Here is a 1,041,884-nt window from a genome sequence, read left to right on the forward strand (position 1 = left end):
AAAGTAACTCTCTTAGCTGGCAATGAAAGAGGAAGAACAGAGACAAAATCACCACCAATGACTATCCCGTGTTCGACTACTTCATTGACTTTATCTACGCTATTAAGAAACACCACAACGGCACTATTCATTCTGGAGGCGGATAGCACGCTTTCATGCCCCACAACCTCACCAATGGCAAGACAACATTCCTCCACAGTCACCGCGGCGGCAACTTTAACCGCATTACGCCGCGTAAGTGAACTCAAAACCTGCACACCAGGGGCCGACATGCTTCCCTAATAAAGTGGATAGCACGCGGCCCAACAAAGAACCAAAAATACTAAATAGAAAAGACCAGAAAACCAACAAGGGGAAAGAAAAAAGAAAACAGCTTCACTCACAAGCCCTCCAGCCACGCTCACACACTCCGTCAACTCGCACTCAGACACACCGGAAGTGAGAGAGAGAGAGAGAGAGAGAGAGAGAGACAGAGAGAGAGAGAGAGAGATGGGGGTGGATGCCTGTAGTGATGCGCTGCAACATTTATGAATGATTCAGTGTGGATCTAATGGGGAGGGCTGCTGACAAACACACTGACTAGCACACTTACCAAACATACAGCCATTGAAGCATACTTGCAGAAGGACACAAAAACTTGTATCTCCGTCATATAAACTCACACACAAGCACATAATAAAACACCACACAGCAACCTCTGTCTGAGAGCGCCCGGCCTAGAGAGATTATAATACATTTACTGTGTCCTATTTTCCCTCCAGAAACTGTAGTCACAATGTCTGGAGGAAGGCGGTTGACTTTGAAAATTCTCCATTTCCTCCTAATTCTACACCCACAGGTGTAACTTGAAAATGTCCTAGTAATTTTAGGTGCATTGTTCAAGTCTAAATAATATATATAAATAAAAGACTACAGTTTGCCACACAAATATCACTGAATTCGGTCAACCCTCTACAACGCGAGTAAAGGCTGATTTATACTTCTTCGTCGGACCTGCGCCGTAGCCTCAACGCCGTGGGCTACTCGTCGATTTTCATTTATACTTCTGCGTTCTTGTACGTGTTGACGTGCAGTTACACATGCAGAGGGAGCATGTGTACCCCTGAGGGAGGGGTTCTGGCAGACCAAACACAGTGCTTGCGGTCCACGTAGAATTGACACGTTGTTACATTTTTGGAGAGGTACACATCAGGGTACGTCGTAAGCAACGCGTGTTACACACAGCCTATGACGTAGCTACGGCGTACACTTGACGCAGAAGTATAAATTGGGTTTAAATCGCATATGCATCTAAATTTTCACTCTAGGTGACTAAATAATGTTTATCATTAGCCATTGACTAATAAATTATTAGATTTTACTCACCAGTGTGTGTGTTAGAGGCTAAGTATAAATTTACCATAGATATAATTTCACTCGCCGAACAGAGAGTTTTGGAGTTTCCGGAAAATTATGCAAAGTCTTTGGTTAGCCAGTCAGAATATTTTATAACCATCAATTATGTTGCATGCTGACAACACATATAGGAAGCAGGAAGCTGAGAGTGTAGTAGTAGCAGTTCAATCGAGTTTTACATCATATTCAGTTTCATAAGCAGCTGTCAGTTTGTTGCATAAGAACATTGCTTATTTCAATTTTCTTCTAAATATGAAAAAAAATTTTAGCTGTAAGATTGGGCCTCATGGTCTGGCATATTATAATTATTAACCATAATCAAACATTGTAAGGAAGAAAATGAGTCCATAGATTTCTTAACCTCTCACTATTCAGGGAAAAGGTACAGCTTTAGCCTTGTAAGAACGAATGCCCTCCCTTCAGAGGACTTTACAGAACTCGCCTTTAAATAAAGAACTCAATACCGGCCAAACATCTTTCCACAGTGTGGTTTCGGGTTCATTTATAAAATACAAAGACCTTTCTGAGCTGAATTCTTTATTGATCACAATTCTGAAAAGTTCACAAAATACATGAAAGAAATACATCCTGGGGCCGGTTGCACCAGCTGTGCGCAAGTTGCACCATTAAACTTTGTTGAAGTGCAACTCTACATATAAACTAGATATTTACGGAAGCCTCCAATCGGGAGTAACTGTTGGAATAAAATATCAGACTGACTGAACTGCATCAATAAGCTTGTTTTACCCGACGGACTTCAATTCTTTAGACATAGATAGACATATGATAATGCTGACATTTACACTCGTTTTTTTTGTTAGCGGCTCTTCAACACGAAACTGTCTAAAACAGTGCATTTCAAATAAAATCAGTCATAATAAATAAATGTTTTTTAATTTATTGATCCTTACTAATTTAACAGTTTCTGAATATTGTTTTCATATTAAAAATACCTATTATGTTTAATATGTTATTTGTGATTAGGTAGTATTGTACTTAATGGAAACATGTTTACTGTTTTTTACGTGAGGCAAAAAAAAGTTAGAATGAAGGATAAACTGAAATGCAAAGCCTTTAAACAACTTCTGTTGTTTTTAAAGGCTATTGATTCATTAAGGGTCCAATTATGCAACTATGCATTACTTTATGGAAAGCTTACAACCTACTAGCTACATTTCTGCCTTAAGAACATACGGCACAACCAAATAAAGTACAGAGTTCATTAAAAACTAGCTAGTAGTTACTAAGCCTCTAGTGTGCACTTTATGTTGCAATTGAAGTAGAAAGGCTGGTGCAACCCTACCCTCTGACTTCATGTTTGATTTTTTTTTTGTGCCTTTTTTTGGTTCTACTCAGAATTTTGAGAGCCAGGAAATGGTATTACTGTCAGCACAGGCAATAATTATAGCGGTGTTAGAAAGTAGTAATATAAATCATGCTGCCTCTCCCTGACAGCATTTTAGTTTAATAACTACTTATGGACAAGACAGATGCATGAAAATGACTAGTGTTGATTGGTGAGTCTCTATGAGGTCAAACGCAGGACGAATAGCTAAAGCGAAGCACATGGAATAGATGGAAAATAGACTGATACAGAAATGCAAATTTGTGCATAACTTTCAAGTACATAACAGAGTTGAGGAGGACAATACAGGTACGGCCAGAAAAATGCAAATATCAGGCTTAATTTATGTGCATTAAACATTAGTGGTTCAACGGGGTCACAAAACTCACATATTACGGTTTTTGAATCATGGATCTAATAATTTTTGGGATCAGCAAGAATTGTTTTTGGGGGGTCTCAAATACACTAATTACAAGCATAGAGACAGAAAATACAATATAACAAATTTACCATAAAGTAAGGTCTAAATGTAGTATTCCGGTACAAATATTTAATAATTACTGTATAATCACTGTATAATTTAAATATAGATTCAGCTTTGTTAAAGCTGCATTTTGTTGTTTGATTAACATCAATGACAAAGACAGCAGAAGGTACTTTTAGGCTGTGGCCTAAATGCACAGATCCAATATAATGATGCACATCCGATTTCATAACTGTTTGTTCTTTAATGACATAACCGTTTTTGTTTATGAGAATACTTGCCGAGATGGGAATTTTGACATCATTTTGTGTGTATGTGTCTGTTCTCACGAAAGGAGACGTGAAAGAGGAGTAAATTCAATGTTTGCACTCTGAAATGCGCCTGTGCGGCTGTGCGCACAGATAACAGCGTGCAAGTAGTGAATTGAGTTCTCTTTTGCCTCTTCTTGCACTGGAATGGTTTAAAATGGCTTGAATGTATAAATTAGCAATACGAAAACATGTGCAAATGATAATCTCTCACTCTGTGATGGTTAAACATGCATGCCGAAACGTGTGGCCTGGTCCATACAGATCTACTGCGATACGATTAACCACCATTAAACATAATCTGTAGATGATGCTACACCACCAGGATCAATGAGCCAACATTAAACCTATGAGTGCTTCTTTAAAAATTTACAATATGTAGGGATGGGCCTACAAATGTATGTTCAAAGTCTAGGTTCACATTTATACCTTCCACAAATCTCATGTAGAGAGCATCGGTATGCTGAAGTGAACATGAGCTGTCATGCACTCCATTCCCACTTGCTCACCTGACCAGTCCAAACTTAATGCAGTGACACGAAAAATGTTTTATGCCCCATGAATCTCTACATTTGGGCATGTTCTCCCTGGCTGCCTGCTGTGAATGCTGGGAGATTTGTGGGCTGTGGTTCCCAGCAGAGAGTGGGACAGGAAGTGATGAATATCAGCAAAAAACATCACAGAGCCTTAAAATTTATCAAAACCCTGCAATGCCCAAGAGCATACGGAAATACTCTCCACATATACACACACAACTTTTGTAGTTTAGGATTTACAAGAATCACAGTATGGCATATAACAACAAGCATAGCACAAAACAATTAAAAATAGATTAAAGCATACCACAGTTCAAGTTTGGGGTCAGTGCGGGTTTTTTTTATGTTTCTGAAAAGTCTCTTATGATCACCAAAGCTGTTTGCTATCAAAATACAGTTAAAAAACAAAACAAGTGTAGCCTAATACTGAGAGAGAGAAAGAAAGAAAGAAAGAAAGAAAGAAAGAAAGAAAGAAAGAAAGAAAGAAAGAAAGAAAGAAAGAAAGAAAGAAAGAAAGAAAGAAAGAAAGAAAGAAAGAAAGAAAGAAAGAAAGAAAGAAAGAAAGAAAGAAGCGAGTTTGATTACCCTCATCATAGTGTTCACTGCCCCTCCATAGAAGTCAGCTAACTACTACTGAAACTCTAGGGCCCACCAACATGCAAATGAGATCTTGCCTACTCTGTGCCACAATGCCACTCAGAGATGCCCTCATTTACACACCGCACGCGACATCATTATGATTGCTCAATTGATTTGTTCTGGAAAGCATCACACACAATTCAGGGCAGAAAATGTCCCGAAATTTGAAATCTCATGTTTTCATTCTTGGTGTTGTGGGACTAAGCTGATCAGGGATGATTAGATGCCCTACTTACACACCCTTGGCACAGCAGAAGATAGATCCTTAGGCCTGATGAAACTATATAGATATGCTGAAATGGAGAAAGCACGAGATAAAGTAAGGAAAAGGATGCTTGGCATTTGGCCAGTCGTGATGGCACCTATCTGTGGGGAACTCCATGGTAAGCGAGAGAGAGAACAGGCGTTAAGCCTCTTAGCCTAGATTTACATGACGTTCTGCATGGCCCTGTGAACATGTGCCCACCTCCCTGGTCTGCCTGACAGGCTCCGCTGAGGAAGATAAGGCTGGAATTAGATAAGAATGATACCTATGGTAAGTGTGGCACCAGAGACAGAGATATCAGTAGCTCTGGCTTTAGGTAAGAAGCTAATCAAGCCAAAGAAGTGTTTACAGCATACTGTAGCTTTACTGTGTGTGAAAAGAAAGGATGCAGAGACTTATCACACTGGGTGTACATGCCAATCCCTTTCTGTAGAATTTGTTCAATCAGATTTCAGTTAACCAGTCACTGTAAATAACACACATCCATTCTACAAGAGGATACTGATAACGGTTTTGTTGTTTGTTTAAAGGGCAACAGAGACAGACAAAACCTGCCATTCCCGTCATGTGTGTGGTGGAGCCTTTTGTAGAGAAAGACGAGACTGACATTTCTCTCGCACGCTACATCTGCTAATAACCGCCGACTACTGACCCATGACCTCTCCCCAGGTACTCATAATAGAGCAGGGCAGCGCGAGGGCAAAGGCCAGGCGGTGGAAACCCCTTCCTGACTGCATGCAAAGGAGAGATTGAAAGTAACAATGAAGCCGAGGAAACCATTCTGGTTTAATTGTCCAATTGATGCTGCTTGTGATTGTATTCAAAAGAACTATGTATTTAAATGTTCCCTGTCTTTCAGTTTAAATGAAGGCAGACAGCCCCAGTAGTACTTGCCTCATGAAAAAAAATATTTTACTATTCAAAAATAATAATGCTATTTAAATAAAATTTTGACAGCCCTAGAAAAATAATACTGCAAGAATATAAAAGGCAGAATAATGCATATGCTAAATGATTGTGAAAATCGAAAATTTAAATTGTGAAAGCAGAAGCAAAAAAAAGGAAAGGAAAAGCCAAAAACATTGGGTCTCGTTCACTAGTAATTGCATGGATTCTTTCGTATTTGTACGCACAGGAGAACTTCTCACGAAAAATCTTCACAAAATGAGTAAATGAGCATCCACGTGCACAAGGTTAGTCATTTGCATAAAACATGCCCCAACCATCTCCATATAAGGGCTTTTCCACACACGCGCTGTTCGCAGACACGCTCTCGCCCGAATCCTCTAGCAATGCCAAGTGTGCCATTCTCACCAGTTCTCACAATAAACACCTTTTATAAAGACCCAGATTACAGCGCTCTCATTAGCCAGCTGTACTTACACGTAAATCTGTGATATTCAGAGCTATAACGCAGCTTTTATTATAGTCATGTTAAGATGAAATATAACTTAACACGATTATAAAGACATACAGAGTAAGTTCTTTTTACGTACGTGTGGTTTCAATTGTTCCTATATTTTTGCATAAATTTAGAAAAAAACATTATTGCAAAATCTTTGGTGAATTGTGATTTGTTCTTAAAATCGTCCGTGCACACATTTCACGCACATATTTGTGCGTACGCATGCTTAGTGAATGAGACACATTGAGTAGGTGTTTTGGTCTGTGTTTTGCGATGCCCCCACTGGAAGCAAAACAGAGTTTAAGTACCACTGGGGATAAGGGACTAGTAGAAATGTTTCCTTGTCTCTTTCATCCCTGGTCTCTGTGTCACATTTGTAAGTTAAGCACCACTTGTACACAGCAATGGTTAACAATTGTGACAATTAGAGAGCAATTAAAGAGTAATCAAAATATTAACTCTTTGTCAGTGGATATATCAGGAACTGGACCGCATTTGTTTCCATTTTATTTTGTGATTTCACTAGAATGGAGAGTAAAAGTAAACTGCATAACAAAGTTGTAACACTACCACTGACACTGGCACGAAGGACAGATAATATTTAATTTAATAAACTGCGAAGAGGAGGATTCCGACTAAAATTATGCAAGGTAGCTTCATGCTGGTGCTGTTTTCAGTAAACATGGAGAAAACCCATAATCAGAGATTATAAAAGGGCTGAAGTGATCACAGACAGCTGAGTTAATAGGCTCAGACAAAACACAGGGGGTCCTGATTTTGAAACACTAGAAAAGTATTTGAACACTTAATCCACATCTACATTTGAATGATTTTTATCAAATAAACCAAGTGAAATCGGCTAACAAGTGATGAGCTTTTCTCAGAACTACATTCACAATTACATACTAGCAATATTTGCATTGCTACACAAAACAAGGAAAAGTTACAAAAAAGACAAGGTGCAGTAAAAATTCTCAGTCATCTAATTAATAGTCTTCATTAATATTGCTTTATTGTGCTGATTTAAAATGCAAAATGTCTTTTTTAGCCAATAAATTCTAGTCAGGCAAGAATTCTGAACAAGAATTCTGATTCTTGTTCAGAAATTTCAACTATCAAAACAAATATTCTTATTTATGGCTTATGACACAAAGTGCATTCTGCATTTTTAACAACAACTAACCTTGACAAAATAACTGACAAAACATGCATTAAGACAAGGAAACATTAAAATAATAATGTGCTGGTCATATAATTAGAATATCATCAAAAAAATTATTTATTTCACTAATTCCATTCAAAAAGTGAAACTTGTTTATTACATTCATTCATTACACACAGACTGATATATTTCAAATGTTGATTTCTTTTCATTTTGATGATTATAACTGACAACTAAGGAAAATCCCAAATTCAGTATCTCAGAAAATTTGAATATTGTGAAAAGGTTCAATATTGAAGACACATGGTGCCACACTCTAATCAGCTAATTAACTCAAAACACCTGCAAAGGCCTTTAAATGGTCTCTCAGTCTAGTTCTGTCGGCTACAAAATCATGGGGAAGACTGCTGACTTGACAGTTGTCCAAAAGACGACCATTGTCCAAAAGACGACCATTGAAACCTGGCACAAGGAGGGCAAGACACAAAAGGTCATTGCAAAAGAGGCTGGCTGTTCACAGTGCTCTGTGTCCAAGCACATTAATAGAGAGGCGAAGGGAAGGAAAAGATGTGGTAGAAAACAGTGTACAAGCAATAGGGATAACCGCACCCTGGAGAGGATTGTGAAACAAAATAGGGCTGCAACAACGAATCGATAAAATGGATAAAAAGCGATTATTAAAAGAGTTGGTAACGAATTTCATTATCGATTCGTTGTGTCGCGCGACTATTATGCCCGTCAATAAGACGCGGAGATGTTTGAGTATAAAAAAAGCACGGTTGAGCGCAAAGCAGAGTGGAAGCGGGCGAGCCGTGCTGTGCCCGTCGTACCACACAGCGGAAAAGCAAACCGAGCCGAGCGTACCAGTCAAAAAGCGCCATTAATAAATCGGCCGTACCATGGCTGCAGCGGCGCAATGATTCGTTGGTATTCTGTGAAACATGGTGGAAGTATACACCTTCGACTTACTATCACAGCCCTTTACAACACACAGAACCATGGCTAATCACACAGGTAAATCCACAACACAATTTGTCGGCTGCAAGCCTGAAACTTTCTCTGCAACTACACAAACTTAGTGCCGGTCACATTGAAAGTTACCTAGCTGGGGGCTACTTTCAGGCGCTGTGTAATATCATTGCGCTGCTGCAGCCATGGTACGGCCGCGAAGATCCACGACTATTATGCAGGAATGAGAAAGTAGTTCCTAGCCATATAGGTGTAGAAAATTGCAACTTTTCATTTTCAGTTGGTCTTAGCACACGATGTAACTGTAGAAGAGTCAAGTTTTAAATAGGAAAAATATTGAAAGTGTCTTTGGTTATTTTTTGAATGAGATGCTAATGGACTGATCAATGATGTATGCTAAGCTATGCTAAAATTGCTACCGCCAGATAGAAAGATCGGCTGAATGGATTCAAAAACGGTAAAACTCAACTATATAACTCTAGGGGACTTGTAAAATGAGCCTGTTTTAAAAAAAAAAGTGGAGTGTTCCTTTAATAGGTTAATACAGTAGATGTTTTCTCCAGGAGTATATAATGTGTTTGGACATTTTAGAGAAATTCTTAATGCATTACAATTTAACTAAACCCATTAATTTTGTTTGTGAGTGTGTGCGTCTGAGTGTAGTGTAGAGAACAAGTTCTAACATCCTGTTAAGTTTTCTGATTAGTATTTTTCTTTATATTAAAAAAAAAAGATTTATGGATTTATTGTAGCAACCTGTGCACTTTCTGAAGATTGTTTGCACTGAATTTGCACTGTCAGTTCGGTTTTTGAATAAAGGATTAGAAATTAATGTTGTTGTTTTTTTTTTTTATCCGATTCATCGATTAATCGAAGAAATAATCAACAGATTAATCGATTATTAAAATAATCGTTAGTTGCAGCCCTAAAACAAAACCCATTCAAAAATGTGGGGGAGATACACAAAGAGTGGACTGCAGCTGGAGTCTACGCACAGACGTACGCAAGACATGGGTTTCAGCTGTCGCATTCCTTGTGTCAAGCCACTCTTGAACAACAGACAGCGTCAGAAGCGTCTCCCCTGGGCTAAAGACAAAAAGGACTGGACTGCTGCCGAGTGGTCCAAAGTTATGTTCTCTGATGAAAGTAAATTTTGCATTTCCTTTGGAAATCAGGGTCCCAGAGTCTGGAGGAAGAGAGAAGAGGCACACAATCCACATTGCTTGAGGTCCAGTGTAAAGTTTCCACAGTCAGTGATGGTTTGGGGTGCCATGTCATCTGCTGGTGTTGGTCCACTGTGTTTACTAATCGACTCCATGCCACGCCGCATTGCTGCAGTAATTCAGGCAAAAGGAGTCCCAACTAAGTATTGAGTGCTGTACATGCTCATACTTTTCATGTTCATACTGTTCAGTTGTCCAAGATTTCAAAAAATCCTCTCATTGTATTGGTCTTAAGTAATATTCAAATTTTCTGAGATACTGAATTTGGGATTTTCCTTAGTTGTCAGTTATAATCATCAAAATTAAAATAATTAAACATTTGAAATATATCCGTCTGTGTGTAATGAATGAATATAATATACAAGTTTCACTTTTTGAATGGAATTACTGAAATATATCAACTTTTTGATGATATTCTAATTATATGACCAGCACCTATACTGTCCTAAATCCTAAACAATGTATTCAATGCATGCTGGGAACTCACAGACAAACTAGCTTTACATGTTGATCTAACATGTAAACATGTAACTTATTGTATATTTGTGACTGTCACTGTATATTTGAAAACTAGTAACTATACAATGCTGATAAGATCATTAAATGTAAAAAAGCTCTTTAATGTAATAAAAATTAAAATGTAGACAAATGGAATTTTGCTCCCTGAATATGTAAAGATTGATCAATGACATTCCTATATTTTAATAATGGTTCAAGTGCCCAAAAACGGTACCTTTTTACCTAAAGTATTACATCATAACACAAGAATGAATTCACACCTGCTGCACCAATTATTAATTAGCTTTGATTGTTTATTTTCCCAGAGCTTGTGACTGACTAATCTATGCTAATGTGTTTCTATACTTGACGGCATGGCATGATACCGCCCCTCTGGAGGGCTTTGAAAATGTGTGTGCGCGAGCGCGCGCGAGTGGGTGAATACGCATGTACATGTTATGCTTATTTTAAAAACATGAGAGACGAAGCTGCTTATCATACAAATACGCCAACAAATTCTTCTATTTTCACTACTGACACAACACATGAGCATTTAAACTGTAGATCAGTTACTCTGGGAAGATTTAATGTGAACTATTACATCTGAATGAAAGGGCTGCAGTGGAAGGGCATGGCATCATCAAGCAGTGTGACAGCGCTGTCCCTGCAGACAGACACAATCGCAGAGAAACACTGGTCAGTATGTGGTGTGTGAGTGTCTATGTATCTATCCATGTACAAAAATGGCCTTGTTTCATCTCCCATGCAGCTCCACTTTGAACGTGAAAGCATGATTTCGACCTGAGAGAGTTGCTGCCCTTCACTGTTTTTCCCATGCAATTTAACAGACCCCTGCCTCCTGACAGAGTCTGACCAACTAGAGGTGTGAGGCTGGAGATGGATTTCAAATTGAGTTGTTGGGAAGTCATAACTGAACAGAGATCTTTACTACATGCAACATAATATAATTAATATATAATATAATTAATATAATATAATATATAATTAATATAATATATAATATTATGAATATATAATATAATATAATATAATATAATATAATATAATATAATATAATATAATATAATATAATATAATATAATATAATATAATTAATATAATATATAATATAATATATCATATAATATAATAATATAATATAATATAATATAATATAATATAATATAATATAATATAATATAATATAATATAATATAATATAATATAATATAATATAATAGACTATATTTTTAGCTTAAAACAAGAATAAAGTATTACGAATATCCCTAATTCCCTTAAAGTCCCAGTGAACCGGAAGTTGCAACCGACTTTATTTCAGTGATTTGACGTATTTCCGAGAGAAACGGAATACTAAATGAGCAGAACAGAGGGCGTGGTTTGTTTTTTCCTCCCTGTGACCTGATTGGATATAGAAACGTAGGCGTTTCATTCAAAAAACGCACCTCCTCGCCATCTCTGTTTATTAGCTCGCGGGCAGTTGGATGGGCGTGTTTAATGATGGCATGTCGGTGTCGAAGCCCAAGCCGTCATACAGACGTCATCAAAAAAGGCCTGCCAATGTAGAGGGGAGGAGCATTTTCAGATTTTGATTAAAGATTACGAAGCCAAATAATTTTTTGATGTGGATTGACTTGCACGGATGGATTGTTCACCACAAAACTAGCAATTTGCGCTAACAAAGTAAATATGATCAATTTTGATTTCACGAGGACTTTAAGTGAAAATAATAAATATTTTTTTTGCCTTTGAAAATTAAACTTTTAAGAAAATCTTTTTTAGCATTTTTCTTATTGCAGTGGCTTTGTACAGGTACGTACACCACAAACTTATAATATGATCCATTTAACAGGCAAAAACACAACACATGCAGTATATATACAGTATGTACAGTTGTGGTCAGAATTATTGGCACCCCTGGTAAATATGATCAAAGATGGCAGTAAAAATAAATCTGCATTGTCTATCCTTTTAATCTTTTATTCAAAAAGTTCGCAAAAATCTAACCTTTCATTGAACTAAAAAATGTAAAGTGTGTGTGGAGGGGGGGGGGGGGGTTACATTATGAAATAATTGTTTTTCTCCAAAAATCGTTGGCCACAATTGTTGGCAACTTCCCATTAATATTTACATTTTTTAGCACACCAGGGTGACTAGGAACATTAAATTGTCATAGCTAGACTAGCTATGGCCAAATTCCCTTAAACATCCATTACAATGAGTAAGCCCAAAGAATATAGTTCTGATGTGCAGCAAAAGATTGTTGAGCTTCACAAACGAGGCTGTAAGAAAATAGCTAAAGAATTGGAAATTCCAATTTCCAACATCAGGGCAATAAGTTCTAATCCACTAAAGATGTTACGAATCTTCCTGGAAGAGGATGTGTCTATATTGTCCTAATGCACGGTAAGAAGGAAAGTTTGAGTGGCCAAAGACTCTCAGAGGATCACAGATGGAAATTTGCAGAGATTAGTTGAGTTTTGGGGTCAGAAAGCCTAAAAAAAAAACAGCCCCTACATCACCACATGTTTGCGAGGGTTTCAAGAAAAATCCTCCTCCCTCATCCAAAAACAAACTTCAGCATATTCAGTTGACAGACACGACTGGAACTTCAAACCATAGAATCAGGTCCAAACGACTGGAACTGATTCTATGGTCACTAAAAACAAAAAGAGCTCTTTGGCAGTAAACCCACCAGAAGGTTTTGGTGCAAACAGGGATAAAAAGGTGCTGGACATCTTGTTCAGATGAATGGTATCATGGGTTCTAGCAGATACCAACAGATAAAATATACAATCCTGACGGCCTCTGCTAGAAATCTTATAATGGGCCGTGGTTGGATCTTCCATCAGGATAAAATGATCCAAAACAAACATCAAAATCAGCACAAAAATGTGTCACTGAGCACAAAATGAAGCTTCTGCCATGGCCGTCCAATTTCCCTGACCTGAACCCTATAGAAAATGAGTGGGGTGAACTGAAGAGAAAAAGCACCAACATGGAGGTGGGAATCTGAATGATCTGGAGAGATTCTGTATGGAGGAATGGTCTCTGATATCTTGGCAAAGCGAGGTTGCAAAAAGTATTTCATAAAAGGGTGCCAATAATTATGACCACAACTGTATATAAACAAATTTTACATTAGATCATGTAATTTTACATTAGATCACACAACCATTCAACTTTCATTTAGCAAGAATGCGTTAAATTGATCAGATTGAAAGACATTTATTATGTTTCAAAAGATTGCTATTTCAAATAAATACTTCTATTTTCATTAAGGAATCCTGAAAACAAAAATGTATCATGGTTTCCACACAAATATTAAGCAGCACTACTTTTTCTTCGTGCTCAAGAAATGCTTGTTGATAAATGAATGATTTCTGAAGGATCATATATGACATAAATGACATATGAGTAATGACTGCTGAAAATTCAGATTTGCCATCACAGGAATATTCAATATTTAAAATAGAAAACAGTTATATTGAATTGTAATAACATTACTGTAGTAAATATTACTACCAAAATATGTTTTTTTGTATTTTATTATTATTGACGTTAAGTTCTGAAAAAAATTGTTTTCATATACAATAATCAATGAATAAATCTCAAAAGATCAAGATTTTTTTTTATCCTAGTTATCCCTTTAAAATTATATGAAAATTAGCTACTGTAAGATGTGCTGTTGTTTTGTAAAGAGCATTCAATCAAACCAAACGTGTATGAAACATGAGCATTAATGATTGATTTTGTCATTCACCGTTACAAGGCTCCAGTAAAAGGCAGCTTCTCATATGTCATTTATCTTGCTTCTCTTCACACACACACACACACACACACACACAGAGGGATCTGCATTCTGCAGGTACTCAAAGCACTTATCAACTCATCTCATGAGCTTATTGCTCCCATTTAGTGTGGTTTTCATGAGATGAGCTTTACAGTCTACACACACACACACAAAAACGCATACGGACGTTTTGCATGTTCGCTGTCTGTCTGGCAAAGAGACTAATGCATTCATTAATCCTTCATAAGTGTTTGCTTATGTACACACACAGTTACACAACACATCACTAGTGTCTCTCGCTCTTTCACTAACTGCAGCCATCTGTATAGAGATTATCAACAATTCAAAGGGAAAAAACTTTTTTCATCTAGCCTTCCACTCCACATTCCCATCTGCCACCCCACGAAGGCCACCTGTGGCCATAGAGAGCAAGATAAACAGACAGTGCCCTTCACTAACAGCATTCACACACAAAACTCACTACATTCAGATTTATTAGTTCTAAACAGGGAGATTGTTGTTGCTTTTTTAAACTCATTTAGCGATTATGTAACAAGGCAAAATGTCAGGCAGATATGGTATTATGCAAATCCGCAGTGGTTTTGGCCTCATACATATTTATAACATCTCCTCTGCTTCAGCTAATCACAGGCTTGGATAAAGGTCAGGGGGAGGGGTCACCAAACAGCTGGTGTTTGGGGTGGCCATCCAAAACAAATACTGATATCCACATGCAGCCAAACTGGAAAAAGGTGAGTGGCACTGCCGCCGGCTAAAATATATAGATTACACAACAGGTAGCGTTAGACTATTCAGCGGAAACCCTGCAGAAAACGCCTTCGGAGGAGTTCAGTGAAAGCGCTGCCCATTTGATTCTGTCAGCATTAAGGCTGGAGCCTGCTTATTCCCCCATTTCCTGCTCTGCCCTGGTATCGCATTTCACCACCATTACCGGCAAAGGCCAGCCATCTAAGAGATCTGTCGTCCTCTTCCACCATCCATCACTCCGTGGCCCCTGGTCGTACACTCCATCACAAGAAAAACAAACACACACACACAGACAGACCGAGCGAACTGCAAAGGCAAGGCTGGCCAAGACAAGGCCGAAATATCCAATACACAAACAACTTTCTACAACCTGCTTAAAGCTGTCTATCCATGACTGTCTAGTATATTGTGACAGACAGGTTCATTTCTCTGACTGAGGCCATCATTGAGCAGTTGTTGCCCGGGCAGAGATACGTTCGATGGTGTTTAGCCGAGTATCTCGCCGCAAAAGGATTAACGTCCATCAAGATACTCGGGGAAGTACGGTAAAAACTTGAAAATATTTATAAACCCCAGAAGGGAGTACATTTGAAGTGTCACTTAAATATATCACATTAAAGAACACGGACCAAAGGCTGTCATGTTTGATGTGGTAAAAGCACTAAGATAAGGTGTTTTCATCATATAATGCTGTGTGGGCACAAGATGCTGCACCTGAAAATCCTGCTGAGATAAAAGGTGCACGTGATGGACACATCATACACACACACTCGGTGGACTTTGAAGATGGTTACACAAGAAATATGTTGAACATTCTGTACTGTCTATATGTATATGGGCAGGGTTTGAAATGAACACCTGCCAACCTGCCAAATGCGGGTACAAATCAACTGTGGCGGGTAACGCTGTCAAATCACTAGCCAATTTGGTGGGTTATTTATGTTTACTCACTTTGCTGGGGAAGTTTGTGTGAGCCAAATCTGCACAGAATTAGTGCAAATACTCAACTCGTGAGTCATCATGATGACTTTAAATACAATGTATTGCACAGAATCTGCTCATATCAGGCTTATTTGAACACACACGTCACTACGCAACAAATAACAGCACCCTTGTTCATTTGGATTGAAACAACATCGAAGATTAAAAAAACAATGATGTGGTGTTTGTTTTGTTCCATGTGGTTTTTAATTTACATTGTACTGTATTGATCTGTCCACCAAAAATACATTTTTGGTGTAAAGGATAAGGATGAAAGAGGAAGGGAGGAGATGGCTGGATGACAGGATTTTGTTTGAATAAGAAATTAATGTATGGAATCCAAATTTTATTACAAATAAATATCTATGTAAGATGTGACGTAGATAATCTGGTTTATTTCTCTTTTTTTTTCTCTTTTGGCTAGTAGAAGTTCTGAATGGCCGGTAACTTATAGATTCAGAAGCCAAATTGGCCGGTGAGTGAAAAGGTTAATTTCAAATATGGTATAAAAAATGTGCATTAATGTGTTTTAATGCACTCTGTACACACTTTTCAGACTCCCGTCAAGGGAACCAATAACTGACAGCATGCTGGCTGCATAGAGGCCCGTATATCACCCTCTCAGTAACCCCAAAATAATTCGATTCAGACATTCGAGCACTGCGCCTCGGTCTGAGCGCCTTCCTCTCCTTAAAGGTTAATAATTGTTTGGAATTGGATGCCTGAGGGTCTCTAACGCTAATGAGGGTGAGAAAGGTGCAAAGAGCTCAGAAAAGTTACTGGAAGTTAAACAAAAGAAAGATAGAAAATCATAAATCAACTGCAGTTTTACATCACCACTAGTAGCATGGAACCATTTCTTTGCTAATAGCTAATATTATTTGCCACTTAGACACAGTGGAAGATCAGAGCACAGGTGCATTCATACTAAAAGTGACAAATCATTTGAATTAATAGGATATGGTGACATCTTATGATAATGTAAAATTGTATGTATTTGTATTATTGCTGTTGCTTTATCCATACAGACCATTGCAAACATTTGTATTTTTGCTTGTTAAATTGATCATATTATACACATACAATTAATACTTTTATTCAGCAAGGATTAATTAATTTGATCAAAAGTACCAATACTGGTTAGGTTTAGGGGCTGGGTTTAGGATTAGGTATGGTTAACTCGTATGAAATCATGACCATGTTGGACTAAGTAAAGCAAAACACGAAGAAGTGATGCTCTTACAAAAAGAAACGTAAGCTACAGGAAATTTTTGAATATATAATTTCAATTTAGATATTAAAATAAATTAAATGTATAAAAAATATATGCCCCCAGTTTCACAGACAAGGCTTAAGCCTAGACTAACATGTTTGAGCTGTTTTAAATGAAAGCAACTTGCACTGGCATATCTTAAAATATGCCACTGTTTTGTCTCAAGATGTTCACCAGTACTGTGAGTAATGTTCTTACTTAAATGTCCTAATTGAACTAAGGCCTAATCCTGCCTTAGTCTAAGCCCTGGCTGTGAAACCAGGCCATGAAGTATCAACTTAATTCTGGGATAGTTCCTAGAATTATGTTACGTTGTCTTTATTAACTTTACCCAAATGTTGCTCCAAACCTGTATTTGTTTCCTTGCATATATTTTGAAGAATGTTTCAACGTTTTTGCCCATACAATGAAAAGTGGGTGGACTAACACTATTTGGGTGTACTAACTAAGTACATTTGTTGAGGTATTAAAATGGCATTGGGACTCCAAACAGAACATATGAGTTAAGAAATGCATTATAGAATTGATAAGATGTAGGAAAGCAGTGAAAGAGATATATTTCAAAATCTGGGTCTTGTCTCAGAATGAAAAATGGAGTGAGACAGTATCTATCTCCAGTCGGGTGGGTGCTGGTCCTCATCAGACGCCTGCACATTGGCATGTGCCATAAGAACTCACTGTGCAGCTTGCTGGAATTTGTCTCCATAAATAAAAGATTAAGTCTGTAATCTGTAATAACTCGCGCTTCATATTTATTTCTATCACTCCCTCTCGCTTTAGCAAAATGTCCCAGGTCTCCTTGCTGTCACTGAGATAGATACCAAAGCTATGGTAAGCTATAAAACAGTGCATTTTCTCTTATTAATGTACTATTCGCTGTCTTGCTGAGGCACCCTGTTGTTTAAAATGCATCCTTGTCCTTTAAAGTAAGTTTCCCATCTTTTGGTGTGTGTGTGTGTGTGTGTGTTCACCCTATTTCTAAGGTCTTATCTAAACTTTGATCATTCTCACAGAAATTCTTCAGATCTCTGCACTGAATCTTGACATGTCAGTCTGTCACACCTCTGAATTACTCATTTAACACAAAGGCAAACACCGTCATTTCGATCTATCACCACCTCTGTTACTAGGAAAATGACAGAAATTCAGATGCAAATGAACTTCATTCTGAACCAGTGACTCGACTACTGTCAATCATCTCATCTGAACTGCCTCCATTTTGTGTCAGATCTGAGGAGTTCTGCCTAAGCATGAGTTTTCACTGACAATACTGTGAATTCCTGATCATTCTAAATGGAGCAGAAATTGAGCCGAAAGAGCAGTTCATCCCTAACATGACACCGTTATCATTACCCCTCTTCGCTGTCCTCTTCATGTTATCAATTGGTGAAAGAGCCGCTGCGTAGGCCTTGAATGACAGATAGAATGATGTTACTTTCTGTGGTTGCACTATTAATTATTTATACCGCCTATAGAAAAAAAAACTGTTTCTGAGCTTAAAGCTGTAGAATATTACATGCATAATTTAAAATGGTGTCCTACATGGAGGGAGAGGGGACGGGGCATTGAGAAAATGGGCTCATCGTAGGGTGACGTATTCACCCGTCACCATAAGAAAACAGCAGAGTGGGTGGACAGGCCTACTTTGGGCTAATGTAGTGAGACAGTGGGATCTAGTTTTATGGTATTATAATACAGTATTACTGTTAGGCTGATGATCCCTAACGTCTTCCACTAAAGAAATCGGACAAGGTCAGTTAAAGAGAGCTCATGGCACTAAGAACATTTTCCAGTCAATGGCACCATTTCATCAACGCTCCAGGCCAACACGGAACCTGTGTGTACAGAATTGAGAAGCTCAAATTCTTAAAAACCAGATACATTTACGAGATAATTAAAAGTACATAAGACCTAGTGACTATTTCAGAGAATACATTGTGAATTAAGTTTTTTTTTATTTCTTATTTTCCTAATTTCTTAGATTCATGGTGCAATGTTTTTTTACACATTTTTCAAAGAGATTTTCAGATGTCCACTTGAGTGGACAATGTGCATTTTTGGTTTTAAAGCTACACTATGTAACTTTTCCGTCCACTAGAGGTCGCCTGTTCAAAACAAAGGCGTAGTTTGATGATGCCTTGTTTGAGCGCAAAATCTTGGGACATGTGGTCTTCACCTCACAGCCGGTGGAAAAGAGTCAGGATAGAACTCGGGCAGAAATCATGTTTAATGATTATTAACATTACTGTAGTATGAAGCAGAGCAGGACCGAGTGTTGTGGAGCTGAGCAAGGCCGCAGGAGCGATTGAAGAGCGGGACTGTTATTATGGCATAGTCGCCAGCGGGACTTTTATTATGACACGGTCACCGGCGCCACTTCCTCTTTTCCGGTCATGAGTATGAGGTAACGCAACTCTGTTTATCGTATTAGATATATCTGAGTGTGTTGAAAAGGAAGTTATGACGTTCGCTCGGCGGTTGTTATGACACTTGTTCACACTGGAGTGAGAGTACAGCGTTTCTGCAAAATAAAACCGGAAACCGAGGGTAACGCAGATATGACCCAATCGACAGGCGACTCCCTCAAACGCATAGCTCACACGTCCCGGTTCCTTGGTTAAAATAGCAATTTCTCACGATTTACAAATAGTTGGAAACATTTGGGATATTCTAAGTACTCAACTGAACAAAATATATAACACTGGCCTAGTGGTTTTTGGATATTTTACTGCAAAAATCTTACATAGTTCACCTTTAACTGAAGAGATACTGTATTAAATAGGACTGTCACGATTCCTAGATTCATTTCGAGTACTCGATTAAAAAAAAATCCTTGATTGCAATGTCGAGTAACCAGCCAAATACTGGAAGTGGCACATTTCACGGACCACAATCCATGAACCGCATTATTAAGACCCTTTTCTAAGGCTGCATTTTGTTTTAACAACATTTAAAAACCATACTACATCAGCATAGTGCTATTGTGAATTCAAAAAAGGCATATATGCCCCGCGGGTTTAATATATATGCGCTTTACGTGCGTCTCAGATAGGCTCCGTTAACAGTAAATGCTGCTCCACACGCACTGTTATCATTTACATGCGTGGAGCACATCTCAAACTCCATCTCTGCATATGCTGTGAGTTTCGTTTGCTTATAATGTTAATCTAGGAATGCAATGTGCGCAGACATGTAAGGTAAATCATTTATAAACCTACGCCAACAGATGAGATTATATCAATACGTTTCTAAATATGAGAATTGTTTATCGCAATTTCAAAATAAAAGTTTAAAACCTCTGAGTTTGCATGTTTTGATGTCCACATATTCTTGTTCTTGTTACAGTGGCTGTAGCATTTCTATCGTAAAGAGGTGATCAAAAATTAAAGATTAAGTAAACGTTTGAATCAAACACCGTTTGGCCAAAATGATAAAAGGATTCGATCTGCTGTAAAGTGTAACAACAACTTTATAGGCCGTTGGTACCCTCTGTAGGCATTTTTTATAATACATAATGTACATAAGATGATTGTTTATATTATACATATGTATTTTAAGTGTTGTTGTTCTATGAAACTTTACAATTATAGTTGGTAGTTTATTTCAATCAAAAATTATTGCCTCATTGTTATTATATATGTATTTAAGTAATTGTATTTAAGGTTTTTAAGGTCTTTCCTTAGGTTATCCGAAATTATTAAAATGATTTAATTACTCGATTAATCATAAAATAATTGACCGATAACCAAAATAATCATTAGTGATAGCCCTAGTTATTAGAATTTTATATTATTAGAATATTATAAATAAATATATATATATATATATATATATATATATATATATATATATATATATATATATATATATATATCTTTTTTTTTTTAAACATCAGATTGTATCTGTAATAATAGAATAAATACAGGTAAAGCAGGACATTTACTAGACAGATGCTAGTTAAACAAATGTATTATATTTAAAGGCTAAGCCATGTGGCATCACATTTTAAATGTCAAACAAGATATTGTGAAACTTTATCCTATTCACTTTGACCCTATGAGATAATTATTACCACGGTCTCATCGAAAAATAAAATAAAATAAAAATAAAATCTCATTTCATTCTCTCTCTCTTTGGAAGGAATCAGCATTTGGTTCATGAAAATAATAAACAATAGTTTGGTCTTACTTTTGAACAGACATTTACAATGTAAAACCTAACTGACATTTTAAAATGATGAACATTATATCGTGCATTATGCATATTAGATCTCATCACCACAGCAGTCATTTATGATTCTGACTCACATCTACAGAATGTGAGGAGTCAGAGGCATGAGGCTCAGTAGGAAACCATCAGTAAACGTTTGAAAGGTGTCTGAAACGGCAGAACGGCTCTAGTGCTGATGTGTTCAACCCTGTTGATGCCAGCCAGATCCGAGCGGGAAGAAGACACATATGGCCTCTAACGGTCCGCATCCGTGCTGACCACTCCCCCGTACATAGTCAGACACTCACCGTGGGAGCCCTGACCACACAGCCGTGCAAAGCACTCGCTCCATTTCCACCATTCATCAACCTCGGTAAGACATCAAAATGTGTGTGTGTTTGTGAGTGCATATCCTTAATCTGCCATCTGAGCTGAGAGCGTGTTGGCTGGATGCTGTCACGGTGTGTGAAGCCATGTCCTGAGGTGCAGTGTCCCTGTGACAGATCTGCCTCGATAAACCACAAGAGAATAAGGAGAAGGCAGAAGAGAAAAAGTGAGGGGAAAAGACCGAAATGGAGAGCACATGGAGCACATTAGCCACCAACCAGCGTTTTTGGAGGAGGGATAAAAAGGGAGGGAGGGGAGGGGGTAAGCAAAAAGAGAGTGCTCTAAGCAGCCTAAATGAGTTCAGGCATAAGGGATCATGTCATGGCTGTAGGATCGTTCCCTCAGGGCTATGAGAAAGACTTAGCCTTTCTGCAGCTGCACCATTCAGACAGCTCTAAAACTCACACAGTCTTTATTCTTGTTTAGTCAAACTAGAATGGTAGAATCTAAATCTGTAGTTTGACAGATTTAGTTTAACTACATCTGTCAAACTAGTGTGGGAGAGCAAATCACAGACAACAGACGTTTAGATATTCTAAGTAAGAATGGTGACACCACTACTTCATTGAAAAAGAAGAAAACAGAGCCTCCATCCTGAGGCTACGTCTTCATTAATTCAGATTTGAAAATGCTTTTGCTCACTTTTTCTCTTCCGTCCAAACGGAGACAGCATTTTTGTCCTGCGAAAACTGAGCTTTTTGAAGACGCTCTCCCAAGTGGATACATTTGAAAATGCAGTTTTCGCATTGTAGTTTGAGATGTGAAAAAATAGGTATTCAAAAACTATGACGCATGTTTCGTTATGTGACGCATATTGTACCTATAGATGTCTATAGTTTTCTGCTTATTTTCATAGAAGTTAAAAATAATGTTACTTTGTACAGTCTTTATTCCTGCAAAGATGACGGAAAGTGTGCACCAGTAAATGGCGGGACATTTTGAAAACGCTATTGTGGACGGAGAGCGTTTTGAAATGAAAATGCCTAAAACAAAGCCTATCCAATTTCATGCCGCTTTTCTACCAAATTCAGGGGAGAAATTGAATTATCAAATTGCTTGTGATCTCTTGTGCGCTTACATAGGAAAGGGCTGTGTGGCTACTCAAAACAAGCCCAGGAACAGAGAAAAGTGCTGTGCATGAGCAATCAGACCTGTGACACTAAAACTGATCCCAGTCAAAGTGCTGAGAGGCACAAGTCTCGTAGACAATCACATGTGAATCAATATCTCATAACAGACTCCAGGAGTGTGATGCACTCTTTTATCCCTTAGGTAGCGCTGAAAGGGACAATGCAAACCAGCCACAAACATATACAGCAAATGACTGAAATGGATATGCAGAGGAATTATTCTGTGCCACTGCAGGCTTGCTAATTGTGTAAATTACCTTATTTTAAATTCAAGTTAATCCCAAGAGCTATTTAATTTGTGGGCATAATGATGGTTTGAATGAATTATTACAGATATATGCCAATATATGCCTACAAAGCATCTTTATTGAGCCCTTTATTGGTCAGGTATTAGAGTCCCCTTCCTATTTCCATGAAAATACTCTTAAAAATAAAGGTTCCAAAATTCCACAGGGATGCCATAGAAGAACCGTTTTGAGTTCCCCAAAGAACCTTTCTGTGAACAGTCGTTAAAAGAGCCATTTTTTATTTTAATGAGAAGAACATTTTAATAATCTAAAGAACCTTTTTTCACAATAAAGAACCTTTTGTGCAATGGAAAGATTCAATTTATGTTTTGGGCTTCACCCAAAAATTTATTTCTCACCCTCATGCTGTTCCAAACTCCTTAAGACAAATCTTCGAAAGACAAATGAAGATATTTTTAATGAAATCTGATAGATTTCTGATACACGGCTGTTGTGTTGACATGAAAGCAGACGTTGCATGAATGCGCGTCAGAGATTAATATTTTGTAAATAAAATTATAAATTATGTTGGGGTTTTTTTGCAGGGAAAAAGCATATAAAAACTATATTAAAAAGATTTTTAGCATTTTCTATAATATGATACCCAAATTTCTCAAAAATCGATGACGCATTCAAAACATCCGGTAACGTGGGTTTTCTAAGAAATGCATGTACTTGCTGGACCTCTGCTTCTTGTAAATACTACCGTGAATTGTGTAGGTTATTTTTTAACGGACATCAATGCTGTGATATTCAAATGATGTGGCTTTGAAAATATGGATCGTACGGTAATTATTTATTTCTTAGCAGGCAAGTATTTTTAGTTCTGATACTTCAACAGCCAGTTTTTGACGGATGTGATAATGTCCGTGAGGGGTGACCTATGTTTGATTTTTGGGTAATTATAAACCATGTATTTGAAATGTTTTTTGCATAGTTCATTATACTTATTTGAACGGAGTTAAGTTTATTTCATGGATTAAATAAATTACGTTTCTCAGAGACTGACGTGTTTGGCTTGTCAAAAACTTTACATTCAGCTGTTGCAAACTCACTCGATTTTGAAAATCAAGTTCACGCTATTATTATTTTTATTATTATTATTATTATTATTATTATTATTATTATTATTATTATTATTATTATTATTATTATTATTATTATTATTATTATTATTATTATTAATTACTACTACTACTACATTATACACACATATTCACTTCCATGACTTCTTGATTTCAAATATAATAAGAATGATACTATTATGGTATTGTATGTTGTAAGGTAGGTAGGTCTTTCTACAGAATTCTATTGTGTTGGCTGGGATATTCAATAGGCTTTAAGCTGCAACAGTAATAAGCAAGATTGATAGTGGGGCTGTGTTCCTTTACACTGGCCTGTATTTTGAGGCTGAGAGAAAACATTATCCCTGATCTCTGATTGGCTGAGCTTCAGTACAATGGTTTGTTGAGGGTTATGGTCCTCATTTGTCATGCCGGTCAGCTCTTTTTAAAGTCACAATGTGGTGTTAGGCTGAAAAGCCTGAACACCATCAAGTGACCAAGGCAACCCGCCAAAGCAACTTGATATTCGTTTGTCCAAAGATATTAAAAGGTTTGAAGTAGGCCTGCAAAAGCATAGGATACCGTGAGACAAAAGAAAAGAAATGAAAGGGAAGTGGGGGAAACGAAAAACAGTGAATAAAGCTAATGACATCATACGTAATTAATGCTACACTGAAAAGAAAAAAAATCTTTGTATATTTTGTCTCCCCATGTAGAAAAAAAAACATCTTTAATGCAAGATGAAATTACTTGACAAGCAAAATTATGATACACTTGTTTTTAGAGCATGCATTATATTAATATTTTAAACTGATGAAGATGAGTACAGAAAAGAGTACGTACTGTTGCAATGTGACGAATGCACACAACAAAGCATTAGTTTGCGTCAGAAAGCATCATTAAGACTTAATGCAGCTATTAGTTAATTGAGAGCTCTGTAAATTCAATGGCATAAACAAGTATCTCTATCTTCATGGAATCAATGAAAGATCTATTTCCAAACAGTGCTTATAATGATACTCTATATGACAAATCTAAACGCCCAATCCCTGTGACAGAAACTAAACCTGTGGTAATGAAGACAAAGCTTCCTCCTTTAACATTTGCCTCCAGCATAGCTGATGAACAGCTTATTGTTTTCTTATAAACATCCCATGCATCTTTTATCGCCAACGATTTACGCCACTCTCCTGTGAGACTTATTTGTTACATAAACAAGGGGCTGGGGTGGGGGGGTGATGGGTTTCAAAAAAGTACTAATCAGCACACAATTTAAGAATATTGCACTCCTCGGCGCGTAACAAAATGTAGAAATGATTTGCATTTGAACCAGAGTTCAACACTTCACAAATATCCTGCCAGGCCTTCAGGAGTTTATAATTGCTAGTGTTATTTTCCTCATTCAAAAATTTCAGCTGTCAACATTTTGATGCTAATTTCAACTTAAAACTGCAAAATGGAAAAAAAAAATTACAAAGTGGTCAAATGGCTGTTAATTGCATTCATTTCCAGCGTATCTAGAACATTAAAGCCTTGTTTATACTTTCGCCTGGCCCCGCAGCACTAGCCTCCGCTGACTGCACGCTCCTTCCGAAATGGACAAGGCGTTTATACTTGACACGCTCGCCGTTGTACTATTCTTTGAAACGACAAAGGGTGACTAATTGTTCCATAAACCATCAGGAAACAGTGGTGAGAAGTAATGTACACCGGTGACAAACTGACGATGTTTATTTTATTACACTTCACCACACTACATAAGACTCGTGTAAAATTCACTAAACAGTGTTTCCTACACAGACTAATTTGTGACGGTGCGCCACAGAATCAACACCGGCCGCCACATATTGCGTTTCATTATTCAGTTTTTTTTCCGCTATTTAAAACACGCAGCATATACGTTCAGCTGCATTTCCTTTCCCTGCTCTCTCTCTTTTTCTCTATCTCTCTCTCACACACACACACACACGGTGCGTTCCATTCTACCGTAAGCCAGGGTTGCTTACTCTCACGCATTTGGCGTGAGGCATGCACTTTCAGGCTCTGTCCTCATGCTCTTACTCTGCCCAAGTAAATCTCACGCGAAACCTGCTTTTGATATGAAACAAAGTTTTTGTTAAGTTTTAATACGAAATTTAAACAATAAATAGCCAGAGCCGTTGCGACATGCTTTCATCTCCCGGCGGCACGCGCGGTCACGTGGTTCATGGAGCTCTCAATAGTTCCAAACAAACCAGCACTGTCAAAATGACAACAGCTTCACTATACAGGTATTTGCCGCAATTTGTGGTAAACAGTACAGCATAGTGTGCATTGATTATTATGTCAACCATATTTACAGGATCATTTTATTATGGAGAATGATGGAGGTGCAACATTGTGAACATTAATGTTAATGTTTTTTCTTGTATTTAGCCCTCAGGCTATTACTTAACCCACACTCATAAGTTACTCGTTGGTGGTCAAAGGTGACTATACACCTTAACTAATTTTCGATTAAATAAATGTTTTATATTTTAGTTCAATAATATTTATTGAATATTTTGAGGAGATCTTTAGGTACTAAATACTATGTGCAATAATTATGGTCCATTAATGATCACTTAAAATATTTTTCTTCTAATATTTTCTTATTATTATTTATATTACAATCAGTGTCGTAATTAAGGTTAAAATAGAGAATTCCAATGCAAAGAGGCAAATTAGAGTTATTTTGTGGCTGGAAAAATAATAATTTTCACTTGTAATGCCATTACCCACACTAGGTGCCTGTATGGCTCTTTAATTAATATACATGTATCTAGTATAGTTGCTCCAAAAAATATTGCAGTTAATTTCTTTAAATGTGAAATTGTAAAACGTTAATAACGTGCAACCTAATATTTTTAATGATACTTGTATAAGCACACACAAGTGAATATGTGAGCAAATATAATTTAACCCAAGAACAGTTTAAAATATGCTAAAAAGGCAAACTTATTGTTCCTTATATGTACAGTAGGGTCAGTAGGCTCCAGAGTGCGACTAAATGGTCGCATTTTGCGACTAAAATTTGAGAGTGTGCGACTGAATTTTACATCCAGTCGCACATGTGCGACCAGTAAATTTGCCTGCTGTCGGTACTGGAGAAATTAAGAAAATACACTTACTAATTATAATTGATAGACGTTATGTCTGGCAAATTCTATCTTTGCCAGCCGTTTCTATATGAGATAATATTAAACCATTTGTCCGTGATGCATTTTTGCCATTCGCAATCCAGAAGAGAGAGAAAGCGAGAGCTCTCTCATGTGGAGCTACAGTGAACACAACACCACAGTCAGCTTTAATGAGTTACGATGGCCAACAACTAAACAAAAGTTTATTCTGCTTAAACTTTAGGGATGTGCTGTGATATTAATCTAATTTTATTTTCAATTTTGGCTTCCAAGAATTATAAAAAGATGGTATGAGGTAAAACTATTCCTATAGCGCGACATCCCGTCACAGCCTTGCGCTGTCATTTCTCCTTAAACCTAAACTAAACGTCAGATTCAGTGATTGTTGTAAACTGCAGTCTCTACTGTTGCTAAACTGCGGGATGTGTTTGATAATAAAGACCTATTAAATGCACAATAATCCGCGCAAGAGACGCTGTTTCCAACTTCAAGGCGGCTATGTGTGTGTGCTGCGAAATGGACCGACTTGCACTTAATATTTTAGGCTTTGTATGCGCGTCTAAACCATCAAATAAACAACAAATAGCCGGTGTCAAAATGACCGGATTGGAGAGTAGTTATTTTAACAGTTTATATTTTAAATGGGCGTAAATAGTTTGGAGAAATAGGAGAATATGATATTATTAGTTATACATTCGATCGGTCTTAAAGGGGCAGCGTCTAATAAACCTGCTGACGATTGAGCCATTAATTCAAATCGAACAAAAGGCAAATAGAAAATATTCACATCTCTTGAATTAATAACTTTAGCTTTTATAAGCATTAATCTATCAATTTATACAGTGAAAACTATGCAGTGTTATTTTACATTTCATTACTTTATTAGATTTCTTTGTAGGTTTGTTCTTTACTGTAATATTAATGTTAGCAGACCTTCCGAATGCCTGCACACTGCTCCATTTACAAATAGATGTTTTATATTTTTGTTCAAACTTTGCGGTTTCTTTTGCTATAGATATTTTACTTTTCAGATTATAAAGCCATGTTAATTATGTTCTTAATTATGTTTTTTTTTTATATATAAAAAATAAAATAAAGTATTATAAAAAGAACCGGTAAGAATACTGTTAAAGTAACGGATCGATAAGCAGTATCGGTAAGAGTAGTAATACCATTAAAACCTTAACGATACCGATCCCTATTAGTAATACAGTGGAAATTAGTAGATTTGGTTAGCATGTTGATTGTGGAGGTGTGCGCCCCTAAAATTTCTGGTTGTGCCCCTAAAATTTTCAGTTGGGGGCCACTGTGCTCCTAGTGAAAAAAGTTAGTCTGGAGCCCTGAGTAGGGTATATACATTTGAATTGATACAGAATCAAGATCGAAATCGATATTTGTGCCAATCAACACCCAACCCCCCGCCCGCCCCTGCCACCACACATTGCTTTCTAATCTGTGGGAAACACTGCTAAACCTTGAGATTATTACTTGTGACATTAGAACAAAATGTATGTACACATGTAGCCAATACATGTATAACAACTAATTAACAATCTCTTAAATATTTCCTAATTTAACTAAACATTTTAATTTAGTTTCATTAACCTTTTTTTATTAAACCTGGAACTTTATTTTCAGTAAAAGGGCTTATTTATGCTTTTGTAGGCTCATTTTGTAAATATAAGTAACTAATTTGTACGTGCAAACTGGGTGCCGGTATGATGAGACGTCATGCCCAGCAAGATTCACCTCGAGCTTGTGCATCTTCAGATGCGGAGCCGCGCGGAAAGTTACAAAAAAAAATGCACCGCACACCGCCACACGAAATGGCGCACTCAACGCGCACTACCGCCCATTCCGCGATGACGTCATTTCTGCCGTGCGTACCTTCGCGCACGTTCGTACCAAGTTAAAGACTCTTAATCATTGGAAGAAATAAGGCTGCATGCTACATTGCAAGCTTGAAAAAATAGAAGGCCGTTAAACAGAAATTGGTGGATTTATGGCACTGTAACCACACAGTAGTTTAGCTATATTGACATGTTGGTTAAGTAGATTAAATCAGGGGTTCTCAACCCTGGTCCTCGAGGCCCACTGTCCTACAGAGTTTAGCTCCAACCTTGATCAAACTCACCTGCCTGTAGCTTTCTAGTAATCCTGAAGAGCTTAATTAGCTGTTTCAGGTGTGTTTGATTAGGGTTGGAACTAAACTCTGCAGGACTGTGGGCCTCGAGGACCAGGGTTGAGAACCCCTGGATTAAATCATCTAAATAAAAGATCAAGGGTTCAAGTTCATTGTCATCAGTAAGCAATGACCAACATAAATGGTTCACCCTGCGATTTAAATTAATGAATTAATCATAACTAACATTTATTTTTCTTGCAGGATTAATATTTGTATGCATTTGAAAACTGAATGTCCCCAACACTTGGGCCAAAGTTAGTGTGAGACTGGTAACCCGAAGGTTGTGGGTTCGATTCTCAATACTGGCAGGAGATGAGGTGTCCTTGAGGCGCCACAGCAAAAAAGGCTGCCCACTGCTCCGGGTGTGTGTGTCTACGGTTTGCAGTGTGTGTGTGTGTTCACTACTCACTACACCTTATGCGTGTGCATTAACTTGGATGTGTTAAATGCAGGGGAATAAATCTGAGTATGGGTTACCATGTGATCTTTGCCATACACTTATTCTGTAAAAACTGTTGTACCCCCGGACTTTGGTCAGGGGGGGATTCTTTCTGAAATTGGTCAGAGATCCTCCAGGCCGTAAATTAAGCATATTCAAATGCATTGTCTGGAGTTTGTCTGGTTAATGCCGCGCAGCAGGTTAGTGAAGCACAAGAGACACCTGAGGATAATATTGGTGGTGTCAGGGGACACCTGGTTTAATTTAAGTCAGGGTAATTTCTACCACAACCCAAACATTTTCATTCTGTTATTAATTACTCTTGGAGATATTTTGAAGAATGTTCACTTTCAACATAGGTTAATTGGGATAATGTCTCTTACCTACATTTCTGCAAATGTAAAAAATGTTTTACCAATACATATAATTTACTGCAGTTTCCAGCTCAAATTAATATAAGTAGAAGTAAAACACCAAAAAAACACCTTTACCATAGTGCATGATTTGTAAATTAATATATGTTGACATTTGCATCACATCACAAGCTCCATGTGTATGGCTTTTAATGCAGTAGCTTGCTTGGGCTCACCTGGTACATTGCACTTGCAATGGTTGCTTCAGCAAATGCATTTTATATTGTGTTTGATTTAGGGTAGGGTAGTTTTTTCTTTAATTTTTAACTTCTCTTCTGCCCAGCAGTGGGGGTATGGGGGCAGTAGTCATGTTAAGTTTCTCAAGTAAGGTGTCCCCCTACAGATTCTAGTTCTGGCATGTTCTACACATTGACATGTCGAATCCAGTCACCACTGCCTGTTTTTATCATCCTCTCCTCCACCTCTATTTATAAAACCCTGCACATTTCTCATCCCTTTCCCTGATAATTTTTCAGCACACCCTTGTCAATTATTCACATGCTCTTCTACATATTGAACATGTTTCCCTTTCTAAGTATTAATATTTAAAGCTTCATCCCTCCTTTAGAAAATCTTAAAAATATAAATCAAAGTGACATTTTTCTTTTTTTTAAATAGTCTCAGTAATATTAAGCTCTAATGGTACTGGAAGGGAGTGCTTTTATGGCTTTCTATTAAAACAGGAAATAGTCAGACAAGCCAAATAAATCACCTCGTCTTCAAACATAAATTCTGAATGATTTTTGGTCATTTAACACTGCACTGATTTAATGTCAGAATCATCAAATGATTCCACTCTCATTTGTATTTTGAAACCAAATAGTGTGACAGTGTAGTAAATGCCCAATACAGTGTGGTAGATGACATGAACTAATCCTCGCAATCAGCTTGTTACAAAACAAAGGAAGAATCAATGGTCATTAAATGGCAGTCAGCTGGAACCAGGAATCGTGTCAGCCAGTTTCAACCAAAGCTTTTTTCATTTAATGCTACAATTGATTCAGCAACTTCATAATCGATCACATTGAGATATGGCTTTTATACGGTAAGTTCATCGTAAAGTGCCGCCAGCACTCATTGCAAATTTGCATTAATCTCTAAACTACCTATGCTCATTGTATGAGCTGCTAGCAGATCCATGGCAGCAGCATCAGAATTTGCATGTCCTCAAACAAACATAACTAACTTTAACTTTAGTAACTTTAGTAGTCCAAGAAGGGAAAACAAAATTAAAGGCCACTCAATTCACCTTAGCCAATCTTGTGGACAATTATTCTAGGAAAACAAAATGGTCTCTTTATCTGGAAAGTCTTCACTGAAATATCTGTTTCTAGCTGTAATATCAAATATGACGAGCAGTAATGAGTTTTAAGATGAGCCACAGCTGTGAGCTCTCAAATGCATTTGGATCACAAATGGTTTAGTTATCTTTTTCGATGTGCTATTGATAAAGGTGGCCAAGTGTTGCTAGGGGACACAAAGGATTAAGATATCCTCTGTCAGACAACTGAAATGGTAATGAATTACTGTATAACCAAAGTATACGATAAGGACTTGTTCAAAGACTTATGACCCCTCATAAAATTCACTAGTTCTTTTTGATTACTTTTGAATAGAGGGGGGTCTACATTAATATACATAGAAAAGACCAACATCCATAGCGATCAGAGAGAGAGAGAGAGAGATCTGGTATCTTATATTTTTTTGTTAATGCTCTATAAATTTACATTTCTTGTAAAAACAAACACATGGAAATACAGAGAAGGTTTTCCAACATAACTACAATGTAAATTTTCTAAAGACTAGCTGTAGTTGCAACAGTGGCAGATTTCATGAATGAAGGTAAATTAATCTGGATTAAGCATGGAGAGTGAAGTAATCTCATAGAGTGGTGAGGCATGAGTCATGACAACCTCTTACTACCCAACGTCATGATCCAATATTACCGTATGAATTCAAAGAAAGAGGTCTTCAAATTAAATTATGATATTCACAGACAGCACTACAACAAAAACGGTAGGGAACGGTTCCAGTTGTGTTTCCACTTAAGCCAGACCGCCACAAATAGATAGAGCTCGATAAGGTTTTGCGTTTGTTTGCGCTGCACTCACGTGATCAGCTCCTCGTCTCAGTTCACAGTAAATGAAAGCGGTGAACTCCGTCTGTGCATGTGCTGAGTTTAGCATGCATTTGGGAACGTAGCGGGCACCAGTTACGCATTATTTTCACATTTGCATAGTTGACGATTACCGCATTTTACTAGATTTGTCATGAGCGTTTGTAAACATGTTTTCCACCAAAATAAATGCCCTCTAGAGGGACAGAGGTCCACCCACAAAATCCTATGGGACATTCTGAGCACAATTACAAACCATTCTCGTCCCGGATATTCTCGGCACGGTTGGCTAACCGCGCTGAACTGTGCTGGTAGAATGCGTATAAGTGACGTCGCAACTCAGGATTTGTAACTTATCTGTTGCCTGGCTACCAGTTTCTCTGTAGCTGGCTAAGCATGCTATTTGAGCAATGTAAACACAAATGAATAAGAAAAAAATTAAAAATATATATCCGATTATCTTTCATTAGCGTGGTCACTATTTAAATCTCATATAATCTGTAAACATTTGTATTACATTCCAAAGAGCTCCACTATCAGCCCCACAGTGGAAAATGAAACCATATCCATTGGCACGGAATGGAACGGTTAAGCAAAGAGAACGGTTCGGCCCAACGGTGGAAAAGAAGTCGTTGTAATCCTTATGATAACAAGTATTCAGATGTACCACCAAACTACCTAAATGTCTCTGTGAACAGGCTGCCCACAGCATGCAAATGAATGTGATCATTAATTGTGAATGCATCTCTCTCTGGGCATCCTGATGACTACAGTTTAGCCCAGGGGTGGGCAACAGTTTTAGTCTGAGGGCCACAGTTACTTTGGCAAAGTAAACGGAGGGCCACACTTTGGACAATTGCAATTAAACATAGTTACATGATTAAATCGTACTTAATTAAATTCAGTACTTAATTAAATGCTTAATTAAATGCAGATATGTATAAGGCTACAGTTACTTTGACTTTTGCCAGCCTATTTCAAGGCCTAATATATATATATATATATTTGTGCGGCCTGTCTGACATAGGCTACTCTAAGGTTACAATAACTGGATTTACTTTCAAGGATTCATTTACTACACTACCCTGCATATTGTTCAACTGTCATTCATGCCAGCTGTAGCTATTCAATATCGAAAACTATTAACAAAACTGCAAATGTATGTGTGCAGGTTACATTAACATACAGACTTCAGGCAATCTGGCTTGGAATTATAAAATTTAATTGGGGATACCTTCATCACTAAATGAAAAACATATTCATCTTATTTCACTTGTTATTATTGATTTTTTTTGTAATTTCTTTTTTAACATATGTTGTTTAAATCTTTTATAAAATAGAACAATTTAAGTGCAGATCAACTTCATCACACGTATGTTTGCTTGAAAGATAAAGAACAACATGGAATAGTCCAATGCGTCTCACAGAATTTAAATTTGATTTAGCTGTATCATCATCACCATCTACAGGACATGCATGCAGTATGAAATGCAGTATGAAATGGGGCACGTGAAATTGTTAAGGGGGCTTAACGTTATACCATCAATGATCAATACACACTGATAACTAGCTTAATAAAAAGATAAGCCAGCGTCATTTATTATGCATATATTAACCCTTGTTTCACGCTTAATTTTAATATTCTAACTGACTCCCCAGTGAGTTTTTTCAAGGCGGTTCCTATTTTAGATTGTTCCCCCTTAATGTTTCCATGGCGATGCGTCATATTTGTCACGTGACACCGCACCCACAATAACACTGTATTACAGATGCATCGCTTTTATTCCCAGAGAATCAGGGTCATCAGTTTCTCCCGAAATACGTGCAAGAAAGTGGCCGGTGAACTGTGACAAGAATAGAGTAAACTTAATAGTTACTTCTACTATGTTTGTCTGGTATAATATACTTCGGAAAAATTATATTTGAATAGATTGTTATTGCTGCTTCCACAGCCATCAGTGTGTATTTTACAAACTCCAAATGTATTGTTTTACTCGTGCTTATGTGTATTGAAATGTCTGAAACCTAAAATAAACAAAAACTGCATAGTTGTGATATATGACAGCGCTGAGGCTGAGCTCGTCCGTCTCTGGCTCAGCGCCAACCAATGCGCAACAGCACAGTTTCAATCCGGTAGTCATGCAACGTCACTGAACATCCTAAATACCATGTGGGACCGTACTCTCAGGGGCACAGAAGTAAAAATCCCATATATGCGACCATAACGATCAAAAGCTTAAACATTTCATTTGTAATCCTGAATACAAAAATTCAACTTTCATCCAAATTGCCAGCACATCGAGCGCATCGCGGGGGCCGGATTGAAGCACTATGCGGGCCGGATCCGGCCCCCGGGCCGTATATTGCCCATGTATGGTTTAGCCACTATAATCCCACAACACAATCACATACGGACAGCATATCTTGGTGTCAGGTAATATAATGTGAGCAGGTGCAAGGAATCAGGCATGATGACACATTAATCAATTTCTGCGTTCATATACAATTAAAATGTCACTGATATTATATTGAGATGTAACATTAGCACACAATACAGTTTTCTTATTTTCAGAGGCTCCTGTAGTTTTCAAATAAACAACAAAATATGTTGTTTAACTTTTGTCAATTATATACATTTAAGCAAATGCAGAGCTAAAGAAAAACATATTCTGACATACCCCACCGTAACTGACATCCTGACACAAGCTTTTTAATGTGCTGCAGTCAGTGAAATACGATAAAACAAGAAACATAAACCTTTTTTACACTATTATACCCATGAAATCTTGATTCACCATCACATTTTGAAACACAAGGAGTGGTCAGAGTCACTGCTTGTCATTAGTGTTTGTGCCGCTCCCTGGCGACATGATAGACGGCGCTGCATGCGGCCACAAGTCTGTCATGCTTTGCTTCTGGGATGTCATTAAAACAATATACATGTGCTAACAGTACCACCCAAAACTGCAAAGGAAGTCAACAAAGACTGTCTGATCACTAACACCAACCAGCAGCAGAACTGCACAGCTCTTGCCATAGCAAAACCAGCTAGAACTGATCATAAAAGTATCAAACTTACGTGTCTTGTGACTGACATGGGTTCGACCAGGCGTGGTCACATGCCTTTCAGATGACTGCTCTCTGGTCCACATTTGGGTGGAGTCGTTTAGGACCGCTGGGTTGGAGGGAGAGGGGGTGGATGTAGACGTATGAACAGTAGACATGGTGGTAGAGGCCACGGTGGTCGTAAAGGTGGGATTACGTGTAACAAAGCGTGTAGAGGGGCTCTTCTGTGTCACCTGACTGCCGGAAGCCCCGCTGCCTCTAGGGGGAATGTTTGGAGGAGTTCCCGTTCGAGTCCTGCTCCGCACCACTGTGGTGACGGTGGGGCTGACCGAGTTGACCACACCAATAGTGGTTGTAGTGGTGGTGGTGGTGGTGGTGTCAGATCCCTTAGGAAAAGTGCTGGGCTTGGACAGAAAGATAGGGTCCTGGCCAATACCCTTGGCGTCCACTAAGTCTGTGGGCACGTAGTCCCGCACAGAACCCACTACAATCCATTTCAGCAGCATGAGACTGAGCCCTAGGCCTATGAAGCCAATGAGAAGCGGAACCACACAAAGCCAAGTCTGTTGGCGGGGCCAAAGGGCACAGCTCCCACACCTTAAAATGCCACCACGCACAGGGGCCTGGGCTTGTTCACGTCCACCGGAGCCGCCTCTCCCATCGGGCTCCTCCAGTACCATAGCCCCCGAGTTATTCACTGTTCCCGAGCTGTCACTCATCTCGCCTGTGGCACACTAAGGGTTAACCCCAAGGCCGGGCGCTCGGCAGACATGGACAGAACAAGGTGAAATGCCGACCAGAAGTGCCAGACATTGGAAAAAAACAGAAAGTAAAAAGACAACCGCAAGAACACATAAATAATTATGAACACATCAAGGCAGGCAAAATCACATTCACACACTGCCACAAACTAATACACATACACGCACTCACAATCAGACAAGCGCATACACCCAATAGAATTCCGGAGGTAGAAATCTCAGCGGTTGCAGAATCCAGCAAAAGGACAGTCCTTTAGTCCAGTTCCAACAATACGTCCAGACGACTTCCAGCTCGCCACATGATCACAAAAAAGGTACAAATGTTAAATAAAAGGTGCTGAGCAAAGAAGGTGGAAGAAAAGGGAGGAGTGAAATCATCTGCAGGTTGACTCCAAGCACCATCCGTTGCAGCAGCACTCTCTGTCGTCAGATTATCAAATCCCTCTTTTTGCAGATGACACCACCGTTAGATTTATCCTCTGAACTCGTCACTCCATTCAATGCAATATTTAAAGATGTAATTCAGTAAAAGTTAAACACTGGCTCATATTTTTCCTCTCTGGCTCCCTCCTTCACTCCAATTCCTTTTTCAAGGTCTCGATCTGACTTGTATTTGAGAGCTGAGTCAGCTATACATATCCCAGAAAGCTGGTTCCCTCACGCAGGAGGACTGAGCATTGACCATGAAGCAATAATGTCCCCTTTTTCACGACTAAAGCTCCTGATAAATTATAGCATCCTTAAGTGAGCAAGGGACCTGCAGCACGGACTCAGTACGTGCAAGCTGAGCAATAAACCCGGTAGAGGCGGCAGTGGCAGGTGCAGAGATGTCCAGGAAGAGACGGTGGATGATTAAATCCGTTAGCAGTGCAAATCCGTTCTGAACAGCGCCCGATGAGCGCCCCACTGCCGTAGAGCGAGCCGTTGATATCGTGCAAAGCAGTGGGCATACGCTCAGCCTCTATCTACATTCCTCCACTGAGAGCGCACAAGAGAGAATGAGAGAGCGAGAGAGAGAGAAAAAGGGAGAGGAGCAGAGCGATGAAGGGAGGGGAGGGAGGGAGGGAGGACGGGAGGAGGGAGCTTGTCGAAGACGGACGGAAAAAAAAAGAGAAGGGTTAAAAAAGACAGTGTGCAGGTTTTCCATGAGACAATATTCATCCTTTCCTCATTATGGTTGGATTTGTTTTGCCTGTCTGTTGCTCCCTCCTAGGGCTGCCATTTCTAAAGAGTCCGGACTAGCGCGGGTTCCCGCTCTAATCCCCTGTGGGATTTTAACGTGGATCAAGTCTACGACACTGCAGCCAGACACACACAGACAGCCTTCTCTCCCCTACTGCTGATGCCAGGAAAGAGAGAGACAGACAGAGAAACAGAGAGAGAGAGAGAGAGAGAGAGAGAGAGAGAGAGAGAGAGAGAGAGAGAGAGAGAGAGAGAGGGAGGAGGCACTGCACCTGCTCTCTTCACATTCCCCACCCCTTTAGAGAGAGAGACAGAGAGAAAGAGGAAGACAGTGGGGAGAAGCAAGGAGAGATAAGTACAAGGAGTTGAGAAAGCATTCACAGCAGGATGAGATAGAAAATGAGAGAAGCAGAGGGCAAGAGAGAGAAAGACAAGATACGGTAAAGAAATAAAGAGATCCGTGTCAGTGCTCTGCGGTATTAGCAGAAAAGAGATTACTGACTGCTGTAAACAAAGTGAGTCTCAGCATCTCTCTTTCAGGACTGTCAGTCATGCAACCAGCCCCTCCTTATGTCTAAGACGCTGTGAGAACCGGAAGAGGGAGAGGAAACTTGAGAGCTAAATTAATGGATGGTAAGAATTAGGAGTTGTGTGCAGTGTCTAATGGGTGGTATTTTTTAAATAGACTGTAGTGCAACACCAAAGGGTAGTAATTATATGGAGTGGATAACACTTTAAAACTCAAAGACAACAGAGATGCTGGTTTGTGTCCGGTTGGTTCTAATTCATTTTACTCAATATTTTCTTGTCTAAGTTGTGCTGGCTGATATGGCAGCCCTCTTGGCCTAATACTGACACCTAGCGGGTGTAGATGTAGTATCGCGCAAATACAAACGTTTTTAATTACCAACACCACTGTGCAAATATGCCATTTCCTATGAGCCATTACTAATTCCATGAGTGAAAGTCTCAAATAACAGTCAGGTTACTCAAATCGATCAACAACAACCTGAGTTAGACACTTAATTCAAATTATTATTAGTATTATTATTATTGCTATAAACAAATGTTAGTCACATGAAAATATGCAATGCTGACAGATCAACCAAGAGAATGTGTAAAAGCATATTTGTGAGAAGGCATATAATATAACTTACACTTAAACGTTGTAACATATATAATAATTATAAACAAATAATCTTACCTTGGCAGTCCTTAGCATAATTGCCAATAAAAAAAAATACTAAGGGCCAGATTTACTAGCAGCTTGCGCCAGCGTAAACCCTCATTTGGCATTAAAACTACTGTCATAATTTACTTAAGTCACAGTTATTTTTGTGGCTGAACTTATTGCATATGCATTTATAGGAGTTTCCCTTTCAGACACAAAATGTATGGCAGAAGTATTTAAATGAAGCATGCAAGGTGATTAAGGTTATCATGCAAGGTTATTTAAGGTTATCCTTTTTTTTTTTTTTTGGAATGCGCTCACGTTAATTTTCCCTGTTTATTAAATCTGGCCCTAAATGGTCTTGGTGAGTAAAAGCGACATCTTGATTTGTATACACAATGTATACACGTGTGATTGACTGGAATCTGCAGAGGTTGGAAGTGGGAAATTTCAACTCCTGTATTGCCATTAACAACTTAATCTGGAACATGGCAGTAGCATTCTGGTGTTCAAGTGATTTTATAAGTCTTATCAAATCTTATAATCTTCCTATCATCTGAGTAACTTGAGCTTAAACAATTCAAGTACTACTCAGTTATTGCTTTATATTTCATGTAGAAATCACTGAGTGCACCTTTAACACTAGAACCGCCACGGGGTAAAATTTACCCATGGCTGTTTTTCAAATGTACATGACAGATTTTCAATAAAATATCCAAGGCTCCCAGTCATTGACTTTTACTATAATTGTATCATTTACCATCCCCTGTTGTTAAAAATTGTTTAGATAAAACCAGATAAAAAAAACAGGGCATTTATATCTAAAAGCTAGCCTGACAAGCCAGACCCACATCAATATGTTGGGTCTGGGAACTCACCATTGGCAGGGCTCAATCCGAGGGGCCGGATAAACGGTTGTCTTTCAAATTCCCTCTGCACATAATAGGATAGCGCTACAACCAACCAGAGCAGCGAAGAAGGTGAAGCAGAGCTAGTGGATAGATTAAACTTTCGCCGTATCCGGTCGGCAAACTTCAGTGCCGTTCTTTGTTCTTTTCTCAAAGAAAAGCTTAACTCCAAGTCTTCCCGAGTTGCGGCCAAAGCTGATTTGAAAGACCGCTGTTCGCCAGCTTTTTTCATTACAAGTAGCACACGGAACCACAGAAACTCTGCCGTCATTATGTTGAGCCCGCGCACCGACTCTATACACGATGTGATTGGCCTGACCAGAGTTTGGTTTTTCCAGCTCGCACGCCAACGGAGAGTTGCTAGACTTCCCTGGCTGCAAATTAGATTTGCTGCCACTAGGGTGCATCTAGATTTCTAGGCTACCTGTAAGGTCAAATTTACCCCTATATAATTCCTTTATTTCCGTGCTGTGTTTGAGCAACATATTAATGTTGTTATTGCAAAAACTTATGTGAAGTTTACATGTTGCAACTGAATTTAGGCTAATAGTTTGGGCTCTGATGTTAACCTTTAATATTAATGTGCAAGTAAAGGGCTCCCTGTATTTTACAGCAATATCTTCAATAAACTTTTAGTTATAATTTAATTCATTTAAGGACACTTTTTTCCAGTAAACCACTGTTTAATAAAAACAAATAAAAAACAATTTTGTAAAACTGCTATACCGAACCCGTACCGAACCGTGACTTCAAAACCGAGGTACGTACCGAACCGTCAGTTTTGTGTACCGTTACAACCCTGTAAAACAACAGGACAAAAACATAGTTGATGACTAAAAATAATAATTTCATGACTCTATACATTACTTTGTGAAGACAGAGGCATGATACAGTGACATATTACGTTTTTTTAACTATCAAAACAGTAATCATGTGCATGGGTAAATTTGGGTAAACAACCCGTTTTTAGGTATACAGCGACCACTGGTGGTTCTAGAGTTAAAATGCTCCTGAGTGAACTGTTCCAACACAGATGACCTGGATCTAGCAGAATAACAGGAGTAAATCCAATCCATTTGAGACAGAAAAAAGTCAAATAATCCTAAAAATGCATTACAAATTAAAGGTACCAAAAACTCAAATAAAATCATGTAATTCTGAGCCCTATATTATTTTATTTCTTTTCAGAAATACAAAAGGACATGTTAAGCAGACTAACACAGCAAGTTTGATTATAGGTGCTGGTCATATAATTAGAATATCATCAAAAAGTTGATTTATTTCACTAATTCCATTCAAAAAGTGAAACTTTTATATTATATTCATCCATTACACACAGACTGGTAAATTTCAAATGTTTATTTCTTTTAATTTTGATGATTATAACTGACAACTAAGGAAAATCCCAAATTCAGTATCTCAGAAAATTAGAATATTACTTAAGACCAATACAAAGAAAGGATTTTTAGAAATCTTGGCCAACTGAAAAGTATGAGCATGTCCAGCACTCAATACTTAGTTGGGGCTCCTTTTGCTTGAATTACTGCAGCAATGCGGCGTGGCATGGAGTCGATCAGTCTGTGGCACTGCTCAGTTGTTATGAGAGCCCAGGCTGCTCTGATAGTGGCCTTCAGCTCTTCTGCATTGTTGGGTCTGGCATATCGCATCTTCCTCTTCACAATACCCCATAGATTTTCTATGGGGTTAAGGTCAGGCGAGTTTGCTGGCCAATTAAGAACAGGGATACCATGGTCCTTAAACCAGGTTGCTTTGGCACTGTGTGCATGTGCCAAGTCCTGTTGGAAAATGAAATCTGCATCTCCTAAAGTTGGTCAGCAGCAGGAAGCATGAAGTGCTCTAAAACTTCCTGGTATACGGCTGCGTTGACCTTGGACCTTAGAAAACACAGTGGACCGACACCAGCAGATGACATGGCACCCCAAACCATCACTGACTGTGGAAACTTTACACTAGACCTCAAGCAATGTGGATTGTGTACCTCTCCTCTCTTCCTCCAGACTCTGGGACCCTGATTTACTTTCATCAGTGAACATAACTTTGGACCACTCATCAGCAGTCCAGTCCTTTTTATCTTTAGCCCAGGCGAGACGTTTCTGACGCTGTCTGTTGTTCAAGAGTGGCTTGACACAAGGAATGCGACAGCTGAAACCCATGTCTTGCATTCGTCTGTGCAAAGTGGTTCTTGAAGCACTGACTCCAGCTGCAGTCCACTCTTTGTGAAACTCCCCCACATTTTTGAATGGGTTTTGTTTCACCTCTCCAGGGTGCCGTTATCCCTATTGCTTCTACACATTTTTCTACCACATCTTTTCCTTCCCTTCACCTCTCTATTAATGTGCTTGGACACAGAGCTATGTGAACAGCCAGCCTCTTTTGCAATTACCTTTTGTGTCTTGCCCTCCTTGTGCAAGGTGTCAATGGTATTCTTTTGGACAACTGTCAAGTCAGCAGTCTTCCCCATGATTGTGTAGTCTCCAGAACTAGACTAAGGCCGTTTCTCAATACCAAGTACGCAAACTTCTGACTTGCATCCTTGGTAGTTCAGACTTGCCAAGTTCGACTCTGGAAAACGAACTCCAGAGGACGAGAGGAATCGTCATCAATTGTCAATTGTGAAACGTCATCAGTCGATGCCCAAGTAGGGATGTTAACCGATGACCGTTTGACCGATGGTTGACCGTATCAACGTTAACCGATCAAAGTTGTCGGTTAAAAAAAAAAAAAGATCTCTAAATTAAGCTATTATAGACAGTGGACAAAACGCTACTACAGTTAGCCATCTCATTCCAAAATCTTTTTGTGTGAAGTGAACAAATCCCTCACACTCAATTTTTCATAACTCGACTGTTTGTACTTAATAAACCAATAAAAACATTTGGCGCGAGGTCACAGCGTTTGGGTTTGCGCGCTCACAAGGTTTGCGGTTAGAGCCAGGGCAGACGACAGTATGAAGCGTGTAAAGAAAAGTAGTGTGTGGGACCATTTCACGAAAAAGAACGACACAGATGCAAGTTGCAACTTGTGTGATACAGTGCTTAAATAGAAGGCACACAGTGAGTTAGACCTGCCTTGGCCGGTGCGTCTTTTACGCATTCTGAAGGTGCCTGTTTTATCCATTGGTTTTATCGTGTTGCAGTCTATTAGACAACATTCCGCATAAGATGGGCTTACATTTGGAAATATATTACATCTACATTTCAGTGGTAACACATAAGGTGTTGATCATCATCTTTCTTTATTATTGTTAGCACTACCTCGAACTAAAGTGGCGTCTCTTCGGAGCTGTCATTTTCTTAAATGAGCCGCGGCAACGTTTCAAATGAGCCGATTACAACGATTACAAACAAGCTCCTCGGCGCCGCGTTTGCAGGACTCATGTTTCGCGCTGTAGGGGATTTTTAAAAAGTGACTTGAGTGGAAGGCAGGCGGCGGCGCCGGGACAGTGTGTGTGTGAGAGCGGGAGGCAGAGCGGCAGAGAGATGCGACAGAGTTGCGAAATTGCAGGCGCGGCTCGCGGCTGTTATTTCAAATAGCGCAGCATATTTTAAACTAATCGGTTAACCGGTTTCAACCGGCTAATGAGGCTCGGTGGTTGGTCAAGAAAATTTTTAGTTTTCGTCATCCCTATGCCCAAGTACTGTTCCGATTCAAAGTTCACATTTAGCCAAGTACAGTTCAAATGCCCGGATGTGTCCTTGATCCGCCCCTTTTATCGAGGATGCATCAGAAGGTGACTTGTGTGGACTTCAGACAGACCGGTATCCCAGAATCCATCTCGCACCAACCAGCAATAGCAGATGAGAAACCCAGCGTAATTTAAAAATATACTACTGTTAATGTTTCACAAAATGTAGTTTTAAGACTTTTTCAGGCGAGAATGTACTTGTTTAAAGCTCAAATCTGTGGTTTATTTATAAAGGGAGCGCTTTTTTGAAAATTTTATCTGGAGTTTTCGGAATTGTGAGATCCAGTCGATCAGCGGGCGCTCAGCGGGCACTCTCCCCGCCGAGAGCAGCCTTAACACGGCTAGTCCTTCTGACGTCCTTCTGACACATATTAATGTTTTTTTTTTATGTAAACGAAAAGAGGCAGGGTTTTTAATATTTTGTTTTGTTATAAGTATGCAAGATAATACATTGCCTGCACTTCATTTGTGTGGCTATAATATGTTTAATATTTTTTAATGAAAATGAAAAGAGGCAGAGTGGTGTTTTATCATATATTTCGTTTTATTGTAGCCTAAAATATACATATTTATACACTGAAAAACACTATCAAGAATGCTGCTGTTCCATTAGCAGAGTACCGACTATTGTCCTCCCGTCCTCGGGAGTTCGTTCTCCGGAGTTGAACTTCTCAAGCCTGAACTACCACGGACACAAGTCAGAAGTTCGCGAAGGCCTACTTGGTATAGAGAAACGTATATTTTAGGCTACAATAAAACGAAATATGTCATAAAACACCACTGCCTCTTTTCATTTTTTTGAAAACACAAATGACGTTCAGGCAACGCATAGCTACATTGATTATATTATATATTTATAACAAAACAAAGTATAAAACAGAATCCTGCCTCTTTTCATTTAGATTTAAAAAATAATAGGCCTATATTAAACAGTAATATGTGGTTTAGGTAAGGTGACCAAATTTCTGAAATGGAAACCAGGGACATTTCCTGTTTGAGTGGTCAAAATATCACTAAAATCGAATTTGTTATTATCTTTTAATAAAAAACGGTACAACACATTTTTTAAATGTTTTTGTTTGTTTATTTGTTGTTATTGTTGTTGTGGGCTCTCTATATTATTATTAACATTAATAATTATTATGATTTAGTTTGACTATTAGGATTTTTATGTGGATTTAATATAATTCAACGCACCCGCAAAAAAAAAAAAATGAAAACAGTTAATAGTTGCCATTGTAAATAACAAGCAGTTAAAAACAATATTATAACATGACTAAACAAAAACACATTACAAAAATAAAACATAAATAAGATAAATAAAACTATTCAACAAATATTTTAACATTTTATAATTGTATTTAAAGTTAAAATTTTCACAAGTTTATACTACTATATAAGTAATAAATTTAAAAAAATGTTTTTACTTCAAATGTTTTATTATGCTTGTGCTTAAAAATAACTAACTATCCTAAATTGGTCTTGTTTTGCATTTATGGCTTATTTTAAGCAGAAATTATGTGTATTCTGGATGTGTTGCAAGTGACAAAACAATGCCGCACCCAGTTGAGGCTCTGTTATAAAGCACATGCAAACAGTATTACTTTAATTGATGATAATGTCGCTCTGCTCTCTGTTACGTTCTTAGTAGTAAAGGCTCGCGCACAACCAAGTAGCGTCAGCTTATCATGCGGGGGTGTTGGGGGGCATTACGGATCATTGCGTCTGTTGGTGCGAGATGCATTCTGGGATACCGGTCTGTCTGAAGTGAAGTCTCTTCTCGATGCAACCTCAATAAAAGTGGCGGATCAAGGACACATCCGGGGATTTGAACTGTGCTTGGCTGGCTAAATTGGAACAGTACTTGGGCAGCGACTGATGACGTTTCACAAGTCCACGAGAACACAAGTACAGACAAGAACGCATATTGAGAAACGGCCTGAGAGACCATTTAAAGGCCTTTGCAGGTGTTTTGAGTTAATTAGCTGATTAGAGTGTGGCACCAGGTGTCTTCAATACTGAACCTTTTCACAATATTAAAATTTTCTGAGATACTGAATTTGGGATTTCCCTTAGTTGTCAGTTATAAATCATCAGAATTAAAAGAAATAAACATTTGAAATATATCAGTCTGTGTTTAATGAATGAATATAATATACAAGTTTAACTTTTTGAATGGAATTAGTGAAATAAATCAACTTTTTGATGATATTCTAATTATATGACCAGCACCTGTAACCTCCAGAATTCTTGGAATATAGCACAAGATTAAATTAAATGATAAACCGATGGTGCTTTTTTGCCTATTTTTTGTAGCTTTCCAGTGTTAATCACCCTACCCTAATCACTGTCTATTTTCCTGTTTTAAAAAAATGCTTGTGCGTTCTGCTTAACATCTTTTGTGTTTCTTGTAAGAAAGAAAATAATGGCAGGCTGAAACAACATGGATCCAAGTAAATTAAGAAAGAGAGAACATAAAAATCCTTTGTCCTTTTAGTGAACTAAACATTTTAGGGCTCAACACTAAGGATTTTTTCCACTGGCCCGGTTAAATTTTTTTACCTGCCCTGCCAAATTTTTTACTGGACCCACCACAAAAAATAAATAATAAGCTGCATAGCTGTAACCTCTCCTTATCATTCTTAGAACCATTTGGCCCGACACTGGAAAAGCTGCTTATGATTACTAGGATACTTGACTTGTGTGAATATCTCCCATTCAAGCGCAGGAAGACGTGAAAGAAGTCAATTTAGCATTCTCTGTATGAGAAGCGGCTTTCTGGGCGCGTGCTTTGGATCACAAACTCTTCACACTATTGAATTTGGTTCTCTTTTGCGTCTTCTGGCACTTGAAAATTTAAATTGTCATGGCTTAAAAACCCTGCTCCTTGCGACAGCACCTCCTTGGCCATTCCTCTGAGGAAGGACCTCCTGACTCAGAGACGGGGCACCCTCTGGCGCCTGCGTCTGGACCTCTGGAAACTCCATGTCTGGTCCATGACGGGACGTGGAGGTTCTAGATGGTAGACACCATCACTTCCGCTAGAGCTCCCTCTACGAGACGGCTCTATGCATTGAAGTGGAACCTGTTCGTCGATTGGTGCTCTTCTCGCAGAAAAGACCCCCGAAGATGTTCTATCAGTTCTGTGCTTTGCTTCCTACAAGATGGGTTGGAGCAAAGGCTGTCTCCCTCCACCCTCAAAGTTTATGTTGCCGCTATCGCTGCTAATCATGACATGGTAGATGGAAAGTCTTTAGGTAAGCACGATCTGATCGTCACGTTCCTGAGGGGGGCGAGGAGACTAAATCCGCCTCGCCCTCCCTCTATACCCTCTTGGGACTTAACACTGGTGCTAACCGCACTGCAGAGGGCGCCCTGAGCCTTTGCAGTCAGCTGAGCTTAAGATCCTGTCTCTGAAGACAGTACTCCTGACTGCATTGGCCTCCATCAAGAGGGTAGAGGACCTGCAGGCATTTTCGGTAGACGAATCGTGCCTGGAATTCGGGCCCGGTAACTCCCATGTAATCCTGAGACCCCGGCCCGGATACGTGCACAAGGTTCCTACCACTCCCTTCCGGGACCAGGTGGTGAGCCTGCAAGCGCTGCCCTCAGAGGAGGCAGACCCAGCCCTAGCTTTTCTCTGCCCCGTCCGCGCCCTGCAGACTTACGTGGACAGAACGCAAAGCTTCAGGACCTCAGGCCAGCAGAAGGGAAAGGCTGTCTCCAAGCAGAGGATGGCCCACTGGATAGTGGATGCCATCGTCTTGGCGTATGAAACCCAAGACGTGCCCTGCCCACTCGGGTTAAGAGCCCCCTCCACCAGGGTTCTTCCTGGGTGTTGGCTCGTGGCGCCTCGCTGACAGATATTTGTAGAGCTGCGGGCTGGGCGACACCTAACATGTTCGCTAGGTTTTATAGCCTACATGTAGAGCCGGTATCTTCCTGTGTGCTCACTTCCCATAGTCAGTAACACCGAAGTGCCCGTTCTAAGTGTTGGCTTGCTGCGCCATTCCCTTTCTTATGGAACGGATACCTGCGCTTATATGCTCCAGTCGAGTTCCCCAGAAAACGGCGAACCCTGTTGAGTCCTCCGCAACCCGCGGCAGTCGGTCGGCAGATGATCGATACGTTTTATTGATTAAAAGGATTATCGACAATTAATTGATCATAGATTAATCATTGACATCCCTAATGCGGATACAATTTATTGGGGAGCCAATCAACCTGGATGGTGAGACATGGAGTCAGGGTTCAAAAATAACACTTTTTTACCACCATACATGGCTGAACTGAGAAAATACATATTTCATACTAGCAATGAAACTGTATTTTGCACTATTTTTTATGAATCATCCCATTATCCTTATGATAACAATTATCCCATGCCTGTTTGAGACAAACAGCTCAGATCATTGTGTCACTCAGAGCATCATATACCAGATGAGTCAATCTCTTTCCATAATAACAGCATCTGTCACATAATGCATTGAGAAAAATAAACAAAATAAGTAGGCATATTGAGTCTAAAATGCAAGTTACTCATTACATTGTGTTAGAACTGTTGTACAAAAGCAACATCATACTGCACACCATCATGAATCCTTATAAATGTACTGACTAACTAATTAACGAATAATTAAACTTCTTAATTTATTAACTTAAATCTTTCTGCTATATGCCAAATTCGTATTTTCAACTCATTTGGCACTTGGTGAGTGTTCATTTTGGACCCTGTGTGCAGTACAATGTGATCACATGACATCAAAGCAGGACAAAAGCTTACTAATTTTATTTATCCATCCTTGCTCTAACATACTATATTCCCTTAAGATTATCCTGCTGAAGGCCTTGTTCTGCTGAGTATTCGGTAGTCCATTCTTGACTGGTGAGTGTAGCTCCGAGTGAACGTTTTCTCAACCAGCATATATCTAAGCTAATGCTACTCATTAAATGACTGACAGAGCAGTGCGAGTTTCTACCTGTCTGATTTAGGATGCATCAACCTGCCAGTTCACATCAAATCAATGATTAGACGACTCCTGCCGAGGGCCACATGCATCCCCATGCATATGAGTATGTGCGCCCACTCACACACAAACACTCTACATCTTCTCTTATTATGTCACACATCTACACTTTATCCTTCCACTAAACCCCATTTCCAGCCTTTCTTGTTCCATGTTATAAACCCCAAAGCCGTACGCCCACACAGTCCTGTTCCTAAGACTGAGGAGAAAGCACTTTGTCTGTCAGGCACTTCTGAGAGCCTGTAAAAGCCAAAGCCTCCCTGTCCGAAAGAGAAACGAAGAAACACAAAAACACATCTGTGTGCCATCCGAGTGGAAAGCAGTACAATTAGGAATATAACAGGAAAAATTCCCACTATTTAAAGAACCCAACCCTTCAGAGAGAAAAAATGTCATTTTTAATAATTTGTCAAAATTAATTCTCCATTTCAACAGATTATCATAATTTAAATTCTGTCATCATTTACACATAGATTGCTATAAAAGGAAAGAAGAGGAAAGAAGGGCATCCAATCATTGTGGTCTTGTGTTAGCAGTGGTTACCTCCAAAGAAAGACGTGGCCATCATTGCTTTGCATCGAAATGGACTCACATGCAAGGAAATAGAAAATTGCACCTGAAAAAAATATTTACACATCATCAAGAACTTCAAGGAGAGTGGCTCAAATGCAGTGAAGAAGGCTTCAGGACATCCCAGTGTGTCCAGCAAGAGCCAGGAGTCAGCAACAGAATTGTATCACCACCCGTGCAGAGCTTGTTCAATATTGGCGACAGGTGGGTGTAAGTGCATCTGCACGCACAGTGAGGCGAAGACTTTGGACAACGGCCTCTAAAAGTAATTTTTTTCTGATGAAGCCCCCTTCCGACTGCTTTAGATATCCGGAAAATTGACTGTCTGGGGGAAAAAAGATGAATGCTACCATGTGTGTGCCAAGAGTAAAGTATCCTAAGATCATTCATGTGTGGGGCTGCTTTCATCCAAGAGAGTCGGCTCTCTCACATTTCTTCCCAAAAACACTGCCAGGAATATAGAATGGTATCAAAAGGTCCTGCAAGAGCAACTGCTCCCGACGACCCATAAACAATTTGGTGATGATCTGTGCATTTCCCAGCATGGTGGAGCACCATTTCACAAGTCAAAAGTAATAATGAAGTGGCTTGGAGATCAATGAAATTTTGGAGCCATGACCAGGCAACTCCCCAGATCTTAATCCCATAGAGAACCTGTGGTCAATCCTCAAAAGGCAAGTGGACAAGCAGAAGTCTACAAATTGGCCACTAATAAGGCAAGAATGGATTGCTATCAGTCAGGATTTGGCCCAGAATCTGATATCCAGCATGCCAGAGTCAATAGCAGAGGTTATGAAGAAGGGTCAAAGCTGTAAACATTGACTTTGTATATATTAAATGTTTTTGCCAATAAAAGCTTTTAAAAACGTATGAAATGCTAATCATTGTTTTCCAGAATACATTCCAGAATATCATCTAAAAGGAAAACTTCACCACAAAATAAACCTTTAAACCTGAATGCATTTCTTTCTTCTGCAGAATGCACACACAAAAGAAATATTTAAACTGAAAAATATTGGGGCACAAACAACATTGGATCCATTGAACTTCATTGACAAAAAGCACCAAGACATTTTTCATAATCTCTTCTTTTGTGTTCCAAAGAAGACAGTAATACAGGTTTGTAACAACTTTATGGTAAGCAAATGATCACTCTTCAAATATATTGATGGGTAATATTCACAACCCAAAATGCTGCTGTTGAAGCATATTTGATCAATATTATTCAGTGTTATGTCATGTTATGCCAGAACTAAAAGCTCATTATACATCACTGCAGTGATATCTTCAGAAGTAGAAAGCATACACAAAAGGATACGCAGATATCACAGACAGAGAGATCACAAATCCATATGCATTTAGGTCAAGAGATATCCCTGGCGATATCCATATATCAGAGATTACTTGACACTCAGCTATCCAGATGAGTGAGGGTCTGTGTTATGTTGGAGGTGATTAGGCTGAGAATGAATGTGAAGGGGTCACAGATGGAAGATCACACGGTGAAGATGAAGGATTAGAGCGAGTCGACAGAGCTTTAAAAAGGTCATTCATCCAATGTTGTGACATTTTCTGCCTACAGAATGACAAAACATTACAAAGGTGGCCGAGGGAAAGACATGAACCGGTCAGGGAAATTAATAACGAAAAACAAAATCAAAAACAACATGACGCAAGGAGGAGGTCAGAAGGTTAACACAATGCTATGACTGCTAAACACATACAGATTCAGACCAAATGAAACAAGTCAACTAAAGGTCAGGAACTGTGCATCAAGCAAACATTCTGTGTGGACATGACTAGCCTTCAGGTTCACACGAACAGACAACCAAACACACTTCTCCATCCAAAGTGGTGACAGAAATCGACAGGCTGTAAATGAGCAAAGTCTTTTCATCAGGGTGTTTTCAAAACAGTGGCCCCAAGGGGACAAGGTCCTAATGACTAGAGAACTCCCACAGCGACTAGGATGGATGAATGATGGCATATAAGAGGGACAATACAACCCTCTACGCACACCATGGCAATATGATCACCATTGGCTAGTAATATATATATATATATATACACAGTATATAGATATATCTTCAGCATATCTTCTGCTTGTTCTTAAAAGCTTAATAATTCCAAATGAACTCCGTTATTTTGACAGGAAAATTGACACCTGCCTCATTTAGTTCGGTTAAATCATACTAGAGTTCGTTTTCCCCTTTGGTTCGGTTCGTTTGGTCAGGTGTGAAAGCAGCAATCGCACTTGGGTGCGCACCAAAAGCGGACCAAACAAGTGTACCACCTTGAAGAGGTGGTCTCGGTACGTTTTCAAACTAACTCTGGAGCGGTTTGTTTGTGGTGAGAACGTGATCCGACCTCGAACAGACCCAACTGCAAAAAGTACTGATAATTTTTGGACTAAACCAGCTGCATTTTGAAAAAAAAGAGGGCATGACATTACCAGATAGATCGTTGGCAATATTTTCAGAAGATGAGCATGTCAGAGTTAAAGGGATAGTTCACCAAAAAATTAAAATTAGTCCATAATTTACTCACCCTCAAGTCATCCTAGGTGTATATGACATTCTTCTTTCAGACGAATAAAATCTGAGTTATATTACAAAAGTCCAGGCTAATCCAAGCATTAGAATTTTTTGAGAGTTTTCATGCGTTTGTGTGAGAAAAATATCCATATTTAAAACTTTATCAAGTAAACTTTCGACCGACCGCCTTCCCTGATCAATTTATGGAAAAATTGTTGAAAGTTCCCCTGTCGATTGAAAGACTAACGCTACCAGGTACGCTTGTCATGACGTTACGTACGCATCTTGAGTTTCACTTTCAACATTCAACACTTTTCCATGGAAGGCGGTCGTCGAAAGTTTACTTGATAAAGTTTTAAATATGGATATTTTTCTTACACAAACGCGTCGATTCGCTTCAGAAGGCCTTTATTAACACCCCGTAGCCACGTGGAGCAGTTATTTGACGGACAGATGCACTTTTTATGGACTTCAAAAACAGAGCAACTATTAATCAAATTCTAATGCTTGGATTAGCCTGGACTTTTGTAATATAACTCCGATTTTATTCGTCTGAAAGAAGAATGTCATATACACCTAGGATGACTTGGGGGTGAGTAAATGATGGGCTAATTTTCATTTTTGGGTGAACTATCCTTTTGAGAAGAATTAACGCACGCCTCCGCTTGAAGTGACGAGCGATGTGCGCTCGCCGTTTGCAGTGCATTAGAACGTTGTTTTCAAGCCGCATCCCCGCTTCATTACAGAGATGTATTGTTTGCATATTGTGTACAAACAATGTAATAGATTATGGCCAGGGAGAAAACCAGCCCACACAGTCATCTCTCCATAGTTGTGTTGTCTCCGTGTTGTTTGCTGGCTTTTCCTCTTCTGTTGGAATTTTCTCACACGTAAATTCGTAAACATGTAAAAGCAGTTTAGGAAATACGCCATGGACACTGAGTGATGTGGATGTTGCCATGTGACTGCATTTTGGTTCGTTTCAACTGGTTCGGACCAAAGCAATCAGTGTGGTGTGAAAAGGAACCGAAAAAGCTGAAAAATGCTACAAAGTATAATTGTTTGCCCTTGGTTCAGACCAAATGAACCGAACTAGAGATGTGAAAGCACCCAAAGAATATAATTTACATGTAGCATGGCAATTCTGCATGGTATGTAAGACTCTCTCTCTCTCTGCGTGTGTGTGAGAAACACAGCGCTCTCAGCAAAGCGACAGCGAGTTGTGAGCCTTCATAGTTTACGGTGTGTCAAATACAGGTACGCTGTGCATCCATTGAGCCGAATTGAAATAGTACAGATCACTTGACGGACAGCGAAACTCTCAAGTGCTCAGTCAGAGTGTTCAGTAAGTGAAAATATATGTGAAACTTATACTTAGCCACTAACACACAAAGTTCACCACATAAAAAAATTAAATTCTGTCATCACTAATCACATTCAAACCTGTATGCATTAGGGGTGTAACGGTACACAAAACTGACGGTTCGGTACGTACCTCGGTTTTGAAGTCACGGTTCGGTACGGATTCGGTACAGCAGTTTTACAAAATTGCTTTTTATTAATTTTTATTCAACAGTGGTTTAATGAAAAAAAATTGTGTCTGTCCTTAAATTAATTCAGTTATAACTAAAAGTTTCTTAAAGATAATCCTGTAAACTATATAGGGAGCCCTTACTTACATATTGCTATTAAAGATTAACAACAGAGCCCAAACTATTAGCCTAAATTCAGTTGCTATTTATTTTTAGATATAATAATCAACACTCATAAGCTTCACATAAGGCAGTTTTTGCAGTAACTTCTAAATCGAATTATTATAATTTTTTCTCCAAATTTTTGTTGAAATATAATCATTTAGTGGCTGTAATTTTAATGACAGGTTTATTTAAACATACATTAAATAAACAAGACATCACTAACAGGCTAAGTAGTGTATAATGAATATATATAGGCTAATATAATGAATATATAGGCTAATATAGTGCATGTATTCAGTGAAAGTGTTAATCTCTCTAACGTTAGTGAGCTAACAGCTGTGGACACTGACTTCTGAGGTAAACGTGATTCTACACGACATTGTTTACGAGCTATTTTATTGTCTTTCCGCGGTTGAATCACCGATGGAGTGATTACACAACATATGATACGTTTCAGTAAGTTGTAATGTATCCTCAACAAGATATTAATTAATATTTATTCTCTTCCTGATCGCGACGCGTTCACTCGCGCAGCGCGCGCTGCCGCTTGAAGTTGAACTGATACGCGTCTATCGGTCACGTAACATTAAAGAGCATTAAAATGCATTTATCGTTTGAATTTCGTGATAAAATGGACTGAATACTCAATATGTTCGTGTGGGAACTAGGATTGAAGTGTGTTCCGCGCTTTAAACAAGCCGACTGTTAACTGTTAAAGATTGCATTCATAACCGTTCGGTACACGCGTGCACCGAACCGAGAGCCTTGTACCGAAACGGTTCAATACGAATACGTGTACCGTTACACCCCTAGTATGCATTTCTTTCTTCTGCAAAAAAAAACATTTGGGTCCAATCAACATTGGACCACTTTACTTATATTTTTCAAAGAAGATATTCTCATATGTTGTGTGTTCACAGAAGAAAAGGAACAACAATATGGTGAGGAAATGATGGAATATTTTTTTTTTTTTTTTGGTGAATAGCCCTTTTAAGTTGCATCAATCTATATCAATAAACCCTTACCATCTGGCCATGCTGTTCAATGCAAGGAACATTCAAGCCTTGTGTTAATCTGACTGGACTAAATTAAAGTGAGATCAGGTAAGGAAGGACAGGGGGAGATGAGGCATTGCACAGGCTTGTTTAATTTACAATTTATGTGCCGTTTGTTTGACACCCACTGGAAACTACTTGCTGGTATTGGTCAAAAAAATAATCAATGAACTTCAAAGATAATCAATTATCACCTACCTCTACAAACCCTGTAATACCTCAGCACACTGGTTCACATGGTTTGTTTCTGGTTTGTTTCACTGTCAAAAAAATGGGGGAAAAAAGCAAAAGAACAGAATGAAACGTCATCAGACAACAGAGATTTACGCCAGTTGAAAATGTTTTTAAATGTGATTAAGTTAAATGGTTAGTTCACCCAAAAATTTAAATTATGTCATTAATTACATTCAAGTCATTCGAAACCCGTAAGAAATGTGTTCATCTTTGAAACACAAATAAAGATATTTTTATTGAAACCAGAGAGCTTTCTGTCCTTCTATTGGCCTCAGAAAGGTAGTAAAGGCATTATTAAAGTAATCTATGCGACACGAGTGTGTGTTTGCACACAAAAAACACAATTTACCACTTTTTACACACTGATTACACAATATTAATCTCCGGCGCGCGTTCACTCAACGTCTGTTCTTGCGTCAACACAACACACATGCATCATAATGCTCTCCTGAATGTGCACATGCAGTTGTGTTGACAGAGAGGCTGCTCACTGCAGAGCCATGGCTGGAGTGTGAGAAAGTTACACCTGGTCTTCCCCTGGTCTGGATATAATTTGGCCATAATGGGTGGAGTAAGAAGTTCCAACCACACCCTAACACTACCCATAACTTAATTCCTCCACTCATTTGACGTCCAGAGAGGTGGAGGTGGAGGTGGAGGTGGAGGTGGAGGTGGAGGTGGAGCTGGATGGATGGATGGATGGATGGATGGATGGATGGATGGATGGATGGATGGATGGATGGATGGATGGATGGAGACACAGATAGATAGATAGATAGATAGATAGATAGATAGATAGATAGATAGATAGATAGATAGATAGATAGATAGATAGATAGATAGATAGATAGATAGATAGATAGATAGATAGATAGATAGATAGATAGATAGATAGATAGATAGATAACCTAGTATATACAATTTTGTGTGTCACTGCTGTTTATTTAAATATCAAGTGGGTGGGTGCTACATCAAACCATCCAGGCCTACAAAGGTTCAGTAGGCTCAATTCATTAAAATGGAAAGACCAATGTCCAAAAAAACAATGTATGAAAACCTGTTTAACCTAGCTGCTGTATAATGGTAGACGTAATCAAAACCATGGCAAGCGACAGGCGGAATCTTGCATGTAAAAACATGACGAGGCGCTGACGAATAAAACACAGCATCTCGAGCTGCAAAAACGTTGAACGTAGGCTACTTTATCTTGTTATGGAGTTTTAAAATGTAGTTTCGATGCGCAAGACGCTAAAAAGACGTGCAACGCAGCGCAACGTCTCTTAGATGTCAATCAATCACATCTCGAAACGCCAAAATGCGACACGACGACTACTACAGTACCATTGCTGATTTCAGAGATCCAAACGATTCAGTACGTTAGTAAGCTGTTCGAATAAGACTGAATCGTGGTGAACAGATTCAGACAGTTTTCTAACTCGTTCAAACAATTCATTAAAAAGAACCGATTCAAACGAATGAATCATTTTAATGGTCATCAACATCGTAAATCCTGCAACGTTTTTTGTATTTTCATTTTTTTTAAATGTATGTATATTTATAACACTATATTATACTACATCAAATTACAAAACACTACATTTGAACCAAATTACAAAAAAACGAGCTAAACGCTGTTGTGAGGGTGTTTGTTTCTAATACAGTGGCTCTGGCTAGAGTGACAGTCAAGTTGACATAGGCCTATCTCTCTCTATTTTTTCCCTCTTTAAGTTGTGAAACACTATTGTGGCATTTTCTTTTGCTATTTGAGCAAATGGGAACACAAAAAAAAATTATAGATTTAATATAGTCTGGCTTCTCCGCTTGTAAATGTGAAAACGGTCCTTTGGGCATCTTCTAATCTAAACCGCTTCCCGAACGTAGTTTTATTGGAATGAGCAAAGTAATGAATCAAACAGAATGATTTAAACTCTGTGTAAACATCTGATATACACATTTTAGAATATGCCAAATCGGGTTATAGCACTGAAATTTCGTGAAATCATTAACCAATTTTTTTTATTATTAATTTAAATCGAAATATTTGTAGTGGATGCGTTGCTTTTGAACACTTTTCCTGTGGCATGTTGTGTTTTAATATTTAAACTACAGCGAGAACTACAGCACGATAATTACGCCTTATTGTGTTTTTGAATGATATAATTTGAAGGAAATGGTATATGCGCGTCAGACAATTTGCCTACACTGCAAAAAATAAGGCCTAGGCCTATCTGTTTCCATTAAAAATATATAAACATCCTAAAATATATGTTTACCTTATAAGCAAAATTGGATGAATTAGATTTTAAAGCAATTAAAAATACTTGGCCTGTGGAAAAGATTGAAAGAGATGCCAACTCTTCTCTGAAAACTTTTTCTTAAATGTATTTTATACCATTTTGATTTATTTATTCTAAAACAAGGCAAGGATATGCCGACTGAATGATTTTAGCAATGTAATGTGACGGTACATAGTCCCCCTATCTCATACTTTCCTAATGTCTTGTACCATTATAGTATCACGCAAATAAGGCTTTGGACATGATATGCAGATGGCGTTTTGTAAAGTAAATCTATGCGTTGTAAGCTCCATGGTTATTTCGGGGAGGAGACAGGAAGGAGATGCATGTACAATTTTCCACTGACTGGTTTTATAAAGGGAATGTTCCGCAGGTTCTGGCGTACGCATGGTTTTATAAATCTGAAATATTTTGTGTGTACACAAAATCTGTGCATACACACACTTTTAGGATGAAATCTATGGAAAGTTTTATACATGAGGTATCTGGTCTGTAAACGGTACCCTCATTGTAATTAAATTACTCAAGACCATGGCTGACTATTATGACTCTGTCCATTTTCACTGCCTACTACACACACTCAAGCTTTTATTTTGTCAGACACATTGCTTTTATCCACATTTTCCCATACACACAAGACAAACACAAACAAACTGACATTGTGCCAATAGAGTGCAACAGGTGGGTCCCAGAAGTAAAAACTCCATTCAGTTTCTCCATTGGGAAATTTATTTTTAATGATTACTTTTAATCCTTTAAAGACAGGCCAACTGTGAACTACAAGGATGTTAATCTATAGTATTTTCCTCTGTTAAAGCCGTCAGCCCACATTAATTTAAAAGAATCATGTTTAACAGCAGAATTTGTGGTGAAAAACTACATTACCCATGGTGCTGTAGACTACAGAAATTTCCACCAATCAGAGAGTCGAAGCAACAATCTCTTTAGCCCCACCCACTCCCATAAAGCACTGCGAATGGCGTTCATCATTTCGATTATGCTATTCTCAATGATTCATGGGATTGAGGGATTGTAGTTCTTTCCCTCACTAAAGCCGATAAGTATACACAGTCTTGTACCTTTGTAATTTTTCAAATACTTTTTTCCTTCCAATCAAAGTTTGTAATGTTGTGATTCACCTATAGCTGGTTGGTTTGGTTCATGGCTTATAACACTTTACTGAAGACTTTTTTGAAATCCCTATGGAAAACTTCTTGGATAATTTGAAATAACTTTAATAAAAAAAATTGTAATAAAAAAAATTCTGAACATTTAAATGTTTGCTCTTCAGTTGAACTTTAATTAAAATGTATTGACTATAAATTGCTTCATCTGAACACCATAAATGCAACATTTCACTCTGTCGAACAGTTAACTGGCATAACTTGTACCATTTATAGAAACACATGCTACATAGTAGATTTCAGATATGCTCTACTTATAGATGTGTCTCTTTCTCTCATCTTTCTCACCCTGGCTTTCCATCTTTCAGTACACATCTTCTTCATTGGTAATATCTTATAAAGGACTCTAAAGTGGCACATAGTGCTGATCTGGGTGTACAATGTGAAGCACTTAGAGTATATGCTTTGTTCTTGTATGGTATGTACTAAAAACAGATTACAATGTTCACACAGATCTGTGAAAATGACTAAAAAGCCTGTATTATGCATGCCAGGCCAGTAGTTGGCAATGTCACTTTGTCAAGAAACACCCCGCAAACACCGAATGCGCATGCGTGAACATGTATGCATGACGTCACAAATTTTAACAAATTCACGTACCAGACATTGTTTTCAAAACCTTGCAATTTGAAATTTTCATTTTCAGGCCCCCAAACGCTGTTGTCATGTAAATGAACGGCCAAAACGCATAAAGTTTTCCATTTTAAGTTGAAAACGGTGTTGTGTAAACATACCCTACACTAAAAAATAAACACGAAAATGTACTGGTAATTTTCTGCCAGGACATTATCCAGTGATTTTATGGAAATTTCTGTTAACCCTTAAAACACAAACTAATGCAATGTGTAATTCAAAATACAGGTAAAACACCTGTAAAAAAAACAATACAGAAAATTCTTTCATATTGATACAGTACATTATGTCCTATTTTTACTGACTTTTTTACAGTGTAAGTCTCCACTGGGAAATCTATAAAATGAAAAAAGTTAAATGGTAAAAGTAAAATTTTGAACGTCCAAAATAAAATAATTCTCATTTGTTGAAAACATTTCTCAGTCTCCTTCCTTTCTGTCTCTATAGATTCACCCCCAAGAACTCTCTTCAACTGAGGATTGTAATGGTGCGTTCACACCGGACGCGATTCGCGCGAGTGATTTACATGTTAAGTCAATGCAGAGACGTGAAATGGCATTCTGCGGCGAGATTCGCGTGATTGAGGCGGCGCGAAGGACGCGAATTGAGCGTTTTGAACACGCGATTCGCGGGAATCGCTCAAGTTGAAAAATCTGAACTTTGGCGGATATTTCGCGCCGCGTTAACCAATCAGGAGCTTGCTCTAGTAGTGACAACAATGAGGAGAAAATCTGTATATTAATATCGGGTTCAGACAATATGATTATCACTGTGATAACATTAAATGACATGACACACAACACAGTTTCTTTTTGTTAAATGCAAGTTTATGTATGATCAATAATACAAAGGTATAAGTAAAAGGTATAATAAGCTACACGTGAAAAAAAGCAAACAATTCAGTGAAACATTCAAAGTCAGTGCTAGTAGGCTAACGTTAAAACTGCAACATACAGTTATAAAGTAATGAAACTTCTCTTTGCCTTCAGTCTAAACGATTTGCCAGGGAACAAATTATAGATCCATGAGACCAAAGATCGGCTGTTACAAGACGAATTATAGATCGAGACACACCACAGAGACATCAGAGCCAGCGGCAGACGGCAGAAGGACTGGCCGAGGAAAGGTTGCCCTCGCCGGCTTTGACGAGCGCTGAGCGCCGCTGTCCGCTGGAGCTCACAACTCCGAAAACGCCAGATAAAATGTTCAAATAGGCACTCTTTATATAAATAGACCACATATTTGCGCTTTAAACAACTACATTATCGACTGAAAAAGTCTTAAAACTACGTTTTGTTACACATTAACAGTAGATTTTAACAAAAAAAGACGTGTAAACACAGCCCATGTCAGCCATTTTTCAACGAGACGAGCCGCTGGCAGGAGCCCCGCCCATGACGCGAATTCGCGTCTGTTGTGCAGTGAATGTCACACGCGATTGAAGCGAGTAAACTCAAAATGTTCAAGCGTCCGGTGTGAACGCCACATAAGGCTTCAAAGTGTATATAATACAGGCCACAGATGTGATTGTGCACAAGGTGAATGCCACATTTCTCAAAAAGGATAAATAGAATGAATGCCAGAATGTCTCATGGTTGGCAAGACATAAATAAGATTCATCTGTATTTAGAATGTGCGTCCAATGGCCTTTTTGTGTCAAGAAAGTGCATATGTGAATGTGAGATCAGCTTCAAATAGTATGGATGGATGGATGGATGGATAGAACAGACTCATCCATTTTGTTCCTCCATCATGTTTATTTGTATTTGTTTGCTGGCTTTGGCATTGGAAGAGAATAGGTTTGGAGTGCAATTCGGCGCTGAGCAAAAGTTCACTTCCCTCTGTGAAGCTGTTCAAATATGAATGAGCTTTTAAATATTTCCATTCTGGCTGTTCAAATCTGGGCTTTTTCCATCAAATATCATTCCATTTTCTCTATAACTTGCTCATTCAGACAGTCACTTACTTGCTCGCTCACTCTTTTGAGTCACTAACTTGCTAACTCATTGGTTTGCTCTTTCATTCACTCACTCTGCTGAAAATAATGAGAATCTCCTCTCTGTTGTTGTCCCCTGTAAGGAGTGTGCTGAGGCTACAAGGCAGTGGCACCTGCAGATCTGCTCATTATCTAGACACACATGCGCACGATTGCACACACACAGACACGCAGTGTGTAAGACTGCACAGTCTCTCAAAATGCATATATACAATGTCCAGGAAGGATAACTAGTATTAAAGGGTTAGTTAATGTTTAACAGTCTATGCGGGGTCAGACATATTTCATGCAAAAATATCTTACTATGTGTTCTGAAGATGAACGAAGGTCTTACGGGTTTGGAACAACATGAAGGTGAGTAATTAATGACAGAATATTCATTTCTGGGTAAGCTAACCCTTTAAGGTCATAGGTATAAAAAAGAAAAAGAAACCAGTGCTCGTTTATGATTATGATTATATATGATTCAAAGTGATTATATATGATTACATTAGATCTGAGTATAGTGTAGATTACTTTATTCACAGTCAAGAGCTCAATAGCATGTTATATCATGTTAGCCATGGCAACGTGATTTTGGCTATATAAATCATTAAACAAGATCATGGAAGACTGAATGATTAACTGAGCAAACAATATTTGAAAACAATTTTTGTTTATCTGTATGGTCTGCTTGCAGACGCTTGTCATTTTGAGCAATATATAGTACACTAATTGGAAGGTCGAGTGCCCTGCTCTCAGATACAGTTGTCACTGTGGTGATGGAGTAGGACTGTGATTTCAGCAGCTCTTCGGTTCTGGGTAAACCCCACTTGGCTTGAACTTACAACCTTTAAATTACTGGAACAGATTTTTTTATCCACGTGTCTGCCACCACCAAGCATGCACAAAGGAATGAGAGTGAGAGAGGAATACTGTAATATAGGCCTACTTACAAAATGTTGCATGGTGTCTTGTTATTCAATGCTATGGTTACTGAGACCTCTAAGGGGAAGTAGTACTAACTGAAGTGATAAGGAGTGAATAGAAGAATGATGACCACAATTTTGTATGTGTGTTAAGAGTTATTAATAAATTAAGTATAACTAATTTGTTGCCTTGATTGTATATCCCGTTCACCTGTTGCCCGTTAATTATCTCATTAGTTCCTCTGTGTATTTATACTCCTTGCTTGGTTCTGTTCTTTGTCTGGTCTCCTTAATGGATTTTGATATTTGGATTTTGTTTGAATCTTTGCCCATGACAGAACACCAGACCTATACAGTGTCGAAATTTATTTTCTTTTTATTTATTTCCCCCTTTTCTTTTTGCTTTTCTTTTTTATGCTGTCAAGTTATTGTGCCTTGAGCAGAATGACCGCTCTCTGGAGTCACACACACCAGGGACTTTTTGGAGTTGGTGTGCCTAACTCACTATCCAGACTCGCTCTGTGTTTTTTACAACGGCAGCCTTAGCGAGCGGTCTAGGGCACGCCTCCCAGGGAGCAGTCAAAGTGAGGATTTTGCCTCATTTGTGGAGTGCCAGCCATCCGCCACAACGACTGACACAATGGAGATACAAGAGCCAACCACAGACGTTGGACTCCAGCCTGCTGCTATGGACGTCCCCAAGCCTGATATGAAGACGGAGAATGACATCGCCCCAGAGCCTGAGCCACATGGAGTGTCTGACCAGGTGCGTGAGCCTGCAACACTGTGCGTCACCGAGGAAGTGTTAGTGAAGGGCTGGGGGATGTGATGGTAAGCTATTTGGAGGAACTATTGGATGTGTTTGAGGAGGGAAAGTACCTGTTTCTCCAGACCCCGCTGGTTCATCCCAGCCCTGAATCTTCTGTTTTCCTGGTACTTCTGCCCAGTCCTGAATCTCCTGTTTCCCTGCTGGCTCCGCCCAGCCCCATATCATCTTTGAACCCTCCCTCAGCCGCTTCCTCCAACAGCCAGTTCCTCAGCCCGCCTCCTCTGGTTCCATTCAGCACATCTACATCTCCAACACCTTCAGTTGAGGAGCAGCCTCAGAGCCTCAAGTCACCAGCTCCGCCCAATAAAGAGGATCCCCTGGCTCCATCTCCAGCCTCTGAACCCATTACTCCACTGCGGCCTGTCGACCTGTCAGCTCCACCGTGGCTCCTCCCTCTCTCGGCTCCACCAGAAACCAGCATCCTTAAGATTTGACCTGTCTCCCTCATCCCACCGGCTCAGCCTTGGTCATATGTCATCCTGCCTGCACCTTCAGCTCTGTCTTCCCTCTGGCTCTGCCTCTGTCCTCGGTTTCAACGGCGTTACCTCAGTTTCCCTGATTCCACCTCAGACGCTCCAGTCGCTGCAACTCCACCTCGGCCTCCAGTAGCAGCAATGTCGCGTGGGCTCTTTGACTTGTCTGCTCCACCTGGGTCTCCATCTCCAGTGGCTATATCTCCATCGGCTGTCCCCAGGGTGGCGTCTGCCAAGTCTACACCATGGCTCCTGTTCCCTTGATTGTATGGACCCTTTTTCAGTCAGTAAACATTTATGTTTTTTGTGGGCGGAGCTTAGCTGGAGGCAGAACGATTCCCCTGATCGCTTCACTAAAGCTAGCCAGCAAGTTTTTTTTTTTTAAGGTGAGCTTGTTTTTAAACGATGACTGGAGTAATTTTATCTGAATATGTAAGGTCCCTCTCTGTACGGGACAGTGACTGTTATTTTAAAAAGTTAACCTTAACAGACGGAACCAGATGACCGACCAGTACACGCTCACTCAATGGGTGGACGATCTGACAAGATTACCTCCGGTTGAGTGGCCTGGCATCTACACCCGGGGCCGACCCGCAGCATAGGCGGAATAGGCAAATGCTTATTTTTACCTTAAACCTTTATGCAAGCAGCTGTTCTGGGTACTCAATAATGTCAGTTTTTTTTTATAAACACATATCACTTTTAATAGCCTAATGTTTTTACTCTACTGTTGTGCAGTTTTAAGGGGATATATGGCATTTTTAAAATGCATTTGCTGAAATTAGTAATGATATTTATATATACAGGTTTATTTAAAATGGCAACCTTTTTTGTAAAATTCACATTAAATATAGAAATTTCTCAGTTTACTTCATGGTGAAAACATGACTGTGCATAGTTTAGATCGTTAGATGCCTATAATAACTATATATTAAATTGACACGTACAAGACTTAAAATACAAAGATTTAACAGATGAGTTTTGTGTCATACGATCCGAAGTTCTGCCTAGCCAGTGCCTGGCACACTCACTCCAGTCCGCTCATTTTATCGCATTTGACCACAGCCGTCGTTGTTTTTTTGTCTGGCAGTAGCAGCAGGTATGCGGTAAAATTTTAATTTGGAGCCTGTACTCCATCGATTCTGGCACCCAAAAACACATCAAGAGGACATTTTTGAGCTCAGACTCAGTGCTGGTTTGTATTGGCCGCAGGGGCGGTTCTAGACCCTTTTTACCCCTTAACTTCTGCCCAGCCCGCCTAAAAAATGTCTGATTAACCTTTAAAGCATATGAAACTGGTGGGAGGCTTCGGCTTCGTCCCGTCTTTTAGTCAGCGTATTCTTCAATCCGCAGCGGCGCCGAGCAGAGCGCACGTCAGAAGCAGAGGCGTGTGCGCTGATCTGAGCCTCATTGGTCTGTCACCGCTCGTCAATATCAAAATATTTGAGAAAACCAATCAAATCAGAGTAGGCGGGCTTTATGTTCACACAGAATTTGCTGAGGCTAAACGCGAATTTTAGCAGCGCGACTCGACGTCAAGTGAGAGAAATGTAAGCTAAGACAGCTGCTTCTTTAAGTCAGAAATGTTAAACAAAGACAAAAATATTCAGGCAAATGAATACACTTTTGTCTAATTTCGCCATTTTGAATTGAAAATAGGCCAATGTGATTCATAATGTAATTAACAAACAAGAAATATTAACAAAGCCGTTTTCTTCAGATTTGGCATAAGATTAATAATGAATGTGTACATATTGTAAATTAATATTATTCCATGTTTAGCCTTCAGTAAATAAAAAGAAGCTCAGCTATTTCAGCCTGTATTGGGCATAAGATTAGTAATGAATGTGTTTATTTTGTGAATTAATTTAATAAACATAAAACTTTAATAAACAGTAAATTAACGTGTCTAAGAAAAGTATTCATAAAACATATAAATGTCAGTATGTTAAAATGTAAACCATATTTACTTTCTTCACTGACGAAAATGGAAAAACTATATCAGTTAAAGCTCAGCGTTAGGAGGGGAAGAGACTGGGCAAGATAAAAACAGAAAAAAGAGAGATGTGGAGATAAGAAAGACAAATAATCTACTGCCCAATGACATGGTTTTCAAGCTATTGTTGTCTAATTTTTTGGCTTTCAGAACATCTTAAAATGCACATATGTAGATCAGAGAAATAAACATTTTCTTGGGGGAGCTTTATAAGTATTACTTTTAATACTTTTAAGTATTAATAAACAGCCATGGATATGCATGTTAGTAAGCTACTAGTTAATAGCGCAATTTGGACCCTAAAATACCCTCACTTTGGGCTAAGCCCCCAAAAATGGAAATCCTAGAACCGCCCCTGTTGGCCGCCTCCAGTTTTCCCTTGTTTTGCCTCCAGCTAACACTGTGACGTATTTGTGACGTTGGTGCAAATATGGTCTATATCCCGTTCACCTTTTGCCCATTAATGATCTCATTAGTTCCTCTTTGTATTATACTCCCTAGTTGGCTCTGTTCTTTGTCTAGTGTCCTCAATGTTTAGGTGTTTGCATCTATTCCCTGAGAGTTTCCTGCACTCTAAATAATGCTGGGTTGTTGTTTAATCCAAAATGCTGGGTTGAGACTGTTGGGTAGTTTTTGTTGGTTTATTTGATCACATTTTAAACATCATTGGGTAGTTTCAAATTTCCAGTTGTTGGGTTAAACCTGCTGGGTTGCAACGCTTGGTTGATTCTACCCAGCGCCTTGATGTTTAAATTCGCTGCCAAACTGTCATTTTGAAAGGACAAAGCAAGGGGCACTGGTTGCAGATGTTTTAAGGGAAGTTCATATAATGTTTTCATTAATAATGTTTTCATCCGTACTGAAATTAAAAAAATGTGATGATAGCCTACCAGCATTTCTGTAGTATGGTCCCAGTAGTGTTGTTTTTGGCGGCCTGTTTTCATTTTAGTTTTAGTCTAGTCTTTGTGTCAAGCTGTCATTTTAGTTTTTATTAGTTTTAGTCATAGTCATACTCTTTTTAGTCTAGTCAAGTTTTAGTCGACTAAAAGTCTGAGCATTTTAGTCTTATTTTAGTCAGAATTATCTATAACTATTTTCGTCTAGTTTTAGTCGACGAAAACTGATGACATTTTAGTCAAGTTTTAGTCAATGCAAATTGTATTTTAGTCTCTTTTTAGTAATGCAATTCTATTTAACCCAGTCAATGTAGTATAAGTACGTATTATAGACAAAACCAAAATCTTCTTTTAGCCAAACCCATTTCAAACAAGGTTATCTTATTATATTATTGTTACCTTAGACTCAAGAATACATCCATTCCAGACACGGAAGACGCTCTGATTTGAAGTTACAACATATTTATTTTACCAACTAAACATGTTTAAAGTACACACACATACATTTAAATAAAATAAATAAAAACATTGAGATGTCTCTTAAGGTTTGTGGTGTTTTTTCCTGTAATTTTTGTGGCCACATTTTTCCCCATCTATTTCCACAACACCCGTTTTATTTTCCACTTCAATGTAATAAAAGTTTTTCCAAATGTCTTAATAAGAATAAATGCATATTTAATTTAATAATAGGAAAATAATATCCAAATTATTATTTAATTATTTAAATATGTTTAAAATTAGACCCACATTATAGTTAAAATGTTTTTCTGTCTTGTATCTCAAAATAAATGATGTAATTTTATTCCACATGGAAATGAGCGGAAATAAGTGAATATAGCCTCTTATTCGCTTATGAGGTATTCATAATGCTGCGGTTATTTTAACATATATAATTGCTGCCGTTATAACGGCACATTTCAAATGTTTACGTGCTTTTCTTTCTTTCTTTTTTTGAGCGGTGATGAAATATCTTGCTCTTGTAAATACTTACCAATATTTCAGTAATACAAGTCTAGATCTTTAAAATGCATCCAGATAACAGCGAAGCACAACCGCACGGTGCTCTGCAGTGGCCAAAAAGGATATAAACTAGGGGTGTAACGATTCATCTACTACATCGATGTATCGATTTATTTTCCTATGATCTAACTACATCGATCTGTGCTCGGCAAGATGGCCTTCCGGACGACATATATCGATCTAACATCGTTTTAAAAGGTAATCAATCGATTGTATCGATCATGGGAAATAACGCATTGGATTTAAGCACGTCAGACTTTATATGGATATTTTTTCTTAGCACTTTTAATGATAAAGCCGTTAAACGTTACTCGATTAAGTCTGCCTATCTGTGACATCATCGCAACGCACGCACCAGCAGCAGCGCTAAGAAAACATAGCATGGCGGATGACAGAGAAGCCAACGTGCGAGAAATTATCAAGCCACCAGGAGAAAGAGCTAAGTTAGTAACGTTTTACCTGTACTTTCAACCCTTGCTAAATGTTACCTGTGAATTCCTGACCCCAGTGTGCCTGCAGAGCGAGTTTTAGTACAGCTGGCGACATAGTGAACGCACAGAGAAGTGTTCTGCGGTCAGATCATGTTGATATTTTTGAAAAAGAAATCTGTAGAGTCATTGAAGAGTAGTTGGTTACATTTTATCTTTGTTAAATATTGTTTGTTTATTAAACTGAGAGTAGTAGCAGGTTCAGCCAGTTTATTCAACCTGAAGAAATGTTGGTTGCACTTTATTTTTGATATTAATATTGTATTTGTATTATTTTAATGTTGTAAAACAACAGCAAAAGTAGCAGGTAAACCTACTATTAATTAAACCTGAAGAGTAGTTAGTTGCACTTTACTTTTTATACTAATATTGTAATATTTTTATGTTGGAAAACAAAAGCAGAAGTAGCGGGTTAACCTACTGTTGAAGTGTTGGTTGCACTTACTGTGCTTTTATTGAAAATGTATTGAAAATTGAAAATTAGAGCAGAAAAGGTTAACTTCCTTTTAATTCAACCTAAACTGTTGGTTGCACTTTATTCAAATAAAATTTGAATGCATTTGCCATTAATTGTTGTTTACTTGTTTGTTTATATCCATAATTAATTGATACCTGATTCCTGCATTGAATCATTGAAACTTCACCTGCACTGACCAGTATCCAGATATTTATTTCAGTCACACAATTTTTGGCTAAAAAGTTACTGAATCGATTTCAAGTCACTGAATCGTTTCGGATCGTATCGTTCTAAATGAACCAATATCGTCCTTGAATCGTATCGACAACCTCAAATCGTGATACGAATCGAATCGTTGTTAAAACGAATCGTTACACCCCTAATATAAACCGTGAATTCTGAAGTGATTGAAAACTCAGAGATGTGGATTCAGACGGCACCCCACGACCTTGGTGTTTGTCAAACAGTAATTCAGTTAGGTAATTCGGCCGGAGATTTTTACACGGGTGGTGGGAGAAAAACACTGATATTCTGCATTAAGACGACAATAAAATCACTGACTAGCCCCTGTAAATGATGAAGACACCTTACGACCGCAGGACAGACAATTACCGTCCGAATAGGGCTTACGAACCCCGACTGGCCGGCCATAGGACCCGTTCACTCACCGGAGACGCCGCGCGAGTGGGGTTTGAAGAGAGTGATGTCACCTGCGTCTGAGACGCACAGAAATACTGCAAAATAAAAACACGACTTTTCGTCTCGTCTCATTTTCGTCAACGAAAATGAAGAGACATTTTAGCATAGTTTTTATTTTGTGAACCACATTTAGTCTCGTTTTTATTCGTCATCGTCACATGACCAGCATTTACGTTGCGTCTCGTCTCGTTTTCGTCACGTTATAAAGGTTCGTTGACGAAGATATTTAGTCATACTTTTCGTTGACGAAAACAACACTAGGTCCCAGCAGCTGTGTTCAGTCGCTTCCATGTTTATCTAAGCGCAAGGCTCCAGACTGTAGCCGAATATATACGTGTCTGTGAATATTATGCTGCCTTCACGTGCTATCGGAAATGTCCTAATTCCCACTTTAGAAGTCGTGATTACGAGCTTGTTGCATTCAAGTGCTTTGTTGTCGGAGTGAACAGGAATCATGGTGGATACCAGGTTATTCTTGCCTATTTATTGGGAAAATCTTATTAAAGCAGCACTAGGTAACTTTTCAACCTTCATAATATATTTTTAAAACTCTTGTGATGATACATCGACTTACAATAGGTTGAATGACACGTCTGCCATAGCCTGACGGGGTCTGTATCGTTTTTAATCGTACTTTTAAACTTCGGGTTTCGGGTAGTAACCCGAGAAAAAAAAGAACTACAAAATTCGACTGCTTTACGGCATATACGTCACTTCCACCACCACCCCCACTTCCTTAAATTCGGACGTGCGAGAAAAACTATAATTGTTTGCCAAATGTTATAGTCATGGCCGAAGCAGCACAGAAAAATAAGAAAGCAAAGGTTTTGTCGGAGGAAAGCAAAAAGAGGAAACGAGAAAGTGATCGGATTAAAGGCAGGACGAGGATCAACATTGGGCCAGCGTTTGCTCGCTGGCGTGAGCTGAAGGAGGAGGGGCTACATTCTTGCAAGTAAATACGTAATACATACAAAATCATATTTTAGGACACCTAACATGTCTGTGATATTGGTTTATTTGTCTTTCCTCAAGCTATAATGCAAATCGATTTTTCAAATTTGCAGATTCATCTAGGGTAGCTTGATATTATAATATTGACGATATATGGTTATTACCTACCACAAACATTGAATTGAATGCCGCGTTCCAGGCAACCCGTAACCCGTGTTTTTCCAACCTTCTACCCGTGAAAGTGCACTGGAACGGCAGTCAAACCCGTGTCTTCCCACCCGTGAACTCGTACTAGATCGATGTACACGAGTTTTGACGTCACATAGCCCGCGAAGCAGCCCCCTACGGATGCGGTGTTTATGAAACAAATATACAAATAACGTAAAATAAAAGGTATAACAGCTTTTCTTGCCGTCTGCGCTGTTTTTCTCCTCCGTTTGCCTCAAATAAATAAGCAAGGAGTAAGCACCTTTGGCGCTAGAAATGATTGTAAATGAGCATACACCCCATAAGGTCCGACATGCTTTGTTTACATCAAACTACCACACAATTCCTTGCGCTCAGGCAGTTTGGCGTGACTTTGCCTGGAACACTACAAAGTCGTGAGTTGTGGTTTGAAGTTGTAATTTACGGGCTCAAAAACCTGCCTGGAACGCAGCAGAAGTATCATATAGATTCTGTAAAACGGGAACCAATAGACTAGGCTACTATAATGACGCTGGCTTGTAAACGTGAGCATCGCGATCATTTGGCGTTTGAAAAAAATAAAACCCATGAAATTATATTCATATGACATGCTGAAACATATGCCACTGTACCTGGGATGAAGACATTTCACACACGACGCAAGCAGAACACCTGCATGTGAACTCCTGCAGTGTTGAGGGCTATCATAGTTGTCATGTCAACAAATGCACGTGCGATGCATCCGCTGATGTAGAATGACAGTTTACGACAGTAGTAGAGGACAATACTGTTTCACAACTGTAGGGGGAGCCCGAGAGCAAAAGTTACCTAGTGCTGCTTTAAAACCATCATCATTTGTAGTCTCCATGCACGGACAACCATAAACATTCCACATAGTCCGCTTTCTGCTGATTCTGTAATTTCAGTCAAATGCAGGCTATTTTCGCTGTGTACCAAACATACAATACACTTCATATGATTACTCACATGTAAATATGTACTACGTTAATGTCAAGACAAGACGACCAAGCTGTTTTGGACCTGCCACAGCAGTCCAGTTCTCCCCGCCACCATGTTTAAAGCTTATGACACGCCCATCTCGGGAATTGGGGTATCAAAATTATTTCCGAACTTCCCAGTGGTAAACACGACATCAGAGGGCGTTCATGTGCAATTTTTACCTAGGAAACTCGTATTTACGATAATTCCGATAGCACGTGAAGGCAGCATGAAACTGCAAAATACTATTTAAATATTACTCCTGCATGTTTTGCGTCAATGTGAATGACGGGTGCGCCCGCACGCGCACACACACACACACACACACGCACGCGTGACACTCGCTCACTGTCTTTGTAGTCTCTGCCGTGTGTCACATGAGGACGCGAACACATAAACCGTGGCTGTGTTCGAAATCGCCCCCTATACCCTTAAATAGGGCACTATTTGAGTGAACATCCATTTTTAGGGGTGTCCGAAACAATAGTGGACGTTTTTGAGTGCACTCATTCAATCCCAACATGCACCGCAATAACGAGTGTACATTAGATGTACGCGCTGGAGAATATGCTTGTTCGATGCCCGATCGGCGTATGACAGCAAAGTCCCGCGAGAGCATTTCGAGAGCAAACGAGAAACAACTCCTTATGCTTTTGAAACGTTCTCTCACTCAACCAGACGGTGTACTCTCAACGCACTGTGAGAGCCGCGCCCTGGTGAATGAACTTACCGCTGTCCGATTCGCCCTATGTACCCTCATTCTCCATTACTCCACTACTCCAAAAACGAGCCAACAAGCTTAAAGTTAACCCTATAACTCTTTACTTGTGTGGCACTGAACTTACTTGGAAAGGGGAATAATAAAGTAACTAATAAGCATTTAATTAAAAAAATAACAATAATATTTGTACCGTAGTAGGCCTATGGCCTGGAGTAGATGCAATTTACAAAAAATATACTTAAATATATCGGCTTGTTTAAACGTCTGGTTGACGAACACATACCTACGGAATACACAATCTTCATCAGCAGCAATAGTGTAGGGGTAAGACGCATGACATTAAGCTTTGACGCAAATTGATCAGAGGTTCGAATCCGACTTTTACCAAACTCGCACTGATCCTTTTTTCCATCATATATCAGATCGGAAAGGAATTTATTTTCTATGAATATGAAGAAAATATTAGAAAAGTGAAAATAAAGCTACTTACGCGTTTAATCAGTGTTTATCAGGGTATGTAAACAGACGTGCTCAATTAGAGACGATACAAGTGAGTGCGCCCAATATCATTGGTCTTAAAAAGTGTGTGAGTCGATGCCATCTCCTGGCGAAACACGGGAATTCATTCAATGCACGGCGCGACTCTCGCAGTGCATTATGGGTATTCTCTAGCCGTCAAGCATACATCGGTTGCAAACTCGTTATTGTGGTGCATTGTGGGATTGTATGAGTGCACTTAATAACGTCCACTATGGTTTCGGACACCACTCAATGGCTGTTCCCTCAAATAGTGCCCACAGCTGAATTAATCATCCATCCATCTTCCGAACCGCACTGGTCCAGCCCAATATCATGCATACAGGTATAAATGATCCTTTTTAAGATGATTATTATATTGTTTGATTAAGGTTACATGCTAGTTTCCAGTGAGCCGAATCAGCAGTTTGGCGGTTTGACACGCGATCCGAATCATGATTCGACTCACTGATTCATAACGCTTTGAAGCTTCATGATTCCGTGTTTTGAAATCGTCATCACTATATAAGTCATTATTTAGGGTTTTTTTGCACACAAAAACTATTCTCGCCGATTCATAAAGTTATTGTAGAACCACTGTAGTGAGATGGACTTTGTAACGACGTCTTTAGTACCTTTTAAGGGTCTTGAGAGTGAACCGTGCATTGTGTCAATGGAGGCCTTTCAGAGCCATCAGATTTCAACTAAAATATCTTCATTTGTGTTCCGAAGATCAACGGAGGTCTTACGGGTGTCGAACGACATAAGGGTAAGTAATTAATGACAGAATTTTCATTTTTGGGTGAACTAACCCTTTAATTTAATGATTGTCTAGTTTTACAGTAGGCACAGGAGAAATTATAAGAATAACCCAGAATAGCAAATCCATTAGGCTAATGGTAAAAATTGACTACATTTTGGGTTTTCTCAACAGCCCAGCCTGCTGGGTTAAAATACCACTGGGTTAATATAACCCAGCATGTGTTCTGTCCAATATTTACCCAGCGATCGGTTGCCAATTGGGTTGTTTTTAACCCAGCCAGCTTTAGAGTGTGGATATTTGGATTAAAGACTATTTTGTTTGAAGACTGTTTTGTCTTTGTGCGATTCTTGTTAGCAACACCCATGACATATATTTTATATTGCACGTTTTTTTAAATATTGTAGGCCTATATATTAAAATTGTACAGCTTATAATTTTTTTAAATGATCCAATAAATTCATTAAACTTCTTACCTTTGGGGATTTAAGGCAAATTATGTATTTGACTGATTTATGATCTTTTTTAAAATGTTGACTTAATTAATGTTATCTTTTTTCTTAAGCTTATTTTTAAGAAGTTTTTTTGTGAATACAAAATATTCTTAACTATTCTAAATAAAAAAGTTTCTTCTTAAGAATGTTTCATGAATCCTGCACCTGGTCACCAAATGCTTCCACTGAATGTGAGCTTCTTAGAAAGTCAATTTTGAATGTCAAGAGGATGGGTAAAAGATAGGAAAATTCTCTTTTTTGGGGGTGAAATTTATAAACTTCGGAATACAGAGTCAGTGAGGCAAAACAAAGTAAATTTAGAAGTGGAAACGGAAGTGTGACAATTTTGATAATGATGGCTGATCCAAAACTGTCACGTCTGTCTAATTTTGGATGCTTGAGAGATGGTTCAGAATCACTGTAGACTGATCTTATCTCACCGGGGTTCTTTGGGTGTTTGACTTAACAGCAGTCGTTCCTCTACTATTGATTTGCAGACACGGTTTGCATCTGAATCTTCCAATAGAGCTGTGAGTGAGAGAGTGCTTCTCTTCTGATCCAAACTAGCACTGCTCCTCAGGGATTTAACATTTCTCTTTCAACTGTTCCAACAGTCTGTCTCTGTCTGTCTCTTGTTGTGTGAATGTGTGTGTGCATGTCCCCTAACCAAACATTGGTTGTGACTCGGGGGGCTGGGATTGAAGCCTAATCTCCCTTGATGACGGTACACCACTTTAAATTATTTATAGCAAACTCCCTATACCAAACTCTCATTTGCCATTTTCTTTGTCCAGCTACTTGAGGACAAGGACATCAGGGGGACAGTCCTTGCAGGAGAGCTCTCTGCCTGTCAACAAAACTGAAATGTCTTTATGGGCAGAAAGATATAGAGGGAAATGTTGATATCCCTCTCCAGCACCTTCTAGACTCTTTGGCATTGGAGCTGCTGTAAAAATAAGAGAGGAAGACATTATGCACATAACAACACTTTTAAAAAAGCCTGAGGATGGCTGCTGGCCACTCTCACTCATATGATAAAATATTTAAATTAGGTTGAACAGACACCGTTTAGTAGGACACCAGAGAAAGACAATCATATTAAACACGTTTCCTAATCTAATTTTTCTTATGGAATACTGTTGACTTCTCTCTCACTTGCTTTGTTTTTTTTTTCTAATTAGATATGCTAAAAAATACACTACCGGCCACTTTATAAGGTACACCTTGCTAGTACCACATTGAACCCTTTTTGCCTTCAGAATTATCTTAATTCTTAATGGCATAGATTCAACAAGATGCTGTAACATTTCTGAGATTCTTTTTTAGCGTCACACAGTGGCTCCAGATTTGTCGGTTGCCTATCCATGATGCAAATCTCCCGTTCCTCCACATCCAAAAGGAGCTTTACTGGCTTGAGATCTGGTGACTGTGGAGGCCATTTGAGTGTAGTGAACTCATTGTCATGTTCAAGAAAGCAGTTTGAGATGATTTGAGCTTTGTGATATGACACATATGGGTACACTGTGGTCATAAAGGGATGGACATGGTAAGCAACAATACTCAGGAAAGGCAGTGGTGTATAAATTATGCTCAATTGGTACTAAGGGACCCAAAATGTGGCAAGAAAATATCCCCTGCACCATTACGCCACCTCCAGCCTGAACCGTTGATACAAGGCAGGATGGATCCATGCTTTCATGTTGTTTATGCCAAATTTTGACCTTACCATCGGAATATTGCAGCAGAAATCAAGACTCATCAAACCAGGAAATGTTTTTCCAAATCTTCTATTGTCCAATTCTGGTGAGCCTGTGTAATGAGTGGTTATCTGAGTTACTGTTGGCTTTCTATCAGCTTGAACCAGTCTGGTCATTCTCCTCTGACCTCTGGCGTCAACAAGGCATTTTCGCCCATGCACAGAACTGCCGCTCACTGGATATTTTCTCTTTTCCAGAACATTCTCTGTAAACCCTAGAGATGGTTGTGCGTGAAAATCCCAGTAGATCTGATTCTGAAATACTCACCTTTCTCACCTTATATATCATATACACTCTAAAAAAAAGGTTCTATATGGCACCAGAAATGGTTATTCGTCGTAATCATAGAAGAACCACTTCTGGTGCTATATAGCACCATATCTTAACATGTTCTGTATATGGTAGCGGTGCTATATAGCACCTTAGTCAAAGAACCAGTGAAGAACCTCTGAAGAACCGCTGAAGAACCACTGAAGCATCAAAATTGGTGCTATATACCACTTAAAAGGTTCCCCTATGATTACGAGCCAAGAACCATTTTTTGGTGCCATATAGAACCTTTTTTTTTTTTTAGAGTGTATCACCTTTCTTCCCCATTCTGATGCCCAGTTTGAACTTCAGCAGATCGTCTTTACCACTGTTTATATTATGGATAAAGCTGATTAATCTCTTTTTTCTTCTTCTTGCTTTATTCTAAAACATTGTTAATGTTTTTTTCATGAAAATTACATTTTGACAATTACTACTTTTATGTTATGTCTGTCTTATAATTTATGAAATAAAAAATGAACAATCTTTTTGATTCAAGTTTTTTACGTATTTATTTGATAATACAAATGTCCAATACAGGCTTCACTGTGTCTTACAAGATGAACACTGTCTAAGCCCTGTAATTTACAGGCTTGCAGCTAGAATCTGCTGTTGCTGTCAAAGACAAATGTTCCTCACCAAAACCTCAGTCTTTATGGCAATGTCTGCAGAAACATTTTCAAAGCAGCTTTAAAAGATCATTTGTGTCAAAACCCCTCAAAGACTTGCCTTTAGCGCTGGCACACAGAGGAGCCTTTGGCATCCTCCCCTTTCACTCCGCAGACATTTCCAGGGCCATTCACCCCTCTGTCCCTTATCGAATGAATGTGAATGGCACAGTGAAGATGATAAACCACCACTTCTAGTCTTTTCTTTTCTGTCTTTCTCCCTCTCTCATCAGAAACATCTCACAGTCGGTTCTTCACAAGCCCCACCACTTCCTCAACATGATAAATAGTATTTTTTATTTTATTTTTACTGTTTATCTATCTATCTATCTATCTATCTATCTATCTATCTATCTATCTATCTATCTATCTATCTATCTATCTATCTATCTATCTATCTATCTATCTATCTATCTATCTATCTATCTATCTATCTATCTATCTATCTATCTATCTATCTATCTATCTATCTATCTAGGCCACGTAAAATCACACAAAATGGGGTCAGAGCATGCAGAGGTCGCCAACTTTCTGCAGAGTTAATAGCTACAGACCTTCAAACTTCGTGTGGTCTTCAGATTAGCTCAAGAACAGTGCGTAAATAACTTAATGGAATGGGTTTCCATGGCCGAGCAGCTGCATCCAAGCCTTACATCACCAAGTGCAATGCAAAGCGTTGGATGCAGTGGTGTAAAGCACGCCACCACTGGACTCTAGAGTAGTGGAGACGTGTTCGTGTTGGAGTGACCAATCATGCTTCTCTGTCTGGCAATCCGATGGACGAGTCTGGGTTTGGCAGTTTCCAGGAGAATGGTTGCCTTACTGCATTGTGCCAAGTGTAAAGTTTGGTGAAGAGGGGATTATGGTGTGGGGTTGTTTGGGGATGGCCCCTTCCTGTTCCAACATGACTGCGCACCAGTGCACAAAGCAAGGTCCATAAAGACATGGATGAGCGAGTTTGGTGTGGAAGAACTTGACTGGCCTGCACAGAGTCCTGTCCTCAAACCTGATAGAACACTTTTGGGATGAATTAGAGCAGAGACTGCGAGCCAGGCCTTCTCATTCAACATCAGTGCCTGACCTCACGAATGTGCTTCTAGAAAAATGGTCAAAAAATCCCATAAACACACTCCTTAACCTTGTGGAAAGCCTTCCCAGAAGAGTTGAAGCTGTTATAGCTGCAAAGTGTGGACCAACTCCATATTTAACCCTACAGATTAAGAATGGGATGTCATTAAAGTTCATGTGCATGTAAAGGTAGGCGTCCCAAAACTTCTGGCAATATAGAGTATCTATCTAATCTCCCCCTGTAAAGTCTGCATATCCTTAAAATCAAAAACTTTCATTTTAAAAACTACTTTAAACTTTCAAAGCTGCCAAGCCAACTTAAAAGTTTGACTTTGATAAATTTAAAGTGCCTCTATTTTGCTTTTTCGAATAATATCTTTCATGCAATCTGTAATGTAGCTGTCTTTGAATGTAAATGATCTGCAAAGTTTTGAAGCCAAAAGTGCACCATAAATGAAGTTATTGTCTCTCAAAAGAAAGTATGGACTCTGAACCGCCTAAACGAGCCATAAGGAATTCTAATCTCACTTTGTTACGTCTACAAGTCAACACGTAAAACAGCAGTATAACTTTTGATGATTTCTTGTCAAATCTCTGTGAGGTCTAAATGGGATTCACAAAACAACTACCCATTAAAGATGGGACAGTACCCACTTAATTTTTTTGACCAACTTGCTCCTCAGAATTACAAACTGTAAGTACGATTAATTATTGATGTATATTTTCTACAGAGTGTTCAAAATACGAAGTTTTGTGCATGTCTCCAGCTAACCGCCGACGCGATCCTTGCAATGGAGGTTCGGGTTGAATAACTATAGTTCTTTGAATATTTAATTATCGGACTCGTATTGATATGGTAAAATCAACGCCATCGTTACTGCGTTTACAGTGTGTACAATCCGCTGAGCTTTAGGAAGCCTCTGGAGCTGAAGTTCAGTTATGGTAATGGCATTTGGTTTCCACCATGCACTGTAGACCAATCACAATAGATTGGGTCGTCTGACCAATCAGAGTAGAGCAGGCTCAAGAAAAGGAGGGATTTAGAGAGACTGATTCATCAGACAAGATGTTTGAGAATCATTGAAAAATGTGGTGATGTGCAATGTATATGAGGAGAAAATTAAATTGTATTTGACCTTTGATGCATGTAAACCTGTTGTAGGAGACCTACAAAACAAAATTGGGATAGGAGCACTTTAACAAGTGCACGTCATTGTGCATGTACTATATGCTAAATAATTATGTGATTACATGGAAATGTTTGCAAAATGGACAAGTTTCTTATGAGGGACTTCTGTCCCTCCTTCACAATGTCACGCTCTGACTGCTGGTCTCTAATGAACACAATAGAGCATTTGTGTTACAGTCTGTCCACTAAGAAAATCATCTGCAGTTCATAGACAGATGGCAGACAGATGGAATGTATTCTCCAGGAATAATGATCACAGTCCACACCCCAAAACTGCAAATGAGAGTAAAGACATCTGAAGTCTTCCTAGTCTGTCTTGCTAAAAGCCTGACTCGCTGCATTACTTATTTGTGCCAGCTATCAAAGATGGTGAAGAAGAGCTGTGTTTAGAAGCGTATTTTGCTTCATTTGTCCATTCATTCAACGTTGTTTTTTATTTTACATTATTCTACAGCAAAATAGCATGAAAATATCATTACTAAAGACATTAAAGATCCTGAGATATAGGCTATAAGCTTGATGTATCTGACAATATTGTGGTTGTTGCTTTGAACTAAAGATACCACCTTCAAATGTGTTTGTATCTGTACTCTGCCTATGGTCTTTCTGTTTCTCGTTGCTTTCATCTGAACAACTGAAGGCAAAGAATCCTGAAAAATGGAAGAGATGACAGAACAAAATGAGCATGAGAAAATCACATTTCCCCTTAGGAACTATGTATCAGCATGTCAATAAGAACCACTAGACTGCAAAAATGTTTTACTCTGATGAGTGATAGATATTTATTCAATTGTGTTCTATTTTATTTGACTCTTCTTATTTATTTTTCTCCTGTTTCCTTCACCTCTTTTTTTTTCCTTCTCCTTATTCATTTTCTTTTTCTGCAATTTAAGTACTGTGTACACTTTTACAGCACTGTAAATACTGTACAGCTCAGTTGACTCTTTAAGAGAGAACGAAATGGAGGCAGGCAAGTATGACATCACCGATCTGCTCACTGTTAACCTCCAGTGGGTGAGAGCAGCTCAACGAGCAGCCTCTAACACCCCGGCTTACTCACTCACACACACACACACACACACACACACACACACACACACACACACACACACACACACACACACACACACACACACACACACACACACACACACACACACACACACACACACACACACACACACACACACACACACACACACACACACACACACACACACACACACACACACACACACACACACACACACACACACACACACACACACACACACACACACACACACACACACACACACACACACACACACACACACAGTGCTAGTTAGCAGGCATCTTGGTTTGGGTGGAGGGAAACTTTCAAGTACACACCCCCACGCTTCAAACCGCACATACGCACAGGGGCACGTGCTCTAACACACATGCAGAAGGAAAAAAGAGAGATGTTCGAGCAGATCGATCTGATGAGGAGGAGCAGAGAGACCGAGATTCACAGAGCTGTTCAAGCGCTTCCTCATAGATCACAGACACTCTCTCCATCACCCTCATCTCACATTCACACACATGCTCACATTTCCAGCTGCCATCTCGTTTGATGAATTAATGTGTTAAAATGAGATCTGAGATTTTTAAAAGTAAAATTCGACAGCAATGCATTAAAATGCAGAAAAGAAGAAAAAGAAAACGCTCTCCTGCTCCTCCAAACTGAACGAATAAGGAAAAAAAGAAGACACATGATGTATAAGTCACAACTGTACACCAATAGGCCATCTTCCCAAACAAACAGAGAGTTGTTAGAATGGCAGTTTGGCTGTTCTCAGATTCAGGCTGTTTCAAAGCAGCTGTGATAAGGCGAGTCTGCGTGAGGCCGATTATTCCGCTGGGCTGAAGAAACAGCAGCTCTGGTACTTCCTCTCCTTTTGTTTACTTCTAAACTGCCCTGTTTGCTCCGGTGCTTAGACTAAGATATGGAAATGACAACTGAAAACTGGCAAACAAAGCATTTTATTTGCTCAAAATACAGAACAAAAAACCTCTCTATCCCACCCTGCATGAAAATAACTGAACTGCGGAAAAACAAGATGATGTTTGCAACTATACTACATGACTTAAGAGCTGAATGTCATAGATCAAATAAAAAAAATTACATTAAACTTTATACTTTAAAAAAGTATAGTATTGTTTTTATATTTTCTGTTCTAATAGACAAATGCTGTATGTACAGGTGCTAATATGCATTGTGCCACCTCAAAATAAACTTCTACTAATAATAATAAATAATCATTGTTTGGGGTAACGCATTACAAGTAACTTGAGTAACGTAATCAGATTACTTTTTTAAGTAACTAGTAAAGTAACGTATTACTTTTAAATTTACAACAAAATATCTGAGTTACTTTTTCAAATAAGTTGTTACAAACACACCAGATTCCACCTTCACCCAATCACAGCGCACTCCCTCTCCTGAGTACTAATCATGCACACCTGCACCCCATCAGCTCGGCAATCACCACCAGCACTTAAGACACATGCTGCGTCCCAATTCGCCTACTTATACTACGACCTAAAACTTTTGAGTGTGTTTCAGAAGAGTATGCAAGCTTTGGGACATACTACTTCGTCATCTATAACAGACTCTGTTGCTTATTTAAGTGCATTCCATCACTGTTTAAACTGCCCTGTGAATCATCGTCACAGTTCCAAATCCTCCACATTCAATTTAATTTCCTACCATATTGGAGAGAAATGTTGTAGCACGTTGATCTGCCATTTGTGGGTCTTTAATGCAGAGACTCCTCTTATGTGTTTGCAAAGTTAATGGCCAAACATATAATTACAAAAGTTCACAATGCTGCTGCAGGTGAAATATAATGTGGAGAATATTGAATAAATATTTTTTCGTCATGTTAAATACTGATAATTGCTCACTTAATCCCCTTTATTTAACCCTCTCTACTTAACCGTCAGACTCGCATAACTGTCATGTTTGTAGTTTTTTAACACTTTTTATCCACGTTTGTAGTTCTAATCGAATCCATGTCCATCTCGCAATGGGTTGTGGGCAATATCAGCCGTTAGAGTGTGCATCGATCTGTACTTTGAATTCTGACCGGAAATAGTGGACCATCCTTTGGAATACTCTTTTCAACATACTACGATTTGGGACATACTAATTATTTTTTCGAATACTATTTAGTGCGTATAGTATGTGAATTGGGACGCAGCGACACTCTCACTCTCAGTCTTTGTCCGGTCTCGTTTGTAAAAAGATTTACCTGTATGCTTACCTCTTGGACTCCCTAACCTACTTACCTGTCTCCAGTGTTATCTCCGTCTTTGTTCCTTGTCTCCTGTGAAGTTCTCCTGAGTCCTCTCCGCTTCAGTCAGTCTCCAGCCCATTTCCATCTGCAAGTATAAGGATATTATCACTCAGTCATCCACTTCAGTATCCTGGCAATTCCACGTTCACTCACCTGCACTGCCGATATCTCATCTGGTTGTTCAATAAAAACATCCGTTTCCTGCTTTCTTGTCTCTGTCCCTTCTGTGTTGTAACATAAGTAACGCAAGTTACTTTATTTTTCCATTGTTTTGACTGAGAGCACTCTTTTCCCCATGTTGAGAAATCAGGAGAAAGGGAAGAGTCATTCTGTGTGCTGTGTAAACCATAGACTTTTAAACAATATGGACGTAGTGTCCGTGATGTCACCCATAGGGTTCTGAAGAGCAGTTTTGAAGCCTCAAAGTCGGCCGTTGCCATCTTGTCAGCGCGTCATTCCCAGATAACAGAAAATGGGCAAAAAGGCAGGAAGTGGGTGGAGCTGAGGTGACGTGATTACTAGCAGACAGCAGACAAACATCACTCAAAGTGGCCACACCCCTTAATTATGCAGAACTTTAAGGCTTTATATAATGTAAACGAATTAGTTATTAAAAAAATTCAACCCCCTCACAGTTGTCATGAAGGGCGAAATTAGCCGTATAGACATAAAGCACAATTTGTACCAGGCTGTAAACATGTTTTTTTTTTCTGCTGTAAAGTTGGGCAGTTTAACATGGAGCTCAATGAGATTCTGCTCCCTTTTGGAGACTGTCTCTATCGGCCAGACGATGAATTGCAGTTTAAGTCACTTCCGGATTGGCTTCAAGAGAAACTGGGGGAGGTTGCCGCTTGGTGTAAACATGGTTATTGTAGTTCTAGACTAAATGTGAGCATGTATTTACTAATCTCACTTGCACAAAAAAACATTCAGTATTCCCCTTAAAATGAATAAAATCATAGAAATGCGAAATCAGAATACTATGGAAATAATCTAATAATTAAATATGTTAAAACAAATGTTTGTATGCATTTAATATCACTTTATTGACAAATGTACTTGCTGCTGACCTTAATAAGCAAAAATGACTTTGATGATTTTGTTTTTTTTGTTTTTATTGGTGAAGTAAGTGTTAAACTTTCTTCTCCTGCACATATTCTTCTGCAATCCAGCATAGCTGAAAGGTTTGTTTGAGCTACACCCTCTACTGTAAACGCATGAATGTGCATTTCCTTCAGCCTGAGGCTTATTATTTGCACTTTTGGTGTGAAAGGGTCTTCACATTTGCCCAAAAATATAACTTTTTGTTATAAAAATCAAGTCCAGCCCAGGTGAGAAAAAGTAACGCAAAAGTAATGTAACAAATAACTTTTCTTAAAAAGGAACCAAGTAACGCATTTGGTTACTTTTTTAAGGGAGTAACGTAATATTGTAATGCATTACTTTTCAAAGCAACTGTCCCCAACACTGTAAATAATAATAATAATTAGTATGTTTGGGATACTGTGAAAAAAAGTCAGACTGTTTTAAGAAAACGGGTGGATATTATTATTGACTAATTTTGTCATGCATGAAAAAAATATATACATTTTAAATGAGAACAGAACTTGGATTGAAACACAAATTATGTTGCTTAATTACCTGTCAGTACATTTTGTTTCAGATATATTTTAAATAGAATATCAATGACGACAAAAATATTATTTTTAACATAATAAACGTATAATTCACTTTGAAATCATAAATGTAATTTTACAAAACACAGCAGATTTTTGTTTAGTGAAGATTGACACGTGCATCAGTAAAATCATGAAGTCAAAAGCATTTCTTGCCGATTTTCTTACAGATTCAAGCAGAAGCAAACTCACATACTTCAAAAGAAAAAAAAAACTAAATGAGAGATCATTGTGTATGCAGAGATGTTCTTGAGCCTGAGCCCACAGATCGTTTAGTTCTTCTCAGTGAGCTGTAGTTATACTGGGTGGGGTGTAAATAAATTAGCACTTTATTAATATAGAGTGCCTCACTACTGTACCTCTTGCAGATGATGTCACCTGAATGGCAGGTCAACCAAAACAAGCTGTCAGTGCAGGAAAAGAGCCAATAACATGCTAGGAATCACAGTCACAAGGGAGGCAGATGACATCAGATCTCAGACATCAGATGTTTTATTAATGCGTGTTTATGTTTTTCATATTTTCTCTCTTTCAGAGGGGCAAAATACCGAACAATTCGCTTCTTGTCATTCACGGCTATAAAACAGCTGGGCAGTCCACCTTTATTAATGTCAGCCATTAAAAGTGACACATTCATTGCACTGTGTGGATCAGCCTTTCATAAAAAAGGCACACACTGACACATGCATGTACAGATGACGCAGACAGCAGCGTCCACGCACAGAACTGCCCACACACACACACACCGATACATCTCCAAATGGATAGCAGAAAAATCACTTGGCCAGAAGCAATGGCTTTAAAGAAGTGCTGAATTATGAGGCATGAAGAGCATGTGAGTCCTGTCAAAACTAGCACGGCCTTTACGGTGACATGCTGTCTCGGGCTGGACAGCACACTGAGGGCGGTTAGGACCAGCAACCGCCTCCGAATAGTACCTCTGGGGACAAGAGCTTGGCCCATGCACAACCCCCTCCATCACACCTCACCCCATACTGAGATAACAGGGTCAGCTGGGAGGGTTAAACTCCTTTTGGAGGCTGTAAAGTGCCCACTGCCTCCAACTGGAAGAACACCCCCTTAAGACCTGAAGAAGCATGTGGATATGGGACGGTGTTCAGTTAATACCAGCCTTGTGAGAACACAGCGTTGTTAAAGCCTATCTCAGCAAAGCAGGAGGGTGGTGTTGGCAGACATTTAAGGGACATTTGGCAGGTTTAGAGGTTTTGGAGAAAGGAAGGATTTATTTACACCTCCACATTTATGGTGATTCAGAATGATCTTTTTCATTATTCTGACTATAATGCTTATTGTTATCATTATCCATATAGAGTATGCCTGGTCAAATTCACTGTTAAGTAACAAAGCTAAAAGAAAATTAAGACATTATTTGAGTGAGTCAATAAAGATAATTTCAAACAAGCAAAACGGATTTTAAACCAAAGCTATTAATATTAAGCTAAATGTATATTGAGCAAGAATAAAGGCTGCAAGAACCAAGGCTACATTTATTTGATCAAAAATACAGCAAAAACAGTATTATTGTGAAATAGTTTTACAATTGAAAATAATTTTCATCTATTTGAATATATTTTCAAATGCACTTTATTTCTGTGATTCAAAACAGAATTTTCAGCATCATTACTCCAGTCTTTAGAGTCACATGATCCTTCAGAAATCATTCTAATATGCCAATTTGCATGTGTACCAATGTACCATGTGCTCAATAAACATTTATTATTATTATCAAGGTTGAAATCAGTTGTGTACACATTTTTTTCAGGATTATTTAATGAATAGAAAGCTTTTGCAACATTATAAATGTCTATACTGTCACTTGATCAATTTAATGCATCCTTGCTGAATATATAGATGTATTAATTTCTTTAAGTTCTCCCCCCCCCCCAAAAAAAAATGAAATAAAATAAATTCTTACCAACCCAAATCTTTTTTAACTTTCTGTTCATCAAAGAATCCTAAAAAAGTTGTTTTACACAACTGCTTTCAACATTGATAATAATCATAAATGTTTATAGAGCAGCAAATCATCATATTAGAATGATTTCTGAAGGATCATGTGACACTGACGACAGGAGTTGTGAGGCTCAGCTTTGCATCACAGGAATAAATAACATTTTAAAATATATTCAAATAGAAAACAGTTATTTTACATTTTAATAATATTTCACAATATTACAGCTTTTTTTTGTATTTTTAATAACATAAATGCAGCCTTGGTGAGCAGAAGAGACTTCTTTAAAAACATTTAAAAAATCTTAATGATTCCAAACTTAACTGGAAGATTGCCTAACTGGTTGTGGTGATTATACTGTATATAAAGCCAGGCATGCCAAAACATTTGGCAATATATATATATATGCCAGTGATATATATATATATATATATACACACACAAGTAATATTCCCTGCTTTCACAATGTTACATTTACTATGTTTTTTACCTGACTAAGCAAAAATGCACAATGAAAAAAGTAAATGAATACAAACAAACAATAAATAAATAAATAGAACATGCATGCAATAACATCGACAAACTATAAATAGAACATGCATGCAATAACCATAATGAAGGTTTAATTATGGCAATTATGGCAATAATCATAATGAATGCCTTTTGGTAAAGGCAAAGAGAGACTTTAATTATCTAAAGGATCCCTGCGTGCTTAATATGTTCTAATGCAGTGTATGGCTTCTAATGCAGGTGTCAGAAGCCATAGGAGCACACAGGGCTTCCACAGAGCTATGACAAGCAAAGCTTAGAAATGGAGCAGAAAGGTCCACTGTGTGTGTGTGGCATATTTTGATTTCCCAAGAAAATTTCCATTTCAAACGGAGGCCTCAAGGGATGAAGACAACCTGCAGCACACACATACTTGGAATTTCAATAGGAACCGCAGCAAAGTCATAGACAAATTTTGTTCCACTAATGGTCACCGAATTTAATCATGTCAGGAAAAAAACAACATCAAAACGAATACCTCGTACAGAAGGTGTGTAAAGCATCTTCACTCTCAATTAATACCAAAAGCATAGTGTGATTGCTTGATGAGGTTTTTATGAGTTTTTTTGATGAGGTTTTTAAAACCTTTTTTATAGGTTTTTATCTTGACTTAACGTACACTGTAATTTTGTTTTATTAAAATTAAAAAGTTAAAAAATTGAAAAGGGTTACATTTAAAAAAATATATTATTTATGTGCACATACATGAAATGAAACTCAGTGACCTAGCTGTTTTATGGAACAGGTCATCCTATTGTACATACGTTCATGTTGAGATCACATGACCATTCATGTCATTCAGTTGAACTAATACTTTTAATAATATTTTGTAGTCTAGTGCTTTTTAATGAAGGCGCATTACAAATAAAAAACAAAGGACAAGTCTCATGATTAATAGGCTCTCTTGAAGGAGAGAAGAAGAACAATTAGGAAAAGTATACACAAATAATTTAATCAGAAACTAAAAAAGTAGATATTAACAATAATACAAAGTTCAAAACCGAGACTATTTCAATAGTCCAATTTCAGCATTTTACGCAATCAAGTACTTGCAGGCAGAGAAACAAAACAAAAACAATATTTGTTTAAGGAACATTTGAAGGATATCACTTTGTTTTGGAGACACTGTATATTTTGCAAATAAGCTGGCGTATTTATTTCATAGTAGAATACAGTCGAGTAGGGTACTGTAGGGGGAACATAGTGGCAAATCTGACAGAATATCTAAGCAATGGAGGGCACCTTTACATGCACATCTGTACACATGTGAGGAGAATGGTGAGACAATGTATTGAGAACCATATCAGGATTTCAACCATTGTCTGTAGCTTTTTTTTTTAGGTGTAGAAAGCCAAATACCAAGAGGTTTGAAGAATGTAAGAGTTGAGAAAGGTTCTTTAATGGCATTGATGGTTTTGTCCCAGAAACAGTGGTTGGTAGATTTCTCTTTTTAGATCTTTTTCAACCAAAATCATATCAAATCAGCTTTTCAAAATGAGATCAGACAAGACTTTTCAGAAGTTGTGGAACCAACTGAGTATATATGTCATGTAAATATATAATAGATTAATAATAGCATTTTGTTAGTAATAACTTCGTTATCATTTATTATATTAATATGCAAATAAAATATATTATTGTAACATATTATTTCATCCTATAGAGGAGGTGATTACCAAACATTTAATCTGGGTATGTACGCATACACTACCGTTCAAAGATTTTGGGCCGGAAAGATTTTTTTATGTTTTTTTTCTAATGTTTACCAAGGCTGCATTTATTTAAAAACAGTAATATAGTATATACACCAAATTCAAGAAGAAAATATTATTATTATTATAATCAATATTGAAAACAGTTGTGCTGCTTAATATTTTTGTGGAAACTGGTTTATTTTCCATTATTCTTTGATGAATAGAAAGGAACATATACTCATTGCCCAGGGGTCCGTTCTTCGGACCTCGCTTAATACATCTGAGATGATTTGACAGATCCCAGATCTTCTAATCGTGATAACTGGTCTCTGGCTAATTTGGTTCTTCAAACGAATTTGCGGATTGGATTAAAATATCTGGATTAAATGATCTAAGATTACTGCGCGTTCTTGTGTTCCCAGAAGAGGGCAGATGCATCGATACTCGAAACCACGATCAGTAATGCAGCGATTGGCTGGCGGCAAGACAGCAACGTAATGACATCATGCCTAATTAAAAAAGTCACCTGGCAGAAAAATTGACAAATTACACAAAAAAGCCCTACGAATTTCTGGACCTTTATAAGGAAACAGCCAAACGACCAAACCAACATAATAGATAAATGATAAATGTTTTTTTTTTTTTAAACATGATTACCAATTATTTATATTCACAATTGTATAGTATTTGTACACCCTTTATTAGCAATTCATTTAATTTTTAAGTCAATTTGAAGAAGATTTGTTATGTGACAGTATTAAAGTTCAAGATCAAGTTCTCTGCATCTCTTGGGTTGCAACAAGCCATCCCATAATTTCCATCACCACTGAAATGAATGCATGGCTCAGATTACAACGTGCGTAAGGCTCCAATAAAATGATAAAGTAATTATTCTATCAAAAATAAATATCTCAATCAAATGGCTGTGTCTATAGTATTATACACAACATGATCATATTATTTTCAAATACATTTTTATATTATTGTTATTATTTAAAATTATTATTGCCCCTGGTTCAGTAAGGAACTCCTGTAATAAAGTAGCAGTGATTGGGACAAATTTTAAGTATCAACGGCGCTTAAAAAGGTGCAATCTAATCCTGTTTACATTAAATAAGCCTGCTCCCAAGCAGGTTTAAGCTTCCGGACCTGTTGCTATGACAACACGTTCATGATGAACTTCAAAAAGAACCAAACAATCCAAGATCATGCCAAATCATCAACAATAAAATCCTGCTAACTGAGTTTGCGAGGTTTGAAGAACAGACCCCAGGGCGTGATACATCATGATCTGTCCTTGATTTCTCAGTAGTCCTTTGCACAGATAGTTTTTTTGTGTTTTAAAATAGCTAGATGTATCACACCAGAGCTGAACAGAAGGTGCATTTGTGGGCAACCTACATACACCATCACTAATATAAACACACAACTCTTGTTAACGGTTTTGGCATTGATGGTTCAATGCAACTTTTCCATTCCACAAAATGTTCTTTATAGTGGAAAAAGGTTGTTTAGAATATTAAAATATGGTGAAGGGGACATTCTAGGTTTACTAAGTTTTGCGGTGGACATCGCATATTAACTAGTTGGAACATGATAATATGTTGTGGCCAAAACATCATTTTGTTGACATAATTACATCCTTATGTGGCCACACATGTAAAGTCATGGCCTTGAGATCTCATGTTGAGGGAACGACATATTTCTTGTGGCCATGAGTTCAATGCATAAACTAACCTGCTTGACCATAGCAAACTGGGATTATGAGCAATAGATATTATTAATAAATTCATATTTTATTTTGAATTAAGAATGTCAAAAAAGTGTGAGATTACGAAATATTTATATTAAAGGGATAGTTCACCCAAAAATGAAAATTAGCCCATAATTTACTCACCCTCGCTTCAGAAGGCCTTTTTTAACACCCCAGAGCCGCGTGGAGCACGTTATTTGATGGGCAGATGCACTTTTTATGGACTTCAAAAACAAAGCAACTATGAATCCAATTCTAATGCTTGGATTAGCCTGGACTTTTGTAATATAACTCAGATTTTATTCGTCTGAAAGAAGAATGTCATATACACCTAGGATGACTTGAGGGTGAGTAAATTATAGGCTAATTTTCATTTTTGGGAGAACTATCCCTTTAACCTGTATTATACCTTGACAAAATTATCTCCAAAATTTCCCCTCCTGGTCACCGTATTAAAATGATAAAATGTACAAAATTTTAACAAAAATATAAATAACTTTCACTGAGAGATTATTTGGGGAACCAAATTGACATTGCTGCTAAAACCCTCTTTGGGAACCTTTATTTTTTAAGAGTGCATAGTAGGTGTTTTTCTTTCAGTTGTTTTGTTGTTGTTTTTTTGCCATCTTGATCATGTTGACATTGACAAGTGCTGTTAAACTACTGAGGCAGAGCAGCCTAAACTTTAAAAACTTTGTGTCATCCCATAATAAAATAAAAACTTTGCCTATCTCCATGAACTGTTTAATGATGACTGAACTTCCTCTGGTGTATGAATCTTGTTATTTTCACACGGATGAAGCTTTATTAAACCATTGTTTTACTGCAGTATCACTGGCTTCTCACTTAGACTCTAATGAATAGAGGCTGCTACTTCTTGTTACTCATTACAACAGAGATGTGAGAAAAAATTCACTATACACATGTCTTTAGAGACTGGGACATCATTAATACATATTACTATATAAGACTTCTGTTGTTAACCGCACAGAATCAATTGATCTCAGAAGAAGGACCAGCATACATAGCTGAATACTTAAAAAATAAGATTTGTAATGCAATTAGTATCAAAATTTATTTTATGAATAAACTATAGGGTGCCAATTTTAACATGCTAACTTGTTCAAAAGTCACTTTTACACAGACTAAGTCTTTTTGGATCAAGAAAAATATGTAGAGAGTAAAAATATTAATACTGTGCAATAGTATTAAAGAGGGGATCTAATGCTATTTCATGCATTCTTGCTTATTTACACTGTTAAAGAGTTGGATTATCATGCTAAACATACAGTCAAATACACTCAAAGTGAATCGAAAGTTATCCATTCCAGGGATAATGAAATTATGTATTGTGTGTGTGTGTGTATGTGTGCTCGTGACTCTTTAGCTCCGCCCACAGCACACCAAGATGGGCTGTTTTTGGAAAGAATCGGTACAGCGTATACGTCTTTAAATCTGATAAAACTAAAGACTCTTCGGAGATATGAAGGATGCAATACGGGTACTCAAGATTAACATGAGATTGGCAGAAACTATGTGTATTATGTATCCTTTAAAATTTTGAATAATAATATAATATTTTAAAATCTTATTTCCTGATTGTAAAGCTGAGTTTTCTTCCCCCCCCCCCACCACCCCCCAAATAGGTCAAGAAATCCAAAATTACATAGCAAAAAGCAACTAAACAAATCTAGAACCCACCTCTGGTAGACTTCAAGAATATAAATAAAACACAAAGTCACTGCCCTGGTTTCTCTGTCGATTGTGTGAGGAGGATTCCAGCGGTTGACTAACATTATTTTGAAATAGAATTTTTTTGTTACAATATCTTTACTATTCCTTTAGATCATTTTTAAGAGTCTTTTCTAAATAAGTATTAATTGTAAAATATCATAAATTGTAAAAATCCTAAATTTTAAAAAGTAGTGTATAATTTTGTCTGAAAACATTTTAAATAATTGACTTTTTACAGTACTTTCATGGTTAATTAAACTTTTGGTTGAAAGCTAAATCACACAATCTTTCAACAAATCATGTTAATATTCTGACCAACATGTGATATTGCCTGCATATACATTACACATTGAGCTCTAAAGCAACTTTTTAAAATGTATTTTCAATGTTCCACAATGATGTCTTTGAATTTATTTCAGTAAATATTTTCAATTAAATGAGTCAGCATAATATCCTCCAATTAATCTGATAAAAAAATGGAAACCAAATGACAGCCCAAGTATTAACATAATTCCATAAGTTTCTGTAAACTTCAGAGTTCATTCAACTCTCTATGTTCTATTACGGCCTGAATTGAGATGTGATGGAGATAGAGGAGGAGACAGGCCAGACACCAGGATATTGAATTATGTGTTCAGACCAAACATGACAGGACTGCTTAAGAACATAACACGCCTTTTGCCCTTAAACACAAGAGGGTTGTGAAAGAAACATAAATGGATTTCAGTGGATTTTCAAGTTCATAATTGCAGTATAGCATTTCACTGCTCCTAAAACCCAGAAAACGGGCCTTTCCTGTGATGCACGATCACTGCGATCTGTTACATAACCCCAGTGTTGATGTTTAAATATAGTATTGGCGATGTCTATGTGTACTTGTATTTGTTGTGTTTGTGTGCTACTCTGACCCTCCTCCAACAACACTTCCTGAATCTCCGCAGACAAGCAAGCCCATATATAGCTCTTTGAAGTTGTAGAGAAGTTAATTACTGTACTGTACACACCCACATACACACACCTTACAGACAGTGCTTTCTCAAAAGATATAGAGAGAATACAACTACAACAAAAGATCAGAGGGAAGCACACAAGGCATAGTTCCCACTTCTGCCATGATCAATCACACACAGACACTGTGATTTGCACAAACTTTTGCACTCACACACAAGTAAGGAATATTCCAGAGCATGTGGAGCACACATACAGAAGATGCTGCTTCATTACTCATCCTGTCTGAGGCTCAGATTGGCCCTGTTTACCCATACTGCCTCCCTGCAGCGCGCTGAGGAGAACACACTTTCCGGGTTCTTTGTTTCCACAGCATATATTAATGAGTTCAGTAGCAAACACCCCCCCCCCCCCCTTTATACCAGCACCAGGTGATTCACTGATGTCTCTATATGGATCAGATCAAAAGGTCTCACATCAGAGGAGATTCACGCTTAAAAAAGGCAGCGTGCACTAATGCACAAATGTTATGATCTATAACCTTAGGTCTCATGTTGCGTTTGATGCTCTGCTTAACTACGATTTTTTCATTCTCTAAAAAAAGGCCCAGTAGGAGGCATGTTTCTATTCCACTACAAATTATTATTAAAAAGCTTCTTGATAGAAAGTGACATAATAAACATATTAAGATGCAATTATATAATTATAAATATATGCAATATAATTTTGGATTACTTTATCAAATTTCAATGAAAAAATACACAGCACTACACACGGACACACAAGTGGGTGCTTTTTACAATAAAAATTAGGCATTTTGGGAAATTAGACAGATCACATTACATAACACACTGACCCAAATATAACTCAACAATTATTAAGAGAGGAACACCTTAGAGGTGAAAATATGTTAAATTGTTCATATAACTGTGAAAGGGGACATATCATGAAAATCTGACTTTTTCCATGTTTAAAGGGTTAGTTCACCTAAAAATGAATATTCTGTCATTAGTTACTTACCCTCATGTCGTTCGACACCCGTAAGACCTCCGTTCATCTTCGGAACAGAAATGAAGATATTTTAGTTGAAATCTGATGGCTCTGAAAGGCCTCCATTGGCACAATGGTACAGTTCACTCTCAAGACCCTTAAAAGGTACTAAAGACGTCGTTACAAAGTCCATCTCACTACAGTGGTTCTAAAATAACTTTATGAATCGGCGAGAATAGTTTTTGTGCGAGCCGATTCATGATTCGGATCGCGTGTCAAACCGCCAAACTGCTGAAATTTGGCGATTCAAAATGCTGAATCGACTCGCTGATTCATAACGCTTCGAAGCTTCATGATGCCTTGTTTTGAAATCGTCATCACTATGTAAGTCGTTATTTAGGGTTTTTTTGCGCACAAAAACTATTATCACCGATTCATAAAGTTATTTTAGAACCACTGTAGTGAGATGGACTTTGTAACGACGTCTTTAGTACCTTTTAAGGGTCTTGAGAGTGAACCGTGCCATTGTGCCATTGGAGGCCTTTCAGAGCCATCAGATTTAAACTAAAATATCTTCATTTCTGTTCCGAAGATCAATGGAGGTCTTACGGGTGTCGAACGACATGAGGGTAAGTAATTAATGACAGAATTTTAATTTTTGGGTGAACTAACTCTTTAAGTGCTATAATCGTGTCCCGGTGCATCTACCAAGCCACAAAACATGAAAAAAGACAACCCAGTAACTTTGTTTTGGAAAACCTTTTTCTGCAAGCTTGTGAAAAAACGAGCCACTCAGATTTCTCTCCCCTTCTGACGTAGGAAGGGGATCTTATTATAATATTACTGCCCCTTAATCTGTATTTTTCCACCCATGGCGCTGACAGACAGTTCCGTATTAGCATAGTTTCCGCCCTCAGCCAGTTGTTCACTGTCCGGCATTATCTCCGCACTTGAGCAGCTGTAACGACAACAATGTATTGTAAGCAATGCAGGTGCATTGCCTGAACGAGGGACAATTCACGGCAGGTTTTGCTAAAAAGTTAAAGCTCAAGGAGGATGGATCAGTAACTGTCCGTTACAAAACAAACGCTTCATCTTTTGTAAACTTCATAAAATTCATCAATATAGTTTTGGTCATCATTCAGACAGGGTCCGCTTCAACATGCTTGTACTAATAGTGGATAAAAGCAAGATGGAAACAAGTTAAAACTGGAATTAAACTAAACTATACCTGTTCTATCTCCATGCAGCATATACACTCACCTAAAGGATTATTAGGAACACCTGTTCAATTCCTCATTACTGCAATTATCTAATCAACCAATCACATGGCAGTTGCTTCAATGCATTTAGGGGTGTGGTTCTGGTCAAGACAATCTCCTGAACTCCAAACTGAATGTCAGAATGGGAAAGAAAGGTGATTTAAGCAATTTTGAGCGTGGCATGGTTGTTGGTGCCAGACGGGCCGGTCTGAGTATTTCACAATCTGCTCAGTTACTGGGATTTTCACGCACAACCATTTCTAGGGTTTACAAAGAATGGTGTGAAAAGGGAAAAACATCCAGTATGCGGCAGTCCTGTGAGCGAAAATGCCTTGTTGATGCTAGCGGTCAGAGGAGAATGGGCTGACTGATTCAAGCTGAAAGAAGAGCAACTTTGACTGAAATAACCACTCGTTACAACCGAGGTATGCAGCAAAGCATTTGTGAAGCCACAACACGCACAACCTTGAGGCGGATGGGCTACAACAGCAGAAGACCCCACCGGGTACCACTTATCTCCACAACAAATAGGAAAAAGAGGCTACAATTTGCACAAGCTCACCAAAATTGGACAGTTGAAGACTGGAAAAATGTTGCCTGGTCTGATGAGTCTCAATTTCTGTTGAGACATTCAGATGGTAGAGTCAGAATTTGGCGTAAACAGAATGAGAACATGGATCCATCATGCCTTGTTACCACTGTGCAGGCTGGTGGTGATGGTGTAATGGTGTGGGGGATGTTTTCTTGGCACACTTTAGGCCCCTTAGTGCCAATTGGGCATCGTTTAAATGCCACGGCCTACCTGAGCATTGTTAATGACCATGTCCATCCCTTTATGACCACCATGTACCCATCCTCTGATGGCTACTTCCAGCAGGATAATGCACCATGTCACAAAGCTTGAATCATTTCAAATTGGTTTCTTGAACATGACAATGAGTTCACTGTACTAAAATGGCCCCCACAGTCACCAGATCTCAACCCAATAGAGCATCTTTGGGATGTGGTGGAACGGGAGCTTCGTGCCCTGGATGTGCATCCCACAAATCTCCATCAACTGCAAGATGCTATCCTATCAATATGGGCCAACATTTCTAAAGAATGCTTTCAGCACCTTGTTGAATTAATGCCTCTCTCTCTCGCTCTTCCCTCTCCACTCCTTACCACCTGTTTGCTATCGCAATCCAATCAGCGTGCTCTCCGATTGAGACCGCACCTGTTTCTCTTTGTGTTTGTCTTTCGGGCTCTTTAGTGCCTCCCTGTTTTTGGCTTCTTTGCCAGATTATTGTAGTATGCTTTATGCTCATGTTCACATCTCTCGTTTGCTCTTCACTTTTTGCTAGAAGCCATTTGCCTTGTCTAGTCTGGTCGCATCTGTATTGTCTTGTTGGTCTCACCTGTTTTCTGTCCAGTCTCCTGCTGTACGTGAGTTGCCCATCTGGACGCTGTCTGTGGTGCTGAGTGTGCTGACTGGGGCTGTTCCGCTCGCCACTGCCTACACGCTGCGAGCACAAGACATCTGCCTGTTACAAGAGTCTCCTTAATTTGATACCTGTGTTATGCTACAGATCTGCATCACCTTTTCCTGTGATCGGCAGTCTGCCTTTATTCCTTTGTGACTGAATAAACATTTCTGTTCTGCACCTTTGCATTTGGGTCCTCTCTCCATTCCGTGACAACAATGGTGTAATAATGGATAGTTTGGTTTGATTGGTAAGATTGGCTTGTTTTGGTTTTATTTCTAGTTCTAGTTTCCTTTGTTCTTATTTTCCTACCATTGTTGTTTTAATGGTTACTGATTTGAATTACACATAATTAGCTTCCTATGTGCATTTAAGCCCTTTGGTGTTGCCTATGTTATATGTGGCTATTTTGCTAAGCTTCCTCTTGTGATCTCCTGTGTGCTGTTTCGTTGGACTTTATGACTAAAGACTGCTTTCTTAAATTCTCCATTGTTGTACACTTTAATACACACACACGTACACACACACACACACACACACACACACACACACACACACACACACACACACACACACACACGTTTGTTTTTGCGAAATGACGGGACATTCCATAGGCGTAATGGTTTTTATAACGTACAAACCGTATTTTCTATCCCCTTACACTGCCCCTGCCCCTAAACCTACCCATCACAGGAGACTGTGCAGTTACCCTTTCTGTGAAAAAAACCTTGTTCTGTGTGATTTATAAGCATTTTGAAAAGTGAGGACATGGGGAACGTCCTCATATTTCACCCTCTTTTTGTAATACCTATGTCATACCCATGTCATTATACACGTTTGTGTCCTGATATTTCACAAAAACATGCCAACACACACACACACACACACACACACACACACACACACACACACACACACACACACACACACACACACACACACACACACACACACACATGTGTGTATTAAAGTGTACACTGCGTGACTCATATATATATATATATATATATATATATTTATATGAAAAAGTGTATGTAAAATCTTTTAAAAACATAATTTTTTTTAAGAAAAACAGCATCCTGATTAGCCAGACACAGCAACACAAGTTCAGCCAAGGGCATGAGTTTCAACTGACGTATATTTCATTTAAAATGTGGCTTTCTGTGTCATATCCTCCTTTTATTTGTCATATTGGATGAGGTGAAGTTGATGACATGGCAATCTAATCACAATTACATCACCTAGATTGTGTGACATAAAATTTAAATATCCCAGTTAGAATTAAACCCATCTGATTAACCAAAAACTTTGGGTAATTAGTGTTCCTTCAAAGACTTGTGTTTGTTGATTTGGTTCACTGCCAAGCGAGATATTAAACACATCAGCATGTCCACTCAGGGGACACAGCTCTCTTTTCAAACTTCTAATGAAACCGGCCAAGGAGCTTAACTACAGCAAACATAAGTAACTATGTCAGCAAGAACAGAAAATCAATATTTTTTTTCTGCAACAGGCCAGAGGGTCCTGATCGGCATAACCAAAATCAAAGCACTTTACCACAGCTAACTATTAAGAAAGTGATCATTTATATCCAAAATGCTTTAAAACATATGTATTAAAATTAACTAACATTCAACTAACAGGCTGTGGAACATGGTGTGCTTTTAAAAATTGCTTTGTCAGCTCAGTTTAAACAGGCAAGTATCAATGGATCAGATTTGTTGTTGATGTATTTGTTTTTGTTGTTGTTGTTTGTATTTACATGGAGCAGGTTGCTACCTTGTGGATGCTGATGTCAGATGTTGAAATTGTGGATGTTGAAATCAGATGAACAGTTACATCATGAGTTAGGCCTACTACTTACTAGCTACTACCACTATAATAGTGCTATGAAATAAACATACTGTATTATTATTGCTTTCAGCTAGTTTCTAAAAAGCACATCTAAACAACAACAAACACAATACAGACATAACACTGGAGCAAGTCACGCATGTGATAAAAAGGGTGAAAAAGAACAGAACAAAATATTAACAGCTTTGCCGTGAAGCAGCAGTAGTAAACAAACTTCATACATCCACACCAATAGGTGTCAGTATAAGGTCTTAACGAGAATAATGACACTAGTGAGACAAAGGGTGCATCTCAATCAGCTCCCTAGTTCTGTTGTCAGGGCACTGATCAGGGAGTCGGCCATTATAAGGGCTGTCTCTTAATAGACCTTCATCACAGCGGAATTGATTACCAGAAGTGCTCCTCAAAGCAGTGTATCGATTCTTCTGGTTATGTATATTTTCAATGTACTTTAGTCACCTAGTTGACTAAATGCCTTTTAAAATGAGCATCCGAAAGATGATTTCAAAATCCGGACATTTTCAGAGACATGAGAAGAGATATTCAGATGATTACTGTGTAAAGGATTTTCCAAACTCAAAGGAACTTGTAGTTTTTTAATCCAACATAAGCCGAGGCTCGTAAACATATGTGATTATTTCACCACACGGTATCAGTACTCGTCTATATAGTGACCGCAATACTGCAGTGTGTGAGACCTGATGAATAAGATCTTTATTTATTTATATTAAATATTTGAGTCATTTTTCTGTGTCATTAACAATCATTTCACTGTATGTAATTAACACATTTTTGCAGAAATTCTTTATTAATATTAATATTTTAAGATTAATTAAATGTTTAATATCGTTACATTTCTTTAAGGCAGTTACCGCGCATTCATTCATCAATTTTCATTTTACTACAAATACGAAATATGATCAATAAGAGAAAAACGGTGTTAATAAGTAGACGAGCACTGGACTGCAGAAGGTAAGTTGGGAAATAAATGTATTTATTATTCAGAATGCACATTTGGAAGGGAAATATATTGATAGAAACATTTCAGCAGGTTGAAGATATGAGATGTAAACATCCTCAGTTTGGAAATGCATAGGTCTACACATGAATGTACTCCTGCGTATTATTTTAAAAGAAGGACCTTCATCTCGCTGTATAAGTCTCACCCATGCTTTCCTCAATTCTATTTGTGTCGGGAAATCATGAAAACTGAGGTAAGGGTGTCGAATTAGAGAAGCCGGAACAGTGGCGGATTTAGCCATTAGTTTTGATTGCGTTCTGATAGTACCGGAAGTACACTCAAAAAAAAAAAAATGGTGCTATATGGCACTAAAAGTGGTTCTTGGTCGTAATCATAGGGGAACCACTTTTGGTGCTATATAGCACCATATCTTAACATACAGCACCTCAGCCAAAGAACCGCTGAAGAACCGCTGAAGAACCAAGATTGTTTTGCTATACAGCATTTAAAGAGGTTCCCCTATAATTAAGAGCCAATGACCACTTTTAGTGCCATATAGCACCATTTTATTTTTTAGAGTGTAGCGATACACTGCTTCACAGTGTGATAAAGGTTTGTTCCCTAACAAATTCCACAATGCACCGGGAAAAAAACAAAACAGACAGTGAAGACATCTAGTTTATAATTAATATTAATAATTAATTAATATTAAGGATATGTAACAGAACAAACAGCATAAAAAATATTTTAAAAAGATATAGGTCCTGTCTGTTGTTGATTAATATCAGTTGTATTCACTGAAATCACTGTCCTTATTGAACACACCCAAGTGTTAGCAGATTAAGCAGACAGTCTACTAATATTCTAATGACTGGTAGTTAACTTGTAGTTGCACATTTACTTAGAGTTGTAGAATGTCTAAAGTGGACGACTGAAATAAACCCTTACCATGCTCTGTATCTACATATGCACTGCTTACATGTTTGTTTTTATTTTGTGAACAGCTACATTTACATTTAGGCTTCCCTGTACATTTCAAATCCTCTGTGGCCCTTAGAAGAAAAAACAGACAAGTACAGATAGTCTCTGACTCGTATCTCACTTCAGATGGTCCCTGTTAGCACTGAGAGGCAGTGTTGCAGCCACTGCACATGGTGACTCTAACTGGAAAGGATCATCTTTTCTGCCCTTTCCACCCTTCAAATCAACATTTAAAAAGAAACTTGTAGCAAAGGGTGGGATATTTCTTCTTCCTCATTTGTCTCAACTACACAAACAAGAGCTCAAAAACGAGTAAAGAAAAGACCTATCTGAAGAGCATTTTTTCCATTCCACACAAATTCAAACAGATGTCCTTTTGGAATAGCTAAACATAACAAACAACCTGATACCCAGTCTTCCTGCAAAGCCTCTTCATTCCATCCATGTGAATGATTTGTGGCCAAGCACAGAGACTACATTGATCTCAGAGTTGCCACCAAACAAGTGATGTTTTCCCACTCAGGCACATATAAAACACAACCACCTGACTCTGCCGTTTCCACTCAAATCTAGCCATATCAATCCTGCGTTATTACTGCAGCCTGGAGACAAACTGAGCAACTGTTGCAAAGATAAATGCAGAGTTGTTGCTTTTCCTCATAATAATAGAAGGTATGGTCCAGTGTGGGCTCTACTTTGTCTTTGACCTGCCTTAAAACAAAATAGCTTTTTCTGTACTTCATATTTGTCGCTTGTCAGATACAATATGATCCCAGTGCAGCTAAAATATCTATATCATACACTCACCTAAAGGATTATTAGGAACACCTGTTCAATTCCTCATTAATGCAATTATCTAATCAACCAATCACATGGCAGTTGCTTCAATGCATTTAGGGGTGTGGTCCTGGTCAAGACAATCTCCTGAATTCCAAACTGAATGTCAGAATGGGAAAGAAAGGTGATTTGAGCAATTTTGAGCATGGCATAGTTGTTGGTGCCAGACGGGCCGGTCTGAGTATTTCACAATCTGCTCAGTTACTGGGATTTTCACGCACAACCATTTCTAGGGTTTACAAAGAATGGTGTGAAAAGGGAAAAACATCCAGTATGCGCCAGTCCTGTGGGCGAAAATGCCTTGTTGATGCTAGAGGTCAGAGGAGAATGGGCCGACTGATTCAAGCTGATAGAAGAGCAACTTTGACTGAAATAACCACTCGTTACAACCGAGGTATGCAGCAAAGCATTTGTGAAGCCACAACATGCACAACCTTGAGGCGGATGGGCTACAACAGCAGAAGACCCCACCGGGTACCACTCATCTCCACTACAAATAGGAAAAAGAGGCTACAATTTGCACGAGCTCACCAAAATTGGACAGTTGAAGACTGGAAAAATGTTGCCTGGTCTGATGAGTCTCGATTTCTGTTGAGACATTCAGATGGTAGAGTCAGAATTTGGCGTAAACAGAATGAGAACATGGATCCATCATGCCTTGTTACCACTGTGCAGGCTGGTGGTGGTGATGGTGTAATGGTGTGGGGGATGTTTTCTTGGCACACTTTAGGTCCCTTAGTGCCAATTGGGCATCGTTTAAATGCCACGTCCTACCTGAGCATTGTTTCTGACCATGTCCATCCCTTTATGACCACCATGTACCCATCCTCTGATGGCTACTTCCAGCAGGATAATGCACCATGTCACAAAGCTTGAATCATTTCAAATTGGTTTCTTGAACATGACAATGAGTTCACTGTACTAAAATGGCCCCCACAGTCACCAGATCTCAACCCAATAGAGCATCTTTGGGATGTGGTGGAACAGGAGCTTCGTGCCCTGGATGTGCATCCCACAAATCTCCATCAACTGCAAGATGCTATCCTATCAATATGGGCCAACATTTCTAAAGAATGCTTTCAGCACCTTGTTGAATCAATGCCACGTAGAATTAAGGCAGTTCTGAAGGCGAAAGGGGGTATTAGTATGGTGTTCCTAACAATCCTTTAGGTGAGTGTAGTTAATATATCTAGTGATCAGTTGACTTAACTTAAAAGTGAGGAAACCCATTGCCTTGAACTTATTAATACACTGCATGCATAATAGAAAAAAGTGAAGTGAACTTGACAATTCCATCTGTCTCTGTCTATTCGATCATAACAAATATTGCACAAATTGTGTAAAAGTTGGACAATTTATGTAGGTGTGATGAGACTAAAAAGCAGAAAAGCAAATTGATGATAATGTGAAGGGATCAAAGCGTGCAGGGAATATATATTTAAAACATTATACACATTCAATTAAAGTTATTGAGCACGGAAACACAAAAAGTGAACAAAAAGAGTCTGTTACAGTTTTGCTCAGTTGCTTTGATACGTTTCTTGAATCATCCTTAAGATATGCAAATGAGTAAGTACATTTCTCAAAACAATCCCTTGAAAACCCATATCTTGCTCAAAATCCGTAATCTCTCAAAAGTAAGTATTTATGACAATGAACATATCTGTGCCATCAGAATGACAACCTTGCATCGTTGTTCACAAGCAAGACAGTAAAAATGTTGTCAATATAACTGCCACGGTTGGGTTCAGATGAAGAAAAAAAAAAAGACTGAAACAAAGGAAACATGACACAGGTGACTGACGAATGCAAACTAAAAGTCCATGAAAACGAAACACACAGATAGTGACAATAACAGTGTACTCTGACAGTATTTTCAGATGTAGACTATGGCAACAATTTTGATGACAATGATTGAAAATGCACAAGACTGCACTTTATCTGTATAGCATATATACATTTCAACAGTATAAATGTACACATTATTCTATGTGGGATATTGATTGCAAGAGACTGACAGTGGACTACTATAATAAAGTTTCGCAGTAATTATACAGTATTACAGTATAGTGAACATTGCCTGATTACATACCTGTTCTGTCTACAAAAGTTTGAATGATTGAGGACATGGTTGTTCTCCCAACATTCAGCTGTACCTTTCGACCCGCCCTCAGCCATATGGTCATGATTGAGAACATGGTCCACAACAGTGGCCTTCCATCTCGCATCCTTACTATTCTTCTTCTTACTGGCTGTTGACCCTGTTTGTTTCCTTGTTCTTCCATTGTAACAGTAAGTTGTCAAATTAAGCTTCATGAGAACTGATTGATCATTGGTTGCCATTTATATCTAGCCCTTTACATTTCCCTTTATTAGTGAAATTAAAAATTCACCTCAGCAATTCAGGACACATTTACAAACAAACTTCTAATAGAAATGTAAAATATACTTGACACATTATGACAACCAGTTCAACAATTTTGCATTTACTAATTTATGCAAGGAACTAATGCCTAGATGTTTCGAGGGGTAAGACTATTAAAGAGGGAACCAGTATAATACATTTTGATCAACATAACATAAGCAATTGATAATGTAGGAAACAGCAGACAATAATGCATGAATGTACCAAAGCATTTGCAATTTGTTCAAAATAATGAGAAATTGCTTTTATGATGTTCACAAGTGACTATGATGACTATGAATTCAGTTGTGATCTGAGAAATGCACCAAAGCAACTGAGAAAAACTGTATTAGCAGCAATGCCAGAGGATTTAATTACTTTGTGCATCTTAACTGTATTTCGGCCCAGTGTCCCAAAGCCTAGCTCTGATAATAATGTAGTGATGTGCATTCTCACCTAAAGGCATCATAGGAGACGTGTTTTATCAGAGAAACTAGGGTTGAATCTCCAGGCAGCTGTCCTTAAAGGGGTCATATCATGAGGAATCAAATTCGCCTTGATCTTTTGAGATAAAAGAGTATTTTTTCTAAGAAAACACATTGTAACTTTAAAAGGACAAAACCAAAAAAAGAGCATTTACTGAAACTACCATACGTGCAAAAAGGGTTACTTGCACAATGCCAAATTTTTAAAGAACTTATAGTGAGTTCATGCACTTTGGTATATGGAGCCTTGATAGCAAGTGACCCAACATGTGCTAATGTCTCCTTCACTTCCTTTTTTGCCAAAAATGTGAAGCACATGGCAAATAAATGTAAGTTTCATTGGCTGAAGGGGATGTCATTTGACATTACTAAAACCAAATTTTATTGGTTGAACATGACGTCCCATATGAGCTAGGCTAAACTTCAAGCGCCACTCACCGCACATTTCAATACGTACAACAACCAAAAAAGCATTGCCAGATTCACATTCATCTGTTTTGGACAAAACTCAAAGTGCTTTTCGCACCATTTCACTTTTAAAGTGTTGAAAAATATGCAAGAAGCAACACGATTTCATTATCACAGAAATGTTGCCACAGGCATATTTTTACAATGAGCCAGGGTTGATTGTTCCTCTACACCAGAATAACTAATGAAAGCAAGATGGGGAAATCCTGTCAAACATTGTACTGTTCCTGGTTGTGTTTAGTACCTTTTGCTCTACAGATTCTGCTGAAGGACCCAAATGCCAAGAATGAGTTCCTGAGGTTAATTCTAAAGTTAAAGGCACATTTCACTGTTAATGGGGTGATGACATGATTTTTAAAATTATTTTAATAAGTTCCTTGAGGTTCATTTATAATTTTAATACAGTTTTTTCACTATATATACATATTAACAACATCTATAATTAATGTTTGACTAAGATGGCCGGAAATATAGTCATCAGTGTCCCAAAGTGTAGTGAGCTAATAGGCTTGTTCGACTTGATACAGCGATGCGCAGATCGATCGGCGGCTGACTTGAAGCAGTGCATGGCGGTTAGAAATTTTGTCCGACTTGAGACAGCGCTGACGCCATGTGACAGTGATGTATGTCAACAAAGTGCCGTGAGAGCGATTCGAGAGCAGCCGGCTAATACAGCCGGTGCAGTTTCTCTAGAGCCGATGTCGAGGAGCTGCAAATGGAGTTTGACACTTTCTGCTTCCCGTAGTGACGCTCGCGCTGTGTTTGCATACTTTATCAAAGCTGAAGTGAAATAAATGCAATATTTGGCAATACACTGTTGTTTCAGAGACATTATTGTCATGTAATAATTTACTCAGTGTGTGTTTGTACAAGAATAAAGTTCAACATATAAGCCTACACTATCAATGAAGTGGGGTCTACGTTTTTTATCAGTTTTATTTTGATAAACATGACAAAATAACATCGCGACTACATGAAAGGAGGTTTTACTGTTATAAAAAACAGATTTGTGAGCAATTCCGCCGCTCCCACCACACGCATCACTCGCTGCGCGTAGGGCACCAAGTGCTCAGGGGGGCACCACAAGAAAATGCTCTCTATATTTTGGCTTGGATATTTTTTTTCTGGAAAGGAAACAGCAACAATGTATTCTGTCACGTTTTTTTCTTGTGGCCTCCTCCAATGATCTGGTAGTTAGGCTGCTCCATCCTCCATGTCCAAAGGAGACGGGTCATGTCCCAAGGAGAATCTAAGCATTATTGGAGGGAGCTTTGTTCTTTTTAACGGCTATTCGGATGGGGACAGGAACAGAGCAAACAGAGTGAAAACAAAACTAAATAAAATAGGACATAACAGCACGGACGTTGCAGTAAGAAACAAGGCATTATTTTGTGGCATTATATCAATTAATGCTGGACTTATTTATTTTGAAGCAGAGTGCTGCACTATTTTATAAAAAAAAATATATAAATCTGAGACAGCTTCAAACCACTGTATGTTTTTATTCATACTTTTATCCTGGAGATCACGTCCCAATCCTTGTGTTTTGGAGAAGAGAGGTGATCCCATATAAAGTAAGGTATATGTAAATGACACAACCACCTACTCGTGTCATTCCTATTATATGTTCTGTGGCTCTGGGATCTGTGTTTGCAAGCCTAATGGAGTGGAAACACAAGTGGAGTGGAAACACACCAATTTGTGGATGTTACTGTGAATAACCCCCATTACTTTGTAAACGTGCAGCTTCGATAAACTAATCTGATTTAAAAATTCCTGATATTAATATCTTCTGCCCTTGGTCCTTGGGTTCAGCTTAAAAAAAATACTTTGTTTTGTTGTGTGATGTGTGTTCTGTTCCGTTTTTATCTGATGTCATGTGAGTTCAACACAGTTTTAGCAGAAATTTCATCAGAAATTTCTCTCCTGCCTAGATCAAACGGAGGTCCACAGCTCTTCAATTCCATTTGTCTCTTTGTTTCTGCCTCAGAGCTGATCACTGTCGAACAGGCCACATGTTTAACATTAACGACAAAGTCATGTATCGTTGTGACAATTAATTGACCTTGATTGGTTCCACAGAAAGAGTGAGTCAGGATAGTGGCCATTGGTCAGGGGCAGAGCCACAATGTTACAGCGAGTCTTCTAATAGCTACATCAAAGTTCCAAAATCATGTGCTTTGTATGGACTTGTATTCTCAAAAATAAGAGATTTTGCTAATGAAAAGTGGCTTTTCTGGATAATGCACCTATAATGTTGTTGTGTAAATACTGTACAGCTGATTTACCATACAGCGGAAGCATCTAGTGGCTTCTCAACAGTATGAAGAAGGTACAGACAAACCAAAATTTATTCAGACACCTTCAACATTTCTCACATTATCACAGTTTATTTGCTATTGTTTAGAAAATGGTAATAAAATATGACAAGAACGTGAAAGAGAGTTTGATTATAGTGCACTGTTTTGAGCGTGCGTCTTTCTATGCGTCCTGTGTGTCACATTGACAGGACATTCACAGACAGCGTGTTCTCTTTTGTCTTGTCGTGCTTGAATGGTTTAAAAGCAGAGTGTGATCATATAATGTAAGGCTAGCCAAAGGATGACAGAAAAAACGGATGCTGCGTTAATTGCGTTAAATATTTTTAATGCGTTAAACAGAAAAAAATTATTGAAATTATTAAAATTGAACGTGTTAATTTTGACAGCTCTAATATATATATATATATATATATATATATATATATATATATATATATATATATATATATATATATATATGCATATATATGATATATATGAAATAGTGAACTCTGTTTTTTATAAAAAAGGTGTTGTTTTCACAAAAATAATTTGTTTTTGCTGTAATTAATATTTTGTTTTTACAAAGGTTTAATATCATATTTTCTGACAATTATATGTGCCTGATTTCGACGCTGGGGAAATACATAAAGCAAATTTGCCTGTGAATGCTTTATATAAATACAATAAATCCGGGTGATCACTTATATCAATGTTATATATATATCGTCATACCATCCAGCCCTAAAACTAATGTCTTACAAGTTACGACCCTGCCATTTTGGAATAGCAATAGAAAATCACCTATTTGCTCTTTAATTTCCTCCGTGTCCTGCCACACCAGGGTCGTAATATTGGAAATGCAATTGCAAACAGACTTTGCTTTTCCATTTGAAATTTGGCGGTCGTTGTGCGTTCGCGAAAAAAAAATGCAAACGGCAATGTGCGATTTGCAATTGCGTTTGGATTATGTCCCATTTTATGCGTCAACAAATTGAAAACGCAATTGCAAATACAATTTGCAATTTCTTTTGAAAATTGCCCGCGATATCTTTCCATAATGGTAAATGGTCAATACAATATATAACAATACAATTTATAGGGTATGATTTTACCCCATAATTCACATATTGAGACAAAATGATAACTGCAAATCATGTTCCGCTGCCTGGAGTCCAGTAGTTTCTATGAATTGCAGTGATCCATTTGCTTCTTTTTTATGTCGCTTTCGGCAGTCTGTAAAAATATACATGTCTTGTCATAAAAATATATATGTCTTGTCAAATCTGTTTGTAGAGTTAATCTCAAAGCTCTTTCCTGTTTTAGATGTGTTTTGTATGTTTTTTGCTGCATTCACATTGAAAAACAATGCTGCCACTCTGCAGACATACTGTCTTTTTGCCACTCAGTGGGCGTAACCGCAGTCACTTCAGCATTTATTTAACAGTATACTTTTTATACCACAAACAAGTCATCTGCCAGGCTTAGGTAAGTGTGTGTGTGTGTGTGGGCATGTTTTTGTGAAATATCAGGACACAAATGTGTATAATGACATGGGTATGACATAGGTATTACAAAAAGAGGGTGAAATATGAGGACGTTCCCCATGTCCTCACTTTTCAAAATGCTTATAAATCATACAGAACAAGGTTTTTTTCACAGAAAGTAAACTGCACAGTCTCCTGTGAGGGTTAGGTTTAGGGGCAGGGGCAGTGTAAGGGGATAGAAAATACGGTCTGTACGGTATAAAAACCATTACGCCTATGGAATGTCCTCACATTTCACAAAAACAAACATGTGTGTGTGTGTGTGTGTGTGTGTGTGCGTGCGTGCGTGCATGTGTGTGTGTGTGCATATGTATGTGTCGCGTGAAAACTTGTGCAAAAATTATTCACTTTCCAAGTGGAAGCCCACAGTTAGGGCGCAGTGATTTGGAGGTGGAAGGAACAACTCATCTTTGGTCGTTACCGGCAATCAGCTCTGAGGCGAGTGCAGTCACACTCCTCTCCCACACTCCCCATGGGAGTACAGCGGGATGAGAAAACCAGGCCCCCTGAAGGGGGTCTCAAACACACAGTCTCTCACAGCCTGAAGTATAAAGAATGACACGCCAGGACCCATTACACATTAAAACAGAACACAGAAAGAGATGCCAAGCAAAAGTAAACATTTCCTTTTTATTTTCTTTGTATTCATTTGTAATGAATAGGTTGCATTATGAAACACAGATTTCATCGCCTCCCTCCTACTGATATATCATTCATTAGTGCAAGCTTTCCATGAAATAATCATATTTGGAATCAAGCGCACAGCAAAGGTGGTATAAAACGATACTCGGTTACTTAACGTAACCTCGGTTCTCTCTAGAGAGGTTCTCTCGTATTGCGTAAGTTCCTTACGCATCGGGAAAGTTTTCTTTCTTCGAGATTACTGAAAAACCCAAAATTATCCTTAATTTTGTAATATTGTCAACGCAGTGCGGCAGCCTGGCAGACCATAGCAGGCTATTCCAGCGTGCTATTGGCTGCTCTGCTGGCAACTGCAGCAGCCTATCGGTGAGCCCGCGTGACGTGGCGACCAATGAGCTGGCCTGGCTTCATTTGCCTACAGGTGGGACGTGGCCACGTGTATATAAGCGGGGCTCACGGGCTGCATATTCGGTTTTCGTAGTTCTGAAGCGTAAAAGCCCGCGGGGCGCACGGCAAGGAACGCAATACTCGTTCCCTCTCTAGAGAGAACCGAGGTTACGTTAAGTAACCAAGTATCGTTCTCTTACGAGAGGTTCTCTCGTATTGCGTAAGTTCCTTACGCATCGGGAACATATTGTCAACGCCGTGCGCGCCTCGCATACCGCACATGTTTCCCGGGGAACCGGGGAAAAAACACTGCTCGGGCAGGGTGGCCGGTAAGGAAACGGGCCACCGCATATACGGATACTTCATTTGAACTGACGGGTGGTTACGACGGGTGGTTACAACACCCTGTCCCATGAATGAGGGAACGGCACCTGCCGGACTCCTTAAAATTCACCACACCTTGTCTCATGAATGAGGGAACGGCAACGCCGGTCGCCTTCAAATTCACAATATCTTGTTATATGAGTGAGGTAACGGCACCGCCGGTCACCTTCAAACTCACAACAGCTTGTCTCGTAAATGAGGGAACGGCACCACCGGTCTCCTACAAATTCACATAAGCCTAGTATCGAACTTACTACCAGTATGTGAGCTATGTCTGTGCAGAATCACTGGGCAGAACCAACAGCCCTATTGAACTGATAACACTTTGGCCTGTAAGGCAGGAACTTCCAGATTGTAAAATCTCACGAACGTAGACGGGGAGGCCCAGCCTACCGCCATACAGATATCGTGGATGGAAATCCCTCTGGCCCAAGCCCACGAAGAGGCCATGCCTCTAGTGGAGTGTGCTCTGACACCTAGCGGGCACTGCAGGTGTTTGGAAGCGTATGCTGTTGCAATCGCGTCCACTATCCATCTGGACAGGGTCTGTTTCGAGGAGGCGAGACCTTTAGTGCGCCCACCAAACGAAACAAATAGCTGCTCAGAACGCCTGAAGGCGGCGGAGCGTGTGACATAAACCCTCATTGCCCTGACAGGGCAGAGGACATTGCCACCGTCCCCCTCGTCGGATGCTGGCAGAGCCGAGAGGGAGATAATCTGCGCCCTGAAGGGGGACATAACCATGCCTCGGTCTGAGAATGACCTTGGAGTCATTAGGACCGAACTCCATACACGTCGGGCTCACTGAGAGCGCGTGTAGATCCCCCACGCGTTTCACTGAAGCCAGAGCTATCAGGAACGCGGTTTTGAGCGAAAGGAACCTCGGTTCCACGGTTTCAAGCGGTTCGAAGGGATGAGCCTTCAAGGCCTCTAGGACCAAGGCCAGATCCCATATAGGAACCGATGGGGGCCGCGGGGGATTCATCCGTCTGGCTCCTCTGAGGAAACGGATGATGAGCTCGTTCCTTCCTAGCGTGCTGCCCAGCGTCGTCTGAGCGAACGCTGCTATAGCCACTACATACACTTTGAGCGTGGAAGGGGCCCTGCCCAGTTCCAAAAGCTCCTGGAGGAAGGAGAGCACCTGCTGGACCCCACATTGCTGTGGATCCAAACCCTTGGAAACACACCACTCAGTAAACACCGACCACTTAGAACTATATAACCGCCTCGTCGAGGGGGCTCTAGAGTGTGAGATCGTGTTCATAACCCCTTCGGGCAGGTCAACGGATATCCGTTGGTCACCCATACATGCAGAAACCATCGCTCTGGATGGGGATGCCAAACTGACCCTCCGGCTTGAGAGAGGAGGTCTGCTCTCAGCGGAACTGGCCACGGGGTTGAGTGCGACAGCTTCACCAGCTCTGGGTACCAAATCTGGTTCTCCCAGCGCGGCGCTACAAGGAGCACCGGGCGGCGCGTCTCCCTGATTTTCGCTATAACCTGGGGCAATAGGGAAATCGGCGGGAAAGCATACAGCGGGAGGCTGGGCCAAGGCTGGGACAGCGCATCCTCGCTTTTGGATAGAAACTTCGGGCAGCGGACGTTTTCTCTCGTTGCAAAGAGGTCGAGCTCCGCTCTGCCGAATAGGCGCCATACCAGCTGGACTGTCTGGTTGTGCAAGGACCATTCGCCTGGGAGAAAGAGGCCCCTGGACAGCTTGTCCGGGCCCACGTTGAGTTGGCCCGGTACGTGCGCGGCCCTTAGCGAGCGCAGCGAGCTGTGTGCCCACGTGAGCAGGCGCTCTGTCAGATTGCCCAGACAACTGGATCTGACACCGCTCTGCCGGTTCACGTAGGAGACCACCATGGTATTGTCCGACCGGACCAATACATGGTGACCTCGTATAAGAGGGAGAAATTGCTTGAGCGCGTTCTCTACCGCTATCATCTCCAAACAGTTTATGTGTAGGAGTTTTTCCCGGCTCGACCAGAGGCCGAAAGCCGATTTGCCCTCGAAAACGGCGCCCCAACCCGAGGTGGAGGCGTCCGTCGAGATAACCTTGCGGTGTGAGATGGCTCCCATCGTCACTCCCTGCTGGTACCAGTCGGCTACTAACCAGGGTTCCAGAGCTGAAACACAGCTCTGAGTCACTCTGATCCGGAAGCCCCCGGACGCCCAGGCCCTGTGAGGCACTCGAGCGTTTAACCAGCGTTGTAGCAGGCGCATGCGCATTAGGCCCAGCTGGAGCACTGCTGCAGCTGAGGCCATGCGTCCCAGCATCCTCTGAAAAACTTTGATTTAAAATTTTGCCCGGCTGGAAGTACACGGCCATGCGTCTAACTCGACGCGCGCGTAGGGGTGACAGGCGGGCTGACATTGCCACGGTGTCCAGATTCAAGCCCAGAAATGAGGTTGATTGCGTGGGCACCAATGAGCTCTTGGTCCAATTGACCGTGAGCCCCAGGCTGTCCAAATGGCTGAGCAGCACTGCCCTGTGGGCGAGGATGAGCCAATCGTCCAGATAATTCAAAACTCGCATACCCTGTCTTCTCAGGGCGAGGGCCGCGTCCATGCACTTCGTAAATATACGGGGTGCTAGTGACAGGCCGAATGGCAGGACGGTGTATTGATAAGCCTGACCGTCGAAGGCGAATCGTAAGAATGGCCTGTGACGCGGCGTTATCTTGATTTGAAAGTATGCGTCTTTCAAGTCTAGGGAAATTAGCCAGTCTCTCGGGCGAATATGCGCGAGGATCTGCTTGGTCGTGAGCATCTTGAACGATCTTTTCATAAGAGCTTTGTTCAGACGCCTCAGATCCAGAATCGGTCTGAGCGACCCATCCCTTTTCGGAACGAGAAAATACCGGCTGTAAAAGCCTGACTCGCTCATAGAATGGGGAACCGGTTCTATAGCCCCTTTGCACAGCAGTGTGGCTATCTCCGCTCGAAGTAGATGTGCTGCTTCCTCGCTCACTCTCATCTCTGTACGCGCACAGAAGCGCGGAGGGCGGCGAGCGAACTGCAGAGTGTAGTCGTGCTTCACTGTTCTCAGCACCCATTCTGATACACCTGGAATGGCTTCCCACGCTCTTGCGTGTGTCACACAGGATAGAACGGCCTCCGGGCTCGAAACGCCGCGCTTCGCGGGTTTGACGGCCTGTATAGGAGGCGGCAACAGACATGGCGGCCTGGGGTGGGGGCGGGGAAGGCGAGAGAGAAGCTGGCGGGAAAGGTTCCGGCGAGCTCTTCTCCGTGAACTCCGATGTCCACTGCGAGCGGCGCTTCTTCTTGCGCGGCTTAACAGGGACAGAATGGATGTCATCCTCGAACTGATCGAGTCGAGCCCGCAGGGTCGACATCGTCAAGTCCTCGCACTCCGGGCATCCGCCGGCAAGGAGTGCGGCAGCGGCGTGATCACGGCCCAGGCAGAGAGCGCAAATCACGTGGCGGTCTCCGGAACTGAGCGGCACGTGACACGAGCCGCAGAGGGAACGAGACATTTTGAAACAAATGCTCGGCTCTTTTTGGGAAAGTGTGACGCAGCGGCGACAACACTTGAGCAATAAAAGGATATAATGCTGCCGGATAGCAGAGCAGGCACGGATGGCTGAAGGTGGCGAAAATGCAGCCGGCTTCTTCAGGCGCTGTCCTAAGCTTGCTGTGCTGCGCGGTCAACGGCGGCGGGTCCCAGATCCAGCGATGCGAGGAGCTTCGCTGAAGAACAGAAAATCGAATATGCAGCCCGTGAGCCCCGCTTATATACACGTGGCCACGCCCCACCTGTAGGCAAATGAAGCCAGGTGGGCGCGAAGCGCCCTCATTGGTCGCCACGTCACGCGGGCTCACCGATAGGCTGCTGCAGTTGCCAGCAGAGCAGCCAATAGCACGCTGGAATAGCCTGCTATGGTCTGCCAGGCTGCCGCACTGCGTTGACAATATTACAAAATTAAGGATAATTTTGGGTTTTTCAGTAATCTCGAAGAAAGAAAACTTTCCCGATGCGTAAGGAACTTACGCAATACGAGAGAACCTCTCGTAAGAGAACCCTATTTCTCCCTCAAACACACACACAGATACAGATACACGCACAAACACACCTCATGAAAGGATTAGTCTACAGAGCATGAGAAGGGTGACTGCACTAGGGCAACCTCTTCCTATTCTCCGATAAAGACACGCGTACATTTCACTCTAGCTCTGTCTCTCTCATTTCACACTTCTGTGTCTGTCTGATGGTGTCCAAGCATCCTCTGGCTCTTTCTGTTCATGCCAGTCCTTCAGAGAAATACAACCCATACACACTCACGCTGTCTGACACATATTGTGAGCTTAAAGCACTGACCACAGTGATCATCTCGCCTTAAAAAAATGTATTTGTTAAAAAGATTATTGGTGTTTTCTCTTGGTGAATTTTTGAGCTCTGGTTTGAGACTTGCTTCTGGCTCTGGCAGGTTTGGCTTGTTAACTTGTTAACTTCGACAGGAAGTTAAATTTCCCAAATGGCACCACTTGATTTGGTTTATCTCATCACAGGACACTGCCACAGTCACCCAGAGACACACAAAAGAATACACACCAGAAGAGTACACTGTAAAAACCAACAACATTACTTAAAGGGTAAGTTCACACAAAAATGAAAATTCTGTCATTAATCACTCACCCTCATGTCTTTCCAAACATCTAAGATCTTCGTTCATCTTCGGAACACAAATGAAGATATTTTTGATGAAATCCGAGAGCTCTCTGACCCCTCCATAGACAGCAATTTAATTAACACTTTCAAGGCCCAGAAAGGTAGGAAAGACAACGTTAAAATAGTCCATGTGACTCCAGTGGTTCAACCTTAAATTTATGAAGCGTCGAGAATCCTTTTTGTGTGCAAAAACAAACAAAAATAACTTCTTTATTTAACAATTTCTTTACGTCTGTGTCAGTGCTTCCGAGTTATGCCAGTGCTATGCCAGAATGCTGGCTTACCATTGGCCGAAGCTGTTCACATGAGCACTACCGCGTGTGGCGCTGACGCAGGAGCTGACCAACGTAAACCACATAGAAGACTGACACAGACGAGAAGAAATTGTTGAATAAAGTCGTTATTTTTGTTAGTTTTTTGCACACAAAAAGTATTCTCGTTGCTTCATAAAATTAAGGTTGACCCACTGGAGTCACATGGACTATTTTAACAATGTCGTTCCTACTTTTCTGGGCCTTGAAAGTGTTAATTAAATAACTGTTTATAGAGGGGTCAGAGAGCTCTCAGATTTCATCAAAAATATCTTAATTTGTGTTCCGAAAATGAACGAAGGTCTTACAGGTTTGGAATGACATGAGGGTGAGTAATTAATAAAAGAATTAGCATTTATGGGTGAACAAACCCTTTAATGTCTTAACCCTTAATCGTCCCTCAAGTAGGGTTTACGTTTGAGTCCCTTGGGGTCAGATAGACCCCAAACTTTTACAGAGCGATTGCATAAGGAAATATAATTTTTTTACATGGAAAACTATATACAATTTTTTTTATTTACTTCTCAACTATACATTTATGCTGTGTTTTTGTGGGTATTTGGTAGTTTTTTACCAATTTACTGCACAAATACTTAACTATGTCATAAATTGGCTCATTAAAAAAAAATTTTTTATGAAAAAATCACTTGAATGATGATCTTAAATAAATATAAATAGTTTTTGGACATTGCTCTATGTGTTAGGGATAGAATACCGCCATCTGTAGGTTTGTGGAAAAACTTTAGGAATTATAGTTAAAGAGAGAGAGTGCAATGACCACATTATCCAATAGAGGTCCATAGGGAAGTTATGCAAAAGTTAAGCTGCCTTTCATCTTTCTTTTATTTGCCCTTTTCCCTCTTTTTCTCATGATTGTTGCATTTGTGCTCTAGTATTTGTCCTCCATTTATGTATGGAATTTTTTCAGATTTATGCCAGTTTTGTTGATTTTATTTGCCAGTTTCTATAAAAATGCTCTCTGTTGCAGTCACACACATGTGTGTGTGTTTGTGTGTGTGTGTGTGTGTGTGTGTGTGTGTGTGTGTGTGTGTGTGTGTGTGTGTGTGTGTGTGTGTGTGTGTGTGTGTGTGTGTGTGTGTGTGTGTGTGTGTGTGTGTGTGTGTGTGTGTGTGTGTGTGTGTGTGTGTGTGTGTGTGTGTGTGTGTGTGTGTGTGTGTGTGTATGAGACAGAAAGATCCTTCCACTTTGTGTTTATGCTCTAGGACCAGATCTTGATATAAATGTAGACATTTTCAGATTTATACTGGATTTAGTTGATTTTTTTTACAAACAAAGTGAAAAAAAAGCATTTTTTACATTTTCCCATTCATTGCCAAAATCCAAAAAAATGCTCCAGACACCTGTGTTTGTGTTTGTGTGTGTGTGCGTGTGAGTGAACATGCTTGTTCCATATTGCATTTGTGCTGTAGTATTAGTACTTCATTTATGTATGAAAATCTTTCAGATTTATGCCAGTTTTGTTGATTTTATTTGCCAATTTCAATAAAAATACTCTCTGTTGCAGTCACACACATGTGTGTGTTTGTGTGTGTGTGTGTGTGTGTGTACGTGTGTGTGTATGAGATAGAAAGTTCGTTCTACTTTGTGTTTATGCTCTAGGACCAGACCTTGATATAAATGTGGACATTTTCAGATTTATACTGGATTTAGTAAAAAAAAATTTACAAAAAAGTGAAAAAATGTATTTTTTACACTTTCGCATTCATTTTCAATGTGGGGTCAATCTGACTCCGAGGGACTTAAACGGTAAAAAATTTTTTACACATCTTTAGAACAACCAAATCAAGCCCAGATTTTTTGTGCATGTTTAGATAGATTATTTAGGAAAAGTCACTGAGTCTCATGGCCCTGAGATGAAGGGAACACTTTTAAAAAAATGGAGGAAAAGTCCAGTGGGGTCAGCTGGACCCCAAGGGACGATTAAGGGTTAACTTAATTGTACAAATCTAGTAATCTGTACTATTCACATACTATGCCGTGTTTACTCAGAAACAGAAAAGTTAAGATTAATTGATTGATTGCCATTTTGTCAAGCAAAAAAAAAAGTTTGTCAAGCAAAAAAAAAGTTTTTGTTTGAACTCACCATTATGGGTATTAGGGTGGTTTCACACTTGGTCCTTTTCAGGGGTCTGAGCACGGTTTGCGTGATTTTTGGCCCATATGTGAACACTCCAAACGTTCTCAGACCACTTTAAAGCGAAGCGAACCGAGACCATCTCAGGAGGTTGTCTGGGTACGGTTCGATCTCATCTTATGGTACGGTTCGCTAAAAACACGCAATCTGAACACAAACTGCTCTGGGCTTACTTGATTTTTCTTTTCGCAGATTCCAATGTAGTTTGGTCATCAAATGCCTCTGTACAAATTGGCTGTTCATCACGGCTGCTTCTTCTGGCAAATCTCTACAAATTATTCGTTCACAACTTACACTTGTTTATTGAAATTTCAACTGCTTCCGACCTGTGTGAGAGACGCAGCTGCGCGCCTTGTCAGTTTAAAATGGTGTTACAAGCGCACACACCTAAAGCGCATGCACAGAAGCCAGCTGTGACAGAGAGTGTACTAAACGGAATCTTTAGCGTTTTATTGCATTCATTTTTGTCAAAAACACACAAGTTCCACATAAACAGGTGGTTTTGTCTTAAGTGAATGTAAACATCTGCATTACTAGCCTAATATAAGAATCAGTGGAGTATGTCACACAGTGAAGTATATGCATTTTTTTTTCATGTGATTATTCAATTTCTTACTTGAATGCTGCTTTTAGGCATACCTACTTAAATTTGAAAGCAGTTTATTTAATTTGCATATTTTTTATTATTTTATTTTATTGTTTATTTTTTGTATGCTGATGTTACCATTGATTTCTGCAATAAAATAAACTTGATTCAAGGAAAACGAATCAAAATAAATGTTATTTACAAAGGTGGATATGTGATAGAGCTAGTGCAAGAATATGTAGTATTGCAAAAAAAATTAAAACATTAAATGTGTACAAAGAAAACAGCAATTGTATTAATGTCATTTAAAAAAAAATCTTTACAAACAAATATCTTGGTTACTGAGGCATAAACAATGTAAGTGAATGGGATAAAATGTTGAAGGCCATAGGGTCAGCCATCAAACACTGGACTAGATCCAAAAAGCAACAGTATGAACACAAAGGGGTCTGAGACCACATTCCTACTAAAGTGTACCAAAAAAGGATCCGAGTCCTCTTTCAGGGACAGGGACAGTGTGAACGTGAAGAGAACTGGGTCCTTTTTCACTTGGTTCACCTCTTGGTCGTCTTAACTCCTTAAGGAGTCTGAGTTTGGTTCTTTTAAAGAGGACCCAAGTGTGAAAACACCCTTTGTGTTCCCTTTGGTTGGGCACTTCGAACTTCATTTATATTATTGTAATTCTCTGTGCAAAACACAACAATGGTAGCTATACTAAGTAAAGAGTAAATCTAAAGTAAATGATCAACTCTCTGCGGTTCTTTTTTAGTTATTGGAACTCTTGTGTAAGTGAACTAAACTAACTAAACATTTGTCAGCACAACATACTATTCCTATTTCACTTTCAGATTTAGATTCAGATTTATTTTATTTTCAATAAAATACATTATATTCAATAATGTTCCTCCATCTTGAGTGACGTTTCTCACAGTTGAACACTGAGGTAGAATTCTGTAAGTGATGTGGGCAGGGAGAAGTGGAGGAGAGATCAGACTCTCTCACACTTTGAGCAAACACTTTCAGATGAAGAGCACATCTACGAAGCAACACTTTGGCATTCAAATAAAGTCTCCATCTGCCATGTCATCAATTAAAGTTGTGTTCTGTCATGTCTTCCCAGCAGACACACTAATAATATACATTAAGCAGCACACGGTGAGGGATGAAATTAGCCGTTAGCCCAATTCACAGCCTGTCCAATCGCAGAGATATTTGCATACTCGGGAAGGTCTGGTTTGCAAAGAGTGGACCCTGTGCTAAACAGATAAGGACATTAAAGCACCGGCGAGCCAAGGCTCACTCCCTCTTCCCTCATTAATATTTTCAGGCCTTTTCATCTCTTGGCTGAACCATGTATCTGGGGAGAGAAGTATTAAACTTATCTTCACAATTACCACTGAACTCAGAGAATTGTATCATTTCTCAAAGTAATATAGTGCTGGGTTTCCGGAGAATTCTCTTGAGCTTTTATGCACATTTGCGGACAATAATACAATGGTATGCAGCAACAGGAAAGAATTAGAGAGAGGATCACTTCATTACTATCAACTCCCATACTGCTCTAGCACACCGATGCTACCGCACACACACACTACAAGACGGCACCATAGCCTATGGTCTGTGTGTAGTATTTAGCCTGATGTAATGCAAATGATGTATTTAATTTGACAGAGTCTTGCTCTTCTAGAGTCAATACGACTGTGGATAGCTCCTGGTCTCAGAACACACTCTATCCGAACACCCACTGATGTACGCCTCGGGAACCCTGTTAGCTTTGATGTGGAATGCTAAGAAAAAAAGGTTTCTCGTTGCTCCAAGCATATAGTAGTTCATGCATACAAGCACACGTGCATTGTTTTTAAGTCTGCTGTAAGTGTGAAGCTACGCCCAAGATTTGTTTTTCGTCTTTAGCAGCACCCTATTCGGCAGAGATCAGCCAACGCGGTTCCTGATGCCTGTACGGTGCTAAGACCCCGTTTTAAATGGGAAACAAAGAATTAATTAAGCCTTAATCTTTGCAGCCGTGCCTGGGTCTGTTCCTGTTTGCCTCTAGCACCATTCAAGGCAGTCTGAGAGTATACAGCACTTCATCTTGCTGTTTTTGCTGATTGATTAAAGATGTAACACTGATGTCAACAATCTGTCATTTCACTCTCTGTGCAGCTGGCACCAAAGAACGCTTCTAATCCATCTCTTCAAACGGAACGCAGAAGTTTGTCTCTCTGGCAATGCCCTAAATTGGTTTGTTTATTAGACATCAGGACACAGGAAATTTGTTAATTTCTCTAATGTGGTGTCAGAGACACTCAATACGGAGGTCCTGTTCCGACTCTTGTTATCATAACATTTATTTGCGTGTTTATATCGACTGGACCAGTGAATTAGTATCACCATGAAATCAAAATTGACAATTATTTTGTATTTAATATAAATGATTTATCCATGCACAATATATATATAAAATATATTTGGGCGTAGTATAGTAGGCGAGTTGGGACGAGTTCTCTTTCAAGTCTTGCGCTTGAACGGACAAATTTACACAAAAATTATGTCAACATGCCCGTCTTGGGGATTACCCTAGCAGACTAAAGGCTGATTTATACTTCTGCCCTGGACTTGCGTCATAGCCTCTACACTGAGGGCTATGTCGATTTTCATTTAGACTTCAGCGTCATTGCCCATGTCGACGTGGAATTACACATGCAGAGGGAGCATGTGTACCCCTGAGGGAGGGGTTATGGCAGACCAATCAAAGCGCTTGCGGTCCGTGTAGAATTTATGTGTTGTTAAATTTTTGGAGAGGTGCATGTCAGGGTACGTCGTAGGCTACGCGTGCAACACACTGCCTTTAAATTGGGCCTAAGGGCCCTATCATACACCCGGTACAATGCCACGTTGTTTAAATGGCAAATGCACTCACACCCATCTGTTCGCCCACTGCTGGTCTGAAAATGAGGTGTGTTCAGGCGCATTGTTGGCGTGTTGCTATTTTGAGGCAACTGAAAACGACTGTTGACCAACAAAAACCTGGTCTAAAGTCAACAGCGGAGTATTTTTTGTGTGTTAGAGCGCATTGGTAATATGCGTCTACTGTATAGGCGGGTCAACACGCGTACACTCTGCTTATTACACACAGGGACGAAACATTTTTAAATATTAACATTAAAAGGATTCCTCTTTGGGGAAGCATTCAGTCTTTCCACTTGCAAATTTTTCCATTTAAATAGCGAATCCACCATGGTGCAGACACTACTGGCTTTTAAAGGGAATGAGAGATGAGGCTCTGATTCTTTTATTGCACTTTACGCCAAAAACACACCCATGACTCATTAAGAGACTAGGTATAACCCTTTGGACCATGAGTCTAGCGCACCGAAATTTTTTCTGTCGTTAAACTAGCAAAAGTTGATTCAGACATACCTTAAGTGCACCTGCGCCATGCGCTTCAGACCATTCGCTCACATCGTTAAAATAGGGTCCATAGTTGGTTACGTCTTAAGTGAACGTTAACAGTCGAGAAAGACAACGCATGTGTATCAGTATCAGTTTAATGAATTTGTGCATTGTGTCTTAAAGTGACAGCAGCCTAATATTCCTGCGGTCTCTAATTTTAATGTTATTCAAACAACAATAGACAAGGAAATCACCCACTGCTATACACTCACCTAAAGGATTATTAGGAACACCATACTAATATTGTGTTTGACCCTCTTTCACCTTCAGAACTGCCTTAATTCTACGTAGCATTGATTCAACAAGGTGCTGAAAGCATTCTTTAGAAATGTTGGCCCATATTGATAGGATAGCATCTTGCAGTTGATGGAGATTTGTGGGATGCACATCCAGGGCACGAAGCTCCTGTTCCACCACATCCCAAAGATGCTCTATTGGGTTGAGATCTGGTGACTGTGGGGGCCATTTTAGTACAGTGAACTCATTGTCATGTTCAAGAAACCAAGTTGAAATGATTCGAGCTTTGTGACATGGTGCATTATCCTGCTGGAAGTAGCCATCAAAGGATGGGTACATGGTGGTCATAAAGGGATGGACATGGTCAGAAACAATGCTCAGGTAGGCCGTGGCATTTAAACGATGCCCAATTGGCACTAAGGGGCCTAAAGTGTGCCAAGAAAACATCCCCCACCAGCCTGCACAGTGGTAACAAGGCATGATGGATCCATGTTCTCATTCTGTTTACGCCAAATTCTGACTCTACCATCTGAATGTCTCAACAGAAATCGAGACTCATCAGACCAGGCAACATTTTTCCAGTCTTCAACTGTCCAATTTTGGTGAGCTCGTGCAAATTGTAGCCTCTTTTTCCCATTTGTAGTGGAGATGAGTGGTACCCGGTGGGGTCTTCTGCTGTTGTAGCCCATCCGCCTCAAGGTTGTGCGTGTTGTGGCTTCACAAATGCTTTGCTGCATACCTCGGTTGTAACGAGTGGTTATTTCAGTCAAAGTTGCTCTTATATCAGCTTGAATCTTGGCCCATTCTCCTCTGACCTCTAGCATCAACAAGGCATTTTCGCCCACAGGACTGCCGCATACTGGATGTTTTTCCCTTTTCACACCATTCTTTGTAAACCCTAGAAATGGTTGTGCGCAGGGATGTAGTGGAGGCTAAACGCACGTAAACGCTGTTTACGCACCTCCCAAAATTTGGAAATAGCGTTTACCCACCTCCAAAGTGCGTTTATCCACCTCTAAATTGAGTTTATCCACCTCTAAATAGCCTACAGTTCCTAAGCCATTTTAAATTACGCTTATGTCGTTTTAGTTTCATATTGTTCATTTTCATTGGTTGTTTGTTGTACAATTAGACGAAGTCTTTCATATTGCGCTGCAACTGTCAGTGTGAGCAGTGGGAAGTTCGGATCATTTTACTGACTCGGATCTTTGAGTCTCGTTCAGCAAAATGAACTAATCTTTTCTCTTTCCGTCTATGGGACTGACAGGAAGAACAAAAGACTCGGATCTCATCTGTCGATTCAGAATCAGAACCCATATGTTGCGTAATGCGCACACGCGGTCAACACAAAATGAACGAATCACTCTCTGAGACAACTCGGTAGTCCCGAGTCATATTAAAGATTCGTTCAAAATGAACGAATCATTCATGAACAACACGCAACCAAGATTCAAACATAGATATCCGGCAATTTTTTTTAGCACCGTCAAGACAGCAGCCCTCCTCCTCATGCCAGCAAACGGGCTCGGCTACAAGCCCATAGTGAGTGAGCTCGGGAAAACAGTACTAAACTTTATGTTTTTGGGGTTAATTTGGTTCACGGTTAGATTCATGCCACTGACTCAACAAGTCACCTCTTCCTTTTCCCATTAGCCAATGTAGGCCTAAAAGTAAAATTCAGGATACATTATCAGATAAATAACTGGATGTAAGTTAATTATATGCATTCTCTGGTATTTAAACCACTGGAAGTTTGTGACAACAAGCGCCCTTTGCTAGTCAGCTAGCTAGTTATTGTTATCGCTACAGCCGTTCGCGGGTACGGTAAACGTTTCTATGGTAATAACAGCGAGTTGGACCAATCAGAGGCATCGCTGTTAAGCTTAGGGCTGTGGGTAGTGTAGTTTTTCTTACAGACCTCTAGCTACAGAAGCAGAAACTTTCGTTTCACAACTCGTGGTCAGTCTACCTCAGATGTTTTAGACATTATGGCTGATAATCTAAATCCTTATGGAGAAAAATCAATGGGAGTTTTACTTCCTGTTTGCGTCTGTAGATTTCTCATAAATTCATCAAAAGTTTACATTCTAAATGCAATCGCAAGCGATCGCTGTCTGCACCCTGTCATCATCAACACAAAGCTCTCGCTCTTCTTCACCAAATTCATCCTTCTGTCGTTAATCTGCACCTGCCTCATTAGCAATTGGCAAAAACTGTAATCGACAACTATTTTGATAATCGATTTGTCGGCTTGAGTAATTTTTTAAGACAAAAGTTAAATTCTTTGATTCCAGCTTGTTTAATGTGAATATGTTCTAGTGTGTTCTCTCATATGTGACAGTAAACTCACTGAGTTGTGGACAAAACGAGACATTTGAGGACGTCATCCTGGGCTTTTGGGAAACACTGATCCACATTTTTCGGACATATTATAGACCAAACAACTAATCGATTACTTGAGAAAATATTCAACAGATTAAACGACTATGAAAATAATCCCAAATCTAATCATTATGTACAAGTGCATTGCATTGGAACCCCTGGATTTAAGCCTCCCCTGTTACAAGTACACAGGAGGCAGACACAGATGTTAACAGGTAAGGGTAGTTTATTAGACCACAGTAGAGCAGGTGTTGTGGAGCAGGTGAGTAAACCGGTTGTTGGTAGATTAGAAGGTGATACGAGAGAGAGAGTTACTCTCTTTTGTTTTGTAGAAGGAAGGACGCTGGAGCCTGGAGGTCGCTGGAGACTGGAGATCGTTGGAGACTGTAGATCGCTGGAGTACTGAGGGACGGACAGGAACACACCCACACAGCAGACAAGGAACACGGAAGGAAGGAGACACGCTGAAGACAGGTAAGTATCAGTAGTAGAGTCCTTGAGGTAAGCATAGCCTGAAGTATATGCGAACGAGACCGGATGTGGAGTGCTGTGTGGTTGTGAGTCTTGTAGTGCTGGTGATGAGTGTGGTGATGAGGTGCAGGTGATGGTGATCAGTACTCTGGGGAAGGAGTGCGCTGTGATTGGTGGAGGGTGGAACCTGACGTGTCTGTGACAGTACCCCCCCCTCCACGGCCCGCTCCAGAGGGCCGAGAACCCCGACGCCGTGGTGGACGTCCTCTACCCCGCGGAGCTGGCTTCTCAGGATGACTGTCGTGAAAGGTCTGGAGTAAACTGGGATCTAAAATGTCGTTCCTTGGGACCCAGGAGCGTTCCTCGGGACCATATCCTTCCCAATCCACTAGATATTCCAGCTGACCACCACGACGTCGGGAGTTCAAGATCTCATTGACCTTGTAGGCCGTACCGTCCTCCAGGATGAGTGGAAGGGGGGGTTCGGCGGGAACTTTGTCAGGTCCTGTGGGAGAAACAGAGGGGTGGTGAGCTTTCAGCAGTGAGACATGGAAAGTGGGATGTATACGATACCCTTGTGGCAGACGGAGTTGATAGGTGACTGGATTGACCTGCTTGGTGATGGATAATGGGCCAATGAACCTGGGACTCAGCTTTTTGCAAGGCAGACGCATTCTGATATCTCTGGTAGATAGCCACACCAGCTGACCAGGCTGGAAGACAGGGGTGTCAGAACGTCGGAGATCAGCTACCATCCTGCGTCTGCGCAGGGCCCGTTGCAACTGATGGTGGGCTGAGTCCCAGACCCTCTCGCTCTCTCGGAACCAGTAGTCCACTGCAGGAACGTCAGAGGGTTCCCCATCCCAGGGGAACAGTGGAGGTTGAAAGCCGAGTACGCACTGGAACGGGGTGAGTCCTGTGGTCGACTGTCTCAGAGAGTTTTGGGCGTACTCGGCCCAACCCAGGAACTGGTTCCAAGAGTCCTGGTGGTCATGACAGAAGGTACGTGGACAGAAGGAAGCGGCCAATTTCCTGTACCTTCCTTTCCGTCTGCCCGTTTGACTGTGGATGATACCCCGACGTCAGGCTAACGGCCACACCTAGGAGTGAGAAGAACGATCTCCATACTCTGGATATGAACTGGGGACCTCTGTCTGATACAATGTCCTCTGGTACTCCGAAGTATCTAAAAACTTGGTTGAAGAGTGTCTCAGCTGTTTCCATGGCAGTAGGCAGACCTGGGAGTGGGATCAGACGACAAGATTTAGAGAAACGATCTACCACTACTAGAATGGTGGTATTACCGTCTGAGACCGGCAGGTCAGTGATGAAATCTACTCCTAGGTGTGACCATGGGCGTTCAAGGCATGCTTGACTGCAAGGAGTTCCCTGTCACCGATGGAGTAGTTGACTTCCGCCGGGCTGAGCTTGTGGGAGAAGAAGGCGCATGGATGGAGTCTACTGGGCGTCCCCTGCTGCTGCGATAACACCGCTCCCACTCCGGTTGTGGAAGCATCCACCTCCACGACGAAGGGCCTTTCCGGGTCTGGATGGACTAGTAGGGGAGCGGTGGTGAAGGCTTTCTTGAGTTGGCTGAAGGCGTTGGTGGCTGCCGGGGTCCAGGACAGAGACTTGGGCTTATTGCGTAACATACTGGTGAGTGGATGAGTGATAGAGCTGTAACCTTTGATGAATCGTCTGTAGAAATTGGAGAAACCTAGGAAGCGTTGGAGTTCTTTTATGGTAGTGGGTTCTGGCCAGGTTGTGATGGACTCCACCTTCCTCTCGTCCATCCGGATGCCACTATGATCTATGTGGTATCCCAGGAAGGAAACGGATGCTTGGTGGAAAGAACACTTTTCAGCCTTGAGGAACAGATGGAACTGACGTAGACGGTTGAGGACCTCCGCAACGTGTTGGCGATGTTCGGCCTGGCTCCGGGAGTAGATGAGGATGTCGTCGATGTACACTAGGACGAATCGATGGAGAAACTCCTGGAGCACCTCATGGATGAAATCCTGGAATACGGAGGGGGCGTTTACCAATCCATACGTCATGACGAGGTATTCATAGTGTCCAGTAGGGGTTATAAAGGCAGTCTTCCACTCGTCCCCCTCACGTATCCGGATGAGATTGTACGCGCTGCGGAGGTCCAACTTGGTGAACACAGTGGCACCACGGAGATGTTCGAGGGCTGCTGGGACGAGAGGAAGGGGATACCGGAACTTAACAGTGATTTTGTTGAGGGAACGATAATCGATGCATGGCCGCAAGCCTCCGTCCTTTTTTGCCACAAAGAAGAAGCTGGATGCAGCAGGGGAAGTAGACGGCCTGATGTAACCTTGGGCGAGGGCTTCCTGGATGTATTCCTCCATGGCCTTCTCCTCCGGGATGGATAGTGGGTATATCTTACCCCTTGGTACTGGTTCACCCGGAAGCAGGTCGATGGCACAGTCCCATGGCCGGTGTGGAGGCAGCTTGGAAGCCCGTTGCGGGCAGAAGACATCGCTGAAGGGGGCGTAACACTTGGGGACATCGACAGAGCGTTGTTCAACTGGACTTTCGATGGATGTGGCACAGAGAGTCAGATCAGGCAGAGACGAGGATGGAAGAGGAAGTTCAGTTAGACATTGAGAGAAGCAAGTGTCGCCCCACTTCAGGATTTCGCCCGTCTTCCAGGAGATGGTAGGGTTGTGCTGCTCCAACCAGGGGCGCCCCAGAACCACGTCAGCAGTCGAATCCTCCAGAACCAGCATGTGAGCCTCTTCCCGGTGTAAAAGCCCTACTTGGAGAGTGACTGGTCCAGCCACGGTACGGACGTGCTTGCGACTAAGGGGTCTTCCAGTTATTGAGCTGATCCTGTAGGTGGTCGGAGACGGAGTGGTCTTGAGGCGTAACTGGCGGCAGATGGCACCGGAGAGGAAGTTGCCGGCTGACCCCGAGTCGAGGAGCGCGACCACTGAAAGGGATACTGGTCCTGGTGCTCTTGGATGCACGCCTGCATGCGAGTGGCGCAGCGAATGGAATGCTGGATGAACTTCTCAAGGCCGATGGAGTCCTCGCATGCAGCGAGATGCAGCCGTACCCGAGGTTCCAATCCTTGCCGAAATGTTGTTATCAGCGCCTGTTCATTCCATCTGCTACACCTACCGGTGTATAGCGTATCCTGATGATATTGTTCTCAGAGAGAAAAAAAATATTTAAGAGAGATAGAGAGGGGATGTCACAGACACGTCAGGTTCCACCCTCCACCAATCACAGCGCACTCCTTCCCCAGAGCACTGATCACCAAACACCTGCACCTCATCACCTTACTGTGACCACGATGCGGTCACCCAGAATTTATAGTTTACCCACCTCTTTTTTTACCACTACACCTCTGGTTGTGCGTGAAAATCCCAGTAACTGAGCAGATTGTGAAATACTCAGACCGGCCCGTCTGGCACCAACAACCATGCCACGCTCAAAATTGCTTAAATCACCATTTGAACCGTTACACCCTTAGTGTTTACTGGTGCGAAGGCGGGACAATCTGTCACTCACATGAAAACCACAACGATCCAATCAATTCCAGATGGACAAAATCAAGTCCTGCCCCCCATTTTTTACTTGTTCGAGAAGCCGTTTCACTTCGATATACAGTACATCACAATAGGTAAGAAAACACTATTGCAACTTCTATTTCATGTTGACTTCAAACTCAAAATTAAAGATTTCATAATTTACTCATCCTCATGTCCTTTTAGGGAAAAATTCTGAAGACTGCACTGGTCGTTCTCTCAGTACAGTTACAATAAATGGAGTTTGAAGCAATTGTTTCATTCGATTGAACTGAAGTCATCTCGTGTCACACTGAATACAGTCTGTGCTGAAACAAGTGGTCCATTTGACACATGCACAAATCTTCTGAAGTCGTATATTTGTGTAAGAAACTGACTAAAAAACAGTCCTAGCTCTTTTTAGTATGCCATTACAGTTCATGAGCGAAGTACTGCAGTACTGTGTGAACATATTTTTCTCTAGAATCAGATCGTTTCAATAAAGCAGGTTCACAAAATCAAACGGAATCAAAGATTTCTCCAGGTATTACAAACCTAATTAGTATAAACATTTGGTCATGTGCTAATGCATTCATCTGATGCCACAAGTGTGTTTTTAATAAATGCAACTTTTGCATTGCGGGTGGTTGCTTTAAGTCAGGGGTCACTGTCCTGCAGAGTTTAGCTCCAACTCCCAATTAAACACACCTGAACCAGTTAATTAGTGTTTTACTGGGGCCTTGTTAGACACTGATTAGCTGGTTCAGGTGTGTTTATTTGGGGTTGGAGCTAAACTCTGCAGGACAGTGGCCCTCCAGGACTGAGTTTGGAGACCCCTGCTTTAAGTTCTTAATGTTTTCATAGTACAATAAGCTCTTTTATCTAAAATGGCCATGAAAAATGTGATCCCTCGTGATATGAAGCCTTTAAACATTGTTTTTATTCATTTAGATAGTGTGTTTATTTGTTTATTGTATATATAAATTTTACTACTTAATTATTTTTCTTTCATGTATTAATCTTAATTATTCGTTTATCGCATCTTTATCTTTCTTTCTCCGGCTATGTTTAATTATCTTCACATCAAAATGAGGTAATGAACCAAGACAGACTTGCCATTTCAGAAAAAAAGAAAACATTCCTCCTTCCTGATTGAGTCATAAGGGAAACATTAGTGATGTTTGAGAGATATGCAAGAGAAATTAGCTATGGTAAAAAACAATATATATATATAAAAGGGATACTCCTCAGCGAACTGAATAATTTTAATGCATAACGCAAAACATAGACTACATTCAGTATGAACCTTACCTTTTCTCTTCTAGCACCACAATGTCTCTGTGCACAAAACAAGGTCCATACAGAAATTATTTACCAATTCTGGTGTGTCAAAACTTGACAGTCCTACACAAAACACTCACCTAAACCCAAATTAATGAATAATTGCCTGAATTGTGAACCAGGCCCGATCGACCCACATCAGCACCTGACCTCAATACAAGTGCTTTAACTTCCTTTTTAAGTTGTTGCTTAAATTGCCATGTTTTGTTGTCATTGTTGTCCTGTGCTGAAATGGCCTGTGGAAGTATCTTCCTGAGGCCCTGGAGCAAACCAGAAAGGTGAAACGTTGACATGAGTGCTGGGGTTTCATTGTTGGCGGGACAGTTAACAAATGACAGCTGTTAATTTGCAGTATGCTGATGTGGTAATTATGGCCATGATTTATTCTGCAGTCCAGACTGTCTCTGTTAGACAGAGGATACCCTTTAGGGCCTGGCTGGCATTTAGCCTCCTCTCTGTGAACAGTCCATATTGGAAGAGAAGCAATGGAGAAACATCTTCATCAGGCTGGGCAATGTCAGCATGAATACAACAGGAAATAAACACCATTATGTACTGGAGTCAGTCAGTCATGGATATTAACCGTCAAAGAAAACACATTAAAGCAGCAGAGCAAATGTTTACTTGCTGACGACACAATCTGTAATGATGGAAAATGTCACTTACACTACAGAGAACAGCTTAGTTTTAGAAACAAATGGGAGGAGACAATATAAAATTGCACAGCAATTATACAGTAAATTGTAGACAGAGCACTAATTATGTTGTCTTCTTAATATATTACTAAAATAAAATTATTTTTATTTTAAAAAATACTATGGTTTTTGAAAACAAGTGGACCATTGTGGCAATGCCATGGAATTTTCTAATTGGCTTACACTACTATTCAAGAGTTCCAAGAATTGCTTTTTTTTTTTTACATCATTAATATTCAACGAATATGCATTAAAATGACCAAAAGGGACAGTAAATACATTTATTAAGTTACAAAAGATTTATATTTGGAACAAAACAAAAGTAATCAAGTTAATAAGTAATAGGAGTTGATGTCTTTCTATATCTATAGTCTTTGCTATATTGTTCAGCAGCAGCGTGTCTTACTTGCAGCATGTCGTGTATGTATTGGTAGTAGCAAGTCCCGTACTTACTCTGCAGCAGCAGCAGCAGCATAGCAGATCTAAAAATAGCAGCTCCGCCAAGACCAAATATCAAAATTATCATACCCATTACCATGCCAAAACACTCCAAGAGTTGTGATGACAGAACTGTTTTCATTGTATTTTTGATTAAATAATTGGTGAGCATAAGAGACTTCTTTTAAAAACAGTAAACAATCAAAACAAAAATGTTCATATTTCATTCAACATAGCTTAAGGGTCAGTTCTGGCAGGTCACGTTAGTCATTGCCGCATCAGCTGACACTCAGTTGATCCATGTCTACCTATAGGAATTCGACGCCTACAGCATTCCTACAGCATTATATCGCTGCGCTCCCTGCTCTTATCCATGTAAGACAGTCCAAACGGTATGCAAATAGTCAATTATCTTTGACAGAACAACATGCTAATGCCAAACTTTATTGAAAAATGAAGACTAGAACAGTCAATCACGCCCACATAACATTTATCACAGATGATCAACCCATTCAAGCTCATTCTGGGCCTAACATTGAGAGCAAACACAATGTCCCTAGTACATTCAAATGAAGGAAGGGACTCACAGGATGCTGTCAGAGGTCAGAAGGCCTCTGGACAGATTTAGTTAGGAGTGGCTGGCCGGGGAGGTGGAAGACTCTGTTCACAGGCCCATCTGCACAGAACACCTGCTGGCCCTGAGAGCAATGCTAATGAAGCGCTCTCTCTTTCTGTGTGTCTTTATTCTTCTTTCTCTCCATCCGGAGCCAGACATATGGAAGGGAGGGTCCTGGACTGTGGCCGGGAGAGCAACGCTTCTGCCGAACGGCAGTGTAAATTAGACAAACGCTCCACAGCTAACCTTCAGCTCAGCTCAAGAACATTGACTCAATCTGTATACATGAATCCTTTAATGTTGGCCTCAAAATCAAATAACTCTCACCCAGCACTGACGGGGAAATTGCTACTTACACTCTCAGAGCCTTCACTTGTGCAGTCTCCTTCAATCTGTAGGTTGGCTTTTTTTTTTTTTTTTTTGCTTGCTGGTGATCCCAGGAACAATTTTTAATAGAGGCTTATCAAGGTAGAGAGAGAATGACTCTGACATTTTCAATTCTCTGTGCACAGCACCAAGAGATGCTCAAATTTCCCAAGGTCACAAAGCAGCCCACACAGACAAGACCTGAACAAGAGTGAGAACACACACACAGACTTTCACACAGAGAGCAAACCATAGACAAATAGCTGTGAGACAACAAAAAACATTTCTTCTTCTTTTTATTTCAGGCACTGCATCAGAGTCAGAAAAATCTGCCTCATAAACACACACATAAAAATTTAAAGGCGTGTAGAAAACAATTTAAAGCTGTCTGGTTCCCCCCTTCCCCCTCAACCCAATTTCTCTCTCCTTTCACTTTCTTCACAGTCTAAAAGCTTCATATTCCTTTCACTTATTTATCCTTTTTTAGGCAAAAGTAATCAGAAATTCCTACTTTTTGCAGGCTATATCCTCAAGTTTCATTACACTTACATGGCTTTAGACCCAACAGAACTGATTGTGATGTGAATTTTTGCTACATCACAAATCAACACATCCCTCACAGATGCGGGTCAAAGCCTTTTGAGATATACTGTACGTAAGAGAATGTCCCAAGTCCGATTCAAGTTTTAAGCTTATGTCGATTACCAAGTAAAAAAATGTGCTCCTTATGTCATGGTCACAGCAAGGCACTTACAATGGAAGTAAACAGTGCCAGCATCCGGAGAGTTTAAAGGTCAAAAAGTGAAGCTAACACACTAAGCCCTTACATTAATTCTGCTCTAAAACATGTATTATTTGACCTAATTTGAGTTGCCTATATCATAGTTTTCGTAGCAAGACTGCAAGGAGGATTCTACAAGAGTGAACTTTTAAGTTATTTGTCACTGATGTAATATTTGCTGGATATATGCCTCTACATATATCATGTTTCATCATGCACCTGTTGTCAGGTAAAAAGGTAGCAGATGGTTTCCGGCTGGTTATTGTCATCAGGCATTATTAATGTATGCAGACAACAGGAAGGAGATACATGTTCTGCTGATTTAAGACAACATCTAAATAAAGTCATAGGGGTTTGGAACAAAATGAGGGTGAGTTATGATGACAGAATTGTCATTTGTGTGCACTATATAAATTGCAAACTTATAGCAAGCTTTTAACAGTATGTATTTGAACATTTATTGTCTTAACTACAGTAATTTACTTTTATCGTTGGAAGTGCATTATTGGAGCCTTGTGTTTTTAAATAAACAAATGAATTGTTATTTGAATTTAAAGAAGTAGAACATTCAGTTACATTAATTTCTTTGAATATTCATGTTAATTTTGGTGAACTTTCCTTTTAAATCTAAAATCTTGTGCCTTGAACAGTGTGCATTTTCACCTGTTTTTGGAATAATTAAATACAGCAATAATTGGTCTTGCATAATTGCTATTTGAATTTGAGTGAGTAGAATTAAAATGAACTAATAAAACAAAACAAAAAAATCATGTAATTGCAAAAAGTGTAATTTTTTAAATGCTAAGATCATAAAAAAAAATTGAATGATGGCATAAGAAGTTTTTAAAGACACGTACAAACATTTTTTGTTGTAGTTCATTAATATAATTATTTATACTGTTCAAAATATCGTTTTATGTTTTTGAAAGAAGTTTTTTATGCTCACCCAGACTGCATTAATGTAATCAAAAATATAGAAAAAAATTATATTTTGAAATAGTATTACAATTTAATATAACTATTTTAATATATTTGAAAATGTAATTTATTCCTGTGATGACAAAGCTGAATTTTCAACATCAATACTCCAGTCTTCAGTGTCACATGATTCTTCAGAAATCATTCCAATATGCTGATATTTCTTTATTATTATCAATGCTGAAAAAAGTTGTGCTGCTTCACATTTTTGTGGAAACGTGCCAGGATTCTTTGATGAATATAAAGTTCAAAAGAACAGCATTTACTTGAAATAGAAATCTTTTCTAACATTATAAATGTATTTACTGGCATTATAGATCAATATAATGTGTCCTTGCCAGTGATGCGCGGGTCAGTGTTTAAACAACCCGCACCCGACCGACGTTTTCAACTAACCCGCCCGCAACTCGGACCGCAAAAAAAAAAGAAGAAAATATTGTACCCGACCCGCTTCCTGACCCGCATTTTTTAAAAGTAGTAAATGTTCATCGTAGCGTCATTGGGCCTTTGAGAAAATGTTTCAGGCCCTGACGCGGTGTCGCTCAGAGGTGCAGCGGCGAGAGCAGGCAGTTCTTGAGGCGGCCCATCATTTTCCATTTCAGCTGTCTAGATGCATATTATTGATGAACACGATGTTTATGTTTCAACCCGGCTTGAAGAATTAATCAGCAAGCCCTTAGGAGCGCAAACTGTTCTTTTTCTGAATGCTGTATGATATAGCCTAGTGTTATGTAAAACAGGCTTGATTTATTCATTTATTTAGTTTCATTTTCTTAACAATTAAGATGCTGCATGTGTTTATCCAGTCTAATCGAAGTGTGCGTCTCTCCCCCGACTTTCCCAGCAAAAATCCCGCCCCTTCTCAGAAAATACATAAAACTGACTTTTCGGAGCTATGCGTTTAAAAGTAGCCTATTAAAATGGTACAATGGCATTGCTCAGTTCAACGTTTTGGGAAATAGGGCATTTTTGTCCCGCGTCAGCATTTATTCAAAAGTTAACGCTCAACATTCAAAAGGTAAATAAGGATTTATTGACGACCCGACCGACCGTGACCCGAATATCATTAAAAATATTTTTGGATGACTCGTAACCGCGGGTAACCGCGGGTGACCGCAGGCACCCGCTCATTTTGGATCAACCCGCGCATCACTGGTCCTTGCTAAATAAAAGTATTATTTTTAAATATACTGACCCCGTACATTTTAACAGTAGTGTATTAAACAAATTACTAATTAAATGTACCTGCTGAAATTCTCTGAATTGTAATTCATTAAATTCCACTTCCTGTCATACCAATTCACAATCATGAATTGAAAGGCGTCCAATTTTTTATTTCTAAATTTCGCCCCATCCCAGTGATCCACTGAGACAGGAAGCTCTGTAAGCATGTCTATCAAGATGTCTCTCAGCCTAACTAGCCCTTAGGGTGGTCTATGAGAGCCAATGTTACTCTGGAGGTGGACTGGGAGGAAATGGATCATAACGTTTGGAAAACCTCAGGGAAGAGTGGACGAGACACAGTGAGGGCAGTTGAGAAATGAATGAGAAAAGGAAAATGGAAAAAAGTTGTCTAATGGCTGGAACTGAGAGTGCATAAACTCTGTGGCATGATTTAAAATCCTCCAGTGTTAAATGAACCTCACCACTAAAAGCTGTCACCAATACCCTTTTAATGGACATGCCTATGGACAGCCCAGAGAAGAAGTCCCAAAAAGAATGAAAGTAATATACTCTGAAAAGCTTCGAGCGGGTGTGTGCAATCTGATCTACGATCATTTAACAGAGCAGGAAGACAAAGTGGGAATGAAACAAGCGTGGAAAGGATGGTAGTCTGTGTTAAAGACTAACATACTCCTGTGTGCATGTTTATGTGGGAGTGTTAACACAATTAACCAGCTTACCATGAGCCTGGCAGAGACTCCAGGGCTCCCATTGTCATGCATTATTCACCCGCACCGATCATTAGAATTAATCTGAACCCTCACATATAGCTCCTGCTCCCCACTGGGCAGCCATCTTTACTGAAATCTTGAGATGGTGCAGAGACAGCGACAACATCCAATGTTTGATATGGCTCTTTGTGGAATACTGGATCCAGGCCTGATCTCATTCTTCACAATAGATGATCTTTCTTTCACTGATCTTGCTGAGGATATTTACAACCATAAATGTACACCCTTTTGAAAGATACAATCCATAATACTTTTATTTTTTCTTTCTTTTTATTATATTATTATGTACTATATTATGTTATTTTTTTATTATATTATATTATAATATTATAGAATGTTTAACACCCTGTCAAACTTAAGTTAAGTTCCTTGGTTCCTCATTCACCTGTTCACTCAGTTTTTCTCTGCCTCTGAATCCCATGACACGTCCTGTAATTATTTCATTGACCTTCAGTGTGTTTAGTACATAATGCTTTGTTCCCTTTCAAGGGAACTCGCGTTGCGTCGAGATTGATGCTGTGGGAACGTCATGGCAGGAAGCTATAAAGCGCACCCAGACCAAACATAGTCAGCTTCTGTGTCTTCAGCATGCACTCTGTATGAAACTGTCTCTGTCTATTTATTGTTGTTTGTCCCCAAGCATAATATATATCTAGACAGGAGTATAATGGCGAGCAAACAGCATTTTGGATTGTGTGTTCCTCCCTGCCCTCGATTCATTACGAGTGGGGATACACGTGATGTGTTGTTAGTTTGGGAGTGAGCATGCACGGTCAGCTCTAGTAAAAGGGGGCTGCCAGTGTTCATTCATAAATTCCCGATGTGTAACATATGCACTACCGAGAGTTTTAGCTCTGCTCATGTTGGGTTTCTTCTGGAGGGAAGAAAGTCAATAAAGACTTTCAATAAAGAGACTGAACGAGTCAGTCATGCAGCTAAAATTCAAAATGTTAACCTTGAGACAAATCATGCCACAGATCAGATTCGAGGACTGGTTTGTCACGATAGATCTCAAGGACGCACTTCCATATATCCATCCTTCCATATCACAGGAAGTTCCTGAGGTTTGCTTTCAGGGGCAAAGTATACCAATATTGAGTTCTTCCATTCGGCTTAGCAATATCATCCCGCACTTTCACGAAATGCGTAGATGCAGCTTTAGCGCCTGCAGGGTATTCGCATCATGAACTACATCAACGATTGGTTGATTCTGGCTCAGTCGCATCAGTTAGCAGTTCGGCACCCCGAGGAAGTGGAGCTCATATGGGGTTGCAGATGTGGCTGTGCTGCGTCTGTACATGGTTTCCCTGATTGTTCTGATCCCTGGAGTTTTAGACAACAATGTTATGGAAGTGTGGGTTTGGCCTCTGAGGGGTCTCTTAACTGAGGTTGTTGAGGCCACGATCACTCTAGCGTTCCCTGTGCAGGAAACAAACACGTGTCCTCCATGGTGCGTTGGAGAAGGAGGGGTATGGCAGCTTTGCAACCTTGTATTAGGGGTATCCCTACAAGAGGTGAATGATGCGGTGGGCTGTTCCTTTCTCCACACACTCGTCAGGGTTTACAAACTAGTTTTGGGCCGGGGTCCCAGGTGTTTCTGTCTTTGTTGTGCTCGCCTGATTTCACACAAGACAGACGCTGGTCACTATGGTGGCATTGGTATAGACGTTCCCACAGCTTGCCCATCTCGATGCAACGCGAATTCCCTGAAAGAGGGAACGGCTCGGTTGAAAGGCAACGGCTCGGTTACGATAGTAACCACGTTTCACTGAAGAGGGAACGAGATATTGCGTCACCCTGCCATACTTCCGGCATGCCTGTGATCGACTTGCTTAGACCTATCAGAAGCTGACTATGTTTGGTCTGGGTGCGCTTTATAGCTTCATGCCATGAAGTCACCCACCTATTGTTACGGGTGTGTTCAGGCAGGAAGGCAAAGACAGGTAAGTAGAATACTCAAACAACGTTTAATACTCAGGATACTCAGGAGACTGACATATAACATAGCAACACACCTTACATAAACGTGAACAGACCAAGAATGAATGAACAAAGAGGAACTTAAATACAAACACAGATGACTGGATAAATGAAGGACAGGTGATACAGGAGATGATTGACTAAACACAGCTGAACAGAACTAGACTAACGAGGGTAACTAAGGAAACAGACAAGTTGCAGGAAACTCAGACAAAGGAACATGTGACAAATGAAACCAGGAAGTACATGAAACAAAAACAACAGAGACAGACTAGATATGTGACACCTATATGCCATTGGACTGATTTCACAAGTGCTTCACAACGCAATCACGCAGTGCGTTCCCACAGCGTCAATCTCAACGCAACGTCTTGTTTCCTCTTCAGGGAACCGAGGTTACAGCTGTAACTGAGGTGTTTTCTTTTAGCTTGAGGCGAGACACGGCAGGTGAAAACATAGTTTTTTTCATGCAGTGGTCAATTTTGAGATTTTGGGCCAGTTTGCTCCCTTAACATGTAAGCTTTCATGTAAAAATAAAAAAATATTAATATTACACATTAAGAATTCACATTCACAGAAACATGTCATGCTTGGTATCATTATAAAGCTCTCAGTCTCACACACAGCGCTGTCTAATCCAAATATGGACATTTCCTTTAAAGAACTGACCAACCACGAAAGTTTGCAGCCGAAAACCACATCTTATTTGTCGATGTGAATTTCTCACTACGCGCTGCCCTTTTTCTTCTGTATTCTCCACCTGAAAGTGCAAACAACGCCGAAATCAGCTCATAAACGCTCACAGAAAAGACCAAGTAGCAAGAGCTAGTAAAAAGAAAGTAAACAACAACAGATTAGACGACGAAACCCCGTCAGAATTCGATTCAAATAGTTATAGATGGACATATACAACAAATAGGGACAGTTTGTCTGCAGTTTTTGTGACTGTTGTTATGTGTGTTTGTTAAGATAGTTCTCTTAAGGTAGTTCTCTAATAGCTATTGCTATTAATAATTTATTAATTGATCAATTTCCACGTTTTAAATATTATACACTACTGATGTTAATGAACTGAATATATATTTTATTTGTAGGTTGGGGTTTTATAGAAATGTAGGCAGTTATACAGTATAAAACTTTAAAGGCCGTTTTCTCAAAATGTGTTTTTTCTCACACTCAGAGTCAGATATATCCACTTCAGTAGCACCTACAAGCACCAACTTTTGCAGTCTTATACTGAACTATATTCTGAAGGCTTCTACAGAGGGATTTGTTGATATATCATTCCTATCCTGACTTATAGGTCCTTTAACTCCAAAGAACATGGCGGAAATTGATTTTTTAAGGCTATTGTCATTATTCTCTAATTTACTAAAGCACAAAATAAGATATCCAGAATCCCCTCTGTAAAAGCCCTCTCATCTATTATGTCAACAAATAGACCACAAATTTTAAACATGGTCCTTTCCAATTTCCAGATTTTGTTTTTGGAAAAATATGCAAATGAGCGTATATTTAAGTTTATAAGGCCTCATTTGCATATTAACACATTCATTTACACAAAACTTGTAATACATTTTTTCATTATGTTTATGCCAGTAATAAACTGGGTACGTTTCACGGTGATATCTTGTAATTAAAAAAAAAATCCCTATTCACCTGTAGTGTCTCGCCTTAAAGGAGAAACGTCTTAATGTACGCATTAGAACCGAATACATTTTTATATGAAAATGTTTAGAGGGTATTTTAGCATGTTAAAAATTAGCAAAAAAAAATTAATGAAATTAATCACAAAATGACTATGGAATTTATTCATACATAAAATAAAATGGTATTTTTCTGTCATGTGGCATTGCAGTCTAGACCTTCAAACCTTAATTTGAGCAGAACAGTGAAAGACCACATTTTTAGAGTCTGTGTGTACTTTACAATACCTTTTAATATGCTTCTCATTCGGTCATCTTCAAAAAAATAAGTGGCTCATCTTCTCATTTGCGTGATATCATTACCTTACAATAATGGCAAAAAAAAATGTGGCATTATGCAAAGAAGAAATGAAAATGGACCTGGTGCACTTTGAGTTTACAATGCAAGTGATAAGAAAATTGCTGACTTTCAAGTTAACCATACTCAGCTCCTGAGATGGTCTTAGGTCGGCTTTAGAGCATGTTTGGAACAAACCAAAACCTGCGTATAAGTTTTCCATGATATAGTGCATCAAAATGAATAAGAATCTGGCAGGAATGAGAGTAGTTATTTATAAAACAGATTATAAAACAGAAGTATACTGGCTCTCTAGATGTTCTGTTTCTCTGTGCCTGCGGCAGATTGTTACATCTCTGTCACTAAGGTTAGTTTTGTTCAGGCCCTAAAAGCTGTTGACTTAAAATCTTGTTAGTATCATGTTCCTCCCAGTCATGTTTTCTTTATTCACTGCAAGCTGATGAAACACTTCATTCATATCATAAAAAGAGGAAGAGTGGAATAGAAAAGGCTGAATTACTAAAAAAATATTTACGGCAACTTTATTATCCCCCACAAAACATTCAAGAGATAATTTTTCTTACCTGTCCCACTCTTTTCTTACTATAACAGATGCATTCTTATCAAGCATATTCAAGTTTATTGTATAAAATACAGCTGGGAGAAGTCTGATTTAATTGAGAGCTTTTGAGGACATAGGAGGAGCAAGCGTAAACTTGTAAACAGACAATGCAGGTAAAAGCAGAGAAGACAAATAAGGGTAATTGGACGGCATAGAAAGATAGATCCCTTGTGACGCAGAACATATTTTGGCTCAAGGTGAGGAGTAATTGCAAAATAATCAGTAGCTCTTTCAGGTGCCAAAATTGGCTGCAGACACACATGCAGATTCACCCTTGGACGTGCTGCTCATCACTTTCTTATTTTCGGTGTCTCTATAATTCTATTAATGTTGCACGGTGGTGGAACTATCATAATATACAAGTCACAGAATACAAAGCAATCTGTAATACTTGGAGAAAGCTAACCGTTAGCATTCCCATTCATTAGTTCCCTGGGAGTATAAGAGATACTGTCCAAACCAAACAATCTACAATTCATTCTCAACTATGAGTTCACTCACTCATACTGTCACTACAATAATGCAACTACTCATAAACAGTTGTCAGTGGTCCACCACAAGTGACCCCTAAATGATTCACAAATGAGAGCTACATGCTGTAGTCGTATCGGCAGCAGGCCCGCCAGGATCCGCCCATGATAGAGTGAGTAATGACTCACCTAAGGAAGACTGAAGGCTGTTTGACTACAGACTTCTGATTTATAGTTTGCGCACGGTCTATTGACGATGGCATGTGGATGAAAATATACACACTAACCAGAGAAAACCATAATCCTAATTTATGGAAATGTAATGGAAATTCCTTATTAAGTTAAGAAGATTAAGAACAGAAGAGAAAAAAGCAAGAAACAGAACATTGCAATGAATTTAATGATGCCACTGCTCTGTAAGTAAAAAATAAAAAAACACTTTACAATAAGGTTCTACACATTAACATTGGTTAAATCAATAGCTAACACAAAATAATTTGTTAATTCTATTGGCCGGTTTCACTGACAAGGCTTAAAGGAATAGGTCACCCAAAAATGAAAATTAGCCCATGATTTACTCACCCTCAAGCCATCTAGGTGTATATGACATTCTTCTTTCAGGTGAAAACAATCAGAGTTATATTCAAATATGTAAAAAAAATATATATATGGGTGTACCCATTCATCATAAATACTGTATACTCCACATGTATCCAGGGGGTTAATAAAGGCCTTCTGAAGCGAATCCATGCGTTTGTGAGAAAAATATCCATATTTAACACGTAATAAAGTAAAATATCTAGGTTCCGCCAGACCGCCTTCCGAATTCAAATTACGAAAAAAGTGTAACTGATGCAACGTATATGGCATAGGACGTAGCGTAAGTATTTTGAACTGTGAGAGGCACTGCACTTTCTTCATTAGTTGAATACAGAGGCCGGTCTGGCGGAAGCTAGTTATTTTAATTTTTTTAAGTTTAAAATATGAATATATTTCTTACACAAACCCATCGATTCGATTCTGAAGGCCTTTATTAACCCCCCGGAGCCATGTTTTATAATAGATGGATGCACTTTTTTGGGCTTCAAATTTTAGGCTCCCATTCACTGGACATTTTTTGATATAACTCAGATTGTATTCATCTGAAAGAAGAATATCATATACACCTAGGATAGCTTGAGGGTGAGTAAATCATGGGGTAATTTATATTTTTGGGTGAACTATTCCTTTAAGGGTCCCAGACTAAAATGCATGTTTGAGCTGTCTTAAACTGAAAGAAACTTGCTCTGACCTAACCTAAAATATACCAGTGCCATTGTTTTTGTCTAAGGCATTGTATAAACGCTACTGGCTCTGGCTAAATCTAAGACTTGTCTGTGAAACTGGGCCTATAAGTTCTAATCTTTAAGTCATTCTGAGAATATGATATATATGATCAAATAAAGAATAAAGACATGTAGAAAACATAACACTACAATAAAAATGCTACTCCTTTCCCCAAGCTCTCCAGCTGTAATAATCTGTATTACTGTCCACCTTTCTGGCAATATTCTCAAATAAAAATCAGAAAAAAAGAGAAAAGATGACAAAGTAATGTAGAATTTCCCAGAAATGCCAATGTTTTTGTAAGGAGACAAAAGAGACAAATTGTTTCATCTTGTGAAACCATGCACTTGACAGTGCTCCTTAAATTTAATTAACTTGTTCTCCAACTGAAAACTAATGGAAAATATTTGCATTCAATAAATGTGACTAGAGCCGTCATTCAAAATGCACTGACTACCCGAAGCTCAGCTTTTGTCAAAAAGATGGCTGGAAAACAAATTATAAATGCATTGTGTTCTCCTAAAAACAACCTGTATTAATTGTATTCAAATGCAAAGTTGTTCACTTCCTATTATACTTTATAGAGAACTAAAATGAGTGCAATCCTGGGCATTTTGCACTAGTTTTGGTAGTGTATACCACATTGTATTGCTTGGCACAAAGCAATGCGTGTGACCTCTGCATACCTCTGTATTTATTGCATTTGTTTGCATAATTCTGTCCTCTGAATGGGCAATGAGAGATTTGCTCATATTACTTCATCTACATGTTACATTTGGGAAGACATGAGCAAGCAAACTAAAAACCTCTTAAATGATCTTTTATAGTATTGCAGTGAGTAACCTTTGAAATTTAGAGCATCAATTGTCTGAATTGATGTCTTATTGACGTCACACTCAAAAAAACCACAAGTTTAGTGCTGCATTGTTATATTATAATGTATTTTTTTATTAGCCATGTATTCAACTGGGTTTAAACACAGTTAAATCTGATCCATATATCATGCTCAGTGTAGCAAGCTTTCTACTTCCTTCCAGTGTCCCCTTTTGTTTGAGCTTGCCCTGTCAAATGCAGTCAATATGATGACATTTACAAAAAAGTCAACTCTTGCATTCACACAGTCATTCATCAATTGTGACTATTATGTTTTTAATCAAGAATGAACACATACCGGTAAACGCAGAGAAAAGCCTCTAAAACAGAAATGACTGCACTGACTTTGATCACAAAGTACCCACCCAGCATTCAATGGTCCTGTCTACACCTTCGAACATGTGTCCTGAATTTTGATGTTGCCCATATAAAAGAACAAAGTGTCTGTGATCAGAATGCATTTAAACCGGACTGCTCTGCCATACACGCTCATGGTGACGGACAGTTCAAGCCAATGTTTGCTACTACCTATGTCTATTTCAGAATTGACTTAAATTGACTTAAATTGCAGATGACAGACAGACAGACAGACAGACAGACAGACAGACAGATTAAATGCAGCCATTAAAAAATTATGTTTTATATAGGCTATACCAAGACCATAACCATGTCTTAAACATTTGTATAATTATAACTTTATAATATTTTATTTTAAAATATGCATACATTCACTCTTATTCGCATGTAAACCCTAACGCTGAAAATACTTAATTGGATTGAGTAGAGCCAACTCAAATTAAACTAATTAGTTCAATCAAATTAACTTTTATGAGTAGTTATGTAACGGTTCGGTGCACCAGGAACAGGCTGAAAAGGTGGTCAACCTGGAGTCCTTGAGGACAAAAGGCAGGTGACGACTGGCTAAGAAGCCTCCAGGGTGGTGCCAGTGCTACAGGAGATCACGGAGCCGCCGGAAGCTCAGGAGAACACGGAGGTGCCGGAAGCTCAGGAGACCACGTCGGCTCAGGCATTTCAGGTAGCCATGGCGTCTCGGGCAGTTCAGGATTTATTGAATTAGCTAGTTAAAGCTAGCCAAAGATATTTATTTAAATGTACGAATTAGCTTACTCAAATATTTGAAGTTAAGAGCAATTCAAATGTATGAATTCAAAATACAAATCTGCTTACATTAAGTAAAAAAAAAATTGATGTAACTCATTCGGATTTACAGTGTAAAAACCCAAAACATTTCTTGTCTCATCACATTCGGTTATGGATCACATGAATCATGTAAATACTAGCATGTTCAATTTAAATCAGTGAAATTTCATTTAAAAAGTTGAGTAGTTTGCATCACTGGATATTACTGTTGTCGCTAAAAAATTCTATCATAAAACAGTTGTCAATCATTAAATATTTAGCTACTTACATCTTACCACACACTCTTTCAATGTTAAAAGCTTCGCGTTGGAATTTGCACTTCTGTAAATAGTAAGGCCCGCCTTCTTTGATCTGATTGACCATCTCAATCAATTTGACATTGACGAGTGCAGTTAGACCGCTAAAACAAACCAGCCTAAAAATGTAACTTCTAAAACTTTCTGTCATTTTAACAACAAACAGAGCAGTGCATAATGGAGTGGCAATTTGGTCATTTCTAATTATTGAGGGGATTTATCCCCCTCAATGACTATGGTGGTTACAGCCCTGATATATACAGTTGTATTGAGTACACTTGCATTTGTTGCAAATTTTGGTGACCAAAAAGAAACGAATCCATTCGAGACATGAAGGCTATTCCAAACATTACTGTTTCAAAAGAAGAAAGACAACTGGATCCAAGCAAGATAGAAAGAGAAGTGGATGGCCCAGGTGCACAACAACTAGAGGACAAGTACTTCAGAGTAGTTTGAGAAACAGACTTTTAAAGAAAATACAACATCTGACATTAACAAATAAGAAGAGAAAGGTATGAGAATGGCCAAAAGAACAAATAAATATAGTAAAGTTTTAGAAAGATATAGTAAAGTTTTAGAAATGAGTATTATGGATGGATGAAAGTTAAGGTAGGGACACACCAAACCGATGCCAAAAGAACTATCACTGATGAAAGCCGACTGTGTTGTCGCCTCACGTCGCCTGTGTTGGGGGAAAAAACAGCATTTGAACACACAAAAAAGGACTACAGGCGACTGTCAACTGGCATGGGCGTTCTGCGCCTGTGTGTAAAGGAGTCTGTCTATTTAAGCAGATATATTCGTCTATAATCATCATTCAAAAGGGGAAAGCGAAACTAAGACTGCAGGTATACAAAACATAAACAAAGCAGCGCTTGCTTACCGTTTTGAATATCAATCGTGTTGATCATGTTCTTTCCCCGCTAGAAATTTTGCATTTCCAGAACATTCTCAGAACGTCCCCGCTGGTGTTAAGGACGTCACCTAGTAACGTTCCCAGAATGTTCTGAGACGGTCATGATGTGGAGTTCTTTAAAGGGTTCGGGGATGATATTTGGCGGACCTTCACAGAACATTCAGGACGTTCTCAGATCGTTTAGGAGACCATATTTTATTTGGAAATGTAATGTTCCCAGAACGTCCCCGTTGGTGTCAAGGACATCGCTTGGTAATGTTCCCAGAATGTTCTGAGACAGTCACAATGTGGAGTTCTTTTAGGGATGTGTATTTAACATCCCAAATGTCCTCTTTGTAACGTTGCTATGTGACCATAAAATAACCAGAATGGAACATCTTAGGAAAATTAGGAAAATTCCCATTAGGAAAATATTTGCGCAGTGTTGCTCATGTAAGATGACATAAAATTGTAACAGCCTTCTGTCTGTTCAGTTTTGACTTACTTGCTCACTTTCATCACTTTTGCTCATATTCTCATGCCCTGACTCGCCAACGGTGTGGAACACACCAAAAAAACGGCAGACGCTCAAAAATGGCCTGACGTTGCCCATCGGCCGACTGCCGGCTTGGTGAGTCCCTGGCTTTAGGACCTAAGTTTGAGGTGTTGAGCTGTTAAGGGAACGGTTTAATCAGAATGATCCTACTAGCTACACACTTTGAAAAAGCTGCAGAAAACTTTGAATGAAACCTTCTAAATGAAGCTGTACACTCACCTAAAGGATTGTCAGGAATACCATACTAATACGGTGTTTGACCCCCTTTCGCCTTTAGAACTGCCTTAATTCTATTCTTATTGATTCAACAAGGTGCTGAAAGCATTCTTTAGAAATGTTGGCCCGTATTGATAGGATAGCATCTTGCAGTTGATGGAGATTTGTTGGATACACATCCAGGGTACGAAGCTCCCGTTCCACCACATCTCAAAGATGCTCTATTGGGTTGAGATCTGGTAACTGTGGGGGCCATTTTAGTACAGTGAACTCATTGTCATGTTCAAGAAACCAATTTGAAATGATTCTAGCTTTGTGACATGGTGCATTATCCTGCTGAAAATAGCCATCAGAGGATGGGTACATGGTGGTCATAAAGGGATGGACATGGTCAGAAACAATGCTCAGGTAGGACGTGGCATTTAAATGATGCCCAATTGGCACTAAGGGGCCTAAAGTGTGCCAAGAAAACATCCCCCACACCATTACACCACCACCACCAGCCTGCACAGTGGTAACAAGGCATGATGGATCCATGTTCTCATTCTGTTTACGCCAAATTCTGACTCTACCATCTGAATGTCTCAACAGAAATCAAGACTCATCAGACCAGGCAACATTTTTCCAGTCTTCAACTGTCCAATTTTGGTGAGCTTGTGCAAAATGTAGCCTCTTTTTCCTATTTTTAGTGGAGATGAGTGGTACCCGGTGGGGTCTTCTGCTGTTGTAGCCCATCCGCCTCAAGGTTGTGCATGTTGTGGCTTCACAAATGCTTTGCTGCATACCTCGGTTGTAACGAGTGGTTATTTCAGTCAAAGTTGCTCTTCTATCAGCTTGAATCAGTCGTCCATTCTCCTCTGACCTCTAGCATTAACAAGGCATTTTCGCCCTCAGGACTGCCGCATACTGGATGTTTTTCCCTTTTCACACCATTCTTTGTAAACCATAGAAATGGTTGTGCGTAAAAATCCCAGTAACTGAGCAGATTGTGAAATACGGCCCGCCTGGCACCAAAAACCATGCCACGCTCAAAATTGCTTAAATCACCTTTCTTTCCCATTCTGACATTCAGTTTGGAGTTCAGGAGATTGTCTTGACCAGGACCACACCCCTAAATGCATTGAAGCAACTGCCTTGTGATTGGTTGATTAGATAATTGCATTAATGAGAAATTGAACAGGTGTTCCTAATAATCCTTTAGGTGAGTGTATATGCTGTGTTTCTGTGCACTTGCCCTGATTAGCCATTGCTCAGATTCAAATGATTTATTGCACAATAAATGCGTCATATTAAGGCCATATATTTTGAAGGGCTAAAGTGATTCACACACAGAAACGTCAGTAACTGTGAGAAGCAACCATCATCAGGCTAGTGATTGTATGCTTTCAGTAACTATATACTGAATGATACCTTAGGTATTTGAACGTAGCATCAAATGCATAAAAGACCATGTAAAAGTCAAGCGAGTTCCAAAGGGAGGAAACCTTCCATTTAGGTTTGCACTACTGGCACGCTATTGACATTTCTCTTAATACTAAAACCCATCTGACCACAGTGAGTCAAACATAATGCTTTCCTTTAAGCTCATGTGCAGTGTTAAAAAAAATTTATGTGCTTTTCACATGTAGCCGTATGATTTATACAGGATCTCAGCGCTGACAAGATTAGACAGATCATGCCTCTATTTAAGATCAGTAATGGTAGAAAGAGGATGGAAGTGTTAACTGACAACAAGAGTGATTGTTCCTCTCTACAACATCATCATTTGCTTGCAGATCGATAACGGTGTATTTGTATGTGTGCATTTCTGTGCACAGGTTTTTTATTTACGAGTAAACAGAAGAAAAGCGGAAGTGTAGGGCGGGAGACCTCAGACACCAAAGCATATTTAAAGCGATGAGTTTCTCGATAATTAAATCAAGGAAAGTGGCAGCATGGGAAGAGCCCTCTCACATAAGAGTCACTGCCTATTTACTGCCTATTAGTAACCATAGATCACCCAGTCTCCTGTTGACTCACATACATTAACACACACATTCTCACCGTATTTATGGCCCAATAAATGATACTGCAGATTGGAAGAACGCCAGAGCAGATATTCTGTATTCTTCAAATGTTTAACACGTCCCAACTGCCAGTGCTGTTTTCATCTCTCCATGAAATAAGGCTGGTTCCCTGATTGTGACGAGACTTGATTTCCAAAGTTCTGTTGCACTTTGTGTTTCTACTATCAGTCGACTATATTCAGAGATTTACTACCAACAAAAGAAGACTGTTACATAACTGGGTTTCACTTTCTTTCTTGCTTTCTTTCTAAGAAAGAAAAAAAGAAGAAAGAACTCGCCCCAAAGAGATATAAGACTATAGCTGTTGTGTTATTTCCCTTGACATTTATAATGCCAATTTTCTCTCCACTACACAAGTCTGATTCAAGCCATTCTGGTCTCTACTCTCATGAGAAAAACAGAGAAGCTTGCATTCTGTGTGCTATGGTCACACAAATTTTTTACGACATAATATGCTAATTAATAAAACTAATGACAATTGTTCACATATCTCAATATTTGGTGAGATAAGCTCTCAAAAGTAAAAACATTGTAAGATATTACATTATCGTGGCATTGAAAAAAATGACACAAAAAGTGGTTTATTGCAGATGTTGCTCATCCGAAATTAAAAAAAAATCCTTATTGTATGAAATGTATGGACAAAAAGTTAAAAAGTTTGGGGTCAGTAAGATTTCTGAAGGATCATGTGACACTGATGACTTGAGTAATGACTGCTGAAAATTCAGCTTTGTCATCACAGGAATACATTTCAAATATATTAAAAAGAAAAATCGCAATGATATTTCACAATATTGCTTTTTCAACCATATTTTGATCAAATAAATGAAGCCTTGCATGGTGAGCATAAGAGACTTTAAGAAATTGAAAAACATTAAGAAATCTTATTGACTTTTGAACGGTAGCGTATGGTCAAAGGTCTTTTTTAACCCATTATTATTATTTTTTTATAATTGACTAAATGAATGTGTTAAATTGACAACCCTATTTACAATTTAAAGATTTTACAAGAAGTTTAGAAGTTTAGCATTTTCTGGTTTCATGTAACTATCCAAATCTGTTCTTAATACTGAAATAACTCCTGCCTAAAAATGTAAAAATGTGTTTCTTCATGTAAATGTGACCTATATTTCATATGTTCATTTGGCAGCTGCTACACACTCATGCAGTACTCCCACACCTATGTTCAGTTCCTCACACTTACAGTACATCAGCTCACACCAAACGTGTTACAGTAACAAGCTCTTTATCCAGCAATTTTCTCAAGCACTCTCCATCACCCAGTACAATCAAAGCTACATATCTTACAATCAGTATATTAAATTCTACAGTTATTGATAAAAAAAAAAAAAAGTTAAGATAACAGTTGGGATTTTGCAGATACAATCAGCCAGATGTATCTGCAAGCACATTGACAATGGAGTTCACACCAGGAGCATGTAATTTAATTATACTCATTCAGTATCGGGGCCAGATGGCATCTCTGTAGCCATCACAGACAGACAAGAGAGATGGAAAAATTCAATGAAAATTACAAAGAGAGGTAAGAAGTTTAATTAAAAACAAAAAGGATTTTACACAGTCAAGTTCCACAAACAACTTTAGTTCCACACACTTGAAGATTTTAAGCCCGTTCTAGCGATCAGGGGGCATGGCCCAATTCAAGGTTTGTCAAAAAAAAATTGTCCAAAAAATCCTCAATTGTGTGGTGTCATTACAATTATTTGTAATGATTGTGTCGAAGCCCGCATGATCCTAAATTGTAAATATCAAACAAATAAACCCACGTAGGAGGGGACGTTCTTACAACCTTGCGCAACGTTCCCTAAACACGCTCTAAAGGTGACGAAAATCTCAAATCTGCCTTTGAGGTGATAGCCAATGAGAGCGAGCAAGCTTCACCAATCAGATGTTATGTACTTCTATATCTGAATCTTGGCAGCCACAAACATGCTACGAAAGTGGAGTATTGAGAAAGAAGATAACCCACTGGCGACGTTGATATCTCCATTTGTTTTTCATGTTTGATCTCACAAGTGAGATCTCGTCTTAGTGAAGTTATTAAACGTAATTTCGGGAGGAGTACTCCCATCTAATCTTTCAATTAATACCAAGGTATAAAACGAGCAGCTTACTTCTTCCCGTTGTTAGTTCTTGCAGCATCCCTCCTCCTCCCCTACTCCTCCTTTTTGTACAATTTTGCCTGTTATAGGGGGGCAATCGGAGCTCGGGTAGAATATCCTCTCCGAGCCCCTCTATAGCAGACAGCAAGCCAAATCTGTTTACCACCTTCACCAAGATTATATGGGCACACAAACTCGTGAACTGTGGAAATGTTACTACAATCAACAGGTGTGTGGTCTCGCAGTCCAGACAAATCTTCTAGTGTGTGCATTCTGAGGATTATAATGCTAAAAATAAGTTGAAACTACCCTTTTGTCTGTGGTCTCCCACAGTTTGGAAATTGTCTAGTGTGTTCTGACTCTAAAATATTATTGGAAGAGCAATATTCAAATGCACTGTAACAAAGTCAATGCACACCTCAAAAGAATTTGATATTAAAGCATAATGTTGCCTACATTTATGCTAATAAATTATATTTCTAAGAGGAAGTATGGTTTTTACTATTAACACATTTAATAAGTTACTGCATATTCAAGTCCTTTATCATACTGATGCTGGCTGCCACCAATTTCTAAAAGCAATAAATCACCCAAGGCCATGCATTACAGTGATTTTAGCATATGGTTAAATATTAAAGGTTTTTCGCTTTTAACCTTCTCTAACAATACCATTTTAGCCCTAGTAAAGTCACTTTATTGCATGGCCTCTTTGGGCTTATTTCTTTAATGTATGCTGCTTCAAAGAACCCAGAACCAATACAGTTGTAATGCAGGCTGTGTCTGAAGCAAGAGAGAGTTGGATCCAGGTGCAGCAAAATTGATTTAAACAAACACAATGAATGTTAATCCAGCCAGAAACAGAATACTCCAGACATGAGCAAAACAAAACTGAAACAAGCACACACACACACACACACACACATAACATCCATTGAGGAGAACACCAGACCAAGAACATAGGAAACACTGGGGTATAAATACATAAGATAACAAGGGCTGGAACAAGGAACAGGTGAGGGTAATGAGTTGCTATGGAGACTAACGAGGAAAACTATGGTAAGAAACAAGGCAGCAATGGAAACAAAGAAAACAGGAACTAATCACATGTCAAACAGGAACAATAGCAACAAAAATAGTAAAAAATAAGAATCAAAATAAGAATTCCCTTAAATGTATTAATGTTTTGCCAATCATTATTACATATTTGGGTCTTTAGCGAACTGGTTCTATATCTAACACAGATGGATCTCTACCTGTCACGATAATATAAAACTCTCCTGATATTAGATTAACAATTACAGAAGAATAAAATAAAGCATATTTTGTTACCTTTTGTAGCTTAGAAGGGTTCAGTTTGAGAAGATGTTTTATACCACCATCACTGTCCTCTTCCAAGCTCATTTCCCCGGTACATTCGCCATCTCAAACATATTCTCAAAACTATAATTTTCAACATCTTCAAAATCAGTATTTTGATCACTGACAGCTTCTTCACCATCAAGTGACAATGCCACTAGTATTTGATTGCGTTCAGTACTTGCTCTGCAGTAAATTGCTGAGCCATTTCATTTCGTTTTGCTGATGATACTTCCTTTTCGTTTGTTTTCTGCCTGCGGTAATATGAATAAACCTCACTTCATCATTGCGTATCAGACATTGCCACTTTGTGGAATAAAAGTGATTTGCTTATTCAGTCATTAAAGATTAAATTATTGTTGTGCAGAAAAAAATTACTTAAACTGTTACACACCTCGGGTCGACCCTATACAATTTTTACAAAAAATTAATGGGAAAACAGACATTTTTAAAATAATGTTTTATTGTTATATTGTTTAGAATGAATTGATTGAGGAATAGGATTTGGGAAGGATTGAGTAAGTTGATGACTAACTTAAAAAAAAATTATGAGCAGGAGGGTAGTGAATGACGTCCTGGGTCAATGAAGACCTGAGGTAAGAGTTAAACACAAGATGGGAAAAGAGACAGGAATTTTATAGCATGAGCTAAAGAATTTATAATGTTCATAGTGATGTTTATAAGAATTTATAATGTGACATCAAGAAACACCACCATATAAACAAATCTCACAAAAATACACACATAATTACATACATCATTTAATTTGTTTTGCGTTATGCTTCATTTTCTATGAGAATATGGTGCTTTATTATCTTTTAATTTTAGGTTAAATTATGACCACATTTCATGGTATTCACCCATAGCAACTCAACTTGCAGATATAGTTCTGATGGGGGATCCTTTGTCAAACCAACTGATGAATCTCATCTTATTTGAACACATGTTGCCTATTGTTTTGAATATTGATTGATCATTGTTTCAATTATTATAGTTTTTAGTTGTCAAACGGGTGATCATTCAGTATATGAGGCATTGCTCAGCCTATTCTACTACTCCCTGGCAAGAGCTTCTAAGATGGAAGTCCATGCTGGTCCATCAAGCAGTTTGTATGCCATGACCCAGCTGGCATCCATCACAGCAGTGGCAAAAGGGGAGAGATCTGAAATGCTGATTAGAGAATGAGACTTAATGCTTATGATCAAAGACAACATACAGGACTAATCCTCTCTGGGAAAGCACTTACTCTAGAAATAAAACTAATCCAAACTAAAGATGGAGAGCCATAGATCAAACAATAAGGGCAAATAGTCTCTTTGAGGGTAAACATGGATAAGTGTTAGGCCAGAAACAAATAATGTACTTTACACAAGTATGCAAATGTGAATGCTTGATCAACATACTACTGGCGCATTTTTCAACATGCTGGTGACATAATGTTGGTCCTCTAAGGGGAGATTGCATGGAGTGTTTACGATTTCTTTTATGTTAAAAATAAATACATTCTCTTGACCAAGTTTATTGTTCATTGACTACTATTAGTATGTCATTCATGGGTTTAACCCCCAAAAGTGTAAACATTGAGCCTCCCAGGCACCATCAAAGCATTGAGAGCATTTTGCACAGAAACGTTAATCAGTTTCCAGCTCAATCTATAGCAAGATTTTGGGGAGTGGCTACGGTAGCAGGCTGTGCAAGAGGGTGTTTAGCCAGTGTCGAAACCCTGCATCAAGACCTCCAGTTACAGTTACAGAGGCGCATATAAAAATTCACTGCATTTAGACCTTTAAAGATTCAAAAGGTCATGAACACGTCAAAGTAGATGGAGCATTGCACTGCAACACACTAAAATAGATGCTTCAATACCATAGAGCATCATCATGCCCCATTCAAAAAGACAAATGTACCAGTTTATAATGTTTACTTTGATGTGTCCGATGTAGACTGTTGTAAAGTTTGAGTTGGGGAAGGTGCGAAGGGTGAAAGAGCTGTTTGCAAGGTTGTTTAAAAATATTCTTTATTTTTGTAATGGACTACTTGCACAACTACTTCTGTGTTCTACATATTACGGCTCAGGCTTTTCCAGTATCTACGTACAAACACTTACTTATGATGCTGCGTTCACACCGAACACGAATAGAGCTTCTGGTGCAAGTGATTTCCATGTTAAGTCAGGAGGTCTGCGGCGCGATGGACGTGATTCCGCCTCATTCGCGCGTCCAGTTCACGCGAATGACGCGAATTGGACGCAAATTGAGCGTCTTGCGCGATACGCGCATTTTGCACAGGTGGTGCTTTTTGTGCATTCACGCGTTTGAAGCAAATTCAATTTGCGCCGCGTTAACCAATCAGGAGCCTACTTGCTGCTGTCACGTGGTAAAGTGACGTAATGAGAAACCCTGCATAGATTAAAAATACTACTATTGTGTCACAAAATGTAGTTTTAAGACTTTTTTCAGATGGGAATGTAGTTGTTTAAAGCTCAAATCTGTGGTTTATTTATAAAGAAAGCGCCTATTTAAAAAAAAGAATCTTGTGTTTGTGGAGTTGTGAGATCCATGCGATCACCGGGCACTCAGCGCTCATTAACCCGGTGTGAGCAGCCTTTCCTCGCCCAGTCCTTCTGGCGTCTGCCGCTGGCTCTGATGTCTGCCAAATCGTTTTGACTGAGGGCAAAGAGAAGTTTCATAACTTTACTTTTTAAGGATATTTAAATATACATGCAGTGAAGATAATGTAGGAGTTGCCTGGACCACATTTGTGTGACTTAATGTTTAATATATATTTTTAATGAAAATTAAAAGAGGCAGAGGTGTTTTATGACATATTTCTCCTGGAGCGCCTTGAACGCGCGTCTATTTCGCTTCAAACGCTCGATTTATACGCACGTCCAATTCACTGTGGACGCGCGAATGGATTCAAAATGTTCACGTGTCAAACTAGATGCGGTAGACGTGATTTTGACGCTCTATTCGCATTTGTTGTGAATGCAGCATGAGAACGCAGATTATTGCTACATTTTAGGGCTGTTTATTAAAACAACAAATTATGTTCTATGTGTTAATGAATTATATTGAACCTGCTAAAAAATTTTCTATAATTATATTTTCTTTTCAAATGTGACAATAAAAAAAACAGTATAGCCTATGGTTTGTATCATACTGATTATAGGCGATACATCCATCTTCCATACCATTTACTGTGTTGCAGGTGAGCTAGATGTTTACTGACATATACAGCGGGATAATGATATCGGAGTAAAGAGGTTAGGGGAGTGTTCTGGGAACGTTAGAATAAGGTTAGAGAAATGTTAAAATAACATTTCAAACAAAACACGACATACACTTCCTCAAGCACATCGGAATATCAGATATTATAACAAATTTGTGAATATTTGTAATAAAAAAGGAAAAATGAAATGAAAGCATATCAGCCATAGGCATACAGCACTATTGTGCTGTGGTGTGTCAAGCAATGATGCGTCACCATGGAAACAATAAAGTGATACGTTCTAAATAACAGTTGCGTTGAACAACCCACTTTGGGGTGTCAACCAGAATAGTGTGAAAGGGTTAAGAAAACTTTCCAAAAACAAACCTTAAAAAATTATGTTTTGGGAACCAAAAATTTACATTCTAGGAATGTTCTGGATATCAAAATATGTTAGCTGGGCTTTGATTCCTAATTTCATCTGTTTTCGGAAAGGCCAAACAAACCGATGACAATATGTTGACAACACTACAGTTCACTGAAGCCTCGTCTTCTTTCTTAACGTATGCCTTTATGCAGGCATTATGCTAATATTTCACATTGTGACGTGGACGTTTGCGGAAGTAATATCTGGTCTTCAGTTGAGGCATTTTAGGCAGGTCTGTATCATTGTCTCTGTTAGAATAAATCCCTTTGTGGGAGACTATAAACTGTAACTTTGCAGATTGTACACTTGCACAAACATATTTTGCAGAGATATTTTTCATTTCTCCTGTCCCTGTAAACAAAATGTCTAGATTTGTATATCTTTTTGCAGACACTGATTTTGTCGCGTTTAGTCAACTAGGTGGCTACAGCACACTGGAAATATACATAACCAGAAACTAGCAAGCTGTACTAATTGAAAACAGAAGTGTGTCACAAAGCTCACTGCAAGTAGTCCATTCCAATAGATAGACAGACGGACGGACGGACGGACGGACGGACGGACGGACGGACGGACGGACGGACGGACGGACGGACGGACGGACGGACGGACGGACGGACGGACGGACGGACGGACGGACGGACAGACAGACAGACAGACAGACAGACAGACAGACAGACAGACAGACAGACAGACAGACAGACAGACAGATAGATAGATAGATAGATAGATAGATAGATAGATAGATAGATAGATAGATAGATAGATAGATAGATAGATAGATAGATAGATAGATAGATAGATAGATAGATAGATAGATATGAATCTACAGTAATAAATAAATAGAATACATAGATTCCACTATGTTGCAGAAATCATACACTTGAAAAAAAGCTAATAAATAAACATTTTTATTATTCATTGTATATCATTTACATCAAATCTACATATAATCTAAATAATGTGGCCACATGAGTTATCGATCGATAATGAGCAGCTTCCAAGTTCTAAGTTCTAATGAGTTCTAAGTTCTAATAAATGTTAATCTGTTTTGGTGACCGGTAAATATCTCCAGTTACTGCTACAGTCTGCCACTATACGAAATGAAACACACTGAGGTATGAAAGCAGCCAATAAAAAAATAAAAAAACACGAATGGAACACAAGCTTCAGCCCCCAGACAGTACAGCATTCAGCATACAGCAAACACATCCTACACACAAACTAACACTTAACGCAGAGCCGATCAACAGACGTGAAACAGTGTTTTAACATGCTTACCTTCTGTCTACTTCAACAGATTCTTGAAGGCAGAACAGATTTTTCTCTGGCTGATGCACTCGTTCAAACGGATATATTGGCTTTTTATTAGTATTTTACCACTGGTCGCATAAAGCAGGCATTTGCTTTCGAGTGCTACCGCCAAGGACGGCATACATTTTTAAAAACATGATAAAAAAGGTAATGAAAGCAGAATTTCATCAAATCTGCCCCATTTTTTTACATAGGCCTATAAGAAAAAAATTTGTGTTAAGAAGATGCTTTTATCTGAAAAGATTAAAAGGGGTTGGCTTTATGTAGCTTGATTTGTCCTTTCTTTTTCCCCTTTTTTTTACATTGCTGAAGAGTCACTTAAGAGTCAAGTGACATGAGAAGGCAATGCCCTTGCATTTCATTTTCCAGAACATCATTGCCTCTGGAATGATTTGAGTTTCTCAATCTGGTATGATTTGCAAATCTCAGAGAAAAAAAAAGTGTTTTTATTTATTTATGCATTTTCAAGATGAAATCTGAAGAGCCGTGTTAACGTCTGCTGATGAAATGACAGTCGCTGTGATGCTGAAGTTTAGCTGGACAGATGAAAATTGAGTCGTACACTCTTGGAAATGGGGGTCTTACTGGTGACTGGGGGGCAGAGATTGAGAGATTAGAATGGTTTGAACTGTAAGATATATGACCTGCACTTAAGAAATTCAGCAATCTCTTTCATCTGAAACTCAAATGAGGCCAGTGCTATAAATGTAACATGAGATGCAGAAAGAGCCTAATGCTGCGTTCTCTCTATTACTGTTTCTCTATTGTATTTATATCTGTTGTACTTTTTAAATTCTTATCTATTCCTTATCCCTTTAACTTCTTGCTGGGAATAATTAATAACATTCTTTTAAAAGAAGTTACAAACCGAAAAATTTGCACTGTTTGAAATTGCACTATTAGCATTTGTGTCACAGCAGTATTAACAAGCCCACCACATGATAGCTAATGCAAACTCCTTTTAACATTTGGATTCTTGTAAGAAATTCATGGATCAATTTTAATTCAAATTATATTTAGCACTTTTCACAAGGCACATAATTCCAACTGGGCCTTACAAACTTGAGCAAACCCAAAGCAAAAGTGGAAAGACAAACTCCATATGATGTTTAAGTTAGAGACAGACATTTTTTTTAATGATACTGAGTGTTTTTATATATTTTGTCTGATAACCAATATTCACATTTATTTGTTTTATTGTTATTTATGACATTAGATTTATGCAAAGTCCTTTTGCAATCTGAATAGTTGAAAAGTGTAAAAGTGGTAAAAATATTAGCCAACCCTAAATGATTATTAGTCAATCTCTGGTTTAATATAAAGAAGCACTTGAACTTGAGTTGTCTTTGCCTTTTTTTGTGTTTGTGTGAACTAATTTGTTCTGCTATCTTGGCCAGGTCTCTCTTGAAAAAGAGATATATCTCAATGAAACTGACCTGGTTAAATAAAAAAATAAAAAATAAAAAAATTATTAAAAAGAATGAAGGATCCAAGTGTGAGGAAATCCTTAAATTGGCACATTTCAACATATTATACAAATAATACATAAAAAAAACACTTCTGGTCTGAAATGGCGTTCCTTTTCCGATGACATCAATTTGACGGCTTGGGTTTGAATATCATTAACCACACCCGTCCAACCTTCAGTCTGCTATGAGTGAGAGATGGAGAGGAGGTGCCCTCTATTCAATCTTCAGTTTCACTTGGAAACACGTCACCGCACTGAAGAACTCAGTTGCTTCTTCCAGTTCAAGGGACTTTAGAGGGTTAGTTCACCCAAAAAATTATAATTCTGTCATTAATTACTCACCCTCATGTTGTTCCAAACCTGTAAGACTTTCATTCATCTTCAGAACACAAATTAAGATATTTTTGATGAAATCCGAGATCATTCTGACCCCACATAGACAGCAACACAACAACCACTTTCAAGGTCCAGAAAGGTTGTAAAGACATTATTAAAATAGTCCATGTGACTACAGTGGTTCAACCTTAATGTTATGAATCGACGAAAAAACTTTTTGTGCGCAAAAAAAAACCAAAGAAAAAAACAACTACTTAATTCAACAATCTCTTCTCGTCTGCGTCAGTCTCCTGCGCAGTTTACTTTGTAAATATAGAGCAGTGTCTCCGTCTTCTACGTTCTACATACATTTTAAATTAAATTTGTTAAGTAGACTGTTCAGATTATTGTCTTTTGGTGCTGACCAGCATATAGTATAGTTCAAGAAGGAATGAAGTCTACAATTAATCCACACTCTGATCAACCTAAGCATGACAGTTGTAACAGGGAGAAAACACGTAAGTGAATGTATTATAAAATCAATTTTATGATCTTACATTCTGAACTAAATTGCTCCATTTCAGCTCCGGCTTGTGAAGATTGCTGTTGATGTGAAGGAAGAACATTTGTTACAATCTAAACCTGACTATAAACATACTCAACTTTATTATTTTGGATACTCTCGTGTACAATTATGTCTGTGGCCATGCTTCTGAATTAATAAAAAAGGGAAACACAAAAAGACTTGGTTGTTTGTGTTTCAGAGAATTGATGAAAATGATAAATCATGTGGTTTAGCTACTAATAACCTGCCCTATTTGGTACTTCATAACGAAACAATGACTTTTACCTGTGAAATATTGATTGAGTAAATTGGCAGATGCAGAGAAAAATGTTGCTTGTCATGAGAAAGGGGGAGCCATGCTGATTTACATCTGAATAAATTTGGATGGTAGCACCTTAAAGAGTCATTGAAACAAGCTTGGCAATAATGGGGTTTTGGCAGGTTGGAGTTGGATTGGTGTTTATTCTTACTTTTGGATTTTCTGATGCACAATGGCGAGCAAAAGGAGCACATAATCACAATCCAAGTGAGTTTAGGCCTAGGGCATTAGTTCAAGTTTCTCAACAGGCTGATTCCAGGATATATGTGGTTCCCAGTAAACCTGTATTTGCACCACAAATGTTCCCCGCTCAGTTTCCTGTCCAGGCACCACTCAGGACTGACTTTGGAAAGCCTTCTCAAGATCTTATGGGTGTTCAATCAAAAGAGCTGTTGCAGGGTCCAGTGGCAAAACTGACGTGGAGCTTTCCAAGTCTACCAGAGGAACCACAGCAACCCGACATTCCTTTTGAGTTACCGCATCCTGTCCCTGCCAGCAGTGTAGCTGCTCAGTGTGGAGAGAGTTCTGTATATGTGGAAGTGATGAAGGACTTCTTTGGAACTGGGGACCCACTGTTGTCCTCTGCTTTTACACTGGGAGGCTGCACTGCAACTGGAGAGGATCCTTCTGCTCAAGTGCTCATCTTTGAGTCTGAACTGCATGGATGTAGCAGCACATCAATGGTAGGGTTTTATTTTGACATTACTCATAGGGACAGTAAAAAAATATCCATGATCGTATTCTATTAACTTTCTTTTTAGGTGACTGAGGATGAGCTTGTCTATACATTCAACATTATCTACACCCCACAAGAGGTTTCATATGGTGTTCCTATTGTCAGGAGCAGTAGTGCGGTGGTTGGTATCGAGTGTCATTATCCGAGGTGACGATTACATTTTATTAGAGGTTTGCTGGATCTGCTGATCCCACCATTTATGGACATGATGTTTGTTTTTTTTATTAACAAAAGTGATCTTGTGCTTCAGCTATTGTCCTGTCAATAATCTCGCTCGCGGCTATGATTACAGTTACAGTAACATTTACTGTAAAAAAGTCCATTATGTGGAGGAAAATCCTGTAATGTTTTCCTCAAACTTAATTTCTTTTCGACTGAAGACACAAACACCTTGGATGAGATGGGGTTAAAAATGATCTGCCTCAATTGAATTTTGTGGATTTTTGAAACGCATCTAGTGACTGAACCCTTATGTGGCAGGAATACAGTACACTCACACAAACACAGCAATTGCTTTGCACTACATATAAAATTGTAAAACAAATACATTGTTTTTTTTGTAAGTTTAAATTGTTCAAACCTGTCAAACAGTGTTACATTTAACCCCGTATTACAACCCTCTCCACTACTCTAGTGTACAATTCTGTCTGTGGCCATGTTTCTGAATTAATATAAAAGGAAGACATAAAAATATTTGGTTGTTTGTGTTTCAGAGAACTGGGGTCCGTTCTTCGTACGTCGCTAACTCAGTTAGCTGGATTTGATTGTTGATGATTTGGCATGATCTTGGATTGTTTTGTTCTCCGAAGCTTATCCTGGACTTGCTGTCATAGCAACAGGTCCGTAAGATCAAACATCCTCGGGAGCAAGCTTATTTCATGTAAACAGGATTAGATTGCATCTTGAGTTAATACTTCAAATCTGTCCCAGCCACTGCTATTACTAGAATACATTACTGAACCAGGGGCAATAATAATTTTAAATAATAATATAAAAATGTATTTGAAAATATTATAATGTTGCTACTATAAACACAGCCACTTGATTATAAACGTATAAATGACTAATAATTATACTGGAGTTTTACACACATGCTGTACAGTTAATCTGAGCCGTGCATTAATTTGAGTTATGGTGGATATTTTGGGATGGCTTGATGCAGCGCAATAGATACAGATAACTTGATCTTGACCCTTAAAGCTGCAGTAGGGAGTTTTTAGAAAACGTTGACTATCAGCCCGGATAGGTTACTTACTTGTCAATCAGAAATGTGGCTAACTCTGCATAAGTTTTTAATCCTTTCAGGACACGTAGCTCCCTCCACCTCGGAAAAGCCGCTCCGATATTTATCCTCGTTTTATTTCGGGCTCTTTTTTTATCATCGTCATCTGTCTTTTTCCGTTTAACGTTACCCGTCTTTATTTTATGAGCAGGTGCCACTCGAGTAATTGGCGGATTCAGAGGTGTAGTGGTAAAAAAAGAGGTGGGTAAACTATAAATTCTGGGTGACCGCATCGTGGTCACGGTAAGGTGGGCCACTGCCTACCGGTGTACGCAGCCCGATCTCACGGCAATTCGTACTAATTTTACGAGGTGGCTAATTCGTACGAATTGATACGACCTCACTCGTACAAATTGATACGATTTTTGCTAATTCGTACATATTTTACGAGTTACCAAACAACCAGTTGGTTGTGTTAACAAGCAGATATCACTATGAAACTTTCCCAACTTTCCCAGTTGATTAAAGATGAGAAAAGAAAAAAAATAAATGTTTAAATATGCAAATTAGGCATTATCTAATTATATATGCGCTAATTTGCACATATTTTAAAAAACTAAATCTGAGTAGGCTACTGGATAAAGCCAGGTTCAAAATATTTTTTTTTCATTGTGTTCACATATTAGATGGGGGGAAAACTTACAGAGGGATTTATGTCTACTTTTGTTATCCTGTTAATCAGAATATAGTGTCAATACCCTGAATAAAATGTTATATAAATCAGGTTAGGAATTGTATATTTACAAATCCCTCTGTAAATGTTTTTATAATATAACTAGGTACAAGACTGGAAAGTTTGGTGTATATAGTCTACTGTAGTTGCTTCTGAAGTGGAGATTTCGGACTTGGAGAGAAGTCATTTTGAGAAAACGGGTCACAGAAATTTGCATCAGCCAATGAGTGCGCATTTAGAGTTAAATCACCCCTTTTACTTTCACGATTGGTTGCTGATAAAAAGGAGATGACCATATTTGGATCCGACAGCATTGTACAGAAGAGCGAGAGCTTTGTGTTGATGATGACAGGGTGCAGAGTGATTGCTTGCATTGCATTTAGATTGTAAACTTTTGATGAATTCATGAGAAATCTACAGACGCAAACAGGAAGTAAAACTACCAATGATTTTTCTCCATAAGGATTTAGATTATCAGCCATAATGTCTAAAACATCTGAGGTAGACTGACCACGAGTTGTGAAACGAAAGTTTCTGCTTCTGTAGCTAGAGGTCTGTAAGAAAAACTACACTACCCACAGTCCTAAGCTTAACAGCGACGCCTCTGATTGGTCCAACTCGCTGTTACCATAGAAACGTTTACCATACCCACGAACGGCGTTAGCGATAAAAATAACTAGCTAGCTGACTAGCAAAGGGAGCTTGTTGTCACAAACTTTCAGTGGTTTAAATACCAGAGAATGCATATAATTACATCCAGTTATTTATCTGATAATAACGTATCCTGAATTTTACTTGTAGGCCTACATTGGCTAATGGGAAAAGGAAGAGGTGACTTGTTGAGTCAGTGGCATGAATCTAAACGTGAACCAAATTAACCCCAAAAACATAAAGTTTAGTACTGTTTTCCGAGCTCACTCACTTTGGGCTTGTAGCTGAGCCCGTTTGCTGGCATTAGGAGGAGGGCTGCTGTCTTGACGGCGCTTAAAAAATTGCCGGATATCCATATTTGAATCTTGGTTGCGTCAACTTGCGTGTCGTTCATGAATGATTCGTTCATTTTGAACGAATCTTTAATATGACTCGGGACTACCGAGTTGTCTCAGAGAGTGATTCGTTCATTTTGTGTTGACCACGCATGCGCATTATGCAACATATGGGTTCTGATTCTGAATCGACAGGTGAGATCCGAGTCTTTTGTTTTTCCTGTCAGTCCCACAGAGACGGAAAGAGAAAATATTAGTTCATTTTGCTGAACAAGACTCAAAGATCCGAGTCAGTAAAATGATCCGAACTTCCCACTACTCACACTGACAGTTGCAGCGCAATATGAAAGACTTTGTCTAACTGTACAACAAACAACCAATGAAAATGAACAATATGAAACTAAAACGACATTAGCTTAATTTAAAATGGCTTAGGAACCGTAGGCTATTTAGAGGTGGATAAACTCAATTTAGAGGTGGATAAACGCACTTTGGAGGTGGGTAAACGCTATTTCCGAATTTTGGGAGGTGCGTAAACGGCGTTTACGTGCGTTTAGCCTCCACTACATCCCTGGGCGGATTGGATTGTTCGTCCGCCATAAGCAAAGCTGCGGCACACCGGTAATCTTCCATTTGAACGCCTGTACGCGCTGTGCATGAGAGGGGTGTGATCAGCGCGCACACAAGCTTGATTGACACTGCCAAGACACTCCTCCTGGCTCTGATTGGTTGTTTCTTACCGGGAGCGGTGTATTTCTGCAAATGGCAGTAGGACCACTGGAAGCAGCCAGAGGAGCTTGATTTTTTCACAGATTATCTGTCTCATATTCTACTGTCAGGATATAATGACAGGTTTAACAAATATGTAAAAAATACATTTTTACAAAAGTTACCAACTGCAGCTTTAAGAAACTTTATAGCTTTTGAAATTATAGCTTTCATAGTCAGCCTCATCATGGAAAAACAAATTGTAATCTATAATTTCTAAACAGCCTCAAAGAGCTATATGAACATTTCATTTCATGAATCATTCATTAGAATGTTTAAAGGCCTACAATTTTGTAGCGTGAGGGATGTAATGCATTTTTACACCAGAGGCCACTTTAAATTGAGGTATAACATAGCGGTTATGAACATTCACTTGTGCATGTACACAAACTCTAAAGATGAAATCTAAATTCCCTCGTAAACAAATTGGGGTAAAGGGACACAAGGTCCACAGAAAGTGTTTATTTTAAATTATTTTGAATGACAAAATAAATAATATTTACATATAGATCCACAAACACACCTTTTCAATCCTCAGTGGGGCAAATCTCAAATAAAACTTTTCAACACTTGAAGGACAGCAAGAATATGCAATATATATTTGTTTGACATATCAATATCATTCGCTTTTAACTCTAGGGACGGTTTCACCCCCCACAGCTATGAGGCATGCTAGCATGCATTAAATGAATGAATGATTAGTATTGGCAGTATGCAGATGAGCAGAAGCTGCTCTGAGACTTGACTGGGCCAGCAAGCAGATGTTCAGAGGAATCATCCATTTCCTCTACATCTTCCCTGCATGGAGGCAGAAAGACAAGCGCCAAGGTCTGGTCTGTGCTTCCGAACAGGACTGTCTATTTTGTAGAGCTGCACGATTCTGGAAAAATTGAGAATCACGATTTCTTTGTTTCAAATAGAGATCACGATTCTGAATAGACATCTAAACAGAATAACATGTAATTTACCAGAGGTTCTGACAAAATGTTAATCGCTGCAGTCTATTTAAAATGTTTAACTAATTTGAATGAACTATGTTTTTAAAAATCTGATTCAATGACTCAGTCATAAATACTTTGCTTGTTTCATTACTGGATGAATGTCTTAACGATGTAATCAATACAAGCATTGTTTGAAGTGCCAAGTTACTTTCAAAAAGTGATTTGCTCTGAGACAGCATCAGTGTTTATACAGGTCAATCTCAAAGTGTTGTGTCTTATCTAAAAGTCTTATTAGTGAACAGTTGTCAGGTTATTTGAAGGTAAACGTAGTTCTATCTATAGTGGGCGTATAGGGGCGATTTCGGATTCAGCCAAGGTTATACTTTCCGTGTGAGCGAGTGCGGGAGGGCCTGCTAGGGTCCATGTGACATAAAAATTGTCATCAGAGGGTGTGCGCGGAGGCTTTTTGTGGACGTCCACATGCCTGAACATTTCATGTTCAACCACATCCTCTGCTCCTTGTGAAAGGATCTTTTCCAAGGCTGAAAAGGAATATAGTCTAAACCCTGTGCACACTTAAAAAAAATCTGTTCCTCGATGATAATCCTTTCTTCACCCACCCCAAACTGCTGTGCTGCAGTTTGTTACACTATATCCTCAGACCTATAGGCACACTGCACAATTTTTTTTTAACAATTCTTAACTTTTCCCACCCCAGACTGATCTGTTGCAGTTAGCTTTATTACATCCCCTCCACCATAAGCACTGTGTAATATCATTGCGCCTGCTGCACCCATGGTACAGCATGGGTTAGGGTTTCTGTGTTTGGGTTAGGGTTAGTGTGTGGTTGAAAAAACTGTGAAGCTGTTTCATACCTATACATGACAACGGCTCTCTCTCTCTCTCTCTCTCTCTCTCTCTCTCAACGGCAGCGGCGATGCAGATTTGAATGTTCCGGTGTGATTTTTTAAAAGGTTTATAAGACACAGGTGAATGTTAGAAATGAAATTGTGTGGGTGTTTGAATTGAGATCGCAATCTTTTAAAGATTAATCGTGCAGCTCTGCTATTTTGATAAATTTAAGCATCCAGCTGGGGTTCACTCAGGTTTTGACTGGCTAATCAGTTTCTGGAACTGACACATGTATGTTATGTATTTTGAACTATTGATTTATGACTCAACGCCTGTCCTATAGTACTTTCCCAAAGCAGATATTTGATGTCTCCATTCTGTGTGAGCTAAACAGTTGTCTAAAGAGCTTCTAGAAGGCGACAACAGAGTTCTCAGAAGAAGCAGAGCATTTGTACTCCTCTGAGCTTGCAGCTATGAAACTGACTAGATTTGTGTAGTATGTGTTTAGATGTTTAGCTAATTACTACAATTAAATCCACTAAGGCCCTGCACAGCTAAGAAACAGTATTCAATTAAATGCGAACAACTATAACAACTATAGACCTCAATTTCATCCACATTTGCTAAATGGCAACATTGTGAACTGTTTTGCATTTTTTACCAAATCATTATTAGAGTAAAATAGAGAATATAGAATAAACTAGACAAGATATGCTCTGTTATACACATAGGCAATATGACTTCACAAATAACCTGATTTTATTTTTCAAGTGAAAACCTTTGGGACACACGGTAGTTTGACAACTTTCCCTCCTTTGCAATCCATGCAGTGTATTTCCATAGCTTGTCCATTTTCAGCAGCATAAAGTTGCCATAAATGACTCAAATTAAAACCTGGATAAACACACCACTCACTTTTAAGGTATTAAAGATCTCCTTAGATATAAAATCAAAGGCTTCCACTTTCCTGTGAATAAGTTTATTTTTTTGGAAGCACTTGATGATGCAGTTTGTTTCTCTTTAACATGAAAGGACAAAAAAGCATATCAGCAGAAGCGTGATGTGATTCAAAGGTCAAATGGAATATTTGAATAACCGGTGTAATGACAGGACCGATCAAACACACAATCTTCACCACCACTCACCCAGACAGACTCTGTGATGTCTGGGTGCCCCACAGTGAATTATTACCCTTTTGCCCACTCATACACTTCAAATACACTTGGGCTGATTGATCTCAAATGAGAGAACAGTACAACCAACAGACATGCAATCCCCTATAGAAATGGAATTCTATCCACTAATTCATTGACAATCTGTTTAATGAATGAACGTGCATTTCCCCAGTAAATTTTGTGTATCATTACTGTTTGTATATTGTATTTTTATATTGTATAGTGTTATGCATGTTTGGTGATAGAATTACTAGTTCATGTTAGCCCATCTAGCTGGTGTCTCTTATCAAAATATTCCTCATTTAAAGACACACACTTTGGTGAACATCACTTTCTCATTGAATGCAGTGTGTGTTTGATATATTTATTAGAATATACAGGTGCTGGTCATATAATTAGAATATCATCAAAAAGTTGATTTATTTCACTAATTCCATTCAAAAAGTGAAACTTGTATATTATATTCATTCATTAGACACAGACTGATATATTTCAAATGTTCATTTCTTTTAATTTTGATGATTATAACTGACAACCAAGGAAAATCCCAAATTCAGTATATCAGAAAATTAGAATATTGTGAAAAGGTTCAATATTGAAGACACATGGTGCCACACTCTAATCAGCTAATTAACTTAAAACACCTGCAAAGGCCTTTAAATGGTCTCTCAGTCTAGTTATGTCGGCTACACAATCATGGGGAAGACTGCTGACTTGACAGTTGTCCAAAAGAAGACCATTGACACCTTGCACAAGGAGGGCAGGACACAAAAGGTCATTGCAAAAGAGGCTGACTGTTCACAGAGCTCTGTGTCCAAGCACATTAATAGAGAGGCGAAGGGAAGGAAAAGATGTGGTAGAAAAAAGTGTACAAGCAATAGGGATAACCGCACCCTGGAGAGGATTGTGAAACAAAATCCATTCAAAAATATGGGGGACATTTCTAAAAATCCTTTCTTTGTATTGGTCTTAAGTAATATTCTAATTTTCTGAGATACTGAATTTGGGATTTTCCTTAGTTGTCAGTTATAATCATCAAAATTAAAAGAAATTAACCCTCTAGGCGCCACGGTCGAGTTTACTCGACAAGATGCGGTACTGAATAAAACGGCCGATTTTGTCAAATAGGGTGTCAAATTTCGTTCGACCTCCCCTCCACTAGATGGCAGACATGTCATACTTCATCCCCGACTCAAAAAAACATCATGCTTCGATACAAAATCTTCAAGTAAGAGCGCATTGAATCAGTGCGAACAAAAGCTGAGCTAGTGTGTGAGTGAGCCATTTTATCAGAGCAATATTGTCAACGTCAGCGAGTATTTGCATTAGATTATTATTATTATTATTATTTTCTAATGGCATCAATAAAGCTTACCCGCAATGAAGTGTTGGGTCTTCCCAGGGTCGCGGACCCTAATTCTGAGGGGGAATATCTGCCTTCAGGAGATGACAGTGAACCTGAAAGTGAAACTATAACGTAGCCCTACACCAAGCACAAACGGTGAATCCTTTGCCCAATGTAGATGGTCCTTTACTCAATGTTAGTGGTGGGAACAATGTTTCCCGGGGTCTGAGTGTTCATAGCAAAGTTAGCAGGCGTGTTAGTGTTGTGGGGAACGAGGCGCGTGCTGTGCACACTCGGCGCGCGCGCGAGGCAGATCTGGCCGCGCTGCTCGTAGCAGGAACAGACACGGTGTGACACGGGGCAGAGGGGCTATTATGCATAGTCTACTTGTGTTTGTGTGTCATATGAATAATATATATGTGTCCCATACATGGAGTCACAATGACAGTAGTCCGAACTGTGCACACTCGACGGGCGCGTGCGCGTCTGTCTCTCGTCTTGTCTCGTCATCTCACTCATGATCTCTTCCTTGCCGTGACGAGTGAGCTTTTGAACTAAACAGGTCTTGTCTACTTGTGTTTGTGTGTCATATGAATAATAAATATGTGCCCCATACATGGAATCAGAGTGCCTACTGTATGTAGTAAATGGAAAATCTCTACAGCAAAAGGCCAACCGTTACATGTATTCGGTTTGTTTCTACCATTTATTAGAAATGATTTACACAGTTTGTTTACTATTTACTATTTACCTGAGCATTCAGTATTGTGCAATATAACATACAGAAGGTGAGGGACATTTTGGGTGGAAAGAAGTACCGCATTTTATCATTTTAACGTGACTTTTCATGAAAATTCTATAATCCAAGATGACCACCACCATATGACATCATAATATGCAAATTAGATGGGAAAATGTAATCCCTACATAAACTTTGGGTCATCCTTAATATTTCTCTAATTTCCAAAAAGTCTCTATCTTTTATCACTTTTAAGACATAGCCTTTTGAAATAAAGATGTCAAAATCGAACGTTTTAGGAAAAAACCTCTGGCGCCTAAAGGGTTAACATTTTAAATATATCAGTCTGTGTGTAATGAATGAATATAATATACAAGTTTCACTTTTTGAATGGAACTAGTGAAATAAATCAACTTTTTGAACTGATTTTTTTGGGTTTTTAAATTTGATCTAATGCACCAGTTCAGCTCGGGTATCTAGAGGTATTACTTGCGTTTGTGTCTCGTGTGTCGTCTCTGACGGGATTCCCTTTTCCTGGCTGGAGAGGGGTTTTCCAGGGTCTTTGATTCGCTGAAGGTATGGTCGTGTCTTTTGATCGACGTCTTGGGAAGCCAATCACGTGGCGTGTTGGCGGCTGGATGGAAGTCTTGTGGGCGTTGTTTGAAGTTGAAGCGATTTATCTGCTGTCTGTTAGTCATTGCGGTCACTTCAGCTCTGCCCACATCCCGCCTTTTTGCCCATTATCTGTTATCCGGGAGTGACGCAGATGACGCGCTGCCAAGATGGCAACGGCCATCTCGTCCATACTTTGCGCTTCAGAACGGCTCATCAGAATCCTATGGGTGACGTCACGGACACTACGTCCATATTTTTTACAGTCTATGGTTTCCACCCCTCCCATAAAATTGGGTTATCAATGGTAATTTAGTTTCCTGCTCTTACACAGAGAGTACATTTAGACCTAATTTCTTACTATAAGTACATGATCCATTCTACAAAGATTTCATTCAGCTCATCTTTTGTTATACCCATACGAACAAAGAAACCAGATCTCTGTCTTTTCAATGACCGGTAAATGAACTCCACGTGACACAGCTAAAACTCCAAGCAAACTCACAGAAACTGTTACATATGAAGTGCATCAAATCATTGATTATTGGACTTGCATTCAAATAGCCTTCGACATAGCTTGTTAGTGTGTCTACAACTGATACACGTGACTATTATTATTATTCATGTATATTACTTCCAATTCATGCAATTATGTAACTATTGAATGAGTGGATGAAAAGGCACCGTGTTTGATATCTGTTTCTTTGTCTTGTCATCACACCGAGTCTTTTGTTCTCTTTGTCTAAGTTTTGGTCAAAAGTTCATGGGCAATAAAGTAATTATTATTACTTGTAATCTGTATTTTTTTTTTTTATAAATGTAAGTACAATGTAAAAACATGTATGTACACAATAAGTGCATTGTATCATATTATTAATTTAAATGTTAGTACATAGTAGTTAAGGCCACCTAATATAAAGTGGGTCCTTTGATTGTAATATTAATTCAGGTACATTAGGTTAATTCGGTTAACTGATCCAACTATTTATAATTATAAAATTAATTATAACGAGTCCCCTTTGAGCTAATTTGCTACACCGGTCCTGGGGCCTCATGTATAAAATGCACGTTTGATCAGATTTGATCCTAAATCCATTCATCTGATCTACTGATAAAGTAACACTCCACTTTTTAAAAAAATAGGCTCATTTTCCAACTCCCTTAGAGTTAAACAGTTGAGTTTTACCGTTTTTGAATCCATTCAGCCTATCTGTATCTTGCGGTAGCACTTTTAGCATAGCTAAGCATACATCATTGAATCTGATTACACCATTAGCATCGCGCTCAAAAATGAACAAAGACTTTCAATATTTTTCCTATTTAAAACTTATAGAAATCGTGTACTAAGACCAACATATAAAAAAAAAAGTTGGATTTTTTTAGACTGATATGGCTAGGAAATATTCTCTCATTCCTGCGTAATAATCAAGGAATTGTGCTGCCGTACCATGAGTGCAGCGGCGCAAAGATATTATGCAGCGCTTGAAAGTAGTTCCCAACTAGGTAACTTCCAATGTGACCGGTACTAAGTTTGTACCAATGAAAAACAAGGAATGAAAGAATCAATGGTTGGCTGCTCTGAACATAGATATCAAAACACCGGTAGATTCAATCAAGAAAGTGCGTGTTTTCTCAAAGCATTTTGGACCAGATGACTATTTGGAAAACATGGACAGTGTTACCTGTACCATGGTACGGCGTCTAAAGGATATGGCCATCCCAACAATATTCAGAGGACAGACAGAACCAAGTGTATCATTACCCATGGCAGTATAACATTATTATTATTTTTAGTTAGCTTGAACGACCAGATTGACAAAGCACTGCTGTTGTCTTTAGTTAACGTTACCTGTGAAATGTAATCACTGAGTGTGTGGGTTTGCTCGACCATTTGGTTTATACAGTACACTATATAACGTTAGTAGTTTTGTTGTAGAGTTCTGGTGAGGTAGTGTATAGTTTGATTAAAATAAACTTGTGGAATTGTCGGTATTGTTTATCTACAGTTTCTATGGTACAAAATACTAGTGATGTTACGTTCTGTGCTTAGGCTTCGGAGCGTGCGCAGGGTTTTTCCCTGCAATTAAAATTATTTGGCGGCCGCCAAAAACAAATTTTTGTCCCGCCAAAGCCTTATTTGATCAGTTATTGTGATTTATGAGTAATGTAGATCACTGCTGCACTTGTGATAGAGTGCATGTTAACTAAGTGATAGAGGGAACACGCAGAGAGCCCTCCCCGCGCGCATTCTCTCTGTCACATATTAAGTTATTCAAAGTCAAAAGATCGGAAGACTGAATCCATGTTGCACATTGCGCATTCGGACATTTTTTTCCTTGAATTACCGCTGAGTGTGAATTGCGCTCAAAAAAACGTTGACTCTTCTCTCACTCACCAGTTCGAATCTGCTCTCCTCCTCACTTCTGCCCCAGTCTGTTCAGCCACACTTTCTTGCCTTTCACGTTCCAAAAGCTCATCTTCAGTGTATTCAGGTTCAAATTGATACGGCTCAAGATCTGCACCAAAGTAAATATCTTCTGAATCATCTCTCCCAAATGTCTCCATGGTTACAAGGCACGCTCCCTGTGCAAGCAGGTTGTCAAGTTGGTTGTTTACGGAATTTAGCCTATTTTCAGGCGGCGCTGCATAATATCATTGCGCCGCTGAACTCATGGTACGGCAGCACAGTTCCTTGATTATTACGGAGGAATGAGAGAATAGTTCCTAGTCATATCAGCCTAAAAAAAAAACACAACTTTTCCTATTGGTCTTAGTACACGATGTAACTAATGAAGAGTCAAGTTTCAAATAGGAAAAATATTGAAAGTCTTTGGTCATTTTTGAGCGCGATGCTAATGGTCTAATCTGATTCAATGATGTATGCTAAGATATTCTAAAAGTGCTACTGCCAGATACAAAGATCGGCTGAATGGATTAAAAAACGGTAAAACTCAACTGTTTAACTCTAATTGACTTGGAAAATGAGCCTATTTTCAAAAAAAGTGGAGTGTTCCTTTAAATATGAAAAACAAATCAGGAATCATAATGACAGGAATATGTACACCAGCTGAAAAGTGTGCTGATTAACATGTTTTGAATTAACAAATGAAATATTCTGATTATATTTTAATGATGTATGCCTTATTTTGAATTTATTCATATGTGCATGTCTATAATGTAATTTTGAGACCTAAGATAGCAGACAGTAATTTACAACCGTTCAAATAAAATGAACAAATCAAAATACAGATGAGGAAAAATAACATAACATACTAGTATTTAAAAGGGTTACTGGCCAAACATTTTAATAATTCAAATTTCTGCCTCTGTGCGGCTTTTGCAGAGGACATCAATGAAAATTAATAGTTTGACTAAATTACTTAAATACAGCATAATAAATGGCAATAGCAGAAGAGAATAACGAGAAAAGACTGCTTATCTTACTTTATTTCTGGGGCCTCATTTATAAAATGCATGTATGATCAGATTTGATCCTAAATTCCATTAATTTGATCTAATGTTAAATGTGAAAAACCATTCGGGATACATAAAGGCAGGAACTGATGTAAAAATTTTCTGATATGTACACCAGCTGAAAAGTGCACTGATTAACATTTTTTGAATTAACAAATTGAGTGGCCATGTGCACAAAAATATTCTGATAAGTCAGAATGTGATTATATTTCAATTATGTAGGCTTCATTTTGAATTTATTAATATTTGCATGTCCGTAATTTTGAGACCTAGCAGACAGTAATTTACAACCATTCAAATAAAATGAACAAATCAAAAAGCAACATAACAGGCTAGTTTTTAAAAGTGTTACTTGCTAAACTTTTCAATAATTCATATTTCCACCTATGCAGGACAAAATTACTAAAATACAGCATAATAAATGGCAATAAGACCAGCAATAACCAGATAAGACTTCTCATATCTCGCTTCATAGAGATTCAGGTAGACCATTAGTAGATGTAATATATTGAACTCTTAGCTATTAAAAAAAAAAAAAAGCTGAATAATTGATATGGACCCACTTATTACACATCTCTGTTTAATAGGCGGGGGGGGGGGGGGGATCATCATCAAACACATGGAAATCAGAGTAAAACCGCATGAAATGAAACCCAGGTTACATCAAACAATGTAAGACAAAAACAGGGGGGGGGGGGTTAGGAATACTCAGAGAACTAATTAACACACATGAAACACTGAAATACAATCAGGGAAGGATCAAGGAAGACAAAAAAGAACAAGAATCCAAGAACTTTATATATATATATATATATATATATATATATATATATATATATATATATATATATATATATATATATATATATATATATATATATATATATATATATATATATATATATATATATATATATATATATATATATATATATATATATCCACAAAACAAAACAAATGTGGCTGTAGGAGCTACGTCCTTTATCAAACTCTCTAGTACCCTGGTGTGCTTGAAAACATGATTTGGGCTCTCCAACCATATAAGATCTATTGTAACTTATACATTATAATAGATTCATCTGCCATGTGTTGTTTCTTTTATGGCTAACAGTTTAAGATAGAAATATGGCAAGCCTAATGGAAGTGTCCAGGTACCCTAAATTCAATTTATTTACAAACACACAAAGAGGCATCTGCCACTGCCAGTATCCCCATATGTCTGTCTCTTCTTGTGTGAGTGATCTCCAAGATGTCTATGCTTTATTGCATTTCTTTTTTTCCTTTGATTCATCATACTGCTTTGATTTCCATGTTAAAGTTATGTTTGATGACTAAACAGTGTTGGTAGGGGAGAAAAATGAAAACCTTGCATATTACAGGGTTTACACAACCTATTCCAGCATGCTTTCACAAACATTGTCCTGACTGTCAAACAATCTGCTGAAAAACAGTAGATATAACATCATTTGAACATTGTGCATATATTGTAGCAGAGACAGTTGTAAAATGAGACGACTGCAACTCTTACATATGTAAGAGTAGCAGTCGTCTCCTGAAAGATGCCTCTGTCAGGCCAGGGAGTTTAATTACAACTGTCTCTGCTACAATTTTTCTTTTCTTTTTTCTTGAATAAATATCTTAGATTGGTTTGGAGGGTTTGAAGTTCTCTTTTTCACTGTTCCTGTGGTGTTGCTGTTTAAGCTGAATACTAAAATGATTTTACAATGCTGACTCACAAATCAAAGCAGGTGTTAAAATATTCTCTTTTTCAGCTTAATATGCAGAGACAACTAAAAGTAAGCAATCTGTAGCAGGTTTATTCCCTCAAGAGCAAACACTGGATCTGTGGTGTGATGAAACCTTGCTTAGTTTGTTTCAACATCCCGGCACAGTAACTAACCGTGCAGTGCATATAGAGTGCAACAGTCTTGTAGCGGAAGTACAAATCAACAATTGATTTTTATCAATAAGATTAATATATTTATTTATTTTCAAACCTAAGGACAGACCTACTGTCAGCTACAAAACTGTCAGTCAATGCCATGCTTTTGTTGAAGCCGCCAGCTTGCATTATTTCAACTGATTTTTTAAATGATCATGTTTAACAGGGGAAATCCTGGTAAAAATCTAGATTCTGCAAATGCACCTTATGTGGGTTACATAAAAAAAATCTCCACCAATCAGAGAATCCAAACAAGCAAGTTGCGTAACGGCTCTGGTTGCGCCAAAAGAACTCTTCCCACCCACTGCCATGAAGCACCTCGAATTATGTAATACGTTGCGTCCCAATTCACATACTATTCATCCTAAAATAGTATTTGAAAATGGAATTAGTACGTCCCAAATCGTAGTATGTTGAAATGTGTAGCTATTCCAAAGATACCCAGATGCTCTTCTATTTCCAGTTAGAATTTAAAGTGCACACTCTAATGGCTAATGTTGCCCACAACCCGTTGAGAGCTGGACGAGGATTCGATTCGAACTACAAAGACGGATAAAAAGTGTTAAAAAACTACAAACATGACGGATGTGCGAGTCAGACGGTTAAGTATTGATGTTTAGATAAAGGCATTTGAGAGAATAATTATCAGTATCTAACTTGATGAAAATATATTTATTAAAAAAAATCCTGCCACTTCCACAAGCACGACAGATGCCGGCAAAGATAGAAATATGTTATCTTTTTGTGAGCGGTAGAGGCAGCCACGTTGGCTTTAGCAATTATTAACCAGATTATTAACAACCGATTATAGAACGGATTATGACATCATATCAGAGTTTTGAAAACAGGATGGAGAAAGATTATTTTAAATGGAATGGAAATGTAAAACTCGATAATTTACGGTAACTCAAACCATTTGAGGAAACCGATTGTGGTAAACCTTTAAGATTTAAAACCATTAAGTATGAGAACTGTAAACTCATATACACTCACCTAAAGGATTATTAGGAACACCATACTAATACTGTGTTTGACCCCCTTTCGCCTTCAGAACTGCCTTAATTCTACGTGGCATTGATTCAACAAGGTGCTGAAAGCATTCTTTAGAAATGTTGGCCCATATTGATAGGATAGCATCTTGCAGTTGATGGAGATTTGTGGGATGCACATCCAGGGCACGAAGTTCCCGTTCCACCACATCCCAAAGATGCTCTATTGGGTTGAGATCTGGTGACTGTGGGGGCCATTTTAGTACAGTGAACTCATTGTCATGTTCAAGAAACCAATTTGAAATGATTCGAGCTTTGTGACATGGTGCATTATCCTGCTGGAAGTAGCCATCAGAGGATGGGTACATGGTGGTCATAAAGGGATGGACATGGTCAGAAACAATGCTCAGGTAGGCCGTGGCATTTAAACAATGCCCAATTGGCACTAAGGGGCCTAAAGTGTGCCATGAAAACATCCCCCACACCATTACACCACCATCACCAGCCTGCACAGTGGTAACAAGGCATGATGGATCCATGTTCTTATTCTATTTACGCCAAATTCTGACTCTACCATCTGAAAGTCTCAACAGAAATCGAGACTCATCAGACCAGGCAACATTTTTCCAGTCTTCAACAGTCCAATTTTGGTGAGCTCGTGCAAATTGTAGCCTCTTTTTCCCATTTGTAGTGGAGATGAGTGGTACCCGGTGGGGTCTTCTGCTGTTGTAGCCCATCCGCCTCAAGGTTGTGCATGTTGTGGCTTCACAAATGCTTTGCTGCATACCTCGGTTGTAACAAGTGGTTATTTCAGTCAAAGTTGCTCTTCTATCAGCTTGAATCAGTCAGCCCATTCTCCTCTGACCTCTAGCATCAACAAGGCATTTTCGCCCACAGGACTGCAGCATACTGGATGTTTTTCCCTTTTCACACCATTCTTTGTAAACTGTAGAAATGGTTGTGCGTGAAAATCCCAGTAACTGAGCAGATTGTGAAATACTCATACCGGCCCGTCTGGCACCAACAACCATGCCACGCTCAAAATTGCTTAAATCACCTTTCTTTCCCATTCTGACATTCAGTTTGGAGTTCAGGAGATTGTCTTGACCAGGACCACACCTCTAAATGCATTGAAGCAACTGCCATGTGATTGGTTGATTAGATAATTGCATTAATGAGAAATTGAACAGGTGTTACTAATAATCCTTTAGGTGATTTTTTTCACAAATCAAAAAATCAAGTCAGGATTCTGGGTGTGATTTTCAGTAGTCATGTCAAAGCAATAACTAAATCAGCTTACTATCATCTGAAAAATATTGCAAGAATTAGATGCTTTGTTTCCAGGCAAGACTTAGAGAAACTCGTTCATGCTTATATCACCTTGTAGGGTGGACTATTGTAATCGTCTCCTCACCGGCCTTCCCAAAAAGACCATTAGACAGCTGCAGCTCATTCAGAACGCTGCTGCCAGGATCCTGAGCAGAACCAGAAAATATGACCATATCACACCAGTCCTCAGGTCTTTACACTGGCTTCCAATTACATTTAGGATCGATTTTAAAGTGCTGTTACTTGAATATAAATCACTCAATGACCTAGGACCTCAATACATTGCAGATATGCTGATTAAATACAAACCCAACAGATCACTCAGATCATCAGGATCAAGTCAGTTAGAAATACCAAGGGTTCACTCAAAGCAAGGAGAGTCTGCTTTTAGCTATTATGCCAGCCGTAGCTGGAACCAGCTTCCTGAACAGATCAGATGTGCTCCAACAGTAGCCACTTTCAAATCCAGACTCAAAACACATCTGTTTAGCTGTGCATTTACTGAATGAGCACTGTACCACTGTACGTGCTATGTCCGAACTGCTTGCATTTTAATTTATGTTTCAATTTAACCCTGTTTTTATTTTCAGTTTTAATTATACTCTTTATTTTTATCTTTCAATATTTTTTTTTTGTTAAGGCTGTCCGGGTGGAAGAGGTTGAGAGACGGGGAGCGATAAATAAGTGGGGTGGATAAACCATTCTGTGATAAATGCAACGTGATTGAATAAAAAGAAATTTTGAGAATTTTTAGATATCACGTGGGCGAGGAGGCCGTGCTGTGAGCCGGTTAAAAACCACAGAGGCAGACAGCCAATATGGGGAAGTCCCAAAGTTGAGTATTCCCTCCGGTGCGAGGAAGACCCGTTTAGATCTGCTCAGATGGGTAAAACATCTAGAGAACGCCCTCAAGTTAGGCCAAGAAGATTTGTCTATAAGTGTACTGTCTAAACGCACAGTTACCTGACAAATATTTTTAAAGTAAACCTGAATCTCCATTTTCTTCCACCACAAATAGGGGTTTTCATCTTAATTTTCGATTTCTTTTCATTCCTATTATAACTGTTTTAATTCACTTACGAATATTTTTATTTCATTTCTGTGTTAAGCACTTTTAATTGCCACTGTGTATGAAATGTGCTATACAAATAAACTTGCCTTGCCTTACATTGAGTTAAATTAGCTATATTATAGTGTTGTTTTAGTCAATATTTAGAATAAACTGAATTTAAAGATTTTAAGCTTATTAAATCAGGTAACAAATCTAACTGTCTTAAAAGCGTAACTGGCTGCAATTCACTGCCATTATTAAGCTTGAAAGAGCCAGGATATTATTTAATATAACTCAGATTGTATTCGCTTGAAAGAAGAATGTCATATACACCTAGGATGGCTTGAGGGTGAGTAAATAGTGGGGCAATTTTAGTTTTTGGGTGAACAATCCCTTTAAGCTTGAGCTGAGGTCGGTTTATTATGTCAAACAAGCTTTGAGCTTCCATTTACAATATTTGCTATAATATATACTCAATGTATATGTGAATAAAAACCTAAATTAAAGTACTTTTGAAGCTTGAAAATAGAGCCTGTCTATATTTTTAAATGGCTAGACAAAAATAATGAAAGGATTTAAAAAAAATATTTAAAAAAAAACACTCTGAAGATTAATTAAAATTTGTATTTGTTTGGAACAACATGAGGGTGAGTAATGTATTTGCAAGTGGACTATCCATTTAAAACAACTTGAATGCTCAACTATCGGTCACTGTACCCACACCATGCATTTATGCTGATGGCAGCTAAAAGGTTAACAAATGTAGCTAAATAAATATAATGTAGTTTTGACCTGTGTCCTACCTTGTGTCTTGAAAACATCTGCTAACTCTTCTTTTCAAATAGTAATAGACCTGCCAGGATCATAGTTCAAATGACATCAATGCCATTTTTGACCTTGAAGACAAAACTTTTTCTAGCTTCAACTGTTCTCGGAGCAGCCTCCACTCTGATTGGTTCTGTTCACTAGCTGGTTATTGCTGGGTTATTGTGATTTCATATTTAGCGATCATTTTGATTATTTATTTTGCAACGCTTCATTAAATTGTATATATTTCCCTCATTAAAGCAGTCTTGTACCTTTGTCTTTTTGTCTGATTTTTTTAATACTTTTAAAATACTCAAAGTCAATCAAAGTTTATAAACTCGAGACACTTTATAGCTGGTTGGTTTGCTTCATGGTTTATAACTCTTTAATGAAGACCGAAGAATCGAGGCCGCTGAAAAAAGTGGGCAGGCCCTATTTCAGTCTTTGGCATGAGTTTTGGGCTGTTTGGCTGAATAATGGAATGGTGGATAACTGGCAATCTTTTAAGATTGAACATTGTTCTGGGGAGTATGCTCTGTATTTTCTACTGCACAAGAGGCGTGATCAACTGGCATAGTTCAAATGACTCTGTACGCAATTGGATAGTCCTTCAACCAATCAGACCAATGATCCATCACTTCTCTATCTGTCATGTTAAACCAGCCAATAGCGCGCCCAGTGGATAAGCCGGTTTGTGATTGGTCCACGCAAATTTGTAACAGAAACAGGATAAAAATATGTACAGGTTTCCAGCCTGTTCTGCAGGGCGAAATCAAATTGCCGGCAGATCCGGCTGGGTTTACTCAGTCTTGTGGAGAACAATCTTTTTTTGTAATTCAGTTTGGTGACAATTGGTGCAGAAATTACATATTTCACATGGAAGATTATTGTGATATTGTAAATTGGTCTTTTGGGCTGTTGGTCACAGCTTAGCGATGCCATATTTAGCATTTAATTACATCCTACATCTTCCCTCACAGTATTCAGGAGAAAATATGTTCGAACTGCTGTGTTCTGATTGTTGGATCAAAATAGCTACTCTATAAGACTTGTTCTGTAAATATTACCTGGCAACTAATTTAAGGTCTACAGAGCTCCTCTCATGTTCTTACTTCTCAGCACAATGTATGTCTTAGGAGGTGTTGGAAAAAAAAACAGTCGTCAAGGAGCGACCTGTGAAAAATGACACGGCTGAAAATAAACACAAGAAGCACGGGTGTTAACACATGCTCAAAAGTGGAAAAATCGATTGGCTCCTGTGAACAAGCAGTAGGTTACCGCAATATACAATGGTGTATACACATACACTGCCTGTACAGATGCTACTAACATGCTTACCAGTAATGCATGATAAATTTTTTTCCTATTACTTTCACGAATACTGTATTTTCAGATAAAATAAATGGTGTATGTAAGGCCTAATGATTACATACAGGATAGCTAAACTTCGAAAGAAAGCAGCCCTCAAGGACTGGAACTTCCCATCCCTGATCTAGGAGAAACACACACACACACTGATGTTGGGTTTCCATGTTTTATGAGGACATTCCATAGACGTAATGTTTTTTTTATACTGTGTGAACTGTATATTATATCCCCTCACACTAGTAACAATCCCCTTAAACCTACCCATCACAGAAAACTTTCTGCTATTTTAGATTTTCAAAAAAAATATCATTCTGTATAATTTATAATACCAGGTGTAAGCAATGCCTGAGTTGCATTAGTTGACAGTGAGTTGCCTACTTTATCTTCAGTCCAGGTTTTGGCCTTTGGTTGTTTTGTCAGAAAAGGAAATTCATGTGAAAATCTCTAACACCAACTGAATTGATTGTGAACCGTCATTTGCTTTCATTATTGAAACCTTTGTACTCAAGTCTGACGTTTTTTGCTCAAAACTGTTGTTAAACAAGTTTAGCTGGTCAGTTGCGATAACCTTTAGTATCGCTGCAAGTCATATAGCTTATGATGTGCCCCATTTATGATCTTAGATCAGATGAATCTGCATTTATAGTTATTTTATATACACTCTTAAAAATAACACTACCAAAAATTTTTTTTTTTGCAGTGATGCAACCTTTCAGGGAAACGTTTGTGACCACTTTATATTAGGTGGCCATAACCACTATGTACTAACTTTTAAACTAATAATTTGATACAATGCACTTATTGTGTCCATGTATTTACATTGTACTTACATTTTAAAAATACCTGCACGTAATTACATCCGTAATTAATTTGTGTAATTACATTTATAATTACACTGTTGACCCTTCCCTTACACCTAACCCTACCCTTAAACTTACCCACCACCACACCTGTCCCCAACTTTAACTGTATCCCACCTCAATATCAGTGTTTTGCAATACAATATGAACACAAAAAGTACATTGTACAGATTTTATGCAAGTAGCTACATAGTAGTTAAGGCCACCTAATATGCAGTGGGACCAAAAGTTTTAAATAAAATAAAAAATTTTTTGGTAGTGTAAAGAACATTGTAATAATCTGAATCACCGTCTTCCATTATAAAGAAACTTTGTTCAATGGAAAGTTTCCATCAATTTTAAAGGTTCTTCATGGATCCTTTGATTCCCAAACACCCTCTTGTCCCCACAAGGTCAAAATTTACTGGTATTACAAAACTTGTGGGGACATTTGGTCACCATGGAGAATACCAAACTGTATATTCTATAAAACGTGATTCATCAGACCAGGCCACCTTCTTCCATTGCTCCGTGGTCCAGTTTTGATGTTCACATGCCCACTGTTGCCGCTTTCAGCTGTGGACAGGGGTCAGCATGGGCACCCTGACTGGTCTGCAGCTATGCAGCCCCATACGCGACAAACTGCGACGCATTGTGTATTCTGACACCTTTCTATCAGAACCAGCATTAACCTCTTGAGCAATTTGAGCTACAGTAGCTCGTCTGTTTGATCAGACCACACGGGCCAGCCTTCGCTCCCCACGTGCATCAATGAGCCTTGGCCGCCCCATGACCCTGTTGCCGGTTCATCGCTGTTTCTTCCTTGGACTACTTTTGATAGATACTGACCACTGCAGACCGGAAACACCCCACAAGAGCTAAAGTTTTGGAGTTGCTCCCAGTCGTCTAGCCATCACAATTTGGCCCTTGTCAAACTCGCTCAAATCCTTACGCTTGCCCATTTTTCCTGCTTCAAAATGTTAAATGTTCACTTGCTGCCTAATATATTCCACCCACTAACAGGTGCCAGGATGAAGAGATAATCAGTGTTATTCACTTCGCCTGATATATATATATATATATATATATATATATATATATATATATATATATATATATATATATATATATATATATATATATATATATATATATATATATATATATATATATATATATATATATATTATATACATACATACACTCTAAATAATGCTGGGTTGTTTTTTAACCCAAAATGCTGGGTTGAGACTGTTGGGTAGTTTGTTGGTTTATTTGATCACATTTTAAACATCATTGGGTAGTTTCAAATTTCCAGTTGTTTGGTAAAACCTGCTGGGTTGCAACACTTGGTTGATTCTACCCAGCGCATGGTTGTTTCACGAGCTTCGCGCCTTGATGTTTAAATTCGCTCCCAAACTGTCATTTTGAAAGGACAAAGCAAGGGGCACTGAATGCAGATATTTTAAAGAGCACCTATCATGGCATTTAAAATGTTCCAAATATTGTTTTAGAAGTCCCCAACAACAGTTTTGCATGCATACAATGACAAAAAAGACTTTAGTTTTCTTATAATATGCATTTATTTTTACCTGTTTTGACAGCGATTCTCAAATGATTCCTTTAGTGATTCACTTTTCAAAACCCCGCCTTTACGTGACGCTAATCTGCGGTGATTGGTCAGATGACCCAGTCAGTTGTGATTGGTATAGTCTGTGCAGATATTTTCGGAAACGGAACGCCCATCAAAGTCTTATAGTGACAGTAATTTGTTAATATGTGTCAGGAGTTATGAATATGAAAACCGCGTCGGAACCGTTTGATTGTAATATGAGCCTCAGCTGATCTCATTCATAAAAAACTCCTCTATTCTCCTCACGAAGACTCGCGACAAATCAACATCCCTCAGGGCTTTTAGTTCAAAAGTGTGCAGATGAGGAGACATATTGATAGATTCTCATATGTCTGTGTCAAATTTCTAAACAGAGGAGTATTTTTTTATTCAATACTTCCTCAAAATGGGCAGAAATAGCCTAATCATGAGCGATTGAGTCTCTTGTGTGTTGTTTTCAATTCATACTGGCAGCCGGAGGGCGCTCTGTGCACATGTAATCCATATGGTACAGACAGACGAAGAAGAACCATGTGCCATAATAAAAGTCCATAATAAAAGCTTCCTGAGATCGCGAAACATACATTTGACAACTAATAATAAACACTCAATCGCGACGATGTATGGTTTGTCTTCAAGCCACCTAGTCTTCAAATGCTCATCCTTGGGCAGATGAAAAAAGTTTGCTTTTGAGTCGCACTTCAGAACACAGCGTCTCGTGGCCATGATGTTTTCTAGTTTTCACTGGCGTCTTGGAGCGCAATAAGTGGGCGTATCGTATTCAAATAACTTGACAAGTTGACGTCAACTAGTCAGAGAAAAAGCTTCGGTCTTCTTACGATTCTTAAAAATGACTCCGAGTCGACTCTTACTTTTGAAAGAAAATAACTATATATACGGTGCACTGTCATATTTCAAGCTATCACAGGATGTTTTTGTTCACTTAGATCTATGTTACACACTACATGAAAGGTAAATTTCAAAATTCCATGATAGGTGCTCTTTAAGGGAAGTTCATATAATGTTTTCATTAATAATCATTAGCATAATTATAGGTATAGTTTTCTTTTCTTTTCGCGGCAACAATTCTTAAAGCCCTCATGAAATCAAAATCGGTCTTATTTACTTTTTTAACCCCCATTACAGGTCTTAGGGTGAACAATTAATCCGTGCAAGTTAATACACATAAAAAAATTGTTTGCCGTGGTAATCTTTAATCAAAATCTGAAAAGTAACTTACGGTCTTGAATGGCGTTCCCTTTCCGATGACGACTATGCGCCGGCTTGGGTTTGAACAGAGCCATAGAGAGAGAGAGTTGCGACAACGGAAGTTCAAAACGCTTGATAGTCACGTGATTCATGTAGACCTCGAATAGTTCCAGGAAGTGCTTTGACGGGCAATTCAAATTGATAGTCACAGTGACAGAACTGCGCTTTTTGGTAATTAATAGTCAATAAATGCATTGATTTTCAATCATTTTATTACACATCGACATGTGTATGTAGCATGAGTATGTAGTTACAGCGATGTTGTTTTTAAAATATATATTTTTTTAATGATGAATAATCTACACAAGCAGGCTTTAATGTACAAGTTATTTTGATTAAAATGTGCTGATCATTTAAAATCTTACTGATTAAACGTCTTAACTTTTAAAAGTGCATCACAAACGGTCTGTTCTGCTGTAACTCTATGGCGCGGCTGCTACTTCCGGGAACTATTGAGAGTCTCCGCGAGCCGCCATTGCTGTAAAAAAAACAGTTCCATTGGAGTCTATGGAGTTGTCGCAACTCTCTCTCTCTATGGCTCTGGGTTTGAATATCCTTAACCACTCCCCTCCAACCGTTAGGCTATGAGCGTGAGATGGAGAGGAGGAGCGCTGAAGTGAAACCCTGCCCTCTATTCAATATTCCGTTTCGCTTGGAAATACGTCACAGCACTGAAATAAAATCAGTTGCAACTTCCGGTTCACTGGGACTTTAAGCTTACATGATACGCTAACTTAGACGACAAAAGTTTTACCTCAGAATCCGATGCCATGTATTGACATGTTTAGGTATGTGAGACGATAGATTAATACAGTTTGTGCTTGTTTATTACACGGGACCATGATCCCCTTACGGAAATTAACCATGGTTTTATGCAGGGATGTCAGAAGTGCCGGTGTTCTGTCGATTTGTCTTACCTTGTCAGATTTTGCTACCGCCCATTAAAACAGTAGGTAGCACGATTCGACAGCAAAAAATGCTGCCTATCAGATTGTGCTACCAGCATCATATTCATCTGATTTGAGGCTTTATTAATATCCATACCTACTCCTACCCTGAACCTACCCTTAAAACTATGTAAATATTTTAAATAAATAAATATTAAATATGGATGTAAAATGCTACCTATCAGATTGTGCTACCAGAATCATATTAATGTGATTTGCTTTATTAATACATTAATATCCATACCTACCCCTATCCCTACCCTAAACCTACCCTTAAAATATATAAAAAATAAAAATAAAAAATATTGATGTGGGCATGCGCAGTAAGCCTTGGTAGGACAATCTGACGGGTAGGATGAAATGTCAGGACACCGGTACTTTGGTACCAAATCCGTACTGAAATTTTAAAAATGTGACGATAGCCTATACCAGCATTTCTGTAGTACCCGACTCCCGAGTATATTCGGTCCCCGCAGCTGCGTTCAGTCGCTTCTGTGTTTCTCTAAGCCCAGGGCTCCAGACTGTAGCCGAATATATACGTGTCTGTGAATATTAAACTGCAAAATACTATTTAAATATTACTCCTGCATGTTTTGCGTCCATGTGAATGACAGGGGCGCCCGCACACACACACACACACACACACACACACACACACACACACACACATACGCGTGACACTCGCTCACTGTCTTTGTAGTCTCTGCCGTGTCACATGAGGACACGAACACATAAACCGTCACTTCATCAGAATTTACCGTTTCATTTGAGAAAACTGCCATACTGATATCATGTACACAGACACTCTAGGTCACGGCAACCCGTCAAAATAAAAGTTCGATTTAACGTGAAGAAATGGACCGAATATATTAGGCTTGTAGTTGTCATTGTTGCCAATTTTAACACATTTGTGTGTTGTACCAGTTGACAAGCATTAAAAATTATTATTTTAACACTCTAAACATGTATTTTTCATTTCATGATTGTCTAGTTTTACAGTAGGCTATGCACAGGAGAAATTATAAGAATAACCCAGAATAGCAAATCCATTAGACTAATGGTAAAAATTAACTACATTTTGGGTTTTCTCAACAGCCCAGCCTGCTGGGTTAAAATGCCACTGGGTTAATTTAACCCAGCATGTGTTCTGTCCAATATTTACCCAGCGCTGGGTTGCCAATTGGGTTGTTTTTTAACCCAGCCATTTTTAGAGTGTATGTATATATATATATATATATATATATATATATATATATATATATATATATATATATATATATATATATATATATATATATATATATATATATATATATATATATATATATATATATTTAGCAACAATACATAAAACTAGACAGACATAAAATAAGCTTTGAGCTCTGCCATAAATCAGTGATTTCAAAGGGATTTTTTTAAACTCTCGTTTAGTTCCCGAATTCCAAGTAAAATACTGCATTACCCATAAGCCTGAAGCATCATCCACCTATCAGAGAACCCGTGTTACCATGGAAACAAAGGCAATCTCCACAATAGTGAGGTTTTGCAGGCTAGCAGAGGCATGCTAGTATTTTTCAGATAAGAAAGCTCTTTGAACAGAGCTAATTTGAGTCATTTTAACTTATATAATAATAAGTTACATTTTCATAATTTTCAAACTTTTCTGTCAAATCAAATGTTTTATTGGTTTGGTTCTATACATGGGAAATATGCTTCTGGAAGCCAGGCCAATGAAAACATGTGTTCACTGTTGTGTGAAAGTGCATTTATTTTTTGCTAAGACAGACACAGTGTTCATCCAAACATACCTCTCTTGAGGAAATGGTGACTCTTATCAGGAAAGATCAGGAAAGGCAGATTACTGTTCATATGAGGCTGCATCTGTACGGCACTGCGATTATATTTAACGTGCTACAATGACCCTGCCTGCAGCAAGCTCCACACAACAAATTAAATAGACATAAAGAGACAAAAATAAAAAGACAGTTTCTGTTACCATGGAGGTGTAATGCCAGTAGAAGAAATGTATTTATGTAATACATGACCACAAAGAACGAGAAGAAGAAAGAGCGAGAGAGTGTGCCAGAGAGAGAGAGACAAACAATGAAGAAAGACGGACAGGAAAACAGTGATAGAGAGCTTGGAGTGTCTTGGGCATTAATATGTCTGAGCTGTGCTTAACTCCCTCTGTTTCTCCTCTCAGACGGAAATACACCAAAAGAAGGATTACAGAACGATTGCTAGAAAAGCACTTGGCACTCAAAGTCATTAAATGTGCACATTTTGAGAAAAGAGCATGTGGTTGTGTATTTAAATGTTTGAGTTCTAAACAGAGCCATAAGACATGCATTTCTATATCCTGTCTGAACTCCTCCCCTATTCCCATACCTTAAGACCTCATCAAACAGAACGGCATTTAATATGCGTCTGTGAGAAAAAAAAAAACACTCAAAGCAAGAGAGGACATTAATTACCATGAACAGATCAAACACAAGTAAACTTCAACTCAAGTGATTTCATTTAATCCCTGACGCACTCTGCAACTCATCGCTTTTGCTCTCTTTCTATACTTCTTTTCCATATGGTGTATATATATTAGGGGTGGGGATGTGTAACCATTTATTAGATCAGTGCATTCATTCTTAAAGGGACAGCAGTCTTATAAACTGTTGCCGTCTGTTTCATTAATGTTAAAAAAAGCACTCCCTGCTTTTTAATCACTTTTGTACCTTTAATATGAATCAATTTATATTTATCAATTATATGTATTTAGACTATACAGTATTTTATTTTTTACATGTTATTACATTTCTGTAATATTTCTCACTAGCCTACATGATAAAAAAACCTATAGGCTACTGTCCCTGAAAAACTTAGTTTTTAACAATTTTTTTTCTATTTTAGAACAGAATAATTGATTTTTAATCAAATCGTGACCACAAGAATTTGAATTGAATCGTGAGGTACCAAAAGATTCCCATATATATATATATACACCAATGAGCCAAAACAGCGTCAGAGTACTGCATGTATTTGGAAATCTAAGCAATTATTGACTCTAGGGCTGTATATGTTAATGACATTAATTAGTTGGCGTTTACAAAGCGGAGATAGGAAGCCAAACAACACACACGCACACAGCCTTCCACGTGATGTAAAAGAAAACAGAACTCATCGGATCAGACGAACTGACGCTCGCTTTTGATAGTGGATAAGGTGTCATCATAGGCACTCTGATTGGTCTGTGGCTATGCAGCCCAATGTGCAGCAGATTGCGATATACTGTGTTTTGTGACACATTCCCCCCATATCATTAAAATGTTGTGTCACTTGTGCCACAGTAGACCTTCTGTTGGATTGGACCAGACAGGATAGCCTTTGTTGCCCTCGCACATCGATGAGCCTTGACACCCTGTCGGCGGTTTGTGGTTTGTCCCTCCTCGGACCACTGTTGTAAATTCTCACTACTGCCGACCGGGAGCAACCCACAAGCCTTACCGTTTCAGAGATACTCTGACCCTAGTCTCACATAGCCAGACATTCAGACTGACAGCAGAAGGTCTGGTCTCAATAGCAGCTTTCACTGGCCAAGGACTCAGAGGCCGTCTGACTGACACGTAAAGCAACCAATAACAGTTTGCTTTGTTCCACGTCATGTTTAGGGGCATGAAAATGTAACATTGATATCCCTACAATAACAGTCTGTGTGTAAAACTCAAGTCTATGCTGCGAACTTAACATACTTCTAAAAATCCAGCGTTTACAAGCCAAGTACACTTAGAATACTTAATTATACTTTTAAGTATATCTCGATCAAAAGTTGAGTACAAGTATAGTCAAAATATACTTAGACTTTTGTCAAGAATACTTAAGTGCAAATTTAAGGATATTTCTGAGAAGTACATAAAAAGTAGACTCAAAGCATACTTTCTTATTTTAAGTTTTAAAAAAGTATACTAATAGCCAGTAGTGTAGTACTTTAGACCGGTCTCAAGACCATTTTTTGGTCTTGGTCTTGCCTCGGCCTCAACCACATTTGTACTCGGTCTTGTCTCGATCTCAGACGTAGAGGACTCAGGATTTTGTTTCAAGACCGGTCAAGACCACAACTGCTGGGATATTACTACTGGTGCATTGTCTGGTTCATTTGTTAACATCATTAATGTGATTGGATGTAAAACTTACTTCTTCAGATGCAATCAGTAACTTATTTCTAATTTGATTTATTTATGTATTGTGCCAGTTCAGAAATAAATTAATGTTAATTGTCAAAATTAATGTCAAAATTAATACAAATGCTTACAAAATTCAAGATATTGTTGCAAAAAAGTAACTAACTGGAGCTCTTGAAGCTTTGCCCCATGAGCAGCAGCTCATTTGCATTTAAAGGGACACACAAAAACGGCACGTTTTTGCTCACCCTCAAAAAGTGACCATTTTAACATACTGTAAAAAATGACCTGTGGGTATTTTGAGCTAAAACTTCACATACACACTCTGGGGACATTATAGAGACTTATTTTACATCTTGTAAAAAGGGGCAATCAACCACCCCTTTAATTATTCTGAGCGTTAGGGTTTACAGTGTAGGCAAAACATATCATATAGTGTATTTGTTGTTTGCTATGACCTACACCTGTACCTCTGCTGTTCATCCAAGCATACCTCTCTAGAGGAAGACACTTCTCTAGAGGAGAAAATAATATTCTGTACTACAGCAAGACTGAAAACAGCCATCCTGCAATAAAACTGTGTGTGTTGCCAAGTGAAGTGAGACAAACAGTGAAACATTCCAGTGTTGTTCGGCTAGATATCAGTACACTTGGGAAGCTGCTTGACCGATTCAATTAGTGGACTGGAACTAACTCTTGTATAAATTATAAATGTATGTTCACTTTTAAAATTATATATTTTGAGTTGCAACTTTTCAGATTTACTGTTTGCCCTGCCTATACACCCATCTTAGTGTATAGTGGGTTTCAAAAGTCGAAGACCACTAGTGAAAATATTTTTATTTTGTATTCATTTAAAGTCAGTAATTTGATCCTTTAAAACTCATCTTTGATAATCAAAATTACATTTTTTTTCCTGTGAAAATAATTTATTCATGCATTAAAATAGCTTAAATGTAACACTACACCGCTGCTTTATTTTGTATGTGAAATCACGAATATGCGAATGAGCTCCGCCTCCATTCACACCAGTTTGGACTCTACCTGATCTACTTGCTCAACTGTAGTAAACGCTACACAATAAGAAGTGGAAATGTTGGTTTAATTCAGCCATATATGTTTGAACCAACTGATTCAGAAGAAGACTAAGAGCGAACTATATAGGGTCGTCTACAAGTCGAAGTATCAGAATGGTAATGCGTTTTATGTATTGCTTGCTACAATGTCGGACACATAGGCCCTAATGGTATTTGATATGATTAGCCTTTGGCTTGACTATGTTATCAAACAGCTAATAATGTGCTGCTAATGTTACACAAACCATGTCCCATTCACCATCTCAGAGTCAGACAGCTGCCTTCTAAAAATCTGCATCTATAGAAATGCTTTGAACATTATATTAAGTCAGCGGGAAAAAAATCCCCACTCCGCACTTGACAGGATTAGTTACATGTAGGAAATGGGTTGGTTTCAAACTGCATTTCAGTTAAGGAGAAAACTGCAAGAATTACATAGACATTAAAAACTTATGCATGCATTTTACAATATTATACATGCTTGATCAATCAAATTAAAGGTTAGATTTCCTGTTTGGCCTCATTAAACCCCTCTAAAATACACTATATTGCCTAAAGTATTGGGACACCCCTCCAAATCGAATTCAGGTGTTCCAATCACTTCCATGGCCATAGATGTATATAATCAAGCACCTAGGCATGCAGTCTGCTTACAAACATTTGTGAAAGAATGGGTCGCTCTCAGGAGCTCAGTGAATTCAAATGTGGTACCGTGATAAGCCCATTCATGAAATTTCCTCACTACTAAATATTCCACGGTCAACTGTTACTGGTATTATAACAAAGTGGAAGTAATTGGGAACAACAGAAACTCAAAATCACAAAGGCGGGTCAGCGCATGCTGAGGAGCACAGTGTGCAGAAATCGGCAACTTTCTGCAGAGTTAATAGCTACAGACCGCCAAACTTTGTGTGGCCTTCAGATTAGCTCAAGAACAGTGCATAGAGAGCTTCATGGAATGGGTTTCCATGGCCGAGCAGCTGTATCCAAGCCTTACATCACCAAGTGCAATGCAAAGTGTCTGATGCAGTGGTGTAAAGCACGCCACCACTGGACTCTAGAACAGTGGAGACGTGTTCTCTGACTAATCATGCTTCTCTGTCTGGCAATCCGATGGACGAGTCTGGGTTTGGCAGTTACCAGGAGAACGGTATTTGCCTGACTGCATTGTACCAAGTGTAAAGTTTAGTGGAGGGGGGATTATGGTGTGGGGTTGTTTTTCAGGGTTGGGCTTGGCCCCTTAGTTCCAGTGAAAAGAACTCTTAATGCTTCAGCATACCAAGACATTTTGGACAATTTCATGCTCCCAATTTTGTGGGAACAGTTTGGGGATGGCCCCTTCCTGTTCCAACATGACTGCGCACCAGCACACAAAGTAAGGTCCATAAAGACATGGATGAGCAAGTTTGGTGTGGAGGTGTGGAGTCCTGACCTCAACCCGATAGAACACACACTGCGAGCCAGGCCTTCTCGTCCAACATCAGTGCCTGATCTCACAAATGCGCTTCTAGAAGAATGGTTAAAAACTCCCATAAACACACTCCTTTGTGGAAAGCCTTCCCAGAAGAGTTGAAGCTGTTATAGCTGCAAAGGATGGGCCAGCTCCATATTAAAACCTACGTATTAAGAATGGGATGTCATTAAAGTGTATGTGCATGCAAAGGCAGGTGTCCCAAAACTTTTGGGAAGAAGCACGAACATCTGACCATCTGTACAACGAGTCACATAATCAAACTTATTTACTGACAAGATCTCATAAAAAAAATTTCCCCCTGTATTTTAACTTCACTACAATTCACTGCACTCTCTTCACGTCTCTGTCTCTGTTTCTCTCCCTCTCTCTCTTCTTCTGTCTGTGATTCTCCCTCCTTCCCTCTCTGGCACATGGCTGGATATAGAGAAAGTGAGGACTCTCAAGGTCAGTGCTGCTCCAGGGGAACACTAGTTCACAGTTACATCAGCTCTGCAGCATCATTCTACACTATCACTTCATTGCTGCCCGGGTCTATTTTTTTTTTTTTTTTATATATGAGAAAATCAGACAGAGCATCAGCAAGAAATCCTCATTCTGCATGAGCACTATGTTCCACAGAATGTAGCTCCAACAATGATCTACAGCTGTTATGATCAATAGATCTAGATGCTACACAATTCAGGCTTTATTGTGCCGGTTAAAGTAAAGTGATTACTTTGACCACTGCTATGCTTTGACCACTGCACTGCGATGGACAGCAATGGCAATTCCAATAAGCAAGCAAGCAAGCAAGTAAGTTTCAAATGCTTCTCCTGTAATCACCTGTAAAGGGGTGGGTCTTTATTATGGGATTTATTAAATGGGTCAAGACACAAACCATTAATAAAAAAAAAACATTAAAAAAAACACTATTTAGGCTGCATTTATTTGATTAAAAATACAATTATTATTGTGAAATATTTATTACAATTTTAAAGAACTATTTTCTATTGGAATATATTTTAAAATGTAATTTATTCCTGTGATAGCAAAGCAGAATTTCTGCAGCCATTACTCCAGTCTTCAGCACCCAGCCTGGTCTCATTGTTAATACGTAGGTATTAATACATAATCTTCAAAGACACAAAACATACTTTTTGTACGTTTGGATAGATGCTAAAACGTAGAATATGGACAACATTATTACGTTTTTCCAGCTACAAAATGTTAAATAGGGGAGAGCGAGGCACAACCTAAAGCTTTTTGACTTTCTCAGTTTGTGTAAATCCAATTGGGGTTCAGAGTATTTATTTTTTTCCCACATTATTTGAACACATGTCTAGTACAAATGTGTGGTTTTGTTTCATTAATACAGTGTATACTTTTTCTTGATTTACCCCGAAAGAATGCAAGTGAAATGTGACAACATGCCCTATAGGTGGGGTAGCCTACATTGTAACGTGGTGGGGCACAATACAATATAACATGACCAAATAACAGCTTAATATGTTATCTGATATAATCAAAAAAATATACAAGACAAACTAAAATATTTTGTCAATAAAATACAATTATTAACTTTTTTTAAATAAAATAATGGCATTTTTTAATCATTAAAAATATAAGCATTTTTGAGTTTGACTACAAACACATTGCTAAATACAGCTATACAGCATAGTTCAAAACATAATAATAATTAATAATTTCTTAACATGAACTCTCAGTCATTATTCACCCTTTTCTCATGGTTTCTCAAAAGAATATATAAATATATAGAATATAATGGCATTTTTCTAATAGGGGCTCATTGTAACGCAGTGTTACAACTTACCCCATCTGCGCAACTGGGATTTAAACCACGGCTCGTGTCTTCTGCTGGTTAGATCAGCATTAAAGAACCATCTGTGTTAAATAACAGATATAAGATTAAAATAATATCGGATTTAAATAAAAACAAAAAACAGAGATGAAAACTAAACTTAAGTAAGAAATTTACTTTTGCTATGGTTAAATAGATGTTCAGTAATTAATTAATTAATTTTGGCGCAATTTGTTCTCTAAATAATGTTGATATGGCAACTAGTAAATACACTAAGTTTCGTCATTCTGGCATGTGTGGAAAGGGTTAAAGCATGCGTGTTACAACTAACCCTGCGTTAGGTTGTCCCCCGCGCTCCCCTATTTACGAATGTTTCATAAAGATATCTGTATAATTGTCTGTAACAAGGTATGTTGTTATGGGAAGAAGGAGGCAGGAACTGGCGAATGTTAAAAGACTTCAATCCAAAATAAACACAAACTGAGTGTAAAAACGTCAGCCTCCTCACGGACGACTGCCGCGCGCACACACATAATAAAACATGAACAAAACATAACGTAAAATCCAGGCCTGGTCCTCTCTCCTCCTTCATTGTCGTAGCTTCTCCCTTTATGCTTCCGTCGCTCCTCCGTGAGAGATCTAAGACCGTTGTGATGCACAGCTGGCGCTCATCATCAATCACGCACCGGCCTCACGCCACTCTCTCACGGCTCTTGCCTGCCCCGCTTGTCACATACCCCCATCGTTCCTCACAGGCCGGGGGGTACCCACGAGACTGCCCTCTACTCCCCTCTGGGGCCAGTCTCGGCAGCTGGGGGTACGGACAGATGAGACGAGAGAAAAGGAGACGGAAGCACAAGGAGCGACAGAGACAAGAGAGTGGAGAGAGAAAAAAAAATAATCTTGGTCCAGTTCCCAGACACACTGGCGCTTAGTCCTCAGCCGAGAGGCTTATCCTCACGGTGCCATGCACTGGACACTCCTCGGTGGACGGCTCGATCCTCATCCGCCCCCTGGTGGCCGGCTATGGCTCCTCCAGCTAAGGGCAGCCGGCAGCGAGTCCTGCACTCCCTGCTCCTCCCAATCATGGTGGATGGCAGCAGGCTCCGGACCACAGCAAATGAGCTCTTCGCCCCACCGGGTCTTTCATCGCTCCAGCACCACCGCCTCAGGGAGCCACCCGCGGTCTTCACTCTTCCGTGTTGCCCGACGTCCTCAGCAGCGAGGGCTCTCCGACAGCATGTCCCTCCTTCCTCCCGGGTTTGGCACCAATGTAACAAGGTATGTTGTCATGGGAAGAAGGAGGTGAGAACCAGCGAACGTTTAAAAACTTTAATCCAAAATAAACACAAACTGAACTTAACAACAGCAGCCTCCAAATGGATGACTGCAGCTCCTCCTTAAGAGATCTGAGACGCACCAGCCTTGCGCTGCTCTCTCACGGCTCTCGCCCACTCTGCTTGTCACATTTTCCTTTTACCATTTTATAGATAAATGTAAGATCCCTTAACTATACTCTCAAACCTAAAAATACTTTTATACAGAATATAAAAAGAAAAAAAACTTAATGGACAGGGATTTTAGTAATTTTAGTGACAATATAGCATTACAAATACAGTTATGAAGAAAAACATAATAGACAGACAAGTGTAATCACAATAATTTATTTATTGCGAAAATGTCTGTGCAAAAGCGGTACCAAAAGTCGTTCAAATGATGTGTTGCAGTCGCAGTCCTCTCTGGGGGTTTATAATAGTTTTGTAGGAGGTACAGAACAGAATTTAGGTTATTAATCCATAAAAATGTTAACCCATCTTCACTTTGTAAGGCGCACATTTCCCAATTTCAAATGTACATTGACTGAAATACAGCCTGTCGCAATCTGTGATGAAGCAGGCAAGAGCCAATGAGCGTTTGCTATCACTGTTGTAAAGCATGTCGTAACGCTTCTTGAGGCTGCAATTTTTTTATTTGAATTCATCATAACGAGCGCGGGATATGGGGGTTTACGGTCCCTACTGAGAAAATGGAGATTAAGATCGCTGGATAAAGGGCTGAATTTTGATTTGTTCCTCTCAAACGTATAAGATTTGGACTACAGCAAACAAATAAAATGTGTCTTTTGTGAATTTATGTTGTGTTTTAGTGTATTTTATGGTTCTATTGGCAGTTGCTGAATTGGAGAAAACGCCTTTTGTGTCTCGCGGCAAACAAACTAAATATTACAAAATGGTTAAACGATTAAAGAAATGTTATTCATTTTAAAGTTTTAAAGAGTAGTCTTGTTTAACATTATGAAACAAGTTTGCAGCAGAAGTCACGAACAGAGCAATGCTATTTTTTATTAAGTAGATGAGTAAACTGTGTTTAATAAATGTGACTGAAAACATGTCATTGATATGACAATTGAATACTTAGTCAAAAAGTTGTCTGTAAAGTTGTTAAGCGTAAATAATTTACGTTTTAGTGCGTAAATATTTTAAGTTTTAGTGTGCATGAAAACGTAAATAAATGTACGTGTGGTAGAACTATACTTTACGTAAAAATACACGTATTCTCCTGAGATCACATTGCAGCGTCACATCCTTCAGAAATCATTCTAATATGCTGATTTTGTGCTCAAGAGACATTTCTTATTATTATCATCAATGTTGATAACAGTTGTGCTGCTTAATATTTTTGTGGATACTGTGAACTATTTTTTAGTTTGGTTAACGGTACACAATTAAGCCCAAATTTAAGAACAATAGGCTTCCATCCACATTGCTTGTGTGGAACTGGTGCACTCTCTCTGTCTCACTCTTTTCCTCTGTCTCTTTTTGTCTCCTTTCGCCCAACTCTCCATGGCAGTTTGATTTATGTAGGAAGAACTCTCAAGGTCACTGCTTTCCCAAGGGAGCACCGAGAGGTTCATAGTTACATCATGCCGAAAGGATCGTTCTGCGCTATAACTCATTTCCTGCCTGAGGACTATTTTTGTTGTGGGAATTGATTAACTGGGCAAATTTGATAAGAAAACCAGACAGAGCAGGAGCAAAAAGAGCTCATACTGTGAGAGCACTGATCCATAGAATGCTATTCCTGCATAGATCTGAAAACATTAACTCTTTGCAGGTCTGTTTACAATACAATATGCCAAGTCATGGAAATGAGGAGCAAAGCCGAAACAGACGGTATACACCAGTCTAAAAAAATGGCATTGAGGAATCTCATGACAAATTGACAGTATCCTTTGGTTCTAAACTGGTTTTGCTTCAGCAACCATCTTAATATTGGGTCAACACACCATTTGATTTGATGCACAGCCTTTGACATCAACAACAAAATATATGAGAAACATGTTCCCTTTCGTTCAGTCACTACGACGTACGTTAGTGACTAACGAATGGGGGTTTCGCTTAGAAGCCAATCATCTTCATCGTATTCAACAGCGCCCAATGGCAGTGCCAATGCCATGGGCATGCAGAATTTGCATGCGTAACTCCGCCCCACCTCGTGGGTATATAAGGAAGTACGCTGCGAACATCGCATTATGTTTCTGCTTTGGAGCCAAGAGGATCTCTTCACTCCTACAAGCCTGATCTGAGTCATCGACAGCTTTCGAGACGAGCAGCTTTCCAGAGGCGTTGGTGTTACGGCGCGTTCCAGTGATCATCATACTGCCTGCCTGCTGATCTGCGCAGTGGTCCGCTAGACAGCTGGTGTGTGGTCCCTGGGCGCTTCGGCGTTCTCTGCGAGGCTTCCTCTCATAAAAGAGCTTACACGTGACGCGTCCTTTTCAGGATGTCTCGTCCGTGTACTTCTGGGTGTGGTCGGTTGCTTTCCTCTTCTGATGGGCACGAACACTGTCTGATATGTTTGGGCTTTCAGCATGCTCAGACAGCGTTCGCGGATGAGTCATGTTCTCACTGCGGGAACATGACCATCGCAATGTTGCGGTCAAGACTCCATGACCTTCGTACTGAAGTGAGAGTCCCCTCTACCACACCCCGATCTACTGAGTCCCAGAGGCCCAGTACTTCGGCTGGTGGTCAGGGTGACTTGACGGTTACGGTGTGGAACAAAGCCCCGACGCTCATGCCTCGGGCCACACCCCCGTCTTGCACATTGCAACCCGCGAGTGTTCAGATGCAGATCGCGGGGCCGGCTCCGGCCCCCCCGCGCATCTCATTTGGCGCTCCAGAGGAGGATGCGATGTCGATCACCGCATCACAAGGTGGGCTCGAGTCCTCTGGAGATGATGACTCGGCTGTGCTGCCGCCCTCGGGCGTGCCAGCATTGCCCGAGTCAGATCCAGAGCTGACAGCCATGTTGTCTCGGGCAGCCGCGAGTTTAGGGATCGAGTGGAACCCTCCACCCTGTCCCGAACGCTCAAGGCTCGATGATTGGTTTTTGGGGGCTCGCGCTGACACCCGTCAGTCCTTGCCCTCAATACCTTTCTTTCCCGAGCTGCATGAGGAACTCACGCGGTCCTGGAAGTCCCCGTTGTCTTCCCGTGACCGTTCGGTGACTTCCTCCGCCTTCTCCGTCCTCGATGGGGCGGCAGCTAAAGGGTACACTGGGGTCCCTCCAGTTGAACGTTCTGTTGCGATGCAACTGTGTCCTCAGAGCGCTTCAACCTGGCGTGGTGATCCTAAGCACCCCTCCAAAGCCTGTCGATTCACATCAACCTTGGTGTCGAAATCGCACAGAGCCGCGGGGCAGGCTGCCGCTTCGTTGCATGCCATGGCGATCCTCCAGGTCTACCAGGCCAGGATCCTCAAGGACATGCACGAGGGTGGAGTTGATCCGGGGCTCTTAAATGAGCTGCGTGCCGCCACCGACCTCGCTCTCCGGGCGACGAAGGTGACCGCACGCTCCCTGGGTCAAGTGATGTCCACAAATGTGGTCCAGGAGCGTCACCTGTGGCTGAACCTGGCCGATATGCGGGACACCGAGCGAACCCGGTTCCTCGATGCCCCCATATCCCAGGCCGGCCTCTTCGGCGGGGCGGTTGAGGACTTCGCCCAACAGTTCTCAATCGCCCAGAAGCAGACTGAGGCTATTAAGCACGTACTGCCCCGGCGGCCAGCTGCTGCCTCCACCCCGCCGCCGGCGCAGTCAACTCAGTCTGCTCCACGCCGAGGACGCCCTCCTAAGGCTCCCGCCCCTCCCACCCGGTCCAAGCAGCAGCCTTCACCCGGGCCGGGTCGCGGAGGAAGCCGTAGGAAGGCGTCCAAGTCCCCTCAGGCCGCCCCGCGCCCCGCTAAACGCCAGGCCAAGCGGCGCTCCTGAGACGGACGGCTCAGGGATGGGAAATTCTTTCGAGGAGATGGTAGCAGGACCACTCCTTCCCCCGGTGGAGGGCCGGGGGAGAATCCTTTGTTCAGCTGCTGGCCCCCGGGTCAGCAGCACCCTATGTTGGTCAAAGAAAGAATTAACACTCCCATCCCTGAGCCCACAGAGTCCGGTGATGACGGTGCGCGCCACCCACGGGTCCCGCCACTCGCATCCCACTCTGTCGCCAGCCTCCTGGCAGAGCAGACCCCAGTGGAACGCTGGTCCTTCCCTGGTCTCCTCTGTCAGGACGCAGCTGTCAACCGTGCCCCCGCACCGGGACGCCCCACAGCCTCCCATGTCCGGGCCGGTGACGCTGCATCGCTGCAAGCCCACACCGGGTACGTCTGTACACCGTATGACCCCGCTGGTGCAGTTTCTGGATGTCTGGCTTTAGCTTCCAGGGCTGTCCCGCTGGGTCGAGCGGACCGTCAGGCGCGGCTATGCGATTCAGTTCGCACGGGTTCCTCCCTGCTTCCAGGGAGTCCGTTCCACCATGATCGGGGCCAACGCCCCCGTCATGCAAGCGGAGATTGCCACCCTACTGGCGAAGGGTGCGATCGAACCTGTCCCTCCAGCCGAGATGAATTGCGGGTTTTACAGCCCGTACTTCATTGTACCCAAAAAGACCGGTGGGCTACGGCCAATCCTGGACCTGCGCATCCTGAACCGTTACCTTCACCGGTTTCCGTTCAAGATGTTGACAGCGAAACGCCTTTTCGAATGCGTTCGTCCACACGATTGGTTTGCAGCGATCGACCTGAAGGACGCCTACTTCCATGTCTCCATTTTGCCTCGACACAGACCGTTCCTACGGTTTGCTTTCGAGGGGCGGGCATATCAGTACGCAGTTCTACCATTCGGGCTATCTCTGTCCCCTCGCGTCTTTACGAAGATTGCCGAGGCAGCCCTTGCGCCCCTTCGGCAGCACGGGGTCCGCATCCTGAACTACCTCGACGACTGGCTCATACTGGGTCCCTCTCGAGAGCAGGTTTGCGGACACAGAGATCTGGTGCTCCATCACCTAGCCCGTCTGGGCCTTCGGGTCAACTGGGAGAAGAGCAAACTTTGCCCCGCGCAGAGGATCTCTTTTCTCGGTATGGATATCGACTCGGTCGCCATGTGCGCGCAGCTTTCGAGCGAGCGCGCGCAGTCTCTGCTGACTGCCCTTCGACAAGTCGAGGGCCAGAGTGCGGTTCCACTGAAACATTTTCAGAGGCTCCTGGGGCATATGGCATCTGCAGCCGCGGTAACGCCGCTCGGATTGCTTCATATGAGACCGCTTCAGCACTGGCTACGCGATCGAGTCCCGAGATGGGCATGGCGGTCTGGCACGCTCCGGGTACTAGTGACTCGGGCCTGCTTACAGACACTCACCCCGTGGTCGAACCTCAAGTTTCTACGGACCGGAGTGTCCTTAGAACGAGCTTCCAGGCATGTTGTTGTGACAACAGATGCATCATCCACGGGCTGGGGTGCCATGTGCAATGGACAAGCAGCCGCGGGCTCCTGGACAGGACCCCAGCGCCTTCTGCATGTCAATTGCCTCGAGTTACTGGCTGTACGGTTCGCCCTGCACCGCTTCCGAGCGTTGCTGAAGGGTCAACATGTGCTAGTCAGGACAGACAACACGGCCGTAGTAGCGTACATCAACCACCAGGGCGGTCTACGCTCCCACCGTATGTCTCAACTCGCCCGCCATCTCGTTTTGTGGAGTCAGAAGCGCCTGAGGTCCCTTCGTGCTGTCCACATCCCTGGAGACCTGAACTGTGCAGCCGACGAGCTGTCACGGTTTCAGCCTCTCCCCGGAGAGTGGAGACTCCACCCCCAGACGATCCAGCTGATATGGGAACGGTTCGGCGACGCACAGGTAGATCTGTTTGCCTCCCAGGACTCTTCCCATTGCTCCCTGTATTATTCCCTGACCGAGGGCACCCTCGGCACGGATGCACTGGCGCACAGCTGGCCGTCCGGGCTACGCAAGTATGCGTTTCCCCCAGTGAGCCTTCTTGCACGGGTACTGTGCAAGATCAGGGAGGACAAGGAGCAGGTCGTCTTGGTCGCCCCGCTTTGGCACGGCCAGACCTGGTTCCCAGAACTCTTACTCCTTGCGACAGCCCCTCCCTGGCCTATCCCTCTGAGACCAGACCTTCTGACTCAGAGACGGGGCACCTTTTGGCACCCGCGTCCAGCGTTCTGGAAGCTCCACGTGTGGCTTCTGGACGGGACACGGCAGGTTTGAGTAGCCTTCCACCTGCGGTGGTCGCTACCATCACTTCCGCTAGAGCTGAGTCTACACGACGTCTCTACGCGTTGAAGTGGAACCTCTTCGTCACATGGTGCTCATCCCGCCAAGAAGACCCCTGGAAATGCCCGATCGGGTCCGTGCTATCGTTTCTCCAGGAGGGGGTGGAGCGAAGGCTGTCTCCCTCCACCCTGAAAGTGTACGTGGCCGCAATATCTGCCTACCACGATCTCCTGGGAGACAAAAAGGTAAGTCAGCACGACCTGGTCATCAGGTTCCTGAGGGGAGCGAGGAGACTGAATCCTCCTCGCTCTCCTCTCGTTCCCTCTTGGGACCTCTCAGTAGTCTTAAGTGCTCTGCAGAGGCCTCCCTTTGAGCCTTTGCGGTCGGCCGAGATTAAGTTCTTGTCTATGAAGACGGCTCTGCTGACCGCATTGGCCTCGCTTAAGAGGGTCGGGGACCTGCAAGCATTTTCGGTTGACGAAGCGTGCCTTGAGTTCGGGCCGGCTAACTCTCACGTGATCCTGAGACCCCGGCCCGGATATGTGCCCAAGGTTCCTACCACTCCGTTCCGAGATCAGGTGGTGAACCTGCAAGCGCTGCCTTTGGAGGAGGCAGACCCAGCCTTGGCATTGCTCTGTCCAGTACGCGCTCTCCGCGCCTACGTAGACATGACGCAGTGTTTCAGGACCTCAGACCAGCTCTTTGTCTGTTATGGTGGAGAGCGGAAGGGAAGTGCTCTCTCAAAGCAGAGGTTGTCTCACTGGGTGGTGGACACCATTGTTTTGGCTTACCAGCAGCAAGGTCGACCATGTCCCCTTGGTGTGAGGGCACACTCCACCCGGAGTGTGGCCTCCTCTTGGGCTCTAGCGCATGGCGCCTCGCTAACAGACATCTGCAGAGCTGCAGGCTGGGCGACACCCAACACATTCGCCAGATTCTACAATCTCCGAGTGGAGCCAGTGTCCGACTTTGTACTCGCCCCCCCGAGGGGCCGGTAATGGACCACGCTCAGGTGTCTTCGCTTGCTCGCCATTCCACTCCCATGACTGGATACGTGCGATATTTTCCTCAGGTGAGCTCCCCGAGAGCCCTGAGCTCCTCCAGCACTGTCGACGCCGACATCAGTTCAGTCTGCCCTTTCGAGCCCAGACCCTCATGTCCGGCCAGGTGCTCCGTGTGCATGGTTCCCCTCTGGCGACCCCCACACGAGTATTCCCACCGTAAGCCTCCTCAGTGAGCAGGTGTCTTTCCCTTGGCAAGTCCCTGCCACCCCTAGGGTTAAAAATCCACCTTCGGCTGGTACCCTAGAGATCTTCCATATGCAACCCTCAGCGGGTCATATGTGTATTCTCTAAGTCCTCCCTACGGTAGGCACCTTGGCATTCCCTCACTGGGATATGCTTCCCAGTGTACCTTGGTAATCCTGTGATAAGTGGGAGTCCTAGGGCCTTAAGTGGCGGGATCTCACACTTACGCAGGGCACTGGATGACAGCTGAGTGGCGCTGTTTTACAGGTTCCCCCATTCGTTAGTCACTAACGTACGTCGTAGTGACTGAACGAAAGGGAACGTCCGGTTACGTATGTAACCCTCGTTCCCTGAGGAGGGAACGGAGACGTACGTTTCCTTAGCCACGTCAGCTGTGCTGCCTGGAACGCGAGGAGTTCAGTCTTGGCTCCTGCAGCAGTAACATAATGCGATGTTCGCAGCGTACTTCCTTATATACCCACGAGGTGGGGCGGAGTTACGCATGCAAATTCCGCATGCCCATGGCATTGGCACTGCCATTGGGCGCTGTTGAATACGATGAAGATGATTGGCTTCTAAGCGAAACCCCCATTCGTTAGTCACTAACGTACGTCTCCGTTCCCTCCTCAGGGAACGAGGGTTACATACGTAACCGGACGTTCTCCATCATTACAATACAATCTGCCCTGTACAGTGAAAACTGGGATTCATCTGTGACGAGAACACCTCTCCAAAGTGCCAGACGCCTTTCAAATGTGAGCATTTGCCCACTCAAGTCGGTTACGACGACGAACTGCAGTCAGGTCGAGACCCCGATGAGGACGACGAGCATGCAGATGAGCTTCCCTGAGATGGTTTCTGACATTTTGTGAAGAAGTTCTTTGGTTATGCAAACCGATTGTTGTAGCAGCTCTCCGGGTGCAAAACTTGCAACATTGTGCTGTGTGATAAAACTGCACATTTTAGAGTGGCCTTTTATTGTGGCCAGCCTAAGGCACACCTGTGCAATAATCATGCTGTCTAATCTTGATATGCCACACCTGTGAGGTGGATGGATTATCTCGGCAAAGGAGAAGTGCTCACTAACACAGATTTAGACAGTTTTGTGAGCAATATTTGAGAGAAATAGGACTTTTGTGTTCACAGAAAAAGTCTTAGATCTTTGAGTTCAACTTGCGTTTATAATTTTCCTCCGAGAAAATTTTGCAACAACTCATGATCTTCTGCATACTCACATTTAAATAAATCTTTATAGAACTCAGCAGCCCTCCTGCGCACAGCCGCAGCTTCAGTGAGCTCTTGCCCATTGTCTGCCCGAAGACAGTGAATGGTTCTGCTTTGGCCATTTTTTCTTTACCAGGCTGAAAAAAAAAACAACTTGGATGGAGCATCCATTTCAGAAAAATTCTGAAACCGAGATCTGTTCAATGCCCCCTGTGCTTTACTACCTAGCAGATCGCTTAATTCTGCTTTCTTTCCAATTAAAGAATTCACTTGATTTCCTGTCTAATCACCTACATTTTGAAGCTCTACAATATCATTTTCGAGAGCTAAAATTTGTTTTAACCATATTCTGGGTGATATTGAAATTGTATAGCACACATAAGCCCCATTCGGACGGTAATTGTTTCTCACGTGGACGTCCGTAAAAACAAATTTGCATGCCACCTCAGTGATAAAACTCGTGCATTCGGATGGTGATTTATTCACGGTGGAGGAGCGAGTTTTGTGATCCTGCGCACATGGGAACGTGCTGCTCACGTGGTCAGTCGCATGATTGTCTGCTGTAAATAAAATGTAATATGCTTGGTATAATAAGAATAAATGCACAATTAATTTAAAAAAAGAAAAAATCATATCCAAATTATTATTTAATTATTTAAATCGGTTTAAATATAGGAAGATATATAGACGCACGTTATAGTTAAAATGTTTTTTTTGTCTTGTATTTTATCTCAAAATAAAGGATGTCATTTTATTCCACATGGAAATGAGCCGAATTAAGTTAATACAGCCTCTTATTTACATGAGGTAAACATAATGCTGCTTGGTTATTTTAACATACTATATAAGTAATGACCCATTTCAAATGTTTACGTGCTTTAAGGATATAAACAGTGAATTTTGAAGTGATATATTCTTGAAAACGACTCGGACGGCAATTAAATTACCACACGACCTTGGTGTTTGTCAAAAAACAGTAGGTAATTCGGCCGAGGATTTTTTGGGTGGGAGAAAAACACTGACATTCTGGATTTGGACAGCAATCAAATCACTGACTAACCCCTGCCATGATGAAAATACATTATGACCACACAAGAAACAATTACTGTCCAAGAAGGGCTATAGTTGCTGTATTTGCTTCTTTCCGAAATTCCATCATTGCTTTACACTTGTAAACATTGTCTTTTTACCTCTCCATTCCTTCCAGAAAAAATCTAAACACTCCTTAATATGCACATCTGTAACAGAGCACTATTAAAAATCCAATAAGCACTTTTAATTTTTAAACAACATATAAAAACATTTGCAGTCAACATGGAATGATCAGATAAACACACAGGATTAATACAACATGATTGTACAATTTGCAATTGATGTTTAATACAATATAATAGCGTTCCAACCTTGCCAATGAGAGCCCACTTTCCCTTATTTGTAACCATGTGTATTGTTTAGCATTATCATCATGGGTGTCGGAAAAAAAAAATGTGGGTGGGTCCTCCCCCAGCACTTTTTTACTGGAGTTGATGCCATTTACTTTAAGTACAAATAAGCCACATTGTTTACTAAATGTCTGGAAAAAATCCGGAAAACACAAAAGGTAACACAGTTGTGATAGTGTTGGGGTAAAGCGCATGGCATCAAGTTTTGACGCAAATCGATCCGAGGTTCGAATCCACCTATTGGGGAACTTGCTCTACTCCCTTTTCCCATCTCATATCAGATCGGAAAGGCATTTATTTTCAAGAAAAATGAAGAAAATATTCACAATGTGGAAATAAAGCATCTAACGTGTTTAATAATACAGTGTTTATCAGTTATGGGTAAGTGAATGGACATATGCGTTGAATTCGAGACGGTAAAAGTGAGTTGGTGCAATGTCATTGGTCTTGTCCCACCCACTTACAATGGTTCCGACGCCCATGATTATCATTCATGTTTCTTCACACATCCACTAGATCATTGGTTTCAATCAATCAAATCAAGGACAAGCTAGAAGCTGTATGCGGCTCGAGATGATTCCTATCTATATCATTAGTAGTACAATTAAAATCCCCTGCAACCAGGACATAATGAGCAGGATCACAATTTTGTATTAAATTTGAAAGTGTCTCTAAAAACAACAATCTCTCTGTTGCCATAACTGGGGAATACACATTTACTTAAACAAATGTTGCAACATCAAATTTTGCAGTAACCTTTAAAAGTCTTCCTCTCACAACTTCCTCCACCTCATATGAAATTGGCAAAAATGTATTTGCAAAAAAGACTCCCACACCAGCACTTGTACTATTCTTATGACTCAGGATAACCACACCTTCCCATTCTCTTTTCCAGTCCACTTCATTTAAATCATTGCTATGGGTTTCTTGAGCAAAAACTATATCTAAACCTTTCAATTTCATTAACTGGAAAAAATGACTCTTTTTCTTAATATCCCTTGCTCCATTTAGATTTAGTGTTACAAACTTCAAGTCAATTATAAAAAATATATAAATCAAACCAATCATACATTTTACAAAAAGAAAGAAAAAGAAGCCAACTTGAATTTCTATTCACAATTTCAGTCACATTTGTTCTGCAAGTAACTTTTGTACCATCTTTTTCAATCTATGAATTTCTTGACTTGTTAACCCTCCATCCCCTCTTTCACTCATTAACACCCTTGCTGATTCCCTAAAGAGTCCAGAAAAAATAGATCCAGAAAAAAAAACTTCTATTACCACATTTCGTTTGTCATGCTCAAGAAACGCTGAACCTTCTCAAGAGTACTGACCCTCATTCAAAGACCCCGCAGAAGCTGACAAATCCTTTTCACCAAAACTAGCCAAAGAAGAAGCATCAGAAGAGGAATCATCTGAGGTATCCTCTGTGCTATAATTTTCTCCCTCCTTTTCTAATCCTTGACTAATCATTGTTTTTTTTGTTTTGTTTTTTTCACCCCCTTTCACTTGGTTTTGATTTTGAACACAATTTCTTCATCCTCAATAGATCTACCGTAGCTTCAATCACTTTTTTTATCAATTCGCCGCCAGTGTCTTTGAATCAGTATCAATACTCTTCCCATTAACCTTAGTACTTTTATCCTTCGCCACAATTACAACTTCACTAGACTTCTGTGTACTTAAGGTTGGCTCAGCTTCCTTTGTGACATGATTGTTCTGATTATTTACCTAATTTAAAAAAAATGGGGATTTGCAACCAAGTGGTATCTTTTTTACTGCTGAAACTATTTACTCATGTCTCGCTAATTCGCGTTCTAAAACCTCATCGCTGATAAACGTATAAAAGACACTTTTGAAATCACAACTTTTTCGTCGGATTAACAAGCGGAAATGTTCCTCTTTTATCACAATCCCTTGTTCTACGACTTGGTTAACTTCTTCAATTGACTCCAAAAACAGTACAATTGCGCTATTCATTCTTGGTGCTGATTTTATACAGCTACATCCAACAACCTCTAACTGCGAGGCTACATTCCTCAATGGAGCATTACACCCCGACCGGTACCTTAATGCTATGACGGCGTGTCAACTGTTCAAACGCCATGACTACAAACAAAAAGCCCCAGCGGCCAGACAAAAATTCTGGCCCCTGAAACTTCCCCCACCGACTTTCTACGCTTTCCTTATCACTAAAGAACCTATATTAATATAAGCAAGAGAGAAAAAAGATCATAGCACTCTCCAAACACTCTCACACACACTCCACTTGCTCGCACCACACTTGCATGCACACCGAGAGAGAGAGAGAGAGAGAGATCACATTTCTGTGTAAATGGTTACACCGTTCCCAACATACAAAATCCAATATTATTAAGATTACAGATGATTTAATAAGCATGGGGTAATCAATATTATTAAAGTTGAAGTTATTGATGTATTCAAACCTCTTGCAAATGAAGTTATCAATTACTGTACGAGTGTACGTCTAACTCAGAGACAATTACCAATTTTTTTGGGCTGACTATGAGGATTAAGGTCATCTCTAGGTCAAAAAATGAATAATATATATATATATGTTTTACTCTAAACAACAACAGAACAACAAAATGTGCACATCATATGGATTATGCAAGATCACGTTTTTTTTTTTTCAGCTTTTCTTTCTTTCTAGAAAACCAGCCTTGTGACTGGGAGTCCCATAACAATTTTTCATCACAATGATATTATCAGTAATAAAATGTTAGCGAGCTGGAGGACTTTATTGATCACTGCTGCTATCTGTGCAGCTGTGCCTAAACTGTGTGTGAGTGTTAGGGTCTCTACCATCTCCACATAGCAGGAGCTAATTCTTTATTGCGAGACAATGTCTATAAATAGAACAAACTAGAAGCAGTTAGAAACCGCTGATATCATGCTTCAACAGTAATGCATCAGTACACACACCATGGGATATATGCAAACAGTCTGAGGTATGTTAATATGCATTGATGCGCCACAACGCATTGATTTGACAATAAAGATTCAATTTATTCGATTTACTGCAATAATAAAAATACACAAATCTGCATTCATTTCACATAGTAATAATAAATGTTTCTTGAACACCAAATCAGCATGTTAGAGTGATTTCTGAAGGACTGCTGAAGACTGGAGTAATGACTGCTGAACATTCAGTTTTGCTATCAAAGAAATTACTTATAAATATTCAAATAGAAAACAGTTGTTTTAAATTGTAATATGTGACCCTGGACCACAAAACCAGTCGTACGGGTCAATTTTTTAAAATTGAGACTTATACATCATACATTGATGTATTTGTAATGACTGAGACAAATCAGACACATAATTACTTGCTACATTTACCAAATATGCTTTAAATGCTCAATGCTTAGTAGCAGACCTCCCCCAATAGCGCAGGAAAGGTCTCTGTTACCGTGGCTACCATCAGATAAGACTTGGTTTACGACACAAGAAGGAATTTCCAGAGAGCTGTGACTCTAAACTGACTCTAGACCCAATGCCCTTAAAAAGGACTTTCCTGCGTTAATTTATAGGAAAACTGTTCCATAAATAAACATGCACCCCAGGACATTGTGTGTACGATTATAACTGTTTTGTAAAGGGTCTCTTGAATGGTATTTCATTTATGTTTTATGAGCAACTTACTAGTTCATGTAACTTCATATATGTCTTGTCTGCTATCAAATTAATGCTCGCTTCACGACTTACACTTTTGTGTATGTTACTTCCTCGTAGGAGGCAGTGTGTGTTTGTTGCATTAATTGGAGTATATGTGGGCACACACTATTAAAGTTTGTGCACAATATATCTTTGGTTCTGACTCCCCGCTGCAAACAAATTGTCACTTAAATGATTGATCTTGTTATGCGCTCTAAGCGCTTATGTAAATATAAAGGAAGAATTATTTTTCTGTGGCTGTGAAAAATATCCTTTTCTTATAATTAACTAATACTCAATACCGAGCGTTCACAGGATGAACAGATCGATTGCTTGTAATTTGAATGTAGCTACAGCAAGTTAATCTATTTAACTGATTCAAATATTCATAATGAATCATAATGAATAATCATAATGAGTTATGAATAATTATTAATATTTCCCCAGTGAGCTAATTGGTTACATATGGTTTGTTAGGATAGGACAATATTTGACCAAGATACAACTATTTGAAAATCTGGAATCTGGGGGTGCAAAAAAATCTAAATATTGAGAAAATCGCCATTAAAGTTGTCCAAAGGAAGTCCTTAACAATGCATATTACTACTACTAATAATTTTTTTATATATATTTACGGTAGGAAATTTACAAAATATCTTCATGGAACATGATCTTTACTTAATATCCTTATGATTTTTGGCATAAAAGAAAAATCGATCCTTTTGACCCATACAATGTATTGTTGGATATTGCCACAAATATACCCGTGCGACTTATGACTGGTTTTGTGGTCCAGGATCACATATTACGTCACAATATTACTGTTTTTTACTGTATTTTTTATCAATTAAATGAAGCGTTGGTGAGCATAAGAGACTTCTGACAACAACAAAAAATCTTACCAACTTCTGAGCAGCGTATATAATAAATACTGTATTTCACGAGTTCACACTTGCATATGATTTAGAGGGAGTAAAGTTTAAATGTGTATTTGGCATGCTGTCCGAGGGGAGGGCTTCAAGCTTGGAATTTGGCCCAAACCCAGAGTACTCCCCCGTGTATGTAAGTAGTTAGAACTAGATGTGTGGAGAAAGAGGTGGTGGAGGGACGTCGATAAACTGTCAACAAATGGAGGTAAGACTACTGAATATATATATACAGTACCTCTTATCGTTGATTGGCTGAGTGCTCTCCACTCGTGTTAATTATCTGAACATGCTCCTCCCAAATTTTGTTAATAAAACATATGGTACATGAAGTCTTCTGTCTTTCAAAATGTACATGTACTATTACTGCATGTAAATGTATTCAAATGTATGTAAGGCTGATCATGTACCTTACACAGTAATGAATGTAAATGTGATCCATCAAGTATGCAGTTCTACGAACAAAGAGTAATAAGGTAACAGATCATTTCTTTCTCTCTAAGCAGGTGTGGTGTGTTTTTGAGCAGATGAAAGTGTGAAGGCAGGTGAAACATTGTGAAGACAGACACAGACAGACTGTCTCCCTCAGGTCAGAGAGGTGAAACAAAGGATTTCAAAAAAACAGACAAAGCTCCGACTGTGAATAAACTCAATAAGAGAAGATGGATAGCACCACAGCCCAGAGCCATCAAGGGCTCCACACATTGCCAGTGAGGTAAGAGGTCACAAGCAGAGAGGAAACAGGAATGGATTCGAGTTCATTCCAGTAACGAGGAAACCATTATCTGTCATTATACTCACCTCTATCAGAAACCCTGGAGAGCAGATCACATGGATTCACAAAGAGATATGCACGTGGGTGGGTGGGTGGGTGACGTGTGCATGTGTGCGTGTGTGTGTGTGTTTAGAAATATCTGCATGTGAGGATGCATATGTAGTTTCGGATAAAACATTTTTCATCTTGGTAAGAGGCCAACGTCCCATTGCAGAGCCAAGAAGAGGCTTTTTTTTATTCACTTGGCACTTGCTGCAGGTGACAGAGGTCTCGGTAATGCGAAGACATGCTCTTCCCTCACTGATCACAGTATGGAACACAGAGCTCCCTTCTTCACAATCTCTTTCACACACTTTCTTATGGGGAAAAATGTAACTGGGGCACACATTTCACTGCCAGCCATTCTGAACTGCTAAGAGCAAGGTCAAGACCAGCCCTCACAGCCTTCACAGCCACAGCCTCATAGCCAAGTCTAATGCATTCAGGCTAAATCAAACGGAATATTGATATCATTTCTAAGCACACTTATGTTGTATCTCCAGTAGAACTCACAATACCAACATGTCAGTTTTCAAACAATACTAGTGAAATTTCTCAATTCAAATCAAATTACAACAGCTAAAACAAATGAGCTATAATATATACTCATATTATACTATATTATAATATACGAAATAAAAACTCATTGTGTAATCTAAAAATATATAAAAAAGTATCTTATGCTCACCAAGGCTGCATTTCTTTGATACAGCAAAAACAGTAATATTGTGATATAATATTACAATAATAAAAAAATGTTTTCTATTTTAAGATATTTTAAAATGTAATTTATTCCTATGATGGCAAAGCTGAATTTTCAGCAGCGTTTAGTCTTCAGTGTGACATGGCGCTTCAGAAATCATGCTGATTGGCTATTCAAGAAAGATGTATCAATGTTGAAAATAGATGTGCTGCTTAATATTTTTCTGAAAACTGATCAATATTTTTCCACAACGTAAAAAAATATTGTCATAATTTGTTATCACAGCTTTTTAAATGTTGTCAAATCAACTTAAATACTTAATGTGGTTCAGATAACATAATATTTTGAGTTTATATTATTTAAACCAATCTCCATTATATTAACTAAAAAAATGTATTTCAATAAACTCAAAATTAAGGCAACCAGGTAACTTACTTTTTTTAAGTTAAACCAACAATCATTTTTACAGTGCAGGATTATTTGATGAATAGAAATAGAAAGTTCAAAAGAATAAGTAAGAATTTTGTAATAAAATTGTTAGTCATTTTTTGATCAATTTAATGTCCTTGCTGAAAGTATTAATTTAGTTAAAAAGCTTTTTAGTACATTCATATAATGATTTTATTTACAATGACAATTTTTTATCTCTCAATTAAGCAACTCAAGTACCCATATTTGTCTAATAAAGAGACTAAGACCTGCCACCTGACTGTAAATGATGAGGATCTTTCTATCCGTGCACATTGTACCAGCTAACAATGACTTAAATATGTCTACTAAAAAATGTTTGGTCAGTGCGACAAATAAGTGGTTTTAAAACCTGGGCTGCGTTCAGCCCCGACAAAACGTTGCAAAACAGAAACGTTGTTTCCAAACGTTGGAAACAGTGCTGCGTTGAACACCCTGTTCTGTTGACGCAAGAGTTGTAACTATGGCAGCCGAGAAGGCCATTCTTTGTGTTCTTTTTGAGGAATTTTTGGAGCCTGATAAAATCGATATAAATGTGTTTAATACTGCAAAATACATGCAATCACTTCCCTTGCCGTCCAGAATAAATGACAACACCCCAATCACATTTATTTAACTTTTTTATCTCCTGGTAATCAATTCTAATTTAAATAATTTTATTTATAGTTCTTACTTTTTTAAGAGCTTGTATTTTCTTTCTCACTTTATGTCAAGCAATTACCATATATGAAATTTGGTATATAAATAAACTTGCCTTGCAATAAAGCTAAATATATAAATAAATACATCATCATGTTGATTATATATATATATATATATATATATATATATATATATATATATATATATATATATATATATATATATATATATATATATATATATATATATATATATATATATATATATATATATATATATATATATATATATATATATAAACTCTTACGACAATCATGTCTTCTAATATCTTCAATTGTTGTGTATACCGAGCTGCAGCGGACACATTTGTAAACATCTTTACTTGGACCCATTGCGTGAGCTGTCTCTTTAATACCTCGTGGTTTATTTACATGTTGCTGCTGATTGGACTGACATATTTGACACACCCACCAAACGAGAAAAAACGCATCTCAAACCCGTTGCACACTGTTTCCAGGAAACATGACGTTCAACCAGAAACCGTAGCAAAACGTTGCGCACCGGTTTGAGCTTTGAACGTGCCCCTGGTCTTGGATGTCCTCCGACACTACACTTGTTAGATGTTTGTCGTACCTGTTCCCACTGACAGATTGCTATAAATTTGGTCACTTGTGAACATTCCTGCCACTGGACCTTTTTGGAGGGCTATGTAAATGGCCATAATCAAAAGCACAAATGCCAATAAAAACAGATGCCATTCTAATCTGACAAGCAATCAGCCCCCCCCCACTGAAAATTAACATTCTGCAGGAGAAAGAATTTGAATATAAATTGCATTAGTGTGCAATACATCATATCACAAACAAGATGAACGACTATCAATACATTAATCAAACACACTCAGAATGCAGATATTTTCTGACACGGTTTTACACACATCATTTTTTATTCAATTGCTTTTTATAATCAGATACAAATCACAGTCCTTCCAGAAAAATGCGGCTTTTTTTTGTGATTGTTGCGGGCAAAAATCCTTGATTATGCGGCACGTTTTCTTAAAAAATGCGATGAAAAATGCGGGATATTTATGCAATTTTATGCGATAAAATTGCGGGAACTTGCAAAAACTGCGGTTTGATGAGAAAGAGAAAAAAAGCACTACATCACAGAAAGTGCTGGAATATTTAAGTTCTCATCTTGTTTTATTGAAGACCTTAATAATGGCTCAAAATTACAAAACATTTAGTCAATCAAGTTCTGTAGCTTTACAAAAGGAATATGCTACAACTTCTGAAAAAATTAATAAATAACTTCCTGTTTTACAGATGTCGCTATACAAAACAGACATTTGAGTGCTTCCAATGCACAAAGTGCAATCTCTTAAAGGGTTAGTTCACCTAAAAATGAAAATTCTGTCATTAATGACTTCCCTTTATGTTGTTGGACACAAATTAAGATATTTTAGTTGAATTCCGATGGCTCAGAAAGGCCTCCATTGGCACAATGTACACTCTCAAGACCCATAAAAGGTAGCCTACTAAAGACGTCGTTACAAAGTCCATCTCATTACAGTGGTTCTACAATAACTTTATGAAGCGACGATAATAGTTATTGTGTGCAAAAAAAACTAAATAACGACTTATATAGTGATGACTGATTTCAAAACACAGCATCATGATGCTATGAATCATCGAGTCGATTCATGATTCGGATCGCGTGTCAAACTGCTGAAATACGTGACTTTGGCGATCCAACCCTCTGAATCGACTCATTGATTCATAACGCTTCAAACCGCTGAATCAACTCATTGATTCATAACGCTTCAAACCGCTGAATCGACTCATTGATTCATAACGCTTCAAAGCTGTGTTTTGAAATCAGTCAGCACACAGGGAAACTGCTTTGCTCTTTTGCTGTTATTTTTGTTGGCCAATGGGAGTTTGTGCTTCATCATGGTTTCAGCGGTATCTATGGTTTCTCCACGGGGTTTGAAGCTTTTCGATGACGTTCGCGTCGGGTAATCACGTCACTTCAAAACGTTCCCATGGCAATAGGCGGAAATGGCGGCTCTTGTGTGAAGTAAACGAACATTTTTCAACTTTCTGCTAATATATATGACTTTTTTTGCAACGAAAATGCGGGGATTATGAAATCATGATAGCCCCGCATATTTTGCACGCGGAAATAGGCAATTTATGCGGCGAAAGTGCGGCGTATTTGAAAAAATGCGGCCCCCGCATGAATATGCGGACTTTGGCTGATTATGCGTTAAATCACGCGATCGCATAATCGCGTTTTTCTGGAGGGACTGAAATCATATAGAGCCGTGAAATCATTCACATTAATAACATATCCTCCATTCTGATACTCGACTACAGTATCTGACAGGAGACAGATCATGTGAGCTCCAGTCTCTTCACTCCTATTGGTTAATCACCACAAACACATCACTGCTCATTTGCATAAAGTGAATCTTTTCTCAACAGTAAATAAGCCACGGTTGCTCATAGCGCTGGAAATCCCCAAATCTAAAAGAAAATGAATGACTTCATGTTGCTTTGTCACAGCATATCAATGTGAACAAACCTTTATAAAAAAAATTGTTTCCAATTCTAAATTCTAATTGGCTTTTAAAAGATTCTATGAAGCGCCTTTTTCTTCTAGGTGTACGTTTACACAACAACGATGTACTGAAAATGGAAAAGGTTTTCCATTTTCAGGGCCCCAAAAAGCTGATGTTGTGTAAATGAATGGCCAAAATGCATAAAAAAAGCTGTTGTTCTTGTTTTAGTGCAGGAATAAGAAACAGTGACATGATCTGAAGTAATTTAACAGTGCATTGTGGGAAACAATCAGGATCTGAGCGCCCATGATTTGGTTCAGCTTTATTGCTTTAAGCAGTGTTGTTTCTCTTTATGTCAGTCCCGGTTAGTTTTTAAGGCAGAGTCCCTTTTGTCTGTAGCACCTTTCTATTCATTCTCATACCCCACTAATGAGTTGGATTACATAAGAGCACAACCTTCTGCACGCATATGGCATGCTAAACAATGTAAACAATAATGAACACCCAGGTTGGGACAGAGACAGACTCATTAATTATCATGTTCTCTGCCTCAGGGATTGTAGATGACAAGGCGTACTTCTGTAGGAGTTGTGTATATGTTTGTGTGCGCACTGCAGAAAATACTGATTAATGAAATTATTGTCTAGTTTTCCACTTAAAAATATGTAAATATCCTTTTAAAAAAAGAAAATTAGCTTGGAAAGCAAAATCGCATAAGCTATTTGAATTAAGGTTTTTTTTTATTTTATTTTTTTATGTTCCTTGAGATTAATAATAATAATAAAGTTTTTTGCACACAAAAAAATAAATAAATAAATAAATAAATATATATATATATATATATATATATATATATATATATATATATATATGCGGATAAATACTGTATTTGTTATCTGTCAAAATGTCTAATTTTGTTCATTCTGAATACATTTATCAGACTATTAAAGTTAGCAAAATGAATGGCTTCAGTGGTAAAGATATTTGCAGGATCATAGTAACCCCTTGTTAAAGTGTAACACTAAAAAGATTCAGAATTCCAACGCTATACTGTGAATGTGAATTTGAACTATGGGAAATATGTGGAAATTCTCCACATATTATAAAATATTACAGCGCAAACACACACACACACACACACAGTTGTTGACTGATATATTAGAGACTTTTCACACAGAACGCGTTTTCCATTCCATTGTTTTTCTATCTACACAAACGCAAAATTTACGTGTTTCACGTGTCACCACAGTGATTTTCAGCTACTGAAAACACCAGGCGCTCGGATAATTTGTATGTGTAACCACCAAAGACACATTAGAAGCCACTGCCGATTCTAGTATTACTGGCGGGGGTTAACGTTAAAGCTGTTCTCGGTGGGAACGGCTGATGACGACTGGAGCTCAAAAACATTGAAGCAACTTTAAAATAAGAGCTACCTTTATGAATAAACGGTATATTTTACGTTTATAAAGCAACATTCTTGCCTAAAAATATATTAAAAGTACATTACATGACATAAATCGGTAGTATTTGTATATAAGGCCTTCTTGCCGGCGCGCAAGGAAACTTATGTGATCGATGGCCGCTGTGGAATTTGTCCAATATGCGTTCTGAACCTTTTATATTCTTTAACGTTATAGTCAACAAACTATTTATTGTGATAAACAGTAATGTATAATATTAAATATTACTTACCGTGCGAATCCCTCGAATGATGAAACTCGATTCAACTCTCACTGCGTGAAACCTATGCGTGAAACTGACTTCAAAGGTGCCACTGACTTATACTGACTTTAATTCATTTACATAGCTTGGTTCAAAACCAAGTTTTTTTTTATTAAATTCAAAAAATAAATGTAAGTAGAGCAAGCAAAATTGAATTAAGCTTAATTCAATAAGGGCAATAATAATGTTTTTCAGTGTATAAGAAAAATATCCATATTTAAAACTTTACAAACTGTAATCTATAACTTCCTCCAGCTGTCGTACACACGTTCACGAGAGACTGGCTTTCCAGCATATAAATTAAATAACTCAGACTGTATTAGTTTGAAAGAAGAATGTCACATACACCTAGGATGACTTGAGGGTAGTGGTGTAACGGATCACAAAACTCACAGTTCGGATCACACTACGGATCATGAGTCACGGATCGGATAATTTTTCGGATCAGAATAAAAGTGGGAGGAGACAATTTTTATTTGCTTTCCATTTATTACATGAAAACTTTTGGTGTTAACATAACCTATATGGTTTATAGGTTAAAAGGGAACTTTTGGTGTTAACAAAAATAAAATAAATAAATAACCATCTGAATAAATAAAATTTTACTCAGTTGTTAAAGTGTAACATGTAAAAAACAAGCTGAGACGTGAAAATGGGCCCGAGCTTATAATGACAATTTTTTTTTTTTTAAAGATTAGGATGTCAACATTCTCAGGGGAGAGAGTAGACCTCTCACACTTGTCAGCATTGCAATTCTCTTTGTAGGCCTAAACACTATTTGATAGATATCATGTTTAAACGCACTACACTTAAACAACGTTTTATTCAATTAATTACTTTATATTTATATAGCCTAGTACCTACTTTAGAAGTATATATTACGTTGCTCGTGCAAGTTGCAAAACAGGCTATAGACTAATTTAAAATAAACATTTTAAATTAAAACTTACGATAGACAAAAACCGACTCTCGTCTTTTTTTCCGTTTCTTTCGTTTTTAAATCTTTTTTACAATAAATCCTGCAGGTCATAAAGAACTTTGTATTTCCACCTCCAAGAAAGGACAGGTGCTCTCCATTATTTCTCCTTGTTTACTTAAAGACCGTTTTCCTTGCTTTACTTGAGGCAAAAAGCCATGTGTTGACTTTGAAACAGAGTAGGCTTTACATTATATGCATCTGTGGTGGAATTACTAGATTTTCACATCGATACATGTTTGTTTTAATGCGGATGCGCTGTCACTTTAATTTAGTGCCAGCACATCAAAAAATAGACTGTGCGGAAACGATCGCAGCACAGCTGTATGGCTATGCGCTCCTGGAACGCACTTTTATAAAATTATATTTTACGGGGAAGCCAAAATGCTCCCATACATGCGATTTGAATGATGCAGGAGGCTTTTCAAGTTATTCTAACGTTACTTCTCCGCTAGCCACTGTTGACTGATTAACATGCCCTGTTCACATGAACACATGCGTTTCTCTGAAACTCTGCATCGAGTTTAAAGGAACGAGATCACTTATCTAACAAAAAGCAATATCTGCAGAAAAACTGTCTTTTAGTCTGCGATCGCTAGGCAATTCAGATTAATCCACAATAAAATCCATGTGCAATACATCCGCGGGTCACGTGAGTGCCGAACCGTGGGTCGTGATCCGTACGGATCACGGATCAACTGCGATCCGTTACACCCCTACTTAAGGGTGATTAAATCATGGACTAATTTTCATTTTTGAGTGAACTATCCCTTTAAGGTTTTGTGAACTCTCCATTACACTGTCTCATTTACAAAACGATATGTAGTCAAATGCTTAGAACAAACATAATCCGCCAACACAATCCATGACACCATTAAAATTAACCATCCACTTGTTCCCAATGCTGGGATCCTTCTGAAGTTTGTACATAGCCGCAGACAAGCTGTTTAAACAGGAATTAAACAGCATCTGTCCTCTTGTCTGCAAACTCAAGTGCGTCAAAACTGAACATGCACCTGTATGTTGTATCCAGTGTAGACAGTGATTATAATGGGTTCTTTTTGCTTTTAATGTGACGCAATGGCAGTGTAGCAAATGTCAGCCATTAAGCGCTTGAATGCTAGTGCGTGGGGCCTGTGGTGCATCAATGTCTTGCTCTGGAGGCAGGCATATCCAAATGTATTGGCCAGTTTGACGTCACAGATCCCACAATATGAAAACTAGCCAGAATAATCTTTAATCAGATGCTTATTTGTGCTGCTCTTGGTAGATTGCATTGGTCATTATGGAAATGATCCGGATGCGTCTGTGTTCTTTAATTAAAAAAGTAGATAATGCACAGAACTTTCCACTCCCATCTGTGCTTTTTTTGGAATTGCGCTATCACGCTAATTTACCCTGTAAATATGGCCCTTAATGTCAAATGCAATGTTGCTTTTTCAGTAAATGTTTTATTTGATACATAGTAAGTAAGCTAGATATTTTTATATTTTTAAATAGAAAGCAACACAAAAGCACTGATTAAGAAAATTATTTGCACCTGATTTCCAGTAAAAATATCTAAACATCCTTAAAACAAGAACAATTTGCAAGAAATAATTTGAAATATTTCTGATTTACAAACTTTTAAAAATCCAATTAATTAAATATTACCTTCTACTTAGCTTCTATTGCTCTCTTACACAGTTCTACTTCAAGTAAATGTATCTTGTTGAAAAACAAAACATATCCTGATTAGTTTTTTGAAAATAAGATAAGAACATAAGTCTTATGGGTTTGGAATGACAGGGTGTAAGTGATGGCTGAATTTTCATTTTTGGCTGACCAATCCCTTTAATTAATTAAAAAAAGATAAAACAATTTGGCAGTGGGGTATGAAAAATAAAACAGGGTGTATTATTTGGAAACTTTTCTTTTGCAAGTAAATCAGTGGTTCTCAGCCTTTTTGACTTGATGGCCCCTCACTGTCCAACATATATTCGAAGACCCCATATACAGTATATGGAGTTACCCTTTACCTGGACATATCCTGACTGAACATTGTGTATCCTTCACAATTCCCCAGCACAATGAGGACACCAGATCACTTGTTTATTGGGACAGTTTTTTCCCCCTTGGACAATTTATTCCCTTTTTGGACATTTTTATGTTGTATTTAATACATTTTAAATAAAAGCCTAGTAAACGTGATTCCAGAAGTTTCAAGAATTATGTTCTACAATAAAAGCTATAGCTATTGAGAAAAAGATCAAATAATATATTCATGATAATAATAATAGTATATTATTTTAACTTTAGGTCATCCAGCAGCCCCCCTTGGAATTTTGCTGAGGCCCCCCAAGTGGGCCCCAGCCCCCCTTAATGTAGGCTTGACATTATCTGGTTCCTAATGGTGCGTTCACATCAGAGTCATCTCAATGGCAAAAAGTGTCCCAATCACCCCGAAATCACCCTATGTAACTCAAATTGAGTGAAGAGGGTTTTTTACAACTTACCAGATTGTCCGACCTCCTCACTCACTTTCTTCCAAGCAAGATCCTTTTTATTCCTGTTTCTATAAAGTACGTACAGCTCCGGGTATCCACATATGATTTTGTCCTCATTGTTGTCACTACTAGAGCAAGCTCCTGATTGGTTAACTGAACCTAATTGGTTCAGATTTTTCAATTCGCGCCGTAGAATGTCTATTCGCGTTTTTGCATTGACTTAACATGTAAATCACTTTACGCGAAACGCTTCATTCGCGTCTGGTGTGAATGCACCATAAGGCTGTGTATGTGTGCGTCATTGTGCTTATCTGCATGCATCAGTGTCAGACAGGCTCTCCCTCTTGCGACCAAGGAGAAGCAATTTTCTTGCATGTTACGTTGCAAATCAAAGATCTTCATAGTAATTGAATATGCGCTGATCCCAATCATGCTGCTCACTGTGGGAGACCGGGAAGTGGGGGTCTCCTCTGCATGTGTCTGTATGAGATAGCATATGAACAGTAATGAGAGCAGACTCTGAGCTGGCTCGCGCTGAACCGATCATGCTGCTCTCCATTTGGGCTGAGAGATGGAGGAGATTTTACCTCCAAACAATGAGATTTAAACAAAAGCTTTTCAACTCATCCATAGAGATGCCTCATGCATTTTTTTATAACTGTTCACAGGAGAAGAATGTTGTTGCATTATTCATAGGAAAACTACATCTCAGCTGTATCAAGAATATGAGTGTGGAGCCTGCTGTTTGAAAAGTGGCTATTCTTCCGTAAACAGGCAAAATAGGGGCCACAATGTGAAGTAATTAAAAAGTAAAAATTCGTTTTTGTAACAAACTACATGGTAATATTATGATCGGGAATGAGTATCACGTCTCTTTCCCATTAATTGGTGGCTCAGGACACCCCAGACAGATAATGAAAATGCTCATCCCTCCCTAAAGACCAGTCCTCCTTTTGTGTGATGTAACACCAAGATCAGTCAACCAGTGCATATTGACGGTTCATGAGGGATCAAAATTTGAAATAGTTACAGTACATTGCCACTGGCAACTACTGAGAACTGAAGGTTCTGTGCAGAAAGTTCCCTTAATAACATCACGACTAACTCTTTTCTTCTCCGACGCCCTGTCTGTCTTGCTGTGTGGGTCAACATCACGGTCATGCTAGTCTTTTAATAGTTTTGCTGGTAGTTCTGTAAGTCTCAGGTATGTGTTTCTATCTGTCAGGGTTATCTATGAGTAGGTTTTGAAAGCTTTAACTGTGCTTGAGCTGAAGGTAATGAGCTTGGGATAGTGTAGGTGTTCCAGTTTTCCAGACAGTCTGATTTTTCATCAGAACAATTCCGTTCCTGTTATATAAACTCGTTCTCTCATCTTCTCTTTACATTTGCAATTTTCACATGTGCAGCTGTACGTATAAGTTTATATAGATAAATTACACTAATAGAAGATTACATTGACTCTGTGTAGAATTCAAATGGATCCGATACATTTTGTGACAGACTGTATGTGTTCTGTGGCAGTTTGCATGACAAAAACGCGAAACCAGACTTAGTTTGCACCAATGTAAAGCATATTTACACTGTCTGAATCGTTCCCTATTCCCTATATAGTGCATTATGTATCATTCACCTTATAGAAAATAGTAATTGTGTGAACAAGTGACCAATTTCAGCCGCAGCTTCAGCGTCTATTTATAGTATAGGGGTGGGACGCTTCAGATTCTAGCATTTGATTGGACAGAAGATGAAGTGCAGAATGATGTCATCGACATTTTTCATCTATATTGGCGGGAATGCAGATTTTGTTATTGTTTTGGAGCACACTAGCTTATAGATAACAGAGCTGTTATAGATAACATCTAACATATTCATACTAAAAGCCAAAAAAATTTGATTTCATGGGACTTTAATATGGTGTGTTGCCACCTGAAGCATCATTGACTTTTTACGGCCTTTTGTGATACAGTTGTAGTGTTTTAGTCCCTCAACTGCCCCGGGTGCCAAAGGTGGATCTTGACATTACTGAGCCACTGTGGGAAGACCTCAAATGTGCAGGGCACGCTGGGAAAACAGAGAACCTACAGAACCTAGAGGATTCACAGAAGGCTACAAACTGATGCTTGAGGAGGTAATGCATGATATTGAAGAACCAAGGGCATTTAACAGGCATGTTATCAGCTAAGGACATTCAATATGACTTTACATTAATAATAATAATTTATTCTACAGTACAATAGTATTGTTGCAATGGTAATATATTTATTTGATTGGTTTTCATTTTTATAATTTAAATAATAATACAATGAAAATAATAATAATGTAAATAATAATAATAATACATTTACAGAACAACAGCAAAATTACAATACTAATATTTATGGCTGCCTTAATTTCATTGCTTTCAAATGTTCAAACATAGGGCTTTTATTTTGGTGGAAAACTGCAAGGAAATGTATAAATATTTATAAATGATTCTCATTACGAATTTGGGAAGACAATTGTAATTGCAATAAATATTCATAAATTTCCTTGCAGTTTTCTAATTTATTATAAATAATTCCAAATAAAAAACATCAATTGTCATTTTTTTGACATTTTATATGGACATTAAACATTTTCTTTGTTTTAAAAGGAAAAAATCTTGCAGATTTTGAAAGAGTGTGAAAACTTAGAAGCATAACTGTGCAACATGCGGTGCTTATATGTCTGCCGTGTCATGATGAAACACTAAAATGTTTACCTCAGATGTGGGCCCTCTTTGTGATTGAGTGGTCCCTGCGGGCAGACCATTTACAGCCAGTCTAGAGATGAAAGCTTGTCAGTCACACCTCTCAACAATGACAGGTCACAATTAGTGTGCAGTCTCCAGCGAAGCCACAGAGGAGTCCATGTGAATGACACACTCACATGCACGCATGCATCCATGCTCAAAACCTATAAGTCCATCTCACAATCAAAACAAACATATGTTTGCACGTCACCTATGTCACCTGTTATATAAGCCTCCACCCCTCCTTTTTCCCTCTCGCTCTCATTGAGCTTAGAAGAAACTGGTTAATCCCGACATGATTTATTTGAATATGGATCTTCTATACCACAGCACAGAGGCCTGAGAGCAATTACTTCTGAACAAAAACCTTCCCTGAGCTGTCACACATCATCCCGCAAGCGCAACACCAAGCGGCCAGAGCAATTTATCTGCCGTCTGCATCAGAGATACTGACACTGCAGTCATCTCTGTGTATGAAAAGTGTGTTCTTCACATATCACTTAATTTGAACACTACACACTTTATTGTTTGACACCCGATACAGATTGTGTTACAGATATTGTGAAAATAATGAAACCTTTTCATTTGATCACCTGGTTTATGAAACCAATAGCTATTTTGAAGCGCCGGCAGTCGGTGACATGCGCAGTCACATATGTCATGGAGACAAAACCAATTTGATAGCGTAAAATCTCAGCCGCAAGTCAGGAGGTTAATTTGATGTAACCGATTTAAAGTGCCAGTGCAGAGATGATGGATGTTGAAGCTCTGACAGAGAAGTAGAATGCTGAATTAAGCATGCTATCCATCTTGCAAGGGATGACAGTGTCGTCATGACCCCGTAGAGAGATCCTTGACACATAACTGCCCTTCAGAGCAAAAGGGATATTCCACAGAGAGCTTCTAGTGGTAAATAGGAGTTGCATTAGGTGGGAGGCTTAAAGGTAGGGTAGGTAGGATTTGGTTACAAAACTTTTTTTCCAAATTTGTTTAAACTTTACATAATCAATTACAAATTTACTAATACATAATCAAAATGTAAGTACTCTGAAAAAGAAAGTATGAAAATTGAGTGCCTGTAGACCTCTCATGACTGTTTTAAAGACAGCTCATTATTTCCATTCACTCCACCTTCTCCCTTCTGGGCTTATCAAATAAATGCTGTTTGTTTGAAATCTAGTCATCAAAAAAAGTTTCCACAAAATATTAAGTAGCACAACTGTTTCCAACATTGATAATAATAAGATATGTTTCTTGAGCACAAAATCTGCATATTAGAATGATTTCTGAAGGGTCTGGTGAAACTGAAGACTGGAGTATTGGCTGCTGAAAATGCAGTGTTGCCATCAGAGATTAAATTACATTTTAAAATATATTAAAACTGAAAAGAGTTAATTTAATTTGCAAGAATATTTGACAATATTACTGTTTTTAACTTTATTTTTTGTAAGCATAGAAAAAATCTTACTGACCCCAAGCTTTTGAATGGTAGTGTATTATTTTTAATGTATAATATAATAATACAGTGTGATTTTTTTATTTAATAATATTAAACAGATTATTGGTTATAATTTAAATATTATATTGTATATTATTGAGTACAAATTTAAATCAAACAATGTATTATACACACATAAACACAAATATATATAAAACATTGTCTAATAATAATAATAATAATAATGTTATATTGGTATATTTAAAAGTATTATATTAACTGTGCTGCAAGTTTATATATTTGATATCTTTGCATTAAAAGCACATAATTTATTGGTAAGTTAACTTGTTTGGCAGTGTTTATTGTCTATAGTGCTGTTTTATTGAGATTATAAGAGTTTGTTGAGTCCACTTTTCCACAATTCAACAAACACCGATCAATCTACTCCAACATACACTTCTCAGCAGTAGCAGCCAAATAGTAATTTTTATTCTACCTAGCGCAAGCTGCTGGAAATCAAGAGGCAGGTCTAATAATGTCTGAATCTATCTTGAGCCCAGAATGAATACCCACCAAAGCAAACTGCCTTTGAGGACTCATAGATGCATTCAGTTTGCATCCAAATTGCTTCAGCAGTGTTGTCACTCAATTTGGCACGCTCACCCGCGACTCTAATTGTTGCCGAATTTCCATATTGGTCACATCTGTGTAACAAATGCTCTTTTACTCAAAGTGAATAGCAGACGAAAGAGAAGGGAAGAGAGGGGGAGGGGGAAAAAGAGAGACAAATAAACCTGTTCTTTCCAACAGAAACACCTGTGAGACGAGGCACTGAAGATACTAACATCTCAGTGACTTTAAGATAAAACAGAATGACTGGACAGTGTTTTATTTATATCCTAAACCGTGCTGTAAATAATTACTTTACCCCTGGCTCAAATTCATAAGCCAATGACATGCAAATGGCATTTGCAATTATATTTCTGTTTATTATTTGTAAAATAATAATAAAATAAAATAAAACAAAGCATCAGTGATTACATTATGAATAAATAATCATTTTTTCAGTGTGGTAAGAGGTTTAAGTGGTATTTGTTATATATTTTGCAATGCTAATAAGAGTCGATTCATTTTTCTGATTTGCCCATGTCCTATATGTGTGGATCTCTACGCAGGTTTGACATCCTTAGCATCTGTTAGTGATGAGCCGATCAGTTTTGCATGTGTAACCTAAGTGGCACCAAAATGGCAGCAATGCATTTTTAATGGAAGCCAGCCACTTGGGGGGGCGTTCCCACAGTATGGGGCTCAGTGCCATTGGGCCTCCAGCAGCAACATGTAGGGGAGGAAGTGATTTCTGCACTCTGCAAAACCCAACCACTGTAATAACTCCAGCCTCAGTCTGATGAGTAAGCTTATGTCCAAGCTTGTGTATTTACCCTACAAGCCGACGGGTCCGCTGCAAAGAAACTCATCAAAGGCTGGAGTCAGATAAAGCACTTCATTTAAACAATTAAGCCAATGATGGATTCAATTAAGCCCTTTATGAGTTCAGGTGGAGCAGAGGACCCCAGGGTCCCATGTGGATTGGATTTGGGTATGAATTAAATGTGGATGAGATGAGGGGTCGTACTGTGCATACTCAGGCTACTCCACTCAATATTTAAAAAGAAGGACCAAATTAACTGCTCATACCTTCATCTGGAGGTTTATCCTGCAGCGGCACAGCTCAGTGACAGATAAGAACATAATGTGTCCCTGCTGTCTAATAGCAAAATGGCTGCAGTGTGCGCTGGTCTCAGCTCTACTCTTTGTATAATTGGTCAGGGACAGTATTCACAAAACATCTTAAGGCTAAAAGTAGCTCCAAACTTGCCGATTTATGAGAAACTCTTAAAAATAATGGACAGTCAGTGTTGTTGCCCATTCTCAATGGGAAAGTGCCCAAGCACCATCATTCGGCAACATTGCTCAAATAAGTTGCACCTTAAGAGTATTTTACAAAGCATTTTAGTGCTAAAACCAGCCCCTAAATCTGTGAAGAGTCACTAAGTCACCAAGACCAAATCACAAACAATCCTAAAATGGCTGTTGCTGGCAATCCGCCTCAGCAATCCACGCAAAGACACTGTACACCATTGACGCAATAGGCGATGGTGCCTTGGGTGCTGAACATTTTCTTCACAAATGCAATAAATATTTTATTATAATTTATAGATTTTAATCCATTATGACATAACATAAAGGTTCATTTGTGTACAGGCAAAATGTGTTGAATGATGGAGAATAAAACATTGCAGTCAGGTTGAAAATAATGTCATATGGTCGGCGCCGTCCCCCTTAATAAATAAATAAAAAAGAAAATAAAGTCAGATTACCTGTGGCAGCTGTTTTCACAAGTCCACACTTACAAATAATCAAATAGAGTAAAAGAGTAAAATAAACCTATTTTGCGTGCTGTCCGAGGGGAGGCTCTGAGCTCGGAATTTAGCCCAAACCCACAGTACTTTCACGTATCCCCAGCTGGGAATAGAAACCAGCCGAGAGTGAGGAGTCGGGGTAGCGGAGAGATGCTGTTCGATCTACTCCATCTATGTTTTGATCATTGTTCTGAACCCTATCAACTTGATTTTCTCAGCTTTTTGCTCAAAATATAGTTGTTTTTTTATGAAACATACCCACATTTTTTTTTTGATATATTGCATGTTCAGATATTCATACAACAAAATATTCTGGCGGGGAAAGAGTTAAGAGGAAACGAAAAAAAAAATGTGCTCAGTGGTTGCTTTTCCTAAGCTCAGGAGACTCAGTTGTGATTCTCATATATCTCTCATTTTAGTATCAACAGAATTTCAGATGTTTCTCCTAAAATCCTTTAGGAGAAATAAAAATAGACACAAAAGAGAAATATTTGAGAAAAAAATAGTCAAAACTGAGAATGCGGTAGAAGAAACAAAACATCTCTTTATTGTCTTGCTCCATTATATGAATATTTTAGCTCAGGAGACTTGTGTTGTGATATCTCTCATTTAGTATTAACAGTGTCTCAGATGTTTCTCCTAAAATTAATTTGGAGAAATAAAAGTAAACAACTGAGACATGAGAAAGTTCTGAGAGAAAGTAGTCCAGAGAATGAGATGGGCTTGGGAGATCACTTTATTGTCTTGCAGAGGTTACTACTATATATATATATATATATATTTTAATTTATTTTATGACCTTGGAGTTTTTCACCTTTAATGGACAGGATAGTAGGAGGAGAAACAATGGGAAAGGCGCGAAGGGAAAGTACCTTTAGCTGGGACTCAAACTCATGCTGTCTGAGGTGTAGGTGTGTCTCAATGTCGATGTGCTGGCCACAAGGCTATGGCTCTGACAGAGGTTTCTCTAAGCTCAGGATACTAAGTGGTGATTCTCTTATACGTCTCATTTAGCTATCAGATTTGTTTTCGGATGTCTTCAATTTTATTTTAGGAGAAACATTACATTTAAAAAAATATATATATTCCTAATATTGCAAATACTGAAACTCATTTAAAAACCATCATACATTTCAGAATATCAAGGGTTACATCTTCAGTGCCCAGCATTGTATATGCAGCACATTTTCCAAACACACTAGAGAGACATATATAAGGTTACTTTAACACCAAATGGAAATCTTCTGCTTCCCACACCTCAAAAACTCTAACACAACGGTCTCCTTTAAAGTTTTAGAAGAGATCTCAACAACATCAAACACTGTGCTCAGATTTTTCTCGTAAGCTAAAGACACCGGGGGTCTCACATTTATCTACTCTAAAGTTTCAGAAGAGACCTCAGCAACATCACACACTGTGCTCAGATTTTTCTCTTTACCTAGAGACTCTAGTGGTCTCACATTTGTCTTCTCTGAAGTTTCAGAAGAGACCTCAACATCACACACTGTGCTCAGATTTTCTCCTTTGCTAGAGAAACTAGAACGCTTACATTTGTCTCCTCTAAAGATTCAGCAGAGACCTCAACAACATCACGCACTGTGCTCAGATTTTTCTCCTTAGCTAGAGACTCTGGTGGTCTCACATTCGTCTTCGTTTGTCACACGGTGTTGCTAGGCGGTTACTAAATGCTTTCTAACTGGTCCAAGTCAAAGTTTTCTATTATAGTACAGTATTTTTCTACACAATGCTTTTTTTTTTTTTATCAGTGAGGTACATTTCTTTAACTCATTAATACTCATATAGTAATATTGTATTCACATAATATTAGGTTAATACATGTCCTATGTAGCTAGTTTACTGGTGCTAGGACGGGACAATTTGTCACTCACATGAGATCGACCAATAGCAAACCACAACCATCCAACAATCCAATCAATTCCTGGTGGACAAAATCTAGTCCCGCCCTACATTTTTTTCTTGTTCAAGAAGCTCACTCACATATATGTCATAATAGGAAGAAAATACAATCGCAACTTCAGTTTCATGCCGACTTAATAGTACTGTAAATATCTGAATTTTGTCAACTTTTAGAAGTACCCTAGCGTATAGATCACCTAAAATGTAACTGACAGAATAAAAGCCTCAAACTCTAATTACGATCACACAAAGGAGGATATTACCTCCATTATAACAACAAATTAGATGCTGGGTAAACCATGCTAATTAGAAAAATCATAATTGTTCGGAATGCTATAATTATCCAGAGTAATAAAAACAGTAATCTTTTTTCAAAACATGCTGCGAGAATGAGGTATGATTCTTTTGTATCTCGGCCATGTAAATTATATGCAGCATACTTTGAACAAGCCACCTAGAATTAAAAGTGACCTCTATCTGTCCGCATAAAACATGCATCTGTGTGGGGCTCTTAATGGATAACCCTGGCAAGACATGTTTGTTCGGCTGTCTACGTGAAAGTTGCGGTGTCTTTGTGTCGGTGTCATTAATGGTTGGCATATTTCCACCAATTCAACGTTCAGAAAAAGCAGGATTAGAGAGGGAGCTGTAGAGGAATAGTAAGGTGAAGTGTATCATTGGGGGAGTGTTTTTCTGGCAGATTCATCAGGTGTTGATGAATAGAGAGTCTAATATCGTAACATTTCCCCCATATGCATTCTGCTGGGCCGGCCATAAGCCACTGCAAGGGCACTAGGCAGAATTATTAGTGCTGTCTAGTGTGAAACAGAAAAACTGTAGAAATTATAATACCGTTGCAGACTCTCCCCTTGCCAGACCTTCTTAAAAATGACTTAATGGAGTGGCGCCCATGCATAAAAATGCTACATACAGACGTAGAAAAAAAAAGATGCATATGGACAGTGAGTTGGGAAGATGATAATGTGGAAAGAACAAAGAAAGAAGAAAGACAGGAAGAGTTCACAGAAAGGGGACTGACAGTAAGAGGGAGACAGTGAGCAGAAGATATAGGAGATAGAAGCAGAGAGTCAGAATAAGAACCACAAAATGAATAAATTGCCAAGCATTAACATTTGATGGCCACTGTGTTTTTCTGCCCAGTTTGATCTCACCTCGAGGACTCTTTGACAATGGTGACAGCCCACGCAAATATGACAAAGAATGCACTCATTAAGGCAAAGCCATGTGGGAAATGAAGACAAAAAACACCACCTACCAATGGTAGAAAAACAAACAGACACAATCAATTATGGACATTTCAGCAGACAAGAAAGGTCAAAGCAGGAGTAAAACAAGCCGAAAGAAGGATGATGAATCAGTTACTGGTCATGCTGTGGACTCATGAATGGAGTAGAATGATTGACTGAAGCACCAAGGAAACTGTCTCAGTCATTGATGCTTGTGTTGGTATGGTAGCTCTTAGCTTTTACTGCTTATTAGGGTTTACCCCTCTATTAACGCCTAAAAACATTGTTGACTGCAAATGATTTATTGCTTGTGCCATAATTTCTAGGTCACCTTGAAAAGCATCTGCTAAATGAATAAATGTCAATGAATTAAAAACATTCTGAACTGACTTTTAGACAAAATTGGATTCACTGTCATCATTCATATTATTTAAAAACAAAAAGTGGTTTCTGTAGAAAACATTTGCTCAAACTTATTTTGCGATAGAAAATGAACACTGCAAATAAATACTGTGTAAATGTGTACACTGATCAGAAGTTTGGAGTCACATATGTTCATCAAGGCTGCCTGTATTTGATAAAAGATACAGTAAAAACAGTATGTGAAAATATTATTATGATTTAAAATGATTGTTTCTATTTGAACATATTTTTAAAATGTAATTTATCGGTAAGCCCCGCCTCCCTTAGTTACTGTTGCTAACCCGGACAAACAAACAGAGTTGCTAACTGTCTTGCAATGACAGCTGTCAATTTGAAACCCTTATCCCAAAATGTTTTAGGACACAGAATGTAGCGGACCCCGTCCGATTGATGGCCAAACTCCACTATGAAGTTTATTGCGTCCTTTTTCACTCACATCACAGTAAGAGCTGAACAAACAAAGCATAAGAAGTGCGCTTTAACATCTCGTTCACAAACTCTCTCCGTTGCATTATCATTAACATACACAGCAAATTATACAAAAACACTCATACAACTAAAAGTAAACAAACATATACAGACCTTATGCCTTTTGGGGGTACTAATAAACTGTCTGAAAACAACTCCGATAAACTGTGAGCTCTCCCTTTCACTTATGTTACCTGTATCGCTCCGTAGACCATAATACCCATCAAAATAGGAGTCCCTCCTTAGTAAGACCTTATCTAAACTCACAGAAATATCAAACAAGTAAATAAAACAAATTAGAATATAAATCACAATACGATACCTGGAATCAGTGTTACAGCACCCCAGACACATCATATTAGCATTTTTGCAGCATAAACACCAACAAACCGATGAGAGATTCGGATTTTCCAATGTTTCTCTATGGCGCTGAAACCTAAAGATCCCTGTGGAACTGATACTCAGCTACCATTGGCTCATCTGCGTTTGAGGGGAGGGGCTTACCGATAGGTCAATTGCCACCACTTTAGTGTCATATGATCCTTCAGAAATCATTCTAATATGCTAATTTGCTGCACAAGAAATATTTCTTATTATTATCATTTAGGAAACCGTGATACTTTTTTCTGATTTTTTAGAGAGTTCAAAAGAACAGCATATATTTGAAAATAGAAATCTTATTTTTTAAGATTAAAGTATTCTTTAAAAGTATTCTTTAAAAAAAAAATCTTACTCACCCCAAACTTGTGAACAGCACAACACTTTCTACAGATTTCTAGAGATAGTCTAGGCTAATTAACCTGTGTACCACATTCTTGCAAATTTTAACTTTGCTTTCATGAAATTAGCTAATTACTAATTGTTTATATCTGTGCCCATAATTCACACAAAGCTTCATGGGATATATCAAATATTTTGGACACCTCATGAGCTTGAAATAAGAGACTAAACTCAACTATCACTGATCTACAGTGGCGGATCCTGACATATTCCGTATTGGTATTCATCTTGGATGGCATGGCACAGCTCGAAATGTATTTACAAATGTTTTTAATTACATTTTATATACTGTATTCTTGAGAGCCAAGTCGTGACAACAAATTGTATGATGTCACCATATTGTTATGCATGAATAGTTCAAATTGAATCATTTTACAGTAACAGTGACTCATAGTTACTTTCATTGTCAGCAAGGTAGAATGGAGTGCCTCATGACTGATCTCGCCTACAGCAACATGTGACTGCTGGTGTGTAGCATGCATCTCAACGATTCTTTTCAAAAACAAGGCCAAGTATTTCATCTTATCTATGAACATCCTCTTTGAAAAGGCAAAAGTCAGTATAGCTAACAAATAGCTAGCAAGTAAAATGTTTAGCACAGTGGTTTTAGTTATTTTTATCATGTCTTGATAAAAGTTATAATGCTTGTGCACATTTAAAAACCTAAATAATCATGCAAAATGGTGGCTATCAGACCTACATCTAGAAAAGATCTAGCAACAAGAATCTAGCATTGTTGAATTTCTTGTCTCTCCATAGACCCAGGTGATGCTTAGGCAGTGCTGTGTTCATCACCTCTTTAGGTCTCTGACACTAAAGCCAACCGCACCATCTGCGACCCAGTCGGCTTTCCTGCCGCCACTGGACATAGATCTGCACTGACAGGGTGTGAGCTGGAGTGCCAGTGCCTTTTTCATCTCTGGGGAAGAACATCAGTAGGCAGAAACACCTGTTCACTCCTCTCTTCTCCCCAGGGAAGTGTCTCTGGTTCTTGGGGGAAGAACTCCTCTGTCTGTCAAGAGGAAAGCATCGGCTGCAAATGATAAACCACAAAGCTTCTCCCTAAAATGGCCACCGCGGATGCAGCTCTATCAGTTGGAGTATTATTATAGAACTAGAAGGCTCATGTCAGAAAATCAGCATTTTCAAACATTAGTTTGTTCTAAAACGTAAATCACACAATAATAATGTAACATTATAAAACCATTGTTAACAAATAGTTGTCCAATTCATCAAGCACATAAACTTACATAAAAAAAACTGGCTTCAAAATTATTGTTTGATGTATGATGTTTGAACAAAACACGAATGTCTCCTCAAGTGATGTTAACAACAAGCTTTTTATTACTTATAAATCAACAACTGTAATTCTAAAGTCTAACATCTATAACGTATCATCTATAAGAGTTCAGCATCTATAAGTATCATTCCCAAATGTTAGCACTTAAGAATTGTGAATAATAACCCAAATGATTGTCATAATAATTTCAGTCCACATGACTCAAAAATTAAACGGATAGTTTACCCAAAAATAAACGTGAAGTTTATCTGCTTACCCCCAGGGCATCCAAGATATAGGTGACTTTGTTTCTTCAGTAGAACACAAATGAAGATTTTTAACTCTAACTGTTGCAGTCTGATAATCGTATAATGCATGTGAATGGTAACAAAATCTATGAGAGTAAAAAAAAACATGCACAGACAAATGCAAAACCAATAAACCCTGCAGCCTGTGACGACACATTGATGTCTTAAGACATGAAACGATCGGTTTGTGCGAGAAACTGAACAGTATTTATATAATTGTTTTACCTCTAATACACCACTATGTCCAACAGCCTTGAGTGCGTGATCACTTCCAGTGCATGAGGTCTGTACACGGTCTGGCGTAGTTTACGCAAGCGCCGGGAGTGATCTCGTTTATTAAAAAATTATATAAATAATATTCAGTTTCTCGCACAAACCGATCATTTGATGTCTTAAGACATCAATGTGTCGTCACGAGCCGCAGGGTTTAATTTGAATTTGTCTGTGCATGTTTTGTTTTTTTTACTCTCATAGATATTGTTACCATTTACATGCATTATACGACTGACAGACAGCAACGGTTAGAGTTAAAAATCTTCATTTGTGTTACTGAAGAAACAAAGTCACCTATATCTTGGATGCCCTGGGGGTAAGCAGATAGACATCAATCAATTTACATTTTTGGGTGAACTATCCTTTTAAGAAAACACAGGGAATTTTAACAAACGACCTAACAATATTAGCAGATGTTACAAGTATGAATAAATAAATTAAAGCCATTTCAGCTTTAAGACACTTTTTCGGAACATTTCAGAAAGAAAAAAGACAAGTAAATGTGTTCTTTCCATTTTCTCTATTTTGTTGAATAAGTTAGACTCTTCTTTGGGGAAGAAAAATAACTTATGAATCAATAAAGCGATGCTGCTTTGCAGGAGCAATATTAAAGAGATAGATCACCCAAAAATGAAATTTCTGTCATCACTTACTCTTCCTCATGTCGTTCCAAATCTGTATTTGTTCATCCGTGGAACACAGGAGATGGAAGAGGGATGAGAGGATTGTGATTGTAACTGTCAAGCTCCAAAAAGCACATAAAAGTAGTCCAGGAGGCTTGTGTGCCGTATTCCAAGTCTTCTGAAGCCGAACAATAGCTATGTGTGACAAATAGACCATTATTCGCAGAAAACCTTCCCCTCAGTCATTCACATCTGCCACATTAATGATACACAAGAGAATGTCTTTGTTGATATAAGTGTGTACTACACCACATAAGGGGAATAACTAAATTGGTTCTCAAAGTGGCAAATTTTGTGAGAGAATTGTGAGAAACAAACTCACAATTGTGAGTTATAAAGTCAGAATTGCAAGATGTAAACTCGCAATTGTGAGAAAAAAGGCAGAATTGTGAGATATACAATTAAAATGATAAAAATTGGTTAGTGCTCGTCTTGTATATGCAACCTAGATAAAGAATATGACATCCACGTTCCACAATAAAAAAGTTTACATTTTTACTTAATTTTTACCACAGCTGCCAGTTTTTTTCTGTAAAAAATGACAAGATTTTTTTATTATAATAGTAAAGAGGATAGGGAGAAGTCTGCTGTGGAGCTCACTTCAGTGCAGGCGTGCGCATCAAGGGCAAATGTTGACCGCAAAGGGGGCACCCTTTTGAAATCTAAAATTATAAATGGGATACCCTACGGTCTCATGGACTTAACATACACACGCAAGTAGCAGCCAATTGTTAGTACACGAGAAAGTGCATATGAAGTGTACCATTTGGGACAGGGACAAAAAAAGGATAACACTTTATTTCAATGGTCCACTTTAGACATTCTACTACTTCCCTTCAAGGGAACTCGCGCTGCGACACCGCTTTGGGAACGCCTCTGCGTGATTGCGTCGTGAAGCACGTATGTCATCAGTCCAATAGAGAGACGGAACGTCATAGGCGGGTGATGTCATAGACCCGGAAACTATGAAGCATCCCAGCAAACACACGCCCCCAGATTCTGTTGTTCTCAGCAAGTGCTTTGTGTCATTGTCATTTTGTCAGCATTGTGTTTGTGTCTGAGTTCAGACTTTCTTGTTTTCATCACAAGTTTGCATCACACACTGACATTATCAGAGAGATTATGGCGAGCGAACAGCATTTCACTAAGTGTGTTAGTCACGCTACATCACGAGCGGGGGATACACATTTAATGTGTGTTGTTTGTTTGGGTGAGCAGCACGCGCAGTCGGCTTTCGAGGGGGGGGCGGCTGCGTGCATTGTGAGGCGCTGCCTTCGTGTGTGCTGCGATCCCGCCTGGCGCTCTTCGAGGAGGGCGTCACGGTTTGCGTTCCCCGCGGAGCGGGCCCCCCTATCTGAGCCTTCACTCATCAGGTCCGCAGCCACTTTGGGTTCGGGAGCCCGCGCTGCGGTTTCTCCCGCCCGGGGGGCGGCCTCGGGGCTGCAGCTATCTTCCTCCAAGGAGGTGGATGGCTGCAGTATCGACGCGGGGGTTGAAGACTCGCCACTTCAAACCCCCGCTAGTGAGGAGCTTGTGGAGGTTTTGAGCAGGGCTATGGCTAAACTAAATATCGACTGGCCAACACAAGATCAGCAGGAGCGCGCCTCAGTAAAAAGCAGGCTTGATGAATGCTTTCTGTCAGCCCGTTCCACGGCGGAGCTTGCCATTTTTCACTTATCTCCACACAGAGGTGTCGAGATTGTGGAAGCGGCCCATGTCTTCACGTGTGTTCAGTCCCCACACATCAGTGAATAGTAATATTGGGGGGCTGAAAAGGTGAGCCATCTCTCTCCTGAATCAGCATCGGCCATTAAAGCTCCGTCTTTACCCACTAAGCCTCTAAGAGCAACATCAGCTTTAGTGGGTAAAGCGTACTCAGCAGCGGGTCAGGCCGCCGCATGCATGCACACTATGGCTATAGTGCAGGCATTTCAGGCTGACCTGCTGAGTGACCTGGGGGAAAATCATGAGATCAGGGCTGATATGGTTAGTGAGCTCCGATCCTCGGCAGATTTAGCCCTCCGTGCCACCAAGGAGACCAAGTATTGGCTGTTCTATGGCAGCCCTGGAGGCCACAGAGAGACATCTCTGGCTAAATCTGACCGAGATAAGAAGGATAAGAGCTTTCTGCTTGACGTGCCGTTGTCTCCTGAGGGCCTGTTTGGTGATGCTGTCACCACGGTTACCAACAGGTTCAAGGAGGCAAAGAAGCAAGCAACGGCGTTAAAGCGGTTCCTTCCCCGTAAACCTCAGGCCTCTGAGAGAGCAGCAGGCGCCGAGCGCAGCAAAAACAGAGCGTCACCACCCGCACACGAAGAAGAAGACCTGATGCCAGTGTGCCCAGGGCTGTGAGGGTGGTCGCCTTCGGGGACAGACGGTGCTCACCTCAGCACATGGTACCCGTCTGCCTTTGGTGCCCTCACAGGGTCAAACCACCAACCCCGCCTGAGTGCTGGGGCGTCACCTTGGTTCCTGGCCCAAGGCCCGTTACTGGGGGCACCGTGTCAGCTGGTATCTCTGACCACGGATGCCTCCCTTACGGGTTGGGGGGCGACCATGAGGGGCCCAGGGCTTGTGGAAGGACTGTCATCATTCATGGCCCATAAATTGCCTAGAAATGCTGGCAGTGTTTCAGGCTCTGAAGCACTTCCTGCCATATCTCAGAGGCCATCATGTGCTTGTACGCACAGACAGCGGGACAGCCCGTCTTCTGCTAGTAGCCCCGTTCTGGCCGGGCCGAGATTGGTTCTTGGACATTGTGTCTCTCCTCGACGGCTCTCCCCTGGAGATTCCGCTCAGGGAGGACCTTCTCTCTCAGGCGGGCGGTGTCTTGGTACACCCTCGCCCAGAGTTGTGGAAACTGTGGGCTTGGCCTCTGAGGGGGCCCAGCTCATAAGTTCTGGTCTCTCAACCGAGGTTGTGGAGACCATTCTACACTCTAGAGCTCCCTCCACGAGGAAACTGTACGCTCTGAAGTGGAGACTCTTCACCTATTGGTGCAGAGATCGCCTGTGGGATCCAGTTAATTGCCCTGCTAGCGTGGTGCTGGAGTTCTTGCAGGAGAGGTTCTCCGCTGGGTTAGCTCCCTCCACATTAAAGGTGTATGTGGCGGCCTTATGCTGCGTTCACACCAAACGCGAATTGAGCGTCAGGCGCGAGTGATTTCAATGTTAAGTCAATGGAAAGGCGCGTTGACGCGCGTCTGGAGGTGCCGCGGCGCGGAAGGCGCGTTACGCGCGAAGGACGCGAATCCGCTTCATTCGTGCGTCCAGTTCGCGCGAATGCCGCGAATTGGACGCGAATTGAGCGTCTTGCGCGATACGCGCGTTACACGCGAATGGTGCTTTTGTGCATTCACGCGTTTGAAGCGAATTCGCGTCTGACGCCCGAGTTGAAAAATGTTAACTTTGGCGTCAATTCGCGCCGCGTTAACCAATCAGGAGCCTGCTCGCTGCTGTCACGTGGTAAAGTGACGTGTATGAGAAACCCTGCATAAATTAAAAACAGTACTATTGTGTCACAAAATGTAGTTTTAAGACGTTTTCAGGTGGGAATGTAGTTGTTTAAAGCTCAAATCTGTGGTTTATTTATAAAGAGAGCGCCTATTTAAAAAAATGATCTTGTGTTTTTGGAGTTGTGAGATCCAGGCGATCACCGGGCAATCACTGCTCATAACCCCGGCGAAGGCAGCCTTTCCTCGGCCAGTCCTTCTGGCGTCTGCCGCTGGCTCTGATGTCCTGTAGTGGTTCGTTTTGTGTAGATCTAACGGCCGAGCTTTGCTCTCATGAATCTATAATTTGTTGTCTGCCAAATCGTTTTGACTGAGGGCAAAGAGAAGTTTAATAACTTTATATTTTAAGGATATTTAAATATACATGTACTGAAGATGATGTAGGAGTTGCCTGGACCACATTTGTGTGGCTATTAATGCTTAATATATATGTTTAATGAAAATGAAAAGAGGCAGAGTGGTGTTTTATGACATATTTCTCCTGGAGTGCCTTGAACGCGCGTCAATTTCGCTTCAAACGCTCGATTTCTACGCGCGTCCAATTCTCTGCAGACGCGCGAATGCATTAAAAATGTTCGCGCGTGAAACTAGACGCGGTAGACGCGATTTTGACGCTCAATTCGCGTTTGGTGTGAACGCAGCATTAGCAGCTTACCACTCTCCTTTGGGTGGTGTTTCATTGGGGCGACACCCTCTAGTTACTCGTTTCCTCCGTGGAACTTTGAGGTTAAGACCTGCAGTACGCCCCAGGGTGCCGGCCAGGGACTTGGCTATTGGCCTTTTTACAAAGCCTTTCCGAGGCTCCTTTGAGCCGCTCGAGGAAGTTTCTGAGAAGGTTCTCACTCTAAAAACTATATTTCTTCTTGCTGTTTCTTCGTTAAAAAGAATTGGGGATTTACAAGCCCTCTCTGAGTCACCCTTGTGCTTGGAATTTACACCCGGTATGGTCAAGGCCTTCCTTCATCCTAGGCCGGGTTAAGTTCCTAAAGTTCCCACTAATCCTGTGACACCTATCGTACTACAGGCTTTTTATCCTCTGCCTTTTGTGATGTCAGACCAGGAAGGACTTAATCTGCTTTGCCCTGTTCGTGCACTAGATGCCTATGTCCACAGAGCTGCCCTGTGGAGGAGATCAAAACAGTTGTTTGTTTGTTACGGGCCACCCTCGAGTGGGGGGTCCGGCTTCAAAGCAGAGGATGAGCAAGTGGGTGGTCGAGGCCATCACACTTGTTTATGTGGCGGCCGGGCAGCCATCTCCTTCGGCTGTCAGGGCCCACTCGACTAGGAGTATGGCTGCCTCTCAGGTACTTTTGGCAGGGGCCTCCCTGCAGGATGTTTGTGATGCGGCAGGATGGTCCTCACCGCTCACTTTCGTCAGATTCTACGAACTTGACATTAACGCTACTCCAGGGGCTCAGGTGCTTAACTCCTAACAATGTCACAGATGGGCATCCGGCTCCTATGGGGACGTGGGTATTCTCGGGAATAGGGATAGGGAATAGGGAATGAGACACTGCGTCCCCCTGCCATACTCCCCGCATGCCCGCAAGCGTCTTGCTTCATACATATTCCAGAAGCTGGGGACGTGTGTTTGCTGGGATGCTTTATAGTTTTCGGGTCTATGACGTCACCCGCCTATGGCGTTTCGTCTCTCTATTGGACTGATGACATACGTGCTTCACGACACAATCACGCAGAGGCGTTCCCAAAGCCGTGACGCAGCGTCTCGTTCCCTATTCAGGGAACTAAGGTTACAGTCGTAACCGAGATGTTCTCAACTACATGTCAACTTATTCTACTAACCTTATCCCTTACACCTTACCCTAACATTACAGTCTACTAACATTCTAATACTCTTTCACAAATTCACACTTACACATAATCAAATAAAGAGTAAAGTAGTGTGTATATTTGGTATTCTGTCTGAGGAGAGCGCTTTGAGCTTGGTATTTTGGCGCGAACCCTGAGTACTTCCCCTGTATTTCTATTTAGGAAAGTAACCATGCGAGTGTGAGGAGACAGGGTGGTGGAGGGATGCTGAAAACTGTCAAGGAACATAGTTAAGTCGACGGCATATATTTATACACTATATTGCCAAAAGTATTGGGACACCCCTCCTAATCATTGAATTCAGGTGTTCCAATCACTTCCATGGCCACGTGTATAAAATCAAGCACCTAGGCATGCAGACTGCTTCTACAAACATTTGTGAAAGAATGGGTCGTTCTCAGGAGCTCAGTGAATTCAAATGTGGTACCGTGATAGGTTGCCACCTGTGCAATAAGTACATTCATGAAATTTCCTCACCACCTCCAAACTTTATGTGGCCTACAGATTAGCTCAAGAACAGTGCGTAGAGAGCTTCATGGAATGGGTTTCCATGGCCGAGCAGCTGTATCCAAGCCTTACATCACCAAGTGCAATGCAAAGCGTCGGATGCAATGGTGTAAAGCACGCCACCACTAAACTTTAGAGCAGTGGATATGTTCTCTGAGTGACGAATCACACTTCCCTGTCTGGAGTCTGGGTTTGGTGGTTGCCAGGAGAACGATACTTGCCTGACTGCATTGTGCTAAGTGTAAAGTTTGGTGGAGGGGGTATTATGGTGTGGGGGTTGTTTTTCAGGGGTTGGGCTTGGCCCCTTAGTTCCAGTGAAAATAACTCTTAATGCTTCAGCATACCAAGACATTTTGGTCAATTTCATGCTCCCAACTTTGTGGGAACAGTTTGGAGATGGCCCCTTCCTGTTCCAACATGACTGTGCACCAGTGCACAAAGCAAGGTCCATAAAGACATGGATGAGTGAGTTTTGTGTGGAACTTGACTGGCCTGACATCAACCCGATAGAACACCTTTGGGATGAATTATAGCGGAGACTGCAAGCCAGGCCTTCTCGTCTAACATCAGCGCCTGACCTCACAAATGCACTTCTAGAAGAATGGTCAAAATGGTGGTTCCCATAAACACACTACTAAACCTTGTGAGAAGCTTTCCCAGAAGAGTTGAAGCTGTTATAGCTGCAAAGGATGGGCCAACTCCATATTAAAACCTATGGATTAAGAATGGAATGTCATTAAAGTTCATGTGCATGTAAAGGCAGGCGTCCCAAAACTTTTGGCAATATAGTGTATAAGCCTTCACTTATGCTAACTAGGTGAATATGTTGATTATTGATTGATGGTTAGAATGACGTGATGATAGATCATTTGAACATGTTTGAACTTTGTTAATAAAACATCATATTGAGCGTTAGTTGGCATATAATTGCAATGTTACTTTAGTAGTTAGTGTAGTAAAGTTTTGAATTTACATAAAAGGATGTTAATTTCCCACACAACTGATAAGAACACAGTATTGTGACCACCAACTGTTTACAACCCCCTCCAAAAGCAGACTGAAGCAGCAAATATGACCAAAGGCCCAGCGTAAGGACTGAGTGGTCTGATGGGTTGGAAAGAGGCGCAGTGAATGAAAATGGCAGGCATGACATCTCTAAGATCTCGTCTGGTTTGTGACAGATCTTTACTGTCAGCAACACACTGGACGGCGTGGAGAGCACTGTGTGTAGGGAGAACTGACAGTGTTGAAGTAGTGATTATGTAAAAAGCGGTAGGCTACAGTTTAATCTTACTAATGGCACACAAGAGGACCGCTACTCTGACAAGCTGCAGGGATGGCGATAAACATGACAAAGCGAAGAGGAAGTGAACATATCACAAACTCACTCGAACAGACACCCACATTCAGAAAGACAGTCTGGAGCATTTTGACCCCTGCGTTCACGCTCTCCCTTCACAATTTGAAAGTTTATGTCTCTGTTGCTTTGCAACCTCCTCCTGCATTTCTCTCTTTCTGCAGGAGCGGGTTATTTTTGGTAGTGTGCACAGATAGTTGAGGGATTATTGCAGAGCTGGGATGTGCCTGGCAGACGTGAGAGGCGAGAAATGAGGGAGAGGAGATGGAGGTGTGAAAAGAATGATTGCTCATTCATTCGTCATTACTTTGCGATTTGGGAGTCGTGGTTGGCGCCGGCACTGCCAGGCCAGAGTGGGACGTACTGTATCACTACAGGCCAGCAATGACACAATGGCCACATTGCATCTAAATACGGCTGTCACTCCTCTACAGATTGCTTAATCCTGTTCTGTGCATACAAAGTTTTATTATTTACAGGAGCAACAACTGCATACAAGCAAGAATCAAAACATTTTTTTTTGTTTAAAATAGAGATCACAATTATCCCCCGATTCTGAATAGACAACTAAACAAAATAACATGCAATTTACTAGAAGGTCTGACAAAATGTTAGCAGGTGCACAGGTGCACTTAGGGCTTGTCCGAATCTACTTTTGCTAGTTTAACGACAAACAAAAACAAACGGTCAGCACGTCAGGCGCATGGTACAAAAGGGTTGTACCTAGTCAATCAATCAGTCTCATCTACCATTCCCTTTAAAAGCCAGTTGCGCTTGCGCCATGGCGGATTCGCTATTTACATGGCGGAATTTGCAAGCGTAAAGACTGAACGCTTCTCCAGAGAGGAATCCTATGGGCAAATGTCTATGTGCCCTGTGTGTATAATAAACAGAGTGTACGTGCACTGTGCACCCGCCTATAGGCGCATTTTACTAACGCGCCCTTTAAGTAACACAAAAATACTGTTTTTGTTGGTCAATGGCGCAGTCGTTTTCAGAAGCCTCAAAACAGCAACACGCCAACAATGGGACAGCAATCACACCTCATTTTAAGAGCAGCATTTGCTATTTAAACAACGTGGCGCTGAACGTGAAAATGATAACTGTATCGGGCTAAAAGTAGCAAAAAACACAAATCTCTTGAATGAATGATTCAATGACAAATACATTTTTAAAAGTCATTTGTTGCCACCTACTGGTGTAACAATGTCATTGATACAAACTTTATACATGAAGCGTCAAGTTTCTTTCATAAGGTGATTTGCTCCATTTTGATCACTACCATAGACATCAGTTTTTATATCCGAACTATAAACTCTCAGTACCAGTACTTCTGTGATAATGTGATATATTGTAACAGAAATAATGACACTGTGTTAAAAAGACTGTTTCATACCTATTGTACATGATAACGCAGATTTGAATGTTCGCTGTGATCCTACAGACAAAGCCGAATCATTTCCATTTAGGAATAAGATCGCATGGGTGCTTGAATAGAGATTGCAATCTTTTAACGATTAATCATGCAGCTCTATTGCATACAGAACCTAACAGAACAACTAGTTGTTCGTGTTTTGATATCATTCTCTCCCCACCATCCTTGAGGTTTTAGGGAAACTCATACATTAGAATCCAGAGAGAGCCCACAGCTTGATGAGCATAAACAAAACACACTGCCTTAATCGATGGTGATTTCTTAAAAACTGCCGGACAATAATATGTCTCTGGTCACTACTAAACCAAGCACTAAACCAAACAAGCCCTGTATTCCATACACACATCAAATGATAATTTGAGGGTATTAGCATAACTACCACATTTAAATGCAGTAGTGACTCCCAAAACTCTTCAGTGTTTTACATGACAAAATTGTAGGAAAAATATGTGAATTTGTGTCTTAACAAGGGAGTCCATTTCTGCCAGTTTGTTTTTCACAGTTTTGAATATTTTCATTATAGCAACTTCATAACTTACAATGTGACTTAAAATCTTGAGTATGTTTCTGCATTTCTGTGTGCTTTTACTTCTTGTAATTAGGACTTTATCCCAAAATGAGTTTAGTTTTATTTTTCATTCTGAGATGGATACATGCATGCACTAGAGTTCAAAAGATTGGGGTCAGTAATATAAAAAAAGCGTACACAATTTTATAAAACTGTTATTTTAAATTGTCATTATATTTAATATTACTGTTTTAACTATATTTTTGATCAAATAAATACAGCCTTGGTGAGGATAAGAGACTAATCTAAACGTAGATTTTTTTTAGTCACAACAATAGAGAGTGTGCTTAAACAAAGAACACAAAACGAAATGGCCTGTTCTGTATGCCCTTATTGAACACATTCACAGTACAGGGTAAAAAAAAGTATGTGAACCCTTGGCTTTAATAACATGTTGACCCTGCTTTGGCAGCAATAACCTCCACCAAAGTTTCCTGTAATTGCGGATAAGACCTATACAACGATCAGGAGGATGTTTTCACCATTGCTTTTTACAAAACCGTTTCAGTTCAGAAATATTCCTTGGATGCTGGTCTGAATCACTCTGCTGAGGTCATTCCAAAGTATCTCTATCCATTATTCCTTGGCAAATCTAAGGGTTCCCATCTTTTTTCCTGCAACTGTACAAAAGCACAAAGAAGAGTAGAGTGAAAAAAGGTAGAAGCATTTGTTTCAGCAATGACAGCTGTAAGTTTGCAAGGGACATTGCAGGGCATTCAATTTGTTCTTGCTTCTCCAATTTTAATTTGGCGTTGTGTTTGGGAATTTTATCTTCCTGAAAAATTCACTTTCTCCCAGGCTTGAGGTTTCAGAATGAAGTAGGTAATCTTGCAGTATTTCCTCTATTTCTCTTTCTACATTAACAGAATGCCCAGATCATGATAATGAAAAGCAACCTCGCAGCATGAAGACACCACCAGTGTACTTTACTGTAGGCATGGTGTTTTATTAGGTGTGGGCAGTGTTAGATTGCTTTTATAGATATCATAATTTTTTTAACTCTTACAATCTGTCCCCAAGCTGAATACTAAAACAATGAAAAGTCATCTCACTTTCAGAAACTAAGGCTGCAGTTACCCTCTAAAGCTATGACTGTTTAATGCAGCATAAAGAAATCACAAATAATGATTTAAATACAAAATTATGGATACAGAAACATAAAATTAAAGAAAATATATTTACACATTATATAAAATATCCTTTTATATTTTGAGATGGAAAAAGGTTTGCATATACTACCATTCAAAAGTTTTTTTAATAGAAATTAATTGTAATTTACTATATAACTATCTTTATTGTATTTTAGATCAAATAAATAAATCCACTCTTAGTTAAGACATCCAAAACATAATTTTTTTTTTTTGCACAAATAGTTTTTTGCATTAATCTGATCCCCATCTAAATCACAACAATAGACAAATAAAGTCTGCTTAAACAAAAAACACAAACAATGCACATGTATGTGCTTAGGGTAGAAAAAGTATGTGAAACCTTGGCTTTAAAAACATGTTGACCCTGCTTTGGGAGCAATAACCTCCACCAAATGTACGTAATTGCGGATCACAACAGTCAGGAGGATTTTTTCGCCACTCCTTTTAACAAAACTGTTTCAGTTCAGTTTCCTTTACACCGAATCAAAGTGGCATCAGAACTGCCTTCGACAAAAGTGTCTAAGGTGGGCCGAGATGCCATACGGCTTCTAATGTGGTTTAGAGCAGCTTTAACTCATCTACTTAGATGGGAAAAAAATATGACATGCTACATTAGCGCAAATATCAACCCCTACCATATGCTCCATACTCTATTTCATCAACCGTGAACGCCAAACCTCTGACTTCAGGCAACCTGCACGGATGCTTGCCCTAGATGATGACAGATGTATTCATATAAGTTTGTACATGCAATTCGAGCAGGAACATGCAATTATGATCTCTTAAATGAGACTTAGAGTAACTCCACTGAATCTAGAACACCAGTGAGCATCCGCCCTGTCTCTGACCTTGTTTTCTGCTCAAAAGGCATAATTCATGCCTTGATCAATCTGTGCTAAGTGCAGGTCTGAAGCATTTAATCTCAATCATTCCCAATCATAGCTGTGCATCTTACATAATGATGGATTGTGTGAATAGCTGTAAAACACTACATTACTGGGTAAACCAGTAAGGCTGATCAGAAATAGGTGCAGAATGGCTATTGGAGTGGCAGGACTGAAAGATAATCAGTGAAATTGAGGGAAAATGCTTTAATCTGGTTTAAATATTCACAGCACATAGGGATGGTACGATTACTGGTTTCACGATAAACCACGATAAAATGTACTGATGGTTAGTATTATCATTTATAATTTAATTATCATTAAAACATTATTATTATTGTGATTTTATCGTGATTTATTGTGACTCGCAGTAAATCCTGTCCAGCAAGCATCAGTCTGGCGCAGACGCAGCATGTAACATCGTTTTTGGAATGTGAAGAAATGGCAGAAGGCAGTGACAGCTCTCGGAGATTTTAAAACCTTCTAAAAGGACCAAATCTGAGGTGTGGTCAAATTTTGGCTTTTACAAAAGTCCTGAGGGAAACTTAATTGAGGATGGTCACCCTGTCTGCAGAACATGCCAAAAGAAAGTCGTTGCAATAGGGGGAAACCCTTCGTGACCACCCACTGTTGTATAGCGAACGCAAAGCAATTGGACTTTGACCTCAATACCAAAACTACGTCTGGGAAATAATTGGACACAAAATGTTGTTTTGAGTTTAAAATAGTTTATCTCACTCACTTGAAATGAACATGAAGCTTCCGCAAAAATAATTTCGCAGCAAGGCTTTGAGCCAAAGAGGAACGAACAAGTTCAAACAAGACTAGAGGGCATGCATTTAAAGGATTAGTTCACCCCAAAATGTCATTTAAAAAAAAATTAAAAAAATGAATATACTTTTTAACCTAAATTGTTAATGACAAAGCTCTGCCGAGGTGCTAAGGATGCAGGCAGAAGTACCGCCCGTGTTTACAAAGCGCTCGTGTGAAGACTAATACAAACGCCCTTTAGCAAAAAAAAAAAAAGGTAAAACTACACTATCTGATGATTTTGAAGTTGAAAATTGAGTGTTTTTGCTAAAGGGCATTTTATATTAGTCTTCACACGAGCGCTTAGTAAACACGGGGGCGGTACTTCTAGCTACGTCTAGTAGGGGTGTGAACCTACACTGGTCTCACGGTTCGGTTCGATTACGATTATCATGCCATCAATTCGGTTCAATTCGATATCACGATGCATCACAATGCATTGACGATGCAGGATGCACTGCATCCTCATACAATTTTGTCAGTCAGTTATATGAACTGAACCTTTAATTTTACCTGCTCAAAGAAAACACGCTTCTTGAATGAATCAAACAAAACTCAAGCCTGGGCACAGAAGACAACAGGAGGGTTTGGAACAAATAGAAAATACTAAAAAGCCAAGTTGCAGGTGCTCAACATACAATCATATTCATTAAATAGGCCTACTGAATGATCTGACCAGGGCTGCGTTTCCCAAAAGCATCGTAAGCCTAAATTGATCGTAAAAACGATCGTACGAGTGATCTTAATATTAAGGTCTGTTTCCCAAAAGCATCGTAACTTAAGTAGCACTTGAAAATGATCGTAGATCTACGAGTGCTCTGGAGTAATCGTAAAGCTCTAAGTGTATCGTAAGAAGACAGAGTTATGAGGTCACCTACAGGACAACCGGCAGATTACACCTTTAACTTTATTCAAGTGCATTGTGATAATACTATAAGGTTTTGATTGTACTTTATTGTACACTTTTTTTTTATTTTTTTTTATTTTAATATTCTCATTATTATCAATGTTGATTAAAAAAAACAGTTCTGCTGCTTAATATTATTGTGGAAACTGACTTTATGATCACTGGATTTTATTATTTATTTTTTTATGAGGGCAGGTTACAAACAAAAAAAATTATAAATACACATCTGAATTAAATGAGGATATTTATTTAGTCTTTTTTAAAGGTATCTTTTCTTGTTTTTTTTTTTTCTAGTTTTTTTTTTGCCTCAGCCTGAAGGTAGTTGCTTTATATAGACGTGTTTTGATTGCTAATCCACATCTGATGACAATTATTAGGTGAAACGTTCAGAGGAAACGATTCCATATAAGGTTATATTTCAGAACTTCGCAAATGGACAGCGACTATTAAGTAGCACTTAGAGCGCGTTCTCGCGCGTTCATGTTAAGTACATTTTTGGGAAACGCACGTGGAATTGCTGCGAGTGATCGTAACTTCGCTCGTAGAACACGCTCTTTAGAGCTAAGATACATCGTTATTGGGAAACCCGGCCCAGTGCTGTTGCCACGCGCTCTCCTATTGCGGTCTTTGATTTCTAATTTCAAAATCAAAGACCGCAATAGGAGAGCGTGTGGCTCAGTGATGATCAATAAAATGCAACTCATATCTGTTGTTTTCGGTGACGTGAACTCCAATAAATCTGCATATAGTGTGGGAATTGAAGATTGGATTTATATATGTTTTGCGGAGATACATTTATGTGACCAAATGTACATGAAATAATTTTGATAAATCAGATAGCTTTGATTTACACACAGCGCATGTGTTCTCCAGGTCGTGCTTACCAGGTTGTTCATAAAAGCCGAAATGTGCCGAGATGTCGTCTTTTAAAGTAGTTTGAGCATTTTAATTACTCTCACTCGCGTCTCGCCTCCCTCTGTCATTGTATGCTACCGCGACAACGCACGTACGTGACAATGACGGCAGAAAAGAATCAGTACATTAGAATCGGTTATGGTCTATTACTGAACCGATACCGAATCGTCCTCATCTGCATCGTGATGCATCGAAGAACCAATTAATTTCGACACCCCTAACGTCTAGCGTGACCGTTCCAACGTGATTACATCATCCTTAGCACCTCATAGAGCTGCGCAAAATGAAAAAGTATATACTTTTTTTTTTTGGAAAATGACCGATCGTTTTGCTATACAAGACCCTATTCCTCATCTAGGATCACGCAGTACTATTTGAAGCACTTCAAAGCCCTTTGAAACCACATTGATTTGGAAAAATCCTGGAATGTTTTCTTCTGTAAACTTAATTTCTTTTAATTTCGACTGAAGAAAGAAAGAAAGACATGAACATCTTGGATGAGATGGGGGTGAGTAAATTATCAGGAAATTTTCATTTTAGGGTGAACTAATCCTTTAAGGGACAATATTGTATATTCATCGTACACTTATTACACAGATTTTTTTTTCCCCCACAGAAATAATTACAGGGACAAATTGAATTGAGATTATTGTTTTAAATCGTATCCGTTTATAAATCCATTTTGTACAGCGTATAAAACAATCGTCCAGACAAGATGACCACAACAATATTATAGTAGTATTAATAGTAAAGTCCTCTGATTTCATTTTCAATACAATCAAAAACGGAGATGCAAGACGGCAAGTTGCATTCGAGTGAAATGAGACCTCGCGTCTGTTGTGATACGTGTGCGCTGTTATAATGCGTTGCTATTGACGACGGTCATTATAAGGAAGGAAATGCCACAGAATAAAATCTTGCTTAAAAAGAGCTGCTTTTTTATTTGTTGTTTGTTGATTTTCATATATAAAACTTTTTGAAAAATGTTTTCAGTGTGTGCATTAGTTATTTTTTAACACTTTCATCTCATTTTAACGAAACCGTGATAATATTGATAATCGTGAAAATGTTGTCACTATAGCCCAGATTAAATCAACTACAAAACTGCAAGAGGGAAGGAAAAAATAGAAAGAGTAGAAATGTGCCATGGGTGCTGGCAATTAAAACAGACATCAAAATCTCTATTTTGACCTTTTCTTGACAGTAGTTTGCCCTGATAGAGGGGAGAAATTCTCCCTAAGTAGTTTTCATCCACCATCCCCCTTTCCATTCTCTAAATTTTGGCATGTGGTTGAAATCTGAATCTTTTCCCCTAATTATATTGCAGTCTGCAATCAATCATGTGTCTAATGATTTTAAAGGTTACGAGTTCCCAGATAGGACCGGTGCTATTTGTTTGTCTTCTTTTCCCTGTCTCTAGCAAGATGTGGTGTCATAAATCCACAAAATTTTGCTCCCTGGTCCTCATGTCTCCTACGTATGTTATTCTGTTCTTCCCTCTGAAGTTTTAGTCATTTCTTTTTCCTGTTATTTAGGGTAGAAAAGGGGCAAATTCTATGTTGCATGTCTGAAACAATCCCCAAAATTATGTAGAAGGACTATAAACCATCCCTTTGTCCTTCTATGGTAACCAAAAAGCAGCATGTCAAAGTTGGATGTGAACATTCATGAACCATAGGTGAACAAGAATATGCAACCTGGTGAGATCTTTGCAATCAATTTTGGGGTCAGTAAGATTTAAATAAAAAATAATAATACTTTTATTCAGAAAAAATGCATCAAATTGGTCAAAAGTGACAGTAAAGGTATATGTATATTTCAAATAAATGCTGTTCTTCTGAGTTTTCTATTAACTGTGTACCATGGTTACCACAAAAATATTAAGCAGTACAACCGTTTTCAACATTTACAATAATAATAAATGTTTTGGGCACCAAATCAGCATATTAGAATGATTTCTGAAGGATCGTGTGACTGAAGACTGCAGTAGAATTCTGTTAAAAATTCAGCTTTACCATCACAATAATAAATCACATTTTAAAATATATAAAAAATAGAAAACAGTTATTTAAAATTGTAATAATATTTCGTAATATAACTTTTTACTGTATTTTTGATTAGGGATGCACCGATATGAACTTTTTGGCCGATACAGATAACCGATAATTCTTTATATTTGAAAGCCGATAACCGATATATCGGCCGATAAATCTAAATACAAATTTTAATAAACTTTGAGAGCCTGATTACAAAAACAAAAGACTCACCATTAAAAGCCATGTCCCAAACACTTCAATATAAATCAAAATCAGATTCCTTACCTTTCCAAATTAATTTTACACTCCTATGGCCAACTTACTTTATTAGAAAAAAAAAGTGATTATTTTTTTCTTTATTAACTCTTTACAATAAGGTTTAATTTTTGTTAGCATTAGTTAACCAACAATGAATGAACAATACTTCAACAGGATTTATCATCTTAGTTCATGTTAATCTCAACATTTTCAGATCCAAAGTTGTGTCTGTTAACATTAGGTAATGCACTGTGAATGGACTGTTAATAAACACAAACATTGTATTACTAACATTAACAAAGGTTATTATTCTCTGTTTGTTCGTGTTAGTTAATGCATTAACAAATTAGATCTTGTTTGTAAAATGTTACCAAAAATTCTATTGCCTAAAAAAATTTAATAATATACCTAAATAATGCAAACAAGTTATCGGACAGCATTGCTGCACAATAAAGAATCAGAATGCAAGTGCATGAAATAACCTCCGCACAGACAATAAGGAAATGGTTTTAATCAAACCATATTGTTGATGGAAATGATAAGAGAACAATAAAAGTGCTAGTTACTAAAAATAACGCTTCTGTGTTTTTGAAAAAAATATGTTTAATATTACAGTAATAGTATACATCTTTAATATTAGTCTAGTCTATTAGGAATAATGTTGCTATTTGAGAGCGTGCACTGAAGCTGGAGAGAATGAACAAACAACCGTAAACTGAAGCGCTTAGAAGGTTAATTAACAACAAAACGCATCATATATGAGAACAATCAGATATTTATACAAAATAAATATAATATTGCAACTTATATTTGCATAAAATCACGCATAGGTGAAGGTCTTTAACTCCTGTGGATGCTCTTCCCCTGTTTGAGAACGCGCATTGAAACTGAAGATGCTCACCGGTACAATGAAGCACTGCGGGTTATTGACTTAATGAAACGCATCCTATGACATTAATCAGATGTTTATACTACAAAAACTTAATATTACGACTTACATATGCTTAAAATTACGCGAATGCACAAGCGAACTTGACTGTGCTGGTCAGAATGCGTTGTGGACGCTTCCCACAACAGCTGAAACACAACAACTAAACCCAGAGAATTCACAACGTTTTATAACAAAAATGTACTCATTCCAGTGTTATGTATAGGACAGGCCCAGTAGTTATTCATGCTGTGCATTTCTGTTTGAAATGCGTGTGCTGAAGCTAAAGACCGGTACAATGAAGTGCTTTACTGCATCGTTAATTAACGCAACCAAACACATCCTATATGAAATTATATACACAGAATAATGGACTGCATTTATATAGCGCTTTTAACAGACCAATGGCCATCCAAAGCGCTTTACACATTGCCTCACATTCACCCATTCACACACCGACGGCGGTGTCAGCCATGCAAGGCGCCATCCAGCTCGTCGGGAGCAGCTGGGGTTAGGTGTCTTGCTCATGGACACCTCGACACTAAGTCAGGTGGAACCGGGGATCGAACCACCAACCTTCCGGTTTGTAGACAACCTAATAAATATAATATTACAACTTACAATGGCACAAAAGGCTGTGAAGCACGTGAAGGCAGCATTAAATTCCCCGTCATGAGTGACCACAGAAAACAACTCATCCATGTTGCGACACACTTCTAATGGAATCCTGTAGGAAACAACATTTACAAACCCTAGTGAACAGCCCATCTAGACAGAATGTATCAAGTACACTCTTGAGAGATTATGCTAAAAACAAAACAGTGCATGTAAACTGACTATCTTTTCCATTGGTATGTGATGCATTGTTACCAAGCGGCAACCTCCCCCAGTTTATCTTGAAGCCAATACTGAAGTGACTTAAACTGCAATTCATCGACTGGCCGCTACAGACAGGCTCCAAAAGGGAGCAGAATCTCATTGAGCCCCATGTTAAAATGCCAACTTTACAGCCTGGTACAAATTGTGCTTTTGGTCTATATATCTAATTTTGCCCTTCATGACGACTGTGAGGGGGGTGAATTTTTTTTTATAACTCATTGGTTTACATTATATAAAGCCTTACAGTTCTGCATAATTAAGCGAGTGGACACTTTGAGTGACAGGTGGATTGCCGTTTGTCTGCTGTCTGTTAGTCATCACGTCACCTCAGCTCCACCCACGTCCCGCCTCTTTGCCCATTTTATGTTATCCGGGAGTGAAGCGCTGCCAAGATGGCAACGGTCAGCTCGACCCTACTTTACACTTCAAAACTGCTCTTCAGAATCCTATGGTGACGGCGCCATGGACACTACGTCCAGATTTTCTTACAGTCTATGATTGTTACACTGAACATGGGGGAAAAAAAACTATTTTTGTGTAAAATAATTACAAATTATCTGACCACAGGGCAAATTTTTCTCTCTCAGCTTAACTGTTCCTTTTTCAGGTAAATTAAAAACAGAAATTTTGATTAATTTTAGACTTCTTGACACATCTCATATGACACATATGTCACCTAGAAGTGGGTCTAAATGTTTTCTAAACGCAGAGTCGTGACTCTCCAAGTTCAAAGCCAACCCTTTCTGTGGCAAAAGAAAGGACTCAGGTTTGCTATAAGTGGACTACTGGAATCCACCCAAACTGAAGGGCATTCAAAGGTCTGCTTTGAAGATAAGAGGCCGCAATTACACAAAGCAGAAGGGATCATTTAGGGACAAATCGTGGAAGTCTGTCTTCCTTTCCGTCTCGCACAGAGAATAGTGGGTTTGGCACTTCTAAAAGTTAGAGCAAACCTTGCTGGCGGGGCTGATTGTTTTAAATCTGTGCACGTACGTTTCACAAAGTGCCAAAGCTATGAGGTCGACCAAGCCTCTCCTCTGAGACGAGACCCCAAACATCCTCTAAATTAGAGGTCAAGAGAGAAATGACATCAGCTTCTTTTATACAGAACCCCTCGTGCCCAGCAAACGACATCCCACAGTGAGCAAGGCAGCTGGGGTCAGTCAGAGAAACAGCAGTCTGATTGAACTAAAGAGTCAAAAGAAAGAGCAAGAAATGAAGAGAAAGCTGTTGAGTGCCATAAGAACTATAATGAAGAGGGTGAATTTTTTTCCGTTGTCTTGAATCTCTTTCTACTCTACCATGATGCCAATATCAAGGATGTCAAACCAAGGGTTAGTGTTTTATCCTTTCTAACTCGCACAGACAAACACCTTTCCATGTGTATCGTCAGTATATTTATGTACCGAATCATGATACATGTATCCTGCAATATGCATGCGTTTTGCTTGAAGTCCCATCAATGCCAGAGACATCCTTTCAGGTGCACTCTTGAAGATCAGATATAGAGAATACTGCAGATCAAAACAGAAGTTTGAGGGAGGTAAATCACTGGATATTTAATTTCCATTCAATTCCCCCTCCCCTGTGATCTCCCTCCACATTTCACACTATTTCATAATACAATAATATTGAGCGTGATCGGTGTAAGCGAAGTCTGGCCATGTGCTCACAGGAACAGAACTTGATGTTCAATGGTTTGACTGTCTTACTGCCAAGCTGCAGAAACACTGACACATAGTACACACTTGTGTTCATTCTCTCTCTCTCTCTCTCTCTCTCTCTCTCTCTCTCTCTCTCTCTCTCTCTCTCTCTCTCTCTCTCTCTCTCTCTCTCTCTCTCTCTCTCTAGTTGCTCTGTTTTCAAACCTGGTGCAATCAAGAATACTGATTTATTTTACTTACTACAAACATATGGATGATCTTTTCACTTTTGAAGGTATTTGGTGTTGCAATGACGCATTGTGCTCTTGTTTTTACATGCTTCTTGTGAGCTGGGTTTGATCTTAATATATATATATATATATATATATATATATATATATATATATATATATATATATATATATATATATATATATATATATATATATATATATATATATATATATATATATATATATATATATATATATATATATATATATATATATATATATATATATGCATATTGTAATTTAAATGTATTGTGAATTGTATTTGCAAAAAAGGTCACACTCACACACACACACACACACACACACACACACAAATACACTATCAGTCAAAAGTTTGGAGTCTCTTAAGCTCACCAAGGCTGCATTATTTGAATCAAAATACAGTTAAACAGTAATATTGTGAAATATTACAATTTAAAGGTGCACTGTGTAAATTCTAGCAACATCTAGCAGTGAGGTTGTGAATTGCAACCGCTCATCCCTCCCTTTCGAAGCACATCGAGAAGCTACGGTGGCCAACACAGGACAAAAATGTCATCGTCTGAGACAGCAGAGAGTAGCCATTTAGGGCATTTAGGGCTACTGTAGAAACATGGCAGTGCAAAATGGTGACTTCACTGTAAGGGGACCTGCAGTGTATGTAGATAGAAATGGCTCATTCTAAGGTAATGAAACATAACGGTTTATTATGTAAGGTCTCTATACACCACTCAAAACATAGTTATGTACATTATATTGCATTTCTGTCAATAGAGCCTCATAAATATTATACACTGCACCTTTAAAATAATGGTTTTCTATTTCAATTCAATATCTTAAAATTGTTATTAATTCCTGTAATGGCAAAGCTGAATTTTCAGCATCATTACTCCAGTCTTCAGTGTCACATGATTCTTCAGAAATGAAGCTCTAGCGAAAGTTCTTCCAGGAAGATTCAATGTTACGTCACTCATTACATCCAGACCTAACCAATCATGTTCTAATTCTCAGAGTATAAAAGATCAGTACTCACACATGTCTGAGTTCTCAGATGCTGACGCCAACATTACCTCCATCCTCCCCACCACCCCCAGTATGGTCCCTGTCTATACCTCCCAGGGGGTTGGCCTGCCTTCATCTTCAGGCAGGAAATGCAGAGTCTGTTACCCCCGTGATGAGAGCTACGGACGGGGCCTATGCCAAAGAACCTCTAATTATTATACTTGCTGGTCTGCTAATAAACTTGCTATTTTATTGTACTTCATCTGGCCTCCCGAGTCTTTCTGGTAGAAATCATTCTAATACGCTGATTTGGTGCTCAAGAAACGTCTCGGTTACGTATGTAACCCTCGTTCCCTGAGGAGGGAACGGAGACGTACGTTAGTGACTAACGAATGGGGGTTTCGCTTAGAAGCCAATCATCTTCTTCATATTCAACAGCGCCCAATGGCAGTGCCAATGCCATGGGCATGCGGAATTTGCATGCGTAACTCCCCCCCACCTCGTGGGTATATAAGGAAGTACGCTGGCAACATCGCATTATGTTACTGCTGCAGGAGCCAAGACTGAACTCCGCGTTCCAGGCAGCACAGCTGACGTGGCAAGGAAACGTACGTCTCCGTTCCCTCCTCAGGGAACGAGGGTTACATACGTAACCGAGACGTTCCCTTTCGTTCAGTCACTACGACGTACGTTAGTGACTAACGAATGGGGGATCCTATTCAACAACGCCACTCGGCTGTCATCCAGTGCCCTGCGTAAGTGTGAGACCCGCCACTTAAGGCCGTAGGACTCCCACTTAACACAGGATTACCAAGGTACACTGGGAAGCATATCCCAGTGAGGGAATGCCAAGATGCCTACCGTAGGGAGGACTTAGAGAATACACATATGACCCGCTGAGGGTTGCATATGGAAGATCTCTAGGGTACCAGCCGAAGGTGGATTTTTAACCCTAGGGGTGGCAGGGACTTGCCAAGGGAAAGACACCTGCTCACTGAGGAGGCTTACGGTGGGAATACTCGTGTGGGGGTCGCCGGAGGGGAACCATGCACACGGAGCACCTGGCCGGACATGAGGGTCTGGGCTCGAAAGGGCAGACTGAACTGATGTCGGCGTAAGCAGTGCTGGAGGAGCTCAGGGCTCTCGGGGAGCTCACCTGAGGAAAATATCGCACGTATCCAGTCCTGGGAGTGGAATGGCGAGCAAGCGAAGACACCTGAGCCTGGTCCATTACCGGCCACCCGTAGGGGCGAGTACATAGTCGGACACTGGCTCCACTCGGAGATTGTAGAATCTGGCGAATGTGTTGGGTGTCGCCCAGCCTGCAGCTCTGCAGATGTCTGTTAGCGAGGCGCCATGCGCTAGAGCCCAAGAGGAGGCCACACTCCGGGTGGAGTGTGCCCTCACACCAAGGGGACATGGTCGGCCTTGCTGCTGGTAAGCCAAAACAATGGTGTCCACTATCCAGTGAGACAACCTCTGCTTTGAGAGAGCACTTCCCTTCCGCTCTCCACCATAACAGACAAGAGCTGGTCTGAGGTCCTGAAACACTGCGTCATGTCTACGTAGGCGCGGAGAGCGCGTACTGGACAGAGCAATGCCAAGGCTGGGTCTGCCTCCTCCAAAGGCAGCGCTTGCAGGTTCACCACCTGATCTCGGAACGGAGTGGTGGGAACCTTGGGCACATATCCGGATCACGTGAGAGTTAGCCGGCCCGAACTCAAGGCACGCTTCGTCAACCGAAAATGCTTGCAGGTCCCCGACCCTCTAAGCGAGGCCAATGCGGTCAGCAGAGCCGTCTTCATAGACAAGTAGCTTAATCTCAGCCGACCGCAAAGGCTCAAAGGGAGGCCTCTGCAGAGCACTTAAGACTACTGAGAGGTCCCAAGAGGGAACGAGAGGAGAGCGAGGAGGATTCAGTCTCCTCGCCCCCCTCAGGAACCTGATGATCAGGTCGTGCTGCTACTTACCTTTTTGTCTCCCAGGAGATCGTGGTAGGCAGATATTGCGGCCACGAACACTTAAGGGTGGAAGGAGACAGCCTTCGTCCCACCCCCTCCTGGAGAAACGAAGCACAGACCCGATCGGGCATTACCAGGGGTCTTCCTGGCGGGAAGAGCACCATGTGACGAAGAGGTCCCACTTCAACGCATAGAGGTGTCGTGTAGACTCTGCCCTAGCGGAAGTGATGGTAGCGACCACCGCAGGTGGAGGGCTACTCAAACCAGCCGCGTCCCGTCCAGAAGCCACACGTGGAGCTTCCAGAACGCTGGATGCGGGTGCCAAAAGGTGCCCCGTCTCTGAGGAGTCTCAGAGGAATAGGCCAGGGAGGGGCTGTCGCAAGGAGTAGCAGTTCTGAGAACCAGGTCCGGCCGTGCCAACGGGGCGACCAACATGACCTGCTCCTTGTCCTCCCTGATCTTGCACAGTACCTGTGCGAGAAGGCTCACTGGGGGAAACGCATAATAGCGTAGCCCCGACGACCAGCTGTGCGCCAGTGCATCCGTGCCGACCATAGGTCAGGGAATAATACAGGGAGCAATGGGAAGAGTCCTGGGAGGCAACAGGACTACCTGTGCGTCGCCGAACCGTTCCCATATCAGCTGGACCGTCTGGGGATGGAGTCTCCATTCTCCAGGAAGTGGCTGAAGCCGTGAGCTCGTAGGCTGCACGGTTCAGGACTCCCAGGATGTGGACAGCATGAAGGGACCTCAGATGCTTCTGACTCCAAAAAACGAGATGGCGGGCGAGTTGAGACATACGGCGGGAGCGTAGACCGCCCGGCCGTGTCGTCTGTCCTGACTAGTACATGTTGACCCTTCAGCAACGCTCAGAAGCGGTGCAGGGCGAACCGTACTGCCAGCAACTCGAGGCAATTGACATGCAGAAGGTACTTGGGTCCTATCCAGGAGCCCGTGGCTGCTTGTCCATTGCACATGGCACCCCAGCCCGTGGATGATGCATCTGTTGATACAACAAGATGCCTGGAAACTCGTTCCAAGGACACTCCGGTCCGTAGAAAACTGAGGTTCGACCACGGGGAGAGAGTCTGTAAGCAGGCCCGAGTCACTTGTACCCGGAGCGTGCCAGACCGCCATGCCCATCTCGGGACTCGATCGCGTAGCCCGTGCTGAAGCGGTCTCATATGAAGCAATCCGAGCGGCGTTACCGCGGCTGTAGATGCCATATGCCCCAGGAGCCTCTGAAACAGTTTCAGTGGAACCGCACTCTTGCCCTCGACTTGTCGAAGGGAAGTCAGCAGAGACTGCGCGCGCTCGCTCGAAAGCTGCACGCACATGGCGACCGAGTCGATCCATACCGAGAAAAGAGATCCTCTGCGCGGGACAAAGTTTGCTCTTCTCCCAGTTGACCCGAAGGCCCAGACGGGCTAGGTGATGGAGCACCAAATCTCTGTGTCCGCAAACCTGCTCTCGAGAGTGACCCAGTATGAGCCAGTCGTCGAGGTAATTCAGGATGCGAACCCCGTGCTGCCGAAGGGGCGCAAGGGCTGCCTCGGCAATCTTCGTAAAGACGCGAGGGGACAGAGATAGCCCGAATGGTAGAACTGCGTACTGATATGCCCGCCCCTCGAAAGCAAACCGTAGGAACGGTCTGTGTCGAGGTAGAATGGAGACATGGAAGTAGGCGTCCTTCAGGTCGATCGCTGCAACCAATCGTCTGGACGAACGCATTAGAAAAGGCGTTTCGCTGTCAACATCTTGAACGGAAACCGGTGGAGGTAACGGTTCAAGACGCGCAGGTCCAGGATCGGTCAAGCCCACCGGTCTTTTTGGGTACAATGAAGTACGGGCTGTAAACCCGGAATTCACCTCGGCTGGAGGGACAGGTTCGATCGCACCCTTCGCCAGTAGGGTGGCAACCTCCGCTCGCATGACGGGGGCATTAGCCCCGATCATAGTGGAACGGACTCCCCGGAAGCAGGGAGGAACCTGCGCGAACTAAATCGCGTAGCCGCACCTGACTGTCTTTCGCGACCCAGCGGGACAGCCCTGGAATCTGAAGCCAGGCTCCCAGGAACTGCACCAGCGGGGTCAATCGGACTACAGGTGTACCCGGAGTGGGGCAGCGATGCAGCGTTACCGACCCGGACAAGGGAGGCTGTTGGGCGTCCCGGTGTGGGGGTGCGGTTAACGGCTGCGTCCTGACAGAGGAGACCAGGGAAGGACGCGCGTTCCACTGGGGTCTGCTCTGCCAGGAGGCTGGCGACAGAGAGGGATGCGAGTGGCGGGACCCGTGGGTGGCGCGCACTGTCATCACCGGTCTCTGGGTCCTCAGAGACAGGAACATGAGTTCTTCCCAAGCGCTGCTAGCCCGGGGGCCAGCAGCGGAAGGATTTTCCCCCGGCCCTCCACCAGGGGAAGGAGAGGCCCTGCTACCATCCCCTGGGAAGAACTGGAACCCATCTCTGAGTTGTCCACCTCCAGCGTGGCGTTTAACCAGTCTGGGGAGCGGACTGGGCGACATCCTCAACCACCTCCACGGCGCGGCCCAGGTTAAGGCTGCTGCTGGGGCCGGGCGGGAAGTGGGAGGGCGCCCTCGGCGGCGAGCGGACTGAGGCGACTGAGCCGGCGGCTGGTGCAGCAGCTGGCCGCCGGGGCAGTACGTGTTACAGCCTCAGTCTGCTCTGGGGCGGCCGAGAACTGTTGGGCGCAGTTCCCAGCCGCGCCGCCGAAGAGGCCAGCCTGGGATATGGGTGAGTTGAGGGGGCGGGCCCACTCAACGTCCTCCAAATCACCAGGTAAGGCCAGGTGATCTCCCGGACCACAGCTGTGGACATCGCCCGACCCAGGGAGCGTGTGGCCACCTTCACCGCCCGGGGGCGGGATCAGTCGCGGCACGCAGCTCAATGAAGAGCCCTGGGTCGGCTCCACCCTTGTGCATGTGCAACGGGGCGGCGGCCTGCCCGTAGCTCTGCAGGACCACGCCACCGAAGTAGACGAGCCCACAGGCTTTGGGAGGGTGCTTAGGACAGCCACACCACGCCACGTCAAGCCCTCTGTGGACACCGTAGTGCGCAACAGAGAGTTCAACAGTGGGGGTGAGGGGGCCCCAGTGTACCCTTGGCCGCGGCCCCATCAAGGCACGGGGACTTCCAGGACCGCGTGATCTCCTCATGCATCTCGGGAGCGAAAGGCATTGGGGGCGGGGCCCAACAGCTGTCGGGTGCCGTCCCCAAAAACCAATCGAGCAACCACGAGCACTCACGACTGGGCGGAGTTCCACACCAGCGCGAGATTCGCGGCTGCCCGAGATAACATGGCTGTCAACCTTAGGTCGGATCAGGCAGCGCTGACACACCCGGAGGCGGAGCACAACTCCTAATCGTCATCCCCAAAGGACTCCAGCCCACCTTGGGATGCGGCGATCGACATCTCACTGCTATCTGGAGCGTGGACGAAACGAACGAGGCGTGAGAGACGGGCCGCTGTTTCAGTCCAACACTCGCGGGTTTAAGCAATGTGCGAGAGGGGGCGTGGCCCGAGGAATGATCGTCGGGGTTCTTAATACCACGGCACCGCACTCAGGTCACCCTGGCCACCAGCCAAAGTACCACCTCACTCGGAGACGGTAGATTGGGGTGTGGCAGAGGGGACTCTCTCTCCTCACGGAGATCACTGAGTCTCGACCGCAACATCGCGATGGTCACGTTCCCGCAGTGGGAACATGACGCATCCACAAACACTGCCCGAACGTGCTGAAGCCCAAACACATCGAGCAGTGAATGTGCCCATAGACAGCAACGGAGATCGATCGCACCCGGAAGTGCACGGGCGAACCGTCTTGAAAAAGACGTGCCACGCGCAAGCTCTTTTTGTGAGAGGAAAGCTCTGCAGAGTGCCGAAGCGCCCAGGGAAACACACACACAGCTGTTGCAGATCACTGCACAGATCAGCAGGCAGGCAGCATGAGATCGCTGGAACGCGCCGTAACACCAACACCCTGGAGAACCGCTGGTCTCGAAGACTGAAGAGAAGACTTCAGAATTCAGGCTTGTAGGAGTGAAGAGATCCTCTTGGCTCCAAAGCAGAAACATAATGCGATGTTGCCAGCGTACTTCCTTATATACCCACGAGGTGGGGCGGAGTTACGCATGCAAATTCCGCATGCCCATGGCATTGGCACTGCCATTGGGCGCTGTTGAATACGAAGAAGATGATTGGCTTCTAAGCGAAACCCCCATTCGTTAGTCACTAACGTACGTCGTAGTGACTGAACGAAAGGGAACATTACGTATCATTAGCAATGTTGAAAATAGTTGTGCTGCTTAATATTTTTGTGCAATCTGTGACACATATTTTTTTTGGATTCTTTGATGAATAGAAAGTTCCGCACTTATTTGAAATAGAACTTTTATAACAAATATTTTTTCCATCAATTTTATTAATTTAATGCATCATTGCTGAAATATTCATTTATTTTAAAAAAATCTTCCTGACCCTTTTGAACAGTAGTGAAGATGCACACATGAACACAAACGCAAACATATGCAGGCCTAATGAATCTTTCCATTGCAAAGTGAAATAAATCATTTATGGTTTAGAAGGAAATCCATTGCCAAACCTCCATAAAAGAATACTGTGTATCAAAACCTAATGAGCTGACTCACTATAGTATCTATCTGCATTAAATGGCCCGTTGTCTACATAAACAGCATTTTAATTAAAACAGAATGTCATAAGTGACTCATTTAAGACGTTCTTCATAGATATCAGCTTCATTAGCGGAATTTCACAGACACACCATGGCATGCAATATAGCAAACTGTTCAAAACTCATCTAATGCCAAAGTCCCTTTAAAGCCTGTCCCCCCTCGGTGACCATTTTAGCCAATTCTGTGCAGCTATCATCTATCTAGGGGCATGTCTCATTCCACTCCGTAGTTCCTCATGATGCTAATTCAGGCACTTGATCAAGTAAACAACACTGATGCCTCAATTACATGCGTCATGATGACATACATTAAAACATATCTGGTATTCATCAACAAATCGCAAATCATGCCATTGTGCATCTGCGTCGTATCCTTTGAAAACAACAATGTAAAATGTTTGTTTTACACAAACACACATCTTCCACATATTCTACGCCTCTGGCACTCCAGTGTAGCACTAGATTCACTGCGCATTGTCACCGAGTTCAGAGCTTATTTTTCTATTGTACACATTGGCTGTTCATTGAAGAAACGATAATTTATAAATATTCATATGACTGTATATATGAAAAAGTAATTGTATACCAAGTATTAACACAAAAATAGAATTATGCAGTTCTCGTTGTTGTGCCTTGGAGTAGCCATATTTTATATTTCACCTCTTCCAGCCAGCTGTCATTGAAAAGGCAGTCTGGCATGTTGATGGAGACGGGACATGTGGGAGCAATTTCTCAGGGTGCCAATCATGGTTGGTGTAAGATGTACAGTCAGAGTTCAGAAAGAGCTTTTTTTTTTTCCTGCACTGACCAATGACAAGTGAAAAAAAAAAAAAAGACCAGTCAAGTATTTAATGCATTACTTACATTAAAAATGTCCCTACACTTATACAATTATTTAGTTGTTTACATATATGCAATATACATACAGTCTGGAATATTTGATTCTGATTGGGGCATCTGTCAAATAATGTATACTCCACACGGCTCCGGGGGGTTAATAAAGGCCTTCTGAAGCGAATCGATGCATTTGTGTAAGAAAAATATCCATATTTAAAACTTTATAAAGTAAAGTTCCGGCTGATCGCCTTCCGTGGAAAAGTGTTTAAAGTGCCTTCTCGCAGTTCAAGATGCTTACGCTATGTCTGACGAGCGTAACTGGTAGCGTAAGCCTTTTGAACTGCAGAGGCACTTTCAACACTTTTTCCATAAACTGAATATGGAAGGCGATCGGCCGAAACTTTACTTTATAAAGTTTTAAACATAGACATTTTTCTCACACAAACACATTGATTCGCTTCAGAAGGCCTTTATTAACCCCCCAGAGCCGTGTGGAGCACATTATTTGACGGACAGATGCATTTTTATGGACTTCAAAACCAGAGCAACAATCACTGCCATTATAAAGCTTGGATTAGCCAGGACTTTTTTAATATAAGAATGTCATTGCACCTAGGATGACTCGAGGGTGAATTTTAATTTTTGGGTGAACTATTAACATTAACTTTAACATCAGCTTATAGTGGTTAAATATTGATATATATGTAATGAGCAGTATACCATACTCACAAACTGTTCAAAATGTTTGGGTCTGTTTTAATGTAATTTAAAATGTATGTTTTTTTTTTCCTGTACTGACAAAGCTGAATTTTCAGTAGCCATTAATTTAGTCTTCAGTGTCACGTCACATTAAACTGTATTTCATTAAACTGTTTTTAATTAATCTTCAGATTATTCTAAAGACATTAACTGTTTTTTTATTATTGAATTTACAAGATAACTACATTTTACTGCTGAAGTCACTGCTATTTTCAGTGTTGACGTTTCTGCATGACATTACTGCAGTTAGTTGGAGCATTCCAGAAATTCTGCGTTGGAAAATTCTACTAGGACATGAACGTTTTTTACAGAATCTTGTAATTACTATGGGGTCAGATCTGGCCATGGGCACAAATGTCTACCTTGCCCACCCAATTAGAATTTAGGCACAGATAACAGTAGATTGTGTTAATCTTTTTCTCTCTTTTTTGTGCATTGATTAAAAAACTAAAGCAGGCTGTGTGTTGAGAAGTTTGATGAAGGGCTGTAGAAAGATCTATCTATCTATCTATCTATCTATCTATCTATCTATCTATCTATCTATCTATCTATCTATCTATCTATCTATCTATCTATCTATCTATCTATCTATCTATCCATCCATCCATCCATCCATCCATCCATCCATCCATCCATCCATCCATCCATCCATCCATCCATCCATCCATCCATCCATCCATCCATCCATCCATCCATCCATCCATCCATCCATCCATCCATCCATCCATCCATCCATCCAATTATCTCAGCCAATACATCAAGCCAAACTCTACATCTTATTGATGATGCATACTATGTGCAGGTAAGTAGATGGGCTCAGAATATAAACGCATAATATAAGTGTTTTTCCATAGAAATCCATTATAATGAAAATGCTTTGCATTAATGTTCTAGACCGATCTGTGTGTCTGTATATAGTATGCATTATCATTAAGGTGTGTATACTAAAATTGATCTTTTAATATCACTGTATTAATACATTAAGGCGCTTTGTTTTTCACGTTAAGTGTTTTAGAATGTCCCATTGTTTTAGTGATTGAAATACTGCAGCAGGTGCTGTAGATGGACCACAAGTGCCCAAAACTGTTCTCATATTTTAGTTTTTTTCTCTTTTGAGATGGGAAATTGACAGGCCTATTTAATACAGTTCTATGGATGTTTTTCCCACCAGGTCTCCGCGGCAATTATATGAATGAATCACACGTGAACCAGCTAATAATTGGACGTTGGAAATCTGAAGAAATAAGATCATTTAGAACCAGGGTTTGCAGATGCAACGCAGAATTAAGAGGAAAATACAATAAATAAATAAGGGTGAAAGAACAAAACAATTAGACCATTTTCTCAACTGAAAGCGCAACACCCTGATAAGGAGAATGCTGTGCTTGTGAAGAACAGATGTGTGGGCATTGTGATATAGAATGAAACAAAAGAGAAGGAGGAGAGAGGAGGAGAAGAAAGGAAGAAGAGAAGAGGGAGAGTGTGCAGTAATGGCGTCCCTCTCTGGGACTGAGCTTTAGAAAAGCTGCAGGATGCTATAATTCATTTTGATGATGATTTAAAATCTGCAATTCACCAACGGCCTTCATGATACACTGGAGATTTTGCCATGGTAATGCCAATAACTAAGGAACACAGCTATAACAGTCCTAATTAAGATGCAGATGCAATCGCCGTGTGCAAAAACAGTGCAATCATGCGACAACCCAGGTTCCTACACATTAGTGCTTTTGACAGCCATTACCGTGCAGATATATTAAGATTTTTTCAGCTTATACATGTTAGCTGCTTGCGATGAAAACAGGCTTACTGTCTTTCCAGAACTAAAAGATAAACTTTGATATAGGCCACCAAAGCAGTGTAAAAATCCCAGTCTATGGACAAAAAAGGGGGTTATTTTCCAAAAAGGAAGAGCAGTACAGCACAGACCGTTTTTGTGAAATCAATTGCAAATATAGTGTAGGAATGAACTAAATGATTTGAGAAGGGTCTGAAAGACTCATTGTCCCACCGGTAACACCTATACAGATGGCAGGTATTATTACAGCTGCAGAGCCTCAGGAAGTCACATCTAAGGAAAAGAGTTATAATGTGAGAAAGCGATCATGAGCATTGAGATAATCTATAATGAGGCAGATGAAGTGTGTTTCAGAGACGGTGTGACTCAGCCAGACTTTTGCACTATGAGCACACGTTAGAGTGCATGACAGCGAGCCCTGTGTGGCCAACTCTCTCTCGTACCGCACCACCAACGCGCAACAGCTCTGCCTCTTCAATTAATGAAGAGGAGGAGAGTCATGCTGCACTTAGTCACAATTACTGTCCCATCTCCTTCTGATGAATTCACCAGAAATGCAATACCTTTAATGATGGAGACTGTGGCACCATAATAGACACTGGATGGGAACATGGTAAAATGACAACATTACGGGTGCTTGCACACTAGAGGAATCTCTGACGGAGCGTTTGACAGATGTAAACGTGTGTGATGTGTTTTGAGGCTATATGGAAAGTGCAGGGACAGTATGAAATCAAGCAGCGATACAGCAAACTAGATTTCAGAAAAGCACAAATGGACTGTCTGAAATTGTCATTGACAATGTTAAAACTGTATCAACAGAAGTTGCGAGAAATCAAGATTAACAAAAATGTGACCTGAAATCCATGTACCTTCTTTGAATTTATCTGTTGTGTTCGTCTTAAGAAGTTATCGCGTTCATCAAAATAACAGAGCTCCGGTCCGGTGATAGTTGACTCAGTGAAGAAAGTTCTCAGATACTTTTTAGGGATTTCTAGGCGTTGTATTTCATGTCGTGTTTTTGATAATCTGGGTGTTTCTATGCATTAGATTTCATGTCGTGTTTTTGTTAATCTGGGGATTTCTATGCGTTAGATTTCATCTCGTGTTTTTGTTAATCTGGGGTTTTGTTTTTTGCCAAACACTCTCGTATACCCCCAGAAAACCTGGAATATATGACACGTGGATCATTCTGTGATAGTTGTGAATCTTTTTAAGCTGGCCGCTATTCACTGCCATTATAAAATAGTGAGCGGGACTTTTTTTTTTTCTATTATTCTCCTTTTGTGGTCCATAAAAGAAAGAAAGGATACAGGATTAAACAACACCAGTGTGAGTAAATGATGACTTAATTTTCATTTTAGGGTGAACTATCCCTTTAATTTGTGTTTAAGTCTTATGGGTTTGGGATGGCATGACAGAATTTTTGGGCGAAGTATTCCTTTAATAAAAAAAAAAAAAAAAAAAATATATATATATATATATATATATATATATATATATATATATATATATATATATATATATATATATATATATATATATATATATATATATATATATATATATATATATATATATAATTATTAAATAATTAAACAAATTTAAATAAAATTAAAAACAAATAAAATAAATTAATAAGTAATACATCAATTAATTAATTGGGCAAGAAAATAATGAAAAGTACGTAAATACAGCAAAATTACAAAAAAATTGTAAAAGGTAAAACTACCCAACAGTGACACTAATGGATATAGTTTCAGAGGGATAAAATGTATGTGGTTGCGCTTTATTTTACAGTACGTGCACGTACGTGTACTTACCTAAGAAAGTACTGGGTAATATAAGATAATGGGTAGGTTCAGGGTTAGTACCTAGTTATTACCCAGTTATTGTAATTACTATTATAAGCACATATGTACATGGGGAACAGGACTGTAAAATAATGTGCTACCATATATGTAATATAAATAACATGTATACAAAAAAATGTATATAATTAATAATTCAATCTGCCTCTCTTTTTAATAATTGTGTTTACCATGTTGACATCCAGCATGTCGTTATGTAATCTGGCAGGTCACTTTTAAGGTCTTTTAATGAGTCCTACCGCTGTCTCTTTGAATACATCCTCCTAATGAGTATTTCCCAGAGTGAATCATTGAGAATCAGGCATGATGAAGTCAAGCCCCTATTGGGTGTCCTGAGACTGGAAAAGCACAGCACTGACAGACAGAGCAGAGACAGAGTCACTCAAATAAATAAACAAAGCAAATCCCAGGATGCCCCTGCAAGATGAGTTAAAAAATAGATTTCCTTTTTGTAATAAGTATCTGTTTGCCCTTTAAAACCACATATAAGTATGTAATAAAGTCCGGAGTAATTGAATACGTGACATGAATGAGGAGAGAGAGGTAAGAGGAGAGGAATACAGCAGAGACGGTGTGAGGTAGAGGAGTCTTGTAACGCATCTCAAAGGGTGTATCTCGTTATGGTTCCTAATGAAAGGGAATAGATGGTAGAATGGGTTCTGTCATTCTGGGAAGCCATCGTGTGAAACCATATGGAGTCAGTTCTATGTGTGTGTGTGTGTGTGTGTGTGTGTGTGTGTGTGTGTGTGTGTGTGTGTGTGTGTGTGTGTGTGTGTGTGTGTGTGTGTGTGTGTGTGTGTGTGTGTGTGTGTGTGTGTGTGTGTGTGTGTGTGTGTGTGTGTGTGTGTGTGTGTGTGTGTGTGTGTGTGTGTGTGTGTGTGTGTGTGTGTGTGTGTGTGTGTGTGTGTGTGTGTGTATGTGTGTGCGTGTGTGTGCGTGTGTGTGTGAGATGAAAACTCTCACAACACCGCGCACCATCCATAAATGCAGAGATGATGTTCTTTCCTGGTGTGGATTGTGACGGATCTATCATCATTAGTTGTATTGATAATAATGAGTGTAGGGGCGCCTCTCACTCTCTTGATGAAAAGAACAATTACGCAAATGCTGAGAAATACTTCAGCAAGTGAACATTCATTTCAAAATTAATTATGAAACATAGTTCTGATTCTAAAATCAGTCTGGATGAACCATGTCTGAAACGGAGCTTGGGATCAAAATTCAGCCCTAATGAATAGACTATAATAATGAGGACCTTAGTAGGGGGCCCATCAGGAAGAAAAAAAATGAGATGGGAGAAAAAATTATTTGGCAATGCTTTTGCGTTCTCTCGCAAAAGCATTGCCAAGCAAACTTCGCATTCGTTTGCGTTACCCCGAGAAACTTCACGTTCAAAGAACACAAAAGTTATTGCGAGGGAACGCAAAGTTTTACCAGAGAACACAAAAGCATTGACTTATTTCTTTTTCCTACCATTATGTCCCCTCAGGGGCTCCATATGCAATACACAATGATCAGTATATAAGACATAATGCAAGACCCCAAAATTGGTAGCACTTTATTTTACAGTCCTGTTCCCCGTGTACATACTATGTACTTATAGTTATTACAATAGCTGGGCAATAGCTAAGTACTAACCCTGAACCTACCCCCTAAACCTAACCTTAACCCATAGTTACCTTATATTAACAAGTACTTTCTTGGTTAAGTACACTTTAAGTACATGTATGTAACAGTGTGGTGTACTCAGGAATAGGCAGAAGACTCAGAGGATGAAATCCAAACATAAACTTCATTTGTAACAGGAACAGGCAGACGGGCAAGGAACCACATGCAAACATAACGGGTGACTGGACAAAGACTGAAGGTGAGGGTGCAACTTAAGTAGTGGTAAAAAAAAAAGCACAGAGCCACCCGTGACATGTAAGTGCGTGTGCTAAAATAAAGTGCAACCACAAAACTTCTCAGAATGTGTACATCAAGCCACGTTTAAAGACACAAGGCAGACTGCATGGCCTTGGCAGGTATTCAACAAATAAACTGGATAAATGCCTATAACCTTTTATTGCATAAAACTATCACAGTTCTCACAAAAAATGGAGACCAATGTATTATGCATGAAAACGGGAACATTGCTCACAGCGGGTGATCTGAAGACTGACAGTAACTGTCTTGAAATTTATTACTGAGTGCGGTGAATTTGTTACACAGGCGGTGTTTTGATGGCTGTAGTGGTGGCACTTTAAAGGGGATGAATTTAGAGATAAAACTTATCTGACAGTGTAACAGCATGTTAAAGCAAAACACACTCTCAGCATGACAAAATCCAGCTGAAGAAGCTGTATCACTAAATTCATCCCATTTAAATTAATTATATGGTTGGCATATAACTAGTCAACCTTCCTAACCCTTCACTACTGGAGACCAGCACACCAGGTGAATTATATATTAATACTTGACAGCTATAAACACATATAGACGCATAAACCTGCAGTTAGGTTTAGTAAGGCACACTGGCTGCCATTATTACAAAAGTATTTGACCACAGAATTCTGCTGTGTTGTTGTTTATTTATAATATTCTTATTGTCATTTAAAAAATATGTAGTAGATGTATTTGCAAAGATGTTCTGGGGTGTGTTTCCCAAAAGCATTGTAAGCCAACTATGGTTTCAAGTTCTGTCATTATCAACATAATTCGACGAGTCTGTGTTTCTCGATACCATGTCTGCAAACAACATTGCAAAGTTGTGTGGTTGGTATGACAGCTCTCGATCTGTGGTTAGAAGCATAGTTTATTTTTTAAATTAATTAATAGGACTTAATTAATCCTTATCTTGAGCAAAATACGCAAGCTGACATTCAGTACAATCTATATCTTTCACTTCAAATATTTACAATTTTCATTTATTAATCATTCCAGTTTGTCAAGAGATTTGAAGGGCTGTTTTTGAAGAGTGCGCATGTGCGTGCGTACAGAAGAAGGATGAAGAATCTGGCATTAATCTGATCTCATACGGATTCATTAAAAGAGGTTATTTCTCCAAAAACTGCGTGATAATGTCAAATTTGCGGTCATGACTAGCTGATTTCTTCAACGATGGTAGTTAAGCATTGAGTTACGTTGTTGTGTGGGAAACGCACCTCTGAGGAATTCTAAAAGACCCTCAGTGATGAAAATCAACTTTTTAATGTGGTTTATATGACTATGTGGTGTTTTTAATATGCTTTCAGACAAACCATGTGCAAATTCATAAGTCAACACCACTGCTGAGTATTTTCTCTTTTAAAATCCAGTGAACCAAAGATGTGTTTCTTACGTCACAAACTACTTTGTGGGCTTTAGCACATCATCATTACTATGCTGCGAAGCAGGGGAGTTTCAAGAGAAGCCAGGTTATCCCAGTATTTTTCTGTTAATATGAAAAATCATGTATATTTAGCATTATAGCAGGTGAATTATGTATATGATGTATATTACGATGTTATGATGAACTATATGGCTTTCTCTACTCGTTATTTGATGTTCAAATTGTTTCTAAGGATACTGTTTTTTAGAAGGCGGACTGGGAACGGGAACATTAGCAACAGATTATTAGCTGTTTGATAACGTAGTCAAGCAAAAGGCAAATCATATTAATTGCCATTATGTGTCCAAAGTTGTAATTATATTAGGCAGTGCCTGAAAATAGTCCCCAGTACGCTCCCTGTTAGGGGTTTAACGGTACACAAAACTGGCGGTTCGGTACATACCTCGGTTTTGAAGTCACGGTTCGATACGGGTTCGGTACAGCAGTTTTACAAAATTGCTTTTTATTTATTTTTATTAAACAGTGGTTTACTGAAGGAAAAAAGTGTCTGTCCTTAAATGAATTAAATTATAACTAAAAGTTTATTGAAGATATTGCTGTGTAAACTATATAGGGAGCCTTTACTTACACATTATAATATTAAAGGTTAACAACAGAGCCCAAACTATTAGCATAAATTCAGTTGCTATTCATTTTTAGGTATAATAATCAACACTCATAAGCTTCACATAAGGCTGTTTTTGCATTAATTTCTAAATCTAATTTATAAAATTATGTTTTTTTCTCCAATTCGTTGTTGAAATTTAATCATTTATACACAGTGAGTGTCATTTTCATGACAGGTTTATTTAAACATACATGAAATAATCAAGACATCACTAACAGGTTAAGTAGAATATAATGAATATATAGGCTAATATAGTGCATATATTTAGCAAAATAATAGATTTCTCCAGTGAACTAACAGCTGTGGACACTGAATGACTGCCTGAGGTAAATATGATGCTACATGACATTGTTTACAAGCTGGTTTAGACTTCTTTCCACGGTTGAAACACTGATTGAGTGATTACACCACATATGATACGTTTCAGTGTTAACCCATTTGTGCCCAAATTTTTCTGAATGGTTTCATGCATATAGTCATGTTAATAGTGTCCTATGTGAACATGTTCTGCATTTATTTTCCCCAGGTTTTATTTTTTTTTTCTTGAAAATCGTATTTGAATGTGCGGCAACTATAGTTGCCGGTGGGCTAATATGTTGTATGCACCCCTTCAATGTCAAATTTGACTAGGAGGAGAACATTTGGCATCTAACTCAAAATAACTGTTTTCAACAGATCAATCTTTATTCATAAACAAATTTATTGTGTATAAAAGTCGAAGAACATTCGATGCATTGTGTATCAAAAAGTTAAATGAAAATAAATGAATATAATGACAAAAAAAATTACATCTATATAACAAAAATAAATAAATAAACAAAGAATCCCATAGTATTCAAAGGCTGACTGTAGTAGGTGATTTCATATAATAATGTAAATGTAAACTCATTACTTGTCTGAATTTCCACATTATACTGGAATCATAAGCTACTAGTCATAAAAAACAATGAGGGTCCTTGACTGATTAGAATGAAACGCATCCATTCCAAACTGTATAAAATACTCCAAAAATATTTTGGCCCTTTAAAGACATAATATCATTAAATATTATATGTTTCCCTATCGAATTAAGGTATAATGTACAGTAGAGATGTCAGTTAAAGGGTTAAGTTATGTTTTAGGTGGGATATTATGAAAGCAAAAAGCACTAAAGACCAAAAAATCTTGATTTATGAACCTGTTAACACAGTATACCCCATTTCCCCATTATATGTACTTATAAGGCATTTGCCCACCGGCAACTATAGTTGCCGCTTGGACTTTTGACTAAGTGAACAAAAAACTATAGATCTATTGTAAGAATTGTTTTGTTCGGATGATTCTAGAGACCTTCACGATTATGTAGATATATATATGTCAACAAAAAATACTTATTAGTAACATGAAAATAACCTTTGTTTGGGAGGGTTTGCCTTCATTTTGCTTCCTGGAAGTAGGGGTAGGAAGTTGGCAGTCTCATGTGACAGGAAGGAAGTTAATACCTTTTTTTTTCTCTTGAAATCCTTTATTTGGTTGTTTTCTTGCATGTCATTGAGATTAAAAACATGGATACTATCTAGAAAAATACTTGCAAAAGGAAAATGACAACTATACACTGTGGCAACTATAGTTGCCGGTGGGCTTAAATGGGTTAATGTCTCCTCAACATACCTTAAGATATTAATTCATGTTTATTCTTTAGGAAGAGATGATCAAGTTCACAGATGATCGCATTTACACGCGTGCGCCGCGGCCGCTTGAACTGACGTGTCTACAGTGATCAGTCGTCACATTAAAGAGCGTCAAAACGGCATTTATCATTTGAATTACGTGATAAAATTGACTGAATACTTAATATGTTTGTGTGGGAACTAGGACTGAAGTGTGTTCCGAGCTTAAAACAAGCCGACTGTTAACTGTTGAAGATTGCATTCATAACCGTTCGGTACAAACGCGCAGTCGTGCACCGTACCGAAAGCCCTGTACCAAAACGGTTCAGTACGAATACGTGTACCGTTACACCCCTACTCCCTGTGCAAACAGGTTGTAACGTTGGTTATATTGATGGAAGTTAACCTATTTTCAGGCACTGCGTAATATCATTGCGCCTGCTGCACCCATGTTACGGCAGCAAAGTTCCTTGATTATTACGCAGGAATGAGAGTATAGTTCCTACCCATATCAGTCTAGAAAATCGCAACTTTTCGTTTTCTGTCAGTCTTAGTACACGGTGTAACTACAGAAGAGTCAACTTTTAAATAGGAAAAATATCAGATTCAATGATCTATGCTAAGCTATGCTAAAAGTGCTACCACCAGACCCAGAGATCGGCTGAATGGATTCAAAAACGGTAAAACTCGAATGTTTAACTCTAGGGCAGTTGGAAAATTAGCCTATTTTCAAAAAAAGTGGAGTGTTCCTTTAATACTTGAGGTTTCAGATTAGCTACAAGTATTAAGTGCAAGTATGAGCAACAATAGCAGCGACCATTATTCAGAAAGCAATGATTGCATTTGATTCGCCATCAGATATTATACATTTTGTTTTTTGAACAAGCCTTTTATGAAACGAACACTGCAAATGCACACAACTTATATTCAGCTTCTCCTTTCTACCATTCACATACACAGAGGGACTTGATCAAGTATGTGTCTACAAGATACAGTAAAATGAGAATATGAGCTAAAAGTCATGTCCAAAAATACCTAATTCCAAATGACAACATCCTTGCTTATTGGCTTGTTTTTCAATAAAGCTTGGTTACACTTCTGATGAAGAGAGATGACCAACAAGCATACTAATGACCTGCTTTACATGTGTGTGGGTGAATGAGTGCATGTGTGAGAGGGAGAAATGGATGGAGAGAGGAAGTGAGAAGGACACTGAGAGAAAAAGACAGAGAAATTGTGTGTCTCTGGCAGTTCCTGGCCCTTGCTTTGTCCAAAAGGCTCGATCGGACTACAGACACTGCATTGTATTATGGCCGAGGAAGGTGGAAGAGTTTCTGGACTCAAGAGAGGATTCTTGGATCGTCACTTCAGAGAGTGTTGTACTGAAGGAAATAACAAATGATAGGAGTAGGACCACAATAACACTGGGTTGGTAAGCCATTTTGCCCAATCATAGGTTTTACAATGCATTTCAATGATTAATTTCTCTCAGAATTGTGATGTGGCAGAGAAACAGGAAAAGATGTGTATTTAGGGAAGGCGGTAATGCCAGGATCACAGATGCCAGAGCCACATGGATGAAACCTGGCGTGAAGTGCTGTACCACACTGCCACCCAGAGGACAGTCTGAGAATGCGTCATTTAGCATGTGTCAGTTTATTACACCTGCAAACCTTGAGGTTACAAAATTCCACTCTTGAAAAACTACTTGAGAAAAACCTTGCAGTACTTTTGAAAAAGAAAAAAAAAACACTGAAATCGCATTAGTTGAACCTTGCTTTCACTGTCTCTTCCAGTGTCCAGTTTTTAATAACATCCTGTTGTTGCTTTAATCCTATTAGCTGAGGATATATTTTGCTTTAAATCACAACTATCTCTATTGCTTTTCCTCCTTCTTTCTCTTTCAGTGCAGTGTTTATTCTATGTGTTTGTCTAGTGAGTTTTTCGCCAGCTTAACTCCTTGGCAGTTTAGTCAATAGGCTGTAATGAAGGCTGCTTTCATGATTGTGTCAGCTTATTCCCAGAGATGGTGGCTTGCCTATAATTCTAAGTAACGGTTTTCAGCCTGTTGATTTATTGATTACAGTGATTTGAAGCTTCAAAAAAAAAAAAAATCACAAAAAAATAGATAGGAGAAGAAGGTAAACAATATTTCTAGGATTCTTTTTTTGTTTGTTTACAGGTGAAATGGTTAAGTTACTGTGTTTGTAGAGTTGTGTATTCACACCACTGATTGATTATTGAGATTTTCATTAGCATGTTGTTGCTCTACACAGATATACACCGATCAGGCATAACATTATGACCTAATATTGTGTTGGTCCCCCTTTTGTTAGCAGCAGATCCTTTAAGTCCTGTGAGTTGCGAGATGGGGCCTCCATGGATCGGACTTGTTTGTTTAGCACATCCCACAGATGCTTGATTGGATTGAGATCTGGGGAATTTGGAGGCCAAGTCAACACCTCAATGTTGTGCTCCTCAAACCATTCCTTAACCCATTTTTACTTTGTGGCAGGGCGCATTATCCTGCTGAAAGAGGCCAAAGCCACCAGGGAACACCGTTTCCATGAAAGGGTGTACATGGTCTGCAACAATGATCAGGTAGGTGGTACATGTCAAAGTAACATCCACATGGATGGCAGGACCCAAGTTTAACAGCAGATCATTGCCCAAAGCATCACACTGCCTCCGGCGGTTTGCCTGCTTCCCATAGTGCATCCAGGTGCCATGTGTTCACCAGGTAAGCAACGCACCCGGCCATCCACATGATGTAAAAGAAAAGGTGATTCATCAGATCAGGCCACTTTCTTCCATTGCTCCGTGATCCAGTTCTGATGCTCACATGCCCACTGTTGCCGTTTTTGGCTGTGGACTATTGCGGTCTCAAAACTCTGGCCAGTTGATAATACCTAGAATATCAAAATCAACTGCAGGCGGTCGATCCTTTTCCTATTTAGCACCTAAACTCTGGAACATTCTTTCTAGCATTGTTCGGGAAGCAGACACACACTGTCAGTTTAAATTTAGACTAAAAACACATCTCTATACTATGGCATACACATAGAACAGAGCTTCCCAAACTTCAGAGGGGTAAGGCCTCCCAAAAACATAGCAAGAGCAGCTCCACGACCCCCCTACCCCCTCCCACCTGCAAAGATATTCACTGTTTACTATTACTATAACTATTTCCTCATCATATTTTCACACATATAATAGATATAATTAGTGTATATACATATAAACTAATTTTATTTACAAATGTCATGTTTGTGATATTTTTTTATTCGTTAGACTTTTTAAATTAACATTATCAATAATTGACATTAACATTACTATTCTGAAACAAGTGCCATGCCTACATAAGCTACCATTGTTTTTTCTGTTTAACTTTTATTAGACTCCAAGTCGAAATAAAAGAAAATGGCGTTTTTACACTGGGCACGTTTGCTGCAGTCCATGTCCAATTGTTATAGTTCCTGATTTCCCCTGCAGCACTGGTCAACTTGATTCTATTGAACCCTGGTGCAGTTGCGTGCATCTTACAAACATGCATAGCACATGATAGAAGACAATATATTAATATATTGTTTTTTTTATTATTATTTTTATGAATTTGGTGCTATTATGCGCAGCTGAGTAAATTACATTTGGGTTTACCGTGTGTGTGTTGGATGAAGGCGGCTTTCTGCTGCATGCTTGCAAAGAGACTCTTGAGGAGACTGCGGATTGCCATTAATTTGTTGCCCTGATTGCACTTGCAATGCGCGAATACACTGCAGGCTCGCTCTCGCTAGTATCTAAGGTAAATCATCAACACTATCAACCCTTACATGTGTTTTATTTAGCTAAATGCATTGTAATCAGCTAAAACAAATGCACAGGTTAATTTTCTGAACAAGAGCACAACCGAGTCTGTGTTTACCAAGTGTTACCGAGTGAAACCGAACTCAGAGCACCTCCTCCAGGTAGTCTCGAGTTCAGTACCCTGGTGCGCTCCCAGGTCCGCATTACAGCTTTCACATTACCAATTTTTCATGTGAACCGTGCCCCGTTCTGAACTAAACTGCCAGTGTAAAAACGCCCTTTATTTCTATTTTTAAAATGAGAGAAATCCCTGCTTATTCTGAATTTTTACAGAATGCAGTTTCACCTTTTCCCATCTGCATTTCAAAATGAATAGCCTAAAACAGTTAACTTGTGAATGAATAGAAAAGAAACATCAAAAAGATTGTGTTTGATAAAATTACAAGAATGATGTTTGACAGGGAACGCATCTCCTCAGCATAATCGCCTGCTCCAGTTGCAAATATTAGGCTAAACGTTTAATAAAATCTTTGTGAGGACGAATCTTTAGATAGGCCCTACAGCACACTGCACAATTTTCCACACAGACTGTAGCCTAAACACAGACTGAACGCAAATGTCCCTGGTTCGGCGCGTTTGAGCATGATCAGTCGTAACAACCAAATTCCATTCATAATCGGCCTAACAGTCGTTACACCTAACAGGTGTGTCCCCGGCTTAATGGAAACATTATTTTTTTTAATGTTTTATACTTTTGTTATAAGGAGGGAAACATTTTTTTTTTTTTAGAACAATTAGAATATTTTAATTATTGTAATATTTAAATTTAGCCTAGCCAGGGCCCCCCCTGCAATACCGCTACAGCCCATCGGGAGGCCATGGCCCACAGTTTGGGAGGCACTGACATAGAACATTATCAATTTCTATTATTCAAATCAGTTAAATTATTGTTTTAGGCTGCATTAACAAGGTCAGCCAGAACCGGGGTACACTTCCCATAACACCTGATGTACTCGTTACATCATAAAAAGAATGGCATCTACGCTAATGTTAATCTCGCTATTTATCCCAAGGTTTACTGTAGTCAGCCGGATTCAGATCAGATGTGTACCTGCCCCAAGACACGACCACAACACATCCCTGAAGTGTCAGCAGAGACCGTGTCAACTAGACTATCCCCCTGTGAAGGCCTCCTTCCCTTCCCCTCTATACAGATAAAAACACATATGCACACATACGTACTCAAACACGCTTGCCTATAGGCTGAACACGTGCTTGTGTACATGCCATTGCCGTTTTCATGGATTTCATATTTTTAGGGGTTTGCACGGGGATGATGATGGTGTAGTTTCAAAACTATTTCAAACCTATTTCATGGTTTGCAGGTTTTTTTTGCGTTCTCGGGCCACAAGAAGCGTTGCTGTGCGGATGGGGTCTGGAACGCATTAGAGGTTTTCTGTTTTAGTTGAGGATGGTGTTGTTTAAATGGCATCAAATTAAATAACTAATCAGTTTTTACAACAGAAATTAATCAAAAACTTTTCTTCAAAAACAAAATTAATTTCCTTTTATCACTGTAAAGCTGCCTTGTAGCAATCTGTGTTGTAAAAAGCGCTATATAAATGAAGGTGACTTGACTTGGACAGGGGTCAGCATGGCCACCCTGATTGGTCTGCGGCTATACAGCCCCATACACAACAAACTGCAATGCATTGTGTATTCTGACACCTTTCGATCAGAACCAGCATTAACTTCTTGAACAATTTGAGCTACAGTAGCTCGTCTGTTTGATCGGACCACACGGGCCAGCCTTCGCTCCCCACGTGGATCAAGGAGTCATGGCCGCCAATGACCCTATCGCCGGTTCACCACTGTTCCTTCCTTGGACCACTTTTGATAGATACTGACCACTGCAGACCGGAAACATTCCACAAGAGCTGCAGTTTTGGAGATGCTCTGTCCCAGTCGTCTAGCCATCACAATTTGGCCCTTATCAAACTCGCTCAAATCCTTACGCTTGCCCATTTTTCTTGCTTCTAACAAATCAACTTTGAGGACAAAATGTTCACTTGCTGCCTAATATATCCCACCCACTAACAGGTGCCGTGATGAAGAAATATTCACTTCACCTGGTCATAATGTTATGCCTTATCGGTGTATATTAGGGATGCCACAATTCTTAATATAATATTGAACCGTTTGGTATGGCATTCACGGTTCAATACGCTCTTGTGAATTGCGTATTTTCTTTCGGTTTAGCATTTAATTAATCATTTTTCTACAAATTCTATAATTTGCCTCCATCCCAATATACTGAACAACGCGACATACATTCACATCACACATTAGTGGTAGAGTTATACTCACGGAACACTATAGTTATTCACAATGACGAAAGTTCATTATTTGCATGCGTTTTAAAGCCTTGCCGGTTAAACATTTCATTTGCGTGCTTATGCACGGTTTTAAAATGCGCTTTTCCGAGCGTGCGCACTAAACGCCTGTCAAACACGTGATTACTGGACTAAGTCGTCTTACTGTGCTAATCCTGTCAAATACACAAAAGGTTAACATAAACACAGTCGGTTATGTCTAAAGTGAAAGTAAAATCGGCGTGTCTGTATATTAGATGCACGCAGGTCACAAATTGACAGCAGCGCAGCCTAGTGAACACGCTGTCCTTAAAGGGACAGTTCACCTCTAATATCACACTCTAATATTGTTCCAAACCTGTATTCATTTCTCGATGACAGAATTTTCATTTTTGAGTGAACTATCCCTTTAATGTTAATACAACAACAAAAGACAAAGAGAAAATCACTCACTGCTGTTGACTGAAAAACTTTAATACAGTAGCTTTAATAAGAATCAATGTATATTTTATAGTGAAGTCTATGTAGTGTTTTATTTTTACATTTATTCATTCAATTTCATAATTAAATGCTGCTGTACAGCTCTGAGCTGCCAGTGTAAATCTTTATATACATTTATTTAATATTAAACAATACACTAGGAATGTGTACAAGGTTTTTTTTTAAAGTAAAGTTTTAAGTTTAAGTAAGGTTTTTCAATTTTTTTAAAGTAAAATAAAGAAGAAAAAAAAATGTTCTCCTTAAAGCTACACTATGTAACTTTTCCGTCCACTAGAGGTCGCCTGTTCAAAACAAAGGCGTAGTTTGATGATGCCACGTTTGAGCGTAGAATCTTGGGACATGTGGTCTTCACCTCACAGCTGGTGGAAAACAGTCAGGATGGGACTCGGGCAGAAATCATGTTCATGGATGCGATTATTAACATTACTGTAGTATGAAGCAGAGCAGGACCGAGTGTTGTGGAGCTGAGCAAGGCCGCAGGAACGATTGAAGAGCGGGACTGTTATTATGACGGCGGGACTTACGGCGGGACTTTTATTATGACACGGTCACCGGCGCCACTTCCTCTTTTCCAGTCATGAGTATGAGGTAACGCAACTCTGTTAATCGTATTAGATATATCTGAGTGTGTTGAAAAGGAAGTTATGACGTTCGCTCTGCGGCTGCTATGACACTTGTTCACACTGCAGTGAGAGTAAAGCGTTTCTGCTAAATAAAACCGGAAACCGAGGGTAACGCAGATATGACGCAATCGACAGGCGACTCCCTCAAACGCGTAGCTCACACGTCCCGGTTCCTTGGTTAAAATAGCAATTTCTCACGATTTACAAATAGTTGGAAACATTTGGGATATTCTAAGTACTCAACTGAACAAAATATATAACACTGGCCTAGTGGTTTTTGGATATTTTACTGCAAAAATCTTACATAGTTCACCTTTAACCTCTTGCTGTTCCTGTCGCTTGAGAATAGAATAGCAAAAAACTGATGTGACAAGCCATCAGAACCGAACCGAAAACTGTGGTTAAAAACTGAGGTATGTATTGAACCGTGGACTAACTGTTTGTTGCATCCCTAGTGTATATATTATTTATATATATATATATATATATATATATATATATATATATATATATATATATATATATATATATATATATATATATATATATATATATATATCCATACATACATATACATACACACACACACATATACCTTAAGCCAAACCTGAGCACAGTAAAGTGTTAATCGTACATCAAATCAATAAAGAAAGCCTACATGATTTCAGTAATTTACAGTTTAATTTAAATAGCTAAAAGAGGAATGGAGTGCTGGGAGTGAAGGTGACTGGTATTGAAGAGTTCTGAAGTGGCAGCTAGATGAATGCCAGTCCTAGTATCCAAAGACACAAGACTCTCCAGCATTCCTTTTAGTTAGAATGCTGGCTGAACAGGAACAGGCATAAATCGTTCAATAAAACAAGATGAAACAACCTTGACATTCAACATAAAAAAAAAAACATTTTTTTTCAGTACAATATGGTCCTCCAAACTGTAGCTAAAACAATTGTTTGGATTCAGTCAGATTTATTGAATAGAAAATGTCAATAGTGAAATGTGTGCTGCTTACATCAGCTCTATTACTCTCTATACATTATAGAGAGAACACAAAGCTGTATTGTAGCAACCCTGGAGTAATTTGCACAAGTTTTTGATGCTCAAGGGAAAAATTGCTATGCGTAGTGTAAAAGAGGAACCTTTGGTTTTAATTAGAGCCCCAGTGTATCATCACAATTGATACTATGCAAAAAATTTGAACCACTGGCCCTAGTATGTAGAGACACAAACACTCCATGGTATCTTAATTCATGTTCTCAAAACGACTTGGAAAAGGCAGCCACAATTTCCCGTCTTTCCTAAATGCATCTGTAAAAGTTAACCACTGTAAGAAGAAGAATTTTGTGTTCTCACAAGAACTAAAATGAGGATAAGTAAATGATGACAGTCATTTTTTTAGGCGAACTATCCCTTTAATAACCACAATGCCACCAGCTTGTATTTCAATTCCATTTGAATGGCTAAAAATATCAAGCAGACCATTTTTGCGGTTAAAATCAGATATCTGTATGTAAGCCTATCCCACTCTGGTATTTTCACAACACTTACATCCTCAATCACCAACAGAGTCACATTTTATACATGCAATTGTGTTTAAAAACATAAATCACAATTACAAGAGTTAATTACCTCTCTGTAATGATATACAATTTCCAATATCAAAGAACAAAGTACAATAAATGAACCTATGCTTTATAGTAAGAGGTACTCTGTGAGAATAGCTGTTTTTATCTCAGATTATCATTAGAGTGTTACATTCACAGACCCCTGCTGGGTCTAAAACCACCATACTTCTCTATTCATGGGAAGTATTCTCTGTTCCCACACACTATGCCTTCTCCTGTCTGTTTTCCTCCTTATCTCTCTGACCCCAAACATGATGTGCACATTGTGTAAGCATGAGCGACTCACATGCACAAACACACCTCAATAAGAGCTGTGCTCAGTAAATCGATACTGGGAAATCCTATGCAATGTAATACTGGGAATACTGGAAATTATACTTCATATTAAAGGCTGAGTATGGGAATAAGAGGCTTTCCTTGATAAGACCAATTCCAGTGTGTCTTAAAATAGGATGAATCCCTAAGGAGCAATTCACATCTGGGGCTGAGATAGAGTGTGAGGCTTACCTGGGAGAGAGAGAAGTACTAGAGAGAAGTTAGGCATCAAAATGCCATCTGTGCTTATTCTGTCCATATGTTGCTGATAGATACCTTCATTTCACATGGGTAAAAAAGGTAAAGCGAATAGGGTTAGAGGGCTAAACACCAGAAAGCCCCCCCCCCCCTATTTTTAGCTCAATGTTCAGAATCAGATTACCTCTACTAAAGTACAAGACTGAATCTTAAATCACAATATAAGTAATTTTATTTCATAATTACAATATATCACAATATATTTATGATATAAAATGTTTGATACCATTGAAATTTCATAATTCTCATCACCAATTTCAATATCACAAAAATACTACAGCCTAACTAACATAAGTTAAAAAAAAAACATCTCAAGCTGACTGAAGACAAGTAAACAGTCAGTGATAAAATAATAACAAAGAAACAAATTACAAACAATAGTACAAAAATACAAGTACTACAATAGACACAGTAGACATAAATGAAATAGCCCTGAAAAAACGTCAAGCACTAGAAATAGAAATGCAACATAAATTGTATAAAGTAATCAAATTGACTTTCTTATTAAAGTTACAAAACTGATTCAGTCGAGAGCAATGAATTGATTAACATTAATGGCAAAGATGGCAGCAGGTATTAGATTGCTGTCACTTTACGACCAAACTGTTTATGGTCACTTAAGACATAAATTACTGCGTTTACATGAATACTTGCAAAGACGGGCATTTTGACACATAAGTTTTACATACATATCACTGCAGTTTCCAACAGAAATTAACACTAGAGGCAGTAAAACAGCAAGCAATTTGTATCCCTTTTTTTTTTTTTTAACCATAGTCCATGATTTGTAAACGAATACATTTTGGAGTTTGCATCACTTAACCAGCTCCATATGTTCGGCTTTTCTGACATACCAAGCTAGCTCAGTAGCTCAGCTGGTACAGATTTGTACAATGCTGGAAGCTCGGGTACGAATCCGGTGAAAGACTAGTCATGATAAAAGAGCTCAAAGACGAGTTCAAAACACAAGCTAAAATGACATGGTTACAGTTGTATTTTTGTCACATTTGCTTTTGTTAACACTATCGGGTAGGTTTAGGGTTTAGTGTAGGTGTACGTTAAAAAACCAACGGAACAAAACGTTGCCAGATTCATGCTCATCTGTTCCGAAAAAAAACTAAGCTTTTAGCACCTCCCAGAGAACTTTTCACTTTGAAACTGTCGCGATATGTACGTACTGGTACGTATTTTTGGGGTTTGCAAAAGCATTGCCACAGGTACGTTTTTCCAATGAGACCAGGCTGGATATATTCGTCTATATTCGTCATTCAAAAAGGGAAACCGACACTGCAGGCTGCAGATAAACAAAATGTAAAATCAATCCTGCTTATCACTTTCTTTATTCCACTCCGCTCATGTTAATATTAACATATTCGCACAGGAACACTGATGACGTAAAATTATAACACCTGTACCGTTTTGACTTCTTTGCTCGCTGTTTTGCTATTATTCTCATCTTAAATCGACCCCCCCAAAAAACCAAACGGTGCGGAACACACCACACTAAGTTAGCCGATGGTCAAAAACGTCCCCACAGCCAATCGTCGGCTTTGTGTGTATCGGGCCTAAGACTGAGAAAACCCAGGCTCATTGGAAAAACATGCCTGTGGCACAATTTCTGCGAAAAGATACTATGTTCCTTCTTGCATGTTTTGTGATATTTCTCAAGTGAAATGTCCAGTGAGTGGCACTAAAAGTGAGTTCAGTTTTATCCAAAACAGATTAATGTGAATAAGCCAATGCTTTATCACAATGGTTGTTGTACAATACATTATGTCCGGTGAGTAGTGCTCTTCTATCGTGTTTAAAAATAACATACATGTACGTGAGAGAAAAATGAATTTTTTTTAAGCAACCATGACATTTTAGATTGCTTCTCTTTTATTCTGACTTGTGTTTCATGCAACTTGTGCCCCAAGGCTCCATATCACATGTGCAATGCTGAATCAGGTGAGCACCGAGCAAGTTTACTACATCAGAAAACACATATCGAGCTTGTTATGTGATGCCAATGTCATGATGCACTATAGTAAAAGTGTTTAAAGGTCAGAAAATAGTATTGTGCAAGGAACTGCGCAAAAATATTTCTTTATTAATCAATAATCTGCCCAGTAGTCTGTGAAAAGGAGAAAAAAAGTTGTTACCGTTTTACTTCTTCAACAGTAGTGTTCATTTCAGCTAGAAACCGCAGTGAATTGTGCATATATATTTGCAAAATGTTTTTGCAAAATGAGTTTTGCAAAAATGTAGGTATACAGGTTACAAAAACATGTTTCTTAAAGATTTGTGACAGCTATAACACACGAGTTAGGCTTACAATGATGTAAGGGACAATGCACATCTCACAACTGTCAAATGTCCCATCATCCTTGCATTTCCTCTCTGCTCTGCGCTCTAATGAAGAATCCAATTAAAGAAAATAGTGAAGCGTGCCACAAGCCAACGAATGTGATCACATTCAAATGAAACTTCACAGAGGAAAGATTCTCTTTTAGAAGTTAAAAATGTTCAATTAAACTTTCAGTATAATGTGCAGTCGCTATAAAACTGTAGTATGGGAAACTGTGGCCCCACCAATTCAAGGAAACCTAGATCCCTCCATTAGGCAAGATTTCGTATAAAATCCAAACCTCAAGCCAGAACTATCCTGCTGTAGTCTAATGGGGTCAGAATGGTTCAGAAGAAGCTATATTTATGCATAGTTGGTATGGTATGCTTGAGCACACACATTCTCAGAAATGAACTACTCATCCCTGTATAGATGATGTTAAAAGCTTGTCCTTGGTTAACAAAAAAATAAGTTGACCTCATACCTGTCTAGATTTCGCATAAGCCATTTACTGTAACAATCCTCCCCAGCACACCAGACTGACAGATGCAACCTATGGAGGTGGATCTCAACTGAGGCCTGCTGTGCTTCTAATAAGAACACAAAAGCAATTCTCCACAATGATAATGGCAAAGGGCATGTCCGGAACAGAAAATATGGTGCTAAACAAACAAATCCAATCAAATTAGCAGCGAGAGACTTCAAATTACCTGCTGTGAGCAATGTTCCCATTATTATAGACAATCTAACGGTCTCTACGATAGTTTGTGCATATTAAAGGGATAGTTCTCCCAAAAATGAAATTTGTGTCATCATTTACTTACCCTCATGTCATTCCAAAACTGTATGACTTTGAGTGTTTTAAAGTTTCCTTTCAGTTGGTCATGTTTGACGAACGTCGGATGTCACAGACAAATTGGGATCACTTCTGAGAGCCTTATCATCTTGAAGTGTATACAAAACAAGCCAAAGCACATTTGCATGTGGTATTTGAATCTCAAGCCCCGTCCCACAACGCGGGTATAAATGCGGAATTATGCGAAAAATGCAGCGCACATTTGTTCTTCACTTCAGAGCCGAGACTGATGTGTCTGCAGTTTTCTGAGAGTGCAACAAAGCGAGGCTACCTCTCTGTGTCCCAGGTGTTGGAGTGACGGCACATTCATCGGTAGTCGCGGAATTTGTTGCCTAAACTGCTATTTTCACAACACAGAGGGAGTGGCTACAAAGAGTTGAAGGAGCTGGAGGTGGGGCGCTCCATTAAGTGTGCCAGCAGGCTGCACTATTTCCTGCTGTACACCAAGGCCAGGCCTGGGTGCTTCAACACTAACAAAGAGAGTTATTTCCCTGAAAGAGCGGCATGGGTGTGAAACGTCTTTATCAAGATGTCTTTCCATCCATGTGTTTCCTGATGTGGTCGTTCCCTGCCGTCAGATGATGGTCACAATCGATGTCTCACGTGTTTGGGCATTCAGCACACTGAGGCAGCTTTTGTGGATAGTTCATGTTCCCACTGTCACTATGCCACACCAAACCACGCTCGTCCTAGTGTGAAGCTGGGACCCAGGCACAACCTAGGACGCGAGCACCCTGGAGCCAGGCATCGCAGGGAGATCCAAACTGTAAAATCTGATGAAGATGTTTGGGGTGGCCCACCCCGCCGCCTCGCAGATCTCAAGCAGCGAGGCACCAGAAAGGAGGGCCACGAAGGAGGCAACGCCCCTCGTGGAGTGAGCCCTCATGGCTATGGGTGAAGGCAAACCGCGCACCCAATAAGCCATGGCTATCGCCTGGACAATCCAATTACTGATTGTCTGCTTAGAAGCAGGCAGCCCCTTCTTCGATGAGCCAAAACACACCAACAACTGGTCCGATCTCCTCCACTGAACAGACTTCTCCAGATAAATCTTCAATGCCCTGACCGGGCAGAGCCGTCACGTGAGGCGGAGGGTGGAAAGTCTGAAGGACCACTGACCGCATCCCACTGGATGGCACCTTGGGCACGTAGCCTGTCCTGGGATACAAGATGGCTTTCACCCCACCAGGGGCAAACTCCAGGCAAGTTGGCGACACCACCAAGGCCTGAAGATCCCCCACTCTCCTCAGAGAAGTGATGGCGAGCAGAAAGGCCACCTTAAGAGTTAGGTCCTTTGCCTCAGCTGACTCCAGCGGCTCGAAGGGGGCCTCAACCAGCCCTTTGAGCACCACCGCCAGGTCCCAGGCTGGGACCCTGGAACGAGCCACAGGCCTCATCCTCCTAGCCCCACGGAGGAACCGTACAACCAGATGATGTCTACCCAGAGGCCCACCATCTACTGGCGAGTGAAAAGCCCCAATGGCAGCCACATACACCTTAAAAGTGGACGGGGTTTGACCGGCGGATAAATTATTCTGGAGGAACTCCAGCACTGCGGCAACAGGGCAGTTGACTGGGTTCAACTCCCGTTCTCTACACCACGTGGAAAAAAGATTCCACTTCAGGCTGTAAAACTTCCTCGTGGAAGGTGCCCTGGAGCTGACGACACCGGCTGACAGGCCCTCCTCTAGGTACCGAGCCCCCTCAGGGGCCAGACCAAAAGGTTCCACAGCTCCGGCCGGGGGGGAACAATTGAAACAACAGTTTCCTCCTCAGAGGGACCTGCCATGGAAGGCCGACTAGAAGAGCCATGATATGGGAGAACCATACTCGGGTCGGCCACCGGGGTGCTACTAAGAGAAGGCTGATGCAGAACACCCGGGAGCAGAATGATCGGTGGGAAATGCATAGAGACGCAGCCCTTGGCCACGTCTGAGACATGGCGTCCAACCCCAGCGGGGCTGGATGCCTGATGGAGATCCACAGTGGTCAGTGGGACGTCTCTCAAGACGCGAACAGATCCACTTCCACTTGGCCAAACCCCTCGCACATGGCCTCCACCACCTCAGGGTGGACTCAACAGGACATCTGCTCCCTGGTTCTGGTCCCCTAGGACGTGCATCACCCTGAGGGACGACAGTTTCCCCTGCGACCACAGGAGGATCTGGTGGGCCAACTTGCACAGAGGGCGCAACCTCAGACCCCCCTGGTGATTCAGATACGATACCACGGACATATTGTCGGATCGTATCAGGACATGGTGGCCACGGAGGTCTGGGAAAAAGCTCCTCAGAGCTTTGTAGACCGCCAGCATTTCCAGGCAATTGATATGCCAGGAAGAATGCCGGGTCTCCCACAGACATCTCATGAACCGGCCTTCCATGACCATGCCCCAACCAGTGAGGGAGACGACTGTTGAAACAACTCTCCTGCAACATGACACTCCTAACACTGGACCCTGGGACAGGAACCAAGGATTCTTCCATATGACAAGGGAAGGAGGACACCTACGCATTACCCTGATCATACGAAATGGATTTCCTCTCGAGGAAAACCCCCTGGTCCTCAGCCACCACTGGAGGGGTCTCGTGTATTGCAGGTTGAACGAGTTTACGTTGGACGCTAGGGTTGTGCCATGGCTGACCGACATCACGATGGAGCGCCACCATCGTGATGCCACGCCACTGTTGCGAGTCTTTTGTGAGTGCGACACACTAATCCTCTTCTATATTATTTCACGACTTCGCACTTACATATAATTTATAGAGAGTAATTCAATGCGTATTTGGCGTGCTGTCCGGGGGGAGGGCTTCGAGCTCGGAATTAGGCCCGAACCCAGAGTACCCCCCGTATATGTAAGTGGTTTTAGAGTTAAAAGGTGTGGCGAAGGGGGGGTGGAAGTGTTGCTGAGAACTGTCAACAAACGGAGGTAGGACTGCTGCGTGTATATATACCTCTATTGTTGATTAGCTGAGTGCTCTCCACCTGTGTCAATTATCTGAACGTGCTTCTCCCGAACTTTGTTTATAAAACATCATTAGTAGTATTAGTTAAACTACAAACTTAGCAGGGATTGCTCTGTAAATTACATTTACATTTATGCATTTGGCAGACGCTTTTATCCAAAGCGACTTACATTGCATTCAAGTTACACATTTTTAAATTTTTTGTCAGTTTCATGCTTTCCCTGGGGATCGAACCCATGACCTTGGCGTTGCTAGCGCCACGCTCTACTGTTTGAGCAACAGGAAAGCTAAATTAAATCAATCATTGCCCTCTGTGCAAGTTGAATGAAAATTAAATTGAAAAACTGGAATTGAATTGAGAATGTAACTAATGCATATATATGCTATTTTAAATACTGTAGTCTATGCCAGATATATATAGCCTACATTTTTTTATTATTTGAGGCTGAAACATCCATAAACATGCATGTTTATTTTAGCACTTCCGTCGGTGAAACAACACACTACAGCCTATAAAACATTTAAACGATTTTCAGTAAATAATGGTAACCTAAAGAATATAAGAAAATTAAATATTAGTTAGAAAAATATTTGATTCATACTATTTCCCCGCAAAGATGTCATATACCGCTCTGCACTTTGAGAGGAATGTGGGACACAAGCTGGATAGACTCCTTTTCGAATATCTTCGTCTTCATGTTTTCTCCTGATATTGCAAAGCAACACTTGCTGTAAAAGGTCTGAAAAGCGGATTTTATCTTCCACAGGGTCAAGACATTTAGGCAATGTTTGATTATTCACTGCTAGAGAAAACAAAAACTAAAATCACCGGTGTGTGTGTGTGTGTGTGTGTGTGTGTGTGTGTGTGTGTGTGTGTGTGTGTGTGTGTGTGTGTGTGTGTGTGTGTGTGTGTGTGTGTGTGTGTGTGTGTGTGTGTGTGTGTGTGTGTGTGTGTAATGCGCTATTCAAATAAACCAAACTTGACGTGCCTTACCAAGTTTAATAACAAGAACAAACTGTGTTAAATAAAATTTGAATTAAAAAGGTATTCGTCCAACAGTGTTCTTTTATACTTTTCCACAGTAAAGGATGTGAATAGTTATAATAGACTTAATTATAAGCAAACGAAAGGAAGAAACATTTATAATCCCCTGAGAAAATGGGTGCGACGTGAGTGAAGATTTGGGAAAAGAAACGAGATGTCCATGTCCATTGGGATAAAATGGATAAAACTAGGCCTATTGTTAAAATTCACGGAAAATCGAGTGACTAGATCGCAAAACAGAATGAAAAGGTGCTATCTGACCATTATTTCCTTTCTAGGCTAAACAAAGCTTTGTGCTTCACTCCTGTGGTAATATTCACGTGAAACAGCATTCACATACAAAACACTGGGTTAGTAAAATAACGAAATTATTTTTTTTAAGTAGAAAATAATATTTATGTAAAGAGATATATTAAAATAAAAAGAGCTCAACTCTTAAATGGAAGGAAGCTATTTTTCCCCCTCACGTGCAACCTAGCGGATGAGTCATTATTTGGGTTAGTAAAAATAACGAAATTATAGTTTTAAGGAGAAAATAGCATTTATGTAAAGAGATATAGTAAATTATCTACCTATTTACCTAATTAGTGAACTCGTGAATCACCAGACGGTACTGTTTTAATAAGTATTTATACAGACTCGTAATCCACGCGTTGCCTCAGCAACGTGATTCAAGCCGTTATAATACAATTGGCTTTCATCCCTCGAGAAAAAAGCCAAACAGGCGCGAGGCTGAAACACCCGAAAGGTGCACAGCTGTACGTGTCTAGATATTTCCCAATGAAAACAGCCAGCACCCTCAGGAGCTGACTACATGCCTCGCACCCAACAGTATCACATGCATTCTCACCGTATATTACGGTATATGTGTATTACTTTAATAGCAGACCCGTAACCTACGCGCTGCCTCGGCAACGCGAGATTGAATCTTGCATTAGGAAGTGGCGAGCCTCGATACTGAGCACGTCTAATTCCTCAGAATCAGACAGCTCACGCATCAGGTCCTCCACCCCGGGGGAAGAAGCCACAGCGCGTGCTTCCGCACAGCGAGGGAGAACAATGGAACTGTCAAACGGGGAAGGAGAAGATGACTCAGCACTCCGTACACCTCATAACTGCTCGCTTTCCATGATATACAGTGAAGAAAATAAGTATTTGAACACCCTGCTATTTTGGAAGTTCTCCCACTTGGAAATCATGGAAGGGTCTGAAATTGTCATCGTAGGTGCATGTCCACTGTGAGAGACAAAATCATACATAAAAAACATAAAAGACAAAAAAAAAAAAAAAAAACCATCCAGAAATCACAATGTATGATTTTTAAACTATTTATTTGTATGATACAGCTGCAAATAAGTATTTGAACACCTGTCTATCAGCAAGAATTCTGACCCTCAAAGACCTGTTAGTCTGCCTTTAAAATGTCCACCCCATTCCATTTATTATCCTAAATTAGATGCACCCGTTTGAGGTTGTTAGCTGCATAAAGACACCTGCCCACCCCATACAATAAGAATCCAACTACTAACATGGCCAAGACCAAAGAGCTGTCCAAAGACACTAGAGACAAAATTGTACACCTCCACAAGGCTGGAAAGGGCTACGAGGAAATTGCCAAGCAGCTTGGTGAAAAAAGGTCCGCTGTTGGAGCAATCATTAGAAAATGGAAGAAGCTAAACATGACTGTCAATCTCCTTTGGACTGGGGCTCCATGCAAGATCTCACCTCGTGGGGTCTCAATGATCCTAAGAAAGGTGAGAAATCAGCCCAGAACTACACGGGAGGAGCTGGTCAATGACCTGAAAAGAGCTGGGACCACCATTTCCAAGGTTACTGTTGGTAATACACTAAGACGTCATGGTTTGAAATCATGCATGGCACGGAAGGTTCCCCTGCTTAAACCAGCACATGTCCAGACCCGTCTTAAGTTTGCCAATGACTATTTGGATGATCCAGAGGAGTCATGGGAGAAAGTCATGTGGTCAGATGAGACCAAAATATAACTTTTTGGTCATAATTCCACTAAATGTGTTTAGAGGAAGAAGAATGATGAGTACCATCCCAAGAACATCATCCCTACTGTGAAGCATGGGGGAGGTAGCATCATGCTTTGGGGGTGTTTTTCTGAACATGGGACAGGGCGACTGCACTGTATTAAGGAGAGGATGACCGGGGCCATGTATTGCGAGATTTTGGGGAACAACCTCCTTCCCTCAGTTAGAGCATTGAAGATGGGTCGAGGCTGGGTCTTCCAACATGACAATCACCCGAAGCACACAGCCAGGATAACCAAGGAGTGGCTCTGTAAGAAGCATATCAAGGTTCTAGCGTGGCCTAGCCAGTCTCCAGACCTAAACCCAATAGAGAATCTTTGGAGGGAGCTCAAACTCTGTGTTTCTCAGCGACAGGTCAGAAACCTGACTGATCTAGAGAAGATCTGTGTGGAGGAGTGGGCCAAAATCCCTCCTGCAGTGTGTGCAAACCTGATGAAAAACTACAGGAAACGTTTGACCTCTGTAATTGCAAACAAAGGCTACTGTACCAAATATTAACATTGATTTTCTCAGGTGTTCAAATACTTATTTGCAGCTGTATCATACAAATAAATAGTTAAAAAATCATACATTGTGATTTCTGGATTTTTTTTTTAGATTATGTCTCTCAAAGTGGACATGCACCTACGATGACATTATTAAAATAATGTTTATATATATATATATATATATATATATATATATATATATATATATATATATATATACACACACACACACATACACATGCATGCATACATACATACATACACAAATATACACACACACACACACGTTTACATGCTTACATTTCTTCATCATAACCTAGCCTGAAAAAAAAGCAAAGAAATGCATGCTACTATGATAATCTATGGAAAATATTAACAAACATGGCCCTGCACTTTTTGCTCTCCCATTTATGCTGTTTAGGAGGAAGGACAGTTTGGTTTATTCTTTTCTAATCTAAAGAGAAATAGCATTCCTCATTTTCCGCATTTTTTTTATTTCTTGTAATTTTTTTAGGTAGACTCATACTTCCATAGGTTTTTTTTTTTTTTTTGTAAACGTTTGATAATAAACCATATGTTCAACCAAAAAAAATTATCTGTTTTCATTTATTGAAGGGTCATTGTAGCTGATGATTATAATAATAATAAACAGAGCAAAATAATAATGATTGTTTAATACCGTATACCATAAAACTGTGATATTTTCTGAGACGATTATCATACCGTGAAAATCTCATACCGTTACAACCCTACGCCAATGTGCATTGGCTCGTTTTGTATACACTCGAAAATGATAGGGCTCTCAGAAGTGATCCCAATTCGTCAGCAGTGATGGGAATAACGGCGTTACAGATAAACGGCGTTACTAACGTAATTATTTTTTTCAGTAACGAGTAATCAAACGAATTACTGTTTCTCCCGTTACAACGCCGTTAGCGTTAAGGCCCATTTATACTTCTGCGTCGAGTGTACGCCGTAGTGTACGCCGTAGGCTACGCGCGTAGCCGACGCCGTCGTGAGCATTTATACTTCTGCGCTGTTGTCTGCGTCAATGTGCAATTCCACATGCAGACGCTAGGAGGCAGTAGGTGTTTCTCAATGTCAAGGATCCTTCCTCTGTAGGACTAATCCTTCCAAGTCACTTCCTTCAGAGGCTAGGCGAGGCTCCTCTTTAGCATTCGGAGAACATGTAAATGGAACAGGCTTGCAAGTGCGCGTCAGCCTCATTACGTCAGTGAAAAGGTCCGTTAGCCATCAATAACGTCATTTGTATAATATCAATACGGTTGTAATTTGTACTGGCATTTAAAAGTTAATAATAATAATTAATTACATTTATATAGCGCTTTTCTAGGCACTAACTCAAAGCGCTTTTACATAGAAGGGGGGAATCTCCTCAACTACCACCAACTGTCACCAAAAGTTAAACTTTACTTATATTTACTACGGTTATAACAAATGTTTGGTAACGTTACACTTGAAAGCATATTGCCCCGTTAACGCTCCGACTCCGCCAACGTCCGATATTTTGTATTTTTTGAACAAGATAGCAAAGCTGCGCGCATAGGATTGTGGGTGATTTGAGAACGCTAAGTGCGCGAAGTCTACTCGTATGCATCCTTTCCTGTATATGGCATATTTTTCGAACGAAGGACTCAGGCCTTGGTTGAAATTCCGAGGATCCTCGACATTGGAACAGCCCTTCGGCGGACGTCGATGACGTAGCATCCTCAGAATTCTGGCTTCCGAGGATCCTTCCTTGACATTGAGAAACGCCTAGTGTCCTCGGGCATGTTGTTGTAATCAAGACAACAGCCGAAGAAGAAGCAGCTTGATGTGTAGAATCTGTACATTCATGTCGGAATATCAGCAGCAGTGAGAGAGCGGCTTTTCTTGCAGCTTGAGTTGTTGTATCTAATACAAATTTAGCATCTCTAGTTGATTAGTAAAGTTAAATAAGGCGATCTGGCGCTGGAATGCATTTGTGAAACTATGCGGAGCTCGTGGCCGCTGTTTTCAGCAGCGGTGGCTCAGCAAGCGATTGTTGTTGCGGAGACTTCATTCACGAAATATACCCTAATGTGTCCCTGTTCTTGATATACAATTACTGATTAACATCTTTGGTTTTAATGAGAAAATAAATAAACTATATTCAGCGGATCTATGTATTTATTTACTACCATAAAGAATCGCTGGACTGCAAAATAGTGTGTTATAGCAGACGTAAGGAACTATCATCCAATTTCTGGACACACACACACACACACACACTCCTATCGCAGATTTTTTATTTATTTATTGACCTGAGGGAAGGGTTCTGGCAGACCAATCACAGCGCTTGCGGTCCGCGTAGAATTGACGCGTTGTTACATTTTTGGAGATGTGCGCGTCAGGCTACGGCGTAGGGTACGGCGTATCCAACGCGTCTATGCGTAGGGTACGCCGTACCCTCTGCGTGCACTCGACGCAGAAGTATAAATTGGCCTTTAGGCTACTGAGGAAAAAAAATAAGGCGTTAGTCGCGTTACTATAATTGAGCTCACTGAAGCGCTTTCATCCGAACAGGCTCTCTGTCAGTCGGACCAGCAACGTGTGTGTGAGTGCGTGTGCGCGCGCACCAGCCATGCGTGTTGGGGGTGGGTGCGGTGGTACTCATATCTGATGATGATTGGTAGGTGGGAGACAAGGTTGAAGTTGATAGGTTGAGTTCACACATATTTTTTTCACGGTCTATGGTTCACACACACACACACACACACACACACACACACAATATGTGGCTATTATATTGTAGATTATTGAGTTGCTAAAATATACAAATCCTTTTAATTAAAAAAATAAATAAAATTGAACCATTTTTTTTTTAGCTGGAACTCCGTCCTCCCTCGAAACCCCTTTTCCACCCCTGCGTGTACTACCACCGCTTTGGAAGAAGCCATGCAGCGGAGGGGCATTAGAATGTGACACCTTCATATTTTTTTATGTTTAGGTAGAGATCGACATGACTTAGTGAGCCAGTCATCAATGTGAGCCATTGCAGACGTAAGTGTGGATGCCATCTCTTGGTAGTTCTTAGCATGTGTAAAGATTACAGCATATCTGCATACATCTGAACATCAACATTTTTACATGCCTCTGGCAGATCATTTATATACAGTGTAAACAGGATTGGACCAAGTGTGGAGCCTTGGGGGACCCCTACTGGACATTCACAGAATGGGGACTTTGAATCATTAAAGTCCCAGTGAACCGGAAGTTGCAACTGACTTTATTTCAGTGCTGTGACGTATTTCCAGGTGAAACGGAATATTGAATAGAGGGCAGGGTTTTACTTCAGCGCTCCTCCTCTCCATCTCGCGCTCATAGCAGACTAACGGATGGAGGGGAGTGGTTAAGGATATTCAAACCCAAGCCGGCGCATAGTCGTCATCGGAAAGGGAACGCCATTCAAGACCGGAAGTTACTTTTCAGATTTTGTTTAAAGATTACCGCGGCAAAATTTTTTTTCTGTGTATTAACTTGCACGGATTAGTTGTTCACCCTAAGACCTGTAATGTGGGCTAACAAATTAAATAAGATCGAATAAATAAGATTTTGATTTCATGAGGACTTTAACACAACCACGTTGCTTTCTACTGGATAGGTATGATTTTATCCAGTTTGAGAGCTTGTTCAGAGAAATTGAAATATGTTAATTTAGATAAAAGAACTTTGTAATTAACAGTATGGAAAGCTCGTTTTAGATCTATAAAGACAGCACCAACATAAGAACTCTTATCTAGATAGCCTTTAACCTTTCCCAGAAACACACAGTTGAACCCTGAACCCAAATCCCATAGGGTGGAATAAATTATTGCTTGTATTGAGATGTTGAATCAGTTTAGCCACCCATTTTTCGACTATACCAGGGCCATCTTTCAAGCTGATGGCACAATGGATTGACTTAAAGGGGTCATGAACTGGCTTTTTTATTTTTTTATACTGTTATCTGAGGTCAACTTATGACGTTTGTGTGGTTTTTACATTCAAAAACATCATAATGAATAAGTAATAGGCTATTTTCTGCCTTGGTTTTGAGGCTCTCTGAAAAACACTCGGATTTGATGGGCGTGCCGCACTGAACACTTGGAAGTAAACGCCCACGGCTAGGATTGGATAAGATTTGCATATTTAATGAGCTTCAGTCAGTCCATATGGGTATCTTCTGGGGAAATGCTCAGAGGACTCGCAAAATATCAAACAAACACAATGATTAAATCACACACACTCTCGCGGACACAGACACACACACACACACTGGAAGTTTTCAGCTCTGAAACTTACAGGTTATTCTTATATTACCATGACCTTTTATATATCAAAAGCTCAAGGGAAAGTTGATTTCTCAGTTCAACACCCCTTTAAGGACTGATTAATGAAATATGGGTCTCTTTGTGCCTTTTTAGAAAATTAGTATCAAGGCCATAGATATCCATGGCCTTAGAATTTTTTAAGCCACTGATGCTACTTCTGTTTCAGTTATTTGTTGTAAATAGAAATCGGCTGTGCATAATTAATGGAGCAAATAGAATAGCTAGGTGAATTAAAAAGTTGAGTTGTTTCATAAACAGAGTCTAGAAAGAAAGAGTTCTGTATATGTGATGGTTGGATCTGTAACTAATTCAGTGTTAATTTTCAACTCTAAATCTTTATTGTTATTATTATGTTTTCTGCCAATCAGCTTGTTGATGGTTTGCCATATCTTCCTCCCATTTCCTCTTGCCTCTTCAATAGTATTGATGAAGAAGTTGGCTTTAGTTTATCTTTTTTTTTTTTACTTTATTTCTTAATGAGGTACATTTTTGTCGGTCTGTTGAAAGACCTGATTTTAAAGATTGTTTCAATAATTGATCTCTTTCCTTCATAAGTTTCCTACACTCTTCATTTAGCCAGGGCAATGTGTTTCTCTTCGACTGCCTAGTGAATCGACGCACCCAGGGCACGGTTGCCACACATAGACTGTAAATAAATATGAACGTAGTGTCCGTGACATCACCCATAGGTTTCTGAAGCCTAAAGTGCGGCCGTTGCCATCTTGACAGCATGTCACTCCCGGATAACTGAAAAGGGGCTAAAGATGAGCTAACAGGTGGAGTGGGTGGAGCTAACGGACAGCAGACAAACAGCAGGGGCAATCCACCTGTCACTCGAAGTGGCCACGCCCTTAATTATGCAGAACTTTAATGCTTTATATAATGTAAACGAATGAGTTATAAAAAAATTCACCCCCCTTACAGTTGTCATGAAGGGCAAAATTAGCCGTATAGACCCAAAACCACAATTTGTACCAGACTGTAAACATGTAAATCCTGCATACTTTGGCCTTGAGAATGATTTAGGTCAATCTTGAAGCTCATAGGAATAGTTTCCAAAAAACGAATAAAAAGTTCTGTCCTGAAAGTCTAGATGGCGCAGGCTGATAGCTCCTTAAAGGTGCAGTAAGCGTATATTCTGAGAAACGCTGTTGAAAGTGGATCGGACCGAGCACTAAAACACACGTGTAGCCAATCGGCGTGTCCACTCATGAGGGGGGAGGTGCTTGTGCGCCATAGCGTGTTTGTGAAGTTGGGGTGATCCTTTTGGGTAGGGGCGTGTTTGTTTTGGTGATTTCAAATATCAACAGTGTTTCTCAAAAATCGCTTACTGCACCTTTAACTCAATCTGCTTGCAATCACATCATTCTCTTTAGAGCACATCTGATTGGTTCCTGCTGTATCAGTAGCCAATGAGCTGTCATGCTCAACCTTCAAATGCTTTGTTATAGGGATGAAACGGTATGGAAATTTCACATCACGATTATAGTGACCCAAATTATCACGGTTATCAATATTATCACGGTTTTGTTCAAATGAGATGAAAGTGTTCAAAAAGAACAGATGCACACACTTAAAACATTTCAACAAGTTTTATATTTGAAAATCAACAAACAACAAATAACTAAAGCAGCTCTATGCTCTTTTTTAAGCTAGATTCTATTCCATGGGATTTCCTTCCTTATAAATGGCCGTCGTCAATAGCAACGCATAACGTATAAATAATAATAAATTGTTGTAAATATAATCTCTAATATTATATCTGTAAATATATTCTCAAGCAATATTCTCATCAGTGTTCAGCAATGATGCATTTAAATCTAGCATATTTTGTGTAAGAGCCCAAACAGTATCCTAGTGGAATAATGCATATCCATATTTCCATATGATTCAACAGTTTATTTTATTAAATATCAAAATGTGTGCATCATACCTGACACCTAGATGATCACTTTACAGTCAGTTTTATGACTGTCATTCTCTTCAAATGCAATTGAAGTTTGAAATGTGTATAACGTTACCAATGTTGTATGTAACTTTAGAGACGGTCCCTAAATTCGCCAGCGTTATGCCAGTCATATCAGATGCGCTGTGGTTCTGCTGTGTTTTTTAAACCATTTTCGCTGCTGAAATAGAACAAAAACAGTCAAACACTGTATGATGAGTGAATCTCCTGCGTACATCCCACATTTATCTCTGATTTGAGTATAGATTTCAGCGAGTGTGAGCGGCGCGCGCTCTGAACAAAACTCCGGCTAATCTGAACGCCTCTGATTATGAGACATTGCATTCATAAACTCAATAGAAACACGTGTGAGTGGTTATAATGCGCAACACGATCATAACAGATGGCTTTTGAGAAGACTATAATAAGTTCAACCGCCAGAGTGGCTAAAGTTAGCCGAAATAACGTTACACCCGCAAATGGCGGTTGTTAATGTCAATCCCTGATTATTATCCCTAAATGTCACCCTAGGCTTGTCTGAATTTGTTTGTTCGCTTCACGTTATTATTTCCCAGACGTAGTTTTGGTATTGAGGTCAAAGTCCACTTGCCTTGCGTTCGTAGTTTTGAAATTTTTCCCCCTATTACAGCGACTTTCTTCTGGCATGTTCTGCAGACAGGGTGACCATCTTCGATTAAGTTTCCCTCAGGACTTTTGTAAAAGCCAAAATATGACCACGCCTCAGATTTGGTCCTTTTAGAAGTCTGAAAAATCTCCCAGCGCTGTCACTGCCTTCTGCCATTTCTTCTCATTCAAAAAACAGCGGTGCTGCGCCAGACTGATGCTGACTGGACAAGATTTACCGCAAGTTTTCACAATCGTGATAATCACTCGCGGTTTTAATGATAATTAAATTTTATACGATATTACTAACCGTCACTAAATTTTATCGTGGTTTATCGTGAAACCGGTAATCGTTTCATCCCTACTTTGTTAGCATTTGCTGTAGTTGCAGCGCGATTTTAGAAACCCTCCACCTTTGCCAGCTCCACCTGTATCAACTGAAATCATAAAGAATTAGATTAAATCTGACACTTTTGGTAACGTTACATGTCAAATTACACATAAAACGTGTGATTTCGAGTAAAATGTTTCACTTTGTTAAACTTTGATAATCAAGTAGTCTAGCAGGAGAAATGGGTTCCCGTGTATCTGCTAGGCAGTTTTTTGTAACCTGTTTTTTTGGGACCCTAATGGTTTCTTGTTAAGAATTTTTGCCGTTGCCGAGGTCAACTAATGTCCCATGGGGTTCGTTTGGCGGCCATCTTAACTCCTAAACCACACAACATACAAAGACAAATGAACCCACTTGCTAATATAATTCGGACACCAGGAATCAAATGGAAAGGTCATTGACATGGTACAACCACGCTATTGGTGAAAAACAGGCAAATAACACATTTAGGCTCATAATGATGTAACTTTTGCTATTTTGTGTTGCAAATTTAGCCGTATAAATCTAATTTATTCTGTTATAACAATTGCAAGGTTATTAAATTGATCACTATTAAATGGATCAATGATCATCATGGTTGTTTATCATCAATCTCCACCTCATCCTCTTCCCCCTCTCCATCATCATCAGCAAACAGGTCGATGAGAGATGGGGCGAGAATTGCTCCACAAGACCAGACAGTAGGGATGGGCGATATGGACTTAAAAATTATTCCCGATATTTTCTAGTATTTATTGCGATAACGATATCAATGACGATACATGTAGTATCATTCCCCATGTTTAAATTTTTTAATAATTTTTTTATGTAAAATTCCACACCAGCCTTTTCAGAAATTGAAAAGTTGCAGATATAATTGTCTTCTGTAAAAGTGCAGGAAATGTTTAAATAGTGCAACTGTGCTAAAAAACGTCACATAATACAAACAAAAATAATTTTTAAATCAATGAAAAGTTTTACATGTAAACCGATTCTGTATTTATTCATACATGGTGCAAACAGTGGTAAAAATAGCAGAAACAGCAAAAGTAATTATCCCAAAAATGTCTTCAGATTACAAAAAAGTTTAAAATAATGATTTAATGATAGAACTTCAGTAATTTGAGTTGATAATATAATAATACCACAAATTATTCTACTAATAAAAATAAACTGCACTAAGGAATAATGAGCTTCTGGGTTCATGAATATTAATCACGTTGTCAGCGTTAATTCCAACTGATTGGCTGAAATCAAAACAGGCACAGTAATAGGTGCGCGCCAGCCAATGAGATTCCCGTTTGTGCATTCCTTTCTTCCTGTTCACGAAAGGCTGAATAATTCCAAATAAACGCCATTACTTTACAGGAAAATGCAACAAAGGATATTGTTTACATGTAGCACGTCAATTCTGTTTGGTATAAGACTCTCTCGCTCTCTCTTTGAGTGTGTGTGAAACACTGAGCGCTCTCAGTCGCGCGCCTCACACTAGTGTTTAATGTGCGTCATATACACTGCGCATTCATTGAGATTAACTGAAATAGTGTGCTTTACCGATCGATTGAGACAGAGCGAATCTCTTAAGCGCTCAGTCCAAGTGCTCAGCGAGTGAAAATACATCTGTATGGTTCAGATTGCCCTCAGGTAGCCCCTCGTTTAGCTATGAACTCTTCCGCAGCTTCCACCATAGTTGTTTTCGTTCTGCACGTGAGATGCGGATTCAGTGCCGCAGCTCCTATCAAGCACTGCGCGTAGAGCACCAAGTGCTGAGGGGGCACCACAAGAAATTCTCTCTCCAACCCCCGTTCAGCTATACAGAGTGACGAACGCAGCCACCGCGGCCATCATAAAGTGATAACGTTTAGGGCATCAAGAGACGGCCAGCGGTGGCACGGTGCGGATGGGTCGCGCCATCAACTAGGCTTTATCGTTATTATCGCGGGAAGGCAAATTCTTATCGTGGGGAGAATTTTTACCGGTATATCGCAAACGATAAGATATCGCCCATCCCTACCAGACAGGCTCCAAAATCCCTCCGTCCGTCTTCTCCCACCCCTGACCCTCGTCATAGGGTTTAAGGCCTCCGGAAGATCGGCTCAGCTGCCCGCTTGCCCGCTGGATGTGAGGGATGAGTGAGTCTTGGCAGTGGGGCAGGCGAGCAAAATCGACTCTCGACTTAATGCTGAGGGTCTCGTCTTCTCCCACAATCTTCTTGAGCATCTTGCTCCTGACCGGCTTGACTGATGTCTCACATGCTTGACTGTACATCACACACGTGAAGACCTCCAGCTGCTCCTGCACTTCCAACTTCACCTTCCACTCATCGCACAGCTGACTGGAGGAAGATTGTTGGGATAATTGCTAAGTTTGCTCTCTCCAAATATTATATTCAATACATTCAAATTCAATTGTCTAAAATTCATCCACCAACCTGAAAGCCTTTTGAAATTTGGGGTTCTTCTGGAGCTTTTTGAGCGGTGTCACCTTGCCCTTGCCTTTGAAGGTGCTGGTGCAGTCCTCACCACTAAACACACAGTAGCCGAGCAGCTGCTGCAGTCCGGCTGCCCAAGAGGAGTGGCCAGCTCTGGGACATTGACCAGCTGACGGTGGCGGCCCATGCCAGTGTCGAGGTAGATGACAAGGTTGATGGTGTCAGCGTGATGCAGGATGAAGGATGAAGAAGATGTCGGTGTCCAGGGTCCTCACTACTGCCGACTTGAATCCCAGCTTGACGGCATGATGCAGGCGGAGCACAAACGGCTGTCTATCTCCTCCTGGTCTGACTGGAGGGCATGGATCTCAATAAACTCAACCTGAAATGGCAGAAAACACCCCAATGCACGGTAGCTTATATTCTTGGCAAACAATCTGCTAACACAAGACCTCACTGAAGTTTCCTAGGTATGGATCAATCAACTTCTCCATCCGACGACATTAGCTGATGAGCTGTTCCCTCCACAATGAGAGCAGCCGCCTCGCACTTCTCCAGTTGGGATGCTTCCTCCTTACTCCCCCAGACCTTGAGCATCAACTGATAAACGACAGAAAGCGAGTTTAATTGTATCGATAAGAGCAGGGGTTTGGCAGCCCAGAGTGAGAGATATTAATATTATTAACCCTATAAAGCCTATTGTATAATATTTGATATGTACATTTCTAAGGCCTCTTTGATCATGATAAACATAATCAAAACTTTGCTGAAAAAACATCTGCACACAATCTACTGTTGTCTGATTGATAGTTTGATTATCCATACATAATGTTTTAGGAAACCCATGTTAAAATGTGAGTATCAAATATGATCCATCAGGCTTTTGAGTTTATTTGTTCATCTCTCAGTCATCAAAAACTACAGAGCTTAGATCGTGAAAGCATTTCAATATAATCTTACTAAGACATTATTGGGGAATATAGAGTGACAACAGATATTTATATGCATTTTAAGACTATTATAAAGATCTCACTGACTGACATTACAAGCTATCAGAATTTCATCTTACGTTTTGACAATATAAATATCAGCAGGTGCACAAAATTACACATTTTTGCTCAGTTTGAGCTTCTGAATAAAATTAAGGTGTTTTTTTCCCCTCTTTGAAAATCTTAATCATAGTCTAATAATATCATAGTATATGCGCCATAAAAGCCTGAAGTATGAAACTCAACTAAACACAAACACACATACATAAACTTTCATTTTAATACCATGAAAAAAAAGTTAAAATAATACGAACTAAAAAATTCACCATTAAACTAATACAAGGAAACATTATTTAAAACATTTTTTATTCATATGCAATAATATAGAAAAATATAGTAAAAAATAAATAAATAAAAGTATTTAGCAACACATTTTGATGCATGCAGAGTAAGGTGACCAGATTTCTGAAATGGAAACTTGGACATTTCCGATTTGAGTGGTCAAAATATCACTAAATCTCATTTGTTATTAGGCCTGTCCATTAATTAAAAACAGGGACAATATATTTTTGAATGTTTTTTGTTGTCGTTGTGGGCTGGGCTCCCTATATTATTATTAACATTAACAATTATTATGATTTAGTTTTATTATTATTACGATTTTTGGTCTGGTTTTAATACAATTCACTGCACCCGCAAAAACAAAAACAAAAAAACAATCAAACAATGAAAACAGTTCATAGTAAAACCACCACTGTAAATCACAAGCCGTTCAAAACAATATTAGAACATGATTTAACAAAAACACATTACACAAATAAAACAACATAAATATGGAATAAAACTATTTAACAAATATAATTGTATTTAATACTTTAATTTTCACAAGTTTATACTGTATAAATTACTTTTTTTCTTTTACTTCAAATGTTTTGTTACGTTTGTGCTTGAAATAACTGTTACTATCTTTAATTGGTCTTGTTATTTTGCATTTTAGGCTTATTTTAAGCATGTATTTAAGTATGTGTGTATTCTGCACATGTATTTGTTGTGAGCTAGGGTAAGGTGTAATTGTTTAGCTTTTATACACACACACACACACACACACACACACACACACACACACACACACACACACACACACACACACACACACACACACACACACACACACACACACACACACATATAGTAATTTGTACTATATGTAGTATGTTAGTATGGTAGTATGCTACTACCTTGAAAGTGATAACGATGTTTCTTTAGATATTTGACGATAATGGCGGTCTGCTTTCGGTGACGTTCATCATGAAGCTGCGTGCGCGACCAAGTAGAGTCAGCGCAGCTCACAGCGCCATCCGCTGGTGAAAGAATTACAACATGATGCCCCAGCAGCTGCTGTATGTTGGGCTTTTTTGCAATGTATATGCCGGTTGTTTTGAACGAGCTGTAAAAAACGGGGACATTTCTGGAAAACGTCCGCCTGGTAATTGTAGAGATATCTAGCATTTCTGAGTGATGATGATGCAGAGGAATCAATGATTCAAAGTTTTGAACTGATTCAATGAAACAGATTCAGACTTTTTATTAAAGAAAACGTCCAAATTAAGTTCATAACTATTCAATAAATGTGTTTAGATCGATGCGCGGTCACGTGCTCTGCTCATATGAATGATTTGAGTTTTAGTTGCTATGGCGACGCATGTTATGAACATTGTTATGAATTGATTCTGATCTCATATGCAGGCGCACTGATCGCGATCTGTTGTTGAGAGAGACGAGGCGAATTCAAAAACTTTTGCAGAATATTTTCTGTGCTGACTGAGATTTTGAAGCTGTTCGGACGATTCCTGAGACAAGAGTTTTATTCTGGAAGAACAACGCAGGAGATATCCTTTACACAGAGTTATATTTTTGAGTTTTAGTTCTTATTATTTATATAGTGCTATCTTATTGTTCTTTTCTTATTTTAGGAGTTTCAAATTTTATTTCTTTTTATTTTTTTATTTTTCTGGGAGGAGTATTTTTGAGGAGAGTTTATTGTATTGTATTGTATTGTGTTGTGTTGTGTTTTGTGTTTTGTATTGTTTTTATTCCAGATTGGAGGAGGATGTCGATGGCGAATATGATGGGTGAAACAGGAGGTGAGTGCTTTAGGTGTTTCATTTGTTTATGGGATGTTATGTTTCTGAAATATTCCAGCCTCTCCAAATCCAGGAGAGCCACTTTCTCTCAGACGGCTGGTCAGGAGGTTTGGAGACCCTGTTCTGTTCTGATGACCGACCCAGACACAGATCCAGGAGCTTCCTACACATTTAGCACTTCTGTCTTCTGAGTTTTGTGTTTCTGTGTCCACAGGTCAGACGGACAGGAAGAGGGAGTGGCAGAGCGGCAGCCGGGAGAGCCAGGACGATGGACGTCCATCCACTCCATCTAAACTCTTACGCAGAGGTCAGAATAGGCTTTTATTGAAGAAGTTATTGCTCAGTTATCAAATAATGTGTCATTGAAAATAGAAAGTTGAAAAATAAATTGACATTGATTATTAATATGATAAGAAATATCTTCACCAAGCATCATGTCCATATCATCTTTGTCCCTCTCTGACAATATAGTGAGGTGGTTCTCTAGAGAGTCGTTGAGCCTCAGCAGCCGAGGCACGTACATCGTCGAATGGAGTGGCGATCGGTCGGATAGCCTAAGCGAACAGGGCAGTTCCAGCGACTGTTGTTTGTCCAGGTCCGACAGCCTCGAAGAGTGGATGTGCCCTCCGCTGCCAGGTCAAGTTCCCGTCGAGCCAACGGAGACTTCAAATGGCCTTATGGAGGCTTCACCAGTGAACAGGAGCTCAACAGGTGAGACTGAAATAAAGCTGGGCGGTGTAAAGTGTACAGATGGAGATTTTTGCTATTTCATATTTCATTCTGACAGTCACAGTACAGTCACATTTAATTTCCTTTTGCTGAAATTTTCTTTCTGGAATCAAAGGGGTGGTTCCGTGGTTTTTTTCTAAGCTTGGTTGTGTTAATGGGGCGCAGTATAACATGTCTTAATACTTCTTTTTTTTTAAAACGCCGTATTTTTATTCTTATATTTTACCTTTATTCCACACCGCTGTCTCCACTGTCCTTTGAGCGGCTCGTTTGCTTCCTGCTTCTATGAAGCCCATCCCTCTGAAAAACGCAATGGTCTTAGATTGGTTAGATGGCCAAATGTAGTTTGTAGTTCTGCAACAGCTCTCTCTCTCTTTCGTAATGACTGCGACGTGGCCTCGCCCACTTTGTTGCGTGTTCACGGGGGCAGTGTTTATGTTAATAGCAAGGGTTTATGATATCAACAAACCGGGAAGAAGCTTGTTGTAGTCCAAACCGGCCGTTTTTGTAGGCAATAAACTGCCATAACTTTAAAAGACAATATCTAACTTTCAGCGCTGTAACTTTGCAGATACTGTTTATGCTCAAGCAGCAACATTACACACTAACTAAAGTTAAAAAAGTGAAATCGCATGCAACCACCCCTTTAACAGTAAAATGTAAGTTATGTCATTATATCACAGCCTAATTTGGCGTCAGAGATGTTTCTAATAATTCAGTTTTGTTTTCTTCATTTCAGAAAAACCTGCCGATTGTAAGAAGAGGAAAGGAGATCGTTCTTTCTTCAGGAACGTGTGTCAGGCTATGAGGCGCTCGCTCCTCTGCTGTTGTCTCGGTGCTGAGGATGTTGTGGAGCCGTTTGTTCCTCCAGCGGATCTGGAGCCAGAGCCCGATCCTGGTCCATCATCACCTGATCCAGATCCCTCCGGCGTCCAGCCAAATAACGGTCAATCCGCAGACATTATTCCTCCAACATTGTTTTAAACAGTATTATTATTTTCTTGTTTGCACTGATATTTTAAATATAAAACAAAGGATCTAGCAAGCTCATATATTTCTCATATTTTGTTTTTCAGACTCCTTTGAGACTCTCTATAACGTGGGAGAGATGATTGGATCCGGAGGATTCGGAAGACTGTTTTTTTTCCTCTGATTCCTTGGCTCAAGCCGATTCGATTGCACATATGACGTTTTATAATTTGACGATGATTTTCCCGCCATTTTTAATTAACCTACTTTTGCGAACTCCTCAGAGGAATTTTCACAAACATTTTACCAGATCATCTTCAGACCATGCTGACAAAAAGTTATGGAATTCAAGTTGTTTAGTTAAATCGTTTTTCGATAAACGCGCAAACAAATTTTACGTAGCTGTTGCAAAAATACAAAAGGCAATATCTCCGCAACGCTTTATCGTATTCAAACCAAACTTGGTACATGTCATCACAAGCATGACCTGAGGCAACATGGAGCGTTTCGGCGCAGGGCCACCTACTGGTCCAGAGATTCCAAAAAATTGCTATTTTTGCTTATAACTTCTGAACCGTCTGTCCAAAAATCAAAGTGGTCTCGTTAGATTCAGGACGGCATGCTGAGTCGTCTGATATAAAAAAAATTTTTAAAAGAATAAAAAGAATTCTTTTTTTCAAACGCTTATAACTTTGGGTGTGGTTGACTTATTTTCATGGGAGTAATGTTTTTTGTCTCCTGAATCCTTGCCGAGTCCAACGACACCAGACTTGCCAGGTTTCGGCCTTTGGTTTGTGCAGCGTGGTAATTTAGCGTTTATAAAACGTTAGCTGATATCTTCAAACCCACTCGTCCGATCGAGACGAAACCAGCATCAGAAGTTTGGAAACAAAGGTCGATAGCTATAAGTTAATACCCAAATGTCAAAATATTGATAGTAAGGGGTAGTAAAATCCAATCAAAGTCAGGTGTCAGTAATTTTTTATGTGTTTTTTCAAATAAAAAGTCTATAACTCCTAAACAAAACAAGATATTTTCACCAAAATTTACACACATATGTATGGGCTCACTCCGAAAACACATAAAACCTATTGTAGGATTGTGCCTCTTGGTGGCGCTATAATTAAACAAAATATGAAATTGGCTCTATACAACTCAATGTTTTAATGTGGGGTTTTAACATTTTTGCTTCAAATGTCTTCACTAATTTTTTCATTTGGTCTGCTGCTAGCTTCCTTATTTGCTTTTGTTGCACTTGGCCCCAGTATTGCTGCTTGCAGCCATATTTAAACTAGCATTTGCTCATCAAAGATTACTCCATTGGGTTCTGACCTCATAGGGGAGGGAGAGAGCCTGGGATGTATGTTTTATCTTTATTGTTTTGAGCTTTGTACATGCTAATAGATGTAAATAATATATGTTGTAAGGTTGAAATGTCATGAAGGTTTGTTTGTTTATGCTTTGTCACCTGTTTGTAACTTATAGGTTTTCCCCTAAAATTATGTTTTTCATTTTTTCAGACAGCCATTTTAGGGCAGGGAGGTAGTGTGAAGGAGAGATTTAATCTCGTTTGTATTTTTTGGTCCTGTACATTGGCATAGCCAACTTACATTCGTGTATAGCAAATTTATTTTCCTCTGTATTATTTTTCTTAAAACCACTCTGGACTGTGCATTTTTGTCCCTGTCACTTATTTTACACCTCTGTCCGCTGGTACATCCTGACAATAGTGTCTTATATGTGACCTGATGACCCCTTTGAATAAAAGTATCATTTGTTTGTTGAACCCACAGCCTTGCAAAGTACACTTCTTTTATTTAGTTTTATTGTATTGGTTTATTTGATAGGGATTATGCATATAAATGAACATTGTTGTATAAAAATACATCATGTAAATATGCCAGAATTAGTCAAAATAACTACTTTTCATCTGCAGTCCCTAGGCAGGTAACATAAGACTAACAAGAAGACAGCCCACAATCAAACAGCATTCATTCACTATAGAGTAAAATATACACATAATAATGACATATACATTGATAAAACAAAAAACAAAGACACATAATGGCAAAGACATTGTTCATCCACCTCTATACTGCATTCAATAAACAGTGAAAATGTATGGGTTATAAATGTGTGAGTACATGTCTGGTTTTCTAGAAGCAACTGTTTTAAGTGAGTTTTAAAGGTTTTCAATGTAGGACATTCTCTTATTGGAAGGGGCAAACTATTCCAGAGTTTTCCGTCTATTACTGACAATACGTTTTGTCCAAAAGTGGTGCACCTAAATGGTATCACACTGTCCCCTTTCACAGAGGCCTGTGTACTCAGTGGTGGAAATGGCCGAAATTCACTACGTTTTTTTTTTTTTTTTGAGTTGCACAGTTTAAGAGGTCACAAAAACCTTCTAAATAAATTGTCCCCAGGTTAAATAAATCTGTTGAATGTTTTGGATGGTTACTGTACATCTCAGTTTAGTGCTTTGAAAATGAACAATTAAACATGTAAAGGTGAATCTAGTTGTAAGGCAGTTATATATTTATCGATTAAAAAAAGTAACTAATTAATCGCACATTCAACATCTGCGTTTTTAATATTTTTTCATTGTAATAATTCCACAGTTACTCTCTAAACTTATGTAGAAACAACTTAAAGACAGTATATTTGAAATATTTGTTGTAATGGCATATTTTTATGAAAACTGCTACCGATGTCTCTGAATTTTTTTTCCTTCTTTTAAAACATTAATGATAGACATTCAACATTTAGCTAAACATTTAATATTTGACAACTGTTTATGATAGATGTATTCAACGACCCACAGTAATAATACAGTGATGTAAACTGTTCATATTTTTTTATGGAATTTCGCCATATTTTATTAAAATATGTTATAAGACACGTTTTGCACTTTTGACATAGTGAATATTGAATGTGTGCATATTTTAAATAAAATACTATAAGCAAAGAGTTTAGCCTAAATGGATTACCTCACATCTAGGCTACAATTAGACTAGAACTGCTTTTACCATTCTTATTTCTTTTTTTTCTGTATTACCTTAAATCCATTTGAATCCTTATTTTATTTTCCAGGTATCATTACATGCTTGGCCTGTGTTTTCATTGCATTTCCAATTTTGACCAGCATGGTTCGCCATTTGTGTGTGTTTTGTGCATATCTCGCATGCATTTCTGAATTACACTGTGCGATTCTGGATCTGATTTCACTCGATATAACGGAAATTCAAGCTCTTTTCGGGAAAGACGGCCGGATCATTTTTAGATGACCATTTATGTATTATTATTATTATATTTATAGACAGGATCATTTCAGGCATGTTAACACAGCTTTATCATTTCAAAGTTTCTGTTATGGCATCTGTTAATGTTCTGAATTCTCCATGTTCAGCATAATAACCGGAGATGTGCGCAGAATCAGCGCTGCAAGTTACAGAATATTGCGCAACATGCGCAGCTTACGCTCATTTAGTAGACTGAGAATATGCGTAGCGCTAGTCGCTGGATTGCTCGCACTTTAAGGACATTGTATGAGTAACGTACAAGTAAGTCCAGTGTTATTTGAATATTAATGTTGTATTACAAGTGTATTCGTTGCAGATACTGTTTATAAGTTTTATTCATTTATATGCATATGCAATTGTGACCGAGCGTTCGTGCAGGGTTCGCCTAAAATACTTTAGGAATAAGAAAACAATCAACGACAGTCGTCCGAACTTTGCTTCACTTTATTCTCTGTCACATGTGTAAAATTCAGCTTCAAAAACCCGCGACACTCCAGTACCAAAAAGTGCGCATGCACCAACCTATATACGGCAAGCCCCGAGGGGAAAAATACATTGCACACACATATACACAACGATCTATTTATCTCACGTGAGTTATGCGCTGAATCATTGACGTCAATCCTTTGAAGTTTAAGGATGAAGACACTTTATGTTGAGTTTATTTATATCACTTAAGTGATTTATATGTTAATTATTATTTCTCTTTAACTGTTCTAGATCAACCTTGCACATGTCCATCTGTGTTGATACAAAGCAATCATTAAAAGGCTATCATCTATCCATGACTCTGAGTTCTCTGACATGAACACTGTGGCGGTCAGTGCACATTGATCCAGATATATCCTAATTCAGAACAGTTAAAGTAACGGGTTTTCGGTCAAAAATCACAGTTCATCATTCCAGATAATTTACCTCAAGCACGTACCAATGGAGAAGCATTTCCATTGGCTGCAGTCTGCCGGTATTGGCCAATCACAAAAGTTGACATTGTGCAGCCTTTATCACAGAATATTCTGCTACGTTTTTATTATTATACATTACATTACGTGTATATGCAGAGCTGCCAACTTTTCAAAAAAACTTAGAGTGAGATTTAGTGGGGCCAACCAAAATTTTGCCGCGAACAAAGCAAAAATTGCAACAAAAAATAAAATAAATAATAAATATATATATATATATATATATATATATATATATATATATATATATATATATATATATATATATATATATATAATAGCTATATACACACACATCACAGAAAACACTCTGCATCAGCATTTGAATGGGGTAGTATTGGTTTTTGTTGTTGATTTCTTTTTTGCCTTTGATAGATAAGGTTGATAATTAATTATTTCTATTAAGACAAAATGCATCTATATGACGCTTTGTATACAGTATATCCTATAGACACACACACACACACACACACACACACACACACACACACACACACACACACACACACACACACACACACACTCATGTTTGTTTTTGTGAAATGTGAGGACATTCCATAGGCGTAATGGTTTTTATACCGTACAAACCGTATTTTCTATCCCCTTACACTGCCCCTGTCCCTAAACCTAACCCTCACAGGAGACTGTGCAGTTCACTTTCTGTGAAAAAAAACTTGTTCTGTATGATTTATAAGCATTTTGAAAAGTGAGGACATGGGGAACGTCCTCATATTTCACCCTCTTTTTGTAATACCTATGTCATACCCATGTCATTATACACATTTGTGTCCTGATATTTCACGAAAACATGCCCACACACACACACACACACACACACACACACACACACACACACACACACACACACACACACAGACACACACAGACACACACACACACACACACACACACACACAATTTTAAAGCACTATGTAGAGGCATGGTTTTGTCTAAATAGAACAAATTGATTATACATCAACCTACAGCATACTTTTACAGGGAAGAAAAAGGAAAATAACTGTCTGTCCTGTCTGTTGCTCTTCTGTCTGTTGTGTGATTCTTTTTTGCTGTGGCTGATCTAAAAAAACAGTGTTGTAGTAAAAACTACTTTGAGTAGTTAAGTTATATTCAAGCTACCCTTTTGAAAATAGCTACACTAGAAGTTACTATCAAAAAGTAGCTGGCTACATTGAAACCATGTTTCTTTTTCTTCTTCTTTTTTACAATGAGATTGTTACAAATAACTGAATAATTGTTCATGAAGAATGTTATAATATTTGGGGTTTCAAGCTTCATAATGCAATGTAATTATGATTTCAAAGAGTATAGGCATTCAGGGTTATTGGGACACTTTTCCCCAGTCATTTCAATGGAAAAAAACTGTCAGAATCATTACACACAATACTCAAATATAGCCTAGGCTATATCTCAAACTGGCTGCCCAAGTGCAAAATGGCTACAAATTTAACATCAGTGCAAGAACAAAATGTATGCAAATCAACTTTGCGATGCTGTTTGCGAACGTTCGTTGGAACTATGGTTTCGGGAAACACGACTCGTTTAACTATGTTTATTATGACGGAGCTTGTGACCATAGTTAGCGAACGACACTTTCGGGAAACGCACACCTGAGCGTCACAGCGCTCCACTTCGCTCATTACAGGCTCGTTCTCGTCATAACCCAAAACGGAATGTAGCTTTAGGTCGCGCAACACCGTATTTATTTGCCCATTTATCTTGAACCCCCTCACCGAAAGCATGATCGGCTCAACATGTAGATATAGATATAGATAAACTCATCTTTCAGGCATTTGACAGACCGGGTTGGCACTTCAGCGTGAGAAATCGGGGGTGTGGCGTGTGAGCGTGTGAAACCAATCAAATGCGTGTGTCTCACGGCCAGTGGCGCCACCAGGGGGTGGCCAGGGGTGGCCGTGGCCACCCCTGGCCGACTCCTGGCCACCCCACTGGCCACCCCATGGCCAGTATAAATTTTAGTAGCATCAGTTATGCATTTCATCCCTAATGCACAGCCAGGCAAGCCGCTCTAGACCTTCGATCACACCCTATGGATCACACACAGCCCGCCCCGCCCCTCCCCCGATGCCGCTGTTGCGCGCTCACACAGCAACAGTACAGGTCAGCGCGTGCCCGTCAGTCAACAGTTTCAAAAGAAGTTAGAAGACGAAGAAGACTACCGTAAATAAGTCAAAAAATATTCTTTAGTAAAAGAAGACGGGGAATTATGTGTCGTGACGTGCTTTTTAAGTGCCAAATGGTTACAGTATACTGTTACAGCAGCTTTTTGATGTGTCTTTGACACGTTTTGACAAGAGTACGTTACCTAGCTAACGTCGTTAGCTGGTGCAAGTTATATCAATTTTCAGACAATGAAGAGAAAGTCCACAGACATCTCTTCTTATTTTAAGAAGAAAAGTACAGAAGGAGGAGTGAAAGAGATGGCAGGGGAGCAAGAGAAGCTTAGTAATAGTGAGGATGAGGAGGAGGATGCTTTTATTTGTATCTGCCAGTATCTGCTTTTCCCCAGTAACTGTTTTGTTTGCAATAAATGTACACCTTATGCCAAATATAATTGCAAAATAAAACAGAATTGTTGTGCAACTCAAAATGTTAACTGTACTGTTATTAGTCTATGCACATTATATAATTAGTAACATTAAATATAACACAATAAACCAAAGTATATCAGTAGGAGTTTCCTTAAGTCTTTCTGATAGTTTTCTACAGGCCGGTTTACTACACCAGTAGAACACAATTCTGAAATTATGGTTTCTAGTTTTGGTGTGCCACCCCAAGATTTTAAGTGGCCCCATCTGGCCACCCCTATGAAAAATTTCTGGAGGCGCCACTGCTCACGGCCAATGCGTGAGAGTTGGCAGCTCTGACACACACACCTATGACGCACACGCATATGCACATTCAGCGATGGTCCAACGACTTCAAAGGTAGCTTTCGCAAACTGGAAGTATAAGCGCTACTTTTCCCTCGTTGAGGTGAAAGGTAAGAATATTTATTTAACGTTCAACTTATGCCCAGGAAGAAAGAGTCTCTCCACGCCGGTGGCAAGTGATTCTGAAGCGCCTCACATATGCCACAAAATTAGTGGCTAAAAACCCAGGTGATAACGTGAGCTACACTACCAAAGGAAAGTATAGTACTGATAATATTTACACAATATTTACACTATAGTAGGCCTACTGATAATATTTACACAATAATGCATTGAATTTGATAGGTGTCTCTCACATTGTCCCACAGCAACATTACAATAGTGTACATTAATGTACAATGTTTTCTAATAATAATTTATTCTATTTAGTGTCCAATTCATTCATTTAACATATTAAATATTGGGGGCATCCAAGTTATTTGACATATTTGAACATTTGGGAAAAAAAAAAAAGTAACGCAGTAATTACTTTCCCTGGTAATTAGTTACTTTTATAATGATGTAACTCAGTTACTAACTCAGTTACTATTTGTAAGAAGTAACTAGTAACTATAACTAATTACTTTTTTAAAGTAACGTGCCCAACACTGTTCGTCAGTGACGTCCGACGTACATCTCCGTTCCCTCCTTCAGGGAACGAGGGTTACATACATAACCGAGACGTTTTTCAATACACCCTCAAAATGTGTAAAGGTTTTAAATGACATGAGAGTGAGTAAATGATGACAGAATAAAAAAATTTGGGTGAGCTATACCTTTAAGTATGTTTTTTTGGTGAATGTCTGTTAGTTATAATACCATATTGAATGGTGGATTTATTCTGTTTGTCCACTGTTTGTTTACTTTTGGGTTTTTTCAGTGTAAAGGGGTCTCCCTGTCTGAAAGGTTTGGGATTTTGCACGTTCTTGTGGTGCCATCAGCCAATCAGCGTTCCAGAGGAATGAGTAATGGCATTCTTCGCAGCTCAAGTTCTAGAGGTTAGTGATTTATGTTATCTTGCACATCCTTAATTTACAGAATGAGTAAAATGCAATCAGGGAATTGCATTTTACAGTGAATTACTCAAGACTTAAAAATAATAGTGTTCATTCAACTTGCCAACACTACTTTTTTTCCACTTCACATAAATAATGTCAGGGGGAATAAAAGCATTTCGGGGGGTGACTAGGTAACTAGATTAATATATAGTCTTTGGGTTGATTAAACTAGGTCACTAATGCTTCATAACACTTCATGGGCACTGTGCACACTGCACACACTATATGGATGATGCTATGTTTGGGATGAGGGATTACATGTGCTACAAAGTGCATGCATTAAAGCCACTCAAGCCACAATTTACATTTAACAAAATCTTGCCTTTAAAAATTATCTAGTTGTGCGTTTTGATAAAAAAAAGTTGATTCAGAGACTAGTCTAAATTAACATTACCACAAGTCATAAGAGGCTGTCTGTCAGCTAACATCTGTTGCAATTCTACACAAATATTTAATAAATCTTACTTTTTAACAACCAGCAACAACACAAACCTGAAACCATAACTATTTGACAGTTCAATTTGCAGTGTATTGCATCTATAATTTTAAAGTTTTTAATGAAATTAATACTGTCATTCAGCAATGTTGAATTAAATCGATAAAAAGTGACAGTAAAGACTTTTTACAAAAAATGTTTCAAATAAATGTTCTTTTAAACTTTATTCAAAGAAACCTGAAAAAAATGTATCATGGTTTGCACAGAAATATTAAGCTAAGTTTTAATGGGGATAATAAGAAAAGTTTCTTGAGCAGCAAATCAGCATATTAGAATGATTTCTGAAGGATCATGTGACACTGAAGACTGGAGTAATGCTGACAATTCAGCTTCGCCATCACAGGAATAATTTACAATTTAAAATGTATTAGAAAATAGTTATTTTAAACTGTAGAAATATTTCACAATATTACAATTTTTTACTGTTTTGATCAAATAAATGCAACCTTGCTGAGCATTAGAAATCAAAATAAAAACTTAGAAATCAAAAATAAATAAAACTAATCTTATCAACCCCAAACTTTTGAAGGGTAGTTTAAGTGGTAAAGGATTTTGATTGTGCCAATTATGTTCTACAACAGACCAATCTAGAAACCCAAAACTAAAAATGATTACGGGACATGAAGTGACAAGCCAATGAAGCCATAACCCAAAGAAATTGCATTTCTGATGGAAAGGGTGTAAAAGCATCAAGGACACTGGTGACATTTAGAGTTTAGGAAAGCACTGGAGGAGGATGTTTAGCCAAGCATTGGCTAAGGTTGTTCTGGTGTTGAAATGCCAGCAGGGTTTTTTTTTCCCTTTTCCTCCATGTTCACAACTTTGAGCCAAAGCAGCTGTGACATAGCCGTTTTCCTGGTTCTTTACTGTTGTGCACCACTCATAGAGCAGAAAATGCTAGATGCTTAGAATGCCCAAGGGTGGATTTGACTCATAAGTTAATCCCAAAGGACTGAATCTTACCTGGAACGGTCAAAAAACAGTCTCTACCTCTTCTTTCATTTTAGAGGGGACCTATGATGCCCCTTTTTACAAGATTTAATATAAGTCTCAGGTGTCCCCAGAATGTGTCTCAAGTTTCAGCTCAAAATATCCCACAGATCATTTATTATACCGTGTTGTAAATGCCCATTTTTGAGTGGAAGCAAAAACATGCTGTTTTCGTGCATGTATCTTTTAATGCAAATTAGCTGCTGCTCCACACATAAGCTCATATAAAGACAGTCGGTCATGTCTGTGAACGTAAACAGCAGGGAAAGAAATCACATGTGTATATTAGATATGTGTATTAAAGTGCCCCTATAATGCTATTTTAAAGGGTCCTAATTTTGTTTTGGAGATCTCCTACAACAGGTTTACATTCATCAAAGGTCAAACACTTTCATCTTCTCATAATTTTCAGCATAATAATAATAAGAAGAAATATTTCTTGAGCATCAAATCAGCATATTAGAATGCTTTTTGACGGATAGTGGAGGACTGGATGAATGATGCTGATAATTAAACTTTGCCAACCCAGGCATAAATGGCATTTTTTATGATTTTACAAAGTAATAATATTTCACAATATTACAGTTTTTACTGTATTTTTTAATTAAATAAATGCAGCCTTGATAAGCATAAGAGTCTTCTTTCAAAACCTTAAAAAATTATAATGATTCCAAACTTTTGACAGGTACTGTATTGTTACATTTCAAAAAGGCATTCATGTCTGATTTCTGGAAGCTCAACACAGAACAACAATTAATTTTTAATTTGAAATGTTTAAATACTACCCTCAAGGTCTGAAGTTACTCTTTGACTGAAAAGGGTGAGAAGAGGGAAAAGAAAGAAAACGCTCACTGTCTTTCTCAATCCCTTCCCTTGAGTAAGCTAGTCTGTGTTGAGGCATCATGAACCCTCACTTCTTCTTTTTTTATGCCAAGTCTATAAATACCATGGCCCTTGTGGAGGCCTTGCATCAGAGTTTGCCCTTGAGCTCCTCTATCCAAGCATACATCAGAGAAGGTTTCCAGCTGTGGGGGCATATTGGATAGATTACTGCCTGGGACCCTCTATAACAATGATTGGCCAAAACCCGGTCCATGCCAAATTCCCAGCTACACAAATTTCTCAGTTGAGTATACTGCTATATGCTATAACCAAACCCTCCTTCCTTATACTCCATTTTAAGTCTACTTTAGTCTTTTTTATACTTTTCTCTACACACCTGCACATGAAACATTCAATGCATTACCATGTCAGCTCCACTCTGGTGCCACACACAAACCATTTTAAATTGATGACAGTGAGGTAAGACTGGACACTTCAGCAATGAGGGTTTGCTGATTTAAGGCCCGTTCACATTAAGGACAATAACTATGATGATAATGATAAAGATTAGGGGTGTAACGGTACACGTATTCGTACGGAACCGTTTCGGTACGGGGCTTTCGGTTCGGTGCACGTGAGTACTGAACAGTTTCCAAATGCAATCTTTAACAGTTAACAGTCGGCTTGTTTTAAGCGCGGAACACACTTCAATCCGAGTTCCCACACAAACATATTAAGTATTCAGTCCATTTTATCACGTAATTCAAACGATAAATGCCGTTTTGACGCTCTTTAATGTGGCGTGAGTGATCACTGATCACTGGCCGTGTGTTTGTGTGTGTGTGTGAACCTATGGTGTGAACGCGATCGATCATCTCTTCCTAAAGAATAAACATGAATGAACATCTGAAGGTATGTTGAGGATACATTACAACTTATTGTCACGAATCATGTGTGTAATCGCTCAGTCAGTGTTTCAATGGCGGAAAGACCTCAATATAACAGCTTGTAAACAATGTCACGTAGCATCACATTAACCTCAGGCAGTCATTCTGTGTCCACAGAATTTTATTCACTAGAGAAATCAACTCTTTCACTAAATATATGACCTATATTAGCCTATATATTTATTATATTCTACTTAACCTGTTAGTGATGTATTGATTATTTCATGGAAATGACACTCACTGTGTAACTTAAATGATTAACGTTGCACATGTATTTCAATGTTTTATTCCACAACATTAATAGTTCTACAGTGAATATTTCAACAACGAATTGGAGAAAAAACTATTTTATAATTAGATTTAGAAGTTATTGCAAAAACTGCCTAATGTGACGTTTACATGTTTGCGTACTGTTATTTGAGTGTTGATTATTATACCTAAAAATAAATATAAACTGAATTTAGGCTAATGGTTTGGGCTCTGGTGTTAACCTTTAATATTATAATGTGTAAGTAAAGGCTCCCTATAGTTTACAGCAATATCTTCAATAAACTTTTAGTTATAATTCAATAAATTTAAGGACAGGCACTTTTTTCACCCAGTAAACCACTGTTTAATAAAAATAAATAAAAAGCAATTTTTTAAAACTGCTGTACCGAACCCATACCTAACTGTGACTTCAAAACCGAGGTACGTACCGAACCGCCAGTTTTGTGTACCTTTACACCTCTAATAAAGATACAATATAGTTCTAAAAATTGTTCTAAATATAAAATAATAGAGTTCACACCACAACTATAATGATAATGGCACAGAGAAACTATATCGTTGGAGCTGATGAATGACAAAAACATGGACAGCCAATCAGAATGAATCCTGCTTCAACCATTTTAAAGGCTAAGAATAAACACACTGCGGTGTTTAAACATAATCATGTTTAAAAACTAGTTTTTTTAGCTCCCCTTTAAATGTTGATTACAACAATAAAGAATGAATGACAGCATATATGCCATGTTGTCATATTGAAAACTTTTGTTGCAAATGATGTTGCAATTCCAAAAATGTGCCAATGGGAGTGGAAAGTTCTGTGCGTGATCTACTGACATCGCACAAAGTAAAGAACACAGAGGCAGCCAGATCATTTCCATAATGACCAACGCAATCTACCAAGAGTAGCGCAAATTAGCATTTGGTTTAAGACATGCTTTTTTTGGTAAATAATGGCGCAAATACTAGTCATATATACTAGTCATATCACCCTGTAGCCGAAAGACTGGTTTCCCAGCGAAGCAGGGTTGAGCCTGGTCAGTACCTGGATTGGAGACCTCCTGGGAAAAACTAGGTAGCTGCTGGAAGAGGTGTTAGTGAGGCCAGCAGGGGGTGCTCACCCTGTGGTCTCTGTGGGTCCTAACGCTGCAGTGTAGTGATGGGGACACTATACTGTAACAAGCACATCCTTCGGATGAAACTTTAAACGACTTTAAACAAAGGTCCTGAGTCTCTTTGGTCATTAAAAATCCCAGGATGTACTTTTGGACGCTCCCCGGAGTTCTAACGCAATATAGCTGCCGTCGCATCATCCAGATGGATGCTGCACATTGGTGGTGGTTGAGGAGATTCCCCCCTTCTATATGTTAAGCACTTTGAGTACCCAGAAAAGCACTATATAAATGTAACAAATTATTATTAGTAGTAGTAGTAGTAGTAAATTGACTAACGTAAACCTGAGTAAATCACCTTTCGTGTAGGGCTGAAACGATTTACTCGATTAACACGATTACAAAAATTCCTCGAGGCAAAAACTCTGCCTTGAAGCCTCATTCAATTCCTATGACGCGCACTATACGCGCAGGGATCTGATTCACACGGACCGTTGTTCAATGTTCAGGAAGCACACCACAGCGCGTGATACATTTTGAATTTAGTTAGCGCGATGGCGGAAAGTAAAGATGTCCATAAACAGCAGAGAAGGTCTAAAGTTTGGGATCAATACATTCTTAAAAAAGAAGAGAACAAGGTGCAATGTGTCTACTGCAAAGTAGACCCGGCATTCCACAGCAGTACGACTTCAAAGATTCAGCATCTGAACCGAAAACATCCACTCCATGCTGTTTCACCAAGCGAAACAAAATAACACAGCCTAAGCCTATACATTGATGTTTTTAAGTAGTAAACGTATTCACGTTCAATTGCAAGTGAGTATAGCCTAAAAAAAGAACCCCTTCACACACACACACACACACACACACACACACACACACACACACACACGCATGCACCCTCGTATCTCTCATGCGCCAGTTAGAGCAATCGCGGCAATGCATCACATATGCTTAAACTTTTATCATGTGGCCACGCAACAATAATTTCGGCATGCATTCACTGTATACACCGGGACGTGATGTTGTGATGCAATTTTTCGAACGGATGCTTCACCTAAAATGCACCGCAATGCAAGTGATGCAAGCCAAATGCAGCGTTCTATTGAAAATTAATGTATGTATTTCTTCCGTGCCAAACTGCAATGAAGCAACATGGTCTGACTGGGGCATCACTCTTCCTTCGTCACTCTTTGTTCTCAGGTGGGTAATTTGCAGAAGGTGCAATCCTTTTTTTGTAATGTTGTATTAAGAAGACAAAACTAAGGCCAAATGGCCTTTACTATTTAAGTTTGTATTCATAGTTTTACATGTTATACATGTTTTACAGTAAGTTGACTTAACTGTATTGTTATATAAGTGTTGGCACTGGCACTTATAAACACTAAATGGGTAAAAATTGCAATAAATAGGCTTAGTTTTTGAGCCAAATGTTGGAGTTGGAATCAATACCTCTGTTTGTTTGTTTTTTTTAAATAAAAGCCAAATGCTTGATCATTTTACAGCCACATAATTTTCGTTATGCATTATTTGTTTTGGTTGTTTATATCATAATTTTGAGGGGAAAAAAGTAAGAAATGCAGGATATAAATGCGCAATTGTGAGTTATAGTCAGAATTAATGCAAAAAAAATTAGAATTGTGAGAATAAAAACCTTATGGGGGGGGGTCAGAACAGTATCTTTATTTAATGCTCTGACACTAGATCAATCAGGTACTTATCACAAAAAGAGTATGAGAATCTAATAGGAATCTAATATAATAGGAGTTGTTAAATGGTTTATTCAAATGGTCCTGTATACAGCTGTGTAAAGTTAAATTTTGTGTGTACAAATGTATTTCCCTTTGTATATGTGACAAGATATGTCTACTTTTCCAATACATTGTTATTATTATAAATTTTTTTTAAAAAGGTAACCATAAGAGCCCGTTTGTTGTGTCCTGTCCCTTCAAGCAAGATTTTGGGGGGCTGATGAAATCCTTCAGCAACATTACAAGAAGAAAGAACCTTTTTAAGATCGTATTTAAAAAAAACAACAACAACAAAAAAAATACCTTTTTAAATATTAATCTGTAAATGCCCCTTAGACACCCATTAGCATCAACAATCTCTCTGAGATATTAGTGAGTACATCCGTGGTTTCAAATGTGACAGTGTGTTGGCGGAGGTCCCAGGCTTCCAAATTCAGATGCTCAGAGAGAACATTTTGTATGATTCACAAAGAGCCTGAGCACAAACAACACTCTCCTGTTCTTTCTCACAGTGGTTTCTTTGTATTACAATCTTCCATTTAATTTAAATATGTCACTGAAATGAGAGTCAAACAAAACCACCCAAGCACACTGATGTACACATTGTTTCGGAAACATTATCTGCTAATTTGTGTATAAAACGGTTTAGGCAGTGGTTGTCCTAACACAACAGATGAAAAGCATTCACATTTGTCTCTCTGCCAGGCTCATGCAGTTAATTGCCTCAGACTGAAAATAAATAAAGAACCATGATTTATGCTCAGTAATTAAAATCAAGTTCTCAAGTTTGAGCAGCTACATTTTAATTTCCTTTTATATTGCTAGACATAAATCCTTTTCGTCATTACTAAAATGCAAAATGAACATAACCCCATTATTTGCCTGAAAAAGAATTACATTGCAATAAGTATCATTAAGTACTCAACAAATGTTTGATCAATGGCATGTGAGTATGCTATACACAAGAAAGAAAAGAGCCACTTTTTTTGGATTGCAGGCCAGTGGCTGGTCATGAAACATTTAATAATGTAAAGCTGGGTTTAAGCCGCTTTTATGTGGAGATACTCAAAGAATAGGTTAGGACATCACATGCATACAATCATCCCTTACAAACCTCTTAAGCCACAACAGGAGAGGTCTCATTAAAACAGCATTCTCCCTTAAAGACACAATGAACTAAAGGCTCTACAATCAAGTGAAATGAGTTTAGTTAAAGCCTGTGTCATCGCTGTGTACTGTAGTAATTAATCCTTAAATTAAACAAACGAGCAATTAGAGGAGAAAGTAATTATTATGATTTAATTTGTCGGAGCGAGCAGTCCTTTGAGGCATGATTTAATGTCTAGGTATTCTTGCAGAGTGAATATTCATTAGCCCCAAAAGTAGTGCTCCCTCTACTGAATTGTTTGACAACAGTCTTACTGCCTGAAACACTAATACAGTACAGATGAATTTTAAGCTGAACTCGCAGTCAATAAAGGTTAATGCACAAGAGATCAAGAAATTGAGAAAATGACAACAGGTGATAAGATGTGTAAATAACAACGACATTTGTAAATTAAATTTAACTTTGACTTGACATACACTATCGTTCAAAAGGTTAAGGTGTGTAAGAAGTATCTTATGATCAGTGCTTGGGGTAACTCATTAAAAAGTAACTTGAGAAACATAATCAAATAACTTTTTTCAAGTAACTAGTAAAGTAACGCATTACTTTTTCAAATAAGTAACGCAAGTTACTATGTTTCACAGTTATTGACTGACAGCTCTACTGTCACCATGTTGGGAGAAATCAGGAGTAAATGCAGACGCGTTGTGTGTGAACGTGATGGTTATTGTAGTTCTAGACTAAATGTGAGCATTTACTCATCTCACTTGCAAAAAATGAATAAAATCAGTGAATTCAAACTCAGAATATTACGCAAACCTGCAATAATTAAATATATTAAATTACACAGATATACTTTATTTATTTATTCTCACTTTATTTAAGGGATAACTAACCCAAAAATGTGAATTATGTCATCATTTACTCATCCTCAAGTTGTTCCAAATCTGTAAAAGTTTCTGTTGAACACAATGTTAGTAATCAAACAGTTGATGGACCCCATTGACTTCCATAGTCAGAAATGGAATACCATGGAAGTCAATGGCTACCTGTCTGGTTATCAACATTCTTTAAAATATCTTCTTTTGTGTTAAGGGGGAAGTAAATGATGACAGAACTATCCCTTTAACCAATGTCTTTGCTGCTGAACTTAAATGATCCAATTCAACCATAATAATAAGCAAAAAATGACTTTAGATAAACATCACACAAAAAACATTACATTCTTCTTCAATCTAGAATGGCAGCACAGAGGTTTGTTTGAGCTGCGCCCTCTACTGTACAGGTGTAAATTTGCATTTCCTTCAGTCTGAGTATTATTCGTTTCACTTTTGGTGTGAAAGAGCCTTTACATTTGGTACAACTTTTTCGTTGTTAATAAAAACAAACAAGCCCAGTCCAAGAGAGAAAAAGTAACGCAAAAGTAATGTAACATATTACTTTTCACAAAAAGTAACTAACACAAAAGTAATTAACACAATTAGTTACTTTTTAGTAACTAACAAACACTGCTTATGATCACTTAGTTCACATTTTAAAATGTTTTTTTCTGTGATGGCTAAACTGAATTTTCAGCAGCCATTACTCCAAACTGTATTCAGTGTCACACAACTTTTTAAAGGATTTTTTAACAGATTAAAGTTAAAAAGAACAGCTGGAAAAACTGGTTATCATCATGACAACCCTGAGTGACAAAGTCAGTGAGTAAATATCCTATACAGTAATCCAGTAATTTCAAACTTAATTTCAAAGCAAACAGGAGTTGAAAACAACAGAATTAAGAGTTATGAAGGTTCCAAGACTAACTGTTGTTTTGGCAATTAGTTAGTCTGTTCTATTTGAGTTGTGGAAGGACGTAACATGTTCTCTGATTCAGAATGAAACTGACTCTTTCAAAACCTTAGCAATTCTGTTTGCTCAAGACAGATGTGTTGTAATTTGGTCAACAAGATGAGAGTACATTAACCTATGATGTAATAATAAAAGACTAAAAAAGAAAACATCGCATAGAGCTTTTTCCCAACAGCACTAACAACATGAAATCTACAAGCAGACTATGGGAGATGTTTTGCTTGCTTTTTGGTAAGCATTGTTTCGGTCACTTCACAGTATATATGCTAAATCTTGAATGATTTGATTCTAATCTCTCTGTGAAGATTTTTACCTGAAGATGTCTTTGTGGTTCTTCTACAGCATTTCTCTTGACTAGAGCTCATGGACAGAATACTTCCTGCTCTCCCTTCTCTTTTGAGAAGCTCAACGAAAAACTTAAGGTATAGCATCTTTTTATCTACAGCTAAAACACTATCTAAACGGTATCTGTTTACATACAGTAGATTATTGTAATACAATAATGGTTGTTGACTATTGCAGGCACATCTAATATCAAAATTAATATTACATTTTTTATGTAGGATATAAAAGATTGGTTGGAAAGTGAATCTGATACATGGACAGCATATCAAAACGCACAAATTTATAATCAACTACACGTGCTGACTGATATCATCCAGAAGCAACAAAACAAAGGTAATTTTGTCTGCAACTGTCCTTCCAAAAACAAAAGTTCCAGACAACATATCATATCACTTCCTTTCAGCTTTAATATTTAGCATACACTGCATGCTATGCTATTTTTCAAAACACAGTGCAGTAATCACTTATCCCAATACGTTTTAAAATGGCAAATATAGCACAGCATCCCGTTATTAGATGTGTACATTATATGCTATTTCTTTCAAATATAGTTGAGAAACAGCATGTTAAACACAGCTAATATTTATGTTTATAAAAGTACTAAAAATAGTCTGTCTTCTTTGCAGATTTACTGAAGTTTCTGCCTGAAAATTGTACAGCTCCAGTAGTGCCCGAGGACGGAGGCCTGCTGTGCGTATCTGTGACGAATAAGGCCTACTGTAAGCCTATGTGCAATGCGGTATGTGGTTTCACTGCTATGAAGGCATACTTTTTTTTTTGCTATATATTATAATATTCTTAAACTAAAAAAAATATTATGCTGTATTTAATTGCAATTAAAATAAAAACATTTAAAGGGTCACTTCAGTGATTTAGCATTAAGCTTTGTAGCAATAGAAAACCCATAGTATATTTGAATTATGGTACTTTCCCCCCTCATATCCCCCTGAGACGAGAGAAGCATGCATTTTATTTCTGGGAAAAAAAAAGATTTTTTGGCCAGAGGCTAAAAACTACAGCCAGTAGAGGGAGCTGTTCCGCATGTTTTCAACCCGCCCACAGGGGAGAGATCTCACTCTCAGAATGTAAATGCGCTCGGCTCAGCCTCAGGCATTCATAACCGGAGCGGTGCAGAGCAAAGTGAGTGTTTCAACTTTTCAATGAATTCCTATGAAAGTTTAGCTTTCCATATGCGATCAGAAAATGTGCCAGACTGGACACGCGCTGAGAATGACTGTCGCGCTTACCTCAGCTCTACTCAGATCTTACTTCGCTCTCGTGCTGAATAAAAATCCTCCTGCTGCTGCGTTTGGCCAGTGACTTTCGTCTGGCTCACTCACACTTTATTGAAAATACACGTTCAGTTTTTAATTGTAGTGCTTATTCTCTAACTGAAAGAAATGATTGTATTATTATGAAGATCAAAACGACGGGGGCGGTAGTGGCCTCGTAGGGCAGCGAAGCAAGTGCATTCTGGGAGTTGTTGTCTTTCATCCACATGAGATTTAAATACATTTTCTGTCTTTTCTCAGTCTAGAAGGCACCAAATTCAAAAATAATTCTCATTTCTACTACATAAATGACAGTTTAAAGGTCCCGTTTTTCCTGTGTTTTTGAAGCTTTGATTGTGTTTACAGTGTGCAATATAACGTGTTCATGTTTCGTGTGTAAAAAAAACAATATTTTTCACACAATTTACTGATCTGTATACCGCTGTTTTCACTGTCCTAAAAACGGCTTGAATATTTCCTTATTCTATGAAGTCCCTCCTTCAGAAATACGTAACGAGTTCTGATTGTGCCAGCGGTTTCCGTGTTGTGATTCGACAGCAGCTTAGCGCACGTTGCCCGGAAAGGTCACGCCTCTTACCATAACGGGGAGATGCATGTGCTCAAAGTACAGCGTCCCTGAAGGCCAAACAAAGGTGATTTGACTCTGGGATGAAAATAACAGCGTCTGGACGACATGCCGACAAACACTCTACAAACGCAACACTTCATCTTCTCCACGTGGGAGAGCAACAAGACCATGCCCTTTTTTGCGTATTCTTGTGGGCGGAGGTTAGTCGACAAACTGTTCTACTGACGTCATTAAAGCAGGATGTACATGGATGTAGTCCAAACCGGCCGTTCGCTGTAGGCTTAGAAAGGGAACTTCTGTTAAATAAAATGCATTGAACTTTGAGCTGTATAATTTTACAGGTATTATTTATGCTCTAACAGCAACATTACACAATAACTAAAGTTTGAAAAATGGGATCACGAAGAACAGGACCTTTAAATACACATTCATCTTCCCAGCGCTGAAGTGCCCCTTTAAAGCACAGTACTGTACATTAAATATTTGTATTTTTTTTATATAAAGCAATTTTTTAATTTTAATTTTCTTTTTATTTTAGTCAATTGAAAGTATATATATATATATATATATATATATATATATATATATATATATATATATATATATATATATATATATATATATATATATATATATATATATATATATATATATATATATATATATATATTAGTGGTGGGCCGTTATCGGGCGATAAACAAAATATTGCCGTTAATCTATTCTCAAAGTTGGGTTGGGAGCTGGGTCTATACTACGCAAGCTATGTTGACTTTCACCTTGATAGTTTAGCGCGGATGTATACCTAGCCGAATTGCACTGTAGGGGGCGAGAGAACGAGTCTTCGAACCTGTGTGTATGCTAATGTTACTAGTGTTGTCAAAAATATCGATATTTCGCAATGTATCGATACTAAAATATCTGAAACAATAGAGTATCTACAGTATCATTTTCTACAGTATCGATATCAGCTGCGCTCTCCTCTCCTCTCCGACCGAAAACGAGTTGACACGCACCCCGCCTCCTCTCATTCACTCCGTTTAATCCTCTGAACATTGCGAACGGGTGTTCTGCTGGACTTTTGTTAGTATTGGTGTGACCGGTCTGAATTTCGCGCGGGGTTGCACATAACGTTAATTCTACTAATTCCCGCTGATTTCGCGCTCGCATCTGAAGCGCACACACACATACCTTAATAAAGCCGCCTCTGACATACAAGTGCAAAAATTAGCTCCTTTTTCCAGTTTATTAATGGTCAAAAATGTCTCAATGCCCATCTTGGTGAGTTTTAACGTAAACACAGTCGTAACCAGCTCACAGGAACAGTGGGATCCATGCGTGTGTCAGGTCTTAAAGGGACATAAGTTATTTATTATTCAAACTACAAAAAGACAAACGATCACTTACGAGCACACATATTCTGAATGCCTTCGGCAGAATTCAAATGAGCCATTTTAATCTAGATTAATCTTGGAATTAATCTAGATTTAAAAAAAATTATCTATGCCCACCACTAATATATATAAAACTTTAGTTAGTGTGTAATGTTGCTGTTAGAGCATAAATAATACCTGTAAAATGATAAAGCTCAAAGTTCAATGCCAAGCGAGATATTTTATTTGACAGAAGTTCCCTTTCAAAGCCTACAGGTAACGGCCGGTTTGGACTACATCCTGGTTCTTCCTGCTTTAATTACGTCAGTAGAACAGTTTGTCGACTAACCTCCGCCCACAAGAGTACGCGAAAAAGGGGGCGTGGTCTTGTTGCTCCCTCGTGGAGAAGAGGAAGTGTTGCGTTCGGTTCGGTTGCGTTTGTCGTTCAGACGCTGTTATTTTCATCCCGGAGTCAAATCACCTTTGTTTGGCCTTCAGGGGCTGTAGTTTGAGCGCGTTCATCTCCCCGTTATGGTACGTTACAACTCGTTACGTATTTCTGAAGGAGGGACTTCATAGAACGAGGAAATTCTCAGGCCGTTTTGAGGACAGTGGAAACAGCGGTATACAGATAAGTAAATTGTGTGAAAAATACTGTGTTTTTTTACACATGAAACATGAACACATGTTATATTGCACACTGTAAACACAATCAAAGCTTCAAAAAACACGAAAAACTGGACCTTTAACAATTAAATGTAAAAAATATGGGTCGATCCTCACATTGGATCCAACATCCATTGGATTCGATCCAACAGCAGAAATATAGCGTTCCGCCCCCAAATTTAATGCCAAATTTACACTGCCAAGGTTCCTGCTCAGAGGTGGCATAAATGCATTTTCACAGCAATTTCAATTGTATATTTTGACTCTAGGGACTAAGGTAGGTCAGAGCAGGCATAATATGGTCTAGCTTTTGTGCAGCATTATGTCTTTACACCAATTTTTGATCAGGCACAGAGCAGCTTTAACTCTGCTGTGTAAAGGAGACTTACGACCTCTTGACATGCATGGTTTTTTAATACCATTTAAAATATTTAAGGCTTTTAATGACTTTCAATTTGATAAAAACTCATTTTTAAGATCTGTGGGGACCCTGTAAAATGCACCAAAAACTGGTGCAGGTTAGGACTTGCACATCTACGCATCTATAGCCCAGTTCTCTTAGGGCTTGGCTACTGGAAAGTAAGTGCACACGACATAAAAGTAAGTGCGCAAGATTGTTTCAGGTCTGATAAATGCGAAAGCTCAGTGTCCTTAATGGACAGTAAATCCACTTAATGTATATTTTTACATACAATTTGGTAGTAAAACATTGTACATTTTATTGGTGCAGAGATGAGTATGTGTATTTTGCTAAATGTATGCAACTGCTTTTTTTAATTACTTAATTAGAAGCACCATTTTCTACATACAAGACTACCTTGGAGACATTGTTTATTTTAACCTCCTAAAAAGTTTTTTGAATTTAGTATTTTTTCATGTCATTACATTGTTTAGAGCATAAGAAACAAATGGGGGAGGGGGGGGGGGCATTTTGATATGTTAATATGTTACGCTATGTCTTTTTAAGTGGACACCAGGACTCAGTTGTTTAAAATATAAAATGACATGTATAGGCAAAAATAATGGGATTTTTTTTAAATTTCACCAAACAATTTTTAGGTTTCAGTTTTTTTTTACCTAACTTTGTTTAAAGATGATTCTTAACTATATTATGACAGATATAACAGAATGAACTGATATACCATTGTACTTTATGCAATTTGTGGTTAAAATGGCCATACATGGGGTTTCCGATTCAATGCAATGTATATATTCACTGTCTCTAATTTGCATATTCATGTGTTCTTGGAGCAACATGTAATGAAAAAAGAAGTGTAATAATGGGAGTAATAGTTGGTAACATTTTCATAATAATATCTAATATTTTATAGGAATATTGATATGTAATTTCTTTCCCTATTCACTGTCTCCTAAAGTGCCTGATAAACATGATTTAAGTCCCAGTGTTCTCTATAGTGGACATGTATGAAATCAATGCCCTGTTTTGTAACAGAAAGTCATATTTGTATTAGAAATCTCATAACATTTTCCTGAGATGTTGATTTATAACAAACAATCTGAAAATTTGTCAAATATTGTCATATTTCCATAAGAGTGCTAAATTTGATCATTCAGTCATTTTTAAAGAGCAAGGAGATGTTGTTGACCTGGTGAAACCTTAAAACAAATGGTATCTCTGAAAAGCCCTGAATGTGCTCTTTACAGGACAACCTGTGACATGCATGGTGTCTGAGAAATTCACTAAAATATAATGTCCTCGTACATGGACAGTAGCACCCAGGAGGTTAAAGTGCAAAGTATAAGCTATGTAAAAACTTAACTTGCAAAGACTACAAGTGTGGGTATTGGGACAGGCCCAAATAGTTGTATTTGCAAGTGTGTGGAGTAAGCTTGTTATGTGTTTAACCGACTTCAATATACAGAACCCAATGATTCATCATCACCTCCCAGTGGACAACCCAAGATATTGACAAAGAGCTTAAAACTAGAATCTAGGCCAATAGGGTACAACTATCATAACAAACAAAACATAATTTTTTCTATATTTAATCTTTCCATGCAAACAGGGTTATGATTTCACCTTTTTGAGAAGATCAAGGCTGTTCGAGGAATGTAGTGCTGCCACACAAAGCAAATGGACAACACAGTTCATTGGTGGCAACAGGCTGGCTATATGCACAAGTAAGTTTGGGATATATTTGTCAAATTTGATATTTATAAATGAAGGAATATGTGAAGTTCACAGGTCACATTCTTTAATGTAAATTCTGAATACTCTAGTAGTACTGCATGCTTATGTGTACTGAATAAGGTGTTTTCTTAAATTTCTCTGAAGAGTCCCACATTGCGGTAGCAGGAGCTCCCTCTGCCTACTTCCCTGAGGTCTGTAACAAAATAAAGAGCCATGAAGAACAAACGAAGAACATAAAACAAATCTTCCGATCAGAGCTGGCTATGGCAGGCATCACAGAACCATTAAAGTCCTCCAGCCTTCTCTGTGGCTAGAACATAAACTAGATCAAAGAGCGAGATCTAAGTGTTCAGAGCTGGCTTAGTGGATACTTTGTGCTGGCATTTTGCACTTCTTTTTTTTGCACAGAAGTGCAAAAACTTTGGTAAAATGTAAACTGTAGAAAATATAACATTTAATGAAATTAAAACCTAGTGGTGTAATGAAGAAACTTTAATAAATATTATGATGTGTATTATGTGCTCAAATCAAATTAAACAGAATAATTTAAACTAATAATTTAACAACTAATGTATTTTAAAAATGACAAGGCCCAGTATAGAAATACCACAGTATATGACAAGGATAAAACATAAGGAGCAAACTGGCACAGGCAGCATCATTTACAAAGAATTGATTTTTTTCTAGCTCTAATTGTTGAGTTGTTGGGCAGACATTAGTCATGTTTTTCTAAGCAATTTTACAGTATATACAATTAATCACCCTCAGACAATGGGAAAATAAAGCAGCCAAAGGGGTTTCAGACGATTTAATTTCTGTGGCTGGAATAATCTGCCCATTGGACAGATCAGCATAATGGCAGATGTGCACCAGTCATCCAACCTCACCAATAATAGTCAATTCATCTGCCCCTGTTTATTTCATACACAAATGCTGCATGTTCTTCAGAGTCTGTCCAAAATGTGTATTACAAACAACCAGCCTATTTTTAGGATTTATATGAATCCAATGCGGTCTGTATGCAACCCTTTTATTGTCAAACATGGATATTAAAAAAGCCTTTGAATGTTCTCTGTTTGGATGTATTATTGCAAGAGGACCACTAGATGCCAGTGTTGTCAGCATTTTGAATGTGAATACATAACAGAACCGGTGCCTTATGTGAGATGAAGACATAATTTCTACTCTAGAAAGAGCTAGTTTAGTTCAACACCTTGGCTTTAATCAAGCTTTTCTAACAGTACAAATGAGCAAGCTCAAAACTACAGATCACATCATCTAAAGTTGTTACAATGTTGGTTTTACTGTATATGAAGTCTGTGTCCAACAAAATTAAATCATTCCCAGGCACAACAAAATTGTTACTTTAAAAACAACAATCAAAATGCCAAACATGAGCCTACAAAACACAGAGGGTTTTTGAAGCGTACGTTGAAGTCTGACTGCAGCACCCAGCCTCAACATAAAATGCCCTTCTGTGATAACTTCTGCAAAGAAAAAAAAAAGTTTTCTTCATTGTAGAGCACACTATTATTATGTGCCTAGGCCAAGAAAGCTCAATAGCATTTTTCATTAATTTTTCAGATTAAAGCACTTAAAATACTTCTTTGGTGCCTCAGCTTTGGGGATATAAGGAGATTGCAGTAGCAGTGTCAATGAGAAAGACCATTTTTCTGTCATTGTGTTTGTTAAGCACATAGTTACCAATCGCAGGGAGTGAATCTCAGAGCTGAGGGTCTCTCGCAGAAGCTCAAGCTCTTCTTCTTTATATAACTCCAGCTCTTTCTTGAGTCTGAATGACACACACAGAAACATTCATGCAGGAATCATGAATTATGCAGGGATCATGACGCCCAAAGCGAAATAATACAATCTTAAAATGACACTAGCAATTTTAATGTCTCTGTAATCTTCAAATCTTTAATTGACTTAAAAATTAGTTTAATTTAATGTAATGATCTTCAAATATTTAATCTTGTTCAATCATTCAAGCAAGTTAGTACTTTATACTACATTGTTATAAGAGATAAAAGAACAGAGACAATGCTCTTGAATGCACTGAGAGATGTGAAATTGTGTTTTGCGTCGATATTAAAAAAGGCTGCTTCTGAAACTGCAAAACCATGGAAAATACATAGTTGTGAATTAATTAATTGTATGAAACGAGAGAAAGACAGGGGGGCACCACAAAATAAATATACTGAAAATCACCACAACTTTCTACCCCACTAACTAATGGCAAAAAAAACAAACAAGTTAAATTCACAGTTGCCTTTTTTTTTGTGAATCAGTCTAAATAGAACATGGGAGTCTAGGGGCCCTATTTTAACGATCTGAGCACATGGTCTGAAATGTATGGCACAGGTGCACTTAGGGCACGTCCGAATCTACTTTTGCTAGTTTAACAACAGAAAAAAACGGTCTACGCGCCAGGCGCATGGTCCAAAAGGGTTGTACCTAGTCTCTTGATGAATCATAGGTGTAACATGTAATAAATCAATCAGTCTCATACCCCATTCCTTTTAAAAGCCAGTTGCGCTTGCACAATGGCGGAATTTGCGAGCGGAAAGACTCAACGCTTCTCCATAGAGGAATCCTTTTATTTTTAATATTTAAAAATGTTTGTGCTGCTGCAGCGCGTCCCTGTGTTTGTAATAAGCAGAGTGTTTGCGCATTGTGCACCCGCCTATAGGTGCATATTACTAACGCAAAATGCAAAAAATACTACGCTATTGACTTTAGACCAGGTTTTTGTTGTTCAATGTCACAGTCGATTTCAGTTGATTTCAGAAAGCAACGCGCCAACAATGTGCCTGAACAAACCTCGTTTTCAGAGCAGCACGTCCATGGGCGAACAGATTGGCGCGAGTGCATTTGCTATTTAAACAATGAGGCGCTGGACGTGAAATTGATAACTGTGTCAAGCTGAAACTAGCAAAAACCTAGTCTGGTGTATGACAGGGCCCTAGGAGTTAACAGGCTAGACAACTAAATCAACCATCTCGAGCACAGAACCATTACTGTAGTCTGTGTACTTTCTGAAAGTTATTTAATTGGTTTGAAAACTATTTTTTAAATGTTAATGTACGACATAGAGTGAAAGTTGTGTCAATCTAAAATACTGGTTATCTTATGATATTAAGTTGACTAATCTTATGATATTTAGTTGACTAAAACTAGACTAAAACTAAAAACTATTCAGGTGACTAAAATATGACTAAAACTAAATGGCATTTTAGTCAAAAGACTATGATTAAAACTAAATCAAAATTTGCTGTCAAAATTAACACTGGTTACAATCAGGCAAGAGGTAGCGCCCGCATTAATATCGAAGAAACCTTCCAGCGCTGACGAGACCTTAAAAAGCAGGCCTGTCAGCAGGCCTTTATTTCTTCTAACATGGTTTTTCTGTGTTTAACTAAGATCGAAGATATGCCCTATTTTGCTTGTATATATTCGTGTCATCTTCGCTTGTTTAATTTGCATTATTAGTATTATTATAAGCCTGAAACATCTAAACCTCATCCAATGCCCTTTAAAGCATCAGCTCCCGAAGTGTGTCGGAAAAGTGAGATAAACATACTCTAATATATATGTTTTTTCTTTTGGTTCCCATTTTAGGGATTGCTATAACTTCTAGCTATAACCAGTTATAAGCTAATCTGTTTTTAGAGATAAAACTCTTTACATTCTATTTTCATGAAAACGCGTCCCAGAGAACGATCTACTCGGTAACCATGTGTTAATTACCCCTAGGTTCATTTTTCACCGGAGTTGTCCTGTAAGGCAAATCAACATAAAATGTTTCAAATGCACACTTTTCAAACTGATTTAAGGATTTACTAATACAGTTTGGAACAATTAGGTTGTATACAATTGCATTACAAGAAAATTTGTTTATAATGGTTTGGTGTGACTTGCATCCCAAAATGATTATATAAATACTACTGGAAACCTACTCTGAGGTTTAAAGAAATCTTGGATTAACCCAAAGTGGCTGATAAAACGCCTAAAACCAGAAACTTCTTTACATGTGCAAAATAAATGACTTCAACCCTGCCATGTAGTAAAGTTTGGTATGCTGATGGAGTCTTTCTCATAAATTCCACTTAAATAGACACTATTAATTTCACCTGACAAGTGTTCAATGTAAGATGATCAATACAGGGGAAAAACCGCCCTCTGCACGATGGGGGCATGTATTTAAGAGTGATTCATGACTACATAGGAGAGGAATGAACATATCCTGAGCTTAGCAGCGCTGTCCCAAAAGCCTCGTCCTCAGCACATCCTGAGGGCTTATATAGTCTTTTCTATTAACAAGGAAGATTTGCTCCACACTACCCCCACATATGATTTACAAACCCCATTGGAGGCGCTTTCTTCCTGAGACAGGACAGCTATCGATCTCCTTTCCATCATCACTTCCTAGTGGGGCGCTGATCTGAATGGGTTGTGTTTATCTAACTCTGGACCGGACATAGTAAGCTACATATCAAAGACCTAATTAATAGGATGGATCTAATGCTGCATTATTTACACATGGTGAAGTGACAGGAGGAGGACGATGGAAAGATGGATGAAGGGAAATTCAGCATTCTTTGCTCAAGCTCCTCATGGATCATGTTTCTCTAGGTAGATGAAGATACACTCTAACATTACGATAGGTCTTAACTTTCTTGCCTGATACAGGTGCTGTCCGTCAAGGGTTTCTGGCGGACCATGAGCCTCTCGGTCTCCAAATTCTGTGTCAAAGCCACTGCTTCCTTCAGATCTCTCTCTAAGTCTGCAGAGGAACAGAAAACTAGGGGGTGAGGCCTGTTTGACACATGGATACTTCTAAACTATATCAGAGAAAGTTCTGAAGTGAGCAGAGCCTTGTTTCACCTGTAAGCTTGGATTGTTCATCCTGGAGCTCAGCTTCTAGTGATCTCTTTTTTTCCTCCATGGAGCTCAGCAAAGTGTTCTTTTGTTTCAGCAAGTCCATCTCTGAGAAACAGCAAAGGTGACAACTCAAGTAACCTGCTGGCAGGCGGACAGAACTACAACAAACAGACCTTTGAAAAACCACTTCAATGATAACTTTGTGAATGCCTTCTGAAATACAAAGCTTTGTTTTCATCGAAACCTGAGAAACAATGGTGCATTTTCAGCAACCTAACGTTACAGGCCTATTTGTCAAATTACAGCATGTTAACAAAAGCTTCATAGACATTCAGTGCTCATTAACACTCTAATTATGGCTCAAATAGTTTGTTAAATCTTGTGGTGAATGATTTGATGGTTAGCGATTTAACAATGTAAAGCATATTATCAGAACTTTAAAATACAATCAAATGTTTAGTTAATAAAAAACCTATACAGTGGCATGAAAAAGTATGTGAACCGCTTGCAGAATCTGTGAAAATGGGAATAATTTGAACTAAATAAGCGGGATCATACAAAATGCATGTTATTTTTTATTTAGTACTGTCCTGAAGAAGATATTTTACATTAAAAAAATGTACATATAGTCCACAAGACAAAAAATAGCTGCATTTATTAAAATAACCCTGATAAAAAGTTTATGAACCATTGATTCTCAGTGCTGTGTGTCGTTCCCTGGATGATCCACAGCTGTATTTTTTGTTTTGTGATGGTTGTTCATGAGTCCCTTGTTTGTCCTGAGCAGTTAAACTACCCAATGTTCTTCAAAAAAATCTCCCAGGTCTTGCACATTCTTCAGTTTTCCAGCCTCTTTTTTATATTTGAACCCTCTCCAGCAATGACTGTATGATTTTAAGATCATCTTTTCACACTGAGGACAATTGAGTGACTCAAACACAACTATTAAAAAAGGTTCAAGCATTCACTGATGCTCCAGAAGGAAACACAATGCATTAAGAGCCGGGAGGTGAAAACCTATTGAATTTGAAAATCAAGGTAAATTGTACTTAATTTGTCTTCCGGGAAACATGCAAGTATCTTCTGTTGCTTCTGAAGGGCAGTACTAAATGAAAAAAATATATATATTTAAACAAAATAAGAAAAATTTGGACATCATCCTGTTCAATAGGTTTTCACCTCCCGGCTCTTAATGCATTGTGTTTCCTTCTGGAGCATCAGTGAATGCTTGAACCTTTTTTAATAGTTGTGTTTGAGTCACTCAATTGTCCTCAGTGTGAAAAGATGATCTTAAAATCATACAGTCATTGCTGGAGAGGGTTCAAATATAAAAAAGAGGCTGGAAAACTGAAGAATGTGCAAGACCTGGAAGATTTTTTTGAAGAACATTGGGCAGTTTAACTGCTCAGGACAAACAAGGGACTCATGAACAACCATCACAAAACAAAAAATACAGCTGTGGATCATCCAGGGAACGACACACAGCACTGAGAATCAATGGTTCATAAACTTTTTATCAGGGTTATTTTAATAAATTCAGCTATTTTTTGTCTTGTGGACTATATGTAAATTTTTTTTATGTAAAATATCTTGTGTTCAATAGTGGCAACGATATGCGCCCGTTCATTTACTCTTGTCAAAGACGCTGACGTCAGACGCACGTCCGTTTACAAACCAATCAATGTCCAGATGCAGCCCACATAGATGATGACGAGTGGACGCAAGTCTGTCATGTAAAGTTCTTTAGTGCGCTTGCATAATTGCAATGTGAAACCAAACCAAAACTAACCGAAAGTATCAAATGTATCAAAACGTGAACTTCGGTTCGGACCTTGGTGCGGACTTTCAGGTGTGAAAACGCCCTTATATGACTGGCATTAGGTTGGCTTGACGTTCGCGAATCTAGGGACCGTCTCTAAAGTTACATACAACATTGGTAGGCTATACACGTTTCTAACTTAAATGGCATTTGAAGAGAATGACTTAGTCATAAAACTGACTGTAAAGTGTTCATCTAGGTGTTAGGTATGATGCACACCTTTTGGATTTTTGATATTTAATCAAATAAACTGTCAAATCATATGAAAATATATGCTTTATTTCACTAGAATACTGTATGGGCTCTTACACAAAGTATGCTAGATTTAAATGTGTCATAGCTGATAGAACACTGATGAGAATATTGCTTGAGAATATATTTACAGATATATTAGAGATTTATGCATTATGCGTTGCCATTGACGACGGCCATTATAAGGAAGGAAATCACACAGAATCTAGTTTAAAAAAGTGCTTAGAGCTGCTTGATTTATTTTTTGTTTGTTGATTTTCAAATATAAATTGATAACCGTGATAATTTGGGTCACTATTATGTTCATATCATACTTGCCTGTTGAGTGGAGTTTATGTCAGCATCATATAAAATCAACAATAATGATAATAATAATATTAAAGCAAACACAGCTCTGGTATCGGAATAGTATCGGTATCGGCCGATATCCAAATTCAGGTATCGGGATCGGAAGTGAAAAAATGTGGATCGGTGCATCCCTAATTTCAACACTCAACATAATATTTCACATTATCTGCATTGTTGACCAAATCGATGTCACTTTGGTGAGACTTTCAAAAACATAAAAAACTTAAAGAACATTATTCAATTGATTTAGATTTGACTAATGTAGAGTAGTTTGTTTGTAATGCATTGATGCACAGTGAATTAAATACTTTTGTCTGATTTTCAACAATAAAACACTTACCTTTGTGTAGAGCTTCAGCTTCCAACTCCAGACTCTGGATCTTAGAGCGGGTTTGGGTGTGAAAAACAGCATTTCTGTTGCTGATTAGGTTGAATTTATTGTTGAAAGTTATCATCTCCATCAAGAATTTCTCCCTTTCTTCACAGTATTCTCTTTTCATTCTGTCCTGAATTTTTAAACAATGGAAATACTATTATGCAGATTACAAACAGAGTACAAAAGCACTTTTAACACTTCAGCATGTGCAGTGTATTAGATGACGGATAATGCACAGCTCTGAAATCTTCAATGGCCAATGACGTCTTTTTTATCAGTCCACATGATGGCAACTAGCTACATAATTGTAATAATATTGTTTCAGGCTTAACTTGTGCTTTAATGGAGTGTGTGATGAAGAGACAATAGCCTTTCCAAAAAAATGGAATGCAAATAACTTCAATATTCTTCAATGTGGAAGTATGTACCAGGGTTTCTTTGAGATGTCTCTGCAGTTCCAGGACTTCATCTCTCTGCCTTTCCATTTGATCTTGTCGCTTTGTCATCAAAACAAGCAGCATTTTGTTTTCAGACAGGAGCTGAGCCTATGGTCACAAATGAATCATGAATTTGACCAGTGTATTATTCAGATGGTCTGAAAAGTGTCCCTCAACTGTTTATTCACAGCAGTGAAGTTTTATAACTGGCTGCACAAAAACATTGCGGCAGCACAGCATGTTGCTCATCTGAGGGATCAGTGGCTTCAATGCTGTTTGTTAAGGTAAGCCTATGTCATTTATTTGTAGGTCATTTTGTAATTGGCATAGAATTGCCTTTTGAATTCAAGTCCCTGCTTCTCTCCTTTTACCAGCTCAGTCAACTGTAAAAGACATCAAGGATCCTTCAGGTAATTACTCTCTACCTGGCTTCAAAGAATGCAAGCAAATTATGCTTCATAATTACACGGGACAAGTTGGTCTGACCAAACATCCTATTAGGCAGAAAATTAGACACGTCTTTCATGACATTCACCACCTCAGGTGGATCACTGAGGTCATTCAAGGAGTCGGTATTAAATGTTCTAAAATTGCAACAATGCTGAAAGGATTAATTGAAAAACTTTGAAAATGCTAAATAAAATGTACTACTTGATGATCAGTTGAAGTGAATGGCTGACATCTGAAGTAATCTGCATTTCAGAATCCTATAGACTGCCTCAATCAATTGACCTCAGTATTCATGAAATGAGTGACCTCTTTAATCAAACGATTCAATTGCTCATTGACTGACATTGGTATCAAGCAAACTGTGTGCCATATGTTTGCAAGGATAATTGTATTTTTAAAGGTTTTTCAACAATAATACTAATGTAATCTGAAAGAAACGAGATTGATTTTGCAGTACCGCTTTGAATTGATCCACTCCGTTTTAATGTATCCTGTCCATTAGATGAAGTGTTTTAATCATGAAACAGAATGTCTTTTCACAGCGCCAAAAGGACATTAATACTGCATATCAGCTTTCTGCACAGATAAACTTTAAAGTGAGTGACAGTGGATGTTCTCTGCTGTGTAGCAATATTTCTATCTGAGGTAGGCCTATATATTAAGATAACACTTAAGAAAAAAATACATGGGAATTAATATTTTCTAATCTGCTAGTGTGTGTGTGTGTGTGTGTGTGTGTGTGTGTGTGTGTGTGTGTGTGTGTGTGTGTGTGTGTGTGTGTGTGTGTGTGTGTGTTTAAAACACCGAGTAATAATAGTCCAAACCTTAGCATCCAGGTCGTGATGTGCTTTCTCCAGTTTTTCACGAGAGGAATTTATTTTGTCCTGTACACTCTTGATGGCAGCTTTGACTGAATGAGCAAAGAACCGAACATTATTAACTTTTTCTTACTCTACGAAAGTATTTTTTTACAAACTTACAAAATATTTTCATATTTTATGTAAAATAACTATAACATGTATATATATATTGTTGTCTGTGTATTTTCTTTGTTCAAAAACTCTCGCGAGCTCATATCAGGCCTACTCAGCGTTACGTTACCTTCATGAAGCTGCTTGATATTTTCCGACACCTGCTGCTCTGTCAATAAAATTTGCTCGAAAAGAGATTCCAGGCTCATTTTTTATCCTTAAATACCAAATACCAAAATGAAGGAAACTGCCTAAATTAGTTAAGTAGCGGTCAGAAGATGAGGAAAGCTTGGTTGCTAGTTTATTTCGGGGAATAACTATAACGCGTTTTAAGTAGAAGAAAAAACCTCTCCGAGTATGCACGCGACGTGCGCATGCGCAATCCTGCCAATTGTTACTGCAAATGCACGCGCAGCATTGGCAGCAACGACGTAAGTGATTGTTTTCTCATCTAGTCCGCGTTTTAAATGCTGCTTCATTTAAGACAAGAAAATATTCTTATGGTAGGAAGTAGAATTCTGTCATTATTTACTTACCCTCATTTTGTCCAAATCTAACCAGGCCTTTCTATCTACAGTGTGTAGGCCTAAATAAAACAAGATTATTAAAGCACATTTTACATCAATGTGTTACTTTTCTTTTTCCTTGTCTTTTTTTGTTGTTGTTGTAATTAAGTGGAATTTTAGGTGAATATGTCACATGAACAAACAGATATTTCTAGTAGCATATTATTCTGTGTGCAGTGTTAAACAGTTTGTTTAAATGCATCTTTTCATATATGCCACATCAGTTGCACTTTCTGTGCTGCCTTTGAAGATGGCAAAAACGAGGAATCTGTTTTTGGTACTTCCTGGAGTGGATACAAACAGTGGCATCAACTTCCAGGCAGTGGCTGTCTGATAAATAGCCTCACATATACCTTACAAACCGATGATACACTGGCAGAGGTGTACCATGCACCACATGTGAGAAATGTGTGAGCACATCATGGGATAGCTCAGTCGTGTAGCCTCCTCAACTAACAGTTTCATTCATCACCAGCCTACTTTGAAGTGCAATTTAACCTGCCAGTCTCCGTATTGTTTGGCGTTTGTAAGCACAGTCAGCAATCAATAAGTTTAATTTGGTGCCATTTGGTCCTGCAGTGTTTGTCATGTCATTCTTTACTTTCTCCAGTTTCCCAGGGACTGCTGGAAAGGATGGTTTTGATCTGGTGCCATGCAGCACATTAAAGTGTTCTAGTTTATATGACAGTGACTATATCATTTTGACATTAATTTGCTAAATGAATAGTCCATATTGATTTAAGTTCTTTATGTTTTTCAGACTTTTCCAGTTTTCCATGCTCCCAACACCCACCACCCCAACTGTCTGAATCTGACCCACCTTAAATATTAGAGCTGGAGCCAGGCCTGGTACAAATCGATTTAGTTATTACAATTCAGATAATTCCCATTGAGAGAGAGAGAGAGAGAGAGAGAGAGAGAGAGAGAGAGAGAGAGAGAGAGAGAGAGAGAGAGAGAGAGAGAGAGAGAGAGAGAGAGAGAGAGAGAGAGAGAGAGAGAGAGAGAGATAAGGGGAGGGCAATATTTTAAATGATTTGAACCCTGCTTGTCACAATGGCCTGTAGAAACCCATTTCTCCACTTATGTTTATTAAAATAAAATGAGCTCAGGTTAATTGAGAAATGCATTTAAACCAGACAAGAAGCATGCCTATTGATTGAACAGTTGTCGATAGATTTGGTCAAAATAATTGACCCTTAATGAACTATGGACATAAGGATCACATCAAAGAGTTTAGATTTTTTTTTCTCTCGTAAAAATTCATCTCATTGATAAAGAGAAATTGATCTATGTTTAACCAAGTTACCTATAAATTACATTGTAAAATGCATTAACAAGACATCAGAATAAGTAGCATGTAATCCACCAGCCTGTGTCTTCAGAATAGGATATCCCAGTGGTTCTCAACTGGGGAGTGACGTCTTAAAATGTTTTAAACAAATTATATATAAATAATTTAAAACACATTTTAAAACACACACACATATATACATATATGTGAACATTTTTCACATATATGACAAGGGCCAAATTGTGATGGCTAGACGACTGGGTCAGAGCATCTCCAAAACTGCAGCTCTTGTGAGGTGTTTCTGGTCTGCAGTGGTCAGTATCTATCAAAAGTGGTCCAAGGAAGGTGATCCGGCGACTGGGTCATGGGCGGCCAAGGCTCATTGATGTACGTGGGGAGCGAAGGCTGGCCTGTGTGGTCCGCTCAAACAGACGAGCTACTGTAGCTCAAATTGCTCATAATGCTGGTTCTGATAGAAAGGTGTCAGAATACACAGTGCATCACAGTTTGTTGTGTATGGGGATGTATAGCCGCAGACCAGTCAGGGTGCCCATGCTAGGTGAACTAGGGTGTTACAAAGAATTTCCACAGTAACCAATAATGAAAATAAAATGGTTTTAGCTTTAGTTTCAGCCAGTTAACACTGGTTTGTATTACTAAAAACGTTTGAAAAAAGATAGTACAAAAGTGTATTAAAGTCATAGCTTGTTTTGATGACCATCTAATATTGACTTTGACAATAAAGGACCCAAAGTTACAAAGGCTGAGAACCACTGGTCTAGTAATAATTCGTTAGCTAGATGCATATAGCCTACGTACCAACAGATGGCGACCTCCACCAGTCTTTACAGTACGCAATGAACGAGATCGCAAACAAAACTTTGTGACAAGAAGGCTGTTTATACTCAAGGAAAGCCATGTCATAACTATTCAATATATTGCCATTCTGTTAAAGTACAAAAAAAAAAATGGCATAGCATGCCAATTTATTTCATGTTCCCTTAGATATTTACACGTACTGAGACTTTGGTACACGGAGCAGTTTAATACTCGTAAATAATTTCTTGATTTCACTGGTTATGGAATCTTCCCAGTTCTAACAAGACCAGAGTGTCCAACTACAAATACAAGTCAGGGAAACAAAAGCAATTTCAGCGTCTGCAATGCAATTTCAAAGACAGACTCAGATCAGTTGATGAGGAAAGGATGAAAGCAACGTGCACTACTGAAGACCCACTCAATAACTGACGTGAAAAGAAAGAAAAAACGTGCATTACGTATATTACACACTGTTATAGTAACATAGAGCAGTAACATCATAAATTGTGGAGAGCAAAACGAGACGTCTTTGTCCTGTTGCCGTGTTTTACGCAGAAACGCTGAGCGTGCACACTGAGTCGCGTGAGGTTTTTGGTTTGGGTTACAGAGCAACTGAATGCCACAGTGCTGTCGCGCGCTCAGTCGCACGAGCATATCTTGAGAGCTGGAGTTTTATTCTGCTGCCTTGCGACTCATTTTCTGCTTGTTTGTTGTCTTAATCTAAGAAACCTTTACACATCGGTTAGTGACAGTTTTGGACCAGGTTACGGGACATTTGTTTCTTATGTAGCCTACTCTGGATGTAAATTGTGACCAACGATGTTTCAATGGACCTGAATGAGAAGGATTATTCTTTTCTTCGTCAAAACTATATATTGCGTGTTTGAAGCAACTTACCCACGGCGCAATGATCATCTCCGCGATTTACATCATTTTACCACTGTTGGGTGAGTTCGAATGTGGTTTTACATATTCAGTGATTGATTGGTAAATTCAATAGCCTGGTACATAGACGCGCAGTAGGCTATTGTAGTTAAGTTTAAAACTCGAATGTTACCATCAAAAAATATTTTTTTTTACACTGTGCTCTTTTTGATCACGTAAAATATAGGCTATAACTATATTTTAGCCTATGCACTTACAATTGTCTCATAACTAGGGCATATTTTAGCTTGAGAATCAGCTCTGTCATAGCCTACTTTCCACTTAAGTCTTCTTAAATCTTCTTGTTAATATTTGAATCTCTAAAGCACCTAAAGTTTATTAAATCCGTTTATATTCTTGAACAATATTAACTTGCAAATGTTTCCATACACTAAACAATGCAGCAAAAATAAAATAATATCCTACACATTTACCAATTAAATAGGCCCTATACATTTATTAGTGACAGTTGTTGTTGTCGATTTTTGCTAGTTCTTGGCATTTTTTAAAAAACGCTATCCTGTCCGTGATATGATTATTTCTATTGTCGTCCTCCTTAGATGTGCTGATATATGCCGAGGAGTCTTACTTTACTAGTTCAAACCGGCTGGACTGTGTGAAGGCGAACGAGCTGTGTTTGAAGGAGCCGGGATGCAGCACAAAGTATCGAACTATGAGGCAGTGCGTGGCGGGGAGGGAGACCAACTTCAGTATGGTGACTGGAATGGAGGCGAAGGATGAATGTCGGCTTGCCTTGGACGCTTTAAAGCAAAGCCCTTTGTATAACTGCCGCTGTAAAAGAGGCATGAAGAAAGAAAAGAACTGCCTGCGCATCTACTGGGGGATCTATCAACATTTACAGGGTGCGCGGATACACTTTAATCATTCATCATAAAGCTGTGACCATATTTAGCTTCAGATTGCAGTTTGAAGTTATTCACATGTATATATATTTTTTCTGACATTGTTTATTTGTAATACTTAAGCCAAGAGTTGCTTTTCTGGGTTCTGTTATCAGATAGGGTCACTGTAAAGTTTTCAAATGCCTCTCTGAAGTGTGTCCATTAAAGTTTATGGAGTGTGAGGTCATCTGATGCTTTATGTTAGTGTGTGTGTGTGTGTGTGTGTGTGTGTGTGTGTGTGTGTGTGTGTGTGTGTGTGTGTGTGTGTGTGTGTGTGTGTGTGTGTGTCCATTGAGGGGGGCTTCAACTCAACTGACCAGTGTAGCTAATCAACCAGAAACTGGCTCCGGAAATGTAAACCAGTCCCATGAATCAATGACCCAAATAATAACAAGTATAAAGGACAGATTGCAGCTTAATAATGATATTAAGAGTTCATTTAAGACAGAATAAATAATTCATATAGCATTTGATTATTGGTATTTATTAACATTTCATTTGTTAATATTACAGGGAATGATTTACTTGAGGATTCTCCATATGAGCCTGTGAACAGCCGGCTTTCAGATATATTTCGACTGGCTCCCATCTATTCAGGTAGGATGTGCTAATTTAATCTGCTTCATTCGTTAACAACAAGTGGATAAAATAAAAATGCTATTTGAAGAAGAAAAAAACCAGTGGGGTTGGTATTTTCTCTCACATCCTACTTGTTTTCCTCCCTCTTTTTCCTCTGCCCTTGTGGATGCATGCTATCTTCCAGTCTCTGATCCTCTGGATCTTGCATGGGGAGATATAGTTCTGAATGTTCATGGTTAGTGCTCAGTGAACTATAATAAATGCTGCTACACTTCATCAAACTCTATGGGCAATGCAAATCGCTTGGTTCAGGGATGCAGCCTATGTGAGGTGCTGCTGATGTGACTGTAGTAGCAGTTGAGTGTGTTTTATTTGGGGGAGGGGTTGCAATGAAATGACTTTTTAAATGTGCCTCGGGTTACCGAGGAGAAATGTTTGTGAGGGTATCGGGTTGTGTGAATCTGGCCTGAGATGCTGGATGCTGACTTGGATCGTCCTCTAGGTGGCAATGTTGTTCCCTACTTCACCATAAGAAGGACCCTAATAAAAAGAGCGGAGATGCACTGTCAAAGGTGTGCACAACAGATGGTGACAGCAAAGGTTTAAGAGCACCAGATGAAGTCAGAATTAAAGTTTTAGTTTTCTGAAGCGATTGATTTGTTGAGAGTGTGAATGAAGGGTACACTTAATTGAATTAACTAATATTAAAGCATTTGTTAGAGATTTGTTGTAAACGAAAAGGAAAGAAAACTTAAACCTTCCAAAATTCAATGTCACTGGTAAGTCATGTCAAACTAACAAAAGCGCAAAACCCCAAATCCTGGTTAGAGCTTCCCTCAGGGAACCGGAAAAAGGTGGTAAACACCACAGTAATTAAAATAACATGCTTGCTACTTTTCCCCCAGACTCTCTCACTCTGTGGTTTTGAGAACAGAGAGTTACGGCAGAGTGCTCTAAATCTGAGGGTGCTCCTTATTCCCTTTTGGAAAGCTTTTATACATTGATTGACGGATGAGTTCTATGGCTGAGAAACAGGCCAAGTGGGGAATCAGTTCCCCACCTACATGGGGATTTATGACATAGACACTGAGACAAGGCAGGCTACATTCTGGGTGTCTGGGAGTAGTAGGTCGCGGTTTTATTAGCATTTCCTTATCAACAGCCAGAAGATTAAAGATTAGGGTTGCAAAGTTTCAAGAAACTTTCCAAAATCTTTGGAAACTTTCCAGGATTTTTTAGAAATTTTTCAGAAACGTTTGGAAAGTTTCTAGAAATGTACCGGAAATGTTCAGCACATTAAATATAACTTTTTAGTTTTGTCTGGGCAAATTTAGTTTAATTATTTACATATGTTTGTTTTAATGTGGTGGAGATATGGTAACAATAAAGGAAATGTCTCCACTGTATAGTTGCGCTTATGATTCTTTTATCATTTTTGCCCCTTACAGAACCATCAACTACATCTTTAGTTTTGTCTGGTCAGTAATTGAACTTATAGGACTATTGAATCTAAATTATAATGCATAAAACCCTAAATAATGATTAATATTTTACATTTATAGTTTAGGAGGTGGGAGTTTGAATTTGTTGGATCTGCTGCGTGTTGCATTAATCATTTATGTCAACTTAGATCAGGGGTGTCCAAACTCAGTCCTGGAGGGCTTTTGTTCTGCCGTTTAGGTCCAACTTGCCTTAGCACACCATCCTGGAATTTAGAATTTTGATGTTTTTGAAATCCCACACTTTAAAGTAGTAAAATATAGTCTTCATGGCATCACTAAGAATATATTTATAAAATAAAAGCTGAAACAGCCAGGGGTTCTTCATGTAACGGTCTGCCTTTATAAAACGCAGCTGTGCTCTATTGGGGTGTGGAGCGTGGTTGTGTGTTCCCTGTGTGAAACATACTGAGTCCTCATGAAAACTACCTCTCCTCTGTCCGTTTTCCTGCTGAGCATCCTGCTGGGTTTTACCTGTATTGATGTCTGCTCTCCACTCGATTAAATGGCTTATTGAATGCTGCAGGGCTTCCTCTCTCTTGGGACTATTGCCCCTTATTTGCCTGAAGTGCCCTCGTATGCCTCAGTGCCAATAAAACAAATACAAAGACAGGGTGATGCAGGGGTCAAACGTTCTATATTTTCTATAGCAGAGCTGCTGCAGATGATTGGGTTTGCAGGTGCGTCTCCCTCTGCTCATAAATGCAGATGTCTTGCTTCAGAATGGCCTGAAATGTCAACAAATAGGTGAGGACAGGGAAATGTAAACGTTTGAGAGATCCATTTCACCCGGCCTGAATGCTTTCTGGAGGTTTCCAGGTTTTTTTTTTCTTTTTCTAAGTTTTGCGGGGCTAAAGGGATAGTCCACCTAAAAATGTTAATTTACTTTCACCCTCATGTCGTTCCAAACGTCTGACTTTCTTTCTTTTGTGGAACATTGAAGAGGATGATTTGAAGAGTGTTGGGTAAACCAAACAGTTTTGGTTCCCATTGAGTTCCAATGATTAAAAATACAATCAATTTACAATTCGGTTGCCTCAGAATTGTCATTTTTGGATGGACTATTCCTTTAAGAAGCCTGGTGAAACACCAGAACACTGGCATCCAAAATGCATCTCACTGTAGGTCATTTCAAAAGCAGTAGCATGTTATAGGTGTGATGATACAAAAGCCTACCAAATTACTCCTATTTGGTGGGATTTTCTCACTATAAAACAGAGCAAGATGTAAACATGCAGAATTAGTAAGTAGGAGGCAGTATGCTTAAAGGAGTGAGGAAACTACCACTTTTCCCAGCTAGTTTATTCACACTTATTTGGCACTCTCTTGTCCTCTGATGTGAGTTGACTTTGCATTACCTCCACATCATTAGGCTTTATGCAGGAGGAGAACAGAGAAACTAAGCGACTGAACACTCGGAGCACCCTTTACTCTCTCCTATGCTGAAACACTTTTGTTCTGTATCTCAGTATCTGTTTCAACAGTGTTCTGTTGCAGAATATCTGAACCTCTGCAGTAGTAATTTAATCTTGTCAGGGGAAATAAAAATGCACAAGGTTGGAAAACAAAAGCTGTTATTGTCATGGAAATGTAAAATTTGGAGTTTGTTGATAAAGTCCTTGGCAATATCAGGCAATTGCTATTTAGTGTTCAGTGGCCCTTGTGAAACAAATGGGACTGGGTTGTGGTGGGGGTGACACAAAGTGTAATAGCCAGCTATGCTGCTTGAGTTGGCTGGGATGAAATTGCCTAAATGATGGGGTGGCCATGAGAAACAGGACATCAAACAATTTCAGAAAGCACGGCTACAGTATAAATAAGGATGAGTAGCCGTATAAATTTGTTGTTTCTCTGCCTCTCTGGAGTGCTTTTTTTGTTATAACAATTGTTTGTTATAGCCTATCGAAATCTACTAAACTTTGTTTTGACTAACTTTGCTTTAGTTTATGTAAGGGATAATGTGCATCAATCCAGTTAATGTAGCCATGTAATAAGCTTATTACACAGTTACTTGCCACATAAGTAAACAATTAGACATGAAATGTTGAAGATAAAATATTTTATTAGCTCATAAAATGCAAAACGTCTGCGAAGAAAAACAGTTCCTAGCAAGCAGCTCCGAGCCTCAAAGGGATAATGTACAGAAACATTTGAAGTCACCATGAAATCAAACTTGACAATTCTTATTTTTTTATGGAATATTTCTGTATTTATTCATCCGTGCAGATTATTATTATTATTATAAATTCATGTGCCCTCATAATATTTCATTAAAATAACTTCCCCTCCCTCTTGCAGTGACATCTCTTCTCTCACTAGCTGCGTTTACATGGACCCTAATAATTCGATTGTAATCGGACTAGTAGCAAAGTCTAAATAAAAAAGTCACATGTAACTACGTCAATCGGTATGAACACTTGATCTGATTGAAAACCCAAACTGGAAAGTACCGTGCATGTGCAATGATGTAGAAATGGCATAATGACGCACAGAACGAGCAGTTGTTGTGGAATGAAGTGTCATAAATGACTGTCGAGTCATTCTAAGATTCTCCTTCCACTCATCGTATGTGAAGTGGAGCAGGACAACGTCCCATCAGTCCTTGTTTTAGACTCTCATCCACAGATGCTTTGCTTTGGGCTCGGCAAAGGGCGTTTTTACTGCTTCATAAATATAAGCAGCACAGGACAAAGCTCCATGATAAATATTAAGTCTGCTCTTTAAAACAAAGAAAAGAAGCAATGTAGGATAATGATTATTAGTATGTACAAACAGTAGGGAACTATATGTTTGTGCAGTGAGCGCATGTCAAAAAATCAATTCTGATTTGAAGCTTGTGACATTATAAACGCGCACAGCAACCCAAACACTTTATTTAACGGTTATGTAAACATAAGTTTCAGAATTAATTTATTCTAAATTGAAACAAAAGGTCTCGCTACTCACATGAGATCAGTTTCCAATCACTTTCCGTCAGACAAAATCAAGTCCTGCCCTACAGTTTTTTTGTTGTTGTTTTATTTGTGTGAGAAGCTGTTATACCCAGATATATGTCACAATAGAGAAGAAAAGACTTTTGCAACTTCCGTTTCACGCTGACTTTAATACTGAAGTCCTTCATTTTACGCTAAATACAGTCAATAACTGAGGAGCAAGATGGCACCAGGTGCATTTGAATGAAATGAGAGAGAGCGTGTCCATCCACGGTGTGATTGCCATTATTGTGGAATAATTATGCATCCTGTTTGCAGCTTAGTTCTCAGTTACAATTCAGGGATTTAAAATATTCTCAATTCAGTTCTTAATGACGCACCACCTTGCAAAAGTAACTAACACATTTCAAAATGCAACACACAAAATGAAGTATAGCTAGTACATGATGTTACGTTTGATGTTTATTATGTATCTCGGCTAAGCAAAGTCTTGTTTTTCGTTGTAATTTTGATGTGATTTTGGGGTCTGCAGAAGGTTATAGCATTCCCATTGGTGTCAACTTTAGGCAGTGAGAGTTGTATGACCTTCCAGGCTAGCCGTGCAACACTTCTGGAAATCCCTATACTGACATGATGCTGAGAAGCTGTCGACACCTAGCTAGAGTCGGTTAATCAGTTCCAGACAGAGAACACGTTGTTTCACGGAGTACGCTGTAAACTCACCATGACAGCAGAACATGGACATAATTTGTGTAAGATTATAGTACCATACCAGTAATGTAGCATAATGTTTTCCATTTAATGTTGACATTCACATGCCACTTACAGTTCTGCTGTTTCCACATACTGCCTTCCCAGCATTGCTCTTCATTGTACTGGTATTTGATGCCTCTCTTGACACAAAGCACCGGAACTCCTTTCATTTCAGCGAGAGTGGGAGCACAGCACTTGGCAAGCGCTCCTTAAATGATTCACCCTTCGAAGTCAGCCTCCATTCCCCACTATAAAAGCTCTGTACGCTGCGGTGCTGTTCTGGGAAAGTCCATCATGCAATACAAAAGCCCTTCATGTTGGCAACTGTACACTAACCGTGCTTAAGCAGGAACTGTTAGTGCAGATCAAGCAGGCCAAGGAAGCATCAGGCTATCCTTTCCCAGCTCCCCTCTCTCTATTTTGTGGGTTTTGTTCTGCTAAACTCTCTTCTATCCTCGTGAGCGAGCTGCTGCTCAGGGAGACTTCAGATATGAAAGCTAATCAATAGCAGGCTATGTTAAAATAGAAACCTGAAGCTGTGAGTACAAGAAACCATTGATTTCTTTGTTTCTCTCTTATTCCTTTCCCTTCGCTCTTCCGTTTAGATTGATCAGAGGAATATCTGTCTGTTGCTAATGCTCAGGTATACAATTGCACTACAGTATAGACATTTTAGTTAGCTCTTTTTGTTAATATTTTAGATTTCAACATATAAATGGCTAAACCGATTTTTAAAGAAAAACTGACAGCTGTCAGACAGTTGACAGGTCATTTAATATTTTTTTGTCCATAATGCATTTCATTTTTTTGTTTTGTTTTACAATTTAAATATAATCTACATCAGTCAAAGTAAAAAAAAAATTATATATTTTGTTGTCTCATATGATAATATAATATAATGCATAATACTTTTTTTTATTACTTTTTAATAATTGTTTTTACAGTTCAAAATGAATCTACAACGCTTAAGGCCTGTACACACCAGGACGAATATCGCGCGCGCTTATCGCCAGCGTTTTCCGTGACGTTTTTCGGCACGTCTTGAGTGTTCACACCCAAGCGATTTTCACTGGCGATGCGCTGAGTGAACGTGCACATTCAGTAGATGCGCTCCCGGTACACAAGGTGGTGCTGCGGCACTTTGCGCTTCTGACACTCGCTTGTCACACAGAAGAAGAAGAGAGACAGTATTTACGTGCTTGCCAAAACCACAGATATATTATGTCTATGGCCAAAACCATTCACACACACTTTTTGCTAAATGGCAAGCTCATCTTCTTCTTTGTCTACTTACTACTTCTTTGTCGTATCAATGTGCTCGGCAAGACCGTTATGTGCTTGAGCGCCACCAAGTCGTGTTTTACTGTAACTTCAGCAGCTCCAGGCATGTGAACAAAAGCGCCGATCTCATTGGTCGGCCAGTTTTTAACGCGCCGCGTCAAAATAAAAAAACGAACCCGAGGCGTTTTTAAAAAAAATGACGCTTTTACGCCTGACGTTTTGCGCATCGGTGTGCACACTCACATTGGCGCCCTTTGTTTAGTCACGAGGCGTTAAATGTCGGTGATAAACGCACGCGAAAATCGTCCCGGTGTGAACAGGCCTTTACAGTACAATACAAATATTTATTTATATTTATAGTTTGACTTATTTCTGGACAGTACATGCCATGGTAATATTAATGTTCAATGCAATCTTTTTGAGGATTTTTTTTTCTTCACTTTTTACTTAATTTTTTATTTCGTTTTTTGGGGGTCATAAGGTGATGTCCAGTGTACAATCTTGGTTAAAAAATGAAGGAAAAAAAGTTGATATCCAAAACTTAGTAGAGAGCCACTGTTCTCTATTAACAGTGTTCCCCTTTAAGAGATCAGCTCACCTCTGTCAACACTCATCTTGTTATTGGCTAAATGCCAATGATGAAGTGTAGAGATGTGCAGAGTACATTTAGGGCTTTGATGGAAGACTGGGGAGCTCTTGAGGGAAATGTTAACAGACTGACTGTACAGCATGATGTCAACTAGATTTTATGTGGCATAGAGCTCATCACATAACCCAATCACATCCAGTCCACCATCTGTCTTTCTGCTTTCTGGAGGTCAAACATTCTCACGGCCGCTAGGGAGATGGTGAGAGAAAAGCAGAAAGCTGAGGATTGAAGCTAAGTGATTGATACCCATTGACCTTGACTTCTAACCTGCAGGACCACACCAATGAAAAGGGAGAGCAAAGAGATGACAGCATATCTTCATGATGCAGAAAGATGGTGGAACATCTTTTTCAGTTGCAATTAAATGCTTGCAATGTTTTTTTAGACTTTCAAAAGTCGTGCAAAACCAATATCCGTTACTCTGTATGTCTGTCTTAGCAAATGTAATGGCTGTGGTAGCACATTCAGCTGTGCTACCAAGTTTTTGCAGATTTACAGTTTGCTGAACTTTTTAGTGTTATGGCTGCCACTGTTCGCTTTCCTCATTTATTCATGCTGTTGTTTTGCACTCCTCTGAGGCTCAGTGTAGGGAAATCAAACACTCTCGCTGATAACAGCATGAGAAACTAATTTCACTTCATTGTAAATGTTTTCCTTAAAATGTTATTTTAAGATAAATGTGTGTGTGTGTGTGTGTGTGTGTGTGTGTGTGTGTGTGTGTGTGTGTGTGTGTGTGTGTGCGTGCGTGCGTGCGTGCGTGCGTGCGTGCGTGCGTGCGTGCGTGCGTGCGTGCGTGCGTGCGTGCGTGCGTGCGTGCGTGCGTGCGTGGTTCAATTAAAATCTGATATCTAAAATCTTTGTCCTTGTGGGGACATTTCATACTATGTGATATTTTGAAAAATTAAAAATGCAATAAGTTTTCTGTGAAGGGCAACGTTAGGGGATCCGATGAATAATTATGTTTATGGAAAGTCCCCATAAAACATGGAAACCCAACATGTCTGTTTTAGTATTACATTTTTCCTATTATAGTTTAACTTGAGTTTGTTTTAATAATTGTATGTGCTTTTGTCATTTTTGTTTATTAATTTATTTTTAAAATTAATTTGAGCACTTTAGTTTTAATTTCAGTTAGTTGCCAAAGCAACATTACTATTTTCATTTTTTGTAACTTTTTAAAGTTTGTTTTCTCATCTAAATAAAAAAATATTTTTAACATTTGTAGTTTGTTTTAGTTAACAATAGTATATATATATATATATATATATATATATATATAAAAGGAAAAATGCAGCAATACACCAACACTGAAACTGATAAAAAATGGCAAAACAAAGTTATTCAATTGAATTTTGATCGATTTTTTCCCCTCTTAAAGGATTAGTTCACTTTTAAATAAACTTTTGCTGATAATTTACTCACCCCCATGTCATCTAAGATGTCCATGTCTTTCTTTCTGCAGTCAAAAAGAAATTAAGGTTTTTGCGGAAGTTATGGCGGAGCTCAGAGATGATCACGTTCGTCTGATCAGAGGTAAAATAATAGCATAAATACTGCTCGGTTTCTCGCAGAAACTGATCGAAACGTTAGATAAAACCCTTATTCATCGTTTGGTATCGTTTAAAGCCCTTTGAAGCTGTACTGAAACTGTCATTTGGACCTTGAACCATTTGGAGCCCATTGAAGTCCATTTTATGGAGAAAAATCCTGGAATGTTTTCATCAAAAACCTTAATTTCTATTCGACTGAAGAAAGAAAGACATGGACATCTTGGATGACATGGGGGTGAGTAAATCATCAGCAAAAGATTATTTAAAAGTGAACTAATCCTTTAATCTGAGCATAGCCAAAACCAGGGTAATAACTGAGTTCTGACAACATGTGAAGTTTCTGTGTTTGGTCTGAGCATGACAGTATAAATGCACAGAGCTGCAAAAAATGGAGAGCTCTACATGTTTTGCTTGTGTGTCTTGCTTTGTTATTTGAGTAACTTGTACCACAGTTACAAGGGCAGGCTGGAGGATGTAAAGCTCAGAAGCCTGCAGGCTAATAGCGTAATCTAACACAAAGCGCCGACCGGGTGCTCTGGCGTGCCGCCGCACGCTGTCCAAAAATCATTTAGTCAGAGGTGACCAGATCTAAGGCCTGCTGTGGTCTCTATGATTGGATTGAGAAGTGGGGGAGTGATTCATCATTGTTAATAGACACTGCTGACAGCTGGAATCAGTAGGGGCGATGTCTGTGCCAGCTCCATCCTCGGCCAGTCACCACAGATTCATGCAAAATTTACACAATTACCACGGCAACAAGTGCCAGTGAGGAAGCAGGTAGATGGGGCAACCACATAATTACTCTGTTTTTAAACAGGTGGGAGGGATGCACTCCGGAGATGGTAATAAATGGACTTTTAGTATGACAGGATTTCGAGAAACTAATCCTGTTAATCATTCTACAAGAATTTATAAGTGGCTTCTATACGACTATGCAGAAACTGATTTTATTTTTTATTTTTTATATATTCTAAGTGTGTGTGTGTGTGTGTGTATATATATATATATATATATATACAGAATATCAATTTGAGTTAAAGTGTAAACCTGGGGCCGGTTGCATAAAGTCATCAACTTTTTTTTAAGTCAGTTATATAAAAACATAGATTGGTCTAATTTGATACTGTATATTTATGCCCTAACTAACTGCTAGTTGGTCATACTAGTTCTTAAGACACATCTGACCATCTGTACGAAAGGTCACAATGATCAATGTCACATTTACTTATTTGATTAGTGACCCAGAAATTGTTAAAACTGTTTCATTTTATTATTATTAGTAAGACTGATTACTCCTAAATGCCGTTTAAATTTTTGTTAACTATATTAAATCCCAGACTTTTGGACCCCATTGTTGGTGGTGTTGTCCAGACAGTTGAGAAATGCTGGCTTTGTCTGGAAATCTCTTGCAAATTTTGTCTGTCGCTCAGAGTTTAAAGCCTTTCAATATAATGAGGAATCGGCTCGCACAATCTCACCAAGACCTCTGGTTCACCGAGGGTTTGGCGAGTGCTTGGTGGGAAGGGAAAAGACAGGCTGGCAGGGCATGAAAGAACAAGAGATAGAAAGGAAGATAAAGGTTGCAAATGAATGAACTTTGAAAGCCAGGGAAAAGACATTAATACATGATTTTCATCTCAGCATGCCTCCGACTCTTCTAATCATGCCTTTGCTTCATGACCTACAATTGGACTAGACTAGACGCGTCGCACTTCCTCTCAGAGCATCTCTCTGTTTTATTCTCTCTGTTCATCTAATCACAGCTGCTCTCCACAAATATTCAGGACCTACAAAAAAATAAAATAAATAAATAAATGAAATAATTGAAGAAAAAACAGCTGCCCTGGTATCCAGCTGTTCCTGGCTTTGTTCCAGTCTTACAAATTATCAACCCCCCTCACTCAAATCCTCTGTTGTGTTCTCATTTCACTCCTTTTTATGCTAGGAATATAAAGTCAAGTACAAGGGCCTCCCACGGACACAGCGGCATCATTAATCCATCATCAATCCAAGTCACAATATTTCATAGACTGCCGAGTAAATATATTCCTTCTGTTAAATATATTCATAGGAAATACATTTGATACTTTTTTAAATATTTGTCATGTTTGTTTTTTTAATAGTTGGTATTTATAAAAGGCTATATAATTGTTTTTGCATTTCTCATGGAACCAATAGCAAGTGGTCTTTATCACATCTCAAACTACCTTTAATCTGTGTCCAAGAGTACCTGTAGGATATCTCGCACTGCATCCAGGGCCGTACGTAGGGTTTTATAAATACAGAGGTCACAAAAGTGATTTAGCCCTTTAAATAATAGTTACATTTCTCACTGAAAAAGACAGTCACTTGTCGTCATCTACTGGCTTAATGATTAAATATCAAGTTGTGCAAAAACAAGCGGAGAAAACTGTGAAAAGTCCCAATGCTGATACTGGTGAAATATCCAAACACAATCGAGGACCAGATTATAGTTTCCACTGTAATTAGAGCATATATCTGTGTTAAATAGGAATACATTGTAATAATATTTATCTCTTCCTGGGCACAGTATCTCATCTCCATCACATTCTCTCTTACTTCTCTCAGACTCCTTATCTTGACCTGTATATCCCAAAGTCTTTGCAAACTGATTATCTCTGTTGGTCGTTTAAAACTTCTATCACCATATCAGCATATTAGAATTATTTTAGAATGATCATGTGGCACTGAAGACTAGAGTAATGGCTGCTGAAGCTTTGCCTTCACATGAATAAATTAATTAAATAAAAAAATGTAACAACAAAAAAATAGAAAACAAATTATTTTAATTTGTAATAATATTTCACAATATTTATGTTTTTTGATCAAATGAATGCAGCCTTGGTAAGCATAAGAGACTATGAAAATCATACCTATCCTAAACTTTTGAATGTTAAACCATTCAAATGTCTGTTTGTTGGTGTAACCTAATGTATTTAGGTTGATTCAGTTTTTTAAAATACTTAATTTACATACTACCATAGGAATAATATTTGTATAATTTTTTCCCCAGTGTAATGCATCCATGTTGTCATTGTCATGTGACCTACAACATCAGCCACATCCCTGTTCTGCGCTATTTACGAATATGACTACTCTTACTCCTCTCAAATGGCCTCATGGGATCGTAAAGTGTGCAACTTTCTTTCTTACATGAACACTGCATATTTGGGCTTACTACTTTTGATCTGACATGCTATATACCTAACTAGGGAAGTAAACATGTTCAGATGCTGGGTTTTGACTTCTTGTTCTTGCTCTTGTTTTGTTTAGAACTATACTCCCATAATTCTCTTTTGTCTCACCTCTGCTTTATGCTGATTCCCTCTGTTTTAACCTTGCCATCTCCTTTTTTTTTTTTTTTGCTTGTGAATGCTTCTCATTTTTATACACCATTTTTGGGTCTGACTAGCTCCCTTGTTCTATTTGTTGAGCGTTCCTGGTTGTCAGATCTTTTTGTGCTCTTTCCAGCTTTGTCCTACATGGTTTTAATCTTGTTTTTGTCTCCTCACCTCCCCAATGTACAGCTCTTCGTCTTTTTGTTTAGCTGAGCATTGTCTGTTTTAGATGTGCTGTTAATTGCTCTGCAATGTGATTGAGTGACTTTGAATGCAAATATTATTTTCATTAATATGATTCCACAAACAAGATCATCTGTATCACAGTAGCATCTGAAGATCTGGAAAAACAACTAGCTTATTCTTACTCTGTTAAACAGAACCAATTAATACAGGCCGCAATATGGACTTCCTAATCGTAGTTGGCGTTTTTAAAATAACTTTCACTTGATTAAGTGGAAGTTACTCAGTACAGTGAGTCTCTTTGCAGAGGGAGGGACTGGTGGCGGTCCCTGGAGCAGCCCTGTCACCGTAGCCCCAGGGAGAGGGTCCCAGGGCAGGTCAAGACCACTTGAGCCTCAAGACCCCAGTAGAAACAGAAGGGCACACCCAAACTGGGCAATTCTGGGTAAATACGTCACTAATACACGCTGAAAAAGATTGGAGTAAGTGGATAAGTGTGCATGCCATTAACAAAGTTAACATTCTCTATTGTGTGCCATGATGACTATATGGTCACGTTGGTTTGTAATGTCAGTACATATGGTGTGGGATTTGTATTCAGGAGAGGTTGTGTTCTCACTTTGCTCTAGGTGGCTGAGGTAATAGAAATAGAAGATGGACGGATTAAAAGAAACATTATTCAGTTACAGTAGTTCTGTTGAACTGAGACAATATTTTTTTTAATTCTGAAAATATAGAAACATACACAATGTACTGTTTTAGTTATTGCCAATATGTTTTGTATTTGTTTGTTCACACTAATGCAGCGTGTCAACCAAAGCGTTTTTAGCTGGCTTTTTTCAGTTGAGACTCTTTGCTTGTTATGATATGGAATATCCACGGAAGTGTTACTTGTATCTCATTTCAGATAGTTTGTTTCTGTATTGATTCTATATAAAAATGCAGATACAATGTAAAGTATTTGCTCTGGCTCTTGTTTTAAACTATTTTGTTCTGTTATTATGCTGCTTTCATCAGTTGACGTTGTACAAGCAGAATGTTGCGGTTGGTCGGTGTTGTATTTGTCCCGCCCTTCCTCCACTGTGATTGGACGGCTGGGTGAAAAGTGACAGTAATGAGCGCTGCGTTTTACTCAAAGTTGAACATTCTTCAACTCTCGGCAACCAGTAAAAAACGCTGAGCGCTCAGCGCTTGAGCGTGAAATACTCGCTCAGTGCCTCGTTACGCTCATGGCGCTCTAAAAATGCGGCGCTCCCATTGAAAACAATTGAATACGCCAGCTAGCCACGTAAAAAAACGTTTTGGTGGACACACGGCCTAAGTGCAAATAGCTATAGATTCTATTTACACTAAATAAATAAGTGAACATAGCAGCATTTTCCTAGCGAAATGCTATTTACACAATAATGCAGAGTTCAAACTGCATGATTTTAGCCCCGATTTTCACTTGCTGACAGGTTTTCCAAAACCGCAGACAAATGGCCGAAATCGGAGGGAAATCGGTACTCGTTCACGCGCGTGACAATTACGCGGTGTGAATTATCAAAGACGCGATCGGAGAGAATTGCCGATGCGTCGCAGACGCCCGTGAGACATTTGGCATGCTAAATATCCGGACCTGTCTGCGATTCAGAATCCTGCTGTGTGAAATGTACTGACTGAAAATAACATCGGCGATGACCTACAGCCAATGAGAGAGCAAGATACAGGGCAGCGGGAAATTTGGGGAGGAGTTATAGACCAGAATATAATTTTTACACTATAAGCATTACAAATATATCAAACAGAAACAAAGCACAAACATTTGCTCAACCAGCCGAAACAGCAGCACATTGCGAAATTGTTTATTTATATTGTTTATCTTGCATTATTTCCTTATCACTTCTTGCGTGTGTTTTGGTTGTGGACCAGACAGAGTTGTCTTCCTATTCTAAAGTCATGCAATGTGGAACCCCCTGTCGTCGATCCATCATGCAATGTGCACACAGCAGCAACTGAATTCAAGATAGTCGTGCAGTGTGAAAAGAACAGTGATCTGATGACTTGTCAAATCGTGCAGTGTGAACGGCATAAAGGAAAGTAGCAATAGATTCTATTTATACTATGTGAAAATAACAGTATTTTATTTGCAATATATGTTAATAGTAGTTATATGCTACTTAAATAGTGGTAGATATTTGCCCCTCAGTGTTACATTAAACAGTGTGCAATAATAACCTAGTGTAAATGATTATATTTATTAAAGTTATTCTGACTAATTAGGAAAATAAAGCCCTCCCTACATATACCCCTAAATCTAACCAATATTTGCACGCTAGACACTTTATTTCCACTTTTCAAATATGTTCTTACTTTTTATAGAAAATAAATATTTTTCCAATATGATATGTGATGAAAAAAGGGAGTAGAGAAATTTGGCAAAAGGCGGATTTAATCGATTCGCATCAAAACTTTCTGCCATGCACCTTACCCCTACACTATTGCTACTATTGACAATCCCTAATTTTGACTGGCCCAACCAGCAGGCAGAATTAGTGTAAATAGCCTCTGTCAACAAGGCGGGTGTAAATAGACACTTTTTTTCTCTCTCTCTTTGCATGTTCATTTCTTGACCATGGTATGATCACATTATTTAAGTACACAACACTTCAATTTATGCTGCAAGGTTCACAGGCTCCCCATCAGGGGGAGGGGGCTATACATTTTTGTGAACAGAATTAAAAAAATAGCATTAAAACATTCTAATTCTAATGAACCTGATCATTGACAACAAACAGATGGGGTGGGACACAATAGGGTATCGATTAACTCATTTAACTAAACAGGTAGCGTTCCAAGTTCCATCTGTTGCACTTTAGCACTAAAGCACTTTTGTAATTCAATCTGAACAAGAGTTTGTGTTGAATTTAAATGAACATGCATGAAAATGTGTGTGAACTGCCTTGAACCAAGTCAGATGTTGCCTAAACATTGACAGAAACTATATGCAAGAGGTGCATTACTTGTTTTCCTATATATGAATTTTATTTTCAATGCAAACGATGAAGATATGAGCATTTGCTCTGACATTCTCCATCTCCACTCACACCAGTCAATTTGTTTCCTAGATGACTAGTTAAGTATTAAAAACGAGTAGCTGTGCATGCCCTGGGTAATTCATTCATTTTGCATTCGTTTGTACCACAATCACTCAAAAACCAAATTTGCCAGCAAGATGAAGGCAATTGACAGAAAATGTTACATAGTGATATATGAAAATTGCATAGAACTGTTTTCTTTGTTGTCAACAGTAAGAACAAAGCTAGACGTCTTCGGCAAGAAAAGCTCTTTATCTCCCTTTTCGGAGTAAACAAAGCTGTAAAATATAAAATGGAATATAAAGTACAGATTAAGAGGCTGGAGTTTTGGCTCTGAGTAAGACCCCAGCGTTCGTACAGGATGAATAATTTAAGCACCTGCAATATTGTGTGTGCTGCAGAGGGGGACAATTTCCCTCTTGTACTGCTGAACAAGTGGCGCTCATTCCCTGGGCCTCAGATGCTGCTTTCTGAGTGCCGCAGCGGACTGATTCGTACCATCACTGTCGTCATTTTAACAAATATGACAGATAAATGTTATCTGTAGAGGTTCTGACTGCCTTTTGCCGTTTGACTCAAAACAAATGGAAAACTCAAGCCCTGATTTAAATTGTATGATCTCTTTTCAAAAGCTAGAGAGGTGGGTGTGTTACTGGCATGCTGTGAACCCAAAAGGTTATAAAACAGAAAATATGTAAATGGGAAGTCGTGGGTCCATATTAAACCAACAGAACAGTGACAAGATAACTTGAATATGGAAGCATTATTCAGATTGTAATAGCATTTTTCTGTACAATGAATATGAATGGAAGACTTAAATTAGTATGCAACAGGAAACACCTCAGGGAAACATAGATGCGTACCGGAATACACACACACACACACACACACACACACACACACACACACACACACACACACGTATGTCAAGTTTTCCCCTCCGATCTTACCTGCATTGTAATTGTCAGGACACAGACACGGAAATATGTCAGATGATCTAACCATTTCCTATTTAACATTGAGCACGGTGATCGACTAACCCGAGTCATTGAACAGCAATTAGTGAGGTCTTTTTTTTTTTGAGGATAAAAAGTTATGATATTTAATGCATGAGCGTGATTTGCTTCAGTTGTTTGCATGTTAAAACCCTCTCAGAGACATTGGGCCCTACTTTAACGATCTGAGTGCATGGTCTGAAGCGCATGGTGCGCGTGCACTTGGGGCATGTCCACTTTTGCTAGTTTAACGACTGAAAAAAATGGTCGGCGCCAGGCACAGGTAACATGCAATAAACCAATCAGATTCTAATATCCCATTCCCTTTAAAATAACATAAATACTGCGCTATTAACTTTAGACCAGGTTTTTGTTGATCAGTGGTGCAGTCGTTTTCAGTTGCCTCAAAATAGCAACGCGCCAACAACGCACCTGAACACACCTAATTTTCAGACCAGCATGCAGATGGGCGCAAGTGCATTTGCTATTTAAACAACATGGCGCTGGACGTGAAAATGATAACTGCGTGGGTCTGAAACTAGCAAAAAACACAGCGTCTGGCGTCGCATTTCGCTGGATGTACAATAGGGCCCATTGTGTCTTTAAATCCTCTTCAAAAAACACTGTCATTGGCCATTGCATCGTGAAATGTTTTCTGAGTGCCTTGCATTTGAATGGTGTCAAGTTAAAAATAGTTTCAACTATTAAAGAGGTCATATGATGGTTCTAAAATGAACGTTATTTTGTGTATTTGGTTTAATGCAATGTGTTTACGCGGTAAAAAAAAATCATTATTTTACACATACTGTACATTATTGTTGCTCCTGTATGCCCCTCCTTTCTGAAACACGTCGATTTTTACAAAGCTCATCGTTTTGAAAAGCGCGGTGTGCTCCGATTGGCCAGTGATCCAGTGCATTGTGATTGGCCCGAATACCATAAGTGTGTGACGGAAATGTCACATTTCTTACCATATTTGGAACAGCAGCTCCCAAAGCAAAGCCCAATCAATATCAATTCGAGCCCAAATCTGATCCTGATGATGCAGATGACCAAGCTCATCGATCAACGTTGCCAGTGCGACTGGACCATAAAAGTTTCAGACTGGTAAGTTTGCATTTGTTGTCGTAGATACTACAAAGACGTAGAAACGGTCTGTGCTCTCCGAAAAAGACCTCAGAAAAATGCGCACCACACAGTCAAATATTTGGGTTGTACTGTTCTGGAACAGTGTTGTAAATAAAGCTTAACCACTGTTCTCTAATTGTCCCCTCTTTTGGAAGGCCAAACAAAGTAGTTTGGCTTTCGCAACGGAAAACACAGCTTCTCCACGACATGGCGGCGCCGGTGGCAACAATACTACAGCGAGAATAAAAGTTACGCCTTCTACGGTGTTATGAAACTCTGTCCCCACATACTGACGTAGAGATGTGGGGGTGTGTTTGAACGAAGGTGTGGCTGAGCCTTAACTTTTACAAAGAATATCTCTTTGGGTTTGAGACTTTGTAACTCTGCAGATCGTATACATGCACAAACAGCTACATAACACACTAAAGAGAAAGGTAAACAAGAAATCGCATCATATGACCCCTTTAAAATGTTTCAGTAACCAATGTCATTGTCATGATTTTTTAAAATTCTGTTAATGTCTGCTTATGGAAGGATTACAGAGGTAAAGCAAATAGCTTGGACCAATGAGGCTCCAATTAAAAAAAATATATTTAAAAGTTTTAAGTGAATAATTTATCATTTAATTACTTTTCTAATATGAAAAATGAAACTTAAGTTTATGACCAATTAGCCAACTAGTAGTTGAGGCAACCCACCGACTGGTTGGTTTTGAAATCGTAGTTTTAATTCAAAATATTTTCCTTATTTTTAAGTATTTATCATCACTATTGATATTTTATTCCCTTCCTTCCTTTCTGCTTTTAAAGTATATTTCCTCAGAAAGCTGTATTATCCTCACTGAAATGTGCTACTACACTGTATATCAATATTTTAAATGTATAGCTAAATATATTAGCATTCAGTGCCTCCAGACATAGGCCAAGTAAACACACAGACTGGGCCGGGTAATATTAATGATTTTATTGAGAACAGTGGAATAGAAATTAATCCAGCTCATTTGCATAACAGACAGTGCTGTTGAGGCATTGGTGAATGTGCTCAGCTCTGCGTGAACATTCCAAGCTGTTTACGATGGACTGGGGAGGGGATTGTTTAGCCATGTGGCCCCTCTCCTCCACGCTCGGCGCCTTTCATGTGCTGTTGATTTAGTTCCTGGCCATTTGCGATCAGTACTTAGAGGCGGGATAAAAGCAGGAAGCAGGTCAGCGAGCCCTCTGTGAAAGAGCCCGGAGGATTTGCATGGCCCAGGCCCAGTCATGCATGCATAATCACAGCCACCCGACAGGTGACTCTGGATAAAATAAATAAATAAAAAAAGGCCGGAAAGCGCAGGCTATTCCCGGAGACCTTGAAATTATTTTCCAGTTTTAGAGCATTAACTGGATCCAAGCTGGCATGGCAGCTGGCCTACAGGGGAATAGATGAGGGGTAATGAAAGTATGGCATGAGCTTTAGAGAGCAGTCTCACCACCTCTCATTACAAAGTGCCAGGTTTTTAGTTGAAAATTGACCAGCCTAGTATAATTCTCTTTTTTTTTGTAGATGCTTTTTGTCAGTTATCAATTAATATATTTTCTTTCAAGTTAAATGACTGTGTTTGCCCGGCAGGACTGTGGATCTGAATAAAAGCCATTTCTCTTAAAATGAGCATTGTCTGGATAAAGTTCATAGGGGGAGGTAGTCACAGAAAATGGGTTGTTAAATGTTGCTCATATTAAAATGAGCTTAAAATTGCTTAAAATTGTACACCGATATTGATTGATTTTCAAACATTTGGTGTGGGGAAGCAGATTTGATATTAGTTCTGTTTTTGAACAAATCTTTTAACTAAACGAATCATTCTCACATGCACTTCACTCATATTGTTGGTTCATTCAAGTGTCTCCCTTTTGAAGCACTCAACCGCTTGCCTTCAAAGACTGACTATAGCACAAACCCAGTAGCCTTCAAGTGCAAGCTGTGAAGAAGCATTTCATTGGTTGGACTTATTGAATGAATACGCCCTCTTCACATAATGAATCAATAGTTGTATCTGAAATCACCTCCTATATCCTCATTCACTATTCCCTACTTTATTCCACTAATATAGTCCACTTGAACAAGTGAGTGAAAACGAGTGAGCTACTCAGACACCAGAAGGGCACTTCTAGTGAGACACGAGAATAGACCATTTGGGTGTTTGCAAACAGTGATGATGTTTTTTGTGGGCGGAGCCTACCAGGTGGCAGAAAATGACAGTTCTGCAGTCATAGAATAAAATAATAAAAACAAGTAATTTTGAGTTTATATTTCACAAATCTGATTTATAATTGTCATAATTGTAAGATAAACATGTTAAATGTTTAAATGTTATCTATGTAAAATGTTATAGGTTTAAAGGCGGCATGAAATCAAATTTTACAATTCGTATTTTTATATTAATACTGTAGTGTTTACTATAGGCTAACTGATTTATCTGTGCACTTCATTATTTTTTAAAAATTCATTTACCCTTAAAATCTTTAATCAAATATGTTAACTTTCCCTCCCCCATCGAAACGACCTCTCTTCTCTCCCGGTCATTAGCTATGGCGCGAGGGCGGGGTTATCGCCCCGTCTCGTTTCTGCACCTCCTCTCAGAAACCTGTCACTGATCGTGGTTAGGTGCATTTTTCTCGGTATACACAATACCTTCTTCAAGAAGGACTTGAGGCAAAAAGAGAGAAATATATGAGAAATAAAAGCTTTTTTTAATGAAAAAATTACTCAATATAGTCGGACGAACAGCTTATCGTAACGACGCGCACTGAGGAATGCAGCGTGTGAACGCGCTTACGGCGCGCCCCCTGGGAGAGCTGAGAAAAAAGCTTTACAGAAATAAAGCCATAAAAGGCTTAAAATAAGTAAAATCTGTAGCATAAACCAGTGAAAAGTGAGGAAATATGCTCAGTAACATTATGTAGAAAATTTATTTAAGAGATAGATCAAGTTTTTCTCCACAACTGAGTGCAAACTTCAAATCTGCCTCCATTTTGTTAGCAACGCCCAACTTCCAACGATCCAATCAATTCCCGAAGGACGAAATCAAGCCTCGCCCTACATTTTTTCTAATTTCAGAAGCCGTTTCACTCGGATACGTCACAATAAGGAGGAAAAGACGATCTCAACTTCCGTTTCATGCCGACTTTAAATATTATTGCTAATGTTGTCCACTTTGAATTGCACATGTGAATATTATGTAGATATATTGTTTACATCAAATTCATGCTTTAATACTAAACTAATCAGCGCAGGTTTCATCAGTCCAGTCTGTGGCGTGCAACCTTGTCTTTAAGAACAACAATCTTTTTTGTATTCCAAGACATCCAAAAACACAATAATTTTTTTCTCTTTTTGAATTTTATCTCTCCATGGATTTTGCTTGTTTTCCTCCACTGCTAGTGACGTAACTGTGACGTCTGCTCCCAAATGGTCTATTCATGTGGCATAAAACTCACAGTGCATGGGCAGTCCCTAGTAACCAGCTTTTGAGTATACTTCGGTTGTACACTCAATAATGCCTATGAGATGGAATGAGTGCACATAATAATGTCTACTATAGTTTCACACACCTCTAAAAAATGGATGCAATTTTGGACACAGACAATATTCTGAGTCTGAACAAACTGCACGAATCTCATTTGTGAACAAACTGAACGATTGAAACTTCTTGTTATGAGCATATGCCATACGCCTTCGTTCATTTGGGCATGTCAATCTCATTCACAACCAGAGCTGAAAGAATAATGAATGTTTATAAAATGATGCATGGACAATCTTTATTTAATCTCTTAGAGTTGTAAACATGTATATTTGATGGTCGACTTTTTGAAGAAATCGCTTTTTCACAAAGACTTTGTCCACCTACTGGTGCATAATAATGTACTCTGCACTGAACGAATTTCAACTAATCTTTTTAGCGAACAGATTTAAAACATATACAGTCATTAGGATGGGAAATAAATCAATGTTTTTTAAAAAAAAATCCCCTTTCTCCCAGCCTTCTAACTTGTCATTTGGCAATCTCATTGACTTTCAGCACAAGAAAAATGTCTTCCAATGTCTGCCAATTTGTAAAACCCTATTTTTCCCCTAGCAGTTTCCTTCAGTGGTGTTTTGTTGCCCTTAATGGCATAATTTCTACAAACAGACGCTGAGCAATCCATTTCACTATTTAAATGTTGGATTTTTTTTATTTATTTTTTTGACGGGCCCCTTTAAGCAAAACAGAGCTGATGAAGATACCGGTGTCTGTGGGTGGATATGGTACAGCACTAGTGAATACCGTCTGTCTGTATGCTCTAAACTTTTATTTATTCGCTGCCTGCTGCCTACAGTGCTGTCCAGGTTTTCACAGCTTGTACCTTATACATTATTCACCAGGTCTGATTCACTGAAACCTGAGAAGTCAGGCGCATGAGAGAGGTAGTGAAAGAACAAGGAAAAGTGATAGAGTATGTATAGAGGAAGTGGGAGGTAATAAGACCTGTCTGTGGTACATCTATACATTTGGTTGTGTGTGTTTTTTTTCTCACCGTAAGCATGTATATAGAAAGCCTGCAGTGTGTGAATTGATGTGAGTGAAGTATATCTGAGATGCGGCAGGTGTTAGGCAATGTTAGGCTTAAAGGTATAGTCTAGGGCTGGCTATTGACACAAATTTCACAATTCGATACTGATTCAAAAGTTTGTAATTAGATTCGATTTTGATTCTGATTCAATTTGATTCAACATCGATTATTTTGGATATATATCAGGTACAATACATGGCAAATGTTCTCAAGGAAAATAAATCTCTTAATGCTGTAACTATGGGAGTCAGTTGGTACTACATTAGCCTACTATAATTTTGAAGGTAAAAATTAACCGATTTGTATAGAAAAACTTAAATTACACTCAATTATGTTTTTTTTTATAATAATAAAGTTATAATATTAACTTTACAATTGCATAATCATAACTCCAATACAGTTTCTTCTGTGGAACACCAAAAAATATATAAATTTTAAAGATTGTTTCAGCTGTATTTTTCCATACAATGAAATTCAGTGGGGTTCACTGTGCTTTAGGACAGGCTATAGGACATATACATATTTTTAAATATCCTTTTTGGGTTAATTGCCCCTTTAAGTATCTCTTGCCACATCCCAGTTTGCCTATTTATACCTTGCCCTCTTTTTGTGAAGATAAAGTACTGTAGAACTACATCATGCGTACAATTGCATCTTGAAACCACGCACCGTTTTGTTGCATAGTTACACGCATCATGACACTGTAAACTGGCCTGGTCTCATATACACACTCTTAATTTCATTTCATTTACGCTACTCAACATACTATCATATCTTGTTTTAGTATTATTTATATACTTTTGTAGTATTTGTGGTACTTTGGTTTTAACTTTGGTGCCCGAGCACTGATGGTGAATGGACCTTCTTGGAATTGCTCTGTTTTTAGTTTTAGTAATTGTAGTACTTCAACTTAAAACTTTTTTCAGGTAGTTGCCATGGCAGCGTTAAAAATGTTCTATCTAATTATTATTTAATTTTATTCCAGCTTTATTTCAGTTAACAAAAAATATTTTTAATATTTTTAAAATTAAAACTATTGCAAGTCGTTCATCTTCCAGGGTCTTTCCTGCAGATAACTCATTTCATGTTTTTTGCAGTTAATTGTTTACAATGTTTTTGCAGATGAAATATAACACAGATAATACAAACAATTTATATTTCATATGGTTGATCATTAATCACTCAAACCCGTTTCAGTGCGCCTCTGCTTAACCGCTGGTCTCACGAACATCTGCCATGTTTGTAGTTTTGGGCCGAATCCTCATCCAAATCACACTGGGTTGTGGGAAATATAAGCCATTGGAATGCAAGGATCCATACTTCAAAACCTACCGGAATCTGTTGAGCGTCCGGGTAGTTTTAGCATACTCTCTTCAGCATTGGGACACATTTATTTTAATATCTAATATTAATTTGGATGGATAGTATGCTCATTGGGACGGAAGGTATGTCAGACTCTGTGCTCTGTGGGTCCTAAAGCTGCCTGTGCAGCTGCTTGCGTTTTCTATAGCCCCATACATCGGGATTGAATAAACTGCGTGCTTACCTCTCCACCGTGCCGCTCTGTTGATTAAATGACGGGCAGAACAATTTTCTTCAAACTGATCCCTGTGGGCAATGATTGCCCTCAGGCAGCAGCTTTAGGCTTGTACTGCAGTACTTGTACAATGGCCCCATACCTGAGTCCACTCACCCCTCTTTTGACCACCTGAAAAGTCACTGTTGACCCATCAACAAGGCTGGAGCAGGGAGCAAAGGAAAGAACAAACTTGAAAGCATGGTTTTGCTTGGGTTCCTCCTTTAATTCCCCTTCCCTCCTTGCGGTAGGTGAGTCACGGCAGCTGTATTACAGGCCAAATCCCCACAGTGTGATGAGGAGGGATTTACTGGGCTGCTTATGAGAGAGACGCACCCGACTCTGTGCTTGAGTTCCAGATTTACATACAAAGAATGGAGTGCACGGGAAAAAGCGGGTCTGAAATAGTAGAGATGACTTAGAAATGCCCCAGCAGGTTAAGTGCAGTAGAGGCACAGTTTAATATCCATAATGGGAAATGCCAGCCTAGTGGCTTAATAACTGTGTTGTTATTACTGATTTTACCCCTCGCTTCCCTTTTATGGGAACATCTCTGTGGATGTTCTATTGTGTTTTGCATGATAATTTCTTAGAAAGTTTTTGTTAAACTGAAAGTGTCCATGTGTAACAGGTCCTAGCTAATATAAACTTTTATAATACTATTACCAATACTAATATGATTAAAAATCATAATCATAATTTGACACTTTAGGTGCAGAAGTTTTAAGCTGTTTTAAGGCCTAACGTGACTGAACAGGTTTGGTATCCACCTTTTTCCTACACCCCATGCTTTGCACAAATTATGGGAGTGACTTCCGTTAAACTAAAAAATCAGCGAAAGGTTCGCTGTATGAACACAATTTAGCATTTTTAAAAACACAATGAGTACAATCAGATGACATTACTCTTTAAAAGTGTAAAAGCATTAAGAAATTAGTACCACAAAGACTGTGAATAACTTTTTTCTATTTTAATATACTTAAAAATGTAACATGAATGTCACATGATCCTTTAGAAATCATTCTAATATGCTGATTTAGTGTTCTAGACACATTTCTTCTTATTATTAATGTTAAAGAATTCTAGGATTAATGGAAGGATCAAAAGAACAGCATTTACTTGAAATATAACATATTTGCAACATTATAAATGTCCCTACTGTCATTTTTTTAATACATTTTAATGAATAGTATTTTTATATTAGAATAGTAGAAGTAAAAAAAAAACATACTGACCCCAAACATTTCAACAATACTTTATGTGCGTGTGTGTGTGTGTGTGTGTGTATGTGTGTGTGGTGTATATATACAACATATGATCTTGAGGCCACATCTTCACATTGCATGGCCACGACATAACATAAAGATCACAAGTTAATATGTTGTAGCCACAACAAAACTAAGTGAACTAGACATGTCCCCTCCCGCTCTCTGTATTTTAATGATTAAAAAGATCACATTAACCCTTTCACACGTAAGTTTAAAATATTCAAGCTGACCCCCCCTGTGTGAGTTTTTTAAGTCAACTGTTATTTTAGAATCACCTTATTCTTTCCATGGCGATGTTTCATGCTTGTCATGTGATACACCACAGCCACAAAAGCGCTGTATGACAGATGTATCGCTTTTATTTAGTTTTTCCTTTTTATTCAAAAATTCACTAACTTGTTAGATATATGCCATCAACTACCAGATATTTGATTCTCAAATACGTGAAAAAAGTGAATGTTTTGTCGTTTAAATACCTTTCTAATGATCATGTTAGCTGATCTATAACACGCGATGGGTGCCACCATGTTAGTTTCCACTGCAATTCAGAGAATTGTATCTGAACGTTCTAAATACACAGATGTGACCGTATGCTGCAGGGACCAGCCTAGACTGATCACACCGGTGTGATCGTATGCATAAAAAAAACCTTGTAAAACTTTTTGTGAGGGTCCTTATATGTTTTGGTGTATATGTGATGTGGCTGTGAACATGTTTTATGTTTGGGAGGTCACAGAAGTGAAAAATCCAGACAAGCTTTACAACCTCTGAAGTATATCTACACTCTAAAAAAAAGGTTCTATATGGCACCAAAAGTGAAGTTATTAAACGTAATTTCGGGAGGAGTACGCCCATCTAATCTTCCAATTAATACCAAGGTATAAAACCAGCAGCTTACCTCTTCCCATTTTTAGTTCCTGCAGCATCCCTCCTCCTCCCCTGCTCCTCCTTTTGTACAATTTTGCCTGTTATAGGGGGGCAATCGGAGCTCGGGTAGAATATCCTCTCCGAGCCCCTCTATAGCAGACAGCAAGCCAAATCTGTTTTCCACTTTCACTAAGATTATATGGGCACACGAACTCGTGAAATGGTTCTTGGCTCGTAGTCATAGGGGAACCTTTTTAAGTGCTATATAGCACCAATTTTGGTGCTTCACTGGTTCTTCAGCGGTTCTTCACCGGTTCTTTGACTAAGGTGCTATATAGCACCGCTACCATATACAGAACATGTTAAGATATGGTGCTATATAGCACCAAAAGTGGTTCCTCTATGATTATGACGAAGAACCATTTTTGGTGCCATATAGAACCTTTTTTTTTTTTGAGTGAACATTAAAAACACTATTAAAGACCACGTTGGAGTTGCATGTCAGAGAAGTAACTAATAACTGGAATTAATTGGTCACTAATTGATTGACACATTCCCATGTTCAGCTATGCTTTTTGCCATATATTCAGGGCTTAAATGATTTTGCCACAAGTGAGATTTGATTGAATGCAGTGTCTCATTTCAGATTGAGTTTTATACGTACAATGGCCCACATGCCGTCTCATGTGACACCAGCGGGGTTACACGGGTGAGACTAATTGGAAAAGTCTGCCGTGAAGCATAGCAGCAGACAGGCCAAGTGAATGTGAGAGGGGGAATGAAAGTACGAGTTCAGGTTTCAGGGGGGACTGTATCAGACGATGCACCTGTTCTTCCCTCTGAACCAGTGCTGGTTGAATGAGAATGGTGGGTCATGTGTCCATTCACCATCTGCTGTTGGCTTAACTCACAAAAAAACACTCTCAGGCTGGTGCACAACACTCACTGTACCATCACAAATGTCGTGCCATGACTACAAAATAAGTATAATGAAATGCTTTATTGAACTGTTTCCTGAACTGTCTAAAATTTGATTGTGAATGTATATAATTTTAATCTCAGTGTCAGACAGTATGCCCATGTAACACCCACAGTCACTGACTGTCTGATTCATGCTGCACACAAAAATGACAAGAGCTCAGTTTAAGCGCAGTATCAGTATGAAAATGTGTACGCATTTTGAGATTAAAAGTGTTCTTAAATTCTTAGTATTTTTAAAGATTAGAAGTGAGCGTTTGATGGTAATCTAAATGTAAAAATGTATGACATTTCAGCATGCTCAATTAATATCAAATATCCATAAATAAATAAAAAAAGACAATTTATATGGTGCCGATATGTTGTGTATCTCGGTCTATTCCGGTTGTTGTAGCATCAACTATTTCAGATTACCCGCCTCTAAACCACATATAAAAGCATAAACAGACTGAGAATGAGCTACAAAATCAATAAGGTTTATCAATCGCCAGACTACATGAATAGAATAGACTTTATGCCAAATGTCTTATGAACAAACAAGAAAACAGGTCTCATTGCATCCGCTTCTAGGAGAAAGTGGTAACAGCAGTATGAACTGACAGCGATATATCTTATTCACTTTTAAGGTAATTAGCCAGTTATTTTTTTATAGTAGCCGTTTTATTACATTTTAATGGATATCCTAATCTTAGTGAGGAGAAGCAAAATAATAATAAAAAAAACTTTGATACCAAACTGCATATGCGATGGACATCGGTTATGCTCACCTTTGCTCACTCCTTTGAAGGTATCTTGAGTAAAACAGCTCTATATTTAACAAAGCACATACAAAAGACCTGAACCCGGAAGCGATGCAACCTGTTGTGCAGAATATGGAAGTTTCGCATAACCCGTTTTGTCCATGAAATATACTTTACTATACAAACTAGAGCATACTTTTACTCAACAAGGATGAATTAAACTGAATCGACATAACAGTAAAATCATTTATCATGTTACAAAATATTTATATTTTATATAAATGCTATTTTAAGCTTATATTAATCAAAGAATCTAGAAAAAAAATGTATCACTACTTCCACAAAATGTATTAAGCAGCACAACTGTTTTCATCATTGATAAAAAATGTTTTTGAGCACCAAATCAGCATATTAAAAGGATTTCTGAAGGATCATTTGACACTGAAGACTGGAGTAATGATGCTGAAAATTCTGCAAATAAATTACATTATACTTTGATATTTAATGATATTTGAGTAAATATCATTAATTACATGATATTTTTACTTTATTTTTGATCAAATGAATGCAGCCTTGGTGACCATAAGAGACTTCTTTCAAAATCATAAAAGGTCTTCTGACTACAAATGTTGAATGTGTATAATCTGGTTGTTTCTGTGCCTTTTTTGGTATGCCTGTTTTGTATGTTGCTGCAACTTCCACACTTGAGAATTCCATTCTACGAGACATCAGCAACATCACAATCCACCTGCTGATTTGGAGGAACAATTCAGGGCTATTGCAAGAACATAGTGGCTAACTGGTGGGAAAATGTTTTCTGGGTCTTTTTCCCTTGCTGCGTTAGGTGGTAAGATGGACGTTGAGAGCCTATTAGCAGCTGTGAAATCAGTTTTGAGGTGACCGTTAAGTCTGTAGGGACTGATAACCATGGGTCTGCCGAGAGGTTTGTTGTTTGAAATTAGAAGGAGATGAGTTGTTGAGAGAACGACTTTAACTGTGGGTGTTTAGCCAGTCGAATCATTCCATGGTGTGTAATCTGTTCAAGGGAATGTTTCATCCAATCAGTTTGCATTCTGTCCTGCCCTCTCTCTCACAAACATGCGCTCACACTTTGCACATCCTAAGGTTTGTAAGTCACAGAAATCCCTCACTGCCATTCAGCCGCCTTGCATCTAGATGCCGATCAATAGGGCAACAAAGATTAATCTTCCAACGGGCATAGCTTTAATGAGAGCTTTACACAAGCAGCAGATGCAGAATTATAGACCTTTGATGCCCAGTTTTGAACACACACACACACACACACACACACACACACACATGTTGGGTTTCCATATTGTACGGGGACTTTCCACAGACATAATGATTTTAATACTGTTCAAGCTGTATATTCTATCCCCTAACCCTATCCCTAAACCTACCTGCCACAGAAAAAAAAAAAAAGAAAAGAAAAAAAAACATAATTTAGCATGATTTATAAGCTGTTTTCCTCATGGGGACATCACAACGTAGAGTTTACCAGGTATCCACATACACAAATCATGGACATGATTCGAAAAGGCTAAATTGTCGGAAGAACAATAGTGACACTTGTACTTTTCGCAGTAAAAAAAGAAAGAAAAAAGACCGGGATAGGAAATGAATGGGAAATCCACAAATACAAAATCCACAAATCAGCCCCAACGCAGACAAAAATAACACAGAATGTGTGTTAAACTTCAAAACATCAAGAGTGTAACACACACATCACACACACGATAAAAAAAGAGAGTATTGCATGTGTGGATATTGTGATACATCCCCAGACAAACATATGAGACTTCAGCATGTTAATTTCATGTACACACATTTACCATGTTGGTGGAGTTATGCCCTTGATTTTATTTCCATATTATTTGCATACATTGTGATACGATATCGATGGTGATAAAATGCTTTATATGCTCAGGTAATTTTGTATGATGTTAAATGTGCCCAACTGAACCGACTATAGGCTGTCATAACTGTTAATGTGCATCTGCAACAACTTTTTGGGGGTTGTCCAGGAAAGGGCACTCCGCTAATAACCTTGTGATATCTGCTCAGCAGGGGGAAAGATTAATAACATGTTGTTAACCAGAAACAGGAGTCTTCATAGCCACATCATTATATGACGGCTCATTCATCAATCATTTAAAGATGTTATGTGTGTAGGTCACATTAAGGGCTTGGTAAGTAAATGTATCTTGTTTAAAGGAGTTTAGACATTTTTCTTGAAGATAAAGAAAAAAATACTGACGAAAAAAAAATAGTTTCCATCTCTTTCTTTCATATATTCTACTTCCACACATTCTTAATAACCTCTCCATGCTTTATACACAGGCAGCAGAAGATAGGGACATTGATTTCTTTCTCCTCCTATGAGCAGTATTTCAGTTGTCAGGGACATGAAGAAGAAGTTGTGCTTGAGAGAAGTTATGTATGTTATTAAGGGGATGGCTGTGCCGAGCTTCTCCTGAGAGCTGAGGGATAAAGCTCTTTTCAGCACAAGACCTGATGGAGTTAATATCACGGCAGCTGGAGATCAGCCCTGCAGGCGGTAAGCACGTACATGCATTTCTGTCGGGTAATTATAGTCGGGTGGCGGGGAGGATGGCCGGCTAGGTCTGGTAGCTCTGTAGCTGGGAGATGAGGGACCCTAAGCCTCGGAGGCGTCCATCCTCAGGATGCCTAAGCTTTAGCCCCGCCGTTCAGCATTCTGCCTCCAGCATCCTGTGTTTATATGGAAACAGGTCAGCCGTGTGCTAGGGGGTGGGTATAGGGGGTTTGGGGCTTAGTGGAGCTGACAGTCGGAGACAACACAATTACACAAGCTCATACACACAGGCTTATCCAAAAACACATTTACGGTCACGCAAGCACACCAACAAACAAGCCAGCACTCAAAATTTGATTAAAAAGCCTTCAACAGACACGGGCAGATAGAACATACTGTGGTGCTAATAACATGGCATTTTCAGTGTCTCCTAAAACACGTTTGGATGCTGTTTTAAAGGTTCCTTTTGTTTTGGATGTCTCCTACAATAGATTTACATGCATCAATGGTCAAAAAAACGTACATTTTCTCATAATATACATTGCAGCATCACCTCTTTTTTCACAGTGTCTGAAACAGCTTGATCAAGGATTCGGTATCTCTAAACCCCTCCTTTCCGAGAGCATACTCTGCTCTGATTGGTCCAGTCTGTTGTGATTGGTCTAGCACTTACAGTGCATGTCAAAAACTATTATCATGCCCATTATTATATCTAAATTTCAGCTCTTGAAGCTTCTTTAGCACTTGTGTTCACAGTGATACAAACAGTGATGAAGGCGTCGGATTTACCATATCAATTCAAGTCCAGTCTTTATTGTTTAGAAGTGGATTTGCTGATGCTGCGCAAAAAACAGCGTCTTCTTGATATGTCGATAACATGAACCAAACTCTTCCAGGTCTCAGCTACAACAACCGTGTAGTCAAAGTAGTTTTTTTTTTTTGTAGACGGCCAATGTAAAACCATTGGCTGGCATCATATACATTTGTTAAAAACCTATATAGGTTTGTGCAGGAAGTAAGACTGGAATTACTGGTGCCTCATTTCAGGCAGTTAAGAATCAATTCTTTCTTTTGCTAGACGATAACTCCATCTATTGTGCACTTTGATCTTTTAAACTTTTCAGACCTTTTACATTCACAAACAGCTATATTGCACACTACAAGGTAATATCAGAAAAAGTCTAATAGGGGCGTCTATATTGTAAATGCATGTTATAGATCTTAGTGTGATTTATAAAATAAAAAACCCCCCCGACAAAATGTCAACTTGAACGACCAGTGAAATGACAGACTTCTCTCTGGTACGTTTGCCAGACTTCTCTGCTTATGCTGCGTTCCATTTACCTGCCGTAGCTGAGAATTTCTTGCTCGAGTTGACTGCACTTCAGTAAACAGGTCAGAAAACTAAGATGGACTTGCCCAGGCAGACCTTTGTTGTGCTTGCTCTTTTGGCATACAAACACAAAAGCTGTATTTTACACAGATAATGCCAAAGTATCATGCCCACAAATAGAGGTTGGATAGTGCTGTGTGCACCACTGAGTTTCTTGAGACACATACAAAAAGAAGTGCTAATAAACAATATATTACCACTGTTTCACTACGGTTGATGGGCGGAAAAGCCATATTAGATTCTGAAGTCAGGGTAGTTGCACTTCCCCTGTGTTTCCCAGTCGCAACACCAACCTGAGGGAGCATTCCAGTTAAAACCTCCTACTGGGGACTAGGATTTTCTCACTTCCGAGGTCAAATGGAACGCTCCAGATACAGATCTGCCTCCATCCAATCAACAACATCGCTGTTACATCACAACTTCTTGAGCAATTTGAGCTACAGTAGCTCGTCTGTTTGATTGGACCACACGGGCCAGCCTTCGGTCCCCACGTGCATCAATGAGCCTTGGTCGCTGGTTCACCACTGTTCCTTTCTTGAACCACTTTTGATAGATCCTGACCACTGCAGACCAGGAACACCCCACAAGAGCTGCAGTTTTGGAGATGCTCTTACCCAGTCTTCTTGCCATCACCATTTGGCCCTTGTCAAACTCGCTCAAATCCTTACACTTGCCCATTTTTCCTGCCTCCAACACATCAACTTTGAGGACAAAATTTTACATTCTGCCTAATATAGTGCCGTGATGAAGCGATAATCAGTGTTATTCATTCATTATTATGCCTGATCGGTGTATATATAGCATGCCATTGATGTGTTATCAACTTCATATACCATGATATAGGCTATGCATTTCAGAGTTTACCATGTAAACATAAAGGAGAAACAAACAAATGTTATATATCTGTCTCCTTTCCATTCACATGGTAAACCCACTTTCTTCCAGCTCCTCTCATCTTGATTTTAAATATCCATGAGACCAGTGCAAGATGTTCCCTGTCTGTCTTTATCATGCAAACATCATTACTGGAGCTGATCTCTGTCCCAAATGAAATGAGCACAGACCAGCCCCTCACTGCTTTACACAAATCCTCCGTCGTTAATGGTGGTTTATGGCTTTTACTGCTAATGCGGGGGAATTGAAAGAAGGGCCCCCGGGGGGGGGATGGACCTCTGGCAATAGTAAAAGAGCAAATGTACATTTTCATAGGTTATTAGGCATTGATTTTCTTCAGATTAAGAGGTCTCGTAACATTAAGCACTATGAATTTAAAATGCACACGGTGATGGCGTTATCAGCTTAACAGAAAGACTGGGTTCCACACATTCACTCATACATGCATATGATACATAAGTGTCATTCTTTTTTACATACAGTACTTACTCATTCACTTTTCTCATGGTTTCTTTTAATCCTCTATGTGCACATCTGATCCTTTTCATTTCTGTCTCTTCCCTTGCACTGTGGTCTGTGGTCTTTACTTTTCATTTTCTCTTTTTGTTTTTAATTGTTTAGCTCCCTTCTCCACTATTTTAGCAGTCCACAGATGAACTTCTCCCCCAATTAGCCTGTCTATTATCCCAGACTCTGAGGCTGAACCGTAAACAACCCGAGGGCTACTGTCTTTTTTGAGTTGTTAAAATTGGCAAGCGAGGCTGAATGCTTCATTGAAGGGAATCATGCAGTGTGACTGACAGAATGAGACTAGATTGGCACGTCAAGGTCAATCGACGATTGTTTTTGGCTGTTAAGTAAAACAATCTGTATTGTTCTGTATACAGTTCACAGTGGCATCAACCAATTTTAATTTTGAGACCCACTCTGGTGGAGTGAGTCAGGGCTTGTTTATACTTGTGGTCCGTAAGGGTATTTGGTAAATAATCCACAACTGTTCTGAATTATTCAATTTGAATGACATGTATTGTAAACCTTAAGCATCATATGAGGGCATTGTTTTGCCTGGAGAAACAGGCCATAGAACTGCAGTTTATAGTGTATGTTATAAAGGCAGGGAGAAACCCCTGCTAATATGTGCACGGTTTTATTTTTGACTTAATAACAAGATAGTTCACCTGCCATAATTTACTCACTTTCATGTTGCTTTTAACATGTATGATTTTCTTTTTTCTATGAAACAACAAATAATTTAAATAATAAGTATGTAATCATCATTATATTCCAGGATCTCTATACATACATAAACTTTGTGTAAAGAACAGGCTGAAATTTAAGTCATTTATTCACTGATAGTCTTTCCCCTCCAGTGAGCTGTTAACTTGAGGACGGTTGCAAATAGATCACTGAGTCAATTAGTTAAACTTGAGAACTGGATCAGTTAATGAATCGTTCTTTTAAATCAGTTCTTTTCAGTGAACCAGGAACCTGATCTGGTTCAAAAAATGGACTGAACAATTCAAACATAAACCTTTACAACACTTGCAAACCTTACAATATAGAGTCACGTGGATGACATTTGCTGTGGTTTTTGATCACTAAAAAACCTTAAAAACCCTAAGGTGCATAAGCGAAAAGGTACATCTTTTTACATTATTTACCCCCAAAATACTACATATTAGTTCCTTAAGTGTATATTAGTACCTTTTAGCCTTTTTTTCTAAGAGTGTGTGAAAAGATGTTGCTCGTTGAGCAGAAACAGACTCTGTTATTAGAAAAACAGTGGGGACTTTGGAGCTGAGAGTGATGGTACTTTGTTGGGGGAGGAGGGTATAAGGATTAATTATGTGTTCCCAGACCCACTCATCCTAAACTCAAATCTTTTATAACCAGACCAAACCTTAAGTGTGCCCTGCTATCTATCTATATCTGTCTGTCTGTCTGATAAGATTATAGATTTTGAATGCTAGTTTAACGAAAAGGCTTGTACCTAGTCTCTTAATGAGCCAATCAGAGTCTCATCTCCCATTTCCTTTAAAAGCCAGTTGTTTACATGGCGGAATTTGCGAGTGGAAAGACTGAACGATTCTCCAGAGAGGAATCCTTTTATTTTTAATATTTAAAGGGGTCATGAATTGAGAAATCAACTTTCCCTTGAGCTTTTGATATATAAAAGGTCATGGTAATATAAGAATATCCTTCTATATAAGTAATATAAGTTTCAGAGCTGAAAACTTTCTTGTTAGTCAAAGAAAACCAGGCCCAGCAAACGATCGATTTCAGAATGTGCCCAGCTATGACGTGAGAGTATAGTGAAGCACCTCCTCAACAGAAAAAGAACAACGCCTGATTCTGTAGCCACGCCCACCGTCTCGTACCACTAACATGACAGCTAAGAGCAGCATAGAGCTAAACAGCATTGAATTTCTGAGCATTAAACATACCACATAAGCTTCATTCGGATTCCAATATAATGAATGCATGGATGAACTTTATTTTTTAATGAATATCCAGCTCATGTGGGGAAGACATTGCTCGTATGTTCATTTAACCACGGAGTCGTTTGTAAACAAGAGACTGGATTTGCAGACAGGATGAGATTACATGAAAGAATGAAGCAACACACTAATGTGAGTAAAAAAAAATTTTTTTATATGTGATAGGATTGCATTGTTACAGATCGTTTGATTTCTATGGATTATGTGTACGTGTCTAACAGAACATACCTTAGCACGCTGTCATAGGCTGCAGAATACTTTATTTGTTCTTGGTTCATTACTGTCTTGATTGCGTTGTTCACTCTATTGGCTCGATTTTTGAAGGGCGCGTGCGCTCGCATGTGTGTGTGTGTGTGTACGGTTCGCGGTTATATTCATCGATGGCCAAGTAACATTAATAAAAAAATAACATTCCAATCAATCGCGGGTGGATGAGAGATGAATCATTGTGTTTGTTTGATAAAGACATTTTGCGAGCCCTGGCTGTGGGCTGGGCGATTCACTCCGGTTGCCATTTACCACACGCTTTCACTGACAGGGGGAGCTGAAGCTCATTAAATATGCAAATCTTATCCAATCCTAGCCGTGGGCGTTTACTTCCAAGTCTTCAGTGCGGCACGCCCATCAAAACTGAGCGTGTCTTGAGAGAGCCTCAAAACCAGGGCAGAAAATAGCCTATTACTTATTCATTATGACGTTTTTGAATGTAAAAACCACGCGAACGCAATAAGTTGACCTCAGACAACAACAGTATAAAAAAATTTAAAAAGCCAGTTCATGACCCCTTTAAAAATGTTTGTGTGCTGCCTATAGGTGCATATTACTAACCTGTCCTTTAAATAACACAACAAAATTCTGTGCTATTGACTTTAGACCAGGTTTTTGTTGGTCAGTGGCACAGTCGTTTTCAGTTGCCTGAAAATAGCAAAGCGCCAACAATGCACCTGAACACACCTCATTTCCGACCAATGATAAGTGCGTCACGCTGAAACTAGCAAAAAACATATTTATACCTATACCCATGTAGCTTCATGTCAGTGTCCTGGTCACCCTGTCTGGATTTGTTATAATGACTGTCTGGCTTTACATTATCATGTACTTGAACTCTGTATGAGTGTCCTTTAGTGTGGCTGAACGGTAAATAATGAAGTCTGTTTTCAGAAAAGCCGCAAGTTGAAATAACAGAGGATGAGTAAATGAAAGGAAATCTGACATCAGGTTCAAACACAACTCTTCATTAGTTTTGTAGGCCAATGAAAGCTTCCAATTATCTGTGGATTTTGTGTGCTTAATTAATGTGTGCCTCCTTTTAATGTTTATGCACATTTAGTCATTGTGCACATCAGGAGCAGTTAAAAGCAAATTCATGTATTGTCTTTCTCCCTCTGCCTATCATATTCAACAAATAAAAATGGCAATGAACGCTTTGCTTGAAACAGTGCCATTGTTATAGCTTTGGCTGGCCTGAGAATGATAATGAAATACAGGTTCTGGAACATGTATTTGCTATTTTAAACCATGAAAGAATTATTCAGATTGGCGTTTTATTATGATAATTACATGGATTCACATGCAAAAAAGAAAGATGTTTTTAGACTGCATGCATTTATGTAGTGAGGAGAAAACTGATTATATAAATAAATAATGAACAGTGGCGAAAGTTAGTCCGGCGCTTTAAATTCACTATATAGTGTACTTTGAGAGATAATGAAGAATACATTTTCTCATTCTCTCCACTGTTCACAAATCAGATTAATAGCATGTGCAGATTTTGGTGAGGAATTAAATGGGTAAATAGTAGGGTAGGGATTTGGCTTAATATGTCCGTTTATCCATGTATTTACACTAATAAACAGGACCGGACAGACAGATGGAATGGATTTACAGCTACAAGTTGACAAACAGTTTCAAATGTGCAAACTGGGTGAGATTATAATGGGTGAGAAATTAATTGAACACAGCATGCCACATATAGATTTCCTATAGAGACTTAAAGTTGATTGCATTACTATGACCTCTTTCCAACAGACACCATATTAAGGCATCATAGTTTTCCCAGCAACGGTTTTGCTGTAATATATTTTAATATAAATGTGTGGGTTGACTCATGTAATGCATTTTAAAATATGGTTTTGTGAGGGGGGAAAAGAGATTAGATTTATAATGTATTATAATCACTTGCCTTGGAGATGTTTGGTGAATTTTCAAAATGAATAGGGCATTTTAGAATACCTTTTATTGCGAGTTACTATGGCAACAAAATGCTGCACATCCTCATAAATTATGCAACTCTCCCCCAAACCCTCATCCCTGTGTTTATGGGGTAAAATCATTGTATATGTGTATGTATGTTTGTGACTTAGAAGAGAGAAAATCTCCTGGCTTTTGCTTGCTACCGATATTACAGTATAGATATGTAATGGCACAACCCACTTTTCTAAAACCCTGCTAACAGGACGTAAATGTTCTCACAGATGCATTAACAACAGCGGCAGAGTTCCAGCTTGTTGTCATCCAAACGCACAAATCAGCAAATCCATAAACAAAGTTGAACATTTATTCCACAAAGCAAAAACGAAGTAATCCAAGCGTAATAAATCATGAGCTGTAGCCTATTGTAGCTAATGCCAATTAAGCTCCACTACCAAATTTTCCAATCACAAGTAACTCTAAGTAGTAGCCAACAGTGGATGACAGAAATCTTATATTTAAAGGGAGAAATTTTGATAATGTATTAATTGCTCTTTTCCATACAGTATATGAGGAGCTCTTTTCCAAAACGCTATAAATCCATTTCAATAGTTTTCAGGAAAATAGTTTTTTTTTACTTAGACCTACACATTTTGTGAATATTCAATTTATCCTGTTAAAATGTTTTTTTTTGTCTCAGTCTGAACATGTTGAACAATGATTATTAAATCAAACAACAATATTGTTGATGATAAATTCAAAGTTAATACTTTTTTTTTTCAAAACGCTATAAATCCATTCATTTTTTTTTTCAAAACGCTATAAATCCATACATTTTTTAATTTATTTATGGTTTGTCTTTTTTTTTTAAACAACAACAAGAGAACATGCAACATATAATCAGGGACTCATAAATTGATATAAATTATTGATGATAATGATAACAATATTCAATAAGTTATTTAGTAATACATATTCAATATAAATATAAAACATATAATAGCCTACACATAAAAATACAGTCATTTTTAGTAAAGTGTAAAACCTGTAACAAATAGGACCAACTTGTCCACTACATATGCATGAAAAAAAACAAATTATTATATTCAATATTCAACAATGCATTTAATAGTGCATACAGTAAAGTGTCTAACCTGTAAAACAGTAGGACCATTGTCTGCTATACATTTTTTTAAATCACATAGTGTGTGTGAGAGTGAGCGTGAGTGAATGCGAGTGTGTGTGAGAGTGAGTGAGTGAGTGTATGCGTGTGTGTGTGTGTGTGAGAGAGTGAATGCGAGTGTGTGTGAGAGTGAGTGAGTGAGTGAGTGTATGCGTGTGTGAATGCGAGTGTGCGTGTGAATGCGAGTGTGTGTGTGTGTGTGTGTGTGTGTGTGTGTGAGTGAATGCGAGTGTGCGTGTGAATGCGAGTGTGTGTGTGCGAGCGAAATGCGAATGCTAGCGTGCTTATGGTCCTGGACTTTCGGACGCTTCCTTGTCACTTGCGTGAAGTCCATGAGATGAAGTATGGCGTGATCCTGGTCAACCTTGTTTGGTTTTTCATAAAAATAATTGAAATGTATCCTCAGATCGTCCGGCGACAGCCTCTCGGCCTGACAGAAACCTTTGCCAGCAGCTTTGTGTTGATATCCCACTGTTGTTATCAACGCGCTACCTGAGTGACGAAACTTCTTTTTTTGTTGTTTTTTGTGATTTTCTTTGTCCAGTCGGCGTTTTCTACCCCCAGGTGTAGGTCTCACTTGCTCATCAAGGCCATCAAAGGTGTTATCAGAGTTTAAAGCACTCATTTTAATGAATGAACGTAAACAAACAGCTGTTCAGAGTGCCGCCCTGTTGGATTACGTAGTACGCTCATCGAATTCTGATTCGTCGAGAGGATATATCGTGTTTTGGCCAAAAATAGGTTTGGAGTTTATCGCGCTTTGGAAAGAAACAGCATCTTGCAGTACATTTTAAACAAGGAAATATAGCGATTTGGTATGAAATGTTGATGGAGCAGTGAATAGGTTCAGTACACAGCAAAATGACATGATAAACTCATTTTTTTTAAAAATGGCGTTTATCGCGTTTTGGAAAAGAGCTCTTCATATGTAAAAGCACCATCAAAGTCTCATAAACATCAACAATATGATCAGTGAGCATTATTCCAAGTCTACTGAAGTCATGGTGGCGTTTGAGTTCTTTTCAATGATTGACAGGGTTCATAAATCAGTGATTAATTACTAAATTACTATAAATCAAAATGAGCACGCAGACTTTTAGGGACTTTAGCTTATTCACCGTTTCCCCCAGAGTTAGATAAGTCCATACATACCATTCTCATCTCCTGTGCGTGTCATAACTCTGTCTGATGCACCCACCGCTAGTCTAGCTTAGCACAAAGACTGGAGGTAAACGGCTCCATCTAGCCTGCTGCTCAATAAGTGACAAAATAACGGCAACATTTTCCTATTTACATGTTGTGATGTGTATAGTTACATCGTGTACTAAGACCGACGGAAAATGAAAAGTTGCGCTTTTCTAGACCGATATGGCTAGGAACTATACTCTCATTCCTGCGTAATGATCAAGGAACTTTGCTGCCGTACCATGGGTGCAGCAGATGCATTGATATTACGCAGCGAAAATAGGCTAACTTCCGTCAACATAACCAACGTGACAACCTGCTTGCACGGAGAGCGTGCTGGGGACTATTTTCAGGCGCTGTGTAATATCATTGCGGCTGCTGCACCCATGGTACGGCAGCAAAGTTCCTTTAACATCTTCAACTTCCAGCAAAAGTCAGCGTGTTCCTTTAACAACTTTATTTAACAATTACAAACAATTCAAACTGTCATGGCCTAGCCCTAGTCCCAGACTAAAATCCATGTTTGAACTGTTTTAACTGACAGCAACATGCACTGACATATCTTCAATTTTCTTTAATTAAGTCAGTGCCTTTGTTTTGTCTCAAGATGCACACCAGTAATGTTTTTTTTCTAAGGAATATTTATGAATGTTATTAAATGTCCTAATAGAACTACGGCCTAATCCTGGTTTAAGCTAAGCCCTATCTGTGAAACCGGGTCATAAAGTCAAATGTTTAAGTATGTTGTCTTTCAACAAACTAAGATTTTAACTATCATTTGTAAAAAGTATTCTGAAAAACCTCACAGTTTATTCATGTGCATTCAGGCACCTTGTACTGGAAGCAATATCTCCACATACTGTAAACGCATAGAAACGAAAGACCCGACATCCTGTGTTAATCAATGCTGTGAAAACACTAATGACACTTTTGTCGTTAAGTTTTTAGGAAAGTCTAAATTCACTGTTTTGTCAGAGGAGATGTGTGAATAATATACTTGTTACTGGGGTGGGAGGGGGGTGCTGGTATTTATGGTGTTTTTAACACTGAGTTCTGACTTCATAAACCCTGTGATGCTCTCCTATCCAAATTTGTTTACATTTGAGAAATCTTACTTCATGTGGCACATCGTGTTGTTCCACACAAAGACAATTATCGCATTTATCACAATTTTTACCGTTAAGTTTAGTATCCATGTCATCTATGCTCCTACCCATCATTTTTTTTAGTTGTAGCTGCTGTATCTGAGCTCAGGTGGAACACAAACAGATTAAGAGACGTTTGATAAATTTGAGTACAGTCTCTCTTGCTCTCTTTACCTCTCCAGTGCACCTCTTCTGTTCTTTTTTCCTCTGTCTCCCTGGACACACTGGAGAGTAATGGGAACACACACTCCATTTGTTTCCATTTTTGCCTCATTAAAGCTGTAAGCTAAGCTTATCCCGATTACTCTGGGCTTAAATCCCACAATGCCATGTGCAGGTCATATGTGTCCAGTCCCTCTGTAGCGATCTCTCATAACATCAAATTGGCTTCATTGTGAAAGGGAATACACTACACAGATTAAAGAAGGCTACTCTTTTGCTCTAAATAGTTTTCTAGACATACCACATTAAGGTCAGATATACCAAAATGTGGGCTTTTCTATTATACATAGCCTCTTGAACCTCAAAATTGATTATTCATATATTTTAGGCAACAAATAAAAAATAAACAGCATTAATGATTAAATTAAACCGTCAACTGTCAATAGATTTAAGTCAGTACTTTGCAAAGTATATCACATTAACACAAGTGCTTCATTTTTAAGAAAAGAAAATACTGTGCAAAGGTTTGAAAATTAATTTAGATGACAAATACACTAGAATTCAAAAGATTGGGGTCTAACATTTTTAAAGGTAGTCTCTTATGCTCATTTATTTAGTCAAAAGTACAGTAAAACAACAATATTGTGAAATATTATGACCATTTAAAATGATATTCTATTTTCTTTATTGTCACAATTCACCAGTATGAGTGCCCGTGATCACCCCAACCCGGCACTCCAACCCGGACTGTCACTTCATCACAAACTATATTACCCATAATCCTTTGCTCTGACTCATCATCACTCATTGTTTGCACCTGTGTCTCATCACCTCATCACCTCATTACCCCAGCCTATATAAACCATGTTTACTCTGTCATTCACTGCGAAGTCTTGTTTGTCTATACTGCATTTCTGAGCCTTCTCCCTGGTTTCATGTCTCTTGGTTTTGGATTTCTTGCCTGTTCCGTGGATTACCCATATGCCTGTCTCTCCTATCTTGTTTGTTGTATTGGACTGATTACCTGTTATGACCTCTTGCCTGTTTGTTGACTACGAGTGTGGATTACCCTTTAATAAAGCTGCATTTGGATCTTCTACCTTCTGTCTCAGAGCAGTACATTACTTTTATACAATACAACATTCATATAAAAGTATTAAAGGGTTAGTTCACCCAAAAATGAAAATTAGCCCATGATTTACTCACCCTCAAGTCATCCTAGGTGTATATTAAAATTGGAGTTATATTTAAAAAGTCCTGGCTAATCCAAGCATTATAATGGAAGTGAATTGTTGCATCGTTTTTGAAGTCCATAAAAGTGTATCTGTCCATCATATAATTGCTAAGATTTCTTTTAAAAGATATTTAAAACTTTATAAAGTAAATTATCTAGCCGATCGCCTTCCGTATTCAACTTACGGAAAAAAGTGTTGTGCCTCTCGCAGTTCAAAATGCTTACGCTACGTCTGACGACATTGCACAACCAGTTACACTAGTCAGACATGGTGTAAGCATTTTAAATAAAAAAATGGATATTTTTATTACACAAATGTATCGATTCACTTTAGAAGGCCTTTATTAACCCCCCAAAGCCGTGTGGAGCATTTATATGACGGACAGATGCACTTTTATGGACTTCAAAAACAGCAACAATTCACTGCCATTATAAAGTTTGGATTAGCCAGGACTTTTTTTTATATAACTCAGATTTTATTCGTCTGAAAGAAGAATGTCATGTACACCTAGAATGACTTGAGTAAATCAAGGGCTAGTTTTCAATTTTGGGTGAACCTACCCTTTAATTTCTTTAAAAAACTCTTACTGACCCCACATTTTTTAACAGATGTGTGTATAAATGCATTAACTTTTACACTTCAGATTTTGAACTAATGAAAGTGTTTGACAATGTTGTCATCTAATCTACATATTTACAACCAGGAGGGGAAACCCATGACTAAAAGCACTCCAGCTTATCAGCATAAGGAATGTATAACATTTAGATAACACTTCACTTCCCTGCGTCGGCCACCCTTTCCATCATCTACAGGTCATTGGTGTCAATGGACGATTGCTTCCTTGGGCTTTTTTGACCTGTTAAAACTTGCAAGTTTGCTCTTCTTTCCAGAAACCGTGTCAGGAGTAGTGTTGTGCAGAAAGACACATTTCTTACCGGTCCTGCGAATGCTCCATCACTACACTCCACATTTCAAACACTTTATGCATCTGCACAGTGTCAGCAGCAACAGCTCAGCACTCTGCATCAGCTAACCAAAAAGCTTTCAACAAAAGCGCTGTCTGATGCATTGCAGACGCAGTCTTGTATGACTCCAATCTTCACAATCCCAGAGAGGGGAAAAAGACATTGGAAAAAGAATGTGCCATAGCAACTCTAAAGGAGATTAGAAGGGAGTTGTTCAATTCAATGTGTTCTTAAAATGTCAGACAGGCACAGATTGGGCTCATGGGATCTAAACGAAAGCAGGTGGTCTCTGTTTTTCTGCAGAATTTTCTGTATGTGCGTATTGTCCTCACACACCTGCTTATAAGCACTAATCAAGAGAGACTATTTCTCCCTAATCATCTATTTCATAGTAGAACATTTAAGCATAAATCCAGAATCATGTAAATCTAAATTGTTTTTAACAAGTAGAGAGGATTGATTAAGCTTTAAGAAAAATTATGGGTTTTAAAATAACCACGGCTGAGCTACAGCCTGCCAAATGGATTTTGCAAGTGCACCAGTAGATTTCCAGGTCTTAATTCCCCTAATTAAAAGCACACAGAAAAATGGAGATGTTCTCTGACATACAGCATGTATAAAGACGGAGAAACAGAGAGGTGAAGCACAAAGGGGGAGAGTTTGGATGACCTTTGACCACATGTAATGGCAAAGTGCGTTTACTCAGGAGCAAATTTAAACTCAGAGCATCACATTGATGCTTACCAGGATGTTTCCTCATCATTCCACACACCAGAATAGACCCATTAATTACAGACACAGGAGCCAGAAAAGATTATAGCCTGGCATTGCCTAGCACAGACCTGGGCTTGATTCTAGACAAATATATGCAAACACACATCTCAGAGAAACGGTTAAACGCCTGTTGTGAAGGCAGCTCCAGTGAAGTCCGTCATCAACCTGGCACTCGCTTTTCTCCCAATAACTTACAAACCAAAAGCCAGATGAAATGGCTATTTAGACCATAAGTCACATACTCTTAAAGGGGATGTCATACATTCTTAAATCATGTCACACATTATTTATGTTTTAGTCTTATGTTGTTTGTCAAAGTTTCTTGGAGTTGGAATTTAGTTTTAGTGACAATATATATACAGTTGCAAGAAAAAGTATGTGAAGCGCTTGCAGAATCTGTGAAAATGTGAATAATTTTAACAACATAAGAGGGATCATACAAAATGCGTTATTTTTTATTTAGTACTGTCCTGAATCAGATATTTTCCATAAAAAAATTATTACATATAGTCCACAAGACAAAAAATAGCTGAATTTATTAAAATGACCCATTCAAACGTTTATGAACCATTGATTCTCAATACTGTGTGTCGTTCCCTGGATGATCCACGGCTGTTTTTGTTTTGTTTTGTGATGGTTTTTCATGGAGTCCCCTGTTTGTCCTGAGCATAGACCGTAAAAAAATATGGACGACGCGACTTCATTGACTTCCACTGACCATGAAGCTTTCATATGCCCGCTTACGGCGCTGACATCTTGGGACCGAGTCTGCGCAGTAGGGATCTCGGGACCGGAGTTGCGCAGTAGAGAACAGGAAGTAGAGGCGCGATTATCAAAAGCCCGCCCACACTCTCGCAGATGCAGAATAATTCATTGTGTTGGTGTGAAATAAACAGTTATGGAAATGTAGAAATTAAAGCTAAAGCTCCAATCTCCTCCCAAAAATCCCCAAAAAAGTCCGTTAGTGCCTCAGTGACAACTTCACTCAGAGAAGCCGTCAATCTCAGCTGTCAATCATGACGTCACACCCCCGTTTTTATAGCATCAAATAACTCACTAAAACTAAACTTATTTAAAAAACGAACACTTGAAATGAAATTATCGTAATAAAAACTGCCTAAAATGACAGAAACCATCTTTAGGAAACAATTATTTGAAGTGTAATTGAATTTTTTAGTGTGTCTCGCGTCCATTCAAATACATGGAGGGGTGGGGTTTAGGAGCTATACTGGGACCGGCCACCGGGGGGCGATCGAGGCTCGGAAGCTTCAATTTCTGACAGGAGCACTACAGGCTTGGTCCTGAGCAGTTCAACTGCCCAACGTTCTTCAGAAAAATCCTCTAGGTCCTGCAAATTATTCAGTTTTGCAGCATCTTTTTCATATTTGAACCCTCTCCAGCAGTGACTGTATGATTTTGAGATCCATCATTTCACACTGAGAACAATTGAGGGACTCAAACACAACTATTAAAAAAGGTTCAAACATTCACTGATGCTCCAGAAGGAAACAAGATGTATTAAGAGCCGGGGGGTGAAAACCTTTGAACAGGATTTAGATGTCCAAATTTTTCTTTTTTGTTTAAATATAATTTTTTTTCATTTAGTACTATCCCTTCGAAAACAACAGAAGATACTTGCATGTTTCCTGGAAGACAAATTAAGTACAATTTACAAGTTTTCACCCCCCAGTTCTTAATGCATCGTGTTTCCTTCTGAAGCATCAGTGAATGTTTGAACCTTTTTTTAAGTTGTGTTTGAGTCCCTCAATTGTCCTCAGTGTGAAAAGATGGATCGCAAAATCATACAGTCATTGCTGGAGAGGGTTCACATATGCAAAAGATGCTGGAAAACTGAAGAATTTGCAGGACCTGGAGGATTTTTCTGAAGAACATTGGGCAGTTTAACTGCTCAGGACAAACAAGGGATCCAAGAACAACCATCACACACACACACACACACACACACACACACACACACAAAACATTTTTTTTAATGTAAAATATCTTATTCAGTACAGTACTAAATAAAAAATAATGCATTTTGTATGATCTCTCTTATTTAGTTAAAATTATTCATATTTTACAGACTTCTGCAAGCGGTTCACATACTATTTCTTGCAACTGTACATTGTCATACACTCTTAAATCATGGCACAGTTTTTATCCCCTGGTTTTCTATTCTGTTTTAAAATGTAATTTATTCCTATGATGGCAAAGCTGAATTTTAGTAGCAGCCGCTACTTTAGTCTTCAGTGTAACACGATCCTTCAGAAATCATTCTAATATGCTGGTTTGGTTCTCAAGAAACGTACTAACCTCAAACTTTTGAATGATATATGTATATGGTTAACTTTGGCAGGCCTAAAAATACATTTTGTAAAATATTTTCCGCAGACCCTTAAGTGTTACAGCTCCCTTTGAAATCCCCAGATAATGTTATAAAAAGTGAAAGTTAGCATGTTTACTGTTCATATCCACTGTACATGCTCAAGTCATACTTTTCCACAGCCCTTGCTGTCATTTTTAATAAACCATCCCCTGTAGTTGAAAACTTGCTAATTAGTCAAATGAGGTGTTGTAGAACACAGCTGGAACAAAAACCCACAGGACGTCAAACCCCTGAAGAGATGAGATGAGCGCCCATGTTCCAAGTCATCAATGGCGCTCTGGAATCAATTATTGCTGGAAGCTCTGCGAATGGCTCATATTGTGTTGCGTTGGCCTTTTCAGTCAGTTGGAAAGGAAGTAACTTGGGTGATATGTAAAGTTGTGCCTAATAATTCTGCTCTCCATCCAGAATGGAGAGTTATTACATGAAGTACAAAAATCGACTTGTTCTTTGATGAACACAAATCTTTGAATGTGTCCTGTTCATTTAGCGGCGTGCTACCAGACTATTGATCGGCATACGAGTCAATTCCTCGTGTTCTGGCTCAAAGCGATTGCTGAACTAGACATTTCTTCCATCATGCAGTCCATTACAGTGGGTCAGGGCTCAGCACTAATGCAAAATCACCAGCGCACACTTACACCCGACACAGAACAAGACTCAACCCCCCTGATTTAACTCTTTATAAACTTCCCCCTTCATAAAATTTCCCCTTTCTACTGCACTGTACCGCACTGGTCTTTAAATATACATCACTGGGTAGAGGCACTTAACTCTAAGTACAAATCAAAGACCTGGCACTTGTCTTGTAATGCTGCAGAGAGTCCAGACTGTGACTTTAATCTCCGGTCATCCCATTACCTTTAGACTGAAGTTTGTCCTGTCAGACAAGCTCATACTAAACTCATAACTCTTACTAAAAGAGTCTGATCTCCTCCCTCTTCTTTATCAAAGGACAAATGACAGTGCTTTTTCCTGAGGGAAAATAATGGTTTCTTTTGATTATAATGGAGCCACACTAAAAACCTTGCTGATATACAGTCTAAATTGATGCAAGTGCAGATTTCCACAGAATTGAAATGACCGTTATTCCGAGACTTCTACCCTGTGTGTGTGTGTTCATGAGACATTTTGGTTTATTTGATTATGCTTAACCAGAATGTGGTAATCTCAGCTTCATTTAACACATTTTACAGTGTTTAAATCCATTTCACCCAAATATTCAGCAGAGGAAATGCTTTAAAACTTCTTTAGATTCCGTCGGGGCTGGCTGATAAGTGACGCAATAGCCACCGGCTCTCTCAACAGAACTTTGCAGGACATTGTGTTTTAGTTTTCTAACTCCTTAAGGGTCCATTTAGCTGGTTCTTGAAGTAGCGGGCAAAAGCAAAGGGCACCCTGACTCAATCTGAGCTATGTGCAGTGATCCCTGCTGTATGGTTCCACCTTTGAGAACGACTGCTTCCTTTCATCCAAAACCAGAGCAGTTCAGTCACTCTTGTGTTAGATAGTTGGCTCTCATCGTCTTTTATTGCTGTTTTGATTCTGTATGCATGGTCTCTCATAAGAGCTTTGTAGCCATTATTTAGTACAGTGTTTATGGAAAAACTCAATACAATCCAAACTAAGCAATATCATGCATATGGCTGTGGAGATAGAGATTTTAACAAATCAAAATGACCATTCATGACCTCTAATGCAAACAGCAAACAGGTGTCTCTGGAACTATTTTATATTTGATCAATTATAAATCAGTGTATAATGGATTATGAGCATGCACATTGAAAAAGCAAATGCATGGCTTATAAGTAATTATAAATATATATATTTATAAATGTAACCATAACAGTTCATATAATGCAGTATAGGTCTTCATGAGTCTTTATAAATATATGTATAGAATATTAATACTTATAAATAAGTTTAAATGGGGCTACAATTCATTATAAGCATGAGCTTCATAGAAAGTGTTACCGAAATGTATAACATGAAAGGTCATATTTCATTGGATATATTGCTCTTTTGTAGTGTTATTTGCCAGTCGGTATGACTTGCCATCCTGTGATTCATTGAACAGCCAATGTTACTTGCTAATAGATAATAATTATTGATGGTAAGGCTCAAAAAACCAAATTGCGCAAAATAAATAAATAAAAAGAAGAAGAAGGTCATGGAAAGTCATGTAAATTAATTGGTCAGGAAGTGTTAGAACCTTGTTTGGCTGTTGTAAAACTGTTAATTTCCTCATCTATTGATGGGTATAGGAACTACTGCGATTCCGTTTTTCCTCAGACTGTTAATTCTTTATGTCTGTCTGGGTTTCATCACTAACACTCACACTGAAAGATTTCATCATCACATCTTCCCCGGCTATTGATTCTCCCCTTCGTTTATTATGAATGTCTTCTGTTTCTTTCTTTTTTTCCTTCTCTATCCCCCTCGCCATCTCTTCATCTCTCTCTATCACAGTCCGAGCTGTATGAGTGATGGATGCAGTCATTCTCATTGTGCTGTGGTTTATAGTCCTGTAGATAACCCACCAGTGTGTCCTGACTGACCTCCATAGTAATGGGTATTAATGAGAGGTCATAAAGCATATCTGGTCTGACCACAGTAAAGTATGCCGCCAGAGGCCTGACAAACCCAGACAAGCGACTGTTTCAGAGTTACATCCTCTCACTTCCCATGCAGCTCCATTAATTATGTGCCGTACGTTCATGAAGATGATGGAACGAATGTTATGGAAAGTGCTTGTGCATCTATACATATAATCCCATGTGCCACTATATGATCTTAAAAAAGGGACGTAAGGTGTATCTGTGTGTACAGTCTGATTCAAATACTCACTTCTTAAAATTTACCTTTGTTGCTTCTACGATTGTTAGACATTAATGGAATTCAACTTTCATTAGTCAATCACAATCAAAATACCCTAGACTTATGTTTTAGTATTTTACGACAAAAAAACAAATCATATAAACTGTGGTATTGGTGCATGGTAATGGTTTTGTGGTTTAAATCATGAACATCACTAATCCAGCTAATCAAAGAGTGTTTTCAACAAACCAGCCTTGCTGTGCTCTATGAAGCACTCAGACAATGTGATTAAAATGTTGGCTTAATGTCGAGGAAGCGCACACTGGTGTTTCCAAATAATTACAGGGGAAGTTATCTGGCAGTTATTGGCTCTGGAACCCCTGTGAAGTCATTAGGTAATCTCATTTGGTAATAATGGCCTCATTGGCTTGTTCCTTTACCTCCCAACTAGTGTGAGCGAGCAGTTTGGGAATAAATAAAATCAGGATGTTGTGCGTATCTGCATTGTTTTCAGTCCCCCGACCCCCCAATCCATTTTTGTTATAGTTTCGTTTTTCCAGCAACAGTGGCAGTGAATGAAACAGCAGCAGTTTTTAGCGTTCAAAGAAGCAACAAAATGCAGGAGAGTAACATGTTGGTGTGTTTGATGTGAAAAAATATCTTTGCATCATTGCTGTTTCTTTGAGGGCAGAGAGACAGATTCTCCAGAGACCCCACATCTCCTCCAATTAGATATGAGAGCAGGAAAGTGCTCCGTATTTCTTTTTTTCTTTCTTTCTTTCTTTCTTTCTTTCTTTCTTTCTTTCTTTCTTTCTTTCTTTCTTTCTTTCTTTCTTTCTTTCTTTCTTTCTTTCTTTCTCGTGCTGAAATTAGTATGGCCAATATGATAAGCCAATAATTATGTTCATGTTATGTCCAATAAATGGCCGGTGTTATATATCTATACTACAAAAGAAAAAAAAAATGACAACAGAAAAAAACTCTAAAATAAATAATGGTGTACAGTTGGCATCAGGGTGTATAGTTACACCACTGTTCAACATTTTTGGGGTTGAGATTTTTTAAAATTGCATTTATTTGGCCAAAATACAGTAAAAAAATATTGTGAAATATTACAATTTAAAATAACTGTTTTCTATTTGAATCTATTTAAAAATGTAAATTATATGTTTAAGAAACATTTCTTATTAGTATCAATGTTGAACAGTTGTGTTGCTTAATATTTTTTGTGGATAACATGATTTTTTTTTCAAGATCCTCTGTTGAAAAAGTTCAAATAAATGGCATTTACTTGAAATAGAAACAAATGTCTTTACTCTCAATTTTCATTAATTGAATGCATCCTTGCAGAATAAAAGTTAATTTATTTTTTCTTAAAATAAAAAATAAAAATCTGGATCTTATTGAATCCAAAAGGTTAAATTATGGTCTCTGTATAGAAATATAAACCAGATTTCAAAAGAAATAAGAAATTATAAGTGCTCATAATAATGGAGAGGAGGAACCTCTGGGTCATTAGATAGAGAAAGAGCACTTAAAGGGTTAAATCAACTGTTATCACTTTCAGTTAGTGCAGAAGAATGGCAAAAGTAATCTAAATTCTAAAATAGGCAAAAACATGCATATTTAGAGTATTATTTTGTATCCTCATGTTTGGTCATTTACAAATGTTCTGTCTGTACAGTCTCTACTAGTCTCTGAGTCACTCTCTAGGTCTTTCTGTTTCTCTTTTCCCACGTCCCTGCCAGGCCCAAGCCTGACTGTTTTTGCCGTGTGATCCTTAACTTTACCTGCCAGAATTCGGAGAGCAGTAGTCATCCATCTTCAGGGCATACTTTGGCACTGTGGATGTCAAATTAAAAACATATAGCCAACAGAACTGGGTTATATGCACTTTAAGTGTCGAAGACAGCGTTTAGAAAATGAGCATCATCAATCAAAACTGTGAGTCTGCAATGCTTTGTGAATTCAATAACACTATAGCCCAATTATAAAGGTTGATAGACTGGAGACAATGTTAAGTAAACATTTCAACTGTAACCAACAACTGTGTAGATTAAACATTTGCTATTATGTCACATTATGTTAATCACATAATCAGTTAATTTGTAGATATTTGTGTTGTTGTTTAGCTGTCATTTACCTCATTTTCTGGAACAATTCAGCTGAAATACTACTTAAAGGGATAGTTCACCCAAAAATGAAATTTCTGTCATCATTTACTCACCCTCAAGTTGTTCCAAACCTGAATGCATTTATTTCTTCTGCTGAACACAAAAGAAGATTTTTTTTTTTAAATGTCGGTAACCATAAACGATGGAAGTCAATGGGGTCCATCAACTGTTTAGTTATCCATATTCTTTAAAATATCTTATTTTGTGTTCAGCAGAAGAAAAAAATTCATACAGGTTTTGAACAACTTGAGGGTGAGTAAATGATGACAGGTTTTTCCTTTTTGGGTGAACTATCCCTTTAAATTTGTCAATGAAATCCATTTTAGATATTATTTTTATGTTGTTTTTACTTATATTCAACCATCTCTTGTAAGTTTAGATATCAAATAATTCCTGCTTTGAAAGTTATTTACTTCAGGCGTCTGAAAATCCCTTTAAATGCACGGATCTCTGTCATAACCTCTCAAATGGAATGAAAGCTGTAGTTTTCAGCGTTTAGAACAGACTGTTCATTTCTTCTGCACTGCTCCTATGATTGGCAGCTGACATTCTGAGCAATGGCAAGGATGGCAGAGAGAAATATCATATCACTGAGATAATAATAGACCACAGACTCTTAAAGCTGAGGAGAGAACAAGCGATATTACATTCTCTGATGACTTTTGCACCGCTGAACACACAGCGCACCAAACTAGTGTGTCATATAGTTATTTAAAGTAGTGGGACGCTGATTTAAATATAGTATGTATAAATGTAATCTCAAATAAATCAATTGGACATTCATCATTTTTGTACAATAACACAAAAGACAGTATCTTTTTTATTTTTGTTTTTATTTTACATTTGCAAAAATTAGATTTTGGCCTAATTAATAGAAAGTAGGGATGCATGACTAATTATTTTTTATAATTAACTAGTCTGTGGGTTGTCTGAACGTGTAGTTGACTAGACAGTCTTAACTCTGGATAATTGGGCTGATTTAGGGTCCACCACACATAGAATACATTTGTGTGTTAATGAGCAGCTAGATGGTCTGCATATGAATAAACCAAATGCTTAAGGTCCTGAGATATGTTTTTAAAGTTGGCATGAAAAAATGTTTTTCTAAGCAAATGTTTTTGATCTTATTGTAAACTAATCTTGAATGCATTACTTATTTTTTAATTTGACCGTGTCATTTTTACTCAAAATGTTGAAACTTGATCTTGCGGTGAAACGACAGACTTCTTTTAGTTGACGTATGCTGGACTTCTCCAATCATTTCGATGCTCTCACTGCTCAAACTCCACCTCTTTCTTACAATCGCCGCAAGCTTTCATTCAGATCTGCCTCCATCCAATCAACAACCGTTGGGTTAAACCAAGTTCCCGTCCTATTTTTTTTTCCAATAATCTGTTTCTGGCCACGTTCACACAGCAGCAGAAAACGGTTGTCTGTCCTGTATTAGAGCCCTTAATACGGTTACGTTCACACACAGTGTGGTTATTTACGGGAGTGACAACCGCATTATATATCCAAACTCACACCTGTACATTTTCAGGACTCACAACCGCATTCTCGGAAAACCCGCACTGTGTGAACGGAACCGCACTGGACAACTAGTTGTCTGTCACGCCATACAATGCGAGAGAGCTGCTCTGCTGAGTGGTTTTGTGCGTGGTTTCACTTTTGGTAACTTACGAGCTGTGTGTCATCTGAAGGTTCTAGATCCAGTCACTGTTCTCCACCAGAGCGTTTCCAGTCAGTTTTGTGTTCTACCCACGCCTCAAATACGCATGCACGAGAGGCTGCAAAGGATGTGAGATGCGAGTGCAGCAGTTAAAGGGTCCGGCTAGTGTTTACATTGACGCTGCTGGTTAATAAAGATTTAACAGATAAACACATGGCTCAATTGGACTCTTGTCGTGTCAAAAATGATAAGACTTTTCAGTTTTATGGACGTCGGCAACTTTGATACTCTTTTACTCTGGTCACTGTCACTATGGTTACTGGTAAGAGAATATGGGCTTGACTCCTGTTGCACGTTCCTCTGGATGCCAGCCGAACTTAGCCCCACCCACAACATTTTAGGTCAGGAAGTTCTGTGTATCCTTAAATTCTTTTTACAACACCGGCAAAGATTATTTACTCTCATCTTCTTCTTCTACTTCTTCTAGCATTTGTGCAGGTGAGTTCTGTTGACAACTATGCATTGCTCAACATACGTCACTTACTCCGTTGCTCTGATTGGTTGTAGGTCTATCCAATTGAGCGCAGAGGCATTTTCCTGGTTCGGTTGAAACATGCCCCATAATCACAGCCCAATGGAGCAGTATCAGACTCATATTCTGACTAGAATCTGAGTATGACAACCTCAGGCTAGTTGCACATTCGTATTCAAGACGCTACTGTAAGTTGCTGTGTGAACGAGACATTTCTAGACTCACACCTGTAACTAAATGCGGTTGTCAATCCCAAAAATTGACAGTGTGAACAATACAGAAGAAAAGATCTGTCGCTACTTCTGTTCATTGCGACTTAAAAAGTTTAACTATTTAACACGACTTAATACGAAATTCATGGTGTGAGACAATAAAAAAACTGAACGAGACTCCATGCAGTGGCCAAGTCTCTCACAGTAGACAGTCTCAAAGCATGCTAAGAAGTTCTGACGTTAAAAATATTAAATCTAAAACAACAACTAGAAAAACTATTCATTTGGTGGATCAGCCATACTGACCCATTGCTAATAGAAAGCAGATTTCTTTTGAAAAGTTATTTAAAATGAATTCATCTCATTAGTATTCATACAGCAATAACACTTAAGGGGTGTTTGTAGAAGTGAGATGATGTGAGAATGCACGTTAAAACGTGCCGTTTGTTGCATCTCAAAGCCACATTCTGCTCTCTCATTACAAAAGCCCCTGGCTCTGCTAAACAGCTCTCTGTATTTGTGTTAGTGAATGTGAGAAGAGAGAAATATCACAGCACTTGTATGATTTAGAAGTGCAGCAGAAGCAGATGACTGCCAGTTTAGATAGCCACACTGATATTCCACTCCCACTGGGTTTCCGCATTAGCTCAGAGCGATCTCTCACTCTTCCGGTCCTTTATGAGCAGTTCAGTCAGTGCGCGCCTTTTGAACGTGACTGCCATTTAAGTATTTTCCCTCCCACATCGTTCCTTCTCTCTTAGAGGATTCGCACACGAGTAGCGCTGCCTGACAGGGTCTGACGTGATGTCTCTTCACTTCAGCGTGACCTTTGACTCATATAGTCAGTAGGCACAGTGATAAAGACCGCAGTGATGACTGTGACGTCTGTCAAATGTCATATGACTAGAGCTGTTTGATGCTTCACAAGTCTCGATAGTAGATTTAGCTGTCATTTTAAAGCCACACAGCCCTCTGAGTTTCAGAGCAGATGGCCTCTATCAGTGCTGCCAGTTTCGATGCAACAAGTACTGCCCAATCAGAGCCAAGCACTGCTGCTTTAGCCTGATTGCACTGTGGAGGTTTATACTGCATTTTAAGCCTCTGGCAATAGATGCACTTTCACCGAATTTTCATTCTGTCTCACTTTGGCCAGTTGATTGATTCCAAATGAAATGGAAAATTATTCACAGTCATGAAAGCAGTGGAGCTGGACCTGAAAAACTGTTATATCACAAGCTGCATTACAATCTAACTTGTAATGATGTTGTTTTTGGTCATGTTTATCAAGACCTGCAGCTTCTAAGCTCCTGCAAACAGCATCCCCTGCCGTAGATGGTCCTCGCTTTCTTTCTGATGGCATTGTGGGAACTTTAAGTTGAGTTCCTTAAAATCTGACAGAAAATATTACAATATAATCATAAGATATAATTTATATGTTCACATTTAATGTATGAAACCAATAAAAAATAGATAATCCATATATGTTGAAAAGTGGTTAGGTTTTTGTAAAAATGTTTTTTTTAAATTGAACATTTTTCTTTTTTACTGTTAAATTATTTTAAAATGGAGTTTTATGTGACTTTTATTACTGAATTGCCACTGTACAAAATGTGCTATACAAAAAATAAATTAATAAACTATAAATATTCAAAAGTTTGGGACCCGTAATTAAAAATAAATCATGATGTAATAAATGATATATGGGGGTTGCCATCACTGGATAACAAAATATATTAAAATAGAAATTGTAGTAATATTTCACAAAATGACTGTTTTTATTAAAAAATACGAACCAGCCCAACACCTTTGGACTTGATCAGTTTGTTCTTATATAGACCACACATTCTAAACTCGTTCCTGTATAAACAATAAATGAAAAATGCATTAATTTCTCTATATTCTTTCAATTTCTCAAACAAGAACAGTATGTTCTTATTTGTACATGGTTAAAGGGTAATTGTTTGGATAATGATTCAGCAACATTCTGTTTGCATGCTCTATTTCATCACTTCCAATCATGGGACATAGATCACTGCTATCCTCTTACATTCATGCAAATACAGCAGCAGGTCAAATGATTCTCACTAGTATAACTTTCCCTGAAACGGATGTCTCCCAGTGTGCTGGTACTCTGGGGCTAGAACAGTATATCTCTGTGACAGGCTGGGGGGGCTGTGCATATTAATGCCTCACAGATCATGTTTGTGTACATGGCCAGGATCGAGCAGGCAGTCTGGGCCATGAATCCTCATCATTCGAGCGTTCTGGCAGGATGGTGAAGCTAAAGCTGGAGGGAGTGTGTGTGAGGGTTGTTAACTTCTCAAACAACCTCCCATTTTGGTGGGAGTGGAGATATTTGACATACCAAAAATAAAATGCCTACTGCTCATAAGTCCTTCAGGCTAATCACATAGCCAAGGCATCAACTGCTAGTTGACTCAGAATTACTCAAACTGTTACTATAATACAAAGTATCATATTTTCTGAGCCAACATTATTTTGTCGATACTGGCTTCCCTACCAGACCCACCATCACCCTAGGATTTAACCAATCACTGCTGAAACCTTATGCACCCTAATGAAATATCTGAGAGCAATGTCCTTCTCCGAGAGCATGCCACCTTGATTGAAAGAGTGAGGAGAGATAGAGCAAGGGCTTCAGGGATCAATTACAGTGGTCTTGAGTTATAGGACGGCTACTGTTTCATTTGCCATTATTACACCGGAGGATTGTTTGCAGAAACAGAGAGTTTATTAAGCACTACAAAGAACCAAAAGACTGGAGAAAGAGAGGGTCTTCTCTGGTTCACTGATAGTAAACAAGAAAAGAGCTTTCTATGATTCCACTTGTACAAATGGATTGTTATGGCCCATAATAATAGGTGAAATGCACCTACATACTGGACATACACTGCAAGAAGACATGACGAGCGTTGAACTAGGGCTCAATATTTTAGTTCAATGGGCCCTATTTTAACAAACTGAACACATGGTCTGAAGCACATGGTGCAGGTGCACTTAGGGCATGTCCGAATCCACTTTTGCTAGTTTAATGACGGAAAAAACAGTTGGCGCGCCCGGCAGTCCAAAAGGGTTGTATGTAGTCTTTTAATGAGTCATGTGTTTTGGGCGTAATGTGCAATAAACCAAACAGAGTCTCATCTCCCATTCCCTTTAAAAGCCACTTGTGCTTGCACCATGGCGGATTTGCTATTTATATGGCAGAATATGAACACTTCTCCAGAAAGGAATCCTTTTATTTTTAATATTTAAATATGTTTTTGTGCTGCTGCGCATCCCTGTGTGTGTAATAAGCAGAGTGTACGCGCATTGTGCACCCGCCCATAGGCATATATTACTACTGTGCCCTTTAAATAACACAAAAAAATACATTTGTTGGTTAATGCTGCAGTCGCTTTCAGTTGCCTCAAAATAGCAACGCGCCAACAATGCACCTGAACACACCCAGCATGCCCACCCAACAATGCACCTGAACGTTTTCAGACCAGCATGCCCATGGGCGAACAGATGGACGTGAGTGCATTTGCTATTTAAACAACGTGGCACTGGATGTGAAAATGATAACTGCGTTGGGCTGAAACTAGCAAAAAAGACTTCTTGCTGTCGTGCCTGATATCGCATTGCGCCGGGTGTATGATAGGGCCCCTAGTGTTCATAAGGACTGCACAGGGCTTTGTCAGAGCCCCTATAGAGCTGGCTAATTACAACACATTACCAAACACAGTCCTTACCTTATATTATCAAACACCTACATTGACGTATCTACATCGACGTATCTACATCTGTGTGACCGCAGGGAGAGAAAACCTGGACGCACACCAACAGTGTCGGTCGAAGTATTTGTTAATGTTTCCCATCCTTTTAGTCTCATTACAATGTCTTTGTTTCTATAATTGTCTCTTCATTTAGTTTCTCTGCAGTCTAGTGATTGAAAACAATCACCTGAAACACACATAGAAAGTTATCGTGAGAGACTAACACACACACACACGGTGCACACACTCAAGAGGACATCAGGTTCTAATCACGGAGGTGTTTTAATCAAATCCTCGACCTCTCTGCTAATCGCTGGTGACATTACAGTTCCAGATAAAGTATGAGAGGAGCATGCTGGCCTCCCCTTCTCGTTTCACTGTACGTTTCCCATTAACCCTCAGGTGAAGCTTTTATTAGGATTTAATCAGGCCTCTGATTTCTGATCCTGGGAGGAAAGTATGTTAAAACAGCACAGACGAGAGAAAGAGAGAGAGAGAGTGACTACAGTGCCTTTGCTCTCACTTTATTGAATTCTGTATTGCTAAACACTGGCAAAAAAGTTAATTGTTTTCATTTTTATTTTGGAACTGGTGTTGCTAGTGCTGTTAGTGCCTTCACTTATCCGCAGCTAGATCACTGTTGTACTGGCTCAAGGAAAGAACAGATGAAAACAAAGGTCCAAATAAAACACAAGAAGCAGATCTATAAATACACAGGTTTGTTAATAGCATTCAAGGTTATTATTCAGACTGATTCTCCTGCGACTTGAAAATTAGAGCCAAAAGAGGAAGGAAATAGGAGACACTAATCAATTTGAGGCTGTATCAGAGATGAGACACAGTAGGGGAGGGGGTTCGTGCTCTTCCAGGCCAGATGGCCAGTGTGTGTGTGAGGTGTGGGGTGAATCAATGTGTGACATTGGTATTTGTGAGCATGAAGCACGTTCATGTATATGATTGGTACGTACAAAATAATGATTGATCCTTGATTTTTAATAGGTTGAAAACTACTATGCTAACAGTAAGTGAATTAAGACAATGTGTGTTTTAAAAAAGTGTTCTAGCAATAATATGAGAGACAAAATGCTAAACAAAATAATGTTATTTACTATACAAAAGTGAAAATAAGAGGCACAAAAAGGTGTAAAATAGTAATAATAATGAAATTATAAATATTGAAAGTATAACAGAGGAAAAATATATACTGTATAATAATTGGCTATTTAACAGACAAAAAAATCCCAAGGGGAAAAAGGGTTTGAAGCGGGGCCAAAGGAAAGTTAACAATTTTGTTTGCCCATATAAACTTTAAAGTATTAGGTTTACTTATTTGGCTTGCTGTCCACTGATGAGGGGCTTGATGAAGCAGCTTGTACTCGAGCTCTGATAAACCCCCCATAGTGAATAAATATAGGATATGATTACATAGGGCAAGGTACCTAAGATGGAGGTGGAGTTTGGGGAGGTGGAGGGATGCTGGAACAGCTGAGACTGAAGAGAGGTAAGCAGCTGCTTATATACTCTGGCTGGTGATTGGAAGCTTGGATGGGCTCGTTCCTCCCTAAATTACATTTAGGAACTTCCCAAAATAACATAACAAAACCCAAGGATAACTCATGTTTAATCCATTAACCTAACTAACAAAAAAAATGTATACGCCCTAACTTAACTATACTTACTGCCAAAACAGTACAGGGGGTGGCGCTCACTTCTATGTGACTGATCATCAAAGTCTCTCAGTTTTGAACAAAGTCACGTGACATCTCACCTAAACACCCCCCAGCCTAAGAAATTGACATGGAGTGAGGGAGAGAGGAGAGAATACACAGACATACCCGTAACTAAATTAATTCTTTTAATTCAGCAAGGATGCATCAATTGATCAAAAGTGACAGTAAAGAAATTGTTACAAACAATTTCCTTTCTATTTTAAATACATTCTGTTCTTTTGAACTTTCTAATTATCAAAACATCTTGAGATAAATGTATCACAGTTTCCAAAAATATTAAGCAGCACAACTGTTTTCAACATTGACAATAATAATAAAAAAATTATTGAGCAGCAAATCAGCATATGAGAATAATTTCAGAAAGATCAAGACTGGAGTAATAATGCTGAAAATTCAACTTTGACATAAATTATATTTTAAAATCTATTAAAATAGCACAAAATTTTTTTTTAATTGTAGTAATATTTCACAATTTTGCTGTTTTTACTAAATTTTTTAATCAAATAATTGCAACCTTGGTAAGCATAAGAGAATGATAGTGTAGAAATAAGAAAGAAACTTTGAATAATGGAAGATTTGACATTAATGTAAAACTTAAAAATGGCTATTACTCTTACACTTGGATTTAAACCTTGTATTATATGGCATTCTTAAGAAAATTACCAGCCAACTGCAAGTAAATCGGTTTAATTTACTCTAGCCACTTTTTATTATGTGGTGCGAGTGTAAATGTTAGACACTGATTATACGGATTGTGTGTCAGTGTGTGATTGTGTCAGTCTCTTCTGTGTGACATCTGGTACTAAGGGTTCATACAAGAGGTGAAGGATTCAGACAGCTGTAGAGGATTGTTTCAACCTGAAGCCCTTTGTGCCAAGCCACAGAATAGGTATTTTATTCTTGTCAGCCTCAGGGCATCAGATCAGAAAGGCACATCACACACACACACACACACACACACACACACACACACACACACACACACACACACATAGAATGTCTTTTTTTGATGATGTCATCTGATAATAGTATAACGGCAGAGGGTTGAGTGAGAGTGTCGGTGTGAAAGTGTGTGTGCATGTCTGATGCTCTGACTGAGAACATCACACTGTTTATGAATAGATTGCATTCCACTTTTTCTTCCACACGCAGATAAGCACCCACTCTCAGAGAGCAAAACGGAGAGAGACAGAGACTTTTCTGTGCTGAGGGGCTTGAATGGGCAGATGTTGTCTGGGCAGATGGACTTTAAATGTGTGTACATGCTTCTGTATGTGTGCGTGTGTGTGTGTGTGTGTGTGTGTGTGTGTGTGTGTGTGTTGAATTACAGTCCAGACGACTAGCAGATGGAGTGGAGCGGTGTTATTTTACATTGTTCTATGGAAGGTCAATGGGTCATAGTGCATCTCACACAGTCTCTGAAAGATACACTGCCATTTTTTTAAAATATATTTTTTTAAGATTTAAGTTATTTTGTGGTTTAATGTTTTTGAAAGAAGTATTTTATGCTTACCAATGCTGCAATTATTTGATTAAAAAAACAATAATATTGTGAAACAGTCAATTTAAAACAAATCTATTTTAGTATATTGTAATTTATTCCTGTGATAGTAAAGCTCAATTTTCAGCATTATTACTTCAGTCTTCAGTGTTTATTAAGTTTATTATAATTCATGTTTAAAACAGTTTTGCTGCTTAATATTTTTGTTAAAACCTTGATAAAGTTTTTTAGGATCATTTGATGAATAGAAAGTTCAAAAGAACAGCATTTATTTAAAGAAAAAAAATAGAAATGTCTTCTAACATTATAAGTGTTTTAAAAGCATTCTTGCTTAATAAAAGTATTCATTTCTATTTTTTGATGAAGTCTTGCTGACCGGAAACGTTTTAATGATATTGTACAAAAAAGTAAAAAAGCTGTCACTGGGGCAGTACCTTTTCAAAAAGTATACTTTTGTTCAATTAATATGTACACTTTATGTACTAATATGTACCTTTAAATGTAACAATATGCTCCCTTTAGGTAGAAAAGTGTTCCTTCTGAAAAGGTACCGCCCCAGTGACAGCTTTTGTACCTTTTTTCTGAGAATGTAAATTGACTTCAGCACAGACTGACATTTACTTGTTATAGAGACTAGAGACTGTTATAGAGATCTAAGTTTTCCATGTATTATTGTGCATCATTATCAGAAGCGAACCGCTGTTACCAATCCATTTACTTACATATTTCTGAGTGAAGCTGGGTATACAACAGTATAAAACTGTCCAGGACATTTGATCTTGAAAAGCTATACCACAAGTCGTCAGGTAGTTGGAGGGGAAGGGTTAAAAAGGTAAAAAATAATAATTTATGACTTCATTTGAGGCATTTCAGAGGCAGAAGTTTGGACCCGTTTTGATAAAAGATTATTTAATTTTGCTTGGCATTGTGCACAATGTGAATCCTCCTTTTCACTGTGTCCAACAAATACAGACTGGAAGTCATTAATTTCCAATGGAAAGTAATACAAGAGATGCATGGAGTTCCTGTGTATGGGACATTTTTGGGTCATGTGCGACCCAATGTGATGCATTCTAATCAAATCGTAGAGCGTTAGGTGAGAATGACTAATTATTATTTCTGTAAAATGGGCAGAAATAATTATTTGATCATTTTTACAAAATAATTTCCAGCCCTAGAAAACCTACTCTGCTTTTATTTCAGCCATATTTGTTTTGTGTGGATAATATACATACATTTAATATTCATAAATTTTACAGAAGCAAAGGCTGCTTCACGGCCGATTTAAAAACTTCTGCGTGACTGCCACTAGGGGGCGAAATGCAACAATCGTACGCTAATGTTGAAGATGGTGGAAAAGCGGCTTGAGCCACTTCATGTTTTCAGCCTGGTCTGATCCAACATGACCAAATGACATGACCTCCTGCTGCTAGAGGCTCTGAGGATGCAGTCTCCTCTTGGGCTCCCTTAAAGACAACCATCTTAACACTGTCCTTACACACACATAAAAAAACACATGCACATATATGTCCTGCCCTCGCTCTAATTCAACCCATCTCTTGTTTTTAATTGGCTCTCATTATAAACCAAACTGCTGGTGAAGCTCAGCAAGTCTCCAGAAATGTTAGTTAATGGTGGAATGTGTTAGAAAGCCAGCAATTAGCCGCAGCTGACAGGCGAGAGCAGAGCCGTTCCGGCCGCTTTGATGACTCCCCTGTTCGGCCAAGATGACTGTTTGTTTAGGCTGCAGGGATCCAAAGGGACGAGCACTGTTTCATTTAACATAAAAAACAGCCTAAAACAAAAAACAGGTTCCTTATAAACAGCCTCTGTGTTTTGGCAGACCTGCAGAAATAGGGATGATTAATTCACATGCCTGTCAGTGCCGTGGGGTATTCAAATGAAAGATTTTTTTTTGTGGAGCAAGGATTTCAGAGCTGTGGATAGTATCAGACTCTTTGTTTTTTTTTGTCTGTTTGTTCTTCTTTCACTCTTTTTTTCATTTCTTTTTTTATTTCTCTTATGCAATCTACTTTTTGACTTTTAAAAGTTTACATATTTTTGTCAAGTTGTTATTATTATTTTTTAACAGATTTAAAGGTGCTGTAAGTAAATTTAGCTGCTGATTTGACCCATTTCAACCACACACACCTTCTCTGCAAAACCCGCTTCTAAAGACATGCAAAATGATTGACACAGTTTTCTGATTGGCTTCTGATTCGCATTCCTGTAGCTCAAACAGTACAGCATGGTATTACATCACCTTTAAAGTCACCATGAAATTATAATTGACAATTCTTTTTTCCTTTTTTTTTGCCCTCATAATCTTTAATCAAAATAACAACAGCCACATCTCTTCTCTTCTCCACCCTATAGTATATGTATAATTTTTTTTGCTTGGTTGAAAAAGCTTCACAGCTAGATGACACAAAAGTCTATCACAACTTTAATTTCATGTTGACTTTAACCAAGTTTTAGTATTATATACAAGTGTTCATTTCGTTGACTAATAATTTGTGTTATAATTTTCATCAACATAATTTTTTCACTGACAAGAACAAGATGAAAACTAAATAAAAACCAGTTCTGAATGACAAAAACTATGACGGCAATCTATTGATGTTTTCGCCAACGAATGAAAATGAGATGGAAATGTTAGTGAATGAGGATTTTGGGCAGAACTGAATGGACAAATACACACAAAATGATGTCAAAATATCTATTTTGGTATATATTCACCTAACACAGTCGGATATTTCTTAAGTGAACGTAAACGTGGGAGAATGTTGGATGTATAAGTGTATTGGATTTGTGCAGTCAGCCTTAAAGTGACAGCAGTCTAATAAACCTGCTGCTGTCAATCATTAATGTTACTCAAACAACACAAGAAAATAAAAGATCCCTCAATGTTCTTGTATGAATATCTTTAATAGATTGAATAAGAAATAATCTATTTTTAATGTATACAAATAAATATGTCTGCTTGAAAGAATGAAGAATGTTGTATGTAAGTTGTTGAACTTTCACACAGAGAAATTCTTAATTGATGCATTACAATTTTATTACTAAACCCATTAGATTTTAGTCGACTAAACCTACTGTAGATTTAGTCGACTAAAATTAGTTAACTAAAACAATTTAGATGATAAAATATGACTAAAACTAAATCAAAATTTGCTGTCAAACTTAACACTGTTAAACACTGTACACTACAGTAAATAGTAACACACTTCACCAATTCATTTTAGTTATATTGTGTATTCTCTGTCTTTGCAGGTGAGCCCGCGCTAGCAAAGGAGAACAACTGCTTGAACGCAGCAAAGGCCTGCAACCTAAATGACACCTGTAAGAAATACCGTTCAGCTTACATAAGCCCCTGCACAAGCCGAGTCTCAACGGCTGAAGTCTGCAACAAACGGAAGTGCCACAAGGCCCTGCGGCAGTTCTTCGACAAGGTGCCGGCCAAGCACAGCTACGGTATGCTCTTCTGCTCGTGCCCTCTAGGGGATCAGTCGGCCTGTTCTGAACGCAGACGCCAGACCATTGTGCCAGCCTGTTCATATGAGGACAAGGAGAAGCCAAACTGCCTGACACTGCAAGCATCATGCAAGACCAACTACATCTGCAGGTCTGAACTGGTTTATAAAAGGCAACTTAAAATGTTATTCTCTTGAGCATTTTCTTAATATTGTTAAGGTAATAACGTTCTAATAAATTCATAAATCGTTAACACTTTACTTCAATGAAAGGTTCGATTTTTGTACATTTTTGGATCAAAAGATCAAAAGGATAAACAATGCAGATTTATTTTCACAGCCTGTTTTGCACACATTTACCACGCGGGCCAATAATTCTGACCACAACTTTATACACCACTCATGCATACCATTATGACCACTGACAGGTGAAGTGAATAACACTGATTATCTCTTCATCACGGCACCTGTCAGCAGAGGTGGACAGTAACTAAGTACATTTACTTGAGTACTGTACTTAAGTTAACACGTTTTGAGTATCAGTACTTTCCTTGAGTAGTATTTTTTCTGGAAACTTATGACTTACTTCACTACATTTGAAAGACAAATATCGTACTTTTTACTCCATTACATTTCTATCAAGGCCCTCGAAGTAGAAAGTCGTAGCCACTTTGAAAGTCAGTGGATTATGTTTTTTTTGTAGACAGCCTATCAGTAATCACTCTTGTAGGATCACATGAAGTTCAATGATTTCCAAGTATTTTTTGAACACCAATCAATTGATGGCAAAATAAAAGGCGGCAGTTCCCAGATGCAGTGCGCAACCATAGTCATACTTAAAAGTTAAAATTCAGAAGAGCAGACGTGGATAAAAAAGAAGTCTAAAAAAGTGCGACGACAAGAAAGTGCACACAGAAAGCTGCCTCTCAGACACCAGACGACAAGTACTGAATTTTAGTCGATTGAATCTACTAAAATCTTATTATAGTCAATTAAAACTAGACTAAAACTAAAACAATTCAGATGCCTAAAATGTTATAGTCAAAAGACTGACTAAAACTAAATCAAAATTTGCTGTCAAAATTAACACTGGAATGAAGTATGGTTGGTCAAATGATTTTTATAGATTTACCCTCCAAGTTGCCATAGGCTTGTGGATACAGCGCTAACGCATAGGTAACGTTCGACAATGATGTTAGTTAGCATGCAATAACGTAGTTGGGCTAATAATGTTAACTGAAGTCCTTTCAGAAATATGTTTTTACATAATCCTGTCAAATAAACACAATGTAGAAACCTTTCTTTTCTAGTATGATTTTGACTTTGATAAGAGCTTTGTAACTTTTAAGCAAGTATTTTAATGAGTTCAAGGTATGCTAGCATGTCAGATGGAGCATGACTGGCTTAAACCACCATGATGGAACAGGGTGTATTCAAACAACAATGCAACAATAATAAAATAATGGGCCCTATTTTAACGATCTGAAACGCTAGTGTCAAAGCGTGAAGCGCAAGTAACTTTGTGGGCGGGTCTCGGCGCTGTTGCTATTTTCCCGGCGGGATAAATGGCTCTTGCGCCCGGCGCAAATCTAAAATGGGTTGGTCTGAAGTAGCTTCATTATTCATAGGTGTGGTTTGGGCGTAACGTGAATAAACCAATCCGAGCGTCATCCAACATTCCCTTTAAAAGCAGGTGCGCAAGTTCCATTATGGATTGCTATTATTATGGCCAGGGGCGTAAATTTCATCTAACAGTTGGGGGGGACAATAAACATGAAATTTCTCAAGAGCAAATTTTGAAGGGGACACAAATAATACAGCCAAAATCGTTTCTTATAAGGATATGTGTACCACAAAAAACAAAAAACATTTCGTACTTAGGCTACTTGGCATTTTGGTGCACTGAAAAATTATGTAATGTCCATTTTTCTTTTCTCTTTCATTTTATCTGACCAACAACACAAAGTGATAGTTGTTTAAATACGATTAAGGTTCACCACGCAGTCATATTATAAATATTAAATTATCTTGCGTCCTCCACAAAGTATTTTATACTATGATATTCAGATCTTTAGATATTCAGCTGCAGCAAGCCCTCTGATCTGCCACTTCATATTGAGCAAAACCTTTAGGTTTAGAATGAGCGCCAATTCGGGGGCGGGTTGCTTGTATTTTGGGTTCATTAGCCAATTATTCGTAATGAAAAACACAACTACAAAACAGTACAATGACACACTCCCTTAAATAGGCGCTTTTACATTTCGCTTTGAAACCAAATCTTCCGCGATCATCTTGTCTGTCAGCTGTTTGCCCGTTCGGCTCGTGCTGTATTGAGCAGACACGTTCAGTTTGTAATAGTTGTGTCAAATGATTTTATTACTATAAAAATTAAAACGACGGTGGCCCGGGGCAGTGCCGCAGTGGGCAAGTGATGTTAACAGTGTTTTGCCTAATCTGTATTAAAGAGAAAATAATCACTTCATCTGATGTTTAAAGTGAATAAAACAGCTTACTGGAGTTTCACAACTGCTGTCTGAAGAGCTTTGTTATCTCCCCAAACTTGTGTGGTACTTTATCTACGTTCTATGGGTAACGTTAGGTGAGGTGCGCGGTGGATCAAACCACTGTGGGGTAAGGGGGAGGGGGGACTCAAAATGTTTCTAAACTTAAAACGCATTTTTTTTTGTCCCGTTTGCGTTTGAATTGTTTTACTACTTACACATTTATTTTAAGTATATATCATTATATTATTTACAATACTCAGCATGGTTTTCAGGGGGGGACAGCCCTCAGATTGGGGGGGTCCTGTCCCCCCCGTCCCCCCCGCGATTTACGCCCCTGATTTATGGCGTATTTACCAGGCGCACGCCAGGAGCGGTTCACAGCCGAGGAGACTGATGTGCTTGTAAGAGCAGTGAAAGGCAGAGAAGTGAAGTTGTAATGTTGTACATTATGGTAAAGGTGATTTCACAGTCTTTTTTTTTTTTCAGTCTTTCAGTTTTTTCAGTTTTTCAGTCGATTTTTTTTCCTGGTTCTTGACGGACAAACCAATTTGTCAGATGTCCTTATATACATATATGTCTTGCCACTATTGGGCAAACAGGTCCTATTTATTTATTATCCTTAATTATTACAATTAGCCTGAATCATTTGTAAGCTAGATTTATGCCTATTTTTTCACATCTTCGTGGCACACCACAATGATTTCCGTCATCTCATGTGTTAATATTTTTTTAGTGTAACAATTTATGATTTGCAAAAATAACTGTTGCATCTGTGTAGATTACATGAGCAAAGTGTATGCGCGTTGTGCACGCTATACATTATGGTCAAGCATGCGCCCTTAAAATAGCATAATGAACAACGCGCAACGCGCCACTGACTTTAGACTAGGTTTTTTCTGGTCAGTGGCGCAATTGTTTAATGGAACAGCAAAATAGCACCAGGGATTGTTTGCGCCGGAACACGCCTCCTTTTTTGCGCTGAACCGCCCAGGGAGCGCAAGTGCATTCACTAGTTTAGCGACGTGCTTCTGTGGAGGGAAAAGCGCGCTTTGCGCGGGTGCAAAATAGGAATGACACATGCGTCGGTGTACAAAGTCAATTGCGCTGGGTGCAAGATAGGGCCCAATGTGTTTACTTTTTACTTTTGATACTTAAGTACTTTTAAAAGCAAGTACTTCTGTACTTTTACTTAAGTAAAAATCTATCTTTACAACTTTCACTTGTGGAGTAATATTTAACCAATAGTACTTTTACTTTTACTCAAGTAATGGAGTTGTGTACTTTGTCCACCTCTGCCTGTCAGTGGGTGGGATATATTAGGCCGCAAGTGAACATTTGGTCCTCAAAGTTGATGTGTTAAAACTATGAAAAATGGGCAAGCGTAAAACTGCAGCTCTTGTAGGATGTTCCCGGTCTGTAATGGTGAGTATCCATAAAAAATGGTCTAAGGAAGGAATATTCCCTGGTGCCTGTGGCCTCTTTCAGCAGGATAATGCGCCCTGCCACAAAGCAAAAATGGTTCAGGAATGGTTTGTGGAGCACAACAACGAGTTAGTGTTGACTTGGCCTCCAAATTCCCCAGATCTCAATCCAATCGAGCATCTGTGGGATGTGGTGAACAAACAAGCCTGATCCATGGAGGCTCCACATCGCAACTTACAGGACTTAAAGGATCTGCTGTTAACATCTTGGTGCTAGATACCACAGCACACCTACAGGGGTCTAGTTGACTCCATGCCTCAACGGGTCAGGGCTGTTTTGGCAGCAAAACCGCTAGAAAAGGGGGACCAACACAATAAAATGTTATGCCTGATCGGTGTATGATATGAAGTCTATGGTTGATTTAAATTGTTATAATATTTTATCATCTTTTTTTTATTTATTATATAATTACATTACAATATTGCAAAAAAGAGAGAGAGAGAGAGAGAGAGAGAGAAGCATTTCACTATATATATAATAGTTAAACAAGTCCATTCATCCACACTTCACGGCAACACTTATCTTTTGGCCATTGCACATGGCAGTGCAAAATGAGCTATTTAGAGGTGCTAAGAAATGCCTTACTGAATCTGAGAAACAAGATCGCAACATGTCATCTGTAATAACACATATTCACCACTAGGGACAGACATGTCCATGAGCAGCTGAGCTGCATCTATTGGGAAATAAAGCGTTTATTAAGGTAAGGCAGGAGAGCACATCGCGAGGACAATCGAGGTGATTATTGAAGTCTAGCAATAAAAACTGCAGCCCTAAATCTGGTTTGTGCAGGAAGGTGGCCAACCTCAGAGTCCTCTAAGTGGCTTGTTAAGGATTCATTAGCACAACGTGGATGTAGTTTTGCCAAGCAAACGTCTTTAGGCACAGAGAAAGCGACAGCTAATGACCCAGCTCAATCAGAAGAGCTGCCGCTCGGCATTCTGGGGGCACACTCAGACACTTATACAAATAAATGGAATATATTTGCACTTATGCTCTGGGTCTATACAGTTCACATTCTGCATTCTGGCCGCTTTTTTCCACATTATTTGTCTTTTTCTTTATATCCATCCTTTTCTTGTACCTATGATCTGTTTCAATCTAGGTGTAGCCCCTAGCTGTATCAAGAGCTTCGGTGTAGTTGTGCAAAGATCCCACACTAGTCCAACACCATGTGTCTTAGGAGACACGGCACAGCACATTCATTTACACATTCCTTCTCCGTCCTTAACACTACGACAGACTGCTGTTGAGAGTCTTCCAACACATTTAACAGCCAAGAACTGTGTGTGCCTTTTGCTTTACAAATACAGATTCAGCAACATATGTTTTATTTCATTTATAATGAACGGTATTTAATTATAAAGTGATGTTGTTAGTACTCATTGTACCAGAATACTGTAGATATCAATAGATGTGATAACTATGCTATAAAGAGGGTATGGTGTGTTTTAGGTCTCGTCTGGCTGATTTCTTCACTAACTGCCAGTCTGAGCCCCGCTCTCTCTCTGGTTGTCTGAAGGAGAACTACGCTGACTGCTTGCTGTCGTACTCTGGTCTCATTGGTGAGTCTGTCTTGTAACTTGGATAAACAAGTTCAACGATTTTAATATACGACACGAAGTTGTCATTGAAGTTTGCAGCACTAAATTTGATGGTTATTTTTGTCAGCTATACCACTTGTTAGATCTAGCTTTTTGTCTTGAAATCAGACAGTGTTGTAAGGTTACATTTATTTGATGGAATTCTAACATTTATTTGAATGAATTAGACTATTGAGAAAGGGAGAGAGAGAGAGAGATGTGTGTGTGTGTGTGTGTGTGTGTGTGTGTGTGTGTGAGAGAGAGAGAGAGAGAGAGAGAGAGAGAGAGAGAGAGAGAATTACCTGCGTCTGTGCAGCATTTCTCTACTAGCATGCAGTTGTGAGTTAAATTACTTCAAAAACAGCGACGCTAATACCTCTTTGAGTAATATAATGTGGCGATTCTGTAGCGAAGTTAATTTATTAATAAAAGTTGCTGTGCAGAGTTGAAAATATGTTTCTGTTCTCCCGTTTCTGTGTGTGTGGGCAGCACGATCTCTGATCTCTGTATGTTAGTGACGTGTGTGCTTTAATGAAAACAGGACATTAATATAGAAAGGTGATTAAACTGACTTGGAACTGCCTGCGCATTGAACAGTTTTATTGCACACATCCCAGTCAATCATAATCGAGTATTCAGATAGATCATGTATACAGGGCCTAAAATGAACACTCTCCAAGCGGCAAATGCGAGTAAAAATCGCAGTTGGCGAGTCAGAATATGAAACTTTGTCAGTCGCCAGTGCACACCCTGAAAGCATCGACAGCACGCAAAGTTCAGCTCTCTTTCATGCCTTCCTGCGCTCGAAAGGACAAATTCACTCAAAATTAAAAATGCCCTTCTAGGCGAGTATCCTAGTAAACATGTTCGGTCATCATGTCTTAAGTGAACGCAAACACAAAAGGCATGATCCGTGCATGCATTCGGTCTTAAAGTGACAGCATCCTAATAATCCTAAAAAGAAAAAAAAAATCACTCACTACTCTTGAACTTAAAAAAGGAAATGAAAACTATTCAGTCTTATTTATTTGATTAGCCTACTTTATTAAATTCCGGTACCTGAAAACTATTAGACAGTGCCTGAAGAGCACTGTTTATTTCATTTGTATCTTTGTTATATTGTATTTATTGTGCTATTGCTTGTCCTTATTTTATTACAGTTTACTTGTCTTTAAAAATGTAGGCTATTACACTTATATTAGTTAAACTAGTAGTTTTAGCTGTGGAATCGAAATTGGAATAGAGCATTGAGGATTTTGTATTTTGTCATGACCGGAAAAAAATATTTTTGCCCAGTACATTTTCTTAAGTCATCGGCCATTGTCAGGTGTGGCAAAAAGTTAGTTTTAGGCCCTGTATACAGTACTGTGCACATCTTATTTTCACGTTAGTATTTTCACCAGACAAAAACGTTTTTAAGCCAGTTATTACAGTGTGTCAGTAGGAAATATCAGTTTACATTACCCAAGATTCCTTTTGCCATTAATTGTAATAATCCAAACTACACACTTTATATAATTTGGTTGATTTAATAATCTGGATTTACTGATACAGTGTAGTGTCACATTAACTACTGGGTGACAGCTAGTTCTCTCAATACAATCCGCTGAGATATATATCGTGAAAGCCTTTGTGAAAACATGTTTGTGCTTTGTGCTTAGTTCTTTGTGTTTTGCTTGTGCTGGAAGTCTTCCCAATGTCATGTGTGCAGCACTACACAGAAACAGCAGCTGGACACACGGGAATACAGCAGTGCAGCTATTAATCTGTGATTAGCTCATGTTGTTGTTCTACCAGTGGGAGACCGTTTCACTTTGTGGGCTTACAGTGTCACATCCCCACAGCATAGAATTTATGAAGCAGACTGCACCAGAATGATTATTTTTAAGAAAGCTCAGTGAGAACCAGATAACGGATAATCTAAAAAAAAGGCACAAGCATATATTTAGCCAAAGTCCTTTTAAATATGAAATTGATACTTTAATTTTTTCAAATAAAATATTCCCAACGAATGTAAAAACATGTCTTCTTTTGTTATCCAGGAACGGTGATGACCCCGAATTACCTGCGTTCACCCAAGATCAGCGTGTCTCCATTCTGTGACTGCAGCAGCAGTGGCAACAGCAAAGAGGAATGCGACAGATTCACAGAGTTCTTCACTGACAACGGCTGCCTGCGTGAGTTACTGCTCTGGCCCAAACTCTCCCTGCTTCTGTGCAAAGTATAAATTGTGTTAGGGATGGGCTATATAGCTTAAAAAATAGATCTCTTTTTTACATTTTCAGTCTTTTGATGAGATTTAAATTGTGCCCATTTAAATGAAAACAGTAAATATCCAGGTAAAGGGTTCCTATTATGCTTTTTTATACTTTCTTTAAAAGCGCAATGCTTACTCCAAAGGGAGCTATTCTCTATATCATTAAAGGGTAGTTCACCCAAAAATGAAAATTAGCCTTACGAAATTCAACATACGGAAAAAGCGTAACTGACGCGATGATGACGTTGGAAGTAGCATAAGCGTTTTGAACTTTGAGAAGTGTTACACTTTATTCATAAGTTGACTACGGAAGGTGGTAAAGCTAGAAACTTTATAAAAAACCTTATAAAAAACATTGATTATCGCCTTTATCACCCCCCAGAGTCGTATGCATTACTTTTATAATAGATAGATTCACTTTTTTCGTCCTCAATTCACTGCCATTATAATGCTTGGATTTGCCAAGACATTTGTTAATTTAACTTGTATTTGTCTGAAAGAAGAAAGTCCTATACACCTAGGGTCATTTTTAGGTTAATTATCCTTTTAAGCACTGTTTCTGAACTTTCTGAAATGCCTCGATTGTTATCTTAAGTAATTTTTCTTCTGGGCACATACACGTCACAATATTCCAAGCGAGGCCTGGATGAGTTAATATTGTGTTGTCGGCAAGTCTAACCCCCGTTTTTCGACCTTCTTAAAGCAGACGGACTTAGGAAACAGTGATTAAAATGTATTTTTAACACTATTCCTCAGCAGTATATAACCACAACCTTTATTGTTTTCTCACCATTTTTTAATGACTGCACTCTGAAGCATGCAGTTCAATGCAGGTCAGAGGTTATAAATGGCACAGTTATAACATCACATCTGAAATTTAAGAGAGGTATAAAATAAAGCATTACCACTGTGAACTGTCCTGCACAAGCCGTGCTTGTGAAGGTGGTTCATGTTGATCAGGTTCTTCTTGACTGTCATTATCAGACTTGAGCTCAAACTGATAAAGCAAAACTGATGCCAAAGTGTAGTTACAGTGGTGTTTACAGCGCTTCAGGAAGCCTCTGGAGCTGATACTCACTGGTTATGGTAAGGGCTGTTACATTTGTAATGTAGTGCTCTAGGCTGCAGACCAATCACAATAGACTGGGGCTGGCTGCCCAATCAGCGCAGACTGCGTTTTTTGGAAGATGGGTTTTTAAAGAAACCAAAACTAAAGCTGCAACAATATAAATAATAAGAAAAATGATGAATTTGTTGAACATTACATTTTGTAAACATATTCTAGTAGACACCATAAACAAAATTATGAACTTGTAAATGAGCATAAAAGGGCCCCTTTAAACAATTAGCATTATTTTCACTAATAAACAAGTCTTTATTTATATTGCAAAATTATTTACCTACATTTGTTTTTACTAAAACATTGTAAAACATGCCACAAGGGGAGAGTTTCATGAAAAATGTTTCAGTGATTATGCCAAACTTATCTTTAAATCAGGATTTGGAATTGCTTGATTGAAATGGGCCGTTTCAAGTGATAAACACAAAAGAAATCAAACTTGCCAACTCTAATGGCATTTTTCCAACTGAAGTTTAAATAAGAGATAGTATTAAAACATCACTGATTTAATCGCTGGTCTCATACTTGAGCTATGAAAGTACTGTAGTAGAATGACAGGCTCTTTAGGAAAGTAACAAATAAAAGGAGACAGCTTCATTAATATGTAAGCTCTTTTAAATGTAGGACACAGATCAAGCAAATGAACACACCTCGGGTGTGCATTATTTTTCTAATAATTCTACGGCCTGAAGTCAAATATTCCAATTATACTATGGTTACCACAACTCAAGACATTGTTCAGATGTTTTTGTCCTGAAAACTGACTAATCTCTTCCACATCTCGTTGTAGGCTGTAAGGATCTTTGAAATAGCTGAAATCAATTGGTGAAGCGATATGAAACTGTAATGCTGGAACTGGAACTACTTATCTGTGCATTTCATGGAAAAACAATGCACATCTTAGAACTTTCATCATCCAATCAGACTCAAACATTCATCAGCCCCATAGTATAATAAATAAAATAGCTGTAAAGATGTGCACAATCTGCGCATCAAACAAACACTTCACATATCTTTTTAGGGTTTTTTTCTGTCTTGTTTTCTCTCCATTAAACTCTGCCTCCATCCATGCCATCTCTCTCCTAACTGTCCATTTGTCTCATTCTCCCTCGGATCTGGTCTGTCCATCTCTTCAGATTCCAGCAAGTTGTTTTTCAAGGCTTTTAGCTGTCCGCCTGTCAGCCCGTTTATACCTCAGCCTCTAAAAAGCCCCTTCCATCTTTCTTCCTATTATGTTCTTTCCCCTTTCCCCTGTACATCTCTCGCACGCTACTCTTCCTTGACTGCACCAAGTGTTTTCTTTTGTTCCCATGAACTTATAGTACGAAATGAAAACAAACAAAGTGGTAACAGCAAAGAGTGAGCTTTCAGGGAGGGCTTGTGAAAGTATAGGGAGGGCTTGTATAGTACTGAAAGAGATCCACACAGGGGTCAGTTTAGAAAGCAGGACATTGTGGAAATTAATTGAAATAATAACAGACGAAGAAGGTCCTCAAGAAGAAGGCCAATCATAATGCCCTTTTGTAACAGGCCAATTTCCTGCTAACAGTCAGACCTTTAACATTAGGCATGCACAATTTAGGGACATGATTTTTCTGATAAAAATTGTGATTGCAATTATATATCAATATGGCTATAAAACAACAATAATAATTCATATTGATTATTATTATAAGTACTACTAAATGAAAAATCTAAAAATTACTAAATAATAAGAAAAATAAGAAATATTACTGTTGTGTTATTTGACTGTAAAAAGAAAATTTAAAGCTGTGTTCTCACACGTGAATAACTCATCATAACTTCACTTGGTTAAATCACAGCTTTTGTGATTTGATAATCGCAAAATGAATCATGCTACTAACAGAGCTCTAAATACACTATATTGCCAAAAGTATTGGGACACCCCTCCAAATCACTGATTTCAGGTGTTCCAATCACTTTCATGGCCACAGGTGTATAAAATCAAGCACCTAGGCATGCAGACTGCTTCTACAAACATTTGTGAAAGAATGGGTCGCTCCCAGCAACAGAACCTCAGCCACGAAGTGATAGGCTATGTAAAATCACAGAGCGAGGTCAGCGCATGCTGAGGCGCACAATGCGCAGAAGTCGACAACTTTCTGCAGTCAATAGCTACAAATCTCCAAACTCTGTCTGTCCTTCAGATTAGCTCAAGAACATTAGGGAGCTTCATGGAATAGGTTTCCATGGCCGAGTAGCTGCATCCAAGTAGCTCCTTCCTGTTCCAACATGACTGTGCACCGGTGCACAAAGCAAGGTCTATAAAGACATTGATGAGTGAGTGCATGTGAAGGAACTTGACTGGCCTGCACAGAGTCCTGACCTCAACCCGATAGAACATTTTTGGGATGAATTAGAGCGGAGACTGCGAGCTAGGCCTTCTCGTCCAACAAAAGTGCCTGACCTCACAAATGCGCTTCTAGAAGAATGGTAAAAAATTCTACACTCCTAAACCTTGTGGAAAGCCTTCCAAAAGAGTTGAAGCTGTTATAGCTGCAAAAGGTGGGCCAACTCCATACGGATTAAGAATGGGATGTCATTAAAGTTCATGTGCATGTATTGGCAGGCGTCCCAAAACTTTTGCCAATATACTGTATCTAAACAATATATATATCTATCTATGTGAAGAATTCAGCATTAAGCCACTGTAGATGGTGGGCAAAAAAAAAATTCCCATGGGACATTTCAACTTTTTTTTTAATGTGCATCACAAATTGTTTAACATCAGGATCGTTTACAATGAAGTAGTGAAGGCAAAAAGGTGATTGAAAATTACATAATAATACATTTAAGAATTGGTGACCAGTCAAAATCTTTCTCTAAACCATTGCAATCAAAACAGCAAAACAATTTTTTTTCAGATATTCAACATCAAACCTGTACTGTAGGAAGAGTGTATCTTTGAACAGTCTGAGCTTAATTTGATTTGTTTCTTTTAGAGCTGAGGGCTTTAAGGGGATGTTGAAGGAGACTCTTCAGGAGGTTAAACTGGGTTAAACTGCTTCTTTATTGTTCTATCTTTCTTTCCCTCTCTCTCTTGCTCTCTCTCTCTCCTTCTCATTACCTCATTCTCTCGTGTCTCATTACCCGATTTCAGTGTTAAGGCATCCTGACAGTTCTGGGGGTTCGTTCCCAGCGCCGTCAGTATCTGGGTGTTTAGGAGGCTGTGACGAAGCGCTTTGGCCTCACACCCTACACTCGCCCCTGAGCGTTATGAGTCTGTCTGCCCTTGGAACACGCCGTCCTCAGCACAGGCTGGAGCAGAGCTGAGCTGAGCTTCAGCAGAACAAATAGCATCGAGTAAAACTGTGAAATTGTTCAAACATTATTAAAAATATTAAGTTATATTTTTTTCTCTCTCTAATATTCACCTTCACCTTTATAGCCTGGTGGCAATACTTAAACTGCTGTACAGCATTGGCACAGTTATAAGAGTGCTTCCTAAATAAAAAATAATAAAAATAAAATAAAAATAAAAATTCTGGTCCAATCTAAAAGACACAGTGAGGTCAAAAAAAATCTGAAATTCAAAATCTAATTTCAAGCTGCAAAAACACTAAAACAAATATTATGTAATTATTATTATTATATAAATGATTGAAATTAAATAAGAAATTAATTTTACTGTATATACATAAGTTTTGGGTCGATACATTTTTAAAAAAGGATTTTAAAATAATCTTAACATAATCTTGTGTCCACCAAGGGTGCATTAATTTAATGTAAAAAATACAGTTACAGTACAGTACATTAATATACAGTAAAAGTACAGTAATATAAATGTAATGTATTCCTGCAATGGCAAAGCTGAATATTCTGCAGCCATTACTCCAATGACTCTTCAATGTCAAATGATCATTCAGAAATCATTCTAATATGCTGATTCTCACGAAATTTGATGCTTTTTGTTTTTAACAGAAACTCTTTTGCATTGTTAAAGGGTTAGTTCACCCAAAAATGAAAATTCTGTCATCATTTACTCACCCTTGTGTCGTATAAAATCTGAGCGATTTCTGTCCTTCCATTGACACATCAATGTTTATATGTGAATAAAAGCCTAAATTCAATCTGTTCATCATATAAAGTGATCGTGTCTCATCAAACATTTTTGACTAAACTGCTCAATTAATGTGGATTAGTTTTACCATCTCTTTATGAACTTTTTGAAGCGTCAAAGTGGTAGTTGCGTAGCTGTCTATGGAGAGTACAGAACTGGCTCAGATTTTATTAAAAAATATCTTCATTTGTGTTCTGGAGATGAACGAAAGTCTTACAGGATTAAAACAACACAAGGGAGAGTAAATGATGACAGAATTTTCATTTTTGGGTGAACTAACCCTTTAATATTGTGTTGCTGAAAAAGCCTAAATGCTAATTTTATTTACAACAGAAAAACCTACTTATTTTAAGCTTGTCTTAATTTCATCAGAAAAAGACAAGAGAGAAAAAAAATCACGTAAACAATAAACAGTAGCCTGATATTTCAGTACATTTTCCTTTCTTTGAAACATAAAACCTTGTGGATATGAAGGTCTCCAGACATCAGCTGGTGGAGTGTAGAGTGGATTCAGAGAACATGACTCATTGAGAGACATGCACATGAGAGGAAACTACACGATTCATCTGCTGAAGAAAATGTGTCAGGGCTCATAGACTCAAAACAACGATCAAAGCGCTCAGAGCCTTGTGGGTCTCTTCCAGTATTTCCTAGAGAGATGGAGAGAAAGCATCTAAAAATAGCAAACAACACATTCATCATGTGTTTCCTCAAAGTATTTACATGCGAATATGATCAAATTAGAGGAGGAGATGAAAAAGAAACATTAAGAGGTAGCGTACAAGCGTAGCGACAGAAAGAACTTAGCACTACGAGAGAGGGCGGACATTTCTGATAAAGAACAACATCACAACATACTGTACCAAACATACTTGGATTTTTCTTAAAAACCAAGTCTTCACAGACTAGTGTGCTGTCTGTACTGTTCCAGCGGAGATGGCAGGGAGAGCAAGAGCCTGTCAGTGGCCCATATAATGAGGTGGCAGATCCTAGTTCTGGGAAAGGCTGGGTTGGGGAAGGACCTCACTGAGCGCTTGGGCAAATACAAGTCATTTCCAGTCTTTCACAATTGGAGCAGGCGAGAGGCAAATATGCATAATTCCCAGTCTATGACATAGGCGGTCATCTACAGTGTTTATCTTATGTATCTCTGTATTGGCCCTCCAATTAATTATTGAAGATTTCATATTTCTCTTTTAATATGAGGCATATGCTCTTTGTATGTAGGCAATGCGATCCAGGCGTTTGGAAATGGGACAGACGTGAGCGTTTGGCAGCCGATGCCCCCAGTGCAAACCACCACCTCTATAACAACACCTTCTCAGAGGGCCAGGGATCGAGACAGATCACCTAATGCCATTGAGCCGGCAACACATATCAACCATCTCAACCCGGCTGATAACTCCCTCTACCAGTTCTGTGGTAGCCTCCAGGTCAGTGGAGCTATTGCAGACATAGATCTTCAAGTTTCATGTATGTGTTGTGGGTTTGGTGTATGTGCCCCAGGGAATGCAGTGTTTTAAAACAGATTATGTGTTTGTGGTCCTTATGTGTTCAGAGTTAACAAATACCTCTGGTGATCTTGAAAATAAAGATTTTATGAAGGGAATAATTCAGTTGTGTTTGCTTGAATTGAGAGAGCTATGCTACATTATAAGGGAGACCGATTTGTCACTTCTTACTCCATTGAATATTTGGGGGTAGGTTTAGTTTTGAAAGTACATTTTCAAGAAAAACATTAAAGTCTTCCTTACTTTTTTCAATACCTTTTGGGGCATGTTGTCAAAAACGACTAAAAACTCTGTATTATGCATGCGAGGCCAGTGGTTGGCAATGTCATTTTGTAAAGAAACACTACGTGCCTATAGACTGAACACGTAATATGCATGCGCATGATGTTGTAACGTACTGCTCCGAGACAGAGGTTGAGAATCCAAATGCAGCTTTATTTGTAAGGGTAATCCACACTCGTAGTCAACAAACAGGCAAGAAATCATCAGGAGGACTAGGTGTTTGAAGTCAGCAACATTTGCGGAATTTGAATTTTGGACTTTAAATTCAGCATTTATTTAGCTCAAACAGTAGAGCAAGGTCATGGGAACGATTCCCTGGGATTGCATGAACTGATTCAAATGTATACATTGAATGCAATGCAAGTCACTTTGGAAAGTGTCTGCAAAATGCATAGATGGATGTACTGAGATGCAGCCCTTATGACAACTAGCCCTGCTACACATACAATTTACAATGACTGTCAGAGCTGGCCATTTACGGCATTCGTCTTTTAATTAGAAACAAGGCAAATATATAATCACAGACATTAGGGCGAACACACACTCACACCCATACACTCCAACAGAGAGCAGCACAGCAGCAGGAGAAAGTGGTTTTGAGAGTGAAGTTAATGAGTTTACATGTTTCTGTATTAGCCTCGCTGCTAAACGTAGTCCTCTGAGGGGGAGCAGCTGTCAATGTGAAAATGAGGAGAAGAACAGAGACAGGGAGTGCAGACTCATGGGATATTTCTGTCAGTCTTTCTTCATCGGTTACAAATGATCGCAGCACACGCAGCTGACCTCCAGGAAAACTAGCGAGACGACTCCAGCATGCAAATGCCATGTTAACGTGGCCTTTGTTGCATATCAAACTGCTTCTCTCTCACTCTCGTAAAGAACTGAGACGTTTACACCCAGCTGTACTGCTTGCATCCCCCTTTAGTTATATGGTAGAGAGGGTTTTTGCCTTTGCATGTTTTTGCATGGGTAAAATGACAGAGCCAGATGTGCATTACCACCCTCAAAACAAAGAGACATATGGTAATACCTCGTCTTGTGTAATAGTGTGTCAAAATGCAAGTGTTGCACACATTTGCTAAATTACTGAAGGCTCTGCTTTAGCAATCCAAAACATATCTCTTGGTTCAGTGTGAACTCATGTTCTAAATATAAAATTAAAGTGAGAAACTCTCTGCTTAGTATGCTGTCAGGTGATTCAGTGAGATTAAGGGCCAATTTCATGAGTTTTGTTCTCTTTTTCCCTTGTCTTGTTTTTTTGGGCTATTAGAGTGACATATCTTGCACTTCGGAAGCGTTTTTGCTTCAATGTAATTAAAACAGCGCTTGATATGTACAGAGAACAATTATCCAACTTTTTTTGTGTGTGTGCCTGAGAATTATTCTTGTTTTTTGTTGGTTTATTTCTTCAATTTAGAAAATGTTTAAAGGGTGCTAGGACCGCTCTAGGAGAAATTAATCACTGATATTAAACCTCAAATCCTCTTTTTGCTGGTCCGTAAATGCGGTTGTTTATAATGTTTCATGCTGGCCGAGGCGTTGCTTTATCATGCTGGGCTCTGGCTTAGATTCAAGTCGGCTTCTTTCAGGAGGATACCGAACCTCCAACACACAGGAATCCATTCATTATACTGTCACCAGCTCTCCTATATCACCACCGCTTCTCACTTTCTAAGACACACATACCCATGCACAACAAGTACACACACATACACGTATCAAATGAGAACCTTGCAGTAACCTACCAGCTACGATTAGTATTTATATCAACTTGCATGCGCATTTACTTCTCTGTGGTTATATTGATACTCTTTCTGGGGACAGATAGCATTATAAAGCGCACTACTAATACAATGCAATTAACAGCTATAAAATTGCAGCTATAAACATGTTTTGTTATCGATTATCTGGTGTGGATCACCCTGGAGCATTATTATAATATTTGGCAAGGATTTTCTTGGTCCAAGATGTTATTTTTTATTAAATCAGATTGATTTAATATAGCTTTATTTGTCTCTTCTAGGCCCAGAAGCTGAAGACAAACAACACAATAGATGTATGTGTGGTAAGTATGCTTATTTCATTGACAGCACATCTCAAACCAGACATATCTCCGATATATGTCAAGTGCTTTTGAAAGGATGAATCATAATGAAAGAGAGCAAAGATAAAGCAGTAATTATCTCACGTCACATTGGCCCAGTTTGGCTGAACTTTGACCTGGCACTAGAAGCCCCTTCCCGCCCGGTATGCACATGCTCTTTGCGGTGGGCGATGGCAAAATGTGAGCGTTGCTTATCTTCTGCCTTCTAAAGTTCACTAAATGTCATTGTACATAATAAAAGCAACATTATATGCTAGACTGACATTTAGTGTTGCAGCGGCAGGTCCAAACAGCACTAAAAATGAGGACCTCTTTTCAGCGAACAATTTCATTGCAGAATCAAAGAGCTTTTTAATCTCTTAGACATCTAAACCCATTTTATGTATAAATCAGGCAGAATTGCCTTTTTATTTTTGAATGAATTGGAAGTGGGGGTTTTTTTTTTTCACTTTTAGTGTTTCAAGACATTTGCAGTTATTTGCAAGGTGAAAGGTAATGCATTTCCAGTAAAAAAATGCATTATTATAATGGATAAAAATATCATAATGGAAAAATATGTGAATTTGTGACTTATCTAACTATCTCTTGGCTGCTAATAATAAATGCTTATCCGCTTTCTCACATGCTCACCGTTATGTTCCCCCAAGGACCCACAGATCAATGACCCCAGCTCCTCCAACGCCATCTCCAGGAATTCGTCCACTCGGCAGGCGTCTCTATCAGGCCTTAGCTATCTGCTGCTCCTACTGGCTACCTCCTTGTACTGCATCTTCCCCGCAGCGATGTTGTAGCCACCTAAGAACATAAAACATGGACAGTCACAATTTGTACAAAGTCGATTGCTGTTCCTGGTCAATCTGTTGTACTCAGTACTCTCTCTTTCTCTCTCTTAGTCCATCCCATCCTCTCTCTCTCTCTCTCGCTCCTTGTTCTGGTTTTTTTTTTTAAAGCTTTTGTTGTTGTTGTTCGAAACGAAGTGGTCTTGGTGTACTCGAGTTTCTGTCTCTTCCCTCCTGATTTAGCATCGGAAGATAAAACGTGAAAGAAATGCAAGAGCGCTTCGGAATCATTGCAGCATTCCCATGTGATGTTGTGCCATCTACGCAACCGCTGGTGTTTCGAGGGCCAGAAATCATAAGGACTCCTGTCACAGCAGTAGAGATTAATCTTATCTGTGCGTATGTGCACTTAAAAAAGCAGCGTGCAGCGTCCATTGCTCACTGGTACACACAAAAACCGCAAAAAAGTGAGAACAAGACACTTTAGAGATGTGGTTACTGATTATTTAGATAAATTGTCTTCTGTCTATTTTTTATTTTGGTGATTAGATTCTGACAAATTGTGCGTCTCCTCTAGTTTTTCTATAGCATCATTGGCCCGTCTGTAAGTCAAACATATCAAAAAACATTTGCAAAACAACTAGTCGTAGAAAGTTAAAGGAGGGTTTAGAGGGACGTTTACTGATCATGAGTTTCCAGCCCAAGCTTAACTGAATGACCAACAGGACAGTAGCTTGTCTGATAATACATGGAGCCTATTTGACAATTGTGCTCTTGTTTGTCATGGTTTGTTTGTGCGTGTGGCGGCATGTGTGAATGTGTAATGTTTGTCTGTTTGTTTGAACACGAGGATGAGGTCACAGGTTTACTGGATGGATATGTCAATAGAACTGGAGTTTCATAACTCCTATGCCACAGTTTACAGAGAAAACATGGACTGAGACCAGAAAGTCATTGTTTTTTGTATAATCAGATGATATGTCAAGGTTCTGTTATATGTGCTTATACAACAAACAAGTATTTGTAAATTGCACATCACCACTCACTAGGCTAAACCAACTGCTATCCGCGTATCTATTGAGTGTAAATTGCCTTTCTGATTTTGCTTTGACAGGGATTTTCATACTTCGGCCCAAACGAAACATGCAAACTAGTCATGTATGTATTATATACTGTAGCCAGTTTTTTTTTGTACTGTATGTCTATACAAAAGTTACTGAAAGAGTCAGTATTGGTGATCCTGCATCACAATTACTTAAAATCAGTGAGAATTGTCAGTATGAGGCATGTGCAGTTTAACCACGTTAAAAGAGTCTATGACATGCTGCTTTGGTTCAAGGGGCATTTTTAACAAACAAACAAAAAATATTGTTGTACTTCATGTTTGAAGTGCTATATAAAAAACACACAAACATATATATACTTCAGCGTAAACTATGATTATAGAGCCTGCTATATTTGAATTGGGATCTGGTTGTACAATGTATTATCATATTGGATGAGGATTTATCGCTTTTCTCAGTATACAGTACAATATATTTTTGTTTAGAGATAACGGTACAAATTGAAGACTTACATCTGTTATTATTGCTGTCCTCTGTAGTATCCCCAATGAAGGAAATGTACAACAGCCATTTATTTACTATAACACTATGCTATTGTTTTACGGTACGCCAAAAAGAAAGGGAAAAAACTCTTATTTTTGTATCTTTTTGCATTATGGGTTTATTTATTGTAATGTTGTCTTTTCTGCTGGTGAAGCAGTACAGGAACTTTAAAAGTATGAACATTTAAAAAAAAACAAGCATGAGAGATGAAAATGCAATAAAGGCTATTGGACGCAGTGTATTATGGATTCTACGCAGGCGTTCTGCGGTGGTCTGGTGTTTTTGGCTTTGAACAGAACACAAAGTTGCTGTGTGCTTCAGATGGGGGCAGGAAAGTAAGAATCCCACATTGTAAAATCTATATTTCTCTATATTCACATCTTATTGCTCCAGAGCATTTAAAATGCAAACACAAGACTCCTCCACAATCTGTCACATTTCTTCTTAGCTTGTGAAAATGTAAAAAGTATTCTATGAAAACGATTAAAAATGTTGACACATTCGCCTTTGTTGTTGTCTCTCCTTAAGATGGGTGTTTCATTTTATTTTGTTCTTTATAAGAAGAATTTGGTCTAAATAGCCAAGGCAATAACTTTGTTCACAAAAGGAGACAGCAATAGGTCAGTGATAGCTGCTTTAAGGGCTGCACAATTAATCCAAATAATCATACCTTAGTTCATATCCCAGATTGCAATTGCAATATAATTGTTTGGGCTAATTGTGCGGCCCCTCTCCTTATCTACACTTGTGACCAAACTGCCGAATCAGCACTAACATGCCGTGTATATATAAAAAGAGCAGAGTGAAGAGCTCGGTTATCTTTCTCAAGCTTGACTCGACACGAGAGGACCATGAAGAGTCTCGCTTCATACGTTTTCAATATTGTCTGTTGTGGTCTGGCGTTGTCCCGTAAGTACAAGCAATGTAATACTAACAATAGGTTTTTTGAAATGCAGAGGTCATCTAATTAATATCTCTGGGGAATGAAAATTAATTTAGACTGCTTTCATCATTTCATCATGTTTTTGCCTCTGCATATTTGTTCTTTAAACAACTACTGTAGTATACATGGGTCAACCAGTGTGGGTTTACATTATTTTAAATACATTATTGTATTAAGTGTATAACATTGTATTATTTGAACATCAGAGCCGAAAACGGACCAAAAATGTTTGAGGGAGAAGGTCATCACATTCCCAGAGCTGACCACCAGCAGCTGGGTGAAGCTCCACCCGAACGAATCCATGGATCTGTCAGCAGCCACCGTGTGTTTGCGATTCTACTCTGACCAAGTGACCGCCAGCCCATCTCTGTTTTCTCTGGCCACACCGTCCCACCCTCAAGACTTTTCTTTATCTTGGTCAGCTGACCTCAAACAATACCAGTTGTTCATTCATAGCGTCCCTGTTCAATTCAGAGGGTTGACATTTAATCTAAATCAGTGGAACTCGGTGTGTGTGACCTGGGATGCCAAGAGTGGTCTTGCACAGATGTTTGTGAATGAAGTTGGCAGCATTAAGAAGGTGGTGGCCACTAAGGTACCTTTTAAAGGAGCGCCTGTCATAACACTCGGCCAGTTTCAGACACAATATGATGGAGGGTTCCAGCAAGCCAATGTCTTCACAGGTTTTATATCGGATGTGCACGTGCACAAACAAGTCCTTACCCCCCGTCAGATTAAGACCTACATTGAGGCAAAGATCAAATACAAACTTGGTGACTACATTAGCTGGCACAATCTGAAATACACCATTGCTGGGTCTGCACAAGTGGAAGAAAAGCAGCAAGTAACCTTCAACACCAAAGAAGAGCAGTGAGCTGCAATGTCATTGTAATGTCATGAGAAATGAATAAACAACATGACAGTGAACTCTGTGCTGGCTTTTTTAATATTGACCAAAAAAAGAGCAGGCTAACAGACTTGAATTTTTCAGAAAATTTCAGATTTTGGTGCAGTTTAATGATCAGCTTGAGTAAAGATGACACATTGGCCTTGAGGTTCAATGTATTCCCAGCCACTCACGCACTACCCACATAATGACCAACTGATTTGCCACTAATATTGCAAAATTACCCATGCAAGTAAATTTTATCAACTAGCAACATTCTTAATGTGAGGTTTAATTTTTTTTGTACTCTCAAAAAATAATTATTGTGTTGAACTTGACTTGCCAAACCTGCATTTTTCTTTTTCTTTTACTTGCACAGTTCAGTAAAACCTAAAATGTCAAAACAAACAACTACAGGTCCAAACATCTGAACACAAGTGTTGTTATTAGGGCCCGAGCACCGATGGTGTGAGGACCCTATTGGATTTCGAAAGATTCTTCTTCTTCTTCTTCTCCCAAATGAATCGCTTTTTTGGGGGCCTAAACACGCTCGAAAACTCACAAAACTTTCCACACTCGTCCAAATTGGCGAAAATTTACGTCTGTTATGGTATTCAGAATTAGGCGTGGCAAAATGGCTCGACAGCGCCACCTAACGTAGTGCCCCTCCCGCTACGTTTCACGTACAGCTATGAAATTCGGTATACACATGTAACAGCCCAATACCTACAAAAAAGTCTCTACTTGCAAAATTTGAAAACCAACAGGAAGTCAGATATTTTTAATTTTTTGTTGCAAAATGTGCCATTTCCAGACGTTGTACTTTAACGAACTCCTCCTAGAGATTTAATCAGATCAACATCATATTTGGTCAGTCTAATCTTAAGGCCTTTGCGACGTTAAATTGCGAAGATCTTGAGTTTTCCCTGAAGGGCGTGTCCGTGGCGGCCTTGCAAAATCTGATGTTTCGCCATGAAACAGGAAGTTGTTGTAACTCGGACATACAATGTCTGATCTGCCCCAAACTTCACATGTTTTATTAGAGTCCTTGCCTGAAGACATCAATATGCCAATATTCAGTGACAGTCATAGCGCCACCTGTGGGCAACAGGAAATTACATGTTTTACGCTGTGATGAACTCCTCCTTGAGATGTAACCAGATCAACATCATATTTGGTCAGTCTAATCTAAAGGCCTTGGTAATGTTATATTGTGAAGATCTTGAGTTTTCCCTGAAGGGCGTGACCGTGGCGGCCTGACAAAGTCTGATGTTTCGCCATGACACAGGAAGCTGTTGTAAGTCAGGCATACAATGTCCAACCTGCCACAAACTTCATATGTTTGATAAGAGTCCTGGCCTGAAGACATCTATATATGAGTTTCAGAATTAGGCGTGGCAAAATGGCTCCATAGCGCCACCTACAACATTTCAACTAAGTGCCCCTCCCGCTACGTTTCACGTACAGGTATGAAAGTCGGTAGACACATGTAACAGCCCAATACCTACAAAAAAGTCTCCTGGTACAAAATCTGAAAACCAACAGGAAGTGAGATATTTTGATTTTTCTTTACTAAATTGTTGCAAATTTTCCCATTTCCAGATGTTGTACTTTAATCAACTCCGCATAGAGATTTAATCAGATCAACATCATATTTGGTCAGTCTAATCTAAAGGCCTTTGCAACGTAAAATTGCGAAGATCTTGAGTTTTCCCTGAAGGGCGTGTCCGTGGCGGCCTCACAAAATCTGATGTTTTGCCATGAAACAGGAAGTTGTTGTAAGTCAGGCATACAATGTCCAACCTGCCACAAACTTCATATGTTTGATAAGAGTCCTGGCCTGAAGACATCTACATATGAGTTTCAGAATTAGGCGTGGCAAAATGGCTCCATAGCGCCACCTACAAAATTTCAACTAAGTGCCCCTCCCACTACGTTTCACGTACATGTATGAAAGTCGGTAGACACATGTAACAGCCCAATACCTACAAAAAAGTTCCCTGGTACGAAATCTGAAAAACCAACAGGAAGTGAGATATTTTGATTTTTCTTTACTAAATTGTTGCAAATTTTCCCATTTCCAGATGTTGTACTTTAATCAACTCCGCATAGAGATTTAATCAGATCAACATCATATTTGGTCAGTCTAATCTAAAGGCCTTTGCAACGTTAAATTGCGAAGATCTTCAGTTTTCACTGAAGGGTGTGTCCGTGGCAGCCTCGCAAAAAATCTGATGTTTTGCCATGAAACAGGAAGTTGTTTTAACTGGAACATACAAATGTCCGATCTGCCCCAAACTTCACATGTTTTATTAGAGTCCTTGCCTAAAGACATCAACATGCCAATATTCAGTGACAGTCATAGCGCCACCTGTGGGCAACAGGAAATGGCATGTTTAACACTGTGATGAACTCCTCATTGAGATGTAACCAAAACAACATCCTATTTGGTCAGTCTAATCTATAGGCCTTGGTGATGTTATATTGTGAAGATCTTGAGTTTTCCCTGAAGGGCGTGACCGTGGCGGCCTGACAAAGTCTGATGTTTCGCCATGACACAGGAAGCTGTAGTAAGTCAGGCATACAATGTCCGTTCTGCCCCAAACTTCACATGTTTGATAAGAGTCCTGACCTAAACCCATCTACATGCAAATATTCAGTAAGTCATAGCGCCACCTGCTGGCAACAGGAAATGGCATGCTTTATACTATAATTCACTCCCAGAAACACTTTTAAATATGCCATGAAATCCCAAACATGCTAGAAACACAATAAATCTTGCAACACGTGGATACGTGCTACTGTATGTGATTTACGGTATTAAACAGGAAGTTGTTGTAACTCAGGTATACAATGTCCGATCTGCCTCAAACTTCACATGTTTGATAATAGTCCTGACCTGAAGACTACATGGCAATATTCAGTTATAGTCGAAGTGCCACCTGCTGGCAGAAGGAAGTGTGGCACAATGAAGTGAGTTTGCCATATTTCTCCTATATTGACCCGCTTAAATGCATGTCGCCCACTATTCACTTTTTTCCTGAGGCCACCGAGTGGCGGTGCATGTGCGAGGGCCCTTTCATCGCTGCTAGCAGCTTTAATTGTTAATTAAAATTACTATTTAAAACACTATTGAAATAAAAAATAAATAGAATGTTGCATTGGAAGGGTTACGGTAGGAGTTAAAGTACTCAAGTTACTAAAACTGCAATCAAAATAAATTAAAGCTTTGTATAAATATTAAAATGAAAACATAAAAGTAAAAACGAATTAAAAATATTTATGAATATTATAAATAAAACTACAATAACACTTCTGAACGCATATAAACAAATAATTACCTTGAGACAGGAGAAAATCAATAAGTTATAAATGGTTTGCCATTGTGTGAATAATAGGTAATCATGTAATCAATAAAAAAAAACTAGTCTGATTACAAGTATTTTAAAATGAAATATGTTAATCGCATATGCAGATTGATATCTAACAGTTTTTTGTTTTTTTCTTCTTCACACAAACATTCGGACATTAAAATGGAATAGCACATCAACTATAAATATAGCTAGGTTAGCTGATGTTTTCTTTTGGGTCAAAAGTAATCTAAAAGTAATCAAAAAGTAGTCTCATATTACCTAAAATTTGTATAATGGGATACGTTACGAACTACAATTTTTGTCATTTCATTTAGAATCATTAACAGACTACAATTTGTAAGTAATCTACCCAGCACTGTTTACAGAATATGAAAGTTTGTTGCACATAACTCTCCTTCTTTAGCTATAGGGCAGGGGTGTCCAATGTCGGTCCTGGAGGGCCACTGTCCTGAAGAGTTTATCTCCAACCCCAATTAAACACACCTAAAGCAGCTAATCAAGGTCTTATTAGGCATACTAGAAACTTACAGACGGGTGTGTTGAGGCAAGTTGGAGCTAAACTCTGCAGGACAGTGGCCCTCCATAACTGACATTGGACAGCCCTGCTATAGGGTTTGCACCACTATTCGTTTGTTTTTAAGGTGCACTGTGTAAATTTTAGCGGCATCTAGTGGTGAGGTTGCAAATTACAACCACCCCACCACTCACCCCTCCCTTTCAAAGCTACGGTGGCTGACACAGAACAAAGACGTCGTCGTCTGAGGCCGCAGAGAGTAGCTAGTGTTCTGTTGAGCAGTTTGTCCACTTAGGGCTACTGTAGAAACATGACGGCACAAAAGGTTGCCTTTACTGTAAGGGTATATGTAGATAGAAATGGCTCATTCTAAGGTAATAAAATTATGTAAAGTCTTTATGCACCAATGAAAACATAGTTATATATATTATATTGCATTTCTGTCAATAGATCCTCATAAATTCTTCACACTGCACCTTTAAGTACTGATATCACAATGGTGTTAGATGATGCACAGCCATCTCTTGATGTGGATCAGCATGACGCCTCTGAGTTTTATGTCAATTACACTGATACAAGTGAGTATAGAAAGCGGTCAACACAATGAAACGTCATACAACTTCACATCCTGAAATAAAGCAATCATAAACCTACTGTGCTCTTAATTATAGGCCGTATAAACTGACTTTCTAGAATGCACTTGATAAAAAAGACATGAAATGTTATGTGGAACATGCTGATGTAAAGCACCGCAGGTTTCTGTTAAGTACATAGCCATCATACTTCACATTACAATGTCCAAATGTGTAATAAAATTGTACAACCAGTTAATCAAACATACATAATTAGCATTCATTATAAATTAATGCCTTGAATTTTGAAAGAAATTTCATTTTAGTTATTAAAATGATACAGTCTGTTATTTAGACTGATGATATGAAAATTAAGCTCTTGAAATTTCCAAGTAATGAACGACATGCACGAATTAGATCATATTTACACAGACTTTTCGTGTGCACCATTTCATGGGATGTAATATGTATAACACTATCACATTAGCATGGCGAGAGCTGGCAGCATGGCTCATATTGGCTCATGCTGTGTGGTGTCAGGGGCCAAGCTCAGGAGCCTCAGGCATGTGGGGTCCTTACACACATCGGCAGGGGAGAACAGCTATCTTTAACATGGCAGCCCCTAACACCGCATCCATAACCATCCAATAATGAACACCCGTCTCATGCAAGTCTGATCAGTGTCTTGAGGCAAACTTTGAGTCTCGAAATGCCAAGGACAATATGTATGCAGAAGATTGCTGCGTTTCTTTGATTGTTTGTTTAGAGAGGTCTGAAATGGTTGAGTGTGTATTTGAGTGTGCAGGTCTCAGCACTCAACCAGAAGAGTTTGGGTTTATTTTGCTGAAGATCCTGAAGGACTAAAGTGAAACTTTTGCTATGTAAACATTCATTTTAAAGGGTCTTTAAAAGATGCAAGCCATTCTAGAACTTGCACTAGATTTAACAATTGATCTAAACACGCCCCTTCTTTCTACAGCTCCACCGCTTTGACGTAACCATGGTATTTTACCTGTCAATCAGAAGCTGGACACCTTTGAAGCGGTCTGCTTCCTCTGGCGCTAAAAAGCTTTACCGATGTTCACACTCCTCTTCCCTCATTTCCCTCTGTCTTCCCATTTAGCACACATTTTGCATGCTCCAAACTCATGAAAACTGCTCCAAGTTTATAAGAATGCAACAATCGGGTTCTGGAAGTAAAAATCTCATTCATTTTCTTTTTACGATAACGTATAAACCTTTAAAAATATACCTGTGGGCTAAGAGGTTAATCTATATGCTTTTGCTGAAATATCTGCCCACATTATTTTTTAAATAATTGCATTCAACAGCAGAATTTCCAGGCAAAAATAAATTACATTACCCGTGATTTTTATTACCAATCAGAGAATCGTGCCAAGCAAATGGAGTGCAACAGTGCCCACTTTTCTCCTTTTTTTCCCAAATAATTTCTCCCATATAGGGATTTTAAAAAAAGTCTCTGTTAAAGCGTTATAAGCCATGAACCAAACCAATCTGCTACGAGGTGAATCATTAAAAACTTTGACTGGAAGCAAAATAGTATTTCAAAATCAGACAAAAATACAAAGGTACAAGACTTAACAGCTTTAGTGAGGGAAAGAACTACAATCCCATGAAACATTGAGAACACCTTAATTGAGTTAAAAACAATGGAGAAATATAAAACTACGCATTTAAAAATGTTGTTATATATATACAGTGGCATGAAAAAGTATGTGAACCGCTTGCAGAATCTGTGAAAATGGGAATAATTTTAACTAAATAAGAGGGATCATACAAAATGCATGTTGTTTTTTTATTTAGTACTGTCCTGAATAAGATATTTTACATATATTGACGTATTTTGAGAGTGTAGGGAGACTTCATGGGAGTGAGCGGGGCTAAAGAGATCTTTTGGCTTGTTTTGCTTGTTTCAATTTTCTGATTGGTGGAATTTTCTGTACAGCATCTTGGGTACTGTAGGTTTTTTTTCCACCACAAATTCCGATGTTAAACAGGATTATTTAAAAAAATATGTTGAAATAATGTGGGTTGCTGGCTTCAACAGAAGCAAATGCTATCGATTAACAACCTCATAGCTCACAGGAAGGCTGTCTTTTGTTATTGTTAACTCTTTCTCAGCTATTGATGGAATTTTCCGTCATTTATGAGACAACGCTTCCCCGCCATTGACAGATTATATGGTAGGGGCCACTATGTCAAAAAATAATATAATTATAAAACCTGAAATTTTTGTATCTGGAGAAAGAGTACAGGTCGTCACAGAATTCAAATATTTAGGATTATATATAGATTCAAATCTCAATTTCAAAACCCACATTAAAAAAATTAGTAATAGGATTAAATTCAGTTTAGTAAACTTTAGATTCATTAGAGACTCCCTTTCGACAGAAGCTGCGAAATTATATTTCTTTTCCATGATTTTATCCCAGTAGTTGGTCCAATACGCATTCTACAACGATAAAACCATTAGAAACCCTATATAAACAAGCAATAAAAATACTGGATAAAAAACCATACCACTACCACCACTGTAGTATTCTAAGTAAATATCAGATACTTACTTGGGATAATCTTATTAAATTCAACAACATCTGTTTAATTTATAAAATCAGACGTGGTTTAGCACCTCCTCCACTATGTGACTTTATACAGTTTAGATCAAGTGAGGTTAGGGTAACAAGAGGAGCAGTGAGGGAAGATTGTATTATCCCCCGGAGAAAAACTGCTTTTGGTCAGGCTGTTTTCTCCGTAAGGGCAGGTCAGCAATGGAACACAGTACTGGAAACCATCAGAGAGTCTTTGTCATTCTCTTCATTCAAAAATCAAACCTGTCGGCACTAATTCCTTCTGTGTATTTATATATTATATAACTATTTTATATTCATTGTATTTGCTAACCATAATGTGTAGTATGCAATTTTATTTTGTGATTTTATAATTGTGATTATTTTTAAGGTTGCCATTCTTTACATCTGGCTGGAGGACTGCCGATGAAAATTAGCACTTTTGAGCTAACTCGGGTACATTTACATTATGTTGATACATAATGTTGATCAATGTACATTGTCCTCTTTTAAATAAATAAAGAAATGAAATGAAATGTAATAGCAGGCAAAAAAGGAGCAGAAACAAGTGATAAAAACATTGCTTATGTTGAAGTTGAAGTCTATGAAAAGAAAATCTCAGCTTTTTGTTCAAAATGTTGCTTTATGAAACTTACCCATTCAAGTTTTAAAACAAAATGCATTAACCTAGAATATTTTTTTGTTTGTTTATTATTATTTTGAAAGCAGAGACTCTGTTATTTCTTTTGAAATATTTAATGTTCAGATATTCATACAACAAAATATTCTGGAGGCCATGACATTTTTGGAAAAAAAATATCAGAAGTGCCAGCTGTGACTGGCAACTTAAAAATCACTTTCCCTTAGGGAAAGAGTTAAAAATCACTTAAAAGGCACTGTTGCTCTGTTAGCCTACTCATGGCTTCTGTTTTCCCATGTATGGACTGCCGACTGAGAATGAGAAAACTGATTGACAGGCAGAAAGAACCTCAAAAAGCGTTCTGATTGGCTAAACAAAGAATCTGACCCCGGTTTGTGGCCACTGTTTATTTTACTGCTTACACACACCAGGGCTGTCACAGAGATTGAGTGATATCTCAGGGCAGTTATTTCAGCGATACATTTCTGGGATTAGGATCGTTTTCTGCATGCCATTCCATAAAGAAATCGCTTACAGCACCTTTACGTCCACCCCTGCTGCTGCGCGTCTTTGCCTAGTTTGAATTACAAGACAAACATTACCACCACCTTCTATGTTCAAATGAAAAAGCCATTCCTGGGAACTGAAATTTGTGGAACAGATTTTACTCACTGATACACATCTGGAAGTGTGTTGACTGCAGAGTATTATTTTCAAAACCTTTTCTCTTGCTCCATCAGTTGTGGGCAGTATATGCACAGAGGCATAAAGACTAATTAACTGAATGCCGGAATGGCTATGCTATTCCGACTTCATTTGCAATAAGGATGCGTGATAATCATCCCGAGTAGCTTTCTCATTCTTTTACTCACTCTATATAATCATCTGAACACTAAAAAACCAAACGGATCATCATGACTCACATTAACAACCTGATGACTCGGACTGATGTGACTTCATCACTGACACAATAATCCATTTACCATAATGGCACATTGTGGTTGTGGCCTGGTGAACAGAGAGCGGTGTCTTTGTCAGCGCTGACGTGGGCAGCTGTGAACAGCCGGCCCAACAGGAGAGTCATTCTTCTCACAACGTGGGTACATGTGACCCTAAAACAACTGCAGGCTTTGTAGTCCAACTGCACCGTGATTGATCATTCACTTCAGATGACAATTACCAGACATAAATAGAACATAATGGTGTAAAGATTAAGGTCGGCCTAGACATCAGTCTCTAGATGAGAGGCGTTCTGACCACTGCTATTCAAACACAATGGGCAGAGGAGAGTTAATAATGATGAGTTCATGATGCCATGTGAGACAAAACCAACCATATTTTACAAAAAAAGTGCCATTTGTTTCCCTCTTATACAGTGGGGAGAACAAGTATTTGATACACTGCCGATTTTGCAGGTTTGCCCACTTACAAAGCATGTAGAAGTCTGTAATTTTTTAGCATAGGTACACTTCAACTGTGAGTGACGGAATCTAAAACAAAATCCAGAAAATCACATTCTATGATTTTTAAGTAATTAATTTGCATTTTATTGCATGCCATAAGTATGTGATACATCAGAAAAGCAGAACTTAATATTTGGAACAGAAACCTTTGTTTGCAATTACAGAGATCACACGTTTCCTGTAGTTCTTGACCAGGTTTGCACACACTGCAGCAGGGATTTTGGCCCACTCCTCCATACAGACCTTCTCCAGATCCTTCAGGTTTCGGGGCTGTCGCTGGGCAATACGGACCTTCAGCTTCCTCCAAAGATTTTCTATTGGGTTCAGGTTTGGAGACTGGCTAGGCCACTCCAGGACCTTGAGATGCTTCTTACGGAGCCACTCCTTTGTGTGTTTCGGGTCGTTTTCATGCTGGAAGACCCAGCCACGACCCATCTTCAATGCTCTTACTGAGGGAAGGAGGTTGTTGGCCAAGATCTCGCGATACATGGCCCCATCCATCCTCCCCTCAATACGGGGCTGTCGTCCCGTCCCCTTTGCAGAAAAGCATCCCCTAAGAATGATGTTTCCACCTCCATGCTTCACGGTTGGAATGGTGTTCTTGGGGTTGTACTCATCCTTCTTCTTCCTCCAAACATGGCAAGTGGAGTTTAGACCAAAAAGCTCTATTTTTGTCTCAGCAGATCACATGACCTTCTCCCATTCCTCCTCTGGATCATCCAGATGGTCATTGGCAAACTTCAGACGGGCCTGGAAATGCGCTGGCTTGAGTAGGCGGACCTTGCGTGCGCTGCAAGATTTTAATCCATGACGGCGTAGTGTGTTACTAATGGTTTTCTTTGAGACTGTGGTCCCAGCTCTCTTCAGGTCATTGACCAGGTCCTGCCATGTAGTTCTGGGCTGATCCCTCACCTTCCTCATGATCACTGATGCCCCACGAGGTGAGATCTTGCATGGTGCCCCAGACTGAGGGAGATTGACGGTCACCTTGAACTTCTTCCATTTTCTAATAATTGCACCAACAGTTGTTGCCTTCTCACCAAGCTGCTAGCCTATTGTCCTGTAGCCCATCCCAGCCATGTGCAGGTCAACAATTTTATCCCTGATGTCCTTACACAGGTCTCTGGTCTTGACCATTGTGGAGAGGTTGGTTTGATTGAGTGTGTGGACAGATGTCTTTTATACAGGTAACGAGTTTAAACAGGTGCAATGTTAATACAGGTAATGAGTGGAGAACAGGAGGGCTTCTGTGAGAGCCGGAATCCTTACTGGTTGGTAGGTGATCAAATATTTATGTCATGCAATAAAATGCAAATTAATTATTTAAAAATCATACAATGTGATTTTCTGGATTTCTAGATTCCATCTCTCACAGTTGAAGTGTACCTATGATACAAATTACAGACTTCTACATGCTTTGTAAGTAGTAAAACCTGCGAAATCGGCAGTGTATCAAATACTTGTTCTCCCCACTGAACAAGTAGTGTAAATACTGACTTTATCTTAATACAGACATTTTTTAAATATATAAGTAAATAAACCAACATTTTTTAAACTTATTTTTTATGTTTTTTTATGTTTTTTGGCCACCCCTGTGTATTCATTTTGTCCTTGCTGTATTAGCAAAATGCACATTTCTATGAAAACAGATTACAATTAAATAAAAGCTATCATTTAGTCTTAATTATTTCTATACATTTTAGTTGACATTTCAAACGCTTGAAGTTGTGCCCAGGTTTGCTATAAACCCGTTAACCCTAAAACAGGCAAGAGTGGAAAATGATCATCAAAAAAATATTTAATGTCACTTTTTATAACATCTGGACTTAAGTAAAACATATCCAAAGGAATTTTTGAAATATTTTATATAGTTTCAATTTTATGATCCCAGGATCAGTTGCCCTATTAGGGTATAAAAAAGGCCAAAGTCATTAATGTTTCTGTGATTTATTTGATGCAAATATAATATATGTTGTATGTATGAATTGAGGCATATACATTTCTTTTATTTTCATTTATTTTTCATATATTTATATTATATTTTTATATTTAGATCCTTAATCAATTATTTAATGCAATTGATGATACAACATAAAACTTTCTAAGTGATCCTGAAGACTTTGGTTAGATTTTTCAGGTATGTTTAATCAGAGTTAGAGCTAAACTCTGCAGGACGGTAGCCCTCCAGGAGCAGGGTTGGACACCCCTGTTCTACCATAAAAATGAGCTGTGTGAAACTCAAAGATGTAGTAAATTAAATGTAATAATATCAGTTTTACATCTGAATATTACCATTTGCAATTTTTTTTTAAAACTCAAAATACATTGATTGAGAAGGGGGACTGTGTACAGGGGGCCCTGAGGTCAGGATGGCCTATAAGGATCTTGTCTAAGGCCCCCGGCCCTGGAACAAGATTTTTACTGGGCACCCCACCACCCACAACCCACAACCAACCCATCACCCAGGAATGCGAAATAATGCAGTGACCAGTACAGCAGGCCCAGTTTATCTTCACACCATTCATTGTCAATCCTGTGGATAATCCTTTTTTATACTCTAATCTGGCAACTTATCTCAGGGGATACAAACTTTTCAAAATGCCTTAAATAACAGCATGAGCAACATATTCCTTAATGCTCTATTTCAACATCTTAAGACAATGTTAAAAATTAATATTAGCAGGTGAATTGCATTTTTTTTGGCAGAAAAATAAGTAACATTAATATATGCCTACTTTCTACAAAGAATGTCCAGCTATTGGCGGACATGCCGGCTTTAGGTCAAACTGACAAAACAAGCACAGAAAATTTGAACCAAGTCACATGATCCACATACTCCAGAACAGACTCTAATATGGTATTGACATCAATACTGGATAAAAAAAATACTTTCTCGTGCCTCCTACAAGATACTAAAGAATATGTATCCAGCGGTCCACATTGCCTGTTTAAGGGTATACATCACATTTTTAAAGTATAATGAACTATTCCATAAACCATCATAATCATCTTTTATGTGAACTCTTCATTGATGAGGTCTACTCTTTTTTTTTTAGTATTTTATCTTTATGGTTTATGTTGGTCATTAGCGGATGATCTTACATCTCAGTTGCTATAATTGTGTATAGAACACAATTGATAATTGAAAAATGGAAATATCCACAGTAAATTCTTTCTCAGAAGCACTGTGTGCTGTAGTTTCACCACTCGTAAACATATACTTATATCTCAACAAATATTAAAATATTCATTTTTAAATGGCAGAGTGCAGCTTATTAACACTTAAATACATTAACGTGTTTAAAATTATACGGAAATGTACTTCAAATCACCTTATGACTCAATTTCGTAGAATAACCACAGCACAGGAGTCATGAAAATACTTTTTGCAGATGCAAACACATAATTTGAGTATGTTCTATTTGGACTGCTGAAATCTCAGTAATGCAATTAAAACAAAACATTGTAATTTACTCTGAGTGTGCTTAATAATAACTCCCAGAGTACTTCTCTGTGTTTATCTTTACATTCATTATGGTCATACAGGGGGAAACAGCAAGAACTGCAAAACAATAGAACATACTGTATATTGTTTCTTAAGCAAACGCCACTACAACCCACATAACACACAGCAGATGGCTGCAAGCGGGTCAATAAGCTCAAACTGGATGGGTTTCTTTGATGTTTAACATGCTGGGATTTATCCCGATTGACAAATGATCCGATAACAGCATCGGCAAGTAGAACATTTGAACAGCTGTCCACAATCGTACCGCAAACTGAAAAAATTCATTTAAATCTGTCATATATGAATCTGAATACTCTGTTCCGATTAACACCTGTGGCAACAGCACCCAATTACAAACATATGTGATTTCCTTTTTTTTTTTTTATCAATATAGCAACTATAGCATGCTTATGTAGATAATATTTGAACAGCTTTTCAATCTCATCTGGACTTGGTAGAATATTTGGTGAGTCAAATACATAGATGGTTATAGACAGATTGAATAGATGATTCATCAGTAGACAATCTGGGCAAAGTGGGTAACTTTAAACGCAATAAAATGTATCTTATTTCATATTCAGCCCTTACTTTGTATATTATTGTTGGTAAACACTGCCAAAAGCATTCAACCCACATGGTTTGTCCTGTAAGACCCAGCTAGCCACACACTGCGTCTCATGACACAGATCTTCACTTCTAAAAGCTGCGTAAAAGTTACTCGACTCCTCTCGCATAACCAGACCTTCAGACTGATGGTTCGTGGGTGTGACGTCTGAAGCTGAGACTACTTTACTCATAGAGAGAGCAGTTTCGAAAAGAACACAACAGCTTTATCAAAATGTTTATTTCTGCATAATGAACTTTCTTTGGCTGCTCTTCATTTGTTCAAACTTGATTATGTATAAGGTAAATTATTACATAACGCTGTAAGACCAGAAAACTGCTGAACATTTATACAATTTACAAAGGTTATGACTCAAGTATGCAAATGAGAATAAATAAACAAAAACAAATGCCTTTGAGACATGAGAGATAACACAATGATATTGTTTCTGCAATGCAGTAACATTTCATCCGGATGGAATGTTTGAACAGTGCAAAAGAGCCAACAGTCCAATGAGTGATAGATTGTTAGATTTAAGTGGGACGGGAGTCATTTATATACACGTGTTTGAATCTGAATCAACAAAAATCTAAAATTGATCAGTGAGTCTCTATGGACAGACGAATACAAGGTTTCCCATGTTCCCCCTAAAATTGAAATTCTGTCAACACAAAAGACAATATTTTGAAAAATGTTTTTTGACCATGCAATGGAAGTCAATGGGAACCAGAACCGTTTAGTTAAAAACATTCTACAACAGAATGACACAGGTTTGGGTGAAGGTGAGTAAACGATGACAGAATTTCAATTTTTTTGTCAAGTTTAGACTGGGATCATTCAATACATTTATACAACAAAACAAAAATGATAAAGGATTCAATAAAATGACACATTTGGTTGTGAAAACATAATGAAGAAAAAAAAAATTATAAAGGATGTGAGAATGTTTTTGGGCCTATTTTAGTTTAACAAACTATTAATCTATTTTTATAATATTAATAAGACATGAAATTATACAGTTTTTCATGTCTTGACTGAGACAAACAACTCAAAACATTATGACAATACACAATTAGAGTTATAAATACAGGCAAAAAAACATTGTCTTTATTAACATATTGAACAACACTGAGTTAGGAAATGGACATATTTATTATGTAATTTTAGTCTGGCGACTAAACACCGGACATTTAAAATAGAAACCAATGATTTTGGCCAAAAAACTACTATTCCAATTCAGTGGCTAACCTTGTTAACTCTCTGCTGGCACACATCTATTGATCATAATATGTTTCAATACAACCATTCTGTCTGATAAATGCAGCATTACTTTATGTCAACTAACTGTACAGAACTGCAGTAGCATTAGTAGGGTTGCCAGGTCTGTGCAACAAAAGTAGCCAGTCAAAAATAGCCAATCAATGCAATTTTTTCCATAAGGCGCCCGAATTCTCTACTGGATTTGTACATCTGGGGGGTGTTTTGGTGTTTTTTGGGGGTGTTTTTAAACCACGGACTTGGCAACACAGATCAGTCTGCAATCATATGGTGCTGAAAAAACCCTGTGGAATTGATGATTAAACACTTTTTTTTATATCTCATGCACACACGACTACAAGCTATGTGTAGGTTAATACCCCTAAAAAGTGCCATTAAAACATCATGTGTGTGTTTGATCATGGGAATGGTTTTCATTTTAGAAAGATTGATTGGACAACAATTTGCTTTGTTTTCTCGGAAAGACTACAATTTAAATGTGTACATTATCTTTCTAAAGTTGGTAAGATTTTTTTATTTTTATTATTTTCTTATGCTCACTAAAGGCTGCATTTGTTTGATCAAAAATACAGTAAAAGCTGTAATATTGTGTCATATTATTACAATTTAAAATAACTGTTTTCTATTTTAAAGTATTTCAAATGTAATGTATTTATGTGATGGAAAAGCAGAACTTTCAGCATCATTACTCCAGTTTTCAGTGTCACATGATTCTTCACAAATCATTCTAATATGCCAAATTGGCTTTTAAGAAACAGTGGTTTAGTGGAAACTGGATTTTTAGTGGATTATTTTCAAGGTCAGGATTTCCAGATGAATAGAAAGTTCAAAAGAACAGCATTTATTTGAAACAGCAATGTTTTGTAAAATTACAAATGTCTTTACTGTCATGTTTGATTCATTTAGTGCATCCGTGCTGAATAAAAGTATTAATTTCATAAAACAAAGCTTACTGACCCCAAACCATGTACGTTGGCTAAAAGTGAATTTTATCAAGCATATACTATAGCATACTAGCATACAGACAAGCGCAAAGCTAAAAGACGGACTAAAAGCCTCAGATCTCGAATTAAAAACTTAAATGTATGTGTTTTTTTCAGTTGTTGAATTTAAGTCTATGACCACTAGGAGATACAAATGTCAGTTCTGCAAGGCAAATCCAATCTAATCTCTAAAAATCAACGTTCCACATGCACTTCCTTGCGAGTTGGACGCGTTCCTGGGTCAACATATTTTGTAGTTCCTGTTCGAAAATGTAATGCTAACCATATCCCTACCCCTAAACCTAACCCTACCCATAAGTTATCCCTAAAATCAGAGAGAAATGACAGGTGATGTAGTCTAACCCTGGTTGTACACTCTTAAAAATAATGGTTCTTAAATGGTTCTTTGGCGAGGTGTATGGTTCCATGAAGAACCTTTAATATCCAAAGAAAGGTTCTTTAGACTAAAAAATAGTTAGAAAAAAAGGTTCTTCAAAGAACCTTTCACAAAACGGTTCTTCGGGGAACCAAAAATGGTTCTTCTATGGCATCACTGTGAAACCCCCTTTTTGGTTCTTCCTGGCACCTTTATTTTTAAGGGTGTAAGCCTAAACTTGACATAAACTTTATACTTGTCCCTCAAATCTGATTGGTTGATTGGAATGCTGTTCCAGTATCAACAAAGATGTTGAACGTGTTGCACTTGGTAAAGTCAGGTTCTGCCTTTCCACTCACCCAGAGTATTACAAAGCACCATATGTACCAAATACAGTCCTCGGCTAACTATAATTACTGTATCAAAGAGTCATCAAAAGACATTTTAATAAATGATGGGACAAACCCTGAAAGTAGAGTCAGGATTTTTCAGGACACCTCTACATATGTCTGATTCACTCTGCCTGTAACCTGTTACTATTTTGGGGCTGAGTGAATTTCATCTACACACTCCCTCCCCTTTTGAGAAGCCGCTGTTGAAAAACAGAAACCCAGTGGGTGCAATCAAAATGCAGATGTCCTCTACAGAGGTTCAATCAATACTGAGGGAATACGAGCTCCACTATGGAGCGTGGAATTCAGGAGGAGCAACACACGGACTACTAATGTCTCGACCCTCCTTTGTCATTTACACTTCAAGAGCTCTCCTCTCATCGACACTATCTCCTTCTAGTGGTAGAGTACGAGAGAGAGAGAAAGAGAGAGAGGAGAAAAAAGATCAGAATCAGTGTGTTTCGGCCGTTCCTGCGAGGTCAGTCGGCTGGTTCAAACGCAGGTTCCCTGGTGCACCGTGTGATGCTGTTTGCGGCTCTTTAGACACAAGCCCTTGTCTTTGAAGTCGCCGGCCCTCTGCTGAGACGTATCAATAAGAGCACTGGCTATGGTAATGCCTGTGGGGAGAAGGAGCAGACATGAGAAAGGAAAGGAAGTGAGCTTCAAAGAAGAGGAGTGCAGCAGGTGAGGCACAGGATCCTGATAAGAGCATACTGACACTTGCCAAACAAACCTGTGTCTGTCAATATCACAGCAGTTAAAGCTGCATCTTACAATCGTCAGGGCAGAGTTCAGATCATTATTTGTTCATTTAACTATAGACACTTTTGGCCATACGTAATTTTTGAAAATAAGCTCTACTCATTTCCACTCATTTTGTGGTCAAAACAAAGTTATGAAAATCACTTTTTTGAAAACAATTTTTTTTCTTTTTCTTGCTAAGACTCATTTCATAGCATTTTATGTTTGCATTTACATGCGTCATAAATACACTTGGTTGGAAATGATACACAATACAAATATTCAGACCCACTTTATATTAGGTGGCCTTAACTAATATGTAATTTGATACAATGCACTTACTGTGTACATACATGTCTTTACATTGTACTTACATAAAAAATTACCTGCATGTACTTAAATCTGTAATTCATTACTGTAGTTTATAATTTACACATTTATAATTACACGGTTGACACTTCCCTTACACCTAACCCTGTCCTTTAACTGACTCATACCACCACACATGTCCATGAAAGCTTTAGCATAAGTTCTGCCGGGAAGACTTAATTGTCACGTCACTTCAACTTTTTAATCTATCCAATCACATTCTAATACTTGGGTAAAAAAGATCGGTAACTACTCATGTCTGAGTTCGCAGATGCTGACGCTCCAATTCACCGCCATCCTCCCCACCACCTCCAAGTCAAATCCTTCCCTACATCCACCCCACCACCACCACCAGGATGGTCCCTTCCATACCTCACGGGGGGGTCGGCTGCGCCTCTGCCTTCGTCTTCAGGCAGGATATGCAGAGTCCGGACCCTCAGATTGCGAGCTACGGACGGGGCCTATGCCAAAGTACTTTATTGCTTGCTGGGTTGTTAATAAATGGATAATTGTCACAGTATTTATTCTCCCGAGTCTTTCTGGTAGAACTAACTTTACCCGTATCCCACCTCAATATTAGCAAAAGTGTTTTGAAATACAATATGAACACAATACATTTTACTTCTTTTTTGATGTAAGTGTATAGTGGTTAAGGCCACCTAATATAAAGTGGGTCTTTAAAATTAGATGTTTCTATATTTTCTTTACACTTCACATCTCAGGCTCTGTTTACACCTAGTATTGAGATGCATTTTGGTTGATCGCATAGCAAACAAGTAGACAAGAGAGTAGACGAGAGAGGCACATCCTTATTTATACCTGGTGTCTCTTTTGTCCACTTTGAACCACTTCTGTCCTGATTTCTACATGGAGCTTGAGCTTAGTTTGAGAACAGATCTATGTTAAATGTATTATATTGCGGTCCACATTCAGCAAGTGCTATGCTATGCTAATGCTACCAAAGCATTGTGTTACCAATTAGCAAGGTAGCATTAATTGAATTAGCTAGTTAAAGCTAGCTAAATTTCCACTACTAAAAATATTTAAGTTGATCATTTTAAATACATCAGCTTACTCAAATATTTGAAGTTAAGAACAATTCAAATGTATGAGTAAATAGAACAAAATAAAAATCTGCAAGTTCTGCTTGCTTGAACTTTAAATTTCTTAATTTAAAAAATTTGATGTAAGTGATGACCTCAAATTTTTGGAGTTTTGCCGGGTTTAAAGCATGTATTTAGCAGCGTCCACTTGTGATCCGATCGACCAAAATGCATCTTAATACCAGGTGTAAACAGGGCCTCATATTTCATGCTAATCATGTTCATTTCATGGTGACCACATTCACTAACTTTTGATAAACTATTTTAGTCGCAAATGACAACTGAGCGACAGTACATTGTATAGTATAATACATTGAAATGGTTTATGTTTATTCACTCTGTTTAGATTATATTTTTGAAAGAGTGTTTTTATTTTTTTATAATAGATTTTAATAAGATTGAAAGTCTGTCAGGGACAATGGCAAAACAAGAAATCTATGCATAAAATGAATCTGAAAAGTAGCAAAAATAACAATGTGGAAGACAATGTGATCTTCATATAACAAAAAGTTGATAGAAAACTCGACAAAAAAGTTTTTACAGAAAACTCATAACCCTGATTTATTGTGTAATCTTACGATTATTAGCATAGAAGCAGAGGTGTTGTGTCTTTACATTTAGGAGAAAAGTTTCATGTGGAACAACGCTATAGGCTCCATTCATCATTCAATGAGCATTCAGAAAATAAGCTTGAAAAAGGAGTGGAGGCTCCTTGAGCTCTTGAGTAATTTGGACAGTAATTAGTGTTCCTCGAACATTTAGAAATGAAAAGAATAAAACAAAGAATACATTGACTGATTCAATCAAACGAACAAACAAAAGAAGGGATTGAGCAACAATGAAACTCCACTAAAGCATCTAAGGACAACATCTTCTGAAGAACAAAATGTTTTCTGCTGAGGAGAGACGTCCGTCTCAAGTGAATTAATTGCGAGGCTGAATCAAATCAGGTGCGCATGAGGAGAAGGCTAAAGTGCTCTCGGCTAATGGAAAATCAAACTCATTATTGTGATCTTTGGCAGGTGAGCTGTTCGCATGATTAACCCCGATGAATTCTGCACTTTGAGACAGGATGTGCGAATCCGAGAACTCCATTAAAGGTAATCAGAAAGACTCTGTTGACCTGAGGCATGCATCACTGTAAATGAACACTTTACAGCTACTGCATTATTGGAAACGGCTGTTGTCTCATCCACATGAAACTTAAATGCCTTCCCGCCACGGCTCGCGTTCGGCGTGAGCGATGCGCTTGAGACAAGTTCCAGTGATAATCGGAAGAATGTCTCGGTGGGAGCCGAGCGAGCAGCTGTCTGCAGCGGGTCCTCTTCGCACCACCTGCCTCTTCACAAAGTGTCATTATGCCACACCAAGGTCACTCTTCCAACTGATGAGTGTTTTCCGCAAGCAATCAGCCACACTCCAGCCTCAGTGTGACGCCAAGGTTATTCTGAGAGGGAATACACTCTCAACCTGACTTTCTGTTTCCTTGAGTCATAATGACTTCACCCGTCATTCGCAGGCCATTGTCAGGACGTGAGATCTGGTTTGGTGAGGGTCAACAACATCGTTTGACTTCAATGTTACCCATGTGATTAAGGATAGTATAATGAACTCACTTGGTGTTTATTGTACAACACAGGCCTGACAGCCCAGGTGACAGCGGCTAACAATGGTAATGAGATTTAGAAGTGAAGAAAAGGGGATGTAATAATGTTTGATCTTTATTCTTTAGCTGAAACGATTGAGCTATATGTGGCATATTTTATAATTATAGCCACTGCTCATTTCTGTGATAAAGAACGCGTATCACTTTCCACATTAGCAGACCTTCAGATCTTGCCTTTCAGTTTTCTGCTGACCAAAGAGTTTTTTATCCATCCGCTATGAGGCCCACCGCAATTAAATGGATAGTTCACTCAAAAATGACAATTATACCATTATTTATTCACCCATATGTTGTTTCAAACCTTTTTATTTCCCTGAGGAGCAAAAATAAAAAAGGGAGAATGTTATATTGTATTTTTCCATTCAGTAGCTTTTTCCATGATAGATCATAGTGACCATGGGCTTTCAAGCTCATAAAAGGCTAAAAAACATCATAAAAGTAGTCCACTTTTGAAGTCCTACCATAGCTTTAAGTGTTGAACAACACTAGGCATCATAAACTTGCCTATTTTGTAAACGGCTACAACGAAACTCTGGTCAAAAACGACTGAGGATCACACATAACCAGACTTTAAAGTCATTCCGAACACAACAACTGCAGAAACAAGTGCTTTGTTGCTTGGTAAATGCATGACAGATGAAAAAGAACATTTATGTACAGGAGCTGACTGCCGCCGTTATTAGTGTTGTTTTCTGAGTTGCAAAAAAAGTGCATTTGGATACGGCCTTGGGTGTAAAGACGATTGAGAAAAAAAAAAAAAAAACAATATACGCTACAATATGTGTTCTAAAATTGACAGACAAATGTTTGATATAATATGACAAGATAGATTCATAGTCTGAAGCTAAACAAAAAATCAGTGGCCATCATACACTATGTGGTTTCCTTTGAAATCTGTCAGCTCTGACTGCCCAAAATCTGCAGACTGGATCTTTCAACAACTGAAGTCGTCTTGTCAAGACTGCAAATCGTCAGTAAATTCCAGCTTTAACTACTTATTGTAGTTTAACTTTACACTGTAGAACATTCTTGTAATTTTAACTGTAACAGATGGTAAAAAAATGCTACAGTAAAAACCTGTTAATTGGTTAAAAGTAATTTCCATTGCTGCAACCTTACATTTCATGTAATTTGACAGTAAAACAAAAAACTGTTAAATGTACTATTTTTGGAAGTAAAAAAAGAAGAAGAAAAAAATCAACGTATAATATACAGTCAAAAGCCAGAAAGCCAGAATGTTCCATTTTGGTAACACTTTATAATAACTTCATGCTATCATTAGTAAATAGTTAATTCATCATTTATATAGACATTAATAAGCAGTTTATAAATACAGCTAAAAATGCTTTATTCTTCATTTATAAGCATATCTATAATGTGTTCGATAATTGTATTTTCATACTTTATTAATGATCAATATATATTTATAAACTGCTTATTAATGCTTTATAAATTATGAATTAACTATTTACTAATGCTAAACTAATTATTCATAGCATGCAGTTATTATAAAGTGTTACCTTCATTTAAATAATTATGCTTTTCTTAGTTTAGTAGGGTTTAATGTTACATCTTATGTTGTTAAATGAATATCTATCGCATTATTGTAGTCTCGTGTGTGTTACTATGATGGTGTTTTGTGTTTGTGTGTATGACCTTGTGTGCACCTTCTGTATATTATTATTTACCCTCTCATCTTGTGGAAAATCTACTTGTGATGAACTTTGATTCATCATATGGCTTTCTCTTTATTTCTTGTGTTATTATGGTTATAAGATACAAATCAGATTTTAGTTGCAACGTGGCCCTGCTAATTCAGCCCAGTTTGATTTACCGGTAAATTACAATTTTAAATTATAAAATTTACAGGTTGTTCTGTAAATTTTACAGAATTATTCTGGCAACAACAGCAGCCATTTCCCCCTCTTGTACATTTTTTTTTTTTCTCAATGAAAGTGTACTATAGTTTAACTTTTAAATGATGAGTAGCTGGTGACAGTTAAATTCAAAGTAGCCTCCCCTAGAACTACACTATACTGTGTTTTTCCCTAAAAAGAAAAGTGGCCAGAAATAAAACAGTTTGACAAACCAGGGCTGGTGGTTTTGCTGAGCTAATTCAGCCCTGCACATGAATACAAGCGTTTGAGTACCACTGCCCTCCTCAGGGTCAATAATGCCCACCCTCCTCTTTGTGCTGCTATCACTGTCGGCCGCTGACTGGCCACATTGACCACAGCCCAGTTACCTGACATGATAAGGTCAATGGTGTTCCTCCCAACACAAAAGCATGAGTGAGAGAGAGAAAACACAGACAAAAAACTAACAAATAGATTAGACAGGTCTGTGCCTACATGCCCTTGCTAACAAGCTGCACAATTAGCTACTTTACATCTCATAAACAACATGCTGGGAAAAAAGCAAGAGAGAAAAACGGGAGTGTGTACTTGTATGCAACGTAACCTTGAGAGCAATTTTGAGTCCTCAAACGTGCGCAGCCAAACACCTGTCATGCCACTAATTACAATACATAATTGCTAATAACATGTTTACAGCGGCAGAAGAACAAATACAGTACACTTGTGCTTAAAACTTTTCCCAGAAAGAGGCTTCATGGAAAATTGACTGTATCGGTTAGTCCTGCAAAGATATTTTCGTGCGTTTATACTGCAGCACTGATGAATGCTTGATTTTGATTGGCTGACAAACGTACTAAGGTGTTGATTGTGTTTTTATAATGACTTTTATTTTCATAAATTATTAATTAAATTATTTTTGTATAATTAGTAGAGTCTAATAATTATCTACAACGGCAGAGGAACCAGAAAAACAAAAACAAGACCAAGACACTGGTCAATTGCATCATTACTCCAGTCTTCAGTGTCACACGATCCTTCAGAAATCATCTAATATGCTAATTTGTTGCTGAAGAAACATGTCTTATTATAATTAATGTTGAAAACGGGTAATAGTATATCTAAAAATAGTTACTATTTCAAACGATAATTTCAGGCTGGCAATAGTAATGGAATGTGCTGTACAGGAGCTAAACTAACCAGTAATATTACTTTTGTTTACAAAATGATAAGCATTATGATTACACGAAGAGGAATATTTTTAAAAGTACTTCGAAATGCACTTGCTTGAAAGGGTTATAAATAAGTCAGTCTGCCACGACAGATTGGAGCTGCAGATAAAGCAGGTCAGAATAAAATCAATTTGGCTTTGTTGCTCACTTATAAAACTATCAAAAGACTGCACTCTCATGCACTCCCTGTGCGACTTCCCCACGGTGCTGACTGTGCTTTAAATGCACTAAATGGACATTTAAAAGGGTAAACAGGCAATATAGAGACTTTGCAGGCTTTCTCGTAAACACCGAAAAAATGTACTGAGAGGATACTCTATAACACCATCAGCCAATGTCACGGTCGTCAAGGGTCAAAGGTAGAACAATTTAGCAAACATATTCACTAATGACACTTTTGTCAACTGAAACTAAGCAATGTAAAGCCCTTTTCAGAGAAAAAGCATCTGAATGGCCTGCCAAAGAGAGATCATATTTTTTTTAATGTGCCTGTGCTATTCATGCTGCATTTCTTCTTACATAATGTCTACTCTAATAAATATTGAAGGTACATGCATTTATTTGATAAGTAGTCGGATGGAAATGCAATAATATATAGTCAGCCGGTCATTTTCACAAAATAAACCCCTTCAGGGGATTTCACATCAGGGTCTTGATCACCCTGTTGGGGTTTACTTTGCCATAATGACCAGATGACTGTGCATTATCCCATATTTATTGTACTCTGATGTGGCTTAGTTACATAGCAGATCTATGTTTGACAGAAATGCTAGCTGTAAAAATGAAATGTGGATTTGAATGACTTTCAGTGTCTATTACTTCTACCTGTTCACTACAGATTGTCCTAGTCACTGGCAGTGAACCTCTTCATCGGAATAAGCAGATGAGATGGATGAAAACTGGGATTGTGTTTTGCAAGTGCTCTGCTGATATGATGTCGGAGAACTGCGGTTGTACTGGCAAGAGAAACAATCTGTTATCTTACAAACAGATGTTCTGCTCTGCTGTTTCAACCTGACTCTCAGTGTGAGACTTGCTACATCACCTGTGTGTGTGCGCTCATGAGGGTTCGGTTATATAGTAAGGAAAAACAGAAGTTACAGGTAGATTGTACATTATCAGTGTGAGCTTGTAAGATAATGCAACAAATTATTTTCACTTAATCAACTTAATTTTGAACAATTCTAATAGTTTAGAATGTCTTTTTTATGTCTTTCAAAATAGTTTCTTATGCTAAGCAAGGCTGCATTTATTTGATCAAACATACAGTAAAACAGATTTGGTGCTCAAGAAACATTTATCAATGTTGAAAACAGTTGTACTACTTAATATTATTTGTAAAAACCATGATACTTTTTTTCAGGATTCTTTGATAGAAAGTTACAAAATAACATAATTTATTTGAAACAGAAATCATTTGTAACATTACAAATGTGTCTACCGTCACTTTTGATCAATTAAATTCATCCTTGCTGAATAGTGTCTTTAAATAAATAATAATAAGAAAATGTATCTGCCTCCAAACTTTTGAATGGTAGTGTCGATAATGTTAACCAGCTAAATGGCTATTTAGGTATTGTTTCAGCAAACTCAATCAAATCCTGCAGGATAAAATCAAGTTTGACTCAGAAATACATCACATAACAAGTAAAATGGGTTGTGAATAGGGTTTCATTTTGATTTTAATCCATAATTTTGGATTGAGTTTGCTTTAAAAGGTGAATTAAAGACTCAAAGAGACCTGTGAGGAGACGCTGACAGTGCAAATGATGAAAGAAAAGAAATACCACTCCGCAGCTCAAAAGCAATGTGACCTCCATGCGACCGTCTGTTATATCAACCACACAAGTAGACTGAGTGTTTGGCTATTCTCTTTGATACTTTATGAAGACCTGCTGTCTGAGATATTGCCCTTGTTAAGAAAGAGACAGAGACGAAAGAGAGAAAAGAAATCTGACTTTTCTCTTTAAAGTGTCAGACTTTAAACACACACACACGCACGCACGCACGCACGCACGCACACACACACACACACACACACACACACACACACACACAGACACAGACACAGACACACACAAACACAAACGCCTGGTTCACTATCTTTGTGGGGATTTTCCATAGACGTAATGGTTTTTATACCGTACATACTGTACATTCTATCCCCCTACACCTACCCATCACAGGAGACATTCTGCATTTTTACATTTTCAAAAAACATAATTTAGTCTGATTTATAAGATGCTTTCCTCATGTGGACCAGCCAAATGTCCCCACAATGTAATATAAACAAACACAAACACACACACACACACACACACACACACACACACACACACACACACACACACACACACACACACACACACACACACACACACACACACACACACACACACACACACACACACACACACACACACACACACACACACACACACACACACACACACACACACACACACACACACACACACATTTAGAATTGGAAAAACCCAACATAATGCCATCAGAATCATTTATAAGAGAGAAGACAAGCAAACAAATGCAGGTTCGGCAAACTTAACATATAGAGGAAAAGAAACACCAAAGGACAAACTCAAGATGCAACACTGCTGCTGGACATGTTCACAAGACTGGGGAAATAAGAGAGTAAGACAGAATGTTGAGGAGCAACTGAATATATTTTGACAACCTATACAAACACACACACACACACGCGCACACACACACACACACACACACACACACACACACACACACACACACACACACACACACACACACACACACACACACACACACACACACACACACACACACACACACACACACACACACACACACACACACACACACACACACACACACACACACACGTATATACAGTATATATATATCAGTGCTGTCAAATCGATTATCACACCCAAAATAATCCAATGTGTGTGCACGGTGTATAATTATATATATATATATATATATATATATATATATATATATATATATATATATATATATATATATATATATGTATATATATATATATATATATATATATATATATATGTATATATATATATATATATATATATATATATATATATATGTATATATATATATATGTATATATGTATATATATATACTGATATATATATATATATATCAGTGCTGTCAAATCGATTATCGCATCCAAAATAATCCAATATGTGTGTGCACGGTGTATAACTATTACTATATATATATATATAAAAAACATAAACAGTCAAGCTGGCTTTTTTGTATATGGATTGTTCTTCAGACACAAATTGTTTGAGCTCCACAGATCAGATTTGATCTAGCATGACCCTACCCTGTCCTCTCCTTCAGTCTTTTTCAGATGAAAGCAAAAGAATAAAGTAAGACAACTATTCACACCCAATGCCTTCTATATTGACATCTCTCCTTACTTCACCCTTCATCTGCAACTGAAAAAAATAAGAAATATCACACTTGAGAAAGCACTGGCTAGCCAGTACACACACACACACACCCACACACACAGACACACACAGACACACACACACACACACACACACACACACACACACACACACACACACACACACACACACACACACACACACACACACACACACACACACACACACACACACACACACACACACACACACACACACACACACACACACACACACACACACACACACACCATCAAAATGAAAATATATTTTCATAAAAATACATATAAAAAAGAAAAATATTTAATATTTTCACATTAAATATCAGGGAGGAACAAAACACACCAAGGTATTTATCCGACAAAAATTGTTTGGCAACAGGTTTTAATTTAAAAAAAAATGCATAATCTGTTATTAATACTTTGTTGGTTCTCTCTTGTTTTTGCATGTGCCAAAAATGATGTCTGCACAATTTGGCATGTTTCATTGCATTATCACAAATAATGCCACACTGCACAATTTTAGGCCCGATTTTCACACGCAGACAGGTTTTGCAGAATCAGACAAATGCCGAAATCATAGGCAAATCATTGCTCAATCACGCAGTGTAAATTATCAAAGACACGCCCGTGAGACATTTGGCATGCTAAATATCTGGACCTATCTGCGATTCAAAATCCTGCTGTGTGAAATGTGTTCTAAATGAAAATGACATCGGCGATGACCTACAGCCAATGAGAGAGCAAAATACAGGGTAGCGGGAAGTTCGGGGAGGAGTTATAGACCAGAATATCAGTATTTTAATAGATGTATAATTACAATTATATCACATAGAAACAAAGCACAAACATTTGCTCGACCAACTCTCTCTGCAGAACACAATCCTTGCTCCCCGCGTCTCCCCGGCCATTTCCTCCTCTACTGACCTACAACAAGTTCTAGAAATCTCCTCACTTTGCACTGACAAGTAAGACAGCCCTTCGTTTTTCATATTAAAGAAGAGGTATTTCATTTTTGCACCACTAGCAGTGACAAATGGAACTGCTATCAGAAGCCTACGCTTTTTTTTTTTCACCTGCCGTTCAATTTAAGTTTAGGTACCTTCTGACCTCCCCACATACCCATTGTTGTCAATTCATCTCGATGTTCTGAAGTTTTTTTGGCCATTTCCCATCTTTGAGTAGTTCATGAATGCAACGGGCCAACGTTGCCACCTCATACCCCCAATTAGCACAACAATTTCAGGCACATATGACATGCATGGTTATTACATTTGGGCTGCATCCAGTCCACACAGATGGGAATGTTTGAAACTTTTTCAATCATTGTTTTCATCAATCATTATTATTTTCCCAATTCTGTTGGGTGCCGCTAGCGGTGCAGCAATGACACACTTCCTCTTTAAGAAAATAATACTTCAGTAGACCTTCAGGCAACCACAATTCTGCCTTAACACTGATCAAATATTGAACATAAACACTCTTTTGATCTAAGGCTTGTTTACATGCTCTCCATTATCTACGAGTGGCATTACCACACGCTGCAGGCCGAATCAGTCGAAATTTTAGTGTAATTCAAGGTGAAATGTTGTTGAATATTTTATGATTCACTCTTGCTATATGTGTCTGTGAAATACAAAGGCATCCAGCATCTCACCAAAACCATCTCCAAAAACCTGTCATATGCCTTGAGGCCAAATACGCCTTTTCAGTCTTTATCACAAACAGCAGCACAGGAGCCTACAGATTCACGTGTGCCAGTGTTCATTAAATCAAAGAGCAGGTATTAGGCCCTCGCAGACCGAGCGTGAGTTACTGTGCTGGAATAAGGGGGCTGGCTTAAGGGATAAAGGCATACATTTACTCAGTGTGTTGGAGTATTTGGATTTGATTTTCTTCGGGGATAACATCATCCCAGTCAGATTTATTCCTCTGATCAGTCAGCACTATTGGACACCCAACATGCATTTTATCTCTTGTTTTCACCTCATCTTTGATCCTTTATTCCCCTCTTTCTCCTTTTTTCCCACCCCTCCCATTCTTTATCTTTCTTTGTTCTGTCTTTCAATGAGGTGCAGTGGTGTCAGTGTCATATTGCAGTCAGAAGATGTTGCTGGCTTGCAATGTGCCGCAAGTGTTGTCCCTCTAAACCGCTACTTCCTGCTGCAGTACCATTTACAGCAGCTCATTCATCACGGTTACATGATGAACACAACCACACCACAGAGACAAAGAAACTGGGTATGAGAACAGACACACACACACAAAAATCAATTAATGAGAATGAACAAGAGAAAGGACAGGAGGAGAAAAATATGAGATGAAGACAGCCAGAATCCAAAGGGTCAGTGTTTGGCTCGTTAAATGAGAATGAAAAAGAGAAAGGACAGGAAGAGAAAAAAATATGAGATGTACACAGCCAGAATCTAAAGGGTCAGTGTTTGGCTGGTTCGCCTCATTAGTCCCTGCTGGTAGATGCCATAATTACACCATCTGGCTACTCAGAGCATCTTACAATTAGTGCTTACTTTTACGACTATTCTTTTATTTATTTACCTTTTAATCTAGTTTAAAAAAATGTAACGCTGAAACTCCGCCCACATTCCTCATTAATCTGCATTGGTGGTTCAGTGGTACTATTATTGCCTGCCAGAGAGATTTTTGCTATAGCAAAAAAGTATATAAATATGTAAATAAACCAAATCAAAATTAGTAACAAGTACATAGCTGCATGTTAAGCTGAAACTCTGCCCACATTCCTCTGCCAGGGTTTGATTGCCGTGCTATGCACATATGAACGTTTTTATAGAGATTTTTTTCCTAGTGTAAAACATGTAAATAAACCTACCAAATATAAATGATTAACAAGTACACAACTGCATGCTAAAGTTGCATGTGGAAGATTTGTTGCAACTTCATCTACAGCAAAGCTAAGATGTTAAATGAATGTTGAATCTCACCACACTGGCCGGGGGGAGGCACTCCAGAAGATGCCCGTGGAAGACTCATCAGTAATGTTTGCACAGCAGCACAATTCCCAGAACATGGCTCCACAGCTATGGGACCAGCCTGAGAAAAAAAGAAGAGTGATTAACTCACTGCAAGACAGATATGGAGTTTTCTGCAACAAAATCTACTAATACACAAGTATAAGAATGATGCAAACCTTTCTTAATTTTACTAATGGTGAACAGACCTTCAAACTTCAGGGGGAAAAACAAAAATATTTTGAGTATCAGAGTGCCTTATACTGATGAGATCTGCATTTATTTTCAGATGCCACCATTTCAGAGACCCCACTATACTGTATGTACTCTATATAATACCGTTCAAATTTCAGTATGATTTTTTGTTGTTGTCGATGAAAGAAATAAAAAATGTATTCAAGTAAATTGATAAAAAGTAAGAGTAAATACATTTGCAATGTTTCAAAATATTTATATTGTAAATAAATGCTGTTCTTTTGAAATTCATATCCAATAATAAATCCTGCAAAAATTAAGTTTCCACAAAAATACTGTTTCTTCAGCACCAAATCAGCATATTAGAATGATTCCTGGGGATCATGTGACACTAAAGACGAGTAATGATGTTGAAAATTCAGCTTTGCCATTGCAGGAAGAAAAAATAAATAAATAAGGAAAAAAAACATACATATCAAAATATAACTTTAGTGAGCAAAAGAGATTTCTCTCAAAAACAGTAGTGTGTGTACCTGATCACAGCACTTGAGACTGACCATAATAACATTACTTTTATGCCTCCAATTAAGACAATTCACAAATGTTAAAGCCTGCATTTAAGGTAATTTATGCTTCAGTCAAGCCTTTCCAGCCTTTTCTTCAAAAAGGCAAAAGTGTCTTGTTCAAGGATACACCACAGGTTTTCCTTAATAGCTTCTGTTTTAAAAAGTAAAAGAGTATCGGAAAATGGTCTTGCTCTTTTCACCATTTCACACTCCTTCTATAAAGACACCTGAAAGAACAGGCCATGAACTGCACTTCACTCAAAATGCCACTGAATGACAATAAAATTGCCATCAGTAATAGTCTGATGCAAAACTTGGTAGACAAAATGTGATCTCAAATTGATGCTATTACGCATCTTCTGAATGAGTACAGAATCTCCTGATCAAAACACAGATGAAAAAAAACAAGCGATCGTATGTAAGCAGATGCATATGTAAAAAAATAACGTGATCAACATTAAACATCATATAAATCAAAACTATCTAATGTTACTGAATGAAATGTCGACCTAGGACAAGCTATAGGACTGTGCAAGCATTAGGGGTGTTGATGGACTCAATCTACTTCATCTGTATTTGATCATCGCTCTGAATCTGATCTGGATGTAGTGTTTGACAAAAATGTGATTTTCTCAGCTTTTGTTCAAAATGTAGCTTTTTTTTATGAAACTTACCCATATTAAAGTGTTTAAATATTTTTAAAAAGAATGGATGAAGCTAGAATAATGCTCTTTCTTTTGGTATATTGCATGCTCAGATATTCATGCAACAAAATATTCTATGGGCCATTACATTTTTGTGAAAATGATCAAAAACCCTGGCGGTGGCTGGCAATTTTATCTTTAAAATGCTGGCGGGGAAAGAGTTAAACTACACAATCATGGAAAGTTATAAAAATGTGTCTTGCTAACTGCTAATGACAGGTTAGGTACAAATAGCAAGTTCAAAAGGCTGAAACATCGAAAGGTGCGACAGATAAAGTCCGGTACTGTCACACACCTGTACTGTCACACAGGAGGGAAAAAATGTCACACAAGAGGACAAGGTCTCTTTAAAATGCATTTAAAATAATTAAATAAGATTTGTTCAACTTATTTTTAATCTTTTTCTGAACATTTTCAGTTTTTTTAAATGCAATAATTACATTTTCTTTTTTAAAAATCTGATGTTTTGCAGAACATTTTTACTGTTATTAAGTGTCATGAAAATATAATGTGATATTCTTTGTTTTTGAGACAGAAAGAATTGAGGGAGAGAAATGAGTGGGAGGGAGCGGACATAGAAAAATGAACAGGGGTTCACGCAGAAGGGAGGAGATCCTAAGAGAACAACGCTAAGTAAATAGAATCTAAATTATGCCTCAAAACAAGCAGCCATATACTTAAAAAAATTAGATTTTTAAAAACATGGTTGATAATTTGACAAATTGGCAGATTAAAATGGCATAATTTTCTGCAGTTTTCAAAGGATGACAGCAAAGATGGTCTCGTATTTATTGAAAATTTCCAACAAGTCATGGGGAACAATAATGTTATTCATAATTTCATTTTAAATAAATAGCACTATATGAAAATAAGAGTCTAACAATGAACATAAATCTCTCTCATGCTATTTGTATATTATTAAGAGTTTTTTTCTTAATGTTTGGTATGTCACACCATAGGATACATTTACAGTACAGTTCAGTAAATTGATAAAGTTAGCGACCCCTTATATTTTTTCAAACATCAGACTTCACACTGCATAAATATATGTATTATTTCTTCAAAAATGGTGTTTTACAAAAAACAATTTTTTTACTGCCTATATGTCAACTACCCATATAACAAACACAACTGTTTAGAATGCATGTGGTGAGCTGATGGCTATAAACATTAATTTATTAAATATGAGAATATTTATAACAAGATACTGTATCTTCACAGACATCATATAAAAATAAACTCAGAATGAGCATCTCAGCCTCATTGTCTAATTTCATGAGACATACGATAATCGAGGATAATCAATTTGTTATACCAGTAGTCCAACAGAATGAGAAGTCCTTCTTATTTTCCATCATACCCAAGACTATTGGTGACCGTATGATGGTCAATGAACAATAATTATGGATTCAAAGCAGTATGTGGGTGATACGTAGGCACCACACATTTCCCGACACACATTACAGCCCACCTATAACCAAAAACTATTTGTTTTCTTTCACAAAATTTACACCTGTCACAGATGATGAACTATGAACTATGTTTGAGTTGAGCCACCAATGTTCAAACAGTATAGTCCAATATCCCTCGATTCTCACTCTTGGTTCTTTGACAATTTAAAACTAGGCTTTTTTTTCCATTATGCGACGTGGCAAAGAGTTAATTCATTTCTGTTTAAACCCACAACAAAAGAATGTCAGAATCCCATCATCTGTTTAGGTGACATAAATTCGATAGTTAAATAAGGGCTTATGATTGATTGAGTGTAAAGGAGGGCAGTCCAATCCCTAAACTACACAGAAAAGCACCAGCAGGTGGTGAAAGTGGATTTCTCCTTCATTTGCATTTTAAGGGCTGTTTATGGTGCATAAACAAAATGGGCAGAGCTTTAAAAATTAATGCATTCAGTTGGCCCACTGCTGGGTGTTTGTTTATTATAGAAGATCCGTTATGCACATTAAAAGTGTGTTTGAATGACAGGAACTTTAACATAGGACAGGATTCTTTATGCTTCAGTTGTGTGTTATTTCTCTATTATGGGTTCAAAACGTTATGTTTAACACCACCCTACAGCTATTTGGAACTAAAGAGTTTAGTGTAAATGTAGTAAAACAACTATTTTCTATGCCACAGTCTTCCAAATCAAATTAATTCTGTATGTATTCTTATGCAGACAATTGCAGCTTTCTAGTAAGTACAAATTGGTACAAAGTAAGTACAAAGTAAATTAATTGAAGACAAAAGGAAGCATACTATGAGAGCATTACCACTATTGTTCTAATGGGTCTGAAGGTCACGGCTAAGGGTGAGCTGTTGTATTGAACGCCTCTGACTGCATGCACAGCCTTGGCTGTGGCCTCAGACTCTCTGACTATAGAGAGGTGTACAATGACCGCAGGGGTCAAAGAGGAGTACAATGTTTACTTACATCTTGTCTGAGGTATTCAGAGATAGAGATACTTCAGTTCAGTAGTTGCCAGCTAAAGCTCTTAACCTTTGATCTCTAATCAATGTCTGCTGTGTGAATGGACAACGAAGTAGTACACAATTGCAAAAGTTCTGCAGAGTATCTTTTCTTTTCTTTTTCCTTTATTTTCTTTTTAATGTCTTTTTATCACATCTGCCTATTTTCTGTTTCTCCTTCTTAAAAACTCATATCATTTGACTAAGCACAAATTCTCTTGTCCCCTTTCTCCTTTTCCTCTGACAGATGTGGCTAATAGGTTTAAGTGCTGAAGCGTACAGACTAATTATAGGTTGTGCTACCTATGTTTGTGTTAGGTTTCAGAGATGATGAATTCATCAACTTGGAGGAAATAGGTTCCATTTAATCCTCAATCCTTCATACATCAGTTTCCAAATGAACCCGCCACTGAGCGCGCCTTGGGAACAGATGTTGAAATACAATGGCCATTAACTTTGCACTCAGCAATATGTTCCTTCTTATGGAGAAAAAAGGGGGGAAAGTGTTTGACAATGTATAAACATTATGTCACCTAATTATGACATACAGTAATGTCATTTATGCAAATGGATGAAACTACAAAGAGTTTACTTTGACGTCTATCTAAAGTATTGGACCACATACACACATACATTCTAGGAAACATAATATGATAATAATATAACAATGAATTATACACTCCACATTTCCTTATTTGTGCATACGTTGGACGGAATGAATGCTGATATCTCGTATAGTTTTGTCTATAAAAATAATAATAAGACAAGACGACAAGCAAAACAAAGCACCTTGTTAATCTGACTTTTTGTTAATTAACAACTGCAACAAGTGACAAGCAACTGGATATTTTGTCAAATCTCATTGTGAAATCTCACTTGTTCCACATTAAACATTAATTATCTTTAGATTGACTCTGACATTGATTTTGTAATGCTTGCTGCAACATTCATTATGAACTGCTTTTTACTGGTAACTGGTTAGGACAGAGTAGGACACAACTAAAAATTTATAAATGTTATTACATTAGAAACAATGTTGGTAACACTTTACAATAAGGTCTCATTTGTCAACATTGGTTAATGTATTATTAACTAACATGAACTAACAATGAGCAATGCATTTGTTACTGTATTTATTCATCTTTGTTAATGTTAGTTATTGTTTTTCATGTTAGTTCACAGGGCATAAACTAATGTTAACAAATACAACCTTTGATTTTAATAACGTATTAGTAAATGTTGCAATTAACATTAACTTGTTACAATCAGGTTCTAGGGAGATGAAGACGGAGACGAAGTCGATGAAGACAACTCAGGGTTTTAATAATAAGTCTCAAAATACAGCAAACATGTGAAACAGTGTGCTCGTGCACAGACAATACCAGACAATGAACTGAAGACGAACTAGAACTAAATACACAGATGACGAACATCAGGTGACACTCAAATGACAAACAGCTGATGACAATTAGTGTCCATGGTGACTGAAGATGGCGGGAAGACATGTGACAGATGAGACCAAACTGAATGTCCATGAAAACAAAACCAAACAGAACATAACTGTGACATTACTAAGATTAATAAATGCTGTAGAAATATTGTTCATTCTTAGTTCATGTTAACTAAAGTAGTTAACTAATGAAACCTTATTGTAAAGTGTTACCACAATATCAAACCAAGTGACCAACAAATAGAGCAAACAAAAGATTTCAGAACTAACGTCACTCTTCTGAGTCATATTTGCAATTATTTTTATGCACAGGTTATAAAGTTATGTTTGATGGATGTGATTAGTACAGTAAGTTTTCAAATTCACACAGGTGGTTCATCACATTAACTATGAAAACAACTAACGTTCGACAACCGGAAAATGTCTGTGCATTTTGATCAAATTTATTTTATAATTTTACCAACCTAGCCTTCTTTTTGAGAAATGTTTGCTTGAAAGTGACTTAAAAAAAAAAAAAAGCCACTTGGTTTTATATTTGTCATTTAATGCAACAACATTAGAGGTGCACAGATACTAAATGTATCTGCTGATACTGATAGTTACAGGAACAAAATCTAAACTATACAGGGAACCCTATAACTTGTATTAAAGAGGAAGAGATCCCGTGCTCCACATTGCTGCTTGAGCTGCAACGTCACATTTTTATTGTTTTAATTTTATGACAAAATGGACAACATTTCTCATCAGAAGTGCAAAGCTCTTCGCGATTGTTGGATGGGAGACATGCTACAAATGATGTTTGGTATGATCAAAGATGCAGATCTGGCAACCCTTGAACTACAGGTGATTCATAAGGTCAAATATACCCTTCTTTAACGTCACAGTTTTGTAGTTTTCTTTTACTGTTAATGCGTTATTTTCGAGACATTTTCCCCCCACAATAGTGTGCATTGAAGGCTGCAGTCTGAGATTTTTCTGCCCCCTTTTGATTGACGGGATATAATCTGTCCTGATCATCGGCTGTTTAAAAGCCTGATGGCTGATAGTGAAAATAATTGCTTTTACAGGCCTATTCAGATTATTTGCCAATACATCGGTGTGTCCCTAATCAACAATCCTACATTTTAAAGGTGAATTTAAGCTGGGGACACACTTAACGACTAGCTGAAACATTCTATGACTAAATTGAACACACTTAAAGACTGTTTCCATTGGCTGGAGCAGATTTATTTATTTATTTATTTATTTATTGGTCAACAAGCAAAATTCCATTTGCAAGCATTTTACACAGGAAAACATGAAACATACAGGTGCATACATACAATTATGTATATACAAGCACCCATAAAATTAAAAAGTAGAATTAAATAAAATAAACAAAATAATAATGTTTACATTCTTATTGACCAAAGGTGTAGGCTGAAGCTAAAGCTTATATTATGCCTACCCTTAACTCCACACAAGCAGCACTAATTAACACTCATTTAATATGACAATTATAGGATTTTCTCAATGTGTATTTTATTAATTATTATTATTACCACCATTATCACTACCAACACTGTCATCATTACCATCATTACTACTACTATTATTAACATCACTATTCAGTATATCTTTTCATTACCAATCTTTTATAAAGTATTTTAAACTGTATTAATGAATTAACCTTTTTTAATTCATCAGGGAAACTATTCCAAAGCTGAACACCTTTATTTGATGGGCAGTTTCTTCTTAAATTAGTTCTACAATATGGTATATCAAACATATATGTCCCTCTAAGATCGTAATTACTATCTCTCAAGCTAAACATAGCTTGCAAGGAATGAGGGAGGGATTGTTGTCTTGCCTTATACACAAGTTTAGTAGTGTACAAATCTACCAAGTCGTAGAATTTTAATGTTTTCAACTGGATAAACAAGGAATTCGTTGGAGTATTAAATGGGGAATGTGTAATTATTCTGATGGCCTTCTTTTGTAGTAGAAAAACTGGAGTAGTTCTAGATTTATATGTATTTCCCCAGATTTCTATTCCATATGTTAAATATGGAGTGATGAGAGTACTGTACAATATATATAATGCACTTTTGTTCAAAATATATTGCAATTTATATAAAATTGCAATTGTTTTTGATATTTTCTTTTGAACATTTTGTATATGGTATTTCCATGCCATTTTATGATCTATAATCACTCCTAAGAACTTAATGTAATTAACTCTTTCTAGTATATTATTATCAATTTTAATTTTAATATCATTATCTATCATTTTATTACCAAATACCATGAATTTTGTTTTAGATAAATTCAGAGATAATTTATTTGAGTCGAACCAGCTCTTTAGTTTGCACAGTTCTCTCTCCACTACCATTACTAACTCTTCCAGATTTTGACCTGAGCAATAAACATTGGTGTCGTCAGCAAACAAGACATAATTGAATACATCAGACACCTTACAAATCTCATTAATATAAAGCAAAAATAACTTAGGTCCCAACACCGAACCTTGCGGAACTCCACAACTTATTCGCTGCAAATTAGACTCTACACCATTTATATGTACATACTGAAACCTATCTGTTAAGTAATTTTCAACCCAAGAATGTGCTATCCCCCTGAAACCATACTTTTGCAATTTACGTAATAAGATATTGTGATCTATTGTATCGAAGGCCTTCTGTAAATCTAAAAAAATTCCAACTGTGTACTGTTTTTTATTCATTGCTTGTGTAATATTTTCAACTAAATTAACAACTGCCATTGTTGTAGACCTCTGTGCTCTAAAACCAAATTGTTGTTCTGTTAAAATATTATTTAATTCTATATAATTATCCAGCCTTTTAACAAATAACTTTTCTAATATTTTGGAAAATTGAGAAAGCAAAGAAATGGGTCTATAATTAGAAAACAAATGCTTGTCTCCATCTTTGTGTAGCGGGAGAACTTTGGCTATTTTCATTTCATTAGGAAAGATACCAGTTTTGAATGACTGGTTGCAAATGAAAGTAAAAGGCTGAACAATATTATGCATTATTTTCTTAACTATACACATGTCCAACCCATTTTTATCTACCGATTTTTTTCCTTTGCAACATCCCACAATTTTTAATATTTCGCTTTCGTTGGTTGGACATAAAAAAAATGAGTTTGAGCTCTTATGGATAGAATCGATGTTTATGGATTTATTTTGTGGATGCACCATTTTATTTGCTAAATTAGAACCAATTTTAACAAAATAATCATTAAACTCATTTACAATTTCATTAATATTTTTTATAATTCTATTATCTTTAAGAAAATGATTTGGATACTCCCCCTTATATTTTCTTTTATGTATTACACTATTTAGCACTTTCCATGTTCCTTGTATATTTTCTTTATGTTCTATCAATAATTTGGTATAATATTCTTTTTTACTGTTTCTAATTATGTTTACCAATTTATTCTTATATTCTTTATATTTATTTTCATCATCTATTGTTCTAAATTTCAAAAATTTTCTATACAATATATTTTTCTTCTTACATGCTTTTATAATGCCTTTAGTAAACCAAGGTTTCTGTATTTTATGATTAACTTTAATTACTTTAAGTGGACAGCATTTATCATAGATCTTTAATATTTTTTCCAGAAAAATACCATAAGCCTCATTTGGGTTTTCATAACTATTGACCTCATCCCAATTTTGCCTACTCAGTTCCTCTTTAAATATTTCTATTGCTTCTGGTGTTCTGTGTCTCACAATTCTGGATTCATATGTTGGCCTAGAATTTACTTTAAATACATTTTGGAAAACTGCAAAAACAGGTAGATGGTCACTAATGTCAGTTATTAAGAGCCCTGCTTCTACTTGATCCATTTCGTTAGTGAAAATATTATCTATTAATGTTGCTGATGATGCTGTTATCCTACTTGGTTTTACTATTACTGGAAATAATGTAATATTATAGAAGGTGTTAATAAAATCTGTGGTCCCTCTATGTTCTCCCGGATTAAGCAGGTCAACATTAAAGTCCCCACAGACAATATAGGTCTTGTTTCCACTTTGCCTTTGATACAAATCTGATATAAATTCATTGAAGGTTTCAAGTGGTGAACCAGGAGTCCTATATGTACAACTAACAGTAACATTTTTCCGTTTTTCAATTTTAACTTCAACAGTCACACATTCTAAGACCTTATCAATTGTTGTTGACATGTCATTCACTAGATTGCATTGTAAATTTGAATCCACATAAATAGCAACTCCACCTCCTTTTTTGTCTTCCCTATTTATTACAAACAATTCATATCCATCTAGCTCTACATCTAATACCTTATCCTTATCTAGCCATGTTTCAGAAACCGCTACTATACTAAACTTTGGAAAACTATTTAAATAGTCTTTAATTTTAGCAAAATTTTTCCCTAGACTTCTACTATTGAAGTGTATCACAGATAAAGATTGCTTCATATTGATTTTACTATTAAATTGTTCTTCTGTATAATACTGACAATTTGGTTCATTATAAAGATAGATTTCTGGGTCAATTTCTCTCTCAATGTCATACTTGTTGGGTCTGATAAATTTAAAATTATTAAAATTATTCAAGTCAAATAATTTGTTGGATGTGTCAGATAAGTCTATGTTATCAGCTTCATAAATACCTAAATTAGAAATTAGGTTTATATCATTTTCAGGACCTGTACAACTCATTACTGATAATCAAACTTAATCCTTCCCTTCCCAAAATAATGAACATAAGAAAATAGATAAATAACATGTCTACAAACAAAAAAATAAAAATAAAAAACAAAACCAGGTAAATAAGCATTATGCTGATAAATATCCAATACATTTAAGCTATATGATGAGAATTGATCCTTAGTCTTTAAGTCATTAAACAGACTATTTTTAACAAAAATCTTATATCCAAGTTTACAGGTCTTTCTTTTAACACAAAAAGCATTCTTACTAGAGGAAATCAACTTGACATTAATTAAAGTACGCTTAATATAACTAAATTTGTTTAGCAATGTCCCCATAATATTCATTAGAACTTTTCCAGATCGATGATTTCCTTTACCGTGATCACTCTTGCTTCTTCTGGCGTTCCATTCAATCGAATCATCACACGGCCATTTCTACTCCACGTTGCTTGTATCTTATTTTGCTTCCATAAACTCCGCGCTTGTCTCGCAATATCGGCGTTCTTTTTGGTAAGGTGTTCATTGATGTACACCCCAGTCCCTTTAAGCTTCCGGGCCTGTCGCAGTAGCTCAATTTTATTTCTTCTGCTCACAAAACGAACTATTATTGCTGGTTTGGAAATGCGATTCTTTCTAGGAAGTACGTGACAGGCAGATATATCCTCCGTTTTAACACTGATGCTCTTGCTTGCAAGGTATGTTACAACCTGCCGCTCGAGATTTGAGTCAGAGAGGAGCACAAACCTAAAGTCTGAGTCAGTCCACTACACAACACACTTAAGGATTGGTAAGTCTTGGCGGGACATTTTGCAGAGCTCAACTGAGCGAGATCTTGTAATGAATCAAACATGGATGTCAACAGGAAGCTGATACTACTTATTTGCAGTACAATTTGTGCAGGAAACCCCCCCCCCCCTGCCGACAACACGGGTAGTTTTATTCATGAAACGTTAAACATAACTTTAAAAAATTGTCATAAAGTTTTCTTTTTACCGTTATTGCCTGATTAGACACATTTCATTATGTATTTCCTGATTTATTTAGTTAATTACAACATTACTAGTGCTGTTTTTTAAACCTATAATCAAGCAATTATTTGGACTGTTATTCTCAAATAAGGAATTCAAAATTATCAGTAAATTTACAATGCTCCAAAAAGTATTTAACAGGACTGCCAATACTAGAAACTCTGAAAGCATGACTTCCTTTGACAAGAGCTGCAGAGATATTCAAGGAACTGTCATGTTTCCTCAAACATATTAGATATAATTAAAGTGTATATATAAAATTATTTAATTTACAAATATCATGTATGAGATTTTTTTTATTTGTTAGACTATTTAATTTAATATATATTCAGAAAAAAATGAAGTGCAGTTATATAGCCTACATAAGATACCATTTTATTTTTATTAGACTCCAGGATGAATTAAAAGGATAGCTTTTTAAAATGAGAGAAATCACAGCTTATTCACTTTTTCCCATCTGCAGAACAAAATGAATAGCCTGAAAATAATTAACTTGCAATGTTAACTTATGAAATAACACAAAAGAAACATAAAAAAGATGTGTTTGACAAAATGACAAAAATAAATGATGTTTGACAGGAAAGGCATCACAACGCAAGCGTCAGTTGCAAATATTAAAAATGTTTTATACAATCATTGTGAGGACGACTGGCAACAGCTGGTTCTTAAATTCGACTAGAATCTTTAGACACCACACACTACATGGGCATGATCAGTCGTAATGACCAAATTACATTCACAATCGGCCTGACAGTTGTGTAGTGTGTTCCCAGCTTAAGTGTTCAATTCTATTTTGAGGTGGCTGTGGAACTATATCCACATTTGCACCTGTTGCAGTGGCCCCAAACACTGGGAAAGGGGAAGAAAGATGGAGTGACTGGGAGAGATAGAGAGACAGTGTGCATCCAAGCAGGACTTGGCTTCTCTTGGGTGAAGCATTAATCTCTTTAAAAGCCTTCATTAGCTCAGATTTATCCATCCTCCACTTGCTGAAGCAGCCTGTTCATCCACCAGAGCTGGGCAGGATATTTGTACATTTAATTTTAATCCTCGTTAATAGCTATTTTATTAAAATGACACCTTCAAGAAGAAGGGCATTAACAGTGAAGTGATGGACTCTTCATTACAGATTGATCCAGGGTGTGAATGGAGAGATTGACTGTTCAGAGCGGGTAGTGAGGTGATCCAAATTAATCAAGCTAAGTAATACAGCATATAAATCAGGAAAAGGGCACGAGGCGCCTTTAGGGGAGGACTTCAGTTCCCGGGCAGCGTATACCGTGTATGGGCCCACTGAGATCCCATCGCTGTTCCAATAACTACTAAAAGATATGGGTGGATATTCATATGCGACATTTATAGTATAGGACATTTCACGACCGGTGGAAAGTAATTTCGATATTTGACATTTACAAATGCTGAAAATCACTCAAATACAAAAACAACTGATACATGTGCATGAAAAATATTATACATAAAAATACCAAAACCAAGTCGACACACTTTTACTCCCAAAGGAATTTTTAATGGTAAGTCCACTAAAGACTTCCTTTGGATCAACAGTGTTTCGACTTTATGTTTTGATATTGGAATATTTGACATTTAGAAAAACAAAAGGCTTGTTAAAAAGTTGCATTTGTGTTAACATCCTTCACCTGAGGCATTATGTGCCTTATGTGGTAGAGCTTTGCTTTTAGCAAACTTCCAGCATTTCACTCTCCGTCTTCCCACTCCAGACTGGCTGAACAGCCCTAAGGGGCTCTGACTGCTCTATGGGATTTTGAGGTAGGTGGTGCGTCCTGAATTCTGAATCTGCTGCCTTCAAACATTATGCACCCATATCAGTCGGATGTTATTGCCAGAACTTCATCAGTCTCTGAATGTGAAGTCCCTACTTCGTGCTCAAAGATGGGCTTTAAAACAGTGGGGACGTTTGTTGAGTGGCCATCAGGTCTGTGAATCATGGAGGGATAAAGTGTGAAGGCTTTATCAAATGAAGTGATGAAGAGGTAATAAACACTGAAAGGCAAGGACAGACCCTGTAGAGCAACTGTAAGAGCATGGCGCTAGCAACAGCAGGATCATGGGTTCTATTGCAAGGGAATAACAATGTAAAATATACACCTTGAACTAAAGTTGCTTGGGAAAAAGTGTCTGAAAGTGCTAATCAAATAGAGTCAAATCCAAAACTATTCAGTTGAGTAAGTTTCAAATGTCATATTTTCTCTGTCAACCAACACAGATGTGTACCCGTCAATAACTGGGATGTATATACCGTATGGGATGTAAAGCATGATCAGCAGTGCTGAGAAAACATTCTGGCAAAATAGAGAGCAGACTCTGAAAGATAATTTTTCTATTTTAACATTATAACATATTCAGTTGGGGCAACTGCATTGCTGAGTCTACAGTTCACTTCTAGCACACATCCTATTACAGCCATCGTGTACAGCACATGTGTTCAGCTAAGTCTAAGTCAGAGACGTGACTTTTTTAAAATGTGTTTAATTTCCAGACAAATATTTTTTTTACAGTGTACAATGATGGAGAAATATTAGGAAATGGGTGGTGCAATTATCAAACGCAATGAAGATAAATATTATAAAATAATATCACATACTCAACCTTAAACAGGAAATTATACATATCCTTGTGCATTTTTAGACGACTGAAAACAGTATGTATGTGTAGATCTATCCGATTAACGTGGCATTAAAAGTTATTTCAACAATGTAATATATATATATGTATGTATATATATATACATATATATACATATATATACATATATATATATATATATATATATATATATATATATATATATATATATATATATATATATATATATATATATATATATATATATATATATATATATATATATTAGAGCTGGGCATCGATTAAAAAAAACTAACTAACTATTTGCACTTTTTTCTGTAATTAATCGCGATTAATCGCAAGTTAATATTTTACGTTTTTAATATTTTGATATTGTAATAATTTCAGTTACTCTCCAAATTAATGTATAAACAATTTAAAGACAGCATATTTTAAATATGTGTTGTTTTGTCATATTTTTATGAATGAAGGCCAGTATCACTGATACTAAAGTGTCTATGAAACATTAATGACGTTACATTACAGTATAACTGAAAGCTCCCAATTTCAACATTTATTAGGCTTTAAAAAAACAACTTTTAATTTAAGTGAACTTAAAACAATCTTTACATAAACCCAAAATAATAAATGTTATATTTACCCATGGCCTTCCCTGTTATAGATATACAGAAATGTAATAGTTATCTTTCTTAACTGCATAAATAATAAATGAAATATAGATGAATCATCATTAAAGCTAAAATTTTATCTGTTCCCGTTGTTCTTTGATGAACATTAATGGCAGGCATCATCAGTGCTCCTGTCACTTTAAGAACAGCCGCGGATCTCACGCGGTGTCCCGAGCATCTCATTTCCTCACAACTCTTTAAGTTCATTTAAGACGTTATTTAACTAATTTAAGACTCCTAATATGAGAATACTCAAAATCCTCTGTGTTATTGTTTGTTCAAGAGCAAAAGAGAACTCGATGTGAGCAGGAAACTGACGCGAGTCTCTCTATGCGTCGAGTGTGTGTGTGTGTGTGTCCCTTGATTAGCTGACATGAGACGCATCCACACAGACAGGACACTGACACACACACACACACACACACACACACAGACACACACACGACATTGGCATACAGCGCGTTCGCTTGTGTCTTGTCACGCTTGGAAGCATTTACATGAATAAGAGCGTGATGATCATGTAACGCTAAGCAAAAATGGATATAAAAACGGACGCTGCGTTATTTGCGTTAAATATTTTAATTGCGTTAAGCTGAAAAAATTAATCGCCCGCGTTAACGCGTTAATTTGCCCAGCCCTAATATATATATATATATATATATATATATATATATATATATATATATATATATATATATATATATATATATATATATATTATATTATATTATATATATATATATATATATATATATATATATATATATTAATCAGAATGTGATTTTAAATGGTTGCCATTCAGTTTTAAAGGGTAACTAAACCCCAGCTCAGAGCTTAACTCCACCCACTGGCAATTTTCAAAAAATGCTGGAAAAGTGGGCAGAGCCTAGCGGACACAGAGGGGACGAACCGAGGGCGGGACTGAGCGGAGGGCGTGCACCTGAGACCCGCAGTGACGGATTGATTGACAGCTGTCTGACTCGCGAGTCGCAGAGATGGAGAATGACTGGAGTGACGCCAGCTTTGCAACAGAGCGGTCATTTCGCCTACCTTCACCTGAAGTGGAGGAGGATGGATTGTCTGTAACAGACACAAACCCGGAGCCTTATCAATGCGAGCCGCTGCTCAAACTGCGTTAACTCCCGATGCCGACGATGCTAGTGAAGCAGCCGCGCAAGAGAACTGACCTAATCTATCTGCGTTCGCAGCAACCACTTGCGTGTCAGGGTTTGAAAGTGCGTCTCAGGGTTTGAAAGTGCGTCTCATGTATGAAAATTATCTGTACACATGACAGGCGGCAATAATATCGCAAGAAAAGCCTGACGTGTACTGACAACTGCATTATTTAACCACATTTTCTTCAATACAATGTTAAAGAGAGTTACAAGTGAGTTTCATTCATAATGTTTCCACTTCATGTAACATGACAGTTCGTACTGGAGTGAAGCCGTTCTCATCATGTGATTGGGGGAAACATTTCTGAGGGCGTGGTGAGCTCGTGCCAGGGGCGTGGATAGTGAGCCGTTGGAGGTACCATCCTACATCACGATGTCCCACAACGTCCAATAGGAAAATTCAACTGCAGTAGCCACCGTTCAACCTTAAGAGGGCAGCACTTTGGCGGTTTTACACCATATTTTATAGAATTAAAACACTTTATACTCAAATGTCAAAACATTTACTCGAATCAATGAATAGCATTAATAAAGCCCCAGTATTACAGATCATTAACTAAAAAAAGTTGGTTTAGGGTTTAGTTACCCTTTAAGGTCTTAGAATAGATACACTTTTTAGAAAGTCAGTTGTAAAGCAAACCATGTTATAGAAAATATGTTTGAAGCCAAAAAATGCAATATGCCTTGTCATTCACAAGTGATTCTACTGAATTATTAGCTGCATATGTACTGGCAAAGAAATAATCATATCAAAGTATTCATCATGAACACAATAACTGAGACACTTTACTATAAACTTGTCTTCTAAAAACGGAAATGAAAATGTAAAGCTTTTAGGACCCCCCTGATGTAATGGAGAGTTCCTGAAATCACAACATTGATCCCAACATCCGGTTCTATGAACACTGTGCCTTTGAGCGAGGCACTTAACCCCTTGCTGTACAAGTGAGACTCTGTAATTAGTGTACTGTAAGTTGTTATGGATAATAAACTCCTGCTAAATGACATGTAACTGCCTGCTAAATGACAAGCAATTAGACAAGCAGTAAGAAAAAGGCAATTTAAAGAGCAGAATTTGTAAGGGTGGCCTCAGACTGCACTGTAGTTAACACTGTTTACTCTGAAGCTCTCAGCCCCATCCTCAACCTCTGAGGAAGTCATGAAGAGACTCTGACAAAGTTTGCTGCATTTCTTTCAGACAGTCATGGTGGTTTAATTGTGAAATTCTTACTTAAAACGAAAGAGGCCTTAAAAGAGATAGCTCAGATTTTCAGTAGACAAATGGCAGTCTCTTAGGGACAGATTAAGGGCATTGAATTAGTGGAGAATTGCATTACTATGCTTTGATATCCTAAATGAAAGTATTTCTATAGAAAGACTAGTAAATTAGTTTAACAGCATTCATCTCAGGTTTCCGATCACAAGTGGACAGCACTAAGTACAGGTGTAAAAAAAGCGACAATAATGTTAGAATCACTTTTAGATTTTTTTTTCAAGCTGCTAAAAATATCAACAGCTAATCAGAATCGATCTGACTTAAAAGAGTTTGAGCATTTAAAGCATCAGACGACAGAACTGAAGCACACGTACAGACCAATGTTGTGTGTTGGTGTGGACGTTAATATAGTTATCGTTATTCTTATCTTTACAGTTATTATTGTTGGTGTGAACGGCCTTAAGTCTAGTTGTTAAGTCATTCTGATATGCTGATTTGGTTTCATGTTGAAAACGTGAATATTTATAAATGTCTTTAATGTCACTTTTCAGTGTAAATTTATTTCCCCCCAAAAATAAGTAACACAACGAATCAAAATAAATCCTTACTGAACCAAACTTTTGAACAGTATTGTGCAATTAATTAATAACAAAAAACTGGAGACAGCTGAGAAGGCTTTTGCTTTAGTAAGCATTCACCTTTAGTGGTGGGCTGAAAAGTACCTGAGGGGCATGTGGTGTCCTGCACACTTCTTACTTCTTTATCAGTAGAGATAGAGTGGACTGATGCCCTTTCCAGATACGACTCAGTGTTTACTGGTTAAATGTTAGTCTTTCTGCCCTTTAGAAAAATCCCTACACACTCCTCATCTACATACTGAACATATTTTCAGAAAGAGGAGAACATGTTTGTCTCATATAGATAAATAACTGTTTACAAGAAAACGCTCAAGAGATTTAAGTTTCTTTAAATTTCCATCAGCACAGGGAGCTCATGAATAAAACCACTACAGAATATATACCAGGGCAAATGGGACCCAGTCTTGCCATTACTATTTGTGGAAGGACATGTGAATAACATCCTTGCAATATTAATAAAATATGCCTTTGCATTTATGTTGGATGATTCTCCACAGTTAAAGTTGTTCATATGTTAGTAAGTAGTTAGTAAATGTCCAGATTAGCTAAGATTAATACATGCTGTAGAAGTATAGTTCATGATAACTAATGTAGTTAAGTAATGTTGACAAATTAAACCTTATTTTAAAGTTTTTATTTTATGCCACATTTCTTAGGCTTTAGAAGCAAGAATGTGCACTCAGCAACCGTTTAGATGTCTGACAAAATCATATACTGATTAGTTTTTATAATTCAAAAAGAACCTATGTATTTTTTCCATTATAAAATATAAGTATTATTTGAAAATAACTTTCAAATACCTTTAAAATAACATTAAATTATATAATCAATAAAAATCATTAGAACACAGAAGTGTGGTTGATGTCAATACAATTACTATATACATAGGGGTATCGGCAGAACTGGCAGCCGAGGAGGATTACATGTGCGTGACCTGCAGCAAAACCAATGCGGGCTGCCGGAGGTGAGACGGACAAGGGCGGCAACTACCACCCCATTCTCCTCCATCCCTTCTCCTGGATGTGTAACTGACCCTCCCCATTCCCTATTCTATGACCTCTGACCTTTGTAACAACGGTGCTATTTTACGCTTTTTGTTGGACTCTATTGTCCTGAATGATACTATTTGGTCACCTTTTTGTATTTTTACAGCTTTTTTCCTTCTGTCGAACTGTTTGTGATTGTCTGAAACAATGATAAATATGCCTAATGAATATAGCGGTGCATGGGACTGTGTCTGTGTAGCTTTCTGGTGTGGAGGAGAGACCCTCTCGTGAAACTCAGCAAGGGTCTTTTACATGCACGGCCAGAAACACACAACACAAACCAACAGTTCTCTTTCATAGGTTCACTCGACGCTGCGTCTATGACGCAATGGGAACGCCCTCTGGGTGTGCCGATTGTCTGAAGCCCTTATAGAATCACGCCAAGTCATTGGCTGATGGCGCGGGCGCCACCCCTTCAGCGACTGCGGATAGTGGAACATTGATCTCCTTGCGGTGAAGTGCCATGGAATTTCGTCATTGCCTGCCGCCATGCACTCGCTTCATCGTGAACGACGACCCCCACAGTAAGTGTGTCAAATGTTTGGGGTTTTCACAAGCGGTTCAGGGGTCTTCAAAATGTAAATTTTGCGATAACTTCCTTCTCAAAACCCTCCGCTCGAGGCTTGCAGTTTTTGAGAGGGAGTCATCCGTTTTCCCCTGTCGCGCTCCCGAAGCCGCGCAGGCCTCTCTTGGATCCGCGACCTGGGGTTCGGATATAGAGTGCGAGGATGTGGAGTTGGATGAAGTCCCTCTAGGCAAGCATAGGTTAGTTTCGTCTTTTATGCGAGGGGTTAGGCGCCTGAGGCCAGCATGCTTCCCTGGTATTCCCTCTTGGGACCTCTCAGTTGTCCTGGAGGGGTTAACAAAGGCTCCCTTTGAGCCCTTGGAGTCAGCTCCGAAGCGGATTCTGACTCTCAAGGTTGCTCTTTTACTAGCATTATCCTCCTTGAAGTGTGTGGGCGACCTACAGGCCCTCTCTGTTAGTGGGACCTGTATGGTTTTTGCCCCTGGTCTAGTCAAAGTAACCTTACGACCTAGGCCAGGTTATGTACCCAAAGTTTTGTCCACTTCGTTTCGTTCTCAGGTTATCACCCTTCACTCTTTTCACCCTCCTCCTTTCGACTCGGAGGAGGACGAGAAGCTTAATTTGCTCTGTCCTGTCCAAGCATTGAAGTGTTATGTAGACCGGTCTGACGGTTGGAGGAAATCTAACCAACTCTTGGTGTGCTTCGGTGCTGGCCGCCGTGGGCTTGCCGCATCAAAGCAGAGGATTTCCCATTTGGTGACGGAGGCTATCTCGCTGGCATATTAGGTGCGTGGTATACCTTCACCTCTTAGCATTAGGGCACACTCTACCAGAAGTGTGGCTTCCTCTCAAGCGCTTTTTAGAGGGGCTCTTCTGGAGGATATTTGTGTAGCGGCAGGTTGGTCCTCCCCGCACACTTTTGTGAGGTTCTATAGTTTGGATCTTGACATGGCTCCGGGTTCGCATGTTCTATCTGCTTAATCCGGCCATGCAGGTTATATGGTATTCTTTGAGCCAGATATGGCAGCGTTTTAGCTTGGCATGTGTGGTATATCGTTCCCATTGCGTCATAAGTGACGCAGCGTCAAGTGAACCTATGAATGAGTAGGGAACAAGACGCGTCCGCTGCCAAGCTCCTCGCGCTGCTGACAGGCCTTCCTTTTCGGCAGAGAAATCTGAGGAGCAGATGGCGCGCGAGCCAGTATAATGTGGCGACGTAAGAGCATCTGGGTGGCGCCCGCGCCATCAGCCAATGAATTGGCGTGATTCTATAAGGGCTTCAGACAATCGGCACACCCAGAGGGCGTTCCCATTGTGTCATAAGTGACGCAGCTTCTCGTTCCCTACTCAGAGAACATAGGTTACACAAGTAACCTGAGACGTTTTCACCAAATACAATAAATAATAAATACAGAGAAACTATTTTTTGGAAACTTGCCTTTTCAGTACACAGGCATCTGGGATTCTCTCCGTTGTGTCGTTTTATTTCCTTTTGTAGATTAGTTTTATTTATCGGAGCAATAATGTCTAAGTTTCAGAAAAGAAAATGTTGAAGGTTTCTGAATAAATTTGGGTTTGACTGTATATCTTTATTTTTTGAGGCAGCGTGTGTAGTAAAGAGTGTCATTCCTCATTTAATTGTTCAGATATGCCACCACCAGATACATAGATTGAATCTCATACTTGACTGAAAGTTTAACACCTCTTGGGTTCAGGTCTGTGTTATGTTTCTGTCTGTGCATCAGTGATGTTATAAAACTGAGCAGACTCCACGCCAGCCCGTCATGTTTGCCTTACGGCGCCAGGCACACTTACTCATACACCTGTCAGTACCATGGGAAACACATTAGCGTGAGTGTGTGTGCGCCTGTTTGTGCTGAGTTGGCCTGACAGAGAGCAAAAATGCTGGAAATTATTGGAGTTGAGAGGGAGACAAAAAGGCAAACAGGCCATCTGCTGGTCGAGAGAGAGATGGAGAGAGTGTGAGAAAGAGATCCTGAGAGAGAAAGATTGGGAGAGACAGTGAACGTGAGAGAGAAGGAAGAGAGACGGAGATTAAATAAAATAGAGGGATGCGGGGTGGCTGGCAGGTTATCCGAAGCGTGTCAGAAACACTCTCGCCGGGTGTCTTTCATTTTCAGCCTGCAAGCTGCAGTCAGGTTAGCTGTTGTGCTTCTAGTTGCCTTGTGGCTGTGCTTTTTTGCACTGAGTGGTCTAAATCAGTGCTTTTCAACCGGTGGATCGCCACTTAAAAATGGGTCACAGGTCTATAAGCTATCCTTTGGTATTCCCGTTCATCTTGATGACCGTGGGTGGCGTGATATGTGGGCTTCTTTGGCTTAAGTCCTGAATGTTTTTTTTTCATGCCTGGTAATGTCTGTCAGTAATTCAGAGCTTTATGAATCAGATGAATGTAGCGTCACACATAAAATCTGCCTCATTTTGCAATTTACTCTCCCAAAAAATTAAAAGCTTATTTAAACTATTATGGAAATATCGTTCTGCAGAAAACCACGAGAGAATCTAGACGATTCCATTTGTTAATCTTTTGTTCAAGATGCAGTAAGCGCTGAATAGTTCACAGAAATATGTTGCAAACTTTAATACACAACTTTGACCACTTGCAGTTTAACTTCAATTAATATATGTCTAATCTCTGGCAAATCCTGCAACTACTTATTTATTTTTAGAAGCAATTTAACAATCTGGTAACTTATAAATAAATGCAAAAACACTTGGCATGTCAATGCCAAATAATATACTGGGACAAACTTCTGTTCCCCCATAATAATAAAATAAATTAATTGCAATATTCATGTTGCCTGCAAAAAAAAACACAAAAAAAACCTTACATAACTAAATGTCCAAATCATTTACTTTCAGTTATTTTTCAGTTATAAATGTTGATTGGCTATAATTAATGGCTAAAACTGAGAAAAAAATCCATGTAATAGAGACATCAGTATTACAGTGCATCCGGAAAGTATTCACAGTGCTTCACTTTTTCCACATTTTGTTGTTACAGCCTGTAAATTCATTTTTTTCCTCAAAATTCTACAAACAATACCCCATGATGACAATGTGAAAGAAGTTTGTTTGAAATCTTTGCAAATGTATTAAAAATAAAAAATTAATCCCATGTACATAAGTATTCACAGACTTTTGCTCTTACTTTGTTGATGCACCTTTGGCACCAATTACAGCCTCCAGTCTTTTTGAGTATGATGCTACAAGATTGGCACACCTGTTTTTGGGCAGTTTCTCCCATTCTTCTTTGCAGGACCTCTCAAGCGCAATCAGGTTGGATGGGGAGCGGCTGTGCACAGCCATTTTCAGATCTCTCCAGAGATTTTCAATCGGGTTCACGTCTGGGCTCTGGCTGGGCCACTCAAGAACATTCATAGAGTTGTCCCGTAGCCACTTCTTTGTTATCTTGGCTGTGTGCTTAGGGTCGTTGTCCTGTTGGAAGATGTACCTTCGCCCCAGAGCGCTCTGGAGCAGATTTTCATCAAGGATGTCTGTACATTGCTGCATTCACATTTCCCTCATCCTGACTAGTCTCCCAGTTCCTGCCGCTGAAAAACATCCCCACAGCATTATGCTGCCACCACCATGCTTCACTGTAGGGATGGTATTGGCCAGGTGATGAGCAGTGCCTGGTTTCCTCCAGACATGACGCTTGCCATTTAGGTCAAAGAGTTCAATCTTTGTTTACTCACACCAGATAATTTTGTTTCTCATGGTCTGAGAGTCCTTCAGGTGCCTTTTGGCAAACTCCAGGTGGGCTGTCATGTGCGGTCTGGCCACTCTACCATACAGGCCTGATTGGTGGAGTGCTGCAGAGATGGTTGGCTCTTCTGAAAGATTCTACTGTCTCCACATCAAAAAAATACTGGAGCTCTGTCAGAGTGACCATCCGGTTCTTGGTCACCTCTCTGACTAAGGTCCTTCTCCCCAAATCGCTCAGTTTGGCCGGGAGGCCAGCTGTGCTCAATGGGACCTTCAATGCTGCAGAAATTTTTCTGTACCCTTCCCCAGATCAATGCCTCGATACAATCCTGTCTCGGAGGTCTACAGACAATTCCTTGGACTTCATGTACATTTACCACAGGTGGACCCCAATCAAGTTTTAGAAACCTCTCAAGGATGATCAGTGGAAAGAGGATGCACATGAGCTCAATTTTGATTGTCATGGCAAAAGCTGTGAATACTTGTGATTTTTTCCTTTTTTATTTTTAATACATTTGCGAAGATTTCAAACAAACTTCTTTCACATTGTCATTATGGAGAATTGTTTGTAGAATTGTGGGAAAATCTCATATCTTTTTCTAAAAACCTTTAATCCATTTTGGAATAAAACAAAAATGTTGAAAAAGTGAAGCGCTGTGAATACTTTCCGGATGCACTGTAGTATTGGTATCAGTGAATATATATATATATATATATATATATATATATATATATATATATATATATATATATATATATATATATATATATATATATATATATATATATATATATATATATATAGATAGATGATATATGAAATTGCATTTACCTTGCAATAGATAGAGCTGCTTGTTTTGCTGAACCCAAAATCAGCCTCAATTTCTTGTTTCTCCAGCAAAGAGTTTCTAGAAACTCTGTTAATTCAGTTTCAAAGGAAGTATGGAGTTAGTAAACTTTGAATCAGATTTGTTTCAGGCCAAACATTAAAAATAACTGCAATCAAGTTTTGGCTCTGATAAACAGAGTAACAGCGCACAGCCAGTTCACAAACTGAAAAGATAAACCAAAAATAGTCTCAAAGTGAAATAGAAACTGGCTGTCCTGAAATGTAGTTTTATCCTGAAAATTTCAATTGAAAAAGAGTCACTTTAGTTATAGAAAAAGGAGACTATGCAATACCATTTGAAAAATTAACTAGTCATTGGGTGGCCTGAATTGATCAGCTAATTGATCTTAAAGGTAATTTTTTAAAGGATGTTTCATCTAAGTTATATTCATCAATACACTGAAAGCCAATGGCATTCATTGACATTGACTTCCAAAAAAACAGTCGCTTTTATAGAACGAAGCTGTCATGTGCACAACCAAACCTTATGTGAACTCTAAACAGCACTCTAAACCAGAACTGACAACAGTATTCTGCAGCTGTGTGACGTGAGAGACCCAGAGAGAGAACACAAAAGAGAGAGTGTTACCGCACTTGAATTACTGCTTGAAAAACATATATAACTGTAGGGACTAGGGAGTTTGCCTCTCCACTTCAGTCACATTCGGCCTCCAACATTCCTCCCAGCTTGCTCCAGGCCTCCAGTAGTGCACAGCACAAGGTCTTAGGGGAGCTCATTGTGTTGGTTATGTGAAGCTCCACTCCACAGACAGATTCATTAGCCAGTTCCTGGGTATAAAAAAGGACCGTCCTGCCACCGAGGCCCATTGCCAAATTTCCATTTTAATTGCAGAGGGAAACAGAGAGTCAGAGGGAGAGTAAGTGTACGATCCTATTACGGCTCTGGGGTAGAGAGGTCAGCCTATGGTCCACACGAACAACAAATGAATCATCTCCCTATAATGCTCGGCAAAAGCCATGACTTCTCCCCTCCAAAACAAAAGGTGGAGTGTGTCCTTCACTCCCTCTCCTGCTATTAACAGTGAAGATGAATGCATTTTCAGAGTCTCAGACATGGGCGGTTCACAAGTGCAGAAGAAAAACAAGCATGAAACATTACACGGCCCATCATTTCAGAAACTGTTTGCTCCAAATCCAATATTGATTTTTTCGGTTCTCTGTAAGAATGAAGCTATTGATTAAAAACACGAAGGGAGAGAAGGAACACAGCTGTCATTAGGAAATAAGAGAAACTCTTAATGGAGAGGCAGAGGCAGTTTAAGGAAGTACTGAAAGAAATTAAATTCACCGATGCAGAAAGTTACGGGCGCGAAACCAACTGCCATCTAAACCTGCTTCAACATATGAATGCCCTGTGCCAGTTATGGAAGATGATGCAAATTCAACCCAGGGCCGTGTCGTCTGCAACGGAGACATCTGTTGTTGATGAACAACATAATTACTTACAGTCTAGGCAAAAATAAAGCTTTGCAAAACAACATATTTGAGCTCAGATTTAAGACTGTCAAGGAGCCTTTATCGCAGTTATGTGTAAAGTGCCTCTGTCTCTGGAAGCACATATTCCCTTTCACTCTTTCTCTTTTAATATCCCTTTCGTCCATTTAATCTTTTTCTAATTCACACTTCTGTGTTTGTTATATATATATATATATATATACACACACACACCGATCAGGCACAACATTATGACCAACTTCCTAATATTATGTTTGTCCCCCTTTTGCTGCCAAAACAGCCCTGACCCGTCGAGGCATGGACTCCACTAGACCCCTGAAGGTGTGCTGTGGTATTTGGGACCAAGATGTTAGCAGCAGATCCTTTAAGTTGCGAGGTGGGGCCTCTATGGATCAGACTTGTTTGTTCAGCACATCCCACAGATTAGGGATATACCGATACCACTTTTTTTCAGACCAAGTACAAGTACTTACATTTAGGTACTTGCCGATACCGAGTACTGATACGAGTACTTAATAATACCATCAAGTTCTTATAACAATGTTTTATTTTCATCAGATGTTTTTCACTTTCTGACTGTAACAAAGTAAATACACAAATTGATGCTGTTGCTGATATTTTAACATTCAACTTGGTGTTTTCCTAAATAAACATGGCACTGCTGCCAATTTCACATAAATGTAACCTGTAACATTCTTGTGGACTCCAGTACCACACAACATAGTAGCAGAACAACTGAATTAAATTATGTTATCATAGCCATACAGCCCTTTTCGGAAAAGTGAGAGGCAAGTTCTTTTTGATGAAAAGAAGCTTCTCTGCATTATCAGCTATTAGCCTGTTTCTGTTTTCATCTACAATGTGTGACACACTGAGCTAACTTAGGGATGTGCGAGACTAGTCGATTAAACGTTAGTGCTGCAAGACGACTTAGAAAATACTAGTCATTTACAATTTTTTGGCACATTTAAGGTTTTGCTTTAAATATATATATTTGTTTTACAAAGGTTATGTTTAAATTACTGTTGTGTTAATGTTATATCTTGAAATTAATATATTATTTTGAAAAGTGTATATCAGCAGCAAAACAAAATCATTTAATTTTACCTCAGGTTTTGCATGCGTTGGTTTTCTCTGGCGCTCGCGGAGGCTTCAGATCTCCACTCGGGTGAAGGAGGATTTTGGAAGCTTACACAAAACTTTTCCATTTTCTTCCATGTCATGTCAAACTAGTATAACAATTAAGCTTGCTTAGGCTTGTTATACTACCGGGGTTAGGCTAGTCATTGCACACATCCCTACTAAACAGCCCTTCACTTTTAGCACTCACTACCGAGAGGTATCTGCCTCACGAGCATTTAAGCTTGGTTTATACTCGCAGCGTCCGCACTTGCGCTCGGGTGCGTGCGGCAAAAATGAAGCCATATTATGTCAGTCGTGCACTTTGAGAGCGCGAAACCCCTTTGCACTTGGCGCCGTGGTGTGCGGGTGTGCACAGCGAATTATGTAACTTGCTGCGCTGCTCCGCATCCGAAGATGCGTTGCCATAAAGTGGTATCGGGTCCGGTTGTATCGGGGTAGTTTTACGAGTACGAGTACTTCACAACAGTATCGGACCGACACCCGAGTACTGGTATCGGTATCGGTGCATCCCTACCACAGATGCTCGATTGGATTGACATCTGGGGAATTTGGAGGCCAAGTCAACACCTCAAAGTCGATGTTGTGCTTCTCAAACCATTCCTGAACCATTTTTGCTTTGTGGCAGGACGCATTATCCAGCTGAAAGAGGTAACAGGCACCAGGGAAGGCCGTGTCCATGAAAGGGTGTACAGTACATGGTCTGCAACAATGCTTAGGTAGGTGGTACGTGTCACACATGGATGGCAGTACCCAAGGTTTCGCAGCATCACACTGCCTCCGCTGGCTTGCCTTCTTCCCATAGTGCATCCTGGTGCCATGTGTTCCCCAGGTAAGCAACACACACGCACCCGGCCAGCCACGTGATGTAAAAGAAAACTTGATTCCTCAGACCAGGCCACCTTCTTCCATTGCTCCGTGGTCCAGTTCTGATGCTTACGTGCCCACTGTTGGCACTTTTGGCGGTTGACAGGGGTCAGCATGGGCACCCTGACTGGTCTGCGGCTATGCGGCCCCATACGCAACAAACTGTGATGCACTGTGTATTCTGACACCTTTCTATCAGAACCAGCATTAACCTCTTGAGCAATTTGAGCTACAGTAGGTTGTCTGTTTGATCGGACCACACGGGCCAGCCTTCGCTCCCCACGTGCATCAATGAGCCTTGGCCGCCCATGACCCTGTCGCCGGTTCACCACTGTTCCTTCCTTGGACCACTTTTGATAGATACTGACCACTGCAGACCGGAAACACCCCACAAGAGCTAAAGTTTTGGAGATGCTCTGACCCAGTCGTCTAGCCTTCACAATTTGGCCCTTGTCAAACTCGCTCAAATCCTTATGCTTGCCCAGTTTTCCTGCTTCTAACAAACCAACGTTGAGGACAAAATGTTCACTTGCTGTATCCCACCCACTAACAGGTGCAGTGATGAAGAGATATTCAGTGTTATTCACTTCACCTGTCAGTGGTCATAACGTTATGCCTGATCGGAGTATATATACATGTATACAGCTCTGTAAAATTCTGAAGTCGCTTCGGATGAAAGCATCTGCCAAATCCATAGAAGTAAATGCAGTATATTATAGCAGTGCTCCTGGATAATGTTACCGCCTTTAAGAATTTTAAGAATAATCTTAAGAATATTCCCCCCCCCCCCCAATTTTATTTTTTTAGACCTTTTGATCTTTAGAAGAAGCAATAAGGATTTGCAAAGACACTCTTGATGAGCAGTAGCATTTTGGATGAAAGCATTTTTCCTGACAGGACCCTTCAGGGTTTTTGACCTAAGACTCTGAATCTCCTTGACAAAGGAGGGTTTAACTCTTAAGCATCGCTAATCTCTAGGGCAGACAGGAATCACAGCCTATTCTAACAGGAGAACGTCACTGAAAAATGAAGGTGGTGTCAATTCAGGTCAGCTAGATGAAAATGCGCCTGTGAATGCATTATGGAGTATGTTTACTAAGAGATAAAGTATCTTTCTAACAACAATCATATAGATTCAATTTGTTAATCTACAGGTACTAGCCAAGTATTGTTCCAACTTCTCTATCAGGGACCAGTTGAACAGTTATGACAAAAACATGTGATTTTACCTCCATAAATCTAAAAATTATTGTTGCAGTTATTCAGGGTAACACTTTATTTTACAGTGTGCTTTTTATAGGTTACATGTACTTAATATAGTAAATGAACAGTAAATTATGCATAATATATAAAACTAACCCTAAACCAAAACCTAATCCTAAAGTAAGTACATGCTGTTAATAATTGTTACTCAGTAACAAAAATACACTGTAACAAAGACACCTTAAAATAAAGTGAAACCATATTCAGTTCTTTATGCACAGACAGAGTTTAAGGGTTAACGATTCAAATCACTCTCAAATTTAGCATACTGCTCTGAAGGTTTAGTAGACTAATGATGCTTGAGAGTGTATTCCTTAAGAACAATTGCAATACCCCCGTTTCTGAGATCATGCAGGTTCAAGTCCCATCTAGAGATCATATATATATATATATATATATATATATATATATATATATATATATATATATATATATATATATATATATATATATATATATATATATATATATATATATATATATATATATATATATATATATATATATTATAACAGACAGACAGGCATAATACAGTTGGTGGTATGTATCAACTGCAGTATGTGTTTGCCAAATAAAGTTGTTTGAATACTAAATATTTACAACACAATGTTCCAGTTGTGCTTATAAATTTACACAGTACTTATAAATCAACATGGAAATCACAAAACTTAATGACCCAAAAACATTTTAAATAGAGTTTTACCTGAACATCACTCACTTATTCATCTTTTACCACAAAGGTTAACAATGTGCATGTGTCTCTTATCTGCGCTGAATAAACATACTGTACTGTACATTAAATCCATTAACAGCGAGTGTCCACATAGTAATTACACACACTGACCAATCAGGCCTTCATGAGAGGACTATGATATCCACTCTTATCTTTTCTGGGCAGATAGAGCGCAGGTACGGTCAAAACATAGAGTGATATTAAGACTGCTAATGGATCGATTGATTGATAAAAGGTTTATTACCCCTGGACAACAAGACTATTGAAGCAGCCCCATCGGCTAATGGCTCTTTCTCAGACTCTCTTTAACTACTATTGGCTAAACAGCCAATGAAACTTTGACTGCAATGTACAGTACTGACGGAGAAAGCTTGTCAGTAACCAAGATCAAACACTAATGAATTATTGTCTGCATGAAAAACACAAGTTACATCCAATTCAAATAATATATGGCCACCAAATTCAAATGTGTTACTTTAATGTGTCTAAATTATTACAATTAAACTGATTAAATAAAATATTGTGCTAATAAATAATTAAAATCACTAATATTAATAACAAATACAAAAAAAGAATGCAATAAAAAAATCATGCAATTAATAACCTTGGCAAAGTATCTTAAAAAAACTCTCGACATGCAAGACAAGGTGACCATTGATGTCAAGGTATTTTTGATGTGTGATTGAGTATTAACATTGTATTTTTATAAAATAAAGATAAGTATGATTGGTGAATTAGCCCTTACGATTGAGTGGAAAAAATATTACTGGGCTCTTAGCTTTGCAAAAGGACATAAATGACAGAACACAGTTTCCCCATCATCCTCCCATAAAAAGCAAATATAGAATATTTCTATATGTTTCATTATTTTCACAAATATTCTATTCAACATCGTCTTCTCATTTACTTTAATGTGAAATACAATCTTCAGTCACCTTGTACAAGCATATGTTGACTTGTTAACCTGTGCCAGAGGGACAACATTTAGAGAGACTATTTAGTTTCATCTGTCAGTCTTTTGTAGCCCAAGAGAACATCTGGTTCGGATCTGGCTTGTGCAGCAGAGAAATGTCTGTATTACAGTAACATGCAGGATCAGCTGAACATGAGACAGGGCAAAGTCAAATATCTCTCAGAGCAGCAAAACTGCTGAGTGGAAACAAGAAAGAAAATGAAGTCAAAAAGCTGCTAATATGGATAATAGACTGTGATCTGTGTGTGCACTTTTCTAAGCATCGCCTTTTGCCATCAATATTGGGCATGACTGAGAAGAATCCAGATGTACATGAAGTGCCCTCTAAGGGCACTTTGACCTCAAGGGACTGCAAATGACTAAGGTCGAGCTTCAGGTTAAGGATCAGTTAAGTAGGGTTTGTGAGTTTTGGTTAAGTCTATTAAGAAATTGACATTTGCTAACCTAGACATAAGGGTTAAGTGATGTATAGTCAAGGATTAACTATAGGTCAACAAGCACATTGAGTTGTTCAGCTTTTAATGAAGCTCAGCAGACTGATGCCAGATTTGATCAAATAAATCAGAAGTGTGTGTTTCACTGTGGGCCGGAAAATATGAATACACTGTTAACTTTCGCAATGCCCAATTCCGACTGACTACGGAACAGTAAAACTACTGTTACTGCTTCTTGTTAAATGTGCAGTGAGCCGAAGCTCAACGTTGCTCTGAGCGCGGTTGAGCTTTGGGGCAGCTGTAGGATTTATGAGCAGCTCATAAAAACCATTCACAGATCATCGATCTAGGAGGTGTTTTGGACAGAGATGAGAGGTGACAGAAATCAGCACCCTGACAAGACACACATTAGAACCGAAGAGCTAAGTATTATGTTGAGCTTGCTCGAAGCACTGCATAGGACTAGATTTGATTAAAGTGTCCAAAACCTGTGAAAGATGACATGGAAAGACCAAACAAATGAACCTCCCCTTTCTACTCATCATAGATTTTACCACACGGCAATTTAAAATGTGCCCCTGTCGACGGCAAGAAGAAATGCAAAAATAATGAGTACTTCCGAATGGGTTCCCCAAAGACTACATGCTTGCCAGTCGTAGACAATGTGGCATTTCCTCTTCAAAAACACGCCATTTTTTGAGGCAGACTTTGACATGTCAAACTGCTCAAACAAACACTGTTTTTAAATACACTGTTAGCTCTTCCTGGTGGACGCAAAAACAAAAAAATAACAAAAAAAATAACAAACCAAATGAAAGAACAAAAACATAAAACCAAATTAATACCAAAGCAACAAACCAAACCGAAAGAATAAACAAAAAACTAGCAAAACAAAAACAAATTCAACTAAACCAGAAGAAAAACAACAAATCAAACCAAAATAAAAACTATTATTAACTAAAAAATAAATAAATAAATTCAACAATCTAAAAAAAAACTAATCAAACCAAAAGAACAATAATAATAATAAAAATAAAAAAATCCAACAAACCAAACAAAAACTTATCAAACCAAAAGAAAAAGGAAAACAACAAATCAAACCAAAACAAAAAAGCTAGTTCTGTCAATCGATACAAAAATTAACTAATTAATCACACATTCTGTGATTAATCACGATTAAAAACACGTTTTTAATATATTTTATAATGTAATAATTTCCCAGTTACTCTCTGATAATACAGCTACTGATGTCTCAATTATTATCTTTTTTTTTTTTACATTAATTATGTAAAAATTCTAATGAATCGCTTGCGCTAATGCGATAACGTTGACAGCACTAAAACAAACAAACAAAAAACATATGTACATCATCTCAAAAGAAAAGGACACATATGGGATATGTATACGTTTTGTGGACAGCAATCTAATGTGGCGTTCACACCGGACGCGATTCGCGCGAATAATTCGCGGTAATCGCGCGAAGGTGGACGCGTGTACATTTTGAGTTTACTCGCGCGAATCGCACGTGACATTCACTGCACAACAGATGCGAATTCGCGTCATGGGCGGGGCTTCCACCAGCAGCTCGTCTCGTTGAGAAATGGCTGACATGGGCTGTGTTTACATGTCTTTTTTTTTGTTCATATCCACTATTAATGTGTGACAAAACGTAGTTTTAAGACTTTTTCAGTCGATAATGTAGTTGTTTAAAGCTCAAATCTGTGGTTTATTTACATAAACAGTGCCTATTTGAACATTTTATCTGCCGTTGTCGGAGCTGTGAGCTCCAGCGGACAGCGCGCTCAGCGCACGTGAAAGCCGGCGAGGGCAACCTTTCCTCGGCCAGTCCTTCTGCCGTCTACCGCTGGCTCTGATGTCTCTGTGGTGTGTCTCGAGCTATAATTCGTCTTGTAACGGCAGATCTTTGGTCTCATGGATCTATAATTTGTTCCCTGGCAAATCGTTTAGGCTGAGGGCAAAGATACGTTTCATTACTTTAGGCTATAACTGTACGTTGCAGTTGTAACGTTAGCCTACTAGCACTGACTTTGAATGTTTGACTGCATTGTTTGCTTTATTTCATGTATAGCTTGTTATACATTACTTATACTTTTGTATTATTGATCATACATAAACTTGCATTTAACAAAAAGAGACTGGGTTGTGTTTCATGTCATTTAATGTTATCACAGTGATAATCATATTGTCTGAACCAGATATTAATATACAGATTTTCTCCTCATTGTTGTCACTACTAGAGCAAGCTCCTGATTGGTTAACGCGGCGCGAAATATCCGCCAAAGTTCAGATTTTTCAACTTGAGCGATTCACGCGTGTTCAAAACGCTCAATTCGCGTCCTTCGCGCCGCCTCAATCGCGCGAATCTCGCCGCCTCATTCGCGCGAATCGCGCCGAAGAATGCCATTTCGCGTCTCTGCATTGACTTAACATGTAAATCACTCGCGCGAATCGCGTCCGGTGTGAACGCACCATAATGTGGCGTTCACACCGGACGCGATTCGCGCGAATAATTCGCGCTAATCGCGCGAAGGTGGACGCGTGTACATTTTGAGTTTACTCGCGCGAATCGCGCGTGAAATTTGCGCGAATCGCGCGTGACATTCACTGCACAACAGATGCGAATTCGCGTCATGGGCGGGGCTTCCGCCAGCAGCTCGTCTCGTTGAGAAATGGCTGACATGGGCTGTGTTTACATGTCTTTTTTTTTGTTCATATCTACTGTTAATGTGTGACAAAACGTAGTTTTAAGACTTTTTCAGTCGATAATGTAGTTGTTTAAAGCTCAAATCTGTGGTTTATTTACATAAACAGTGCCTATTTGAACATTTTATCTGCCGTTGTCGGAGCTGTGAGCTCCAGCGGACAGCGCGCTCAGCGCACGTGAAAGCCGGCGAGGGCAACCTTTCCTCGGCCAGTCCTTCTGCCGTCTACCGCTGGCTCTGATGTCTCTGTGGTGTGTCTCGAGCTATAATTCGTCTTGTAACGGCCGATCTTTGGTCTCATGGATCTATAATTTGTTCCCTGGCAAATCGTTTAGGCTGAGGGCAAAGATAAGTTTCATTACCTTATATTTTTTAGGCTATAACTGTACGTTGCAGTTGTAACGTTAGCCTACTAGCACTGACTTTGAATGTTTGACTGCATTGTTTGCTTTATTTCATATATAGCTTGTTATACATTACTTATACTTTTGTATTATTGATCATACATAAACTTGCATTTAACAAAAAGAGACTGGGTTGTGTTTCATGTCATTTAATGTTATCACAGTGATAATCATATTGTCTGAACCAGATATTAATATACAGATTTTCTCCTCATTGTTGTCACTACTAGAGCAAGCTCCTGATTGGTTAACGCGGCGCGAAATATCCGCCAAAGTTCAGATTTTTCAACTTGAGCGTTTCGCGCGATTTGCGCGTTCAAAACGCTCAAGTCGCGTCCTTCTTGCCGCCTCAATCGCGCGAATCGCGCCGCAGAATGCCATTTCGCGTCTCTGCATTGACTTAACATGTAAATCACTCGCGCGAATCGCGTCCGGTGTGGACGCACCATAAGAGTTCTCACTGTTCTGAATTAACCAAAGACTGAAAATCTGTCTGCAGGGAGGAACAGAGAATCTGTGTAGAGAACGACACCCACTTCTGTCTCATGATGAGCAAGGCATAACAGACAGAAATAGAGAGGATCGTTTTTTTTGTTCATGAGAGTTAGCACTGATGCCGCTGTGTATTTGAACAGCTGAGATTGTTTTGATAAGTGCAGTCCAGAGACAGACAGCTCTCAGAAAAGATGTTTGGGTCCCTCCTCTGTGGACTTCAGTTGTCATATCCCTGATCACTCCCACAACTCTCAGCTTCCTAACATCAAGCACATTTGGCCAGAATGCAGGGTGTAACTGATGCCTAACAGAGAGAGAGAGAGAGAGAGAGATCTGCTACCTCGTGGAATGGATTATATTAAAGCAGCTTCAGAAGAAGGTTCTTTCTATATACACAAAACAGTTATACTACCAATTAGAGAGTATATAGTAAGAGAGTAATAGCTGTCTTCCCATATGAAAACGACAAAATAAGTTTACACCAAAATCTAACAACACCTAAACCATTAGTTTGCAATCACAAAGTGAATACACAGAATACTGATGTGCAGTAAAGAAGACAATTTTTTACACAGTGACAAACTGACACAAAGCTTTATACATCCAGTATCCTAGATTGACAGCCTTCTATGGCAGAGATAGAACCCCATAAATGACTGGAAGATTTATTGTTTTTAATATAGTTCTAGTACCATTTTTTGCACTGACAATTCTAACACATAAATGTAAAAAAGTAAATTTTGAATAGAATTTTGAAACGTATTTAATCAATTTATTTCAGTATTTAATTACATATATATATATTAGTGCTGGGAATCGAAAAAACAACAAAAACTAATTAATCACATTTTTTTCTGTAATTAATCGCGATTAATCGCAAGTTTTTAATATTTTAAGTTTTTAATATTTTGATATTGAAATAATTTTAGTTACTCTCCATATACAGTATATTTTAAATATGTGTTGTAATGGCATCTTTTTATGAATGAAGGCCAGTATCACTGATGCTATTGTCTCTATGAAACATTAATGACATTACATTACAGTATAACTGAAAGCTCCCAGTTTCAACATTTATTAGGCTTTAAAAAAACAACTTTTAATTTAAGTGAACTTAAAACAATCTTTACATAAACCCATTATAATAAATGTTATTTTTACCTGTGTCTTCCCTGTTAGACATACACAGAAATGTAATAGTTATCAAACACCTTTCTTAACTGCATAAATAATAAATGAAATATAGATTAATCATCATTAAAGCTACAATTTTCTCTGTTACCGCTGTTCTTTGATGAACATTTATGACAGGCATCATCAGTGCTCCTGTCACTTTAAGAACAACCGCTGACGAACATGACGCGGATCTCACGCGGTGTCCCGCGCATCTCATTTCCTCACAACTCTTTAAGTTCATTTAAGATGTTATTTAACTAATTTAAGACTCCTAATATGAGAATACTCAAAATTCTCTGTTGTTGTTATTGTTTGTTCAAGAGCAAAAGAGAACTCGATGTGAGCAGGAGACTGACGCGATTCTGTCTTTGCGTTGAGTGTGTGTGTGTGTCAGAGTGTCCCTCGATTAGCTGACATGAGACGCAGCCACACACACACACACACACACACACACACACACACACACACACACACACACACACACACACACAGACACGACATTGACATACAGTGCGTTCTCTTGTGTCTTGTCGCGCTTGGAAGCATTTACTGGAATAGGAGGGTGATCATGTAACGCTCGGTAAAAATGGCTATAAAAACGGACGCTGCGTTATTTGCGTTAAATATTTTGAATGCGTTAAGCTGAAAAAATTAATCGCCAGCGTTAACGCATTAATTTGCCCAGCCCTAATATATACAGTATATATATATATATATATATATATATATATATATATATATATATATATATATATATATATATATATATATATATATTAGTGCTGTCAGTTAAACGCGTTATTAACGACGTTAACGCAAACCTATTTTAACGGCGTCAATTTTTTTATCGCGAGATTAACGTTCTTTTTGGTCTAACAAACTTTGTAGTTTTTTCACATGCTGTTGCAACAACTAGTAACGTTAGAAAAACTACAACACCACTCCGGATGTAGCTAGACCGGAAACAAAACATCAGGCACGCTGCGGCTGCCCGCACTCGTTTGGGCCATTAAAAGAGTAGACGTGGATGGCAAGCGTGAGACGCCGAAATGAGAAACGTATTATGCCATGGTTTAACTCAGGGGTCTTCAACTAAAAGTGCTTGTCTTGAGCGCTGCTTTCTGCTCTGATGGTGCTTTCACACCAGACGCGAATGAAGCGTTTTGCGCGAGTGATTTAAGTCAATGCAAAGACGCAAATAGACATTCTGCGGCGCGGATTAAGCGGCGTGCATGTCGCGTCATTCGCGTCCGGTGTGAACGCACCATCAGTCTCTTCTTCACTGCATGCTTGACCGCGCGTCTGGGTCTGAACGTAGTAACTGAGCATTGCAACGTTAACTGTTTCATTACGTCAAAAGGCTTCGCGGTCCGGATTCGGACCGGAGTCCACTAGTTGGCGACCCCTGGTTTAACTGCACTATAGGCGGAGTCCTAGTTTACCTTGCATGTGCACTTTGTAATTTTATTTTGTATCACCCTGTTTTGATCCCTTAGAAAGGGCTGTTGAAGGGGCTGTTTGTGCAACAAAGTATTTGTTTCACCCTTTTATTGATGGGCAGTGTTACATTGTGTGAGATTATTTGCTCCAAGTGAGAATGTTGGTGTGAAATCGAACACTAAAGTATGCCAATGTTGTTTTCAATAAAACAAACATTTGAACAAAGCAAGCCGATCCACTTTTCTATGTTGATAAGAGCATTAAAATAAGAAAAAATAATGGGACAAAAAGAAATCAAGGGACATTTAGAATAAATAAAAATGTGCGATTAATTGTGATTAATTGTGAGTTAACTATGACATTAATGCGATTAATCGCGATTAAATATTTTAATCGCTTGACAGCACTAATATATATATATATATATATATATATATATATATATATATATATATATATATATATATATATATATATATCGTCGCTGCCCGATGAAACTCACGTATGTCCAAAACGGTTACTTTTCAGGAAGTGAAAAAAACACCGTATTTCAAAAGCAGTTGAATGTAGCGTTGTCATACTTGGTACGGCATCTTTACATGTAACCATATTCTTGCCAGTGTAATGATATAATCCACATTTGACCAAAATTGAGTTTAAATGGACATATGTGCATATTTTACAGTAACGGTGGTCGATACGCGTTCTTCCGATCATTAATTAGAATGGTCAAGTCGCGTTTCATATTTACAGAGGAATACGTGCTGGACATTCTCAGCCTCTGGCAAGCGGTGATAGCAGTATGAGTGAAGCATGTTCTAGTGACAATCATGACAGTAGTAGCATTACAGGCTATAATTTGATCAGTTTGACTAAGAAAAAAAAAGTTTGAATCTTATCAATGAGACCGAGTTTATTTACATACTAGCAAGCAAACTAATCGGTGAAGAACTAGATTAGAACTAAACTGTGGAGAGCTTCAATGTCGTACTTTCGGCTATCCAGTGCTGAGCTTCGATGAAACTTCACGAGACTGGCGAGACGCTTCCACAGGGCGGGAGATACACGGCGTGATTGACAGCTTTGACACCAAATGGATATACGTGAAAATCAGATGACATGATTTCACAACTTTTCATTGGCCATTTAGATATGTGAAGCATACTGTATACGGAAATGAACCTGGACATTCAATCCGTCGAAAAATCTCAAAATCGGCAAAATGGACATACGTGGTTTTCATCGGACAGCGACGATATATATATATATATATATATATATATATATATATATATATATATATATATATATATATATATATATATATATATATATATATATATATATATATATATATATATATATATATATATATATATATATATATATATATATATATATATATATATATATATATATATATATATATATATATATATATATATATAATGTGTGTGTGTGCATCCGGAAAGTATTCACAGCGCTTCACTTTTTCCACATTTTGTTATGTTACAGCCTTATTCCAAAATTGATTAAATTATTTTTTTCCTCAATTCTACAAACAATACTCCATAATGTCAATGTAAAAGAAGTTTGTTTGAGATCTTTGCAAATAGTTTAAAAATAAAAAAACGAAAAAAATCACATGTACATAAGTATTCACAGACTTTGCTCAATACTTTGTTGAAGCGCCTTTGGCACCAATTACAGCCACAAATGTTTTTGAGTATGATGCTACAAGATTGGCCCACCTATTTTTGGGCAGTTTCTCCCATTCTTCTTTGCAGGACCTCTCAAGCGCAATCAGGTTGGATGGGGAGCATCGATGCACAGCAATTTTCAGATCTCTCCATTTACACTACATTTATGCATTTGGCAGATGCTTTTATCCAAAGCAACTCACATTGCATTCAAGGTCAGTTCTTGCTTTCCCTGGGAATCGAACCCATGACCTTGGCATTGCTAGCTCCACGCTCTACTGTTTGAGCTACAGGAAAGCCATCTCTCCAGAGATCGGGTTCAAGTCTTGGCTCTGGCTGGGCCACTCATGGACACACACAGAGTATGTGTATATATAAATAATATGTTTTATGTATAATAATATTTATTTATTTACATTTTAAAATATATTCAAATTGAAAACAGTTTTTAAAATTTAAATAATAACAAAAACTAACCAGAACAATTAAATTGAGCCTTGGTAAGCATGACACGTCTACACCGGGCACGACCGTTGCCGCTTTGTGACGCGTTGTGCTGACACAGTTTACTATCTGGGATTTGTGCCGCATCCAGTGTAGACAACACTACTGATTATAATGGGTTCTATTGTCTTGTGTTGCGGCGTATAGTGCTGCTCCCATCTGGTGTAGACACGGTATAAGAAACAAATTTTTTTTTTTTTTACTAACGGTAGTGTACATTTACAAAACTGCCTGCACCTTCAATGTTTTAAAGCCTGTGAATGTGTACGTGAGTTTATGCATGTGTGTGAATAACAATCATCTTGACTAAGTCAGACAGCTCATAAGTGTCATAAATAGCCTTTATCTCCACTCCACCCACTGGAGGTAAATACAGCACATTAAAACATTGCATTTGAAATTGATTAAATTCTCCCAGCATTACAAAAACACTGGGCTGTTATCGATCAGTCCACATGCAGAGGGAGATATGTTTTGGCGTAGTGCAGGTGCTCTGGGCCGCGGCTTCATCAGCTTTATTACGTTGTATGGACATTATATGGATGGTGATTGGAAGATTTATGCTAATAACGCATCTCTTTGTTTTATAATGCAGCAAGGTCATAGAGGCTCCTGCTATTAGATGTGACACAATAGCATATCTATGGAATGGCAGCCAATGATTTGTCTGCTTGTTATTTTTACGTATGTTGTTAGATCTTATAGTGGAACACTTCCATAAAATCTATCAATAATTCAACACTCTTGATTTAAGACTCAATCCAAGAGTTATCAACTACTGAGCTGAGTTAGGTGCTTATTTGTGGATACCATTAAGCTAAATAGTAGGACTGCCCCCTACCAAAGATTTTTCTAGTCGACTAGTAGTTGTTCATTAAAGCCATTGGTCGACTAGTCGCATGTTTATGGCAATATGGCAAGAGATGATTATGTATGTGTTGGAAAAAAACAGCAGTGAGACTGTCTGAACATATTAATAATAAACTAGTGTTTTCTGAGTCAGTGTCGAAGTTGAAAACACTGACTTGTCATCCTTACAGTATAGTGGATGCGTCTATGGAGTAGTGGTGTGATGGTGAGGAAATTTTTTTCCACCTTGCTTTTAAATTGCTTACGGTGTGTGTCCATTGACCCAGAGCAGATCAAGCGTTTTCAATTAATTCCTATGGAAGCTCAACTTCCATATGAATTAACTGAAAACACTCGCTCTGCTCCACTCTCTTCGCACCAGTGGATATACTATATAATACTATATATTACATTTTTATGGTAATTATGTAATATAATGTAACTATTGTTTAACCAAAAAATCATATCTTGGTATTTTTTGGTTGAATGGCGATACACGGTATATATCCCGGTATTTTCTAAGTTTTTCTATTTGGATAAAAAAAAAATCTGTATTTATTTTAATAATAATTTTATTTCACATCCTGCCCAATGATGTCCTAAAAACAATGTTGATATTGAAGGCTATAAACAAATACAGTAAATGTAATGTAGGCATGTATTAATAATTTAGTTTTTTAATCCACTAAACTAAAAATGAAAATAAAAACAAAAGCATATTAGCCTATATTTGATTACCCAATTATAATGGTCACTTTCATAAAAATATACATACTTGTAGGTTTAAAATTCCACATATGGCACATTTATTGTCCAACAACAAATATTTTAGAAATGCATGTATACTTTAGTCAGAATTATTGCATTCTATTGCGCTCCGTCCATTTGCCGCACGTGTACGCGGCACTGCTCATTTACGGCAAATATGTACGTTAGGCTATCTGTCTGTCAGCACAAGTAGCCTATCTCTCAGAGCATCTGACAGGGCAAGCTGCTTTAAACTATACATGTTAACTATATCTTACCAGCAGTGGTGTAAAGTAACGAATTACAATTACTCTCGTTACTGTAATTGAGTAGTTTTTCTCAGAAATTGTACTTTATTAAGTAGTTTAAAAACAGTGTAGTTTTACTTTTACTTGAGTACATTTACGTGCTGTATAGGTACTTTTACTGCACTATTTTCCCTAAACCTGCAATAGTTACATTATGTTTATTTTTGTCCTGTCAATGTGATCGGCCAAGGCAAATAATAAGTCCTGTCTCCATGCGTCACGCGTGTGACTCTCGTCATATCAACCATAGCGTTAGGGAGTCGCCAGCCTAGAGTGAGAGGCACGCGCGCTTTATGAAAGGGGGTTGTTGCTGGTTACTGTATGATGACTTAAATCGTGAAATTGCTCCGTGAGCCAACATCCATCCTCATCTCAGCATAGTTTATCAACTGAGCGAGGAGAGAACGCATCCAAAGTTAAGTGTTTCTTAAAGGGGCAGTACACTTCATTACAAATCATATATAAAACTCCAAAAATATACATACCAGCATAATTAAATCAAAAGACAATCCAATGAAAATCAAAAAAATATTTTTAAAATAAGAGAATCAGAGTTCCCTTTCAGTCGGTCACTACGACGTACGTCGGTAATAACCGACGAATTGGGATCACTTTAGAGAGCCCCTATCAGCTTCGAGATTTAGAGAACAGGCCAATGGGCCATTGGCGTGCGAGATTTGCATCTCGCGCTCCGCCCCGCGCCGCGGGTATAAACAGGAAGCGAGAGCATCGAACTGACGTCATTCACTTCGGAGCCGAACGGCGTTGATGAAGCAAGCCTGCTTTTCTAAAAGAAAGCCTATCTGCAAGAGAGATGCTCCAGAGAACGAGAAGGACGCTCTGTGTTGGCGAAAAGGCACGATCAGCGCGACCGCATGTTCACCGCTGCATCATCATAACAAACTGCTGTTCTCACAGCATCTGTCGGTCTGGTGAGGGCGTTTGTTTCAGTGAGTGCACCACAGGACTGCACTTACCAGCTGTGTGTTGCCGCGGTCTTCCCCTGGGTGCTTCAGCACTGTTTAAAGAGCGTTTCCTCACAAAAGAGCAACACGGGTGTGACACTGCGTCTTTTTCAAGACGTCATTCCACTCGTGCGTTTCTGGATGCGGATGTTTCCTGTACTGACGGCCACGATCCCTCTCGCATAAACATGTTGAGACTGTGTTCGTGGGTGATCCGTGTTCTCTCAGGGGAACCGGATCACGTCGACGCGCTGGTCATCTCACCTTCCGTGTGAGGGTTTGAGTGTTTGAGTGTTCAGCGCGCCGTGTGCCGTCTAGCTGCTGAGTGACAGCGCGGGTTGCCACGGCAACTCAGCGCGCGTCACTCGCCGGCTACGCATGTTGAGACTGTGTTTGAGGGTGGTCTATGCTCTCTAATGAGAGCATAGCCACGTCGGCGCGCTGTTGGTCTTGCCTTTTTCATAAGGGCTTGAGTGTTCAGCGCGCCGTGTGCCGTCTCACGGCCACGCCCACTGTCTCACATGTCTGCTGGTGGCTTACAGATGGGATTGCTGGTCCTAAAAAAAAAAAAAAAAAGGGGCTAGCGTTTCGTTTGGGGCTCTAGCAGAGGACAGATGTCAATCGCTGCATCGGAGAGAGGGCTGTTATGTGTTGAGAATGAAGATGATGCTGAGATTCCCACTATAATAGTGGGCGCTCGTGCTGAATCCGATTCATGCTCGACAGCCATGCTTTCCCGGGTGGCTGAGGCATAGTGCAACGCATAAATCGCCTTGCCTGCCCCTTGCCTTTCCCGGATGTGCGTTGGAAGGCTTTTGCATTATGGAACTATTGGTGCCAAAATATGGAACACCAATAGGGCCATAATCTGTATAAAGTTTTCCTCTCTCTCACTACCCTCATCGGTGGGGTGGCAGTGCCACTGGCAGGCCACCTCCGCCCTGCTTAGGGCATGAGGGTAGTTCTCAGCCGAGGTTGAGCTGCGCACAGCGCTGGCCCTTGGCTAGACGATGTCCAGAAACACCATTGACCCGGATTTGGTTCGGGACTGTTCTTCCCCCGGAGGAGGGCCGGGTAAAAACCATTAGTAATTCTGTTCCGCCACTGGGGTTAAAAACAGCCAGTGGTACCCAAAAATATATATATATATAAAAAAAAAAAAAGAGAAGAACAGTTCCAATATCTCTGGGTCTCGGGAGTTCAGGAATGGCAGCGTGTGACGCTACAAGCCTCGCGGCCCTCATTCCCCTCCCCACAAGAGGGCGAGAATGGCAGTGTGTGACGCTACAAGCCTCGCCACTCTCATTCCCCTCTTCTCAGCGGTGTGTGGACGACAGTGCGCGATGCTATGCCTCGCCGCTCTTGTTCCCCGCTGAGGAAGGAGGTGAGGCAGACCGTGTGCAACGCCACAAAGCCTTGCCACGCTCAGCCCCTCCTTCATTTGGAGAACGCGCTGGGCGGTGTACAACGCTCCCATGCCTTGTCAGCCTCTGGTGCCTCTCCAAATCGCCAGCAGGGGGTGCCGGCTGTGGGAACGCACTCAAGCGGCCTTCCCACACTCGCGCACCCCCTCAGTGGATGCAGGTCGTGTGTCAGACCCAGACCCCTACACGGACCACTCCCATGTCGTCCTGGGGTCCCTGCATTCCGCCTCGCTGCCCTGCTGCGGGTACGTCTGTGGTACCGATGGCCCTGCTTGTTCGGTCTCTGGGAGCCTGGCTAGCGTTCCCCAGCCCGTCTCGCTGGGTCATCTGTACCATCAGACTTGGCTTGCGATTCAGTTCGCCTCAGCCGGTTGGGTCTTCGGGTCAACTGGGAGAAGAGCAAACTCTGTCCCGTACAGAGGATCTCTTTTCTCGGGATGGAGATCGTCTCGGTCGCCATGACAGCGCACCTCACCGAGGAGCGTGTCCAGTCGGTGTTGAGCTGCTTGAATACGTTCAAACGCAGTACAGCGGTAATAATTTTAAAAATAATTTCAGAGGCTCCTGGGGCATATGGCAGCAGCAGCCGCAGTAACGCCGCTAGGGCTGCTCCATATGAGACCGCTTCAACACTGGCTACACGACCGAGTCCCGAGATGGGCGTGGCACAGCGGGTCCCTCCGTGTCCAAGTGACGCCGAGATGCCGCCAAACCTTCAGCCCGTGGTCGGACCCTTCATTTCTACGGGCAGGAGTGCCTCTAGAACAAGTGTCCAGGCATTCTGTTGTCTCCACGGATGCCTCATCCACGGGCTGGGGTGCCACGTACAACGGGCTTGCAGTATCGGGTCTGTGGACGGGGCCCCAACTGCAATGGCATATCAATTGCCTGGAGTTGCTGGCGGTTCGTCTTGCTCTCAGCCACCTCAAAGGGTCGCTCAAAGACAAGCACGTTCTGATCCGGACGGACAGCACTGCGGCCGTTGCGTACATCATCAAACAGGGTGGTCTACGCTCCCGCCGCATGTCCCAACTCGCCCGCCATCTCCTTCTGTGGAGTCCGAAGCATCTGAGGTCCCTTCGTGCCATCCACATTCCGGGCCCGCTCAATCGTGTGGCCGACGAGCTGTCACGGTTGCCCGTGCTGCCCGGGGAGTGGAGACTCCACCCCCAGGTGGTCCAGCTGATTTGGAGTCGCTTGGGGCCGCACATATCGATCTGTTTGCTGCCCCGACACGACCCACTGCCAGTGGTACTATTCCCTGCCCGGGGGAACCCTCGGCACGGATGCCCTGGCACACAGCTGGCCCCGGGGCCTACGCAAATATGCGTCCCCCCCCCCAGTGAGCCTTAATGCACAGACACGGTGCAAGGTCAGGGAGGACGAGGAGCAGCTCCTCTTGGTAGCTCCGTACTGGCCCAACAGGACTTGGTTCCCGAAACTAGTGCTCCTCGCGACAGCACCTCCTTGGCCCATTCCTCTGAGGAAGGACCTCCTGACTCAGAGACGCGGCACCCTGTGGCACCTGCGTCCGGACCTCTGGAAACTCCATGTCTGGTCCCTGGACGGGATGCGGAGGTTCTAGGTGACCTACCACAAGCGGTAGTTGACACCATCACTTCCGCCAGAGCCCCCTCTACGAGACGGCTATATGCGTTGAAGTGGAACCTGTTCGTCGACTGGTGCTCTTCTCACCGAGAAGACCCCCGAAAGTGTTCGGTCAGATCTGTGCTCTCTTTTCTTCAAGACGGGTTGGAGCGAAAGCTGTCTCCCTCCACCCTCAAGGTGTATGTTGCCGCTATAGCGCAATCATGACCTGGTTAATGGTTAAATTCATTAGGCGAGCACGATTTGATCGTCAGGTTCCTGGGGGGGCGAGGAGATTAAATCCGCCTCGTCCTCCCTTTATACCCTCTTGGGACTTGACTCTGGTGCTGACGCACTTCAGAGGGCGCCCTTTGAGCCTTAACAGTCAGCGGAGCTTAAGATCTTGTCTCTAAAGACAATACTCCTGATTGCATTGGCCTCAGTTAAGAGGGTAGGGGACCTGCAGGCATTTCCGGTCGACGAATCGTGCCTGGGATTCGGGCCAGGTGACTCTCAGGCAGAGGTGGGTAGTAACGAATTACATTTACTTCGTTACATTTACTTGAGTACATTTTTTGGGTAACTTGTACTTTTAGAGTAGATTTAAAGATGGGTACTTTTACTCTTACTCAAGTAAATTTCTTGTGGAAAAAACTGTACTTTTACTTAGTTACATTCGGTGGCGTTCCTCCGTTACTGTCAAATGGTAATAATTATATTATATATTTTAAAATAAGTTAATATGACTTTCGCAAGTCTCGCGAAACGTTGGAGAGGCTTCTTCGAGAGAGGTGGCTACGCATCACCCGCTTATAATTAGCGCGCGTTTAGTCGGAAGATGATGGCCGAAGCAGAGGAAGATGTGTGTGAGCTACGGGAGGCAGATCACCCGTGGCCTCAAGTTCAGTCTATGATTTCACTCCAAGATGTCAAAAAGAATAGTTTCATAATGCGATGCATGTTGTGTGCTGCAAAACAAACTGACATCTCTCAGCATACAAGAATTCCACCCTGAAAAGAACATGTAGCGGTAAGTGTCACAATGATGCCTATATTTGAACACTATTAACGGTCATTTGGTAACTATGGGAAATTTTCCCTTATTATAATACTATTTCACACACTGTCCGAGTGTTTTCCTCATATGCGCTCTTGTGCAAGCAATGACAAATCGTTTGAATCCTCCAAACAACACACGTCCACGAACAAACGTTCACATCTTCACATTTACATATCCTTTTCTTCACAAAACGAAACAAATTGAATAGCCTAATGTGCTAATGTGACGTCTTGCATTTATACACAAATCCAGACAGACACCTGTCTGAAGTGTAGAAAATACATACAAATAAAAACGGTATTGTATTTTATTCCTACCTAAAGAATAGCCTATATACTTATACAAATATAAGAACAAAGTATGTTTTAAGAAGAGCTCTAGTTAGCCCAGCACACCATTAATTTACACTGTTTAACCATTAATCACACACACACACACACACACACACACACACACACACACACACACACACACACACACACACACACACACACACACACACACACACACACACACACACACACACACACACACACACACACACACACACACACACACACACACACACACACACACACACACACATATATATATAAGGTTCATTAGCTTACATTAGTTAACATGAACTAATAATGAACTGCACTTATAAAGCACTTATTTATCTTTATGTTAATTTAAACATTTACTAATGCATTATTCAAATATTGTTAACATTAGTCAATGCACTGTGAACTAACATGAATAAACCATGAACAGCTGGATTTTTATGAACTAACGTTGACAAAGATTAACTAATGCTGAACAGAGGTGTTGTTCATGGTTAGTTCATGTTAACTAATACATTAACTAATGTTAACTAATACAACCTTATTGTAAAGTGTTACAGAGAGGTGTGTGAAAGCTCTCCAAGTAGCCTGAAATTCAGGGTTTTCGATCAGGGTTCTCTTATCAATCAGATCGAAAGTAACTAGTAACTAACTACTTGAGTAGTTTTCTCATTGAATACTTTTTTACTCTTACTCAAGTAAATATTACGATTGTTACTTTTACTTTTACTTGAGTAAATATTTCCGTAAGTACTTGTACTTTTACTTGAGTACAGATTTTGGCTACTCTACCCACCTCTGCTCTCAGGTAACCCTGAGACCCCGGCCTGGATATGTGCCAAGGTTCCCACTACTCCCTTCCGGGACCAAGTGGTGAGCCTGCAAGCGCTGCCTTCGGAGGAGGCAGACCCAGCCCTGGCTTTTCTCTGTCCAGTTCGCGCCCTGCGCGTCTATGTTGACAGAACGCAAAGCTTAGGACCTCAGAGCAGCTCTTCATCTGTTACGGAGGACAGCAGAAGGGAAAGGCTGTCTCCAAGCTGAGGATGGCCCACTGGATAGTGGACGCCATCGCCTTGGCTTATGAAGCCCAAGACGTGCCCTGCCCGCTCGGGTTAAGAGCCCACTCCACTAGGGGTGTTGCTTCTTCCTGGGCGCTGGCTCGTGGCGCCTCGCTGACAGATATTGTGTAGCTGCGGGCTGGGCGACACCTAACACGTTCGCTAGGTTTTATAGCCTACGTGTAGAACCGGTGGCTTCTCGTGTGCTCGCTTCCCATAGTCAGCAGCTGAAGTGCCCGTTCTAAGTGTCGGCTTGCTGCGCCATTCCCTTCCCCATGGAACGGATACGTGCGCTTATTTTCTCCAGTCGAGTTCCCCAGGATTGGCGAACCCTGTTGAGTCCTCCGCACCCCTCGGCAGTCGGATGTGGCGGAGCGTTCGACGCCAGGTCTGGCACTTGTATGCATTGGTGGAACTTGTGTCGGACTGGGGTCCGTATGTCGTGACCCCTACGGCGGTCCCATACGTGTATTCTCCACGGTACAGCTCCCTACGGTGAGCTCGTGTCTTTCCCTTGGCAGAGTTCCTCTGCCGTCTCAGTTCGGTGTCGTCCCCCGCCTGTATAGGCTGGGGCCACCTCTGGGACTTCCGTATGTTGTGCTGCCCACGGCCAGCCCATACGTGTTCTCTCCACATGGTAACTCCCTCCGGGCATGATGTGGCTCCCGCAGCGTCCTTCGGGCACGCTTTCCCAGCATTATCCAATAAGTCTGCTGAATGGGTCTTGCGGAACAGCAGTATGACTCTCCCTGCGTGAATTTCCCCGCCCGCATCAGAACGGGGTCTGAGGGGCTCTCGCTGGGCGCTGGAAGTGGTAGTAACTGTGGCGTTTTCCATAGGGATCCCAATTCGTCGGTTATTACCGACGTACGTCGTAGTGACTGACTGAAAGGGAACGTCTCGGTTACGTATGGTAACCCTCGTTCCCTGAAGGAGGGAACGGAGACGTACGTCCCGTCGCCACAGTTCCTTACCATCACTGCATGGCCGAGTCACTAGTTCGGCTCCTCAGTGAAAAACGTCAGTGCGATGCTCTCGCTTCCTGTTTATACCCGCGGCGCGGGGCGGAGCGCGAGATGCAAATCTCGCACGCCAATGGCCCATTGGCCTGTTCTCTAAATCTCGAAGCTGATAGGGGCTCTCTAAAGTGATCCCAATTCGTCGGTTATTACCGACGTACGTCTCCGTTCCCTCCTTCAGGGAACGAGGGTTACCATACGTAACCGAGACGTTTTTAATAATAAAGAAAAGATTTTGAGTGAAAATTATAATGTTGATTTTTCTCACATGGCAATCTAAAATTGTAGTCCATGTATATAGAAAATAACTTTCATAAAACATCAGATTTATATTTAAATCAGGTTTATTTTTTTAATTACAAGCAAAAATAATCAGTGGTGAAAATTGTGAGTTACTCGATTCTGATTTCTGAAGTGTAGCCTATTCTTTAAACAGAGAAAACATCCATTGAAATTAAAGCAGTACAATGAATGCGTCTTGAAAAGAAAGAACTGCTTTTTTAACATAAAATTGTTAATGTACAACGCTTTGCAACCTTTTTTAATTAACCGCAAGAAAACCTCTACAGACTGGTTGTCATAAATGTTACCAGATTATTGGTTGCTTTCTCAAATATTACATGGCTGTATTTTTTGTGCTAACAGTCAAACATAAAACTTGGAGAAATATTGAAATACTGTTGATCTCATGTTTTTTTTATTCTTACTGAGAATCATCCATAAAAGCTACATTTTTAATTTGCAGGGTATAAAGTGGAATAACATTCATAGCATAATACTCACTAGTCTTGAGTACTTTTACAAGGGCTACTTTTTACTCCTACTTTGAGTAGCATTTAGGACAGGTACTTTTACTCTACTTGCACTACATTTTTTGACAAGGGAACAAGGGTTATATACATAACCCGAGCAGTTTTTCTGCGGTAAATGTGACGTTACATGACATTGTTTACAAGCCATTTTACTTCTTTTTGCAGTTGAAACACTTGAGCTATTCTATGTGGAATGATACGGATTTCAGTAAGTTGTCCTGTATCTTTTAACACACTTTAGGTTGCTTATTTATGTTTATTTCGCGCTTTAAATGGAGCTTGAGTGATCGAATGGAATTCAAGCGTAGTTCAGGCAGACCACTGATCGCTAAATGTTGTCAGCTGACGCTCAGCTGATTTGTTACTCCACCTACTCTAATCAAATATAGTATTTAAGCTCATTCAAACTCATGTTCCTCAGTCTGTCGCACAGACATTTACACCCACCTCCACCCCTTCACCTCCTAGTATCTTTATTATCGAGTATTGGATTCTGTGTAGAACTCTATTGTTATCATTGTATCTCTTTCTGTAAATACGTGCTAAGAAACTTTTGGTTATTATGAAGGCTGGGGATTATGTTTCAGGGATGTATCTCAAGCTGTCTTGTATGGCAGCTTGAGCATCTTTGAGCCTAAGCCTTTCGCCAAATCAAAGATTGTCAATAAATTTAATTCTCAAAAGTGGTCCTGACTGAAATGGTATTAAGGCAGAAGAGAAGATTCGTTCATGTGCATTCCACGTAGACATGTGCCGGTAAACGGTAATACGATATACCGCAATAATGAACATGCACAATATTGTTATCGTGGGCACTTCAAAATACCGTGAATAATTATTTATTACGAATTATTCCGATTTTTAGAATGAATTTTAAGAATACTTTACCCATCAACCGTTTAAAATGAACAACACGTCAAAGAGGAACGCGCACTGATGTAAATAGACCGTGCATGAGCCGAGCACATGGCGGAATGAGGAGACGCGCTGAAGTGCACATTCATTCTTTGACAGCAGAGGGCGCTGAAGGAACAGCAGAAATGCAGCCGTTTCCCCAGTAATCACATAACCTAATACATAATACTTAAAGACTTAAGGCTATTCATTATCAAACTTGCATTTTATATTTTAATCTGGACTAAATTACATGCCCTACATATTGTTTGAATATGTTCTGACTGTTGTTCAATCACACACTTTACAAGGCTCCAGTATTTAACATTAGTTCATTCATAAACAAACTGACAATGAAAAATACTTCTAAAGCATGTATTAATCTTAGTTAAATGTACATTTCAGCATACCTATTGTTCTTTATAATTCTTTTGCACTTTAATCTGTTTTAAATATTTGTTTACTTTATACATTTTTGTGTATTGCTTTATTGTATTTAAATGTTTGGTTCTTTTGTTATAAGAAAGTGATTTAACCTGTTGTAGTATGACACCACTTTTTTTGCAACTTATTTCAATATCGTGATAATACTGTATACCGTGATAAAAGCTTCAGCAATTAATCGCAACATGAAAATTTGATACCGGCACATGCCTAATTCCACGCTGCCGGTTCTCTTGAGCTGAGCTGCGGCAGAGCGATCTCGCGTCACATCGGTATTTATGCTTTTGAATTTCAATAGACGTAATTTGAAATCTGAGACTTTGTTTCATATCAATAGTAATAAAGCACAAAGATTATTGCGATTTATTGGATGGGAGGTGCGCTACAATGTTTATTTCATTCATTAACTGAAAACAGGATGCCTAATCTATTCTTGGGATTTAAGAATCGATACTGTTTTGTAAAAGTGAGAATCGATTAAAATCGAGAAATCAATATTTTTTACCCAGTCCTAATTACAATAATACTAAATAATATAAATTATATATATATATATATTTTATTTTTTTATTTTATTTTTTTTATCTAATTTAAAAGTTAAATATAAAATAATTGAAATAACAGTTTGTTTTTCAATTGCATTTAATTTTAAAATTAGAGGTAAAAGATTTATCAGAAGAACAGCTGCTCTTGTTCACAGCAGATGTTGTTTGCACCTGAAGAGCTCAGGAAGTAACAGTGAGGACACCTCAGTCAATGAAAGTTTCTCACACATTTCAGTCCAGATATTGAGCACAGCAGGTCTAGCACACTTTTAGCACTCAGTATGTTATTCTAGCAATTAGCAGTTTTCTGGTATGATTCAAATGACATTGCAAAAAAGTCTAAGAGGCTTAGGCGTATTTTGAAAGCACATCCAGATTTCCATGCATATGTTCCCAGAGCTCTTTTCCAACACAAACTACCTACACAGCTGCACAATGCAGATGTATGAGCCACAATATAAAGGAGCTGTCAAATAAATAACAGACTACCAAGCATTTGTTTGACTTGTATACAAGGCCAATGATTACAGATGGCATTTAAAAGAGTCAGCATCTTTAAAAACAAGTGAGAGAAGCTCTAACAGGGCCGATTAGAGGAAGAAATCTCACCACATATCATCAAAATAAATTGAAACAATTCAGCTGGCATGCTATAGATATACAAGTTTAACCACAGCCTGGTTAAATCAGGTAAAAAGAATATCTCAGAGAGTAAAGTAGACGTCAAGTAATTATGGTTTGAATTGGTGTGAAGTGATCTTTTCTTAATATAAATTTGTTACAACATGTACCAAAGTACTTTGACAACAAACATTTCCATTCTAACAGCAACAGTCAAGGGAGCAAGAGAAGACCGAGTCAAGAGAAATGCTCAGGGCCAGAGAAAGCATCCATCCGCAGCCTGTGCTTACCAATCAACTTATGCATGAAATGTAATGATGGCCCTGCTCTTTGGCCTTGCTGCTTAATGAGCGAATATTCACCCGTATATTATGCAATTATGCTAAATGGAGACCACACTGTTACACCAGATGTTGTTTAATCAACCTCTGAATGAGGAAATTGTAGCAAATTCGTGATTTCCACTCTTTTCTATTAAAAAAGCACAGTGAAAAAAAAAAAAGATAAACTCGAGTGATGACATTGTGCAAATTCTGAAGGGTTCAAAATATTTGGAGGCAATGCAGTGACAGAAAACATTTAATTTGAGACATGGTCTGGTAGGTACTGCACATGTACGAGAGACCCAATTTGCAGCCCGACTGGGATCATTTCCTGATCCTCCAACCACCTTCTCCACATTATCTCCAGTCACTTCTACGGTCTCCTCCAAGACATACATACATAAATAAATGATTTTTTTTTTGCATGATGAATAAATTTACCATAGTAGCACATGTGTGATACAGTTTTGCATGTGTATGAGATGCACAGAGAGTTTCATCGATCGATCAGTAAATGCTGCTCCATCTCTTAAAGCACTGTGCATTTGAGTCATGTATAATGTGCATTTAAAATCCTATCCAACAAAAGAGAACATTTAATGACATGCTTTTTCTCCAAACTCACTTCATAACGTCAGAGTTTCAAATAACTTCCTTTTGTGATCTGACGTGTCTTTATATCATAGAATGAGGCAGAATGATATCATTTTATAAAATTCTATACTGTGATAAAGGCCATGTCCACACGAAGCCAGAACTTTCCCTATCCGATCTTTTTTTTTTCCTCGTTTCAAGAAATATCTGCGTACACACGAGAGCATGAAAATAGCTCAAAACGATGTAGTATACATGCCAGGCCAGTATGTGGCACTGTAATTCTGCCACAGAAATACACTAAAAATGCAGAAGAAGAGTTGTGGCTAGAAGGGGTACGGCAACAGTCGGAGGTGAGGTAAAATCTCACAATAAAATAACAATAAATAAATTTGCTACTTACCAGATGTGTTTTATTAACGCATACACCTACCCCAACCCCAAACATACCCTTACAATAATGCAAATAACAGTAATTAAACAACGCAGTATTGATGTGTGCATGCCCAGTGCCCGTAGTTGTATTCCTTCTAGTCTTCCCCGCGCAGGATGTGCTGTGATGACATCACCGTTTCACAAAATATACGGATTGGCTGTATACACGAAGCCGCAAGGGTGTCGTTTTCAGATTTATCCACTTTAGGACCCGGTTTAAAAAAAATAGCGGTTTCAGTCTCCCAAAACGCCGGATCCGTGTGAACGAAACGCCAATACAATAAAAAAATGTATACGTATACAGTGATACGCGTCTCCGTGTGGACGGGCCCAAAGACTATGTCGATTAGCATTGCATTATAAATATATTTTATTCTCATGAAATACCCCAGATGTCTAGAAGTACACAGATAACTCATATATTGTCGCAATTGTATGTTTATTGTCTTCATGTATCATCAATCAAAATGTCCCTATATGCGTTTTATTCAGCTACAGCAATATCTGGAGGCCTTTGTCCATATAAGGGATTTCCTGGAACGTCATAAATTTTATGAACTCTATAAGCAACATTTGTGGACTTTCTGCGTGAGAGTGCCCTCCGGCTGAGTATGAATGCATAAGACATTACAGTACATGTGTGTACTCATTAATGCTCATAACACCCTATTTTGGGTAAAAATAGGAAAAATAATACTTTTCTATAAAGAAGTTTGATGTAAACATCTCTGTGGATGAATACAATTGCTGACAAAAATTAAGAAATTACTGTCAAAGATTTTATCATAATAATTTAATATTTTATAATAAAACTTCAGACCTTTCTAATCATTTATAAGAAAATGAATCAGTATTTTCAAGTGCTCAACCAAAACAGATGGCTGTTCCTGCAGTCTGCTAGCCTGGCGTGGCCATACTCAATTCTAGTCAGAATATGAGTCTGGTACCGCTCCATTGAGCTTTGATTATGGGGCGTGTTTCAACTGAGCCAGGAAAGACCTCAATTGGATAGACCCACAACCAATCAGAGCAACGGAGCGACGCGTAACGTTAGTTGTCAAATGTCAACAGAACTCAACTGCACTGTTACCAAGTCCGTGTTTTTCTCCATGTCCGCGGGTTGAAGCGACCCCAATTATGTGATTATATAAACCCAGGAATGCGAATTTTAGCAGGCAACCTTGCCAAAATAACATATTTTGCCAACCAAACGCCATTTTTTTCCGGAGAACCCCCCGGAAAGTTATAGTTTTGGGCTATAGTTTTGAGTAGCAATTGTGCGCGACATTGCAAAAACACTTGGAAACCCTGTCTGCACGCACGCTGGATTAAGTAACGTTACAAGAAAAAGATGAGTGTAAATGATCTTTGCCAGTAATAAAATAATTTAAGGATACACAGAGTACTTACCAACACGATCATCGTTTCTGAGAGAAATAGTGAAGGTGAACGCATATACGAACAAGTTCTCCGTTTAGGATAAGAGCAAATTCAACCCAAGAGCCTTCGATGACGTGGATGATTACGTTACTGTTGATCATCTGTCCATCATCGTCTAAAGCCCGCCCTGACAATTTCATTGGTCCGAACAGTTTCTGTTCGGGCATAATTCCTCCTCTATGGAGCGAGTCCAGACCGAATTGCCCGAGCAAAACATTTTGTGGGCGGGGCTAAATTCGGCTGGCATCCAGGCTAGCAGTCTGCCATGTTTGTCAACTAAAGCAAATTTATATGAATGTATATATATATATAAATAAAATATACAACAATCCAATCCATTTCATCTTCTGCTTCGCATAAATAACTATCTACAAGCCTACAATCGAAAGTACCCACCTCCACTTGACCCTGCAGAAGCTCCTCCTCTTCCTCTGGAGCATCGAGTGCCACTGTAACAGAGGAAAACGGACGGCTGGCCATCTGCTGGCGCTCTCGCATTAATTGCTGTAGAAAGAGACAGAAAAAAAACAACAATGATCAGTTGCATAAATTTGTTGCATAAATTATATGAAGAAGCATTGTAATTTGAATCATATCCCTTGTGTTGGATTAATGGAAGGAATATTTTAAATATGGTTTGCCCCATGGAGTTCTAGAGGGGGTCATCTTAGATAAAGATCCACTGAGGTAAAAGTTAGAGGAAATAAGTGTCATGACAGATTATCAATTTTTTTTCAATTTGATTTGAGTTAGCTGCATCACTCACATCAGTGAGGGTCTGGATGTTCTTGTTCCAAACAGTGGTATGCATTATCACTTTCTCTAGTCTGTGCCAGGAGGATAGTCCTGAGACTGAGATGAAGTCAAGGTGAAGGGTGGCAGGGTGTCCGTGAGGAGATTCATAGGAGAGTCACAGTGATGATTGTTAAAGTACGCCTTGCTATGTGTAGATGTGTGTCATGGTCAAGAGACAAAGAAACTCACTAGTAGAGCATAGATGGTTTATGTTCCCTGACAAGTCCTTCATGAGGTGAGAAGGACACTGTGGCATCTCTCGCCTGAGCTTGTAAATGGCCCATAAAACGCATAATTAACCTCCACACGTAGTAAACAATGCTTGTTTGGGACACGCCAAGCTGTATGTTTGTATGTGTGTATGAGACCAATATGCTTAGTTAGGTAATAACTACACATGCATACTATAGAAGATATAAGAATGTTCTATTGAATGACAAGTCAACAATAAAGATCATATCACAAGTCTGGAAACTAGGGAACATCTGCTGTAGCTTTTATATCACAGAACACAGCAAATGAAAACTGATATTTGAGAGAAAATAGATACACTCAGAATTGCTTTTTATCACATGAACTCGCACACTCTTCATGCTGCGTGCACAATATCACACACAACCCCATTTCCACAAATGGTATAAACTGCAGTTCTTATGGGAGCTGCGAGTTTATAAATGGGAATGACTTACATTTGTGACTTACATGTGTAGAAAAAAACTATAAAACGATATGAACACACATACAAACACAGCCAGATACATTTAACCAATTCTGTGTCCAAGTAGGAGAAACACTGAGGTCAGTATACTTTCAATGTATGTATTTATAAAAATCATGAATGAGGGAAATTATGATTACTGTAGTACCACCCTCAGCATCACAGTAATTGAATGGAATAATTCTTGGCGGATATGCTTTGATTCCTTCCTGACAACAACATAAAGTAAACAAGACATGCTTAATTGTAAGAATGAATGTAAGGAACTAATGCTTATTACAGAAAATGTCTTGATACTACACAGAATTTAATGTACTGTCAGTTTGGTCATTGTCACAGAATAAACCCGGTGATAAAATATTCTTATTCATTCTGAAGGAGTTTCTATTGCGATAATGGCTGACTAACTATTATTATGTAGCTAATTACACAGCTACTTAGCAAATAAATAAATGGACATGAAATATTGATTTGGTTCTAAATTATTTAATTACGTGAGATGAAAGAGACTGATATGAATGATACAGAAAGACTTGAAAGATTTTACTCAGTAAAGTACAGTTTGATTGTTATTATACAAAAATGATGAAGAATGTCAAGTAAGAAAATCAAGTATTAGAGAGCTGGGTAATACATTATGCTACATTATGTGACCCAGGACCACAAAACCAGTCATAAGGGTAAATTTTTTAAAATTCAGATTTATACATCATCTGAAAGCTAATATATAAGCTTTCCATTGATGTTTGGTTTGTTAGGATAGGACAATATTTGGCCGAGATACAACTATTTGAAAATCTAAATATTGAGAAAATCGCCTTTGAAGTTGTCCAAATGAAGTCCTTAGCAACTCATATTACTAATACTAATATTTGTTTAATATATATATTTACGGTAGGAAATTTACAAAATATCTTTAAGGAACGTGATCTTTACTTAATATCCTAATGATTTTTGGCATAAAAGAAAGATAGATAATTTTGACCAATACAATGTATTGTTGGATATTGCCACAAATATACCTGTGCGACTTATGACTGGTTTTGTGGTCCAGGGTCACAAATGTATTTCCCTTTCCACAAACCCATCACACCTAAACAAGAGTTTGCACCTTTTTAGCAGCTGACAAACGCCATGATACACACTCTACATCTCTAAAGCAAATATACTAGGATAAATATGGATTTGCAACCGTGAAGTCAAAGAATACAGTACATTAGCATAAGTACAATACACTTTTAGGGGTAATTCGTTAATAGCAGTTGACTTAAATTATTCTTTTACATGAATATCACACACAAAGATCTTTGGTAAAGGTTGAAGTTCACTACCTTGAGGCTGGTTTACTTAATCAATAACACCTCCCCAGGGTTCATCCTGATTTATGCTTTCTGAGGCGCATGCAATAACTCAAACCTTTATAATCAACCAATTACCCAATACTACACACATGCAGTGTCACTGCATTCAGAGGGGAGAGATCCACAACATAATGATATAACTACAGCCCAATCATATATATATATATATATTAAAAAAAGATTATAACAATTATCTACAATACCTTATACTGTTTGCAGACATACATTTAATCTGTGTATTGGTGGTGGGGATTTTTTTAATGTATCTCTCTGCGAGGTACATCTTTAAATAACTACTTTATGAATGTGTCACGTGAGGCTTCTGTTTAGTTTGTACTTCTGAGGTTATGTTTACATGACAGCAATGTACTAAAAACAGAAATGTTTTTCTCTAGCGTTTTTCGCATGTACACGACAATGTTGTCAAAACAATCCCTGTTCACATGGATCCGCAACAAAAATGACTAAAAAGCTGTATTATGCATGCCAGGCCAGTAGCTGGCGATGTCACTTTGTAAAGAAGCAGTACATGCCTATAGACTGAACACGTAATACGCATGTGCATTGGTGTCACTGATTTCAGTTTCGTTTTTGTAGTTGTACACAGAGAAGATAATGTTGGCTGTTTTCACGCCCCCAAAACGCAGTTGTCGTGTAAATGAACGGACAAACCGCATTAGAAAAAGCATGTTGTGTAAGCGGCCCCTTATACCTTACCTATGATAGTTCATGTTTCCTTTGTCCCTGAATCGCTCACAGCTGAATCATCCATCCTATCATTTTCCAAACCGCTGGTCCAATGTGGGTACAGCATAAGGTATAAATTCCATAATAGATTATAAAATGTTTAAATTAAGGTTTATACATTCTAGTTAAGTTTCCATGACAGAGTTCAAGATAAATATTTAGTGAATAACTGGGAATAATTCACTATTAATAATAACAACTGATAATATAAAAAAATTTATGGAAAAATTTTGTATTTTGTGGAGGTTGAAACTATTACAATAAAAATGATTCTCTAATGTTCAAGAATCCTGACGTGTAAGCTAAATCCAGCGGTGTAGAGTCATCATTAATTGACGACGCTTTGAAGGGAGCGAGGATATATAATTTCACTTGATTCAATTCCTCTGCCCTCACGTCTTTTCCTTGCGTCCTTCCCTCGCATCCTGAAGGGATGGAGCTAAGACGCGAGGAAAGGAAGTGAGGATGCACAAGTAAGAATTGAGAAGCACCCCTTGTGTGTGTGTGCTGGGGTTTTATAGCATGGTGATGGGAGTACTGATGAGAGACAGGTGCGATTGATCAGGTGCCGGGAGGATGATGGGAAATGTAGTCTGTGACAACGCAATCACTTTAAAATGCAGACACAACATCAAGATTGTGCTGAAAAATGGGGAAAACTTGAAACCATTCAATAACATTATTCTAAAACCCTAAAATCTAATTTTCTACATAATAATTCTTTGACAGGTGCACAAGTTTTGATTTGACTGCTTGATCAACCTGTTAGATTCTTATACTGATTTGCTGATCAATTCAGGGCGTTAATCTTTATTTTAACAATGGGATTAAAACTCTGTTCAAGTTCATTTCCTGATTCTGGGAAGAGAAAAACGCTTGATATTGTAACATCTCTGTGCAGACTGCAATATAATTATATGATAATAATTGATTGTGTGTGTATAAAAGGCATCCGTGATCCATTGCCTGTATGGATGCAAGACAGAACAAAAGCATACACACCTTTGAATAGGGCCTTTCTGAACAAAATTGATAGAATAGGGACCACAGGGACCCTCAGCTTAGATGACAATAGCACACAGGCATAGGTCTATAGTGGATCCATTGTAAACATCCACAATGTCTTTCTGCAGAATGATGCACAATAACTCGGGCCGATAAGAGAGTGTAATTTCCGACTCATTCCAGCATGGTTGTAACAGAAAAACCTGTTTACATTCCAAGCACAGACAGAAAATGAAGCTCTTTTGTCATCATAAAAATAAGGCTTCTCACAAAAACAGGACACACTGTGTTTTTATTCAATAGCATCCGAAGGACCAAGTTGCTTTGATTCTAAACAAGCGTAATTGTGGTCTGTTTCCTGAAGCGTTTTTGTAAACTGGCAGAAAACAGACTAAAAGCTCATACAGACTATTTGACAGACTAATTGCATAATAGCTTCACAATATATAATTTATATCCTACTGCCAAATGCAGAACAACTATGCTGAATTAAAGTCATGCACTTTAGCCATTTTATAAAAAAAAAAAAAAAAAAAACCGGAAACGCCATTGGCTGCATTTTTTGAAATGTCAGTCTGTGACATCAATTTCAACATTCCCTATTTCTGTAAGATTTTTACATGTTTTTAATGTCTATTATGCTCACCAAGGTTTCATTTATTTGATTAAAAATACAGTAAACATTCTTTTTAAAAATATTTTAGAATGTAATTTATTTATGTTATGGCAAAGTTCTTCAGTGTCACTTGAGCATTCAGAAATCATTCTAATATCAAGCGTATAGCGTCAGTTCTGGCAGGTCACGTTAGTCAAACTCGCATCAGCTGTCTGTCAGCTGATCACGTCTACCTATAGGAATATGACGTCTATCACCGCATGCATATATATAGCTCCTCAGTACTATCAGCAGCTATTGCGTTTCTCCAGAGCTCATTTACCCTCCTCCATCCCCAGCTCCTCCTCTTGTCAGTCAGGATTTGGTGTTCTGATTTCCCTTGAATCAGACTAAATTCCTGAATCATGTTGTACATGTAATATCAAAATTAATGATATCTGCAATACATTGTTGGTTCTGTTCTGTTTACCCTAAGGGGTAGCCTGGATGCCAGCCGAATTTAGCCCCGCCCACAAAATGTTTTGCTCGGGCAATTCGGTCTGGACTCGCTCCATAGAGAAGGAATTATGCCCGAACAGAAACTGTTCGGACCAATGAAATTGTCAGGGCGGGCTTTAGACGATGATGGACAGATGATCAACAGTAACGTAATCATCCACGTCATCGAAGGCTCTTGGGTTGAATTTGCTCTTATCCTAAACGGAGAACTTGTTCGTATATGCGTTCACCTTCACTATTTCTCTCAGAAACGATGATCGTGTTGGTAAGTACTCTGTGTATCCTTAAATTATTTTATTACTGGCAAAGATCATTTACACTCATCTTTTTCTTGTAACGTTACTTAATCCAGCGTGCGTGCAGACAGGGTTTCCAAGTGTTTTTGCAATGTCGCGCACAATTGCTACTCAAAACTATAGCCCAAAACTATAACTTTCCGGGGGGTTCTCCGGAAAAAAATGGCGTTTGGTTGGCAAAATATGTTATTTTGGCAAGGTTGCCTGCTAAAATTCGCATTCCTGGGTTTATATAATCACATAATTGGGGTCGCTTCAACCCGCGGACATGGAGAAAAACACGGACTTGGCAACACAGTGCAGTTGAGTTCTGTTGACATTTGACAACTAACGTTACGCGTCGCTCCGTTGCTCTGATTGGTTGTAGGTCTATCCAATTGAGGTCTTTCCTGGCTCGGTTGAAACACGCCCCATAATCAAAGCTCAATGGAGCAGTACCAGACTCATATTCTGACTAGAATTGAGTATGGCCACGCCAGGCTACCTAAGGGGGGTTATTGCTGCTCTTGCCCAGAACAGAACCATACCAAAACTATGCTAATAGTCAATCAATCATATTTGACGATAGTGGTCCTGACAGAAATGCTGATTTGGTGAACATTACCTTTTGAAAACAGTTGTGATGCTTAATATTTTTATTGAAACGTCATACTTTTTCCAGTCTTTACTGTTACTTTTATCAATTTACTACTTCATTGCTGAATAAAAGTAATAATTTATTTTACAAAAAAAAAGTTTGATACTTAATGCATTAAACCGTATTAATGGATTCATCTTTGTTTTAATGTTACCAGATTGACTGTACTCTATGAATTACCCAAGTCTGTGTAATGACAGCAAACTAGAATATAGCATGATAACATGCATTATTCATTCATAACATACATCATTAAAACATTTATAAAACTAATTTTATAAGTACATATATAAAAGGTACAGTCACTATAATTTCATACTTAAAATTCGCATGCAACTCCAGTGAAAAGCCACAGCCATCAAACAGATTCAAAGATTCCCCATAAACAAGGATATGCTTCAGGGAATCTGCCAGAAGAAACCCAGAACAACATTTCTGTTGTGCACAAATGACATTGCAGAACATCATTTTATTGTTGCAAACAGTGCAGTGGCAACATTAGAGTGTTTGTAATCTAGGCATATTATCTCTGACTGAGACAGCTTAGGACTGTGTGATATTGTCAAATACAGTGAAGGAGAGATCTCAACACTGATGTTGATCTAAGATAAACTTGAGAAAAGAAATCACTTTGATTGACTCCATGTTGCTCATGATATTACTGATCTATCAAATAGGAGAATACAAAACCAAGACCCTCCAGACAATCAAATGGGATGGGGTGGATGGGATGACTGTATAGCAAAATACTGTGGGTGCAAAGGAGCCCTTGAGTTACATTTCAGGTCATAAAAACCTTTATGTACACTGTACATTGTAAATATGGTTGATAAATCGTCACAGATGAGGAATCTCTTTTCATTTTAACAGGCCCAGTTGGGGAAGTTATGTAACTCTGCTGAGCGGTGCAGAATGTAAGTGATGGTCTGATCCATCTCTGCACTCATACCGCTTTATAAATGGTCCAAATCCTTTCAGTCCAGAATCATGATCAAGTCTATAGTCCACAGAGAAAATGAGGCAAGGAAAATAGGGAAACTGATTGGGAAGGGAGGGAGGGAGGGAGGGATTGATGGGGAATGAGACGAGAGAGAGAGGGGAATAGAGAAGGATATGGTCAAGAAGTAGTGAAGGAAGTAAGAGCAATGGCATTCTCTCTCCTTCACTTACTCCTGTCCCTAGATAGTGTGGGAGAAGGATGGACGGGGTGCCAAGTAAAGTGTAGACTCAGGAATAAATCACTCTCTGTTGACATCTCACACTGTGGTGAGAGGAGGAGTGTGACAATTTGGTGGTCATCATCACATGTTCACTTCACATTAGCCCTCATCAGTGCTCTCTGACATCTCTCATCCACTCCTGTTCACAGCTGTGTGTGTGTGTGTCAGGGATGAACAAAGCAGAGTTTAAGAACTGGCTGCCATTCCACTTCTAAAGAATTGAATAATTAAAATAAAGCAATATGATATAATTAGTAAATAAACTAGAAAAACTATATATTTCCAAAGATGCTAAGTAATAAATTCAATGATTTCAAATGCTAATATAAAAACAAAAGCTAAATTTTATAATATAACAAACAAATAAGTAACAATAAATAAAAATACATAAAATCTGAAATATATATATATGTGGTAAAATATAAAATAAAGAAAATGTGATAATATATAAAGCTGAAATTAGATATAAAGAAATAACTGGAGATTTAGAAATGATAAAAGTATATTTATAAAGGATTTATTTTAGACCACCTATTCCTCATAGCCTCGAGTTCATTTGAAAAATAAGGTATATTATTAAACTACACTTACAGAAATTTTACTGTATGAATTTCTTTAAATTCATTCCATTTTCATCTATGAATTACAATCTTGTTTGCTAACTTAATTCAAACTTGGGAATTTAATTTAAAGGGTGTTGGCATTTGAAAGTAATTCTCTGATTAGTTAGTGGTTGTGTGTGTTATCCTTCCTTCCATTTCTTGCCATCCCTCCGTTATCACATTCTCTCTCTAAACTGCAGCACAGAGGCAAAACAGCTCAGAGTGCAATTACTCCTCAAAAGACCAGCCTCTCATTTCACAAAGTGCTAAATTTTACCTCCGAGACACTGGCACGTCTCTCTCTACAGTGTGTTGTGCACAGATTGGTACCATTTTAGACTTAAGGGACTCACACACTCCCCTGTGTGAATGTGTGTGTGTATGTGAGGGAATGAGAGAGAGAGAGAGAGAGAGAGAGAGAGAGAGAGAGAGAGAGAGAGAGCATATTGACGCTGTTAAACAGAGCTCAGTCTATCACCTCACATTTCAAGGGACCACACACACACTAGAGAGAAATTAAAGCAAGGTGCTATATACATTAGTCAATGCTGTGCTCTTGGAAACAGTTTCATACATGTATTCTCATCTCATATATTCCTCTACATTCTCATTAGTACTGTGTATTTGTGATGTGGTTGTGCAAGACTGGGTTGTAGCAGAAGAGGGAGGCTAATGATTTACTCTAAGGTGTAAATGTGAGCTAGTCATCAAGCAGCGTTTTCATGCTGATTAGATGGTAGCTCACAATCTGGCTATGACGGCCAACTACACTACAGGGTGGTCAGAACAGCTGAAGGTATACTCACACTCTAGGCTCTGAGCATGTGAAATGACTAATAATACAACATATATATACACATATATACATACACACACATATATAGATATAGATACACACACACACACACACACACACACACACACACACACACACACACACACACACACACACACACACACACACACACACACACACACACACACACACACACACACACACACACACACACACACACACACACACACACACACACACACACACACACACAGTCTATATATATAGTTCTAGGGGTGCCAATAATGATGCCAACGTATTTTAGAGAAAAGCATTTATTTCATAATGTGATTTACCCTCCACTTTCAATTCTTTTATTTCACGAAAAAAATTTAATGTGAATTTTTGGAATAAAAGATAAAAAGGATAAACGATGCGGATTTCTTTTTACAGCCATCTTTGATCATATTTACCAGGGGTGCCAATAATTCTGACCACGACTGTACATATAATATAATATAATTAAAATTAATTAAATATATAATATTTTATTATACTATATTACAGTTTTTAAATGTTTTTGAAAGTGCTCAGCAGTGCTAATCAAAAATAAACTGAACATAACTAAAAAAACATTTATATTCAGTATAGTAATGTCCATGACCTTTTAAGATTCTTTTACGTATATGGAAGATACATATGGATAGAAGTGAATAAAGCACAAACTCTAGGGTGACCTCATCTTTAGTTCAACTTCTCCGTCACTGCAGTCACAGGCCACAGACAGCATGTCTTTATTCTATTAGTGTTTGTAAAGCAGTTGCCTCCTGACTTCAAGGTTGAGTAAGTCACAGCTAACAGAATAGAGGAGACAAGCATAGACATATTGGCTTCTGGTGACAGCAAGAGTGCCCTCAATACCCTTCATCTACGGTTCGCCACAATATTCTTCTCAAAGAGAAGAGTCAGAGGATATTTTACAGTAAATCTAAAACTCTTAATAGAGTACCCTTGGATATGACTTGATTCTAAATTATGAACTTAATGTATTCTTTCTAAAGGTGAAAGCAAAACAGTCTTTGCACTTTTCTTTCATCTTTTATTTCAACTTCAGTATGGTGAGAAACAACTTAGGAAGAAAAAAATTTCAATAGACAATCCTGCTTATCCCAACAACGGAAGGCAGGAAAGAAGGTGACGGCCTCCACCACTTGAAGAACCCTCTGGTGGACCACATCAATGCGAGTCAGCCTCTGAAATATGATTCAGCAGATTTACAGCTTCATCTCGACATCCCCTTAACGAGGAGTTCACCCAATCAATCTCTGATCGATACCAATCTCCAGCAAGGGCCATGAGGCAAAATCCACCAGCATCCCTATGGAGCTTTGCTTCTGGATAATAAAGCATCCAAGCAGAGAGAGACGGGATAGGATAGTGCAGTCTTATGCCCTATCCTTCAGATGAAATGGTAATATGGATGGACATTATGGCATTATCAACCGGAATAAAACCTTCCGACTTTCAGAAGGATGTTGATGCTGAGAAGGACGCCCAATCGTGTTTATGACCTTCCATCAGCTTTTCCACAAACCATGTCCACATTTAATTTAGAGGAAATTACAGTGCAAATTTAATCTACTGGAAATTACTGAATGTCATTATATTGTTGAATCAGGAAAAGTGCATTCTGTTAAACAAGTTTACATGTACACATGAAAGTCATGCACTCTATTTACATTACAATTAACTTAACTAGACTGGCATATTTGGTAATCACAAATGAACTAGACTGAATAGCATGGTGAAGATGTAATGTCAAAACAATTACTTTAATATAAATGGTCATTATTTCCCACAACAGATTTTCTTTCAAGTTATATGTAAATCGATAACAGTCATCATCAGTCTTCCTAATGTATCCAGTACATTTTTTTATTGAATCGATAATAAATTAACATTAATGTCTTATTTAAAATAAAGTGATTCAGACTGAATATATAGGGTGACATATTATTTTGTGATATTATCAACTATAGTGCAAATTGCCACTATTCCAGTTATAAACGCATCAAATATCATTCTCATAGTTGTAAAAACTGGCACATGCAGGTGTTGTCATCATTTACTCACCCTCGTGTTCCAAACCTGCATGAGTTTCTTTCTTCTGCTGAACAAAACAGAAGATATTTTAAAGGGATCCCATGGTGTTGAGACTTGTATGGCTTAATATAACATAAATGATGTCTCTTACTGAAATATGTAGTTGAAAACCCATGAAAGATCCACGTTATTTAAAAAATCCATTATATATTTGGACAATGGGCGGCGCCATTTTGTTTGCGTTCTAGGTTGATGAATGGTTGAATGGTTGCACTCGGCAATCAACTGGCGCTACCCGTAGCTATTTTTACCACAACACAACTCGAAACATGTTTCAGAGTTAAACAAAACCAATCAATTGCTTTGTAATTGCATTTAAAACACACTCAAACACACATGTGCACACAAACGCAGACACACCTGACAGACTGCTCTGTTCTCAATCGAGATGTGTTATGGGCTGCCCTCGCCAGTCTCCACGACAGGGGCTGAATCTGAAATCGCCCCCTAAAACCTCATTCACTATTCCCTACGTTATCCACTTATTCAGTTCTCTTGATGAGTGAATGAAAATGAGTGAGTGAATTCGGACAGCTGTTGTGTGTACATCAGCTGTACACTCATTATTGCGGTGCAATGTGGATTGAATGGGGATTGAATGAGTGCACTAAATAACGTCCACTATGGTCTGGACACCACTACAAATGACTGTCCCCTCAAATATTGCCTTATTTGAGGGTATAGGGGGCGATTTCGGATTCAGCCAGGGAGAGTGCTGGCCTGCCGAATCGGAACCAGGTGACAAACTAGGCTAGTCAACCTCATGTATAACAAGCTGATTGAGCGTGTATGTGCGCACACAGTGCGTGGATGTGTGTGTGCACCGATCTATTTGTGTGTCCGTCTGTGTGTGTGTGTGTGTGTGTGTGTGTGTGTGTATTTGAGAGAGAGAGAGAGAGAGAGAGAGAGAGTGAGTTTGTGTACACGTGTGTTTTAAATGCAATTACAAAGCAAATGATTGGTTTTGTTTAACTCTGAAACATGTTTCGAGTTGTGTTGTGGTAAAAATAGCTACGGGTAGCGCCAGTTGATTGCAGAGTGCAACCATTCTACGTCATCAACCTAGAACGCAAACAAAATGGCGCCGCCCCTTGTCCAAATATATAATGGATTTTTTAAATAACCTGGATCTTTCATGGGTTTTCTACTACATATTTCAGTAAGAGACATCATTTATGTTATATTAAGCCATACAAGTCTTGACACTATGGGATCCCTTTAAAGAATGTTAGTAACCATACAGTTGACGGTAGCCATGGACTTCCATAGCATTTTTTCCCCTACTATGGATGTCAATGGCTAGCGTCAACTGCATGGTTACCAACATTCTTTAAAATATCTTCTTTTGTGTTTAACAGAAGAAAAACTCCTACAGGTTTAGAACAACTTGAGGGTGAGCAAGTGAAGACAACATTTTAATTTTCATCAACTATCCCATTACCACTCCGGCTACAGTAACAACACAACAAGTGCTGTTTGGAAATGTTTTGTGGGTCAGTCTCTACCGAAGGCTAAACTTTTATTTCAGTCATCCCTGGGCTGAGCGAGCAGGCCTGTTTTAACCATCTTGTTTGAGGCCAGTCTGCACCAATGGCATCCAAAACCATGTTTCAGAACCTCAAGCAAGACAGGGCAGCAACAAAGAATAAAAGTCATAAGCACAACCTTCAGGCGTAAATTCTTATTACAGAAACCAGAAACTGCACAAACAACCCAAACACTCCAAAACTTATGTTGCATCGGTATGCAAAATATTGCACATTATGAAGTTAATGTTTTGTCTAAGCAGACCAAAGTGAGCCGTGTAAGGATGACAGCAGGGGATGTCTCCACAGGCGTCTGGAAACGAGGACAGTGAGATTCCTCACAAAATCACAGCAGCTTTACAGCAGAGTTTAGCCTGAGAGAAGAGAAACTAACAGCAAACAATCTGAGAATAGTCTCAAACCAAAAATAAAAAACCTGGAGAAGTAAATGTGGATATTTGGAAGTTAAGATGCTAACTAAAGTAAAAGGTGGGTATATTGTAGGACAATGTAGGTCAGGTCCACTGTGATTGTGCGCTCAGAAGCAAAGACAGGCACATGGGGAAAAAAAATTCACAGTCTCATTGGGACAAACAGACTCAAAGTGCTGAGCTTGTTTGTTTCTTTACATATATTGTAAACGAAGGAAGATTTGAATCTAAATGTGAATATGGACTGCGTTTCAAACTGCCACCTCATTTGGATCATGTAAAGTGCACCGTAGTGCATTAAAAAGATAACTTTGAAGATATTTTGAGAAAAGTCTCTTTTTTTCCCCTATATTCAAACAATGAAAGTCAACGGGTTCCAATATTGTTTGTTTTCCAACGTTCTTCAAAATATCTTCTTTTGTTCCACTGAAAGAAAGCCATACGGATTTGGAACGTCAAGAGGGTGAATAAATGATATCAGATTTTTTATTTTTGGGGGACATATCCCTGTAAGAAATGCAAGTGTCTAATAAAAATAGTGACTACTCCATGTGCCATTTCAATTCAAAAATATCCACAAACATTTATTAAGCCGGTAAACAGAGCATATGGCTGAATTACAGATTTGTTCGCCATTAACACGAGCCACTAACGAGTATAAATAGGCTGGTAAATGCATATGCAAATGTAACATGAGCCATATCTACAAGGCTTGAGGCAATTACAACACACTGAAAGGCACATATGCACACAATTCCCCCTTCACAAGAAATGCATGCAGCTCGCACACATACTTTTTAAAACTCTCCGTTAAACTAGCCGTCCTTGCAGTGCAATCTTTAAAGTAAAGGGAGAAAGAGATAAGTGTAGAGCCGGTGCCGTTTGAATGCTTGTTGTCTCTTGAGAGAGGCTTTCTCTTCAACAGCTCCTCGGATTAGAGTAGAACTGGCCTGATTGCAGCAGATGTTGGCACTTGAGTGGCGGCAGGCTAGAGGTAATTAGTGCCCAGCGCCAGCTCAGCTCATGCTTTCGGTCTCTTTCTTTCAGCAATGACCACCATCAGACCATACAGTGCAGCACTGAATACTGCAGGGATAATAAGATCACTCAAACTGCTAATCAAAACATGATCTGTAAAACAGCTTTTCTCGACTGGTGGCAAGTGAGAGGGTTGTGGACAGAAGGGATAAAAAATGCCAAATACAAATAATAAAATGCCACTAATCATATCTTTAATGTATATAGTTAAGATAGCAAACTTGAATCATTTAGAAGACAATTTTAGGATACAGGGTTCAGTCATGGTTTAATTCCCAGAAAACACATGACATAAAATATATAGATTGAATTTTATGGTAAATAAAAGTAGCTGTCAAATGCATACAGTAAATGTAAAAACACATTGAGTACTCAACAATATTAGCAGTACCACATTACAGAGTAGTTAAAAACTATTTGCAAATGACTGGAATTCATTAAAATCAACTCATTTAACTATCAAATCTTTTTTTGATTTATGGTTTATGATGCATTTGTGAATCCAGAGGAAAAGTATCGGGAAGGTACATTGAATGAATGAGGTCCAGTCACTTTTTTGTTGCGAAATGAATCTATATTTGAACAATCTGTTTGAGTGAATGATTCAATGACTCGCTCACAAAGTCAGTCATTTGTTGTCATTGCTGTTGAATGAATCAGTGTGTTTACACAAACTGTTTGAGTAAAGATTCAATGACTTACAAAATCAGGCAATTGTTTTATTCCTGAATGAATTATGGTGATGTGAACAAATCTGTTGAATGAATGATTTGCTAACTCATTCATAAAGACAGAAGGTGTGTTCGACTTGCAGCGGTGCTGCGCAGACCGATCGGTGTATGACATCAAAGTACCACGAGAGCGATTAGAGAGCAGACAGCTCCGTACGTTTCGAATCGCTCTCGAGGTACTTTAATATCATACACTGATCGGTCTGTGCAAGGCCGCATCAAGTCGAACACTGGTGACTTAGTGTTCCTGTTCCTAGGTGAATCAGTGTAATTGAACGATTTGGTTGAATGATTGATTTACTCAAAGAAAGATACTTGTCTCCACCTACTGGTGTAACAATGTCTCCTGCACAAAGAAAAAATCACCTCCACTAATGCACAAACTGACAGTCTGTCTGGAACAAACACAGACAAGCAGCTCTATATGATTGCATAAGCACAGCCCTAATTCATGTTCTGCTTAAAATGCACAGCTAGACAAAATAAATAAAGTGAGAGGTGTACAACAAGACAGACACAACAAGACAGGCTTTTATTGATTTTTATGCAATAAACAGTCATTTAATTTGGCATGTGTTTGTCTCTGTCACTCTCTCCTGCTGTTTTGTCTCTCACAGGACTTGTACGTGCCAATTGCTTGTCTTGGTCACTGCCCAGATCTCTCATGTGACTGAGTGAGATAGAGTGGGAGGAAATAAACTGCTGCCCAAACATCCAGGACAAAAGAGTGGTGTTCAGACAACCTTGCTGCTCTGTCCTCCACGCTCATCTTCTCCTTGAACCAGACGGCGAGACACCCAACACAGGTCTCCCAAAGTGATTACACACACAGACACATCTCATCTCCACCATCAGTATGCAAGGCTGCAGTGCAGTCTGGCTGAGGGATGTGATTTGCTCCAGTGATCAGGATACGCCGTTCCGAGGACATCTGTCCTGCTAAATCGGCTTTGAGGACCCACTCCAGTCTGTTTTGTGAGCTCAGTTTGTCCAAGTGGAGGGGACCATAAGCACTCTCTCAGAAAGTTATCTGCTCCCTTCTATGGTCCACCTGGCTGTGAAGGATTGCATCAGTTAGCGCTAACCTAATAGAGGAACAGAGGAAGGGCTGTTGGGCGAACTGCATGGCCGGAAGGTGGAAGGAGTTCATTAGACAATGCTCCAGGCATCTGCCTGCCTGTCTGGGAAGACACAAAAGCCTGGGTTGAGCATGGGTTAATGAATGATCAAGATGACCAAGACTTTCCCATGTGGGATTACCAAGCTCTTCGGTTGGGCTTGAGAGGAAAAAAGAGAGAACGGCGTGTCTCAGGCCTTTTCTTACCCACTTACTCACTCTACTGCTGTTCTTGTCTCTAATCAGTCCCACCAGGACTTTGATATTTGTGGCATTTTGGTGTTGACTTGTAAAAACCCACAAATAATACCACCCCACATGCACAGCATAGAAATATTGATAATCATGATTCCAAAATTGTGTTAGACACAGTTACTGATACTGTTTACATACTGTAAATTATTAAATAACTATTTTAAATGTTTTAAATAATTTTTTAACATTTTGTTGACAAATACTATATGCAGTATTATATATATATAGTAGTGTAATACTGTCATTAATCCTTTGGCCGTTAGTTTAATTGCCATTAATTCTGATTAATTGCAATATTCATTCTAATTATCCTGATATTGATTCTTACAAATACAAATAAAGTTCAAATACAGAATTTGCATTCATGATATGATATAATATAATATAATATAATATAATATATAATATAATATAATATAATATACAGTGTTTCCCACAGGATTTTGTGTTATTTATGGTGTGTGGACCTCAGTCCTTCTAGGGGGGTCCGGGGGCAAAACATTTTGTTCATTTTAAAGTTAATAAATCTGGTGCACCTTGAGAGTACAAAATTAAGAGATCCAAACTATATTCAGTGTACAAAGTGAACAAAGAAAAATACAGAGCATTGACTTGTACCTGAATTTTAAAGGGGACTAAAAACTCTCTTTAGTTGTGATACAATGTCTACATTACACTACATAATACTAATACTACCGTAATACTACTACTACTTATAATAATAATAATATAATATTATTTATATGACAGTAATAGCCATATATTGTAAAATAAATGCACTGAAAAATAAATTAAACTTTCATAATTAATTTTGTCCTAATTTTTAAACATGAGCTTTTATTTTTTGACAGAAACTGCAATTGAGCTTTTCATTTTGGCAAGTTTACAAGTTTACAAACGCGTCTCATTACAAATGCTGTGAAATGCTGTAATTGTCAACTATGCAAATGTGAAAAAACTGCATAACTGCGTTCCCAAATGCACGCTAAACTCAGCAGATGTACAGATGGGGTTCACCGTATTCATTCACTGTGGACTGAGACGTGGAGCTGATTACGTGCTGGTCGTGTGAGTGAAGTGCGCACTTCTCTTTGTGCAACGCAAACAGACAGTCTTTTGATAAGGACACAAAGCTTTTTCTGGATTTCTATTTTAGTTTGTTTGACAGCAATGGTGCAAAACATGATATTAAAGTGTTTTTATATTATTATGAGAAGTTTAAATATATTTTTTGGTCCGCTAGTCAAGTTAATGAATGGGAAGCACTGAAATCTATTTGTGGCGGTCAATGTTGATATTGTGGCGGGCCACCACAGATAAATCAATGTATGGGAAACACTGATATATAATTCTTTAAATAAATAGTTTAGAAAGATGGGATACCAGATTAAATAGTCTGAAAAATTACTGACCTTTATGTCATCCATTAAAACAATGAGACAAACTGACATCTTACTGTGTGAATTGTCTATCATGAGCAAGAATTCTCTATGAATGCTCCCACATAAAAATTGTATTTATTGAATTATCATAACTATCATGAACCATTTGCATTTGAGGGGTGATTTACTTAACAGAAACTGAGTTGAGCCAACTAATTAAACTGAAAAACAAACAAAGGCAATGACTTCACAATGCAACCGAACATGCTCTCATTCTCTCTTGCACTCATGGGTGACAGACATTCAAACTCACTGTAATTCAAAGCTTCTGTTAGACAGTTAGACCTATTGACCTTGAAGAGCAAACTATTACGAACAGATCAATAAAGGTCCCCTTCAGAGCAAGCATGTGGATCCAACAGAAAAAAAGTCCCACTGCACTACTGCCCTTCCTTTTAATAACTTGTCCAATAATCTGTCTGTTGTAGTATACAGTTTGACTCTTTATTGAAAAAATCTGTGACATGCCTTTGTCTATAAGCGCTAGTAATTCCCATAAGCCCGTTTTACTGGACGTTATCATCTACCTTCATACCCTCTCATCCACTATAGTATATCCGACCCAGTTCTTCATTCTAATTAAAACCACTTTTCTTTCCTTGAAACATTTTGGAAACTGCCCATCCAGTGCGTGTGTGTGGTGGGTGGGGGGCAGATGGTTGTGGTGTGTGTGTGTGCTAGGATAAGTCTTATGGGACAATGAGATCTTGCTGCTTGAAATCACAGCTGTTTGTTCTTCCAGCTCTCCGTAAGACACGGACAAAATCTCTCTCCCTCACCGATGCTTACTACATCCACTTTTCATTAGCAACAATGAGGGAACATGTATCTATCTTAAATTCACAAAACATTGAATAATCTGTGTCATTTATTTGTAAAGAATTGTGCTGGATTTCATTTCTCACAAAGCAAGCATGCCAGTTAGAGCAGGTTTGGGTTAGCTAATTGATACGTCACGTTAGCACGCACCAGCCTAGACTCTCAGTGCATTAGTGCAGATAACAATATCTTTATGCATTTCCTAATGAATTTTACAATGGCAAATTGTTTTAACATTGAGTGAATGAAAATAAATTATCTGTAATTATTCATGGGCTGATAAAGAAAATGGAAAATCCTCGGCAAAACCCAGGTCATGTTGTTTGAGTTATCTATATATCTGAGCTACAGATATTTTTCAGGTGAGCACAAACTTAATTATACGAAAACTCTTGCCGAAATTTCGCCGTTACCAGTCTTGTTCACAAAAGGGAAAGTCCAAGTCAAAGTCAAGTCTTTGAGGTCCAAGTAAAGTCTCAAGTCTTTGAGGTCCAAGTAAAGTCTCAAGTCTTTGAGGTCTAAGTCCAAATCAAGTCTCAAGTCTTTGCGGTACAAGTCCAAGTCAAGTCTCAAGTCTTTGAGGTCCAAGTCAAGTCTCAAGTCTTTGAGGTCCAAGTCCAAATCAAGTCTCAAGTCTTTGAGGTCCAAGTAAAGTCTCAAGTCTTTGAGGTCCAAGTAAAGTCTCAAGTCTTTGAGGTCTAAGTCCAAATCAAGTCTCAAGTCTTTGCGGTACAAGTCCAAGTCAAGTCTCAAGTCTTTGAGGTCCAAGTCAAGTCTCAAGTCTTTGAGGTCCAAGTCCAAATCAAGTCTCAAGTCTTTGAGGTCCAAGTCAAGTCTTAAGTCTTTGGGTCCAAGTCCAAGTCAAGTCTCAAGTCTTTGAGGTCCAAGTCCAAGTCAAGTCTCAAGTCTTTGAGGTCCAAGTCAAGTCTTAAGTCTTTGGGTCCAAGTCCAAGTCAAGTCTCAAGTCTTTGAGGTCCAAGTCAAGTCTCAAGTCTTTGAGGTCCAAGTCAAGTCTCAAGTCTTTGAAGTCCAAGTCAAGTCTCAAGTCTTTGAAGTCCAAGTCAAGTCTCAAGTCTTTGAAGTCCAAGTCAAGTCTCAAGTCTTTGAGGTCCAAGTCCAAGTCAAGTCTCAAGTCTTTGAAGTCCAAGTCAAGTTTGAGACTTGACTTGGACGTCTTTGAGGTCCAAGTCCAAATCAAGTCTTAAGTCTTTGAGGTCCAAGTCAAGTCTCAAGTCTTTGGGTCCAAGTCCAAGTCAAGTCTCAAGTCTTTGTTCTATTTTTTAGCAATAGTTATTTCAGCTAGTTAATGTAATTAACAGTGCTTTGAAATATATATAAAAAAAAAGGACATGGAAACGTGTTTTTCTTGAAAATGGACAGCAAGCAAGCCTCTCCACAGCTGTGCGACACCGCAGCTCACCTTTAGATTAATTGATTGCATTTTCAAATTAAATAACACGAAGATTATCACAAGATAAGATGTTTGTTGTACATTTATATATCCACTTTTCCAATGGGTGATGTTAATATACTGTTAGCGAACATCCTGCATGCTTTTCTCTCAATAACAAAATAAAAACAATAAAAATGACAGTGGTGAAAAACCAGCAGTTAAAGAATCTGACCATAGAAATGTGGACATGTTTGCACAGTTCTGCAATTCACCAGCAACATGTCAAAAGATTATGATAGTTTGATTATAAAGTATATTTGAAACTATATAGTATTTATATATCAGAATTTGTGAGACTCTGGTTTGACCTAATCCCTTTTCTTTGCATCAGAAATGGACATTTCAGTACAGAATAGAATTTTCGGTATTATCCTGAACATTGTATAAGCATTCGTTTCATGTGTCATAGAACGGAAGAGAGGCTCTCGGGAGCGCACGTAAACATCACATACTTTTGATTTTGAGATTTGAGTGCTTGACATAAAAATGTGTCTACAGGCTTTCATAGACAACCAAGGAAGTCTGGGAAGGTCTCATTTCATTTCCTTATAAGCTGTTCACACACAGGCAATAAAAAAGCAATTAATACATGAAAACTCTTGCTATAGCCCCCTAAAACATACAATAGAAGAAACAAAAGTTGAAGTTTGCAAGGCATTAAAACAGGTGTACAAGATCAATGAATGCGACATTTTCTATGGCAATGCAGCACTGGCCCAAAGGGCATGTGTCTGTTCCATCACCTGGCCTGTAACTCTCTCAGGGCATCAATTGATGAGAATTTAAACAGCCAATCTGACTCCTGCCTCATGAAATCGCATGTTGATCTTCTCAGAGGTCGAAAACCAGACTGAAATAGCTGAACTAGGCCCCGGTCACCTCCCACCATCTCCCAGCAGACTAGAGGCATAATGGGCCATAATTATCATAACAAATATCCAAACAACCATTAGAGAAGAAAATCTTACCCACTCCGTGTTAGTTAGATTACTGACCCAGACCATCTCTTCAGGTGGGTTCATCAGGCCCTTTCTCAAATTAAAATCGGCTGATTGCTTGTTTCATTTCCACAAGGTCATTGTGGTAAGTGAACTATAGGGAGCTTGTGAGTGGGAGATCTATTTGAGCTCATTGTAGGGATGGCAGAGAGAGGCCATCTCGTCACACTGTATGCCGCATTGGTGACACACTGATTGATTTGTAAAATAAAGGAGGTGGAGACTTGTGAGCTTGGTGGGGTGGAAGGTCTCTCAGGGCTCATTTAGCACTTAAAAGCATAATTAGAGAGAAAGAGTGAGAGGGTTGAGCATGTGCTTCTTCTTATGCTTTCAAAATTCCCACTTACGCTCTGTGCACGTACGATCGCTCACATCACAATGAGAGACTCTCTTCTCATTGGTCATGACTGAATAGATATTTAAAGAAAACTTAACCTAAAATGAAAACCCTGTCACTCTAAAACTTGTATTTTTTATCTCTCTTTTCATCTGTGAAAAAAAAAGGATGCTAACATTATAGTCTGCTTGTTCAAATCATGATACTTTCACAAATTTGTGGAGGTGCAGCACACTCGAATCGACAGGTTTTAATGACTAGAAGTGTGAATGAGATTTGAAAGATAGGGCAAAAGGCGAGATTTTCAGTGAATAACAGCTTAGAGGTCTGCACAGACTTTAAACTGAAGCCCGAACCCGGCCCATACCCAAGATCATTTAACCCGACCCGACCATTACATTTACATGTTAAGCCCGAACCCGACCCGGACCCCGATCCGTTTCTCACAGCAAATACCATTTTGCAACGTGGTATTTATGGATTGCTTGCAACGGTAAACAAATACATACAAACACAGGCACAGTCGCCCCATCAGCACAGCAGTAATAGAAAAAGCACAGGCTTACCAATTACGTGACTTTGATGTGGGGTCGAACAGGTGTAACAATCACAATTTTTTCTGGACCTCAAATTTTAAGTTCAGTGTTGCTAAACTATTTACACAAATACATCCTTCTCAGGACGAGTTATGAAGGAAGAGAACGGCATCGACAGTTGATCATAATTCTTCCAGAGTGCAGCTTTTCCTGCATCATTTGGAACTGTGATAAGTTTTCCCTCAGTAATTTTTTGCTTTATTGCACCCATGGTTAATGTTTGCTTGCTGTCGTCTGCTGTGTTGTGACCGAAATAGCGCTCAAGAGCGGTAGCACATTCGCAAAACAGTTTTGTGATATACATGATATAGCCTATTATATATATTTACAGTGGGGAGAACAAGTATTTGATAGACTGCCGATTTTGCAGGTTTGCCAACTTACAAAGGATGTAGAAGTCTGTAATTTTTTTTCATAGGTACACTTCAACTGTGAGAGACGGAATCTAATACTCACATTGTATGATTTTTAAATAATGAATTTGCATTTTATTGCATGATATAAGTATTTGATCACCTGCCAACCAGTAAGAATTTCGGCTCTCACAGACCTGTTAGTTTTTTCTTTAAGAAGCCCTCCTATTCTCCACTCATTACCTGTATTAACTGCACCTGGTTACTACGTTCATCAATCAAACCTTTGCTGGCAAGGCATTGGCTAGGCATTTACTGACTTTATCCAACAAAAAAACATGGGCTCTTTGACTGACACCTGGTGGAGCCAGTTCATATTATGCGGAAGAGACTAACCTTGCAGTGGAGTTCGCAGAATACTGATTAGAATCGATATTTAATTGAAAATGGACATGATTGATTACTCTAACTCAAAACGCTCATGCAAACAAAGGAGGATTTTTTGTTTTTTTCCCTATTTTTGTTGTTGTTTTGGATTAAAAAGTAGGATGCATTTTGAAGAGTGGACCCTTACACTGACATGTATGCTGCTGTTTTTTGGTTTCGTCCGATCTGATCTGAACGACAGGAGATGAAAGATGAGTAATGCGTTTATTATGCTAATGTTTACATGGCCGGTACTTTAGCATTTCATTCAACCCTTTCCTCTCTGGTGTATTTATTGCAAAAACAAGTTCAGAACATGAATCTTGGGTGTTTTAGCTTTCAAATGATTTACAGTTTATGATAGTTGATTAAATATTTTGTATAAAACAAAAGTAAATAAAAGTACAGACACACCCACTTCCATCAACCCCCCCGCCCACGATCCGCTAAGTTAAGTTCTGCTTTTCTGATGTATTAAATACTTATATCATGCAATAAAATGCAAATTAATTACTTAAAAATCAAACAATGAGATTTTCTGAAATTTTGTTTTAGATTCCATCACTCACAGTTGAAGAGTACTATGATACAAATGACAGACTTCTATATGCTTTGTAAGTGGGCGAACCTGCAAAATCGGCAGTGTATCAAATCCTTGTTCTCCCCACTGTGTTACAGTAAAACACACAGCAAAACACACAGTACGCAAACTATATGTATATATAGTAGGGTTGGTCCGAATACCATTTTTTGAGTTTCGAAGCTTCGGTAGTAACCAACACCGAATATTCGAAACTTCAGCGGGAGAGGGCTGAACATATTTTTCTCTCTAATAAAGGCAGGAATCTCTAGAAGCGGTGCGCCTCACGCGGACAGGGCTAATATGCTCGGAGAACGGACACTGCACTAGTGATACAAAACACACAGGTCTGTTACGTCCCAGTAACAAGCTCCGATTTATAATAACGGGTAATAGTCTTGCTGCGATAGTTGCGATAAAGGTTCAGGCATAACACCGGTTACATCACTTGCCCACCGCGGCATCACCCCCCACGTCGCATTTTATAGTAGTAAAAATTATTTAGTTCAGGTAGAGAACAGATTAACAACAATTAAAAACTGAATGTGCAGCGTGAGCCGAATGAAAGTCATGGCACATCAGCAGAAGGAGTCAGATTTCATTCATCACGAGAGCGAGGAGATGAATGACAAGATGATCGCGGAAGATTTGTTATCAACACGAAATGTAAAAGCGCCTATTTAAGGGAGTTTGTCATTGTATTGTTGTTGTGTTTTTCATGAAGAATAATAGGCTAATGAACCCACCATTCAAGCAAACCGCCCCCGAATTGGCGTAATTCTAAACTGAAACTAAAATGCGCACACGGCCGCACAGTGCAAAAGCACTGTAATGTGATGGTGAGGGAAAATTTTCTCACCGTCTGTCACATCCCTAACGGGTTAAAGGCTAATATATTTAGATTCTATTATTCTATTTTCCACAATGTCAAACCAACGCAGCTTAACCCAAAATGCAAGCTCAGCCATGCGCTTCTTCCATATAAGCTCAACAAGTTGTGTGCTCTTGACAGAGAATATTCTGTTGCAGGGAACGCAAATATATTTATTAAGTATAACGAGGTTGGGCTTCAACTGTCCATCCTATTAAAAACGGCTAGGATATAAGATAATTGTAAAAAAAGAGTATTGTTTTTCGCCAGATTTTATAGTGTAAACATATTCAAGCGCAAATGAGAACCATTTCGAGGGGGATGCCGGGTTTGCGAGAAAAAAACGGAATATTTGAATACCAAAAGTGAAAATTGAATACCAACCCGCCAAATGAATATTCAAATATTCTGGTCCAGCCCTAATATATAGCCTATTTAGTTTTTCTTAGTTACAAAACCGAACCCAAGGCTGTTCATTAAACATTAACCAGAACCCGACATGAAACCTGCCAGTTTTTCAGGACCCGTTGGGCTCGGGTCGGGTAGCAGACCTCTATAACAGCTTACAACTTTTAGACTTTTTATTGATCCTTTCTGCTGGTTTATGGCAATCTTTACAGAAAGTGGGTACGACTCGCCAGTAGGTATGTACAACTCGCTGAATCTTTCATAAAAACAGTTGACTGCCTTTATAAGTAAGTCATTTAAACAATGAATTATTCAAACACACTGAGTGATTCAGGAATGTTCAGGGAGTGTTTGTCTTTATGACTGATTCAATAAATAATTGATTCAACTGATTCATTAAAAAACACTGATTCAAAACAAGCGGTTGTTTTCATGAGTGAGTTGTAGAATCCTTCCTTTAACCGATTAATTGGTAACACTGATTCATTCAGAAACACTACTACTGTGTGTTGGTAGGAGACATTCAAAGGTTATTCTGCCTTCTGTTTGGAATTATTTTAATTGGCAATACTGTGTTTCACTATATTCAATTCTGTTATATTCTGTATAAACTATTGCATAAAAAAGGCCTAGCTTTTTTTTTTTATTTAAAAAAAGTAAAAATCTATGATATTTGCCATACAGTCCACAGCCAAGACCCATTTCTCAAATGATTTTTATGGAACATGGCTCTCAAGATTAAAAGACCCATTTACATTGACCTGGTGTGAACTTGACATACCTCTTGATCTCAGGAACATGGTTTACTCTTGGGCTTCAGTACAAAGTTTAAGTACAGCTTGATAATATGAGATGGGTGTGAAACCATGCTGCGTAAAATCACGTTAAATAACTTTGCGTGCGTAGAAAAGAAAAGGTCAAAAATAACATTTGACAAAAGTGCCTTGTAAATACAAAAGTCTAGAGAAACACTAGTGGAGGGCAACATTTATGTTGCACAAATAGCACTAGCCTAAGCCATTATAACTTTATGCTGTTATGTTCTTTGACAAAAGCTGTCCACTTTGTGCGCGTGTGTGTGTATAAAAGGTTTGGTGCTACACTTTGCCTTAAAAACCACAATTATTTCATTCAGCATGCTAAAAGAAAATTGATAGGAGAAAAATAAAAGCTTCCAAACAAAAGTCTCTAAAAGAAAGCCTTGCTCCTAATAAAGAAATAAAAAAGCTAATCTATTTGCTTCATTAGTCCAGCCATAATTACAAAAACAACAGAAAGCAGTGCGTTTTATTGTTTTCATAAATAGTCACAGAGATAATTTAACAAACAGCATTCATATAACAGAAGAATGAGAGGCTATTCAATCACAAAGTGTTAAACACACACACACAAACACACACACAAACACACACACACACACACACACACACACACACACACACACACACACACACACACACACACACACACACACACACACACACACACACACACACACACACACACACACACACACACACACACACCTCCAGTTAATATTCTTCAATTCACCTATTCCCATTTGTGGGAGAGAAATTCCATTTCTCACCCCTGAAGCGGGAAAACAACATGTTTAACAACATGTTTACGAAACAAGAAAGTCACTCTGCGTAACTGAGGGTCATTAAGACAAGTGCTTTATTGTCACTGAGGATTAGCGATCATTGTGTGTCTTTTCCAGATTATTTTGTGTGTTGCTCTCACAGTGTTCTGGACTAGATGGTACATTGGGGGAGGGGATGGGCAGAATTTGTCAGCAACTAAGTCACCACCACAGGACAGTTTTAATAAACGATCAATTGAAAACATGCTAAGTAAAAAGAAAAAAAAATGAGAGAAAGCAGACCTAAGTGGTTTACACAGCAGGATTAATTCATTAAGTGGATGACTGTACGGAAGGGGTAAATATACATTTCTATTAGCAGAAAGAGCTGTGTGTAATTCACCCACACTAATAGGAAAAAGAATGTTGCTTCCATTACAGACGTAGACATAAACCAACCAGTCAAGCTGTGTCGATCCAAGCTGTGATTCAACATTTACTGCCTTTTATACTGGTAGAATGAATTGGTAGAATGGTAGAATGTTTGTAAGCAAATGCAATGCTTGTTTCACACTGCACATGTACATAGCATAGCATAAGTGATGCATATTTATTTTGCTGCCCGTATTAACAGCTTACAGTAAACACACTGCCCATGACTATTCAGTCACTTTCTATTCAGTAAATCTGACTGAATCCTGGGGCCTTATGTATAAACCTCATGTAAAAAAGGAACAGTGTTCAAAAGCAGCGCACCAACTACAAATATCTGAATTCATAATTTTTGTTCTGGAAAATGACTTATTTGAGTGCTTAAAGGGTTAGTTCGCCCATTTATTACTCACCCTCATGCCGTTCCACACCTGTAAGACCTCCGTTCATCTTCGGAACAAATATTAAGATATTTTTGTTGAAATCTGAAGGCTCAGTGAGGCATGAAGCTTCTCGGAGTGTATCGAATCAGCGAGGCGAATCATGATTCGGATCGTGTGTAAAACCGCCAAACTGCTGAAATCACGTGACTTTGGCGCTCCGAACAGCTGAATAGACTCGCTGATTTGATACGCTCCGAAGCTTCATGCAGCAGTGTTTTGAAATCGGTTATCACTATATAAATAGTTATTTCGTTTTTTTTGGCGCACCAAAAATATTATCGTCGCTTTGTAATAGTAATATTGAACCACTGTACTCACATGGACCGATTTAAATATGTTTTTAGTACATTAATGGATCTTGAGAGTGTAAATTGCTTTGGTCTCTATGGAGGCCTCACTGAGCCTTCAGATTTCAACAAAACTATCTTAATTTGTGTTACAAAGAGTAACACACACACATATATATACATACATGTATATAAAATAAAAAAATGTAAATACCAGTAAAAAAAAAAAAAATAAATAAATAAAAAAATAAAAAAAAGCACTTTCAAAAATCCAGCAACCTACCAAAAGGTTGGGAGACTTGTCAAACTACTTGGCAGTAGCTTCATTTTGAAGCAATCAAACATTTTAAATCATGGACAATTGCATTTTTGGCTGCAGACTGTTTCTCTGATTAACTGCTCAATTTGTCTATAAGAAACTCTGTGGTGTGACTAATGAAAAGCAGCTTTGCATCTCAACTCTGTGAACTCTCAAAAGTGTGTGACGATAATGTGTTCAATCTCTGGCTTTCCATACCCTGAAGGACTGGTTAATTTAACAGTGCGCCGTTATGACAAAATGGGGCCATTGGACCTGATTCATCGTGTCCATAACCAGTGTAGTTGGAAGCAGGGGACAGGACAGGTTTGAAATGTTTCCTTTTCAAACATAAAAACGCATCACTTATTACGGGAAAAAATTATTTACAACACCTTAAGGGGCAAATAAAAGTTAAACTGTCACATGCAAGAACAGGGAACTACCTTTGCATTTATAACCTATCGTAGAAAAATACAGAAGCATAAAACTGAATAAAGTAATAGATTCTTACAGCACAAGACCTGAATCCCACCAGGTCAGAGAAGTGCAGCTCTAATTAGACTGTCTAACACAGCCGGAAAAGGCGTAAACAGAGATGTGTGAATATGAGAAGGGTCATCGAACATCCGGCTGGCGTCATAAGATGATGGATGATGTGAGTTTGTGGCCAATAAATGCATTCATTACCTCTGAATATTTACTGCCTGACTCTCCTAATCAATACATAAAGTACACATTCACCACCAAGCTCTCTTTCTTTCCCTCCTTCTATTTTCATCTACTCATCATTACACACACAAACACACAGCTTTGACTTTATAAATCCGATTTTTCTTTGTTCTTTCCAAACACCCAATCTTCTACAGGTCACATCACTGAGGTCTGTATGAAATACAAAGTTCTGTCGTGAAACTCTAGATGGCGCAGGCTAATAGGTCCTTAACTCAACCTACTTGCAATCACACCGTTCTCTATAGGGTATAGCTGATTGGTTCCTGCTGTATCAGTAGCCAATGAGCTTGCATGCTCAAACTTTAAATACTTGGTTAGCATTTGCTGTAGCAATGCAGCGCGCTTTAAGAAACCCTCCACCTTCCCCAGCTCCACCTGTATCTGCTGCGGCTAATTCATGTTCGCAACATTGTACAGCACCAGCATGTCTTCCTTGCTCATAGCAGCGTGTCATGAATGTCTTGGCAGTAGCAAGTCTGGTATTTGCTCTGATATATTCCACAAAGACCAAATATATCAACATTATCATACCCATTACCCTGCCAAAACACTCATGAGTTGACATGAAAAAACTGGAACTCCTCATAAACTAGAAAACTAGAGTCTGCCTAAAATAGCTAAGGGGGTTCTGAAGGGGAAAAATGTCTGGCTATATACCAAATCAAGTGATTTAGAGCCAAATCTGCAATGACAATGCACTAGAAAAACTGACTTTGTTTAACTGTCTGTAGGTAAAAATGTACAAAGGGTTAGCAAGTTCTGTGTGGGAAAGCCAAATTAAAGTTTATAGTTTATATATGTGTGAACATGTCATTAGATATATAACACAATTCAGATAGTCATAGTATTTGTATGTGTTTGATGTTATGAATGTTCTCTACATGTGCATGGTTCTGTTTATATCTGATTAATTATGTTCTGGCAAAGTTAAGTACTGTGGTAATGTTTACATGGTAAAAATAGCACAAAACTTTGAATATTAATTAAGCGTTTATGTGATGTGCCTATATGTTTAAAAGTGTTTTCAGTGTTCATTTACATATGGCCAGAACTACGCGCTTTGTAATATGGAAACAATTAACAATATGGCAAACAGTGGACAGGCAACTGTTGGAAAAAAATACTATGGAAGTTAATGGGGCCAATGACTGTTGGGTTACCGACATTCTTTAAAATATCTTCTTTTTTATTCAGCAGAATAAAGAAATGCATACAGGTTTGGGGCAACTTGAGGGTGAGACACAAAAGAAGATAGAGTGAAGAATGTTTACTACCATAGTATTTTTTTTCCTACTATGGTAGTCAATAGTTGCTCTATCTGCTTGGTTACAAACATTCTTCTAAATGTCTTCTTTTGTGTTCAGCAGAACAAAGAAACCCATACAGGTTTGGAACAACTTGAGGGTGAGTAAATGATGACAGAATTTTCAATTTTGGGTGAACTATCCCTTTAAGTACATTTAAGTAAAAGTAGAGCTATTTACATTGAGCCTAGTCACATCAATGTAGTCACACTGCACAGAAAATTATATAAAGAATTTAGAGTGTTACTACAAACACAAAAACCCACACAAAGAGACAATAAGGCTTCACAATTATTCAAACTAAATTTCTAAAATTTAAATTGCAATATGGCCTTGTCTGATTATTATATCTAAGTCACAAATAACAATATTTTTCAAAACATTCACAATATGATTTTTGATCAAATTGTGCAGTCCAAATGTACACAGATATGCACCTTATATACATGACATTTATGAATATAAATAATAAAACCAAAGATAGACTAGCAACTACGCTGGAATTTAGGCCCGCCCACAACATTTGAGTTCGGGAAATTCGGTCTGGACTTGATCCGTTGTGGAGCAACTATGCTCGAACCAGAGCTGTTTGGACCAATGAAATTGTTAGGACGGGCATTATACGATGATGGACATGATGGACATTATACGAACTATGTGTCGCTCTGTTGCTCTGATTGGTTGTAGGTCTATCCAATTGAGGTCTTTCCTGGTTCGGTTGAAACATGCCCCATAATCACAGCCCAATGGCGCAGTATCAGACTCATTATGACTAGAATTGAGTATGACGACGTCAGTCTATAACTTCCTAGGAACTATAAAAAACACTCCTCTCTCTTACTTCTCTGTCCCTATATATTCACTTGTTCTCTCTCTGTCTGTTTTGCTAGCGGGTGAATGAAGGAAGCAGAGGTGCACGGGAGAGCGGAAGTGTCTCAGATCACAGGGGCTCAGTCATTAGCTCTCCTAATTGTGTCTTCCTGGCATGGGGGAGGTTACCACGGCAGCCGTTTCCACAGCAGCTGTCACCACTTGGCGGGAGAATAAGTGGAAACATAGTGTGAGAGAGAAAAGCATGATGCTCAGCACTCAAAGAGGGAAACAGAGGGAAGCTTAGAGCCTCAGGGCACTGCAAGAGTGACAGAAAAGGACTAGGAGAAAGTGAATGAGTGAAAGACTAAAAGATTTCATGCTTTGTCTCTCCCTTGCTGTCAATCATTTTCAATTTTATTAATATGGCGCGTGGGGCTGGTTCAGAGGTACAGCTCTCACCCACCATGCTCTTAACTAAGGTATGATCTCTGGATAATGGATGTACAGTATATGTTTAACAACACATTGTACATCTTTATATGGATATGGGAAATTACTCTAATTTTACTCTGTAATAATGTACAACGCTGTTCTCACTTCACTTGGTTATACATATTTAATGTTTTTCTTATGACCAATATAATAATAACACAAATAGTACAAATAATTGATAAAAACAACTATTATTATTTAATATAATTTAATATAATAACAATTATCATCATTATTAATAAATAATAAAATAGTACAAATAATTGATGACCAAAAAAAAACGTTTTTTGGTTTTATACTTATTATTTTAAAATGATTATTAAAAATAACAAATAATAAAATAGGAATAATTAATAGCAACAACTATTGTTGTTATATTATTATTATTAATAATACTAATATACAAACATAAACTATTTCTTATTATTATATTAAAATTGTTATTGACAATAACAAACATAATAAAATATTAATTACTAACAATAACAAGAACTATTATTATTATTATTATTAGGACATCTAGCCAAACATTTCAGTAGTCTACAAGCAATGTTCATATAAAAAATGGCATTTGTTTAAAATGCCGTATAGCACAAACACAATGAATTCAACAGCAAACATGCAGAGATTACAGAAGCAATGTTTATTGTCAAGCATTCAGCAAATGTTTTCACATGAGCGCTTTCCAAAAAACAGATGACAGTAGGAGTACCCAACGGGGTAGAAATGTCGCCATGCTGGGGTAAGAGAGCACGATGGATCCACTGATAACCTCAGTAAGTCTTCGATGTATCACAAAGCTCAAACACGGGGGAACAAAATGAACAAAACGACAATTCACATGCTCGAACAAGCTGCGGTTAATCTGGTTAAGGCCTGCATTCATGTGCAATTAGTTTCAGCGCTCCATATCGCACAGAAGCATTAATATCCATGCCTGTAGCACTGCTCAATTCGAAGTCATTTAACAGTCAAATCTTTGGAATTGTAATTTGGCCCTCAAGCTGTTCCTGAAGGCAGAGTGCATGTGTCTGTGTGTGAGCGAGTGTGTGTGTATGCGAGCATGCAAAGAATATACGTCACTTTGTGAGTCATATTTTAGGAGGCTCTGCCTACTCACAGAGCTTGTGTATTTGCATGTTACAATTTCCACTTTTTAATCTGTGACAAGTCACTCTAAAGTCAACAGTTTCAGTATTTTATGCCATATCCCTGGTTTTACTGTGAGCGATTCATTAAAATGACTTGTTCTTCCTCTGACATGACTTTCCTTCTTCGCTGAATATCTAATTTGTCTTGGAAATGCATACAGTTAAAGTAGTAAATTGGGTTGCAAACAACAATTTACATGTATGTTAAACTTTTCTATGTTTCAAATTCCCTATAATTTACTGTACGTTTTGCACAATTACTTTTTAAGTAATCCCTTTTAAAAATTTAGATGCTGACATAGCTGGTTTTGTTGTGGTCATGCTAATATCTTTATGTTATCGCACATCCACCTGAGCAACATTATCACGCCCCAGGCAATCCAATCATAATACAATGTGAAATCATTTCTGCTTCATAACAACTCCATGTGTCCTCCATGTAACCTTCAAAGAACAATCAGATCACTGATGCTCGCATTCAAACACACAACAAGCACACCTATTGAATTGGAGTGTAGACGCACTCAAAAGCAAAAACACAGAGCACAATATGCTCAATGTACACATCGGCATTTATACACATGCACGCGCACACTTGCACTACATCGGCTTTCTTAAGAGCTTGACATACTTGGAGCTTCCTACAAAAAATATTACTGTCACAGTTGATAAATGTACATCAAATAAAAAAAAGTTAATATAGTGAATAGTGTGTTGTGAGGTTTTTAACTAAACAGAATAAAGTGTATACACTATCATTCAAACGTTAAACGTAAAAGTTTTTTGGTGTGTTTTTTTATGAATACTTTTCTTTTGCAATGACACATTAAATTAATCAAAAATGACAGTAATGACAAAAAAAGTAAACATTATATTAATTATATTAATAAAAGAATCCTGAAACAATACCAGTTTTCACAAAAATATTAAGCAGCATAATTTTCAACATTGATGATAAATAAAAACAGCATATTAGAATGATTTCTAAATTATCATGCGACACTGAAGACTCGAGTAATGGCTACTGTAAATTCAGGTTTGCATTGCATAAATAAATTACATTTTTAAATATATTAAAATTGTAATCATTTAACAATATTAGTGTTTTTACTGCATTTTTGATCAAATTAATGCAGCCTTTGTGAGCATCAGAGACTTCTAATATATATATATATATGTATCCCTGAATGTTGCTATCAGCTTGTGCAATTCATTCATAGTGAATTCCCTCATGAAAAACAACATCTGGCATCTTGAGTTTTTCTCGCTACTTTAAACAGGCCCCATCTGAATGTGTGATGATTTGTGACATGTTGTAGATCCTTGTGAATCTTGCTATGATTGTTTTTGCCTGACCTTTTTTTAAACTATATCTGTGCATATGTGTTTGTTTGACAGTGTGAAAGGTAAGAGAAGCAAGCACAGACATTACAAACAAGATGCTGCTGCACACTCTTGTCATACTCTGGAGGTTTCTGTGATGATCCTGCAGCAGAGCTTGGACAGAGGCCAGTGTGAACTCAAGCAACGATGCTGTAGTGACAAGTGCTATCTAACCGCAGATCACTGCTCCTGTTACACGCTCTGCCTCTCTACCTTTGCCCACATGTTCACCTGAGGCGACTGCGGCACTAACACGCACACAACCCTGACACAACCTCAAAAGTCAATCTTTTACTGAGAACAAGCACCTGTTATGTTACAGACTGGATGTGCTGAGGGAATAACTCTGGCTGTCTTATGCATAAAGCATAAGCTCCTCTCTGATATCCACACACTGCAGCGGTTTCTCTCTAAATCTCTGCGAGTCCAGGTCACAAGGGAGAGCCAAACCTTTCATACACACATAAAGCAAAATCCAAGACCAGAGGCCTTGATCAAATCGTCCTTTATTTATGCATCAACATGACAAGGTGCTATTGAAAAAGGGTTTTCTTCGTTTTGCTGAATGCTCTTTGGAGAAGGGCTGAAATTGAGGAAACAATACCATCTAAGAGAGCCTGAACACTTTAATAACATAAACCACAGCTTTCATTTCCTGAATCAGGCCAACCTGAGCTCTGCCGTTTATTCTCCGCGAGAATGATCACGTGGTTCGGATCGCTATCGCTTCCTGATAACTCAAAAGTGGAGAAAACGTTTTTGGCTTGTAACTGGTTATTGCTTAGAAAAGCAATCAATCGTGGCTTACTTGATACAGTACATGTAGCACAACAACTGATAATAAAATAAAACTACCAAAACAAACCAGAGTATACCTGAATAGCCATTTAAAAGTGACGTGTGTGATTTTAGGGCCACCAAAAGTTATTTAAATTATAACTGTTTTCATACAGGCTTCCAGAACACCCTCATCTGCCACTGCTCAGAAAAACAGTCCCGCTTTGAACTGGTTGAGCAAGTGTTTCTATGACAGGCTCAAAGAAACAGACAGTGTTTACATATTTTGGGGGAATCAGTCTACATTGTTCCAAAGTATTATGCAAGTGACATATCAGTAGGATTTCAACACAATAAACATTCAGATTTTAGTTTTTCATAGAGAGTGTTTGTTTGTTTTATTTCTCCATATCTTTTTAGATAACTAGTATCAATCTCAGACGGTTTTGTTAAATAGTTTGCCAGGTCTACTTAGGTAAATAGAAACCTAACTTAAATTGGTTGTTCCACATTATTAGTCACAGTTCTCATGCAATATAGGGAGGAAGAAAGATCTTTCTGAAGATGAAAAGCATTAAAAGGTGCGTAAAGTTGTATTTCAGCCACCTCTAACTGTAGCTCACAAAGAGAAACGTTTACAGTGGGTGTAGAAATACATAGTTTTATTGCTGTTTTTTGCAGCATGGGATAGTGCATTGTCCTGAATGAAAATCCTTTTATTTCAGAAGGCACTATCCTTCTTTTTTATTTTATACCATAGCAGAAAATGGTCAGTTATAAACTCCACATATCTTGTAGAAGTCATTTTGACACCCTCAGAGACCCTAAAGGGACCTTCCATCTCACTTCTTAATATTCGAGCCCAAATCATCACCCGCCAGCTCCTTGCTGACATCGCAGTCTTGTTGGAACATGGTGGCGACTCACCAACAGAAATACATCCATCTGGACCATCCATTGTAGTACAGAATTCGTCAGCGAATAAAACTATTTAAAAACGTTGTGTGTTTCTAAACCCACTTTAAACGTTTCTCTTTGTGAGCTTTGTGAGGTTCTAGAGACTCCAGAGACAGCAGCAGGCTTGTTTTTATAGCTGTCCTATAAAAACGATACAAATCTTTGACAGAAACATTCCTTAATAAGCCTTTATCTGACCAAGTTCTCTTATGCTTTAAATTACTCACAAATCGTATGATAGTATGATAATCTCCATTCAGTTTTCACACAACATTAGTTGTTTTCATGTCTTTTCCATAACATTGCACCATTTCATGCTTTTCATCTTCAGATTCTTCCTCCTTATATTGCATGAGTACTGAGACATTCTTAATAATGTAGAACAACCTCTTTAAGTAGTTTTGCCATTTACCTAAGTAGACCTGCAAACTATTTAACAAACCTGTCTGAGATCGATACCAGTTATCTAAAAAGATGTGGCGAAATAAAACAAACACTTTCTTTGAAAAACTAAATTCTTAATGTTTATTGTACCGAAATCCTACTGATATGTCACTTGCATAATGATTTGGAACAGTGTAAATGGCCTTTATTAAAATGGGAAAAGAGATTTAGAAAAAAGATTTAACAAAGACAAAACATTTTATAAATAATCAGTCAAAATGGACGTGAGAGAATCATTAAGATTTATATAATAAGAAATAAATATTTTATTCAGTAAGAACAAAGGTAACAGTAAACATGTATAGTGTTACAAAAGATTTATATTTCAAATAATGTTCTTTTTAACTTTTTAAGCATCAAAGAATCCTGAAAAAAAAAATCATATTATAAAACAATCAGCCTATTAGAATGATTTCTGAAGGATCACGTGACACTAAAGTAACGGCTGCTGGAAGTTCAGCTTTGCCATCACAGGAATAAATTACATTTTAAAATATATTCAAATAGAAAAGTTATTTAAAATTTTAATAATATTTCGCAATGTTACTGTTACTTTTACAGCATTTTTTAACCAAATAAATGAGGTCTCTGAGAGAATAAGAGACTTCTTTTAAAAGCATTTAATCGTAACAACCTGAAAACGTTTAAATGGTAATGCATATGTTCTTAGCAGTAAATATTATGAATGGTAAAATAAATCAATAAAAAATACTGGTAAAACCTTTGAAATTGTTTCGAAGTGCACCCATCTGCTCTGTTGTGATGGTGACTGCTATGTTTTGTCTGAAGCATTTTATCTATTATAGATTGTTTCTAAACCACCAACAGTGCATGGTGATGCTGAAAATTATTCAATTGGGGCAAATGCAACATTTAAATTTTTTATCGATGACTCTATTGTTTCTTTGAATCTGCAGTGCTCTATGCTGACTGAGAGCAGGCTAACGTTTATACTGCTCAGTAAGCAAACGTGTAATTGAGCAGACAGCTCTGTTCCCCTCTTCTGTCTAAGTCTTCTCTCCGTCATCTGCAAATATCCTCTGTCAGGTTAAGGAGGCTGAGAATAGAAGAAATAAGTTGATATTTTCTAAATAAGATGTGCCTATCATGCCTAAAGGGAAGTGCAACAAAATCATAAGACATTGCATAAGAGGCAAGAAAAAGCAACAAAATGGACTTATATGCTTCTTGAAAAGTATATAGAGAATTAGATTACATTATAGTATATTATACACTGCTCAAAACAATTAAGGAAAAACATCACAGTATAACACCAAGTCAATTAAACTTCAGGGATATTGATCTGTCCAATTAGGAAGCCTAAGTGATTGTGAATCAATTTCAACTGCTTTGGTGCAAATGAAAGTGACAACAGGTGCACTGGAGAGGCAACAGCAAGACAACCCTCCAAAAGGAAATGATTTTGCAGGTGGTGGCCATAGACAATTTGTCAGTGGGTAGAAGTGGGTAGAAACTCATTTGTAAGTCGCTTTGGATAAAAGCGTCTGCTAAATTACTAAATGTAATGTAAATGTAAATGTAAAAGGAAGCGAGGACTCATTCGCAGGAATTGAAGATTTATTGTAAATAATAAAATAACACAAACATAAACAAAACACCCGCGAGGGGGAAAAACAAACATGAAATAAACTTCAATACCAGGAAAGGTAAACAGGAACCACGACAGGGATCAGACGACATCCAACATAAGACAACGATCCAACACAGGCCTGCAGACAAGAGGAGACTATAAAGGGTAACAAATCAGGAGAGGAACAGGTGGGGCCAATTAAACAATAACCAGGTAACAAGATGGGCGGGGTAAACAAGAGACCAGAGACATGACATCAACCAAAACCTGATAAACACAACACGTGCTCTACAGGACAAGAGAGACATGTGACACAATTGTTCTCTCCTTATTCTTCCTGACCGATTTGTCTTTAGTTTTGTGGTTTGTTAAGGTCCTTGTCACTGTCTGTAGCACGAGGCAGTACCTGCAACCCAATCAGTTTTCACAGGCAGTCCTGCTCCTCCAGGATGGCACATCCATATGTCGCAAGGAGGTTTGGTGTGTTTCCCAGCACAGTTTCAAGAGCATGGAGGAGATCCCGGGAGACAGGCGGTTACATGAGGAGAGCTGGACAGGGACATAGAAGGGAAACAACCCAGCAGAAAGACCAGTATTTGCTCCTTTGTGCGAGGAGGAACAGGAGGAGCACTGCCAGAGCCCTACAAAATTACCTCTAGCAGGCTACTGGTGTGTATGTTTCTGACCAAACTGTCAGAAACGGATTTCATGAGGGTGGCATGAGGGCCCAACGTCCTTTAGTGGGACCAGTGCTCACAGTTCAGCACCGATCAGCTCAATTGGCATTTGTTAGAGAACACCATAACTGGCAAGTCCGCCATTGGCACCCCGTTCTCTTCACGGATGAGAGCAGGTTCACACTTAGCATATGACAGACGTGAGTCTGGAGATGTTGTCGGGAACGTTATGCTTCGTGCAAGATCATCCAGCATGACCAGTTTGGTGGTGGGTCAGTTATAGTACGGGGAGGAATATCCTTGGGGGGGTTGCACAGACCTCCACGTGGTAGCCAATGGTTCCCTTACTGCTGTTAGGTACCGGGATGAAATCCTCAGAGCCATTGTCAGACCTTAAAATGGGGCAGTGGGACCTGGGTTCATGTGGCTAGAGTGTGTAGGCAGTTTTTAGATGATGAAGTCATTGAAGCCATTAACTGGGCTTCACATTCCCTAGACCTGAATCCAATTGAGAGCCTCTGGGACATCTCATCAGGAGCATGCCCAGACTTTGTCATGAGTGCATACAGGCACTCACTGACTTACATTACATACTACTGACTTACATTATGAGTTGCTGTGATGAACATCATGCAAGTTGGATTAGCCTGTAACTTCAGTTTTTTTTACATTGATATTTGGTATGCTTTTGAATCCAGCCCTCAGTTGAGGATTTTGGTTTCCATTGACTGTTGTAACAAATTATAGAATGTATATAAATAAAGATTTTCAAATTGAATATTTCATTCATTGAGATCCAATGTGTGATTTAAGTGTTCCCTTATTTTGCGCAGTGTATTATATTGTATTATACTATACTATATTATATTATCAAATTATAAATTTTTAAAAATCTGAAAATCACAGCAAATTACTGATAGTACAAAGTAGTACATAATTATTGATTTTAAGTTGGATCTATATTCTGTTTATCACAACAGTAAACCCACAGTCTCAACCTAATAAAAGCCACATAAAATTCAACACAGGCACCCACACCTGTGCTTGAAAGATCTCGGACACCATTTCGAGGTATTCTCAGGAGAGTCCTTGTCTTGTTGCTGGGAGCTAAAAGCAGAGGGTGAGACTGATTTTGCTGCTTTGAAGATTGATGTTGGTGTTTAAGACGCCTCTGAAAAGCAGACCTTCGAGCTAATCTAGCCTTAGATGATAAAGACGCTCACCTGCTCCGAGCTGATAGCATGGCACTGTTAGCCAACACTGTAAAGAGCAGCTTCCTCTGTATGTAGCAATATTGAGACTTCAACATCCTCATTTCAGCTAACAGAGATGACCATCTTTTAAGACCTTATATAACCTTGAGTCAAAGTTTTCGCAAATGTGTACAGAGGCACTCAATCAGTGGTTTGCTAGGGATGTTTGATAGAGATATTACAAGGTTAATATTTGGGATGGCTTATGTGTGCCTTTTCAGGATAAAAACATTGCAGAGAGATTAGCATTTTACGAGAAATTCATCACAACTGAACTATAACAGAATAATAATGAAATTCAAAGTCATGATGTTATGCTTTAGGTGAATTAATGTGATATGAGATGATATTTACACTGTGTAAAAGGCCAGATAAAGCCTGGCTTCATAGATAAACAGAGTCAAAGATCACCTCGCTGTTTGCTATTCTGACCAAAAACAAACAAATTTGTATTTCTGAATCATCATAATTTTATCACAACTTCTAAATATTTAATAAAGAAAATAATTTAAATAAATAAAGATCCCTAAATATATGCTAATCCATGTCTGAAGTAAATGGGACTATCTTGTTAAAAATAATGAATTCCTGTAACAGGGAATTATACTAATTACCATACTGTGGCAGAAAGGTCAAATAAACACACCCACTTCAATAATCAAAACAGCCTGGAATTTCATAAATTAGCATCAATTCATTGTGCTCTGTGCAGGTGTATAGGGGTTTGGACGATCGTTGAGGAATGAGCCACCGTCAAATGATAAAATTAGCCAACATCTGGCTGACAGGGGACGCAGTGTATTTACAACTGAACAGGCGACAAGGCGGCAGTTGGGAATAATCCTCATTTGGTGGTGGAGGTGGAGGGTGGCTGTAGCGCTCTAGATGAATCTAGAAAATACAGTACATGTTTAATATGACCAGGCTAAGTATATTTAACAATCACGTCACTTGGTGTTCCGTTTCACCATGTTTGTCTGGGCCAGTGACAGCTTGTATTAACCGATGCATGAATTATAGAGTAAAAAAAGCACAAAAAAGTTAAATACGCAGGGTCTTTTTTGTTTATTTATACATTTATGGCAAGACAACAGCAAAACTTAATGAGGTTAGTTGTCAAAATAAGGCTAAATCCCTGTCTGCTGGGGGGAGACCCTATTAGGAGATTCATAGACATCTGTACAAGACGTCTTGTGCATCATCATTAGAATTTCAAAGTGGTTTTGATTGTTTGATCTCATATCCAGAAATTATTGTTGGGAGAGTAATTATCATAAACCCAGTTCTAAATTTGTTTTCCACACTCTCGGTTATGATCCATAATTAACTATACTGGAGAGATTACATTATTTCTCCCTTTTTCGGATGAGGAATCAGCATGGACTTTATCCCCTTGGGAATTTTATGGATTTTGAGTGCCAATGTAAAAATAAAATAAAAAACATTTCCACCGCGCAGCTACTCTATATATTACCATTCGTGTGCCGACAGACTGAGACCGATATCCCCTTGATTGCAGCTGCAAAGAAATTATATTACATTTGGTGGAATGAAATGAAAATACCCCCTCCCCCCTCAATGTTTTGCACTTTGGAAAAAAGGAGGAACGAAATAATGAATTAGGCCCATTTGAGGATATTGACTGATTCCCTGAGTGCTCACGGCGCCGTCCGTCCGTAATCTATCTCCGAAATAATCATTCATGCTCTAAATACATCAGAGAGAGAGGATCATAAAAAATACACCATTCAGCTCCATTGATTTGCATTGTTAATTTCCCACTTGATGGCTTCAGAGAGAGGGAGTGATGAAGGGGCCGCAATGGCGCGCTTAAAGTATCCAACACGGCAAATCACAAGATAGCCGCTGTCAGCAATGAGGCTTGACAATGAGGCAACACAATTAAGCAGCAGTGGGGAGTGGAGTGATGCGGCTCTCCATAAAACTTCTGTGAGATCACAACTTATCAGCCTCCACATAACCATAAAAGCATGGCAGAGATAAAGTCCGCTCTACCAGATCTTTATCAGATGCTACAGCCGGCCAAAAGCGACTTGGCTGTTTACGGATGTGACTGGAGCGGTGTGGCACAGATACTGCTGGATCTGACATCATCACTGCCTGACACCTGAGCTCTGTTGTGTTGGGCGGAATGTGAAAAATGACTGTGGATGTGTGCAGCAGAAACAGGTCCGGTGGAACTACAGCAGCAACAGCAGGGCTTGGCCGATATGTGACAGACATCATAAATAATGTAGACATATCAGCTAACTAAGATCCGGACACAGAAAAATACACAATGCACACACAAACACGCACAGCTTCCTTTGTAAGAATATGATATATTATAGAATGCTATAGAATTTCAGAAGTGAATCGATGGGTTTGTGAAAGAAAAATATCCATATTTAAAACTTTATAAAATAAAATATTTAGCTTCCGTCAGACCGCCTCCTGTATTCAACTAACGGGGGGAAAAAAACAAGTGTAGCTGGAAAAACTATGGCGTCAGACATAGCCTAAGCATTTTGAACTGGGAGAGGCATAAGTTCTACGCAAGTTGAATACGCAAGGCGTTCTGGAGAAAGCTAGATATTTCACTTTATAAAGTTTTAAATATGGATATTTTTCTTACACAAACCCATCGATTCGCTTCAGAAGGCCTTTATTATATATATATCAGTGCGGTAACCAAATGCCCATCCCTACTTTCTCTACTACAGGAAAATTCTGAATTGAAGACTGGTTCTCTTATGATTTATTTAATTTTATTTAATTGGCCACATCCACAGAAAGTTGAACTTGAATTACAAAGTATTTCAACCGACATTGTGAGAAACACAATGAAAGTGTTCTTCCACTCTAGTTTATAATTTTGTTAAATATAAAAATAGTACAAACTTATATTGGTAATATTTTAAACAGATCTGTTTTTATGTCTGTCTGTCTGTAAAGCCTATATATATCTTCAAATTTAAACAACACTTTGTCGAGTAAACATTCAAAGTTTGTCTTTACAAAACTTCCTTTTCTACTTAAAAATGATGCTTATTTCTTTCATTTTAAGCTTTAACCAAAACATAGATGGACAACATCAAGTCCATCAACATCCCCAAAGCTTCTTATATAAGAAGTCCTATATGTCTTTGTGGGTTTGACATTTCATCTGGTAACATTAGATAGTTTTGATTTATATGCTGTTGAATGTTTGAGGATTGTGTTAGATTACATGTGTTTAAGCAATGCTTCTATCGCTTGTTTCTGCTTCATTTTGGATCCAGCTCTTTTGGATCCAGAGATTCTGTATTATTTCAGATGATGCGTAATAGCGCACACCCTACCTTATAACAGTGAAAACATGGATTGCCTCAGGAAAGAAGAGTTAATTGAGTTGTGAATGATGCACAACCTAGCTACAGATAAATCTGTGCCATATGGCCACATTTGGCCATTGCATCACAGCTCACTGTTTTTATTCGGCGCCTTGCACCACAAACGCTGCATTTTTAAAGTGCTGTCAAGTTGAAAGGAGCACTTTGAAAAAGCACTTCTCAAAAAATATAAAAGTCTCAAAACCAATGCATTCTGTTCCATTCAGTTGTGCTCCATCTAGCTCTCTGAAAGGATGAATGTGCCCTGTGTGAACATCCTGTATTACAGCTCAGACCATTTAGTGCTGACCTGAACTGAAAGTCACCATAAAGAGAGTTGACACAAATTGCTGTCTGAAGAATCAACTTGCAAGGTGCCACCAAAGAAAATGAAAAAGAAAATGTAAAAAATGAAAATATTTTGAAAATATTTTTTGACATGTACTGTATAGCAGCTACGGATTTTCAAATGGTGTGAAGTGTTTTGAAATGTTGTGTTGTTTTCATGATCAGGGCTGAAACTGCAGAGTGCTCGGGTTCTCATGCCAAACCCTACAATGAAGTACAATACTGAATTGATTAATAATTTACTGTAGCTTTCCTATCAAATCACATTGTGCTTCTATTTCTCTGATTAAAACGTCTTTGTGGGCACTGAATGAAGTGCAAAGCTTGTTTTTCATTTGGACTACTCCATTATCTAAATGCTTGTTCTACAAGTAGATATTTGATGAAAAGGAAAACAGCAACTGTGACAGCCATCGCTGAAAACAGCACGCATTTAACTCTGATAAACCCACACTTACGCCTCTCAACATGCTTTCAATTACAGTGGCCTCGATTATTGTATTGATTATAAAATGCTCGATGACAACTCGTTTGCAAATTCCCATTTGCATTTACGTAGCCTCTAAAAGTACACACAAACGAATAAGTAAAAAGAGAGAAAGAAAGCGAGAGATGAGAGAGAAGGTGGCATCTGTTGGGGCTTTTAGACAGATACATCACACTAATCCATCCCTTTAACATGAGCCCCATCAGGGTTAATTGGTTGGTGAAGATGGGTAATGAAGGAAAATGGCGATGTTTATTTGTTGCGCCTCTCTCATTAAAATAGGCAGTTTGGCTGGCATGCGGGTGACATTTAAACACCCATCAGACACCGGGAGGAATGTGTTATAAAATTAGAAACTTTACCCAGTGTCCTCCCATCTGAGCACAGTAACGCTGCTTGACAGTAAGTTTCATAAACTATAATGAGGTTAAAGTCATAAGATGGTTTACAAAGATCAACCATGCCCAGGAGCATCATGGGAGGTCACAGATGGTAAAAGCAATAACATCCTAGCTAATACACACCTGTAAATGCAAATGCATATGGGCACTCAAACACATTAAAGCCTTTCATTGGTTTCACAAATTGCAAAATGAAAGTCCCGCCCCAAACTCGTGCTATTGATTGAGCCACAGTATTAAACATTTCAGCTTTAAACCTGAAATCATGAGCAACATATAAAGAAACTGCAGGCCATAGCCAATACAGGTATGGACATGTCGATGAGCACAGGAAGTGCTTTTGTGCAGATGTTACCTCTCTCCTGCGTGATGCCCAGCACGTCTGTTTGACTTTCCAAACCACAGCAGCAACCAGCAGCAGGGACAGGAAACAGCTGGAGACAAGACACATGGAAAATCAATAAATCAGTCAATCAAATAAGATTCATGAGTTTGCAATTGTGGATAACATTCCACTAACCTTCTAGGTTGGACTGGGACAGCTGTTACATATTTGTATTTCAATCACACAATCAATGATAAACAAGTTCATCCAGCATGAAAGAATCAATGCCGTATAGAACAGACTGTTATGTCAATCATTTACGCAATACCGTCCGGTGCAGTGAAAAACATGCACATCTGCACTCCAACAGGTCTGATTTCCTCTCGCACACATACGCAGACTGCTCAATGGCTATTTTCATCAATCTAGACGAAGTGTGAAGTTATAGAAAGTCTACCTTGGGTAGAACTGGTTGGTGTGAAAGCCTTCTTTGTGCTTTACTTACAATTGGCAGAAGGTGACAAATGCATTGGACTAAAGTAAAGGGAAAAAACATTTGGTGGTCATACACAATCAATTTTGTTGTTGTTGTTTTGTTTTTTTTATGCTCGGTTCACGGCCAGCACCTGCTGCTGAAGTATGATAAAGCACTGGTGAACAAATGTCAGAATGTTTGCCTGCATCGTGGGAGGACTGAGTATCACACACACACACACACACACACACACACACACACACACACACACTGCACACTGTGCAGTTTACTTCTGTGTGATTTATAAGCATTTTGAAAAGTGAGGACATGGGGAACGTCCTCATATTTCACCCTCTTTTTGTAATACCTATGTCATACCCATGTCATTGTACACATTTGTGTCCTGATATTTCACAAAAACATGCCCACACACACACACACACACACACACACACACACACACACACACACACACACACACACACACACACACACACACACAAACAGGTTTGTTTTGCAATCTAAGTGAGGACATTCCATAGGCGTAATGGTTTTTATACTGTACATTCTATCGCCCTACACAACCCCTAAACCTACCCATCACAGGAAACATTCTACTTTTTTACATTTTTAATAAAACATTGTTTAGTATGTTTTTTTAAAATCTATTTTAATTATGAGGACATATGAAATGTCTTTATATTTCATGTTTATGTCGTAATACCTGTGTAATACCTGTGTCATTATACAAATTTGTGTCCTCATAAATCACAAACACACACGAAATCTGAGAGCTCTCTGACCTCTCCATAGACAGCAATTTAAATAACACATTCAAGGTCCACAAAGGTAGTAAAAACATTGTTAAAAATAGTCCATGTGACTCCAGTGGTTCAACCTTCATTTTAATAAGCGACGAGAATACTTTTTGTGCGCAAAAACAAACAAAAATAACGACTTTAATTAACAATTTTGGTCTAGTCTGTGCAAGTCTCCTACACAGTTTACGTTGTAAATAGTGCAGCGCTCTCGAGATATACGGCAGCCAATGCTGTTCACGGGAGCACCACGACACATGTGCGGGACACAACGTAAACAGCATAGGAGACTGGCACAGGCCAGAATGAAATTGTTGAATAAAGTCATTATTTTTGTTTGTTTTTGCACACAAAAAGTTTTCTCGTCACTTCATTAAATGAAGGTTGAACCACTGTAGTCACATGGACTATTTAAACAATGTTTTTACTACCGTTCTGGATCTTGAAAGTGTTAATTAAATTGCTGTCTATGGAGGGGTCAGAAAGCTCTCGGAATTCATAAAAAATATCTTCATTCGTGTTCCAAAGATGAACGAAGGTCTTACGGGTTTGGAATGACATGAGGGTGAGTAATTAATAACAGAATTTTCCTTTTTGGGTGAACTATCCCTTTAAGACCTACGAGTGTTCGATTTGGTAACAGAATTGTGTTTATGTACTGTAATTTCTTTGGAATGTGAGCAATGCAAAATCATGTCAATAAATAAAAAATGTAATAAAAATATCAATATTGGTGTATATTCTGGCAGAACTATGTTTATGCAATTTTTTTATTATTATTTCTTTCATTTAAAAAAAAAAAACTAATTTAAAGGGGTCATGATATGGATTGATTTATTTTAATATGTACCTTTAGGTTCACTAAAGGTTCATTCATTTTATTTGCACAAATAAACAAATATGTATGTGGAAATTATTATTTTCAACTCTCATTTTTACCCTATGTCTGAAATGATCAGATTTTAAGGGCTCCTGAAAAGCTCCTTTAAGGCTTTTCAGTAAATGGCAACTGTTATGATTGGCTAACATCATTGCATAGGAAACTGTATCTACGACCAAAAGTTTCTTTGTGAACTCTCTATTACACAGCAAAGTTCCTTATATATAGAAAATTGCAACTTTTCATTTTCCGTCAGTCTTAGTACACGATGTAACTACAGAAGAGTGAAGTTTAGGGTTAGCAATTTCTTTGCAAAGCATTTTAACTGCCGTTTTTTCTGTAATGACACACTTCATTACAGCCCATAAATTAACAACCAAATGAGGTGGAGCTTAACAAAGGGTCAACATACTGACATGGACATCAGAGGAACAGGGGGCATCTGGGGACAATGTCATCTACCCATCATTCACATTCAAACAGAGCCTCCATTCAGCCAGCATTATTACAAATACATACCATCAACTCCACAGAGACACTGCCTAGAGGAAGAATGTACAATCTCAAATTAGACAATCTGAGGCTTTGTGAGGCTCTGCAAAAATATGGAATGTATAATATAAGTATATGGGATGTTATACAATGGCGAATTTTGAATGTGCACCATGGGAATAGTTTAAACCCTACTGCAAGTGCAGTTTGGGTACGTCTTGGGCACTAATATTGTTCTCTCCGGTCTCTTTGCTTAAGCACCATATATTAAGGGGACTAGCTCATTAGATTTGAAGCTGTTCAAAGGCTAAAATTAGCACTGGACTAATCATAGTGTAGTTGAGGTAATGCAAGAGCCTGAAACTGCCTTTTCGACCATTTCGTTTCCCATATTTCAAAACCCAATCAGCACAAGTCAGAGGTCCCTTATTAAATCTATTAATGATGAGGGCAATTAATTCCTAACGAGCTGGATAATAGTTCTAATGGATGGAGAATGAGGCCCAATAATGCCAGAGCACTTTCACTGAGAAAGTTATAAAAGCACATGGTATGACGAACGCCCTGATTTAGAGTAGATGGCATATTAGATAAAAGCGAGGCTGGCCATTCAGTTGACATTTCACCAGTGATTTGTACCTTGTCAGAAAGAATTTTATTTTGCAAAATGTGCTGTTGTACCTTTAGAGCATGTCAGCACATCAATGCCAACTTTGTAACTTATCTACCCCTTGAAGGTACATATTACCAACTTACGGCCGTTTCACACCGCAAGCTTCACGCTTCATGTCAGCGTAACTACATCGTCACTGCAGCTGCAGACGCACAAGTGTATTCACATTGGAAGCGTTTGTACAGCATCACAGCAGAGGCTCCAAAGCTACACAAGTGAGCATTTCTTTACAAAGACAACTAGCCTATAGATTTAGATTTGAAGTTGGTCATTTATAAACTTGATAGTCTTGAAGGTTTGTTAACATGGGGTATGTGCAACATTCACAAGTGAATGGTAAACAACAAACACAACCAAGAAAACAGCTCTGATCATGTCGTTTCAGTCATACTTCAGTATGTTTACAAGACAGCAAACTCTGCAGATAATTTGATTTAGGTAGTGCTGGAGCCTATATAGGCTACCTGTCTGTGTGTTAGGGTTGGTTGTTTGGATTTTTTATGATGCTGGTGACAAACCGGTGGTATTGGTAAAAATATGATTACTGGTACTGGTGCCTGAATCGATACTTTAAAAAAAGCCACAAAACAACAGTGGATGACAATAAAGAATGGCTTTTTATTGATTTTGTTTTAAATGGTTTAAATTGAACAATTTATTAAAAGTTTAAAGTATACATAAATACATAAATACAAGTAAATACAAAACACAATACATTTACATAAATCCACAATAAAATCTAAGCCACCTAACCCAACTACAATAATTTAACACTAAATAACAGTTACAGTACTAATAACAGCAAAGTAAAGTCGGTATTGGTAAGCTACAAACCAGCTTCAAGTTTAGGCAATTCTTTTGCAGAAATATGACCATATTTGCCAAGGCGACTGTTATTTTAGAACGCATTGCCTTATTATTTCCATGCCGACAAGTCATGTTTCTCACATGACACACAGCAGCCACACTAGTGCTGTATGACAGATGTATCGCTTTTATTTAATTTTCCTTTTTTATTCAAAATCTGATATTCCAATTTTCAAATATGTGTAAGTGAATGTGTTTTGTAATTTGAAACCCTTTATAATGACTGTACTAGCTGAGCGCCGCCATGTTAGCCACGCAATTCAGAGAATCGTATCGGTCGGATTTACATCACGTAAATACATCTACGTCTCACGAAATACATGAAAGTCAGTGATAGGTAAACTAGGAGAAGAATAGAGTAAACTATATAGTTAACTATACAATGTGTATCTGATATGAATAAAACACGTGGTCAATGATAATTGAAAGGATTATTATTGCCCCTTCCATAGACATCAGTTTGTGTTTAACAAACTATACATTTATTTTTTGCTCGTACTGATTTTAAATGTCTGAAACCTAAAATTAATATTATGTGGTTGAAAACACTGAATAGATGTGATATGTGACAAGTGCTGAGCGCATCTGTCTCTGGCTCGGTGCCAACCAAAGCGTGAAAGCATTTTTGAATTTAGCAGTTGATCACGCGATGCACTGACTATTTCAATCGACAGCTTAAAGGTGCAGTATGTAGGACCTAGTGGTTGAAATGGGTACTGCAGTCCGAATTCAAAATATTGGAGAACGTTGTTTCCCCCACCCCGAGCGGCCGAGAACTATTGGGCGAAGCTCTCGACCGCCCCGCCGAATAGCCCATCCTGGGATATGGGAGCGTCGAGGAACCGGGTTCGCTTGCCGTCACGCATATCGGCCAGGGTGAGCCATAGGTGTCGCTCCTGGACCACATTTGTGGACATCACCTGACCCAGGGAGTGTGCGGTCACCTTCGTCACCCGGAGAGCGAGGTCGGTGGCGGCACGCAACTCATTGCTGAGTCCTGGGTCAGACCCCCCTCGTGAAGGTCACATAGCAACTTGGCTTGGTAAGCCTGAAGAGTTGCCATGGCGTGCAAAGAAGCGGCGGCCTGCCCCGCAGCTCTATAGGACTTTGCCACCAGGGATGACGAAAACCTACAGGCTTTGGAGGGGTGCTTTGGGTCACCGCGCCAGGTCGAAGCACTCTGCGGACACAGTTGCATCGCAACAGAGTGTTCGACTGGGGGGACCCCAGTGTACCCACGAGCCGCGGCTCCATCGAGGGAGGTGAAGGCGGAAGAGTTCGCCAAACGGTCACGGGAAGACAACGGGGACTTCCAGGACCGCGCAATCTCTTCATGCACCTCGGGGAAGAAAGGAATTGGAGGGGCATTCGGACGGGTGTCCGAGCGCGCTGCCCCCAAAAACCAATCATCCAACCGCGAACGCTCAGGTCGGGGTGGAGGGTTCCACTCCAACCCAAGCGCTGCGGCGGCCCGAGATAGCATGGCTGTCAATTCTGGGTCCGACTCGGGCAATGCTGGCGCACCCGAAGGTGGCAGCACAGCCGAATCATCATCCTCAGATGACTCCAGCCCACCTTGTGATGCGGCGATAGACATCTCCTCATCTTCCGCCGCTCCAAACGCCACAGTCGGGACGGCAGGAGCCGGCCCCGATGTAGACGCCTGGACAAGGACCGGGTAAGGTGCATGAGAGGGGGGTGTGGGCCGAGGCATGAGCATCGGAGCTTTGTTCCCTACAGTCACCCTCAGGTCACCCTGGCCACCAGCCAAAGTGCAGCCTCCAGTGGAGACTGCAGATTGGGGTGTGGCAGAGGGGACTCTCGCTCCGGCATCCGCACGGAGTTCACGGAGTCTCGACCGTAACACCGATATGGCCATATTCCCGCAGAGAGAACATGAGTCATCCACGAACGCCGCTTGAGCGTGCTGAAAGCCCAAACACGTCAAACAGCGCTCGTGCCCGTCGAAAGGCTGAAGGGATCTACCGCACCCAGAAGTGCACGGACGAGACATCCTGAAAAGGACGTGCCACGCGCAAGCTCTTTTTGTGGAAGGCCTCGCAGTCGATGCCGAAGCACCCAGGGAAACACACACCAGCTGTCAAACGGACCACTGTGCAGATCAGCAGGCAGGAAGGATGCGATCACTGGAACGCGCCGTTACACCAACACCGACTGGAAAGCTGCTCGTCTCGAAGAAGCTGACAGAGTCTCAGAAGGCTGTAGGAGTGAAGAGGTAGGTTCTCTTGGCTCCGAAAGCAGAAACATAATGCGATATTGCCACATACTTCCTTATATACTCACGCGGTGAGGCAGAGTTACGTATGCAAATTCCGCATGCCCCATGGCATTGGCACGCCATTGGGCGTTTTCTCGAAGCTCGAAGATGATAGGCTTCTAAGCGAAACCCCCATTCGTTAGTCACTAACGTTACGTCGTAGTGAATGAACGAAAGGGAACTGAAGCTTCCGTGCCTCGATCGCCCCCCCGGTGGTTGGTCCCAGTATAGCTCATAAACTCCACCCCTCCATGTATTAGAATGGACACGAGACAAACTAAACAATTCAATTACACTTCAAATAATTGTTTCCAAAAGATGGTTTCTGTCATTTTAGGCAGTTTTTATCACGATAATTTCATTTCAAGTGTTCGTTTTTTAAATAAGTTTAGTTTTAGTGAGTTATTTTGATACTATAAAAACGGGGGATGTGACGTCATGATTGACAGCTGAGATTGACGGTTTCTCTGAGTGAAGTTGTCACTGAGGCACTAACAGACTTTTTTCTGGATTTTTGGGAGGAGATTGGAGCTTTAGCTTTCATTTCTACATTTCCATAACTGTTTATTTCACACCATCATAATTCATTGTTCTGCATTTGTGTGAGTGTGGGCGGGCTTTTGATAATCGCGCCTCTACTTCCTGCTCTCTACTGCGCAACTCCGGTCCCAAGATCGCTACTGCGCAGACTCGGTCCCAAGATGTCAGCGCCATGTGGGGCCATCGAAAGCTTCAACTATGGTAAGCGGAAGTCAATTAAGTTGCGTCGTCCATATTTTTTTATGGTCTATGAGCAGTACGGTGTGTTTTCTGCCAACTGGCAACCTGTGGTGTCGAAATACTATTGGGTATACTGGCAACGTGCGGTATCGCACAGACCAAAACAAAAAAAACCCTACGATGTATAACCCAACCCTACGATGTATAACATGATAAACTAAAAGAAAGTTTATACATCATATTTTCTGGCTGGTTTACTTTAGTTTTTTTATAATACACCATACTTTAACCCAAACTGAATAATTAAAGACATAATATAAACTATAAATATTTTTGATCTGGGTCTTCTGACCCAGTAGATCAGCAGTTTCTGAAATACTCAGGCCAGGCCACGTTCAAAGTCACTTAAATAACCTTTCTTCCCCATTCTGATGCTCAGTTTAAACTTCAGCAGATTCCATGTATACATGCCTAAATGCACTGAGTTTCTGCCATGTGATTGGCTGATTAGATATTTGCCTTAACGAGCAGTTGAACAGGTGTACCTAATAAAGTGACAGATGAGTGTATATAATTATTATATCATTAAAATATAATAAAAAAAGTTATATAATATATTTAATATTCAAATATATATAATATATAAAATAAATATATTGAGTATGTCACGTTTTGTAGCGTGCAGTCTACTTGTAATACTGATCTTTGCAAGTAGCAACAAGAGTTGAAGGAAGAATGAGCTGAGCCAATCTACCAAAGCCGCCCGAGAAAGCAAACAGCAATCAATACAGACAGCCTGAGCTGAGGATATAAACATGCACACCATCGCAGTCACTTCCTGTATCTATTTGTCATCCCGCCCGGTCCTGCTTATGTTTGTGAGTCACAATAAAGCGTAATCTTGTGTTCACTCGCTCTAATAGGAACAGAGGACAAAAGCCCCATTACACCCAAATCAGGAGTGGGAGAGAACAGGCTTTAGTCTGTTACACGAGTCAAATGAATTGCCTCTAGTCGCCATCCAGTGAAGCACAGGCATTCAGGGCGTTAATAACATCAACGGTGATATGAGCACGCTTACTCAAAGCTTCAGCCTGGTTGATGACTTCAGTCCTAACGGAAACCAGGAGGAAGAAAAAAAGAGAGGTGGATGAATGTTAATCAACATAGAGAGAGAAAGAGTGTGTGTAATTGGGCTAAAACGAATTGCGGTGTCACCAATTAGCTGGAGGAGTGGGTGAAAGGCTTAAGCGGTCTTTAATTGTTACTGTTTTTCTTGCTCATTTATTGGAGCTCTAAGAGAGCAGAGACAGCAAAAAAGAAATAACTCCTCAAAGAAAACATTCAAAAGGCCTTTTCAAAGCTAATGAGGCACTACAGCGAAACACCTATCTGTTCAAAAGTACAGACTTTGCTCAAAGTACACACCAGTTACTGTATGTCTGAAAGGGTTTCTCTAAACATACTTACACTATGTATTATCATTTTATTCCCATTGTACCATTTATTTTAATTGGCTTTATTTTTATGAATACTTTTTCTACCTAATCTGTGTAACGGTCTCTTTGTTTAGAAAGACAAACATTTAAATGGATTAAATACATAAAAAAAAAAACCTGAGCATGATAGACAGCAGAGTATGCAGTCTGATTAAAAAGCTCATCAACATTATCAAAGCTAGATGAAACAGAAAAGAGATAAATATCCATCTACTTGCTTGAGGCTTGCAGCCTACAGTCTCTCAGGAGGGTGTTCTGAAATTTTAGCAAGATTTTGAGAAATGCACTTCTAATTAAGATTATGTAAAGAGCTGGAGGTAATATGCTAATCAAACGCATGAATGATGGAGAAAAAAAAAGATTCTTTTACTGGTTAACTTTCATATAACAATTTTATGCTTCCACCAAGTTTTTTGACAATATACTATAACGTTGCTTTCTATTAAATGTAGGGTAGGCAATTTGTTTTATAAACACTTTTTGCTATACTGGTTGAAATTCTCTTTACATTCTGATAGCAATCAATAATAGAAAAAGTGGTCTACATATTAACACATGTACATATATCTTCTGTGGAAGTCACAGGACCAAAAAATTTATGGAATGCGCTGATGACGTGTGATGTCTGCATGAGCAGGGTGCGCAGAGGAATGGAAATACATATGTTGACAGGCAGGTAGGGCACCGTATCATTGTATTGAGGCAGATATGTTGACAAGCATGTTTCCTATATCTCTACAAACATATTATATTTTTGTGCTTTAGTACAGCCAAAAGATTACATACAGCACTTTTAAACAGCTGCTGGGATGATGTAATTTTGTAGGCCAACACGTAAGTTAGCATCACCATGGATCCCTCAACATAAATCCAATAGGATTATTATATTAGCTTTTATAAAAAATAACCCCTGTGACCAGCAAAAGTGCCTGATTCTACCACATTTTGTTCATCAAAATAATCTTCATAAATCAAGACAACATCAAATAAAATCAATTATGAATTTTGAAGCCAAAATAGTAAGAAGCTAAAAAGCCAAATAAATAAATAAACATGAGTGGGGCTTTACTGTTGTATTTTACTTCGCAGAATAAAATGTGAACATATCTTGGGTTACCCACAAATCTTATTTCAAGCATTTAACCAAAAACCTAGTTATAAAAACAACTGACACCAGAAGTTAAAGGTTTTACGACTCTAGTAGTCTATAAAACGTCACTTTAAGTCTGACTTCCAACTTCCAAAAGTTGTTTACCGCAAAACAAATAGGGCGGCACCAAATGAGATATACAAAGTTTATGATAAATATTCAGTTTTAAGCAAATACAATGCATCAATCAGTCAAATTTGCATTATTTGATGCTACATCAACTGAAAATCAGACTTGTTTAGGCAAATGTTTGCAGATACAGAGTGCAAAACACTGTAAATGATAATTTATTAACTTGCAGAACGTCCTTTTAAATCCTCTAAAATGTGATAGCTGGGACACCTCTCCGATGACAAACAACTGCTCAGCAAGCAATGAAACACCTTTATAGATAAAGAGCAAAGGCAAGTACGAATATCCCACCTCCGACTTTGAAAGAAACTAATTGTGAATGCAGAATGAAGTTGATATGAAATATAATTGGCTTTAATCTCTGTAAGTAGTTTACCAGGCCCACTTGTGTTCCGCTAGAGAAGAATTTGTTTACCTCTTTAGCGTGTCTGGTGCATGGTGGTATATCCATCATCCTGACAGCCAATCAGGTTAGGGAGTCAGAGTTACACAGTTACTGTGACATCCAGACATAGAAAATGCTTCAGAAGCAAAAAAAACCTGAAGGGAATGTGCGCTTACTTTTGAAGCAGCACTAGAGGCTATGAATATTCAGTTCAATCAATGCAGAGGTAATTTCAATTATATTCAAATATTACACAGTTTTGCTCTTTACTTGACACTAGACTGTAGTGATCTTCTTCCTGATCTTAAAGGGATAGTTCACCCAAAAATGAAAATTACTCCGAATGTATTTGTCTGAAAGGAGAATGTCATATACATCTAGGATGACTTGAGGGTGAGTAAATCATGGGGTAATTATTTTTTGGGGGGTGAACTATCCCTTTAATACTGAAATAAATAAAAAAGTGTGTATATACAAGTGATCATGTGTAAATACCCACAGTAATTTTATGTATTTATACTTTCAGTTCTATTGAAGGTAATATTCTCATTTCTTTCTCCCAGAAAACCTACAAATTCATAAACAAAAAATCTGTCATCCAAGCCACAGACACAAAGTACAGAGGAAACTGACAGAGCTCCAAATCAATACTCAATGATACTTACTTCTGTTTCACATAAAAACATACTATTCATCCATGTAATTGAAATAACTTAAGTTTGCCAATGCAGCATTCTCTATTTATTTACCACAATAGAATATTTTCCACAGAGCTTGATGTCTGTTTTAGCTTTGTAAAACAGTCGGTTGACTGAACCTCAGCTTTGAAGGCACTTGGCTTGAACTCCAAATATACTCTCGACAGAGAAACAGAACTGTGAATCCACAGCCAGAAGATATGAGAGGAGGAGGGAGAAAAAGAGATATAAAAGGGGAGGGATATAAAGTATACGCACCAATCCCCCTCAAATGCCATGATGAATTACATCAGATGTGTCCCTCGCCTGCAGAAGACTAAATGCACACCAAACAACAAAGCCCTACAGCCTCTAGCTTCCACTTTGATATCTATCAACACACTCCCATGCCCATAATTGCATATCAACAAAAAAGTGTTCTCGCTATTCATACTGGATAATAAATTCAAGAATTTGTATAGCAAACATTGCATCCCTGTTGCCATGACCTCAACCTTTGCGAATGTCAGGGCACACATGCTCACACAATCATATCCGCTGGAAATTACTCCACACAGATACGGATACAAGATAAATTGCCAGTGTCAAAGTTACAGTGTTGTGGTGCATTTTCCAGCACACTCCATTAATAAAACCAATAAAGCTGTGTACCAAATAAGTAAAATGATTATAATAAAAACCGCCATGACTAAACCATAACAGTTTACCCTCATGTCAGTTTATTCATAGCGACATTCTGTTTTTCTGTGATAAACAAATTGATATGTAAAGGTTGGAATGACGTTCCATGATATTTGGTTGACCTGACAGTTAAAAACCACACAGAACACAATACAGAGGCAGCCGACAGTCTAGCCTGAGCTTCAATATTCATACATACTGTAGCAGGCGGCATGTTATTATTTATACAGAGTAGGTGGCATGTAATTATTTTGCTGCACTTTGAGGCACTTTAAACACAACTGTGGTCACTCAGCTCTGTAATTTGACTGTCCAGATGTACAACAAGCATGGCATTTCTGAACACATATATGACTACTGAAAACTAAAATGAAACCATGCAATTGCAAACATCTTGTGCTGTCACATAAATGGATGATTTCCAACACCTGTAAGAAATGTGCATATGGTTCTGGCTGCTGTTCAAGAGTCAAATTAAAAGTTGTGCAGGTTCACCCTTAAATACAACATTTTAAATGAGTAATTGTTTAATACATAGCAATAGACATGTGTGGAAAAAATGTAATTAAAAAAAAAGTATAAAACATCTCTTCCTGCCAACTGTCATTGACAGCGTGAGGGTAAGCTATTTCATGATATGTCATGCATTCAGACTTATTTACACTGTTAAAGAGTTGGATTCCCATGCTTAACATGGCAATTTTATTTTAACATGGCCAAAACGAGCTGGACGTATGACGGAGTATTTCTGTGCCAAATACACCCCTTCAGGATTCAAATAAGTTTCAGAAAGTTTTTTTTTATGAGTATAGCCCTGTATGACGTCATAAAGGGCGGAATTGCTTGTATGGGTACTTCTCCCGCATGAGCGCGTGCGCCCATCAACCAGAGCGAGAGCAAGAGCACACCCACTTCGGGTTACGGAAGCCGTTGTCATTTTGTTTTTAGAAATGAACAATGTCACTAAAGAAGTGTGTTTTTTTTTTACTTCCATCTGGTTGCATGTCCAATGCAATGATGCGCAAATGATCCACAATCTTTAATGTTTGTTTTTCTTTTTTTCTTTTTTTAATCGAGGCGTTTTAAGAAAAAAAATCAAGCATTTTCAAGGATGATATTCAAAATTCAAACACATTTCAAACCTTCAAGCAAATCAAGAATTGGCCCCACTTTATATTAGTTTGCCTTAACTACTATGTACTTACGTCAAAAAATAAGTACAATGTACTTACTGTGTTCAAATTGTATTGCAAAACACCTTTGCTGATATTGAGGTGGGAAACGAGTAGGGTTAGGGACAGGTGTGGTGGTATGGGTAAGTTTAAGGGTAGGGTTTGGTGTAAGGGAAGTATCAACAGTGTAATTACAAACTTAACTACAGAAATTAATTACAGATGTAATTACATACAGGTATTTTTTTAAATGTAAGTACAATGTAAAAACATGTATGTACACAATAAGTGCATTGTATCAAATTATTAATTAAAATGTTAGTACATAGTAGTTAAGGCCACCTAATATAAAGTGGGTCCCAAGCATTTTCCCAACTTTTAAAACTCTGTACAAAAACCCTGTTATATGCTTTAGCAGTCAAAAAAATTACATACAGCACCTTAAATACTACTAAATAAAAGAAAAAAATTATACTGACCCCACACTTTTGAATGATTATGTACATTCAAATATTTGTATTTTTGTATCACAGACGTGATGCTTTTACTGGATATACACACCTATTATGTTTGAAAAATTATTACAATTATATATCATAAGTTATACAGGTTTGGAATGAAAGGACGGTGAGTAAATGCATATAATAAATATAAATGTATTGAATGCAAATTACTTTACAGGTGAACTATTCCTTCAAGTCTCTAAAAAAGTATTTTATTCACTGAAAAATTAGACAACTGCAGTTATATATGAAGAATTAAATATGAAGAATTTTTCAATGCTACTCATTTCCACAAAAATTATCTTCAGTGAATGTTTCTTCAAAACACATGGCTGTTTCTGATCGCATAAATGTGTCCTTTATAATCATGCTTTAAAGCTACACTGTGTGATATTTTCCCCCATCTAGTGGTGAAATGGTATATGACCATCCAGTGAATTTTAGTTTCTGTTCCTCTCAATTCCGATTTCGTTTCAACTCCTATGGTGGCCGATTTAATCCAAGATTAACATGGCTTCCAGTTCGACCTCGTCCACATTCGACACGGTGCCTGTGGGATATTCTGTGCGCAGTGGGATGGTTGGAACTTAACTGGCCTAATTATTCAGCTAGAAAGAACTGCAGCTAATCCAGACTGAACTTTGATGATAGTAATGTTTATTCAGTCATCCAATTGCAAGGCATAAACAGGTTTGCGTGGATATGTACATAAATGTGGTTTCTGTGAGAGAACAAATAAGGATGGTAAATATACATACACAGTTAAGAACTGTATAACTATACTTATAAGTTACATTTGTATAATGTAACCGTAAACCAGAGCTTATTGTACCATATATAGGCGCTAATTGCAGCTGCATTAAAAGGAGCGGAGCTGCCGCTGCTGCTGCTAACAAGCGGTGTCCGGTTACAAAAGTGTGTGCGCTGCTTTAACGTTAGCACTGCAGTGCGCTCTGTATAACAATTGTTCATAGCTGTCAACCCTCCTGTTTTTTCCGGGTTTCTCACGTATTTTAGCTCTTTTCCCGCTGTCTTCCCGTTTTAGTATTTTCCCGTAAAATATCCCGTATTTTTACGTTCTGATTGTGTTAACTCAGAACACGCAACTATCTGTTTTAGTGCCAGAAGACGCGAATGAGAAGTCGCGCGCACTGTGAGAAAATTTGTCTCTGCACTCATCCTAGAGCGTGCACACGTCTCTCAGCGCGCAAATATTGAGTTTTCTTTCAAGTCTTGCTCTTGAACGGACAAACTCATGCAAAAAGTATGTCAACATGTCCATATTGATGAGTATTCTAGCAGACATAGTCTGTATATGGCTTAAGTAAACTTTATACAGTCCAGAAAAGACGACGCATATCCGAGGTCTTAAAGGGGCAGTAGCCTTTACTGCTGTCTGTTTAATGTCAAACAAAAGACAAGGACATCACTCACTGCTCTTGATTGAATAGCTTTTGTAAGTTTAATAGGATTAATCTTTAATTTATACAGTCAAATATGCAATGTTATTTTACATTTGATCAATTTCTGTACCTGAAAACTAATGTTAGACGTACCTGAAAAACCTGAAAAGCATAGTTTATTTTATTAGTATCTTTGCTCGATAGTATTTATTTGTGCTGCTGCTTGTATATAAATGATTTGTTCTTATTATTTTCTTTTTTTTTATTTGACAGTAGTCCTTTTTTCCCTGAACATAGCAAATACTGAACCGTACTGAAACGGTGAACCTAAAACCGTGATACAAACCGAACCGTGAGCAATCTGTACCGTTACACCCCTAGCGTAACGTATGATAAAATGACTGAAAAAAGGTTGGGAAACACTGGCTTAGGCTACTATCGAAGAAGAAGAAGACAGTTGCAGCCGCGGGCGGGAGGAAGAGGGAAAAAGTAGCGGGAAGTAAACTTCAAGGAGAGTAGGTAGATGAGTGTGATGTGCAATGATGGATCAGGACGCTGACGGCCAAAATCAAAATATTTTGTGTAGTTATAAACTCTTTAGACTCTTTTTTTTAAGTTTGTGGGTAAGAATCGTGTAAAAAAAATCCCTTATTTTGTGGATGGATTCCGGGAAATCTCCCTTATTTTCAATGTTCAATGTTGACAGCTATGCAAATTGTTAATATGCCGATCAGACCTGATACATATTTCCATCAACATACATTACAAGCAAATATTTTCTAAAAACGAATAAACATTGTTGATAACAAAATAACTGAATGATTATTCAAATAGGTGAGCAACGCTAGTGTATGTTGACACAAAAATACTTCTGAGGTGACATCAACTGAATTACGCGATGACACACTCTGAAACACATCTACAATGACAATAACTCTTATTACTTACGGAGTTATTAACGCACAGAAATACCACACAAGGAAAAACAGACTTTTGAGGAATAAACAAGCCAGGAAAACTCTGTATAACTCTGTTACTGGAGCCGCTGAGATGAAAACTCTCTGCACATGCACCAGACAAGTCTGAACAAGTTGACGCGCACATGCGCGAGGCAGAGAATTTTGTACAGTGCCATCGAGTATTAAAACAACGCGAAAGGTGAAGCTTGAATTTACGGGTATGTCCCTCTTTGGCTAATGTACTTTCAAGATGGAGGGGCAACATGGCGACCACCGTTAGATCCCATTACCTTATGTATTTTCAATGGCATATTATAAACTTTCGAGAATACTTTATTACTTGAAAGAAGTAAATATACATTAATGAGCACATATATTTTTGAAAGAACTAAGTGTTTTTAGCTAAGAATAGACTAAAAAAGTTACACAGTGTAGTTTTAAAACAACATGAAATGCATTCAATTTTGGAGACAGCCAGAGTGGCAGTATTTGGCTTCATCACAGGCAACACAATTACACTTATTGTGCTTATTCAACAGCCAGCTTTCATTATCTCACTAAATTCCAGCTAGAACTCAATTCATATTACAGAATAAGGAAATGTTTAATTTATTCACAAATATTATTCTGTTTAACTACACATAACATTTAATTTAAATGAATGAAGTATGCATACCTGAAAAACGTGACAAAGAACTGCACCAAGTCCATGATGCTGCTGTGCTGAGAGAAGGATATCTATAAAAAAAGAAGAAGAATATTAGATCATTATTACTGCTGTAAAATATCACATAAAACGAACCAATACTGAAGGATGACCAAATTAAACTGGGACATACAATATTGTCAAACTAGTTTTGCATTCTCTTGACAGCCTTAGTCATATTAAAGATAATAGGAAATATGTAGTTTGTGTTACCAACAAAACATCGGTTTACAGTGCATTTCAAATGCACTTAATTCAATAAACGTTTTAATCACCAAATGGCTTCAAATTTAAAGGGGAAAAAAAGAAACACGATATGAATACTGGGCTAGGTGACAAAAAAAATAAACTACTGTTGAATCATGTTTAAAAGCTTTCTGAAAAACAGATGGCCTATAATAAACTTGACATATAATTTAATCAAGTGTTCATGTTGTTGATCTAATTTAACTTGAATTAGTTGTGCACCGTTCTCAGCAAACTTTCTGTAGACTAATAAATGCATCTAATCAAAATAATTTTTACTTGACATGTAAGTAGTTTTATTACATATTCATGGCATATTAATTTCTACAACTTGGCAAGGTTTCTTAGAAATCAAGCAGCATGAATTTCCCCCACACATAATATCTCAAGTTCATTCCCCAATCTTAAATATTCTAAAAGACTCTAAGGCTCAGACACACAAGTGTTTTTTTTACAAAGAAAAGCTTGCTATTATCCGCATTATGGAATATTAAAATCCACATAATGGAAAGCAATTAAAAGTAAGCTAATTATGCAGTAAAACATGTATTCATAGCATTACTAAAACACTAAGTAATTAGAACAAAGTGTTAGTACAAACTCAAATTTTACTCTATATTAAAACTATGTTTGCCTTGTAATCAAAATATATTCTTAGATTAATTTAATATTGCTAAAAAAAAACCCCAAAGATTTACTTTATCATAAGCATCATTAATATTTAAGTTCATGTGCTGTGGCTGTAGTAATTACTCGAAGACTAGGGCGTATTCACACTGGGCACGGTTGCCTTGTACCTTGCCTTGGCGCAATTGCTCCCTCGCTGGCCTGCACTCACGATTTCCACTTAATTGTGCTGCACGTGTCAGAAGATTATTACGGAGGCAGCTGACTTTGATGGAGCTTTACTCGCAAGCAAATTCCTGTTCATCAATAAGGTGAGAACCAGACCCATTATAAACCTAAATATACTTAAATTAATTGAATTCATTGAAAAGTGTACAATCCAAGTAATAGATGATGTTTGCTGTCGCAATGATGTAGTATCACACACAAGTGTAGTAGGTGTTCCGTGCCAGGACGCTGTTAGCGATCACACTACAAGTCACCATGAAATCAAAATGGACAGGTTCCTGTCCTGTAGAACGCGCACATCTTTTTTTAAAATTCACAAGCACTCATAATCTTTAACAAAGACTATAAATATGGAAATACGGTTCACTACGATTACCAACTGCAATGGCGGAATATGTCCTGGAATGCGCATTGGCTGGTTTAGCCTGAAAAAATAAGCATTTTCAATGCTTTATTAATTTATGGGTCAGTTCATGTCAGATTTTGTTGCCGATTTGAAATATGCTATTTTAGTTGTGAGTTTGGCAAGCAGTTTTTGAGATTCAAATCGATAGGACTTGATGCCCGAAGGCGTTGCAAATATGGCCGCCGAGTGAACAGACTTTCCTTGAAAGGGACTTTGTCTTTAATCAAAAACATGAATCTCCCCTCCCCCTTGAAACGGCATCTGCTTACTTCATGACGTATGGCGGGGCTATGCATCCTCCACAACTAACTGCAAACTGCCATTCCAACTTCCTATGATCCAATCAATTGACCTATTAGTAAGCCCCTCCCTTTGAACACAGATGAGCCAATGGCAGTTGAGTACATGAACAGTGTTGTCTCTGGATATTGTCATCTGTGATCGTGACGACTGTAACATGGGGCTTCTCCCGTTTGCATTGTGATCTGTAAACCCTCGCTTCCAAAATTAATCTCCCACCATATTTTGTTTAAAATCTTTTATACCCCTCCATGGCATATTTAAGTCCCACTTGAATGCTCCTCAACGTGGTCCTTTTGTGTCACAGACTTTATTGTGATTATCTTCTAATTTGTTTTTGTATGCATTTTTGATATTTCTGTGAGTTTAGATATGTTTACCGTCTGCATATATCTGTCTTACTAAGGAGGGACTTCTATTTTGATGGGTATTATAGTCTATAGCCGCGTTTCCACCACAGGAACTTTCCCCAGGAACTAGGAACTTTGGGGTGGTACTCGGTGTGTTTCGACCGCAGTACTTTTCCAAAGTTCAGGAACTTTTGTGGGTGGGACTTGGGCGCTGAACATGCTGATTGGTTGAACTCACGCAGCATTTTATTGAAACTGGCATTCTTCAAAGTCTTTTGCGAGGTTCGTTCTGCGTTCAGTAAATATAAGTCTTGCTCTTTCTGTCCGATGGCGCACGTTCATCTCAGCCATCTCACGGTCAATGTCCATAATAGCTGATAATAACATACGTTGTCTTATTTTAAATCTAGCTTTACAAGCTTTCAGAATACGCTTTAGTATCAGTGCTCGTCTCTTTTCCGCCGTTTTGTGAATTACATCTTTAGAAAACCAATACATAACTAGCAAAAGCAGCGCTGCTTGCATCTCCTCCATACTTGTTATTGTTGCAGACATGTATCGCACAAAAATGATTACTGTCCGTCAGTGACTGGGAGGAGCAGTCGCACGCAGTCCTACATCACCGGACTAATTTGCCTAATCTTCACGCTACTTTAGACCGCAGTGGAAACGCAGACAGTAGCAGGGGTCTGGGGGGAAAAATGTTCCTGGTACAAATTGTTCCGGGTAATTTCGGTGGAAACGGGGCATATGGAGCGATGTGGGTAGTGAAAGGGAAAGCTAGCAGTTTAGTTGTTTTGCTGATACAAAGTTTACAGTTTATTCCAAGTGCACGCCTCAGAACGGCATAGGCCTGTATATGTTTTTTTACTGTTAGTTGTTTGGGTGTTTTTGTGTAATTTGCTGTGTATGTTAATGATAATGCAACAGAGAGATAGTTTGTGAACGAGACGTTAATGCGAACTTCTTATGCTATGTTTGTTCAGCTCTTACAGTGATTTTTTTTGGAGTGAAAAGGGACGCAATAAACTTCATAAACCATCAGAAAAGTTTGGCCATCAATCGGACGGGGTCCGCTACATTTTGTGTCCAAAAACAACTTGGGACAAGGTTTCAAATTGACAGCTGTCATTGCAAGACAGTTAGCCACCCAGTTTGTTTGTCCGAGTTAGCAACAGTAACTAAGGGGACCTCTACATTTGTTGTCTTATTCCAGAAGCAACGTCTATTTCGTGAAGTTTACAAATGCATTTGAGTATTGTATAAATAGTTATGGTGATGAATGTTACATTTGCATATTCTATTGAATGAATAATTATGGCAAAGTAAAACTGTTGGGAAACAGCTGAGCCTGTGTAATTGTTTTATTTGACTTTATTCACCTCATGAGTGTTTACTATGTGGCTGCACATGGGAAAGAAAGCGCACAGGATGAGACCTCTAAAATGCAATTATTATGACCATGGATTAACGCATATACACATGGTTAACCAAATAAAAACATATTTTCATACTGCATGACAATTACAATACAGCTTAAAATCTGTTAATAATTACATATACATAAACATATAAGTTTGATTATATTAATTAGATTGAAAGAGCCCCAAAGCAATGGGAATGAAAGTCTATGATGGCTAATTCATTAAATTACACAACGCACCTTGTGCCAATACATAACTAGATAGTGTTTGAAATCACTGGGGTTCAGTGGATTAACATTTCTCCCTGTCTTCTCTTACGTAAGCTCTACAATAACCACAGTCTGTTATATAAAATGCATTTGATTTCTCAGCTGTTGCAGTCAGCCCCACAAATAAGATCCTTGGTTCCTGTCCATTCGCTGATTACTTTAGCTACATGACCGAATTATTTGCCTTTTCAATATCGGAGGCCACTCACATCGATTGCTTATGAGAATCCAATACATAATTCTCCCAACTAAACCTATCTAAATCTTAATCCGCACTCCATCTCCATCTAAAAATCGACCATCTGATAAAAGAAAATGTCATTTTATGATTGATTTGTAAATGTCAGATGTTATCAGAGTGATTTATTTTTCAAGAAGTGGTGTGCTTTAAAAGTTCAGGCGACAAAATGTGTTTACTTAGTTCGAATGAGTTTTGGACTTGCACTTTTCTTTTTTTTTAGAGGACACGCAATTATCGACTGCAAAAACAGAACCAGGTATATAGCGAGGCAATTACGCACACACATGCTTTATGGGACATTACTTATGGGCCCCTCTATGTCACACACTGTGCAGGAAGCAAAATTGAGCTCTATGTGCACAGTGCATGTGTTCATGAGTGCCAGGGTGCACAGCCAATGATCATGAATGGTGACTAACCCATCCATGAGAGATTTCCAACCGTCGTAAATATGCTATTATTTCTGGATGAAAGAAAGAAGCATTAGGTTAGATGGAGAGGAGTTGATAGGGAGGTGTGTGTATGTGTGAGTGTGTGTGTGCGTGCAGGTGGAAGTGAGGGGGTTGGTCAGCCCTTAAGTGATTTACTGGCATTTGTTTTTTGCAGTGAAAGTGCATGACAATCAAAAACTGAAAGAAAGAAAGTGTTGAGAAAAGCTGATTTCTCTTGCCAGAGGGACTGGCCATTAAGCGGGCCGAGCTAGTGGCTGGAGCTGGTACCTTTACTGAAGTGCTCTTGACTCCTCCCCACTCCTAATTTTTAGCCTTTTACAGTAAACATCATGCTGGATTGGGAGCGGTAACACACAAATTTAGCCAATCACTATTAGCAAATCCTTAAAGGTACAGATGTCTTGTTTTGTTTTTATTTTAAAAAAATTGTAGCGTGTTTGAGAATTATGGTTAAATAATGATGTAAGCACAGAAGACTCGTATCATTTGTTTTATTGTACACAAGTGAGTCGCCCTCTTATGGGAGGCTCCATTATGGTGCACATAACCACATTTCTCATGACTGGGTCACTGAAATGTTGTGTTGCATGGTTTCATTAATATCCGATTATTTATCAAATTATTTTTAATGGAATCTAATTTCTGGCCCCAAAAGGGAGAATGTTAAACCTTTCTCTTTTCATCACTTCTAATCTCTACTGACTTTACTGATGTGTATATAAAGAAAGAAAATGGAAGAAATGACAAATGTTACACAACTTTTAATGTAAAATTAAAGTTGCAATAAATGCAATCAGATCTGAATATGCAAGTGTAGTCTAGCTAAAAAAAATCCAGGTATAAAAAGTTTTTATTTTTATTTTAAGAAATTAATACTTTTATTCCACAAAGATGCATTAAATAGATGATTAATAGTGACAGTAAAACTTTTTCATTGTTACAAAAAATGTATATATTTCAAATAAATACAAAGTTCTGTTGTGAAACTCTAGATAACATAGGCTGATAGGTCCTTAACTATCTTGCAATTACATATTTCTCTATAGGTCACAGGGTTACCGCTGTATCAGTAGCCAATGAGCTTGTGTGCTCAACCTTAAATACTAGTGCAGCACACTTTCATAAACCCTCCGTCTTCCCCAGCTCCACCTGTATAGATCTGCTACGGGTAATTCATGTACCCTACATTGTACAGCAGCAGCATGTCTTACTTGCTCATAGCAGCGTCTCGTATTGGCAGTAGCAAGTCCTGTATTTTCTCTGCAGCAGCGTAGCATACACATTACCATGTCAAACACTCCTAGAGTTGTCATGACAGATATGCTGTTCTTTTGAACAGTTAATCAAAGAATTCTAGAAAAAATTTTTTTATCAGTTTCCACAAAAAAGGCAGCCCACCTGTTTCAACATTGATAATAATAAGGAATGTTTATTGAGCACCAAATCAGAATATTAGAATGATTTCTAAAGGATCATGAAACTTAAGACGAAACTTGAGAAGATAAAATTCAGCTTTGCTATCACAGGAATAAATTACATTTTAAAATGTAATAAAATAGAAAGTCACATATTTTACAGTATTACTGTTTTTGATCAAATAATTGTAGCCTAAGTATAAGATACTTCTTTCAAATATCTAGTCCCAGCTGCTTCTAAGCCATTGCAGACACATGCTTTTTGATGGCTTGCTGTCTCTTTGTCAATTAAAATAATAAAACCCCTAACAAGCTCTGAGTTTCTCATGATGTCTTTACCTACCGTCAGCATTTTTCTATCCATCTCACTCCAGCTTCTGGCTAATAACCCTGACTTCACCGCCTCCATTAAAGAGCTCTTTGAGGATATAAAAGGACATTATGGGTATGCTAGCTAGCAGATTCCAAGGTCTTGCATTTTCACCGACCTAGTAGATTTGAAATATCTACAGAAGAGATTTAACGACTTGAAAACGGTGATTGATGGTCAGGCTCAGGAGTTTAGGCCCAAAGTCCACTAAAGCAGATGCACGTTGGTCTATGAACGAGCACACGTCTCTGTAGGGCCGTGTCAGCTGCACTCACAGTAGCTACAGCATCAGATTTTACTGCAGATGGGTGAGGAGAAGTAGTAGGGAGGTTTTCAGCACACACTGTATCATACTGCCTTTTTCGTAATTTATTTACACTGATCAAGCTATAATTTACCACACAGAGTGGAACCACAAATCCTCCAGTTGCATATAGAGAATGTATAGTATTAAATTAGCATGATGACAAAAGAAGTTTGTGAGATGTTAGGCTACTAAAAAGTGCGCTGGACTATAAAGTAAGTTTGTGGAACACTGTGCCAGATGTCAGGGACAACATAAGCATTACCATAATTTCTCTTTTCACTGGAAAAAAGTGTGATAATATCCAAGGCCAACTTATACTAAATGTATTGATTTAATTTTGCATTAGCATCCAATTATCCTAAAATGCTTTCTTTCACATCTAATTTACATTTTAGCTGCTGTCCAATGCAATGTGGAGGAACAGTTTGGCAGGAAAAACACTAGAAAAAGTTTCATCCAGGCACACTCTCATTTATGAAACTTTTAATATGTCAAAAAATATTTCTGCTAATGTACTAGAATGGAGCTGCGCTTGCAAAGGACTTATGCATGTTACAAGAATGAAGCTAATAGCAAATTAAAAAATTTAGTTTCTTGTTTTCTGTCATGTTGTTGGCTTAATGGTGTAATTACTTTCAGAAAGCAGAATAAAACCGTAAAAATAACAAAAACGTTTTTGTTAATACACTAAAATTAGCAAGTTGGTATGATCCACCACTGTCATCAAAAATATAGAAAACAACACAAAGTGAGGTTACGAAAATTACAGTTAGTAAATACACAATACTAACATGAACTGTAAATAAAACATATAAACACTGATCCTGATGAATAATGAACATCATACCTGCATGCAAATCCTTCCCAGCTAACAAAACAAAGGAATTTATTGGTACTAGGGCTGGGCGATATGAAAAAAAAAAAAAAGAAATCTCAAAATGTTTAACTAGTCAACTTAAAAACGTAACTACAATATGATTCAAGTAACATTCTCTTTATAAAGGTAAAAAAAGTTATATTCCAAGTCCACCACTCCTGAAGTGATCATCATGGTGTAAATGTAAAACAAAAGACTTGTTATTTATTAAATATCTTTGCTGAAAATATGCATGAAATATGAAGGCAAATATTGTACAAATGTATCTTAAACATATCCTATATACTTAAAAATAATATAAAATAAGAAAAATAGTAATAGCAATAAATAACACCAATAATAGGCTATTATTAACAGCAAATGCTTTGTAAAAACAGAAAATAAAAAATAACACCTTTCAGCCTATCACCATCATGCAAACATGAAATATCAAATATAAAGTAGTAGTTCTTTACAGGTTTTTGCATTCCATTGAGCTATTTTTCCAATTGTTTTTATGTTTGGCAGATGTGTTTGGCTGTTGCACTCGTGTCTTGCATCTTGCGTCTATAACAGCATCTAACCCATGAAACGGCATTATAAAAACGCGTGTTCAAGTTAGAAGAAAGTAATTTGCGTCTAATATTTCGTTTTTTTTCCCCATTCCACTGCCCGCGTCTTGTTTTTTTCAGCGCAATAATGCATTCTGTGTGAACAGCTGCTTAAGATGTGATGTTTTCTACGTTCATAGAGTGGGTCACACAAGAGCGGTTAATCAGGAGTGCCTCGTGTCATTCCCAACTCGTAAGACCTTTGTTCATCTTCGGAACACAAATTATGACATTTGTTGATGAAATCCGAGAGCTCTCTGACCCCTCCACAGAAAGCAATTTAAATACCACTTTCAAGGCCCAGAAAGACAGTAGAGACATTGTTAAAATAGTCCATATTACTACAGTGGTTCAACCTTAATGTTATGAAGTGATGAGAATACAAAAATAACAACTTTATTCAACAATTTCGTCTTGTCTGTGTCTGTCAAAAATATCTTAATTTGTGTTCCGAAGATTAATGAAGGTCTTACGGGTTTGGACTGACGTGAGAGTGAGTAATTAATGATAGATTTTTTTATTTTTGGTGAACTAACCCTTTAAACTGGGAAGCACAATGACCATCTTGATTAAGGATCTGACAGAAGATCTGGAAAGCTCACGAGAATTAGCATTTTAGTGTTAGTTTAAAAGTGGACACCACAACACCATAATTGTACAGAGATAAGTGGCTAAGTGATTATTGATTGGATGTGCTTTTTAAAGTTCAATGCCACCTTTGAGGAACAAAAACCCTGAGGTTAGGCAAAACCGAGTTAGGGCGAAATCAAGTCAAGAAAATCAAGAGCTGAGGTGAGGGCAGGACACTGCTAACCTCAGCACTGGTCACTGAACAACATGCTATTGCAACAACAACAAAAAAAAGTTTGTGTTTGAGTGCAAAAGAAAGGGTAAAAATAGATGTTTTTGTACCTTTCCAAGGAATATTAAAAGTGTTATTAAAGGTTCATGAGTATGAAATCTGACTTCTTGAACTAGACGTGTTGGATAAAGAGATGGCACAATGTGTAAGAGAGAGAGAGAGAGAGAGAGAGAGAGCGAGGGAGAGAGAGAGAGCGCGCATGAAGATCGACAGTTCTGCAGATGGTACATTAACATATTCATGACAGAACCTAATGACTGCAGTAAGATATTAGTTGAATATTATGCACACCTACAATATTCAAATGAGCATCATATTTATAATCAGTCACATGCAAAGATGTAGCTCACCTATATTATCTAAGCTGGAACTAACAAATAGTATGCTTGTATGACATGATGCTAAATCATACACACTCCAAATATACATCTGGCATCAAATCATCCTAAAATGTCAGGTTTGGGTGATCTAAGGCCTTGCATCTGCTTTTATATTGTATTGACACTACTGCTGAAGAAAAAACCTAAATGTTTTGATAAATCTGTACTAAGATATTGTGATTCAAATTATACAGATTGACCACTAACTACATAAAACTTAAATCATAACATAAAACTCAATAAATGAATTTGATTTATTCTTGAACAAATCATTTATAAAAGTAACAGTTTTACTATGGGTGGTATGGTTTAAAATGACAAAAATGCATGTATGTATGTATGAATAATAATAAATACTTTAATAATAATTATAAAATATTATTATGTGGCGTTCACACCGGACGCGATTCGCGCGAAGGTGGACGCGTGTACATTTTGAGTTTACTCGCGCGAATCGCGCGTGAAATTCGCGCGAATCGCGTGTGACATTCACTGCACAACAGATGCGAATTCGCGTCATGGGCGGGGCTTCCGCCAGCAGCTCGTCTCGTTGAGAAATGGCTGACATGGGCTGTGTTTACATGTCTTTTTTTTTGTTCATATCTACTGTTAATGTGTGACAAAACGTAGTTTTAAGACTTTTTCAGTCGATAATGTAGTTGTTTAAAGCTCAAATCTGTGGTTTATTTACATAAACAGTGCCTATTTGAACATTTTATCTGCCGTTGTCGGAGCTGTGAGCTCCAGCGGACAGCGCGCTCAGCGCACGTGAAAGCCGGCGAGGGCAACCTTTCCTCGGCCAGTCCTTCTGCCGTCTCCCGCTGGCTCTGATGTCTCTGTGGTGTGTCTTGAGCTATAATTAGTCTTGTAACGGCCGATCTTTGGTCTCATGGATCTATAATTTGTTCCCTGGCAAATCGTTTAGGCTGAGGGCAAAGATAAGTTTCATTACTTTATATTTTTAGGCTATAACTGTACGTTGCAGTTGTAACGTTAGCCTACTAGCACTGACTTTGAATGTTTGACTGCATTGTTGCTTTGTTTCATGTATAGCTTGTTATACATTACTGATACTTTTGTATTATTGATCATACATAAACTTGCATTTAACAAAAAGAGACTGGGTTGTGTTTCATGTAATTTAATGTTATCACAGTGATAATCATATTGTCTGAACCAGATATCAATATACAGATTTTCTCTTCATTGTTGTCACTACTAGAGCAAGCTCCTGATTGGTTAACGCGGCGCGAAATATCCGCCAAAGTTCAGATTTTTCAACTTGAGCGTTTCGCGCGATTCACGCGATTCGCGCGTTCAAAACGCTCAAGTCGCGTCCTTCTCGCCGCCTCAATCGCGCGAATCGCGCCGCAGAATGCCATTTCGCGTCTCTGCATTGACTTAACATGTAAATCACTCGCGCGAATCGCGTCCGGTGTGAACGCACCATTAGTATGTTAAATTATATACATTATTTAAAATAAGGTACAGATAAAAATAAAGCAAATATGTAACAGTTATTTCTGCCCTCTCAGTTTTCACATGAGTGCCAGATTTGCTCTTTTTCCCCACCCATTCTCTCTACACATTGTGAAGGAGAGAACAAGTGAGAACAGACACAGCATATGAAGTAATCTCTGCTGTCATGGCCTTCTCGTATTGAGGAGCACTGAGCACTTAGCTTTACCTATCCTCTTTCACCGCTATGAAAGCCAATCTGCTGTGATAAAGCTATCAACAGATATGGCACCACTGTGTTTCTGGCTAACCGTTTCAATTTTCCCTTTATCCAAAGAGACTCGCTCAGATGTCCGAGATGGACAGAAGTTGAGGTAGACCGCAAACTGTCTGTCAGAAATGAGATTACTAAAGGCATTCTATTTAATGATGTCTACTGGACTGGGGAAAATAAGCAATGTGTGTGTAGAGAAAATCAAATCACCCCCCATTCCTTGGTCTAGAATGGCTGCGACAAGATGGCCATACAACACAGAAATCTATCTAATGCAGCAGTGATACTTCTACCCATCATGAGACTGAAGGGAATAAGAATTGCGTAAAAGAGATTTGTTAGAGCAGACTATTATAAACACTTTTTAAATTTACTCTAATGGCGGTTATGTTCAGCAAACTTCTGTAAAACAGGTTGCATCGCTTTCAGGTCTTTTGTTTGTGCTTTGTTAAATATAGAGTCTTTTTGAGATTTACATTACATTACATTATGCATTTGGCAGACGCTTTTATCCAAAGTGACTTACAGTGCACTTATTACAGGGACAATCCCCCTGGAGCAACATGGAGTAAAGTGCCTTGCTCAAGGACACACTGGTGGCAACTGCTGGGATCAAACCAGCAACCTTCTGACTATAAGACCACTATCTCCCTCGATGGAGATAATCATGTCACAGAAATGAAGGAAGAGAACTGAGGATACAACATAGGTGCATCATAGTATCAGTCTCAGAGATGCCCACAGACAACTCCCAGTCTCTCCACTATGGCTGTTCACTTTACATGTTGGTCAAACAATCTTTTCTTGTTTAAATGGGCAGTTCTTATCCTGAGTAAACTGCAAACTGGACAAGGTTTTTGCAGGTATAATAGACACTTAAGACGATGTTGCAAAATACACTCATTTATAATAATTACGTAAACAGCAATAATCATCATTATGGTTTTATATGGTATCATATGTTCAGCTATTGACATAATCCAATTATTGACAATAAATGACAGTGTAGTCACTAGCCTTCTTCTAAATTGCATTCAATTGGATTAATTTGTGATTAAAACCAACACAATACAAGATATTATACTTAAACACAATATCTAGTAAACTAAATATCCTGCTCATTTGCCAGTGCTAATTCCTCAATAAATAAATAAATAAAGTGGTGAGAAGAGCAGCCAACTGTAGATGTGGACTGAAAAATACTGGAGGGGTGAGGTACAGGACCACAGTGACAAACTAAATACAAGTCTGTTCCACTAGGATAGACAAATCCCCTTGAGCTCTGCCCCCCAAACCAGCCCTCAGCTCTAAGCTGATGTCATCCTGAGACTGGAGTGATAACCCTGGGGGAGCAGAGCGAGGGCAGGAAATGCTTTCATCACCAGGGTAGGCTTTCCCAAGCCGAGCAGTCTTTGCAGATGAGCATTACACATGACTATCCTGATTCTCCTACTGTTACTCATTAATGAGTCTGAAGGATTGGGTTTATTTGATCTGGATTAAATCTGATAACCAGGTTACCTTACATCATGAGCGCAGATCCATGATTAATAGGAAGAGATATAAATAATGGCAAGCATTAAGGCAAACCACATGTACTAACAGTGCTGGGAATATGTGATTAATCTCTCTCTATTTTTTTAAACACACTAACATATTCAGTTCATTTAAAATAAAAAAGGTCCAAGTATTGGGTTTGGACATTTGTGTGGACTGTGGATGCATGTCAAAATGTACGGAGCCCCTAAAGAGACACAGTGATGGAAAACAAATATGAGATGGGGGGGAAATTATGTAAATGCTTTAATACTTTTGTGTTTGCTCACAAAATGTTTGCATTTCCCCCGAGAAATGTTTGCGAGAGAACTCAAAAGCATTGAAATTTCCCCCCCATCACCATATCATAGAAATATGTGTTTATATATAAAAGAAAATGAATAAAAGATAGATTTGTAGTCTAATGGTCTCACTCTCTTAAATATTTTTCTTTAATAAAATAATATACACTACTGTTCTAAAGTTTGGGGCTGGTAAGATTTTTTACTACTTTTGAAAGTCTCTTATGCTCACCAAGACTACATTGATTTGATTAAAAACACAGTAATAATTTGTTACATTTATCTAGTGCTTTTGTGGGTACTCAAAGCACTTTACATCGAAAGGGGGGAAGAGGGGTTCTCCTCAACCAACACCAATGTACAGCATCCACCGACAGCAGCCATATTGCGCCAGTCCAACCACCACACACCAGTAAAACAGTAATATTGTAAGCTATTACAATTAAAAAATGACTTTTTTTATTTTAAAATATAATGGCAAAGCTGAATTTTCAGCAGCCCTTACTCCAGTCATCAGTGTCACATGATCCTTCAGATATCATTCTAATATACAGTAAGAAACATCTTTATTATTATCAATGTTTGAAACACTTGTGCCGCTTAATATTTCTGTGATAACCTGCTATTTGCATAGATAAAAACAGTATTTATTTAATTTTTTTAAATCATTTTATTGATGTCTTAAATGTCACTTTTGATCAATTGAATGCATTCATGCATGAGGTCAAAAAAGTGTTTATGCATCTGCTTATTTGATTCAACTGGTGTGATCAACACTTTCAGACTGAACATAGCGTGAGATGTGTTATAAATGGATAATCTCTGCCAGTGCCAGACATGAAAGAGATAAAGAGAGTGAAAGAGGAGTAAGTGACTGCAAGAGAGTGACTGTGGGCAGTGGAAAAGTGAAGCCTGATGGTGATGAATGCAGCACACAATTCCAACTGTGACACCAATCACTAGTATGTCAGCAGCTCGCTTCAGCCACAGGGCCGACGGCGGCCTCTCATGCTTGCATCTTCCGGTGTGTGTGTGTGTCTGCACATTCCCTGTGAAAGGGTCACTTCAGTCTTGACCTACACTTTTAAACCATGAAGTATGAGACCTCATAAAATACTCTTTGTATTAGATGTGCTCGTGACCACGTGTAATCTTGACTGACAGGCGTGAGCACAAACGGGCCACAAGACAAAGAGAAATAGAAAACACATTCGTTATTAGTATTAGTTGTTGCGTCAATCTTTCAGTATCACTTTGTATGAACAAAATTAGCAAATACTGAAAGACACTGCTGTCTTTCTGAGTCATGTAAAAGGAAGATGCAAGATCGTTCACTGCGGCTGGCAGGAGGATATATTATTTTCTCTATATGCACCAAATAGGCCAATAAATCGGAGGGCTAGATGATTTTATTTTGAAAGCAGTTTGACTGTATGTCCATCAGACGTGATGAAGGTCAGGGCCAGAAGAGCAGTTCTTCTCAGGTTACTCAGATCAGTCTATAGATGACTGCGGTACTGGCCTCCTGATGAGAACAATTAAGGGCTCATGTTACTATCTCATCTATATGTGGGTATGGTAAAACTGCATTAATGGGAATGATTCACAGCCACAATCAATACATGGCTGATACTAACAGGCCACAGTGCAGTTGCACTCTCACACAGGGCACAGCATGATCCGACAGGGTTGCTGGGAAGACTGATGACTGTGTTGGCCTACTCAGCAGCCCGGTTACAAAAAGCACCACCTGTTCTGTCCAAACCCTTTAAGTTTAATATGTAAAGCAGAGCGGGAATGATAAAGCAGAGTTTCTACACTTTTTTGACGGATGTACTGTTTAAATATTTGGGGTCGATAAGCTCTTTTTTGAAAAAATAAATAAATAAAATATTCAGTAAGAATGCAATAGATTGATCAAAACGATTTCGATTTCAATTTTGTTCTTTTTAACTTTTTATTAAAATAATCCTGAAAAACAATTATCACTGTTTTCACAAAATTATTAAGCAGCACCACTGTTTGCAACATTGATAATAATAATAAATGTTTCTTGAGCACCACATCAGCATATTAGAATGATTTCTGAAGGATCATGTGACACTGAAAACTGGAGTAAAGAAAGCAGAAACTTCAGCTTTTCCCATCAAATGAATAAATTACATTTTAAAATATATTCAAATAATTATAAAACAGTTATTTTTAATTGTAATACTATTTCAATATTACTATTGTATTGCATTTTTAATTTAAAAAAAGCTTGGTGAGCAGCTTGGTAAGACACTTCAAAAGGATGAACCCCTACGGGTCTGATCCACTTTTGTCGCCCCTTTAGAAGTTTTGACATGCTCTGTCATTTGTGCTTTTTTCAGTTGCTTATAAACATATTAATGGCAAAGTGTCATAACACCATATTCAGCACAAACTGGGCTACCATAATATGATAGCAACATGTACAGTGCATCCGGAATGTATTCACAGCGCTTCACATTTTCCACCTTTTGTTGTTAAAGCCTTATTCCAAAATGGATTAAATTCATTATTTTCCTCGAAATTCTACAAACAAAACTCTATAATGACAGTTTGTTTGAAATCTTTGCATATGTATAAAAAATGGGTTCACTTTATTTTGATGGTCCCTTTAACACCTTCTGTTGACTATATATAATGTTGCACCTACATGTCAACTAACTCTCATTAGAGTGTTAGTAGAGTATTAGTAGACTGGTAAGTTTAGAATAAGTTGACATGTAGTTGCAAAGTTACTTATAGTCAGTAGAATGTCTCTTGAAGGACCATCACAATAAAGAGTTAGCAGATATTTTGCATACAGTCGACTAATACTCTAATGAGAGTTAGTTGACACATAAGTGCAATGTTACTTACAGTCATGAGAATATTTAAAAGGGACTATCAAAATAAAGTGTTACCAAAAAAAAATTACCAACCCCCAAATTTTTATTTTATTTATAAAAAAAATTCCCCAGGACTTTTCTAGTAATTTGTAATGGATAAGTAATTTCAAATAATTTTATAGCGATTTGACTCACATTTTAGATTCAATGAAAATATTTGAGAGCTGGTCGTAACTAGAAATATGTATATTCAACATAAATATTGCCATGACCTTTTAGAAATGTACTAATGCCTTGATATTTTCAGGCTTTCCACGACTTTAGGAACCCTGTGAAAAGGCACATCAATTAATTGACTCAAACCCCACAGATAATAACAAACATAACCTCAAAAATATGAAGTTTTACCAGTTTAACCAGATTATCTAAACAGAGACTGCAATGGACATAAGTATTTAAAAATAGTCTTTTTCAGTTCATAGATAAAGTGAATGCTGAGAGATATCATGAAGATATTTTGTACAGTATGTGAGCGCTTTTATAAAGCACTCCAAAATAATTGATGAGCACAAAGAGGACTCACGGATCATTAAACATATTATTTTTGCATAACACACTTCATAATAGTTATGCTTGGTGCCCTATTTAGATACGAGGGCTTAGAGAGCCTGACTTGAAATCAAAAACAAATTTCATGGATCATATTTACAGTAATTTGTTGTTGTGGTCCATTATGATGAAGATATTGATGATCATGATGTTGTTTTGATCAAATTCCGAAAATCTGAACAAAAATGTTATCATTTTACAACTTTATCATTTACCATACATAATATATCAAAATAAAAAGCTCATCAGTCAACAGTTTGGCATATAACAAGAAGAAAAGCAGTCTCAAACTGGAGGGATAGAGTTGAAACTAAACTTTTTTTTATATATACACAAATGTATATATAAAAAATATCCATGTATATCTAGTAATCCATTTGGTATGCATCAATCCAATTTTTATATGTACTGTATGCATAGAAATCAATAATTTAAAAAAAAATGTTGGACTTAATAAATAAGAACAGGCTGTTTTGGACTGGACAAAATGAAACGCACACCTGGCTGAGGTAACAGAAATCAGGCAGCAGATCTTACCTGTATTTTGATTGGCCATGAAAAGTTGCTGACATAAACATGGAAAGTGATGTTGGGATTTGCAAGGAAGGAGAATGTCTCACAGGAGAAGCTGTCTCTGTACTCTTTGATGTTAGTCTTGGATACAATGGGGAATTCCTCCCCAGAGATCGTACCCGCTGCAGGGACACAAAACACAGCGTCAGCAAAGTGCACGTCAGCCAACAACAACGTCTGCATACAAAACCCTCTGCATGATTAAACGTGCCATAATATTCTGATCAACCCTTCAACTATAAAACATATGAATAATGGCATTGTAAGAAGCTGTACTAGAATATCAACAGGATCAAAGCCTAGAAACGCCTAAGAGCTTCTCAAAGTGTTTGAACAGATTTAATAGTTAATGGTGAATACATGGTTTATCATAATAGAGTAAATCTCCAACCACAAATGAACACGAACATCAGTCAGTCTATATTGATGTTTCCCAAATGACTCATACAGAGACTGTTCCATTAAGTATGACTGTTCCAATTCAACACAATACAAAACGCAACTTTTCCATTAACCACTCTTTTGAGCTCAGTTTTAAAAATTTCTATAAAGAAGCTCTCATGACAATGACACTTATACTCAAACACTATCAGTACTATTCTAGCCACCATTGGGAGTCTGGTTTATCTGCGCCTATGGGACAATCTATAACACTTCTCCACATATCTGCTTGGTTTATTCAAAAGCAACAAAATGAAAATCTATCTTGCTCAGGCATTTGCCTGTGCAAGAGCAATGTCTTGTTTATCTTAATTAAAATCAAAGAGCATTTTATGAATGCCTAGACAAACGGATTCACATAGCTGTCCTTTACTTACTTTGTTCAGCCAGAACTATTTTACAAAGTAATTATTACCTTTTGCTTTTATTATGAAATATTACATGAAATACTTTACCTGTTGAGCCAATAGTCCACGTTATGTTGAGGTTGAAATTGTTAGATGCATTAATTGACATATCGAGATTCTTATTTGTCTGGAAAACAAAGAAGACAATTTATTTAAAAATAAATCGCTGATAATAAAGAGTTTACTATATATATATATATATATATATATATATATATATATATATATATATATATATATATATATATATATATATATATATATATATATATATATATATATATATATATATATATATATACATACATACATACAGGGAGTGCAGAATTATTAGGCACGTTGATTTTCTGATCATATTTTTTTTCCAGGCACATTTGACCAATTCCAAACCACAGTAATCCTAATAACTACTATTGATTTAGTATTTAATAATGTATAAGTGATATATAATTGTTCATGAAGGCTGGAAATGAAAATCACCTTATATTCAGGTGTGCAGAATTATTAGGCATGTTTTCTTTTACAGATAAATTGAGCCAAAAAAGAGATTTAACTCAGACTGAAAAGTCAAAAAGTATTAAATGCCCATGAGAAGGATGCAATACTAATGCAATACTAGACATTGCAGTTAAGGCATGACCACTGGACAGTGAAATGCTCGTTGGGTCAGCAGGATCTGACAAAAACAGGTGGTGAAGTAAAGACACCTGTTAACTGCAAAAGAATTAAGAATTAAGGTGAAGAATTAAGGGTGAAACCATCAGGAACCCTTTACTCTCCAGCGCCACCATTTTCCAAAGCTGCAACCTACCTGCAGTCTCCAGAAGTGAAGGTGTCAGGATCTCAGAGACTTCAGTTAGGTAAAGAATCCTAAAAAATGACCCCCACTAGATAAGAATCACAAGCTGAAGTGTTGTAAAATACATAAAGAAGGTTTTTTTATAGGCTTTATGGACAGATAGGTTGAGAGTGACTCTTGAAGGACCAGCACCACATCCTCTAGTACCACTGTTTGAAGAATTCATCTTCCAGAATCTGGCAGTACGTTTTGGGAGTTCATTTTAGTCCATCCTGAAGTCCGTTTTGCAGAGATGGACTAAAAATGAACTCCCAAACGAGTATAATATTAAAGTATAATGCCACAAAACATGATTTAATTCTCATAATGTACTAAATGAAATCTAATTGTTTCAAAATTCTGCTCTACATAATAGTACAGCAGTTATGTCAAATAGTTATTTTGCATTCATTTTGAACCCTAATAAAAAGCTTGGTGTAAGAAAACTTGGTTTGTATAGGACACAAAATTTGGGCAAATTTTTTGGAAACACACCAAGTTCAACATCAAACGCAACCTGTTCAAAAGCATTTTGTTTGTGAACACATTATGCAAACTCACTGACCTCTTCAGGAGTAGCCATGAAGTTAATAGCTGTGTAATGCTGATCGTCCTCCTGAAGCAGACTAAATGTGAACTGGTAGTCTATCAGAAGATTATCTAGTGAGGTGAGAGAAGAAGAAAAAAAACACATAAATTGTATTTAGAATATGACCAAATGTTTCCGCATAATGAGAATTGTTAACATGATACGATAAAGATAGCTTAGCAAAAAAATTCTTCATGTTCACATCATGTTGAAATCACAACATCATGGCAATCACCGCTTTTATTCAAAGTTAAACACAAACTCTCATTGGGAAAGAGAAGCAGTTGTGATATGAAGGACTTTTTGACAGCTCACATCTGCACAAGCAACTAAAGGTCACCTTGTCCGATTCAATTGTGAAGACGGCATATGATTAAATAGCAACAGACAGAGGCTGAGAAGGCTGGGGATTGATTTGATTGTCCAGCGGGTCAAAATTAATATCAACTCTGCTGATGGAAGAAAACGCTGAACTGTCATTGACATTATTGCACAAAAAGATGAAAAAGCTCTCACTGGATTCTAGTTATCATTTATGACCTTTTAGACATTGACAAAATCTTTTATAGATTAAAAGCACTTAAAGTGCCCCTATTGTGCTTTTTCGAATATTACCTTTCATGCAGTGAATAATACAACTGTTTGCGAATGTAAAATGTCTGCAAGGTTTTAAAGATAAAAGTGCATGACAAATTAAGTTATTGTCTCCAAAAAGAAAGAATCGATTCTGAATTCCAGTCTCACTTCCTGTTACATACCTACGTAACAATATAACACATTTGCATAATGCCAGTCAAAGGTCTTAATTGGCTGCCCGCGAATGACGTCTACTTTGACCCGCCCTTAAACACTGTAGTTGTAGCTGAGGCCTGAAGGAGTTTGGTTTGTGTTCTCGACATGTGGCTGTTTTCAGCAATGCGAATCCACTTTTCATTCACTTTAAAAGGATTAGGATTCGTGCTGCAATTGATATGGAAAAACAGACGCCATTGTTTGTATCACTGTATCAAGTGCCAAAGAAGCCCCCAGAGCTGAAATTCAGATATGGTAATAGGTGTTTCGTTTCCAACAGAGTAGGCTCACGGAAAGGAGGGGATTAGAGAGACTGAATCTTCGAACAAACCGTTTTCAGACTATTTGAGAAATGAGGTGATATACAATGTATATTATGAGTATATTAAAGTGTTTTTTGAACTTGGATGCATGTAAACACTATATACACTAAATATTCAAATACATTTTCATCTAAATTACTGATATGCCCACATTGTCACTATATGATAATTGAAATGAGCTGGATGATATCACCATTTTCTCCAGAGCGGCTGTACAGCTGAATCAAATTCTGTTGCATTATTTTCCTGTTTAACACTGTGAAGTTGCTTTGAAACAATCTGCATTGTAAAAAAATATATATATATAAATAAAGATGACTTGACTTCACTAAACCTACTGTAAAAGACCCCCAAAACAAAATTAGGAACCTTTAACCCTCGAGTCGGCGCTCGCTTTTTTTCTTATCAGTGCAAAAGAGACTCAAATAACTAGTTTTTTATCATTCAATTTATCATTCAGGCAAGTGTTATACATCATTATAATCTGTTAAGTTTCAATTTGTTTTGTGTACAGTCACAATAAAAACTAATTGTTGTGCTTTTTTCAAAATAAAGACAACAAACATGATGCACGATCTGCAGCCTCTCTGTCAAAGACGTTCATTCAGATAGTCTTCAGAAAATGACCTCTAGCTTAGTGAATACTTGTCTCACAAACATGAGACATATGTCTAAAGAAACGCTGAAATGTCAGGTTTTAAACACTGTAAACCAAATCAAAAACAAATATTCTGTGTTTATGTAATCTGTTTGAAAGCAGAGGGATGTTAGTCGTTCCTGAGCGGCTCATTATATACTAATGCGACCGCGCTCACGGAGCACATGCTCTATTGAGATTCAAATACTGAGGCTCCGGAGTCGACGCCCACACACAAATCAACTCAAACAAACACATCAAGTACTGCATTCCTACTACAACTACATCGTTTTGAGACGCGTTTAATAATCCAGGAATAATTCTCCATGAAAAGCTGTTCATTTCTGAAAGCAGCGGATTCCACCGCTGTGTGTAGTAGGCTAAGTTTACTCTGTAAGCATCTGTGAATATTAAACGCAAAAACCTGCGCGAGGACGCACTGAAGCTTTCTTTGTTTCAATTAGCTCAAAATTACTGTCAAATGTAAGTAATTACCTTGACAAACTATCTAAGACTCAAGCTTCCATTTTTGACCTCTGTTTTATTCTCAAAGTCATATAGTGACTATAATTTGTTAATATGTGTCAGGAGTTATGAATATGAAAACAGCGTTGGTACCTTTGATTGTAATATGAGCGTCAGCTGATCTCATTCATAAACACTCCTCTATTCTCGCCATGAAGACTCACGACAAAACAACATCCCTCAGGGCTTTTAGTTCAAAAGTGTGCAGATGAGGAGAAATATTGAAAGATTCTCATATGTTTGTGTCAAATTTCTATACAGAGAAGTGTTATTATTTCAATCTGTTGTGTTTTCAGTTCATACTGGCAGCGCTCCGTGCACATGTAGTCCATATATGGTAGACGAAGAAGATACCCTGTGACATTCTCCCTGACATAAACAGCTTCCAGAAATCGCTATAACATGCAGATAGACAAGTTTGAAGATAATAAACACACAATCGCGACAATATATGGCTCATCTGTGTAATTTATACCATGTTGGGTGTTTTCATAATAGATTGTATTTATAATGCAATGCTATTCAAGCTTTTATAATTATGCAGAATATTGTAAAATGATATAGGCCAATTTTCTGTCTGATTTTTTGATCCAAAGCCAAATGAGATCACATAAGGTTATTTAAAACCTTTGACTTGTGATATAAAGCAAGTTTGGAGTAAAAACATGGTTTTAATCTCATTAATTGTTGTGTTTTAATCAATTGGTGTAAGAAATCATAAATTATGGTTTAATAAATCATAAATTGTTGTGGCAGATAATATAGATTGTTTTTTTTTTTACTTATCTAGTAAATTAATCTTGATTTAAGAATTTTAAATATTTGGACTGGAAACAAGAAAAAATACCAAATAAGAAAAGCATTTTTTTCAGTGTAGTCAAATCTTTTGATCATTTAAAATATAACAGGCCTTTGTTGACTACATTCCAAATAAAATAAAAAGTATATTTCCTTTGCTCTGTTGCTCACAGTCACATATAGGCCTACCTGAAGCTCATTCATTATGCAGCTCATGATGCGGGCTAATATGTTATTTTGTTATCTCAGATGTTATCTCATCATTATTCATTAGATATCAAGCCTCCTCGCATACTGGCTTTGTGAAGAAAAACTGTCTTACAAATTTTAAATCAGTGTATTGTTTTATGTGAATGAGTAGGTTCAATGATTCTCACATCAGTTTGACGCAAAAACTCAATGCAAATACACTCATTATTCAAAAGTCTTGTGAACACATATCTATTGTGTGTTTTGAGGCCTTAATTTTATTATTTTATTTTTTTTTCAGAAATCATGCATAAACATGTTTCTCTTAAAAATACAAGCATGTACATACATGTTGCTCAGATATTATGGTAGCCCAGTTTGTGCTGAATACAGTGTAATTACACCTTTGTCATTAATATGTTTATAAGCAACTGAAAAAAACACAAATGTCAGAGCATGTCAAAACTTCTAAAGGGCCCCAAAACAGCTCAGACTCCTAGGGGTTAAACTAGAATAATAGGGGCACTTTAACAATTAGTCACACATTAGACACATCATCAACCTTGAACATCAATTTCAAACCTCAAATGAGCAGCTGCAATCTAATAAAAACAAATCTAACCGCCTCTGACCCCACGCCAATCCAAGAAAAACTTCCAGGCCTCGCTCAAAAGATGTTTATCTCTACATATCTGTGCATCATGTAACAAATTCACTCTAAACCATAGCAGATTGGGGGATGCTCAAAGAAAGCGAGCGAAACTAAAGGATATTAGGTTCGACAAATAGCCGTGTTCATTCCGAAACCACAGAGAGATGGAGAATTACTGCTGATCAGATCAAAGCGGCCGTCTTGAGCTTATCTCTTCCTCTGACCACTCAGTACCCTCCGTTGTCACAGAAATAGAGATTATTGCTGGCTCTCTCTCTTTTTCCCTCCTTGTTCTTGCCGCAGGTACACAGCAAAGCTATGTTTATCCCATAAGGGTATTTGGCAAACTTCAGAGAGTTTTTCTATTCCATGAAGGGGTATAAATATATGTATATAAGAGCAGAAAATCAAGAGCAAATAAGAGCAGAAAATCAAAGAGGGGGATCAACAGGCTGTTTTGGGTTATATAGGATAGACATGTAGTTATGTCTATGGGGCTTGAGAGGACACTTAGAGCTATTTATTGCACGCTCTCTTACACTTCCTGCTGTGATGATATTAATACTTTTGAGTGTGCATCTGTGTTCGCTTGCATGACTGCATGAACTTATATGTGTGCATGAGTGAATGTGTGTCAAGGAGTTCACCAAGCACAATGCAAATATGAAACAAACATAAATAACAATATGCTGGTATGTTTTCTTCCAACATTTCTAAGCCAATTAATTGCACAGATTTAGCCAGTAAATCAAATTCCCCCTAGAGTGAAATCAGAGAACACTAAATAATGTGGTTATTCTGTGGTAATTTAATCAAGAGGAATTGTATGAAAACATGTGCTATTATTCTATTTTAGAGGAATGAAATTATTAACATATGAGGTTATTAACCTTTCTTGAACTCCAAAATAGTTTCACCACCATCTAATAAAATGAAACCTGCATAAGAAGCCAGCAGAGGACGTTCTGATTACAACTGACAACAACATCGTCTTATGACGTGCTCTGGTTGCGAAATGCACACATTTATTTACAATACATAATTCAATAAAGCATTACAGGAATCTCAAATAACAGTCTCATCAAGCCAAAATACATTTTCCTCTAAGCATCCTGCAGAACACATTCCATTTCCAAGTTCAGAGGTCTGAAATGAAGCAATAACAGAAAGCCATCCCTGGCAAACGGGATCTAGGTATTTTATTGAATGTCTTCTACCATAAACGTTATCATCCTCAATTTTGGAACACCTTGCTGGCGGTAATGAGAACAGCAGAGAGTTAGGGACATCTGGAGTCATCTTTTTTAGGAGCAGGAAAGAAAATGGCACACTGCCCTTAAATAACAAGTTGAAGCTAAATATACACTGGTTCACACGGTCCTTTTGAATGCAATGAGCTGAAATGAAGTACCAAATTATATGTACTTTTATTCACTGAGTTTTTTTGCATAACAAATGTCATTATTTAGCTAAACATACCTGATAATATAAGGTGTTCATATTTACAAATTATTTAGCAGGAATGATATAGCTAAATGTTTTATTGATCATGTGTATTAAAAGGTAATCTAAATAAATTATACGCAGTGTGCATGTCTGGAATGGCATACAACTTATAATATTTTTGTGCATACATGATATGCAATATTAATGTTCTGTATGCAGCTTGAATGCGCTTGGCTTAAATGTTATATTTTCAGTGTGACAAATAATCTGGATGTAATATTAACCAGGATATTATCAAACAACCAGTAGATTATCACTGACTGTTTGCAGTACAGTGACATTTTAAAGCTTCTTATTATTATGAAAGCCACTTATTATTAGGGCTGTCATTCGATTAAAATTTTTAATCTAATTAATTACATACTCCGTGATTAATTAATCTAAATTAATCGCATACATAATTTTTGCTGTGAAAGTATTTTAAATATTTAAATTCAAATGAATCAATGAATAATCAGCATTAGTGACATTAAGTTCATAGTTCAAAAACTCTTTTATTATTATTTTCTGTTCAAATATTGGCCATAACAATAAACAATATGACCTAATATGCTGAGGAAATAAATTAAAAAGTGCTTCAGGAAGAAGATTTTTTTCACTGTACATACAAACAGGGCTTGACATTAACTTTTTTGTTCACCAGCCACTGTGGCTAGTGGTTTTCCGAAGTTACTAGCCAAGTATTTCCACTGGCCACAATTTTGCTGCTTGGAAATTACATTTTATATGATTAAAGTTGAATTTGGCATGCTTAAATGACTTTATTTTGAGTAATTTTACTTGATTTAGAAGATTTAAAACCCTTTCAAACTTTCAATGCAGAGTGACCACCAAATCAAGACTACATTGTCAGCTGGTTTGTGCAGGTGGGCAATATGGCTAATATGAGAAATTGAATATAGGCTAAATAAAAGAACAAAGAAGCAAATTACAAAAACAATAATACATTTCTTAAAAAAATATACAGATACATTAGGTTTATTTAAAGGTCCCATGGCATGAAATTTTCATTTTATGAGGTTTTTCAACATTAATATGAGTTCCCCTAGCCTGAATATTGTACCCAAGTGGATAGAAATGTTGATCGGTGTAAAACCGAGTTGTGGCTGTCTTTCTCTGCCTTTGAGAAAATGACAGCCCAGACGAGCCAATCCTGAAGTCTCCTGGTTTGACGTCCAAGCAGGAACGGTTACCTCCCTTTCCTCCGCCCAGAGAATCTGGCACGCCCATGCAAACGCTCGAGAGATCATGGGTTGTGAACAAGTGAATGCTGGCAGTTTCTCAGTGATTGGATGTACAAATGAAAACAGAAGTCTTTTTTCAGTTCCTTCTGATCTGTGATCAGTGATTTCTGATGTGTAGCTAATTATTTATTATTCGTGCACACGCAGCTCTCTCTCTCCAGACAGAACGGTGTTTTCTATCTTGTGAGTCAGTGTTTTTGTACGTCCTCGTTGCGTCTATCGGTTCTAAAATGTGCATACAGTCATGAGTTTCTGCTCAACATCGGCAGAGTCAGATCTTTAGAGATAAACCCCACACACGCCGAAGCTCGGGCTGCACTGGCCGGTGGCCTTCAACATCCCCGACCCCCAGTACTGCATCTGGCCCACAGCGGAGGCACCAAACGCGGCACGAGATTAAGCAGAAGGGGGGTAAGCGTGAGCATATTCGGGCTAGCCAGCCTAGCCCCACAATAAACTGGATTACATTCGATTACTGCTGTTGTGTCTTTGTTTGCGCTGTGTACTTAACGCGCGTCACTGACGCTTTTATTTTATTTTAAAAATAATGCTATTATCAACACTTACTTTTAACTCGTTCATCTCGACAGCTGTAATGGTACTTTGCATGTGTTACAAAGTTGGTAATAATGATGAAGACGGACTCGGTATGACTGGGACTCGTGTTTATTCAGAACTCTCAGATACAAAAACAATAAACTTGCGCTGACTGACAGCGCTCTCATAACTCAGTAGTTACTATAAATAATTTTGTTAGCAATCGCTCCGTCTCTGGTACATTAGTGATGTCCGGTTCGCGAACGATCTTTCTTTTGAACCAGTTCTTTTTAGTGAACCGAATCAGTTCACCAAATCGGACTGAATCGTTTTAAACGGTTCGCGTCTCCAGTCAGCGCTGATCCATAATTTACTAAAGTTACTAACTTTCTGACATGAGTGACAGCCCCTCCGACTAGAAATAGACTAATAACCTGAAGTATATGCTGTAACTACAACAGTTCAGACATGCTGAGAACTGATGTGAAGTGAACTCAGGTCCATCCGTCTCTCTGGCAGCAGCTCGTGCCTGCTCCTGCCTCGTAGACCTTGTTAAACCACGCCCCCTCCGCTCATTTAAAATGCAAAGATGTCAGCCAATCACAACAGTGGGCGTTTTTACTGAAGTCTCACAGCAGACACGCCTCTTGAAGCAGGGCATTCAGCCACAGGGCAAACAGCAGTATAGAAAAAATGCCTTTTATTTCCAAATTATGACATTTTATGATGTAAAAGTCATACTAACAATATAAGTACACCTCAGGAAACATTATAAAATAATAGAAAAATGCCATGCCATGGGACCTTTAATATGTATACATTTAACACCTGTAGTTGTTTGATTAACATTAATGACAGATAGGTATTTATTTGGGCTGCTGAATGCATGGACGTTGTAGGAATATAGTGTGGCCCCTTTAAGAGTGCACGCTCCCTGTTGAGAATGCGTATCAATAGTACAAGTGTGCAGTGTCGTGGAATGTATACACTGCGCAGTTTTTCGCGTGCATATGATACGCACTTTATGGCGTGTATATGACTCGCTCTTGGGTAGGATAGTGGATATTTCAGGACATCGCAGACGACTTTATTTTTATCAGCACTTCCATCAGGCCTTCCATATAGGCTACGTAAATGTTCCAATCAATGATCCAGGCAGCGCGTTCTCGTCTCCCTCCTTCATTTTATAGCTCAGGGTCAAAGTCCAATACAGAATGGATTAATCTGCGTTATTTTTTTTTACGCGTTATTGTTCCTCAGATTAATTCATCGAAATGAACGCGTTATTTTGACAGCCCTACTTATTATACATAAAGAAGCATACATAGACAGAATCAATTAGACATTAGAGGTTCTGGATTGATTAGATCATAGCTGTACCATTTAAATTATATTAAATTCTTTTCCATATCAGCATGACCAAAATGCAGTGAAAGAACATACTAATTCAACCTCATGCACTATAACATTGTCTTGATTGAAGATATCTACATCTAAGGCTTAAAGTCAATACAAATATATTAAGAAAGGCGTTAGATGTCCAAATAAAAAGTGACTTTGTATGCAAGCACAAAGCAGCCTGGCTAAAATTATTTAGCTGTCTAGGCAGAATGCCTGATTAGTTTTTTTGATTAGGGACCTGAGGATGTCTGGGACACTCATCTGAGTATGTCTCAAGCAAGTAGTTATGGCTTTGATTCAGCCAGTGGAAAGTTGGCTGTAAAACAGTGTATGAATATATATATATATATATATTGGAAGAGAATCAGAGCTGTCTTTAACAACTCAAGTATTTAAGTGAAAGTACCTTCCAAAAGTTTGGGGTCGATAAGATGTTTTGAGTATTTCATGCTTACCAAGGCTGCATTATTTGATCAAAAATATAATAAAACACAGAAATATTGTGAAATGTTATTATAATTTAAAATAACCGTTTTATATTTTAGAATATTTTAACTTAATTATATGTAATTTATTCATGTGATGTGAAAGCTGAATTTTCAGCTGCCATTACTCCAGTGTGTCACGTGATCTTTCACAAATAATTCTAATATGCTGATTTGGCAGTCCAGAAATATTTCATATTATTATCAATGTTGAAAAGAGTTGTGCTGCTGAACAGTTTCTTTGATGATTTCTTTGATGATTCTTTCAGGATGCTTTGATGAATCGAAAATTCAAAGAACAGCATTTATATGAAACAAAAATATTTAATCTTTTGATCAACTTTTGATCAATTGAATGCATCCGTGGTGAATAAAAACATCTTACTGATCCCAAACAGTACTTATCACGATAACCTAAAAAAAATATTACTCCAGTACTACTACTGCAGACAAAAAATATACATGATCTGCAGATAGGCAAACATTTAATTGTAAAAAAAGTCCCTTTATTATTACAAAGTTATTATTACAAAGTTTCTTGATTATTACGCAGGAATGAGAGTACAGTTCCTAGTCATATCGGCTAGGTCTTAGTCTTAGTACACAATGTAACTACAGAAGAGTCAAGTTTTAAATAGGAAAAATATCGAAAGCCTTTGGTCATTTTTGAACGAGATGCTAACGTCAATGATCTATGCTAAGCTATGCTAAAAGTTCTACCGCCAGATCCGGAGATCGGCTGAATGGATTCGAAAACGGTAATTCTCAACTGTTTAACTCTAGGGGAGTTGGAAAATGAGCCACATTTTTTTCAGTTCCTTTAACATGTCGTACACTATCATCAAAAGATTAAAGTTTTAATATCTGTTGAACTTACTTATAATTCAAGTGTGTAAACAAGTGACTCCTGAACAGCTGTAAACGGATCCATGAAAGCACGGCTCAGTGTGATTTGTGAAGCGTTTTAATAGGTTCACTGGAAAGAATTGGCTTAAAAGAATGATTTGCTCATAAACTGGACATCACTATCACGTTTCAGAGCGGGTCTCGATTTTCTCATTTCAAAATAACAAGAATTTATGTTTTCTGAAAAGAAAATGACAATGTTAATAACAATGTAGTGCTCTGAAAGTAAAGCTAAAAGTATCCATTACAGTAAGGATGAAAAAAATACTTGATTCACCATTGGTCTATTAGAATATGATACAGCATGGTAAATATGACTTCTAGTCTGATAAAGACAACGGTTTGATGACAGTTTTGACTGCATAACATTCATCATGCTGTATATGGCAATTGTAAAATGACCTTGATGACACTGGAGGTTATACTGTAATAAACATCTATCCATTACGTTAGTGAAGGAGACATTCAATTACCGTTACGGTGACTTAACGTCATCATTAGTATTATCGTGTTTGATGGCCCTTGATTTTTATCCTTGTGATAACAGACATTAGTGTGTTCAAGGCTGGTTGAATTAGCCTGTTACAAAGACGAAGCGTAAACATCAATCCCACTCAGTGGGTAAAAGTCACTGACGTTCCCTTAGGGAGTCAGACTTCTCTCGCTCCAACTAGCCTCTCTTCATGGCTTTAATTGGTCAAATTAGTGAGCGTGTCCGCCCCATATATTTAGACACCGGACAACTGAATTTCTGCACACGTGTGATGAAATCCACTGACACAGTGACGGGAGCAGTACTAGTAAGAGATAACAGCTGGACGCTGGGAGCGTGAGGTGCTGCTTGTGGTTGCTGCGTGTGTTTATACGTGTTTGTCTGTGAGAGAGTTTGCAGGCCAGCTGCAGTATACACTTTAGTGTTTAGTGCACCATACAAGGAGTATGAAATGGAGAAGAACAGTTGCTTTAATCTGAACTCGAGTGTAATATAATCATAGATACCACAAAGGTTATTTTAACCAACCATCAGATACCTTACACCTTGTGATGTGAGTTTAACATGCATTTGGGAACGCAGCGTGTGCAGGGTTCACTTTACATTTGCATAATTTCCAGCTTTTTTTTGGACAGAAGTTTACAGCATTTGACCAACATTCCACCAAAATAAAAGCGTACGGTTTGTTATGTCAAAGCTTGAAGGTTTGAATGTATGAAAGTGTAAGACATTAGTATTAGTATTGTAATTTGTAATGTAAAATAAAATAATTATTAATATAGTTATACAATATATTTTTGTAATTTGCAATTGTAATTTGCAAAGGTAATACAATTCTGTCTTTTTTTATATAAAGATAATAATATAAAATTATATTATTAAATGTATTAGTATTATTATTATAATCAGAATCTGTTGTTAAATTATTTAAATATATTAACTTAAAATGTCTGGGGACACTTCAAGTAAATATTTTACGTTTAAGGGGTTTGGCTAACCAACAAAAACTTTGGAACCCCTGTCTTTATGTCTCTATGTTCACTGTAAGGGGACCCTTGGTGTATATAGATATAAATGGCTCATTCTAAGGTGATAAAAACATAACAGTTCATTATGTATCATTATGTCTTTATACACCACTGAAAACATAGTAATGTATGTTATATTGCATTTCTGTCAATAGATCCTCATAAATATTAGACACGCCACCGTTAAAGTCAAAACTTATTGGTTCATAAATAAGCCAATAAAACAACAAGCAATATCCAAACCTGTACGACTGACTGTCTTTCTGTGAAACTCAAAAGAAGGTTTTGTTTTGTTTTGTTTTTGTCCATAGAATGAAAATCAACAGGGTCCTATCTTTTTTTTGGACCCCATTGACTTTCATTGAATAGACAAAAATATTTTCCCAAATTATCTTCTTGATACATGAGAGCGAGCAAATGATGAGCGAATTGTTATGTTTTGTGTGAACTATCCCTTTAATATAGAATGTATGGCCACAGGTATGCATTCATCGGTAAATTTACAACAGCACATCCAATCAGAATCTGTGTTGTAATGTGCGTTTCATTTCAGCTTGAAAGAGCAGGGATGCTGGAAAGGATTTGTTGACCACAGGAGGATATGATGCAGTGTGCTATCAATCATGAAGTGATATAACAGTATTGTGCTGCAGAGACTGGAGGGGAGGTCAATTATAAATAATGCATTGGTAATAAATCCTCCTATATACAGGGAATGCGAGTCTGATCTGCTCATAAAAGGCAAACCCCTCACACGTGCTTTTGACACACAGTCATCTCCTATGTGTGTTGATTAAACATAACACTGAGGACCTTTTTGCCATGAGACCTTTTCAAGGTCTTACTAACTGAAGCCTTTGTAGTGTAGTAGATAACAAATGTCTGGGTAAACGATGTAAACCTCGGATGTCCAACACATAGCAAAAAAAAAAAATTTGCAGTCACACAAATGGATAAGAACAGAATTGATCACCTACTGAGGATTCTGCGTACATTAAAACAAATTGGCTGACTGGATGTGCTCTGCTTATCTGAGACTCTGTAATCAAATGGAGCTTAGTTTTAAAAACATTCACTGGTGGCATTGGAGGGCTGTTTACATAAGCCTGGTTTGGTTGGTCAAATCTGGTCTCAGGTGACATTTCTGGCAAAGTGGTAGTGACAAGAGTAATGATTTAGAACAGGAGCTTTTTTTATTTTTCCTTGAGTACTGACTGAGTTTAATTTCCTGCTGTCTTGAGAAGTTTATGTGGACAAGCTCACAGTCATTTTCAGGAGAACTCTGGCTCCTGAAAATGATGGTTCTGTTCTGTGGCAGTGTAATTTTTTGTATATCTTTACCTATTTTGTGGTCGGGAGAGGAAGTTATGACCGCTCTGTGCTTATGTCAATCATGACAACTGGACAAATACTAGAGCTGTAAGGCTGCCATCTAGTGCTCTGAATATAAACTAAAACTATACTGTGTGTGTATGAGACAGAGATTTTCTGTGACAGAGAGAATGCTAAACAGGCAGAGCAAGAGATACAAAGCACACCCAGACATAATTGCAAAATATTTGCTTGTAATCCTATAATAACTAATGTATGTTGGAATTGTGGCACATGCTCACAACATGTAAAAGTAACATTGCTCACGGGGTTGAATTCCTAGAAGTTGTATATAAAAATAATAATAGCCTAACAATAACATTAGAAGAAATGATGTAAAAAAACAGAGGGGTAAAGTGGGGTGCGTAATACTTTTGTACCTTTAACTGATACACATTCTGAACATGCATTAATAGTACTTGTACTTAGTAATAGTACTTAGTAAACAGTATAACAGTATGCTTTCATTATAATAATACAATTATTCCCTATAAAACACAATGAAAAACATTTTATAATTTATATCCAATGTGACATCTACATCAGGGATTTAAATGCTTAACCTGTTTAGATAGGAGAACTATACAATTCAAGAACTCAAGAACATGAGGCTTTGCTTTCTAGAAAAATAGATTGACATTTACATTTGCAACATGAAGTTCGCATTTGTTCACAAGTAAAAAGCTTATTTTTTTAGTGAGAACACCATTCAGCTCAAAAAACATTAATAAAAAAATCAGTAAGTCACTCCAGTCCTCCTACTCTCAAGTTGTACGTAAACACTTGTACTGCATTTTCAAGCTGGAAATTTATGGAAGAGGAATCAGACCTGACTGCTTGCCCGCTGCACTCTCTAACCTTCAGATATCTATCTGAGACACTTTAAGTCAGAATCAGTGATTGTGGCTTGAGGACATGCTGGTCGCTTCTGCTTCTATAAAAATGGAATAGAATACCCAACTTAAGTGTGAATGTCTGTGTCATATTTCACTCCAAAATCAAAAGAAAAAAAGTATATTTTGCTTATCGGTTCTGAAAAAGATTTAGTGTCTTGGTTTACTATTGACAATTAAACATAATTGCTCAAGACACTCCCATTTATGTAATGTGAAACAAATCTCATATGACTACTGAGATACAGTATTGAAAATCATCCTGTCCAGTAGGGCTGGGCGATAAAACGATGACAATATGTATTGTGATAGACATGTAATCAATATCTATAAAAAATGCATTCGATAAAACGTTCAATACTTTTTTTTTTTCTTCGTCAGAAGAAACCAGAGGTTGCTAAGCAAGTTTGGTTGCATGAACAAAGGCACTCACTGGTTACCAAGCAACGTAGGGAGTGACAGGCTAACAGCCAATCATGTAACTGTGTCTCCTTTTGGTTGTGCCATATCGTTGTCTCGTGTTAGATTAATTCTTCAGTTAACAGAACCGGCGTGGAGTGATAAGTGTAAAATGAGTGCCGCAGCGAGCAAGGAAATTGTTGATAAAACAGGAAAACAAGTCAGCTCGCCAGTATGGCAGTTTTTTGGATTTTATAAGTCTGACCGTAGTCAGACCAATGTCGCCTGCAAATTATGCAAGACTGTTGTCCCTACAAAGACTGGTAATACCACAAACTTGTTTTACCAGCCTGGTTTATACTTTCGTCTGGCTCCGCAGCGTGAGCCTCCACTGCGCACGCCTCATTCATTTGGGGACGTGTTTATACTCGACGCGCTTGTCGTTGTGCTATTCTTGACTTTGGTTGAATCCGAAATCTCCCCCTAAACCCTCAATCCCTATTCCCTACTTTAGTCCACTAATACAGTTCACTTGAAGGAGTGAATGAAAACAATGAGCGAATTCGGACAGCCGCTGTGTGTACATCGGCTGTACACTCGTTATTGCGGTGCAATGTGGGATAGAATGAGTGCACTCAATAACATCCACTATCGTTTTGGACACCACTACAAATGGCTGTCCCCTCAAATAGCGCCCTATTTAAGGGTATAGGGGGCGATTTCGGATTCAGCCTTTGAAACTACATGGAGAGGTTAACTTAACCGTCTAAACGGTAACAGTTACAAAGAAATAACGGAGGCACTGCACCATGTTAAGAGATAATGGTTAAGTGTTCATTGTGATTTTAGACTTGTGTTTATATTTTAATTATTTGAGTGTTTTCCATGGTTGTGTTGACATTTCTGCCTTTATAACTGAGCAGATTATAATCAGAGGAAGGTTACGTTTAAAATAAACATGTTTAAATGTAAAATATGTTTCTCCTGGTCCTTGTTTTAAATTTGGTCATAAAAATATAATTAATTATCAATATCGACCGATATGAAACACAGATACAGTGAGGAAAATAAGTATTTGAACACCCTGCTATTTTGCAAGTTCTCCCACTTAGAAATCATCGAGGGGTCTGAAATTGTCATCGTAGGTGCATGTCCACTGTGAGAGACATAATATATTTAAAAAAATCCAGAAATCACAATAAATGATTTTTTAACTATTTATTTGTATGATACAGCTGCAAATAAGTATTTTAACACCTGTCTATCAGCTAGAATTCTGACCCTCAAAGACCTGTTAGTCTGCCTTTAAAATGTCCACCTCCACTCCATTTATTATCCTAAATTAGATGCACCTGTTTGAGGTCGTTAGCTGCATAAAGACACCTGTCCACCCCATACAATCAGTAAGAATCCAACAACTAACATGGCCATGACCAAAGAGCTGTCCAAAAGGAGCTGGTCAATGACCTGAAAAGAGCTGGGACCACCGTTTCTAAGGTTACTATTGGTAATACACTAAGACGTCATGGTTTGAAATCATGCATGGCACGGAAGTTTCCCCTGCTTAAACCAGCACATGTCCAGACCCGTCTTAAGTTTGCCAATGACCATTTGGATGATCCAGAGGAGTCATGGGAGAAAGTCATGTGGTCAGATGAGACCAAAATAGAACTTTTTGGTCATAATTCCACTAAACGTGTTTGGAGGAAGAAAAATGATGAGTACCATCCCAAGAACACCATCCCTACTGTGAAGCATGGGGGTGGTAGCATCATGCTTTGGGGGTCTTTTTCTGCACACGGGACAGGGCGACTGCACTGTATTAAGGAGAGGATGACCGGGGCCATGTATTGCGAGATTTTGGGGAACAACCTCCTTCCCTCAGTTAGAGCATTGAAGATGGGTCGAGGCTGGGTTTTCCAACATGACAATGACCCGAAGCACACAGCCAGGATAACCAAGGAGTGGCTCTGTAAGAAGCATATCAAGGTTCTGGCGTGGCCTAGCCAGTCTCCAGACCTAAACCAAATAGAGAATCTTTGGAGGGAGCTCAAACTCCGTGTTTCTCAGGGACAGGCCAGACACCTGACTGATCTAGAGAAGATCTGTGTGGAGGAGTGGGCCAAAATCCCTCCTGCAGTGTGTGCAAACCTGGTGAAAAACTACAGGAAACGTTTGACCTTTGTAATTGCAAACAAAGGCTACTGTACCAAATATTAACATTGATTTTCTCAGGTGTTCAAATACTTATTTGCAGCTGTATCATACAAATAAATAGTTAAAAAAATCATACATTGTGATTTCTGGATTTTTTTTTTAGATTATGTCTCTCACAGTGGACATGCACCTACGATGACAATTTCAGACATTATTTTTATATTTATTAATACTATTTTTTTTTTTTCATACTTCGGCTGCGTCACATTTATCATTGTTCAGCAAATCTCCGCAGGCAAAATCCAGTCATTACAATAGGAATCCATGCATTCGGGAATTTCGTGTGAGGGTGAAAGATTTCACCATGCAGATTTCACAACAGGTTCAGTTGGTGATGCAAATTTGTCATATTGGCCAAAAGAAAGCTGCTTGGTTTGAAAGTGACTTTGAAGCTGTGCTTCATATTGACAATAGGCAACTGACCATTTTGCCTGTGAAATTTAACTACATTTACAACATGTAAGAATCATAAGGATTTACACTGCCGATTTTGCAGGTTTTCCTACTTACAAAGCATGTAGAGGTCTGTAATTTTTATCATAGGTACATTTCAACTGTGAGAGATGGAATCTAAAAAAAATCCAAAAAATATCATTGTATGATTTTTAAATAATTAATTTGCATTTTATTGCATGACTTAAGTATTTGACCACCTACCAACCAGTAAGAATTCCGGCTCTCACAGACCTGTTAGTTTTTTCTTTAAGAAGCCCTCCTGTTCTCCACTCATTACCTGTATTAACTGCACCTGACTCCAACCTCTCCACAATGGCCAAGACCAGAGAGCTGTGTAAGGACATCAGGGATAAAATTGTAGAGAAAACTGCACAAGGCTGTGATGGGCTACAGGACAATAGGCGAGCAGCTTGGTGAGAAGGCAACAACTGTTGGCACAATTATTAGAAAATGGAAGAAGTTCAAGATGACCGTCAATCTCCCTCAGTCTGGGGCACCATGTAAGATCTCACCTCGTGAGGCATCAATGATCATGAGGAAGATGAGGGATCAACGTTGAACTATACGGCAGGACCTGGTCAATGATCTGAAGAGAGCTGGGACCACAGTCTCAAAGAAAACCATTAGTAACACACTACGCCGTCATGGATTAAAATCCTGCAGCGCACGCAAGGTCCCCCTGCTCAACCCAGGCCTGTCTGAAGTTTGCCAATGAACATCTGGATGATCCAGAGGAGGAAAGGGAGAAGGTCATGTGGTCTGATGAGACAAAAATAGAGATTTTTGGTCTAAACTCACTCGCCGTGTCTGGAGGAAGAAGAAGGATGTGTACAACCCCAAGAACACCATCCCAACCGTGAAGCATGGAGGTGAAAACATCATTCTTTGGGAATGCTTTTCTGCAAAGGGGACAGGACGACTGCACCGTATTGAGGGGAGGATGGATGGGGCCATGTATCACGAGATCTTGGGCCTCCTTCCCTCAGTAAGAGCATTGAAGATGGGTCATGGCTGTGTCTTCCAGCATGAAAACGACCCGAAACACACAGCCAGGGCAACTAAGGAGTGGCTCCGTAAGAAGCATCTCAAGGTCCTGGAGTGGCCTAGCCAGTCTCCAGACCTGAACCCAATAGAAAATCTTTGGAGGAAGCTGAAAGTCCGTATTGCCCAGCGACAGCCCCGAAACCTGAAGGATCTGGAGAAGGTCTGTATGGAGGAGTGGGCCAAAATCCATGCTGCAGTGTGTGCAAACCTGGTCAAGAACTACAGGAAACGTATGATCTCTGTAATTGCAAACAAAGGTTTCTGACTTCTACATGCTTTGTAAGTGGGCAAACCTGCAAAATCTCGGCAGTGTATCAAATACTTGTTCTCCCCACTGTATATATTTATTTAATTGATCTGTAAATATAAATATTTTATATATATATAACATATTCGTCTTAAATACATACATGCATACGTGTGTATTTATAAATACTGTACATAATAATTATACAATTTACACACATATATATTATGTTCACACAGACTTTTATTTTGGCTGCAATTAATTGCAATTAATCGATTGCCCAGCACTACTAATTAGCCAAAAATGTGTCAAATGAAGGGATAATTTTAGTCACACCCCAAAAAACATTATTTCCTCACTTTAGGGAATATCTAATGGTGGTTCCTGCCAAAGAGTTCATCCCAATCATTTTCCAGTCACAAGCCATTTTCTAAAAACATCAAAATAACACAGCCTCTCTCTGAAATCCACCATAATCAGCTGTACTGAGATCCTTAACCTCTCAATCTCAATCTGGCCATATAAGCAACATGTAAACTAAACGTCTCAGTTATGGGTGAAGCCAAGAGCACACATGTTTTGCTTTAGGCTAAGCTCTTGGCATTTAGCGACAAGGTCGACAAGTAAGACTCACTCACACAACACACACATATAAACATGCATATAAAGCAACAGCAGACAGAAGCCAAGATGAACAACACAAGTGCCGTTGTACTGCTAAGAATAGATGAATGCTTGTGTGAATGAGTCCTTAGAGGAAAAACTAACATCTGCTGTGCTTCCAGAAGGTGCTGTAAATGTTTACTTTGTGAACACTGGATAAAGTGTTAAAGAGTATGAAAGTGCATGGTTTGACACAGGTAGTAATATGTGTGAGTGTGTAGGGCTGGATGACACTGAATAGTCACAATGTATTTGTGATGCTTAATTTAATGTGGCCAAAAACAAAAAACACACTGTAAAACGCATTGTAAAAATTCCAATCACTTTAATGTTCTTTTTATTTGGACATTAAGTCACTAAGGACTGTGCTATTAGATTAGTAGTTATATTTTGAATTGATGTTTGTTAAAAAGGTGTCATATTGGGGAACATACATAAAAAGAGATAGAATACACAGCATATAAACATTATAAAATTGGCTTTAAAATTTTAAGAAATAATTGTTAGGTGTGTGTCTATGTTTTTGTTTTTTATGTAAGACAGAGAGCGGGGGTTACTTACAGTAACATGTTCCTCTAAGTGGGTTTCCAAGGTAGCGATTTTCGGAATCACATCTGCAGTAAATTAACAGAAAAAAAACAACAACTAGTTTACAAATATTGCACATAAACAAGCGATCTATATTTGGAAACTAGTTTCCACCCATCAATAGAGTTCACCCAATAAAGAAAAATCTGTCATCATTTACTCATCCTCAAGTTGTTCCAAAACTGTATGAGTTTCTTTCTTCTGCTGAAAACAAAATAAGATATTTTGAATAATATGGGTTAGCAAACAGTTGTGGGCCCCATTGACTTCCATAGTTAGGAAAAAAAATACTATGGAAGTCATTGGGGTCCATATTCCAGGCGGTTTCAAAATATTTTCTTTTGTGTTCAACAGAAGAAAGAAATTCATACAGGTGTGATACAAATTGAGGGTGGGTAAACTTTAAAATAGTAAATCAGAACACAGTTACATTAAATTGTAATAATATTTTATAATAATATTTTTGATCAAATAAATTAAGCCTTGTTGAGCATAAGATACTTTTTTTCCAAACACAAAGAAAATCTTGTATCATTTGTTGGTACCAAACATTCAAACTACTATGCTGCTTTGTCTCAGAACCATGTGCATGAGTGTTGCTGGTTTGCGGGACCATAAAAGGCTCAAAAGGTGGTTGTATTTTTATGGTGATTTCTCCCTATGCTGCAGGTAGTATATTTTAGCCATGCTTGAGATGATTATAGTGGACGGGCCCGTCAGGTGCCCAGCTCCTCTGAGGCCTGGAGAGGAGGATGAGACCACATTTCTGATCAATCCAGACTGACACACCAAACAAACCCTTTATGCTGTGCCAAAAGCAAAACTATCACAGACTCTCTTAGCATCAGAGAGACTAGCAAAGCCCTGAGTGAGTGTAATATACAGCATAAATACAATTTTTTCTATACTTATAAGAAACATGCATTTATTTATACAGTAGATTACAGTAATGCCAAAGCTTTCATTATAGAAAAGAAAAAAATGGAAGTTATTCTGCAAAAAAGTAGATAAGATTTTGTGAAGCATATTTATTTTTAATGAGCATTCTGATGAATGGTCCATATATATAGGGTCAGGATTGTAAGAGACAGCTGTACCAACTCTGATTGTGAGGACTACAGAGACAAAGAGAGACTGCCTGTGTGAAGAACACAGTGGCATGTCTGGTTTAGTTTAAAGCAAACACTCATTACTGGCATGCAAACACTGAGTGTTTATTATTCACCTCATGCTACGAGCAGTGAGTTCATGTGTGTGGATGCCGAACTCAATAAACACACAGATGGATAGACGGACTAGCAGGGCAAACACGCATGATTAATCACCAAATTGCCCTTTGAAGTGGAGAAGTGGCCAAGGGCCTGAGAAAGAGTCTTGCATCAAAATCATTCAAGGAAGGAAGCAAGAAAGGCTGCATTTATTTGGTTAAAAAACTGTTAAAAACTACAGTAAACCTTAATATTGTGGAATTGTATTACAATTTAAAATAATGGTTTTCTACTTTAATCTACACTGCCCAGCCAAAAAAAAAGTTGCTGTTTGGATTTAAATTGGCAAATGCTTAAGAGTCAATGATTGGATCATTATTGCAGTGATTTTTAATAATAATACTATTAATAATAATAATTTGCTATATTTATATAGCGCTTTTCTGGGTACTCAAAGCGCTTTACATATAAAAGGGGAAATCTCCTCAACCACCACCAGTGTGCATTATCCACCTGGATAATGCGACGGCAGCCATATTGCGCCAGAACGCCCACCACACACCAGGTTATTGGTGGAGAGGAGACAGAGTGATGAAGCCAATCGTATATGAGGGATGATTTGGAGGCCATGATGGACAGAGGCCAATGGGCAAAACCACAGAGAGTCAGGACCTCGGTTTAACGTCTCATCCGAAGGACGGTGCTCTCAGACAGTACAGTGTCCCCATCACTGGGGCTTTAGGACCCACACAGACCACAGGGTGAGCACCCCATGCTGGCCTCACTAACACCTCTTCCAGCAGCTACCTAGTTTTCCCAGGAGGTCTCCCATCAGGCTCAACCCTGCTTAGCTTCAGTGGGAAACCAGTCTTGGGCTACAGGGTGATATGGCTGCTGATTTATGTTTCTAGCATGTTATATGTTTGGCAACAGTTCTTTCGACCCTAATTGATGGAGTGTGTAGCTTTTCATTTCTTAAACAACCATGTAGGAAGACATCATGGTGTTTTTCCAGGATGACAATGTCAAGATTCATCAGGCTCAGAGTGTGAAAAAATGGTTGGGAGGGAGCATGAAGGATCCTTTTCACACAAGAATTGGCACCTTTGAATCCAGACCTTAAATTCATTGAAAGTCTTTGCGATGTGCTAGAGGAGACTTCACAGAGTGCTGGACTCTTGCATTGTCAATACTAGATCTTGACCAAAAATGAATGAACCTCTTGATGAAAATAAATGCTGTGATGTTATTTCCACCAATAACATAATGGGCCCTATCTTGCACCCAGCACAATTGACTTTGTACACCGACGCATGTGTCATTCCTATTTTGCACCCGCGCAAAGCGCGCTTTTCCCTCCACAGAAGCACGTCGCTAAACTAGTGAATGAACTTGCGCTCCCTGGGCGGTTCAGCGCAAAAAAGGAGGCGTGTTCCGGCCCAAACAATCCCTGGTGCTATTTTGCTGTTCCATTAAACAATTGCGCCACTGACCAGAAAAAACCTAGTCTAAAGTCAGTGGCGCGTTGCGCGTTGTTCCTTATGCTATTTTAAGGGCGCATGCTTGACCATAATGTATAGCGTGCACAACGCGCATACACTTTGCTCATGTAATCTACACAGATGCAACAGTTATTTTTGCAAATCATAAATTGTTACACTAAAAAATATTAACACATGAGATGACGGAAATCATTGTGGTGTGCCACGAAGATGTGAAAAAATAGGCATAAATCTAGCTTACAAATTATTCAGGCTAGTTGTTGTCTAATAATTAAGGATCAGACCTGTTTGCCCAATAGTGGCAACTTCTGGCAAGACATATATGTATATAAGGACATCTAACAAATTGGTTTGTCCGTCAAGAACCAGGAAAAAAAATCGGTGAGGGTGGACGCAGCGATGTCCTCTGCTGGCGTCAGGTCCTGAGTAGAGGCTGATCCACCTCCCGTTACACGGCGTGCCTGATTGATGCTGGCAAGCTTGGACTTTCCCCGTCTTCTGATGTCATTGTAGCGCTTGCGGCACTGGTGCGACGTCCTGGGGATGCCAGCTGATGAAACAATTGTGGCTATTTCCTCCCACGCCTGTTTAACCGACGCTATTTTGGGTGGGTTTCTCCCATCCCCATACAACACAACTTCTCTGTCTTTCACTGCTCTTACAAGAACATCAGTCTCCTCGGCTGTGAACCGCTCCTGGCGTGCGCCTGGTAAATACGCCATAATAATAGCAATCCATAATGGAACTTGCGCACCTGCTTTTAAAGGGAATGTTGGATGACGCTCGGATTGGTTTATTCACGTTACGCCCAAACCACACCTATGAATAATGAAGCTACTTCAGACCAACCCATTTTAGATTTGCGCCGGGCGCAAGAGCCATTTATCCCGCCGGGAAAATAGCAACAGCGCCGAGACCCGCCCACAAAGTTACTTGCGCTTCGCGCTTTGACACTTGCGTTTCAGATCGTTAAAATAGGGCCCAAAATATTCCAGAGAAACATCTTTAAAACATGTCATTATATTTCTAATATTTCTAATACTCTTCAACTTCTGCTTGCTTTTAAAACTCATATTTCTTTTTTTGGGCTTTACACTGCACTGCACCATACAATATCCTACTGTTCAGGCTGTTTTCTTATATTTTTATTTAATTGAAAAAGAAAAAAGAAAAAAGAAAAAAGAAAACGTGCAGGGGTCCAGCTGAACAACCGCCATTGAGATGAATGGGAATGCTAAGAGATAGCCAATTTTCCTCAGGTATGATTGACCTCTTTGCTGTTGAATGACAGCAGATTAAAGCAAGTGCACCCAGTTCAGCACAACATGAGGTCCAGAAAAAGTGAGAGAGAAAGACATAAGACAGGGACTGAGAGAACAAATAAAGGGATGGAGAATGAAAACAGCAGGTGTCAGACAGTGGGCATGCCCTCTAGTCATCTGTCTAGTCCTACTGCTCTCTTAGTTTGAAAAGAAAGAAAGCAGAGAAACAGGTGAGAGAGAAGAGAGGAAGAGTGCCTTGTGTTGATCCTTCTAGCCACACGGTAACAGACCCTCACCCTGACTAAATAAACAGAATGTGTGCGGCGCCTGCTCGCAGGAGACTGAATTAGCAGATAAATCCTCAGAGTGCCACATTTCACACTGAGACAGCTCTGTGTGTGCGTGTCTCACAAAAGCATACGCAATTGTTGCTCGCAGGGTTTAAACGTTCTCGCTTGAGTACTCCTCAGGAGGGCCTGCCTAATTAAATAGCGACTTCCTCGTGGATCACAAGCACGCAAACACACACAACACTCGACATTATAAAAAGGGATAATAAATTTAAATGAAACAAACATTAACAAGATGAGTGCAGATGTGGTGAACAGGAAACTTTGCTGCTGCTAAGCTACTATATATAAAAACCCCAAACATTACAATTTATTAGACGTATAATAAACAGATGAGTAAAGTGTGTAAACAAAGTCTGAAAGGATAGATAGATAGATAGATAGATAGATAGATAGATAGATAGATAGATAGATAGATAGATAGATAGATAGATAGATAGATAGATAGATAGATAGATAGATAGATAGATAGATAGATAGATAGATAGATAGATAGATAGATAGATAGAATAGATAGATAGATAGATAGATAGATAGATAGATAGATATTAATATTAAGGGTAATCAAGTATTTGAAACACTTGATAATAGAAACTTGAACAGAAAATTTGATGGTGCATTGAACTGTCAATTGAAAATCCACTGTGTTGTATCACATACAAATTGCACACTAACATCAGCAGCCCAAAGCAAAATCCAGATCAGGAGGATTCAGCTGAGAGGAAGTCTATCTACACAAACTGCTCCAACAGCACTACCTTTCCATCCTCTACCGGCTTCTAAACGAGTACCACATCTTCGCCTCTCCCGCCGTGCTGAACAGACAGCTCAGCTCATTACAGGAAACAGGCTAAAACAGGCCATGGGCCACCTGCTAGCTTCCTCTCTTTCTCCCTTCAATCTGTCTTTTTCTTGATCCGTCTTTCTCTCTCATTTTATTTTCTCACACTCTCTCGCTCTGACTCTCGCCCTTGCTCGCGCTTTCAAACACAGACACAAAGCAACAAAGAGAAAAGAACCTTGAAAGAGACCTTGCTATTCAATGTCTCGCAGATTTTAGAGCATCACTCACTTTCTGTCACTCTCTCTATATATAACACTAGCTGAGTTCCTTGTCTTGCCATGTTGACGGCTTTCAAAATAGCACTGAAAAAAAAAAAAACATTTGAGAACTGTGACCCTACCGAGAAATCATAAATGAGATTGATTTAATATCTCAGTTGTTTCTACTAAATGGCAGTGCAATGAGAGCAAATAGATACTTGTCTCCTGCTTCAGATATCAGAGGAAAACTTTCAGAAGAGATACCAATGTCACAAAAAACATGCAAAGATACCAAAGCCTGCAATCGAAAGTCAGAGAATTCAACATTTGTCATCATTCTCTTCCAAAATCAAATTGTTTTAGCAATGCATTCACATTAACTTTACAGCTCTAAACTATTAGTGCCAAAAGTTTCCTCATTTCCTATTTTTATTTCCCTTAAGGAGTTAAGAGAAAAATAGGCTGTAAAATTGATATTTAATTCCTTGAAAAAATCGGTTGATGGATTATTAAAATGACTTGCGCATAAAGACAGTCACTTGTTGCCACCTACTGGCGTGTAACCATCAGAGAGAGTGACTGAAAAGTCCCCACCACTGCACAGACAGTCTTTCTTATTATCTTTTAGTATCTCTCTTGTACAAGCAGTGTTTTTACACTCAAATAAGATTACACCCTGTAGATTGTCTTTCTTTTCCTGCAGCGATGGAATATTTTTCCATGATATCTTGGTATGATAGAGGAATTTGCTCCCATTCAGGCACAAAAGCATCAGTTAAGTATGTTTGCATGCACTTTTGATCAAAAAAACTGATTTCAGTCAGACAAAAGCATTAACATCTTCTAGATCTGCATGATTCTGGATAAGCTAAGAATCACAATTTTTGTTTCAAATAGAGAGCATGATTCTCCTGAGATTCTGAACTGACATTTACACAAAATAACATATAACACTGGTTCTGACAAAATGTTAATTGCTACAATCCATTAAAAAATGTTAAATAATTTTAAAAAATCGGTTTGAATAAATGATTCAACGACTCAGTGTTTTTGAACTTATCTCTTGAATGAACGATTCAATGACAAAAAAATTTAACAATCGCTTGTTGTCGCCTTTTGATCCAGTTGTTATTAGAAGCGTTGTTACTTTCAAAAGGTGATTTGCTCTATTTTGATAAGAGCTTATATCTGAACTATACATTTTTATCCCAGTACTTCTGTGATAATCTGAATATTCATAACAGAAATAATGATACCGTGTGGCTGAAAAGACTGTTTGTGAAGCTATTTCATAACTGCTCTCTCTCTCTGGCATCAGTGGCAGCGCAAACACAGATGATAATGCTCTGGTGTGATTTTGTCGAAGGTTAAATAGACACAGGCACATTGTTGTTATTTATGAATCATTTTTTAATAACAACAACAAAAAAGCTATATATATTTGGCAAATGTAAAGGCCCTTTCATAGCAAAAGTGAAATGAATAAGCCTCAGGCTGAAGGAAATGTAAATGTATGCCTGTACAGTAGAGGGCTTAGCTCAAACAAACTTTATAACTGTATAGGACACAGGGGAAGAAAGGTCAACACCCTTACTTCAGCAATAAAAATTTCAACACAATTGTGATATTTATCTAAAGTCATTTTTGATTATCCATATGGTTGAATTGGATCATATAAGGCCAGCATCAAAGTTAATAAAGTGAGATTGAATACATAAAGTATATATGTATTATTTAACATGTTTAATTATGCAGGTTTGCATAATAGTCTGAGTTTGCATTTGCATAGTTTTAATTCATTTTGAAGAATACTGGATCTGTTTTTTTACAGGTGAGTTGAGTAAATGCTGAAATTTAGTCTACAACTACAATAAGCATCATGTTTACACAGCGCACAACGATTTCTCTCAATAGTGCACCGAACAAACATTATGCATGTTTCAATGTTTTGTGCTTGTGTGCACTGCAGTACTCTGTTGATTACATGCCTGCTGCAGTTATATTAAAGACAAAAGCAAATAGGGCAAACAGTCCCTCAAAACACACATATATTCACAGCTGTTGGGCCAGCTTACTCGGCTCATTTCACTGAACACAGAAACAGGCACATCTGAAGATAAAATGGGGCACGGATAAACATGCAGATCCAGAACTCCAGACGTAAACATCCAGACCCAAATACAAACCAAAATCAGAGCAGATACATTTTCATATCCATTTACAATTCTGCAACTAGTCTGACTCTGCATCAACGAGTCTGAGAGCAGGAAACTTCCTATGGAAAACAAACTTCCAGTAGATGGATCCATTTGTGTTTCCAACAAATACTGCATGTTTCATTATTATTACAAGTAATCTGATATTTTTTAAAAGAAAGGAAAGTAATTCATATTGAGATGAATTGCATAAAGCATATTAAGATTTTGACTTAATCTCGCATGATTATCACGGAAGGAAGGTTGTTGCTGTGTTATGTGCTCAAAGATGTATTTCAGCACTCGGGCTGCCATCGCTCAGGTTGGGGTGAGTCACTGTCTTTAATCACTTCAGCGGTTCCCATGGTGATGTGAAAGTATATGTGAGCGCTAGTCACTTCACACACATAAACTTGTTGGTGACTGTACGCAACAACAGGTGGACAACAAAACATATGGCTACACACATAATCCCTTTTTTTAATGATTTAATATTCATAAAAGCAGCATTCTAGTTCATTATAAATCCAGTCTAAAGTAGATTAAGCAAATAAGGCTGCTCATGAGTGACAAATACTAACACGAGTTTCCATTATTTTGGTTTATGCTGGTTTGGATATGGTCTAACTGCTGAAATTGGTCAAGGAGAACCAAGTCTCACTGGTTAAGCAAGTTGATAAGAAACCAATTTGATAATGCCTAATGCGTTTACAGTGCCTACTGATAAGAATGAAGTACAGTGTAGCCTCAGATGTGTTCAAAACATTTAACCATATTTAAATCCTATCAAAATCAGTGCAGAAAATATGTGTGGGCCTACCAGGATTAGAAATGTATGCCATAAAAAGACATGGTGATGAGACAAAATGTAAATGGTGAATGGGGGGAACATGTACATGGTGATGGAGGGGCGGGGGGTTGATGGAAATGGTGATGGAAAAAATATACTGGGTATCCCTATGAAAAACTTTTTGTTTCTATGCAATAAAAATCATGGAAGATTTGTTTTTAAATGCCTTTGCATTCGCTAACAAAACTTTTGTGTTCGCTCACTAAAGCACTGAAATAAAGTTTTTCCTCCAACCTCATATTATTTCCATCACCAACTTTGCACTCGTTTGTCATAGTTTATCAGGGTTAAGTTCCGAAAAGTTTCTCAGGGTAGCACAAAACGTTTTGCAAAAGTGCAAAACAAATGCAAACAAATGGGTCATCGTAGAAACAAAATGTTTTTTATAGGGATGCCCATTTGGACCATATTAGTTATCAGCCAAAATTCCATTTTTTTTGTCATTTATCATATCTGTCATTATTGTGCATTTAGTTGTGCATGCTCCTTTTCCCTATTTTTTTACTATACATGTTACATTTTTGATACATCTGTGCATCCCTAGTTTAAAATTTTTGCTTCATTCTGACCAGAAATTGTATTTTACATTGTGGCCAAAGCTAAAAGAATGGTTAATTCTCTAAATGTCATTTTTAAAAGGATTGCTATCATTCAATTCTTAACAAAGATGGATGACCTTACCACAGCACAGCTTTCTTGGTAAAGAATCTGGCATGACCTTAGTCAGCCCTGGACTAGTGAACCTGTCTCCTTATAAGAGCGCATATGCAATGAAAATTGTCAGGAAAAAGGAAATAGGAAATTCTGTAACTCTTAAAGTTTACTGAGAAAAATTCTTTGGAATCATGACAATTTACTGGAACGAAATACTAACGCCAATCAAAGGGTACCAGCTTTTAAAAACGTTTTCTATAAATGGAGTCACATCAGTGTACTGTAACAGAGTAAATACACCTACACGTACATCAGTTCCACTGCCATGTGATGTGCTGCATGAGCGAAACATCAACCACGACATTGAGCAGTACCAACAAACAAGGCAAATTCATCCATGCGATTCAGGCATGTGTTTGAAGTTATGCTGGTTGTGTGCTATCTAACTCTCTACCCACGGGTCACATAACTGATATTTAAAAAAAAAAAAGATAGAGGGCATGTGGAAAAGAGAAACTTTTGAGAACTGTGTTTAAGTCCTGGGGAACTCATTACTGCTTAATACATTATAAGTGCCAGTGGCGGTGGTGCAGCCTGTTACAAATACATCCACACAGCACCACACTGTGTCTTTATGGACCCCAGTACGTACACATATACACAATCAGGGCATGGTGTCAGCCCCAAAAGTGCTATTTAAGCCACTGATAATTCCCTTTGCCACTGTGAACAGGGGGCTCGCTGACACAGCACAGCAGAGGTTGCCATTAAAATTAATGCCCTGGGATTGGAAAGACACTTAGGAGGGAATTAATAACAGAGAGCCTAGGAGAGGGTTAAATCTGTGAATAAAATGTGCTATGATGCTAATGAGAGCAGGATAATGTGAGGAATCTTTGTATTTAGTTGAAGGGCTCAAGTCTATCACTCTCTGACTGACAGGGAGAATTGCTGATGATGGGTAAAGTAGTCATACTCACAGCTGGCATTGGTCCCCTTTGACCCCTTTAGTGGTACAGTAGCATTTCCCTGAGTTGGAGTGGCACACGTTAGCGTGGTTGTTACATCTGCAGGCTGGAGAGAAGAAAAAAAGACAAAGACAAAAAAATTTTTTTTACAGGGCCGTTCACCCAAAAATAAAACATCTGTAATTATTGATTGATCTTCATGTTGTTCCAAACTTGTATTGCTTTGTTTCTTCTGTTGAACACAAAAGGAGAAACTGGAGACTGTGGTGGTGTTTTTTCCCCATGCAATTACAATGAAAGGGGATTGGAGCTTTCAAGCTTAAAAAAGACCCAAAAGCACTAAAAGTAAAAGTAGTCCATCAAAGTCTTCAAAAATCACACTGAGGAACAGCCCATTATTAAAGTCATTATTCACTGATTAGTCATTATTAACTTATTATATTGTCGTTCATTGTGGTGTTATCAAAGACTGTATGTACCAAGATGGTTCATTTGTCAAGTCAAGTCAAGTCAACTTTATATAGCGCTTTTAACAATGTAGATTGTTTCAAAGCAGCTTTACAGTGTTAAACAGGAAAATAATGCAGCATAATTTTATTCAACTGTATAGCCATTCTGGAAAAATTTCAAGTATCATACAGTGACAGTGTGGGCTTTAGATCAATAATTTGATCAGTAATTTCGTTTAAATGGTTAATTTAGTTTATTATTTAGATGTATTTCGATGTTTAGTTGAAAAATTTAGTGTCCCCAACTGAGCACGCCAAGCCAGAGGCAACATTTGTATTTGTATTAATTTGAATTACTAAGAAAGAGAGAAACTGCAACGCGCAACATGGATAGCTCAAGTAGAAGGAAATCCTGCTTTCTAAATAAAGAGCCATTCGCCAATTGGCTCGCCATCGCATCACTGCACCTACTGTTAGAAGCTCCGGTTCCCATAGGCCACGTTCACAGAGCAGCAGAATATGGTTGTCAGTTCTGTATTTGAGTACTTAATACAGTTATATTCAGATACAGTTCAGTTATTTACGGGAGTGACAACAACCACATTTTGTAACCGAACTCGCACCCGTAAACTTTCAGGACTCACAACAGCAATGGAAAACCTGCGCTGTGTGAACGGAATCGAACTGTACAATTAGTTGTCTATCACGTAATGCAATGAGAGAGAGCTGCACTGCGCTACACAAATGCATGTCTACCATGTGTTGCAGGTTTTCACATGTGGTTTCAGTAACTTGTAGCAATTGAGATATGAGCTGTGTGTCATCTGAATGTTTTAGATCCAATCAGTGTTCTCCACCGGAGCTTCTCCGTCAGTATTGTGTTCTAAACGCGACTTAAATGCTCCGCTCTCCATCCAGGTATAAATGCTGCTGTTGCTTAAAGGGGTGGTAAAACACATTCTTTTGAAGGCTTGATTGTGTTTGTGGGGTGCACTGTAACATGTGTTCATGCTTCGTTTTAAAAAAAATTGCCTTATTTTTCATATATTTGACCTTTATTCTACACTGCTCTGTCCCTCCTTGTAAAACGGTCTGATGCTTTCCGGGTTGTATGAAGCCAATCCCTCAAAAATACGCAGTGGGCTCAGATTGGTTAGCTGGCCCAGTGTGTTGTGATTCGCTAACCGCAGTGCACGTCGGAAACGTCACGCCCCTTACCGGAGGCTGTTCAGTGTTAGAAACAACGCGTCAATAAAACCATATGAGCTCGAATCAGACCCAGAACATTTGAGTGAAGATGATCGAGCAGAACCTGTTCAGTCCTCGAGAGTAAAGACTGCGGATCTATAATGATCGCTACTGAATGGCACTTTAACTTTTGTATTTTTAGAACGATTATAGCCAAATATCTGTCGCAAGAACCAACCCAAAACGAACACTAAGCACTGGCTTTAACTAGTAAGTTAGCCAAATCACACACAGAACCATGTTTAGCATGCCTGTAGATAAACAATACATAAAAGCTCTAATCAAAGAATCATTTACACTAATGCCAGGTTCGCTGTTGAGATTTTAACGTTAGTGTTTGTAACGATAGGTGTTCGTCGGATAACGTTAAGTATGAATAAGCTTTTAACAGACTGGTTTGCAGAACAGTGTTGTCATCTGTTTACTTCCTTGCTACAACCTATTACAGGAAAACACATCGATGAAAAATAAATCAGACTTACAGGTTGTGGCCCGTAAACAGCTTCTGTTTGTAAATCCAGCTTTCAGGACAAGCCGTTGTGCATATCCTGTATTGAACTCGCGAAGTTTGTGGAAGATTGTGTTGTCCTCCGTGAAATGTGCAGCGCGCGCGTCGTGCATCCACGCACCGGCAGTGTTTTTTTCACGCAGCTGACGTTGTGCAAATCTGGCATTGAAATCGCGAAGACGGTGGATGCAGGGAGCCCTGCGCGCGCCTGATTCCCCGCTGACTCAAACACACGTGCATATAACATGCTGTATGTTAAACGCTCTGCAACGCACCCCCTTCCCAAGAAGGCTGAACAGAGCAAGTACCCCAGACCTGCAATCCGGATGAAAATAACAGCGTTTCTTCGGCATTGCGGCAAAAACACAGCCTACTAACGCTTCCCCGCGGCGATACAAAATTGCCTCGCCCCCCTTATTTCATATTCCCCGGAGGAGGGGTTTATGTAAATATTGGGCCTGGTGATGTCAGCAAAACCTGGGTGAATGTGTAGTAGTCCCTAGCGGCCGTTTGCTGTAGTCCTTAGAAACTGATTTCTTTAAAAGCAAATATCTCCCTTTGCTTTAAACTTTGAACGTTGTAACTTTGCAGATGTTGTTTATGCTCAAGCAGCAACATTACACGTTAGCTAAAGTTAGAATAGTGAAATCGTGGTTTACCACCCCTTTAATGAAAATTTGACGGATGAACTTGCAGCTCGATTAGACTCTTTTCATGTCAAAAGTGATAAGATTTCTCAGTTTTTAGACTTTGCCATCATTGATATTACTTTGGTCACTGTTGCTATGGTTACTTTCTGGTAAGAGAATATGGGCTTGACTCCCATTGCACATATAGACAGCATTCGAGACGCTATTGTAAATTGCTGTGTGAACAGGACACACCTGTAAGTAAATGCAGTTGTCAATCCCAAAAACTGACAGTGTGAAGCATAGAAACAGCTGAGATTAGCGCTTAGGACTTATGCACATTGGCTGGAGGAACCTGGAATTTAAGCTATTTTACCACTATTTGAGAATAGGAAATCACATTTATTAGACAGCTCTTGCCACAATGTATTGCTGATTTATTGAAATGTAAGTTTGGCAAGCAGTTTTCATGATTTTGGAATTTATCCCAGCAGAGATAAATACATTAGCTACCTGGAGGTGTTGCAAATATGATCAACAAGTGAAACTTTCAAACAATGAGTCAGTGAGAACGCAACAACCAGAAATCGACTCGTTATTTGAACTGCCTTAACTGATTCATTGAGATCAAGGGCGTAGTTTTGGTTTGAACATTGGGAGGGGGGGTTGAAGTGTGAACGGTTTAGCGGGGTCCCGGGGCATATGCTCCCTCATGAGGTTTATTTGTTTTTTTCAAAATGGTATCATCCACATGCAAAGTTGGTTGATAACATAACTGCAATAAAGTAATAGCCTAGTAAACTATTAAAAAGTGCTATATAAATGAAGGTGACTTGACAATTACTCGTTTACAATGAATATATGCTTCATTTTATAATATTTAAGCACCTAAAACCTTATCAGTTTGACAGAATTTTACTTAAAGAACTTTACTTACATTTTCTTGCACTGAAAATGTAAATTTCCTGTCATCTCTTGGAATATCTAACAGTCAGGTTTTTTCTAATATCTGTCATTATTAACTGAACATTTTGCACATGGGGAAAACCAATAGTTTAGTAAATAATTTAAGAAGGTTCATACTTTAAAACTCTTTCTAACGTGTACTTGGCCTTATGAAAAAAATAACATTTCTTGCAATTGTTTAACTATAGCATTTGTTACATTAAGGATATAATAACAGGTGAGACCATTGATGGCTCCTCATTGCCATGCTTAGGCTTGTTAACCTTTTTTCTTTCTTTTTTTATCTATACCATTTGTTACGAAAAATAGCAGCCAACACATAGAAACTATAGTCACAATGCCACAGTTGGCAATATAGCCTAAAGCTTTTGTGAAAAATCTATTCCTTACAGATTATCTATTATAAATTCAACAAGTTAGTCCAAATTTACCACAATAAAATACAATAGAACGTGATAAATTCTAAGGTCCATGAGTATAAAAAACTAATTTATGTATGCGGGAAGTTCTCCTGTTTTCATCAGTTTTTTAGTTTATATAACTAAATATATATATATATATATATATATATATATATATATATATATATATATATATATATATATATGGTATACCATGGTATAAATATTGGGGTGTTACCGACTCCCACCCCACCCCCCACCCCAACTACACACGTGATTGAGATAATCTAACTCACAATAAATTCACAACTTCTCTCATGAACTCTCATAAATTCACCATTTTCAAATTATTTGTACTTTTATGTGGAACTACTACAGTCTATAAATAAACAGGGCACATTTTGCATATAAACAGACGTGACTATTTTAACAAACCTGAGCCTACATCTCTGGGGCTTGTGTTCCTCTCATTACAGATGCAATTCTCATTAAAGGTTATCAGATGGTAATATCAGAATGAAACCACATACACACACATAAACAGAGTTTAACACAGTGCAGCAGAGGCAATTACTCAATAGAGAGAGAGAGAGAGGGATAGTTCATTAAGCAGATTAGCATCACTGAGGTGCTCCTAAACAAGCAAACAAGTGACTATTCCCTTCTTTACAACCCAAGTCCATGCCGCTTTAAATAAAAGTGTCTACAAAATGACTACTACTTATTATGGTTACTTGGTGGTTATTTAGTGAGGTGAAAAGATTCCATTATCAATTCTCTATAATGTTCTGGTTTCAAAACAAGGTTCAATGTAAGTCCAGGATATTCACTTTTTTTCACACTTTCGTGTTTTCTGTGCTTGGCAGGGTAAGTTTACTTTCGGCGACATCTTGTGTTGTTGTAAGACACAATATTAAATATATTTTCCGTGTTCCCATTTGATCAAATAGCAAAAGAAAACCACACAATAGTGTTTTTACAACTTTCAAAAGAGGAAAAAAAAGAGAAAAAATAGAAAGATGCCAACTTTACCGTCACTCCCACAGCCACTGTAGTAGAAACACCCTCACAGCAGTATTAATTAGTTTTTTGTTCTTTGATGCAAAGGTAATATAATACAAAATAATGGGCCCTATTTTAACGATCTGAAACGCAAGTGTCAAAGCGCGAAGCGCAAGTTACTTTGTGGGCGGGTCTCGGCGCTGTTGCTATTTTCCCGGCGGGATAAATGGCTCTTGCGCCCGGCGCAAATCTAAAATGGGTTGGTCTGAAGTAGCTTCATTATTCATAGGTGTGGTTTGGGCGTAACGTGAATAAACCAATCCGAGCGTCATCCAACATTCCCTTTAAAAGCAGGTGCGCAAGTTCCATTATGGATTGCTATTATTATGGCGTATTTACCAGGCGCACGCCAGGAGCGGTTCACAGCCGAGGAGACTGATGTGCTTGTAAGAGCAGTGAAAGACAGAGAAGTGAAGTTGTAATGTTGTACATTATGGTAAAGGTGATTTCACAGTCTTTTTTTTTTTTCAGTCTTTCAGTTTTTCAGTCGATTTTTTTTTCCTGGTTCTTGACGGACAAACCAATTTGTCAGATGTCCTTATATACATATATGTCTTGCCACTATTGGGCAAACAGGTCTTATCCTTAATTATTACAAAATTAGCCTGAATCATTTGTAAGCTAGATTTATGCCTATTTTTTCACATCTTCGTGGCACACCACAATGATTTCCGTCATCTCATGTGTTAATATTTTTTTAGTGTAACAATTTATGATTTGCAAAAATAACTGTTGCATCTGTGTAGATTACATGAGCAAAGTGTATGCGCGTTGTGCACGCTATACATTATGGTCAAGCATGCGCCCTTAAAATAAGGTTTTTTGCGCTGAACCGCCCAGGTAGCGCAAGTTCATTCACTAGTTTAGCGACGTGCTTCTGTGGAGGGAAAAGTGCGCTTTGCGCGGGTGCAAAATAGGAATGACACATGCGTCGGTGTACAAAGTCAATTGCGCTGGGTGCAAGATAGGGCCCATAGTGTTATAAATGTACATACAATTAAAAAAAAAGAAACTTGCAGGATTTACGATGCCGATGACCGTTAAAACGTGTCATCAGTCTGTGAAAAAGTCCTGTCAAGGGATTTTCTCACCTATTCTATTGTGGATAAGGTGAAAATCTTAAGTTTAATTGCTTACGAAACTAATAGCACAACTCTCTGCAACAGCTGAGGTAGACTAAAATGTCCGCTAAATCACTGCTTACTGACTGCATTTTCTTCCTAGCAGGTATCTGAGGGTTTTTGTAGCTAAGGATGCAGGTGTTTGTCATTACATGTATCACCTTCACAGAGCGATGACACAGAGGTGATTGCACACTATGATGAGGTGAGGCTGTGTTTATGTTGATCTAGTCACATGTCTTTATGCTGTACACATTAATTAGCTGGTTTAATTACTGTGCAATTTGTAGAGTATGGCTGTATCTGCAACTCTACATACTGAGCCTTCTCGGGTATAACTGATGTCAGCAGATTTCACATACCTTAAACTCCTTCTCCGCCCAGTGTATCATATTAGACAATGCCATTAGACTATAAAATGAACTAGCTGCCTTCACAGAGCAACCCTGCATAAAAATGTTTTTCATTCACTTGTTTAAATAGCATAGAAGAGCTTTCCCAGTCACAGATTTTATTTGGATCCAGAATACAGCCATAAAAAGGGCTGTCATATTTCTAAATAAAATAAATAAAAAGCGAGTGAGAGAGAGAGAGAGAGAGGGGGGGGGGGGGGGAACACAGACATTATATCAAGAGGCTTTATAGCTCGTTGGCTTTTTATCCGCAGGTCTGTTCTTTACACAACTCACAGTTCAAATTCCCCCAGCATGCACTGCAATTGCTTTTTCATACCAGCCAACAAAAGACAATTGACAAAGGAAAACAATAATTTGTTTACTAAAGATTTTATTGTTGTTGTCTGCTTAGGCGAATCACTATTACAACTGCTCATACATAGTGGTATATATGCCTAAAATTCAGTTTTGTATCACAGAAATATTATATTTCATATTACTGTTTTCTTCTTCTTCTTCTGTATTTTGATCAAATAAATGCAGGCATGATGAGCATAAGAGACTTCTTTAAAAAAAAAAATGTGTTTTTTTAAATAGTAACATTTCCAAACTTTTGATCAGTACTATATATATAGTACTGATCAAAAGTTTGGGAACATTACTATTTATGTTTTATTTAAAAGAAGTATCTTATGCTCATCAAGCCTGCATTTATTTGATCAAAATACAGAAGAAAACAGTAATATTATGAAACTTTGTTTATTTCTGTGATGCAGAGCTGAATTTTCCTTAGCCATTACACCAGTCTTCAGTGTCACATGATCCTTCAGAAATCATTCTAATATGCTGATTTCAATGTTGGAATCAGTTGTGCTGCTTACATTTTTTTATAACCTGTGATACTTTTTTCAGGATTCTTTGCTTTTTTTTTTATAGCCTGTGATACTTTTTTCAGGATTCTTTGCTTTTTTTATAACCCGTGATATTTTTTTCAGGATCATTTGATGAATGAAAAGTTTAAAAAGAACAGCATTTTTTTAAATAGGTGTTCAAAAGTTTGGGGTCAGTAATTTATTTTCTATCTTTTATTCAGCAAGAATCTGTCAAATTAATAAAAAGTTATAGTAAAGATTTATATTGTTAGAAAAGATTTCTATTTCGAAAAAATAATGTTCTTTTACACTTTTTATTCATCAATAAATCCTGGAAAAAGTATCACATGTTCCAAAAAATATTAAGCAGCACAACTGTTTTCAACATTGATAATAACTCAAATCAAATCAGCATATCAGAATGATTTCTGAAGGATCATGTAACACTGAAGACTGATGGCTGATGAAAATCACAGAAAATTATATTTTAAAAGTATGTTAAAATGGAAAACCATTATTATAAATTGTAATATTTTTTTTTACTAATATATACTGTTACGTTACCAATGTTGTATGTCACTTTAGAGACGGTCCGTAAATTCACCAACTTTATGCCAGTCATATCAGATGCGCTGTGGTTCTGCTGTGTTTGTTTGAAACTATTTTCGCTGCTGAAATAGAACAAAAACAGTCAACCTCTGTATGATGAATGATTCTCCTGCGTACATCGCACGTTTATCTCTGCTTTGAGTGTAGATTTCAGTGAGTGAGAGCGGCGTGCGCTCTGAACAAAACTCCGGCTAATCTGAACGCCTCTGATTATGAGACATTGCATTCATAAACTCAATAGAAACACGTGTGAGTGGTTATAATGCGCAACGCAATTATAACAGATGGCTTTTGAGAAGACTATAATAAGTTCAACCGCCAAAGTGGCTAGTGTCGTGTGCAGCTGAAAATAGGTTACACCCGCAAATGGCAGTTGTTAATGTCAAGCCCTGATTATTATCCCTAACATGTCACCCTAGTCTTGTCTGAATTTGTTCGTTCGCTTCACGTTATTATTTCCCAGACGTAGTTTTAGTATTGAGATCAAAGTCCACTTGCCTTGCGTTCGTAGTTTTGAAGTGTTCCCCCTATTACAGCGACTTTCTTCTAGCATGTTCAGCAGACAGGGTGACCATCTTCGATTAAGACTTTTGTAAAAGCCAAAATATGACCACACCTCTGCGTCAGACTGACTGGACAAGATTTACTGCGAGTTTTAAAAATCGTGATAATCATACGCGGTTTTAATGATAATTAAATTTTAAACGATATTACTAACCGTCACTAAATTTTATTGTGGTTTATCGTGAAACCGGTAATCGTTTCATCCCTAATATATATATATATATATATATATATATATATATATATATATATATATATATATATATATATATATATATATATATATATATATATATATATATATATATATATATATACATACACATGCATACAACCTGATATTAAATACATTAAACAGCATAGAAACTTAAAGGCTTCAAATCATGACAGTATAACGACAAGGAGACACATACACACAATTTTCACATGAGCTCAAATGTTTACATGCAGGTTCATTTTTATTATGCGTATGCGTGCATTTGTGCATCTGTATGCTAGTCATTTTGACAGGACTGTGGGGACAGGCTGCGGCAAAGTGTTGGTGGCTCCACTCTGCATGCTGTAATAAGATTTATAGCTAAATTATGATGTGTAAAATGTACTCACATTATAGCAGAGGAACAGCACTGCCTGGAGCTGCTGTTTCAGCACTTACTCTGAAAGCGATAGACTACAAACACACACTCGCTCACGCACGCACACATGCACATGCGCACACGTACAATCTCTCATAAATATTTCTGCCAAAAGCCATTTAGGCCCTGGAAATGACAAAACACACACTCACAAACACGCTTACAATGAAAGTAGTCACCTAACCATGTCTAACAAAACTTTTTCATAACGCACACAAACATTAGCATACTGACATGCTTCATTTAGATCCACAATAAAACTTAATGAAAGAAAGGAAATAAATATGAAAATAAAGGGAGACAGAAGAGATAAACTGATATTTGTATGCAAACAGACCGTGGAACATAAGTGACAAAACCAGAGTGAAGGCTTTCATAAATCCTCACAAACAGATGCACACACACAAACACAAACACACAGAGATGATATTAAAGCTGATGGAAGTTAAACCAGTCTTGAAAGGAACATGGCTCAGACGCATTTCATTCCGATTTTATGACTGGCTAAAATTCAAATCTGATAAAGCAAAGAGGGTATTTGGGTTTTACTCCTAAATGGACAAATTGTTTAAGAAGTGACAACTGTTCAGTGTGCCAAACATCTCTAGATCATCTACATTGTCCTCCACTAATATTGACACCCTTGGTAAATTTGAGCAAAGGCGGCTGTGAAATTACATCTGAATTGTTAATCATTTTGATCTTTCATTCAAAATATTCACAAAATTGTACCCTTTCATTGAAATAAAACAATTGAAAGTGGGGGGAAACTCACATTATGAAATAAATGTTTTTCTCCAATAGAAAATATCACTGAAGTATATTCCCATTAATATATTCCCGTTTTTTAGCACAACACAAGGAACATGAAATTGTCCAGCCATGACTTCCTGTTCCACATGAGTATAAATACGAAGAAACACAAAGGCCAAATTCACTTAATCATCCATCACACTGAGTAAAGCCAAAGAATATAGTGCTGATGCGCAGCAAAAGATTTTTGAGCATCACAAAATAGAAAGAGGCTGTAAGAAAATAGCTATAACATTGAAAATCCCCATTTCCATCATCAGGCCAATAATAAATAAGTTCCAATCAACTAAAGATGTTACAAATCTGCCTGGAAGAGGACATGTGTCTGTCTATATTGCCCTAATGCACGATGAGGAGGAGAGTTTGAGTGGCCAAAGACTATCCAAGGAACACAGATGGAGAATTGACCGTTTGCAAAGACCCACCCGCTTTAGTTACTGTTGCTATGTCCGACAAGCCATGGCGCTCTCACACCACACACACGTTCTCACGTAGAGAAAATACGGTAACACTTTACGATAAGGTTGTATTAGTTAACATTAGTTAATGCATTAGTAAACATGAACTAACCATGAACAACACCTCTGTACAGCGTTAGTTAATCTTTGTTAACGTTAGTTAATAAAAATACAGCTGTTCATGGTTTGTTCACAGTGCATTAACTAATGTTAACAAGATTTTAATAATGCATTACTAAATGTTGAAATTAAATGCTTTATAAGTGCAGTTCATTATTAGTTCATGTTAACAAATGAACCTTATTGTAAAGTGTTACCGAAAGTACATTACGGAGCAAAGAGGACACTGACAACACGCCGACAGACAGGACAGAGCAATTTACTTTTGTTATGAAACAAAGTCTCAACATTAAAATGTTGTCATTTTTTTTAAGAAATGTAAACAACAAATAGCGTTTTGTGGCTCTTTAATGTGTCGTGATAGCTGTAGCGCCTTAGTTAAAGCTGTTCGTGAACCGATCATCTCTTCCTTCTAGTTCATTGATAAACATGAAATAAACATAAATGAACATTAAAAGAAGTTCAAGTCCACCGACGTTAATTTACTAACTCTCCTGACTGATTTGTCGGACAAACCGGCAGATTCGGCGATGTGATTGGTCAGATCGCCTGTCAATCAAACTCATGGCGGAGGGTGAATTGCAGAGATTAGTTGAGTCTCGGGGTCAGAAAGCCTTTTATCAAGCAGCTCCTACATCACCACAAGTTGTTTTGGAGGGTTTCAAGAAAAATCCTCCTTGCTCATCCAAAAACAAACTCCAGCATGAACTTCAAAAAGGACCTGGTTCAATGGCCAGATGAAACTAAAAAAGAGCTTTTTGGCTGCAAACCCACCAGATGGGTTTGGTGCAAACAAGGATCAAAAGTACCCCATGCTCCCGGTTAAATATACTGCTGGATCTTTAATGTTGTGGGCCTATTTATTTGCTGGTGGTCCTGGTCATCTTGTTCAGTTACATGGTATCATGGATTCTAGCAAATACCAACAGATAAAAAATAGCCTCTGCTAGAAATCTTACAATGGGCTGTGGTTGGATCTTTTCAATCAGGACAATGATCCAAAACAAACATCAAAATCAACACAAAAAATTTTCACTGAGCACAAAAGGAAGCTTCTGCCATGGCCGTCCCAGTTCCCTGATCTGGTTAGATTCTGTATGAAGGAATGGACAGATTTTTTGTCAGATGTTCTCCAAACTCATATAATATTATTGGAGGGCACTGTATCTACATACATACTCATTAGAGGTATGCACAGGCAAGTTAGAAATACAGTTGCAAGAAAAAGTATGTGAACCGCTTACAGAATCTGTGAAAATTTGAATAATTTTAACAGGCTCTTAATGCATCGTGTTTCCATCTGGAGCATCAGTGAATGTTTTAACCTTTTTTAATAATTATGTTTGAGTCCCTCAATTGTCCTCAATTACCCCTTTTCCACCAGAATGAACCGGGTGCTAGTTCAGAGCCAGTGCTAATCCCAGTTCATAGTTGGTTCTACTGAGGAGCCTTCTAAGAACCGTTTGCTTTTCCACATGCTGAGAGCCACAACAGAGCCATGTCTTACGTCACTGTATACGTCTCATCTTTCTCAGCAACGCTAGCGAGGCAGTGTTGCCAAATCCGCAGTTTTCCAGCGGAATAGGGCTACTTCATCACTGTTGCCGCGGGCTGTTTTTCATGTACGGGGGTTGAAGCGACCCCAATTATGTGATATTTAGCCCCGGGAATGCGAATTTTAGTAGGCAACCATGCCAAAAAAACCCACATATTTTACCCCCAAATGTGATTTTTTTACCGGGGAAGCCCCCCTGAATCGCGATTGGGCTTGTTTTGAGTAGCAATTGGGCGGGTTTTGTTGTGAAAACCTGGCAACCCTGGGCAGCGGGAAACACAAACACACCAGGCTTGTTCGAGATGCATCGGCGCTGCGCAGACCGATCCACGTATGATAAAAAAAAAAAACGCATGAGTGAATCAAAAGCATTAGGAGTCATATGCTCTCGCTGGACTCGTTATCATACGGCGATCGGTCTCTGCACAGCACCGCTGCGAACAAGCCTTCCATCAACAATGCAAACGTTGTGTTTAGGGCTGAAACGATTAACTCGATTACAAAAATTCTGCTTCGAAGCCTCGTTAAATTCCTATGACGAGCACTATACGCGCAGGGATCTGATTCACACGGACCGCTGTTCAATGTTCAGGAAGCACACCATAGTGCGTGATACATTTTGAATTTAGTTTAGATTCTAGATGCCCAGAATCACTATAGTAACTGCATGTTTTACACAGTTTATACAGGTAAGTTGATTGCTGTTCTTATAGCTGCCACACACACACACACACACACACACAAACAGCGCGCGCAAGCCCCGAAGCCAGATCGCTTTCACTTTTGTCCTCATAAAGTTTGTCAAGTAAATGCGTTTAAAGCCTTGCCAGTTTGAACATTGAAGTGATTGTGCACTATTCAAAAACAACAATACGGAAAACGTATCCGTTCAGTGCTCAGCTTTTTTCTGTGACACAGAGAGCCGAGCCGTGTCTTGTCTCTGACAACGCTCGCGCGCCCTGAAGGCAGACCTCTTTTCACATGAAGATTGCATGCAGAGAGCAGCGCAGAAACGCAGTGTCAACGCTGTCCTGTGACTAAAGTAAAGTCACTAAAGTAGTTTAGAAACTCAACTCAACCGTTATAGGCATATATTTGAATACCTTTGAAGTAAGTACAAACCACAGCTTCATAATGAATAGAGACGGTATGAGTAATTCACACTAGGGCTGCACGATATTGGAAAAAAATTACATTGCGATATTTTTTTTCCCAACGATATATATTGCGATATTGAGAGCCATCAATCCAGGCTAAAGTCAATTATTACTATTCCATGATATTAATATTTTCACTAATAAGCAAGCTTCATTACAAGTGACAAAAAGGTCACTTAATATTTTATTCCAAAATAAAAACATTTCTGTAAACACAAAAGCAGAACACATTTAAACAACAGCTTTACACTAACCCCCCTGATTGGTTTACAACAATTAAACTTAAAATAAATATATTTTTTATAAAACAACTCTAAAACAAGCATTTTGGTTCACAATCTTTTGTTTTTAAGTCAACTTTTCTTAGCAAAAGTGCCAAAGTAAAACGTGTTGGTCATCATCATAATCATGGCACATATCTTTAGTGATATGAAACGTTATTGCGTCTGTTATTTCTTTCTGACGTTGAGAGCCTTTCTGGTAAGGTGTCGTGTCAGGCATCACAAAAATGGTTTTGTTTTGGTTGACATCCAGATTTGACTTTGTATTCGTCGTAAAGAGCTTTGTGGTGCCGTTTTAAGTGATCAGACAAATTGGTGGTGTTTCCTTGTTTTGTGGCCACAACTTTATGACACTTCATGCAAAGTACCTCTTTTTGCTCAACATCCTCCTTTTTGTAACCGAAATAGTCCCAAATAGATGATTTCGACTTTCTTTTTGGTACGAAATCCTTTTTTTTGCAGCGGATCCTCTTCTTCGCGCAGTTTTAGCCGTGAATGTTGGCTGTGAGCGGTGAGCAGCGGCATAGCGAACCAATCACTGTGCAGGCACGCAGAACGTGCATGTCACCCCAGCAACAAGCCATACAACAAACTCGTGTTTACGTGTGCTACCGTTCTCTTATGCTGCCTTCACGTGCTCTCGGAATTATCGTAAATACGAGTTTCCTAGGTAAACATTGCACATGAACGCCCTCACATTCTGAAACTTGAATGCAATGAGCTCGTAACCACGACTTCAGAAGTCGGAATTACAAGCGCATTGCATTCAAGTTTCAAAATGTGAGGGCGTTCATGTGCAATGTTTACCTAGGAAACTCGTATTTACGATAATTCCGAGAGCACGTGAAGGCAGCATAATACACAATGGGCTACTACCCTTCACATCGCATGTTCCGGCGATGTGACTATCGGTCACGTGCACATCGCGATGTCGATGTTAAAACAGAATATCGTTCAGCCCTAATTCACACACACCATCTCTCTCTCATTAATGCATTCAAATAAATGTAATGTAGGCCTACTGTGTTATTTATCTGTATCTGATGTAAACAAAACATAAATCTGCCCCATAGACAATAACTGCTGAAAGTTAACCGTTTCCTTCAAGTATTTTAAAATCACAAAGAAATGCACTTTTTGCATTTGTTGGAAAAATTCCAACTTTAATAGTATGCATTAAAGATGAATGAATGTCTGTATTTCTGCTGTACCAAACTGCAATGAAACCTCATGCACGGCACGCGCACGCACACAAACACAGGTTGCTAGGTTACCATTGCAAAAAGGCTCACCCCAGAAATTATATATTATTTGTTAGTAGCCTAATGGTAAAGGCTGCAGGTGTAGAAATCAACATAAAACAGATATTTACTTTGATGTACAGCATGAAACCTGTTGTGCATATTAATAAATTAAATTGCTTTTCCTCTTCATTTTCATTATGCATTATTTGTTTTGGTTGTTAAAAAACACGGGATTTTTTTTTTTACCAATGCATTCATGCAGTTCGCCGTAATTTGTATAGACGGAGATTACAAACGAGCAGCAGCTGTTAGCTCCATTAGCTGCTATTTCAAAAATGGCGGATCTCAAGTTTGTGTTGGTCTTGTTGACCACGCCCCCAGCGCCTGATGTAATCGGTTCTTACTTCTAGCCCTGGGGCCCGTTCTTCGTACGTTGCTTATTACATCTGAGATGATTTGACAGATCCCAGATCTTTTAATCGTGATAACTGATCTCTGGCTAATTTGGTTCTTCAAACGAATTTGCTGATTGGATTAAAATATCTGGATTAAATGATCTAAGATCACTGCGCGTTCTTTTGTTCCCTGAAGAGGGCAGATGCATCGATACTCGAAACCACGATCAGCAATGCAGCGATTGGCTGGCGTCAAGACAGCAACGTAATGAAATCATATAATTAAAAAAGCCACCTGGCAGAAAACTTGACACAATAAAAACCCCACGAATTTCTGGACCTTTATAAGGAAACAGCCAAACCAACATACAAGTTATTATAGATAAATTATAAATGTTTTTTTTTTTTTTTTTAACATGATTACTAATTATTTATATTCACTATTTTATACAGTATTTGTACACCCCTTACATTTTTATTTCAATGTTGTAATTTAATTTTTAATTCAATTTGGAGCAGATTTGTAACGTGACAGTATTAAAGTTTCTTAAGGATCAAGATCAAATTATCTGCATCTCTTGCGCTGCATGAAGCCACTCCCATAATATCTGTGATCACTTAAATTAATGCACGGCTCATATTAACTGTACAACATGTGTGTAAACCTCCAATAAAATGATAAAGTAATTATTCCATCACAAATAAATCGCTCAATCAAATGGCTGTGTCTATATTATTATATACAACATTATAATATTATATACATTCTCATATGCATATACAATATAACATTTTTATATTATTATTATTATTTAAAATTATTATTATTGCCCCTGGTTCAGTAATGAACTCTTGTAATAAAGTAGCAGTGGCTGGGACAGATTTTAAGTATCACCTCAAGATGCAATCTAATCCTGTTTACATGAAATAAGCCTGCTCGCGAGTAGGTTTAAGCTTACGGACCTGTTACTATGACAGCAAGTCCAGGATGAGCTTCGAAGAACCAAACAATCCGAGATCATGTTAAATCGTCAACAATCAAATCCAGCTAACTGAGTTAGCGACGTACGAAGAACGGGCCCCTGTTCTAGCCCAGCAATGTTTTGGTGCTACTTAAGAACCACTTTTCCTGGCTCGAAGCTGGGGCTTTGGGTGTGGAAATACAAAGAACTGATTTTAAACTAGGCTCTGGCTCCGATCTAGCTCTAGCACTGCCTTGGTTGAAAAGGGGTAAATGTGAAAAGATGGATCTCAAAATCATACAGTCACTGCTGGAGAGGGTTCAAATCAGGGTTGCTGCAGGTTTCACTAAGTCAAATTTAAGACTTTTTAAGACCTTTTTAAGACCATTATGAATTAAATTTAAGACCTATATCACACAATAAAAAACTTACAAAGGAAATGCAGAATCACAAAATTACTTGCAAAGCAAATTAATTTATTCAAATTGAACAAAGTATTAGTAAACTTGCACTTCTTCATAGCTCAATCTAAGGATTTCATTAATATATATAAAAAAAATTAATAAATCAGCTGGGGGTTTTTTTGTCTTGTGGACTAAATGTAAACATATTTTTACGTAAAATATCTTATTTAGGACAGCACTAAATAAAAAAATAAAACATTTTATGTGATCTCTCTTATTTAGTTAAAATTATTCACATTTTCAGATTCTGTAAGCGGTTCACATACATTTCCTTGCAACTGTATATTCATATATTCATGTTAATTTCAGATGGTTTAGAAATAATTTTATAACATTTAAGAAATCATTATTAACATACAAAGAAAGAAAATTGTCTGTTGAAATCTATTAAGGGAAAAGGAAACGAAACGACATATACCATCATTAATCATTTACCACTTAATAAATCACTGCACATTTACTCAGTGATTTCTACAGCTCTCACCTCTTAAAATGTCCTCATCCCCCAAAAAATACATTTTTAAAGCCAAGATGATTAATAATAATCATCACTATAAAAAGTGCAGTGGGCATATCTGCTTGATGAAACTTAAAAAATGAAGCACTTCTTTCTTGTATTTTTCCCTTGACTTCTCGCTCGCTCTCTCTTTCTCATTCACCAATTATTCCTGGCTCGTTAGAGGGCTAACCAGTGCTTCATTTCCGTCCTCTTATCCATATTTATAATCTTATTGGATAAGATAATATAGTCCACACACTGTATGCATGTAATATACAGGTATAAGGAACTATACTTAATAATTTAACTCCAAATGTAATATTCCCATCTCTGATGCAAACGTTACAAATGGGAGTTGAGGCACTTTTATATAAAGCACACGTAATGGCAAAAGCCACAGTCATTCTGAGTAAATTGGTTCCAGGTAAGTGTTTCTCCACTCACCTCTATGGGGCAGAAGGCTTTAATTAATGGATAGGAAGGTGAGCCTGGTGCTGTGCCCCCCATGACCTCTGTTGTCATCTCACAGTGATGTGTTACTATCCTGAGCCAAATACAGCAGATGCTTCTAGCCGGCTCCATGGAGACATCTCAAAGACTTGAGCTACTGTACTGGGGCTAAAGGACAGATACAGTCCTAGTGTACTATACAACACTGCTGATCTGTCACTGAAAGACTGTTGGTGTATGATTAATCATTAAAAGATTGCAATTGCGATTTATTCAAACACCCACGTGATCTTATTCCTAAATGACAGCGATTCGGTGTAGTGTATTAAACCTTTGACAAGTACCATCACAGCGTACATTCAAATCTGTGTTGACGCTGCTGACCCAGAGAAAGCAGTTGTGATGTATAGGCATGAAACAGCTTCACAAACAGTCTTTTCAACCACACAGTATCATTTTTTCTATGTTAAAATAATTCAATTTATCACAGAAGTACTGGGATAAAAGTATATAGTTCGGATAAACACTGATATCTACACTGGTAGCGATCAAAATCAGCTTGTGCACGTAACTTCACACTTCAAATTCAGATTTGTATCAATTACATTGCATTGACAAGCGACTTAAAATGTTGTCATTGAATGATGTCAGTGACTACGTTTACACGTGCACCAATAATGCAACTATTTCTAATAATCAGAGTAAGGTCTAAATCGCAGTAAGATGTTTACATGACATGAGCAGAACTCTTCACTCCAGTTTACATGCAATTTTCATTATTCTGATTATTCGCTAATAGGGTTGGGAATCGTGAGAAATTTTCCGGTTCCGGTTCCGCCTAACGATTCCGGTTCCGATTCCGGTTCCATTAAAATTATTAAACAACTAGTGGTAAAGGAAAAAGGCACAATACGCAACTCAAACAATCCATTTTGTGTTTATTACTTGCTCTAAAATTAATTTACAGGTTGGCAATGTCAAAAAAGTCCTGTACTGTACATCTATTACAGTATTAATTAAGCCATTCTTGCAACACATTTTTTTTTTCAAATGAACACCTCTGAAATTGTCTTATTACATTTTATCTCTCTGTCTCTGAATAAAACCAAGATTATATTTATTAGTTATATTTATTAATTAGTTGTATATTAATTTAATAGTAATTCAGTTATTCAGTGAACTTGTAAATAATAAATTGCAATTCAGCATTACAAAGGTAATTGTGCCTAAACGCTTACCTAACTAAACCATTGTGAGTCAACGGTTGACAAATATATATATATATATATATATAGGATAGGATATATATATAGGATATATAATCTGGTATAAGCCCTGTGGCACTCAGTGCTGTAGCAAATGTTTTGTCAAATTGCTAGTGCAGCCTCCTTTGCATGTTATTAACTTTTCACATGTGTTACATTTTGCTTCATTATCATTCATTCTTTGGAAATGAATCCATACTTGTGACTTTCTCTTCGCCATGCTGGTGGTCAACGAGAAAGTATCTGACGCAAAACCGTAAATGTGTAGCGCGAGGGCTTTCAGTGCTGAACTGCGTTGCACTCCTGGAAGCGGCAGGCAACGTAATTAATATTCATGATGAGGTGAGCCAGGGTTGCCAGGTTTTCACAACAAAACCCGCACAATTGCTACTCAAAACTAGCCCAAAACAAGCCCAATCGCGTTTCAGGGGGGCTTCTCCGGTAAAATTCGCATTTCCGGGGCTAAATATCACATAATTGGGGTTGCTTCAACCCGCGGACATGAAACACAGCCCGCGTCAACAGTGTTTAAGTAGCCCAATTCCACGGGAAAACCACGGACTTGGCAACACTGGCTGTCACTCGCTATTAAAGGATACGCTTCCAGCGCTTCGCACACACATTGCACCAGAACCGTTTTCGGGAACCGAAACTTAGGAATTTCGCGCGGTTCTACTATTTTTCAAAAATACGTTTCGGTTCTGCATAAGAACCGGTTCTCGGTTCCCAACCCTATTCGCTAATAAGTATGGTTACACCACACTCAGATAGGCATACAGTATGCATGTTACCAGCCATTGTTTTAATCTACTCATTTAGATTAATCATCTACTAATTCATAATATATTTTTATGGACATAGCTTACTGGATATTATTCGGCGCCGCGATTAACATCGCAGTGCTGGGTTTGCCTGCTGTTGTCTTGTTCTTCGTGCCGTCTAGAAGAAGATACGGAGCAGAGACTGCGCAGCGAGTTGTGCTGACAGAGTTTAGTGATTTGGAGAAGAGAAAACTTCAGATTAATGTCACAAAGTTCATTCATGAAGTTGTATGAAAAACACACGGTATCCGTGTACATCCGCGCACTTTGGTCAGAATGGTAATAATGCAATTAATGTGTTTACATGCCTGTTTAATGCGATTAAAATCGGCATACGCCACATAGTTTAATGCGACTGGTTACTACGATTATGAGATTAATCGAATTAGTTTGATCGAAGTATTGCGTTACATAAGGTAAAGTTTAATCGTAATATTCTCAAAATCCTATTATAATCGCATTATGAGGGAGGATGTAAACGTAGTCATTGAAACAATCTTTCAAGAGGATTCGTACAAAAACGCTGATTCATCCAGCAATGAAACAAGTGAAGTCTTCATGATTAAGTCATTGAATCATACATTCAAACCAATTATTTTAAATAATGAATTCAAATTAATGAAATGTGGTTTAAATAGACTGAAGAAATTAACTTTATGTCAGAACCTGTAGTAAATTGTTTAGTTTAGTTGGAGAATTGTGATCTCTATTTTAAACAAAAAAACTGTGATTCCTTTTTTCCAGAATCATGCAGCTCTAATGGATGTATTATTATTATTATTATAAGTAGTAGTAGTAGTATTCTCAAATACTGTATAAATTATTAAAAAGTATATAAAAATGTATTGTTAAATAAATGATAAAATAAAATGTGAAAAATATAGGGTGCATCCAATGTTCCTGCTTTCCCCCCTGCTTTTTACAGGTATTTATAAAGAATGCCAAGAATGACCTTCTGTGACTACACCCCAATCACCCCAAACCCAACAGAAGGTTGTACAACACAAACTGGATGTGGCAAAACATGATTAGATGCCACAGTTGTTTTGTTGGGGATGAGGAGCATGAAGGGGACAGGCGCTGCGGAGACGTTGCTGTGTGCGAAAAGCAAACTGCCATCTCAAACAGATCCTTAAAGAGATTAGGAGGGGGAAATGTTGAGAGCGAGAGGCAAAACGTAGCTCTCCTCCATATGGGTCTAATGCTAGAGTTTGCCCTTCTGTCTGCTTTATACGACTGCCACCATGTGCTCGTTCGATTGATGCCATGAGTAAATGATTAACAAAAATGACATAGTTTAAGAAATATACATGATATACCTACACATATATGCTGGTTTTCTTTTACTACCATCAACGGTTCCTAATATGAATATGAGTGTGACATTAGTGAGCTTTACCTCCATCAAACAGCTTGGTGCATCAGTGCAGTACAAATGCCATAAGTGAAGTGAATCATCTTCAGTGCGCAAGGCTTCTTAGAAATGAGTGGCCGACTACCAGCATGTATCTAATGAGGATTCATGCAGAAGTAAACAGGAAGAGGCAATAAAGGGAGAAAGAGACAACGGGGACATAAAAGTGAGAGAGAGAGAGCAAGTGTGCTATGACGTTGGTTCACTAAATCCCTTTTTGGTTCCGTCAGTAATATTCAACTGTGCTTCAAATGTTCAGATTTCTTTACTAAAAGCAAAATGTGTTTGGAAAGGCTCATATCAGGATCAAGAGAAACTGAGGAATAAGAGGGGAGAAACAGCTACTTATGTAGTGTTCCAATTAACAGAACTATATGAACATGCCCCTCCCAAATGTTCATTATAATCTCATTATATACAGTCATACTAGTTCCACCAGCTTCGCAATCACTAGGGAATCTTCATTAGACACTATAATTAGTGGGAGTGTGCTCAATTATCTCGTTACCGAGGCAACAAAGTTTACAAAGCCAAAACTCAGATTCAAATGGATTTTAAAGCCTTCATTACAGGTTCCTGTTTATATAATCTTTGAAAGACAGATTCAACTTTTTGCTGTGATTGAGTGGCTTGAAATTCTCCTTATGGATTTAAAGGGACCGTTCATGTTATTCCAAACCTGTATGACTCGCTCCTGCGGAACACAAAGTAAGATATCTTGAAGAATGTTGGTGACTATTGAAGAATGTTGGTGATTATTGACTTCCATTGTATGGACAAAAAAAGGGTTCTCAAAATATCCTCATGTACCACAGAAGTAAGAAAGCTATACAGTTAAAAACATAAAAATGATGGAATTTATATCTTTGCATTCAGATTAAAAGAACACGTTTTCTTCACGTTCATGCTGCAGGTCCAGCTATGGCTGTCATGTTGGGTGACTGAACAGGTGTGTGTTTTATACCTCAAGCAGAGAATGACTTATACAGGTCAAATAAAGAGAGGGAAAATGAGGGTGTTGGGTGCGCGTGTTTGTCCAGTCAGAGGCCAGGAATAGCACCGCTGTAGGGTCAGTATGACTCTGTCAGGTACACACACAAACACAAAAAACAGTAAATGTCTACAAACAAGTAAATGGATAAACACTACTGAATATGGTAACCAAATATGACCATTCACACACCTACAAAGCCACTTTCATTTCAAATTATAGTGATAATTTCATGTAATATAGTGATCATTCTACAAGTATTAGTGTGCTGTTACACTCAGCGAGCACTAAAAGGCTGAATATTGCCAGCTCCCTCACAATTAGGGGTAGCCTGGCTCCGCCCTCCTACGTACTTCCGCTCAATTTTCATTTTCCTTCAGTACTACGTCTGGGACTGCTGTATATGCTTAGGTTTTCGGCCGAACAATTTTTTACCGGTCCAATCAGCGAACAGAGGGAGTGGCTGAGAGTGATGACGTTGATGTCGTGCGCTAGTTTGAGTTGTAGTTCAGTAATGGCGGCGGTGAAAGATGCGAGGGTGTGGCAGCGCTGACAAATGTCCAGAAGTTAAAACCGGAGTGTGGCGAGGTGGACGAGCGAGCAACACCGGTGTGCGTGATTGAGACACACCGGTCTCGAGTCCTCTCATAAGGGAGCACGGAGGCATATAAGGATGAGCGACACTGGTGAAGGACGAGAGAGGACCAGGCCTGGATTTTAAGTTGTGTTTTGTTATGTTTGTGCATAGTCCGTGAGGGGCTGCCGCTTTTACTTTCATTTTGTGTTTATTATTTGATTAAAAGTTGTTAAGCGTTCGCCGGTTCCCGCCTCCTTCTTCCCTGAACAAACGAAATCCCGTTACACGGAGCAAGAACAATCACTGCTGTAATGCTGATGTTGTGGTCTGGGAAAAGTATTTTTCCGTCCGTCTCCCACCACCCGCGAGAAAAACCCAGGCAGAATTATCGACTGCTTTTGACAAACACCAAGGTCGTGTGGTAATGTAATTGCTGTCCGAATCCACATCTCTGAGTTTTCAAGAATATATCACTTCAAAACTCACTGTTTATATCCTTTATAGACCCCTTCAGAGCACTGTGCGGTTGCGTGAGCTGTAATTTGCATTTCTAGACTTGTATTTCTTTAAATACTGGCAAGTGTTTACAAGAGCAAAATATTTCATCACCGCTCAAAAAATAAAAGAAGAAAAGCACGTAAACATTTGAATTGGGCTGTTTTTGGCGGCAGCATTTATTCTTATCATACCAAGCATATGACATTTTATTGACAGCATACAATCATGTTATGATTGCACGAGATATGCACCACGAGAGCAGCGCGTTCCGATCACAAAACTCTCCTCTCCACCGTGAATAAATAACAATCCGAATGCACAAGGTTTTATCACTGACACTGAGGTGGTGTGCACAGTTAATGTGAGAATCAAAGGCGAACGGCGCGTGACATACGTCACGACCAAACGTTAGCGATTGGTTAGGCAGATCCAGAGTGACTCTTGGCAGATCCAATAGTTTTAAACTTCAACAGAGTACCCGCCTTCAAGGAAGTAAACGCTTGTCAATGGAGAGTGGCCAGACTCTCTGTACAAATGAAATGTACGAGAGTCTGGTAAAACCAGGCTAAATTAGGGGTGCACCGATCCGACTTTTTCAGTCCTGATACCGATGCCTGGGCTTTGTGTATCTGTCGATACCCGATACCGACCCGATACTATTGTTGAATTAATAATAAACTGTATATCTTCCACCTTATACCTTCCTTAAAAAGACTAAAAACACCAGACAATACTAACTAAACATAACTAAGACAAAATAACAGATGTATGTAAAGTGTTGAATTCTTATTTATTTAAAAAACAATTGTGCATTCAAATCTAAAATAGAATGTAATCAAACTTCTTTAAATAAATAAAATGTAGCAGTGGAAACAAAAAACAAGTGTATTGGTCAAACATACAATAGTAATCTGACAGTTACCAAATATATTTTACAATACAGATAATTGTTTTGGTATATAATCATATCAATATTAAAAAGTAGCATTAAAAATTAACAAATAGCCTGATTTTCTGCCATATGCAATTTAATAAAAATTATCAGCTAGCTAATAACAACTTTTTTCTGGTTTCACCTCACTCCAGTCTAAATGATTGTAGGCTAGGCCTATTTATTTTACTACACATTGTCAACAGAAATAAGCTGAAATACTGTTGATAATTAAAAATAATTCTTACAACCCACTCTTGCTAAATTGGGTAAGCACACTTGTGTTCTCATTTCAGATGCGTTCTGAGTAAATTAATAAACTGATTTGTGAGTTCAGTGTTGGACAGATCAGTTGTTCTAACCAGTCGTTAAAATGATTCGGTTCAAAGGAGTCATTAGGTCACGAATCGGACATTAGCAGACGCGTTGTGTGCGAATCCCGTCTGTTAGAACATCGCGAAAGATGTCAACACACAGAAAACACTTCAAAACTGAATATAATTTGTTTCCCGTTTATTGAAAGTATGCTTTATGTCAGCTGGTCAGAGAAGAGTCAACGTTTTTGAGCTCAATTCACACCCAGCGGTAATTCAAGGAAAAAATTGTCCGAACGTGCAACATGGTTTCGGTCTTCCGACCTTTTGATTTGGATTAATATGTGAAATATGAGAAAGAGCTAACAGCTAACACTGATTATTTTAAAGACCCAAAGAGTGTGCGCGGGGGAGGAGCTCTCTGATCGTTCTCTCTGTCACTCAGTCACAAGCGCATCACTCGTAAATCACAATAACTCATCAAATTAGGCTTTGGCGGGACAAAAATTAGTTTTGGCGGCCGCCAAAAAATTTTCAATGCAGGAAAAACCCTGACTTTGCAGTAATACCACCTCCCCTGGAAACATTTAAGTTACTTTGCAGACATTGCAAACAGCCGACGAACTAGTTGGCGTGGCAAGCGTGAAATATCTCCTCCACACAGCCGACTCTCTGGCTCGCTCCATGTTGCTTCTAGCATGCGACAAACGTGAAGCTGACGAATGACGTAGGTTCTGCTGCGACGAAAAAAAACACCTATTTTGTCAGTATCGCGGCCGATATCCGATCCTAATATCGGATCGATGCACCCCTACTCACAATACAATGTACACTCCATATATAAGTCACCAGGGCTTGACATTAACTTTTTTGCTCACCAAGTTACTAGCCACTCAGCATTTTCACTGGCCACAATTTTGACATTGATACCATCGGGAAAAACCTGCCTAATAGATATTTTTTATATAATCTCATAATTTAGCAGCAGGTATATTAGGCTGCTGTCACTTTAAGACCTGACGCACAAATCCATTATACTGTTACACATGCGTGTTTACGTTTCCATTGAATACATACCCAGACCGGCATTTTGTCATTATTTATTTTGTATGTATTTGATTTTTTAAGCACAATATATAAGAAGCGAAAAATAACTCAATTTAGTATGAACCCGTACTACGAGACACTTTGAGTGTGAACACAAAATCTGTGGGTGCAATAAGCACAAGCCCACTACGAAATTTAAGCCCTGTAACACCAACTATATTAATCTGAAGCAAATTAAATGAGTGATTGAGGGGAGGTGGGTTTGTATGTCAACTCGCTGTCCGAGAGATGAGAGAGGGCGAGAACGTGCAGCTGGTATTGTGTATCTATTCTGCAAAAAAAAAGCATTGGAAGCACTTTTTCAGTATCAACATGTATAAAAATTCATATAAATTCATATAAAAAAGGAACTAAATGACCTTAATTTCCAAATTACAGAAATCACTTAATATAAATAGTGTGCCAGAAGCATAGTCAGCTTGCTCAGGTACTATTTTGGGAATTAATTATAGGATAGAGTGGGCCAAATATTCAGGGTCAAAAATTGCCTCAGAGTCACTCATCTACAATTTTTGTGAATCTAGCTCAGTCCAAGCTGATAAACGGTCTGCGCAGCGCAGCTTAAACAAGTAGTGCGGTTTCATTTCTCTTTCATTTCATTAACTACTATTAATTTCGTATTTATGTGATATATCATTGTTAACGAGTGCTGGAAGTGACAGACAACAGGGAGTCATGGTGTGAGCTGCAACTAACAATGAGCAAAACGGACCTTTCAGGGTGGGAGATGTACTAAAACCAGATTCTGGTACAAGATGAAGTGGTGCTGGTTCCTAAAGAGTCACTCTAAACCTATCTGTCTATAAAGTTTAAAAAAAATACAGGTAATTAACATAATTAAGTATTAAGTGGGGTTTTCAGGATTCCTTGCCTTAGCAAAGTCTCTGAGAACCTGACACCTCGTACTTCTGGAGACTCCAAGTAGGATGGTGGCACTGGAGACGGGTTCCTGATGGTTTCACACCTAATTCTTCACCTTAATTCTTAACTATTTTTCAGTTAACATGCATTGAGCATTTCGCTGTTCAATGGTCATGCATTCATTTTCCAATTTCTAGAACTGCATTAGTATTGCATCCTTCTCATGGGCATTTAATTATTATTTTTTTAATTATAAACATATCACACTAATATATATATATATATATATATATATATATATATATATATATATATATATATATATATATATATATATATATATATATATATATATATATATATATATATATATATATATATATATATATATCCCACACACTACTGTGATCATAGTTCACAACTTTGATTTGAAAAACATGAATTCTGAATCACACATTCATAGACAAAATCCCAGGACTCTGTCTGCCCTCTGTTGTCCTCTAACTAAGAGGGCCATTTCAAACAGACACATGTCCTCCATCTTCCACAGGCTGTTTTCTCTCTCTTGTCAAGGGCAGCCGGCCACGTGTCATATTTTAACCTGATCCTACTTTGATGGCCTGTCTCCTTTCTCCTTCAGACAACACACGCACACACTCGGTGAGAGATATCCATCCAGTTTTTCCTGTTCTCCACACAGTGTGCCGCTCTCCATCTCTCCTCGTCTAATCTAAAACAGATCAGTGGCTTAAACATATTAGTGTACGAGGTGAGGTAAATCTCCTCCGCTCACTAACGCTGAAAAATGACACTGCTGGATTAGCGGCGGCCACAATCAGAGCATTAAACACACATGCACATTTACATCAAGACGCAGTCTATAAAGCACTCTTAATCGCTGAGGTATTAAACAGGGAAGAGGAATAGAGAGGGAAAGCGTGTCTCCTTGAGAGATGCGGAGGGCCGCACATCTATCAAATCTCCGTTGTGAGCACTGGACCGATCGTATAGGCGAAGAGGTGGGGCGGTAGTCAACTCCAGGAAATAAGAAAATGATTAAGAGTGATTTAAAGTCACAGAATGTGGAGAAAACGCACATCTGTCCGACAGAGAATGATGTTATTACACCACCTTCCTTGCGCCTCTTTGCCTCTCTGCTACCTTTCTATACCTCTCGATGCTGTTTCATTTCTAAGAGCGATGATGCTTGTATATAAACTCAGTGATTGGAAACCAGGAGAAAAGCCACAGTGATGAACTAACACAAGGAGCCCACATCAAATCAATACAATTTGCGTCAGGTTGAATACTGCACTTGTAATGAAATATGGCCACACTAACCATTACAACAAAATTAGATGGGGGACACTGGGATATCCTGTGGTACATCTGGATGCAGGCAGACTGTTTATGAATTAACTACTGCATCGATTTCAGTTTGATATAGCGTGGTCAGTCACACACTATACCCCTTAAAGGGGTAGCTTAACAAATAATGAAAGTTCTAAGATCCTCTACTTACGCCTCATACCTTTCAAGATTTCCCAGGCTGAAGTTGGACAGACTCGCTCATTATCTATCATTGAACCATCTTTAATTATCACACCTCTGCATATACAAATCTGCCCTGGCGAAACAATCTGGAACGCCATTTAAATAAAAAAAAGGAAAAAGATAGTGGCAATTTGTTTGTCAATCCATGTACGGACACGTTTATATAACCATTAAAGTATTATCCCCCGGTTTCACAGACAATGCTTAAGCTAATCCTAGACTAAAATGCATGTTTGAGCTATTTTAACTGAAAGAATCTTGCACTGAAAAATCTTAAAATATGTCAGTGGCATTGTTTTGTCTCAAGATGCACACCAGTAATGTTTTTTTCTTGGGCACGTTTATAAAAGTTACTTAAATGTCCTAATTGAACTAAGGCCTAATCCTGGCTTAGTCTAAGCCCTGTCTGTGAAACCGGGCCTATGAGTCCCAGTAGCCATTCTGGTAGAGGCACATTTGCTGTCCTTTCTAGTGAATTCATAAAGTTAAAGGCAAAATATGCAAGATTTTTATATTAAAATATCCAAAAACCACTAAAAGCAAATGTTATATATTTTGTTGAATTGTGTACTATCATTATCCCAAATGTTTCCAAGAATGTTTAAATCCAGAGAAATAAGCAATTTTAACCAGGGCATGGACCGTGTCCGTGCATCGCCTATCATGACATCATACCCGGGTTACCCTTGATATTTTGTCGAAACCATGGAAACACCAAAGATGCTTTAAAATGTGTTTATTAGACAGGTGAGAAACTGTTTGGAGGCATTCATCGACAGAAAACGAATCATTGTTATATAGCTGAACACAGTTAGTCTTATTGTTTAAATTTCGTTTTCTTGATTTACCGCGAGTACCATGTTTTACCATGCCTAATATTGAACTAGCTTACTGCAGTGTGCAACAAGTGTCTCATAGTAGCCACCGAGCGAATGCACAGAAAAGCTTTATAACATAACTTTCAACAGACTTAAATAATGTATCTAATATGATAAAATGGCGCTGCGTATGCATGACCGGAAAAAACGGAAGCAGTCATCTGCGGCATAATAAAAGCTCTGCAAAATCCAGGCGTCATCAAGCTACACCATTGTTTTGAATAAGCGACCTCTAGCGGTGAAAAATTACATATTGTGGGTTTAAATGCAAACAAATTCCCCGTCATTGTCCAAACACATACTATATAAACAAAAGTACATATGAGGGATTTTAGTATATTATAAAAGTATATCTGTAAATGTGTGCATTTCATTTTTGTATTTAATTTATTTTTCATTTTATTTTAAACTGAACAAACTAAAATATGATGTTAGTTTGATGTGTGTTTGGTCGAATCTAAACTGTTATAAAATGAGCTAGAAATAATGTGAATAAATATTTAAATATTCTTCTCTTTGCGCAGGAATATTTTTTATGTTTTTGAAAGAAATCGCTTGCGCTCACCCAGGATGAATTCATTTAATACAGTAAATAATTATATTTTATTTAAATTATATTATATTATTGATGTATACATATGGGAGCATACAAGCTGTCGTTTCAAAGCTGATCTATGTCTACCTATAGGAATACTATGGCATTCCTATTTAAGTTACCTTTCAGTTATCTTTCAACTGCTTTCATTCATAGACCGTAAAAAAATATGGACGACGCGACTTCATTGACTTCCGCTGACCATAGTTGAAGCTTTCGTAGGCCCGCTCACGGCGCTGACATCTTGGGACCGAGTCTGCGCAGTAGCGATCTCGGGACCGGAGTTGCGCAGTAGAGAGCAGGAAGTTGAGGCGCGATTATCAAAAGCCCGCCCACACTCTCACAGATGCATAAAAATTCATTATGTTGGTGTGAAATAAACTGTTATAGAAATGTAGAAATTAAAGCTAAAGCTCCAATCTCCTCCCAAAAATCCCGAAAAAAATCTGTTAGTGCCTCAGTGAAAACTTCTCAGAGAAGCCGTCAATCTCAGCTGTCAATCATGACGTCACACCCCCCGTTTTTATAGCATCACATAACTCACTAAAACTAAACTTATTTAAAAAACGAACACTTGAAATGAAATCATCGTAATAAAAACTGCCTAAAATGACAGAAACCATCTTTAGGAAACTTATTTGAAGTGTAATTGAATTGTTTAGTGTGTCTCGCGTCCATTCAAATACATGGAGGGGTGGGGTTTAGGAGCTATACTGGGACCAGCCACCGGGGGGCGATCGAGGCGCGGAAGCTTCAGTTTCTGAGAGGAGCACTACAGGCTTGCTTTCATTGTGTTGCTGAGGAGCTACCTTCCACCATAACCTGCTCCTCCTCTTGTCCACAGTCAGGATTTGGCCGCTGACATTACCTAATGTCATTGTCATCAAGAACATAAATGTATTACAGATATCATTAATGTTGCTTTGTTTCGGTTCACGGGGGAATTATATCGCTGTGCTCCCCGCTCTTATCCAAGGCTGCATGGATGGGATGGGAGTTCTTGCCCAGAAGAGAACCATACCACCAATCCAAACTGTATGCAAATTGTCAATTATCTTTGAAGGAAGTGGTCCTGACAGACCCTGCACGTTTAAAATTGACTGCTTTTGGGATTTGTTCTTTGTAGCTTGGCAGCCCTATTCACTACCTACTTTCATTGTATGGAAAATAAATATGTATTTTGTGTTCCATGGATGGGACAAAATCATGCATGCTTGGAAGAGTGAGAAGATGAGGAAGATGGGTGTGCAAACTATTTCTTCAAGAGTGATACTCTCTGATTTACAAACAAGCACACAGACAGACACAATCTTGTGCACATACACATAAAGATGAAATATCTCACCTTGGCATTTCCCTCCATTAGTTGGGTCTCCGTAGTAACCAGGTTGACAGATCTGGCACTGTGGCCCAGCTGTGAGATTCTTGCACTGCTCACATACACTGCCATTAACACACACACTGTGTCCGTTACACTGACACGCTGAAACATAAATATGTGTGTTCATTTGATTAGACTGTTTTCACACACACCATAATTTACAGATTTTGATCAGTACATGCAAGCGTGTGTTTGTATGTGTACCTGGGCAGGTTATGTAGGCCCAGTCATAGCCTTTTTCCCTTGAACAGATACTGGTGTCCAATACCCTCTCTCGGCTCTGTCTGCTAAGGCTCCTCATTGGTCCACGGTATGATCCCTCAATACACTGGCCCTGACCTGTGTCCGTGGGGTCTCCGCACCATCCACAATCAGGCTGTCCCAGGCACTGACCACATGTACGATGACCCGAACAGTTTTGAGCTAGAAAAAGAGAAGATTTAGATAAATTAGTTAAAGATAAATGAGCGTTTCCCAACATTTTTAACCTTATATACCTCCACAGCACCATCAGTAATCTCCACTAAAACGATTAATATATTTTTTTACTTTAATTGAAATAAAGCTGAAATAAAATATTAGATTAGAAATATTAGATGGCAACTAACTGAAATTAAGTTGAAGTACTAAAATTACACAAACTGAGAAAAAAATAAGTTACGGTAACACTTGATTTTGATGGTCCACTTTAGACATTCTATCTATAAGCAACGTTCCAACTGCATGTAAGCTAACTCTCATTAGAGTATTAGTAGACTGTCTGCATAATATCTGCCAACACTTTATTTTGATGGTCCCCCAAGAGACATTTTACTCACTATAAGTAATTTTGCAAGTACATGTCAATCTTCAAAACCATGCCTTTACTCAAATGCACTTTGATAAACCTATAATATTTAGAGCTGTCGGAATGAATTTCAGAGGCATACATCATTCCTCCATGTGTCACTTCATATCTGTAAACAGAAAAAAAAAAACTAGCTCCTGCTTGTGTGGTGTGCTTGTATGATGTGGGAGTAGTAGCTGAGGTTATGTATGGAAAATTTGATGTGTTAAATATACTTGTCATACTCAAACAATGATAACACGGTTTGGGGATTGATTGTCCACAAACCCCACCTATGAGTAGTGGCAGCCAACACACATGGGCCTATTTACAAAGGGTCTGTTTTCTTCAGTGCAAAAAAAGCCATAATGCTTACCACTGAAGTGCTGATGACGTATGGCATTTAAAGTTATGTTTTTATAGTCAAGAAAACATGTATTTATTTGACCCAATAGAAAAGACAGGAGCTGCTATATTGATCTCAATTTTTTTTAGCTAATTTTAGACATCAGCATATTTGATCTAAATTTCCATGCAGGACAAATAAAAAATTAAAAAATCAATAAGAGAATGCAAATGTCAGTGAAATTCAGAGACATTCACAGGGGGGAAAAACAAAGCGTTAGCACCTCATAGTAGTTGCCGCATGTCTTTTGTATTACTTGACTTACTACATTTTGTACTTATTCAAAGTGACGTTATATCAATTTTGTTAGCAGCACTGAAATTTACTCTGCCTGGTTGTTGTTGAATGACCTTTTAATTTCAAAATAAATCGAGTTTTGTGCCATTACATTATGAATGTGTATTCATACAATGTGCCTGACATTCAGAGTGCTGGACATTTGAGACACACGGGACAGTTTCAGATGATTTACATTCTCTGTGCCAGTAGGGGTTTTCTATAACAAAGTTTTCTGAGCCCCTAAGTAATGACCTCCCTTCATTTTTAGAAATGTGTGTGTGTGGGAGCAGCAAATGTATGCAGGCAATAGGAACAGAAGAAGCGGCCATCAATGTACCTCTCGACCAGACCCTGTCTAATAGGTCCTCAGACAGTGTGTGGGTCAAAAAGTGTCTCGGGGTTAATGGCGAGGGCAGATTCTGAGAGATGTGGAGTGTGTCATTAAAAACAGGCCAGAAAGGCACACTAAGGGAACACCACCACAGTCTATGTGATACTCAGAAGTGAAAGTAAGATAGAAAGAAACGCCGTTTGAAGTGCCACAGAGTTTGACCTACCTTATCATATTCAAAAATGCGCTGTTTGGAGACGTTCTATATATACATTTTTAAAGTGTAGTTTTATAATCTATGAGGAGTCTTCCAGGCCATTATTACAAATGCAGGATATTAAATTGAAAGTATTGTTCATGTAAAAAGCAAAGAAAAGACTTGTAAATGAATTAAAAATAAAACATAAATTAACTTAAAAAATTATATAAACTAAAATCAAATTGCAACAAATAAGTAATTAATTTAGGCATCGCAACATTCTAATATACTGTATGAAAAATAGATATTCATTTTGAGATGTTAACATTGGGCATTGGTTTAGGGATGTGGGGTGGTTAACTGTTTGCCTAAGATGTGTGTCTTTAGTTCCTTCTTAAAATAGTTTTGTTCTCAGATGTTCTCAGAGTGGAGTAGATATGGTGAATGTTTTGGAGAGTGACTTTTAAACTTTTAATCTGACAGTGTTATTAAATTATTGTTGTTTTTAAGATCAGCTGTATGTGAATATTAGGTGATGGCAATAGTGTTGGGGAAAGTTACTTAAAGTTAAAAGTAATGGATTCCAAAATTGCGTTAATCTCTAAAAAATCAGCACAAGTACTGAAAAATGAAGCCAAAGCATTTCTATCCCCCTTGGTGGCTGGCTGCAGTATAGGTCATAACCCCGCCCTCTCAATGTAATCAAATGGGATTCAAGTGTTAATTTTTCCAGTAAGTTTGAATTTTATTCATTTTTTCTTATTGGTAAGGTTGAATTGGTTCATCGAACGTCAGCAGCAAAAACATTGGTTAACCCCCTCGAGTCGGCGGTCGCACCGGCGCGATCGGCTCCCTTTTTTTCTTATCAGTGCCAAAGAGTCTCAAATAACTCTGTCGTTATTTAATCATTCATGCAAGTGTTATACATCATTATATTCTGTTAAGTTTCTATTTTTTTGTGTACAGTAACAAAAAAAAAAATTGTTGTGCTTTTTGCAAAATAAGGGAAACAAACATGATTCGTGATCTTCAGCCTCTCTCTCAATGATGTCTAATCTGATTATCTTCAGAAAATGACCTGTAGCTTAGTGAAACCTTGACACACAAACATGAGACATATGTCTAAAGAAACGTTGAAATGTCAGGTTTTAAATCATGTAAATCAAAACGAAAACAAATATTCTGTGTTTATGTAATCTGTGTGAGAAGTGGGAGATATCAGTCAACTCGTTACTGACTCATTACCCGCTAATGCGGCCACGCCCACGGACCGCGCGCTCATTCAGATTCAAATACAGGCAATCCATGCGTCGACGCCCACACACACATCAACTCATACAAACACAACTAGTGAAGCTATGGTTCAGATACATTGCTTTGAGTAATAATCCTGGAATAATTCTCCTCACGGAAAGCTGATTCAGGGCTGATTGTGGTAAGTTTATTCAGTTAGCATCTGTGAATATGAAACGCAAAAAGACTGTTTAAATATAAATCCTGATGCAACATGGCAAGACTGTTTAAACAAGATTTATTTGGCCTGTTTTCGTTTTGTATAAATTGTATCTTAATTTTAATCAATGTTTTTATAACGAATTTTGCTTCATATTAAAGTTTAAATATTACACATGTTGTTGTTTTTTAGAAAGTGAATTGCTTTCTTTAAACTGAATTTCGTTTCGTTTCTTAATTTTAATCAAAGTTTTTAATATATTTGATATAATATAACAGACTGGTATAATAAATATATTAGTATATTTGATACCAATATAGCAGACAATAGCCTTAGCGCTGGCTCATGCATTTCGCTTGTTTCTGAATGAAGCTCGAAATGATATTTGATTATATATTATTTCTGATTGAAATCTTGTTTCTTTTTTTGGCAGATAATTTAGCTTGCTTTAAGTAAAAACTTTAAGTAAAAAACATTTAGATTTTCCCCCCAGAAAACTATTTTTTTTTTTACTGTTACTGTACTTATCTAGTAAACCTAAAATCTAGTAGGCCTACCTAAAGCTAATTTATTATGCAGCTCATTATTATGCAGGTCTTTGTTTCTCAGGAGTGATTACATTATTATTCATGGTTCGTTCACACCTACTCGCATAAGGCCTGAGTAAATAAAGTGTTTTACAAAATGTAAATGAATATATTGTTTTATGTGAATGAGTAGGCTCAATGATTCTCACATCATTTTGAAGCAAAAACTCCCAATAATCAAAGGTCTTGTGAACACATATCTATTGTGTGTTTTGAAGCCTTAATTAAAAAAAATTATGCATAAACATTATTCTCTCAAAAATACAAGCATGTACATACATGTTGCTCACATATTATGGTAGCCCAGTTTGTGCTGAATACAGTGTAATTATACTTTTGCCATTAACATGTTTATAAGCAACTGAAAAATGCACAAATGTCAGAGCATGACAAAACTTCTAAAGGGCCCCAAAACAGCTCAGACTCCTAGGGGTTAATAAAGTGAGATTAAATTCATAAAGTATATTTATATTATTTTGGTTTGTTTAATATTCTGAGTTTTCATTTCACTGTTTTAATTCATTTTGACTAATAGTGAATCTGTTTTTGCAAATGCATGCTCACATTTATTCTAGAACTACGATAACCATCATGTTTACACATCGCCTCTGCATTTGAAATGTCCTGAAATGTCGCCTCCTGATTGAAAGTAATACATTACATGAAAAAACGGCATATGAAAAATATACATTTTTATAGTTCTGTCAAGCTGTAAAACATTTTTTTTAAATGTCAAACATTTTGAGAATCACTGCTATATGAATAGTAACAATCCCTATATCAGTCAATAACCAATATAGCACAGACATACTGTGCATCCACTTTTAATGTTCTTCAGTGGTCATCTGTGACTTAATTACATTTACCAGCATGAACGCCAAACCACTGAGTGAATTGAAGATGTTCTGATTACTGGATGTATATACACATCTTATATTGCAATGAATAATACAACAAATGGAAAGAAGAAAAAAAAAGATTTGAAAAGTTTTCTGACATTCTGAGGAAGTTCTGTGCATATTTGCATGTTCTTTTGAATTCTTGATCTAGATTTCCATAGCGCACAGATGTGTTAGGTGAACTTTTTACCCAGAAGCTCCTCTCCCCTCCTGCATTATTCACGCCCAATACAATGATTCATTTTGCCGTGCTGTGCATTCGGCACAATCACAGAGGTGTTTCATAATTACAAACACAATTCTCATCTCTCCCTCTCTCACTTTCTCACGCTCCCTCCATTCCCTTTTTGTGTTTAGAAAAAAAAAGGAGCATTATCTTTAGCCAAGGACACCTAAACATTCATTACATCTATACAAATCTATACAACATTCTCAATGTTATGACTTTTTTTTTACTCAAAAGAACTGTTTTATTCCTTTAAATAAAACTTTTACACAAGTGTTAAAACATTTATAAATGTAACATAATTAAAATCTGTTCTTGGCATGTCTGACCCAATGACAACATGAAATCTCTGTCTACAGCAAGATAACATCTGTCTTGTGGACAGATTCACCAGGGACAGGGACACCTGTCAAACAGATTGCATTCAGGATTAACAAGCATAAAAGCGGAAAAGAAAAGATTTTAATAGAGAATTATTGCTTGTCTATGTAACTTTCCAGAGAAAGGAAGTCACATGCAAAAGCACATAGACATTGAGGAAGGCACGTCCCCCTCAATATTCAGAATAATGTATTTTGCAAAGACTGATTCTGACATTCTTACACTCATCTTTGGACATGTGATCTCAAAATGGCCAAGTAAGATCAAACAGGCCACAGATTCTACATCTCATGCAAGTCTACATCTCATAGTATATACATTTTATACAGTCAAACCTACATTTATTCAGAGACCTTTAACATTTTCTCACATTATCAGTTAATTCGCTGTAGTTTAGAAAATGGTAATAAAATATGACAAGAACTCAGAGTTCAACTGTGTCAGAACAAAATCATCTTGATAATGTCAGATAACTTCGATAGAAGGAATGGATTATTCCCAATCCATGTAATGCTTTTTTTGGTTTGACTGTATATATTTTTATATTGTCTAATGCTTTTTTTCAGCAATGACATTAAATTAATCAAAAGTGACAGTAAAGACATTTAAATTGTTAAAAACAAATCTATTTCAAATAAATTCTGTTCTTTTGAGCTTTTTATTCAAAAACTTTCAGCAAAAATATTAACCAGCTCTGTTAATATGAACTGTTTTCAACACTGATAATGAGAAATGTTTCTTGAGCACCAAATCAACATATTAAAATGATTTCTGAAGGATCATGTGACACTTAAGACAGGAGTAATGGCAGCTGAAAATATATTATATATAAAAAATATATATATTAGTGGTGTAACGGTACACAAAACTGACAGTTCGGTATGTACCTGTCACAATTCACCAGTGTGAGTGCCTGTGATTACCACCAGAGGGCACTCCACCCCGGACTGTGTCTCCATCACAAACTACATTTCCCATAACTCACTGCTCCTCATCATCCTTGATTACATGCACCTGTGTCTCATTACCCTGTTTACCTCACCCTATATCAACCTGGTTATCTCAGTAATTCATTGCGAAGTCTTGTCTAGTGTAACACTGCATTTCTGAGCGGTTTCCCTGGTTTCTTGTCTCTGGTTTTGGATTACTTGACTGTTCTGTGGATTACCTGTTTGCCTGTCTCTCCTGCCTTGTTTGCCTGTTTGGACTGCTTACCTGTTATGACCTCTTGCCTGTTTTTGACTACAAGTGTGGATTACCCTTTAAATAAAGCTGCATGTGGATCCTCAACCTTTGAGTCTCGGAGTGGTTTGTTACAGTACCTCGGCTTTGAAGTCACGGTTCGCAGTTTTACAAAATTGCTTTTTATTTATTTTTATTAAACAGTAGTTTACTGAAAAAATTGCGTCTGTCCTTAAAATAATTAAATTATAACTAAAAGTTTCTTAAAGATAATGCTGTAAACTATATAGAGAGCCCTTACTTGCACATTACTTTAATATCAAAGATTAACAACAGAGCCCAAACTATTAGCCTAAATTCAGTTGCTATTTATTTTTAGATATAATAATCAACACTCAAATAACACATTGTATGCAAACATGTAAACTTCACATGATAAGGCAGTTTTTGCATTAACTTCTAAATCTAATTATAAAATAGTTTTTTCTCCAATTCGTTGTTGAAATATAATCATTTATACACAGTGGCTGTCATTTTCATGATCATTTATTTAAACATACATTAAATAAACAAGACATCATGTTAAGTAGAATATAATTATTTATATATATATATATATATATATATATATATAGGCTAATATAGTGCATATATTTAGCGAAACAGTTGATCTAGTGAACTAACAGCTGTGGACACTGAATAAATTCTGAGGTAAATGTAATGCTGCGTGACATTGTTTACAATCTGTTTTATTGACGTCTTTCCGCGGTTGAAACACTGATTGAGCGATTACACGACATGATATGTTTCAGTAAGTTGTAATGTATCCTCAATAGGCATGTGCCGGTATCAAATTTTCATGTTGCGATTAATTGCTGAAGCTTTTATCACGGTATACGGTATTATCACGATATTGAAATAAGTTGCAAAAAAAGTGTTGTCATAATATAACAGGTTTAATAACTTTCTTATAACAAAAGAACCAAACATTTAAATACAATAAAGCAATACACAAAAATGTATAAAGTAAACAAATATTTAAAACAGATTAAAGTGCAAAAGAATTATAAAGAACAATAGGTAACACTTAACAATAAAGTCTCACCAGTTTATGCATTAACATCAACAAACAGCGAATAGCTACATTTTTACAGAAGTTATTCTTCTTTTATTATGTTAGTTTAAAAAAGCAACTGTTAGTGTTAGTTCAGGTCCATTAAATAATACAGTTACAACTTTTGATTTTAATAATGTGTTATTAAATGCTGAAATGTACATTTAACTAAGATTAATACATGCTTTAGAAGTATTTTTCATTGTCATTTTGTTAAAGGGGGGGTGAAATGCTGTTTCATGCATACTGAACTTTTTGCACTGTTAAAGACTTGGATTCCCATGCTAAACATGGACACAGTTTCAAAAGCTAAGGTGGACGTTTGATGGGAGTATTTCTTTGCCAAAATTAGTACTTCCTGTTAGTCATAAGTTTCGGAAAGTTTTTTTCGATCATGGGTCCGCTTGACGTCAACAGGGCGGAATTTCCTTGTATGGGCCGTCCGGACAATTCTACCGGAAGAGCGCGCGCGAGAGAGAGAGAGAGAGAGAGAGAGAGCGAGAGCGCGCGAGAGAGAGAGAGAGAGAGCGTGAAAGCAATAGGCTACGCCCATCAAAGCGCTGGCTCGTAGCCAAATAACCCCGCGTTAAGGCAAAAGTGGATGGAATTTGCTTTTCCGGATTTTCAAATCGCCTAATACTGAAGGATGGAGCGGTCCCAACGATAAAGGTCCCAACGTTGGAACCGCAGGCACTGAGTAAGACTGCTTCAAATGTCTGTTTTTGCCTATGCCCATCAAGTAGCCCAAACATGACCACGTATTGATCAATGGAGCATGCGATGTATAGTGTGTGTACATTTGTTTAGCTGGCCACTATATGTGTATGTTTGTGTATTGTAAAAGCACTCCAAACAACAATACACAAAGAATGGGGAAATATGTTGAACTAAATAAGCGCGCTTCTTCATTCAAATGCGCTACTATTCCATGTCTTTCTATGTAAACACTAGCCTGACGCGCAAAACCAGTCCGCTTACTACAAATCATGTCTACACAAACCACGCGTAAACACACACACACACACACACACACACACACACACACACACACACACACACACACACACACACACACGATATAATTAAAGTATAAATGTGTAAATAACACAAGCCGCTAAGCATATTATATAGTTAGTGTAACTTATAACAGTTACCACATAGAGATGTCCTGCTCTAGTCGTTTTTGCTGCTGCTCCTGTTCAACTTCAGCCTCTGGGTCTGATTCCGGATCATAGATGTATGGATGTATCCGATTAAAAGCCATTTTTTATGTTGAATAAAGTTTTTCCCGCTTTTAGGGATGACGCAGCTTTCAGACGCACTCAACACAGTAACAGCGGCGCGCGCTCTACATTCTTTAGCTCCGCCCACACGATACGCCCCCAGCCGCACGGCTTTTTCCGGAAAGACTCGGAACAGCACATCTTTCTTTAATAATTATGATTAAAATAAAGACTTTTCGGAGATATGCAGGATGCAATGCTACTCTATAGGTACTCAAGATTGACATGAGACTGAGTGTTCCCCCCCCCCTTTAATGAATGAACTAATGTTAAATAATGGAGCCTTGTAAAGTGTGTGATTGAACAACAGTCAGAACATATTCAAACAATATCTAGGGCATGTAATTTAGTCCAGATTAAAATATAAAATGTTCAAGTTTGAAAATAAATAGCCTTAAGTATTAGGTTATGTGATGAGCGGGGAAACGGCTGCACTTCTGTTGTTCCGTCAGCGCCCTCTGCTGTCAAAGAGTAAATGTGCACTTCAGCGCAGGCGTTCGGCTCATGCACGGTCTATTTACATCAGTGCGCGTCCCTCTTTGACGTGTTGTTCATTTTAAACGGTTGATGGGTAAAGTATTCTTAAAATTCATTCTAAAAATCGGAATAATTCGTAATAAATAATTATTCACGGTATTTTGAAGTGCCCACGATAACAATATTGTGCATGTTCATTATTGCGGTATATCGTATTACCGTTTACCGGCACATGTCTAATCCTCAACATACCTTAAGATATTAATTCATGTTACTTCTTTAGGAAGAGATGATGGCGTTCACACACACGGTCGGTATCAGTCACGTCACATTAAAGAGCGTCAAAACGGCATTTATCATTTGAATTGTGATAAAATTGACTAAATACTTAATACGAATACTTGTACCGTTACACCCCTAATACATATATATATATATATAAAAATAGAAAACAGTTATTTTGAATTGCAATAATATAATACACAATGTTACGGTTTTACTGCATTTTTAATCAAATTAATTAATTGCTGATTATAAGACACTGGCCCCAAACTTTTGAATGGTAGTGTACATGCCATAAATATTTTTGGGGTGAACCTTTTCTAATGTAGAAACTCTTATCCACAATGTCTAACAAAACAGAGAGATATAATTTTTGGTAAGATTATACATGTGAACAGAAAGGATAAGGTTATGAAAGTTATGAAAAAAGTATGCTCACTATTCAGCTTTACTTTTTGCCTCAAGGATACTTTTAGACACATATTTTAGCACATTTAGCACTATATTTTAGCACATTTGTCTGTGTTAAAGACTGAAAAAAATTACAAATACTTCAAACTCATTTCATACCATAACAGTACAGCACAATGGATGCAGCCACTTGCAACACGCTGGCACATTGTACAATATGGTATTTCTTTTATCTTCACTTCTGCATTGAAAAGGCTATATTTGCAGGGTATATTGAGCCAGAGAAGAAGTTCATTTCCATTTTGATTAGGTGCATATTATCATGCTGTCAAGCCGCTTCTTTATCTCTGTCTGGGCTTTTGTTTAAATATGAAAACTGCACTTTTTCTAATTAAATTATCCTCTATCACAACAGGTACATCTATGGGGCAAAGAATCACACAGCAAAATATTTGCTGTGGCCATGAACCAACTCCTTGGAGAAAGAAAAGGGATCCTCTAGCAATTCACTTCCATCAGAGAGCTGACCTTAATGATGTTTATTGTCTGACAGATCGCCTCTATGAAATACAGCCATCAACATCCCAGATAACAATGCACTGGAGGCCTTTAGTCTCTACAGTCCAGATAAAATCAATGACCAGCACATCCACAGAGAGAGAACAGTAATATCTGTGTAACTCTATAATGGCGAATGGAAGGAGAGTTTGTGGAATCAGGGTCTCAAGGCCATGAAAAGACTTTCAACTTCCTGAGACACTATAGACAGGCAATTTCGCCTGTCAGGTTTTTGTAGTAGATTTTTTTTTTCTGGAGAAATATGTTGGTTATTAAGCATTATGCCTCTCAGTTGGACTGCATGTCTATTTTTTATTCTCGTCCCTGTTGCAGCTGCTCATTTGCGCCACATTATGATGCCAGCTCTAGTGCCTCTTAATGCAGAAGAAAAGAATGATTCCATGCGTCTACAAAGTTGCTGATGACTATACAAGGTAGGTCCGCGTCAGCTACTCATAAGGCTTTTCTGAGACGATTACCATCAGTCATTTCAGATCCTTTGGCAAGGTTCTGTTGTTTTGGACCACATGATATCGCTCTTGTGTATAGGAATATTTCTGCAAATCTACTTAGAAAGAACTAGAGGAGCTGTTGAATCATAAAGCGACTGAGAAGAGATCTGAACAGCCTCAGTTTCAGACGGCACACCCATGAACCGCCCACAGTTCGCACACTGACACATGATGTATATAAGAATGGCAAGTGGTAGCTGAAATCAAGAGTTCAAATCTGAGTGACTGTTTTTTTGTAAATAAGAGCATTTGAAAGATGTCTCAACAACAAAGCTGGGTTTACAAGGATTATGTTCATAAAGGTTATGTTCATAACTCTAGAACTATAAGGACTAAAAACTAAATTCTGCATTTCCAAAATTTTTATTTCTGGTTAACATTTTATCAATTTTTTTTACGCTCTCAATTTTAAGACAAAAACTTAAAAACCTAACCTCAAAAATGTTCAACAGACAAAACATTTTCAAAAGAATTTTGATATGTGAAAGTGTTGACAAGATGTACGCAAATCCAAACTTAACAAAACTTGGGATACATAGACAACCAGACATTCTGAGGAGGCATGCCAAGTTGCGACAAATTTTGCACATAGGTGGCTCTACAACTAAAAAAGTCTAAAGCCGAAGAACATATTTTGAGAAATGTCTTAATGTTTATTAAGATGTCTTAATGGTTCATCTTAAAAATATCTTCTTTTGTGCTTGCAGAAATGTGGTATGACATGAGTATGAGTAAATGTTTGCAGTATTTAAATTTTTTGGTTAAATTGTCACTTTAAGCTAATTTTTGCTGTGTTGAATTGCTATAATATCTTTTTAGAAAACCCCATCACTAAATGGCACTTATGCCGAGTTCACACTGCCCAATTGTAGGCCCGATTTTGACTCTGTGACAGGTTTTGCGAAATCGCCGACAAATGCCCGAAATCATAGGCAAATCGGTGCTCTTTCATACATGGGACAATCACGCATTGTGAATTATTAAAGACGTGATCTGAGAGAATCACAGACGAGTCGCCGACGCCCTTGAGATATTTGGCATGGACCATCCGGCAATGATGACCTACAGCCAATTTGAGAGCAAGATACAGGGCAGCGGGATGTTCAGGAAGGAGTTATAGACCAGAACATCAGTATTTTAATAGATATATTTACAATTATATCAAAAAGAAACAAAGCATAAACATTTGCTTGACCAGCCGCAACTGCAGCACATTGCAAAATAATTGATTTACCTCAAACTCTCTTTGCAGTAACACTATCCTTGATCACCGCGTCTCCCCAACCATTTCCTCCTCCATAATCTTTTATTCTTTTTCTCCTTTTCGATGCAAATCAGCGCACAGACAATTTGGATCGCAAGCTTTCTGCAGTCTATATTTTTTATAACTATTTCAGTCTTGCGAAAACTCCGGTCTGACGCATGCGTGATCTCGCGTTGTTTCCTTGTCACATCTTACGTGTTTGCTTGTGAAACGTAGTTTGCGGACCAGAAAGAGTTATCTGCTATTCTTCTTGTTTTACAGTCATGCAATGTGAAACCCCTTGTCGCAGATCCATCGTGCAGTGTGTACACAGCAGCGACTGAATGCTACCCCAGATTAGGGTTGGGTACCGAAATCCGGTTTCAATATGGCACCGGTACTTATATAACCGGTATGTACCGGACCGAATCAGAACGCAGATTTCGGTTCCTCATTTCGGTGCCAAAATTCAAACGTGCTTTCGCGCTTTGGCTGAGCCAGAGACAGACGCTCAGCGCTCGTCACATCACAACTCATGACAACTATTCAGTGTTTTCAACCACATCATGTTTATTTCAGGTTTCAGACATTTAAATGCTCATAAGTAGGCTACTAGCAAAAAACACACCCTGATGTCTATGAAAGCGGCTATGACAATCCTTTCAGACGATTATAATTTGACTAACGTTACATGTTTTATTCACATCAGATACATGCACATTACATAGTAACTATAGCGTTTACTCTGTTCTTCTTCCAGTTCACTGGTCACTTACTTTCATGTATTTCGTGAGACGAGAATTAACTCAAGTGTTGTAAATCCGACAGATCCGATTCTGAGGCGCAAACTAACATGGCGCCGCCCATTACGCTTTATAGATCAACTAACACACATTCACTCACACATTTGAACATCAGATAGTTCGTGACACAGTTAAGAAGTTTGTGAATATTTTGAATAAAAAGAAAAAACGAAATAAACCCGATACAGCTGAGCTGTCAGCGCTATTGCGGCTGCTGTGTCATCATGTGAGAAACATGACGCGTCGCCATGGAAACATTAAGACGATGCGTTCTAAAATATTTAGCCAGAGAATATGATCATATTTCAAAAAAGAGCTGAAGCTCGAAGCTGGTTAGTAGCATACCGAGAATACAGACTACTGCTGTTATTATTGTAATTAAGAGTTATATTAGGCTTGTTGTAGTTGGGTTAGGTGGCTTAGGTTTTACTGTGAATTTGTAAATAAGTCAATTATAATTTGTAAATAAGTAAATTGTGTTTTGTATTTATTTATATTCATACATTTAAGTATACATTAAACTTTTAATAAATGGTTCAATTTAAATAAAAAATAAATAAATAAAAAGCCATTTAATGTCATCCACCTCGTTTTGTGGCCTTTTTAAAAAAAAAAAAAGTATCGGTTCAGGCACCGTTTTGGCACCGGAACCGTTTTAAAAGTATCGGTTTGGCACCGGAATCGAAAAAAACCCAAACGATACCCAACCCTACCCCAGATAGTCATGCAGTGTGAAAAGAGCAGTGATCCGACCAGTTTGAAAATCATGCAGTCTGAACTTGGCATTAAACATAAAACAAACAGTCTTTGGTCACTTTACATGACAATTAGACAGTCTATTGCAGTCCAAGTGGGCAATTCTTGGTCAGAAAACCTGCAATGATGACCAGACTTTATGCCCCAAGTCAAAAGTCTGAATAAGATGAAACTGAGGCTAAGATCAGAATGATTTTTTTCTCTTTGTGCCGGGTCTCATGTGCAAAGCCGGACAGACGTCGATAGTTTATAGATTTTTCCATTGGAGACCAGTCAGAGTGTGACAGGAGTTTATAGTGAGTTTGATACCTGCCTTTGCAGCAGGCTTAGCGTTCACAACATCTGCTCTCTCAGAACTCAATCTCCCTTAGGCTCACAACAGAAGGAAAAAATGAGAAGGTGGGAAGTAAACGAGTTAGAAGGTGTGTGTGTGTGCGTGTATGCTCACCAGAATAGTGTGTACTCATAACTCCAGCTTCTAGTCTGCCATGCCTCTTAATGTGTGTGTGTGTGTGTGTGTGTGTGTCCTTGATGGTACAAGTGAGCACTCACCACCACAGTCACCAGTTTGCCACTCCAGGCACTGGCCGTAGGGGAAGGAGATGACATACGCGTTGGAATCCACACAGCGCTTGGTGCTGCCACACCACATACACTCCATGGCCTGGCTGGTGCAGTTGGCACAGGTGGTTCGCAGGGCGCAGGGCATCTTACATGGACGCACGGTAAGGTTTGGGCTCACTGAGCGAGGGAAATGCAGTAGTCAGTATTGCAATGACCTTTAAGCTAATTACATCATTTGAAATACAATGATGTCGCTGGCAAAAATTGTCAAACAATAGAAAACGTTAATTTAAACACCTAATATAACAATTCAAAACAACAATACAATTTCCTGATAAGATACAGTTTACACTTTATTTGATTAATTTGTCCAATATTTATCTTAAGAATTTTCTTATTTAAAGGTTCAAATTAGAATTTGAATCCCACATTTCAATGTGGTCTCACATTGCAATTATGTACTGTAATATACTCTTATAGCTATAATAATAATTCTCCATTTTCATCACACTAAAAAAGATGATGATGGTACTAACAATGTTTATTATATTCACGATAAGGACAGTGTCTATACACGTTGCCCCAAAACAACTGGTTTGTTACCTCCTGTAGAGTGAGAGAAACAATTGAAATGAGCACAATGAGCAGAAGAACATAAATAAGACATGAAAATTAGCAGAATGAACACAGAGATGAAGGGAGGACGAGTTGACATTCATTCTTTATGCTCTTTGCGTGTGTCTGTAGGGGGGAGTGTTCAAATCTCGTTCAAGGCCTAATTTGTGCTTCCTGAGTCTCTATTCTAGAGTTTCAAACAGGTCCAATAAACATACCGCAGCCAAGGAAACAGAGGATGTGAGAGAGTACACAACAGCTATGCTCATTTACAAAAGCAAAATAATAATAAATTCAAAGAAATTGGAAGAAAATCAAGGAAATATAACTCCTTGTTTTACCTGGACATCATTTCTTTCAAAAAAACATTCATAAAACCTAGTAATATGTTCATTTCTTCATTTGTGTGATAACACTATATGTGACCCTGGACCACAAAACCAGTCATAAGTCGCACAGATATATTTGTGGCAATAGCCAATAATACATTGTATGGGTCAAAATTATCGATTTTTCTTTTATGCCCAAAATCCTTAGGATATTAAGTAAAGATCATGTTCCATGAAGATATTTTGTAAATTTCTTACCATAAATATATCAATTATTAGTAGTAGTAGTAATATGCATTGCTAAGGACTTAATTTGGACAACTTTAACCCCTAGAGGATTGTACAGTTTTGGGGCCCTTTAGAAGTTTTGACCTGCTCTGACATTTGTGCTTTTTTCAGTTGCTTATAAATTATTATTAATAGCAAAAGTGTCATTACACTGTATTCGGCACAAACTGGGCTACCATAATATGTTAGCAATATGTATGTACATGCTTGTATTTTTGAGAGAATAACATTTATGCATGTACACAAAATTTATAGCATCTGAGCAGAAATTTGTGAACAAAAGCTTTATTGATGTGACACTAGGCTATTTTACAGTATACACTTCATAATCAGTCCAAAACAGGCCAAAGAAATCTAGTCTAAACAGTCTTACATCTATGACATTTTATTTAACGTATTTGTTATATTATAGAGCCTATAAATGTTAATCTGCAGTTTAATACGTCACACAGACACATGCAGGATTCATATTCTTATTTGCGGTTTAATATTCACACACACACTAACAGAATAAACGTACCTCACAATCATAGGCTGAAACCGTTGTAAAAATAAAGAGCTTTTCTTCTGAGGTAAATTATTCCAGGATTATTCCTCACCGCATCTCAAAATGATGTAAAGTACATGCACCAATCTTGATGTGTTTTTTCGAGTTGATGTGGGTGGGGATATACTCGCATGGATCGCATCAGTATTTGACTTTCAAACGAACGCACGCTCCGTGGCCGCATTAACACTAATGAAGAATCTGGCAAATGACTGACATCTCTCTCTTTTCAAACAGATTACATAAACAGAGAATATTTGTTTTTGATTTGATTTACATAATCTAAAATCTGACATTTTAACGTTTCTTTAGACATATGCCTCATGTTTGTGTGACAAGTATTCACTAAGTTACAGTTAATTTTCTGAAGAGTATCAGATTGGACTTTATTGACAGGGAGGCTGCAGATTGCACATCATATCGATAAAAATCGATAGAGTTATGAGTCTCTTTGTCACTGATAAGAAAAAAATGTGAGGTGGTCGCGCCGGCATGATCTTTGACCTCTAGGGGTTAAAGGCGATTTTCTCAATAAAAATTTTTTTTGCACCCTCAGATTCCAGATTTTCAAATAGTTGTATCTCGCCACATATTGTCCTATCCTAACAAACCATGCATAAATGGAAAGCTTATTTATTCAGATTTCAGATTATGTATAAATAACCATTTAAAAAAATTGACCCTTATGACCAGGGTATATCCAGGGTCACATATGGAAACATTTTTTATGGCAGATAGAGACACCAAATCACCTTGACATATGTGACACAAAGAGCCATGAGCAGGCCCAGACTGAATCCGCATAAAATTCATGGGGAAATCTTTAGAATAGGTATTAAACCAAGTTTATATTAACAGAGCTGAAAATACTACAACCAAACTGCTAACTGAAAGCATTATCAAATTAAGACAAAATATATTTAATAAAAGTCTACTTAGGGATGTGTAGAACAGTGTGAATGCCAGATTTCCCAATTCTTCAGCACTCTGTGGAGTTTTCTGTGGGAGCCGATTTAGTTTGGGTTTGATGTGTAACAACAGCATCCACCACAGAGCAGGCGTTGAATCACCTCAAGGTTCATGTTTCAATGAAACTGTCAAAAGAACAAACCAACGAAAACTTTTCTTACCAACTGGCTTCTCACAGATCAGCCCCTCGGTGTTGGCAGTGCAAGGTTTGGCTTTGAGTCCAGCTACCTCAGCTCTTTCCAGGTACGCACAAAATCCTGAGTCACTTGGCTCCCCTGGTAACCACTGCAGCGTGCTGGCAGTGAATGGAGACATGTCCTCCCACCCCCAGTATGAAACATTTATCTTCCTTAGACCCACCCAGGGAGTAAGTTTCTGCAAGAGAGAAAACGGCTATGTTCATGTCATGGTGGTATATTTTATATATATATATATATATATATATATATATATATATATATATATATATATATATATATATATATATATATATATATATATATATATATATATATATATATACACATACAAACACACACATTTAACATGTAACATCCACATATGGATGGGTAACAATGGCTACAAAATGTTGTGAAACATACAAAATATGTCCAGCCAGGGTCAGACTAGCTTAATCATGGTTCAACGGCATGATGTTTATTTTCTGTCTGGGTCTTTTTTTTCTAAAAGTCCAATTCATACAATAACCTGAATAGAGCTCTTCTATGATGAGTATCAGAATTCAGAATTAAAATTCAATTTGATATTGCATTTAGAAAAAAAAAGCCTCAATAAAAGAATTACATTTCTTGAAAAGAAAACAATATTTACTTATTTCTGAGAAACAAAACAGAAAAATCAGGTGCTGCAACTTTCACAGAAACATGTTGCCCTTGTTTCTGTTTGCTTGGAATTGAAATTTGACTGAGACATATATTTACCATGTTTAAATGCATAAAGTCCCTTTTGAACACAGGTTCAATGAGCTGTTATCACTCTATGTTCATAAATACTCAGATTATGAACATTAGTGTAAAGAACAGAAAGACGTCTGAAGCTAAAACGATAAACAGACTGACATATTTGCAGATGCGGTAAATTCAGTGAAATAAAAAAGCGTTCATCTTCATAAACCTCTATTTGAACTCGATTTGAACTTGATTTTGCCTCATTACAGACTTCCAGCTGGACATTCATTCAGAGCACCTTGACGTTTTGATGGCTAATAAGCCTGTCTACTCTGTTTAACACGTGCTATAGTCTTATAAATACACTTTTTTCTTTCTCTTGCTCTTTCTCTCTTCTTTAGGGAAAGGCAAAAGGCCAATGCATGGTTTAATTATCAATTCAAGGCAAAACAAACTAAATTTGACATACCCCAACCCCTCCATTCAAATTAACAACTTCCATGTATGAAAAGGTCTTGCGTGCTTTGATTAAAAGGTTTAAAAGGTTTAAGATCTCCTGCGAGTTTGTGCAGCCACAGGGAGTGAGTGTGACTGTCTGAGTGACAGCAAAGAGAAAAAATAGTGGCAACTGAGAAACCGTTGCATGTGAATCTTTCACATCAAAGGTGGGTCCTTTAGAAAACTGTGTTAATCTTCAAAGGACAAAAGCCGCTTAAACACTGAGGCTCACGCCGCAATCAGCGAGGGAGCGGATTACGAAGAGAGTCACTCCTTTCCTTTTAATTAACACATGACAAATATTTACACCACAGAACCAGGGGGACTCCACAGATTTTGTGCAGAATAGCTTTTTATTGAAGGCATGAGTAAGGTTTTTTGACATGTAAACTTGAATTTTAAGCTTTACTGACATTTAGAAACAAACTTGCACACTGAAACATCTAGCATTACATCTGGACTTGACACAGAGACTTGCCAAGTAAATTGTAAATTCGAATGTTTGTTTACTCAGACAGAAATATCCGTCACAACATTTGAGGGTGTTTAAAGAATCACTTTAAAATGGGATTCAGAGCAGTGCAAGGCAAATATACTTACAATCAAGATTTAATTTAAGTAAACAAATCAGGAGCCCAGACAGAAGTGCGAGTTTCAGTCAAAAAAAAAAAAAAAAAGCTCACTGTCAGCATTATTCCTTTGCTTTTTCACATCGCATTTGGTGTGAAAGGGCCTTTGGGAAAGCTAAAAGTACAGGTATTTCAATATATAAATATAAAATATAATCTAGTATTACTTAATATACTTTATATAATATACCTTTACTTAATATACCTTTATTTATTTACTGTAATAATTTATTTATGACTGAATTTCTTTTGGAAAAACCTTTTACTTAATTGAGAACTAAGCCACTGTTTTATTTATTTTTTTGTTAATTTTTATATTAATAATAACAAATAAATATTTAACTGTAATAAGTAAATAAATGATATCAATAGCATATTAGTTGCTACAAAAATTGCTGTTGTATCAAATCTGGTATCTAGTATCATGAAAAAATCCACTGGTATTGGCAATGACTACTGAATTTTTTATATGGTGATGAAATACATAATCAGCAGTGTTGGGAAAGTTTTACTTTTAAAAGCAATTTGTTACAATAGTGCAATACTCTCTAAGAAGTGAATGCATTATTTAGTTACTTTTTATGGAAAATAATGTGTTACATTACTTTTGTGTTACTTTTTTCTCACATGGGCTGGGCTTGCTTGGTTGTTTTTAATAACAACAAAAAAGTTCTATTTTGGAAAATATAAAGAATTGAAATGAATAAGCCTCACATTTGTGTAATATAGCTTTTTTTAATTATTGCATGTTTGCGTAATATTGTGAGTTTGCATTTCACTGTTTATTTATTTTGAAGAATGGTAATCAGTATGCAGCAGATCTAGAAAAACTTTTTTCCCACACAAAGGCCAGTGATTATGCTTGACTCACCCTCCCCTGCAGCTGATACTTCTGCAGCTCATCCAGTATAAAGTCTACCTGCCTGGCTGAGGTTAGAGAGGCAATGTTGCCATCCAGGTTCTTACAGTAGTGCTGGGCATTATCATAACTCTCCTTACTAACATTCAGCCTCAGACATGCATCTCCAACCTGACTCCAGCCGTCTCCACACAAGTGTGCTGTAAAAAAGCAGAAAAATCCAGGATAAAACCAGGCTTCTGTCCAAACTAGGCCTCACTCACACAAGACCTCTTAAAAAGCAAACAAATAATTCTGATCACGATATTGATAAAAGGAGCTTTCTGTGTATTATACTGCGAAAAACAAGTTTCTTTAAAGATTTTAGTACTTTTATTCAGCAAAGACAACTCAAATTCTCAAAAGTGACAGTAAAGACATTCATAATGTTGCAAAAGATTTCTGTTTTTAAATGCTGTTCTTTTGAACTTTCCATTCTTCAAAGAATCATGAAATGTATCAGTTTCCACAAAACTATTAAGCAGCACAAATATTTTTTACATTGATGATAATAATAAGAAATGTTTCTTGAGCAGCAAATCAGCATATTAGAATATTTTTTAAGGTCCATGTGACTGAAGACTGGAGTAATGATGCTGAAAATTCAGCTTTGTCATCACAGGAATAAATTATATTTTCGAATATATTAAAATAGAAAACATTTCATTTGAATTGTAATATTTCACAATATTACTGTTTTACTGAATTTTCAATCAAATAAGAATATCCTTGGTGAGCATAAACTTTTCAAAAACTTTTTTTTTTAAATCTTATCGACACCAAACTTTTGAACAGAAGTGTAAATTAAACTACATTATGAAATTAAGAGTCATGCTACCCTTGGGTTTTGAACTTATTACAGTGAGCAGCACAAGAATAATTAACCATTACGATGGTTAACCACAAACACCCACACTCAGACAAACCCTGAAAAGCAAAACAAAAGGAAATGCACATAGTCATAGTCAATTATGAAACCACACAGTACTAAAAATAGTGTAAAATAACCATCTTCCCTTTCGTTTCAAGGGTACATTTTGTCAAATGTGGCTGATTATAGTCTAAGATAAAGGCAGTCATATAATGAAGAGAGAAACAACAGAACGCAGAAAAGAGAAAAAGAACAATAATCTCTGGGTTCTTTGACAAGCTGCTCAGCCATAAATGGATAATTAGCTCAGCAAACTTGAATAATTGCTGCACTTGCAATTGAACTTCTGGTCGAGGTCAGAACTCATGTGTCATGTACATTCCAGCTCCAAAGGTCTCCATTTTCCATGGTTGGATATACTCATGTCTTCACTACAGAGTTGATGTCCTTTGCAGATAAAGTCGTCTGTGTGTGTATATGTACGCTTTCAAATTGAGCTATCAGTCAGAAATATGACAGCTGAGCAGTGAGTTTCTTTCTAGCTCATGTCCTTGAGAAGATCCAGATATCGGACACAGAAAGACTGAGAGAGAATGACCAGCTCAAACCCTGAATGTACAACCTCGGTTATGGTGCCCCTTACCTCTGCTCCATTAATTGCTCTGCTCCATTTATTTCTTCTTCCAAGACCTCCACCACGAGGTTTCGAAGTCTTGGAAGCAGCCATTTCCGGCGCGGATTTTGCCACTGTTTCTAAAATGGCGGATCAAGTTATGCTATGATGCCGGCTGTTGAAGGGACTTTCGTGGCCCATCTCGTGCCTACTTCGACTTCATCGTGGAAGCCACGCCCCCTGCTGCCTTCCAAATCAGGCAAAAGCCCTAGGGTCACGTTGCGTGGCCAATGCTGGGGGGTCAGCCCGGCCAGGCAGTCGAACAGTCTCCTGTATTAGAGGTCTCCGCCACACTTGTGCCTCGGGGCTCTATACAGGTAGACCCCCTTATGACAGAAAGCTCCTTAGCTCCACATGTGCTTCCTTTTTCCACAGACACCAGAGGTTTTTCTGTGGTTAGGAAATGTATTGGCGCCCACAGTATACCAGGTGCCGAAAACAGAGTGGTTAATACTTCTAGCAGAACACTGGGCCGCGTGGGAATGCCTGCCTGAAGTCTTGCAAATGGTGTTACGTACTATATGCCACGACTACACCATCTAATTCCGCAAGGCCCATTTCTTTCCAGCGGTGCTCTTCCCATGACGGTGCGTCCTTGGGAGGCCCCGGCTGTGAGACTGAAAATTGTGTCTCTTAAAGAAAGGGACTATAGAAGAGATACCCCCCTCTCAGGCAGAGGCAGGCTTCTACAGCTGTTATTTTGTGGTGCCCAAAAATTGTGCTGGATTACGTCCGATTCTGGACTTGCGTAGCTTAAATCTTGCACCCAGAGTGAGAAATTTCTAAATGCTGACATTGAAGTCTATTCCGTCTCAGATTCGAACCGGGTTTGGTTTGTGATCATCGATCTAAAGCAGGGGTGTCCAACCCTGGTCCTGGAGAGCTACCACCCTGCAGATTTTAGCTCCAACCTCAATCAAACACACCTGAACCAGCTAATCATGGTGTTCAGGGTGATAGATAATTACAGACAGGTGTGTTGGAGCAGGGTTGGAACTGAAATCTGCTGGACGGTAGCTCTCCAGGAGCAGGGTTGGACACCACTGATCTAAAGGATGCGTATTTCCACATCCAGATCATCAAGAGACACAGGAAGTTCCTCAGGTTTGCTTTCGAAGGTAAAGTCCTTCCATCCGGACTGGCCTTAGCTCTTCAGACTTTCACGAATGATATGGATGCTGCTCTGGTCCCATTGCGGCTCCAGGGCATCCGGATTTTGAACTACCTGGACGATTGGTTGATAATAGCTCAATTCCAGGAATTGGCAGTAGTTCATCGAGACGGAGTTTTCTGCCATTTGAGGAGCCTAGGTTTATGCATAAACCATCAGAAGAGTGTTTTGCTGCCAAGCCAGTATTCAACTCCCTGGGTGTGGATCTGGATTCTGGCGTGATGCGGGCACGATAGTCTCCTGAACGCGTTGAGTCACTAAAGACTGTCTGAGTCATTTCAAGGCAGGTCGCTTAGTCCACGTTGGTCTTTGCCACAGACTGATGGTCCTTATGGCAACAGCGTCCCCTGTAGTTCAGTCAGGCCTGCTCCACATGAGACCATTCTAATGATGGGCCAAGAGTCAGGGGATCTCGTCCCATTGCCAACCTTTTTGCAAAGCCCTGGTTACAAGCAGAGGCTTCATGCTCTGCATCCATGGACGAAGCTCCCGCTGCTCCGCGGAGGAGTTCAGTTAGGGGCATGTTGTCGTCGCAGGACAATCACAATGGACACATCCTTTACAGGGGGAGTTTATCAGGGACGCCTGACCTTTGGTGTATGAGCGAAGTGCATCGTGGTTGGCACATACATCGTTTGGAGTTGCTAGCAGTGTTCTGGCGCTCAAACGGTTCTTACCCCCATCTGAAGGGGTGTCACGTTTTGTCGTGTCACCCCTCACTGGCCCTCTCACATTGGTTTTCAGACCTGGTCAGTCTGTTAGCTGGCCCTCCATGGGAGGTTCCCCTCAATTCAGACCTGCTGACTCAAGCCCAGTGTATGATCTGGCACTCCTGTCTAGACTTTTTTGGAAGTTGTGGGTGTGGGCCCTGAGCGGGGCGCGTTAAGGTGTTCTGGTCTCTCGGCTAAAACAGATTACAGATACTCCACGAGGCGTCTTATGCCTTTAAGTGGAAGTCGTTTACCTCCTGTGTAGACAATGTAATCTAGATCCAGCTCATTGCTCGATTGGTTCAATACTGGAGTTCTTACAAAGTTGTTTTTCGGCAGGGACGGCTCCAACCATTCTGTAGGTCTATGTGGCAGCTATATCTGCAGAGCATATACAGATGGAGGGAGCTTCATAGAGTCTTGGTTAAGGGCTGGTTAAAGTCTTGTTGGGACCAAGGCCAGGTTATGTTCCCAAGGTCGCTTCGACGCCCTTACATTCCCAGCCAGTGGTCTTGGAGGATTTTTCCTCTCCTGGAGCATAGATTGGGGGCGTACGACCCCTTGGTCTTGCCCGGTGCAGGCGTTGAAGATCTATGTCAACCGTACATCCCAGTGGCATAGATTGGAACAATTATTTGCGTGATTGGCATGTCTCATTGAGTGATTGAGGCTATTCTTTGGTCTATGAAGCTCGTGGCTTCACTTTGCCTCTCGGTTTCATGCTCATTCAACTAGAGCAATGTCGTCGTCATAAGGCTCTTTTTAAAGAGGTTATTATTTTGGAGGAAATTTGTGTTGCGGCAGGCTGGTCCTCTCTTAACACCTTGGTTAAATACGTGAAGACGAATCCTGGCTCCCAGGTTATCTGCTTGAGCGGACGCTTTCCATGGTCTCCCAGCTAATCTCAGATATGTAGAAGGCATTATGGTATTTCGTTCCCATAGCAACGGTCTCTCAGTGTCAAGAGAACCTATGAAAGGGAACGTCTCGGTTACGTAAGTCTGAAGATTTGGGGGATTTTTACTGTTCAAAAGTTTGGGGTCAGTAGAAAAAAGTCTGTTCTTGAGAGAACTCTCTTATGCTTCAAATTATGTGCATCAAAACTTTAATAAAACAGTTATATTGTGAAAAATTATTAGAAATTTAAACTTTTCTATTGTAATACATTTAAAAATGTAACTTATTTGTGATAGTAAAGCTGAATTTTCAGCAGTAATTACTCCAGTCTTCAGTGTCACATGATGCCAAAGAAACATTTCATATAATTATAAAAGTTGAAAATGGCTGTACTGCTTAATATTTTTGTAGAAACCATGATACGCTTTTTCAGGGAACTTTGATAAACAAAAATTTCAAAAGAACAGCAATTACTTGAAACAGAAATATTTTGTCTCATTATAAATGTCTTTACTGTCACTTTTGATCAATCAGTCAAATAATGTTTTACTGAAATTTAGAATAGTACTGTAAATCAGGGCAAATCTTTTTTCATATATGTGGGCACTGACAATGCCATAAATGATAACCTTTTACAGTTCAAAGAGTTTTTGAGCTGTATCAAGAACACTAGGTTAGAGTGAGTGACACCCTGTGTAGTTTTTGTATTTGCCTAGGTAATGTAGTTTAGTTAGGGTTAACTACACTGAAGATCTTTTATTTCATCTTTTGATTCTCTATCAGATTTGGTTTCATCCTACCATTGTAAATATTGTATATATTTGCATTATTCTTTATACTTTAAATTTTGTATCATTCTTCTCTCCATTGTATGCAATACATTCTCTGCATCATATTTGTCCTTTTATCTTTTCTTTCTGCCAACCAAACACACTCAAATAATATCATGTTAGATGTTGCACCTATACCCTAGACCAGAGGTCTCAACCCTGCTCCTTGGGACTCAACTCCTGCCCCTGCAGAGTTTGGCAGCAAGCCTAATCAAACACACCAAAACAAGTGTTGAAGCTGGTTGGAAATAAATTTTGCAGGACAGTGGGTCTTCCAGGAGCAGGGTTGAAATATCTACTTTAATCTCTGGACATGAATTTGTTCTCTCAGTCTGTCTATCCACCCATCCATCCATCTATCTATCCTTGAGCTCACCAGGCAGAGCATGACATTCCTGCTGTTGTGGTTCCCACTGACAGTTGATGTTAAGCGAGCAACTCCTGCAGTTCGCCAGTTTGATACAAACCTGCTCACCTTGAACACTGCATTTAGTATAGTTCTTCACAGACTGGAAAACAAGAGGATGGAAATAGCTTTCTGTCAAACACTCTGGTTACATATTTTCAATGTGACTAGCAAGTTTTGTACAACATTGTGTTGTATTTTTTAATACAAACAATCTTGTCAATAGCTATTTTACTGCATACCTGGCCGGTTTTGCGCATACCGGGTCTCCAAATAGAGAGCTGGTGGTCAGATAGCATGGCAGGGGGAGGGTTGAGGTACAGGGGACCTCGAGGGTGGCGGGCAAGCTCAATCGTAAGCTGACAAAAAAATGACAGCAAAGGGAAATGTAATTTTTAATTGTAATAAAAGCTTTTAAATCTATTTAATAGTAATGCCTGTTTGACATACCACAGTGCAGTTGCTTGATGAAGAGATGCATTTCTTGTCTTCGCACCACTGGCAGTCATTGGTGTTGGCCGTACAGGAAGCACAGTCAGAAAACTGCTGACACTGCTTATCAGCTGCATCTGTGGTTATAAAAACAAGAATCATCAGAAACAAGGAAAATATCTACTTACTAGCATAAAACAAAAATTGGAGGTTAGAGGTAACAAGGGTCTGACTCAGAGCTCTCAAGGTGAAACACTTCACAACTGTGGTGAAAAATGAGTGTGTGCAATGACACATGGGCAAGGGCTAAAGTTCAACAGCGGAGGTGGACATGGACAGGGCACAGCAAAATTAAAACCGGAATATCGAGGGGAAGAGCCAAGGACAGAGAAGAAATGTTTGTCCTGACTGTGAATTAGTTTATTTCAGACATGAATGTTGATTCTGTTGTTCCTGTTATTTACTTTTTGGGAGGATGTTTGCTGTTTTTTGTTTTGTTTTATCATTATTTCTGGGAAAGAGAGGTCACACAGGAACTGGATTTTGTCTGGAACAGTTTCAAGAAAATCCAGGACAAAAATAAACTAGAAGGATAGGAGAAAGTAAATATAAAAACAAAACTCGAGTTTATTTACCCCTTCACGCCTTACTTTTCTGTGACTGTCTCTAGGACAGTTCACACAACAACAACAAAAACCCCGGAAATTCAGTAATTATTTCCTCGAAATGATATTGTTTTAAACACTTATTATCTTTCCCCCCCTCTAAACACAAAAAGGCTGTATCCATTTAATGCCAGAGAATAGTGACTTTCATCAAGGTTTTTTTTTTAATTATTTTAAAGGTCCCATGGCATGGATTTTTTATTTTATTTTATAATGTTTCCTGAGGTGTACTTATATTGTTAGTATGGTTTTTACATCAAAACATTTCATAATTTAGAAATAAAAAGCATTTTTTCTATACTGATATTTAGCCCTCTGGCTTGAATGCTCTGTTTCAAGGGGCGTGTCTGATGTGAAACTTCAGTGAAAACGCCCACTGTTGTGATTGGCTGACATCTTTGCATTTGAAATGAGTATTAGATTATGTGGCGTGGTTTAGCAAGGCACAGCCTGACTCTGCAAGCACTGCCAGTCCAGAGAGAGACGGACTGGGCACACAAGATAACTGAGAAAGTTTTATTGTACTGAGTTGTTGAGAGCGCAAGTTTATTTTGTTTGTATCTGAGAGTTCTGAATAAACATGAGTCCCAGTCACGCCGACTGTCTTCTTCCTCCTTATTCTACAAACGTTGTAACATGTGGAACCCTCTCAAATACTTTTACTTGAACGAATGAACGAATCGTGAAAGTGTTGATTATAGCATTATTTTTCAATCTTTTCCCATCACATGAAAGGCTTGAGCATTGAGTACACAGGCAGTCTGTTGATCGCATGAATGCAGTTATCTCGTCATTGCAGTGCTATTTCTCTCACAAAATGCTTTGACCACAACTAACAGCAAACACGACATCGACATGAATACAGTAAGAGCTTTGTTGTGTAGGATAACAGCATCATTCATTATAACGGCAATTTGGACAAGTGTGCCGATATACTCGCAACGTGTGATTGACAGCTCCGAACATTATAAAGAGAGTTTTCTTTGATCGCTCTTTGTAATCATTTAAATAACAGATTTGTTTCATGCTACTAACAGAAACCATGTGAAGTTTATCGTTTTAGTCACTGGCTTGGTTCACTGATGCATTACGCTTACTGTGCGTTCACACCGCCGCCGGCGAGAGCGTCAAACTTCGCTCTGGCCGCCCTGCCATCGACGCTGTAGAAGATTCGTGGACGCGCTGCCGCTCTGACGTAGATCGAATGCTTGGTCTTTTTTGAAACAGCATTTAAAGGGGCTGCAAAGCAAACAATCATGTTGATCGGCGTTTGTGCTGACTGACCACAAGTAGGGTATAACCGTATAATATAACCTCATGAAATCATTTAAATGTGAAAGTTAAAAAAAGCAGATTGATGAAAAGAACTTAACAAATATAGTTACATGTTTGCTAACGAAATAAACCAATTAAAAGCCATTTGTGTGGTGTATAAATAATGTTGCGCATCTTCTTATCAAACCCGCCGCACCAGCAGTGATCAACCTCTCTCTATTTTGCTTGGGAACTAATGTGGTCGGAACCAAAGTTTACAGCGCTGCGTTCTCTAGAATCATCTCAAGCGGAGCACTTCTACATTCCCATTGGTTGCCGCCGGCTGACGCCGAAGCGCGTCGTAGCTCATTACCATAAAGTTGACCTGATCCCAACTCTCCTCGACGCCCAAATCGTCCAAGACACACCGCGCCGCTCTCGCCAGAGAGCGACATACAGGGAAGATTCCAGATCGGCTCGTCTGAGCTTTCATTTTCTCAAAGGCAGAGCAAGACACCCAGAACTCGGTTTACACCTATCGAAATTTATAGCCACTTGGGGACCATATACAGGCTAGGGGAACTCAAATTAATGTTAAAAAACCTCATAAAATGCCATGGGACCTTTAAAAAGAGGATGCAAGCGTTTCATAAAATAATCCCATGCAACTCGTGCCATATATTCCAAGTGTTCTGAAAGTATACATGGGTTTTTTGAGAAACAAACTGAAAATGTAATTTATTATTAAGGAGGGGTCTAATGCTATTTCTTGCATTCTGACTTATTTACACTGTTAAAGAGTTGGATTCTAATGCTAAACATGGACAAAATATTTAAATATGAGTTGGACATATTACAGAGTATTTCTGTGCCAAATACACTCCTTCCGGTTTCAAATAAGTTTCGGAAAGTTTTGGTTGTGAGGGAAAGATAACCTTGTTCAGCTTCCCAAATAACCCAGAGTTAAACAGTGGATGCAGTTTGTTTATCCGGAGCAGCAACGAGTTCTGCAAGTGTGTTTGTTTGTTCCCCGTCACGAGTCAAAACCGGTGAGTGAAACTGCATCAAATGTCTGTTTTTTGGCAATCGGCACGTAAGTGCATATACTGTAAATAACACAAAAGTTATCCAGGGAGGGATATTGCCAAGAATGTATTGTGCATGTGTGTGTGCGTGTGCTCTCTTAAAACCCTTTCATGCATGATGTCCACATTTGGGGACAGTTAATTTAACTCCATTTAGGGTTCATTTATCTTGGTAATTCTCTCCAAACCCCTTGAGGGCAGTATCAGTAGATTGACAGCAATATTTTAACAGTGGCTACTGTCTTGTATCCCAAATATTCATTGCTTGATGACATCATTAATCCAAGATGGCTGACAGCGATAGCCATGTGCCAAATGCCCCAGGCATATCTGTGAAAAACTTTTACATAAGGAGGTCAATTGAGCTAAAAAAAAAAAAAATGAGTATGTACAGTAAAGTATGATAAATATGTTATTATTTTAAAAACTAAAATTTAGAGTAAAATGTCGTTTTTATACACCAAAAACGAACTGTCCACGTATGTGGACGTCATGCAACAGTGGAGTCAGATTGCATAAAGTCTGATTTCTGTACCCTGCTAGTATATATGTTCTGTTTTTGCAAATATGTTTTGAATTGTCTTATATTGTAATAAAACAGACATTTAACAAATATATCAACATAAATAACCATTAAAAATGACATATTACGGCATTAAATGGCAACTTTACACAAACATACCGAGACAAATTTGCATTTTGTCTACCAAACAGGGACAGCACAGGTCAAGCACTCAGTTCAGAATAACAGAGAATATCCCAGAGGACAGTGTGTGTGACAGTGACCGCACTGATGAGGAGTTTGTGCCAGCAAAGCCAAGCCCATATTGCTATTAGGTTTCCACTTATATGTAACTAGCATAATAGTTCCTACACTTTGTGTTTTATCGTTGTTATATTGTAATATTAATGTTTTAATTATCTGAGCTGTTATGCATAGCATAAAATGACATAATAAAAGCACAATATTCCATATTGTCATCTGTGTTTTTTTGTCCCATTTTACGCCTTTGTTGCATGGTGTCCACATACGTGGACAGTTAAATAATTTTTAAATAAAACTGAATTTTGTAAAAATTTTAATGGATTTAAATTTTAGCATCATATTAAAGTACAGGGGTTAAAGCAAAAAAAAATCCTGCGCCTGAACTTTTTTTTTCAGTGGGGTTGGGGGCTGGATCAGTGGACAATTGCGTTATTTGGCAAACAAAAGAAAAAACAACAGTATAATAATGTATCTGCCAGGGGCGGAGCCAGACATTTTAAAGATTCGGGGCTTAGCCAAAAATCTAGTTTGTTCAATGACATTTTAATTTGGCTTTATCAACTTTACTGACTTTGAGGAACATTGTTGTACTAGACTGGAGTAAAGTTCATAATGATAATGATCAGTTTTTCCTACAGGATTTTGTAAAGCTATGTTGGGTGGACATCTGTCCCTCTACGGGGGTTCGGGGGAAGAAAAATGTAAATGCCAAAAAATGTAGATGACAAACAAACAAAAAAATCTTAGGAAATTGGATCAAAACAAGGCAAATATATTAAAGAGTATTAGCAAATATGACTAAAATGCCCAGGTGGAAACTGTCAAAATGGCAATCAAGAAATTAATAAACTAAACCCTCAGAAAAACATAATTTTCAATGTCAACAGTAAGAATAAGCCAATTTATGTGCAAAAAGTACAAATATAAGAGATCGGAAAAAACAATGTAATTTGCAGGCATTTCACACCAGGGACATAGCCACGAGGCCCCTTCATTTACATGTCCGGCCCCCCAGGTTACTGATTGCTTAAAATAAAATAATGGATTGAGTGCACAGCGGCAAACAGAGGAGTGAGCTTGTCAAGCACACATCCCTTTTTCACAGACACCGCTGGAAGTTTGAAGTTCAGTCAGATATTTTAAACATTAATTGCTTTGATTCACGAAAATAGATTTTTTTTTTCCACAAAAGGCCACTAGTGAAATATTAAAAAATAAATTTGATTAACCTCTCGTCATCTCTAATAGAATATGCGCCCGTAATGCAGCGTCAGATAAATGGTTATTTTTTTTTACTTTCACTTTGAATAATTGACTGCCGTTTAAGACCCTCACCGGCATAACTCTCGCGCAAAGTTTGCACATTGCGATATGATATCCACTGGCCTGCCCTCATGGTTTAAGATTCAAACATTTTCAATATTGGCGTGGCATTTTTCTTTATGGTCACGCAAAATGATGGACAGACAATGATTCACATTTCGAGCGCATCATTTCCCGTGATAACAAAATGAAGTAGGCTAAATTATTGAATTATATATATATAACCTATATAATATATAGCGGCCCCCTATTTTTTAGATGGGACCCTTCAAAAATAAAATTATGGCTAAGCCACTGTTTCACACACGTTAATTCACACACCACTGCCAAAATGCGTCATGCATTGATCAGTCAAAACTGAATAATCGTTGATTCAAACCTCTTTCAGCAGTCTACGGTTTAAAACTTGCATATGTCCTGGTCAGTGTGCACACGATGATGGACAGGAGTCATAGTCACTTATTCGTTATTCAATTAAAGCCATTCAACTGTGCTCTCAGAGTTGGTTATGTTTATAAAGAGGTGTAATCCACGCTGGATCACTCTCCCACTCTTTACTCTAATACAGATACAACTTCTTTATGCAGATACAACTGTATATTTATGTCACTTTAGAATTGCGATCACTTGAATATACAGCTACAAGATATCGCGCTAAAAACCCTTCAGTTATGAATGACCGTGTCTGCCTGTTGATCGCTGATTGGCTGGAAGTGTGTGCTCGTCAACGACATCAACACCAATGCCAGATGACTCTGCATGTTACTCTCAAACCATTGGTAGGCGAACTCATGAACTCAAACGATATCAACACAGTTTTTTATTTATAGAATTTTTCACCGCAGCCAAATGCCGGAGATCCGGCACGGTGCCGGAATACTTTAAGCCCTGAAAGTAATAAAAAGAATCTTTAAAAAATCTAGATAATGTTTTCCATAATTCATGCATGAAAGGGTTAAGCTCCGCCCACTGCACTCCTCCACGAGTTTGGCTGTTTTCGGAAAGAATCGGTACAGCATATGTCTTATAAATATGATAAAACTAAAGACTCTTCTGAGATATGAAGGATGCAATACTACTCTATAGGTACTCAAGATTAACATGAGATTGGCTGAAACTGTTACCGCCCCTTTAAGCAAAAATCTGGCCACGGCCTTTGCAGTTCTATATACATTTATGCAAGTGCGCAGCACATACACATAATTTTTCATCAATTATAATTAATTTGCATAAAACAAGGTTTTACACCTCAGAAGAGTATGTGTGTATTTAAATATCTCTGATGTGCTTAGGTTGTTAGACAGTCAGAATGACAGTTCTTGTGTGAATGTTAGAGCAAATAATGTAGGCCAATCATTTACAACTAATTTAATAATTTATAACTTGAATTATTTTATTTATAAAATACTTTTTTTAGCACTTACTGGGCAATCAAGTTATGGCAGTCACCATTCCCAATTGAACCCACTGATTAACAATTATGATCTCTGGAAAAAAACTTTCATTTCGATGTGAATGAGTTTGGGGTCAGTTCAATTTTTTAAAGAAATAAATACTTTTATTCAGAAAGGATACATTAAATTGATCAAAAGTGACAGTAATGTCATTTATAAATGTTACAAAAGATTTCTATTATTTAAAATAAACACTGTTCTTTTGTATTTTTGGTAACACTTTAGGGTCCAATTCTCAATATTAACTAGTTGCTTATTAGCATTCATATTACTACGATATTGGCTGTATATAAACACATATTGCCTTATTCTGCATGACCATTCTACATTCCTTAATCCTACCTAAATAACTAAACTTAAAGGGTAACTAAACCCCAGCTCATTCCACTCACTGGCAATATTTGAAAAATGCTAGAAAAGTGGGCAGAGCCCAGCGGAGACAGAGGGGATGAACCGAGGGCGGGACTGAGCAGAGGGCGTGCACCTGAGACCCGCAGTGACGGATTGATTGACAGCTGTCTGACTCGCGAGTCGCAAAGATGGAGAATGACTGGAGTGACGCCAGTAGCTTTACAACAGAGCGGTCATTCTCCCCCACCTTCACCTGAAGTGGAGGAGGGTGATTTGTCTGTAGACACAAACCAGAGCCTTATCAATGCGAGCCGCTGGCTCAAACTGCGTTAACTCCCGATGCCGGCGATGCTAGTAAAGCAGCAGCGCAAGAGAACTGACCTAATCTATGAACAGTCAAATCCTTATACTAAATGCCACTAAAAATAGATAAGATACATACGATGTATTTTCATTCAAATTAACTGAATAAATAAGCAGTACAGGACCAATAAGTTCAAACCTAATAGCCTAATAGTATTGTTGTTCATTTGAAAGTGCGTCTCATGTATGAAAATGATCTTCTGTACACATGACAGGCGGCAATAATATCGCAAGAAAAGCCTAATGTGTACTGACAACTGCATTATTTAACCGTATTTTCTTCATTACAATGTTAAAGCAAGTGTCAAGTAAGTTTCATTCAAAATGTTTCTACTTCATGTAACATGAGAGTTCATACTGGAGTGAAGCCGTTCTCATCATGTGATTGGGGAAAACATTTCTGAGGGCGTGGTTTGCTCGTGCCAGGGGCGTGGATAGTTAGCCGTTGGAAGAACCATCATACGTCACGATGACCTACAACGTCCAATAGGAAAATTCAACTGCAGTAGCCACCGTTTAACCTTAAGAGGGCAGCACTTAGACGGTTTTACACTATATATTATACAGATCTGCAAACTTCTCAGATTAAAAAAGGTGACAGTGTCGCGGGGGGGGTTGTGATTTTAATATGCAAATGACACATTTCTGAGCGTGACTTGAATGACACATTTAATATTTTAAAAATGCTTTTATTTAAAACACGGAAACGCCTTGAACTCAAGGAAGTGTTGTGACGCATGACAAAAAATGAAAGACTGACAGTAGGGGTGTAACGGTACACAAAACTGTTCGGTACATACCTCGGTTTTGAAATCACGGTTCGGTACGAGTTCGGTACAGCAGTTTTACAAAATTGCTTTTTATTTATTTTTTTTATTTAACAGTGGTTTACTGAAGAAGAAGAAAAAGTGTCTGTCCTTGAATGAAATTATATCTAAAAGTTTATTGAAGAGATTTCTGGAAATTATATAGGGAGCCCTTACTTGCACATTAATATTAAAGGTTAACAACAGAGCCCAAACTATTAGCTGTAATTCAGTTGCTATTTATTTTTAGGTATAATAATCAACACTCAAATAACACATTGTATGCAAACATGTAAACTTCACATAAGGCAGTTTTTGCATTAACTTCTAAATCTAATTATAAAATAGTTTTTTTCTCCAATTCGTTGTTGAAATATAATAATTTATACACAGTGTCTGTCATTTTCATGACAGGTTTATTTAACATGCATGAAATAATCAAGACATCACTAACAGGTTAAGTAGAATATAATGAATATATAGGCTAATATAGAGCATATATTTAGTGAAAGAGTTGATTTCTCTAGTGAATTAAATTCTGTGGGCCTGAGGTTAATGTGATGCTAACGTTGCATGACATTGTTTAGTTTACAAGCAGTTATACTGACGCCTTTCCGTCGTTTAAAACACTGATTTAGCGATTACACCACATATATACATGACATTGAGTTGTAATGTATCCTCAGCATACCTTCAGATGTTCATTCATGTTTATTCTTTAGTAAGAGATGATCGATCGCCTTCACAGATGATCGCGTGGCCGCTTGAACTGTGATCAGTGACCAGTCACGGGTCAAAGAGCGTCAAAACGGCATTTATCGTTTGAATTTTGTGATAAAATAGACTGAATACTTAATATGTTCGTGTGGGAACTGGGATTGAAGTGTGTTCCACGCTTAAAACAAGCCGACTGTGAACTGTTAAGGATTGCACTCGGAAACCGTTCGGTAACGTTACACGCGTGCACCGAACCTACCCCCCCCACCCAAAAAAAACTCTCCGGTTCTACGCGATTCACGTAAATTACCCAATTGAGTTTGCAGGTGTGTATTATAGAATTAAAACACTTTATACCCTAATGTCAAAACATTTACTCGAATCAATGAACAGCATTAATAAAGCCACAGTCTTGCAGATCATTAACTTAAAAAAGTTGGATTAGGGTTTAGTTACCCTTTAACAACTACCTTAATAACTATTAATAAGCAGTAATTAGTAGGGATGGTCCGAATACCATTTTTTGAGCTTTAAAGCTTCAGTAGTAATCTACACCGAATATTCGAAGCTTCGTAGGGAGGGGGCTGAACATATTCTTCTCTCTAATAAAGGCAGAACACACAGGTCTGTTACGTCCCAGTAACAAGCTCCTATATTTTGCAGTAGATTCATTTAGATTGATAATAATGGGTAATAGGCTTTCTGTGATAGTCTGTGTTAGTATTCAGGCATAACACGGGTTAAATCACTTGCCCACCATGGCACCGCCCCCCACCGTCATTTTGATATTTTATAGTAGTAAAAAATTTTGTTCAGTTAGAGAACAGATTCATTACAATTAAAAACTGAATGTGCAGCGTGAGCCAAACAATAGTCGCAGCACAAACTGCAGCATGAGTCATTCATCACGAGAGTAAGGAGCTGAATGACAAAATGATTGCGGAAGATTTGATTTCAACAACGCGAAATGTAAACGCGCCTATTTAGGGGAGTTTGTCATTGTACTGTTATGTTGTTGTGTTTTTCATTAAGAATAATAGGCTAATGAACGCATCATTCAAGCAACCCGCCCCCAAATTGGCGCAAATTCTAAACCGAAACTAAAATGCACACTGCCGCACAGTCATTCATTCACGGCTGCACAGTGCACAAGCATGGTAATGAGACGGTGAGGGAAACGGAGAAGGTTTTTCTCACCGTCACATCACTAATGGGTAAAAAAGGCTAATACATTTTCTATGCAAGAAAAAAACAAATATTCGAATCCCAAAATTGAAAATCGAATACCAACCCACCAAACGAATATTTGAAAATTCTGGTCCAGCCCTAGTAATTAGGAAGTTTATTGAGGCAAAAATCATAGTTAATAGTCAGAATAGGACTTAATTTTAAGGAAAAATTTTTAAAAAGGGAATATGGTAGTATATATTATATATACACACATACACACACAATTCATAATATCAGGAACATAGTGTATAGTAAAAAGTCCAGATACTATTGTGAAAATACAGAAAGCAACCACCCAAATAGTGCCTACGCACAATGATAAATTGCACGATTACAGGTCTCTGAGATGCACACAATACAGGATAATCCATCAGAAACTTGTGTGTCATTTCATTACTTAATTAAAGTCCAATACACCTCTGATAGAACTCCAAACTCCATGCGGTAATTGCAGTAATCCTCTCAGGTCCAGTTTTGCCTACAGAAAAAAACATCTGTATCCACAATCGCTGGAGATTAGTTTCATTGCAATCATAATTACATCGCTATGAGATTATTATGCGCCGACTGACCTTTTGTTCAGTCAATTATCAACAGGCATTTTCACAGTCAGGCAGGATTTACCCAGTGGAAAACAGGCTGCACGCCATCAAGGTAATCACAAAACATGTGAGTGGCTCTGCATATAAGCCTTCCAATGTATCAAGTGTAAATAGGATTATATGTGGCTTAACAATAATCTCCTGACAGAGGATTTATTATAAGGAAAAATACTTTCCAGGTGTTTGTTTGACATACAGAGCTAATGGTCCAACTCAATTGAATGACATGTACAGTGAAATTCACCCCACTGGGATGGTTATGTAGGATAGCCGACCAGGTAAATAGATATTCCCACAAGATGAAATGACGTGTAAACATTTATAACACTTGTATTTTATAAATTAAACTACTATTCAAAGTTTGGAGTCTGTAAAATGTTTAAATGTTTTTGAAAGAAGCTTCTTAGGCAGCATTTTTTTTATTAAAAAATATAAAAAAAATAAAAAGGTAATGTTATGAAATGTTATTACAATTTAAAATAACTGTTTTCTATCTAAATATATTTTAAAATATCATTTATTTCTGTGACGGCAAAGCTAAATTTTCAGCATTCATTACTCCAGTCTTCAATGTCACATGATCCTAATATGCTGATTTGGTACTCAAGAAACATTTCTTAATATTATAAATGTTGAAAACAGTTGTGATGGTTAATATTTTTGTGAATCCCTTTTAAGGACTTTTTTTATTAAATAGAAAGTTCAAAAGAACAGCATTGTTTTTAAAATAGAACCATTTTCTAACATTAAAAACATCCTTGCTGAATACAAACATTAATTTCTTTAAAAACAAAATCTTACCGACCCCAAACTTTTCAACATTAGAGTATATTCTGGTACCTCATTTATCTTATTATATGGCCCGTTGGAATACTTGATTGGTCAATCACAGCACTCTGTGGTCTAATATTTTTGTATAGTGACTACTAAACTATTTAAACAACATGTTGTGATGCTCATATTAATATTTCATACCCATTTATTCATTTATTTTTGTCAAATATCCTTGTTGTAGGCGGAATAATGTAGTCAGGTGGTTATCGCCACAAAACACACCCCTTCAAGGTGATGCGAGACCCACTTTTTACTGACTCCTTCAAATCAGAACTGTATTTAATGTGAATGTATGGTGAAAAAAAAACTCAAAAACAGGTCACAATACCCCCATAATTGACCATAGACGTAATTCTGTGCAGCCGGTGTTTAAACATAAGCTTTTAAAATGATAGGTTCTTACTGGTGCGTGCAGGGCAGAAGGAGGCAGGCACACTGGCATTAGCGTGGCTAGAGTCCCAGGGTCCACAGCGTTCATCAATCCAGACACAGCGAACACCAGGACCAGCGCTTTGACAAGGATCCACCTTGAAGAAGGCCTCACAGCTGGCAGGCTTATACACCAGCACATCGTTCAGAATCACACCAGAGAAACCACCAAAAATGTACATTGAGCTGAGAGGAAGAGAAAACAGACCCTTTTTGTATTACAACCCGTTTGCATTGCCAAAACAATTTTCCAAAGGAAATGAGAGGATATGGCCACACATTCAAGTTTTTTTTTTTTCCTGACCCATGATGAGTTGTTAAACTAAATGAAATTCAGTGGAAAGAATAAGAACCTGGGTACAGGAAGAGCGCTATATACTGATGGATCAGTGAATGGAAAGAGTCCACATCAAGAACTTACCCATTACTGACAACTGCTGTGTGGCCAAAACGGTTGACATCACGATGAAGACTGGGATTTGGAAGAATGGTCCACTCATCACATGCTGCAAAGCACACATGCAAATAAGTTTAAAAATAAATAAATATAGTTAAAAATAGCATCACATGCTATTAGATTCACAAAGTATATAATAATACCATTATAAAACATTACCTCACAACCCAAACACTAATAAGAAGATTATTAGTCATTTGATATTTTATTCTAGAGATGCACAATATATATCCATACCAAACCGGTTAATAGATGATATTATAAATAAATTGTTACTTAAAGCTGCAGTTTGTAACTTTTGTAAAAAATATATTTTTTACAAATTTGTTAAACCTGTCATTATGTCCTGACAGTAGAATATGACACAGATAATCTGTGAAAAAATCAAGCTCCTCTGGCTCCTCCCAGTGGTCCTATTGCCATTTGCAGAAATACACCGCTCCCGGTAAGAAACAACCAATCAGAGCCAGGAGGAGTGTCTCAGCAGTGTCAATCAAGCTCGTGTGCTCGCTGATCATACCCCTCTCATGCACAGCGCGAGCGCGTACAGGCGTTCAAATTCAAGATTACCGGTGTGCCGCAGCTTTGCTTATGGCGGACAAACAATCCAAACTGATACCTCGAGTGGCACCTGCTCATAAAATAAAGACGGGTAAAGGGAAAGAGACAGATGACGATGATAAAAAAGACAAAAAGAAAGAATTAGATCGAGCCCGAAATAAAACAAGGTAAATATCGGAGCGGCTTTTCCAAGGTGGAGGGAGCTAGGCTACGTGTCCTGAAAGGATTAAAAACCGATGCAGAGTTAGCCACATTTCTGCTTGACAAGTAAGTATCACAGCTTCCTCTTCTCCCCGCCCGTTGACTCCTCGAAGTCGCTGTGGGTGTGAATTCCTCGTCGGAGCCCATTGACTCAGTGTCAAAACTCTAGCCGCATAACATACAGGGAGTGCAGAATTATTAGGCACGTTGATTTTCTGATCATATTTTTTTTCCAGGCACATTTGACCAATTCCAAACCACAGTAATCCTAATAACTACTATTGATTTAGTATTTAATAATGTATAAGTGATATATAATTGTTCATGAAGGCTGGAAATGAAAATCACCTTATATTCAGGTGTGCAGAATTATTAGGCATGTTTTCTTTTACAGATAAATTGAGCCAAAAAAGAGATTTAGCTCAGACTAAAAAGTCAAAAAGTATTAAATGCCCATGAGAAGGATGCAATACTAATGCAATACTAGACATTGCAGTTAAGGCGTGACCATTGGACAGTGAAATGCTCGTTGGGTCAGCAGGATCTGACAAAAACAGGTGGTGAAGAAAAGACACCTGTTAACTGCAAAAGAATTAAGAATTAAGGTGAAGAATTAAGGGTGAAACCATCAGGAACCCTTTAGTCTCCAGCGCCACCATTTTCCAAAGCTGCAACCTACCTGGAGTCTCCAGAAGTGAAGGTGTCAGGATCTCAGAGACTTCAGTTAGGTAAAGAATCCTAAAAAATGACCCCCACTAGATAAGAATCACAAGCTGAAGTGTTGTAAAATACATGAAGAAGTTTTTTTTATAGGCTTTATGGACAGATAGGTTGAGAGTGACTCTTGAAGGACCAGCACCACATCCTCTAGTACCACTGTTTGAAGAATTCATCTTCCAGAATCTGGCAGTACGTTTTGGGAGTTCATTTTAGTCCATCCTGAAGTCCGTTTTGCAGAGATGGACTAAAAATGAACTCCCAAAACGTACTGCCAGATTTTTTTTTTTTTTAGGATTCTTTACCTAACTGAAGTCTCTGAGATCCTGACACCTTCACTTCTGGAGACTGCAGGTAGGTTGCAGCTTTGGAAAATGGTGGCGCTGGAGACTAAAGGGTTCCTGATGGTTTCACCCTTATTTCTTCACCTTAATTCTTAATTCTTTTGCAGTTAACAGGTGTCTTTTCTTCACCACCTGTTTTTGTCAGATCCTGCTGACCCAACGAGCATTTCACTGTCCAATGGTCATGCCTTAACTGCAATGTCTAGTATTGCATTATTATTGCATCCTTCTCATGGGCATTTAATACTTTTTGACTTTTTAGTCTGAGTTAAATCTCTTTTTTGGCTCAATTTATCTGTAAAAGAAAACATGCCTAATAATTCTGCACACCTGAATATAAGGTGATTTTCATTTCCAGCCTTCATGAACAATTATATATCACTTATACATTATTAAATACTAAATCAATAGTAGTTATTAGGATTACTGTGGTTTGGAATTGGTCAAATGTGCCTGGAAAAAAAATATGATCAGAAAATCAACGTGCCTAATAATTCTGCACTCCCTGTACAGATAAAATGTCACGCACTGTGCAAAGCAACTATTGAAACCTACTAATTCATTGGCTTGTCATGTTGCTGAAATAATGTACTAGCAAACCTTATTTAGCATTACATATTGATAGAATAATTACTTGCATACTGTAACGTTAGTTACCGTTATATTATCTTACTAGCTATTTATTACTTATAGAAATAGTGCAACGTCATATAGTTACATTACATGTACTGCAAAATACGTAATGTTTTGAGGGCCAAGTTTGTAGTCAAAGTATGGGCAGGCCATAGTCAATGTAAATTATATTGTCGATGTTTCGTCCGTACCAGTGAGTGTGCCATAACTGTTTATCCGCCGTCATCGGTGGCCCTGCTTGCTAACAAGCCTGCGTGTTCACGGCAGGCTCCGTTGTGATGGGGGAGGAGCTGTGGAGAGAGGGCTGCAGCGCAGCAAAGAGCAAGGGGGAGTGACCTGTGAGTTGTGCTAGTTCAAATTTTCAGGCTAAGTCAACGTTTTCTAAAAACTCACTGCTGCAGCTTTAATTTATCAATATTGGATATTCTATTGATAATGCTCATATTCTCTATTTTTACATTTGTTTTACAAATTTAAAAACATACATACATACATTTTACATATATTCTAAATTTATTTGATCAAATATACAGTTAAACATTTTTAATATTAGTAAAATATAGTTAAGTATTATTACAGTTTAAAATAGCTGTGTTCTATTTTAAAATATTTTAAAATGTAATTTATTTCCGTGATGGCAAAGCAGTCTAATTACTCCAGTCTTCAGTCACATGGTCCTTCAGAAATTATTCTAATATAGTGATATGGTGGTGTTCAAGAAATATTTATTATCAAGTTATCACATTTGAAGTTGTGCTGCTAATATGTTTTGTGGAAACCGTGATGCTTTTTCAGGATTTTTTGATAAATAGAAAGTTCAAATGAACAGCAGTTCTTTGAAATTAAATCTTTTGTAACATTATAAATGTCTTTACTGTCACTTTAGATAAATTTAACGTCAAGATGAAGGTATTAATTTAATTCAAAAACTTTTGAACGATAACTTTTGAATTACCTTTGCCATCATCTAAAGGTCCTTTCACACTGGACGTGATTTTGACGCGCGAATAATTTGCACAATGGTTTTATTTCTTTATCAGCTGTTGGTGTGATGAGTGCTTCCACAGTGAACATGAATATGCTGCGGCGAAAAAACGTTTATTTTTTCAGCTTCGATGCAGATTTTTTTTACTTTCGTGGCTGCAACCAATCAGATACAAGGAAACAAAGGTGACGAAATATCCAGTAGGTGTCACTAGCTATTCAATCAACATTAAAGGGTTACTTCAGCCATTTAGCATTAAGCTTTGTATCAGTAGAAACCCGGTAGTATATTCAAATTATGGTACTTTCCCCCCTCATATCCCCCTGAGACGAGAGAATTATGCATTTTATTTCTGGAAAAAAGCCTCCGATGATGCAAATATCGTCATTTTGCGTCATCAGAGGATTTTTTGGCCAGAGGCTAAAAACTACAGCCCATAGTAGGAGCTAGTTCCGCATGTTATTAACCCGCCCATAGGGGAGAGTTCTCACTCAAAGAATGTAAATGCGCACGGCCGCTCGGATCGGGCATTAACAACGGAGCGGTGCGAAGCAAAGTGAGCGTTTCAACTTTTCAATTAATTCCTATGAAAGTTTAGCTTCCATATGCAATCTGAAAACGCGCCAGACTGGACACGTGCTGAGAATGAATGCCGCGCTTACCTCAGCTCTGCTCAGCTCTTACTTTGCTCTCGTGATGAATGAAATTTTGAAGCGTTTGTCCCGTGACTTTCATTCGGCTCACTCACACTTTATTGAAAAGACACGTTCAGTTTTTAATTGTAGAGTTTATTCTCTAACTGAATGAAATTATTGTATTATTATGAAGATCAAAACGACGGTGGGGGCGGTGTAGGGAGTGGCCTCGTAGGGTAGCGAAGCAAGTCATTCTGGGAGTTGTTGTCTTTCATCCACATGAGACAAAAATACATTTTCTGTCTTTTCTCAGTCTAGAAGGCACCAAATTCAAAAATAATTTCACATTTCTACTACATAAATGACCCAGTTTAAATACACATTCATCTTCCTAGCACTGAAGTACCCCTTTAACCTTTGCCAGGTATCGCATTTCTCACAGGTTACAGCTACTGTGGGAGTACATGCAAGTCGCTGTAGGCTACAGACAACGATAACATAACCTTTCATGTTAAAACTTGTTGATTGCCGTCAGTACGACGGTAGCACATGTTTACATATGTTTACATGATGACTCAACTGGAAAAACATAGCTGCTCCAGATCAATTGGTTCCCTGAAATTTGTGGTTTGTCTCGTCAGATGCGGTGCCACTGTCTGGAGGAGCTCCTCAAATTGTCCCACGGACATTCGAAATCAAGTGCGGAACCGGCCATGATAAAGTTTTAGCTCCTGTACAAGATTAGCATACTCCCCTTCAGACTGTCTGTTCTCTTAAGACTGGGTGCTCCCAAAACCTTCTTTTCGGTCTTGAAAATTAAAAGCTTGTCTTCACTGGATGATGAAGTGTCCATGTTTTCTCAGCTGTCGCCGCAAATGTTTTGGAATGTTGGAGCTCTGAAACGTCACAGACGCCGCAAATTCACGTCGCAGCTGATGTGAATGGTTTTGACGCGAACTATTCGCACGTGAAATATTTGCTTTTCCTTTACGTGTCCGGTGTTAAAGGGCCTTTACACCCACTTTAATCTCTAGAAGTAACAATCATTTATTAACACTGTTTCAATGATTCACTTGTACTATTTAAAACAACTGATTATTTATTTATAGTGTACAAAACACTATGTAAACCAAACCTTTTTACTGACAGCGTTATATGTGCTTTTAACTGTACGTGTTTGTCCAGGATACATGAGCTCTGTGGCATATGTTTCTCCCAGGCTGCCACATTGGACACACTCTCGGCTCGTTACACGCTCTTTAATACAGTAATTAGCCGTGCTCATGGTCAGTTAATCAGCAGGGAGAGGAAACCAAAGACTCTCTTTACATTCTACAGGCTTTCCTGCTAGTAAATACATTAACGTGCATATACACATGCAGACAGATGTGTCAAGAAAACACAAAGTATATACACCGTTAACAACCCCTTGTGCACGGATGTTTTGTAGCATGAGATTCTCAACAATATTCAGTTCACAGGAAAGAGAGACGCAGACAGAGAAACAACTGTCGCATCTAACATCTCACAGCCTCCCTACAGAACCACTAATGACAGCAGCAGAGATTAACGCCACACATTACATGTGCTCAAGCATAGCACTGCATCATCAAGATATCACCAACACAACAACAGTGCAGTTCTGTCTAGTGATAGTGAAAAAAGATGACTGCAAAAGAGAAGAAAAACACTAATAGGACATACTTTCACAGAACCTTGTATTAGTTAGAGTCACTGATATCAAAATAACATCAGAAATCTCCCATTTCACCCCAATTTTACCCTGTCACTATAACAAAAAAATTTAAAATAAATACACACTACATTTGAAGTTTGGGGTTGATATGATTTGTTTCATGCTTTTTGAAAGAAGTCTCTTATGTTCACCATGGCTGCATTTGTTTGATAAAAAAAAACAGTAATATGTGATATACTGTTACCATTTAAAATAATTTTCATTTTAATACATTTTAGAATGTAATTTATTCCTGTGATGGCAAAGCTGAATTTTCAGTAGCCATTACTCCAATCTTCAGTGTCATATGTGACCCGTCACGGGAACCAGTGACACAAGTCGGCAGCACATCTTTTGAGCAAAATGAGAAAGAATATTTTTCAAAATTGGTGATTTTCACTTTTTTGCAGAATCTGTTAGTTGAGATCACGAAGAAGCCTCTCCGTGTTTGAGATAGCAGCATTGGTATATTTAAAAGCTTACATTTTGAGGTTGAAATCGGCTTGTTTTTCGGAGATTCTAGCATGAGTAGGGCGTTTGTTTCTTTGTTATTGCCCCCGCCCTCCAAGGGAAGCGTAGCTCAGTGTTGCCAAGTCCGCGGTTTTACCGCGGGATTGGGCTACTTCAACACTGTTGCCACAGGCTGTTTTTCATGTCCACGGGTTGAAGCGACCCCAATTATGTGATATTTAGCCCCGGGAATGCGAATTATACCGGAGAAGCCCCCCTGAAACGCGATTGGGCTTGTTTTGGGCTAGTTTTGAGTAGCAATTGTGCTGGTTTTGTTGTGAAAACCTGGCAACCCTGGCCGCGCACAGATCTCTGCTGGCAGCGCCAAAGCAATAACGAGCAGCTGATACGAAGTGCAAACCTCCCAGATGATTGAAAGTCTGAAGCAGTAAAGAAGCAACAAGATCATCTTTCCCTTGTGCAGAAAGAGAGGGCTGTGTACAACGACATGACTGAAAATAAACATACATACAGGTCCTTGAAAGTGCTTGAATTTATTTTGTGCAAGAAGTTTTCTGGAAGATATTCCATATTATTCTCTCCACTTCGTGGCCTATGCTTGATTTACGTTTGTTACTTGCATTTACGTGTTACGTTAAGTGTTTCCCGCGTGAGGTACTTTGTGTTGTACGTTGCCACGCACAAAACTACTACGGTACCTCAGCGTTTCACAGACACACCGTGAAATATTGCAAAAACAGACTGGTTACATGAGCCTAAGCTCTTTTCAATAAAATCCATGCAAAAGTTAATATCAGATCATTTTAGAATACAGTATAGGATGTACCAAATATTCTTCAGTTTTATGCAAAACAAAAATATGAAGAAGAATATCAGACCACTGTCATATGGCCAAAAAAATAAATAACAAAAATAAACAAAGCTGGACCTGGAAAGTCCTTGAAAGGTTCTTGAATTTGAAGTTAACCAAGCTGTGGGAACGCTGTATTAACAACTATCCAAACTTAAATGTCAGAGAAATGAACAGAATCAGAGATTTTTATTTTTCTTATAGAAAATTGTACTTTGCATATTATACTATAAAAACACATAATTATAGTTGGATTTTAGTTTATCATAGTTGATCATAACTAGAGATGAAATGGCATGATGATTATAGTGACCAAAATGATCACGGTTATAACAGAATCCTGTTCAAAAAGTCCTAATGATACACAATGAAATCAATTCACTAAGTTGTATCTAGAAAACCAGAAAATAACAAATAAAATTAGCATCAATATGTACTTTTTGTTTACATTAACATTAAAATAATAACATTAAAAAATGATGGCCAGATTTTAAAGGAGTGTCTTGCAAAAAGTTATCTACAATGCACAAGTTCAAATAGAGTTTTGACAAAAAAGGTTTTATAAAAAGATAAAACTCACAATTTTTGTATTGTATTGATCTAAACAGTGTTTATAACGAATTTAAAAAAAACATGACACTTGTTAACAAAAAATATTTTATGTATAGGGCCTACAATTTAATAATATATAATAAATTTAATATATAATACATTTTGTTTCAAAATAGATGAGGAAAATCTCAGCAGCTCGTCAAAAATAAAAACTGCTGTTGTTTCTAATACACAACATGTTACGTCTGTCTCTGAATAAATAAAATTAATACCATAAAATCATGATTTCATGGGCAGGATCTGGCTACTATCACAAACATGACACTTGTTAATAAAATAATTTTATAAATACAATGTATTAATATGTAAAATAATTTAATCTCAAACAAATAAAAAAATAAATAAGAGTCGGTTGAATCCAAAAAGCTCTAAACGAATTTTAGAATTGTTAAGACGGCATCAGTTAAGCTAGACCATTTAAAAAAGTTAAATATAGGATACACAAATAAAACGTTTAGGTTACAGCTGCACCTGTCTCTGAAAAATTATCAGCGATTTGATGTTTTTGATCGATTTGATGTTATTGAACTTTGAAACCAGAACGAATATTTTTTTTTTGGTTTGAATGATGACATGCGTTCTCAAGGTTTACGTTAAAGATTGTTGCTATTCTGAAAATAGTAGGTCAATTTAAATCTTCTCATTACTCTCTGCATTTTACAAATATTTGGGACAAAAAAGATACGATATACAGTGTTTCCCCTACAATGTATTCACAGCGGCGCAGCGCCGCCGCTGGATTTTCAGCGCCACTGCAAAATCTTCACATGATCAGTAATATCACATTCACTTACACACTGTACAAGAGAGAGAGATTGACGATGGCTAGAGAACTAAACAAAAATGTAGTTTGCTTACACTTACACAATATCACAGGGCTGTGATATTAATCTTATTTTATTTTCGCTTCCAAGTATTATAAAAAAGAAGATATGAGGTAAAACTATTATAAACTATGCTCGTGCATCGTCTAGCACAACTTCCTTCCCTTCAGTGCGCGCTGTCATTTCTCCCCAACAAACATGCATTTAACGTCAGATTCAGCACAATCCGTGATTGTTGTCAAATGCATTCTCCACTTTGGCTAAATTGCAGAACGTGTTTGATGAAAATGAAAAGCACAATAATCCGCGCAATAGACGCTGTTTCCAAGTTCAAGGCGGGTGTGTGTGTGTGTGTGTATGTGTGTGTGTGTACTGTAAGGTGGAAAATAATCAAAGATATTTGAAATATGACAAAATCATCTGCTTTGCTGTTAACTGCCATCGTCGTGATCAAGATATTGAAATTGACTCAACCCCCTCCACCTTAACGCCATCAGAGGGGCCAGTTGGGGTTTGAAGAACAAAAGGCTGGCTGGTCAAAAGGTTTTCGCACCTGTGATACAATGGGGGAAGGTTTGGTCTGATTGGTTATTTTCAAATGTCTCACGGTTTGGTCTGATTGGTCAGTTTTACAAGAGTCAGGTTTGAATTTGGTGACATCAGGAAAGAGGATAAAAGAGAATTTGATCTGTAGCTCGCGCTCTTTGGTTTCTCTGGCTTTCTCTGGAGAGAGCTGTTCTTTAGCTCTCTCCCTTTTTCTCTCTCTCTCTCTCTCTCTCTCTCTCTTTCTCTCTCTCTCACAGGTAACATTCTAGGCAGAGGCCTACAGAGCATAATTAAGGGTTTATGTTTTACATTTATTTGAAACTATTTTAAGTGTAACCATAACCAGTATTTGTGTTTCCTTTTAGAAGAGATTTATGTCTATGATGTAATTGACATTTTACATTTACTTGATTGTTAATAAATTGTTACATTTTGATCCTTTCTGAATTAATCTGTAATTATTAACTATCTCCAATGTGGAACGGTATAATTGCAACAAAGGGTTAAAACGGAACGATTAAATGTATGATTGGCTATCAAATATAGATGACCAAACAACCGGTTGGGATTCTCTTCTAAATGCGACAACTATGATAAATGGAGTCAGATAAAGAATATTATAATCAAATCCATTCTTCCAGCTGAGACACTGAACGCGTAAGGCCTTCACCGCGGTTCGCTGCCGATCCTTGGAGCGAATTCATGCGGTCTTACAGTACGTACGCTGCGAAACGGACCGATTTGCACATGTGCTTCGTTTGCGCGACTAAACCATCAAATACACAAAAAATAGCCTATATCTCAAAATGACAGGCTTGGAGAGTATTCACTTAAACACAGTTTAGCTTAAATGGGCGTAAATAGTTGGGAGAAATTAATGGGAGAATGATATTAGATCTGCGTCTTAAAGGGGCAGCATCTAATAAACCAGGGGCACGTTCAAAGCTCAAACCGGTGCGCAACGTTTTGCTACGGTTTCCGGTTGAACGTCATGTTTCCTGGAAACGGTGTGCAACGGTGTGCAACGGGTTTGAGATGCGTTTGATCTCGTTTGGTGGGTGTGTCAAAAATGACAGCCCAATCAGCGGCAAAATGTATATAAACCACGCAGTATTAAAGAGACAGCTCACACAATGGAAGTAAAGTTGTTTAATGTGTCCGCTGGTATTAGAAGACATGATTGTCGTAAGAGTTTAATATATATGTATATGTATATATATATATATATATATAAGTATATATATATATATATATATATATATATATATATATATATATATATATATATATATATATATATATATATATATATATATATATATATACATATACATATATATATATATATATATATATATATATATATATATATATATATATATATATATATATTTATATATATATATATATATATATATATATATATATATATATATATATATATATATTTATATATATATAATCAACATGATGATGTATTTATTTATATCTTTAGCTTAATTGCAAGGCAAGTTTATTTATATACCAAATTTCATATATGGTAATTGCTTGACATAAAGTGAGAAAGAAAATACAAGCTATTAAAAAAGAAAGAACTAGAAATAAAATGATTTAAGTTAGAATTGATTACCAGGAGATGAAAAAGGTTCATTAAATGGGATTGGGATGTTGTCTTTTATTCTGGACGGCAAGGGCAGTGATTGCATGTATTTTGCAGTATTAAACACGTATTTATATCGATTTCATCAGGCTCCGAAAATTCCACAAAAAGAACACAAAGAATGGCCTTCTCGGCTGCCATAGTTACAACTCTTGCGTCAACAGAACAGGGTGTTCAACGCAGCACCGTTACCGTTTAAAAAACGTTTTGCATCGTTTTGTCGGGGCTGAACGCAGCCCTGGTGACGATTGAGCCAATAATGTGAATCAAACAACAAAAGGCAAAGAGAAAATTACTTGCAGCTCTTGTATGATATGTGATGGCCTTACTTTTTTTTTTTTTTTACCTTTTTATTAATCATATATATATATTATATATATTAGGGGTGGCACGGTTCACAAAACCCACGGTTCGGTTCGTATCACGGTTTTAGGGTCACGGTTTTCGGTTCTGTACGGTTCTTGTTGTTGTTGTTTTTTAATCGTTAACACTCCAGAAATGTACTTCAGCATATGGTATATATGGCTTAATCATCCACAATTTAGGATACATTTTTAAAAATTGTTATATCAAGTTGTTTCCTAACTGGCTGTCTACCTAGTCTGACACATTGGCGTAACATTTTTCATGTTAATCATATCAATTTTGATCAGAACCATACACTGTGGCTTTAATTCAGCTGACCTGATGAACACATTTCACCATGAAGTGTCCCATGTGTTTCACAATCACCATATGACATCCAGCGCTGTGAAAAAATAACATAAAATACACGAAAACACAACACTGCCAGAAGTTTCTGCCCAAACTTAAAAGGCATGTTTAAATTATTAGAACTAGAAGCATATCTTAACTTTTAAATGTTACATTTATCATGTGAACTTATATACAACATATGCATGTGTGTATGAGACATCAAAGCACGAGACAGACAGGGGTCGGAGGAGAACACCGGAAAATGTGACAGAATGGACTATATTTGCCTGTATTTGCAATCCACGAGCCGAGGTTCAGCTGCGCGACTCGCGAGAGTGTGTGTATGCGCAACGGGCACGCGCGGCGAGGCTCCCGCTCTCCTCCTGCACTGCTAGCGCATCCTCCAACTCTGGGCAGCCTTCCTTATCTCTCCCACTTTCATTTCTACATGTGACGTGACCTGCAGCACTCCACTTTTACTTTACTGTATGTCCACACACACACCTCTTATTTCGCGCGAAAAGCACACCCACTGTCTGAGGTAACATACGGGCACGAGGATACATTGCGCATGCGCGAACCGTGCGACGCACACACTCCGAACCGAGACAAGCAAACCGAACGGTTCGGTTTTTTTCCATGTACCGTGCCACCCCTAATATATATATATATAAAATTTGATTAATAAAAAGGTAAAAAAAACAACATCATGTAATAAAATTTCACAATATGTTTTTTTTTCGGTATTTTTGATTAAATAAATGCAGGCTTGATAAGCATGAGACTTTTTGCAAAAACATAAAATAGTATCCAAATACTTTAATCTTAAAATACTTTATTTTTATATATTGCCCCTTTCTTACATTTGAGCCCTTGCCCCTTTTTGCACGTCCCTGCAGGTTATTGAAGTAAAATAGGCTATAAGCTAGTCACCTTTTAAACTAATAAAAAGCTCAATTTGGATTTTAATGTTCAAAATGTCTATTTCTATCCACAAAACTTGCCAGAAATCATGGTTTAAGGGTTTTTTTTATTAATTTTTATTCCGGAGGTGCATGCCCCCGGACCCCCTGACGCGCGGCTTGGTAACAGCACCGCTGCTGGAAAAAATTCTAGGGGAAACACTGATATAATTTGCGATATACATGAAATTATGTATGGAAACGACTTGAGGGCAGATTGTTTTAGCGATACAACAAAACAATGCAGTTTTTTTTAGGGATGACTTCATTACGCACATCATTTTATCGTGTAAAAGGCCGATTGGATGGAAACAGGCTGGAGACAGCAAATTGCTCAACCTTTTTTTAACGCATATTCACTTTGCAGGGCTCCAGAGTGCGACTAAATGGTCGCATTTTGCGACTAAATTTGAGAGTGTGCGACTGAATTTTACATCCAGTCGCACATGTGCGACCAGTAAATTAGCCTGCTGTCGGTACTGGAGAAATTAATAAAATACACTTACTAATTATAATTGATAGACGTTATGTCTGGCAAATTCTATCTTTGCCAGCCGTTTCTATATGAGAGAATATTAAACCATTTGTCCGTGATGCATTTTTGCCATTCGCAATCCAGAAGAGAGAGAAAGCGAGCTCACGTGGAGCTACAGCGAACACAACACCACCATCAGCTTTAATGAGTGACGATGGCCAATAACTAAACAAAATTTTAGTCTGCTTAAACTTTAGGGATGTGCTGTGATATTAATCTAATTTTATTTTCGATTTTGGCTTCCAAGAATTATAAAAATATGGTATGAGGTAAAACTATTCCTATAGTTGTGTTCGTCGAGCTCATCCTTCCCTTCACAGCCTTGCGCTGTCATTTCTCCTTAAACCTAAACTAAACGTCAAATTCAGTGATTGTTGTAAACTCAGTCTCTACTGTTGCTAAACTGCGGGATGTGTTTGATAATAAAGAGCTATTAAATGCACAATAATCCGCGCAAGAGACGCTGTTTCCAAATTCAAGGCTGCGTTTGTGCTGCGAAATGGACCGACTTGCACTTAATATTTTAGGCTTCGTGTGCTCTAAACCATCAAATAAACAACAAATAGCCGGTGTCAAAATGACCGGATTGGAGAGTAGTTATTTTAACAGTTTATATCTTAAATGGGCGTAAATAGTTTGGAGAAATAGGAGAATATGATATTATTAGTTCTACATTCGATCGGTCTTAAAGGGGCAGCGTCTAATAAACCTGCATTCATTTTAATCGAACAAAAGGCAAATAGAAATTATTCACATCTCTTGAATTAATAACTTTAGCTTTTATAAGCATTAATCTATCAATTTATACAGTGAAAACTATGCAGTGTTATTTTACATTTCATTACTTTATTAGATTTCTTTGTTATGGAAGGATATCGCGGACAATTTTCAAAAGGAATTGCAAATGGTATTTGCAATTGCGTTTTCAATTTGTGGACGCATAATATGTGACACAATCCAAAAGCAATTGCAAATCGCGCATTACCATTTGCATTTTCGTTTACGCAAACGCACAATGACTGCCAAATTTCAAATGGAAAAGCAAAGTCTGTTTGCAATTGCATTTCCAATGTCTTGCAAGTTATGACCCTGCCATTTTGGAATAGCAATAGAAAATCACCTATTTGCTCTTTTATTTCCTCCGTGTCCTGCCACAACCTGCACAAAATTCAAATGGAATCGCAATCCTCTTTGCGTTTGCATTTCCGATGCCTAACACAGTCAACTGTCAATCAGGCTTGAGGGCGGGGTTTATTGATGTAGTCGGAAAGTAGGCCACGCCCTCAAGTGGTGGAAAACCAAGGACTTTTTCATCATTATTCATTCCTAAGAACATGGGGAGAAATATCCAATGTGTCTATTTAGCAAAAACAACAAAAAAGTCATAAAACTACTGTGTAGTTTTTTGCACTTCAAACAAAGCCAAATACCTGGAAATAGACTATTTATCAACTGCCAACCAAACAAAAAGAAACCAAAAGAAGACTGCTCTGGTTGCAAGCAAATTGCCAAGAAGCAATTAAGATAGGGATGCTTTAACCGTTGACCAAAAGTAAGAATTTTGACAGATTAATATACAGTTAAATGGTTTAAAATGTGTATATATATTTATTTATTTATTTTTTTAAGGTTTTTATTTTTATTAAAAAATTTTGCTGCATGGTTAAAGCAAAATATGCTAAATTCGGTTTAAAAATCAGTTCAATATATAATAGGGATGCACCGAAATGAAAATTCCTGGCCGAAACCGAAAACCGAAAAAGAGGAAACCAAGGCCGAAAGCCGAAAACCGAAACACCGAAAGAAATTATGCCAACTATTAGTACCATTGCATTTATGGCTATGACTGTGTACTAACTTTACTAAAATCAAGGCATTGCAATTGCATAAATTAATATTAAAGTTTCAAAGAATAAATCAATTACAAATTAGGCCAATATTTATTTAGCACATTGCAACAATGCACAGTATAAAATAAAATTCAAACTAAAATGTTTAACTTGACCCCACTCATTTGTACATTAAATAATAATGTACAGGCCTACAGAAAGGTTATAAAATTAAATGTTCTCTCATAAAAACAATGTGCATTTAGGTCTAGTGCATTTAAAATTTTTCTCTGTAGGACTACTGCAAGAAAGTGCATTCCGAAGAAATGCAACTGCTTAAAGATAACTATTTTCTCTGTAGGCCTTCAACATAATAGTGTATCAAAGCAAAGACTGCCATAGCCCATATGTTAACTGTAGAATAGGGGTGTAGCGTCACACAAAACTGACGGTTCGGTACAGCAGTTTTACAAAATGGCTTTTTATTTATTTTTATTGGTTTACTGAAGAAAAAAAAAGTATCTGTCCTTAAATTAATTAAATTACAACTAAAAGTTTATTGAATTTATTGCTCTAAACTATATAGGGAGCCCTTACTTGCACATTAATATTAAAGGTTAACAACAGAGCCCAAACTATTCGCCTAAATTCAGTTGCTATGTATTTTTAGGTCTAATAATCAACACTCAAATAACACAGTACACAAACATGTAAACTTCACTTAAGGTTTTTGCAATAACTTCTAAATCTAATTATAAAATAGTTTTTTATCCAATTCGTTGTTGAAATATAATCATTTATACACAGTGTCTGTAATTTTATTTAAACATACATGAAATAATCAATATATCATTAACAGGTTAAGTAGAATATAATGAATATAACGGCTAATATAGGTCATATATTTAGTGAAAGAGTTGATTTCTCTAGTGAACTAACAGCTGTGGACACTGAGGTGCCTGAGGTAAATGTGATGCTACATGACTGTTTAGTTTACAGCAGTTATATTGAGGTCTTTCCGCGGTTGAAACACTGATTGAGCGATTACACCACATATATACATGACAGTAAGTTGTAATGTATCCTCAACACACCTTAGATGTTCGTTCATGTTTATTCTTAAGGAAGAGATGATCGATCGCGCTCAGACGATCGCGTTCACACGCGCGCGCCGTCGCCAGATTGAAGTGTGTTCCGCACTTAAAACATGCCCACTGTTAAAGATTGCGTTCGGTTTCACAGTGAAGTCTGGTCCTCTTATCACCGAGAACATGAGCTCTCGCTGTCAGCGCTTGTGCATGGAACAGACGTGTGTGTGTTTCTCAGATATACTGAAACACGTCCACACCGCAGACATGTTGCTTCAGACAAGCACGTGCAGGTCGCGGTTTCTGTTTGCGTCATCACAACATTTCGGCCGTGTTGTTTCGGTGATAAAAGTCTTTCGGCCGAAAACCGAAAATGCTCTTTAGGGCCATTTTCGGCCGAAAATTTCCGGTGGCCGAATATTCGGTGCATCCCTAATATATAATATAGGCCTATAATCTTTTGAAATAGGCCTATCCTTTTATTGAACCTGGGGCAAAAAGACATTTTGAAAGATTTCACCAGCTGGTACTTTCGGTTTTGCCGCAGAGATCCTTGTGATAAATAAATGTGTTGTATTTATGATAATCCGTGTAGATTTCAGTTGACGAAAATAAATAATAAAAGCGCGATAAGTCACGAAAGACAACTGAATTACTGACAGGATGCTGTGCGCGTGTTCCTAGCGCAACACGGACAAGCGTGCCCAAACGGCCAAATAAACACAGAAATAGGCTATATCAAAATGCCAAGTCGAGTATTCACATAAACAGAGTAGATGTAAGCACTGTGTGCGTGCACTGCACACACATAAATTTATAACCGGACCTCAAAGTGAAAAATTTTAAATTAATCTGATGAGAAAAAAAATGCCGGTTCTTTATAAGATTCAATCTGATTTAGTAGTTTTTCGTTTTGTCATCTTAATGTATTAATTATTTAGAATAAGTGAGAAATAGGCTATTTAGTATTTATTTATTTTATGCTTTTTATTTATATTACTTTATTATATATTATTTCAGTTTTTCTCTGTTGTCAGAAACGCTGCAGGTGCGTGAAAATTTGTGTGAATCCAGGTTCTGTTGTTGAGCTGTTCTGTCAAATCTGTTAAATGTCAAAATAAAGATACAAATATAGTTCAATGAATAGGAATAGGCTACATATGATGAAAATAATAATGTTGAATAAAATGAAATGAAGAAGAAAATCAGATCATCAGAGGAGGTAGGCTACGAAACGAACATGAACTGCGATTGAATGTCACTAATGTAGTTTTCTTTTCTTTTTTGATCGCTTGGCTCTTGAGCACAGAATCGTATGGACAACACACAACTCACATCATGTCAAGTTTCTATAGATTTTCTGATTTTAACTTATCATGATAATTTACTGTGTCGGGTGCAATATGATGATATTCGTCTGATATAGGCTAGCCTATAGCCTACCGAATGCAGTCATGTCACTTTTCTTATTTGCTGTTTTTTTTTTCTGGTTGCAGGTGAACATACAATCAGTTCTGCATTTTGACTTTGTTTGAACTAAAGAGTTTAAACTTGTTTTTTATTACAAAAATAGCCAAATCCCCCGTTTTCCACCACTTGAGGGCGTGGCCTACTTTCCGACTACATCAATAAACCCCGCCCTCAAGCCTGATTGACAGTTGACTGTGTTAGGCATCGGAAATGCAAACGCAAAGAGGATTGCGATTCCATTTGAATTTTGTGCAGGTTGTGGCAGGACACGAAGGAAATAAAAGAGCAAATAGGTGATTTGCTATTGCTATTCCAAAATGGCAGGGTCATAACTTGCAAGACATTGGAAATGCAATTGCAAACAGACTTTGCTTTTCCATTTGAAATTTGGCAGTCATTGTGCGTTTGCCTAAACGAAAATGCAAATGGTAATGCGTGATTTGCAATTGCGTTTGGATTGTGTCACATATTATGCGTCCACAAATTGAAAACTCAATTGCAAATACCATTTGCAATTCCTTTTGAAAATTGTCCGCGATATCCTTCCATACTTTGTAGGTTTGTTCTTTACTGTAATATTAATGTTAGCACTTAGCAGACCTTCCGAATGCCTGCACACTGGTCCATTACTCCATTTACAAATAGATGTTTTATATTTTTGTTCAAACTTTGCGGTTTCTTTTGCTATAGATATTTTACTTTTCAGATTATAAAGCCATGTTAATTATGTTCTTAATTATGTTTTTTTTTTAATAAAAAAAATATAAAGTATAATAAAAAGAACCGGTAAGAATACTGTTAAAGTACCGGATCGATAAGCAGTATCGGTAAGAGTAGTAATACCATTAAAACCTTAACGATACCAATCCCTATTAGTAATACAGTGGAAATTAGTAGACTTGGTTAGCATGTTGATTTACGGTGTGCGCCCCTAAAATTTCTGGTTGTGCCCCTAAAATTTTCAGTTGGGGGCCACTGTGCTCCTAGTGAAAAAAGTTAGTCTGGAGCCCTGCTTTGTCAATAAAACAGTGGAAAAAGTGGATGGAAACTTGGCTAGTGATACATTTTTATAAGATTAATTTGATGAATAGATTGTTCAAAAGAACAGCATTAATTTTTTTTTTTTTTTTTTGTAACATTATAAATGTCTTTACTGTCCCTTTTGATCAATTTAATGCATGCTTGTTGAATAAAAGTATTGATTTCTTTAAAAAAAAATCTTACTGACTGCAATATAGTGTATATTTAAATCACTGCCACAGCATTAATATGTAAATTTGGCATTTACCCCTCAGAGTCGAGAAAGTGTGGCCAGGTGGCAAACAGCTCTCTTGAGTGCAGTACTGATAGAGCTGCTGTTTAACTAAGATCACAACAGCATACACACAAAATTTCACCTCAGAATGGCCACACAAAAAGGATTTAGCTAATCTCTGACACCTGCAACCTTTACAGCTTGGTCACATCTGGAAACATGATAAAGATAACATTGTCCTGGAATGTCAGGAAGAGATCATTCATTATAACTGGGTTTTATTTATTATTGTTTGCCATGCATATGTAGTTTAATCAGTTGTAGTATGATGGGAATGATGACATCATGCAGCCTATAAACTGCTGTGGGAACTGCTTATGAACAACTTATGATGATGTGAATCACTATTGGAATGGGAATTGAAAAGAAATACCACTCTGTCCTCATCAAGCTATAACTGATGTAGCTTTATTTTTTTTAAAAACCCTTCATGATCCTGTTTAGCTGTTTCGCCGGTTTCACACAGCACGCCCAAGCGTGGCAGCGCAGAAGCTGTGAGTATGGAGAGCGGGAGCAGCGTGTGCGCATTTTGCTTTCACACTGCCAGTGTTTGTCTTGCGCAGCTGAACCATGGCGTGTGTAATGCAAATACAGACGAATATCGTCCATTCAATCACCTTTTCCGGTGTTCTCCTCCGACCCCTGTCTGTCTCGTGCTTTGATTTATGATGGACAGCATATCTGCTGCAAATGCGACCGTGTTCCCCTCTGTCCCAAAAACATATGCATATAACATGCTGTATATAGGTAGTTTGCATGATAAAAGTAACCTTAAAGTTAAGATATGCCTCTAGTTTTAATCACTTAAACGGGCCTTTGAAATTTGGGCAAAAACTTCTGGCAGTGTTTACGTGTATTTTTAATTTTTTTTTCACAGCACTGGATGTTATATGGTGATTGTGAAACACACGGAACACTTCACTACATGATTTCTTTGTGAAATTTGTCATTTTTCATGTTAACCAGGTCAATTTTGATCAAGAACAATGCACTGTGGCTTTAATTCAGCGTGAGCAGCGCAGCAAAAATAGACTCAGCGCCGAAACAATGCATGCGGTGTGAATGCTCTAATCTGTTAACATGGGCGCCGGAAAAAAATATGCCCTGCCACCACACTGCTTGCCCGTGCCGTGTGAAACCGGCGTTAGCTGTAAAGCTTTTTGTAAGCAGCCTCTGAATCACACAGAATTGCAAATGTAAATCGTTTTGGATAAAAGCTTCTGCAAATGCATACATGTAAATGTCTTTCAAAGACCAACATTGTAAGTCACCACACAGTTTTCTGGCTGAAGTAATTCAATACCTGATCGAAACCTCTACAGATCTAACGGTGACACTGCTATTCACTCAAATGGTAAAACTGCTCCTGATAGTCATCATTGGCTCTGCCTAGATTTCATTTCCTCACAGGATATTGGCTCAACTCCCATAGCTAATGTACAGGAGACAAAGAAACAGAGAGAAGAAACACTGGATGACAAGAGCAGATAGAGCAGAGGTAGAGAACAGTAGATGCAGTAGGAAGGAAACCAATCCCATTTTAATTGCAAGCTTAATAAAATATGTTTTTGTGCTGAGGCAATCTGCTACCTAGTCTGTTGGTTGTATTAAAACAAAAGGCCTGTGCAAAAAAAAAAAAAAAACTTATTCACAACGCCTCTCAGCCAGAGCGCTACAATTTTAATTAGGGTTCATTTTCCCTGAATCTAATTAGAGGTATGAGTGTTGGGAAAGACATGGCAAGAGGGTACGCAAATGAAAACCGCTTTCTGTGTCATCTTGAATTCAGTCCCTCATTGCAAGAAAAACTGCATAAAAAGAGCTAATAATGCTTCTCTCCCCTTTAAAAGTTGACTTAATTCGCATTCTACTGACTAAAAGTATACAAAAGTACATCACTGGCAGTGTTGGGGGTAACGGCAAGTCATCATGGTTAAATCACTGACATTAACTTTTGGATCTCAGGAGATTTTGTGACCAAGATGGCGGCGCGAGTAGATCGCGAGGCTCAGCGTCTCTCCAGATTCTGCAATTTTGCGGTATTTTTCCTGTTCTTCTCGGGTCTGTTCGCACAGAACAGTTGTGCCTTTACATCGTACACCCGCGCTGAGCTTTTGGATATTGGTTTGCGAATTTCCGACAGTTTTATGGACAATCTACAACTCCTTCCTGAGATCGCTAAGACACCGGTGACTCTGCACTCTACCCGGCCGGGCGGAAGTGCACGCAGACGGCGGCGTGATCGTAAACAAAGGCGAGGGAGACGTGGAGGAACGCGTGCTAAGCTAACGCTTACTCCTCATCGGCTCTCTTTACCCAGCATTTTCCTTGCCAATGTACGGTCGCTAGTGAACAAAATGGAGGAGATTCGACTCAGCATCACACACAGTAAGAAACTTTTGAACTGTAACGTCCTAATATTCACGGAAACCTGGTTAAACAGCGGAATACCGGACACCGCTATCGAGCTAGCGGGACGCCACACACTCCGGGCGGATAGAACATTAGATGGCTCTGGGAAGAGCAGAGGGGGTGGATTGTGCATTTATATTAACAAAGCTTGGTGCACAAACTCTGCTATTGTTGGGAGTCATTGTTCAGCTAACCTGGAGTTTCTCATGGTTGGATGTAGACCGTTTTATCTACCGCGGGAGTTCACCTCCACTATTATCACAGCAGCCTATATTCCACCCGATGCTGATGCCAAGCTTGCTATGAAAGAACTTCACGCAGCCATCAGTAAACAACAGACTGATCACCCGGAAGCTGCGTTTATTGTTGCAGGTGACTTTAATCACTCAAACTTAAAGTCAGTGCTACCCAAGTTTCACCAGCATGTTTCCTGCCACACCAGAGGAAACAAAACCTTAGACCATGTATATACAAACATGGCTGGCGCTTACGTTGCGACACCCCTCCCCCACCTGGGACAGTCAGACCACCTCTCTTTGTTTCTCAGACCCAAATATTCACCCCTCATCAACCGCGTGAAGCCATCAATGAAAACCATCAAGGTGTGGCCTGCGGGGGCAGACTCCACACTCCAGGAAAGGTTTCTTAACACAGACTGGAGTATGTTTGCTTCTCAAGCCACCAGTGGCGCTCACACGGACATTGACTCCTACACCTCCTCAGTATTGGATCATATCAATACCACCATCGACAGTGTTACAACCCAGAAACAGATCACCACATACCCAAATCAGAAGCCTTGGATGAACAGGGAAGTACGACTCCTGCTGAAGTCACGCAATACTGCCTTCAGATCAGGAGATGCACAAGCCTACAGCGCATCCAGGGCAAACCTGAAGAGGGGCATCAAAAAGGCCAAGCACTGCTACAAGCTTAAGATTGAGGGTCACTTTTCCAACTCTGACCCTCGACGCATGTGGCAGGGCATCCAGGCCATCAGTGACTACAAACCCCCCCACTCCACCCCCGCAGCCACTGATGTCAACTTCCTGAATGAGCTAAATTACTTTTATGCTCGTTTTGAAAGAGACAACAGAGAAACTGCCACCAAGCTCAAACCCTCAGCTGACCACCCACCAATCACACTCTCCACCACAGATGTCTGCAAGGCACTGAGCCGGATCAGCGCGCACAAGGCTGCTGGACCAGACAACATCCCTGGACGTGTGCTCAGGGCATGTGCGGAGCAGCTCGCTGGGGTTTTTACAGACATTTTCAACCTGTCACTCGCCCAAGCAGCTGTACCATCATGCTTTAAACGCACTTCCATTGTGCCAGTGCCGAAACACTCCAGCCCGAGGTGCCCTAATGACTACCGCCCTGTAGCACTCACACCCATCATTATGAAGTGCTTTGAGCGGCTGGTCCTGGAACACCTAAAAGACTCTATACCATCCACATTGGACTCACACCAGTTTGCCTACCGCAGCAATAGGAGCACAGAGGATGCCGTTTCCATGGCACTGCACTCTGTGCTCACCCATCTGGACAGTAAAAACACTTATGCACGCATGCTGTTTGTTGACTTCAGCTCAGCATTCAACACTGTCATCCCATCCAAGTTAATTGCCAAACTTGGAGACCTGGGCATCAACACTTCAATGTGTAACTGGATTTTGGACTTCCTAACTGACAGACCCCAGAATGTTCGATCAGGATCCACCTGCTCCACATCCATCACACTCAACACTGGTGTACCACAGGGCTGTGTGCTAAGTCCGTTTCTCTACTCCCTCTTCACCTCCGACTGCAAGCCTGTGTATGGAACTAATTCCATCGTCAAGTTTGCGGACGACACTACGGTGATTGGTCTCATCAGCAACAACGATGAGACTGCCTACAGGGAAGAGATCCAGCACCTGGCCACATGGTGCGCTGATAATAACCTGCTCCTCAACACCACCAAAACGAAGGAGCTCATCGTGGACTTCAGGAAGGAGTCAAGAGGCACACACGACACCATCCACATCAATGGAATGGCTGTTGAGCGTGTCTCCAGTTTCAAGTTCCTGGGGATCCACATCTCGGCGGACATGTCGTGGACGACCAACACCTCCAGCCTGGTCAAGAAGGCTCACCAGCGCCTCTTCTTCCTGAGGACACTGAGGAAGAATCAGCTCTCCTCGGCCATCCTGGTGAACTTCTACCGCTGCGCAATAGAAAGCATCCTGACCAACTGTGTGGCAGTGTGGTATGGGAGCTGCTCTGTTGCGGAGCGCAAGGCACTGCAGCGGGTGGTGAAAACTGCCCAGCGCATCACAGGGACTCCACTGCCTGCCATCGAGCACATCCAGAGGAAACGCTGTCTGCATCGAGCTCGCAGCATCCTCAAGGACTCCTCTCACCCAGCACACAGACTGTTTTCTCTCCTGCCCTCCGGCAGGCGTTTCAGGATCCTCCGGACCAGGACCAGCAGACTAAAGAACAGTTTTTTCCCCAGAGCTGTCTCTTTATTGAACTCAAACCCCCGTTGATCCACTTCCCTCATAAACTGATAACTCTCCTACCTCACATCTGCCTTCACTTTGTTATTTGCACTACTGACTGTTTATCACAGTAACAACTGTTTACTTATGCATTCTGCACCACCATACCGTAACTGGATAATGCTCATCTGCACTGCCGACTGTATTTACAGTAACAATGTTTACATTTGCATTTTGCACCGTACTTCTAACTGGAATATGCAACCACTTTCCACTGCACTTTTACACTTTCTTTCGGATAGCTCTGTCCATAATTTATTGTACTAACTTAATCCACTGCTATATTCCTCATATTAGCCTAACATATTATTGTATACCTCTAACTGTAAATTCTGTTCAAGTAATAACCGTCTGTATATTTATTCATAGTACATAGTCACCTGTAAATTCTGTTTATAGTAATAGCCATCTGTATATTTATTCATAGTACATATTCACCTGTAAATTCTGTTTATAGTAATAGCCATCTGTATATTTATTCACTGTATATATTCATCTGTAAATTCAGTTCTACTTATAGTAATAACCATCTCTCTACTTATACATATTTATATATATTCAGAACATTTTTATGTCCTGCACTTACGCAACCATTGTATATATCCTGCACTTGCTGCTATTGCACTTCTGGTTAGACCTAAACTGCATTTCGTTGCCTTGTACTTGTACTTGTGTAATGACAATAAAGTTGAATCTAATCTAATCTAATCTAATCTAATTTTCCAAGGATAGTAACCAACCATTAAAGTCTTATAATGAATATCCAGTGTGGCATGTGTTTTGAAACTAGCGAAAATTGCAGGTGAGTGTAAACAAAATGTCCCAAATCGAAACGTTATGAATCAGTGAGTCGAATCATGATTCGGATCGCGTGTCAAACCGCCAAACTGCTGAAATCGTGTGACTTTGGCGATCCAAACTGCTGAATCGACTCACTGATTCATAACGCTTCGAAGCTTCATGATGCCGTGTTTTGAAATCGTCATTACTATACAAGTCGTTATTTAGGGGTTTTTTGCGCACAAAAACTATTCTGTTCACTCCAAAAAGTTATTGTAGAACCACTGTAGTGAGATGGACTTTGTAACGATGTCTTTAGTACCTTTTAAGGGTCTTGAGAGTGTACCGTGCATTGTGCCAATGGAGGCCTTTCAGAGCAATCAGATTTCAACTAAAATATCTTCATTTGTGTTCCGAAGATGAACGGAGGTCTTACGGGTGTCGAACGACATGAGGGTAAGTAATTAATGACAGAATTTTAATTTTTGGGTGAACTAACCCTTTAAGATGCCACTGGGTTCATAGCATACAATCGGACAAGAAACATTTACAAAGAACAGAAGAGAGGAAAATGTTTTGGGAGGTTAGCAAGAACAAACTTCTTTACAAATCTTTAATGTCTTCCATTTCTACATTTCACTAGATCACAGTGATATATGTATGGTGTGGCCAGCCAAATCTTAAATTTGAAGATTACAACGCTGCTTCTTTACAGCCTTAGGGACAGAATACTTTGAATTTGTATTCCTGAGTTTGCATTATAAATATTATTTTTGTTTTGACAACACACTTTAAAAGTAATAAAAACTTAAAGTTTTATTTATTTATAGTTTTATGGAACAAAAACATTTTATGAAACAAATAAATGGCCTAGTGTAGCCCCAACAATATTTTGTCTGTTACTGTTATGAGAAATTTGAGATTTTTTGTGTACTTAAATCTTAACTTAAAGCTTAAAATTGAGCTTTTAGAAAATGAATACCTATACAAAAGCCATATTTCTACCACAGGAACTTTCCCCATGAAACTAGGGACTTTGGGGTGGTACTTTTTCAAAGGTTGGGGGACTTGGGAGCTGAACATGCTGATTGGTTGAGTTCACACAGCATTTACATTTTTTTTTAATTGTTGCGGTGCGTGCAGTAAGAGTTATTTGCTATTCGAATCAACAATGAGGTTTAAAAAATATGACCAATGGACCGACGACGAGCTTTATTAAGCTTATATGCGGAGAACGAAATCCAGCGGGAACTGGAAAGTTGCGTGCAGCCCTACGTCACCGGACTAATCTTCACCGCACTTTAGACTCCGATGGAAACGCAGACAGCAACAGGTCTGGGGGGAAAAAAGTTCCTAGAACAAATTGTTCCAGGTAATTTCAGTGGAAACGGGGCTAAAGTAGTAAGCTTTGCTTGTAAATTTTGAGGCAATCGGTTTCTGCAGGTTTTCTTTGTCAGTAAAAGTCAGCTTAATACATTTTACAGTGTTGCAGAGGCTTTAAAGTGCCAGAAGCAGTTAAAATATGGTTTGCAAAGCATTGCAATTCAAAGAGCATAATCATTGAACTCAATGCAAACAGTGCAATAAACTGTCATTTTAGTACAAACCGCATTCACTGCAGAAGGTCAGAAAGGTTGCCCTCTGTATCCACAGCAGGAGAAACAGAAGCAATTGTACAGGAGCATTTCCAGGAAGCCTGCTGGTGATTAGAAAATGGTCTAATTTGCTGCTTTAATGAATTAAGTGAGTGGGGCAGATTTTGGGCCAGTGCTTTAGTGGTAGTGATGTATATATTGGACAGACACTTTCAGCCAGTACGTGTAAAGCCAGTCAAGGTTGTCCAAGCAAACTTGTGCAATCATACAAAGTGCTGATTAAGACTTATCACAGAGCCAACCCAGACCCAAGCCAAAAATGACCACTCCCAGAGATCAAAACAAAACCAGCACGATCCACTGAGTCCACGAGCCCTTGCTTTTGCTTGAGCTGCAAAACACTGCATAGTGTAGGCACCAGGTAGAAGTCATAGTTCCCAGTCTACTGTAGAAAACACTGTGGGAGGAATTCGCTAAGAATGAGCACAATCTCTCACTTCCTCTCATCCTTTCTCTCACCCTCCCTTGGCTCCACAACCTCCTTGTCTAAGGTACTGTAAAAGATTCATAAAATAACAGACACCATCTGGCCCGCTGGCATTCGACTGCTTTTTATGAGGATTTAATGATGGCTAAATATTACTGTCAGCACTGATAGGAATACTCTAAATCATTCCCTGATATTCCTCATAAAAGTCTCCCATTCAAAAACCCACATTAGCCAAAGGCCATAGTAAACCTATAGTGTGTGCACCGTTCTCCACTGGGACAATGTAAGCCATAGAGAACATCAAACAACAGTCGTAAAATTCATTGTTGGCTTGCAAGGAATGCCTGAAATAAGTTGTGTATGTTAATTGGTGTTTAATATTTCAAGATAAGTGCAATGTAACACAATACACACTCTTTGTTCTCTTCATCAACCCATTACAAATTATTATTTAAAGTATTGTCAAAGTTTATAGTGCCTGACTCTGCAGAAGAAAGTTTTGTGAACTTGCAACGCCTATAAGCAAAAGACATTCCGTATGTTTTTAAAAGCTCTGTGACACAGCACCACTCAGTGAATGAAGAAATGAATGTGTACCACCAGATACCCTCAGACAGATGCCTATGGTCAGACATTATACCACAGAGGTCAAAGGTTTCAGAAGCAATCCATCACAGAGGTCTTGCCTTAAGAAAGGTCATACTGAGGATATCTGTAAACCTACGTTAACAGCCCCTCATCTGCGTGTGTGCTTACAGATTTACAAATGATCTGCATGACTGGAGCAACACACACTCACAAGCTCTGTTCCAAAACCTAGCGAGCCGCCTTGCTGTGCTGTATGCAGCCTATATGGGCAGCAGCCTTCTAAAGCTCAAAGTATACTTTGGTTTGTGTGTCAACACAGTACTTGCACAGCCTGATTTTACGCTCAGCTCACATATGTGCCTTGCTCATTTTTTGCGCTAATTAGTAGCTCAACAAGGTGGTAACACTGAAAAGAAGAGACAGAACAAAAATAACATCAAACTACTGGAGATGGCACTGACAACATGCATCTGTGATGACAAGCGCTTGTGTGAGGGGGTTAAGAGTCTAATTTAACTCTTTTCCCCGCCACTGACAAGATTTTCAGTCAATTATAACACAACACTTTTCCGTCATTGAGTTTATCTGGCTTTCCATGTTTTCACTTTTACACAGCTGTTACACATCTTCTAAAAGAATACGGCATCTCCAGATCCAAAAACAAGGAAAGAAGATTATCTGCGTAAACCAGAAGGTGCGGATAGAAGATTGCTTACTCACCATTAAGCTAATGTGATCATCAAACATTCAACAGCATATAAATCAAAACTAATGTTACCGAATGAAATATCAAGCCCACAAAGAGGTACACGACTGTGCAAGCTTTGGGGATATTGACGGACTCAAATCAATTCCATCTATGTTTTGATCATCATTCTGAATCCGTTCTGGACAAAGTCCATTAAGTCCATTAAACTTACCTACATTCAATGAATGAAGCTAGAATAAAATGTTTTTTCTCTGTTTCTACTTTTGATATATTGAGTGTTTACATATTCATACAAAAAATTTAATTCTATGTTCTGTGGACCATGAAAGTTTTGTGAATATGATACCAAAAAAAAGCTGGCAGAGATAAAGTTAAAAGTTAAAAGAGTACGAAGACATTTTTAATAGTTGGTCAGATCCACACTGGAAAGTATCATCTTTGTCCAATGTCTGTGCGGTGTTCAGATGGAGTATACCCTGAAAGTTCCGCAGTACACATACACCAAACATTCACGTCACAACTGAAGTAAACTTTGAGCTTAAGGCAATATACTAACTGAAAAATAACATTACAAGTAACAGTTTTGCAACTCTCTACAAAGGCAGCAACTCAAATAGCACACTGGACACTTGACTTACCATTGATTTTAGCTGAGTTTGGCTAACAATGTAATACTCTAATAAAAAGATTAGTAAAGCATAAAAATACATAGCCAGCACAAACACTATGAAAAAAAAAATTATATTCCCTTTATAATTATACTAAACTTTATCAATACATTTCTGTAGTAAATTAATTACAAGTAGATGTAGGCATGTCACTTGTGTAGTAGTGGTCTTGCATAATTGCAATGGTCGCCACATGCATATTTTTATGTAGTGTCACCACTTTTTTGTTTATCATTTAGCAACCCAGGCTCATTGTAAAAGAGTAGTGTGACATTTCTGCAAAATCATTTTACGATGCTTCTTTCACATTTCGCAACACTTTCACAGTAAAATGTCCAGTGAGTGGTGCTAAGCATGTTCAGTTTTATCTGAAACAGAGGAATGTGAGTCTGGCAATGTTTTCAAAAATGATCGAAAAAGAAACGTGGCACTAAAAGTTCAAAGCTCTATCGCGTTTGAAATTAATGTACCACCCACACTAACCTGACCCTAAACCTAACCGATTTTGTAACAAAAGCAAACACGAGACAAAACCACATTTGCTGAAGTAACCATGTCCTTTCAGTTTGCTTCTACAAGACTTTGAACTCTTTTATTGGGAAGTAGAGGCACGTTTTTTTTTTTTTTTTCAATGAGTCTAGGTTGCCATTTAGGTTTCAAAAAAAGTGTTGCATTTTTTTGGACATCCTTGAAATTTTGTTCGCTTTGTACACAAGGGCTGCACGATATTGGAAAAAAGCTGATATTATGATATTTAGTTTTTCTGCAATTTATATTGCGATATGAAAACAATTTCAACTGATGATTTGAATAGCTCTTTTTGTAAAGAATTAATCATTCTAGGATGATTGGGGTAAGGGTAGTGCATCGGCATAGAAAATAATAAAGAAATTAAAAGCATATATAAATACAATAGAACATAAATACAGATGAAATAAAGCAGTGCTTTATGTTTTTCAGGTAAATTAACTGTATTAAGGTACAGACATTGAATAATCAAATGTAAAATAACACTGCCTTTACTGTATAATCTTTAAATATGATTCATATAATTAATACAGTTTATATTTAGCTACAAAAGTGATTTTCTCTTTCTCTCGTGTTGTTTGATTAACTTTGGTGACACAAACAGCTGCGGGGTATATTGGGTTGCTGTCGCTTTAAGATGAACGCGCGTATCCAATACCGGTAATGACACGCATTTACGAGGAAACTCGTCGAGACGGGCACTTTGAATTCATTTTGCGTGCACATGTCTGTTCAAACACAAATAAATAAGGCAGAGAAGGGAATTCAATTCTGTGTAAGCACACACAAAACAGTGTGCAAGTACCAGTCATCTTACATATTTAAACTGAAAGGACTTAAAAACACATGCAAACTAGGGCTGGGCCGGTTACCGCATTACCGCCATACCGCGGTCACGTGACGCCTACCGCGGGTCTGAGATTGTCACCGCCATCACCGCAAAAAAAAAAAAAACATTGGCCTGCACGTGTGCATGTTGTGTCTAATTCCATGGATTCATTGATTCTAATGACATGGATTGTGTCTAATGACGTGTGTCTTATATGGATTCAAGGTTTTCTAAACAAAACTTAATCAAAAGATGGAGCAAATCCGACCTTTCGCGAGTTGGGGAGCGCAATGTTCCATTATAACATTCCATTTGTACCTGTGTAATGTCTTTTAGCCTATAATTTGCATTTCATTTTACTAAAGCATAAAATACAGGCGCATAAGCAGGACGTGCACGTTTTAATTGCACGTGCTTAACACAATTCTCTCACATGGTTGCGCAGCCGACAATAGCGGATAGGGAGATAGAAGTCATGAAAGCAGAAGAAGAACGCACCGCCTGGGCCATGGGTTTGCGTCGACCGCTGGTGACCGATTTCTCCCATAGCTGGCGAAAAAAAAAAAAAACACGGCTTCAGAAAGAACAAACTGAGCTGGACCTGCCTTAGTACTGGTAAGTTTTAACTCTCTTCCAACTCTGTTTGGGAAAGATTGACTACAAATAAGCTGTGCCTGCGAAATTTCATTCAATATAATCAATAAATAATCTATTGTAGGCAATTCAATATAAGTTGGCTATGTGATTCTGAAATTCCAATTTCATTAAAAGGCTATCGAAAAAGATATCCGTCTGGCAGGCTTACAAGCACAGTAGTGTGCGACACTTTGTTAAATTAAATAGCCTTCGTTAAATATTTGAACCACTGAGACAAAAGCGCACACGAGATATATAAATTAATATGAATATGTAAAAATATATAATATAAATATATATAATAAGTAATATACAATCACGGTAGGCTAGTGTGAGCAGCGACACTTTGTTAAATTAAATAGCCTTCGTTAAATTTCACCACTCAGACAAAAGCGCACACGAGAGGCATATAGCCTATATATAAATTAATATAAATATGTAAAATATGCCTAATATAATAATATAATATGTAAAAATTATTTATGTAATTTAAATAACAAATATAAATGATTATATATATATATAGCCTATATAATTATTTATGTAATATAAATAACATATATAGGCCTATATATATATATATATATATATATATATATATATATATATATATATATATATGTATGTATGTATGTATGTATGTATGTATGTATGTATGTATGTACAATCATTAGCCTAAAAAGTATTCGTTAAATAGCCTTGAACCACTGAGACAAAAGCGCACACCACACGAGATACGTAAAATAATATATGTAAATGTTATAAAATATAAAAAATAAATATAAATAATAAAAGTAGCATAATATACAATCAAGGTAGTGTGAGCAGCGAGTGACTACACTTTGTTAAATTAAATAGCCTTGAGCCTTCGTTATTCTTCATTAACCACTGAGACAAAAGCGCACACAAGATGTAAATTGTAAATGTAAATTAATAGCCTGAATATTTAAAAATATGTCATATAAAAATATAAATACTATAAATATAAATAATATATTATATTATATGGGCGGGTGTGCGCGAAAGTCATTATAGTTTAAATGATTGTTTGATGACGACGACTGTAATCTGAAATTAAAAATATTGGAAATAAATAAATAAACAAATAAATATATATTAGCCTACTGATCAATACCGATAAATAAAAATGTGTTTGTTTGTCTTTGTTTATGCTGTTCCATCTTCAGATCTGTCAGTCGGGATCTGATCTGCTCTCTCAGCAAAATATGAAGGCTGGGATGTAAACCATGGTCTAGTCTAGATTTCGTTTTGCCAGCACTTTTTTTTCAGATATCATTCCATTTCTGTTCTAATTGTTCCTGTTCTAAACGTGAAAAAATAAATGTAAAATAAACATGTTCCTTATTATGTTCAATTGCCTGCGCTGGTGTGTGCGTGTGCGGCTGTGCGCGAAAGTCGAGCAGGAGCCCTTTAAAGCGGTTTACCGCTGAACCGCGGGAATTTCTTGCTTTTCAACCACGGTAAGAAAAAATCCATACCGTCCCAGCCCTAATGCAAACGATAAACTGTCACTCTATGATGGTTAAACTTTGCTATTAATCTGCAAATTACATGCGTTCTGAACTGGGGGCAGCTGGCCTGTACAGATCACGGATCAACTACAATCCTATACTACATCGCACATGCTCACATCGTGATTTCGATGCTAAAACTATATATCGTGCAACCCTATTGTGCACCTTTGCACCTTCATGTCATTTTTTTTCCTGATCAGCACAGTGCATTCTGGGAATGACTTTAGAATTTGACCAATGAAGGAATCTTAGATGGCAACTGAGTTATACCATTCGAACAGGTTTTGAATCTTGACCATATGATGCCTTAAAATGCTGCCTACATAGAGTTCCCTAGGTTTTGGAACAGAGCCACAGACGCTTACTTTCAAAAAGTGAAAATTGAGAGCATTGACGAGGTGGTGTGTAGACTATTTAAAGGTTCTGCACTGGGAGGTCTTCCAAAAGGGTACCACCAAAGATTTGATTACAGACACCACACATGCAGTCATTGCATCCTGTATGAGTCTCGCTTGCATATGTCGGCAATATTCTGGGAAATTCCATTATGCCTCAACTGTGCATTCCAGTTGATCTCCACTGGCTTATCAGCTTTCTGTAATGAACTGTCAGTAATATTACACTGCAGCAGCTTGAACTAAACAATTTACAGTAACTGTACCGCTGAGTGCGCAATGATTCTGTATCTCACAATACGTCACTGGATCCATGCATACTCATGAGTCATAAATCATAATGTATATGGTTAATGAATCCAAAGTATGCTGGCAACATATGTTATAAAGCTTCCTTAAATGTCAAGTGAAAAAGGTTCAAACAAAGGCACTATTATTATTTTTCCGAAGATCTCATATGGGAATTTGACAAGAATCATTATTTTTGCAATTCCACACTTCACCTTTAAGGACGTAGTAGTGCAATAAGAGAAGGGAGATCACAGGTGGCCCATACCTATGTCATAGGAGAGGAAGTCAGAGGAGAAGCATTTGGCTCCGTTACTGAGCGAGGTGTCATTATGAGTGTTTCCCCCGAACACGAGCAGAACTCCACTGATCAGCACAGCGGAGTGGAGGTATCTTGCCAGGCTGCTTTCCTTCAGAATAAACCTGGGGAGAGGCAAACACACATCTCATTGGCTATTGTAATGCAGCATGTGCATGAGTGTTTAGCTTATGGGATGGAACAGTTGGTCTGAAGGTCACTCTCCACAGGCTAGGTCAGATACGCAGACGGACGCCATCAGTAATATGGCACAACAGAGACATCTACCCACTCACAGAAACACACACATGTATGCATAAGCGCACTAGTGCACACAATCACAAACTCAAAAAACTTGTATTGCAACACACAAAGAACCCGTCAGTATTTACATTGAGTTATGTCTCATAAGACTTAAAGGGTAAGTTCACCCAAAAAATTTTATTCTGTCATTAATTACTCACCCTCATTTTGTTCCAAACCCATAAGACCTTTGTTCATCTTCAGAACACAAACGAAGATATTTTTTATGAAATCTGTATACAGCAATTTAATTACCACTTTCAAGGCCAAGAAAGGTAAGAAAGACATTGTTAAAATAGTCTATGTGCCTACAGTGGTTCAACCTTAATTTTATGAAGCGACAAGAATACTTTTTTCTGTGCAAAAAAAACCCAAAATAAAGACTTTATTCAACAATCTCTTCTTTTCTGTGACAGTCTCCTACGCTGTTGACGTAGTAAATACAGTGCAGCGTTTTCGAAGCGCTACGTCAGAACACCGGCTTACCAGTGGCGGACGCTCTTAACGTGAGCACCACAACAAATGCGATGTAACTCTGGCGCAGGAGCTAGCCAATGGTGAGCCGTACAACTCAGAAGTTCTGTACAGTTTACACTACGCCAACAGCGTACAGTTTCCCCTAGGTTTATAGCTTTTTTTGGGGGGGGGGGGTCACTCAGTTGGTCGCACCAACTTACAATTTTGTCGCACCCTTGTTTTTATTGATGTAAAGATTGATCTGACTAAAAGCTTGCAAAACATTTTAATCTGAACATTGCTTACAACAAGCATAAATTTAAAAGAAAAAAATACTAAAATATTATCACACATAACATACAGTATATAACATAAGTATTATTGTCATGGGTGTTATTATTTTATTTAAGTAATATTTCCATGACTGGCTATGTCATCAACTACCTGATATTCCGATTCTCAAATACATGCAAGTGAATGTGTTTTGTTCACTTACGTGTTTTGAATAATATAATGATCATGTTAGTTGATCTTTAATGCGTGATGGGCGTCGCCATGTTAGTTTGTGCTGCAGTTCAGATATTTGGATATATCAGATTTACAACAAGTCAATTCATCCACTTCTCCTGAAATATATGAAAGTAAGTGGCCGGTAAAGTGGGAGAAGAATAGAGTAAACTTTATAGTTACTTACACAACGTGTATCTAATATGAACATCGTCAATGGATTGTTATTGCTGCTTCCATAGACATCACTATGTATTTTGCAAACTATAAATGTATTGTTTTGCTAGTATTTGTGAATTTAAATGTAAAATAAACCTTATGTGGTTGAAAACACTGAATAGTTGTTTAGTCTAGAGCCATGAGAGCAAGTGTTGCCATCTTCACCACCCTGGAGTGTTTAAAAAACTTTTAAAGCTTTTCAGGTGGTTGACGCAACATATTTTCCAACGCAAGCTCTCTGTCCGCTGGTGGGAGTGTGCTCACCTGTGTGCGCGTGCACGTGTCTGTGTGTGTGTGTGCGTGTGTGTGTGCGCGCGCGCGCATCGGGGCGGAACTCCGCTGTGCATGATACAGAGAGCAGAGGAGAATTGTAAACACGCGACCATGTAGAGACAGAAATGGCATGCTGTCATGTAAATAAAATAAATAACATAAGGGCTATTTAGTTTGTTTAATAAAAGAACAATATATAGACCTGTTCTATAGGAAAGGTAACCTTAAATGAATTCTGTTGTGATCTGGCGCTATAGAGAAAAGAAAATTAAATTAAATTAACTTGACCTTCAAGGGGGAGCGGGGGGGGGGGGGCATTGGGGGGGCACCCCCCTAATATAATGGCAGGGGAAACACTGGCGTAGGAGACTGGCACAGACAAGAAGAAATTGTTGAATAAAGTCGTTATTTTTGTTTGTTTTTTGCGTTAAAAAAAAAGTATTCTCGTCGCTTCATAAAATTAAAGGGTAACTAAACCCCAGCTCAGAGCTTAACTCCACCCACTGGCAATTTTTTAAAAATGCTGGAAAAGTGGGCAGAGCCTAGCGGAGACAGAGGGGATGAACCGAGGGGGGGACTAAGCAGAGGGTGTGCACCTGAGACCCGCAGTGACGGATTGATTGACAGCTGTCTGACTCGCGAATCGCAAAGATGGAGAATGACTGGAATGACGCCAGTAGCTTTACAACAGAGCGGTCATTCTCCCCCACCTTCACCTGAAGTGGAGGAGGGTGATTTGTCTGTAAACACAGACCCAGAGCCTTATCAATGCGAGACGCTGGCTCAAACTGCGTTAACTCCCGATGCAGACGACGCTAGTGAAGCAGCAGCGCAAGAGAACCGACCTAATCTATGAACAGTCAAATCCTTATACTAAATGCCACTAAAAATAGATCAGATATCTGATATACATACGATGTATTTTCATTAAAATTAACTGAATCAATAAGCAGCGCAGGAACAATAAGTTCAGACCTAATAGCCTACTATAAACAGATTTCCTCAAATAAAAGACTATATATGCCACCACGTTGCGGTATTGTTGTTCATTACCGCGGCAACCACTTGCGTGTCAGGGTTTGAAAGTGCGTCTCATGTATGAAACTTATCTGTACAGGTGTCGGGCGGCAATAATATCGCAAGAAAAGCCTGACGTGTACTGACAACTGCATTATTTAACCACATTTTCTTCATTCCAATGTTAAAGCAAGTGTCAAGTAAGTTTCATTCATAATGTTTCTACTTCATGTAACATGACAGTTCGTACTGGAGTGAAGCCGTTCTCATCATGTGATCGGGGAAAACATTTCTGAGGGCGCGGTGAGCTCGTGCCAGGGGCGTGGATAGTGAGTCGTTTAAAAGACATTTCAAGCTTTCTATACACATATTTCTCATGTCTGTGAGGCAAGTAGCTTGCTGAGTTTTGGTTTATTTATGAGACACGCTCCAGTTCATGTGCAATGAAAGTGATCGTCCCAGCACCTTCAAGTCACGATTATAGTCTGCTATAGTCTATTTGATTCTTATTTATTAAATCCAAGCAATTGGCTGACGAAACCTTGATTAAAATTAAGATACAAATTATACAAAACGAAATTCACTTTAAAGAAAGGCTTTCTGCAAAACAAAACTTAATATTACACAAAATATAACCACCAAAATAATTTCTGACCCACTCGCATCGTTGTACTTTTCATAATCAGATGAAATGTAAAAATAAAATTATAATATTTAAACATAAATATGAAACAAAATATAATGGCTACAACAAGTACCACAGAACGCCCATATATTAAAAAATGAACGGGTTTAAATTGGGCCCGGGCTCATAATTACAGTTAATGTGTCAGGCCGGCCGGGCTCGGACACAACGTGCACGGGCTTGGGTAAGGTTGTGCTTGATTTTTTTGAGCCCGATCTAAGCTCTAAGCACATTTGAGATATTTTTCCTTATTTTGGGGGGTGGGGGGTTTTTCAACAAATTTTCAACTTACCTTCACAACTAGAATTCTGAAAATTTCCAGGATTTTTCTGGAAACTTTGCAACCCTGGAAACTGACTTTTCTAATTTAAAATTCTTTTAAAATTCTTCACTAAATTTCTAACCTTAAAAGGCACTATGGGTTCCTACATTTTTTCACCAATTCTCCCTTTTGCTTTGCATCCCATCTGTTATCTCTGCTTCAACATTATTGTGATTGTGTTTGTGAGGATATGCACTCTGTGTCACTCTGCATCCATTCAGCACTCCTCCCTACACTCCGTCAAACACCCTAAGCCTTGTAAGCGAAGCGTTGTTTGATACATTGTGCAGCTCCCTTCACTTGCTTTGCCAATCAAAAGCCAGAGAGTGAGGAACGCGCAGTGTGTGCATGAGCGAGAGATCCTCGCATTTAAGGGTAAGAGAGCTTTTAGAGACGGGTTTCACCGTTAGGCCAAGCAAAGAGACAGTAAATATAAAGGCAAAGAAAAAAAACTGGGCATGTGTCTTGTTTTTTAATTTCTTCCATCTGCAAGCATAGAAGACGGTGACATTCTAGGAGAAACGCATACAAAGCCCTTCTTTGTGCAGCCGACAACTTTTAAGTGAACCGTCTTTGAGTGTGAAAAGGAACGAATACGAGAAAGAAACCTCAAATTAACTTCTACCGCTACTTTGTGCTCCAAGAAGCGTTCCATAGCATTCATAAAAGCATTGGTGGTACCTCTGAGTTCAATTGTAGGCCAATGCGATGATAAAAAAACAATTGTCATAACATTTCCAAGTTAGGTTTTTAGTTAAAGAGTGTAATTTCAGTAGCATCAAAAGGATACAATCCATCTGTATGAGCAACCAGACAGGATCAGATGTTACATTGTTAAGTTTCGAGTGGGACTACCCGTTTGTCTTAGCAATGGAAGACTGGGAAAAGTAAACTTGTCATTGTTAAAAAAATAATATTAAAAAAATATATATTCTATTTGGTGCCACTAGTGGTGCACACATTAGACACTTCCTTGCTGAAAAAAACTCTTAAACCAGCCTAAGCTGGTGCTAAGCTAAAACATAGCTGGTTTAAATGGCAATTCGATGATCTTAGATGGATTAAACTGGTCTCCCGGTATGGTCCAGCTGGTCTTTAGTTGTTCTCCCCCTCTAAAACCAGCCAATAGACCACCCTGACCAGGTTGGCAGACCAGATAAAACCATCAAACTAGTGGCTTAAAGGGACAGTTCATCCAAAAATTAAAATCGCCAGTTTAAGATGGTCTCCCAGCCTGGCCAAGCTGGTCTTTAGTTGTTCTCCCCCTCTAAAAACAGCCAATAGACCAGCCTGACCAGATAAAACCATCAAACTAGTGGCTTAAAGGGACAGTTCATCCAAAAATTAAAATCGTCATCATTTACTCACGATGTCATTCCAAACCTGTATAAATGTATTTTTATCTATGGAACATAAAAGAAAATATTAATTTTTTCTTTGTAATTAACCAAAACGTTTTTGTTTCCAACATATTTCTAAATATCTTATTTTGTTTGCTACAACTCCAACAAGTTTGGAACAACATGATAAACATTTTTTTTATTTTTCTACCCCTTTAAAAAAAAATTTTTTTAAGCAGGGTTATTACATAAAGATGTGTAAAAACGCCTGTGAAAGGTCTGGCATGTTGGATTCATTCCTCTTGGACTAAACCTCCAAAGAACTCAGCCTGGCAACAGCAACCTGGCATCATTTATAGTGTCACTAACAGCTTATTTGTAAATACTGTCATATTTCACACGTCAGGAAGTCTTGGTCAGCACACTCACCGGCTTAGAGAAGATGTGATTCCTGCTCACATGTGTGCTAAGAGTCTGATTTGTGTGTGGATGAAAAGTATTTGTTTTGGGGTTTTTTGAGAGGGCGGAGAGGCTGAAATGGTTAGTCACAGTCACACAATGATACACATGCATGCCACACACACTTTCATAGTTAAAGAGTATAACGTACAAAGTGTGGATACTCACCAGGTGTGCGTGTGAACCTGATAGCGGTATAAATGATCCACTAGGCCATATTTGTTGACAGGGAGGGCTTTGTATCCCCCATGGACATATATGGAATGTGAGGAGCTGTCATAAACGCTGCTGTGGCCATATCCTCCCTGCACCAGCGCCCCATTCGTCTCTGCCACTGACCAGGAGTTAGAGCCTGACAAAGAGTTAGACTTTACTCTCAGAAACTCAGTGCATATGTCACATTATAATTCAGAAATCATTCTTATATGCTGAATTCATGCTCATGAAACATTTCTTATAATATTATTAACAATGTTAAAAACCTTTGAGTTGCTTAATATGTGAAAACTGTGGGAAAAAATTGCAGGATTCTTTGATAAAGTTCAAAAGAAAAGCATTTGTTTGTAATTGAAATATTTAGTAATACTATAAATATATGTGCTGTCACTGTTTTGATCAATTGAATTGTCCTTTTTTAAGTCCTTGCTGAATAAAATAATTACAAACCCAAATCTTTTGAAAGGCAGTAAATCTAGTATCACACTTACACAAACAATATGATGTTACCCTGTAGCATGAGAAAGTTAAAAAAAAAAAACTTATGAAAAAGGAACAAGCAAGAATCAGGCAGAAAGAAAAACATGTTTCTTCAAATCATCTAGTTATTAGCGTAAAAGCAGAGTAAACCCTTTTAAAATGTACAGATGTAGTACAGAAAAGTTTTAAGATAGCAAATTTTCCAAAAGCAGTATTAATGAAATAATATTTTTTTCAAATTATTTCAAATGCTACAATATTTAATTCTCAAATAAGCAAAGTTGTCAAAGCTAGCTTTATTCAACTAAGAATGATTATTGCCTCAATTCGCTTTATTATGGTCCTCAAACAAAACTCTTCACAAACAAATTAAAGATGGTCCAAAATGCAGCTGCTAGATTGACAGGTCCTTTGAAATATGGCAATTCCCAAGTCCTAAGATCATTGCATTGGTTACCAGTACCTGAATTAATTTTAAGATCCTAAACTTTGTTTTTAAGTCTTTGCATGGTACAGCCCCTTCTAAACTTTGCTGATCTTATTCATGTTCATGAGTCAAAGAGATCATTACAATGTAATGCCCAAAATCTCCTACATGTTTCTCGATCGAAACAAAATTCCAGAGGTGAACGCGCATTTGAGGAAGCTGCCCCGAGGCTATAGAGCAGTTTACCAGAGTATTTGAGACAATCATCATCTTTGAATGAATTTTAAAAAACATTTAAAAACCTATTGTTTTACATTAGCTTTTGATCAGGTGTGAGTGTTGAGGTACTGTCGCTGTAGTTATCCATCTGAGTTCTTCTTGAATGGTGTGTGTTGATGTTTTTACAAAATTTTGGGTTATTTTCTGAAATACTTTTTATTTTATTTCATTACATTGTACAGCACTGTGCTCAACTATGTTGTTTATTATGTGCTTTACAAATAGATTGGATTGGATTTTTGAGCTCACATGCACATGGGCTTGAAACCTGGAATTTTGATGGTCTGTTCAAAGATCTTACATGGAAGACCATTAAAGGGGTGGTAAAACACATTCTTTCGAAGGATTGATTGTGTTTGTGGGGTGCACTGTAACATGTGTTCATGCTTCGTTTTTAATAAATTGCATTATTTTTCATATATTTTACCTTTATTCTACACTGCTCTGTCCCTCCTTGTAAAAAACAGTCTGATGGTTTCCGGGTTCTATGAAGCCGGTCCCTCAAAAATACGCAATGGGCTCAGATTGGTTACCTGGCCCAGTGTGTTGTGATTCGCTAACCACCTAGTGCACGTTTTTCGGAAACGTCACGCCCCTTACCTTTACCGGTAGTCTGTGCTTTGGTAGAATTAGAAACAATGGCATCAATAAAACCATACCAATTTGAGCCCGGACCCAGACAATTTTAGAGAAGATGATCGAGCAGAACCTGTTCAACCTGTTCAGTCCTCAAGAGTAAAGACTGCGGATCTATAGTGATCGCTACTGAATGGCACCGTTACTTTTGTATCTTTAGAACGATTATAGCCAAATTTCTGTCGCAAGAACTATTAACCCAAAACGAACACTAAACATTGGATTTACTATAGAAGCCAAATCAAACACAGAACCATGTTTAGCATGCCTGTAGATAAACAAGCATGTAGATAAACAATACATAAAAGCTCTAATCAAAGAATAATTTACACTAATTCCAAGTTCGCTGTTGAGATTTAAAATAAGTTTGTAACATTAGGTATTTGTCGGATAACGTTAAGTATGAATGAGCATTTAACAAACTGGTTTGAAAAACCAAACAGCGTTGTCATTTGTTTACTTCCTTGCTACAACGTACAATTAACAATACGAACTATTACAGGAAAACACATCGACGAAAAATAAATCATACTTACAGGTTGTGGCGCGTAAACAGCTTCTGTTTTTAAATCTTCTGTTTTTAAGAGTGCAACAATACTCCAGCGAGTCCAGCCTACTAACTATACCACAACAACTCTTCCCCACAGCAATAAAAAATGACCTCGCCCCCCCTTATTTAATATTCTCGGAGGAGGGGTTTATGTAAAAATTGGGGCTGATGATGTCAGTAACCCAGGAGGAATGTCTGTAGTCCCTACTGGCTGTTTGCTGTAGTCCTTAGAAATTGATTTCTTTAAAAGCAAATATCTCCCTTTTCTTTAAACTTTAACGTTGTAAATTTGCAGATGTTGTTTATGCTTAAACAGCAACATTACACACTAGCTAAAGTTGGAAAAGTGAAATCGTGTTTTACCACCCCTTTAAAATTACTCAGTTAGTGAGGGACAGAGACACTATGTAGGGGGAATATAGAAACATCAGAGAAGAAATCAGTCAAAATCAGAGTGGGAACAGTCATGAAAGACCACGTGTCAGCACAAGAATGAGTCATGTGAGCATTGGTGGTTCAGTGGTAGAATTCTCGCCTGCCACGCGGGAGGCCCGGGTTCGATTCCCGGCCAATGCAGCAATGTTTTGGGGTTTTTTTTTGCAATACAACATGTAACATTTACATTTTATAGAAAATGGGAAATAAACAAAATATATTAAATATACTAAAATGTTAAATATATATATATATATATATATATATATATTTGCATTGCAAACTACTTCTAACCTCATTTTACATGCTAGTTATATGCAAGATCGAGGTTAGTTTTCTCTGGTAGAACATCTGTGATCAATTACACATGATTAAATGTTACAAAGACAGGATACCATGGTTAAGTGTTCTGTCTTTCAATGATATCCTGACTTGTTACATCACTGCATTTATACCCATCTCAAGTTTAGGAAAGCTTCTCTTCAAATATTTCATCACTCTAATTTCGCCAAGTTTTTTATGTTCACAGATGCGCAGTGCGGTGTGATTGCCATCATTTTCAACAGCTCTAATAAGTTAATTTATTCATTTAGAGAGTACGAATGAAGAAAAAGTAAGTGGGGGAAAGCGAGAGCATAAGAAAGAAAGATTTAAGTGGAGTCTCAACAGAGCTCAGACACATTAATCATTGTTCAATCCCAGACAGTGCCGTTCAGGTACCACCACTTCTTAATGACCTAAAGCATGAGTGTACTTTTGAGTGGGTGTATGTTTGTGAAAGAGAGTGGAGCGAGTCGACTAGAAAATACCACTGAAAGAAGAGAACCTTCACTTTAATGAGTCCATGTCCACTCACCATGTAATCACTTAAAGTGCTAATAACGTTATAATACACTGCCATCTGCTGGAAGCCAGAGGAACTGTCTGCATTTGTCAAATTGACATCAACACAATCTTAAGACCGTCATGAAACTACACACTCACGGTGCATTCAAGTCTGGGAAGATAGCATAAAATTCAACACTTTTTTTAACTCTAAATCTATAAATTGACGAATAAAGAATGTGCATCGGTGTGTTTTTGTTTTTAGGTTTTCATTCACCTCGAAAACTATGGGCTTAAATAAAATCCAAAGTTTCTCACTCATTCAACTTGTAAATACAATCTTTCTGACATGACTTTACTGCACCATCAGTTCAAGTGAGGAATATCTTTCTCAATAACAGGTACATATTGGCACTTACGAATGTTGTACTCCTGGACGTGGCTGAGGTAGCTATAAATTGGTGAATAGCCAAAAAGCACCACCATGATGGGCTCTCCATTTCTATTGTCCACTATGTGAGCAGTATGTCCCTCCACGGCGAAGAGTTGGGCCTGCAGCCCAGGACTGGCTGTCTTGAGGGACCAGGAACGGCTACGTGTATCAAACAGCCACAGTTCATCTGTTATGTTCCCGGAGCCTGCCTCCAGCTTCCCACCAAACATGAAGATATCATCCTGCAAAAAGAAGAGAAGAGAAATAAGGACATTTTGAGATCCTGTGCAAGCATTTGAGGCATTACATCACCTCAGGCTAAGCAAAAGTTGGGCACCAATTTCCCAGCATCACAGGAGCACATATTCTCCTGTGTAAACAGCCAATCAATACACTGCATCTAAGAATGACTCCATGGAGAACAGACACAAGCCTAGTAACACTGCTGCATCTCTTTAACCAACAAAAACATGACTCGGACTTGAGTATACAACTACTGAAAACTCAGTGTTTCCCCTACCATTGTTTTGGGGGGGCGCCCCGCCCTCCCAAAACGACCCCCCGCCCCCCCTGAATGAATGACAAAAAATATTTGTCATTACGGTCGACAATAAGAATTGCCCGATGGTCCAGTGCCAGCGTGAAAGACACTCCCAGAGCTGCATCTTCACGGAAACTGATCATTTGCGCATTTTTAAGCCTTGGCAATTTAAATATTCAAGCGCTCATAGACGAGAAAGTGTGTCTCTCAGTTTCATACTCACGAAGGGCAGCAACACAACACACACACGCACGGCCACGCGTCTCACAGCGCGCGAATATTCACACAAAATTATATCAAAATGACTGTCTTGTTTAGTATCATCGTAAACATAGTCGGTTAGGTCTTTTAAATGAACGTAAACATGAAATTTGCCAGTCACCGCCAGCATTTATGGTCATTTTCACAAGTTTTAATGGTCCACAGAATATCTAAACATGCAATATATCAAAAGAAAGAACAGACTCACTGTTTTATTCCAGCTTCATATATTATTTTTTTAATCAACACTTGAATGTTGCAAGTTTCATGAAAAAGCAACATTTTGAGCATAAAGCTGAAAAAAAAATCACGTTTTTGTAAAAGACTTATGCTGCCTTCACGTGCTATCGGAAATTTGATGATTCCGACTTCTGAAGTCGTGATTACGAGCGCATTGCATTCAAGTTTCAAAATGTGAGGGCGTTCATGTGCAATGTTTACCTAGGAAACTCGTATTTACGATAATTCCGAGAGCACGTGAAGGCAGCATAACGTTACGTCCGAACGATGAACAAAACACAGATGTTGTAGATTGAGTCCATCAACAGCCCAAAGCTTGACAGTCCTAGAACTCGTCCTGGGTTGACATTTCATTCAATAACATTAGGCAGTTGTGATTTATATGCTGTTTAATGGTGATGATCGCGTTATTTTACATAATGCATCTGCTTATGATAGCGCGCGTTCCTTCTTCTTCGGCTGTTTTGATCAGGAGATTCTGTTCTCGTGCAGGAAATGCGCTACAGCGCCCCCTACCGTATAACAGTGAACACACATGGAAAGCCGGAAAATATCGTCATTGGCTATATAAATATTGAGATAACAAAAGACAACAAAAAAAAAATCACTCACTGCTCTTGACTGAATAACTTTTAATAAGGGTTAATCTGTATTTATATGCAGTGGCATATACTTTTATGCAGACTATGCAGTGATATTTTACATTTGATTACTATTTTTGTACCTGACAATCTAGTTTAGACCTACATGAAAATATGTTTATTTCATTTGTATATGTTTGTTCTGCTGTATTTATTTTTGCATTTGCTCATAATTTGATTATTTGTTCTTATTTTATTACTGATGGTCTTTAACAATCTAAAAAAAATATATGAGTTAGGATATTAGTTTTTAGAGTCATAACCTTATTTATTAAGCTTATATGACTCAAAAACAATACTAGGCCTATTTTATTTTATTTGTGGGTTTTTTGTGGTGGGGTCAGTGAAAATTCTGAAAAAAAAAGAACAAAAAAAAAATCCTTAGCATTGAGCCCTGAAATATATTCCCCCCCCCAAAAAAACAACAACAACAACAAAAAAAACACGGATTTGCGTGTAGTAACTTTAATGGTAAAAATGTAAAAATGCAATGGAGAAGGTGACGAACCTAAACAGGCAAAAAAAAATTTTTTTTTCTTAAAAGCAACAAAATCCAGAGCAACAACTCAAGCAAAGCCAACCTCTGTTGTGTTGTAAATAGTTGTGTGATGTATAAATAAATGTTGTTTATATTTATTTACCAAATTAATTAATTTATTGTCTATGGCAACACCACGTATCCGTAACACTCCAGCTCCGCGACACTAGTAGTTTATGATTCATGAAACCATAAGCAAATGGCCATCTCATTATGCAGACTGAACTCACATGCATGCACACACACACACACGTTCACTTTCTAATCCTCTGTAAATGCACATTCACTGGCCTGCTACTGCTTTCCTATCATTAAAGTGCATTCAGCAGTTATACGACAAATAAAGATATCTTCCAGATGACAGCCTAGTGAAATACAGTCATGTGTATTATGGACAGAACAATCATTATAATTTGTCCATTTGCCAGGGACCTGTTGCCACAATGAAGGCAGTTAATTTAAAACATAAAGTGCATTGTGAATGAGAGTGAAAGTTTATGTTTATATGCGTGATGAAAAAGTCTTGGTGTCCATTAAACTGCTGCAAACGCACAGGTATAGTGTTCGACCGATATATCGGCCGGTCATATATTGTTTTACGTGTATAGGCATACAAGGATACAAGGCTGCTGCGTTCGCCGATATTTTTTTCTCCGGCATTATTTACAGACAGGCGTCCTGCTGGAGATGCTGCAGTTCATGCACTGCCCCTCCCCCCACAAGCAGAGCTGGGGAATCTTCTCTTCAAGACAACGATAAGTTTTAAACTTTCAAAGCATCTTTTAACTGTTTGACTTAGTTGAAATATTGCCATACACTTTGAAAGTGGAAATGCGTTGCTCTATATGTGCTTGCAACTATAGCTAAGCAAGTTTGTGCGTCCAAATGGAAAACGCAAATGCTGAATGCCTCGTCTCTAAAACTGCTTGCCATTGTATTTAGGGAGCTGCAAATAGCAAAGTTAAAGGCTATCCGTATGCATACGTTAGCTGTTACGAACACTGGTCATAGGATTAAGTAATGCAGACGTTGTTCTGTGGTATTTATGGGAGTTTTATTCAGCGACCACCTGACTGCGGTTTGGACACGTGTGTGTGTCTCGGCAGTGTTTCCCACACATAGATAATAGACTAACAATGCACCACAGAATCAACACTGGCCGCCACACATATTGCGTTTTTGCCTTATTTGATCAGTGAGTGATGTAGAAACGGACTGCTGCGCTTGACAGGTGGTCGCATGTGTTGCTGAGAACGACCAGAGAGCGCCTACGGTCGGAGGAGGTGCACTCACCGTCTTCAAACTGTCTTGCTCTCTCTCCCTAGCGCATATTAATCAAAATCAATTGAAAATTGACACAATGGTAAAAGGTCGGAAGACCGAAGTTTCACCGTGGAGCACTGGGAGATTTTTTCCTGAATTACCGCTGGTGTTGCTCTATAAGAGGTTCAGTTGAGAGCACCTAAGCATTAAATGAGTAGGTTGTAAATATTTGGTTACTTTTAAAATTAAGTATAGTACAGTCAGTGTGCACTTTATTATGCTGCTTGCTTGTTGCTACTCTGTGCAATAGTGTAATTATTTTATTTATGCTTAAATATTTATTTTCAGAATTTTAATTATGCTTCAATATTCATTTTCGGAATTTATTTTCAGCACGGAGCTCTTTTTTTACTTGTTCTACCTTACCTGTTTTTACTATTTGTTAAATATAGTTTTTTTTAGTACAATAAATGTTCCTTTTTTAAATTGAGACTTGTAACATTGTTATCATCATGATCATTGTGTCATTTTTATGATGTAAATTGAGGGGGCAAAAGCAGTATCGGCTCCAAATATCGGCTCAAGAAAATCGGCAGCCCGTATCGGTCATGAAAAAAAAAAAAAAACGGTATCGGTCGAACCCTACACAGGTATATTCACTGCTATTTTATTCTGGTTTAAAAATAGCCCAGTGAAACCACTTTACACTGTGGACTGAGAGAAAGCTCCTACTTATTTCATTCAGACTCAGTGAGCGAATCTTTAGAACCATTAACAGAATAAACATTCTTATGAATCTGCAGACATTATCACAGGCTCTGGTGGAGAAAACAAACATTCTGCAGTGGAAAACTCATTGGATAGAATGTGATTCACATGAATGTGTTTTCAGCATACATTTTTTTCAACAAAACATTTTTTTTGAAAGTTCCGTTTTTAGGATTAAAACCATGGATACTTGATCAAATGCATTAAGTGTGTTAAATTATGTTTTTAGATGTGTTAGAAAAACAACTTCCTCTTTCCAGTTCTTACTGCACTTTTTCTGTTGTTCCTTTATGTCCTTCATTCTGCCTGTTAAACAGGCAGGCTTGTCATAAAAGTCGCAAAGTAAGCCAAGTATTCATTTTAATGTTATAATAAAGTCATATGTTTTTTCTGTTTTGTCTAGACTGACAAAATAAAAGGACTGTTGCATTGGCCGGGAATCGAACCCGGGCCTCCCGCGTGGCAGGCGAGAATTCTACCACTGAACCACCAATGCTCACATGACAGGAATGTGGGAGGCCCCGTAGTCATTTGCGCGTGCACACACGAACACACCACTCTCTCAGTTATGCTACACATTCCTTTATTACCCTTCCACTTGTTTTTCCGGCCCTCTTTTCTCTCTCGTTTAAAATTTTTCCATTTCTCAACTCTCTGTACAGACCGACTTGCTGTCATAACATTTAAAAAGCCACGTGTGCATCAGCACACATGACCACAGCACCTCCCATGGCCCTGTCATGTGAGCATTGGTGGTTCAGTGGTAGAATTCTCGCCTGCCACGCGGGAGGCCCGGGTTCGATTCCCGGCCAATGCAACAGTCCTTTTATTAGGTCAGTCTAGACAAAACAAAAACGCATGACTTTATTGTAACATTAAAATTAATATTTGGTTTTAATTTTGTAAATCTTTGAAAAACATAGTTTAACACCGTTAATACATTTGACAAAGTACTGATGTTCAACACGCATAAAAGTACTGTTTATCAGTAAACAATTGAAATTTGAATGCTAGACTAAGTTAGATGGCTCTTTCACTCTTATTAATCTGCTCAACCTCAATCTCAAATCACCCTGAAGCTTACCCTGCTCTGGCCTCTCCTACAGAAGAAAGCTTGACACAGAGAAAAGTGAGCACACAAGAAATCCATTAATGACCATTAATCATTGAACTAGGGCTGCAACGACGCGCGTGAAATGCGTCGACGCGTCGGCGGCACATTATTTACGTTCTAGAATGGAACAGAAGATCTAGAATAATGGCAGCTTCTGCTCCTGGGCATAGTGAAAATGATCATTTATCATATAAAGCCAGACCTCGACATTCAAAAGTGTGGGAGTACTTTAAACAGAAGCCGAATAAAACTGTGCTTTGTTCGCTCTGTAACGCCGGTTTCACACTGCGCGCGGTGGCAGAGCAGGAGCTGTGCGCGTGGAGAGCGAGAGCTTTCACACTGCCAGTCAGTGTTGCCAAGTCCCGTTTTTTTCCGCGGAATTGGGCTACTTCTACACTGTTGCCGCGGGCTGTGTCTCATGTCCGCGGGTTGAAGCGATCCCAACTATGTGATATTTAGCCCCGGGAATGAGAATTTTAGCAGGCAGCCCTGCAAAAAAAACACACATATTTAACCCCCCGAACGCGATGTTTACCAGAGAACCTCCCCGAAACGCGATTGGGCTTGTTTTGGGCTAGTTTTGAGTAATGAATGGGTGGGTTTTGTTGTGTAAACCTGGCAACCCTGCTGCCAGTGTTCTCTCGCGCAGCTGAACCGTCGCGCGTATATTGCAACAGACGGTCACATTTTCCGGGGTTCTTCTCTGAGCCCAGTACGTCTCGTGCTTTTATTATTATGGGCTGCATATATCTCCTGTTAATGCGACCTGGTTCCCCTCTGTCCCAAACACATATGCATAATAACATGCTGTATATAGGTAGTTTGCATGATTAAAGTAACATTAAAGTTAAGATATGCCTCTAGCTTTAATCATTTAAATGTGTCTTTGAAGTTTGGGCAAAAACTTCTGGCAGTTTTAGTCGTTGTTTATGCACATGTATCTTCAAAATAGACGACTAGTTATACTATATTAAAACTATGCTGAAACTTCCTGTATGTGAACCTTTTGCAGATAAATACAAGTGCATTTTCGTTTACTATTGACAAATCAATAAGTAAATCATACTCAACTACTATAGTAAACAACTTTTCCTAATTAGGCCTAATCTGTATACATTTTATGATGAATAGTATCATTATATATTATGTTTAAAAAGCTTCTTGTGTTCATATATTTCATTATAAAATGGCATACTATGTACACTACCCTTCCTGAAATACAATTAATATTGTCATCATTCATTGATTTCATGTTAAAATAATATACAAATTCACTACCCTCTTTGAAATACAATAATCAGTAAAACAGAATCATAAGATTAATCCGGAAAAATAATCGTTAGATTAGTCGACTAATCGAAAAAAATAATTGTTAGATTAGTCGACAGAAAAAATAATCGTTAGTTGCAGCTCTACATTGAACACCCTCCTTTAGATAGCACTGAGCCATAAACTGCCCAGCTTTTTAATGTAATGATTACCACAATGCTTGATAATTATTAAAGTCCCTGTAAAGGCCATTTTTTTATTTTTATTATTAATTGTAAATGTTAGAAGTGCATTTCTGAAACATGTTACAAAGACTGAATTGTGGAGTTTTTCACCATTTCTGTGTTCAGGATTTTTTGGACGGGGCTAAAGCGGTGGCACTGGAGCCACAGAGCATGGCCCCTTCCCTAACACTATCATAACTACAGCACAATCGCAAGTTACTGTCAGTACCGTTAGTTACTACAGCCAACAGTTTGCTAGCTAGTTATGCCTTCGTCACGTGAATGCATATTAACTGGTTGTCAAAACTTACAAAACAGCTTACAAAACAATGATGATATATAGAAGAGGTGGACTAATTTTGTGAACAGCTACCTTAATGGAGAGCTGAGGTTTCAGCACAGACAGCGGACATGCTGAGCGGAAATCCCAGAGTTTGAGAGCAGAGAATGCTGATTATTTTTTCAAGATTTTGATACGCTATTTTATTTACTTTTTTATCATTCAAATTTGGCTGGGTGGTTAATAACTAATTTTTCTGTGGTGTGACAAACTCAGAACACATTTAATTTTGACTTTACAGGGACTTTAAAATGATTTTTGAATAATAAACACTAGTGGGCACTGTTGCTACAAAAATATTAAAATATCCCAAAATACATGCACCTCAGTGCAACAAGTAGCTAAACACTACTTGTAGCATTATAGACAACAAAGCCGAGTTAAAATCTTCTCAATTGTAAATCAATGGTTCTGCATATCAATAGCAAACAGTTAAATCACTCACTGAGGCATTGTTATACAAAGTATAGAGATTAGCAGTGTGTTTACCTTGTGAAGAGCCAAAGAGTGCCCATAGCGCTGCAGAGGGCCACCATTGATTGGCACCACATCCCATGTGCTGCTCTCTAGATTATAGCTGAAAAACAGACAGAGAACTGTAAGGAAAGGAAGAAAGAGTGTCTGTTCAAATGAACAGTTACAATAATCAATGTTACAATAAAATCCTGCATTTTTGTATTGTCTAGACTGACAAAAGAAAAGGACTGTTGCATTGGCCGGGAATCGAACCCGGGCCTCCCGCGTGGCAGGCGAGAATTCTACCACTGAACCACCAATGCTCACATGACAGGATCTTGAGAGGCCCCGTGGTCATGTGGGGCTGCGCGCGCACACACACACACACACACACCACACTCTCAGTTACGTCACACATTCCTTTATTACCCTCCCATTTTTTTACTTATTATCATTCATGTTGAAAACAGTTGAGCTGCTTAATAGTTTTGTGCAAACTAGGACACTTTTTTTAGGATTCTTTGATGAATAGAAAGTTCAAACGAACAGTTACAATAAAAATTTTTACAATAAATTAATACGTTTTTGTTTTGTCTGGATTGACCAAATAAAAGGACTGATGCATTGGCCGGGAATCGAACCCGGGCCTCCCGCGTGGCAGGCGAGAATTCTACCACTGAACCACCAATGCTCACATGACAGGGCCTTGAAAGGTCCCGTGGTCTTGCGTGGCTGCACACATGTGGGGCTGCACATACACAACACACTACACATTCATTTATTACCCTACCATTTGCTTTTTTTATTATAATCCGTAATGTTGAAAACCGTTGTGCTGCTTAATAGTTTTGTGCAAACTAGGACACTTTTTTTTAGGTTTCCTTGATGAAAAGAAAGTTCAAACAAAGAGTTACAATAAAAAATGTTACAATAAAATCATGCATTTTTGTTTTGTCTAGACTGACAAAAGAAAAGGACTGTTGCATTGGCCGGGAATCGAACCCGGGCCTCCCGCGTGGCAGGCGAGAATTCTACCACTGAACCACCAATGCTCACATGACAGGACCTTGAAAGGTCCCGTGGTCATGCGTAGCTGCGCACACGCGCACACACACACACACACACACACACACACACACACACACACTTATGTTTGTTTTTGTGAAATGTGAGGACATTCCATAGGCGTAATGGTTTTTATACCGTACAAACCGTATTTTCTATCCCCTTACACTGACCCTGTCCCTAAACCTAGCCCTCACAGGAGACTGTGCAGTTCACTTTCTGTGAAAAAAAAACTTGTTCTGTATGATTTATAAGCATTTTGAAAAGTGAGGACATGGGGAACGTCCTCATATTTCACCCTCTTTTTGTAATACCTGTGTCATACCCATGTCATTATACACATTTATGTCCTGATATTTCACAAAAACATGCCCACACACACACACACACACACACACACACACACACACACACACACACACACACACACACACACACACACACACACACACACACACACACTCTCTCTCTCTCTCTCTCTCTCTCTCTCTCAGTTACACATTCCTGTTACCCTCCCTTTTGTTTTTCTTATTATTAAAAATAATTTTGAAAACCATTGTGTTGCTTAATAGTTTTTTGCAAAATGGGACACTTTTTTATGATTCTTTGATGCACAGAAAGTTCAAACAAACCGTTACAATTAGGGTGTTTAATATTGCGATATTAGGTTTGGCGATACTGTATCAATTCTCAAAAACACTGTATCGATATTCATATATTTATTTATTTACATCCTAGATTAGTGGTTTTGTGTTCGGTTTAAACCAGACTGTATTAAACTCAACCGCTAGATGGCAGTGTTATCTCAGAACGTAACTGACGCGCAGCCAGAGAAGCGCAAGGTGAAGGTGCGTGCATTGCTAGTGTTTGTATTAGCAAACCCAGCTCACAAGATGATAGAATTATTCCGCTCCCGCGGTATACAAAACTAATTTTGGCTTCAGGTATAAAGAAGCCACTAAGGAAAACGACAAGAGTCATTTTGTTTGCAAAATAGGCCAAGTTAAAATACAATACTCAGGAAAAGCATTGAATCTGAGAGCTCTCTTAACACTCCTACCTCATCCGCGCTGCTGAGAAGCGTTTCAATAGAATATGCACTGCACATTTTCCTTTTAGTGACAAAATAAACACACAACAAAATTGACAGCGGTGGCAGCAGAACGAAAGCATCTGATCATAGCGATGTGGATATGAATGCACCAGCTCTGCAGTTCAGTACTTTAAATAGCACTTTATACAATAGACTGACTGCTTTAAAGCAAACAGCTTTACAGTATTAAATATAAAACAAACAGTCATTCAGTCATGGACTATGCACTTTCTGTTGTTAAATAGTTTAGAAATTAAAAACTGCTATACTGTGAACCTTTAAAACATATACACATGAAGAATCCTGCAGTCACTTTACTATTTAGATTGCACAAAATGGTGATTAAAGATATAAATGAACTGCATTAATCAAATAAAATAGTTACTTGTCAGGTTTTATGCATATGGTTGTGTTCCTTGTTCTTTGAAATTAGATCTCTCTAAAAAAAAATAAAAGTAAAAATATTGCAATATATTGACTTTCATACAATATCGCAATATATCGTAACCCCTGTATCGTGATACGCATTGTATCGCCAGATTCTTGGCAATACACAGCCCTTGTTACAATAATAAATGTTACAATAAAATCATGCATTTTTGTTTTGTCTAGACTGACAAAAGAAAAGGACTGTTGCATTGGCCGGGAATCGAACCCGGGCCTCCCGCGTGGCAGGCGAGAATTCTACCACTGAACCACCAATGCTCACATGACAGGACCTTGAGAGGACCCGTGGTCATGTGGGGCTCCACACACACACCACACTCTCAGTTATATCACACATTCCTTTATTACCCTCCCATTTGCTTTTTTTATTATAATTATTAATGTTGACAACCGTTTTGCTGCTTAATAGTTTTGTGTAAACTGGGACACTTTTTTATAGGATTCTTTGATGAATAGAAAGTTAAAATATATACATTTTTGTTACCATTTAAAAGTCTGTACTGTCACTTTTGATCAATTGAATGCATCCTTGCTGAATAAATATTTTAATAATAAAAAAAGCTTGAAAATACCAAAGTGTGTTATTGTATATTTTTACATTGTCTTTGATGCATGAATTATTAAACAAAAATGGACTATTTCTTTTTTCTACAAAAAAACATCATTTCTATTTTATTTAAATTGCGTTTTTTTAAAAAGATACACATTTATCCACTGTTATAAAAGTAATAGATATAAAAGGTGCAGTAAGTGATTTCTGAGAAACTGTTGAAATTTAAAATCAACACCTAAACAAACAATTTTGGGAATATTTGCTAGATGTCTGTTCTGTGTGTGTACTGAAGAAAAAAAAAGTATTTGTACAGAATATTCCTAGCTGTGTAAATAGGAGAAAAAAAACACCAAAACACTCTTATAACCAATCAGCAATAGGTCGGAACGAATGATGGGGGAGGAGCAAGCGGGATTTGTAGAAAGACTGTAGAAAGAGAGACAGCTGAGAGATTACCAGAGAGGAAAAGGTCAGAGGAATATAATTGGAAGAAGAAGGGTTAAAATCAGCAAGTGCTAGGATCTGCATTATGCATCTGCACTGGTAGACATTAGAGAGTGGGAAGGCATGAAAACTGGCACACGGGGTTGCTTTGATTTGCTTTGTTAACTTATATTATAGACATCAAAATAGTTCCAAATAAAACCACAGGACTGTTTTGCATCTCTGAGCAACACACGGTGGTGAATGAACAAATCAGTCGTTTGAGGCTGAATCTCAACGACTCACTCATTAATAGTGACTTGCTGCCACCTACTGGCCGTTTTAATTTCACAAGTGTTTTTTTTTTTCATTTTTTAAATATTTTATTTACAATATAAATATTCAACATTTTATATTTAAAACATCAAAACATTATTTATGCATTTGTAACAGCAGGTTAAATGCATTAATGTCCCTTTGAGCTGCATTAATCAGTCTGTGTAAATCAAATGCAATTTAAAAATGCCACTTCAGATGCAGCTTGTGTTTCCTCTGCATTGCAAATATGAATATTTTTGATACTGATTTCATTTGTTTGGTAACAGTCCAATTGTGTCTTATTATTCTAATTTAATTAATTGATTAAATGTAAGAATTTGACACAAAAGATGATGCATACATTACATTTAATTAAGTTTTATTTTTATTTGTTTTAAATGGCTTTATGAAAGATATAATGTCAATTTCAGATATCAATAGTGTTTGATATCACTTACTGCACCTTTAAAGAGGTACTACCAGGGTGACCATATGTCCCGCATTTTGTGAGACAGTCCTGAAATTGGGAGCGTTGTCCAGCATTTCAATTATGTCTGTATTTTTTTTTCTTCCCTGAAATTACAATATCACAATAATAAAAATCCATTTGCGCAGCTGTCGTTCTAGAGCGGGAAAATAACCAACCAATGCATTACAGAGGGATTTTTTCCGCTGATGGCGACTGCTTGGATGGAGCAAAGGAACTAGAGATGCACTGGTCGACTGATCATTAATCAGAACCAGACGGTAGGGCTATAACGATTTGACCAAAAATAAAAACCTCGATTAATTAAACATTTTACCTTGATTACGATTAATGAAAGATTATTTAGCTTTTTGCTTCTTTTTTTTGCCCTCATAAGGTTTTTGAGTAAGTTCACTGCTAAGGTTTGTACTGTAAATATTTTCTACTATTAAAGGTGGATTTTTTTTTCTAATGAAAAAGTGCACTTCTTTGTGATTTTAAAATACTTTCAGCAGTTATTGTCTATGGGGCAGATTTCTGTTTGTTGTACATCAGATACAGATAAATTAGCACAGTGATGGTGTGTGAATTACTCTATCACCATCTCTATTCATTATGACACTGTGGTTTGTACTTGCTTCAAAGGTATTAAACTGTATGCCTATAACGGTTGAGTTTCTAAGCTACTTTAGTGACTTTACTTTAGTCACAGGTAGGCATGTGCCAGTATCAAATTTTCATGTTGCGATTAATTGCTGAAGCTTTTTTCACGGTATACGGTATTATCACGATATTTAAAAAAAAATTGGAAAAAAAGTGTTGTCATACTATAACAGGTTTAAAAACTTTCTTATAACAAAAGAACCAAACATTTAAATACAATAAAGCAATACACAAAAATGTATAAAGTAAACAAATATTTGAAACAGATTAAAGTGCTAAAGAATTATAAAGAACAGTAGGTAACACTTTTCAATAATGTATCGCCAGTTAATGCATTAACATAAACAGAGCGAATAGCTACATTTTTACAGAAGTTATTCTTCTTTGATAATGTTAGTTTAAAAAAGCAACTGTTAGTGTAAGCTCAGGTCCATTAAATAATACAGTTACAACTTTTGATTTTAATAATGTGTTATTAAATGCTGAAATGTACATTTAACTAAGATTAATACATGCTTTAGAAGTATTTTTCATTGTCAGTTTGTTAATGAATGAACTAATGTTAAATAATGGAGCCTTATTGTAAAGTGTGTGATTGAACAACAGTCAGAACATATTCAAACAATATCTAGGGCATGTAATTTAAAACTTAAAAAAAAAAAATTAAGTTTGAAAATGACTAAGTCTTTAAGTATTAGGTTATGTGATGACGAGCACCGGATTGTGGTTACTGGGGAAACGGCTGTATTTCTGCTGTTCCATCAGCGCCCTCTGCTGTCTGAAAGTGAATGTGCACTTCAGTGCGTCTTCACGCCTTCCGCCATGTGCTTGGCTCATGAACAGTCTGTTTACATCAGTGTGCGTTCCTCTTTGACGCGTTGTTCATTTTAAACGGTTGAAGGGTAAAGTATTCTTAAAATACATTCTAAAAATCTGAATAATTCGTAATAAATAATTATTCACGGTATTTTGAAGTGCCCACTTTAACAATATTGTGCATGTTCATTATTGCGGTATATTGTATTACCGTTTACCGGCACATGTCTAGTCACAGGACAGCGTTGACACTGCGTTTCTCTCTGCGCGCGATCTTCACGTGATGTGCGAGCTTCTGTCTGAGTGCTGGTTTGTCACAATATATCAGGCATTAGTTCAACAATGCACATCTGATGGTCGAAACACACTTTAAATGTTCAAACTGGCAGGGCTGAAACCACATACAAATGACAAGCTTTGTGAGGAAGCAGGTGAAAGAGGTCTGCCTTCAGGGCGTGCGTGCGGTGTCAGAGACGCCACACGGCTCGTCTCTCTGTGTCACAGAAAAAAGCTGAGCACTGAACAGATACGTTTTCCTTATTGTTGTTTTTGAATAGTGCACAATCGCTTTAAATGTTGAAACTGGCAAGCCTTTAAACGCATGTACTTGACAAACTTTATGAACACGAAAGTGAAAGCGATCTGGCGTCGGGGCTTGCGCGCGCCGACTGTGTGTGTGTGTGTGTGCGTGCGTGCGTGTCAGCACGTAGGTTATAAGAACAGCAATTAACTGACCTGTATAAACCGTGTAAAACATGCAGTTACTATAGTGATTCTTGGCATCTATAAACAAAGATAACCGCTCCTGCATCTCTCTGTGTGCCTTGAAAAACTGCACTTGATGTGACTGATGGGGCGGAGTCACGTGAAAACCGAAATAACCGACAAGGGAAAAATTGGTCGGTTAGAGGTTCTGAATGTCGGTTTCGATTATTTTTTGATTAATCGTACAGCCCTACCAGACTGTTTTTAGTTTTATTTTAGCCAATCTCTATTCTGGACTTGCACACAAACTACATTGCAATAATTTCCTAAAATTACCTTTGTGTGGAAAATTACGAAGTCTGTAAACAGGACATTAACACAATCCAGAGATGGAACACGCTCAAGAGGGTTGCAAAAAGGAGAGAACACAGACGCTCCAGCAGGGCAAATACTGTAACCAGGCAGTTGGCACAGCAAGCTCACTGTTCACAATGCTCGAAATATAGGGAAAAAAATATAAATATTTAATTGGGGGTGGGGGTTCATACGAATGTTTCTCTGAATGGAAATGAGTCTGAGTCTTCAGAAAAGTTTTGATGGTATTTTCTTTTCCTCTAACCTCTGTATAAAGTAGTGTTTATAAGTACAGCGCTGCTTTGTGTACAGCGGTACCTAAAGAAACCTCTGCTGTTCCTTAACACTGTGTCCTAACTACATGCGACACGACAAGCAACTTGTCTGTCCACACCAAACGCGACTAGGAGATGCAACAAATCAATCAAAAACCACAGCCAATCCGAACAGCGTGTGGGCGGGCTCTCGTGGAAATGGATAAGTAGCCTACATAATTTATTACACAAATAGTACACAATTTAAACATTACTAAAATACATACCGAATTACTAAAACAACCTTTGTCATATAATAAACTTGTTTGTTCACAGTTTGAACGTTCTGGTTTCCATTTGTTTCATTTCAAGATCTGAGGTGAATTATACATTGTTGCTTTTAGAACGACTACGTTACAAAGCTGGGAGGACTAAATGATATTCAAAGTCACATTACACACTTTTAACATTAAATAAAGCACATAAACACTACCAAAGATTATCATTGCCATGTTTTGTGTCGTTATTCCAGCCGCGACGTCGCAGAAATAGAAACCGTTTCTAAAATCCCGAGTCGCCATCGCGACTGGTTAGGACAAAAACTCTAATTAACATGGAAAAGACACCTTTTATCATGTGTCGCGGCACGTGTAGTTAGGACACGGTGTAAGCGCCACCTACTGTCAGAGAGTGAATTTGTATTTTCATTTAGTCCTTCTGCTGTTTGTTTTGTGCAGGTGTGTCTTCCGTAGCATAATTTCACAAGTCAGATCATACTGTTTTTGCTTTAAATCATGAAATTATACAATGTTTTTCAAATTTTTGGATCATTATTAAAATGCAGTGGTTGCCTCTCATTCAAATGGCTACAGATATTTTTTAAGGCTAGTTTGCCTGTTATAGCGCAAATAAACAACAAATAAATTTGCTTTATAAAAAAAAAAAAAAAAAAAAAAAAAAAAAACGGCAATCGTAATCGGCCATGAAAAATCATGATGCATCACTAAAAGGAATGGACCTCATTAAAAGTCGTTACATAGCCTACAGCTACACCAGCCCCCAGGACTTCATCAAGACACATACAGGATAAGAACTTCCTAAACCTGCCAGACACAACAAAAATACAAGTTCAAGACATACCTGTCAAGTTTTGGATTTGAAAATAAGGGAAATTTTTCGGCGCCCACCGCAAGCAGTCCCACCATCCCAACCAAGCTCCAGTATCCCTTACATTTTAAGACAGGTGTTATAGCCCAAATGAAAACACAAAAGGGTATAGGCCTATATGATGAGCATTTATTTAAAGGCTTATTTGCATATTTTCTGTTCATTTAACATTGCTTGTCTTTACATTTTATTTTCATTCCACACATTCTTTTCATTTCATATTGCTTTTCTTTTACAGTTTTTCTTTTCATTTCACATAACTTTTCTTTACTCTTTTAGTGAGTTATTGTACACATTTGTTGCAGACTTTGCATTCTTTAAGACTGTTTTGGAAGGAGTGTATTTGTGGGCTGGGCCAGAGTGGTTCATTTTACATGAGAGTAGAGCACAAACAGTTCTGTTGTCTAATGTCATCCTATTCTCTGTAACAATCTTTCGTACCATGCTAAATACCCTTTCTGAACTTGCATTGCTATGGGCAGGGCTCGACATGAACGCTTGTCCGGGACAAGTGGATTTTTTGAAGGGGCAAGTGAAAAATAATTTTACTTGCCCAACGGACAAGTATCCTGAGTAAAATGTCAAAACAAAAAATAACTAGGGAATCACCAAAGTGCAATAATGATTCTGCATTCAGTTAGTGTAAGTGGAGATCGATAGTGGATCATAATATAAAACGAACTGACGTTAACAAGGTTGAGCTGTTGAGGCTCGCGTAGCCTCGAGGAGAAAATCGAAAACAAATGAGCGCCGCTCATACAAAGAAACTCAGTTAACATACATGGTTAAAATGGTGTAGTTCTTATATTTATAACATATGATACAGTTAAGCAACATCACACTAACAAGAGTGCTGTTTTCCTGAATACCATCACGACTGGAATTGACACGATTTCATACGCCAGTTCCATAAACAATTAATTAACATTAAGTCGCTTACATTTTATAATTAAATTCGCTGTCCCATTGATCACGGTATTTACACGAGTGCCTTAATCCGTCTCTATCGTTACGTCCATCATCCGTCTCTGTTTTGTTTTTTTCCCGCGTTGTCACTCGTCATCTGACCTCACACACTAACCTCGCGACAACTGACACCTATACTGTAGGCTACTGCAGATGGCAGTTATCGCGAGGCTAGTTACAGAGCTCAGATTGGAAATGTTTTTGTTTTTTTACTCCGGTATTATTGTTTTTTAATAACGCAGGTTAAAATACGGGAGATTTACAGGAAAATACTAATACGGGAGGACGGCGGGAAAGAAGGGTAAAATCCGGGACTTTCCCGGCCAAAACGGGATACTTGACAGGTACGGTTCAAGATGTACTGAATCCGGTAAAACACATGTAATATTTGCATAGACTAATAAAGGAAAATAAACTAGTTGCTACAAAAAAAATTATTTTAGTATAAAATGTGATTTTCACCTACTAGCCTGTTACTCAGTTCATTATATTTAGCAGAGTGAACCAGGGCAAACTGAGAGCCAGTCACAGAGTCTGTTACGCTTTTTTTATAAGTTGAATACGGAAGGCGATCTGGCCGAAGCTAGATATTCTACAGTTCAGAGTTTTAAATATGGATATTTTTCTTACAAACCTTATCGATTCGCTTTAGAAGGCCATTTTTACCCCCCGGAGCCGTGTGGACTATGTTTATTATGGATGGAAAACACTTTATAATACTGTTCCATCATTAATGAATAACTACACAGGAACAAATGAGTAATGCAATATCAACAGTTTAGGAACTACTATTAAAGGGGCTATATGCAACTTTTTCCCCAAAATAAACGTAACAATAGCCTTTTTATTTGACCATTTATGACTCAAACATCTCCTGATGAGCATACTGACACCTTGTCCGCTCACAGTGGGTGCACCTATAAGCCTGTATCCTATTTTTCCTATTTTCTGGCGGGTCGTTTTTTTCCCGCGCTGTCTGCGGATGTGACGTCACCACCACTGCGAGAGCGAGCAGAAAATAAGAGCAGTTCTGTTTTTTGGCCACAGGTGTCAGTCGCGAGTTTAAAGGTCCCGTTCTTCGTGTTTTTTTGAAGCTTTGATTGTGTTTACAGTGTGCAATATAACATGTGTTCATGTTTCGCGTGTAAAAAAAAAAAGTATTTTTAACACAATTTACTTATCTGTACACCGCTGTTTTCACTGTCCTACAAACGACTGAAGACTTCCTTTATTCTATGAAGTCCCTCCTTCAGAAACACGTAACGAGTTCTGATTGTGTCAGCGGTTCCCGTGTTGCGATTTGACAGCAGCTTAGCGAACGTAGCACGGTCCTGTGTTGTGATTCGACAGCAGCTTAGCGCACGTGGAAAGGTCACGCCTCTTAACGGGAGATATATACGCGCTTAATAATCTCTACAGCGTCCCTGGGAAAGCCAAACAAAGGTGATTTGACTCCGGGATGAAAATAACAGCGTCTCGACGACATGGCGACAAACACACTGAAACGCAGCACTTCCTTTTCTCCACGCGACGTCCTCTTCTTCTCCACGTGGGACAGCAACAAGACCACGCCCCCTTTTTTCGCGTTTTCTTGTGGGCGGAGGTTAGTCTGTTCTACTGCTCTACTGACGTAATTAAAGCAGGAAATACCAGGATGTAGTCCTAACCAGCCGTTCGCTGTAGGCTTTGAAAGGGAACTTCTATTAAATAAAATATCTCGCTTGGCATTGAACTTTGAGCTTTATCATTTTACAGGTATTATTTATGCTCTAGCAGCAACATTACACACTAACTAAAGTTTGAACAATGGGATCACGAAGAACAGGACCTTTAAATTTCAGAAAAACGCATATAGCCCCTTTAAAGATCACATCACAAAATTAAACACAAATGTGCATGAATGATTCTTCCAGACACAAGTGATGTGCATAAAGTGAAGTACAAAATATCGGCTGATGATGACACCAGGCAGCGGAACTTACTTTAAAACCATCTGAAAGGAGCTGTAGTTAAAGGCGAACCCTCCAATCACCCACATCAGCTTCCCATGAACCACTGCTTTATGAGAGGCCCGGCCAAGTGACTGTCCATCAGGCTTCACGTTAGGCAGAAACCAGTATGGTTCAGTCGAAGGAAATTTTAAAGAGCAATCTGGACCTGAGATGGGAAAGAAGTGTCAGATAAGAAACAAGACGAGCAAATGAAACTACACAGAAGTGTGTTCACAGGACCTGTGTGAATCATAAAATCTAGTATAAGATTCTGAACAAATACTGACGGCTATGAAACAGAACTGCCAACTTGAGATGTTTGACTTCTTAACCATGTTATAGAAAACACATCTCAACCAAACATGCTCTTTCTTGCTTTGAATTTCAAATTATATTCTAAATCAAACCCAAAAAAAATAATCAAGATTGCTAGTAGAAAAAATTGCTGAATAAATGGTTAGAAATATGGAAATAAAATAAAATACTTTGATGTCAAAATTTGGTGCTATGAATTAAGCAGCTGTTGAAGGACAGATCCAAAAATGATAAAACACTGCCATCTAGTGGTTAGTAAAACCCTCTCTAAAATAATGAAGAATGAGGTTTGCAAGTTCACGTCGAGCTTTGCAAACCGGGTCAGTCATAGTTTTCTAAACTCTTTTCCAGTGATCTCCATCATAAAGACATTAAAACAACAGCATATCATCTTAGCATTTAAATAGCAGAGCTCCAAAAAGATGTCAGTTCCTAAAAACAAACGTCTCAGGGGCGTGCAGTCCATCCGCTGCGAATGCTCTGCATACCCAAGCCATTCGTGGACTCGCTCATTAATTAAAGTTCATTTAAATTAATTAAAATTTCAACTCGCTATAAATTACAATAAATTCCCATTTTTGAGGTGTACCATAAAGCTTGTCCGTCATTTTTTGTTTTTGCCAAACGACGGTCATTTTCTTCAAAACTGCCAGCTAACTTACCGTTTTGGCGCCTACGCTGTTGTATCGTCATCATTGGTTTGCTGACAAATGGAGGATTTCATCATGCGCATGAATTATATCTTTCTTATATTTTATTTATGGCTAACCATAACTTTTATTAAGCAAATCAAGGAGTGAATTACTCACCCACTGCTTTAAAACAGACATCTGATGGGCACGATTAAAGTTGCACGCACAATAGCATACAATATGGCTCTTCATATTTAGTAAAACCTCTGAAAATGGCCGATTTAAGCAGTTCTAAAGTCAATGCTAAAATTTCGTTTCGTGTCAATTAAATAACATTTGGATATAAATGGTCCTCTTCCTGACATAAGTGCAAGAGCCGTTGCAACAGATCGTTCTGCGGGATCACCGTCCTAATTGATTGTCTAGGTCAAAAAACATGTCCGGACATGTGCATTTTCTCTGCCAAAAACCGCTAAATATGCAGATTCGTCACGCGACAACTTCTTATGCAAATGAGATGAAGAATGAAGTTTAATTTAGTTTATTAATTTATTGACAAGATGACAAGTTAAAATCTATCAAAATAACTACATTTTATGCACATTTACTTTTGAGTTGAAATTTTATTAATTAAAAAATATTTAGTTAAATATTGCAGGTCTCGGTTTCAATTGCATTGACATAAAACGTTGAATTTTTTAAAGGAGATTTTTTTTGTAAGTCTGTTATTGAGATTCTAAGATGGTATGCTGTTGTTATAGGCTACGTGCATAACTAGTATTAACATTGCATAGCTATATTTTTTCGTATTACTTTTACCTCATGTTGAAAGCATAGGTTGAACGTCGATCAACACATCATTGATAACCAGCAGGTGGCATTATTGACACAAAACTTGAGACACGTTGTGATTTTCTTACTAGTATATTTGTTTAGGTGGCAGTGGTGGTCAGAATTATTGTCACCCCTGATAAATACAATCAAAGATGGCTGTAAAAAATAAATGTACAGTGGTGGTCAGAATTATTGTCACCCCTGATAAATACAATCAAAGATGGCTGTAAAAAATAAATGTACAGTGGTGGTCAGAATTATTGTCACCCCTGATAAATACAATCAAAGATGGCTGTAAAAAATAAATCTGCATTGTTTATCCTTTTGATCTGTCATTAAAAAAACTTTCATTGAAGTAAAATAATTGAAACTGGGGGGTTGATCACATTATGAAATAAATGTTTTTCTCCAAAACACATTGGCCATAATTATTGGCACCCTTTTATTAAATACTTTTTGCAACATCCTTTTCCCAAGATAACAGCTCTGAGTCCTCTCCTATAAATGCCTGATGAGTTTGGAGAACACCTGACAAGAGATCAGAGACCATTCCTTCATACATAATCTCTCCAGATCATTCAGATTCACAGCTTCATGTTGGTGCTTCTTCTCTTCAGTTCACACCACTCATTTTCTATAGGGTTCATGTCAGGGAACTGGAATGTTATGGCAGAAGCTTCATTTTGTGCATTCAGTGACACATTTTCTGTTGATTTGGATGTTTGTTTTCGATCGTTGTCCTGATGGAAGATCCAACCACGGCCCATTATAAGATTTCTAGCAGAGGCCATCAGGTTTTTAATTTGTATCTGTTGGTATCTGCTAGAATCCATGATACCATGTATCTGAACAAGATGTCCAGAACCACCAGCAAATAAATAGGCTGTATTTTAACCGTGGACATGGGGTACTTTTTATCAATGTTTGCACCAAAACCATCTGGTGGGTTTGCTGCCAAAAAGCTCTTTTTATAGTTTCATCTGACCACAGGACCAGGTCCCTTTTGAATTTCTAGTCGTGTCTGACAATAAAAACTGAATATGCTGGAGTTTGTTTCTGGATGAATCCCTCCCAAACAACATGTGGTGATGTAGGAGGTTGTTTGATTTTTTTTTTTTTAGGCCTTTTGACCCCAAGACTCAACTAATCTCTGCGATTCTCCATCTGTGATCCTTAGAGAGTCTTTGGCCACTCAAACTCTCCTCCTCATCGTGCATTAGGACAATATAGACATTTGTCCTCTTCCAGGCAGATTTGTAACATCTTTAGTTGATTGGAACTTCTTAATTATTGCCCTGATGATGGAAATGGGAATTTTCAATGTTATATCTATTTCCCTACAGCCTCTTTCTATTTTGAGAAGCTCAACAATCTTTTGCTGCACATCAGCACTATATTCTTTGGTTTTACTCATTGTGATGGATGATTGAGGGAATTTGACCTTTGTGTTTCCTCATATTTATACTCCTGTGAAACAAGAAGTTATAGCTAGACAATTTCATGTTCCTTGTCACCCTGGTGTGCTAAAAAAAACAAAAAATATTAATGGGAATATACTTCAGAGATATTTTACTCTAAATTCTAGGGGTGCCAATAATTGTGGCCAATGTGTTTTGGAGAAAACATTTATTTCATATTGTGATTTTCCCCCGACTTTCCATTCTTTTACTTCAATGAAAGGTCAGGTTTTTGTGAATTTTTGTAATAATAGATCAAAAAGATAAACAATGCAGATTAATTTTTACAGCCAACTTTGATCATATTTACCAGGGGTGCCAATAATTCTGACCACCACTGTATATAAAAAGAAAAAACAACCCGAATGCCCTCCGAGAGGCGGGGTGGAAGAAGGGCAAAAACGGACGGATTTCCCGGTAACGACTGGAACGGATACGGACAAAGGTTTTAGGATCATGAGAAGATGCAGGTGTGGGTGGGAAAAAGTGACCACCTTCAGAGGGTTGCGGATCCACCAGGGAAGGAAGAAGTGTGAAGAGGGGGGCCAACAGCAACATTGCACTGCAACTGCAGGTCAGACAAGAGGAACCCAAGGCCAGGTCGCAAACCACAGCGCCGAGGGATCCACCGTTGCTGTAGAAAGGCAGGTGGAGGACACAGGAGGGCCCGCGATGGACGCCAATGCCTCTGAGAGTGGCACTGATGAAGACACACACAGAACGCAAAGCAACCCTAATAACTGCAAGCAAAGCCATAGGACAGAGAGGAAAGAACCCGGAAGGAGGCAGATGGTGAAATGGCCAAAAGCCAACGAAGGCGCGGTCTGGCAGAAGCTGGACAGGGACCTCAGCCTTATCCTGGAGCACTCATTGCGTGGCCAGGTGGAAACCAAGCTGAACCGTATCGGAGACATTCTGTATGATGAATGCATTGGCATCTTTGGAGCAACTGCTGGGAAGCGGAGAGCGTGTCCAGTGCAGAAGGGGAGGAGGGAGAGGGAGATCGAGCGGTTGGTGAAGAGGCGGCGCCAACTCCGAAAACAGTGGAGGAAGGCAAGTAGAGAGGAGAAGGAGGGCCTGAAACCACTGTGGGACGAGGTGAGGAAAGAGCTTGCCGGCCTACGGAGGGCATAGCGCATCCGTAAGCGCAGAAGGCGGAAGGAGAAAGAGAGGAGTAACTTCTTTAAAAATCCCTTCAAGCATGCCAGACAGCTGCTAGAGGATAAGAGAAGCGGAAAGCTTGAGATCACCAAATCTGAGCTGGAGAGCTAAATAAAGGAGCAGTACAGTGACCCAGCGAAGTCAACTCCGCTGGGATCCCCTGGGTATGTCCCTCGCCCAGCTCCTCCAACCTCCCTCTTTGATGCTGCCCTCCCCAAACTCAGTGAGGTAACAGAGGTGGTCCGGAAGGCAAGATCAGCCTCAGCCCCAGGCCCGAACGGGATACCATACAAGCTGTACAAGTACTGCCCAGGGGTTTTGAGACACCTCTGGAACCTGCTGAGAGTGGCCTGGAAAAACCAAGTTATCCCGTCAGAGTGGCAGAGAGATGTCACAGTTTTCATCCCAAAGGAGCAGAACTCCAGAACGATCGGCCAGTTTAGGAGTATCGCCCTCCTGAATGTCGAAGGGAAGATTTTCTTCTCTATCCTGGCCAAGAGGTTGACCAGCTACCTCACAGGAAACGGGTACATCGATACCAGCTGCCAGAAGGCAGGTGTGCCAGGCTTCCCAGGGTGCGTGGAACACTCTGCAGTAATATGGGAGCAGATCCAAAGGGCGAAAAGAGAGAGAGGTGACCTGCACGTAGTGTGGCTTGACCTTGCTAACGCATACGGGTCAGTCCCCCACCAACTCATCGAGTTCGCCTTGGACTTCTTCCATGTCCCAATTGAAATAAGATCTTTGGTGGCCAAGTACTTTGGAGACCTCCAGATGTGCTGCACCCACCAGGACTTCACAACAGGCTGGCAACAGCTGGAAGTAGGCATTGCCATGGGATGCTCAATCTCGCCCATCTTGTTCGTCACAGCCTTTGAGATCATCCTCATAGGGGCTAGGAAGATGGTCGGAGGAGTGAAACTGCCGTCAGGAAAAAGACTACCAGCAATTAGAGGATACATGGATGATATCACCACCATACTCCGGACAGCAGCATGTACAACAAGACTGCTGAAGAGGATCGACGAGCTTGTGGGCTGGGCGAGGATGAAGATCAAACCACCCAAGTCACGCAGTTTGTCGATCAAGAAGGGTGTCAGAAATGACAATACCATCTTTGTCGCAGGCGGTGAGAATATCCCACTGCTGGCAGATCAACCGGTTCGTAGCCTGGGTCGTACCTATACAGCAGAGCTCTCAGACAGGCAGATGGGGGAGACGGTGAGGAGGCAGCTCGCAGATGGCCTGGCCAAGATCAACCAAAGCCAACTCCCCGGAAAGTACAAAGTTTGGTGTTACCAGGCAATACTGTACCAAAGGGTGATGTGGCAACTGAAGATGAGCGAAATTCCCTCATCAATGGTAAACAAGATGGACGGGCTGGCAAACTCGTTTATCAGGAAGTGGCTGGGACTACCAAGATGCTTCTCGGAGGTAGGCCTCTTCGGGAGGAACACGTTACAACTACCACTGCGATCCATCATCGTGGGATACAAGCAAAAGAAGGCTCGGCTGGTGCTGGAGCTGAGGGAAACCACTGACCAGCTGGTGAAGGCAGCGGGCACCCAGATAAGAACGGGAAGAAAGTGGAAAGCCCAAAAAGAGGTCGACATGGCAATTGGCAGGCTGAAGCACCGCGAGGTGGTCGGCAGAGTCCAGGAGGGTCGGGCAGGCCTTGGGAGGGGCGATATTCCCTTGTTCTGGTCAAAGGCTTCCAAAGAAGACCGAAAAGCCATGGTGGTGGCGGAAGTGGCAAGAGCTGAGCAAGAACGCCTTAACATCAAAGCGGTGTCTCAGGGCCAGCAAGGACGTTGGACGGCATGGGAGGGTCTCATTGACAGGTCCATGTCATGGTCCGACCTATGGAAGATCCCCCAAGCTAGGCTCAGCTTCCTGATCAGAGCAACCTATGACACCTTGCCTTGTCCCCGAAACCTCCACCAATGGTTTGGTGCCGAAGAGATCCGTTCCCTTTGTAACACCAGCAACACAAGCCTCCAGCACATTCTGTCGGGCTGCACGACAGCATTGTCCCAAGGCCGCTATAGGTGGCGGCATGACCAAGTACTGAAGAAGCTGGCAGAGGTGGTAGAGTCATGCAGAAAGGAGGCAAACAGCAGACCTTCCGCTCGTGGACGACATTCCATCCAGTTCGCAAGGGCTGGAGAGAGTGTCATACCCTCCCGCCAGAGAGATACAGCAAGGCTCCTCTCATCGGGAAGTGAGAGGACCATGAGGGTCGACTTGGGAAAGCAGCTCCAGTTCCCCAGGGAGATAGTGGAAACATCCCTGCGGCCAGACCTCGTCATGTGGTCAGAAGCTTGCAAGACCGTCTTCCTGGTGGAACTCACTGTACCATGGGAGGGAGGTGTGGAGGCTGCGTATGAGCGGAAGCGAGCCAAGTACTCTGATCTGGTGACAGAGTGCAGTGAGGCGGGCTGGAAAGCCTTTATCTGCCCTGTGGAAGTGGGGTGTAGGGGCTTTGTAGGTTCCTCATCTGGTCGCCTACTTCGCGACATGGGATGTACAGGAGCGAGACATCGGAAAGCCATGAAAGAGTTGGCAGAGGAGGCGGAGAAAGGCAGTTTCTGGCTGTGGCTAAGGAGGAAGGAGAAGGGTTTGGGGAAAAACACCTAGGGCATCAGCAGGGGGTGGCAGGGAGAGATCCCTGCCATCGCTCCGCCACCACGAGACGTACTGGGGTTAAAGGAGCGAAACGTCGATGAGTGGTGGTCTCCAGCTGATGACCCGTTCAGGCTCACGGAAGTGTTCAGTGTGGTGTCACGGCACACCAGATCAAAAGGCACTGGAGGACGTGTGTCAGGCAGAGATGTCCAGCAGGAAAACCAACACCTGTATATTGATATCCATGAAACTCTGTAATCAACATATTGAGGAAAAATGCACAAATGTACACTACCGTTTAAACTTGGGGTCGGTAATATTTTTTTAGTTTTTGAAAGAAGTTGTGCTCACCGAGGCTACATTTCAGAGATGGGCACTCAAGTTAGTGACTCGGACTCGAGTCGCACTCGATTCGCATTTTATGAAACTTCAGACCTGATATGACTTCAGACTTGACTCAACTCGACAAAAAAGACTTGTGACTCAAGTCTTTAATCCGTATCTATTGTAAATGGGAGAAAAAAAGTAGCTTTATTTGAATGTTATAATCTCTGCTTCACATGATTGCTGCTTCCCACGTACGTGACGTGGTAAATCGGACCCTTGTCATAGAATTTGTTTACGGATGTCCGTGTATTGCGCGTAAACATCGAAATGTCATAAGAGTCCCATGAAACATGACAGGATCCATCCAAACGATTAAAGACACTGGAACGTCATTTTATTAGACATCGCATTCACAAAGGTTAGTGACATTAACTCGCACAGCTCGCTGTTTTACTGTGGTGTAACGTTAGCTGGGTGGCTCTTTTGGATTGCCAGCCTGATAAAACATGAATCAAATCTAACCTTTAAACCTAGCACTACGTTTTACTTTTATCAATCTTTTTGCAGCTTTTCTCTCACTTAATGTGTGTCTACGAGAGAGAGATAGAAAGATGTTAATCTATTTATTGCTTAAAACGCATATTTTAACGTATCGCAATCAGCATGCGTACTGTTTTCTATTGACTAGAAATGACTAGAAACAACTAGAAACTTGCGGAGGTTTGATATTTTTTGATAATGTCTGTCGTCAATAACAACGCTGTATAACAAACGTGACTGGCGCCATCTTGTGTCCATTCAGCGACTGCATTGAAAATGACTACTCGTCTTGTTGCCAGTTTTTTTGTTTTTTTATATCATAATAGTTTATAACGTAACCGGCTGGATGTATCCCTTACATCTTAGGACCTTTATTACAAACAAAACAGATGATAGAAAGGTTGTTTTTTTTGTCTAAATTCTTAAAAATAAACAATAAAAATAAAAAAGGATTTTTGAATATGAGATTTTTTTTGTAAGACATAAAATGACTTGAGACTCGACTCGGACTCGTGACAAAAGACTCCAGACTTGACTCGGACTCCAGTGATAAAGACTTCAGACTTGACTCGGACTCCAGCTCAAAGACTTGTGACCATCTCTGCTACATTTATTTGATCAAAAAATACAGTAATACTGTATAATGTTACAGTCTAAAATAACTGTTTTCTATTCATTATTTTCAATAAACAAATCTCTGCAACATTTGGCAGACAGTGTGGAGATATTCTATACAGTAGTATCATAATGACATCTGAAGTATTACTGGCACCTCACCTTGCCAGCTGTCATTGCAGACGCAAAGCTTTTCTCCGGTAAGGTCGCAGTATCCACGGTCAGGACTGCCACAGTCATCCCAACAGTAGGGGATATCACAGGCCTCACCTTTCCAGTATCGCTCACACTCACAGTAAACACTGCTAGAGATGGAGTTGCCCGTAGAACACCTTCCATGACCTGAACAGTTATTAGGACAGGAGTTTATCCTGAAAAACACAGCAGAGAGAGAGTGATCAAAACAATTATTTAAATATATATTTCAAACAAAAAAATATATGAAAACTTTGTCACTGTATAACAATACTCACGAATAAAAGATGTTGAATCCTGTAAGATTGTAGGCAGCATCACTGAAAAAGTGCAACAATGCGTACCCAGATGTGGTCACCACCTCTGGAATGGTTTCATTTCCTTTTGTTTCTGGGACAACCAGGCCACTGGACATACAAGAGTATGACACACAAATCAGAGAAAAGACTTCCTTCCTTTGTGTTCACATGTTCCACTCAGGACAGCTGTTGTTAAGCAAACAGCATCAAAATAAATCTCTATGCTCTTGAGTCTTGACAGTCTGATATTTTTCAAATAACCTCATATTTAGTGCGTCAGCACAAGTGGACAACCAGCTAGGACTCTCAAGACACACCACAGGACACAGAGATGAAATGGACTAGATACCGCACACCAACACACACACACACACACACGCACACTAAAAGTACAAGGTCCATCCCAACACAAGGTCCATCCCATTAAAAAGGAATAAGAGATAGCACTTCAAATGAAGAAGAAAAGAGAGTTAAAGGGATGAGACAAGAGAAAACCCAACAGACTGCTTTGCATTTAATGTGACTTGACTAATGTAACCTCTAGTGTTAGGTGGCATATTTCCCACATATTACCCATATGAGAATATTACTTTTTTTCCCTCACATATTAATGTATATTAATAGCAAAGATCGATGTGCAGCATTATGAGCTAGTCTCTCAAAGAGTGCAACAGTGCCCACTCACTTTTTCAGCAGCTTTATTTCTGGAAGGATTTGCCCCATAATTTTTTTTCCCATAGGGATTTAAAAAAAATTATTTATAAGAGTTAGAAGCCATGAACCAAACCAACCAGCTATGAGGTGAATCACAACATTACAAACTTTCATTTTAAGCAAAAAAAGCATTTGAAAAATACAAAGATCTCGCCCCCCATTGACTACCATAGTATTTTTTTCCCTCCTAATATGGTAGTCAATGGGGGCGATATCTGCTTGGTTACAAACATTCTACCAAATATCTTCCTTTGTGTACAGCAGAACAAAACATTTTATACATGTTTGAAACAACCTGAGGGTGAGTAAATGATGACAGAATTTTCAAGTTGTGGGTGAATATCTCTTTAATGACTTTAATAAAGGAAAGAACTACAATCCCATGAAGCATTGAAAATTACATAATTTAAATGAAAAATGATGGAAAAACAATACTATTGATTTAATTATTTTAAATATAAACACAAAAAAACTATATTTTACATGTATTACTAAGTATTGCATATTTAAGTAACTTGAGTTAGTAGGGAGTCTGAAACTGTAACGTCATTTGAAGTGCTTGATGGGAGTGGGTGGGAATAAAATAATTTTTTTTCTCTATTCTCATGTTTTATTTATCTGATTTTTAGAGATTTATTTGTAGAATTATGAGTAATGTAGTTTTTAACCAAGAAATCAATGGTTAAATGTGATTATTTAACTATGATTATTATCATAGTTCATGGTGTTACAAAACAATATACAAGTAAAGTATAATTTTTCCACAAACAATTTGTTCAACGTTTGTTTAACCTAATAATGATAGGTTTACCTGCAAACCATTCACCAACTAAGGTCCATATTCCGATTAGGCCATAATTCTGGAAAATATTTTTTGCATGCTCCATAGAGATGTATAAAAAAAAAAAAAAAAAATTGTGCATGTGGGAATCAGCATATTTTGAGTAAATATTTGAAAAAACTAAAGATGTACATTTTCCCCCATTTTGATTTCATGCCATTTATTACTCTGCATTCTAGTAATTTAATTAAAATATTCATCCTCATTATTTTCCTTAATGACAGCAGACAAGGCTAAATGATGAATCTGGAATTATAGGCCAGTAACCTTTTTAATTGTTAGACTGACACAGTGCTTTCATCTGTGCTATTTATTTTAATGCTTGTATAAAAAAATATCCGTAGTTAAGCTCCATTTCATAGAAGAGAAACAAGAGTAACTTTAAAATGAAATTCCATGTGTCACAGAGGTTAACACCCTCGCTACTCTTTCAATTGAAAAAATTATGTAACGCCAAGGGAAGAGAAGTCACAAGTTCACACAAATGAAAATCAGCATCCATTTTTCAAGCGCACTTCATGGGTGACTTAGTCTGATTTGATTCTACAGTGTTGTTGATTGGTTAAATTTCACTGTTCATTTCGCTGAATTGGGCATAAGGAGTTATTGATGGTTTTGTTATACTTTTGTTTATGTATATATTATATATTATACATGAATATATATTCATGTATAATATTCTTTAGTTCGTGATATAATTGTTTTGCTCGTCTTAATGCAATGCATTTTTGTTTGATATAAAATGACAATGGAAGTTTGTATCCACTGTGTCAGAGTGTGTGTATTACAATGATTTCAGTCCCACTCACCTAAATACAGCTATCAAAGGTGCGTAAATCGAGTCTCCATCAAAAACATACATGTGATCCCAATTGCACTCTGTGGCAAAATGGTTGAACCTCAACCTCAGCACAGCATTTGGGCTAAAATAAAAACAGAAAATATATTAATTTGACACTGAATAAAAAGAGTAAAGATGATTGTAATAGAATAGCTCAGAATAGTTTTAGCATGTTATTGAATATGGTAATGTTAATGTATTTGTATCTGCTAATCGATACACAGACAAACTGCTGTGAGCATGTAAGATATGCCGCTGCTGCATAAATAGACATACATAAATCCCGTAGCAGATCTAAGCAGGTGGAGCTGGGGGAGGTGGAGGGTTTCCGAGGAACTCCAATAACGTGCTGCAGGACTAGCTTACAGCAATAAATTAACAATGTTGTTTTGTTTTTTATCCTAATTCAAATTTGTATGTTGCTTTGAACAAAGGGATCTGGTAAATAATAAATATAGATGTAAATTGAGAGAAAATTTGAGACAAAAAAACAAATGAGATTAGCTTGACATAGTGGTACTCACTATCCTTCAATGAGCCAAGTGCATTTAGTCTTGTACTTGTAGTTAACTGGTCCATCAGTGAGTGATCCTGATGACTCTGTCAACCTGAAAAAGAAAAATACAAAGAAAAATAAATCTCTCAAAATTGACTTGTTGAAAGCAAAGCAGGAGAGAATATGGTACAGTATGTTATATTATTGTTCATTTGTTACTGTCTTTGCAACAAACTAATACTGTAGCGAATGATGCATTGAAAGTTCCTGTATGCTCGTCCTTTTAATAGGTTAAATAGCATGTTAAACTGGTACAGCAGCATTAACAGCTATGAGATATATCACAACATTGCAAACTTTGATTTGAAGCAAAAAGTATTTAAAAAAAAGAAAAAAAAATACAAAAGGCGCAAGACTGTACTTAACGATTTTAAAAAAAAATGATGGAAAAATATAAAACTATTGATTTAATTATTTTAGATATATATACAGAAAAACTAAATAACTTGAGTTAGTAGGGAGTCTGAATCTGTAATGTCATTCGCAGTGCTTCATGGGAGTGGGTGGGCAGTAAAGGAGCGATTTGCATGTTCTATTTCTCTGATTTTTAGATATTTCTTTGTAGAATCATGGCTAATGTAGTTTTTAACCAAGAATTCCATGGTTAAACAGGATTATTTAAAAAATAACAACAAAAGCACAAATCATCGATTAACAATCTCATCGTTCACGGTGTGACCGAATTAGTATAATTTTTCCACAAACAATTTGTTTAACTTTATTTACTGTAGTCACAGACAATGTTTACCTGCAAACCATTCACTGAATAAGATCCATATTCTGATTGGGCCTTAATTATGAAAAATATTTTTTACATGCTCCATAGAGATATTAGAGATTTTTTTGTGCACATGGGAATCAGCACATTTTGAGTAAATATTTGAAAAATTTAAATTTTCCCCCATTTTGATTTCATGCCATTTATTACTCTGCATTCTAGTAATTTTAATTAAAACATTCATCCTCATTCTTTTCCTTAATGACCGCAGACAAGGCTAAATGATGAATCAGGAAATAAAGGTCAGTAACCTTTTTAATTGTTAGACTGACACAGTGCTTTCATCTGTGCTATTTGTTCATTTATTTTAATGCTTGTAAAATAAAATGTATCCGTAGTTAAGCTCCATTTCATAAAAGAGAAACAAGAGTCATTTTAAAAGTGCAAAATGCCAAGCCAAATGCAAAATCCCAAGCGCATTTAGTCTTGTACTTGTAGTTAACTGGTCCATAAGTGAGTGATCCTGATGACTCTGTCAACCTGACAAAGAAAAATGTACATTTACATTTAGTCATTTAGCAGACGCTTTTATCCAAAGCGACTTACAATACAAAGATAAATACATATCTCAAAATTGCCTTGTTGAAAGCAAAGCAGGAGGGAATATGGTACAGTATATATGTTAAATGTAGAAAAATTCTCATTTGTTACGGTCTTTGCAACAACTAAATATTGTAGCGAAATAAAAAGTAAATAACATGTTAAATAGGTACCGCAGCATAAAGAGCACACTGCATTTTTAAGTTCAGAAGGAGGATTTAAGACAGCAAACACAGCAAATCACACTAATGCACACAAATGCATATTAAAAATATAAAAATTGTAATGCCTTATAAATTAAATATGCAAAAATAAAAATATTAAATCAGACCTTTATTTAAATATTTTAAAAGGTCACTGAATGCGTAAACAGCTACTTCTTCTAAAAGGAAAGTCTTCATGCTTAAAAAGAGGAGGGGGGGTTCTCTTATTTTAGCCGAATAATCAACTACATACACTCCACATAATGTATGCATGATTAAGCACAATATTGAATAAACTTATCATTAATGCATTGTATCAACAGGAAACATCTCTCCTTCCACCAAGAGTTACCATCGCTTTCAGCTAATTATTATATTTGGGGGGAAAAAAATTGTTTTACTTTTTTGAATTACAAACTTGAATTCAAGCATGTTTGATATCGGATGAAGTGTGTGAGATTAGGACTTGAGAAGACAGCAATGATTACAAAATTACTGACATTTGACATCTTGACTGCAAAGTCTGCCCAGTAAAACCCTTCATGCTTCTACAGCATCCAACGTCACCATAATGAAACGCCATCCACGTGCACCAACAAACTGGCCATGTGACATTGGCACGACCACCTGCTCCTGATTCATCCGCTTTCCCTTTCACCTCATTTTCCATCCCTCCTTCTCCAACATAGAAACGACGGCCATAATCCCAACGGATTGAATAAAAAAAAAAACATACTAATTTGTCCGAGAGTGGAGGAGGGCCAAGATCAGAATGTTACTGCACAGTAAAGAGCCAGTCACATCAACTGCACATCAGTCAAGAGATCAGCTTATCTACGAAAAGCCATGTTTATCACAAAAACAATACAAGAGTTAAAGATCACCAGCCGAAGCAGCAATCAGGGCCGGGAATGTCATTAAAGCCTTTGTTTCGTTCACAGATTTATTATAGGGCAACATTTAAGAAATTTATAATTGTGTAATGAAAAGGCATTAAGGGTAATTTAAGTGTTTTCATAAAGCATGTTTAAGTTTTATTGAAAAAATTATAGGTTAATGTGACATTGCTGAAAGTGAAAAAATAATACTCTTTGTATTATTGAGAAAACAATACTGTTGTATTATTGAGAAAACAATACTGTTGTATTATTCAAAACAATACCGTTGTATTATAAGCACTGTTTTTATTATAAGCATTTTATAATAAAATGTCATCTAGAAGTCTTTGTCTAAGTCTTCCTTAAATGTCCTTGGAAATCCTGGAATTTTTATTTTACAGTATCTGTATGAACCCTGATGCTCTACACTAAGTCACTACACTAGTGTCATTACTATGACAACCAATATGGACAGGCGACTGCTGTGTGTAGAGAAAAATAATTAATGTACACAAGTTGGTGAATAATTTAATACTTAATAAGATAACTTATTTATATAATTTGTAAAAAAGTATCAGATCAATCCTAGAAACCTTTGAAAAAAACAATCCTTTGAAAGTTTAAGTTGTGAGGAAGGTGGCGTCAGGACTCTCGCCCAGGGTGCTAAAATGGTCAGAAACGGCCCTGGCAGCAACGTAAATGAACAACTGGCTCAAATCACTGAATCCTAAACACAGTGGACACGGTTTTCTTCAGTGACGACCACTAAATTAAAAACAAATGTTATGACTTCTGTTTTGAGCATTCTACAGTAGTGAATCACACATGACCCTTGTTTTGAGGTATAATGGCTTTTTCATAACCGCCGTCCGCTACCAGAGCAAACATGAAAACATGTTTAAAAAATGTTAGGAAATTATTAAACATGCACTGGTGTTTGACATTTTATGAAAAGCTACACTCTCAACCTTACACAAACACCAAATAACTGGCCATTCAAAAATAAAGATACAATGTAAAACCTATTTTGTTTTGTTTTATGTTTATTACAGTTTATATACTATAAAAATCCTTTTCATGTATTTTAATATTAAAGCAGGAGCTCAAATGGAGGTCAGATAGTGATTTTAGACCAGGGGCTGAGGCAGATAACTAGAGAGCCTCAGGCTCAGAATGAGACTATCAACAACAGACTTCCTTACAATAGTGTAGAAAATGTATCTGTGTTTTTTTTTGTTTTTTTTTGGAAAAGAACAGCAGAGCTGAGAAGGTACACCAACATCAGAAACCCAAAAAGGAAAGTTTTTTGATTCCTCAATGCTCTGCAAAGCAAGATGACCATCTATACTGATATGACATAGTTATTGAAGAATTTCCTTATTTGTTACTGGAAAAGGGTAGAAAGGTAGTAATAAAGGACTAAAATCACTTCCTTCGTAACAGAGAAAGATGTACAAACCAGCAGGCTGCATTAAATCAAAATACCTTCTCTCGATATTTTATCTTATTGTGAACAAATTCATCATGCATTTTTTTTATATCATTTTTAATCAAAATGTCTTCAAAAACTCAAAAACTCAAATTGTGAGTCAAAAACTCACAATCGACTGCAGAATTACATTCTGCCAGTTTGCCTATATCCAATCAATAACCAATGGATAGGAGCCTGCCTACAAAACGGTACCTTTAGGGGTACAGCAGCTTGTCACATTTTTTACCCTTAAAAGGTTCTAAGTAATACCTTAAGGTACATATTGCAACTCTAAAGTACTAATATATACACCTTTTAAGGGTGAAAAAAGTACAAAGTTGTCCATTTAAGGGTACTGCCCAAGTGACAAGCTGTTAAGCCCCTAAAGGTACAATTTTTACAATTTTTTTCTGAGAATGTTCTGAACTACAACCACATACACAGATGAATACCTCATGAATAACTTGCGACATTCACTTCAGCACTTGAACCCTGAACAAAAAGACAACTCTCATTCAAAAACCATTATTGAAACACACCAAGGCCTACATGAGAGAAATATATAGCAACCCAAAGAGACACCGTCTGGCTGAAATGGAAGGGATCACATCTCAGGGTTAGTATGAATCTTCTTGGAGTCTCCTCACAATAGGTGAACTAACTTTACTACCCATAACATAAATGTTTGTAAAGTGTCTTGAACTGCACAGGAATGAGCTAAGCCACAAACCAATGCATATTAGAAAACAGCGCTTTATTCCCCATTCTTCTTCTAACAGTTAACCCACAAACATTTGCAAACCTTTTAAAAACACAGTGTGCCCTAAATACAACCCACATCTGGCAAATGGAGCCAATAATCAACTTGGGCTATTTCGCCGCAAAGCCTGCAATGTGTTTGTTTGAAACAGTTGGGAGTGAACATTGAAAGATGCACTTTTTCAAGAACATGAATATACCTTCAAGCACCATAAAGTTGTAAAAACCTCATCTGAAAGTGATTTTTTATTACACTATAAGGTGAATTCAGGGGAAGAAATGTAATAATCTATGTAGTGTTATTCACTACATGGAATTTTATATATACCAGTAAACATTTTGCAATTGTCTTGTCTCGGACAAGTCAGGCCTACATCATCACAATCCTATAATACAAATAGTGCAAGGTTTCACCTAACAACGAGACCCTTGAGATATACAAACAAACAAATGCATATACTTGCATCCACACAAACTACTTTAAACAAATGTGTATGTATTATTAGATTATGATTAAGACAAAAGGGCTAGTGAATGTCCGTCAGCAAGGCATGATCTCATCTTCAAGACAATGCGGAGTCCAAATCTGAGCAATAAAAGCACTACTGTCACACTACAACAGCACTGCCATTCTAAATGGAGACTGCGTCACTCTTACAAGAGGTGACAGGACTATTCTTAGACTGTGTTTATTGTAGGATGGGAACTGTAGAATTAAATGGCCACTTGGAGACACAACATTTTCATTTTTGTGGTTAACAAGTGTCTGATATGCCCTGTACCACATCGTAAATGTTTTTATTAGAGACACTCTTGCCAGCTCTAGCAATAGTATATCCTTTGAAGCATTTATTTTAAGGGAGACAAAATATATATGAGCTAAAAATATCACTTGTTTCAGTTTCCATGGTGGGTGGGGGTTTTCGGAAGTTAAGGAGCGAGCGGTTTTCTCTAGGCTTGGGTTGTTGCAGTCCAATGTATACAATATAACAAAATATTTGATTTGTCTAATTTTATTTGTCACTACTTGCTGTATTGTAAACAATGCAGAAGTCATGAAGGTTGCAGACATGAAGATTACTCAGCTTTTATTTAACCGAGCTTAACACAGCTTACTCACAGATCATCAAGTTATTTCAAGTTCATTTTAATTCGATTCAGATGTGACCAACAGTACTAATTTTGACCCATTTGGACTCAATTTGTGGATTGGCTGCAAACATAGACAATAACACTGACAGGGTAATCAGCCAATTACAGCAACGTGGAGCTTTTAACTTTTGTATTTTGCCATTATCCTCTCATATTGTCACCACAGTGATATTATATGTCGCCCACACCCTGATTTTCTGCCCTGAGAGGGCAACAATTAACTCTTTCCGCGTCATTAACAGAATTTTCCGTAATTTATAAAACAACACTTCCCTGCCATTGACGGATTTTTCTGGCTTTCCATGTTTTCACTGTTAAGACCTGTGCACACCGGGATGATTATCGCGCGCACTTATCATTTTCACTCAGCATTTTTTAAGACGTTTTTCGATGCGTCTGTGTTCATACCCAAGCAATTTTCACTGGCGATGCGCCGAATGAACGTGTAAACTCCCTCCCTGACTGTAGATGGCGCTTTTGATTAATTGCAGATCAAATAGGATTCAATGGTGATTTTCCATTGAATCCTATTTGATCTGCAATTCCTCTCCATAACAAATCCTTCTTATGGAGATTTTTGTAGTCGCTGTGGCGTTTGTCCGAATTTTATTGTGTTCAGACACCACCTCATTGCATCTTCTTCTTTGCCAATGTGTGCTCGGCAAGACCATTTTGTGCTTCACCAAGTCATGTAACTTCAGCAGCTCCAGGCACAAAAGTGGCAATTTCATTCGTCGGCCAGTTTTTAACACGCCGTGTCAAACCAAAAAAACTAACCCGATGCGGTTTTTAAAAAATGGCTCTTTTACGCCTAGCGTTCTGCGTCGGAGTGCACACTCACATTGGCGCCCTTTGTTTAGTCATGAGGCGTTAAAACGTTGGCGATAACATTGCCGCCCTTTGTTTAGTCATGAGGCGTTAAAACGTTGGCGATAACATTGCCGCCCTTTGTTTAGTCATGAGGCGTTAAATGTTGGCGATAAATGCACGCGATAATCGTCCCGGTGTTCACAGTATGGGCTGCTATTAAAGTAAAGAATAGAGAATAAAGTAGAGTAAAGAATTTCCAGATGAAAACACAGGCATGTAGTGCAATTTTCTAAGCTTTTTGGTCAAAATGATAGAGGCTCTGTTCTTTCATTTGATATATTGTTCAGATATTCATGCAAAAAAATATTCTGGGGGCCATGACATTTTTGTGAAAATGATCAAAAATGCTGGCAGTGGCAGGCAACTTTTTCAAAAAAAATGTTGAAAGAGTTAATAAAAACGGAGACAAATCGGTTCTAGTTCATGTGAGTGATGATTGCTGTGTGTGAATTACCAAAGACGTGATCTAAGATAAGTGCCGATGTATAGCAGACGAGAGATGGTGATAGGGAGGGAGTTGACTCCAAAAGAGACGATTCTTCAACTCTTATTAGCCCTAGAGGTTTTGACTGTTGCGGCGTCTGAAATCACTCACTTGTTCACTCATTCTCGAATCCCTATACAATGCATAGCAGTTGAGTGCATTATATCAGCTGGAGCCGTCACAGAAACAACTGTAACAGACTTCTATCTGACATGTAGCTTACGTTAGTAAAAAATAACTGTCATAGTAACTTTACATTGTAATTATACTTAGCCCCAGCCCTACAGTTCCATTGATGTTATATTAATGCAATAAATATTAGTTTGGTTTTCCATGGTTACCCTATATTGTGTTCATAATCATTTAATGATCATAAATCATTAAAACTGCCAACAAAAACAAACACATAAATGTTTATTGTATGCATTGTATTTATTATTTTTAGTATCTACTCAACATTTCAAGGCAATGTCATCTCTAAATTGAACTAATTTGGACAGTCATGTTAGAAGTGTTTTCAATAAAGGTAATTTAAGGCTTTGTGCTTGAAAAATGTACTACTCTGAAAAACCTGGAATCGAACACCCCTACCAAGGGATATTTAGCTGGTTGTGTTGCCCACATCATACTGCATTGCTGTTCTTTTCACACTATACAACTGTCTGTCGTCAACAATGTCAGTTCCAGTCAAAACACATCACCCTTTCTGCAAGATTAAATATAGCCTGTGTTAGTGTGTTCATATCCACTGTATGCGCACTGATGCACTATGGAGACAATGAAAGAACTGGTCTTTTCTCTTAAATAACCTTGAACTACTGGCACCGTCCTTCATTAAAAATGAAAAATCACTCATGCTTAGAGACAATGGGGTCAGCAAGGGCAGAGATTGATATTTGTAGGTCTCTGACGTAGTCACGGCTCGTCGGTTTCCCACCATCCATTCATTCATCTAGAGAGCCAGGGATGAAATCCCCACTACCTTTTATATTACAACCACAATAAGGTCAGGAGAAAGTTAATAGAACCCCACAATGGCCACGCCTCGAATGGTCCTTCACTACAAGTCTACAATCCTTCAGAGATGGGCGTGAAAGATCATGGAGTGTGAGGGTCTCATGACTGAACAGAACACACATTTAAATATAGACCAAACAGTGAAATAGTTCATCTTTCAGAAACCTAGATAGGTGTTTTAGGGGGTCTTTTAATGCTGCAGTGCGTTTGACATCAACTTGCTTGCTACAGCGGCGACTGAACAAATCAGATTCTTTGCACAAATAAAGAGTTGTATTTTTGATGGTCTGGTTTGACACCTTAACCTCACAGCCTGGGGGGGGAAATTAAAAGGAACTGACTGACTGCGTTTGTGAGTTTGGTTATAGAATGTAGTGCCAATCCCGTAAATAACTAAACTGTGTGTGAACATAACCATTACCTTATTAAAGGGTTAGTTCACCCAAAAATGAAAATTATGTAATTAATTACTCACCCTCATGCCGTTCGACACCCGTAAGACATCCGTTCATATTCGGAACACAAATGAAGATATTGAACTAACCCTTTAAGGACTGACAACTGTATTCTGCTCCTGTGTGAACTAAGTGATGGCAGAAATTTCATTTTTGGTGAACTATGTTAAACTGTGTCAGATAACTTTGATAGAAAGGTATGTAATGGATTACAATCAACCAATCAACTGTTAAATTTAAGTACACAATTAGATAATACCAATTTAGGTCAACCAATTACCAAGCAATACTTAATTTTGTAAAAGGTTGCATTAGCAATTAAAGAAAAAACACTTAAGCAAAACATGGTCAGGTCAAAGTGTCTGAATAGTTTTGGTCCCAGATTATTATCAGTATATTTTACTGGTAGTCCACTGAAGAAATTGTGGGTATAATATGATCACAGTTTACTTTATTTTGCTATCCTCGCTTACATAAACGAATAGTGTCCTGCACCTACTAGTAAAAAATTATATCTGGTGTCTGAATAATTTTTGGTTTGACTGTATACATTTCTTACACATATACATGAATAATTATACACATAATTATACACAATAGTACACACATATATTATGTAAACACAAACTTTGGACGCGATTAAGCGCTATTAATTGATTTGACAGCACTAATTATTATATTATTTTTTAAATTTAGTTAAACTATCATGATCTTAATTGAAATGTTTTTTTTTTTAAAGTACAACATTAAACTAACATATTTTTAGTTTATTTGATTGCTGTATCAGCTTATAATAGAAGGACCTTGCAATATTGTCTTGGACAAAGGGGGGCCTTAGAGTCAAAAAGGTTGAGGTTTAAAAGTAATAATTTACAGCAAAATAAAAGTTTAAAGAGCAATTGCTGCTGATATGTGAATAGTAGCAATACTAATAAAAAATAAAAAAAAAAACAGAAAGACATTGAGTGCATGAATAGTAGATATGGTACACTTACTGGAAAAGGTAATTATTTGACAATTTTACAACACTTACATTTTGCTCTGAGTTCACTTCCCAGCGACTGGGGTTCCATTATTTGATCTTTTGCTGGGAAAAACAGTTTCCAACAGCCAAAAAACACTGCTATAATAGTGAAACAACCACTCCCTGAGGCTTGGGAAAACAAGAGAGCAGTGTATTGTAATGTTATCTGTATGAAGGACAGTTAAACACATATAAACAGTCCACAAAGGGTCTCAGTGGACGTGCCAGCACTCACAAACACAGATTACTCCGAGGAGAGCACCTGTTACATGATGCTTTGAACCAGCACAGCCTGTTCAGTTGATATCAATAAAGTCATGCTGACAGCAGAGTTGTCTCAGCCCGAATCAACAACTGAATAGCATTGCCTCCTCAGCACAAGGCTAATCCAAATGTATCCCATCAAACCACTTCAGAGACCGAATGGATTTCTTTTCAACAGGGCAGGATAAAACTGAAACATTCCCACAGGTTACACCCTGACATGACGCTTTCTACTGTTCAGAAAGGATTCGTTACTGCAGTAGTTTTTGCAAGAAGTTTGAGTTGAGTGTGATTTCATATACTGATTCAGATGGGATGTGACTGACTGTTAAGGAATGTTATGTGCTATAGATCCATGCGCAAATAAGACGTTTAAGTCTCTTATGCCATTGCTCATCAAGGCTACATTTATTTGATCTTAAATACAGTAAAAACAATATTTGAGTGTTTTAAATATAATTTATTCCTCTGATTTTCAGCAGCCATTGCTCCAGTCTTCAGTGGCACATTCTAATATGCTGATAAATCAGCATACAATAACAAAGGATTTTTTTATTCGAAATAAAACTATTTTGTAACATTATTAATGTCTTTACGGTCACTTTTCATATTTACAGTGACAGTCATTTTTTATTTAATGAATCCTAAAATTAATTTCTTTCAAAGAAGAAGCATTTATTAATGAGAAACTTTACTGTTACTGTTGTCCATGTAAAAATAAGCATATTGCTGTATACAGATAAATAGATATGATGTAAATGTATAAATTCAGCAACAACAAAAAAAGAAATGTCTTCTCACTTTCAACTAGATTTTTTTTTTCAGCAAATTTCTTAACGTGTAATATTTGTATGAACATAAAAAGATTAAACAAATAAGACATACACTGAACAAATTACACAGACATATGATGAACAGAAATGGAATAATGATGAGTCAGTGAACAATGGGGGGGGGGGGGGTGATATCAAAAGTAGCAGTCAGTATCTGGTGTGTCCACCAGCTGCTTTAAGTACAGTGCATCTGATCATGCATCGGATTTGCCAGTTCTTGCTGTGAGATGTTACTCTACTCTTCCACCAAGGCATGATCAAGTTCTCTAACACGTGTGGGAGGACATATGGTTGCCCATGGTTTAGCCCTACAAGGACAATCAGCTGTCCTTCCTGTCTCCCTGATGTCTTGGGCATCTTACATTACGGACATTGCTGTTTATTGCTCTGGCCGCATCTGTAGTCCTCATGCCCCCCTTCAGCAGATTTATGGCATGTTCATGCAGCTGATCAGGGACCATGGGCATCTTTCTTCTGGTGTTTTGTCAATAGAAAGGTCTCTTAAATGTCCTAAGCTATTGGAACTGTGACCTTAATTGTCTACTGCCTGTAAACTGTTAGTGTCTTAAAGGATTAGTTCACTTCAAAATGAAAACTTTTACTCACCCCCATCTCATCCAAGATGTTCATGTCTTTCTTTCTTCAGTCGAAAAGAAATTAAGTTTTTTGAGGAAAACATTCCAGGATTGTTCTCCACACCATTGACTTCCATGGCAACCAAAATGTTGAAGGTCCAAATCAATGCCCTTTCAAAGGGCTTCAGAGGGCTCTGCACGATCCCAGATGAGGAATAGTGTCTTATCTAGCGAAACCATCTGCCATTTAAAAAAAATAATTAAAAATGAATAAACATTTTTTACCTAAGTTGCTCATCTTGCGCTGCTCTGCGAAGTGTCAAGGATTGCGCAATCACGTCGGAAAAGGTCACACTAGACGTAGGCAGAAGTACCGCCCCTGTGTTTACAAAGCGCACATGCAAAGACTAATACAAACGTCCTTTAGTAAAACAAATGGTAAAACAATGATGTCGGACGATTTTGAAGTTGAAGATGGAGTGTTTTTTGGTAAAGGGCGTTTGTATTAGTCCTCACACGTTCGCTTAGGGCGGTACTTCCGCCTACATCTAGGCGGTGTGACCTTTTCTGGCGAGCCGCAGAGCAGCGCAAGATGAGCAATTTAGGTTAAAAAGTATATTCATTTTTATTTGACCGATCGTTTCGCTAGATGAGACCCTATTCCTTGTCTGGGATCGTGCAGAGCCCTCCAAAGCCCTTTGACACTGCATTGATTTGGACCTTCAACATTTTGGTTGCCATGGAAGTCAATGGTGTGCAGAAAAATCCTGGAATGTTTTCCTCAAAAAATTAATTTCTTTTCGACTGAAGAAAGAAAGACATGAACATATTGGATGAGATGGAGGTGAGTAAAATATCAGTACATTTTCATTTTGAAGTGCAATAATTGTTTATGGTTCACTGAACAAGCATGAAAAACTTTCCAACAATGATCTGTGAAGCTTATTCGGATTTTACTAAATGTTTATTTAAAATACAGTATCTTGAAACAGGGATATTTCTTTTTTTGCTGAGTTTATTTATACAGGGTAGGTTTATTTGGTTTCAAAAATTTAGAAATTTAGGGGTTGTTTACACAACACCATTTTCAACTTAAACAGGAAACCTTTTATGAGTTTTGGCCGCTCATTTACAGTACATGATGAAATACACATTTTTGAAATTGGGTTTCAAAGTGCACGTATTTGAAAACGTTAGTGATATCGTCTGTGTAAACTAATAAAAAAAAGTCATGCGTCATGCATGTTACACATTTAGCCTATAGGTGCATAATGTTTCTTTATAAAGTGACATCGCCAACTATTGGCCTGGCATAGATAACAGCATTTTTAGTCGTTTTCACGGATCCATGTGAACGAGGACCATGTTGACAACGCTGTCGTCTGTACGTCAAAAGCGCAAAGGAAAAATATTTCCATTTTTAGCACATTGTGGAAACATACCCCTACTCAATCAAAACAAAAAGTTCAGTAAAACAATATTTATTAAGTAAAGTATAGACCTTATAGTAGGCCTGAGCGCACTTAAGTCCAAACCAAAACTGGTCCAACAGACAGAGATAAACAGGCTGTTAAAGTCATCCAAAATTACCCATCTTATAAATAAAAGACTGGAGTAGAAGTGTTCTGATGCAGACACAGAGAGACTGTTAAAGTAGTAATTAGTGGGTGAGGTCTTTGAAAGCGGTTTAGACTGAGACAACATCTAAGTGTAAATGAACATTTACTATGTTTTCCTGTGAAGCCATTTGTGGTGAACAGAGCCTAAGTATATATTAAGAGCTAAAACATAGCTTCATGATCCATCGCTTGCAGAACATCACCAAGCCCAAGAGTATGTCAAAATGTTTGCACAGCAATGGTTATTTATGCATTTGTGAATGTTGATTGCTCTGCCACTGATGTCATCTTCAGACAACAGTCATGAGTAACTCAACCCACAGGATCACACAGGACAGACACTGTGGCATTTCAAAACCGAGCATGGTTGGGTATTGGATCACAAACATAGATCACAGCGATTAGTGCTGAAGTCTGCCAATCCATCTCTCTAATGAGAGGAACTGCCACTGTGATTGTACTGTGCTGGATTACAGCTCAGGATTAAAAACTGCTTCATGAGGATTGTGTTGGCAGCATGTGAGATTTGCTCCATGATCAATGTGGCCAGGACATCGCTGATATGATAAAGGACTGCCATAGAGAACTGGTCAACTGTTAGTTAAAGGGATAGTTCACTATTCAAATTCAGTCATCATTAACTCACCCTCATGTTGTTTCAAACCCAAAATGAATACAATAGCAGATGTTATGGACAATGTTACCCATAGGAGGAGGAGGGTGAACCAACTCCAGGGTGAGGCTAAGGAGAAGCGCTTCCTCTTTAAAAACACACAAATAGAATGTCACGATTCATTAAATAGTTTCAAGTTACGTTTCGCCAATAGCAACAAATTACACATCCCAGCATAAACGGCCCGATAAATTATTTGATATTAAAGCAGCTATGTTTACAAACCACTATAATTTAAACAAAAAAAGTTATTAAAATTCTGATAATTTTGTTATTATTATCTTTTGCTGCTTAACATTTTTGTGGAAACAATGATACTATTCAAACATTTGTGGTAAGATTAAAACAAGAGGGAAATTAATACTTTTTATTCGCCAAGGATGCATTAAATTGATCAAAAGTGACAGTGAAGACATTTATAAAGTTACAAAAGATTTCTATTTAATAAATGTAACAAATACATTTAATAAATAATGCAAATAAATGCTGTTCGATGAACTTTATATTCATCAAAAAAAAAAAAAAATCCACAAAAATGTCAAGCAGCACAGCTGTTTTCAAAATTAATAATAAGAATGAAGATGAAGAAGAAGATGACTTCCAAACTTTGGACAGGTAGTGTAAATATATCGTTTATTAAGTGGATTAGAGTGTTACACAGTACACAGTTACAGTTACATGTACTGGAGTACATTATACAAGAAAATAATATTTCACTCTGTCTACTTAATTGTGGTTTCTTTGTAATTATTTGTAGAAAAATTGCTTTAAAAGCTACACTGTGTGATATTTTCCCCCATCTAGCGGTGGAAAGGTATATGACCATCCAGTGAATAATAGTTTCTGTTCCTCTCAATTCCGATTTCGTTTTAACTCCTACGGTGGCCGATTTAGTCCAAGATTAACATGGCTTCCAGTTCAACCTCGTCCACATTCGACACGGTGCCATCGAGTGTTAAAACGCGAAAGGCGAAGCTTGAATTTACGGATATGTCCCTCTTTGGCTAATGCACTTTCAAGAAGGGGGGGCAACATGGCGACCCGCATTCGAACCCCTTACCCGTATGTATTTTCAATGGCATATTACAAACTTACGAGAATACTTTATTGAAATAAGTAAATATACATTAACGAGCACATATATTTTTGAAAGAACTAAGTGTTTTTAGCTAAGAATAAACTAAAAAAGTTACACAGTGTAGCTTTAAAGTAAAGTAAATACTACACCATTTTGGTGCATTTCCTGCATTTTTACTAACAAAGATATTAAAACAGGCTATAAAAGTATAGTTTATTGTTAGTTCATGCTAACTATTGTTAATGTATACAAACTTGTCTGTCAAACTGATAATTCATTTCGTATACTTTTGTCTTGTAGTTTTTTGTAGTGACCCATAAATAATAGAATCAAAGTTTACTTTGTTAACATTTTATATTTCATCATTGTCTATGGCTCTGTAATGTCACAAAATCCAACAGACAGTTTTGACAGTATTTCAGCGGCAACCATGGTACTAGAAAAGTGTGGGTTGATTACACTTTAAACCAAAAATGTCACATTACTCAACCCTTGGCAGTATGATGGCATGTCTAATGTGTAACCACAATAAATAAATAAATAAATGACAGAGCAAACAACCCCTACACTTACTCATTTTTCTCCACACAAAAAAAATCTTCCCAAAACATCCATTATGCCAGGGGATCAGTGTTTACTCAACATTCATATGAAGTTACTGGGGAGCCTCTAAACGCTGACCACCTCCCAAACTGCAAGACAGCCATGGAGGATGAGTGTCTGCGTCCCTATAGACAACAGACCTGGCCTCTCAGCCCTGCTCATCTGGCCCTGCTGTGAGAAATCGGACACAGTTTGTGTAAACTAGAGCTCATGTATGCTGATGCCTCTCTGCAGTCAGCCAAGAGCAGACGCAGAGTTCAACTCAAATAATCAAAGCACGCTGTGGCGGCCAGTGCACCACACCCTGAACAGAGCTTTCAGAATCATGCCTGCGAGGTGATATCATAGAGTCGAGGACAATCCCACAGGGATCCTGACTGAGTGACATACACACTCTCTGTGTCAGACTGCAGTGATTTTCACCATGAGAGGAAAGAGGGAAGAGACGAACAGATACTGGCTGCACACAGATGCAGTTGTTGGAGTATGAAGAGAAAAACAGTAAGAAAGTGAAAAGACAAAACACAAGGCCAAAGGGTCGAGAGAAGAAAAAAAAGGTAGTCGGTGAACAGGGCTGAAAAAACTGTATGTATGTAAGGATGGAAGGATGTAAGGAAGTAAGGATGGAAGGATGGATGGACAGTCAATGGAAAGTTATCATTGCAAAATCCATGCTTAATCCTATGGCCAAATCATTGTGCAAAATCTTTGTGAATATATCAGTAGTATTCCATATGTTCCTTAGCCATGTGGTTGAATGACAGTAATTGAAATGTGAAGGTTAAAGCTGAGGAAAAGTGCAAGATCTACAGAAAAAAATCAAAAGACAGCAAGTGAAAAAACTGGATAAGGAGGTAATAATTGAATGCAGTTCACATGCAGGTTTTGTGTTGAACTTCACATGAACCATCCCTTTCTTCCCTCTTGAAATGTCACCCCTGTAGTGAAAGAGAAAAAGAGAGTCTGAGGAGAGAAGATGAGAATGACGGAAAGAGGACTAGGGAGGATGGGAGGAATGGAGCAGAGGATGTATTCCAGCATAGACGATCAAAACAAGCCCAGCATGAGCACTGGAAAACGCACCAGAGACTCAGTAAAGCAAACACAGTACAGGTCAGAAGCCTTCAGAAGTGACCTCACCCTGAATGCAGCACTGCACTTAATATTTCACCGGAATGGGATGGAGGATTAAGAGGTATTATTTAAACATGAGAATGGAATATAAGTCCCTTTCTGGCAGACTGTTTTACATTGCTGTAATGTAATGTGACGCAACAAAGGTAGTCATGTGGGTTTCTAAATAGAAAGAGAATGTCTATAAAAGGGCCCCATACTCTGCCGATGTCTGGTTTCTGAACCTATTGGCAGTGAAATCAACATCATGCCATAGATGTTGGTGAAGCAGCCTGAAAACAGAACAGACTTTTAATTGACTGAAATCAACCCTTATTTAACACTGACAATCATTACTGTCTTACTGAATTGGTAAAAATGTAGCCATTCCTGGCCAAATTGAGGTTACTTGACCAGTAAATGAGTATTGATTGCTGGACTGTTGAAACAGCATGGCTCAGGTACAGAGATCATCCGATCTCGTAGCGCAGCATAACACACAAAACCTTACAGATTCTTACAAAATTCTGGAAGCAAAATTCACACACACATAGAAGATTCGAGAGGTTTAAGATTTTTTTTTCTTCTTCAATAATTAAAAAAAATTCCTATTAAGGTTTAACAAAAGCAGAAGTAAAACATTAAATATCGGTCCTGCTTATCAGTTATCAGACATCGATAAACACAAATAATCGGTATCAGTATTAGATACTGTATAAAAAAATCAATTTCGATCTCTAAAAATAACTGCAAGATGAATTTACTGAACTGGAATTCTCAATTCAATTCTGAATGGTGCACAAGCATGTCTTTCAAATGGCGCGTCTTATCTAATGTGCTTACACACAGAACTACAACTGCACAAACCTGACTCTATACACATTCAAATGCAAAAAAGTACAAGTGTGCACCATACTCAATCAAAGAAAGACAGTGCACAGACAGCTGATAGATACAAAACAGAAACATAAACTGTCTATATGGAATAGTGAGACAAACTGAGATATCAAAGAATCAACAGTGATTGACATATGGCGATACAAACCAAGACAGCAGAACAGACACAGGAACCGTCTTTAGCCAGTTTGCAGTCAAAACAGTATGTGACATACTACTCTAGACTTAGCAATTGTTACTCAATAAAGGTTTTTCAGAGGCTGTTCGAAGCAAGAAACTTAATGAAATTTGTGGTTCTGCTCTTACCATTTACACAAAATGTAAATTAATAAATATTTTTTTCTGTAGATCTACCCAAATAGTTTTTATCTAAAAAAAAGGTCAAATATAAATATTAGATAAATAGTTGAAGTACTAAAAAAATTTAATTAAAATAACAGCTAAAAATATGTATTTAAAAAGTAATAAAAAATGGCACCTAAAAATAATAAATATTATTAATAAATAATAATATAGGGCTGTAACTAACAATTATTTTGATGATCGATTTATCAATCAAATATTTTTACAATTATTTGGTAATCTATCGATTGTTTTTAGGATGAATTAATTATTTTCTAATCAGTCAATTAATCCTTTAGTTAACTTACCAATAAATAATAATTGTAACCTCTGCTATTATATTATATATATTTCAATGTTTTATTCACACATTATCTCATGAAAAGAAAAGAAAAAAAACACAATAAGTGCCAAGAATGAAAAGCCATTTATCAGTAATACAAATGTCCATGATGGCAGCATTCCTGTTTGGGAGCCATTTCTCCATCTCTGTGAGTAAACTAAACCTGTCATGATTATACAGTTCAGTGTGGATCTCACATTATGACGTGGCAGACAACTAGTTGCCCAGTGGGGTTCTGATCACTTCATTCAGCGCGGATTGGTTGATAATGCGGTTGTGAGTCCTAAAAATGGAGGTCAGGTTGTCATGCTCGTAAAAAGCAAAATACTGGACGCAACCGTATTAAGCACTGCCATACTAGCTATTAGAATCTGCTTGTATACATAATTATTATCCTATTATTTATTATATATAAATACAATTTATTGAAACCAAACACACAATTCACTAGCCAGACAAGCCAGACCCACATCAAGATGTTGGGTCTGGGAACTCACCATTGGCAGGGCTCAATCCGAGGGGTGGGATATACGGTTGTCTTTCAAATTCCCTCTGCACGCAATAGGATAGCGCTCCAACCAACCAGAGAAACGAAGAAGGTGAAGCAGAGCTAGTTGATAGATTAAACTTTCACCGTATCCAGTCGGCAAAACTCCGAACACATCTTCCTTTCTTTAGAATGACTTCAGTGCCGTTCTTTGTTCTTTTCTCAAAGAAAAGCTTAACTCCAAGTCTTCCAGAGTCACGGCCAAAGCCGATTCGAAAGGCCGCTGGCTGTTCGCCAGCTTCTTTGTTTACAAGTAGTACTTGGAACCACGTCAACTCTGCCGTCATTTTATTAAGCCCGCCCAGTGAGCCCACCGACTTTATACACGATGTGATTGACCTGACCAGAGTTTAGTTTCTCCAGATCGGATGCCAACGGAGAGTTGCTAGACTACCCTGGCTGCAAATTAGATTTGCTGCGCTAGGTTGCGTCTAGATTTCTAGGCTAACAATTCACATTATATTTACTCAAAATTCGCTCAAAAATATTTCAAAGCAGAACATATACAATTTTATCAGATTTTATTTAAAAATATTTGACAAAAATAATAATAATTTTATCTCCAAAAATCTGTACAATTAGTCTATCACTACATTTTATATTATTTCATTCAATATATACATAAATGTAATGTAAAATAAAGCTGACCACACATACGCAAACAAAAATGAGGGCCCAGGCAAACCACACACTGCCAAAAACTCTTATAATGTGTGGATGGGATAAAGTTTAAGGTGGGGCAGCTGGAGGATGTCCATTTCAGGCTTTTTTCCATTTCAGATGGATTAGTTTATCCTCTAATGGACAGATGGTCACATAAACAACACACACTCTGAGAGATCAGCAGAAGGACACAGTCAAAGGACAGTTTCACATGAAAGGTCTGGGAGTGACATTGCAGTGCTCCAACTAACATCTCCATCCTCTCATAATATAATAATTGTTAGTTATAGACCTATATATGAGATAATGCATGCATATATATATATATATAGTAATGGTAGGTTATTTACTTGGTCTATGTGTTTGTTTGTTTTTTATAGGGAGACGGGACTAATGTGTTGCATGTGATTTTACTATGTAAAAGTGTGGAAGTATAGTATTGCCAGTGTCAAAGATGAATTTCTGTCCAGGAAACTGAACAGACAATAAAGTTGAACTAAACTAAACTAAAATGTATCCATCCACACAAACCTCTAAAAGTACATCCGAGGCCACCCCACAGGGCTGTGAATTACAATAAAGACTTGCTTGAAAGAGATACAACATAACTGACATGACTCTTTATGTAAACACACGTGACTAATGACTTGACAAACATCAAGCACAACACAAAAACAGACATGTTCATTGTATATTGTTTTAATACATTATTCTAACATTACATGGCCCAGGTTTCACTTACATGGCTTAGATTAAGCCAGGATTAGGCCTTAATTTAGGACATTTAAGCGCTGTTTGCCAGAGATTTTGATATTCACGTAGATAATACAAATGATGCGTTAGGAGTTGAGTTTACAGACTTACTAAACTCTTTCGGGATCAAGCAAAACATCATCATCAGACTCACTTATGGTTTTAATAATCATACACTAGATTTAATTATATCGCATGGAACCGATCTTACTGATATAGATATTCTACTGACTACCTTGTAACGTGAATACTGTGTACTGCTACTATTTGCCATAATCGCACCCAATTATCCCAACCACTAAAGACAGCCTCACAAATAACAGCCTGAACTGAATATTCCACCAGTTTAGTAATGACTTCATTGAGAAAAGCAAAAGCATCAAAAATACAATTGTAAGTGTACAACCTTTGAGAGCGTTTTATGATTCAGCCTCAATTATTGCCCCTCAAGAACAATTACAGTGCTTTGCAGCAATAGAAAGAGCTAAATAAACGTATTATTACATATAAACCAACAACATGCTTACTAGATCCAATACCCACTAAATTACCGAAAGAATTGTTGCCTCTAGCAGAACGGCTCCTTGTCAATATTATTAACTTGTCTCTATCTCTGAGTCATTTCCCAAGACTGTTCAAGCTGGCAGTTAAGAAACCACAACTAGATCCAAATGAATTGGCAAATTACAGATCCATTTCAAATCTTCCATTTAGTTGCGTCCACTCAATAGTGGTCCTTCCTGCAAAAAAATGCATGATGCAAAATTATATATGAAAAATTTCAGCCCTGATTCAGGCCCCATCATAGCACATAAACTACGCTTCCTAACCTACAAATGACTTACCTCTAGCTTCTGACCAAGGCTGCATCTCAATACTACTTGATCTTAGTGCTGCATTCAACACTATAAACCATGACATACTTGTAGCTTGACTACAAAATTACACTGGTATTCAGGGACAGGCATTAAGGTGGTTTAGATTGTCCCTCATCAGACCATTACCATTTTGTTTATTTAAACAGGGAATTATCCGAGTTAACGTCAGTAAATTATGGAGTACTGCAAGGGTCTGTTCTAGGCCCTCTGTTTTTTAATATACATGATACTCCTTAGTAATATTATTAGAAAACATGGAATGTTTGCCGATGATATGTTATACATTTCATCATGACTAGAAAATGTCTAAATTATCCAAGTTGACAAGAGTGTGTTAAAAATATAAAATATTGGATGACCAGTAATTTTCTTCTATTAAATTTGGATAAAACTGAGCTATTACTTGTTGGACCAAAAACCTGTACACAGAATCTCTTAGAATACAATTTTCATTTAGAGGAACTTGTTACTTCATTCTCTACAGCTAAATACTTGGGTGTTACATTAGATAACAACTTGGCTTTTGGGAATCATATTTCATGTTACAAAAACAGCTTTCTTCCACCTCAGAAACATTGCTAAGCTACGGAACATGTTATCTGTTTCTGATGTAGAAAAGCTAGTTCATGCATTTATGACCTCTAGACTGGATAACTGTAATGCATTACTAGGTGGTTGTCCTGTCCCTCAATGAACAAGCTACAGTTAGACCAAAATACAGCTGCAAAGTTCTTATCAGGGCAAGAAAATATGATCATTTATCACCAATTTGATCATCTCCCTACACATGGTTACCAATTAAGTTCTATATCGATTACAAACTATTGCTACTAACCTTTAAGGGCCTAAATGGTTCAGCTCCTGTGTATGTAATTGATCTTCTATTGCCCTACAATCCATCACGCTCTTTGAGGTAACAAAACTCCGGACTTTTGGTCAAATATCCAAGTCCACTAAAGGTGGGAGAGTGTTTTCACATTTGGCTCCTAAAACTCTGGAATAGCCTTCCTGATAATGTTCACTCAGACACACTCTCCCAGTTTAAATCTAGATTAAAGAGTGAAGACATATCTCTTTAGCCAAGCATTCACATAATACATATCATAGCCTTGCACTCCAGTTATGTCAGATGAAACGCACGTGATTATCTTTTGCTTGAAATGTTATGAACCACAGCTACGTAAACTATTTTCCATTTGGATTCCATCAACATACACAACTGCCAAATGTTCTATATTGTAATTATTATGATCACAACTTGTAATAATTGCTTCAATGAGATCAATGTTTCTGCCTAAATGAATATGTGATGTTAGCTAACTGTATAATTTGTATTATTATAGAACTGTAAATTTCTGGACATATGGACATTACTTGGACACAGTCACCTCTGATAAAATTACTCTTTAAATTGTAATGTAGAGACAAACATTTTCTGTAAAGCTGCTTTGAAACGATATGCATTGTGAAAAGCGCAATACAAATAAATGTGAATTGAATTAGCCTATACAGATGCTTAAAAAAATACACTGTTTTATATTTTGGATTGATAAAATGAAGCAGAAAGTATTCTTGAAGTAGAAAATAATTGTTTTAAAAAATATTTTTTTATACTAATCAAAATTACTCTATAGGCCAGGGTTCGAAACTGACTTTCCTATTGTTATGGTTTTACATCTATTTGCTTTATTCAGTTAATTTAGTATCTGATCCAACAACAAATGTATTGCTAGACTATGTATTTATTGCATTTATGCGGCATTTTCATTATGTTTGAAAAAGGTAAATTATTAAAAGAGGTCGCGTATTCAAAAGCTTGATGACGTAGAGATTGAGTACGGAATCTTGGGAGTTGTAGTCACCTCACAGCTGGTGGAAAAGAATTGGGACGGGACGGGACGCGGGCAGAAATCATGTTCATGAATGAGATTATAACGTTACTGTAGTATGAAGCAGAGCAGGGGCGAATGTTGTGGGAGCTGAACCATGTTGCTGAAGCGATTGCTAATGAGAGACGAGCGTGACGGCTCGACAGCAGCAGAACTTTTATTATGCCACAGTGGCCGCTTTTGATTCTTCTGGTCAAGCGTATGTGAGGTAGCGCTATTTTTTCATATTAGATACATTTGAGTGTGTTGAAAATTATGTTATAACGTTACTCTGTGCATTTGCTCCGCAGCTGCTATGAGACACTTTTTGCACACTGCAGTAAGCTAGATCGATATTAGAATATCATATTAATAAATGCTGGATGGCTTGTGTTGCTAAATGGCATGCAATTAATTTTAAAATATATTGTATGATGGAGAAAATGCTGTATTACTGTAAAATAATTAATTTTCTGTCTATAAATGTCTCCAAACTGTTGTTCCCTTGGGTAATGCGGGTATGATGTCATATTTCTATGGATTTAAACATTCTTGGAAACATTTGTAATCATGTAAGTACACAAGTCAACAAAATATATAATATTGTTCTAGTGGTTTTTGGATATTTTCATCCAAAACTCTTACATATTGTGCCTTTAACAAGCAAAGAAAATATGAAGCATGATTATCATTGTGCATTCAGGTTACTGCTGTGTTCTCACTATTACTGACACAAATTTTCCATCATAACAATATTAGTAGTCTAAATGAGAGGAAATGCATGTATGACAAATTTCTCCCATCCACTGTGACCCCTGAATGTCCAAGACTCACATTTCACATCTTTTTCTCCCTATTCTTTTCTTCTAAGATGGGGCCTGAAGTAAGGCATTACATGATTTCCCCCATGGCATATAGTGCCCACAGAAAAGTCCTTTAGCAGGAGAATATTTATGAAATATCTTTATGAAGCTATTTTTGACTCCCTCAGGACAACCAAGTATGTTCCAGGATGGAGCAAATAAATTATAACTGGAGAACAGCTTGTTCATTTTTCCTCCTAAAGCAAATCACTGCATATACTTCTTAAACACTATCTCTCTATATGTAGTTATCTATGTATCTATCTATGAATGTGTCTATCTATCTATCTATCTATCTATCTATCTATCTATCTATCTATCTATCTATCTATCTATCTATCTATCTATCTATCTATCTATCTATCTATCTATCTATCTATCTATCAAAATTAAGTTGTTTAGGTATCACAAACTACCTCACAATACACTGGATGCAGAATAATGCATTCTTTCCTTCTCTGTCTGTGTGATGTAAACACGTGTGCGATGTATCTGTCTATCTGTCATTCACAATTAAGTAGTTAGGTATTGCAAACTTCCTCGCAATACACTGGTTTCAGATTAACACATTATTTACTTTTTTCCTTCTCTATCTACTATTTAACTGTCTATCTATCTGTCTGTATGTCTGTCTGTAAGGCCTATAACCATGCACAATGACACGCATTGGTAAAGCTTTAATTGAAAGACAAGTTAAATTTTGGTCTCTATAAGAACTATAAAAATATTGCACATAAGTCATTTTTATGGGGCTTTGTGCCTTTTTTGAAGCATGAAAGCATCCCCACTCATAGTAACTGCCTGGCATAAAAAATATGCAATTGTTCTTTAGTACAATGCTTCAGATTTTCTCCTTTTGTGTTCCACAGAAAAAAAATAGTTTATATGGGTTTGAAACAATATGAGAGTACGTACATTTTTGGTGAACTTTTCCTTAAATCTATGACTGACAAGCACTTCTCTGTCAGATTACAAGGTGTTTTTTTAAATGAAATAAACATCTGCAGAGATTGTCAAAGGTAAAGGAAATAAAAGGTCAGATCCTTCAGTTAAGCTCTTTTAGATGCTCCTCACCTCCACAGAAGGCACTCTGATGACTGACACTGCCACATAATGTTCAAGGAACTCTTTTAGATTTAAAGTACAGCATTATAGCAACAAAATGTTTATGAAAGTGCTGCTGAAAACACCACATAGGAGTCTGTACCTATTTTCACACTTCCTCTACAGCCAGAAGTACCACTTTACGTTTACAAAAGATAATATGTCACTTCCACACGATTGAATATAATCAGTATGGCTGATTCTTCAAAGAGAGCAGAGTCACAGGCCCATTTCAAACACTCTAAATACACCACATCATTATCCCTTACTAGAGCACAATGTATTTGAACTCAAGGAGGAAACCATTTTCAAGCACCAATGTAATTATACCTCTAAATTCAACTACTTAACCACTGAATGTGCATTAGGTTTAAACCACTGAAAATACAATTCTCAGAGATGCTCATTCATAGCTCAGGAGATTTTATCGAGTTCCCATTTATATTTTATTTAAATATCAAATTTGACTAAAATTCCTTGGGAGAACTAAAATAAACACAAACTGTGGACGAGTTTAGTGCTATAAAATTTATGTGAATTGGCCAGGCAATCTGGTTTTGGCAAAATGTGATAAGAAATGTTATTTTACAGCAGATTTTCTGAGCAAATCTGAGCAGTTTCTGATTTTACTGAGACCTCTTCTAATGAGATTGGTCTTTCTTAGGAGCGATATCTGAGAGGCAGGAGACTTGCACAAAGCCACGGCCTTAATTTGCTCTCCATTGGTGTCTTAGAAATAAAAGGAGATTTCTTTAGTGATTTATCTTTACTATGGTTCAGTCAAAAGAGTTCTCCCACATCCATTTCTGCATGTAAACCATAAGGAAACTTCAAGTTGGAGCTCATTAGAATCCACAATCTCAATACATATACCATCTGTTATGTTGCGTTTGATGATTTTTATACTAATAGACACAAATGTGTCATTTTTGTGAGTTATGACATGATGAAGAGATCTCCATGTATTCTTCTGACATGACTACACTGTACGCCATTTGTAACCTTTCATGAATCCCACACTCAAAATTTGATAAGAATTGTTACTTTACTGCAGATTTTCTGAGCAAATCTGAGCAGTTTTTGATTTTACTGAGACCTCTTCTAATGAGATTGGTCTTTATTAGGAGCGATTTCTGAGAGACAGGAAACTTGCTCAAAGCCACGGTCTCAATTTGATGTCACAGAAATAAAATGAGTTTTCTTTACTGATTTATATGGTTCAGTCAAAAGAGTTCTCCCACATCCATCTCTGCATGTAAACCATAAGGAAACTTCAGCTCATTAGAATCCACAACCTCCATACGTATACCATCTGTTATGTTGCGTTGGATGATTTTTATAGATACAAATGTGTCATGTTATGACATGATGAAGAGATCTCCATGTTGTCTTCTGACATGCCTACACTTTATGTCATTTGTAACCTTTCATGAATCCCACACTCAAAATTTGATAAGAAATGTTATTTTACTGCAGATTTTCTGAGCAAATCTGAGCAGTTTCTGATTTTACTGAGACCTCTTCTAATGAGATTGGTCTTTATTAGGAGCGATATCTGAGAGACAGGAAACTTGCACAAAGCCACGGTCTCAATTTGCTCTCCAAACTTCAAGTTAGAGCTCATTAGAATCCACAATCTCAATACTTATATCTCTTTATGTTGCGTTTGAAGATTTTTATAGACACAAATGTGTCATTTTTGTGAGTTATGACATGATGAAGAGATCTCCATGTTGTCTTCTGACATGACTACACTTTACGCTATTTGTAACCTTTCATGAATCCATACTCAGTATCTGACTATTATGGTACATTCTTAAAAATAAAGGTTCCAAATGGGGGTTTTCACAGCAGTGTTATATAGAACCATTTTGGTTCCCCAAAGAACCTTTCACAAACAGTTCCTAAAAGAAACATTTTATTTTTCATAGTTTAATAACCTAAAGAATGCATGCAAAGGCTCTATGAACGTTAAAAGCTCTTTATGGGACCGCTGACGACAAAAAAAAGTATTTTAAGGTCGTATTATGTAATAAGCAATGTTGTTTTCTATTTTTAATGCGTGTGTGAAACTTGTCTGAACATACAGCATATTTGCAGAAAGGATAAAAAAAGAAAACGCATATTTTTGGCCTTTGCGCTTTTGAAAACAGTAAGGCAAACATTTAACAAAGAAAGGAAAAGCTTTTCCAATGGCACACTCTTGTAATCCACCATAATGTGCTGGTAACGCCACATGTAAACGTTGTTTGCAAACAATGAACCTGTTACCCGGAGGAAAAAGCGTTACTCACTTGAATCTCCCTTGGCAATGTTGACATTGATCACCAGCCCATCCCTGGTCACAGACGCAAGTTCCATTAATACATCTTCCAAAGATGCAGTTTTTCTCACAGGTCCTGGAATAGGATCCTTCAGTGCATATTATTAACAGGTAAAACATCATACACGTGAAAAGGTGAAAAGGCTCCTCAGTCCTAAATATGAAACACCTCGTGGAGAAGCGTGGAGACATTCTTCTTCTGCCAAAATCCATCCTCAGTACTCCTCTGATCTAAACATAGAGACGAGGTTACAGTCTGCATTAGACTTTAGGTTTTTAATTCTGAAATCTCTTCAGAGCAGAGAAATACTCCTCGTGGTTTTGTTGCAATGTAGTTTGTTGTCATTGCCACCATGCAGGAATGTATTAAGCAATATGTAACGTAACTTTCTCCTGTCTGTTCTCGACGTTGAACATCCACCTCAGCGCGTTATTCCAAAAAAAGCCCAAAACCATACAACAGTTAATTTATATCGTACCTGAAATAGCTACATCTGAGATACAGATGTGCAGTTATGTTCGTAAACTGTGCCAACATAATCGCGAAAATAACTGCATGATTTGAGCAAGCGTTTCCAAACAATAAGTCGTGATGTCGTTTCGCCTTTGTTTTTGTCAGAGATGCACTCGGAGGGGAATGACAGCTCAACTCCTATCCAAAACAATGTGCTGAGCTCAGAGCGAAGTGACGAATCTTACTACGGAAAAGGTTTGGCTTATGAATATTAATTAGATTACGCTGACGTTGCTTGGTAACCTTCCTGGCGCGTCCAATCGGTCACGTGACGCAATCAATATTCATGAGCCATCCTTTATCATAGTAGGATGGGAAACTCCTTGTCATCTTACATTTAAAGTAATAGAGCACTATTCAATTGTGCAAAACAGTCTCGCGGCGGGTCATAAAAGTTGTGGTCTGAGCATTACAGATATATTTAAGGGAGGTACCAAGGCCATGCATTTTTTTTGTCAAGGTCACAATTTAAAGGAATACTCCACCCAAAAATGACAACTCTGTTATCATTTAGCTAACGTTACTCGCCCCATGTGGTTCCAAACATGCATTCTTTCTTCTGTGGAATACAAAAAAATGTTTTCTCATGATCTCAACATAACAAACGTTGTTTTCTCTTGTTCTCTTCTCTTGCTAGCTAGCTATTATATTACTTATTTTACTTATACGTTTTAAAGCAGCACTAGGTAACTTTTCAACCTTCATAATATATTTTCAAAACTCTTGTGATGATACATCGACTTACAATAGGTTGAATGACACGTCTGCCATAGCCTGACGGGGTCTGTATCGTTTTTAATCGTACTTTTAAACTTCGGGTTTCGGGTAGTAACCCGAGAAAAAAAAGAACTACAAAATTCGACTGCTTTACAGCATATACGTCACTTCCACCCCCACCCCCACTTCCTTAAATTCGGACGTGCGAGAAAAACTATAATTGTTTGCCAAATGTTATAGTCATGGCCGAAGCAGCACAGAAAAATAAGAAAGCAAAGGGTTTGTCGGAGGAAAGCAAAAAGAGGAAACGAGAAAGTGATCGGATTAAAGGCAGGACGAGGATCAACATTGGGCCAGCGTTTGCTCGTTGGCGTGAGCTGAAGGAGGAGGGGCTACATTCTTGCAAGTAAATACGTAATACATACAAAATCATATTTTAGGATACCTAACATGTCTGTGATATTGGTTTATTTGTCTTTCCTCAAGCTATAATGCAAATCGATTTTTCAAATTTGCAGATTCATCTAGGGTAGCTTGATATTATAATATTGACGATATATGGTTATTACCTACCACTCAAACATTGAATTGAAGTATCATATAGATTCTGTAAAATGGGAACCAATAGACTAGGCTACTATAATGACGCTGGCTTGTAAACATGAGCATCGCGATCATTTGGCGTTTGAAAAAAATAAAACCCATGAAATTATATTCATATGACATGCTGAAACATATGCCACTGTACCTGAGATGAAGACATTTCACACGCGACGCAAGCAGAACACCTGCATGTGAACTCCGGCAGTGTTCAGGGCTATCATAGTTGTCATGTCAACAAATGCACGTGCGATGCATCCGCTGATGTAGAATGACAGTTTACGACAGTAGTAGAGGACAATACTGTTTCCCAACTGTAGGGGGAGCCCGAGAGCAAAAGTTACCTAGTGCTGCTTTAATCATTTAGTTATGTACTTTTATTATTTTTTAATAGTTTTTGTTTCTTTAAATATTTCTATTTAGCTTTAAAGTCACCATGCTATCAAAACTGACCATTCTTATTTTTTATGGTATATTGTAGTACTGTATGGCGCAAGGGCGGGACAATCTGTCACTCATGAGATCACAACAATAGAAAACCACAACAATCCAATCGATTCTTAATGGAAAAAGTAAAGTCCCACCATACATTTTTTCTTCTTCGAGAAGCCCTTTCACTTGGATATACGTCACAATAAAGGAAGAAAAGACTACAGCAACTTAGCCTACGATTGCTTCTACGACCATTGATACTACTGTCAATAGCTGGAATGTTTATCTGTGAAACGGACATCAACATTTCCCTAGAAACTTAGATATTCTGAAGGCAGGTCCAGAAATATGATTATTTTAGGGTGTGTGATTGTTCATCTGCAAAATAGTCTATTGTTCACTTATTTGAGCTAAAAACTTCTTAAGTTACCTCATGCGATAAATAAGCATGAGTTTGATGATGAGGATCAGTGTCTCCTATGAAATGATTATGTGAATTAGCTACTGTAGCTGAAATTGCACAAGAAGTTAATGCTGGTTCTGATATAAAGGTGTCAGAATACACAATGTATCACTGTTTGTTGTGTATGGGGCTGCATAGCCACAGACCAGTCAGGGTGCCCATGCTGACCACTGTCCACCACCAAAAGCGCCAACAGTGGGCACGTGAGCATCAGAATTGGACCATGGAGCAATGGAAGAAGGTGGCCTGGTCTTATGAATCACATTGTCTTTTATGTCATGTGGATGGCCGGGTGATGCAGCGTTGCTTACCTGGGGAACATATGGCACCAGGATGCACTATGGGAAGAAGGCAAGCTGGCGGAGGCAGTGTGATGCTTTGGGCAATGTTCTGCTGGGAAACCTTGTGTCCTGCCATCCATGTGGATGTTACTTTGACACGTACCACTTACGTAAGCATTGCTGCAGACCATGTACACCCTTTCATGGAAACGGCATTCCCTGGTGCCTGTGGCCTCTTTCAGCAGGATAATGCGCCCCTGCCACAAAGCAAAAATGGTTCAGGAATGGTTTGTGGAGCACAACAACGAGTTTGAGATGTTGACTTGGCCTCCAAATTCCCCAGATCTCAATCCAATCGAGCATCTGTGGGATGTGCTGAAAAAACAAGTCCGATCCATGGAGGCCCCACCTCGCAACTTAAAGGATCTGCTGTTAACATCTTGGTGCCAGATACCACAGCACACCTTCAGGGGTCTAGTGGAGTCCATGCCTTGATGGGTCAGGGCTGTTTTGGCAGCAAAAGCGGGACCAACACAATATTAAGAATATTAGGTCATAATATTATGACGGATCGATCGGTGTATAGTCTGTTGCTCTAAAACAAGATTCAGGACATCCTATGCAGGGCAGTAATGTCATCAACTCCTCTTGATGGATAATCAAATCATATAAATGTATAACTCAGCACAATCCCATGATTTTCTTTGGTTGACATAAATGTATTCACAAAATAAACTAGGTCTACAAAGTCTGAATAAATGATGACAATATTTAAAAGTGTATTGCTGGTGTTCATCTTTTTTACAACAAACAAGATTATAAAAAATTATTTCCATTCCTTTACTCTGGTGAAACTGAAATGTGTCTAAATGCACTGTGCTTTTGCGGGGAATCATTTGCAGTGATCATTACAAATAAAGATGTATCATCTGGGTAAGACGTCAACAACATTCTCAGAAGGCCATACACAGCCATACACTGCAAACTCACAGCGGGAGAGAAATACAATTATCTCACTCAGGAGAACTGCTCTTTCTCTCTCAGGAAAATTAGATTGGCTCTGTTGATAGAAACCAAGGAAAACAGAAAATCGTGGTATCCTTTGTATTTATAGGTTGAATCGAGGTTGATTAGGGCAAGGGGCGCAAAACTTTCTGGGATTTTATGGGCTGCTATAATAGGAATTGCCATTTAAAAATTCGCCAGATTTGATGACATTCAGCAAATGTTCATGCTGATTTAAATGTTGAAGCAAATCACGAGCATGTGTAAAAACACATTGATAAATGAAAGAAAATCCAGGCATCAGTAAGTACATATTGTTATACAATATATTGAAGTTAATAAAAAAGAAACTGAAATGGCTTGTCAGTCTCTTATAAGTAATGTGTCTAATTTTAAAGTACAAGGCCCATGAGACAGTTTTGGTGTATTTTGCTGTGTTTTAGATTTCCCCTCGTGGATAACTTGAAGTAGGTCATAGTGAATACTTTAGCCTAAGCACCTGCAATGAAAGTGGTTGTGGAACACTGACGAGGAGGATCAACATGTGATATCACATTCTGCAAACGATTTATCGCAGAAAAAGATTACGCAATAGAGTCAACCATCTGTCCTGACAGCAGCACAGCTACAGAATGTGTAACATTGTGAAAACAATGTACTTATTAAATAATATTTTTTATTATAATTAAACCTACATTTGGAAAATGATAATCCAGATTTAACACACATACATCACTGTCACCTGACCTACACAATCATCCATTGCACAATGACAGAAACTATGATACAGAGAGAGAGGGTTAGCTTGCACTATTTCATCATAGCCTTTATCATGTGACTGATGCACAAATTAGAGGCAGCTGGAGATTGCTCTGAAATCAACACTGAAGAAAAGGCAGTGTTTGTTTATGTGTCTAGTGTTGCAATACATTACAAATGGTAGTAGATTAAAAATATACATGGATGCAGTAGGCTATCATTTATTTAGAACTACACTTGTTTCCACGGAGAAAATATGTTACTGTGATTAAAGTGTATATTCTACTTTGGCTACCATTAAAAAAAATCTCAATATTAATTTAGAATTTTAGCTGTAATGTTACAGTCGCTAAATCATCTTCTTAGTTTGTTGTTATTATGGAAATTATATTTTAAAAAGCTGTAGTTCAGTGGTGACGTTTGTTTACTGTTATGTTTATGCGACGTATATTCAGTGCGTTCCCATGCATCAATGGGAAAAGAGATATTCTAGAGCCCTCTTGTGGTCAGATACCGAAGGTGCTGTAGAGGCACTAAACTACTTTTAACACACAGGACTGGAATAAAATAAAAATAAAAAGAGTCATGTGACAGAATATTTTGACATTTGGCACTTTGAGAATTTGTTACTTTTTAACATAACGATGTTGTCTACATGTAAAATAACTCTTAATGAAGTAGAACCTAGCAATTCTAGGTTTTAAGTAGAACAGAATATTTTTTTTTACTTGCTTTTAGTCAGAAGGCCAGAGTCCTGCTTTAGTAATGGTGCCTTACCATTTGTTATCGGACGTGGGAAATTCCTAGGCCCCGTATGGAACTTTTAACTTAAAGAAGAATTTGTAGAATTTGCGACTGGGAAACTCCAGGAAAGAGCAACAACCCCTGCTTTAGATCCAACATGGATTCTTAGCGCATCAGCCGTAGTGAAACACTAGTAATATGTTGTTTATTATTAGCATTTATGTTTGTTTGTGTCTCAATAAACGCATTCCACACATCTTTTGTGGACATGATACTTTGGCATTATCTGTGCAAAATACCGCTTTTTATGTGTTTGTATTCCGAAACAAAATAATATATCCTTATATGGAATTAGTGGGTGAATTCAGATTGATTGGGACACTTTTTCCAAGTCATCTCAATGGCAAAATGTGTCCCAGTCACCCTGAGTTCACTATAGTTTTTTTTAAATTTCTTTTACCTTTCAACTTTTGGGAGTACACTGTCACTTAATGGCCTCAAAGCTCAAACAGATGTGGACTAAAAGCCATAAAAAAATTTAATTGCTTGTAGAGCCTTTTATATATTTATAGTAGTCTTTACTTTTTGCCTTGTACCTTTGTATTTATCCTGATATCTTTCCTCTTCTGCAAGCATGACCTCTCACAATCCACTCTTCGGACAAAGTCTCCAATGAAACAAACAGTATCCTGCTTTGTCAATATGATCTGTGAACTGCCGGTCTATCCATTAATCCAGAAACATTCTCTGCTGGACTATTTGACGATACATTCACTGCTTCTTGAATGATAAAGAATTACTGTATTTTCACATATTTCGAAATATTAAAGAAGTATAGATACTAGTGAGTCATGTAATGCTAGCTGCACTCAAGTATAGGTAAACTGAAGATAATACTTTTGAAATACATAAATGAGTGGTTTGATTTTTGTCCATTGCACAGACCCACAGATGCACATACCTGTTAACCCCTCAACATACACACACACATACACGCACACACCCACACACACACACTCACAGGACACTGACCTACACTGTAAGATTCAGAGTAGGTCTGCAGTGTGTCACTCCCTCAGAGACCAACGGCCAGCATGAATCTCAAGCTGTGGCTGCTTCTCCTGTTTTTCTGTGCTGTCATTGTCCCTGCACAGGTGTGTATGAACAATTAAATACTGATATATCATAGATTAATTACCTTACAATACGATCACTATACTGTCAACATCAGACTTGTGTTAAATTTTAACCTGTTAACGGTCACCCTCTTTTTGAGCATAGATCTGAACTTAAATTCATGAATGCTTTGAAATACAGATCTATGGAGGTGTACTGTAAAGCAAATGTACTGAACTAATCATTTTTTATTTTATACAAAATATATATTTTACAGAATAATTTCTGACTCTAAAATTGCTGGGAAATCAAAGCCTTATGTCTAACCAAGTTTTGTTTCCATTTTTGAAGCTGATATCACAAAAATCGAGATTGCTAAAATTTTAAATCACTTGAATAATACCTTATATGGCAAGTGAAAGATTCCGCTACCAGAACACTGAAAGTTAACAAGCTAAAATACATTGTGGTATATGACAGCTTCTTCATCTGAATAAAAATTAAGGGTTGCTATATTATGTTTTGTTTTGTATCAAATGATGGTTAAAATCAAACCTTTGCCTATACAGTAACCACATTTTATTCATATTCTGTAATATTTGAATATCAAATATGAATCACATTTAGCTGATCTTGATAAAAGAATGCATTTTCTGAGCAAGTTTCTCACCTCTCATTAGTTGAAGAAACATAAACATGATGAGCATGATAAGCATGCTGAACGTGATAGACACGGTGAACGTGATAGACACGGGCACAATGATAAACATGGGAAGTCTGGTAAACATCCTGGTAAGAGAGTCAAAGGAAGATTGGAGGGTAAGTAGTCAGCTTTTGGGTTGAAATGTAATACATATGCATATACATCTTTGCAAATGTTCTATTTGCAACTTATGATATCAGAACTGAAGGCTGAGTTTGACAACACAGATGACACTGATGATGATGACGATCCCAATGATTGGCTTTTTGAGCTCCAAGACCTCAAAGGTATGATTTCTTCCTCATATTGTTTATACTACCGTTCAAAAGTTAGTCAGAAATATATATTTTTTTTGGGGGGAGTAATATAATATTAATAATTATTTTTATTCAGCAAGGACATATTAATTTGATCAAAAGAGAAAGACATTTATAATGTCACAAAATATTTCTATTTCAAATAAATGCTGTTCTTTTGAACTTTCTATTCATCAAACAATCCTGAAAACAAGAGAATCACGGTTTACACAAAAATATTAACAGCACAGCTGTTTCCAACATTGACAATAATAAGAAATGTTTCTTGAGCACCAAATCAGCAAATTAGAATGATTTCTGAATGATCATGTGACACGGAAGACTGCAGTAATGGCTGCTAAAAAATTCAGCTTTGCCATCACAGGAATTAATTATAATATATTAAAATAGAAAAGTAATTAAAAAAAATTCACAATATTACTGTGTTTACTGTATTTTTTAAATCAAATAAATGCTGCCTTGGTGAGCAAAAGAGACTTTAAAAAACGAGCCCAAACTTTTGAACGGTACATATGAACAACTATGGTCCAATCACACACAAACCAAAATATGATGTTATAAATATTATACCAAACTGAAATCACCTCCTAAACTATGATCAAATAGATGTTTCCCCCTTTGGTAATTCAGGAAAATGCAGCCCGAATCCATGCCTGAATGGCGGGGTGTGTGAGGAGAAAAGAGATAAATTCAGATGCAAATGCCCCAAGCAGTTTGTAGGTAGAAGGTGCCAAAGAGGTATGAGCTTACTGCCCACCATCTGCAATATAAAACATAATATACTGCAATATATATACATAATAACCAATATATACAGTTGCCTTTGAAGACATTATGAGAGGCATTTGATGTTTGTTTTAGGGAAAAAGGTTTGTAAACCAGGAACCTGTGGGACAGGACTGTGTCTTCTTACCTCGTCTCCTCCCTACTATAAGTGCAAGTGTATTCCACCATTTGCACCACCAACCTGCAAAACACGTAAGACTCAGGGCACTGGACTCATGCTACAGCCAGAGTTACTCAACAAACAGACTTTAGCATTTCGCATTTGGTTCTAGAATGCTCAGACAAAAACGTACTACAACTAAATCATATTTCTTGGGAATTTGGGTTGTATACTTGTCGATTTATGTTTTATGTCTTTTTGTCTAGCCGCTCCATGTGCACCAAACCCTTGTCAGAATAATGGCAGATGTGTTTCAGACGAGGGTGATTTTAAATGCGTCTGCCCAGCTGGTTTCAGTGGACAATACTGTCAAGTCGGTGAGTATATATTCTGCCATAATTACAGAGATGCTGTATTTCTCGACATCAGAGGATGCTTTTATTACTCACCCTCATCTGTTCCACACCCGTAAGACCTCCGTTCATCTTCAGAACACAAATGAAGATAGTTTTGTTGAAATCCGAAGGCTCAGTGAGGCCTCCATAGAGAGCAAAGCAATTTACACTCTCAAGATCTATTAATGTAGTAAAAACATATTTAAATCAGTCCATGTGAGTACAGTGGTTCAATATTAATATTATTAAGCGACGATAATATTTTTGGTGCGCCAAAAAAAAAAGAAGCTTCGGAGTGTATCGAATCAGCGAGTCGATTCAGTGGTTCGGACGGAGCGGCAAAGTCACATTATTTCAGCAGTTTTGTGGTTTGACACGCGATCCGAACCACTGAATCGACTCAGTGATTCGATACACTCCGAAGCTTCATGAAGCATTGTTTTGAAATCGGTTATCACTATATAAGTTGTTATTTAGTTTTTTTTTATTTATTTAGGAGCAGTTATATGATGGATAGATGCACTTTTATGGACTTCAAAAACGAAGCAACAATTCACTGCCATTATAAAGCTTGGAAGAGCCAGGACGTTTTTAACATAACTCTGATTTTATTTGTCTGAAAGAAGAATGCCATATATACCTGACTTGAGTAAATCATAGGCAAATTTTCATTTTTGGGTGAACTAACCCTTTAAAGATTCTGATTTAATGACATATGACATATTTTAAAAAATGTAATGCAAGTTAATTAAAAAGGCAACTTTTTTGGTGCTTCAAAAACATAAATAACTAGAAAGTATTAAATGTTGAAAAAAAGGTGTTTGATGAGCCTTTTATTGTGCAGTGTGTGTATGTATATACAGTTTTTTTTTCATTACGCACACTCCTATCAATCTAACTTATTGGACAATGACAAAAAAACTTACATTTAAAAATGTGCCAATTTCTTACAAAAAATGTTCAAAAGTTCATGAGTTAGTTTCAACATACATTGACAAAAAAATTATTTACTTCAAATATTTTAAAAGGTGCATCTAGTTTAAAAATACACATTATTTGACACCTTGAATAAATATGAGTTTGCACAGTTATGTAAGTTTTCAAACATATTTTTCAAGGTGAAAAAAGTATTTATTTATTTTTAAATCATGAATGCCAGTTTTCTACGGTTTATACCATGTGACACATGAATCTCAAGACTTACTTTGGCACATTGTTATGAAGTCCTAGAAGGGTCTTTTCTGTGATATAATTTCCTGTTTAATGGTTTATTGTAACATTGACAACAACATCACACACAATCATAGTGTGCTGTGCCTATCCTCAGACCCAAATGACTGCTATGAGGGGGATGGACAGTCATACAGAGGAAAGGTGTCAGAGACTGAAGAAGGGGACGAATGTCTTGACTGGAACTCCAATTTCATTCTGGATAGAGGATATTTTCCTTCAACTGGATTTGCATCAAGTGAAGGCCTGGGACCGCATAACTTCTGCAGGTTAAAAACACGTGGGGACCAAAAGCCTAAGACTTACATATTAAACTAGTGACCTAGAAATAGTGCTTCCTAAAATCCTTCTTCCTGCTTCTAAATCCTAAAACTTTGTTTATTTGCTTATTTGCTTATATTACAACTTTTTATTTCTAATCAGTCTTAGGCTGATTCCACTTCATGTGCACACATGTCAAAAACACACCTACTGTACACATCTGGGCTCGATCAGCAATGGACTTGTAAACTCTCAAATGCAAATCCTACATCCCTCTGTATCATAGAAACCCTGATGGAGATAAGAAACCATGGTGCTTTGTAAAGAAGAACAAGAGACTTCGATGGGATCATTGTAACGTCAGAAAATGTCCCACACCTGGTAAGACTGATAATAAAGTCACAGTTTGGTTTTTAATCTGATGTTTTTCCACCAAGAGTTCAAACTCAGCACAGCACTAACATACAGCAGCTCTGTGGCCTTCAGAGTCACTTGAATGAATAAATCAATAGTCTTATCTTGAAACCCTCTCTGACCTAGCAGATAAGCTACATGACTTGACATCGCTAAATCTGCATCAGATTTTATTCCACTTTTGTTTTGCCACAAATTCAGCTATTACTCATATGTTGTACTTTTTTCCATAGCAACAACTACCCAAAAAATTGTGACCACCACCACTAAAGCTCAACCCACCACAGCTGCATTCACACCAAAAGCAACTACTCTCCAACCAACCATACCAGCTAAGACAGGTAAGACTTCCTCATCGTTGGCCACGTATCATGTCTAGACTGATGACAAAACAGTAGTGATTAGTTCTGTTCTACTAAGGGTTTGAATCAAGAGCTGTAGCTTTAACAATGGCCATCTTTAATGATAATATAATATAATATAATAGTTATTTTGAATTTGATAGGCTGAGTGATGTTCCAAGAGTACTGATACAGTTGCACAGCATTGTATCTTTTCAGTTTCCACTATATTATTGGAAGGGAATTTTCAGATTTTTTATTCATTCAGGGACGAAATTATTCATTAAACCGATTTGTTCAAAACACTGTCACATTAGCAACATCTCTGTGATTATTGATCAACATTGAGATTTTAGTGAGTGTTTTTTGTATTTTTGTATTTTTTATTTTGAAGAATGTTGGTAACAAACAGTTGATGGGACCCCATTGACCTCCATAGTATATTTTCCCCCATACTATGGAAAGCAATGAGGCCCTGGGCCTGTTTGGTTACACATATTCTTTAAAATATATTATTTTTGTGTTAAGCAGAAGAAAGAAATTCATACAGGTTTGGAACAATGGTAACACTTTAGAAAACTGTTCCGTCATTAATGAATAACTACACAGGAACAAGTGAGTAATGCAGTATTAACACTCTGGTAACGATTAACTAACAAGAAACTCTGAATAATGAATTAGTAAGTAAAAGCGCTCAGTCAAAAGTCGTTATTTCACTATTAGCTAATCAGTAACTACTATTTTTTTCATACCTCACAGAGGACTAAAAGGAACTACTTTATACAGGTTTATAATAAATGCGAGTAATGCATAATGTATAATTAATGCAAAATTGAAGATCATGGTAACACACTAGTAATGACTCCAGTGTTACTAAATCCTTCAGAAGGAAGTTCAAGGAACTGATTATTTGGATCAGTATTCTAAAGTGAATAGCATGATAACACTCTAGTAATGACCGAAATCATTGTAAACTTTTGATGTTTTAGTAAGGTTTTTGATAGTAATGACTCAAGTGTTACTACACACTGTACCTCTATAGGAATTACTACTTATTTGGATCAGTATTCTAAAGTGAAGATCATGGTAACCCACTAGTAATTACTTAAGTGTTACTATCCAAAACCCTACAAAAACCTCAAAAGCTAAAGGATGTAGTGATGTTTTTCACTTTAAAATACTGATCCAAATAATTATTAATTACTTTAGAAGGATGTAGTAACACTTGAGTCATTACTAGTGGGTTACTCTTACCTTTCCTTTAGAATTCATTATACATTATGCATTATTCATGTTAATTATGAACCTGTATATAGTAGTTTTTAAAATAGTAGTTATTGATTAGCTAATAGCGAACTACCACATTCAACTGAGCACCATTACTTACAAATTAATTCATTAATAATAGTTTCTTGTTAGTTAAAGGGGCTATATGCGTTTTTCTGAAATTTAAACTCGCGACTGACACCTGTGGCCAAAAAACAGAACTGCTCTTATTTTCTGCTCGCTCTCGCAGCGGTGGTGACGTCACATCCGCAGACAGCGCGGGAAAAAACGACCCGCCAGAAAATAGGAAAAATAGGATACAGGCTTATAGGTGCACCCACTGTGAGCGGACAAGGTGTCAGTATGCTCATCAGGAGATGTTTGAGTCATAAATGGTAAAATAAAAAGGCTATTGTTACGTTTATTTTGGGGAAAAAGTTGCATATAGCCCCTTTAATAGTAGTTCCTAAACTGTTGATATTGTATTACTCATTTGTTCCTGTGTAGTTATTCATTAATGATGGAACAGTATTATAAAGTGTTTTCGGAACAACTTTAGGGTGAGTAAATGATTTTCATTTTTGGGTGAACTATCCCTTTAAAAATGGTCAATAGTAGTGACAGGTCGGAAGCCACTTTCAAACCAAGCATTTGGTCAATGTGGCAAATTTGCATGACCAACATCTTTGTGGGGAACTTTTTCGCCCTTACACTCAAAACTCTCAATTGCACGGATTCCTATTTAAATATTGGCCATGAAATCTCCCTGAACAGCGGTAATAAGCGTGACCGCACAAACAAAACACCACTGCTGCGTGTTGCCCAGAGACTTGTGAATGTTGATTCTGCTGTGGCTTTGTTTGGAACTATTTTTGTGGTAGCGCAAAAATAGATAAAGTTGTGTATAAATGGAAGTTTCTCAATATTAACATCTTGCTTACTTAACTGATTTATAATAGCAATATCACACTCTGAATCGATACAAATCCTCAAATTTTGCACTGTTTCCAAAATTTTCACCTACCAGATGCCAGCATAACCCCAGAGAGCACCAGTTCAGCCCAAATAACCCCAGAGAGCACCGGTTCAGCCCAAATAACCCCAGAGAGCACCAGTTCAGCCCAAATAACCCCTACTCCTCCCCCACAAGTCAGACCAACTAATGCTAATGTAACAAGGAGTTTTCTTACCTGTGGTAAACCTCAGCCGAAAAAACAACTAAACCGGATTTATGGGGGTCTTAAAGCTATTCCTGGAGCCCATCCATGGCAAGTATCAGTGCAGATTAAACCTAAAGGATCCGTCCAAGGCTACAGACACATCTGTGGAGGCACCCTTATCAAACCTTGTTGGGTGCTGACTGCGGCCCACTGTATGTAAGTATGGCCTTTAGTACAATATTAAAGTACATAATTCACCCAATGACCACAGAAAAATTGTGACAAGATTTATTAAGGTATCTAACAGACATAGGATACTGTAGGGTAGGCTAATGGTTAGGTCTGAACAGCTTTGAATCTTGTAAGCAATCCCTTTTGCGCACCTGACAAAGTTGCTTTGAATGTGTGCAAAATGACAAGGTAATAAAAACTTCAAACAAGGTAATATGTCTGCTGTCTGGTTTGCTTTTTCGGTTGTATGTGCGCTTTTCTCCAAATCACATATTGGACACATAAGTTGACTCATTGTCAGGATTGCGTAAACGAAACATAATTTTTGTCCCATTCCCATCCTTGCTTTTTCTAACAATGATAACTGTTAACTGTTTTAGTTCATATTTCACAGCTTTCAATTAACAGTTATCATTATGAATTATTGTCTTACTGTCATCCTTAATCAAAAAATGTATGAGCTCTCAATATAAAATTTTACTTCTAGAAATGGAGAAATCTTTACACTTGCAATAGTCTGAAATGTAATTTATCTGTATTATTTCATGCTTCTTTGTTTTTTATTTGAACCATGGCTTAGTTTTGTTTTCTTTTGTTGTGTATACAGTGATAAAAAGCATGATTACAGTGTTGTATTGGGAGGATTAAATCTAGTACAAAAGGAACCAACAGACCAGACTGTGCTGGTGGAGGACACAATCATCCATGAGAAGTACAAGGAAACTCCTGATGTCGTCTACAATGATATTGGTGTGTATTGTAGACATTTATTTGCACAAATAAACAGTGTTTTAACTCTTTCCCCACCAGCATTTTTTTTTATTTTCACTAAACTTTCATGGCTCCCAGAATTTTATTGTAAGGATATCTGAACAAAAAATATTATAAAAGAAAGAAATGATCCTCTGTTATTAAACAAACAAAAAAAAAAACATTTTATTTTAGCTTCATGCATTCTTTTATGTTTTTAAAATCACAAGTTTCATTAAAAAAAGCAACATTTTTAAACAAAAAGCTGAGAAAATCGTGTTTTTGTTTGTTTTTGAAAATGCACTTTTTAGGACGTGCGGAGTATTTGTTTCTGCTTCATAGCTTTTCTTGATCCAGAGATTCTGTAGTATTTCAGAAGATGTACAATAGTGCCCCCTACGTATAACAGTAAAAACATGGATTACCTGAAAAACACGTCAATGGCGGGGAAAGAGTTAATAATAGTCAGTGTTAAAGATTGTTGTAATGATTTTTGCTTCATTTATTTATTTATTTTTGTTTCTGTTCTTAATCTCATAAGGGTTTTATTTTGAAGTTTGCTTAGTATTCCTTTTCTTAGCCGTGTCTGAAATCACCCCATCACTCCATATAATATTGCATTATTTTATAATAATGCTGAATCCTATAATGCACCGAAATAAGTTGTGTACAACTCAGTGATTCGAAAATACCCATAATGCACTGTTGGGATCTCATCCAATTAAATCGTTCATGTAATAGCTCCGCAGCCCACTTCTGCATTCTTCTGCCTGTCGTAATTCCTGTAACTACGAGATTTAAAATTGTAAAAAGGTGTTCATGGGCTCGTAGACCTTATAATTACAACTTGTAAGCTGTGAATTTTCAGAGAACTACTTGTACCACATGACCGCTGTACCACCTGACAGCTGCAGATTCATTTTAGGTGTTGGGGAAAGTCACGTTTTGTTTGAGTGATGTTTAAGTCTTTATTTATTAAAAATTTCCTGAAAAACACAAGACAGGAGTACAGATAAGCTATAAAAAATACACTAGAACTTCAAAATAAAAGACCCCAAAATGTTATATTGATGTTGTTCACTTATGTTATTAATATTGTTCTCAATATTGTTGCAGTTCTAAGCAATTAATCTGGCTATTTGGTGATAAAAAAAAATGCAGGAGAAGCTCCACAAACTACTTTGAAGGTCTATAATGTTTGTATTATTTTCTTGTTTTTCTAATGGTCATTATTTCTTGTGATACAGCTCTATTAAAACTGAAAGCTACTAATGGAGAATGTGCTAAGGAAACTCAGTTTGTGAAGGCTGCCTGCTTGCCAAAAGAACCTTTTGCAGATGGAACAGAATGCAGCATTTCAGGATGGGGAGCCACAGAGACGTGTACATCTCCATATGTCTATTCTTGAGTTTGTGTTGAAGGTTCATCGATGAAAGGACTGAATCCATTCTCTTTCCCTTCCTATCTGTAGCAGAGTATGGCTCCATGCATTTGCTTGATGCACAGGTTTTGCTGATTTCTCAGGAGGCTTGTTCAAGCAATAAAGTGTATGCGGCTCTGCTGGATGGCGGCATGTTTTGCGCAGGTTATCTCAAGGGAGGAGTGGACTCCTGTCAGGTGGGTCATCATTTTTTTAACTGTATAATGTTGTTTACTAATATTGAAAGAGCTGGTGCTGCTGTAACTAGAATTACATTTTGCAACATGGAAAGATCAGTAAAATCACTACAAAGTAATTCTGTTGTTGTCAATACTTTATCTCTCTGTCTTTCTGACAGGGTGACTCTGGTGGGCCTCTCACCTGTGAGAAGGATCAAATACACTATGTCTATGGTATAGTGAGCTGGGGAGACAGCTGTGGAGAGAAGAACAAGCCTGGTGTCTATACCAGAGTCATTAAATACTTGGACTGGATCAATGAAAAAACGGCTGGGAGCCAGTAGCAGGTCCATGAAAGATTAACCATGACCACATCTTTTTTTGTGTGTACTCTGATTTACTAGTAGTGCTTTGTACACATTATTATCGCAGAGTTTGAGATGATTTTTTGATGAATTAATAAAATCTTGAGTCTTCATGGGGATAAATACTTCACACAACTATTATTTAAATATATATTAGAGCTTTTGACCAATTAAATGTGTCCTTGCTTATATTCATTTATAGTGTCCGTATTAGCTAGCTAGCAGCAACAAGAAATGTTTTTTTTTTTTTGCTTCGACTAGCTAGCTACACACACACACACACTTTTTTTAAATTTATTTTTGTATTCTTTTATTCAGAAAGAATACTGTTTTTACTATGTTTTTGTTAACTAAATGCAGCCTTTGTGAGCATACACTTTTAGAGTGTAAGAGACTTCTTGCTGAGAAACCTTTTGAATGGTAGTGTGCTTGTGGTACGAATATCTATTTGTGATAGATACAGAATGTATGCCATAATTTTTATTGTACATTTATTATTTTATTTTTTAATTTACAAGGCCCACAGTATATCAAGTATGTATACAGTATATATATATATAGGGGTGTGATGATACACTTAGCTCATGAAAACGAGACAATACATGATATTGGGTTCGAGCAGAACAATATTTTTAAGAAACACTATATTTAAGAAATCTTCAATGACAAAATATAAGCGGAAAAAATATTATTTTATTTGACTGAAAGAATACAGCCTGACCAGCCAGACCCACATCAAGATGTTGGGTCTGGGAACTCACCATTGACAGGGCTCAATCCGAGGGGCGGGACAAACGGTTGTCTTTCAAATTCCCTCTGCACGCAATTGGATAGCACTACAACCAACCACAGAGCAACGTGAAGTGGAGCTAGTTGATAGATTAAACTTTCGCTGTATCCGGTCGGCAAAACTCCGAACATGGCAAATCTTCCTTTCTTAAGAATGACTTCAGTGCCGTTCTTTGTTCTTTTCTCAAAGAAAAGCTTAACTCAAAGTCTTCCAGAGTCGCGGCCAAAGCCGATTCGAAAGACCGCCGTTCGCCAGCTTCTTTGTTTACGAGTAGCACGCAGAACCGTTGCAACTCTGCCGTGACGTGCCGTCATTATGTTAAGCCCGCCCACCAACTCTATACACCAGGGGTGGGCAATTCCAGTCCTCGAGGTCCACTGTCCTGCAGAGTTTAGCTCCAACCCTAATCAAACACACATGAACCAGCTAATCAATGTCTTCAGGATTACTAGAAGGCTACAGGCAGGTGAGTTTTATCAGGGTTGGAGCTAAACTCTGCAGGACAGTGGCCCTCGAGGACTGGAATTGCCCATCCCTGCTATACACGATGTGATTGGCCTGGTCCAGGTCTACCGAGAGTTGCTAGACTACACTCGTGGCAAATTAGATCTGTTGCCGCTAGGGTGCGTCTAGATTTCTAGGCTAGAAAGAATACACTTAGCCCATGAAACGAGATGATACACAATATTGGGTTCGAGACAAGACAAACTCAGAAATCTGCACACAAAGTCAGTATGAAATCAAACAAACCTATGCTAGGGAGGCCTACTTGATCTTCTAAATGCTAGGTATGAGTTTTTAAAGATGGTTAGGATTGACAGATCTTAATAGGTTTTGAGTTTGTCCCCTGAAGATCATGACCTGGACAAAGAGCCAGGTGTAGACAGTCTGTAAATGTCCCAGCACAGAATGAGTACAGCGGCGTCATGCTATCCACCCCTAAAAATGTCACCAGACCTCCAGGAAAGCTGAAGAAGATCCCTATGCGATGAAAGCACGAGGAAATGGGCAAAGGATGAGCAATGCCTCCATGCCAGGCATTGTAGTCTCCATCAAAGTACTCCAGACACCAAGATTCAGCATGCCGGCCCAACCAGCAGTCCTCCTTTTGGCCTTTTCTTGGGATGGATGGGTATGTGAGACCAAGTTCCCAGTAGATCTTTCCACTCACATCTACTTCCCAGTAATGGCGCCCAGAGTCCCAACACTGGGCGCTCAAGACGTTAAGGGTGGTGTCAAAGCGGCCCTCATGCTCAGGGACATCCTGCCATACATCTGTGTAAGTGGCACAGTCCCCTTCAGATGAAATAATCAGCTTGGGATGGGCAGTGGATGGGTCCAGGACCACTCCTGAGGAATCTGTGAAATGAAGACGGGTTCAAAACTAGACTCAGAAATATCTGAATTAAGGTTGAAAGAGCCTATTAACTGTTCTGTAATTTGTTTGTCATTTGGTGCAAGTCATTCATGCAAAAGATCAACAGTTTTATGGGCTATTGCACAATAACTCACAGCTCTTCAGCAGCCTCTTGGAAATGGGGATCTGGGAGCGAATAAACAGTAGTAAATTGTTGGTGAGGCCCAGTAGCTGATCTGATTTTGCCGCATCAAGTTTTATGAGACCTGGGTCTGTCGCTTTGAGCAATTCCAGCACCCTGCCAACAAAAGTATATTGACATTTATATCAGCACCATAACACCTGTCCTCTATATAAAAAAGGTTGAGGGTTATTTAGATCAAGGTCAGTACCTGAGTCCTTTACATGACCTATGGACTGTCACAAATAACATATCCAGAATAAGTCTGCGATAATGACCATGTTTACCATTTTCTGGTTAAGTTTCAGATTCTGGTTAGACAGAATTCTATTATCTTCTATTATCCATTATCGTTCTTGCATGCCTTTTCAAGGTTACATTGAATTTTATCTGGTCTAATATCTAATACAATACAACCAAGAATTACCTTTTGTTTGGCTATACTACCTTTTAAAAGTTGGTAAGCTTTTTAAATGTATTTGAAAGAGGTCTCTTATGCTCACAAAGACTGCATTTATTTGATAAAAAATACAGAAACTACAGCAATATTGTGAAATATTATTACAATTTACAGTCTTCTATTTTTTTTAAACTATAAATTATTCCTGTGAAAGAAAAGCTGAATTTTCAGCATCATTACTCCAGTCTTCAGTGTCACATGATTCTTCAGAAATCATTTTAATATGCTAATTTGGTGCTCAAGAAACATTTATTATTATCAATGTTGAAAACAGTTGTGCTGCTTAATATTTTGTGAAAAAACCCTGATGCATTTTTTAAAAATCAGTATCCTTTGATGAATAGAAAGTTAAAAAGAACAGCATTTATTTTAAATATAATTCTTTTTGCAGCATTATAAATGTCAATGTTTTTTTTTTTTTTTTTAAACAAATTTAATGCGTCCTCGCTAAAATATTAATGTGTTTGTGCAGATAAAAAAATATTGTTCAGTAATGGAAAATAATGAGAGTAAGGCGTACAATTTAAGTGTCCCAAAACTCATATTAATGCAGGGATACTTTATTCCAGATGTCTTTTAGACATGTTCTTAGATTTGTAGAAACTGAAATATTGGCTGGAATCTCCTTATTGTGTTTACATGATGCTCGTATAATCAGAATATGACTAATTTCTGAATGGTATCAGAATATTCTTCATTCATTGAGCCCATCCCGCTATAAAAACTTTAATCTAAGAGAATGCATTTGTTCCAGGATGCTAAGCAGTGTTTAATTAATGCAGCACATCAAATAAACCTTAAACATGTTTGCTTGAAATGGATGCAGTCAAACATGATCTCTACAACAATAACGCCTTTGCAGATGAGTCATCTAGCATGCCTGACATGGTGACAAAATCTCTCTTAAGTGCAGTTCTAAATATACATACCTGTCCTCATACATTGTGACCTATGAGAGAGAGAGGCAGAAATATAGTGAGAATGTATTATGTTGCAGAGATGGTAGGTTTCACCATGTAACATTGGTCATTTGAATTATTTAGGTGTTCAGTATGATATCATACCCAGCTAACAAAATTATTATCTAAGAATGTTTTGCTAACATTCCCATAACGTTCCCCAAGTTATTTCTGAATGTTCCCTTAAATGTTTTAAAAACAATTGTTCTTGGTTATACAAAATTTCAGGGAACATTCCATTTTATAATTTTAAAAACATTATTGTAATGTTCGTTTTGAATGTTCTATGAACATTCTAAAACAAGTAGTAACATCAATAAATGTCCAACAAAAACGTTTCAGAAAAAAAAACTATCCATGATGTGTAAATACCGGTTTTGTCCCAAAATTTTGAGAACATTATCAAAATAATTAATTGGTTTGAGTAGAGCCAACTCAAATGAAAGAAATTGGTTAAATCCATGGGCGTAGGAACCATTGTATGTGGGTGGGACAAGACCCACCCACTTTTTAACACCAATGATATTGGACCCACTCACTTTTACAATTCTCAATTCTCAGCGCATGTCTGTTCACCTCCCCCTAACTGATATAGGCTACACTTTATTATTAAATACACAATAGACACTTTATTTCCACTTTTCGAATATTTTCTTAATTTTAATGGAAAATAAATGCCTTATCCGATCTGATATGTGATGGGAAAAGGGAGTAGAGTGAGTTCTGCAAAAGGCGGATTCGAACCTCTGGTTGATTTGCGTCAAAACTTTCTACCATGTGCTTTACCCCAACACTTGCCACTGCAAATAATTTGATGTCTTCTGTAATTTTGTCTGGCCCAACCAGACGTTTAGTAAACAAGGTGGGTTTTTTCCACCTAAAGGAACACGCCAAATTTTTGGGACTTTAGCTTATTCACCGTATCCCCCAGAGTTAGATAAGTCCATACATACCATTCTCATCTCTGTGCGTGCCATAAGGCAAGGCAAGTTTATTTGTATAGCATATTTCATACACAATGGCAATTCAAAGTGCTTTGCATAAGAAATAAGAATACTATGTGTAAGAATTAAAAATAAAAACAAGGATAATTAAAACAGTTGTAAAGAGAATTTAAAAGATAAAAATAAAATGGTGACGCATAAGAAATAGAAATATACAGTTGTAAAGAGAACTAAAAAGAATAAAATGATGATATATAGATAAAACAACAATGAACAAAGGAAACTAAAACAGAATAATAAAATATAATTAATAAAAATAATTTAATAAAAGAATAACTCTGTCTGACACGAAGACTGGAGGTAAACGGCTCCACCTAGCCTACTGCTCAATAAGTGGCAAAATAACGGCAACATTATAGTTACATCGTGTACTAAGACCGACGGAAATTAAAAGTCGCAATTTTCTAGACCGATATGGAACTGTTCTCTCGTTCCTGCATAATGATCAAGGAACTTTGCTGCTGTAACATGGGTGCAGCGGCACAATGATATTACACAGCGCCTGAAAATAGGCTAACTTCCGTCAACATAACCAACGCAATAACCTGCTTGGACAGAGAGCGTGCTGGGGACTATTTTCTCTGGGGATACGGTGAAAAAGCTTAAGTCCCAAAAAGTCGGCGCGTTCCTTTAATGTAAATGGCATACATACTCCAGTAAATTTTTTCTGGGGGAGGAGCCACCCCCATTTTTTTTGCTTCCGATGCCCATGGTTAAATCAAATTAATTTTTATGAGTATTTCTTATTTAGAACTTCCTTTTTCTTTTGAGTTCACCAAACTGACACATTTGAAGTAATCTGAATTGTTTCACAAGTTTTATTAACTTGTTTCTTTTAATTGAGACAAACTTAAATATAACTGAAACTGGGCTGGGATTTATATTTCCCAGCATGCTTTGCCATGAGACTCAAAAGGGAGAGTAAATGCTAAAATTAAGTGTTATATAATGTGTTTTTTTTGTGCAAGATTAATGTAAAGTGGGAGATGTAAAGATTGGAGCTTGAGCTTAATTTGAGAACAGATATACAGCATAAATGTTCTATATTGCTGTACTTATTCAGCAAGTGCTATGCTATGCTAATGCTATCAAAGCATTGTGTTACCAATTAGCAAGGTAGCATTTATTGAATTAGCTAGTTAAAGCTAGCCAAGTTTCCACTACTAAAAATATTTAAGTTGATAATTCTAAATGTATAAATTAGCTTACTCAAATATCTGAAGTTTAGATTAATTAAAATGTATGAGTACAAAATAAAAATGCGAAAGTTCTGCTTACTTAAACTTTAAATTTCTTAACTTAATATTTTTGATGTAACTGATTGCCGGAATTTTACTAATTTATTTGGGTTTACAGTGTAGACATTCTATTAACGTTACTGGAAGAATGTTTGTTCATAACTTTGAAAGAACCTTGCTAGACTATTACCCAAAGTTCCCTATTAGCTGCATGGGTATAATGACAGCCCATACAATCTATGGCAGATTAAGATAAAACTTAAACAAATGACAAACAAAAAGAGTCCACAATGAATCTGTCCAACCAATGCTCATAAAAAGCTCACCATGTCACCAGGCTGTGTGTCATTGTCCGTCATCGCTTCATTGAGCTGGACCTCAATGTCTCTGAGGAGGACACAGTTGGTCTCAATGAGATTGTCTAATGCTTGAACCGCAGCTGTCTCCTCCATCTCCAGCAGGGACAGAGTGATCCTACAGTCCTCCTCCAGAACTCTCCGCATCTCTTCATACTTCTTCACTACACTCTCTCTCACTGCTGACAACTTGGACTGAGAAAGATGAGCAAATGGTTAGGACAGTGGAAACAGCGGTATACAGATAAGTAAATAGTGTGAAAAATACTGTGTTTTTTTACACGCGAAACATGAACACGTTATATTGCACACTGTAAACACAATCAAAGCTTCAAAAAAACACGAAGAACGGGACCTTTAAGAAATATAATACATATGTCAATGTTGAAAACAGTTGTGCTGCTTAATATTTTTTTAGAAACTGATATATTTTTAAGGATTTTATGATAAAAACAACAGCATTTGTTAGAAATAGAAATCTTTTGTAACACATTACAAATATCTTTATTACCAATATAATGTAATATAATGCACACTTGCTGAATCAAATAATTAATTTCTTTAAAAAAGAAAGACCCCAAACTTTTTAACAGTAGTATAATACAGGCCCCAAAAATGGCATATATTTATATAATCATGTTAAAAATAAAAATGGACCCACTTTATATTAGTTGGCCTTAACTACTATTTTAATTAATATTTTGATACAATGTACATACATGTTTTTACATTGTACTTACATTTAAAAAAAAAAAAATACCTGCATGTTATTACATCTGTAATTAATTTCTGTAGTTACATTTATAATTACACTGTTGACAGTTCCCTTAAACCTAACCCTTAAACTGACACATAACACCACACCTGTCCCTAAATTTACCTGTATCCCATCTCAATATCAGCAAAACTGTTTTGCAATACAATATGAACACAATAAATACATTGTACTTATTTTTTGATGTAAGTACATAGTATTTAAGGCCGCCTAATATAAAGTGGGGGCATACAAATTGTAAATAGGCTGCAGGTTAAATAATATTGGAGTGTTTTTGTTGTATATATTCAAACATTGCTTGATTTTATTTGACAGTTTTTTGACTCACTTTGATTTCATTTTGCTTGCCATTCAGTTTCTTCAGTCTACATCTGATCACTTCCCTTTGCTTAATAAGATGATCCTGGATATTTTTTTGCATGTCTTATTGAGAAAAGGAAAACAAAATACATGAGAATTCATGCAAACGTTGACATTTTTAGGATAAAAAAAGGTAAAAGAGAACAAACCTTACCTGACACTGAGCTTTCATGTCACCTTGTTGGACTGAGTTGTCAGACTGAGTGACGGTCCTTATGTTGCCTTCACAAATCCTTAGGGGGTAATTTGCAACTCTATAGACGCTTCAGCAGGAGAGATTTTAAGGAGCTCATTCTTCACTTCTAGTGAAAGTGGATCACATGGGTGGGTCACAGTGGCACGATCCTGCCAGAGATAAATGGCATTCACCTTGACTTGTTGCTGTGACGCATCTGTCACTGCAGTGCTGCTTGCCACCTGTGACAGGACACTCACATACCACTTCCTCTCCAGGCCATTTTTAGAGGTGGTATTTAAAGAAGTGGATAGTGAGACATTGTCCCATGTGGATTCATAACAATCAGGCTTTGTAATACAGTCTGTGTGCTCTCTACAATGTGTCTATAATTGTTACGCACAGTGAAACTAAGTACAAATGGATTCTGGGAAATGCAGGAATGAGAAGGTCAGTTACAGCATTCAGGGCCTACGATTTAGAGTTAGGTGTAATACTGGACACAAATCATACAAATCTTTAACTTTCAGTGCCAGTTCACAAGTGAATCCACCAGATGGCAGCAGAGCATACACATCTTGGGAGAATCAGATAAATTGCTACTGGTTTAGGCTATTAGATTTACACGGGAAAATAGTTCTTATGATTAAATTGCCAAGATTGTTGATGATGTCATACTGACAATCATTCATGATGCATACTGCCTGCTTACAAGTAACACAAACAATAACAGTTTATGTACAGTATATAGTAGTTTGAATTCTATTCTTAATAGTATCATTATTTTGTAGTATATTGTTAAAAAAAAGTATATAAATAAATACGTTGTACAATACTTTGCATTCCTTTCTCAATAGTGTCATTATTTTGTACATTAAAAAAATGTAAGCATGTATAAATATAAATAAAAAATAAATAAACATGCAAACAAACAGTTGCAAACAATTTCTAGATCTTTTTTTTTTTTACATTGTTACACTTTTAGACACTTTTAAAGATATTATAGAAAATCTGAGTGCATTATTTAAATGAATCACAAAAAATAAATGTCCTTATTTTGGATAGAATCGCCCTTTTGTATTGCTTCATATCCTCATCATTTTAGAAAATTGGGGACACTTGATATTAGTGCTCTAGATTTAATCCACCACTCAGATTTTCATTTGCAGACCGGCACATTTAACAACAACCACAACAACAAAAAAACAGTATTGTAGTATGGCAGCCAAAATAAAAAATAAAAAACACAGCGTCTACATGACACGAGCGAAAAAAGAGCATGATCTGACGTATCTTCTGTGATCTTGCTTTGTCCTTGCCTTGCTCCCTGCGTAACAATAAAGCACAGTGAGCTTTACGTATGCTCTAATAAATGCAGGCCCAAGCACATTACTGGACTCAGAGGTGGATTGGGAAGACCACTGTGATCCATAATCCACCTTTCATCAGAATTTCCTGTGGAAATAAAGTCCCTTAATTTCTCCAATCTCCGCCATTAGAGAGAAAAACCTTGACCCCTCTGTTACCTCCCCTCTGGTCCCTCTTTAAACCACTGTCTATTAGGCAGCTCAGATCAAATCCCTGCTGTTGGACTTTAATAAGAGAATATTTGCTCCTGTATTTTAACCTTGTTATCCAATATCCTGTTCCATTATCCTGTATGAGTGTGTGCTATGGGCTGCTTTATAGAGAAAGGGTGCTTGACTTGAGGCCCACATGGAGAAAGAGGTAGGTCTTTAAAAACTTTTTTAATTTTTTGTATTTAAAACATATAAACAGGTCAATATAAAAACAAATCTGTGTAATAAATAATGAATTATGATCATTAGCCGATATAATCAGCCCCTTGAGTGGTAAGAGCTATTTATATAAGCTCAATGTGATTTATCACAAATCAAATGTTGCACTATTTAAATTTTGATTAAATCGTAAAGTCTTGGTGACCAAGGACATGAAATGTTATATGTGTCCCTTTATCTGTAAACTGTACCTGTGAACATCAACACAAGTGAGTGTGTTGCACTTGACACCCGTTTATGTTTGGCAGAGGACAGTTCATTAAATATGTACAGAGTGTGTAGTTGTACTGGGCGAGGTTAAGTGCTTTGCAAACCTCTTAGGATTGTATCAATTAAGAAAAGGTCCTTAACGGGTGTAATCACATACTGTTTTAGACACCTATTCTTAATGTCTCATCCACATTTGAAGCCTGCTAAAAATGTGTTGACAACGGCTAAACAACATTGCTATCAAGTTACTAGGATGTTAAAGTTTTCAAATAAATACTTTTTTCGTTATTAATAAAAGTATGTTTTAACAGCATTTTCAAACAACAAATGCCCATTGCGCTATAAAGACGTTCGCAAAGTTAACAGTTCACTGCTCGCTTTCAGTGAGAATCCAAAGGAACAATTATATGTTCTAAGAACATTTTGCTACTGTTCATATTATGAGAACGTTATTTCGAAATGGTCTCTCATCGTTCAAAACGTCCAGTATTTTTTTTCATTAACATTATAACTAATGTTTTTGTTCTAACGTTTTGAGAGCATTACTAAAGAGAACTTTGAACAAAAATTTTATTAACGTTACCGGAAGAATGTCTGTTCATAAACCCTGCCAGAACATTGGCCAATATTCTGAGAAAATTCCCAGTTAGCTGGGTCAGACGGTAGATCACCAAAACGTAGGTCCACTTCATTTTAGATTTCACTTTATTTCAGATTTACATCACAAATATAACAAAACATGTTTAAGATATTTTTATGATTGTTAGTTGATTGTTACTTGTTCGCTGTGTTGGGGGCGTCCCGAGAATCTCATGGAAATTCATAACAAGTTTATTTTACCAGCCTAATTCGTATGAATTTGTATCTGCTTACACCCTAGTGGCAGGTATATTTAGGGGTAAGATTGGGGTAGACCTTCATGCTTAAAGGGATAGTTCACCCAAAAATGAAAATTAGCCCATGATTTACTCACCCTCAAGTCATCCTAGGTGTACTATATGATATTCTTCTTTCAGACGAATAAAATCACAAGTTATATCACAAAAGTCCTGGCTAATCCAAGCTTTATAATAGCAGTAATAGTTGCTCTGTTTTTGAAGTCCATAAAAAAATGCATATGTCCGTCAAATAACGTGCTCCACATGGCTCCGGGAGGCCTTCTGAAGCGAATCAATCTGTTTGTGTAAAAAAAAAAAAATCCATATTTAAAAATTTATAAAGTAAAGTTAAGTTTCGGCCGATCGCCTGGAACTTTACTTTATAAAGTTTTAAATATGGATATTTTTCTTACACAAACGCATCGATTCGCTTCAGAAGGCCTTTATTAACCCCCCCCAGAGCCATGTGGGGCACGTTATTTGACGGACAGATGCATTTTTTATGGACTTCAAAAACAGAGCCACAGTCACTGCCATTATAAAGCTTGGAAGAGCCATGACTTTTTTAATATAACTCCGATTTTATTCGTCTTAAAGAAGAATGTCATATACACCTAGGATGAATTGAGGGTGAGTAAATCATGGGCTAATTATAATTTTTGGGTGAACTATCCCTTTGATTCTTTTCTAATCATCGTACATTTTTGTGCGATTCACATTGTACGAATTCATACGAAAATGCCACCTTATAATGTACGGTAATCGCTGTAATTACCATAACGATTAATGTGCTTATAGAACTTGTAATTACAACGTGTAAGCTCGTCATTTTCTTTGAGCTACGACTTGTACCACATGACCACTGCAGATTTAAAGGTGCTGTATGTAATTTGTTTATATAAAATCCCATAATATGTTTGCAGAAATTCTTCTCCGAAAAACAATGCGTCAACCAGTTATTCTAATTTGAAATGTGCGTTCTGTGCCAGAACGTCTTTTTTTTGTTTTTGTTTTGGTCAGTGTGATCCCGCCCACAGCCAGTTTATCCAACAGTATTTTGACACCCCACACTCTAAAAACGTTTACTATGATTTACTCAATTTTTTTGGTGAAACATTTTTACACTAATAAAATTGAGTAAATTTTAAAGCAGTGAAATCAATTACATACACCATATGAGCTGAGCAAATGCAAGTAAAAAAATTAAGTAGATCTGTGTAACTACATTTGGTACATATACAAATAAAATTGAGTAGAAAAAATTGCAGTAAAAACATTTAAAAAACAATATTTAAGAATACAATTAACTGTTTTTATTTATGAGTAATATTAACTCTTATAGTATAACTTTAATTTCCTCTCAACCTTTGTAAAATACTCCACACAACCACACTTAAGGTCCTTTCACACTGGACGTGATTTTGACGAGCGAATAATTCGCGCGATGGTTTTATTTTTTGATCAGCTGTTTGTGTAATGAGTGCTTTCACACCAAACGCGAATGTGCTGCGGCGAAAAAACGATGTTTATTTTTTTCGTTTTGATGTCGATTTTTTTTAACACTCGCAGCGACAGAAAAGGCTTAAACCAATCCCATACAAGGAAACAAAGGTGACGAAATGTCCAGTTGATGTCACTAGCCATTCAATCAACATTAACCTTTGCCAGGTATGGCATTTCTCACGAGATTACAGCTGTAGTTGTGTTTACAGCTGTACAGATGCAGCTGTGTTTGCCCACTATAGGCTACAGATATTATAATCAATAAATTGATTTTTTTTTTTTTTTATCTAATTGCGTCCGCGACTATGGAAAGTGAATGTGTTTCCGTCAGTACGACTGTGGCACTTTAATGTTTACATTGTGACTCAACTGGAAACACAGCAGCTCCGGATCGAGCCGTTCCTTTAGAGTGTGTGTGTGTGTGTGTCTCGTCAGATGCGCTGCTACCGTCTCTATCTGGAGGAGCTCCTCAAATTGTCCCACGGACATTTGAAAGTAAGTGCGGAACCGGCCATGATAAAGTTTTAGCTCCTGTAGAAGATTAGCATACTCCCCTTCAGACTCTCTGTTCTTTAAGACTGGGTGCACCCAAAACCTTCTTCTCTGTCTTTTAAAGAAAATTCAAAGCTTGTCTCCACTGAATGATTACGTGTCCGTGTTTCTCAGCTGTCGGCGCGAATGTTTTGGAATGTTGGGAGTTCTGAAACGTCGCAAACTCGCGTCGCGGCTGGTGTGAATGGTTTTGACGCGAACTATTCGCACACGAAATATTCGCTTTTTCCGCTTCGCTTTTTCGTTACGCGTCCGGTGTGAAAGGGCCTTTATACATGACAATGGCCTTTATTGTCGATGAGTAAAGCAATACAGCATATTACAGTTTTGACATGTATACAATATTTTACAACATATTTACAACATTTAAACTCATGTAACAAAAATTTTTGAAGTAAAAATTAAACATTTAAAAGTAATTCAAGTGTAATCAACCTGTCTGTTATCCAATTTCCACCTTATCAGTGCCGTTTCTCGAGCCTGAGATGGACTCGCGCTCAGCGGGTGGACTTTGAACTTGAGACCGCCGTCCAGCGTTTCACTCGTAGCTCAAAGATGCTGCAACGCGCCTGACTCCATAACCTGCCAATAAACAAACAGAGCACAGTTTTAAGAACATTTTATCATCCAAATTAACGTTTATTATATTCATTATCTTAAGGAATAAAGTCGTGTGTTTTGAGCAAGGAGTGAAGCACCAGGGGCTTCAAAGACAGATGCAGCACTCGTTTACTCACATTGCGTCACAATGTATGTTGTTTTGCATTAAATAAAAAGATTTTAAGCTCAGTAATGATTTTATAGATAAAATAAAACACACAACCCTGAATTTCACAGAAGAAATGTTCCAATTCTGCGAAGCTGAGAAGAAGGAACTCCTGAGAGGAAAACAGCAGCGCTCAATCAACCGTCGAGCCGTCGTCACGTCAGTGGGCGGGGGAGGGGTGCAGTGTTATAATCGAGTAAACTACTACATTTCTTCAGTGCTTGTTAAATATTAATAATCTTGATTTGAATTAAGTAATATTTGTGGTTCTTGAAACAGATCGATTTAATTCTCCCTTCTCAAATATTTTGATAGAAATTTCACAAATATATTAAGTATATTTGAAATAAATAATTGGTTATTCGAACACTAAATTCTTTTAGTGAAAAAAACTTAAATATAACTGTAAATTTGAGACAAAATTAACTGTTGGATTTTTAGTCAATTATTTTGGTATGTTCAACTCAAAATATCAAATAAATGATATTTAGAAATTTTATTAAGTTAATAAAGTTAATTATTACTGTGATATTTACTAAACCACCGGATTATTTTTTAGAGTGCAGTTGGTGGAAAACACAGCGTATTGTATCTATGGAAGCCAGCAAACAAATTAAATCAGAGATTGCAGATTCTACCCAAACCAAAAACCATCGGCAACAAACTTATACATTAGCTGATCAACTTGCACATTTTGTCAACATAATGCGTGTCCTCAATCTGACAATTCTTGTGAGTGTCGAGTCTAAGGAGGGGGAGGGGAAACAACTCTCTCCAATGTTTTGAATTTGGACTGCAGTACCCATTTCAACCACTAGCTGTCAATATTACATACTGCATCTTTAAAGTGTGTTTGACTTGCTGTGCAGACCGATCGGTGTATGCATTCAAAAGCATACAGAGCTTTATTCACAGTATTTACGACATGACATGAACGCAGCAATAGCCTTACAGCATTAATAGCCTTATAGCATTACCTGTGAGATCAGGTTGTCGAGACGAACCTCAAATGAGAGAAAAAGTAGACCCTCTAAAAGTCATTGAATAGTGTTTTTAGACATGAAAACAAAACCTGTATACATATTTTAGATATATTGGGATCAACGTCGTTCTTGAGCAACAGAGCGCACCCTGGCAACATAAGAAGCACTGGACTTATCGCGGATAGGAAACTCTTTCCATGTTAAATGATTTACGTTTTATTATGCAGCAGCCCTTCCTGTTTAGCTTGGGCAGCAACATAAATAACAGAACAAAGGATGCACATACAGGACTGAATGAAAACAGGGCCAGCCGGGCACTGTACAGCCCCACTCATCTTACAGCCTCTCGCTTATATTACCTTCTCACTTACTGTACTTCCCCAGAGCCGGGAAAAGCTATCCCTGTATCTGCATCTCTAATGGCTGCTGCCTTTTGGGGAGTTTTCAAGCAGAAGGAACCGGCAGACAAGCAGCAATCGCTTAGTTAAATGCAGAGAGCAATCTTGAAACAGAAAACTGGAGCAGGACTAGGGGGTTGCTGGATGGGCTGAAATGTTATTTGGATGATACCCGTGCATTAAAGCAAGGGGAAGCTGTGTTGAGTTTCTCATTGAGAGGCAGCAGCAGGGCTCACTGCGATAAGGAAATAAGGCTAATGTTACCTGATCTGGTATAATGTGAACCAATTACTACTCCATTGCACTTCATTACAGAACAGTAATAGGGCCGGGGTGAGCCACGCTATATGAGCAGCCGGGGGAAAATTGAGTGGTCATTGATAATATGATAAAAAGTGACAGAGAGAGAGGCCTCTCAAACAAATTATTGAAATTTACAGTGAGTGGGAGAAACAGAATAACCTCATTTAGGCAGCCGTGGGCCAGCACTTGTCCAAAGTAGCGCACTAGACACAAAGGACTGCTTATGGAGGGAAATCTAAAACGATCAAAGAATAGTTTTGGGCCCTGAACTCTACGGACCTGTTCGGGACGGTGAAATTATTCAGGCAGCCTTACTTCCTGAGTGCTAACACCGAAGGGAATTTGGTGTTTGTGTGACACTATTTATGCTGTGTGTATCATCCATCTATCTATCTATCTATCTATCTATCTATCTATCTATCTATCTATCTATCTATCTATCTATCTATCTATCTATCTATCTATCTATCTATCTATCTATCTATCTATCTATCTATCTATCTATCTATCTATCTATCTATCTATCTATCTATCTATCTATCTATCCATCCATCCATCCATCCATCCATCCATCCATCCATCCATCCATCCATCCATCCATCCATCCATCCATCCATCCATCCATCCATCCATCCATCCATCCATCCATCCATCCATCCATCCATCCATCCATCCATCCATCCATCCATCCATCCATCATCATCATCACATTTTTTTACCCAAATGATCATATTACTACTACAAAATTCCGTTTTATATCTACAGATTTCTTTTAACAGAATTTTTACTCACTCAACCTAAAAAAATAAATAAAGAAAGAAAGAAAGAAAGAAAGAAGCAAAAGAATAAATCAAAACAATCACTGTCTAAGCACATTTTCAATCATTCACGGTAATCAGATTGTGTTTACCTGAACGGGGACCGTTTTAATGTATTATTAAAAACTTAAATGGGGTTTAGGCCCGGAAAAAATGCTCATATGAAATGGTGTGCAAACAGTGTTGAAAGATTTCAATCGTTATTTGGACAGGCGTCAGACTGGTGAAAGGAAAATTAGCATTGAGACTGTCTTCTGTTGATAAGAGTCTTTGTCGACAGGAATACCAAGAGGTGTGAGTGACACTCTGCCTTTGGCTTTACAAACACAGTCAAGTGCTTGGCAAATGTAAGCACATGATAGAGGAATGGCGAGATCCTCACACTATCCCACATATCAAATATGGGACACTATATAATATATATTATATTTATATATATATATCGTATACAATTATTATAATATAAATAATATCCCGTCTATAATATAGACAGGGGATATTATTTATATTATAATATTTGTATACAATATATATATAATATATATTATATAGTGTCCCATATTTGATATCTGGTGTCTGAATAATTTTTGGTTTGGTTTGACTGTATATATATATATATATATATATATATATATATATATGTATATTACACATATATATACAGTCAAATCAAAAATTATTCAGACACCAGATTTTTCAGGACACTATAGTTAATTTATGTTATTGAGGATAGCAAAATAAAGACTGTGACCTAAATTGGAATTATCTAATTGTGTACTTAAATTTAACAGCCGGCAGTTGATTGTCCATTAGATACCTTTCTATCAAAGTTATCTGACATTATCAAGATGAATTTGTTCTGACAAAGTTTAACTCTGAGTGCTTGTCATGTTTTATTACCATTTTCTAAACTGTAGCGAATAAACTGTGATAATGTGAGAAAATGTTGAAGGTGTCTGATTTGTAGGTCTATTCATTTATCCCGAGTTCTCTGTATCTCACCATAAACGTGTATTACGAGGTACCTCTGTTAGAAATATTAATAATACACTAAAGTGCTAAAAAGATTACTGCAGTGCACATAATTTAAGAGGCATTAAAAGTCCAGTTAAACTAATCACTAAGATCTAAATAGGCAATATATTGAATACACGCTTCATTGATCAAAACTGTTGTGAAACAACTTATCGGTAGCACAATCTTAAACCACTATTTAAAGATCATTTTGCTTTCATCTACTGTCTGTGTTCTGCTGAAAAAGCTCAAACATGATAAGCATTCAATTTGGAATAGCAGCTTTGGCTCTACAGTAATCGCAAAGTGGATATTAATCAGTCCTCTTTATCTATAGAAAAGTGTGTGTGGGTCTGGCTCAAGGTAATTGTTTCATCCTGAATAGAAAGTTGGTATGGCGGTCTCATTTTCATACCTAAATGCTCCTTTCAGGCCAGACTGAATCCCAGAAATGAACGCTGCTAGCACTGCCAATCTGACTCGGCAGAAATATGCAGCGGTAATTTGTGTCCGTGATGGTATGTGTGGAGTAAGAATATTAGCTGTGAAAGCTGAGATTGCAAACTTTGAAAAACTTGTTTAAAATGCTAAACTAACAGCGAGATTATAGGGTGGTGGCAGCTCAGCGGTTTAAAATCTGCTCTAATAATCCAAAGGTCACAGGGTCAAACCTGAGAAAGTTCCATTCAAGAACTAGACAGTGACTGCTATCATTTTTATCACAGTGCCTTGAGCAAATAAGCATGAAACCTTCTTGCCGGAATGACGGTCTCTTGAAATGTTCGTCTAAATATCAACTAGAACCAAAAAGTCCTTCATGTTACGCTCGTCAAAATAAATATGCTCACAATTTCAGCTAATATAGGTCAAATGTGTCAAAGCATCCTTTTCATGAGTGTTTTACAGTAATAATGATTGCTTTTTATTAAAAGCAATTCCATGGTTGCATACACTCTGTTGACAAAAATATTGCAAATGTCCAGAAGCATTTTTATTATTTCAAAATGTGTATGTATTTATTTGCATATTATTGCATTATGTTGGCTTAATATTGGAACAAGAGCTTTGCAAAAGAAACAAAACATTTCCAGAGGAGGACATTTGCATATCAGCGCATTTACTAAGTATTACAGCTTTTAAAAATATAATAATTTTTTCTTGCACAGAATTTCAACTGCACATTGAACAAACTTACTGGAGCTTCATAAGACTAGCCACCATTAAAACAGACCAATATTTTAGGCCCTCTTGAATGGGTAAACAAACCGATGAACAGATCAATTACTCATAAATGTGTTTTTTTCTAATAAAAGCTAGACCAAAGAAGATGACATCAAATTCAGGTCTGTTACATATCGGCATTCTATCACTTACAACAGAGGTGCGCCTTTTCTGCAATTAATGCCTTTATACATAGATTAAATGCGGTAACGATTGAGCAGATTTGTTGAAAATAATAGACTCATGTGGGGTTCTAGATCTCTTTCCGTGTTCTCGGGCCTCACTCGAAGTACTGTGTGCAGTACAACTGCTCAACATCCCTAACAAACACAGTCTTTGTATGGAGACTAACATGACACCCAATGTGGAGGAGGTAAGCTTCCTAAAGTTAAACGCATCACTTAGCTCATTTTAAAAGGCTTTGAACAGACAGACATTAACCTGAAATATATGCGGGCCTCTTCCTCCAGCTTAATCCAGTATTTAATTAGAGCGGGTCAAGGGCTGGGGTCGCGTGCCTGGCTGATCGCTGCTTAAAACTTGTCCGTGGCACAAAGAGAGCACTGATAGAACGCAACCGCGGGAATGACTGCAGATCTCCCTCTAACCCTATCGCAGGTTATTCTTACAGAAAGTGAACAGTGAGAGCAGAACACATAGAGAGATATGCTGCTCGAATGTTGCACACAGCGTTAGATGAGTGGATAGATTAAGGAAATTACAAAATGTCAAGGCTCTGAAGAGTTAGGCCTGTTTAACAACTTGACATGGTATTTGGCACCTTGAAATAATCAATTACTTTTAATGGTATAATATTTTGACAGTTGAGGAAGTAAGAATATCATGTGTGCAAGACTGCAAAACTGCTGATTGACTTAATATCTAGAGGATTTATATTCACTATAGCCTATTAATAATATTGTAAATCGTGTGCTAATAAGAACACATGATCATGTTAATGTGCAGATTTTTTGAAATCGGTGACATTGACAATTTGTGCTTCTGTCACACAGCCACTAGAGGACAGAAGTTGACTGTAAAATTCCACATATGTTCTGTACAATATTGCTTGAATAGTCTGCTCATCACCAAGTCAAGGGACATGACTAGATTTACAGGAAAATGAGTAAGTTTTAAATGCTATTACAAATCCTAATTGAAGTAATTTCACAATTATAAATGTAGACAAATGGTTCAATTATTTTTAAATAAATCACACACAAATTATCCAGGTTGCCGAGTTATATCAGTTTGCTCTGTGATACGTTCCGCCAAAACAATCACATTTAATGAATATTTAGTCCAGTGATAATACAATTGTAATACTCTGTGTTATTTTCTATTTGCGATGATTGATTGTGACCAACTGAGTAAGTACTTTCCTGTTGTTCATATAACAAACTCTATACAGTTAATGGAATATCACAATTCTGTAAAAACAAATTGAGTAAAATCTATAATTATCCCAGTAGAGGTACAGAAAATTGCTATTGAGGCAGGTTTCACCCTTTTCTAAGATAAAAAAATTAAATAATTTCAAAATGTAGCAATGCAAAGTTATAATTATAATATTACTTGGTTTGTACGTTTTGTACATTTCTGTTAAAATAAGAATAAGAAACACTTGCCATAATTTGCATAACAGAGACTTTAACATTTTTCTAGGCAGTGTTGCATTTTGCTTCATTAAATCTAATTTCATATTGATTGAAGGAAAACAGAATCTCTCAATGTCACTAATCATCCGCAACGAAAAGGAAAATATGCCACTGCTTGTTTCACTGGAGGGATTGTGATGCGAATTTGTGAACACTGTCTTTGAATCATCTCAAAAGGCAGAAGAGGGTTAAAAAGACACACCATTCAAATGCTGACAGGCAAATTCTCCTGGATAGAACGATTCACATCTACTTGACACCATTCCCAAACTGGTCATCCCGAGCGAGAGCACATCTGAAAAGTTTGGTCTCCGAGCATGTCTGAGAGGGACGGGAGTGTGCGGCAGAGACAGGGACAGGTCTGTTCCACTCCCAGCTCTTAACAAGCATAGTAATACATCAGTCAAAAGCAATAATTTTACAATTAATGAAATTCCAATTTGCCTTCAGAGCATTTCACGTTGACATTTTCCACATTGCAACAGCGCTTTGATAAAGTTTTTAAAATGCAAAAATGCATGGCAGAGGCTAAAGACCAGCCTGGGTGTCAATGTGCCTGCTAGAGGACTATGGTACTTAATTTTTATCACCACTCGCCCAGGGCAAGGAAAGCCTGAATGTTAACACTGGCACCATTTTCATTATCGCCATATGATTATGGATTTTACTGTGTTTAGCTGATAATACAACCAGGAGCTCACCTTAAAAGAATTTGCTGGGAGCCTCCATTTCCACCCAAATGAAATTTTCATTTGACAAACAAGTACAATTAGGCTGCTCCTCTTGTTCAGTGTCAGTCTGTTTTCTGATTGAACTTAGACCAATTTGCCGACGCTAAATGAGTTTGAATAATTTACATTCTGAATGTCTCGGGGACATTAGCTTTTGGAGTGCTAAGTGGCAGCATGCTTTTTGAAGTTGCTGATGATTAGATGTCATCCTCCCTCTACCTGCACATTTTGCAGCCTACTTCAAAGTTAAGGAGTGAAAAACCTATATACCTTGAAGTACAATGACAAGTTAAAAGTGATTTTTCCCCCTCTTTTTGGGGCCAATTCTGTTAGGCGGAGAGAAAATTACTTTAATATGTGTGTAATGCACTTCGTTAGATTTAATGCACTTTGCCCCTCTCCGAGGGGGCTCTTTTCTTATTACAAACATTTCATACTTGGTTCAATAAGGGGATTTGTTTCTGTCAAATTCGTATAACTAATAAAACACAATCGGTTAATTGAACTAAAACATTTACTAATTGGGATTTAAGAAATTAAACACAGAGCAGGTGCATAGTTTTCGGAAAAAAGGGATTGTTTTACAGATATAATCAATTTCACAAATCCGTCGTTTCTCCTCGAGTGCTAATTTCACACGTGCTGAAGGCTGGATAAACAATCCGAGTCATAGTTAGGACATACATTACGGAAAATGACTCGGCGCCTTCCGACGTTGTTTATTCTACATTCCGACACACGGATACATTCATAGCTGTGTTATTGGTATGGCTTCCTAATTATGCACATTAACTTATCATTAGCTCCGGAATCCTTAATATTAGCCTCGCCTTATAGAAAACAAAACAGCTACGAGCCAAGATAGCATTCACGCATTCCCTCGGTTCCCCCCAGAACGGGCAGAGGTCTCTCCGACTCAATGACATCCAGTTGTTGTGTAAGTCTGCCAAGTCAGTTTATGGTTTCCCGTCCACCAGATCCAGTTTCCCTGTACAAATGTGCCTATTGTGCAGGCCTCTTGGCAGAGCAGACATACTTACTTTAATATTTGCAGGGCAGGATAACCTGCTGATACCGAGGAGGTCAGCTTGCCTCTCTATTTGCCTCCCTCTCTAGATTATAACTAGTTTCCATGACTGCGAGCAAACTGAGCCTGGCTTTATCACCGCCTCTGACCGAATTGGTGCGCGCTAACTGTCATTCCTGAACAATGAGCGTACACAGAGTTTGGGTCGAATCCTGCATGTTTAAATAAGCAGTTTTGAGAGACGAGTTGCGCAGGACATCGATTTCACTCAACGCATGTACGGTCAAAAAAAAAAAACAGTCTGATTAAGAGTCGTAATTAGACAAAGTGTGCACCATTGTTGTTTGTATCATTATTGCCCTCTTCTGTTTGACATATGTTTAGGATTCAATACTGTAGGCAAATTCTCCAGACGACCCAAGCCTCGCTGAGCCATGAAAGACTGTTTTTAGGCCCACACAATAATGTAAATATATTAGAGGAGAAATTGTGCTGCAGATTACCTTCTATCAATGGGAACTAAGCCTCAGCTCAGAACAGGGAGATGAGGAACTGTTGAAAAGCAGGTCACTATGGGTAGAGGAATAATGCAACATTATTTGTTTTCTCTCTCTCTTTTCTCTCGCTTTCTCTACTGGATTTGGAATTGACCTCAAATTTGAGTAACAGCTTTTTCGGAGTAATCCATTCATACTTGAGAATCCGAACACCAACGCAGAGCGGAGCGAGCGAGTGCAAAAGAGAGAGGGAAGGGGAAAAAAGAAGGGATCGCAAATAAAAGGAGGGGGTGGGATAGATGAAAGGCGCAAGGATTTTTACAATGTGATTAGGAAGTAATGGGCTTGAAATAATGCTCCCACAGCTTATGGGAACAGTGCAGAAAAAATGGGGAATTTCCATTAAGGCAGAATCTTTTCCCTTATTGAAGGTCAATGGCTCGACTACGTTTTCCGATACCAAAATCATTATGGAACGAGGAGCGCTTGCCTACTGCTGAAATGGATGAAGCCCTGATTTGGTGCCCACCACCTCCGTCAACAATGAGTCCTCTGTCCTCGTCTGCGATAACTTACTACGCATGCACACACACACTGACTCCAGGAGTTCTCCGAAGGCCCAGGTGGAACCGCTTCACCCCGTAATGGCTCTGTGGAATGCGGAGTAGTGACCCCTATTGGTTTCCCTTCCATGTGAGAGGCACGCGTATGTTAAAGCCTCCTCGCCTTGCCGCTGATGCAGGGAGAGCAATCAGTAGGGCATTACTCCCAGCTTGCCTTAATGAGCACTGAGTACAGAGGGTTTAGGTTTACACAAGGTTATTAAAGAAACTTAACAAGGGCGCACTGAGACAAATCAAGCTTCGTGTGCTAATACAGCCCTCTTCTGTCCTGAGAAGGAGAAGGTTGATGTTGATTTGCCTGGAATGAAGCTACACTCAAAACCTTTATGATAATAAGAGTCATTCTTCAAGTGTCTACAAAATAAGTTGCAAACTACAGTCAATGTCATAATTTATTATCTATAGTTACTTGTTTTTTTTCTTTCTGTAAGTAGTTCTCAACTGGTTGATTGTGAGTGTTAGAACTGTTAGCGCAAACCAAAAATAAATTATATTATAGCCTTACAAAAAACTAAAATGAAAAACGAAATCACTAAATCAAACTATGATAATAGAAATGTAACTAAATTGAAGAGAGAAAATAAAAATTGTAAAATTTAAGAGAAATTAAAATGCTAAATGCACAGTTTAATTAAAAGTGACTAACCATATAATAGCACTAGCCTGACAAGCCAAACCCACATTAAGATGTTGGGTCTGGGAACACACCATTGGCACGGCTCAATCTAAGGGGCGGGATAAACGGTTGTCTTTCAAATTCCCTCTGCACGCAATAGGATTGCACTACAACCAACCAGAGCAACGAAGGTGAAGCGGAGCTAGTTGATAGATTAAACTTTCGCCATATCCGGTCGGCAAAACTCTGAACACATCTTCCTTTTTTAAGAATGACTTCAGTGCCGTTCTTTGTTCTTTTCTCAAAGAAAAGCTTAACTCCAAGTCTTCAGAGTCGTGGCCAAAGCCGATTTGAAAGACCGCTGTTCGCCAGCTTCTTTGTTTACAAGCAGCACACGGAACCGCCGCAACTCTGTCGTCATTATGTTAAGCCTGCCCACCGACTCTATACACGATGTGATTGGCCTGACCAGAGTTTGGTTTTTCCAGCTCGCAAGCCAACGGAGAGTTGCTAGATGACCCTGGCTGCAAAATTGCTGCCGCTAGGGTGCGTCTAGTTTTCTAGGCTATAATAGTACATAATATGGATGAAATATAGCAAAATAAATAGGCTTATTAACTTTTTTCATGGAGGCAAAATGCTTCAAATATGTTTTGTTTTCAAATGCTATCTTGCCCACCAGTATTTTGGTCCAAATTCATGTCACTTTATAGAAGTATCTATTCAAATTAGACAGGTTGCTGTAACTTGTTTGTTCTGTTTTAGTTTCGTTTTCACTCTGTTCTTGGTTGCCTGCATTTCTCATTAGTTTCCATATTCCCTAATCACTCCCGTTCTGTTTCACGCTAATGACTCCCCATGTATTTACGCCCTGAGTTTTCCTTAGTTCTTTGTCCGTTATCGACTATGTTGTATGTGGTTGAGTTCTAGTTTATCTCCTGCGATTTTCCTGAGTTCTCTGTGTGGATTATAATAAAGACTTTTTTGTTTCTACTCTTCCGTTGTGCACTTACTACTACAGCCACAGCCGGTTGGGACAGTTGCATGACATGTCCTAATACTCAAAAACAAAACTATGCAACGTGAAAGAAAATACCACCATTAAATACAGGTTCACTCATAGCAAAGTTTGTGCCGAAACCTGTGTGGGTCATCTGAGCTGTGAATTACTGACAGCCAAGAGCATGAAACTAATAAAATTCAATTTTGTATGATAAATCATTTTGGAATTGTGTTGGATCACCACTTGATGTCCAATGTAAAATCTGGTTCCTGAAGCAAAACCATTTGAAAACCAGTGCTTTATGACATTGTTTATTCACCTTTGTACAAAGCTATCCAGCATTTCTTTCCAGAATGCTTAAACGTTGGTTGAAAAAAAAAAATTAATTATTGCAGTTTTTTTTACAGGCTTACAGGTGTTGCTTTCATATACTCTGGAACTGCAAGGAATAAAGTTCAATTCATTTATAAAGCTGAGCGGTGTGCGTTTCATGTTCAAACCCCTTAAGTAGCTTGAGAGACCAATACAAAGAGCTGTAGGCCTCTCATTCAACGGTCCGGGTTCTTGGCTGTAATTGAAGAAAAGAACAAATCCTGAAAGAGAAAAATGGTGCCATGAGAAAAATAAGGTACTCGCGTGGAGTGACGGAAAACAAACAACAGCTCTAAGCAGGCTTTTATTTATTCAGTCACCAGAGAAATCAAAGCCAGTAACTGCTGTTACAATTGTTTGCTTTGCTTTCCTCCGCTTCTGTCAAAGCATTGTGCCTCGATGATGCTTTGCATATGTTGTGATCTTCACCATTATGCAATGCGGGACTCATGGGGCAGCGTGATTCGAGTAATGAACAATGAGAAGCTGTTTACATGCCGATCGTGAATCAGCATCTCTGGAGTTTTAGAATCACAATGGCATTTCCTTTAATCTGGATATATGCTACACATGCTAATTAGACTAATTTCCAATGCGTAAATTATTAAGAGCATTGTACTATGTATGGCACAATATCAAATAAAGCCATCCCTGGTTATCCTGTTTTCAATTAAGCAGTTGAGCATGAGCGGGAGTGCTGTTGTTCTGAAAATGTAGGTTACATCGCTATGTATACAGTTGAATCATAGCAATGTTGATATTGAGACCAACAGTTTAAGTTAATAAAGTAACTTTAACAGTTTCATATTGCCACTTAGTTTTCGTTTTTTGCTCAGCAAACAGCAGAATTAAATGTTGCACATCTCCGAGCAACACAGTTGTGGTCTTTACTTTTTGAATGAAGCAGTATTTTGAACAAATTGATTGAGCGAACAATTCAATGACTAACACTCGCTGTGTCCGAATGTGCTTACTTCTAAGCACATTTGTCCTATACTTGTACTCAATCTTTTGATCGAGATGTACTTAGAAAGTACAAGTACTAGCAGTGTTTACTCTTTTGATTGAGTAGGCTATTAAATACTTTTCTCACATTTTATAAACATCTTACAAACTTAAACGTTTTGGCATACAATACAACGGATTTCTTTGATAATATTAATTTATATAGAAATTAGATATGTTCCTAATTCTGAGTGTGTGATTTTTTGTGTAGTCCACTGGTATAGGAATTTCCACTGGTATAGTCTACTTAAGTCCTACTACTACTTAAGTCTACTTAAAATCTACTTAAGTCCTTCGCCACCATTGACAGAAATTATACGGTAGTGGCACCATTAAACATTTTCTGAAAACGTACAGAATCTCCAGTTCAAAATACAGCCGAAGAAGCAGCAGAAACAAGCGATAAAAGCATTGGGCCTGTCCAAATACCCACACTTGCGATCTTGGCAATTGACCACTTGTCTATGACGTACAGTATTTCCTGCATTTGGCCGAAGTGTTCAAGTGAAGACCACAAGTGTCTGTAGAACTTTTGATTTCCCTGACTGGACACACACTTAAAGTGTTGTAAAAATGTAAGTGTTTAAATTGATTTTCAATACTTTGCATTTTTAAATAAACTTATAAATGTCTGTTCAGTAGACAACAATTTAGTAATTGTGGTGCTTCTAATAAAGTGATAAAACTTAATGTTTAAAGCAGAGGGTCTGTTCTTTGTTTTGATATATTGTCTGTTCAGATATTCATGCAACAAAATATTCTGGGGGCCATGATATTTTTTTTTAAATTATCAAACATTTTGGACGCACCTTATCACTTCAGATCAGTGTGTTTGAATGAATGATTCAGTAATTCACTCATAAATACAGTTTATCACCATGTACTGCCGTAACTATGAAACTGCCTGAAAGAGTCACTGAAAAATCCCAATCACTAATACACTGGAACACGCAAACGCAGACAAGCAAAGTGATACATACAAACAGCGAAATGTCTCAGTCCTGTAATGCCAACCAAATTTGAGAACCAGAACAGACTCTTGTAAAACAATGCATATGAGAACAAAGACATTGAATCACACTCATGCCCAACCTAAACCAGTGAATCAGTCTTTGATGAATTAGAGTGTGCCATAGAATCTGAATGATCACAATTAGCTCAATGTTGGATTATATATATCTATAAGATATTGTTCTGGTACACTTTATAGGGAATGACTGGAAAAACATACACTGATGAGACACCACTGCACCACTTAGACTAGTTTTGTAGCTCATTCTGATAAAGCTGCACTGCTCCTGTGATATTCTCCTTTGAATCCCATAAAAATGAATAGTTTAGCATGAAAAAGCACAGACATTTTGCACTCTTTCTTTATTCTGCACGCTTAGAAAAAAGGATTAAATGAGTTTCAATATAGAACCATAGGGTTCTTGGCTTAATTTTAAAAAGGTTCTATACAAGGAGAAATGCCTAAAATGGTACTACACAACACAATGCTGACGAGGAACACAAACTACAAAACATTTGGTCAAGAGGCAGTCCCAACCAACTGCGGAAAAAAAAGAGAAATCCATGCAAGTGATTACGAGATTTCACGTTCACGTTGCTGACCTGCTCATACTTAATGAGCATCGGTGACTGCAACGAGCACCTATTTGGCCGCGATATGGCAGTTTTGTCGCAGACCTTGGCAATATGACTGTGACAGCAAAATCCAGCCAAAAGTTGAGTAAACTTGCCTTAAAAGGTTCTATATATGAAACATCTGAAAGAACCCTTTAAATGGATAGTTCACCCAAAAATGAAAATTTACTCATGATTTACTCACCCTTAAGCATTCTTCTTTCAGATGAATACAATCAGAGTTATATATATATAAAAAAAAGTCCTGCCTCTTCCAAGCTTTATAATGGCAGTAAATTACCCAAAATTTGAAGCCCACAAAAGTGTATCCATCCATTATAAAAGTAATCCACACCGTTCCGGGGGGTTAATAAAGGCCTTCTGAAGCGAATTGTTGGGGTTTTGTAAGAAAAATATCCATATTTAAAACGTTATAATGTAAAATATCTAGCTTCTGGTGGACCGCTTCTGTATTCAACTTGTGGAAAAACGTAACTGGTGCGACGATGACGTCGGACATAGCATAAGCGTTTTGAACTGTGAGAGGCGTTACACTTTCTTCATAAGTTGAATAAGGAAGGCGGTCCGCCAGAAGCTAGATATTTCACTTTATAAAGTTTTAAATATGGATATTTTTCGTACACAAACCCATTGATTCGCTTCAGAAGGCCTTTATTAACCCCCCAGAGCCGTGTGGATAACTTTTATAATGGATGGTAGGGATGTTCCGATTCCGATACTAGTATCGGAAACGTAACCGATACCACAACAAATTCAGGCATCGGTATCGGCGAGTCCTTGAACCCATGTACTGATCCGATACACTCTAAAAAAAAAAGGTTATATATGGCACCAAAAATGGTTCGTGGCTCGTAATCATAGGGGAACCTTTTTTAGTGCTATATAGCACCAAGTATGATGCTTCAGTGGTTCTTCAGTGGTTCTTCAGAGGTTCTTCACCGTTTTTTTGACTAAGGTGCTATATAGCACCTTTGAAGACCCGCTGGAGTACCACTGAAGCACCAAAAATTGGTGCTATATAGCACTAAAAAAGGTTCCCCTATGATTACGAGCCAAGAACCATTTTTGGTGCCATTTAGAACCTTTTTTTTTTTTTAGAGTGTACCATTTTCTTAAACAAGACCTAACTAAGTTATTATGACTGCTAGCTTTGCCTAACCGTTGCACGGTTCTTCTAGCGAAGAAGAAATGAGAACGCACAAGCAGTTTGTCGGCTGTTTGGCAGCATTTCAGAGTGGACCAACCAGCCAGTAAAACGGTGACATGTCTCATATGCCAGGCTGCAATTTTGAGGGGTGGCACAAGTATAAGAAACTTTAAAACAAGTAACTTAATAAAGCATTTGAAGACGCGTCACCCCGAAGAACACAACGGTTGCACCCCGGTACAGTTTGCCTGGTCGCAAATACATCTCTGAAACCACGCTCCCTAAGCTATATGAGACAGTGCGTGAACACATTTCATGCAAAGTAAAAGATGTTGTTCTTGAAATTGTGTGCAATACTAAGTTCCCACAGCAGTGTGTAACCTAGTTTAAGTTACTTAAAATATGTATATTTTCATTCTGGGTTTGCTCTTGTTGAATCTTGTTCAGTTGAGGTTTATTTGTGTACTCTTATTTTACTACACTGTGACTGCACTTAGTATTTTTAAAGGACAACTTAGATTGAGTATGTTACTGTTGCACTTTTTTTGTACTTTTGTTTTGTATAAAAAAACTGAAATGCCTTTTATTTAACAAAATTGTTTCTGGACTTTAAGTCCTAAAGAGATTATTTAATTTTCTTATATATTTGTTATATTCCTAGATTTATTTGTTGCACTGTTGTGTTTTTTTTAAACAGTTATAATGTAAAACTAAAATACCTTTTTCAGTTTGCAGTGTTAGATTTGTGGCTGCATTTGAAGTTCTTTTTCGCTTAAAAAAAAAATATTACTGAAAAAAATACTGTAATAAAGACAGTAGTTCATTATGTATTTGTTCATGTTTTATTAAGGGATAAGTCTGAAGCACACCATAAAATAATTATAGCATTTCATACAGGACTAGTAGTATATACAGCTGTATATACAGATACACACCCAGGTATCGGATCAGTACTCGGTATCGGCCGATACCCTGAGCTCAAGTATCGGAATCAGTATCGAGACGGGAAAATGGGTATCGGAACATCTCTAATGGATGGATGCACTTTTGTCTGCTTCAAATTTTGGGCTGCCATTTACTGCCATTATAATGTTTGGATTAGCCAGGATATTTTTTAATATAACTCTGATTGTATTCGTCTGAAAGAAGAATGTCATATGGCTTGAAGGGGAGTAAATTATGGGATAATTTTAATTTTTGGCGAACTATCCCTTTAAGGCTCTTTATAGAATATTTTCTTCTAAAGGGGTGGTAACACTGCACTTTTCATTCCACTGACTTCCATTCAAACGCATGCGAATGCGTCAGACTGGAAACACAAGCTCATGCGAAAGGTTCCGCATTTTGCTGCGTTCCAAAGTTCAAGTTTGGTGAATTCTGAGCTGCGAATTTGCATTACGTGAAGACGTGTGACCAGTAGAAGATCGATACGTCATGGCATGCCCTTTGGCTGAATTAAAAGAACTATATTTTTGTAGTAAAGTTGAGTAGATTGTATATTTTTTTAAATTTTGAGTGTATTACTATTTGTTATACTATTTGTTAAACTCATGTTTATCAAAAAGACGCTGCAGACTGTGATGTCATATCACGACCGTTGTAGTGTCTGAAGAAATTTTGCATGCTCACAGTCAGTGTGACAGCGGCTTTAGACAACGTGTAAAATCTTTTCTTCTAAGACAGTGTGTGTAAGGCCCCGTTTACACTAGTGCGTTTTCGTTTTAACACGCGTTTTTAAATGAAAACGATCCTCGTCCATACTGGCATTTCCATTGCGTTTTAGAAACGACCTCAGTCCACACTACACGGCCGAAAATGCATGGCACATGAGTCATGACCATTCATGCATGAACAAGTGTAAACAGCTGCCAATTGCTCTAATAATAGCTTGCCTCTTGTGCATGTAGGTAGCTGCAGTATTATAAAATGCAGCGTTGAACTGCACAATGGCTGCTAAAAAGGACAGCAATTTTGCAGATCCGTCTCCATGTTATCGTGTACATTGTCTCCGAGGCTGGTCAGTTACAGAGTTTTTTAGAGAGACGGCTCTGGTCTGTTATTGTTGCGTAATGGTAATGATCGGGGCTTGATGAATCAGGGAAAGATATGCAATGATCCAGAAGACCCAATTGAATCTGGGCAGCCACACCTTCGTTTTCAAAAGTCTCCATTTTTTGTCCAACACTGAAACGCAACCTCAGAGTTTTCAAACTAAAACGGGGTCTGCAGCATTTCCAAAAGTCAGTGTTAAAGGCTCGAAAACTCAAGAGTAGTGTGGACGCCATGCATAACCATTGCAAAAGTTATGCGTTTTAAAACAAAAACACAGGGTCTAAGAAGGTTCCTTTTTAAACACAATGCAGAATGAGCACAAAATTGTTGGCTCTGAGAACAGCACATTATCAATATCAGTCTGGATTATATACACATTTGAACTAGGCCTGTTGCGATTGGCTGATACAATTGAATGCGTCAACGCTGATAATTAGTCGACTTCAATATTTTTAATCGACTGGGTAAGTTGGGTACGATATGAAATTGTATTAGTACCGTTTAAAAAAAAAATGACAGCACTCTAATAAGAGCAGTATTTCTTCATTTGCGTCGATGTGTAACAGCAGGAGTGAGGACGTGTGTGTGAGCTCTGCTTCCACCGTTCACTAAACAATGGAAGCAGAATACGCCTTTCACCTTTTTACACTTTTACTCTTTTAGTTTTATATTTTGTCAAGGGCTTGTTTACATTTATACTTTTTTATAGTACACTACTGAATGCCAAAGTTGCAAGTTAAATTAAATGTTTTAAGTAAAATTGTTGAAAATTATTGTGATAAATTAGTCGATAGTGGCAGCCCTAATTTGAACGCTCCCTGATAGTCTGAAGTTCTTCACATCAATATCACGGCAGTCATATTTAGGTATTGCAAATGTCACAGTTCAAAATAGAGTTTTAAGTGTACTAAGTCGCAACTACAATGCAGCCAGACAAAATGACACTGGAACCCCTTAAAGACCACTTAAGAAGTACAAAACTCTTCCTGAACCAGTAATGTTTGCCGTCAGAAGCACAAAGCCCTGCAGTTTTCAAAGTTTAAAAACTAATTAAAGCCGCTCAGATTCTACATGCATTGTGTCCCCCCTTGACAGAGATCTCTGGAAGATCAAGAGTGCCTAAATCTCTCCCAAACCACTCAACAAACAAAAGCTGAGTAATAAATCCTAAATCTGATTTTGGTATCTGCAGTAGGCAGCCCATGTATCCCCAACACAGACAGAGACTCATTGTGCTGGGTGTGTGCATGTCTCTCACTGCAGAGTACTAGGATCTGTGTGAATCTAAGAAACCAAGAATCCATTTGGACTTCAAGACATGTCATAAGCAGGTTAAAACAAAATAATGGTTTGATTTTTATGCTGGTATTTCTAGATTTCATCCACACAATAGACATTTTCTATTTGCAAGATGTTGTATTGCTATGACTTATTCAAAATACACAAAAATGCAGCTCATGTATGGGATTACCCAACATTTCTGCACATAATACTAAATAAAATGGGCAATATATGACAATTGCATTGTGATCATTCATGTGATCAAGGATTGTACCAAAATATCGGGCATTCACACATCATATATAGCCCAAAAAAGAAAGGATATTGATTAGATAAGGCTTCTGGTACTTTTGAAAGCCAGTCTGAAAGCCAATATATGATCAGGCACCAAACTGGGATTGTATACGTGGCCATAAAGGTCCTCTTTTCATTGAACACACACTAAGAAATAGTCTCTCCTGTATTCCGCAAAAAGGAGAGAGATGGGCAGAACAAGAGGGAGCGAGAGAGCAAGAGGAGGGGGAGGAAAGGGGAAGCGTTGGAGGCAGAGGGACTCAAACAAACGGTGGAGAGTGGCAAGTTTGCATTGCCCATACCAACAAGGCCCTATCTCATTAACACACCGCTGAAATAAAAGGGGGCTTTTCTGGCTCACAGCTATAAAAAAAATTATCATAGTGATGATGTTCCTCAGCCGTCAACAGAGCTGCGATAACGTTGTTTGATGATGACTTTCCCATGAATGTTAAGCAGCTGCCGCAGTGGAGGAAAGCAGCTTATCAGAGCCTAATGCCCATCTCTAATTCCTGCCCTTCTTGAACTAGCCATTTTCTAACAGCGTTAACTGTCAAATTTACATCCCGTCTTAATGCCACTAAAGAGTACGAAGGATGAAGAGTAAATGACAGCAGTGTAATGAGCAAGGCATCCCTCATTCCTTCCTTTCCCTTTTCTCTCCGTCTGTCTCTCTCTATCTTTAGGCATGCGATTTTCTAGAATTTGAGAGTCCTTTTTTCTCTCCACCTGAGCTAAGAGCTCAAAATGATGCCCTTTTGCCGCAATAAAAGAAATAATTCTGTTATGAGCAGAAGTGAATTATAAATTACGGATTTTATTCCGAAATAGAAGGGTCCCATAATAGGAATTAAAAATCACTGTAAGTGATTTCAGATTTTGATATCTAATTAATTTAACATTTTAGTTGGGTAATTTTTCAGTTAGATGGACGTTCATAGCACAGAAGAAGCAGAGCTATATTTTCTAATTCACAAGCAATATTGTGTCACATTTTTACAGTCACATGAAGGTGTTGTAACTGCATTGATTACTAGAGCACTGTATTTGCTTAACTGCATAAACATAATAGACTATTATCTAAGTCCAGGTTCTTTAACACACACACACACACACACACACACACACACACACACACACACACACACACACACACACACACACACACACACACACACACACACACACACACACACACACACACACACACACACACACACACACACACACACACACGTCTGGTTCACTATCTTTGTGGGGACTCTCCAGTCAAGTTTAGCGCTTTTCACAACACAGATTGCTTCAAAGCAGCTTTACAGTGATGATAGAAAATGAATTTTGCTTTAGATGAAAAGCTAAAGTAAGTTTTGATTGATTAATTTCTGTTGTGTAAACTGATTTCAAAATGTAAAAATGCATGTAAAAAAATATATTGCACAAAATTAAAACAATAATAATGTATATATTATTATTATAAATCGCATTTAAAAAAAATAACAAGCATGATTTAATCTCTTAAACGTCTTAGTGTGTGTTTTGGTCATAGTTTAGACTTTTTAAAAAATATAATTTAGATTTTTAAGTCATAATTTTGACTTTAAATAAAAAAATTTGAATTTTTATCTCAGAATTTTTGAAGTCCTAATTTCAACTGTTCATCTCGCAATGACTTTGGCACTTTTGATCTCACTATTATGACTTTAAAATCATATTTTGGTCTTTTTTATCTAATAATGAGGACATTTAAAATCATATTTTCAACAATTGATCTCTTAATTATGACTTTATGATAATTGAAATGAGCTGATCAGTAATATAGTTGAATATTTAGTGTCCCCCAACTGAGCAAGCCAAAGCCAAAGGCGACAGAGGCGATGGTGGCAAGGAACCAAAACTCCATCAGGTGACATAATGGAGAGAAACCAGGCTCAGTCGGGGTGCCAGTGCTCCTCTGGCAATAGGCGTAATGGTTTTTGTACTGTACAAACTGTATATTCTATCCCCTTACACTAACCCTACCCCATCACACAACACTCAGTATTTTTACATTTTCAAAAAAAAAAAAACTTTGTATAATTTATAGCTTGTTTCCTCATGGGGACCTCAATTTAGGTCCCCACGGTGACACAAGTCCCCATGAGTCAGTGTGTGTTCAAGTCAAGTCCCCACTGGGATAGAAAAACATGAACACACACACAGGTGACATAAAGTGATGTCCAGGAGGGAGTATTTTTGTTATTGACCCTACATGTTCAATTAATCAAAATATGAGGAAAATATTTTATCTTTTTAAAATATGAAGGAATATTTATCTGACAAAATTATTGGCAAAGATTTCCCTAGGCTGGACATCCTTTTTGGCCACGACTGTATGTATTTGAATAACACAACTTCATAATCAAGATTTCTCTTACCTTGTCTGCCATCATGGATTTTTTTCCCACTGAGCTTTTTGCAATGCATTGTGGGATAGCCTTCTCTGTCAAGGATACATGTGATTCTGCCTTAGAATTTGGTCAAAACAAGATACCTTAGAAGGTATAGAATTAAGATACATTTTAGGACAGCCTTTATATGGATATGCGCTTATGCAGCTTAGGGTTTTAGAACAGAGCAAACAGGCTATCAAACTGAGACAGAAGTAGGAAGACGGAAGTAGATGTTATCATAATGGAAAGCAGACACTGGTGCTGTTTAGAGGGTAAATACTTTTCTAATTGCATAATTCCAAGTGTATTAATATTATTATTTTACCCGTATTTTAGAGGTGTGTTCAGGCTTCTCACGGTGAGCCATGATGAGAACCCAACACTAAGCTAATGCAAATGAGACTCGTTGAAAGTTTTCCAAGGTCTGCATATAATTTAAGATGGCATTTAAGCTTCTTACCCCCGATCTTATCTCTTAAATTAATTCATCAGGTAATATTTCCCATTATTCAAAGGCATTATTTTATGTCAAAGAGAGTAATGGCATGATTACAGAGCCATGCACACAAATTAGCAGTGGAACGTGAACGTTTTCTCTTAGAAAATGATAGTTAGAGCGGCCGGAAATTAATGCAAAGAGGAAAAGAAGGGGGAAAAAATCCTTTAAAAGGCATTGAAAGTGAAATATGACAATATATCTGGTCCAGAAGGCCAATTCAATTTGGGATTCTTTTTCATCTTTAATGATATATATCCTCTTCTGTTCAGATTTTGATTCCCGGCTGATGAAGAAAGGGGCTACGATTAACTATTTAAGTTTGGAGGCAAAATTGTGCCGGTCTAAAAAAGGCAGAGAATGAGAGTTACCTGCTATCTCCCGCTTCATAATCAGGCATGTAAGTGAAGTTATGAATATGAGGTGTGTTTCATCTGGGCAGCCCCTCACGGGTGGGATGGACGATTCACTCCGATTAAATCTGCGCTCATCTGATTGGAGCGTGTAAGAGATTCTAACTGGGGTACATTTCACACTAATCTATAAGCCAGTGAAGCTGTCCAAAAGGCAAAGAAGTGTGATTAAAATAAAGAAACAGACAACAGATAAATGTGCTGGAAGTCCTGCACTAAAAAAGGGAATAAATGATTCAATTTAAATGTAGGATTTTATCAGGGAATGGTCTGGTTGTGCAACTTTGTGCTTAAACTAATTACAGATGAATGGCGGCAAACTCAGCCTGTCTGAAAACCATGACTTCGGCACTGCATGTATTTGAAATGCATCACATTCATAAAATGTACTGCTCTGATTTCCCTTTACTGTACTTTTTTTAATAGACACCCTCGTGTTTAAGCTATAGAGTTAGAGATGTTAGATATTTTTGCATGAGAAGTAGACAAAAATACACGAGCAGTGCACATATCAAAGATTTATATAAAATGAAAATATATAATGTATAAATGTTTCCTTGCTAAAAAGGTTTTATATATTTATATAGGCTACTTTGAGGGCAGATTAGATTTATCACATGTATACACCGTCTTCACAAATTGCCTTTGGGCAGTGTGGATTTGACACTGGAGATCTCGTCTACTTAATGTGTTTATGCTGGCTTAGCCCATAAACCTTGTTTCTGTTCAATGGAGTGTTTCAAATTTACCTCTCTCTCTCTCTCTCTTTCTTACTCAGTCTTTGTCTCTCACCCCATCTCAGTCATCTTTTAAGCATTGTTTGTTCAACTCTCTGGTGAATACTCCAGTTGTTTCTTTATCTTTAGTATATACAAACACCAAAGCTTGCACACTCCATGAGTTACCAAACCATGAATTTTAATCACAACGATTCCATTGATTGGAACCTTCATACTCATAGTAAGAAATGACATTGAGTATGGCCAATGAACCCGTCTCTACACAGGAAGTGAGTTCTAATTACTATTCATACTATGAGAAATATAAATAAAATAAAATGCAATTATCTGTACAATTCCATCTTGGAGCATCTTTGACTGCTGTATTTTTTCTCCTTTATGTTTACACTGTACAGCTACCTATATAAGCAAGGTTGTGGATTTAATGACCAACCAAACATCTACTTAAACCTCCTGTAGAGCCTGTAAGTATCATCTTGCCAATCAAATTAGTTTGTTTTAGCACTAACAGTCTAATCCCAGTAACACTGCCTTCCTCTTCAAACTCCTTATTTGAATTAAAGTGTCACGCAAGTGAATCATTACAGCTTAATGGTTCAAATACAGCTCACTATTACTGCCATAATAAGTAATTCGAGGTGACAGGTGAAAATAGAAAATAAAATAAATGAGAATGGCATGATGGAATTATCCTGTGCGAATATGTACCATTAAAATGTATGAAGCACCAGGAGATGTCTCCCGCTGTACAATTACACATTAGGAGCACTGTCATATTTAGTGCAAAACGTAGCTAATGTAGGCTATAACTACTCAGCATTCTCACAGGGATGATTTGGGCTGGGGAACGACGGGCGTACTGTGAAAGATTCCACTGTAAAATTAGATTTTTTGGTTGTAAATATTTTGGAAGTTGTAAATAATACAAAACTTACTGAAGTAGCCTACATTTTTACACAAAAAATAGCATAGGCTACTATTTTGGTCTTTCTACTTAAAAAATTCACATTTAATTCAGTCTTTTAGTCAGTTTGTTTGTAATTATTTGTAAATTTACTAGCAATATCTGAGTGAGAATTCCCCATTTTCTTTTTTCAGTGTAGGCCTAAATTAGTTCTATTCGTTATGGGACGGTATCAGAATACGGAATGTTATTGTTCTCACACATCTATTTGTGCAGTTAGAAAGAGCTACAGTCAGCCGGTCTCTATTGCAAATTATATGTAGTGGACTAAAATAAAGCCCTTCAAGATACCTCACTCCGCGTTCGTTGTCCTAAAGCTGCCTTTCCACTATCCGACTATCCGACCAACAACACACCGGAAGTCATTCGTTTGTTTCCAATGAAGAGTAGCACGGGACGGGAGCTCCGTGGAGTTGAGTCCTGCGCAATGTGGTTTTGTCGTGTGACTCGTGTCCGATTTGATATTCGGTTGCAGTGAAATATTTAAAGTCGGCATGAAAATGCAACAACTTGATTTTGTCCATCGGGAATTATTTGAACCGTTGTGGCTATATGTGATATCATGCGAATGACAGGTTGCCACACCCTCGCGCCAGTTAACACGTCATCAGAGAAGAAAAGAGATGTTGCTGCAAAAAGGAGAAGTTATTTTGATTAAAGATTACGAGGGCAAGTGAAAAAAGTGATGTATTTTAATCAAAAATATGACCATGAGGTGAGCATTACCAGCACCGTGGCTTCTCTAAAATGAGTGGTAATGAATTATATTTAAATAACTAGCCTATATTTATATGATTAGCCTATATTATTTATGCTGATTAGCCCTAGAAAGGCTTCTTTCTTTCTTTCAGATGTATTGGTGGTCATTTGTTTTGTAGATAGGCCTACTGTAGGCCTATATTGTTACAATTATTCATTCGCTTTGTTTAATTAAAAATTTCCATGAGTCTGCCAGTACGAAATGCGACCATCGCATGTCAGAGATAATGAAAGGCGCCATATTGGATGGTAATAATCTCACTTATTAAATGGCTACTTGCCAAATAAATAAATAAATAAATACATGTAGATGAAATACTGATTTGAGTTGAAATTATTTTATAACCTTACTCGGATAAGCAGTCTTATATGTCCTAGTGAATCGTTCTTTTAAACTATATCTGGCCGCTAGATGACGCTCATTTGTTTTCATCTGTCTAGGTAAAGGTTTGTGTTTTTATATTAGCCTACCAATAGTAGGCTAACTTAAGCCGACATAAAGACAAAACCACTTTTCGCTTTGGCTTTCTTGGCAGAATTTAAAAAAGAAAATGTGTTCAAATCATCATTAAAGGCGTCATTCTGGACGATGGACACAATGTGACATTCTGTCTGCGTAAATATGGTTTAATAAATGAATTAACTCCATAAATAATGGCTGTAATGACATTTTAGGGGACAATAAGTCTGAGCATTGTCAGGAAATAGTTGATGTATGAGTTTCATGCCTCAGCAGTTCCTCAAAATGAATCGGCACAGGAAGATAGCTAGGGCCTTGCAACTAGCCCATTTCCCAGAATTATCTACTTGTTGTCAATTTGCACAGTGGAATTACACATGCAAATTGCACTGCCTGCACAAACACCACTTGGAGATGATAAAAACAAATTAACAAAGGCTATAGAAGAAGGATTTATTTCACTGGCTCACCCAGGTCAAGCAATACATGTATTTGACGATTGTGTGTACCCAATTTTGGTGTAATTATATCTGCAAATTATTCTTTGTAATCTTATTATTTTTTTTCCTCCAACCTTCTTCTTAAACTCATAATTAGCTTCCCTCGCTTCTCTCTCAAAAACAATTCAGCTGGCTGCCCTGTCAGGCTAACGGTGAATAATCTCATCTGGGTGTCACCCTTCTCTTCCTCCTCCCTCGTGGTGCGCCGTTGGACGTTATTGGTAATGGCTTGTACACTGGATACACATGGAGGCTAAAAAGTCAAGGGTCATTAAATATGAGAGCACACCATCGGGCCAAATGCACGGAAAGCAGGCATATAGCCAGTGCAGAAGTCAAGCTATACATAATCGCCTCTTAACATGGTTTCTCATATTCGGAGCTAAATGAGGAATCCCTGGACCTCCGTGTTGGCTAGTATTAGATATCTCATTTACTTTGTACACACTCAGCTAATCTTCTCTAATGAATTCTGCCACCCCAAGCCAGATCCAGATGACTTAAAATTATTACTATTTCCTCAGACCTGCGCTTGCTCATTTGAGGCTCAACTCGGCTGGCTGTTTCGGGGAAAAAACAGCCTGTCGCAGTAAGATACTAATAATTAAGACTTTGAGATGATTCGTTTCTCTCACCACACTTACCACCTCTTTTCCACTGTAACCAAAACTTAATGAGGGTTTCCAAGTTTTAAACAACAAACTCTAAATCAGTACAATAAATGACAGAAATAATGATCTGGAGCCCAACTGAACAAAAGTGCCAGTGTAGGAAGAGAAACATGTCTTGTAATGAAATAATAATAATCATAAAAATGTTGACACTAGTAACTCCACAGCAGCCTCAGTGATATATTACATCACCAAATTACCTTTGAAAGTTCTAGTTGTCCTTGACATCGAGTTGTCACATATATAATTAAATTGGTATTAACTGTGGGTGGGTGGTATCAGTTTGCAATGGCGAGGATATGGGCTGTGTAGAGTGACATTTAATATATCTTGGTGACTTAAGCCCTATCATATCATATTTATAAGTTCTTGATGTTGGATGGAATTTATGTTTTTAAGAATACAAACATGTAGGGCCTATTTAACCCCAAGCCTACAGTATCATATTTGATACATGATTTTCTAAGGCCTCTAAACTTTGATGAAAATCTATATTTTTAATACATTTTTAGTAGGCTATATCAACCTATCAAAATTTCGTCATACGTTTTGGTCATATAAATATCCGGATCTGCACCAAATTGCACTTCAGCTCAGTTTGGGTCTCTGTATAAAACTGAGATATTTAGTGCATGAGCTCCATTTTCTCACTATGTCATACTCGTATATTCGCCATAAAAGCTTGATATACCAAATACGATGCATAAAACACACACGAAAAACATAAAATGCATATGCTTTCTTTTATTAGATTTTGTCTAAAGGTTCAGTAAAATTTGATTTTTCTTACTGTTATTTCATATCATATTTTGATAGCGTGGACAGGGCATCACTTTGGGGGCTGCTTAGACATTACAGGGTGCTGGAGAAAATCACCAACATCATCAAGAACTCCTACGAGTAACTGACTTGCAGAGTGGTCCACAGCGGTCAACTCACTGACGCCTTCCTGGTATAAACAGGAGTGAGGCAGGGCTGTTTGTTGTTGTAACCCCTCCTGTTCAAACCGCCCGCTCCAAGCGGGACTCGAACCCGGGTCTGCCGGCATGAGTCGGACGGTCTAACAAGGAGGCTAAAGGCTGCAACCCTTAGCGTCAGTCGCTAGAGCGTCTATTGAGATCAGAGGAGGGAGGTTTACTCGCACAGCGACTACTAGCTGGCCTCCGTTACATTGTCGCCATTTTTTCACGAACTGGCTATCGACTGGTTCATGAAAACGTCCACACAGAAATCCAAGCATCCAGTGGACTCTATGGAACCAACTGGATGACCTCGACTTTGCGGATGACTTGGCCCTTCTCTCCCATACCCAGCAGCAGATGCAGGAAAAGACCAGCATCATGGCAGAAAACTCCACTCACCTTCGCCTCAACATCCACAAAGGAAAGAGCAAGGTACTGAAGGTCAACACAACCAACACATCAACCATCGTGCTGGAAGGGGAAATGCTAGAGGATGTGGACAACTTCACATACCTTGGCAGCATCGTCAATAAACAGGGTGGATCCGACGCCGATGTGAAAGCGAGGGTTGGCAAGGACAGCTTTTCTCCAACTAAAGAATATCTGGATCTCAAGAGACTTGTCCATCAAAAAAAAAAAAATCAGGGTGTTTAACACAAACGTGAAGTCAGTTCTGCTCTATGGCGCTGAAACATGAAGAACCACTGTAACCACCACCAAAAAGATATTTATCAACACATGTCTGCGGCGCATTCTCCAGATCAGAGGGCCTGATACCATCAGCAACCAGGAACTCTGGCAGCGCACAAGCCAAAAACCAGCAGACGGAGAGATTATCCAACGTCGCTGGAGATGGTTAGGACACACTCTTCGTAAACCGGCTTTCAACATCACTAGGCAAGCCTTTACATGGAACCCCCAAGGGAAACGAAATAGAGGCTGACCTCAAAACAGCTGGCGTCGAGACCTGGACGCCGATGTCAAGAGTACAGGCCGCACTTGGGGATAGCTGGAGAGACTGGCCCAGGACCGGGATGCCTGGAGAACCCTTGTCGGTGGCCTATGCCCCAGTAGGGGTAATAGGTAGCCTAGAAATCTAGACGTACCCTAGCGGCAGCAAATGTAATTGGCAGCCAGGGTCGTCTAGCAACTACCCGTTGGCTTGCGAGCTGGAAAAACCAAACTCTGGTCAGGCCAATCACATCGTGTATAGAGTCGGAGGGCGGGCTTAACATGATGACGACAGAGTTGCGGCGATTCCGCGTACTACTTGTAAATAAAGAAGCTGGTGAACAGCGGTCTTTCGAATCAGCTTTGGCCGCGACTCTGGAAGACTTGGAGTTAAGCTTTTCTTTGAGAAAAGAACAAAGAACGGCACTGAAGTCATTGTTAAAAAAGGAAGATGTGTTCAGAGTTTTGCAGACCGGATACGGCGAAGGTTTTATCTATCAACTAGCTCCGCTTAATTTTCTTCATTGCTCTGGTTGGTTGGAGCACTATCCTATTGCATGCAGAGGACAACCGTTTATCCCGCCCCTCGGATTGAGCCCTGCCAATGGTGTGTTCCCAGACCCAACATCTTGATGTGGGTCTGGCTTGTCAGGCTAGGTAATAGGCGTAAGTAAGTAAAGTAAGTATTTCATATCAAGCTTTACAGGGTTAAAAAAGGCCAATAGAGCCAAATTTTATCAATAAATACTTAAAGAAGACCAACTCAGTAAACTCGACTAAAGCAGCAATGAGCACAAACGAGGAGCATTGCTCACTCACTACAGGTTATAGAAAATACGTACATAGAGAGAAAGATAGAGAGTGGGGAAGGGACCTATGAGAGAGAGAGAGAGAGAGAGAGAGAGAGAGAGAGAGAGAGAGAGAGAGAGAGAGAGAGAGAGAGAGAGAGAGAGAGAGAGAGAGAGAGAGAGAGAGAGAGAGAGAGAGAGAGAGCAAATGAGAGAGCAGGGGAGATAAATTGCTGGGCACATTCAAAACTAGTGGCACCCCCGCTGGAGGCATATCAAGCAGAAATTATATTGATGAAAATTTATGACATCATGACAATACAAATGAGCTTGTTGCCTCAGAATCTGTGCACACTAAATAAATCATTTAAGTAAATAGGTGGTTTTGCAATTAGGCACAAAGCCCACCCCTATTTAGCAACAAAACAGAAAACTGATGTTATTTGATATAAATAAGCAATTTAAGCATCAGTGTTTTTCGTCTGCCAGTGCCACAGGCTAAACAAGATTAGCATGCTAATCATTTGAATGATAATGTGGTGATGCCCTCAGCTGTCTGAATAAATTGGGAGACATTGCTCATATAAGAGCATTCTTATCACTCTGGAAAACATGAGCAATTGTGTTTTAGTATGCCATTTGTTAAAAATTGAAAAGTGAAAAATATAGCCTACATATTTTTCATAACTGAACTGACTTACAACAATGTTTCAATAAGTTTACTCATTCTTACCTTAAAGTTTGTTGCTACTGCATAGTATTTTCATTAGGAATATTTTTGGTCAACCTTATTCAGGCTAGAAGCCATATTTAATTTTTCATGAAAACGAGGCTATGAGTAATAGATATGATTTAATAGGTTGTAAGGTTATATTTATAATTTTCAAAACCAGAAATAACAAACCTCTCAAAGTTTAAGGGGAATAAAGTATAATATATAATTTTCTACTTCTGAACTAGGGAGACTATTGAACTAGGGACTACTGAACTAGGGCGCTGACTGAGACGCACCCCGAAAGTCCGAAGTCTTTAGCATTTTACAACGGGTGAATCTCCAGTTGTAACTGGTGATTGTCGTTTGAACCTTTCTGGATCCGCCATCAAATTGATAAGTTTAATTATATCAAGTGCTGTGAGAAAAGACTATAAATCTCCACCTCCAACATCCTCACACGCAATATAGCCTACTAGCCGGGACACCTTATGTGTACAGATGTGACATAATGACGCAAAGATATGCTTGAATTTCCCGCGGAAATCCACCAGTACCACTTAAATTTAAAACCTTATTACAAGCTTACCATTGTAAATCAAGCTAAGGTAAGCGATAGTAGCTACTGAACACTAGCTGGTATGTACTTGCTCCAAAATTTACTTAAAAAAGTTACGGACTGCAGCTTTAATGACTTGTGACATTTTAATTTGGCAATTTATTCATGGCTAAAAAAAGGTCCATGGCACATTTATCCACCCACCATCTACTTACTTTCGATTTTTAACTATTTATTTATTTATATAACAAAAGAAAAGCAATTGGATAAAGATGATACAATAAATCAGTAAATACAGTAAATCATTGAGTAGTAATAGTAAAAATACTACTACTAATTATAATAATAATAATTATTATTATACAGAAATAGACGAATTAACAAAAAATATAAGTCGTGAGCTATTATTCATAACACAGAACAGCATCTTATTTTGTAAAAGGAAGGATCCAGTTTCATAATGAGATTAATGTGACAAATCAGCATTTCTGTTACAGCGTTCGCTCTTCCGCCGATCCAATAAGGAAGCTCTATGTTCAAAACGCGGAAATACAGAAGGCAAGTTATTGGTGTAATGCGCGGATATATTGTAATGTCGTTATTTCATCCGTCTCATTTAACAGTATATTTGCTTTATACATAAATCACCTCCGTTTTGTGACAGAATAATGCAGAAGTCTGCGATAGTTGCGTTTTTGACGATTCGCCAGATTTAATATGTACAGTGGACTTCTGCCGCCGGGTCTCACTGAGGCTGACCTGAGCTCTGATGATGCTGATGAAGGACTACCACCAGAAAATAGGCAAGGAGAGACAGACGAGCACCTCTCACTTGAGTCAGGCACAGAGCCACATTCAGTTTTTGTACAGGGCGAATGTAATGAGACAAAAACTGATTTACACAATGATGATGCTTCTGGGGATGATTGTCTTCCTGGAGTTTCCTTTGATAAATGGCAAGTACGTGGACTGACTGAAGTTATGCATGTATGCAGTTATGTTGCCAGAGAGTGCAGATCATGCAGTGATCAAAGTATGTATTGTAGATTGAATCGTGCAACATACTTACAAACACTACAGTATAAACAAAACAAGTTGCATTCATTTCAGTCAGCATTTATTTTAATATCATTATGTCAGTATCACTGATTGACAGCACTGTTTTTGTTTTGTTATTGTTATTGCTATTGCAGAGGTTCAAAGATCTCCAAAGAGCAAAAGATGATCAGAGAATGAAGCAACCACAAACAAAACGGCAAAGGAAAAGGCGTCACAAGAAAGGTCAAGTTGTTTTCTCATTATCTACCAGTGCCCTTCTCCTATACTATTTCTGTTGTGGTTTATAGCATTTCATTTATTCAACATTTCCATGCAAAAATAAAAATGCACAAGTAATTTCCCATGCAATGCAATCACAATGATGCCAAACACTTAGCTTGTTGGATGTCCAGTAGGATTTACTACAGTAGAACTAATATAATCCACATCCACTCTACTTGCGGAGATGCACAACACAATTTCATGCTTTCTAATCAATATGCCTTAATGCATGTACATACCTTTTCAGACACATTGAATGAACATATTTTGGTTTTTATACCTCAAACAGGTGGGACACAGAATTGCGACACTGAGCAGAAAAGGTATAGTGGACATTTATGGACATGATGTCCAAAATAGACCATTCAAACAAAACATCAGTACATTAGTCAGCAGGTCATAAGCAAGACTATGAGAGGAACATGTATAAACAACTTGAAGCTGAAAAACATGTCCTTAGGCTTAACAAACTTTGACTTCATTTGCTTTTCAGTGGTGAAGGAATGCATCAATTCAAATATAGTTCTAAACAGAGGTGGACAGTAGTGAAGTATTTTTACTCTGCTTAAGTACATTTTTCAAAAGTGTTTTTCTTTGGAAAACTTTTACTTCACAACATTCCAAAGCATAATGTTGTACTTTTTACTGCACTATGTTTCATATTGAATATCATTTAATTCTTAACCCCCTCTGGAATCTGAGCTCTTTTGGGGCTCTTTAGAAGTTTTGACATGCTCTTAGATTTGTGTTTTTTTCAGTTGCTTATAGACACATTAATGGTAAAAGTGTAATTACACTGTTTTCAGCACAAACTGGGCTACGTGTGTGAGCAACATGTATGTATATGCTTGTATTTTTGAGAGAAAAATGTTTATGCACGGTTTTTGAAAAAACTAAAAACTTTGTTTTTAAATTAAGGCCTCAAAACACACAATAGATATGTGTTCACAAGACTTTTGACTCCTGCGTGTATTTGCATAGAGTTTTTCCTTTAAACTGATGTGAGAATCATTGAGCCTACTCATTCACATAAAACAATATATTCATTTACAATTTGTAAGACAGTTTTTCTTCACAAAGCCAATATGTGAGGAGGCGTGATAGCTAATGAATAATGCTGGAGATCACCTGAGAGGACAAAAGGACATAATAGCCCGCATTATTAGCGGCATAATGAATGAGCTTCAGGTAGGCCTATGTGACAGAGCAAAGGAAATATATTTTTTTGTAGTTTATTTTATTTGGAATGTAGTCAACAAAGGCCTATTATATTTTAAATGATCAAAAGATTTGACTACACTGCTCTGACTTTTACTCAAGTAAACGTAATTCAAAGTTTTACTTGAGTACTAGAAAGTACTACATTTTAATGTAATTAAGTATTAAAGGTAAAAAAAAACAACAACTTTTATTTACGAAATGTAGTGCAGTAAAAAGTACAATATTATGCTTTGGAATGTAGTGAAGTAAAGGTTTTTCAAAGAAAAACTCTGATAAAGTACATATACTTGAAAAATGTACTAAGAAAGTAAAAATACTTCACTACTGTCTGCCTCTGTTTTTGAAATGTTTTATTTGCTCACTGACTGATGCAAGGAATATTACATTACTCTATAATACACTACACAACTTTTTGCATCATGTATGACGGGCACAGGATTTTTTAAGTTTCAGACTATGAATCCGTCCAGTTGGACAGTATCAAACTGATATTTTGATCTGATTTTAGAACACATTCGGTGCATCTGAAAAATCACATACTGTCTGAGTATGTACTACATTTGAATTTGAATGCACTTCATGATAGTTAAAAAAGTACTTTTTATATAATATGAATATGGGTAGTATGAATGAAATTTGGACCTATGTTATTACTGTTATGTGACCTACCAGCGTCAGTTGCGTTGCTTCACTGCCATTCATAAATCATCTCCCATGGCTTCATGGGATGGTGAAGTGTCCATCAAATGCACACTTCAGAATTTCATTGGAAGTAATAAGTCGTCCGGGTACTTTTCGCCTACTGTTTTCCATACATACTACTTTTGCAGAATTGCCGTATTGATTTTGAATACTATATAGTATGAAAGTATTTAATTTTCGGACACAGCGATTGTTTTCATTTGTCATGTGTATTTTAGCAACATGACGCATGTTTCGGCGTGAGTTTGTTGTTCAGAACGACTTGAAAAGTCTGGTAGTGTGTGGTAGTCTGTATGGCGCTTAGTGTTTTAAAATCTATTTAAATTTTAAACGTTGTGTAGTGTATTCCAGTCTCAAGGGGAACAAATAGAACATGTCTCATCTAAGTACAAAATTCTTCATATTTGAAACCTCCTGCCTATTTCACTAAGCATACATATATACCGAACTGGCTCTGTAACTCACCAGTTAGAGCAGAAAAGGATGTGTACAGAAGTAATTGAATCTCACAAAGTATACATGCTAGTCCTGGAGTGAATAATAATAATAATAATAACAGAAAGACTTGTCATTCTGTGTCTATACCCAGGGAGCCTGAAGAGAAACGGGAGGAGCACTGGAAGGAGCTCACGCAGTATTTTGGCATCAATGATAGACTCAAACCTCCTCCTTGTAGCAGACCTCCTCTCATGGTAACAATGATTTCCACCATCTTCCTCTACCACTCTGTGGGTGTCCTAATTCCACTCTGATGCTGAAAGCATTTTTATCCCACTGCCTCGCTCTGTTCTCTGTCGACTGTATGTGTAACTCGTAATTGTTTCCTCTATCAAATGTGAAAGACAGAGTGAGGAGGCGTCCTTTCTTCCACATGACACTGAGCATAACAGAATAGATCATATTATATTTAATGATGAGATTACCTTAATCTTGACATGAGGATGTAGCTGCACTGTCTGTTCTGGTTGGTGTTTAATATTTCTTATATGAGGTGGATTTCTCCATTGAAAGCCACCTTACAATGGAGTCAGGAGCTCTCTGTAATGCTGTAATTCAGTGATAGGGAGGAGAACGCTTGCAAATCAAATACACTGGACAGCTTGTGTAACAAATATGACATTAAGATTTTCCCCACTCAGAAGCTGAAAGGGCATCATACATAGAACTGCATAAAGAATATAATAAAAACAGCATACGCCTTCATTAGTCTTCTGTAAATGGACCTGTTTTTAGTATTACCCTCCTTTGCGTTTTGGTAAAAATGTTGCTGTAGAATCTTAGTTTCGTAGAGTTGTTTGTTGCGTAGCACTTCCGTATTGGTTATATCACAAACAAATACTTTATTTAACATGTGTGCTCATTCTGTTAGTGGAACTTTTGACTTTTTGTGAAATTTTGAAATATGAAACTTCTTTACACTGTTTAAACATTTATGGAATGTGAATTTATTGGATTATTATTCTAAATGTTTGGATTTTTAGAATAAATATCTGATTATAGCGTTTATTTTTTAAATAATTTTAATCTTTGGTAATAAATTAATCTCAAGTCATGATTTAAAAAAAAAACATTTCCGATTTTCTAACAGATAAACTAAAAAATATGATTTAAAAAAATTTTTTTTAAGGAAAAATACTTTACTTTTACAGTGCATATAAGTAATTAAAGAGCCATTAAACCATTCAAAATCTATTATAATCTATATTATTTTAGTTTAAAATCATATTAGGATTTAGGAGCGTGCACGTAATGGCTGCATTGTGCTGTAATATAAACTATTGCTTTACTTCCTCTGCATAAAAAACTAAACATATTTGTAAACAGGCATTTATTCCACAAAATTCACCTTATCAACACAGTTTATGTCACTGTAGCTGTTACACTGTCAGGATGAGTGAGATGGCCAATCAAATCAAAGAAGGCGTGGCTTACTGTTAGTGCGAATTTCAACGTGACACTTTAGTTATAGCAGTGAAAGAGTAAGATGTAAGTAGCTAAACATTTAATATTTGACAACTGTTTTACGATAAAAACGCTCAGCGACCAACAGTAATCTGGAGCGATGCAAACGACTTGACATTTTTTCATGAAATTTCACCGTTTTGAATCGAAAATATGACATTTATGTAAATCATAACTGAATTTGACGTGACAAGAAAAACGTTTAGCATTTTTACATATTAGGCAGACGAAAATAAGAATATATATATATATTCTTATTTTCGTCTGGTCCATATATAATATATATTATTTGCAAATAGTTTACTTCATAACTAAAATAGAACTGGAACTTTTACCGTTCTTATTTCTTTTTCTTTGTTTCCTTAAATCCCTTTTAATCCTTTAATAATTTCATTCCTTTAAATAGACCAATAAGACCAATACCCTTCCCCACGCACAATAAACAAAACGTTGGTCCTCCCCAATGTCTAAGACATGGTCACAGCCTTCCTGTGGTGTCTGTGCACAGGTTAGGTTTGCTTCATTTAAAGCAATAATATGTCTTTATGCAGTGTATGATTTCGGTCTGTTCCTCGTGAGATGAGACTGAGAGCAGAATATGTGAGAAAAGGATTCAAGAAAGCTGACTTTGTACATTGGCTCATAATTTAATTTCGTCATGCAGGAATTTCCTGATTAAATTTTCTATAAATAAGTCTCTTTAAGTGCAAAGCTTTGTAAACAGAACTAATTCATTTGTAACTTCAAGCCATTTTTGCACTAATGCATATTACTTATCATTCTGCAGCATTAACTCCAAACATTTTTTTGCAGTTATTTTAATTCATAAATCGTCATGTAAGCAGAATGTTGGCAAATGTAATTTGTTTTAAGTAGGAAAACGCTGCTAATTCAATTGTCCATATCGTTTAATGTTGAGCTCAAGTAATTTTGCATTAGCGAGTTAAAATATTGTTTTGATTATATATATATCCAGTTGTCCTGTTAATTTAGACAGCTCTGCTGCTCCATTTTCCCTCACTTTCAAAGGCTATATCTATTTTGGATTAAACATTATTAAAGGGCTGAGCGTATGCTGTGAAAATACATTTTAATGGAGTTGTGAGTGAGGCTGATTGGAACAGTCCCTCTGAAATGTTTACCTAAGCAGAATGAATATTATATGACCGTTCCTGAAATCACAGTATGGAATATACGTTAGCTGAGGAATATATTACGTCAGGTAGTTAAACATTATTGAAGTATGTATTGCATTATGTATGTATTGCTAGGTTTTCATGTTTTTTGACCATAAGGAGGAACAAACACGTCTAGAGTTAGCGAAATGCTAGAAAATGAGAATGTTGTCTTTTTTTTGGGGGGGGGGGGGGGGGGGGGGGGGGTTGTCTGCTGAAGATCCGGGAGCTCTGCTCCCATCAGTCCTGCTGCTTTGATGCAAATATCTAATTAAAGACCAACATTTATGTTTGGTAACCTCCTGTGGCTAGACAGATTTTTTTGCCTAATATTTAATCAACCAACGATTTTCATTTACGAGAGGAAATCTACATATTTGTTGTAATGGCAGTCATATTAAAAAGAGTGCCTGGGGGAGTTTTTAAGTTACTCTTTGATTTTTCTTCTCGTCCTTCTATTTCTATTTGAAAATCACTTCATTTTATTTCCCTCCTTCTCATCTTCAGTCAGGCCTGGAAAAGAGCATTGAGAGTGCCATCGCTGAAGGGGACTATGGGAAGGCAGAAGAACTGAGTGACAGACTTGCTACTCGAGAGGTATGTTGCCCAGATAAGCCATCTCGGGGGGCGCGCCAACTGTGACAAATTGAGCTAATGGGTCTGTGGCCATTTTGCCTGCAAAGACAGAGGCTACAAACACACACACACACACACTTGGGCAGAAAGTCTTGCAACCCTTTTACAGTAAAGTTAATGGAAAGCCCTCCCCCAGTTTGAAGTGCGGCAGTGTCTATAGAACGTACGGTTCTGCCTTTTAATGAAGGCTACAATGCTTTCAACCCGAGCGCTAAAACATTTTCAAGGTGCCAGTTTTACACCTTTGAAGTGGGCTCATACCTAAATACAGTGCCTGCAGTTTTAAAAAGACACATTTTAGGAGTGTACGTAGGATCAAGCGCTTCCAAGCTAATTTGGCAGAAAATGTAACATTCGCACAGCTGTAATTGCAGTTAAAAAGACATTCAACTTTTCTGAAGTTGGGGCAATCATAGCGGGCAATATTTTTAAGACTCGCAACTTTGATTCAATGGAATCTGAAATGCATTCCACTAAATTCCGGCCTAGGCTTTGATTCCAGCATTACTGCATGGAATTGATGTTCACTGTCGACCTTAAACCGTTTAGCACAGAAAAGATTTGGCTGTGTGCTTCCAGTCCACGTACCCATACATGTGGTGACTTCTAAACATTTTCAAAGAAAACATGATTCTTTTGCAAACGTGATTTTTGTTTCTTCAGTCACTCCACTCCACAAACCAAGTGTTTTTAATACAGAAGTGCTTTGACAAAAGAACAATTGTGCGAATTCATTCTTTCTTTCTTTCATTCATTCTTTCTTTCTTTCTTTCTTTCTTTTTTTTCTCTTTGGTTCATTCATTCTTTTGTTTGTTCGTTCGTTCTTTCTTTCTTTTTTCCGTTCTTTTTCTTTCATTTGTTCATTTTCTTTTGTTCATTCATTCATTGTTTCTTTCTTGCATTCTTGCGTTCTTGTTTTCTTTCTTTTGGTTGTTCTTTTTGTTTTGTTCGTTCAATTTCTTTCTTTCGTTTGTTCGTTTATTCGTTCGTTCTTGTTCGTACTTTCTTGTTCGTACTTTCTTGTTCATTCTTTCTATTTCTTTTGTTTGTTCATTCATTGTTTCTTTCTTTCTTTCTTGCTTGCTTTTTTCTTTCTTTTGTTCTTTCTTTTGTTTGTTCTTTTCCTTTCATTCATCTTCTTTCTTTTGTTTCTTTGTTCGTTCTTGTTCGCTTGTTCTTTCTTTTTCTTTCATTCATTCGTTCATTTCTTTTTCGTTTATTTGTTTGTTCTTTCTTTTTCTTTTGGTCATTCTTTATTTCCTGTATTCTTGTTTTCTTTCATTTGTTCTTTCTTTTTCTTTTGTTCATTCATTCTTTCTTTCTTTCTTTCTTTCTTGCATTCTTGTTTTCTTTCTTTTGTTTGTTCTTTTCCTTTCATTCATCTTCTTTCTTTCGTTCGTTCTTGTTCGTTCTTTTTCTTTCATTCGTTCATTTCTTTCTTTCGTTTATTCGTTTGTTCTTTCTTTTTCTTTTGATCATTCATTCATTCATTCATTCATTCATTCATTCATTCATTCATTCATTCATTCATTCATTCATTCATTCATTCATTCATTCATTCATTCATTCATTCATTCATTCATTCTTTCTTTCTTGTTTTCTTTCTTTTGTTTGTTCTTTTTCTTTCTTTCTTTCATTCATTCATTCTTTTTCTTTCTTTTGTTTGTTTTTGTTTCTTTCTTTCGTTTGTTCTTGTTCGCTTGTTCGTTCTTTTTCTTTTTCTTTTGTTCTTGTTCGCTTTTTCGTTCTTTTTCTTTTGTTCATTCTTTCTTTCTTGCATTCTTGTTTTCTTTCTTTTGTTTTTTCTTTCTTTCATTCATTAATTATTTTTCTTTCTTTTGTTTGTTCTTTGTCTGTTTGTTTGTTTGTTTTTTTCATTTGGTCTTCCGTTCATTCTTTCATTTGTTCTTTTTCTTTCTTGTTTGCTTGCTTTCTTTCGTTCATTCATTATTTTTCTTTCTTTTTGTTCTTTTGTTCTTTCTTTCTAGTACGAATAGTAATACATAAACGATACATGATGTATAAACAGTCGTTTCAGCCTTTAATGGGAAAAATGTCAAATGGAGATGGAAAACGTGTAAATTGACATGAAGAAGAGTATTTCATCTACCTTTTTATTAATTCTTCCCTTAACCCAGGGTTTAGGAATGTACAGTGTGAAACGTCAGCGCATGAATACCCAGGGTTAATTGTTAACCCTGGGTAAATTATGAGCAGTGTGAAATGTGAACCAAGATAACCCAGGATTCCGCAAACCCGGGATTTATTAATGAACCAGGGTTAACTATTTCAAGTGTGAAAAGCCTTTCTTTCTTTCTTTCTTTCTTTCTTTCTTTCTTTCTTTCTTTCTTTCTTTCTTTCTTTCTTTCTTTCTTGCTTATAATACTATGTTGTCAGGCAGATTTTTATAGCAGGTGTCAGTCTGCATGCACACAATGAACCAGCTATATTTCATCATGCATTTGCATTACGACATATTGCATAAAGTGGTAATTAATCTTCTGTTAATAACTTTATATTTAGGTGTACTAAATGGTTAGTGGGACTCATTCTGCAAATCCTTTTTGTGATAATTATTTTCTTTTACGGTTTATTGCCGTACTGCAGTTGCATTTATTCCTGGCTTTGGTGTTTTTAAATGTATCTTTCAGTTTCTTCAATAATTAATTTTCTATTAAGATTAATTTTATAGTTTTATTGTGGATAAAACAGTCTCAGGTCATGCTTCGATAAAGCTCTCCCATCCATCTAATTGGGAGGAGCAGTGTTAATCGTGTTAACCTCAAATATTAGTTTCCTACGTAATCAATTACAGCTTCTGTTTCTCTCGGTGTAAATGCGAAAATGACACCATTTACTCCGCACTAATGAAATCATATTGTGATGCTGTTGAATGTTGATTTGAATCAGTTCAAAGCAAGGTGATAATCATGCTCCTAACAAGCGTAGCGCCATGGGAACAAGCATTAAATAGCTCAGTAATGCCAACAACAGGCCCTTGGTTTATAGGCAATTTTCTTTTGAGAGTCTTTACGCTGTAATCCATACAGATGCCACTTACGCTTATCTCTGGAGTATCTCTGTGGTTTTATCTTTTTCTTTCCCAGGTAGACGGAGACATAACGGTTTCTTTGGAAACCATTCTCGGAAACATTTCATCATTACATGGGCTTCATTGTGATGCCACACGGCTGTATCAGCCCTCGCCTTTGTTCTTTTGTTTGGCTAAGAATGGCAGATTTAAGCATTCCTTCACAGAGAGTTTATCTAGACTTCAAAAGCAGCTAAAGAATTTCAGAGATGCCATCATGCTGTCTAAATGCTTGCAAATGACAGCACTGAAATGTTTAAGGTTAGTGCCTCTTATCAAATAACACTGGTATAGTAATTATAGCTGGCTGCGTTATTAGTTTGCCATGGCTTGCAGGTAAAAACACAAACACAAACTGCATGGCTTTCCTCTTTGATTGACTTACCAGGACCATGTTGTCACAGAAAGCTTCTTAGAGCATCAGTGGATTTGAGCAGACTTAGCAGTCTCGAATCTCTCGCTCAGCCAGACAGCTGAGGTCTGCCTCTGACAGAACACTGGCAGTCGCTGCGCAGTAATGCCACTGTTAGCTGCTTTATTTGTTCTCCACTAAAGACTGTATATTACAGTTTTCACCAGGTAATGTGCATTTGTCATCTGCTGGACATGTCCCTTATGCTCTATTGATTGATTCACCATCCCTCAGTGAGTTGTAGGTATGGAATATGTTTTTGTGAACATGCCAAGATAAGATGACACTTGCATGTTCTTTGTTTTCAAAGTTTCATCAGCCATGTTAATGGTAACCTCATTCTCCTGTAGTTCGTGCAATGAGAGGGTAGGTTGCACATATGGAAGATCATTTGAAGGTATAGGAGTTGCACCATTTGTTATTGTAGCCCTACTTTATGCCTGCATGTGTGCCAACGTAGCTAAAATACTGTTCAAAAGTTTGGGGTCAGTAATCTTAAAAGTCTTTTATTCTCACAAGGCTCCATTTATATGATCAAAAAGACAGTAAAACTGCAATATTGTGAAATATTGTTATACTTAAAAAAAAAAAAAAAAAATATTCCTGTGATTACAAAACTGGATTTTCAGCAGCCATTACTTCAGTCTTCAGTGTCACATGATCCTTCAGAAATCATGCTAATATGTGACAACTGGACCACAAAACCAGTCATAAGTTGCACGGGTATATTTGTGGCATTATCCAACAATACATTGTATGAGTCAAAATTATTGATTTGAGCCAAAAATCATTAGGATATTAAGTAAAGCTCCTGTTCCATGAAGATATTTTGTAAATTTCCTACCAAAAAAATATAAAAATGTATTATTATAAGTAATATGCATTGCAAAGGACTTCATTTGGAAAACTTTAAAGGTGATTTATTTTTATTTTTTTATTTTCAATGTTTAGATTTTTTTGCACCCTAAGATTCCCGATTTTCAAATAGCCGTATCTCAGCCAAATATTCGCTCCTAACAAACCATACACCCAATGGAAAGCTTATTTATTCAGCTTTCAGATTATTTTTTCAGATTATTTCAGAAATTGACCCTTATGACTGGTTTTGTGGTCCAGGGTCTCACATGCTGATTTGGTGCTCCAGTTTTTTTAAAATTATTATTAATGCTGAAAACAGTTGTGCGGCTTAATAATTTTGTGAAAACTGTTTTTTTTCTTCTTCAATAAATAGGAAGTTCAAAAGAATAGCATTTATTTGAAATCAATATACATATATTTGTAACATTATAAATATATTTTACTCTCACTTTTAAACAGTTTAAAGCATCCTTGTTGAATTAAGAAACGCTCAGAAAAAAATCTAATTTAAGAAAAATAATGACCACTATCTTTTGAACAGTAGTTTAGTTTTAGCTGTTTATTCAAAATTTGGCCTTTCACTTCTGTTTAGAGGGAAATGGAGAAGGAACAAAAAATGATAGAAGATTAAAAAGGAGGAAAAGGATTTGAAAGTTGCAAGCCAGATTTGAACGTACATGGCCCATATGAACACCAAAGCTCAATGTGCTATTTTTATTTTTTGATTGAAAGGATTTAATCACTAGACAACCTACTATCATGCAACACTTCCAGTGAACTAAACACAAATAGATAAACAGGGAAATATGTTGCCCCTTTTCAACGGTCCTCAGGGGCAATTTGGGTATTAGTGAAGCATTTTATGCCCTCATTTCTAATCCAGCTAGTATTCATTATCACAGCGCTCCGTGCGGCCACAGAGCGCTCTGCCCAGGATAAATGTGGTTGCAGACAGCTGTTTGAAATAATGCAGAGAACAGTCAATAATCCCAGCTGTGGCAAGCCTCAATTTCAAGGTTCTAATAATATTTGTGTCTACTGCTCTATGAAACATCATACGTTCTGTAATATGTTTACATGCTAATACAGCGTTAAATTAAAGGGTTTAGAAGTTGATGAGACGGTGATATACTAAAGCTCTTGTGATATTTTTTTGAGCCCTTTGTTTTTGTCCTCGAGAATGATCTCTATAACTTATGCATGGACCAGAGATATTTTATTGGTCATAAACCATTTATTCATAATTTTTTTCTCAAATCAAAAGTTTTATGTTTTTTATATATCAAAAATCAGCTGTTTTGAAAGACAACTTATTGGTTGTTTCCTTGTTTAGCTTTTTTCATATATGATATTTTCCATGTTTCCTTTCATCTGCAAATTAAAGCAATTCGTTAAAACCTTCTTTCATGTTATCCTAAAATGTGTGTGTTATGTTGGCTTTCATCTTTGTCCAAGTGTTTAAACACAATGTGGATAGCAAAGGGTTCTTTGAGATTTTCATTTCATGAAAGTGTATTAAAATATTCTGTAGAAGGTTTAACTTTTAAGTGTTTTATGAATTTGTAAAATGTGAAAGCTTTTTAATTGATTAGAATTAAATACAGTATTATCAAATCCTAAACAGCATATCCTCTAACAAAAAAGACACATGTACTAGTCCAAAACTAACTGACATTAAAAGATACACTCTTAAAGGTTCGTATTGGCATTGATGGTTCCATGAAGAACATTTAAGATCCATAGAACCTTTTAATTTATCAAAAGGTTCTTTAGATAATTAATTATATTATTATTCACACTAAGAAAAAAGTGGTTGGTTTTTAAGAATGGTTTGTTTATGGTTTCGCTGTGAAACCCCTCTTTTGGAACCCTTATTTTTTTTAGAGTGTTGAATATTTGGCTTTATTAACAATATAAAGTACATGTTTTGCCACCTTCCCAAAGGACATCGGCCTATGTACATTGTTGGAAGAGTTTCAGGTGTCCGATTTTAGGACCCCAATATAATACCTTGAAATATAATTTTATTTAAAAAAAAAAATTCAACACTTTAGATTACCTTTTAAAGATTATGGCAAAGCTGTGACTGTTTGGAAATGTTTCTGTTGTGATCTATTAGATTCATTTTTGTTGTTGTTTTGTTTTGATTTTGAACAGCTTTTTTCAGAATGAATTACTTGCGTCAACTTATTTTTAAGGGGTTTAATTTAGCCTCCTATAAGCACATTTTAATAACAAGAGCTGCAGTTTGAGTCTCAGTGCTAAACAAAGGACTGTCACACTTTATTATTTCCTACAGTTTTTCTCTGCCCTGATCACAAATATTAGCTCCGCATTACCACTTCAAAACGTAGACTTTCTAGTCTCGAGCGGTGGGGGGTACTGCGTCCATTTCAAGTTCTCCAGGAGTCAGAAAATATGAAAATGATTAAAAGGAGACATAGTCTGAAAAGAAGTTGTTAGAGGGGGCGCAAATAGATAAAGTCGGGGGAGTGAACGGGAGTTCGAGAACACATGTATTCTTCAGTATGTGAGTTAATAGATGCTCACATTTCTTTTGCATCACAGCGAATATTATGCATTAGCGGTGGCTGTATTATGATCGGTACACCTATTAAATGTGTTGCATTGCTATTTCCTGTTATCAGCCTTCATCTCAGAGCAATCAGCTGGGCTTTTGTCCTAATATGCGTTTTTAATACGGTGTCTCAGTAACTACGAACAGACAGATCTCGAAAAAGTTCTCTGAAAGTTTGTTCTTTACAGGGGTGCCATGCTATTTGAAGTGCCAGTATTGCAGTTAGGTCAAAGTCAATGGTAGACACCAATCCAATTAAAATGCACTAGTTTGACAGCTTTTGTGAAGGAAGTTAGTTGGCTTTTGTACAGGCTGTTAAGCCTTAGTGCATTAAACATAATGTATGTCTATCTATTTATTTTTTCACTCAATTATTAATCATCTTAACGTCTTTCTCCTGATTTCGAAAGCAGCATGATTAGGTATTTTTAGCCCTTTTCTCCGTCTATAACACCCAATCTGTAACGAAACCCCAGACTGCCTCTTCCTCCTGTGCGGGCCCCTCTGGCAACAAGAAAACTGCTAAGCAAAAACTCTCCTCTTTGTTCCATTTTCTTTCAGTATTAGCAATTTATCACAGAATGAACTTTTTATTATATCTGTAGATGACTCACATTAAATTTTTGCCCATTAATTTTGAAATGGGTTTTGAAATGGGTCCTAAGCTTTTATCAAATGCTGGGGAATCTCATTTGGATTATTGTATTTCATTAATTACTTGATAGACAAAGCATACTTTTCAATGTAGATTTTTTTTTTGTGCTGTTTAATTAATTAGCATGTTTTCTCTTTTAATTAAAGCCATTTTTTTCGAATTAAAGCCCACAGCAAAACACATATATAATTTGTTTGTAATTAGCCCTTAATTGGTGGTAGTGGAAGCTTAGCACCCTCGTTTCCTTTTTTTTCCTGATTGCCATTTTATTGCCAGTCAGTCATTAATTAAACTGTTTTTCTAATTAGCTTATAAAACTGTTGATGGCACATTATTGTAAGTGTGAGTTCAAAGCTTGCTAATAAGCCTTGCCTGCTCAGAAGAGGGAAGATAATGAAATGCGCACAAAGCCAGCGAACTTTCAGACTTTTTTCCACTCCCTTGTTCCCTGAAGATGACAGTCTTATGTATCTGGAATCAGATTATTGGGGCTGAAACATAGAGAAGCGCATTATACCGAGAGCTTTTCCAACTAGATCCCCCTCAGAGAGGCTGCTTCTCTGTATGTCTTGTAATGCTGTTTGTCAAGTTGGTGGCAAGATTACAGGAACTCCTTGTCTTATTTCCCCCACCACCCCCTTGAGACTGATAAGCTATGTTAACTGGATCTTTCACTATATACAAGGATATCAAGTGTAGGACTCTCAACATGTCACTTTTGTTGAGAGGATTTCGTCTTCTCCGCTTTAGTGTAGATGACACCGGGTATTGTCACGGGAGTGTGGCCTGTTTCGTTTCATTCAGTCAATGCTATGGTTTCCATGAGATTTCCCTTGGTATTGTTTTAATGCAAGCCATGACTCTTTCAATCTGTTCTAACTGGACGCGTTTGGCATGACAGAACATAATTACAATGATATTATTGATCTATTGGGGATATTTGACTTGGAGAAGGCAAAAAAGTGTTTGTAAGAAAATGTAACTAGTTCTCAATGTATGATATTGGTAATTTATGGGTTCCACTTCCATATAAAGTGGCACATTTATGGTGATGTATGGTTTTAGTGAACCCAAAAATGAAAATTGACATAATCTACTCACCCTGAAGTTGTTCCAAACATGTATGTTTTTCTTTTTTCTACTGAACACCGAAGAAGGAATGTGGAAACACAGGAGCCGTTGACTTCCAGACTCCGAGTATGGATAAATATGAATAATATGGAAGTCAGTGGCTACTGTCAACACATTCTTCAAAAATATCTTCTTCTGTGTTCAGCAGAAGAAAGAAATTCATACAGGTTTGGAACAAATTGAGGGTGAGTAAACGATGACAGAATTGTCATTTTTAGGTGAACTATCCCTTTAAATTTTCACTATGCACCAAAAATGTGCCACTTTATATGGTTTTGTTATATTCTCGTGTAAGTAGTTAATTTAATTTAGTAAGTACTATCTGGCCGGCTAAAGTCCAAAAACAAACCACACACAAACAGCTTTAGTCAACTATGGCCATGTTATTTTGGCATTAAGGTGTGTGTATGTGTCACTTATTTTACAGGGTGAATGTTATGTTTAACAGCTACTGTATAAACCTGTTTACAACTGTAGGAGTTTTAATTGTTTGCAATCCTTGCTTTTTCGGTATGTGGGTGCGAGTGAGAAAGCCTGGGTTATAGATGCAAGCTCCAGAATTAATTTAAAACCTATTTTTAACCGCTGCAAGATAGAAATTTAGCCAAACTTATTTATTTTAAAGCTATTTTTTCCAAGATATTATCACTAAATAATATCATTATATATTTCAGAGCTTTGTCTGCTCTAATATAGTTTGCAACTTTTATTGTCATATATTTGTGGAAGGCTCAAACATGAAAGAAATGCCCTGCCATTAGGTGACGGATTAGCATTGTGAATTTATGCGGACTGCATTTATTTCGCATGAATGTTTTTGTCCACTTTACAGCAGCCACTGTGGCAGTCAGTGATCTACTATACAACACCAAGTGGGGACTGCACCACTGTTGACTTAACCCACCTAGTGGCCCCATGTTGCAGTTACAGGGCTGAGCAGAATGAATTCACCCCTCGCAGACCTTTCAAAGGTCACATCATTAATGGCGCTAAATAAGCCCAGCACTGAATAAGGCTTTGCTGTGGACTGGCGTAAATGGCACACAATGCCTTTTAAAGAGGAGAGAAGAGAGGTAAACGACAATGGAAATGCACTGACTGTAATTCTTTCGGAAATATGGGAAGGTTTAGTGTGACTACCTAGAACAAAGAGCACAAGCTCTTTTTGTTGTGTATGTTATCCCCAAGACCCCCCCAAGCCCACTTTTCCCCCCTTTTTTTGGATTGTGATTTTCATTCCTTTTTTTCCTGCCCTGCATTTTTCCTCTGTGCCCGCATTTGATGTGAAAGGATTTGGCACTAAGTCACACGAGAGGGAAAAGGAGGGGGGGATAAGGATGAAAAGGAGGGAAAATCATGAAAAGTGGATCAAAAAAGTAAATGAAAAATAATGTCATATTACGGAAAATATGAGAGGCTAATTTGTGCCGACTTTTTGCTAATTTTGTTCTTGCCACAGAAAGAAGTGCTGTCACCTGCTCTGCGCTACACTGATGACAGTGCCAGTGATCCATGAAATAAGCTGCCGCCGGCTTTGTTCTGATAAGAATGAACAAATCTGCACAATGTACTGCGCTCCGAATCTCATTTTCATACTTGCATGCAGGCTAAAAGAAATAAGCTGTTTGCAAGGCTTGATTAATCAGACATTTGAGAGCTCCCCCCCCCCCCCTTTTTTGTCTCTTTGATCTGCTCTGTCTCCTAGGTAACTTGCTTGACATTAATGTCGAGCCCCGGTAAAGACAATCGTGGATTGTAGACTGGACTGATAAAAAATAAATAAAAAAATTAAGACATTTAATGCTTTGAATATAGTAATGTGTGTGAAAATTGGGGAGTCCCAGCCGGAAGAGCGAAGGGGAGGGGGGGGCTTCATTTTGGTGATGGGGGCAAAATTTGGTTAAAGCTGGAGCGCAGGTTAATGTGGGTAATCCTTGTGTCGAAAACACAGATAAATCTCAAGATTTAAACCTCAGAAGCCATTTGTCATCCTCCCATTTTGTTGTGTGGAAATGCCTGCTTTTTACCAATGACATTGTCATGTTTATCCTTTTCTGGCCGTGATAGCTTTAGCACCTATTCTGCTTAAATGCGCCTCTCTAAAAACACCCTGGTGTGAATTATCTGCGAGCGGATCTGCTCTAAACACGGGCATGATCACCCATTATAACTTCCCTCTCTGCGCTGTCTTGCTAGAAAACATGATTTATGGCTCTTAAAACCTCCAAAAAAATGGCAAGGATTTTAAAAAACTGTCATAGTGTGTTAGCTTCAGGTTATGCAGACGCCTTTACAAATCTTCCAAGTGCCTGTATAGATGAATGCCTCGAGGGCCCAGCCGGAACCCCGCTCTCTCAGCCTGCTAAAGGCCTTATCTTAAATCCAAGCAAAGTACCATTAATCTTTTTGAAAGACCTTTATGGCTTTTAATGTATCCCAAATTAGAACATTTTACACCCTTGGTTCCTGAAATATGGCGATAAAAAGCCTTTAGAGTTTAATTTCTCCTTCCTGCTCGCTCTGACCTGCCTAATCCCAGCATGCATTAGGAGATATTTTAGTTTCAGTCTTTCTAATAAAGTTTATCCCACTTAATTATAATTGAAACATTTTTTTTCCACTCTCTTGCTCTCTCCAGGTTTTTTCGAGCCTGGAAATGGTGGCACATTTCCTCATTACCAATTGAGGTTTTTTTTGTGTGTGTTCCCTCTGATTGTGTTCTTTCACTGTTCTAAAGAATTACCCCTCCCGAAAAAAACGGAGGCGGCGAGAGAAAGGCAGTTGGTAAAAAAAAAAAAGGGGGTTGTGATTTGTTCCAAGTGTTTATCAAAGTTTCTTGCGGTCCAATAATAAACCCATCCCTGGAGTGATGGAAGAGGCCCGGACTCTCCTTTTGTTTCCTGAGCCCTCTGTGTCACTCTGGCTATTGGAATTAATCTAGCCACACCACACACATTTCCCCTCACTGATACCGCCGACATGTGCCTCTTGCCCTCCTCCATTCATTTTGCCATCCTAAGTGCGTGCACTGCAATTTTCAGAATTAAAGGTCCTCTTTAGATGAACAGATTAAGTATATGAGATAATAACATTAATTATGCACATCCACGCTGAGTGGTGGAACGCAGGGTTGGGTGTCCTACTTCTATCTATGAACCACAAATTCTTTTTTTAATTTTTGAAGCTTGAGCATGTCCGTGCGGGATACGCCATCCTTGCAGTGATGAAGATATGAACCGGAGGCATTCTTCGAGCTCCACCTTGACGCACTGGCAGTGTTGGTGAGGTTTGCCAGGCAGACTGATTTTCTCCAGCTAATGGAGCTTGTCTCTGTCTCCTTCTCAATAGCTGGCCGTGAAAATCGCACAAGCCGCCGATTGCCGTGACTTCGCTAGCACCAAACAGGAAGCGGAGGCTTCCCGGGCAGCCCAAAAAAGGAGGAAGCAAATCGCTTGGGGGTTTGTTGTGTTTTTTTTTTCTTCTTCTTCTATCTGTCCCCAGTGCTGATACTCTGCAGTTTCATTAAGTCACTCTGCATTTCACACTTTAAATGTCCCTTCTTTCCTGGACTATGTGTTAACTCATGTGTATTCACTAGAGCTTTCTAATGAGTATGCGGATTCTGCTTATCCCTTTGGTCAGACTCTAAATGCACATTGAATACTGTGAGTTAGAAGTAGCCACGATATACAGATTTCGTTTGCATTCCAAAATAATCTGCTTTGATTGCTTTCTTTGCATTGTTTTTTTTTTTTTTTTAATTCTTGATTTTAACTCAAGTTTGTCACTTTCAATTAATTTTTTGTTGTTGTGATTTTAGGTTTGAAGCAAAGAAAAGATGGGAAACCAAAAGCAATATGGGATTCATGTGACATTCACAGCACAGAGAGTACAGATTTGGCATGTTGATAATTGTTTATAGAGGTAATCTTTCCATAATACATTATTATTGCACTCAAATTCCCTTTTATGTCATTTTAACATTTTATTTCTCTCAGAATCAGCTTTTTTGGTCATTCATTCAGATTTGTGGGTCATTTTTATATGGCTAAATAAATTCTATAAGCACACCATTATTGTAATGTTGGTCGTTATTGTGTGTATTTCTGTTCTTTCTCTCATAATTAAATCTGGCGCGTACAACTCCGCACGCCATTTATTTACTGCCGTAAGTGGGTTAATCAGGAGCCGCTTTTTTTTCCTTCCACGCCAGTATGGAGCGAGGGAAGAGAAAGGAGAGATTAGGGGCCTAATGCAATGTACAGGATAATATGCAATAGGATTTGCCTGGGCAAAATGAAATTTGTCGGCTGTAAGGAGGTTTGAGCAGTCATAAACGAGGAGTTTAGTCGGGTTCGAGTGTAAGATGACTGTGTGTGAGGCAGAAAGCGAACGTGGAGTTGGGAAACGGTGTGTATGACACTGGACTCAACCCATGATGCATCTTTGAGAGGATTCCTGTTGGCAGTGCATTTGTATAAGCCTGTCTATCAGATAAAATCCATTTGACTTTTTTTTTTTCAAATATGAAATGTATATCTTTATGTAAAGAATATATCATTATTTTAATGCAATAGTTACTCCAAAAATGTTAATTCTGCCATCATTTGTTATGTTCCAAACCTGCGTGATTTTCTTTCTTCCGAGGAACACAAAAGAAGAAGCTTTGAAAAATGTTCATGCTGCTCATTTCCATTAAATGAAAGTGAATGGGGACCAGGGGCTGTCAAGCTCCAAAAAAAAAAATACCAATGAAACATAATATAATTAGTCCATATGATTATATTCGAAAACTGAGAGACTAAAATTTTAGTTGTTGATCAATGACAATCTTGCTTGACAGCTATGGTCACCTTTCATTGTGTTGGAAATAATGGCATTATTCTGCTATAAACATCTCTTGTATTTGACAGAAGAAATTAAGTCACATGAATGATTTACAAAACACATGGTGAGTAAATCATTCATTTTAGATGTTCATTCTATTTTTTTAGCAGAATGATTCTTTATGCTGAGCACCTTCCTTTTTTTAAACATCCCTCCCACCTCCACAGTCTCGTGAGGTCATTAGCGGGAATGTGGAGAGACTCACTCCCTTGATTTATGCTCTGTTGGCCTGAGGCGGAGACATCTGTAATTTTAGGGCTTTGACATCCCCACCCTGACAACAGCCAACTGACAACTGTAGCACAAACTTGTCAGTGCTGCCTTAAGGCAATGGGTGTGGTTTCAGCCCTGCCAGTTACCACGGAGACATCTCACTGAAAGGAAAATACTGCTCTGTTGTAAATGCCATCTTTAATACATCAGTCAAATTGTGGTTGTTACATCACTTAGTATATGAAGTATTAAATATTGCAGGCAAATGATTCCTTCAGATTAAAATCTTGAAGTTTTTTCAAGATTGCTGTAGAGCATCTTGACCTTATTGAATAAACTGAATAAAAAATGATTGTGTAATATGTGTGTTTATGTATATGTATATATAGCAGAGAAATACCCTCAAAGGTTTTGGGTCTGCAAGGATACATTAAAGTTGATAAGAAGTGACAGTAAAGAGGTTTACATTGTTACAAACAAGTTATAATTGAAATACACACTGTGCTTTTGAACTTGTTCATCAAGGGAGCCTAAAAAATCCCTGGTTTCCACAAAAATATTAAGCAGAACCTCTGTTTTCAACATTGATAATAAGAAATGTAAAACATTACAAGATCTTTGATTTATGCATGTTTCCATATGTGTCACAAACATCCCAGACTATGTTTAGAACATGTCCAAGGCTTAACCATATCTCATCAGCCTACCATTAGTCATCTTAGGCTTTTTGTCTTTAAGGGAAGCACGTCATCACCTATGAGGTGCTAATTACACTCATCTTGCAGAAGGCTTCACACTGAATGTCTCATCTGCTGAAAGATTACATATTTCCACTGTTCGTCTGTACGTCACTGGGCTGAAATTCACACACATTTACAGTAGGAATTATTGGGTGCATACGCAAAGGCTTGTACAAAATATTTTTATTGTTGCATTGCACAACATCCTGAAGAATGTTTCCAACAGTGTTGTGAGGTTTGCCAGAGACATCTATAATTATTAGGTATGACACACTGTCAGTCAGTTTTTGTCTTGAAGTGGTAAGTGATGTTTAAAGTTAAAGCAAATGCACATACCAATTATACTGTAATCAACCCTTTAGTTATAGAAGTCCGGCTATTTATCCAGTTATAGAATTTAACTCTCTTTGCAGATGGGGAGTATATATATATATATATATATATATATATATATATATATATATATATATATATATATATATATATATATATACACACACAGTCAAACCAAAATGTATTAAAAAACCTTCAACATTTTCTCACATTATCACAGTTTATTCACTATAGTTTAGAAAATGGTAATAAAATATGACAAGAACTCCGAGTTAAACTGTGTGAGAACAAATTCATCTTGATAAAGTCAGATAACTTTGATAGAAAGGTATGTAATGGATTACAATCAACCAATCAGTTGTCAGTTGTTAAATTTAAGTACACAATTAGATAATTCCAATTTAGGTCAACCAATTACCAAGCAATGCTTAATTTTGTTCAGTCTGTGGTGTAAAAGGTCGTATAAAAACATGGTCAGATCAAAGTGTCTGAATCATTTTGGTCCCAAATTTTTTTAAATCAATTTTACTGGTAGTCCACGGTATGAAGAATATTTGGGTATAATATGTCATTTTTTTCCTATCTAATAATTACCTCACCGACACGGCATCCTCAATAAACCTGTCTCTGGCGTGATAACTCCGATCTTTCGAATATTCCTATCTAATAAATGCCTCATCAACATGACATCCTCAATAAACCTGTCTCCGGCGTGATGACTCCGATCTTTGAATATCCCGATCTAAAATGACTTCTGACCTGTAATGTTGCCAGAATCATAATTATACACTGTTTGTTTGTTGGCCCCGACTGAGCCTGGTTTCTAAGGTTTTTGTTTTCTCCATTATGCTACCTGATGGAGTTTTGGTTCCTTGCCACTGTCGCCTTTGGCTTGGCTTGGCTTGGCTTGCTCAATTGGGGACACTAGATATTAAACTAAATATTCAAATAAATGTTCAACTAAATTACTGATCTGCCCGCATTGTTACTATATGATAATTGAAATGAGCTGGATAACATCACCGTTTTCTCCAGAGCGGCTGTATAGCCGAATCAAATTCTGTTGCATTATTTTAATGTTTAACACTGTGAAGCTGCTTTGAAACAATCAGCATTGTAAAAAGCGCTATATAAATAAAGGTGACTTAAGCTTACTTTATTTTGCTATCCTCACATACATAAATTAACTATAGTGTCCTGTACCCACTAAAAAATCTGGTGTCTGAATACTTTTTGGTTTGACAGTATATATATATGTATATATATAGGTTTGAGGTCAGTAAGATTTATTTATTTATTTAAGAAATTTCTTGGCTGAAATTTTATTTGCAATCAAAGATATAAATTATATTATAAAATCTATTAAAATAGAAAAAAGTTTTTTTTTTTATCAAATAAATGCAGACTTGGTGAGCATAAGAAATTTTACTAACCACTCTTGAGTGGTAGTGTGTATATGTAAAGGCATATACATATATATTTATTTATTAATATAATTGAAAATAATAACTTGTTAAGTTAGTGTCAGATTCTGTAACCACTGAATTAACTATCCATTAAAATAATCAAAATTAGGCACAAATAATTTGATGGTCTGCTTTAGACATTCTACTAACTATACTAGTAGTAACTTGTCATCTAGCAGTCATTGGAGTATTAATATCAGCTATTAATATCAGCAGTGTACAATGTTACAGCTGTCCAATGTTTTTGTGGTGCAGCATTTTGGTCATTTAAAGCCAATGCCGAAAATATTGAAACAGTTGAATTTTTTTATTTTTTTTTTCAGTGAAAAACCGAGCAATGATTTGTGAGAGCAGAACCTGCTCCACACTCCTCAGCCTTTTGAAAATAACCTGTACATCATTTACAGTAATCCCATGTCCTCCAGGAGTCCGGAAGGAACATGCATCTGAGAAACTAGTCTCGGGTCGCATACATAAACCATTTCACCATGAGGGAATGTTCCAGAGACCGGCTTTCAGAGAACATGACCATCCTTCCGCTTAGAGGGGTTGCTTGACGGCTCGGTTCCCTATCAAAAGCATCTCAGTCTATTAATCTCTTTGAACATGGCATAAAGCCTTGAGCTGTGTGTTTGTAGCATTTAAAGCAGGACAATCCGCTTTTCGAAGTCTTCGTGTAGCTTTGCTCCTTGTGTAGCGTTTCTTTACTGCAGGCCAGGCTTGCACCCTGACCCGTGTTGATTTGTTGTGAAGCGCAGAGGAAAAACTCTTGATGCACATGTTGAAACACTTAAGGGGAGAAAATGATTATTGTTGGGAAAAGAATAACATAAAAAAGTCTGTGACATCCAATCCTATTAGATGCTTGAACGCGGCCACGATGCGTTGAAATCCAGGTTCCATGAACATACAGGCATGGTAATCCCTCTTCACTAGAAACCTGCATCACTTGAGGAAAAGAACGTGTAAACAGAAATACTACAAGTGGAACCCTGAGGACAAAATCATAGCCGAGATTCCCCAGATAAGCGGTTTAGCATGTCGAACAGTGTGATTAACCAGACTTCACAAAGAAACACCAATCCATTTTGGAAAAGAGGAAAATATAGCTTCAAAACAATTGAATGTTTTGTCCTGTGCGTGTAAGAGCATTGCTAGCATTCATTTCACTGTAAAACAGGAAAAGAGGAGCTGTCTGTGAGGATGTTGACTTTTTCCTCCGTTGATTTAACGACCTGCTTAATTCCGCCGTATCCGCGGCCCTCGCAGATGTTTGGCGGTTTTAATTAGTGTAATCATCGCTCTTGAGAGAGGCCAGGAGGTCACTCAGCGGGCCTTGTTTGTCAAGATGCTCAGAATAATAACACAAAAGACGTGTCATTTATTCTGTCGCTGCGTTCATTAAATAATTATATGTGTCAAGACAAAATATTCTTAATCAGTCAGGAGAAGAAAAAATAGACTCGTTACAGAGTCAAATGAGAAAATGAGTTGGACTGTTTATGTTACTGTAGTGGCAGTATTTCAAAAGCATTAGATGGATTATTTTCTGAAATGATCAACAAATGATGGATGATGAGGGCAGATTTATAAGTACAGATAAAGCTTTTAGTGTCTGTGTCTTATGTTTGGATGTTTACACGTACACATTGTAAAGTTTCAGGAGTGACAACCGCATTTAAATACGGGAGTGAGTCCCCTAAATTATCATTCCATGTGTGTACGGAACACGATTCACTCCCAAAACTGCAATGATTGACACAGTGGTAACCAGTGTTGGGGAAAGTTACTTTGAAAAGTAATGCATTACAGTAATGCGTTACGCCCTTAAAAGTTACCTTTTAAGAAAAGTAATGTGTTACATTACTTTTGCATTACCTTTTCTCACTTGGGCTGGACTTCTTTGTGTTTATTTTTATAACAAAAAATTTAATTTTTTTGGGCAAATGTAAAGACCGTTTCACACCAAAATTTTAATATTAAACCTCAGGCTGAAGGAAATGCAAATTCACGTGTGTACAGTAGAGGGCGCAGCTCAAACAAACCTTTCAGATGAAGAATAGAATGCAGGAGAAGAAAGGTCAGCACTGGCAGAAAGTACATTGGTCAATAAAGTGAGATTAAATGCACAACATTTTATTTAACCTATTTAATTATTGGAGGTTTGCATATTCCGATTTAGCATTTCACTGATTCTATTCATTTTTTTAATTGAATAAAATTAATAAATACATGCTCACTTTTAGTCTCACTTTTTATGTTTACACAGTGCATTGCTTGTACTCCCAATTTTTATCAACACGGGGACAAGAGAGCTGCCATGGGAAAACAAAGTAACTTGCGTTACGTATTTGAAAAAGTAACTCAGATATTTTGTTGTAAATTTAAATGTAATGCATTACTTTACTAGTTACTTGAAAAAGTAATCTCATTACGTAACTCAAGATACTTGTAATGCGTTACTACCCCCAACGCTGGTGGTAACCATAGCAGCGCTCTGCTGTCTCGCGTGTTTGGTATCCATTATTCTGACCAAAGAAATATTACATTGACAAAAGACTTGTGTTCAGCAATTTTAACTTTAAACGTATTATAAATGTATTATAATTGTTTAAGCTTGGCTTATACAGCCGATCGAGTTTATGAACTTATAAAGTGAGCAGGTGTAAAGTGAGCGAAATTTCGTTCTTATTTTTAGAATAAAGAATTTTTAGAATTTCCATTTATTTAGTTTTTTATGGATTTGTTCTTGTTCGCTGCTTTGCTTGCAAGATTTGGCAACATGAGTCTCGTACCACTTTCCCTGTGATTTCACAGCACATACAGACCAATCGCTACTTCAGACCTATGTGCCCTTAAGAAACTTATGTTCCGCAAGTGAACGGCGCCTTATGGTGCCATCCCAAAGAGGCACAAAATCACTTTCACAGACCTTTACCATGACTGTTCCAAGCTGGTGGTCCTGCCTAACTCAACCCGAGCTGCCGAGTCTTTAGCCATTTTCAAGAAACGTCTGAAGATGCATCTTTCTTTGTCAATATGTGACCCATTAATACAATCAGTTACTAATCTATATATCTTTTTTTGTTTGTTAAACCTTAAAGTAGGCTACTGTGCTGACTATGGGGCTAGTCACAGCACTTGCACTATTGTTGGTGTGATTGCTTCTATTGCACTCCTCATTTGTAAGTCACTTTGGATAAAAGCATTTGCTTAGTGATTAAAAGTAAATGTATTTTTCCTCTGTCGTCTCTCATATCTCTCGTCGTACGTCATTAAAAACTAGTTATACTCCGTACACACTGCGTAGAATTTTTATGCAGTTGTCACTATAGATAAACATAAACACAAGCCTCATAGACCTTATTCACAGCAGCGCCATCTTTGATTTTTAACAGGAATGAAAGTGAGGCTATAGATAGACTTACATCTCTTCATCGGATTGAACTGTTACGTAATGTTTTTTTTTTATTGTTATGCTGAAAATTATAAGTAATCTATGAGCTTTATAAAGCGGATGCCATTGAAAACACGGTAAGTCTCCCTCACAGCCTCGCTTTCATACCATAGACTATAAAAAAGATGGACAACAACCCTTTATATCTTCCATTGTAGAAAAGTGAAGCTGCCAATGTCAGAATATGGCACTGACATCTTGTGCTGATTTGGGACCTGCTTCTACGCAGTAGTAACCTCGGGACCTGAGTCTGCCCAGTAGAGAGCAGGAAGTAGAGCCGTGATAACAAAACCCTGCAGTATCTGTTAGTAGGCCTACTGCAGTCCAACTTATTATGTCGGTATGAAAAACAGTTATGGAAATGTAGGAATTAAAGCTAAAGCTTGTTTCATACCTGTCATGGTGCTGGTGCTGCTCTAAATAAGGTTTATTAGTGGCTGTTTTTATGGGTCGCTATACATAAGCCAACCGCCATATTGGAATGGTCAAAACAACGGTCTGAACACACAAGAGCAAGTTGACTGTGCATCTGCAACCATAGTTTGATGCATGCATATGATTATCTATATCTGCAGTAGACTTCAGCAGAGGATTTTACTGAACTAACACATTACAACAAGACGAAGGCATCAGATAACACAACATAAAAAAGTTACCATAGTACAAAAACCTGTAATATTGAGTTAATACATAAACACAAACCAACACATTAATTCTTGTTGATTTCACAACCAGAAGCTGCACAATGTTGTGGCATCATTGTTTTTTACCGTGAGTGACGACACGCTGACCTTTCCAAGATGGTGAGCACACCGACGTGTCTGGAGCGGGTCGAATGTACGCATAGGTTGTCATACCTGCATTTTTCAGGTTTCAGAGTTAAGGTTCTAGAATGCGGTTATCACTCCAGTAAATTACTGAGCAGTGTTTGTACAGAACATAATTAAGCAATAAAAGGTGAACTGAAAACCGAATTTAGCAGCAGTCTGTATCTGGCCATATAAGCTATATATATAGCATACTTCAAAAATAAATGTCTTAAAATACAAAAATATATATCTTAAGCTGTGAATGAGAAAATGTATGTTTCCAGTGACTTTTACAGAAACTCACTGTCATTTTGTCATTTGTATGGAAGCTTGTTTCTGCCACAGATTAAAAATAAAGATAATTGCGAAGAAAGATTTTTTTCTTTATAATTACGTGTCGTGTTATAGGGTCAGAATTGTGAGATATAAACTCGCAATTCTTAAAAAAAAGTCCTCAGTATTTGACTTTATAACGAATTGCAAAATTCTGAGAAAAGAAGTCAGAATTGCGAGATATACACTCACAGTTGCGAGGAAAAAAAGGCAGAATTGCGAGATATAAACGTATTATTTCATGTTTACATCTCATGTAAATGAGGCCAAATTATGAACATTTGTTACTTCAAATGAATTTGGTAAAGACATGATAAATTGCCGTTTGGGGGGAAAAAAAAGAGATATTATTTTTGAAAGTTTTTAACTAGATTACTTTATGCTCTGTTAACAAGGACAACCTACAGTGGTCTGATTAAAAAAAAAGTATAAATGCATTTTCTAAATCATTAAACTAAGCTGTACTTTAACTGGATATGGATATGGTAACATGTAAAAAAGAAAATTGTATTATTCTTTGAAAGCACTTATAATAATCTAAAAATAACTCTTGAAACAAAATGGAAATGAACTTCCAATTAAAATTATGGTATCTTTAAATGAAATAAATGTTCCCTAGAACAAATATGCTGAATGCGCAGACATAATACTCTTTCATCATTAAAAAAATAATGACATATTGCGTGTTATCTGAATGAATTATTAATTAATCTTCATGAATATTACATATTCTTTTTAGTGAAATTAGTCAATGCACACAAATGTAATGTAATCTGAAACTATAGCAAAATATGGATTTTCAGTATCTTTTAAAACACTAGTTGACCTATAATTTAAAGAACTAAGGTCCTCCTTTTGCTGAGAATTTAACTTTCATTCATTTTGCACAGAACGTGCTCTGTTGAGTGACCCTGTGAGAACGGCCATAGAGTCGCTCAATGGTCAAGACGCTGCTGTGTAAACACACCTGCAGTGAATGATTCACCTTCACCCTCAGGGCTCTGACACCACTGACCGAACTAGAGAAATGCCCCTGTCTTACAAATGGACACTAAGCGCTCGCAAAAGCCTTCAGGGGATCTGCCCAAATCATCTTAAGTGACGTAATTACCATTAGCTTGATTTGTCTTTGTAGCCGCTACGGTGAAGTGAACGATGCTGTGGAAGTCGAATGAAACCTTTTGCCTTTTTCGTCGGGGATTCAGTGTCTACATGGTAGACAAACGGTATTTCTTTCCCCGGCTAATAATTACAAAAGTTAGCTTGATTAGAAATAACCCATTAAAGGGCCTTGTTGTCATAGCATCTTGAAACACATTCTGATGATGAGAAAGATGCCATCAAACAGGTTTAAAGAAAGCCATGAGAAAAAAATTTAAGGAAAACATACTTTTTTAGCAGTAAAAGACTTGGCAAAACAAATTCGGATAGGTCGGCGTATCAGCGAGTTCTAACGAATGTCTGAAAATTACACTTGGCAGCAATCGAAACAGTTTAGCGTGCATGTATTATAATCAACTGGGTCATTAAATTTGTTGGAGTAGCTGTAAGTCTGTGGCGGTGTTGTGTAGCCACGCTCCTCCGAGTTATGGCAGCGTCAGTGTTTTCATGTCGAGGGCTGAGCTTATACTTTCAGCGTAGACCTGATGAGTGCTGAACCAATTTGTTTCCGAACCCTTAGGAACTTTGCACAACTCTCTAAAGTAATTCCCTCACTTCTAGTTGCCTAAAACCTTGTCCCAGCACAAACAATAGCAATGCTTTGTAAAAGCCATTCTAAAACCTCTGCCAAGCATAATTTATCATTTGAATGACAATAGGCCACTTAACACAGCTTAAATTATTTCTTTGCACTATCAGCTACTTGACTGGATATGTGTTGTAACTGCACACTATCATTAACTGCAGAGTTTATGAGGTAGTCCCTTATCAAAGGCTTTGCACCACAAGTTTGGGTAGGAACTGTGCTGAACTTTCTGTTTTCTCTCAGAGGTAGAAACTGAATAACACAAATCACATATTTCATGGTGTGAAAGAGCTGGTCCTGAGGGGATGAGCTGTAATTTAGTTGTTTGGAATATTTGCAATCATTTGTGCAACTCGGATTGCTTAATTCACAAGTCGCAGTCATCATTTTAAATTAAAAGTCTTGCAAATATTAGTATGTGCATATGAGAGTATTCAACCTGATCATTATATAAAAAAGGTTAGTGATTTTAAAGGGATACTTCACCCAAAAATTCAGAAATGTTTTAATTTTTGGGTGAAGAGTCTGTGAAATTATTTGAAAATATACTCACCCTCATGTTGTTTGAAACTGCATGACTTGTTTTGTGTGAGTAATTTAGCCAAATGTCCGAGCAGTGATCATCATTACACATTTAGTTTTGTCTTTCAAATTTAGTCTTTATCATGAACATTTTTTAATAGAATTTTACTAACTAAAATATAATTTTAGTCAATTTGATGGGAAACAAGATGTTGAAACATTTTATATAGGCCTATTAATTTGAGTGCTGTCAAGCGATTAATCGTGATTAATCTAATTGATTAATACTAATGAAATATTTTGTATTATTTTATCAGCAGTAATGAAGGTGAGATGAATAATGCATGGCGACTGACCTACTTGGGTCAGGTTTTCATATGTTTCTGTTAAATGCTGATCCATGATTAAATTAGGGCTGTCAAACGATTAATCACGATTAATCGCATCCAAAATAAAAGTTTGTTTACACATAATATATGTGCGCATTCTATTATGTATATATAAATACACACAAGCATGTATATATTTAAGAATTTCATTTAATATTTATATATAATATAAAAGATATAAATATATATTCAGCATATACATGCAAATATATCTTAAATATATACGTATATATGTATGTATGTGTATTCAAATATTAATTATACACAGTATGCACTACGCACACATATATTATGTAAACACAAACTTTGATTTTGGATGCGATTATTTAAAAAAATTTTGTAGGAACTATCATATCCGTTCCAAATTTGGTGTCAATAAAAAAAAAATTTGGAAAAAAATTCAATACTTATTTAGCAGGGACACATTAAATTGATCAAAAGTGACCGTAAAGATATTTATGTCATAAAATAATTATATTTCAAATAAATGTGGTTTCCACAAAAATATTCACTTTGAGTTTAAAATATATTAAAAATAGAAGACAGTTATTATAAATTGTTGTAATATTTCACAATGTAACTATTTTCACTATTTTTGATCAAATAAATGCAACCTTGCTGAGAGTTCTTTCAAAAGCAATAAAAAATCTTACCGACCCCAAATTTCTGACCTTTTGAATGGCTGTGTTGTTTAGATCAATATGTGTCTGATAACTTGTAAAAACAGGTGCAGCCAATTTATTTCCTCCCAGATTTGTAAGTTTTAAAACATATTTACAGTCTGTGTAGCTAAAATCATCATCCGCGAATTACAAGTTTTGGCTTGGTGTATATACCTATAAACCAACTAAGTATTTCCAGCTTAGGAGTTATTAAAAGTCCAATGACAGATGCACGGTCACAGAAACGGGCCTATTTCATTAGCTTTACTATAACTGATATAATGCATGCCTGCATTAATCCTTTTTGTCTGAGAGGAAAAAGTAGACTAAATGAAGTTCTCGCTTCTCTAAACTAAGCTTGTTCACAAACAAACTAGAAGGCTGAATGCTAAATATCTGACGTCATGAGGCTTAACAGCATTAGGCCTCTGTTGTGTGTGCAGGAACCAGTACCGGCGCTCTGCTCCGCGATTCTTTTGGAAAGCCCAGATTTAATTAGTGTATAAATCCCCTGAAAAATTCATGAATTTGCCTTGCCCCCTCATTGCAAGTGACTCGGGCAGTGGTGGGAGGCTTGCAGGTCGTCCCAATAAAGCAGGGTCACGCATGCAAACGCTCGCACAAGCACACACACATTCAAAGTAAGAAAGAGAAAAGAAACAACTGTTTATGTAAATAGGGGCTGTGTGTTTACTTGATGGAAGAATGGCAGGGGCCTGGTCTCCCCGTTCAGCTTAGCGAGTCCCAGCCAAAGGGGACCTCTCACCAGCAACTCCAGCCTTATTAAACTGATTACCAACTCCAACTAATTAATCAGAAACGAGGAGGGAGCAGTGTGCGTCGCTCCCAGACTACCCCCTTTCTCTCTTTCTCTCCGTCTCCTGGTCCAAACCCCCCTCCTCCACTTTTCTCAGCTCCCCTTTTCTCTCTTCTCTTTCCTCGGCTGTGATTGAAGTAGGGGAATGGTTATTTTTCATGCATCATCAGAACTGGTGGGATGGGAGGACGAGTAGTAATTACCTTACACAAACAAGGCCGAGATTGCCTGTGAAGCCACCTCTTTATTTTAGCTGGTGAGGAGGGAAGCGGGTGGAATGGGGGAGGAAGGGAAAAGGGCCACACAATGACTTCAAAACAGAAGTACAAGTGTGCCTCTTCAAGAGGATGTCGATTCTTTTATTTGAAAACACGTTTCTTTAATGCATCAAGCGACCTGTAACTTTCAGGATGAATTAAAGGGATAGTTCACCCAAACAAATGAAGATTCTGTCATCATTTGCTCAAATGCATATGACTTTCTGTTCTGCTGTCGAACACAAAAGGAGACGTTTTGCCTGATGTATTGATTTTTTTTCTCCATGCAATTACAATGAATGGGAAGTTCAACTTCAATTATGAGTGAATAATCTTCATCAAAAAACATACGCTGTACCGATTCGATTGCAGTGGGAGGAGCTAAAGAGTCACAAGCACACACAGACAATAAATCATGGCATTATCCCTGGATAACTTCGATTCACTATACATTTGTGTTGTTTACATTATATGCACTTAAGCAACAATTGTCAACAAAACACAGACATTGATGCAGCTCATGACCGCGAACAAACAAACACACTTGCAGAACTCCGTTGCTGCTCCGGAAAAACAAACTGCGTCCACTGTTTCCTTAACGCTGGGTTATTTGGGAAGTTGAACAAGGTTATCTTTCCCTCACAACCAAAAACACACTTCTTTAGTGACATTGTTGATTTCGTCATCTAAAAACAAAATGACAGCGCTGCCGACGGCTTCTGTAACCCGAACGAAGCTCGTTGATGGACGTGCTCTTGCTCTTTATGACGTAATACAGGGCCATACTCAGAAAAAAAACTTTCCGAAACCTATTTGAATCCTGAAGCAGTGTATTTGGCCAACTCGTTTTTCGAAATTTTGTCCATGTTTAGCATGAGAATCCAACTCTTTAACAGTGTAAATAAGTCAGAATGCATGAAATAACATTAGATCCCCGGTTTAAAAAGAGACCAACATTAGGTCTGTATTCCAAAACATTCATTAACGGGTTTAATTATTCTTATGATGCACATTTTGCGCATTTCTTTTCATAGATGAAAGTCACATAGTGGTTTTAAATGACATAAAGGTGAGTCAATGGCAGTAGTTTAAATTTAGGATGATTATTTCTTTAATATCATGTGTATCCTGACACCATTTGTCGTTTTTTGTAACTTTCGACAATTTAAAAAAACGCACAAACACTACAGCATTGCTCTTCTAATATTCCCTCAGTTCCAAGCCCTCCAAACAGAGTGAGATGCCATTGTCAGTGTGTTTTTCCAACACGTTTCTCCGGAGACCGGACTAACACAGTCTTTTCTTCGAACAGCCAATCTCTTAAAATGCCAAGTGTAACTGGGTGCCCTACTGTTCCTAATTAAAGCATGATTAAAGAGCAAAATGAAGGATTCCACAAAAGATGTATTCTCTCTCCCTCTCTCGCCGTCTCTCTCTCCGTCTCTCTCTCTTCAAGGAGTTCAGATTAATCCCCATTGGATGTAGTCGAACCATTTATGCATTCCTCTTCTTCTGTTTATCAAATAAACCCAAGTAATTAGAGACTTTAGATAAGTAGGCTAAATGGATGCCCACCCTGTGTTATCCAAGGCGCTCTATCCTGATAGGAACTCTAGCGTGTTTGGTTAATATCTGCTGTTATCCTTGTTGGAGAACAATGCCTTTGTGTCTGGCATCTGTTATTATGCTCACTGGGGCTTCTTTGACCTTAACAGACGGGATAGTCTGATTACATAAACCACTATTCTACACATTACACACTGGCAGCACAATTTCATTTGGATGGAATGGAAGAATATACTGTATATAGAAACAAATCATTTACTAATATAAAAGACAGAGCTTTTTAAGACAGCTCATTGTGTTCCTACCAGATGAAGCTAGTGTGAAGATCACAAACACAGACGTTTTTGTTTAAGTCTTCATTGAGGTTTGATTTTCCAGCTTTAAACTGAATACCATTATGCCTGAGAATGTGGAAAACCCCTTGAAAACATCTAAGAGTAGAGTACCTGAGTTGGGCCTGTTGGCAACCCTTGCGTCCAACAAAAAGAGGATTAGTTGCCCGTACTTTAGTCAGCTATAGAAAGTGAAACCAAATGGAGCCAGAGATTTCCTTTCTGTTCTTGGCGTCATAATGGCATCTATATCATTCTTCCATATTACTTACCGTTCACTAGACACGCACTTTAGTGTTGCTGAACGTTCTGAAAGGAAGAAAAAATCTATATTAGCAAATCAGCCTCTCATCTCCACACGCTAATCTCTCAAATCCTTTTTGAAAATAGAAATGATTTGACAGTCCATTTGAGTCACTTTTACATGTTTAGAAGATAATCAAATGTGTTTAATTGATTGCCAGACGAGCTTGTTTCGTCATAGGAAAAGAGGATGCTGAATCAGATCATCGCATTGTCTTTGTTTATGTAAGGACTCACAATCGACAGCTCGTTGTTGTTGGATTTGGCTTCTCCTCCGAGGATATCCGTTGTATTCCTTTTCATTTACAGTAAGAAAAGGCTGGCTATGATCTTGTCTATCCCTTAAGAGATACCTGATATAAAATGCTTGGATAAAGAAGACATAAACACGTCTGAGATTAAGATTCCCCGTCAGGCATGAATTAAAAGTGCTCATTAGCATATCTCCTTTTTTCGGAACGCACTGTCCAGTCATCCAAAACCAAGACCAAACCAAGCAAATCAAGGAAAACCTTGAATTTAATAACCTCCCAGTGTTGAATAAACAGAATCAAGTAGGTCAAAATATGATTATGCATCGTTAAAGTGTGTTAAGCTCTCTTCTATTTCAACCGCTCTATAAATTATGCTAATTATGTGAGCTATTCTCAGTTGATTGGCCTCCAAACGATTTAAAAACAATCATTGCTCTGAATTGAAATATGTATTCAAATTTAGCAAGCATCTGTATAGGGCATACTATGTATATTTTGAACATTTTTTCATGTGATCGGTAAGCCCCGCCCTTCTTAGTTACTGTTGCTAACTGTCTTACAATGACAGCTGTCAGTGTGAAACCCTTATCCCAAGATGTTTTTGGACACAGAATGTAGCGGACCCCCTCCGATTGATGGCCAAACTTTACTGATGGTTTATGAATTCTATCATATCGTTTTTCACAGCATAAGAAGTGAAACTCTCTCTCTCCGTTGCATTATCATTAATATACACATTATACAAAAACACTAACAGTAACCAAACATATACAGACCATATGCCTTTTCAATTAGGGGGTGCTAATAAACTGTAAACTTTGTATCTGCAAAACAACTCTGATAAACTGCTAACGTTAGCTCTCCCTTTCACTACCCGTATACTATAATACCAATCAAAATTGGAGTCCCTCCTTAGTAAGACAGATAATGCAGACCTTAAACATATCTAAACTAACAGAAATATAAAAAATATATATACAAAAACAAATTAGACGGTAAATCACAATAAAATCTGTGACATGTAGACCTTCGTTTATGTGTTTTTGACCAACACTGTTAACGTTACATGACGTGAGTACAGTTAGATCGGTTTGTATGTTAGCAGGGACTCACTAACTTTAATCATAACCTAATGAGAGTATAACAATCGTAAAATCCTTTCAGGACACCTGGAATCAGTGTTACAGTACCCCAGGCACATCGTTTTACCATTTTTGTAGCATAAACACCATCAAACCGATGAGAGCTTCGGATTATCCAATGTTTCTCTATGGCGCTGAAACTGTCGCTGTGCAACTGATACTCAACTGCCATTGGCTCATCTGCGCTCGAGGGGAGGGACTTACCAATAGGTCAATTGTCTGATGTTGTTTTTCAAACCATCCCAGCAAGCAATAGCCGTCATTTCACCATCTTGGTTAACTATAGACCCGATATAGTCCGGATGTAAGTAACCCACTTCTCGCCAAAATAACCTTGAATTTGGTTATGTCGTTTTTGCCAAAATAACTTGCGAGATGTATGATATTCCATCATGTGAGCAAAGTCAACAGTGATTACAAGGTGTTTGGTTTCATTTCTCTGACATTGGGCTATACATTATACAGATGTCTATTACATTTTCAGCCCATATTTTGCCTTGTTTTAGCCTAGACGTCAGGGCTGTTTTTGGACAGCTATTAGATGTCTTTTAAATGCGAAATTACTTGCTGGGATGTAATGCCCGGTACACATTGTATGATTTTGGGCTGTCCCAGATGAAAGATTAGCCTGGCTCCGCCCTCCTACGTACTTCCGCTCAATTTTCATTTTCCTTCAGTACTCCGTCTGGGACTGCGGTATATTCTTAGGTTTTCTCCGTACAAATTTTTACCGGTCCAATCAGCGAACAGAGGGAGTGGCTGAGAACGACGACGTTGAAGTTGTGTGTTGTAGTTTGAGTTGTAGTTCAGTAATGGCGGCGGAGAAAGATGCGAGCGAAGCCATTCATTCCATTGTGGCACCGCTGCCGAGTATCCAGAAGTTAAAGCCGGAGCAAGAACAATCTTTGCTGAGTTTTTTTGGTGGCCATGATGTTGTGTCACAGGAAAAGTTTGATTTTCCAGCTCGCTCCGTTAGTGGTGAATGAGTTGGCTGAAGCCCCGGTAATTGTTTTGAGTGCGGTCGGAGGTATTGTCATCATTTACAGGGGCTAGTCAGTGATTTTATTGCCGTCCGTCTCCCACTACCCGCGTCAAAATGGTAATTTAATTGCTGTCCGAATCCACATCGCGGAGTTTTCAAGAATATATCACTTCAAAATTCACTGTTTATGTCCTTTTTGACCACTGTAGAGCACCGTAAGGTTGCGCTGTAATTTGGAGGCATTTCTAGACTTGTATTTCTTTAAATGCTGGCAAGTATTTTCAAGAGCAATATATATTTCATCACGCTCAAAAAATAAAAGGAAGAAAAGCATGTAAACATTTGAATTGGGCCGTTATTTACGGCAGCATTTATTCTTATCATACCAAGCATATGATATTTTATTTACAGCATACAATCATGTTACAGGCCACGTGAGCAGCGCGTTCCCGATCACAAAACTCTCCCCTCCACCGTGAATAAATCACAATCCGAATGCACAAGGTTTTATCACTGAGGTGGCTGCACATTTATTTTTACAGACTTCCATGTGAGAAATAAAGGCGAACGGCGCATTACATACGTCACAACCAAATGTTAGCGATTGATTTGGCAGATCAAGAGTGGCTCTTGGCAGATCCAATGGTTTTAAACTTCAACAGAGTACCCGCCTTCAAGGAAGTAAACGCTTGTCAATGGAGAGCGGCCAGACTCTCTGTACAAATGAAATGTACGAGAGTCTGGTAGGACCAGGCTAATGAAAGATGACCAATCGTGGAGATTTCTGTGGTCGTGGCTCCTAAACGGTGGTCCTACTACGTCATACAGTGAGAGAAGTTCAAAGACGGTCGTTGTCACGGTCTTGCGACCAAAGATAGCCTGCGATCATTTCCTGACAGTGTCAGAAATGTAGGATGATCATCTCACATTGTGTTTGCTCCTACGACCTATGTGTACCGACTAAATAAAGGTTCTTAAATGGTTCTTTGGCGAGGTGTATGGTTCCATGAAGAACCTTTCATATCCAAAGAACCTTTCCATTGCACAAAAGGTTCTTTGTAGCGCAGAAAGGTTCTTTAGACTATAAAATGGTTAGAAAAAAAATGGTTCTTCAAAGAACCTTTCACAAAACGGTTATTCAGGGAACCAAAAATGGTTCTTCTATGGCATCCATGTGAAAACCCCTTTTTGGTTCTTCCTAGCACCTTTATTTTTAAGGGGTAGCCCAAAAAAATGCAACATGAAATGGTGTATTGATCAACGCGACATGATCAAATGTAAAACTACTTACCTCGAGCACCATTTGCAAAATTGGCATGCCAAGTTGGCCTCTTTTCCCTAGCCATGTCCACATCCATCCACATTTTCCTCTTTCGCTTCCTCCTATTTTTTTACCGCACATAAAAATCACAATTGCGATTCATCTTGCTCTAATTGTTTACCATTAGCGCATGCTGATGACGTTTTATTCTATACTAACTTGTGTCTCAGCCTACGATTCAATAGGTTGTTGTACAGTCTACATACATGTTGTACCCAAGTTTAACAGATCCATGCTGTACAGTGTGATTTGTAATGATCTTACAGGATTGCTGAAGTCTTTAGCAGGCATAAGAGTCTTTGCTAATTAGATCAAGAATTACAGTAATTGGCTTTCAGAAGTTTTCCTCTATGGTAGCTATTTCAAATGGTCATTTTGATTCTCTCTCTTTCTCTTTCTCCATGTTTTGCATTATAAAACTGCTGTGAGAAGAATGACAAACACCGTTAATCTCTCCTCTTGCTCACTGCCAATGCATTACAAAAGGCCTAAGATAGGATTCAGCTCCAGTAGAGTAAACACTCACAATTCGGCAATTGTCCATTACGTCTAAATGCGAACGATAACAAGCCTCATTAATTTAACTGCGCGAGTAAGTGGGGTAACACGAATCAGAATTAATAATTGGCCTCCAATGTAAATGCAGTTGGCATTTTCCAAATTGTTTCTCCAAATTCTGGATGTAGCTCGCGCAGGTTTTTTTTCTTAGCCCCCTCCCCAATCCTAGGGATAGGTTTAGTCATGGATGGCTCTTTTAATTTGTTTACCACCTTCTCTCCTTTTCCCAGAAAACTGATCAAGAAGCCATTTAATTGCTGGAAGAAAAGGAATCACTTCCACCCTTCCCTTGTTTTGTTGCCAAGCGTGCTGCCAGGAACATGAAATATCTCACCATTTGTTTGTTGTAAGTCCTTGTAAGGAGAAAATCAGGTCAAATATAATGAAGGGCTTGTTAAAGGCCCCCAGATTTCTCTCCTGACGAATGACACTTATTTTGATTAGTTCTCAGAAAAGCCCGGCTCTCGGAAGAACTCGCTCACAACTTTAATCCATTCCGGGGTTAAAACGGGAATGGCAAATTTAATGAGCAACGTTTAAAGACTTAAAAACACTGATGAGCTGAACTGTAACATTGAACTTACGTAGAATCAACATCAAAATCAGTACTATCAGAGGTTTTTTGACCTTCTGAATTCTCACTCTTCCCGTGCTCATTAATCTCGGCGACTTGCATCTTGTTGTGAAAGTGCGGATGTCGATGCGGTAAGTGCATGTGAAAGGTGCATTTCTGGAAACACACCTGAGTGTGTGTGACAGGCAGGAGCTCCGGGGAGACAGACGGGGAGAGCGACAGGCTCAGGCATGCCCCTCATCATCTGGCAGGAGACGCAGACACTGCGCTTTTTAAAAATGGATGGTAATTTAATTAACTCTTTCCTCCCCACAGGCTGTTCTGCACAGATGGAGCTAAGTGAGGGCGAGGGCAGGGGTAAAGGACTTACTGTTGTCGCCAAGGGTTGGACAGTGTGAAAGTTGCTATTTGGACTTTAAACAGTGCAGATTATGACTAGTCAGTCCCAGGTGATTTTGAGAGACGCAAACCTCCTGGGGGAGATCGGAAAAGTTGTGTTCACATAGCTTCAGCAGTCAGTGCGTCTCTGTCAAAGTAGTGCGGAGGAAAAACAAAAACAGCTGTCGTTGTAGTTTATCGCTGGATGCTCAAAAATTGTTTTGGCAATGCAAAATAGGAAAACGATGAATGTCAAACTTAGAGCCTTTAGCCTATGCTTAAAAAAATGCTATATTTTTTTTTATCTTTTATTAAATATAAAATTAATGGCAATTATCAATGTGTTTGTATGCTTAAAACAGTTATATGTTATACACATAAAACAAAGTACTTACTAAAGGGATAGTTCACCCAAAAATGAAAATACTACTTACCCTAATGTCATTACAATATGTATATGACACAGAACCTTTTAAGTACTTTTCGGTATGAGTTCAATTTTCTTTTCTTTTTTTACCATCAATCTTGTAATATATTGATAATCCGCTGAAATCCAATCCAGAAACCACATACAGTGCAATACCTTTATGACAGGGAGGTTTTGTTTGTATCATCTACACACAGGCTTTTGACCAGTGGTTACACAGGTTCATGGGTCTCAGCCATAGTCGTGGGTATTCCCAGTCGAGCGCAGATAATTGGTCCAGTCCCGCTCAGCACAAGTCCAGACTTGAGAGGCATGAATGTGCATACATGACTGCCTCATTGGCTCTGTGGGTGGGCAGAAGGTGGTTAGGCCTTCTGGGGGATCTCATGTCATGTGATTGGAGTTTTTCTAAAGCGAGGAGAAAGTGTATCCCAGAGATGAACTCCACAGGCACAGGGTCAGTTCTTTTAGAGCCAATGGGATGAGGGTTCCTCATGATGGTAAATCTGTTTTGACCATACTGTCAGTTTCAGTGTGGCCCTGGAGACTGAGGTCTGTTTTGAGAAAGTTTAAAGTATTCTCTGTGGAGCCGCATTCGGTCTGTGGCTTTGTAATTGCATTTGGAGTCAGTGAGCCACCAGACAGTTTGGTATCTATCTATCTATCTATCTATCTATCTATCTATCTATCTATCTATCTATCTATCTATCTATCTATCTATCTATCTATCTATCTATCTATCTATCTATCTATCTATCTATCTATCTATCTATCTATCTATCTATCTATCTATCTATCTATCTATCTATCTATCTATCTATCTATCTATCTATCTATCTATCTATCTATCTATCTATCTATCTATCTGTCTGTCTGTCTGTCTGTCTGTCTGTCTGTCTGTCTGTCTGTCTGTCTGTCTGTCTGTCTGTCTGTCTGTATTTTTCTATATTTTTATCTTTATAAAATCAAAAAAAATCAACTTTCTTTTAAGTATCTTTTTATCCATCCATCCTTTTTATATATTTTCCATTTTATACATATTTTTTAATAATTTATCCTTCCATCATCTATTCTTTACATCTTTTCATCCATCCATCCATTTGTAATATTTTTATCCATCCATCATCTATTCTTTGCATCTTTTCATCCATCCATTTGTTATATATTTTTCCATCCATTCATCCATCAATCCATTTTTTAAAAATTGTATCGAACCGTCATTTTAAAATATATTTTATCTATCCATCAAAACATCCATCCATCCCTTTTTATATATTTTTTATCCATATTTTTTTTTTTACATCTTTTCATCCATGCATCCATTTGTTATATATTTTTATCCATCGATTTTTAATATTTTTTATTCAACCATAATTTTAAAATATATTTTTATCCATCCATCAAAACATCCATCCATTTTAAAATATTTTTATCCATCCATTCAGCCATCCCTTTTTATATATTTTTTATCCATCCATTTTAAAATCTTTTTATCCATCCATCCAGTCATCCCTTTTTATATATTTTTTATCCATCCATTTTTAAATCTTTTTATCCATCCAGCCATCCCTTTTTATATATTTTTTATCCATCCATTTTTTATCATTTTATCCTTCCATTTTTAATATTTTATATCCAACCATCATTTTAAAATATTTTATCCATCCATCAAAACATCCATCCATTTTTAAATATTTTTATCCACCCATCCATCCATCCTTTTATATATTTTTTATCCATCCATTTTTATCATTTTATCCATCATCATCTATTCTTTACATCTTTTCATCCATCCATTTGTTATATATTTTTATCCATTCATTCATTCATTCATCCATCCATCGATTTTTTTTATTTTTTTTATCCAACCATCATTTTTACATTTTAAAACAGTATTTTATCCATCCATCCGTCAAAACATCCATCCATTTTGTATCCATCTATCAATCCATCCATCCCTTTTTATTTTTTATCCATCCATTTTTATAATTTATCCATCTATCATCTATTCTTTACATCTTTTCATCATCCATTAATTTGTTATATATTTGTATCCATTAATTTTTTATATTTTTTATCCAACCATCATTTTTAAATATATTTTTATCCATCCATCCATCAATCTAGCCATCCATCCATCCATCCATCATAAAGTTGTCATACCTTTCTATTTGTGATTCAATGAGACAAATTGACTCTCTCATAGACTTCCCGAGCCCTGTTTGGAGCGAAGCTTCTTCACCTGTATAATTACAGAAGAGCTGGTCGAGATGCCGTGTGCTTTAAAACCATGCACTTAAACAGCACTTTGACTGACATAATTGATGTGGGAATTTCCTGGTTCTTGCTCGTGCACTCTCTCTCCCTTTCCATGTATATCCCTTACTCTTTCTCTGTTTTTCTAATGACATATTTAACAATTTGTCATAAACACCACAATCATACCCTCTACCACGGGAATTTCTATTAAAGGGGGTTGAGGGGAGAATCAGCGAATAAATAAAAGACAATCTCGGGGGAAATCAAGGAAACATGCAGATACATGTTGAAACTCTAGAGAGGCTTCTCATTGAGACTTGAGAGGGATCTGCCAAATGCTGATGTGATGGAACCACAGATGCCACACAACAAGAGGAGGGGAAAAAAACAGGGGCCCGAGACCCGCAAGAAATAATGAAGCAATTAGAGAGACAATTATGAGCACCTGTGATGCTGATTGGCACACTCACACCCCATCTGTGTTTTCCTGATGCTAAAGATGCCTTAATGTTGCTAAGTTAACCTCTAACAAGGCCAGTAATGATTAGGAGTGCCCAAACTTACCGTCACACACACACACACACACACACGTCCTCATCTGTGTTCCATACACACACAGGAGGTTTGCATTAGGAAGAAGAGTTCATCCCATAGAGCAGGATTGCGTCATGTATTATTGAAGCTCTTGCTTGTATAAACACAACTCCAATAAATTGGGGTCTCCATTTTTCCGATTCATTAACGTTAATGCAGTTTTAATTAGTACTTGATTTGAAGCCTATTAGATGTAATTTATAAGTCCTCTCTCGGACCTGCAAACTTTGCTGCATGGGATTACTAAGATAAAAGGGCCGAACTGAATTAGTCACTGTCTGTGACCGGCATGGGCTCTGAGATTCCTCTCTATCAGTTCTAACTGCCTGTTTATTTGCACAAGTGCTTTCAATCACATTAGGTCGGACTAATGAATGGTGGCTTTCTCTTCAGGGATTGCATCACCAGTCTTGTCAACTCTTTCTGTCAGATTAAAACCATCCGTAATCAAGTCTGAAGGAAAAGGGTGTTCCTACATTGACGTTTTCGCTGCGATTTCCTGAAACAACTCTCTCTCCCTCAAAGCTCTCTCATGGGCGAGTCTCTTTTTAATAGCTGGTTTTATAAAGGATCAATTATTCAAGAGAAGAGAGAGAGGATATGGCCTTGGAATTAATGGAGCCGCTGAGCTTTTCAATTGCACTCGCGATTTATGTGTGGCCTTTTGCCTTAGTGGGAGAGAGATAAGGCATTAACATCATCATCATATAACCTGACTTGCACGTCATACTTCTTTGTGTATCGTGTCGTTTGTTGTGATCAGCTCAGTGAATGCCATTGTGAAGGAAATTGTGATTATTATTAACAAAGTCAAAGAACATGCGGTTCTTCCCAGGAGCTGTTTAACCAATAATGAACAGATTTGGATGGAAACGGCTGTGTGTGTGTGACAAGAAATTAGTATATGTAAATCTGAATATATATATAGTTATAATTTCAATTTTGCATTTAGATTAGACTGTTCAAGATTTGCATCTACTGTGTAGCCTACAGTATATTCAGAATTATAATTATTTAATCAGATATTTAAATCTAAATATTCAGACCTATACATGTATATATTGATGATATCCATTTATATATTCAAATTAACATTTAGATATTTACGTATAACTATTCCGATTTATAGATAAATATTAGGATTTACATGTATATATTAAGAATTGTGAGTATGTTGTATATATATTTTCTTGATGTCCAAATATACTCTGACATGAGAAACAGTACTGGACTACATACAGACATCTGTATCTCTCAGTATCTGTTCTCCATTGTAGTAAAGGTCTGTGTGTGTGTGTGTGTGTGTGTGTGTGTGTGTGTGTGTGTGTGTGTGTGTGTGTGTGTGTGTGTGTGTGTGTGTGTGAACATGTGAGTGACAGCGATATTACCTGTTGCTCATCTGTTTTTACTTTCACGTATGAACACCACAGAGCAGTAAAACTTCCACTTCGAAAGACACCAGTGCAACCGACCTCCTCGCTTTGTTTTGATATACTTATTCAGGGAGACACAGTACTGAAATGGTAGAAGAGGGTAAATTTTAGCAGAACAGGACAGATACTGTAACATGGTTCCCCTTTGCTGACAGCCAAAGTCACAACAGATGAGGAAATCCCCCTTTTCAACATGACATGCTTACTGTATGGAAGAGAATCGTTAACATGGTCAATTTGAAGGCCATGTCACACACAGATGTTTATCTCAAGCGGGGAAAGACAGGAAAATGCTCTGACGGGAGAGCAGCGAGGAACAGGTGGAGCACTTCTGGTGCACAGGTTCTCTGGGAAAGAGATATTCTCTTTCACTAGCATGTGTCTGTGAATTGCCCCTAGACGTGAATTAAATGGTCCCATCTGTAACCTTATAAGACGCAGCTTTGCTCGCAAGACCTGAGATCGATTTTGTGCACTTATTCTTTGAGAGGAAAAACGCAAAAGAAGCTCACCGGGGATCCGTTTTCAGACGGATAATGGCATTGTGAAACAAGGGGGCAATATAGGGCAGCGCTTTCACACATTCTTACATCTTTATATCTACATAACATGAACCATATTTACGATCAGAATCGCCGCCGCACACACAGCAGGTTCCACTTCACCCAATCTACCTCAAGCTGTTCGGTCGTTTATTAGCCTATACAAACAGCTGTACTGGAACTCGATATTTTATCCACAAGAAATCATACGTTTTACCTTTCTCTGTATTCTTTTTTTATTCTTTCATATCGACTTGCAAGTGTAATAGCTTTTGACTGACAGTTGATCTTTGGCTCTATTCCTCGTGCTTGCAGTGTGGAGAGGAGAGAGAGGTTTGCTGGCTCGTCTTAGTTTATCAGTCTAACCGGCTCCAGCCACTAGATGGGGTATGATAACCATGAAGAGATTCCCCACAAGCTCTCAAGATCAGTGGCTCACAACTGGTTTTGTTTGAGCATCCAAGTTTTACATTGGATCATGTGGCGACAAACACATTTCCAAAATGTTTATTTTTTTTAAAAAAATTTTTTATAAATGTGAAGAATATTACAATTTACAATTGAAATTTGTTTTCAACATGACAGACTGGCAGGACAATTGACATTTTAAAATCCATAAACAGCATAATGTTTAACAAATGTAACAAACACTAGACTACATATTATATTAGGCTACTATTATCCATATTGTCTAGTAGTTTTAGGCAAAATATATATATATATTTTCACTTATAAAAAAATATAAATTATTTACTCTCATATGCACATTTTGATGGTTAGTTGCAGTTTATTATTTGTTTTTATTATTATTATTATTATTTAGTTTCCCCCCCATGACTATATGAAAAAGACTAGAACGAATAAAAGAAGGAAAGGTTTAAATCTCTTTATTCCACTGTTCTTGTTGGTGATTTATGGTTTCTCTTTCCTCAAATGAAAACTTCGCACTTACAGTACACTATAATAATTTTTATGGCTGTCTTTAAAGACGGGAAATTTCATAGTAAGTGGTAGACCAATAAAAGTCAATTGTAATTTACATTAACAACATGATAACTGGTCTGTATTTCTGTCCTTGAAATGTGGTGACACACCAACTTGACATCATGCCAGCTTAGATCTTTTCTTTAGGGCATGATAGGAAATTCTGCAGTTGCAATATACCATGTAATTCTATGTGTGTAAACAACTGTTGAATTCACTCTTTTTTGATGATGATGAATCGGTAATATCAAAGCTGCAGTGAAATTAGTGAACTGAATCAGTGAGAAATACTGCAAGCATTTAACGTTTATGTATTTGAAATAAAAAAAAGTAGAAGTATTTAGACTTGATGTCTAACTTGAAACAAAAAATTGCAATTACAGCAAATTTCTGGCTCAAAAAAATACAAATGCATGTGTGCAGGAATCAATGTACATAGAGTTTTTGGTTTCAATTGATAAATTCCCAAGCTGGCGAAAATGTCAGCATGTAACCAAAGCAAAACACTCTCGCCATGGGTGGACATTCCTTCCTTCATGAATATTAAAATCTTTCCAAACTAATCACAAGTGTTTTGGGTTTCATCCATGTAACCTGATGTAGGTTTGTGTAAGTGCTGATGGTCGGTATTGAAACATTTGAACAATCCATATTGATAATTTTTAGACAAATGAGAGAAAATCAAACACACAAAAAACAGATTTTCCCAACACATATATAGTTTTATATATACACTACTGTTAAAAAGTTTTTTTTTTCTTTTTGATAAAAGTCTCATGCTCACCAAGGCTGCATATTAGATCAAAAATACAGTAAAAAGTAATATTATGCAATTTTATTACAATTTTAAATAACTCTTCCATTTTATCATATGTAAATTATTTTAAAAGTTAATTTAAATATTTTAAAATGTAATTTCATTCTGTGATGGCAAAGGTGAATTTTGTTTAAAAAAAAACTGTATTTTTTGTGTGTGGATTTTTTTAGTTTTTTTCAGGATTCTTTAATGAAAATAACTTGTTTTTAACATTATAAATGCTTTTACTATCACTATCAACTGTTTGCTAAATAAAATTATTAATTTCTTTAAATATATAGTTATGTAATATACGCGCACTATGAACTATGTCACATTAATTGTCACACTCATGTATAAAGGCAGAAATGTTTTACATCTACGTGTAATTTACCCACAGAGTCTGAGTAAGAGAAGGGATAGAGCTACTGATCACTAGAAAATTTAAAACAGGTCCTAGAGTACAAGAGAGACACTGAGACAGAGAATATTTCCCCACCTGCTCCGAGTTCAGCAAGGGTTCACTCCTCAACGTTAAGCCGCTTTGAGTTCACTCTCCTCAGGGCACCCTCAGTATATAAACACCAGTCAGACAGACACACACATATACTCACACTCACACACATGCACAGTTCAAGCCATCTGATTGTAAGTGCTCAAATATTTTTGATGTCTTTAGTGGTGCAATGAGTGGACAGGAGTGGAGGAACATTTCGGGCACTGAGTTGGTACTAACATGCGCTTCTCACCGCAACTGGTCAGGCCGATCGTGCTGTTATACTGAATAAAATACATAAAAGCAAACATTTGCTTCCCTCACTTTCCACAGTTTAAACACTGTTTTTGGATGAGATGGTGTGGATATATTGTAAGTGTGGGATATACAGTATTCCCTGCTCAATTGTAACACCCACCGACCACCACCTCTATTAAAATCAACCTACACCATCCCCATCTCTTAGTTGACCTTTCTTCTGAAAATTTCCCTCGCCCCAAAATAATGAATGCCTCCTGACTACTTCAGAAAGATGACCTAACACGTCGTCCTGCAGTAGTGGAATGTCATATCGCTCCAAAATCGCCCAATCAGCATGCCGGAGCACAGAGCAAACAGAGAGGGGGCCCGGTTGTGGGCCGAGGATGAGTTCGCGCGGGGCTGAAGTGCGCTCCTTGGGATGTCAATGTAATAGACTGGCTTATGATGTGTAAATAGCACGCTGCTTTAATGGCGGCTGTGTCGCGCCGATGCTCTCAGCGATTGAATTTAAATCACAGGGGAGAGGAGATGGAGACAGAGTGAGGGGAGGCTCCACACCAGGCCATCCCTGGCTTCCTCTCACGTTCCCGGGCTAATCTCGTTGACCTCCGGGGTGGCAGGAACTGGTGGAAGACAGGGGCCGGTGAAAGCGGGATATGGAGTGCCGGATCACATTTTACGTGACATACATTTACTGCAGAGCAGCATGGTATAGTTCACATTTAGCATTCTCATTTTGATGGCAGGAGCTGTTGTTTCATTAACATTGTTTCATGTGAAAAGTGTAGCTAGATATTTGTAAATGTGTTCGTTTCTGTGCAGCTTTTGTGCAATTACTGAAATGACTAATAAACATAGAGATTGTGAAATAAGGGAAGTTCATAAATTCACACTTTTTTCATAAACTTATATTTTTTTGTTTCTTACACGAATAAATGTATAATAATTTTTTATTCCTAAATATAAATAAATATTGGATAGCAGACAACTCTTTTGTATTTTACCTATGCATCATTGGCAAGATGAAAAAAAAAAGTATTTTAGAGGAACAATTTTCTGAATTCCCTGCATTATAAATGTTTTGTTGCATATACTGTAACAAATAGGCAATATATAATGCAGGGTATTCTGAAAAGGCATTTTTCTATACTTTACTATAGTAATACCTATAAATTATGCATAATTACATGCAACTAACCCTGAACCAAACCAAACCCTAATCCCGACCCTAAGTACATGTAGTTACCTAATATTACTCAGTAATTAAATGTCTAATAACAGTGTAACAAATACACCTTAAAAATTAAGTATAACTTATATATATATATTTATATATATATATATGTATATATATGTATATATACAGTATATATATATATATATATAGAAACATAATTAGTAGTACATTTATACTATAAAATCATTAAAATGCCAAATATACAGATAAATCAAATAAAAAAGGACATGTATGACACATGGTAATTAAGTAAAGCAATTGTCTGAGTCTGACTCCTCCGGCCATTTGTCTGATCTTCGTTGTACCTCATAACCAGGGAATATTTGTTTTAAACACACAACGTTCACACACCAAATGCTTGTGTGTCTGCTTCTGCCAAGACTTTTTAAAGTATCCGAGAGAAAGGTTTATAGTTTAAAACTTCTATATTTAGTGTTCTATGTTTAGTGAGGTTTTAGATCAACATCACATCATAAAGGATTGAATACTGAATCAAAGGTCAAATATACAACTTTTATTTTGTACATGTTCTATTATTTTATTTATTGTTGCATTTTATATTTTTATTTCAATCACAGTTGCAACCATGGAAATAATATTAATAACAATAAGTTAATACGTTTAGCAACCAAAATATACCTACCATCTCCATCTTTTATTAATCTCTTTCTCTTCTATTCTTTTTGGGAAAAGAGTTCACATGGTCAAAATTATTTTTGGATCGTCAAGAATACCACTGTTTATATTAACTTTTGTGGTTACATAAGTTTCAGTTACATTTTAATTTTGTATTTGGCTACAAGTTTCCAATTTTACATTGAATTAAATGTGGATTCAATGTTATGCCACATATACTTTACAAGGCCTCCATCAACATGAAGTAGACATATGATAGTGTCCGCTGAGAGAGGTGAAAGCAAGAGTTTGGAGGTAGCAGCCTTTGATACGTTCTCCGTTTCCTTTTTCATTCTGGCAAAAGTGTCGGTTCCCACAGCAATTGACCTTGGAGTCTCTTCAGAACTTTCTCCCCACCCAATCTGCTGGTGCTAAAAGCTTGCCTGGAATCTGGCTGTTGTTTCATTACATCACTAAACTCCGACTCTCCCGAGATCCTCTTTTGAAAAATAACACCTGAGTTTTGGGGCAGTAGTGGCACGGGAAAGGAGGATCGGATTGGAAGCGGCAGGTTGGAGAGGGCAGATAAAGAGAAGAGGAAGAAATAAACAAAGTAGATGAAGTGAAATATAATTTGGCCTCCTAAGTAATCCAGGGCTGCTGGAGACACCTCTGATCTGGCAGTTTGTGTGGTTAGCTTAGCGGGACTGAGCGAAACTCGACTGGATGCTGCTTTTCGTTCTGATCCTGGGAAGCAATCAGGCCTGTAGGTCGCTATCTCAGAAGCGCTGAGGAGCACTCTAAGCCCACATGCGTCTAAGGCAAGTCAGCGCAAAGTGGAAAAACTGAAGTGTGGCAAGCCATACACAGGGTGCTTGACATCCCATGATGCACTGGGGGAAACTATATTAAATAGACATTTACCAAATAAATCATATAAAACATTTTATATTTAATACAAATTATAATAATTATTATTATTGGTGGTTCAGCTCTTATTATTATTATTATTATTATTATTATTATTATTATTATTATTATTATTATTATTATTATTATTATTATTATTATTATTATTATTATTATAGAAGAACTACTACTACTACTACTACTACTACTACTACTACTACTACTACTACTACTACTACTACTACTAATAATAATAATAATAATAATAATAATAATAAATATTATTATATATAACTACTAATACTACTACTACTACTACTAATAATAATAATAATAATAATAATAATTATTATTATTATTAGTGGTGGTGGTTCAGCCAATAAAATGTAGGTCTTATATTTAGTAATATAATAATAATAATAATAATAATAATAATAATAATAATAATAATTATTATTATTATTATTATTAGTAGTAGTAGTAGTTCTTATATTTAATAACAATACTAATAATAATAATTATTATTATTATTATTAGCGATGGTGGTGCAGACAATACAATTAGCAAAAAAAGATCCCATAGAGATTTTTTGCAATAGCCTATCAATTTCCCAACACCTTAGCAACAGCATAGCAACCACTGAGTACACTTTAGGACGTTTTCCAACTCCAACATTGTGGAGGCAAGTTTTTTATGAACAAGCCCTTTTCCATATAAAAATCTAGTTACAATTATTATTTTGGTCTTGTTGAATTGTAAATGTTAAAGTCGGCATGAAACGGAAGTTGTGATTGCTCTTTTTTCCCTATTGTGATGTATATCCAACGCTATCTCACGACCAATTCGTACATATTTTACGAGGTGGCTAATTCGTACGAATTTGTACGACCTCACTCGTACGAATTTGTACGTTTTGTCTAAACCCCAGCGACGGGTAGGTTTAGGGGCGGGGTTTGAGGTAGGTCATTCGTAAGAATTCATACGAATTTGTCAACTCGTCAAATATGTACGAATTAGCAAAAATCGTACACATTCGTATGAGTGAGGTCGTACAAATTCGTACGGTTTAGCCACCTCGTAAAATATGTACGAATTGCCGTGAGATCGGGTTGGTATATCCGAGTGAAATGGCTTCTGAAATTAGAAAAAAATGTCTCTTCCTGTCATGTGCTATGGCGTGTCACAGCACAGGACAGGAAAAGAAGCGAAGTGGTTTTGAGGGGGGAAGGAATGTTTTTGATTAAAGATTATAAGGACATGCATTAAAAAATAATCATGAAGTGCACAAATAAATAATTTATAATCAACTACAATATTACATAAAAAATAAGAATGGTCAATTTTGATTTCATGGCGACTTTAAAGGGTTAGTTCACCCAAAAATGAAAATAATGTCATTTATTACTCACCCTCATACCGTTCCACACCCCTAAGACCTTCGTTCATCTTCGGAACACAAATGAAGATATTTTTTGTTGAAATCCGAAGGCTCGGTGAGGCCTGCATAGCCAGCAATGACATTTCCTCTCTCAAGATCCATTAATGTACTAAAAACATATTTAGATCAGTTCATGTGAGTACAGTGGTTCAATATTAATATTATAAAGCGACATGAATATTTTTGGTGCGCCAAAACCCCTCAAAATAACGACTTATATAGTGATAACCGATTCAAACCATTATGAATCAGCGTGTCGATTCGGATCCGGTGTCAAATCCATGGTCAAACCACCAAACTGCTGAAATCATGTGACTTTGGCGCTCCAAACCGCTGATTCGATACACTGATTCATACCGGTTCGAATCTTCATGAAGCAGTGTTTTGAAATCGGTTATCACTATATAAGTTGTATTTAGGTTTTTTTTGGCGCACCAAAAATATTCCCATCGCTTAATAATATTAATATTGAACCACTGTACTCACATGAACTGATTTAAATATGTTTTTAGCACATTAATGGATCTTGAGAAAGGAAATGTCATTGCTGGCTATGCAGGCCTCACCGAGCCATCGGATTTCAACAAAAATATCTTAATTTGTGTTCCGAAGATGAACGGAGGTCTTGCGGGTGTGGAACGGCATAAGGGTGAGTAATAAATGACATTATTTTCTTTTTTGTGTGAACTAACCCTTTAATGCAGTCTTTTAATGTTTGTCATAGGGACATTACTTACTCCATTCTTCCATATTTTTGCTGAAGTTGTGATTGAATTTCCATTTTGCTCCAGCATATTCACAGCCCATCATGAGCAGAAACTGCACTTTAAAATGATAAACACAAGTGCCTATGTGAAGCATATTTCAAGACATTAGTCTCTCAGATGTGTTTGTGTTCTCTGTTTGTACAAAAATCTTTGGTGGTAAAATGATATATCACAGGAAACCTAATTCTTCGATAAACCTTAACACAAGGGCAAAGAAAGAAAAAGAAAACACAGAGAAAGAAGAAAAAAAGTGCTATGTCCTCCAGAGGAACTCGCACTGTATGCTAATAATGCGTCTGCAAATCATCTGGACAGACATACCATCTCCCTCTCCTGATATACTGCTTCCTTTCAGTCCGTTTAAAATTCCTGTGATATTTCTAATAAAGGCTGACTAATACACATTAGTCATCATTTACTAATTAAAGTCCTAACATGTTTATCCACTTTTGCTTCGCTGACATGTCAAACATTTTGAAGAGTAGTTAGATGTATCTACATGAATTCAAATGTTTATTGTGTTTAAATTACTTACTGGCACAGAATGAGAGTATCTATGATTTAGACAAAGCACATCTCGGAAATTCTGTTTGCGTTGTGTTGGATATTTGTGTAGCAGATGCTGGTCAGGCACAGGCAGTATGAATGAATTAAACTGTGATCATGTAGCTAAAAGTCAAAAAGAGATTATGTGTGAAGCTGACACACTTTACCAGCTCTTGCAAAGACCACAAAATAATTTTGTTTATGAAGGTTTTTTTTTGGCTTATGGAATTTTTACAGAGGAACTTTGATGCACAAACTTTTAAAGCATATAAAAAACTTTCAGGTTGTTTTCAACCCAAGGGCTGGGTAAATATTAGACAGAACCCACGTTGGGTTAATTTTACCCAGCAAATTGGGTTGTTTATTTAACCCATCCTACTGGGTTGAATTAACCCAGCATAATGGTGTGATTCATTTTTACTATAATACTAATATAATACTTATTATTTTACTTCATACATAAATTAATGTATACCGATTAACTCAAATCCTCTACATTTAAAAAAAATTCACACAGCCACTGGTTTGCATGATAATTCATTTATTTCGATCATTTTTTACAGTATAGCATATTTTATATTGTTTTTAAGTGCAGAGTGCCAACATTTTAGCTCGTTTAACAAATATTAGAAGTAAAAATGTAACATTTAATCCTCGTGTACACCGGGACGATTATCACTCGTGCTTATCGACAACGTTTATGCCTCGTGACTAAACAAAGGGCGCCAATGTGAGTGTGCACACCGACCTGCAAAATGGCAGGTGTAAAAAGCGTCATTTTTAAAAACGCCTCAGGTTTGGTTTTTTTTGGTTGGGGTTAGGGTTAGGTCGACCAATGTGATTGCCGCTTTTGTTCACATGCCTGGAGCTGCTGAAGTTACAGTAAAAACGATTTGGTGGCGCTCAAGCACAAAACGGTCTTGCCGAGCACACATTGATACCTAAGAAGAAGACGATGAAGAGGAAGTAAGTAGATGAAGAAGAAGATGCAACGAGGCAAGATGAATGTAGAGCTGCTGGTCTCTTTGGTGTCTGAACACAACGAACTTTATGACAAACGCCACAGCGAATGAAATAGCTTGAAATAGCCATGTTCTGTTTGCCAGTTAGCAAAACGTATGTGAATGGTTTTGGCAAGCACGTAAATATTGTCTCTCTTCTTTTTCAATGTGACAAGCGGAGTGTCAGAAGCGTAAAGTTGCGCAGCGCCACCTTGTGTACTGGGGTATTTCTGTTTTTGAATAAGAAAAAAAGTCTCAAAACACGCTGGCGATATGAGCGCGCAATAATCGCCCCTGTGTGCACGAGGCTTTAGAAGTAATTCAAGTGTAATCGACACATGCACCTCTCTCCTGAGGAGGTTGCAAAAAGCCTGCGATAAATAACTCGTCTGACCCAGGAGCTGGGTAAAGCAAAAACTACCCAAACACTGAGAAAATAACCCAAAAAATTACTCAAAAGGCTCAACCCAGGATTTGGGTAAAAAAATAACCCAACATTTTTTAGAGTATGAGCATATGATGAATGACTCAATTATCATATCAAGAATCAGTAATGCTTTCTTACAGTGACAATAATGCACAATATAAAGTAAAATGTCTTGCAAGGAGAGCTGATCATGATAAAATTCCCACTGTATGTGGAAAAATATTACTTCTGTCCCACCTTCATCCACCTTTATGATATGTTTGACAAGAAAATACTATTTCAGTCTGTCTACTTCAAAATCTGATTGAAAACTGACTCTTTTTTTGTGTACCTGCTTCATATCCCCTTACATTCCATGCTACCATAATGTTAATTCCCTTTAATGAGTGTCATGCTGTAAGAAGTTTATTGTGACATCCTGAGTAGCATGACCATTGAAATAGTCTGTGTTTAAAACCGCAATCAACTGTATTTCAATGATTTGGTTCTATTTAAGTTATTTGATCCATTTCACTTACTGATCAGATTCACTTCTAGAAATGTGTTTAGACGAAGCTTTTCCTTCTTTTTTGAGCACCACCAGATGACTGTTTCAGGCTACACCGTTTATCCCAGGCCCAAAGGCATGGCGAATTCCATGCATGTGCGTTCATTTGATTGTTTAAGAGTGATTTCCGGAAACCAAGTATTAGAGCGCCAGGAGCTGCCTTGTAACAATTAAGGGGTTAAATGGTAGTTGGCCACACAGGAGGGCATCGCCACACCGCACCCCTCTTCCTGCCCCCCACAGGTCAAAGTTCAAGGAACTTTTCAGGAAACGTCAATTTCTCAACTGGCCCAAAGCAGGTGGACACCAGGCTGGCACTGTTTACCCAAACAGAATGAAGGAAGTGAGGGAACGGCCAGCGAACGCTCGCAAGAAAGTCCAAGGATGAGGGTGTCCTGTTGTCTCTCCTGAAACTCTCAACTCAGAACTGTGTGGCGTGACGTGCGCAAAGTGCAGTTTGTTATTATAATTTTCGGTTAATCCTGCCCTTCGGCAATAGCAAGTCTAATTTAACTTAAACTTTAGTTCAGGTACTCGAGCTTTGAAGCTGATGCCCTTAAAAGCTGGTCAGTAAGCTCCCACAGAGTTATGCACTTCCACTATGTTATTGTACTGAGACCTGGAGATGAACCCTCCGGGGAAGAGTTAGCCATTAGTAAAAGGATCAGACTGTTATTTGAAGAGCCAAGGTCAGATTTAGAAGATTGAAGGAGAGATAAGCTCTAGGCTTCAGTGTTTTGATTATGAGGTAAACAATCATAGAAGAGGTTGTGACGTCTCTTGAAGGAACGCTCCGCCCCTTCTTCACCGATCGCCACACACCTGCGAGCGGAGCTCATGGAATAAAGCAGAGGACAGAGGTCCCAGGAACTCTGTGGCGTTGTTCTCCTTGACACCAGCTGCCATCACCAGCGTGGCCAAGGGCAAGGTCACTATGCCGACCATAGGGAACAGCCAGCAGATTGTTTTCGCTCCAGCAATAGACAAACAGCCGCAGTGGACACGCTGAGAGAGCCAGCTGTGGCCGTGACCTTTATACCCCACAGCCTGACCCCAAATTAGCACTATAAAGGCAAGCAGGGATGACAACTAATTATTGGCCTCTTGGCTCCCTATGGCCCCACCTGAGAAAAATGCAGCTCAGATGTGCTGCTATGTGCTGCTTTTTTAAAGGCATAAATTTGAGGAATGACTTCAGTTGTTTTTTTTATTATACAAACAACAACTTGTATCATTCATTCATTCATTTTCTGATGATTAACACAGTTAATATATATATATATATATATTAGTGGTGGGCCGTTATCGGCGTTAACATGCTGCGACTCTTATCGGGCGATAAAAAAAATATCACCGTTAATCTATTCTCAAAGTTGGGTTGGGAGCTGGGTCTATACTACGCAAGCTATGATGACTTTCACCTTGATATTTTAGCGCGGATGTATACCTAGCCGAATTGCACTGTAGGGGGCGAGAGAACGAGTCTTCGAACCTGTGTGTATGCTAATGTTACAAGTGTTGTCAAAAATATAGATATTTCGCTATGTATCGATACTGAAATATCTTAAACGATACAATACTCATTTTCTACAGTATCGATATCAGTTGCGCTCTCCTCTCCTCTCCGACCGACAGCGAGTTGAAACGCACCCGCCTCCTCTCATTCAGTCCGGTTAACCCTCTGAACATTGCGAACGGGTGTTCTGCTGGATTTTTCCTCATGATAGCATGCTAGTATTGGTGTGACCGGTCTGAATTTTGCGCGGGGTTGCACATAACGTTCATTCTACTAATTCCCACAGATTTCGCGCTCGCATCTGAAGCGCACACACACATACCATAATAAAGCCGCCTCTGACATACAAGTGCAAAAACAAGCTCCTTTTTCCAGCTTATTAATGGTCAAATACACTCAAAAATGTCTCAATGCCCATCTTGGTGAGTTTTAACGAAAACACAGTCGTAACCAGCTCACAGGAACAGTGGGATCCATGCGTGCGTCAGGTCTTAAAGGGACAGAAGTTATTTATTATTCAAACTACAAAAAGACAAACGATCACTTACGAGTACACATATTCTGAATGCCTTCGGCAGAATTCAAATCTAGCCATTTTAATCTAGATTAATCTAGATTAATTCCGAGATTACAGTGAGATTAATCTAGATTAAAAAAAATTATCTATGCCCACCACTAATATATATATATATATAAAACTGTGTTGCTTTCAAAGCGATTAATCGCATATAACATACAAGTTTGTAAATGAGCTATATAATATGAGTGCGTATATATGATCACTCTTTATTCTCACTATTAACTATTAACTACGACCTTTGCCTCAATTGCCTCTTAATTACTGCTTATTAATAGTTAATAAGGTAGTTGTAAAGTTTAGGTATAGGGTATTAAGGGATATATAATATGGTCATACATAATAAGGCATTAATATGTGCTTTTTAGTACTAACAAACAGCCATATATATATATATATATATATAGTATATATACAGTATATATATATATATATATATATATATATATATATATATATATATATATATATATATATATATATATATATATATATATATATATATATATATATATATATATATATATATATATATATATATATATATATATATATATATATATATATATATATACTGTATACACACACACACACACACACACACACACACACACTCCATCAATTAGTGTTATTTACATATATATATTTGTTTTCACAAAATTAATTTCCATCAAGAGGTGCATCAATTTTTGGTCAAGATCTTGTATTGACAATGCAAGAGTAAAGTCTACTTCAGCACATTCTAAAGACTTTCAATGAATTTAAGGATTCAGAGGTGCCAATTCATGTCAAAATTATTCTTCATGCTCCCTCCCAACCATTCTTTCCAGTGGTGGCTGGTGGGTTTTAAAATAGAAGAGGCCAAACCTATCTCAAGGTGTGATTTGGTACGATTTTTGTCAAATTGTACATATTTGACGAGTTGGTCAATTCGTTTGATTTCGTACGATTGACCTAACCTCAAACCCCGTCCATAAACCTACCCATCACTGCAGTATAGACAAATCGTACAAATTCATACGAGTGAGGTCGTATGAATTAGCCACCAATTGGTCGTGAGATAGCTTTGAGGAGGTACACAAAATTTTAGCAGTCGTATCCCCTCACAATGATTTTTTAGGTCTTTAAAATGGCTTTTTTGGTCACTTTTAGACAGAAAATTTACAGAAAACGACACATATACAGCAAGAAGATATACATATAATTTCACTCACCTAGCCTATCACTTGAAGAAAAAATTCATCCTTCTGTCCTTGAAATGTCTGTGTTAAAAGAGCGTGTTCTTTAGTGAAGCTGATTGCTGTAGCCTATCTTAGCTTAGACGTGGGGTATTCATTTACAATTTGTAGCTGTTGTTCGAATGCTAGTTTTTATAAATTTGTTTGCGATCACATATTATCTCTACTCTCCATACGTAGTTTATACATCAGCAGTAGCAGTTCGTAACTAAAGTAGTAACTAAAATCATGTAATTTATGTCTCTTCGATTGTTTGATTGATATACCAAGGGAGACTATAGTCTCTTCTGCCATGTTACTTTTCTCAACACTCCTAATCAGTGAAAGCAAAATACTTGATGGTGATTGGCTTTGTTTCCTTTTTCTTTTCTTTTTTTACCAACGGAGGCACAAGTCTCCGGCTATTGATTTGCCTCCCCCTCCCCTTCTCTATCCCCTCAGACTTGTGTTTCCCAGATTCAACACATTTGGGGAAGAGTGACACATAACAGAGGTGAAATTACAAACAATAATACACATTCTGAGACATGAAAAGAATAACTGTGAATTTTATTTACATTAAATCGTTCCTTCTTCCATTTTCACCTCAAAATTTTGGGTAGGCTGTGCCTCCCTTGCCTCCCCCGAAAAGCCGCCACTGATTCTTTCACAATTTGAACCTGATGAATCTTGACATTGTCATCCTGGAATATGGCCATAATGTGTCTTCCTACATGGTTGTTTACGAAATGAAAAGCTACACACTCCATCAATTAGGGTTGGAAGAACTGTTGCCAAACATATGACATGCTAGAAACATCATAATCAATGCAATAATGAGCCAATCATAGACTTAAGCATTATGAACGTTGATCTTTTCTGCCATCTTGGATTTTTTGCTTGTTACGATGCATTCTGGGATTGTCTTTTCTGTGGATACATGCATGCCAGAGACATTTTAAGGGGAGGAGATGGCCCATAATAGATTGTATTCACGATTATATATATTTTTAAGTTAAATTAAGTACTATTATTTTCTTAATTGTGCACCTCTAATTTTTATGTTTGACTTAAATGTAACTTTTCAGTTGTAATTTTAGCTTTAACTCTGAAATACTCTTATATGCGCAATATTTGTCTTTGTGAATTATCAGTATTATTATAGTTGGTTGGTGTATTTTACTAAAACACACATTCATCCCCTGACCTATATTCTCTGTCAGGCAAGCCTCTGTAATGAAACCGATTTTTAAGTCTGTCCCTTGACAGACTGCTTGCCTAAAACATAGGTTTTATTGGTTCACACGACATAACATTCATCGCTAAATTAAAGAACTGCATGCAATGTTGGCCCGGTTCCCTCCGATGGAAATACCCACATAGTCGTCTAATTATTATCATTTCAGCACTGTAATCACAGAAGCTTGGTAAAAGCTTTGTGTTTTACAGCCCCACCAACAGGTTAGTATTTGAAACGTTTAGCACAAACACAATTCTCACGCAGATTGTGCTCCACCTGTGTTTTACCACCCAAATGAAAAAATATGTAGTTCTGTAACTCAAATTTTCCATTACGTTTCCCATCGACCACAAGCTCATGTTGCCTGGTGTTCTTGCGCAGTATGTCGCTAAGTTGGCCTTATCCCATTATTAGGCTAATGTAATGGGCTGTCCTAATCCAAACACACCAACTCGGTGGACCACAGGGGGTGAAACGTTGGGGCACCATGTTATCTGGGCACAATGCGGCTTCTTCCACTGATACTCTGGCAGGCGTTAGGCCTGTTCAAACAAGTCCTTCACACCAGCTCTCTTTTAAAATGATTTTCTCCCTTCAGTCTCTCTTTTTCTCTCGCCCCGACTCTGACTGACAATCACATCGCTGGCTGTGCACATTCTACGGTCTTTAATGCCAAATTAAGCTCCGGACTCTTTTATTTTAAATGGGGGAGCCAGAGAGAGTGCTGACAATCACGATTGTGCCAGAGAGAGGAAAAATTAAACGGTATTTAAAAAATACAGAACCCCACATTAAAACCCTCCGCCACAATTGCTGCTAATTGGTAGATTATCCGGCCGCTCTTGGAAGCCTAATACACGGGGTGAGGAAGAGGAGACCCGGCCCCCGTACTCTTCCTCTGAGCGGCGGGGTGTGGGTCCAATCGCGTCTGAGTGGGCGAAGGATTAGTAGCTCCATTGTCGGAGAACATGACCTTGAGAGGAGTTTAGTTTAGCCCCTCCCTGTCCTCTCCGCAATCTCTGTCACCATATTCTTTAACGGCATATAATGATATGCTTTGGGAGAGCCGCCGATCCCACAACAGACAGGATAATGCTCGCCGATGCCAAAGGAGGTCTGTCTGATTTACAAGTATATAAAAGTGTCACGTTTCATGTCCTTTTGAAATAAAAGAGAAACAACTGGTAATGAATTCCTCCAACTTGACCTTCCAGAGTGACAGACATAAAACACACTGATTTGTGATTTCAAGGAATAGTCCACCCCAAATATGTTGTTCCGAACCTGTATGGCTTTCTTTCTTCTGTGACACACAAAAGAAGATATTTTGGAGAAAGTATACTTGATGTAGGACGGCATGAGGGAGAAGTATATTAAATTTGAGTCTTATGGATTCATTTCACGTTACAATTACACTACCGGTCAAAAGTTTGGAATAATTACGTTTTTATGTTTTTGAAAGAAGTCTCTTATGCTTTCATATATTGCAACATACACAGTAAAAATCAGTAATACTGTGAAATATTATTACAAATGTTTTCTATATTAATGTATTTTAAAATGTAAGTTATTCAGAATGATTTCTGATCATGTGACACAGAAGACTGGAGTAGCTAATGGCTTCTGCATCACTTGGATAAATTACATTTTAAAATATATTAAGATAGAAAACAGTTGTTTTAGGTTGTTATTATATTTCACGATATAGTACTGTTTTAATGTATTTTTCATCAAATAAATGCAGCCATGGTGAGCATATTTCTTTCACACACAAAATAAAAACTTTTAGAGCTTTTTAGAGCTTAATTATTTTTAATAATTTTTAATTATTGCAGATGTAAACAACATCACAAGCAGAATGGATGACAGTATAAAGTTATAAGAACAGTGGGAAGGAAAGTAAATAAAAAAAATAAAAAATAAAAAAAGAGGCAAGGAGTCAAATTACACATTTTCTAACAAATCGTTGTATAATTCCACAAGTTTGACACTTTTTTTGTTGTTAACTTTTTTTAGTGTCCTGATTAAGTAGTTCAAGTCACAAAGGAAATTATTAAATGTAGGTGTTGATGATGAAAACTTACATTTCTGAATATAGTATTTTGCCAGTAAGATGCATACATTTTCTATGTAATCTATGTTATGATTACAATGAGAAAAATAACAAATTATATCACACATGGTTAAATCAATAACAAAACTGGACTTTGAAGCAATGAATTTTGACAAATCAGACCAGAATTCTTTGATAAGGGGGCTTTGCATTCCACTAATATTAGGAATATGGACAAAAGAGATGATGCATTCTTCTAAATATCTTCTTTTGTGTCCTGCGGAATAAAGGAAGTCATTGGAACAAAAGTTTTTGGTTGAACTACCCCTTTAATATTCAGAAGCCGTGCTTGTTCCATTTGAAGGGAGAGATCAAATGCCCAAGCTGTTGACGAGCAATTATCTTCATTAATAAGAAAAATATTTAATTCCTCTACATTAAAACTAACTGCTGTTCTATCTCCCTCACGTTTATTGCAAAGCCTCTTTTAATTAATCACTACTGCACCATAATAACACTCAAATTACATTTAAACTTCATTACTATTTGGCTTACTGATCCATAAACAGGGGGCCGGGAACAAATTAGCAGTGTGTTGTCCAGTATTGCGCTCCTAATAATTTGAACCCTAATCCTTTAATTGCAAGTGTGTGTGACTCGGATATCGTAGCAGGAAGACGTGTACAATGTCCACACCTGTGCAGGCGACTGCTTTTCAGCACTCAGAGTGGACACTTTACCCAGTCCTTGGCTGTGTGATTTCCCAGAACGAGAGCGAGACCCATTACCGTCCCAAAGAAAGAGATGTTTTTCGGTGCTGCTTTTGATGAGCGGCCATTTGCATCAAAAAAGGCCTCAGTTTCCGACTGTAACTTGTGAACTGATCAAAAGGCCAAGCGATGTCTTAAAAGCTGAGCGGCTTTTCCCCTCTTTTGACATAAGAGAGGCTCTCCAGAGGCCCCCTTGCTGTTGTGGCCTTGGAGGTTAGCTAAACCAGCCTCTCAGACTGTACTGAACAGATCTGTGCGCTCCTCTTCACTGTGGCCCGTTTCAAAGGAGAGGCTCAGTCGCAGCGTATCGACGCCCCCTTTCACTAAAACACAATGAAAGCAACTTGTGTGCCTGCAATATGTGTATATGTGCGTATCGGTGGTCATAATGTGCGCTGTGAGTGCATGTTGGAATGCTTTGGAATAAAACGCCTGGAATTCTAGAATTATACACTTCAAATGGCATTATTTGTGCTGTGCACCGAGTACATTTGAACTCTTACTCCAAATCTACTTAAGATGAGAAGAAATACAGCGAGGGTCTAAATGTCTGAGAGAACTAGTGAAAATTCTGGTGACACTTTACAGTAAGATCTCATTTGTTAACATGCATGTAATGTGCAATACATTTGTTACAGTATTTATTAATCTTTGTTAATGTTAGTTAATAAAAATCCAGCGGTTCATTGATTGTTCATGTTAGTTCACAGTGCATTAACTTGTTAACAAATACATCATTTGATTTGAATAATGTATTAGTAAATGTTGAAATTAACAAGATAATACAAATATTGTATATTTAGATTAGTAAACTTATGAAACATTATTGTAAAGTGTTGTCAAACTTCTTTTATTTTGCGAAAGCATTTTTTGCAAATATTTATATTTATTTAAAAAAGTAGTATTATAATGTAATAATAATGTACTAATGTATATTTTTTATTAATATTATTTGTTTTTAAAATGTATAAATTATTTTACAAATTGTATTATCAGCATGACAATTTGAGAGAAAGTATGGTAACACTTTACAATAAGGTTGTATTAGTTAACATTAGTTAATGCATTAGTTAACATGAACTAACCATGAACAACACATCTGTTCAGCATTAGTTAATCTTTAGTTAATAAAAATTCAGCTGTTCATGGTTTGTTCATGTTCGTTCACAGTGCATTTACTAATGTTAACAAGATTTTAATAATGCATTAGTAAATGTTGAAATTCACATTAACAAATATAAATAAATGCTTAATAAGTGCAGTTCATTATTAGTTCATGTTAACTAATGTAGTTAACTAATGTTAATTAATGAACCTTATTGCAAAGTGTTACCGAAAGTATAAACTTTAAAAATGTTTTAGGACATATTTGGTTGTTGCGTGAAGTTTGTGTAAAACCTGATGATCATATTTTCAGCATGATTTTGAGAATGGGTATCTTGTGCTTAAAGCTGCCCTATGTAACTTTTCCGTCCACTAGAGGTCGCCTATTCAAAACAAAGGCGTAGTTTGATGACGCCACGTTGGTCTTCACCTCACAGCCGGTGGAAAAGAATCGGGATAGGACTCGGGCAGAAATCATGTTCATGGATGCGATTATTAACGTTACTGTAGTATGGAGAAGAGCAGGACCGAGTGTTGTGGGAGCTGAGCAAGGCCGCTGGAGTGATTGTTAATAAGAAGAGCGGAACACGCGCCTCGCGAGCAGCGGGGCTGTTATTATGGCATAGTCGCCGGCCCGGCGGGACTTTTCTTATGCCACAGTCGCCGGCGCCACTACCGCTTTTCCGGTCATGAGTATGAGGTAACTTAGCTCAGTTTATCATATTATATACATCTGAGTGTATTGAAAATTATGTTATGACGTTACTCTGTGTGTTCTCTCAGCAACTGCTAGGACACTTGTTCACACTGCAGTAAGAGTAAAGCGTTTCTGCAAAATAAAACCGGAAACCGAGGGTAATGCAGATATGGCGCAATTGACAGGCGACTTCCTCACACGTCCAGGTTCCTTGGTTAAAGTAGCAATTTTCTCATGATTTACAAATAGTTGGAAACATTTGGGATATTGTAAGCACTCAACTGAACAAAATATATAACACTGGCCTAGTGGTTTTTGGATATTATACTGAAAAAATCTTACATAGTTCCCTTTTTAAAAAAAAAGGTTTGCATGATCAATGTAATAAAGTTGCTTTTTGATATTGTTTTACTGGCATAGAAATAGCACAATTAATTCAATATTTTAAAGAAATATAATTTTTTTCTTAAATAATAATCAATATTTTACATCATGATTTTTCATAAACAAAAACCTTCTGTTTATTTCAGTCAAAAACAAACATATTTTCAGATTTTCAATGTAGTCTCTGAGATTTGAACCCCACTATACTGTATGTTCCCTTGACCTGCTTCATTTCCCTCCATTTGTTCTGCTAAGGTAAGTAATAGAGCACTTCCTTTTAAAAATAAACATCACAATTTAGTTCATTTAAGAGCTATAGTTCCATGTCAGTTTTAAAATATAAATATTTGTAAAAACCTTTACAGATGTCATGCTGACCATTCTTAACATTAAAAGTTCTACATTTTGTAGAAGGGTTTACATGTTTTCATTGACCGACACATTTTAAGCTGTGAGCCAGAATAGAGATGAAAACAGGTTGTATGTGTGTGTGTGTACATGTGCAAATCTCCCCTGATCTGCACCCAGCTGCTTTCACTTACAGGACATAGGGGTATATGGGTCACAAGGTCACAGCATGACCTCATCAAATTAGCCCCAACTGAGCGAGGTGTTTAGCACGAGTTAACGCTCGTAATCTGAAGGGCATTAAATGCAAATGCAGCAACCATATGCCCACTTCAAACAGGCACCGCTCGCTGGCTTCCCACCACCTCCCCCCCACCAGTATGTATTCATTGCCCAATCATTCACATGCCTGCCTGAGTGGGGGGCTGTTAAAATGACAATGGTTTTCTCTCATACTGACCAGGTGCAAAACATTTCCATCCCTGCAGAGGGAAAGACTGGGAATGGAGAGGCATTTGATATCTGTTACGGAAAGATTTTGCCATCAAAATATCTCATTTTAAGCACCGAATTGTGTTTTCTAACCCTTCCGCACTCCCATTATTCGCATATCTCCTTATGAGTCAATGACGTGATGCTAATGTTTTTGTCATTGATTTAAAAATACATCATTCTTATATACTGTACAATGATTTGAATACAGAAAACAGATGATAGTTTGACATTTTCGTAAGGCAAGGAGGTTTCAGGTTGTAAAATGTCATGTGGTGCAACTCCCAAAAACGTATTTGATATTTATGAAGTCATCTAAAAAATAAAAAACTTTTTTGAAAAAATTAAACATTTGAAACATTTGCTATAAATTTCAAATGTTTCTCAATCGTGGAAATTCTTATATGACACTGACCCTTATATCTATATATTTTAGAACATGGATGTTGATACAGTGAAGTGAACTTTGGGGTGTATTTACAAAATGGTTTGCTGCCTCAGTTGATCTCTCATGAGACAGAATGAGTGAGTAAAAGAGAGAGAGAGAGAGAGAGAGAGAGAGAGAGAGAGAGAGAGAGGGCTGCCAGGGTTGCTGATGATTATGGGTGTGAGGGCTGATTGTACACCCTGAGGCTATGTTGCATGCTGGGACATATGGCAGCTCCTATGTGCTAATAAACACCTGTGGACAAAGTGAAACAGGGGAGACCCCTACTGGGCCTGAGGCCTTTAATGCCACCTGTGCAGACCACCACTATTCATACTCGCCCTCTTTTTTCCTTGACTTTGTAATTTTACCCAATAGTTATCTTTTATTTCCTTTTTTTGTCTTTTTATTTCTTTAACAATGCACTCAGGGTTTTTTATGGATTAAAAATGTTTATATAATGTACGTACATCAAATAACTGGGTTACACTTTATTTTGATGGTTCCTTTTGGACATTCTGTTGACTATAAGTAACATTGCAACTACATGTCAACTAACTCTCATTAGAGTATTAGTTCAGTTAGGGTGTTAGTCTGTTAGGGTTAGGGTTAGGGTTAGTAGTTGGTATGTACTTGCAAAGTCACTTGATGTCTGTTGGCGGACCATCACATTAAGTGTGAGCAGATATTAAGCAGACAGTCTACTAATACTCTAATGAGAGCGAGTTGACATGCCGGTGAAACGTTGCTACAATGCATTTACTGTGTTGTATTGCAAAAACACTAAGGTTAGGGACAGGTTTAGTAGCATGGTTCGGTTTAGGGGTAAGGGAAGGGTCAACAGTGTAATTATAAATGTAATTACAGCTGTAATTAATATATAGTACATAATAAGTGCATTTCCGAATAGTGAATTTAAATAGTTAAAGAAATGTAATATAAAGTAGGACCAATGAATGATTAGTACTTTTGAAATATGTTTAAATTGTTTATTTGTACAGCCTAATAAAGGCGGATGTATTTTACAGAGGGCGGCCATGTTGAATCATGTCACATGACCAACCGAATCCTACTCATCTCAGTAACACAGTAACATTTTCACTTACTAAATAAAATCATAGCTAACTTTATAGTGAATTTCCTCAATGGCAAAACGTTTGCTTGGTGGTTCAATACGACTTTCACTTCATAACAAAACAAAAATAATAATAATACTAAGTGCACCTTTAATTATCATTCAAAATGTTGGGGTCAGTCAGTCAGTCAAGTTTTTTTTTACAGAAAAGTATACTTTTATTCATCAAGAATGCATTAACATGGCATTACATACATTTATAATGTTACAAAAGATTTATATTTCGTTCTTTTTAACTTTATATATGGATTTTCTCAAAAAATCCTGAAGAAAAATAATGGTTTCCATAAAAATATTAATCAGCACAAACATTTTCAACATTGATAATATAAAAAATGTTTCTTGAGCACCAAATCAGCATACTATATTAGAATAATTCCTGAAGGATCATGAAAAAAAGAAAATGTTACATTGTAAGAATATTTCACACGATTCTGTATTTTTGTACAGCCTTGGTGAGCATAAGAGACTTCTTTCAAAAAATAATAAACCCCAGACATTTGAATGCTAGTGTAAGATATCGTTTTAGATTGCACAATCACTTTATAGTTTGTGTGAGTCTATTGGCAAATTGAAAAAAGATACTCACCATTAAAGCGGAATGCAATGCTAAAACGTGTAGTCTATCATGACCACCAATGTACAATTATTCGGGTGGCATTTGAATAAGGAATGTTTTCATAATGCTCTCAGAGTGAGATTCAAGTGTTGGGTTAAGGCGCACCTCCACTAGCGCGTCTGCACAGCTGCTGCGGAGTAGGAGGAGTGCCCGGCAAAAAGAGAGCATTGTGGGAGAGCTCCCCCCTGTCACTCAAAGCTCCTCTGATTAAATTTGTTTAAGCTGTAAAAGCACTTTGACAAGAGTTAGACTGTGTGCCTCATAACATATTCCAAATGCTAAACCTGAAAATTAGGGATGCGCTATCAGGGATTCCCAGAGAACAGTTTACTGCTTTGAAACCAAGTGAAATCGAGTCTGCTACTGAGGTTAATGTCTTTTAAAACGCTATATCGCCACTGCTTTTAATATAACCTCAGAAAATATTTATTTCTCATCATTAATGACATAGCTACTATCCATTATTGTTATGTGTTGGTATGAGATTATGTTGGTTAAATTCATGATCCCTTTAGGCCAGGACAGAGTGTATAGTGGCCAGAAAGCACATGTTGGTATGTGTGTGAGATGTACACATGCGTTTATACCCACTTAAAACTCAGAGTCTTGGTTCCCGAAGATTATTAGATTCTTTACTGTGGGTCCAGTCTGCAAAACCACATTACAGAGGGCACTATATAGAAAATATGTGGGCCTTTAATCTGGGAAAAAAGGGCTATGAGCGATGTCCTGGTACATTTTTTCAACTCGGAGATGATGAGGGATGATAATCAACCTGAAATAATTTATAGAATTTCATTTTAAACATCTGCTTTTCATTAAGAGGTTTGTGTGATGTATGGTGACCTCTGTGGACATTCTGTGTATTCCAATGAAGATTTGATCACATGTGAATTTGTGTAAGGGTTTTTTTTATTTTTATCAGACATTCTTGTAAATCTAAATATATTTTTGAAATTTATATTAATACTGCTTGTATCAGTTTTTGATAAATTCCACATTATATATTTCCATTATTATTGTTGATTTTCAAGGTTTAAATTCAGAAAATACAATCCATACTATTTAGTTGACGTCAATTTTCTGAATTTAGCATTTTAGTTTTGGGAATGAAGTAACATTAAATCCCAGTTTTACACGGCAGCTTTGTGAAATGAAATCAAATATTTTGTTAAATAAAAGAGGCTAGAAATTATTTAATGAAAAAGAAAAAAAAATTGATCAATGCAAACGTATTTTGTAACTGAAGAATTTACTGTATATAAAGTGTCTATTTTTTTTTTGCTAATTATCACTGTTGTCCAGCTGCTGATTTTTTTTTTACATTCTACTCAATAATTCACATTAACAATAAAAAAGATTTTTTTTTAAAGTGCTATAATTTTTAGGAATAACTGAAATCTACCAATGCACTCACTGTAGACGTATTTGTACACACACACACACACACACACACACACACACACACACACACACACACACACACACACACACACACACACACACACACACACACACACACACACACACACACACACACACACACACACACACACACACACACACACACACACACACACACACACACACACACACACACACACACACACACACACACACACACACACACACACACACACACACACACACACATAAAATCAATCAATCATCTACCTTCTATCAAAATAAAAGTTTACGACTTTTCTGTTCCTTATCGGCTTTCTTTTTTTTGTGCTGTCGGTCTGCACATGCTATGACTTATTTGAAATCCTCTAAATAGACAGTGACATATGTTATTTATATACATTATTTGGGTCACACTTTACATTAGGGTACAATTCTCACTATTAACTATCTATTAACTATGACTTCTGCCTCGATAAACTCCTAATGACTGCTTATTAATAGTTAGTAAGCTAGTTGATAAGTTTAGACATTAGGTAGGGTTAATTGATGTAAAATATGGTTAATAAGGCATTAATATGTGCTTTATAAATCTTAATAAACAGCCAATATCCTAGTAATATGTATAATAAACTAGTTAATAGTGAGAATTGGACCCTATACTAAAGTGTTACATTATTTGGACTTTCATAATATCAGGATGTAATTGAAATATGAAATAGCTTTATAGTAATAATACAATTTTCAATAGATCACATCATTTATCACTTTAGTCAGTTACCACTCCTTCAGAGGTTACACATGTTTTGTGCTGTTTTCTTGTTTGCTTTGGGGGCAGTATCACAAATCTGAGATTTAGTTCACCCTACACAGACAGGATTCTCAACATTGCGTCAATTCAATTCTCTGCTACGCCATTTATGTGAAGACTAACATTAGACGACCCACCTCTAATCCTTTTCCTGAGCCTCTGTCCTAAACAAGGGCCTTTTGACCCATTCATTGAGCCTGTGGCCTTTGATATTGAGGACTGGTTGTAGAGGAGCGCAGCCCCTTTAGCAATGCCTTAATAAGTAGCTTCAAGCGCAAGGTATGGAGATCTGCTCTTGAAGGTGAAGGGTTAGCATTGCTAGGGCATGAGATCAAGCACTGGTTTATCCCAGCAGGGTAGTGAAAAGCAGAGCCACTTCAGACACTAACTGCCCGGACAATGCCGATCGGGTCGAACAGCGTTTGGATGAAGTGGTGCCCCTTTCACATCCGCAACAAGTGACAAAAGAGGCAGAATGAGAGACTAACCTGCTGTTTAGATAAATAAAGCTACTCTATCAGCTCTCATAATTGCTCCGGCCCCCTTCTCCTCTTCAGAGTCCCAGCACCCCTATTGTCCAGCGGCGAGTGCTGCATGGCCCCCTCAGATCCTCCTAATTGCTGACAGATTTGATTTCTCAGTGACGGCGGGAGCTCTGTTCGTGGCCTTTACATCCAGTAATTGCTTTCTCTTCTCCCCCTCGTTCTCCCCTTCCCCTTCCTTCTTCACTCCGCAGTCCGTTCTGCCCCCACTCTTCTCCCAAAACGGAATTCCCCTCTCCCCGTTCCGAACCCCCTTTTAATGGTTTCCTTCTATGTTAATAAATCCTCGCCATTTAAATCACATTTAGAGATGTTTTGAATAACTGATTCCAATTACCCCGTGCCCCTCTCGCAGAGGAGAGCAGCGAGAGTCTCGGCGCGAGTCTCGAGCTGCAGTTGGAAAGTGGGAAAAGTACAGGTTTTAAAGTGAAAGAGGGGTCCTCGAGCCTCTCTTCAACCCTCAATAGTGCATGAGCGCATACTGCGGAAGTTTTCAGAAGCCCTTTGAATCACTGGATTTTTTTCCCCCGTGAATTGACTCTCCTCTTGAATATTTTTGGGAAATTAAAATTGTACAATTGTGCTTAGTAATAGTTTTGAAATTCTGTTTCCTGTCCAAAATGAGGATTATGGCGATGATGATAATTGCTATTATTGTTATTATTAATTATATTCTAATAATTTCCATTTTAAACAAGAAAAGTAATTAATGAATTGTAAATTAAAAGTAATAATAATATTAATGCGCTTTTCTGAAACATCAGTTCAGTACTATTTTATATTTGTGTATTATATTACATATACTAGCTTAAAACAAAAAATGTCAATATCAAATATATATAAAATTCTCTCTCTTCATAACTGAATAAAAAATTCTAAATAAAAAATAAAAAATATTACTATATATTACTATATATATATATATATATATATATATGTGTGTGTGTGTGTGTGTGTGTGTGTGTTTGTGTAGCATAATTTTTAAACTATAAAGTGATTCTTTTTCTTCCTTTTGTGTGTGCATATATGTGACCCTGGACCACACAACCAGTCATAATGGTCAATTTTTTTTTATTGAGATTTATATATCATCTGAAAGCTGAATAAATAAGCTCTCCATTGATGTATGTTTGTTAGGATAGGACAACATTTGGCCGAGACACAACTATTTGAAAATCTGGAATCTTTTTGGCATAAAAGATATCCATACAATGTATTGTTGGCTATTGCCACAAATATACCCATGCGACTTATGACTGGTTTTGTGGTCCAGGGTCACATATTAGTGTCATTGGTCTCTTACTTTGTATAGGTTGCTATGTCTTGTTAATAAAGTTATACATACTTACAGTAAAATATTGTTTTAATAAACACCGTAATAATTGCATGTGGAGGTGCACCACAATGTTTCAGAATGAAATTCACAAAGCACATTCAAAACATAAAGCAATTTTGCCTCTGTAAATGTGGTTTAAGCATGAATGAAGGGGTTATTCAAAAGCAACAAACCTATTAATGCAACTCCATTAAAATATGTTGAAAGCCTCAAGCGTAAAATCAAAACGAAGTCTAAACAAACAAATATGCTGCACTACAAAGTTATTTACAGCCAGAAAGCCACTTTTCCCCACTATTAAAAGTCCTCAACACACATACGTACGCAAACACAAGTCTCATTCCCCTCAGGAAAGCTAGAGGGCCCACTTGAAAAAAGAACAGGCGCCAGAGCACAGCTCCCACAATCACTCCAGCAAACATTAAAAAGCTAATTATCCCGGGAACAAAAGTGCCAGTTTATTTTCACTTAACACAATTAGTCATAAACTGCATTTTGAGTTGTTAATCCAAGCCAGGTCCCATTCTCTGCCAATTATTCATAGTTGCATATTCATGCCGACCGTATTCAAAGTTTCAAAGCAAATGTTTTTTTTTTTCATTTGGTTGTGTGAACGTTAATCACCCCACCCACACATTGCATGGATTAGCCATTTAGATATGAGGCGGTATCAGGGCCCGAACGCAGCACCGCCAAGTGCTCGCTTTAATGTATATAGTGTTTATTCTCTTACTGTGGTAAGTGGCTAGGTACTATGTTCTCTGTTGAAATCATTCTAATCCACTCTCAGAGTGGGTGGAATAATTAAATGATTAGCAAAATATAGAAATATTTAATGCGTCTTGCCTTTTATTCACTGAGCATCAATGCAGCCCCTTGAAGTGTCATAGGAGCTTGAAATGCTCAGAATCAAATTGGCATGACATTTCGAATGCTTGAAGCTAATTCAAATGAACTCTGTCAACACATGACCCTGAAAGCCACAACTTTCATTACGGTCCTGAGACTTACACGTTCACAAGTGTGCGTGTGCACGTTACATGAAGAGAAATGTGCAAAATCTCTCTTCCATATGTTTAAAAAATACCATATTATTATTGCCGCCCATCTCGGACTTCACCTCTGAAGGTCAGAAACCTCAAAGTGTCAGTCAAACACGTCAAAGGAGCATAATGTCATCTTGGTAACCTTTAGTGTTAAGATATCATGTTTTAATGGAAACATCTCTCTGATGTGAGATGCCCTTTGTTCAGCCAGCAAATACACAAATAATTATGTGGCTTGTCGATACAAAGACTTTCTTTTTCTGCGCTTGACGCCGTCGTATGCAACCTCCCCATTTGACTATGACAATACAAAAAAAAAAATGTGATGATGTGCAGGCCACGTTCTGGATAAAGCACAGAGAATAGTAGGTGTACAAAAACATCAAACATGAAGCCGAATGCGTAACATCTGGATATTGCATTAGCGGTCTGGTCAGATATAAGTGATTTTTTGGTAAGGTCACTAACACGTCTTGCGCAGCGCAGGATGAAGAGTGATGGTGACAGTAAAGCAGTGCTGTGACTCGCTGACCCTCCTGTGCTACCACTCCTGGGACACCTGGGAAGAGTTTTTAACAATACCCATGACAGCTATGGTCTACACAGAGGCGTTATTTAAAACATTTAGAAGTTTAGACATTTTCGCTGCTACGTATAAGCGTCCTAGTGCAGACATATGAAGTACACATACACAGAAATATCACGTACACAAATAACCAACCTGGTCTCGCAGCAATTCGTACATATTTTAGGAGGTGGCTAATTCATACGAATTTGTACGACCTCACTTGCAAAAATCGTACGTATTTGACGAGTTGCCCAATTCGTATGAATTCAAACGAATGAGCTTCCCTTAACCCCACCCCTAAACCTACCCATACCTGGGGTTTAGACAAATCGTACAAATGAGGTCGTACTAATTTGTACGTATTAGCGACCTTGTAAAATACGTAATTTTCCAAATTTTCTTTGATTTGATAGGTACAATTTTTTCGATAGTTTTTTTCGATAACTACATGTCAACTAACTTAATTTACAATGTCAACTAAGTTTATGTCTACACGTCAACGATGTACTAAAACGATGTTTGTCAAAGCGATCCCCATTCACACAGATCCTCAAAAGCTATTAAAAATTCTGTAATTGGCATGCCAGGCCAGTAGTTGGCAATGCCACTTTGTAAAGAAACAGTACGTGTGTAACAAGCCTATAGACTGAACACTATAGACACTAGAGCCTATAGACTTATACAATATCTTTTTTTAAAACGTGCACTTTGAAAACCATTTTCAAAAGTTTATGTACTAAAAACCCCAAAGCGCTGTTGTAAATGAACAGCCAAAACGCATAAAAAGTTTCCAATTTTTAGTTGAAAATGATGGTCCCTTACTCTCATTCATTTGTAACTAGGTCAACTAGCTCTCATTAGAGTAGTTAGTAGCCTGTGGTAGAATAAGTTGACATGTTCTTTCAAAGTTACTAATAGTAGAATGTATTTTGGAAATCATCAAAGTAAAGTGTTAGCAGATATTAAGCAGATCTACTAATCTACTAAGAGTCTACTAATACGTCAATAGCTATGTTTCCATCAAACGCCAAATTTCGCAAAATAATCCCTTAATTCGCAAAAAAGATTTTAGGCTAGCTTGAGGTGGTTTTTGACTTTTGTGAAAATAGTTCATGCGAATAATGGCAGATGGAAGCGCATTTTCCGAATATATTCTGACGTAGCGAACATTAAACCCACGTGACTAATCATCTGTTTCCCCTGATGGGGACATTCTAAAACGATTAATGTACTAAGAAAGTATAAAAAAAAAAGACCAAACTCAGGAAATACAATACTAATAAAGCACAGTCTACTATGTGCAGAAAAACAGATGAGCCCAGAATATGACGAAAGAACGCAAATTTGTGTTTAGGGTGAGAGAGCTTGTTGGAATAGTTCTGTGTTTATGACAATCTAAGTGCGAGAACAGATTTGGTTTTTGAAAATCATTAAACTTGCATGTGTTTTATTAATAATGTATAACATATTTTGTCTTTTTTTTATAACTGTTGGTCCATTTAGCCCCATAAGCAATATCTTGGTTTTCTATTGGAGGACTCATCTGCTTTTCTGTACAGTCCATGATTTAATAGTTTGCTGTTACTGAATTTGGTCTATTAATACCACTTTCTAAAGCCACGTTAAGCGTTTTTCACGTTAAGGTTAAGCTGAGGGAGTTTTATTTACTGTTGGTTACCAACACCACCATCATCCACTCGAAGAACTTGATGGAAACGCACCTAATTCACATTTGTTCGTTTTTTCTTTTTTGCAAAATTTGATAGATTGACTTCACATTTGGATGGAAACCCAGCTAATGACTGCTAGTTGACATATAGTCACAAAGTTATATTCAGTAGAAGGTCTAAAGTGGAATGATGAAATAAAATGTTAGCCATTGATTTATTTCTTTTCTTTTCTTTTCACTTGTATGCACCAGATGCATCAGTAAAACTTGATCAATGAGTACATGGCTGTTTGCAGGTACTTGCACCACCATTTGCGGTATCAAGCAACCATAAATAGCTCTGACTCTGCCAATGGGTTTGTACAGTACTAGCCTTGTAACTAGCCCAGTCCTAAAACATTTGAAAATGATTTCTAAGCTATAGACGAAAGCATGTCAAGACCCCGAGATGACTTCATCACAGCTGCAGAGTGAAGATGTGTGAGTGTTTGTACAGTAGTTTTGTTCGCCGCTCTCTTCTGCCTTTAGGGATAAGATGAGTGTGCTGTAGCTGGAGTAGAACTTCACCCGATATGCCTGTCTGCCTCTAGTCAACAACACTGACCTCCACTCTCACCATTCTGACTAACAAAGGTAACGGAAAAAGGTTATTCAAGGAAATATTGTCTAACCAAATGCATTTGTTATGTATATTGTTAGGGATTGTTAATTTTGTGTGTGTGTGTGTGTGTGTGTGTGTGTGTGTGTGTGTGTGTGTGTGTGTTTTTTAAACCATCTAACTATCTTTTGTGTGAGTAATATGTATGTTAAAATTGGAACTGTAAAGTAAATCTCCATTTAAATGATTAAATCATTATTTAGGAAGTAATGAATTTGTGATAATTATTCAGCTGTTAGATGAATGATAATATTTGCTTTAAAAGGAATGATAAAGAATAAATGAAGCAGGCACCTGATAAATTACTTAGGCAACCTTAAAATGTTGAAAGTAAAAAATCATCTTAATATATTTATTAAAATGTATGACTCAAAATAAAGCAAAATGAGCACTGTCACAAAGATATAATCAGTATGTTTTTACCTAAAGAAAGATAAATACAGAATGCAGTTTTCAGCTATTTGTTGCTGTTGTTCATCCACTGGATCCATAAATAAATTACACGGTAACACTTTATTTCACAGTGTCCTAGTTGTATATCTTACATGTAATAACAGTAAATTATGCCTAATTACATGCAATTAACCCTAAACCAAACCCTAATTCTACCCCTTTAGTAAGTTCGTTGTTAATTAATATTACTTAGTACTTAATGTATAAGTGCTCTGTAAAAGTCACACCTTAAAATAATTATTATTTATATAAAATATTCTTTCTCATGCACATTCCCTAATAGCTTCGGTCCCACTTTATAAGCATCTTTAACTATGTACTAATGAATCATGTGATACAATGCACTTATTGTGTGCATACATGTTTTTCGACTTTTTTTAATACCTGCATGTAATTACAGTTGAAATTAATTTCTGTAATGACATCTATAATTACACTGTTGACCCTTCCCTTACCTCTTAACCCATCCTTAAACCTAACCATACTACCAAACCTTATCCGTATAGGAGAAAAAAAGTGTTTTGAAATACAACGAGACAATAAGTACATTGTACCAGACCTTTTTTGTTGATGTAAGTACATGGTAGTTAAATTCACCTAATATAAAGTGTGACCATAGCTTCTTTTTATAATGTACAAAAGGCTATAAAGAGAGAGACATCGTCCATGAAACTACTCCTACCCACAATGCAACAATATATCAGTTATGGTATCGCTCATGTGCATGGCAGGTCGAGACAACCTTTATCGGCTAAAAGCATTCCCGTGGGAGAAAGAAGACCTTCGCCACAATCCTAACCTTTGGCACCAGGTGCACACAAAGGTCATCAATTTAGCTAAATGTTACCAATAAAAAGAGATGTATCAACTTATCTCATATTTCACAAAAGAAAACCGCAATGACATTAGCAGCTTAGATCATATTTGATGGATAAATATCACTCTGTTCATGGTAAAGATCACCAAATGAAGGCTGTCTGTAAAATTATGAAACTCTTTTTTATACAAATATGTGTATGGACAGGATGCAAAACACTAGTTAATGTTTATTTGTCAAAAATTATGAATTATTTTAATATGGAAGACTATATGCAAATGCTGTTAAATCTCGGAGGGAACGATTCTTTATTTTAAAAATAAAAATATAATTTTGTACTTAATGCATTTACACACCAAAATGTGGTTAAGAGTACATTATTTTATTGCTGAGTGTGTTATTATTGTTTATCAGTTGTGTAAAAATGTGTTTTCAATTGTGCAATGTTTGTTTAATTGACATGTGCTGATTACTGTAATTGCATCATGCGTTTGTCTGTGTTTAGAATGTGAGAGGTTTTATAAAGCTGTTAAAAGAATCCTGTCCATACGCATTCAATAATAAATCTTTGCACGTTTTCACAAACATCTTCAGGAATTTGATTGATTTGTTTAAACAGATTGAGAAAAGCCTCGTCTTGTGCAAAGATTTTGCTTATTCGGCGAGGCTTTCAATGTGGGTGTCTTTTCATTGTGTATGTGATTAACCGCATGGAGTTTGATTTATATATGTGCAATGTGTTTATTTAATTTATTCTAATATGCTGCTCAATATGAGCTATTTTCAAGCATCTTAAATAGATAAGGCTTTATCACTGAGGGAAGACATGAAAACAGTACGCCGTTTAGTGCGGAGTTGAGCTTCCCAGTGACTGCTAATAGGCTTTCACTAGAGCGCTTTAGCACTTTGAAGCCGAGGAGACTTAATGATCCCACAGAGTGTATTTCCATGCAGGGTAAAGCTGTTTCTCACACATTTTTTGAACTCATCATTACTTTAGATGTATAGCCTCTTTCCCCGTAACACTTCTCCTGCATGTAATACAGCTTAAATATGTCCCTGGTATGCAAATAACACAGGCTCTTATACTCCTACATGGAAAAAAATGGAGTGCCGTAACAGCTTTTTCTCCGTTTCTCCTACTTCAGGCTATAACTGTGGAATAATGATTTCAAATTCGGAGAGCAAAAAGGTTTGACTGCCTTCCTCAAAGACATGCTGTATGTTTGCTCATTCTTTTTACATTAAAAAAAAGATATAGGCCTAAGAATATACATACAAATATGTACACACACACACACACACACACACACACACACACACATGTAGTGTTTTCATCTTTTATGGGGACTTTCCATAGGCGTAATGGTTTTTATACCGTACATACCGTATATTCTATCCCCCTACACTGCCCCTGCCCCTAAACCTAACCCTCACAGGAGACATTCTGCAATTTTACATTTTCAAAAAACATCACTTAGTCTGATTTATAAGATGTTTTCCTCATGGGGACCTAAAAATGTCCCCACAAGGATGAGGATTTCGGATATTGCTATCTTTGTGGGGACATTTTGTCCCCATAACGTGATGATTACCAGTCCACACACACACACACACACACACACACACACACACACACACACACACACACACACACACACACACACACACACACACACACACACACACACACACACACACACACACACACACACACACACACACACACACACACACACACACACACACACACACACACACACACACATATATAAAACCTGTTTTCATCTCTATTCTGGCTCACAGCTTATTATGTGCCGGTCAATGAAAAGACGTAAATCTTAAAACTGACATGATTGATTGATTGATTGATTGATTGATTGATTGATTAATTAATTTGTTGATTGATTGATTGATTGATACATTTAGTTATACATATATGTTAGATAAGAATCACAAGCTGAAGTGTTGTAAAATACATGAAGAAGGTTTTTTTATAGGCTTTATGGACAGATAGGTTGAGAGTGACTCTTGAAGGAGCAGCACCACATCCTCTAGTACCACTTTTTGAAGAATTCATCTTCCAGAATCTGGCAGTACGTTTTGGGAGTTCATTTTTAGTCCATCTCTGCAAAACTCTGCGACTTCAGGATGGACTAAAATGAACTCCCAAAACGTACTGCCAGATTCTGGAAGATGAATTCTTCAAACAGTGGTACTAGAGGATGTGGTGCTGGTGCTGGTCCTTCAAGAGTCACTCTCAACCTATCTGTCCATAAAGCCTATAAAAAAACCTTCTTCATGTATTTTACAACACTTCAGCTTGTGATTCTTATTTAGTGGGGGTCATTTTTTAGGATTCTTTTCCTAACTGAAGTCTCTGAGATCCTGACACCTTGCACTTCTGGAGACTCCAGGTAGGTTGCAGCTTTGGAAAATGGTGGCGCTGGAGACTAAAGGGTTCCTGATGGTTTCACCCTTAATTCTTCACCTTAATTCTTAATTCTTTTGCAGTTAACAGGTGTCTTTTCTTCACCACCTGTTTTTGTCAGATCCTGCTGACCCAACGAGCATTTCACTGTCCAATGGTCATGCCTTAACTGCAATGTCTAGTATTGCATTAGTATTGCATCCTTCTCATGGGCATTTAATACTTTTTGACTTTTCAGTCTGAGTTAAATCTCTTTTTTGGCTCAATTTATCTGTAAAAGAAAACATGCCTAATAATTCTGCACACCTGAATATAAGGTGATTTTCATTTTCAGCCTTCATGAACAATTATATATCACTTATACATTATTAAATACTAAATCAATAGTAGTTATTAGGATTACTGTGGTTTGGAATTGGTCAAATGTGCCTGGAAAAAAAATATGATCAGAAAATCAACGTGCCTAATAATTTTGCACTCCCTGTATATAAATATATATATGTATATATATATATATATATATATATATATATATATATATATATATATATATATATATATATATATATATATATATATATATATATATATATATATATATATATATATATATATATATATATATATATATATATATATATATATATATATATATATATATATATATATATATATACATATATATATATATACATACACTATATAAAATAATATAATAAAAAAACCTTATAAAAGTTATTTCTTTCAATGATCCTGAATTATACACACACAGTATATGTGTGTGTGTGTGTGTGTTATTTACTCTTATATAGATATCATTACAGTGTAATAGTATATTAGTATTAAATTAAATCATATATTAAATGTGTGTATTCTGAGGCTGAAAACATCTCATGAAGGCAGTGATGATGCATCATAAAATTCCAGCGGAATTTTTGGCTAGTGAAATCTAACCTGTCAGTTTCCGTAGGGGAGATGCCTGATCTTCGGTTGCCCAGCACTTGTCATCATGTGTCAGAATTAGTGACATGCTATAGCTTAACTCATCAACACCAACAGAGAGATCTTACTGAGAGATAAACTCCCATGGCTCTTGTGTTAATGGACAGGTCTTTGATATTGACTTGACACATTTTCTTTCGTCAAGTGTGAAACGAAGATGGGTCCATGCGTTTTACAGTTATGCAAACATTAAAGTCACCCTGAAATCAAAATTGATAATTCTTATTTTTATGCAATATTAAAGTATTTATTATAAATGATTTATCCATGCACATTATTATAATTTTTTAATTCTTGTGCCCTCTTAAGTTTTTGCATTTGCACGCATATTTTTTTAAGTAAATTTCATATATGGAATTAAATAAACTCTACTTAACTAAGTTAAAGGGATGGTTGATTGCCCCTTTTTACAAGATGTAAAATAAATCTCTGATGTCCCCAGAGTGTGTATGTGAAGTTTTAGCTCAAAATACCCAACAGATAAGTTTTTGTAGCACGTTAAAATTGTCACTTTTTGAGGGTGAGTTTTGTGTCCCTTTAAATGCAAATGAGCTGCTGCAAGAACTCCAGTTAGCAGCTCTGATAACCTCATGCAGACAGGCAATGAAACTGTTCAGCCTTTTTATGTTTAAACCGGAGTTGGACAATAATGGAGAGACTCAAGAAGAAGTGACAACATGTAGAATGCAACAAGATGTTCCTGAAAGGTTAGTTGATGAATTTATGTAGCTGATTTGGAGCTAACTATCTTCAAGTCATTGATTAGCATATTCTGTCATGATAATCTATAAATTCTCAACATAGCCTCACCCCCTTTGTTGCATGTTCCCGGGGGCGGGGTTTATGTAAATGTCAGGGTTAGTGATGTCACTAACCTGGGAGGAAGCTTGTGTAGTCCCTTCCAGCCTTTTATTGTAGTCCTTAAAAAACAATTTCTTTAAAAGAAAATATCTCCCTTTGCTTTGAACTTTGAGCGTCATAACTTTGCAGATATTGTTTATGCTCAAACAGCAGCATTACACACTAACTAAAGTTAAAAAAGTGAAATCATAATCATTCACCCCTTTAAGTAAAATTAACCAAAAAAAGAAGTAATTTTAACTTGGCCAGTAAAAGGTTGAGTAATTTCTACTTAGTTGAAGTACTTTTTACTCAAACAATATAACACTAAATTAAACCACGCTTTTAAAGTGTACGCTTTACTTAGAAACATATAAGTAGACAACATATCTACATAATAGTAGTAACACAGCTGAACACCGAGACCTCAATACTTGGTACGCGATGCACAGTGACGGTAACATTTGATGGATCGTTTTTGAGAATGAATGTGTCATTTTGAGTAAAATGAACTCTAAATGTCACAAAATGGCAAGTTACTAAACCTAACAACAAAAGCAATGATACAGCGTAAATACAGCTGGAAAACAGCGAAAAATTATATAATAATTATTCATGCCCCAGTGCATGATGGGAACACCCCAAAAGTTGAGTAGTTTTTATAATGTTGATATTTACGCTTGAATTTTTAAATTGAGTACTAATATAGAATTTACTTTATTTATTTTTATTCTAGCCTGAACTAACCTTTTCATGTAGAAATTACATTTGTTTTTTCTGTAGTATTTACTTCCCCACAGAATAATTTTTATCAGTGAGGGGTGGTCCTTCATAATGACATTTGTTTGAAAATCGTATGTTTTTATACGAATCAAATCGTACAAATTCATACAAAATTGTCACCTCATGAAATACTTATGTTTTCCTGTGAGATTGTGTTGGATATACGGCACAATTGAAAAGAAAATTCTATTGCAACTTCCGTTTCATGATGACTTTAAATGGACTCAGTGTAAGGGGTTTTTAAATCTATTATTAAGAAATATCTCAGCACAAATGCAGAATGTGGCAGTCAAAAAGATTAGTAATAAATTAATTGAAAAACATAGACCGGAAAAAAAATATGGACGACGCGTCTTCACTACCTTCCACTGAAGAAAAGTGAAGCCGCCAACATCCGAATATGGTGCCGACATCTTGTGCAGATTTGGGACAGAGTCTGCGCAGAACAGAGCAGGAAGTAGAGCCGCGATATTAAAAGCCCGCCCACACTCTCGCAGATGCAGAACAATTCATTATGTTGGTGTGAAATAAAGAGTTATGGAAATGTAGAAATTAAAGCTAAAGCTCCAATCTCCTCCTCAGTGACAACTTCCCTCAGAGAAGCTGTCAATCTCAGCTGTCAATCATGACGTCAACCCCCCATCCCCTGTTTTTATAGCATCAAATAACTAACTAAAACCAAAATTATTTAAAAAATGAACACTTGAAACCATTGTGATAAACACTGCCTAAAATGACAGAAGCCATCTTTGGGAAAAAATGTATTGAAATGTAATTTGATTGTTTAGTTTGTCTCGCGTCCATTAGAATTCTCTAATACGCAGAGGGCCGGGGGTTATGAGCTATACTGGGAACAACCACCTGGGGGCGATCAAGATGCTTTAGCTTCAGTTTTCAACACTAGTGTGGCAGGCTTGTTAAAAAACAATTAACACTTTTTTTTTCTCTGTCTACAAAGCATGCATACGATCAACACGTTAATCAAATATAACTTGTCGTTCAGTTCTACGAACACTGTCAGTCCATCCCTTACAATAACTTCTGGTGGTTATTTTAATATAATTGCTGATAAAACCTATAATTATATGCCCATAACTTTCTCATCTTTCAGAAAGCCCCTGTGTATTTTAACACAACATCTTCAAAGCTTTTCTCCTTCGTCTATTCCCAACTTATTTCTGGGAGCGCATTAGCATGTGTCTGAACTATGGCACTGCATACCTCCCCATCACTCTAATATATACATACACACAAGGGGGAAAGAGGGGCCGCGGGGCACACACATGTGGGTCTTTTCTCTCTCCCTCTCTCTTTTTCTATCTCACTCTCTTCGGCTGGGGCACAGGGGACTTCTCTTAAACTCCAGCAGGAGGGACACCTGTTCACTCGCCCCCTGAAGACATGAGTTCAGTATTGCTCTGTCAATCTCTCAGCATCCTGGCTGTTGAACACATGGCAGCGGCTAACCATTCACTGACTCTTTGAGAATGGAATGACTGAGTAAAAAACTGAGAAGTTTAGACATGTTTTACAATCAAAAATGTACAGTTGAAACAAGAGAAAATAAACGGAATTACAAATTGCACTGTAAAAAGAGGCTTTTTTTTCACATATTGTGTTTCATGTGGTAACATCTAAATTAATTGGGTTTTATTCAAGCCAGAAATGTTTAATCTGTCTAAATAAACTTGGCAAATTACAGTTTTTTTATTCACTTTCATACCATTTTTGTAGTGTACATTTTCAAAACTCTATAAAAATCCAAACTGATCACACTTGTCAAAACACATGTAATGGATTAAATTTGGTTTAATCCAAACTCAACAGTATGATTTTTGTTTTCCAATGTCATACTTTTAACAGCTATTTAATTCAGTAAAAAATAATGCAAGATACGTGTTGCTGAATTAAAGATGTTAGAGTGATGCAGGCCACTTTAGAAAATAAACCTATAACCTACGGAACTGACATACATCCATAATGTTTGTAATATTATCTGTCCAGTTTGTTATTAAAAATGTGTGATATGGTGTGAAGTGAAGATATGACAACTACAACGTTTTGTGCAGTTCTGATTTACCATATGACTGAGTCTATACTGTAGTTGTATACTGACACTTTCAACGTGAGTAATTTTGCATTCTCTACCATGTTAAGACATTTGTTTACAGTTTCATGCGGCATCATGTAATGTAAAATGCCTGTATTTGATCCCATCCGTCGCTCTCCTTCTGAAGCATCTCTGATCAATCTTATGGACATACAGTCATTGATTCATTGATTGTTTCATCTCTCTTGTTCTCTATCCTGCTCTATTTTCACAAACGTCTCTCTCTCTCTCTCTCTCTCTCTCTCTCTCTCTCTCTCTCTCTCTCTCTCTCTCTCACACACACACACACACACATTCTTGAATATGTGGTTTACGGGGACTCTCCAGGCGTAAGGGTTTTTATACTGTACAAACTGTATTCTATTCCCCAACACTAAACCTACCCATCACAGAAAACTTTTGGCATTTTTGAATAAAAAAAACCCTCTGTTTAGTATGTTTTTCAAGCCATTTGATTTACAAGGACACAGGAAGTGTACTATGTACTGTGCTGTATTCTAGTAATCTGTACTATTCACTTACTACATTTTTTTTGTTAACTTTACTTAATGTCTTAATTGTACAAATCTAGTAATCTGTACTATTCGCATACTACGTTAAGATTAATGGTTTGAGTACCATTTTGACAAGTAAAATAAGGTTTTGAGGTGAGGAAATTCATAATAAAATGTTCACTCATTTCCTCCATCTGCAGGAATGCCTCCATCTTCTCATCTTGAAAGTTGAATTGTCAATACAACTTAAATTTTGAAAGAACATCTAAACACTAAAATGGTTGTCACCATTATGGTGATCAGTGTTCCCTTTGGTTGGGCGCTTTGAGCATCATTTATATTGCTTATTCTCTTCCTATTGATGCAGTGATGCAACAAGAAATCATTTGTTGTTTCTATAGAAATTTATAGATGTACCAAATGATTCGTTGATTAACCATTAAAATCCGTTGGATAGACAAATGTAACTGAATGAGAAGAGATGCAAATGAAAAGTTTGATAGTAGGATAGCGTTATGAAAGGCAGTTACTGCCATATAAACCTATCAAATGTTTAGATGAAGCACTCATTTTGTGTAGTGAAAAGTATACTTTGCAATTTTTTGTATTGTAAAATAAAATGTATTTTTTTAAATTCACCACTTGCTTGTGAAAATTGCACCAAAGCATTAATAAAAACTGTAATATAAACTAAGATTGGGTAGTAATATCCTTGAGGTAGAAGTTGTTTACTACCACAGGTTTCTACTTTTTTCTTTCTTTAAAAAAAACATTCAATTTTAACTAAAATGTTTGAGTATATAAAACATTGATTTAATTTATTATATATTAAAATAAAAAATAATTTCATATTTAAATGTAAAATAAAAAGCTTTGGTGGAGTAACTGCCCTGCATCATATCCTGCTTCTCCTTCTCTCTCCCATGCAGTTTCTTTCTTGAAAAAGACCCATCAATTAAATACAGCTATGATTTTAAACTCCCAAAAATTACACTTCTTGGAAAACCAAAATTAGTTTTGATAAAATGATAACACACAAAAACCGACCTTATTAAAGTATTCTTTCCAAATTTCCAATAACAATATTATGAAATTTCGACATAATGAATTTCAAATTGCAAATGATTTGCTTTGGAGAGAAGAGCTTTATGAAGACTTCAGCTGAATTACAGCAGAAGGACACAGGGGATTCTATTGCTAATTTAATGTAATATGAATTGCACAGCAGACACAGACCATTTAAATGAATGCAACATCAGAGTAGCGCAAAGTGGGTGTACCTCATTTGCTATATAATTGCGTGCATTTGCCTCCATAATTCCCTGAATTGGTCATGCCATTTGTGGATCCAGCTGTTTTAATCACTCTCATTTGTTTAATTTGTTTGTCATATCCCTGGTCTGCACATCCTCTCATGCATACAGAAGAGCGTTCAAAGGCAGCCCTTGATTCATGCAGTGGAATGTGGATAAAATGCGAGTAACTTGTTTATTTTACATCATTCCAGCAGTATGTTTACATTTGCAAATGACTTGCTTGCCAGTTTACAATGCTCGGCATCATTAAATAAGCACAACTCGACTGTGTCATCCTGGTAGCAGTTTTGCACTTCTTTATGCAGCCATGAAAAATACAAAAACACGACAATATTTTAGTTTGTTGTTTCATTTACTGTCATTCGATTGCAGATATAGCAACCTCAATATCCTCATGTGATTATTCAGACAGACATATGAATGCACAACATAAGATAAAAGAAACGTGCTCTCATAAAACATCTTAATGTTACCTTTGACAATTTTCACATTGTTTTTTGCAAACTCATCACCTCAGAGGTTTTTCTCGACGCTCAAAGTGCAACTTCATAACTTCCGCGACAGTCTTGAGCGGCTATGAGGGGGTGAGAGGTGATAGCCTTTAGTGATACTCAAATAAACACTGTTGAAGTATTGTTCCACACAATGGACCTTTCGGCAGCTGCACGCCCCCAACAATTTCTGCTCCAGCCGTCGCAGGCTACATGCACATCTGCAGATCTATATATCACCATGCATTGCACACCCTAACATTCCACAGAGCGCAGCGCAGGCAGTGATTTGTGCTCTTCTCTCCTACTTTTTTTTTTGTATTATTATTAAATTTTCATCTGCAATCTGAATGTCTTCTTGACTATAAAAGCACAGCCTTTTAAATCAATCTTGCAACCCGACCATAAACCTGAAGTGCATTATGAGACTTACTGATGTTACAATGGCGTCCGCTCACCTTCTTTTGCACTTGGAATGCATATATATTGTCGTGCGCTAACAGATGGGCAATCTTGCAGCCAGAGATGCTTAAAAGTGTTTAATAAATGTAAAACAACCTATATAGTGTTGAAGAAAGGGGCCTAAAGCAGAACCAGCTGTCTGACCGTGGCAAGAGACCGTACAGAGGATTCAGGCCCATAAAGATGATGCCTAATACAGGCCAACACGTGGACCTTACTGATATGCAATACAGGGTCCTGTTGAATATTGGACAGTTTATGAGCTACAACATCATTCCTCTGGAAAAGTGGACTGAGGCCATACGTTGCTCTAAGCTAATTTATGACTTGATGGATTTTTTTCCTTTATATACTCTATCAGAGGAGAACAATAAAAGGAAGCAGGTGAGGTTGGAATGTAGAGCCTTTCATGTTTTTATCCCACTCCAGAGGCACACAGGCGTATTATGGTCTTAGAAGGTAATACATGAAAGTGTCTAACAAATTGTCAAATTAAGGATTGGTGTCATGACCCCTGGTGGTGTCTCTTTACAGCCATGAGCCTCTTCCACCCCTTGAGATTCTTTTAAACTGAACAGTGCAAAATTGAGAGCTAAATTTATGGAATGGAGAGTAAAACACTTTATTCTATCCTATCTATCTTTACATTGTCTTGTTTTTGCTCCGCCAAGGAAAATAGTTCCAAACGCCACAGGTGAAACAGTGCAACACACAGTAGTGTTATTTTTAAATTATTTACTAATTATATAATGTTCTAATATAGTTTTTGGCTAATTATTAATTGGAGATGGGTAATGATAAAGAGCCAAGATTCAAAAATAGGGCGCCCAAAAAGCAACTACGCTTAATTTTGAAGCACTGCCCATGAGACTGACGATAGTGGTGTACCGTTCCTGAATTTCAAATTGATTGAGTAAATGATTCAATGATCCATTCATAAAGACACTGTTTGCATTACTGAATGAATCTGTGTTTTTTAATAAATTGGTTGAGGGAATTGTAACGTACTGCTCTGAGACAGAAGATTGAGGATCCAAATGCAGCTTTATTTTAAAGGGGAATCCACACTCGTAGTCAACAAACAGGCAAGAGGTCATGACAGGTAATCAGTCCAATCAGGCAAACAAGACAGGAGAGACAGGCAAACAGGTAATCCAGAGAACAGGCAAGAAATTCAAAACCAAGAGACAAGAAACCAGGGAAACACTCAGAAATGCAGTGTGAACACAACACAACTTTGCAATGAATGACAGACATGACCAGGCTTATCCACATGTTTCCTACGCCCCATGAAGCCTTGCGTCAAAAGTGGGAGCGTCTTCTGGTTCGAAGTAAACAAGCGGGACTTTATGCATTTCCATCGTAGTTTTTGCGCATGGTTTCGTATCGGATATCAAAGTTATCCGACTCAAACGACCGCATACGTTTTTTATGCACATTTATAGAATTCATGCGCATCTTGGTGTTTCCATTCAGCATTGTTTGATGCGATATCCCAAAATGCGCATAAAAATAGGTGGACAGTCATTCAAGCTATCCAAATTTGCTAACGATGTGGGAACACAACCTCAACGAACTTTCAAAAGGGTGAAACAACAGTGACTTTACCCTCCGCGGTAGTTGGTTGGGAGGATGACGGGAAGAAGTATCACATACGGTAGCATTTTTAGCTATTTTCTAGATTCAGTAGCTTGTGATGGTAAGGCGATGAGTAATTTGAAAAGCTCAGAGGCGTGTCAGTATCTGTTGGAAACGATCTTAAAGCAGACAATGAGCCGAACCTGAGCCTACACGTATCCCATCATAAGGCCTGGGTGCTAGCATCAGTGACAGGTGAAGTACAAACAGCGGGTTGTTCATGAATTAGGGCCAGGACGCTGTTGTAGTCATGCAGCAGCACTTTTGTGGAAGGTCAGTAAAGTAAGGAAAATTAAGGGCATGGAAATTGTATTGTTTATTGTATTGTGATATTATTAATGAACTAATAAATCTACTAAACTGAAATGTAACCTTCACTTAACCCTTGTGGCACCATCTGATAAAAAAAATAGTAAAAATTACCCTTTTGAAACCTTGCCAATGATCCGAAAAACACTTAGCCTCTTCACTAAGGCCCTGTCCTAAATGGCACCCTAAACCCTCACGGACTTACTCTGAGTCCGCACTTTCATGACGTAATGCCGCTTTGACTGCCGGAAAGAAGCACCAGTGCGGGCTCGGCAGAAGTGCGCATCGAGGGCGCATACCGACCTCAAAGACCTAAAATGACAAATGGGACACCCTGCGGTCTCGTGGACTTAACGGACACACGCACTGAGCGGTCATTGTAAGTCCACAAGACCGAAAGTGCACATGAAGTGTGCCATTTGGGACAGGGCCTAACTAGCACACAAAATACCATTGGTATACTACTTCCGCCGCCTCACCGGAAGTTGTACCCACGTTCTTTTTTACTGTTGCGTCCCACGGATAAAGTGTGAGCTAACAAGGTAATGGGATGCAGGTGGATGTAATCAGGAAGGAAGTTCGGGTAGTGAGTGATGTGGGAAATGTAGTCCTCAGATGAAGTGACAGTCCGGGATGGAGTGCCCTCTGGTGGTAACCAGGCACTCTCATTTGTGATCGTGACAGGAATAATTCAATGACTCATTTGGAAACACAATCACTTCTTTAGTTTCTAAATTAATCAGTTCAGGGAATGATTCAATTAATGACTCACTCATCATAAAATCAGTTGTCACCAACTATTAACCATGTAACCTGCAGAAAGAGTCACTGAAAAAACTCCACTACAAATACACAGATAGAGTCCTATCATACACCCGGCGCCAGGCAAGTGTTTTTTTTACTGGTTAAAGCCTGACGCAATTATCATTTTCATGTCCAGCACCACGTTCTTTAAATAGCAGATGCACTCGCGCCCATCTGTGCGCCCATGGGCTTGCTGGTCTGAAAACGAGTGTTTAGGCGCATTGTTGCCGCATTGCTATTTTGAGGCAACGGAAAACTACTGCGCCATTGACCAACAAAAACCTGGTCTAAATTTTTTGTGTTATTTAAAGGGCACATTAATAGTATGAACATATAGGCGGGTGCACAACATGCGTACACTCTGCTTATTACACACAGGGACGCGCAGCATCACACACACATTTTTAATTATTACAAATTAAAGGATTCCTCTCTGGAGAAGATGACTCATTAAGAGAAGTACAACACTTTTGGACCATACCCCTTTTCCATTATTAAACTTGCAAAAGTGGATTCGGACTAAGTGCACCTGCTCCATGCACTTCAGACCGTTAAAATAGGGCCCAAAGTCTGCCTGCAATGCAAAACAACAGTGAAACAAACAAGGACTGCTTATGGACATACTAAACATTATTTAATTGGTCCATGAAAGCACCATACAACTATCTACAGGGCTTGTGTGTAAGGGGATTCTTCCACTCAGGTTCCTCAGCTGTTTCCTGGTGTTTGCATTGAAGCTTAACTGGAAATGGCACATGGAAGGCCCCTCTTCAGTTTAAGCTGTCTTAAATGCATTTTATATGACCTAATATTTCACCACACCAGGCCCATTTTCATCCTGAGATACAGTCCAGATAAGAGTTATAATCTATGTGTGACGAATGTGCCAGACTCATGCTTCTGACGCTGGTATGTACACAACACTCAGCGGTTATGGCAGGCTGATGGGGATAAGGAGAGAGAAAGAGAATAAAATGAAAGAGCAGGTGTGTTTGGTTAAGATCTACCTGTCAAGTGGGGTGACACACACATCTGTAGTCATTTAAATGAATCTCTTATCTGTACCTCAGTGTCCCCACTCGAGAAACATTGGCAGACAGTATGTTAACATGGTTGGTTTCGTTTTGTCAAGAGCCCCCAAAAGACATTTATTGACTTTACTGTCTACAAGAGAGGACATTATAAGAATCCCTGAATGGAACACCGGTATATGGATTCAAAGGGTTGATCTTGATCTTCCCTCTACATCCCCCAATTTGTTTTTTTTTTGTGTGTGTGTGGTTAGATCATACATGTCTGTCTTAACCATTTGTCCCTTTTCACCTGAATTTATCTTACTTAAAGCCACAATATGTAATTTATCGCCACTAGAGGTCACTTATTAAAAACAAAGGCATAGCCTGATGCTGCCTGGATTTTGCAGAGCTTTTAATATGGCAGCGTGTCCACCAAAGCGTTTTCGCCAGCTGAAAACGCTAGCCGCTCTGCTGAAAACGCTAGCCGCTCTGCTGAAAACGCTAGCCGCTCTGCTGAAAACGCCTTGCTGTGAACGCTTGACAGTTTTGGCAGCACAGCGTTTTTTTCAGTTGAGACTCTTTGCTTGTTATGATACGGAATATCAGCGGAAGTGTTACTAGAATCTCATTTCACAGATAGTTTGTTTCTGTAATGATTCTATATAAAAATGCAGATACAATGTAAAATATTTGCTCTGGCTCTTGTTTTAAATTATTGTGTTCCGTTATTATGCTGCTTGTTTTCATCAATTGACGTTGTACAAGCAGAATGTTGCGGTTGGTCGGTGTTGTATTTGTCCCGCCCCTCCTCCACTGTGATTGGACGGCTGAGTGAAAAGGGACAGTGATGAGCGCTGCGTTTTACTCAAAGTTGAACATTCTTCAACTCTCGGCGGCCATTAAAAAACGCTGAACGCTCAGCGCTTGAGCGTGAAAAACTCGCTCAGCGCATCGTTACGTTCATGGCGTTCTAAAAACACGGCACTCCCATTGAAAACAATTTAATACGCCAGCCAGCCGCATGAAAAAAAACGCTTTGGTGGACACACAGCCAAAGATTAACTGTGTTGAGCTGTATAACAATAATTCGTTTTCTGTCAATTAATGTATCCAAACAGTTTCTTGCCTGTCTAATAAAACACATAATATGTTAAAGCGTCTTGCAGTTGTTTCCATGGTTTCTACAAAATAAAACGGAAAACGAGGGTAACACAGGTATGATGTTATTTATGATGTCATTGAAGTCGTTATTTAGGGTTTTTTTGCGCACAAAAACTATTGTCGCCGATTCATAAAGTTATTTTAGAACCACTGTAGTGAGATGGACTTTGTAACGACGTCTTTAGTACCTTTTAAGGGTCTTGAGAGTGAACGGTGCCATTGAGCCAATGGAGGACTTTCAGAGCCATCAGATTTCAACTAAAATATCTTAATTTTTGTTCCGAAGATGAACGGAGGTCTGACGGGTGTCGAACGACATGAGGGTAAGTAATTAATGACAGAATTTTTATTTTTGGGTGAACTAACCCTTTAAGTAGGCTACACTGTATGTACACTGTAAAATAGTAGGCTACAACCCTATGCTTTTTTCTAAAGATCATTTACATAGCACATTTATTTATCTAAAAAATATATAATTACAATGTTTTACAAACAAGCTGTTGTTTATTGCTTTTGCTATTTCTTTTTCCTGACAAAACTGACAACAAAAGGAAAGGCAAAATGCTCAAACTCCAATAATCCTCCCAGTCATTCGAATCCCAGGAACAGCGCCAGGCGCGCGCTGATCAAATCCTGTGTTTCTACGGCAACAGAGGAGGAGTTTCCACTTCGACCCGTGACCGCATCAGCGGAAATGAGGAACTAGGAAGTCGAGTGCACGGCTGATGTGGAATACCACACATTTGTTTAAGATGAATTAGTGGCGACTAAAGCAATTTATTAATTTCCATCCACCACAGATGTAGAGAATCGATGCCGGTTCGCTCAAGCAGTCATCCCACATGCAGAGGCGTCGCTAGCTGTGCTCGTGAAAGATGCTTCAGAGGTAATGATCACCAGAGCCTTGTGCTGTATGAATGTTTGACAGCAGTAACTGTGGGTAATAAAACTAGCATTGATGCTTCAGTGGTTTTGTACCATGTCTGATTGAATTAAATAAGGGGAGACTACCGAGTACTTGGCGAGCTTAACCAATTTAACCCACTAACACCAGTTGTGAATTGAAATTTGAAGTTGTAAATCTTTATAAAATATAAAAGATTTACAGAAGAAGAAAAAAATACTTAAAAAAAAACGTCAGGTCGCGATTAAAACAAATTGTGACAGTCTTTTTTTCTTATTCAAATTCATATGCAGTATAAAACACAATCTTTTCATCTAAGTTACTTAAAAAATAATTTCAGGGCGTTGGTGTACAGTATTTGTTCAGTGACTCATGTATTTATAGTTAGTAACCGTTTGAATATTTAATTAATAGTTTATTTAAATAGTTATTTTTTCTTTTCTGAATAACAACGTTACCTATATGTTTACCATTTTGAATTAAAATAAATTTAATGACATTTGGCTGACAGGAGTGCATTTGATTACCACAATAAACTAATGTGCGAAATGTTAAAAAAAAATTGCATACAGGAATAATATACTTAATATAAGTTTGAAATGCATACAGCAAAATAAGGTTTTATATGGTTAAAGTCACTCGTGTGATGTGTGTGATGTGATTTGTATTTTGTATATGAATTGAAGTTTACATTTTGTTTTCTGTCTTTTTGTTTTTGCTTTTAGGTGACCTGAGTTGAAGCGGGGTCAATGTGTGGTGTGTTTGCGGAGTGTAACAGCATCGTTAACTGCTCTGTTAATAGACACAACGTTTGTAGTGACAAATGTGTTCTTCCCACGCTGTTAAATGTAACATTTTCATCACCTCTTCGTCATTCATTTCCTGTGAATAGAATCTAAACAAAATGCCGATGCCAAATTGAAGTACTTTATCATTTCACACACCAAAATCCATAGTTTTACACTTGAAGCCATCATGTCATTGGGCGAACAGTCGCAGAAGTGGTTTCCAACCCATGTCCAAGCCACTGTTCTCCAAGCCACAGACCTGCAACCAAAGGGCAAGAATGGCACCAACGATGCCTACACCATCATCCAGCTGGGCAAAGAGAAGTACTCCACATCAGTGGCAGAGAAGAACCTCAACCCGATGTGGAAAGAAGAGGCTTCGTTTGAACTGCCAGGGCTTCTGATGGAGAGCAATCCAGAGGTTTATGAGCTGTGCCTCACAGTGATGCACAGGTCCCTGGTTGGATTGGATAAATTTCTGGGCCAAAAACTCATCAACTTAAATGAGATATTTGACAACAAGGAACGACGGAAAACTGAGTAAGTGAGCATATATTTCATCCTTTTTTGATGCCAGGCCTTTTAAGGATCTGTCATCTTTTTAATGCAAAAGCCTCGTAGAACTATACAAATGTAACATTCGTTCAAATGGAGCCTTTTCACATTTCCCGGGTTCTCAGAAGTGGAAGTTGTCATAGCTGGGTAAACTTTTATAGTAGTGAATGGGAGGTAACAGCAAATACAATTTTTGTTTTCACATTTGCTCCAATAGCAAAAGAAAAAAAAAACATGATTGCATTTCCACATTTCCATTTTCAAAATAGGTAACATCTGGAGAGATTGATAACAGCATTTAGAGGCGAGAAAGATGTGAAATTTGCTGTCACTCCCTCAGCCATTGTATAATAACACAATATAACGCAGTATAACACAAACTATAGCTTATAAAAAAAGTTATATGATAAGATGAAAAACTTAGGATGTTGATAAAGGTGGAAGCGTTTTATTACAGTTGTGAAAAGGGTCCATAAGCAGAAGTGCAACTTAAAAGAGGAACCAGATACTAAAGCTGTGTCCTCTTTAAGTGACTATAAATGGTATTTTAAATAATGCCGTTAATGTTGCAACCTCAATGTGCAAATCTTTTTGTAGTACCAGTGGTTGTCACTACTGTATTTACGCAATATATACGATTCTTTTGAAATCACAGGCCTTTTTTTTCATGTCGATTTTTTTAACTCTTGTTTTGATTATTTGTAGGTCAAGTGTGATAGCCGTTGGCTGATTACCATTATCATAAGAGCAGACCTGCTCTGATATATATCAGCCTACATAGACCCTAATGTTTAATGTTTGAAAGGTTTTGAATGACCTGGGCTATTTTTAACTCCTTTAACTATCAGTGATGCAGTTTCTTTTTGAAGTTCAGGGCACGTTGCTGACATGGACCTTTTATGTAATCATGTCTTTGTATTTGAAACCTGTTGTCTGAGTTTTAAAATGTCTTTGGACATGCCATGGAAGGGCAACCATCTCACGGAGGCCATTTTGTTCTGGTATGCAACACCGATAAAGGCCTCTTGAATTCTTTTAATTGCAGTTTGAGTCACAATCCCATGGTGGATGAACCGGTTTAGTGAGGATGATTAGGCTGCATGCTATTATATTTTCCTCTCTTTTTGTCAGGCCATGGTGACTGTATTTCCTTCAAAGAAACTTCATCATTTTATGTTCTTCTATCTTCTGACTTCCTCTTATTTTATTGTCAGATGTGACGTGGGCTACTTTCTGTAAATAAATGTCAAGACTAATTCATTGGTGCATCTTAATATTTTCTGATTTCATTTTTTGGGTGCATGTACAGACTAGCAATAGCTTATTTGAATATTGAGAGAGAAACGGGTATGGCTGGTTTATGTAGAAAAGGCAGTGCCTGCATACCCCACGTTATTGAATGCAGAAAATGACAGAAACCTATTACAAAAATGTAAAGTTTTTTAAATATTACTATTTGCTTTTATCTACATGCAAGTAAGTAAGTAAGTAAAGTGTAAGTATGTTTTGCAATGGAGATCTGTAGATGAATGCATTACCTCTCCTGTAATGATGCACAGTATATTGGTACCATATCAGTTATTTGGAAGATATTAGATATAGATAGTATATATTCAATTGTGCATGCTCATTTTAATAATAATACATTTATTTTGTATAGCGCCTTTAAAAGTTGATTTCTCAAAGTACTTTACAACACAAACAAGCACAACAATAAAAAAAACACTGAGTAAATAAACAACAAATAAAAATCAATTAAAAGCAATTCTGAAATAAAACGTTTTAAGACGCGTTTTAAAACTCACTAATGAATTTGCTTCCCTTATGTCAGACGGAAATGAATTTCACAATTTGGGGGAATAAGATGAGAGAGCTATATCACCCCTTGAGCGAAGCTGAGTTTTAGGAACAACTAAGAGCCCACTCTGAGAAGAACGCAGGTTGCGTCTAGGCGTGTACGGTGTTAAAAGCTCAGTTAAGTACTGAGGAGCCAGACCATGCAATGCCTTAATGTTAATATAACTTTAAAATCAACACACAATTTTACTGGTAACCAATGCAATGATACCAAAACAGGGGTTAAATGATCAACAGCCCTAGCCCCCGATACAATTCTTGCTACCGAGTTTTGCAAATATTGAAGTTTGTTGAGACAGGATTTGGAAACTCCGACATGAAGGGCATTACAATAGTCTAACCGCGAAAAAACAAAAGCATTAATAAAACTTTCGGCAACAGAAAAAGAAAGCATAGGACGTAGACTTGCAATATTTCTGAGATGAAAGAATGAGGTCTTAACAGTGTTCTGCACAAAAGGCTCAAGCGACAGAGTGGAATAAAAAAAATAACTCCAAGATTTTTCACTTTACTTTGTAACTCCAAGGCAACACCATCAACAGACGCAGTTGATGGGGAGAGCCAAGAATCATGACTTCAGTTTTAGAACTATTCAGTAGGGCTGTGCAATTAATCGAATTTCGATTTCGATTTCGATTTTGCCTCCCAACGATCACCAAAATAGTACAATCGAGAAAAAACGATTATTTTGCCTTGCGTTCTGAATGAAACGTGCACGCGCTCATCCGCCCCTCCCGAAGCCACAAACTTTCTCAGGTCGTGAGTCTCGTGCATATCATCCGCTGGAATTTAAAAACTCGGCGCGAGTAAAGATGGCAGAAGGAGGGCAGTTACAGCAGCGTTTGGTGAGCAAAAAAGGCAAAACCAACTCCGTTGTCTGGGAACAGTTTGGCTTCGAGGAATCAGACTACGAGCAGAAACATGCTACGTGCAAGATTTTCTACAAGTAGTGGCTGCAACGCAAGGAAACACCACGAATTTGTTTAACCACTTGAAAATTAAACAGAGTGACCTATGACAATCTAATGAAGAAACAAAAACTGACGAGAGCAGGGGTGCCGTGTAAACGTCCTTTTTTCCCCTCATATTTTTCAAATAATTCTCTTTGTAAACTTTGTTCAATGCATGCGAGTGCTGCCGTATGTTTGAATATGACCAGTCGTTTTCACCGTCGTCACCCGGGTTTAGTGCCAGAAGACGCGAATGAGAAGAGCGCGCGCTGTGAGGAAATGTATCTCGGTGCGCTCATCCGAGAGCGCGCACACGTCTCTCAGCGCGCAAATATTGAGTTCTCTTTGAAGTCTTGCTCTTGAACGGACAAACTCACACAAAACGTATGTCAACGTCCATCTTGATGAGTATCTTAGCAGACATAGTCTGTATATGCCTTAAGTGAACTTTATACAGTCGATAAAGACGACGCATATCCGATCCGGATTGAATAGCTTTTGTAAGTTTAATTGGATTCATCTTTAATTTATGCACTCAAATATGCAATGTTATTTTACATTTGAGACATTTCTGTACCTGAAAACTAATGTTAGACGTACCTGAAAAGCATATCTAGCCGAACCATATTGTTGATCTTATTTATTTGTGATTATCATTTTTACGTGAATACTTTTATACTTTGATTTGAATATATGTTATATTATTTATTTTAATAGTTCAAAAAGTACAACAAATGTTACAATTTCAATTGAATTGTTGAAAGGTGTATTTTTAATAAATACAACACATTCCCAAAGTCATGTGAAATAATCGTGTTACATAATCGTGATTTCAATATTGACCAAAATAATCGTGATTATGATTTTTTCCATAATCGAGCAGCCCTACTATTCAGACATAGGAAGTACTCAGCTTTCCTGTAGCTCAAACAGTAGAGCATGGCGCTAGCAACGCCAAGGTCATGGGTTAGATTCCCAGGGAAAGCAAGAATTGACAAAATTTAAAATGTGTACCTTGAATGCAATGTAAGTCGCTTTGGATAAAAGTGTCTGCCAAATGCATAAAAATGTAAATGTAGACATCCAAATCTTAATCTCTGAAATACAATGTGTCTTGACCCGATTTTGAGTGGATGTAAATCTGGGTATCGTCAGCATAAAAATTATAGTTAAGGTCAAGAGATCTTAATAACTGACTGAGTGGAAAAATATAAATGCTAAACAGCAAAGGACCAAGAATTGAGCCCTGGGGGACACCAGTACTAACAGAACCCACATCTGATCTGTGGCCATCCATAAAAACAAAGTGTCTGCGATCAGATAAGTAGGATCTGAACCAATCAAGAGCAGTCTCTGTTACACCAAAAACAGCTTCAAATCCACTAAGTAGTAGTGAGTGATTGACAGTGTCGAAAGCTGCACTTAGGTCCAGAAGAATAAGGATTGACGCAGAACCAGAGTCGGATGCTAATAACAGGTCGTTAGCGACTTTAACCAAGGCCGTCTCAGTACTGTGCAATTTCCGAAACACAGACTGATAGGGCTCAAAAAGATTATTAACAGTTAAATGATAGTTAAATTATAAACAGTTTTCATTTTTACATTTGCCATCATTGAACGCTCAATTAAAGTTAGTCTTTAAAAACACTAATTTAATAACACTGGTAAATGTAGAGGTAATGCAAATCTGAAATGAATAGCCATTTTTCATTATAATGTTCGGATGCCTAAATTCATTTGTAGAATTGAAAATGATTGATTACATTTTTTCAAAAATCAAAATAGTGTAGGTTATGTAATAGTAGATTTTATTATCTGCCAGTTTATTGGTCATAATATGAAAATAATGGTGCATTCTATTTGTCTTTCGGAAGTGGGAAAGTCCTGGTTCCCAATAGGAACTTTTAACTGGAACGCCCCCCTCAAGTCAGCATTGCAAAACTAGCGAAGCACAACTTCAGAATCTGATATGGATGCTCAGTGCATCAACCGTGGTGAAACAGTTGTAATATACGTTGTTTCCCAATTCAGAAGGGCCACGCCTTTTAAGGCCGCAAAGGTCGAACTGAGGGTTTTTAAATGGTATGGTCTAGCCCAGAGCCATAGGGAGAGAGAGTTGCGACAACGGAAGTTCAAAACGCTTGATGGTCACGTGATTCATGTAGACCTCAAATAGTTCCAGGAAGTGCTTTGACGGGCAATTCAAATTGATAGTCACAGTGACAGAACTGCGATTTTTGGTAATTAATAGTCAATAAATGCATTGATTTTCAATATTTTTATTACACATCGACATGCGTATGTAGCATGAGTATGTAGTTACAGCGATGTTGTTTTTAAAATATAATTTTTTTTAATGATGAATAATCTACACAAGCAGGCTTTAATGTACAAGTTATTTTGATTAAGATGTGCTGATAATTTAAAATCTTACTGATTAAACGTCTTACCTTTTAAAAGTGCATCACAAACGGTCTGTTCTACTGTAAGTCTATGGCGCGGCTGCTACTTCCGGGAACTATTGAGTCTCCACGAGCCGCCATTGCTGTAAAAAAAACGTTCCATTGGAGTCTATGGAGTTGTCGCAACTCTCTCTCTCTATGGCTCTGGTCTAGCCTACGGCAGGTTGTTCTTGTCACCTAGCAACAACTGCGACAGCTGCCATTGACGAGCGGCAGTTCATTTTTTACTGGACTTTTTTGAAAGTTATCAAAGACTTGTACAAAGACTGGTATTACCTTATTGTTATGGTGGAATAAGTTCCGTCTCAGAGCGGAAGTCGTCATAGTTGGGTTAACTTTTATAGCGGTGAATGAGAGTATACATTAAATATATTTTTTTTGTGTCCCCATTTGCTCAAATAGCAAAAGAAAAACTCCACAATATCGATTTCACAACTTTCAAAAAGAGGGGAAAAAAATAGAGTGAGATTGATAATTTGATGCAAAAGTAATATTCAAAGTATTAGTGTTATAAATGTACATACATAAAAAAAAAATGAAAATACAAAAAACTTTGCAGGATTTACGATATTGATGACCGTTAAAACGCGGCATCACCGTGGGAAAGTCATTGCGTCAATGCAGCTGTTGATAGAAGCTCTGCTTGCTATTGAAACAGAACACTGAGGACTGTACATGCGCATTGGCTGGACCAGCCTGAAAAAAAATGAATTTTTTTTTGTCATGATTCAAGCGTTTGAAAACAAAATTTATGAGAATGTTGTCGCAGATTTTACTGGTGATTTTCAAATATGAAATTTAATCGTAAGCTTGCTGAACAGCTTTGGAGAATTGATGTTTTCCCATTCAAAGAGATAAGAGCTGTACTTGCATGACCTGAAATAGCTGCCCGAGAGGCATTTCAAAGATGGCCGCCGAGTGAAATGACTTGCCTGAAAGAAACTTTGATTTTATAAAAAGGAAAACAGTGTAAATAGGTTCACCTTGTTCCATTTCTGTACATATAATAAAGAGTCTAACTATAAAAAAATAAGATGTCAACATTGAACCACTTTAAAGTTGTTGTTTTTTTAATATATGATCATTTAGATGCTTACATTTCAAAATTGTAATCTGGCAATTTCTCTCTTAAAAAAAAAATCCTGTCACCGGCGTGCAATGAATTCTGGGGTGGGGTAGGGTAGGCTGCGAATGATCCATCTGTTGTATCCTTCATTGCCCGGGAAATGAAGGACGTATTTCGAGGCCGCATTTGAAGGAGCCTTCGAATTAGGACAGTCTTCGTCGTGCTGCTGTGAAACAGTCTGCCTTCGAATACGGCCTTCGTAGGATGCAGCCTCTGAATTGGGATGCCGTTGTATTGTTTATTAGTACTTCCTCTTGTCTGTGTCTCAATAAACTCAGTGGTACACACACAGTACTATCAAACCTCTATTTGTGGACATGATTCTTTGGGATTATCTGTGCAAAAAAAAAAAAGTAAGCACAACAAAGGTTTGCCTGGATGCGTCCATTTTAGTAGTCCTTCTTAACTCTGGTCTGATGTCATTCCCAGCTATGATATGCCTCCTCCGAGTTAATGGAACGCATTGGCTTATTGGTATCTGCTAAAATATTAGTATTGATGTGTCCTTGCTCTCCTGGATATTACAACACTTCTTTTAAGCTAACAATTATTGTCGGTATGTCACAATCAGTGCCTGTATTTATTCAATAATACTATGATGGCACACCCCTGGGAGGGAGTTATGTACTGTAACTGATTGCTGAGATCATTTTTGACACTCGTGGCACAAATCACTCTACCAACCTTGCATCCCATGGACTCTCAGGGTTAGCAGTCCCCAATGACTCTGTTCATGCAAAGGTTTCCTCCTACTATCTGACGCAAGGGTACAAGAGTCCGTTTCGACATTGGAGTCGACAGACCCTAATTATCGCACACCTGTGTTTGTTGATTGTACGGTGGTTCCCAGCGGCCCTCGCAGAGTGGGAGTATTGTGGTTCCAGGCAGAGGAAGATTTATCTTGGCCTTGACTCCCATGTGAAGAACAGGGGCTGGCTGGCTCTCCACATGCCCAGATCAGAGCTCCCTCACTGGGCCTGAGACCAGGTAAACCCTCTTCTCTCGGATCTACAAGCTCCCCAGTGTGTGGATGGTCTTGGAAAGAAACATAATCACCATTCACTAGCTGTGCCATGATGGAAGAAGAGCACTCAGCAAGATGGCAGCCTGTGACGACCCCAGAGGGAACCGTGTTCCGATACTGAAGGAGTGTTTACAGTAGTGTTTGCATGAAAGAACTGCGTCTAGGGTGGAAGTGTCGAGCTACATTTCTGCAGGACTGGTTTTTAAGTGTACAGAGTGTCTTTTTAATCAGTGACGAGGTCAAAAAAGGGCCCAAACTATGTTTGTACAAAAACAATGAATCACATTCTACACAGTCTATTGGGTTTTATTAAAGTAGTTTAAATAATTTAGACATCACACCTTTTATAATGTACAGTATGAAAAATAAATGGAAAAATCTATTCTATTTTTCTATTTTGTTATACTCTCAAAGAACAACACAACATATAGAATGATTACAACCTTTCCACCTCAAAATGTCTAATAATGATAAAGTAAATAATTAAAAATAAGTAAAGTAAATAATTAAAAATAAGTAAAATAATAAGTATAATAATATTTACATATGACAATTACTTGAATTATGCAGTTAATCTTTACATCAGTGATTTGTTCACAATCATCTTTTTTTTTAAATTGTAAAAAGAGAGCATTATTAGTCTATAATGATAGAATTTTTTTATGAGCATTAAATGATGGCAAAAGGTTATCAAAAAAATTGGTAAAATGAGCATGCACAATAAATATACAATACCGGCCGACATATATCCAATATTGTCTGATACCTGTAAAAAATATTTCTAATATCTTTTGAAATATGGTGATGATGTAGTGCATTCACTCATTGAACACTCTGGCCAAGTCTCTGTCTATTGTACCTACATTAAGTGTTCACAACGATCATTTCTAAATGAATCATCCTGCTCCAAGTGTCTTATACCGCAGGAGCATTACACGGCTCTGCTGAAATATTGTCAATTTCATAATCTCCAAATACCGGTGTGAGCATCAATGAACAAAGGCCAGATTTGTGCAAATGCCACCTCCTTTTCACACAGTTACAGCATCAATCACATTACTTCCAGCAGAAAAAAAGAGCAAGAGGTTAAATAAACAGGAGCCGGGGAATGGCCTAGATGGGGGCGTATTACTTCACATTCTTTATGTGGCCCAAACCTTTGCAGTTACCAGGGAATTATGTTTATCCCTACTATAATATGCGTTCTCAGGAAGGGGGAAGGCTTTCAAATGGACTAAATGGACTATGCTGTGGATTTGTGTGAAGTGAAATTGAGTTTCTGGCCAGACAAACACATTGCCCCCATGTCGTTTTTGTATGAATTATACATACAGAGCAGAGCCTGGAAAGTGAGTCTTACCACCAGGGGGGTTTCACAGAAAAGGAGAAGTACAAGAGTGTGCGGTTTTCTCCTGTTTGTTTTTATCAAGCTGTGAAAGTACACTGGAACATCTGCAAATTACTGGCGCATGCAGTTTTCAATAACACCTAAGAGGCCAACCATGATTGTGACACAACGGCCAAAGATGTGTAGATGTATAGCGATATATGTGCTCTGAATTGAAATATGCTTCGAATTTACAAACTTTTCAAATGAGGTTTTCTAAGAAAGGGAAAAAATCTAGAAAATCTAACTTGTCAACTTCATTAATCAAGTTTTTGGATTAAAAATTGGAAATGTTCTGTCATTTATCGAATTTTAAAAACATTGATGGAAAATGTGAAATATTTTCTGCCGCTTTAAAGTATAAACAATAAAAATATTCATAGGAAAATTTTCTTAAAAAATAAATTGTTATATAATAATAATAATAATTCAAATAAAATATCAAACATTACATTGTTTATGGATAAAAATGGAGTATAATTGATCATGCACAGCCCAGTCCAAAGTGACATCAAGTGTATCTACTCTGTCAGTTAATTTGTCTTTTTTTAATGTATTTTCTAACTGCATGATCTGCCTTTCTGTATTTCTGACAGTTTTATTGACAATTTAGCTATATGCCTCATACTTCCTGTCTCTCTTGTCAGCTGGTACAATCTAGACTCACGGCCAGGTAAGAAGAGGAAAGACCGGGGCAAGATTCAAGTTAGCATCCAGTTCATGCGTAACAACATGACGGCCAGCATGTTCGATTTGTCGATGCGAGACAAACCCAGATCGCCATTCTCCAAGCTCAAGGAAAAGATGAAGGGTCGCAAGCACGACGGTGCCTTTTCAGACACATCTTCTGCCATCCTTCCACGCTCAGGACAGAGCGATACTGATTCTCTGTCAGACCAGCGCCCGCACCCTCAGGCTGCACCTGAACCCAAGCCAAAACGCTCGCTGCTCACTGGGACGCAGAAACTTTCTGCTGCTCACTCCATGTCTGATCTGATAGGAACTCACTTCAGGCCTAAACTCGACTCTATGAACTCAATTGAGGAAAAAGGTGAGGACATAAGTAGTTCACAGTAGAACAGTGCTCAGCATAGCAATTTTATTTTATCTTTTTTATTTTATTTAGTTTTTAGTTGTTTTAATTATTGTGTGATATTAGTAGCGATAGGTATTGTTTACTATAGAGTGCTACAGTGATGTAGTAAGCATCCCTCTGGTTCCCTCAACAAAAACACAGGATTTTTCCTTTGGCTTTGGGATTATTATAGAAAATAAGCTCTGTAACCAACAAAAGTCCATGATTTTTAAACATTTCTTCACAAATGAACAACCAGAAGTAAAAAGCTAAACGTAGTCTATAAATTAACTGTAGCATAGTCATATGACTTCAACTTCAGCATCATTAAGCTTCTGACTGAACTCTTTGTCTTAATTTTTTTAGAATAGTTTGTAAGAGAAGGATTATAAACACAATGAGGCTGTAAAAGCAGACTAGCAAGTAGATAAGATTACCAAGTATTCAGTGTGCCGATGTTTAATGTCCCATTTAGCCACTTGTTAGCAACTGCCTTTTGCTTTAAAAAATCACAAGGGAAATGACTGATGTATTTTATATCGTAGAATAAAACGTGATCATTTCTTGAGCTCGTGTTAAAGGATTAGTTCACTTTCAAATAAACTTTTGCTTATAATTTACTCACCCCCTTGTCATCCAAGATATCCATGTCTTTCTGTCTTCAGTCGAAAAGAAATGAAGATTTTTTTATGAAAAGATTTCAGGATATTTCTCCATATAATGGAAGTCAATAGCCTCCAAACGGTTCAAGGTCCAAATGAGAGGTTCAGTACAGCTTCAAAAGGGCTTTAAACCACATCAAACGGTACCAGGCGATCAATAAGGGTCTTATCTAGCGAAACGATCTGTCATTTTTTTGTAAATAAAGTTTAAGTTTTATAAGCACAAATGCTCGCCTAGCTCTGTTCAGTGATAGCCGCTCGTGACGTCACGTAAAACGCAATTACGTTGAAAAGGTCACGCTAGACGCAGGCGCAAAGACGCTTGAATATGTGGATACGGTCCTCCTTCCGCTCATTTGTAAACACTGACTCAGTACTTCCGCCTGCGTCTAGCGTGACCTTTTCAACGTAATTGCGTTTTACGTCACGAGCGGCTATCACTGAACAGAGCTAGGCGAGCATTTGTGCTTATAAAACTTAAACTTTATTTATTGAAAAAAAAATGACTGATCGTTTCGCTAGATAAGACCCTTATTGATCGTATGGTACCGTTTGATGTGGTTTAAAGCCCTTTTGAAGCTGTACTGAACCTCTCATTTGGACCTTGAACCGTTTGGAGGCTATTGACTTCCATTATATGGAGAAATATCCTGAAATCTTTTCATAAAAAAATCTTCATTTCTTTTCGACTGAAGACAGAAAGACCAGAGAACCTTATTTAATTTAACCAAATTGCATTCCAAAACCCTGCAGCATTTTTTGGAGAAATGCTAAAGAAAACTTTCTGTCTTTCTCATCCATAGGGGGCACTGGATCTCACCGACACTCTCAGAGTGATGGATATGGCTGCCCAACCAGCGACGTGCCATGTGACCCCTTTTCCGACATCGGAGACAACATGCCCCAGAAGTTTGCCACTCTCCCTCGCAACCGCAATCCCTTCGAGGGAGAGCAGGGGACGATGTGGGGGGCAGAGAAGAAAGAGAAGAAGGAGAAGGTTGGTCTTCTGGGCAGAGTGACTGGGAAGAAGGAAGGAAAGAAAGCGGCCGCTGGAGCACGGACCGGAAGCTCTGGAGACCTGCGATCCCCAAACCCCTTTACCAATGAAACCTCAAGTGAAACCAACCCTTTCCTCTCACACTACAGATCCAGGTACATTTTGTTTTCGTCTTAAATTTGTTTATCAAGCTTTAATTATAGGTATTTGAGGTCAAATGCCATTATCATCTATAGTACTGTAATATATGATAGTATTATATAATTCTATTAATAATTGCTAAGGACTGTCTTCCATTACATCTGCTTGTCATTCCCCACTTTTCTCAGTTGAGTTAGGTGAGGAAAGTCAAGCACTTAATGTTTATCAGAGAAAGTCTGTCATTAGGAAGACCTTATCGATGTCATTAGGCCCAATCCAGACTACAGGGGCCTGACCAAGCCACAGTAATGAGATCTGAATGAGAGATAGACCATTCAATTAACAATTTATCTGCCCGTAGTCTACCAGGCCACTCATCCTCTTAGATTACACTCTCATCTTAAATCAAAGGTCTTCAAGGGGTCACAGGTTAGCTAAAAAGACATTAAACAAACCTGCTTAATGTTGTTTACTAGTGTACAAAGATCTTTCCAACCTCATACATGAACTGACTTTTTACAACCAGCATCCTTAATGGATCCCATCCATTAACAATATTTTATCATTAAAGGGACGGACCACTACTCATAACAGTACCCCTATGTGCGTTTAAAGTCAGTTTATTTTCCTGCAAGTTGCAATGGTATTTGACGGTTGTGGTATGGGTGGAAGAAATGTGTCAGCCAGTTGAATTTCCCAATTTCCTGTTATGAAGTGTCGCAGACAGGCATTTTCAGTATAGATAACTTAGTTGTATTTTTATATATTGCGGGATTATATATAATTTAACTGATGTGTGGTTGAAAATTGAAAAGTTTTTGCATTGATGTCAGACTAATTTATATATTTTATTAAAATATTATTAAACATAATAATTTAATGTTATTTTTTAAAGAAATACTAATACAATATAATAAAATATAATATAATTAAATCATAATTTTATAAATCTATTTGTCTCTAGATTGTCTTTAGTTTTTTAATTAGTATTTTTTTTTTTAGTAAAACTTAGTGCCCCTATAATGCTATATTATAGGTTCCTAATTTTTTTTTGGACTTCTCCTACAATACTTTCCGAGAGCCTACTCTGCTCTGATTGGTCAGGGGGCCCAGTCTGTTGTGATTGGTCTACAGCTTACAATGTGTGTTGGAAACAAAACGTCCATTACCATATCTGAATTTCAGCACTTGTATACACTAGGGATGCAACAATACAGTTAGTCCATGGTTCAATACATACCTCGGTTTTTAACCACGGTTTTCGGTTCGGTTCGGTTCGGTTCTGATGGCTTGTCACATCAGTTTTTTGCTATTCTATTCTTAAGCGACAGGAACAGCAAGAGGTTAAGGAGAAAAAAGACTATTTTTTAATTGCAATACTCTTTCTTTATTTTACTTAAAAGAATTGAAAAACCTTACTTAAACTTAAAACTTTACTTAAAAAAAAAACCTTGTACACATTCCTAGTGTATTGTATAATATAAAAAAATATATATATATATAAAGATTTACACTGGCAGCTCAGAGCTGTACAGCAGCATTTAAGTATGAAATTGAATTAATAAATGTAAAAATAAAACACTACATAGACTTCACTATAAAATATACACTGATTCTTCTTATTAAAGCTACTGTATTAAAGTTCTTCAGTCAAGAGCGGTGAGTGATTTTCTCTGTCTTTTGTTGTTGTATTAACATTAAATGGATAGTTCACTCAAAAATGAGAAATGAATACAGGTTTGGAACAATATTAGAGTGAGTAAATAATGACATAATTTTAGAGGTGAACTGTCCCTTTAAGGACGGCGTGTTCAATAGGCTGCGCTGCTGTCAATGTAAGACCTGCGTGCATCTAATACAGACCCGCGCCGATTTTACTTTCACTTTAGACATAACCGACTGTGTTTATGTAAACCTTGTGTGTATTTGACAGTATTAGCGCGGTAAGACGACTTAGTCCAGTAATCACGTGTTTGACAGGTGTTTAGTGCGCGCGCTCGGAGAAGCGCATGTTAAACCCGCGCACACGGCGGCAAGGCTTTAAAACGCATGCAAATAATGAACTTTCGTGATTGTGAATTACTATAGTTTTCCGTGAGTATAACTCTACCACTAACGTGTGATGTGAATGTATGTCGCGTTGTTCAGTATATTGGGATGGAGGCAAATGATAGAATTTGTAGAAAAATACTTAATTAAATGCAAAAACGAAAAACCGCAATTCACAGGCACGTATTGAACCGTGAAGGCCGTACCGAACGGTTCAATATTATATTGAGAAATGTGGCATCCCTAGTATACACAGTGATAGAAACAGTAATGGTGGTGTCGGTTTTACTGCCGGTTTTCATCCTTTGTAAGTGCATGCAAAGTAGATTTTCGTTGTGCAGAAAACAGCATCTTCTCGACAAGTCGTCAACACGAACCAAACTCTTCCGGTCTAAGCTACAACTACAGTGTTTGGGCGGGCAAAGTACTTGCAGCCAATGATGACCATAGGCTGGCATCATGCAGTAAGTGAGACTGTTTTGACAGTTCAGAATCGATTAATTGACAATAACTTTATTTGTCATGCGCTTTGATCTTTAAAACTTTGCACACTGTTTACATTCATAAACATCTATATTACACACTGCTGAAAATTTAGGTTTGCCCTCACAGGAATAAACTAGATTTTAAAACATATATTTTTTATAATTTCACAATATTACTGTATTTTTGATCAAATAAATACAGCCTTGGCGAGTATGAGATTTTCAAAAACGTGAAAAAATCTTACTGACCCTAAACTTTTAAATGTTTGCAAAAATAAGGAAATTAAGACATACACCGTTACTGTGGTATAAAATTGCTCATACTGTGATATGATTTTGGTCATGTCGCCGCCCACATCTACTGTGAGCCGTAACTGGCTTGCAAAGTCTTTGTTGTGGTTAGTGACCAATTGTTAGGAAATGTAGACTTGCTGTTTGCGTGTGAGGAGACGTCAAACCATTTCCTAACCCTCTGTTTATCACTTCACTAAAGGTCAACTCAAAAATTATATTGAACTTTTGCTGGCAAGTAGCGGTTGCACTAAAGGATTTGATGTGTTTTATGAACGTGCTTGTAGAACGTTAAAAAGGGCATTTGATGCATTTATTGGAGTAAAAATAGGTCTCTGACAATTCAGTCTTTTTTTTTCTGTTTAACAGTGACAACATGAGAAAACCCACTAGTAATGAGGACCTTACTCAGAGATTCAAAACCTCTCCCGAGAAGCATGGCATGAAACATGCAAGAGAACATGTAAGTTCACTCAAAAGAAATATTGCACACACTGTTTCTTTTATGTTTTACACTATTGTCAAACATATAAAGTTGAATTACATGTGACCACACTAAATGTAAGAATATTATTTTCCAGGGTGTATTTTCACATTGTCACTGTCCAGTATGTCCAGACACAGCTTGACCACATTTCTCGCAAGTTTTCAAAACTTGCCCAAAGTTTTAATTGGTCATTTATTGCAGCCCTATTATGCATGGAAGTCGATGATGCTGATCTCTGACTGAGTATCACATGTGGCACTCCGCTTGGAGAGTCGTTTATCTAATTAACAGCTGAAATGGGTGGTCATCGTCTTTGATCTGCATGTAATTTGAAGAAGTGTGATGTTATTAGTGCGCTTCCATTTCGTTAGTGAACCATCTTGGACAGTATGTTCTCTCACTCAATAATTGGAAATCTAATCATTAATAATACGCAATTTGTCACTGGTCTAATTTTACACTATAGGTCAAACCACGGTCAGTGTTAAACGTGGAAAGGGGCCCTCTCTCACTTTGTCATAATTATACTGATTGTGATCATCATCATGTCCAGCGCAGAGTAACTCGACGTTTGCTTGTCTGCTGTGTGAGAATAGCCGCTGAAGTGATGTTGAAACTGGAGACGCGTTGCTGAAAATGGCTTTCCTCACCCATTTTTGAGGTTATGTTAACACTGCGTCCGTGAAATAGTGTCTCTGGCACTCTAAGGCCTTAATTAAAGGATGGGGGGGTGGGGGGAGAGTCGGCCGAGGCATTTCAAAGGACTTGGAGTTTTAGATTTTCAACGCAAAGGCCCTCATTAGTGCCCATAATGAGACAACTGAAGAATGCCAAGTGGAAGTCTTATCTCTCCCACACTCCTGATTGCCTAAATCTGCTCATCAGCTGCTTGCCAGTTCATGGTCATTTCCTGGGCTCTTTTCCTGCCCCCGCTAGCTTGTGCCCTGGTGGTTTTGCAATTCATACAGCATCTCTTTCTCTAAATTTTCCTTTGATTCAGTGTTCGCTGAAAGTGTTGTTTTGGATTGCATTGGATTGGATTGTGTTGACCAGCATTACCAAACACTCAACTCAACTCAAGCACAAATAAAATGTTTTAATGTATGCAAGTGGCATCAGCAAACATATAATGTATCAGTTTTGAAATTATGACTTTTAGAGAATGTATGAAGTCCACTACGGGTGAAATTCATCACATTAACTAGGAAAATATTCCACTACCAGAAACCACAAAGCATCCATATTCTTTTTGGCTTATATTTTTTAAACAATAGATTCATTCAGCAAATGTTTTTCTTGGCAAGTGACTTTTTAACTGTACTTTAAGTGTACCTTTTCCTTTAAAATAAATGCTACTTGGTATTCTGTTTTGTTATCTAATGCAATGACATTCACATGTTTTGATTTATGTTTCTGAATACTTTTTTGGGCCACTGTATTTTTGCTTTCGTTTAGAATGGCAGTTTTATGGAGTCAAATTTGTTCTGCTGTTTCCTCAGGGAAAAAGAGAAGGAATGTTTTGTTTTCATTAGCGTAATCTAAGGAGGATAATCATAATCAAAGTGTCACATGTATAAACAGCTGTCTGATATGGTGGATCAAGTTGAAACCCAGAAGCAGTTCAGATTCAGAGGCTTCAGGTTAAAAGTGTTGAGGCTTGTTCCTGCAAAGTATTATTTCCTAACAAGTGCAATGTATGAATATCGACAATTTAGTATTAGTCTTGCACTTTTAATAGTATTTTAATAAAAACAGATCATTTAAACAGGTTTTATTATATTATTTATCATCACACATGGCTACCCGTAAAATATTCAAATGTATTAAGTTAACTTTTCAAAATGTAACGCTGTAAAAAGTGCTATATTGTTTGTGGAGGTTTTAAATTTGAGAAAGTAAATTTAATTTTCACTTGTTACTTTAGTAGCAAAGTGTCCAAGTGATGGACATATGAATAAATGTGGTGAAAAATTCTAACATAAACTTATTTTGTGAAGAAGAAAAAAACATATTGACTATTTAAAACTAGAATTATACTCAGGGTTCCCGCGGGGTCTTAAAAAGTCTTAAAATGTCTAAAATTAAATTTTTTAAATTTAAGGCCTTAAAACGTCTTAAAAACGGCCAGATTTTCACCCGAGGTCTTAAATTTAATTTAGTTAGGTCTTAAAAAAAAGTGTTATCCTCGTTCATTTCCAGAAATGCTGGCTGCAGAAAGTTATTAACTTTACACTGTAGCAAAAAAGTATCGAATGGCGAAAGCGGAGCTCTAGAGCAGGGCTTAAAAACGGGAAAAAATATCAATCGGTTCACTCCGAGCAGAATCGATATTATAGCGTTTCCGTTTTTGCGTTCCTCAATAAACATTACTGTTCCGAAAACGGTTTGATTTGAAAAAATACCAGTTAATAACGTTATTTTAATTTAGCCTATACAAATATGTATAAATATAGGCTACTTATTTTTCACTCAATAATAATAATACGCATGGTAATTAAACTTGAATATTTATTTCATAAAATTTTTAAAAATACAACAGAAATACATGCATTAATTACAAAGCATAAACAGCGGACCTGTTTTAATGGAGCGTTAGACAATCGAAAGTGCCCTCTTATGCCGAATTATTTTCAGAAGAGTGATAACATTCTTTGTACATAACTTTTTTTCAACACGACTTGTTTTAAAAATTGCATGAATAAAGAATAAATAAACTGGATAACCATTGCTCTTTTAATCAACTGGTAATTTCAAAGCAAACACTAAGCAACACGTCCTTGCATCCCATAATCAAATTCAGTCAGCTAATAAAGCTTGATCATTTAATGCAATATAACATACCATTTAATACGAAGCATCAACCGTCTATATAGAAAACATAGAGCTGTCCTGGATTGGCAATCTGAAAGACTATAGGAAAAATGTTTGATAGATGCTATAGCCTACTTGGACAGGCTTAAACGAAATCCATAAACTAGCCTAAATCAGTCTATTTGAGCTTAAAGTCCGTACTGCTTATTTAAACGTACGAAAAGAATGTCCTCCAATACCTGCACATTCATTGATGACCTCAGTGGGAAAAGAAATGTACTTGAGGCATGAAAATGCGCGCTCTCACACTGACTTGCGTACCGGTAGATTCATAGATGATGGTGCGCGGGCATTTCACTCACGCTTGATCCGTCAACGTCACATGCTGGACTACTCTATTCATGATTGGTCACTGCCAAATTAAAATATTAAAGAGAACGATAAAATAACGTTATTAACCGGTTAATGGCCATTTCAAATTAACGTTTCTGTTCAGAACGATTCAAATTGATTTTGATTTCGTTTTCGTTTTTGTTCCTCTTAAAATTTCGTTCGTTTCCGGTTTCGTTCCTTGAACCGGTTCAGAGCCCTGCTCTAGAGTCTTTGCTGCGCCGCCCTCAGAGCGTTCGTTCGGTGTGTTGTAGTTCTTTCTGGGGGTGTTGGTACACGTACTCGGTGATAAAACTACAAATCCCGTGATAAGTGCAATTACCTGCCCGCAAAATACGTCTACATTTATGCTGCCTTCAGGTGCTATCGGAAATTTCCTAATTCCCACTTTAGAAGTCGTGATTACGAGCTTGTTGCATTCAAGTGCTTTGTTGTCGGAGTGAACAGGAATCATGGTGGACACCAGGTTATTCATGCCTATTTATTGGGAAAATCTTATTAAAACCAACATCATATGTAGTGTCCCATGCACCGACAACCATATAAACATTTCAGATAGTCCGCTTTCTGCTGATTCTGTAATTTCAGTCAAATGCAGGCTATTTTCGCTGTGTACCAAACATACAATACGCTTCATATGATTACTCTTACATGTAAATATGTACTACATTAATGTCAAGATAAGACGACCTAGCTGTTTTGGAAAAAAAACAATAAAACCACACCTGCCACAGCAGTAGCCTAGTTCTCCCCGCCACCATGTTTAAAGCTTATGACACGCCCATCTCGGGAATTGGGGTATCAAAATTATTTCCGAACTTCCCAGTGGTAAACACGACATCAGAGGGCGTTCCTGTGCAATTTTTACCTAGGAAACTCGTATTTACGATAATTCCGATAGCACGTGAAGGCAGCATTAATAACGTTGTATTTTTCTGGACAGAAAGAGGCAGACATGCATTGTTTTATATTATTCTAAACAGTGATAAAGTCTGCACTCAATCCGCACGGCATACCTTATTATTATGACAATAGTGAAGGCTTGAATAACTCAAATACACCATAGCTTGATGCAGTTGAGTTCGTCTTCGTTTCATCAGTCAAAGCGTTTCTATCTTCAGTTTATCCTACATCGCTAGCTTCACATTAGGGCTAAGGATTACTTCTCTGGGGGAAATGTGGAGTTTCTGCTCGAGGGCGCCCTCTGGCTTCCAGCATGAATGAAAGTTTGGGTAACAAATATGAAAAATAATACTTCTCTCTAAATAAATGTATATGACAACCCATATGTTTTTCTCTAATGTACAATTTTCCCCCCACAGTGGATGCATAAGAGGCTCATATTGCATATTAAATACATAGACTTTAAGAAATTTATATCACAGATAAAAAGCACAGAATTTCTTAGTTTTTTATTTTATTTTTTACAATAAATCTTTAGACCTTTCTAATGATTTTTAGTCATAGGCTGTCTGCATATTAACAGGTAACCCAGCAGGTTTTTTTTTTGTAAAACATTTATATTTTACAGAAAAATTTATTTTATTAGTATTATTATTATATTGTTATATTTATTCTTAAATACTCTATTTTTATTTTTTTTATAATTAAAATATTATTGTAATAGTAATATTTCTAATTTTGTTAAATATTTGTATTTATTGAATATAATCATTATTATTAGTCTCGTTAATATATAAACATTAATATATAAAATGTTATATGCATACACTTTACACTTTAAAAAAAAAATTGCATTTTAACCAGAATAATCGCAATTAGATATCTTCCCCAAATCGTGCATCCCTAGTTTATCCTATCTCCCTAGAGCATCCCCTGTTCAATCTCTATTAGGCTATTAATATGCTGTTTTGTAATCTATTCTATTTGAGGGCAAGTTTGTTTTAGCCTATTTTCATTTTGGGCCTAAGGTTTTGGGCATTTGGCACATTGTTGGCTGTGGAGGGTTACTAATGTCATTGCTTTTTTTAATTATTTCTTTGATTTAAATAATTTTGGTAAATCGTCGTATAGGTCTTAAATTTCAATCTTTATGGTCTTAAAATGTCTTAAAAAGGTCTTAAATTTGACTTTCTGAAACCTGCAAGAACCCTGTATACTGTATTCTATATTTTTGCTGCGTCCCAATTCGCCTAATTATACTACGACCTAAAAGTATGTACTCTTTTTGTGAGTACAAAAAGTACATACTTTTAAGCGTGTAGCAGAAGAGTATGCAAGCTTTGAGACATGCTACTTCGTCATCTATAACGGACTCTGTTGCTTAGTTAGGTGCATCCCGTCACCGTTTAAGCATAGTCACAGTTCAAATCCTCCACATTCAATTTAATTTCCTACCGTATCGGAGAGAAATGTAGTAGCACGTTGATCTGCCATTCGTGGGTCTTTAATGCAGAGACTCCCCTCATGTGTTTGCAGTTTAAATATAATGATGCATTTAAAAGTTAATGGCCAAACGTATTATTACAAAAGTTCTCAATGCTGCTGCAGGTGAAATATAATGTGGATAATATTGAATAAATATCTTTTCGTCTGGTTAAATACCGATAATTGCTCGCTCAAACCTCTTTATCTAACCCTCTCTACTTAACCGTCGGACTCACATAACCGTCATGTTTGTAGTTTTTTAAAACTTTTTATCCGCGATTGTAGTTCTAATCGAATCCTAGTCCATCTCGCAATGGGTTGTGGGCAGCCGTTAGAGTACGAATCGATCTGCACTTCAAATTCTGACCATCTGGGAATCTTTGGAATGCTCTTTTCAACATACTACGATTTGGGACATACTTATTCTTTTTTCGAATACTATTTAGTACAGATAGTATGTGAATTGGGACGCAGCATTTATTATTTTGAAACTTTTTCTGTACTTGCGTCGCGCAGCCTTAATCTATGGAAGCTTGTTTCCACCACAGGAAGAAAGAAAAAAAGATAACTTTTTATATCACAATTCTGTTTTGTTTTTTTCTCACAATTGTGAGTTTACATCTCTCAATTAGAACTTTTTTCTCAGAGTTGCAAGAAATAAACTTGTAATTGCTAGTTATAAAGTCAGAATGGTGAGAAATATTCAGAATCTCAATCGACTTTCCTGCAATTGCGAGTTTATATCTCGCAATTCAGACTTATTTTCTCGAGAAATAAACTCGCAATTGCGAGTAAAAAGAACAAGATGAAAAACATCAAGATGTTGGGTCTGGAAACTCACCATTGACAGGGCTCAATCCGAGGGGCGGGATAAACGGTTGTATTTCAAATTCCCTCTGCATTCAATTGGAGAGCGCCATGAGCGCCATAACCAACCAGAGCAAAGAAGAAGGTGAAGCCGAGCTAACGTTAGTTGTTAGACTTTCGCCGTATCCGGTCGGCAAAACTTCGAACATATCTTCTTTTCTTAAGAATTACTTCAGTGCCGTTCTTTGTTCTTTTTTCAAATAAAAGCTTAACTCCAAGTCTTCCAGAGTCGCGGCCAAAGCCGATTCAAAAGACCGCTGTTTGTCAGCTTCTTTGTTCACGAGTAGCACGCAGAACCTCCACAACTCTGCCGTGACGTGCCGTCATTATGTTAAACCTGTTAAACTGCAACCCCACTTTGGGGCTCACAGCTGAAAACGACCTACCTGAATTAAAACAATTATAGCTCCTGAGAACAGTGTGCTACAGGCACAATTAAGGTATCTTTGGAAAGAAGACACCTGGGACTCTACTAAAAAGCAATCAGAGTTGATAATTCTCAAACAGATAAAAAATTATAATAGTTGAAATGCCTCAAAAATTATTTGCACTACACAGAATGTTGTATTATTTCATGTAAAAATATATGAAAATAGACCTGGAGGAATCCAGTTCAGTTATGGATTGAAAGCCACACGACTTATCAGTTTATATTTCAAGTTTGAGGAAGATATAATGAAAAATGTGGTTCCTGCAAGCTTTTTTCCAAGACTATGTCTGTTCCATTTCTCCCTCCGCCTGCTTGAGGCACATCCCCAGAAATGACATCTCCCAACTAAAACAATTGCAGTTGCTAAACAATTTGCACTACATGCACAATTTAGACATCTTTAAAAAGAAGACACTTTACAGTTTATTACCCAAACATTAAAGTAGAAAAAAACTTAGAAAGACAAACAGTTATAGAAGTTGAAGTGTCTTGAAGATGATTTGTGCTACAATGAACACTTTATTATTTGATGTAAAAATATATGAAAATAAGCCTGGAGGAATCCAGTTAGTTAATGAATTGAAAGGCAAAAGTCTCATCAGTTTATATTTAAAATTTGACGAAGATATCATGAAAAATGGGGTTCCTGCATGCTTTTTTCTAAGAATATGTCCAGGTGCCAAGAAACCTACAGGAGACTTGATAACCTAATGTTATGAAGTGTACTGCAAGCTGTTTTAGCCATCATATATGATGCTTGAATGCTTTTTCAACTATAAAATAATAGGCAGAACCATAAGACTTTGTATTAGTGATTTATTTGTACAACAGAACTTATAAAAATATAATAAAAATGAAATATTAATAAAAAAGAGCTAAACTTCTTTGCAACTGAAAATACAACAAGTAATATAAGTATAATAACTATAAATATAACTAGTAATATAAATAACAATATAATATAAATATATAGCTATAAAAACACACACAATTTGCAAATGTAAAAAAAAAAAAACATTTACTGGCCTTTTACTGGCGGATTCAGGTCTACAACAGCAAGTGCAGATCTTGAAGAATCTGAAAGCTTTCTTCTCTTTTCTGCTGGTTGGCTGGTGCTTGGATGCCATAGCTCATCTGAAGACTCAACCTGATGCCTGTAGAATGGCAAGGAAAGGAAAGAGAATTAGCACTGCATGTCCTATTTCTGTATAGTTTGCCCATTCAATCAACAATCACACTGTCATCATTCACTCTAATTACAGGCCATCCCATGAACAATGAAACTGATGGGCAGTCGGTTAGACAGCATTCATATTGACGGCGGCCTATACATTCTCACACAGCCCAAGCATCAATCTAACGACCGGCTATACAGTGAGCATTCATATTGACGGCGGCCCATACATTCGCACACAGTCCTACAATCAATATAATGGCCGGTGATACAGTGAGCATTCAACAATCACACAGATGGTCGGCCGTCCAGAACTTTTCTTTTTTCGTCAATTTGATTTTGTAGCACAGGAGAAAAAAATGCATTTTATATATTATATATATATATATTTTTTTTTTCTGTGTGTGCTAGAAAAAATGCTAAATATCAGTATATGTATAATCTATACTGGTATATTGTAATTTTTCTAGCACACAGGAAAAACATAAAATAAATACAGTCTCAATATATATATATATATATATATATATATATATATATATATATATATATATATATATATATATATATATATATATATATATATATATATATATATATATATATATATATATATAAACAATTACATGTGTTATATATATATATGTTTTATTTACACACACATGGGGAAAAATTATATATACTTTTTCCCCATGTGTGCTAGGAAAAATGCAAAATATCAGCATATGTATAATGCATACTGGTATATTGCATTTTTTCTAGCACACAGAAACAATAAAATAAATACATTCTCACACACATTCTCAATATACATAAACAACTACACATAGCAACTCACCGGTATGTTATTGGATCAACTTCTCTGTCAACAAGCACCGTCATCGCTGTGTTGACTCTCCTTTTTCACATCGCTGCTTCGAGTGAGCTCAAATAAAGCATCTTCAGCACAATAAAAACTTCTTTTGACGATCCATTGGATAATACATTCCGTCCAGTTAGTAAGATTAGCAAACAGTTACTACAAAGAGACCGTCTGTTTGTTTACTAGCGCGTTAGCTTTTAGCTGTCAGATGGGGGAGTGTCAAACTCGCTGCATCTCGTGGGAGATAGCGCCACATTGGCACATTCAGATGAATAAATATTCACGCCCATGTGACAAATACACACATGAGAGGTCTCGTTGGAATCGTGTGCTCATTGGCTACATTTTCTGTCAGTCATGACGATTCAATGCTTTTATTGGCTCCAGATAAACAGACAATATCATTGGATGAGCACATCATGACATCACCTAAAACGAATGGTATGGTTGGATATTTTTGACTATATCGCGGCTATCTTTGCATGTTTTTGAGTGGGGTTAGTTGTAATATGTTCGTAACATTCTAAGCTTTAAACCCATGCCACTTTATGCTACCGGGAGACTGTTTTTGGTGCATTATTTTATTGCATAACAGTCTAGTATGATACTCCGCTCCGCGGAAATGCGATGTAAACAAAGGATTAACCATCAATATTACACCATTATCGTTTCGTTGGATTAAAAATGCTCTATGGGATGTTATTCAGTGGACCCTCACCTTTCCATTCATTCTGGATTTTTAAGCAGTGGATGCGTGTGTGGCTTGTAATTAGGACACAAAAGGTATGTGCTCTGTTTTTATTTATAAAATCGTTGATGTGTATTGCTTACATTGATGTAAAAATACAGCCGTTATAAGCTTTTCACTGAAAAACAGTGGTCTGTCCTCGATGCTTGAGGTTTAGACCTTTAGAATGATATATAGTTTGTCAAGATTAATGATGTTTTTTTACGTTAAATCTATTAACAAACAATACACTCGTGCTAAAAATAGCGCTTCAACCCGTGCACGTGCTCATGAAGCTTAAGGAGTTAAGCCCGCCCACCGACTCTACACACGCTGTGATTGGCCTGACCAGAGTTTGGTTTTTCCAGCTCTCAGGTCTACCGAGAGTTGCTAGACTACACTCGCGGCAAAATAAATTTTCTGCCGCTAGGGTGCGTCTAGATTTCTAGGCTAGCAATTGCAAGTTTTAAAGTCAGAATTGCGAGATATAAACTTGCAATTCACCCTTCGCCGGGAGTTTGATTGACAGGCGATCTGACCAATCATAATCCGCCATCCGACGAATCCAGTCAAGGCAGTCAAGAGAGTTCGTAGATTAACGTAAGTGGACTTGAATTTGAAAAGCGGTGTGTACTGACGTCTTTCCGCGGTTGAAACAACATTCCTTCTGAAGTTCATTCATGTTTATGTGATACTGTAAATGAACTAGAAAGAAGCAGCAGTAACTAAAGCATAGCAACAGTAACTAAAGGGGGCTGGTCTTTGTGAACGGTCAATTGCGGGATGTAAACTCGCAATAAAATAAGTCAGAATAGCAATTTGACTTTTTTTCTCGCAATCGCAAGTTTATATCCCACAATTTTGACTTTTTTGCTTACAACTCTGACTTTATAACACACAATTGCAAATTTATAGTATGCAATTCTGAGTTTTTTTTTATTTTTTTTTATTCATTGGCGGAAACAAGCTTCCATACTAATCACCATTGAACTAATCACAGCAATGTTATTTACAGTCCCTATTAGAACCTTATTTAATGACCCAAAATATTATTATAATAATTTGCCTTAAAAAAAATATTAAGGGCTTAAATTTCATTTCCTCAAACACCCAGATAACCTTATCAGAGTAGATTTGGTGCGAGTACTTCATTTCTGGAGCTCTCTGGATTGGTTGGTAATTAGATACATTTTAGGTCTGTGTCCTGTTGTGTTGATGTTGATTTTGGGTGGCAGTTTTATTGTAATTAACTAAGCGTCAGTAATTAAGCATGACTGAGAGACACAGACTCATATTTTGACAACAGTGAAATGGATAAGCTTGCTGAGAGATTTTATCAGCTGACTGCATTTAGTGCTTGTTTTCACCTTGACAGCAAAACGTGTGAATTTGTCAGACGCGTGATAGCAGATGAGCAAATGTTTCTAAATTGCCGTTCCCTCAATATCATGGTGAAGTCAGATGCAGACACTTCTCATGTCAACACATAATCACTCTGCTTGAGAGAACTGAGGCTTGAACGGGTAGAGCAACATCTTTAATAAAAGCTCATTTATCAAGTGAGTTCTGTATTGAAGGAAACATTAACATGTTTATTTATTTTTTCCTAGTTTTCTTTGTCCAGCTACTACTTTATGTGGAATTGTTGCTTTGTCCATTTACAAACCATTCTGAAGTGTCTAAACGAACGTATTATTTCATGTTGGAAATGTAACAAAAAGATCAAATTATAGATTAAAAGAAGCCCGAGTGATTTACGCACTTCAGGGAACAGTTTGAATGCTCAGCATTCTATGGACAAGTAGTATTTTCTAAATGAATGGACAAGAGGTGTATTTTTCTATATTTAATACAGGGTACATTTAACAATCATATGTCTTCTATTCTTCCTCACACATAGGAGCCTGAACATCTGCATACGAGTATGGCGGCCTACAGCAATCTCTCCTTTCAGGAAGTTGTGCAAGAGCTCATCAAGCAGAAAGAGGTGGTAAGAAAGAAAGATGCTCATATTCGGGAGCTGGAGGACTACATTGATAACCTGCTGGTCAGGGTAATGGAAGAGACACCCAGCATCCTGAGAACACCCTATGAGCCCAAGAGAAAAGCTGGGAAGATTTCGAAGAAGTAAAGGATCTCAGAAGTGTATTCTAACTTAAGATTTCTGGCAAAATATGTATTGCTTGTAAAAGGACACTGCAATGTCGGTTGTGACAGAACACAAGTGTATTCGTTCGCACGCGGACACATTTCATGTCATTCAGTTACTCTAGGTTTGCAAGAACAACCGGATATATTGTGAAGAAAGATGGCCACTAAATGTGGAGATGCCAAACGGCCTTTTTAGATTTTTCCATAACTTTACTTAGATTTTTTTTTTATTTAAAGAATCCTGTGAGCTATTCACTAATACTTGTGAGTGGAACCGTTTTTGAAAATATTCACAAGCAGCCATTTATAGTTTAGAGCGGCGTTTTTGTTCGAGGAGACCGATGTTATGTTTGTACCGAAAATAACTGTGTTTAAGTTGACTTTTACTTTGAAATCAGTCAGTATAACAGAATTCAGCACTTAATACTCTTAGAAGTATTGTGTTTTGCAATTATCACTAGGGTGGACTGTCCACGTGAGGCCTTTGCTGTGACTGAATTCACACTGCAAAAGCTGTACCAGATCAATTGACGTATGTGTTTGTCCTACACAAATACGTGGTGAAGCAAGGAAACACTTGGATTGATGGCACCACGGGACATAGAAGTGAATGTTTACTGGATGTTTTGGCACCAAGGCGTATTGGTTTACTAAAAGACCACGTTGGGTTTGACAGGGTAACTCTCCTAGTGATCAGACTGATATTATTGGCATGTGTTTGGTGCCATATTGATAGGTTAGTTCAACCCGATCTCACAGCAATTTGTATGTATTTTACGAGATGGCTAATTCGTACGAATTTGTACGACCTCACTTTCTGCCAAATCGCACATATTTGACGAGTTGCCCAATTCGTATGATTTCATACGAATGACCTCCCCCTAACCCTGCCCCTACCCATCACTGTGGTTTAGACAAATCGTATAAATTCATATGAGTGAGGTCATACGAATTTGTACGAATTAGCCACCTCGTACAAATGCATACGAATTGGTCGTGCTATAGCGTTTTTTAGTAGCAGAATGTGGTACCTTTTGTACCTTTTGGTACTTTTCAGATCATACGTCTATGAAATGATACACTGGTACACTACTAATTATTTATTTTTAGTTTGATTGTAATGAGCAAACTGTGTATGTGAATAACACGGTTCACTTTACAAGCAACTCTACTAACACAAGTCCAGGAAACAAACTGCCTCTGTGATGTATAGTGACAACAAAAATTTAGAAAAGAGCAGCCAGTCTCCAAAGACTTTATTCTGAATGTCATTCAGTTGAACTGGAATGTACTGATGCTAAATATTTTCAGTGTCAAAACGTGTGGACTGCCTACAGTTGACTACACCAAAGTGTTGACGGTTTTTGATTAAACTTAAGCCAAGTCGGTCAGTCAAGCACAGAAGTATTATATATATATATATATAGCCCCTTTTAGCAACTATTTGAACTTTAACAGGGCAAGTCTAGCACATGCAAATTTAAAATCACAGCAAATAATGATTCATTTGGGAAGTCTGAAGTTCAAAAGGCCTCTTTATAAAACATTTCAGACGGTTTGATTGATTACAATGTATAGAATGTTTCTTGCAACAAAATAATGAGTAATGTAGACAAAATCTAGCTAAAGTACAGTTGTTTACAGATTGCTTTATCGTTTCAGGGCAGTACTCTGACATTGTACTGCTTTTCCAATGCAGGACACTTCTTAGTGTTTACTGTGATTTTTCTTGTTTTCTATCATCTTTAGTACATATCTGACGAGAAAATGACATTGGCTGGCTGTAGGTCTTGGTAGATGAGCATCTTTTTTGGACCTTAGGCTGATATGCTGGAGCATCTGTGTAGTGAAATACTGTACCAGATACTGAAAAATTTACATTTGAGAAAACTAGAATGATTGTGATGGTGATTTAGTTTACAGAACTGTAAAATTAACAGTTTTTAATGTTAAAGAACGAAACTGATACAGAGCAATTCTTTAGGCCATAATACCCCTTTTTGATCTTTTGAAAACTTAATAGTGTATGCTCTCTGTATAGCTCTGCAGACAGCTTCCCAGATGTAGTTTTTCTTATTAACATGGTAAAACACTGTGCTGGTTACTTGAGCTGGAAAGGAAGTCACATTTTCTATTATATTGGGTCACGATGAGCAAGTGTTGTATTCTAGCTATACATTGTTTTGTTTGACTTACACTTTAATATGTATTTGGAGAGATTTACATCGATTTTACACGTTAAAATCATTCAGTGCCACTTACAGTGTTACGCTGACATTAAGACATTAACCTAATTTAATGGCCTGTTTTTTTATGATTTTAAATTTCTAGGTTTTATGCTGGACTTTAGTTGTTTTTTTTCTCTGTATAATTTCTCTCCGTATTTTTAATATGGATAAATGTGTCATTTATAATTTCACAAATATCTTGTACGCTGGGCTCAATTACGTTATTTATTAATGATTTTTCATCATTATTTTTGTCAACGGCCAAAAATGTTCCATTGAATGTGATTTTCAGTTGAGGAAAGTCATTTGCTAAAGAGCTAAGTTTCGTTATAATACAGTTTGCTCTTACTTACTCAACATCCCAGCCCCAATTTTTGGTTTTAGATCTGGACTTCTATGCACTATGCGTTCATTTTCTTCTCAAGCTTTCGATCAAATAAGGTTCAAAACGATGTAGATCTTATTGTCAGGCGGTTAAGAAGTGTTGCCTCCCATGAACAGTACGTATTGTTGTATTTTTTATCATATTAAGCCGAGCACTTTCCTGCTCCTCTCCGTTTTGTCTCATTGAGCTGGAACTGCTATGCATCTCTCTCCAGAGCAATTCTGTGTGGTACTCTGAATGTATTTTGACCAATCAGCAATGTCTGTAATCTCACAAACAGTGTTGATCACCCTGTGTAGATATTCTCTAGCACTTCTTTTATCACTTTTTTACAGTATATACAGCTGACATTTTGCCTTCATTCTTATTAACAGAATAATGGTTGACACCTACATGGTTTCACTGTGGTTGATTTATCAAGACAAGTAAATATATCAGTCACGTGACATTTGTTTTTTAATAAGTACCATTTTTTTGGTAATATTCATTGATTTAATGGTCCAAAAGTTTAGACTACCTATTTTTTCCCTATTTTGTTTTTACAAAATGTACTTTCTGCTTCTCTCATGGCTGTTGATCTTTGATTTTAAATGTATCGTTGTTTATTTAGCTATGTTTATAGCTATTTAAAGCTTATGTGTTACAGCGATCATGTTTTTGTATGCTGCTATTTTCCTGCGATTTTTCCAACAGATGGTTTAGATGAATTACATAGCTTCATTGAGACTTGAAAAATCTGAGTTGAAAAAAAGATTATATTTGTGATTTTCCGCAATAAAGGATAGTAGCAAGACAAACGTAAAATTAAAACATATGAAAGCCACAGTATCAACGCAAAGTTAGAATAGAAAATAATATTTGAATATCTTTTTTTTATTTTATTTGGTGTCTTGTATACATTCATCTCTGGTGCTGCAATCATATCTAATAAGTTACCAGTTTTTCAGTATTCCACATCATGTATGTTTCCATTGATGTAAACTACTTTCTGCACACACTCCTTCCTTTAAAATGCTTCTTCTCCTCCTCCTCCTCCTCCAAAAACTTGAATTTCCAACAGTGTGTAAATAACACTACTTAGAATATAGAATTTTACCCTAGGAATTTGCTTAGGGTTTCATAAAAATCATAGGCAAGGTGAGGACTTTTCTCAACGAGACACTTTCCTGTTGGGCGGTCAAACATTTTGCGTAGATGTAGTTTTTGATAATTCATCCAGAAGTAAACACGTCTGTCTTTGCATTCTTGGCATGCGGCATGAATGAGTGTAGAAGAGAGAGCTGAGTGTATTGTCTGTGTATGTGGCTACCATACAAAAGGGGGAAAATGACGGTACAGCCTATTTCAATAAATCTCCTGTACTTCATGACGTGTCTTTTATTGCTTTGATATACATAGAACAACATGTTTTCACACTCCAACCTGGGAAAACTCGAATATTATTAGCCAACAATTGCTCTTCACCACAAAAGCATCAGTCTGCATTCAGTGTGTCTTTATTTTAGTGCGAGCTGCTGGTGTCCACATCAACATGTTCATTAAATGAAAATTGCAATTATCTCTCCAAGCTGAGGGATTTTAGCTTTGTATTTGCATTACACTGCAAACCTCACGGATGTTGCTTCTTTCAGGGAAATTAATGGGAAGGAAATTCTCATGCCCACCCAAACAAATAAAATAGCCTCTTTAGTGACAAGGTAGCTTGTTAAACTTCTCACCTCATTTGTTTATGAGTAACAGGAGTGTGTGTATGTGAACGGCTGCATGTACAAGTGCCACTCAAGCTGTTTACCATCGCTTCCTTCCGAGGAGCGGTATCATTGCTCTTCATTCACAAGACCGGCCCCTTTACAATCAGCCCAGGGGCCTCCACAGAGATACTCAGATTTGGATGAAAATGGAGCTTTTTCAGACGCAATGAGATGTAGATGAACAGAATCCCCCATTGAAATAGAACTCTTGTCAAAGCAAGGATTTCCAGTAGTTCATTCAATAAGACACAGTCCGTCTTAGGAAGCTTGAAACAATGCGCTGTGCTAGACAGATGCTTAAAAGTATTCAGAGAGCTTTTCGATTACTAGCTGTTTAGTTTTATTTATAAGGTTTACAGGTGAATAGTAAACCATTAAAGTATACCTCTTTTTTCAAGATTTACGCGTTTTAATTAATAGTAAAGTTCTATCAAATTAAATGGAATAATCCTTACATATTTTAATTGAATAATCCTTACATATTTTACATAAGGATTATTAAATTCAATTTGATGGAATTTTACTATTAATTCACTGTAAAAAAAATAAAATAAATAATAATTGTGTGCTATTTACTTAAATTATGGTAACAATATTACACAATATTTTTGAATAGTTTTTAAGGCTTGATTTATTTAATGGAATCTACCTGAATAAATTGTGTAAAATCTCTGAAGTTATTTAGTCTATGACACAATTAATTTCATATTATTAGTGAAATGTGCTTTTTTTATTTTAAGTTGACTCTCAAAAGTGTGGGATTTAGAGTGAATGGAAATGAGCTGTTTGAATTTGACTTTGAGTAATGTTGTACAATTAAAAGACTGTATGCTACTAGTACAGCACAAGTTGAAACAAACTTGTTACTGCACTTGCATTATCAAAGGTAATGCTCATTGAACAAAGCAAAATACTTCATATTATTAGCACAAGCAGTTATTCATATCCTAACCATAAGCTCTACTCTTCTGCACAATGGGAAAGATCAAAATGTCAACATCACAGAAACTCTTTCAAATGTCAAACATAACTGATCATTAAACATGAACAAATGTTTCCCTTCACTCAAAAACTTCATTTCAATATTTACTCTCCATTTCCAACCATATGTAAAGCATGCTAACAATGGTGTCTCTAAATAAAACCGCATAATTTAACTAATTATCTCAAAATAAATAGGTAGCCTTTTTCCCCCTTAATTTTATCCGCTTAATCGGTTCCTCAATTCAAGCCTCAAAACTGCTAGTTTCCTTTCCAAAAAAATTTGGAAAATGTATCTCTTAGTTTTTTAGTGAAATGTTCTCTGTTTTCTATGCAACACTGAATCACAATTTAATTAATAAAATATACACACTATTTTTTATTATCACCTTAATTTTTTTAATGAAACTGTACAAGACCTATGATTCATTCATATTTAATTTTGTGTTGAAATGCGTAATTATATATATATATATATATATATATATATATATATATATATATATATATATATATATATATATATATATATATATATATATATATATATATATATATATATATATATATATATATATATATATATATATATATATATATATATAAAAAGCTTAATTTTTAAGTGTAGTCCATAAGTTAGGCCGAAAAGAAGAAAAAAAATACATGCATTCTTTCAGTTAAGATAATTTGTTAAATGCAATGACCTTTGCTGGGCATTTAAACAGGTTAAAAAGTTTAACAAAGCTAAAGTATAACAAATCTGTAAATGTGCAAATGATAGTGAGGGAAAGTTTGTGGGGTCTTGCTTTGCAAGTTAGATATTTCCATGCTCAATGATTCCAGATTATGTCCTTTTCTTTGGACAGCTTTGCTTAGTGTTTTTAGGCAGAGACTGAATTGTCAATAAAGACTATTTATTTATTTATTTTAATAATTCAGGTTTATATGGATTTCTTTTTTCTTTTGAGTACTGTAATAACATAGTAACACACATATTATATAAATAATGTGTGTGTTACTATGTCATTACAGTATATGTATGTATGTATGTATGCATTTATTCCGCATGTTTCTATGGCATGCTGGAAAACAATAAGCATGTATTATATAATGTACATTTGTACATGTTTAAATGTGAATTAAGTGTCCAAATACTTCCTGGGGTCATTGTAAATGTTCCACTTTGTACCACTAAAGTTAATGATTATGCAGCATTAGACACAGATGGTGGAAGGTGTAATGTTTAATGAGGTGCACTGTGGATCATTTTAGACTGGTAATACATTAATTACCCTTTTTGAAGGACATCTAAAAGCCAGTAGTTACATTCATTAGAGCGTAATGTTTTCCCCTTTGAATCAGAAAGGCGATCTTCCTTTGGTCAAGTCAAGTGTATATCGTATTCTGATATCGGCCCACAATATGCAACATAACCCTTAAAAATACATGAGGAGCATCTTTTTTTGCTCACTTTTCATGAATTAGCAATGACCAACCCTGTATATGTCCTGGCGTAGGTTTACGTCTCATCTTCATCTGCTCTAATTGAAACAATAACTTCAACATTCATTGCGAGATACTGTTTCGTTTTGTCTAGTGTCCAGTGGACGTGGCACGCGTCACTCTGAAGCCCAAAGGACAGGGTTTTATATGATACGTGATAGCACCGGCTTGTGATCATAAATTACAGGACGGACAGCCGTGGTTCGAGCTCACCGGACGGCGCGTGTGTTTGCCGGAACACGCGTGCAGGTGGAGGCCACCCACAGTTCATCTGTGCTGGTGTTAAAAATGGATGGGCGTCATGGCGCAGGATCGGTGACACACGGCACACGTCCATTCAGAGAGAAACACCCGCAGCAATTTCTGTGACAAGATGTTCGACAAGTGAAATTCAACACATGGATGAGCTACAACAGGCGTAGGTGGCTGTCGGCCCCTCCTTATGGCTCAAGCTCTGTCTGAACCTGACCTAACATAAGCCAGATGTCAAGGTTAGCTTCCACTGGGGCTTCCACCCTGCTCTGAAGCTTTAGGAGAGAACAGTAAGTTAATCTGGCAAAGCACTTGGTTTATAGGGGAAACCTGCACGTGGCAAGGTGTCAAATGAGCCTCTCAGCTCTAGGATGGTCCCCATCAGGCCCTATTGTGTGTTCCATTGTGTGCTTGATTGGTGCCACGTGTCCTGGATCAGGTGAACAAAGGCCAGATGACACCCTGAGGTGCAGGACGAGGGGAAATCAGACATGAACAGGACAATTAAAAGAAAAGGAGGTGAAAGGACCTGAGCCAAAGCTAAGAGAAAGCAAAGAGAAATTCAAAGGTAACTGATGAAGTTTACAAAACAGATTAGTGCAAGTGGGCAATTTCTTTAGAGAACTGCAATAAGGAATGACTTCATATATCAAGAGATTTATGGAACTTTCATTAAAATGCACAGATTGTTAAGCAACACAAAGCATCTTTTTGGCTTCAGTCCTGACCTTTGGCATATTGCTTTAGTGTTTTATCCTAAACAATATTACTGGGTTGAACAAATTTAAGTAACATAAATCATAAGTAACATGAGTAACATATAAATCATAAGTAACATGAGAAACGTATAAATCATTTATTTATTTGTGTATTATTATTATAATATTATAAAAATCATAAAATATTGTACTAAATTATTTATGTTACTAGCCACTACATTACATAAGACTGCTTGATAATCCATCGGATAAATTGCACTGGCAAAAAAAAATTCACTTACATTAGATTTTTAGTTCATGCAGGTTCTAGTTATGTCTCTTTACAAAGAATTTACTTCCTTTAAAACAAGGTTCCCCAAACTGGGGTTCGTAAACCCCTGGTGTTTTTTGAGGGAACTGCTGGTGTTTTGTGAGTTAATGAAAATGAAACAATACATCATGTGACCATTAGCCAACATCAGAGGATGTTAAAATAATTAAATATTAGGGGGGTACTACAAGTAAATATCAAATCAACCGGATTCAGTTGAAAAGTTTGGGAATCCCTGCCTTAAGGGATAGTTCACCCAAAAATTTTAAAGAATTTAAAAAACTGGGTTGCAAAACTGTATGAATTTCTTTTTTCGGCTGAAGACAAACAGTAACCAAACAGTTAATGGACCCATTGACTTCCATAGTATGAAAAAAATGGAAGTCAATGGGGCCCATCAACGGTTTGGTTACTGACATTCTTCAAAATATCTTCTTTTGTGTTCAGCAGAAGAAAGAAATTCATACAGGTTTGGAACAACTTGAGGGGGAGTAAATGATGACAGAATTTTCTTTTTTTGGGTGAACTCCCTTTAAATCCTGCCAAGCTATCATGTGCTGCACCTTCGGAGAAGCAAGATATAACTGAATATATTCCATATACTCTCTCCTACTCTTTTACACTAGTGAATTTCAATAAACATGAACAAAAGAGGGAAAACTGAATAGTAACTTAATAATAAAATGGCTTCACGAGGAAAATATTTTATGCTTGTGAGGACTACCATTACTCTCAGTGTCCCCTAAGCTATTCTGACTTGAATATTTTGTGAATTTTTTATAAGTATCTTATAAAAATACATTTTATTATGTGAAAAAAAGTGAATAAAGTCAACTAAAATGCAGTTTGGGCCTGTCTGCATTACTTATAGCATTAACTTTTCCCATCTTAAAATATTTGTTTTAAAATAAGTGGTCGGTTGTGTAACTCCTGTCAGATAATTACCAACAAAAAGCACTGATCTGTTGAAAGGCTTGACAAATTGAACTTTCGGATGTTTGTTAAGGACGACTGGCATGAGTCAGTGTGTATGTTGATCTGTAAATGCCTCATTAGTCAGTCTTTACATTGTTCATATAGTCTACCCATCTGGCGGTACCAGATTTTCTGGTTTAAGCTGATACGACACAACCTCAGGCCCGCAGGGGAGCAGGTTTCTCTCTTGCTCTCCTGAGCACTTTTACTCTCAAATACGCTGCTAAACATGGAGTAATACAGTCAATCAGTCAGTTGTCTGCCTGCCTTTCCTCTAACATAAAAGCCCAGTCGGAGCACCGCTGGACCCTGTACCAGCCAAATTACTCCGGCGGGAATTACCAGCTCATAAATTCTAATGTGTCAGAGGGGTGGCGGGATTTCAGGAGCAGAGAGTTTTCACCATTTTTTACTGGTTCCCGTGTAAGAGCTTGTCATTTTGCAGGCCAGACAAACAGTATCACAAACTGACAAAATGTAATGGTGTTTACACCTAAACACGGCCCAAAATCACAGCAATCTGGGCGGAGGGAGGCGATGGAAGCTGGGAGGCTGAGTGGCTTCCCACCAAGCCTTAACAGGTCTCTTCAAAAGCAACATCTGTGATGTGTCAACTCCCAGAGACTCAAATCACCATCCTAAACCATGATAATCCACTTTGTAAATGTGGGGCAAGTTGCAGCCTGCCTTTTTCTATTTCCTATTTTGCTCTCTCGCACACTTTCTCTCTGTTTTCTTCACCGTCATAAATGTTTATTCTTCCGGCACCTTGCTGACACTTTTTGTGTTTTTTAAATGCGCATCTTCCTCCTCTATGCTGTTTCTGATAATTGAACGCATGCCGAAGAATTGAAGTGGATGGATTTAGATGCACATTAGGGAAAGCTGCTCTGTGCTAAATGTGGTTAGTGAAATTTCAGCAGGAAGATGTTCAATGAAGAGAATATTAGGAATATTAGTAATTTTCCTTCCAAAGGAATTTCCAGCTCACTCAAACACATTTCAGGCTTTCATTCGATGTTTTTGAAAAAATGCAATTTGTTGTGATAATTATTATATAAGTTTAGCGTCTTTAAGTTTGTGTAATGTTTTTGAAAGATGTATCTTATGATCACTGAGGCAAAAAAACAAAAATGGAAGTATTGTAAATAAAAAATCATTACAATTTGAAATAACTGTTTTCTATTTTAATGTATTTTCAAATGTAATTTATTCCTGTGATGGCAAAGCTGATTTTTCAGAATAATTACTCCAGTCTTTAGTGTCACATGATCCTTCAGAAACCAGGCTGATTTTGGTGCTCAGGAACAGTGGCGTGCACAGACCTCCTCAGGGGCAGGGGCAGAAGGACCAAAAAGGGCACTAAAAAATAACAAGAATCAAATGTATTTTTTACATAATTTAAATGCATTTATTTATGACATAAATCACCTGTATTTAAAGCAGTACGTGTCTGTCTGTTGTGTTTTTAAATATTTTAACAACAAAAAAGGGGGGGGGGGTCAATTTAGTTCCCCACTGGCTTTCAATATATGGTTAAAACCATTCTTATATTCCATATTTCCTTGGCATTCTATGAAAAGACATTGATACAAATAGAATGCATAGCACATCGACACATAGAGCACATCGACATCACATCGACAAATAACAACTTACATAGTGATGACGATTTCAAAACAAGGCATCATGAAGCTTCGAAGCGTTATGAATCAGCGAGTCGAATCAGCGGTTTGAATCGACAAATTTCAGCAGTCAGCAGCTGATTCATAACACTTTGAAGCTTCATGATGCCTTGTTTTGAAATCGTCATCACTATGTAAGTCGTTATTTAGGGTTTTTTTGCGCACAAAAACTATTCTCGCCGATTCATAAAGTTATTTTAGAACCACTGTAGTGAGATGGACTTTGTAACAACGTCTTTAGTACCTTTTAAGGGTCTTGAGAGTGTAAAGTGCCATTGTGCCAATGGAGGCCTTTCAGAGCCATCAGATTTCAACTAAAATATCTTCATTTGTGTTCCGAAGATGAACGGAGGTCTTACGGGTGTCGAACGACATGAGGGTAAGTAATTAATGACAGAATTTTCATTTTTGGGTGAACTAACCCTTTAAAATCAAAAGTTGTAACGTTATATTAGTTAATGCACTGTGTCAAGTAACATGAACAAACAATGAACAGCTGTATTTTTATTAACTAACATTGACAAAGATTAAAATATTAATATACAATAACAAATGTATTGCTCATGGTTAGTTCATGTAGGTTAATACATTAACTTTACAAATGAGACCTTCATGCAAGTGTTACCATGATATCAAATAGGCTATATAAATTCCATACAATTTAGAGTTTGACATGGACTTTTTCATTTCATTTCACTACATTTATTTCCCCGAGCTAATAACACGAGGACGTGCTATGGTCTTGGATAAAAACAAATTGAATGACATTGTCAGACTCAGAATGCTGCTGCTGAACTCAAGACTCGAGTTATGCTTTTATTATAACTAAGCATAACTTGCATGGTAGCACGTGGTGGATAAATGGTGGTATAGGATAAATATAAATTTTCTGTATTAGCTTACCTGCTGATCGTGTAGTTTGAAAACTTGCGCGGCTAATTTATAATGATAGTAATAAATATTATTTACTATTACCAGGGAGGGGCACATTACATTTTGAGACAAAAGGGGCAGGGGCTTGAGCCCATGAACCGTGACTTTTGATCAGTTTAATACATCCTTGCTTAATATATGTTTTAACAAAAATCTTACTGGCCCCAAACGTTTGGTAGTGTAAATACATGTATATATTTATTGAATTTTGAATGCAAAGTCACCTCTGTGAAGGATACAGGTATGTTGTGAAAAAGTAAATAATTACATTTAAATAAAAATACAAAACTGTGTCTTTCTATAACTCTAATTTCTATTATGATATATTAATAGTAGATGACGTATCATTGCAAGGACTTTTTTACCTCACCTCTTTTATATAACATTGTTTTTTTGTTTTATGTTTTCAGACCCTCTGAAAATGAAATGAAAATGTGATCATTTCAATATAAATCCTTTATTTTGGAAAATCCAACTCCTCTCATTGGCTAGATTAAGTCACCTGATCAACACCCTCCTCCATATGCTTTTAACAACTGCTCAATTGAACAGTGTATATTTCTCCCTGTTATTTTCTTGATTAAGCACAGGGAACATGTAGACCAAATGGATGGACACCAAAACATGAGAGGTGTTGTATTTTCCTCCATATTTCAGTACAAAAACGCATGTAAACACCGAGCTATCCATTGAGATGAAAACATTCACAAAATGGAAGATTGAGGTGTCATTCAAGCAGCTAGCTCCTCTGTGTTTTGATTTGGAAAATACTAGGATTCTTGACAAATTTGTGAGTTTTGAAGGGGTGTTTTTTAGTGTGATGTTTATGAACAGCAGATGTCTATCATTTAGCCTCAGGTGGGCTGGCAACCAGGCACCAGTTTGTTTGCTTGTTTCCTTTGTTTGGTATGCTGTTAAATAGTCAGTCTGAAAATATCTGCTAGTTTTCTTGTGTCAATGCTAACAGAGGGCGCAGTGAGAAGTCTGATCATGCCAAATTGGCACATATAGAAAGAAGGACAGGATGACTGTGACTAGACTGTCTGTTTTTGATATATTATGATGCCAAGCTACTTTTAAACCTATGACCTCGGTGTTATAATAGCACAGTCTGCAACACTGTAGCTTTGGCTGTCAACAAAGACAGTTAACATCAAGAAAACAGTGTCCACGCCTCACAGATTTGCATTATGACTGTATTGTGGCACTTGTTTCTCATTGTTTGTTATGGAATTTCAATGGAGGTTGTACAATAATGCAGTGTTTGTATAGAGGTGATTCAAACAGTGTTGTCGAGATGTTCTCAAGGACTTTTCCCCTCTCTGCACGGATTATGGATCAATGATGTGAGGCTTGTTTTTTCTATTAAAATATTTGAATACATGCCTTTGTCAAGGCCAGTTTAAAAAAAAAGACAAATCTTTTGAAGAAATGGAGCAAATCTAAGATTCTCCTATTCGTGATTCAAACAGTCATCATATATATACATACATATACACAGTGGGGCAAAAAAGTATTTAGTCAGCCACCAATTGTGCAAGTTCTCCCACTTAAAAAGATGAGAGAGGCCTGTAATTTTCATCATAGATACACTTCAACTATGAGAGACAGAATGAGAAAAAAAATCCAGAAAATCACATTGTCTGATTTTTTAAGAATTTATTTGCAAATTATGGTGGAAAATAAGTATTTGGTCACCAACAAAAAAGCAAGATTTCTGGCTCTCACAGACCTGTAACTTATTTTTTAAGAGGCTCCTCTGTCCTCCACTTGTTACCTGTATTAACGACACCTGTTTGAACTCGTTATCAGTATAAAAGACACCTGTCCACAACCTCAAACAGTCAGACTCCAAACTCCACTATGGCCAAGACCAAAGAGCTGTCAAAGGACACCAGAAACAAAATTAGATAAATTAGATATGCAAATAGACCTGCACCAGGCTGGGAAGACTGAATCTACAATAGGTAAGCAGCTTGGTGTCAAAATGGAAGACATATAAGACCACTGATAATCTCCCTCGATGGGGCACAAGATCTCACCCCGTGGGGTCAAAATGATCACAAGAACGGTGAGCAAAAATCCCAGGACCTCATTCTGTCTCTAATAGTTGAAGTGTACCTATGATGAAAATTACAGGCATCTCTCATCTTTTTAAGTAGGATAACTTGCACAATTGGTGGCTGACTAAATACTTTTTTTGCCCCACTGTATATATAAATTAAAATTAAATCTTTGTATATTTTGCATGAAAATATATATATATAGTTTGGTAATTTTTTTTAAATAAAGTTTTTTAATTTTGGTTAATTTTTAACATGAATACTACACATGTTTAACATTTTAGGGATCCATATCATTATATAAATATCCCAATTTCTATAGATTTTTTCTCCTTTTCCAATATTTTTTTCATTCATTCTTATAATTCATTTTTTAGAGTGATGATGGTCCCGTGCACTTCATCACAAAGCAAGCAGTGTAATCTCTCTCGATGGGATGGAACATATTACTTTGGAAAGCTGCAAGCATAATGATATAAGATCGGTTTTGATAGATCATGATGGCATGACCCAATCCCTCTTTACACCTGCCACGTCCGTTTTACAGGTGCCTAAAATCAAACCGGCTTCTCCCAGTGTGAATGTCACTTCACTTTTATTGCATCTCAGTACGTCTGAAATCTTTGTAAAGCTTTAACAGTCAGTCTCATGTGAAAACTCTAATTTCTCTGCCTGCATTAGAGGTGTCAAGGTACTTAGTGTAATTTCACTCTAATCCTCTCTGCTAGCCGCTAACAACAGGTGATACGATTTCCCAGCCGTATTTTTTCCCATTATTCCCATTTTTTTGAACCTCAATAGAATAATTCTTTGGGACGTTTTATGTTTGGATATTCTTTAGCCTACAGCATAGCTGAGCATTGGACTGAATATACTGGCAGAATAAAATTGGCAGTGTCTCCGGCGTGAAAAAGGTCACTGTGCAAGAGGAGACATCAGTCTCTCGGTGGTCCCTCATTAAGAAACAGGACAATTAGCCAATTGGCCAATTAATTACAATCCTCTAATCTACAGAAAATGACTGGCTGGGAAGATGCACTGCTGCTTTCCGCCGCTTACAAAGAAAAGCTCCATGGGCGCTCCACAGAAGAGACTTAAAAGCTCTTTAATCAAATTAATCTGAGATAAACAATCATTTACCCCACTATAAAACTGCTACCAGTGAGGATTACAGTGGTGTTTAAGAAACGAATTAGCTCGAGTCATTCACGTTCGCCTCTTTCTCCGCTGTCGAGAGACTTTCTCATTTTCTTCCTTCCTTCCCTCTGTATGCCAGACCGTTTATATTACAGTCAAATACTCTGCTGATTTGACACCACTTGACAACAAACCGTGGACTGAAAACCCATCTCCTAGTAATCCCGGAGGTCACGAGGTCACCACGGCTATAATGATAAACAGCGATGCCAAATCATGCCGAGTGAATTTTTGGTGCAGAAATGAAGCATTGCTGAATATGAGTCAGCACAGATGTTTTACCCTCTTCCTTTGACACCGTAATTATCCTGGAGAGCCAATACGGCCTCACAATGCTTCATTTATTTTTCGGCCTTTGTGGCAAACTTTCTAAATGATTGTGGTGTTGACATGAAGAATGATCGTTCAGTTCCCAGCCACGGCCAACAACCCCAGGCTCTCACAATCCCCTCTTAGCGGCGTGCTTGCAAACATGCCAAGGTTTATTTTATAAACACGGGAACATGGCAGATAATCGCGCAGTACTTCTCAAAACAGGCCCACAGCGTCATTCCGGCCGCTTTTTGCCCATATGTCCTCATTAGGGTCTCTCGCGCTCCGTTTCCATAGTGCAAACAAGGTGGAAACTCTCCAATGTTTTGCAAGTGTCACATAGCTGGGTGATGAGCCATCAAGCAAAGGCTGGCTGGAATATCACTGACCCTCAATCACCCCACTTTTTTTTCCCATACGTGTTTTTCTCAGAAACGTTCTTGATTTGCAAGTAAAATGAGCACAAGAGTCGGCCTTGTAAACTACTCGCAGGTGGTTCGATTTGAAGGGGTGTTTTGATACAATTAGGCAACAGATAGAGGGAGGGGGGTTCAAAGGGGGTCTCTGACTTTGAGAGTTAGGAAAATATGAGTAATTAATTGTGAGGCGTCGGTTTTGACGGGGCAAGAATTAAGCTGTCAGACTGTAAGAATAGAGATTCTTATATCCTCATCCAAATGAGTAATTGCTGGTTGAAGAGCAAAAGGATACACCTGTATAGTAGAAGGAAAAGAAGCATGGTAAAGAAACATGCATCGTGTTCATGATAGCAAACTGCAGAAACCAAAACAATACAGTATTTTGTTGCATTTGGAAATTACTTGTTCTGGAATACACATTTTCGTTTTATCATTGCTTCCAAGTTTCAGTGAAAAAAAAAAAAATCTTAAAAGTATGAAATGTTACAAATAAAAATGCATTATGTATGCATTATGACAATCTAAACAAGAGGTGAAATATACTTAAACGTGTGTGCGTGCGTGCGTGCGTGCGTGCGTGCGTGCGTGCGTGCGTGCGTGCGTGCGTGTGTGCGTGTGTGTGTGTTTTCGTATTTTTTCTATCCCGGTGGGGACTTCAACCTGAATGCACACAGGCTCATGGGGACCGTGGGGACCTAAATTGAGGTGCCCATGAGGAAACAAGCTATAAATCATACAGAATGATTTGAAAATGTAAAAATGCAGAACGTTTTCTGTGATCTGTACGTTTAGGGGTAGAATTAGTGTAAGGGGGTAGAATATACAGTTTGTACAGTATAAAAACTATCATGTCTAGAGTCCCCAAAGATAGTGAACCAGACGTGTGTGTGTGTGTTTATAAAATGTTTTTTAATACAATGCTATTCACCAAAAAACAACTGTCCCTCATTTCTGGTGTAATTTTATGTGCACCAACAACTTTTATTTAGATGTCAGTGTCAAAAAAGTAAATAAGAATATTTTGATTGGGCATCATTTTTATTGTGCCAGTTAAGCTGTAATTTTGTCAAACTGTGCAAAAAGTGTGAAAATATTATTTCATTGGGTAAATTCAGGATACATAAAATGCTATCTGTTAAATTAGTCTTTGCTGCATAAACACAATGCATCATCTGGTGGGAATTTTCAAAAAGGTATTGTGTATATAATCCAAAGTTGAAGAAACGCCCATAAATGTATAAAATGTCCTGCCGTCTTTGGCGGTGGTATTTTCCTGCTCTTTGACAGAGAATGTCCATTAGGACTGAAACTCTACATCAGTTTCCAATGCTTATCAGCACACACACAGACGTGATATACTGTATATCCTGAAAGAGCAGGAAGGGGCTGAATTGAATGAGAAGAGAGCCCGGGATGAGCATAGATACTGAGGGAGAAAGCAGATAGGAAGACGGATGGACAGATGGATAGATGTGGATGAGTTTAAGGCCGGAGTATGGAGTACCCTCTGACTCACTGGACCAGAACCAAGTGGGGCTGACTGAGCCATCCACAAGAGCACTATTGTTCTCTTCATTAATCAAACTGCACTAGGGCAGGTAACATTCCCCTTATACACACATACGCACGCACACATACTTAAACACAGACTGCCAGGAGGCATGAATGGGCTGCTTTTTTAGCTGGCAGCGATTGGCGTTTGAGCTGAGGAGAGGATGTGTTTCTGTTTCATTAGTGAGATGAGCTCAGCGCAGGCTCGCCACCGTGTTCAACAGCAGGTATTAACCTCCAGAGTTTGACCTCTGCTCAGATTCAGCTTCCATTTCGGAATCTTTCCCTCTCTCCTTCTCTCAGTGCCCCCCAATTTTTTTTTCTTGGCACATGTTTTTCTCTATTAACTGTCATCTCTTTCTGATTTTATTTTTTCGGGTGATGGTAATTGGTCATTTCCAGTCATTTCACTGCTGTTTTATCATAGTAGTCAACATTCAAACACATTTAGTACTGATTGTTTGAGTAAGATGATTCCATTTCAGGATGGCAAGAGTTTACAGATATATAGCGGGATCCATAGTTTGAGTGCACTAGTTAAAAAAAAAAAATAATGTGTGTATGTGTGTGTATATATATATATATATATTTCTGTGTGTATGAGACCATTGTTTGAGACTATTATAGCGCATTTCTTGTCTTTTATACATTAAAATAATAATAATATATATGTGTATTTGTCTGAGACCAAAATAGCGTATTTCAAATGTATCATATTATATTAATTATATTATATTAGAAGAATTATAATTATTATGTTAGGATAATAATTCAATAATTTAACTAAATAAAATTGTAATTATTTAATTTCTAATTAAAATATAATAATAATTACATGACATCTGAAATGTCTTTTCTTTGTTTTAAAATTCTCTTTAATTCCATTTCCATGACATTTAAATTGTGCGAACAGTATTTGTACATATTTGACCCTTGTGCTGTGTTGAAAATCCTTTGAAAATCAATCAGTTCCAAAAAGAAATACAAAACCTGTCCTAAATGAAAGAAAACAAGTTGATAAAAAGATTGAATTCAATATTTGGCAATAACTGCATAACAAAACACAATAAAAAAATTGGTTTGTAGGTCAGTCATTAACCAGGTTTATGTGGGGAAAAAAGTACAAAAATATTACGTTATACCCTGTGTGATCAAAGTCAGTACATTTTAGTCCAATGCAATAACATTAACTAGCCATTTTCAAAATGACTAGAACACAGCACATTTATTTCTTATGCTCTCAAACTTTGACAGTGTATTGGTCACAATCTTTGGCTTTTTTATAGGTGCAAATAAGGACAGTCAAGCACAGAGATATGTCATAACCACCCTCAAGTGTTTCTCTCTCATTCCTTTCAACCATAACAATGTTCTGTTAACTACATTTGTTAAATAAGAGATAGCAAAAACCATGAAATCAACAGCATGAGTGTCTGTGCATAAATTCCCCAAAAGTAACACACACCTCTTCAGGCACAGTAAAGCTGTGAGCCTCGAATTCTCATTCATGATAAAGATCTAAATGGCACACTCATTAACCGATCAAAACAAACAAGAGGGGGCAATCTGCATTCTCAGACACTTGAAAACAGCGCTCTTTATGCACAGGACGCTTTTCTTTTACTCTCTAGAGATAACACATTTAGGTGTTTTGTCTATGGCAGTGCAACTGAGATACATGCAATATTAAGTTACAGGCGCTATGTCCCTGCTCTTTTTGTGTGTGCATTCTTTTCCATTGTGGTGTTTTACAGAGTTTCCTATTAGATTTGTGTTCTGACAGCCTCATGTTGGTCTTGACCCCCACCTGAAGTACTAACTAGCCCTGTCATTTTTTTTTCCCTTAGAATGCTTGTATGTGTTAATAAGTGTGACATTGTCACATGATGCCGGTCTGCACAGTGCACATGCACTGTAAAATCCAACAGTTGTTCTTACTAAGACTTTTTTAGTAAACTTGACTTAATGTCCAATAATTTGTTGACCTTACTTAAAACAAGTAAGTAATCTGAACTATTTGCATGCTATGCCTTCGTTTCTTAGAAAACTCAAGTAAACATTACTTGACTGGTTTGAGTACCATTTTGCCAAAGCAAAAAAACAAGCGGGTGGACGGGCGGACGGGTAAAGTGTTTTTGAGGCGGGGCAATTTTTTCTAGACTTATCACTCATTTCCTCCACTTCTTCTCACCATAATTGTGATTAGTGTTCCCTTTGGTTGGACACTTGGAACTTCATTCATATTATAGTAATTAACTTCCTATTAATGCAGCAATGCAACAATAAAATTGATTTCAAAACAAGGGAAGTAATATATATATATATATATATATATATATATATATATATATATATGTAATATTTGTCCATTAATGATATAGAACGTAACTATTTTTCATGTCAAATAATGACCTTTTAACATTTTTTTTGCTAATATTTATGGCATAACCTTTTAATTGAGTTGATATTATCCCTCTATGTTTGTCACAATATCATTTGACCATGCTCGAGTGTGTCACACACACACTTCAACATTCAGCATGCAAAACACAACAATGGTAACAAGGATTTTTTTTAATTTATTTATTTATTTATTTTTTATTATTAATACGACCTTTACTATTTTACTTGCTGTCATTATTGGGGTTATACTGACAAAAGACAAATAGTAAAATAAAGGCAAAAATAGTAAAACGAAGCAATTCATTTATTCATGCCACAATGCACTCTGGGAGTACACTTCCTCAGATCCCAGATAGAATTAAGTTGACAAAACTTAAACGGTTTAAGTAAGAACAACTTAATGCAATTAAGTAATGCTTAATTGCCCAGAGATGGCAATATCTGAAATACTTGAGAAATGTTTTGGTCCCCATGAGGAAACTAAAAATAGTTTTTTGAAAATGTAAAAATTTAGAAAGTTTTCTGTGATGAGTAGGTTTAGGGCTAGGTTTAAGGGATAGAATATACAGTTTGTACAGAATAAAAATCATCATGTTAATGGGATGTCTCCATAAAACATGAAAACCCAATGTCTGTGTGTGATCCTGATAACCCTCCGACTCATAATATATGATATGATTTAATATATCATACTGTTTTCATGCCCTTTTGTTGTATAAAAATGGGTGTCTTTCTCCGTAATTTGCCTTAACTTTTAAAAAATGTCTGCACAAAAACAGATTCAGTATTCCTCAAAATTAATAATCACGGTGAAATGCAAACTCCTGCAATAATTAAATATGTTAAATAATACAAATATACTATTTAAACTCACTTCATTAAAGGGTACATAACACACACAGTTTCTGCCAATCTCGTGTTATCTTGAGTACATATAGAGTAGTATTATATCCTTCATATCTCAGAAGAGTCTTTAGTTTTATCATATTTATAAAATTCTTTCCGAAATCAGTGAAACTCGTGGAGGCGTGCAGTGGGCAGAGCTAAAGGGTCACGATCACACTCATAGAATTATCCCTGGATAACTTTCGATTCACTATGTGTTCATGTTGTTTACATTATATGCACTTACGCACCGATTTCCAACAAAACAGACATTTGGATCCACACTGTGGATTCGACTCATGTCCAGGAACAAACAAACACACTGCGTCCACTGTTTCCTTAATGCTGGGTTATTTGGGAAGCTGAACAAGGTTATCTTTCCCTCACAACCAAAAACACACTTCTTTAGTGATATTGTTGATTTCATGGTCTAAAAACAAAATGACAGCGCTTTGACGGCTTCTGTAACCCGAACGAAGCTCGTTGACGGACATGCTCTTGCTCTCGCTCTGTGCACACACGCTCATCCGGGAGAAAAGCCCATACGAGGAATCCCGCACTTTATGAAGCCATATAGGGCCATATGCAAAAAAAAACGTTCTGAAACTTGTTTCGAAACCTGAAGGAGTGCATTTTGGCACAGAAATACTCCATCATACGTCCAACTCGTTTTTTGAAATGTTGGCCATGTTTAGTATGAGAATCAAACTCTTTAACAGTGTAGCATTGAAATAAAATGAGCATTAGACACCCTCTTTAACATTGCTGACCTTCCATAATCCAACTCAACCAGCCTAAAAAGCAAAAATGACTTTAGATAAACAACACATTTGTGTTGCTTTTTTTCCCATTGCTGAAGTAAGAGAGTTGAACTTTATTCACCTCCATCCTATTCTTCTGCAATCCAGAATGACAGTTGTAAGGTTTGTTTGAGCTGTGTCTACTGCACAGGCATGAATTTACATTTCCTTTAGCCTGAGGCTTATTCGTTACACTTATGGTGTGAAAAGGGCCTTTACATTTGGCAAAAAAAAAAACAAGGTTTACTAAAAAACAAGCCCATCCCCGGTGAGTAACACAACACATTACTTTCCATTAAAAGTAACTAAGGAACACAATTAGTAACACAATATTGTAACACATTAATTTTAAAAGTAACTTTCCCCAACACAGCAAAAGGCATTATTTAAGTCATTGTTTAAACATTGCTCTAATTTACCGGCAATGAGTATGGGCAGTATTTCATGGTTCTTTTATTTTGGACTGCTAAATTTCTGTTCAGACAAGTCATTTAATTGGCTTGTACTACTTTGACTGTGCTTAACAAATGTCTGTGGTATATATATATATATCTCTAAAATCCACAAAACAGATGCTCACTTATTTAATTACATGTTAATTCACTTAACCAGAGTGCTCCTTGACTCATGAATTCATGGGTTCATGGATATCAAAAAAGCTCTGCTTCTCTAAAGCACCATGGATTCTGGGAAAAGGCCTTTTCGGAGTCTGACGCATTAATTAAAAAGCTTGTGGAAAGTGAATGTCTTATTTTCCTGTAATGAGTGTGCCTTTCATCATCCTGTTTTCCCCAACATGATGCTCCAGGCTTAAGTTTGCTTTTTTCAGCCTTACGTGCAGTGCTGACGCTGAGGCGGCCAACAAAGGACTGTGAGTCACAGCGTGTCAACTCTCTATAGCATACTGTTTTTCCCCACTTCCTTTGAAAACAAATTATTAATTGGATTTAGATATTTGCAAAATGATCTATTTAATGGGATTACTAGAGCAATAATGATCTTATTTGAGAAGGAAGCCATCCAGGCTTTTGGGGGCGGATTTATAGTGTCTTACCAGTTCTTCGGTAGTTAATGTTGTGTTTGGAGATAAAACTCAGCTTGTTGTTTTTTTGTGCTTGTGTGAGTGAGAGCGCGAAAGTTTGGATGAGAGATGGGCAATGGAGGGAAAACGAAGCGGGGCTGGCGAGATGTCGGACGAATCCGAAGGGACCTCTCGCTCACTTGCATCCAGGGGGCCCCTCAGACACTCAGCCACTGAACTCCTGACAAGTTCAAGGTTGGAGAGAGGGAGTGAGAGAGGGACAAGTGAAATAAGGGAGAGGGATAGAGTCTCTCGTGGCTGCATAATGGCCTTTTCTGGCGTCTTTATCCAGCCTGATATCTGGCTGAAGCTTTAACAGGCCCCATGTCAACTTAAGTGCTGCTATAGGTAATGTCCTTTTCACTATCACTCTCTCTCTCTCCATCTCTGCAATTTGTTCCCCCTCCACGTTTACACTTATTTTATCTGGTAATGAATTTTGCAGAGCAAAAAAGTCACACAGAGTTTACATTGTGTTTGAGCATGTGAGAGGGATGCCTTTAAACAATCTGATGACACATTTAGGCATTTGGAAACTTTCCTCATGGATGTTCCGACCTAGAATTTGTGCGATTTGTCACACAAATACAGTATATGAGTCTACTAATGCCCGAACAGACTGCGCACTAATTCCTTCACAGTCCACACCACGTTTACATTAACATTTGAATATGTTTCTTTAATATACATGTATTTTAAAATGCGCTGTAATCTTTCACTTGGTTTATAAGGATGTAGTCAAATGTGATTATGCTAATGACTCATAATTTGCATAAAACGGGAGGATAAATTAAACTAGATTAAAAATATTGAATATTTATGGCATTATTTATTGCTGTTAGTCAACAGACATTTGTATGAATCCTCAAGATAAATTCATTGCATTTTAAAATAGTGCAATAAATAGGAGCAAGTGAGCGATCTCTTGTCTTAAAACACTTTTTTTTTGTCACATGTTCCCATTCTGGGAAGTCCAACATTCATTTTAGGACATCTGTGCATCCAAAATGCATTAATCCCTAAATTCCAGCACAAAGACATTCAATTATTTATAGTCTTTAATGCTGTTTATTGTACTAAAATGAATATTTTGGTTACACTTTTTTTCGAGCAACTTTGCTGCTACATATCTACTAACTCTCATTAGAGTAGTAATAGACTGTTAAGTTAGAGTTAGTAGAATAAGTTGGCATGTACTTACTTCTAGTCAGTAGAATCTCTGTTGGGGGACCATTAAAATAAAGTGTTACCAATATTTTTAATGTGGCTTTGAAAGATCCAGTCAAAGTGTTACTGTTATATGCAATCCTATGGCAAGCAAGTTTGAGCTTAAAGCAAACCTTTATATCAGAATTGTTTTATAACATAATCACTTTTAAGACCATTCAAAATACTGTGTAAGTGTGGTTTGTTGGTGATTTTATACATGCAACAAACTCTTGACTGGATTTATGGTATTCGTGTGTACGTGTGTGCGCAGTGTGTAACAGGAGTGAGTTGTAGGTAATCCTCAGGCTTGGTCTTGAGGCCCACATGTGAAGCCATCCATAAAGGGCAGTCTCACAGACCGCCATTCAGAACATTAATCTGCAAACAAGTGTTTTTTTGTGTCCCTCTTCTCCAATTTTCATCGCCATCAATTTGGTACACAGATTGAATGTGATTCAGCTCATGCTATCGAGTTCCAGTCCTCTTTTTACTAACACAGATCCACTACCCCCATCCACACACACACACACACACACACACACACACCCGCTGCATCTGTGCACGGATTTACACACAGCACCTCTCCCCACCTCACCCCTGACCTGCCCCGACTCCAGCCGTGGATTTAAATTGGGTCGGAGGATGAGTAAGACAACAGCATAGATTTATCATGCTCATGGCTGCACGTACATCGACGTGGATAAACATTATCATAATCATATACATGCATTCAGGGAGATTAAACCATATGCATGAAAATAAATATGTGTTTACATACTACAGAGACTCGATAAAAAGCGTTTAAATGCATTCGCATGCACACACCTTCACCGATTTGAGGATGCAAGTTCAAGTACATACGGACACAGCAGCTTATTGTGTTTTGTACGATACATTTAAATGAGAATAGTCCATTAGATACCACATATACACACGTCCATACAAGACATGGACATAACTACAGCGTCTGTGTTTCCTCTGAAACAATCAAATAATGAATTAAATGAGCAAAGCCTCCAGCAAATCACAAAAATCAAACTGGCAATATGATTTTATATATATATCCCTGTGGTCACATTTAATGCCATTTTTTTTGAAAATTAATAGAATCTAATTTAATGTAAATAAGCCTTAGGTGGCAATGGCAGACATGCTGTTCTCATCATCTATTCCTTTGAGAGACTTGATTGACTCAGGCCAAGACCTACATGTCACTCAAATCAAGTGGCTAATCGAGTTACATCCCTTCATTTTCCCGTAGCCATTCTCTTAATCTGCTCATCGTTGGGTCATTCCTCCTCCCAGCCCTCCAACATGGTTCAATATGGTGAAATCCATTTAAATGGAGCTGTTCATTGTTCTATGTGAATTACATCTCACATTTATGACGTGTGTATGAAATTCATTTTTTCATTAATTGGCAATATTTGGTCTTGGAAAAAAAATTCAGGGACATTTTTTACTTGTATGAGGGCCTTTTCCCCTCTATGTAAAAATACACAGTGTGTCATCCATTTATGTTAAATAGTTAAATTAAATGTCAAATAGTAGTTTAAATAGTTTATTTGAACACTGGCTATTAATCAACAATAAAATGAAGTAACTGTAATTAATGCATTTGATTTTAGAACACAATAAATTCTGTAGTTGCTAATACCCTTTGTCAGGTTAGACGCCATTTTGAATTGGACGTACAGTCTTTACAATGGCAAGAACTGTATAAAGGCCATAGATAGCGTCATTTTCACAAAGCATTACTTTTAAACGTTTTTCGGAAAGACGTTCCATCAGCTGAACAATCGTACTGTTGTTAAACAACAGTGCAATCCATTGAGTGCACACTGTACTCTATCCCTCATAACCTCGTTTTCATTCCTGTCAAAAATTAAATATGGCGCTACCCTGACTAAGGATGTACATTTTAAAAGTAGCCTACACTATGTAGGCTAACTTTTTTTTGTTTTGTTCAAAATTAACATTTAAATAATGGTTCAATACATCATAAATCCTTTTTTCCAAAACAGGCTTTTGTCTTACTCTGATTCACTATGTTAAGCTTATTCTAAGTGTTTATTTTAGACTTGTCAGGATGGTTTTCAACCGTGCATCCCTAAATAGAGAAAAGATGCTCTGGCTACTTTGGTCCTGTCCCAAATGGCACCCTAAACACTCGCAGTCTACCTACGAGTCCGCAATTTGTGATGTAACACTGCTTTGATTGTCGGGAAGACAAGTCTGCTGGGGAGCTCGCTTCAGCATGGGCTCGGCAAAAGTGCGCATCGAGGACACATAATGACCGAAAAGGGGGTGCTTACAAAATGGACACCTAAAATGACAAATGGTTCCTCAAACTTGGTCCTGACTAGCCACTGTCCTGCAGAGTTTAGCTCCAACCCTGATCAAACTCACTTACCTGTGATTTTCTAGTGATCCTGAATAACTTGATTAGCTTGCTCTGGTGTGTTTGCTTAGGGTAGGAGCTAAACTCTGCAGGACAGTGACCCTCCAGGACCGAGTTTGAGGAACCCTGCCCTACAGTCTCATGGACTTAACGGACGGCAGCCCGCAAGTCCATATGTCATTTGGGACAGGGCATTGACATGGAGCACGATAAACCTGGAACATCCGGGGAATCACCCGTTTGAAAAGAACCCTGCAGAACAGAGTAGAGTCTGCTATTAAAAAGAGACAGAGCTCGTAACAAAATGAGAATCAACACTGGCTTGGCTTTTCGGTAACGGCGGTAACTGAGGGATTTGAAATGTTGTAAAAGCGACAGGGAGATGGCGTTTTATTACTCAACAGGTGAGTAAGGGATTTTGTTGAACTGATAAATTGCCATGTAGCTCTCTAACGGAGTTCACTGTAAAGTGTTATCTATTAGCGACTTTAAGCAACAGCTGCTGATGGAACGGCAACGGACACCGGAAGTAAACTTGTTAACTGCCGTAGCCAAAGAATACAGAAATCATTAAGCAACAATAATGCGTACGTAATGCAACAATAAAGGCGTAATGGAACATTTAATCATTTAACAAAATACACAAAAATGTAATTTAAAAAAACAAGAGAATGGTTTTGCCATTAAATTACATACAGATACAATTAAAATGCCACATACATTTAAAATATAACGTTTACTTATCTAATTTGTCACGTATTAACAACGATGGCAAATCAGCTGTTCTCCTGTAGTTGGCGGTTACAGTAGAACGTCATGAAGTAGCAGTTAAAGCCCCACATGCGCAAAAGAATGCCAGAACGCTGTTGCCGTTCCATCCGCAGCTGTTGCTTAAAGTCTCTATTGTGAAGGGTCATATTCTTCCACACAGTCACACAGAGCCAAAGCACACCCAAAACAATTATCTTCCGCAAAATGCATGCAGGTTTGTTTTTCAACTGACAGAGAACCAAAATTTACATCATAGGTTATTGTCCTTTGACAATTTCTACTGTGTCCTATATCACAGAACATTTTGATAAAATCGGTGTTTGTGTTGGCTGCACGTTCAGAGTTTTAAAAATCTCATATCAGCTACACATTCGACAACACTAGCTTCCGAGACAGTAAAATACAGATATCTGACAGCTACTGTGACTGCAGAGGGACTAAACTCATTACAAGGTGAGCTAGAATGTAATAAAACAGAGTAATGCACATTTTCTCTGGTGCATTTGGTCACTTTCGTTGGCATTTCTGCCCCTAGTCTTAGTTAATTGCTCAACCTGTGTTTTAATTGATTGGATGACACTTTAAAATGTTCAAAACTGATTCACAATGTCACAGCATGCACTGTGGTTGTTCGACATTGTGATGTGGTAGTTTTTGTCACTGAGAGCTAAACGCTGCTATTGTCTGCAGAACATTATCCGTGTTTCAGTATCTTTGCCCCCCAAGCATCACAGCAGGTTTGAATATTAGTCTCTTCGACCAGCTTGTATTTCATATTAATAGTCCATCTGACATGGAGAATCCAGAGAAAGCTCTCCACGGGCAGCCTCGTTTCTGTGCTGTACAATAACACTTTGATGCAATGATTAAGACTGTGCTGCATATGACAGGCTGGCCTTCCCTCTCTCGTCTCCCTCGTCTCTCTCTCTCTCCCTCTCTCAGAGATTATTAATGTAGTTGTAGATACTGCCGGAGCGAAATAACTTAGACATTAGGATTAATGGGGGCTGGTGAGTGCAAAGGATATTGAAGTGTAGGGATGCACAGCTGGGATGAATAACAGACCCATTCCTGTTTGAGCAATGTTTTGATGAAAATGTCCATAAGGCCTTGAAATGCACCTTTAGACATTGTTACTATAGGGGAATGGCAGTGCCAGGTAGTATTTTTAAAAACATAATTCTACATTATTTTAACCCAAAATATTCATGTAAGAAAGGTTTTCCATTTTTGGAACCTTTAAAAAAAAATTAAAAATGAAATGCTTTTCTTTTTCAATTGCATGTAAAATCCACTTTTGATCCACGTCTTTTTTTTTTTTTTTTAAAGAAAAAAGTTCTGATTAACATGCCTTTCCAAAACAAATATTTGTGGTAATATCCTGTTGGCATCTTAAGAAACTTAGAAACTTCATTTTCTTTTTGGAGCAAGGTAGTAAAAATAGAAAATGCATAACACATGCAGTGCCCCTGCTGGGGAGGAACTGAATTACACACATACTCTGTTTTGAGTAAGAGGAAATATGGTCCCATTATAACTTTTTTTTTTTTTGCACTGGCCAGTCATGCTCTTTGAATACGCTTATGATAAAATCCTGTTTATTAATTGTTATTTCTTCAGACAGTGCTGGTTTACGGTCCGCTTAGAACCTGATGTTTAAGAGCCAAAGTATGCAGAGAATTCTTCTGTCCAGGTGCTACTGTTTTAGCCATGGAATCTGAATTTGGCAGTTTAAACAGAAAAGGTGTGTATTACCCCCACCCCCCGTGCAGCTCTCAAACATTAACCACGCTTAAGTTTTATATCCTAAGCATAGAAAATTAAATGTAACATTTTGTATGGCCTCTTACCCTTTTTATTGCAGACGGCACATTAGAAACGCTACTTTAACAACAAATTTTCCGCTATTCAGTCCAAAACCTTTTGGTATTTGAATTTTCTGTTCAGCAAGCAATCTTGCTCAGATGGGCGCACAAGCACTCATCCATATATAAGTCCTGCCAGGTACCAAGCAACCATAAACTGACATTCACAAACAAGCAAACGGTTCGAGGTAATTTAGCTCCTAGGTTACAGCATGTTGGCTAGAATGCAAAATGTAGCACCTTGAATGAATTGCACACCTTATGAACAAGCGAAAGCTGAAACAAGCGTCAACCCTTTGTTTAATACTTGACATCAAACGCATCCTCCTTTCGGTTAATTTGTGCGATTGTAATCAGCAGCAGATGCATGCCTCGGTTCTTCTTTATCAAGACTCACAATTTATTACTTCCTAAATGATTGTTCAACAGGTGGCTCCCTGTGCATCTGTGAACCTTGCCTTTGTGAACTTGAAGCATGCTTTAAATAGCTGCAAAGTTAGATTAAACATATTCCCTGCTGCGTTTTCCCCCTTTTCCCCCTTCCATCGCTTCAATGTTGAATATGTTGATTTATGAAGTGTTTGGGACTGAGGTCAGCGGCCCATTGAAGATTTATGAAACGGCAACTGAGAACGATTACAGAAGCCCAATCTATCACGCCACGCTGTTCTAGCATTGTTGTGACTCCGCCGTTATAACCTCCATCAAATGCATCACTCTCTGTAAATTGTGGAAGTTTGTTTGAAGTCAAAAGGGGATTCAAAGATCAGTGTAGACGGCACACTTCAGTGGATTGAGCCCATCCCTCTTTCTCAGTATGAAAAAGCTCCATCTAAACTTCCACTGTGTAATGCAGAACATGTTCCTCTATATGTCAAAGCAAGTGGATGAATAAGCCTAATTGTTTTTGTAACCCAGTGTATTACGGTCTCTTTAGGACTCTTTATATCACTGAGTATTAAGTGGGACAGACTAGTATTTAAAGATCAATAGTGTAGATGTTTGCATTTTGAAACTAAAAGGAGTACAAGGGTCAATGACAAATAAGAATGTCCTTGAAAATAAAGAGTAAACAATCTTTAAGAAAAACTTTTAAATGTGGTTAAGCTCAGGTTTTTTTAACTGTAGGCATCTTTTTTATTTTATTAAAACTTCAGACACTGAAGACTGCTAAATATTCAGTTCTGCCATCATATGAATGAAACATTTAAAAAACGATTCAAATATAAAACGGTTATTTTAAAATGTAGTAATATTTCACAATATTATTATTTTACTGTATCGAATGCACATTTTTTGAGCATATACGACTTCAAAAGCATTAAAAGCAGTATTACAGTACTACACATACACATACACACACACACACACACACACACACACACACACACATATATGCTCAATATTTTTGAGCATATAAGACTCAAAAGCATTAAAAACATTACAGTACTACACACACACACACACACACACCTAAAGAAATGTAATACATAAATACCATTGCCTTTTTGTCACACCAAGTCACAGCAAACTGCATTTTACAGCCTAAACTAACTTTGCCCTGTCATACAAATGTTAATTGATATGTTAAAATATTTACTGCCCTTGAAACACAGTAATGAGGATCTACATGGGTCCTCAAAAGGTTGTCATTTTGTCTTTTTTCTGCAAGTTTTTTTATTATTATTTAAAAAAGCTCTGAAGCATTTTTGTTAAAAATATTACTACTTAAATCTGTCATTTACTTGTCTGCTCTTACACTGTAAAACAAAAAAGACAATAGTTTAGACAATAGTCATAGTTTTTCATGACCTTATACGAACATGACAAAACACAGCATCTCCTGCATCCACTATGAAAGAATAAACAGTAGCTCTCAGTTGGCAGAATGTAAAATTTGCTCGAACATTTGGAAATTAAGCTACAGTGTTTAAGCTAAAGAGTTTTACATGATCCTTTTTTAAGCGAGCTATGGATGGCTATGAGTTTAGGCTCGTGGGCGTTTTTCAATGGCTCTTCTGGCCTTAGCAGTGGGCAGATGCAGTCTCTGTCCCAGATCACTGAATAAACTCACATTGTTGAGTGTGTGGGACGACTTGCTTGGCAGTCAACGCTGACAAGTGGATTAGTGGAGGCAAGGCCACCTCTGAATGGTACCCACACGACTTGCAGCCATGGCGACGAGCATCGCCGAGCATCAGTGCCATCCTACATCTGACAATGCTCGGTGTTTGCAAAAAAGAAAGGAAAGAAGGAAGATGGGAAAAAAACAACAGATACGCTACAGCATATTTTGAGGCTTCCGTGCATATGGCAGTGGCATTAAATGGTGGAGTAAATTTGGCATGTCTAAAAACTAGGATAATGATGATAAATGTGACAGCATGAAAACTAATTACAATTGTTTCACTGCGTTTTCCAATAATGCCGCAAACGCTTCTATGAAAACTCATTTGAATCTTCCACAAGTCCAAAAGGCAGTCTTGCTCCAAAGCCATTTGGCACGTCCCCTCACCAGTTTACATTTCTAGCGGATTAGCAGAAGAGCTCAAAAATAATCATGCCAGATGTCTCCTTACATCCAGAAAAAGAGCCTCCCCGGTGGCCATTTTGTTTTTATTCTTTTTTCCCCCTTCATATCACTTTTAAGTGAAAACATTTCGGGACCTTTAGACATGCTAAATCTCATGTCAAGATGTTGTGTATACAAATTCGAGTCCTCTCATGTCTGTCAAGTTTTACAACATTACCAGATTTATTCATTACGGTTGTTTGTAGTGGTACTTGTCAGAGGAGAAACCCGAAATGCCTCTTTTGTTGAAAATTGCGTAAAAATAAACTGGACGGCAGGCAGATGAATGAAAGGAATTAGTTTAAAGTGCTGAGAACTTTAATAGCCTGTACATTTTCATTACAGAGGGGCGTTGTTGCTTCTGTCACGTTGTTAAATTAACTAATGCGCTTTTACTGGACTTTTCTCCTTTGATTTATAATTTAAGGCAGTACAATTAACTGCCTTAAACGTTTTAGTGGTCTAAAGTGAGTAGCTTACAGGAGAATGTAAACGACTGGACACTAAGCTTCTTTTCTTTTTAAATTTATTTCTTTTCTTAATCCCTGTAACAAAGGTTAGTCCAATATAGAGTTTAAGAACATCCTATTAAAGGAATATCCCAGGTACAATCAAATTAATTTCAATTGATAGCATACGAGACATAATGTTTGTTACCACAAGGGGAAAAAAAAACCTACAGTATATAAGGCACTTGCAATGGAAGTAAATGGGACCATTGTGAAGCTTAAAAGCACTTTCAGTTAAAATCCATCCATCCATCCAAAATAGAATATAACTGTACATAGAAAATATTGGTAAGCAAATATTCACACTAAACTCATGCCATCGTGCATATTGTTTGTCTTGTAACTATACTACTAAAACAGTGAGTATTTAAATTTTTATGGATTGGCTCGTATTCCCTTCCATTATAAAGGCATCACTGTAATCCAATTTGCTTTGTTAAATGAAAAGGAGAGACAAGTAGAAATACATTTGTGTGGTAATTAACATTATGCCGATTGTGCTGCGTCTGTATTGAAACCCAATAATAATAAGTTATTTAACCCCCAACTAATAGAAATAAGTGTCAGAGGCAACCTGACAAATCTTTCCACGGAGCAGATTCCTCAGCTGACCCTCCACTAGCAAATATCGTCTTAGTGGGAAAATAAAGACACATGTCTCGTCACCCCATGCATGAGAGTGCTACAGTGTTTGTGGGATGAGTGTTTTCAGCTTTAATGAGCTTGGCAGGAATGCTCTGTCTCCCACATGTCTCGGGCAGGGAGGGGGCCATCTTATTGCTGCCACATGTTGAGGTCCCTCTCCAAGCGGTTCCTCCAGCCTGGTGTGGTCAACCAGTTCAAAGCAACACGGCTCATTTGTTACACAACTTTATGTAACAATGAGCTGAAGCTTCGCTGCGTCTGAGAGGAAAAAAGGGGGTAGCAACGTAGGAATGTATCTGCCCTCATCCTTCGTCTCTCCTCTTCTCCCTCTTTAATGTTAAACGAGACCTGGACCTTTCACTTGTAGCTTCTGGTTTATCTGTTTTGGATGAATATCTTAAATCCAGTGCCCCAATGCCACATTTTCCAGACAGCTCAGTAGTCATTTTCTCCCTTTTTTTATTCATGGAAGCCCTTTTAGGAGGGTTTTAAACTCCAGTAATAGCACTTAAGTCGCTCTAAGAGATGAAAACTCTGCACACCGCACTTGATCATTGTCATGGTGGAAGCAGAGCGCCGTGCCACATATGGCAACAATCTGCCACACTAATCCAGCCAGAGATTAGACGACTTCGGGTTCGGGCTCCCTAGATCATGCACACTCCATCACATCTTCTATGCACCATTTTTATGAGAAGAACATAGCCAGCAGTCTTAAGTGGTAGCTGACAGAATCATTTGCCAGTGGTGGGGAATCTACCTCCAGCAGTGTCATCTTAGGCCCAACAGCATGAGTAACAACAGTTGTTGATTTGCGGGGTGCTGTAATTTAAGACCACATGGGTTTGAGTTTGGGGGGAAAAAATGCCTATATGAGAGTTTGATCTCTTCAGACTTAAAAGTGAATTATCGTCTCTGTGCATGGTAATTATTTTTCACCTGACAGAAAAATCATAGATGATAAAATAATAGATAACAAAGATGTTTTTTTTTTAAATTACACACACATACACACACGTATGGTTCGCTATCTTTGTGGGCACTCTCCAGACGTAATGGTTTTTATACTGTACAAACGATACTCGGTTACTTAACGTAACCTCGGTTCTCTCTAGAAGAGGGAACGAGTATTGCGTAAGTTCCTTACGCTACGGGAAAGTATTCTTTCTTCGAGATTTCTGAAAAACCCAAAATTATCCTTAATTTTGTAACATTGTCAACGCAGTGCGGCAGCCTGGCAGACCATAGCAGGCTATTCCAGCGTGCTATTGGCTGCTCTGCTGGCAACTGCAGCAGCCTATCGGTGAGCCCGCGTGACGTGGCGACCAATGAGGGCGCTTCGCGTCCACCTGGCTTCATTTGCCTACAGGTGGGGCGTGGCCACGTGTATATAAGCAGGGCTCACGGGCTGCATATTCGGTTTTCTTAGTTCTGAAGCGTAAAAGCCAGCGGGGCGCACGGCAAGGAACGCAATACTCGTTCCCTCTTCTAGAGAGAACCGAGGTTACGTTAAGTAACCGAGTATCGTTCTCTTACGAGAGGTTCTCTCGTATTGCGTAAGTTCCTTACGCTACGGGAACATATTGTCAACGCCGTGCGCGCCTCGCATACAGCATATGTATCCCAGGGAACCGGGGACCATAACACTGCTCGGGCAGGGTGGCCGGTAAAGAAAAAACGGGCCACCACATATACAGACACTTCATTCGAACTGACGGGTGGTTTACGACGGGTGGTTACAACACCCTGTCCCATGAATGAGGGAACGGCACCTGCCGGTCTCCTTCAAATTCACCACACCTTGTCTCATGAATGAGGGAGCGGCAACGCCGGTCGCCTTCAAATTCACAATATCTTGTTATATGAGTGAGGTAACGGCACCGCCGGTCACCTTCAAACTCACAACAGCTCGTCTCGTAAATGAGGGAACGGCACCGCCGGTCTCCTTCAAATTCACATGAGCCTAGTACCGAACTTACTACCAGTATGTGAGCTATGTCTGCGCAGAATCACTGGGCAGAACCAACGGCCCTATTGAACTGATAACACTTTCGCCTGTAAGGCAGGAACTTCCAGATTGTAAAATCTCACGAACGTAGACGGGGAGGCCCAGCCTGCCGCCATACAGATATCGTGGATGGAAATCCCTCTGGCCCAAGCCCACGAAGAGGCCATGCCTCTGGTGGAGTGTGCTCTGACACCTAGCGGGCACTGCAGGTGTTTGGAAGCGTATGCAGTTGCAATCGCGTCCACTATCCACCTGGACAGGGTCTGTTTCGAGGAGGCGAGACCTTTAGTGCGCCCACCAAACGAAACAAATAGCTGCTCAGAACGCCTGAAGGCGGCGGAGCGTGTGACATAAACCCTCAATGCCCTGACAGGGCAGAGGAAATTGCCACCGTCCCCCTCATCGGATGCTGGCAGAGCCGAGAGGGAGATAATCTGCGCCCTGAAGGGAGTGCCGATCGCTTTGGGGACATAACCATGCCTCGGTCTGAGAATGACCTTAGAGTCATTAGGACCGAACTCCATACACGTCGGGCTCACTGAGAGCGCGTGTAGATCCCCCACGCGTTTCACTGAAGCCAGAGCTATCAGAAACGTGGTTTTCAGCGAAAGGAACCTTGGTTCCACAGTCTCAAGCGGTTCAAAGGGATGAGCCTTCAGGGCCTCTAGGACCAAGGCCAGATCCCATATAGGAACCGACGGGGGCCGCGGGGGATTCATCCGTCTGGCTCCTCTGAGGAAACGGACGATGAGCTCGTTCCTTCCTAGCGTGCTACCTAGCGTCGTCTGAGCGAACGCTGCTATAGCCGCCACATACACTTTGAGCGTGGAAGGGGACCTGCCCAATTCCAAAAGCTCTTGGAGGAAGGAGAGCACCCGCTGGACCCCACATTGCTGTGGGTCCAATCCCTTGGAAACGCACCACTCAGTGAACACCGACCACTTAGAACTATATAACCGCCTCGTCGAGGGGGCTCTAGAGTGTGAAATCGTGTTCATAACCCCTTCGGGCAGGTCAACGGGTATCCGTTGGTCACCCATACATGCAGAGACCATCGCTCTGGATGGGGATGCCAAACTGAGCCTCCTGCTTGAGAGAGAAGGTCTGCTCTCAGCGGAACTGGCCAGGGGGGTGAGTGCGACAGCTTCACCAGCTCTGGGTACCAAATCTGGTTCTCCCAGCGCGGTGCTATAAGGAGCACCGGACGGCGCGTTTCCCTGATTTTCGCTATGACCTGGGGCAATAGGGAGATCGGCGGGAAAGCATACAGCGGGAGGCTGGGCCAAGTTTGGGACAGCGCATCCTCGCTTTTGGACAGAAACGTCGGGCAGCGGGCGTTCTCTTTTGTTGCAAAGAGGTCGAGCTCCGCTCTGCCGAACAGGCGCCATACCAGCTGGACTGTCTGGGGGTGCAGGGACCATTCTCCTGGGAGAATGAGGCCCCTGGACAGCTTGTCCGGGCCCACATTGAGGTGGCCCGGCACGTGCGCAGCTCTCAACGAGCGCAGCGAGCTGTGTGCCCACACGAGCAGGCGTTCTGTCAGATTGCCCAGACCTCTGGACCTGACACCGCCCTGCCGGTTCACGTAGGACACCACTGTGGTGTTGTCCGACCGGACTAACACATGGTGTCCTCGTATAAGCGGGAGAAACTGCTTGAGCGCGTTCTCTACCGCTATCATCTCCAAACAGTTTATGTGTAGGAGTTTTTCCTCGCTCGACCAAAGGCCCGAGGCTGATCTGCCCTCGAAAACGGCGCCCCAACCCGTGGTGGAGGCGTCCGTCGAGATGACCTTGCGGTGTGAGATGGCTCCCATCGTCACTCCCCTCTGGTACCAGTCGGCTACTAACCAGGGCTCTAGGGCTGACACGCAGCCCTGAGTCACTCTGATCCTGAAGCCACCGGACGCCCAGGCCCTGTGAGGCACTCGGGCGTTTAACCAGCATTGCAGCGGGCGCATGCGCATTAAGCCCAGCTGGAGCACAGCTGCAGCTGAGGCCATACGTCCCAGCATCCTCTGAAACAGCTTGAGAGGTGCGATTTTGCCTGGCCGAAAGTACGCAGCCATGCGCCGAACTTGGCGTGCGCGATGGGGTGACAGGCGGGCTGACATTGCCACAGTGTCCAGATTCAAACCCAGAAATGAGGTTGATTGCGTGGGCACTAATGAGCTCTTGGTCCAATTGACCGTGAGCCCTAGGCTGTCCAGATGGCTGAGCAGCATTGCCCTGTGGGCGAGGAGCTCGGCCTCCGACTGCGCCAGGATGAGCCAATCGTCCAGATAGTTCAATACTCGCATCCCTCGATTTCTCAGAGGAGCGAGGGCCGCGTCCATGCACTTCGTAAATGTACGGGGTGCTAGTGACAGGCCGAACGGAAGGACGGTGTATTGATAAGCCTGGCCGTCGAAGGCGAATCGTAAGAATGGCCTGTGGCGCGGCGTTATCTTGATTTGAAAATATGCATCTTTCAAATCTAGGGAGATTAGCCAGTCTCTCGGGCGAATATGCGCGAGGATCTGCTTGGTCGTGAGCATCTTGAACGATCTTTTCATAAGAGCTTTGTTCAGACGCCTCAGATCCAGAATCGGTCTGAGCGACCCATCCCTTTTTGGCACGAGAAAATACCGGCTGTAAAAGCCTGACTCGCTCATAGAGTGGGGAACCGGTTCTATAGCCCCTTTGCACAGCAGCGTGGCTATTTCTGCTCGAAGTAGATGTGCTACTTCCTCGCTCACTCTCGTCTCTGTACGCGCACAGAAGCGCGGAGGGCGGCGAGCGAACTGCAGAGTGTAGCCGTGCTTCACTGTTTTCAGCACCCATTCTGATACACCTGGAATGGCTTCCCACGCTCTCGCGTGCGCCACACGGGATAGAACGGCCTCCGGGCTCGAAACGCCGCGCTTCGCGGGTTTGACGGCCCGTATAGGAGGGGCGGGCGCAGTGCGCGCGCTCTCTGTGCTGTGGGCCAGCCGATCGCTCGCGATGGCTGGCCGCCCTACACACTGCATCTCTGCCGCTTCGAGCGGGGAGTGGCTTGTGTGCGGCCCTACACTCATCGCTCCGGCCACCCTGGGCGGAAAATAAATGGTGTGTGGCGTGGCGCGTGGCGCCTGAGGCATAATGTTCGCGAAAATGTGTGAGCGCGTTTGAGCGGGCACAACTCTTACGCGTGGAACATGACCGGTTAAGAGTGGCTGTGTGACAGCGCGTGTGGTGGTTAGTCGTGGACGCAAACAAGCGGACACGTGACCTAACTCTAGCACTCGAGCGGCCGGTGGCCGCTTTATGTGAGTGGGGGACACAGGGTTTATAGTGCTTGTGTGCAGGGGTGAACACAGAAAAGTGGGCACATTTACTGCATTTGAAACACATACGGCGCGAGCCGTGCGACCAGAAATAATGCAACTTTTGTGATTTCTCTGGTTCGCCGTAAAAACGGCGGTTATTGACAGGCGAGAAGGCATTTTTGCCGGCTCGTTGGCTGCGTGAAATCCATCTGCAGCAGCCACAGTGGTGGGGGCTGACAGGAAAAAGAGTTTTGACGGTGGTCCGGCCGCGGCGGGACTTAACCGTCGTTTCTCGCCTCTTGCTAGGAGGACTTTGGAGGCTCGGGCTTCAGCGTGATCCTAGGCCGGGGGCCCCGAGGTGGAGGCGGCTTACCACGGCTGGAAGAGCGCGATCTGGGGCGGCCGCTCGGTCTTCTCTGAGACGAAGGGGGCCGCGCTGGGCGCTGCGCGGAGCTCGTTGCTGGCTGGTCACGAGGACGGCGAGCAGCGGAGCTATTGCTAGCGCCGGGGCGTCGAGGCAGGAAAAGGTTCATGGCCTGCGTCGTTTTCTGCACTTCGGAGAAACGGTCGACGATCCCCTTGACCGCTGGTCCGAAAAGCCCAGACGGAGAGAGCGGGGCGTTTAGGAAGGCCGCGCGCTCTGTTTCTCGCATGTCCGCGAGCGTGAGCCAGAGGTGGCGCTCAGCTACCGTGAGGGAGGCCATAGAGCGTCCGAGGGCCTGTGCTGCGGTCTTGGTGGCGCGAAGGGAGAGATCCGTCGCGCTTCGCAAATCCGTGATTAACTCAGCGTCACAGCATTTCTCGTCCATGTCGCGGAGGAGATTAGCTTGGAGGATTTGCAGCACGGCCATAGAGTGCAGAGCGGACGCAGCTTGACCGGAGGCAGCGAAAGCGCGGCCGATCAGCGATGACGTCACTCTGCAGGCCTTAGACGGGAGGGCAGCCTTTGAGCGCCAACCAGAAGGCGGGCAAAGGTGCGCTGCGACCGCCTCTTCCACCGGAGGGATAGCGTTGTAGCCTTTCTCGGCCGCGCCGTCAACTTGTGAGAGCGTCGAAGAAGCCTGAGACGAGACCCTCGCGGAGAATGGCGCATTCCAGGACTTTGCGAGCTCCTCGTGAAGCTCCGGCAAAAAGGGTGCAGTCCTGGAGGTGGGCGCACGGCGGCGACTGTTTAGGAAGCATCCGTCAAGTCGGTTCGGCGCTGCCACCTTGGGCGGGGCCCATTCGAGGCCTAGCTGCTCGACAGCCCGGGTGAGAAGGCGCAAGAGTTCGGCGTCCTCACCCGCTCGAGAGCGTCCGGAGCCCCGGACTGAAGAGGACGCGGAAGACCAGTCCTCGCTGTCGGAAGCCATGATGGAGCAGCTGTCGGCGCGTTCCGCGGCCGCATCCGCCTCATCCCCGGAGGCGGCAACAGAAATGGCGGCCTGGGGTGGGGGCGGGGAAGGCGAGAGTGAAGCGGGCGGGAAAGGTTCCGGCGAGCTTCTCTCTGCGAGCTCCGGAGTCCGCTGCGAGCGGCGCTTCTTCTTGCGCGGCGTGGCAGGGACTGGAGGGATATCATCTTCGAACAGGACGAGTCGAGCCCGCAGGGTCGACATCGTCAGTTCTTCGCACTCTTGGCATCCGCCAGCGTGGAGTGCGGCGGCGGCGTGATCACGGCCCAGGCAGAGAGCGCAGATCACATGGCGGTCCCCGGAGCTGAGCTGCGCGTGACACGAGCCGCAGGTGGAACGAGACATTTGTATCAACGCTCGGCTCTTTTTGTGAAAAGTGTGACGCAGCGGCGACAACACTTTGAGCGTAAAAGGATATGGGGCTGCCGGATAGCAGAGCAGGCACGGAAGGCTGAAGGTGGCGCGATGCTGCCGGCTTCCTCAGGCGCTGTCCTCTGCTTGCTTGTCTGCGCGGTCACGGCGGCGGGTTCCAGATCCAGCGATGCGAAGGGCTTCGCTGAAGAAAAGAAAATCGAATATGCAGCCCGTGAGCCCTGCTTATATACACGTGGCCACGCCCCACCTGTAGGCAAATGAAGCCAGGTGGGCGCGAAGCGCCCTCATTGGTCGCCACGTCACGCGGGCTCACCGATAGGCTGCTGCAGTTGCCAGCAGAGCAGCCAATAGCACGCTGGAATAGCCTGCTATGGTCTGCCAGGCTGCCGCACTGCGTTGACAATGTTACAAAATTAAGGATAATTTTGGGTTTTTCAGAAATCTCGAAGAAAGAATACTTTCCCGTAGCGTAAGGAACTTACGCAATACGAGAGAACCTCTCGTAAGAGAACTGTATATTCTACCCCCTTACACTAACCCTACCCCTAAACCTACCACATTTTCAAAAAACATAATTTAGTATATCGCAATGTAGATGATTTCAGGTTTCACTATCCCTGTGAACAATGTAATATAAACCTGTACACACACACACACACACACACATACATATACATAGATTGTTTTTTTGGAAGAATTGAATGAGAAATGTTAATGTTTATTTTGAAATATTTACCTGATGAGCACAGTTTGAAAAAACTGTGGATGTTTTATGATTACTGGGGATTTTTTTCTTAGGAGAAATATCGGAGAAGCACATTCCATCTGAGAATTTCCCCGTTTATTCTCACTGCTGCCTACGAAAAACAACTGAGATATTAAAGAGATTTAATGCTATTAATTTCCTGTCAGGTGAAAAATAGTTACATACATAGTGTCAATACATAGTGTCAATAATTAACTTTTAATTCTGAGAGATCAAACGATAATACACATTTTTCTAAAACTTTTATTTAGTTATTAATTTAGGGAAAAACATCTGAGAAAAAGTTTAGACAACACCTGACAACACACTAAGTTTATACTATCTGTCTGTCCGTCTATCTATCTGTCTGTCCGTCTGTCTGTTTATCTGTCTGTTGTACTGAAGACCATCACACTGTACTCACACTGTATCCCCTTCCATTCATCCTCCAGCCAGTGTGTCTGCTCTGGGCCAAAGCCCTCTGGGAGTCCTCAGCGCCTCTAAATTGGGCCGCCCCTGGGGGCTCCAAGCTCTGGCTAGCTGGGGCATATGCAATAATCTCCTTTTTACCGTTTAGAGGCTAATTTGGTAACATTACACCTGCCTCTGTGAGCCACCGCTTTGGCATGGTGTGGTTTGTGAGGCTTTTCCCTTTCTCTCTCTCCTCATTTTTTTTTTCATCTGTTGGTAAGTTTTGTAATGAGATTACCCCAAAGCCTAGCTTTGCTTTGTGTCACCCGGAATACTCTGAGATCCGGGATCAACCGAATCAAAGCGAGGAGTTCCAATCGGCGCAAGATGCAGCCCAGCCGACCTCGATTCGGCACATCCCCCCTGCCGTCCAGACCCCCACTCCGCATGTGACTTGGACAACCTCGTTCGCTATCACACATGACATTGTGTGCGAGCTTTGCATAAGAAATATCTTGGTCTTCTGTTGTGTTTGCTCAGCGGGAAGCTTCTTGCTGCTGTCTTTATCATGGCGCCCGGTCTATATTTATTGTCTACATTTGCGTTATTTCCGTTTATTTTGCGGCAAAAATGGGTCAAATATTAAAATAAAAGGACAAGAAACAGTTCACTGCTTTGTCTTCTTCAGCTGTGGTAAAACCCAGCATTTCCCTTTCTGTTTCTCTTTAATAGTAATATTGGATTTCAAACCGCAAGTTTTGAGAGCTAGACAATGCTAAACAGCCCTTTATAAGCGGCTGTGTACATGACTGATTTCAATAAAACATTGAGCCACACACCCAAAACAGCCCATCAACAAACACTCTCTTTGTTCTTTTAATTTGCTCCAAACCTAATGGCCTTGTGACTACATACGCTACAGTGCAGGAAAAATGCTACAAAAAAGGAGAAAAAATGCTGAGAGAAAAAAGAGAGAGAGAGAGAGAGAGAGAGAGAGAGAGCTTCACAAGACAAAAAAAAACCTGACTTCATTCCCAGAACATTGCCCATCATGATCCTCTCGCTGAACACATTAAGAAATAACATGTCAATATTTTGCCCTTCTCCACAAAATATGATTTTGATTAAAAGGTGTAAAGGTTAGGGTCATTGAGAGGGTGAGGATTAGTATTATGGGCTGTGTCTGGGGTTACCATAACAGTCTGGCTAGTGGGACTAGTAATAACAACAGTAGTAATAATAATCACGGACTAATTGATTGAACTTTGTATGCTTCCTAGCCAGAGAGTAGATATTTTGACAAGCCTAGAGCTCCCCTTGAAGTCTGTAGAATTAAAGCTAATATAATGAGGGATGCTTAGAGCACTTGTTTTTAAGGATGAGGTACAGATGATCATGGAAATTGCTTGTTGAATACCCTTTGTTTGCTAAAGTAATGAGTAGCACAGAAGAAATATTTGAACTTTATTTTTTTTCCCAAGAGTCTGAGAACCATCCAGTCATGTTTGAAATAGACAGAAATATATGTGAGTGAGCCAAAATATGTATATAGTTTTTTATTTATTTAATTATTTTTTTACGTGGTGCTAAAAATGCATATTCCTATAAATTGATATATATTATGTGTGTACCATAGGTTATTTTTTGACAGAATTTTCATTTTTGGGATGAACGTGGCTTTAGCATGGCAGGCATACATTTTGCAATTTGCAATACTCTTTTTAAAATGAGTAAATGCGCGCAATGAAGGTTTCACTCTACTTGTTTTCTTTTACATTGGTTTCCTCAATGTCAATCACAACAGCTTATTTATAGCACAAATCATCCATTTTACTCGTAGCAAAGAATATGCAGCTCTCTACATCGGCTGCAGCCTCTCGGATAGAGAGGTAGGCTATGTTTGAAGAGTGCTTTTGTCACGCTGAAGAAAATCATGTTTGAAGTCTGGCCCCTGTCTTTCACACTTCTGATAAAGCCGTCGGGTTTAGCGTGTCTTCCGTGCAAAGCCCATGTCCTCCCCCTTTGTCTGACGCTCTCTTCCCCTTGCCTGCGCTCCCCCCGGCTCCCCTCTATTGTCTGCTCGCCTGTCACCATGCCCACATTACACTGTGTGGAGAATGGGCCCAAAGCCTTATCCCGAGGCTTCATGGGAGATGTAGTTGGGGGAATAGTTTTGTGGGTTATTTTCTTCCTTTTTTTTTTTGTTGACCCTTGCGGTTGCTGTGTATTTTGTGCCTTTTCTGGCTAGATTTTTAGTTCAAATTAGATCAATTTTCATCATAGGAAAACCATATATTGTGAAGAACAATGAGGAAATGATATACAGGAAGGTTTCATGAATAAGTTAAATGAGTTGATATTAAATTGCATTACATTTGCTTCAAATGTCAGATTTTTTCATAAAGCAATTTGGCTTTTGTTTTCCCTCACATCATCTCCTCCATTGTTATCCATATAGCCATGTCTCTTAAGCACTCCACACATATGCATGCACAGTATCGGATCAATTGAATATCTCAAACATTTTCAGAATACCAAATATTTAAACAGGCCGGACAAACAAGTGACCGGAGGGATTGTATTAGTGGGTTATTTCGCACGGTGTCCTATCAGCCCCCGCGATATTTTCATATTGAATTGGTATGCATGAACCATATGATCCCGGCATAAAGAGGGTGCCTGAACCTAGTCTCTTAAACTGTAGCAGGCATATATTACCAGGCTTAGAGCTTGGCAAGCCCTGTGTTTCCCAAAATAGATTTTCAACAATACTCCACGAGGTTGCATTAAATAAATCTGCACTCAGCTAATCCTAAAAGCAGTTCATATGTCGTGGAGATACTCTAGCACAGGACAAAGGCAGACACCCCGCTCGTCGCGCCTTCGTCGAGGGACAGACACATTTAAATACAGATATTTAGAGAAGGGGGTTGGATGGGGCGCAAGAAAATCCTCTTTTAATGTGACACAGAATTCGGCTAAAAAGCGAGAAAGAAAATCTCCATCAATGTGCTACAGTGGTGCACAGCAAAGCAGATTTTTTTCTTTATATCAACCTATCTTCCTCCCTCCCGCTCTTCCTCTCTCTTTCTGCTGCAGTCTATTTTTTAATCTAGACCCAAACACTTGCAGGAGGGGCCATTTCAAACATGTTGTAGATAACTGTTAATCACATTACTGTTTTCCCACTTCCGTAAAACACCATAAATAGCGTACTGAGGTTCATCCCCTTCTTTTTTCCCCATTGAGAGAAAATTACGGTTGATGAATTGCTTCTGCCATGCATGTAGGCTAATGAAAGCCTGGCTCCTGGGCTTTCCTCAACAAAGGCTCACGATTTTTCCACTTTCCACTAAAATAAGAACCTGTTCCACTTTTAATTAATGGTTCTACTCTTCTTCATTCAAAGGCTACGGCAGACTTTTAAATTGATTTCGGAGGTGAGCTTGCTCATTAGCACGGGGAAAAACAAAAGCATTGTTTTAGGATTGCAGGGGAGTAATTTGATCACACAGGTTTACAAAAGCTTTTAATTCTGATGTGATCTGCCAACCGAAATTACGTAACTCTGCTGCTTGTAATTATAAATTCACCAAACTCACGTCGACGTAAGTCATATGTACTCAGGAAGCTCTTCTGGCAGGTAATTATGAATGTAGGATACATTAAAGTCATGATGAAACGGAAGTAGCGACAGATCTTTTCTCCTGTATTGTGATGTAAAGCGAGTGTAATGGATCAGTGAAAAAGAAAACATGGGCGGGGGCTTGGTTCTTTGATCAATTGTTGATTGGATGTTGAGATGTGGGTGTGGCACTCAAAAATTGAGTTTTAAGCCGATGATTGGAGAAGTCCTGCGTATGTCACCAGAGAGAAAGCTGCCTTTTTCACTACACAGTAAAAAAAAGTTGCTGCATTAAAGCTACAGTTTGTAAGTTTTGCCTCTTTCTTGCTATCTCTGTTTAAAACCTGCTATTGCAGTTAGTTACATAATTATTATCTCTATGTGGGTTGTGCATCGTCATGGCTCCTCAGCGCGGATGAATCTAATGTTTTGAGGAGTAATGTGTAGGCTGTCACCACGCCGGTGTGAATACTGTACTTCAGAATTACAGATACTACGTCTTGGAAGTAGTGTTGTCAAAAGTACCGACCGCGATACCATTAAAGGGGGGGGGGGGGGACACATTCTTTCGAAGGCTTGATTGTGTTTGTGGGGTGCACTGTAACATGTGTTCATGCTTCGTTTTTAAAAAATTGCATTATTTTTCATATATTTTACCTTTATTCTACACTGCTCTGTCCCTCCTTGTAAAAACGGTCTGATGGTTTCCGGGTTGTATGAAGCTAGTCCCTCAAAAATATGCAATGGGCTCAGATTGGTTAGCTGGCCCAGTGTGACGTGTGTCGTGATTCGCTAACCGCCTAGTGCACTATTCTCGGAAACGTCACGACCCTTACCTTTACCGGTAGTCTGTGCTTTGGTAGTATTAGAAACAATGGCGTCAATAAAACCATACCAATTTGAGCCCGAATCGGACCCAGACAATTTTAGTGAAGATGATCGAGCAGAACCTGTTCAACCTGTTCAGTCCTCAAGAGTAAAGACTGCAGATCTATAGTGATCGCTACTGAATGGCACCGTTACTTTTGTACTTTTAGAACGATTACAGCCAAATATCTGTGGCAAGAACTATTAACCCAAAACGAACACTAAACATTGGCTTTACTATAGAAGCCAAATCAAACAAGCATGTAGATAAACAATACATAAAAGCTCTAATCAAATAATAATTTACACTAATGCCAAGTTCGCTGTTGAGATTTTAAAAAAAAGTTTGTAACATTAGGTGTTTGTCGGATAACGTTAAGTATGAATGAGCATTTTACAAACTGGTTTGCAGAGCCAAACAGCGTTGTCATCTGTTTACTTCCTTGCTACAATGGACAATTAACAATACAAACTATTATAGGAAAACACATCGACGAAAAATAAATCATACTTACAGGTTGTGGCGCGTAAACAGCTTCTGTTTTTAAATCCATCTTTCAGGACAAGCCGTTGTGCGAATCCTGCATTGAACTCGTGAAGATTGTGGAAGCTTTCCTCCGTGAAATGTGCAGCGGGAGCCGCGCGCGCCCGTTGTGCATGATTCACACTGGCAGTGTTTGTCTCGCGCAGCTGAACCGCGGCTCGTGTATTGCAAATATAGAAGAATATTGTCCATTATGTCACATTTTCCGGTCTTCTCCTCCGACCCCTGTCTGTCTCGTGCTTTGATTTATGATGGGCAGCATATATCTGCTGCAAATGCGACCTGTTCCCCTCTGTCTCATACACACATGCATATAACATATTGTATGTTAAACGCACTGCAACGCACCCCCGTCCCTAGGAAGGCTGAACAAAGTGGACCTGCAATCTGGGTGAAAATAACAGCGTTTCGTCTGCATTGCGGCAACAACACTCCAGCCTACTAACTATACCACAACAACAACGCTTCCCCACAGCAATACAAAATGGCCTCGTCCCCCATTATTTAATATTCTCGGAGGAGGGGTTTATGTAAATATTGGGGCTGGTGATGTCAGAGACCCTGGAGGAATGTCTAGTAGTCCCTACTGGCCGTTTGCTGTAGTCCTTCGAAATTGATTTCTTTAAAAGCAAATATCTCCCTTTGCTTTAAACTTTGAACGTTGTAACTTTGCAGATGTTGTTTATGCTCAAATAGCAACATTACAAACTAGCTAAAGTTAGAAAAGTGAAATCGTGTTTTACCACCCCTGTAAAAAAATGTGCCGCTTTGAGCGCTGTTAAGCTGGAATCATAAACACCTCTGACTGGCCATTGTGCTCATGCGCTCATCGGATGTGTCTGTGATTGGCTACAATTATCAACGCACGGGAGCGTTTGAAAGCACACGGAAGTGTTTGAAAGTGTTTTGAAAGCGGGAGCATTTGAAAGCACAAGCAGGCGTCGACCAATGGACCGGTAGGCTGATAGGCACCTGCATTCAAACGCTCCCGTGTGTATCTGTGTAAGCGCTCTGTGAAAAGCGTCATTGATGTATATTTATAACATGTTTTTGAAGCACTGGTCATTGTAGCCAATCGCAGACATATTTGATGAGTGCGTGAGCACAATGGCCAGTCAGAGGTCTTTACGATTCAGCTCAACAGCCCTCAAAGCATCACATTTTTTAAATGTCAGTACCGACTTGGTATCGCGGTCGGTACTTTTGACAACACAACTTGGAAGTATGATCAAAATAATAAGTTTCATCTGAACAAGTAAGTAACATGTCTGCCACTTTTGTTCTGACTGACTGAGAAATAAGCTTTACAATAAACCGCGCTACCAACAGTGATCAAATCTAATGATCGCTTAGCTCATTACATCAAACCGTGCAAATTATTTTAATTTTTATACTTTGTTCTCAATTAGTTAATGTTAACAACATCAGCATTGCGTGTCTATTTGTATTTGGTGTGTATTAGCATTACCTGTAGATTTTAATTTCTGTACAGTCTAATATTTAGCTTTTGACTACGGGGGAATCTCCAGTTACTGATGATTGTCGTTTGGACCTTTCGGGATTACAATCCGCCATCAAAATGATACGTTTAATTATTCCAGCTCCTGTGAGAAAAGGCTATAAATGATTCGCCACCTGCAGCATCCTCACATGCGATATAGCCAACTCGGGACTCCTTTATGTATAGAGACGTGATGTAATGACGCAAAGACATGCTCGAATTTCCCGTGGAAATCCACCAGTATCATTCAAATTATAATACATTATTACAGGTTGTGAATCGGGCTAAGGTGAGGAGATAGTTTTGAACACTGGCTGGTTATGTACTTACTCAAAATTTGATTTTGGATCATTTTTAACCAGAAAAAAAGTTATGGACTGCAGCTTTACATTTTTAAGTACAATCAACTTTGATGTTTAAGTCATTTCAACTTAAATTACAATAAACTGACATCATAAAATTTGTTTAACCTTTATAAATGTATAAAAAAAACTTGAAAAGTTGAAAATTGCTTAACTTATTGTGATGTAAATGTAAAAATGTAAAAACATATGTTGTCATAATTATTGATCTTATAATTGTGTGTGTGTATGTATGTATATGTATGTGTGTGTATATACATATATATAATATATAATTAAGCATATAAATTAATAAATCGTTAACAGTAAGATCTAGACACATGTTGTAAATACAACAAAGATTACTGGAGTACATTTTACAAGAAAATACGATTACATATTTTGTACTTAAAAAATTCCGGATTAATTCAATGTGTTACTTGCTGTTTGGTAATTGTTTGTGAAATTTTTGCAGTTTTTGAGTGCAAATTGTTTCTACACCAAATTATTTTTCAGTGTAGGGTGAATTTTCATTTTATGCCAATTTAAAGAAAATCATGACAGATCTGGGCTTGTTGCGTGGGTTATTAGCAAAACCTCCACCATAAAGTATTTCTAATCTGAACAGACAGTCCTAAATAAAGCCTAACCACTCCTTAATGTAAATGACAACGGTGAAGGCAATCTCAGCATGCTTCTTAGACAGCTAGCATTGTGTTTGTTCATCGGTGTGACTGATGTTTGCTTTTGGATCAGTTGTCCACACTCGGCTAACAATTAGCATACATCTGCTGCAGACAGCATGCAGCCTTGCTTTATGTACACTGCTATCAAGACCCCTCACAGGCAGCTCGGTGCAGTAGTGTGCAAACATGCGTCTGCTTGACTGGATGCTAGCCACCCTACTGAGTGACCCTGAAAGCAGAGTCAAGTGCACCAGGGTTCTAATTGGTGAGCAATTATGCATGTCAACAATTTAATTACACAGTGTTTAGGTGGGACTTAGCCTTGATTACCAGCAACTTCACAGCATCCTGTTTAGACATCGAACTCCACCTTACCTTATCAAGCACAGTTTAACCAGAGCAATTGAACACTATTTGGTCATAACTCTTTTTGCACTGCATAATTTTCTAGATTAGACTAGACATTTTTGACAATCCTGAAATAAAGTGATAGTTCACTCAAAAATAAAAAAAGATGTTATGAAGAATGTCGGTAACCAAACAGTTGACGGCCATTGACTTCCATAAAATACTATTGAAGTCAATGGCTACCGTCAACCGTTTGATTACCAACATTCTTCAAAATATCTTATTTTGTGTTCAACAGAAGAAAGTAACTTATAAAGGTTTGGAAAAACATGAGGATGAGTAAAGGAATTTCATTTTTGGGTGAACTATCCCTTTAAAAGAAAAAAAGGTAAAGGGTTAGTTCACCCTAAAACGAAAATTAGCCCATGATTTACTCAACCTCAAGTCATCCTAGGTGTCAGTTCAAATATGACGCAGTTCAAAATGCTTACGCTACATCTGACGACATTGCACACCAATTACGCTCATCAGACGTAGCGTAAGCATTTTGAACTGCGAGAGGCACTTTCAACACTTTTTCCGTAAATTGAATACGGAAGGCGATCAGCCAGAACTTTACTTTATAAAGTTTTAAATGTATATTTTTCTTACACAAACACATCGATTCTCTCCAGAAGGCCTTTATTAGCTAACAGGAGCCGTGTGGAGCAGTTATATGACGGACAGATGCACTTTTATGGACTTCAAAAACAGAACAACAATCAATGCCATTATAACGTTTGGATTAGCCAGGACTTTTTTAATATAACTCCGATTTTATTTGTCTGAAAGAAGAATGTCATATACAGGATGAAATGAGAGTGAGTAAATCATGGGCTAATTTTCATTTTTGGATGAACTAACCCTTTAAAAGACAAAAAGATAAAGGGTTAGTTCACCCTAAAATGAAAATTATCCCATGATTTACCCTCAAGTCATCCTAGGTGTCAGCAACCATTGATTACCATAGTAGGAAAGAAATACTATGGTAGTCAATGGTTGCTCTATCTGCTTTGTTACAAACATTCTTCAAAATATCTTATTTTGTGTTCAGCAGAATAAAGAAACTCATACAGGTTTGGAACAACATGAGGGTCAGTAAATGATGACAGAATTTTAATTTTTAGGTGACCTATCCCTTTCATTTTTGTCTTTTAAAGGGATAGTTCACAAAAAAAATAAAATAAAATAAAATTCTGTCATAATTTACTCATGTCATTCCAAACTTGAATTACTTTATTGCTTCTGACACAAAGGACAGTATTTTGTATAGGTATAATATTTTGTACTCAATTGTCTTTTATTGTATGAACATATAATTTAAGACATTTACACTTACAGTTTTGGGACAACATGAGTGTGAGTAAAACCAAAATAAATTTTTGGCTGAACTATCCCTTTAAGTAAAACACAGTAAGTCATGACATTTACAATCCTTCAAGTAATCTTAAACGTATCTTAAAGTAATATTTGACCATTTTTATTTATCAAAATCATTAAAGGAAATACCTTATATTTAAAAATATGCTTATGGGGAACTACAAAGAGTCTGATAGGTGACCTGAGATCTGTTTTTACCAATGGAGAAATGGTCCCCCTGTTGGGTGTTCGCTGTAGGAGTGATCTGGCATTTGTATTATTAGCTGTCAGTATGAATACGGGCTGATGGTGAACAGACGCTGTGCAGAAGCAGTGGCGGAAGTGGCACTTTAGCACTGTGGCTGATTTCATAGCGATTAGTGCAAATCACCCAGCACTTAACGTTATTGCCCAGAAGGGCTAATAACAGCTTGACACCTCGTGTAAAATTTGTGATGTGCCACTTGCCCAAGTTTATTATGATTTTTTTTTTTGATCGCCCAAAGAACCCCAGTCACAAATTATGTGTCAGTGTGTAAAAAAAAGAATGAGGCAGGCGGTTTGTTTGGAATAAAGTTCTAAGCCGCAGAATGGGAGTATTTAGGGGTTTACAGGGAAACGTTGGTGGCGCCCTCCCTAAACCCCCCAATATACAGAGGCTTGGCATGCCACAGAAGCTGCTGTCGCCATGGTGACAAGCCACTTCAGTTCAATCAGTGGTGCCCAGTGCTAACAAGCTTTGAATCAAACTGAATTTGAAAGAATAGAAGAATATAACTGTTGGGTTTATGAGTCACAATAATGACTGTATGTTGGATGGACATTATGTATTATGATGAATAGAGAATGATTTTTTTAAAGGACTTTATTGCCCTAATTTTCTGGTAAGACTAACCTTACCATGTTTTTTTCATTGTTCGAGGTCCCAATGATGAAGTGTAAAAAATTATGAAATGAACTTCTTGTTTTCCTTTAAAATTCTTTTAATGTGTTCCTCTGACTTGATGAAAACTTAGAAGGCAGTTATGAAATGCAAAAATGTTTCCAAAAAAAATCATAGAAAAAAATCTAAATGGTTTGATTCAAGTCAAAAATATGATTTAACAACACTAAAATAAAAAAAAAAACATGAATATAGATGGATCCAGTATAAATAGCTTTTTATGGTATGAAGTTACATTTTTGTTCATCATTTTTTATTAATTTAGGAAAGGTAGGGCTGCGTGATATTTAAGAAAAATGTTAAATAATGATAATCAATATGCAATAAAATAATGCTTTAATCATGTAATGAATTGACAGCCTGTTCACCAATCAACCAATCTGTTTTACACTAAACAATACTTTAGAACTATATGTAGATTTTACATTGAAAAGGTATGGGAATGTCTCGGCAGGTAGGACTCATTTACGGCATACACCAGCAAATGTGTAGTAGTATTTAATAATAGGTTTTGTGTAATATTAGTCCACTTAAGAGATAAATGACAAATGACAGAAAACAGAAAACTCGCCAAGACAGGCATTTTGACATCATTTTGTCTGTATATAAGCTGTGGAAGAAAACTGAATTTGTGATCATGCGTTGTCTGAGAGGTGGCTTTCTGTGTGTGTGTGAGTACTCCGTTTATTGTATTTAACTTTTTCCCTGCCAGCATTTTTTTTTTTAAGTTGCCAGGATTTTTTATCATTTTCATGGCCCCCAAAATATATTGTTGTATGAATATCCAAACATGCAATATATCAAAAGAAAAACAATGTTTTCTATTTTAATGCATTGACATTTGAATGTGGGTAAGTTTCATTAAAAAAGCAACATTTTGAGTGACAAAGCTGAAGAAAAAAAAAAAAATCTACATCCAGATCAGATTCAGAGCAATTATCAAAACATAGATGAAGTAGATTGAGTCCACCAACAACCCTAATTCTTGCACAGTCCTATAGCTCATCCTGGATCAACATTTCATTTAGTAACATTAGGTTTTGATTTGATGCTGATTTATGCTGTTTAATGTTGATGATTGTGTTATTTTACATTTGCATCTGCTTACATATCGTTAGCCTCATAGCATAATTGCCTAAGTCATTTGTTGGCCCAATTGAGATATCTGCCTAACTTTACTGTGAAAAAATACCTAAAAATGTTTTTTTTCTTGTTTACCAAAAACATTGAAATATGACTTAGGCAATTATGCTATGAGGCTAACGATATGCTATTGCTTGTTTCTGCTTCTTCTTCACATGTCTTTTGATCAGGAGATTCAGTACTCTTTCAGAAGATGTGTCATAGCGCCCCCTACCGTATAACAGTGAAAACACAGAAAACTGGAGAAGCATTGTCTCATAAATGACGGAAATGTCCGTCAATGGCGGGGAAAGAGTTAAAGGGATAGTTCACCCAAAAATGAAAATTCTGTCATCATTTACTCACCCTCAAGTTGTTCCAAACCTGTATGAGTTTCTTTGTTCTGCTGAACACAAAATAAGATATTTAGAAGAATGTTTATAGAATGTTTAATTGGTGGTGGTTGAGGAGAATCCTATGTAAAGCGCTTTGAGTGCCTAGAAAAGCGCTATATAAATGTAACAAATTATTAAAATTAATTATAAAATTATTATGTTTATAACAAAGCATATAGAGCAACCATTGACTATACCATAGTATATTTTTCCCTACTATGGTAGTCAATGGTTCCTCTCTCTGCTTTGTTACAAACATTCTTCTAAATATCTTATTTTGTGTTCAGCAGAACAAAGAAACTCATACAGGTTTGGAACAACTTGAGGGTGATGTAAATGATGATAGAATTTTCATTTTTGGGTGAACTATCCCTTTACTAACATTAAGCTATCACATGTATGTAACTGGAAACATTACTGTCTACTCTCTGCTGTTTGTGTCGACCTAAAACTCAGACTTTTTGTAATCTTTTGGAGTATTAATATCATGCAGTTATCGTAAGCTGCTGCTATATGCACATCATGATATGTACATTTGCGATATTTCGATATATCATGCAGTCCTATCGATCTCATACTTCAAAAAATTAAATAGGCTTTTGGGTCTCTCTTCGGGTCCCCAAACAGATCACATGGGTTAGTGGTGTTCAAAGACCTTCAAGCTCGAAGGTTGAATTGACAAGGCCAATATAGTGAGAATGACAAGGAAAAAGAGCACTCCCGTAGGATGTGACGTGGAGACTGTAATAGTCTCAAACTGTCACAGTGTTTGCGGATACCCGACAGCCACCGAAGATATAGGAGTATCCTCTCCCCTGCCTCCGACAGCAAACGTCTGTCTCCATCAATCAAGTGGAGTTAATTTAAAAGCATAAGCTACTTAATTAAAGGAGGTTAGTTGAGCACTGAAATCAAATTCCTGAAATTAGTTTTAATGTCCTCATATTCCCCAGCTCATAGGATGCCCCATCCTCATCACCTCTCGAATGGTAGAGTAATATTCATCGACTTCGGTTTCCACATTGTCATAAAACACAGTCTCGCCGCATATGCTGCAAAGAGCATTCGCTAAAAGGCCGAGAGATGTTAATGTGGTCTCAGCAGGCCAAATGCACTTCTCTCTTATCGCCGTCCTCTCTTTCCTTCCCTCTCTCCATCCATGCCCTGCATCCCTGATGGGAAGCGCAGGACGAGATGAGAGGACGCGAAAGCGAGAGAGAGCGAGCGAGATCGTAGCATTAAGTAAATAATTTGTATGATAATTCATTACAGTGGCGTCTTTTTCAACTTTAATTGGTCTAAATGAAGAGACATTTCACACCATTTAGATAAAAAAAGAAAAAGGAGGCCAGCATAATGAAAAGGGGGCCTGGCTATCGGACTTCAGAGGTTTGCTCTAAATGAAAATGTAATTGCAGGCGGAATGGTACAAGAGGAGTCGACCCAGCGCAGCAGATCGGGGGTATCTTCAGACAGCCGCGCAAAAGCTAATGACTGAGCAATTTGGAACATTTACTCACCCCAAAGACTCTCATTAAGTCAATCACAGGCTTAGCCGAAGCCCACTCGCAGCGGCGGAGGGAAGCCTATGCGTTTATTCCGACATCAATCAGGAAGGCCGTCTCTCTCTCTAGCTTTCAGTGTCTCTCTCCGCGTCTCACTCTCTAAAGCTCTCTCTCCCTCCTCCTCCTGCTAGTCGGCGGGAAAAAAGAGAGGCCCAAGTAATTTATTCGGGATCTTTGAGAGGATAATGGCCAATTATTTGTTTATAACACTGGTTAAATTTTCATTAGGCAGATTAATGGAATATCATGTACTGTCAACAGTGGACCGAGGGGTGGTGTGTCAGAGATAAACGCCCCAGCAGATGATGTCGCTCTGTGGGTAAATTGGTTTTTCCCACTCCCCTGCCTCTCCTTCTCCATATGGAAATGTAAAAGGTGGATGAGGCGGACAGCAAGGAGATGACAGAATATGGAATTGTGGATATACTGAGAGAAGTGTGTGAGCACTCCAGGCAGAATCTAGTCTTTTTATACATTTATATATATGGTCTTTTTCAGATTTTCTGTCAATGTTTAGATCATAGAAGTTTCTATCATGTCTGAATTTTCAGAGCGCGATTCATTTATGGAAAATGTGCCTCGGAAACATGGACCAAGTTCTTCTCGGACAAGTTATACAGTGCCAGAAAGCGGATATAAGCCTTCTTTTACAGTTTTCAATTTCATCTCCAACACTTCTAATGGTTCAACTGCATTGGAGATACAGTTCCCGCTTTGCTTTCTTTCGGGCCGAGATGTTGGCACCATTTAAATGATTCATTTCAACAGTTTAAACTTTCAGATGGGCTCATAAATAGATTCATGGAGTAATAAATAGAGCTTTTCGAGTGGTGACACGAGGGGAACGGCATAATCTGACATTATGCAGCCGACTCTATTTCTGTAAATGACAGCCTTCAGTGAAGCGGCTGCTACAAGTAAAGGCAGTGGGACACATTCTGACCCCCTCAGACTGATAGGATGATAAATACTGGTTTGAACCTGAAGTCAAAGATTCATAAACAGCCACTTGAAACGCATCTAAGAATTCCTATTTTCTGCATATTGGAGCGTTATACTGCCAGAGGCATATTTATATACACATAAATCCAGATATTATTTGCTGGCTTTTTATGCTTCAAAGAAAAGTTCTAAGTAGTCTTTAATAAGTAAATCATGAGGTATTAATATTTAGAAAATGATCTAAATCGAATTCACTAAATAGTAGCACCATTTATGCATGGTATTTCACTACAGTAACTTGAGACTTATTCAGCTCCCATAATCCAATTTACTGTCCGTGTGAAATGAAAATTCACCCCATCTATTTTGCATGCATGCTATTGATCTTATTGTGAATTTATCCACGCATAGTTTTTATTTTATTTTACCATGTAACATTTTATCTATCTGATAAACTAGACTTCTCTTTGGTGACATTAGGCTCCTCCAATAATTTAGTCTACTTAAACCCTGGCCCTTTCTTACAATTGACTGTAAGCTTACATTTAGAGCTGCCTCCATCCATCCAACCAGCAACCAATGGATTGAATCAAGTCCCAGCCCAACAATGTTTTTCTTTTGGATAATCTTTTTCACTCTGATTTACATCACAATATGAAAAAAGAGATCTGTCGCTACTCCACATTACATTGCAATTTTACTTTAGATGTTATTTAGTGATCATGGCGGCAGTAAGTGAAGAAGAGTATTATAACCAGTCATATTTCTAAATGTGTGGTGTTTGAAAAGCGCACTTCTGAAATTTTAAAAAGCATCCATCATGGTTTGTAGTAGTATAGTGATGCTAACAGTCTCAGCAAAAGCGAGACTAAAACGTTTGAGTTATTATTATTATTATTATTACTCGATGCCTTTGATTTCATGTACAGGTTCGGATGGGACTATCTCTCACAGGATGTTTTCAGATGAACAGGCGAAGACAGGAGAGGAAGGTTCCAAACAAAAAAAGTTGTAATAATGTTTTTCACGAAGGCAGGCAGACAGGTGGCAAACACGAATAACATAACTGTGACCGGACAAGGAGTGCAGGAGAAGGAACAAAGGGATGGTGATGGCCGGACGACGAGACCCCAGCAGCAAAGATGGAGAGTTCCTGATGGCACAGACCCAGAGCACTCCAGTGTCGACAAGATGTTGCTGGCTTGACTGTCGACATCTGAGCGACGACAAATGGCGGAGAACGAGGGTCGAGGGAGCTGAACGTCATCGCTGCTTCTGGAGACTCATGCGAAGTCGCCCCGACAAGTGTCGAAAGTGGAGCCAGAGTACCCGAGAGCTGGGACGTTGATGGTGTGACCGAGGACAGAGGCAATGCCGACGGGAAGGAGGAACCTCCTGCAGCCGAAAGGGTGGAGGGATGGAACGCAGCAGATGGCCCGTAAGTCCGTGACAGAAGTGGTGGGTGGGGGAACCCGGAGGAGCCACAAGGCTGAGGATCTCTGGTGGAGCCGAATGTGAGAGGAGCCAAGACGAAGCCGACAGGCTGACACATCAACAGGCTGAGATGGAGCGAAGGGAATCTAGGCCGGAGGCGGAGTAGGATCATCATGGACAGGCGCTGCTGGTGGTTGCATGACATGCGGCTCGACGTCTGGCAGGGCATTCCCAGAGATGGTGCAGGGCTGCAAACATCCACTAGTGATAGGGCTGGAGGCTGAGCTCTGTGGTGGTGGTGGTGATGCAACCAAACTTGAGAAGATGACAGTAATTATGACGCAGTCCACACAGGTAAGCACAAAGAATAAATCCCAGTTCATATTGTAGTCCTTCACAGTGGTAAGTCTGAACAGGCTGATGAATTACAGTTCAATAAAGATGATTCAGATACAGGGTGGGATAGGGTGGGAGTTGACAAGTCCCAATTGAACAGTCCTCGGCTTCCGTTTCCTCGGCCGCTGGTGTCACGGGCTTACACCCCTGGTCAGATCTATGCTGGGACTCCACTTCTGGGGTGATGGTAAGCTCTGTCCTCTTGTCCATGGGTTCTGGCTCAATCGTCGCGACGGGTGGTGCCGTTCAGTCTGCGGGGGGCTTGCGTGACTTCTCTGCGGTCATTGGTGTAGAAGTTTGCTCTTGGTCTGGCTGTTCTCTGGATCAGGACGCAATGCTCTCCAAACACCTGATGACAGCCTTAGTCATTTGGTGTTTGGGAGGTCGACGGGATGATAATATATTGCCCTGAACCATAAAAGTGACTTCAGGGTCTCGTCGTCGTAAGGGCAGGTGAGTGCAAAACGGCAAAATCTTTCGGGGGAAAACTAAAAAGTTGTGCTGCATAGTTAATTTTTGGTCCGGTCATCTGTGATGGGGTCTTTGCAGGTGAACAGCCGAAGACAGGAGAAGAAGGTTCCAAACAACATTAGTTTTAATAATGCTTTTTACAAAGGCTGGCAAACAGGTGGCAAACACGAATAACATAACCGGACAAGGAGTGCAGGAGAAGGAACAACTTAAGTAGTAACACAAACAAGATGATTAATTACACACAGCTGAAACACAGAACTAATAATGACTGTAACCAAGGAGACAGATGAGTGGCGTGGATCTGAGTGAAGAAGACACGTGACGAATGAAAACCAACTGAAAGTCTGTGAAAACATAAACGAACAGAACATAACGGTGACACTGACATCGTGTTTGAGGTGGGAGTTTGTTTTCCAGATGTGGGTGTTACAGAAGCTCAACTGCTGTGCATGCGTCACGTATACGTCTTTTAATTTATTATTTGATGATATGATTTTAATTTATTATTTAAAAAAATATATTTAAGTAAACTTCACAAGTTAATAGCAGTGGCTTTTTAAAGTAAACTTATAAGAGAGCAGAGAAATCTAGACAAGTATCTTGCTCTTACCTGACTCTTATATTAAAATGGGTTTCTTTGGCTCTATTAATTTTATCTTTAAATTTTTTCGTTGGATACCATTTAAATTAAATGAAAGCATGCCAAAGACTGGTGTGCAAACAATATCTCAGCTAGGTCAAAAATACACAAAGAGAAGCATTAGGATAATACAACATCAGCAATCACAGACATTCACATTCGGATGGGATTAGATTTTCTCAGAGGACCATTGTGTTTGCCGAAAAACAGTAGGAAATTTGTTCCTTTTTTGGGGGTTTTCCATTTGCTGGGATTTTTACTGAGGCTGAGTGAGTAAAACACAGATTTGGTATATTTGGACGGGAATAAAATCGCAAAGTACATCTGTGAAAATTTCTCTAACGACCCCCTGAAAAACTAGTTCCGTCCGAATAGTGCTGCATTCAAATTGTACTCTACAGATTTTGTGGCTGTGTTACATGATTTGTATAATTCCCTTTTAATGAATCTGACACTAAAACAACACAAGCAAACAGGGCCTTCAGAAGGCACCATTTTTTATGCTTTTGCCTCTAAATATATATATACCATTAAAGAGTTTTTTGTTTTTTTTTAGGCTAACAGATCTAGTCTGTTATAAAATGCATTTACAAAAAAAGGTAGGATAAGTAACGACACCAGAAATGATCATCAAAGTGGAAAGAGGAAGTGAGCCGACATAGGGGCCTAAAAAATGGGAGAACAAGTCAAGCATGTTGCCCCCTCCTCTCTGTCACCATCCATATCACCGTGGACAAATTGTCCTGATCTCCCTTTCACACATGCCTCCTCCACATCTAAATATTCATCCATCACTTTCCCTTAGTCTAGTATCACCCTCCTTAAAAGCCTGTGGGGAAAACTGAACGGCCGGCTCCACCCAATCAAAACAATCGCTCAGCGAGAGGTGGGGGTTATCGAGGGGCGAGCTATCTGTAGCTAGGGCTACGGGTTGCTGGCAGGACACAGGGTCCATTTAATTAGGCCTGCTGCTTCCCTCTGGTGTGAAAGACTCTCAGACCACTTTGATTCGCCATTGCTCTCCCAGCAGGAAGTGCCTGGTGATAATTGACACAGGATTTCCTTGTTAACCAGCCACAGACTGGCTGGATTAAAGTGACAGAGATCTCCAGAAGAAAGTGGGGAGTAGATAAGGGAGGGGTTGGTGAGGTGAAGGTGTGCGCTGAAGGTAGGGGAAATGGTGCGAGGGGGGTGAGCGAAGCAGCTATTTACCGCTCTTGAGAAACTAGAGAGGAAATCGCAATAACAGACTGGTGTGTGGGTCCCGGCGTGAGTTGTAGCTCCTACTTATCTTGGCCATTTCAGCTTGGCTGATCAAAGATTGGCTTCCTCAGAATAACCTGGACCCTGGGTTGAGTACATGCTTCCACGCTTTGGGTTTTTTGGCAAATTATCGTCCCCTCCTTCCCTGCCTCCCCCTCTACTGTGGTATTACTGTTTATAGAGGGCTAGAGAGGTAATCTCCTTTCATTCAGACAATTATGCACTATCGTGAAATGAAAGCACATTTGCAAATGACGTAATTTTCGCCTCTTTGTACCAACTAGGTCATGAGCCCTGACAAAAGTATTATCATAGAGAGAGACAGAGATGGAGAGAGAGAGAGAGAGAGAGAGGATAAAAACTCATTCGGCCGTGGACAAACATGAGGTTTCCACAGCACCTAATCCATATTATTTATTTCCACATTTTCACCTCTCTTATCCACACAGCTCACGCTCGCACACACTCACTCACTCAGTGTTACCAAGTGTCCAGATTTAGGCTGAAATGAAAAACTAAATATCCAAGAAATCAGGGCACCAGAGTCTACAGCTGGCTTGACTATACAGACATTGAAGTCTCCAATTTACAAGGTTAATTCAGTAGGCTACATTTCACTGATGAATACAAATGTACTAAAAACACTAATATATTACTGTGAAGAGATGCAATTACATACATGCAATATTTTAATGCATCTTTATTGAAACAAATATTGCATTGCTTTATATCCATATTTTCTCTAAAAACTTTTTAATGTGCAGTTTTAATTTAAATATTCAAAAATAATAATTGCAACTGATAAATACAAGACCTGTGAGTTTAAAAGTCTATTTTAGTTTACTTAAATGTTTTTCATCAAAGAATCCTGAAAAAAATACAATAGCACTGTTTTTACAGTATTTTTGATCAAATAAATGCATCCTTATAGTGAACACATAGTGAGCAGCCTTAGAGACTTTTTTTAGAGAAAAAATTGTAGTGTAAATACACTGATTATTATGATGTTATTATAAGGTAATTTAGATCTTATTTCCAATAAGCCTCTTTTGCATTGGCAACATGATGAATAATCTGAGAGTGACATTACTGTCCTGTGGTGGAATCCATCATGAGCACTAGCATTTGACCCCAACTGACCTTCACTTCCTCCAGCTCCATCTGTCCAGAGGTCAGCAGTATATGGTCACACATGAGAGAAAAATCAAGTGAGAGACTGGAGGCATGATTTTGGCCTTGTGATACAGATATATCTGTAGCTATACAATACAAGTCTACAAGACCATTGAATTGCATTAGCATAAGCTACTGCTAACAGTGTCATTCTAATCACCTGGGCAGTAGGATGTGTCATGTTTAGGGGCGTGAAAATGTAAAGTAAATGTCCCTACAATAACAGACTGGCATTTAAAACTCTTGGAAGTCTTTGTTGTGAACTTCAGATACTTTACATTATTTTGAAAATACAGCATTTAGTTGATCATAGTGCTGACTGTCATTGTTGTAAATCACCACCACTTTCTTCTTCTATGAGGAGATGTTTTTTTACAACGCATCACGTTTGCTTTGTTTCCAGGCAGACTGTTAAATAAAGCAATACGTCTCCCTGAAATGCTGTAGAATTCAGATGACGACTTCAAAACACCTAAAGTTATTCTTGCTGTGAATTTTGTATGCCATATGCATCAGGTCCGTGGGCGTGACGTCTGAAGCTGAAATGAGACCTTATTGTAAAGTGAACAACAACTTCTATTTCCCAGGAAAAAAAGACAGTTTTGTCATGACAACTCTCTGAGTGTTTGGCAAGGTAATGGGTATGACAATGTTAATATGTTTGGTCTTGGCGGAATAGATCTGCTATGCTGCTGCTGCTTTTTTTTGCTGCTGCTGCTGCAGAGCAAGTAGGATACTTGCTAGTGCCAATACATGCACGACACGCTGCTGTGAGCAAGTAAGACATGCTGCTGCTGTACAATAGAGCGTACATGAATTACCCGTAGCAGATCTATACAGGTGGAGCTGGGGAAGGTGGAAGGTATCTGAAAGCGTGCTGCACTGCTAAAGCAAATGCTACCCAAGTAATTGAAGGTTGAGCACACAAGCTCATTGGCTACTGATACAGCAGGAACCAATCAGCTGTGCCCTAAAGATGACGATGTGATCATAAGTACATTGTACTTATTTTTTGATGTAAGTACATAGTAGTTATGGCCACCTAATATAAAGTGGGACCGTCGCACAATGAACAGTTAAAATTAGTTAAAAATGTAGTCTACAGGAGTAGACTAAATAGAATACAGTGATAGAGATAGAATACAGTTTGAAAGTCCCCATAAAACATGAAAACAGTGTGTGTGTGTGTGTGTGTGTGTGTGTGTGTGTGTGTGTGTGTGTGTGTGTGTGTGTGTGCGTGTGCGTGTGTGCGTGTGCGTGCGTGCGTGCGTGCGTGTGTGTGTGTGTGTGTGTGTGTGTGTGTGTGTGTGTGTGTGTGTGTGTGTGTGTGTTTGTTAACTTGTTTACACAACATTATTTTGGTTTTGAACAAGTTTCTTGAAATTGACATACAAAGCATTATAGTTACTGAGAAAACTTTCCCTCATGAATGACTACAACGAAATATAAAACTTTTTGCAAATATCATCAGTAAACAAACTTTCAGCAAATACAAAAGAATTTTCATGCACATTACCTATTAATTAAAAAAAAATGTTATTAACATTACGCACATTTCTAGATTAAAAACATTTGACTTAAGTGTAGTGTTCCTCTTTCACAGGCCAGAGAAACTTTACACTGCTGTTGTGAGACTGTTATCAGTGCTCATGTCGGCAGGAACTGCATCTAAACCCTGCTGTAAGACTTCAATATGTGAGTATTAACACGCTTCAGGGTGCTTGACTTCTGTATCCGGAATTGCTTTCTAGCAGAGAGTGAGAAAGGCGAGACAGAGGGTTAGAGATTTGCTGTTCTCTCAGACCAAAGTAAATATGATAGGCAGGAAAAGCAATCATATAACCAACATATGCTCCCCTATCGAGAAAACACAGGAGTCTAGATTAAGATTTTGTCATGAGTGAAATCATTGCTGTTTAATTGAATCGTGCTACAGATAAACTCCTTGGTCGAGCCCTCTCCCGATGGCTAGGTCGTGATAAACAACTTCAATCAGAGTGCTATAGAGTCACACACTGGCTCTCTTGACTTTTCCACTGATCTTTATTCTGTGAAACTAGTAGGAGAGAGAGAGTGTGTGTGTGTGCCCTGATGGTGAGTGCTGTAGGACTGAGCTATTTTAAATGTTTTAGGCCATCAATGCATTTTCTCCATTGTTTTGATCATGCATAGATGTCCCAATGTGAAGTTTATTTACAAAAATCTCTGAGATGAGGGACTTTCGCACCGGAGGAACCTTTTCATAGTTCCTAGAACTAATGGTGGAAGTACCCACTTTTGGCACGTTCGCGCCGCTGGAACTGGGAACGAATTTAGTTTTCAAGGAACACCTTTGGGGGAACTAAATTAGCTCTATCTAACCCAGCACAATAGGAACTACCAGTGACATAAGTGTACGTTGATTTTTCGAACACATGCTATACGAAACAGCACCCGCCATTTTTAAAAAGCTGTTTCTTCACGAACATACAGAAAGCTAATGTTAACGACATTTACCTGTTGTGTTCTTTTCTCAGCCTCAATGATGTGTAGCACCACAAGTTGTATAGGAGATTTAGTCTCTTAGTCCTCCTTTTTGCTCTTTCCATCGCATAACTTATACTTCTACATTCCATCTCCGTTATTACTAATCCCACGACACACAACAAAAACACCGCTCCGATCATGGCGTCCTCCATTCTCCAGTTGTTGACATTGATGAATGTCACTTCAGAGTTTCTAAAAGTCATATTAGTAATATTGGGAATCACCTTCAATTAGGAATCCGTTCGCTTTCAGAAGGTACTAATATGTACCTTTTAAGGTACTTATGCATCCTTTAGTGGAAATAAACAGCTTTTGGGTACCTTTTTTCTGATTTTTTTTACCCTTGAATTATAGGAAATCAATATAAAGAATCATTATGGATCCTGATTCAAAGGTGATGATTCTGATTTACTGTGTATCATTTGTCACTGAAATTTGAGAAAGAAAAAAACACTTTTATCCAGTTGAAAGCCTGGCTAACTCTGTATCACAAAGGCAAACTTCAAACATATGTACAGGGAGCCGTCTGACTAAACTGCCAAAGGGGACGAGTCTTGAGTGGAGATTGTTAGGTTGGTATTTTGAGTGCACGCCAGAATCAAATGATTGCTAGGCTCTTTATCAGTGCGCCGCCACGCAGAGGGTGGGTAAATTTCTGGGCGTTGTGAACCATACCTTGTGATCCAGTCACTACACATTCCCCTAATCTGACCACTTCAGCTTTCCACTCATTGTTCTTCTGTATGGAGCCATGGTCTAGGATCCATTTGTGCTACTGGCTTGCTTGACTGAGATAAAGTAGTCCAAGGCCTCCTATGAGATTTCAGTACCGAATACAGGCACTAGGATTCAAAAAGTTCCTATGGAAGATATCTGAAAGAAAATAGTCTTTTATGTTTCATTGTTCGTTGTTGCAACTAAGCCTTTTTTTTTTCTTTTTTTTTTTGCAGATTATGCCCTTTTAAATGTTTGTAATGTATTATTTATATACTTATGCTCCTTCAATCATTCAAATTCAAATGGATTTGGATCATCTTAAATTCATAGTGTTCTTTCACTGTGGCTATATATATATATATATGGAAAAGGATATGTTGAGGGTGACCCAGGTTCAGCTGCAGACTTCAGGACAAATGTCCAGGGAAAGGGAGGAAAAGGTTGTGACCTCTACCGGCCAGGACTCCTTAGCCTTCAGATTACCCCCAACGGCAGCCCCTGATAAAGTACTGAAAATCAGAGCCACCTGTGAGCACATATGAAACCTGAGTGAGAGGGCAGAGGTGCTTATTTGTTTTTGCTAAATTAATGGAGGCTAATTGATTCCATTACATCATTACAGAGGGGGAGGAGAGATGGAACGTTTCCAATCAATCGTTGTAGGATGCCGAGGATGCCGAGGACACTTGATGAAGATCTGTACTGCTAATCAGAAACAGAAATGCTTTCCACACTTTGTGACCACGTGTCAAACTTTCTCTCTTCCTCTCTCTCACTGTCATTAATTTAGTTCGCCAGTATCTAGAGAGTGCTCACAGTGGCTGTGCTAGAACATTGGCTTAGTCTTCAATGTGTTCACTGAAGTAGGAACGGTCAGGGACCTGGAGTTATCATATTGATATCTGGGTAGATAACATTGTGATTCCTTATGTTTAGCATATAATTATTCAAATGTGATTATATATACAGTCAAACCAAAAATTATTCAGACACCAGATATCATTTTTTACTAGTGGGTGCAGGACACTATAGATAATTTATGTGAGGATAGCAAAATAAAGTAAACTGTGACATATCAATTCTTCATACAGTGGACTACCAGATAAAAATTTGGGACCAAAATTAACCAAAAACAGTTTAACTCTGAGTTCTTGTCATATTTTATTACCATTTTCTAAACTATAGTGAATAAACTGTGATAATGTGAGAAAATGTTGAAGGTGTCTGAATAAATTTTGGTTTTATATAGCATGACTCAACATTGGTATAAAAAAAAATTATTGAGCAGCAAATTAGCATATTAAAATGATTTCTGGAGGATCATGTGACACTGAGGACTGGAGTAATGGCTACTGAAAATTCAGCTTTACCATCACATGAAAAAATTACAATTTAAAATATATTAAAATTGAAAACCAGTTTTATATATATATATATATATATATATATATATATTACATACCTTTTTGCTGTAGTTTTGATATAAAAAATTTAACCTTAGTGAGCATTAGAGATTTCTTAAAAACATTAAAATATCTTACCGACCCCAGACTTTTGAACACTAGTGTGAATATATTTAAAGCACATAGTTTAGTGTGTGCATAAAAAGCAAGTGATTTTTTTTCAGTTAAATGACCACTGAAGATGTGTGACGGTTCAAACAGATTCCAGTCATGGTCTGGACCAGAAGCTTAGTGAGGTTCAAGTCTGTGATAAAGTGAATTAGCCTGTTTACTCTGACCTGAGTGGGTGCTGAAAGATGTGCAATGTGTGTTGGATGTTGGACTAGTGACATGCTAGGCTACACGGGTGATTTAGATGACAGCTAAAGGAGGGGGCAAAAAAGGCAAACGAGTTCATTATACTTTTCTCCACTTCCCCATCACTCCCTTAGGAGCAGACAGGGAAGACATTGAAGAAATGCGAGAGCTAGGTCTTGTTCTTCAAAACCTATTAGCAGAGGCCCAAGGGTGAGAGGGCCATCTACCATCCTACCCCCACATCCTCGACCCCTCCTCAAAAGGTCGCCCTTTTTCTTCCAGTACAGCTTAAACATTTGTATTCCTAAGTTCTCCCCAAGCACAACTTTTATTTTTCCTCTGACTAACAAAATGAACAGGAGGGTGGAGGTTTGTAGGAAGAGAAGTGATTACAAATGCCTCCGTTCTAGTCTAATTGGATCAAGCTGACTCAGAGCATAATGAACAAGATGCTGTTTGTCATGCATGTAGATGAACAATTGAATTTGTTTCAACATGAAGTGTCATATACACCTCACACCCTAAATTAAGCAGTTGTTTGCATAAATTAAAGCGTTTTAGGCAATGCCATTAGCAGGGAATTGCTAATTATTGCTTCCTAAATTATTTGGATACACTTTTCTGTAATTTGTAAAGTGAAAGTGTTTCATATTTATCAGTAGCATATGCTTTTCTTGGCACGCTGCAGCTCACTGTTGTTGCTGTCTGACGGAATCTATTAATCCATGGCTTTAGATTAATTAAGCATGTAATTTACAATAGTCGATACTACAAGTGTTGAGTTGACAAGCTGATCGTATAGCATAGCAGCGGCATTAGCTTGTATTGGAATGAACTTCAAACAGTATGTTCAGCACCTCAAGCCTGAAGTATTTAATTTGGCCCCACTTTATATTAGGTGGCCTTAACTGTACATCAAATACAATGTACTTATTGTGTTCATATTGTATTGCAAAACACTTTTGCTGATCTTGTGGTGGGATACGGGTAAAGTTAGGGACAGGTGTGGTGGTATGGGTAAGTTTAGGTTAGGTGTAAGGGAAGTGTCAACAGTGTAATTATAAATTATAAATGTAAATGTAAATGTAATGCAGGTAGGCTATTTTTTATTTATTTAAGTATAATGTAAAAACATGTAGGCTACACAATACAAGTGCATTGTATTAAGCATTATGCCATTTTGTTTACGCAGAACAGTAGAGCATGGCACCAAGGTCAGCAGTTATTCCCAGACAATGCATGAACATTGTAAAACATGATAGCCAAGTTAATTGTTATATGAATTTACTTGTCTTTAACTCCAATTGTCATGAAGTTTTAGAAATTGAACTCAAGTTTATAAGTTTTCGAAAATGAAACTTAAAGTAGCCTAATACCTTATGTTGACTCCTTGTGAGTTTTGTCTGGCTTGCAAATTGTTAATTTAACTCGTGTCTGTAAGTTAAATATTGGGGGAGGGGTGATACAGAGCAAAAACCGCGAAACACAGAGTTGCTGTCGCCATTTTGTGTTAGCGCAGCAGCCAGCTGGGGTCCTTACGTGAATTCGTGTTGAGAAACACAAAATACGTGGAAGGTGAGTTTTTCTTTTAAATATGTAAATTATAAATGAATAACGTTGCGCTTTAATTAGTGTAAATATCATATTGACCGTGCTCCGCGAATTTAACGACACGAGGTTCCCCTTACCAGTTCACCGTTTAACGTTACCAGATGCAAAAAAAAATTAATATATCGCTTTGGTTCACAGCTTATACAGTACTTTAGTTTTCTGGTCGGTGTAGTTTCACTATAAACATAACGTTACTGGAGCGGAAAAGCGTTGTTTGATCAAATGTTCGGTTGCCATGACTAGTTAGCAGCTAACGTTACTATCTAACGTTAAGTTAAGTAGAAAGCACATGGTGATGATCTGAAAAGCTGAATGTTTGAATATTTATGTCTAGTGTAGGACCTAACAGGAAGGAATAAAATCCGAAATTACAGCAGGGTTTTTCCTGCATAAATTAGATAACCTGGCGGCCGCCTCAAGCAGTCACATGCTCTGTCATGATAATAAAATAATCAGAAACATATATTTCGGTGTCACATGATCCTTCAGAAACAGTTCTGATATAATTATTTGCTGCTTCAAAGTAATAAGCCATTAATAGCTGAATGTGAGGGACAGAAGAATATTGACAATAAAGTTGACTGAACCTGGTCTTCCCGCAGCTGTCAATCATTCTCCGTTCTGCATTCAAACAAGCGCGTCACGTTCGGTTGTGTTGGTACGGTAAAACTGCCACTATGATTATAATAATTGATTTGTAGATAAAGGGCTCGATAAAAGAGATCTTTATAGTGGATGGTCGAATACGTTTCATTATTGAACTGTTCACCTGGTTTCTTGGAACATCTAAGGTGTTACCAGCTAAAAGTTGTGCAGTTGTGGCAGTCCAATCTGAACAGCTGAATGACTACATCCCCAACTTGGACTATGGAACTATGGAAAGCTGCTCATCATTTCAAGGGCATTCATGTTACAATAAGGTATTAGTAAACATATCCTTACTGATCTTTAAAACCTTTTGCAGTTTAACTTGTTTACTCGCTGCAGGCCTAATAATGCAATCATGCAACACTTTTAATGCAGACTATGCAGTTCTTTTAGTATAATTTCATGGGCTTAGTCTATATTGCTGCTACTGATATCTGTTACTGTTTTTTTTTCTGTTACTATTTTATTTAATAAAAACATTTTTTTTACAGTTACAGCTGTTGTTTCCTCCTCAAAGTTTCTTCAAGATATAAGGCGTGTCACCCTACAGTGTTCATTTAAGAAGCTATGTGAAGGACATTCATGATAAAATAAGGTATGGTGAACTTTTTAAAATATTTTGATTTTACTTGTTTACTCACTGCTGGCCTAATACAATAACACAATATGATTAAATGTATAGTCTGCCATCAATGCATTGTGACAGGGTTTCCGCGGGGTCATAAAAAGTCATAAATTTAACAATAAGAATTTAAGGCCATAAAAAGTCATAAAACGTCCGTATTTTCCATACAAGGTCATAAAAAACATTTAGCCACGTCTTAAATTGATATGCTCGTCCATTAATTTGTTCTTCCATCAAAATGCGCTTGCGGCGGCAATGGCATTCATTAGTTTCGCCTGTTGTAGTTCTGTTTGAGGAATCTGGGTGGTATCACTAAAACTACAAGGTCCATGCGGCAGCATACAGACTTGTCGGAAGGACTTTCACAGAAACCCGCGCGAACTCCGAACATACTGTATCATACTGAGTCTCTGCTTAGTTTAATTGAAATCATCCTGGCTATCACAATGGGAAAATGTACCTTTAACAATCTATGGCTCGAAAACGGTGCGTTTAGTAGCTGGCTCAAGCCCGTCGCTAACATTCGGTATCAAGCCTATTGCACTCTGTGTAAGAAGACGTTGGAGCTGTCTAGTTTAGGCATAAAAGCCTTGAAGTCGCATGCAAAGTCGGAAAAGCTTATCGTTGCTGTAAAAGGCCTGCAGCGGGTGCAGGCGATCCGTCAGTTTTGTTCGGCTCCGTCACTAACGTTAACAGGTCCAAGTACAGCGCGGGATTACGTTTCTGTCGCATCCAGTGCCACACACAGTGGTTTCGGATCAACCTCCACACTGAAAGCGGAGGTCCTGTGGGTGTTGAATACTGTGACCAAACACCAGTCGTACAACAGGAACGAGGATCTTGCCGAACTTTTCCGAACAATGTTCCCAGACTCTGACATAGACAAAACATTTAGGCTACGTACAATTGGCTGAGCTGAAAAATTGGGAAAGAAGGGTTGAAATCTAGTGTTTGATCATATCTAAATATTTATTAAAATGCAAAACTGCAATACTATTTTGAGCAACTAGATTAGATACATGTATATTGATTAAAGAGCGATAAAGGCACCAGTGGGTAATGGCATTACAAATGGAAATTATTATTTTTCGTGCCACAAAATGACTCTAATTTGCCTCTTTGAATAAG

The 1,041,884-nt window shown here is 38.3% G+C and overlaps 10 protein-coding genes and 1 long non-coding RNA gene across 16 annotated transcripts in view; 6 read left to right on the forward strand and 5 right to left on the reverse strand.

Annotated features, from left to right (window-relative positions):
• nrg3a (neuregulin 3a) overlaps positions 1–37,615 on the reverse strand; it is a 378,026-nt gene extending 340,411 nt beyond the window's left edge. The window contains exon 1 of one of the 2 annotated variants that reach the window (XM_079843453.1): positions 35,530–37,615. In XM_079843453.1, coding sequence (XP_079699579.1) covers positions 35,530–36,235 — 706 coding nt within the window. In that variant the 5' untranslated portion in view covers positions 36,236–37,615. The remainder of the gene's footprint in view (positions 1–35,529) is intronic. The other variant, XM_079843452.1, reaches the window with a different exon arrangement.
• A 260,071-nt stretch (positions 37,616–297,686) lies between these two features.
• On the reverse strand, positions 297,687–970,737 carry LOC307142248. The gene is made up of 4 exons (XR_013818450.1): positions 969,687–970,737; positions 968,701–968,828; positions 299,139–299,738; positions 297,687–299,042 (listed from the first exon to the last, which is right to left on the reverse strand). It is a non-coding gene; the product is annotated as an uncharacterized lncRNA (long non-coding RNA).
• LOC307141958 (uncharacterized protein) lies at positions 307,454–329,329 on the forward strand. 3 transcript variants are annotated; one of them, XM_079842452.1, is made up of 8 exons: positions 307,454–307,532; positions 312,064–312,181; positions 321,761–321,816; positions 321,928–322,007; positions 322,149–322,263; positions 322,557–322,669; positions 327,854–327,968; positions 328,123–329,049. In XM_079842452.1, the coding sequence occupies exons 3-8, from the start codon at positions 321,771–321,773 to the stop codon at positions 328,290–328,292; spliced, it is 639 nt and encodes a 212-aa protein (XP_079698578.1). In that variant the 5' UTR covers positions 307,454–307,532; positions 312,064–312,181; positions 321,761–321,770; the 3' UTR covers positions 328,293–329,049. The 3 variants fall into 3 exon arrangements, with proteins under 3 accessions (XP_079698578.1, XP_079698576.1, XP_079698577.1); XM_079842450.1 differs by lacking the exon at positions 321,761–321,816 and having other exon boundaries at positions 307,481–307,532; XM_079842451.1 differs by lacking the exons at positions 307,454–307,532; positions 312,064–312,181 and having other exon boundaries at positions 321,637–321,816; positions 328,123–329,329.
• LOC307142539 (coiled-coil domain-containing protein 172-like) lies at positions 329,436–337,724 on the reverse strand (the record flags this gene model as incomplete). The annotated part of the gene is made up of 8 exons (XM_079843508.1): positions 329,436–329,465; positions 329,683–329,770; positions 332,662–332,764; positions 332,866–332,967; positions 335,622–335,787; positions 336,086–336,202; positions 337,369–337,454; positions 337,646–337,724. The coding sequence occupies 8 exons, from the start codon at positions 337,722–337,724 to the stop codon at positions 329,436–329,438; spliced, it is 771 nt and encodes a 256-aa protein (XP_079699634.1).
• gfra1a (gdnf family receptor alpha 1a) lies at positions 340,526–426,312 on the forward strand. Of its 2 annotated transcripts, XM_079842083.1 has the most exons (10): positions 340,723–341,138; positions 341,676–341,978; positions 342,531–342,614; positions 355,111–355,248; positions 406,300–406,651; positions 411,941–412,050; positions 414,111–414,245; positions 420,754–420,959; positions 423,343–423,384; positions 424,071–426,312. In XM_079842083.1, the coding sequence occupies exons 1-10, from the start codon at positions 341,099–341,101 to the stop codon at positions 424,212–424,214; spliced, it is 1,554 nt and encodes a 517-aa protein (XP_079698209.1). In that variant the 5' UTR covers positions 340,723–341,098; the 3' UTR covers positions 424,215–426,312. The 2 variants fall into 2 exon arrangements, with proteins under 2 accessions (XP_079698210.1, XP_079698209.1); XM_079842084.1 differs by lacking the exon at positions 355,111–355,248 and having other exon boundaries at positions 340,526–341,138; positions 424,071–426,311.
• apcs (amyloid P component, serum) lies at positions 426,661–427,626 on the forward strand (the record flags this gene model as incomplete). Its single annotated transcript, XM_079842054.1, has 2 exons — positions 426,661–426,718; positions 426,959–427,626. 2 exons carry the CDS (start codon positions 426,661–426,663, stop codon positions 427,624–427,626), a joined length of 726 nt encoding a protein of 241 aa, XP_079698180.1.
• Positions 441,137–792,442, reverse strand: atrnl1a (attractin-like 1a). The gene is made up of 30 exons (XM_079843147.1): positions 791,712–792,442; positions 764,739–764,822; positions 764,183–764,296; positions 761,798–761,926; positions 761,487–761,695; positions 752,810–752,984; positions 741,571–741,658; positions 733,869–734,124; positions 729,770–729,953; positions 723,991–724,145; positions 691,019–691,103; positions 690,572–690,783; positions 678,737–678,855; positions 678,529–678,645; positions 678,257–678,389; positions 672,702–672,889; positions 669,957–670,170; positions 667,036–667,224; positions 652,480–652,698; positions 652,240–652,377; positions 621,244–621,337; positions 611,172–611,224; positions 591,781–591,875; positions 590,426–590,504; positions 589,494–589,651; positions 572,549–572,610; positions 556,118–556,196; positions 512,119–512,226; positions 457,313–457,421; positions 441,137–444,547 (listed from the first exon to the last, which is right to left on the reverse strand). The coding sequence occupies exons 1-30, from the start codon at positions 791,951–791,953 to the stop codon at positions 444,423–444,425; spliced, it is 4,212 nt and encodes a 1,403-aa protein (XP_079699273.1). The 5' UTR covers positions 791,954–792,442; the 3' UTR covers positions 441,137–444,422.
• LOC307142244 (hyaluronan-binding protein 2) lies at positions 797,998–808,764 on the forward strand. 2 transcript variants are annotated; one of them, XM_079842938.1, is made up of 14 exons: positions 797,998–798,409; positions 799,052–799,190; positions 799,275–799,361; positions 800,022–800,129; positions 800,253–800,369; positions 800,544–800,654; positions 802,000–802,171; positions 802,450–802,544; positions 802,811–802,918; positions 805,212–805,560; positions 806,183–806,325; positions 807,573–807,707; positions 807,797–807,942; positions 808,104–808,764. In XM_079842938.1, the coding sequence occupies exons 1-14, from the start codon at positions 798,350–798,352 to the stop codon at positions 808,266–808,268; spliced, it is 1,935 nt and encodes a 644-aa protein (XP_079699064.1). In that variant the 5' UTR covers positions 797,998–798,349; the 3' UTR covers positions 808,269–808,764. The 2 variants fall into 2 exon arrangements, with proteins under 2 accessions (XP_079699064.1, XP_079699065.1); XM_079842939.1 differs by having other exon boundaries at positions 798,265–798,409; positions 799,302–799,361; positions 808,104–808,763.
• Positions 808,798–816,174, reverse strand: LOC307142247 (putative E3 ubiquitin-protein ligase TRIML1). The gene is made up of 6 exons (XM_079842943.1): positions 815,924–816,174; positions 815,738–815,832; positions 814,605–814,829; positions 812,007–812,026; positions 810,592–810,734; positions 808,798–810,438 (listed from the first exon to the last, which is right to left on the reverse strand). The coding sequence occupies exons 2-6, from the start codon at positions 815,828–815,830 to the stop codon at positions 809,888–809,890; spliced, it is 1,032 nt and encodes a 343-aa protein (XP_079699069.1). The 5' UTR covers positions 815,831–815,832; positions 815,924–816,174; the 3' UTR covers positions 808,798–809,887.
• On the forward strand, positions 852,273–872,945 carry fam204a (family with sequence similarity 204 member A). The gene is made up of 7 exons (XM_079843017.1): positions 852,273–852,706; positions 852,940–853,027; positions 853,356–853,389; positions 855,579–855,681; positions 858,634–858,723; positions 870,836–870,945; positions 871,308–872,945. Exons 1-7 carry the CDS (start codon positions 852,464–852,466, stop codon positions 871,357–871,359), a joined length of 720 nt encoding a protein of 239 aa, XP_079699143.1. The 5' UTR covers positions 852,273–852,463; the 3' UTR covers positions 871,360–872,945.
• On the forward strand, positions 944,231–972,679 carry rab11fip2 (RAB11 family interacting protein 2 (class I)). The gene is made up of 6 exons (XM_079842940.1): positions 944,231–944,434; positions 945,178–945,780; positions 955,249–955,652; positions 957,142–957,490; positions 960,671–960,764; positions 972,338–972,679. The coding sequence occupies exons 2-6, from the start codon at positions 945,428–945,430 to the stop codon at positions 972,566–972,568; spliced, it is 1,431 nt and encodes a 476-aa protein (XP_079699066.1). The 5' UTR covers positions 944,231–944,434; positions 945,178–945,427; the 3' UTR covers positions 972,569–972,679.
• The last annotated feature ends 69,205 nt before the right edge of the window (positions 972,680–1,041,884 follow it).

The sequence above is a fragment of the Gobio gobio genome (assembly GCF_949357685.1).
Source record: "Gobio gobio genome assembly, chromosome: 18".
In the NCBI taxonomy this organism is placed as follows: domain Eukaryota; kingdom Metazoa; phylum Chordata; class Actinopteri; order Cypriniformes; family Gobionidae; genus Gobio; species Gobio gobio.

What these genes read in the sequence shown, in the direction of transcription:
- atrnl1a (XM_079843147.1), bottom strand. Translation starts at nt 791,953, where the DNA reads ATGGATTTTGGCAGAAGAAGAATGTCTCCACGCTTCTCCACGAGGTGT. An exon ending in GTGGACTATTGGCTCAACAG is followed by an intron (nt 589,652 to 590,425) that starts GTAAAGTATTTC and finishes GTGTCCCTGCAG; the next exon opens with CGGGTACGATCTCTGGGGAG. An exon ending in CATGGCCAATCAAAATACAG is followed by an intron (nt 572,611 to 589,493) that starts GTAAGATCTGCT and finishes CTTTTTTTATAG; the next exon opens with ATATCCTTCTCTCAGCACAG.
- gfra1a (XM_079842083.1), top strand. Translation starts at nt 341,099, where the DNA reads ATGATCATCTCCGCGATTTACATCATTTTACCACTGTTGG. An exon ending in GATCTATCAACATTTACAGG is followed by an intron (nt 341,979 to 342,530) that starts GTGCGCGGATAC and finishes TTAATATTACAG; the next exon opens with GGAATGATTTACTTGAGGAT. An exon ending in ACACAATAGATGTATGTGTG is followed by an intron (nt 423,385 to 424,070) that starts GTAAGTATGCTT and finishes TGTTCCCCCAAG; the next exon opens with GACCCACAGATCAATGACCC.
- LOC307142247 (XM_079842943.1), bottom strand. Translation starts at nt 815,830, where the DNA reads ATGCAAAAAAATATCCAGGATCATCTTATTAAGCAAAGGGAAGTGATC. An exon ending in GCAAGCAAAATGAAATCAAA is followed by an intron (nt 814,830 to 815,737) that starts GTGAGTCAAAAA and finishes CATCTTTCTCAG; the next exon opens with TCCAAGTTGTCAGCAGTGAG. An exon ending in GTCACAATGTATGAGGACAG is followed by an intron (nt 810,735 to 812,006) that starts GTATGTATATTT and finishes TTTTGTTGGCAG; the next exon opens with GGTGCTGGAATTGCTCAAAG.
- fam204a (XM_079843017.1), top strand. Translation starts at nt 852,464, where the DNA reads ATGTACAGTGGACTTCTGCCGCCGGGTCTCACTGAGGCTGACCTGAGC. An exon ending in TTTCCTTTGATAAATGGCAA is followed by an intron (nt 852,707 to 852,939) that starts GTACGTGGACTG and finishes TTGCTATTGCAG; the next exon opens with AGGTTCAAAGATCTCCAAAG. An exon ending in AGGAAGCAAATCGCTTGGGG is followed by an intron (nt 870,946 to 871,307) that starts GTTTGTTGTGTT and finishes TTGTGATTTTAG; the next exon opens with GTTTGAAGCAAAGAAAAGAT.
- LOC307142244 (XM_079842938.1), top strand. Translation starts at nt 798,350, where the DNA reads ATGAATCTCAAGCTGTGGCTGCTTCTCCTGTTTTTCTGTGCTGTCATT. An exon ending in ACCACCAACCTGCAAAACAC is followed by an intron (nt 800,370 to 800,543) that starts GTAAGACTCAGG and finishes CTTTTTGTCTAG; the next exon opens with CCGCTCCATGTGCACCAAAC. An exon ending in GAGGAGTGGACTCCTGTCAG is followed by an intron (nt 807,943 to 808,103) that starts GTGGGTCATCAT and finishes TCTTTCTGACAG; the next exon opens with GGTGACTCTGGTGGGCCTCT.
- LOC307141958 (XM_079842450.1), top strand. An exon ending in AGCTCAACGAAAAACTTAAG is followed by an intron (nt 322,008 to 322,148) that starts GTATAGCATCTT and finishes TTTTTTATGTAG; the next exon opens with GATATAAAAGATTGGTTGGA. An exon ending in GTAAGCCTATGTGCAATGCG is followed by an intron (nt 322,670 to 327,853) that starts GTATGTGGTTTC and finishes CCATGCAAACAG; the next exon opens with GGTTATGATTTCACCTTTTT.
- rab11fip2 (XM_079842940.1), top strand. Translation starts at nt 945,428, where the DNA reads ATGTCATTGGGCGAACAGTCGCAGAAGTGGTTTCCAACCCATGTCCAA. An exon ending in AAGGAACGACGGAAAACTGA is followed by an intron (nt 945,781 to 955,248) that starts GTAAGTGAGCAT and finishes CTCTCTTGTCAG; the next exon opens with CTGGTACAATCTAGACTCAC. An exon ending in TGAAACATGCAAGAGAACAT is followed by an intron (nt 960,765 to 972,337) that starts GTAAGTTCACTC and finishes CCTCACACATAG; the next exon opens with GAGCCTGAACATCTGCATAC.